At 43.3% G+C, this 1,076,208-nt stretch overlaps 9 protein-coding genes and 2 pseudogenes across 16 annotated transcripts; 8 read left to right on the top strand and 3 right to left on the bottom strand.

Moving 5' to 3' along the window:
* Positions 1–102,317: 102,317 nt before the first annotated feature.
* LOC133752068 (collagen alpha-6(VI) chain-like) lies at positions 102,318–213,913 on the top strand. Its single transcript, XM_062182342.1, has 36 exons — positions 102,318–102,378; positions 105,685–106,281; positions 107,511–108,131; positions 109,203–109,763; positions 110,797–111,354; positions 113,509–114,084; positions 118,952–119,521; positions 126,939–127,282; positions 127,365–127,443; positions 129,733–129,887; positions 132,938–133,030; positions 134,208–134,261; positions 135,698–135,769; positions 135,855–135,881; positions 136,233–136,277; positions 136,369–136,422; positions 137,472–137,534; positions 142,492–142,557; positions 144,222–144,275; positions 150,560–150,595; positions 153,395–153,457; positions 155,023–155,085; positions 163,125–163,187; positions 166,095–166,157; positions 166,884–166,934; positions 169,358–169,393; positions 170,022–170,084; positions 175,162–175,224; positions 176,218–176,253; positions 176,368–176,404; positions 179,268–179,279; positions 190,105–190,607; positions 196,401–196,497; positions 199,662–200,333; positions 203,381–203,474; positions 213,694–213,913. Exons 1-36 carry the CDS (start codon positions 102,318–102,320, stop codon positions 213,911–213,913), a joined length of 6,822 nt encoding a protein of 2,273 aa, XP_062038326.1.
* A 1,633-nt stretch (positions 213,914–215,546) lies between these two features.
* PIK3R4 (phosphoinositide-3-kinase regulatory subunit 4) lies at positions 215,547–285,359 on the bottom strand. The gene is made up of 20 exons (XM_062214835.1): positions 284,921–285,359; positions 283,119–283,892; positions 272,174–272,307; positions 267,086–267,668; positions 264,108–264,242; positions 260,781–261,002; positions 256,126–256,299; positions 249,731–249,876; positions 247,157–247,360; positions 240,187–240,388; positions 237,787–237,974; positions 236,912–237,122; positions 233,425–233,590; positions 229,928–230,092; positions 226,569–226,780; positions 223,363–223,494; positions 218,317–218,417; positions 217,023–217,111; positions 216,688–216,796; positions 215,547–216,086 (listed from the first exon to the last, which is right to left on the bottom strand). The coding sequence occupies exons 2-20, from the start codon at positions 283,849–283,851 to the stop codon at positions 215,916–215,918; spliced, it is 4,077 nt and encodes a 1,358-aa protein (XP_062070819.1). The 5' UTR covers positions 283,852–283,892; positions 284,921–285,359; the 3' UTR covers positions 215,547–215,915.
* Positions 285,360–353,689: 68,330 nt separating this feature from the next.
* LOC133777280 (cyclin-dependent kinase 2-interacting protein-like) lies at positions 353,690–354,096 on the top strand (annotated as a pseudogene).
* A 38,662-nt stretch (positions 354,097–392,758) lies between these two features.
* ATP2C1 (ATPase secretory pathway Ca2+ transporting 1) lies at positions 392,759–522,963 on the top strand. Of its 3 annotated transcripts, XM_062214798.1 has the most exons (29): positions 416,118–416,288; positions 416,528–416,710; positions 449,097–449,207; positions 450,527–450,643; positions 452,913–453,002; positions 455,016–455,051; positions 459,373–459,434; positions 460,948–461,056; positions 463,599–463,754; positions 465,153–465,221; positions 466,227–466,302; positions 469,213–469,279; positions 473,561–473,685; positions 474,464–474,561; positions 476,681–476,776; positions 476,866–476,955; positions 479,189–479,293; positions 483,816–483,972; positions 487,444–487,614; positions 489,154–489,251; positions 495,911–495,961; positions 498,535–498,701; positions 500,064–500,132; positions 503,028–503,144; positions 503,916–504,063; positions 504,550–504,645; positions 507,400–507,541; positions 508,750–508,874; positions 522,438–522,963. In XM_062214798.1, the coding sequence occupies exons 2-29, from the start codon at positions 416,705–416,707 to the stop codon at positions 522,531–522,533; spliced, it is 2,850 nt and encodes a 949-aa protein (XP_062070782.1). In that variant the 5' UTR covers positions 416,118–416,288; positions 416,528–416,704; the 3' UTR covers positions 522,534–522,963. The 3 variants fall into 3 exon arrangements, with proteins under 3 accessions (XP_062070775.1, XP_062070790.1, XP_062070782.1); XM_062214791.1 differs by lacking the exons at positions 416,118–416,288; positions 416,528–416,710 and adding an exon at positions 392,759–392,866; XM_062214806.1 differs by lacking the exon at positions 416,528–416,710 and having other exon boundaries at positions 416,117–416,288.
* Positions 522,964–526,221: 3,258 nt separating this feature from the next.
* On the bottom strand, positions 526,222–533,661 carry ASTE1 (asteroid homolog 1). 2 transcript variants are annotated; one of them, XM_062214816.1, is made up of 5 exons: positions 533,591–533,661; positions 532,515–532,644; positions 531,043–532,368; positions 526,450–526,524; positions 526,248–526,329 (listed from the first exon to the last, which is right to left on the bottom strand). In XM_062214816.1, the coding sequence occupies exons 3-4, from the start codon at positions 532,345–532,347 to the stop codon at positions 526,477–526,479; spliced, it is 1,353 nt and encodes a 450-aa protein (XP_062070800.1). In that variant the 5' UTR covers positions 532,348–532,368; positions 532,515–532,644; positions 533,591–533,661; the 3' UTR covers positions 526,248–526,329; positions 526,450–526,476. The 2 variants fall into 2 exon arrangements, with proteins under 2 accessions (XP_062070807.1, XP_062070800.1); XM_062214823.1 differs by lacking the exon at positions 526,450–526,524 and having other exon boundaries at positions 526,222–526,329.
* Positions 533,662–533,782: 121 nt separating this feature from the next.
* NEK11 (NIMA related kinase 11) lies at positions 533,783–860,235 on the top strand. Its single transcript, XM_062214781.1, has 17 exons — positions 533,783–533,838; positions 536,270–536,508; positions 596,281–596,446; positions 615,332–615,450; positions 626,871–626,935; positions 628,240–628,366; positions 661,714–661,863; positions 661,957–662,035; positions 666,126–666,209; positions 666,943–666,980; positions 672,987–673,076; positions 676,684–676,777; positions 681,743–681,857; positions 719,770–719,915; positions 742,439–742,499; positions 775,704–775,800; positions 859,964–860,235. The coding sequence occupies exons 2-17, from the start codon at positions 536,291–536,293 to the stop codon at positions 860,169–860,171; spliced, it is 1,857 nt and encodes a 618-aa protein (XP_062070765.1). The 5' UTR covers positions 533,783–533,838; positions 536,270–536,290; the 3' UTR covers positions 860,172–860,235.
* On the top strand, positions 667,119–669,724 carry LOC133777271 (ubiquitin carboxyl-terminal hydrolase MINDY-3-like; annotated as a pseudogene).
* Positions 860,236–878,870: 18,635 nt separating the features above from the next.
* Positions 878,871–885,006, top strand: LOC133749734 (U8 snoRNA-decapping enzyme-like). 3 transcript variants are annotated; one of them, XM_062179069.1, is made up of 4 exons: positions 878,871–879,008; positions 879,092–879,361; positions 879,837–879,978; positions 884,987–885,006. In XM_062179069.1, exons 1-4 carry the CDS (start codon positions 878,871–878,873, stop codon positions 885,004–885,006), a joined length of 570 nt encoding a protein of 189 aa, XP_062035053.1. The 3 variants fall into 3 exon arrangements, with proteins under 3 accessions (XP_062035053.1, XP_062035045.1, XP_062035038.1); XM_062179061.1 differs by lacking the exon at positions 884,987–885,006 and adding an exon at positions 881,062–881,339 and having other exon boundaries at positions 879,837–880,046; XM_062179054.1 differs by lacking the exon at positions 884,987–885,006 and having other exon boundaries at positions 879,837–880,936.
* Positions 885,007–899,788: 14,782 nt separating this feature from the next.
* On the top strand, positions 899,789–902,662 carry LOC133776065 (U8 snoRNA-decapping enzyme-like). 3 transcript variants are annotated; one of them, XM_062214761.1, is made up of 4 exons: positions 899,789–899,970; positions 900,054–900,323; positions 900,968–901,179; positions 901,640–902,662. In XM_062214761.1, exons 1-3 carry the CDS (start codon positions 899,833–899,835, stop codon positions 901,145–901,147), a joined length of 588 nt encoding a protein of 195 aa, XP_062070745.1. In that variant the 5' UTR covers positions 899,789–899,832; the 3' UTR covers positions 901,148–901,179; positions 901,640–902,662. The 3 variants fall into 3 exon arrangements, with proteins under 3 accessions (XP_062070745.1, XP_062070753.1, XP_062070736.1); XM_062214769.1 differs by having other exon boundaries at positions 901,489–902,662; XM_062214752.1 differs by having other exon boundaries at positions 900,968–902,662.
* Positions 902,663–932,098: 29,436 nt separating this feature from the next.
* On the top strand, positions 932,099–932,906 carry LOC133749728 (large ribosomal subunit protein eL29-like). Its single transcript, XM_062179039.1, has one exon. It carries the CDS (start codon positions 932,135–932,137, stop codon positions 932,822–932,824), a length of 690 nt encoding a protein of 229 aa, XP_062035023.1. The 5' UTR covers positions 932,099–932,134; the 3' UTR covers positions 932,825–932,906.
* Positions 932,907–999,382: 66,476 nt separating this feature from the next.
* On the bottom strand, positions 999,383–1,050,053 carry MRPL3 (mitochondrial ribosomal protein L3). The gene is made up of 10 exons (XM_062214741.1): positions 1,049,793–1,050,053; positions 1,048,661–1,048,845; positions 1,047,620–1,047,711; positions 1,044,338–1,044,436; positions 1,026,695–1,026,794; positions 1,024,591–1,024,651; positions 1,009,960–1,010,068; positions 1,004,428–1,004,505; positions 1,002,363–1,002,440; positions 999,383–1,000,182 (listed from the first exon to the last, which is right to left on the bottom strand). The coding sequence occupies exons 1-10, from the start codon at positions 1,049,882–1,049,884 to the stop codon at positions 1,000,030–1,000,032; spliced, it is 1,047 nt and encodes a 348-aa protein (XP_062070725.1). The 5' UTR covers positions 1,049,885–1,050,053; the 3' UTR covers positions 999,383–1,000,029.
* Positions 1,050,054–1,076,208: the final 26,155 nt, after the last annotated feature.

The following is a 1,076,208-nucleotide window of genomic DNA, read 5'->3' as shown; positions in this document are numbered from 1 at the left end:
TCTACCCTAAACCCCATTAGAATATCAGGGCAAGACTAAATACATTTGGCCGGCGCCGTGGCTTAACAGGCTAATCCTCCGCCTTGTGGCGCCGGCACACCAGGTTCTAGTCCTGGTTGGGGTGCTGGATTCTATCCTGGTTGCCCCTCTTCCAGGCGAGCTCTCTGCTATGGCCCGGGAAGGCAGTGGAGGATGGCCCAAGTGCTTGGGCCCTGCACCCACATGGGAGACCAGGAGAAGCACCTGGCTCCTGGCTTTGGATCAGCGAGATGTGCTGGCCGCAGCGGCCATTGGAGGGTGAACCAACGGAAAAAGGAAGACCTTTCTCTCTGTCTCTCTCTCTCACTATCCACTCTGCCTGTCAAAAAAAAAAAAAAAAAAAAGACTAAATACATCTGCAAGATACGCATAGAATGTAAAATAAGGCAATAGTGTGAATTTGTTTTAAAAGTCATTCAATTCACTTAAGGCACCAGGTAATCTCCATTTCATAAAATAATGACTGTGTTAATGAGATGGTCATACAGGCAGCTTTGTGCTTCTTCCTCATAATTTTCTTTCATGTTCCTGTTGTTCCATCGGTAATTTAAAGTAATTTGATCAGTAAATTCTGGGTTGTCAGGATTTGGGTAAGTAGCTATTTATTGCTCTGTGGGAAGTTTTAAGGTAAGCTCTACTCATTTAATAATTTTCCCCCTAAGAACCGTGTGTGTGTGTGTGTGTGTGTAGTATAAGCATAAGAGTACATCAGATCCCCAGATAAGAAAGTGACAGAGGTAATCAGGAATGTGAAGGCGCGGGGATTCACAGTGTGCAGATGGGAGCAGAATTTGTTACTTTGAAAAGCAATTCACCAACATTGAATTTGACTGATGATGCACATACCCTAGTGATAGAGGCAGGCAGATAGGATGAAATGGATTAGGTTTGTAAGCTGAAGACTACGCTCCCTGTGTGAACTTATGCCCCTACCTGACCTCACCTGGATGCCCACTTGCCAATCAGACTACGTAACCACTCCCCTTTGGGAGTAAATAAAAGGCCTGGAGCACGGTGGGCCCCCTCCTAGTTGTCCCCTGCCATCGGGCATGTGGCCTTTTGGCTGGCCTCTCTTTGCTTTCCTGCTGTTCTCATAATCAAACACCTTGGTCCACGTGGCTCCTGGCCTGCTCTCTGCCTGGTATGGACCCAGCTTAGCTTCTAGACTCCTTTTTCCCATAAATAAAGCCCTCACTCTTCTGTGCATTTCTCTCACTGAATAAAATGCTTAAAACTCACCATGTAGCCTGGTTTATTTTGAGCCAATATTCAGAATTTTTATCTGAATAGATGGCAAGAACCCACAAAATTATTCATATTAGAATTATCAATAAAGCTGGACCATATCACTAGAACCAGGCAACCCCACTGCCAGACCTAAATAGCTGTGTGAGAGCAGCTGTCACATGTGTGCACAAAGAACCAAACACAGACAGGCTCAGGGCAGCATTGTCTGTTTCGGTGAAGAGTTGAGTCCGACATGAAGGGCCTAACGGAGTGCACTTATACAACAGCACTGAAATTGGTGAACCGGGGCTGCTTCTAGAAACATGGGCAAACCTCAGGGATGAAACCGAATGGGAGAAAGTTGCAGAAGGATACATTTATACAACATTGTGACATCATTTATACAACAGTCTACAACCTGGGGATCAATAGTATGGATGGTGTGTGACTCCTGACAGCTGTATAAGAGCATATAGGCATACACAAGGATGCCAAGCTCTGAATTCAAGACAGTGGTTCTTGTTCACTGGGGAGAGGTATGCAAGGGGACAGTTATCATTCAATGTTTGCATTCTTTTTAAAACAAATTTTGAGAAGCAGACACACACACAGAGAGAGAGAGAGAGGGAAAGGAGAGCTCCAATCTACTGATTTACTCTCTAAATGCCTGCAATAACCAGGGCTGGGTCAGGATGAAGGCAGAAGCCAGGAACTCAATCCAGGTCTCCCATGTGGGTGGCAGGGACCCAACGACTTGAGCCATCACCTGCTACTTCCTAGGGTCTGCGTTAGCAGGAAGCTGAGTCGGGAGCTGGGGCTGAGACTTAACCCAGGTACTCTGATATGGGGTGCAGGTGCCCCAGTAGGAGTCTTAATGAAGACCAAACACCTGCCCCCCTGTCTTGCTTGATTTCTTAAGCTTGGGGATGAAAATGCACGTTGTTTATTTAATCATGTATATATTTTGGATGCCTGACATGTCCTAATTTTAGAAATACTACTTCAAATCATAAAAAGTAAATGCTAGACTTAGGTAAATCTTTAGGCTACATCCAGAACCATGTTTGGAATTGCGAGATTTAAAGAATAGACAAGTCTTCACCCTTAGGGAGTTTGTAGCGAGTGAAGATCAGAGTTAGGTGACTTCTAGGATAATGGAACTCATCCTCCTGGCTGGTGTGTCACACAACACTGATCAATGCATAAAATTAGTGTCAGTTACCACTGGTGGACATTGCTTTTTGGTTTGAGTGATCGTGTGAAGTTGTGTACACTTCGCTGCGGCTCAGAGACCAGAGGGGTGATACAGACATTGTGTCACGATGAGCCTAGGAGGGGGCTTGTGGACAGGAGTGTTACATATGCCGGCACTCATGGCAAATACACAACACTTGAATGCATGCAGAGGCTCCAGAAAGTCCAAAACCAACAGAGGAGGTTCTCCTCGGGATGATAACAACACAGTGCCAAGGGCAGCGAGCGATTTCTTTGGAAATCAGAGAAAGGAAATTCACGTGGGATTTCAACAGTGGGAGAAGATTTCAAGGAATCACCAGGGGACTTTAGGAAGCTCAGCTTCTGATGGGAACTTTGCTCGCATTTCCAGCCTATTGTTTTCCCACTGCAAGGCACTTCTTCCTTGAGGCTGACTGTCACCTGCTTAGGGACACCTCCCAAACTGGGCAAGGGAACTCCACCCCACTGTGTGTTCTAGCCCCTGGATCTGTCTCCAAGAAAGGTTTGATGACTGCATGAAAAAGCTCACTGTGAGGGATAAAGGCTGTTGGGTTTGACAGCAAGGAGGGGAATTGACAAGGGCCATGACAAGAAAACCAAGCTTGGCAGAGTTGAGTGTCTGCGTGCACTGAGGCAAGCCGGGAGCAGGTCAAGGGTGAGCAGGGCTTGGGTGGAGGCTAGTACGGCCTGGAAATCTGGGGCCTGGCGAGTGTGGTGAGCTGGTGAAGAGAAAGGCTGTAAAAACCGTGAACTTAAAACATCCTGAAGCATTGCACAACATCCAAGCTATCTGAGCTACAAATGAAATGACACACCCCCAAAAGGGAGCCCCAGCACATGCAGCCAGGCCCATCTTTCCAGAGGTCCTGTGCAGAAGTGACCCAGCGCCTTCTCTACAGTCTCCCCGGACAGGAGACCAGGCGCTGGAGAACAGCTGCTCAGAATTACAGATGACTAAGAATCCTGTGATAGCTCTGGAAAACTTCATCCGACCGTTTAAAGCTGATTCCGAAGTCTTTTCTGAGTGTGGACAGTGAGGGTGAGCATCTGGCTAGTCCCAGTGTGAAGGCTGTGCAGCCCCTTAGCTGTCTCCCCAAGTCAGAACCTCTTTCCGTGTCTGTAGAGTAACCTGTCTCAATCCAGAGCCCCTCACCAATTTGGAGAAGGTCAGAGATCCCGCCCCAGAACTCTGGAATTTTCTTTTGTCTAAATTCTTCCTCCAATCTTCCATTGTCCACGGTAACTGCCCTAGCACCTCTTGCCTTATAGAACACTAGGAACTTTGGACAGGTCCATTAACAGGAAGGAATGAATAAATAAACCCTCTCCTGCTGAGCTTGGGTAATATCCTGTCTGCCACACTGTCTTCTCTCCTGCTCTACTTCCTGAACAGAAAGTGGATTCAGTGTTGAGCAAAAGCCCTAATAGCTCTCAATTGTCCTCCCTCACAGACGAGGACTGGCTCACAAAAGGACTGTTGGCTTTCTTTCAAAAGAATGAACAAGACTCTGTGATGATGGCTATTATGGGAATAGACAAGCAAATAGCACAAGTCATCTTTTTATTCCCTCAGTTACTAGCAATTCTGTAGAACAAAAAATTGCCCTTGAGTGATATACATTGACCTACAAGTGCGTGAGTTTCACAGCTTTGAATGGCCACAATCCTGGCTACCCCGTTGAAGCTGGTGGTGCAGAAGCCAACAGCATCAGTATCACCAGGAGCTTGTGAGAGATGCATACTCCCAAGGCTCCATTCCCAGTTGCCTGGATCAGAATCTATATTTTATCAAGATCTCTGGGTGATTCAGGTGTGCGTCTAAGTTTGAGAAGCGCTGGCCTAGAATTCATTTGTTTGAAGCTCCGTGAATGTGTCAATGCATTTTGCAGGTTTTCAGCTCAGCATGGCACGGAATGTTGGGCAATCTCCGTGTCACATGTGTTGTGCCAGAGGCAAGGAATATAAAGGTAGCAGGGGCTTTAAGCTCATGGCCCAGCTGGGAAGACTGACCCAGGCAGGGACTCCTTCCATTTCACACGGTGGCGCCTGCGTGAGGGCTTGTAGAGAGCACTGTGGGAGTAAGCAGAAGGTCTTCTTAGCACAGAATGGGGCAATTTCTTTAAAAAATCCTTTGACCTTGCTGAAAATGGTTCTGCTCAGCAAGGCAGAAACAGGGTAGATAACCAAGCAAGAAGCAAGGGTCGCTCTTGACTGTACGTCCTTAAAGATTTTGTTGGACCCCTAGCGGCATGTGTTCATGGGGAAGAGGGAGTGAGTACATGGCTTCTGCATTGCCAGCCCTGAGTCAAGGAGTGATGGATAGGAGGCTGCAGAGGCCAGTCATGCTAGGTTAAGAGCGCCTTGCCCACCATGCAGAAGGAACATGGTCAGACTGATAGCCATGGCGGGCACCGGCTGCTGGAGGCAGAGGGAAGCGGAGGAGTAAGGACCAGTTGCAGGGTGCACAGCCATCCAGGTGAGGTGGGCAGTACTACTTGGCGTGGAGGTGAGTGCACATTTGAGGGAGATGTTTGCCAGGTAGAACTACTAGGATGTCATTATCAAATGGTTCCCATAGATGACAAGGGCGAGGAGACTGGGTAGATCAGTGGTCCTCACACTTGAGTGAACATCAGAATCCCTGCTGTAAGATGCAGGTGACTGGGCCCACCCCAGAGTTTCTGACTCAATAGGTCTGGGTAGGGCGTGAGAATCTGCATGTCTAACAAGGTCCCAGGGGCTACTGGTGCTGCTGGTCCCCTGCTCAAACATTTTCTTAAAAAAGATTTCATTCAGGGGGCTGGCGCTATGGCACAGTGGGTTAAAGCCCTGGCCTCAAGTGCCGGCATCCCATATGGATGCCAGTTCTAGTACCAGCTGCTCCTCTTCAATCCAGCTCTCTGCTGTGACCCAGGAAAGCATTAGAAGATGGCCCAAGTGCTTGGGCCCCTGCATTCATGTGGGAGACCTGGAAAAAGTTCCTGGTTCCTGGTGTAGGATCAGTGCAGTTCCAGCTGTTGTGGCCATCTGGGGAGCGAACCAGTGAATGGAAGACCTCACTCTGTCTCTACTTCTCTCCGTAACTCTCTTTCAAATAAATAAAATAAATCTTAAAAAAGATTTTATTCATTTATTTGAGAGGTAGAGTTACAGAGAGGCAGAGAGGAAGGTCTTCCATCTGCTGGTTCACCCCCCAAATGTGAGCAATGGCCAGAGCTGGACCGATCTGTAGCCAGAGGCTCTTCTGGGTTTCCCACGTGGGTGCAGGGGCCCAAGCACTTGGATCATCTTCCACTGCTTTCTTAGGCCAGAGCAGAGGGCAGAATTTGGAAGAGAAACAGCTGGGATACAAACTGCTGCCCATATGGGATGCCAGTGCCGCAGGTAGAGGCTTAGCCTACTATACCACAGCGCCGGCCCCTCACTCCTCACACTTTGAGAACCTCACTGCTCCCATCTTTCAAGTTATTCCTGGAATCATCCGAGAAGATTTTAATCATGCTAGCTCTAATAAGAGCAACTCTTCATTGTCATTCTTAGCAAAATGACAATATTGGGCTCGTCTTCCCTAAAATTCCTTCAGTTTATGTACATTGTGACTAAGAATTTGCTGCTTCCTTTGGTGTTTGCTGCTACTTCCTGAAACCCTTCCACCAGCGCTTCATCTTAAGAATTGGTCTTTGGACCGGCATTGTGGCTTAAGGGGTTAAACTGACACCTGGCAGCCCACATGGGCACTTGTTCAAGCCCTGGCTGCTCCACTTCCAATCCAGCTCCCTGCTAATGTGCTTGAGAAAGAAGCAGAAGATGGCCCAAGTGCTTGGGCCCCTGTACCCAGGAAGAAGACCTGGAAGAAGCTCCTGTGTTTGGGCTGGTCCAGTCCTGGCCATTGCAGACCTTTGGGGAGTGAACCAGTGGATGGAAGATCTCTCTCTCTCTGTAACTCTGCCTTTCAAATAAACAAAATGAATTTTTAAAAAATTGATCTTTGCTTACGATCAGCCTCTCTCTTCCCCTGGTGCCTCTATCTCTAACTCCCACCCCTGGGGGATGTCTGGCAAGCCCATGGGTGCTCCCTGCATAGCAGTAGCTGTGACAGAGCTATGTCTAGAGTGACACTCGCAGGAGCTCCTGGCATCACATCTTTGTGTGGTGTCGCTGGTATTGACCAAGCTCTGCGGTGCCTGATGGGAGTCCTGATGTTTCACCAGCAAGCTCTCTGTCTAGTGATAAATGGACCACACTTCACAGCTTCTGTGCTGGTCATCTGTTCCATTATCTGAGGCCCTGTGGGTTTAAAGAGGTGTGCAAGATGCAACTGGGACTCCTGGGAAGAGTCTGACTCATTCTACCACATACTGGTTCTGAAACAGGATAGGCAGGCAGCTGGTTTAGGATTTGCTGAGCTGGAGGGACCTGTAAGCCCCTGCCCCACATGTAATGCTATCCTCCTACTTGTCAATCAACACAACTCCTTTCCTGGAATGTATTGGCTTCATCCAGGACCTAGGGCAGGGGTGGGGTGAGACACCTTGGAAATGTGGCTATTAAGCGCTGTGTGAAATTCTCTGGAGGTACCATAAAGCTCCCAGGCAGCTTTCTGCCTGCAGAGGCACCCCACTCCGACCACATAAGAGGCTAGCAACCTGGGGGCAGCTCAATACGCTGGAGACCATGACTGCAGGAGGTGCTGGGGTGCCCTCTCTACTTCTCCTCCCAACCCCATTTTCTCTTTGGCCCACGCCTGCCCATGACAGGTATTTCTCTGTGTGGGGCAATCCATGCTCAGGTGTGCGTGCATGTGTGTGTGTGTACTTTCTCACCTCTTGAATAAAATTAACTTTACATGTGCCAGCACTAACAATTCCTGTCTTGTGCATGGCAAGAGCCTGGAATAACAATTCGTCTGCAACTCCCCCACTTCGGTTCCATGATCTTGTACTCTCAGGTTAACTCATTAGAAACTCCATCTTTCTCAGCTGTGAACTTGGTTTTGTGAGAGGCAGTTTATCCAGGGCCTGGCTCACAGCAGCATCTTGACACAAGGTGGAAACCATCCCTAAGGAATCTATTTGGGAAGCTGGATTACCCTTCCAGGCAGGCCAAAGAACAAGACTTCCAGGCAGGCCAAACAACAAGACTTCCAGGCAGGCCAAAGAACAAGACTGCGTAGAACTTTGGAGAGGGCTGATCATAGCTTTTCGACCCTTTGTAGTAGATTTGCTGTCACTGTGGAAGTTCCATCCCTGTTTTGTTTTGTTTTTTTTAATTTTCTTAAAAATTTTTTGACAGGCAGAGTGGACAGTGAGAGAGAGAGACAGAGAGAAAGGTCTTCCTTTTTGCCGTTGGTTCACCCTCCAATGGCCGCCACGGCCAGCGGGCTGCGGCCAGCGCACCGCGCTGATCCAAAGCCAGGAGCCAGGTGCTTCTCCTGGTCTCCCATGGGGTGCAGGGCCCAAGCACTTGGGCCATCCTCCACTGCACTCCCGGGCCACAGCAGAGAGCTGGCCTGGAAGAGGGGCAACCGGGACAGAATCCGGCACTCCAACCGGGACGAGAACCCGGTGTGCCGGCGCCGCAGGCAGAGGATTAGCCTAGTGAGCCGCAGCGCCGGCCCATCCCTGTTTTAAGAAGCGGATTTCAGCAGCAGCTGTCACTGTGGCATTTTCCCTAGGGTTCTCCTGTCCATGGGTTGGGCTACGACCGCTGGGGACTGCATAGCAGCAGGCTGGCCACAGGGCGGTGCGGGACCCATGGCGCTTCTTTCTGCAAGTGTCTTCTAAGACTATCCAGCCCATCCCGCATCCCACAAACACGGGAATGATGTCTACGAGGCTGCTGCCAGTGTTAGCCACCTGCCTGGGTCGAAGGCTCTTTTCGGCCACCTGAAAACAACCCTTGATGTCCGCAGGTAAGACTCTTGTTTTATCTCTCATTCTTGGAGCCAAGATAACTTTCAAGTAAGTGAAGTTCTAACCTGCAACACTGTTTACCCTGGTGTCAACAGGGTTTGGGGAAGACTAGCATTGGCTCAAACACACTTGGTCTCCACGGGAAAGTGGCGGAAGCTGACTTACCAGCAACATTGGCTGTTCTCCAGACAAGTGCTTCTCAAAGTGGGGTTCAGGGACTACCTCCGCCAGCATTCCAGTTCAAGTCTCAGGCACCCCCAGATCCCAATTGGAATCTCTGGATGAGAACACTCAAAGTTGCATTGTAACACATTCTTCACGTGCTTATTACGCATATTACATCACAGTTCTCTGTTTTCATTTGTATTGCTATAAAAATATTAACTGCTCAGGGCCAGCGCTGTGGTGCAGTGGGTTAATGCCCTGGCCTGAAGCGCCAGCATCCCATATGGGTGCTGGTTTGAGACGTGGCCACTCCACTTCCAATCCAGCTCTCTGCCATGGCCTGGGAAAGCTGTAGAAGATGGCCCAAGTGCTTGAGCCCCTACACCCATGTGGGAGACCTGGAGGAAGCTCCTGGCTCCTAGCTTCAGATCGGCTCAGCTCCGACCGTTGCGGCCACTTGGGAAGTGAACCATTGGATGGAAGACTTCTCTCTCTCTCTGCCTCTCTTCTCTCTGTGTAACTCTTTCAAATAAATAAATAAATCTTTAAAAAAAAAGATTTATTTAAAAATATATTAACTGCTCAAATTAAAGAAAAAAAGGAGAGGTCAAAGCGATGGTATCAGGAGATGGGGTGCTAGGGAGGTGTCTGGGTCCACACTGAGGAGTGGGGATGGTGCCCTCATCAAAGAGGGCTGAGGCAGCCTCTCTCCATCACCACAAAGGCCCAGCCAGAAGACAGCATCTGGGAGACAGCAGGCTCAGGCTTGGACACCCCAGGTGTCAGAACTGAGAAATAAAACCCTCTTGCTCATTCTAGTTTATGGTGTTCTGTTACCAACACCTGAATGGACTAAGACGCTCTATTACCCTTTCTAATATTCTTCTAAAGTTAACTCCCTGTTTTTAAAGAATGTGCTAACACTACAGCTTCATGTCATATCAATTTTAGAATGTGTTTGCTGACTTCCTATTATGGTTGGTTAATATGCAGCCACTTACTAACGTAATTATCCATCGTCACCTTCTTGATAAAGTCACAATTTCATTAAATCAAGAATTAGGATTGCTATTTTATGATTATGCAAATGTTGCTTAGTATTGAGCCTGAAGGGACTGTGAATATGTTCTCTTTTTTATTCAATTTCGGTTTCATCTTGGAGTGACAGTTCCAAATCAAACAACTGTCAATTTTATTTTCCAAATACTCAAACAAATCAAATACTAAGGCTTTTCTTTCTCTTGCCCTTGGCGTCTTCACTCCAGGAACCCTCCGTCCTGCTCTAAATGGTTTCAGTTCTGCTTCCCTTGTTAGAGTCTCTATTGTCTGGACCCAGGCTTTCCTCTTTATTTATCATATCCCTCAGGGACATCCTTAGGAACCAGAGCATTCAACAAGTACATTTTCAATCCTTATCTCCCCCAAAATACCCTTCTTCTGCCCTCTTACTTGATTGATGGTTTGCACTGGGTTGAATCAAATCCCCTCCAACATTTGTACCCATCAGGAACCTCAGATTGTGAGCCTGCTTGGAAATAGGGTCTGCACAGGTGTAATTAGTTAACAGAAGGTCCCCCTGGATTAGGGTGGGTCCTAAATCCCATGACTGGTGTCCTTAGCAGAGGGTCATGTGAAGACAGAGGCAGAGCTGGGAGTGATGTGTCTTCCAGCCCAGAAACACTAAGGATCACTGGTAACTACCAGGGGCCACGAGGGAAACACAGAACAGATTCTCACTTAGTACCTCAAAGGGGAATCAGTCCTGTGGATGCCTTGATTTTTCACTTCTGTCCTGCACAGCCACTGTGAGAGAATAAGTTAATGTTGTTTGAAGCACTTTGTTACGGCTCCCATGGGAGAATAACCTGTGGCTTATCTGGGTATAGAATTCTAGGTGGCACTGCAGCTGTCTCCTCACTGGCGCAGCAGTGCTCCATGGCACCATGGCACCCAGTGTTGGTTTTGAAGGACCCAAAGCTGGTGGGGTCCTGGATAGCACCCTGGGGACCCAGAAATTCAGACTCCGGACACCGGTGATGCAAGCACAAGAGGCGGTTTATTTACGTTTTGCGAGGTGCCTGACGAGGGTTACAGGCAGTTTTTAAAGGCAAAAACCACAAGATTATCTTAAGCAAGTGAATACAAAGGGGAAGGGGGTTCACTTATCTTAGTATACAGCAGTTTCACTTATCTTAGTACACAGCACAAGGGGGGTTTCCAAATTGGTATTTCCTGTTATCTGCTAAGTTGCAGTTTCCCAGAAACTGACCTTTCTTGAAACTTCCTGACTGACCTTTCTTGAAACTTCCTTGTTTTTCAGCAGGTTAGGCTCTGGTAAATTTTCACAAGTACAAGTCCTTCGGTTTGAGAACCATAACTCTGTTTCACTTCCCATTTCTTTATGTGTAAACTACCACCATCACCATAATAAACAATGATATTATGTTATTATCATTACTTTATTTCTGGAGTTCTGAGATGCACTGCCTACATTTACTAGAGGAAACAAAAATTCACTAACATGGGGTTTAGTGGGTGTGGCTCCTTTTTTAGGGATTAAGATGGTCACACAGAGCCTTTCAATCTAGTGAGTCCCTCAGTGCTGGGAAGTTTTCCTGGGGTTTTTCTGCCATAATTTCCTCTCCTCTTCTCGTGGAAAGTTGACTCTCCCTGGTTGAGTGCCCCAAACTTATTATCCTCTATCTCCTGTACTCTGCTTCTCTTCTTGTTCTATTTCCTTTTGGAATATCCTTGGCTCTGTCGTATACTCTGTTTTCTCCATGTTGTGTATTCTGCTGGGCTGGGTCTTCCTTCTATTGAAAACCTTCCTCAGCTGTCCATGATCCTCAGCTGTCCAGGTTGAAGAGGGTGCAGCAAGTAGCTGATGGAAACCCTGTGAAGGAGAAGCTTGTCAACCCGCTCTGAGGTGAGAAAGAGTCTTAGACCCCAACCACTTTGCGTGAAAGATCGATCAGTTCCTCACTCTTCAGCTCACATTTCTCCCGTCTTTTGCTGCACCTGCTGGTTCATAGAACCAGGGTTCTGAAGGAATAAGCAGTTTATTTTAAGTACTGTGTCTCTGATATCCATAGTTTGTAGCTTTCTCCATTCTGAGACAGTCACCATTCTCTCCGAGAGACTTATGTTTTTGAAGAATTTGTGCTCATTTTCGTTTGTCCTCATTCATGCATACTCATTCTGTTTTAGTCATTTAAAGGGATGTCAAGAGGAAGAGATAGATGTGGTGGCTTTTTGTCATGTTGAACCAGAAGTTTCCTTCACTTTCTAATGTTCAATTATTTAATGAGACACTTAGAGTAAAACCAAACCCTGCCATAGGATTTGGAAGATGGGAGTAGTAGCTCCTAGTTCTTTTTTTTAAAGATTTATTTATTTATTTATTTATTTGGAAGTCAGAGTTACACAGAAAGAGAAGGAGAGGCAGAGAGAGGTCTTCCAGCCATTGGTTCACTCCCCAATTGGCTGCAACGGCCAGAGCTGTGCCAGTCTGAAGCCAGGGGCCAGGATCTTCCTCTGGGTCTTCCCACATGGATGTAGGGGCCCAAGGACTTGGGCCATCTTCTACTGCTTTCCCAGGCCATAGCAGAGAGCTGGATTGGAAGTGGAGCAGCTGGGACTTGAACCAGCACTCATATGGAATGCCAGCACTGCAGGCAGCGGCTTTACCTGCTATGCCACAGCACTGGCCCAATCCCAGTTCTTCCATTTGCCACACATGTATTATTTCTAAAACCTGTCTTTCTGGTCTTTCTTCTAAGTTTATTTTTAGTTTTAAACTAGGGAACAAGATTGTACATATTTATGGTGTACAACATGTTTTGCTATATTTATACATCATGGAATGGCTAAATAAAGCTAACCTATGCATTGCCTCCCAGAATTTTTTTTTGTGAGGAGAACACTTAAAAATCTCCACTCAGTGATCTTTCAAGGGCTCAGTGCATTATTATTCACTGTAGTCATCATGATGGGCCACATAGCTCTTGAATTCATTCCTCCTAACTGAAATTCTGTATCTTTATAAAGTTTTTATTTATTTTTTTACTTATTTGAAATCAGAGTAATAGGTGGGAAGAGGGAAAAAGAAACAAGAATAAAGAGAGAAAATTCCATCCCCTGGTTCCCTCCCCCACCCCCATGCCTGGCCTGCAGCAGCAGAAGCTGGGATAGGTCAAAGTCAGGAGCATTTGAGTTACAGGAACCGAAGTACTTGAGCCTGCAGGAAGCTGGATCAGAGGCAGAGAAGGATGCAAACCCAGGCACTCTAATGTGGGATGCGGGCATCCTAAGCACCAGCATCCTAACCTCTGTTCCAGCCTCTGGTGACCATTATTTTACCCTCTGCTTCTGTGAGTTCAGTTTTTTTTAGGTTTCACATATGAGTGAGATCGTATGGGATTTGTCCTTCTGTGTCTGACTTAACATAATGTCCTTTAGGTTTATCCACGTTGTCTCAAATGATGGGATTTCCTTCTGTTTGAAGGGTCAGTGGTATTCCATTTTGTACGCATGCTTCCTTTTCTTTATCCACATCCACTGATTAAGATCCAGGCTGATTGCAAATCTTGATTGTTGTGAGCAGTGCTGCAATAGACATGGGCGTACCAAAATCTCTTCGGTATGCTGGTTCCATTCTTTTGGACGTATACCCAGAAATGGGGTTGCTGGATTATATGACAGTTCTAACTATCTGAGGAATTTCTATACTGTTTTCCGTAACAGCTGTCCTTAGAAAGATCCAAAGACTCACCTGTGCGTCATCAATGCTAACTCAGTAGCTCACATTTCCCACTTTGGGGATTAATTAGAGTTCACTGGCTCATGGCAGGAAAAAAAATCACTACTAGCAAATCACTACCAGCTCAGGCCTCATCCTGTCACTCAGCATTTTGCCCCGTAGTACGGAATGAAAGACTGATGCTGAAATGTGGTCATTTTTTCCTTAAGATTTATTTATTTGAAAAGAAGAGCTACAGAGAGGCAGAGGAGAGAGAGAGAGAGAGAGAGAGAGAGAGAGAGAGAGAGAGAGAGAGAATCTTCTATCCCCTGGTTCACTCCCCAACTGGCGGCAGTTGTTGAAGCTGAGCTGATCCGAAGCCAGGATCCAGGAGCTTCTTCCAGGTCTCCAATGCAGAGGCAGAGGCCAAGGGCCAAGCACTGGGGCCATCTTCTACTGCTTCCCCAGGCCATAGCAGAGAGCTAGATCAGAAGTGGAGCAGCCGGGACTCCCATATGAGATGCCGGCACTGCAGGTGGTGGCTTTACCTGCTGCACCACAGTGCTGGCCCCGTGGTCTTTTTTTTTTTTTAAGATTATTTATTTATTTGAAAGGCAGAGTGACAGAGAGATAGATGGATCAGATGCTGGTTCATTCTCCCAAATGCCTTTAGCAGCTGGGCTGAACCAGGCTGACGCCAGGAGCCAGTAACTCCATCATGGTCTCCCGTGTGAGTAGCAAGGGTAGGGAGTGATCATTTAACAAATTTAACAGATTAATTCAAGTTCACAAATCTTCTGATAGAGAAGCATCTCCAAAGATAACTCACAAACTGTAACATTGCAAAGGAAAGGAAAATGCAACAATGAGAACCAAGGGCTTTCTCTTCCTCCAGGCAAAGTGTGGCTCCCCCACAAGGACAGGGCTGGTTGGAAATGAGTCTTATCTTTGCAAAATCTAACTGCAAAGTCCCTCAGGAATAAAGAAACATTAATTCGGAGCCAGAATTCAGGAAGGGAGTAGCAAATTATTCATGGCTCAAGAAAAGAGTTCTAAAATGTGTTGAATAATTGTGTTGGAAATATTAACAAATGTTCTCAAATCCCACATGAAGATTCAGACTGACCCATTTCCTCAAATTTTTGGTACTGCTCGATGAAATGTTATCACTCAAATAGTCTCAAGATTCTTATTCCTGAAAAGTCGAACGTTTGTGAAAGGCACGTTTGGAAATATTTCCCACATAGGATCTCCAGTGACCGGGGACTACATGATTCCTTTATTCGCTTTATGTGCATAAACGGCATAATCTGCCTGCTTAATTATTTTCAAAGATTTATAATATGAGGCTTTTAATTTTTTATTTTGTTATATAAGTGTACATTATATGACTATTTGTTACCGGTGAATGGCAGGGTTCTTGTCTTTGCGCAAGAAAGAATTCAGGCATGAGACAGAGTAGTGGAAAGTAAAGTAACAACGTTTATTAGGGAAAAGGACATCCGTAAGAACAGACGGGCGCCTCTCCAGACAGGACCTGAGAGACAGGACCTCTCCAGACAGCACCGAGCTCAATTGCTCGGACTGCGGGGGAAGAGTGAGGTTACATGGTTGAGTGGAGAGATTACACCTGGGCGGGCAGGCAGGCGTCTCAGCATAGAGGCAGAGGGCTGAGCGTGCAGTCTGGCTGAGGCGGGGGTGGGGGGGTGGGGGGGGGTTAAGGAGATGGGTCTTTGTCTTCACACATCTCCTCCTGAAACAAAGGATTTTATGGAGAAACTCCTATCTGAGTTTTCCCCTGAAGGTATCAGACAGGAGGAAGCCTAGCTGGCGCCATCCTAAGTTTAGAGGAAGGGTGAGCAAGAACCCCTGGAGAATCAGGATCCGGAGCAGGGTGTTTGAAATGCGGATACTGGGCTGCACCTGGGAGATTGTGGAAGATTGTCAGGCAGAAGGGGCGGGGACCCCCACCTGGCAGGTTATCAGGTAGGAGGGGGCAGGGCAGGATGCGAATACCGGGCTGCCTCTGAAACATTATCGGGATGACTTTGAGATGCAGATGCATATGCTGGACATAGATATCTTCTGTTTAGGCCTTTATGTCACACACACATAAGCTTATATCTGACTTCCTACCTAACATATTTACTTAGGATAGGTTCCTAGAAATGGTATTACTAGGAATAAGTTAACTATTATTAAGTGTATTGGAGTTCTCTACAGAAACAGAAGCACTGGGATGGGATAGGCACACACACATGCATCAAGATACAGAGAGAGGGGCTGGCATTGTGGCACAGTGGGTTAATCTGCATCCTGAAATGATGGCATCTCTTATGAGCGCCAGTTCGAGTCCCAGCTGCCCCACTTCCAATCTAGCTCCCTGTTAATGTACCTGGGAAGGCAGTGGAAGATGGCCCAAGTGCTTGCGGCCTTGCCAACCACATGGGAGACTTGGATGGAATTCCTGGCTCCTGGCTTCAGCCTGGCCATTGTGGCCATTTGAGGAGTGAACCCGTGGATGGAGGATCTGTTTCTCTTTCTGTGTCTCCCTCCCTCTTTGTAACTCTGCCTTTCATATAAAGAAATAAATCTTAAAAAAAAAAAAAAAAGAAAGAAAGAAATATGCAGAGAGAGAGAGAGAGAGATGTTGCTTTTAAGGAACGTAAACATTTGGCTCATGTGATGAAGTCCAGTCTATGAGGCATGGAAGAACTGAGTTGCAGGTCAAGCCCGTGGCAGTCTGTTGGCAGAGTTCCTCCTTCTTTGGGGAAGGTCAGTCTTTCCTATTAAGGCTTTCAACAGATTGGATAATGCCCACTCACATCATGGAGAATCATCTGCATAACCTCAAAATCTACTGATTAAAATGTTAATTGCATCTAGAGGATCTTTGCAGAGACATTTAGAATAGTGTTTGAGCAAACAGCTGGTTGCCATGGCCTAGCAAGTTTCACACCAAGCAGCCATCACACCAAGTTTTAGGTTGCTGATCCACATGGCCAAATATTTATAGTAGTTTAAATTTTTATATGCCATGTATGAGCAAAGTATCATATTGTACCCTAGCAAGTAATCCATTTTATCTTTCTTTGATCTTTGCCAATTCTACATGCAAAATTTCCATTTCCATGATTTTAATTTAACTACTTTTGTAACTATGAAGTTGAACACTAATATAATTATTGGGCATTTATACTTCTTATTTTGTTATCTATTCATTATTATTTGCCTATATTTTTTATTCAACAATCAATTCTATAAACCACAAGGGGAAATGTATTACTTTTAGTTCCACAAAGTTTAAGAAAATTTGTGTAGAGATTTAAAATAACGATAGACCTAGGAGACTGAACCAGTATGACATTTAGTGCTGATACATTAAAATATGTTAACTTCGCTGCCCGATCAAGTCTTTGAGAGGAAGAGAGCTTCCTTGCTACCACAGTGTGGCGTGTCTTGAGTGTGCTCCCCCAGGGCTCCTGTGCGGGAAGCGCGGTCCTCCAGTGGTCATGCTGAGAAGTGCTGGAACCTTTAAGAGGTGGGGTCCCTTGGAAGAGGCTAATGTAGTTACAAGAGCCTGAGTAGTTCTTGCAAGTGTGGCTTGTTCCAAAGCAAAACTACCCAACACTTAGCCCCTTCTGCAAGGGGCTTTCCTTCCTGCTCTTCCTCACGTGTGACACAGCCAAGGAGGCTTTCATCAGAGGCTGAGCGTATGCGGCCTCCTAATCTTGAGCCTGTAGCCTCCAAAACTGGGAACTAAATAGACTTCTTTTCTTGGTTCCAGGTATTTTGTGGCAGCAACAGAAACTAGACTGTTAGACTCGCAGAGAAGGTTGTTAAGCCAAGACTCTGGGCCTAGTATCAGGGATGCTCCAAAGAGATTCCTAACTTAAGAATGCTTGAAAACACTCATGCCAAAATGTACAGCTACTCTTACAATGTCCCTTCCTCCCACACAGACTTCCTCTGCAAAAACCAGTAAGCACACAGGCCATTATTTCCTGAAATATCACACTACTCTTCTACACACCATCGTTCCAGTAACAATAGCCAGGCACGCAGACTTCCACACTCCCTGAATCTTCACAGTATCCTTATAAGTGGATACTGTTATAATCCCCATTTCAGAAATGAGAAAGACGAAGCCCAGAAAGACTAATGATTTATCCATGACAGAGGCGAGACAAACTCCTGGTGTTCACGGATGTATTATTTCCATCGAGATGGCTGGCTGTGTGTTTGTTTACTCCTCAACTAATTCTCGGGATTTAAGATGGCTTTCACACATAAATATCCAAGAAATATGTCTATGGGTGACCTTTAACATCATTCCAATAAGCCAACATGAGCACCAAGAAGGAAAACAGAAAGGGGGCAGGGATACTTGGTAGAAGCTCAAATTAGAGAGTGACAACTGTATACTCTAAACTTTGAGAAAAAAAAATTTTAAAGAAAAAGTTGAATTTGGGCAAGTTTCCAAGAAGAACTATCATTGAATTGATCTTCTCCAGAAAATTCATGTTGTGTCCCAAACAATCTCAGCGGAGCAAGCTTGGATGTGAGGGAGAGATGAGACTCCACCAGTGACCACCTTCCTCTCCAGAATCACTGCCTGCCAGATAGTCACAGGGGGCAGACCTCAGCGGGAAAGCTGCCACCCCCAAGCCAGCTTTTGAATGGTAGCTCTGATTTCCCACATTCTAAGTACAGGGGGAACTCACTCCAGTTCAGGATAATGAATACATTAAAAAGATGAAACTTTTCTAAAAATTTCAATAATAAAGGATCAATAGAAAAATGAACATCAAACTTGATGATAAAATGCTAGAATTAAAGAATTCAACAAGTGCCTATTGAGCACCAACCATGTCACCCCTCACGAAGAGCTTAGGCATACCCATTCTCAAACTTCATGAGGCTTAGGGGTGAATGGAGGAGGCAGTCAGTAGCCAGAGTCACACAAATAAGCCTGAAATTAGCATGTGGGGGAGACAACAAGGAGACCCGGTCTAGTACAGATCGTGAGAGCTGCTCGTCCTGGAGGGATGCACTTGAGACCCGAGGAAGAAGCAGGAGTTCCTAGGGGAAGGTAGGAGATAGATAGGAGAAAAGAGATGGGCATGAGAAGATGGGAAAGAGGTACATTCCCAGATATGTTATTAAACTCCATTCATAAATACCAACAAATATGAGAAAACGAAATGCAATGAAAGGGAGAGACAAAACTGATATTCTCATATGATATGGTTGTCTACCTAGAAAACCCAAAGTCCTAATTCTAACTGCAAGGCATGCTCAGTAGAATGGTTGGATGTATATTTCCTATATCTATATATAATATAGATATAGATATGTAAAAATATATAACCTTGTTTGTAGCAATAATGAAGGAACAGTATTTATAGTATGAATAAAATGTAAAAAGTACCTGGACATAAGCATAGCAAGAAATGCAGAGAAAGGGTAAAATTCCACTGAGCAATAGGGATGAAAATAGAAAGTGGAAAGATTCCATAGTCATAAAAGACAGACTATGTAAAAAATGTTCAAAGTATCCCACAATTTAACAAGCTAGGGGAAGGTGAGCATGTAAAATTGTTATAAATTCCATCTGGAAGAATTTGAAAATTAGTTTTAGGTAACTTTATTTTATATTAAAATGATGAAACCACAACTTCTTTTAAAAAGATTAATTTTTATTTATTTGAAAGGCAGAGTTACAGAGAGAGAGAGAGACAGTTTCACTCCCTAAATGGCCACAACAGCCTGGAGCTAGGCCAGGCCAAAGCCAGGAGCCAGGAGCTTCATCTAGGTCTCCCTTGTAGGTACAAGGGCCCAAGCACTTGGACCATCTTCTGCTGCTCTCCCAAGCACATTAGCAGCGAGTTAAGTCAGATGTGGAATAGCCAGGCCTTGAACCAGTGCCCATGTGGGATGCCACTGTCCTAGGCAGCAACTTTAACTACTCTGCCACAATGCCATCCCAGAAACCATAACATTCAAAAAAATTTTAACTGACACATAAAATTGTGCATATTTGTAGGGTATCATGTGATGTTTCTGAAACCATGTTTCAAACGGGTATAAAAAGACAGGTAAAGCAATACAACAACAAATTTCCCAAAACAGGCCCCAATAAACATAGAATCTTCATGTACTCATCTTTTTAATAGCTTGGCTGAATTCTGATGTTGAATGTTTGGTAGCGTCCTGATACTAACTCCTGACCACTGGTTATGTACAAGGTGATGAGTGCCTTCTGGCGTACCTGAAACTGGCTTGGTTTATGCCTCTTGTTTTGAAATAACTGTAATAGGGACTACTTTCCCTCTCAACTGTATGCTACACTATATGGAAACTCATGTTACATATATATATATATATATATATATATATATATATATATATTGACAGGCAGAGTGGATAGTGAGAGAGAGAGACAGAGAGAAAGGTCTTCCTTTTTGCCGTTGGTTCACCCTCCAACGGCCGCTGCAGCCGGCACATCTCGCTGATCCGAAGCCAGGAGCCAGGTGCTTCTCCTGGTCTCCCATGCGGGTGCAGGGCCCAAACACTTGGGCCATCCTCCACTGCCTTCCCGGGCCATAGCAGAGAGCTGGCCTGGAAGAGGGGCAACCGGGATAGAATCCGGCACCCCAACCGGGACTAGAACCCGGTGTGCTGGCGCTGCAAGGCGGAGGTTTAGCCTGTTAAGCCATGGCGCCGGCCCATATATTGTTTCTATTGCTTTTCTGATATAAATGACACTTCAATAAATATCCTTGTAGGTAAGTCTTTACATACAATTTTTTTAAAACTTTTATTTAATGAATATAAATTTCCAAAGTACAGCTTATGGATTACAATGGCTTCCCCCCCATAACTTCCCTCCCACCGCAACCCTCCCCTTTCCCGCTCCCTCTCCCCTTCCATTCACATCAAGATTCATTTTCAATTCTCTTTATATACAAAAGATCAGTTTAGTATATATTAAGCAAAGATTTCAACAGTTTGCACTCACATAGCAACACAAAGTGAAAAATACTGTTGGAGTACTAGTTATAGCATTAAATCACAATTTACATACAATTTTAAAAGACTGACTCAAAAGTTTTGATATATGCTTCCTTGCCTTCCAGAATGAATATTTCAATTTTTCACTCTCTCCAGCAATTATGTGAAGAGTCATTTTTCAAAAGGCTTGGCAAAAACTATTCATTTTAAGAATCTCTCCAGTTTAATAAGAACAACTGCCTGGAAGATAGCCCAAGTCCTTGGGCCTTGCACCCTCACGGGAGACCGGGAAGAAGCACCTGCCTCCTGGCTTTGGATTGGCGCAGTGCGCCAGCCATAGTGGCCATTTTGGGGGTGAACCAGTGGAAGGAAGACCTTTCTTTCTGTCTCTCTCTCTTACTGTCTATAACTCTACCTGTCAAATAAATTTTAAAAATAAATAAGAAGAACTGCCTCTCCCTGCTGTTACAGAGACATATGTTGATTTTATCGCTGATGTGGATGAACATTTGTATAGCATAGTAGCCTTTCACTGCAAGCAACAGAAAAGGGTCTGGGCAGGCTAAGTCAAGAGGAATGAAGGCAAAGACATCAGAGGCTCACAGAATTCAAGGAAGGCTTGAGAACCAGGTGTGGGGATGGGCAGGGCAGAAGCCCTTCTGGAGGTGAGGAAGTAAGAGCCCCTTGCAGAGGGGAGAGCAGCCCTGGGCAGCGTCTGCTCAGAACACCATCAAGAGCGGGTTCAAGTCTTGGCTCTGCTTCTGATACAGCCTCTTGCTAGTGTGCATCCCAGGAGGGATTAGTGATGGGTCAAATACTTGGGTCCCTACTACCCATGTTGAGAGACTGGCATCGAGTTCAAGCCTGGCCCAGCCCTAGCTGTTGTGAGTGTTTGGAAAGTGAACCAGGGTATGGAAGATCTCTTTCTATCTCTTTCCACCTTTCAAATAAAAATGAAATTATGAAAGCGGTTTGGTGAGTAAAATAAATGATTGATTGCTGTTATTTCAAGCCTCTGAGTTTTGGTGTGATTTTGCACACCAACAGACAACAGACACAGCGTAACATGTTGGAAACATCTTTCTCGTTCACAGTCCAGTACTGGTGTTAGGATGAGCAAAGACGCTGCCCAGGGTAATTGAGAGGCTTCAAGGAGCTGTGCACCCTTGTCTCCATCTTCTGCTGCTGTTCTCCCCTCATGCCTGCATCTTCACTATGGGGAAAGGGTAAATTTCACTTCTTCAGCTCTTTAGTCTGGAAATAATTCATCACCTGCAGTTGGATTTCTGTTGTCCAAAGCTGGTCATGTATCTTCATAGACACGCAAAGGAGTCTGGGATTCTTGGTTCCTGGCTTCTCATTAGAACTTCACACCATAGAAGTAGGCACACAGGTCATTGGCAGAGCAACCAACTGCCAGACACATTCATTGATCAGAGAAACTGGATCTTATGCCTCCTTGGGCAACAAAGAAATAAGAAAATGAGTTGTTTCTATTAGAAGAATCTCATTGTTTACCCCATATATAATCTCTTCCAGTACCATACAAGGATTTCTCAACCAAAAATACGTGACAACATAGAAGCCAAGTGACTCACTGTTTTGAAAATACACAATTAAATCCATATCTTTCTGGAGTGTGAACTTGCTTATGGGAAACTAGATAATTTTCCAGGAAGTGATCAACCATGAATAAACTTAGAGGGAGATTTCCCAGGAAAAAAAAGCAAATTTGGGTTGTATCGTAAAATATGCAGGAACAGAGATGGACGGAGGGAAGACTGCTCTGGACATCAGCTCTGCCATCAGCCACTGGGTGACCTGGCTCATCCTCCCTATGTCTCCATTACTTCACAGGAGAAGGAAGGAGCTGGATGAGCTAATCTTGATGTTTTCTTAAGTTCATCACCTCTGACTCTAAGCTTGAGTCCTGAGCAAATGGAAATGAGACACTTGTATACTTCTCATTGCTGCGTAATATTCTTCCCCATTCTTCCCATCCTCGATGATGCTAGAGTGGGAACGGTAAATTTTTCCCACCTCTGAATGATGTTCCCTTACCAAGGACAGCAGCAGAAACTGCCCTGGAACTTAGTGACGATCATGAAGATGGGACAAGTGTCTGGTGTAGTAGCTAAGACACTTCTTGGGGTGCCTACATCCCATATCAGTGTGCCTGGGCTGAAGCCCCAGCTCTGCTTCTTGTTAATGCACACCCTGGGAGGCAGCAGTGATGGCTCAAGTACGTGGGCCCTTACCACTCATGTGGGAGACCTGGATTGAATTCCTGGCTTGTGGCTTTGGCCTGGCTCAGCTGTTGTGGACACTTGGGGAATGAAGCAGTGGCTAGGAAATCATTCCATGTCTTTTTGTCTTTATCTTTGCTGCTTAATTAAAATAAAGATAAATAAATAAAGTGTAAAAACATTACAGGAAATAATGAGGAGACATGTCTTGGAATTCTTTCCCAGCAATAGAGGATTACTCCCAGCTTACAATTCATGTGGGTTCACTATTTCAAGAGGGATAATAAAAAAAGAAATTTATATCATTTCCTCCCCTGCCTCCTGAATTTTAACTTGATGGGCCAGCCACAACAGTGAGTAGTGAATAGTGTGTGCAAGAGGGGCATTATGCAAGCAAATTCTGCATCTATCTCAACATTCAATGAAGAGTGGGTGCTCTGAGGCTCCGCTCGCAGCCAAGTGCTGACCAGTTAAACCCCAAGCTGAAGTCATAGGAAAGCAAGCTTTGCACTCTGGATGCATTGACTAATGATTTTATGGCTTTAGGAAAATTTTGATTTCACACACGTGCACAGCTATTTTCCCCCATCTCTCCTGGGTCTATGCCAGGGAAGAACTCCGTCACCACAAACTGCAGTCATGGGAAAGTGGAGTGTGTGGAGTATGTGTGTGTATGTGCATGTACCTGTGCCTGTCTGCTCCTCCACCAGGCATCCCAGAGGATGGTGACTAGTGACAATGCATTTGAGCGTCTCAAAGCTCTGGGGGAAACTAAGGAGGAAACAATACTACTCGCAAGAGCCGGCATTGTGGTGCAGTGGGTCAAGCTGCTGCCTGTGGTACTGGCAGCCCATATGCTGGAGCCCAAGCACTTGGGCCATCTTCTATTGTTTTCCCAGGCCATAACAGAGAACTGGATCAGAAGAGGAGCAACCAGGACTAGAATGGGCCCATATGGGATGCCGGCACTGCAGGCAGAGGATCAACCTATTGCGCCACAGTGCTGGCCCCTAATTATTCTTTAAAAGGGTATTTCTGAAATAAATCAAAAATTAGATGTTCACACACATTTATTCAATAATCTTTCTTACAGAAAAATAACCAGTTGGAATAATATCAATCACTGTTCCTCCTATAATAAAGTTCATTGAATCTTTCTTTTTTATTATTATTATTATTATTATTTTTACAGGCAGAGTGGATAGTGAGAGAGAGAGAGAGAGAAAGGTCTTCCTTTTTGCCGTTGGTTCACCCTCCAACGGCCGCTGTGGCTGGCGCATCTTGCTGATCCGAAGCCAGGAGCCAGGTGCTTCTCCTGGTCTCCCATGGGGTGCAGGGCCCAAGCACTTGGGCCATCCTCCACTGCCTTCCCGGGCCACAGCAGAGAGCTGGCCTGGAAGAGGGGCAACCGGGATAGAATCCGGCGCCCCAACTGGGACTAGAACCCGGTGTGCTGGCGCTGCAAGGCGGAGGATTAGCCTGTTAAGCCATGGCGCCGGCCATATTATTATTATTAAATGTGAACTTACAAAGTGCAATTTTTGTATTGTTGTGGCTTCCCCCCCCCAACCTCCCTCCCTCCCGTGGCCCTCCCCTCTCCCACTCCCTCTCCCATCCTGCCCTTCATCGAGTTTCATTTTCAATTACCTTCATATACTGAAGATCAAATTAGTATATACTAAGCAAGGATTTCAACAGGCTGCACTCACACAACCGCACAAGGTATAGGGTACTATTCGACTAGTAGTGTTGTTTTTAAGTTTCATAGTAAAACACATTAAGTACAGAGATCCTACGTGGGGAGCATGTACCCAGTGACTCCCATTGTTGATTTAACAATTGGCACTCTTATTCATGATGTCAGCAATCACCCGAGACTCTTGCTATGAGCTGTCTAGGCTATGGAAGCCCCTTGAGTTCACCAACTCTGAACTTGTTTAGTGAAGGACGTGTCACAGTGGAGGTTCCTTCCACCCTTCGGAGAAAGGCCCCTCTCTCCTTGATGGCCTGTTCCTTCTGCTGGGGTCTTGTTCACCAGGATCTTTCATTTAGGTTGTTTTTGCCACCGTGTCATGGCTTTCCATGCCTGTGAGACTCCCATGGGCCTTTTAGCCAGATCCGAAGCCCCAAGGGTTGTGAATCTTTCAATTCATTAATTATTCTTCTTGGTCTTATTGTAGTCTATTAAAGTATCAAAAGCTGCTAAAAACATGGAATTGCTATTTATATTTTACACTCAAGGACTCAAAGTTTGCACCACAAGATTCTAGCTAGTTGTTCAATTGATGAATCTCATGCTTCTGAAAATCCTGATTTACTTATTTTTTTAACGATAAAGATTTGGACTTCTCCAGATGCCAAAAATGGGGCCGTAATTCAGACAGTTCTTGCTGTATAAGAAGCAAACACACACACACACACACACCAGAAAAATGGGAAATGCACTACACGATAGATCAATCCACTTCTTTGTAAAAATACATATAATTAAGGCTCGCAGATTATGAGCTTAAGCCTTTTTCAAAGCTTTTATGTAATTTCCAAGCTAGAGAGAGTTGCCCTTTGAAGTTAGGCACTCAGTCAACATGTTGAATTGTTTTAGATGTGTCCAAGAGAAACAATTCTTGTCAGATACAGGAAAATCACGTTGGAACAAGCTTTTGGCGTGAGCTTTCTCAGTACTTCTCAATTGAGCTCATCAACCACAGTGTTAACTAGCGATCCCTGACAAGGCCCCATGTTGCACAAAGCACTCAGCCCGGCCTCTTTGAACAAGGCAGGGAGACTTTGTCCACGTGATGTTCCATGAAAACAGAGCAGAGCAGGAGGGCCAGAAGGGCCCGAGTGGGAGACTTGGGGAGACTCCAGGGCGGGCAAGGACTTGCAGAAGAGCGTGTGCGCTTGCCTGAGCGCAGCCCCAAGAGGGTGGTCCACCCTGCTTCTTCTGGTTACTGTGCGCTCAGTTGTGTCTTGGTTTTCTTCCCCTGACTGTCCCAATGCCTAAGAGCCCGCACGCTGACCGGGCACACAGATGTTGGCTGTGCCCCTCCTCGCTGGCTCCTCTCTCTCTGCTGAAATCTACCTGCAGGTCCTGAGTGCTGCTGTGCCTGCTCCTGGCATGAGTCAGAGTGCCAGAGAGTTCACTGTGGTGACAGCACCTCAAAGCCAATGACAAACAGGGATTTGGAGGTTAGATAGCTGAGGGCACCGCCCAGCTGGCCGCCTTCCCTTCCTGCATGAGCAGTGCTTTCCAGGATCCATTCTTTCATGTCTTGGGTTTGCTTTGGGGCAAGACTTGGAGGGAGATGAGGGTAGTCTCTGCCTCCAGCACAGAGAAGACAGCAGAATGTCCTTTAGTTGATTGCAGAGACAAAGACCTGGAGCTATCGCTGCAAAGATCTCTGGAAACCCAGCTCAGCCCCACACCTTGCATGCCAGGGGACTGTTGGTATAATGGACCCACTTACTGCTTCAGTTTCTGAACTCCAGTGCTGCCTTCAACAACTACCAGCCTAGCAACTCAGCTGGGGCAGCCTCCTTGTCTTTTTTAACCTGCTTTCTCATCTAGAAAAGATACCTGCCGCAGGAGGTTAACTAAGTGTTGCTGGAACTTCTCTGTGATTATCCTGAGTGTTCAGATTGTATTGGCCTTTGTAGGTTGTGACACAGAAATAAATGGATGGGGCTGGTGCTGTGGCATACGCTGCCTGCAGTGCCACCATCCTATGTGGGCATCAGTGCGAGTCCCGACTGCTCCACTTCTGATCCAGCCCTCTGCTATGGCCTGGGAGAGCAGTAGAAGATGGCCCAAGTCCTTGGGTCCCTGCACCAATATAGGAGACCCTGAAGAAGCTCCTGACTCCTGGCCTCGGATTGGCGTAGCTCCAGCCATTGAGGCCATCTCGGGGGTGAATCAGCGGATGGAAGACCTCTCTTTCTCTCTGCCTCTCCTCTCTCTGTGTAACTCTGACTTTCAAATAAATAAATACATCTTTTTTTTTTTTTTGACAGGCAGTGTGGACAGTGAGAGAGAGAGACAGAGAGAAAGGTCTTCCTTTGCTGTTGGTTCACCCTCCAATGGCCGCTGCGGCTGGCACGCTGCGGCCGGCGCACCGCGCTGATCCGATGGCAGGAGCCAGGTGCTTATCCTGGTCTCCCATGGGGTGCAGGGCCCAAGCACTTGGACCATCCTCCACTGCACTCCCTGGCCACAGCAGAGAGCTGGCCTGGAATAGGGGCAACAGGGACAGAATCCGGTGCCCCAACCGGGACTAGAACCCGGTGTGGCCAAATACATCTTTTTAAAAAAGAAAGAAAGAAAGGAATGAAGGGAACCCTGGTGAGACTCCTCTTGGGCCAAAGAGCTGAGGGATGAGAGCAGCATCAGTTAGGGAGTGCTGCCACAAACAAGATCTGTCTGGGAGTCAGTGGTCAGATTCACAAGGTCCAGCTGCCCCTCCCTTGCCATCCTTGTCAGATTCTGGTTTGACTGGATTATAGGAACGAGTGCGTTTTCTTATGCAGATGAGGGAAAGTTTACTCCATCGTGGGTTTTCTTTGTCTTCTGTTCCTTTAGACAGAGAGTACTCACCATTCAGTCTCAAGAGGAGACTTGAGAAAATTTCTGCCAAATCCCAATTACTCCCTAATGGTCTATAAGAGTGAATGAATCTCTTCTATAATTGAGCAGGAGGAATAAATCACACAATGAGAGAACTTGGCTCAGTCTTTCTGCCTTCTTAGCACTTGCTTAAATGAATAGGAAGAAAAAGGTCTTCTTCATTCTTCATGGCATGATTTTGTTTTTCACGGCTTGAAAAAAGGATCTCCCTCTTTGAATGACTCAACTCATGCCCTACATAAGTGATCAAGTCAATACACTTGATGAGATCTGGTAAGTGAAATTGGAAAACTACGTCCATAATTTCAGGGTTGCATCATCGCAAGGTTAATGAAAACCAGTACTCTTTGAGTCTTTATGGTCTTAGAGCACACAAAAATAAGGGTAGTAAAATCTATACTGTTCCCAATGGGTGGAGTAACTGGGAGAGTTCCAGTGATCCGGCATTTCCTAGCTGACGTCCCTGTCCTTCTCACCCAGGACAAGAACATGAGGCCATCTTGGCTGAAGAGGAAGGTGGGTGTGGTGACAGACGACAGCCAGGCAGCAGCTGGTGATAGGTCCAAGTCCACCCAGTTGGAATTCTGCTGCCCTGTCTTAGAATCCCTGGAGCACAGGATGGGATTAGCCTGGAATGCTCCCCACTCCCTGGATGTTTGCTAGAAGACAATTTACTGTGTCCGTATTCCTAGATTTTCTTTTGAATGATCAAATAGTTGGCAAACCTCTAAAGGGGAAGACTCAGGCCTCCTATAACACAGATGTATTCTACTTGCTCCTATTCCCACTTCTGGCCTGTTTTAGGAGCACAGAAGTCCTCTTGCACTTGGGAGAAGAGCTATGCCGTCTTCAATAAGATGAACATCTCCTCGATACCGTGCCTCAGTGAAGTTACACTTCTCACTTTGTCCCTTCTCAGCCACGTTTCTCTTTGCATCTCCCTCCCCTCTATGGCTCCCTGAGCTCTGGCATCCACCTACCCATTGCTCTAGCAGCAATCCCAGGGCTCTCAGCAGCACCCAGTCCAAGAGATGCTTCCCAAGCCTTTTCTTCTGGAACTCTCTGTGACCTTGGGCACCATCCATGAATGTCTCCCCACAAGGTCATCCTCCTGTGGTTTCTGGGACAGACCTTTTCTCTGGTGTCCTCCCGCCTTGCTGGCCTTCACAACTAGTCACCATGTCCTAAGGAATCTTAACATCTGAACTTCTTTGAGAGAATCTGGATCCACCTGTCATCAGCCTGCCCACTGCTCTGAACACTCATTTTCACTGCTCACCCCTTCGATGTCAGATATTTCCCAGGATCTGCTCTCAAGCCCTGTGCCGTTACAGTCTGTTGTCCTCTGTTAAGGAAGTGATCCGTGTCCCCCTCTGCTCCCTGTGACTGCCCCCCATCCCATCTCCTGTCTGACTCTGTGTCCCCCTCTGCTCCCTGTGACCGCCCCCTTCCCATCTCCTCTCTGACTCTGTGTCCCCCTCTGCTCCCTGTGACCGCCCCCTTCCCATCTCCTCTCTGACTCTGTGTCCCCCCTTGCCCTTCCTCCCTTTGCTCACCCTGTTTCAGCCACACTGGGCCCTTCCCTCATACTCACAGCTCTGCTCCTGCCACAGGCCCCTTTGCCTTGGTTGTTCCTACTGGCCAAATCTCTCTTCCTTCTAATATCTCTCAAGCTAGACTTATCATCTCCTTTTTTTTTCATTTATTAAACTTTTATTTAATGAATATAAATTTCCAAAGTATAGCTTATGGGTTACAATGGCTTCCCCCCTCCCATAACTTCCCTCCCGCCCGCAACCCTCCCCTTCCCTGCTCCCTCTCCCCTTCCATCTCCTTTTAACTTGCCCAAAGTCACCTTCTCATGGCATTAACATATTACTTTCTCTACCATCCAGTATGGTGCTCCTAACCCCTTTCCCCCAAATACCACAAGAGCAGGAGCTGCATTTGCCATTTTTCCTGATATATCCCTACGTTCTTGAACAGTACTTCCCACATAGGAGGTGCCCAGTGAACATCTCAATGAATGATAGATGAGTGAACTCTCTCCACATCACCCCATACACTTCTGTGGCTTCTATGATGAGCACAAATCCAGGTCTTCAGGCCTCACACATAAGCCTGAGATCCGGACGTAATCACCTTGCCCCTGAGCATCGTTGCTTCAATAACTCTGGGTGTCTCAAACTCAAGAGTTGTTTTCTTCTACCTCCCTCGGCAAACCTTCTCCTCCATCTATGTTCACTATCTTAGTAAATGCTATTGCCCATGCAGAGCTGTAAGTCAAAAATCTTAGGGTTACCATAGACTCCTCTCAATCACCCCCCTACTCGCACTCACCCAATCCTTCACCCACTTCCAGTAAACTTTTCTGGACTGATCACATAGCATGTGCTCTGCTGTCCTTTATTCTAGCTACCACCAACTGCAATGCTTATATGCATGCTTCTCCTTCTGTCACTGCCCCATCTCCCCAGCCTCTGACACAACTCTAGGTCCAATGTTTGTTCCAAGCATCATTGTCTTCCCATGGTTCCTCCCCTAGTGCCTAGACCTTTATCACAATAATTAGTTTACTTCTCCATCACCAACACCAGGTCCTGAGGTCCTAAGGATGAAACCTAGGGTTGCTGCCTTCTGGTGTCTAACAGAAATATGCACAGATTTCCAAAAATCTTTTGTACCAAAATAAATTTATCTTTTAATTCTACTTCCTGCAAACTTTTGGAAGCATCCTTTTACAGACTCTACCACACAGTAGACGTTTACACATATATGATAAACAAATGAATCCTAATAACTCAAATGAAATGTCTGTCTTAAGTATATTATTTTAATCTGTGATGTACAACTATGGAAATTGCCATTACAAAAATGATGTTATTCTTCACAGCACTGTCCCATGATGAGTAGTCAATATATGGACAGTCCTTGACTGATGATGATGATTCAACTTAAGTTTTTGATTTTACAATGGCGTCAAGGTGATGTTCACTCAGGAGAAATCATACTTCAGAGTTTGAATTTTGATCATTTCCTGGGCCTGCCGTACACTGTACTCTTCTTGTGAGGGTGGGCAGTGGCAGCAAATGCAGCTCCTAGTCAGCCTCACAAACACAAGAGGAAACAACCTATACTCCACAGTGCACTGGGTTGTCGGCAGGCATTGGGTACAGGTATTTAATAAATTATACGAGATATTTAATACTTTTTTATAAAACAGGCTTTGTGTTCGATTATTCTGTCCAACTGTAGGGTTAATGTATGTATTATGAGCATGTTTAAGGTAGGATACACTAGTCTGTGGTGTTCAGTAGGCTATGATATTTTTAATTTATACTAGATTTATCAGGATGCAACACCACCGTAAGTCAAGAACATCTCTTTTTTATTGAAGGAAGGAAGAAGCAGCCCTAACAATGACAAGAAGATATTAAAGCAGCATGAGCTCAAGTAACGTGGGTCATTCCTAAGGCATTGGAACTTGTGGTTAATGGTGTGAGTGTGGCAGGATGGCAGGAAATTCAAGCAAGAAGGAAGAATGAGGAGAGAGAAGGGGCCTTGAGTTTGCTATCCAGGCATTTGGGAGCCCTTTTTAGCACTAGACAGCAGGGTGATTAATCAGAAGTGTGGTTTGGAACAATCCCTCTGTCAGAAGAATGGAGGATGGACTTTCAGGAGTTAGGTGGGCTTGGATGAGTGAAGGAGAAGACTGGACTTTGGAAGACCAAATAGAAGGCAACTTCTATAGCTAGAAGGTCTAACATGTGAAGATCTAGCTGAGTTGAGTCCTGGAGACCTTTTGACCACCAAAATGTATCTTCCCATGCCAGTGGGACCCAACTTTTTTTTTTTAATAGAAAGCTTTTATTTAATAAATATAAATTTCATAGGTACAACTTCTTGATTATAGTGGTTCTTCCCCCCATACCTGCCCTTCCACCCTGCTCCCATCTCACCTCTTACTCCCTCTCCCATCCCATTCTTCATTAAGATTCATTTTTAGTTAACTTTATATACAGAAGACCAACTCTATACTAAGTAAAGATTTCCACAATTTGCACCCACACAGACACACAAAGTAGAAAGTACTGTTTGAAAACAAGTTTTACAGTTAATTCACATAGTCCAACTCATTAAGGGCAGGGGTCCTACATGGGGAGCAAGTGCACAGTGACTCCTGTTGTTGATTTAACAATTGACACTCTTATTTATGAGGGACCCAACTTTCTACATAAGAGTTGAACCATGAGTAGAAAAGTTCTCCAGAGCCCACAATGACAGGCTAGACCAGCTCATGGATGGCTTGGGCTACATACAGCTGCCTTTGTCTACTGGGAAAATTAGTGAACACTTTGACGAGGTTGTCAGGAGCTTCCAACCCCATCTGAACACCATTTGGCATCCTCTTAAGTTACAGATGTTCCTGGAAAAGCTCTTGAAATGCAGGAAAAGAACACTGGATGCTTTCCCATCATTTGTTTGGTCCCTAAACCAGGGGTTGGCACGATGAGAACTCGTTCACTTTAAGCAAATACCTGCATTCACAGCATCCCATCTTTTTGCTATAGGCTGGATGAAAGGAAGCCTAATTCTTTGGATGCTGGGTCCAAGTTTGAGCCAACTGTGAAATCAGTTCAGGCATCAGATGGTGCAGGGCATTAGACAGAGTATTTTGAGATGTCTCAAAACAATACGTCAAAGAGAGCCAGTTATTAATGCAGGGCTGCAACGCATTGCCGTTGGACTGACATGATCACAGGCTCCTGACTCAGGGAATCTGTCAGACTGGAACTCCTGTGGAGCTATGATGGGATGAGTGTTGTTCACATGTGTAGTAGACATGTAAAAGTAGCTTTGGGTGGACTGGCAATCAGCTAGGAACCATGCCTCCCAGGAAGTACATCTGCCTCCTTTAATAACTGCCTCATATCATGAAGTGTATTTTTTAAAACAATATTATATGAAAACTCACATTGCTTAATTTTTCACCATTTTAGGTAAAAACAATAATAATTAAAGACTGTCAGATGTTTCCTCTTTTCATTGTTGCCATTATTCCAACAGTCTTCCAGCCTCCCAAGGGGTCTAAAGGGGAATCACCATCTTTCAGCCACGCATCGTGGTGCTGCTCTGCCCATCTGGGACCCAGAACATGAAGCCTCATGGTCCAGGACACTCAAGGAGGAACATCAGAAGCATCTTTTTACATTTTACTATTTACGCTACCGTGAGAAAGAAAGTGAGAAGAGTCCGGGCAAAGCTGCAGTTGGTGATGGTGTGGCTGAGACTCGAGCCGATGCCCTAGATGCCACAGCAACCTCCCATTCATGGTGACAGCTCAGTATCACATTTGTGTTTGTCAGGAGGAAATGCCACACTAGCTACAGAATAGCAGGTGAGCATGCACTTTAAAGCTAGACTGACCAATGTCATTCTAGTTCTACAATGGACCAAGTTATCTCTCTTTGTCTTTTTCTTCATTATGCATGACAATGAATAGCAAATCTAACATGACAATAAGTAGCAAATCTAAATCTAATAATAGCAAACTAATAAATAGCCAAACACCTGAAGAAGGGTAGCTCTCTCTTTCCTCCTGCTGTTCCATCTGCCTGGGACCCTTTCCTCCTGCTTTTACACCCAGCTCAGTCTTTTTTTTTTTTTTTAAATGGAGTTGCAGAGAGGCAGAGGCAGAGAGAAAGAGCACGCGTTTTCCATTGCTGTTTCTCTACCCAAATGGCCACAACTGACCAGAACTGAGCCTTGAGCCATCTGCTGCTGCTTTCCCCAGGCACATTAGCAGGGAGTTGGACAGGAAGTGGAGCAGCCGGGAGGCGAACCTGCATCTATATAGGATGCCAGCGCCACAAGCCAGGGATTTTTAACCCACTGCGCCACTGCACCAACCCCACAGGTTTGTCATTAGATCTGAATGTGGACTTAATTTCCTCAGGAAGCTTCTTTTGGCTTTCGGAAGCCCCCTTTGCTGTGTTCCTGGGGCTCACTTGTCCCATGCAGCAATTGCTTTTCTGTGTCTGCCGGCTGTCGCCTCAGCTGAAATCCCAACCTGGTTGCTTTTCTATCCCAAGCAACTAGGCGTAGTGTGTAGCAAGCAGGTGCTCAAATCTTTGCGAGCAAATAAACGGGCTGATGAATGAATACACCTCTAGCCAGAAGAGGAAAAGGTCGGTAAATGAGAGTCCAAAGGGATTCCCCTGGGAACCCACGGATTCTCAACAGGGGCCCCTTAGGGCGCTCGGCCACCATCATGGGGGTCTGTATCCAAGCGAAAGGGAGAAATTTCCAGCATCAGAGACTCGCAGGCTTCCTTGCTAAACCCTGCCTTCTGCAAAAGGATCCAAACCTAGAGCAAAGCCCGCAGGCGACCACAACCCCAAAGGCAAGAGCAGAGCTGTCTTCGCGGGCCTGTCTCTGCGCACCTTGCCTGTCTGCGGGGTGCCAGAAGGCGCGCACCAGAAACGCCCCACTTCTCTCGCCCTCAACTTCCTCTGATGGGCGCTGAGGGTGGGCATTCTACGCAGGGGAGAAGCCGCCAGGAGAGACACAGCCCCCCGAGAAACCCCACTCCCACTCCCGCTCCGTCACCTCCCGAGAGACGCGTGCTGGGCGCGGGCCGCCGGGGCGGGGAAGGGTCGGGCCGGGGCGGGGAGAGGTCTTTAAATACCGCGAGGAGCGGCTGGGAGCTGCGCTCGCTAGCCCGCGGGACCCCGGGAGGCCAGAGCCGCCCGTGCCGCCACGCGTCCGGTCCGCGGTCCCCGCGGTCTGGCGCTGCGCTCCCAGCGGTGCGGTGCGCTCTGCCCGCGCGGCGCGCCCGGAGGACCCCAGCTCGGCGCGCAGGAGGCGCGGGGCTGGAGGCGGCGTGGACGTTTCCCCGAGGTGAGTTCACCCACGTCCGCTGGGTGACGAGAGGTCAGTGGTTTGGGATGGCGGGCACTGGACAGAATGGAAGCACCGCGCGAGGTGCAAGATAGAAAAACGCGTTTCAGAAGCTCAGCGCCGGTTCCCTTGGTTGCTCTCCTCCTCCAGGCAGCCGGCCTTTCTCACCCCCGCCCCACTTCAGTTTTCCACGTCCTGCTGGAGAATCTCTGCGCACCCCGTAGTCACTCTCCTCCGGGCTGCGGGTCCTGGCCGCACATCGGGGCGCGGGCCGCTGCTGGGGGCTTCCCCGGGCACTGGCCTCACGTCCAGCGGCCCGCGGGGGCCCCTCCGGAACGAATGAATGGGGTTAGCCAGTGCGCGTCGGGGAAAGTCATTCCGGAGCCCTGCGTACCCCGCCTGTACTTTGCCTCCTGCTCCTCACACACATTTATTAAAGGTGGTTGGGGGTGTACTGCCCCCTATGCTCACTGCCCAGTAGCATTTACTCTGCCAGGAGGGAACCCTTAGCTACGGACCCACCTGTGGGTGATCTTGCTGCGGGGAGGAGGCAGGCTGGAAGAGGGAGACGCCAGGGCTGGGAAGTGGTTGTCTTTTCTTCTGTGTGCTTTTGTGATGAAACTTTCTCATTCCTCTGTTTGGTAGTGCACTCTGGAGGTGTTGGTATAGGACCTTTGTCTGTGTGTGGTGGGGAAGGGGCGGATATTTATCAGGAGTATCTGGGAAGGCGAAAATCACAAGACTTGAGTTAGGCAGGATATTAGAAGCCTTCTAAGATTCCCTGCAGTTACAGGATTCAACAGCCACATTGCCATTTGTTCTAAGATATCTATTTGGTGTGTAGTATGTGTAACATAAACTTTTCAGGTGCGCCATTTTGATGTTACATTATCTAACGGCTCCATACACTGGTTTGCATACATAAAAACCTTTAAACTTCTAAACAAAGTGCTCGCAAATACCCAACCCTAAGGTTTCATCCTCGTAATAGATGGCAGTTCCCTCCCACTTTCCTCATTGAATCCCTGAACACTGGACCTGCAGAGGAGAAGTTGAGGGTTGAGGATGGGGGCAGAAAATTCCCGTCCGCTGGAAAACACAGGTGCACTGGGATTTGTGCCGTGTGAACGTAAATGGTAGGATGCCCACAAAAGAGTTTGTGTTAAATGTTCATTTGAAAATGATCTCCCACTGCTTTAGTAATAAAGATCTCTTAAGGTTGCTAAATCTCGTGAAACAATTCCCAAAAAATGCGTTGATAGTTATCCAATGCCTGCATCGGTGTCAAGTTTTCCTATTCCCTTCAAATAGCTTGAGTTTAAGAAAGTTTGAATATTTTCAACATTAATGCAGAAAAGATTTCTGTATTTATTTTCACAGACAGTACCAAGACCAGCTAATGAAGTCATCGAATGAAGGTCAGGTTACAAGAATTATAAATTCATCTCTGTGCTACAACAGGAGTCTGCAAAACTCCATGCAAAATGTGTTTTAGGAAGAGACTAGGCATGGGTTTTCATTTCTTTTTGCACACCCAAACACCCCTTATGTTTTAATTCCATTTTTTCCACCAACTTTGATGTACCCTGGTATAGTTCCACTAACATAACAATCTTAAAACTGACAAAAAAAGAACTATTCTCTCCGTAAATAGCCCTTGCCCCGGGAATGTCTCAAAAATGTGGGTTTCTTAGCTCCATGTCTTGCAAATAAGTAAAAATAGTACAAACTAGTGGATACTTAGGGACTTTAAAAAGTGCTTGGGAAATGGAGTTAAAAGATAAGCTTATTTTGGTGCAAAAATGTTTTGAAATTCATACAGGTTTTTTTGTAATATGCATTTTCCATAAACTTTTTGAAAACTTCTTGCACACATGGATCTCAACGTTTTTGCAGCAAAATTATTTTTAAATTCCATTTCTCATGAATTTTTTCGAAGTTCACTTGTGTATTTGCAATCAAAGAACCTATATCACTACTGTCCTAAGAAGTAACTATGAAGTTTCGATTTTCTATGTTTCTGTTTCTACTTCTGTAAGTATCTTGAATATAAAACTTTTCCAGGATGAACAAATGTTGGCCGAAACACTGTTTCTCCCTTCTTGTTATTTTAAAATTTTGGATTAATGTGTAATATTTGCACATTTTTATGGGGTACAATGCAACTTTTTTCAGCACAGCCTACCAGCTCTTTCCCAGTTCTTTTAAAAGAGTATGGCAATGATCCTGTGCCAGAGTCTTCCCTCCGTTCTGCAAAGATGGAAACCGTGGCATTCACCCTGTGTGCCTCAGCACTCATTACCCATCCTCCCCCACCACCTCCCAAGCCCTCTAGCTTCCAGTAATCACTATTTTAAACTTGGATATAATATATATTATTTTTAACTTCCACATATGACAGAGAACATGTGGTATTTGTCTTTCTGTGTCTGGCTTCTTTCACTTAACATAATGATCTCCAGATCCATCCATTTCGCTGAAAGTGTCAGGAGTTCATTCTTTTTTACGGCTGTATAACATGCCATAGTGGATATATACCACATTTTAAAAATTTATATGTTTGGGCTGTGTTGAAGTATAGCAGATAAAATTTACATGTTCTTTTTAAATTTCTTTTTCTTTTAACTTTAATTAATTTCAAACAGATCAACATGGTTTGTAGATATAATTCTAAAAACATATGATATTTCCCTCTTCCTCCCTTTTCTTCTCCCTTTTTAAAAATTTTTTGAGATAACATATTTTAAATTTTCATTACAATAGGCCAGCACTGCAGCTCACTTGGCTAATCCTCTGCCTGTGGCGCTGGCACCGCGGGTTCTAGTCCCGGTCAGGGTGCCAGATTCTGTTCCGGTTGTTCCTCTTCCAGTCCAGCTCTCTTCTGTAGCCCGCAAAGGCAGTGGAGGATGGCCCAAGTGCTTGGGCCCTGCACCCGCATGGGAGACCAGGAGAAGCACCTGGCTCCTGGCTTCGGATCGGCGCAGTGTGCCGGCTGCAGCACACCAGCCATGGTGGTTTTTGAGTGGTGAACCAATCTCAAAAGGAAGACCTTTCTCTCTGTCTCTCTCTCTCTCTCACTGTCTACTCTGCCTGTCAAAAAAATTTTTTTTTCATTACAATAAAAAGGCTTAATACTTAACTGAATAAGAAGTAAAAGAGCAAGAAGATCCTAGTTTACTGGGAATAAAGACAAGACTTATAAACAATTGAATGGAAAAATTACCATTTCACCCATATATAGTAAATTTTATAGTAATCACAGATCATTAAATCTATAGTAGTATAACATTCTTAATGATTTGTTTGGTAAAGGTATAAAACAAAGTTTCACAAAATTATATTTGCAGCAATACTGATGCACACAGCTATTTCTTCTTCTTCTTCTTCTTCTTTTTTTTTTTAATTTTAGCTCTCGCATATAAGAAAGAACATGCAGTATTTGTCTTCCTGGGTCTGGTTTATTTCTCAACATGATGTCTTCCAGTTGCAACCATTTTGCTGCAAATGGTAGAATTTCATTTTTTTTACAGCCAAATAAAGTTCCATTGTGTATATATACCACATTTTCTTTATCCACTCATCTGATGATGGGCACGTTCATTGATTCCAAATTTGGGCTATTGTGGACAGTGCTGCGATGGACATGGTGGTGCACGTATCTCTCTCTCTTTTTTAGAAAGCTTTTATTTAATAAATACAAATTTCATAGGTACAATTCTTGTAATATGGCAGTTCTTCCCACCATACCCACCCTCCCACCCCCAAACGTTCCCACCTCCTACTCCCTCTCCCATCCCATTCTTCATTAAGATTCATTTTTAATTATCTTTATATACATAAGATTAACTCTGTACTAGGTAAAGATTTCAACAGTTTGGTGCAGGTCTACTTCTAGTTTTTAAAAAGATCTCCACACTGTTTTCCACAGTGGTTTCAATAATTTACATTCCCACCAGCAGTGTATAAGTGTCCCCCTTTGTCCACATCCTTGCCAGCATTTCTTGCTCTCTGCATTTTGGATTTTAACCATTCTGACAGGGGTGAGGAGATATCTCATTGTGGTTTTGATTTGCATTTCCCTGATGGCTAGTGATCCTGACCATTTTTCATGTATCTCTTGGCCATTTGGATCTCCTCTTTTGATAAATGCCTGTTCAAGTCCTTTATCCATTTCTTAACTGGATTGGTGTTTTTTGTTGTTGAGTTTTTTAAGTTCCTGATAGTCAGGATATTAACCCTTTGTTGGTAGGTAGTTTGCAAATATTTTTTCCCATTCTGTTAGATGTCTCTTCAATGTATTGATTATTCCTTTGCTGTGCAAAAGCTTCTGAGTTTGATATAGTCCCATTTGTTTAGTTTTCCTTTTGTTTCCTGTGCTTTGGGGGTGTTATCCAAGAAGTCATCCTCTACACCAGTGTCTTAGAGTATTTCTCCTATGTTTTCTTCCAGGAACTTCATTGTTTTTGATCTTAAATTTAGATCTTCAGTTGGTTTTTGTATTTAGTGAGAGATATGGATCTAATTTTATTTCTCTCTCTCTCTCTCTCTCTCTCTCTCTATATATATATATATATATATATAAAGGGGGGGGAGAGAGAGAGAGATATCCAGTTCTACCAGGACCATCTGTAGCAAAGATTATCTGTACTCCATTGAACGGTCTGAGCACTTTTATCAAAAATCAATTGGTTGTATGTATGTGGATTAATTTCTGGGCTTTCTATTCTGATCCATTGATCTATGTATCAGTTGTTATGCCATTTCCATGCCAATTTAATTACTATAGTTTGTAGTATGTTTTTTTAAAAAAAACATTTATTTATTTGAAATTCAGAGTTACACAGAGAGAGGAGAGACAGAGAGAGAGAGAAAGGTCTTCCATCTGGTGGTTCACTCCCCAGTTGGCCACAACAGCTGGAGCTACACCAATCTGAAGCCAGCAACCAGGAGCCAGGAGCTTCCTCTGCGTCTTCCCACATGGGTGCAAGGACCCAAGGACTTGAACCATCTTCTACTGCTTTCCCAGGCCATAGCAGAGAGCTGGATCTGAAGTAGAGCAGCCAGGACATGAACTGGCACCCATATGAGATGCTGGCACTGCAGGCAGCAGCTTTACCTACTATGCCACAGCTCTGGCCCCTGTAGTATGCTTTGATGTTAGGTATCGTAATGCCTCCAGCTTGATTTTTCTTGTGATTCCATGTGAATTTTGAGGTTGCTTTTTTCTAATTCTGTAAAGAATGTCATTGGTATTTTGAAAGAGATTATACTGAATCTATAGATTGCTTTAGGTAGAATAGACATTTTAATGCTATTAATTATTCCAATCCATAAGCAAGGACAATATTTTCATATTTTTGTGTCCTTGATGGTTTCTTTCATCAAAGTTTGATGATTTTTATTGTAGAGATCTTTCACATTTTTGGCTACATTTATCCCTAAATATTTGATTTTTTTCCTCCCCAGAAAGCTTTTATTTAATGTATACAAACTTAATACATTTCATAAATACAAGTTTAGGAACATAGTGATTCTTCCCACTCTACCTGCTCTCTCACCCACATTCCCACCTTTTTTCCTCCTCCCTCATGTATTTCAATTTTTATTTTTTACTAATATCTCTTTTCAATTAACTAAATACACATAAGATTAACCCTAACAAGGTAAAAAGTTCAACACAAATAGTATGAAAAAAAACCTGTTCCTCAACAGTCAAGACAAGGGTTGTTCAAAGTCATTGCATCTCAATGTGTCAACTTCATTTCTATAGATTACCTATTAGGTATTCTATAATTTACTACAGATCAGAGAGAACTAACGATATTTGTCCTTTTTGGACTGGCTTATTTCACTAAGTATGATGGTTTTCAGTTTCATTCATTTTGTTGCAAACAAAATAATTTTTTTATTGCTGTATAGTATTTCATGTTAAACATATCCAATAATTGCTTTATCCAGTATTCAGTTGATGGACATCTGGGTTAATTCCATAAATAAGCTACTGTGCTTCTATTGCTGCAATAACTCTTTCATATGCTTATTTCACTTCCCTTCATTAAATTCCCAGGAGGGGGATGGCTGGGTCATATAGTAGGTCTATATTCAGATTTCTGAGGTATCTTCTTACTGTCTTCCACAGTGGCTGTATCAGTTTACCCGACAGTGTATTAGGCTACCCTTTTCTCCACATCCTCACCAGTATTTGTTTGATTTCTGTATGAAAGCCATTCTAACGGAGTGAGGTGAAAACTCATTATGGTTTTGATTTGCATTTCTCTGATGGCTGGTGACCCTAGCATTTTTTCATGTGTCTGTTGGCCATTTGGATTTCCTTTTTTGAAAAAATACCTGTTTAAGTCCTTTACCCGTTTCTTAAATGGATTGTTTCTTTTATTGTTGTTGAAATCTTTATAGATTCTGGACAATAATAATTTATCAGCTGCATAGTTTGCAAATAATTTCTCCCATTCTGTCAGTTACCTCTTCACTTTGCTGAGTGTTTCTTTTGTAGTACAGAAGATGCTTAATTTGATGTAATCCAATTTGTCAATTCTGCTTTAATTGCCTGTGCCTCTGGGGTCTTTTCCAAGAAGTCTTTGCCTATGCCATTGTCTTACAGGGTTTCCACAGTTTTCTCTAATAATTCGATGGTATTGGGTAATAGATTTAGATCTTTGATCCATTTTGAGTGGATTTTTGTGTAAAGTGCAAGGTAGAGGTCCTGCTTCATACTCTGCATGCACAGATCCAGTTTTCCCTGCACCATTTGTTGAAGAGACTGTCCTTGCTCCAGGGATTGATTTTAGCTCTTTTGTTAAAGATAAGTTGGTTGAAGATGCATGTGTTGATTTCTGGAGTTTGTATTCTGTTCCATTGGTCTATCCATATGTTGTTTTTTTTTTTTCTTTTCTTTTTTCTTTTTTTTTTTTTTTTTTTTTGACAAGTAGAGTGGACAGTGAGAGAGAGAGAGAGACAGAGAGAAAAGTCTTCCTTTGCTGTTGGTTCACCCTCCAATGGCCACCGCAGCCGGTGCGCTGCAGCCTGCGCACCGCACTGATCCGATGGCAGGAGCCAGGTGCTTCTCCTGGTCTCCCATCGGGTGCAGGGCCCAAGCACTTGGGCCATCCTCCACTGCACTCCCTGGCCACAGCAGGGAGCTGGCCAGGAAGAGGGGCAACCGGGACAGAATCCGGTGCCCCGACCGGGACTGAACCCGGGACTAGCCGGCGCCGCAAGGCGGAGGATTAGCCTGTTGAGCCACGGCACCGGCTATCCACCTGTTTTGTGTCATTACCAGACTATCTTGATTATAATTACCCTGTCATATGTCTTAAAATCTGATATTATGATGCCTTTGGCTTTGTTTTTGTTGCATAAGATTGCATTAGGTATTTAGTTTCTCCTGTGTCTCAATATGAATTTCAGCGTCAGTTTTTCTATATCTGAGAATGTCCTTGGTATTTGATTGGTATTGCATTGAATGTGTAAATTGCTTTCAGTAGTACACATATTTTGATGATATTGATTCTTCCAATCCATGAACATGACAGATTTTTCCCTTTTTTTGTGTGCATGTGTGTGTCTTCTTCTATTTCTTTTTTGATTGTTTTGTATTTTCTATGAGAATTTTGTAATTCTCATCATAGAAATATTTGATGTCCTTGGTTAAATTTATTCCGAGGCATTTAATTTTTTATAGCCATTGTGAACCGGATTGATCTTAGAATTTGTTTCTCAGCCATGGCATTGTATGTGTATACAAGGCTATTGATTTTTGTGTGTTGATGTTATATTCTGTCACTTTACCAAACACTTCTACGAGTTCCATAGCTTGACTTACTCCTTCCCAATTTGTATCCCTTTGATTTCTTTTTCTTGCCTAATGTCTCTGATGAAACTTCCAGGACTATATTGAATGGCAATGGTGAGAGTGGGCATCTTTATCTGGTTCTGGATCTTAGTGGGAATGCTTCCAATTTTTCCCCGTTTAATAGGATGCTGGCAGTGGGTTTGTCATAAATTGCCTTGATGTATTGAGGAATGTTCCTTCTATACCCAATTTGCTTAAATTTTTCATCATGAAAGGGTGTTGTATTTTATCAAAAGCTTTTCTCTGCATCTATTGAGATAATCATGGTTTTTGTTCTTCAGTTTCTTAATGTGATGTATTACATTGATGGATTTGTGACTGTTGTACCATACCTGCATACCAGGAATAAATCCCACTTGATCTGGGTGGATGATCTTTCTGATATGTTGTTGGATTTGATTGGCTAGTATTTTGTTGAGGATTTTTGCATCTACGTTCACCAGGGAAATTGGTCTGTAGTTCTCTTTCTCTGTTGTATCTTTCAGGTTTACAAATTAAGGTGATGCTGGCTTCATAGAAGGAGTTTGAGAGGATTCTCTGCCTCAGTTGTTTTGAATAGCTTGAGAGGAATTGGAGTTAGTTCTTCTTCAAATATCTGGTAGAATTCAGCAGTGAAGCCATCTTGTCCTGGGATTTTCTTTGCCAGGAGGGTCTTTATTACTGATTCAATTTCCATCTTGGTAATTGCTTTGTTTAGATTTTCTATGTCTTCATGGCTCAGTTAGGCAGGTTGTATGTAAGAAAAGAATCTATCCTTTTCTTCTAGGTTTCCTGATTTGTTGTCAAACAACTGTTTGTAGTAATTTCTAATGATTCTTTTTATTTCTGTGATATCTGTTGTTATATTTTCTTTTTCATCTCTAATTATATTGATTTGGTCTTCTCCCTCTTTTTTGGTTAACTGGGCCCATTGGCTGTTGTGTGACAATTTTATTTTTTCAAAAAAACAGCTTTTCACTTCACTGATCTTTTGTCTTTTTTGTTTCAATTTTCTTTATTCTTCTCTAATTTTAATTTGTTACTAGTTTTAGATTTAGATTTGGTTTGATATTGTTTTTCTAGGTCCTTGAAATGCATTGATAGCTCATTTATTTGGAACTTCTCTAATTTCTTGAGGTAGGCACCAATTGCTATAAACTTTCCTCTTTTTTAGAAAGCTTTTATTTAATAAATACAAATTTCATAGGTACAGCTTTAGGAATATTGCAGTTCTTCCCCCCATACCTGCCCTCCTACCCCCACTCCCATCCCACCTCTTACTACCTCTCTCATCTTGTTCTTTATTAAGATTCATTTTTAATTATCTTTATATACAGAAGACCAACTGTATACTAAGTAAAGATTTCAACAGTTTGCATCTACACAGACACACAAGGTATAAAGTACTGTTTGAAGACAAGTTTTATCATTAATTCTCATAGTTCAACTCATTAAAGACAGAGGTCCTACATGAGGAGTAAGTGCACAGTGACTCCTGTTGTTGATTTAACAATTAACACTCTTATTTATGACATCAGAGATCACCTGAGGCTCTTGTTATGAGCTTTCAAGGCTATGGAAACCTTTTGAATTCACAGACTCCGTCCTTATTTAGATAGGACCATAAGCAAAGTGGAAGTTCTCTCTTCCCTTCATAGAAAATTACCTCCTTCTTTGATGGTCCCTTCTTCCCACTGAGATCTCATTCAGAGATCCTTCATGCAGGTTATATTTTTTTGCCATAGTTTCTTGGCTTTCAATGCCTGAAATACTCTAATGGGCTTTTTAGCCAAACCTAAATGCCTTAAGGGCTGGTTCTGAGGTCAGAGTTCTTTTTTAGGGCTTTTGTCATACTGTGAGTCTGCTGTGTGGCATGGTTCCTATGTTGGATCATACTTTCCTTTTTAATTCTTTTTTATCTATTGTTATTAGCAGATACTTGGTCTTATTTACATGATCCATTTGACACTTATTCCTATCTATATGATCAGTTACACACTTAAAATGATTATTTTAACTAGTAAGATGGTATTAATACCACCCAGCTTTTTTTTTTTAACTTTTATTTAATGAATATAAATTTCCAAAGTACAGCTTATGGATTACAATAGCCCCCCCCCCCATATCTTCCCTCCCACCCGCAACCCTCCCCTTTCCCGATCCCTCTCCCCTTCCATTCACATCAAGATTCATTTTCAATTCTCTTTATATACAGAAGATCAATTTAGTATATATTAAGTAAAGATTTCAACAGTTTGCACCCACACAGAAACACAAAGTGAAACATTCTGTTGGAGTACTAGTTATAGCATTAAATCACAATGTATAGCACATTAAGGACAGAGATCCCACATGAGGAGCAAGTGCACAGTGACTCCTGTTGTTGACCCAACAAATTGACACTCTAGTTTATGGCACCAGTAACCACCCTAGGCTTCCGTCATGTATTGCCAAGGCTATGGAAGCCTTCCGAGTTTGCCAGCTCTGATCATATTTAGACAAGGTAATAGTCAAAATGGAAGTTCTCTCCTCCCTTCAGAGAAAGGCACCTCCCTCTTTTTTTTTTTTTTTTTTTAAGGGAGAGGGTTTTTTGGGGAACACCCAACAGAGCGGAAAGCTGATTCCAGCCAAGACTGGGAGAAAAGTCACTCATCTTTTGTAGGTAGAGGGGTTTGTCTAAAGAGAAATTTTGAACAATTATACAGCATTAAGTGGGGAAGAGGACCATCAGTACACACAGGTTGGGAGTAGAGCCATTGGAATACTACCCAGCTTAATGGTATTTGAAGTCCCATGGCAATATACTTTCCTCTTAACACTGCTTTTGCTGTATGCCTTAAGATATGTTGTATTGTTGTCTTCATTCGTTTCCAGAAATTTTTTGATTTCTCTTTTAATTTCTTCTATGAGCCACTATTCATTCAGGAGCTTGTTGTTCAGTCTCCATGTGTTTGCATATGCTCTAGAGATTCTTGAGTTGTTGATTTCCAGTTTTACTTCATTTCATTGTGATCAGAGAAGATGTATGATTTCGAATTTTTTTCACTTTCTGAGACTTTCTTTATGGCCTAGCATCTAGTCTATCCTAGAGAAAGTCTCATGTACTGGTGAGAACAATTTATATTCTACAATGATAGGATGAAAAGTTTGTAAATATACATTAGGTCCATTTGGTCTATAGTGTCAATTAACTCTGTTGTTTCCTTGCTGATCTTCTGTCTGTTTGATCTGTCTGTTGCTGAAACTGGGGTATTGAAGCCAACCATTACTATTGTTTTGGAGTCTATGTCTCCCTTTAGATCCGTTAACATTTCTTTTTAATAGCCAGTTCCCTGTAATTGGGTGCATGTAAGTTTATTATAATCACATTCCTGTTGAATTGACCCCTTACTCATTACATAGTACCCTTCATTTCTCTCTTTTTTCTTTTTGACAGGCAGAGTTAGACAGTGAGAGAGAGAGAGAGACAGAGAGAAAGGTCTTCCTTTTGCCATTGGTTCACCCCCCAAGTTACTGCTATGGCTGGCGCTCTGCAGCTGGCGCACCGCACCAATCCAAAGCCAGGAGCCAAGTGCTTCCTCCTGGTCTCCCATGCGGGTGCAGGGCCCAAGGACCTGGGCCATCCTCTACTATAGTTCCTGGGCCACAGCAGAGAACTGGACTGGAAGAGAATCCGGTGCCCCAACCAGGACTAGAACCCGGGGTGCCAGCGCTGCAGACGGAGGATTAGCCTAGTGAGCTGTGGCACCAACCCCTTCATTTCTCTTTTAACAGTTTTTGTTTTGAAGTCTATTTTATCTGATATTAGGATAGCTACACCAGTTCTTTTTTTGTTTCTGTTAGCATGGAATATATTTTTCCATCCTTTCACTTTCAGTCTGCATGTATCTTTGTTGGTGAGATAATGTTTCTCATAGGGAACAAATAGATGGATCTTGTTTCTTTTTAATCCATTCAGTCAGTCTGTGTCTTTTAACTGGAGAGTAGAGGCCATTTACATTCAAGGTAACTATTGATAAGTAAAGACTTGGCCCTACCATTTTCCCTTAGATATTCCTATTGTTCACTTTGGATTTCATTTGTATTTTTACTAGGAGATTTTCTACCTTCACTTTCCTTCATAGTGATGACTGTGTTTCTGCATTTCTGTGTGTAGCACATCCTTAAGCATGTTTTGTAAGGCTGCATGAGTGGTGACAAATTCTTTCAATTTCTGTTTGCCATGGAAGGCCTTTATTTCACTTTCATTCATAAATGAGAGTTTTGCAGGGTACAGTGTTCAGGGTTGGTGTTTTTTTTCTCTTAATACTTGGAATATATCTCACCATTCTCTTCTAGCCTGTAGAGTTTCTGATGAGCAGTCAACCGCAAGTCTAATTGGAGATACTCTGGAAGTATTCTGGCATTTTTATCATTCACATTTTACAATCTTTATGTTTTTCTGCTGACAGTTTGACTACAATATGTCAATGTGAAGATCTTTTCTGGTCATGTCTATTAGGAGTTCTATGCCTCTAACTTTCTTTCTCCCAATTGGGGAAGCTTTCTGTAATTATTTCACTAAAAAGACCTTCTAATCCATTCTCTGTTTTCAAACTTTCAAGAACTCCTAAGATTTGTATGTTGAGTCATTTGATAGTATCCCATAGATCTCCAACACTGTTTTTTAGTTTTCTAATTTATTCCTTTTTTTTTTGGTCTGGCTGTAAAATTTCCAGATTTGTCTTCTAACTTGATATTCTTCCTTCTGCCTCAGCAAGTCTGTTGTTAGGCTTTCCATTGCATTTCTTATTTGATCTGTTGAATTTTTCACTTCCAATATTGCATTTTGATTCCTCTTTAAGATCTCAATTTAATGGGAAAAATTTCCATTCATCTTACTTATGGATTTCTTTAATTCATAGATTTGCTTCTGATTACTTCTGAGTAATTCTATGATCAATATTTTGAATTCCATTTCTGACATTTCATCAGTCTCTTCATCTTCACGTTTGTAGTATTGAAGTGTTGTTGTGTTCCTTTTTGGGGGGTCATGTTGTCTTCTTTTTTCTTGTTTATTGAATTTCTGTGTTTATTTTTAGGCATTTGTGGAGTTACTTGTTAGGTTGTTTTTCCCTCTCTGATGAGTTTTATCTTTGGACTAGGCCTCTGTGGCTTAGTGGAACATCTTCTCTTTCAGCAAATATCCAGAATCATAGGTTGGGTGTAGCCAGGAGCTCTGTTCAGTGCTCCAGGGTGAGGGCATTGTTCAAGGTGACACCCAAGATGGATATGATAAGTCTCTCTCTCTCTCTCTCTCTCTCTCTCTCTCCCTCTCTCTCTTTTTTAATCAAAGGGGATAGTTTGATCAGCTCTGTTGGCATAGTCTCACACTCATCTCTTCTCCTGTAAGGAGACCAGTGCCAGGGTGTTTTCCCCAGTGGGTACAATATTCATCTGTGCTACCACAAGAACCATACAAAGGACCTGCACAGTTCTCAGTGTGAGCTTGGATCCTTCAGCAATGACCCTCACCAGTCAATCAAGGAGCCCCGAGCATGTGGAGCCTCCCATAGTGACTGCCCAGAGTTCTAGCACACTCCGCACCCTCCCCTATAGCCACAGCATTTTTACAGTCCCAGCACATAAGGCTCTTGCCATCATGTATACCCACCCTCATGTCAATTCTCCCAGCCAAACTCAGGTGTCTCCTTTCAGCTGGAATTTTCCTGAAATTGTGTTGAATCTTATCAAATGCTTTTTCTGTATATAAAAAGGCATAATTATATGTTTTTTGTTCTTCATTCTATTGATGTGATTTATGACATGTATTGATTTGTAATGTTAAACCATCCTTACATTTTTGGGATAAATTCCAATTGATCATGGAATATGACTTTTTTGACATGATTTTGGATTTGATTTGCTAGTATTGAGAATCTTTCCATCAATGCTTGTTAAGGATATAGGTCTGTAGTTTTCATGTCATGTCTTTGGTTTTGGTAGCAAAGAAATGCTGGTCTCATAAAAAGAGTTGGGCAGAATTCTATCCTGTTCATTATTTCAGAATAGTTTGCATGTTTTGTAGAATTCAGTAGTAAAGCCATCAGGTCCTGGACTTTTCCTTGATGGAATATTTTTGATTACTGCATCAATCTCATTACTTTTATGGGTCCGTTTAGGTTGTCTGTATCTTCTTGATTGGATCTTGGTAGGTTATATGAATCCAAGAATTTATCCATTTCTTTGGGGTTCTCCACATATTAGCATGTAGTTCTTCATAGTAGTTTCTTATGATCCTTTTTATTTCAGTGATGTTGGTTGTTATGTCTCCTTTATCATCTCTAATTTTCTTGAGATTTTTCTCTTTTTTTCCTGGTCTGGCTAGAGTTTTATCTATTTTGCTTATCTTCTCAAAAAACCAACATTTTGTTTTGTTGATCATTTGTATCTTTTAGTGTCATTTATTTCTATTGTGACCCTTATAATTTCTCACTTCCTGCTGATTTGGGGTTTGATTTATTATTGTTTTCCTAAGTCTTTAAGATGCGAGCACTTAATGTTATCAACTTCCTTCTTAATACTGCTTTTGCTGTATCCCATAGGTTTTGATGTTGTGTTTCCATTTTCACTTGTTTCAAGAAGGTTTTTTATTTCCTTTTTAATTTATTCAATGACCCATTGGCTCTTCAGAGCTTGTCATTTAATTTCCAATATTTATGAGTGTTCTATTCTTCTTCTTGTTGATTTCTAGTTTTATTCTTTTAATGGTATGAGAAGATACTTTGTATTATTTTGATCTTTAAATTTGCTGACACTTGATTTGTGGCCTAATATGTGATCTATCCTAGAAAATGTTCCATATGCTGGTGAGAAGAATGTGTATTCTATAGCTGTTGGGTGAAATATCCTGTGAATGTCAGTTAGGTCCATTTTCTCAATAGTATGCTTCAACTCCGATGTATCTTTATTGATTTTCTGTCCAGATGATCTATCTTTTGATGAGAGTGGGGTGTTGAAATCACCCACTATTACCGTGTTGGAGTCCATCTCTCCCTTTAAGTCTAATAGTATTTTCTATATATATCTGGGTGGTCTTGTGTTGAGTGCATATATATTTACGATTGTTATGTCTTCTTGCTGACTTGAACCTTTTATCAAAATATATTGTCCTTCTGTATCTCTTTACAGTTTTTTATTGAAAGTCTGTTTAATCTGATATCAGGATAGCTATTCCTGCTTCCTTTTGGTTTTCACTTGCCTGCATATCTTTTTTCAGCCCTTCCACTTTTAGTCTGTGTATATCTTTGTTTGTGAAGTGAGTTTATTATAGGCAGAGTAGAGTGAGGTCATGGTTTTTTTCCAGTCAGCCAACCTAAGTCTTTTGGTTGGTGAATTTAATCCATTTATATTCAAGGTTAGTATTGACAGATAAGAACTAAGACCTGTCATTTTTCCCCCAGAGAAACCTTTTATTTAAGGAACACAAACTTCATGCATTTCACAAGTACAACTCTAGGAATACAGTGATTCTTCCCACCATACCTGCCCTCCCACTCACTCTCCCACCCCTCCTCCTCTTCCCTATCCCATCTCCAGTCCCATTCTCCACTAAGATCCATTTTTGATTAACTTTATACACAGAAGACCAACTCTATACTAATTAAAGAGTTCAACAATTTGCATGAAAACAAAAAAGCAGAACAACAAAACTGTTCCTCAACAGTCAAGACAAGGGCTTTTCAAAGTCATTGTATCCCAAAGTCAGTTTCACCCCTTCCCTTTTTTTAGAAACTTGATTAATTTTAAAGAAGCATCCAAGAATGATACATCTTTTGCAAGCACTTAGACATAATACAACTCTTTGAGGACAGAAGTCTTGCATGGGAAGTTAGTGCACAGTGACTCTTGTTGTTAATTTAACAATTAACACCCTTATGTATGATGTCAGTGATCGCTCAAGGCTCTTGACATGAGCCGCCTAGGCTATGGAAGCCTTTTGAATCCACAAACTCCATCAGTGTTTAGACAAGGCCATAAGCAAAGTGGAAGTTCTATCCTCCCTTCAGAGAAAAGTACCTCCTTCTTTGATTACCACTTCTTTCCACTGGGGTCTCACCCACCAAGGTCCTTCATATAGGACATTTTTTTTGCCACAGTCTCTTGGCTTTCCATGCCTGAAATGCTTTTAATGTCAGAATGCCTTAAGGGCTGATTCTGAGAAGAAGTCAATTTGTTGATTGGATAGCGATTCTACCTGTTGTTAGTGACTAGTGGTATCATGTGTTTTCATGTTTACTTCTAATGCAGGACACCCTTCAGAATTTCTTTGTAAGGCTGGCTGGTGGCGTGAATTCTCTCAGTTTTTGCTTATCTGGAAAATACTTTATTTATCCTTCATCTTTAAAGGGTAGCTTTGCTGGATATAATATTCTTAGCTGGAAATTTTTGTAAGACCTTGAGTATATCATCACACTCTTCTGGCCTGTAGAGGTGTCCACTGAGAAGTCTAATGTTAACCTAGTTGATCTTCCTTTATATATAACTTGACACTTTTCTCTTACTATCTTTAGGATTCTCTACTTACTATGCCTTGGAGAAGACCTTTTTTGGGTTGAGTCTGCTTCGGATTCTTTGAGCATCTTGTATCTGGATATCCATGTCTCATTCAAGACCTGGAAATTTTTCAACTGTAAAATTTACATGTTCTGGGCCTGGCATTGTGGTAGACTGAGTAAGGCTGCCACCTGCAACACCGGCATTCCATATGGGTGCCAGTACGAGTCCTGGCTGCTCCAATTACAATCCAACTCCCTGCTAATGTACCTGGGAAAAGCAGTGGAGGATGGCCCAGGTATCTGAGCCCCTGAATCTACATGGGAGATCTGAAAGAATGTCCTGTCTAATGACTTCAGTCTGGCCTAGCCCTGGCCATTGCAACCATTTGGCAAGTGAACCAGTGGATGGAAGATCTGTTTCTCTCTCTCTCTCTTTCTCATTTTCTCTGTAACTCTGCTTTTCAAATACATACATTTTTTAAAATTGTATGTGTCCTTTATCCTTTCACTCATCAATGGGCGCCTAGATTGCTTCCCTGTCTTGGCCATTGTGGATGGTGCTGCAATGAATTTGGGAGTGTCCCTTTCATTGTCTTCAGCTATATACCCAGAAAAGGAATAGCTGGGTCATATGGTAGCTTATTGTTGGATATTGGAGGGACTTCCATACTCTTCTCCATTATGGTTATACTCATTTGTATTCCCATCAACAGTCTATAATGATTTCCTTTTATCCACATCTTTGCCAGAATTTGAATTTTGGGTCTTTTTGGATTAAAAACCATTCTAACTGCAGTGAGATGATGCCCTCATTGTGAATTTGATTTGCATTTCCCTGATTGCCTATGATGTTGACCATCTTTCTATTTTTTTGTCCAATTATATTTCTTCCGCATAATATCTATTCAGATTTTTCCCATTTTTAACTGGATTGGTTGTTATTTTGTTGTTGAATTCTCTAAGTTCATGATATAGTCCATATTTTAGCCCTTTGTCAAATGAATAGATTGCAAATATTTTCTCCTATTTTTTCAGTTGTCTTTGCACTCTATTGATATTTTCCTTTGCTCTGCAAAATCATCTTAGCTTGATATAATCCCACTTGTCTGTGTTTAGGGATCTTAGCCAAAAAGGTCATTGCCTATGCCAATGTGTTGAAGTGTTTTCTTCTAATATTTCCATAGTTTCAGGTTTTAGATTTAGGTCTTTGATCTTTTTTGAGGTGATTTTTGTATAGGGTGGGGGTGGGGGTGAGGAGAAGGAGGATCTGGATTCAATCTTTTGGATCTCCAGTTTTCCCAGCATCATTTATTGAAGAGACTTTCTCTTCATCAGGGTATGCTTTGCCTCCTTTGTCAAAGACAAGTTAGATGTAGGAGAATGGATTTATTTCTGGATTTTCTAGTCTGTTAAATTGGGCTCTGTGTCTGTTTTTGAGCCAGTACCATGCTGTTTTTGTTCAATATCTCTGTAGTGTCTTGAAATCTGGTATAATCCAGTTTTATTCTTTTTTTAAAAAAGATTTATTTATTTATTTATTTATTTGAAAGGAAGAGTTACAGAGAGGCAAAGGCAGAGAGAGAGAGAGAGGTCTTCCATTCACTGGTTCACTCCCCAGATGGCTGCAACAGCTGGAGTTGCACCAATCCGAAGCCAGGAGCTAGGAGCCAGGAGCTTCTTCCAGGTTTCCCATGTAGGTGCAGGGGCCCAAGGACTTGGGCCATCTTCTACTGCCTTCCCTGGCTATAGAAGAGAGCTGGATCAGAAGTGGAGCAGCCAGAACTTGAACCAGGGCCCATATGGGATTCCAGCATTGCAGACAGTGGCTTTACCTGTTACCCCACTGCACTGGTACCCTAGTTTTGTTCTTATTATTCAAGATTGCTCTGTTAGGGGTCTTTTGTATTTCCATATGAATTTTAGTATTTTTTTCTAGTTCTGTGAAGAATACCATTGGTATTTTGGTGATGATTACATTAAACTTGTAAGTCGATCTGGGAATGTAGGCATTTTAACAATATTAATTGTTCCAATCCATGAACATGGGAGTTATTTCCATTTTTTTGTGCATGCTGTTCTTTAAAGTGGGACGAAGTTGAGCTTTGTTCTCAAATAGGTCTGGATTCAAGTTACAGACAAGCTCAGACAAACCATTTAACTTCTCAAACCTGCTTTTCTTACCTATCACATGGAGCAGGGATACCTAACCGCTTTGTGGGGATGTGTGGGAAAAAGCAGGAAGATTCCTGTAAAATCCAAGTACAGTGCACCGTTAATGGATGATGGTGGGAACTCTCGAGAACCAGGCAAATGGAGCTGTCCACAATAATTCAATGTGACCTCACTGAAATGCCTTGTTTCCATGGGTATAATACATGAGGAACAGGAATGGATGATTGGCCAAACACTGTACTCTCCCTTTTTCCTTGGAAGTGTTTCAGTGTGTGGAGATTGTTTACGAAGGGCCTGTCACTCAGATGTGCTGCTGTCCTGGAATGGTTGGCTCGGGGAGGGGGTCGGAGGGGGTGGGGAAGACAGCTATTCTGAGTATATTAGTTATTTCCTTATAATTTAGGCTTTTCCATTTGGGGAAATTTGCCCCAGAGAATTCAGATTGTTCCTACAGGTAGGAGGCTCTAAAAAGTACACTCAGGGTTTAAATTTCTTTGGATAATGGTTTTGTGATGTTAGAAATATCTATCTACTTTCAGCAAAAGGGTATTATATTTACATTCTCAGAATTTTATTTTATTTTATTTTTTTTAAGGGAAAGGGTTTATTGGGGAACACCCTACAGACCGGAGTGAAGGGGCGGCGAAGGTAAAAGAGAAGGCGACTGTAAGAGAGAGACAGAGAGGAGGGAGAAGAGAGACGAGAGGAGGAGAGAAGCCAAGAGAGGCCAAGAGAGCAGGGAGCAGAGCCAAGAGAGCATGCGTTCAGGAACAGGCCTTTTTAAAACTTTGCCTGAGGGCGGGCAGGGAATCCCATTAGGATGGGGGTGGAGCCTGGCTCAGGTAGCTGGGCTGTGCGGCCACCTGGCTAAAGCTGCACCAGTTTCCTAACATTCCCTCCTTTTGTTTTTTATAAAGCAGGATTTGTATGGGGTTACATTAGTCCCAAAAGTCCAGGAGGAGTAGAGGGATGATGATCTGTCTTTAGAGCTACTTCCTGCTGACATGGGGTGATGAGTTACTCTTTGCTGGCATGGGGCCAATGTCTCAGGCCGCTGTCTCCTGGGTGGGGAGCCGAGTATATTCCTGTAGCAGCATTTGGTTGACCGCCTGGTTGTTGAAGGCCTTCGTTTGTTCCATTATAACTTGCTGTAAACACTTAGACACTGTAGTATAAAAGACAGGGTTGAGAATAGTAACCATTTCATAGAGGAGAGGAAATGGGGGGTCTCTGGACCCTTGTGGGGACAGTTTGATGGATTTGGCTTAAAGCTGGTTCCAGCCAAGACTGGGAGAAAAGCCACTCAACTTTTGCAGGTAGAGGGGTTTGTCTGTAGAGAAATTCTGAACAATAATACAACATTAAGTGGGAAGAGGACCATAAGTACACACAGATTGGGAGTAGAGCCATTTGTGGTAGAGTAGAGGTTATGGTTACAAAGGAATGAGGCCCAAGTGGGCTAGATACAGAGGACAGAGTTGTTAGAGAACCTAAGAAAGATGCTATCTAAGCTACAACTAAGTTTTCTGATTGAGAGGCAAATAGAACCTGACAGAAGGGGCTTGATAATAGTCAGGTGGGCTTTGAGGCCTTGTAAATTATGAGGCCCAGACTCATCTATCTCTTCATATAGTCTACATCCTAAGGGAGGTGTGAACTTCCTGGGGGAAGGCACCCTGTTGACTTCCATTACCTAACTGGCCTGGGAGGAGAGCTGGCCAGGTAAAGGCAGGTGGCATCTCTAACAGGAAATTTACAGCTCTGCCTGCAGTGTTGCTGACCCTACTTGGCCATTTCCTCAGTTGCAGTGGTCATTTTGGAAGCTGGGCTGAGTGAAGGGCTTTTCAGCTTAGAGCCAATAAGATCTGTGGCTCTGACCTGGGCATCCTTCAACTCCAGGGCAGGTCCATTTCCAGTGATCCAACTCTTGGCTGACAGAGCTGCCAGGGCTCTTCATAGCTGACTTCTGCTGAAGCCCAGGCTTACCATATTGAAAGCCACTGCAGTGGACTGGCCTGTTGGGTCTCCTTGAGGGCAGATCACTGTACAGATCAGCCATTAATAGGCCTGCCACCCATTGCTTCTGATGCCGAGCTTTCTTTTCCTCCTGGTTTGTGTTAAAGCAGACCAGAGGATGCAAGTCAAGGGAGTGCCCAAGTCCCATCTCTAATCCTCGGTGGCCTAAACTACAAGTCTATAGTCACAGGCATGTTCTGTAGTAGTTTATCTAAGGTAGACAATGCCCATGAGAAAAACTATATTCTCACTTAAAAACTTTCTTTCCCTTTGGTCTGAAAGGGAGGTTTTTTCTACTTACTGTATACTTCGCTGATGGCAAAGTAAATCTAGGTATGAGATTATTATTTAAGCTCTTATTTTGGCTATGCTATTACAGAAAAATGTTAGCCATCTTTTTTATAAGATCTAAAATCAAATTTTGCATCTTGGAGAGTCCTTCATAATAGAATTAATTTCCTACCTTGAAGAGACTAGAGAGAGAACAAGTTGGGCTTAGAATAGAGAAATAAGGGAGCAAGTCCCAGATCGCTTACTGACAATAGCAATATCACATGAAAACTTAGAAAGCAGTTTTACTCATTAGATAACAACTTAAGAAAACATTTACCAGAAGGTCCAATGCCTTCCATAAATATTAAAAATACATATTTGGAAACATCTCTTAAATATCTGACATGATGTAGCTTGTTTAACCAGCAAATTTAAGCACAAATATATAAAATGTTTTTGGTTTCTTTCTACCAACAAGTTTAAAACATGATACAGAGATTTAGGTCACATGAATTAAAATATAGCTTTGATTAATTTTAGCTGTTTAAATTAATGGACAATCTTTTATCTATAAACCAATTAAAAATAAAACTCTTAATAAATTTTTCCATGTAGACATACAATATGTATACACATAACATAATAGACCAATATAGCAGTTTTAATAGCTTTTTTAAAGAGAATCTAACTCCTGTTTGTAAATTACCAATTGATTTGAATTACTTTTTGTTTTAGTAACCTCAGCTAGCCATACTTTTTTACAGTTGGTACCTTTAATATGTTATTGGCTTCATCTGTTTAGAGTCATCCCAAAGTACTGAATACAATACATGTGGCTGGAAAAATTCCATCAGAACCTATAGGAGGACAGCTAAACACAGAACCAACAACGCTTTAGTTTTATGAGCAGCAAATCTGATAAATAAAACTGTGGATGACAAGACTTTAAGTTGCCACATTTAAAATTATAAACTTATTAACCAACAAGAGGCACTTGCTTACTTCACAGTATTTTTGAAAGCACCTGTAGGATTTTACAAAGCATTTAACCCTTTAGGCCTCTGGGGCTTTCTCATTAAGACATCATGTCTAGAAACACAAGATTATTAGATTTTGTAATTTTTAGACATTTGTATTAATGCCATTTTATATTATAGAAACTTAAAATTTAGCACCACTTCACATCTTGACAGTACTTCTAACATAATCCAAATAGCCTGATTAGTTGGTGTCTCTACAAGATGGGAGACATGGGTCGTTCGATTTTTTCAGTTGGGCCTGAACTGGAAAAACTGAAGTCCAAAATTTACTGGAAATTTTAGAGTCCAAATTCTTTGAAACTTTGATTTTTTGAACGCCTGTCAAGAATGTCAAGAAGGCTCAAAATTTAAAATATCTGGTTGAAATAAGATTCCTTAAAATTATGACATAATATAGACCAAATTTGATCACTGTTACAAGGTGATTATTTAAATATTTGAAAATAAGCTCATATTTAAATAACTCATACCTCTTAATAAAAATTTAGCTATTTTTAAACAATTAGAATTTAACAGAGACATCAAGAGAACATAATAGATTACTTTAACACATTGCTTTAACAGAGAATCAGATTTTAATTTTACAGTAAAGAGGAATAGATTAGTATACTTGTGAAGTTTTCCATTTGCCAATGTCCTTGATTTACATTTTGAAATAATCTGCTTAAAATTTCCAGAATAAGATTAAGGTAACACATCAAATTTTAGTGCGAGTTACTTTAAACAGTGTTGAACTATTTTTATACAGTTTATAAACTACCCCAAATAGTTTTTATAGAATATAGCATGTTGAGTATACAAAAGTTTTACCCAATTTAAATTAGCAGTTACACCTAAATGACTTAGGATGCTGATATATTTTTATCTGAATTTAATTAAAATTAAAATTGCATTTATCTAAGACAAGTACTAATTACCCATTGCTGTTTCATTGAGTACTGATTACCTGGAAACCTGTTAAAATAAATTGCAAAATAAGTTCAGCATTTTCTAAGGCAATAGTTTCAAAGGTAGTGGTATTCCTAAATTTAAAGAAAAATTAGTTACAGTGAGCCAGATCCATGCAGGAAACCTGATTCTCCTGTCTGGCTAGCTCATGATAAAACAAGAGCCATCAGAAGGGTGGGATACCTAATTTGTTTCTCAATAAGCAGGGAGCCCAAAAGAATGGGACTACCATTCCCTTGCTATTCTTATGGTAGGGGGACTAAAGACCAGTTGCAGACCTTGGAGATAGCCATTCCCAAACCGATAAGACAGAGATAGTAGATGTTGGGCTAGGGCTGGTTCCAAATTTCTAGGTGGGAGGGGGAGATGCTGTGAGAGTGGGGGTAGCAGCTAGGGAGGAAGTACACATGGGCAGAGAATAGATGAGCAAGGGGCTTGAGATAAGATGGAAGAGATTGCAGTGGAGGTGGGAGTAGAGGTTGACCCCACCCCTGGAATTGGATGGGAGGGGGGGTGAGGACGCAGCCAGGGCCCAAGTTGCTGTGTGGGAGATAATGGCGCTGGAACTTCAGCCACTGAGGCCTCAGGAGGTGGCGGTAGTGGCGGTAACAGGATCGGGGTAGAAGAAAGGATTTTTTGCTCAGGCTTCTGCCCCCTAGTGCGAATCTTGGAGACCAGAAGGACTTGAGCGGGACAACAAGAAGTACACAGGGAAGGTTTAGTTCGAAGATAGGAAAAGGCTTGAACGTATGGAATCTCCTTTCATTTTCCCGAATGCTCACGGGAGTGATAAAGATGTACTTCCGATCCGATCCCTCAGGGCCAAATGCACCACCATGGAGGGGCCACTTTTTGAGGGCTGGGGCCAATTTGAGAGGGACCATATTACTTAAAAGGCAACCAACCAAGAGGAGATATATTCTCAGAATTTTAAAACAACGTCCCCTAAAGCAATCCAAAATTGTTTTAGGGAATGGAAAGTTTAAAAAAAAAGCATAAAGGTTTTTTACAAAATAGTAATTAGAAGCCAAACTTTTCAAATGAAAAAAATAAAAATCAGAGCCATTGTCTTGCTCCTTCTCTTGGTTCCTCACCCTTTTCCCAAAACTGGTCTTGGAGTGACCCCAAAGGACTGGCACAGGAATTTGGAAGAGATTACCATGAATAAAGTGGATATCATTTAGCTAACATTCATCATATGTAGAAGAAAATCTCTCACATCTTTCATGCTTCCTGTGGTTCCCAGCATTTAGTAGGTTCCCACTAACTATTTGATATGTGCACGACTACTAAAATTGGAAAATCTGCCTGAAGTCTACTTATAAAGCTGGGGTAGCTGCATTTAGAAAGTCTTGCATTTAGAAAGTCTGTAACTTGCAAAAATCCACCATGCGTCGTCTCAGGACAAGACCAAGGAGGCAGCATCACCTTTGTATCTCTGCTTCTGAGCTCCAGGTTAGATAAAGCAAGAAACAGCTGTTCTGTCATTTCTGACCAAATCTTGCCTTTATGAGTTATTTTGATTGACTGAGGTAATCCTAAAAGCTAACACTTTTTATAGTTGCAAATAACAAGCCTGAGGAAATTCATGATTTAATTTTGGCACAATGAGAGCATTTTCCCCCAAATGTTCAAATGGTAGAAGGGTGGGGAAAAAAAACACAGAACAAACTATCTTTGTTTTGTGAATGTAAATCCCAACCTCCTCCTTAAGCCGTGGAGGCATAAACACACGTACATCTAAGCATATTAAAAACCATTTACAATTAAGGATTTGGGCATTGATTTGACTGTAAAATGTTTTTGTGATGCTCGGAGTATTATACCCTAGACTTTTTGCCAGAGTTAGTTGGCTTGATAAACCATAAGCTAATCACTTATTGACCCCTATAAAAAAACAACATGATTAATATTTAGGAAGAAAATCTGACTAAAAGTCTCCCTTATATGAGTCCAAATCCAATAGAACTTTGAAGAGCAGACACAAGTTATATTCGGCTGTCAGTGTTTGGTGGGGGAATAAAATCCCTATGTGTCAAATGGTCCACGTACCACCTTTTGGTACCCTGATCTCCCCATGAGCCTGCAAGTGTAGTCAACCCAGTGATCCTGTTTTTGTCCCTAATTAGGCTGGGACAGTTAGGGTCCATGACACCAAGGAGATGGTGATGTGTTTTGTAGGAGAGTCCTGCCACATGCAGGCTTTTCTCTTCCCCACAGGCTGCGGAAGATGGAGAACCCTGCCCGGGTGCTCTGTATACCCAGTCCTTGCAAGCTAGGTCCTTCTGCCTTCAGCTCTGTACCTCGCCTGAAGGCTTTCAGTGGCCTTGGGAGCATGTCTGATATGCATGTGATATTACGTGTACATTTTCCTGAGGTGCCTTATGGAGCCGAGTCCCCACTGCCCACAGAGCCAACCCACCTGCTGACACTGGTGACTTTCTCTGTCCTGCCATCCCACCTCTCCCCCAGGGCTTCCAGGAACCACCTTCCAAATAAACCACCTGCATGAATTCTCACTCAGCGACCACTTTGGTCTGCTGGCCAGCAGAACTTTGTCTCTAGCCCTTGCCATTTCACTTGCGTCTCGAGGGGTTAGATGCTAAACGTCCATCAGCTTGTGGGAAACTGCGTTATGGGACATGGAGAGAGCTATCAGGGAGGACACAGTGAGGGCTGAGTATGACCCCATAATTAGAGAAGTGGCTCAAAGAACACGTTCTGCTGATAATGGAAAGGTGAGATGCAGCTGGTCCCTCGGGCCCTGTAGCCCCACAGGATCAGTCACGCTTTACCTAGCAGTGACTCGCAACCTTGGGCCGCCCTCTCCCGAGCACTCCACACCTAAACACCTAACTGCCCGCGGGACACTCGAGCACCCTGCACGGCAAACTTGGCAGGCTCTGATGGTGCTCATTATCTTCCCCACATACCTCACCTTCTTCCTGGGAGTGGCACAGCCCAGTGGCCCCGTCGGAAGGAGCCTTGAAGCCCTGTCTTTCCCCCTAGCCCTTATCCACAGTCCCATCGAATCAACCTGCAAGTGGTTCCGGTGTAATTCCCTAGTGCTCTAGAGACTTCTCCCTGTCAGCAGTGCTCCTGGTTCCCAAAACAGTCACTGCTTTCACTCAGACAACGCCTGCCTCCCAGTCCTCCTCACCACTCTTGTCCTGCTCCCCTTCCAGCATTTTCCACACATCAGCCTGAGTGAGCATCTAAAACGCTCTGTGCATACCTTCCCCTGTTTAGAAGGCTCCGACGGTTTGTATAAAATCCCAAATCCTTACCTTGGTTGGAAATTCCTCCACCATACACCTTTATCTGCCTCTCCTGCCTCCTACCTTCCTATTGCTTTACCACCACTGTCAATCATGCGCTTCCTTAAGGACGCCTTGTTCTCCCTACCTTCTGCTATTTGCCTGGAGAACTTCCTGTACGTAGAACAATGCTCTCTAGACTGTAACCCTGGCTGATGGCTTCTTTTTCCTTTAGAGCTTAGCTCCTATGCCCATTCCTTGGGAAAGCAGGACTGGATCCTTTCTACTGATTAAGACCCACAGCACCCTGGCTTCCGTAGCACAGTCTGTGCCTCTAGATGGTGACTGGGTACTCTGGGTTCACTATGCTACCTTCTGTGCATGGCGCCAAGTCTGCACTCCATGTGGGAACAAATGAGCTGAAATTGGCTCCCTTACCAGCCGACGTCCACGGCAAGTCCCACAGCCATTCTGACCTTTAGTTTTCTCATCTGAAGTGGGGCTAATAGCCAAGCACAGGGTGACGTAGATGAAATTATGGATGTGGGGGGAGCCCCTGGTGCATTGTTGGTACTCAGTAAACGAGTTACTTTGGATCCCACAAGTTAGGACCCTGCCTGGCTTGGCCTTGTGGGGTTCTCAGACAGTAGAGGTCCTATTCCAGAGGGTGTCACTGAAAGGGGCGCTGGGCTGTGGCAGCTTTGCTTGGAAACCAGAGGGAAAACTGCCAGTTGGCTGAAAGCATCCTGCTTTCCTGACCTCCTTTCAAACTTCCCTGTGGTGTGTTTTGGGAAATACAAGCGCTATAACAACCTGTAACGGCCTGTGATTACCTCGTACAGTTTCTTCCAGGCTTTTCCCCAGCTTCAGCATCTGCGCCCCCGGGCTTGATGCCACAAGTCCAGTTTCTGAACTGAGGAGCCTTGAGAGTGGCGCCTTAATCAATTACTCCCCACTGCGACTCCTCCTTGGTTTCTCCCCTTCTCTGTGACTCCTGTCTTCATCCTGAAACAGCCCCGTTAAGTACCTAGTTGTTGGGCCTCCAGGACACAGTCAAAAGCCTCACAACCCAAATGCGTGATCCCAGGTGGTTTTACAGGGTGGAGGCAGGCACTCCACATGTCTGCAGGCTCACACTGGTCAATGACGAAGGCAAAGAACCCTTCAGATTTTAGGCTTGGGGAGTGGAGTCAAGTACATAATTGAGGTGAACACTGGGCCGATAGCCCCTCAGGGAGCTGCCTACAAACTGCAAAGACTTTGAGGTGTTACTGGCTGAGTTGCTGCTTGGCTGTGCTTACCCAACAGTCTGTAGCTCAAGTGTCCAAGCTCACCGGGTGTCCCAGACACACCATGTTTCTATCACACGTGGTCAGTTGTAATTGACAGTCACCACACGGAGAATAGGTAAATTGATAGTTGATAGTGTTGTCTATGTGGGAGGCCAATCTCATTTTCTTGGATAGACTTAAATATTCCAAGTGCACATCTCTTTTCCTGGTGGGGAGTCAACAGGTACAGACGGTCTGGAATCACAGCCATTGTCTCCCTGTCCAGTGCACTATCCATAAATATTTATTCTCAACTGCACAATACTTTAATAAAGACCTTTTTGCTCCATTTATTTACTGTATTTTCTGTGCTGCATCAGGTTTTGTTTAAACAAAATTATTTATTTGAAAGTCAGAATTATAGAGAGAGAGGGAGAAACAGAGAGAGACACACAGAGAGAGAGAGAGAGAGAGAGAGAGAGAGAGCGCGCGCACTGGTTCATTCCTCAAATGGCTGCAACAGCCAGTGTTGAGCCAGGCTGAAGCCAGGAGCAAAGAGCTTCAGGCTTGGGACAACCTCTGCTGCTTTCCTAAGCCCATTAGCAGGGAGTGGGTCAGAAGTGGAGCATGCAGGACTCAAACCAGTGACCAAGTAGGATGCTGGTGCTGCAGGCCTCAGCTTAACCTGCTGCACCACAGCTCTACCCCATCAGATCTTTTTATTTCTTCATAGACAAAAGCTGCAGTCAGGTACAGATGATCCATTATCATCTCAGTGAGCAGCAGTGAAAGCTAACGAGCTGAGTGGTGCATTGGACAGGGGCAGAGTGGATGAGGTTGATGAGATTCCAGACCGTCTGTACCTGTTGAACTCCCCACCAGGAAAGGAGATGTGCACTATGGAAGCAGAACTATAGCCATGACAATAGCTTTAGTCAGGAAGGAAGAATGTGCTAGAACCAGCCCAGGTAGAAGGAGCTCAAATACTCCAATCCAGGGGTAAGGAGTTACATTTCAGTAAACTCAGCACTCATAAACACTTTATATACGCTATCACATTTACTTCTTACAGCCACCTAGCGAGGAAGGTACTGTTATTACCCTACTTCAACAAGTGAGTGTCCAGGTTACATAGGGTTCCAGGTTACCCCAGGTGCTCAGGGTCATAGTTGGCCAATAGGTGAGATTTGAATACAAGACATGGTGAAATCCAGGCCTTGGTGCTGCTACCTGTCTGTTCTGTTGGATGGTTCTAAAGCCTAGAAGCTTCCAATGCAGACCGTCGGTTTAGATCCATGCATGGTCAGAGCAATAGTTCAGAAGTCGTATTTCTCCTGGTAAAAGGAAATTTTGACTCCATGTTTTTAAGGAGAGAAAAGAAAAGGAGACTACTTCCCTACGTGATGATGTTTGAGAAGCCAAAAAACTCAGTAGCGTGAGTCTATCATTGAAATTAACTTTGGTTAATATTTGCAAAAGTCCATTCTCGTTTCACTGTTTGATTTTTCATGGAATCTTAGAATTCCAGAGCAGAAATGTTTCTTTTCACACATGCCTACCCTCTCCCCAGAGGTGAGATGCTCGGTAAATATTATGAGTGAAACAATAAGTGAATGGATAAATACATAAACTACAACCACCTTATTTTGCAGATGGGGGAAGAGAGTCTGAGAGTTTAAGGTACTGGTCTACAGCCTTTCATCTCAGACTAGAGTCCACATCTCTGCCCTCGGTGGCAGGGAGTGGGGGAGGGAGGATTGCCAAATTGTATTTCAATACTCCTAACAGATAAATCATCTGGTTAGCCAGCCACTCAGCCAGCATTATCCTAACCACCTTTGAGCCTCAGTGGAAGCACCATGGGTCTGTAACATTTTTTTCTCTCCTTCTTTGAGCTTGGTTTCCTATCCAGGAAAGATCATTGATCACTTACGCCCAGGACTCAAAGGAGTCTGCCTAAGCCATCTGATTTGTGTCTGTTGTGAAGATCCTACAGATCTTTGGCCAACAGCAGCTGGTGTGCTTAATGTTCATATAAGCAGTTAGCCTTTCAAAAATGCTCAACCCCCACCACCCTCCACGTACTCACGGGGACATTTTGAATACAACCAGTGGAGACAAGCTCTCATGAAGAGGGAGAGAATAGGAGCAGAGGCCCTCTGCTCTCCTGGAGGGAGCACCTGCCTGAGATGTAATATCCTCAAGCAACAGCCACATCCTTGGCCCCCTGCCTTGCTAATCACATTCCTGATCCGTATGGACATTTCATTTAATGAACAGCTGGCAACGTTGGATGCTTGCCCTACAGAGGCTTACCAAAGTGCTTCAGTGTTTGTGTGGCTGAATACTAATAACTGACCCTGGAATACAAAAAGAGGAAATGGAATCTAACCCAGCTGCTCACCATCCGGGGCCTTCTGGGCTGCTCCCTGCTCTGTGCAGTAACTGTTACTCCCAGCGTTTCCGCTCCTCTTTCTGTTGGCCCCTACGTGGAGGCAGCTTCCTCCTTTCGTGCTTTCCAGGGTTCAGAGCTACTTGTTTTGTGCCCTGAGATTCACCTTCCACCCTCATGGGGCTTCCAGTCAAGAGGAGACATTGAAGAGACGAACACTCACATGACTGTTTATCGCAGATTTGCGATGTGCTGTGAAGAAAAATACGGTGCAATGAAAAATAGTAGGGGACCAGGGCCGGCGCTGTGGTGTAGCAGGTAAAGCTGCTGCCTGCAGTACTGGCATCCCATATGAGCGCCGGTTTGAGTCCTGGTTGCTCCACTTCCGATCCAGCTCTCTGCTATGGCCTGGGAAAGCAGTGGAAGATGTTCCAAGTCCTGGGCCCCTGCACCCACGTGGGAGACCAGGAGGAAGCTCCTGGCTCCTGGTGCAACTCCAGCCATTGCAGCCATCTGGGAAGTGAACCAGCGGTTGGAAGACCTCTCTCTCTCTGCCTCTCCTTCTTTCTCTGGGCAACTCCTTCAAACAAATAAATAAATCTTAAAGAAAAAAGAACAAGAAAAATAGTAGGGGACCTGATTTCAGAAGGACAGGAGGCAAGGACGCCCCTGAGGAAACAGCATTGCCAGGAAGACCTGGGGGATGAGCATGAAGCAGGAGTCGGGATGGAGAGGCCAGGGATGAAGAGGCCAAATGTGGCTGGCACAACTGGCAACAGTCAGGTGGGCAAAGGGCAGGGCCTTTCAAAAGTCCACATGCATACCGACCGCCTGGGGACTGTGTTCAGCTGCAGCTGGGAGCCAGGAGGGCTGAGAGTCTGTGCTGCTCACAGGCTCCACGCGCTCTGTAGATGCTGACCTGAGGGCCACACTGAGCAGCAATGGGGCAAGGCACGGGCTGGCAAAGAGCCCGATTATAAGCACTTGAGACTTTGCAGGTCTCTGCTGCAAGACTCAACTGTGCATTGAATGTAAGTGCAACCATAGGTAGTACATAAATAAATGCACGTGGCTTGTGCCAATAAAACTTTATTTACCCACACAGATCATCAGGTTTGGCTCACAGGCCATGGATTACTGGCTTCTGTAGGATCAGGTGATGTTGGTTCTCAACCTCAGCTGCACATTAGAACCATGTGGGTTTCAAAAAAATACTCACCAGGCCCTACTGCAGATCAATAAAATCAGGATCTGGAGGTGGAGCTGAGGCACCTGCAGACTTAGAAAGCTTCCCCAGGTGATTCTCGAGTGCAACCTGGATTGGGCACCACGGCGAGCCTTAACCTCACTTGATAATACCATATTCTCTCTCTTTTTTTAAAAAAATTATTTATTTATTTGAAAGGCAGAGTTACAGAGAGGCAGAGGCAAAGACAGAAGTCTTCCATCTGCTGATTCACTCCCCAGATGACCGCAATGGCTGGAGCTGGGCTGATCGAAAGCCAGGAGCTTCTTCTGGGTCTCCCATGTGGGTGGAGGGGCCCAAGGACTTGGGCCATCTTCTACTGCTTTCCCAGGCCATAGCAGAGAGCTGGATGGGAAGTGGAGCAGCTGGGTCTCAAACCAGCGTCCATATGGGATGCCAGCGCTGCAGGTGGTGGCTTTACCTACTATGCCACAATGTCAGCCCTTCATCCCATTTTCTTTTTTCAAAGATTTATTTTTATTTATTCGAAAGATAGAGTTACAGATATATATATATATATGCATATATATGTATATATAGATATATATTTTTTGAGCAAAGCAACTATTTTTTTTTAAAAATGTTTTATTTATTAATTTTAAAGTCAGAGTTACACAGAGAGAGAAGGAGAGGCAGGAAGAAAGAAAGAGGTTTTCCATCTGCTGGTTCACTCCCCAATTGGCTGCAATGGCTGGAATTGCACCAATCCGAAGCCAGGAGCTTCTTCTGGGTCCGTGGGCCACCTTCTACTGCTTTCCCAGGCCACAGCAGAGAGCTGGATGGGAAGTGGAGTGGCTGGGACTGGAACCGGCACCCATATGGGATGCTGGCACTGCAGGCAGCGGCTTTACCTGCTATGCCACAACACTGACCCTGCAACTTTGTTTTATAATGTGGGTGGGCTTTATCCAATAAATTAAAAGCCTCATGAAGAAAGGTTGAGATCCCCAGGGGACTAGGAATGTCTGCCTCCAGACTCGAGATGGCAACATTGGCTCCTAATAGAATTTCCAGCCCCCATAACCATTTGAGCCAATTCTTTTTTTTTTTTTTTTTTTGACAGAGTGGACAGTGAGAGAGAGAGAGACAGAGAGAAAGGTCTTCCTTTTGCCGTTGGTTCACCCTCCAATGGCCGCGCTGAGCTGATGGCAGGAGCCAGGTGCTTCTCCTGGTATCCCATGGGGTGCAGGGCCCAAGGACTTGGGCCATCCTCCACTGCACTCCCTGGCCACAGCAGAGAGCTGGCCTGGAAGAGGGGCAACCGGGACAGAATCCAGCGCCCCGACCAGGACTAGAACCAGGTGTGCTGGCGCCGCAAGGCGGAGGATTAGCCTATTGAGCCGCGGCACTGAGAGCCAATTCTTTAAAATCAGTCTCCTTCTCCCTTTAACTTCCCTTCCTGCCCATGTGTCCTCCACTCACTTGTATCCCATTGGTTCTGATTTCCTGGAAAATCCATAGAACATGGCAAATATCTGAGTATCAGGGTCTCTTGACCATAGGGTTTCTCAAATGTTGACATTTGGGCTGGCTAATTCTTGGTTAAGGAGAGCCGTCCTATGTATTGGAGGATGGTTAGCTGTGTCTTTGGCTTCTACCCACTAAACGCCAGTAGCAAGCTTTGCCTCTGGAATAGTTTGGGTGTTTTCATGGCTGAAAGCAGTTACTTCATTAATTCAGTTTGTGAGTTCTAGCCCTATATGTACTTTCCACCAAACGACTTTATTTTCTCACCAGTGAATAGTGCAATAAAGTCTTGGGCTCTGATGCAGAAATTTAAGATTTTAAATATCTTTAGTGTTAATTCCATTTTGTGGCAACTTGGACAAGTTTGCTTCTCCAAGCCTCTCTTTCTCATTGTAAAATGGGCATAATAAACCTACTTCACAGAGTTGCCATGAATACTGAATGGTAGCTGACAATGGGAAGAGTTTGATACTCTTGTTCTAGCCATCTCCCAGGCTGGTAAGCCAAATCTCTATTATTGTACAGAAGGGACTGCTCTTTGATAGACTCTGACATACAGAAACCTTCTCCACCTGTCAATCTGACATGGTGAGTTCTGCCCTTGTCTCCTCTGTGCGTAACCAAATTCTGTTCGTCCTTCAAAGTCAACCTCGTCTCAGCTCCGTGAGTCCTGTGTTTGCACCACCGCCAGCTCCTATCTTTTCATCCGTCAGTCCATCCGTCCATCCATCTTGTTTGGTTAATTTACTTGTCTGTTCAAGTCCACAGCGGGTCAGCTCTGTTCCCAGCACTGGAGTCGGTCTACGAAGAGACAAGTCCCTGCCTTTAGGATGTTCCCTTTTTTATGAACAGAGGAGTAAACAAGGAAACACACATTGTCAGTGCAGATTCTCTACCGGAAACAAACCATCCAAAGAGAAAAGATGCTGGAAAAGGGACAGGGTGGGGCAGAGAGGAGAGAGCAGAGACTGCTTTCAGCCAAAGGACTTGCTGCATTTAAACATCCATGGACAGTAAGGAAGTGGACAATGCAAAGTCTGTGGGTTGAACAAGCTTGTCCATCCAAGGGAAGGCAAGAGCAGGGGGGCTGGGGTGTCGGAGAAGGGTGGGAAGAAGGTGTTGGAGGGGCCGGCGCCGCCGTGGCTTAACAGGCTAATCCTCTGCCTTGCGGTGCCGGCACACCGGGTTCTAGTCCCAGTTGGGGCACCGGATTCTATCCCGGTTGCCCCTCTTCCAGGCCAGCTCTCTGCTATGGCCCGGGAAGGCAGTGGAGGATGGCCCAAGTCCTTGGGGCCTGCACCCACATGGGAGACCAGGAGAAGCGCCTGGCTCCTGGCTTCGGAACAGCACGATGTGCCGGCCGCGGTGGCCATTGGAGGGTGAACCAGCGGCAAAAAGGAAGACCTTTCTCTCTGTCTCTCTCACTATCCACTCTGTCAAAAAAAAAAAAAAAAAAAAAAAAGGTGTCGGAGGGTTAATAGGGCCCAGACCTCAGAGGGCCTTGGTGGACACCATGAGGGGTTTTTGAATAGGTGTGTGGTGTTCTCTCTTTTAAAGCTTAAAGTGCTCTAGCAGGATCTGCAGAGGGGTGAGAGTGAGTGCAGAGTCCACTTTGGAGACCTTTGCTATACTCCAGGTGAGAAACTGGTTTGAGTAAGAAGAAGGCACCAATTAAAAAAAAAAGTGTTGAGAAATGGCTAAATCTTAGATTTAAAAAAAACTAACAATATTTTGTCTTGAATGTGAAAGAGATGAGTCAGTGTGACTTCTAGGTTTCCAGCCTGGGCCACTTGGTGAGCAGTGGACAGTGATACTTACTATGCATAATTTAATAGTCATTCTTTATTTTGAGTGTGTTACAGTTGCGCAATTAGATTGCAGGTCTGCTAGTTCCCTTAACCTGGGCAAGCACAGCTGGGGTCTTGACTGATTAGTTGATTCCACCTGTATGCATAGCTTGTGACTTTAGGAAGCTACTTAACCCTCCACTTAAACCTCACCTGTAAAATGTGTCTGTGATTATTAACACTCATTGGGTTGAGAGAATTAAGTGTGTTTCTTAGAACAACGTCTGGCCCATACTAAGTGCTCCCTCTTAGCTCCTATTGTTCATTCCAGGAACGCCCCTGCACCCTTCCCGCAACAGTCATTCCAACCAGGGATCCCGAGTTACTCTTTTTGTTGTTGGCTCATGCCGAGGTCAGAATAGTTTTCAAAGATACCTAATCCTTGAGCTGATAGAGAAAACCCATGCCAGCTTCAGAATCCTTTTCTATACCTCTTGCTTTCTCAAGCCTGGATCTTAGGAGTCCAATACTCATCAGATGTGTATAGAATGACTATGTTCGGCTTAACTGCTGGTATAGTGAAGAGTCCCAGTTAGACCTAATTCTTACTTCCTGCCATGCTTAGCTATGAGTGCTTTTGATTTAGCTGCAATGAAAAAATATTTAATCACTTACCCAATGTATTTTATTATACCTCTGGTCCTCCCGGGTCTTGCTGGACAGACTTCAGACTAGCTGATGTCATTGTTGGCTTTGGTGAATTGTGTAAGTGTGGCTGCCCCTTTGTATCTTTGGCCAAATACAGAAAAACAGCAACTTGGAGATAGAGAGTCTCTATTCAGATTTAATGGGATCAGCTGTCAAGAGCAGAAATTCACAGCAGTTGGTATCCATTCATTGAAGGAAAAGGCAGTGTAAAGAAATAATTTATGTTTGTAATTATTTTCTACTGGAAATTATCTGGTACATTCTAGCACATGAGATTAAAGTCTTTCATCTGAAGAAAACTGGACATCATGTAAAGCTTTGCCTCAAGGAAAGCAATTTTGATACAATGGAAAAACACTGAGCTCAGATCTCCAGGGCTGGCTGTGACCTGGGGATGCTCAACCATGCCAAGCCTCAGATGTTTCCTTTGTGAAAAGGGAATAGTAATTCCCTACCTACTTCACGGGGATGCTCTCTGGATTCATGGAGATAATGGACGTGAATGGATCTGGAATGGTGCAAATGCTTCACCTAAACAAGCCTCCGCAAATGTTAAAAAGTAGAAGGCTGTAGGAGAAAGACTTCAGGAGAGAGGGAAAACATTCTGTCTAGGGTGGTGCTTAGCTAGGGTCTTTTCTAGATTGCTTTGTTCACAAGCTGCCCATTGTAAAGATGGCAAGACCAACAATAAAAAGACCAGTTAATGTTTATTTAATACCTGCAGCAAAGCAGAGACCATGCAGACTTTTACACGTGGCAGTTCATTTAAACCTCCACAATTCCTGGGTGTGGGTGTGACCACCAGCACCATTTCACATTGGAGGGATGCACTCAAAGTGATGAAATCCTTTGCCTGGTCACGCAGTTTGTGGGTCAGAGAATCGGGATTTTGCTCAAGGAGTCTGATGCCAGAACTCGGAGTTTAGCCACTAGGTTACTCAGCCTTCCACTGGGTCCCAGTGCGGCTGCAGTCCGACCTCAGCGTTGGGTGTTGCTGAAGCATTACAGAGGAGGGATTCTGTGCATGCTTTCATGGATGTTGAAGACTACTTCAGCTTGGGTGACAATTGTTGCTATGGGAAATGGACCCAAAAAAGTATCCTGGTTCCCACAGACTAGTAAGTTATTGCTGATTGAACAGCAGTGGGTATATACGCACACTCATGGGTACCTCTCTCCACACAGTCAGATCTCAGGCTGGGAGGAGCCCCACTCCATCCAGTCAGCAAGAGCTAGAGTTGCAAGAGCACCCTGCTGGGGGTGGGTATATTCTGCTTAATCCACTGGCTACAGTGCCATCAACCCCTGCTGCAGGTGCTGGGAGATGTTCCCAGCTGGTAGCCAGGGCTCAGTGGCAACTTTGCAATGTAGAAGGGGTGGCATGGTTGCTGGTCAAGTGTCTGCTGCATCAATCACGATTACTGCTATGTTGTTTTTCAATGTTGAAATTTTATTGCTTTGAGTTCCTGTAATGGGATCTTACAGGCTACCATAAGGGGCTAGGAATTCAGGGAAAATTTTTTTGGTTGAAGCAGTGTTCCTTGCTTTCCTGTTTCCTGCCCCCAGTAATAATGTACAAAACTTAGCACAGATGAATCTCAGGAACACAGATCCCTCCAGATCTGTTCCAAATCAACATTCCATGGCCATTTGGCTTAATTGCCTGATCTTTGTCTTTGTGACAGGAAAATAAAACATCTTTAGTTTTTTTTATTATCTATGTATATTTATAAGATGTCAGGTATGTGGAATTGGATTGATCTTAACCCTCAGTTTGTTACACATGCTTAGCCATAGGTCTCTGCACATTCTATTTATTATTTGTTAATAATAAATCACAAACTTGCCCATATGAAAACTGAAATGTTAACAATAACGTGTCCACAATGAATTCTCTTCCAATCTTATACCTGTGCCTCACAAATCCTATGAAACTACTATCCCCTGGATATCATGTTTATTATCCCTTTACTGCTTAAAAATGACTGTTAGAACTGTTTTAGCATCACTGCAAAATGGAGCTGCAGACACAGATGTCTCACAGAGCCCCTGCTTCCACACATACACACTATCTCCCATTATCGGTATCCTTCACCAGAGTGAAGCGTTTGTAGCAATGAGTGAACCTACCTATGTGGACACCTCACTGTCACTCGAAGTCCACAGTTTACATTAGAGTTCACTCTTGCTGTCATGTGTTCTATGGGTTCGGCCAAATTTATATTGGCATGTATTTTACACAAACATACTTCAGAAAGTTTGAGGAGGGGGCGGGTATTTGGCACAGCAGTAAAGGGATACAGGTGTCCCAAGTGGAGCCTTATTAGAATACCTGGGTTCAAGTCCCGGCTTGCTCTCGATTCCAGCTTCCTGCTAATGTACACTCTGGAAGGCAGCAGATGATGACTCGAGTCCTTTTGTCCCTGTCACTCTATAAGGAGACGCAGGTTGAGTTTCTGGCTACTGGCTTTTGTGGGCACTTGAGATCTCTCTCTCTACTTTTCAAATAAATACATGTTTTACAAGTTTATGGAAAATACAATTAAAAGATTGGTTTATTTTTGGTCAAAAGATTTTTAAATTATGCATAGTTTTTATATGCATTTTCCATGTACCCTTATAATATCAGAGTTGTTCTACTACCCTAAAAATCCTCTGTGCTCTGTGTGTTCACCCCTCCCTCCCCATCAACCACTGATTATTTTTCCTTCTCCATAATTTTGCCTTCGCCAGAATGTCTCATAGTTGGGATCATATGGTTTGGAGCATTTTCAGATTTGCTTTATTTCACTTAGCAATAAATATTTAAGTTTCCTCCATGTGTTTTCATGGCTTCTAGTTGTGTGGTTTTAGTTGTTGTTTTAGTGCTGAATAATGTTCTATTATAAAGCTGCATCAATGTTTGCTTACTTTCACCTGCTGGATATCTTCATGGCCTCTAAGTTTTGACAGTTCTGAGTAAAGCTACAAGAGCCTTGCATGTGCGGGTTGTCGTGTAAACTTAAGTATTCAACTCATTTGTGTAAATCCCAAAAAGCAATATGCTCATTCTAATGGTTTACTTTAATAATAAACTGACACCCTGTCTTACAGAGTGACCACACCAGTTTGCATTCCCATGAGCAATGAATGAGTTTCTGTTGCTGTACATCTTTGTCAGCGTGTGATGTGATGTTTTCAGTAGTATTGGATTTTGGCCATTGTTTTTGTCAATTAGTCATCTATAATTTCTTTCAATGAAATAGAACCAATAACAGTGTAGCATCTAAATATTTCCTGTTTGGTCACAAGATAATAATTAAGTTCATTTAGACTTTAAGCCATTTCCTCTCAACAGCTTATGCACAGGAATGATTTTATGCAGATTGTAATGCAAATAATTATGCATTACATTTTTCATACTCTGTTAGTTACCTTAGATCAGGGAAGACATATGATATTCGTCTTTTTGGGACTGACTTTCACTAAGCATAATGGTTCCCAGTTGCATCCATTTTGTTGCAAAAGACAAGATTTCATTCTTTTATATGTCTGAGTAATATTCCATAGTGTATATACCCCATATTTTCTTTATCCAGTCATTACTTGATGGGTATCTGGGTTGATACCATATCTTAGCTATTGTGAATTGAGCTGCAATAAACATTGGGGTATAAATAACTCTTTCATATGCTGATTAAATTCATTTGAGTCAATTCCCAGGAGTGGAATGGCTGGGTAAGATGGTAGATCTATTTTCAGCTTTCTGAGGAATATCCACACTCTCTTCCTCATGGTTGTACTAGTTTGCATTCCCACCAACAGTAGATTAAGGTACCTTTTCCGCACATCCTCGCCAGCATTTATTTATTTTTTTTAATTTCTGTATGAGAGCCATTCTAACTGGAGTGAGGTGAAACCTCACTGTGATTTTGATTTGCATTTCTCTGATGGCTAGTGATCCTGAGCATTTTTTCATGTGTCTGTTGACTATTTGATTTTCCTCTTTTGAAAAATGTGTGTTCCAGCAGACTCATAGAATGGCAGATATCCTAAACAGCACTCTGGCCTCAGAATCAGCCCTTAAGGCATTCGGGTCTGGCTGAAGAGCCCATCAAAGTATTTTAGGCATGAAAAGTCAAGACACTCTGGCCAAAAAAAAAAAAAAAAAAAAAGAGGACCTAAATGAAAGATCTCTGCGAGTGAAATCCCAGTAGAAAGAAGGGGCCATCAAAGAAGGAGGTACCTTTCTCTGAAGGGAGGAGTGAACTTCCACTTTGACTATGACCTTGTCTAAATAAGACCAGAGTTGGCAAACTCAAAAGGCTTCCACAGCCTTGGCAACTCATGACAAGAGCCTAGGGAGATTACTGACACCATAAACAAGAGTGTCAATTTGTTAAGTCAACAACAGTAGTCACTGTGCACTTACTCCTCATGTAGGATCTCTGTGCTTAATGTGTTGTTCAGTGTGAATTAATGCTATACCTAGTACTCAAATAGTATTTTACACTTTATGTTCTGTGTGGGTGCACACTGTTAAAATCTTTGCTTAATATATGCTAAATTGATTTTCTGTATATAAAGATAATTGAAAATGAATCTTGATGTGAATGGAATGGGAGAGGGAGTGGGAGTTGGGAGGGTTGCAGGTGGGAGAGAAGTTATGGAGGGGGGAAGCCATTGTAATCCATAAGCTGTACTTTTTAAATTTATATTTGCTAAATACAAGTTTAAAAAATAATAATAAAAAAAGAAAAATGTGTGTTCAAGTCCTTTGTCCATTTCTTAACTGGATTGCTTATTTTGTTGTTGTTGAGCTTCTTGAGTTCTTTATAGATTCTGGATATTAATCCTTTATCAGTTGCATAGTTTGCAAATATTTTCTTGCATTTGTCAGTTGCCTGTTAACTTTGTTAAGAGTTTCCTTTGCAGTGCAGAAGCTTCCAGCCAGATGTAATCCCATTTGTCAATTTTGGCTTTGATTGCCTGTGCTTCTGGGGTATTTTCCAAGAACTCCTTGCCTATACCAATGTCTTACAGTGTTTCCCCAAAACTCTCCCCTAGTAATTTGATTGTATTGGGTCATAGATTTAGATCCATTCTGAGTTGATTTTTGTATAAGGTGTAAGGTAGGGGTCTTGTTTTATACTTCTGCATGAAGAGATCCAGTTTTCCCAAGCACCCTGTCCTTTTTATAGGGATTGATTTTAGCTCCTTTGTCAAAGATTAGTTGGTTGTAGTTGCATAGATTGATTTCTTGGGTTCTATTCTGTTCAATTTATCCACATGTCTATTTTTGTGCCAGTACCAGGCTGTCATGATTACAACTACCCTGTAGTATGTCTCGAAATCTGGTATTGTGATGCCTCTGACTTTGTTTTTGTTGTTTAGATATTTGGGGTCTCTTTGCACTTTAAGTCCATGACCCATTGTGAGTTATTTTTCTGTGAAGGATATGTGTCTATGTTCATTTTCTTATGTGTGAGTATCCCATTGTTCCAGCAGCATTTGCTGAAAATACAGTATTTTCTCCATTGAATTACCTTTGCTCCTTTGTCAAAGATCAGTTGACTATTGATGTGAGTCTCTTTCTGGGCTCTCTATTGCACTGGTCTGTCATCTGTTCTGCACCAATACTGCACTGTCTTGATTACTGTAGTTTCATAGAAAATCTCAGAGTCAGATAGAGTCAGTTTTATCATTCAATTTTGTTCTTTCTTAATATTACATTGGCTATTCTGAATCTTTTGCCTCAGTGTTTGGAATTTAGAATCAATTTGTTATATCCACAAAATCACTGGCCTGGATTTTGCTTTAGATTGCATTTATTCTGTAGAATAAGTTGAGAACAATGATTGATGATAATTGCTTGATGATATTGAGTCCTCCTACCATGAACATGGAATCTCTCTTCATTTATTTAGTTCTTCCTTGATTTCTTTCATCAGAATTTCTTAGTTTTCTGCACATAGATTTTGTGTATATTTTGTTGTATTTAAAAGTGAGAAAACAATTATGTATTAATGCTGAGTATTTCATTTTGGGGCATTATAATGTAAATGAGATAGTAATTTTTTATTATTTGAAATTGCAATTGTCTCTTGCTGGCATAGGAAAGAAATTTGCTTCTGTATGATTAACCTTATATTCTGCAACTAGAATTGTTTTCAGTTCCAGGGCTTTGTTGTTTAGTTTTTGTTTTGATTTGCTATAATTGTTTTTGGTTCCAGTTTGTCTCTGTGATTCCTTCAGATTTCTACATAAATAATCATGATATCTGTGGCAAAAGACAGCTTTATTTCTTCTTTCTCAATCTCTGTATACTTTATTTCCTTTTCTTATTAACTAGAACTTCTTGTATGATGTTGAAGAACAGCAGTACAAGGGGACATCCTTGTCCTGTTCCTAATCTTTTGTGGACATTCTTTATCAAGTTGAGGAAGTTCCCTCTGTTCTTAGTTAGTTGACAGTTTTTTGTCATGAATAAGTGTTGAATTTCATCAAATGCTTTTCTGACTCTATTGCTATGCTTACGACAGTTTTTAGCCTGCTTGATGTGATGAATTATGCTAATTGATTTTCAAATGTTAAGCCAGTCTTATGTAATCATAATAAATCTCGGTTGTGGTCTATAATTCTTTTCATACAATGTTAGATTTGATTTGTTGATTCTTTGTTGGGAACTTTTGCATCTATATTTGTGAGATGATTTGTCTATAGTTTTCTTTTATGATGCCTTTGTCAGGTTTTGATATTTGTGTAATGCTGGCCTCATAGAATGAGTGAAGATGTATTCCCTCTGTTTCTGTTTTTGGTGATACTGTAAATAATTGGGGTAATTTCTATCTTAATGATTGATAGACCCACTACTGAGTACTTATGGGTCTGATTCCTTTTGGGAAGCTATTTATTATTGGTTTAATTTCTTGAATGGGTTATAGTGCTGTTAAGAATATCTATTTCTACTTGTGTGAGTTTTGGGAGAATATTTCTTTCAAGAAATTGGTCCAGTTCAGCTAGGTTTTCAAATTTGTGGCTAAACAGTTGTTCATAATATTCCTTGATTAGCCTTTTTAATGCCTGCAGGACTGTTAATTATATACCCAGTTTTATTTCTTATATTAGCAATTGATGTCTCTTCACTTTTTTCTTAGGCTGGATGGAAACATCAATTTTATTGACCTCTTCAACGAAGAGCTTTTGGTTTTGTTGATTTATTTTCCTGTTGATTTCTCTTAGTCCTATTGACTTCACCTCTAATATTCTTTTTTTTTTTTAAAGATTTATTTATTTACTTGAAAGGCTGTTACAGAGAGTCAGAAGCAGAGAGAGAGAGAGAGAGAGAGAGAGAGAGAGAGAGAGAGAGAAAGTCAGTCTTCCATCTGCTGGTTCAATTCCCAAATGGCCACAATGGCCAGAGTTGGGCCTATCCAAAGCCAGGAGACTGGAGCCTCCTCTGGGTCTCCCACACAGGTGCAGGGGCCCAAGAACTTGGGCCATCATCTACTGCCCTCCCAGGACATAGCAGAGAGCTGGATTAGAAGTGGAGCAGTCAAGGGGTTGGCACTGTGGCACAGCAGGTTAAAGCCCCAGCCTGTAGCACCAGCATCAGCATCCCATATGGGCTGCTCCACCTCTGATCCAGCTCTCTGCTATGGCCTGGGAAAGCAGTAGAAGATGGCCCAACTCCTTGGGCCCTTACTCCTGCGTGGGAGACCGGGAAGAAGCTCCTGGCTTCAGATCTGGCCATTGTGGTCATTTGGAAAGTGAACCAGCAGAATGGAAGATCTCTCTCTCTCGCTCTCTCGCTTTCTCGCTCTGGCTCTACTTCTGTCTGTAACTCTGTCTTTCAAATAAATAAAATGATTCTTTAAAAAACAAAAAAGTGGGTCAGTCAGGACTCAAACTGGCACCCATATGGGATGCTGGCACTGCAGGAAGTGGCTTTACCCGCTACGCTGCAGCACTGGCCCCTGCTTTATTGTTTCTGAACATAGAAGCTTATATGATTGATTTTATATTTTCTTTTCTAATGCATTCAGTGTTACAATTGTCCTTTTAGTACTGCATTTACAACATCTAGCAAATTTCAATAAGTTGTGTTTTCATTTTTATTTTATTCAAAATATTTTAAAATTTCTATTGAGATATCATTTGCAGGGATTGTGTTATTTGGATGTATTGTTTAATTTCCATGTGTTTGGGGACTTTTCTTTCAACATTTTTGTTGATTTCTAATTTATTTTGAGAGGCAGAGGGAGGGAAGAAGAGAGGAAAAGAGGGAGGGAGGGAGAGAGAGAGAAAACAAGCTCCCATTTGCTGGCTGTCTTTCCAAATAGCCACAAACAACCCCCCCCTCCCCACTAAGATTAGGTTCCTCCTGCCACCAGGACTAGCACTGGGAGCCAGGAACTCAATCCAGGTTTCCAACTCGAGCGACAAGAACCTAATTACTTAGAACATCACTGCCATCTCCCAGTAATTGGATTCAGGAGCCAGAGCCAGGGATCAACTCCTGCACTCTGATGGGGGATGTGAAGATTTAAACTGCTAGACTATACACCCACCCCTGATTTCTAGTTTAATTTCTTGTCATCTGAGAGCAGGCTTTGTATGATTTCTTTTTTTTTTTCTTTTTCATTTTTTATTTTTGACAGGCAGAGTGGACAGTGAGAGACAGACAGAAAGGTCTTCCTTTGCCGTTGGTTCACCCTCCAATGGCCGCCGCGGCTGGCGCGCTGCGGCCGGCGCACCACGCTGATCCGATGGCAGGAGCCAGGTGCCTATCCTGGTCTCCCATGGGGTGCAGGGCCCAAGCACTTGGGCCATCCTCCACTGCACTCCCTAGCCACAGCAGAGAACTGGCCTGGAAGAGGGGCAACCGGGACAGAATCCAGCGCCCCGACCAGGACTAGAACCTGGTGTGCCAGCGCCGCTAGGCGGAGGATTAGCCTATTGAGCTGCGGCCGCCGGCCTGTATGATTTCTTTTAAATTTGTTACATATAGCCTGGAATGTGGTCTGTCTGTGAGCTTGTGAACTGTACCATGCTGTTGGCTAAAGTAGTGTATTGTACATTTTGCCCAGTTGTGATGGGGGAGCGGAGTCCAGCTTTATCCTTAGAGATTTCTGGTCTGCTGTCTCCAACCATTTCTGATTGAAGAGTGTTGAAATCTCCAACTACAATAATAGACTAATCTACTTCTCTTCACGTTCTACCAGTTTTTGCATCATGTATTTTGACTATTTCTAGGCGCATTTAAGAAATACTATGTTTTATTTGAAAATTGACCCCTTCCTCTTTATGTAATGCCTCTCTTTATCTCTGATAACTTTCCTTGCTCTGAAGTTTCTTCTGTCTGAAATTAATATCGCCACTCCAGCTTTTCTTTGATTAGTGTTAGCATGGTACATTTTCTTCATTGATTTAATCTATATGTGTGTTTATATTTGAAATGGGTTTCCTGTAGAGAACATACAGTTAGATTTTGTTTTTTGATCCACTCTGAAAATCTGTCTTTGGTGCATTTAAATCATTGACATTCAAAGTAACTGTTTATATAGCTGCATTAATATCTACCATATTTCTTACTCATTTACTTGTGATGTCCTTGTTTTTTAAGCTTTTGCCTTTTTTTCTGACTTTAGTAGTTCTGAGCATCTTATGATTTCTCTCCTTATCATAACATTTTTTATATTGTACATTTTTCATTATTTTTAATGGCTACCCTAAAGTTTGCAATACAATTTACAAGTAGTCTAAATACACTTTTAAATAACATTATTGTGCTTCATAGCAGTCAAAATACGTTTTAGTAATAAAATCCTAATTCCTGTCTCCTACCTATTGTAACATTGCTGTCATTTATTTTACAAACATTCAGATATAAATATACATAAGTAAATGGATATGCATAAACATAATCAGGTATTTTGTTGCTATTATTTTGAACCAACTATTATCTACTAGGTCAATAAAGAATGTAAAATATAAAAAATTTTATTTTCAGTTATTCCTTTGTTGATACTCTTTGTTTCTTTACATAGATTTGTTTGTTTTGTTTTGTTGAGTATGCTGAGCTCTTTATAGATTCTGGATGTTAATATTTTTATCAGTTGCATAATTTGCACATATTTTCTCCCATTTTTGTTGGTTGCCTCTTCACTTTGCTGAGTGTTTCTTTTGCAGTATAGAAGCTTCTCAATTTGATGTAATCCCATTTATCAATGTTGGTTTTGATTGACTGTGCACCTGGGTCTTTTTCCAAGAAGTCTTTACCTATGCCAATGTCTTCCAGGGTTTCCCAGATGTTCTCTAGTAATTTGATGGTATCAAGTCGTAAATTTAGGCCTTTGATGTATTTTGAGTGGATATTTGTGTAAGGTGTAAGGTAGGGGTCTTGCTCATATTTCTGCATGCAAAGATCCAGTTTTTGTGGCACCATTTGTTGCAGAGACAGTCCTTGCTCCAGGGATTGCTTTTAGCTCCTTTGTCAAAGATGCATAGGTTGATTTCTGGAGTTTCCATTCTGTTCCATTGATCTACAAGTTTGTTTTTGTGCCAATACCAGGTTGTTTTGATTATAACTGCCCTGTAGTATATTTTGAAAACTGATGTTGTGATGTCTCCAGCTTTGTTGTTGTTGTTCTTTAGCTATTTGGGGTCTCTTGTGTTTCCCTATTAATTTCAGCATTGTTTTTTCAAGATATGAGAATGTCCTTGGTGTTATGATTTGTATCATATTGAATCTGTAAATTGCTTTTGGTTGTGTGGACATTTGGATGATATTGATTCTTCAATGCATGCTGCTTTTGCTGTATCCCATAAGTTTTGATGTGTTGTATTGCCTTCATTCATTTCTAGAAATTTTTTGGTTTCTCTTTTGATTTCTTCTATGATTCACTATTGATTCAGGAGCATGTTGTTCAGTCTCCATGTTTTCATATGTTCTAGAGATTCTTGAGTTGTTGATTTCCAGCTTTATTCCATTATGGTCAGAGAAGATGCATGGTGTGATTTCAATTTTTTTTAATTTGCTGATACTTGCTTTATGGCCTAACATCTAGTCTATCCTAGAGAAAGTTTGATGCATTGGTGAGAAGACCAATGTGTGTATTCTGTAACTGTAGGATGAAAAGATTTGTAGATACACATTATGTTCTTTTGGTGTATAATGTCAATTAACTGTTGCTTCCTTACTGATTTTCTGTCTGGTTGATCTTTCCATTGCTGAAAGGTTTTGAAGCCCCTTATTACTATTGTATTGGAGTCTGTGTCTCTCTTTAGATCCATTACCATTTCTTTTAAATAGCCGGGTGCCCTGTAATATAAGTTTTTTTTTTTTTTTCAGTTTTCTTCCAATTCTTCCTCTCTGCTTGGATTCTTTTTTTTTTTCAGTGAAATTTTTTTAAACTTTTATTTAGTAAATATAAATTTCCAAAATACAGTGCATATAAGTTTATTAGAGTCACACCTTCCTGTTGAACTGATCCCTTGATCATTACATAGTGCCCTTCTTTGTCTCTTAAGAGTTGTTATTTTAAAGTCTATTTTGGCTGATTTTAGGATGGCTACATCAGCTCTTTTTTGGTTTCTGTTAGCATGGAATATCTTTTTCCATCCTTCCACTTTCTGTATGTATCTTTGTTGGTGGTATGTGTTTCTCATAGGCAGCAAATAGATGGGTCTTATTTTTTGATTCATTCAGTCATTCTGCATCTTGAGTTGAGGCCATTTACACTCACAGTAACTATTGATAAGTAAAGACGTGGCCCTGCCATTTTTCCATAGATGTCCCTATTTTTTACTTTGGATTTCCTTTGTACTTTTACTGGGAGATTTTCTGTCTTTGCTTTTATTCATAGTGATGACCATTTTTCTGTGTTTCTGTTTGTAGTACACCCGTAAGTGTCTTTTATAAGGCTGGAAGAGTGATGAAAATTTCTTTCAATTTCTGTTTGTTATGGAAGGTCCTTATTTAACCTTCATTCATAAATGAGAGCTTTGCAGGGTACAGTATTCTGTGTTTGCAGTTTGTTTCTCTTAAGGCTTTAAATATATCTTGCTGTGCTCTCCTATCCTGTAGAAGTCAGCTGTGAGTCTAATTGTAGATCCTCTGAAAGTAATCTGGCATTTCTCTCATTCACATCTTAGAATCTTTATGTTTTCCTGCTGACAGTTTAACTACATATGTCATGGTGAAGATCTTCTGGTCATGTCTGTTAGGAGTTCTATGTGCCTCCTATACTTGGATGTCCCTTTCTTTCTCCAAATTGGGGAAGTTTTCTGTAATTATTTCACTTAAAAGGCCTTCTAATACATTCTCTTTCTATGCCTTCAAGAATTCCTAAAACCGATATGTTTGATAATTTGAGACTATCCCATAAGTTCGCAACACTGTTTTTTTATGTTTCTAATTTCTTCTTATTATTTGATCTGACTATAAAATTTCTAGATATTGTCTTCTACTTTGGATATTCTTTCTTCTGCCTCACCAAGTCTGTTAAGGTTTTCTATTGCATTTTTCATTTGATCTATTGAATGCATAATTTCTAATATTTTGATTTCTCTTTAAAAATCTCAATTTCATGGGAAAAATATTCATCATGTTATGTATGCATTTTTTTAATTCATGGATTTGTTTCTGATTACTTCTGAGTAATCCTATGATTAAACTTTTGAATTCTGTTTCCAGCATTTCATCAATCTCTTCATCTTCACATTCTAGTATTGAAGTGTTGTTGTGTTTCTTTGGGAGTATCATGTTGTCTTCCTTATTTTTGTTTCTTGAATATCTGCATTTATTTTTAGGTATTTGTTGAGATACTTGTTGGTTTTTTTTTTTCCCTGATGGCTTTTATTTCTTGTAGGTTACCAAGTTTGTTAGCATACAATTGTTCAAAATTATTTTAATGATGTTTTGTATTTCTATGCTATCACTTATAATTTTCATCTGATATTTGAGTCTCCTCACCTTTTTTCCCAGTTAGTCTAGCTAAAGGTGTTCTTTAAAAAAAAAAAAAAACCCAGCTCTCCCTTTCATTGATTTTTCTAGTTGCTGATCAATCTCAATTTCATGTATTTCTGTTATTTATTTATTTGAAAGACTGACAGACAGACAGACAGAGATCTACCACTCATTGGCTCATTCTCTAAATGGTTGCAGCAGCCAGGATTCTGCCAGGCTGAAGCCTGGAGCCAAGAACTGCATCCTGGTTTCCCACATGGGTAGCAGGGCCTTAGTACTCAGGCCATCTTGTGCTACTTTTCTAGGCACATTAGTTGGGAGCTGGATAGGAATTAGAACAGTCAGAACTTGGCTGGCGCCGTGGCTCAACAGGCTAATCCTCCGCCTTGCAGCGCCAGCACACCGGGTTCTAGTCCCGGTCAGGGCGCTGGATTCTGTCCCGGTTGCCCCTCTTCCAGGCCAGCTCTCTGCGGTGACCCGGGAGTTCAGTGGAGGATGAGAAGCATCTTGCTCCTGGCTTCGGATCTGTGCAGCGTGCCAGCCACGGTAGCCATTGGAGGGTGAACCAACGGCAAAGGAAGACCTTTCTCTCTGTCTCTCTCTCTCACTGTCCACTCTGCCTGTCAAAAAAAAAAAAAAGAATAGTCAGAACTCAAACTGGCACTCCAGTATAGAATGCCACCATCACAAGCAGTAGCTTTACCTCTTGTGCCACAATGCCATTTCATTATTTCTGTTTTGCGTATTGAGATTTGGTTTCTTGTTTTTCTAGTTCCTTGACGCATAGTGAGAAGATGTTTGAGGTATTTCTGCTCTTGTGAAGCAGGCATTGGTTGCTATGAACTTCCCTTTGTACTGCTTTTGCTGTATTCCCTTGGTTTGGGTATGTTGTGCTTCCATTTTCATTTATTTCATGAAACTTTTACATTTCCTTCTTAATTTTTTCCCTTATTCTTTGGTTTTTCAGGAATAGGTTGTTCAATATCCACGTATTTATATATCTTCCAAAGTTTTTCTTGTTATTGATTTTTATTTTGATATCTTGTAGTGAGAAAAGTAGCTCAACATGATTTTTTTTTTTTTTGAGAACTTGTTGAGGATTATTTTGTGACCTACCACATAATCTGTCTGGGGGAGTGTTTCATGCGCTGTTGACAAGAATGTATATTCTATAACTGTTGACTGGAATGTAGAATGCAGGTTAACTCTGCTGTTTCTTTGCTGTTTTATGTCTAGATGATATGTTCATTGCTGAGAGTGAAGTTTTAATATCCCCAACTATTACTATAGTTGAGTCTATGTCTTCTTTTAGATATACTCAATTACTTTATACATTTTGTTTCTCCAATATTGGGTGCATAGTATTTATAATTTTTATTTACCTTCTGAATTGAATCATTTATCTTTAAATAATGATCTTCCTCATCCCTGTTTACTGATTTTTCATTTAAAATCCTTTTTATCTGATAGAAATATACCTACCTCTGCTTCCCTTTGGGTTCCGTTTGTAGGGGATAACTTCCATTCTCCATTTTTAGTCCATATTCTTAGAGGTGAAGTGAGTTTCTTGTAGGCAGCACATAGTTGAGTAATTTTCAGTTTAGTCCATTCACTCTGTGTCTTTCAATGGGAAAAGTTAGTCCATTTAAATTTAAAATAATTATTTACAGGTAAGGTCTTATGTCATTTTGACACTTGTGTTCGAGTTTTTCTTTCTCTCCTATAATTCATTGTGGCTAAGTGATTTTCTCTAGTCGTGTGTTTTGATTTCTTGCTTATTTGGGGTAAGTCTTTTATAGATTTTTGCTTTGTGATTACCACAAGACTTGCAAAAATAACTTGAGGCCAGCATTGTGGCATAGTGGGTAAAGCTGCCACCTGCAACACCAACATCCCATATGGGTACTGGTTTGAGTCCCAGCTGCTCCACTTCCAATCCAGTTCTCTGCTAACGTACCAGAGAAGGCAGCAGAGGACAGCCAAGGTCCTTGGGCCCCTGAACCATGTGGGAGATACAAATAAAGCTTCTGGCTTCAGCCTGGCCCAGCCCCAGCCATCGCAGCCATTTGGGGAGTAAACCAGTGGAAGGAAGATCTGTTTTTCTCAGTGTCTCCTCTCTCTCTCTCTCTGTCTCTCTCTCTCTCTCTCATCTCTCATTCTGCCTTTCAATAAATAAAATCTTAAAGTCTTTTGATTTTAATAAATTCTTGAAATGATAGCAACTTAACATGGATTATAAAAATAGGAAAAGAAAAAAGATATGTTAATAAAGAACTCTATGAGAAACTTCCACTTTGACTATGACCCTGTTGGAATATGATCGAAGTCAGCAAACTCAAAAGGCTTCCATAGCCTTGGCAACTCATGACTAGAGCCTAGGGAGATTACTGATGCCATAAACAAGAGTGTCAAATTGTTAAGTCAACAACAGGAGTCACTGTGTACTTACTTCTCATGTGGGATCTGTCCTTAATGTATTGTTCAATGTGAAGTAATGCTATAACTAGTACTGAAACAGTATTTTACACTTTGTGTTTCTGTGTGGGTGCAAACTGATGAAATCCTTACTTAATATATACTAAATCGATCTCCTGTATATAAAGATAATTGAAAATGAATCTTGATGTGAATGGAATGGGAGAGGGAGCAGGAGATGGGGGTATGCGAGTGGGAGGGAAATTATCGGGGGTGGGGGAAGCCATTGTAACCCATAAACTGTACTTTGGAAATTTATATTTACTAAATAAAAATAAATAAATAAATAAATAAATAATTTTTTAAAAATAAAATAAAGAACTCTACAACTGCGTTCCATTCCTTTCCACATTTTGAATTTTTGATGTTCCATTGTACACCTTTCTATACTTACCATCTCTTAATATATTAGTGTTGTTATTGTGCTTAACTGTTTTTGGTCTTCATATTGGATATGCAAATCTTTTATGGACTATGTTTACCATGTACAGCATTGTGAATTTGTGCAGTTAGTCTTGCCAGTGGGTTTTCTACTTTCTAACATTTTCTTCTTATGTGATATCATCTCTTCCTTTCTATTTGAAGAACTCCCTTTATCATTTCTTATATGAGAAGTCTAGAGGTGATAAAATTCTCAGCTTTTGTTTATTTGGGAATGTCTTTTTTAAAATTACTTATTTTAAGGGAAGAGTGACACACACATGGAGATGGAGACGTCTTCCATCTGCTGGTTCAATCCCCAAATGCCCAAAATAGCCCGGACTGCGTCAGGCCATAGCCAGGAGTCAGAAACTCCGCCAGAGTCTCCCACATGAGTGGTAGGAACACAAGTACCTGGGCCATCATCTGTTGCCTCCAAGGTACGTGAACAGGAGACTGGATTAGAAGCAGAGGCAGGGCTCTCTCCCAGTCTCTGATATAGGATGCAGGCATCCCAAGTGAGAACTTAAACTGCCGTGAAACAATGCCTGCCACTATCTAGGAATGTCTTTGATTCTCCTTCTTAACTCAAGGATAGCTTTCCTGGATATGGTATTGGCTGGAATTTTTTTTTTCCTTCCTTACTGTGAAAGTCTCATCCTGAGGTCAGCAGTGTAAGTGTAGTGGGTTAAGACACTGCCTGTGATGCCAGTATCTCATAGGGGCACTGGTTCAAGTCCTGGCTGCTCCACTTACAATCCAGCTCCCTGCTAATGTTCCTGGGAAAGCAGCGGAGGATGACCCTAGTGCTTGGGCCCTTATGCCCATGTGGGAGACCCAGATGCAGCTCCTGACTTTAGTTTGGCCCTGCCCTGATCATTGCAGCTATTTGGGGAGAGAACCAGTGGGTGGAAGATCTCTCTCTCCCTCTCTCTCTCCCACCCTCTCTCTTGCTCTCCTTCTCCCACCCTCTCCCCCTCTCCTCTTCACTCTCTCTCCCTCTCTCTCCTTTTCTCTCTGTAACTTTGACTTTAAAACAAAATAAATAGATCTTTAAAAAAATTTTTATCCTGTTCCCTCCTGACCTGTAAGGTTTCTATTGCAAAATCTGCAGTCAAGCAAATTGGAACCACTTTATGGGTTATTTCTTTGCCCTTGCAGCTTTGAGAATCTTCTCTATCTTTAGCCTAGGGAGCTTGATTATGATGTATCTTGGGGTAGACTTGGTCGAACTGAAAATTATGAGTGCACTCTGACCTTTCTGTACCTGGAGAGTTGTATCTTTCTTTAAGTTCAGAAATTTTTTGTTATTATCTCTTTGAATATACTTTGGAATTCTCAAGTCCCTCTTGAATTGGAGATATTTACTCTTTATACTGTTCCATCCTTCCTATATGCTTTCTTTATTCCTCTTGACTCATTTATTCTTTGTATGTGTTTTCAAATATCTTGCCTTCATACTCATTAATTCTTCCATTTTATGTATTCTGCTGTTAATGCCTTCTATCACATCTAAATATCTTTGTTTTTATTTTTTATTTTTTTGATATGCTGGGAGACATAGATGTCAGTAAGAACTTCCTTCTGCTGATTCATTCCCCAAATGACCACAACAGCTGGGACTGGGCCAGACTGAAGTCAGGAACTCAGTCTAGATCATCACCATGTGGATGGCAGGGACCTGAGCATTTGAAACATCACCTACTGCCTCCCAAAGTGTGCATTAGCAGGACCCTGGAAATAAACAGTGAAGGAACTCAAACTCAGGCAATCTAATATGAGAGGTAGGCTTCTCAAGTGGCATCTTAACTCTGTGCCAAATGCCCACCTCATCACGATTTTATTTACTTTTTTAATATTTATTTGAAAGGCAGAATGGCAGAGGAAGAAAGAGAGAGAGAGATCTTCAATCTGCTGGTTCATTGCCCAGATGGCTGCAATGTCCAGGTCTGGGCCAGGCCAAAGGCAGGAGCCAGGAACTCCATTCTGGTCTCCCATGAGGATGGCAGGGGCCCAAGTACTTGGGCCATCTTCCACTGACTTCCTTCATGCATTAGCATGAAGCTGGATCAGAAGTGGAACAGCAGAGACTTCAAAAGGTCTCCAGTATGGGATGTCAGCCTTGCAAGTGACAACTTAACCTGCTGCTCTATAACACTAACCCCATCATGCTTTTAATTCTGCTCAGTATGTTTTTCAATTCAAGGATTTGGTTTGATTTTAATTACTTTTATCTCTGTCTAATGTGGTGGAATGAGAAGGCCATGCCAAGATGGCTGCTGGCAACAGAAACTGCCTGGCAACAGGCTGTGATTGGATGGTTTCAGAAACCACATGACAGTGGAGTCTGCCTGGTAACAGGCTGTGATTGGATGGCTTCAGAAACTGCCTGGCAACAGGGTGTGATTGGTTAGGGCATAGACCGTCCCTTGACTGGATTGGCTGCCTTGGTATATAAGCTCCTGTAGCAACTGAAATAAACAAGACTGTAGGCTGCTTGCCTCAGGCCTGCTTTCACCCAACTCCCGGGGTCTGTGTGGTGACTCCGTGCCTCTTGCCCCCACCACGCTCCTCCTCCCAGGAATCCACAGCAACAGTCTCTGTTAAAGAACCAGATCATTTCTCTGTGTTCTATTGAAAATTGTTGAGTCTTCTCAAAACAGTTCCCTTGAATTCTTCATTCCCAAATTTACAAATGTTGGTTACTATCCAGTTGGTCGTATCAGCATATTTGCTTTGTTAGGAAAGCTTTTGGTTTCCTGAAGGTTCTTGGTGATTGTTAGTGTATTATATCATATGTGCATTGAAGGATTATGTGTTTTTGCCTAGTTGTCTTTATCTGGATTTTTGTAGGTAGCTCTCTGATTTTTTGGGTGATTGTCCTTCCAGAAATTCTAAGTAGTTGACTTCTTTTCTCTGAAACTGTGGACACTGCTATAATTTCAACACTTGATGCTGCTCTAAGTTGAGATTTGCCTTAAGTCTGCTGTTGGTGTCTTGTCACTTTCAGTCCTAGAAATTTCCCCAAGACCACATTTGTCCCAAAATTCAGTTGGTCTGCTGTTGAAAATGAACTTGGGAAGTGCCTAAAAAGAAGTAGTCTGTCCCTGCAAGCCTCTTTGTGGGGTTGGGGTAGTCTTAGACACCTAGTCCTTTGGAAACCAATGTCACAATGCTAGGATACATCTGGAGCTCACAGCCAACTGATACAAAGCACCGGGGAGTGGGGGGAGATCAAAGCCCATGCTGCTATGGGCTATCTTCTGCTGAGTCAGAGTCACAATTTGAGACCATACGTGAGACTAAGTCCAGTTAAGTGGGACCATGGGACTCCACTTGACACTGGGGCAAATTGAGAGGCTCAGGCCACTAGGATCTGGCCAGTCTCGGGTTTTACCATCCCTGCATTGAGTCCCAAGTCACAGTCTTGTGGCTTTTTTTTTTTTTTTTTTTTTTTTGCTGTCTGCCCAAGGTTAGGGAGCAGTGATAAAGGCCATTCACTGGCTGCCCAGGCTAACAATAAACTAGGTCACACTTGGATCTCTTAGTCACCAGGCCCTCTGAAGTCTTTGAGGTATGCACCAGGCCTGTGCAAGGCTGGCAGTAATATAAGTCAAAACATCAGGGCATGTCCACCAATGTTGGCTTATGGACAGTGTCCTTTGGGCTTTATAAGATGCCTGGTCTTACCTTGGTGGGCCTGGCTCTGAGCTTCAAGGCAGAGTCATAAGAAGGCTCTTTACCATTCTATTCCCCAGTGGCTTGGGTCTTGCTCTCTGCTAGAGGTTGGGGAGGGTGTGGTGGAGGTGGTCCACCACCTGACTAAGGAAGATCCAAAGGTACTGACTTGGGAGCATTGGCATGGGGCCCTGTCCAGCACCAGTTTTTGGTGTGGTCAATCTGGTACTGAGTTTCAATTCTAAGGACCAAACTTAATTCCTTTTCCCTCTCCCAAGCAAGAAGTGAGCTGAGAAAGGGGTCATACATGCAATTATTTCCTTCCTGCCTTCTTCAATATGTCTTCTATTACTATATTAAAACAAAACACTGTGATCTCTGCTGGCTTCTTTAACTCTTGTGGAGGTGAACTGATGTGTGAATGTTGATCACATTGATGTTTCTGTGACATGATCACCAGTATCTCACTCAGCTACCATCTTCCTCTACCTCCTCTATTTATTTTTCAGTTTTTATTCCTAGAAATTCTAGGAACATTTTAACACTTTTATATCAATCCTTTGTCAGTATTATAAACATTTTTTCCAATATATAGCCTGGTTTCTATTTTCTTTAATGTAACTGAATTCATTTCAAATTTATATATATATATATATATATATGTTATATATATATATAAATGTATTGATTTTTTAAAAGATTTATTTAATTTATTTGAAAGACAGAGATACAGAAAGAGGTAGACCCAGAGAGTGAAAGAGAAAAGAGAAGTGTTCTATCCAATGGTTCACTCCCTAGATGGCTGCAACAGTTTCAGAGTTCATCTGAAGCCAGGAGTTTTTTTTCGGGGTCTTCCAGCCAGGTGCAGGGGCCCAAGCCCTTGGGCCATCTTCCACTGCTTTTCCAGGCTGTAGCAGAGAGCTGGATCAGAAAGAGGAGTAGCCGGGACTAGAACTGGCGCCCATATGGGATGCCGGCACTGCAGGCAGAGGCTCAACCTAGTGTGCCACACCGCCAGTCTCGTATCGATTTTTAAAGCACTTTCTGTGTACCCCTTTTAAGATCAAAAATATACCCACCCATGCTTTGACTTGATGTTTTAAAGTCCTGAATTTAGGCTGGCGCCTTGGCTTAATAGGCTAATCCTCCACCTTGCGGCACCGGCACACCGGGTTCTAGTCCTGGTCGGGGCACCAGATTCTCTCCCGGTTGCCCTTCTTCCAGGCCAGCTCTCTGCTATGGCCCGGGAAGGCAGTGGAGGATGGCCCAAGTCCTTGAGTCCTGCACCCGCAAGGGAGACCAGAAGAAGCACCTGGCTCCTGGCTTCTGATCAGTGCTATGCACCAGCCGCAGCACGCCAGCCGCGGCGGCCATTGGAGGGTAAGCCAATGGCAAAAGGAAGACCTTTCTCTCTGTCTCTCTCTCACTGTCCAGTCTGCCTGTCAAAAAAAAAAATAGTTTAAAGTCCTGAATTTAACATTTAGGAACTCAAGCCATCTTGTTGACTTTTGTTTATAGATCCAATTTCACCTGTCTATATGTAAATAACCATTTTCCCCCAACTTCCCTACCATAATGTCAGTACATAGATCTGTGCTCTCTATGCCATTCCTTTAGTCTTTTCACATTGCAGTACAGTTTTATAGATTCTACTATTGATTTTTTTACATATTTTGATGTTTATTGGTATTTGATGTGTTAACAATATTTTAACTTGAGTCTTCTAAAAAGATGGTTGAGTTTTCTTGGTGTTATATGAAGGCACTCTGAATACTCTAATGATTTGTCTATAGTTGTAAATAGTCACATCACTTGCAAACATTTGTTCTTGTTCTGTTTTCAATTCATTAGAACCTAGGAGTAAGTAGGCTACCTGAGTTGAATTGATGAGGTGTTTTTCATTTGTTCTATGAGATTTTTGTTTTGAAGATTTATTTATTTGTTTGAAAGTTAGAGAGACAGACAGACTGGGCTGGGCCAGGCCAAAGCCAGGAGCCAGGAGCTTCATCTGGGTCTTCCATGTAGCTGGCAGGGGCCCAAGTGCTTGGGCCATCTTCCACTTCTTTTTTCTATTTATTTTATTTATTTTATTTGAGAGGTAGAGTTACCGATGAGAGAGGGAAAGACAGAAAGAAAGGTCTTCCATCTGCTGATTTACTCCCCAGATGGCTGCAACAGCCAGAGCTGGGCCTATCCAAAGCCAGGAGCCAGGAGCTTCTTCTAAGTCTCCCACATGGGTGCAGGGGCCCAAGCATTTGGGCCATCTTCCACTGCTTTCTCAGACCATTAGCAGAGAGCTGGATCAGAAGAGGAGCAGCTGAGACTCGAACCAGCACTCATGTGATGCTGGAGCCACAGGCAGAGGCTTAGCCCACTATGCCACAGTTGCCTGCCCCAGGCCATCTTCTACTTCTTTCCCAAGCATATCACCTAGGAGTTGGACTGGAAGTGGGGCAGCCAGGACTAGAACCAGCACTCATAGGATGCAGTTGTCGCAGGCACCGGCCCACCCCACTGAGACATAGTGCCAGCCCCTCTGAATTTTATTTGTTTTTTTAAACTTTTAATTAGTTTTTAATTTGGAAGGCAGAGCAACAGAAGGAGTGAGGAAGATGCCTTCCATCTGCTGGTACATTCCTCAAGTGCCCACAACAGCCAGAGATGGGTCAGGCCAAATCCAGGAGCCAGGAACTCCATCAGGGCTGCCCAGGTGGGTGACAGGAACTCAAGTACTTGATCCATCATCTGTTGCCTCCCATGATGTGCATCAGCAGGAAGCTGGATCAGAAGAAGAGCAAGACTCCAGCCCCAGCCCTGTGATACAGGAAGCGGGCAACCCAAGTGTTACCCAACCCTCTGCATCACAGCACCCACCCCTGTTTTGTAACTTGAAAGCATCCTTACATTCCTGAGATAAAGTCAACTTAAGAATGTGTGTTATCTTTTTAATATACTGTAGACATTTTGCCTAGTATTTTATGTTTTTATTGAGTATAATGGGCCTTTAATTTTTCCCCTGTCTTGTGATTTATGCATCAAGATTACACTGGTCATAAAAATAAATTGACTAACATTCCTCTTTTGCTCTTCTCTTACAAAAGTTTCAGGAAGTCTGTTTCTTGAAAGCTTTGTGGAGCTTGCCAATAAAAGCAGTAGGGCCTTTCTAGAACTTGCCTTAGAAACCATTTATGTTTTCTTCCAGTAAGTTTCTTTCTCTTCTTTTGTAGATGTTTTTAAGTACTTCTTCAATTTCTTCAAAATGTTTGCCTTATCAATAATCATATCTCCTTTTTTCATTCGCACAATTGTCTATTTGTGTCTTCTCTACACATACACACACACATAGCTTTTTTATTGATCGCTGTATTCTGAGATTTTTTTTCAAAACTTAATTTTCTTTACCTTTTTAGTTTGCTGATTTATTTAATTTTTAGCATTTTAGCATCTCTATTTTTCTTGGATTTATTCTAAGTTGGGTGCTTAATTTCTAGTGCATTTGCACTGTTGAAATTCTGGTCCCCTGAAGTTTATGTAATTGTTCCCAAAGGATCCCAGCACAGTTTGTGGCCCAGAAAGCACCGATGGGTGAGATGCTCCTTGTGCTGTTGCTAGCCCCGCCCACAAAGGACCTGTCCCAGGTAGTTGTCAAAGGGGCAGTTTCCTTCAAGGAAGTGTTTGAAAATGTGCTGCCTCAATATGTTCTTGACCTAATCTTCCTGTTTTTCTTTTAGTTGTATTTGTTAGATCAGTGAACTGTTTCAGTATGAAGTTGCTCAGGCTTAGAGAGAATGTAACCTCCATGCTTCACACTAGGAACCAAGGGAAGTAAGGTGCTGCTGAAGTCACTGTACAGCTTAGGGGCAAAGTGGAGTCCAGGGCATGAGACTCCCTAGTCTTTACTCTTTCCACACAGCCAACCACTTCCTCAACACAGAAGATGTCATTTTACGGGCGCAAGGTCACCTGCATGACCTTACTCAAATATGATCCACATTGAGAGCTTTTTGTGATCCCAGAAAGTGCATTGGGAGACAGTGTGGCATTGACAATAAAATAAAACTTTGCACTCTTATCATCATTTATGCTTGTTGTATACCAAGGATTTACCCTGCAGCATTTTAACATGCAAATGTCTTTGATTATTTTCCTTTCCGCCTTTTGACTTTTGAAGAGAATGGCTTGAGGAAGGGAAACAGTAGAGACATCAGGGGTTCAGTGAGAAACAGCCATCTTTGACACTGTGACAAAGGTCTAGAGTTGTTTCTTACTGTGATGCAATTGATGATGTTCCTGTGGAAAGATAAAATCAGTACTGTATCCTGCATGCCTCATTTTAATTTTTGCTAAAGTCTGTTTTATATCTCTTCTGGACTCTGGGTAATCTTTTTGTGAAGACAATGGCTTGGACTAGCAGGAGTTGGCTTGCCTGGAGCAGAAGCTCCCTAAAGCATGGGTTCACAATGGTTTCAGGAGGGGTTGCCCAAGTTCTCAGCACTCCAGGTTAGTAGTGTAAAGCTCTATCTTGACAACCAAGGCTTGAGTGGCTATGCTGCTTTCGCAGCTATATCCGAAATCATATATATCTACTTCTCAACTAGGTTTTGCTTAGACCTACTTTAAAAAAAAAAAAGGCTTTATAGCATATCACTTTGAAAGAGATGTATTAGCCTCAGCTTGTTTGGTTCAGAATGAATGAAATGCAATAAAATTCAAATTAAAAAAAACATGTACCTTGTAGAGTGTTTCTGTCATGATAAGCAATCAATCTCACTGTTAAGATAGGATGTACCATGAATTTAAATTCCACGTTGCTTACTTTAAATATCTCCTTCATTCTTCCCTCATGAGAGAGTACCTCAAAATGTTTGTGAACAGTAGAATCCAAAGTTTATTTTTGTGCAAAAAAAATAAATCTATGCATCCAAGAGGTCTTCAAAAATTTCATGAAACTGCGTATTATGAAAGAACTATGCAGGAAGTTTCTGAAGACCCTTTGGATGCCTGGGTTTAAAATATTTTTATATCAAAATTTGTGCACAAACGTTTGGAAGTATGCTCATGTGTCTTCAATGATCAAGTATTTTTTGTGTGTGGATTTAAGTATGAAAATCCTTGTCATGTCTCATAGTGAAACAACATACAGATTAGAGGCAGTTCTTCCATGTTTTGATATAGTAAAAATGAGCCATTCTCCCTGCTTCCCAAGCATAAACTTGGAAGTTTGGTCCCGTTGGCTTTGGACTCAGGCTTCAGCACTGGGGAGCCCACAGCACACTAGGTCTGGGGTTCTGTTGAGAGACTTCAAGAGGACAAGTGTTTGATTCAGCAGTTAAGACACTGCTTGGGATCCTCATGTCCCTTTCAGGGTGCTTGGTTTGAGACCAGACTTCCTGCTAATGGGAAGCAGCAGGTGATGGCTCAAGTACCTGTGTCCCTGCCACCTCTGTGAGATAACCCCAAACTGGTCCTGGGCTCCTTGATTTGGCCTGCCTTAGCCCCAGCTCTTACAGGTATTTGGGGAGTAAATCAGCAGATGGAACATTGCTCTGTATTTTAAGTAATGTGAAAATAAATAATTGTTGTACTCTATAGAATACTATACAGCAGTAAAAAACAATGAAATCCAGTCATTTGCAACAAAATGGAGGAATCTGGAACACATCATGCTGAGTGAAATAAGCCAGTCCCAGAGGGACAAATATCAGATGTTCTCCCTGATCGGTGACAACTAACCGAGCATCTATAAGGAAACCTGTTGAAGTGAAAAACAATGACTTGATCGGCCCTTGACCTGACTGTTGATGTACAACTTAATACTTTATCCCTTTTAGTATTTTTTTGTTCTACTTAATACTATTGGTTGAACTCTGTAATTAACACACAATTATTCTTAAGTGTTGAAATTTAACTGAAAAGTGATCTCTGTTAAATATAAGAGTGAGAATAAGAGAGGGAGGAGATGTACAATTTGGGACATGCTCAAGCTGACTTGCCCCAAATGGTAGAGTTAGAAACGTGCCAGGGGATTCCAATTCAATCCCATCAAGGTGGCATGTACCAATGCCATCTCACTAGTCCAAGTGATCAATTTATGTTCACAATTGATCATAATGATAGGATTAAGAGTCAAAGGGATCACATAAACAAGACTAGTGTCTGCTAATACTAACTGATAGAATAAAAAAGGGAGAGGATGATCCAACATGGGAAGCGAGATACACAGCAGATTCATAGAATGGCAGATGTCCTAAACAGCACTCTGGCCTCAGAATCAGCCCTTAAGGCATTCGGATCTGGCTGAAGAGCCCATCAAAGTATTTTAGGCATGAAAAGTCAAGACACTCTAGAAAAAAAAAAATGACCCAAATGAAGGATCTCTGTGAGTGAGATCCCAGTAGAAAGAATGGGCCATCAAAGAAAAAGGTACCTTTCTCTGAAAGGAGGAGTGAACTTCCACTTTGACTATGACCTTGTCTAAATAAGATCAAAGTCAGCAAACTCAAAAGGCTTCCATAGCCTTGGCAACTCATGACAAGAGCCTAGGGAGATTACTGACACCATAAACAAGAGTGTCAATTTGTTAAGTCAACAACAGTAGTCACTGTGCACTTACTCCTCATGTAGGATCTCTGTCCTTAATGTGTTGTTCAATGTGAATTAATGATATACCTAGTACTCAATATTTTACACTTTATGTTCTGTGTGGGTGCACACTGTTGAAATCTTTACTTAATATATACTAAATTGATTTCTGTATATAAAGATAATTGAAAATGAATCTTGATGTGAATGGAATGGGAGAGGGAGCAGGAGTTGGCAGGGTTGCAGGCAGGAGGGAAGTTATGGCGGGGGGAAAGCCATTGTAATCCATAAGCTGTACTGTGGAAATTTATATTTACTAAATAAAAGTTTAAAAAAGAAAATAAATAATTGTTAAAAATGCAAAAAAAATTATTCCACCAAATGCTACCCCAGGGAGCTTAGTGTTTTCTGTACCAGTGGTATTGAGTGTCTACATGGGTACATTTCCAGATGCTGCTTGTTGCTGTTGAACTGCTGTGGGCTCACCTAACCCTCATTCCTCTCTCCAGGTATCTAACCTTCACTCAACAGCTTCCTTCCTTACCATCTTGATTGCTGGGATCTTTGATGTTGCTCCCATGCACCCTTCCCAACACATTTTCTGTTTTTTCTCTGCTAACTCCCAAATATGCACTAACATATAAAGCTCATAAATAAATGGGAAAGAAGAAAGTAGTGTAAAGCTGTATTTTGATGAGCAAAAATAAAAGAGACGGAAACATAGCAATGTCTCCTGGTACTTGGGCGAAAAACAAGACATACAATGAAGAAATCAGGGGATACTTTGTGTTTAAACACTGCCTTTGGGGTGCAGGGTGACAGATGTGTCCATTTTTTCAGATCTGTTTCTTTCTCTCTTGTTACTAGGGTTGTTTTCAAAACTGAACAGGAGAATGAATGTGGTTCTTAACATTGGGCACAGCACACAATAAAGGCTCAAATGGTATAATTTATTATTTATGGTTATACACATTAACAAAATACTTATACAGATTTATGAATTGGTTCTCTTTGGGTAATCCACTTGGGGTCTTAGTTTTTCTAGAATCAAAGGGCTGTACCACACTTCTTTAAAGTCCCTTCCAGCTCACCGATTTCCACTTGACTAGTACTGATACATTGGTTTTCAACCTTTTTTTATGTTTAAATATATTTATTACATATTAAGTATATTTAATATTTGATTAGTAGAAATATACACTTAAAAGATATTAAAAATCAACTCTTAACATTCAGTTTCTAAACCCAAAGATAGAAAATACATGAGATTATCTTGACAAAACACAAAATTTCTTTCCCTCATGTAATTAGTTACCAAAATATAAAGAAAATCCTTTTGTACTGTGCTTCTTCTAATGGGATGTTCCCCCAGATAACTTAGAAGTTAAACCTACTGGAAAGATGCCCAATCTTAGACATTGAATAGTATGTGTGGAGGCTTAAGCATTCAACCTTATAAAAGAATGAGAACACTTAGAAACAAGTACACCCGAGGCCAGTGCTGTGGCACTGCAGGTAAAGCCACCGCCTGCAGTGCTGACATCCCATAGGGGGTCAGTTTAAGTCCTGACTGCTCTACTTCTGATCCAGCTCTCTGCTATGACCTGAAAAAGCAGTAGATGGCCCAAGTACTTGGCCTCTCTGCACTAGTGTTGGAGACCCAAAAGATGTTCCTGGCTCCTGGCTTCAGATTGGCGTAACTCCAGCCATTGCAGGCTTTTGGGGAGTGAACCAGCACTCTCTCTGCCTCTCTGTAACTCTGCCTTTCAAATAAATATATAAATCTTTAACAAAAAAGACAATAACATATCTTAGAAACAAAAGCATAAAAATCCATAAAACAGTTTAAATACATCTAGAAAAGTCAAGTATAGGGGCCAGTGTTGTGGCATGTTGTGTAAAGCCAGCCCCTGTGACACAGGCATCCCATCCTACATGGGCACTTGTTCCAGTCCTGACTTTTCTATTTCAGATCCAGATCCCTGCTAATGTGCCAAGGAAAATAATGAAAAATGGCCAGGTCCTTGGGCCCCTGCCACCCAGGTGTGAGACCCAGAAGCAGCTCCTGGCTCCCGGCCATTGTGGCTCAGGTCCAGCCATTGTGGCCATCTGGGGAATGAACCAGTAGACCAAAGATCTGTCTCTTCTCTTCCTCTGTGAACTCTGGCTTACAAATGAACTCTAGCTTACAAATGAAAAAAATCTTTAAAAAATATTAGGTACTCTTAGTATCCTAGTCTTCTAAGATAAAAATTTCTCTTTCAGATTAATTAATTTCAAAGGTAGAGTTACAGAGAGAAAACAGAGAGAGAGAGAGAGAAAGATCCTCCATCTGCTAGTTCATTAGCCAAATGGCCACTACAACCAGAACTGGGCCAGGCAGAAGCCACTGCCAGGAGACTCATCCAGGTCTCCCACATGGGTGCAGGGTCCCAAGGACTTGGGTCATCCTCTCCTGTTTGCCAGGTGGATTAGCTAGGAGATGAATCAGAAGTGGGCCACGAGGAATCAAACCAGTGCCCATATGGGTTGCTGCCATCACAGGCAGCATCTTAACCTGCTGTGCCACAATGTCAGCTGTAAGGACAAGCATTTTTAATGACAGGCCATAACTAAACAATAAAGGAGGAGAAAATAGCTTATAAGAGATGGCTAGTTGTTGGGAAGGAGTCAATCAAATGAAAATTTTAAAAAATTGTAGTTAAGGAGTTAGAGGGGCCAGGCACTGTAGCGTAGTAGGCTAATCCTAGAAAAGCCATTGGTGGCTCACTTGGTTAACCCTCCACCTGCAGTGCTGGCAACCCGTATGGGTGCTGGGTATAGTCCCAGTTGCTCCTCTTCCAGTCCAGCTGTCTTCTGTGGCCCAGGAAGGCAGTGGAGGATGGCCCAAGTGCATGGACCCCTGCACCCACATGGGAGACCTGGAGACAGGGAGGAAGCACCTGGCTCCACACAGCACCAGCCATAGCAGCCATTTGGGGGTGAAGCAATGGAAGGAAGACCTTTCTGTCTCTCTCACTGTCTAACTCTATCTATCAAATAAATAAAAAAATAAAAAACAAGAAGATGCAGTTGATTAGATGGTTGAAAATGTTATTTAGAGGGGCATTGTAGGCTAATCCTAGGAAAGCAGTGCAAGATGTGCTTGAGCATGGGGGATCCGCAAGAAGCTCCTGGCTCCTGTTTTGAATTGGCTCAGCTCCAGCCATTGTGGGTATTTGAAGAGTGAACTAGTAGATGGAAGACATTTCACTCTCTCTCTCCCTCTCTTTATCTCTCTCAAGATTTTTAAAAGTTATTAGACTGGGGCAAGCACTGTGGCATAGAAGGTCAAGCCTCCACCTCAGTGCCAGCATCTCATGTGGGTACCAGCTCAGTTGAATCCCAGCTGCTCAACTTCCAATCCAGCTCTTTACTAATGCACCTGGGCAAAGCAGAGAAATGTGGTACTTGAGCCCCTGAACCTGTATGGGAGACCCAGAAGAAGCTCCTGGCTCCTGCCTACTGGCTCCTGCCTGACCCAACCCCCAGTCATTTGGGTAGTGTCATTGGATGGAAGATCTCTTTCTTTCCCTCCTTCTCTCCTTGTATCTCTGCCTTTCACATAAATAAATGTGTTGTAGAAAGTTATTCGACTTTAAAATCAAATATGAAAAACCTGTTGCAAAAAATTATAATTAATATTTATATTTTTGTAAAAAAAATTACTAACTTAATGTAGGTTATAAATCCTAGTTTTATTTATTTGAAAGAATTCCAAAAAAAATAAAGACAATGAGAAAGTGATCATCTGGATCACTTCCCAACTGATTGCAGCTAGAGCTGGGACAGATTGAAGAAGCCGGAAGCCAGGGAAATCCATGTGGTTCTCCCACATGTGTGGCAGGGGTCGCAGCACTTGGGCCATCTTCCACTATCCCAGGCACATTCACAGGGTGCTAGATTAGAAGTGCAGCAGTCTGGACTCAAAGAAGCACTCTTATGGGATACAGGTATGATAGACTGCACTTAAACTATGATGCTGGCTGAACCTTGAACATTTTTAATGTCAGGGCTGGAATTGTGATGTTGTGGGTAAGGCCACCACCTGTGATGCTGGCATCCATAGGGTCACATGTCACAGCTGCTCTACTTCAGATCAAGCTCCCTGCTAATGGCCTGGGAAGAGCAGAGGAAAATGGCACAAGTGTTTAGGCCCCTGCCACTGATGTAGGAGGCCTGAATGGAGCTCCAGGCTCCTGCCTTCAGTCTGGCCCAGTGCTTGTTTGCTGCAGAGATCTGGGACTGAACCAGTAGGTTGACGATGTCTGTCCCACTCTCTAACTCAGCCTTTCAAATACATAAATAAAACTTTAAACAATTCTAAATTTTGGTAAGTTCATTTAGAATTCTTTTTATTGGGGCCAGCACTGTGGCATAGTAGGTTAAGCCTCCACCTGCAGTGCTGGCATTTCATAAGAGCACTGGTTCAAAATGCCCTAGAAAAGCAGTGGAGGATGGCACAAATCCTTTGGCCACTGCACCCATGTGGGAGACTTGGATGAGGGTCCTGGCTCTTGGCTTCAGATCAGCAAGATCCAGCCATTGTAGCCCTCTGGGGAGGGAACCTGTGGATGGAGGACCTCTCTCTCTCTTTCTCTCTCTCTCTCTGGGGAGGGAACCTGTGGATGGAGGACTTCTCTCTCTCTCTCTCTGGGGAGGGAACCTGTGGATGGAGGACCTCTCTCTCTCTTTCTCTCTCTCTCTGTCTCTCTCTCTCTCTCTCTCTGTTATTCTGCTTTGCAAATACTTAAATAAATCTTAAAAAAATATTTCTTATCCTTGATAACTTGATTTTTTTTTACTTTGAACTTTTATTTGGCAAAGCAACACTGCATAAACTGTGCAGTAACAAATGACAGTTTACACAGAATGTTAAATTCATATACATTATCAGCAGCAAATTAGAAATAAACAAAAAACCACTAAGCTACAAATCCCCTATCACTTTTAGAGAGAAAGAACAAACTCTGTCAGTTGTGTCCAACTTGAACAGCAGTGTCTACAGGACATCACCTGCCATCTTAAGCTTCAATATTTACAGATGCCTAGTTGGAAGGTAACAAAGCAGTTGACTGTATCTACAACACGCTATTCTGTGACACCACCTCAAAAGCTTTAAAAAGAAAGCTCATCTCTACTTTCTTAGTAGCATCTAACAGATATCCAAATACCAAGAATCTTAACTTGTGCATGGTGGTGTTATCTGATACACAGAAGAAATTTGGTATATTAACATCGGAACAAAATTAAGTGTCCATGAAAAGGAAAGCCACTCCTCAAAATCAGTCATAAACTAAAATTTTCCATTTTGCAGAGGCCCTATTTTCCTATTTTAAAGTAAACTGTGGGCATGTGAGAGAAGTAACACACACATTCCTATTCTGCAGCCTCCCTCTGTCAGTCAGGCTCTCTGCCTCTTTGAGGAATAAGAAACCCCTACCAAACCACACATTTTCGTGCTGAAAATAACAGTGTGATGAAGTCCAAATGAGCTGTGATGCTCTTGGTTTCCAAAAAGCTTTAAGGCCTGAGATGAACAATCCACTGAAATATCATGGGCTGCTCAAGCTGATGCTCTTAGAGTTCATCCCCTGTCTCCTCGATGCCAATGTTTGCTCCATCTCACATGTATCCATGAATCCAGCAAGGTATGCAACATCAGTTTGCACCTGGTTGCTGATTCTGATCAAGCACTGCATACATTTCTTTACCTCCTCTCCAGTCACTGTATACTTGAGTCGGTTATCACTGGCAGCAAAGCAGAGGCTGAGAGTTAGGTAAATCTGGGTTCATACTGAGCACCAGGAACCAGCCATGTGGAGGAGCAGCTAGGCCAGGAAGCCTAGAGCACATGGTCTGAAGGCCACGCGTCCTGGAGGTGCAGGGCTACAGCAAGCCCCCTCCTGGCAAGAGGCCAGGGGAAAGAGAAGGCCGGCTTTCAACCTTAAAACTGTACATTGTCTAGACTTCTTGAGAGAGACTAGAACAGAGTCCCAAACTTACAAAATGGCAGAGAGGCAATGGAATAAGTGAAAAGATAGGTATGGAATTTTTCTTGACAAAATTCCATTTCTGAAGGGGTGAAATACTAAGTACAAGCAGCCTGTCTGGTATGGAGGGAGAGAGCCAGTTATAGAACTGAAAATACATGTTTAGATAGTTGTTAATTAACTAATCAAGCAGCAAAAAGACACTGGTTGACTAACAGAGCAAAATGGTTCAATTCATTTTTTGTTTACTGGATGAAGGAATGATTGAGCCCAACCTACTTCAAATTAACATATTTATTTGCAATGGCATCTTTAAACTATTATTTTCAAGATCTTTCATATCCTATTTCATTCTATGAAATGAACATTTCATGATGGCTAAAAATGTTTTTGAACAAGCTGCAGTGGGGAAACTCTTGCTTGTACAGCTCTGCATAGTCAGAGGCAAAACAGAGCCAACTGAGCTTCTCTCTGTAAGAATATTGCATGGAATATGGAAATCACTGCTTTTTATTTTCTCAAATTTATGGATAAAATGAGGTGGTTGCCTTTCTAATTACAAAAGACGAGGAAAATATGAGGAAATTATAAGGGAAATGTAAAATGATATAAAATGTAAAACAGTAGGGAAATAGAAGAGAAAAATGGGGAATTTTGATGACTTCTAGAAATACTGATTATTTAAATAACTTAGTGTTCACAATGATGAGGTCTCAGATGAGTGTCCCAGTGGTGAACTCTGTATTTTCTTGGCAATGAATGGCTCGAGGATGACACCAGGCTACTGGGACATGACCCATAGAAACACATAATATCGTTGGAGCAGAATCCATCTGGCTACCTCCACTGTGCAAAAATCTCTTCTTTCCACAAGGTCTGAGGCCAAGCAAAAGCTCATGTGACTGTAAATGTGGATGATACATTTTTCTCTAAGTACCTTCACAGATTAGAAGTCAATGAACTTGAGAAATTCCTTGTTCTCTTCTGTGTCCCATATTCGTGTTCTCTTGTGTGTATGAGTCTTGATTCTAAATAATACCCACAACGATCTTAGCTTAGTTGTTTGTATTTTCATCTTTTCAGATTTCCAGCTGCAGATCGTTCAGATCATAATATGAAAATGCTGCTGATTGTCTTCCTTGTCATCGTGTGTTGCCGTGTGTCTGTGAACCAAAGTCCTGGTAAGGAAAAGCCAGAAGAATTATTCCCTGTAATTTTTACTACAGAAAACAGCTAATAAGCGAATGTTACCTACTTAGAAGTCAGGAGTTGTGTTCTGCTTTGTTTTGGTTTTCATGGCAGTGGGAAGGGAGGTGGTGGGATAGTTTCTTCCTGATGTCAACCATGTGTTGCTTTGAAGATCATTTGCTTCCGATCCCTGGCCCTTGTCAGCCACAGGGAGATTTGGGAGGCGTCAGTTCCTCCTGTTTCAAGCCCTAGGGTCTTCTGGGAGGTTGCATGCAGATCCTGTCATTGATATCAGCTGAGGCCTGGAAGATTTAGCATGTGTTTCTCTAATTCATTTGTGCTGAAAGGTAGCCGTGGCTACGTGTCCAGATTTTGCTCCAGTTGGAACTGCACATCTGCTTGTTGTAAAGATGAGCTTATCTTCTGGAGAGGAAGCATGTATGCTCTTGACTGGATGTCAAGAGACTGGCTTACCCTTCCCCGCTCCACCACCACACCGCTCACAGCCAGGGCCACTGACATTGGCTTTCCCTGCTTCCTTGAGGACTCTGACCGTGGCAGCAAGTGTGTGAAAATATCAACTCGGCTTTGCTCTGCATGCATCCTCCCTCGATGTCTGGCAGGGCCTTAAGCTTTTTTAAGAAGTGATGATGCTTTTCCCCAGGTCATCTCCTGGTTCAGCCATAACGGCAGACCTCATCAAAGCCTGCATCCAGCTCATGCGCGAGGCACCTACTTCCTCCCCCTGTGCAGGATGCCATGGTTCATTCATACATGGGAGGGCCACTGTTGGTCAGGAGTCCAGCTGCCTGGGCAGGGCTCACCTGGCAGTCCTCAGAGAGCGCCCAGTCTTCTTGTGAACAGTGTGGACTTCCCTTACATGTCTCTTCCCCTGACGTGCTGCTGGTTGTCTGATCGCAAGAGGAATCTTCGATCGGCTGGGCTAAGGTTATGTCAAAGACAAGAAAGAATTATTTCTGAGTATAAGAATAGAATAACACCCATAGGTGCCAGGCTGCTTTCTTTACAATGGTAGCACAGGAAAGATTGAAGTATTTCAATGTCTAATGTTATTTAATGGTCTAGTAACCATCTCAGCAATCTCGGAGTCTGAGTGAAGAGCGTCCTTGGATACAATCTGCTTATTGTAAAGGAAAGGAGGCTGAAGATCGAGTGTACTGAATGGCTGGACAGTGCTCAAAATTCACAGATCAATGAGGGCTCTCATGACGTGCTCAATGACACTGTATGTTCTGTTCCTTTTAGAAACTTTTATTTAATTGAAAGGCACAGGGACAGATGTCTCCTACTCACTGCTTCTATCCCCCAATGCCCACAATATCCAAGGATGGACCAGGCCAAGTCAGGAACTGAATCTGGGTCTTCCGTGTGGATGGAAGAGGCGCAGTTACTTGAGCCAGCATGGCTGGCTTCCAGGGTGCACATTAGCAGCAGCTGAAATCAGGAGTGGATCCAGACTCAACTGCAGGCATTCTGACGGGGGATGCTGAGTCCTGATGTCCAGAGCAGCAGCTTAACCACGGCACCGCATGCCTGCCCCTGCACTGAACTCCTAAACCTCTCCCCACCACACACACATTTCCCTCCCTTTGCTAGATAAGATAAGTCTTACCCAAAGGTAGGGAGTGCTCAAGTCCCAATTAACAAGCCATCAGTAAACAATGTTTATCACTTTAGCCCAGGGATTCTCTGTCATGCAAGATTATATCTAGATAGCTGGTAGTAAATGAAGCTTTAAAAGGTAGTGTATTTCTAACACTACTAGAACAGTACCCTATACCTTGTGCGGTTGTGTGAGGGCAGCCTGTTGAAATCCTTGCTTAGTATATACTAAGTTGATCTTCAGTATATGAAGGTAATTGAAAATGAAACTCGATGAAGGGCGGGATGGGAGAGGGAGTGGGAGAGGGGAGGGCCACGGGAGGGAGGGAGGTTGGGGGGGGAAGCCACAACAATACAAAAGTTGCATTTTGTAAATTCACATTTATTAAATTAAAAAAAAACTATAAAAAAGGTAGTGTATTTCTAAATAAAAATCATACTTACAGGGGAAACTAAAGCTGTTATCCCTTTTGTAACCAAAGATAGGGTGCCATCACATTTGCATATGTAAGAATACATTTACCTTTTTTAATACTCACATGATTCATCACAAATATTGTAAATTTTAAAATAGATTGAAACAATCTCACATTTTTGTGATTTTTAGATTTTAAAAATTCAAAATTATTATAAGTTAATCAGATCATCTATTACATTGTTTAAATGACAATTTTAATGAAAGGCTCTCTTTCAGATTTCACTATTAAAACTGAGCAGAGGCTGGCGCCATGGCTTAACAGGTTAATCCTCCACCTTGCGGCGTCAGCACACGGGTTCTAGTCCCGGTTGGGGCACCGGATTCTATCCCGGTTGCCCCTCTTCCAGGCCAGCTCTCTGCTATGGCCCGGGAAGGCAGTGGAGGATGGCCCAAGTCCTTGGGGCCTGCACCCACATGGGAGACCAGGAGAAGCACCTGGCTCCTGGCTTCAGATCAGCACGGTGCGCCGGCCGCAGTGGCCATTGGAGGGTGAACCAACGGCAAAAAGGAAGACCTTTCTCTCTGTCTCTCTCTCTCTCACTATCCACTCTGCTGGTAAAAAAAAAAAAAAAAAAAAAAAAAAAAAAAAAAAAAAAAAAAAACCAAGCAGAAGGAGTTTGATTTGCAATAAAATTTTTATTCCGTTGATACAAATTGAAATCAAATTCTGAGAGGGAAGAAAAAGAGTACAAGGAGAAATTAACCACTAAGGGTATAAAAACCTGTGACTTGGTTCAAGTTCAGACTGCTAGGCTTCACAGCCAGCTAGCTCCCTGCTAGTGCACCTTAAAGTAGCAGATGATGTCCCAAGTACTTGGGCACTTGCTGCCTACGTGAGAGGACCCTCTATCTGGGACTCCATCTGTTCCAGGCACCTAGCTTCGGCCTGGATCAGCTGCAGCTGTTGCAGCCATTTGGGGAGTAAACCAGCAGTCACAATATACCTCTCTCTCTCCTTCCCTCTCTTTCTGTCTCTTTCTCCTTCTCTCTGTTACCCTGACTTTCAAATAAATCTTTTTTAAAAGACTTATACAAAACAATCAGCCCAAGAAATGTGTTTTTTGAGAAAATATGAAACTTCAGGCTATTATTTCATGTTTATTGTCAAGATGCTATAAAAGAAAAAAAAAAAGAAGAAGGAAAGAAAAATTTCCCTTTTAAAGTTCTTGCTTTGGTCCCTACGTTTGTGGTTCTGCAGGCCCTCAGTATGGCGACGTGGTGTTCCTGGTGGACAGCTCGGATCACCTGGGAGTTAAGAACTTCCCTTTCGTGAAAGCCTTCCTGAACAAGATGATCACCAGCCTCCCCATCGAGGCCAGCAAGTTCCGCGTGGCGCTGGCGCAGTACAGCGACCAGCTCCACAGCGAGTTCGAGCTGAGCACCTTCAAGGTCAAGGGCCCCATGCTGAACCACCTCAAGAAGAACGTGGAGTTCCTGGGCGGCGCCCTGCGCGTGGGCAGCGCCCTGCGGGAGGCGCACAGGGCCTACTTCTCCGCAGCCCCCGACGGCAGAGACAAGAAGCAGTTCCCCCCGGTCCTGGTGGTCCTGGCTTCGGCCGAGTCCGAGGACGACGTGGGGGCGGCTGCGGAGGCCCTGCGGCGAGACGGGGTGCGAATCATCTCCGTGGGGGTGCAGAAGGCTGCTGAGGAGGGCGTCAGGGCCATGGCCACGTCTCAGTTCCATTTCAGCCTCCGAACGGCCCGGGACCTCAGCACGTTCTCGCACAACGTGACGCAGGCCATCAGGGACGCGGTGCAGTACAGGGACACAGCCATGGATGACATCCTTGTAGAAGGTGGGTACAGGAAGCGTGCATAGGCATGCGAACAAAATCAACGTGGAGAGGAGAATTCAAACTCCCTGAACCCCCCTTGCCCGCTGATGGGTTGCATTTTCCATTGCTAAATATCCCCATGGTTGGGAATTCCCAGGCTCGTAGCTGTTGAAAGACTGATTAAAGCCTTGGCTTTCCATCTCTCAGCCGTGTTGCCTTTCACTTCTGGACTTCTTCAAACCCTGGGAAACCTGCTCCTGGTTCCCTAGCCTTTACCTCTGAGTCCTCTCCCTGGGTTTTAGTTGCTTTGTGATGGTTCATTTCAAAGGTAAAGGTGCTTCTAAACTCCTTGAGTCAGAAGGCACATGCGTAGGCATAGAATTCTAGAGCCAGAAATAATTTATAGTGGGAAAAATACTTTACAGTGTCCAGATGCCCTGTTCTGCAGAGAAGAGCGTGCAGGTGACCTTCGAGGTCATGCGAGCTGGCCCAGGCCAGGCTCAGTCTACAGCCAGAGCTAGGTCAGGCCCTTGGTTTCCAGCCCGTACAGTTTCTGCCCTTCCCTGCTGTTCTGTGCTGAATTCGTTTCCCTGTGTTCTGCTCCACGGCCCACTTGCTTTCCCAGTCTCTCTATTAACAAGAATGCCCAAGAGTTTATGAATAGCATTCAGGAGAAAGGCAGGGAGAAGCCAGCAAGAAAACACTTAGCTCAAAGTGTACATCTCCAGATAAATAATATTGGAAACTCATGCTGTTCCTGGCTAAATCAATTTGAGATGACACATGGAATTTCCTATTGATAACAGAGAATGCTGCTATTATGGTAATCTATGAAAATATAATTCCTTACCCCAAATAAAACAGTCAAAGGTACAATTATTGTTCTTTTAGCTTCCCTTAGGAAAATTTGGACTATAGCTACTAATAGGAATGGTGTTGACGTCTCTGTGATTTTAACATGATAGTAATGGCTACTGTGCAGTGCGTGAATCTTAGGGACCAGGCTCCAGGCCAAGTAGATTATGTCATCTAATCCCTGTAACTACTCTGAGATAAATAGCATTATCATCTCCCTTTTAAGAAGGAGGACATTGAGGCTGGAGTTGAGCTAGGATCCAGTGTCCGAGCCCCGGTGCTCTGTTCTCAGCTTCATGGTGATTTCCTGTGGCTCCTTCTGTGAGTGCACACCTGGGCACATCCACCTCCACGCATCTCCAGCTAACGCTCTGCTGCTCCCTCCTTGCGTGCAGTTTGCCAAGGCCCTTCCATGGCTGACGTCGTATTCCTGTTGGATGTGGCAGTCAATGGCAGCCTGGAGGACTTTGACCATCTGAAAGGATTCCTGCAGGAAAGCGTGTCTGCCCTTGACGTAAAGGAAAGCTGCATGCGGGTCGGCCTGGTGGCCTACAGCAATGAGACGGAGGTGATCGGCTCCCTGAGCGAGGGCGTCAATCGGTCCGCAGTTCTCCATCGCATACAGAGCCTCTCCCCCGGAGCTGGAGAAGCCTACACGGGAGCTGCCCTGCGGAAGATCAGGAAGGAGGTGTTCGGAGCCCGCGGTGGCAGCCGGAAGAATCAGGGCGTGCCCCAAATTGTGGTGCTGGTGACTCACAGGGCTTCAGAGGACAATGTGACCAGGGCGGCCGTTAACCTCCGGCGCCAGGGAGTGACGGTGTTCACCCTGGGCGTGGAGGGGGCCAATGCCACCCAGTTGGAAAAGATAGCGTCTCACCCTGCCGAGCAGTACGTCTCCAAGCTGCCAACCTTCGCTGACCTGGCCGCCCACAATCAGACATTTGTGAAGAAGCTGCGGAACCAAATAACCCACACGGTCTCCGTGCTGGCAGAACGGACCGAAACCCTCAAGTCCGGTAAGGTCTTGTGGAAAGGAGGCTTGCCCATGCCCTTTCTGTTTCTCCTTTTCTTTTCCTATTGTTTGAACATTAAATATAAAAAAAGGCTTAGCTGGGTACCAAGTGGGCAAGAGGACAAGTTCCCATATGTATCTATCTATATCTGTCTGTCTGTCTGTCTATCTATCTATCTATCTATCTATCTATTTTAGCTTGGTAAAATGAAGTCCAGTTTGGTGAGAACAACAGCAGGTGAGCTGCTGGCACAGGAGGAGGGATCTCCTCTCTCTTCCCCTTTGGTGTGGCTTTCACTGGACTCATGACTGAAATACAACCCAGAATCCCATCTGCTGCTGTTTTTTTCTTTCTCTCCTTTGCTTCTCATGTCACCCTCTTCTTTCTTTCCCTAAATTTCTTCCCTTTCTCTTCTCCCTTCACCCCCAAATGGCCAAGTTAGACAATAAACAGGAGCTGTGATTTGGCTGGTGGACAAAATAGCTAACAGGTTCCAGGAGAGAGGCAGGGGGCAGTATCTTTTATATGTCTCATGCATGCACACGTACGCTGTGGGAATATTTTATGCCTATGTATACACAGATATATAGGTGTGTATGTCCTTCGAAAAAGATTTAGAGCATATTTATTGTAAAAGTGTCACTGTCTTTCACATACAATGTCACTGACCATGTCCCTAGGTAATTAGTTCATTGGCTAGGGAAGGTAGGGTAAAGAGCCGATAATTTGCATCGTGTAGCACACAACTGGACTTTTGCCAAGCAGTTACTAGAAGAAGTTCCTGGAGGAAGTGACTTCTACAAAGCAGCTCAAGTTTTTCCTACTGTGTCTAGACTGACTGTGATGCAGGGCAGAGAGTTAGAGTGATTGTCTTCAGGTATCAGAAACAGCTCCTCTGATGCAGCCAGTGCTCAGCTCCTGTGGGTTGACCTCCCAAACACATCTTTAAAGCCTGGAAGCTGTTTCTCATGTTTCTGTCTGAAGAGGCTCAGCTTGGCTCTTCTTCCCATCTGTTTCCATTTCTTCTTCACTCTTTGCCCAAATAACACATTGAACCTGTCTGTCGCCTTTCAGGCTGTGTGGACACCGAGGAAGCAGACATCTATCTGCTCATCGATGGCTCGGGGAGCACCCAGGCCACGGACTTCCAGGAAATGAAGACCTTCCTGTCGGAGGTGGCGAGCATGTTCCACATCGGCCCCCACAAGGTGCGGGTTGGGGCCGTGCAGTATGCCAACAGCTGGGACTTGGAATTTGAGATTGGTAAATACTCCAACAAGCATGATTTGGGAAGGGCCATTGAGAACATCAGGCAGCTGGGTGGGGACACAAACACAGGTGCAGCCCTGAACTTCACGCTGAGGCTGTTGCAAAAAGCGAAGCAGCAGCGAGGGAACAAAGTGCCGTGTCACCTTGTCGTCCTGACGAACGGCATGTCCAAGGATAGCATCCTGGAGCCTGCAAAAAGACTGAGAGAAGAAAACATCCGGGTCTACGCCATCGGGGTCAAGGAGGCGAACCAAACACAGCTGCGAGACATTGCAGGAGACGAAAAGAGAGTGTACTACGTGCACAACTTCGACGCTTTAAAAGACATAAGAAACCAAGTTGTTCAAGAAATCTGTGCTGAAGAAGGTAAGAGATACGGTGCCTTTGACTTTGAACTTCACCTCACAGATGACCTTCTAGACAATCTTTGACATTATTGATTTGGAGAAACAACATAAATTTCTAAGTGGAGATTTGATGATTTCTCTAGCTGTGCTCTGTTCTCCAGAGCAAAATGGAGGACCCCCCCCATTAAAGTATTCTAATTAAAACCCCAAGCAAAATAAGTGTACTTGGAGAATTAATTAAGCTCCTGCCACAAATCCCTGTTAGGACAGATCTGTGATTAGATACTGCAGGTATAATAGGATCAAATGATTTCAAGTTTTAAGAATTACTTCAGGTTTATTTAAATTCCTTATTTATTTATTTTTGACAGGCAGAGTTGACAGTGAGAGAGAGAGACAGAGAGAAAGGTCTTCCTTTTGCCATTGGTTCACCCTCCAATGGCCGCCGCGCTGATCCGAAGGCAGGAGCCAGGTGCTTCTCCTGGTCTCCCATGGGGTGCAGGGCCCAAGCACTTGGGCCATCCTCCACTGCACTCCCGGGCCATAGCAGAGAGCTGGCCTGGAAGAGGGGCAACCAGGACAGAATCCAGCGCCCCAACCGGGACTAGAACCTGGTGTGCCAGCACCGCTAGGCGGAGGATTAGCCTGTTGAGCCACGGCGCCGGCCCTTTATTTATTTTTATTTATTTTATTTATTATAAGAATTCTTTCAGAGTTACTTCAGTGCTTTTCAGTTGGGTTGATTCCATCTGCTTAGGCTATTTGGCAATATCAAGAGGCATTTGTGTCTGTTACAATGGAATACTACTGGCATCCAATGGGCAGGGGTCAAGGTTACAGCTAAACATCTTAGGGTAGCCTATGACACACAGACTACCCTCCACAATGAAGATGATTTGGTCCAAAATGTAAGCCATGCTAAGACTGAGAAACCCTTAGTTATATATTTAAGCAAGTTAGTAACCTATTGACAATCCTTAGCAAGCACACTCTTCAGTAGAGAATTAATTGTGTTCTGGATTTTCCTGTCCACTCTCTTTGCCCCCACGCAGCCTGCAAAGACTTGAAAGCTGACATCATGTTTCTGGTGGACAGTTCTGGAAGTATAGGACTCGAAAACTTTGGCAAAATGAAAACATTCATGAAGAACTTGGTGAGCAAATCTCAGATTGGGGCACATCATGTGCAAATTGGTGTAGTCCAGTTCAGCCACATCAATAAGGAGGAGTTTCAGCTGGACACATTCATGTCACAGAGTGACATTTCAAATGCGATAGACAGGATGGCTCACATTGGCGAAACCACCCTGATGGGCGGAGCCCTGACCTTCGTGTCTCAGTACTTCAGCCCTGCCAAGGGGGCCCGGCCCAACGTCAGGAAGTTTCTCATCCTCATCACGGATGGCGAGGCTCAGGACGTAGTGAAGGAACCCGCAGTGGCACTTCGGCAAGAAGGCGTGATTATCTACTCCGTGGGAGTGTTCGGCTCCAATGTCACCCAGCTAGAGGAGATCAGCGGGAGGCCAGAGATGGTTTTTTATGTTGAGAATTTCGACATTCTGCAGCGCATCGAAGATGAACTTGTGTTTGGAATCTGCAGCCCCCGTGAAGGTAGGCATGAATGTCTTCATCTGTATCCCTGTCCAACACCAGCCATTATTCCTTGAAATAAGCAGGGCTCCATCTGAACATTGTATAAACTTTTTGTTTGATTGAAACATTTATCCTAGTGGCTCTGTCTCATTAACAGAGTAGGGAACTACTTTGGTCCATCTAGACTCATTCTCATTGTAGACAAGCAAACGTGGGATGAAGAACTGTCCTTGTGAGAAAGTAGCACCCCACCAGGTCTTTGGCCAGGTTGCCTAGAGGCAGAAACTGGATATCTGGGTCCTCTCGGAGTGATTTGTTAATAAGGTGTTTTCAGTATGGGAAGAAGGACATTAGAATTGGTCATGGGGTCAGACTTAAGCAAGAAATTCATCTTTGCTGGAGCCCAGGTTCAGCCCGGTTGCCAAGGGAGCTTGAGAGCCTGAATCACACCATATGATCTTACATTGAAGCAGGTCTAAGCATGTGTGTTCCATGTCATTGGGCCATGTGTGGGCTGCTGAGGCAGTGGGCATGGGAACCTCATCTCCCAGGGAAATGGCTTTTGGGAGGTTTGGTATTTTTTGGTTTTGTTTTGTTTTGTTTTTGCAATTTCTAAAGACCAATGATTGAATCAAATGAGATAATGTCAAAAATGCTTTGATATTCATTAAATCTTAACAAGATGGACTATAGTAAGGGAACCTGAGTGATGGATGCTTCAAAGGAAGTAAAAGGCACATTCCCAGTTCTCTTCCTACAAAATTGCAAAGTGCTAGAAATGACAAACCAACAAAATCTCAGCAAAGCTAGATGACTGATTTACCTGGGGGCTTCATGACAGAGGCATTCTGCAGTGTCTCTATAAAAGAGATGGACATTATTGGAGGTTTACGGGAGAAACACTGCTTGGTTTCTATTCAATAACTGTTTTGTTCAACTCCCACAAGCAGGATTAGTGACAATGGTTGGTATTTTGTAGACATAGGAATATGATCCCTTATAGTTCTGCCCAGAACATATAAGAACTCTTTGAAGGGTTCCAACACTGAGCAACCACCCATCCGGGCCCCGGCCCCAATGCTTGGGTAATGGAAGCAGGCTGTGTAGACAGCCAAACGCCAGAGAGATACAGTTCCCTCTTTGCAAGAGCCAGCCTTTCTTGGGAAATTGGTTTATGGCTCTGTGTACTTGGCCTCCATTCAGTGGGGGTGAGTGCATAGGCTTGAGGGTTTTCAGGAGCCCTACCCAGAGCTAGTCAACCCTGGCACAGGGAAGAAATGGAGCAAGCCTTAGGGCAGGTGAGGAGTTGACTTCCTCACAGTTCCATTTAGCACTGGCCTCCTATCTGTGTAAGGCCTATGAGGTAGATGGGCTTTATAACTGCTGAATAGCTAATCATCTCAAATTCCACTTCTCCAGAATGCACGAGTTAGAGTTTGGAACACTGTACTTTCAGATGGAACATGCTACAGATGGGTTAAGAATTAATTAGGTCTTTCCTGCTCTTCTCTTCCATGACACCAACCTCAGGTTTAAAGGTTAATAGGAGCATTGTGTTAGAGGACAACTCAGGCCAAGTGATAAATGGGCTTTTGTCTATAATGAGATGCAATCATGAAAATAGACTTCTTAAAAGTCAAAAACGGAAAAGTAACCTTGAAAAGTCAGCTGTCATGCATCCATGAGCTAATATAATGGTGCCAAATTCATTTCCATTTGGTCATTTCCCCAAGGTTTATCTTGAGAATAAAATCTCAAGCCTCACCATGGCTTTAGAAAAAAAAAACAATTGTATAAATGAAAGCACATGTTGGAGAAATCACTTGTACAGGAAAGTTTTGCAGAACTGTGATTTTTCTTTTTAGTCCAAAGATTTCTCAAATTTCATTCCTGAGGGGCCTGCAACTGTCAGTTGCCCTCTTCCATCCCCTGTAGTAGGCTTCGCTTCACACCTGCCTTTCCTAAAAGCTCACCTGAGTATTACTATGTACTGGCCTCACAGATGTGCGTGTTCTGTATCTGGCGTCCAGGGAATTGACATTGTGAGGGATAATGTGGTCCCCTTGACAGAAGACATTAGGAATTTAGCATGGCTGGCAGGGGACAGAGGCAGGGGGAGGACATGCTTCCAAAGTCACTCTCCCATGGTTTTCTTCCCTCTTGGTCTTTCAGAGTGCAAGCGGATTGAAGTGTTGGATGTTGTATTTGTAATTGATAGCTCTGGCAGCATTGACTATGATGAATACAACATCATGAAGGATTTTATGATTGGCTTGGTGAAGAAAGCCGACGTCGGCAAGGCTCAGGTCCGATTCGGGGCTCTGAAGTACGCTGATGACCCAGAGGTGCTGTTTTATCTGGGTGACCTTGGCACAAAGGTGGAGGTGATTTCCATGCTGCAGAACGACCAGCCCTTGGGGGGCAACACTTACACTGCCGAGGCATTAGCCTTCTCAGACCACATGTTTACAGAAGCCCGGGGCAGCCGCCTGCACAAGGGGGTCCCCCAGGTCCTCATTGTGATCACTGATGGGGAATCCCACGATGCTGAAAAACTCAATGGCACTGCAAAGGCCTTGCGAGACAAAGGCATCCTCGTCTTGGCTGTGGGCATTGCTGGCGCCAATCCCGTGGAGCTGTTGGCCATGGCAGGATCAAGCGACAAGTACTTCTTCGTGGAGACCTTTGGAGGCCTGCAGGGGATATTTTCAGATGTGTCAGCCAGTGTCTGTAACTCTTCGAAAGTAGGTAAGGCTGGTGGGCTTGGTTTCCCTTGTTGAATAGCATAGGACAAATGAGAAAGAAATGAGAGCAATAGCACCAGGAACACGTTCTCCGCAGCAGAGGAGGAGCCCTAAGTGTTTCAGGGACTTCTTCAGAGTTGGAAAAGCCACAAATGTCCCCTGCAGACCTCCCCTCACCTCGCCGAGAGAAATGCCTCTGGCAACATTCCTGCTCGCTCCTTCCCGCACTCCTCCACTGGCCGGCGAGTCGCTGCTCCTAAACAGGCTTTATTTATTAGGACACACATTCCTCACATGTTTTTCCACTCCCTAGTTTGCTGCTCTTCACACCAAGCATCAAATTCTATCTGTTCCTAAGAACAAGCTATCCTTCCTCAAAGTCTTCCCTGCAGGTGCGAGGTCCCGAGTTTCTTTGACACTTCCTGTTGTGTCAGGGTGGGTGTTAGCCTAGCAGTTAAGATGCCCACGTCCCATCCCATATGAGGGCATGTGGGTTTGATACCCACCTCTGACTCCTGGCCCCAGCTTCCTGTGAATGCAGGAAGGTTTCCTGGAAGGCAGCTGTGATGGCTCAAGTAGGTGGCTGCCCACCCATATAGGAAACCTGGGTTGAGTTCCTGGCTCCTGGCTTCAGTGCCAGCCTGGGCATTTGGAGAGTGAACCAGCAGATGGAATCTCTATCTCTCTCTCCCTCCCCCTCCATCTTTCTCTGTCCCTCTCCCAACCCTCCCTGTTCATCTCCTTCTGTCTCTTGTCTCTGCTTAAACAATAAAATAAAAAGATATTTATTCAAATGGCTGCAGCAGCCAGAGCTAAACCGATCTGAAGCCAGGAGCCAGGTGCTTCTTACTGGTATCCCATGTGGGTGCAGGGGCCCAAGCACTTGTGCTGTCTTCTACTGTTTTCTCAGGCCACAGCAGAGAGCTGGATTAGAAGAACAGCAGCTAGGACTAGAACCGGCACCCGTATGGGATGTCGGCGCCGCAGGCAGAGGATTAACCTACTGCGCCACAGTGCCAGTCCCACTGAATAAGTTATTTAAAAAATTAACTGATGGTTATTTAAATCTCATAATCCAGAAATCACAGACTCATTGCAAGCTACATGGTGAAAAAAGTTTAAAAATGAAAGCCTTAGGGTGGGTGTTATGTTTCAGTGAGTTAAACTTCCACTTGGGATCTCTTCATTCTATGATGGAGTACATGGAATCTTGTCACCACTCCAGTCTAGCTTCTTGTTAATGCTGAAGAATGAGAAGCAACATATGATGGTCCAAGTCCTTAGATTCTATTCTGTCCAGCAATGTGAGAGAACCTGGCTCCTGAGTCAGCATGGCCCAGTTTCATTTGGGAAGAAAACCAACAGAAGGAAGATTGTCTGTCTTTCTTTTTGTGCATTTCCCCTCTTTTGTTCACTCTTTCAAGTGAATGAATGAGTGAATAAATATTTTTTTTTTGGAATGAAGAGACATAAAAGTGATCAAATGCTTGCTGTTTTCTTTAAGTGAACAAAATGGAGTGGACAGAAAGCAGATGTGATTTGTCAATATAATTCCATTTAGCCAGCTCTAGGAGTTGTCATTTCTATGAGGATTTTTTCTTCAAGATGGCATGGGGATAGGAGCCAGGTCACGACATCCCATTCCCAGTCATCTTCCAAGTTAGATCCCTTTGCTCCCCATGCAGCATCAGAGGTGACTGTAGCCATTGTCTGAGTTCTTTGCAGCATTAGGATTGAGGAACAGAGCCTTACCATTGACTCAATACGATATGTGCTCATCTCTCTTCTTGCCTTGGTTAAGACCAAATGTAAGAATTGCCCCTTTGAATCGATTTGTATTCTCACCAGAGAAAGGTGTTTTGGTATTACCTTTCTATGTAGTAGAGGAAGAATCTCTGGACCCTGTTACCAGTTGTTGGCAGCTAGTTTAAGAATTGGTACCCTTGGTAGTATAGGGTACAGACACTCTGGTATATTTTAATGCCATTGTCTAGTTCTTCAGGACTCAAGCATAGTTACTACTACACATGAGTAACCTGGTATCCACTCTTCCAAATATCTGTATCTCATTTTGATAGGTTTTCATTTTGTCTTCTCTATTATTAAGCTATATCAAGGATCAGTTTTTCCTAAAATTTTCTTTTGATGATTTTCCTAGAAATTATATACATTTATAACTGATAAACTCACTTTCGATTAGCGGTTCACTGTTTATTGGGCACTCAAATCATATTTCTATAAAATTTTTTAAAGATTTATTTATTTTACTTGAAAGTCAGGGTTACACAGAGAGAGAAGAAGAGGCAGAGAAAGAGAGTGAGATCATCCGCTGGTTCACTCCACAATGGCCAGATCTGGGCCAATCTGAAACCAGGATCCATGAGCTTCTTCCGGGTCTCCCATGCGGGTACAGGAGCCTAAGGGCTTGGGCCATCTTCCACTGCTTTCCCAGGTCATAGCAAAGAGCTGGATAGGAAATGGAGCAGTGGGACATGAACCGGTGCCCTTATGGGATGCCAGCACTGCAGGTGGCGGCTTTACCCACTATGCCACAGTGCCTGCCCCTTCTGTAATTTTTTTTTTAATTTCTATTTGAAAGAGTTACAGAGATAGAGAGATATCTTCTATCTGTTGGTTCACTCCCCAAATGGCTACAAAAGTTGAGGATGCAATAGGCTGAAGTCAGGAGATTCATCTGGGTCTCCATGGGAGTGACAAGGGCCCAATCAGGCCACTTTTGTTGCTTTTCTGCTGCTTTCCCAAGTGCATTTGCAGGGAGCTGAATTGGAAGTGGAGTAGCCTAACTCACATGGGTTGCTGGCATGTGGCAGCTTAACCCACTGTGCCACAATTCCAGCCGTTCTCTTTATCAATTTAAATTCCTCAAAAAAGTCATTAATATTGGCATCTACATCATTTTCTTTTCATTGTTATCATTCAATTTAATGAAGTCTTGTTTGTATTTCAATTATTCCTCTCAAATTGATCTTCCCAAGGTCATTAGATTACCATATTGGTTAAATGCAGTTTATGCTTTAGATTTCTCATTTACTGAGTGCATGGACCAGTGCATGGAGGACCTCTGTCTGTCTCCCTGCCTGTCTCTGCCTCTGCCTCCCTGTGAGTCTGCCTTTCAAATAAATGAGTGGATCCTTAAAAATAAAGCAAAATGCAATAAAAAAATTAACAACTGCTGTTGGTAGTATGCACATTTTGGTGATATCAATTCTTTCAATTCATTAGTGGGGAATATTTTTCCTTTTGTGCATTTTCTTCTATTTAATATTTTGTAATTTCCATTGTAGAGTTCTTTCACTTTCTTGATTAAATTTATTCCAAGACAATAAAAGTTTTTTAGCTATTGTGAAAAAAAAAAGATATTTATTCACTAAAACTTAAATAAAATATAGAGTCCAGTATTGAACACTCTGGTCCAGTCTCAGACATTTCCAGGACAGAGTACAGTGGGATTTCTGTTGTGTTTCTGACTGCTGGAGATCGCTTCACTCCCTTATGTCTGTGTATGTTCATTGATTTCATTGATCATTCACTCATTCAGTTGCCCTCTTCCTCTTTTGATTCACAGGAAGATTGTGATCCACTAAAATTCTTCAGTCCCCCCACCCCCAATGTATTTTACTTAAAATACCAAGCATTCTAATTAGATGAATTGCTGTTAGTCCACAAGTCTAACATCTTGGTGCAGAACTCTTTAAAAACGCTTTAACTTTTTCTGCTGTTTCATATGCTTTGCCTACATAGACTGCAGCTAACTTTTTCTTGAACAAGACTGACAGACTCTTCCTGGGTCTTATTGAACACTGGCACACATTCTGACTTCTTTATGGCTAATGCCTAAAATTCGATCTCCCTTCTCAAGTCCTCTGCAGAAGTTGACATTACATTCTTACCCTTTCTTTGCATGAAAGTTGCCCTTGATTTCCTGTACTGGGCTTTGAAACAAAGGGATTTAATGAGTTAACTAGTTCCTGAAGGATCCATGTGTATTTACCATATTTCTTCTTATCTCTCCCTTGCTTATCTGGCCTGCAGGATTCTCAGACATCTTTCATCCTCTGTGAGTCTAGAATGAGAATGAATTAAGTTAGGGCAGTGGTAGGATCACCAGGGAATTCAAGGAAATAATGTTTATCAGAAAGCTAAGGACACACACACAAGTATGTGCCAAGCATAACTCACTCATTGGCAACGGTCTCTCCTATTCCTTTTGTTTTGTATTTAAGCAAGTATCTCTGAGTATTGTGCATTATTTGTTCAAAAATATTCCTCTGAAGTCAATATTTTTGCCTGTATATTCGAGAAAGGGAGCTGATAAAGAGGAAAGTCAACCAAATATAGACAAGAACACATGCTTTGAAATCCTCCCCCTCGATTTGCCCTCATAAATTAAAAAAATATATTTATTGGGTCAACTGACCAAGGAAGCCAAGTCACAAGTCCAAACCATCTGTCTGTCTGAATTCTGAAATGGTTGTGTGCTATTTTGTTTTTTCTTGCTGTGCTGCTACTGTTACTGGGTTTTCTGGAAGGGTAAGACTAGAGTGCAGGTGAGGCCATGTTTTTTCTACAGCAACATCCCTTGTTCTCTGCATCTAGGAAAAGAAAATGGCATAAGACAAAATGGAAAAGCCAAGAGAAGCATAAAAAGATGCATGAGTGGTTCATGCCTGATGCTGTCTTTACTTATAATCTGGTTATTCGTTTATTTCCTCTCCAATGAATGTGACCACAGGGTAGCGTAAAATATGAAACCACTTTCAAAAATCTTTCAATACAGTTGCAAACTCTTGGTGGGCTAAAGAAGATAATGATCTGATTTTTGTTGTTGTTCCCTTTCCTTTTCTTTACAGATTGTGAAATTGAAAAAGTGGATCTTGTCTTCCTCATGGACGGTTCCAACAGCATTGACCCAAGTGACTTCAAGAAGATGAAGGAGTTTGTAGCATCTGTTGTTCAAGACTTTGATGTCAGCCTCAACAGAGTGCGGATTGGAGCAGCCCAGTTTAGCCACACCTATCAGCCAGAGTTTCTCCTGGGAACTTTCACAGGTGAAAAGGAAGTGTCACTTCACATTGAAAACATCCAGCAGATCTTTGGGTACACACACATTGGCGCTGCCCTCCGCCACGTGGGACGTTACTTCCAGCCGGACATGGGCAGCAGGATCAACACAGGAACCCCCCAGGTGTTGCTGGTCCTCACAGATGGCCAGTCTCAGGATGAGGTAGCCCAGGCTGCCGAGGAGCTGCGCCAGAAAGGTGTGGACATCTACTCGGTGGGCATCGGCAATGTGGACCATCAGCAGCTGATCCAGATCACGGGGACCGCGGATAAGAAACTCACAGTTGATAACTTTGATGAGCTGAAAAAGATCAAAAAAAGGATTGTGCGCAACATCTGCACCTCGGGGAGTGAGAGCAGTAAGTGATGTTTTCCCCAGCTCTGCTTCCATCCCCTGGGGCTGCTGCGAGAATTTAGGTTTGTGCCTCTGGGTTTGAAATGGAACTTTTCCCAGTTACCAAGTATCTTCAGTGACCTGTACATTAAGCAACAGGGTGTTTGAGGTCCTGGATCTCCTTTTCCCCACTCTATCCTGGGGGAGCATGCCCTCTTTGGGAATGGGAATGCCTTGACTTCAGAAGGTGTGAGGAAAAGGCTGCTGTACACAAGCCAGCGGGTTCGGGGTGGGAGAACTTGTCTCAGATGTACATTGTGTGATGGAGTTTGGTTGCCTGGCAACAGGGCCTCCAGGGCTGCCAAGCACAGTGTACAGGTAGGGAGGGAACATCCCTAGAGCGTTATTAACTTCACCGCAGAAGTCAGTAAATATTTTCTTAAACTTAGCACATTTTTATGTTTTTCCAACAGAGGGGAAGAAAGTGTCTTGAAAACAGGCAGCTTTCTCTGCTATAAAGTCCCCCTGTGGGTTGGCTATGATTCTGTGCGATGACCCACGGCAAAGAGCAGCCCCGGGTTTCTACCATGAAAGGAAAGCCTCAAGGTGGCCATTAAGAGGCACTCTGGAGACCCAAAGAGGAAATCGCCTCTTCCCTTCATGTGTGTGTGTGTGTGTGTGCACGTGTATCGCTGGAGCGCTTTACAGCACAGGAGCAGTTTTCTCCAAAAATATTCTAAACTCCAGTCTCAGCCTTTGGATGAGATAGGATGTGTAGGTTAAAGGTCGAGACTCCTGTGGTCCATCAGGGGCTGCTGATTCATTAGTCCTGTTCCACGGTCTCCTCGTATCTGATCACCGCTGGCAAACCTGCCATGTCCACTTCCTCTTGCATGTGAAATACTTCCAATCGTTAGAAAAATCTTCTTGGAACCACCTAGTTTCTACTTCAGTGCATGAAAAGAAAAACAATCATGGAAAGTGAAAAACAAGAGTGCAAATTCCAAGCAGTGAGTGAGTTATCTTTAAAGGAAATGGTCATGAACCACACACACACACACACACACAAAGAGAGAGAGAGAGAGACAGAGAGAGAGAGAGAGAGAGAGAGAGAGAGAGAGAGAGAGGAAAATACTATATATTGAGGTAAACTTGAAGTTATTACTCCAGCAAGCAAAAATGTGAGGGCTTTGTAGCCAAGCTGTGAGCTGCAGGCTGACGAGGCTGGAATGAGCCCTGATAAAGCTTCAAAGGCATGTGCAAATGCAGTAGGGGACGCCAGTTTTTCTGAAACTATAAATCCCCAAATCAAAGAAAGCAGACAATAGCTTAGAGTGGCTCAAAGCAAACTGGACTTGGAGCCTGAACATTTGCTCTGCTTCTTAGTAAAATAATGCATGACTTTGGAAAGTCACTTCCTTTTCTGAGTCTTTTTTTTTTTTTCTGGTTCCTAACGTGAAATCCTTTTAAAGAGTTTCTCTAGTTTGCTGTAATTCAGTGTATGTGAATGGAAGGTCAGATGTGTGGAGACGTAAGGGAAATGACTGGGGTCCCTATGTGCTGAGAACCTATGAAAGATCAAGCATGGTGCTCTAAGCACTTGCAATGCATTATCTCATTCCATTCTGCCAACACCGAAGTGGCTTGTGTTCTTATTTTCATTCATAAATATGGAACCTGGTGCTCAAAGGAAAATTCCTGGCCTGATCCATCTTTGAGAGGAAATAACAGACCAAGCGTATTTTGCAACCTAGGTTTGTCTGACCTCAAACTCCATCTCCCCTCCCCTCTATTTCTTGGTGAAATTAAGCTATTTTGTAGTCATGGTCAAGGCTATCTGTTGCTGACATAATAAAGAACTAGTGTCTACATGGTATGTTTTACCAGTAAGTACCCGGAGCTTGTGGACACATGATGGGTTTGTATCTTTGAAATTCAACCCCCGGCCAGCTGCTGCTCCCTGGGGATACCACTTGCTCCTAAGCTGTCACTTCCAACAGCAAAATCTAGTAGGAGAACTAGTCACCTGCATGACATATCCTCACTGGCCCCCCAGGAAGTGGTAAGATGACATCGTTCAACACAAGAACTCCAGATCAGCCTGGATCTAAATCCCCACTGCGAGATTTACAGTAGTAACTGTGGGACCTTGGCCAAGCTTCTCTAAGTCATGGGTTTCTCTTTTATGAAAGGAACATTAGAAGAATTTCTGGGGCCAGTGCAGTGGCATAATGGGTTAAGTTGCCTCCTGCAATGCTGGCATCCCATATGGGCCCAACTGCTCCACTTCTGATCCAGCCCCCTGCTGTTGTGCCTGGAAAAGCAGTGCTTGGGCCCCTGACACCCACGTGGGAGACCCAAATGAATCTCCTGGCTTTGGCCTGGCCCAGCCCTGAGCGTTGCAGTTATTTGGGGACTGAAATGGTGGATGGAAGATCTCTCTCCCTCTTCCTCTCACTCTCCAACTCTCCCTCTAATTCTCCCTCTAACTCTGCCTTTCAAATAAATATCTTTTTAAAAAAAAAGTTTCTATTTGTTTCCTAAGGACAGGTAAGATGGTGAATGGCAAATTCAGTGCGCATGAGTTACTATGGTAGTGTGATATAGAAGGCACCTAGATGTGATCATAGAAATGCAGACATGTGGTGCTGGGGTTGTGGCACAGCAGGTTAAGCTGTCACCTGCAATACCAGTACCCCATATTGGAACCAATTCAATTCCAAGTTGCTCCACTTCCGATCCAACAACCTGCTAGTGCCCCAGATGATGGCCCAAGTCCTTGGGCCCTTGCCACCTATGTGGGAGTCTGAGATGAAGTTCTAGGCTCCTGGCTTTGGCCTGGCCCAGCCCTGGCTGTTGAGACCATTTAGGGAGTGAATCAGCAGAATGATCTTTTTCTCTCTGTCTCTGTTTCAGTCTGTCCTTCAAAATAAAATAAATCCTTTTTAAAAATTAGAAAAGCAGATACATGGAGCAATGGTTAGTTTGCATAAGGACAATTTACCAAAAGTTCCTTGATTTAGGCAATAGTTTAGAGCTGTATTCAAATTTTATGCCTCAGTATACACCAAATTCTTCTAAGTAACTGATCTCCAACGTGTGTTTTTCTACTTTCATCCACGCTTATTTTCCTGACTTTAGTTTGAACCTGGGCACTCTACCCATTACAGAAGACTTCGGTGACTCCAGGATGAGGACGCCCTACCTTCTTGGCATGAAGTCATGACGAGGTAGCAAGAGAATCGGTCTCTCTCATCTCTTACATTATAATCATAAATAGAGGGATCAAAACATGGATGAAACAAAAGGCCAATCTGATTATATGAAGTAAGAGACAACCTCGGATCTGAATCAAGAAATGAGAGAAATAGAAGGGGAAAAAATAGTCATTTCCAAGTTTTCCCAACAAGGAGCTCTTTATGTTCCTGTCTTAACTGGGTTCTCTAGAAAACAGAGCTTGGAGCCAAGTGTCTGTACGATATGTCTTTGAGGAGTGCAGTCCCAGGGATGTGAGCCAGGGAAGGAAACACAGGTGGTCTCTGAGTGGAGTAGCTACAGCTTCTTGAGAAGGCACCCCTGGGCCACTGGTTATGCAGAACATCACCAGAGAGGCCCCGTGGGGCCACGGCAGAAACCAGTCCAGAAGGGGGAATAGAGGAGACGATCCGTCTGCCAGTTCCTTCCCACCTGCTGCCTCTCATTAGTCAGAGTTGACCCCACAGAGTGTTAACTCGCCCACAGCTGTGTTATCCAGCTTTGAGGAACTGCTGGTGAAACCAGAAACAGGACCCATGGGCTGCAAATGGCGAGGGGGCCACAGCCTGCAAGAGTTCATGGGGGCTGCGTGTGGGCACCTCCGCCCCTGCGGCCCTGCCGCGGTGAGCGTGGTGGAGCTGTGTCAGAGCCTGGCCCTCTGCCTTACTGTGTCAGGAGACTAATGATGGCAGCCGGGCTCGCCAGTGGACACATGTCCAAGTCTTGAGGGGGTGTGCCTGTGTGCCTACTGGGTGCCTTACGATACTTAACTATATTTTCCAGAACATTCTTTCTCTTCTGTATCTATGGTGCCCCTTCCTTCAAAGGCCCAGACGAATTCCTCTCCTATCCATCTAATAATTGCTCATAGTTCCCCTTCACTTCTAAAATATTTTCTCAAGAATCGTCTCTTCATCTTGTGACTACACTGTAGCCTCTTGACAGTATTTCTTAATACTAGGAATCTGCTACAATCAACTCCAGTTAAGGACCTGCCTTATGAGTCAAATAATTAGGTTCAGCTTTGGGGCCTGGCAAGGAACCATGGGACTGCAGCTGTCTAGTCCAATCTACCCTTTTCTGGTTTTTTTTTTTTTTTTTTATTTAGAGATATATAATCCCATTGTTTTTATAGGCAAGAAAAGTAATGCCTGGAGAGGCTAAAAATGTGCCAAAAGTTGTTTAGCAGTGCCAGGGTCATGACCAGCCCGTGACTGAGACTGAACTTCCTGTCTTTCACTCCAAGCCTTGCCCCCTCCCCGCTCCTACACTGCTGTGTGCAGGGCTCGGCAAAGGCCCAGAATGCTGCTTTGATTTCTCCTTTTTGTCGCCTCCTGTGGCCTGTCCTGTGGGTCACCTCCTTAATTTCCCTTGCTTTTATAGCCTTCTCTCTACTCCCACTCCTGTTGTCCCAGTTTAATCTTCATCATTTCTCTTTGGAAATCCAATTTTGCTCTGCTCCCTAGCTCATCCAAGACGGTTCCTGGCTCCAGTTCTTTGGAATCATCACTGGCAGATTCTCTCTGAATCACAACCTCTGTCCTGGAGCACTCCAGTTCCAAAACTGTGAAGGGCTCCTGGTGTCAGGGAACATGTCTCAGAGTTGTCAAAGTCATTAGCTGAGAGCCCGCTTGCCCAGCCTGGCCTTGGTCTCCCTGATTGTATGTAGACAACATGGCAGCTAGCTTTGGATCTGTTTGACATGTTCCATTGCTTGGATCACAGTATTACGGAATCATTGGTTAGTTTGATTTAGTCACAAAGGAACTTATTTAGATAGAGACTGTACTTTTATCAATCTAGACATTAATCTAAAATGCTCGAGTTTTGTAGGGAACAAGGGAGCAGTTTCCCAGGGTCAACATCACTGTGGCATTGCTGCTGTTTTTCTTTTTTATGAGAGTTGATTTTCCTTGAAGGCACACACCTTGGTTACTGACTGGCGTTCTACCCAGAGGTTCAAACACTGTGGATCTAAGAGCAAAACTTTCCATCTCAAAACAGATATGACAGGATACAGATTGGCCAGGAACTCAGGAAAGACATCCTCAGATGCTTCTTTCTGACTAGATTCTGTCTCTTTACTTGCTGAAAATGTCTGAAGAGGAGACTTCCCAATTAAGTAAAAAAAAGTAGAAGACCGACTTTTCACATTTGGGAGAGTAACAAATTTAGTTGGAATCTCATGGTGAAAATTGATTATCTAATAAGGCTTTTATTTTTCTTTGCCCAGCTCTTTCCTCATTAAAAATGAAGTTATCAGCCCTTGTTTTAAGAATTAAAATAGAGGCCGGCACCGCGACTCACTAGGCTAATCCTCTGCCTGCACCACCGGCACACGGGGTTCTAATCACGGTTGGGGTGCCGGATTCTGTCCCGGTTGCCCCTCTTCCAGGCCAGCTCTCTGCTGTGGCCCGGGAGTGCAGTGGAGGATGGCCCAAGTGCTTGGGCCCTGCACCCCATGGGAGACCAGGGGAGGCACCTGGCTCCTGCCTTCGGATCAGCGCAATACTCCGGCTGGAGCTCCCTGGCCACGGTGGCCATTGGAGGGTGAACCAACGGCAAAAGGAAGACCTTTCTCTCTGTCTCTCTCTCTGTCTACTCTGCCTGTCAAAAAAATTTTAAAAATTTATAAAAACAAACAAAAAAGAATTAAAATAGATACTTTGGTTTTAAGACTGCAAATGCCCATTTGACCAGTCAATGCTGGGAAGTAAAGTAGATAGGCATTGGCCTACGCAACAAATATCTGAAAAACTGCAGATGTAAACAAAGAAAATTAAAAACCATTCCTTATTTGTCATGTGATTGTATCCTTCTTTAATTATCTGCCTGTGAGAAACTCAACTCAAATTATCAAGACACTTCCAGTTCCTCCAGTGCTTAAGGTGGAAATAATAAGGACACCAGGACAAGAACAGAGCCCTTGAAGCCCTCAAGCACCTCTAAGTATTTCTAGAACTCCAAAATGGTGGCTTGGCTTCCCCACTGGCTGAGCTCCTGAAGTCACCACCATCTTTGACACGGTTGAATGTGGGTAATTTGATTCACAGTTTTGTTCACTTGTAAGACTTAAATTGGGGCTGGCGCTGCAGCTCAATGGGCTAATCCTCCGCCTGCGGCGCCGGCACACCGGGTTCTAGTCCCAGTTGGGGGCGCCAGATTCTGTCCCGGTTGCCCCTCTTCCGGGCCAGCTCTCTGCTGTGGCCCGGGGGTGCAGTGGAGCAGGGCCCAAGGAGTGCAGTGGAGGATGGCCCAAGTGCTTGGGCCCTGCACCCGCATGGGAGACCAGGAAGGAAGCACCTGGCTCCTGGCTTCGGATCAGCGCGGTGTGCCGGCGGCAGCGGCCATTGAGGGGTAAAACAATGGAAAAGGAAGACCTTTCTCTCTGTCTCTCTCTCTCTCACTGTCCACTCTGCCTGTCAAAAAAAAAAAAAAAAGACTTAAATTGGCAGTATTTTAGAGGCTCTTTTGGATTTTTAATTTTTGTTTTTCCGAAGTAGATGTTAGAAAACAGAAGAATCAGAGCCCTCCTTTTCGAAAGACAAATCATCAAAACCAATCTTTAGATGAGTTCTTTGTGTTTTTTTTAAAGATTTATTTATTTATTTGAAAGACAGATTTACACAGAGAAGAGAGGCAGAGAGAGAGAGAGGGAGAGAGAGAGAGAGAGAGAGAGAGAGAGAGAGAGACCTTCCATCCGATGGTTCACTCCCCAGTTGGCTGCAATGGCCGGAGCTGCGCCGATCCGAAGCCAGGACCCAGGAGCTTCTTCTGGGTCTCCCACACAGATGCAGGGGCCCAAGGACTTGGGCCATCTTCTCCTGCTTTCCAAGGCCATAGCAGAGAGCGGGATTGGAAGCAGAGCAACCAGGACTCACACCAGCACCCATATGGGATGCCAGCACTGCAATCAGTGGCTTTACCCACTACACCACAGCGCCGGCCCCTCTACATGACTTTTTTCAAAAGCTATGATAAAATCTTTCAGAACTTTGTTATAAGAAACATCCAGATCTTATACCAGTTGAAAGTAGTAATGGACTTACACCTTTACGAGTTATAATCGAGTGACCCCAAGCCTTACTCGTGTCCTTTCTAGTTTTCCAAGTTCATAACTGTAATTGGAGAATTTCAAGTCCGAGCCAAATAAAGGTGTTTGTTGATTCTCTTCCTTTGAATCCTAGATTGTTTTGTGGATGTTGTGGTGGGATTTGATATCTCAACTCATCAGAACGGGCAGACTATGTTTGAAGGCCAGCCTTGGATGGAAGCCTACCTTCAAGACATCTTACGTGCCATCAGCTCCCTCAATGGAGTAAGCTGTGAAGTGGGCACAGAGACTCGGGTGAGTGTGGCTTTTCAAGTGACAAATGCCCTGGGGAGATACTCTCCCAAGTTTGAGATCTACAGCGAAAACATACTGAACAGCTTGAAGGGCGTAACAGTCAAAGGACCTTCGCTTCTCGACACAAACCTCCTGACTTCTCTGTGGGATACGTTTCAGAACAAATCGGCTGCCCGAGGAAAGGTAACGCATTTGTTTTTTATTCACTGCTGTGTGGTTACTATGAACTTTTTACTCATTCACCTATTTTTGAATACTTCCCTAGGTGGTCCTATTATTTTCAGATGGATTGGATGATGACATTGAGAAACTTGAACAAAAATCTGATGAACTCAGGAAAGAAGGTATGGAGCATGGGGCGGAGTTGGAAAGGGCTACTTGCTAACTTTGTCATCTCTGAACCCAGCCCTGCCTGGAAGTTTCCAGGCACCCAAATAACCTTGAATTTGACGCTCTATAGTCTGTATGCAGTTGGCAGAGCAAACGAGCTCTCGACATTTTGACACCTCCTTTTCTTCCCCAGGCCTTTTGAGCAGGAAATAGCACTGAGTACAAAGTACTGCCCTGCATCTCACAGTCCTGAATTTCTTCTTCCTAATGTTTCCGGGACAATGTTTTATTCTCCCTCACCACACATTATCTAATATTGCTGCTGCTTTAGTATTGGCTGAAATGAAAAGTGTGTATTTTTTTTTTACCAAGTAATAAGAGAGGCTGTTTTCTTGTACGACTGTTAAGGTTTTCCAGACTTGCAAGCATTGCTGGGTGAACTTGCTCATGTTTGGGGCCTTCTAATCAGTTCCTTCCTTTCAGACCACAAATGAGCCAAGCCTGGTATTCAGGAATTTTTAAAGCTCTGGCACCAGGCTATTGGTTTTGAGAACCAATGGCTGATGTGACTTATTATCAGTTCTTAGGAAAACGTGGGTCAATGGAAGCAAAATGCACCTACGTGTTCCGGTCCGACCAAGAGTAGAAATACCTCCTGTTGGGGGCGCTGCTGTTGCCCCACCCAGATCCACTGTGTACTGCAGGTTCACCCAGCCTCAGCCAACTGCCCATATCTTGCCTCCTCTTGGAAGAATTGCCCTGCCAATGGGAGCCCTGCACCCAGGAGCTCACTCCTCATCCTTGGGCAGCAGACCGAGTACAAAGAGTGGAACCTTTGCCTCCAAATGACACCAGTGCTCTGGTAGAGTTTATGTTCCAGAGCTCCCTAGGTTCAGGTGAAAACTGGATTCCAACTGAAACACCTTCTTGCTCATGTTCGTCCCCGACCCTGCCCTGCTGCTCGCCCCAGCTTTCTTCACAGAGACTTCCGCAACAAATGGTGCACACCCAAGTCCCCTACCATGGGCTCTGCCTCTAAAGAAGCTGGCCCAAGACATCTGCTCTCAGGGTTGGCTGACATACCCTGGACTGTGGTCTGTTCTGTTGGGTTCTTTCTCAACCAAAAACAGACTGCAGTGCGCTCTGAATTTACAACTGGAGGATGAAGGGTTTTACTTTGCCCTGTATTTACCAAAGCTGCCTTCTTTTTTATCCTATGGAGTCTTGGCCTTTGTTCATGAACTTTAATAGAAATTTTAATTAAGACTAAGAACAAAAACCCTGCAGTGCTTATTTTGGGTGGGTAATTTTAATTTTAATTTTAGTGGTTTTTTAATGGGTCAAAGATTTACCTCTTGCAGACACCATCAGAGATTTTTTTTTTCCAGACAGTGCTTCAGAATACCCAGAATTCCAGACCATCCTTTCTTCCCACTAAAAAACCAACAAGTTTCAACATCAGGAACTAGCTTTTTTGTCATTGTTGTTGTTGTTTTTAAATAGTATTGTCAGAAATTCAAAATCTTTGAATGGGGGAGATGAATAATAACCACAATGTTCATTGAAAAGTGTGGAGCATCTTTCGAGAGATCAAGTATCTCTTGCACTGGTTTTTCCTATTTAGGTGTAAATGATTTCAGTTGCTGCTGGCCCAAGGTTTTCTTTGAAATATTCTTATCCTTAAACTCTCAAGGCCTCTGAGCCACAGCTTTGGATGGTTGTCAGCCGTTGGTTTCTAGTTGTCTGACCATAGATCTGTTAGTGACTTTCAATAATTCCAGTTCCCACGTGATTCCTGATCCCTTATCATGTTACTAAGAGCCATGCTTCTAATACATTAACATGCACACAATCTAGGCATTTTGGTAAGATACACATTCCAATTTAGTAGAAGTAGCATAGCCCAAGAGCCGTATTTCCAGTGAGCTCGCAGGTGATGTCAGGGCTGTTGCTCTAAGAATCCCCATAGGGCACCAAAACTGTAGAATTCTTTTTTGATATTCAGACTCTTTTGTAGTTTTGAATGCTTTTTAAACTCACCTTCTCATTTTGAACCATCAGGGAACTAGAAGTTCTCTTACAATTTCCATGTCTCCAATTCAATTAGTCTTAAACATGTATGATTTCTTTTTGGCTCTTATTGTTAAGGTCTTGCCCGTTGTCAGTTTTACATGTGGTTAGAGGAAGTGGACAATAACGAATTCTCTATGTGCAAAGGTTTGCTGAGAATAACAATTTTAAAGACATGCAAAAGGATTAATCAAATCCACCTCGTTCAGAGACTTGCAAACTGTGTTGAACAGGCCTGAATGCCCTCATAACCGTGGCTTTGGATGGAGCTGTCCATTCAAGTGACCTGGCTGATCTTCTCTACATGGAGTTTGGGAAGGGATTTGAGTACAGAACACAGCTCACTATTGGCATGAGGGATCTTGGGAGCCAGCTGTCCAAGCACCTGGTAAGTTATGCAGAGATGGAGAGTGAGTTTAAATTTCGGCTTAATGTTGATGCTTATGAATCTAAACTAATTCTGTTCATTTGTGAGTGAAGAAAGGTTTTTCTGACTTAATAAACAGCCTAAATAGAAGGGTATTTAAAAGAAATATAGTACAGATGTTATTTTGTGTCTAATTTATGTTTGCTCCCCCCCCAAAAAAAGGAGTAGGCAAAAAGAAAGGAAGACATATTTATTATTTTTTAAAATTGTGTTTATTTATTTGAGTGGTAGATTTACAGACAGTGAGAGGGAGAGACAGAGAGGTCTTCCATCCGCTGGTTCACTCCCCAGATGGCCGCAACAGCCAGAACTGCACCTATCCAAAGCCAAGAACCAGGAGCGTCTTCCCGGTCTCCTACGCAGGTGCAGGGGCCCAAGGCCTTGGGCCATCTTCTACTGCTTTCCCAGGCCATAGCAGAAAGCTGGATGGGAAGTGGAGTGGCCAGGACTAGAACCGGTGCCCACATGAAATGGTGGCACTGCAGGCAGAGAATTAACCTTATGCGCCATAGTTCTGGCTCCTGGAAGACATATTTAAATAGTATCTACATTCCTGCCCAAAGCACAGTCAATGAACCTGAGTGCCAGAGAGACTCTGAGATGGGAGTGCATCGCGGCTTGGCATCCTGAGGATGGGTCTCGGGTCCGAGATGTCCATTTTTCTGCAACAGAGGCTGTAACTGAGAGCACATTCCATATGGGGTTCCACTAGAGAAAGCGCAGAAACTAGCGGCAGTGCACCTCCAAGATTGTACATTAAGAGCCACTGAAAGATTTTTAAGGGTAGTCTTGGCTCTGCAGACTTTTGCCTTAGGTTCTATTTTTAAGAATCTAAAACCTGTATATGATACACCTTAATCATGTTTCTTTCAGAAACATACAGTCATTTGAGGAGAACCAGGGTATGAAAGATCTCTCTAAAAGATCTCTGTATGTCTATCTGCCTTTCAAGTAAAGTAAACATTAATACAAGAAACTAAAAAAAAAAAATCTAATATGATGAAAAATGATTCTAATCATTCAGCAATTTCTCCCTTTGTTACTTAGCACACAAAGTTTGTTTTGTGACACAAAGTTTTCCATTTGCCAAAAATTTCAGAAAAGCAATAAAACTTGAAATGTGTAAAACCAACTAACAACAACAAAATGGCTCCTAGGGTTTCATGTTAGAAACTTTATTTAGATAACCAAAATCTTACAGCATATTACAAATTATTATTATTACTATTGTTTTGCTTATATAGCATTTCATTTCTGTGATCTCTCAAAACTGACAAACTTTTGTTATGAAGAACAACTTCATTCTATCAACTACCAATGCAGATTTCAAACAGTTGTAGATAGGGAAAAAAAATACATTTTGTAAAATAAACACTGCCTTCCCGTGTAGGAAAAGACTTCCAACAAAACGTCCCTATTCTTTCAGTAATTATTTTCACATATTCAGAAGCAGGAACAAAGCTGGCTTTAAACATCTGTGAGTACTTAGGTGCAAATCTATAAGGTGGAAAATAGCAGAAGTTGGCACTTCATTCAAAAGTTCTCAAACAGTGTTAAAACCTTACAGATCACACATTACCAGTCTTTTATTAAAGCAAAAGTGTCAGAGTTTGGTGACACTTCACTGGAGAGAGATCTTTCATTCACTGGTTCTCCTCAAATGCACACAACAGCTAAGGCTGGACCAGGCTGAAGCCAGGAGCCCAGAACTTAATCCGGGTCTCCTATGTGGGTGGCAGGGACCCCAGTCCTTGAATCATCATCATGATATCCCAGGATGCTCATTAACAGGAAGCTAGATCTGAAGTGGAAGAGCCAGAATGTGAACGAAGCACTCTGATATGGGATACAGGGATCCTAAGCAGCTTCTCAACCAAGTGTCAAATACTCACCCTTGTACTAGAAATTTAATGAGAAACTATGTAATACTAAGATTGATTATACCCTACTATTATGAAACAGCATTTACTGCAAACAGAATTTTCCTAAAAATAAATCTGGTGGGTTAATTGTACAAATGTGAAGCAATATGCCAGCTATTTAGGGGATAACTAAGTCTGGAATACTTATTTTAAAGTATACAGTATGGTTTGTTGGCTGAAGAATATTTCCCCCCCACGTCCCTACCTCTACAGCAATTGCTTCCAAAATGCTGGGTATTTAGTTGGTATTTTTGAAATACTATCCAAAAATGTTCTGGAAATGCTCACCGTTGGACTTAGTCCCAAGTGCTGTTACACTGGGTATCGTGTAACTCTTCTAACATACTAAGATTTCACAAAACATGGAAAGAAGAAGAGAGCACCTGTTTTGTTGAACAAAGCATTTGGGGTAGAATTATACAGGGTAATCAGTTATACCACGGTCAGTGCTGGGGTGGGGTGGGAAGAAGCCACCATAACCGTAAATCCGTATACAGTGAGTTGGCCCTGGCTACACGGATGCTATTTTGATAACACAAACGCATTTTCAAGTTGATTTGGAAGTCTTCAAATGCTGGAAAATGCAGTTCACAAAGGAAAGATGGAAGCCAAGTTTCACACATTCTCTGTGAGCCGTGACTCCGATGGGCAACAGGCTTTTTGTTTTTTGTTGTTTGTTTGTTTTTTTTAACAGGCAGAGTTAGACAGTGAGAGAGAGAAAGGTCTTCCTTCCATTGGTTCACCCCTCAAATGGCCGCTATGGCCCGCGATCCAAAGCCAGGAGCCAGGTGCTTCCTCCTGGTCTCCCATGGGGTGCAGGGCCCAAGCACTTGGGCCATCCTCCACTGCCCTCCCGGGCCACAGCAGAGAGCTGGACTGGAAGAGGAGCAACCAGGACAGAATCCGGTGCCTGACTGGGACTAGAACCCGGGGTGCTGGCGCCGCCGACAGAGGATTAGCCTAGTGAGCCACGGCGCCAGCCGGCAACAGGTTTCTAAATCTGTGCTAGAGCCTGGTCATCCTGCAGGGCTTGTGTGTGTGATCTGGGAAGCAACACCAAAGGTAATGAGTTTCCCCTTCTCTGCCAAGGTCAACGTTGCTGAAAGGACTTGCTGCTGTCAGTTCTGCAAGTGCATTGGAAGAGACGGTGCCATGGGAGAGCCTGGACAAGCCGGGAAAAGGGTGATTGTAGTCCAGAGTCACGGTTCCCTTTCTTTAGACTGTAGTCTGTCTCTCAGCCATGGGTTTAGGTAGAAATAAGGAGTGACTTTAACTTCTGGTACAACCTCTACAGGAAACGTTTATTACATACCTCTTCTATGTCAACTGAGATATCATCAGTTTCCCTTGGTATTTTTAATTGCAGTCTTTTTTAAAAGCTTTTTGTGGAAGTTTCAGGAGAAAGAATTTCCAATATCCTCAATAACATATTGTCCTAGCCATGATGATGATGCAGGAAAACTAGCTTGGTCTCATCTTGAGTCGTGAAAACCTCCTCGACCCCAACCACTGACTTCAGGTTCCGTTTTTAATGGTGGCAGAAACATTAAAATCAAGTAGAAGATTTGTGTGTGTGTGTAGTCTGCTGAAAATCAGATCACTGCACTGTAGCAAAAGATGTTATGAGGTTTCAGCTTGAACCAGATCAAAATGTTGTCACAAATATACACACAAAACAGGACAATTGTTTGTTAAAGTGACCAAAGACATGGATGTACATGTTTCCTAACCAAAAAAAGCTCATGTATCCTTATGCAAAAATATTTTAGATTTCAGGAAATGTTTATGTATAAATATGCTATAGATGTGTTAAATCATGTTTTCAATGCTGCTTGTGTACATGTGTATTTAATTTGTAAATAATTTATAGATGTCACTGTAACTCCCCAAATTTTTAGATTTATTATTTCCTGAATGTTTCAACTTCATATAAACAGAGTGGTTGGATTTTTTTTTAAACAGAACTCAGAAAAAAGTGAAAGTAAATGTGTGTGGTCCATCTTTTGACATGTAGCATAAATCCTTAAAAAAAAATTTATTTTAATGAAAAGAGGATAATGCTAGTCTGTCCAGGACAAACATATCTCTGTTTGCTTGAATATTGTCTTTAAATAAACCCTAGTGCTAAATATATAAAACCCAGAAGAGTTACAGACAATATTATGACACACACACACACATGCACACACACACTATCTGGATACTCGTCTCGAGATTTTGTTTGTGTGTGTGCAGCCTAGGCTGAGGAGGGAGCTCTGACTACTGCACATGAAACGAAGCTGTGAGGTTGGGGGATTTCGCTTAATCTCCTCTGCCTCTGGTCTACGGTGTACTGATATTTTCCTTTTCCTCTTTTCAGGGCCTCGCAGGTTTCAAAGGCAGTGAAGGCTACCTGGGAGAAGAGGGTATTGCAGTAAGTCTAGGAGTTTTTTGCTTGTTTGATTGCTTGTTTTGCAACTGCATTTATGCCTAGGAACATAGCTATCACGCGAAATCTCTCGGGTCAGTTCAGAGGGAAACAAGAAAGTCTAAAGATTCCTATGTACAATCTCAGGGCTTCCTGATCCTCACCGAGTGTTGTTTCTGGGAGTCATTAGAAGCTCATCAGTCTGTTGTTTCCCATTTGGCTGGTCACTAACATTGCACAATGAACTCAATGCAAAAATTATCTGCTTTACCAGCAAGTCAAGTCACTGCCGTTTCTCCCTTCCTGGTCCAGTTTGCTAAAGCAAACTGATTTGCCACGTTGTTTGTCAGGGACCTCACTCTGTCTTACATCCCTCTGGCCTTTCCTGTGGACTTCTGGCTCTCCATCCAGACACTGATTTCACAGTATACATGGAGTAGCTTTCCATTTACCACATTATTTATCATAGACATCACTCATTAATGCACTCATGCATTCTTTTATTCACTTAACAAATATGTATTAAGTATCTTCTAGGTCAGATAGAGAGGTAGGCCATAGAGAAAGAAAAATACATCAAAAGGAAAAAATGATTCCCACCTTAGGAAGCTTCCAACGTAGGGCTAAGGCAAATCAGACAGCTGTGACTCCAGATGTTTATACACAAGAGCTGTGGTAGAGGCTTAAGGAGGTACAAAAGAATGAGGCATTCCAGGTCCCTAACAGCCCCAGGCACAGCACTGGTAAGAGTTGGGGTTTGAGAAGGGAAGGCTGCAAACAAGGGGTCATACTGGAACAGATGGTTGAAGGACAAGGAGAAATTTCTCCAAGCAATATGTGTGGAAAAGAAAATTCTATGTGTACCGGTTAGGGAATTGCACGTTGGCAAAATGGCACAGTCAACATGATTGGAACCTAAGATACTGCAGGAAGAGATGGTGTTCATGAATAGTAGGCAAGACCCAGGTTCCTGGGAATCTTGAATACCATGCAGCGGAGTTGGATCGGTCTTCTAGTTGGTGGGCCGCCACTGAAGGGGGTTAGCCGGAAGCGTGAACACAATGGCGGTATTGAGAATGCATGCCCAAGCACCATTGTAGATGACGAGAAAGCAGGGTTGTAGGAATAGCCTGACAGTAACAGGGGCAAAACAAAGAGCTCCTAATCTTGACTTGGGACAGGACAAATGGATATATTAAGGAGGTGAAGAGGATGTAACCTAGTGACCACTGGAGGAGAAACTCCACTACGTAACGTGCAGGTGAGATCCATAGCCAAGGCCTGTCAACAGAGTGGCTCTCACTTTCTTCTAAGTATTTAGAAACAGGAACTGTGGATTATACACTGTGACAGTTAAACTTGTTTTTTTAAAATACTTTCTTCAAGTTTTCAAGACATATCCCAGATGGTGATAGCTCATCTACTTGTCATCTCTCTTACAGGGAGAAAGAGGCGCCCCTGGGCCAGTGGGGGAGCAAGGGACTAAAGGATGTCATGGCGCCAAAGGCCCCAAGGTAGGGCTTGCCCTGCACCTTGCGACACCTCCCCAGCGTTAGCTCTGTCTCCTATACTAACTGCTGCTGTCCTTTCCATTTTCAGGGAAACAGAGGACTGAACGGACAAGAGGTATGCGACCAGGCACATCCGTTTATCGGCCCATCTCTTCTCAAGACATATTTTCACTTGTGAGACTATTAACCTTGGGAACTCATGTGCAGAGGATGCAGCTGAGGTTTCTGTTGCTCTTCCTTTCTCAGTGCCCACCATCTCACTTGGTTTGCTCCTGTCTTTTGTTTCAGGGAATGCGTGTTATTTGTCGACCGGTTCTTTTACTGAAAATAGTCTTTACTCTTAGCCCAGCCCAACCTAACAAGGAGGTTGTATGTGCAACTCAGAGTTAGACTGCTTTTGTTTGGTGTTTAACTTCCTTGCACATAGATGCAATGCACTCTCTCTTAATCACATCTGTCTTTTCAGGGAGAAGATGGGGAAAGTGGAATTGACGGATTAAATGGAGAACAGGTAGAGCCTCTGCTTTCTACCATAGAGACCTTGTGAGTTATTTCCCATTAAGAAAATGTGAAGTTGAGTTTTTTCGTTCTGTGTTTTTTAGGGTGACAATGGTCTTCCTGGAAGAAAAGGAGAAAAGGGTGATGAGGGAATCCAGGTAAGGATGGAAGGAAGGGACAACGTAAAAACCAGGCTCTGAAGTACAAGGATGATTAACTGAGTAGGACAGCGACCTCAGATGCACCAGCTAGCTACTGCCACAAAAGTGTTTGTGACAATTACAAAACCTGAATCAAATAAAACATGTGTTTCTTGCTGTCTGAAGGGTTTGGCTGACCCATACGGGGCATGAATCGTCTAGGCTCATGTGTATGTAGATCAGCCAGGGACTTGACTCTGGTGTTCTTGTTTTCCTGGGACCAGAAGCTAACCTAGCCATGGTGACCAAGACCTTGTCATGGCTATGGACGAAGCTCAAGAGGGCAAAGAGAAACATACAAGACCGCCGACGGCCTCTGGAGGCCTAGGCTTGGAGCTGTGGCAGCGACACTTCCATCTCTTCCTGTTGGCTAAATCAAGTCATGTGACACAACCACTTGAAGGGAATCCCCTTGCTATTGGAAGTCACTGCAGATGCACATGGCAGGGGCACAGATACAGGGAGGAGTCGAGAACTGGGGCCATTAATGAGCAGGGGCTATTGAGACAGTACCATGCCAGCAAAAGAAGTGGGGTGTTAACCAGGGCCTGGGGCGCAAGGCAGCACGTCGAGAATCTGTGCATCATTCCCATTGGAACAAATACCCACTGCAACTTCAGTTACCTGCTTTGTCTTCAAAGCATGAGTGGTTGAGTCAGAAGCTCAGTTTCTAGCTGATGCAGCCACTCTGAGAAGATCCCATTACTTTCTGATTCTCCGTTGCCTCATTAGAGAAAGATAATGAGCAGTAACTGGTTGTCAGAACACTTGTAACAACTGATTCAGGTGGCAGCTCTGTCTGGAACATGGAGTCTGTCATTGGGGCAAATAATTAAGTACATGACTCAATTATCTATGTGATGCCTGTAACTATTTTTGTAGCTGTTCTTTCCAGTTAAATAAACTTGATAGAAAAATACTTAATTATTCAAATCAGGGAGAAAATAAATTCTTTGTTTTTATTTTATTAAAACTTCTCATCTTCTTCTGATTTGTGTCAACTTTAGGGAATCCCTGGAAGGAGAGGGACTTCTGGTGACCACGGAGCCAAGGGCCTGCGGGGCGATCCTGTGAGTGCTGGGCTGCCTGGGCTGTGAACCAGAGCAAGGGCCCGGTTCTCATCAGCACTTCTGCTGAGGGGGGCTGCTGCTTTCCGTGTGAGGCACTATGAGAGAAAGCCTGAGCTTAAATACCACAGTTGTAAACTTTACAGAATTTTTTAAAAGCAGGCAGCTGCGTTAGATTTTCTTTGAACACGGATGAAGAAGGTCAGTGAATAGCATAGCTCTTGCACACCATCTGCAAATGCATTTTTTGAAAAAATAAACATTCAGAATTACTCTTGAGCTTGGGTGCCATGAAGGAATTCCAGTCTACTCCATTGTCTTCCAAGTATCTCAAAAAGGGGACAAGAATGGAAGAAACATAGCCTTCTCTTTTTTTATGTGCTTAAAAGGAAACACAGGGCATGAGAGAGAGAGACAGACAGACAGAGACAGAGAGAGAGAGAGAGTGAGAGACAGAGAAATATCTTCTGGTTCACTTCTCTAATGCCCAGAACAACTGGACTGGAACTGGCCAAAGCCAGGAGACCAGAACTCCATGTGGGTCTCCCACATGGGTCACAGGGGCCCAGTTACTGAGCCATAATCCACTGCCTCTGCCTCCCAAGCACCTTAGGAAGAAGCTGGTTCCAGAAGCAGAGCAGCTTCAATTGGAACCAGCAGTCCAGTATGGGAAATGGGCATTCTGAGTGGCAGCTTACCCTGCTACACTGTACTATCCAACCCATAGTCTCTTTTCTTTCTTTTTTTTAAAGATTTATTTATTTATTTGAAAGGCAGAGTTACAACAAGGCAGAGACAGAGAGAGAGGTCTTCCATCTGCTGGTTCACTCCCTAGATGGCCACAACAGCTGGAACTCTGCTGATCCTAAACCAGGAGCCAGGAGCTTCTTCCAGGTCTCCCACATGGGTGCAGGGGCCCAAGCACTTGGGCCATCTTCCACTGCTTTCCCAGGCCATAGCAGAGAGCTAGATCAGAAATGGAGCAGCTACACTTGAACTGACACCCGTATGGGAAGCCGGCACTGCAGGCAGTGGCTTTACCTGCTATGCCACAGTGCCAGCCCCTTCTCCTTTCTTTAAGAGGCATTTGCTATTAAGAATATTAGCCTCATCTCCCTGGATCTGAGCAATCAGGTATGGTTATCTTCAACAAAACTTGTGACACAAAGCTCCTCCTCTCTCAGTTGAGTAGGCTTGACCCACAACAGAAACAACACAGTATAGTAAGTATAGGAAGAAGGCCACCTCCAGGGGAACATCAGTTCTGTAGGATCTGCATCTCCATGCCCACACGTAAACCCCCCAACCTTTAATGAATTGGAACTTGTGTTTGTTTCTCAATGTTTGTTGAACTCTAACATACACCAGAAAAGTGAACAACTATGCATTCACAACTTGATGAGTGTGGATATACCTGTGTCACGACCGCTTGAGCAAAAATAACAGGACCTTGGGGCCAGCACGGTGGTGTAGCAGGTAAAGCCACCGCCTGCAGTGCTGGCATCCCACATAGGCGTCAGTTCAAGTCCCAGCTGCTCCACTTCTGATCTAGCTCTCTGCTTCAGCCTGGGAAAGCAGTGGAAGATGGACCAAGTCCTTGGGCCCCTGCACCCATATGGGAGAGCCAGAGGAGGCTTCTGGCTCTTGGCTTCAGATCTGCTTAGCTCTGGCCATTGCGGCCACTTGGGAAGTGAACCAGCAGATGGAAGACCTCTCTCTCTCTCTCTCTCTCTCTCTCTTTCTCTCTGCCTCTCTCTCTCTCTTTCTTACTCTATAACTTTTCCTTTCAAATAAATCAGCCTTCCCAAGGTTATCACTCTTACGGCACCATATATTATAAACCAATAATAGGTGAACTATAGTAGAATCACATAGTGTGTATTCTTCTGCTTCAGAATTGTCTTACTGAACACTTGTGAGATTTCATCCATGTGTATAACAGCAGTTGGCTCAACTTCACTGCTGTGCAGTAGTCCATTGTGTGAATCCACTATGCTTCAGTCTTCCATTATAGTAACAAATGCTTGAGTTGTTTCCATTTCATGCTACTATAACTAATGCCATCATTTTTTTGATGTACTCTTGTACACATTTCTGTTGAGCCTATACTTTAGGAATAGAATTTCTGGAGCTCAATGTGTATGCCCATACTTGACTTGAGTCTTTACAGTCGAAGAGTTGTAGCAACAATTGTTTGTACTGATTTACCTTTCTCCCAGCAATGTATGAGAGCAGGGTACTATAGATCCATCAGAGTGGCCAAAGGTTACAAGAACAAGTGCTAACAAGAATATTTCCCAGAAACCTTATTAAGGTATACACACTTCACGCATTTCATAAATACAAATTTAGGAAAAAGATTCTTCCCACCCTACCTGCCCTCCCACCCACATTTACACCCTTCCTCCTCCTCCCTCTCCTATTCCCATTCTAATTTTTTTACTAAGATATATTTTCAATTAACTTTATACACATAACATTAACTCGATACTAAGTAAAGAGTTCAATGAATAGTATATTAAAAAAAAAAAAAACTCCTCAACAGTCGAAACAAGGACTGTTCAATGTCATCACATCTCAAAGTGTCAATTTTACTTCTATAGATTCTTTCAGGACTTTTTCTTTAATATATCCTCTGTCTATATACAGTGGGTTGATCAGAGAAAGAATTTGGTGCAATGTACTCATTAATGTAAGGTATGCACTGAAGATAAATTTATTTAAAAAGCAGAGGCATTGGCACTTGAAGATAACATTGCTTGCTAAGGGACGTCTTCTGATAAGGATCTGGTGAACTGAGAGCTTTCAAACAGCTTCAGTGTCTAATTTAGATCCAGGGAACTATCCAAAAATAAGACTAATTAAGAAACACCAGTTCAAGTGCAAAGACATGTCAGTTATCTCTGTATAATGGCCAAAAATTCACTTGACAAGTTGATGCACAGTTTCCATTGACTTTCATCAGAATCTCTCCTTAATTGTCTATCAACTGTATAATTATATACCATTTTCAAAGAAGTTGAAGAATGTGAAAGAATTTTTATTTTAAAAGAAATGTTCTGGAGCCAGTATTGTGATGTAGCAGGTTAAGCCACCACTTGCAGCACTGGCATCCCATGTGGTTGCTGGTTCGAGTCCCAAATGCTGCACTTCCAATTCAGTTCCCTGCTAATGGCCCCAGTGCTTAGGCTCCTATACCCGTGTGGGAAGCCCAGAAGAAGCTCCTGGCTTCTGCCTTTAGCCTGGCCCAGCCCTGGCTGTTGCAGCCATTTGCGATGGAAAATCAATCTCTCTCTCTCTCTCTCTGTCTCTCTCATATCTCCCTCCCTCTCTCTCTCCCTGTCAAATAAATAAAATAGATCTTCAAAAAGAAATGTTCTATGACTTAAAAATGGCTGAAAATTCAACCTATGAGAATTTCTCTTTCTTTTCCTCTTTCACCATCTAACTTTATGTTTTTAGTTATTAAAAACAATTTTAATTTATTTTCACTTCATTTGAAAGACAGAAATAGAGATATAGGGACTGACAGAGATCTGACTACCACCAAATACCTGCAACAGTGAGGGCTGGGTCAGGCCAAAGCCACGAGCCCAGAACGCAGTCCTGATCTCCCATGTAGGTGGCAGGGACTCAAGTACTGGTGCTGTTACCGGATGCCTCCCCCAGTGTTAGCAGGAAGCTGGGTTGGAAGAGGAGGCAGTACTCCAGCCCAGGCACTCCAATATGGATAACGAGCAGTCTTAGCCACTAAGCAAATTGCATAAAATTCTGGGCTTACATTCCCTTTTCCCCACTTGTCCCTTTTCACCAAAATACAGTTTTCTAATGTTATAATTTTAGTATATGCTACTTGGTTTTTAGAGACAGATACTTAAATATAAGGAAGAAAAAATAAAGAAAATTCTTAATTTTTATGTATATTTTAGTAATATCAGTTATATCAAATAAATTCCAAGTCCATCTCTTTCAGCCCTTTATAATCTCTATGATTGGGGAAAAAACTGCTTATTCAAAGAGTTTATTATGTATCTGGATCAATGATGTATCTCTGTTGGTGATTGCAAATTGCTTATTGATTGATGGAGGCAATCTGGGCTGCTGAGAGTTGACAGCCCAGCAGCTGGCGCTCCATGGAATTGGATAATTATTGTCCCTTCTCAGTGTAGGGAAGCATTGACTGAATCAACCAGCTCAGGCAACTGTCTCAGCATACAGGGCTGTATGCATTGTCCCTACTACTCAAAAAAGAAAGCTTTTGGTTTGGGCCACTAAGGATAATGTGCCAGCTGTGTGCCCATTTTGACTGAGTTTCTGTTGGAACATTTCCTTGACTACTAGAGAAAACTCATGATTCCAGAATTTCCTGAAATCTTACAAAAAAAAAAAAAAAAAGAGGGTGAGTTTGTGGGACATCAAAGCAAAGTAAGAGTGGGTACCAGGGGCAGTCCTCAGCATCTCTCAGCGTTTGCCCATTCCTACGGTGGGGCAGTGCCAACCATTTGCCTTCTCCCAAGGGCAGGGGACAGTGAGATCACCAACCCTGAAGTGTGAACAAAGTTAATATAAAAGTGGCAATAGCAATAAGAGGTCCCTCCAGACCTAGGACGAACACTGCCGTCCATCTGAGCCGCATCACCCTGGCTTCCTTTGGCTCCTCCAGACCTAGGACGAACACTGCCGTCCATCTGAGCCGCATCACCCTGGCTTCCTTTGGCTCTGCCTTCCACGCTGCGTGCCTGCTTTCTCCCAGCATGCTCACCTGAGATCTCTGTGATCCCTCTGCTAACACCAAGCACAGGAAGAAAAGAAAACTTCTAAATCGTGTGACATTTGGATCTGTTTTCAAGTGTCTTGTGAACTTTTTGAGGGACAATTAAATGTATTACGCGTCAGTTATATTTTTAAGGAGAAATGTTCAAAACCTATTAACTTTCTTCTTTCATTTTCTGCTTCTCAGGGAAATCCTGGAACTGACAACAGCGTAGAAGGACCCAAGGGCTTGAAAGGAGAACGTGGAAGACAAGTAATTAAGTGGGCATTTGCCAGGAAGCTTGTAAAATGACGTTGTGGGTGCTGTAAGCTCAAGTTCTTGGTGGTTGAGTATAAGACGTCTGATACATAACTTACAATCAACGTGGATAGAATTGGTATAGAAAACTATTGTTAGGAGCACAGTGATCTTTTACTCCTCCTTGTCTACGAGATTGGAAAAACATTCTCTTCTTCTGTCTCTAAATTTACGATGACTGACTTTTCCACACACTTGAGGTCTTCCTTCCTGAAGAGAAACATCAGAACCCTAACTTAAAAAAGAGGGCAGCTGGGCCAGTGCTGTGGCGTAGTGGGCTAAGCTTACGCCTATGGCCCGACATCCAGTACAGGCACCAGTTCGTGTCCTGGCTGCCCTTGTTCTGATGCAGCTCTCTGCTGTGGCCTGGGAATGTAGTGGAAAATTCCTGAAGTGCTTGGGCTCCTGTACCCACATTGGAGACCTGGAAGAAACTCCTGGCTTCAAATCGGTCCAGCTCCAGCCATTGTGGCCATTTGGGGAGTGAACCAGCGGATGGAAGACCTTTCTCTCTGTCTCTTCCTCTCTCTGAAATTCTACCTCTCAAATAAATGGATAAAATTTTAAAAAATAAATAAGATAGAGCAGCTGATGACAGAACCATGGTATCAAGAGCTCCTGGCCTTTCTAGTATAGCCAGAGGACACATACGCTAACAAGATATCATATGATCAGTAGGATATGACAAAAACAAGAACTGGTAGATTTCAATGACTCACAACCTCAAGGCAAGTCTCCTGAGACCAATCCTATGAAACCCCACAAGATGCAGTCTGTTTTTCAGGATTTTACAACATGGTTATCTAGAACCTATATGGTCTGTTTTTCAGGATTTTAAAACATGGTTATCTAGAACCTATATGGTTCTATCTGGATCTTCCTGTTGAGAAACTTCCCTTGATGGTCCCTCCTGGGGCAGAAGTCTGATGGGGTGGAAAGAGTTTTCTCTGAGGACAGACTGACCTCGTGGTCTGTCCCGCCCCAGATTTGTAGCCTGGGATCGCTTCCTAAAAATCTCACTTTTCTCACCTGAGGAACTGGGTGAATAGCCTACTTCTGGAAGTTGATGGCTATGGTGGGAATTAAGGGCCACATCAGAACCGTCTGCAGTTACTGGGCACTGTTAGTAAGTGCTAATGTCGGTCTCCTAGGAGATTCATGTTATTTTCAGTACTTTTGTGCCCTGGGAAGACTTGTTAGATTTATGAGGTTTCAATCACACTAGGGTATTCATCTACACAGGTTAGCCAAACAGAATAGGAAATCCAAAGGTAGAAATCCAAACATGTAGTAGCAACCATACCTGACAGGTGGGAATCTTCCATTAAATCCACTGTGGTGACAGTGGGGATAGTTTGATTTAAATGCTCTGTGGCTGGTGCCCCAAACGCAAGTTTCACAGCGGTGATGGTGAGGGAAAGACAAGTTAGCAGGTTGTCTGGTCTTTCTTCTTGGCTCCCGTGGACATGAGACTTATGACCCGTGGACGTTCACGCCACGTTCCAAGGGAAGGTAGCCAACATTCGTGTGGACCTGGTCCCTGAACCACAAGCTGATGCTAAGGAGCACTTGCCAGTGCTGTGTGGTCACCGCCATCCGTCTGTCTGTTCCTTTGTCAGGGCAGGAGAGGCTGGCCGGGCGCCCCTGGGACTCCAGGCTCCAGGAGAAAGACGGTAAGAGCCCTTTAGACCAGGGTCCCCTCTGCTCTGGTAGTTTATGCCGTGATGAAAATGGCTGGCTGACAGGCATCGGTGGGATGGCTGCACAGGGGTCAACTGCCTCAGGAAAACCCACTTAGCACTTATCCCAGAGTAAAACAGGCCAGGGACTCAGGAAGACCCCTGCCGTGGAGGTAGGAAAGTTGTGGGAGAAATTACCCACCAAGGGAGACAGCTGGGCAAAGAGACCACAGATGGCCAGGCAGGGGAAGGAGTGTGGGTCTGGGTTCCTGGCTAGGCTGTCTGAGATCACCAGCGATGTCGTATGAAGTCTGCACTCAGCTCCTATGCCAGGTTCCATGGCTTTTAAGAAAAGTCAGGGCAAAAAAGAAAGAAAAGACATTCCTGGTTTGGGCATATTCTTTTTTTTTTTTTGGTTGATTTTTTATTTTGTTATGTGATTTACTTTGTTATTTTTGAAATGAGCATTTTAAAATGTTCTATGCTTGGCTGCTTAGAAAAGCACAGAGATTATAAATAAACTCTTTATCCAATAAACAAAGATGCCTCTAATGAAATCTGCTTAAATGCCTGCCTCAGGGTCCTAAATTAGGCCCGTCTTATGTCATTTTACAACATTTTCTTTCCATTATGTATTTAGTTGTCCAGGCTTCTTCGACTTCCTCCACCTCTCCCCAAAAATATGAAATGTCTTAAAATTGCTGGAAAAGTGATTTACTAATGCTGGGTTAACACAAATAAAGAAATGCATTTGCTATTCATTTCACTTTCTCAAAGGGTGTAGCCAGCTTACATACCCCTGGAAAGTATTTATGATTTAAAAAAATATTATCCAGGAAATCTTGGCATATGAGGATGTGCTTTTAGTATTTTATAGCCTCTAACGGCTAATGCAATATCACCACATATCATTATTTATACCACACAAGTCCTCAGCAATGCAACCCCAAGTGTGAGTTACAGATTGAGCCAAGTCATTCAGGAGGAGAAGCAGGAGTTCCGGCTGAGAATAGCAAAGTAGAAGAGTTTTTTTTTTTTTTTTACACTTCTTGGTGCAATTCACCAAAAACAACAGACATTAAAATAGAGAAACAAATGATAACCACAAGTGATGACAACTACTAGCCAACTGTGTTTAAGTCTGGACCTTGATGAGGAAGGACTTAGAGCGGTGACACACACCAGCTCAGACCTCAGTCCCCAGACCTTGGGTCAGGATCAGATTTCTCTGCAGCTACTGCCCTTGTCCTGAAGGAGCTGTGAACACAGTTCGGCAGAGGGGCAGGAAGAATGGGAAGCTGAAAAGTGTTCCCTTGTATTGTCTGCAACCAGCTACCAAGGCCACGCTGCCTACAGAAGCAATGAGGTGGGAGGAACAAACTGTGAGCCACTCACTGCGAATTCCATGGCTCTCTTCAGTGCCAACAGGTTAGCCAGGTGTGGCCCTAGGGTAAAAGGCAATTCGTTTACTAAGAAAATGAGACAACGCATGAATGAGAAAGCTGATGGCCCAGCTCCAGCTGTTGAGTCCATCCAAGTATACCAGTGGATGGAAGATTTCTCCCTCTGTCTCTGTAACTCTGACTTTTGAATTTAAAAAATACATCTTTTTTAAAAAAAACAGATATATTGATGATCTTTATTAATGAGATGATTAGTACTCAGGATCTAAGCCTAGAAGCTGCAATACATGGTGAAGGAAACCTTACAAGCAAGGGGCAGATAAACCCTCATTAGAAGAGGAGTTGTTCAAGAGTAAAGTAGAATCCTGGCAAGTAGTTTTTCAAACTTTCAAAAATTCAGACATTATTGCTGTTTTAAAAAGTTCAGAGGATGCATCTTACGTGATAAAGTGATCATATTAAGTGTGTAACTGACCATATAGATAGGATTAAGTATCAAAGGGATCACATAAATAAGACCAAGTGTCTAGCTATAACAATAGGTAGAATTAAAAAGGAGAGAAAGTTCCAACATGGGAAGCAGGCCACACAGCAGACTCATAGAATGACAAACACCCCAAACAACACTCTGACCTCAGAATCAGCCCTCAAGGCATTCGGATCTGGCTGAAAAGCCCATAAGAGCATTTCAGGCATGGAAAGCCATGACAAAGTGGTAAAATATGTTCTGCATGAAGGATCTCTGTGAATGAGACCCCAGTGGAAAGAAGGGGCCATCAAAGAAAGATGTGGTTTTCTCTGAAGGGAGGAGAGAACTTCCACTTTGCATATGGCCCTATCTAAATACTGACGGAGTTTATGGACTCAAAAGGCTTCCATAGACTTGGCAGCTTATGTCAAGAGTCTCAGGTGGTCACCACGTAAAAATAAGAGCGTTAATTGTTAAATCAACAACAGGAGTCACTGTGCACTTACTCCCCATGTGTTGGACCTCTGTCCTTAATGACTTGTACTATGAGAATTAATGGTAAAACTTGTCTTCAAACAGTACTTTATACTTTGTGTGTATATGTGTGTTTGCAAGCTGTTGAAATCTTTACTTATTATAGAGTTGGTCTTCTGGATATAAAGTCAATTAAAAATGAACCTTAATGAAGAATGAGATGGGAGAGGGAGTAAGAGATGGGATGGGAGTGGAGGTGGGAGGGCGGGAATGGGAGGAAGAACCACTATATTCCTAAAAGCTGTACATATGAAATTTGTACTCATTAAATAAAAACCTTCTTAAAAAAGTTCAGAGGATGAACAAGACAATAGAAAATGAAGACAGGAAGCTGGAAATGCTTGGGGTGAGATAGGAGAGAAAAATGGTTGTAAGATTAATAGAAATGTTGCTCGCTGACAATCCTAATCCTCTGTCTTATGTTTCTTCTATTAAATTCAAGGAAAATTAAATGTAGCATTTTAATTTTAAAAAGCAGGAATAGTATTCCTTTTAGTCACGTTTCTACTGTTCAGAATTCTGTTTGTAAAAATGCATTAAAGGATGCATGCTCAGGAATCGTGATTACCCAGGGTCAGTGATGGTGAATTCTAGATGGAGGATCTTAGGTGAGTTCTATTATGTCTCTTCTCTGCATTCAAATAGTTAAAAATCGGAATATATAGTTTTTGTAGTAACAGCAAAGTCATTCTTGTAGGAAGAGGAAAAATCTGCACTCTTAACTGCGGAACTTCAAGTGTATTTAGACCGGGAGTACTGAGGACTCAGGGTAATAAGATATCTATCTACTGAACTGAAAGTGATCGGAGGATGTGTCATGTGAGGAAATAAACCACATGGGCCAAGTCTGAGCTTGATTCATTCACCAACTATTTATTAAACGCCTACGATAGATCAGCAATGCCACTGACTACAAGAGCAAGGAAAGCAATAAGAGATGACCTCCCTCAAAGAGCTCAGAAACATAGAGCACAATTTCTCAACTTCAATACTGTTAATACTTGGGTTGCACAGTTCTCTATTGTGGGAGCTGTTTTGCATCGTAGGATGTTAATTTTGTCCCTGGCCACTACCCACTAAGTGACACTTGTGACAGTGACAGATGTCTCCAGATATTGCTAAATGTTCTCTGGGGAAAGGCAGCAAAGGGAGTGTGGAAAACAGCTGTTGTAGAGGGAGACAGACTGGTTCTCAGGGCTGTGCTGGGAGACTGCAGGAGGCAGTAGGGTGAGGGGCAAAGAGAAAGGGTTAGGGTCAGCAAGCAGCAGTGCTGGGGGCAGATGGGGAAGACTTCCGGATTGGCTGTTTGTGAACCAGACTTTGCTGAGAACTAGAAGAGAAGCACTGCCAAGGACAGTGAGAAGCCACAACAGCCTCCACCAAAGCCTGCTTTCATTCCCATTCATTCCAGGGGCTGCTATTCTGCTTTGCCCTTCTTGTCTCTCTTGGCACTGCCTTAAAGGCACCCCAAAGTGCTCTAGGACAGTGGTGCATCGTTGCAAATGAGTTTGCCATGATGACCCAGTATCAATGTGAGGTTTTATCATTCAGGACAGCCTACTTTTCCCCTGGGGACTCTGTGTCCCAAACCAGTTCTCACCTGTTCAGGAAACTGAGCCCTGGTAAACACCCAGAAAGCCAGGCTGTTAGGGGACCATGGGGCTGGGTACCCTGTTCTGGGTCCTCTCGGTCATGGTTCCTTTTGGGGAGATTGTCTTTCCTTCCTATCTGTGTTTCTTTTAAAGACAAGGCAGACTGTCTCCCTGTGTTGCCAGACAGTGGCAAATGCTGGGGCAAACCGTAATCTTAATTAGGCAGCGTAATCTTAATTAGAGGGATCTAATCTCTCTCACATAAAGTATTTGAAAATATTAGACGACATCATCTGCCCAGTTTCCTCCTTTTCTTTCCGTCTCTCACGTCCACCCAGGGTGTCTCTCCCGCGACCTTCATCTGGGGCTTAAATCCCAAGCAGCCACTCCCAGAGGTGTTAGACGATGACTCCTGCAGATGCTTCCGTTACGTGTGTGGGTGCTGGATTCCAGTCTCACCCCTGCAGGAGACTTAGAAACCCCTGGCCCGTAACAGGAGTCCAGTTTTGCTCACCTCCACCCAGCCCCACACCTCCAAGGGAGCGCGAACTCTCCAAGTGTGTGCTGTGATAATTCATTTTAATCAAGCCGTAAGGACACAAGGGGATGCGTGTTTAGTGATGTTTAAGACACAGCGCCCGTGACCCAGGGAGACTTGTGAGTAGGAAGGTCTACACCACGTCCCTCACAGCATAGCAGACTGGACGTGCTCTGTTTTGCCTCCCTGCACCATTCCTTTCAGTTTCTTGTACTCAGCAAATGCATCCACGTAAGCCCAGGTCTGACCATGTACACTTCCTGCTCCAGGGCCGCCGTGGCTTCTATTCAATGTAGCAGGAGCCTTCAACCCAACGCTGTTAGCCTCGTAATTCTGCTACTTCCTACTCTTCTCACACTTATGACCCAAATGGCCCATTGCCATTACCAGATACGCTTGTTTTCCTGACTCACCTGGACTACGCCCTCTGCTGGAAAGACTACTTACCAGCCTCAACCTAAGCCCATCACAAAAATCCCTTCTTCCGGGAAGACTCTCCCAATTTGACCAATTGGATGTGATTGCTTTCTGTGAAATCCACATCCTTATCATTTCCATTCTTAGGACACTTGCCATACTCTGCCTTGTATATGTTTGTGGTGCTTATCTCCTCCCCTGAAACACGTCGACTGAGAGTCGCCCAACATCAAAAAGACTGTGTGTGTGTGTGTGTGTGTGTGGTTTCTGTCTGTCATCCTTATGCTCCCATGGTTCCCGGCCAGTGTGCTTTGTGCATGGGAGATATTTTTCTGAATGAAACTGAAGTAAATTGACTCAGAACAGACAAACTCTGTGTTAAAGGAGTGGAAACAACTACTTTTCCTCTCTGATAGAAAGGATTTAGACTTCCATGAGAAGATGAGTAGTCAGTATTTTAAAGAAATATGCCGCTCACCACCACCTACCGGCACACAGTCTTTTATTTGATACCAACCAATTTTGACTGAAATACAATTAGCAGAATTTAAAGTCTGCAATACTGGCCTTTTAGAACATCTCAAATTTCTGTCAAGACGTGGTTTATCTGATGTTCACTACATTTTGCAAATCCTGAATGTCCGACTTTGTATAACCTTACTGAGTGTTCCTAAGTCAAACAACAAAATGTCACTGTCTCTTGATATCCTGATCTACGAAATAGTGATCTAGAATATACCCAGAACCCTACCCTTACATATGGGGTAGGAAGAAAAATCCACTTGATTGTTACAGTATCATTATTTTGATTAGATATTTTATTAACTGAATTGAGTAAAATTTGAACGCCAGCATTTTTCAAAATAACAGTTTGACCATCATTAATTTCTGGCCTGAATCTATTATAAAACTCATGGAGTCAATTTTTTTTTCTGTTTTTCCTCTGGCCTCCTGCCTCTTGGCACTCTGTTCCCAGTTCCTGGCTTACTTGGTAGTGCTTGGGGAAAATAAAAAGAAATAAAAATCCAATCAGTCAATTTTGCAGCTTGTGAATAGCTCTAGTAAAAGTTGAGTGGAGGACAAATTATTGACCACAATCTGTTTTCCTAAGTGTCTTTAGACTTCTATTGTTTATGATTTCAATTGCTATGGTCCTAGGATACAAATTCAGAGTTAGCAATGTTTTGCTTTCATGGTACAGTGGATAGTTGAATGTTTCAAGCACTTTGTGGGAACTTTTATTTATGTCAGTGCTTTGCTAGCTTAAATATAAAAAGTATTTTTTTCTGAATTAAAGATATATCCACCCTTTCTTCCTATTTTAGGCAACTCGTGGCAGAAGGGGTCAGACAGGTCCACAGGTAAGATGATATTTTTTCTTAACTCTAAGTGATAAATATTTCTCATCCAGTCAAGAACTGGAATAATAATGGCTCTATAAAATCTCTTCCAAGGCTAAAATTCTTTCTGATGATAGAATAAAATTTCAGAAAGCATTCAGGCTACAATTTCAAAAAATCAGATCTTAAAATACATATTTGGGAAATTTCAATTTCAAAAACATAAAAATTCATAACCAGACACAGAATTTGGCCTAATTATTGTTAAATTTAATTTTGTTTGCATTTCCGGAACAAACTCTAATAACTCAGTAGGTGACTTTTATTTTAGATTTTTGTTCAATTAGCTATGAAACTTGCAATTTGCATAAGATCTCTTATAGACTATAAATATAATAAAACCCTAATAAAAATTGGATATTCTGGATATTTTGTTTAAAAACTATATCCTATTCCCTGTGCATGTGTTGGTGATACATTGTGCATGCTCAATGAACATTCAGTGTTTATGGAAGAGCAGTTAGTTGTGAGTTCAAATTCTACAGAACACACATCCCCAAATTAAAATACAATGAGGATAGAGCCAGCGCCGTGGCTCGGTTGATCCTCTGCCTGCAGCGCCAGCATCCCATATGGGCACCGGGTTCTAGTCCCGGTTGCTTCTCTTCCAGTCCAGCTCTCTGCTATGGCCCGGGAGGGCAGTGGAGGATGGCCCAAGTGCTTGGGCCCTGCACCCGCGTGGGAGACCAGGAGGAAGTACCTGGCTCCTGGCTTCGGATCGGCACAGTGCCGGCCTTAGTGGCCATTTGGGTGGTGAACCAGTGGAAGGAAGACCTTTCTCTCTGTCTCTCTTTCTCACTGTCTAATTCTAGCTGTCAAATAAGTAAAAATAATAATAATAATAATACAATGAGGATAAATATGAAAATACTTCAAAAAGATCATTATATATGGAATTAAAATATTTTTATTTTGGTGAAAAAAAAATTGAAGTTCACACATAATGTTTTTTTTTTTCATGGTATGCACTTTCTGTGAATTTTTAAAAGGCCTCTCTTGCATGAATTTCAAAATTTTTGCATCAAAATAAACTTATCGTTTAATTCTATTTTCTACAAACAAATTTCTAAAATTTATTTGTATTTATTTGAAAGAGAAATCTTCCATCTACTGATTCACTCCCTCAAGTGCTCACAACCCTGGGCCTGGTTGAAGGCACGCCTTCAGAACTCAGTCTCCCCTTTTGGGTGACAGGGACCCAACTATTTGAGCTACCACCTACTGCCTCCCAGCATGCAAAATAGCAGGAAGATGGAGTTGAAAGCAGAGCCAGAATTGTGGCCCAGGAACTCCTTTTGGGCATGTGGGTGTCTTAAGCAGCATCTTAACTCCTGCACCAAATACCTGCTCCAGTTTTCTGCAATTTTTTGAAGCGTTCGTGCAATATATCCACTCTTGGTCACATCATGATGAAACTGCAGAATGTTAAAGTATTTTTTCTAATTTAAAGATCAGAAAAAGATTGTTTTATTCATGAAACGAATGACAAATTACATTGCATCAGAGTTCTATTCAACAGTAATGCATATCAGAAAATAACAGAGTGGCCGGCGCCGTGGCTTAACAGGCTAATCCTCCGCCTTGCGGCACCGGCACACTGGGTTCTAGTCCTGGTTGGGGCGCTGGATTCTATCCCGGTTGCCCCTCTTCCAGGCCAGCTCTCTGCTATGGCCCGGGAAGGCAGTGGAGGATGGCCCAAGTCCTTGGGCCCTGCACCCGCATGGGAGACCAGGAGAAGCACCTGGCTCCTGCCTTCGGATCAGCACGATGCGTCGCCCGCAGTGGCCATTGGAGGGTGAACCAACAGCAAAAAGGAAGACCTTTCTCTCTGTCTCTCTCTCTCTCTCACTATCCACTCTGCCTGTCAAAAAAAAAAAAAAAAAAAAAAAGAAAAAGAAAACAACAGAGCAATATCTTAGCCATGCAGAGGAGAAATACTAGAATATCCTGATTGCCCAAATTAAATCTTCATAAGGCTTCCTTACTTATCCTGTGTTGCTTCTCGGAAAGTATCCAAGAACAATGCAAAGAGAATGTTTAACTTTTTTTTTTTTAAGATTAATCTACTTATCTGAAACATTGAGTTAAGAAAGAGAGGGAGAGACAGCGAACTCTTCCATTTACTAGATCATTCCCCAAATGGCTATGATGGCCAGGCCAAAGCCAGGAGTCTCCCATGTGGGCAGCAGGGGCCCAAGCACCTGGGCTGTCCTCTGCAGCCTGCTCCCTACCCCATGGTACACAAGCAGGGAGCTAGATCAGAAGTGGAGCAGGCAGGAATCGAACTGGTACCCATAAGGGATGTTAGCTAGCTATGCAGGCAGTCGCTCATCCTGCTATGCCACAATGCCAGCTCCCAAGACAGTGCCTAACTTTTGACCTTTGGATATTCCATCTGTTTGAAAGTAAATATAATGTTTAAGAGATAATGTTATGGAGATGTTTAAAGAGAATGTAAAGTAAGTTGTGAGGTCTCTTAGGCCACATACCCAAATTAGATACAGTATAGTACAAATTTTATTGAAAATGAAGGAGTTTGCATATGTATGAGACTGGCAGGAAATACAGTAACATACCAGTGTGGCCTTCTCTACTTAATGAAATTATAGGTTTTGTTTTCTTTGTATTTGCCTTTATTTTGCACATCACATTTTTGTTCAAAGATCTTGTGTTCCCATTGTGATTGAAAAATACATGTTTATAACCTTGCATGCAAAAGGAATAATTCTCAGGGGACAGTGTGGGTTTTTCTCTCCACAGGGAATAACAGGCATCCCAGGCCCAGCTGGACTCGAAGGCTCACAGGGACTCAGGGGCCAACAGGTACGAATCACGGTCAATCAGGGTAAGAAAATGTGAAGTCTTAGAAACCTTCAAAGTCCTTTGTGGAATTACAGATTCCAGGGTAATAAAGCAAGGAAGCTGCACGGTCTTGTCTTGTGCCACACTTGTTCTCCTTTATCTAAGTATTATCCCAGTCCAGAGGTGAAAAGAGGGAGAACCTTCTGGGTAGCATCTCTATACACGGGGCTCTGGGTAGTTACGGTATTCCAGGGAGGCTCTAAGCCAAGAAAATGTTGAGCCTCAAACCTGCAAATTGTGGTCAGTGTAGCAAGTAATAGCCTGCAGTATAGAAAACTTGGCTCCGTTCTAGGAAAGAATTGTTCCAAACAGAGCTGCAGTCTTCCACGGGGTGATCCATAGCATGGCGCTCGGCCTGTCCCTTCTAGCCCACTTCTCCGGGGAGCTGCTTGGAGCATTTTTTCCTTTCCAAAGAACAAGCCATGGCTGGCTGTGTCCACTGGTCACAGGAGGGAGAGGAAGCAAGTGCCAGAGATGGCAAAGCACAGCCTAAACTAACAGTGAGAAGGGAAGGGAAGTCCCAGCAAATGCTGAGAGGAAAGAAAGAAGGTCCAAACACACAAAAATGATTTTTTTCCTCTCCAGACTTAGTTTTGAAAGCCCTCAAAATGACTGTTTGGATTATGCAGAACAATGGCCCCATTACTTCGCGAAGCCTTGATCCACAAATGAAAGTAGCTAAGCTATGTTGGCAGCAGCGCACGAGAGTCAGACACAACACCGTTAGGCATCAGAAGGGAGGTTGTGCCCGCATCCGGGGAGGATTTCAGGGCAGCACACGTCTCTCCCTTGGTCCGCTCCCTCTTCCCAGCTTGGCTGTTTTCTGTCTGTTGCTTGCCAGCTCAGGAAGACTCACTTTTCTTGCTCTCAAGTGAGAAATATTTGCCACTTGGTTTTTGAAGAAACTTTATCTCATGCTTAACAAGTCACCCTAGCATCGCTTCTTCTGTTTTGTAGACTCTTATTTTTTTTTCCTATGACATAATTTTAAAGGAAAAGCCCAAACTCAACACAGCAGAGGGGTTCTCTGTATAACCCAGGGAAGCCACAGCTAATAAGCAACTGGGCATCCCAGAGCTGGAGCAATCTAGATCTTATCTTACCACGTGCCCTATCTTGTTCATGACCAGGTGTAGTATACTTGTTGAATAGAAAGCCTATATAAGTACTCCAGCTTCAGATTTTCATAATTAAGGATTTCTCTCTTTTTAACATAAGAAACATAGGGATTTGGATCATGAAGATGTTTAGGATAATGAGAAAACAATTCTGAAGAACTCAACTGTGCAGTCTTTCCTCCAAGCCCTAGTCACTCAGACCATGAATGCCCAACCACCAGCATTTGCTATTAGACCATGGAGTCCCCCACAAGATAAGGGAGACCTCAAAAGATCAAGACAGAATCAAAGACATCGTTGGAACTCTTTCTCCAATTTCTGTCTATGTGACTGACTTAGCGTTTCTGCCTTTAATATCCAAGTGTTTTCTTTTAGGAAGAAAATAATGCTTTAATTCTATGTGTTTAGGGCCGAAGAGGAGAGGCTGGTGTAAAAGGAGAAAAAGGAGATCTGGGAAGTAAAGGCCCCCAGGTAGGTAATGAAAACGTGTCTGTGGCTTTGACCTTGGTTCACGGCACCTGCCTTTGTGGTTACTCCCTGCAGCGGGAGTTCTTGCCTGCTGTAAATGAGCAAAGTGTGTTAGGTTTGGCTTCAGTGCTCAATGTGGTGCCCCCACCAAACCCTGGTCCCTCTTGCAGAGCAGGCTGTCCTGCCGGACACGTGGGGCGAGGATCCTTTCAGGCTCTCGTCTCGGCTGCTCAGCCTCAACTAAGAATTTCTCCTCTGTGTGACTCAGGTCAGGTCATTCCCTGAGTCCATCCTCTGGGGAACTCACACGGCCCTACCAAAACTGTCTTCTGGAGCACTCCTCAACCCGGCTGCGCGTGAGAATCTTCTGGAAGACCAAGAAACCGTCTGCTACCTGGGCTCTGGCCCAGAACACCTGAATCAGAATCCCCAGAAATGAGGCCAGGGTGTCAGTAATTTTGAATTCTCCCCCAGTGATTTTTAACATATATTTTGGGCTACCAATTTCTGTCCAACGTCAGCACCTTCCCAACTTCAAAGCATGGAAGAATCTCCTAGAGAACTTAATAAAACAGATTCTGATCCAGGAGATCTGGGCCTGGGACTCTGTACTTCCAAGCAGCACTCAAGGGACTGCCAATACTGGTGGTCTCTGGACCGGACTTTGAGTGCCCAAGCCTTACCTGACCTGGTCTTTGCCTTCCTGATATTACAGGATACAAGGGCACTTCCAAAGTTCATGGGAAATGGAGTTAAAGGTAAATTAATTATGGTGCAAAAGACTTGAAATCCATGTATGTGAGAGATTTGTCAAAAGGTTCGTTGGAAAATACATATTATGTAAAGACCGTACACAGCACTCAACATTGTTTTTGCTCCAAAATAAATGCATCCTTTTCACTCCATTTCCCATGACTTTTTAAAAATATTCCCCTCTATTTACTTGTTTGGCTGTTTGCCCATTTCCCCCTCTGGAATATAAACTCCTTGAGAGCTAGGCTTTCGTATTGTTTTACTGTACCCCAGAACAGCAGCACCTAGTACAAGCAGAGCTCAGCACACATTTGTATAACAAATTAAATGAATGAGACAGAGCTGAGAACTGCATTTGCCACTAATTAGCATAAAAGGAATCCATGACTTTGTCTCCATTGGTTAAACTGGGAAGAGGCCCAACCCTGAAGTAGTTAACACTTATCAGCATAGTTCAAAGCATATCAACTACTACTCATGAAGAATTTTCATTCCCAATTTTGATGAAGATCCACCTTAAAAAAGCATGAAAATGGTGGAACTAAATTAATGCAAACTATTTTGCATTCATACTCTGGAATCATTGAAAGCTTGATGGCATCGTAAATGGAGAATTGGGGGTGGGGGGCAGGAAACAACAGAAGCAAATGCCAAGGACAACATACACCAGGTGATTAGCTCATCTGTTTATGTGAAATACTGAGATACCACTGGGTTGAAAGCTGAAGGTCTTGGTATTTCTCTCCCTCTGGATTCCAAAGCTGTATCCAAGTAGCTGTTACTCAAATTTAAGTTTTCCGTTTGCCCTGGAGCATAGCTCTGTGAGTCCCCTTTAATCTCACTTTGGCAAGGATGGGCACAGTCATAAATCATTCAGTGTCTTGGTGTTGCCAGCATTAGTCAAAAGCCACCACTTTCCTGTACTCTGTCTCTTCCATTTATCTGGCTGCAAGCACGCTTTCTTTCTCTGCTTGCTTTTCATGAAATACCCTTGTCGACACACTGAAAAGACCATTTCAAAGACGTGCTGAATATTTTGTGCTCAATCCATGATCAGTGAGCTCTCAACATTGTTTACAAAGGAAAACCAGAGAGGTAAACACAATTGGATATACAGGTCAGTGTTATTCTTTAGTGGCTCTATAAATCCACTGCCATAGGCTTCATATCACTTCATTGCACAGAAGGACCAGCCACTCTAGAAGAATAACACGAGTGCTTGCTATTTGTGGGCTGCAAAGTTTTGCTTTAGTTGCAGCTTTTAGAAAAAAGGGGATGTGGTTTGATTTCTGTTCACAGTGTTCTGAAGGCTCACTAACTCACACAGTGTCGGGGTACTCTGGATAAATCAGATGTGCTGCTACAGTCAGATCTATGGCTGTGCTACCAAGAAATACAAGTCTTCGCACAGTGAAAAAGAAGAGCGAGCTTTGAAGGGAAGAACATATCCTTTTGTTCTTTCTTTTGCTCCCTTCTTGTTTGGTTTACCTCAAGGTCCTACCCAGTGTAACCAATGTCTAGAAAAAGAATGGAAAATCAGACACAAAATACTAACTCCTATTGGAGCTGTGAGTGTTCCGTATGTTTCTCGGTGAAACAGTCGCTAATGGCACTCATGATATTGTTAAAGGAGAGGGCTGGTGTTGGTTCTCGCCCCACGTTGGGAATACTAGTGAGCAAAGCAGAAGCTTCACTGAGAGCAGGGAGCCTCCTGATGCAGCAGTCAGCAGGCGAAACTCCGGGGCAAGAGTTGCCAGCACAGTTGGAACGTGCAGGTTCTTTTATCACATAAAATGGCGCCAAAAATGGTGTGTGACTCTTTGGCTAGTTTGAGATTAAAACTGTGTCCAATCGATGAGGAAGAAAGGATCAGGGAAATACACACTTTTAATAGGTCTGTGCAGACAGGGGTGAATAGCACTCAGGGAGACAGGGAGAGAAATTACTGCCAGTCAGCAGCTAAGGGATAACAGCCAGTCAGGGAGCCAGGATAGAATTTGTTGTCCAATCAGCAAGCAGTGGGTCTTCTGGAGTTGGGGGGGGGGGGGGGAGGCGGTGGCATCATTGGGTTATCTCTAGCAAACACCTGGTTTTGCTAGGAATGAAACTAAGTGCTGTTAAAGGAGGGAGCAGACATTTTCTTTGACTTTTGGAGGTTCCTTGCTCCCTTGGTCCATTTTTAACAGGGACTTTACCTAACTGCCTGTTAACCCATCTGACTCTCGCAGTACTAAGGGAGGTTGGAGATGTTCAGTGCAAATTTTGAGTACGCGTCAAATGTCTGCTGTCTTCCTTATAAAGGATGCTAAGCAGTCAAGAGCAGGAGCTGGAGTGAAACTGCCGGGTGTGATTGCTGACTTTGAACCTTACTAGCTGTGTGATTTGGGGCAACTTATTTAACCTTTCTGCACCTCAGTGTTCTCCATGTAAAATCAGAAGAGCAGTAGGAGCAACCTCATTGGATTTTTGTGAAAATGAAATGATTTAATATGTATTGGTGCTTAGCACATCGCCAGCAATAGGAAACGCTGGATAAATCCTTGTTTTTACTACTACATTGTGTAAACATTGCCTAATTTAGTGGGATAGTTTATGCCCAAAGTATGAAGATCGTCATTCCGAGGAAGGCCTGATGGTAATATAACAATATACAATTGTCGAGTTTCATCGTTCTGTGTAATCAAAGTTGGATGATCCATCAACTGTTCCTTTTACTCCTCTGACAGACATTTCCTCTGTGCCTTCTGTGTGTCAAGATCTATCCTAGGATCAAAGGCTTGCTCAGATTCAGATCCTAGCCTCTAGTACATCCAGTCTCATAGTAGAGACTCACATAGTAGAGAAGTGTACCCAAGGTATAGTTATGGCAGAAAATGGTGAATTAGGTGAGAAAATGAATGGATTAGGTTTTGCAGAATGAGATATTTTCCAGATAACCAAGGGAGAGGCAGGTGTTCAGGAAAAGGGAGCTTGGTACACAGGTAGTAGAGCTGAGTTTGGTGAACTATGTCTCGTTCAACATGGTTAGAGTACAGGATGCATGGACAAGCATTAGAAGTCAAGGGTAAAGTTTATCTCAAGATTGGCCTTTTCTCAGGTATCTTGTGGTTTCTTCTTGCATTAGCCAATTACTAGCTGGGATATTTGGTTTTTATTTTCTCAGATTTAGCTCGTATCTCTTATAGAAGCTGAGTATTTAATCTCCACATTGCTTCCCAGCTTCATATTTGCTGGTTGGGAGTTTTTGCAAAGGTTTATCCTCATGCAAATAAAATTAAGTGGCAAGGATTACATGTGAGAAAATCCTGTACCTCTTGCCCCTGCCCTGTTTCATCCAATGTCAAGGAGTCCTTGACTATGTCCTCAACAGTTTATCCAAAATTCTATTGTAATGTCTTCTAATCAGAGGCTCTCTAAGGACAAGTTTTGTTTTGTTTTAAAGATTTATTTTATTTATTTGAAAGGCAGAGCTACAGAGAGAGGGCAAGACAGAGAGAGAGAGCTCTTCCCTCTGCTGGTTCACTCCCCAAATGGCTGCAATGGCCAGGACTGGACCAAGCCAAAGCTAGGAGATGGGAGCTGCATCCAGGTCTCCCACATGGGTGCACAGACCAAAATACTTGAGCCATCTTCTGATTTCCCAGACACATTAGTAGGGAGCTGGGTAGGAAGTAGAGCAGCCAGGGCTCAAACGGGTGCTCATTTAGAATGCCAGCATCGCAACGGTGGCCTAACCTGCACAACACTGGACCCAAGGACAAATGTTTTAAACATTTTAGCTCTAAACACCTCCATTCTCTCTTCACTTGGCACAACTTCCAAGGGATACATAACTCTGAACCCAAGTCCCCATATTGGGGGTTTCATCTGTCCCCCACCTCCTGCATTAAATTTGGAGATCCACATTTTTAGAACTCTGATCTGGACTGGCACATGGATGGTAACAGTTGGGAAATCCTGTCCCAAATACAGGCCTCTGAGCAGCAGACAGAGTGGCTGGGACCAAGTTAGAGAGATTTAGGTTCAATTTTGTTTCATCCTCTTATTAACAGAATGATTTGGGGGCAAGTGCCTGGAGAACCAGTTTCTGAATGAACAGTTGGGTTAGTAATGTATATCTAACTGTAGGGTTGTGAGGATTGAAGACTCTGTCACACAGCAAGGTATCTTGCACAGAACAAACCTTCAATAGAAGTCTGGCTGCTGTTTGAACAAAGCCAATGAGAATTTGACCTCAAGCTAAAGCCCTTCCCCTATAACTGTTAGGCTTCGCTTTACACTGCAGTTATTCTTGATCTCAAGTCAAGAAAACCCCCTGATATCTTGGAGGAGACAGGGGTGGTTTTGTCCCTACCCAGTGATCAGCATCTGAGTAGGTGACAATTCATTGATGCCCATTCAAGCAGTCATAAGCCCAAGTGTGGTATTACATGGGATGCTTCACAGGAAGAATTGTGTTTTCTGATCTTCTGACAGCAAGACCTTGTAGCATCCATCCGCCCACCCATCTATGTACGCCATCAAGACATCTTTTCTTTTGGGGAACCTTAAACATTGTGTTCTCATATGTGCTTATGTGTACTTGGGGTGATTATACATGAAATAATATCCCAGGAATCTGCAGCTGATGAAGTCCACTGTACCTGAAGGAAGAATGGAATGTAAGCTCCTAGGGAAAAGCTTTCGATTTATATCTTGTTATCAGGGACAATTAGAACTTCTCTACTTCCTCTATGTGAGTACATGAACATTTCGTATGGAAAACTAACAAACTGAAGACACTGCTTTATCTCTCTTGGGGATCACTCATGGGTAGGTGTCTGAATATATGGTTGGATGGATGAGTCTTAGACGTGACAATCCAGAGCTTTAAGTTCCAGAGGATGTGCCCCTTCCTTCAGAAAGTGTACAGTGTAGTCCCTGGTGTCTCTAAAGAAAATGAGAAATGAATTACAATCACATACACAGCGCAGGAATGGGTGGGACCTAACACAGCTAGGTGTTCCAGTTTTCTTCCTGAAACAGTGAAACTGCCTGTAATATTTTTGGAAGAGGATCATTGTGCCCCTCATTAGAGGGCAAAATGGACCAGCTAAAGGAATATTTTGTATGAGTATGGAAACGTTAAGACAAGAAACGTGGTGACTCAGAAGGTTTGATGTTCATGAACATAGAGCGACTGAAGTCGTGTCAGGAGATGAGGCAACAGAGGCGTGCCGTAATGAAATGCTCAAGGATCTCCATGGCAAGTGCACCTCAGACCTTATTCTGAAAGCTTGTTTTCCAGATTTTAGACAAGCAAGTGGGATGTACCATCAGCGTGACATTTTAAACCACTCTGATGAAAGGGTGGGGAATGGATGGATTAGAGAAAGGCTGAGCTGATGTCAGCAAAGCCAAGAAGTTAGGAGAATGCAAAAAAGACTTGAAAGTGAGTGAATGCGATGGTATGAAAGAGATATGGAGGCAGAAGGGAGCTAGATTCTGTGGGACTCACAGCTGAGTGGCTTCAGTGGTAGGCTAGAAGGGGCCGGGATCTTCTGACTTGGTTTCCAGAGGAATAATTCGTGATTCCTTCAAGAAAAGAACATAAGGCTAAAAGTGTGATTTAAGGTAAATATGGTTACTTCTGATAATTCCTGTGAGATAGCCAGTAGGCATTTTGGTATATGATCTGGTGTTGGTGAGCGGTTTGGGCTGGAGATGTATTTATTTATACTCCTCACACAGAAGTGTCTTGGGAATTCTTGAGGGTGCCACTCAGGAAGTGGGGATGCATGTAGAACAGAGTCCTAGGGAAATGGAGATTGAAGAGGCAAAAAGAAGGTAGCAGAGGGTGGGGAAGGGGCAGGTTCTTTGGGGCTAAAGAGAGACGCCTAGAGAGAGCCAGGAAGACCATGGTAACTTGACATGCCAGAGTTAATGGAAAGGTAAGAAAATGTGTTCAAACGTAGATAAGATCAGAGCAGCCAGATGTCCACTGGACTGCACATGAAGGCCATGGGAGTTAGCTCTGTGCAGAGGTAGAAGTGAAAGTTCAAAAAGAATGGGATGAGAGATACCTATAGAGGGTGAAGAAGCTGAGTCTGTCAACATGGAGAAGGGGGGAGCAGATGGGGGACTATGGACAGATTATCATTATCTTTCTTAGTAACCAATTCACTGTGTAACAATCCTACCCATCGGAAATTTGTTATGTCCAATTTATTGTGCTTTTAATGTTTAAAAGATGAGAAGGTTGTCAAATCTCTTTGTTCTGAATGAAATAAATTTTCTAAGTACCATGCTTATTACAGAGACTGCTTTATTTATTTTTAAATTATAGCAAACATGACCAAAAAACTTATAAAAGTGATTTCAGTTCACTGGTGTTGGAATTACTTACAAGGACCTGTGAACAGTTTTGCCAGAACAGATTCCTCTTGCTGTGTGTTTGACTTTCCCAAAGGAAAAATCTGATCCTGAGTGTTAGCGACAGAAGGCAACAATTGTGTTGTCTCTGAATTAGGATTTTAAAATGCTCAGCCCTAGAGCTGTTGCACTAAAACATGCTGTCCAGAATGCTGGAAGGACATACTTCCATTCAACCTAATAGATTTTCCATAGAGACACATGTTATGTTCATGCTTCGTTCTTAAGTTCTTTAATCAGATCGTAAAGCTCTCCTTACATAGGTCTTGTATCTTTCTGGTGAAATTTATTCTAAGCATCTTATAGTGTTTTCTTCTCTTGGAAAATGGGCATTTATCTCCATTTACTTTTCTAACGTAACACTGGAAGAGAAAACTCTTTCAGAATATTTATCTTCTTTTAAATATTTTTGTATTACTGCTGATTGTTTTCAGTGAAGTCTCTTGAACTTTCCAATGTACAAATCATATTATTTGCAAGTAAAGATAAATTTACCTTAAAACTTTCAAGCAAAGCAAGAGACCAGTAAGAATTAAGTTCAAGACAAATGTCATTCAGAATGCCTCTCTAAATGTTAGGCATTTTAGCAACATCTGCTGTAAAAGAAAAGCAGTGAGAACTTGAAATCTCTTTGGAAGAGGAGACTCATAAGGACATGCGATCATCTAAGCGACATCTGGCATGAATTACTTTATTAATTTTCTTTTATTTACTGGTCTTTATTTGACAGCTGTGATACATTTTTCCAGAGTGCGAATCAAGGCAGCCATAGCTCTTGGCCCATCTGTGCTTCATTTTCCTCTTAGAAGAAACACACAGGGCTTCAGGGAAAGTTACTTTATGTTTTTGCTATATTTATAATCCTTGTTTCGTTTCAGGGGCCTCCAGGACCTGGAGGAGAAGCAGGGAACCAAGGCCGTTTGGGCAGCCAAGGAAATAAAGTAGGTCGCATTCTTTAAACCCACCAGAGTAGATGTTTTCAACTCCAGAGAACTGTGCCTGGTTCCATTGGCCAGAACCCTTTCAACACAAAAGGCGAACGAACACATTTCATTGCCCCTGAGCTCTGGCTGGATTCTTAGAGAGCCAGCAACCTCTAAGGACATGGGTGTGGACCACAGTGAGGTCAGGGATTCCAGCTGAGCATAATCTCCTGAGGGGCTACACCCAATCAGAACCGTAGGATCTCAGGGAATGAGGGCTTTTCTGGGACAGGCTTTCCTTTCTTTCACCCACAGTCCCTCCCTCCTTCTCTTCTGTTCTCTTTCTCCCTTCCTCTCTTTCCACCATTCATACAAACGTTTGCCGCGCACATCTGAAGACCAAGCACTGCACTGAGCATTCAGCTAGGCAGAAAAGCCAGCTACAAGAGAGCTGAGGGCTTTGCTGAATTCAACAGGACGGTGCCTGGAGTGTGATGAGTGCTTAGGAAGCAGTCGTTGACTGCATGAACCCCTACGTGTATTCATGTTAAGTGCGACATGAAATCAACCCCACAAACTTCAGAATACTTTTAAAACAATAATCTGGGATATAGAATAAGCAGGGATAAGGAGCTGAAATGGATATTTAAACTGTTTTTTTTAGAGGTGTTCCTGGGTCAGGAGAAGCAGCTTCGCAGAGGATACGGACTAGGAGTGAGCCTCAGGTTTGTGCCCAGGCAGATCATCATGTCAGGTCTTCCGAGCATTCATGGAAAATGCATACTATGAAAAAAAACTGTATGGATTTCAACTTTTTGCACCAATATAAACTTATATTTTAATTTCGTTTGTCCATGGACTTTTTGAAGTTTCTTTGTATTAGTGAAGGTGATTTTTAAGGAAATAGGCAAGAATTTGGGAGGTAAATACCCCAAAGCAAACCCAAATCCAAACTCCAGGATGGACGAGACCTTCTAGGCTCCAAATACATGCCTACTTTACTCCATGAAGTTCAGGTTCCCAAGGAGGCCAGCAATCCGGCAGTTAATCCTGGGCTCAGTGCCTGGCTCCACCAGTAACCAAGTATTTGTCCCTGGACAAGCCATATGGCTTTATTTCTCTGCCTTAAAAACAGATGCTCTCAAATTTCAGTGTATGAGTCCCCTAAGAAGCTTATTTAAAAGTATTTATTTTGGGCCTGTAATCGAATGGGGCCCAGGATTTCCTTTTTCACAAGAACCCCCAGGTGGTTGTGGGACAGGTGACCCCCAGAGCATACTTTAAGGAGGTCTACTCTGGGGGCAAACGGTTAACCTAGCAACTAGGAAGCTGGCTATGGGAGTGCCTGGAGAGAGAGAGTGAACACTTCCATCTACTGATTAACTCCCCAAATGCCAGCGACTGCTGGGACTGGGCTGAAGCCAGAGTCAGGAGCTACAAGCAGTCGCTGGCATTTGGGGAGTTAATCAGTAGATGGAAGTGTTCACTCTCTCTCTCTCTCTCTCTCTCTGAAATAAATAAATACAAGGGTTAAAAAAGAATGACTATCATGAAAGCAACTTATCAGGACAGATGAACTCCTGTTCTCCTTTCATGGAACTCCATTCCGTTTCACCCTTAGACTAAGCTCAGTGCTGGTGGACATTTGTCTGTTTGTCCTTCTGATACTTGTGTTACCTTTCTATTCCTAAAAATATTTCCTAAAAAATATTCCTGAAACACCACTCTCTACATCTTGGTATAGGCTGCACACACGTCCCCATTTTTCTTCCAAAGAGAACAGGGGAGAGGAGTGGAGAATACTTGACAGTAGAGAAACTTAACAAATGTTACATCAACCAGAGGTCAAGGGTAGCATCCATAGTGAGAAGCCATGTTAGTAGAACGTACCCTAGATATGATGTGATGAGAAAGGCAGTTTACCCTGTGGTCTCCTTCCTGGAACATAGACTAATCCTGAGAAACACATCAGACAAACTGCCCCAGTTGGGGGACAGTCTACAGAATGCCTGACCAATGCTCCCTAAAACTATGTAGGTGATCAAAACTAAGAAACCTCTGATGAACTTTTCCAATCTAGACGAGGTCATGAGACAAGACATGTGGTATCCTAGATGCGATCCTGGAACAGAAAAGCAATATTATGTAAAAACTAGGAAAATCCTAATAAAGTATGGTCTTTAGTGAACACAGTGAATCAATATTGATTCATTTGTGGGATAAATGTGCCCTATGAACATATGGGCAACTAACATAAAATAATATTGAAAATATGGAAAGCAGTTGGGAAGTATATAAGAACTACCTGGATTTTGCTCACAACATTTCTGTAAATCTGAAACTATTGCAGTGTTAAAATGTTTATTGGAAAAGGAGTTAACTTTCCTTTGTAAACCATGTAAATGCTTCTATGAAACTGGACCTTGTCAACGTAGTACTGAGATTGATTTATAGCCCACAGTAGATGCTCTACTAGGCGGAAGTCAGATGCGACTGCCAGGGAAGCTGTGCTCCCTCGGTTATCTGGATTCACATTCAAATCCTTAAAACTAGGTTTAATCAATCTGCCATCTTTGCAGCAGCCAGATGATTTTCATGGCTCATCAGGGAAAATGATTATATTTTTTATTATTTTTTTTTTCTTAGCAGTACAGCTTCCTCTTTGACTCATGGTAAAAGATTTTCATGACACTGGGTTGCTGAGATGGCAACTTGCACCAAACAATAAATCAGACTTGCTGAGGCTCCAGCTGTTGATGGAGGAGACCTTGCAGGCCAACAGCAGTGTTTCCAGAGTTGTCAGTTATGTGACACGCAGCACTGTCTTCCATTGTCGTTGTGTGTGATACATATGGAGGCAGCTGGAGGTTGCCCTGGTGCCATCACTTTGGATTTAAGGACCTATTTCCTTGTTCTGTTTAACAGGGAGAACCTGGAGATGTGGGAGAGAAAGGAGCTGTTGGCTTTCCTGGTCCTCGGGGCTTGCCGGTTTGTGTTTTATCACTACTTCTGATCTGGCCCTGGGAGTCTTAGAGTTCGATAGATGCCTGGCACGGTCTTGAAGAGTTCAAAGCTACCATTCAATCAAGCTTCATGGTTTTCTAGAATTTGGAAGAGGGGTTGTCTTCATCTTGGACTAAGTGGCAGTTTTCCCAAGGCAGCGATCCTCCAGGTACCAGACGTGTGCTGGGATGCTCTTGAAGACATAGGGCAACAGGGACAGATTGTCTTTAGCATCCCCAGGAGCCCTCTGCAACATTTTCTCCCACCAGAACCACCTCAGCAGAAATCCACCCCAGGCTCCCCCGGCTGCTCGGAGCTCACAGTGCCCAGGCATTTAGGAGTACTTGCTTCTGTCTAGCAAACTAAAAATGAGTTAGAGTTAAGATATGAAAATGCAAATGTTACCCAGAAGAGGGCAATAGGGCAAGCTCCTGTTTTTAGGAGATTACTGTATGTCTCATATCTTCTCAATTAAGCCCCATAACACTATGAGTAGACATTATTTCCACTTTATGGAAGAGAAGACTAAAGGAGAGAGTGCATTGCCTGTCTCTGTTAGATGGTTGCCTTTGGTGCTACTGCCACCAGGGGCTGCTTAAAGAGAAGAGCCTGTTTCCTAGCTTCTCCTAATCAGACCAGAAAAGCTGGCTATCTTGTCCTCTCTTTCGCCTGGAGTCTGGGATGTTTTGTAATGAACTGTTTTGTTTATAGGGTGACGATGGCAGTCCGGGTTACGGTCGTGTGGGAAGTAAAGGAGCAAAGGTAAGCCTTCTGCTAAAAGCCAGATATTTATTTTCTTGTTGCTTGTTTTGTTTGCTATTTTAAGAGGGAAAAGGCACAAACTATAGCTGTCTTGGACCATTCGAAATATATATTTTTTAAAGATTTATTTATTTATTTGAAAGGAAGAGTTACAGAGGGGAGGGAGGGAGAGAGAGAGAGAGAGAGAGAGAGAGAGAGAGATCTTCCATCTGCTGGTTCACTCCCCAATTGGCCACAATGGCCGGAGCTGTGCTGATCTGAAGCCAGGAGCCAGGAGCTTCTTCCAGGTCTCCCAAGTGGGTGCAGGGGCCCAAGGACTTGAGCCATCTTCTCCTGCTATCCCAGGCCACAGCAGAGAGCTGGATCAGAAGTGGAGCAGCCGGGACTTGAACTGGTGCCTATACTGGATGCCGGCACTGCAGGCAGCAGCTTTACCCATTACACAACAACGCTGGCCCTCAAAATATATTTTGTTCATTTATTTACTGATGTCCCATGAGGAATGTGGTGGAGGAGAAAAAAGTGTGATGGTTTAAGCTGCAAGCTACAATTTAAACTTGCAAATAGATTTTCTGGTTCTTGCAATGAAGTGTGGCTCAGGCCCAGCTCTGTGCTCACATCTGCTCAGGGGAGCATTCCAGAATCTATCTCCATCTTACTCTGTTGGCTTTGGCTTGTAGTGAGAGGATTTTCAGGATTTCTTAAAATTGCCTTGGATTAGGTGGTAACTTAAAACTGTACATCAGAACGACAATTTTATATTTTCACTAAATATCTAAGCGGTTGGAAGTAAGATAAGTTCACCAAAACCAGTGATTTCTGTGTACCAACAGTAACTACGAAGAAACCATAATGAAAAGGGCTAAGTCATAATCACATAGTCCTCAAAAACACCATCTAATTTACAGATAGCCTTTCTGAGCATGTTCGAGCCTCTGTCAGAGAACTGCGGAGATACAGAAGATAGCTTCAGTAAGCAGAGAGGCTACCGAGTTCTCAGAACACCTGAAATATTATAAATATTCCACATGGAATCCCAATGGGAATGGTGAAAGAGATTTTCTGCAAGAATAAAAAAATCAATAAAATCTGAAACTTTTTGACAAATAAAACTAATGAATGGGGAATTTCCAGTGAAGTATTCATGAGAAGAGAAAATAATTAAAAACAACCTTAGAGGACAGTGTTGTGGTGCATCAGGTTAAGCAGCCACTGGCAACACCAGTGTCCCATAGGGGAGGGCTGGTTGAGTTCCAGCTGCTCATGTCCTGGCTGCTCCACTTCTGATCCAGCTCCCTGCTAATACACCTAGGAAGGCAATGGAAGATGACCCAAGTGCTTGGGCCCCTGCCACTTGGATGGAGACCCAGATGGAGCTCCTGGCTTCAGCCTGGCACAGTCCTGGCTGTTGTGGGCACTTGGGGAGTGAACTAGTGAATGGAAGATATCTCTCTGTCTCTCCCTCTCTCTCGACCACTGTGCCTTTCAAATAAATAATTATAGTTTAAAAACAAACACAATATCTCTCACAAAAGTGTATCTTAGATAGCCAATGGCAATTGAATACTGAGCATCCTATAAAATTAATGTACATGAAATATAATTATGTAAAAGTTATGTGGCAATCTCAAGTAAAAAAACTGAGAAAATACTCAAGAAAAGCATCTATCCCAAATGTGACACAAGGAAATAGGGCAAAATATGTATATAAATAATTCTGGATAGTGAAACTAGGGTAATTTTTCTTTTTTTATGTTTGACAATTTATTACTTATAATAATCAGAAAATATAAACTTTATTTTAAATAAAATATGTATTTTTCGTCAAATAGGGATTAGTATACCTCTCCAATGGTAGTTTTTGGCTAAAGTATGGTAAACAGAGGACCCAAAAAGGAATACTCAAGTTTAGACTCCGTGGAAGCCTCTCAGACTTCACTTTGAAATCCATTCTAAGGTGACTCTCAGATGTACAAGCAAGTGATGAGCTAGCCTACTGTGTACACACAGTAGGCTTATGTTCCTCTATAGTGTACTGTTGCCCAGTTAGTGTCTTGCTTTGCATGATATTTTGATGAAAGCAATAAATAGTTTAATTTAGAAGTTGGAGTTCCCATCTTTTCCACATGGTTACTGTTTACAGTCCTTGACTCTTTTTCTGTTGAACTATGATTCTTTTTACTTTTTATTGGTTGAATTTTTTAGTTAGGGGAGTATCAAGCCTTTGACTATAAAGTAAATTTAAAATATATTAACTCATAAAATGGTACAGAAAAGAAGGAGTTTGTTTCCAACAGTGCTGTTGTTCCAGCTCCCTTGGTTCAGAGACACAAAAGTGAAACAAGGCAGCAGGTGGATTAGAGTCGATATGAACCTACTTGAGCAATGTGAGCTTGTATTAATCTCACTGTTGTCGATTACAGGGGCAAGAAGGCTTCCCCGGAGAAAGCGGACCTAAGGTATCTATGCTTCCCAGTCACTGGAGATCAGAAACACTCCTCAGGTTACAAAATTATCAGAGGCCACTAGAAGAGAAGTTAGTGATAAACAAATTCCACCTCTGGGAGCATAAGGAAGGGAGAAAGAAATTGGCCTTCTTTTCTTTTAATTTTTAAGAACTTTTTTTTAGGAGTGACAGACTTTTAAAAATATTTCTAGGTTTTTTTTTATTCATAGGTAAAGAAAGATAATTCATTGTTTTCCTTCTGAAATGCAAAGCAAACAAAAGTTATCTGATTTCTCCTAGCTGGAGTCCTCCAATATATTTATAAATCTTCCAAGAGGAAGTCAGCAGTGATACCCTCTACCTTAGGGCTTCCCGTTTTTCTAGAAACATCGACAGAACTCAGTGAAAGCTTCAGAAGATAAAGCAAAGGGCACACTTTGGGTCTGCAGGGAGGCTGTGGTCTGTCCGGAAAGACGGAAGTGAAACAAGGGTGCACTGTGCATTGTAGAGAGCCATACAAATGAACAGAGAAGAAGTGTCTATGACAAATGGATTCATGTTGGAATCCGTTTAAGAACATGAATCTCAGAGGGGTGTATTTGATTTTTAATAACTGCTTTTATTTTAATGAACTTACTCAGGGAGAGACTGGGGACCCTGGTAGTCCAGGAGAGCCGGGGCCCAAAGGAGCCCGGGGCAACACGGTAAGTGTTTTACATTCCTGTTGCACTTGTGATCATGTCAACCATCACTTGTTTCCTAAGAAGTGTCAAATGTGTGTACTGTTCTCTTAAGACAAACTTGGGTAAGGGCAATGGCTATCCTGCTCGAGGCTCAGTAATACCGATGAGAAGGCGATGAATTATTTGCTTTTAGAGAACAAGTTCACCTGTTCTGGAAGCCAAGGTCCCAATCTTACCACTAGAAACAAAGTTTAAAAAAAATCATTGTGATGCATAACAGATTTTGCACTTCTAAAATATCATGAGTTTAATCCTGTCTCCCTGACAGGCCCTCAGTATTAAGGTTTCATTAAACTACATTTAATAAGGTATGTGACGAAAAGTCCTCTCCTTATTTAGCTGGAGTTGATAGCTCTTGAGCTTTGTGAGAAAGTCTCCAGCTACTAAGTACTTGTATCTGATTATGCCTTTGCTATTCTGCGGGGAGCTGACATCTGTGTGATGCTTTGGATCACAGGGAATAAGCACAAGGCTGTGGTTCATCTCATCAGCTTGTCTTGGGTAGAGAGATGAGAATGGATCTCTTGCATTTGCTGAGTTTTTTTTAATACATCTTAGACTGTGTAAATGATATGACTCACTTTTCTTCAGAATAGCACCCATCAGGTGAATTGATCTTAATACAATGTTAATTAGCAAGAATAAAGATGTCTAATGAAAACTGACACTTGGAAGGTTTCCCAGGTTTGGCTTCATAGTTAATTTTACTTTGATCGAGTTTTGCTTTGTTTCGTTTTTACTGCAAGCTGACAGTAGAACTTTATGTATAGAGATTATCTATGTAGATTTTAGGGGTACCAAAGTGGAGAGCCTTCTCTTCTCTCCCTCCCCTTCTTCCCAAGAGAACTGCTCCCCAGCTGTAGCTAGTTTCCTCAAGCATGTTTTTGAATGGCTGTTCTTTAATATTATACTCTCAAAACAATCCAAGTAGAAAAACCATTGGAAAAGACTTCCAAATTAATCCAGATGTCATCTGCATTGAAATACCTCTGGATCATTTCCCTTCTTAATGAAGTGGTTTAACCTTAGATGTTGTTGGAAGCATGCTAACAAGTTCATCTATTTGTTCAGGTTCCTCCCCCAAGTGCACATCAATTTTAAAAAAATGCTAATAAACTAATGAGAAACATAAACCTTTTCTCTTGCCATTGGAAATGTCTGAATTCTTTTTTGTTCTCCATAGAGGATAGCTTATCATGGTTCGCAGCTTGTTTACTTCACTCACCCAGCTGCTTTTTCAACTTCTCATGAGTATTTCTGGATTTGGAGTTCACATTTAGACATTGACAAATTCTGGGTTTCACCCTGAATGAGCTGAAGTGTTTGCTGCATGATTTTGCTAAAACTTTGCCTTCAATTCTGAGTGCTGCTTCAGCTCCCTTGTAAGGATTATATTCCTCATTTAAGTCCTCTAAATCTTCACCTTGATTTTCATCCCGTATGGCAGTGCTGCTCTGTGCCCCAGCTGCTTCACTTCCTGTACAGCTCCCAACTAACACTCCTGGGCAGGCAGCAGAAGACCAGGACAGAGCTCCTGCCTGGCCCAGCCCTGGTTGGCACAGCCATTCCGGGAGTGAACCAGTTCATGGAAGATCTCTTTCCTCTCTCTCTCTTCTCCTGTCCTCTCCCTTCCCCTCCCCTCACCTCTCCTCCCCTCCTCCTCCTCCTCCTCTCCTCCCCTCCTCCTTCTTCTCCTCCTCTTCTCTCCACTCCACTCCTCTCCTCTCCTCTCTTCTCCTCTTCTCCTCTCCTCTCCTTTCTTCTTCTCTCTTCTCTCCCACTATACACCCATGTGGAAGACCCAGATGTAGCTCCTGGCTCCTAGCTTTGGCCTGGGCTAGCCTGACTATTGTGGGCATTTGGGGAGTGAGCCAGGGCATGGGACATCCATCAGTCAGTCGATCAATCAATCTGTCTCTACCTTTCAAGTAGATGAAAATAAACATTTGTTTAGATGTTGATGATTTGCCTTTAGTAATTTGCCATCTGTCTAGATCCCCTCTGAAGACATTAAGATACATCACCGATTCTGTCAAATCTGACCCTGACCCTGACCCCTCTGACCTGGTTTCCCACTGTACCTGGCACCCAGCTTCCACACTGCGATCACCCCCACCTCCACCTTTGTGTGCCCTTTGTGTGCGGTCTCTGCTTCTCATTCCCAACCCCAGACCCCTGTGGGATTTCTCCCTTGTTTCATGGAAAACTCATTCAGTAACTTGCTTAGAAGGAATTAAAGTCCTTTTTTCTTTTTAACAGCTACCACCTGAAAATGGCTTTATTCTACTTTCTTTTTTTTAAGGATTTATTTACTTATTTGAAAGTCAGAGTTACACACAGAGAGGAGAAGAGGCAGAGAGAGAGAGAGAGAGAGAGAGAGGTCTTCCATCCGCTGGTTCACTCCCCAATTGGCCACAATGGCCGGAGCTGTGCTGATCTGAAGCCAGGAGCCAGGAGCTTCTTCCAGGTCTCCCAAGTGGGTGCAGGGGCCCAAGGACTTGAGCCATCTTCTCCTGCTTTCCCAGGCCACAGCAGAGAGCGGGATCAAAAGTGGAGCAGCCGGGACTCAAACCAGTGCCCATATGGGATGAGGGCATTGCAGGCAGCAGCTTTACCCACTATGCCTCAGCGCCAACCCCACTTTATTCTACTTTCAAATGTAGTGGCTACTATATGTACAGCTCTGGACTGGAATGGACTGGGAATTTTGTCATGGCTCCATCATTTCTAGTGGCTTTTGTTGCTTTGGGAAGTCCGAAGTCATTCTGATTCCTGGTCTTTTGTATGTGACTCAAGTTCTCTCCATGGGATCTTACTGAATCATGTCTCTGTCCATAGTCTTTTAATATTTTACGGTTTTTAAGACTTTTTATTCCATTTCCCTGGGCATTAGGCAGGCCTCCTGAGCCTGGAGGTGTGTGTCCTTCCATTCAGATAAGTGTTCAGTAATCACATTGGTGATTTCTCCCTCTGTTTTCTGTATTCCCTGCATTTGAAACACCTATTTGGTTATTCATGTAATCCTTTAACTTTCTTGTATCTCCTATTTTCTGGTTCCTTAGTTACTTTCTACTTTCTGGAAGAGTTGGACTTTATCTTATGATGTTTATCTCAGACCTTAATTTGTAAGAGCTTGTTTCGACTCTCTGAATGTTCCTTATTTACAGGATACTATTCTTGTTTCATGGGTGAAACAGCTTTTGCTATCTGGGCTATAAGCTAGTATTTTGTTGTTGTTGTCTTTGCCCATCATAGTCTGTCCTGCCATTTTCTTTCCCATTTTGATGTGTTTCTCATATGGCTCAGGAATGCACCATCTCCTATTTAAGAACTGAGGTCAAAAGCATGACTGGGTATCCTGAGGACAGGAGTGGGGTTTCAACTCTAAGTTTCTCTTATGGAGAGTGATCTGGCTGAACTCTTTATTGGCAAACTGTAGCATCAGTGCCTTTGGGTCTTCTTTGTCTAGTCAGCTTCCCCTGGAAAAAAAAATCTTATCTACATCCTTCCTGGAGAGTAAGGGCTGGTTGCCAGCCCTCAAGGCACCCAATCCAGCACAGCACCCCTGGCCCCAGCTCTGCCCAGAGTCCCATCTCAGTTTCGCCTCTGTTTGTTGGGACATTTGCCCAGCTGTTGAGAATACAGAGGTCTGGAAACTCCTACAATGATTTTCAAGGAAACCTCCTAATGTAGCCTATTCTTTTTACCTTTACTTCTGGAGGGACGTGGTGTTGCCAAATCCACAGGCTGCTGGGAATGTGTGATATAAAACACATTTGCTCTTGGATTTGCTGACTGCTGGCACCAAGTTCAGCTTTCTCAGGCCTGCTAAGTCATTTAACACAAGCGCCTTTACTTTCCAGCCTCCAAAATCTTACAACAATTGTGTCCTTCTCTTTCTTCCCATCGTTGGTTCTTGCCTTTTTGAAAAAAAAAAAAATCTATCATTTTAGTAAGATACAGAAAAGGAACAAAAAAGTAAATGCGTGTATTCAATCTGCCATTTTTTTCCTTGGAGGTTACCTATATCTTCCAAATAACATATTGTCAGTAAGTTAATTTTGCTTCTTGCATTCCACCTAGCATATTGTCAATGTCATTGGTATACTCAGAGGACATCAGAAATAATTTCCTATTCCATAGGCAATGCTATAACAAATTAAGTCGACATCAGACAACTTCGTTTTGTGTTCCTTTAAAGGTTGTAAATCCAGTGGCATTTTGAATGAAGAAGAGAATGTAATCTCAATTTCTAAACTAAATTCTAGCTTTCTCTGTGATCAGCTGTATTCTTGAATGCATATGGGAAATTTGTGGCACACAGTGAGCAGATAACAAGAGCTCTGTATATGACTGCAGCTGTTCACGTGTCATTACAGACATGCCCTGCCAAAAATTGTTTCTATTGTCATTTTAAGGGTTTTAGTATTTTATTTCCTAGATTTCTTGTTATTTTGTTAGTCACCTGCAATCTCATTTAGAGAAAAGTTTCTCCCTTGACTCAATAATTCTAGACCTAGTCATCTTCCTTAATAATCAGAATTGAGTGTGTAACTTTATACTAGCATTGCCCATTGCAGCACTAACAAACCTAAATGCCAATGATAAGGGATTGATTAGATTATTCATGGACCACCACTGTAATGGAATACTATGTAGCCATGGAAAATGATTTTGCAAAAGAACATGTGGTAACATGAAAATATAGCCAGAGATAGATCTTTAGTTTAAGAGGCAACAGGAAAAAGCATGATAAAGAATAATTTTTTCAAAAATGAATATAAATCTTCATACATAAAACAATAAGAAAAGGCATCAAAGTGTTACAGAGGATTTTTGGGGGGAAGAAGAGGTTGCTGGAAATTTTTTCCTTTTGGTGTTTTTTGGGACTCTTTCAATTTTCCAGAATTAAAGTGAACCTTTCACTTTTGAATTTTCATCTTTGAAATTTAAATGTTTTCATCTGAATTTAAAAGATAAACATACTCATATGTATGCACATATATATAATTTTTAAATAAATGCATTCTTCTTCGAGGTATCTGCTGGGCTTCCAGGCGAGCCAGGATCCCCGGGGGAGCCGGGACCTCCAGGACGCAAGGTGGGTGGGAAAGCTACAAACCCTTTTCCACTTACAAAGCCAGTGCGTGGGACCTTCATAGTTCAAATGTGCCTGCTTCCACCTCTGCTGCCTTGCCACTATTTTTACTGTTTCACCTGTGCAGAGAGAAAAGTTGTTGATTATATAAGAAATGGAAAGGATTATACTAAAAGGAGATTTCTCAGTCATCAGCGGATTTTAGTTATCTGTCCAATCACTTCCCTCTTCCTGCATTCAGCATGTTACTAGTGAATGAATGCAAGTGAGAGGAAATTAACAAATAATGGCTGTGATCAGTGTCGCATTCACACAGAACTTATTTGCTTCCGGAGTTTGGGTCGATCTCCATTGCATTTTCCCACGTGTCTCTCTTTGAGAGTAGCCAGACTCCTAAGAATGGGTTGAGCACATGAAATGAAAACCAGTTCTGCTTCGTTCTATCTGTCCCCACCCAGGCAGACACATATATTCCCTGTTGGAAGAGTGAGGATAAGTCTTCCAGCTGCTCAATTTGAGTCTATCCCTTTGTTGTCATGGTGATGGGAGTAGAAGAAGGCTCAGCTCCGGCTGCTGCCCCAGCCCAAGCAAAGCATGGGGGCTGAAGAAGCCACAGGGGGGGCAGCTGCACACAGGTGGTTCAGCCTGAGCTAGCTCTGAGCCGTGAGCCTACTCCTAAGCTCTGTAGGACCAGTGTCACGTGGCCAGTTCCATCCCTAGATTCTAGACGATCTTTGTTGCCTAGAGCTACAGCCAGAGGAAAGTAGCTTGTGAGAGCTTGTGGGTCCCAAGCTTGTTGCTGATGGTTTACTTTGATCCCCTCAGTGTGTTACTGCGAAGTAGACAATGAATGGTCTTGCCTATATTCTTTGAGAACAAAATCCTTTAAAAATTATAGCTTTGCTAGGGCAGGCTTGCTGCACATCTGGCAACTGATATGTGTGTGTGTGTGTGTGTAGCTGCAAAATCACATTATGTTTTCTTCTGTTTTTCTAGGGTGTGAAAGGGGCCAGAGGCTTGGCGCCATTTTCCGTATGTACCTCCTGACTCCAGCAGAGATGTCCTGAACCCTCCGTTACGTGTGTTTGTTTAAACACAGGACCTAGCAGCCTGGCAGTTAATTCTTGCCTTCTTTTTGAACTGCAGATGTGTGAGCTCATCCAGTATGTGCGGGACCACAGTCGTAAGTACCCTGCTGGACAACAATCCCCCGAGCTGTCAGCATCCAGAAAAAAAGCCAGCAGCTCTGCACTCAGGATTGGGAAGACGTAGCAGCCAATTTCTTAAAATGAGCGCTGTCACTGCATGTATTTTGAGCCAGCATAGACTGGTGACTATTAGCTCCCTCTCAGGCTGCCAGTGTGTCTGTGGGAACCTAACCCAAGCACTGAGCAATACAGTAGAGCTGGTGCTTTTAATCTGCAGAACACTGAGATCTCCCAATGAGTAAATAAACATCAGAGAGTCACATTCAACTTTTTCAAAATCATTATGAATGCCTGATTGTAACTGACACACTTTGAACTCACCTAGTGTGAAGGAGGCTATGGTAACAGGGTGTCCTGGTGGGCGGGAGTCCTGCCTTTGGTTTACTGTTTAGTACTCCTTTCCTTTCCAGGAAAGATCTGTTTGCTTTTGGGTGGACTGATTGATTTGCTCCTAAAAAGTCAGCAATATTCACTGTGCCAACACTCTCTCTCTCTCTCTCTCTCTCTCTCTTTCTCAAAATTTTAAAACCAAAATGTTTTTTGATTTGGCAGATGTTCTTTTTGAATGTTTAAGACCCTTTCAACAGGCTTTTCTGTTAAAGCATCCATTAGTGCCATCAAAAGCATTCCCTGTAGGAGATTAAGACTATTTCAAATAAATGATTTATTTTTTTAAAAAATATTTATTTAAAATAAAGTCAGTTACACAGAGAGAGAAGAAGTAGAAAGAGACAGAGAGAAGTCTTCCGTCTGTTGGTTCACTCCCAGTTGGCCGCAACAGCCAGAGCTGCACCAATCTGAAGCCAGGAGCCAGGAGCTTCTTCTGGGTCTCCCACGTGGGTGCAGGGGCCCAAGGACTTGGGCCATCTTCTACTGCTATCCCAGGCCACAGCAGAGAGCTGGATCGGAAGTGGAGCAGCTGGGTCTCGAACCTACGCCCATAGGGGATGCCAGCACTTCAGACCAGGGTGTTAACCTGCTGAGCCACAGCGCCAACCCCATCAAATAAGATTTCTTTAGAGGGGAAAAAAAAAATACTATTTCACGTCCATCTACTATTTCATGTGCGTAAGTTCCCAAGTAAACAATAGGCCTGAAAGGGAGCATTGACAGTTCTGTGAAGGCATTTTGGAGGAGAAAATAGACAAACTTGAGCCCAATTCTGTAGATAGCATTAGTCTCAAAGGGAGATTCCTGTTTTCTAATTTCTATTTATTCAAAAGGCAGAGAGAGTGAGCGAGCCCACTTCCATCTGCTGGTTCACTCCCCAAAAGCCTGCAACAGCCAGGGCTGGGACAGGCCGAAGTCTGGAGTTGAACTCCATCCAGGTCTCCCATCTGGGTGGCAGGACCCAACCGTTTTATTCATTGCCTGCTGCCTCCCAGTATGCATGCCCATTAGTAGGAATCTGGATTGGGGAGCAGAGAAGGGACCGCATCCCAAGGACTCCAATATGAGATGCTGATGTCCCAGGAAACAGCTTAACTGTTGTGCCAATGCCTATCCTAATACAGACTTTAAAAACCTTTGAATGCCAAGTCGACTGGAATTCTGCCATTTGGTAGCAGGTGGAACCTCTTAATGTATACGTGAAGATCGGGTGTTGCAGGGTTGATTGGGGGCAGCAGGTCTTCTGAGATAGGAACCCTATATACTGTAATGACTGAAAGGCAGGTCCAAGTGGGATGGGGCCCAATCTTTTAAAAAAGAGAAGGGTTCAATACAAACTTACAAATCCAAAGTAGGAAAGCCTCACAACCAAGAACATCTGCATATTTTAGGAAAGCATGTGAACAACACAGCTGGTTCCTTGCAGGCAGGGCTGTGTGAGGGCCTGAGCAGGTGCGAGCCCCCGAGCCGCGTGATCCAACAGGATTCTCTGTTGGGTGTTAACCACTGCACTGTCCCCAGAGGGCTGCAAGCTCTTGAAATGTGGCTGGTGCCTCTGAAAGAAACTGCATTCTTCATTTCATTTTAATGAAAATGGCTACAAGTGGCTCGTGGCTGCCATGTTGGACAGTGCAGGTCTAGTGCAAAAGTTCCTTTGCTTGAGAGTAAATGCACTGCTGATATTGATATGATATGTAAACATGCACTACACAGGTTGAACGTCCCTAATCCAAGTACGTGAAACCTGAAGGCTCCCAATTATAAAGCTTCATCACCGACGTGACATCACAAGTGGAAAATTCCATACCCGACATCACGTGACAGGTCAAAGTCACAGCATAAGTAAACTGAAAAGATTGTATAAAGTTACCTTTAGGCTATGTGTATAAGATGAAACAAAAATAAATTTTAGACTTGGGTCTCCTCCACAAGATATTTCCATATGCATATGCAAATATTAACAAAATCTGAAAAAAATTCAAAATCCAATGCCAGTCATTGCAGATAAGGGATATTCAATTTGGATAAACATATTCTATAGCTAGCCATAGATACTTTTATGTGTGTGAATATAAAATTGATAGCTATAGATGTGTGCATGGAGAAAACTGAGAGGAAAGGGAGGTTAGGATGTTTTTACCTGGCCACAACCAGTGCCTTCCCCCACATCAATGTTCCCACCCAGGCAGAAGTTCTTTGTTCTGAGAGTCTGCTGCAGTTGCTAATTCATGATTATCTGTTTTTCCACTTCTTCTCCCATCCCCTGCCCTGAAGAAAGAATAAGGCTAAGCTCTGTCTGCACTTTCTCTAAACTCTGTTGCCTTGATTTCTGAGTCGTCTTCCAAAAGCAGGCAGGGCAGAACCTCCCTGCCACGATTTTCCTGCACAGTGCGGAGCTCTGTTCTCCTCCCAAATAATAACCCGGTCTCTTTTGTTCTTCTTCCCCAGCTGGCGGACACGGTGAGTAATCTTTGTTTACAGCATGTTTTACTCAAGCTCCAAAGTGTCACACATCTGGAAAGATGACTTCGAGCAGCGTGTTTCCTGCCAACTGATATAAAATTGCTGTGGGCTTCCTTTGCTGTCTCATACTGGTAGCAGAGACCTGTCTTCAATAACTCACTCAGCATTAGCTAAACTTCACAGCTATTTCTCAACCAACTGGTCTTCTTTTCTATTAATAATCTTTTTTTTTTTTAAGATTTATTTATTTGTAAGTCAGAGTTACACAGAGAGAGAGAGAGAGAGGTCTTCCATCCAATGGTTCACTCCCCAGTTGGCCACGACGGCCGGAGCTGGGCCTATCCGAAGCCAGGAGCCAGGAGCTTCTTCCGGGTCTCCAACGTGGGTGAGGGGCCCAAGGACTTGGGCCATCTTCTACTGCTTTCCCAGGCCAAAGCAGAGAGCTGGATTGGAAGAGGAGCAGCCAGGACTAGAACTGGCGCCGATATGGGATGCCGGCACTTCAGGCTAGGGCGTTAACCCACTGCACTACAGCTCCGGCCCTTCTATTAATAATCTTTTAATGACTAACATCACCATTCACCTTACTGTTAGATTCTCCGTTCATAGTTCTCCCTTCGTGAGATGTTTTAGCATCTCTCTAGGCCAGTGGTTAGGGATGGCGACGCAGAGGACAGAATACAAGTGAAGGCTTTTCAGAGAGCAAGCAACCAGAACGTGCAGCTTGGACAGCGCAGATGTCCAGAGTTCGTGCCTGATGCTAATTACCAAGCTGACTTAATGTCTTTGAGTGCTAGTTTTTTAGTGTTTTTCAGATGCTTTTTACATGATGTGGGAGCCTGTCATCACTCTCTTTACATTTATACCCTTATAACTTTGGTGTAAACGCACACCCCACCCCCTCTGCTTGTCTGTTTATTCTTTTGACAAACACAGATGGCAAGCTTACTGTGAGGCAGCCTCGGGGACACAGGGTTGCGTAAGGAACAAGATTCCTATGCTCAGAAGCCCACTCTCAAGGGAAAGCTGGATAATAAAAGAACGAGCGAACTGGTGGACTCAGAGTTCTTCAGTTGCTGTGCAAGAGAAAAAGCACAGGATGCTCTGTCTCAGCAAAGTGTTAAAAGGGGGCAGAGGTGCTTTTGGGTGGAGGACTTTTTTTTTTTCTTTAACATTTTAAAAATTTATTTGAAAGGCAGAGTGACAGAGGGAAAGAGGAAGAGAGATCTTCCAACTGCTGGTTCACACCCCAAATGGCTGCAATGGCCAGGACTGAGCCAGGCCAAAGCCAGGAGCCTGGAACTCCATCCTGGTCTCCCATGTAGATGGCTGGGGTCCAAGCACTTGGGCCATCTTTCTGCTGCTTTCCTAGTCTCATTAGCAGAGAGCCGGATTGGAAGTGGAGCAGCCAAGACTCAACCCCATGCTCTGATATGGATGCCAGTGTCACAAGCACCAGTTTAACCTGCTGAACCTCAATGCCTGCCCCAGGTTCTTTTTTTTTTTTTTTAAGGCAGTGAAACTGAAGTCTGGCTGAAGAATAAAAAAGAGCCAGCTTTGAAAGAGCCGAGCAGAGAGCCTAGATAGTGCAAAGGCAACAGAACTGAGCATTTCCTAGGAACCGAGGGAGCCCAGCATGACTGAGGCATGGATGGTGGGATGGGGGAGGGATGGCATATATTAAAAAAAATTGGGGAAGGAGGCAGGGGCCGGATCAAGCTGGGTTTTGCAAGGTCCAATGAGGAGGCTGCATTTATGTAGTTACGGACAGAGAGAGGGAGAGACAGAAGTCTTCCATCCACTGGTTCACTCCCCAAATGGCCGCAATGGCAGGAACTGGGCTGATCCGAAGGAAGAGCCAAGAGCTTCTTCTGTGTCTCCCACGCAGGTGCAGGGGCCCAAGCACTTAGGCCATCTTCCAGTGCTTTCCCAGGCCATTAGCAGAGAGAGCTGGGTCGGAAGAGGAACAGCCAGGACACAAACTGGTGCCCATATTGGATGCTGGCACCACAGGCAGGGGCTTAGCCTACTACGCCACAGCGCCGGCTCCAGAGAGCGACTTTTTAAGACTTGCTTGTGCTACTCTGGAGAGAGTAGGTTGTAGGAGGGTGAGTATAAAGACCAGAGGCAGGAGGGCGCTTGGTATTCCAGACAGAAATGAGTGACGTGGAGGAGGTTTGCACTGATCTGCGTGTCCCCCGTCTTTTCCATCACCTGCTTTGCGTGTGGCCACCAAATCATGTTAGGTCTCCAAATGGGGACCCATCCCTGGTGGAGGCCTCCCAAGTACCCCTGCAATCCAGCCGAGTATTCTTTAGGATCCTTGGCATTCCAATGTGCATGCTGGGTTGCAGAGGTTGTATTTTGCAAGCTGACTCCATCCTTAGATTTTTTTTTACCCTGAAATCTTGAATTAGCTTATATCTTTTTTTTTATTAAACTTTTATTTAATGAATATAAATTTCCAAAGTACAGCTCATGGGTTACAATGGCTTCCCCCTCCCAAAACTTCCCTCCCACCCACAACCCTCCCCTTTCCCGCTCCCTCTCCCCTTCCAATCACATCATGATTCATGTTCAATTCTCTTTATATACAAAAGATCAGTTTAGTATAAATTAGGTAACGATTTCAACAGTTTGCCCCCATATAGCAACACAAAGTGAAAAAAAATACTGTTGGAGTACTAGTTATAGCATTAAATAAGAGTGTACAGCACATTAAAGGCAGAGATCCTACATAATATTTTTTTAAAAATTAATTAATTTTCTATGCCATTTCCAATTTAACACCAGGTGTTTTTTTTTTCATTTCCAATTATCTTTATATACAGAAGATCGATTCAGTATATAATTAGTAAAGATCTCATCAGTTTGTACCCACGCAGAAACACTAAGTGTAAAAATACTGTTTCAGTACTAGTTATAGCATCACTGCACATTAGACAACACATTAAGGACATATCCCACATGGGATGTAAGTACACAGTGACTCCTGTTGCTGACTTAACAATTTGACACTCCTGTTCATGGTGTCAGTAATCTCCCTAGGCTCTAGTCATGAGTTGCCAGGGCTATGGAAGCCTTTAGGGTTCGCTGACTTTGATCTTATTCCGATAGGGTCACAGTCAAAGTGGAAGTTCTCTCCTCCCTTCAGAGAAAGGTACCTCCTTCTTTGATGGCCCCGTTCTTTCCACTGGGATCTCACTCACAGAGATCTTTCATTTAGGTCTTCTTCTTTTTTTCTTTTCCATGGTATCTTGGCTTTCCATGCCTACAATACTCTCATGGGCTCTTCAGCCAGATCCGAATGCCTTAAGAGCTGACTCTGAGGCCAGAGTGCTGTTTAGGACATCTGCCATTCTATGAGTCTGCTGTGTATCCCACTTCCCATGCTGGATCTTTCTCTCCCTTTTTGATTCTATCAGTTAGTATTAGCAGACACTTGTCTTGTTTGTGTGATCCCTTTGTTTCTTAGACCTATCCAAGCCATCGAATGTGAACTGAAATTGATCACTTGGACTAGTGAGATGGCATTGGTACATGCCACCTTGATGGGATTGTATTGGAATCCCCTGGCACATTTCTAACTCCATCATTTGGGGCAAGACTGATTGTGCATGTCCCAAACTGTGCATCTCCTCCCTCTCTTTTTCCACTCTGAAATTTAACAAGGATCACTTTTCAGTTAAAATTTAAACACCTAAGAATAATTGTGTGTTAATTACAGAGTTCAACCACTAGTACTAGAACAACAACAACAACAACAAATACTAAAAAGGATAAAGTATTACATTGTACATCTAGAGTCAGGACAAAAGCTGATCAGGTCATTGTTTCTTATAGTGTCCATTTCACTTCAACAGGTTTCCCCTTTGGTGCTCAATTGTCACTGATCAGGGAAAACAAATGATATTTGTCTCTTTGGGACTGGCTTAATTCACTCAGCATGATGCTTTCCAGATCCCTCCATCTTGTTGCAAATGACTGGGTTTCATTGTTCCTTACTGCTGTATAGTATTCTATGGAGTACATGTCCCATAATTTCTTTATCCAGTTTACTGTTGATGGGCATTTGGGTTGGTTCCAGGTCTTAGCTATTGTGAATTGGGCTGCAATAAACATTAATGTGCAGATGGCTTTTTTATTAACCAAATTAATTTCCTTTGGGTAAATTCCAAGGAGTGGGATGGCTGTGTTGTATGGTAGGGTTATGTTCAGGTTTCTGAGGAATCTCCAGAATGACTTCCATAGTGGCCTAACCAGTTTGCATTCCCACCAACAGTGGGTTAGTGTCCCTTTTTCCCCACATCCTCTCCAGCATCTATTGTTGGTAGATTTCTGGATGTGAGCCATTCTCACTGGGGTGAGGTGAAACCTCATTGTGGTTTTGATTTGCATTTCTCTGATTGCTAGTGATCTTGAACATTTTTTCATGTGTCTGTTGGCCATTTGGATTTCCTCTTTTGAAAAATGTCTATTGAGGTCCTTGGCCCATCTCTTCAGTGGGTTGTTTGTTCTGTTGTTGTGGATTTTCTTGATTTCTTTGTAGATTCTGGTTATCAACCCTTTATCTGTAGTATAGTTTGCAAATACTTTTTCCCATTCTGTCGGTTGCCTCTTCACTTTCCTGACTGTTTCTTTTGAAGTACAGAAACTTCTCAATTTGATGCAATCCCAAATGTTAATTTTGGTTTTGACTGCCTGTGCTCCTGGGGTCTTTTCCAAGAAGTCTTTGCCTGTACCTATATCTTGCAGAGTTTCTCCAATGCTCTCTAATAATTTGATGGTTTCGGGTCGTAGATTTAAGTCTTTAATCCACATTGAGTGAATTTTTGTGTAAGGTGAAAGGTATGGGTCTTGCTTCAAGCTTCTGCACATGGAAATCCAATTTTCCCAGCACCATTTATTGAATAGGCTGTCCTTATTCCAGGGATTAGTTTTGGATCTTTGATCAAATATAAGTTGGCTGTAGATGTTTGGATTGATTTCTGGTGTTTCTATTCTGTTCCATTGGTCTATCCATCTGTTTCTGTACCAGTACCATGCTGTTTTGATAACAAGTGCCCTGTAGTATGCCCTGAAATCTGGGATTGTGATGCCTCCGGCTTTGTTTTTGTTGTACAAGATTGCTTTGGCTATTCGAGGTCTTCTGTGTCTCCATATGAATTTCAGCATCATTTTTTCCAGATCTGAGAAGAATGTCTTCGGTATCTTGATTGGTATTGCATTGAATGTATAAATTGCTTTTGGGAGAATAGACATTTTGATGATATTGATTCTTCCAATCCATGAGCATGGAAGATTTCTCCATTTTTTGGTATCCTCTTCTATTTCTTTCTTTAAGGTTTTGTAGTTTTCATCGTAGAGATCTTTAACATCCTTGGTTAAGTTTATTCCAAGGTATTTGATTGTTTTTGTAGCTATTGTGAATGGGATTGATCTTAAGAAGTTCTTCCTCAGCCGTGGCATTGCCTGTGTATACAAAGGCTGTTGATTTTTGTGGATTGATTTTATATCCTGCTACTTTGCCAAACTCTTCGATGAGTTCCAGTAGTCTCTTAGTCGAGTTCTTTGGGTCCCCTAAATAAAGAATCATATCATCTGCAAAGAGGGATAGTTTGAGTTCGTCCTTCCCAATTTGTATCCCTTTAATTTCTTTTTCTTGCCTAATAGCTCTGGCTAAAACTTCCAGAACTATATTGAATAGCAGTGGTGAGAGTGGGAATCCCTGTCTTGTACCAGATCTCAGCAGAAATGCTTCCAACTTTTCCCCATTCAATAGGATGTTGGCCATGGGTTTTTCATATATTGCTTTGATTGTATTGAGGAATGTTCCTTCCATACCCAGCTTGCTTAGAGTTTTCATCATGAAAGGGTGTTGTATTTTATCAAATGCTTTCTCTGCGTCTATTGAAAGAATCATATGGTTTTTCTTCTGCAGTCTGTTAATGTAGTGTATTACGTTGATTGTTTTGCGAACATTGAACCATCCCTGCATACCAGGGATAAATCCCACTTGGTCTGGGTGGATGATCTTTCTGATGTGTTGTTGCATTCTATTGGCCAGAATTTTATTGAGGATTTTTGCATCTATGTTCATCAGGGATATTGGTCTGTAATTCTCTTTCAATGCTGCATCTTTTTCTGGCTTAGGAATTAAGGTGATGCTGGCTTCATAGAAAGAATTTGGGAGGATTCCCTCTTTTTCGATTGTTCTGAATAGTTTGAGAAGAATTGGAGTTAGTTCTTCTCTAAATGTCTGGTAGAACTCAGCAGTGAATCCAACTGGTCCTGGGCTTTTCTTTGTTGGGAGGGCCTTTATTACTGTTTCAATTTCTGTGTCAGTTATGGGTCTGTTTAGGTTTTCTATGTCTTCCTGGCTCAATTTAGGTAGGTTGTATGTGTCCAAGAATCTGTCCATTTCTGATAGATTTCCCTGTTTGCCGGCATACAAGTCCTTGTAGTAATTTCTGATGATTCTTTTTATTTCTGTGGTGTCTGTTGTTATGTTTCCTTTTTCGTCTCTGATCCTATTGATTTGGGTCTTTTCTCTTCTTTTTTAGTTAGTTGGGCCAATGGGGTGTCAATTTTGTTTATTTTTTCAAAAAACCAGCTCCTCGTTTGGCTGATTTTTTGTAATGTTTTTTTTTTTGGATTCAATCCTGTTGATTTCTTCTTTGATTTTAATTATTTCTCTTCTCCTACTGGGTTTGGGTTTGGTTTGCTGCAGATTTTCTAGATCCTTGAGATGACTTGAAAGCTCATCTATTTGGTGCCTTTCCAATTTCTTGATGTAGGCACCTATTGATATAAATTTTCCTCTTAACACTGCTTTTGTTGTATCCCATAGGTTTTGGTAAGTTGTGCTGTTATCCTCATTTACTTCCAGAAAATTTTTGATTTCTCTTTTAATTTCTTCTATGACCCATTGTTCATTCAAGAGCATGTTGTTCAATCTCCATGTGTTTGCACGTGCTCTGGGGATTCCCAAGTTGCTAATTTCCAATTTCATTCCTTTGTGGTCTGAGAAGTTGCATGGTATGATTCTAATTCTCTTGAATTTGCTGAGACTTGCTTTATGGCCTAGTATGTGGTCAATCCTAGAGAAGGTTCCATGTACTGCTGAGAAGAATGTAAAGTCCTTAGATGTAGGATGAAATGTTCTGTAGATATCTGTTAGATCCATTTGGGCTATAGTGTCATTTAAATCTGCTGTCTCCTTGTTGATCTTCTGTCCTGTTGATCTGTCTATCTCTGAGAGTGGAGTATTGAAGTCCCCCAGTACTATTGTATTGGGGTCTAAGTCTCCCTTTAAGTCCCTTAACAAGTCTTTTAAATAAGCTGGTGCCCTGTGATTAGGTGCATATACATTGATAATCGTTATATCTTCCTGTTGAATGGATCCCTTAATCATTAAATAGTGCCCCTCTTTGTCTCTCCTGACAGTTTTTGTGGTAAAGTTTATGTTGTCCAATATTAAGATGGCTACGCCCGCTCTTTTATCATTTCTGTTGGCATGGTATATCTTTTTCCAGCCTTTCACTTTCAGTCTGTATGCATCGTTGTTGGAAAGATGAGTTTCTTGTAAGCAGCAAAAAGATGGGTTTTGTTCCTTAACCCAATCCGCCAATCGGTGTCTTTTAACTGGACAGTTCAAGCCATTAACATTCAATGTGACTATTGAGAAGGAGTAACTTTGCCCTGCCATTTGCCAAAGATATTTTCTAATATATGGTTTGAGATTCCTGTGATCTTTTGCTGTGAGGTTTCCTTCCTTTACTTTCTTTCATATTGGTGACCATGTTTCTGTGTTTCTGTATGTAACACATCTTTAAGCATCTTTTGCAGGGCTAGACGAGTGGCGATGAATTCTTTCAATTTCTGTTTGCTGTGAAAGGTCTTTATTTCACCTTCATTCACAAATGAGAGCTTTGCAAGATATAATATTCTGGGCTGGCAGTTTTTCTCTCTTAGTACCTGGGCTATATCTCGCCATTCTCTCCTAGCTTGTAGGGTTTCTGATGAGAAGTCAGCTGTGAGTCTAATTGGAGATCCTCTGAGAGTAATCTGGCGTTTCTCTCTTGCACATTTTAGGATCTTTTCTTTGTGTTTCACTGTGGTGAGTTTGATTACAACGTGTCATGGTGAGGATCTCTTTTGATCATGTTTATTAGGGGTTCTATGAGCTTCCTGTACTAGGATGTTTCTGTCCTTCTCCAAACCTGGGAAATTTTCTGCTAGTATCTCACTAAAAAGGCCTTCTAATCCTTTCTCCCTTTCCATGCCTTCAGGAACTCCTAGAACCCGAATGTTGGGTTTTTTAATAGTATCCTGTAGATTCCTGACAGTATTTTTTAGATTTCTGATTTCTTCTTCTTTTCTTTGATTTGACTGTTTCCTTTCCTGTTCTCTGTCTTCTAATTCCGATATTCTCTCTTCTGCTTCACCCATTCTGTTTTGAAGGCTCTCTAATGTGTTTGCCATTTGATCTATTGAGTTCTTCATTTCATTGTGGTTTTTTGTCACTATCTCAGTTTCTTGTTGTACTAGTTGTTTCATTTCATTTTGATTCCTCCTTAATATTTCATTTTCACGTGAGAGATTTTCTATCTTGTCCATTAAGGATTTCTGTAGTTCAAGAATTTGTTTTTGAGAACTTCTTAATGTTCTTATCAATTTTTTGAGATCTGCTTCTTGCATTTCCTCTATCTCTTCATCTTCATTATCTTGCATTGGCGTGTCTTTTTCATTTGGGGGCGTCATAGTGTCTTCCTTGCTCTTGTTACCTCGGCTTCTATGTTTGTTGTTTGGCATGTTGGAGATAATTTATGGTGTTTTTGGGTTTTTTTGTTTGTTTGTTTGTTTTTTTGCTGTGGTGTTTTTTTTCTTGTTATACTATGCCTCTAAGTGAGCTGTCTGCTTTGTTGGAGCCTTAGGGGCTGTGATGGGTGTGGCCAGAGAGCTATGCTTGATTCTTCAGGTTTAAGGCTATGCAAAGAGTGTCCCAGATTGCTCACTCCCTTGCTCCTTGCTGGCTCGCTCTCTCTTTTTTTTTGTTTTTTTTTTTGACTCAGTTGGGAGTGGAGTTGAGGGTAGTTGAAATCTGGCCTCTGTGAGTATTCGTTTGATCTACCCCTGGGACCACACACAGAGTTTATGCAGCCCTCAATGTGTTCTCCAGTTTCGCTAAAGTTACTGAGTTTGGCTGCGCTTTACATATGTAAAATCGCGGTGCTCTTTTTTTTGCTTGGTGAGTGAAGGGAGAGGCCTCTGTTCCCCCCCCCCCAATGTCTCGGGTTTCTGAGGTCTTTGTCTTACCCTCCTCCGTTCCTGCACTGGCGAGATTCTGTGGCTCTGGCTCGTCTCCCACCGCTCGGCTCGTCTCGGTTGGTTTTCCACGCGGTAGGCTCCCTGTAAGTCCTCTGTGTCACACCCACTAGATCCGGAAGCGTTTCCTCTGCAGTTTTTTTCTTGAGTCTTTTCCTGAGGCTACAGTAATTCCACTTTTATGAAACTTTATTTTCCCAAACTAAGGCGCATGTCCTCACTATCCGCCATCTTGGCTCCGCCCCCCTCGAATTAGCTATATCTTTAGCCAGTGTTGTCTTTTGTTCCTTTATCTCTAAATTGCACCTGAAGATCTTTGTTGTTCTCTCTATATGCAAATAACACAGAAAAAAGCCAGCAGAACTTTCATATTTGGTTGTAATTGTACTCGTTTTTTAAATTAGAAAACTGACATGATCTCAATTTTAAAACATGTACACCTACATGTGTATGTATATGTATGTATGTGTGTGTGCGCTCAACACACTAACTAGACTAACAGGCTGTTAAGTTATACTCCGTCTCCACTGAGATGAACAGTGGGAGTAGGTTTGGACATTTCTTCTCAATGGCCAGGTGATAACTCCTTTGGCCTGTGAAGGTCATAGGGTCCAGGACAGGAGTGAATAGCGGTCTAGCACTAAGGCCTGTGGCTGAGGGACTGTGGCCTTGGTCAGGCTCGGGGAGCCCCAGCAAGTCTGAGGTGCTGAGCCCCTTTCGTGGGCCTCATGCTGTGTTCTTGATCCCTGAATCTGACTCACTGGCATCTGAATGAGAGGAGGAATGCATCCCTGCGTTTCATCCTACATCCCAGCATCAGGCATCTCACACATAGACTGGTTTTGTTCTTCCTCAGCCTGTTAAAAAAGTTCTCGGCTCTCTCACAATCTTTCAACAGGTGTTAGGTATCTACTGTATGCAGGAACTAATAACCCAGAAGCTTAACGGAGACACAGTTCCTATCTCTATCCGTCATAAATTAGCAGGAAAAAGAAACATTAAATAATCAAATACAGATGGCTCACTGCGGTACGTGCAGGGCACCGGGCAAAGAATAAGGATACAAAAATCTGCCTCTAACACATTAGCAAGCACAATTCAGAGTTCCTCTATGTAGTAAGGCATATTTATTAGGTACATTTACGTTTTTAAATGTCGAACAAAAGTGTGTCGGTTAAAGCTTGCCTCTCTCTCCCTGTCACACTGAGAATCTCACAGTAATAATGGCTAACACTCCTACATGCCAGGCACTGTCGTTCTAGATACAAAAAAAATGAGTCAAGATTTATGTATTCTGTATTTTACACATTCTAACATTGAGATGATGAGTGTTAACTCTGGACAATGACTATTGAAAATGAGACGCATAACCTGCATTTCATGTTTGTGAAATAAACATTTTATAAAATATTTATATATAAAATATTTTATATATTGTAGATGTTTCATCTGAGTGCGCACGCCCCGTGCTAAGCGTCTCCGTCCTGTCTTCCAGGGAGCCCCGAGTGCCCCGTGCACCCCACGGACTTGGTGTTCGCGCTCGACCAGTCGCGGGGCGTCACGGCGCAGGCGTTCTCGCGCATGAAGGCGATGGCGGCGGCCGCGCTGCGCGGCGTGCGCGTGCGCACAGGCGGGTGTGCCGTGGGCGCGCGCGTGGCCGTGCTCACATACGGGGGCGCGGGCACGCGGCACGTGGTGCGCTTCTCGGACGCCCTGGACGAGAGCCGGCTGCTCGGCGCCATCGACGCCATCCCGTACGAGGCTTCGGCGTCCGTAGGCGACCTGGGCCGCGCCGTGCGGTTCATCTCCAGGAACGTGTTCAAGCGCACGCTGCCGGGCGCCCACGCGAGGAGGATCGCCGCCTTCTTCAGCGCGGGCGCGGCCGACGCTGCGGATCTTCAGGAGCTCACGGCGGCCACCATGGAGCTGGGAGCGCTGGACATCGTGCCCGTGGTGATCGCCTTTGGCGCGGTCCCCACGGTGCGGCGGGCGTTCGCTGTAAGGGGCCGCCACGGCCGGGCCGGGTCTCTGAGTCGGCCGCTGCCCGAAGCCTCCACGGGAGGTTGCAGAGCTGAGCTTGCCGGCGCTCAGGACCTAGCTCGTTCGTTTGCAAGCTGTTAGCATTCGGGTGGACAGAACAGAAATAGCATGGATTGCCGGGTAGCAGCCCTCCATATATGCTCTCCTGTTTCTTTCTTCGGAGTAGGGTGTACAGGGTTTGTTCCCGTGGTGTGAGTGAGGACTTGTCTGGATCCGCATAGCTGAGAAGTGTGTGTGTGGCAGGGCCTATTCCGGGTGCTAGTCCGTGCTTCCCCAGTACCCTCTGAGTGCCCATGGGGACGAAGATGCTAAGGACAGAGGGCCTGGCATGTGCCTGCCTCGCTGGTTGGGGTCCCGGCTGCTCCACTTCTGATCCAGCTCCCTGCTGATGGCCTGGGCTAGCAGTGGAGGATGGCTTGAGTCCTTGGGCCCCTGCACCCGCATGGGAGACCCAAAAGATGCTCCTAGCTTCGCCATCAGCTGAGCTCCAGCTGTTGTGACCTTTTGGGGAGTGAACCAGGCGATGGAGGATCTCTCTCTGTGTCTCCCGCTCTCTGCAACTCTGCGTCTCAAGTAAATAAATAAACCTGAAACAACAACAAAAAAAAAAAAAAAAAAAAAAAGAAAAGAAAAGAAAAAACTTGTATGGCTGTCACTTGGAGACCCAGCGTACAGTCATGGCTATACAGTAAAAACCAATGAGTTGACTTTATGACATAACCAATAATGTAAAGGCTGAAAATGTATAAAGGGGAAGCCATGCCACTTAAAGTTTCTTAGAGTGGAGATAAAGATCTCGATGTATAGTATTTCTAAATAAACCATCCTTGATGAAGACAGCCATGTGTAATTTGAACACGCTCTGGGGATAGCACTCGGTGGCAGACTTCCGTCCCAGAAAGCCTGCAGGAACCAGCCATGCGCCCTTGCTGTCAGCTGGTACTCTGTTCATCTGGAGACCAGGATGAAGGGCCCCAGGAGCAGCAGTAGGATGTAAGAAAATGCAGTCTAGAGGGGCCAACCCCCTGGAAATCACTTCATTAAGAGAAAGGTCAGATGCAACTGAATCATTGTCTCCAAGTGTGTGGAAAAGTATTCCTGAAAAAAAAAAAATTATCCAACCGAAATCCAAGTTCGCACAAGCTCCTATTAGGGAAGCTAGAGGCAGTAGCAGTAGGAAACTTTAGGTTTAAGAACTGTTTTAATTAAGGGCTGAATTATTTGAAAGGAGAGATCTTCCATCCACTGGTTCACTCCTCAAATGCTCCCAACAGCCAGATCTGAGCCAGACTGAAGTGAGGAGCCAGGAGCTCATTCTGGGTCTCCCACGTGGGTGGCAGGGGCTCAGGTACCTGTGCCATCATCTGCCTTCCCACGCATATTATCAGGAGCACTATGTGATGCTGTTGGCCTAAGCGGTGGCACAACCTGCTGGACTACAATGCCCACCCCCTTAAGTAGGAACTGTTCTGAAGGCAATTTCGATTTACTGTTGACATGGGTTATAAGGACTAATGCAATTGGCCAAGATGTCACCTACTTTCTGATGACCTTCTGGGGGGGGCAGTCAGTCACCTTACAAAAGTGACTTCCCTCTTTGAGAGACTGGAGGCTAGGACTAGTGACTTTTGAACCACTTACAGAGCCTTCCCATATCTTTAATTTTCTGTGGAAGTGTTGAGATAAGAACAGAGTTGAACTTGTTTCTCATCTGTCAAAAATGAAAAGCAGTACTTATTTCCTAGAGTGGTATAAGGATGAAATGCTATTTCCCTGAATTAGGACCTAGTACATATTAAGCACTCGAGAATAGCTTTCGCTCTGATTATTATCCTCACCACTCGGGTCTTGATGATGAACTAGAATCTGTTTAATAGTAGTGAAGAGTACCTTGTAAAGGATCTAAAGCTGCTACCAGCTTCATTGGAGTAACTGTCAGTCATGCACATGAAAAGGCTGAAGGGTCAGGTTCTGAAAGGAAAAGGCAGGTGAATGAGAAAAGACTGGGGGCAGTCTGCAAATGAGGCTGCTACAAGACAAGCAGCTCCAGAAACTCTAAGTGACGTCACACAGAGGCCTCATATTCCCTCACCCTTTGGCTTTAGTCACAAAGCAAGAGCCAAATAATTGATGGCACTTGTGATATAAACTCAACCCGACAACAATTCCGCCCACTCAAAGGTACATGCGCAACAACTTAGAAAAAAATTTTTTTTTTACTTTTGTTTTTTTGTTTTGTTTTGTTTTGTTTTTTGACAGGCAGAGTGGACAGTGAGAGAGAGAGATAGAGAGAAAGGTCTTCCTTTTGCCGTTGGTTCACCCTCCAATGGCCGCCAAGGTAGGCGCACCACGCTGATCCGATGGCAGGAGCCAGGTGCTTCTCCTGGTCTCCCATGGGGTGCAGGGCCCAAGGACTTGGGCCATCCTCCACTGCACTCCCTGGCCACAGCAGAGAGCTGGCCTGGAAGAGGGGCAACCGGGACAGAATCCGGTGCCCCGACCGGGACTAGAACCCGGTGTGCCGGCGCCGCAAGGCGGAGGATTAGCCTATTGAGCCGCGGCGCCGGCCTTTTTTTACTTTTGAAGTGTTAGGAGGAGAGACAGAGCAAGATAGAGAGAGATCTTCCATCTGCTGGTTCACTCCCCAAATTGCTGCAACAGCTGGGATTGGGCCAGGCCAAAGCCAGGAGCCCCGAGCTGCTTCTGGGTCTGCCATGGGGGCGCAGGGCCCTAAGGATTTGGGCCATCTTTTGCTGCCTTCCCAGGCACATTAGCAAGGAGCTGGGTCAGAAGTGGAGCAGCCGGGTCTCCAACCAGCACCCATATGGGATGCCACATCGCAGGCATAGGCTTAATCTACTATGCACTGCTGGGGCAGAAGAAGAGAGAGAAATGAAGGACGAAATCGGAATTGTGCCCAAGGTTCATTCATCCAAAAAGAGTTTATTCAACATCTGACCTATACCAGGTGCTGTCTTAGGCGCCGATGATACAAAAGTAAACTAGAAAATCAAAGGACTGCCCTGATGTTAGAGGGCGGGACTGAGCAGGGTGTCTGGAAGGGCTCCAGATAGAACCCGGTGCCTGGGGATATTACAGAAGACAAATTGCAGTGCTGCCGCTCTGTGTGCCGCCTTTTTGTTCTGTCCATTCTCTCCCATTGTGCTTTAGTTACACAGTCCAATCCTTCCTAAGGAAGGAACTCAAATGTCTAACGTCACAAGGCATTTTGATTTGGGGGCCATATTTTTAAACCTTCGTCTGTTTCATACTTCTGAGAATCTGTGCAGAATTTCATCAAAGAATCCATCTGCACAGTCCGAGAGCAATGCGGACTTCTGAGGACAGTGTACCACGAGGAGAAGGCAGCATCGCACGCAGCACTGCGTCCCCCAGTTGGAGCCCCCATATTTTGTCAGCTCCCCGTCCCTTCTCGCTGCCATACCATCTCAGGGTCTTCCCCCCATCTTATACCACACAATGCTCACTCTCACGACTTTCTGCCCTCTGTCTTTCCCTGGCACCGTTTGTTTCTTTCTCTACTGTGTCTAGAAATTTCATGTAAAGTTTCAGTTATCACCGACTGCCTCAAAATCTCGTCGCCTAGTCCAGACAGCGAATGAAGGCACACACAGTGGTCTCCCAGAGAGGGAGGCTGGGGAGCACAGTAGAACTAAAACAGGCAGGGCTCAGCATTGTGGCCCAGTAGGTTAAGCTGCTGCCTGTGGTGCCCGTTCAAGTCCTGGCTACGTGCTGCTTACCCAGCTTCTTGTGAGTGCACCTGGGAAGGCAGCAAAAGATGGCCTGCGTGCCTGGGCCTGTCACCCATGTGGGAGACCGGGGCGGAGTTCCTGGCTCCTGACTTTGGCCTGCCCACAGCTGGCTGTTGCAGGTGGTGAATGGTTCTGTCTCAGTCTCTGCCTCTATGTTGCCCTGTCTTTCAAATAAATAAATCTTAAACAAGAATAAAAAATGGGGAGAAACCAAGACAAGCCTCAGGAAAAGCTGCCAACTTCTCCTTCCCCACTCCTGTTTCCCGTTTTAGTCCACAAGAGAGAACTCTGGCCAGCCTGTAGCTCTGTTAGCTCTTTCTCTGAGTGTGGATAGACTCAGCCCTCAGGACCCCTGTTCCACATTCCTGAGAGATTGGGTGTGATGGGCTCAGATGGCCATCCCTGATCAGCCAGCTCTGCTGGGAGATGGAGTTACCCCAAAGTCCTATTTCTACTGGTGAAAGAGGAACTTCCCAGAGAACAAGGGGAGCTGTAGGCTTAGGAGGATCCACAAGGGAAAACATCAATTGCCCCTGACCCATCTAGCATTAGAGACTCCTACCTACAGTTTCCCTTCAAGTAGCAGTTATTCCTGGGTCAGCTAACTAACACGTTGTTCTTGCTTATTCAGAGGCTCATCTTGTTTTCTCTGTGCTGCAGCCTCAGACTGCCAAGATGGGTCAGTGACCTGGGGCCGCATGGGAAAGGGGAGTTGTTCAGAAAGGAGAGCTGCCTGGAAACTGGCCTGAGTATCTGGTTTTTTTTTTTTTTTAATTTATTTGACAGGTAGAGTTATAGACAGTGAGAGAAAGAGACAGAGAGAAAGGCCTTCCTTCCATTGGTTCACTCCCCAAATGGCCGCTACAGCCAGCACTGCACCTATCCGAAGCCAGGAGCCAGGCGCCTCCTGCTGGTTTCCCATGGGGTGCAGGGCCCAATCACTTGGGCCATCCTCCACTGCCCTCCCAGGCCGCAGCAGAGAGCTGGACCACAAGAGGAGCAACCGGGACTAGAACCCGGGGCCCATATGGGATGCCGGCACTGCAGGCAGAGGATTAACCTAGTGAGCCACGGCGCCAGTCCCCTGAGTATCTAGTTCAATGCCTGATTCCTATGGAAGCCCGAAGAGCTCTGAAGAACAGCCTGCGGTTTCATGTGGTTCCCTGGGGCTTGGCAGTGGGGGTTTCTACCTTCAGTCCCTTCCATGTCTAGTGTCTTTTGAGCACCTTTAACCTTCACTTTCTCCAGCTGTAAAATTGGAATGGTGAACTTAAGACTTAACTCACTAGAGATAACAGCTATGAAAATGCCCTGTGGTCCTTAAAGACCCACATGGCACCCACTCTGCTTTACAATTATGAATTCACTTGCGGCTCGTGGTAGCCCTGTTGCGTAGTAGTCAGTTGTCCCACTTTACAGATGAAGAAGCAGAAGCAACTGTAACTCATCGTACAGGTAAAGGAAGAGTTGGAGTTTAAACCCAGGTGGGCTCTTAGCCATGCTGACAAGCTGGGCCTCCCTCCCCATGGCTTCTCAGAAGGAGCAGGACTGCCTTCTTCAGCTCTTGGCTCTTTGAACAGCACTGGGAGGCTCTTTTTTATATATATAATATGCATTTTAAATGACTTTTTAAATTTATTTTTATTTATATGAAAGGCAGATTTACAGAGAGGCAGAGACAAAGAGAGACAGAGGTCTTCCCTCCATTGGTTCACTCCCCAAATGGCCTCAATGGTCGGAGCTGGGCCCATCTGAAGCCAGGAGCCTGGGGCTGCTTCTGGGCCTCCCACATGGGTACAGGGGCCCAAGCACTTGGGCTGTCTTCCACTGCTTTCCCAGGCACATTAGCAGGGAGCTGGATGAGAAGTGGAGCAGCCAGGACTTGAACTGGCGTCCACATGGGGTGCTGGCACTGCAGGGCTGGAAAGCTCTTGCAACACTACCCGCTAAGTTGTGCTTTCTCCTCTGCCTCTTGCAGATTGATGACACTGGCACATTCCAAGTCGTAGTGGTTCCCCTCGGGACTGACTACACCCCAGCATTAGAGAGACTCCAGCGATGCACTTTCTGCTACGGTAAGTTCCACAGAGAGGTCATTTGGACAGGCTTGTTAAGTGCGTTGAGTTACCGTTGGCAGGAGCAGCTGGAACTTGGCAGCAGGGATACACGTGGCTGCGGAGGACCTCGTCACACTGCCTCGTCCGCAGCCGGAGCCTCTCAGCTGAGCCCGCAGGGTCTCCACCTCTGTATCCCAGCAGCAGGAGTGCGTCCCAGGCCTCTACTCAGTGCAGCACCCAGGAAGCAGTAATGATTTTTTAAGAAACACTTAATCCTGTCTCACTGCCAAGTTTTTCATGCATATGTATAATGCATATAATGTATAATATATTCTAAATCTCAGATGTCCACAGCCCCCAAAGACATGCTCTAAGGCAACTCAGAACCCTCCTCCCTGCTTGGGAGTAGAAGTGGAAGATAGCAGAAATTCCCGCAGTTCCCCGCAAAGAGAGCCTTCATGGACTCTCAAATGTCAAAGCATCCGAAAGACTTGCAATACTGATTTGTCTGTTAGGTTTTCTACTGTCTATAGGTCTAGCAAGAAAACTGGTCTCTGATCTTCTATATGAATGTTATAATAACCACAAAGACCCTGGAAGCCACGAAAATGTCAGAGCTAATGGTTATCAAGCATTTACTGCAGGCCACGCACTGTTCTGATTGCTATACATACTGTTGACAATAGCGATGATGATCCCCTGACATAAATTGTATCGTTCAGTCTTTATCCTCACCCTGAAATACTTGAATCCTAATTAGCTCCACTTTTCAGCTGAGGAAAACGAACCCCAGAGAGACGCAATAGTCTGCTCAGGGCCTCACAGCGAGATCAGACCCAACAAGGCTGCCTCTGACCCACCTGCGGGTTGTGAGGAGTGCAGGTCTCATTCTTTCCCCTGCCCCCCAACATGCGCCATTTGAGTCTGAATAAACTGCTTGATTCCTCTCCTGCATGCATGCCGGCAAGCCACTAGTGTTTGCCATATAAGTAGCCTCCCAGAGAGGTGGTGATGCTGAGGGAGCCATAGAATTTCCAGGATTTTCAGAACCCTTTCTTTCTGTCTTCCCCTCTCTTTCTCTTGATTGCACAGGGCTGGTTTTAAGCATTGGCAATCCCACTCAAAGCAGTTAAGTGCTAACCGTGCTGTGGGGAGATACATCCCACCCTATGTATTCTCAGTTGTGCCTTCAAACACGTTGGTTACAGCAGTGGGCTGGTATGTTGCAGTCAGAAGCTGCACATATGTGACTAGGGACAGATTTTTGGCTGCATTTCTTGGCTTTAAACTTTGTTTTTCCTCTTAGGCATATAATGGAAGATATTTTGGCATTCGTGTCCTGCAATTAAAAAAACCACAAAACTGAGCAAATGGGCAGCCTGCTGTCCCCGATTTTAGAAGCTGTCTTGTACACAGGTGACTGTTTTTGTCATCTGACTATTATGCAGGGTCATGAAATTGTACTAAATTTCTGTCAGGGAACCATAAGCTTGCCCAGAGCCACATGTTCATTGGGTCCATGAGCAAGACTTTACTATCTCCCCTAGGATCTTCATCCTGGCAGCCCATGCCTATGCCTAAGTACCAGCCATCCACACTCATGTTCTTCCATTTCCCTGCTTCCTCTTTAATTTCTAAAGAGGTCATGCTCATCCTCAACCATCAACTGATACTGAAAACTCATTTACAGAGTGTGGCCTGGAAGGGATCTCTGGGTGAGCCTGGTCCAGTCATCCAACTGTGCTGAGAAACTGACGCCCAGTGGTTACTTAACTGGGGCACACGGCAGATCTCTTACCAGGACTAGAACCCAGACATCCCAGCTCTCAGACCAAGGGGCTTTCTTACCACCATACCATAAAATTTCATCTCTAACATGCACTGACTTCATAGGCAGAAACTTCTAGAAATTATGTGTTCTTTGGCAATATTATTTACTGCCCTAGCCTGTGTCTGCTGTAAAATTAAAATATTAAGTGACTTTTAAGAGCCTTCCATTTCAGTTTTTTAAAATCCCCTTGAATATTCATTGTTGTCACATTTAATGAAACCCATTCTATCTTTTTAAGAAGATTCATTTATTTGAAAGAGTTACAGAGAAAGGCACAGAGAGATCTTCCATCTGCTGGATCACTCCCCAAATGGCTTCAATGGCCACTGCTGGGCCAGGCTAAAGCCAGGATCTTCATCCTTGTCTCCCATGTGTGTGCAGGGACCCAAGTACTTGGGCCATGTTCAGCTGCTTCTCCAGGAGCATTAGCAGGGAACTGGATTGGAAGTGGAGCAGCCTGGAGTTGAACAAGCTCCCATATGGGATGCTGGCATTTTGGATGGAGGTTCAACTTGCTATGCCACTTGTTAGCCTCCATTCTTTAAAAAAAAAAAAAAAACATTTATTTTATTTGAAAGGCAGAGTGTCAGTGAGACACAGAAAAAGAGATCTTCCATCTAATGCTTCATTTCCTAAATGACCACAGTGACTGGGAACTGAGGCAGGCTGAAGCCAGGAGCCTGAGAACTTCCATCTGGGTCTCCCATGTGGGTGGCAGGGGTCCAAGTATTTGGACCATCTGTGGCTGCTTCCCCAGGCACATTAGCAGGAAGCTGGATCAGAAGTGGAGCAGCCAGGGCTCAAACCAGCACTCCAATATGGGATGGTAGAATTGCAAGTGGCAGCTTAACCCACTATGTCATAGCACTGACCCCACTGTCTATGCATTCTTTTATAAATTAGATATGTATACTAATAAAAGTTACCTAATATCTTATGAAAGTCCAGTAATATGCAATATTTATATTCATTCATGTAACCAACATGTATTGAAGTTTTAACCAATAAGCACTCTCGAGATATGAAAATGAACAGTAGCTTGTTATTAAAAGGCACAAAGTTAACTCTTTTTTTTTTTTCAAATAAATAAATAAATCTTTAAAAAAAAAAAAAAGAAACAGTCCGTGAAGAGCCTGATGGCCTTGGTGAGCACAGTCTCAGACACACGCCAGGCGTAAACGTGGTACCTTTTGAAGATGTACTAGGAGATCTTCCTGTTGATATTGAAGTCATTCAGTAACTGGGTTAGCATCCAGGATTATGCGTTTGCAAATGTTGAAATATCCGAGATGCAGCCTTTCCATTTCTGTCCACCTCTGCTGAGTGACCCTGAGTGATTCTTGGTTTGCAGACACTTGCCAGCCAGATGCCGCTTGTGAGCAGGCCAGACCACCCCCTGTGCAGTCGTACATCGATGCCGCTTTCCTCCTGGACGGCTCCCGGAACATGGGGAGTGCTGAATTCGAAGATATAAGAGCCTTCCTGGGAGCACTCATAGATAACTTTGAAATCACCCCGGAGCCTGAGACCTCTGTCACCGGAGACCGGGTGGCGCTGTTGACCCACAGCCCCCCCGACTTCCTACCCAACACTCAGAAGAGTCCCGTTAGAGCCGAGTTCAACCTCACCACCTACAGCAGTAAGCGCCTCATGAAGAGGCACGTGCAAGAGTCCGTGCAACAGCTCAACGGAGAGGCTTTCGTTGGCCATGCCTTACAGTGGACTCTGGACAACGTCTTTCTAAGGACACCCCACGTGAGAAGAAACAAAGTCATATTTGTGATCTCTGCTGGAGAAACCAGTCACTTGGACGGGGAAGCCTTAAGGAAAGAATCCTTGCGGGCCAAATGTCAGGGCTATGCCCTATTTGTGTTTTCCCTTGGCCCTGCTTGGAACGGTGAGGAACTGGAAGAACTAGCCAGCCACCCTTTGGATCACCACTTGGTCCAGCTTGGCCGAATTCACAAACCTGACCACAAATATGCTGTGAAGTTTGTGAAGTCCTTTATAAACTCAGTCAGGCGTAAGTCATAAAATCTCTTCTTTTCTGCACAATAAGAATTTACTTGGTATTCTCTCCTTCCCCCTCACCCCCCCCCCAAAAAAAAAGGCTGATGAGTTGGCATAGATTCCTGGAAACCTCTTGCCTATCTTCATGGGCACTGCAGGATTAGAAAGGAACAATATGCAGTAATGGATGGTGGAAGGCAGGAAACCTCTGATCCTTAAACGTTTAATTTTCTGGCTCATCTTTTGTATGTCTCTTGTTCCTATGGAGAAGCAGTCATAACAAGCAGCTGTTCCCACATCTGTGTGCACGGAGTAGCATAGTCGAGCTCTGTGAAGTCACAGCCTGGACCTCGGCTGTGGAGTGGAGCCCCTGCCGTGTGACATTAGCACACTGCCCTTTGAAGGAAAGTTTCAGCAGTTAACATGCCAAAAGCGAGAGCCAACGAAAAATTAAACAGTTCTCGACTTTGCTTTTACAAGTTCTCAAGGCTGAGTTTGAAGTCTTAGGAGATACCATTTTAGGCCGGCGCCATTGGCTCAATAGGCTAATCCTCCACCTTGTGCACTCTGCTGTGGCCAGGGAGTGCAGTGGAGGATGGCCCAAGTGCTTGGGCCCTGCACCCCATGGGAGACCAGGATAAGCACCTGGCTCCTGCCTTCGGATCAGCATGGTGTGCCGGCCGCGGCGGCCATTGGAGGGTGAACAAACGGCACAAGGAAGACCTTTCTCTCTCTCTCTCTCACTGTCCACTCTGCCTGTCAAAAAAATAAAAAAAGAAAAAAAAGGAGATACCATTTTACCTGTCAGCATGAAAGACACAGCCTTGCAAGACTTTCTTACCCTGGCCAGTGACTTTTTATGATGCCAGTAGTTAGTGTAACTGATGCCATAAAAGGGAAACATGGGCTGTGTTTCTTGGAGTGAGCTGGCCTTGAAAATTATACAATTCGTGTTGAATGCAACAAGATGGCTAAAAAGGAACCATGTCCTATTATGACTCAGTAAAGCAGCTGGTAGAATTGTCAGACATCTTCATGGCAAATGACCTCTTAGTTTGCAGAGAGTAAAAGCGAACACATAGGCTAACAAGAGCACCCAGCGTTGCTCAAGTCAAGTGCTGGTTGTATGTCAGACTTGTCACTGATCTGAAATGGTGAGACCTGTTAAGGCTACAAAGACACTTAGGACTCAGTGCAGAGAGAGATCAGAGGAGTCTGGGAGATAGGGCCAGCAGCACAGCACCTGGGAGTGTGTTAGAAATGCAGAGTCCCAGGCCTTACCCCAGACATTCTGGACCAGAATCCCCAGGTGATTCATTGTACATTGGGGGTGGGGTGGGGGGTACTTCAAAGAGTTCATGGGAAATGGAATTAGAAAATGAATTTATTTTGAGTGCAAAAAACTTTGAAATCCATGCATGGAGGGGATTTTCAAAAAGATTATGGGGAAATGCTTATCATGAAAAAACTATTCAAGGATTTCAAGAAATTTTGCATCAGAATAAACTTACCTTTTAACTCCATGGCCCACAAACTTTTGGAAGTAGCTTATAGTTTGACAAACACTAGTGGGGAGTAGTAAGCCCCTAAAATAAATTTTGGATGTACTCTGGAATAGGAACAAGGCAGAAAGGCTAGAGGGAAAACAATGAGAAAAAATGGGGCTAAGGGTCTTTCTGAAGGAAGTAATCACAGGAATCACAGGGCATTTATAGAGAGAAAATGACACCTTGGAAGCTTCCAGAAAACTCGTACGGACACACTCCTTATGAGGCAGGACGTTGGAAGGAAGTCTTCAGATGGAATTTCCTTCCCCAAATTCTTGCTTGTGTTTCATGGTAATTTTTGAAGTAACGTAATTAGATAAATGGCATGGCCCCCACCCCTGCCACCGACCCAGAGAAAAGGGAAGAGATGTCCTTGGGGTGCACGAGAGAAATATGCTTTTGGAAAATTCTGACCATGACAATTATGCTCCACTTTCCCAAAACTTAGAGACCTAGACACTTTCCATCTTTAACATGGCTGTCACAGTACAAGAAGCAGTTCCATAACAGGCCCACAGATTCACACGCCCTTCCCCCGCACCGTGTGACAGGAACGTGGATTTAGGAGGCACCTGCTCCAAGCCACTTGCTGTTTCAGGTGCTAGATATGGGTGACAGAAACAGACTTGGTCGCAGCCTTCTCAGGACTTCTGGTTTCGCTCCCTTATATTCCTCTGTGACTCTTCTTAAAATAGAGAAGCTTCATAGTCCACATCAGAGTCAGCACGTTTTCTGAGGAAGCCCAACTGCTGGCAGCCTGATTCTTTGAGCTAAGACAAAAATCAGGTGCACCACGGGTAGCATCACAGTGTGCGGCCATTTGGTGTAGAACACACAGCCGTACCTACCACACAGCTCTGTAGGTGTGGCTGTCTCGTCGCCCAGGAACGACTTGCTGTTTATGATGACCCTAGTGTAATTTGTTAATTACACTTAAATCTGTTCAAGCTAATGCTTTAAGGAGCTATGTAATACACTTTTTTAAAATTTTCCATCAAAAAATGGCTTTTAAATTTCAAGTGGCATAAGACTAGCCATGCTTTAGTATTATGAAAATTAGTGCACTTCCAAATGAAATGAGCCGCTAATGAATTAAACCCAAGATTGCTGGTGTTACCGTCAGCGATACAAAGACCATAAAGAGAATGTCTTTTGTCCTTTGCATTTTAATATTCCAGAGAAGGAAATAAAATTATTCTGATGAGTTCATATCAATTAAAGGCCAGACCATTAGAAATGGTTCATGACATCTCCTCTAATGGTTGACCAGCTTTAGCTGCTAAGCATATATTACTGAAGTCAGCTGAATTCACCTCTCCATTCAGAAGAGTTGTACTTTCTATACTTAGTTTTAGAGATTCCCTTGAGTCGTCTGCTTTCTTTCATAGGACCACCGTAGCTGGTACCTTTTGTTGGTGGACACTGGAAGAGTGAAATGACCTTGGGGTAGAGAGCCGACTGCAGTCATGTTAACAGCCATGAATGGAGACTCACCAAGCTTTTGTCTTCCTAGGTGCAATCAACAGATACCCGCCAATAAACCTCAAAGCCAAGTGCAACAGACCAAGCTCTACAGAACCAAAGCAGCCCCTGCAACAGTTTCAAAGGTATTCTCTGCTTGGTGTTGCCGGAGTATGCATACGACCCCCTCTTCTCTTTTTCTTTTTAACTGTTCCTCTTCCATCCTCTTTGGACAAACATCTGTTGCTACATATTAAGATTCAACTTGAGGGAATAAGATGATTTTTTTAAAATAACCAAATTGACCTGAAAAATAACCAAATACAGGGTTTTTATGTTTTAATGGAAAAATCTAATAGCTGAAATCATACAGTCAATAGGACACGTCAGTGGCAGTGAGAGTACTAGTGACCAGATCTTCTAAATATTATTCGTTACTAAAAGGAAGCAGGGTTTCTTGCAGAAATACCTGATTCCAGGCTCAGCAGGAACGGTGTGGTGCTAATTTAGAACAATCTATAGAAATCAAGGAAATACTCAGAAATGAAAAGTGTCACATCAGAAAGCAAAGGACTTATCTTAAAGGATTCCCAGTGGCCTAACAAGATAATCTGGACATCACAAAGAGTAATCATGGGATGAATTATAACACATTGGATTTTTAAAGTCCACAAGTCTGTAAAGATTCCCAAAAAGGGGGAGGAGAAGCTGTTCTTTAGAAGAATGTTAGCAAGTGCAGAGGGGTAGAATGAGAAAACCACTAAGTTGTGATCCATAATGTGATGACAATGTTAATAACAAATGTAGTCACTGATCAGTAAGGGAAATAAGACCAGTGTTGTGTTATGCTGTTGTATGGGCGAAGGTGGCTGTTGAAACAGTCACTGAGTCACTACATAATAACCAGTAACTGAAAAAAGGAAACTGTGCCTGGGTGTTACACGGTGAGCTTTGAGAAGACCTACTGAAACCAAGATCTGATGTTATGTGCCTCCAAGGTGAGACAGAAGACATGCAACATCACCTATGTGGGGTCCTTGTCTCAGTGGGTAAACCTTCAGACAACTCCTCAATTTGGAATGTTCTTCTGAACACCTTGCCTGCACTCTTCATACATTTCATGTCATGAAGAGTAGAGGAATATGGCGTACTGTTCTAACACTGGAAGATTAAAGAGATCAAACAGCCAAATGTAATTGCTTTATCCTTGATTGGATCATAGATCAGAAAAGAAAAAGAGCTGATATAAGTAACATTAGGAGAACAATTGGGAAGTTTGAGTATGAACATGTGTTGGGTGATACTGATTTCATGTGGATTTCCTTGTGTGTGGTTACAGTGTGATGATGTGTAAGAAACGCCTTTGTTTTTGAGTCAAGTATGCTGAGGTATGTAAGAGACGCAGATGATGGCTTCAGCCCACTTTCATGTGGTTTTCCTAAAGGAAAGCAGAATGTGTATGCACATACATGTGGGTATGTGTGTGTCCAGACACATGTATACATCACAGACATCTACATCTACACACAGGGAGAGAGTAACCAAGAATAGGAGAGATGGCAGCCAGGAATCCAGATGAAAGGTATTTATGGTCCTGTTCTTTATAATTTTCTTTGACTATTTCAACTTTCAAAATCAGTAACTGTGAAACTCAGCAGAGGATTAAACAGTGGTAGACACATCTGAAGAAAAACATGAACTAGGGAAAAAAACTGAAGAAGTTATCCAGAATGCAAAGGAGATATAGAGGAGATTTACAATTAGAACAGAATGGAAAAAAATCTAATCTACATCCAGCTAGAAGTACGAAATAGCAGACAAGATTCAAAGACAAAAGATGATTTTCCAGAAGACATGAAATAATTAGTTCACAAAGGAAATTCAAGATACAGTAGGCAGGATAGAAAGACAGAGCATCAGTGAGACAGTGGCAAAGGGAACGCCCCAGAAGACAGAAAAGCTGCCATCCAGACCCGCGCAGGGAAACTTTGATGTGGCTGGCGGCTGAGCTGCCAGTAGCCGCGCTGGAGGCTGCAGGACTACTGCGTGTTTTTCAAAGAGTAGAAGAAAATTTTAGTCAACTAGAAAAACTTTCAAATATAATGGTAAGGAAAAACATTAAAAATTTTTTTCCACAAAAAAGGTCTTTGCTAAGATAACTTCTAAAGTATGTGTGACCACAGAGACAAGGAGGGAAATGTAAGAAGTAGTAAATCATTCAGTTTGTCTGTTAAGGGCAATCTAAACAAATATATTTTAAAATAATAGTGATATCTAATTTGCAGGGTTACAAAAAAAGCTATACTTGTTAACAAAGCTATGAAAATGAAACATTTGTCATTTGGTGGCTTCAACAAAAGAAGGCTAAATATCAACATATATTTTTATTTAAATGAGAAAAGACATTAAACAATAAAATAATCTGATTATTTTTTAAAATGAAGGAAAGAAAAGTAGCACTAAAAACAGACAATAATATAAATAAGTCAGACAAGTAAGTGGAGTGAAAAGGTTCTAAGAATCTGCATTATGTAGGCTGCAGATTAGGCTATTGGCAAAACTAGAGAGTTTTTTTTTTAAGATTTTATTTATTTGAGAGGTAGAGTCACAGACAGTGAGAGGGAGAGACAGAGAGAGAGGTCTTCTTTCTGTTGGTTCACTCCCCAGATGCCTGCAATGGCCGGAGCTGTGCCGATCTGAAGCCAGGAGCCAGGTGCTTCTTCCCAGTCTCCCATGTGGGTGCAGGGGCCCAAGCACTTGGGCCATCTTCTACTGCTTTCCCAGGCCATAGCAGAGAGCTGGATGGGAAGAGGAGCAGCTGGAACTAAAACTGGCGCCCATATGGGATGCTGGCGCCACAGGCAGAAGATTAACCTACTGTGCCACAGCACCGACCCCAAAACTTGAGACTCTTGACGGCAGACATGATAAAGGAAAACAGAAAGGAACTACCAAAATGTAATGAGGAAAATGACACAAAAACGATAAAACATATTTTCAAAATAATCAAGAAAAAAACAATTTTTAATAAATCTTTGTTTATTCACTTGAAGGAGTTACAGAGAGGGAGAGACACAGAGAGACCTTCTATCTGCTGGTTCACTCCCCAGATGGCTGCAACAGACAGGGCTAGGCCAGGCCAAAGCCAGGAGCTTCTTCCAGGTTTCCCACAAGGGTAGCAGGGGCCTAAAGCCATCTGCTGCTGCTTTCCTCAGACCATTAGCAGGGAGCTGGATCAGAAGTGGAGCAGCTGGGACACAAACCAGTGCCTATGTGAGATGCTGGCATTACAGGTGGCAGCTCTATGCACTACATCATCACGCCAGCCCCCAAAACCAATTTTTTAAAGAGGCAAGAAAGCACAAGTATCGGGCGCAAAGCAGGATGGCAAGCCCAAGTCTGCTTTAAATACACCATACAATCAACATATGTAGATTGATGATGCCAGTTACAATCAGAGACATCGGTTCAGGAAACGAGTTCAAATCCATCTTCAGCTGGTTTCAAGAGACATATTTAAAGCATAAGGAAATGGAGAGACTTAAAGTAAAATTATGGGAAAAAAATAGCCCAGGCACATATTTTTAAAAGGCTGAGATAGCTATATTAATATTACATAAAATGTACTTTTAAAACAAAGCCATTTTGTGGGGCTAAAGAGGATGAGTACACGATGACAAAGTGTTACATCTGTGTAGAAGACGCGGCGATTCTAAATTTATAAGAGTCATAACAACCTTAAAATAGACCTTGTAGAAACTGAAAAACTACATGGAGGAGCTGCCACTGAGCCGGTGCTGGAATTAGAGGCTTCTGCACACCAGTTTGAATACCAATAGTTCAGGCAGACAAAAATGAGTAAAGACATAAAAGATTTCAGCATAAGTAAGTAACAAACTTGATTTAACAGACACATTTAGAGCTCTGCATGGGAAACTTAGGTATGCTTTCGGAGAACATTAACAACTGTGACACTGAGCTGGAGGAGCTTACGGGTGTTCGTTGCACTATTTTTAACTTACAAAGCAAGTGTCCACAAAAATCTTTAAGAATTGTTGTCATATGGTCCACACTGCCTGACCGTGTGTAAATTAGGTTAGGAGTTAGTGCCATTTAAAAATTCATACATTTTTTAAACTAAAATCACACTTCTAAATGATAACTGTGATACTTAGAATTGTGTAATAAAATGCTTTATGTCAAAACTTGCGGGATACAATAGAAGTCATGATTTAGAAAGTTAGAGCTAGTTTAGAATTAGTCTTAATTCTGTTACATCTTAAGTTGTTACAGAAAAAATAAGACTATACTCCAAAGAAGGAAAAGAACATAGGAATAGAATAATTAATAGTTTTTAACTCAAGATACACAGGAGATTATCAACAAAGGCAGAAGGTCGTTGTTCTAAAAGTTAATATTATATATACGGGGGCCGGCGCCACAGCTCACTAGGCTAATCCTCCACCTGCGGCGCCAGCACCCTGGGTTCTAGTCCCGGTTGGGGCGCCAGATTCTGTCCCAGTTGCTCCTCTTCCAGTCCAGCTCTCTGCTATGGCCCGGGAAGGCAGTGGAGGATGGCCCAAGTGCTTGGGCCCTGTACCCGCATGGGAGACCAGGAGGAAGCACCTGGCTCCTGGCTTCAGATCGGCGCAGCATGCCGGCTGCAGCTCACCAACCTTAGTGGCCATTGAGGGGGGGGGAAACAACGGGAAAGGAAGACCTTTCTCTCTGTCTCTTTCTCACTGTCTAACTCTGCCTGTCAAACTAATAATAATAATAATAATAATAATAATAATAATAATAATATGGGACCTGGCATTGTGGCACAGAGGTAAAGCCGCCACCTGCAATGCCAGCATCCCATATGGGTGCCGGTTTGAGATTTGGCTGCTTCACTTCTGATCCAGCTCCCTAATGGCCTGACTGCTTGGGCCCCTGATCCACATGGGAGACCTGAAAGAAGCTCCTGGCTTCAGCCTGGTTGAACTCTGGCCGCTACAGCCATCTGGGGAGTGAACCAGCAGATGGAAGATTCTCTCTCTCTCTTTCAAATAAAGAAGTCTTTATTAAAAATACATATATATGTATATCTTTTGATATACAAGGATACTTGGAAAAACAAAAAGTTTATAATTACAAAAATTTAATCCATGCAGTTTTTTCACAATATACATTTTCCATGAACTTTTATGAAAGATGTAACATATGAATATTATATTTTTAAAAATTAGAAGTGAGATCAAGTAGTGTTGGGAGCAGTTATTTATGTCTGTGGCATAAACCACCTGTACTAGAACGCATACACACACCCAAACACTGACCACAAGAAAGGAAGTGCCAGCGCCGGGGGCTCACTCTTAGACACCTCTGAAAGTGCAGCTGCGGCCGGCGCCGTGGCTTAACAGGCTAATCCTCCACACCGGGTTCTAGTCCCGGTCGGGGCACTGGATTCTGTCCCGGTTGCCCCCTTCCAGGCCAGCTCTCTGCTATGGCCTGGGAAGGCAGTGGAGGATGGCCCAAGTCCTTGGGCCCTGCACCCACATGGGAGACCAGGAGAAGCACCTGGCTCCTGGCTTCAGATCAGCGAGATGCGCCAGCCACAGCGGCCATTGGAGGGTGAACCAACGGCAAAAAGGAAGATCTTTCTCTCTGTCTCTCTCTCTCATTGTCCACTCTGTCAAAAAAAAAAAAAAGTGCAGCTGCTTTCTGTGTAGGGTGCACGTTGATTCTAACACGGTAACCCGGGCTGTGGAGACACTCTAGCCCTGGCCCTGCTAGGCAGCCTCTGCCTGAGTGTGCAAGCCTGGGGAGCTGTCCAGCAGCGAGGACTTCTGAAGTCAAGTCTCAAACAGGCCAGCGGGTTCAGTTAGAAAAGAGAAGGGCGCCCCCTGCTGCGAGTGCCGGTCAGTTTGGAAGCGGCTGGTACGCGCTAGGCGTGCTGTGATCTTGCTGAGGTGGCACCGCGGACTTGGAGGACACATGGAAGCCGGTGTTGGGGCAGTGCTCTCTCAGAGGCAGGTGGGGGAGGTGCTGCAAGCTGGCCGGCTTCATGAGTGTGGGGCCCACGCCCTTGCACAGGGCCCTGCACTTGGGGTTTAGTGCTGTGCGGTCACTATTCGTGTTGTTTTTGAATTTGTTTTCTAAGTGAGGTCCACGGGGACAACACAGCACACATTGAGGTGTGGGGTTTGGAGCCTTGTTCAGTTCTCACCCGACCTCCCAGAGCCTCTGCAGGACTTCTGGTTTTCTGAGCTCAGCCCCCCGCCGCCACACGCCTTGCATGGCCTGGGCAGAGACATGGGAAGTCTGCGTCAGGGGTGCTCCCAGTCTTGGCACAGGAAGGCAGTGGCCGTCCACCCCAGCTGGCAGCACCACAGCACATTTGCCTTTTTCCTTCTGGTTTTTTGGGTTTTTTTTGTCTGTTTTTAAGATTTATTTATTTGAAAGGCAGTTAGAGAGAGGCAGAGGCAGAGAGAGGTCTTCCATCTGCTGGTTCACTTCGCGAATGTCTGCAAACAGCTGGAGCTGGGCTGATGGGAAGCCAGGAGCTTCTTCCAGGTCTCCCATGCAGGTGCAGGGGCCCAAGCACTTGGTCATCCTCTACTGCTCTCCCAGGCCACAGCAGGGCTAGATCAGAAGTGGAGCTGCCAGGTCTGGAACCAGCACCCTCATGGAATGTGTGCACCACAGGCAGCAGCTTTACCCGCTACACTGCAGTGCTGGCCTCTGCCTTTTGGCTACTTCTTGTTTTTTTTTTTTTTTAATTTAGTGAATATAAATTTCCAAAGTACAGCTCATGGATTACAAAGGCTTCCCCCCCCCACAACTTCCCCCCCACCCGCAACCCTCCCCCCTCCCACTCGCTCTCCCCTTCCATTCCCATCAAGATTCATTTTCAATTCTCTTTATATATAGAAAATCAGTTTAGTATATATATATAGATTTCAACAGTTTGTCCTCCCATAGCAACACAAAGTGAAAAAATACTGTTGGAGTACTAGTTATAGCATTAAATAACAGTGTACATCACATTAATGACCGAGATTCTGCAAGATATTTTTTTAAAAAAAGATTATTTTTCTATGTAATTTCCAATTTAAAACCAAGGGTTTCATTTTCAATTATCTTTATATACAGAAGATCGCTTCAGTATATACTAAGCAAAGATTTCATCAGTTTGCACCCACACATAACCACAAAGTGTAAAAATACTGTTTCAGTACTAGCTATATCATTACTTCACCTTTGACAACCTATTAAGGACAGATCCCACATGGGACACAAGTACACAGTGACTACTTCTACATAGGCACTCACTAGCAAACGGGTCATACTCCTGTTGGGAGGCTAGCCAGGGAAAGAAGGAACCTGGCATGACTTCTGGGCGTTCGGAGGCTGGTGTGAGGAGGAACCTGAAAGCTGGCTTGCACACCAAGTCCTAGGGCAAGACCCCCACTGAGAGCCGGCTCTGTCCTGTGAGAATCTCCAGGCTGGGAGACGGGACATTAAATGGCACATTCAAAGCCGCGGTATGTAAAGAGACCAAGAAAAAAGAGAAAAGGCTTTTCTTCTTTTTGACCTAGGAGTTCCAATTTTCCTTCTGGAGTCCACACGCCCTGACTGCAAGGGCAGATACAGGAGCCAGCCTCCACAATTAGACCATGGCACATGCTGTTTCCAGGACAATACGAGTGGGAGGAGGGGTCCACAGGGCTCCAGCCCAAGAGTTTCTCCTCCCTTCTCTGAACTGCCCTCGGCATATGGAGGCTCAGCAGCTCCTCCATATCTCAAACGATGAAGTGTCGGGAAACGGCTGGGGCACCAAGGAACCAAGCCGTGAAATCCATACCAGTGGCCATGACCTCCCTGATGGCACAACAGACTGGGCCTCCCAGAGACTCTTGGAATGAGAGGTGACAAGCCACACAGCTGCTTCTGTCCCTGCCTGGAGGGAGGCAGAACTGAAGACTGGCGACCGGGTGGTGGGCAGGGCTGAGAATGCCCACTAGGCAAGCTGTCGGGCCACAGAGATGACTTTCCAAGCCCTCAGAACCACCCTTACAGGAATTCCATCATTGTGCTGTGGCTCTGAGGAATACCTGCAGAAGCTGGTTCTTACCAGATAGAAAAGAAAGGAACTGAATCAAAGTGCAAGCAACCGAGGCAAACAGATGGCCAGAGGGCGAGGCTGGGCAGCCTCTTGGTATAAGCACTTAGAGCCACACAGAATCAAAGACACAAAGCCATGTGCGTGCGGCCTCATCCAGTCAGGGAGACGTTTGTTCCAGGCTCTGGAGCAGTGACAAGCCAGAGCCAGCACAACGCAATTGTAAAAAGGGACACAACCGCCAATGCCAGAGCAATGCATCTGCTGTAATTCTGCTTCTGGACACAGACAATTTGTATTAAGATAAAAGAATCCGCGAAACAGAAGCAGTCTCACCTGCATTTTCTACTCCAGCACTTCGGGCCAGGCTCCAATGCCTGCATGGATGGAGGAATCTGATCAGAGAGGGCAGACCTAGACTTAGTATCACCCACCCCATCTTATCTAGAATTTGCCGCAACTTTCTTTCCAAAAGCTTTCCTGGAGCTGGGCACAATTTGCAAACTGAATTGCCGATTCCATCTTTATCTCTGCCATGACCACCTATCCTTGGAGACTAGGAAAAGGAGAAACAAACTGCATGACTCAAAACAGGAAAATCAAATGGTTCTTATCAGATGCTCTTCAAACGCAAACCCCAGTATATCAAGTAGTAGAAAATGGAAATTCAAAGATAAAAAAATGATTTGAGAGGGGAAAAGATCAGCCAAGCAATGAAACAGTTTTCAGTGCAACAGTTTTTTTCCTTAACTTAGAAGGAGGAGTATGGCAAAGATAACTTGCCAAAAAAGGAGAGGAAAGGATCCAATGGGGCAAAGGGATGGGGCGAAAAATCAGGTATAGGTTGAGAGAGGCAAGCCATAAAACCAGAGTGCCTCAGACCCAGGAGGGTGCCTTCTCAACGCAGAAGAGTCTGTGTTCGAGCCACACTGACTGTTATGGGGAACTGAGTCCCTAGTATTCAATCTGGAAATGAGAATACAGGGGAGGGCAAAAACAGGGAGAGGCGTGAGGAAACTGTGTGTGTACTGAAATTTAGCCAGGGCTCCCATTCTTTGCAACTGCAGTTTGCTGATGAGCTTAGTACATCGCTGCTAGCACTAAGCAAAGTGAAGTCAGACTTGTTTTGAGTTTCAGGAGCCCAGACTACACATGTAGGGCACATGCTCTGAAGCTTTGGGGTCTATGTAACCAGACTTGGTTTCCTCAACATTTGGTTGTTTCCTTTTCCAATGCACGACAGATGAAAGAGAAAGAGTACGAAGTGGTAGAGAGGTTGCATGTGTGTGTGTTGGAGAAATGAGTAACTTAATTTAACTTAAACTTATTTTATAGCTTTCAATGTAGTTGTTTTCTAAATATTGCTGGTCCTGTGAGGTCAGATTTTATAGCTGGTGAAAGCAAAACAAGAAAATGAAGAAATGGAGATTTTGGTGTACTGCCACTGTTCTCGTCTGAACATTAAAAAGGCAGAGTTAGAGAGGGAAAGATGGAAGGATATCGTCCATCAGTTGGTTCACTCCCCCAAATGGCAGCAACGGCCGGGGCTGGACCAGGGCAGGCCAGACCAGAGCCAAGAGCTTCTTCCAGGTCTCCCACATGAGTAGCACGGGCCCAAACACTCGGGCCATTCTCTTCTGCTTTCCCAGACCATTAGCAGGGAGTTGGATTGTAAGTGGAGCAGTCAGAACTTGAACTGGCACCCACTGGAGATGTTTGCATTGCAAGCAGTGGCTTCACTCACTGCACCACAACACCAGGCCCATGGGTGGCATACATGTAACTTACTAAGTATCTATCATGTGCTGAGAATTCTAGGTTCCTGAGATAACTGTGGTGAATAGACAAGTTCTCATGAAACTTATTTTCTAAGTGGGTAGAAGAGTAGAAAATAAGGATGTTTACAGTAAAAAGTAAAAATTCATTACACTTAAAAGTGTAATGGATTAAAAACATACTATACTGAATGACACTGGAAGTGGAATTGGGAGCCTCTAAATAGACGTGGGTGTGACGAGGGCGTCTGAACCAGGACAGTCAGATGAGGACCTGAGTAGAGAAGCAGCAGCTTTGCTGTGGAGATCAGGCCTATTTACACACTGACACCGTGTCTCATGCGTCAGCTTCTGCTACACGGGCAGTGGAAATCCCCAACAATGATAGGTGCAGCAGTTAATTCAGGAATACAGGTGACTGTGCAACCTGCGGTAAAGTTAAACGGCATTTAACTTCTAAATGTTCTTTTCTTTGTTGTGTAGCTTTGTTCCTGGACTACATAAACTTGTCCTCAAAGAAGACACATTATCGAAGGCAAGATTCTTCCAAAATAAAAAATATTTTTCAAGAGTTACAAGAGGTGGCAGAGATGCTGCTATTCAAAATTTTACCAGAAATATATCCTTTAACTTTCAAACTGGAAGAAGGGGGATAAAAGGTGCCCCCGGACAACATGATAAAGGAAGTGCACGAACAACTTAATCTTCGGAAGCATCAGTCAGACTCTGGACTTCAACAACTGACCGTGCTGCCGAACTACCGGGTTCAATCTGGATATCCGCCTGTGTCTGGAGGTCCATTCTGGAAGGCTGATCAAGCTACAGGGGGTACAGGCAACTTGATCCCCTGTACTCACTGGGACTAAGATACATCGCACCCATTTATTTGATCACTCCCAACAATTCTAGCACTCTTAAGCCTGCCTCAAGAACTGTTTTCCATTAGAAGATGGGAGAATGCAAAAAGTGTTCTGAAAAGTCTAATGAATATAAGTTTTGAAGGTAAATTTTACAGAGTCTATGCATGTATGGCTATGGGCCAATTTTAATTCTTGTGACTGTAGGTCTACGAACATTTTCTGAAAACCAAGCCTTCTTTCTTAATTTAGTACTGTTTAACATTCACTTGTTTAACCGAAGTTATTTTCATGTGTGGGCTATGCTGGCGTCCACATTAGACCCACACTGTCCTGTGTGTGAAATCTGCCCTTTCCTGACTCCTCTACCTAGACACACAGCTGAGTGTGACTAGTTCTGACGGGTTTGTGCTGGGAGGTTCCCTCCAGTACTCTGCTTGGAATGGTGAGAAGCAGAGGGTAATTTTCTCCAGCATTAAATCCTCCAAACTCATATGTAGATGCTGGGTTTGGAAAATATAAGAAAAGCATGAATGTTTAATATGCAAACCCATATCAGGTTGCAAAGATGCACAAGAGAGCAGAGTAAGTGAAAGCAAGAAAGTTCTGTCCCCTCATCCCCATCCAGGTTTTACTCTTACAATGAAGACGACAATTTTCAACAACTTAATAGCAAAGCGGCATTTTTTTATTTCCAACCCCGTATTTGGACCTCACATCAGCCTAAGAGTGAGCTGCAGAACTGGCAGCACTGACCTGCTGGGGAAGGGAGGGAAGCCCTGCATGGGTGCGTGGGGAAGACGGTTACTAACACCCAAGACCAGCTCAGATCTGCATGCAGACTTTACCTCTGCTCCTGAAGCCTGAGAAGAACATGCACGTACAGTGTTTTCTGAACCACTGCTGCCAACCTTACACAGGCGGCTCCGAGAGAGCTCCCAGGGTGCTCGAGCAGCAGGAAGCCCAAGGAAGTACATGGTCTGTTCATACTCAGGAGTAACACATCAAGTTTCTTCAGCTAACTGGTGCTATGGGCTTCAGGAAAAATGTATGCTTCAAGTACAGGACATCAATAAGCAATAACTTAAGAGGTATTTTAATAAAAGGGATTTTTCTGGTTAACTTTGGATTAAGCACAAACACATTTCTGTTTATGGCTGCAAATAGTTTTAAAACAGAATTTGTTTTAAGTTGAATGTAAAGCTGAATGACTGGCACTTCCTGACAGTGTTGTTGTTTACCTGTTTTGCACCACAGCTGAGATGTAATTAGAGAAATGTAGAGAATCAATTTTAGAGTAGTCCTCGACAAGTGGTATGTTCCCTACACTCAGGTTATCCATGGCCTTGTTCTGTCACTGATTCTTTGTGACATGGAGACCATTTCTTTACCTCAGAACAAAGGCTGCTGGAGAGTTCATTCCTCTGCTAAATCTGTTAAAAATGGGACCCAAAACAAAAAACTCTTGGGATGCCTTAATATGGTTTACCACATTTTTAATAACAAAAACATGTTTACATTATAACAGCTTTACAACCATCTTCTTCAATACAAAATAAACCGAGACCATATCCGTCTTCACATTTCTCACCTCCATTGCATACGTATACAATAAAACGTCCACACTGTTGTCTGGCTGATTGTTACAGAGAAGTGCACAAGTAGATAAGCCAAATACCACTTCCTTACCTACCTACGGTGCAATCTGTTTTGTCATAGAACAGGGATGTAGAACCACGATTTTGAATTAAACGAATCTGTTCTCCCTTCTCTTCTCTAGAAGTACCTTTTCTCTTGAGTTACAGTCTATTTATAATTTAATTACAGTTTACACCAATCAGCAGGTTCTTATTTCCACACCTTCACAATCCCATCTCTGGAGGCGGTTACGATGAAGCCCTGTGTGGTCTGGAACGTGGCAACATCCGTGATGATGTCGTGGTGTCCCACAGGCAGAGACTCTGGCCCTCTTCGAGGGGCGTCATCACTCGGCCCTGCCTTCTGCTTATTCTGGATTTCCTGTTTGATGGTTAATTCAGACACATTAAAAGTCTGTACTACATTCTACCTTTCGTCAGTATTCTTGCTTCTAGGGTATGTTGTGTTTAAGTCAGCACCTCTGGTGAAATAGTTGTGCTGTCAAAAATACATTGAGCAAAAAGGAGTATCCAAAACGACATTCTGGTCTTCTAGTTACTGGGTTCCATGGATAGAAAGTATAGAAAATTTATACAGAGGCCAACATTCTGGTGTATCAACCTTTGGCAACATCAAAAATAAAAGGAAAAAAATGGAGAAGTCTAGTATTTCCAATGTTCATTGGAATTTGCCATGAAGGAAGTGTTCTGTCAGGAACATTATCTCATTTGGAATTTTTTCCTAAGAACAAAACTTTGGAGTCCCAAGAGTCAGGTTTGAATCCATTGTATGCTATGTTGCATAATGAAGCAACCTGTCCAAGATCATACAGCTAACTTTTTTATTTGTAAAAGTCAAATAATGAAAATACTTATCAAGTTAGAGAAAATGCAATAAAAAAATATTCTATAAATTCAAAATACTGCCATTCCTAGCCAAAATTATTTTTATGGCTCCAAAACTGAAAACCAGACTACTGTACCTGAACAACTTCTGTCCCTTCAATTATCTTCCTGTAGTAGGACACAGATGGGGAACTAGTGCCTCCTGCCACAACATAGGACCTTTCTGGGTAAGCCAAGTCCCAAAACCTAGAGAAGAGGAAATAAATGGAGACAACTGCCACAAGATAATGGACAGAACCAATAATTGTTGGCTTATGTTCGTGAATGCATTATTTTCAAGAGCTAATGGAATGCCATTAGTTACAAATACAGTGCCACCGATACGTGTTAACACCTCGTGTAAGCCATAGCACCCACCCCCACGTTATCATCTCCCTCCTGACTATTAAAGGTACTCCGTGAGACACCATACCTTATTTTCATGTCTGAGCCAGCTGTTAGCAGGATAGGATTTCCATCTGCAGGACTACAGTAGATTCCATGGACACTGTGAGGAGAAGGCTTAACAAAATGTGGAGTCAAACAGAAAACATCAACATATTCAAAATGATGGTTTCATTTCTAAAGAAATTAACTGCTGGGGCCCACATTGGGGCTCCGAAGGTTAAGCCACCACCTAGGACACTGGCATCCCATTTGGGTGGTTTCAGTCCCAGCTTTCCATTTCCAGTCCAGCTCTCTGCTATTTGCCTGGGAAAGCAGCAGTAAGTGGCCCAAGTACTTGGGCCCCTACAACCAAGTGGGAGAGCCAGATGGAGTTCTAAGCTCTTGGCTTCAGCCTGGCCCAGCCCTGGCCTTTGCAGCCGTTTGGGGAATGAATTGGCAGATGGAACATCTCCCTCTGTCTGTGTGGCTCTTCGTTTCATATAAACAGATGTTTAAAATAATAGTGTCAGTAACTTTATAGGTACCTGGTTACCTAAGAAATGAGAAGCCAGTTATGTATGTCATATCCACTTCTTTGAGACTTTAAAATATATTTGCTTTGCATCATTCTGAATATAGTAGCATACATAACCTGTTCAGGTTATCTGAAAATTCATATTTAGGATGACTTTGGGCAAGACCCCCAACTAAAGGGAAAACAAAATCTCTTTTGTCCCAGTAAAGTGCCCTTGGCATTAAGAACAAAAGTCCAGATGCTCCTAGATTTACGACAGGGTTGCATCCTGCTGAACCCTAAGTTAAAAATGCACTTCACACACCTCGCCTAAAGCACCCACTGTTTCCTCTCACGATCATGTGACTTACTGAGAGCTGCTGCCCAGCATCACCAGAGTAATGAAAAGATCAAAACTGGATGAATGGCTCCCTCATATACATCACAAGACAGAGAAATCCTAAGTTGAACTGCTTGAACTGCTCTAAGTTGGGATCATCTGTATACGTCAGAGGGTCATGTTCCATTTTTTAATGATCTAAACTTATTTTGGGCTTTTCCAAGTTAACTGAGATCTGACTGGGGTTCCAAAGAGAACTCACAAGGCTTTTAGAACTAACCAAAACACTTAATGAAGCAGACACTAGCAAGTTTAAGGAACTGGAAAACAACCAAGCAACAATCAGTGACCACAGAATAACTTCATAGTAAAAACCCAAACTGTAACATAACCCAGAAGTCTAACAAATACCATGTTTGATAAAATGCCAAAATATTTAGAATTTCTGAAAATAATTTCTTCCTCTACAGTAAAAATGAAGCAAACCTGTAACTCTGAGAGTGGCGGTGCACTGCTGGCCCAGAGAGTAAATCTTCTGTCACCAGTCTCCATGTCCCACATGGACACTTCGTTGTTACCCTGAACAGCTAGGGGAGACAAAGGCCAGAACCATTAATTTGGCAATCAGAGCTCTCACACCTTGGTAGGTCATGCAAGTCAGCCTACACCCACTCCGATTCTCCCCATCCTGCAAGAAATGCCAACTAGTGCTTGAAACAACATCATGACAGTCGCCAGACCCAAACAGTGCAAAGAAGAGTTGAATATCCCAACAGTAAATATTCACTTCTCTAACAAGTGAAGAGAACCGTGGGGTGGAAAGATGAGACAGAGAACGAGCTTGCCCTGAGCCGCAGCCTTCTCCCTTCTACAACTGAGAAGTAGAGAAGAAATAGATAAAGTATGAGAAAATTAGAGCAAAAAGGAAGGAGGGAAAGGATCCCGTGCAGTGGGTGAGGGTCAAGGGCACTCTGTGGAAACGATGTTGTGGGTGGAACTGAAAAGGCAAGTGAAGGTGAGCAGACAGGGCACGCAGAAAGAACGCAATGGGCCTGCCCTGCCTGAGGCACACCTGACTGGAGGAGAGGCAGACGAGGGTCCTGCTCCTTAGCTGTTGTTCAACAGGGGAGTGGCTTCTTTCAACATATAAAATACCAGGCTGCTTTCAATTTTTAATATTTACTGAGCAGTAACATTTATTGGGGGCTATCATTGTCCTTGGCACTGAAGGACAGATGACAAAGTAGAAGAATCCCCTGCTTCATGGAACTGCCCACTATAAAGTGAAGACAACAAACAAATGCAAGGCTCTGAAGCAGGAGCGTGCTTGACTAAAGGAACAAGTCGTGGCTGAGACTGAGTGAGAAAGGCCACAGTGCTGGCTACTCTCCATTGGCCACCCTGCAGCTGCTCCGGGTGAGCCACATCAACAGGTCCCTAGCCTCCGCTAGCTGGGTTCCGCATGGTGGAGGCTGAGTAACAGCCCCCAAAGAAATCCATAGCCTACTCCCTGGAACCTGTGAATGTTACCTTGCATGGCAAAACGTGTGTGTGTAAATAAATTAAGGACTCTGAGATGAGAGATTATTCTGGATTATTTAGGCAGGCCTAAATGCAACCACAAGCATCCTTATGAAAGAGGCAGATCTGACAGCAAAGGCAGGAGGTAGTAACAACGATGTAAGATGCTCCACTCTGCCTCTGAGGATGAAGAAGGCACCAGGAGCCAGGGTACACAGCTCAAGGAGCAGGAGAATGTAAGGAAACAGACTCTCCCAGAGCTTCCAGAGGGCGTGCGGTCCCATTGCCAGCTTGATACTGGAACATAAAACCCATCTCAGACTTCCGGACGTCAGAATCGTTAGGGTATAAATCTGCATAGTTTTTTTTTTTCTTTTAAATGTCTCTGATTTTTTTTTAAAACTTTTATTTAATAAATATAAATTTCACAACTTTGGATTATAGCAGTTTTTCCCCCCATAACCATGCTCCAAAACGCAAACCATCCGATCTCCTACTCCCTCTCCCATCCCATTCTTCATTAAGATTCATTTTTAATTATCTTAATATACAGAAGATCAACTTAGTATATACTAAGTAAAGATTTCAACAGACTGCACCCACACGGACACACAAAGTATCGTTTGAAGACTACTTTTACTGTTAATTCGCACAGTACAACACATTAAGGACAGAGATCCTACATGGGGGGTAAGTGCACAGTGACTCCCGTTGTTGATTTAACAATTGACACTCTTATTTATTTTTTTTTTTGATTTTTTTTTATTTAGTGAGTATAAATTTCCAAAGTACAGCTTATTGATCACAAAGGCTCTCCCCCCCCACAACTTCCCCCCCACCCGCAACCCTCCCCTTTCCTGCTCCCTCTCCCTTTCCATTCCCATCAAGATTCATTTTCAATTCTCTTTATATATAGAAAATCAGTTTAGTATATATATAGATTTCAACAGTTTGCCCTCCCATAGCAACACAAAGTGAAAAAATACTGTTGGAGTACTAGTTATAGCATTAAATAACAGACACTCTTATTCATGATGTCAGTAATCACCCAAGGCTTTTGTCATGAGCTGCCAAGGCTATGGAAGCCTCTTGAGTTTACAAACTCCGACCTTATTTAGACAAGGCCATAATCAAAGTGCAAGTTCTCTACTCTCTTCAGAGAAAGGTACCTCCTTCTTTGATGGCCCATTCTTTCCGCTGGGATCTCACTCACAGAGATCTTTCATTTAGGTCATTTTTTTTTTTTTTTTTTTTGCCACAGTGTCTTGGCTTTCCATGCCTGAGAAACTCTCATGGGCTTTTTAGCTGGATCCGAATGCCTGAAGGGCTAAATCTGAGGCCAGAGTGCTGTTTAGGGCATCTGCCATTCTATGAGTCTCCTGTATATCCTACTTCCCATGTTGGATCGCTTGCTCCTTTTTAATTCTATCAGTTATTATTAGTAGACACAAGTCTTGTTTATGTGATCCCTTTGACACTTAATCCTATCTTTATGATCAATTATGAACTTAACCTGATCACTTTAACTAGTAAGATGGCACTGGTACATGCCAACTTAATGGGATTTGGAATCCCATGCATGTTTCTAACTCTACCATTAGCTATAGTTTTAAGCCACCAAATTTAAGTTGTTACAGCAGTCATGGGAAGCTAATACACTCCTAGCAAGGAGCCCTGAAGATGAAACAGAGTGAAGAAAGCCAAGTCAGCATGCTCAGGCTGAGCTCCTCTGCCTTCTCTAGCCAATTTTGTTCCAAATCCCAGAAGCCACCCTCCTCCTGCCTTCTACAACTACTCTACTCTGACCAGTCCTATCAGTCCTATATTACTGCACTACCTTTTGTGGTACCCTTACATCTTTGTACATAGTTCCTCTGAAAATAAATGCTCTTTAAGTTATCCTACCTTTTCCTGTTGTAATCTTGGCTGACAAGGAAGATCAGAGATGGCAAGGGAGTAGACCCATAAAGCCCTCTGGACCACAGTGAGGAGTGTGGCTGTTGCCTGGAACAAGAAGCCACTGGCGGGTGCTCAGCAGAAGAGAAACAGCAGCAGGGACTTAAGAGAACACTGCATTAACAGGGGCAAGGGATCACAGTGGTTTGAAGTAAGACACCGACAGAATTAGTTTAAAAATAGTCGAATTCTGAATATATTTTAAGATAAGCATGCGACTAGATGAGATCACACAGAGAGCCAGTATAAACAGAAAGGAAGACCACAGAGTGAATCCTGACATGGGCCACATTTTAAAAGTTGAGATGGTGAAAAACTAACAGATCAAGAAGTCTAAGAGCCAAGAGAAAGGTCCTTAAAACCAGGTTTACTATTTCAAAGAGATGGAAATGATGAACTGACCAAATGATAAGTCAAGTAAGAAGGGGTCAGGGCCAACGTCCTGGTGTAGTGGGTAAAGTTGCTGCCTGTGACACTGGCATCCTATATGGGCTCTGGTTTTTGTCCCAGCGGCTCAACTTTCCAATCCAGCTCCTGCTAATGCACCTGGGAAGGCAGCAGAAGATGGACCAAATGCTTGAGCCCCTGTACCCATGTAGGAGATCCAGAGGAAGCTACTTGCTTCGACCTGAACTAGCTCTGGCTGTTGTGGCCATTTAGGGAATCACCAGCTGATGGTGGAGCTCTCTCTGTCTCTCCATCTAACTCTGCTGTCAAATCTATCTATCTATCTTTAAAAAAGAAGGGCTCAATAATGGCCATTGATCAACTCATGACTAGAGCCTAGGGAGATTACTGATGCCATAAACAAGAGTGTCAAACAACAGGAGTCACTGTGTACTTACATCTCATGTGGGATCTGTCCTTAATGTGTTGTCTAATGTGAAGTGATGCTATAACTAGTACTAAAAACAGTATTTTTACACTTTGTGTTTCTGTATGGGTGCACACTGATGAAATCTTTACTTAGTATATACTGAATTGATCTTCTGTATATAAAGATAATTGAAAATGAAAAAAATAAAACCTGGTGTTAAATTGGAAATGGCATAGAAAATTAATTAATTTTTAAAAAATATCATGTAGGATCTCTGTCTTTAATGTGCTGTACACTGTTATTTAATGCTATAACTAGTACTCCAACAGTATTTTTTCACTTTGTATAGCTATGTGGGGGAAAACTGTTGAAATCTTTACTTAATATATACTAAACTGATCTTCTGTATATAAAGAGAATTGAAAATGAATCTTGATGTGAATGGAAAGGGAGAGGGAGCAGGAAAGGGGAGGGTTGCAGGTGGGAGGGAAGTTATGGGGGGGGAAGCCATTGTAATCCATAAGCTGTACTTTGGAAATTTATATTCATTAAATAAAAGTTACAAAATAATAATAATGGCCACTGACTGCAGCAATGTGGTGACTGTGACAGCAGCAGTGCATGACACGGACCATTTGTGTGAGAAGGGACTGTGAAGAGCTTATAGGGAACAGGACCAACAAGGAAACACAGGATTAAAAGAGCTATTATTTACCAATATTAACCGTATGCCAAACCATGCTGTTCACATTTTATCTCAAATTCTTACAACTCTACATGCTAAAGGTTTAAAATCACCTTTTTCAGAAGGAAAAAGTCAGTTTCAAGTCCTTACTCAGGTATCTCACCCAAGAATCCATACAAGAAAATTTGGGGTCTCAATAAGGGAAGGGAAATCATCAAGAAACACAATGTTTCACAATGGAAATCACAAGAAACACAAGATCAACAGGAGATGGTAACTGGGAAGGATGTATCAAGGTCTCTAACCTAGATTACCAGGAAGATGGTGGCAGCTTTACCAAATCCAGAACAAAAGCTGGTGGTGGTACCTTTAAGATCATACTTGGTCATAACGATGACAGTGAGATGTCAGTGGTGGGGACTTCCATCATCAGAACAGAAGCATTTAGTTCACGTGTCAAATAAAAACTCTAAGACCAACAGTCTTGGCCACAGGATATTATGTTCTTTCCAACAAAATCCCCCAACACAAGAAAGCCAGCCATCCATTTTACCTGCAATCACCCAGGACTGATACAGGGGGTGCATTGAGAGGCGCCTGATCCGAGCCCTGGAAGGATGACAGTGACTGGAAATGGGCAACTGGAACCTCATGTCCCAACAAGCCATGGTTCCACTGCTTGTACCTTAAAGAGAAAAAACACAAAACGGTTATCGTGCACATCCACTGCATTTATACCAACGGCAAACAGCATTAGCTTTCTCAGACTGCATTTTAAACTACCTTAGTCTCTTAGAAAAACAGTTTGTTCTCATGAAGCTATCTCCCCAATTTCAAACAAAATCTCTAGTTGTTAAGTAAGAGACATAAAGTGCTTACCAATGCTATTACAATGGTATCTAGTGAATATAAGTTGAAAATGAATAATCCATTAATTACAGATGCTCTTATTAATTGCCAAAGGCACACACAAACACAGAGCTGTAAAGCAGATAGAAACTGGATTTGGTAGTCAAAATGTTCAGCCTGCTATAAGTAACGAGAGGTTTTACTGGCACTCAGTGATCATTTACCAACCTCAAAGTCATAGCAGCTTTGTAGCTATCATCAGATTTCAGCCATTTCCACTTGTCCTTTTCTCTAGAGCATTATGGAGTCAGGTACGGATGACCAGTCACAGCAGAGTGCCTACGCATCTTCCTGTGACAACTTAAACCCTACAGAGATGCCCCTCTGTCCTAAGAATAATGCCTGCTCTAACACTGAAGTGCTGACTGTGACACAGGCAGAGCGTACATTCTTGGACTGGTATCCAATCCCAGTGGAGAGACTGGGGGCGAGGAGCAAAAGGGGCCACTGAGCCTCTCTGCTTGTCACTCTTCCCACTCCTGGACCATATCTCAAACAGCCACAGACATCTCCAGTGCAGTATGCTAACTTGCCAAGTGTGTGCCACCTAGTCTCCTAGGTCTGGGGTTACATTTTCTGTCCCTGTGCCGTGTATTCACACAGAAGACAAAAAAACTGCATTCTGCATAAATCATATAAAATAATAAAGGGGTTTCCCAATGTCACAAATACAAGCAAGATCTGGCCGGCACCGCGGCTCAATAGACTAATCCTCTGCCTGCGGCGCTAGCACACCGGGTTCTAGTCCCGGTCAGGGTGCCGGATTCTATCCCGGTTGCCCCTCTTCCAGTCCAGCTCTCTGCTGTGGCCTGGAAGTGCAGTGGAGGATGGCCCAAGTGCTTGGGCCCTGCACCCGCATGGGAGACCAGGGGAGGCACCTGGCTCCTGCCTTCGGATAGGTGCAGCGCGCCGGCCGCAGCGGCCATTGAAGGGTGAACCAACTGGTAAAAGAAGACCTTCCTCTCTGTCTCTCTCTCTCTCACTGTCCACTCTGCCTGTCAAAAAAAAAAAAAAAAAATACAAGCAAGATCTAAAGAACTAACTTTGAGCACAGACCATACCTCCTCTGAAAAAGCATGACACGTGGAAAAGAGCTAAGATGTGGTAGCTTCTCAAGGGACAAGTTCAAAGCACCATGGGGTGAAAGAGGTGAAACTCGAAACAGGGAAGAGGAGGAAGATGGATGGCGAAAGGCACGATGCTGACCCCAAGGCTACACAGTTACAGACAGGAGGCATGAGCTTTAGTGAACTGCATAGAACAAGGACTACAGTAATGATGCACTGTGCGTTTCCAAACTGCTAGGAAGAGTAGATGAAAATGTTTTTACCACAAAGAAGTCTATGGAGTGATTTCCTAATTAAGTTGCTTTAAATCAGTCTATAATGTAATATGTAACAATACATCACATTGTACTCCATAAATATATACAGTTATGTAGGTACTTCAAAAAGTTTGTAGAAAAGAATGAAAAGATAAGTATTTTCTGGTGCAAGAAAAATTGAAATCTAGGCAGTTTTTTCATAATATGCATTTTCCATGAACTTTCCCAAGACCCTTGTATTTATCATTACAGTTTTAAAAATAAAACTCAGTTTAAAAAAAAAAAGTCAACATCCTGAGTATACCTGAGGTAAAGTGAAATATATACCCTAAAAAGACTTATTTGCAGGGCCAGTGCTGTGGTGTAGTGGGCTTAAGCCTTTGCCTGCAGCGCCAGCATCCCCTATGGATGCTGGTTGGTGTCCTAGCTGCTCCTCTTCTGATCCAGCTCTCTGCTGTGGCCTGGGAAAGCAGTAGAAGATGGCCCAAGTACTTGGGCCCCTGCACCCTCATGGGGGACCAGAGGAAGCTCCTGGCTCCTGGCTTCTGATTGGCCCAGCTCTGGCCATTGTAGCCATTTGGGAAGTGAACCAGCAGATGGAAGGCCTTTCTCTCTGTCTGTAACTTACCTCTCAAATAAATAAATCTTTTAATAAAACAAAAAAACCTATTTGCAAATATTTATAGCAGGTGTACTAAGGAAAGCCAAACACTGGAGAATGGATGCATGCACACAATGTTGTCTATACAATGGAATATTACTCAACAATAAATAAATGCAAGGGCAGCTGCACCCCATAACTGGAGTACTGACAAAGAGGGAATTGATGAGCATATTGAAAAGAGTATTTAATGCAAGGAACACTGAGGACAATTTTTGAAGTAACAGAAATATTCTTATCCTGACTATGAGGGGTCACACGAGTGTATACATTTTTTAATCATCAAATTAAATACTTAAACACCACCAACAACAACAACCAAAAGAAAGAAGCAAGCAAAATTGCAAGGCCTATCTTCAGCCTGTGGGTTTGAAACAGATAAGAAGGGGATGAAGTAAACCACTGCTTAGCTCTTCTCCCACCCAGGCACTGTGATAGATGCTTTCACTTCATGACATCCTCAGAGCAGAACCTGGATAGGACCAGCCCCATCTGAAGATGAGAATACTGAGACTCGGAGGAGTTAGGGAGCTTGCCTGAGGCTACTGGAATTTAAAACTGTGTCTGCCCAAACCGAAATGCTATTTTCCTTAAGTCAAGTCTGCTGCTTGGAGACCTGTGGAGACCAGTTCACTTAAGAACTAGAAGAAAGAAGAAACTGATCTATGCCTTAAGACACTCTCAGATCTGATTTCACTCCTCCAGATCTGTTTTTTAATGAAAAAAGTTAAAACTGAAAATGATTATACCATAGTAATTAGGAAAAATAAAAGGAGAAGGGGAAAATCACCATTGAAGAAAAGGAAACAAACAGCTTTCATGAGATGGCACCTGCATCCAGCCAGTGACTGGAACGCCAGCTTACCAATGCAGAGCCAGCACTGGTGGATATCCACAGCAAAAGAAGTGATGAGGCCTGACTTTAAGTCATGCTTTAACGTCCAGGCGTTGCTTGAAGACCTGAGGTCCCAGCCAACCAGAGAGCCATTCACGGTGGCGTAGGCGAGAACGGACTGTGCCCCTGAGTTGAAGTGATGCATGTCCACAACACAGCCGTCCTCCTTCTGATCCAGAATTCTAGAGAAACACTTTCAGTCACTGAAAGCAGAGCACTAGCCTCCATTTAAAATGAGTTTATACACTAACCATACTCAAGAAATAAAAAACTATGTGACTCCATCAGGACAATGATAGTTAAGGCATCTTTTTTTAAATTTTTGAGACTTAAATTATAGACAGGCCTCCCCTTGTGTTCACCTTACATAGCCACGTAACTTAATTTATTGAAACTGAGATGTTAACCTTGGCACAATCCTAGTAATTACAGTACAGAGAAAATTCTGATTTTTTTTTTTTTAACCAGTATCCTTTTACTGTACCAGGATCCAATCCAGGACACTGCCTGGTACTGAGCTCCTTATTCTCCACCATAATCTCGTCTGTGACAGCTCCAACTTTCTTACCTTAGTATTTTTGAAGACTACTGGTTATTCTGGATAATGTCCCCCAATTTGAGTCTGTCTAATGCTTCCTCATAATACTTCAGATGATGCCTCACTGGGAAGGGGTAGCACAGAAGTGATGTAACCTCAGCACATAGGAGGAGCACCAGACACTAGTCTGTGTTACTGGTAGATCACCTCAGTCATCTGGTTAAGGTGCTGTCCGCTAGGATTCTCCGCTGTAACTCATTCTTCTCTTTATATCAATGTATTCTTGCACATACGCACATACCTACTCCAGCATCATGAATTCCTCGGAACGTCTCCAACTCCTGTCCAACACCAGAGTTCATTCTAGCCTTTGCCCCGCTCCTAATTTGCACACCTTCTTCCAAAAGTGGAAAACCCGGTTCCCAATAACAATATATTCTTAACAATATATTTACTAACGTGTTCAACCCAAGTATAAAAATAAATTAGTTCTGGCATTGTTAAACCACTCTCTTGTCAAAAACAAACCACTGGAATGTGACGTTTGAGTTTTCACTTCTTTTTGTCATTAGCCTTGTAGTACCCAATTAAAGCATGGTTTTCCACAGTTCTTAAGTTGGTTCCTTTGTTCTCTGTGGCCTTCAATGTAATTACAGAATTTTCATTTGACAAGATTCACTTGTCACAAACTACATTCGAATTTCCCGCCTACATTCTGGTTGATTTTTTTTTAAATTTTATATACAGTAAAATCCATTGTTTTGTGGAATACACTAAAGGGTGTATGACAAACATACAGCCATGTATCTTCCACCACAGAACCACACAAAACTGTTCCACATCCCAGAATGCATTGTGTGCTGCCAGCCCACCTGTCATCAGTTTCTGCCCTTTATCCCTAACTGATGGCAACTCATCTGCTTTCCTCCGATTTTTTTCCTCAGCTCTTACCATTTTCAACATAACAATTACACATATTTAGGGGGTCCTCCCTATAATTTTATGTCTACCAGAATGGCCTAATCAGAAACATAGCCTTATGAATCTAATCCTTTCAATAGCAATGCATACTTTAGGTTCCCTAATGTTGTTGCATGAGTCAGCAACTCATTCCTTTCTATGCCACTGTGTGGATGTAGCTGTTTTTGGTTTGTTTTTATTTTTCCCCAAGCTGAAATATTTTTTAAAACTAAAAAGAACAGGATAAAACATACTGGCTAGCCTCCCTGATTAGTATATATCATGCTTTCACAGACTCTTGTAGTTTCATCGCTTAGATCAGGATCAGCAAACATTATTTGAAAGGAGAGAGCCAGTAAATATTTTAGGTTTTGTGAGTCTCATATATTCTTGTTGCACAGCCTTTATTTTTCTTATAACTATTTTGAAATGTAAACATTTTTCTTATTTTATGAACCATACAGCATGGCATAGCTTGTGACTTCTATCTTAGCTAACAATTACATTACAAACATTCTGACTCTATTTCCCTTCAGTGGGATAATAAAAAATCCAAACACCAAATAAGAGCCACACCAATAGCTGATACAACCCAATGAAATAGATGACTTACGACTGGGTTTCTCTGGAACACAGTATTGTCAGGCAAATGAAATCTAAGCATCCTGGCATGGTCTCCCAATCTCGGTAATGTCTGCTTAAACACAGTAACACTGACAGCACCAAGTCCTGCTACTGAGAGGAAACTGCAAAGAATGCACACCTCTGGGTATGACCATGGCAGGCTCTGCCAGTAGTTCATCTGCATGGGGCTAAATAGGTGTATCCCTACACAGCCACCCTCTGCGAAGATACATTTCAGAGAAGACTGGCAGGTAAAGATGCTGTTCAAATCTACTGAGGAAAATGGGTTGAAAATTCCATGTATTTTAAAATGGAAACACAAAACAAAAACAAATCCTTAGTGACCCAGGAAACATCCCTTTCTGCCTTAAGCTACCCAATGGCCAGGAGTGATGGTCCATTAAACTCAAAGTCTCCTCAGTGCTTTCTTCCTGTGAGGTCACTTCCTCTGCCTGGCATGGCCTTCCCAACCTCTGCTTCCATGGCTAACTCACATACACTCCCCCCTGCCATCTTCTCTATCCAATGTGGCACACTACCACTCTGCGCTGAAAACTGTTCACCTGTATATTTCTGACACTGGACTGCAGATTCTTATGGAACAAAACTTATTCTAGTTGTCTTTGGAATCCGCAGGGTGTAACATGTCATCAAAAACCTGTTCTGCTTTGTCTTTAAACATCTTACCTTGTATGTGTTTAATCTGTAGTTTTCTTCATTTCTTATAATGGTTGCTTAAACTACTGCGAATTTGGTTTTAAAATGATCAGCACATCAGCTCTACTCTACATTCCCATCAACACTGCCAATTTTAATCCCAAGTGACAGAATGCTAACGTTTTAAGTGTCCTTAAATGAAGAACATCAGTGATTAAGTCGTACTTTTAATAGGGGAGATAGAATATGTAACTAATAATTAGGTTATTCAGATTCCACACTGGGACAAACCACATGTTCAAAGCTGCTCTTCAGACCTTTAGACAAATTTGCTGAAAACAAGATATATAGATACTGTCTTATGAAACTAATCACATGTGATACTTTTACATTGGAAGCACAGTTTTACTTACTTTCTGGGTTTCCAAAACCAAAAACGCACAACATTAGAGGCCCTCAGTTGATCCAAACTACAGTGCAGGGATCCAGGAGAGCCAACTTCCCTTAGTGCACAAAGCACAAACTATAAAGAAAGACGAGATACAGATACCTGCTTTGTAGAGGATGGATCTTAGGAGACTTGGGGAGCTTAGAAACCTCAATTCCAAGAAGCTGGACAGCACCATTATCCGACGCCACAGCTAAGTAGTGGGAGCCCTGGCAGAATGTGAGTGTCTTCACTCGACCTCCACTTCGGCTGTATGTGAGAATAGACCTGGACAAAAGACAGAGCCTCGAGGTTATCACTACTGCAGTATTACACAGCCACACAACTACAGCAAACAGAATGACTACTTAAGGTCTATTTTATCTTCCCAAACTCATAACAAAAGCAAGATCTCCCCTCAAAAGCACCTGTGCATACTCTTTTCTCCTGATACTTTCATATGGCCATCTTCACCCACTTCTCTCCTTCTGTAGAAAGGCAGGCTGTCCCTCCTCTTTTTGATCAGAACTCCCACACTTGTGGTCCTGATCCAATTTTCCTTCAACTCTTAGAGTCCTTAAGCCCTCACCCTTGTACCCTTCAGTTAATCTATGATCCCTAACACAGCCTGGTACAGCAGGAAAAGATCTGAGTTCCACTATCAACTAACTATACAATCTTGGTCAAGCCTCCTACTCTGATTGATGTCTCAGTTTATTCAATCTATGAAACTTTTTTTTTTTTTTTGACAGGCAGAGTGGACAGTGAGAGTGAGAGAGAGAGAGAGAGAAAGGTCTTCCTTTTTTCGTTGGTTAACCCACTAATGGCCGCTGCAGCCGGCGCACCGCGCTGATCCGAAGCCAGGAGCCAGGTGCTTCTCCTGGTCTCCCATGCGGGTGCAGGGCCCAAGCACTTGGGCCATCCTCCACTGCACTCCAGGGCCACAGCAGAGAGCTGGACTGGAAGAGGAGCAACCGGGACAGAATCCAGCACCCCGACCGGGACTAGAATCCGGTGTGCCTGCGCCGCAGGCGGGAGATTAGCCTATTGAGCTGCGGTGTTGGCCCAATCAATGAAACTTTTTATACAATATATCAATACCTTTCACATCAAAAAATTATTTTCACATTATAGTTGTACCATCACTTATTAATAAAATTTGATCCCTATTGCTGAACCTTTAGTTTGAGGGAGCCAATCTGAACAGCCCTAAAACTAAACCTCCAAGTTTATTCTTGCTTATTTCCTTAGGATTTCTACATCATAAAGACTTCTGACATAGGGGCCAGGCCAGCACTATTGATATAAGCAGGCAGATAGGATTAAATGGATTAGATTTGTGAGCTGGAGGCCACACCTGTGCCCTGCCCCATTTCCTGATCTCACCTGTATGCTCATGTGCCAACCAGATTATGTAACCACTCCCCTTTGGAAGTGCATTAAAGGCGTGAAGCACCCAATCTTAGAAGGTTGGTGAAGAGTAAACTTTTTAATTACTTCAGCCTATCAAAGATACTTTATTTGATGAGTTTGTGGCTAATTATGGTCAATAAACTGAGAATGTTCCAGAAATTCTCCACATCTTTTTACATAGATAAGATTCAACTTTAAGGGCCAGCACTGTGGCACTGGGTGCTGGCTGCTCTACTTCTGATCCAGCTTCCTGCTAATGTGCCTGGGAAAGCAGCAGATGGCCCAAGTGTTTGTGCTCCTGCACCCACCTGGAAGACCCAGAAGAAGCTTTGGGCTCCTGGCTTTGACCTGACACAGTCCCAGCCATTGTAGCCATTTGGGGAGTGAACCAGCAGATGGATGTTCTCTGTCTCTCCCTCTGTCTATGTAACTCTGCCTTTCAAATAAATAAAAAATAAAACAAGATTCAATTTTGATTTCTAGTAGCTTTCTTTTCCAATCAAACCAGGAAAAGAACAATGGTGGAGGGGCCGGTGCTGTGGCGCAGTGGGTTAACGCCCTGGCCTGAAGCGCTGGCATCCTATATGGGCACCAGTTTGAGACCTGGCTGTTCCACTTCTAATCCAGCTCTCTGCTATAGCCTGGGAAAGCAGAAGATGGCCCAAGTACTTGGGCCCCTGCACCCGCGTGGGAGACCCAGAAGAAGCTCCTGGCTCCTGGCTTCAGATTGGCACAGTTCCAGCCATTGTGGCCAACTGGGGAGTGAACCAGCGGATAGAAGACCCCCCCACCCCTCTCTCTCTGCCTCTCCTCTCTCTGTGTAACTCTTTCAAATAAATAAATAAATCTTAAAAAAAAAAAAAAGTAGATACCATAAAATTCTTATAAAAAAAAAAAAAAAGAACCTGGCAGAGAGGCACAATTTTAGCATGGCAGTTAAGCCGCTGCCTGGGACACCATATGCCACATCAGTGGGCCTGTGTTCAACTTCTGGCTCTACTCCCAATTCCAGCTTCTTGCTAATGTGCACCCTGGGGGGCAACAGGTAAGGTTTAAGCAACTGGGACCCTATCATTCACAGAGTTCCAGGCTCTTCATTTTGGCCTGGCCCAGCTCCAACTGTTTCAACATTTGGAGAGTAAACTAGTGGATTGGTTCTCTCTGTTCTCTCTCTCTCTGCCTTTCAAAAAAAATTTTTTTTAAATAAGAACTGAAAGAGACAGAGGGGGTACTGGGGCAGGGAGCCCAGACAGACAATAATCCAACAAGGACACAACTGTATACTTGTACAAATCTATAATACCTAAAATAATCACATTAAAATTACACCATGCACATTTAAATTCTTAGAGATTTCAAGTCATAAATTATCTATTAGTCCACATCAGTGAAATGATGAAACAGTACTTGTTTTCCTTAGACAGTTGGCCTTCAGTGTTTTTTATTTTTCCCTTGCTCATATTCCATCTAAGCCATTCGGCAAAGCTTATTGCTCTACAATCAAAGCGTACTCAGAATCTCATCATTTCTTGCTACCTCCTCTGCTACCACCCTGGCTTAAGCTACCATGTCTCTGCTACCGTTTCGGGCTTGCTCCCTCTCAGTCTACCTTCCACACAACAGACAGAACAATTCTGTCGACATCTACCTAGGTCATGTCTCTCTTCTGCTTGGGGTCCCCCGGGGCCCCTATCTCACTCAGACTCCAAGTCAAGATCCTTTACCATTACTTCAAGGCCTTCTCTAACCTCGCTCCCCTTCCTGCCTCCTGCCTCCTCCACTCCAGCCACACATCCCTGTCTGCTGTTTCTCAAACGTACCAAGGGCTTCTGAATTTCCTGTTTCCTCCATCCCGAATGCTCTTCCACAAGACACCCACATGGCTTTCTGTTAGAACTGTCTTCGAATGTCATCTTCTCTGAGGCGTTTACTTTAAATCGTACCCTATCCTACTCTCACTGCATTCCTGTTCCTCTCTCCTGCTGTATGTTTCCCCACATTATTTTGCCATCTAACACAGTGTACGTTTTACTATTCATACCTTTGGTTCTCACTTTTCACAGAAGGTAAGCTCCAAAGAAGAGGCTTTTGTCCATTTATTATTGCTGTATCCCTGGCACCTAAAACAGTGCCCATCAAAGAGTAAACACCCAATTAACTATGTGCTGATTCAAATGAATGACCTAGCCCATTCCTGAACACATTACCTTGTAGTGGTGGTCTTCCCCTCCATCTTCTGACTATTCCAGATTTTCACTGTGCCATCATTTGAACATGTTGCAAAGAGTGAGTGTTCATCAGAGACTCTAATTCGATTCACAGCAGATTTGTGTTCATGAAGATGTGCAACCAGTAGCCCTTTAGGACGCCACCCTAAGGAAAAGCAAAGGAGCTTATCTTGAACTGTAATCTACAAATACAATCTCTTCCATAACCCCAGCTACATCACCCAGAAATACCTTGAGAACAATCATACCAACTAAACAATTAAAAAGGTACCAATAGCTAGCCAATACACAGTGGTCATACTGGACCATGACATATATTTACTGAGTAAAACTTCAAGACAGCAATTAAGTATTGTTCAAATAATGTTAGAAAGACTACCTGGAGTCCTTCTCCAGTATCTGAGAAGGCATAGCAGTCACTTGCTATCCCTGAAAATCTTGACCGTTGACACTTCACAGAAAGAGGTAATGATTGCCTTAGCCTAGAGAAACTGGTATGAGGGAGGCCACCTGAGCATGAAAAGTCTCAAAGACACAGCTGTACCATACCAAAAATGTGTCACCTGGAGTGACTTATTTAAACTGTGAGCTTTCATTTCCTCAAATGCAAATGAGAAGCATACAACTTAATCCAAACTATACAAACATCAGGTATAAAAGAGGTTAATGTTATTCCCTTGCCTACAATAAAAAAAAAATATTGCTTGATTCCCTCTCTATCTACAATTATCTAATTTATCATGTTAATATAAATTGTATTATAAATTACAGCCTGCAGGTGTTATGGTACAGTGGGTTAAGGTATTGCTTGCAATCCTGTATCCCATACTGGAATACCTATTCTGCTTCTGATTCAGCTCCCTGCTAATGTGCCTGGGAAGATAGCAGAAAATGGTCTGAGTGCTTGGGCCCCTACCACAGACATGGGAGACACAGATAGAGTTCCTCGTCCCAGCTTAAGATTGGCCCCAACCTAGCTGTTACAGTCATTTGGGCAGTAAACTAAAGGATAGAAGATCTCCCTCCCTCCCTTTTTCCCTTCCTCCCTCCCCCTCACTCCCCCCCCCTCCTCTGTCGCTCTTGGTTTTCAAATAAATAAATCTAAATAAACAAGTAACAGCTGCAGAACATTCGTGGACTTTCTAGTACTTTATGACATCTATAACCTTCTATGTTATATACATTCTTTTGTGTATGATTAATTTTCTCTAATGAATTCCCCAAGGCCAGAAACCATGTCTTACCCTCCTAAATCATTTATAGTACCTAGCATAGGTCTTGCATATAACGATTTCCTATGTCTAATGAATAACCTTTGATTTTAAGTATAACATTTTGAAGTATTTAATAATACTCTATTTTAAAATAAAACAGAAAGTTATGCTGAAGATCATATTGTACTGAGGATCAGCATTGTGCCTAACTATGTGATGTCATTTTAGAAAATACTTCTTTTAACAACAACAACAAAGTAAAACCAAGACCACTGCCAAGTCTGGCTTACTCGAAGATAAAAAACAAAATGTCTCCCTTTCAGTCTCTAGCACACATTGTGTGAACAATAGCTGGATGTGATTTTAGAGGAGGATATGCTGGATTTCAAAGTGATCAACAATACTTTGTCATGAAGTCTAGATAACCTAGAAGAGAGGGTTAAACATTTTCCTCTAGAATCAATTTCACACAACTCAACTGTGAAAATAAAAAAAAAAAATCAAGAGCCCAACAGTCCCTGTACATTTCTTGAATCACAAAATTTGATACGTTTACTATGATCACTGAATAAAATGTATAACTTCACTTCAGTATAAAATGTCACTTACAAAGGCAGAGTCTATCATAAAATAAAGTGCAGAGTTTGTCAACTTTTTTTCTGTTTTTTAAAGCAGGGCTGGCAAATAATATTGACATATTACAGACATCTTACACATTCCAGGATATTTATTTTCATGAGAACACTTCTGTGACTAGAAATCCCGCCCATCACTTAACATCTTTAAATCAATTACCTCCACTAGCACTTTCCCACGGCCACATCAAAGGCCCATGGGAATTCATGTGCTTTTCAAGTTTTATATTTTTAAAAGCACATTATACATTTCTTCTTAGAAGCTTTCAAATTAGTTTTATTACCAAACTCTAAATATAGAAACTTAATTACACATCTTTTTAAAAACTATAAACCTGGTATCAAAGACTAGCTCTGCCACGACCCTCGGCAAATCTGTTAACAGGGAAACAAAATTTTCAGCTGAAGTATCTCTAAATTTCTCTACAATCTTCTCAGAACAAAGGATTGTTTCTCCAATTTTTGTTTACTATCATTATTTGAAAGAGTTACAGAGGAGAGGCAGAGAGAGAGAGAGAGATCGATCTTCCTCCCCGCAATGGCTGCAGCAGTCAGGGCTGGGCCAGGGCCAGAAGGAAGCCAGGAGCCAGGAGCTTCATCTGGGTCTCCCACATGGGTTCAGGGATCCAAGGATTTAGGCCATCTTCCACTCTTTCCCAGGTGCATTAGCAAGGAGCTGGATTGGAAGTGGAACAGCCTGGAAGCAAACCAGCACCCATATGGGATGCCGGTGCTGCAGGCAGTGGCTTCACCTGCTCCGTCACAGCACCAGCCCCTCTTCAAGATTGTACACTGGGGGCCGGCACCAGGGCATAGCAGGTAAAAACTGCCATCTGCAGTGCTGACATCCCATATGGGCACCAGTTCAAGTCCTGGCTGCTCCACTTCTGATCCAGCTCTCTGCTACAGCCTGGGAAAGCAGCAGAGGATGGCCCAAGTCTTCAGGCCCCTGCACACACACTGGAGACCTGGAAGAAGCTCCTGGCTCCTGGCTTCAGATAAGTCCAGCTCTGGCTGTTACAGTCATTTGGGGAGTGAATCAGTGGATGGAAGACCTCTTCCTCTTTCTCTCTCTCTCTCTGCCTCTCTGTGCCTCTGCCTTTCAAACAATAAATCTTTAAAAATAAACAAAATTTTACATTGATACTTTCTAAAGTGGTGGGGTTATAGATGACTTTGTTTTCTTTTTAAAAGCAGCCATTATTTTCTTTTTCTTTTGTTTTTGTTTGTTTTATTTTAGCAGCCATTCTTTTCTAAACTTTCTCTTAAAGAATATTAAAAGATGTATGTCAAACTCTCTAGATATCTAAAGGAGTTTATCCCAAGGAGCTAGCATTCAATGAAGAAATGGAATAACAATAGGGAGATATAACCTAGCACACAAATGAAGAAAAAGCAGCACAGACAAGCTGAATTATTCAGTGACTCAACTAAGCAGGACACTGCCAATTGTCCCTAGAGCTAAAATGATTCAAACTCCACAACTAACAAGATTTCTCACTTTTTCCTTCTTCCCCTGGGCCCCCTAGGTGACAGTTTTACTCTCACTTCTTTTGTCTTGGAGGTAAGTGCATGTTTCCTCCATTAGATCCCACTGTCCCTCAGCGGAGCTCTTACCAGGTGGGGGGGGTTTGCTCTCCCACTCGGCATTTTCCATCATCTGCTTCGCTATCCTCTCAGCATTGCACTGCTCCCGCTTCTGCTGTATGAGCTGCTGAAGCTCAGTTTTACATGTTGTGATCCGAATCTGATAGGTAGATGGCAAAATTGTACTACTTAAAACCTGAATTACCGGTTTTTTATTCTGGACATTTGTCACTTCTGCAATCTGTAACACAAATAGAATTATAGGTATTTATGTTATAAGAAATGTATATATGAAGATTAAAAAGATAAAAATCCATATGTTCTATCCAGCTTTTTGTCCTTATTAATATACCAAATTTAAAATCCACTTAACAAAATGACACTTTTCCAGTGAAAATTTAGTTAGAAGGAAGTTTAATCACAAACACTGCATTTCCAAATCTCTATATTTTATAAAATATGGTTGACTAGGAAAGACTTGCCTTAAGTTAGCAACTTATTTCAAATACATCAAAATCATCATGACGTTATCACAAACACAGCAAACTTGAGACGTTTTCCCAGAAGTATTTTTGCTGTTTTACAGACACAACTATGTTATCTTAGAGGAGGAACAAAAAAGATTTAAAAGGTTCACTGCAGCCTAACTGTAATCGCAGTTCATAATCATGTTTTCAACCCACAATTTTATATTTTTATTGGCAAGTACTCCAGAGTGAAATTACTGGTAACCAGATTTCTCCCAGCTATAAAATTTAAGATAAATCTGTCTTAAAAAGAAATATGTCCTCCGCAAAGGGAAGTCATCATGTCGATTTCTCTAGCACAGTACACAGTCTTAACCAACCAAAGCAGCAGAATGGGCTTCACAGACACGAGAAGGACTGCTGCCTGGGTGGTAGTACCTGCGGGGAAGTAGACAAAGGGACACAAAGGCCAGCAGAGGACTCGGAACGTGGAGGCTTCCCAGCCTGAATCACCTCCTGGTCACTGGCTCTAGGTAGGGCCTGTGAGACTGTCGGTGGTTCCAGTGACCCAAACATGCTTTTCCATTCTTCATTTACATTTGAGTCTTGTTTTACATGTTTTCTAGCTATGAAAAAATATTCAAAATGGTCAGTCTCAAGGTAGATTTGTAAATCAGTATGCACATATGCTTCTACTGCTTGATGGGATGGAGGTAGCAATGGACTTCACATCCTATTTGTTCCTGAGGATCTCTAACCCATTCATATCTATGTATCAACTCACTAATTCTCACTTCATTTCTAGGACAAAACAGATGTGCTTTCAATGGTGTTACTCATTAGACTTGACTCCTAGTTTCCCAAGGCTAGCTCAATTTCAAGTAACTGAAGAACCAACAATAAAAATAACTTTTCAAATGTCATTGACCACACTGCTAAATATTATCTATTTCCAGGGCAGATATGCAGGCAATACAAAGATACATCCATACGTACATAGATACACAGGAAAAAACAACTGCTACACAGCTACCTCTTGACTACAGATAAGAAACCCTAACTTTGATTACAAAATGTGTTTAAGTAACACCAAGTCCTAGCGTTACCAAAGTAAAACATGAACTGCTACCATAATTCCAATAGACTGATGGACAGTTCTCCAATTTTGTAAACCTCATAATCTGATGACATACTGTCACATTATTTCACAAAAACAATATACAGTGTCTTATAACTTACTTTTCCCCATAACTAAATAACCTCATTTAAACTAATGAACACTTAGAGCACCGTTTTTTTTTTAGAACACTCATACATTTATACATATTTTTTCAACTGCCTATCAGTGTTTGCTTATGATAAATTTCCAGGACTGAACAGTTAAACCAAACAGTAAAGACAATTTTAAATTACAGTGTCAAATATAATGTCAAATATAATGTCAAACTGCCTTCTATAAAGAATATGATCAATTTATAATCTCACCAACAGTGCATGAAAATGTCTATTACTCCACATCCTTGCTTAGTCTATGCTAATCTCCCACCCAAGTACTAACCAGGCCCGACCCTGCTTAGCTTCCGAGATCAGACGAGATTGGGCACATTCAGGGTGGTATTGCCGTAGACCTATTCTAATCTCATAGGAAGCAAATGGCATCTCATTGTTTTTTAGATTTATTTATTTGAAAGTCAGAGTTACAGAGAAAAAGGAAGAGACAGAGAGAGAGAGAGAGATTTTCCATCAGTTTCCACTCCCCAAATGGCCGCAATGGCCAGGGCTGGGCCAGGTATTGTGATGTAGTGAGTAAAGCCACCATCTGTGACACCAGCATCCCATATGCGCACCAGTTCCAATCCTGGCTGCTCCACTATCGATCCAGCTCCTACTAACGGCCTGGGAAAAGAAACAGAAGGTGACCCAAGAACCTGGGCTGCTCCACTGCCAATCCAGCTCCTGCTAATGGCCTGGGAAAAACAGCAGAAGATGGCCCAAGTACCAGGCCCTAGACCCATGTGGGAGACCCGAAGAAGCTCCTGACTCCTGGCCTCCATTTAGCCCAATCCTAGCCATTGTGGATTGGATGTGAATGGATGAAGATCTCTGTCTCTTCCTCCCTCCCTCTAAATCTTTCAAATAAATAAATAAATCCTAATAAAAAATAATAAAGTTATAGTCTTTATATCAAATATGGCCATTAAAAGTTTATTTAAAATATAATTAATAGCATCCCTCAAAATCTGATGCTAGCATGTACTTAGCAATGAATATATCCACAAAAAGGATATACAAGAGATCTTTTTACAAACTTCATACAATCAATGGCAAAGGCACGAGAGCTAACAGATCCAAGTCTTGAGACTTCAAATGGCTACTGCTTCAAGTCTCCACTCTTTTGCATTTCACTGTTACACTAAGACCAGTCTCTTAACTCACAGGGAATTACCTAGTAATAACAAATTAGAAGTATTTATCTCACTTATATAGACTACTGGCTTTGGGCTGGAAGTTACAGGATTGAAAAACAAGCAATTCATCTTCAGTCATGTATCTCCAAAGACAACATGGTTTTCACTATAAGAACAGAGCTCTGAAATTTGCTTTGACACATGAAGAGCTGGGATTTTGTCAGCTTATCGATATAGTCTCTTAACAGTCAGTTCACTTTACCACTTTTCTTCTCTAAAATCTCCCTACTGAGTAATGGAGTCATTATATTAAGAACATTCTATATCTGAAAAATGGGATTTTTAATTTTATTATTAGTAATCAGCTAAAAACCAGTCATAAGAAATGCTAGTAATTACAAGCCGAATACACAAAAACAAATGTACTAACCTCGCTTGTCATCTGGTTCTTGTTTGGTTTTAACAAGATCAACTTGTCTCCCAGTTATTCCTAAGGCTGCCAAGTCAATTACACCTTTCTGACTACTATCGTGAAGATGGCTCTGGTCCACTAGATTGGCCTTGGCCTTGTTAGATTTCATCATGAAGTCCTTCAGTGCCAGAAGTTTGTCTTCCTCTTCTTCTGTCATTCCCTAAAACCAAAATAATCCACATGTTTTAAGTTACTTTCATAAGACAGACCAGAGTGATCGACTGAAGAGTCACCCCATCCAATATAAAATTCAGAGTCAGAATGGGAATATGATGCAAGCAACACAAAGAAAAAACAAGTACCTACACAGAACAACATGTCACTACCCAAATCTACCAGAACATTCTACTGGGGGCACGTTCTACCTTGTATCTTGATTTTTATCTTTCTTCCTAAATGGCAGCATTCAAATATAAATCATCTTTTAAATGTGCAAAGAACTTAATAACTGAAATTTAGTAGTCTTTAATATATAATGAATAAATGTTTAGTATCTAAACAAAACATCTGAATATACAATACTAAGCAAGTGGGAGTATACAAATATCAACCTTGCTCCCAGTTGTGTTCAGAATATTAGAGACTGTATGTACGGGCATTCTGTGATCTTTAAAATGTTCTACACAACTCGGAAGCTGACATGAACACTGGCTGAACTGCAAAGTAAGCAACATACCAAGTAGCATATCCTGACTCCAGGAAAATGGCTAGTGTTAGACTGCCTAGGTTCAAATTCCAGCCCTATGTGTGACCTTGGGCAAGTTATCCAATTTTTCTATACCTCTATGTATTTATCTAGAAAATGAAGGTAATTACTAACACTCACCTTTAAGTGAAATTCTAATGTGTCAATGCAATCTAAGACACTAACACTTGAAACGGACAGACAATAAACACTAAATAATTCATCTAAATAATTCACAATGTAACTTAAATATTCTGGTAAATGTGGCAGTTCTGCATTTTCTTCTTTCCAACCATCCACAGAACCCTCTAGTACATCTTTATTATGCAAATGAATAAAAACATTCATTTAATAAAATGGCAATGCCTCTGAGGCCTCAGTGTAGAATCTCATTAGAGTTTAAAGGACTATCCACAATTCACAGGCACAGTATAACACAATACAACTCTTAGAAACCAGAAAGCTAAAAAATATTACATAAAATCGCACCAAAGCATGATAATCACAGAGGGATTCTTGACTAAATTTTCCCCAGTATTAACAAAGATTCTTGGTTTATCTTCACCTTTCTTACTAAATTTACTTAGAGTATTTTACAGCCATAGTAATAGTTCTTCTCTTTTTGTTAGTCTAAGTTCTAGTCCACAAAAGAGAGGGGTACAGTAAGGCTCACAGAGAGATAGACAGTACTGGTACATGCTGGAACCATGAAACCTTAAGGCTAGTGAAAAGAAGCCAGATACAAACAGCCACAGCTTGTACAATTGCACTTACACAAAATGTCCAGAATAAGCAAATCCATAGAAACAGAAAGTGGATTAGTGGCTATCAGACACTAGGGAAACAGGAAGAAAAAAGTTTCTTTTTAGAGTGATGAAAATGTTCTGGAATTTAATGGTAATGATGGCTGTACAGCTTTATTAATGTACTCACAACCAATGAACTATACACTCTGGAAGAGTGAATTTGGGGATGGGCACGTGGCCTACTGGTTTAAGACATCTGTTAGGAGGATAGCAACCCCCCATCAGAGTGCCTGAACCCAACTTCTGCCTCTGGCTCCTGATTCCAGCTTTCTGTCTGTCACCCACAGGTGAGACCCGGAGTGAGCTGCAGCTCACAGCTTTGGGCCTCAGCCATTGTAGCATCCGGGAATGAACCCCAAATGGGAGTGTGCTGGCTCACTCTCGCTCCCTGTCTGGCCTGTCTCTTCCTGCTGTCTCTCTCTTTTTGCCTCTCAAATTTTTTTTAAAGAATGTATTTTATGGTATGCGAATTATACTCAATAAAAAAAATTAGGAATACATCACCAAAAAAAAAAAAAAAACACAAAAAAACCACAGATAAGAGCACTGTAAGAAAGAAAATGTACAGGAAATCAGCACATGTTCTTCATGAACTTAAATATAAAAATACTAAAGAGCTCCAGCAAACCTAATTCAATATAGAAATGTCATATAATTATTTGTTACATATTTTATACTAATTATGTATTAAATAATTACATTTGTAGATAAACAGGACAAGACTGCATTTATTCCAAATATCCAGGAGAAAAAGGTGGAAAAATGAGAATCAGTCAATGTATTTCACCACATAAACAGAAGAGAAAAACTATACAATGATCTCACATAAAGAAAAGGCACCTTTTAAGATTTAACATTATTTCCTAAAAACCTTCTTCATGTCCCAAAAAGAGGAATTTCTTCAATCTGATAAGACTATACAAAGCAACTAACAGCAAACATCACACTAAATAGTAACATGTTGAGTGTTTTACCTCTGAGATGAAAAACAAATACGCTCACTACCACCATTCCTTTAACACTATTGCAAAAATCCTTTCTTTTTTTTTTTTTTTTTTTTTTTGACAGGCAGAGTGGACAGTGAGAGAGAGACAGAGAGAAAGGTCTTCCTTTGCCGTTGGTTCACCCTCCAATGGCCGCCGCGGTAGCGCGCTGCGGCCGGCGCACCGCGCTGATCCGATGGCAGGAGCCAGGTGCTTCTCCTGGTCTCCCATGGGGTGCAGGGCCCAAGGACTTGGGCCATCCTCCACTGCACTCCCGGGCCACAGCAGAGAGCTGGCCTGGAAGAGGGGCAACCGGGACAGGATCGGTGCCCCGACCGGGACTAGAACCCGGTGTGCCGGCGCCGCAAGGCGGAGGATTAGCCTACTGAGCCGCGGCGCCGGCCGCAAAAATCCTTTCTACTAACATTTGGCCAAGGGAGAAAAGGTATTCAGATTAGGAAAAAAGATAAAACTGTTACAACTTACATGATATAACTGGCAATATTCAAAAGAAATATACAAATTACTAGAACTAATAAATTTTGTGAGGTTTCTGGATAAAAAGTATTTAAAGAATTTTTTTAAAAATTTTATTTATTTTATTTTATTTATTTACTTGAGAGTTACAGAGAGAGACAAAAGAAAGGTCTTCCATCCACTGGTTCACTTCCCAAACAGCCCCAACAGTCAGAGATGGGCGATCTGAAGTCAGGAGCCAGGAGCTTCTTCCAGGTCTCCCATGCAGGTGCAGGTACCCAAACCAGTGCCTATATATGGCATTCCTGCACTGCAGGTGGACGTCTAGCCCAAAGCGCCACAGCACTGGGCCTGATTTAAAGAATTTCTTACACCAGCTACAAACAGAAAATAATTTTTAATATACAAATTCCTACAGCACTGTGAAAAATCAAACACCTAGGACCAGCCCTGTGGGTGCAGTCGGTCAAGCTCCAATGCCAGAATCCCATGAGCACTGGTTCAAATCTTAGTTGCTCCACCTTCGATCCACCTATTAATGCACCTGGGAAACCTGTGGAAGATGGACCAAATATTTGGGCCCCTGCCACCCATGAGGGAGACCAAGATAAAGCTCTTGGCTCCTGGCTTTGGCCTGATCCAGCCCTGGCCATCATGGCCACCTGGAGAATGAACCAGTGGATGAAAGATCTTTCTCATTCCCTGTAACTCTTCCTTTCAAATAAATGAATAACTCTTCAAAAAAAAACCAAACACCCAAATTATTTATAATAAAAGATGTATGGAATTCCATAAAGCAAACCATAAAATATTACTGAGGTAAATTAAAGAAAAATCAATAAAATGTAAACATATACCATGTTTATAACTGTAAGAATCAATATTGTAGACATCAATCCTCTCTTACAGGTTCAAAACAATCTCAATCAACACAGCAACACATTTTTTGGTATAAAGTGACAAGCAGATTTGAAAAAACAATCCTATGGGAATGTAAAGGTGTAAAGGAGAGGTAAGAAAAAACTTGAAAAAGAAAAACATAAGCTATATTTATTCTACCAGAGAGCAAGACGAAGAAATTGCACCACTTGTATCAAATCAATCTGTTTCTGATCATGATGGAGAAACAGGGACCAGATTTAACTTTCCCCCTTTAAACAACTTTAAGGGGAAGGCAGTGAGCTAGCAGTTAAATTGTCTGTATCACATATTGGAGTGCCTGGGTTTGAGTCCCAGCTCTGCTCCCAATTCCAGCTTCCTGCCAAAAAGCACCACGGGAGGCAGCAGGTGATGCCTCAGGTGGCTGGGTCCCTGCTGCTCTCCTGGAAAACCAAGATTGAGTTTTTGGCTCCTGGCTCTCGCCACGATCAGTCCCAGTTGTTACAGGCATTTGGGGAGTGAAGCAGCTTGCTTTTTTTCTGTCTCTCTCAGTCTCCCTGTCTTTCAAATAAATAAAATTGTAAAAAACAAGTAAATAAGCAAGTTTAAAACTGGTCAAAAAAACATGAAATACTTTCCAGGGATGAAAAAACAGGTGGCACATGGCTAGGATTCCTAAGATGAAGATGAGTCCTACGACTGTCCCAGCCTACAGTTCCTAGGTCCTGCATAAAGAGAAGGAACATAAGCAGAGTACAACAGGCTGAATCCACGGCACAACTCAGAGTTCAAGAAAACCAAAGGCTGAACGTGCAGGGCAGAGAAACGAAGGATATGCAGAGAGGTGAGAACTTTAGAGAGTTACAGGGGACGGGTCTCAGGTCATTGACTGAACATTAAACTCACTGTATATCAAAAAACTGAAGTTGGTGTTTTTCCGCTACTGCTTCTTCTGAAGTTCACAAATGTTCTGGCCTGCTCTCCCTTCTACAAGCAGCACCTGTCCCTAGAACAGTGTACCATCTCCAAACCCGTAACAGTTTCCAAAATTTACTGTACGTCTCCTCATCAGAAATAACACAAAACAAAGGACAATTTGTTCCTGCTTTCCAAGCAGACAAATGAAAGGATAAATAAAGACAAAGGAATAAACCAAGCACCAAAACTGCACAGCAACATGAGTTTGTGTTTTGGTGGTTTTTATCATGGCACAGTGAGTGCAGCAGTGGTAAAAGCACTTGGGAGAACAACAGCAGGAAGCAGACAGCAAAAGAGCTATGGGAACCACTCCTCCCATTCCCTCCTTTTACCATGGAAATAGCAATAGCTGCACCTTGACAAGAGGAAAAGAAAGAACTTAGGGCTAGGTTAGCTCCATAACTTAAAATAAAAAGCAATCCTCAGGATACAGGCTTTTAATTTGATTTATGGATTGGCTGGGCAAACAAAAAAGTGTGTATGTATGTGTGCGTGTGTGTGTGTGTATATATATATATATGTATATTTGTGATATACACATATCACAAATTCAAGCCTGAAGAGACATTTAGACTGGTATGAATTTTGTGGCCATTAAGATCCTTCTTGTAATGATTACTGACTCAAGAGAAACAACAGAAAAATGTGATTCACAATCCAATTTCCCATAAGTTGCCTTCTAAAACATAAAATACATCTAATGCATAAGACAAGGTTAAAGAAAACCCAAAAGAAAAAGCTCTTTGGAAATTCAAGTCACATCAAAGAAGTCCTGGAGAATATAGGAAACAGAACCATTGTCCTTGAAGACAGATTAGAAGCAGCCTCAGCCTCCAGGCAAACTTGGATCTAAAAAACCCAAAATGGTTATTGACCAGTTTCCCACGGGAGCCTATTCCAGTGTTCAATCACCCAAACCAAGTCTGGGCATCACACAGCCCTGGGTACTCAGTGACAAGCACAATACATGAAAAGACTGACATCGCAAAACTGATAAAATTCTCTCTCTCCCATTGAATGCATCTTCTCATCTTTTCTTTTTAGGCAAGGGATGCCTGAAAAGCATTCTCTTTACAAAACATTGTGCAGAATTAAATACAGTCATTGAACTTGTCCCTCAGTCTTTGCTCATGGAGCACATATTCTGCAATCGTATTATGTATTTTTAGCCATTTTTATTCCTATCTGGATTTCTCTACATGTCCCTTTTAAAGCAGCAGGCTGAATCTCAGTTTAGTATTTCTAGAGAGGTCTTACGAAGGTAAAGTGCAATAGGAATATTCATACTTCTAACAAGGCTTATTAATTGATCCAAATTCACAGCCTTTTAAGATACAGCAGTAAAATGCTTGTTTATTCCATCTAAGATGCATTATAAATGCAAGCTATTTCAGCTCCTCACATGCAGTGAGAATTCTCAACGTGGACTGAAATGAACAAGGGTTCTCCTATGCTGCATCTATATTTTTGCAACATTTCTGCTACATAAATTTCATTATATTTTTAATGAAATATATAATCGAATCATTATTTAAATCTAAGGCTATTTGTACACTGTTACACTCATTTATTTAGCCAGTAATCACAAAAGAAAGTTAATACATTTTATCTAACTCTTACTTAGCTCAACACAAGTCCTTATCATATTCTAATATGCATTTGCTTTGGGATTTAAGCAAAGATATGATGTTTGCCCAATTTTTTGTTATGCTAAAACCTACTCAATTAAAAATATTTTTAAGGCATTTTGTCTACTGGGTTAAGATGCTGCTTGGGAAGACCACATCCTATATTAGGGTGTCTGGGTTCAAGCCCTTGCTCTACTCCTAATTCTAGCTTCCTACTAATGCACACCATGGGAGACAGCAGGTAACAGCTCAAATACTTGGGTTCCTACCACCCTTGTGGGAGGCCTGGATTGAGTTCTTGGTACCTGCTTAGGCTTGGCCTAACTCTGGCTGTTGCTGGTCAACTAGGAAGTGAACCAGCAGATGAGAGATCTCTATATCTCTGTCTCTTTGCCTTTCAAACAAACAAAGCAAATAAAAATTCAAAAAAATGTAATAACTATTTTTATGAAATCTGCATTTAAATATAAGATTTCAGAAAAGTGGTATGACCTGTGATAGCAGTTTCTTTAGAAGCTGTGCGATGGCAGGATCCTCTGGTGGAGGGCAGTCAGGAAGAGAGCCACTTCGTTTCTTCTGACGCATGTGAAGATGTCTGAACAAGCTAGCAATATCTTTAGACCTCAACGCGTAATCAAATATAGAACGGCTTACTGGCTCTTTTAAGACACTGAGCAGAACAAGTTTTCTTTCAATCTATATTAGAAAAATAAAAAGTATCAGCCAAAAATACATTCTAGTACAGTTATTTGCAAGTTAACTATAACCATCCTGTGAAAACATAAACACTTTCTAAGGAAATGAGATATATCATCTAAAATTTTTCAGAAGAAAAAATTTTAAATGAGGTATTTTTTATTTTTCATTGTTAGCACTAGAATACACATCTGTTTCCAGCATAATGAAGACTAATAATAAAAACATATGCCAGAAAATTTTAGAAAATGAAAAAGAGCCTTTTCTAGATCCCAATATGTCAGAAGATTCTCTAGATCTAACAAACATCTTTGGTTACAGGCCTAGCAGCCAGTAGGTATTGAACCAGAAAGGATATTCATATCACAGGTCTCCCCTTCAGCCGTGACATCTTCCCAAATAGAGTCAACTGCATCTAAAAACAGTACTCGCCACGGAGTTGGTAAAATCTTTCCTTAACTGGCCGGCGCCATGGCTCACTAGGCTAATCCTCCACCTGCCTGCGGCATCAGCACCCTGGGTGGCACGCTGGGTTCTAGTCCCGGTTGGGGCACCAGATTCTGTCCCAGTTGCTCCTCTTCCAGTCCAGCTCTCTGCTGTGGCCCAGGAAGGCAGTGAAGGATGGCCCAAGTGCTTGGGACATGCACCCGCATGGGAGACCAGGAGGAAGCACCTGGCTCCTGGCTTCAGATTGGTGCAGCATGCCGCCCGTAGCGGCCATTTGGGGGGTTAAACAACGGAAAAAAAAGGAAGACCTTTCTCTCTGTCTCTCTCCCTCTAACTCTGTAAAAAAAAAAAAAATCTTTCCTTAATTGTTCCCCAAGATACTTTGTCAATACATACACAATAAAAAAGAGCACATTACTATAAGAGTAACATATTTTTAACAACCTGGTGAATTACAAAGTACAAATGATCATAAAAAGTTATCTTTTGTCTAATCCAAACTGCAGAAAGGTAAAATCTGCAAAGCAAATGGATAATTATCCTCTCAACTCCTGATTCTGGCCTTTAAAAGTATAGAACAATGATAAAAACAAAAGTTTAATTAACTTCTAAATAGAATTATTAGTCAAAAACTGGGCATTTCTACACCTGATTTCTAAAGAAGCATAAATAAACTTAAAAAAATAAAGGTATACTCTCTGGTAGTATTACCCATCTTTCACGCATATATAAGTAACTTCTCAGGCTAAAAATATGTGAATTATATAAACTCTACAAAAGAAAAGAATGACAATTCCCAGAAGTGGATTAATCTATGAGGAAAGTAAGAAATGAAGACACAATCAAAACTTCCTAATTTTCAGAGTATATCTAAGATCCTTTTCTCCAACCGAAGAGAAGGTACACTGAGTAATAAAAGTAGGAGAAGCCAAGAGAAGCATGGAAATTCCAAATGGGAAATAAAATATTAGTAAAATTGGGACATTTCAGGATGTTTTAACAGCCAGAATCACTTTTCAACATTCCATTTATATACTTTATATTGGTATTTGTGTATCCAGCAAGATAAAGGATACAAATACTGACAAGTTGAGTAAATAAAATTTGCCTTGAATGAATCAAAGACCCGAAGTTTATCCAGTGCTATTACTGCTTGAGGTAGTTAGTAGTTAGTAGTCAAAAAACCACAAACATCTTTTATAAATGTAGACCCTGGTAGAAATCAATTTTACTTTACAATAAAAGCAGGCTTCCATCAATATATGTTTATACTAGATTATTTCACTTTAACATCTGATGCTTTACAGTATTACACAAAATAAAGCATAAACTACTACCACATGCTATATTGTGTATAATGAAGTATAACATAATATTTTCTCAGCTTCAAGAGTGCTTGGTTCATTCTCATTAACTAGTTAGAAAGGAGTATAAAACTGCTAGGAGTCAATTTAAATCTTTAAAAGTTAAAAAAAAAAAAAAACCTGGTGTTAAATTGGAAATGGCATAGAAAATTAATTAATTTTTAAAAAAATATTATGTAGGATCTCTGCCTTTAATGTGCTGTACACTCTTATTTAATGCTATAACTAGTACTCCAACAGTATTTTTTTTTTTCACTTTCTGTTGCTATATGGGGGCAAACTGTTGAAATCGTTACCTAATTTATACTAAACTGATCTTTTGTATATAAAGAGAATTGAAAATGAATCATGATGTGATTGGAAGGGGAGAGGGAGCGGGAAAGGGGAGGGTTGTGGGTGGGAGGGAAGTTTTGGGAGGGGGAAGCCATTGTAACCCATTAGAATTAAAATTAATAAAAAAAAAAAGAAAAAAAAGTTTTTAAAAACATAAAACTCTAAAATTTTTTTAAAAGAGGCACACTTGGGAAGGAGGACTGACTCTAAGTTAGAACATGTATACCTGTATTATTGGTTGGGTAATGTATGGACCAAGATAAGGCATCAGTTTACAGTAGACATCAGCTGTGCTTATTTGATGGGCTACCACTGTGATAAATCCCACGGCACCATAGCGTATCCATAGATTGGGATGACACAGGAAGGGGGCTAAAGAAGAAGGAAAAAGGTACGGATCAAACCAGGTTCATAAGTACTTCCAAACTATCAGGATAAATAAACCTTCACTTTATAACCTAAGGATCACATTGCAAAGTTAGTAGCAAGTAACTTCACATACTCAATTACCTTCAAGCATCTCAAGCAACTGAACAGTGTTATAAAACTTTGTTCACATAAATACTAATAATATCACAACAGAAAAAACTGTTATCTCCTAAATACTTAATCATTTACTTTTTTTTTAGCCAGCGCTAAAGATGGGTGGGCACTTACTCATTTACAACACTCATTTAAAGCCTATTAGAGATCTTGCAAACTCCCCAAAACATAAACTATTGTTATCCCTCTTACATGCCCACAAAAATTCAAGGATATACCCTCTGTCCTTCAGGACATAGCAATGAGATTAAGTGAACGATCTGCATGATAGTCTTTTAAATCCAATGGTTTGTTCAAATCTAATTCTGTATATAATTCATAATTTAATTGACAAGTCATTATGGACAGGAACTGAAATAGCAGAAAACATGTCTACTCTTCAAAGGTTTAAAATGTAAAATTAAACCATAACAATATTTTTTATCCTTTTTTTTTTACCAAGTTTTTGTATTAAACCTAAAGTCAATGTCAACTAATCAAAATCAAACTAACCTGAATTAGAATAAAACTCAAGCTTCTAAAAGAAAACAAAAATTACATATTAGCCATAAATGCAAAGACATCTACACTCAAACGATATTGATTTTGAAAGAAAACCATGCTAATAAAAATACTTCACTTTGTCAATAAATCTTATCTAAAGAAAGGAAAGCAGAAAACCATTCAAAATATCTCTCTCCAAAATTACCACATTTCCAATTCCTGTAGTTACTCTGGAGAAGTTTTGTATTATTTCATACATAACCTGCAGTCTCTGATCCTCCCAACAAGAGCAGGCTGATATTTCCCTTGGGAGTAGAGGAAAAACAAGGAACAGAAATACACTGAGAACCTCCCAGAAGTGGCTCCCATAATCAGTCACATCACTTAGCTTTGCCAAAGTATGTTAGCAAACATAACACAAAGTTGAAATGTGCTACACAGACAGCCTTGCCCTCTGCTTCTACCATCCTCACAACAGGAACTTAACTTGGGCAGGGTCCCAGAACGAGACAAATGGGTTACAGTCACCAAAGATGATCTAGAGATGTACAGCCTAAAATAGAGCCACCCAGAAAATCCACACATGCAAGAGAAATTAACTGAAGAATGAGACTGTGCACTTGACTGTTGTACAACAGGACTGTATTAGTAACTAGATGACTGCTGCAGACCACATCAAATACTCAAAACCCAGGAAGTCAGAATCAACATAATTTCCAATAAAATAGAGTACTCAATATTCTCTCTAAACTAAATATTGCAATTATTTGGGTCAAGCATGGGGAAAAGTGAGTATCTGTAATATTTAAGTGAGAAGAGTTCAGTTTTTGAAGAAACTGCCAAAGAAATCACAATAATAACCATCAAAAATACAACCGTAGCTCGCTTTCAGAATCACGCAACAGACTGATGTTAGCAAGACGGTGGAACAGGACATTTCAGCACTTGTACTCTACAAAAAATATCAATTTTAATAGCTACCCATGCATGAAAATACTTTCACAAGAAATAAGGAAGTCAGATGAGAGATTACATCACTTAGGTATAGCACAAACAAAAAAATATACTGAAGAGGTTAGAAGGAACATTTTCACAGTACCTTGTCAACTCTTTCCCCAAACTAGGAAGCGCAATGCAGAACATCTTCCAGGTAGGAGGAGGAAGGTGAAGCAAGCACCTAACTCGTCACAGACCATGGCATAGGTCTATCCCAGTGGAACGCAGGTTCTAGGCCCATCCACAGACACAGGCTCCTCATCAAGTTATGGAAAACCCAGACACAGTTGGACCCAGGGTCCAGAATCACCACGGTAGACCCCTGTATCTGGCTGGCCATGCCAGCCCAGGCTGTAGGACTGTTCCTGATGATTCAGCTTCCAGGTAAGTCCCTAAAGACCAGGAATCCAGGCTCATTCCCATAGACAAAGGCTCTAGGGCTACTCCAGTGGATCCTAGCATTAGGCCAGCCCCTATGGACTCAGGAACTAAGCCCAATCTAGTAATAAGCAGGTATCCACAGACTTGGCGCAAGGCCTGCCCAAGCACCAAGTCAGCACTGTGCAAGCTTCAGGCCAGTTCCTCAGATATAAGCTCTGGGTTTGCCCCACAGGCTTAGCTCTAGCATCACCCCACAGACCAAGTGAAGAGAACCACACTAATAGGTTCTGATGGTCCCAGTACAAGGGATCCAGGCCCATCCTGTAAGTCACCATTGCAGGCCCACTCCGATGGACCAGGCTCCACGCTCAACACTGTGGATGATGACACCAGGGCAGTCCACCCAAGAACTCCAGCAGGAAGCCCATACACAGACCCCACCAGAGGCCTGTTTCCTAAAATCTCTGCATGTGAATGAAGAAGGCTTTTCCCTGTTGAAACCAGTCTATAAAGACTGGGAGCGGTGCCTACTTCAAGAGTATAGACACCAATGCAAGGCCACATAGATAACAAATTAATCAGGGAAACATAACATCACCAAAGGAACAAAGCAACAGTAACAAATCTTAAGGAACTAGAGATCCACAAACTGTCTGACAAAGAATTTTAAATAATCATATTAAAGAATCTCAGTGAGCTACAACCGAACACTAAGAAACAACTAAATGAAATCAGGAAAACAATGCATGAAAGAAGAGATAGGAAACTATAAAAAGAGTACCAAACCAATTCTAGAACGGAAAATCACAACTGAAAGGAAAAATTCTACAGACTTTTCACAGCAAAGTGTATGAGTATCAGGCAAAATAAAGAATCAGGGAACTCAAAAATGGGTCATTTGGGGCAGGTGTTTGGCGTAGCAGTTAAGAAGCTACTTGGGATGCCTACATTCCAGAGGGCCTGGGTTCAAGTCCCAGCTCCAATCTCAATTCCAGCTTCCTTGTAACAATATACACCCTAGCAGCAGGTGATAGCTTAAATAGCTGAATCTCTGCCATCTACATGGGAGACCCCATTGACTTCTTGGCTCCTGGCTTCAGCTGGCCAGTCCCAGCTGATGTGAGCATTTGGAAAGTGAACCAGCATATAGGAGATCTCTGTCTGCCTCATTTGCTCCCTCCATCCATAGCTTTCAAATCGTTTTTTAATTAAAATTTAAATAAAAACAGAGGTCATTTGAAATTATTCAGTGGAACAAAAAGAAAAAATAATGAAAAATGGAAAAAGCATAAAGGACCCTTGCAATACCATTAAATGAGCCAATAATTTATATATATATATATATATATATATATGAAGGTGAAACATACATATATAAAAGGTGAACATCCATATCTATGAAGCCCACAGAATGTCAAATAGATTAAGTAATCTTCACCAAGACACATTACACTCAAATTCCCAAAAGTCAAAACAAAGAGAACTGTGAAGGTATCAAGGGATAAAAGAACTCATTCGCATACAAGGAAATCACATAAGACTATCAGTGGTTTTCTCAGGCCAGAGTAGGATGAAATGGTCAATGTGCTGAAGGAAAAAAAAAAAAACTTCAACCTATAGTAATACAATACTTCAACCTAGAACTACACCTTGTAAAATAATAAAGACTGCAGAAGTTCATCTGCCACAGGATAACCATAGGGAAGGGGAAAAAAAACAAAAACTTGTACTACATACAAAGAATGAAACCAAAACGCAACACTACAAAAAAAATCATCAATTCGCAAAGGAAGCCAGCAAGAGGGGAAAATGGGGATGCCACGTTGTAGTGTAGCAGGTAAAGCTGCTGCCTGCAATGCCAGGATCCCACATGGGTACTGGTTCATGTCCTGGTTGTTCCACTTCCAGTTCATCTCTGCTAGTGACCTAGGAAAAGTGGAGGATGGCCCAATTGCTTGGGCCCCTGCTACCCACATGGGACACCTGGGAGAAACTCTTGGCTCCCAGCTTTGGACTGACCCAGTCCTAGCTATTGTGGCTATCTAGGGAGTAAACCAGTAGATGGAAGATATCTCTCTCTCTCCCTCTCCCTCTCTAACTTTTCAAATAAATTAAAATCTTAAAAAAAAAAAAAAAAAAAGGAGGGAAGATGGAATAAAGGAATTACAAAACAGAAAAAAACTGACAAATGTCAGTAGTCAGGGCCAGCGTTGTGGCGTAGCGGGTAAAGCCACTGCCTGCAGTGCCAGCATCCTATATGGGCGCCAGTTTGTGTCCTGGCTGCTCTGCTTCCAATCCAGCTCTCCGCTCTGGAAGGGGAATGCAGCAGAAGACAGCCCAAGTCCGTGGGCCCCTGCACCTGCAAGGGAGACCGGGAAGAAGCTCCTGGTTCCTGGCTTCAGATCAACACAGCTCCAACCGCTACGGCCATTTGGGGAGTGAACTAGCAGGTGGAAGACCGCTCTCTCTCCCTCTCTCTCTCTTTCTATGCCTCTCTGTAACTGTGCTTTTCAAATAAATAAATATAGCTTTAAAAAAAATGACAGTGATGTATGTGTACCAATCAATAATTACTTTAAATCTAAATGGGTTAAATTCTCCAATCAAAAGACAGAGTGGGTGAATGAATTAAAAAAACAATATCCAAGATGAGCTTTTACCCCAGCATTCCATATCAGAGTACCTGGGTTTGATAAACACACCCACACCAACTCCAGCTTCCTGCCAATACAAGTAATTGTGTTCCTATCATGCTATTTGAGTTCCTGGCTTCAGCCTAGCCCAGCCCCAGCCATGGAGGACATTTGGAGGGTGAATCAGCAGATGAGAGTTCCCTTTCTCGCTTCATTTTCTTCTGCTTCTCAAAACAATATATCCCCAAGTTATTAGTTAAAATGACAAAAACAGTGATAAAGAATCTCCCAATGTTCAGCATTATATAGCTCAGACAAAAATTAAGAACTACTGTAATGTAATTTTTAAAAAAATATTATGATTGTATTGCCAATATACAACATTTCTACTATATTCATGATCAGTCTTAAAATAATCAAAAAATCCAATTATTTATAAATTAACAGAACAATCCTAGGTATTACGGTACAAAATAAAAAACCTACATATGCATTATCATAAATTAGTAAAAAGCTACATTCATGCCTTAAAATTTTACAGAATTTTTACCTCTACTGGCTACCATCTAGTTTCTCAAAATAAACAGCAAGTCTCTTTCATCTTTTTTCTCTAAGGATTACCTCTAAGAAAATGTCAAGTTGAACCAACTTTGACTTTCTATTGATTTTCCTTGGCAAATCATGTAGCAATAATTTAGTATCTAAAAAGGCAATTTTCTAGGATTTTGTTCTCAGTACAGAGCCAGCTGGCAATCTCACACTGCTTCCTCAGATATTCTTAATTTTGTAATTTTCAAAGTTTATTCTATTTGCAATGTTATTGCTCTTATTCTGAATTTTAACTTTAAGATAAATAGGTGAGTAATATATTTGTGAAGGAATTAATTGGTTCATAAAATATTAATATTAGTAACTGAAATACTATGAATTCTTAACTGGCAACCAATGTAATGACAGTTATAAACAACCTTCACATTCAATTTTCAACATGCCTAATGGTCAGGTGTAAAAAAAAAATTGGAAATTTAAAATCCTGATTCTTTTTTTTTTCCGCACAAGGGTCACAAAGACTTAACAACAGCTGAAAACATGGCAATATTTCACAACCTGGGCAGGATAACCAACTGAGTCTCCCTCTCTACAAACACATATGCAATCCACAGAGGTTGAGTGTCCCTTATCCAAAATGCTTCAGATTAGTTATGCTTGGGATTTCAGAATTTTTTGTATGTGGAATATTCACATATCCATAATGAGATCTCATAGGGATGGGACCCCAGTATAAATACAACCTGTTTCAGATACACCTTATACATACAGCCTAAGAGAATTTTAGGCAGTATCTTTAATAATTTTGTGCATGAATCAAAATTTCATGATGTGGAATTTCCCTCTTTTGTCAGGTTAGAGCTCAGAAAGATACGGATTTTTGGAGCATTTTAGATTTTGGATTTTCAAAGTAGCTATGTTCAACCTGCAGTAGGAACAATAAAGTTGAAACTTCCCTCTGTATTATCTAGAAACTGTATAAAGTTCTTTCCATACCCTGACTTTATAATTCAGATATTCAGAAACAGAAACTTACCAATATCACTGGCAAATTCATAGACATGGGGTTTCTGTAACAGCCCTAACTGGCACATACAAGTAAGGGCATTAAGAGCCTTCACAATAACAAATTCCTCAGCGTCACTAAGACCTTGTTGCAGCAGGGGCTTGAGAATTGAGGAGCTCTGCCAGCCAACATAGGCAGCAACACCTGAAAATGAGAAGCATGATTACTCGATACCTGAAAGCAAATATATCATTAAGGCAAAAAACAAATCAAAAGTCAAATATATCAAACAACTCAGGAAAAAACATGGCACTTCCTACCCAGCACAGTAAGTGGAAAAGACTCACATCAAAGCGAATCGCCAAGAAATTCTGAGACATCAAGAAAAAGCAAAGATTTTAAAACTTACAAAAAAGAAAACACAGGTCTCCTAAAAAAAAGAATCACACTGGCATCAGATGATCTGTAGAAACAATAGAGGCTGGCAGACAACAGAGCAGGACCTTCACAGTTAGGAAAGAAATTCTATACTCCAAACGTCAATTGAATAGGAAAACAAAATAAATCATCTCAAGACATGCAAGAACTACAGGTTTATCTCCCACAGAACACTCCACGACAGTTTCTTGAGGATGAACTCCAACAAAATAAAGAGGAAGATACGGAATACACAAAATAGTAGCTCTAACCTAGGAAGCCAAGGGGAAAGAAAAAAAAAAAAAATAGAAAAGACCTAGAAATCCAGTCAGCCCAAATTGGAACTAAAAAAAAAAAAAAAAAAATGTGGTGAAGGCGGCTCATTACTTTATCTCTAGAAGGAAACCAATCTGAAACTCCAGGATAAACAGTTACAGTCTAGGGGACAGGGTTGTAGCATAGCAAGTTAAGCTACCACCTGTGCTGCCGGCATCCCATATGGGCACTGGCTCGTCTCTTTGCTGCTCTACAACCAAACCAGCTCCTTGCTAATAGCCTGAAAAAACAGCAAAGATGGCCCAAGTGGTTAGGACACTGCCACCCACGTGGGAGACCCGGAAGAGGCTCCTAGTTCCTGGCTTTGGATCGGCCCAGCTCCAGTCATTGCAGCCATCTGGAGAGTGAATCATTGGATAGAAGACCTCTCTCTCTCTTTCTCTGCCTCTCCTCTCTCTCTGTGTAACTCTTTCAAATAAATAAATAAATCTTTAAAGAAAGAAAACTATGACTCAAAATTCCAGTGGCCTACATTAAGGAACTTTACAAACTGAAGTGTATAGTACACTAAAATCAGCTAAAAAAAATTTAGAAATGAAGAGGGACATCTGGCAATTTACCCTAGCAGATACTAAAATTGAGTATAACATAAATATAATACAGCTATGAATATGAGTACAAGAAAAAAGAAATCAATGGAATAGAATAGACACCCAGATAATAGACTGTGAGAAAGGCATGTAACAAATGATAAAGATAGCTTCACAGAATCAATAGGAAAGACACAAATTGTTAAAATAATGTTGGGAAAACTTGCTATATTTCTGAAAAGAAAAAAATTTATATTTCAGCTTCACCATAGCCCCCAATAAATACTGAAGTGTGCAAAATAAAGCATTTAAAAAAAAAAGCATGACAGGGTGCCGGCGCTGTGGCGTAGTAGGTAAGCCTCCACCTGTGGCACCGGCATGCCATGTGGATACTAGTTTGTGTCCCGGCTGCTCCTCTTCCAATCCAGCTCTCTGCTATGTCCTGGGAAGGCAGTGGGAGATGGCCCAAATGCTTGGGACCCTGGCACCCACATGGGAAACCTGGAAGAAGCCCCTGGCTCCTGGCTTTGGATTGGCCCAGCTCTGGCAATCGTGGCCATTTGGGGAGTGAACGAACAGATAGAAGACCTTACTGTCTCTCCCTCTGTCTGTCAGTTATATAACTCTACCTCTCGAGTAAATAAATAAATCTTCAAAAAAAAAAGAATGACAAGCATACAACACATTATCCTCTTCTTTATAAAGGAAATCAACTTTAAGCATGAAAAGTTTTAAAAAAAAGCACAAAAGATCAAACTGACTACATAAAATTGTTTTTAAAAACACTTAAAATCAATCTAAGGAACTGAAAAATTTGCCTTCAAGATAGTTTGTTTTGCAACATAGAATGACTACAGTGTTAGTGTACTGTATATTCCTCCATAGTAAAGAAGAAAAAAAAGCTAGAAGATTTTAAAAGTTTTTAGCATAGGGGCCAGCATTGCAGTTAAGCAGTGGCCTATGACACCAGCACCTCACATGGTTACTGGTTCAAGTCACAGCTGCTCTGCTTTCCAACCCAGCTCCCTGCTGATGAGCCTGGGAAAGCAACGGAAGATGGCCCAAGTCTTTGGGCCCCTGCACCCATGTGGGAGACCAGATGGAATTCTGGGCTCCTGGCTTTGGCCTGGACCAGCCCCAGCTGCTGTAGCCGTTTGGAGTATAAACTAGCAGATAGAAGACTGAAAGATCAACAGATTCTCTCTCTCTCTCTCTCTCTCTCTCTCTCTTTCCCTCCCTCCCTCCCTCCCTCCCTCCCTCTCTCTCTCTCCAACTCAGCTTTTCAAATATATAAATATATCTTTAAAAAAAAGTTTTCAGCATAAAGAAAAATCAAATATTCCAAAAAAGAGAGAGATTTACCCTAACTGAACATTATACAATGTATATAGGTATTGGAACATCACATAGTACCCCATAAATTTGTATGTAAAAAAGTTTGTTATGATAAAAAAGTAATGTCCTTAATGTGTAAGAGACTAAAAAAAAAAAAAAGGCATTACTGTGTCAGAAAAAAAGGACTAAAATAATGAATATAAAATTCGCAGAAAAAGAAATATGAACAAGAAAGTTTTTCAAATTGATAGGTAAGCAAAGAAACAAACACCAAAACAAATAAAGCATCCCTACCAATAAGCAAAGATTAAGTTGAGCTCATTCCTTGCCGAGAAAGTATGCAGTACTTAATACTGATAATGGAGTGAAAAATGACACAATCTTTTGAAAAGATTATAAAATAAATCAAGAGTTTTAAAATATGGTCTTAAGTTATTAATTAAAATTTTATATTTCTGTCCAGAGAAAATAATAAGAAACAAATACTTAAATACCTATTTGACACATTAAACAAATATATAGGATTATCTACATAATAAATGATTTTTAAAGCATTTAAATATTCATAGAGGCTAACCAGTTTTATAATAAACCAACAAAACAATGAAAATCTCTTTAAACAGAAAAATAACCAATATAAAGATAGGCTTAAAACACACAAGCTGACCAACAGATGGAGGAAGTGCTACAAACCACCGTTTTCCAAAAAAAAAAATAATAATAAGATTATTTGGAAAAAGAATGGAGTGAGAAAGGAGTGAGAAGTGATATATGCTCTATTCAGGAACTGAGTTAGGTGGCAACCTAGATATGCTTGAGATACATCAATAAACTGATGAAAAAACAAAAAAAAAAAGATGCCTGAAAAATGATTTAATAATAAAGCAAGAAATATAGGCAATTTCAAAGCTTTTCAAAATTGAGAGTATCTGTTTCTCTAAAACACTGTATATAGCATTTGTGGAAATACCAATCCTGTATCATGAGGGTTTTTTTTTTTAATTTTTTAGAAAAAATTCCAACAGCCAACCTTACAGCTTACTTTCCCAGATTACCTGGGGGAAAAATCCTAAAGCTTTGTATTTTCTGCTACCTCTTTAGAAAGGCCAGAAATCAATCAAGATTTCCAACATGTATAACAGTCTATAAATTTTTTTATATGAAAGAAATAAACTGTTAACAATCATGTAGAGAATGACACAAGAGGCTGAGTGGGTAAGCAGTGATATGAACTTACCATGTAACCTTAAAATTGACAAAACTGAAAACATCAGTAACTCAGGAGGAAAGGAATTATGTTATCATTCAAAAGAGAAAAATGTTAACTTTTGTATCAAATGAGTTAACCCTAAGTCCAACTTATTTCTAATTAAATCTAAATGTATTAGATAAAATACAAGGTTTTCGTTAAATGCATTAGATAAAATACAATGTCTTCTGTAGACAAATCTGAAAACTAGAAGTATGTGAAATCAAAGAGCAGCCAAAAAAGCTGCTTAATCTTTCACAAATTTTAATTTATATAAAGCTAAACCTTTTGATCTCCAAATAGACTGATTCTTTAATATAAACATATTATAACTGTCACTTTGATTCTAAAAGTGATGGAAATTTAGCAAATGTGAAAACCATAAAGAAAATAATCACTTACTACCCTAGCTCAAGATAGCCACTACCCACATTTTACTACATTTCAGCCTTTTTTATAAACACACTTTATTTTCCTTTATAGTACCGAGATCATATTTAAAAAATATTTACAATCTTCTTTAGTAACTAACAATATTTCATGGTATTTTTCCAGGTCATTATTCTTTTACAGTTTTTAAAGACCGAATGGTATTCCCTCATATGGATGTATAACAGGTTAACTAACCAACCCATGGATCACCTAAAATACTTACAAAATCCTAAAGCAACATGAAGACAAACAGAAATATTAGGATCTCATTCCATTATTAATGAAATTCAGTAATCTTATCACTAGTCCTTCAGATTTAATAGAAGCACAAATATTTGACAGGATAATTTAAAATCTTTAAGACAAATTTAAAAACAAAAACATACCAACTATACTATCAAAAAAAGCTCCACGCAGATGCCAATCATTCTTATCATTTAGGAAAGTGATCATGTGAGACAATAAAACATCATTGGCTTTCTGACGTCCAAAGAATACACACAGCCGTGTTATTCCATTTTCCATTAAGGTTTGTTTCACAATATTTTCAGGGTCACTTAACAAAGTAACAACTTTCTGCTGGACCATTTCATGTAAGGCTTGGAGCTCTAAAAAGAAAAACAGCAAAGACAGGATCAATGTTTGCTTATGTACATACAGAACCAGCCTTCCTCCTCACTCCTGGGGAAGACAATGACCACAGAAGCCACAGCAAAGCTAGGCTCCTCCACTCCTCTGCTGAAGGACGGAAAGCCAAGAGTACCTCGCGGGCAGATGCCACAAGCACGCTCACCAGCTCACTAGCTCCACACACGAGCTCAGGGAGAAACTTATGGGGAAGCACTAGAAAGAGCATCCTTTAATAAGAGCACACTGATGGAGGGCTTGAAAACGCTGTGGTTCAGGGTACAGTATGATGGTACTCAACAAGACTTTCTAAAGGGCTGTTTACCACACTTTATAAAGCTAGAAAATACACTGCCCAGCACTCGTAAAGGTTTTACATGATCTGGCTTGTCACTACATTTCTCTTCGACCTTCTCTCTTCTCCCTCCTCTTACCATTTATTTACTGAGTTGTGTAATATCACTTCTGTCTTCCTCACTACCATATCCCCGTGGTCACAGCAGGTCCTTAACTGCCTAATGCAGAGCAGATGTCTAACAATCACCTGATGACTAAGTGAGGCAGAGGCCACTGCTGCTCCATTCAGCTACTGCCAAGGGAAAAGGTGACCAATCTGACAGGCAAAATTATATGCTCACACTGAGAGAAATTCAAGAATAGCTCCCAAAACTATGAATATCTAAATCCATTATTTACACAGTTACAGAATGTAGGACAGTATTGTTTTTTCCAAGGAACGCCATGAAAACATCTAGTATTTCCTTTGTAGTGCATTCTCCTGTAAGTTCACAACTATTTCATTGTATTCAGAAAGTTCATGAAAATGGAAACGAAAATATATAATTATTTGGGTGCAAAAAATTGTTTTAACCAAGCATACGCATGTATGTATGCTATCTAAAGATGGTGGAGCCTTCATTTGGCACCATAATTCAGATGCTGCTTGGGATGGCCACAATCAATATTAGTGTCTGGATTCAGGCCCCAGTTCTGCTTCCAGTTCCAGCTCCCTGCTAATGTACATCCTAGCAGGCAGCAGGTCTTAACCTAAGCATTTGGGTCCCTGCCACCCACATGGAGACCTAGAATGAGTTTCAGCCTCCTGGCTTGGCTTGGCCTGGCCTCAGCCCCAACTGTTATGGCATTTGGGGAGCCAACAAACAAGAGAAGAGCTTCTCTTTCTGTTCTTTCAAATAATTTTAAAATTTAAAATTAAAAAAAAAAAATACTAAAATGGTACCACTCTAATGAATAACAGAGCCCATTCTAGTTTCCTGTAGCATGAAATTTAAATTTCCCTCTTAGAGCAGATTAAATTCAATATTTTACTTGTAAATCTCTGAAAAACATTAGCTTAAAACCTATTAAGAGGGGCAATGCTGTGGCATAGCAAGTTAAGCCTCTGCCTGTGGCACTGGCATCTCATATGTGTGCCAGTTCAAGTTCCAGCTGGTCCACTTCCGATCCAGCTCCCTTCTGATGGCCTGGGAAAGCAGTGGAAGATGGCCCAAGTGCTTGGGCCCCTGCACCCACATGGGAGATCCAGAAGAAGCTCCTGGCTCCTGGCTTCAGACTGGCCACGGCTTCAGACTGTTGCAGCCATTTGGGGAGTGAACCAGCAGAACCAGCAGAGAGGAAGACCTCTCTGTCTCTCCCTACCTTTATCTATAACTCTGCCTCTCAAATGAATAAATATAAGTTTTAGAAAAAAAGCCTATTAAGATCTGTATGAATATAGAGAAATCTAAGACAGAGACTCAGACATCACTGAGTTTACCATCACATCTGTTCCTTTATGGAAAAGGGTAAGGATTTTCATATGTAAATCACAATCAGTATGAAATAAAGTGTTTCATTGAGGATACTCAGAACCTACTTACATAAACAAAAAAAAAAGATTTAGATTATTTTATTTTTTAAGATTTATTCATTTGAAAAGGAGAGAGAAAGAAAAAAAAAAAGAGAGAGAGATCTACTGCCCACTTTGAGCCAGGCTGAAGCCAGGAACTCCATTCAGATCTCCCACGTAAGTGGCAGTGCCCCAAGAACTTGGGCCATCTTCCACTGCCTTCCCAGGCACATTAGCAGAAAGCTAGACTGAAGTAGGGCAGCCAGGACTCTAACTGGCATTCCAATATGCAACACCAGCATTACAAGCAACTGCTTAACCTGCTGCACCACTACCCTGGCCCCATGGTTTAGATTCTTTAGCAATGGTGTCTCCTGTTTTGTTTTTTAATATCTTGAGAATTATATCATTCAGCTAGCTTTATTACTCACAAAAATCAGTTCTAACTGAGAAACAATTGAGTTTGAGTTTGGATTCTGGTGACAAACTGATCATTTTCTGGTTGGATAATACAATATGAAGATAGACAGGGAACCTTCCTGTCCATGGGTCTGGTATTCCTTCACCTCAGATGAAAACTATTTTTTTTAAAGGTCCCATCCACCTTCATATGATATTGACATTAATGCTGGCATTTGGAACAGTTCATCAAAAACAAACAACAAACCAAACTCATTGGCAGATGCTTGGAAAGAAAACCATAAATATTAAAACCACATATACAACTATTTAAATAACACGGTAAAATAAAAAATTAGGTCCAAGGCAATTTTCAACTGCTTAACATATATACCAAATTTTAATATGAAAAAATTGGATACCACATCTGAAATGCATTCAACACAGTCTTTATTTCCTCTCAGTACTTACTGTTATTCTATGCAAATTATGAATTCTATTTGTGCTTTTAAAAATCATGAGAATTACCGAGTAAAAGACATTATTCAAAACCAACAGACATAACTAATTGAATGCAAGAAAATTGTTATAATTCGTGTTTGAAAGGACCACTACTACTTAGTAATCAAATCTCAACCATTTGTTTTTTGGAAGTCTTTAGAGACAAACATCCCTCAATCCAGGAATCTTTTCAGAAGTTAATCATGAACAAGGTCAATACCAGAAGATGAGTGCCAATCTCAGAAATCATCACCATCACATGGGAACTACAAATGACAGCCTTTGCAAGGTAGCATTAGCAATTCATTTTAACAGGAAATCTGGAAGAGTATACAACCTGTGTCATAATTTCCATTCGGATGTGTAACTTCATCTATTTCTTCACTATTGGGGTCATTTTCCATATTGAGGTTTTTTAACTGTACTAATTCCAGGAATCTCAGAGCTGTTTCTGCCAGTAGAGCTATGTTTTCTATTAAGATAAAAAAGGAAGACAATTTCTCATTATAATCTTAGATATTTGTGATACTTATAACTTTTCCAACTTGTCTTCATAAGTAATTATAAAATTTAAAATCATAAACTTTCAATTCAGTACTTAACCTAATCAGATATGTGATGACTAATTGTATAGCCTACAGCTAACTCCAAACAATAATGTAGCATTTAAAAAAAAAAAAAAAGCATTTAAAAAAACAACAAAATATAGCACCCAATGCTACTGAGGTTAGCAAAGCTTAATCCTTCTACAGAGACCTACCATTTAAACAGTACCCTGACAAGTGAAATATACCATTACAGTCACATAGAAAAATTTTCATTAAAATAATACATCAAGCTGGGCTTTGGAATCAGGCAGAAATAAGTGCAGACCTCAACCCTGCCACTTCCTGGCTGGCTGTTTACATTATCTGAGTCTGTTTCTTCAGCATAAATGAGGAGTCACAGACACCTCAGAGTCATTACCAAGCAAAATCAACAGTGCCGGCGGCTTTACAGTGATATTCTTAACAGGCCAAGGCGTGAGACTGCTTCTACTGTCTACAGTTTCTCCTTTCTCCTGGTAATAATCTGCTAAAACTGTCTGACACCCCTCACCACTGCAAAATATCTGCTTCTAATTTCTGTCGTCACATTTACTGTTGGCTACATTTGCTCTTCACTCATACTTTCTCCAACTCTCTTTTCCTGCATCTGTGCATCCTGATCCATGCTTAACAAATAACCACAATCCATCAAAGGCTGAATAGCACCAAACATAACATTTAACAACCTTAAAACTTAAAACAAGGCTCACAACATCTCTCAGATAAAAAATATCATAAAGAAAAAAAAGCCAAAGCTGATTTTAAACTTGTATAATCATTGACTTGGGTGGTTTAATTATACTTAACCAATACAAGTTCAAAGAGCTTTCTGGCTCCATTTAAAAAGGCTGCTTTATCATGCATGAGGCCATGAAGAAAGGGGACACTGCAAGGTGCTGGCACTGATTCTAGGTTTTATCAGGAGCCCTTGCTAGAAAGACACAGAAGATATCGAAAAACTCAGTTTCAAAATCAAGGTCAGGGCCAGCAACTCTAAGAACTGAGCATTAGACCAGATAAATTTGGGTCATATTATCTAGTCTCTCCTCCCCCCCAATTTTCTCACTTGTAAAACAATAATATAACACCTACTGCTTAAGCTTGTTGCAAGGGTCACCAGGACTTGTAACTAACCCACGCAACAGCCTTGAACAGTGGATGCCATGACACATAGCAGGCTTTTATGGAAACAGAAACTATTAGTTTTATATTATGGCTATTAGTAATCAAATGTCAACATGTTAATATGGTACCTATGCACAGAACTTCACCTATTTAACACAGTGCAGAACAGATTAAGCTACACTGAGCCAAAAGTAGGATCTTAAAACTGATACGGCTTGACTTTAAAACCTATAAACTTTTATTTCACTTGATTCTACTTTGTTCTATGACTTATACTGCCAAGTGAATTTTTAGTATGCTTGTAATACAAGATAAATTTTGATGCATCTTAAAGAAATCCTACATTTCTAAGCCTGAAGTTTATAACTATACAATTATAGAAATAAGACACCATAAATAGGCAGAAAGATAAATATAAGTAAAAATATCATGGGAGGAGAGGAATGCAATCATTTTGCAGATATACTTAGAAATAAGACTGAAGTACAAAGGCTACTTTTCACATATTCCATTAAAATACTGGCAGGCAAAAAAAAATTTTTTTTTTTGACAGGCAGAGTGGACAGTGAGAGAGACAGACAGAAAGGTCTTCCTTTTCCATTGGTTCACCCCCCGATGGCCGCTGTGGCCGGTATGCTGCGGCCGGCACACCGCGCTGATCCGAAGCCAGGAGCCAGGTGCTCCTCCTGGTCTCCCATGCAGGTGCAGGGCCCAAGGACCTGGGCCATCCTCCACTGCACTCCCAGGCCACAGCACAGAGCTGGACAGAAAGAGGAGCAACCGGGACTAGAACCGGTGTGCCGGCGCAGCAAGCAGAAGATTAGCCTATTGAGCCGCGGCGCCGGCCATGGCAGGCAAATTGTAAAATGAAAGAACTGAACAACTTTCTTTCAAAAAAGAATACCATCACCACACACATATTATATACTATTTACAAAGACTTCAAAACAGCATTATTATATTGCAGAAATACATTATTTTCCATAAAGAAATTTTTAATCAAAATTCATCTGCAAAGTTAAAAACATCAATTGCATCATGAAGTTTTATGAGAAAGACAAACAGAACAGGTAGATGTGTATAACTTGTCCTCTGCTTAGCCACACATGCTAAGCACTATAGTAACTAGAAAGGTTCTTTCAGCACCAAATTGCTCAGCAAAAATGCATTTTTTCAACTGCAACAGACTGTTACATATTAAAACTGACCAACAAGCATATTTGTTCAGAGAAGCTTTAAAAGAGCCTAAAGACACTAGAGCATAAGGATGTACCTGTAAACACTGGTCTGAAACCAAGTTACAGTCCCTGTGAAACCACAAGATTCTGTATTATATACTCACTCAATCACTCTGATCATTTCAAAAAATTGAGAAACACATAAAAGGTGAACCCCAGGAACAGATTAGCAATATATATTAAAATGTACACAAGTAGTTCAAAAAGCAAAGTTCATATTTGGAATTCCCAAAGAAATCAGAACAAGCAGTACCATAGTCACTAACTTGAAAAAATTTCAGTATTACCTGAATCAGCCATAATAATGTATTTCCCCCCCTCCCAAAAACCATCTGAGTAACCGTTACTTGGAAATAAATCCTTACCGGCATAGGCTAGTCTAACAATAGTAGCGTCATCCTGGGCTAAGTGGGCTATGCCTGGCAGAATGTATTCCGGATAGATATTGACATCATTGCGGGGAACCTCTTTGACAAGAGCAAGGACTTTGGTCAAAGTTCTCAAGGCTTCAGCCCTCACCCTAGGAACAGAGTCATTACTGAAATGCAGAAGATAAGGTGTAATACGATCCAAAAGGATTTCCACACTTAATCTTGGGGCCAAATGGAGAATAAGTTCCAAGGCAGCAAGTTTGGAATCACAGTATTTGAGGGTCTGCAGGCAAGACGTTATGACTGACACCAAGATAACCAGCCCACTTTCCCTAGGCTCTCCTTCCGTTTTTTCCGGGAGATCATGGCCACAGAGATTGTGAATAATGTTGCCCAAATCCTTCCGTATAACCAGAATACGCTCATCTGCAGAGAGAAATGTTTCCTTGGCAAATTGGGCCATGTAGGGCTGAAGAAAAGTGTAAAATATTTCAGGAAAAGCATTGCCACGTTGCTGCTTTAAGTAATCCTCTGCTTCTAATCGTTTATCTGGCTCACGATGAATCATCTGAGTTACCTATACCAAAGGGAGACAGGGAACAAAAATAGACTTGAGACCACAAGTTAAAACCAAATGAAAGCCACAAATGCAATTTACGTGGAATTTAAAAAATTTTTAGATAATTCTGACTATTCTCCATCATCATCTGCCACACTACTTTCAAAAACCTGATTTCTATTGGATATGACTGTACCATAGTCCTAGAAAGCTATGGGAAATAATATATATAGTGTGGAGCCAGTGCTATGGCATAGCAGGTAAAGAGACTGCCTGCAGTGCTGGCATCCCAGATGGGCGCCGGTTTGAGTCCCAGCTGCTCCACTCCCAATCCAGCTCTCTGATATGGCCTAGGAAAGCAGTAGACGATGGCCCAAATCCTTGGGCCCCTGCACCCATGTGGGAGATTAGAAGAAGCTTCTGGTTCCTGGCTTTGGATCAGCACAGCTCCAGCCATTGCAGCCATCTGGGGAATGAACAGCGGATGGAAGACCTCTCTCTTTCTCTCTCCGCCTCTGCTTTTGTGTAACTCTGTCTTTCAAATAAATAAATAAATCTTTAAAATATATATAGAGAGAGATAGTGCGCATTACAGATGGCCTCGACACAGAAAGAGAAGTTTATATCCTGTTCAGTATTCCTCATCCTTTAAGATAAGGAAATTTTGTAACCCATAACTAAAAGATTCCTAAACATTTCTTAACAGGACACACTACTGAGAATCTGAGGAAAGCAACAGATCTTCTCTACAGAAAAATGTATGCACACAATTTCTACATACAAAATTACAATTCTGGAAGGGATCACTGAAATCCATTTATGTATCCCAGGTTAACAGTTCTGGTTTAGGGGCCAGCGCTGAGGCATAGCCTAGAGGGTAAAGCCACCGCCTGCAGTGCCGGCATCCCAAAAGAGCACCAGTTCAAGTCCCGGCTGCTCTACTTCCGATCCAGCTCTCTGCTATGGCCTGGGAAAGCAGTAGAAGATGACCCATGTCCTTGGGCCCCTGCACTCATAAAGGAGACCAGGAAGAGGCTCCTGGCTCCTGGTTATGGATTGACACAGCTCCAGCTGTTGTGGCCAACTGGGGAGTGAACCAGCGGATGGAAAACCTCTCTCTCTCTCTTTCTCTGCGTCTCCTTCTGTGTGTAACTGACTTTCAAATCAATAAATAAATCTTTAAAAAATAAAAAAAAAGAGTTCTGGTTTAAAACCTTATTGCTGGAGCTGGTGTTGTGGTATAATGAGTTAAGCCACTGCCCACAACACCAACATCCCTGATAGGGGCCTGTTGGAGTCCCAGCTGCTTCACTTCCGGTCCAGCTCCCTGTTAATGCTCCTGGGGAAGCAGTGGAAGATGGCCCAAGTGCTTGGGACCCTGCACCCATGTGGAAAACCTGGAAGAAGCTCCTGGCTTCTGGCTTCAGCCAGGCCTAGCCCTGGTGGTTACAGCCATCTGGGGAGTGAACCAGCAGATGGAAGATTTTTCTTTCTCCGTTTCTCCTTCTCTCTAACTCTTTAAAAATAAATAATTAAGTTTCTAAAAAAATAAATAAAACCTTATTGCTGGGGCCAGCATTGTGGCATAGCAGGTTATGCCACCAGCCTGCAATGCCAGCATCCCATATAGGCACTGATTCAATTCCCAGCTGCTGCACTTCTGATCCAGCTCTCTGCTAATGGCCTGGGAAAACAGTGGAAGATGGCCCAAATGTTTGGGTCCCTGCCACCCATGTGGGAGACCTGAATGAAGCTCCTGGTTCCTGGCTTCACCCGGCTCAGTCCCGGTCATTGAGCCATCTGAGGAGTGAACCAGAGGATGGAAGCTCTCTCTCTATAACTCTGACTTTCAAGTAAATAAAAAGTCTAAAAACAAATTTTATCACTAGAGCTGGCACTGTGGCACAGCAGGTTAAGTCATCACTGGCATCCCATATTGGACACTGGCTGAAGTCCTAGCTACTTCACTTCTCATCCAGGTTTCTACTTATGTGCCTGGGAAAGCAACAGAAAATGGTCCAAGTACTTGGGCTCCTCCTACCACACTCACGTGGGAGACCTGGTGTTCTGAGCTCCTGGCTTTGGCCTGACTCAGCCCCACTCTGCCACTGTAGCCACTGGGGAATAAACCAGCAGGTAGAAGATCTCTCTGTCTCTCCTTCTCTCTGCCATCCAGTCTTTCAAATAAACAAAAAAATAAAATCTTTAAATATATATATATAAAACCTTATTGCCCCAAGTTCAAAGGAATACCTGGTTTAGCTGTAGTTCTGGGACACATTCAATCAAAAAGGGAATGTATGGCTTAAACTTTCCAAGTAAGATAAAAGAGATATTAAATCTTGTGAACACTCAAAATGATATACCTAATTTGACTTTATCTATACTTTTTCTAGTATCATAGAGGATACTGTGATTTGAAACTCAGAGTTACACAGAGAGAAGAGAGGCAGAGAGAGAGAGAGAGAGGCAGAGAGAGAGAGAGAGAGAGAGGTCTCCCATCCACTGGTTCATTGGGAGTGCCCCAATTGGCCGCAATGGCCAGAGCTGCACCGATCTGAAGCCAAGAGCCAGGAGCTTCTTCTAGGTCTCCCATGTGGGTGCAGTGGTCCAAGGACTTGGGCCATCTTCTACTGCTTTCCCAGGCCATAGCAGAGAGCTAGACTGGAAGTGGAGCAGCCGGGTCTTCAACCAGTCCCCATATGGGATGCCAGCGCTTCAGGCCAGGACATTAACCCGCTGCGCTACAGCGCCGGCCCCAGGGATAGAAATTTCTAATATACATAATTTAATATTTCCTGGATAATCATAGTATATCAGTTTTTATTTAAATATATAAAATAATATCAAAATATATTTAGTTCTTTGAGCTTTCTATTTAATCTTAAGTAACATGGAGGAATCAAATGAACTAAAAAGGAAAGTGACTGAACAGAATTACTTTTACTATGGATCAAGCATTAAGCAGTAAACAAGCATACTCCTTTCACAGTTAAAAAAATATATTGGTCCGGGGCCGGTGCTGTGGCATAGTGGGTAAAGCTGTCGCCTGCAGTGCCAGCATCCCATATGGGCACCAGTTCCAGTCCCAGCTGCTCCACTTTTGATCCAGCTCTCTGCTGTAGCCTGGGAAAGCAGTAGAAGATGGCCCAAGTCCTTGGGCCCCTGAACCCACGTGGGAAACCCGAAGAAATTCCTGGCTCCTGACTTGGATCGGCAAAGCTCTGACCCTTGCAGCCAATTGGGGAGTGAACCAGTGGATGGAAGACCTCTCTCTCTCTCCCTCTCTCTCTCTCTGCCTCTCCTCTCTCTCTGTAACTCTTTCAAATAAAAATAATTAAATCTTAAAACTATATATATATATATATGCACAAACACACAAAATATAGACCCACTTCATTATTCAGCCAAAGTAACATAGCAAGTTTTATACCCAAAGACAGAACAGCAAGGTACACCAACTTCTTAACTAGTGTGTTCACTAAATATAAGCTAAAATGCCTTTCTCTGAAATGTTATTTTTTCACATTACCATTTTAAGAGAAATCAAAATATTTCCCTACCTTATTAAAGATTTTCTAAGCACACCATCATCTTCCCTGTGAGTCAGTCTTCATCATAAACATTAGTTAACATATGACTGACTTTCAAAAGATGCCCTCATACAGTAATGCAGACAGGCAGCTTGGGCCCCTCCCACAAAATGCCTCAAATTTGTTTCGTGATATGAATTTGTAACTCTATAGATCTCCCTCCAGAATTTCCCCAGAGTTCAGGGAGAAATGTAAAGCTACTTGCTTCTCTATGAAGTGGCCCTGTATGGCTGTATTATATTCCGTTCCTTCCTTTGAGATGCCCATTTCCTTCATTTTTTCTAGGAAGGCTCTATCCAGACAACTTCTCAAAACCCTAGCAACCTCCACATTTCCTTCCAAATTTGTCCAAAGCAGAGCTGAAGATTATAATAAGAAGACACACAATGGACTTCAAGTCAAATGAGCTCTGTGCCTAAGAAGGGGGAAAATAAATTTCTCCCACAAAAGTAACAATTCATTGTGCATATTAGTAACTATTGCTTTACTGCTTTATTCCAAATTTCCAACATTCCAGAGAGTTGCCTGATGCACAAATGCAAACAAAATCCTTTAAAAACTACATAGCAAGGGCCAGCGCCATGGCGCAGCAGGTAAAGCCGCCGCCTGCAGCACCAGCATCCTAAACGAGCACTGGTTCGAGTCTGGGCTGCTCCACTTCTAATCCAGCTCCCCACTGATGCACCTGGGAAAGCAGCGGAAGAAGGCCCAAGTCCTTGGGCCCCTGCCCCATGAAGGAGGCCCAGAAAAAGCTCTTGGCTCCTGGCTTCAGCCTGGTCCAGCCCTGGCCACTGCTGCCATTTAGGGAGTGAACCTGCAGGTAGATCTCTTTTTCTCTCTCTGCCTCTCCTACTCTGTAACTCTGATTTTCAAATAAATAATATTTTTTTAAAAAAAAACTTTGCAGCAAATATTTGCTAATATAGTTACCAATTCTCTGATACTGCAATCTTCAATTTTATTTAACACTTGTTCTGGGAAAAAATGTCCATTTCTATAAGCCAACAGTTGAGAGAGATCAAACAATGGTACACCTTCAGTAAAAAGTTCAGCAATCACACAACCTGGAAAACAGCAAATATAGGTCCATTAGAAATCAGATGCAAGATATTATGTAATATAGATCAAGAATTCAGAAAACTCATAAAATTCAAAATGTAAAACCAAAAGCAAACTGAATTAGAAATTTCAATGCAACATACAACTAACGTCAAGCACATAGGGACAATGTTTACTGCCCAATCATCAGTTTCTAAACTATAATGTCAAAAGGGGTCACTTTTCCTGCCTCTTAAAAAAGCTTACAATAAAATTACTTCTCAATTTTATCATTTAAAAGGAATGTGTATATAATATACATACACATTTATATACAAAGATTAAAAAAACCCATAAGAAAGTTTTCTCCTAAGAACAGATTTCTATAAGAGCTTTAAAATATTCATGGGAAATTTACATTATCTTTTAATTCCATTTCTCTATGAACTTTTTTGAAGCCTCCCCTCCATATTTACCATTAAGTAGTTATTAGATGCCTCCTACACAGCTGGTACCAGTAGTACATAAAACAGATAAAATCCCTATCCTCTTGAGGTTTTCATTCCAGTAAAAGACAGAAAGAAAACCAGTGAACAAACATAAAATGTGATATGCTAAGAAGTGTGGCTGTAAAATTAGAGAGGGAAACAGAGAGAACTCAATTATATGCCCTTATATAATCTTCAAAACAGAAATTTTAAGAGTGGCTACAAACAGTTTTATTGAATCATGATACAACATCCATTTAACAAGTCTTACAGAGTTCTTCAATAACTTTATCTCACAACTTTGGGTTTTCTGGTTCCTCTGCCTTGAAGTATCACCTCAACTTCTCCAGTACACATGGAGCACTACAGATTAGACCTATACCACGCTATAAAACAAGACTCAGCAAGCTTAAGAGGGCTAAATTATACTAACTATGCCTTTCAAACAGTGAAATGAAATAAGAAATCAAAACAGGAGAAATTCTGAAAAATTCACAGATTCGTTCCTACATAACTAGTGGACCAAAAGAAAATTAGAAAACACTTTGAGACGAGTGGAAATGAAAATACAACAAACAAAAACTACAGGATGTAAGGAAAGCAGAGTAAATGAATAGCTATAAACATCTATATATATATATATATATTTTTTTTTTTTACAGGCAGAGTTAGACAGTGAGAGAGAGAGAGAGAGAGAGAGAGAGAAAGATCTAACTTCTGTTGGTTCATCCCCCAAATGGCAGCTACGGGCAGCACGCTGCGCCAATTTGAAGCCAGGAGCCAGGTGCTTCCTCTTGGTCGCCCATGCGGGTGCAGAGCCCAAGCACTTGGGCCATCCTCCACTGCCTTCCCGGGCCACAGCAGAGAGCTGGACTGGAAGAGGAGAAACCGGGATAGAATCTGGAACCCCAACTGACACTAGAACCCGGTGTGCCGGCGCCGCAGGCGGAGGATTAGCCAAATGAGCCATGGCGCCGGCCAAACATCTATATTTTCAAAAAGCACTCAGACAGGTGCTTGGCACAGGGGTTGAGGTCACTTGGAACACCCACATCCCATACTGGAGTATGTGGGTTCATGTCCCAGTTCTGCTTCCAACTTCTTGTTAATGCACACTTCACAAGGCTCAGGTACTTGGGTTCTTGCCAACCACATGGGAGACCTGGACTGAGTTTCCAGCTCCTGGCACCTGTCTGAGCCACCCCCAGCTGCTGTGGGCATTTGGGCAGTGAACCAACAGAGGAAAGATCTGTCTCTTTCTTTCTGCCTTTCAAACAAGTTTTTAAAAAATAATATTAACAAAAGTCTTTTAAAAAATAAGAGAAAGGAGCTCAAAATAGTAACTTAACGATATATAAAAAAAGAAAAGCAAACTAAAACCAAAGCAAGCAGAAGGAAAGAAATAATAAAGATTAGAGCAAAAATTAATGAAATAGAAAATAAGAACACCAGAGATAAAATCCACAAAAATCAAGTTAATGCTTGGAAAAGACCACCAAAATTAACAAACCTTGTCTGTGAAGTCAAGCTACTAAAATTAGGTATGAAAGGGGGATATTATTGGGACCAGCGCTGTGGCTCAGCAGGTTAACACCCTGGCCTGAAGCGTCGGCATCCCATATGGGTGCCAGTTCGAGCCCCGGCTGCTCCGCTTCTGATCCAGCCCCCTGCTATGGCCTGGGAAAGCAGTAGAAGATAGCCCAAGTCCTTGGGCCCCTGCACCCATGTGGGAGACCCAGAGGAGGTTCCTGGCTCCTGGCTTTGGATCGGTGCAGCTCCAGCTGTTGCAGCTATTTGGGGAGTGAACCAGCCGATGGAAGGCCTCTCTCTCTCTCTCTCCCTCTCTCTCTCTGCCTCTCCTTCTCTATCTGTGTGTAACTCTGACTTTCAAATAAATAAATCTTAAAAAAAAAAAAGGGGGGGGGGATATTATTATCAACCTTTCAGAAATAAAATAATCTTAAGGAAATACTTTGAATATTATATAGCAAACTTGACAAGCCAAATGAAACGGATTCCAAGAATACACATTACCAAAATGATTCAAAAACAAATAGAAAATCTAAATAGATCTAGTGATCAAGAGCTTGAATAACTAAACTTTCCACACAAAGAAAGCACAAGCTCAGATGGCTTAACAGGCGAACGACTGAACACTCATCCTTAACAAACCCTCCCCCCAAAAAAGAGGGAAGCCTTTCCAATTCACTCTCTGAATCCAATATTACCCTGATTATCAAATCAGACAAAGACAGGACAAGAAAGCTACAGACCAATATTTCTGATGAATACACATAGAAAAATCCTCAAAAAATAGCAAGCTAGATTCAAGACTATATATCATAACCAAGTGAGATTTATTCCAGGAATGCAGAAAAGTTCTATAAATGAAAAAGCAGGCCAGCACCGTGGCTCAATAGGCTAATCCTCCGCCTTGCAGCGCTGGCACACCAGGTTCTAGTCCCGGTTGGGGCACCGGATTCTGTCCCGGTTGCCCCTCTTCCAGGCCAGCTCTCTGCTATGGCCCGGGAAGGCAGTGGAGGATGGCCCAAGTCCTTGGGCCCTGCACCTGCATGGGAGACCAGGAGAAGCACCTGACTCCTGGATTCGGATCAGCACGATGTGCTGGCCGCAGCGGCCATTGGAGGGTGAACCAACGGCAAAAAGGAAGACCTTTCTCTGTCTCTCTCTCTCTCACTATCCACTCTGCCTGTAAAAAAAAAAAAAAAAAGAAAAAAGAAAAAGCATTTAGTGAGTATACCATATTAATTGTTAACTAATAATGGTGAAAAACAAGATTATCTATGCAGAAAATATTTGCAAAATCCACCTTACATGATAAAATCACTCAACATCTAAAGGACACCTATGAAAATCCCACAGTTAACATCATACTTAACAGTGTAAGACTGAAGGCTTTTAACGTAACATAAGGAAAAAGACAAAGATGTTAGCTATCACCACTTTTATTCCATGTTGTACTGAAGGTTCTAGCCATCGAGAAAGTGAAAAGGAAAATACACAAACAGAAGAAAATATTTGCAAATCATGTCTCCAATAAGACACTTGTATCTAGAACATACTAAAATTTTTCTTGGCGGCCAGCGCTGTGGCACAGCAGGTTCAGCCACTGTCTATAGGGCCAGCATGCCATATGGGCACCAACTGGAGTCCTGGCTGGTCCACTTCTGATCTAGGCCCTTGCTAATGGCCTAGGAAAGCAATAGAGGGTGGACCAATCCTTGGGGCCCTGCACCCACACAGGAGACCTGGAAGAAGCTCCTGGCTCCTAGCTTCGGCCTGGCCTAGCCCTGGTTGTTGCAGCCATTTCAGGAGTAAACTAGCAGATGGAAGATCTGTCTCTCCTCTCTCACTTTGTAACTCTGACTTTCAAATAAATAAATAAATCTTAAAAAACAAACAAAAAACGTTTTCTTAAGAGGTGGGTGTTGCGGTGCAGCAGGTTAAACCACTACCACCTAGGTTACCTGCACCCCCTATCAAAGGGCTGGTTCAAGTCCTGGCTCCTCCATTTTCAACCCAACTTTCTACTAATGTGCTTGGCAGGCAACAGATGATGCCCAAGTATCTGGGTTCCTGCCATCCAGAAACTGGGAGATAGTTCCAGGCTCCTGGATTTGGCTTGGCCCATTACCAGCTGTTGTGAGAATTTGTGGAATGAACCAGCAGACGGAAACTCTCTCTCAGGCTCTCCATCTCTCAACATTATTCTGCCTTTCAAATAAATAAATCTTTTAAAAAAAAAAAAAAACAACTTACATCCCAATAGAAATAATGAAAAAAAATAATTTTAAACACAAAAGATTTGAATACACCTTTCTCCAAAGAAAATATATGAACTGACAACAAGCATATGAAAAAATGCTCGGGGATGGCACTGTGGTGTAGGGGGTTGAGCCTTCATCTGCAGAGCAGGCATCCCATGAGGGTGCCAGTTCAATTCCCAGCTGCTTCTTGCTAATGCACCAGGGAAAGCAGCAGAAAATGGCCCAAGTGTTTGGGCTCCTACACCCATGTGGTAAACCAGGAAGAAACTCCTAGGCTCCCAGATTCTGTGTGGCCCAGCTCCAGCAGTTGCAGCCATTTGGGGAGTGAACCAGCAGATGGAACACCTGTGTGTGTGTGTGTGTGTGTTTTTCTCCCTCTCTCGGTAACTCTGCCTTTCAAATAAAATAAATAAATCTTTTTTTTTTTTTTAATTTTTGATAGGCAGAGTGGACAGTGAGAGAGAGATCTTCCTTTTGCCGTTGGTTCACCCTCCAATGGCCACCGCGGCCGGTGCGCTGATCCGATGGCAGGAGCCAGGTGCTTCTCATGGTCTCCCATGGGGTGCAGGGCCCAAGCACTTGGGCCATCCTCCACTGCACTCCCTGGCCACAGCAGAGAGCTGGCCTGGAAGAAGGGCAACCGGGACAGAATCCGGTGCCCCGACCGGGACTAGAACCCAGTGTGCCGGCGCCGCAAGGCGGAGGATTAGCCTGTTGAGCCACGGCGCCGGCCAATAAATCTTTTTAAAAAATGCTCAACATCATTAGTCAGTAGGCAAATACAAACAGAAACTACAATGAAATACTACTTCATACCTCTAGAATTGCTACAACCAAAAATATAACAACAAGTATCACTGAGGATGTGAAGAACCTGGAGACCTCATACGCTGCTGGTGGGAATGAATGTAAAATGGCACAGCCACTTTTGAAAACAGTTTGGCAATTTCTCAAAATGCTCAAGATGGTTTACTATATAACCCCACAATCCCACTCCTAGGTATATTCTAAGACACTGAAAACCTAGGTCCACACAAAAACCTACACATGAATGTAACTGCAGCATTACCTAATTTATCCAAAATGTGGAAATCACAATCTCCATCAACTGATGATGAATGGACAGATAAAATGTGGTATATCCATATAATGGAGTATTATTCTGCCATAAAAGAATGAAGCATTAATACATGCTACAACATACTAAGTGAAAGCAGCCAGTCACAAAAGGCAACACATGATTTGATTGCATTTACACACCAAACAGTTACCAAATGGGTATCAAGAGATAAACTGTGCTGATCAGCAAACGTACTTAAAAAGTTCTTCCCATAGTTTTCTTATTGGTGGCAAGGGATCAAAAAAAAAAAAAAAAAAAGGTAACTTACAAAACGGAGAAACTCTGGTTGACTAGGTGGTCAAATTATCTCTAACAGAGATCACCTGTCTCCAGATGTGGTTTTTTAAAACCATGTCACTTACACAGTATTCTTACTGAAAATAATAACCTCAATCTAATCATGAGGAAACATAAAAACTCAAAATGAGGACTATTCTATTAAAAAACAAAGGGGTTGGGGACCCGCGCTGTGGCGCAGGTTAATCCTCCACCTGTGGTGCCAGCATCCCATATGGGCGCCAGTTCCAGTCCCGGCTGCCCCTCTTCCAATACAGCTCTCTGTTATGGCCTGGGAAAGCAGTAGAAGATGGCCCAAGTGCTTGGGCCCCTGCACCCGCATGGGAGACCGGGAAGAAGCACCTGGCCCCTGGCTTAGGGTCGGCGCAGCTCCTGCTGTTGCAGCCATCTGGGGAGTGAACCAACGGAAGACAGACCTCTCTCACTGTCTCTCCCTCTCACTGTCTGTAACTCTACCTCTCAAATAAATAAAATCTTTAAAAAAAAAAAAAAAAGAAGGGGGGGTGAGGTGACACAGAGTGCATGTAAAAAAGCTGGTGAACATTAAGTTAATACTCTAGCAACAATGCACCAATGCCAATTCCTGACTTTGATGTGGTTACAATATTTTTTTAAAAATCAACATTGAGGGGTAGGCGCTGAGGCACAGCAGGTAAACCCACTGCCTGCAGTACCAGTATCCCATATGGCTGGCAGTTTGAGTCCTGGCTGCTCCACTTCTGATCCAGCTCCCCACTAATGTGCCTGATAAAGCAGAGGAAGATGGCCCAAGTCCTTGGGCCCCTGCACCACGTGGGGAACCTGGAAGAAGCTCCAGGCTTCTGGCTTCAGATCAGCCCAGCTCCAACCATTGCTTACATTTGGGGAGTGAACCAGCAGACGGAAGACCAGTCTCTCTCTCTCTCTCTGCCTCTCAAATAAATAAATAAATCTTTAAAAAAAAAAAATCAACATTGAGGAAACCTGTGAAGCATTCTTCACTGTTTTTGCAACTTTATTAGTCTACAAAATAAAAACAGTAGGAGCCAGTGCTGTGGCAAGCGGGTAAAGTCACCCACTGCTGGCATCCCATATGGGTGCTGGTTTGAGTCCAAGCTGTCCACTTTCAATTGAATTCCCTGCTAATGCGCCTGGGCAAACAGTGGAGGATGACCCAAGAGGTTGGGCCCCTGAACCCACGTGGCAGACCTGGATAAAGCTCCTGATTCTTGGCTTTGTCTTGGCCATTAAGGCCATTTGGGGAGTGAACCAACAGATGGAAGATCTCTGTCTCTACCTCTCTACGATAACTCTGACTTTCAAATAAATAAATAAATCTTTAAAAAAAGTATAAAAGTAAATTTAAAAAAATCTAAGAGAAAGCATTCTTCAAAAAAGTGTCAATGTAATAAAAGAAAATAAAAAGTTGTGGAAATGTTCCATAATCAAGAGGTTGAAGAGATAAGACAACTAAACATAACACCTGACCCTAGATGAGGTCCTGTCCTGGAACAGGGAAAGTGCTACAAGGCACATTACTGGGTCAAACACAAAATTGGGGTAAAAAGTATAAATTACTACATTTTTGTCAATGTTAATCTTACTACAGTTGATAACTACATTCTGTTATATGACAGACTATCCCTATTCTTGGAAAATACACACTGAAAATTTCAACGTACATAACTCATTCCCTTGGCAACAGTTACTACTGATTTCCCAAATCTGCATCTCCGTTACAAATTTCTATGCACCAAACTCTTATAACCAACTGCCTACTGTACATCTTCTCCTGGCTATTCCCAAGACACCTCCAACTTAACATTTCTAAAACAGACCTCACCGTCTTCCCATTTCTACGTGGTTCTTCTTCCTGGGTCTCCTGTCTCAGTGACCAGTATCATCATCCAGTTTCCCAAGCGCTGGAGGAAGAACTGCTCATGATTTCATCTTCAATCACAAACTCCTACCACCTATTAATTATCTTTTTTTAAAAAAAGATTTATTTATTTATTTGAAAGTCAGAGTTACACAGAGAGAGAAGAAGAGGCAGAAGAAAGAAGTCTTCCATCTGCTGGTTCATTCTCAAAAGGCTGAAATGTCCGGAGCTGGGCCAATATGAAGCCAGGAGCCTGGAGTTCTGGTCTCCCACGTGGCTGCAGGAGCTCAAGCCCTTGGGCCATCTTCCACTGCTTCCCCAGGCCATAGCAGAGAGCTGGATCAGAAGAGGAGCAGCTGGGACTCGAACCAGCACCCATATGGGATGCCGGCACTGCAGGTGGCAGCTTTACTGGCTATGCAACAGCACCGACCCCTCTAATTATTATTATTATTATTTTTTTTTTTTGACAGGCAGAGTGGACAGTGAGAGAGAGAGAGAGACAGAGAGAAAGGTCTTCCTTTTTCCGTTGGTTCACCCTCCAATGGCCGCTGCGGCCGGCGCATCTCGCTGATCTGAAGCCAGGAGCCAGGTGCTTCTGGTCTCCCATGCAGGTGCAGAGCCCAAGCACTTGGGCCATCCTCCACTGCCTTCCCAGGCCATAGCAGAGAGCTGGCCTGGAAGAGGAGCAACCGGGACAGAATCCGGCACCCTGACCGGGACTAGAACCCAGTGTGCCGGCGCCGCAGGCGGAGGATTAGCTTATTGAGCCGAGGCGCCGGCCCCTACTAATTATCTTTTAAGCACTAGGTCTCTTCATTCCCAACTCTGCCACAACCTTAAGCCAGTTACAATCATGCATTACCTAGATTGTGGCAATTTTCTCCTAACTATTTCCCTGCCTCCACTGTAACTCCCCTGCAATCCATTTGCCATGCTACAGCCAATGTGTTGTCTAAAACACACATGAGATAGATTAGCCTAGGCATGTCAGACCCTTTCTGATTTGGGCTTTGCTTCATTCACAGCCTATGTTCCAGATATACTAAAGTACATGAAGTACCCCTACACCTGAGTGCATCATGCTCTAGCCTTCGTACAAGCAACACCTGAAACCCTACTCCTGTAAAAGCAGGACCCAGCCTCTTGTCTAGCCTGCTTAGCCCAACGTGTCCTTTATCAAAGGAATTCACTGACTTCAAGGAGTGATACAGCTGGCTCTACAAGGTTCTAATCACCACACCCAACCAGTCATTTGCTTCTCCAACAGGTAAGAACTTTGATGGCCAGGACTGTCCTGGGGTAATTTGTGTAGGGGAATTCCAGATCCAGGTAGAATGTAGCTGCCACCTTCACGTAACCTCCAGACTGACTGGAGCCCACCTGGGCAATCGTAAATTCCCTAAAGAGCATGGCATCACTGACCAATCAAAGGAAGGTCATAAGCACCGCTGACAACCAGGAATCTGGACATGAACTGATCATGCACCTCTCACCCCCAATTTCATTCTATAAGAACCTTCACCCCTAACTCCTCAGGGAGCCCAATCTATAAGAACCTTCACTCCAGGGCCAGCACTGTGGCGTAGCAGGTTAACGCCCTGCCCTGAAGCACCAGCATCCCATATAGGTGCCGGTTCGAGACTGGATGCTCCACTTCCGATCCAGCTCTCTACTATGGCCTGGGAAAGCAGTAGAAGATGGCCCAAGTCTTTGGGCCCCTGCAGCCATGTGGGAGACCTGGAAGAAGCTCCTGGCTCCTGGCTTTGGATTGGTGCAGCTCTGGCCACTGTGGCCAATCAGAGAGTGAACCAGCGGATGGGAGACTTCTCTCTCTTTCTCTACCTCGCCTTCTCTCTATGTGTAACTCTGACTTTCAAATAAATAAATAAATCTTAAAAAAAGAAAAAAAGAGAACCTTCACCCCTAACTCCTCAAGGAGCCTGGGAATTAAGCAATAACTACCCAGCTCCTTGCTCTGTGCTTTGCACTAAATATCTACTTTCTTCTACCACCCTGACGTCAGTGATTAGTCTTCTGTGTGTTGGGCACGTGGATCAACTTTGGGGCTTCTGCAGCAATGCCTCCAACTAGTTTGGGGTGTTGTTTGGCAACACATCCTCTGCCTGAAACAAACTAGCTTACCAAAACTAACTCCCAATTATCTCTCAGTTTTCATCTTAAATGTCACCCTCTTAATAAAGAGGTCCTTCTGTCCCTGCCTTTCTGCCCAACACCTCATGGTGACCATACCAGCATCCTACGCTTATCACCACCATAATAAACAACAAAGCAACAAAATGTCCTTTTTCAATATCCAACTCCGGGGCCAGCGCTGTGGCGCAGCAGGTTAACGCCCTGGCATGAAGCACCGGCATCCCATATGGGCACCAGTTCAAGACCCAGCTGTTCCACTTCTGATCCAACCTGGAAAAGCAGAAGAAGACAGCCCAAGTCCCTGGGCCCCTGCACCTGCGTGGGAGACCCGGAAGAAGTTCCTGGCTCCTGGCTTCGGATCGGCACAGCTCCAGCTGTGCCGGCCAGTTGGGGAGTGAACCACTGGATGGAAGACCGACCGATCTCTCTCTCTCTCTGCTTCTCTACTCTCTGTGTAACGCTGACTTTCAAATAGATAAATCTTTAAAAATAAATAAATAAATATCCATCTCCACATCAAGAAGCAGGAACTTGGAAAAGAGGGACATATACTATCCATCACCAGCACTGAAACAGTGCCTAACACTACGACAGAAGCATTCAAGTGTTTTTAAAGGTAAATGAATAAACCAATCTTTGCATTTTCTAGGCACTTACACAGGTCCAATGAAAGAATGTTTTATCTATCTGAAATAGTGCATGAGGACATACTGACAAATTCAGTATCTATGACTAAAAATAAGCTTCATGTCAAGACTTGACTATAAAAATACATACACAGGGACAGGCATTTGGCCCAGCAGCTATAGACATTGCTTAGGATGCCCCATCCCACATCAGAGTGCCCCGGTTCAAGTCCCGGTTCCACTTTCTGATTCCAGTTTCTGGCTGATGTGCACCGTGGGAGACAGGTGATGGCTCAAGTAGTTGGGCCCCTGCCCTCCAAGTGAGTTCCAAGCTCCTAGTTTCAGTCTACCCAGCCCAGCCCAGCCCAGCTCAGCTATTGCAGGCATTTGGGGAGTTAACCAGCAGATGCTTTGTGCATGTGGGCCCCACCTTTCAATTAAGTTTTTAAAATTTAAGAAATATATACACATGCTGGCTTAGCAGATCTAACCAACTCACATACCTGCTGAAAAGATGTCCATTGCTCTTTTCAACTCTCCTCTTGTTCTCTGATTGCTATTTAAGTCCACAAGTGGAGTTGAAGGATCTCTCATATATTCTAACTCTGTGGCAAACATCCCACCATCAACAAAACGTTCAGGAGCAATATAGCAAGTTCTTCTCCGTGAAGTGTCAAAGAAATAGTTGAAATCTGCTGGATTGTCCTCTGGAAGATAAGTGGGTTTAAAACTGGCGAAATCAGTTAGAAGAACCCAATTCCAGCTGGTGACCATCACATTTTCAGTCTTGATGTCCCCGTGACGGACCCCGGATTTATGTGCCTGGTCCACAGCCGTCAGGATCTGGAAAGCGATCCAGCGCTTCTCAATGTTATTTAAGAACGGCCGCGTGCTGATGCGATCGTAGAGGTTGTCTCGGACATACTGCCTGAAGAGCATAGCTGCTTTCTCAGAAGCTTTTTCTGCCGCCTTCTGGAAAGGCAGACAGTTCTGTGCAGAGTGGAGCCGGATTTTCAGCTCCTCCAGCTCTTGTTTATAGCTCGTTAGAGGCAACGTGGGATCCTGAATCGCAAAGACCTTCACGACCACCAGGCCTTCTCGATGCTTTGCTCGAGCAACTTTAAAAAACCGAGTACTTCCCAGGCTCTTATCATATTCAAAGTCATGGATGTCCGAGAAGTAACTCTCCACAGACAGGATCTGGGAAGGAGCAATGCCAGCAAGTTGATTTCCCATAATGGCAGGCACGTCTGGTTCAGTAAGTTGAGATACAACACCTATCAAAATATATGAAGAAAAAAAAAAGACTAAGAAGCAATGAAACATTTTTTGGTCTCTTACAAACAGATACACCTTATTTCTCTTCTACTGGGACCTAACTTTCTGCACAGCCTGAATATCCCACACCCATTTATTTTTAGAAGACCAAAATGGAGGGATCAGCTTTGTAGCATAGCGGGTTAAGCCTCCGCTTGCGATGTCAGCTTTCCAAATCGCAGCACTAGTTTCAGTTCCAGCTGCTCCACTTCTGATCGAGCTCCCTGCTAATGTGCCTGGGGAAGCAGCAGCAGATGGCCTAAGCACTTGGACCCCTGTACCCATGTGGGAGACCCGGATGGGGCTCCAGGTTCTTGGCTCTTGGCTTCAGCCACTTGGGGAGTGAACCAGCAGATGGGAACCCACTCGCTCTCTCTCGCTGTCACCTGCCTTGCAAATAAACTAAATAAACCTTAGAGCAAAAAAGAAGGCCAAGATGGGTGGTGTGCCTTCCTGTTGCCCTTTCGGCAGCTGAACTACATCTAAACAGGTCCCTTCAACACTAAGACAATATTTTAGAATATTTATTGACACTTAAAATGCTTGTATAAATACATTTAAAAACCAAAATAAATTGATACAGCAAAATAAACTGATTTTTAATTCCATGTCTCCACAAATTTTCTCAATTATCCTCGTATTAATGAGCCTTAACTATACACGTTCAGTGCGTTACTTGGAGCTATGAGGGTTACAAAAGTACTGCATGGCACAAAGTTTAAAAACTTGTAGTTGTTTTCTTGGTGATAAAAATCGGATACATTAAAAATTTAAAACTCTGGTGTGCCCTCCCAACCAGCTAAAGGAAGAGTTGAACCTCTCTCTAGGGTATAAGGACGGGGAGAAACCCTTCCGGAGATCTTAAGCAAGCCCAAACACACACTTGACAAACGCAGCCCAAGGTTCTCCTAACTCAGGCTTTGCGGGAAATAAAAGCCACACACACACACACACACACACACGGCCTGGCGCACAGAGAAATATTTACCCTAGGCCTCTGGAAAGTGGCAGAAATCGCTCAGTAGCTCACGAGGTCATGGCAGGTCACTTCGGGCCTGGGAGGGCAAAGGCGGCAGCAGCCCGGAAAGTTGTCTTCCTTCAAAGACAGAGAGTGGGGGACGGGAGCAGAAAAGTCCCAACCCCCAGGAGCCCCGAAGTTCGCGGGGTACAGAGAAAGCTCCCGGGGACGCCCTGAGACTCCCCCGCCAGCTCCCGGCCCTGCCCCGGGGGCCCGGCGTTCCTGGGCTCCGTCTCCCTCTCCCGGAGTAGCCGAGCAGACCCAAGCTGCCGCCTCCAGGGTCTGCCCGCCGGGCGGGGAGGTGGCGCCCGGGAGAGGGGACCGCCAGGCGCACGAAAACACCACTTCTACAACCGCTGCAGCTCCAGCAAACGCCGAACTCCCGGGAAAGCTGCCGGTCTGACCTCACTTCCTGTCGCGGAGCGGAAGTGACGCAAAACGAGGCCGGCGGCAGAGCGAGGGTGGGAAGCTGGTTGCTAGGAAACGAGGAAAGGGCGGGGCGGCCTCAAACCCGGAGAGTAGAGGAGGAAGAGGAGACGCTCTGACCTCGTTGGGTCACCCGCCCGGCGGGTCACCCTTTGTCCCCGAACTCTGAGGCTTCTGACACGCGTCAGAGTCTACTAGAATACCCCCCGGATCCCAGTGCGAGTTCTTTAGAGGCACGCACAGGCCTCCCAAGCTGGGTATTTTAAGAGCATTGAGATATAATTTACATGCCGCAATGTTCAGCTGGTTAAAATGTGCGCCTCAGTGGTTTAAATATATTTATAGTTATGCAGCCATCCCTATAATATAATTTTTGAGCTTTTTCATTACACGGTGATGAAACCCGAGACCTTTATTGCTGCCTCTCCATGCTCCCAGCTCCCACCCCCTCCCCAGCCTCAGGCAACCAGGCATCTTCTGGACATCCTATTTATGTGGTGTGGGGCGTGTGGCTTCGTGACCCACTCCTATCACCATGCATAATCTTTCTTTCTAATGTTTAGTTATTCTCGGCTACTTGAAAGGAAGCCTGACAGAAATAGAGATCTTCCACTCCCTGGTTCACTCCCCGAATGCCAACCACAGCCATGACTGGGTCAGCAGAAAGCCTCCAGGAGGCTTGGGGGAGTCCAAGCACTTAAGCTGTCAACTGCTTTCCTTCCCCTCCCCCTCCAGGGCGCATTAGCAAGGAGCTGGATCAGAAGCAGACTACCCAGGATTCAAACCAGCACTCCACTGTGCGTTGATGGCATCCCAAGCAGTGACTTAGGCTGCTCCACAACACCCACCCCAGCACAATGGTTTTGAGGGTTATCACTATTGTGGCTTGTGCTACTACTTCATTTCCTTTCCCTGTCAAATATTGCATTTCATGAATACATTGCATTTTATTTATCCGTTTGTCAGTTGATGGGCATTTGGGTTCTTTCCACTTTTTGGTTATTATGAATCATACTGCTATGGACATTTGGGCATAAGTCTTTGGGTGGTCATTTGTTTTCATTACTCTTGGGCAAGTTACTCATGGTAACTTTACATTTAACGTTTTGAGGAACTGCCAGACTGTTTTCCAAAGAGCCTGCACTATTTTACATTCCCACCAACAATGTATGGGGGTTCCAGTTTTCACACATCCTTACTGAAGCTTGTTATTATCTATCTTTTTCATTACAACCATCATAGTGTGTGTGAAATGATGTCTCATTGAGGTTTTGATATGTATTTTCCAATGTATTAGCTTTTCTTTAAAAAAAAAAAGATTTATTTATTTATTTGAAAGACAGAGTTACAGAGAGAAGTAGAGAGAGAGAGAGAGGTCTTCCATCCGCTAGTTCACTCCCCAGATGGCCGCAATGGCCGGAGCTGTGCCAATCCGAAGCCAGGAGCCAGGAGCCAGGAGCTTCTTCCTGGTCTCCCATGTGGGCACAGGGGCCCAAAGACTTGGGCCATCTTCTACTACTTTCCCAGGCCATAGCAGAGAGCTGGATGGGAAGAGGAGCAGCCAGAACTCAAACCAGCGCCTATATGAGATGCCAGCACTGCAGGCCAGGGCTTTAACCCACTGAGCCACAGCGCCAGCCCCTAGTTTTTCATTATTTTAATGAAAATACTTGGCTGGAGCCAGGTAGAGGAAAAGAAAGGTATATTTTGATTTACAGTTTGGAGGTTCGCAGTTCAACATCAGGTGGAGCATATGGAAAGAAGCCCTCATGCAGTGAGCCGGAAGCAGGGAGAGGCACTGGAAGTATGGTCTTCCTCCATGTCCATGTCTCTCTTTATAAAGCCATTGAAAAAAAAATTTTTTTTTGACAGGAAGAGTAGGCAGTGAGAGAAAGAGACAGAGAGAGAAAGGTCTTCCTTTTCCGTTGGTTCACCCCCCCAATGGCCGCTGCAGCCGGTGCACCGTGCTGATCTGAAGCCAGGAGCCAGGTGCTTCTCCTGGTCTCCCATGCAGGTGCAGGGCCCAAGCACTTGGGCCATCCTCCACTGCACTCCCGGGCCATAGCAGAGAGCTGGACAAGAAGAGGAGCAATCAGGACAGAATCCGGCACCCTGACCGGGACTAGAACCCAGTCCTGGTGTGCCACTGCCACAGGCGGAGGATTAGCCTATTGAGCCGCGGTGCTGGCCAGCCATTATTTGATCATGGGCTCCATCAACCCTAGTATTCTAAACCAGTCACTTCCCAAAGGCCCCACCTTCAAACATCATAATTGGTTCACGTTTCCACCTAATTTATCAACTATTAGCATTAATCCATTAATTGATAACACAAGACTTTAGGTTTTGGGAAGCCAACGCCTATTCACCTAATGACTAATGATATTCAGCACCTTTTCCTTGTGTTGGTCATCCTTATATCTTCTTTGGAGAAATGTCTATTTAATCTCTTTATCATTTTCAATCAGTTCTTTTTATTATTGAGGAGTAAGAGTTCTTTACACATCTGAACACAAGTTCCTCAGCAGAGATATGATTTGCAGTTATTTCCTCTCTGTTGTCTTTTCGCTTTCATGTCCTTTGAAGCCCAAAATGTTTTCATCCTAAACTGGATTTTTTTTTTTTTTTGCATCTTCTCTGCACATCCTCTCTTCCTTCCTTCAGGCAGCTGCCCACTGGATCCCTCAAGCTACCAAAGTGGAAGCCATTAAATCGTCCTTGACATCTTCCTACTTTCTTCCTCCATCACCCACCAACTTCCTTCCATCCATTGATCACCTGTTCCTGCTAAGTCTACCTGCAAAGTATGCTTGAACATATCCACTGCCATTTCTTCAGGGCTTGGGCCAAGCAACTACCATCATCATCACCACCATCATCATATTGTTTAGATTTTGAAACCTACAAAACAGACATTTCCCAACCACAATATTAATTTCTACACTTCTTCAATGAGCTCTGGGTCATTTATTGTTTCATTTTATGTTCTTAAGTTTCTGAATTATAGATCCAACTTCATTTTTTTCTAGAGATGCTCAGTTATCCAAAAATGTTAACAAGTAATTCTTTTTCCCCACTTATTTGAAATGACATATTTATCATATATAAATGGCATATATATGTATATGTATATGTGTGTGTATGTGTATATATATATATATATATATATATATTTGGGTCATCTGCCAAACTTTCTCTTCTGTCCATTGAATTGTCACTTAATTCATCTGCCAGTAATGTTTTTAAAATTACACAATATTAGGATAATCTTTTATGTACTACAATCGTAGTTATCAAATGCCTATACTTTTAGGATATCCTCACTTTTAGGCTAAAGATAAAAATCCTCATGTTGACCTGTAGACCCTGTGTGATTTAACCCCTGCCTACCTCCACCAACATAGCTGGCCTCACTCAGTGTCTCAATCCCCGTCATGGGCCTTCTCTTTGTTCCTAATTTCTCCCCACCACTAGGCCTTCATATGTACTCTTCTCTCTGCTTGCAGCACTAACTCTCCTACTCTTTAGCCAAACCTTCTCATCCCTCAAGTTTCAGCTTAAGTGCCAGTATCTCAGGAAGGTCTTCCCGACCCTTCCCTATCGTATATTTGCTTAGACCCTGTACTTTTTCTTCATAGCATGTATTGTAATTGAAATCATTTAATTGGTGTGGGGGTAATGGTTTGTTCGACATGTTTTCCCATGGGACTGTAAACTCCTTAAGAGCAGCAGCTGTGCGATTCTTGTTCACCAGGGTGTCTTCAACACCTAGAACAGTACCTGACACATGGTAGACACTTCACAGATTTTCATTGTACCAGTAACTGTGGCCTTTGTCAGATTTGACCCATAAGGAATCAAGTCATGAGATCCAAGGACTGGGAATGTCTGAAGCATTTATAAAAATTGCTACACTTAATTAATTATCAGATAACATTTTAAGATTATGTCTGTAGGGTCAGTTGTGGTGGAATGAGAAGGCCATGCCAAGCTGGCCACTGGCAAGCGAGCATCAATTACTCAGGAATGGCTTTGGAAACCGCCTGGCGACAGGCTGTGATTGGATGGCTTTGGAAACCGCCTGGGAACAGGCTGTGATTGGATGGCTTTGGAAACTGCCTGGCGACAGGCTGTGGTTGGATGGCTTTGGAAACCGCCTGGCAAACTGTGATTGGTTGGGGCATAGACCCAACCCCCCTTGACAGGATTGGCTGGTCTTGGCTATATAAGCTGTTGTACCACCTGAAATAAACGAGTCTGTGGGCTGCTCGCTTCAAGCCTGCTTTCACCCGACTCCCGGAGTCTGTGTGGTGACTCCGCGCCTCTTGCCCCCAACTCGCTGCTCCTCTCAGAAACGAACCCACTGCAACATCGTTGAGAAATCAACTGCAACAGTCAGTGTTGTGGTACAACAATTTAAGCTGCCACTTGCAACACTGGGATCCTGTGTGAGTGTTGGTTTAAGTCCCAGCTGCTCTATTTCCAATCCAACTCCCTGCTCATGTGCCTGGAAAAGCAGCTGATGATGGCCCAAGTGCTTGGTCCCCTGCCACCCAGGTAGGAGACCAGGATGGGGTTCCAGGCTCCTGACCTCCACCTGATCCAGTCGCAGCCATTGTGACCATATGGGGAGTGGACCAATGGATGGAAGATCTCTCTCTCTCTCTCTCTCTCTCTCTCTCTCTCTCTTTCTCTGATAACTCTGCCTTTCAAATAAATATATAAACCTTTTATAGGGGCCAGTATTGTGACATAGTGGGTAAAATTGCCACAAATGATGCTGGCATCCCCTATGGGTGCCAGTTTGTACCTGGCTGCTCTACTTCTGATCTAACTCCCTGCTTAATGGCCTGGGAAAAGCAGCAGAAAATGGCCCAAAATACTTGGGCCACTACCATCCTCATGGGAGACCCTGATAAAGCTCCTGGCTCCTGGTTTTGGCCTGGCCCAGCTTCAGTGTTGTGGTCATTTGGGGAGTGAAGCAGCAGATGGAAGGTCTCTCCCTCTGTGTGTGTGTGTGTGTGTTTCTCCCTCTCTGTAACTCCTTCAGATAAATAAATCTTAAAAAAAAAAAGCTTCCATAAGAAAAGATTGTTTGTACTCAGACTCTGCATACCGAGTATATAAACACTTTAGACCTATCTCCAATAGAGAAATCATGCCATAGAAATATGGCAAATCTGTGTCAATTCAGATTTTCCTGCATTTTTCCCATTTGTATTTTCCCCACTACTACATTAATATTAATGAAATAACTCATGGAATACTTTTGACGCCTCTTATTCTCTTTGATATTCTCTCTCTCTCTCTCTCTCTCTCTCTCCTCCTACCTTCTTTTTTTTCTGTAGCAATCAGGCCTGTCCTTGGGTGGCTTTTCTCATCTAGCCCTTTGAAAGAAAATAACATTTAAAAAATTGCTTGCTACTAATTAAGTAAAAATAAGAGATCCAGGAAACACCCATCCACCTGCTGGCCAACAGCCTCATAGATGCATTGTGGCAGTGATGGCTAATTGTCCCTTTCCACAGAAAACAGATTTTTCTGGAAAGTAGTTCTTTTGTGAGTACTACACTGTCCAGCCCTATCCCAGCCCTTGCATCTCAGTGGGACCATTTGACCAGCTCTCACTGTGAAGTTCAAGTGGAAATTGCACGTTTCACTTCCAATCACAGCAGTTGAGGCGAAGGATCTCCAGTCTGAGGCCCTGGTAATGCCAGAGCCACAGAGGACTAGAGCCTGTGTCCCTGAATCTCAGCCTGTGGGAAGATAACCCCGTTAAACAGGCGTCCCCGCTGAGAAGTTATACAGAAGCTAAGGCCAGCTCCTGTCATAGTGATCCCATTAAGTCCTTGAGTCTGTTCACTGCAGTGGGTAAGCCTGACCTTAGGCAACATGTTCTTCCCTGATGTCTGCTCATTCGCTCCCTCTTTGGGTTATTTTCCTGGCCAGTGCACTTGCCCTCCTGTGAGGTGCCCACATGGACTCTCTGCTCTCCTTGCATTCAAGAAAAGGCAGTGAAGAGAATTCCTGATGTAAAAACACCTTTCAGTTAACAGTACATATTGGCTCTTATTTTAAAGATTTATTTATTTATTTATTTAAAAGGTATGGTGACAGAGTGGGAAAGAGAGAGAGAGTTCTATCCACTGGTTCACTCCCCAAATGGCCACAACAGCCAGGGCTAGACCAGGCAGAAGCCATGAGACTGCAGCTCCACCTGGGTGTCCTGCATAGGCTGCGGGGGCCCAACTACCTAGGCCACCTTCCAGTGCTCTCCCAAGCACATTACCATGGAGCTGGATCAGAAAGGCAGAACAGCTAGGACTCAAAGGGTGCTCTGGGTGCTCTAATATTGGATGCTGGTGTTGGAAGCAGCGGCTTCCCGTGCTGCGCCACAATACCAGCCCCATATGGTCTCTTAGAGAATGATATCTATTATTACTGTATTATCATTGTGCCCAAGGAACACGCAAATTACTTTCTGCATTAAAAAGGGGGTAGAGAGGGGCCGGCACTGTGGCACAGCAGGTTAACACCCTGGCCTGAAGCACTGGCATCCCATGTGGGTGCCAGTGAGTGTTTGTTCAAGATCAATTATCTTATTTTTTGTAGTAATTTCATATCCTGCAGGCTTATCCAACGATCAATCCCAGACAATTTCCCTCTGCTTACCTCTATGATAGAGGCTATGAAAACTGAGTACTTATTTTTCTGGATTCCATTACACTGAAGTGTGGTCATACTATACACTGCTGCCTAGTAAGATAATAGAAGTGTACTGGCACGACCAATTTTCTGCTTGAGACAGAGAGAGTTTCTCTCTACTGGTTCACTCCCCAAGTGCCTGGAACAGTTGGAGAGCAAAAGTCAGGAACCAGGAATGCAATCCAGGTCTCCCGTGCCCTTGGACTTACCAGGACCGCCTCCTCGGGTGCAAATTAGCAGGAAGCTGAAATAGGGAGAATTGGGACTCAAACCCAGGCGCTCTGATATGGAATGTGGGTGTCCCAAGCAGGGGCTTAGCCACTAGGCCACATGCCCGCCCTCCTCCAGCCTTGGTACAGATGCAACACCCAGAGTTTCAGGAGCCACAATGTTATTACAATTCCAGAGGAATGAGAAGTCAGAGTAGCAGCAATGCTGACCCTGATAATAGCCAAGCCACCGAACCAATGTCAACAACTTTGATCCCAGACTTTAACTATATGAGAACAGAAAACATTTGTTTAAGCCACGGTGGGTTGCATTTTCTGTTGTTTGTAAACCAAGATTTCCTTTAACAGATACAGCACTGTACAAAGTTAATGATATTATCTTCTTGTAGAACCTTAAAGCCACTTAACTCCAGGGGCATTTCTGCACAGTTTGCGATTACACTGGAGATGGCTTTCGGTATTACAGTCTGACCTTTGCAGGCCTCTTTGTTTGTAGCAGTGGGTATGCCCATGTGGCCTGAAAAATAAAATGAACTCCACTGCCTTTCCTCCGTGTGTTTCTGGCAGCAGCTGAGTGTGGTTTGCTTGCAGGAATGAAAATGCCCCTGAAATGTTAATCGATTCAGCCGGACAGGACTTGCCACACTGGAAGTCAGAATCATGATGGTTTTTGAGGGTGATGAGGATGGCCTACCGGGAAGAATCTGGGCGTGATGGGTGTGGTTGTTTTTGATTGTTCTGCTTTGCTTTTAATGAACCTCAGAAAGACTGAGAGTCCCTCCCTCCTTTTGAAATGATTGTGTACTAGGGGGAAGAATGAGCTAACATCAGTATTATAGACTGACCCGAATCCTCATCAGTTATTATTCGGCTCTCTTTATTTTTAAAATTACATATTTATAGCAGTGGGTGGTGCTAGAGGGTTAAGACACCCCTTGGGACGCCCACGTCCCATATCAGAGTGCCCGGATTTCAGTCCACACCCTGCTATGATTCTCATTCCCCACTACTGCACACCCTGGAAGGCAGGCTGAGGACATGGGTGCCAGCTGCCCTCATGGAAGACTCAAATTGAGTCCTGGGCTCCTGGCTTCAGCCTGGGCCACCCCTGGACATTTAGGAGGTAAATGAGTAGATGGAAGATTCACTGTCTCTCTGCCTCTCAAATAAATACATTTTTAAATTTAACTATCCTATAACTGTATATAATTAAATATATAGCTAGAATTTGATTTAACCTACATTTTAGCTATCTGTTACTACATAAGAAATTATGCTAAAACTTAAAAGTTGAAAGTAATAAAAGAAATTATCATTTCTCCTATTTTCTGTGGATCTGGAAATCAGAGAGGGTCAGCTTGTCTCTGCCATGCGGTGCCTTGGTCCTGAGCAGAAGGGTTGAAATCTTCTGAAGGATCTTAGTCCAGTGTTGGGAGGCTGATGCTGGCTATAGTGGGACCCGATCAGAACACTGGCTACAGGATCTCTATGGGATCTGGGCTTCCTAACACCATAGTAGGTGGGTTCCAAGGACAAGCATCCAGGAAAAGACAGAGAGAGAGGAGCTGTTGCCCTTCATACTGTAGCTTAGATGACACGCTGTCATATCTACCAGCTTCTGCAGAGCTAGACCATTAGAGAGGTACATCCAGGTACAAAGGAAGGGAACACAGTCTCCTCTGCCCACAAACAACTTTCAGCTGAGGCATGACAAGGTCACATTATAAAAAGAGCAAATGGGGGCTGGATATTGTGGCACTTGCATCCCACATCAGAGGGTCATTTTGAGCCCCTGCACCACTGCTTCCAATCCAGCTTCCTGCTAATGTATCCTCAGAGGCAACAAATGAGAGCTCAAGTGCTTGGGCCCCTGCCATTCATGTGAGAGACCCACATGGAGCTCCTAGCTCCTGGCTTCCAGCTGGCCCAGCCCTGGCTGTTTCACCTGCCAGGAGAGAGCCAGTGGCTGCAAGATAGCATTCTCTCTCTCTCTCTCCCTCTCTCTCTCTCTCTCTCTGTTTTTCAAGTAGATGAAGAAAAAATAAACACTGAAAAAAAACAGAAGAGCTGGTGGGATGGGACATACACAAGGGGTTCTCAAAAATTTTATGGAACTATGTGTGAATATCAATTTTTTGCACCAAAATAAAACATCTTCTAGGGGTCACCGCTGTGGCCTAGCGGGTAAGGCTGCCGCCTGCAGTGCCAACACCCCTAATGGGTGCCTGTTCAAGTCCCGACTGCTCCACTTCCAATCCAGCTCGCTGCTGTGGCCTTGGAAAGCAGTAGAAGTTAGCTCAAGTCCTTGGGTCCCTGGCTCCTGGCTTCGAATGGGCGCAGCTCCGGCCATGTGGCCATCTGGGGAGTGACACAGCAGATGGAAGATCTCTCTCTCTCTCTCTCTGCCTCTCCTACTCTCTCTGTGTAACTCTGACTTTCAAGTAAATAAGTAAATCTTTAAAAAAAATCTTCCAATTCATTTTTTCATGAATTTTTTATGTATTCTTATTCAAGGATTCCCAAGAAATTATATGAATTTTGATTTATTGACAATGTCCAAAGATTTTTTTAAAGATTTGTTTTATTTATTTGAGAGAGAAAGAGAGAGAGAGAGAGGTCTTCCATCCTCTGGTTCACTCCCCAAATGGCCGCAACAGCCAGGGATGGGCCAGGCTGGGGCCAGGCTGAAGCCAGGAGCCAGGAGCCAGGATCTTATTCCTTGTCTCCCTCATGGGAGCTCAAGGACTTGGGCTGTCCTTAGCTGCCCTCCCAGGCACTCTACCAAGGAGCTGGATTGGAAGCAGGGCAGTTGGATCTCAAACAGGCGCTTACATAGGATGCTGGCACTGTAGGCAGTTGCTTAACCCACTGCACCACAACGCCAGCTCCTAAGGATATTTTTAATTGTCACAGTTGTGGCCGGCGCCATGGCTTAACAGGCTAATCCTCTGCCTTGCAGCGCTGGCACACCAGGTTCTAGTCCCGGTTGGGGCGCCAGATTCTATCCCGGTTGCCCCTCTTCCAGGCCAGCTCTCTGCTATGGCCCGGGAGTGCAGTGGAGGATGGCCCAAGTGCTTGGGCCCTGCACCCGCATGGGAGACCAGAAGAAGTGCCTGGTTCCTGGCTTTGGATCAGCACGGTGCGCCGGCCGCAGTGGCCATTGGAGGGTGAACCAGTGGCAAAAAGGAAGACCTTTCTCTCTGTCTCTCTCTCTCACTATCCACTCTGCCTGTCAAAAAAAAAAAAAAATTGTCACAGTTGGGTTGGGGCACAGTGTTTGTACTGGCATCTCATCATTAGAGGCCAGGGACACTGTCAGTTATCCTACTGTGTATATAAAATAGCATTCAAAAAAAAATAGCATTCAATAAAAATAAAAATGAAAAAACAAACAAACAAAAAAAGGCATTCACCCACACACACTCCTATACACATGAACAAACAAAGAATCATCCTCCGTAGAGATAGAGAAATTCAACCTTATGTTGTTAAAACTCTAGAAATGTTTAGAAGAATTAGAAAGCAGGGGGAGAAATCATAGAAAACATCAAAATCCTAAAAGTCTTCCAGCTGAAAAAATTTTGATATTTGGTGTTGGTGTACTACCAGATCTATAAATAGATCATTAGGCACATTTTGATTCTATATCTGAATATCAATTTAACTCTCAGTGAATGAAAGTCTATTAAATATATATTCCATTATTTTTACCTGTCTTTTGTTTCTACACTAAGCAACCATTATCATGGATTTTATCCTTTGTGTGGGTAAATTATTTGTGTATGTAAATTATCTGTGTGCTAGTTGGAAGAGTATGTCTTAAAAATTGCTATTAGGATCTTTTTAAAAAAAGATTTATTTATGTATTTGAAAGACAGAGTAACAGGAGGGAAAGATATATACGTGTGTGTGTGTGTGTGTGTGTGAGAGAGAGAGAGAGAGAGAGAGAGAGAGAGCGAGAGAGATCTTCCATTCACTGGTTCACTCTCTGGATTCCTGCAATGGGACACACTGAGCCAAGCTGAAGTCTAGAGCCAACAACTCCAGCGTGGGTGGCAGGGACCCAAGTACTTAAGCCATCAAATGCTGCTAGCAGGGGTCTGGATCGTAAGCAGGCTGTACATTAGCAGGAAGCTGGATCAAAAGCAGAAATAGGACAAGAACCCAGGCAGGCAGGCAGCAGGCAGGGACTCAAGTACTTGAGCCATCATCTGCTGATAGCAGGGTGCTGGATCACAAGTGGAGTAGCCAGGACTCAAACCAGTGCTCAGATAGGAGGTGCAGGCATGGCAAGCAGTGAGCCTGCTGTGCCACAATGCCCACTCAGTCTCTTGGGTTTGGACCTTCTTCTCCCGTATTCGGAAATCTAAGCTGAGAGGAAATACACTAGGTTAATTCATGTAGTGCAGGAAGAAAAGTCATTTCGCCAGCAACCCTTGGATAACTCGATCTTTTGTTAAATATTACACATACCTTGTAACCCTACCTTGGCTCCTTCTTTTTCAAACTGGTCATTCACTAAGCATAAAAAGATACCTAATAAAGATGAAAGCAGCCGCCGCCCCCTCCCCCATGCCGCAGCACGCCCTACTGACTGCACACAAAGCAATTACAACCCACCAGTCAGACTTCTCCATGTGATAGCATCAGCAATTTTGCTCAGGGCTTCTTTCTTGATGAACAATAGCAGAAATAATGGCTTAATTCACTAGGAAAAAAAAAAAAAAAAAAAAACCTATCCCTGTTGCTTTCTCCAAAACATCCAATATTAACCCAAGTCCTTCCTAATAAAACGAAGTCTGGCCAATTAAGCATTTTAATAATGGCGATTTTCAACAATATGAAAGTGAAAGAGATTCATTAGAAAAATATTAAAGACTGAGGCTTAATATGAGTTCATAAGAAAATAATTTCGGGTCTCTTTTAATTTCCTGCATTTTAAATGTATTTTCAGGTTCCTTCTGGCTCCCGGGAGAGTTTATCTTCAGCGCTGGTCCTAACACCGTTTGACATGTTTTCAAGCCTTTCGATGTGATTTGAGCGGACATGCATGAGCAAGCCTATTAACTTCAGAGCACAGAGTTGCCATGTTGATTTCAGCACCAAGAACAATGAACTCTTATCTCATTTCGTGGAGTGCATTCTGAACTTTTCTGAGGTCTTTCCAATCCTTTCTTCCCAACAGAAATATCTCCGTATGTCCAGGAGATAGGAAAAAGGCATTTTCACAGTTTATCTTATTTAACATAAAATAGTAACCATAAATATGGTTGTGCAAATGAAAACACTTTTTTCATTCCAGATACAGGGAGAGCAAGAAGTGAGGCTGCCGCCTGCAGTGCCGGCATCCCATATGGGCGCCGGTTCGAGTCCCGGCTGCTCCATTTCCGATCTAGCATTCTGCTATGGCCTGGGAAAGCAGTACAAGATGGCCCAGTCGTTGCAGCCATCTGGGGAGTGAACCAGCGGATGAAAGATCTCTCTCTGCCTCTCCTTATCTCTCAGTTAACTTTCAAATAAGTAAATAAATCTTAAAAAAAAAAAAAAAAAAAGTTTCTTATGAGTAGTCTCCACTAGGGGGCAGTGCACCCCAGCGGAGGTTCAAATCTGACTTCACAGGGTGTGGGCTTGCTCAAGATTGTGTAGCAAATGTGGAAAATGTTTGCGATATAATGTTAAGTGAAAAAGAAATTGGAACTCTGATATTCTATAGCAATGATATATGTTTGTGGGTAAGTGTATAATAGGTAGGAGCTTAAACTTGGTCGCGCTCAGACCTGGGTTCATTGCTTTGCCATTGGCTGTTCAGGTGTCCCTAAGATCCCTTGAGCCTCTGCTTCAGAAGATGGGGACCATTACAGACACCGAGCAGGGCTGTTGGGTATTAATACGAATCCTGTATGTGAAGCGTCCACCATAGTACCATGGATATAGTATCAGTCAACAACAAATAGGATGATGATGAAAATGACAATGAAAAATACTAAAAAGCAACAGAAAATGTAAAATATTTTTAACTATTATTCAGTAAATATAAATTTCAAAAGTACAACTTTTGGATTATAGCGGCTTTTGTAAAATAATTTTAATTATTGGGCTGAGTTGTTTATAGGTTAATTGCATGGTTTTATCTTATTGAAATTTATGTTGGATTGTTTGTGAGGGAGTATTTTAATTCACCCTAAATGAGATTGCTGTCTTTGATAAGACTTTGTTTTTTCTAATATCTTAACTTTGGCACTTTAAACTCCAGAAAGAAAAATGTTCATGTAGCTACAAAACATTAGTTTGTTATTTTAACATGTAAAATATCATTATCACATTTTTGCTATTTATTTTCATTTACTAACTGAACAATCTCAGCATCACAAGGGAAAAATAGAATATAGATATGATTTTTTAAAGATCTATTTTATTTGAAAGGCAGAGTTACAGAGACAGAGGGAGAGACAGAGAGAGAGATCTTCTATCCACTGATTCATTCCCCAAATGGCCTCAATTCACTGGACCAGTCTGAAGGCAGGAACCAGGAGCTTCCTCTAATCCTCCTACTTCGGTACAGGGGGCCCAAAAGCACTTGGACCATTTTCTGCTGCTTTCCCAGGCACATTAGCAGGGAGCTGGATCGAAAGTACAGCAGCAGGGATGCAAACTGGCACCCATATGGGATGCTAGCGTGGCAGGCAGCAGCTTAACCTGCCATGCCACAGTGCTGGCCCCTGGTTTTTGTTCTGATGCTTCTTTAAAATTATTTACTTATTTATTTGAGATGCAGATATATATATATATAGAGAGAGAATATATATATATATATATGTATATATATATATATATATATGGGACCCAAGTCTCTTTAGCCATCACCTATCACCTCCTTCCAGGATCTGTGTTAGCAGAAAGTTGGAATCAGGAGCCCAAGGCAGGACTTGAACTCAGGTACTCTGATACAGAATGCAGGCATCCCAACAGTGTCTTAATCACTAGGAAAAACACCTGCCCCATTCTTTAATGCCTTTAAATAGTATTCCTCAGAAGCTATTTAACCTCTGGGTGGTATAGCACCCTCAATGTGAAAAAAATGTATGTGATGAAAAATAGAAATATTTAATAGATTGTCACACATGACAATTACCATTTCCAAAATGATTGTTTAGATATGAGTTCTGGGAATCATTCAGGAGTTCTTTTATAAAACAACCGTATGTTACAGAGGCAACAGAACAGAGTAACTTAAGGCTAAAATAGTCCATCACTGACAATGAAAGGTCATTCAGAAATGAAGATTTAATGCCTCAGAAATTATAGTGTGAGTCAAAATGGAAACATTTAACGTGTAAAACTTTGATTTATGTATGTTCACCTTGCTCTTAGCTTTTTAAAAGTGGCTGACTCACCCAACCATCATGTAAAAACATTCAACTAAAAGCCCCAGGAGACAGCTGCCATTTTAGATATTTGCCTGGCTCACCAGTGCTTTCGCTACATCACAACCACAGCCAGTGTTGCCATGACCAGCGTAACCACCATCCCCTGCATCTCCACCACCGCCCTACTACCTTCCCCCAATGGACTCACTAACCTGATACCATCTACTCAGTAAACAGATAGGAAACCGGCTAGAGATTCCCTATAGCTTGCCAAATTTGAACCTCAGGTATAAACGATGAGACGTTCTCATGAAACTAAAGATGGCAGGGACCAACCTCCACATCTGAACCAGGATCGATTCTGGGAACAGCAGGAAATACCGTCAGACCAAGAAGCCAAGGAGCTGTCTTCCCACCTGCTAGCCTGTCACAGATGTGCTCTGACAGACCCCATGGCAAGTTTTCACTACTAGGGGGAACTGCAGAACACCAGGGCTTCTCTCTCTTTCCCTCTTTAAGATTTACTTATTTAATTTTATTTTTTAAAGGTATATCTACTTATTTGAAATGTAGAGTTACAGAGATGCCGAAGCAGAGAGAAGAGAGCGAGAGCGAAAGCGAAAGAGAGCAAGAGAGAGAGAGCGAGGTTTTCCATCCGCTGGTTCACTCCTGAAATGGTCGCAATGGCTGGAGCTGTGCCGATCCAAAGGCAGGAGCCAGGAGCTTCTTCTGAGTCTCCCATGTAGATGCAGGGGCCCAAGGACTTGGGCCATGTTCCACTGCTTTCCCAGGCCATAGCAGAGAGCTGGATTGGAAGTAGAGCAGCCAGGACTTGAACCATTGCCCATAGGGGATGCTGGCACTGCAGGTGGCAGCTTTGCCCACTATGCCACAGCACCAGCTCCTATTTGTTTATTTTAAAAGCAGAGCAACAGGAGAGACAGAAAAAGAACTTCTATCCACTGGTTCACTCCCAATTGGCCACAACAGCCAGGACTGTCCAGGCTGAAGTCCGGAGCCAGGAGCTCCAACCTGGTCTTCCAAATAGGTGGCAGGAGCCCAAGTATTTGAGCCATCATTTGAGGTTTCCCAGGCAATTAGGAACAAGCTGGATCAGAAGCAGAGCAGCCAGGACTCCACTATGGGATGCCAGCATCCCAAGAGGAGGTTTAACCTGCTGCACCACAGCGCTGGCCCCAGGCCTCCAAGAAGAATGGGAAATTCACTGTGTGAGGGTACTTCTAAAAGTTCGTAGAAAACGCCTATTGTGGGGGGAAAAAGCTATGCAAAAATATCAACTTCTGTTTAAATTTGTTTTTCCTTGAAACTTGTGAGGGGCCGGTGCTGTGGTTCGAGATCTGGCTGCTCCACTTCCGATCCAGCTCTCTGCTGTGGCCTGGGAAAGCAGTAGAATAGATCGCCCAAGTTTCTGGCCCCTTCACCTTTGTGGGAGACCGGGAAGAAGCTCCTGGCTCCTGGCTTCAGATCGACACAGCTCCAGCCATTGCGGCCAACTGGGGAGTGAACCAGCAGATGGAAGACCTCTCTCTCTCTCTCTCTCTCTCTGCCTCTCCTCTCTCTCTCGACTTTCAAATAAATAAATAAATCTTTAAAAAAAAACACTTGTGAAATAATGTCACACAAAAAATATGACAGGGGCATCAACAGAACTGAATCACCCTCAGATCCCTGCCTTTCTGGTGGCCCTGACATCCACAAAGCTGACCTCTGACATACCTACAACCTTGACCAATTCAGCAAGAACAACAGCTTGCTAAATTACAGGATTCTGCTTAACAACTCCAACCCCAAAGTCATTGCGTATCACTGGTTGTTAACTCTGGCTCATGATCAGAGCCATCTAAAAAAGGTTCATTATTTGTTCTTTTTTTTAATTAATTAATTTTTTTTTTGACAGGCAGAGTGGACAGTGAGAGAGGTACAGACAGAGAGAAAGGTCTTCCTTTTACTGTTGGTTCACCCTCCAATGGCCGCTGTGGCTGGCGCACTGTAGCCAGTGTACCACACTGATCCAAAGCCAGGAGCCAGGTGCTTCCCTGGTCTCTCATGTGGGTGCAGGGCCCAAGGACCTGGGCCATCCTCCCCTGCACTCCTGGGCCACAGCAGAGAGCTGGACAGGAAGAGGAGCGACCAGGACAGAATCCGGCGCCCCAACCAGGACTAGAACCCAGTGTGCCGGCGCCGCAGGCAGAGGATTAGCCTATTGAGCCACGGCGCCGGCTCATTATTTGTTCTTATAGTTCAAGTTCCAGAGGTTTTTTTTTTTTTTTAACTGTGTTTTTATTATTTAAAAATATATATATATATATATATGACAGGCAGAGTGGACAGTGAGAGAGAGACAGAGAGAAAGGGCTTCCTTTTGCTGTTGGTTCACCCCCCAATGGCCACTGGGGCTGGCGCACTGCGGCCGGCGCACCACACTGATCCGAAGCCAGGAGCCAGGTGCTTATCCTGGTCTCCCATGGAGTGCAGGGCCCAAGCACTTGGGCCATTCTCCACTGCACTCCTGGGCCACAGCAGAGAGCTGGCCTGGAAGAGGGGCAACCGGGATAGAATCCGGCGCCCTGACCAGGACTAGAACCCAGTGTGCCGGCGCTGCAGGCAGAGGATTAGCCTATTGAGCCATGGTGCCAGCCAATATACATATACATACACACACACACACACACACATATATATATATTTGAAAGGTAGTTAGGAGAGAAAGAGAACTTCCATCCACTGATTCACACCCCACATGGCTGCAGTGAATAGGGCTGGGTCTGGCCAAAGCCAGGTGCCAGGAACTCCATCCGGGTCTCCCACATTGGGTGATAGGGGCCCAAGTTCTTGGACCATTTTCTTCTGCTTTCCCAGGTGCATTAGCAAGGATCTGGATTGGAAGTGAAGCAGCTGGGACTGGAACTGTGCTCATGTGGGATGCTGACGTCACAGGCAGGAGGCTTAACCCATGGTGTCACTACACCAGCCCGTGGCTTATTTTTAAAAGCTCCGAGGGGGACTTTTGAAGAGTCTGTATGCATGAGAATCACAGGATGTAGATGATCATCTTGTCATCAACTCAGGCATCACAAAACTCTCCTATGTGAATCTTTGATTGATGGCAACAGGACAGGCAATGGTTCCTGGAGAGCCTGAGGTAGAGTCCCTGGCTCTTCTCTGCCCAGAACTGAATCTGAAACAGACAGTCACAGAGGGCTCCGGGACACCATGGGCACAAGAACTCTGTGCCCATCCAGCCCCAGTTTCAGCTGACCAAGGTGATGCGGGGGCATCTGCTTGAGGTCTGCAGCTATACAGGGAGCCCAGGGACCGACGGCAGCAGAGGCTACTGATCTTGTAGGATGACCTAGCTGTTTCACGGTCTGAGAGACCATCGTGCAGGAATTACCAAGAATGACTCCACTTAAAACCCTTGCATCAGCATCAGACTTTGAAGGTTAGCAATAGGCCAAGGTGTGACCGGTGCTGTACTATAGCAGGCTAAGCCTTTACCTGTGGCCCTGGAATCCTGTATGGGCCCTGGTTTGAGTCCTGGCTGCTCCACTTCCAATCCAGCTCTCTGCTATGGCCTAGGAAAGCAGTGGAATATGGCACAAGTGCTTGGGCCCCTGCACCCACGTGAGAGACCTAGAAGAAGCTCCTGGCTTCAGGTTGGCCCAGCTCCAGCCTTTGTGGCCAATTGAGGAGTGAACCAGTGGATGGAAGACCTTTCTCTCTGTCTCTCCCTCCCTGTCTCTCTCTCTCTCTCTGTAACTGCCTCTCAACTAAATAAATAAAATAATTTTTAAAAAAAGGAAAGAAATAGACCGAAGTAATGTAAGGGTCTGATACATCCTTTTCCACCGCTACCTCTATATAGGGTTGTCATAGCAACAGACTTCATCCAGACTTCCTCACAGACAAGGACAGATCCTGCTTGTCAATATCCCCAAGAAAAATGAGTGCGGACTCCTCCACCACTGTCCTCTCTCATGGCCGGGACCAACCACAGCCTCTCTGATCACGAAGGCAATCAGCCCTCCCGGTGGAAGACCATGTTGGTGTTTTTATTTTGTAGGGAGCTACTCAAAGATCTCCAAAACATTGTATCTGCCTTTCTACCTCCCACCTTCTGTAGAACTTCACACAAAAACGAGCACAAAACGTCAGGTCAGAGTCCCCCTGCGTCTGTCGTTGTTGGAACGGTACTTCAGCAGTCAAAAACTGGTTTCCATGGTATTTGGATACAATTCAAAGCAACCGATCACCCAAAATCTAAGCTTTCACAATGATTAAGAGCCAGCCTGTAACAAGGCAGCAAAGTACCCACAGTTCAAGAACCACGTGCCAAAGGGCATGCCAATAGGCATTGGGAGATTCAACTTGATAGCTTCCATGTGACCCCCCGCCCCCGCCAACATTCACACCCATGCCAAGGTGGGGACCTCTGCTGGGACCACTTCTACGTGACAGACATCCTTCTCTTGGCTAGTGCTGTAACACCTACTTCCGCAAGCTTCCAGCAAAATCTCACGACCCTCTGCTCCATCCCTCAGTGCCAAGCCCCAGTGAACCAAGACCGCAATGTACAGTGGGCACCTGAGGACATCGACACACACTCTAGTGCGCAGTTCTCTAACAAGGGGACAGTTGTGGAATTCTGCCTTTCACCTTGGAAATGGAATATACTAGAACAGTAAAGCTAAATTGAACAAAGGGAGTCAAGAGAGACAGGTCCCACACCTATTCCTTTAGATGGGTCTGACTCACCTGAACACTGCCTTACACAGAGCGGAGGGAAGCAGATAACTGGCACCAGCAGGTCTCAGGATTTGCCCACACTGTCCTCTCCCACACTGCTCATGCCACTGACCTAGAAGCTCCTCTTTGTTTTGGCTCACCATTCAACCATACTGAGGACCGCTCACATGCACAGAATTTGCCTTCAGCTGTCAGGTCATAGGATGGGTTGGCCTCCCTGCTCCCTCCTAAGCTTCCCCACTAAGGATCCCCAAGCTAAGAACATGCAGCTTTAAGACCACCCTTAGCGTGTGAGCAAGGTTCTTCCTTCCCTGTTCAGTGTCTTAGATTGAGAGTAGCTCTGTGTTATGCCTAACTGTGGATTCCAGGAAAGACCCAAACCACAAAGCAAATTTCCTCCTATCCAGGAAGGCTAAGCTCTTTGATGACAGCAATTAATATCCATCTGTGTTTTCAGCTAATGTGGATCCAGAGTGGAGGTAAGGGCTTGGCAGGCTGACAGACGATATCTCTGTCGAGAGGCAAAAGTAATTGACTAAGGAGATGTGAAGAGAGAGTCAGGTGTTCTCTGAATGAATGATAAGAAAGCTCTCCAGAGGTTCTATTAGCAGAATTATTTTAAAGTGGCTGGTTTCAGGGGAAGGGGTTCTGACTTTTCAGAGGATGACCTTTGAATTTAGCCTCAAGTGCTGGAGCCCAACTTAACCTTATGGGAAACTTTGAAAGACTTCTAGCCTCATGCCCGGGTTTAATTCTCTCTCCCCAGTTGTGAACACTGGCAAAGCTGCAGAAGTGCTGCTGCTTTGCCAGCATGCTCGCCATTCCTGTGGAGACTGATAAATGATTCTCCATCGGGCCAGAATCCTCATCACACTTTACAGCCATCGATCCACAGGAAGCAGCTCAGTTGTACAAGCAGGAAGGCGAGGCCTACAGTGTGGGTAACCTGCCAAGCGGACCACTGCCCCGGCAGGCACTTGGTGATCAATATCAGCACTGGCCATGCTTTCAGCACGAAAATCTAGCCCATGAGTCCAGTAGCTGTTTGGGGTCGCCCTTGAAATCTTAACGCAGTTTCGTCAACTTCTCCTGGAATCCCTCATTAAGCTCTTGAGCAACATGAGAGTGTAATTTTATACCTGCCCTTGTAAACACAATCTCCACAGAAAACATTTCACGTAATGTAGATAAGTCATATATTTTACTGCTTGAATATAGCGCAGCGGAAATGGGTCTCTTTTTAAGCAGGATTTTAAAAATTTTAGGACACACTAGCAAAAACTGTACTAAACATGAAAGTACCCCTATGAACTGCAATCAAGAGGAAAAATAGCCAGAAACCCATTCAAATGAGCTGGCAAATCAGGCGGCATCTGTTCAGCTTGGCAGGGTTTCTTGAGATCACTTCACACTACCCCAAGGCCAACAACCAGCACGGGCAAAGAGGCACCCTGACTGCACGAGCCTCAGTCTCCAACAGCCTAGACCTGGATAGCAAATTTGCTCTGTTTCTCCAGGTTGGGCCTCCAACTCTACTGATTATTTCCAAATAGGCCTTGGCCCTGACTTGAACTTAACAATGACTGCACATTCCTATCTTGAATTTGGATTCTCTGTATTTATTTATTTATTCATTGATTTTATTAAAGACAGAGCCTGTGCATGTAAAAGAGGGAGGGAGGGAGGGAGGGAGAGAGAGAGATTTTTTTAATCTACTAGTTCACTCCCCAAATGGCTGCAACAGCCAGGAGCCAGAAACTCCATCTGGGTCTCCCACATGGGTGCAGGGACCCAAGGACCTGCACCACCCTCTGCTGCCGTCCCAGGCCCATTGGCAGGGGGCTGGATAGGAGGCAGAGCAGCTGGGACTAGCGCCAGCACCCCAATATAGAATGTGGGCATCGCAAGCAGTGGCTTACCCCACTGCGCCACTACGCTGGCCCCTGGATTTTCCCATCAGCTACCTTGCAACTCTTTCCTGGCAAGGAGTCCATAGACTGCCTGATCCGAGCACCTCCGACTACACTCCCAGGCCTCTCCTTTTCCACGCAGCCAGTAACCATGGAACTCCTCTGTTTGGTCTGACAACAAACACCTGTTAGAATTTGAAAGCTGCTGGAAACAGTCACCTTTCCTCATTGCTTCCTTGTGAAGATTTCCCAGTATGTTCACGTACCATCAGCAATGCCCTCCTCGGTGCTCCCGCTGTTATCAAATTTGTTGAATTAATTTATTATTTCCTATACTCCACTCCTGGATGATAGATACTAAGTGTCATTTAACTTTTTACTTCCCTCTTGCCTTATACAGGGCGTTCATGGCAATGATAGATCATCAATGAGAGCTTGGTGAATGGACGGATAGGTATGGGGATGATTTGGTAGTATCTATCAAAACTGAAGAAGCACCAAGTCAGGATGGAAACTGGACTCGCTAAATCAAGCCTGGCCTATTGGCATGTATCCATCTCCTGGAAATATTTCCATCTCCAGCTCCAAACCAATCAAGAGCAAGGGACATCTGATCCCTAGCTGCGAAAGATCCCCTACTGCCTACTATGGCCTTCCCTGACCTGTACTCCAATCCAGTGTAGCCCGATGTGACCGATATGTGACCGTCACTCCTGGGGTGGTGGTGGTGAGCAACACTGCCATCTGGAGTGTGTCACATGCAGACAAACCCAACAGCGCCTGCTCAGAAAGCTGAGCCGGGTGCACACTGAATTGTCCTGTGCAAGTGGGATGAGCCAGAACTCCCAGTTGGGTGCAGATGGAAGTGCCATGAGCCAATGGGGAAGCACCATGCCTCCCTAGCCCGCCAAGAGCCCCCTGTTCAGCCCTCACTGGAGAGCCAGTCATGCTGCTTCCTTGTGCTTGAGCATAAGCCCCAACAAACCTTGTCTGGGTCGCACATCAGCCTCTTGTCAATTTCTATTTGTCAGTGAACCAAAGAACCTTGTGTCCTTAACAGTACAATGTTCAGTGCCTCAGGAATGCTGCTTCTACATTTATCCCCAGAGGAACTGTCCGACATGCACATTTAAGGATGTTACTTGAAGCATTACATTGGAATGGGAAAGCTTAGAAACATAAACATTCATTCTCAAGAGAATGCACAAATAAATTAGCGTATATTTAAATGACAGAATACTATGCAGCCATAAAAATTAATAAACTTGATGGATCAACGTAAATTCCCAAAACCAAAATGTTTCATTAGAAAAGCAAGTTGGTGGGTGTGATGTCATGTGGTATGACAACCTTTATGTACATTTTGGAAATACAACAATTCCAAAAATTTTTCATAGATAGCATAAGCATACAAGCATGCCTCAGGGCAATATCTCTCTTTTTTTTTTTAAAGAATTATTTCAGCCAGCGCCATGGCTCACTTGGCTAATCCTCCACCTGCAGCACCGGCACCCCAAGTTCTAGTCCCAGTCGGGGCGCCGGATTCTGTCCCAGTTGCTCCTCTTCCAGTCCAGCTCTCTGCTGTGGCCCGGGGTTGGGGGCAGTGCTTGGGCCCTGCACCCGCATGGGAGACCAGGGGGAGGCACCTGGCTCCTGGCTTCGGATCAGCACAGCTGTAGAGGCCATTTGGGGGGTGAACCAACGGAAGGAAGACCTTTCTCTCTGTCTCTCTCTCTCACTATCTAACTCTGCCTGTCAAAAAAAAACAAAACAACAACAAAAAAAGAATTATTTCATTTATTTGAAAGACAGAGTTACAGAGAGAGGTAGAGATCCATTCCACTGGTTCACTCCCCAAATGACTGCAATGGCCAGTGCTGAGCTGATCCGAAGCCAGGAGCCAGGAGCTTCTTCCAGGTCTCCCATGAGGGTGCAGTGACCCAAGGACTTGGGCCATCTTCTACTGCTTTCCTAGGCCATAGCAGAGAGCTGGATCGGAAGAGGAGCAGCCAGGCCTCGAACCTGCAGCCCATATGGGATGCTGGCACTGTAGGCTGGGGCTTTAACCCACTGCGCCACAGCACTGGTTCCAGGATATATCTCAACATCAGAACAATGGTCACCCTGCTGTGACAGAGGAACCAGGAATGATATAAAATTTATTAAGAGCTCTGTTTCAACTGGCTTATAGATAAAAGATTGCTCATAAATTTAAACTGCTAAATTAACCAAAGTTACATTTTTTGGTTCATATGACCTAAATAAATCTCTGTACCCAATGTTTTAAATTTGCTGGTAGAAAGAAACTGAAAAATATTTAAGTCATTGACATGCTTGTGTTTGGGTTTTGCTGGTCAAACAAGTTACACTGTATTAGAGATTTAAGAGATGTTTCCAAATACATGTATTCTTGTCTTAAAATTTATAGAAGGCATTGGACCTTCTGGTAAGTGCTTTCATAAGTTATTACTTGACAGCTAAAATTGCTTGCTAAGTTTTGTTTTGATATTAAGTTGTTGACAGTAAGCAATCTGGGGAGGCTGACATGTTCCCTCATTTCTCTGTTCTCTTCAAGATGAGAAACTGGTTCTATTTTGAAGGACTCTCCATTCAGATGTACGATTTGATCTTTAGACCTTATAAAAGGGATGGCTAACATTTTTCTGTAATAGCATAGCCAAAATGAGAGCTTAAATCATGATTTCACAGCCAGGTTTACTCTGCCATGGGCACAGTAAACAGGCAAAACCTCCCTTTTCAAATCAAAGGAACAATTTCTTTCTTTTTAAAATTGGTCTAAAATAAATATGGCAACATAATAAAGTTTATGAATGCTAGGTAGTCACTATATGGGTGTTTGTAGTACTGCTCTTCTTGTTTTGATCTCAGTTAAAAGCCTTCCTATCCTAAGCAGTTTCAAAGGAGTTAAACACAGAGCCCAGTAAGGGAAGATACAATTAAGGGCAAAGAGGCTTGAGGACCTAAATAGACCGGTACTGCTTCTATTGCTCAGAGGCCATGAGTCACTGCTAAAGCCAGGCTTTGCATGGTGGACAGCAGACAGCGCCTCCTCTGTAAAGCTGGCCATGGTTGTCTACCAGCAAGATCGATCGTTTGAACCTGTCAGATGCCCTTTATTTTCTTTTACAGTCGGGTAGAGCTTCTGTGATACACATTCCATTGCTGCTTCTCTTTGGCAAATCCACCCACACAGGTATAACGATAACCATGAAATATAATTCAACTTCTAGAAAAGAAGGTATATACACATTACAAAACAGAATTCCTTAAGTGAGCCAAGACAAAGTTTTTGTGGGCTTTTCTGATATCCAGATTCTCATTTAAAGGTTTTAAAGATGTATCTTTTGGGCTAGTGCTGTGGTGTAGTAGGTTAAGCCTCCAACCTATGGTGACAGCATCCCATGTAGGCACCAGTTTGTGTCCTGGCTGCTCCTCTTCCAATCCAGCTCTCTGTGAAGGTCTGGGAAAGCAATGGAAGATGGCCCAAGTGCTTGGGCCCCTGTACCCACATGGGAGATATTAGTAAAATGGCATAGTCTTATCTGTGGTGCCCTCTATGCCCCAGACACCATCCTAGGCTCTAGCCCCTGCTGCCATTGCTAGAAGCCAGGTGACCAGATGGCCCAACCACCAGTGTCAGCTCCACCCCCACCCTAATGGGATTTGCTGCTCCTACTTCCCTGCCTGCCTTCCCCACCTCCCCTTGCCTCAAAGGTTTAAAAGGACCTGTTCCTGAACACGTGCTTACTCTCTTAGGCTCTCTTACTCTCTTGCCCTCTTCCCCCAGCCCATCAGGCTTCCCCCACCCAATAATAAACCTTCCCCTTAACTCCTGTGTTTGGTATGTTTTGTGGTGGCCTCACAGGAGACCTGGAAGAAGCTCCTGTCTCCTTGTTTAGGATCATCCCATCTCTGGCCATTGTAGCCATTTAGGGAGTGAATCAGTGAATGGAAGAACTTTCTCTCTGTCTCTCCCTCTCTCTGTCTGGTTTGTAACTCTGCCTCTCAAATAAATAAAATAATCATATATATATGTATATATATATATATGTGTGTGTGTATATATATATATATATATATATATATATATATATTGGTGGGGTAGGTGTTTGATGCAGGACTTAGGACACTGCTTGGGCTGCCTACATCCCATATCAGAGTGCCTGGGCTCGAGTCCCAGTTCTGCTCCCAATTCTAGCTTCCTGTTAATGTGCACCTGGCAAAGGGGATGGTAGCATGCAGTACACAATGGCTCAAGTACTTGGGTCCTTGCCACATGAGAGAGCTGGATTGAGTTCTGGGCATTTGGAAAGTGAACCAGCAGATGGAAGATTCTCTCCCTCTTTCTCTCCTCTGTGGGTGTAACTCTGCCTTTCAAATAAATAAATCTTAAAAAAAAAAAAAAAAAAAAAAGCCCAAGCAAGTGTGGGTGTTGTGACATAACAGATTGAGATGCCACTTAGGCTGCCCACATCCCATAGCAGAGTGTGAGTTCAAGTGCTGGCTGCTCGACTTCCAATCTAGCTCCTTGCTAATGCACCTGGGAAGCAGAGGATGACGGCTCAACTTGAGTTCCTGCTACCCATAGGGAGACCTAGATGGAGTTCCTGACTCCTGGCTTCAGCATGGCCCAGCCCAGGCTGCTGCAGCCATTCAGAGAATGAACCAGTGGGTGAAAGATCTCTCTGTCTTTGTCTCTTTTTCTGTCACTCTGCCTCTCAAATAAATATATAAATATATATATATATATATATATATATATATTTGTTGAAAAAACAAGCAAAACTCAATGCAGGCTTTAGTGATACATATTTGGATTGTGAAACTGTACCAAAAAAGCAAGGAGGCAAATGTTGTGAAGACAGAGCTTCCCCATGGAGGGCATGCGTGAAATGGGGACAGGGCATGTGTGGGGTGGGTGGGCAGTCTGGAGAGTCTTTGTCTTATGATGTGACTGGTTTCAAGGAGGTATGCCTTGAAATGGATCATTGATTAAGGACAGAGAGGCTATTGAACATAAATATTGAAATGCAATAAGCTGACAAATGGAAAAAACAATGTTTCTTAAAATTTGTCTCAAGTGAAACCTCAATCGATCTGTAAATTGCATGATTTCTGTTAGAAGCTTTGAAAGCACAACAATATATTGCAAAAACAATGTGAAAAAGTGGGGATATATTATATATATATTATATTCCATTTGCTTTTAATTTTCTGGCCATAAACACCATGAATACATGCTATATCAGGAGAATTCTAAAACCTTTCTTCTATCATTTAATTAGAGACAAACCATAGAAAGATAGACAAACCTGTTGATATCGTAAAATGCAAAAATGCAAGAATGCCAAACATCAGGTCATGAAAATAATTTGAGCTCTTTTTGATGACACAGAAAAAAATTAAATTCCATTCCATATTTTAGTATATTCTTGGCCCCAAAGCCAAACACAGTATGACACATCTTAAATTATTAGCTGGGAAATCACACTTATTACAGAGTTTAAAGTAAATTAAACAGCAAGTATTCATTGTTAATTGGAAAATAGGCAAGATTACTCTTCAAATATTACTGATATTAAGGATTATTTAAAATAAACTTGATAATACAATAATTATGTATTTCTGCCTCATTCAAATATTATGTGCATAAAAATGACAAAATGATAAAAAAATAAATCCAAAGGGATTTGCAAGATTACACATGTCTGTGAAAGTGGTTCCAAAGTTCTTTTCTGAAAGGCAGGGGTGTAAGTTTAGAAGAGCAAGACAAAGAGGAGACGCACCACAGACTCCAGCCAGAACAGGTTTATTCAGGGGGTAAACCTGAGAGGGGCTCATACCCGGCAGGTGCATGGCAGAGAGCCCCGCAAACACACGAGAGAGAGAGAGAGAGAGAGAGAGAGAGAGAGAGAGAGAGAGAGAGGGAGAAAGCACATTCTTGTACAGGTGTGGGGCATATGTAGAAAGATAATTGGAAGGGTTTGGGCTAAGGCTGAGCTCTTGAGATGGTAGTGAGGCTTGGGGAGGTTTGGGCCAAGGCTGGACTCTTAAGGTAGATGGGAGGGCTTGGGCTAATGGTCAGGGCAGGGCCGAGCTGGTTGAGGAAGAATGCAGAGGGTTGGGGTCTGCTCTCAGTCACATAAGCAAGGGACTAAAATAGACCCATGGCCTTGCTCCATCAAGGGGGAGAAGGGCTCTGGCAAATGCTGCTCTATAGGACAATAACCATTAACTTAGCCTGTGCATATGATCTTTCACCATCAGACCAACAGCTTCTCTTCCAGCTTCTTCCTACTGCATGTGAGCATATGAGAATTCACCCAGCCTCGCTAGTATTCAGGTAAGTGCAAATCCAGACCATGTGAGTGGAGTAATAAAGTTACAAAATCTGGCAATACAAGTGGCGGTGAGGATGTGGAACATCTGAAACTCCCATTTGCACCTGGTAGGAATGTGAAATAGTACAACCACTTTGAAAAATAGGCCATAGGTGCTCTGGGAAAGTTAAACACCTATTTACCATACAATTACATACACACATGTCTGCACACATATACACAAATGTATGCACACAGGGTGCTTCAAAAAGTTTGTGGAAAAATGCAATTAAAAGTTAAGTTTAGGGGAGGATGTTTGGCATAGGTATTTTGTTATAGCAACACAAAGCTGATCAATACATATTGTATACTAAAAATTAGCTGAGGATTAAATTTTGGGTGCTTTTATCACATAGACTCACACAGGTAACTAAATAAGCTGATGGCGTTATTAGTTTGCTTGACTATAGAAATCATTTCACCATGTATATATCAAAACATAGTGTACATCTTAAATATATACTGTGTATATATACATTAATTACCTGTTTTAAAGAAAATATATGTCAACACAAAAACTGTACACAGATGTTCATACTAGCTTTAATATACTAGCAAAACATGGGAGCCTCCTAAATCTCCAACAATAAGCGAAAGGATCAAGTAATTGTAATATATCTGTGCAATAGGATGCAACTCAGCAATCAAAAGGAACAAAGGATACACCTACAACAACACAGATAAATCTCAAGAAATTCTGCTGGGCTAATAAGCTGGGCGTATATGGCGTATACACTTTGCATGAGTCCATTCACAAGAAAGTCTAGAATGGGAAAAAAACGAATCTCTCATGACAGCAAGGAGAACTGGAGTTGCCAGGGGCAGAAGTGTTGGGATGGTGGGGAAAGGAGCTGCAAAGGGGCTGGGGTGTTTGGGGGACAGTGGGAATACCCTATACCTTGATTGTGGCTCTGGTTATAGGGTGTATAGCTTAAAGCCCATTCAACTCACATTTATAGTAAGGGTGCATTTTATTATATGTGAATTTATTTCAATAAAGTTGATGTTTGTTAAAGCTCTAGAAGAAAGTAGGATGGGGAAAAAATTGAGCAGGCTGCCATCCCCTGGGAAGGCTTACTGGAACCAGGGTTTTGAAGAGACGAGAAGCCAGCCCAAGGAGAGGCAACAGAAGGAGGAAAGCACCGAAGTAGAGAATTCACACAGGGAATTAAAAAAATTTTTTACAATGTTTTGAAGTTGATTTTCTCAATAAAGTAATGTTGCTGAGTGTCTGGGCTTTCACTGTTCTCTCAATACTGTTTAGCAGCAATAAAGCAATGTGAAATGTACCAACCATTAAATAGTGTAGCTTTGAAACAATGTTTCTCAAGCTTTTGTCTAATGCTTTCAGGAGGTTGCATGGTTGTGTCCAGTCCCTGACCTACACCATTCAATTATCCTTATGGACTAACTCATGCAAGTCTAGCCTGTGTGGCGGTGTGCTGTAAACCAGGCTTCGTTCCTTCTCTGAAACAGTCCTCTGCCTTTCCTTCCGGCTCACGATCAAGACCTGGGCTGCCTCCTCTCCCCCTGCCCGAGACAGACACGTAACGAGACAAACAACCATACAAAAAGACATTTGGCTATTCTGTCAGAGGGCCTCACCAGCTCCTGCTCAGCTGAGGTTGTTTTTAATACACAATGAAGCCAGATTTCAGAACCAGGGCCATACCAACAGAAAAATCAGCAGCTGGGGTGGGGTGATTTCTGGACATTTGTAAGACCAGGCTGTCTTTTAAAATGTGTCTCTCTTGCTGACTGGTGGCTAAAAATCTACCACAAAGTGCCATTCCTGCAGCTTGAGGCTTTTAAAAATAGATGATCCAGGGCTGGTGTTGTGGCATAGCGGGTTAAGCCACCGCCTGCGGCTGGCATCCCACATGGGCACTGGTTCATGTCCTGATTCCTCTACTTCTGATCCAGCTTCGTCCACTTCTTCCAGCAGCGGAAGATGGGCCAAGTAGCTGGGTTACTTCTTGTAACCACTCACATGGGAGACCCAGATGGAGTTCCAGGCTCCTGGCCTTGGCCTTGTCTGGCCTCGTCCTAGTCTAACCCTGGCTGTTGTGGCCACTTGGGGAGAGACTCAGAGTGGAAGATCTCTTTCTCTCTGTTCCTCCCTCTTTCTCTGTAACTCTTGCCTTTCAATAAATAAATAAATCCTTAAAAGAAACTGCCTTGTGTGTGTGTGTGTGTGTGTGTGTGGATTCAGAAAAAGTTTAAAAACTTTGAATGGTAATGAAACCGATCTGCTTATATTTCTCATATTAGTAAGGGTGTGGGCTCTTGCCACAAATTCAGAGAAGAATTCTAATACTGGCTCAAATAGACCAGGCAGCATGGTAAGATTTTTAAGCTTTTTATTTAGTGAGGGAAATGCATAGAAGAGTGAGGGCTCTCTCTAATGGAGAAAGGGAAGTCCGGAGATTAGGTTGGGACCATAACAAGCAGAGAGCAGGCCAGGAGCCACGTGCAGCAAGTGTTTGGTTATGAGTAGCTACAAACAGCTTATCACAGCTAGCATAGCGAAGGCAGAGAGAGAGGGTAAAGGCCACGCACCCCGAAGGTTCAGGGCAACAAGGGGATCAAGAGCAGCAAGAGGAGGGCCGGCGCCGTGGCTCAGTAGGCTAATCCTCCACCTTGCGGCGCTGGCACACCGGGTTCTAGTCCCGGTCGGGGCACAAATCCTGTCCCGGTTGCCCCTCTTCCAGGCCAGCTCTCTGCTGTGCAGGGAGTGCAGTGGAGGATGGCCCAAGTGCTTGGGCCCTGCACCCCATGGGAGACCAGGAGAAGCACCTGGCTCCTGCCATCGGAACAGCGCGGTGCGCCGGCTGCAGCGCGCCTACCGCGGCGGCCATTGGAGGGTGAACCAACGGCAAAAAAGGAAGACCTTTCTCTCTGTCTCCCTCTACTGTCCACTCTGCCTGTCAAAAAAAAAAAAAAAAGAGCAGCAAGAGGAAAATGATCCAGGCCCACCATGCTCCAGGCCTTTTATCCACTTTCAAAGGGGAGTGGTTGTGTAGCCTGATTGGCAGGTGGGCACACAGGTGGGGTCAGATGGGGGGTGAGGTCACACAGGGGGCATGGTGAAGGCGTGGCTTTCCTGCTCACAAATCTAATCAAATCCATCCTGTCTGCCTGCCTACATCAGGATTATCTCTAATTTACCCAACCACATTCTCACTGCTTTTCACTGTCTTTGAGTTTTTTCATAACTGTTAGTTGTAGGAGACTGATAACACAAGTGACTCTTGTCCAGGTGGACAAATTAACTGTGTCCAGAGAAACGCAACTGATTATTACATGGACAGATAGATAGACAAATAGATCCATTTAATGGATCAATCTGTTTTGTATCTGTTTGGAAATTCGTTTCAGAGTTCTTTAGACTGTAGTATAATTCTCTGCTCTTTGTCTTTTTGAACATCTTACTGCTTCCCTTATTAATGAGCTAAACAGAATATTTGACACATACACATTTTATAGTTGATTTTACTTTTCCTTTTTTTTTTAAAATTATCTTTTAAACATACATAAGTTTGGATCCCACGATGAGAGACCAGAGCAAATCATTAAACCATTGTAATTCATGATACATTACCGTTTCTTGTCAAATTCCTTTCTTATTTGTTTTAATATTTCCCCTTCATTGCCATACCACATTTCTATTTTCTTCCCACTCCCACCATGGACAATTGCATTAATGTGCATAACATGTGTCTTTTTACTTGAGTGTGTTTTTGCAGGATGGTGCTATTCTGTGCATAAAATCTACTAATCCCAGGGATGGTAGATACTAACCCTAGGTAGTGAGCTCAATAATTGAGTTTTAAGTAGCTACGTGATCCCCTCCCAGAGGTGGAACACTCTGTACAAGTCCCTCATGCTAAAATACTTGTCCTACTGTTGTAGACAGGCATACAGGATAAAATTGATCAGGTTTGTGAGTTGGAAGACCACGCCTTCGCCACACCCCTTGTGTGACCTCACGCCCCTACCTGCCCACACCTGCATGCCCACTGGCCAATCAGACTAATTAACCACTCCCCTTTGGAAGTGGATCAAAGGGAACACTGTGGGCCCAGCCTTTTTGGACCTTTTTGGCCTTTTGCCTCTTTTGCCATTGCAGGCCCTTGCTGCCCTGCGCCTTTGGGCACGTGACTTTCGGGTGCGTGGCCTTCGGGCGCGTGTGGCCTTTGGGCCACCCACCTCATGCTTCCTGGCCTTCATGCTCCCCCATGTGGCTGGCTCCTGGTGCTCGATATGAATCCAGATTTCCTTCTCTTCTAGCTAGGGCCCTCACTCTCCTATGCATTTCTATCACTAAATAAAAGCTTAAAACTGATCGTGCTGCCTTGTTCACTTATGCCAGTATTCAGAATTCTTCTCTGAATATTAGGCAAGAACCCACACGGGCTTATTACTATTGTGAATGTATTAATAAACACATGGTCATATAATTGGCACCCCATGTTCCAATAATATTTGGCACCCCAGATGGGACTTCTAAGGGGTAATACCACCTTCCCCTTCTTCCTCCCCCTCTCCCCACCCCACTTCCTCCCTTTTGTGGAGATCCTTGGTGCCTTACCAGAACCTTCTCAACTCCTTGCAATGCAAATGGCAAAACAGATCAGCTGCACAGGGCAGCTATGACACAGATCACAAGGAAATTCCTGGAGACTTCAAAGAGCCCCCTACTCTTCCACCCCTCAAAGGCAAATTTCCTCCTAAGCCAGATAAAAACCTGAGTCCCAAATGCACCCAGTGCGCAGTCTCTTCGCAAGAACAAACTGTTGCCAACCTCTTTGCTTCCAGTAAAGCAACCTGTCTCTGATGAAGTCGGTCTCTCCGTCTCCTTTTTCTGTCTCTCCTTTCTAGGGGTACGAAAGGCCAGAACCCTGAGCTATTCCAGACCTAACACATGCCCCTTTCCAGGTAATACTCTATCAGCTGCCCCACCCCAGCACAGGTGAGCAATCCTCTGGCTCCTATCCCTGTAGACTGCTTTTTTTTTTTTTTTTTTTTTTTTTAGATTTAAAAGCAAGATTTATTAGAGCCAAAGACCTCCAGTGAAAATGGCATGGTGGGAGGCTCCAAGGGAGGAAAAAACCCATAGAGGCTGGTGGTAATAGGGTTTTTAAGCACAATTTTGGAGAAGAAAACAACTTACCAGCTTGACACTCAATTACAAGGCAGGGGCAAAACCCATCAAAAGACCTGATTTGCAGTCCTTTATCCTATCTGGCTTGCTCATGATAAAACCAAAAATCCATCCAGAAGGGAGAGATAGGTAACTTAAGCTCAAGAGGATGGAATCACCACTCCCTCACTATTCTCTAGGTAAAATTGGGAGATTCCTAAGGAAATGCACCCCACTTTCCATTGACTGCCTGTTAACCCATCTTACTCCTCACATCCCCCCCCCCCCCCCCCCGCCATGTAGTCTGCTCTTGAACATGTTCTCTTCCACATCTGGCTTCTTTCACTCACCATCTTGCCTGTAATATTCATCCATGCCATTGTTTGTTCATTCTTTGTTGCTGAATAGTGTTTAGATTTTATGAATATGTTATAATGCATACTGAACCCAAAGCATCTACATTCATACAACTCTCTATCCACATTAATATGATGTTACTGTTCCACTGGCATCATCAGTATAATTGTAGTACTTTATAAAATTCTTGTCCAGAAAAAAAAAATAAACCACAAATCACTTTATTATTCATCCTAGAACTTTCTGAAAAGAAAGACTTCAGTAGAAAGCATCAAACTGATGGAGGCAGGCAGGTAGGATAAAATTAATTAGATTTGTGATCTGGAAGACCACGCCTTCACCACGCCCCTTTGAAATCTCCTGCCCCTACCTGACCACACCTGTGTGCCCACCTGCCAATCAGAGCAATTGATCACTCCCCTTTGGAAGTGGATAAAAGGCTTGGAGCCTGGTGAGCCTGGCCCTTATTCTCCCTTGCTACCCTGGATCCACTTGTTGCCCCGTATGGACCCCAACTTGATTTCCGGACTTCTCTTTCCCCCTTAAATCCCTCACTCTCCTATGCATTTCTCTCACTAAATAAAAAGCTTAAAAAAACTTACCATGCTGCCTGGTCTATTTGAGCCAATATTCAGAATTCTTCTCTGAATACGTGGCAAGAACCCACACAGCTTATTAATTTCAGAAATATTAATAAGCAGCTCTGTTTCAAAATGTAAGTTATGCCCCAAGTAAAGGCTTCTGCTTGCCTTGCTGTGTCTGTCAGTCCTAAGCTATTACATCATATCCATAAGCAGCCCTAACCAAGGCCCAGCCTTTTAAACTGGAAGACCTGCCCTCAAGCAGACTTCAAAATCCCCCAAATCCCATTATACCTCCCACCTTTCCCGCTCTGAAATTCTGCAGAATCCGTCGACATAGTTCTCCACTCCACTTCATCTCCTCAGTTAAGGTCTTAGTGATTGGTCATGGAGGTAGCATTACACAAAGGGCACTTGACCTGTTTCTCCTGTTTTTGATTTTATGAACAAAATCATTACGAACATTCTTGTTCTTTTTGATGGACATACTCACTTTCTCTTGGATTGGGAGCCAGACGTGGGCTTGTGCTCTGGTGTGCTAATTTCTCTAAATGGTGCCATGTTCTATATCTCACTGCAAAATTTGGAGATTTCACATAAAACCGAACTTTCCGGCTTCTCTTGCAAACACTGAAATCCCTAGCCATCGATCCTGGGCCAGCCTCGCCTCGTTTTCACACTCAACTGAGCAGAAATCCTTCACTCTGCTCTCTCTGCTCTGCCTTGCCAACCCATTTTCCTCATTTAAGTCTCACGTCTGCTGCAGTGGGGATTTGAGTTGGTAGCTTCCCTCTAACCTCAGTCTTAGGAAGGGTAACTCTTTACGCTCTCATCAATGCTTCCTATTCCAGACAACCAAGAGTTAACTTAAATGCAGTTTAATGAGGCCACTGAGCGGGGAGGCAGTAAGCGCAGGAGGAAAGACAGCACGAGACATCTTCATCTGCTCTGCAATTTGATCCGGAATGAGTGTACTGCAGAGACTGGCAGTGGAGAGATGAGAGGGACAAATTCCAAAAAAGAAAAAAAAAAAAAAAAAAAGAACCAAATCAGTCTCCTCTAGGCACTGTCATCATCGGTGACGTTATGAAATATTTCTTACATTTCGGATGCTGCAGATGCAAAGGAGAGTTAAAGGCAGAAGTGAAAGAATTTAATCCGGCCCAGAGTCTTGTATGCTATAAAGAAGAAATCAGTCATTCAAGACTAACACAGCTTTGAAAATTATTTCAGTATGAGGACAGAGCAGGACAGAAATCAAAGGCACTTCTACACCATCTGTGAGGGCCATTCACAGGGCGAGGGACAAGAGTGTCAGCTCATTGAAAAAGAAATTTTTCCTTTCTCAGAATGGATTTTCCTTTCCAGCCCGTAAAGCCTTGTGTATGTGTGTGTGTGCATGTGTGTGTGAGAGAGAGAGATCGAGAGCGAGCGAGCATGTCTGTGCTTGGGATAGTAGGGCTGTTGACAAAAGGGGCTGTCTGTATCTCCTTTCCACCCAGGGGAACCTCCTTCCTTAGAAACATATGCGAAGTCTGCTGCACCCTTCCATAAATGAAATTTATTCCTATCGTTTTGCCCTGCTATGATAGTCTTAGAGCAGTTGAGTGTTTAACGGGGTTAACAGTGAGATGGGGTTGAAGCATCGCAACCCCATACTCGCTCAGCTGGTCCCACGTACAGAATCTTAGGGACAACAGTGGACGGAGGAGGGGCTGGTGGGGCGCTGGGAACAGAAAGGAAGATCCAGCATGCTGAGGGACAGCTCTGGGAGCCCAGAATCCTCTCCTTGTCCCTGGAGCTGAGAGGACGCCGAAGGGGGAAGGGGGGCGGACTATCCGCCTGGGTTGCACTTGTATTATTTAACGAGTCACATAAATTCACATTCATCAGCATTTGTCAAGGAACTTGATGGGAATTAAATGACTCCATCAGACGTCACCCATGAAGACAGATACCTGAGAGCAGTCTTCGCCAGGCTGGTGCTTAGTTATCTAGAGTGACCTTGGGGTTTGCAGGCTGTGCTTGATTTTCACACCTTCAGAATGTGGGATTCTCAGTCGCTCAGGCCAGGACCTGCTGCTTTCATCCCCAACTCCAGAACAGGGTGGGCCCATCGGGCTGCAGAAAAGCTGGAGCTGGAAGTTCTGCCTCTCCACCTCCAGGCCGTATGTCTCTTCCTCTGGTACCCTGTGATGCCTTCCCAGGTAGCCACTGTTCACGCCCCATCTCCAGCTGCAGCCTGCGGGGTCAATCTGGACTCTCATATTTCAGCCCACCGATTTGCCTTTGTGTGTATGTGTGTGTGTGTGTTAAAGATTTATTTATTGATTTGAAAGTCAGAGTTACACGGAGAGAGAAGGAGAGGCAAAGAGAGAGGTTTTCCATCCGCTGGTTCACTCCCCAATTGGCAGCAATGGCCAGAGCTGCACCTATCTGAAGCCAGGAGCCAGGAGCTTCCTCCAGGTCTCCCACGTGGGTGAAGGGCCCAAGGGCTTGCATCATCTTCCACTGCTGTCCCAGGCCACAGCAGAGAGCTGGATCAGAAGTGAAGTAGCTGGAACTTGAACTGGCGCCCATATGGGATGCCGGCACTGCAGGCGGCGGCTTTACCCACCACGCCACAGCACTGGCCCCGCGATTTGCCTTTAAGCTCATCACTGGTCTCCTCTGCCCTGGGTTCAGGATTTACAAATGTCTAGCAGTCAGCCTGACCTGCCTGGGCCTCCTCTTAAGGATTGTTTCAGATGGCAAACAGGTCGACTTTCTTGCTTCCCCTGGGGCCATTAGAAACTATTAAAATGAAATATCTTCTGATATTTCCTCCAGCCTAAAGCCAAAGGCTCAGCCCTTTATAAAATGTTGTTGTTTACAAACCTTGTGGACTGCTTTCTTCGTGTCAAGCACAGTGAGGAATGCTAGGCTGGGCATGAGCTCATTGAATTAGTGTTACCATGTTTCTGGTGAAGTATCCTAAACAAGCTGATGCTTGGAACCATTCTGAAGGCTACAGTTACATTTGGAAAATGTGAATCATAAGCCAATTGCCTTAGCTACCTCAGTCGTCAGCTCCAATGGGCTACAATCAGGTGCAATCTTTACCGATGAATTGGTGGAAAGCATTAAGGGTATAAAACACATTGAGGAAATATTAGGAAGGCCTCATGGAGAGAATTATTTTAATACCCTCCATTTTCTGTGTAATAACCTGTAGCTGCTGCCCCTCAAATATCATCAGTTTTGAGCAGGGCGAGATGTTTCTTGAGGTCATAACCACACTTAAACATTTACACTGTGCTCTATGATCTCCTAAATTCATCCGACCCAGCCTCCCTGTGGAGTCCGCCTGGTAGGAACCCCTGTGTGGAAGTGCTTAACAAAGCTGAGTGCTAAGGCTGAGCAACCCCACCGGGGGTCGGGGGTCACAAGGGCTGCATCGCTGCTCCCGCCCCCAGCCTTGGTTCAGCTGCAGCTTCTTGGAACTTCCGCTGGTGATCTGTGAAGTTAAGGGAGAGGTGCAAATGGTCTGTGTCTTATCAGGTCTGACCTTCCCATACCCGCTAATCTTCTGTCAAAAGAGTTCTGGAGTCACCAACCTGGAATGCCTACAGGGTCAGGTCCAACAAAGCAGAGGCTTAATGGGATGGAGCAGACAGGGGCGGCGGAGAGAAGACTCCAACACCAGCTCCCACAATCCATTGCACGTCCGTTCTCTGTTCTGCCTGAGGAAGTGGCAGCGTTTTCATCCTGTAGGAGATGCCAAGTTAGCACAACCACAGCCCCTCCATATTGGAAGCCTGGAGCTGCAGCTGGCCAAGGGGCAGTATACGGAATAGGGACTGTTGCAAACCAGACAGTGCCTCCTGCAGCTGTATGTCCCCTTGAAGCTGCTTCACCCGGGAGCCTCAGGTCACTCCTGCCAGCTGCCGCCCACCCCCCAGTTCTGCGTGTCCTGCTGGTTACAGTCCACCCTGGGAAGTTGAGAGTTCTTAGGCCCTGGAGTCTATCACTGGTAAGGACGCAGACATGCGTGGAGGTGATGCTGGTTGTCTTCCTGGCCTTCCAGACCCAGAGAGCTGGGGGTGCAAGAGGCTGCCTCCCTGCGCTCCAGGCTGGATCAACTCCGTGGTATCTGCTGTCTCAGAGCCCGGCGTGGGAGGGCACCAGCTGCATCTGAGCTCTCCCCTTCTCCACTCCTTATTCATCTCACTTGGGAGCTCTTTCTTAACAGATCACTTGCTCCTAAGTCTTTGGCTCAGAATCTGCTTCTGGGAGAACCTGACCTCCAGCACTCCCTAAATGCATTCGTGTGCAGCTTTTTAAAAAGGTTACTGCTGTGTCCAATGCAGTGTATCTGAGAGCCAGCTTTAGCCAGAAACCACCAGTCTACAATCTCTGGCTTAATCTAAGCTTTTTTATTCCCTGTAGTCCAGTGAAGGAAGCAGGGAACTTCACACGGGTGCTAAAGAACTTGACAAAAACATTGAGAGCCTCTAGAGATCTATACATTTAATGCCTTTGGCTATTACAAGCCCTTAGGTTCCCTAATGCATTGGGTTCTTTCTTTTCCCTGTTATTAACACCTGCTGCTGTAGAGGTTGGCGAACAGGATCAGAGCAAGGTAATTCTTGGGCTGGTTTCTGATGCAGAGTTGAAATCATTCTTCCAGGCTTAAAGACTCTGAAGTGTACATTGCACTATTCCTGCGGGACATTTGCTTAGTGTAATGTAGTCTTCAAAGTGCTTTCCAGTGCACGATCCTGTGCCATCTTTGCAGGGTGGCACCATCAGCCTTGTCCAACAGTTGAGGAAGCCAAGGATCTGCAAGGTGAAAAATCCAATAAATACAACTCCAAAGCATGGATTATTTTCTAGTAAAGATCTGATGAGACTTATTGTCTTAGGATGTTGGGGATTACAAACCAGGTGGTTAGTGATAGGAGCAGAGTGTATAGGCATTGAAATAATCGAGCATGAGAGGGAAAAACAAAACAAGGAGGACAGGATGCTTGAAACCAAAGAAGGTGATATTACAAAGAGTTCAGAAGGAAGACCTTTCTCTCTCTCTCTCTCTCACTGTCTAACTCTGCCTGTCAAAAAATAAATAAATAAATAAATAAATAAAGCAAAGAGTTCGGAAAATAAGCAATCCAGAGAGAATAAAAAAATGTGGCTCGTGATGGAATGGTAAAGCAAGGAAAGTTTGGTGGAACTGGATACAGAGCCCATCAAGAAGAGGAATAGAGAAATGGCAGAAAAGAAGGATCGCAACTGGAGCTGGCTGGGTCAACCTCGAGACTGAGAAAAGCCATAAAGAATGCAGACATTTGGCAGGTAGGGTGTCAAGAAAAGACAATGCCAACACTGGCCTGAGGGAGGCCCGGGGAGCTGCCCTGCCAGCCCCCAGCCTGGAAGGCTGGACCCAGCCAGGCAGGGAGGGAGCTGGCTGTGGGCAGGGAGCAGAAGCAGGCAGCAGGGTCTGTAAGCTGCAAAGAAGGCAGAGCGCATCAGGTCCTGGGGAACATGTACTCCAAAAGATGAGCTCCCTTGAGCAGGGGCTGTGGCTTGGGAGAGTGAGAGAGGTGAGGTTGAAATACAGACCCAGTCCTGGAAGCTGAGGGCCAAGACAGAGCAGACCAGCTCTGAGCTGCAGGCTGACGGATTGCTGAGCCAGCCACAGCGATATTCCATTTGGTGGCTCAATTTTATCTCTGACTCTGGGGTCAGCTGTGGGATGGGAGAACGGTTGTGTGAAATATAGACTCTTAGAGTTAGTCTGCCTGGGTTCAAATCCTGGTTTTGCAACCCGCTGGCTGTATGACCTTGGAAAAAATGACCTAATTGTTCTGTGCATTAACTTCCCCATCTGTAAAATGGGTAAGAATAGTACCTTCTTCACAGAGTTGTTAGCAAAGACAGGAAGAGTGGATCCCATGGGGTTCACAGGTGTTGCAGATACACTGCCTGTTATTTAGAGCACAGGTTGCGATTGTTATGAGGAAAGGGGACTGTGTGGCCTGGGCAAGTTCGTACAAGTGGAGAGCAAGGGAAATATTTAATAAAACAAAATAATATTTCCACCTGTGGAAACTGTGATGAGAAGTCACTGTCAGAATTCGACGGTTCTGTTTTCTTCGGTGACCTTGAATCCCCACCGTGTTGGGAACACATCCCCATCTTTGCAAGTCTTCAAAGGACAGGAACTTGGCAATCAACCTGCACGTTTTCAGCTCTTATTTTTCTGTGTTCTGCACAACTACAAAGAACTTCAATTTGATTCAGACCATGAGTCCTGCAAACCAGGACAGTTTCTGTAACCTGTCCTGAATCCAACAACCTCCTTCCTGGAAGTAGATGTTGCCTTCTAATTATGGCACAGGAGGGAATTGTGCCATAAAGTGTGTGTGTCTTTTCCAATGGCAAAATTATAAAGCCAGTTTTGGTAAGACCAAAGTAGATTCAGGGGGATGAAGAGTTTGCTAAATTATGATTATCATTACTACATACATGCTTAATAATGAAAGCTTTTGCTCACAAACATTTATTTGGGAGAAGAAAAAGCAAGCCCATGGGTTTAGCTTTGTAAGAAGATTGGTTGGAAGACACAGAATAATAACAGGGAGGCTCAAACACGTATGAAGGGCAAGATGTTGAAGAATCATGCACAGGAGCAGGATTTGACATTCACCCAGCTGATTTTTGAAGCCCATGGCACGTGATGAACTGTGCTAATCACATTTACACCGCACATAATTCTTCCCACCACAGACATATTTCAAATGCTAATATCGCAAGCTCTTTGAAGGAGAATTAGTTAACGGGTCAGCTTTTCTATTATAATGTAATATTGCAATAGCAAGCCATGCATAAAGTTGAATTAAAATATTAATTTTCCAGGAGTTCTGGGAGTTGCAAGTTTTATTTCCATAGATATTTAGCACCGCCTAAAAATGAGCTATGACTGCTGTGATGGTTTTAGTAGAATTCCCCTAAACCCTATTATTTTTTTTTTCTCAGACAGTCCAGGTTTTGGCTAATGCCGGAGTCGCAGAGAGCTAATGAAAGGTAGCAAACTCATTTGCCGAATCCATTTTCCTAGTCTGAAAGATAATGACAGTGATAGCCCAGCGTGGGAAAAGGGTTTGAAGATAACCTGAAAACCAATCTGTACACCTGCTGAGAATCATCAATACAATATGATTTGAAGATGAGCCAGGCGACCAAGAGCTCCTCAAACAGCATTTCTGGAGTGGCTGCTGCCCAAGGGCATGCTGTTAGGTGTGGTAGGAGATACGAACTAGAACTCCCAACTGCTACTCCCAGGCATGTTTGTAGCCATGTCGGGGAGAAGACACACACGCTTTCTGGAAATGAGGCAGGACTTCAGGTTGGATGGCCTCTGTGTGCCCTTCAGGGTGCCCTCTGTTGCAATAAGCGATGAACTAGAACTGTCGAAGGGACATGGGCTCATGTGTCTGGGCAGTTCAAAAGACTGGGTGCGCTAGAGCTAGCTCCCTATGCAGTGTCAGCAAGACCCAGATTTCTTCTGGTTTCTCTATTCTCTCTCCCATAGGCTGGCCTCCCTCATAATCCTGAAATGGTTGCCGTCGTTCTAGGCTTCCCCTGATCATCACACCAACCATTTGGAAGAAAGAGAATCAATTCCCCAGTGGTTCAAAGATGAGTCCTGAAACTCACTCTGCTTCTTCCAGCCCCATGCCACCTTGGTGATGGATATGTTCGTGAATGTAAGGTAACTGGCATCCTGCCCTGGAGCTAGGGGAAGAGGAGGCTTCCCTCCATGAAACTGTGAGGCTGCATGGAGGAGGGAAGGAGAAGCAAAGGAGAATTGGGTGCTGCGAAAAAGGGGTTGGGGAGGGGCCGGCACTGTGGCGCAGCAGGTTAACACCCTGCTGAAGCGCCAGCATTCCATATGGGGGCTGGTTCGAGACCCGGCTGCTCCACTTCTGACCCAGCTCTCTGCTATGGCCTGGGAAAGCAGTGGAGGATGGCCCAAGAGCTTGGGCCCCTGCACTCTCTCTGTGGGAGACCCAGAGAAAGCTCCTGGCTCCTGACTTCAGATTGGCACAGCTCCGGCTGTTGTGGCAAATTGGGGAGTGAACCATTGGATGGAAGACCTCTCTCTTTCTCTCTCTCTCTTTCCCCCTGCCTCTCCTCTCTCTGTGTAACTCTGACTTTCAAATAAATAAAAGAAGGGGTTGGGGAAATAGACATTGTGTAGGAAAGCACCATGTCCACCTGGGACATTCTGAAATCTCTCCTAGAATTGGTGCTAAGGTTTAACAGTTAGAATGGCAATCATTTTGTTAAGCCTACTGTTTTGTGGCAACTGAAGCTAATTTAGTTTTCTTCCATCCAGAATGCAACTGGGAAGGCATGGACTCCTTTTATGCCCTCATAGCACCTGTTCACATATGTAAAGAGGGCTATTGGCCAGTGCTCTGGCATAGCGGGTAAAGCCGCCGCCTGCAGTGCCGGCATCCCATATGGGCGCTGGTTCGAGTCCTGGCTGCTCCACTTCTGATCCAGCTCTCTGCCATGGCCTGGGAAAGCAGTGGAAGATGGCCCAAGTGCTTGGGCCCCTGCACCTCTGTGGGAGACCCAGAAGAGGCTCCTGGCTCCTGGCTCCTGGCTTCGGATCAGCGCAGCTCTGGCCACTGCAGCCAATTGGGGAGTGAACCAGAGGAAGGAAGACCTCTCTCTCTCTCTCTGTAACTTTGACTTTCAAATAAATAAATAAATAGATATTTTTTAAAAAAAAAAGAGGACTGTCAGAAGTTGCCTTTGATTGTCACACACCCATTTAAAATAAATTGACTTCCTTTTGTTTCTTAAAACTTGCCGGAGACTGACCTAGTTTTCTACTTCAAGCTGGAGCATTGCCCTGACCAAAGCCATGAGATAGGTGATAATACCCACATTTTATTTTATTACTTTTTAAATAAAGATCTTTTTATTTACCTCAAAGAGTTACAAAGAGAGAGGGAGAGACACACAGAGAGAGGTCTTCCATCCATTGGTTCACACCCTAAATGACCACACAAGCCGGAGCTGGGCCAATCCAAAACCTGGAGACAGGAGCCTCTTCCTGGTCTCCCACATGGTTGCAGGGGCCCATATATTTGGACCATCTTGTGCTGCTTTCCCAGGTGCATTAGCAGGGAACTGGAACGGAAAAAGAGCAGCTGGGACACGAACCGACACCCATACAGGGTGACAGCACCACACGTGGTAGCTTTACCCGTGACGCCACAGTGCTGGCCTCAGCACCCACATTTTAAACATTTGAAGATGAAAAGCACTAAGTAACTTGCCTTGCATGACATAACAGAGCTGCCACTTGGAGTTAAGGCTTCTATGTCGGAGTGCCCCTGCCACCAACCCCAGCTTCCTGCTAAGGCGTACCATGGGAGGCAGGAGGTGACGGCTCAAGAAGCCGCGTCCCAGTCACCCACATGGGAAACCCAGATGCAGTTCCAGGCTCCTGGATTTCACCTGGCCCAGTCCAACTGTCGGGGACATTTAGGGAATGAACTAGAGGCTGGCAGGTCTTTCTCTCTGTGTCTCTATTTCTCTGCTTTTAAAATATGAATAAATATTATTATTATTTTTAAAAGAAGCCATGGGGCCAGCACTGTGGTGCACTGTGGGTTAAGCCACTGCCTGCGGTGCTGACATCCCATATGGGTGCTGGTTCAAGTCCCAACTGTTCCACTTCTGATCCAGCTCCCTGCTTATGCACCTGGGAAAGCAGTGGAGGATGGTCCAAGTACCTGGGCCCCTGCACCACGGTGGGAAACCCAGAGGAAGCTCGTGGCTCCTGGATTAGGCCTAGCCCAGCCCCAAGCTCTTGTGGCCATTTGGGGAGTGAACCAGTGGATGGAAGACCTCTCTCTCTTTCTCTTTGCCTCTGCCTCTCTGTATCTCTGCCTTTCAAATAAATAAATATTCAAAAAAAAAAAAAAAACAAAAATAGGATTTTCCAATCCCCAGGCCCATTCTCTTTATTTTTTTAAGATTTATTTATTTATTTGAAAGTCAGAGTTACACACAGAGAGAAGGAGAGGCAGAGAGAGAGAGAGAGAGAGTATTCCATCCATTGGTTCACTCCCCTGTTGGCCCAATGGCTGGAGCTGGGCCAATTCGAAGTCAGGAGCCAGGAGCTTCTTCCAGGTCTCCCACGTGGGTACAGGGACCCAAGGATTTGGGCCATCTTCTACTGCTTTCCCAGGCCATAGCAGAGAGCTGGATTGGAAGTGGAGCAGCCAAGACTTGAAGCGGCGCCCATATGGCATGCCGGCACTGCAGGCTGCAGCTTTACCCGCTATGCCACGGCGTCGGCCCCCCATTTTCTTTAAAGTAAGCCAAGCTGCCTCTAAAATACTACTATTCCAGCTTGAGCAGCATTGAGTGTAATTAATGAATAAAAATTATTCCTGCTCACTATGTAAATAGAAGGAAAGAATAAGTGTCAGCACCTTGCAAGGCTGTCACTTAAAAATTATTCCAAGGTTAGTGTATGAAAGCAAACTGTCCTTCGGCATTCACACTGTGTCCCGCAAATCACTCCTCCGCTCCAGCCAGGTCTGTGAAGTGGTATGGGCTGAATGCATTATCATATAGAGATGATTAATGATTTGCGTATGCTAATAACATTTTTATAGCTCTACTTCAAGTCTTTATGGTTAAATCATTTTAGACAAGGTTACTTAGGCTTCAAAATATAGAAAAATGAACACCTTTGGCTTCCAGAGTGAGTAGAAAGCCACTGACTAAAGCAGTTATTGGAAGAGGTTAAAAGGAAAAAATGCAAACAATTACGTAATGTGGAGTTTAAGTGAGAGATAAAAGGCCTCAATTAAAGCCATGCCAAAAAAAGTAATTAGGCTGCACCTCATTGTCAGAATGAACTGGAACAGGAAAAATGAAAAATCTGGTCCGGAAAAGACAGGGAACCGTCGCAGAGCTGTCACCTGCATTAGCACAAAATCATCCCCTTGGGGACATCCCCCTCTCTGTGAGGAGTGCTGGCTCCCACACCTCCAGGTGTCTGACAGTGCAACCCTAGCCGCCTCCTAACAAGAAGGCTCCAGGCTTCCCAGTGCGCTTCAGGCCCCCTTCTTCCTACCAACAGCAGCTCTGTGCGTCTGTGGGGGGAAGGCATTGTCTGGGCAATGTGACCCTCAGAATGCTGGGACTCAGTACATTGTAGGAGGAAAAGAGGCTTGATCAGGGGACACGAGCGGAAATGCAGTCAATTCAATCCAAATATCGCTGTTTTTCTGTTCACTTTCATCTATTTCTCTAATCCGCTATATATTTATTTATTAAATATTGTATATAAAAGTAGACTTGGCTGGCGCTGTGGCTTAACAGGCTAATCCTCTGCCTCGCGGCGCCAGCACACCGGGTTCTAGTCCCGGTCGGGGTGCTGGATTCTGTCCTGGTTGCTCCTCTTCCAGTCCAGCTCTCTGCTATGGCCCGGGAAGGCAGTGGAGGGTGGCCCAAGTGCTTGGGCCCTGCACCCACATGGGAGACCAGGAGAAGCACCTGGCTCCTGGCTTCGGATCAGCGAGATGCGCCAGCCGCAGCGGCCATTGGAGGGTGAACCAACGGCAAAAAGGAAGACCTTTCTCTCTGTCTCTCTCTCTCACTGTCCACTTTGCCTTCAAAAAAAAAAAAAAGTAGACTTTTTATCACTTGTAATATATATCATATATTTGCATATAATTATATTCTTATATGCTATAATAATTCTGATAATCACATAGAAATCATAAAAAATCCTTTTGTGAAGACACACACATATGTATATATTTCCACTAACCTAACAAATCCACTGTTTTTCTTTTTTCATATTCCTTTCTAATTTATATCTATATTTATATGTCATTTAAATTTTGTTCAAATCTTAATATAAATATGGCATTTTTTCATTCTATTCATTTGGCATTGGGTGATAAAATTTTACATAGTACTATGTGAGCATAATAATATTTAAAATAATTTCACAATATTCAATTATTATATTTATCTATAAATTATTCTCCATTGTTGTACCTGCAATTTTCAATTTTACTTAATTACAAATGCAGATGCCATACATTTCATCTTGCCTAAAACTTTCTCTGTATTTTGGTATTTCCTTAGAACAAATGCCAACATATTTCACTATAATTTTTTTCAAAAGTTTTTTTTTTATGTATTTGATAGGCAGAGTGACAGAGAGGGAGACACAGAGGGAAAGAGATCATCTATCCCTTAGTTCACTCCCCAAGCAGTCACAATAGCTGGGACTGGGCCAAGCCAAAGCCAGGGTCCAGGAACTCCATCCAGGTCTCCCACATGGATAGCAGGGGTCCAAGTACTTGGGCCATCATCCAAACCTACTGTGGCACAATGATGGCCCCACTGTAATTTTCAAAGTATGCCTAAATCCATTTGGTCTATACTGCTTTACTTACATCTGCTGTTTGTTTTTCTTCTGTCCAAATGTTCTTTAAAGGTTTATTTATTTGAAAGGTGGAGAGGGAGAGATAGAGAGATCTTCCATCTGCTGGTTCACTCTGCAAATGGCTGCAACAGCCAGGTCTGGGCTAGACCAATACCAGGAGCCAGGAACTCCATGCTGCTCTCTCACATGGATGGCAGGGGCCAGATTACCTGAGCCATCCGCATCACCTTCCCAGGTACTTTAGTAGGAAGGTGGATGGGAAGTGGAGCAGCCAAGACTTGAACTGGCATTCTGATACAGGATGCGGGAGTCACAAACAGCGGCTAAACCCACTGCCATGGTGCTAGCCTATTGAAAATGGAGTATTGAAGTAGCCAACTATTATCTTGTTATTGTCAATTAACTTCCCTCACATGCAGGAACTCTGCTTTTACTTCTTTATTTTTTAAAGATTTATTTACTTATTTGAAAGTTAGAGTTACACACAGAGAAAGAAGGAGAGGCAGAGAGAGAGAGAGAGAGAGAGAGGTCTTCCATCCGCTGGTTCACTCCCCAGATGGCCGCAACGGCCAGAGCTGTGCCCAGCCAAAGCCTGGAGCCAGGAGCTTCTTCCAGGTCTCCCATGCGGGTGCAGGAGCCCAAGTACTTGGGCCATCTTCTACTGCTTTCCCAGGCCATAGATTGGAAGTGGAACAGCCTGGACTCGAACCAGTGCCCATATGGGATGCCAGTACCGCAGGCAGCAGCTTTACCTGCTAGGCCACAGCACCGGCCCCTGCTTTTACTTCTTCTTTCTGCACATTATGTGCAATTGATGTCATGATTTGCAGTTATTTATATATATATTAATTCAATATAATTATAGTTGTTTTAGATACTTTTGTCTTTTAACCTTGTAGTTTGATTACAACTGATTTACCCACTACTGTTATACTAATATTATTTTTTGTTTATATATTTATCTTTGCCAATAAGTTTTTTCTTTTTTTTTTTTTTAAAAAAGATGTATTTTATTCACTTGAAACACAGAGTTGGCTGGCGCTGTGGTTTAACAGGCTAATCCTCTGCCTTGCGGTGCTGGCACACTGGATTCTAGTCCCGGTTGGGGCGCCGGATTCTATCCGGGTTGCCTCTCTTCCAGGCCAGCTCTCTGCTATGGCCCAGGAAGGCAGTGGAGGATGGCCCAAGTCCTAGGGCCCTGAACCCGCATGGGAGACCAGGAGAAGCACCTGGCTCCTGGCTTTGGATCTGCGAGATGCGCCGGCCGCAGCGGCCATTGAAGGGTGAACCAACAGCAAATAGGAAGACCTTTCTCTCTGTCTCTCTCTCTCTCTCACTATCCACTCTGCCTGAAAAAAGAAAGAAAGAAAGAAAGAAAGAAAGAAAGAAAGAAAGAAAGAAAGAAAGAAAGAAAGAAAGAAAGAAAGAAAGAAAGAAAGAAAGAGTGAGTTATGGAGAGAAAGGGAGAGCCAATGAGAGAGATCCTTCATTTGCTGATTCACTCCCCAAATAGCCACAACAGCCAAGGCTGGGCCAGGCTAAAGCCAGGAGCCAGGGTCTCCCATGTGGATGGCAGGGGTATTCTAAGGTCCTGGAGCATCCTCTGCTGCTTTCGCAGTCACATTAGCAGGAAGCTGGGTGGGAAGTGGAGCAGCTGGGACTCGAACCAGCACCCATAGGGGATGCTGGTGTTGCAGGCAGTGGCTGTCAACCCCTTGACAATCAGTTTCATACTTTTATGTGTTCTCATATTTTTTGTTTAGAAATTAATTTCTATGCTAATTTTGAAAGGCAGAGTTACAGAGAGGCAGCGGTAGAGAGAGAGAAGTCTTCCATCTGCTGGTTCACTCTCCAAATGGCTGAAATGGCCGGAGCTGAGCTGATCCAAAGCGGGAGCCAGGAGCTTCTTCCAGGTCTCCCACACAGGTGCAGGGGCCCGAGCAGTTGGGCCATCTTCTACTGCTTTCCCAGGCCATAGCAGAGTTGGATCAGATGAAGAGCAACCAGGATTTGAACGGGCATCAATATGGGATGCTAGTGCCACAAGCAGAGGCTTAGCCCACTGTGCCACAGTGCCAGCCTCTCTATGCTAGTCTTGAATCCTAAATTTTTGTTAATCCAGTTTCAGTTTAATCACTTTTACAAAAGCACGTACATTTAATCATGTTTTCCAAATGACCCTGTTTTAGCAGTTTTTACAACATATTTAGTTCTGATTTAGATCTTATCATTCATTTTTTTTTTAAGATTTATTTTATTTATTTGAAATACAGAGTTACATAGAGAGGTGGAGACAGAGAGAGAGGTCTTCCATCTGCTGGTTCACTCCCCAGATGGCCAAAACGACCGGAGCTGCGCTGATCCGAGAAGCCAGGAGCCAGGAGTCAGAAGCCAGTAGCTTCTGCTGGGTCTCCCATGTGGGTGCAGTGGCCCAAGGACTTGGGCCATCTTCTACTGCTTTTCCAGGCCATAGCAGAGAGCTGGATCGGAAGAGGAGCAGCCAGGACTAGAACTGGCGCCCATATGGGATGCTGGCACTTCAGGCCAGGGCATCAACCCTCTGCGCCAGAGTGCTGGCCCCAGGTCTTATCGTTCTTATCCATATCCTAATAAATAATAAAGGGCAATCAAACCTAAGCACACAAATTTTGGAATACTTTTTGTAAAAATGCCCCTGGAAAAATTTAACATCTTATGTATCCATTTGTCCCTGTTCAGCTGAGCAGAGACCCCTACAACACACCTGTGGATTCACTTCTCTGGGCTGAGTGAAAACACAGTGAATGGATAGACATCGCTGTCCCAGTGCCTCTTGTCACATCAACAACCATTAAATCACACAGTAGGCATTTTTCAAAGTAATAGTTATCCCCTTCACACATGAGTTTAAAAATAAAGTTACTGCACCTTTAACCCATGACTCCTTGCTCCTGTGGATGAAAATAACTTAAGACATCTAAGAGAGGCCTGTTCATCCCGCTGGTTTACTCACTCAATTGTTCCTTAATCCAAGCAGCATGTACTGAGGGCTGGATGTTGTGCTTCTCATGTTTTTTTTTTGTTTTTGTTTTTGTTTTTTTAAGATTTATTTTATTTTATTTTATTTTTAATTTTTAATTTATTTATTTTTTGATAGGCAGAGTGGATAGTGAGAGAGAGAGAGACAGAGAGAAAGGTCTTCCTTTTTGCTGTTGGTTCACCCTCCAATGGCCGCTGCGGCTGGCGCATCTCGCTGATCCGAAGCCAGGAGCCAGGTGCTTCTCCCGGTCTCCCATGTGGGTGCAGGGCCCAAGCACTTGGGCCATCCTCCACTGCCTTCCCGGGCCATAGCAGAGAGCTGGCCTGGAAGAGGGGCAACCGGGACAGAATCCGGTGCCCTAACCAGGACTAGAACCTGGTGTGCCAGTGCCGCAAGGCGGAGGATTAGCCTGTTAAGCCACGGCGCCGGCCAGATTTATTTTATTTTTACTCGAAAGTCAGAGTTACACAGAGAGGAGAGAAAAAAAGAGAGAGAGAGAGGTCTTCCATCCGTTGGTTCACTCCCCAATTGGCCGCAATGGCTGGAGCTGCACTGATCCGAAGCCAGGAGCCAGGAGCTTCTTCTGGATCTCCCACATGGGTGCAGGGGCTCAAGGACTTGGGCCATCTTCTACTGTTTTCCCAGGCCAAAGCAGAGAGCTGGATCGGAAGTGAAGCAGCCGGGATTTGAACCAGTCCCCAGATGGGATGCTGGCACTACAGGTGGCGGCTTTACCCACTGTGCTACAGTGCTGGCCCCTCTCGTGTTGTTTTTAATGGTCTTTCATTTCAGCTTGAAGAATTCCCTTTAGCACTTTTTGTAAGGCAGTAGATGTGATTAACTCCCTTACTTTAATCTGTCTAAAAAGTCTTCATCATTTTACTTCAGAAGGATATGTTGGCTGGGTATAATATTCTGGGTTGGCAGGTTTTTTTGTTTTCTTTCTTTCTTTCTGCTTTCTTTCTTTCTTCTTTCCTTCTCTCTTTCTTCCTTTCTTTTTTTAATTTTAGAGGCAGAGGGAATGCAGTTACCCTAAGTGGTAGCTTAACAACCACACCAAGTGCCCACTGCCTATATGGACTTTTTTTTTTTTTTTTTAGATTTTTTTTTTTTTGACAGGCAGAGTTAGACAGTGAGAGAGAGACAGAGAGGAGAAAGGTCTTCCTTCCATTGTTCACCCCCAAAATGGTACTTCCTCCTGGTCTCCCATGCGGGTGCAGGGCCCAAGCACTTGGGCTATCCTCCACTGCTTTCCCGGGCCACAGCAGAGAGCTGGACTGGAAGAGGAGCAACTGGGACAGACTCCAGTGCCCCGACCAGCACTAGAACCTGGGGTGCTGGTGCCGCAGGTGGAGGATTAGCCTAGTGACTCGCAGCGCCGGCCTATATGGACTTTCTTGAAAGCATTTCCCCTCCCTCCCAACAAGAAAAATCATTGAATAGTCACTCTATTCATCCTTTTCAAAATGGCACCTGGGGATAAGAAGATGGAGTACCAAACTCTTTTTAAAGTCTTGAGGGGGTGGATACTAAAAAAGATCTTAAAAATTATTATTTTAAGTGTACATACTTAAGGGGTATGGTATGATAATTCAAAACATGCACACAATGCATAATGATCCAATCAGGTTAGTTGGCACTTCTATATCCTGAAGCATTTAAAAATTTTATTAACACTTAATAATTATATATGCTTATGGGTAAAATGATATTTTTGTGAATAAAATGTTCCCATCCAAAAAGAGGATGAACTCTTAAAATCTTTTAGCGGGGAGGTGGAAAAAGCCAATGAACTGTTTTCATAGCACCAGCTGGTTCCCTGGAGCTGAAAGGAATAGCACACCCCAGGAGTGTGAGTACTTTACTCCCGGACAGAACTGTAGTCATCCTGCTTCCCTAAGGCATCAGGCTACCTGCTAAACAATACTGATGATAATTAGCATGACAAATAACAGCAAGTAAAAAGGACTTGAGTTCTCACTCCTGTGGCTCTTTTTAAATTGTATTTAATTTGTCTTTGTGATTTTAGTACTATGAGACTTAAAAAAAAAATCTGTTTCATGTTTAGACTCACTTCATGTGTTATGAGAGTGTGACATTTTATTATAGATCTATGATGCTAAAAATACTAATGCTAGATTCTATTTTAAGAATTTCCCTTACTTAATGCTTTAAAATGTTTTAAAGCATTTGATTTTTCACAACTGAGGGAGAACTTAGGTAACTTGCTCAAAGACATACTACCATGCTCTCATAGACATTTTATTTTTATGTGTTTTTTTTAATCTGAGAGGGAGAGGGGGAGGGGAGGAGGAGAAAAAGAGGGAGAGTGAGAAGGAGAGAGAGAGGGAGAAGGAGAGGGAAGAAAAGGGAGAGGAAGAGAGAGAGAACTGCCATCCATTGTTTCACTCCCCAAAAAGCCCATATCAGCTGAGGACCAGGCCAAAGCCAAGAGCCAGGAACTCAACCCATATAGGAGGCCGAAACCGTTACTTGAGCCGTCACCTGCTGTCTCTCAGGGTCTACATTAGCAGGAAGTTGGAGCCAGGAGCCAGAAATGAAACCCAGGCACCTCAAATGTGGGACACAAGTCTCTTAAACACTAGGTTAAACACCTAGCCCATTTATAGACATTACGATAGATGGGGGAATTTGTTATTGAATATCATGTATTTTTTTCCTGAATGACTTCTTTGCACACACATATCCTATCTCCCTTCCCTCCCTTTTGCTCTCTCCTGTCCTCCCTCCCTGCCTCCCTCTCTCCTTTCCTTCCTCATTCTATAGCTTTCCTCTCTGCCTTCACTGTTCTATCACTATCTGGCCTCTGCTGCTCCAAACTGCGCTTGGTGAGGTCACTCATGACCTCCTAAGTCCAAAGAGCAAGCTTTCAATTCTCCTAAAAATCTCTACAGCAGTTGGTCTCTTAGCTATTCTCTTCTCTGAAGAGCACTAGGGCATTCCCTCTCGTCTGGTTTTCTCCCCACGTTCTCCGTGGTCCTGTTCAATCGCCTTTGCTGTTCTCCTTCTCTTCTACCATCACCTTAAAGGTAGGCATCTCACAGAGTTTCTTTTATTCATGTATTTTTATCAGTTCATTCGTGTGTGTGCGTGTGTGTGTGTGTAGCACTGATCCATCTAGGGTAGATATCACCCCTTTTCTACCAACACTCACTTCCTAAGTGAGTTCATCTGGCCTCATGACTTTAAGTAAACACCTACACTGCTGACTTTCTCTGTTTTCTGGATCAAGTTAAAAACTCATCAACTCAGGGGCCTGGTGTTGTGATGTAGCAGGTTAAGCTTCCACCTGCAAAGCAGGCATCCCATATGGGCACTGGTTTGTGTCCCTGCAGCTTCCAATCCAGCTCCTTGCTAATGTGCCTGGGAAAGCAGTAGAAGATTGCTTGGTCCCCTGCACCCACAAGGGAGACCCAGATGAAGCTTCTGGCTCTTGGTTTCAGCCTGGCCCAGCCCTGGATATTGTGGCCACTTGGGGAGTGAACCAGCAGATGGAAGCTATCCTTCTCTCTCTCTGTCCCTCCCTCTCTCCCTGTAACTCTTTCAAATAAAATAAATAAATCTGTAAAAATAAATAACTTGTCAACTCAGCTTTTTTCTGGACTTCTCCGTCTGGATTTATCTACTAGGGATCCCCAAGTGAATATGTCTAAACATACCACCTGACAGCACCTCCCCCACTACCGTAACACACACAACACCAAATCCCCCTCTGCTTCCTCTCCCCCATCTAGTTTACCAAATTGGATTAACTTTATCTCATGTATTTCCAAGACTTTGTTCCCTGTGTCTGTCACCACTCTCCTGGTCCAAACCATTGTCACTTCCCGCTGGGACGACCTCCTACCTGGCTTCCTTTACTGCTACTCTGGCCACCCCGTTCCATTTCAACTCTCCAACCTCATCTCTGCTGTTTTCTCACTCACACTCTGTGCTTCTATCACCCCATCCTATTTTTATTCAATTTTTAAGATGTCCCAACACTTTTCTTGCCTCAGAACTTTCAGACCTGTCTTCCACAGGGGTGAGACTGCCTTGTTCTGTTCTCCACTCACCTTTACCTGTGCACAAGCATGTCACCTGCACACAAAGACCCCTGAGCAGTGCCTGAGAGAGAGTAAGCGCCATGTATTTGTTAGCTGTTAGCATAATTATTCTGTTCAGGATTTTTTTCACAGCAACCTATAGTTCTCCTCACAAGTGGCATGGTTCACCTTACCCATCCACCACCGTGGGTGTTCATGTTGTTTCCATCCTCTGCTGCTGTAATGATCTTTGCACGTGTTTCATTTCAAAGATGTCTTGCGCTATTTTCCTGGAAATAGTCTCTGAGCTGGAGTGTGGTGTGAAAAGAATTTATTGGGGGCTATTTTTCAGAGACAAGAGGGTCATGGAGTGAGAAAGGCAGGATTGAGAAGAGGGAGAAGCAGCCTACAGTATGGCTACAACGGAGGCCTCCACCGACCTGTGGCAGGGAAGACAGGTTAGAGTGTCTCAACCTGAGACAAGGGACTGGGCCTTTGTGTGCCTGCATCAGGCAGTCACGGGCCATCGACTATGTCCTGGCAGAGCGGGAAGCGTTGGGAAGGCAGATTCCTCAGTGGGGGAAATGCCCAGTGAGGAGCACAGCTATGTCAGCAGCCCAGAGCCCTGCAACCACTGTGAGCATGATTGCCTCGGCCCTGAAAGAGGAACTTGGGTCCTGCACCACAGTGCTCCGTACAGCAGTGACTCCCAACTTTGGTGGTGGTGGGGGGTATCAGAATCACTTATTCAGCTTGCTAAAATATGGATTTCAGGGCCCTACCTCTAGAATTTCGGATATTTCTGATTCAGTGGGTCTAAATGTAGCCATGTGACGTGTTCTGTAGATGAGCTACTCAAATGCAAATATGGTATTTTTGAGATAGCTTCAACCACATAGAGGAGGGGTTATGATAGGTTGCAATAATTCCAAATCCCTTCCATTTTTGTATGTATATCCCTTTAACGGCACCTAGGATAACTGTTTTCTGATGAGAGGCCACGTGGAGAAAGATACCCAAGTGACAGCCAGCAGGTGCACAGGACTCTGTAGATCATCCAGCCCAGCCAGGCTGCCAGGTGGCTACAGCTGCAGAAGTGACCCAGGTGAGCCAGGTTCAGCAAGTCCAGACCGAACTGATGATCCTAAAAAAGCACCATGAGCCAAAAGGGCATTGTTTTAATCCATTATGTGTGGAGAAATCTCACTAGACAGCAACAGCTAACTGACAAAAGGGGCAAAAGTCTAGGAGGTTGGAGGAACAACAAGGTGAGAGGAACATGATAGCTCCTGGAGCAGAGGTGCCTGGACGTGCTGGGCTATCACGTGCAGGAGAGGTACAATTCTTTCTAGTTTGAATCACACATTATTTCACTTCACTTTCCTGCCATCTTTGAAGTAAATAGGGAGAGGTTTTCTTTGCCTTATAAATAATGAAATTAAAACTTCTAATGGTGTAGCCAAAGAAGTACCCAGGAAGCTTAAGGGTGTCTTTGAAAGGATTTATGGAACTTTTAACAGGATGACTTTAGCATTATGTTTGAATTGCTTTCTCAATACAGGAAAAAAATAATAGCAACTTATATACAATTTACTATTTTTAATGTGATTTTATTTATTTGAAAGGCACAGTGAGAGAGAGAGAGAAATCTTTCATCAACTGGCTCACTCCTCAAATAGCTGCAACAACCAGGGCTGGGTCAGGCCAAAGCCAGGAGCCTGGATCTTCATCTGGAACTGCATCCCACATAGATGGCAGGAACTTACACACTGGGGCCATCTTCTACTGCTTTTCCAAGTGCATTAGCAGGAAGCTGGATTGGAAGGAGAGCAGCTGGGACTTGAACCATTGTCCATAGGGGATGTGGTGATTCAGCCTCCTGTGCCAAAACATGAGTCCTTACAAGTTACTATTTGGAAGACACTGTTCTAAGCACTCCATGTTCATGTGTTCAATCAACAAACATTTCTTGAACTCCTCCTCTGTGCTGGGCATCATTCTAGATACTCAGGATATATTAGTTAAGAAAAAAAAAAGATAACTGGCCTTGTAGAGCTTATTTGTAGTAAAAGGGCACACTAAAAAAAAAACAAAGCAAAGGGCCATAATAAATTGGTATGTGAGATGATTATAACTATGATGAAAAAAGCGAGTAGAGTAGGGTGGGAGGCACAGATGGTTGGGAGCAGGCTATACCTTAAACAGAGTGGCCAAAGTTGGTCTTATGTGGAATTAAATATTTCAGCTAAGACAAGAAGAGGGTGAGGCACCTATTTGTGATAGAAACACTCAAGCAACCAGAAATAGGAAAGAACTTCCTCACCCCAATAAATATCATCTACGAGGGGCTGGCGATGCCACATAGTGGGTAAAGCTGCCACTTGTAACACCGGCATCCCATGAGGGTGCTGGTTCATGTCCTGGCTGCTCCACTTCCAATCCAGCTCCCTGCTAATGGCCTGAGAAAAGCAGTGGAAGGTGATCCAAGTGTTTGGACCTCTGCCACAGACACGGGAGACCTGGAAGAAGCTCCTGGATCCTGGCTTCGGCCTGACCCAGCCCTGGCCATTGTGGTCATCTGGGGAGTGAACCAGGGGATGGAAGAATTCTCTGTGTGTGTCTCTCCTCTCTCTGTAACTCTGACTTTCAAACAAATAAGTAAAACCTTTAAAAATGTCATCAACTGAAAAACCCCAACTAACATCATAGCTAGTGATAAAAGAATGTTTTCCTGTAAAGCTCAGGAACAAGCCAAACATACCTGTTCTCACTGCATCTATTCAACATTGAGCTGAAGGTGTGAGGCAGTGCAATTAGCAAGAAAAAGAAATAAAAGAAAACCATACTGGAAAGGAAGAAAAAACCTTTTTTTGTAGGTAGCATAATTTTATGTATAGAAAATTCTAAGGAATCCACCTAAAACTATTAGAACTTGTAAATGAGCTCAGTAAGATTTCAGGATACAAGATTAATACATAAAAATCAATTGCATTTCTATATGCTAGCAACAAATAGTTCGAAGATGAAATAAGGAAATCAATTTGTTTGATAATAACGTGAAAAAGAATAAAATCCTTAGGAATATGAGGGTACCTCAAAAAGTTCGTGGAAATTGAAATTAAACGATAAGTTTAAGCAGTAGTTCCTGGGCAGTGAGTGAGCAGCAAGGTTCACAGTCTGGGGAGACCTCAGGTTATTAGGTTTCAGTAAATTATTTGAGAACCAATGGAGGTTTCAAGCTGAACATGGTGATGGTGATGATGATAGCCTGAGGGTCATCCTTTGAGTGTCTTCATGCAAATAGCTGTGAAGAAGTTTCCAGATTCTGAGGCCCTGGAGCCTGCACACATACACTTACAAAGCCCAGGAACAAGGCCTGCATCCTCCTTGGAACAGCTGGACCTTGCTCTAGGGTCATGGGCAGTGAACGTCAGCTGGAGGAGAGACAGTGTTTAGGTCTTGGCTAAAACTACTTTTCTCTTGGGACCTGGCCACCTGCCTCCATGTCAGGAGTCACACATACTCTTTCCTTGAGGAACCTGAAGATGATAGAGAAATCAATGACTGAGGGAGCACCCCTGGACCACAAATGCTGATTGAAGCAGTTCCATTCCTACAAGTGCTTCACTCTCTGGAGCTCTGAGTGGACCTCAAACATTGCCCTGAAGACCAGCACCCGGTGCTTTGGAATGCTGTCCAGATTGAAATTCTGAAGATGCAGAGGTGGGAGAAAATGGTCTGGCTGTGATGTATGTTTTAAAGCCAAGAACTTTGGGGCTGGCGCTGTGGCACAGCGGGTTAATGCCCTGGCCTGAAGTGCCAGCATTCCATATGGGCGCCAGTTCAAGACCTGGCTGCTCCACTTCCAATCCAGCTCTCTGCTGTGGCCTGGGAAAGCAGTAGAAGATGGCCCAAGTCCTTGGGCCCTTGCACATGTGTGGGAGACCTGGAAGAAGTTCCTGGCTCCTGGCTTCAGATTGGCACAGCTCCGGCTGTTGCAGCCAATTGGGGAGTGAACCAGTGGATAGAAGACCCCCCCCCTTTCTCTCTCTGCCTTTCCTCTCTCTGTGTAACTCTGACTTTCATATAAAAATAAATAAATCTTAAAAAAAGGAGCCAAGCACGCATCACAGAGAGCTACAGAAATTGGTGGATACATTGCCATTCATTAGACATAAGGACACCCTGATGCCCATTTGCCTGGATAACTGGATATATGTGTGGGCTCTGACTCTCTTGCCCCTCCCTGAGTCTGTCACTTGGATCAATAAGAAGTAGCTAGGGGAGATTGGTCATGCATAGTATGATGAAAATAAAAAAACAACTTTGTTAAGTTAAAAAAAGAAAACACTTTGCATGGATTTCAAAGGTTTTTTTTTTTTTTTTGCACCAAAATACACATATCTTTTCTTTTTTAAAGATTCATTTATTTATTTGAAAGAGTTACAGAGAGAAAGGAAGAACTTCCATCTGTTGTTCACTCACCAGATGGCTGAAACTACCCAGGGTGGGCAAGGCCAAAGCCTGTAGCCAGGAGCTTCTTCTAGGTCTCCCACGTAGGTACAGGGGCTTTTTCCAAGTCATTACTAGGGAGCTGCATCAGAAATGGAGCAGTGGAGACATGAACCAGAGGCTATATAGGATGCCAGAGCTACTTCCGGCTTTGCATCTGCCCAGTTACAGCTGTTGCAGCCATTTGAGGAATGAATAAGTGGATGGAAGATTTCTCTTTCTGTCTCTTCCTCTCTCTCTGTATGTGTGATTCCGCCTTTCAAATAAATAAATAAATCTCTAAAAACAAATAAAAATAATTAAAACTTTATGCACTTTAAAGCACATCATCAAGAAAGTGAAAAGAGTGCATACATGGGAGGAAGATATTTACAAATCATATATCCAATAACCATATATCCAAAAAGAGACCTATTTCCAAAATACGTAAGAAACTCTTACAACTTGATGAAGAGGAAAAATCACAGAAACAAAAATTAGCAAGGGATTTGAATAGGCATGTCTCCAAAGGATGTGTACAAATGGCCAACAAACACATACAAAGATGTTCAACATCGTCACTTGTTAGGGAATTGCAAATCAAAACCACATGAGATACCACTTCACACCCACTAGGATGGCTAGAAGTGACAAGAAAGACATTAAGGGTTGGAGAGGATATAGAGAAATTGGGACCCTCATACATTGCTGGTAAGAATGTGAAATGGAACACCACAGTGAAAACCAATTTGATAGTTCCTCAAACGGTTAAGCAGAGTTCCGATACAACCCTGCAGCTCCACTCCTTGTATGCACCCAAGACAATTGAAAACACGTTCATGCAAAGAACTATATACGAGAATCACAGAGGCTTTACTCTCAACAGACAAAAAGTGGAAACTCCAATGTCCATCAGCTGATCAATGGATGAGCAAAATGTAGTGGGGAGCATACAATGGAATACCATTCTGCCATAAGCAGGAATGAATTACTGATACACGCTACAGCATGAATGAACCTCGAAATAATGTAAACTGCTAGGAGACATGGGAGCCTGAAAAAGAATAACTAAAACAAATTTCTTTTTAAAAATTTTTTGGATATTATATTCAAGTCTTCTGAAATGGTTAGCAATTACTTTAGATGAGATAATCACAAACCCTTGAGCTGTAAGGCATAAAAATATGTATGCACAAGGACTATTTCCAAAGCGCAATGTTTCTTTTTGAGTTGATGAAAATGTTCTCTGCTGGTTAGTTGGATAATCCTGTAAGTGAGCTAAAAACCATGGAAGTGTGTATTTACAACAAGTGAATTCTATGGTATATAAATTTTATCTCAATAAAGCTGTTCAAAAGCACATGGAGGGGTTGATAGAGAGAACCACTTGGATAGCTGAAGGAAAAGCATTGTGGGCCAGGGGAGGAGCTGGAGCAGAGGCCTTCCAGCCTGGTGTTTGGAAGAGCAGCCAGTGCATCAGCGTGGCTGTGACGAGGTGGAGGAAGGAAAGGCCCCTAGAACATGAGGTTGGAGAGTGACGAGAGGCCTGAGCATGTAGGGTCTTGTAGACCATTGTGACAAACAGGAACTTTTGCAGGGGCAGGGTGGGAGGGTGGGCAGAAGAATCACATGCCATACTTACATTATGAAAGGATAAGTCTGACTGTTTACGGCTCTACCGTGGCAAGACGAACGTAGAGACCTGGAGATTAGTTAGGGGGCTGCAATCCTTAGACATGGCAGATTGGACCCCCCCCCCTGTAGGTAGTAACAGAACTGGGAAGTACACTAGTTGGATTCTGGAGATATTAACTCATTTGATCCCCCATTAATCCTATGAAGTAGCTAGTAACGGCAGGCCCATTTTACAGAGGGTGAAATTGAAGCACACGTCATTTCATCACTTCCAGTATCTCGCCCAAAACAGGTGGCAAAGCTGGGCAGTAAACCTAGGCCACCTGAGCCCAGGGTCTCAGCCCACTCTGCCTCTTCGTAAGCTCCTTCATCTCCCCTGTGCCTGCCCATCCTGCTGTGCACACGTGAAGACCACAATGGCAAGCTGGGGTTCTCTTCCTGGGGCTCATCTTGAAAATTGAACCAGCCTCAGTGCTGAGCAGGACAGAAAAAAGAAAAAATGAGGCCCAATGAGAATGGAAGAAAAAAAAAGAGCAAGGAGAAAGGAAGACAAAAATAAATATTATGAGGAGACTCTCACGAGTACCCCAGAGTGGAATTATCCCATCAGCCTTATGGATTGAAATTTGGGGTTCTACTAAAAACCTATCTAATGAGGTGGAATTCATTTTTTTTTAAGTGTTGGACTTGAGCTATGTTGTTGTTACTCTCATTGCTCTGATGGCAGCCTTAACTGAAACCCTGTCAGCCGATTTGGGTCCCAGGCTGGCCCATATCCAAATCGAAGGCAACTGGCTTTTCTTTTGCTTCCTCCAAATGGCTTCTTCTATCAAGAATAGATCAGAGGGGCTGGCGCTGTGGCATAGTGGGTAAAACCGCTGCCTGTAGTGCCAGCATCCCATATGGGCACCGGTTCAAGACCCGGCTGCTCCACTTCCGATTCAGCTCCCTGCTGTGGCCTGGGAAAGCAGTGGAGGATGGTCCAAGTTCTTGGGCTCTTGCACCCATGCGGGAAACCCGGAAGAAGCTCCTGGCTCCTGGCTTCGGATCAGTGCAGCTCCGGCAATTGCGACCATTTGGAGAATGAACCAGCGGATGGAAGACCTCTCTCTCTGTCTCTACCTCTCTCTGTAACTCTGCCTTTCAAATAAATGAATAAATAAATCTTTAAAAAAATAGATCAGAGAATTTCTGCAGGCTGTGTCCAGGGCTCCCTCACTTCCCTCCTGCCTCCCCGCATGCTTTGTGAACCCCACCCACGTCCCCTCACCTGTAAAAGGATGTTCTATCTTCTCCACTTCTGCTCTGCCCTTAGGAGAGGCGCCCATGTCAGGCATTCCGTGCATCCTCCCCTCTCCTCCCTTCTGCAATGACAACCCAGACTTCTCACCACGTCAGTCACTCCGATTCTTTCATTGCTTCATTTTTTTTTTTTTGACAGGCAGAGTTAGTGAGAGAGAGAGACAGAGAGAAAGGACTTCCTTCTGTTGGTTCACCCTCCAATGGCCGCTACAGCCAGCGCACTGCACCGATCCAAAGCCAGGAGCCAGGCGCTTCTCCTGGTCTCCCATACGGGTGCAGGGCCCAAGCACTTGGGCCATCCTCCACTGCCTTCCCGGGCCACAGCAGAGAGCTGGACTGGAAGAGGAGCAACCGGGACAGAACCAGCATCCCAACCGGGACTAGAACCCAGAGTGCCAGCGCCACAGGTGGAGGATTAGCCTAGTGAGCCGTGGCGCCAGCCCATTGCTTCAATTTTAACTACTGTTATAGCTGAAGGTACCCCAAGGGACAAAACAATTGCCAATCTCATTTTTTTTAAAGATTTATTTATTTGAAAGAGTTACAGAGAGAGAGGTCTTCCATCCACTGGTTCACTCTCCAGATGGCTACAACGGCTGGAGTTGTGCCGATCCGAAGGCAGGAGCTTCTTCCGGGTCTCCCACGCGGGTGGAACTTGGACCATCTTCTACTGCTTTTTCAGGCCATAGCAGAGAGCTGGATCGGAAGAGGAGAAGCCAGGATTAGAACCGGTGCACATATGGGATGCTGGAGCTTCAGGCCAGGGTGTTAACCCGCTGCACCACAGCGCCATCCCCAAGTTTCATCTTTTCATCCCTGGTCTATAACTCTTCCCCAGTACCGGGCCAGGCAGAGAGTACTGTCACCTCCTCCCCCTCATTTTGACATCACCCTGAGTCCGGATTTCTCCACATCTGCATCTTTCTTTTGACCCCTCCTCTCCTAGCTGACCCTCCCCGCCCCTCTCCCCAGGTACCAAGCCCTTCCCTGACCCTAGAGAGCTCAGAAAACAGAGGACTCCATGGGGTTCGGGACCCACTTTACAAAATGACAGTGGCATTTTCCCCACTGTGGGTCTGTGGCATAGAGAAGTGCAAAAGTCAGTGCAGCCGCAGCTTCCTCTGAGTAGACTCTAATCACCTTTCTTAAGGAACACAAGTTTCTGGTTTCATAAAATACTCAACATGAATTTGTCATTCATTACCTTGGTTTAACCAGCTTAAGTATTTTCCCCAATTTAAAAGCAATCCAGTAAACAACATACCTGGGTTGGGATTTTTTTTTTTTTTTTTAGATTTTATTTATTTATTTGAGAGGTAGAGTTACAGACAGTCAGAGGGAGCGACAGAGAGAGAGGTCTTCCATCTGTTGGTTCACTCCCCAAATGGCTGCAACGGCTGGAGCTGCATGGATCTGAAGCCAGGGGCCAGGAGCCAGGAGCCAGGAGCTTCCTCCCAGTCTCCCACGTAGGTGCAAGGGCCCAAGGACTTGCGCCACCTTCTACTGTTTTCCCAGGCCATAGCAGAGAGCTGGATTGGAAGAGGAGCAGCCGAGACTAGAACCCATGCCCATATGGGATGCCACGCCGCAGGTGGAGGATTAACATACTGTGCCATGGCACTGGCCCCTGGCTTGGCCTTTTGGCCTAGCAGTTAAGGCCCTGGTTGGGAGCTCTGCATCGCACATCAGAGTGCCTGGGTTTGATGGCCGGCCAGCTCCTGATTCCAGCTTCCTGCTAATGTGCACCATGGGAGGCAGTGGTGATGGCTTAAGTGCTCAGGTTCCTGCTACCCTCATGGGGGACCTGTATTGACCTCTGGGCTACCAGCTTCAGCCTTGGCCCAGTCCTGAACATTTCAGGTATTTGGGACCTAAGCCACTGGGAGGGAATGCTTTTGCTCGCTCGCTCTCTCTCTCTCTCTCTCTCATCTCTCTGTCCCACTATTCTCCCAAATTAAAAAAAAAAAAAGTTACAGCAACATGCATTTGTAAATTGTATGTGTTTTTGAGAGGTTGAGTGGCAAAAAGCAAATATCTTGTCTTTTCTTAGACACAATGGTGCTTTACAGACTTGAGCTCCGCGTTCACTACTGCTGTCCGCTTCTACAGTGCTTTAATAAATTCTATTCAGCCAAATTCCTCTCTTTCCCAGTGCCCTTTTTTCTCACTGTGACATTATCCTGCTATGACTGATGGGAACACTGTACAGTGTGCTAGCATATTAAAAAATTGTATTTGGGCTGCCTCACTTACTTGTGATAAAGAAACTTTAGTATACCTACTAAAACAATCTCAATGCTCTATCAAGACCAGCTTGGGTTACTATTGTCTTTTTGAGCTTTTTTTTTTTTTTTTTATGAGTTTGAATAAACTTAGACTCTATCTCAGACACAAGAGTAGAACGGTGCTTTATGTTTCTGCGGAGTTGTTTTTCATCACAAACTAATAAACAGTAGACAAAGCTCTCTGTGGAGTCTGCTCACCAAATCAGATCTCCACTGTGTCACTTGATGGGAAATTAAAATGGAGAAGGGCCGAGAAAGCAGGCACCAGCCCAGACACACAGCAACATCTATAGTAAGGCTGTTGTGAAGGGCTGGTGACAGGGTCTGTCTCCCCAGAAATAAAACGCTCATAGGCACTGTGACCGAAGGGGTCTACTGCACTGACAATTTTTTTCATGAAGGCCACAGCTCTGATCTACCTTCCCTGCATTTCATAGGGGAAGAAATTTGAATTCTAACCAGACGCGAATCTTCCTGCACTGATTTAAATTGAAAAATAGCATTAGGCCCTTTTCTTCTCCAGACATTGGTTAAGTCTTGCCTGCATATTGAAGTTGTCCTCAGGAGAAACAGAATTCAGCCCCATGTAATAGAGTGTGGAGTTCCACAGCATATCCGCCCAAGGGCTCTGTGGTGTCGTCATAAACCACCTGAAGTCTCCCAAAAACCTGGGTGTTTGCAGGCTTGCAAATTATATTACAAGGCAATTAGACCTGTTTTAAACCATGTGCAAATGGGCTTGTGTTGAAAACCTGAAAAGTATTGATCATACACGACTGCGACCATGACCATCACAGGTGTGCCGAATCCTTACAGCTTGGGACCCATGTGACAAGACAATTCCAAGTGGCGGCAGGGGTAGATGGGGGGAACAAGGAACCTGGAGCTGCAGAGAAGCAGCATGGCATGGGGCTGATCCCCGATCTGCCACTTAGCAACCATGGGATTGTAGTGGGCATACCCTAAGGTGACCTCCTATGTGCCACACCCTTGTATCTTCCTCTCCCTTCCAGTGCAAGAGAAACTTGTGAGGACCAATGCCAACCTCCACAGGGGGCCTTGAGGTTGCTTACGTCCTTGGCTATCTAACACCTGGGGTAAGGATTGTTGTGCCTTCCAGTGGGGAGTAACTATTGATAGAAACAGGTGAGACCTAAGGCCAAGGGAATGAGGTAGGACCTTGGGAACTCTGTCATAAATCATGTGGAATCTCACAACAGGTCAGAGATCAGTATAAATGACATTGCAAGCCGCAACAGGCCTATTTTAGGGAGATTCATGACCCACTCTCTTTGCTGTGCTAGTGTGGCAAGAGCAGGTGCACTCTCCATCTTACTATTGAAGGTGTAAAGGCTTGGGAGATGAGTCACTCAAAATGTTCAGAAACTCTTGAAAGTCCAATGTTGTGGATAAGGGGCCTGAAGCTTCAGCTTCCTTCTCTTCTTTGTCAGGTGTCTGTAGTGATGCTATCTTGAGTAGTTTGTCAACACGTTTCATTGAAAAAAAAAATCAGCAAGTCATACTGGTAATTACAGATGGAACCTTCCCAACTTGAGGGGTATGAATGCCCATCCCAACCACTTTCCCTGCTCCGAGTAACCTGACGTCACTGTTTCATTACCACCAGCTTCTTCAGGCAGCCCCTGGTTATCTGCTGCCTCCACAGAGCCTTAGAAAATGAGTCTTCCTCCTGTTTTTACTCTTCCTCATGGACGCGAAGGAAAGGAAGGCATCGTAGATAACAGCCCAGCCTCTGGAGACAGACTGATGTGAGGTAAAGCCAGCTCTGCCACTTACAATTCTTAGCTTCTGCACAATTATACATCACCTCTCTGAACCTGGAATCAGGCTAATAAAAATGCATTAGTAATGGGGCTGGCGCTGTGGCGTAGCGGGTTAAGCAGCCACCTGCAGTGCTGGCATCCCATAGGGGTGCCGATTCTAGTCCTGGCTGCTCCACTTCCGATCCAGCTCTCTGCTATGGCCTGGGAAAGCAGTAGAAGATGGCCCAAGTCCTTGGGCTCCTGCACCCAGGTGGAGACCTGGAACAAGCTCCTGGCTCCTGGCTTTAGATCGGTGCAGCTCTGGCCGTTGCGGCCAATTGGAGAGTGAACAGCAGATGGAAGACCTCTCTCTCTCTCTCTCTCTCTCTCTGTAACTCTGATTTCCAAATAAATAAATAAATCTTTTTAAAAAAATACATTAGTAAAGCATTCATCACAGAGTCTGAACATAGGGAGTCCTCATTAATGAAAGCTATTATCATTATTAGTACTTAATGTTTATTGTTATTTATTGACGGGGAGAGAGAGAGAGAGGAATTGATCTTCCACCTGTTGGGTTCACTCCCCAAATGGCTACAACAGCCAGGGCTTGGCCAGACCAAAGTCAGGAGCCAGGAACTCCATGTGGGTCTCCCATGAGGGTGACAGGGACCCAAGTACTTGAGCCATGCTCTGCTACTTCACAGCATAAGCATTTGCAGGAAGCTTCACTGGGAGTGGAGCAGCTGAGACTTGAACTGGCACTGGGTTAAGAAGATCCCACGATGCAGCTTCACCTGCTGTACCATGATTCCCCATCCTATTATTATCAATTATATGGTTATCGTTTTGTATAAGATTTAGTACAGACGAAATTAGACCTATTCAGTGACACTAAATTGTTGAAAACTATGCTCTAGCCCAGGGAACCGCAAAGTGTTTTGAAAAGGGCCAGATTTGGGCCATTGCTGTGGCTTGGTGGGTTAAGCTTCCTCTTGTGACACAGGCATCCCAAATTGGAGCCACAGTTCAAGTCCTGGCTCCTTTGCTTCAGATCCAGTTCCCAGCTAATGCACCTTGGAAGGCAGCGGATAATGAACCAAGTGCTTGGGCCCCTGCCTCCCACATAGGAGACCCAGATGGGGTTCCAGGCTCCTGGTCGAGCCCCAGCCATTGTAGCCAGTGGATGGAAGGTTCTCTCTCTCTCTCTGCCACTCTGCCTTTCAAGCAAATAATAAATCTTTAAGAGAAAAGAACAGAACAGAAAAGGGCCAGATAGTAAATGTTTAGGTTTGCAGATGATATGGTTTGTGGTGCAAGGATTCAAGTCTGCTGCTGTAGCTTGAAAGCATCTATGGACAATACTTACACATACACAAATAGGTGTGGCTGTGTTCCAACTAAATGTTGTTGTCAAAAAGAACCAATGGGGTGGGGGGACGCTGTGGTGCAGTGGGTTAAAGCCCTGGCCTGAAGTGCCAGCATCCCACATGGGCACCGGTTCTAGTCCAGACTGCTCCTTTTCCAATCCAGCTCTCTGCTATGGCCTGGGATAGCAGTGAAAGATGGCCCAAGTCCTTGGGCCCCTGCACCTGCGTGGGAGATCGGGAAGAAGCTCCGGGCTCCTGGCTTCAGATTGGCACAGCTCCGGCCGTTGTGGCCAACTGGGGAGTGAACCAGTGGATGGAAGACCTCTCTCTCTGTCTCTACCTCTCTGTGTAACTCTGTCTTTCAAATAAATAAAATAAATCTTAAAAAAAAAAAAAGAATCAACTGTGGGCCAGCATTTTGGTGCAGTGGGTTAAGCCACTGCTTGTGATGCCAGCACCCCATATCAGAGTGCCAGTACAAGACCCTGTGAGTTGGCTTACAATCCGACTTCCTGCTAATGTGCCCAGGATGGCAGCAGAAGGTGGCCTGAGTGCTTGGGACCCTGCTACCCATGTGGAAGACTTGGGTGGAGTTCTGGCCCTTGACTTCTTCCTGGCTCAGCCCCAGCTATTGTGGGCATTTGAGGGATGAACAAGCAGATGGAAGATTCTCTCTCTCTCTCTCTCTCTCTTTGTCTCTTTCTCTCTCTTTCCCTTTCTTTCTTTCTCTGTCACTCTGCCTTTCAAGTAAATTTAAAAAAATTTTAAATGGGGGTGGAATTGATTGGTTGGATTTGACCCATGGGCCATCATTTGCCAATGTTTCCTCTAGCCATTAGTCTGAGTACAGCAAGTTATTCTAAATAGAACAGAGTACACACAATGGCTGTTTGAGCCTCACTTTTGTCACATCTTGACTAGGACTGGGACATTATTATTCTGGGAATATTACCTAAGTCTGTAACATTCTGAGAATGTTACTTAATGCCTCTACGTTTCCAGTTCTTCCTTTGTGAAATGCAGGCAACAATACCTCCTGGACAGGGTTATTGAGGATAAACAAGCTCAAGTAGAACAAAGAGACACATCTGTAAATGAACTAACAGCAGTGTGTATATTTCAGGTTTTTTCCTTACATGCATTCACTTAGGTAATATCCACCAAGACTGTGAATTTGCTGAAGGCTGAACACCCATTATCTATTGTCTTTATTTCTCTCAGCCTCCTCTCTAGATCCTAGGAAAATCCTGTGCACAGAGCAGGGCATTGCCTGGTTCCAATTGTTGTCATTCTTAAAAGATCAATTGTCCTTAGTTGCAGACAACAGAAACCAACTCTTGTGTAGTGAAACAGGAGAATAATTCGTTGGAAGGACGTGCGGAAATGGCCGAATCAGGGAGCCAGGTCCCTCCTGCACCACTGCTGTGAGGCTGCTGCCACTGGCGGCTCTGCCTGGAGTCCAAAGCCACTCTCAGGAACAATGCCCCACAGGTGCCACATCTTTGCTTTACTGCCCAAAGATGAGGTTTCCCAGGGGGATCTGAACGACTAGAGTCAGATTAATTGCTCAGATCCTGGCTACAAGGAGGCAAGGAGAGAATTTATGCAGCTCTTTTGGCCTCTGGATTGAGACCATCTTACCATGTCAGTAGAACCCCTCAAAGTAGGAAAGGTTTGAGGAGCTGGGTGGCTAGAAGAATGGCCAGTGCCTACGAACTGGTCATCTGCTAACCTGCATCACTGATGTACGGAGAGCTTTTGGATCACAGTGCAGTCTGCGACTTTCAAGTTGGTTTCTTGTTAAGTAGTTGATGGGATAAACTAAGCTTCCAAGCTCTCTCCCTCGGTCCCGTGCAGCAGGCGCTCTGCTGCCTGTTCCATTCCTTCACTATGTGCATGCCAGCCTGCCCTCCACCTGCCTCTCCAACTTTGTCAGAGGCCTGCCCTTAGTCTGCAGGAACCCATATTGTCTCTGTGCAACAGAAGCCCAAAGCACCTGGGTGACTTATAACCCACCAGTGGCAACCCTTAACCACACTGATTGCATATGAATGTCTAAATCCACAGCTCTCTTTCCCTTGGCTGGGATCATAATGAAGCATGTATGTTAGACCTTTTTCAAAACCCTCTCCACAGAATTAAATTTCAGTTGCATCACCATGGAAACTGACTAAACAGTGTACACCTTGCAGACTGACCTTCCTTCCTCATATTATCACACACACATACACTGCTCTGTCCATATCATCTAGTATCCCAAATAAGCTATGTGTACTCAATCTTTGTCTTAGGTTTGCTTCTGGAAGCACTGTTTGAATGTGGGCATACTATACTCTAGACATACCAGGAACATTGAGGCTACTAGTATCACGAATATCTGTAATATGGCTTCAGAGCTCCTTCCTGGGATAGCTGCGAACCATGTGGAAGGAACAAAGGCTAGAATTAGAGAACAGCTTCTGGTGAAATGAAGAAAAGATGAATCTGGAATGCAGTCAGGAGCTTGAGACACTCTGTGAGGAAGTGCAGGCCACCTTGGATGGATGACCAAATCCAGGTGAAAATGGAAAAGCTGTCTTCATCTACCAAGGGAATTGATGAGCTAGAAAATTCCCATTATGGGGAGCAGAGTCAACGGCCCCCTCCGTGCCACACATGGCCCACAGCCCATTTCTGTGAGGTTTCCCGCAGGCTGTCTGACACATACAGCAGGAGCAGCTCCGGAAGCGCACCGTGGCTGAAGAGCTGGGCTGGCACACACTGCAGAATGCGACCTCACCCTGAGCTACCTGTCGATGAGGCTGCACCAGCCTCACATGCAGAGTGACAGCAGGCTGCGTCTGCAAAGCATGCTGCTCAAAACACGACACTGAACGCTGTGACGTGCCCACATGGTTGTGGGTGAGCTCCGCCTCCAGGCCCCAGGCTGCTGGCTTCTTCCATGTCTGCTCAGGTGGCCACGCTTCGGTGCAGGGCCACTGCCGCACCCCAGCAACAGCGCCTTGGCTCTGGTGCAGCCACCAACCAGCTTCCTGCGGGTCCTCCACACTGGATCATCCCACCCGCTTTGCACAGCCTCTCCATGCCTGCCTGCCACTCCTGCAGCTGCCCCTCATGCCACTTAGTGTCACATGCCCTCTTGTGAATCTGCCACGCATTCAAGTGCCTCTGAGTTCCTGAACACAATGATCGAGTGACCTGGCTTTTGTAAATTAGACGTCCTTGACATATTACATTTGTGTAGAAAATCCTTGGTTTCTTTTTTTTATATATTTTTTTATTTGACAGGTAGAGTTATAGACGGTGAGAGAGAGAGACAGAGAGAAAGGTCTTCCTTCCATTGGCTCATCCCACAAATGGCCGCTATGGCTGGTGCGCTGTGCCGATCCAAAGCCAGGAGCCAGGTGCTTCCTCCTGGTCTCCCATGTGGGTGCAGGGCCCAAGGATCTGGGCCATCCTCCACTGCCCTCCCAGGCCACAGCAGAGAGCTGGACTGGAAGAGGAGCAGCTGAGACCAGAACCTGGCGCCCATATGGGATGCCAGCGCTGCAGGTGGAGGATTAACCAAGTGAGCCACGGTGCCGGCCCCATATCCTTGGTTTCATAGTTTTATTGTATGCCTATCTGTATTGCTTAAACTTTTATGACAATATATTAGTTTTGTGATATGACTAATGTTTAAAATCCCATTGAGTTGGGGGCTGGCATTGTGGCACAGTGGGTTAAGCCACCGGCATCCCAGATGGGCACCAGTTTGAATCCCATCTGCTCCACTTCTGATTCAGCTCCCTGCTAATGTGCCTGGGAAAGAAGCAGCAGATGGCCAAAGTACTTGGGCCCCTGTCACCCATGTGGGAGACCCGGATGGCGTTCCAGGCTCCTGGCTTCACCCTGACCCAGCCCTGGCTTTTGCTGCCATTTAGGGAGGGAACCAGCAAATGGAAGACCTTTCCCTGCACCCCCACCCCTGCCACTCCCCCTGTCAAATAAATAGGTAAATAAATATTTTAAAAATAATTTAAAAATCTGTACACAGAAGAACAATTGCAAATGCTAAACCAGGCAGATACAAGACCAAGAATGTATACTATTTTCTTTCTCTGTTATAAAATAATTATCAGGATTAGAAGGCTCTGAGTTTATATGAAATCTGCTCCATGATAAAAACATAGATGTTAGCAACAAAGAGAGGGAGAGGGAGAGAGAGACGGAGCGGGGAAGAGAGAGAAGAAAGCAAAAGAAAACAGAAAATCATTATTTGGGAGAATCAAAAGTGCGTAAAGGAGATGGGCCTTGAACTTCTGGGAGACGATAAGAAAAACTGCTTTGAGGCAACAGGGTAAGAGGAGGTCCTTTCTTCCATGCTCTCTGGAAAAAGGAGATAGGAGAAGCAAATGAGCAGGGCTGTAAATCACTGAGTAATCAAAGCAAAAGGCATTCTGCAGCGCCCTGGAGAAAGTTATCAGAAGGAGAAAGTCCAGTCGACTCTCTGTGACTGAAAAAGCACAAAGCTGTTGAGTCCTGAAACCCAGGTCTCGCTGCGATATTTCTAATGGCATTAAGTAGCTGCGGTGGCAGCTGCTCTCATCCGGGAATTGGGAGGAGGGAGTCTTGTTGAGTGCTTTTGTACAAGGAAAAAGATAACTTGAACATATTTTTTTCTCTTCACTGCATCCTCAAAAATTGAATTGTGATGATAAAGATCAGGCAATTGTGCTGAAGCACTGGACTCTATGAAATAATAGCCCAAGTGCTAAACTCTAATCTTGTTCCCCTTTGTTGGAAAAGGGAGCTATTTGCTTCTTATGCTATGCACAGAGAGCATGACGGGGTTTAGTCATTGTAAGCCCTGTGATCAAAGTTCTCTCTGATGGAGGAAGCCAGGTAGGCAATCGTTCTAATATGGAGGAGGAAAGGGATTCATTTGCAGCCACGGGATAGACAATCCTTGGGCTGAAGGAGGGTTAAGAGTAGCGATAGGGAAGGGGTAGGCACCGACTGGTGAGATGAAATGCAACAAAGCAATAGATGGATGTCAGCTCTCATCCAAAAAGGATTTAGGAAAGAGAAAAGTCTTGGGGTCAAGTTTGGGTGAGCGACTCTAAAAGCTGTTGATGTCTCCATCCTGCAGAAATAAATTTGGCCTGCAGAGACAGTCTGCATAATTAGGAACGTCTGTCTGAAGCCTACTGATTTTTGGACTTAGAGCTGAATAGTGTCATTGTCATCAGCTACAAAGAAGGTTCTGAACTAGATGGGCTACAGGGAGTTCCCACAGTGGCACCAAGAGCTAGCACGTGTGAGGCTGAAAGCAAGTCAGTTTCTCCCTGGGATAACACCACTGCTAATATGACATTTGCTGACTGTCCGGGCTGAGTCTTTGGGAGCCCCATCTCCTCATGTAGCAAAGCGCAGATAGCCCATCCTAGGTCACCGAAACACCAAGAATTTTCTGTTGTTAGGAGTGTGGTCCAGGCAGCCCAGGTCTTTGGGCTCATCTACGGTGCCAAGCAGAGAATATTTTTCTAAAACATTACCTATTAGCAGCAATCTTGAAGCACAGTTGATTCCCTTAATAGACTGGTGCCTTCTGTATCTGAAATGCTGGCCATGGTTTCTCCCAAGGCTTAGTTGGAAGTGGTTTCACAGAATCATTCTGGACAAGATATGATAGGCATGCAAATGCGGTGAGAACCACACCAGGTCATTCATAACTGTGGACCCTGGCAGATGATAGGCGTGAAATGCATGAGCGCCTGAGCATTTCTGTTCTTAATCTTTAAAATCTGAGTATTGAACTTTCGAGAGTAAATATCAAGGTGTCTGCTTTTATGAACTTAATGCAGAGTTCATGAGAATGTCATACTAATCAGAGAGTGCAAAGAATTGTCTGAATTTTTATAATTCTGAAAAATATTCTACTTACTCAAATATTTTAAAGTTTGAGGCATTGTCAAAATGTTCAAAATAGCAATGAAACCTAAGAGATCAACCCGAGCACAGGCCACAGAGGAGGGACAACAAGGATGAAGAAGTCCTGAAGAAAAGAAGACTGTGGAAGCAGTAAGGAGCAAACACAAGTCCCCTGAGAATGTCCTGTGCTTGCCAGAATGTCCTTGTCCCTGCCCAAGTTCATGTGCTTTGCTTTCTGCCGAGGCTAGAACATTAGCAGCTTTTAGGATTACTCACCTCAATTTGATGCTAGGTCTTTTGTTCTTTTTTAAAGCCATTTTTAGTGAAAGCCTTAGTCCATTTGTAGATAATTAAACAAATGGAATACATTTGAATAGTCAACAAGCAGTAAAGAATGGAAATGCAATTAATGTGAGAAAACGGCCCAAACTGGGAAGGTTCTAATGAACTTGGTCTCTTTTCCTATAGCACTGTTCTTCAGTCCAATTGATACAAATGCCCCTTTCACATTCAGAATTTGACAAGGGTCCATTGCTTCAGCACCCCCACCCCCCCCCACCCCCCCACCCCCCCACCCCCCCCACCCCCCCCCCCCCCGCGCGCCGGCCTTTGACCATTAACAAATTACAAGGGTAAATAAATACTTTGTATGTGGCATATTTAAAATTTTTTCTATGTATTTTGATTTTTTAAAAAAGTTAGATATTCATTTGAAAGGCAGAGAGACAGAAAAAGAGAGGAGAGAGAAAAAGAAAGAGGGAGAGAGAGGAAGTTTCCATAAGCTAGTTCATTCTCTAAATGCCCACAATGGCCAGGGCTGGACTGGAGCCAAAACCAGGAGCTGAGGCACAATCCAGGTCTTCCACATGGGAGGGAGAAATCCAGTGACTTGAGCTATCACTGCTGACCTCCAGGGTGTGCAGTATCAGAAAACTGGACTCATGAGCAGAGCCAGAACCTGAACCCTGGCACTCTGATGTGGGATGTGGGCATCTTCACCACTAGGCTAAACACTTGCTTCTTGTAGCGATGTTTCAACATCTGGAGAAAAGAAATCTTTCTCACTGAGGAGCCCCTTTCCTTGCAGGGCTTGCCAATTCTTAGAAGCCTCTAAGGACTCAGCCCCAGATAGCCTTCCCGTATGCAAATAGACCAACCCAGCAGGAGAAGTCCTCCACCTGGCTTGCATACTCAGGAGCCAAGACCCCTCTGCAGTCATCACCCCAGGGCCTGGTCCCAGGCAACTAAGGCTCAACCCTACGGCCTAGAGCCTGCCACAATTATTCAGTACTGAAGTGTTCACCCTAACCGACCTTGCCTTCCCTGAGGAAACCCCACAAAGGCTCTGGCCCAATGCCTTCCCCCTCATTTCCTGTCTTCTGCCTCTGATCACTCTGGCATCTTTCCCATTGACCTGTGTGAGGCACTGTGCTTCCTGCCTCCGAGACCTTTGCATGTAATGAACTTTATGTTGCGGAGGTCTCCTGTGTCTCCTCTTGTGCTGGTATCTGACTCACCATCACATGAAGGAATACAAAACACTTTGCTAGAATCTACCAGGATATTCTGAAACTATATGGTGCTCACTCAAGACAGTCAACCACTGCTCTCAGGAAGTGTTGTTATCTGAGAATAGTTTGTTAAACTTGGAATTATGCCTATGAGTCTGTAGTTAGATATGTGGGTGTGTTCGCTTTCTGTTGCTGCTTAACCAATTAGCACTAACATAGCAACTTAATACAACCTCTACTTATTATCTCACAGTTTCTGTGGGTCAAGAGTCCAGGCACAGCTCAGTGAGGTCCTCTGCTCAGGCTCAAGCACATCTACAATCAAGGCGTTAGCTGAGCTGTGTATTCACCCAGAGGCTCAACCGAGGTGGAGTCCACTTCTCTCAGGTGTTGGCAGAATTCATTTTCCTGGGGTTGGAGGACTGAGTGTCCTAGCTCTTGCTGGTTGGTGGTTGGAAAACACCCTCAAACCCAGGAGGCTGCCTGCAGTTACTTGGTGCACAAGCCTTCCCCGCATGGCCACTTACTTCATCAGATCAGCAAGGAGAATCGTGCAAGCCCAACAATCTTATGTAACATACAAGTACAGCTGACCCTGAGTATCCAAGGGGGATTGGTCCCAAGACCCTCTGCAGATACTGAAATCTGCAGACATTCAAGTCCCTAAAATGGCATAGGATTTGTAAAAAACCTATGCACTTCTTCCATATACCTTATATTATTACAGATGACTTATGATACCTAGTATAATGTAAATCCTAGGTAAATACCTGTTCTTTTTTTAATTTTTATTTATTTATTTTATTTTGTTTTATTTTATTTTATTTTGACAGGCAGAGTTAGACAGTGAGTTAGAGAGACAGAGAGAAAGGTCTTCCTTCCATTGGCTCATGGTTCACCCCCCCAAGTGGTCGCTATGGCCTCCATGCTGCGCTGATTCGAAGCCAGGAGCCAGGTGCTTCCTCCTGGTCTCCCATGCGGATGCAGGGCCCAAAGACCTGGGCCATCCTCCATTGCCTTCCTGGGCCACAGTAGAGAGCTGGACTGGAAGAGGAGCAACTGGGACAGAATCCGGCACCCCAACCAGGTCTAGATAACCTGGGGTGCTGGCACCACAGGCGGAGGATTAGCCTAGTGAGCCACGGCGCCAGCCAATACCTGTTCTATTGTATTGCTTAGACAATAATGACAAAAAAAAAATCTGGGGGCCCCACAATGGTGTGCAGTGGGTTAAGCTGCCACTTGTGACACTGGCATCCTATACAGGAGTGCTGGTTCAAGTTCTGGTTGCTCTGCTTCTGATACAACTCCCTGCTAATGCACCTGGGAAAGATAGCCTAAGTGCTTGAGTTCCCGTCATCCATATGGGAGTCCAGAATGGAGTTCCTGGCTCCTGATTTCAGCCTTGCCTCAACATGGCTATTGTGGCCATTTGGGGAGTGAACTAGCAAATGGTAGAGATCTTTCTCTGTCTGTCTATCTGCCTCTCTCTCTATTGCTCTGCACTTCAAATAAATAAATCTTGGCCGGCGCCGCGGCTCACTAGGTTAATCCTCCGCCTTGCGGCGCCGGCACACCGGGTTCTAGTCCCAGTCGGGGCACCGATCCTGTCCCGGTTGCCCCTCTTCCAGGCCAGCTCTCTGCTGTGGCCAGGGAGTGCAGTGGAGGATGGCCCAAGTGCTTGGGCCCTGCACCCACATGGGAGACCAGGAGAAGCACCTGGCTCCTGGCTTCGGATCAGTGCGGTGCGCCGGCCGCAGTGGCCATTGGAGGGTGAACAAACGGCAAAGGAAGACCTTTCTCTCTGTCTCTCTCTTTCTCTCTCACTATCCACTCTGCCTGTCAAAAAAAAAAAAAAAAAGTACTATTTTTTTAAATAGATTTGACGTGCTCTTGCCTACATCAGATACAGAGGGCCAGCTGAGATGTGACCCTGACAGTGACATCTCATTGCTGCTATCATATTCTATTGATTGGAAGCAAATCAAGGATCTCATTTTCACTTAAAGAAAGAAGATCGCACACAGGAGGCAGAAATCACAGAGGACTACCATCGAGTCTGTTTGCCACAGTTTATATCCAGGTACTGGCTGGAGATCTGCTGCAAGGAGGCACGTTCCTCTCAGGAGTTCAAGAAGAGCAGCTGATGCCCATGGACCCCCACAGAACGGCTCCTCTTGTCCAGGGCTCCTAACTGTCTCAGCGCTTGTATCCCCACAATTTGACCTGGGAAGTCTGCAGCTCCTTGGGCACCAGACATGCAAATACAGTGGGAGGAGCCACCACGCCATTCTCCGAAGGTGACTCAGCAAACACTACATCACCTTGGAGGGAGACTAGACTGACTAGAGGGGCTTCTCACTGCTCTGCCTTTGAAAAGTGCACCTGTCCTACACTCTTTTTTTAAAATAAAAACTAAACTCCATTTTTTTTCTGAGCAGGAATCAAAACCTATCAAAAAAATTCACCGAGGGAATCCGCCCACGGGCTTGTGAATGAGAGATTTACTAGGGCAACAATTTCACCGTAGACCCTACCTATTTTTCTCTGAAAAACATTTGTTTCTGGTCTTTTTGTGGCAATTTTCCAGACCAACTTTGGTTCCAACTTTGTTTTCTGCTTGAAAACACTCTTCAGGGCCAAGCAATTCAACAGTCTGGCCTGGGGGTGAGATGGCAACCCCAGTGATCCTGAGATTGCTAACAGACACTGCTGGAGACTCCTCACCCAAAGCCCACACTGGTGCTTTAGTCTCAGGTCCACCCGTCACCACTGGCGTCACCACCTGGGGAGGAGGCAGACAGACAGCTGAAGATGTAAAGCACAGGAATGGTGAGTGTGCTGCCACTTTACCCATAAAACATCATTTTATTTCAATGCTGCCATGGAATTCTTTTACCTTAAATATTAAAGATAATTTAGTCTTATGCACTCAAACCTTTGTTTCATGACTTATTGTGAAAAAACTCATCTGATTTTAAAGTTCTAGTTTTTTTTCTTTTTTAAAGAAACATTTATTTTTATTTGGAAAGCAGAGAGAGATAGACATAGACAAGGATCTCCTGTAAGCTGGTCCAGTCCCCAAATGCCTACAACAGCTGGGGTTAAGCCAGAACTAAGCCAGGAGCCAGAAGCTCAATCTTCCATTTGGGTGTCAGGAACCTGAATATTTGAACCATCACCTATTGCCTCCTTGGGTGCACATTAGCAGGAAGCTGGAATTGGGAGCTGAGCCAGGTCTAGAGCCTAGGCACTCCAATAGAGAATGTAAGCATCCCAAATGAGGTTTGAGCTGTTCTGCCAAAAACTCACCCCTAAAATTCTAGATTTTTGAAAAAAAAAATGTGTTTTGTTTATTGGAAAGACAGAAAAACAGAGAGAGAGAGAGAGAGAGAGAGAGATTGATTCTAATCACTGGTTCACTCTCCAAATGCCTTCAACAGCCAGGGCTGGGGCAGGCTGAAGCTAGGATCCCAACAGGACCTCCCATTTGAGTGGCAAGGACCCAACTATTTGAGCCATCACCTGCTGCCTCCCAGGGCGCACCTTAGTAGGAAGCCAGATCGGAAGCAGGCACTGTGATACGGTGTCTTAACCACTGAGTCAAATGCCTGCTCCTAAAATTCTAGTTTTTGACAATCCTTCCTGCTCTTCCGTTCTGGCTTGAGCCCTGCGAATGGCTTCCACAAAGAAGGGTGGTAAAAGGAAGGGCTGATCTTCCATCACCAGAGTGGGGTGAGGAAATGCCATGGAGGGAGGGGCTTTAAGAGGCTGCTCCCTGGGCTCCCAAAGAGATCTGGGAGTTCGCCAAGGAGAGGGGGACTCCTGATGTGCACACTGACACCAGGCTCAACAAGGCTGCCTGAGCCAGAGGAATAAGGAGTGCCCCATGCTGCATCCAGGTGTGCTTGCCAGAGAATGTAATGAGGATGGGGATTCCCCAAAATGAGCCCTGTACTTTGGTTGCCCATGCACCTGTCACCACTTGGAAAAATTTACAGACAATGTGAATGAGAACCAAACACTGCTTAGGAAATAGTTAGAAAGCTGAAGAAGCATTCTAGACTTTTTTGAAAGTGTGTTCTCTGTAAATACCAGCTTTCCTCACTGTTTTTGAAATGTGCTTATCATTTATAATAGAGACAGTGTGAGGTTCTGGGAGGTGCTGCAGAGAGAAGCGCACATAGACAGCAGCATACAACCCAGAAAGTGTTTGTTAGCATCTGAATAGTAAACATGCAGAGAAAGGGAATATATCAGAAGTAGGACAATTAGATGTCACTGTACACGTCCTGTGCTTATGTGACACCTTTGTGATAGTCGGCACAATGGACACAACCCCCTTCTAAAAAAAGGAACAAAAACCCCTAAAACTCCTCCCATTTATATTATAACACAATAAGTCACTTACCCCATCCTATAGCACTAAATGGATATCTCTCTTTCTCTCTCTCCCTCCCTCCCTCTCTCATTGCTTTATTTGAGAGGAAAAGAGACACACACACAGAGAGAGAGAGAGAGAGAGAGAGATCCCAACTGCTGGTTCTCTCTCTAGTTACCCGCAACAGCTGGGACTGGGCCAGGCAGAAACTGGGAGCCAGGAACTCAACTCATGTCTCCCGCATGGGTGGCAGACTCAGCTACTGGAGGTATCACTGCCTTTCAGTGTAAACATTTGAAGGAGGTTGAAGTCAAGGAGGCAGAGCTGAGAATTGAACCCAGGTATTATGTGGGTTGCAGGCATCTTAATCACCAGGCTAAACTCCCATTGTTTTTTTTTTTAAATCTAGTTCTAATCCTCTACATTAATTCAGGCTGTATTTATGCCCTTTACCAGCATTTACGTCTTGGCTCTGCTTTATACACACACTATGCAAATCATGCCACGGGTTTAACCTCAGTAAACTTCCGTGACCTCATCTATAATGGCATCCACTTCATTGTGCTATATTAAATTGACACACAAGCACAATCCTACACAGTGCTTGACCTGCCACAGACCCCTAGTATTCCCTTCTCTCTGCCTGTGATTACCCACAGAGAGCTCATTCCCCGCACAGCTTTAGCAATCTCTGCATCTGGATGATGCCCAGACTGAAATGTACAACACTGGCATCTCACCCAGCCTCCACTCCTGCACCTTCGACTCCAGGGTGAGAATTTCTCTTCAACAGTTAAGCTTCTGCTCAACATCAGAGTGTCTGAAATCTTCTCATTGGAAAAAAAAAAGTCTGAAAACATAGAATTTCGGTACGGTCCAGCAATTCCAAAATTCCAATCCCAGCTGTGGTGCAGAGGGTTAAAGCCCTGGCCTGCAGTGCTGGCATCTCAAATGGGTGCTGGTTTGAGTTCCAGCTGCTCCACTTCCAATCCAGCTCCCTTTTAATGCGCCTGGGAAAGCAGTGGCGGATGGCTCAAGTCCTTGGACCTTGTACCCTTGTTGGAGACCTGGAAGAAGCTCCTGGATCCTGGCTTTGGATCAGCTCAGTTCTGGCCATTGTGGCCATTTGGGGAGTGAACCAGCAGATGGACAACCTCTCTCTTTGTCTCTACCTCTCTCTCTGTAACTCTGTCTTCCAAATGAATAGAATAAATCTTAAAAAAGAAAATGTATATACTTGGAGCAGATGGTTGGTGCAATGGTTAAGATGCCCCCACTTAGGACCTATAAGAAGTAAACATTTGGTTCATTTTCAAAGTAAGGTATTTGGATGTGAGTAGATAACTAGCTAGCATAATAGCTAGGTTACATGAACCTGACAACTCTTAAGCAAACAGACGGCCAAAACAGCTGAAGCAAATGTCGGGAAGATTGCAACCCCATAGTGACTCAGCCAGTGAAGAATTGGTGGAGGGACCCGCATGCTAGGAGATAAATAGCTTGCTGTAAACCACCCCAGGTGTGCTGGCCCACCAGTCACTCGGTCTTGCAAAATCATTAATAAAGTCTCACTTTTGTTGCACTTCCTGAGTCTGAATCCATCCTTTGAATGGACAGATGAGGCTGTCTCTCACAGGACCCCCCTCATCCCTATCAGAATACCTGGGTTCTAGGCTGGCGCCGCGGCTCACTAGGCTAATCCTCCACCTTGCGGCGCCGGCACACCGGGTTCTAGTCCCGGTCGGGGCACCGATCCTGTCCCGGTTGCCCCTCTTCCAGGCCAGCTCTCTGCTGTGGCCCGGGAGTGCAGTGGAGGATGGCCCAAGTGCTTGGGCCCTGCACCAGCATGGGATACCAGGAGAAGCACCTGGCTCCTGGCTTCGGATCAGCGCAGTGCGCCGGCCGCAGCGCGCTACTGCGGCGGCCATTGGAGGGTGAACCAACGGCAAAAAGGAAGACCTTTCTGTCTCTCTCTCACTGTCCACTCTGCCTGTCAAAAATTAAAAAAAAAAAAAAAAAAAAAGAATACCTGGGTTCTAGTCCCAGCTCTGCTTCCGATTCCACCTTCCTGTTAATGCACACTTTGGGAGGCAGTAAGTGGTGGTTCAACTGCTTGGGTCCCTGCTGCTCACCTGGAAGACATGGATTGAGTTTCAGGCTCCTGGTTTCAGTCTGACCAATCCTGGCTATTGCCAGAGTTTTGGATGTGAACCAGTGGATGGAAAATCTCTTTGTCTCTCTCTCTGGTTCTCTCTGTTTCCCTGCCTTTCAAATGAAAGTAAACACACAATTTTTTAAAAAAACAAAACATAATGGGGCAGGCATTGTGGGATAGTAGGTTAAGCTGCCACCTATGATGCTGGAATTCCATATGTATGCCAATTGAGTCCCAGCTGCTCCACTTCCAGTCCAGCTCCCTACTAATGCTCCTGGGAAAGCAGTGGAGGATGGTTCCAGTGCTTGAGCCCATACACTCATGTGGGAGACCCAGATGAAGCTCCAGGTTCCTGGCTCCAACCTGGCCCAGCCCCAGCTGTTGAGGCCATTTGAAGAGTGAACCAACTGATGGAAGATCTCTCTCTCTGTCTCTCCTTCTCTCTGTGTCATCTGTCTTTCAAATAAATCAGTAAATCTTAAAAAAAAAAAAAAAAAAAAGATCCACCCTATGAAATACATGCGACTTTGCGACTTTTATGTTAATAAATTTTTTTTTAAAAAAGTGAAGGAAATGGTTAAAAAAAAAAAACATGATCCACACATAAATTTGTTCATGGAGTGCAACATTAGGGCACATTTGATTAAGCCATTGCCTATGATACTGACTTTCCATATCTGAACACCATTCTGAGTTCTGGCTGCTCAACTTCCAATTCAGCTTCCTGCTAATGTTCCTAGGAAAGCAGCAGAAGATGGCCTAAGGTCTTGGGACCCTGCCACTGACATGGGAGACCCTGATGGAGTTCCTTGTTCCTGGCTTCAGCCTGGCCCAGCCATAGCCATTGCAGCTGTTTGGGAAGTAAACCGACAGATGGAAGATCTCTTCTTCTATCTCTTTTTCTCTCTCTTTCCCTCATTCTGCCTTCCAAATAAATAAAAAAAAGTATTTAAAAAAATTGTGCATGAATATTTATTAGCAGCATTATAATAATAGTAAAAAAATGGAAACAAACCAAATTCATCTGTCACCTGATGAATGGATATATAAAATGTGGTATGTCTGTACAGAACAATATATAGCCACATGAAGGAATAGACTTCTATACATGATATCATATGGATGAACCTTGAAAACATGCTAAGGCAAAGAAGCCATACATAAAATCCAAGCAATATGATTCCATTCATACAAAGTATCCAGGATAAGCTAATTCACAGAAACAACAAGTAGATTTCATGATTGTCAGGGGGAAGAGGGATGGAGGAATTGGGGTTCAGAAGTGAAGGAGTTCTTTTTGGGGTGCTGGGAATATTCTGGAATTAGATAAGGTTGATAGTTGTACAACATGGTTAATACACTAAAAATCAGTGAACTATATACTTAGAAAGGTAATGCTGGTGAATTTTATGTTGTGTGGATTTTTATCTCAATGGTTAAAAAGGAAAAAAGAGGCAATCTGTATAGCCAAGGGAGTGACACTGGTCTGTGAAACAGAAAGGGAATGAGCCAGAGATGCAGAAAACAAGGCACTCATTGCCAGCACCACAACACAGTGCTAAGGAGACGGTGCCATGTTCTGTGCCAAAATGCATTCAGAACACAACTCCTGAGGCTCAAACAAGTGGGGAACCATGCAGCTGTGTTGAAAAACATTCAACAACCCAATTAAGAAATGGGCAAAGGACTTGAACAGGCATTTTTCAAAAGAGGAAATCCAAAGGGCCAATAGAGACATGAAAAATACTCAGGATCACTAGCCATCAGGGAAATGCAAATCAAAACAACAATGAGATTTCACCTCAGCCCCATTAGAATGGCTCTCATATAGACATCATCAAACAACAAATGCTGAGGAGGATGTGGGGGAAGAGGTACCCTAATCCGCTGTTGGTGGGTAAAGTCACTTTGTAAGACAGTATGGAAGGCCGGTGCCGAGGCTCAACAGGCTAATCCTCCACCTTGCGGCGCCGGCACACTGGGTTCTAGTCCTGGTTGGGGCGCTGGATTCTGTCCCAGTTGCCCCTCTTCCAGGCCAGCTCTCTGCTATGGCCCAGGAAGGCAGTGGAGGATGGCCCGAGTGCTTGGGCCCTGCACCAGCATGGGATACCAGGAGAAGCACCTGGCTCCTGGCTTCAGATCAGTGTGGTGTGCTGGCCGCAGTGGCCATTGGGGGGTGAACCAACGGCAAAAAGGAAGACCTTTCTCTCTGTCTCTCTCTCTCACTGTCCACTCTGCCTGTCAAAAAAAAAAAAAAGACAGTATGGAGATACCTCAGAAATCTGAATATAGACCTGACATATGACCCAACCATCCCACTCCTGGGAATTTAAACAAGGGAAATGAAATCAGCATACGAAAGAGTTACTTATACCCCTATGAATATTGCAGCTCAAGATATGAAATCAAGATATGGGATAGCTAAGATATGGAATCAACCCAAATGCCCATCAACTGAAGACTATATAAAAAAATTATGAGCTATGTACACCATGGAATACTACACAGAGGTTAAAAAACAAACAAAAGGCCGGCGCCGCGGCTCAATAGGCTAATCCTCCACCTAGCGGCGCCGGCACACCAGGTTCTAGTCCTGGTCAGGGCACCGGATTCTGTTCCAGTTGCCCCTCTTCCAGGCCAGCTCTCTGCTGTGGCCCGGGAGTGCAGTGGAGGATGGCCCAAGTGCTTGGGCCCTGCACCCCATGGGAGACCAGGAGAAGCTCCTGGCTCCCACGGCGGCCATTGGAAGGTGAACCAATGGCAAAAGGAAGACCTTTCTCTCTGTCTCTCTCTCTCTCACTGTCCACTCTGCATGTAAAAAAAAAAAAAAATTTGGTCGTTGCAACAAAATGGATGAAGCTGGAAAACATCATACTTAGTGAAACAAGCCAGTCCCAAAAGGACAAATACCATATGTTCTCCCTGACCTGTGGTAACTAATAGAGCACCTAAAAGGTAAGCTATGTGAAAGTTAACATTCTGAGATGCAATGGCTTTGTACAGCCCTTGTCTCAACTGCTGAGGAACAGTTTTTTTTCCCCATACTATTTATTGAACCCTTTACTTAACATAGAATTAATCATATGTGTATAAAGTTAATTGAAAATAGATCTTAGTAAAAAATAAAAATGGGAATAGGAGAGGGAGAAGGAAGAAGGGTGGGAGTGTGGGTGGGAGGGCGGGTACGGTGGGAAGAATCACCATGTTCCTAAAGTTGTAATTATGAAATGTATGAAGTTTGTATTCCTTAAATAAAAGAGTTCTGGGGAAAAGAAAAAAAAAAAAACACGTTCAAATCTAGGTCTCAGGACCAAAAAAGGAAGTGGAGACTGGAGGGTGAAAAAGGCAAAGGAGGGCTTGAAGAAGAAAAGCGGTTCCTCGGGGAACACATTTGTTATATTTTTGCTGCCAGTTTGAACTGAGGGTACAATACATCATTTGCCCTGCACACACCTAACATCTCCAGTGTGTTTTCTGTTTATGTCATTCTCTTCCTTCTTGCTACTTCCTCTTTAATCACAAGTTTGGTTATCAAGGCAGATAGGAGTTCTGGGGCCTTACCACATTTCACAAGTAAAGCAAAAGCCAGTCCCGACAAGGACCCAGGCTGGTCTGTCTTTGAGGGTCGCCTGTGGGATGACCTGATGAAGCTATGAGAGTATTTCAGGGAGTTTTCAAGACACGCTGTACCTGCTTCTGTCAAAAAATTTTACAGATCTTTGGTTTTGGAAAAGTTCCCGTGAAAAGGGCCTAGGAGAAAAACATTCCCTTAGACTGTGGAACAGATTTAATAGCTACTAACTGAAGGAGCCCGTGTGCTCTCACAGATGGCTGATGGAAAATGAATCATGCACATCAGCTTGTGAAAACAGAAAGAACAGGGAGCACAGAACTTCATGGCTTAGCCAGGCCCTGTTCAGGGTCTCAGGAGCACCAGAGTCACATAGTCTGGGGTTCGTTTGTTCTTCCAACCCCAATTTTTGATGACAAAGTGTTTCCAAAAGGGCAGGCATATCCTTCTGGTCCTGTTGTACAACACGTGCTCTGAGAATTATTGAGAAAAAAGTGATGCATCCTATCTCGTTGTATTAATTTGGAAGGGCGGCTATGACAAAGTGCCACACAGTACATGGCTGAAACAGAGATGTATGGGGACAGGGAGGGGAGGGGGAGGAAGGAAGGAAGGAAGGTGAGAGAGAAAAGGGAGGGAGGAAGAGATTTACTTATTTAATAGACTTTGTTTTTATTTATTTGAAAAGCAGAGTGACAGAGAGAGGGAGAGATGGAGAGATCTTCCATTTGCTGTTTCACTTGGGCCATCTTCTGCTGCTTTCCCAGGTGCAATAGCAGGGGCTCCACTGGAAGCAGAGCAGTCAGGACACAAACCGGTGCTGCCATATAAGATGCCGATGCTGCAGGTGGCAGTTTAACCCGCTGTGTTACAGCGTTGGCCCCAGAAGGGATGTATTGCACCAGCAAGGCGGGTTGCTTCTGAGGCTGGGAGGGAGGAATCTGTTCTACAACTTTCTGCTTGACTTGCGGGCACCATTTTCTCCCTGTTGTCCCACTACCTCATCATCCGTCTACTTGTTTTGGGGTCCAAATGTTCCCCCTATAGGGGGCCTATCCACCCTAACTCATTTTAACTTGTTGATCTCTGTAAAGATCTTGTTTCCACATAAGGTCACATTCTGAAGTATAGAAGTTGGAACTCCAGTGTAAGTTTTAGAGGGTTGTAATTCCACCCCACAGCACTGGTCTCTGCAACTTAATGAAGACCTGAGGGAGGTGCCCATTCTGTGAATATCTGGGAAACTCCATCGGGGTGGACCTGGAGGAGTTTGCTTCTGGGCCCACCTCGAGGCGCTGGAACGAGGGGCTGCCAGGGGTTGTGAAGAAGTGTGTGCAGAGAACTGGAGCTGAAAAGACGCGGGGAGTTACCAGGAGTCCTGGGGACAAAGCTGGACTCTGACAACTTGGATTTACACAGAGAAAAATGAGAGTCCATGTGCCCAGTGTACATCACGGACACTGTGCAAGAATGCTGAAGTTAAAAGAAAGGCAGAGAAGGCTCCTTTGTTGCCACAGAAACTGGCTCTGGCTGATGTTAACAGAAAACCTGAATTCAGGAAGATGATATTGGGAATACAAGGACATTTCTGGAGATGAATTACACTTGTGGTGGTGGTTTTGCAGATTTATTTATATGAATCAAATTGTATACTTGAATGTAGAGTGTATGTATGTCAGTTATACCTCATTAAGACTGTTTCAAGAAAAACATTCTGGAAACTTATGTTACTGATGCTGAGTGAAGTGGGAGTCACTTTGGGAAACTCTGGCAGTGCATACAAGAGCTAAGCAAACACCATGATCTGTAGCCTACCATTTCCACTCCTAAGTAAACACCCGATACAACTATGCACACAAATCTTTGCCAAAACAAGGCACAACTGCTTTCATGGCAGTGCTATTTGTGTGCGCAAAACTTGGAACTGCTTCAGCTTCATCCATGTAATTGTGGGCATAAAGGGCGGACTCTGCTACACAGACTCCTTCCAACCCCAGGATCTTCAGCACAGCCTGGAGACAGTCTCTCTGAATGCCTAATGCTAGTTTATGCTAACAGTGTGATTGATGACAAAGGCCTATTTCTGTATGCTGGAGACTCTGGGCCACAGTGCTGCAGTTTGACCTTTGGAGACCTGGTGACTGACCCCCAGTGAACATCCGGGTGCCAAGGCCCAGGTGAGCTCCCCTGGCTGGCAACACGTGCGTGTATTGTCAATGTCATTGCTGGCAGAGTTAAGCTCCATCTGTGTAGGGGACACTTGTGCTTGGCTTCCCTTGAACTCAACCCTCCATATTCATCTGCTCCTTGACTGCTGTCAACCATATCTTTTCACTAAAATAAACTGTAACCATGAGTATAACAACTTTTGCGGAATGCTATGAGTCTTTTCAGCAAATCATTGAACTTGAGGGCTCCCCCCAATACAAGTGGATAAATATAAAACAGTTTGTTTATAAATGTGATGCTTCACTATACTAGTAAGAACACATGAGCTACAATTACACAAAACAATGTGGGTGAAAATCACAAACATAATATTGTGTTAAACACACACAGAAAACATGTAGTATGATTCAATTTTTATGCAGTAAAACAAACAAACAAAAAGATAGGCACAACTGATCTGTGATGCTCAGAGACAGGACTGTGGTGCTCCTCGGGTGGCAGATGGCAGTGACTAGAAGAGAGTAGGAAGCGTCTAAGATGTTGGAAATATTCTGTTTCTTGATATAAGCACATCTGTTCAGTTTGTGAAAAATATCACTTCATAAAAAACCTTTACATGGCTATGTTTTTCTGTGTATGTTATGTTTCAAAAATAGGAAATGTTAAAAATATTGGGGACAGGCATTTGTTATAGCAGTTTAAATGTCACTTGAGATGCCATCAATCCATACTCGTGTACCTAGGTTTCAGTCCTGGCTCCACTTCCAATTCCAGCTTCCTGCTAATGCACACCTTGGGAGGCAGGAGAGGATGGCTCAAGTACTTGAGTCCCTGCCACACGTGTGTGAGCCCAGACTCAGTCCTGGGATTCTGGCTTCAGCCTGGTGTAGTCTCAGCTGTTGCAGGCATGGGGAGTAAACCAGCAGATGGAACTTCTTTCTCTCTCTCTCTCTCTTCCTTTTAAATAATGAAAATAAATAATAACTATTTTAAAAGATTGGATAGCATACCCGCTAGAAAAACTGGACAACCAAGATAGTAGTTTATGTGGCTAGAGAAGAGTCCAAAATCTTACCACAAAACAGATCTAATGAAAATCCCACTACTGTACTTCTGGGTACCAAAGGCAATCTGTTTTGCCTTCACTACTGTGTTCACTAGGAATGCTACCTAGGAGGTCTTTTGCAGTTATGGTTCAAATGCTTCTGGCTCTTGATTGTTTTATAGCTGGAGATGGATACATGTCAGGTTGCAAGTGGCTTGATTTAGTGAGTCCTGATTCTATCCTGTCTTAGCAGAAAATTCAGCTCTCGTTGAACATAGCTAAGTCACCACCTAATAAATCATAAAAGAAAGATTCCAGAATGAAACATAAATATTAATAATAATATGAAAATTTCCAGCTTCCACTAAGTTAAAATTTACATTGTCTGTCATATAAACAATAATTATTAGGCATACAAAGTAGGAAAACATGATCCATAATGAGAATATTGGTCAACTGAAAGAAACTTGGAACTGACACAGACGTTAGAATTAGAAGATGAGGACGTTGCCGGATTCTATCCCAGTTGCCCCTCTTCCAGGCCAGCTCTCTGCTATGGCCCGGGAAGGCAGTGGAGGATGGCCCAAGTCCTTGGGCCCTGCACCCACATGGGAGACCAGGAGAAGCACCTGGCTCCTGGCTTCGGATCAGCAAGATGCGCCGGCCACAGTGGCCATTGGAGGGTGAACCAATGGCAAAAAGGAAGACCTTTCTCTCTGTCTCTCTCTCACTATCCACTCTGCTTGTCAAAAAAAAAAAAAAAAAATGAGGACGTTATACTACCTACTGTAACTGTAGCCTGCATGTTCAAGTAGAGGCAAGTAGACCCAAGAGAACTTCTAGAGATAAAAAGTAAAATAACTGAAGTGAAAATACACTGGATGGAATTAATGGCACATTAGACCTGGAAAAAGAATAGATTTGAGAACTGAAGTCATAGTAACAAATGGTATACAAAGTGAATCATGGAGCAGGGGGAAGAATGCAAAATTCATTAAACTAAAGGACAATTTCAATGGGCATAATATTATTGGCAATTTCAAAAGGAAGAAAAAATAATTGCAGAAAATTTTGCATACTTAAGGACAAGTATAAACTCAGAGATCCAAGCTCAATTAGTAACAAACACAATAAACATGGAGTAAAATATACCAAGACACATAATCAAATTGCCTAGAACCAGTGATGAAGGAAAAATCTATAAGTGATTCACAGTGATAAAGTCTTTCAGAGTCACTGGACAGATAAGGGACTTTGTTCTGGAAACTTTAAGTTGTATTATCTTTAGGTCCTTTTAGAATGTTTCATATACTGAAAGATAAAAATATAAGGAAAGAATTGAGAAGCAGAGACAAGTTAGGAGGCTTAAAATTAATTAATTGATTAAGCTATTTATTCATTCGAGGGATTGAGTGATAGACAGAACTCCCATCCACTGGTACTCGCAAAATGTCCACAACGGCAGTAGCTGAGGCAAGCTGAAGCTGGGAGCTGAGGATTCAATTCAGGGATCCCATGTGGGTGTCAGGGAACCAACTACCTGAGCCATCGCCTGCTGTATTCCAGGTCTACACTGGTGGGAAGCTGGAATCACAAGCCAGAGACAGGAGTCAAACTCAGGCACATGAATATGGAAGTACAGGCATCCTATCTGGCATCTTAATTGCTAGGTCAAACACCTGCTCCCATGGGGATTTTAAAGTACTTCAGTGAGTTTCATGGACCTGAACTAGGGTTATGAAATAGCAATGGGATGTAGAAGACACTTAAGACTTAAAATTGACAGCATTTGGGGGCCAGCATTGTGGCACAGCAGGTTAAACCACCGCCTGCCATGTTGGCATCCTATATGGGTGCTGGTTTGCTTCTCAGCTGCTCCACTTCTCATCCAGCTCTCTGCTAATGTGCATGGGAAAACACTAGAAGATGGCCCAAGTGCTTGGGCCCCTGCCACCCACATGGGAGACTGGCATGAAGCTAGCCCCAACTATTGCAGTCACTGGGGAGGAAACCAGCAGATGGAAGAGCTTTCTCTCTCTCTCTAACTCTGCCTTTCAAATAAATAAATACAACTTTTAAAAAATTGACAGCATTTGGAAACTGTATGTGAAGGTAAAAACTAGTACTTGCTGAGAACTGGTACATAATATCAAAATTTATTGATCTAAGGGAGAGGATAATGAATTAATTTTGTGTACGCTGAGTCTGAGGTAACTATAGGTCCTCCACTTAAACTTTGGAAAGATGACTGGCATACTGATTTGAAAGTCATTAACAAACACAGAGGATTACCAAGTCTTCAGACTTATGACAAGCTTACTACATTTAATATATCCAGATAAGATGACCTGAATTTCAATTGCAAAGTGAGCAAATAGGGTAAGACCCAGGTCTCTGAGGACACTTGAATGGGCATGTGGCCATTTGGGGAGTGAACCAGTGGATGGAAGGTCTCTCGCTCTCTCTCTCTGCCTTTTAAATAAATAAATAAATATCTAGAACAAAAAAAATGCCCTTGAATGAATAAATAACTTAATCAATTAATTAATTTTAAGCCTCCTAACTTGTCTCTGCTTCTCAATTCTTTCCTTATATTCTTATCTTTCAGTATATGAAACATTCTAAAAGGACACTTGCCAGCTGGCACTCTTTTTGTTGTTGTTGTTCTAGATATTTATTTATTTATTTAAAAGGCACACAGAGAGAGAGAGACCTTCTATCCACTGGTTCACTCCCCAAATGGCCACATGCCCAGAATTGACCAGTTCAAAGCCAGGAGCTTCAAGCAGGTGTCCTACATGTGTGTGACCCCAAGCACTTGGGCCATCTTACCCTGCTTTCCCAGGTGCATCAGCAGGGAGCTGGATCAGAAGTGGAGCAGCTGGGACTCGAAATGTTGCCCATATGGGATGCTGGCATTGCAGGCAGTAGCTTTACCTGCTACACCACAGTGCTGGCCCTGTCAGGTGGTACTCTTACCTCTGACTCAGAGAAGTATCTTGCGGGCTGGGCCCCAGACTCCTGGCTGACCATGTCAGTACATCTTAGAGGAACAGTTAGGCTGACTGGGGAACGGTGGTCAAACCGTGGCTGGATTCCACCTTTGCTGCAGAAATAAGCTGCTGATGCTGGCACAGTGGTTAAGACACCATTTCAGACACTCACATCCTATATCGGAGTGCCTGGTTCAAGTCCCCGCTCAGTTGCTTCAGAGCCAGCTTCCTTTAATGCATACTCCGTGAGGGAGCTGATGGTGACTCAATTGAACTCTGGGCTCTTGTCTTTGCCCTAGTCCGGCCCTGGCTGCTGCCGGCATTTAAGAAATGACCAAGCAGATGGAAGATACCCTTCTCTCTTCCCTTCTCACTGCTGTTTGAACAACAGAAGGAAATCCAAGTAGCCAGTCCTTTTGTATGCCTCCAAACTTGTAATTGTTTTCCATAGGCAGGCTCTAGTGGAGCAGCTGGCAAAGCAGGAAAGTGCTTTGTGGAATCCCAGAGCTAGCGACGAGTTTGGAGCTGGGAGACACTAACTCAGTAACTGGCACACTCTGCTGGTGGTGGTGGTGAGGGAGGATACCTTATGCTCTCTTCTCACAGCTCTGATCAGGAATTGTGGTTCTGCGCATTTGAGGAAAAAGAGGGAGAGAGGAGTTGGGACAACAATGAAAAGTTGGCATCCTGTAAACTTCTTTAAAAATGTGGCTGTGGAGTTAGAAATGTGCCAGGGGATTCCAATACAATCCCATCAAGGTGGCATGTACCAATGCCATCTCACTAGTCCAAGTGATCAATTTCAGTTCACAGTTGATCACACTGATAGGTCTAAGAGTCAAAGGGATCACACAAACAAGACTAGTGTCTGCAAATACTAACTGATAGAATAAAAAAGGGAGAGAACGATCCAACACGGGAAGCGGGATACACAGCAGACTCATAAAATGGCAGATGTCCTAAACAGCACTCTGGCCTCAGAATCAGTCCTTAAGGCATTTGGGTCTGGCTGAAGAGCCTATGAGAGTATTTTAGGTATGGAAAGCCAAGACACTCTGGCAAAAGAAAAAAAAAAAGAAGACCTAAATGAAAGATCTCTGCGAGTGAGATCCCAGTGGAAAGAACGGGGCCATCAAAGAAGGAGGTACCTTTCTCTGAAGGGAGGCGAGAACTTCCACTTTGACTATGACCCTGTCAGAATAAGATCAAAGTCGGCAAACTCAGAAGGCTTCCATAGCCTTGGCAACTCATGACTAGAGCCTAGGGAGATTACTGATGCCATAAACAAGAGTGTCAAATTGTTAAGTCAACAACAGGAGTCACTGTGTACTTAATCCTCATGTGGGATTGAAGGACTTCTGAAAATTTACCTGCTAAAAAACTAGGAAGTGAACAACCCTGACAATGGTCACGCCATTTTAACTACCCCAGCACTATCTTAGGGAACTCTAGTAAAACATTTCCTGGAAATTGGGCCGAAACCATAAGTCAAGGGCAGGCAGCTGCGGTTTGAGATAACGGCGCCAGATAAAGGCATGGGAAGCACCCAACCGCCCCTTATCTGTGGGTCCTGGCAGATGGCAAAAGTATGCAAGGTATTTTCTGCATGCCCCCACCCCATTGTCTTATTGAAACCCTGTAACCACGCTTTTTTTCTGCTTCTGTATCCCCCCGCCCTGCTTGCTTAAGAAACTGCCCGCACCACCCCCTTCCCTAGCCCCTTACCCAGTAACCATTAACATATCCAATGGAATTGTAACACACTAAATATGCTAATGTTGTGGTTTTAAGCTTTAAATACCCTGTAAAGCTGATGTTCGGGGCTGCTCTCTCTGCACTACACTAGAGGGTGCTGCTGAGACGGCCCATTTGCAAATGAAATAAACTTTCCTCTTGCCTTTGCATCGATTGGAGTGGAGTCTGTGTTTCTGGGGTCCGGTCAATTTGTGGGACGCCTGCTTAAGGGGTCTTACAGGATCTATCCTTAATGTGCTATCCAATGTGAAGTAATGCTATAACTAGTACTTAAACAGTATTTTTACACTTTGTGTTTCTGTGTGGGTGCAAACTGATGAAATCTTTACTTAATATGTACTAAATCGATCTTCTGTATATAAAGATAATTGAAAATGAATCTTGATGTGAATGGAATGGGAGAGGGAGCGGGAGATGGGAGGGGTGCGAGTGGGAGGGAAGTTATGGTGGGGGGAGCCATTATAATCCATAAACTGTACTTTGGAAGTTTGTATTTACTAAATAAAAGTTAAAAAAAAAAAAGAGGCCAGTGCCTTGGCTTAACAGGCTAATCCTCCGCCTTGCGGCGCTGGCACACCGGGTTCTAGTCCCGGTTGGGGCACTGGATTCTATCCCAGTTGCCCCTCTTCCAGGCCAGCTCTCTGCTATGGCCCGGGAAGGCAGTGGAGGATGGCCCAAGTCCTTGGGCCCTGCACCCGCATGGGAGACCAGGAGAAGCACCTGGCTCCTGGCTTCAGATCAGCGCGATATGCCAGCTGCAGTGGCCATTGGAGGGTGAACCAATGGCAAAAAGGAAGACCTTTCTCTCTGTCTCTCTCTCACTATCCACTCTGCCTGTCAAAAAAAAAAAAAAAAAAAAGACAGAAAAAAATGTGGCTGTGATTTGAATCTGGTTTGCATCCTCTGGAACTTAGGTTGAAATGTGATTGCCATTGTGGTGGTGTTGAGAGGTGAGTAAGTTTTTAAGAGGAGTGCATCTCTTGCTGGATTTGTTGCTTGTCACAAAGTAAGCCCACCCCTCGTGTCTGCACACACCTGCTTGTCCTACTTCCCCTTAATGAGTCGAGGCAGCACAAGGCCCTCACCAGAAGCTGAGCAAACGCCATATCATGTTCTAGGACTTCCCAGCACCAGAACCATGAGGCAAAATAAATCATTTTCCTATATAAATTACCCAGTTTCAAGTATTTTGTTATAGCAACAGAAAACAGCCTAGGACACATTTGTTCTTTAGCTCTTACGTGTTTAAAATTAGCAAAGTGAAATTCTTCATTCTTCAGATGTTCCAACCAGTCTGCTGAATATTAAATTTCAAATGCTGGTCTCTGCATTACATCTGCCTCTGTCAATAGCTCTGGCTTTGTTAGCTGCCAAGTAGAAGCACCTGTTACAAGGCTGCCTCTCTTTGCAAAACAAAGGAAGTAAGCTCCTTTTAAGGATACAAATGTGAGAAACAATGCAGATGGAAGCTGAGAGTGAGGCACCCGCCATTCCAGGGGGAAAAGTCAGTCTTTACATCATAAGCAATAATGGGTAAAAAGCCATCAAAGACCACTGAAGAAAAATTCTTAGGAAGGAGAAAACTCTTAACGTGCTCTTGGAAAGCAGACTCATTTGTGAGTCCATAGCTGCATGAACGAAGGGCACTCAAGCCGTGCCGCCTGTTTGGAGCCGCTTTTCCAGCCCTGCGTTTCAGAGGCACTGGCGGCACTGCTGTTGGTCTTTCTGCCTCTTCAGCTTTAGATTCCTTTTGAACTTGACAAACCCAGAGCTGAAAACATCGCTTTCATCATGGAACGCCTCAGAATCATAGTATGTCAGGTCTAGACAGCACCTTGGAGCAAGGGAAAGCACAGCTAAAAGGACTTCTGTAGCAATAAAGATTTTATGACTATAAAAAAGGGCCCTTGGGGAGATGGAGTTGTGTGTGTCTGAAAACTAACATTAAGGAAGGAAAGAGACTGTTTGGAATCATTCAGGAAAAAACTTAAAAAGAAAACCCAATATTAAATAAAGCAACTGTGAATTAGAATGAGGGTTACATTTTAATGCTGAAGATGAAGTAATGGAGACTTTATTCATTTTGATGAAACATGCTATACCATTAAATAATACAGGGATCTTCCATCCAGGGGACTCAGGGACATTATAAATAAATTCTGAGTAGGTGATATTATCATTCAGAATTTTATAGAAATGTGAGTTCCTCATATACAGAGAAGACAGAAATTTGCATATAAGCAGGAGTGGTTCTAACCATGCTTGCTAAGCCCAACAGTGGTGGCTATCACCACCACCACCAGGAACCTACCCTCAAGGTTTCCATGCTCAAACCACCGTTAGCACAGAGCGTGCTGTGTTACGTGCATTGTTAGAGAGCACGCAGATCAGAGAACAGGCGCACAAACTCTGCAGTGATCAGGGAGAACTCGCACTTACCAACTGCCTATATGCTAGTTAATCTCTTTCACAAAGTTATCTTATTTTAATCTTTAAATGAAGACTTTTTATGGCCTTGATCTGACGTGTGGAAAAAGTAAGCAGCGGCAGTGGAGTCTGGTTTGAGGTTATGTTAAGGAGCAGGAAAACACGGGAAGGAAAAGGTGACCGTTACTACTTGTAAGCAAAGACTTTATGTGTCACAGGGATGAGGAGAACCCTGATCATACATCTGTTACTTTAGCCACAGTTTAATCCAGACCTAAAATAGCTCACTAGTCACAGGGGCTTTTAAATAGGAAGGATGACATCATGGTTGGTGAGCTTTTTGGCTCATTCGATAAGCACATATATTGGGTACCTACAGCACCGGGCATTCTGCTTGAGGATGGGTGGGGATTCAGAACAGCTGTGGAGGCAACACTGTGTAACCGCTGAAAATGTGCACTTCGGAGTCAAACAGAACGGGTGGAATCTTAAGTAGGTCACATATTAGCTCTGTGCTTTCACAGGTCACTTGACTTTTCTCAGCCTTATTCCTGCTTCACAGGATGCTTATGAACTAATGCAAGCAAAACTTGCACCACTGGGCTTGATACGTAGTAAGATACCAACAAATGGCTGTTAATAATATCAAATGTGAATATGTAATAATAAATGAACTTAAGCATTTGATCCATAGGAGCTTGCAAGCTAGTCTGAAGACAAAAGTTGACAGATTGCTCTATAAAGTAAGCAACGATACAGGCTCCAGTTACAGACAATGAGAGATATTTGTTTCTATCAGGAGAGAGGAGAGTTTGGGGAGAGCCTTAGAAAGGATGCAATGGGGCCGGTGCTATGGCACAGTGGGTTAAAGCTGCCGCCTGCCGCACCGGCATCCCATATGGCGCCAGTTTGAGTTCCAGCTGCTCCACTTCTGATCCAGCTCCTTGCTGAGGGCCTGGGAAAACAGAAGATGGCCCAAATCCTTGGACCCCTGCACCCATGTGAGAGACCTGGAAGAAGCTCCAGGTTCCTGGCTTCAGATCAGCCCAGCTCCAGCCATTGTGGCCATTTGAAAGTAAACCAGTAGATTGGAGGTCTCTCTCTCTCTCTTTCTTTCTCTCTGTGTCTACCTCTCTCTGTAACTCTGTCTTTCAAATAAATAAGAATGAATCTTTTAAAAAAAAAAAAAAAAGGAAAGAAAGGATGCAACACCTGAACTATTAAGCAAAGTTCATTTCTAAGTAGTATATTGTCCTCCAAGTACTCTATAGGTTTGTACCTGTGAGGATAACACAGCAAGGAACAAATAGAGCATCTGAAAACAGATCCAGGTTATTATGGGCTGAATTGGGTCCTCTTCTCCCCACATTAATACGTTGAAGTGTATGGGACAGGCATTTGGCTTGGCAGTTAAGACTATGCTTAGGATGCTTGCACTCCACAGAGTGCCGGCACTCACATCCTGGCTCCCCTGCCCATTCAACTTCTCACTAAAGTGGACTCTGTGATGGCTTAAGTACTGGGGTCTCTGCCACCAGGTGGGAGAACAGGGTTGAGTTCCTGGCGCCTGGCTTCAGCCCCATCTCATGGCTGTTGAGGATATTTGAAGAGTGAAGAGCAAATAGGCGCTTTCTGTATATCAGTCTCTCTCTCTTTGAGTTCTGGGCCCTGGGCCTCCTAACCACCAGGATAAGTGCCCATTCCCTAAACGTTTCATTTTGTAACATCACCCCGTGAGTTTTCTGTGTTCAGTGAACCAGTTGTACACAGAAAGGACTCAACTGGTGAGAAAAAATTCCAGACAGTGTGTGGAGACTGTAAGGGAGCATTCTTTATTTACTTATTTAAAGATTCATTTACTTGTTTGGAAGGCAGAGTTACAGAGAGGCAGAGGCAGAGAGAGAGAGAGAGAGAGAGAGAGAGGTCTTCCACCTGCTGGTTCACTCCACTAGATGGCCACAATGGCCAGAACTGTGCTGATCTGAAGCCAGGCGACAGGAGCCTCTTCCAGGTCTCCCACGCAGGTGCAGAGGCCCAATGACTTGGGCCATCTTCTCCTGATTTCCCAGGCCTCAGCAGAGAGCTGGATTGGAAGTGGAGCTGCTGGGACTCGAACCGGTGCCCATATGGGATGCCAGCACTGCAGGCGGTGGCTTTACCCTCTATGCCATAGCACAAACCCCAGGCGGCATTCTTTAGGCTGAAGCCTAAAGAATGAAAAAGGAGGCTGCCACATATGGGTAGTAGGATTGAGACCTCACCCCCAAATACAAACCCAAGGAACTAAGAGAACAGGAGAGAAGATCAACTCCAATCTCTGTGAGGAAATTTCTACTCCCTCCTCAGTGGAGTAGGGAGGGGTCTGGTCCAAACTCTTCTTAAAGGTCCTCAATCAACCATCCTATCTCCATACACACTTCCAGTGCTATTCGGTCTGCCAATTCTTGAACCTCTGGGGAATTCTACATTACAAATGGACTTCTCCGTTTTCCTTGCTGCTGCCTCTCGCTTCAGCTCATCTGTTGAGAAGATTCCACTCATCCTTCTGTTTTTGGCCTCTAAATTCCATTACTGTGTGTGCTAGGTGTCAGGGGGTGAGGGGCGGGGCAGAAGGAGGGTGGCTCAGGCGCACATGATTCCCAACCTCACGGAGCTTACATTCCAGTGCAGGAGGCCAAGGGGGGAAATAATGAACAAATTAGAAAAAGAGCTAACTGTGATGAATGCTACAGGAAAAAGTCATGTAACACGATATTAAAATTGAAATTTCAACGGAGGCTGGAAGATATTTTTGATTTGTTTTAAATCCCCAAAGAGGTGCTAGACTCTCGCTAATCAAAGTGGTGTGTTTGTGTAACATCAGCATCACCCTGGAATTTGTTAGAAATGCGGACTCTTGGGCTCTTCCCCGATTTATCTGGTGATTCATATGCACATGAAAGATGGAAAAGCACTGTACTAGAGCCACAGGAACGTTTCTAAGGCTTTAACTGGGAACATGTTCTATAACTCTGTTGAATCTTTTACCCAGAATTGTGTAAGGAAGATTTTTTTTTTTTTTTTTTTGACAGGCAGAGTGGATAGTGAGAGAGAGAGACAGAGAGAAAGGTCTTCCTTTTTGCTGTTGGTTCACCCTCCAATGGCCGCTGCGGACGGCGCATCTCACTGATCCGAAGCCAGGAGGCAGGTGCCTCTCCTCAAACTTGGGCCATCCTCCACTGCCTTCCGGGGCCATAGCAGAGAGCTGGCCTGGAAGAGGGGCATTCAAAGGAAGTCCTACATGGACAAAGATGTGATCAGCAAACTTTGGATTCCTGGGGCAGGCTTTTGATGCAGCAGTTAAAATGTTGCTTGGGACTCTTGCTTTCCAAATTAGAGTACCTGGGTTCTGGATTCTTGTTAATACACACATTGGGAGGCAATAGGTGATGATTCAAATTCAGTCTGGCCCATCTCTGGCCGCTGTAGGTATTTGAAGAGTGATGCAGCAAATGGGATATCTTTCTGTCTTTCAAATAAATAAACTAAAATAAAATATTTAAAAATAAAAAGAAATGTGGGTTGTTACAATTAATATATCCAGTATGGTTTCAGAGACCAATAAGATCTCAGAAAATTCTACGTAGTTTTCACTAAAGTCCTTCATGATAAAGCTGTGCTTAATTCAATCATTTACTGAAAATCTATTGAGCATGGCAGGTAAGTGGCACAGTGCTTAAAATTCCCACATCCGGCTGGCGCCGTGGCTTAACAGGCTAATCCTCTGCCTTGCGGCGCCGGCACACCAGGTTCTAGTCCCGGTTAGGGCGCTGGATTCTGTCCCGGTTGCCCCTCTTCCAGGCCAGCTCTCTGCTATGGCCCAGGAAGGCAGTGGAGGATGGCCCAAGTCCTTGGGCCCTGCACCAGCATGGGAGACCAGGAGAAGCACCTGGCTCTTGGCTTTGGATCAGCACGATGAGCCAGCCGCAGCGGCCATTGGAGGGTGAACCAACGGCAAAAAGGAAGACCTTTCTCTCTGTCTCTCTCTCTCACTATCCACTCTGCCTGTCCAAAAAAACTCCCACATCCATATCAGAGTGCCTGGTTTGAGTCTCAGCTCCTCTCTCTCTCTCTCTCTTTTTTTATTTGACAGAGTTAGACAGTGAGAGAGAGAGACTGAGAGAAAGGTCTTCCTTATGTTGGTTCACCCCCCAAATGGCCACTACGATCCGAGCTATGCCGATCCGAAGCCAGAAGCCAGGTGCTTCCTCCTGGTCTCCCATGCAGGTGCAGGGCCCAAGCACTTGGGCCATCATCCACTGCTCTCCCGTGCCACAGCAGAGAGCTGGACTGGAAGATGAGCAACCGGGACTAGAACCCAGCGCCCATATGGGATGTCGGTGCCGCAGGAGGAGGATTAACCAAGTGAGCCGCAGCACCGGCCCCATCAGCTCCACTCTCAACTTCAGCTTCCTACTAATGCATACCCTGGGAGGCAGCAGGTGATGGCTCAAATACTTGGGTTTCTGCCACCCACATGGGAGACTTGGATTGCGTTCTGAGCTTCTGCCTTTAGCCTGAATTATCGCTGTTGTAGACATCTGGGGAGTGAACCAGTGGATAGAAGATATCTCTGTCTCTCTGCCTTTCAATCAAATGAAAATAAGTAACTTTCCAAAGACGTATTGAGCACCTGGTAGACACTGATGTAACAGTAGGTGAGACTCAGTCATTTCCCTGAAGCCAGATGAGTGAAGAAGTCCCCAGCCAAGGGGCTACAGGCAAGGAAACAATTCTTGTCCGACTGATGAGTGGTAGGATAAAGTTACAAGGTGGGTACAATGGGAACATATAGGAGCCCTGTACTTATGCCCAATCACTGTGTTACAAACTTTCTGGTGACCTTGTTAAAATGCAAATCCTGATTCAGTAGATCTAGGGTGGTGGTCTAAGACCTTGCCTTTATAGGACGCCCCCAGGTCCAGGTGATGCTAATACACCCACTCCATGGGCTACAGGAGAAGCACAGCTCTGGGGAACAGTGAACCTGTCTTTTTTTGCAGAAGCTAACTCCCCCCCTCTCTGGCATAAAGCAATAAAAAGACAACCCCATAGACTGTTAACTTTGATAGCCAAGATTTTAGCAATGCAGACGTATTTACATTCTGGTAATTATCACTCACATTAGCACGCTTGTATGGAGGCTGTGTTGCACCAATTATTAATGGTTCTTGGTGATCCAACTGAGCTAAGACATAGCTCATTTCCCTGTGTAAGGTAACTGTCTATCAAGAAATTATTTATTTTTTTAATTTAAGAAGAGAGAAAGAGAGCTCCCATCTGCTGATTTACTTCCCAAGTGCTTGCAATGCTAAGGCTGGGCTGGGCCTAGAGCTGGGAGCTGGGACACAAATCAGGTCTCCCACATGGTGGGTGGTGACCCAACTACTTGAGCCACCACCACTGCCTTCTAGGACAAGCAGGAAGCTGGAGTCAGGAGTCAAAGCCAGAAAACAAACCTAGGTACTTCAGTGGGGATGTAGACAACTTAACCAGTAGGCCAAATGTCCACCTTGGTGATTGCCTTTTGCAATTTTTTTTTTTTTTGACAGAGTGGACAGTGAGAGAGAGAGACAGAGAGAAAGGTTCACCCTCCAATGGCCACCATGGGTGTGGCCGGTGCATCGCGCTGATCCGATGGCAGGAGCCAGGTGCTTCTCCTGGTCTTCCATGGGGTGCAGGGCCCAAGCACTTAGGCCATCCTCCACTGCATACCCTGGCCATAGCAGAGAGCTGGCCTGGAAGAGGGGCAACCGGGACAGAATCCAGCACCCCAACCGGGACTAGAACCCGGTGTGCCGGCGTCGCAAGGCGGAGGATTAGCCTATGGAGCCGCGGTGCCGGCCTGCCTTTTCCATTTTAAAAATGTATGGATAATAGCAGTTTTTCCCACTATAATCTCCCTCCAACCCACAAACCATCCCATCTCCTACTCCTTCTCCTATCCCATTCTTCATCAAGATTCATTTTCAATTATCTTTATTTAGAAGATCAACTTACTATATACTAAATAAAGATTTCAACATATTGCACCCACACAGACACACAAAGTATAAAGTACTGCCTAAAGACTAGTTTTACAATTAATTCACATAGTACAACACCTTAAGGACAGAGATCCTACTTGGGGAGTAAGTGCACAGTGACTCCTGTTGTTGATTTAACAATTGACACTCTTATTTGTGATACCAGTAATCACCCAAGGCTCTTGTCACGAGCTGCCAAGGCTGTGGAAGCCTCTTGAGTTCACAAACTCCGACCGTATTTAGACAAGGCCATAATCAAAGTGCAAGTTCTCTACTCTCTTCAGAGAAAGGTACCTCCTTCTTTGATGGCCCCTTCTTTCCACTGGGATCTCACTCACAGAGATCTTTCATTTAGGTCATTTTTTTGCCACAATATCTTGGCTTTCCATGCCTGTGAAAGTCTCATGGGCTTTTTAGCCAGATACGAATGCCTTAAGGGCTGATACTGATTTATTAAATAAAAGTTTTAAAAAAAATTTATACTTAGTCGACAATTCAAAACCCAAAGTTGTACTTTAAAAAACACTTTTCAAAAAATCTGTTTCTCTCTGCCTTTCAAATAAATAAAAATAAAAATTTAAACAAAAAAAGCATGGATAATAGCGAGGAGGGAACAGGCGTTGGTGCAGTGGTTACGACGTATTATCCAGTAGCAGAATGCCTGGGTTCAAGTCTTGGCTCAGCTCCCAGTTCCAGCTTCCTGCTGATGTGCACCCTGGCAGGCAGCAGGTGACAGCTGGACTGCTTGGCTTCCCTGCCTCTCATATGAGAAACCTGGATTGAATTGTTGGCTCCTGGTTTTGGCCTGGCCCAGCCATAACTGTGGTGGGCATTTGGGGAGTGAATCAGCAGATGGAAGATCTGTCTCTGTCTTTCTCTGTGACTTTCAAATAAAACGAACATTTTAAAAAATTATAAAAAATAGTGGGAAGACGCCTTTATAATCTTTGCTGTCACAAGCAATGTCTCCGCCCCAAATGCACGCATACTACCTTTCTTTCAGACAAGATTAGCTGCTACCTCTTGCAGACTCCTCTGTCTCCACTCCAGACTCTGGTTCTCATAGGAGGGCCTGGTTACCCAGATAAACACCCCAGGCCTGGGCTTTTCTGCCAGAACCTGGGACTAGGCCGGTGCCCTGGCTTAACAGGCTAATCCTCCACCTTGCGGCGCCGGCACACCGGGTTCTAGTCCCGGTTGGGGTGCCGGATTCTATTCTGGTGGCCCCTCTTCCATGCCAGCTCTCTGCTATGGCCCAGGAAGGCAGTGGAGGATGGCCCAAGTGCTTGGGCCCTGCACCCGCATGGGAGACCAGGAGAAGCGCCTGGCTCCTGGCTTCGGATCAGCACAATGCAGCGGCCATTGGAGGGTGAACCAACGGCAAAGGAAGACCTTTCTCCCTGTCTCTCTCTCACTATCCACTCTGCCTATCAAAATAAAAAAATTTGTTTTTTAAATTTAAAAAAAAAAAAAAAGAACCTGGGACAAATATTGAGGATTGCTAAAGTGCCATGCTCTCTGGCCACTTAATTCTACCCACTAATGTCATCAGAGAAATGGGCAAGGAAAGCAAGAAACATCCCCTGCCAAAGTAGGCTTGGCCCAATCACTCATCTGCTTCCAGTTATAGCCTTATTTTCAAACCAGCAGACACGGGAGGGGAATTGACTAGTCCCATCCACCCCATCCTCCCAAACAGGCAAAGCTATTTGGCTTAAAGAAAAATGCATTTGCCTTATAACTGAGACCATATTATTAGTTCGTGTACGTAATTATAGGGAGCATGCTCACCAATTTGAAAATTGCCCTAGAGTTGAGCCGTTCTTAACAGGAAAGGCCTCTCTCTTCTTCTTCCGGGTTGGGGGCTTCTCAGAGACAGCCAAGCATGATGGCTGAGGGGAGGCTGGAGGGGAGGCAGGTGCTGCGAAGAAGGCAACAGAACTCCAAAGACCCCGGCCGAAATCCCTCAGAAACTGTGAGCGGGCTGGGTGGGGAGGTGGGAATGTTGCTATTCAAGCACTGGTTTGCAGTTTAATCAGGAAGCCAGATGCAAGCAGAGGGAGTTGGGAGAAGACACATGGAAACCAGTCCCCTTAGAGAAGAGATGAGCATACGTGCCTGGGGACGGGCTGGGGAGGAGATTCTTGATGGTGAGAGAGCTCCTGTTCCAGGACTGGGATCCTCCCTTCCCCAGCTGGGAAGGAGATAGTGGCAAAAGAGGGAGAGAGGCCGGGTGTGGGTAGAGCTGGCTGTGGTTTCTGGCACTGGCTAATCTCCCTGAGCTGAGAACACGGATAATGCCTCTGCAACTTGATAAGAGGGGGGGGAGAGCAACAATGATATCAGGCTGAGATCCACCTAGAAGACAGGGCTGGGGGTGGGGTGGGAGAGAGGCCTGGAGGAAGCCTGGTAACGGGCTGGCCTTGCGGTGCAGCGCGTTAAGCCATTGCTTGCCCCGCCCCCCCCCCGCCCCCCAGTATAGGAACGCCCGTTCAAGTTCCTGCTTTGCTTCCCATCGGATCGAGCTCCCTGCTAATGCAGCTAGGAAAGGAGCAGAAGTTGGCACAGGTGCTTGGGCCCCTCCCACTCACTCGCATGGGCTCCTGGTTTCTGCCTTTCAAATAAGTTTTTTTTTTTTTTTTTTAAGAAGCTTGCTAACCTCAGAGCCTCCCTCATGGAAAAAGACTGTAAGAAAACATATGGGCATTAGCAGGGGGAAGCTACCACCTTCAGGGAAGAGCCTTTGGAAGTGGGTTTGCTTGAACCTTTCAGAGTGCTCCAGCCAACAGGGCCTCTCAACTCCAACTTGCACCTGAGAAATCCCTCTACAGCTGCGACTTTGCCCCTAAACCGCAGATTCTCAAAGCCAGGTTCCCAGCCCGCTGGGGAAATTGTTACAAATGCAGAACCTTCACCTCCTCCCCCTACTGCCTTAGAGACTCTTAGGATGGGGCCCAGGGATCTGTCCAAGTGACTCTGGTGCTCCGGTTTGGCTAACCTATGAAGAGAAACTTTTTTTGTCTTATGTGGAGGAAAATTGTCTCTTGGGTTTTGTCAAATTTGAGAAATCAGTGCTTGAAGCTGAAAAGGAAAAGGCATCAACGTTGTATGCCTTACAGAGCAATTAGAAGCATCAACGTTGCTGAATCGCTGTTGAGATGGGCAGATACAGAGATTCCAAGTGTGGAATTTGGGAAAGTGAAAATGCACCATTGCAGATGTAGGATAATTGCCCCCTGTGAGGTGGGGACATCAAGAAACTGTTGTCCTAAGGAGTAGCAGAAGTACTTTAATCAGCCAGGAAGGTGGACGCTGGTGCTGCATAAGCTTGCCCCGTGAGCAACGCTAAATGCCTCCCACGGACACACTATCCTGGTTTCATTTAACATTGTCCTTGAAGGAGCGAGAGGCTGGGCCAATACCTACAGACGTAGGGGGATGAGAGCTATTTCTCGTGAAATTCATAATAAAAAATGGTGCCTGTTTTCGGAGCCAGCAGCCTCTCCATCATGACAGCTGCGGGCCCTTCAGCGTATCCAGGCCAGATTAATTCCCAGGGAGTAGAGTCATTTTCCTGATGCAACTCTCAGCCCTGATTGCAAGGAGGAGGCGATGAGTGGGTTTTTTTGTTTTCAACCTGATGCAATTTGGAAACCCAAAGGTATCCTGGACACACATTTTCTCAGTTTTCCTTGCCTGTTTCTCAACCTGAATTTAACGCTCGGGGCCCATTTCCTTTCCTTCCATTGATGAGACGCCTACTGTGTGCAGTGCCCCATACTAGATGACTTCACAAACCCACCTTTTCTTTTTTCTCTCTCTCTTCTCTCCCTGTTTTATTTGAAAGGCAGAGAAACAGAGAAAGACAAAGAAACAGATCTTTCACGCACTGGCTCAGTCCCCAAATGCCCACAATAGCCAGAGCTGGGTCAAGCTGCAGCCAGGAGCCCAGAATTCAATCTGGGTTTCTTACAAGGTTGGCAGGGATGTATGCGCTTGAATCACCACCTGCTGCCTCGCAGGATGTATATTAGCAGGAATCGGGACTGGCAGCAGAGCTGGGACTTGAACCCAGGCACTCTGACACAGGTCACAGGTGTCCCGAATGGCTTCTTAATGGTGCTAAACATCAGCCCCACAAACCCACATTTTTTGTTCCATCTTCTCAAACCTTTAAAAAGCAGTAAACTGTGAAATATTTCTCTCCTCACCTTCTTGCCACTATTTTTCCTGGCATTGGTTTTGCCTCTTTCTGTTGCCTTTCAAGTGAGGAAATTGGATTCCCCATATTTTACACCGTTTGTGAAAGAGCAGGCAATTCTGGGAAACCAAGAAGAACGCGTGAACATCCTTTCCCAGTGGGATTGCAATTGTGATCTGTGACTTTCCCAGGCTCATGGCTTCTGTTGGTTATTTTTCTGTTGTGTAGAGGACACAGAGTGGCAGTGAGTTATGCAAAGTAACAGGTAATTGCTCTCACCCGGCCCTGTGCTACTTTGCTGACTCAGCTACTTCAGTCCCTCTCGATCCTTACCCACGTATGCTGTAGTCCCCAGGAATCCGGTCAGCTGCCTTTCACTGGGGCAGCTGGGGCAGTGCCTTGGGCAACACAAGCAGGCTATGAGCACCTCCTGAAAAGCAGGCTGTGTAAAGCCCCACATTCATGTGTTTGTTAGACAGAGAAGTGGACTATTGCAATTTTTACTGTACTAAAGCTGAGACTGCAGTAGTTTTCAACATTGGGAAACAGAATACTATAGCTACATTTATAGCATCCCCAGAATAATTTTTAAAAAAGATTTATGTATGCCAATGGCTGGAGCTGGACCAGTCTGAAGCCAGGAGCCAGGAGCTTCTTCCGGGTCTCCCACATGGGTGCAGGGGCCCAAGCACTTGGACCATCGTTTGGCACTTTCCCAGGCACATCAGCAGGGAGCTGGATCAGAAGTGGAGCAGCCGGGATGTGAACCAGTGCCAACATGGGATGTTGGTGTTGCAGGTGGTGGCTTTACTGGCTATGTCACAGCACTGCCCTCCCCCCAGCCCCGAATCATTTTAAAAAGGAATCTTTAAGAGCTAAGAATGGGTATTCACTTTCTTTATAGGGAATTCAGGACAGGAAGACAAGAAAGCATATGATTTTTTTTTTAATAAAGACATACCTGGTCTCTAATCTAATAATCTTAGTCTGTAACATCCTAGCAGTCTAAGCTTGTATTTGCCTTCAGCAATGCAACTCCATGGCTTTTCTTCATCAGGTGAATGGGTAGAGGGGTTGTCAGGAATTCACTTCTGTGTGTGTTAAGGGGCTTCGTGGTGTACTGATTAGGAGTGGACACTCTGAGGGCAGACCTGTCTGGCGGGAATCTCTCCTCTGCCTTTGTAGCCATGTGACTTTGGCAAATTGCTTCTCTGAGCCTTGAGTGTTGTAGAACTACATAAGGTCAGACTTGTGAGAATTTAGCACAGCGCCTAGTCCAAAAGCCCAATCAATGTTAGATGTGATTTATGTTTGCTGTCAATAGACTACCTAAGGGGATTTTAGTTGCATTTGTTTTACTCCCCTTTTTAAGCTCACTCTAACAGAACAAAAGTTTTGTTCTGTGGGGTTTTCCCTCCTCCTCCCCATCTCCTTTGATCATTCCCTTAACCCAGGAAAAGGTGATCACCTATTTTGTGGACACCTGCTTTGTGTTTGGTCCACTGAGCAAAGGCTCTGGTCGCCAGCTGTGCCGTGCGTGTTTGCGGGCTGCTGGCTTCTGCCTATGATAAAGAGGCATCTTTAGAAAAAAACAAAAAGAGCAGTGTGCAGATCTCAAGGGTGGATATGAATGACTCTTTCGACTACCCCCCTTACCAGGGAGGGCCTCAAGGTGGCCCAGGGGGTGGGATTCCAAGTGCTTGTTTTCCTGAGCTCTGGACTGGAGGGGAGCATGCAACACTGTGCCCTTAGCATTCAGGTGGTTCACAAGCACCAGGCTTCTCCCCGGCCTCATTAGAGCCAGCTGTCGCTGGCACACACAGGAGCCTGCGCAGAGCCCCGGGCAGCACGGGACCCTGCACCTGGAGAGGGGACAGGAGGGCGGCACCTCCTCCCAGGAGCCAGCCCCTGCAGCAATAGTCAAACACTTCCTGGAATTGCCAGGCTGGCCCTGGTGGGTCTGGAGGATCACCTTGCCAGTGGGCTCCATGCCAGCCTGACAGATGGCCCCCGGCGGCTTGCAGCCCAGCCTACTTTAGGACGTCAAGTGTGTTCCCGGGGAGCGGGTGTCACCTCTAGGAGCGGCAGGCAGACTGTGCAGGGGGCGGCATAGGCTGCAACGTGGTTTCCCCAGCTCTACGTGGCCCCCTCGTCCGAATCTGCAGAGGCAAAGGCCAGCTCTCTCCTTCCACCCTGAAGCAAAGCTCTGGGCCACAGGAGGTTTAGTCTCTGCGCGTCTAGTCTGTAACATGACAGCCCCTCCCAGAAGTGAGCAAGTGTTCCTATCAAATGAACCAGCTACTGCGATGTTCAAAGGGATAATAAAATAGCCAAGCCTATCTGGGGACCTAGTTTTAGAAGCCCTCTGACCTCTATTGAGGTTTAAGTAAATGAACTTTCAGATTTTATAATTCCATGTCCTCTAAGGCCACAAACTTCTTTTCAGTTTTTTTTTTTCCTTTTTAATTTTATTCTTCTTTTTTAAAAGCAGGGATCTTTTGCAGAGTAGTTAGAAAGTAAAGATACAACATTTCTCTTGCTTACATTCAGAATAAAGCCTGGGGAAATTTGATGCTTCTGAGTTCAGCCTGTGGATTGGAGATAAGAATTCAAGGAAAGAAGTCTTTTAACTTAGCACAGTATCTATTTGCAGCTATTGTAATGTAAGCTATCTGGTCACCAGGCATATTGCATAATGTATCACAATGGAAACCAATCAGCTTCAGTACTGATGTCGAATTCCTTACTAACAAAGAAAGGCGAGGTAATTTGTTACATTTTTTAGAACTTCCCCTAAAACAATGCTTCTTGTGGCTGAATGAATCAACACTCTCTAGGGCCAGCTGAGTGTTGTCCTGTGTGCTTGGGAGGATAAGAAATCTAAAGGGAAACTGGAAAAACCGCATGTCATGCCCTCTGTAAGAACTAGAAAAACTGTCAGAAGAATTAAAATTAAACCTCACGAGAGTCTGTGGGTATGGAAAGTCACCAGCCAGCTAATATTAACACAGCTCGCAACGGAACGCTGGTGCTAGAAATAGGACAGTGGCAGCAGTACCGGTAGGTGATTTGCATTCGGAGGCCCGGCCCCTGAATTCCTCCTGGCTCCTTTGCCCTTTGGGCACGGCGTTTCTGGACGCTTCCAGGCAGCACTCATAGTTGGCTGCCTACTTTCACCAGGAACTCTACCCAAGAGAGGAAGCCGCAAGGAGAGGAGCATTTGCCGTGTTTGCAGGGAAGTCTCCAGCTACAAACAAATCTTTAAGCATCTGAGAAATCTCCAAGTTTCTGGGTTTCCTATGGTTGCTAGCCAAGAGGGGCAGGCAAGGACCCTTCTGCTTTCCTCGCTATGGATCATTTGCTACCTCCATCTAAATTCTCGTATTTCAAGAAACACCCTCTCCACGCAATTAGGAGGTATTTCTCCATGCTGAGAAGCCAGAGAGCTGAAGACCAGGTACCTTTGTTTCTGTCGTCTTTAATGTCAGCAGCCGCTCCTTTTGGGTGTTGCCTTTGCCTTCCTTTAGCGATTTGGTTTTTGCTCACCTGCTCGTGCGTGAGTGCAGTCAGCTGTTTCCTCTGCAGACCCAGCAGTGAGAAGGGCAGGCAGGCAGGCAGGCAGGCAGGCTTGCAACAGGGATTAATTTGTATCTGGAGCATTTGGATTCTGAGATTCTGCAAGGAAACCGTGTGCTTTTCTTTCTTCTGAATAGCTGGACTAAACTACTCTATCAGAGTTAAATGTTGGATTCCTTGGTAATTTTCCAATGTCTCAAATATAACTTTTGAAGCTATTAATATCTCAACAAAGAAAATAGCAGGCCCTAGCAGTGTACTGGTCTTTTTGAGTCTATTTATGGTTATGTTATTATCACTAGGATTTACAAAATAGAACAGAAACATTTTGTAGACTGTCATACGCTTGGGCAGATCAGTAATGGGCTGTAGGATCTTTCAGAAGTAGTTGGTCATTTTTCCAATGTGTAGGGTAAGAGAATAACATAGTTTTCATTCTTTTTAGACAATTAAAGTTATGATTTCTTGTAGGAGACAAGCATGTGGATTTAGAAACATTCGAGTAACTGTTAAAATGATTACTAGTTCTTTAAAAATCATGCCTTCATTTTAGTGTCTAACGTTTATATCATCCGATCTTTACAAATTATGAAAAAGGCATTTCTGAAAGTTGCTTTTGGGGATTGTACCTAACTGTTAGGATAAAAAGCAATATCTGATCTATTTAAATCCAGTGGTTCGTGTAGGAGGGAGCATGGCACTTAAAGGACAAATGCATAGCTCACAGAATACTAAAACAGTCATCAGTCGTTTGTATATTGTGTTTGTTGCAAGAAGTGCGAGACTGTGTAGGAGATATTACCAGTGTTCTGGTTTTTTCTTTCTCTCCTGTGTGCTATGAGGTGACCCACTTAATCAAACACTTCCAGGAAATGAAAGCAAAGATCAGCAGCCAGAAAATCCTCTAATGATGGGTTTCCCAAAAACTCCAGGCATAATTTGCAAAATGAAAATCATTATGACTGTTTGAGAGACCACTGCTTTTATGCCCCCACTTGAATGATTTCAGGAGAGCTGGAAATCCAAGCAGACTGGGGGAGCTAGGTTGCTCCAGTTTGGCTCTTCCTTAGTTGAGATGTCACGACGGCAGAGAAATCTCCTGTTTCCAGGTCTCAGCATGCCCTGGCTGTGAAGTGGTCAGCCAGAGAGTGACGTGACAGTGCTCTGAGTTTTCTGTTTGCCATGCACACAGCTTCACAGTCCTCTTCAAGTCTCATTCATTTAGGGACAGAGTGTTTTTTATTTTCCTTTTCTCAGTATTATGAGTTCAGAGACACGGCTCTATTGCTTGTACAGGTCTGTGGGGGGTTCTAAAGTGGTACAAAATAAGATCAGAAGTATATTGTAATTGAACTTGGAAACCTCTGACTTGGACTGGGTAGCTGGTCCCCCTCCCCAGTTAACAACCATCTGGGTTGACCTGGGAATAGGCATCACATGGAGTGCTTAACTTCCCATGTAAATTAATGGAGAGAGAAAGAAAAACAGCATATTTGATTCCTTTGTAAAGCCAATTACTGCCCTGCAGACCTACTGTCTCACATAATTAGGGAAATTAGGTCAGCATCAATCACGGCTAACCTTGGAGAGCTTGTTGGAAAGTTTTAGAGGAGGCTAATAGTGTTTGCGATGTTAGGGCCTGCACATTTGTTGTGTCTAATCCTAATATTCCTATAAAACACACCCTCATTATGAAATGGAGGATTGAAGTTTAGAGACTTCAGGAGAGCTTGCCCAAGGCCACCCAGCTTGAAAGTGCTAAAGAACTGAGCTCCCATCTCATGCTTTGAAAGTTTTATCCATTTTATCGTGCTTGGGCCTCCAAGCAATGTAGTGATAACAATGCTTGAAGCTCTAACTTTTCTCCTAGAATTTCCAAACCTTCAGATAGTCATATATCTCTGTTGTAATTCTCTTTGTAAGTGTTTGCCATCTAAATAATTAACTCCTCAATATTTTTCTATACTTTGTATTTATTTCATCATCCTTATTAAACTTATTTATTCGGAAATTTCCATGTCACTACTTGAAGTGGAAAACCCTTGCCATTTGCCTTCAATAGAAGAATAAATTTAATAAAGGCAAAATAGTATTAAATTCTAGCTATATATTGTTAGCTGTGAAACCTCTGGGACCGAAAGCTGCTCATTTGCTCAGAAGGCAAATTTACTTTCAAGAGAAGTGTTTAGGACATGGTAGTGGCCAGCTGAGAAGCTCTACTGGGTGAGGATGGGAGAGAATTACCAGGTAGACAGCGTTCACAATCCCAAGTGATTTGTTGCCAGTGCACAAAGCATCTGCACGCCACTTCTAATCTCTTGCCCCCAGCAGTGTTCTGCTCCACATCCTGGAGGAAGATGGTCCTAGGCCTGCCATCTGCTTCTCTACTTCTGGGCACTCCTCCCTAGAGTTCCTTCCTTTACCTCTGACTTGTCCACCTGGAGCTCTCCTACGCCTCAAGACTCAGGTTGTACGGGCTCCATGAAAACGCTTTCTCCAGTTCTCCTGGAAACAGTGAAGCAAGCCCCGTGTGCAGTCCTACTTCTCCCAGGTTTCTCCATCAATCAACACAAAAGCTCAACACTGGAAACCAGAGGTGATCACATCATCTCCTTTCTTCTTATTTACCTCTCCTTCACCATAGTTTAGTCAGATGGGGATAACTCTACTTTTAATGTAATTATTGAATTCTTCATCTGTATCCTGCACACCTCGCTACACCATTCCCTGTGGCTTGGACTGCTGCAGTAGCCTTCCAGTCTTCATCTCTGCATGCGCCCTTGCCACCCTACACTCCACGTTCCTTCTAGCAGAGTTTTCTTCTTTAAATGAAAATCTTATCTCACCCCAATGCAGGAAACATGATTACTTTTGTCTGTTATTTCAGTCTCAGTGCCAATCGAAAATCTAGCCAGCGCTGCGGCTCACTAGGCTAATCCTCCGCCTGCAGTGCCAGCACAACGGGTTCTAGTCCCGGTCAGGGCTCCAGATTCTGTCCCGGTTGCCCCTCTTCCAGTCCAGCTCTCTGCTGTGGCCCGGGAAGGCAGTGGAGGATGGCCCAAGTTCTTGGGCCCTGCACCCACATGGGAGACCAGGAGGAAGCACCTGGCTCTTGGCTTTGGATTCGTGCAGCGTGCCGGCCGTAGCGGCCATTTGAGGGGTGAACCAACGGAAGGAAGACCTTTCTCTCTGTCTCTCTCACTGTCTTAACTCTACCTGTCAAAAAAAATAAAAAAATCTAGCACATAAGTGATATATTTATGTAATTGAATGAAGGGGACTTTATAATTACTAAAGAAGCTGTGTGGCCAGCAGATTTCAAAGGACTAAGACACTCTTTTGCAAGAGAGGACAAGAGATAGTGAAAATTGGGGGTTAATCTCCTAAGTAAGCCGAAGCTGGTAAAATGTATGGGGAATTAGGTGGAGGCTATTACTTTCGGGTGTGGAGCTGGTGTCAGAGTTTAAGAGATTTGCCCAAGGTAACACAGCTGATCTGTGTCAGTGCTGGGATTAGAATTCAGCTTGTGGACTCACAGCTCGGAGCTCTTCCCACGATGTACTGAGGGTCTCTGAGCAGAGGTGTAGCAAAGGGCCATCTGCCCAGCAAGCGAGGGGAAGGGGCCGGCCGTACAGACAAGAGCCACGTTCTCTGGGCTTTGTCCCTCAACACCTGCTTCCCTGCAGCAGCTCAGCAATCAGACTCCTTCTGCATGTCCCTGCCGCAGGACCGCGGGTGAGTGGTCAGAAAATGCAGACCGGCCAAATGTACAGGTGAGGGTTTGGGCTGATGCGTGCCAAGAGTATCCTGGCTCTTTTGAACAGAAAGACTTCTTTCTGAGTAGGAAGTGCCATGGAGGGGCTGACCTGAAGAGTCTTGTCTATTTAACAGCAAAGCTGCTTAAAGTGAGGGGAGTGATCTTTGAAACCAGAGGGCATGTACTGTAGCTACGTTTTAATTATGGATTAGAATCAGATTTTGTTTTGGAGGCTTTTCTAAGGTTTCTCTTCAACGGCTTAGGAAAATATTTCTGGTTTGAACAGGATCACTGCATTCTTACTTCCTGCTTTGTTTCTTAATGAATGCTGATCTTAAAGTTGGACTGTTAAATAAATATGTGAGTTTAATTTGAACTTTAGAAACTTGGTTCTTCATTTTGGCTCTTATCTCTGCTCTGAATAGCACTATAAAAATGAGAGAGCCTCCCTTCCAAAAGAGGAAAATCATGTTGAGATTTGGAAAACCAGTACAGGTTCAGGGTTGCTGATGTAGGCTCTGACTTTTCATGGTAAAGCGATAGACATTTCCCCACAGCTCGGTTTAAGAAATATTCACAGTTTTTCACTCCCTTCAGTGAGTTGGCTGTATCTTGAGGGTAGATGAGAGTCATCCATTTTTTTGAAGATTTTTATTTATTTATTTGAAGGCATATTTATAGAGAGGCAGAGGCAGTGAGAGAGAGAGAGAGAGAGAGAGAGGTCGGTCTTCCATCTGCAGGTTCACTCACCAGATGGCTGCAATTGCTGGAGCTGAGCTGATCTGAAGCCAGGAGATTCTTCCAGGTCTCCCACATAGGTGCAGGGGCCCAAGGACTTGGGCCATCTTCCATTGCTTTCCCAGGCTATAGCAGAGAGATGGATTGGAAGTGGAGCAACCAGGTCTCAAACAGGCACCCTATGGGATGCCGGCACTGTAGGTTGCTGCTTTACTCAGTATGCCACAGTGCCAGCTCCAGAGTCATCCATTTTTAAAAAGTCATGAAATGAGGCTGGCACTGTGGCATAGTGGGTAAAGCTGCCGCCAGCAGTGCTGGCATCCCATATGGGAGCCAGTTCAAGACCCAGCTGTTCTTCCAATCCAGCTCTCTACTATGACATGGGAAAGCAGTAGAGGATGGCCCAAGTCCTTGGGTCCCTGCACCCACATGGGAGACATGGAAGAAACTCCTGGCTCCTGGCTTTGGACCAGCACAGCTTGGGCCATTACAGCCAGTTTGGGAGTGAACCAGTAGATGGAAGACCTCTCTCTCTCTCTGCTCTCCTTCTCTCTCTGTAATTTTGACTTTCAAATAAATAAATAAATAAATCTTTTAAAAAAAGTCATGAAATTCTACTGATAGTTCAAATGATATCTGAGGGGAAACCAAAAGTATTTGTACTGTGTCCTAGTGCTGGATGGAGTAGGAGGAAAAGATTATCCATGCCAAACTTAAGATACAGGGCAGAGACTACACACCACTCCGGTGGAGGCATTTGTGTAATTATATAGCGGTAACATTGACAGTTAAATTGCTATGATAATATAAAGCTGTACCTTGATATTTCTGGTGATTACATATGACATTAAAGTTGAACTATTTTATCCTGGCAATTGCAACAGACTCCTCTGTCTGAGGTGAGAACATTTAAAAAGCTGCATTTTTACCAAAAAACATAGTGATTTTACCAGAGATATTTCCTTTAACCTTTAAGATGCTTGGGGTAGGGGTGGAGGGAGTGGCTGGCACTGATAGCTTGCAAGATTAATGGTTTTTTGGTCATTAGTCACGCCCATCTTCTCTAAGAAACTGGCACTACTAACACCCATCCTGTTCTCTCCAGGCAGAGAGGCCTAGGCGTCTCCCTGGGAACTCCCGCTCTCTCACTCAGTATCTACTCTGTCGCCAAGTGTTTCAGTCAGTGTCTCTCCCCCTTTTGTACCAACCTGACCCGGGAGACCTTCGTGACTGCCTGTCTGAAGCACTGTAGCAGCCCCCTCATTGCTCTCCTTGTGTTCACTCTGCAGCAAGAGGAATCATGAACGACAGACCTGAGCACACCACGCCCCAGCCCCATACTGCTAAGTGTGAATTGGCTTCCGTTTGTTTTGTGTGGGCTGACTGGGGTTGCCCTGCCCCTGTGTGTTGAACTTGCCCCCTGTGTCCCCTGCACTCTCACTACCTCCTCTTTCCTTCCTGCTTCCTACCAGGGCCTTTGTTCCAATTGTCCTCCTTTACCCTCCCTTTAGTAATAGATGCCCTTCCTTCAGATCTGAATTCTTTTTTTAAAAAATTTATTTATTTATTTGAAAGGCACAGTTACAGAGAGGCAGAGAGAAAGGGGGAGGGGAGAGAGAGAGAGAGAGGACTTCCATCCACTGGTTTGCTCCCCAGACGGCCACAATGGCTGGAGCTGCGCCCATCAAAGCCAGGAGCCAAGAGCTTCTTCTGGGTCTCCCACATGGGTGCAGGGGCCCAAGGACTTGGGTCATATTCTACTGCTTTCCCAGGCCATAGCAGAGAGCTGGATCGGAAGTGGAGCAGCCGGGATTCGAACTGGCGCCCATATGGGATGCTGGCACTGGAGGCAGTGGCTTTATGTTCTATGCCACAGCACCGATCCCAGGTCTTAATTCTGTGTCAACCCTTTTAGGGCAAATTTTCCTGGCTTTCCCACCTTGGTCCCATCTTAGATACTTTGAAGGCACTGTATGTCTCTGCTTTGCTAAACTTATCCTAGAAGCTGTTTTGCATCTGATTCCCAGTACGTCTGGGTGACTAGCACAGTGCCTGTCAGATGGAAGGTTGTGGAGTGGGTGAATGGAGGAGAAAGGGGTGGAATTCATTCCGCCCCAAGATGGAAATGCTTGAAAGAATCCAGAATGGTGGGCTCTGCAAGGAAGAGACTTCACATGTGGTTGTTTTTCTGTTTCCTAAGGATCATACGATTAATTTGTAAGGAAAGGTAAAGATGCATCGGGGAGATTCCAGAGGAAATAACCATGACTAATGAGTAGAATTGCAGGGAGCGCTGTGACATTTATTAGCAGAAAAATGGACTGTCTGAAAATGAGAGGTGAAGGAATAGATTGTGATCTGCAGAGTGCGGTGGTATGTGACTCCCCTCCCCAACACTCCCTCCCCCACCCCCCCAGCCCGGCCCCAGCCTTGAGGGAGGTTGTAGCAAGCGGTGGTTTCTGCGGCACTGAATGGCTTCTCAGGCCCCTCCAGTACTGAGGTCCTAATCCCAGTGGGCAAGAGAGATGGACTGGCGGAGAGGTTACTAAAAACAGAGGGGTCATCGTTTAGAATCCGCCTGTTTTCTTGGATGGCTGCTGAAGAGTCCACAGTCTGGGCATATCACTCTGGAGCCTGAGAATCAAACGTCTTCGGAGGTGCAGGGAGCATGTAACCCTGGCAGCGAAAGGAAATACAGCCTCATCCAGCGGAGGCCTCAGGTGGAACGCTTGTCTGCCGGAGCCCGGCTTCTCCAAGCCTCATCGACCGTGGAACTGCTTCCATCCATGGTTGTATGGGCTTTATGGCCCCCTGCAGGGTAAGGATACCTAACTAAGTGTAGTTTACACAGTCACTGATGGATACGGATGCGGCACTCAGACATTGCAGGTTATCTTGTGGCATTGTGGTTGTTTTTGTTTTTTCATACCATGCTTCTTGCACTTGCAAATTTTTTTCCCCCCTGCAGTTAATGCTGCAAGTTTGCTGTTTAGTGTGGTCCCTTTGTAAAATGTTCAATCCTTGTCATGCATATCATCACAGCAGGGAAGTGTCAGGCATGCCTGGACTCTTGGCTCACTTCTGAGCAATTTCTAATGTCCTCCTCCGCTCTCCAATTGCTCTAGTGTACGGTGCTCAGGTGCCTTTGTGAAATAAGCACTCATTCAAGTGCTAAACCCTTTTTTGTGTGAAACACCTTGTTCTGTTCATGCAGGCTCCTAAATTTGCTATCCATCCCACTTTTTTTTTTTTTAAGATTTATTCATTTATTTGAAAGGCACAGTTACAGAGAGGCAGAGGCAGAGGCAGAGGCAGAGAGAGAGAGAGAGAGAGAGAGGTCTTCCATCTACTGGTTCACTCCCCAGATGACCACAATGGCTTGAGCTGTGCTGATCTGAAGCCAGAAGACAGGAACTTCTTCCAGGTCTCCCACATGTGTACAGGGGCCCAAGGACTTGAGCCATCTTCTGCTGCTTTCCCAGGCCATAGCTGGATCAGAAGTGGAATAGCTGGGACTTGAACCAGCACCCATATGGGATGCTGGCATTTCAGGTGATGGCTTTACCCACTACATCACAGTGCCAACCCCGCCATGCATCCCACTTTTTAGACAGTTCATCGACAGCACTTTATTTGCTAATTTTTGTTCAGAATGCAAGATGACATATTTTCACACCTTGTACAGACAGTTCCATGTCTTGACAGAAAAAGAAATGAACTTCTCACATATGTTGTACTGTTCATAATTCGCTATAAAGAGGACAGCAAAACATTGAAATTATTTCTTTCATGCTCATCTTTTTTTTAAAGATTTATTTATTTATTTGAAATTCAGAATTACACAGAGAGAAGGAGAGGCAGAGAAAGGGGGGGATCTTCCATCTGCTGGTCCACTCCCCAGTTGGCCGCAACAGTTGGAGCTGTGCTAATCCAAAGGAAGGAGCCAGGAGCTTCTTCCAGGTCTCCCACATGGGTGTAAGGGCCCAAGGACTTGGACCATCTTCTACTACTTTCTCAGGCCACAGCAGAGAGCTGGATGGGAAGTAGAGCAGCTGGGACTCGAACCGGCACCCATAGGGGATGCTGGCACTGCAGGTGGTGACTTTAACCCGCTATGCCACAGTGCTGGCCCTATCCCCATTTTATAGATGAGAAAACTGCGGTTTGAAGAGTTTAAATAAGTTGGCACATAGCTCATCAGCAGTGACTGAGCTTTTAGCGCTAGGTTTCTCTGTTTCACTCCAAAGCCTGATTCAGTCCCTCACACAGAGGCGCCCACAGGTAAGAATGCTTTCTCTTCTTCTCACTGCTTCCTTTCTTTTCTTCTTTCCTTGACATCAGATCTTCTTTCATTTATCAAGGGCAAAGAGGTTAAAAATAAAACTGTAAGAACTATTGTGTTGGGAAAACACCTTAAATTTTTTTTTTCTGGGGCTGACACTGTGGCATGGCCGGTAAAGCCTCCGCCTGAAGCGCTGGCATCCCATATGGGTGCTGGTTCAAGTCCCAGCTGCTCCAGTTCTGATCCTGCTCTCTGCTGTGGCCTGGGAAAGCAATAGAAGATGGCCCAAGTCCTTGGGCCCCTGCACCCACGTGGGAGACCCGGAAGAAGCTCCTGGCTCCTGGCTCCTGGCTCCTGGCTTCGGCTTAGCTCAGCTCTGGGGAGTGAACCAGCAGATAGAAGACTTTCTCTGCCCCTCCTTCTCTCTAACTCTGACTTTCAAGTAAATAAATAAATCTTTAAAAACATTTTTTTTCTTTTTGGAATAAGGAATATAGGTTGAGATGAAAGCTTTTCAGAGACTTAAAATTCTTATTCAATTTGGGGGGAGGGAGAAAGAATATGAAATCTGCATGAGGGTTCTGTAGGGAGGCAGGATCAACAGGAGATAGATGCGCGTGCGCGCACACACACACACACACACAAAGAAAGAGAGCTTTATTATGGAAATTGGCTCAGTCCCTGAGCTGCCCTCTGCAAGCCCAGGTCTGATTCACTGCAAATGCGATGCCTGGAGCCTGAGAGCAGGAGGAGTCGGCTGCCCGGCTCAGAGCCAGGACGTTTGCCCTCCCTCTGCCTTTTGCTCTCTTCGGTCCTCAGTATATTGGATGGTGCCTGCCCACATTGGAGAGGGTGGCTCAGTGATTCAGAGGCTGATCGCTTCCCCAAACAACCTCGCAGACACAGTGAGAAATAAGGTTTGACCAGCTCTCTGGCCAACCCTTGGTCCACTCTGAGTGACACATGAAATTAACCCTCACCAAAGGGCAAAGATTAGTTACAAGGTGAACATTTATTTAGAATGGAACAAGAAATCACCATAAATCACAAATTTGGCTGATGAATACCACAAACATCACAAAATCATACAAATGAGGGTTTTTACCCATCAACTGATAAACCCTACAATGTTTTGTTCCTACATTTTGGGAGCCACAGGCTTTTTAATCTTCTCCTCACGTGACTATTTTTCCCCAAAAGATCTATTTTTTATTAATTTGAAAGGCAGGGTTAGAGAGAGAGAGAGAGAGAGAGAGAGAGAGATTGAGATTGATTCTCTATCCACTTATTCATTCTCCAGATGGCTGCAATAGGTGGGGCTGTGCCAGCTCAAAGCCAGGAGCCTGGAACTTCTTCTGGGTCTCCCACATGGGTGCAGGGGCCCAAGCACCTGGGCAGTCCTCTGCTGCTTTCCCAGGTGCATTAGGAGGGAGCTGGATTGGAAGTGGAGCCACTGGGATTGAAGCCAAGGCCCACATGGGACATCGGCGGCATTGCAGCCTGCGGCCTAATCTTCTCCACCACAACATTGCCAACAGCATTTTTCTAATATTCTCCAAAGAGATAATAGAAAGACGATTCAGGTGCCCCTCTGCACCCTTAGCACACATTTGCTTTTTGCTAGAGTCTTGGAAGTTTCCACGGATAAGCAGATGGCTCCATTTGTTCATTGCTGTCCACATACGACATACTATGTACCATGGTCTATGTGTATATCCAGATTTCAAGCTCAACAACTTAGTTCAGGAAGTAGGAATATTCCTGGATGTCATTTCTCTACCAGGACACTTAGTGAGAAGCATACACAGACATGGCTACAAACTTTATAAATGCACAAAATCCAGATGAAATGTAAACATATCCACACTTGAACTTCCTGTTGTCTGTGAGCAGGCCTGCCCCCGTGCAGGAATGTTGCTATGATTATGAAAACACTGAACTCATCTTCTGAGAAAGAGAACATTTTTCATTATCATCATTATTTTTTACAGTGCTGCAAGGAGAAAGGGGCAGGGCACACAAAAGCTTAAATCAATCTCCCCTTTCAGAAAGGGGTTGGGGAGTTTATGGAATTAGGATAAATGGGATGTAACTGGGCAAAGCAAAGTGATGGAACGTGAGAGGTACAGAGAAGAGGGGTGAGAAGAATCCTTTGAGCCTTTGCCTAGACAAATCATGCCTTTACATACATTGCATATTCAGAGATGGCCATTGAAACCTCTTCCGAGGTGTGTCACTCAACCTGATCATGAACCCTGGGGAAACTCTTGTCCGTCTCAGCTGATCTGCACAGGTTCCAGGTATGAGGTTGGCTGCGGCAAGTTCTTTCTGGTTTTATTGGGAACCCTAAAAGGACAGCTCGGCAGATTTTTAGCAAGGACCATTATTATGAGATATTAGTTACTATGCTACAGGTGAGCAAATCACTCTTATGGGCTGGTAGTATGTTAGGCAGCTAAGGGAAGCTGCTTCTTAGGCAAGAAGCTTTGTTGTCCACAGTTTCACATTCAACACAATCCAGAATATTTTTCTGGCCACTTCCGTGCTACCTGGTAGGAAGACTCTGAAAGAGAGAAAGTCAGCAGAAAGAGTACAGTGGATTTTTTTTTTGGCAAATTTTACCAAAACGTATGACCATGAGAATTATCAATAGAGTTTCTCTCAGGGCCCTAGAGGAGGCCTCGGCGAGTGAGGGAGCCTGAAGCCTAAGCTTTGCTGGCTTCCAAGAAAACCCAGCCCTGGAGGATGGGTACAATGAAACAATGGTGTTGCGGCATTACACACAAGAGCCCATGCCATGGGGTACTTCATGAAGACGAGGTGAGGGCCAGGTGTTTAAAGCGGTAGTTAAGGCCGCCGCCGCGGCTCAATAGGCTAATCCTCTGCCTTGCGGCGCCAGCACACCGGGTTCTAGTCCCTGTCGGGGTGCCGGTTCTGTCCCAGTTGCCCCTCTTCCAGGCCAGCTCTCTGCTATGGCCCGGGAGTGCAGTGGAGGATGGCCCAAGTGCTTGGGCCCTGCACCCACATGGGAGACCAGGAGAAGCACCTGGCTCCTGCCTTCGGATCAGCGCGGTGCGCTGGAGGGCGAACCAACAGCAAAGGAAGACCTTTCTCTCTGTCGCTCTCTCTCTCACTATCCACTCTGCCTGTCAAAAAATAAACAAATAAATAAATTGTGGGGAACCGCAGGCTGGCCACCTGTGGGAACCTCCTCTACATGGTTTGCAGCAATCGGTCGACCATAAGGCCTACGAAAACAACCAGGTGAAACAGTTGAAACAGAATGAACTCTGCATAAACTAGGAGGAACCAGGTGAAACAGATGAAGTTGAGGCAGGATGGACTCTGCATAAACAACTAGGAAGAACCAGGTGAAACAGATGAACTTTCGACCTGAGGCTATACGCGTCCTTTCATCTGATTGGACGATATCAGCATAAAGGGACATTGGGATCTGGGAGGGCTGGCGCGGCCGCTGCAGCCCCTCCTCTTCTTTTCTCCTCTCCCCACTTTCCTTTTGCCCCCACAAGTGAAAGTTCCTTGAGAACCGATGAACAGTGACCGTGTCGTGACTGCGTTGGACCCTTGCTGGCGAGGGTCCGACAATAAATAAATAAAGCGGTAGTTAAGACACTGCTTGGGATGCCTGACTCCCATGCCTGAGTGGCAGGGTTTTAGTCCCGGTTCCTCTCCTGCTTCAAGCTTCCTGGTACTGTGCACCCTGGGAGGGAGCAGGTGATGGCCCAAGTACTTGCATCCCTGCCACCCACTTGGGAGACCTGGGTTTCTGGCTCCTGGCTTTGGCCTGACCCAGCTCCAAATGTTGTAATTTGTGGAGTGAACCAATGCGTGGAAGCCCTCTCTCTCTCTCTTTCTGCCTTTCAGAGATATAAATTTTACAATAAAAAATATGACACATGAGATCCTATTCTGAGCAGTTTCAGCTCCCAACATCCTTGTGTAAAGTAGAGGATGTTCTTGCAGTGCATTTTGTTCTTGCAATGTGTTTCATAAACAACATGATAGAGAAGGAGATGTTCTTGTACTGCTACGATGCAAAGGGCCCCGTCCCTCTACTCCCATTTATATTGGAAGAGGAGTTAATATTTGCAAATGCAAGTAGATCTCAATATTCCTATAATCGTATAATTAATATTAAACATGGAATTTACCATCCTTCCATGTGGGTTAGCACAAAGAAGGAAACAGCATGGTATTGCTGTTAAGGATTGCAGAATTCATTAAGATGTAATTAAGTTTTTGCTAATTCATCTATTATTTGCATCTCTAACATAGTTATTGTAGCTTGTCTGATACTCTGGAAAAAGATCACCTGTATATTGGTGCTTTTTGCGGGGAGGCCATTAAGTTTCCTCATTGATAATGAATTCAAATGCCTAGTTTTTTCATGCATTTCCAACCGTTAGCAGAAATTCTTGATTATTCCATCTTTGGGTAACTATTCTTAAATGTAACCAGTATGTAAAATTGTGTCTTGAACCATTACCAATGTTACAATATTTACCACTGAACCAGACCATGACTTATAAAGACATTTCAAAATAAGTAAAGCAAATTGTGGTTTAGCTTTATATGAGTACATTATGCAATCAAATTGTTAAAGGTGGTGGAATAATGTAAATTCAAAGCTCTTTCACTAATGTTGAAAAATTACCCTTTGCCCCGTCTTGAACATAAAATTTGCATATAGTGGGCTTCAAAAGTTTTTTAAAAATATTTATTCATTTTTCCAATAGGCAGAGCCACAGGCACAGAGAGGGAGAAGAGGCAGAGAGAGAGGTCTTCTGTCCTCTGGTTCACTCCCCAAATGGCGGCAATGGTCAGAGCTGAGCCGATCTGAAGCCAGGAGCCAGGAGCCTCCTCCAGGTCTCCCACACCAGTGCAGGGGCCCAAGTACTTGGGCTGTCCTCCACAACCTTCCCAGGCCACAGCAGAGAGCTGGACCGGAAGAGGAGCAGCTGGGACAGGAACCAGCACCCACACGGGATGTTGGTGCTGCAGGCAGAGGATCAGCCCATTGCACCACAGTTCTGGCCCCTGAAAGTTTTTTTTTTTTTTTTTTTAATAGCCTCTGAAATCCTTTTTGTTTAAAGATGAAACTGAGGAATACACTGTTTTAAGAGAATGGGGCATTTTCCATTTATTTTGTGAAGCTTTTCCCCATGCTTTTGCATCTAACTGGTACTAACTGCTGCAAAAGCCTGGGACCCTGGTCAAAGAGGCATTGTTCCAAAGGTCCTGACCTGGAATAAGAGCACAGAGACGGACTTCATAGCTGAGATTACAAGCGTAGCTCCGTTATTGCTGAATTGCTCCTAATTTATTATGTTCTTACTCTCTCAAACTGAGGCTACGCTAATATGATACCCAGGAGGGTATCATATTAATATGATAACCCTAGGAGGGGAGGAGTATGATTTCTTTTTAATGCTCTTTCCTTTCAAATCTTCAAGTAACTGGTTTACACCACTGGGTGTCTACTCATAGAAGGTGAAAGTACTGTATGATTTCAGACTAATGGAAACTTAAAATACTGGCACACGCTCTGTTCTTTAAAGGACTATTAGCATGGTCAAAATGCTTTTAGCTGAAAGTTTTATGCTTCTTGTAAGGTCATACTCACCCTTCAGCATGCATTGGAATCACCTGAGTGCTGGGCTAGCCTACTGTTCGTGGCTGCAACCCACTTCCAGGGTTGCTGACCCAGCAGGGTTGGCAGGGGGCAGAGAACATGTATTTCTAACCTTAGCTGGTAGCAACCGCACTTTGGGAACCAGTGAGGCAGAGCATTCAACAATGCATATTTCTGAAATTCAAGCTGAAGAGGATCTCCATACTTTCTCATGAAAAGCCATGTATGCCATTTGGAAGGTGGGACATCACTGTTCAAGCCAGGAGGTTAGGAATGTTGACGTACATCACTCACAGGTTCTTAATTGACTATTTTCAACCATAGCGGCCCCATGCCTAGCATTACATAATGCTTAATAATGCAAAGGAATCATTGAGCAATGTCTTTGACCTAAGAATATAATCTAAAACATGTTCTTATCTATTTACTTCCTTCTTTTGTTGCGATTACTGGTGTGGCAAATAAGAATTTTAGCTGTTGATTTAAAATATGAGGTATGAGTCCACTGTAAAGCCATTATGAGACCTTAATATCTATTTTAAAAAAACCTTCCAATTCCCCATTAGCCCTATTCTGGTTAATTTTACTGGGAAGATGAAATACTGTTTGGTGATTTTTAGACCCTAGGACACATGTTTAATATGTGTTCTGTTGATTTTTCAATAGAGCAGGGTGATGAACATGTTTCAATTAGCCATCGAATAATCTCTCTGAAATGCCTATGATTATTTATTCATGAGATCACACTTTCATTTTATTTTCCAACTCTGAGAAGATAAACCCAAGGGCTTATACAATAGTTTTTGCTTAGAGCATTATTTTTCCAATAATGACATCAGAGGTTAAATAAGAACAAGTGAATAGAAGTATACAATGAAGCCAGCGCCGTGGCTTAACAGGCTAATCCTCCACCTTGCGGCGCCGACACACCGGGTTCTAGTCCCGGTCGGGGCGCCAGATTCTATCCTGGTTGCCCCTCTTCCAGGCCAGCTCTCCGCTGTGGCTAGGGAGTGCAGTGGAGGATGGCCCAAGTGCTTGGGCCGTGCACCCGCATGGGAGACCAGGAGAAGCACCTGGCTCTTGGCTTCAGATCAGCGCGATGCGCCGGCCGCAGCGGCCATTGGAGGGTGAACTAACGGCAAAAAGGAAGACCTTTCTCTCTGTCTCGCTCTCTCTATCCACTCTGCTTGTCAAAAAAAAAAAAAAAGTATACAATGACCAAAAATGACCAAGAAAGACAGTGACCTTATTAATTAATACAGTCTTTAATGGGTTTCATCAAATGAACTGTGGGACAGATATCCTGGACAGAGGAATTGAAGACTATCAAGTTTGCATGGGACCACATTAAATTTAAAGAATTTAACAAAGCAAAATGATAAACTACAAAAGATAATTCAATGAACAGGGATGCTTCTTATAAATTAGCTAACGGGGCATTGTGGAGGTGTTAAGGAAATTGAAGGCAAGATGGATATTTGATTCATGACTTTGACATTGAATAGTGAGGAATTCTTGTGTGGAGAGTTCAACCTGTGTGAGTAAGCTATAAAAAGCAATTGATGAGACCTTGGCTGTTTACTTCACAGGGTTGTGAGGATTCCATTTAATTATGTACATGGAAGTGCCACGTCAATTGAAAAGCCTTAAACAAATGTGTAGTGTAGTGATTGTTCAGGGAAAATTGATTCTCATTAAAGTAATTTAGAGAGACAGAGCAAGCTGTCCTCTGCTGGTTGACTCTCCACATGCTTGGGAGCTAGGGAAGAGAATCAGGATCCAGAGCAGGGAACTGAACCCAAGTACTCTGATGTGGGATGCAAGCACCCTAACCTGCATCTTAACTGCTACATCAAACACCTGCTGCCCTATTTTAACTTTTATAGGAATAGTCGAACCATTAATCAACTAACATTTTAACCTATTTAAACTTTTTTTCTCACTTAAATCTATCAGAATATTTCTGATTGCAAAAAACAGAAACCATAATTTGTTTACTATCTTACATTAAAGGAAGTCCAGTGATAGGGAAATACTGAGGTTGGTTGATTTGTGAGTTTAATTATATATTAAAGGTATTGGCTTTTCCCCATCACTGACTTTGTCAACATTGGTAGTGACTTTTTCTTGGGGAAGGGTGTAAGGAGAGGTAAAAAATGGCTGCAACATTTCCAAGCATTCAAAATCTTCAAGAATTCTTGTTAAGTCACAGACTTCTGGCTCCAGAATTTCTGATTCAATAGGTCCTAGTGAGGAATGAGAATTTGTATTTCTTGTAAGTTCCCAGGTGCTGCTGCTGCTAGTGGGGCTATGGTTGGATAACTACTGAGACAAATCATCCTGGAAGGGGAGGAATGTCTACAGATCACTTATAATGTTCATTGTAAAATATCCTTTACTGGGGGCACTGCATTGTGGCATAGGGGGTTAAATTACCACTTCCAATGCCAGCATCCCCTATCTGAGTGCTGGTTCAGGTCCTTGCTACTCTGCTTTCAGTCCAGCTCCCTGCAAATGCACCTGGGAAAGCACAGAGGACAACCCCTGCCACCCATGTGAGAGACCCAGATGGAGCTCCTCACTCCTGGCTTTGGTCTGATCCAGACCTGGCAGGTTAGAAATCAATCAATTCTCTCTCTCTCTCTCTCTGCCTTTCAAATTTCAAATTTGCTGATGAAAGATCTTTCTCAATCTCTGTCATTCCTTCTCTATCTGTTGCTCTACCTTTCAAATAAATAAATAATAAAATCCACATTTAAAAAAAAAGATTTTTTTTTATCATTTGGACTATAATGGAGCTCACTTTATACTCTTCAAAGGGCCTGATGCCTTTTCTCATTTGTAAGCTTCCTATTCAAGATTCTGGGCTGGAACACTGCTCCTTTAGAATACCAATATTCCTGGTAGTTGACGTAGCAGTTTCTTAGAAAACAGTTTTGCAGTCATTTGAATTGAGGGCTGATTGAACCTGTTTGAGCCACAAATCTGCATATCAGCTTATTTGTTCTGGGCCTGCAGAAAGCTCCCCATATCTTCATTTTCAAAATTTCCCCAAATATAGAATATTTGGCAATATTAAATTAATTTTTAAAAGATTTTTTAAAATTTATTTGAAAGACAGAATTACAGAGAGAGGTGGAGGGGTTCTTTCATCCTCTGGTTCAGTCCCCAGCTGAGCTGATCCGAAGCCAGGAGTCAAGAGCTTTTTCTGAGTCTCCCATGTGGGTCAGCGGCCCAAGGACCCAGCCATTTTCTACTGCTTTCCCAGGCCATAGCGGAGAGCTGGATCAGAAGTGGACCTCCCGGGGCTTGAACTGGCGCCCAATCTGGGATGCCAGTGCTGCAGGCCAAGGTGTGCCACAGGACTGGCCCCTAAATTATTTTTCATATCTTCTGATATGGGCTCCACAAATACTATCTTTTATAATGAGAGAGTAAAACTAAATTTGTCTGAAGGCATACTGTAAATGTCTCTAATTTTCCACCTGGTCTTTATTCGTAATGAATTTTTTAACCTAAAGTTTTAACAATTTTCTTGTGTTCTAAAAACTATTTCCTGCCAATTTGTAATTTTCCTACTATACCATCTTTCTTGCAAAACCTATTGCCAAATTGTAATTTACCCTTCTCTGCTATCTATCTCAAAAGTCATCTCTAATACAGCTTCCATATTTTGTGCTGTGCACTCTGTGGGAGTTAGGGGTTTGTTTGCATGATTGGTCATGGCTGATCTTTGGGATCCACATGTTGCCTTGGGCTATTTCTGTGCTGTGTATCTCCCTCTCTAATTTATTATCCTAATGGCATTTTTGTGCCTTTTTTTCTCATTTAGTCTCACAATAGGAAGCACAGTGAAGAGAGATGATTTCTGCAGGGGGGCAATGGAGTACATGGGACAAGTTCAGGCAAAGATGCAAGCTTTGCAAAAATATTTGACTTCTGGAAAAATACTGAGGCAGAAAAGTCCAGTGTGAAATGTGCCATTTTGGCGCTATGTAGAAAGGTCAACTTTCCCAAAGCTCTCTCGGACCCCAGTGTGCGGGAGGATAAATGGAGACTGAACCGTTTCTGATGTGAAATTGAGAAAGCATGTAAATAAAGGCAGGAGACCTAGGCTGTTATTGCCAACACAGTAGGGGACCCGCAGACAGGATGGGAAACTTGTCCCACAGTTAAAAGTGGTAGAGAATGCTGGCTGGTGGCAGTTTAACTTGCTTGTGTATTGTAAGGCCTGTAGCTTACAGGTAACCTGCTAGCTGTCTTGTCCAGGAATTAAGAGTAAATTCCTCCATCTGCAAAGTAATGACTGAAGACTGTGCCGGAAAATTACAGTGTTTTGTATGGTGTTGATAGGCAAGCCGCCAAAATCCAGAAAAGCACAGTCTGAGCTGAAATCTCCGTGCATGCAGGCAACCATCTCAACACTGCCATCTTTTAATCTCAGATTGTTATCTGTGCTCAAAATCTGGATGTGCAATTGCATCAGCTCTGGGCAGTGCTCAATACTGAACGTTTCTTAGGACTCATTTCATTAGGACTCATTCCCACTCAGATCAAAATCGTCTCTGTTAACCCTTTTGTGGTTTTAGAAATGTTCATTTGTATCCTTTAAAAAGTCCCTTAATTCCTCTTTGCTTTACTGGAAAGCAAAAGCTCACGTTTTGGTAGGATTGCAGGAAGCAAGCCGTAAAGTCAAAGGTGGGATGATTTTGTTCATTCAACAACAATTATTTATTTGTGATGACCATTTCCCAGATTGCTCGTTAGTTCAATAGGTCTTTATTACATATTTACTATAGTCAAATGGTTTGGGACCAGAGGTGAAATATGCAAATATGGAAACTATACAGAATGGTATCTTTCACTTTTTCAATTGATTTGAGAGAAAGGTAGAGGAAGAGAGTTCCCCAACCTCCTGTTCACTCCTCAGATGCCCATCCACAGGGCAGGGGCTGGGCCAGGCTGGAGCCAGTGGTTGAGCATTGAATCCAGGTAGCAGGAACCCAATCACTGAGCCAACACACTGCTTCCCATGGGGCACATTAGCAGGAGGCTGGAGTGAGGGGCAGAGCGGGGTAGAGAACAAGCTACTCTAAACGGGATGCAAGAATCTTAATGTGCATCTTAAACTGCTGGGCTAACTGCCTGCCCACAGAAATGATACCATTAAATGGACACATCTGAATCTCAAAACACATCTTGGGGTTTACGGAACTTGGAATATGGTACATTTGTTTTCCATGGAAATACTGAAGCCCAGAGTTGACGCTTTGACATGAGACTCACACGCATTTTGCTCTTTCTCCTTCCCTTTTTTTTATCCTCAGTTGCACCCCTATATATTCTCATCTCCATTCAAGAAGTGGCAGTATTTCCAGAATCTCAAATAGCACCACAGGCTCTGGACCTGTTGAAAGGGGGCGCTGAGTCACACTGAAACTTCTTTAAAAATGAAAATTAAGAGTGTGCATTAAATTTTCTACTGCAGTTTTTGTTGCTCAGTTCATGAAATCACTTCATGTTTAGAATGCTAGCAAGTATGGAAGAGGCTAGAACACTTTGTGGGTTATAAATATTTGTAGAGTACTTGGAGATTTGCATGCTATTAAAATCAACCAAACACCAGTAGCTCATATGTGAGCCCTTCGATTTTTATTCTTGCTTCCAACTTTTATTTTTCCACATGTTTAAAAATGGAACCAAGCAGATTTATAGCAATTCTAGCAGGTGCTTGTTAGACACTGATGACACTCTTTGCAATAAGAATGTACTTAACCCCAACTTGACACTTAGCATGTCTTTTATCCTATTGGGGAAATATATATAAAGTGCTGTATCTTTAAATATTCAACTTTGGAAAAAAAATTTCTTTTCTAGGAATTCCTTAACTATTAGCCTCTAGTACATTATAAAATGTGAAAAACAGTTTAAAAGAAGACATTAATTAGAGAACATATTTTAAAATAATCTTTTCACAGTTTTAGTTTATAAATCCTAAATAACCATATATTCCTTTATCATCCAGGTTTACAAAAATGCCAGCTCTCAAATTGGATATTAAAAATAAGATGGCTTACATGGTTTGTTGAATAAAGCACAGCACAAATAAAACTGGAATCTCATCGGAAATAGTTCCCCTAAGCAGAGAAATCCCACCTTTCCCCCATTGCTCATGTAACCATTTATTTTTTTTTTTGCATCAGGTGAATTTAATTTTGCAGGTCAACTATTCAGAATAGAGTGAGAGTAAAAAAATTTTTATGGCATAGAATTATAAGGGAGAAAGAGGAAACCTAGACACAATACATGTCATTGCTATCAAGTCTCTCGCTTATTTCTCTGTAAGACACTTACACTTCTATAGGGCATATAATTGATAGCCTATTTTTACTTTGTCAGATTCCTTCCTCTCAAGAGGAAAGAAGGTTAGTGTGTTGTGTATATACGAAATTTGCATTTACAGTATGCATATATTTGATGTAGACAGCTACATAACAGTTTCATGGCAGGTTAGCCTGATCTTAGGAGGATATGCTGGGAGAAATAATAGGGTTTCTAGAGTCTGTGCCACAGGCATTCCCCACTGCCCTGGCTTCAGCAGTGTTAAATGCTATTTTCATAAAATCATATATGTACACATAACAAATAGAATCTTTCACATACATAGGATGTCCAAGTTGGTGTTAGGGATGTTAGCTCCTTTGCTGGGGGAGGTGCCCAGGTACAGACCAGGTACAGTCACTCTGTAGAGATAGTAGAGATATGTTGACAAGGTTCAAGGATCAGCAAAGTCTTTGGCTCAGCTGTCACTTCAGGCTCTTTGCTGCCACCATGCCTAGGAATGTGTGATCTGACAAGGGATTAAGAATGAGGTACAGAACAATTCTGGGGGAAGCTGGCCTTATCCAGTTCCTGTTTTGGTTTAGCCATATGAACTGAACTATAGCTTTCACAATTTGGACAATCACAGAGTAACATTTCTGTGTAAGTGACTTTATGTATAAACCACGGAGGTAGAAATCTTCCGGGGAGTTAATTATGGACTCTGTTAATGCCAGGGTACTGCAGTGCACAATAGATAATTCTGAAAAGTTGCTGCAGATGAAATATTTCAGCTAATTAAAGCAATTCAATAACACACTTGATACAGTGAAGGTACTCTCTATTTTGTAACTCCATATATCAATAACATTTATCAGGCACTTCTCTACCTTCTATATTGCATAATTTCCTTAGACTTTCTTGCTATTTTAATATGATGGAGTGTCAAGGGTCGATAAGTACTGTAACTAGTAACCACTACAAATTGATTACAACACTGGGCAAGAAATAGCACATCTGTTGTACAAAGGCTCTTAAGGCAACCACATAAGCATCTATAACCACGCACGCCAAAGTGGATTCTAGATACTAACTCTTACAATAGAAACCTACTTGAGGGTTCGCCTTTGAAATTTAAAAGCGACCTCGCTGAACAAAGGTTGAATATTTCTTTGAAAAGGGGTAAAACTAGAAAGTTATTTGGAATTTTTGATCCTAGACTATTTCAATTCAGTTAGGACCCAACAGGAAAACCACCAACCTGGTCCATTTATGTTCCGTGGAAGGAGTGGTTAGAGAGCACACCGGGGTATGTTACAGGACCAGAGATAACGGGCGGATTTGCAAGGAATGTTCAGTGTTCATGGAGAAAAACACCTCTAGGATATAGTCTTTTGATCCGCCTAGGAGTCTAGTGAGGATGCGCACGCACTCAGCAGGTGTAGCTCTGCCCTCTAGTGGGTGTGGGACTTCGGCTCAGTGTCCGCTGTGTCTGGTCCACCAAAGCAGATTAAAACGAGCTGTTCGTCAGAAGTCACGCATGAGGGGGTCGGAGTGAGGTGCTGAGCCCGTGAGTGGTCCACATAGCAAACACAGCTAGTGGCCAGAGGTGACGCCCGTCCTGCGGCTTTGACCGCTGGACGATCGGTTTTCAGTCTCTGGTTGCACACCTTCGAAACGAAGGGAAGGGGTCTGGACGTCCTCCCCAGAGCGCTCGGAGGCTTTCATTACAAACCGGCGCGGGGCACACTCCTCACAGGGACGGAATCTGCGGGAGTGGCCCCGCGACCACCGGCTCGCGCAGGAGGGCGAGCGGCCAGGGAAGCGCTGTGCGCGCGGGGCACGCGAGGCACCGCTCGGAGCCCGCTGCCCGCTCCCTCCTCTCCGCGCTCGTCCGCCCCTAGATTGTGACGGCCGCCTCGACGCGGAGGCCTTTTCCTGCGGACTTTGTTGAGGGGATAGGGACCATGACTGCGCCCGTCCGCTCGGGCTGGCCCTGTGGCCGCCTCGTGAGAATGCGTGGCCCGCGCCATGGGCGGGCGGGTCTCCGTCCCTCGCGCCTAGCGGGTGTGTAAAAACAAGCAGGCACTGTCCCGGGGTCCAGAGCTGAGCTGCCCTAGGGCAGACAGGGGCCGGTCGAGGACCCTACCACCAAACAGCCATGGGTTCAACGGCGCCCCTCCGAGGCCGCTGCGAGGCCTCACTTCACTTCCGCCTTCCGGCCGGGAAGAGCAAGTGCGCCTGCGCGCGTCCCTCACGGCGGAAGTGGCTGCGACCGAGTTTTGGGCCGCGGCGGTCCGGAGTGCGGGTTGCGCCGGGCGGCCGGCGGCGGGGAGGGGCGGAGCGCGGGAGGCGGAGGCAGGAGCGCAGCAGCGCGTCCGCGCGAGTCGCCGGGCTGACCGAGACGGGCCCCTCGGCTCCTGTCCTTCCCCTCCCCGCCCGCCGCCCTCTCGCCGCTTCGCTAGGCTCGCGCAGGCTCCGGCTTTGTGCCGCCGCCCGGCGAGCGGCTCCTCTTCGCCCGAGGTCGCGGGGCATCCCCGCGAGCCCCGCGGGTGAGTCGTCGCGCTCCGGAGGAGGGGCTTTGGGAGGGCACCTGTGTCCCCTCCTGCCCCCATTTCCAGAAAGTTCCAGGCCCCGGGGGCAGGGGGCGTATCTCCGGGCGCCGCCCGCCGGCGCGAGCGGGGCGCTGCGGGCCGCCGGGGTGGGCGCGGGTGCGGGCCCCCGCGGCGGGGCTAGGCGGGGTCTCCCCAGCGGCTCCCGTCAGCGCCGCTTCTCCTGGTTTCTCTTGCAGATGCTGCTGCTGGGGGTGGTGGGAGCAGCCGAGGGACGCGTGGCCGGGAGCGGGGGTGACAGCCTGGGATCCCGGGGGCTTCTCTCCCTTGTGCTCCTCTGCTCCGCACTCCCAGTGTGGCCGTGGCTGACACTAAAGACTTTGTAGCCACCAACCCGAGTGCAGTTTCGATGGAAAATGAAGGTAAAGGCCCCTGGCGGACGGGTTGCTACGCGGAGTTGAGGGTGTGGTGGTTTGCTTTTAAGTTGCCTTTTTCCCCCCTATTTTTTATCTTCGGGATTTAATTTTTTTTCCTTTGCGGATGGAGTGTCCAAAGGTTTGCTTTTAGAGGGTACCTAGCTTTTATTTTCGTAACGTGGGGGGCGGGTGTTTTGGAGATTAAGATTCTGTGGGTGACTGTGCTTGATTCTGTTTTCCTGAGACATTCCTGCTTTCTTTAGCTAAGGGAACAGAAGGGAAGTTTTCATTTTAGATAATATCTATGCATGCTGAAAAAGCCATCTGAAAGGACTCTCCGGAGGGGAAGTGGAGATGGAGGGAAGGGGGCTGACTGCTTCTCTGTATATTTGCATATCAAGTCTGGATGTGTGTGCCTGGATTCACTTATAAAAATGAAAATCATTTTTCTTTATCTCTGGAAACAAAAACTCATTGTTTTTCAGTTCATGAAAAGCAACTCTGTGTAAGGAAATCATATGAGGTGATATTCTTTCTTAAAGTTCCACCCTATTTCAAAACATCATTTAGGAGGTTGACAGTGGAACCTGTTTGGCCACGGTACACTGTGGACGCATTAGATTATCGTTTGCATGTCACTTGATTCCTTTGGCCGCATTAAAATATTTAGTGCTTTTCATACACAATGCCAGTTATTTTTTAATGATTTTTTTTCCCCATCTGAAGCAACCACATTTCTGTTTTTTTAATATTGACTTCAGACTTGCTTGAGATCATCTTTTTTTTTTTTTTTCTTTTTAACAGAGCTGTAAGATACTAACATAGCAAATTACAGTTTTTCTTGCACCTTTAAGGTTTTTAAAATCTGAATCTAGTATAGGGAGCTGCAGTTGAGCTTGCTGGTTGCTTCTAATTTGTTTTTCCATTGTTGAGAATGTAGGCTTGATTGTCTAAGTAGGACTAGTAATTTTAAAGTAGATGTTTCTTATAGATGCTGTAATCTGTTTTGCTGTCTGAGACTTCTGGGATATGCAGGAAATATGATGAGAGGCATGATTACATTGCCCAATTTCACTCTGGATGGATAATTTGTGGAAGACATTTTCTGAAATACTAAAGTGTGTAACTGCAGAGGGGTTACACTGTGTAATTGGGTCTTGAGAAACAGCATTTGAAAGCAGAAATATTTTTATCTGGTAGTAAGAAAAATGACTTTTCTGAGCCTTTTCCCCCTTTGTCATTCTGTTGATAGATTTAAGATGAGTAAATCCATTCAGCATTTGAGACAGATTGTTAAATGCATCCCTATACACCTTTTTTTGGTTAGTAACATCTTAAATCACATCTTCAACTTAGTGTACATTTGTGAGCCTTTGTTTTCAGAATGTTACCAGATTGGAGTTCCTTAAAGTAGGTGGATTTGTAGCTGTTGCTTTTGTTTCTTGATGTCTCAGGAAGAGCATGAGTTATAATGCTGACTGCTATAATCTGCTGAGGAGGGAGGGGGTGGTTGTGAGATAGGTGATTCGTGCGTGCTGTCTCTGTTTTACTGCCAAATAAGAATGATGTAGCTTTAAAATAAAAGTTTACCAATTCTTTAAAAATTGTCTTCTGTCCCATTATTCTTGACCATCAAGAGACCATTTTAGTCAGTTTCTCACCATCGCAACATTTTTTCCCTCATATTTAAACACTTGAAAGAACTTGTATAGAGCCTAGAAATTTTCAAAGTGGCCATCTTAAAATACATAGATTGATGTCACTTGCCTTTTTATAGTTGTGTCCTTCTTTGACATAGTGTAATATTAATAGGTATGAAACAAAAATGGATCAAAGTCTTGCCATTGACCACTTAAAGCTGTGTGCCTGGAGGCAAATTGCCTGGCATTTTTGAGCCTCCGATTCCTCATGTATAAATTGGAATTGATCATGTTTAACTCACTGAGAGGATTAAATGAGAAACCCTGTGTGAATTCTCTTGGGAAGGAGGAAGGCTAGAGTTTAAGAGCATAGTTGTAGAGCCAGGCAACGTGATTGGAATGCTGGATGCTCATTTAACATTATTGGCCTTATGCAGATTATTAAAGCTTTCTGTACGTTAGCTTCTTTATAAAACAAGAATAACAATAGAAGCTACCTTATAAAGTTGTTGCAAGTATTTAGAACAGTATCTGGCAAATAGTAAGTGCTCAATAGGTACCTAGCATAAATAGTCTAACCCAGGTTTTGATGCATATTAATTTGCCACATGGCACTCATGACAGTTGAGTGTCAGAGGGGGAATAGTAGTGGCCAAAATTCTTTGTATTGTTATTTGTGAAAATATGGATGGAATGAAGTAGGGGCGATTTCTATGATGTTAGTGCTTAAAGCCCATAGAAAGAGGGCTCTATCAAGAAACCAAGGGACAGTGAGGAAAGAGACAGGCTTGGGTGTGAATTCTGCCAGGCAGTTTTTTCCTGTTCTGAAAATCTGACAAGTTACTATGCTTGTGAGCTTTCTCAGCTTTTTAATTTTCTCATCTGTGAATGGGATAGCACCTTCTTGAAGAGTTGATGGAGTAAGTGAAACCGGGGTACTCAAAGTGGCCAGAACAATGGCTGACAAGCAGTTAGCTTGCTTGAGTGATTTGACTGATGTTGCTAACCCTCAGAAAAAGAGAACCCTCAAGTAGGCTCGCAGAAAAATCGTATCTCCAGTGGGCCCTGCAGAATTGACACAGGCTCCCTCGAGCAGGAGCACGAAGGTCCTTAGGTGGTAACCATGTCTACTCGATTCATCCATGTGATTCCCTTCAGCAATGGGGTATTTTCTTTGGCACTTTAGTGTCAGTTCTTCTGAACCTTTCTCCCAAAGCTTATTTAAACTTTCATAGTAAAACTTGACCGGTTTTTAAGCATAGGCCCCGAGGTGCTTCATGAATATTTGGTGATCAAGCACTAGAAAACATTTGAAGTGCTGATTTTCTGGAATTTCAGGAACTGATCTTAGTCTTTTTTTTTTTTTTTTTTTTAATTTAAATTTGCTTGAGAGAGAGCTCTCCCAGATCCTCCTCAAATACCCACAGCAGCCAAGGGTGGGCCAAACTGAAGCCAGGAACCAGGAACTCAATCTGGGTCTCCCAGATGGGTGGTAGGGGTACAAGTGTCTGAGTCTTCCCCTGCTTGCTGCCTCCCAGGATGCGTTAGCAGGGGCTAGAATGGAGAACAGAGTCTGGGCTGGAAACCAGGTTCTCATGTATGGGATGCAGGCATCTTGAAGCACTGTACTAAACCTCCCCTTTGTCTTCTGCCTCCCAGCACTTTTTACGTGTTTATCAGGAGTCTAAACAGATAGTACTTAGGAATGTGAGGTGCCTGTGGAAATGGTTCTTATATTTGAGAGGTCCCTCTTGTGTTTTTAAAGAGATGACTTAATAGAAAAGATTTTTGAAGATTTATTTATTTGAAAGGCCAAGTTACCTATCATCTATAAGGGGAGGGATGGGGAGACAGAGCGATCGAGCGTTCATGTGAGTGCTTCCATCCACTGGTTCACTCCCCACATGGTTGGGGTTGCCTCAAACCAGAAGCCGGGAGCTTCAGCCCCATCTTGCACTTGGATTGAAGGGGTCCAGCTACTTGGACCATCTTTTACTGCCTGCAGACTCAAACCAGGATGCCAGCATTGCAGGCTTAATCCACTGTACCACAACACTGGCCCCATTAGGCCAGAATTTTGCAGATAGTTTTTCCTCCCCTGTAATAGATTTATTCTTCAGAATAAATTTGGCCTTTCCCATGGAAAAGCAAATGTAAATTTAATGTGCATGAAATTATTTAATCCTGTCTTAAAAAATTACTTTGGCTATTGGATAGAGATACAGTAATGTTTAGGATTTCAGAACTTGGATAATTTAAGGTTATAGGAAGAGTTAATAAGTCTAGAAAAGAATCCCCAAATCTCTTTAGATGGCGTTTGAAAATGATAGTATTTGTATTTTTAGTGTACTTTCTAAAATAGTTTCTTATTGAATTTCAAATTGCTAATCATCTAGCAGTGTCTCAAGAAAAGATTCTGTTAGGATAGTTGGAGGAACTATAAAGAAAAAGGAAAAAAAAAAAAAAAAAAACCCTGATTGTATTCACTTAACTGAGACTGTATCATTTAAGTGGGAAACCAGGCTGTAAAAATATTTGATATTCATCAGTGTGGCAAAGGTAGTTTATTTTGTTTACAGTTTTGTCAATAAAATAATCAGTATGCTTAAAAAAATTGGAAACAAGAGATTGTATATTTGTCAGCATTTTATAAACTGGTACTTAAGCCAGAGGATGGGTGCTGCAGAGAATATTTGGAAGCAGTAGCCTTCTGACAGTTGAGTCCTACATACTTGATTTGTGTTAATGTTTCTATCATTTATTTAATGTCAGCAGAATTCAACTCTGTTAACTGAAGCATTATGAAACAATAGTTTCCTGGGAAGTATGCTCCTAGGAGCCTGAGAGTGAAGTTTTTGGGTGGGTCGGGGAATCTTCATGAACGGTGATCAGCTTTACAAGGTTCAGTTTAGTTTTAAAGGTGGAAACACCATGGGGTAATGGTAAACTTAGCACGGATGAGTTTTAAATTACAGTGTTGTTACATATGACATCTTAAAGATCAGTTCAACAGATACTCGCACATTTGCTGTGTTAAAAGAAATTATTTATTTATTTATTTAGGAAGATTTATTTGAAAGAGAGAAAGAGACATAGATCTTCCATCCACTGGTTCACTCCCCAAATGGCTGTAACTGCCAGGGCTAGACCTAGCCAAAGCCAGTAGCCAGGAGCTTCCTCCTGGTCTCCCATGTGGGTGCAGGGGTCCAAGCATTCAGGCCTTCCCATGCATATTAGCAGGGAGCTGGATTGGAAGTAGAGCAACTGGGACCTGAACCTGTACCTGTAAGAGATGATGGAATCACAGGCAGGCGGTGGCTTTACCTACCACACCACAATGCTGGCTCCCTGAGTTCTGTGTTTTTTTTTTTTTAAATTTATTTTGAAAGCGCGTGTGCAGGGCAGAGAGAGGTATTCACTGGTTCATTTCTTAAAAAGCCACAGTGGTTGGGTCTGGGCTGATTCACACCAGACACCACACGTTGGTCTCCCGCATCAGGGCAGGGGTCCAAGCAGTTGGACCATCCTCTGCTGCCTTCCCAAGTGAATTAGCAGGAAGGTGAATTGGAAATGGAGTACCTGGGACTTTGATTTGGGACTTGGGCATTCCAAGTGGTGTGTTACCTGCTACACCACATGCTAGTCCCTGAACTCTAATATTACTGTCATTTTATACAGAAAAGAATTCCTCAAAACAAAGTGACTAAATTGATGTATTTTCTCTTCAATTATAGGACCAGTATGTATTTCCATTTTAAAATATATTGTCTGATTTCAAGCTTTAAGGTGTTATTGCCAAAGGTATAATTCTTAGAATCACTCAAATTGTGTTGAATTAGATTACCTTGGTGAAACTTGTAATATACTAAGAAAAAATCTGAAATGTTTAGAGGCTATCATAGGTTGTGGACAGAGGGACAATATCCACAGAAGTTAGAAGCTTTGCCTTAATAAGTTTGTAAACTGGTTGTCTCATTCCATTCCATTCTTTTTTTTTTTTTCCTATAGGCATTAGAGATTATGTGAATTGGAATTATTTAATATCTGTTAATTTTTAGTACTTAAATAAGGTCATATGGGTTGACATTTGGTCATTTCATAAATATGCTAACCTAAACTTGTGTCCCCCTAGAGAACACTTGTGTCGCCCTAGGCCCACCTAGTGGTCTCCTAGATACCACAATCAGATTAAATTTCCACCCGGTACCATTGGCTTATGACCTTGGGATTTAACCCTCTGCATACCTGTAGGAGCCATGTCCTGTTAAAACCCTAGCATATACCCTTAATTTACAAGATGGAGTTAGAGAGGTTGATTTCTTCTGTTAGAAGAAAATTGAGGGAGATAGGTTTGTCTATATTAGAATGATGGGAGTGGAGAGTAGAGATGGGTAAGAAAGATGTTTTATTCCTGTGACTAGCTAACAGGGTATGAAGGTGAAGGTGAGTCAGAGATGACTGAATGGAGGTGACACTGTAGAGAAGTGAGCTGTTTTGGTACTGTCCTAGGTGGGTATATTTGAAGGTCAGCCAGTCATGGTGTGAGTCTCATAAGGCTGAGTATGGAGAGGTTTTAAATCAGTTGGGTTGGAAGTCCAGAGTTCAAGTGAACTCTTGTGACCAGAGACCCCATAGGCTGTTCCTTACTCAGCTTGAACAGAGTTAGACATCTGCCTATTGTTGACTGAATGAAAATACTGGCTTTCTCACTCTAGTTCAGTAGTTCTTACCTGGGAGTGACTGACAACATCTAGAGACATTTTTGGTTGACATCTGGGGGTAATGCTACTGACATTCATTGGGTAGAGACAGGAGATGGTGGGAAGCATTCTACAGTATACAAGCTAGCCCCTGTTCCCCAAAGAATTGTCTGGTCCCAACTGTCAGTGGTGGTGGGATTGAGAAACTGTTCTGACCAAACGCAGGGAAGTTAACTATTCTAAGCCTTGATTTCCATTTTGTTTTAATTAGAAAAGTATTTGAGAAGCAGAAAGAGTCCCCATCATCTGGTTCACCAAACAAATGCCTGCAAAGGCTGGAGCTGGGCTGTATCAAAGCAGTCAGCTGGGAAACTCAGTCTAGGTGTCCCACATGGATGGCAGGAACCAAACTACTTGAGCTGCCTCTCAAAAATTTATTCAGGAAACTGGAATCAAGAGATAGAGCTGGGTCTTGAGCCCACGTGCTCAAATATGGGGCACAGCCATCTTAACCATTAGGCTAAATGCTCTGTCTCACTTTTATTATTTTTAAAGATTTACAGAGAGCAAGAGAGACAAAACCTTCCATCTGTTGGTTCACTCCCCAGATGGCTGCAGTAGCCAGGGCTGGGCCAGGTCGAAACCAAGAGCTTCATCTGATCTTGCACATGGGTGGCCTAGACCCAAAAACTTGGGCCATTATCCTCTTCTACTTTCCCAGGCACATTAGCAGGGAGCTGGATTGAAAATGGAGCAGTGTGGACAGGAACTGGAGCCCACATGGGATGCCAACATTACAGGTGACAGCTTTACCTGCTATTCCGCAACACAGGCCCCTCTGGCTTTCTTATAAAGGGCTGATCTTGGCACTGTCTCAGTTTTGTAGGATTAAATAGAGCAACATGTGTACAAATGCCCAGTGTGAAAGAGCCAATTGGCAGGGCCGGCCCTGTGGCACAGTGGGTTAATGCCCTGGCATCCCACATGGGCACCGGTTTGAGACCTGACTGCTCCACTTCCCATCTAGCTCTCTGCTATGGCCTGGGCAGGCAGTAGAAAATGGCCCAAGTCCTTGGGCCCCTGCACCCACGTGGGAGACCTGGAGGAAGCTCCTGGTTTCGGATCAACACAGCTCGGGCCGTTGCTGCCAACTGGGGAGTGAATCAGAGGCTGAAAGACACCTCTCTCTCTGTCTCTGTCTCTGTCTCTCCTCTCTCTGTGTAACTCTGACTTTCAAAATAAATAAATATATCTTAGAAAAAAAAGAGCCAATGGGCAAATGCTAATTTATCTTACCTTCGTTGATTAGATATGGGGATATTGTTTTTTGGTCACTGTCCTTTTCACTTCTAATCTCAAGACTTCATGTATTTTTCTGAGAAATGAAGGGCTACCCAGGAAACTTACGGTAGCTTTTTATTAATGCTTTTCTCATGTTTTTATCCAATTTTGATTTTGATTCTACTTTAGTCAATGACATTAGACCCTTAATTTTGCTGTGTAGCCTGTAAATAAGTTTTAAATATTTTCTGTTGCTTTCAGAACTGTTTGTAACTAATTTTATTGATCTTCAGAGTTAAGATTGAAGTGTTTGAATTATTTCTTTTGGAAAATGCCAGACCTTCCGTGTCTGTAATGCCCTTTTCCTTTTTATCCATTTATAAAATTGTAAGCATACTCCCTGAAGTAAGACTTCTTCCTTGCATTTATTTATTAGGGTCTTTGTTAAGTGGCTTTTTTTTTTTTTTTTTTTTGGCTTATCAAGCAAAATGTCAGTGTTATCACCAGTTCTTTCACTGGTACTGGGAAAGTGCCATTTCTAGTACCCTCCCCTTCAAGATGCATTCCAGTCAGTGGCAAAGTGTGTAATGTCTCTCTATACCTATATAGTTGTGTGGTGGTCTCATTTTAGGGAGCCACTGGAAATCCTTAGGTGTTGTCTCTTTTCTTTTAGGAAAAAAGCCAGTTCAGTCTTTCCATATCTTTATTTCTCCATCTGTTTTGTTGTTTAGTAAACTCTTATTAATGTTTGCTAATTGCAGATATAATTTAGAGGTAGCATTCTTCCTGTTTTTCATATTAAACTAAGATTATTTAAATATACTATTAGTTAAATAGTTTAAAAAATTAGCTTTTGAGAAAAACCATTTAAAGTGGGAAATAATGTATAAATAGTGGAATAAGTAGCAAAGAAATTCTCATTCGCGGGGCCAGTGCTGTGGTGTAGTAGGCTAAACCTCTGCCTACAGCGCCGGCATCCTATATGAGTACCAGTTCGTGTCCTGGCTGCTCCTCTTCCAATCCAGCTCTCTGCCTGTGGCCTGGGAAAGCAGTAGAAGATAGCCCAAGTCCTTGGGCCCCTGCACCCATATGGGAGACCTGGAGGAAGCTCCTGGCTCCTGGCTTTGGATCCACCCAGCTCTTTGCAGCTATTTGTACCGTGAACCAGCAGATGGAAGACCTTTCTCTCTGTTTTTCCCTCTCTTTCTCTCTAGTTCTACCTCTCAAATAAATAAAATCTTAAAAAAAAGAAGAAATTCCTATTCACCTTAAACCTTTAAGCCTATAGGATTCAATGACACTAAATTTTATCCAAGTATAAACTGCTTTTAAAGGTTTATGTTGCTTCATTGTCTTTGTAGACAAAATATATTTAGAGTGTGAAGGATGATACAGCAGTTGTCTTTGCCTTCATAAAGGCTTGGCTTGCCATTGCCTGTAAAATTAATCTTACCCATTAACTGCTTTATGAAATGAATGTAATTGGTCATGTGGATGTACTAGAAGGCATGAGAGTTTCTACTACTTGTTAGTACAGTTGAATAACTGGGGTGGTAGCAGAGATTTCATGGAAAGTGTTATGTCTAATGGAGTAGGGCCATTTTTTTTGTTCCCAAAGTTTATTTATTTGAAAGGCAGAATGACAGAGAGGGAGAGAGAGAGATCTTGCATCCTCTGGTTCATTCCACAAATGGTTGCAACAGGGAGGTTGGGCCAGGCTGAAGCCAGGAGCCTGGAACTCCATCTGATCTTCTATATGGATGCAGGGCCCACGCACTTGGTCCATGTTCTCTTGCTTTCCCAGGCTTATTAGCAGGGAGCTGGATTGGAAGAGGAGCAACTGGGGCTCAATGGGCTCCCATATGGGATGTAGGCGTTGCAGGTGGTGGTGGCTTAACCTGTAGCATGTTGTCCTCAAGGATTTTTTTTTTTTTTTTTTAAGGATTTATTTGTTTGAAAAGCAGAGTTACAGAGAGAAGGAGGCAGGGAGGGAGGGAGAGAGAGATATCTTCCATCCACTGGTTCACTCCCCAGATAACCACAGCGGCCAGGACTGAGCCAAGCCAAGCTGAATTCAGGAGCCAGGAGCTTCATCCGGCTCTCCTATTTGGGAACCGGGGCCCAAACCCTTGGGTCATCTTCCGTTGCTTTTCCCAGGCCATAGCAGGGAGCTGGACTGGAAGTGGAGCAGCTGAGAATTGAAGTGGCACCCATATGGTATGCTGTTGTTGTAGGCAGCGGCTTTACCTGCTAAGCTACAATGCCATCTCCAAGGAACAGTGGCTCACTCCTCAAATTCTGCAATAGTCAGGCCTGGCCCAGGCTGAGACAAGGAGCTGAAATTCCAGGTCTCCTACTTTGGTGGCAGGGACCCAACTGCTTGAGCCATCATTTGCTACTTCACAGGTTGTACATTAGCAGGAAGATGGAATCAGGAATGGAGCTGTGGCTCAAACCAAGGCACTCTGATATGGCATGTGGGTGTCCCAAGTGGCATTTTGAAGGCTAGGTCAAATGCCATCCCCATGGCAATTTTTCTGTCTGTTGGTTTTTGCTGGCAGCAGTTAGAACTGTGGAGTGAGTTTAGTGATGGTTTTTTATTATCCTCATTTCTACTGCACTTAAAAATTGGAATTTTGCTGTTAAGGAAGTATTCTCCTTTTTCCTTCATTTACTAATTATCCAAGCGGTTGCATGGATTCATGGATGTTTATTTTACTTCACAGGTTAAACCTAATATTATCTTACTGCTTAAATTCTGCTAGTTTTGGTTGTTGAAAGCACTTTTGTATTTGCTGCTCTGTCCTTTTTAGAGTGCTTTCACATTTTGTGAGTACCAGTTTACTTTTTTGGTACTACAAGATATTCCTAATGCATCTTGTTATTTTTCCTGCTTATACCAGCCATGAAATTAGCCATTTTCCCAAAGGAGCTGGGTTCATTTTGTTGGAGAACAGTAACTAGAAACCAAGATCTTGGTGTCAAGTATGCTTGATGCTTTTTGGATGTCATTGCTTCGTGGTCTTCTCAGTACATAGAGCTAGCAGTGTACGTATAGTAACATGCATGCACACACACTTTTATTTCCTTCCCTCTTATAAGTAATTAAGACTGTGAATGCATACTGGTTCTGCCACTTCCTGTCTTCCACCACAAGATTCATTCTAGTCTTTTTCTCTCTTCAAGCTTTGACCCTTTTCTTGTTATTACTTTTCCTTTTACAAAGGTGGAAAAATTGGTTCTTATCCCTAGTATATTGACTGACGTGTTCAGTTGTGGTACATGCATCCTGAAGTACTTTCAGAATTGCTAACTCATTCCCCTGTGAGCAACCATTTTTAAACTGGAGTACGATGTTTGTCTTTAGCTACATATTAATAGATATATTCTATTTTTCAAGTAACTTGGCTTACTTTTTTTTTTGTTCCCTATGTACTTCTGTATGGTTATACTAGTCATTTGTAATACAGTTATCTTTGTTTGTTACTGCTTGTATTGTTTTAGATTCATCCAACATCTTGTTTGATTTTAATTATTTCTTAATGTTTTGTAGTAATGTTGACTATATTCCTTTTATTTATCTGTAATGAAGATCTGTTCTTAAAAGGACTGAATTTGCTTCAAGTTATATATACTTATTATTGTTTGTGTGTTAGCAGTTAATTTGAAGGGAGCTGGGCTTTGGCAGTCCACCTCTTGGGTGTGCTTTTTTGGTTTCTTAGTTACAGCTTTCATTTCTGCATCTACACTTGGGAATTTAAATCAGCTTTGGTCCTGTAACTGTCAGTGCTTAAAATCTGTCCACCAACTAAATCTTCTTTGTTCTGGAGGTAGTTTTTGAGTTACCAATAAGGCAAGCATTAATTTCCTTATTGCTGTGATAGATCATAATTAAGTTATTAAGTCCTTGACTTTTTTGGAAAGGGGGGCTTATAATTCATATGCCATGAAATTTCAACATTTTAAAGGTACAATTTAGTGGCCTTTAGCATATTCACAAAGCCATATAGTGAGCTAATTTCAGAACATGTTAATCATCTCTAAAACTCCTTGCACATTAGCTGTCACTTCTGTTCTTCCACCTCCTTAGCCTCTGGCATCTACTGATTTGCTTTTTGTGTCCATGATTTTGGACGTTACATATAAATGGAATTATATAATATGTAACTTTTTGTGTCTGGCTTCTTTCACTTTAGCATAACGTTTTCAAGGTACATCTATGTTGTAGCATGTATTAAGACTTAAGTCTTCTTATAGTTGAATAATTCCATTGTAAGGGTATACCACATTTTGTGTATATTCATCGGTTGATGGACATTTATATTGTTTCTGCTTTTGGACAGTTATAAATGATAGTGCTCTGAACACTCATGTACATGTTTTGTGAACATCTGTTTACTCTTCGGTAGTTTGCTCAGGAGTGGAAATGCTGGTCATACAGTACTTCTCTGTTTAGTGTGTGGAGGGATTGCCACAGTGGCTGAATCACTTTCATTTCCATGTGCTGTATAATGATTCCAATAAATTTCCCCACATCATCTCCCAAACTTTATTTTCCAAATTGCTGTTCTAGAGGTTTCTTATAATGTGAAGTTGGTTTCACATTGTAGTTTCAATTTTCATTTCCCTAATGACTAATATCAAGCATCTTTTAAGGTACTCATTAGCCATTTGTGTATCTTTAGAGAAATGTCTATTCGAATAGACCATTTTGATACTTTTTTTAAAAAAATTGTAGGAAGTCTTTATATCTGTATATATATTCTGGATACAAGATAGGAATGCATTCTATAACTGTACTTGTACTAGCAAACAAAAACTTATATAAGAGTGTTTGTTACACCAATAAGACCCTTATGACAGATAGTGATTTGCAAGTACTTGTTCCATTCTATGATTTGTCTGTATCTTTTGTATCACAAGCTTTCAAAATTGCGGTAAGCGCGTCTGTATTTTTGTTGTGTTGCTTGTCTTTAGGTGTTATGTTTAGGAAACCATTGCCTGATTTGAGGTGACAAAGATTACTTCTAAGAATTTTATAGTTTAGTTTATAGTTTAGTTCTCTCTCTGGATACGTTGAGTTAATTTTTGTAAATGGTGTGAGGTAAAGGTCTAGCCTTCATTCTTTTGCATGGAATATCTATACCTATCATTGGTTAAGAAGATTATTTTTTTCCCCATGGAGTTGTCATGTTAGAAATCAATTGATCATGAGTTACAGATTTATTTCTACACTCTTAGCTGTATAAGTTTATGCTGTAGCCAGCACCACACTATTTGGTTATCATAGCTTTTTTATTTGAAAGAGTTACACAGAGAAAGAAGGAGAGGCAGAGAGAAAGAGAGATAGGTCTTCTGTCCACTGGTTCACTCCCCAGTGGACCGCAATGGCTGGAGCTGCGCCTATCTGAAGCCAGGAGCTTCCTCCAGGTCTTTCCATGAGGGTGCAGGGGCCCAAGGACTTGGGCCATCTTCTACTGCTTTCCCATACCATAGCAGAGAGCTGGATTGGAAGCGGAGCAGCCAGGACTTGAACTGGCACCCTTATGGGACGTTGGCACTGCAGGTGGTGGCTTTACCTGCCTTTATCCCTGCCATAGCTTTTGTAGTAAGTTTTAAAACTCTGTGGCAAATGAGAACCCACATTTTCTTTTTCTTTATTTCTTTTTTAAAATGTTTTTAAATTTCTAGATGCTTTGTCCTGGATCTATTGCATTTCCATATGAATTTTAGAATCAATTTGTCCATTTTGTTAAAAAAGACGCTTGGGATTTTCTTAGGTATTGCATGGAGTTTGTCTTTTAATTTGAGGATATATTTTTATGTAGGTACAAACATAAGATCTTTATGAGTATTTGAATATCACCTTTTTCAAAGGGAACCATACAAAATGGATTTACAAGCTTATGTTAGTCTTATCTTAGACCTCCCTTATGCCCTCCTCCTAAAAGAGTGGAGGAAGAAATGGATTTTTCAATACATGTTATAGGTATAGCTAGCTATATTTTTTGAAAAATGTAAAACTGGAATTACCAAAGCTTTTTTTTTTTTTTTTAACAGGTTTATGTTATTTATTTGAAAGGCAGAGAGAGAGAGAGAGAGATAGGTAGGTAGATATATATCTTCTGTCTGCTGATTCAGTCCCCAGATGGCTACAGCAGCCAGGCTAGAGCCAGGAGCTTTATCCAGGCCTCCCACATGGGCACAGAGGCCCAAGTATTTGGGCCATCCTCTGCTGCTTTCCCAGGCACATTAGCAGGGAGATAGATGGAAGAAGTGGAGTAGCCGGGACTTGGGTGCCCATATGGGATGCTGGTACTGCAGGCGGCAGCTTTACCCGCTGTGTCACTGTGTCAGCCCCACGCTGACGGCTTTTTAAAAAACTAAGCATGAAGTGAAAATTCAAAACAGTAGTGGTAAAGATTGAAAGAAAAATCAGTAGGCAGATTGCAAAAACAAAGAGGCAAACACTTGAAACAAATAATAAAGGACTGTTCTGCTACAGAAGGCTTTTTTAAATCTCAGAGTATACGAAATAGCTAATAGCTTGTAGGGAAAAAAGGCAAAAGAACATGAACAGGCAGTTCTCGGAAAAAGACTGCAGGTGGCCAAAAGATATATGATAAGGTGTTCAACTTCATTAATGAAGAAATGCTAATTCAAAGAAAATAAGAATTTTCTACTCATCACATTGGCGAAGATGAGAAAGTAGGGTGATACCTAATCTTGGCTACATTGCAGCTCATGACTGTTGGAAATTTCATTTGACACAGTTCCTTTAGTGTTCAATTCAATGGTAGCTATCAGAATAAAAACCATACTCAGTGATTTCACTTCCATAAATGTGTCCTGTATTTGTACTTGCACAAAGAGGTTGGTACAAGGTTGTTAACTGCAGCAACACTGGTAGTAGCAAGTGGTGGAGACCAGCCTACATTTCATCAGAGTTGGTTAACATTGATAAAGTGCTGTGTGAACCTCTGAAAGGAATGCGGCATATCAGAATGTGTGGTGACATAGGAAGAGTCCAAGATGTGTTGGGTGAATAAAGCAGATGTTATTTTGTGGTTCTGTTTGCAATTAAAACCAAAACCAAAAATACTTAGATACATATCTGCATAGAAAATGGCTGGCAATGTACAGAGAAACTGTTAACAGAGGTTTCTCCTGGAATGAAAGACTGGGAATTTCATTAAACCCTTTTTTATTACTTTATTAAAAAACAAGTTCTCATTTTTCAAAAAAATCATTAAAAATGACTTAGTATAATTAAAGCACTATTCTTTAGGACTGAGAGATTTGTTTTTTTACTGTCTCTTGATTATTTTGTGTATAATCCCCGTTGGTCTTCAGAGGTAAATGGATTTCTTGGTGATTTGTGTTGCTCTACTGAAAATGGATTAGAATTAGCTCTTGGGTACATACATTTAATGGCATTTAGATCTTTTGTTTTATTCCTAAGCATTGTAAATATGAGAAAAGTGTGATTTATCTTTTTTTTTTAAAAAGATTTATTTATTTATTTGAAAGAGTAACACAGAGAGACAAGAGAGAGAGAGATCTGTCTGCTAGTTCGCTCCCCAAATAGCCACAACAACCAGAGCAGGGCTGATCTGAAGCCTGGAGCTTCCTCCAGGTCTCCCATGTGGGTGCAGGGGCTCAAGCATTTGTGCCATCTTCCAGGCACATTAGCAGGGATCTGGATCAGAACTGGAGCAGCTGGGACTCGAACTGGCACCCAAACAGGATTTTGCTATGCCACAGCACTGGCCCTGTGATCTATTTATTTTTTTTTAAAAGATTTATTCATTTATTTGAAAGTCAGAATTACACAGAGAGAAGGAGAGGCAGAGAGAGAGGTCTTCTATCTGCTGGTTCACTCCCTAATTGGCTGCAACAGTGAGAACTGCGCCGATCTGGAGCCAGGAGCCAGGAGCCAGGATCTTCTTCTGGGTCTCCCACATGGGTGCAGAGGCCCAAGGACTTGGGCCATCTTCTGCTTTCCCAGGCCATAGCAGAGAGCTGGATCAGAAGTGGAGCAGCGGCCGGCGCCGTGGCTTAACAGGCTAATCCTCTGCCTTGCGGCACCGGCACACCGGGTTCTAGTCTCGGTTGGGGCGCCGGATTCTATCCCGGTGGCCCCTCTTCCAGGCCAGCTCTCTGCTATGGCCCGGGAAGGCAGTGGAGGATGTCCCAAGTGCTTGGGCCCTGCACCCCATGGGAAACCAGGAGAAGCACCTGGCTTCTGGCTTCGGATCAGCACGATGCGCTGGCCGCATTGGCCATTGGAGGGTGAACCAACGGCAAAAAGGAAGACCTTTCTCTCTCACTATCCACTCTGCCTGTCAAAAAAAAAAAAAAAAAAGAGTTGTGATTGTACTGGCTTTTAATTCATCAAATGAGCAGTATTTAAGTGTTGGGCTACACTGGAGCCAGAGTATGCCATGGTTCCCTGGGCCCAATCTCTGGAATTTAAGGTTCAGTGTAGAAGGTAGCCATTACACAATATCTCCCTTGGTAGAGGTTACTAATTCATTGTTAGAAACCCGAGTGCCACAGGCAATAAGGAGGCAGTGAGACCCCCTTACACTTTGCCAGACCATTCCTAGGCTCTTTAGTGCTACAGAGGATCAGTTTTCCACCCTATATAAAAATGGCGTCAGTATGAGGGGACTTCAAAAAGTTAAAGAAAAATCCAGTTAAAAGCTAATACACATTTCTCACAAACTTTGAATTACCCTTACATTCTCTCCTAGAAAAGCTTTGGTGATTGGAAACATCTGTTGATGCTGGTCCTGTCCACAAGGAGAAGATGTAGTTTACCAATTCTTAAAATGTTTGAAGGTGCCTGTCATATCCTCTTTATTTAGAGATCTTTACTGATGTTCAGTAAACGGGTCAGGCCCTACCCTTCCTGATTCTTTAGGCCAAATACTCCTAACTCCTTGCACCAATCTCCTTGGGACTTAATTTTCAGAAATGTCTCCATAGCATGCCATGCTTAGAGCATGCTCTAATGATGCCTAAGCTGAATATAGACTCCTCAAGGTGTGCTTGTGTTGTGGGCTCATTACTCTTTTGGACTTGAATCTGACCTAAGGCAGTTTAGGATGAACCTTTTTAGCAGTAAGGTTTTACTGAGAGTAGTTTTCTGAGGTCAGGTTATCCATGTATTTATGTGAATTATTCTAGAGCCTTAGCATCTGGTCCTCTAATTGGTTTTTGATTGTGGGTTTCCAGTTTTCTTTCTACTAAGTATATATGAGTGCTTTTGTAATTGCCAGGGTGGTGGTTTATTGATTGATGCTACCTAGTTGGTTCGGCCTGATAAGCCCATTTGAATTTTGTTTCAATTATGAGGAAAGGTGGCTTCTCCTTTCTACCTTTGAGTTGAGGGCATCTTGTATCAGTGTGTTATTAAGGTGTTTATCCATGTTGCTGATAAAATATTAAATAGGATAAAGCCTAGTACTATACCTAGTGGTCTTGAGTTGCTAATACTGCTGGCTCAGATTTTCCCAGGTTGGCTCTGTTTTCATTGTACTCAAGTGACAGAATTTATAAAACATCTTTTGTAACAGAAGACTATATGATCTTAGTAGTGTTAGTCACATACTGGGATAAAGTGCTCAGTGTTTTCAAAAATTTCAAAAATCATCTCCCATATCCAAGATCTTGTTGGTGTGTGTATTGGGGCAAGAGAGAATGTGAGGTGGTAAAAAGCTTCTTTGTGGTAAATTTGCTTTTGTTATAAAGAAGCTTTCTTCTTAGATCTGGTGCCCCTGTACTAAGATTAGTCCTCTGAACTTGGTTTACTTGGAAGTTTTTGGATTACTTCATTAATTTAAATAATTTAAATATAGTGTGATAGTTAGGGAAGGGCTTTTAAGAGTTTTTTGCTATACCATTAATAGTTTTGTTAGTTCTTTTATCTTGGGAAAATTAAATTCTTTAATATTTAAAAAATTTAATTAACTTGAGAGACAAACAGAGGGCTCCCATATGCTCGTTCATTCCCCAAATACTGGGGAAGGCAGAAGCCAGCAGCCCCATCCAACTCTTCTGCGTGGGTGGCAGGAACCCAACTACCTGAGCAATCTGTTTCCTAGGTTGCAAATTAACAGGAAACTGGAGTCAGGAGCTAGCGCCAGGAGTAGATCCCCAGGTACTCCTACGTGGAACAGAAGCGTGCTGAGCGATGTCTTAACTGCTAGATCAAACGCCTGCCCTGTAACTTCTTTAATCTTTAATTTCCTCATCCATAAAATAGAAAAAGTGATAATGCCTCTTCCAAAGTATTTTCTGAGGGTTACATGAAGTGATAAAGTAAAGCATTCAATACTGGTGGTCAGCAGCTGAAAAACATCAGTCTGCTTTCCCTCACCCCCTCCTCTTCCTGCCACTGTGTTAACATTTATAAACTATTAGTATTTATAAACTGCTAGCATGCTAAATTGGTATTTTTAGACTTTTTAACTCAAAGCTTCAAAATGATGTCTTCAAAATAGTTAAAACACTATATTTCTATAGATTGATTAAGGATAGTGCATGTATTTAAATGAAAGCATCTTATGAAATTTTCATAGCTAGGCGTTTTTTTAGAGTTAAGGCTAGAACCATATAGTTTTAACAACTAAATTTCATTCACATTACTGAGTTGTACAGAATTACTTTTGACCATTTTGTTTATCATTTTGGGTTTTTAAAAATTATACTTAAATAAGAGGATTGGAAGTTGAAGCAAGGAATTAACAACATGGATGATGTAAATTACTGATGAAGTGATATAAACTGTTTGTTTTGGAAGTAGTTGTGTAGGAATGAATGACTTGCTCCACTATTGTGATCGTCCTTTTCTTTGACCTTCTACTTCTCTTACCCAGGGTATACTTTGAATGTGGATTTCAGTAGAAGTCCAGTTATTCATCAGTGTGAAAACCATCCAAATGTTCTGCTGTTGTTAGAATACAGAACAAATGGAGCATTAAGTGAAGGCAGTTGAATCACTGAATCTTCTTTGGTGCATTGTTATTTGAGTACCAAAAGGCCCCTCTTCCCTGAGTAGATCAGGAAACAAAAGGTTTAAGTATGAACTAATTGGAATTAATTCATTCTCAATTCTAGCAAAATAGTTTTTATTTACTGACATAATATTTAGTTACAGTAGTTGAGGAAAAAAATTTGGTTGATTAGTTTAGATTTTCACTTATCCTTTTGATGAACAGTTATTGGAGTCCAATTCTCTGGCAGGTATGGCAGGGTCAGTGTTGGTTTGAATGACCTGCAGTTCTTGTTGCCATTGAGTTTATGCTGTGTGGAGGGAAAAAGAATTTTGGAGGGGCTGTTAGAGCTAAATTGGGTATTTAGCTGTAGGGGTGAGTTGTTGGTTGAGGGTTGCTGAAAGACTTCATTAAAAGGTCATAGAAGGAGTGAGGCCCAAACGCTTGGTAGGGTATGAGTTGTACAGGTCAGAAAACCTGATCCTTCTTAGCTATGAAAATGTACTGCAGGTGTTTCAGACAGAGGAACTGGGTGGTAGACCTTCTCCATGGAGACTACAGTAGTGTGGTTTTGAGATTGTATATGGAACCAACCACCTGAGCATTCTGAATCAGTGCAAATTCAGTTGTCAGTAAATAAATGAATTATGTATCTTGATAATGACAGGGGATTAGCCGCCTTTTTATGTAATAGAATTATTAGGACATAAAAAGCAGACTTAATGACAAAGGATGATATTACAATTCAGAGATCTTAATGGGCTTATTTTCAATTCTAGATTTGGGCAACATTTCATAAGTTTGTTTGTTTTTTTTTTTTTTTTAAAAGCAAGATTTATTTAAGTCAAAGACCTCCAGTCAAAGTGGCCTGGACTGGGGCTCCACGAGATGCAAAACCCAAAGGGGCTGATGGTGCTGGGGTTTTTAAGGTTCTAATGAGTGGGCAAAAGAGGTTTTTATAGACAGAAAGGCAGAACAAAGCAGAAACAAAGAGCAAAAAGCAGATTGGTTATTTTGAATTCATTTTCCTGATTTGTGTCCTTGAAGCAGGAATGGTCATTAGTTGGCAGAAACAAAATATTGAAATGTGGATTTTACAAAGAAGAAACTTAACTACTAAGTAAATGGCATTTTTTTAAAACATCAAATTATTTGAGCTTCCTTGGTTTCTTTTGCTTCTTTTATGTCAGACTTTGGTTTTAGTGGGAAACCAGTTGGATTCAGCAGACAACAGTTGGGATTGAATTCCGTAGTCTATTTTTGAATCTTACTTAAAGGGGCACTCCGCTAAAAATTTAAAATGCTTTTCTTTTACTTGGATATTTTAAAAGATTACTAAAACCTGGGATTAGATGAAAATATTTCTTCATTTACTAAAATACTTTTAAAAACATTTTCTTTTTTTGTGTTAAGACATGTAACGTGAAATCTACCCTCCAAATTTTTTAAAAAAGATGTATTTATTGATTTGAAAGTCAGAGTTACACACAGAGAGAAGGAGAGGCAGAGAGAGTGGTCTTCCAGATTTTTAAGTGTACATTATTGTTGGCTATGGGGACAGTGTGTGGCGCTTCATTTTGAATCAAACTCGATACCGCCAGCCCCGGTAACCATCATTCAGGTTCTTGATTTTTCAGATTTGACTACTTTAGAGATCACTTGTGAGTGAAATCATGTTGAATTTTTTTTTGTGTGTAGCTGGCTTACTTAGCATAGTGTTCTCATCACTTACATTTTGACATTTTGCAGAATTTCCTTTTTTAAGGCTGAGTAGGATTCCATTGTATGTGTTGACCACATTTATCTGTTGATGAACAACCATTTTTTTTTTATCTGTTGATGGACAGGTGGGTTGTTTTTACACATGGGTTGTAAGTGCTGGTTCCTGAAGATATTAGTGTTATTTTTTGAGCATAAAAACCCAAAAGTGGGTTAGCTGGAGTATATGATAGTTGTGTTTAAAATTTTTTTGAGAAACCACCATACTTTTTCCCATAGTAGCTGTACTATTTTTCATTCTCATTCACAGTGTACAGGAATTCCAGTTTCTTCACCTCCTTGCCAGCAGTTGTTGTTATGTATCTGTTTTAATAATAGCAGATCTTACAGGTCTGAGGTAATACCTCACTGTGGCTTTGGTTTCCTTTTCCCTGATTAATGGTGCTGAGGATCTTTCCATCTGCTTGCTGTTTGTGTATCTTTAGAAGAATGTCTATTCAAGTCCATAGTTCATTTTTTAAAAAAGATTTATTTATTTATTTGAAAGAGTTACACAGAGGGAGAAGGAGAGGCAGAGAGAGTGAGTGAGTGAGTGTTGGTTCACTCCCCAGTTGACTGCAATGGCCGGAGCTGTGCCAATCTGAAGCCAGGAGCCAGGAGCTTCTTCCGGGTCTCCCACGTGGGCACAGGGGCCCAAGGACTTGGGCCATCTTCCACTGCTTTCCCAGGTTATAGCAGAGAGCTGGATCAGAAGTGGAGCAGCCAGGTGTTGAACTGGCGCCCATATGGGATACTGGCACTGCAGGCGGTGGCCTTATCTGCTACGCCACAGTGCCAACCCCAGTCCCCCTAATTTCCTTTTCACATAGTTTGTTAATGTGTAGAAACATTACTGACTGTTATATTGATTTTGTATCCTACCGCTTCACTGGACTTATTTTTTGGTTCTGACACTTTTTACATAGTTTTTTTTTTTTTTTTTTAAAGTTTTTATTTAATGAATGCACATTTCACAGGTACAACTTTAGGAATATTTAAATAGAATCTTAATTCTGGCTAGGAATTTGAGTACTATGTTGGATAGAAGTAATCATTGGGTACCCTCCTTACCTTGTTCCTAATCTTACAGGGAAATATTTCATTTTTTTTTTTTTTTACCATTGAGAGTAATATTAACTGTGGCCTGTCATATATGGCCTCTATTAATTTGAGCTGCTTTTGTTCTATTCCTTTGTTGAGAGTTTGTGTTATGAAAAGGGGTTGAATTTTGTCATGCTTTTTCTGTATCAGTTGAGATTTTTGTTTTTAAAGATTTATTTATTTATTTGAAAGGTAGAGTTAGAGAAGGAGGGAAGAAACAGAAAGAGAGAGAGAGATCCATCATCCATCTGCTGGTTCACCATTCAAATGGCCAAAACGACTGAAGCTGGGCCGATCCAAAATCAGAAGCCAGAAACAACTTCTGGGACCAAGAACTTGAGCCACCTTTTGCTGCTTTCCCAGGCACATTAGCTGGGATTCAACCAGTGCTAATATAGGATGCCAGTGTTGTAGGTGGCAGATTAACCTGTTGTGGTGCCATGTTGGCCTCAGTTTGCTAGTATTTTGGTGAGGAGTTTTGCATCTGTACTCAACAGAGATTTTGACTTGTAGTTTTCTTGTATTGTCTTTGCCTTTGGTATTAGGGTAATGCTGGCCTCATAAAATAAATTTGGAAGTATTTCCTTCTCTCTAATTTTTGGCTAGAATTTAAGAACATCATCTGGTCCTGTGCTTTCTTATATTGGGAGATGTTTTGATAACTGAATCAATCTCCATATTAGTTATAGATCTGCCTAGACTTTCTGTTTCTTCATGATTTAGTCTTTTTTTTTATATCCAGTGAAGCTATTATTTTATTTTTATTTTTTTAAAAACTTTATTTAATGAACATAAATTTCCAAAGTACAGCTTATGGATTACAATAGCTCCCTCCCCCCCCATAACTTCCCTCTCACCCACAACACTCCCCTCTCCCACCCCCTCTCCTCTTCCATTCACATCAAGATTAATTTTCAATTCTCTTTATATACAGAAGATCAATTTAGCATATATTAAGTAAAGATTTCAACAGTTTGCACCCACACAGAAACACAAAGTGTAAAACACTATTTGAGTACTAGTTATAGCATTAATTAAACACTTAAGAATAATTGTGTATTAATTACAGAGTTCAACCAATAGTTTTAAGTAGAACATAAAAAATACTAAAAGGGTAAAGTATTAAGTTCTTTTTTTCTGTTTTTTATATAGTTATTATTATTTTTTATTTAATAAATGCGAAATGATTTAGTCTTGGTAGAATATGTACTCAATTTTTCCAGATGATCCAACTTATTGGCATGTAATTGTTGATAGTCTGTTAATGATCCTTTTCATTTCTGTGTCATCAGGTGTACTGTCTTTTTCATTTAAGATCTTATTTTTTTTGAGTCCCTTGTTTTTTCTTTGTAAGGGTTTCTAATTTTGTTTATATTTTTCCAAAAACCTACTCAGTTTTGTTGTTGTTGCCTTTTTTTTTTTTTTCCCTATTTCACTTATTTTTGCTCTTTCTTTCCTTGTAAATTTGGGCTTAATTTATTTCCTTCCTTCCTTCCTTCCTTCCTTCCTTTCTTTCTTTCTTCCTTTCTTCCTTCCTTTCTTTCTCTTTCTGTCTTTCTTTCTGTCTTTTTCAGATTTATTTGCTTATTTAAAAGGCAGAGTTACAGAGAAGGAGAGAGAGGGAGTTGTCTTCCATCCGCTGGGTCACTCCCCAGATGGCCGGAGCGGCCAGAGCTCTGTCTGTATGAATTTGCCTGCTGTAGCTTCTCATAAAGTTGAGTTTGATGTTTGTCCTTTTGTGTCTTGCTCATTTCACTTAGCATGATGTTTTGATTGTTTATCCATTGTGTGCATGTATCAAAATGCCATTCCTTCTTATGACTGAAATATTCCATTGTATGTAAGTATACCACTTTAAAAAAAAAATTCATCTATAGATGGACACTTGGTTTCCACTTTTGGCTGTTGTGAAAAATGCTGCAGTATTTGGGTAGAAGTGTCTGAGTCCCTGTTTTTCAGTTATGTTCTCAGGTATCTATTGGGGATTGGTTCATATCTCCCCAAATACCAGAATCCACAGATGCTCAAGTCCTTTTTAGAAAATAAGGTTGTATTTGTGTATGACCTATGCATATCCTCCCATATACTTTAAATCATCCCTTGATTACTTATAATACCTAATATGACAGAAATGCCCTGTGTGTGTGTGTGTGTGTGTGTGTATAGTTGTATACTGTATTGCTTAGGGAATAGTGACAAGAAGAAAAAGTCCCTACATGCATTTTATGTTTTCAAATATTTTTGATCCTCAGCTGGTTGAACCCACAGATACCAAACCTGTGGTTACAGAGGACTGTCTATATTGGATAAGTACCTAGAAATAGAATTGATGATCATATAATTATTCTATATTTAACTTTAGTGGGGACTGCCAAACTTTTCCATAGCGGCTATGCCATTTTATATTCACCAATAGTGTATAAAAGTTCTAAGTCCTTCCCATCCTTACTAATACTTTAGGTTTATTTGTTTGATAATGGCTATCCTAGCATATATGGGGTGATAGCTCATTGTGCTTTTGATATTTATTTATTTATTTATTTATTTGAAAGAGAGAGAGATGTTGATCTCCCATCCAGTGGTTCACTCCTTAGATGCCTGCAACAGTTGTGACTGGCAGATTAGACTGAAGCTGGGAGCTGGGAACTGTCTGAATCTCCCAAGGGGGTGGCAGGGACCCAGCTGCCTTGCAGGGCGTGATTAGCAGGAAACTAGAGGAGTGGAGCCAGAACTCAAACCCAGGTGTTCTGAAATGGGATGTCAGCCTTTCAGGTGGCGTTTTAATTGCTAGGCCAAATGCTTCCCTGCATTGTGGTTTTGACTTGCGGTTCCCTAATTAATGATGTTGATCATCTTTTCATGTGCTTATTGGTCACTCATGTATCATCTTTGGAGAAATGCCTGTACAAGTCTTTGGACCAGTTTACTTATTTATTTATTACTTGTTTTTATGTATTTGAGAGAGTCAGAGCACAAGTGAGTACACTGGAGCAGAGCTGGGAGTGCAGCCGAGGTCTTCCAAATGAGTGGCAGGAACCGAGTTACCTGCTTCCTCCCAGGCTGTGCGTTGGATTGAAGCGAGAGTAAGGAGCTGGAGCTAGGGACTGAACCCAGAACCTGAACTTTTTTTTTTTTTTTTTTGACAGGCAGAGTGGATAGTGAGAGAGAGAGACAGAGAGAAAGGTCTTCCTTTTTGCTGTTGGCTCACCCTCCAATGGCTGCTGCGGCCGGCGCACCGTGCTGATCTGAAGCCAGGAGCCAGGTGCTTCTCCTGGTCTCCCATGCGGGTACAGGGCCCAAGCACTTGGGCCATCCTCCACTGCCTTCCTGGGCCATAGCAGAGAGCTGGCCTGGCCTGGAAGAGGGGCAACCGGGATAGAATCCAGCACCCCAACCGGGACTAGAACCCGGTGTGCCGGCGCCGCAAGGCGGAGGATTAGCCTTTTAAGCCACGTTGCCGGCCTGATTAAGCCCTTTTTAGATAAATGATTTGCAAATGATTTCTCCCATCTTAGTTATCTTTTCATATTCTTAATGTCCTTAGATGCACAGAAGTTTTAAAATGATGGAGACCAATTTATCTTTCTTTTGTTCCTCTTTGGTGTTATATCTAATAAGATATTGTCAAAATCAAGGTTAAGATTTTTATGGTTTTAATTCTTATGTCTAGTTACATTTTGAGTTAATATTTGTATACGGTGTGAAAGACACATCACTGAATTTTCTTGTAGTAGCTAAGATACACTGCTTGCTTCTCCCTAACGATTCTTTACTGCTGTGTTTGACAGTGTGTTTGGTATTTGAGGTTTCCTTTGTGTAGTATTTTATACTTAATTAGTGAGTACCATATAGTTAACAGAATTAGGCATTATATAGTTTTTTTCTTAAAATAAATTTTTAAGAATAATTCGAAATATAGGGATAGTTTACAAAACAGTTCCTAAGTTTTGGTAGGTAAAAATGAAATTCTTTTTGATGGCCAAAGTAAAATACCAGTACAACTGAGAGAAAATATCTCCTGCAAATACCAAAGCAAGGGCTTAGATTCCTTATACATAAAGCACTCTTAAAAATTGAGAGAATAAACTATAATAGCCCGAGAGAATGATGATTAAAATATAAAGGATATATATTAAAATATATATTATATATTAAAATATATAAAGGATATTTTCTTAAGAAACGCATAAAAGTGCATAAAAATGGCCCTAGATATAAGAAAATATTTTAAATTCACTCAGAATTAGAGAAATGAAAATTAAAATATATTAAGATACTGTATTTCAGTTATTGTATTGGCCAACATTCATGTAAGAAGCCATCCTTTTGGTAGGACCATAGGGAAAGAGACATATTTTTGGCGAGAAAGAAGTGATAGAACCCTCGTTGAGGAGAATTTGGCCAAGTGCATTTGCCTTTGACTTCTCAGTTCTGGGAATTTTCTCTGATGGCACAACTATGGCATTGTGAGAATATGTATGCTTGACTCATGGATCATTTTTTTGCAGACTTGTATGTAGCAGAATGATTGTATAAACTGTCATGTGCATATTGTAGAGTACTATACAGCTGTAAAAATAATGATGAGTGCTGAAGTGATGGAGTGATTGCTAGAACATATTAAGTTAAAAAGAAAGTTTCTGTAGGTTATTTTACCTGAAACCAAAGGAGAAGATATAAGAAAATGCACACCTCCTCATTTGTGAAAAGGCAACAGGAAAAATGAGGAAGGGGCAGGCACTTGGCTTAGCAGTTAGGACATTGCTTGGGGCACCCATATGCCGTAATTGGAGTGCCTGGGTTCAAGTCCTGGGCAGTGCTTCCAGTTCTAACTTCCTGTGAATGTGCACCCTGGAAGGCAGCAGGTCATGGCTCAAATACTTGGGTTCCTGCTACCCATTGTGGGAGACTTGGATTGTTCCTGGGCCCGGCCCAGCCCTGGCTCGTGTAGGCATTCAGGGAATGAACTTGCAGGTGAGAGCTCTCTGTCCGATCTTAAATAAATAAAAATTTTGAAAAAGTAAAGTAGAAGCCTCAGTTTGGTACACAGCGGTTGAAAGGATGGAGGAGCATGACACTTCTCTGGTTTTTACCTGTTTTGAATAGTTTGACTATTAGAACTAAGTTAATACTTCATGTACTCACAGTAAGGGTGGAGGAAAGGAAGGGAAAAATTCTGAGTGGTAGGCTGTTGATAAAAAGTTTTAAATACAGATCTAAGGCTAAAAGCAAAAAGAAGGGTATGTAAATACTGTTCTCCAGTTAATAGATCTTTAAAAATATTTATTTATTTATTTAAAAAGCAGAGTAGCAGATAGAAGAGGTGGGTGGTTGGAAAGGAGGGGAAAGAGAGAGAGTGAGGAAGAGAGAGAAAATGAGAATTTTTGATCTGCTGGTTCACTCCCCAAATGGCCAGAATGGGTGGGTGTGGGCCAGGCTAGAACCAGGAACCCAGAACATGCAGATCTTCCATATAGGTAGCAAGGGCTCAAGTACTTAGGCCATCTTATGCTGTTCTCATTAGCAGGAAACTGGATCAGAAGTGGAGCAACTGGAACTTAAACTGATGTTCCAATATGGGATGTTGGCATTGCAAGTGGCAGCTTAACCCACTACACCACAATGCTGGCTGAGTTAGAATTTTTGACAGTGGTGTGTATGGTTAGAATTTGCAAGTACTCTGTGTAATCTAGAATAGAGTAAGGAAGGTAGGTAATGTTCATAATGAAAGTCAGGTATTTAACTGTTTGATAAGGGAGTTACAAATAAGGAAAGGGAAAGGTCTGTAATGAATCCCCAGGATAGATTGGCATTGACCAGTTCAACATGAGCGCATGGGTTTTTAAAAAACAATTTTTCTAGAACTAATTTATATTTTCATTGTATTTGAAAGGCAGAGAGAGAGACAGAGACAGAAACAGAGGCAGACAGATTGAAAGAGATCTTTGGTCTGTTGGACTCCCCAGTGTTGGTAACAGCCAGGGCTGGGCCAGGCTGAATCCAGGAGCTGAGAGCTGAGTCTGGTCTTCATGTGAGTGGCAGGAACTCTTGTACTTGAGCTGTACCATCTGTCGCTTCTCAGGGTGTGTGCTTTAGCAGGAAGCTGGATAGGAGGTGTAGTATCAAGGGCTGGAACCAGCAGGCGCTCTGATAATGGGATGTGGGTGTCCTGAGCCACTGGTGTGCCACCTGCCTCCCCCAGCTCATTTTTTTATACACTTGTACAGGTAGATATCAATTATAGATGGGTGTGTATGTATAAATAGTCCTTAATCCCATTTGTTGTGAAGGCCTGTAACATTTCTGAATGCTGTTTGTTATTAAAAGGAACTGAGACTCCCTGAAAAATGGTTAATTTCAGTGCTGGGGCGAGGAAAATGTAAAAATAAGCTTGGAACATCTTGTACCAGGAAGTAAGGCAGTGCTTAAAATTGATAAACATGTCAGAGGGACAGGAGTCAGCCTATATAAGGCTCCCCATGGCCACAACTGGGACAATTTGAGCAATGAAATGATGGTAATGGATTATAAAGCATAGAATTAAATAGGAAATCCACGATGTAAAAATTGACACAGATGAATGGGGAAGAAAATAAACATCCTTTTTTTCAGTAGGATTCTACTTAATAAATGTAGACAGAATAAACCACCATAGTAATTAATAATCTCTTAGGGCAAAAGTTATCCAGTAAATATAACTTCTTTTCACATAGCTTCAGAATATCTCCCTACAAGACATTTGTTACTTACAGAGTGAAACATAGTGACTTGAAGTGGGAAAATATGATGGATAATACTTTAGACAAGTTATCAAAATTAATGTCACTATTAATGAAATAAACAGTGTTGTATTAGTCTGCTTGGGCTGCCATAACACATAACCTAATACAGACTGGGAGGCTTGACATAAAATTTATTTTCTCTTGGGTGTGAAGACTGGGAGTTCAAAATCAAAAGTGTTAGCAAGGTGTCTGGTGAGGCTCCTCTGGACTGGAACACCACCTTCTCCTTATGCCTTCCCGTGCCTTTCCTTTGTGTGCAGGTACGCTTCTGTGTCCTCCCTGTCTCTGGTATGGGGACCCACCTCAGTGACCTTACTTAATTACTTCTTTAAAGGCTTGTATCTCCAAGTATAGTCACAGTGTTAGTTAGGGCTTTGACATATGTCATTTTTTGGGGGGGTATGGTGGGAAGGAACAGCTTAGTCCATAACAAATGTCATATATCTTTTGATAAAGATATATTGAGAAGGATACATTACTTCTGTGAGGATATTTTCAAAATGCATCACTTGATCTTAAACCCAAATTATAGTTTGTAAAATTGGGATATTATACAAAATAACCTGCTTGTTTTCTTCAAACAAGTGTGAAGGTTACAAAAGACTGAAGACTTGTTTCAGGTTTAAGGAGGTGTAAGAGATGAAATAATGAAATACTATGGAGATCCTGGATTGAATTTTTTTTTTACAAAATACTTAATTTTTGAATAAACAAAGTGACGGGGGTGGGGGAGAGAGAGAGAGAATATCTTGTATCTGCTGGTTCATGACCCAAACACTTGAAACAGCCAGGGCTGGGGCAGTCAAAGCCAGGAGGCTGAATTCCTTCAGAGACTCATGTAGGTGACCAGAACCCAAGTACTCAGGCTGTTTTCATCTGTTGCTTCCCAGATACATGCGCAGGAAGCTGGATGCAAAGTGGAGGAGCTGGAACCTGAACTGGCTCTCTGATATGGGATACAGATGTCTCAAGTGACAGCCTAACTATTGTGCCTCACCACCCGCCCTCTGAATTGATTTTTTTAAAAAAAGAGTTTGTTTAAATCAGGATTCAGATAAAGTTCACTCATTAGAATTGGTTGACAGATCCCTTAAATACCTCTTAATCTAAAGATGTCCCTCTTTCCTGTGTGGTTTCTTTGTTAGCAAGGTTAGATGGATTGTCCTCTAGAATTTCCCATAGTCTGGATTGTCTTGAATGCCTTCTTTTGAAGTAGTTTAAGTGTCCTTCTCTATTTCCTTTACATTGATGGATGGGTCTAGTGCATTGGCTGAACATTATCACTTCGGGAGATTAAAAAATGAAAAACCAATATGATATCCACCCTTTCTTGGGACTCACTATTCCCGTGGATTCTGATTTGTTGGTCTGGATTTCCAACCATAGGAATTTTTTTTAAGTGTCTGCAGATGATTTTTGATTAACAGCCAGTATTGAGAACCATTGTTCCACACTAGTTACCACTGGTCTGGAGGCTTAATCTGATTCAGCTTTAACTTTGTTTGGAAATATCCACTAGCAGCTGTATTCTTTTTTCTTTTTCTTTTTCTTTTTTTTCTTTCTTTTTTTTTTTTTTTTTTGACAGGCAGAGTAGACAGTGAGAGAGAGAGACAGAGAGAAAGGTCTTCCTTTTCCGTTGGTTCACCCCACAATGGCCGCTGCGGCTGGCGCACCGCGCTGATCTGAAGCCAGGAGCCAGGTGCTTCTCCTGGTCTCCCATGTGGGTGCAGGGCCCAAGCCCTTAGGCCATCCTCCACTGCACTCCCGGGCCACAGCAGAGAGCTGGCCTGGAAGAGGAGCAACCAGGACAGAATCCGGCGCTCCGACCGGGACTAGAACCCGGGGTGCCAGGGCCGCAGGCGGAGGATTAGCTTGTTGAGCCGCGACGCCGGCCGCAGCTGTATTCTTAATAAGCAGTCCACCCCTAGCTGATTGTGGAATCCACCAAAGTTTGAAAGTGACCATAGTCTGGCCCATTAGATGATAAGATCAAATTTTTGTGTGGGTGATTTTGGCAGATACAGTTGATGGCATATCTAGCAACTTGCATATTACAGGATGCACCCGTGGACACGTCAGAATACTCTGCTATCTTTGTGATCCTAGACAGGTAATATGAGTTGGGACTCTACTTTGTGGGGTGGAGTTAAACCCACTCCATGGATAATGCAGTATTTCACAGGAATACGTCTTCAGTGCCTTTACCTTGCCATGCCAACATTTCTTCATTGGTTGGGCTGAACTGATGCTAAGCTGTTGGGGCCTGCCCACTCTGAGATGCCTGCCAATTTAGCAGCTCCTAGCTAGCACCCTGATTCTTAAAGAACTTCATCAGAAGCAAATTGACTTTTCCTGCAAATGTAGTTGTTACATTTACCAGTAAAGTACAGTGCCTGGCAACTGGAACCTTTTATCTCACGCCTGCAAAGGTGAAATGTGTAGACTTGCTGGTTCCTTGTGGAGATAGAGGACTTAAGTCAGAAATGATCACAGACATTCTTTTCTAGTGAGCTCTCTGATCTTTTTGTTCTTTCAGTGAAAGGTCACTGAAAAGGCACAGGTACGTCTCAGGTAGCACTGAGACATTTGGAATCTTCTCGACAACTTTGAGACCAGAATTCACAATCTCTGGAGTTAGGGTATGAGCCTTTTCTGCAAGATAGGTGCCAAAAATGCAGATTCTCTCTGGCTTATGTTTTATGCATGTCAGCTTCTCTTTCAGTCATGACAGCCACTTGTAGGTGGAGTATCATTCTTTTTTGGTTTAATTAGCAGTTGCTTCTTAAGTTGACTAGGTCTGCTTGAGTTCTGTAAATTACTGTGAATCTGCAATTCTCCATTTGAATCTGCTGTGTCACGTTTTTTGTTTTTGCTTTTTTCTTCTGCCCACCTATGCCTTCTTCACATTTGTTTAATGGAATTGAGTAGGTTGACCTCTAGAATTCCCAGGGTAACCTTGCCTTCCCGTGACAACTGTGAGTTAACTGTGTAGAAGTTCTTGATTCTTTGAAATTAAATGGCTAGCAGTGTGCTTTAAATATTTATACATTCAGCAGTGCCCTTTTAATGTGTAAGACTAGAAAACATGTATTTGGTTCTAGTAACTTGCTTGCACTGAGAGTGCATTGCCCCCTCAGCTATTTACTGTTTTTTAAACTCAAAAGAATTTTTAGGCATACAGGCATAAGTCACATTTTAATAGTAATAGACTCTTAAATTACTCTTCTTTGATCTTATTTGTTGTCTTATAGAAGTGTTGCTTAAAAAGTTAAGAAAATAGCTTACCCTAAAATGATGACTATGTGGGGCTGAAAATGTTGCATGCGAGAGCTTAGACTTTGATCTTGGCAGTAAGATGTGCGGCAGCTGAGGTGCTTTCGATTCAGTGGTGGGAAGCATTTGTCTCCCCTTCTCCCACTTAAGTTTTTTTTTTATCTACAAGGAATCTCTGTTTAGGACCCAACACAAGTCTGGATTGGGGGTTATTTCTAGAATTGGAGCCAACACTTTTTTGTAGATATTTGCTTATGTAATTGCATTAAGTACAGATTATAGTTACTACCATCTCTGTGACTTACTCTGCTTGTTTGCAGCTCCTTTGCCAGCCTGTACATCCTCTGCTTGTCTGGTCTCTTTTGCTTCTCACTTTTTTCGTGCTTTAGGAATGGCTCTGTAAGTTTGACTTACTGTCATGGTGCTTAGGAACAGTGTCCAAGTGCTCTTTCTGGATAGATAAGAAATGAATTGACCAGCGGGAGTAGTAAAGCCTTAGCTGTTCCTTGTTCCTCCTGTTAGACGTAATGAGTTTAGAGGATTATGATTATGCAATCATCAGGATCTGTTAGACAGGACATCTGTTTTATGTTAGTAGAGAAATAGCATATTTTTTATTTAATGGGAAGATTTTGTGTTTTAGCTGGCATTAGTGGCTTAATTTTTGAGATGCAGTTTCTGTAAAAATAGCATGTGGTTGGTATAAGATTGTCTTACTAGTATAGTACTAGATGCTCATTACTCTGAAAACATTTTTCTAACTGGAAGATACATTGTTGTGAATGTTTGTATTATTCTAGAGTGCATTACAGTTGTTTGGTATCTTCAAATATTTCTCCTCTGGTTTTATTTCCTAGGTTGCACGTTTTCAAAAAATACCTAATGGTGAAAATGAGACAATGATTCCTGTATTGACATCCAAAAAAGCAAGTGAATTACCAGTCAGTGAAGTTGCAAGCATTCTCCAAGTGAGTGGTTGGTGGGGATGTAGGGGATGTAGTGTAACATTAGTCACTTGGACTCTGTAAATCAATGCTATCTGACAACAGTTTTCTTCAGTGATAGAAATATTCTGTTTTAAGCTGTTAAACAGAGTAGCCACAGGACAACATGCCTGCTGAGCTTAAAATGTGGCTAGTGTGATGGAGGAACTGAATTTAAGTTCATTTTAGTTCATTTAAGTAGCTGCATGTGGATAGAGGTTACCTGATTGGACAGTGCAGTTCTAGATCATCCATATTGCCAGGAACTGTTAGTGCTGTGTAAGGATCAGTTGGATGACAGAAATAATCAATTTAATTATTAATATAAGCAGTGTTAGTTTTAAAAACTATCATCTGTTGAAACATGAAGGAAAAGAACATTTTTCTTCTGTCAGGTATTTTAGTGATAAGCATTAAAAACATTGTTATCGTTTTTGGATTTTTTTCAGTAATGGTGGTTAAAACCACTTATTATTTTTTAAATCTGTTTATATAGTTTATAGGTTTTGAAAGGATCCCTTATTGAACTTTGTTACAAAAGGTTTTTTTTTTGGGGGGGGGCCAAGGAAGCTATTTTTTATTTCATTTTTAATGATAGCTACAATAATAAATAATGAGGGACAGTAACTGAAGGATGTAGGTAGTGTTTACAGAATGTAAAATGTCCTGTAAACAAGTTCATCTTCACTTCATTACTTTGGGTAATTTATAAGCACCAGTTTTCAGCCTTAATATAATCTAAGATGAGCAGTAATGTTGATCTCGGGGTTTTAATGGGCTCAGAGAACAAGGCGGGACACTTTTGCCAATTGAATATTTTTTTGGAGAAACTACTTTCAGAAAACATTGATGAAACTGAGAAAACTAATTAAAATGTACCAGTATTTTGCTTTCTGTTAGTATTGTGGCTGGTTTGTATTATTTATTTTTGCCCATAGGAAAACATAAGTTTTTTATTATATTTTACTTTGTTGATTATATTTAAAAATTGTATTGAAGTATAATTTACATAAAATACAGTGCACTGAAGTGTACAGTTTGCATTTTGACAAATGCAACCACTACTACAGTTAAGGCATAGGACATTTTTATCATTTACAAAAGCTCCCCTGTGTCTCTTTCCAGTTAATGCTGTTCAGTGTATCATCACTGGCCCCAGGCTACCACTCTTAATCTGTTACTGCAGACTAGTTCTGACTATTACAGAGCTACCTATAAATGTGATCACAGAGAATCTTCTTTATGTTTGTCTTCTTTTGTTCTGTGCAAACATTCTCAATAACTTTTATGTGAAAATCTAATAGGCTGATCTTCAGAATGGTTTAAACAAATGTGAAGTTAGTCATAGGCGAGCCTTTCACGGCTGGAATGAATTTGATATCAGTGAAGATGAGCCACTATGGAAGAAGTACATTTCGCAGGTAAGATATTTTATTTCCTTCACTGCTGTGTAATTTACATAGATTTTTTTGTAGTTGCTAACTGCTGTGAGGATATTTATGGAAAAAGGAAATACTTTTTTTAAAAAAATTGTTTCTGCTAAAAGGTTTCCATTTTGTGTTTGGTTGGAGTTCCTATAGTTTTTTGTGTGGAAATCTTAAAGGTGATCATTTTTATGTTGATACCAATAAACTGTTGACAGTTTCCTCTGCAGATATCGAACTTGCACTCTTTAAATTACAGAAATGCTAACTCTTTTTAAGTAATCATGACCGACTTAGTAAGAGTAAATTTTGGGCCGGCGCCGTGGCTTAACAGGCTAATCCTCCGTCTTGCGGCGCTGGCACACTGGGTTCTAGTCCCAGTTGGGGCGCCGGATTCTGTCCCGGTTGCCCCTCTTCCAGGCCAGCTCTCTGCTATGGCCCGGGAAGGCAGTGGAGGATGGCCCAAGTGCTTGTGCCCTGCACCCCATGGGAGACCAGGAGAAGCACCTGACTCCTGACTTCGGATCAGCGAGATGCGCTGGCCGCAGCGGCCATTGGAGGGTGAACCAGTGGCAAAAAGGAAAACCTCTCTCTGTCTCTCTCTCTCACTATCCACTCTGCCTGTCAAAAAAAAAAAAAAAAAGTAAATTTTGTATAAATTATACTTCATCTGTTACATCATTGTGCTAATCTTTTAGGAAAGACTACTGTGGGACTTTTTTTCTTACATTGATAACAATTATGTTAGTATAAGAATCAGCAGGCTCTGTGGCCAATTTCCAACTATTGGGGTTGGTTTGCTCAACAAGGAAGTTATTTTAGTAAAGAAAAGAAAATTGCTGTGTCTTCTAACCTGCAGGTTCAATGAAAAGAAATTTTTGTTTTGTTTTGTTTTGTTTGAAGTTTGAGAGACAGACTTCCTACCTGCTCTTTCACTCCCCAAATGCCTGGAAACCCAGGACTCAGTTCAGGTCATCTGTGTGGGTGGCGGGGACACATCCTCTTGAGTGGTGTGCAATAGCAATAAGCTAGAATTAGAAGTGAAGTAGGCTGGAACCCAGGCACTCTGATCATGGGATGTGGGCATCCCATGTGGTATTTTCTCCACTATACCAAATACCCACCCCTGTAATATTTTTTAATATGCAAACTTGTGTCCTCACATTTACAATATTTCTACTGAAAACTTCAGCAACCGTTGACATAGTTTATAAGGGATTTATAAACTACAGTGATTTGACATATCACTAGGCGGAGTGATTTCATGTTTTGCTCTCTTTATCCTATTATCAAAGCTAAAGCATTGCTTCTTGGGATTTCTGTAAGAATTAAACAGCGCCTGTAATATATCTAAGCATAAACAACAATTAATAGTAAATATCAATTGTTAATTATAAAGCCCTGAGTAACTCTCCACTCCTTTATAGAGAATACTGAATTTGTTGCTCTGCAAACATCTGTCTGGTGCTTGCCATATAGTAAGTGATGTGCCTAATACAGTGGCACAGCATTTTTTAAGGGGAAATAAAGACCAGGGGTCTAATCTCAGTGATGTTAGCAGCTAATAGGTGAATAGGATCCTGTGATTTATACAGTACCTTAAAATAATTCTTTTTTTTTTCTTTTAAGATTTATTGTTTTGAAAGACAGAGTGACAGAGAGGGAGATAAAAACAGAGAGTACTCTGTAAATAACCCAACTGCCAGGGTGGGGTCAGGTGGAGCCAGGAACCTGGAACTCTGGATCTTTCTCCCACAGGAGTAGCAGGGCCTGGGCCTTGGCTGTTGATTCGTTAGCAGGGAGGGGATTGGAAGCGGAGCAGCTAGGACTCCATCTGGCACTCAGATCCCTGATGTTGGTGCCACAACACCAGCCCCTAATACACATTCTTAGTTAATCTTCGCCACAATTTCCTTGGCAGTAACGTGCCATTTTATCAGATGAAAGAAGCTAGGACTCAAAAAGTTTAAAGTGGTACACAGGGTGGCCAGAGCTGGGTTCAAGTACAGGTATTGTAACTCGGTCACATTAGTGTTTTGTTGGCGATGCACCGTTATCACATATTGTGGAGCTGTTACAAAGCATTTGAATATAGTTTAGTAGAGAGATTTTATTCATAATTTGAGGGGATGTATGAAGTAAACCAAATGTAGACTTGTCATTTTTTAATAATGTTCATATGGCTTTTTAAAAAAGCTTTTGCTGATAGAAGAGAGTGGTCATTTGTACATAACAGTGTTGAATTGCTGTTTGTTTTTACTTTCAGTTTAAAAATCCCCTTATTATGCTGCTTCTGGCTTCTGCAGTCATCAGTGTTTTAATGCATCAGTTTGATGATGCCGTCAGTATCACTGTGGTAAGAAAAACTAGTTTAATCTGTTGATAAATTGTATAAATTGGGATTTGTTTTTATTTTGGAAAAGAAATTGAGAAATGCCTTCAGAGTTTTTTTGTTAATATCAAATTCTACTTTTCAGCTGTAATAATCTCAAATAGTGATTGAGGGTCTGTGATTGGCAGCCGTGAACATTATTTGGCAATCTGATGATTTCACAGATATGAAATATCTTAAAATAATTTTTTAAATTTAGATTCTAAATTTATTTTACTTCCAATTGACAATGTTTTGGTGAACATAGACTGAAGCCTGACATATGTGAACTTAAGAATATTCTGTGATAGTACACTCTATATTTATTGTTTATGGTTTTTATTCTTTCCAGCTTGGTGATTCTAGCTTTAATTGAATTTTTTTTCTTGCTTCCTGTTTCGTTTATAGTAAAAAATTTGTAGCTAATACAAACATTCATTAAAGCAAGGGTATACTGCTTAAGAACACAGTGGATATTGATGTGGGGCTGAGTATCTTAAACTGTTGCCTGTAGACTCCAAGGGGTCTCTGAGATGCATTCAGTGGTGTGTCAGATCACAACTGTTGGAATAATACTGGGGTACTGTTCTTTTTATTGTAGACTTTCACATCACTGACACAAAAGCAGTGGTGGGTCAGAACTGTTAGCAGCCTTACCACAAATCAAAGGAAGGCACCAAACTGTAGTAGTCATTATTGTCTTCTTTCATAGTTTCTCTTAAGAATGTTCTGGGAAAAGCAGCAAAAATAAGTATTGTTACATCTTGACCCTTGAGTGCATACATACCTTCTAAATCTGTGTAACAAGATGGGAATTATTTGTAAAGCACTTATGTAAATTGAAGTTAGAGTTGTTTTCTCAAGGAAAGGTGGTTGTGAGGTGTTACTTGAAAGAATGTTACTTGAAAGAATGACTGGTAGACTATGATTATCAACATTTTGTTAGCTAGAACTTTTTTTTTTTTTTTTTGAAAGTTAAACTAGCCTATCAGATCAAAGAAAACAACTGAGTTTGTTGCTAATGATAACATTCAGGCTTTAAAGCAGTAATTAGAGTTCTGAAAATTTTTATGTACTATCTATTATGAGCTCTGGATAGCTTCCCAGTAGTTAAGGTTTTATTCTGTTGAGATCAGTAGTGAGTTCAGTAAGTGTGGTTTTTTTCTTTTTAAACTGTTAAAAATGTGTCAACATGTGGATGATTTGAATAACCAAAAGAACCAATATTTTCCAAATGACCAATGCATGATGTTACTAAATCTATAGTGTTTTGTAAAAGCCAGTCACAATGAAAGGTAGATAAATGGATTTTAATGTGATAGATTATGAAAAGCTAATTGATACAGTCTTAAATTCTAAGTAACTAAAACTTATCTAGTATTAGTGTGATAGCTAAGAGACCCACAATCACCTGAAAAAGTCATTAAAATAGTCCTCCATTTTCCACCTGTTTTCTCTGTGAGGCTTTATTATCTTCATAAACTTCACCCTGAACAACACATTATAGTAGGTTGAATACCAGCTTTCTATTACGTCAGACATGAAAAATAGGAAAATTAAAATCACCATCACTTTTCTCACAATTTCTTTCTTGGAAACATTTTTTCAGAAAAAAGTTAATTTATGTCAGCATGTAATGGTCTTTTGTGGAAAGTTTGAGATGAATAAGTAGAAATCAGAACTCGTTGTGAAAGTGCCTAGCATGGTAAATACTAGTAGATATAGTCCACATAAATGAAAGCTGGGCCCCTGCTTGTGGGAGAACGAGGGAGTACTGAGATGAGAAAGCCTGGGAAGCTGTCCAGGAGATGGCAGGTTCTGTCCAAGCCCAGTGTCTTACCCTGCATGCCTCACGGGGAAAGTTGTGGGTTCTTAGGCTTTTCTCAGTGTTTGAAACTGTTAACTTAGGATTCCAGACCATCAGAAAAGTAAAAAATGGTTAACAGTTGTTTTTCAAGTTAATGCCTGCTTAAAAGCTGATTTCCTTGTTTTATTTAGGCAATACTTATTGTCGTTACAGTTGCCTTTGTTCAGGTAAGTAGTCTATTTTGCCAATATAAAAGTATATATGAGTTAATTACTTGAAAAAATTAATGTGGCTTATGGTAAAATCTGTGGTTACTGGGAAGTGGTCATGCCCATCAGAACAATTTATTATTTGTTTTGAAATAATTTCAGATGTAGACAACTATAAGGAAGTTTGTGGGATTAAGAGACTGCTTTGATTAGCTAGTGAGATGCAGAAAATTTAGGTTTTTATTTGAAAGTATGTAGAGGAATTGCAACAGATGGAAACAAAAAGCACAGTGATAGGAGCAAAACCCACCAATCAAGACATTCTTCCATTTAGGAAAAGTATCTGGGCCAGGATTTGTAGTTTTGTAACACAATTATGTCTTAATGCTTATTAGATTTAAGTCTAGATGAAACAAAAAGAGTGTAGAATTGAAAAGGTCAGTTTATGAAATATCATTTGAAGCTGGTTCCATACATTTCTGTGACTGAGTCCCTTTGCTGAATGGTGAGCTTGTTTATGAAATTTATTTACTAACCTTGTTTCATTTGAAAAAAAATTTTTTTGATGTTAGAATTCTCTAATCACTGCTGAGTACCTCCCTTTCTTAAAAAAAATTCCTCATTCCTCCATAGAAGGACTGTTCTGATTTGGAGCAAACTTCCTTGTCAGCATAGCCACTGAAAGAGTAGATTCAAAAGTGAGAAGAAACCTCTTTAATGTAGACATAATGTCAGGATTTCTGTTAACAAGTGTAGTTGTAAGTAAAAATGTGAGTGATGTCTGAACTGTCTGTAGATTGTAGGACAATGCTTGGGAACATCAGCTGATCTCATTAATAAGAATCACACTAGGGAAGGATGTTTTGAATTTTAACACTAAATTTTGAGTGATTGTGGTTATTCTCATGTCTACAATTTATTTCCTGTGTATTTCTTGTCACTATCCCATTCTCTTTATGGTAATCTCTAATATAGTAACTTACTAATTTTTATAGTAACTCAATATGCAAAGCCTGTTGGAACCAGATTATTTGTAGCAAGTTTGTTTACTCCATTAGTTGACCTTTAGGGTTCCTGTCTTGGGGAAGTTTTGTTAGAACATTCAAATGTTGCTCTTGGGCAGGTGGAGCTTTTAGTAAAGCATAGGTCATTGCAGGCTGGGCATTGTTCTAGGCAGCCAAGTTCATTCCTTGAAGTGGGTGATCTGATTCACCTAGTACCTGAATCCCTCTTGCATTTTTTTTTTTTAAAGATTTATGTATTTATTTATTTGAAAGGCATAGTCAGAAAGAGAAGGGAAGAGACAGAGATCTTCTATCTGTTGGCTCACGCCCTAAATGGCCACAACAGCCAGGGCTGGGCCAGATTGAAGCCTGGAGCCAGGAGCTTCTTCTAGGGTTCCCATGTGGGTGATAGGGACCAAGCACTGGCTGGTACCACAGGCAGCGGCTTAACCTGCCATGCTACAATGCCAGCCTCCCCCCTTTTGCATGTTGAATAATGTGTCTGATGTATGGGGAACCATCTTTAGAAGGATTCCATAAAATATTACTTCTATGTATGGAAGACCTTAATAACTTGTTCTCTTTGGTAGAGAGCCCCTACCCCCAAACAGACCTCATAAAGTTGTGATTTTAACCTGTCAGTGTAGACTTTTACAGAGTTGCTGTGTTATACATCTTAAAAGTAATGACTGAGACTGACTGCTAAATATCTTCATAATACAGTGACTTAATGTAGAAAGATCAAAACATTATGAAAAGCTCGATTTAAAGTTGCTAGGCCTGGTTTCTTTTTTTAATTTTTATTTTTTTGACAGGCAGAATTAGAGATAGGTCTTCCTTTTCCGTTGGTTCACCCCCAAATGGCTGCCGCAGCCAGCGTACTGCACTGATCAGAAACCAGGAGCTTTCTCCTGGTCTCCATGTGGGTGCAGGGCACAAGCACTTGGGCCATCCTCCACTGCCTTCCCAGGCTACCGAGAGCTGGACTGGAAGAGGAGCCACTGGGACAAAATCCAGTGCACCAACCGGGACTAGAACCCGGGGTGCCAGTGCCACAGGCGGAGGATTAGCCTAGTGAGCCGCAGCGCTGGCCGGTCTGGTTTCTTACACACACATGATTCCTTTTCCCAAAGGTGAAATCACCACAATATTCTATTAACAGCAATTAAGAACTCTCTCTAAAAAGATAATATTTTCTATCAGATGAATCTGCCATAATGCTGGTAAAAATTCCTATGAACAATGAACCCAAAATTCTCTATGCTTTATCATTATGTAGCATTTGCGTTTTTACCTGTACTTCAGGAGGAGTGTTTTTGTATTCCTTTTATATTTATACCTGCCTTTCTTCCTTCATCTCTCTCTTTTTTTTTAATATTTATTTTATTTATTTAAAAGAGTTACAGAGAGAGAGGTCTTCTATCTGCTGGTTCACTCCCCAAATGGCCAAGTGGCTGGTATTGGACCAGGCTGAAGCTAAGAGCCAGGAACTGTTGGTTCTCACGGTTCTTGCACATGGGTGCAGGGCCCCAAGCACTGAGGCCATCCTCTGCTGCTTCCTCCGGTGCATTAGCAGGGAGCTTGGTCAGAAGTGGAGTTGTTGAGATTTGAACTGGCGTCCATGTGGGTTGGAGATGGAGGCTTAACCTGCTTTGCCACAGTGCCCTTTCATTTTTAAGCCCCATTCCCCACACCATTGTACTCCTTCCCAGTCATAAAAATACGTGCTTGTTTATATAGTCATGTAATGATTCCACTTTACAGTTATTTCTCCAGTAGTCATTAGAGACGGCCATCAGGTTTTTAGTGTATTAAATGATTGTTCTGCTATAAAGCTGTATAGTTTTGTGAGCAGAGGCTAAGAAAACAGAAGAGGTGTAGGTTAAGATTGGGCAGCATCTGTGTACTGGGATCTAGGATTGGTGAGGATTTTCTAGCCCTTTTTAGGAAATTTTGGATAAAATTCCTTAATATATTTGTGTTTAGGGAGGAGTCTTATAATTTTTAGTTTTGTATTCTTTATACTTGTTTCCCTTGCTTGATTAAAAGCTGGTTTAGTTTTAAGTTATTCTCAGACAGCTTTATGTTATTTAATTGAAGACAATGCAGGTAGTGAATGGGAATGAAATTATGACTTAATACTGGCATGGAAGTCATTTTAAAACATTCTCCACCACCTTTTACCCCCACTGTTTGCCCCTCCCTCTTCTAATGATAGGCCAGAAGGCTGTTGTGCTTAGTGCAGACATAAAACTAAACTAGCAGTGTTGTAACATGAAGCAGCACTGCTGATAGAAGCATGGACCGAACAGTGTAGTGAGGTGATGGAGTCTCTGACGCTCAGCTTCTGGTTATATGGCTGGAAGAAGGCTGACACTTCATAATTAGGGCTTCTGAAAACTTTCCCTTTCAGATAGTTCAGGTTGATGGGAGGAATATCTGTCAGAATAGACCCACAGCGCACTTATGTTCTTTCTCAGCAAACTTACTCTGCAAACCTTTGCAGTGACTGTGGGCTTAACTCTTCAAAGCAAATCTTGAGTATACTTAATTATCTTTGACTTTGGTCATCAAACACCAGATGTAAAATTATCTTAATTAGGAGGCATTGATCTTAACTTTTAATGACTCAAAATTACATACTTTTTGGGCATGCTAATCAATTTCCATGTTCTAAATAACTTAACATTAGTTTTGCTCATTGAATATAATTAAAGTGTGAAATTGGGAATATTTAATTATCATAATTGTTTAATCACTATAGCATTTTAAAATAAAGCACAAGTTTTTATGGTTAAAAATATAAGCACAAGAAAAGGAAAAGGTAAGAATTGGAGAAATCTTAAAAAAGTGATTGAGGTTAATATTTAAGTTCAAGAGGAATCTGTAGGGAAATACATCTTTAAATTTCTTTATCTGTGTTTTTGTTAAATTCTTTTTTTTAAAAACTTAAATAATGAATATAAATTTCCAAAGTACAGCTTATGGATTACAATGGCTTCCCCCCACCCCCATAACTTCCCTCCCACCCGCAACCCTCCCCTTTCCCGCTCCCTCTCCCCTTCCATTCACATTAAGATTCATTTTCAATTCTCTTTATATACAGAAGATCAGTTTAGTATATAGTAAGTAAAAATTTCAATAGTTTGCACCCACATAGCAACACAAAGTGAAAAATACTGTTGGAGTACTAGTTATAGCATTAAATCACAATGTACAGAGATCCTACATGATATTTTTAAAAAATTGATTAATTTTCTATGCAACTTCCAATTTAAAACCAAGCTTTTTTTTTCATTTTCAATTATCTTTAACATTAACTTTTTTTTAAATAGGAATATCGTTCAGAAAAATCTCTTGAAGAATTGAGTAAACTTGTACCACCAGAATGCCATTGGTATGATCCTTTTTTCTGATAAGGGTTTCTGTTGTTTGAAAATAGAAGTTGGGAGTGGGTGTTAGCCTAGTGGTTAAGATATCGGCATACCACATTGGAGTACCTGGGGCTGATTCCTGTCTCTGGCTCTTGACTCCAGCTTCCTGATAGTGCTTACTCTGGAAGGCACTGGTGACAGCTCAAGTTATTAGATTCCTGCCACCTATGTGGGAGGCCTGGATTATATTTTAAGCTTAGGACCCAACTCTCTCTGTTGCTGCAGGCATTTAGGGAGTAAACCAATGATTTCTCTCTCTCTCTCTCTCTCGCTCGCTCTCTCCCTCTTTCCCTGTCCCTCTCCCTCTCATTCTCCCTCTCCCTCTCTCTCCTTCTTTCTCTTTCTCTCTCAGCCCCTCAAATACATTAAAGAACAGCAACAAAAAAATCAGTTTAATGCGGATAGTACTCTATACTTCGTCACCCAGCTCTGTCTAAACATGTGGATGAGGGGCTGGCATTGTGACGTAGTGGGTAAAATTGCCGCCCGTGATGCTGGCATCCCATGTGGGCACTGGTTTGTGTCTTGGCTGCTCCACTTTTATCCAGCTCCCTGCTATTGGCCTGGGAAAAGCATTGGAAGATGGACCAAAAACTTGGACCTCTGCAACCCACGTGGGAAACCCGGATGAAGGTCCTCACTCCTGTCTTCAGCCTGGCTCAGCCCTGGCTGTTGGTGACCATTTGGGAAGTGAACCAGCAGATGGAAGACCTCTCTGTGTCTCTCCCTCTCCCTCTGTAACTCTTTCAAATAAAAAATAAATCTTTAAAAAATGTCGTTGAAGCTGTTAATCTGAAATATTTCTGCTCTGATCAATGTAACAAAAATTATAATATTAAAACTTTAAATTCTTCCCCCTCCCCCCAAGATTTACTTAATTATTTGAAAGGCAGAGTTACAGAGTGAAGGGAAGAGACAGAGGTCTTCCATACTTTGGTTCACTCCTCAGATGGCTGCAAGAGCTGGAGCTGGGGTAGGCCAAAGTGAGGAACTCCATCCTGGTCTCCTACATGGGTAGCAGGGATTCAAGCACTCGGGCCATCTTCCACGGCTTTCCCAGATGTATTAACAGGGAGCTGAATGGGAAGTGCAGCAGCCAGGACTGGAACCTGGGGGAGCAGCTAGGCTGTCATGTGGGATGCTGTCACTGCAGGCAGTGGCTTAACCTGTCGCACAGCACTACCAGCCCTCAAACTGTAGCTCTAATGTTGATGTTCTTGACCCATGGATTTATTCAGCAGGTATTTTTGTGTGTAGTTATGCTGAGCACTGTTCTAGGTTCGGTGATGCATAATCCAATACCCAGATGATTCAGAAAATTGCTTTAGTTTTCACAATCTGCATTTGAAAAACTAGTTAGATTTTCCAATGATTTTCTGTTATCTAAGTGTCTTAATAAGACCATATAATCCTTTTCTTGGATAAGTAATGTGGCTTTCTTTTTTCAGCCATGGTTGTTTCTGTTTCATGTTACAGTGTGCGTGAAGGAAAACTGGAACATACACTTGCCCGAGACTTGGTTCCAGGTGATACAGTTTGCCTTTCTGTTGGGGACAGAGTTCCTGCTGACTTACGCTTGTTTGAGGTTAGTTTGGGGATCTGTTTGAGAGAATTGAAAATACTTGGATATTAAGCAGAAGTTTTAAGGATTAACCCAGTTGATTTGACACATTTGATATTCAAATTTAAAAAGTGACAGATGGAAACCTGTTTTTTGTTCTTCCTTAACAATATATCTGTCTCTCCTATAAAGTCTTTTATTCAACAGATCTTTATGGAAACTTGTGTGTTAGGCACTGTTGGCGACACAGTGAATGTGTGATAGAATTCTTGTAATTAGTGAGCCTGTTATATGTGTACACAAATCACTTATAAAGTGAGATAGAATTCAGTACTTGAGTAGGAGAAGTTCAGAAAATAATAGGGGACGGAAATCAGAGAAGGGAAAGATTCCTTTTGAGTGAGGTCTGAGAATGGCTCAGACAACATAGCTTTGGTGGTTGATAATTGACAAGTAGTGTTGGACAGAGATAGGTAGGGAAGACAGTGAAACAAGTGTTCCAAAGTGTGAGCGTTCCCGCATGGTTGCTTCTTTGCTTAGAATGTTGTTCATCCCAGTAAACCCATTGGAAGTTGCAAATGTCTTTAAGTCAGAAATGCATTGAATACACTTAACCTACTATATAGCTTAGCAGCACAGTACACTATAAGGTATCAGTTGTTTACCCTCTTGAACGTGTGCTGCAGTGCTGCTGCCAAGCATCGTAAGAGAATATCAGACCACATATGCTGATTAAACATGTGGAGATGGGGAGGAAAAAGCAGCTGAGAACCAGTTTTTATAATTATTTTACCTGAGATTATTTAGGATGTGTATGCTCATAAAGAGGTGAATCGTTTAAAAAGATGTAAGTTATTATGCTTTTCCAAAAGAAAAAGATTTAGTTTAGAGTACTTTGTACATAGTGTGAGCTGTGAGTTGAGAAGTTTAAGTAGCAGTGAAGCTGCTGAGTAATTTATTCTATTCATTTCCTTATCCTGTTCCTTTCCAGGATCTAGCTGAGTGCCTTGCACATAGTTAAGACAGTAAATATTTTTTTGGTGGATGAATGAGTCTGCCACAAGAGAAACATTATGAATAGTTCCTAGTTTCTCAGAGTGTCCTAAAGACTTGCATAAGAGCTTCTGAAATGCTGTGGAATAAAACTAGTGGGGAAACAGTTGATTTTCACACTTGAGTGTGCACATAGTCTGTTAGGTTTACTTTCTTCACCCCTGGTTTGAAGTAGGATGGAGGTGGTGGTCATACTGGTTCTGCTGGTCTTACAGAACTTTGAAAACCCTGCTATTGTCCCTGTATTGCTGAGGTGATTCATACTCTAGTGTATTGAAGGTTTTGAAAAGATCTGCAGTGGGGGGAACTGTTTAATTCTTAATTCATTATTTCAGAAACTTGATTGGCTCTAGTATTCTCCTTTGTGTTATCAATTTATCCTCTGTCCATGTGTTACATTACACACATTGTTTACATCTTTGGAAGACATTTTTGTACGGGCCGTGCTTTCAGAAACAAAAGCCATGTTTGATGTTTTTCTTGAATGCTTGGATAGGTGAATACTTGTATCAGGAATGAAACTCTCAGAATTGAACCCTGTTTCAGAGTTGGAAGATATTCATAATCCACATGGAAACATATTTGGTTCTTGTTAACTTTAATTTGTAATGAATGTACGGATATATAGCAAGAAATGAAAATTGAGCTGAAAATGACATACTGATTTCTTTCTCAGTACCCTTTTTCACTCTTTATTCATGTATTTCTTTCATGATTGGTTTTAATTGGCCAAACATATTTCGAGAATTTTAGGGACATGGCAGAACTAGGAAATAATGTTTTGTCTTAATGTTAGGTTTTAGGAATTTAGGGTTCAAAGAAGGAGTGGAGGCGGCTAGTTAAAGTAGAGAAGACTTTATTTTAGGGAGGACAGAGTAGGGGGTGGGTAAAGAGAGAGTGGGGTTGAGACTGCCCGGACAGAGGGCAGGAGATTTGAAAGTAGACTTCATTCTGTTTGAGCAGCAGGCAGAGTCCCTTCCTAAGCTGCTTGTCGGGGGAGGTGCAGAGTGCCACATGGACCCTGAAAAGGTGGGGAAGAATACAGGGCATGGGTTTGTGCTGAGAAAGAGAAAGAATGCATGTGCTAGGGAGTCCTGTGTCTTCTCTCTCTCCTGCACCTCTCCCAACTCCCCCACCCCGTGGAGATTGGATCTGTTTTCAGGCAAGAAATGAAAATGGCTCTGAGGCTTATGTGACAAGGTGTTCTGTCTCTCTAAGTTGAGTTTTCTCCAAAGATTGAGTCTCAGCTAGTGTCTCCCATTATCCTGGTTGTGTTTTGAATTGTAGGTTAATCAAGTCTCCTGTGCAGCATTCTGTTCTGCATGTCTCAGATTTTGTTGGTGTAACTTCATTTTAAAATACGATTGTACTATGGTCTTCTTTCAGAGTAGTGGACATAATACAAGTTGTGGCAATCAATAGAAAGAAAATTTGAAGAAGTGATGGTTATGAATTCTTGAAATGTCCGATGTAGCACTAGCCTCAATTTATAGGATGCTTTATGTTCCCCAAGGCTGTGGATCTTTCCATTGATGAGTCCAGCTTGACAGGAGAGACAACACCTTGTTCGAAGGTCACAGCTCCTCAGCCAGCAGCAACTAATGGGGATCTTGCATCAAGAAGTAACATTGCCTTCATGGGAACTCTGGTCAGATGTGGCAAAGCAAAGGTAATGTTGCCAAACTGGTTGGAGGCATTGCTACTGTAGAACTCACAAACTGGGTCTGCTTGCCTGACACGCAGAAAGCCAATCACTGACATCAGGTGGTGGAAGCAAGTCGGTATTTATTGCAGTTTAGAACAAGGAGCCGGGAAGCTATTGCTTAATTCCTGGGCTCCCCAAGGAGTTAGGGGTGAAGGTTCTTTATAGATTGGGCTCCCTGAGGAGTTAGGGGTGAAGGTTCTTACAGAATGAAATTGGGGCTGAGAGGTCCAAGTTCCAAGGTCCAAGTTACTGGTTGGTCAGCGGTGCTTATGACCTTCCTTTGATTGGTCAGTGATGCCATGCTCTTTAGGGAATTTATGATGGGCCAGGTGGGCTCCAGTCAGTCTGGGGGTTACGTGAAGGTGGCAGCTACAGTCTACCTGGATCTGGAATTCCCCTGCAGAAATTACCCCTGGCCATCAAGGTTCTTACCTGTTGGAGAAGCAAATGACTGGTTGGGTCTGGTGATTAGAACCTTGTAGAGCCAGCTGTATCACTCCTTCAAGTCAGTGAATTCCTTTGATAAAGGACAGGCAAGGACACCTTGGGCTAAGCGGGCTAGACAAGAGGCTGGGTCCTGCTTTTACATTACAGGGGTTTGTGTTAGTAATAGTCTTCCTTCTTTTGAAAAAAGCGTTCCTTTGTTTTAAACTATTGTCTTAATTCTTCTTTGTTAGTTTTTAAAAAAAATATAAATTTCAACAATATATGATGTAAATTTTATGTCATAAATATATCAGATTTTAACAATGTATGATAAAAGGCAAAATTGAATCTAACTTTTGATAGCTATTTTATAAGACTGAGGGAGATCTTGCACCCTGAAATGTAAATTTATAAAATATATCCATAGTTCTGCCATTTACTGGATAGAGAATAGTTCTCAGTAGCTTGCTCCTTTTTTTAAGATACGTTCATTACCACTTAAATAAAATTTTAATTTAGTTGATATTGTACTGGCTATAGTGTTCTGACTAGGCATTCACCTATTGACTGATTTGAAATTCCTTATTTCTTGGATTCTCATATTTTGCCAGTATAAATGGTTCTATTCAATAGCTGAAAAGGGGGGAGAAACTAAATTAAAAATTTTATTGAGATGGATCCAAATTTCAGAAATAAAAGCAGAAAATAGGCCTCAGAATTTAGTCAGTGATATGTTTAATGAAGAGTTTCCAAAGTTTGCATCATAAGTGGTAAATATTAATGATAGTAACAAATTTGCTAAGGGAGTCTCCAATACATATGTCATATCTATTCCTTGTAGATAAGACTTTGAAGAAAGAGAAGGAAAGTTTGTTTTTTCTTGGGTTGAAAGAGATGTTTACATCTGAATGAGCATACATTTATTTTCCCCCTTAGGGTATTGTCATTGGAACAGGAGAAAATTCTGAATTTGGGGAAGTTTTTAAAATGATGCAAGCAGAAGAGGTGAGTATTTATATGTTAATTAGATGCATATTTGTGTAACATGTGAAATTCATTGTAAGTAGAAAACAGAATATTGTGCTTTTTTTGCGTATACTTGAAAGCAGCATTTTATTCAGAATATCATTCCATTGTCTTTGCTGGGATGCATCATTGAAAATCTATAATTGGAAGGGCCTGAATTTACCTGGTCAGGATTTTGATCTTTTTTCATGATTTATAAGAGAAAAATGTTTATAGCCAATTACTTACAGATCTTATTCTTTTTAGAAATTAGCTTTATCATATTAATTATAAGAATTATTAATTTGTGTATTTGTACCTGAGAATATGTATTCTTGTACCTCAGAATATACATTCAACCTTACCTAATGCCAAGGATGGTGAAAACAAAGATAGCCAAGTAAAATAACCTGGAAGGTATTTACATAAAAATAAGTTACATTTTGCAGATGTCATATTTTCCTCAAATCATCTGTAATTCTTAGGTAACCTTTCAAGATTCCAGTGTGTGATACAATGTGGAAATCTATTCTGAGAAGCTTGGTAGTGAGAGGTGGCTAAAGAAGAGAGGGTTAACAGTTCAGGAAGTGCCTGGGATACAAAGACATGGGTTACTAGCACTTTGTAATTAAAAAGAAGAATTAGAAAGGTGAGGGAGCAGCTGGTGATAATGAGGTTTTAGAAGCTGATAGGAAGAAGAAGAGATTTTTCCTCAAAGGGAGAAGCATAAGGAAAATAGATTTTACAAATGAACATTTTTGATTCAATAAATATTTTTTATTTTTGAAGTTTAGAGGTTTTTCATTCCTTACCGTCTGACTTGGGAATTGTTTAAAGTCTGAGCCTCAGTTTGACCAGGGAAGGTGGTAGGTAGTATTTATTTACCTTACTGGAGAGTTGTGTGGTTGCCTTTCGAATGAGTATGTAAAGTATAGCAGAGCCTCTTGCACCTGGGAGAGCTTGTTAACTATAACTGATGGTGGCATTCTTCTCCAATTTGTCAAGGCACCAAAAACTCCTTTGCAGAAGAGCATGGACCTCTTAGGAAAACAACTTTCCTTTTATTCCTTTGGTATAATAGGTAAGAGAAGAGTGAGTATGTGTATGTTTTTCTTGGACTTGTTTATTTTTTGGAGTGGGAAAGATAAAAGTTGTTATAGTCCTATTTATTTGCTGTATTTTTAAACTTCTTTTATTATAAAATCAATCCTCCAGTCATTGTCCTTTTTCACAAAGAAAAAGTAGAACTGTATTTCTTAAAATCAGCATTTCTGTAAACATTTTAATGTTTGTCCTATAATCTCCAACAAAAATGTAATGATATTATATTATGGATTACTTTTCTCTTTTTGTTTAAAACATGCTGTCATGAACATGTTGTCATTAAATAGATGCTCTCCTGAAATAAATTTAGATGTTATATAATATTCCATTCTGTGAAAAAAAAATACATAAAATCAGCCATCTGTTAGACATTTATTTAGGTTTTTTGGGTTGTTAACTTATAAGTAATTGTTCATTGCTGATTAGCCACTCGTCCTTTCTTTAGAATAAATTTGGGTAAATTACTGAGTCAAAGGGTAGCCATGAAATTTTAAAATTTTTGGCCAACTTTGTTGTCATTAAGGTGAGAAAAACCTTATTTCACATTTCATTAGTCAAGAAACAGTACTCTGTCATATGTATGTTGGTTCTTTTTATTTCATTTTATGACCTGCTATTTCTTCTGTTGTAATGGCTTTTTATGTAACCAGGTTATCAGACTTTTTATTGCTTAAATTAAAAATATTTATTTTAATTACCTTTAAGGGATGGATAATTAACTTGGTAGGAGGGAGATCTATGTAATTGAAATATCCCATTTTCCTGAGATTCTGTGAGCACTCTCCTGCTGATACTTTCTGCAATTATGGTTTCTGCAGTGGTTCTGTCCATAAAGACTCTCCCACTCCCAAGTTTATAAGAACATTTATAAAAGCATTGCTCCAGTGTAATTTTAATTTTGATGCCTGACTGTATTATTTTGTTTAAAATTTTTGTTTTGTACATGCATTAAGGTAGAACTAGGATGTTTGTACTCAAAAGTTAATTATCCCAGTACCATTGATTTCTATAATCCATTCTTTCTTTTCACTTGAGTTGAAGTGACATCTTTATCATATATTAAATACAAATACTAATTTTGGAGTCTTTTCTCCTTTAATTCTCTTGCCATTTAAATTATTCTTTCTAGCTCAATGTTTTAAAGTCAGTAATACAGTTTAAAGCAATATTTCCGTTGCATATTTTTAGTGAAATAATTCCTTATGTATTATTTCTTTAGCTACCTTTGATTTTATTCATCTGTATATGTGATGATCTAACTTTATCATGAAGTAGAAGGTTGGAAGATAGTTGACTTTATCTGGTGTGTATGTTCTCATAGCTCCTTTCTTTTGATTATTGCTATTGAAATTTTTCAGTGAATTTCATGTTAAAGGAAATTCTAGCCAACTCTTAGTAGTTTATAGAATGCTATACTATTAAAACTGTCTCATTGAAACCAAATCAAATTTAATGATAAATATGCTCCAACTTAAGATTTATCTGGTTTTATATTAGTATAATGATTTTTATTGTTAGGGTAATATGAAATAGAACAAATTGAGGGGTCAAGATCTAGATATGTGGTAAGCAAAGCTTTTTTTTGTTTGTTTGTTTTTGGTAAAGGGTCAGGTAGCAAGTATTTTAGGCTCTTATGGTCCATAGTGTGTTAGAGATACTTCAATAATTTTCATATTAACATGACAGCAACCATGACCAGTATGTAAACAAATGGTCATGGCTATATTCCAACATGCTTTATTTATAGAAGCAGGCTGGAGTTCTACAGCTTATTAGTTGGCTGACCCTTGTTATAAAAATTTATTAGTATAATTTTTAGTGTCTTAGAGGATCACTACCTGAAGTATTATTTTGTAGTTATACAAAGATGGAAAAAACTTGGTTTTAATGTCCCAGACTAAAGCAGAATAAGTACAATCTTGATGTTCTATTTCTATCAGACCTCTAATGATTCAATATTTTCTTTTTCCTAATACACTCCTTGCCCCCTGTTCTTAATAAATATAAAAAATTAAAGCAGGGAATATGGTTTATGTTAATTGCTTTTTGAATTATTTGAATGCTACGGAAGTGATAATTTTTAAATGCTAATACAACTTTAGGTGTCTTAAGTAAGGCACATCACTCTGAGCCAAGTTCTTACTGTTCCTACTTGTAGAGTACAGACTTAATGTGTGGTAGCTGGATGTTAAGTTTTGAAAAGTTCTAGTGTTTTTCTTTTCCAAGTTGGTAGTAAATATAAGACATGTCTTATGCTGCTCCTTTTCCCCATTGTATGAAATCGCTGGTGATGTTTTCTTTTTTCTTTTTTGACAGAGTGGATAGTGAGAGAGAGACAGAGAGAAAGGTCTTCCTTTTTGCCGTTGGTTCACCCTCCAATGGCTGCTGCGGGCGGCGCATTGCGCTGATCCGAAGCCAGGAGCCAGGAGCTTCTCCTGGTCTCCCATACGGTACCGGGCCCATGGACTTGGGCCAACCTCCAGTGCCTTCCCGGGCCATAGCAGAGAGCTGGCCTGGAAGAGGGGCAACCGGGATAGAATCCAGCGCCCCAACCGGGACTAGAACCCGGTGTGCCGGCACCACAAGGCGGAGGATTAGCCTGTTAAGCCATGGCGCCGGCCAGGTGATGTTTTCTTGAACTGTCAGTTACTGCTGTAAGGGATGGGTGAGAGGAAATGGCAGTAAAAGGTAAACTGTGCACTTGCATAGCATGAACTTTAAGCAGTGTTAACTTTCCTCTGCAAGATGGAGTTTTTAAAACCTTGTAGTTGTGAACTAATCACTTTCCCTTTTGTATCAAGGGACCCTTTGGATGCCTTCAGCTTATTTTGTCCCTTCTAGGTGATTCTATAGACGAGAGAAAAATAGGTATTTGATTCTGTTCCAGGTATAATCATGTTGGTTGGCTGGTTACTAGGAAAAGATATCCTGGAAATGTTTACGATTAGTGTAAGGTAAGTTCGAATACTTTACATTGTATATAGAGAAAAGTTCATGGAAAATTAAATTGAAAGATTATTTTGTTGGAAAAATTTTGATATTCATGCATAGTTTTTCATAACAGACATTTTGCCTGAACTGTTTAAGGGCTCATTACATGCTTAGGTCTCAAAATTTTTTGCACCAAAATAAACTTAAATTTTAAAGAGAAATAATCTTTTTAAATTTGAGACACAGAGACAGAGAACTCCCCTCTGCTGGTTAATTCCCCTCTCCTTCACGCCACAGATGCATGCGGTGGCTGGGGCTGAGCCAGAGCTGGGAGCCAGGAGCTCAATCTGGGTCTCCCCTGTGGGTCGCAGGGACCCAGCTGGTTGAGCCTTCACTGCTGCCTTCTTGAGTGTGCATTAGCAGAAAGTTGAGATTGGGAATGGAGTTGGGACTTGAGCCGAGGCACTCCAGTGTAAGATGCAGGTATCCCAAGTGGCATCTCATGTCAAACATCTGTCCCTAAACTTACCTTTTAATTCTGTTTTCCATGAACTCCTTGGAATAGCCTCCTGTCATATCTTTGCTTAAATAGTTTAAAAGTCTCTCAATGAAAACTTACATACATGGCAGTGGAGAAAACCCACAGTTAGTGTCTGGGATTATTAACTCATTCTCACACTTTTGTATGTAGAGAAGAATTGTTCAACAGAAAATTAGCAGCATGAGGAAAAGGTTACAAAAAATGAATAACCAACCTTGGAGGAGAAAAAAAAAATGGAAGAAAAAGCAAATAATTTCCAAAATAAGCAGAAAGCTTGGGTTGTAGAAAAGGATCAGAGAACAAAGAAAGATTTTGGAAATTAGCATTATGATTGCCAAATTAAATTGTAAGACTGTAATGTAAGATTGAAGAAGGTTTCTCAAAAACTGGAGTAAAATATCTGAAACAGAATGAGATAAAAGTGCAAAAAATGGAATTATTTCAAGAAATGGCTTCTAATTAATAGGAATTTCAGAAAGAGGTAAGGTGAAATTATATAAGAAATGATGTATGAATTTTTTCAAGCTAAAACAAAAAATGAGTATAGATTGCAAGAGTCATTAAATGCCAGTTAGGATGGAGAAAACTGTAACTAAGTAAGTCTTTGTGACTGTAAAGAAAACAAGTCAGATCACCCCCAAAGGAAGGATGGCTGAGCTGGCCTGGGACTTCTCATTAAAGCTACAATTCTGACTGCTGGGATCCTTCTTGGTTCTGCTAAACATTTTAACTGATATGAATGTGATAAGGCACATTTTACCCTTCAGCTGGCATGACAACTTCCCTCTCCCCTCCTCTGAGAGTCCATGCAGCATTTACCTCAGTACTAGGAGCTGAGGCCAACATGTGAGTGGCCAGCTCTTCTGGTTAAGTTAACCTAATGTTCCCTAGTAGATAACATCTCTTGATGCCTGCAACGGCTATGACTAGCTCTAAGAGTCACTGTATTCAGAAAACTCAAAGCTATGCTTTTTATAGGATAATTACAGTTTTCCAAGCCAGAGACAGTTTATCAGTCAGGGGGTCCCCTTATCATAAGCAGTATTGCCTGGCAACATTTGTGGCATACTATTCTTATCAGGTTACTAGAGGAGTAGAACTAGATAGTTAATCAAATGCAGAGGGGAAAAAGTATTTTATTAAGTCTTCATCCACAGTAACATCAAATCATGCTAGACAGTGGGACTTTTGAGAGCAAATTATGGGAGAAAATGATATAGCCTCTAAATTATGCCTATCCAAAGTATCAGTTCAATTAATTACAGAGAAGCAACTACTTAGAACATTTTGTTAAAAAACTTACTCTGGTATGAATTCCAGCAACACAGAGTTCAAAGAAATTAAGATGATGTGTGAATACAACAAAGGACAGAACCTGTCTAGGTGTCTAAGGGAAAGAAATCATGGGTGACATCGCAGTAATAGGTCTAGGAAGTAGTAGCTCAACTATTAGAACAAAAATCAAGGTATTTCAAAAGGAAAAATTAGGTATATTACAAGGAATAGGTAAAATGAATCAGAAGTAAAAACATGTGTGATATAATTAATATAATTTTTCTCCTAAAGAAGCAAAAGTGCAATTTGAAACTCTTGCTTTTAATCTGTATTAAAAAATCATAGGTTAAATATGAAATAAATTAAGAATGAGATATTAGTCATTGACATATTCTCTGTTAGACCCAATTTTTGTTTTTGAGCAGTTTTAGGATTTTCCTTTTTTTTTTTTTGGAGCAGTTCTGTTTATAAGTGTTGCCATATCATGAATTTTATTCTTTCTTCAAGGATTTCCAAAGAATAATAAGACAATTATAGGCCGGCGCCATGGTGCAGTAGGTTAATCCTCCGCCTGTGGCGCCTGCATCCCATATGGGCGCCGGTTCTAGTCCTAGCTGCTTCTCTTCCAGTCCAGCTCTCTGCTGTGGCCTGGGAAAGCAGTAGAAGATGGCCCAAGTGCTTGGGCTTCTGCACCCGCATGAGAGACCAGGAAGAAGCTCCTGGCTCCTGGCTTCAGCTCCGGCTGTTGTGGCCGTTTGGGGAGTGAACCAGCGGATGGAAGACCTTTCTCTCTGTCTTTCCCTCTTACTGTCTGTAACTCTACCCCTCAAGTAAATTAAAAAAAAAAAAAAAAAAACAAACTTAAAAAAAGGAGACATTTTAAAATTTTTAGGAGAAAAACACTTTATTTTCTAATTATCACATCTCCATTAGATTATCTTATTAATCTAGATATATTATGGGATCTTTTAGTTTTGAAACATTTAGCTGTTTCATCACTCTAGGAATTATTATTGTTTTTTAAAAGATTTATTTATTTGAAAGGCAGAGTTATATAGAGAGAAGGAGAAACAGAAAAGACAGAGATCTTTCATCCACTGATTTCACTCCACAAATGGCCACAATGGCTGGAGCAGGTCTGATTCAAAGCCAGGAACCAGGAGCTTCCTCTTGGTCTCCCATGTGGATGCAGGTGCCCGAGCACTTGAGCCATTCTCCACTGCTTTCCCAGATGAATTAGCAGGGAGCTGGATCAGAAGTGGAGCAGCCAGGACTCAAACTGGCGCCTATATGGAATGCTGGTACTTTAGGGGGCGGTTTTACCCCCTATACATCAGCGCCGATAGGGTTACAGAAAGAGAGATTGCTCATACATCTGCTGGGTCACTCCCCAAGCGGCTGCAACGGCCAGGGCTGGGGCAGGCTGAAGCCAGGAGCCAGGAGCTTTTTCCAGGTCTCCCAAGTGGGTATAGGGGCTGAAGCACATGGGCCATCCTCCTCTGTTATCTCTGGCACATTAGCAGGGAGCTGAATCAGAAGTGGAGCAGCTGGTTCCATTTGAATGAGGAGCATTCTATTAAAGTAACCTAAGGGAGAGGAGGTTCATCCATGTTGTAGTATGTATTAGTATGTCATTCCTTTTTTTTTTTTTTTTTTTAAGATTTACTTATTTATTTGAAAGTAAGAGTTACACAAAGATAGAAGGAGAGGCAGAAAGAGAGAGAGAGGTCCTCCTTCCACTGGTTCACTCCCCAACTGGCGGCAAGGGCCAGAGCTACGCTGATCCGAAGCCAGGAGCCTCGAGCCTCCTCCTGGTCTCCCATGTGGGTGCAGGGGTACCAGGACTCAGACCATTTTCCTCTGCTTTCCCAGGCCATAGCAGAGAGCCAGATAGGAATTGGAGCAGCCCAGTCTCGAACCAGTGCCTATATGGGATAGCAGCACTGCAGGCGGCGGCTTTACCCGCTACGCCACGGTGCTGGCTCCCCGTCATTCCTTTTTATAGCTAATACTCTTCTAGTTTATGGATATCACAGTGTCACATTCATCAGTTGATGGGTATTTGTTCTGTTTCCGACCTTGCTTCCATCTTTTGATTTCTGTAAATAGTGCTACAATGAACATTTCATGTGTAAATTTTTGTCTCAATGTCTGTTCTTTTTCATATTTTATAGAAGAGGAAACTAGCCTTTAGGGCTGGATTAATAAGTACCCAATGTTACACAACTAAAAGGTGGTGAAACCAGGAGTAAAAAATAAGGCAGTTTGCTATCAGGATCTATATTCTTTAACTATTGTGCTTAGCTTGGCAGCTAGTATGTGTGCAGTAAATGATTATCAGTGTTCCTTTATTTTTTGAGAAGACCACTGTTGGCAGTTTGCGGGATCAGTTTTGCATTTTATTTGGCTTTACATAATGTCCGATTCAGATCATTGCCGTGGTTACTCCTTAGTGTAAATTTTAATATTGTGTGTACATTGGTTATAGTTTGGCTGTAGCAGCAATTCCTGAAGGTCTTCCCATTGTGGTCACAGTGACACTGGCCCTTGGTGTTATGAGAATGGTGAAGAAAAGGGCCATTGTGAAAAAATTGCCCATCGTTGAAACTCTGGGTAAGTCTGTGTTAAGCTCATGCTTATGCAATGATGATTTAGTAGTTCATGTCAACATGAATCATATTTGAGTTTACAGTTTTTCTTTTAGAGGCCAGCATAATGGTATTTGGCCTGTGGCAAAGTTTGGGTATGGTTTAAACAACCAAAAAATTAAAAATTCAGATCTCTAGGGGCAAGATTTTATGAGAAATCTTTTGGCCTTGTGGAATGTTCTGTTGCTTAAATCAGGTAAAAAAAATTCATATAATAGATTAAATTTTGGAGTAAAATTAATAGAATTCTTTTCTTTTGACATTGTAATGAAGTACAATTTGGGGATTATTACTTTCCCCCAATGCCATATTTGAATTGAATTTGCTCCTAAGACAGTGAGTATATAGTAGTTATATTGCTGTAATGTAACTTTATGTGCAATAACTATGAAACTCCTTTTTTTAAAATTTAGGATATTCAAAAATAATACAATTTTCATTTGTATTTTAATATTGAGAAAATGAAATATCTTGAAAAATCCTTAAAGAAATTACAGGAATTTGAATATAATAGAGTATCCTCCAAACTTTATAAAAATTTATTACATAAAATTAATTTTTATGTTTAATTTCAGAAGCTTAACCTTATGATGAATCAAGCATAAAGAGAGAAGTTAATCTAAAATTACCACTAAGTTAGATCTCTACAAAACTGGGGGAATTAGGACAGGGTTTCCAGAGTCTTGGATTTGCTTCCTGAGTGAACCCTGCTTGTTTGGTGACATATAGTGATTTCTTCTTAGGCTGCTGTAATGTGATTTGTTCAGACAAAACGGGCACACTGACGAAGAATGAGATGACTGTTACACACATATTCACTTCAGAGGGTCTCCATGCTGAGGTACAGTATAGCTTGTTTTGTTTTATAGCAGTGACGTGCCTTGTAGAGAACCCTAGTAGCCTTCTTAACAGTTTCAGTGTCTCACCTTTGAAAGGGCCATAAGTGAGCAGCAGCAATTTTCCCTTCCCGCGTGCTTGTTTAATCTAGAAACTCCTAGATACCTTCTCCCTCCATCACCCGATCTTGCCAGCTTTTCTCTCCTCAGTAACTTTCAGTTGAGTAGCCGGCTGCTTCAATCCATTGTGCAGTCATTTCTCACCTGGCCTTCTGAGAAGCCTCTTGGTATTTCTATAGCAACTCCTAATGCCATCACCATATAGATTAAGGGTTCTTTCTGGAGGCAGCTTTTGAGTGTGTCACTCCCTAAATTATGATGCTTCAGTGGCTTTATATTGCAGCTGTGATCCTGACCAGTGGTCTCTCAGGGCCCTACTTTCTGTCTTTTATTTTATTTCCCTCTTCGGCCTTGTATGTTGTTTTTTGATTTCTGTGCGCTGAATAAACTTGCTTTGTAGTTCTTCCAGTGGGACAAAGTTCTTCCCGCTGCTGCTCTCACTGTTTACGATAGCCTAATGCTTCTTCATCCTTTGCTTCTGAATTCCAGCCCTACTTCAGAAAATCTTTGGGATCGCCCACAATTGGCCCTGTGTTATGTTGTCTTAGCGTTTTATCCCTCTCCTCTTAGTCCTTAACCCAGTGAACTTTTCTGTTCCTCTTTTCTGTTAGATGCTAAGTTGTGAGAGAGCTGGGACCATATTGCCTAGCTTAGGGCCTGCCTCCGTCATAGTAAATACTTGAATGAGTAAATGAATGAATGAATGATTTTAGAAGTTCCGTATGGACAGTCTTTTTTTTTTTTTTTTTTTTAAATTTATTTTATTTATTTGAGAGAGAAAGAGAGGTCTTCCATCTACTGGTTCACTCCCCAAATGGCCGCAATGGCCAGAGCATAGCTGATCCAAAACCAGGAGCTGGGCGCTTCTTCTGGGTCTCTCATGTTGGGCCATCCTCTGCTGCTTTCCCAGGTGCATTAGCAGGAGCCTGGATTGGAAGTGTGGCAGCCGGGACTCCAGCCGGTGCCCATATGGGATGCTGGTGCTGCAGGCTGGGTCTTTAACCCACTGTGCCACAGCACTGGCCTCTGTTTGGACAGTCTTATAAATGCATATCACTGTGCGATGGTTTGTTGTGATGTTGATTAGAGCCAAGACCCCATCTCTGCTACTCACTGTAGGATTTTTGACTGGGATGCTATTAATATTATTTATGATAGGCACAGTATTTTAAAATGAATTTACAGCTAATATACTCAGTGGAATTTGCATTAGACAATTGACAGAAATCCTACTTGGGTTTAATTAAGTCCATTCTTCTAGATTTTAACATGAGACTTAATGTTTAAGGTGCTGGACTTGGTCAGGGATGCCCAGAGTTGTGTTGGTGAATATCCCCTTTCTGGCGAATGGGTTCCATGTGCTTACATGGTCCAGATATGGAAGATAAGATACTGGTTTCTCTTTTGTTTTGAGGCTATCATTTTAAATGTCAAGCATTAAACATTTGTTAATTATTTTCTTCCTAAACTGTGTTCTTTTTGTTGTGAAACTTACTTTTGTTTGGCTTGGTTTGTTCTTGCCAAATGAAAGAAGTGCCTGCTTGTTTCTACCTCTGGTTTTTAAAATCTGCATGCAATATGCTGTGTTAAAGTAGTTTGCAGTGCTAGGGTAAATCTCTCAGTGTCTCTGAGCCTTCATATTTGCAAAATGAATTCTGCTTTTATCTAGACCACAGGTTTATGTTGAATGTTAGATGTAATGAATTTGATTTATTTGCAAATTATAGTGTGCTTTTTAAGTGTAATGTTCTATAAACTTAAGCTCACTTACACAGATTTTTTTAGTTTACTTAACCTTTTTGTCATATGAAAGTGGAAACTAGAATCGTTTTAGGTTAATCATTGTGGTGCAGATTAGAATCTAGATGGTTCTAATCTTAAAATTCCTCTAAGTGTTTGCTTTAACAGTGTCATGGTGTACAGTGAAATGAACAAAGCCCATTGTAGTTTTGGCTCTCCTGTGTCTTGTTACTGTACTATTGACCCCATGTTAATATTCCGTAGGTTACTGGCGTTGGCTATAATCAGTTCGGAGAAGTGATTGTTGACGGTGATGTTGTTCATGGTTTCTATAACCCAGCTGTTAGCCGAATTGTTGAGGTAAACATTTCATTCTCCAAAAAGATGTTTTTCTTCATAATGACTAAAGGCATAGTAGTGGATTCATGGTGTATATGATTTTCTCTCAGGCGGGCTGTGTGTGCAATGATGCTGTCATTAGAAACAACACCCTAATGGGGAAGCCGACAGAAGGAGCCTTGATCGCTCTTGCAATGAAGGTACGTGTCTCTACCCAACCTATCCTCTTTGACCATGAGATGTCACCCTCGAACAAAATGTGAGACCATCATTTTCAGTATTACTGGATTTAGGTATTGAATAATGAAGACTTAGTGTTTTGTTGTTTTCCTGCCCAGTGGGAACTAGGCATAGAGTTTATTTTACTATAACTTTATTTCTTACGAAGCTTACAGACTAATGTGATGGATTTCTTCTTAGGAGGAAATGTTCCATAATATTGACATCTATGTGTGAAACACTTTATAAATGTGTATGGTAGCTGATAAATACTAACTTGTAAATGAATAAATGGCAACATTCTTTGATATTTCCAGATAATAAAGATTTTAATGAAGTCATGAGAAATTAGCTTTTATTTTTCTGGTCTTTCCTTTCCCTTTCTCATCAACTTCTCAAAAGTGAATGTAGATTTAAAATTTGTATTTGGGGGCAGGTGTTAAGCCACCACTTGGGATGTTTACATCCCATGTTGAGTGCCAATTTGAGTCCCAGCTCCTCTGCTACTTATCCAGCTTCCTGCTGATGTACTTAGGAAAGCAGTGAATGATGACCAAGTGTTGAGATTCCTGCCACCCTCTTGGGAGACCCAGATGGAGTTCCTGGCTCCTAGCTTCAGCCTGGCCCATCGCTGGCTGTTGCAGCTGTTTGGGGAGCGAAACAGCAGATAGAAGATCAGTCTCTCTTTCTCTCACTCTCCCTTTGAAATAACTAAATCTTTAAAAAAAAATTTGTAATGAGGAGACAGACTACTGTCCCAGCAACCTTTTCATCTGTCTTAGTTAATTTTATCTCCTAAATTCTACATTTGATTAATTGAGAAACCTGATAGTTTTTGGATATATGTATTTCCTAAGAGAAAGCTATATTTTTATCATCTGGTCTCTGTTAGTAAAAATAGCATAATATAGCTTTTGTTTATTTGTTTTAATATTTTATTTATTTATTTGAAAGTCAGAGAGATCTCCCATCTGTTGGTTAATTTCCCAAATGACCACAACAGCTACTGGTCCAGGCTGAAGCCAGACCCACTTCGTCTGGGTCTCCCATTTGGGTGACAGAGGCGCAAGCACTGGGTCATCTTCTGTTGTCTTCCCAGGCACATTATCAGGAAGCTTCATCAGAAGTGGAGTAGCCGGGTTTCAAACCAAGCACTCTGATGAGGGATGTTGACTTTAGCAGTGGATTAATACACTGTGTCATAGGGCCGGCTCTGTGCGTAGTATAGCTTTTAAAGATACTGAAAAAATGGGCCAGATGTTTGGCCCAGCTGTGAAGATGCCTGTATCCCTTATCAGAGTGCCTGAGTTTGAATTCCAGCTGTACTTCTGATGCAGCTAAGTGTGTACCCTGGGGGGCAGTAGATGATGGCTCAAGTGGTTGGGTCACTACCACTCATGTGAGAGACCTGGACTGAGTTATTGGTTCTTTGCTTTGGCCTAGCCCTAGCCATTATGGGCATTTGGGGAGTGTCAGAGTACCTGGGTTCAAATCCCTGCTCCATTCCTGATTTCAGCTTCCTGCTGAAGACAAATTTCGTTTGCTAAGAAGTGAGGGGTTGAATGGAGGTGGGCATTTGGCAGCAGTGGTTGTCACACCACTGAGGATGTCCACATTCCATATTGGAATGCCTGTTTCAAGTCCCAGCTCCACTTCTGATCCAGCTTCCTGTTAGTGTGTGCTCTCGGAAGGCAGTGGATGATGGCTCAAGGACTTGGGTCCTTGCCACCTACTAAGGAGACTCAGATGGAGTCTCTGTTTCCTGGCTTCGCCCTGGCCCAGCCCTGGCTTTTGTATGCATTTTGGGAATGGATCAGCAGATTAAAGATCTCTCTCTGTCTTTCTCTCTTTCAAATAAAATGAAAGTAAATAAAAAATATAAGGCTATAATCTTCAAATAATCCACAACAAATATTTTTTGGGGAAAAAGTGTATGTTCCATATTGATTGATGCCATTTTTGTATTCTGCTTCCTTTTCGATTAATATAGCCTAGTTTGGTCTACATACAGTCCAAGTAACATGCCTTAGGCTACCTTGTTGAAGATGTACTCTGCTTTTCAGGAAAATGCAGTATTGCTGTTCTTTCATCATTATTTGGAAAACAATCCAGGGATTTCTAACCAAGTTAGCTACAAGTTGTGATCATTATTCTTTGTTACTTGGGAAAAGTAGTCATGTGTTGGTGAGGATTAACTTTTTTTGTTCCATATAGATGGGGCTTGATGGACTTCAACAGGACTATATCAGAAAAGCTGAATACCCATTCAGCTCTGAGCAGAAATGGATGGCTGTTAAATGTGTGCACCGAACCCAGCAGGTATCCCTGTATTTTTTAAAAATATATTCTGCTTGTCTTAAATAACTTTATTTACTGTCTACCTTTAGAGAATCATTCTACATAAAAGACCTGTGACTTTAAAGTCTGTAATTATAGAGCATGTTCATCTCCCGGTATTCTCATACTCTTTCTGATACTCCTTCCCTGTGGAGTCCATGTATAGGGAGACTTAGTTTTACTGTGTGGGCAAATAACTGATTTGTAGCCTAGTCTTCAGTCTCCTGGAGCTTACCTTGTTGTTTACTTTTGATGATAGTTCTTCATGGGTCTCTGCTGACTCTGTTTTTAATCTGTACTCTTTCACTGAAGAAATGTCTTGACTCTACAAAAATAAAACCACATATTTTGTAGAAAAGTTGTTCTGAAATGTGTATAAATCATGTTAATTGATCCAGTTTACAAACTGACAAAATGATGTCTACTGATAACTCAAGCTACCATCTTGTTCCTGAGTGCTTTAGAAATTTTTACAGTTTGTGCAATAAGAATTCTGAATTTCTACATTATATAATTATATCATTTATAGTTATTACTAGCTTGATGTTTAAATTTACTTTGTCCTTAAAAAATAAATTGGTTATTTTTATATTTCCTTTGATTGGAATGAAGTTAGTTATATGCTCACCTGTGAGCATTTTGGAACCAATTATATCTCTGTATAGGAATGAATTAAAAAAATTCCTTCCCTCACCCGTGATAATAGGTAATATGTTGGTCTTGAAAGAAAACCACACTGAGTTAACACTGAGCTTGTAAGTGGAAGGCTTCTGGGAACTCTGTTCTTGAGAGGTGAAAGAAGGATGTCTGTGCAGTTTTTAGGGGAATTTTTTCCAAACTCCTGGTGTGAGAGACAGTTGAAAGCAGAACTATAAAAATGAAATGACTGCTACTTTAAACCTTGTAATATAATGCTTTTAAAAATTGCATTAAATGGTTTTTAGCTGCTGTCCCTTAACTGTACTGGGTACTTCAAAAATTTGTGGAGAATGGAATTAAAAGGTAAGTTTGTTTTGTTGCAAAACCTTTTTAAATCCATGCAGTTTTCTCATAATACACATTTTCTGTAAACTTTTTCAAGATCCTTTGTATGCATGGATTTCAAAAACTTTTTGCACTAAAAACTTAGCTTTTTTTTTTTTTTTTTTTAAAGATTATTTATTTATTTGAAAGAGTTACAGAGAGGCAGAGGCAGAGAGAGAGAGAGAGAGGTCTTCATTCGCTGGTTTACTCCCCAGATAGCCGCAATGTTTAGAGCTGCACTGATCTGAAGCCAGGAGCCAGGAGCTTCTTCTGGGTTTCCCACACGGGTGCAGGGACCCAAGGACTTGGGCCATCTTCTACGGCTGTCCCAGGCCATAGTAGAGCTGGATCAGAAGAGGAGCAGCCAGGTCTTGAACCGGTGCCCATATGGGATGCCAGCACTACAGGTGGTGGCTTTACCTGCTATGCCACAGTGCCAGCCCCAAAACTTAGCTCTTAATTCTATTTTTTCATGAAGTTTTTGAGGCTCCTAGCATGGTAAGAATATGTACTTGATTTTTTTTTCTCATGGGTCTTTTTCACTTCTATTTCACTGTCTGTTTCACTGTCGCTCTGTACTTAAAGGTACTTACTCTATTTCACTGTCGCTCTGTACTCAAATGTAATATGGGTCATGCAGTGTTCAACAATTTGACTTCTTAGCAGTTGTGAATCTAACCTCATCCCAGTGTTTCAGTTGTGAAAGCAGGGGATGGATTGTGACAGCATATAAATTTGGAAATACTTTTGTCTTCTGTTTTCCAAACTGGAGGGTTTCTCTTACAACACAAAGCCAACCTACCAAACAGATAGACAAAACCCAAACCCACAATGACTCAGGATCTAGAAGAAGTCAGTCTGACACAGATAAGCAAACTTAACAATTTAAAAATAATTCCAGTGGCTCAAATAGTTTATTTTTATAGGACTTTCATTTGAACCTGATAGTATACATTTATCTGTACCTATCCTTGGAACCTGTCAAAATCACAAGCAAGGAATAAAAGGTACAAACTAATAAAGAGAAAATATGAGAAGGCTTGAGAAGCCAGGTGAAGGCAGGGAGTAGCGTATAAGCTCAAAACAGGAGAGAAGGTTGAAATTCTGAGTAAGGAACCAGTAGAACTCCCCTAAATCCTTTGTTGCTACTTTGAACCGTTATCCCTCTTTCACCCCTATAGAGTATTGAAAATCTGATTTTGGGGACAAAAATGGAGAGAGTTGGATTAAAGACTGAGATGTAAAACAGAGTGATTGTTCTGGATAAACCTCTGTTGTCTCTTAGAGTGCATACAGGCAGTTAGCTTCCTATCCCCATTCCCTAAATCTGAGGTTTGAAGAGTTTCAGAAAAACTGGTGCTAGGAAGGTTTCTCAGGTTAGGGGCATCCCTAAACTGAACTCTATGTTCCTTTGGAAGAGCTTCCTTGCTGTTAACCTACATTGAGGTCTACCAGTTGATTAGCTCTGCCAATGCCTATGTAGCTTTTAGTTCTTTAATTGCTTCATTCCTGAATATAAGTGGGCAAGCAGAGATTGCTAGATACTTGGAAAAGACTTTAGTATGAAAGATACTAAACAGATACAAACCAGCAGAGAATGGGGTTTCAGGGAAACCATAATAATACTGGATGCCAAAATAAAATTTCCAAAAGCCATAAAAAATGACAGCAAAAAATATTTTCAATAGAATATTTGTCAAATAAGTCAAGGAATCGTTCAGGAAATATAACGGACAAACAGATGAACAGTATAAGAAATGAAGTAAAAAAAAATAGAAAAATAAATACTGGTTCAGTATTCACCTGATAGAATAGAATAGAAAACAGGAAATAGCAAGATTGTACCAAATAATACCAGCAAACTTGCCATATGGAAAGACTTCCACTTACAGAATATAATGGACCACCAGCTGATCAGTACAGTGAGTATGTTAAAGGGCAGTGAGGTGGGAAAGAAACAGCAAAGCCCATCATAAAAGAGTTTGTGGACACTTGGAGAAAAAGAATTCTTCAGGCAGGTGCCGCAGCTCAATAGGCACACCCGGTTACAGTCCCAGTAGGGGTGCTCGATTCTGTCCCAGCTGTTCCTCTTTCAGTCCAGCTCTCTGCTGTGGCCTGGGAGTGCAGTGGAGCATGGCCCAAGTCCTTGGGCCCTGCACCCCCATGGGAGACCAGGGGAAGCACCTGGCTCCTGGCTTCGGATCAGCGTGGTGCACCAACTGCAGTGCGCCGGCCACGGCAGCCATTGGGGGGTGAACCAACAGAAAAAGGAAGACTTTTCTCTCTGTCTCTTCTTTCTCTGTCTACCTTGCCTGTCCAAAAAAAAAAAAAAAAAAAAAAAAAAAGTCTTCAGAGATCTATGAAGTAATAGTGAAAAAAAGATGTAGGGATTAAAGTAGCTTCCTTATACCTTTCAACTGTTAACACTGGATAGAAGCTGGGATTTAATAGAACCAGCTAAACTTAACAAATATGAGGATAGAATTAAAATGTGTATCTGACACCATATATTCTTTTTTAGAAAGATACTATGGGGGGGGGGGGTGCTGGTGCTGTAGTGCAGCTAGTTAAAGCTCCAGCCTGCAGCACCAACATTCCATATGTAGTCCAGCTCTTTGCTAAGGCTTGGGAAAGCATTAGAAGATGGCCCAAGTCCTTGAGCCCCTGCACCCGCATGGGAAACCCAGAAGAGGCTCCTGGCTCCTGGCTCCGCATCACCTCAGCTCTGGCTCTTGCAGTCTTTTGGAGAGTGAATCAGCAGAATGAAGACCTCTCTCTCTCTCTCTGCCTCGCCTTCTCTTTCTGCCTCGCCTTCTCTCTCTGCCTCGCCTTCTCTCTCTGTGTAATTCTTTCTTTCAAATAAATAATTCTTTAAAAAAAAAAAAAAAAGCAAGAAAGATACTATAGGATAATAAACCAGGCAAAAGAAAGACTTACAGTCTGGTGAGGACAGAGGTTAGAGGTGAAGGGAAATTCCTGGATGCAGCAGACCTGGAAATCATTCAGCTCAAGTTAGAAAAGGAAAAGAGAGCTAGACCGAAGGAGGGAGGTAACAGTGAGGGGGTGAGAACAAAGTGTGAGAGGCATTCCTTCTGCTTGTTCTGTTATGGAAGAACTCTCATACGAGAAGGGTTGGATATTGTATTGAAGACTTCAGGAAGAACGACTGGTAGGTACAAAGAAAACTAAGCAAATAAGAGGCAGTTGTTAACTTTTAAAAGACAGAAAACTTGAACAGGAAAAGAAGTCTCATTTGATCTGTCTGGTAGGGCAGGCAATGGGAACAGCATCCTGTTATGCCTCTTTGCTCATAGTTGCTTGGGAGGGCACCGAGACATCTGCAGTCTCCCTGTCAGTGTGACACCCACAGGAATAGCAGGTTATACACTGGCCTAGGGATTATGAAAAGACATGCCACTTGTTTTTGGCAGATATGTACAAGCTGAAATTAAACTTGCATATGGTATATTTTTCTTTCTAGGACAGACCAGAGATTTGTTTTATGAAGGGTGCTTATGAACAGGTGATTAAGTACTGTACCACATACCACAGCAAAGGGCAGTCCTTGATGCTGACGCAGCAGCAGAGAGACCTGTACCAACAAGAGAAGGCAAGAATGGGCTCAGCAGGACTCAGAGGTAAGGCCTCTTCAACCCAGTCTCCAGGGTGGAAGGGTGCAACCTTCTTACAATTGCAGGTGAATTCTTGCTTCACTTCTGAGCCTCCAGCTCTGTTCTAGGCTTTGTGGAACCCTTGCCATTTCTGAGCTGCTATATTTTAGTTGAGCAGTTGTCCCCTCAAAAATAGAAAGTCAAGAATGTAGCAAAATAGACATTGTCTGGTTCTGAGAGACCTGTAGTGGTCTCTGTGGAGGTGATAGAAATTTTATTTTAAACAAGCTTGTCTTGTTGGGAGGGACATGGCTCAAGGTAAAATGATATTACTCTTTATTTTGTCACTTTATCTTAGTTGTTAATAAAAAAAAAATACTTCCCTGAACTTAAAGCTTAAGCTTATTACTTGTCCTTTAAAATAAGATGATTGTTAATTTGATCCTTATCTACTGTCTACCTTCAGTTGCTGTTCTCAGGGAAGTAAAGAAGTGCCCAGAAACTGCTTTTGTGTGTGCTGCTGGTGGAGCAGGATGGGGAGAGGGGAAGGTCTGCTGGGCACCACATGTCAGGCTGCCTCTTCTAGGGCTGTTGGGTACAGGGTGAGGGGCAGGGAGTGGGGCTGTACCTGGTTCTTTACCATCTGGACAGTTACCCAGCTTGTGCAAAGCTTGTGTAGACTTACAGCCTGGAAATTGGAAGAGTTGCTTCCTCAATTTCATGATTTTAATGCAGTGGAAGACAAATGCTGCAATTCTTGGGTGAGAGGAAAATGGGTTATCTGAAAAACGTTCTTATTTATGGTTCTCTTAAGGGCATTCTTTGAGCTTAAAACATTTGTCCAGATTCATAGGCCTTCTCTTTCTGTAATAAGCTGAGTTGGCAAGATGTTCTTGAGGTCAGAGCCCTGTGCCCCGCTTGCTACCATACTCTAAGTCTGTCCCTAGGGCCCTTTGTATCAGCCTGAGCCAGGGTCACTCCTCCTGCCCTCCCTAGAGCTTGGTGCCTCTCATCTTTTCTGTAGGGGGCTTTATTGTGCTTATCCCAACAGCTCACATTATATCTCCAAGGAAATGGAGGTGGAGCCTTCTGGTGGATTCTGTTTCAAAATAGATCTATTTTTTTTGCATGAAAAAAATTTTTAACAAAATCTCTTTTCCTTCTTCCTGTCTCCTCCATAGTATGAGAGAGTTTGGTGGCAGGTTCCAGGATTTCTGGGGTTTGTTTCCACAGACCTGAATCCTGACTATGCCTAGATCTCCACCTCAGCCCTCAAGCCTGTGGCCTCTTGCCTCCAAGGAAGAGTCTGTCTCCTAGCATCAGTACTGAGTAGGAGGAATCTCTTTGGTGAAGCTGGGCCAGTCTTAAAGAGTGGTGGGCGCTGTGAGACCACGGAGTGCTTATAATCTTAAATATGAATTTATCAAGCAAATGTGTAATGTTACTTACACACTCTGGGGAAGGAGGCACAGGAGTGCCCTGTGTGCTGTACTCCCACTGCCATCTGAACTGTGGACCAGCTGAACTATATTTTTTTTCCTCTGACACCATCTTTATTCATTTTTTTCAATAGAAAACTCTTATTTAATATATATAAATTTCAAAAGTATAACTTTTGGATTATAGCAGTTTTTCCCCCCATAACCACCCTCCCACCCACAAATCATCCCATCTCCTACTCCCTCTCCCATCCCATTTTTCATTAAGATTCATTTTTAATTATCTTTATATACAGAAGATCAACTATATACTGAGTAAAGATTTTAACAGTTTGCACCCACACAGAAACACAAAGTATAGAGTATGTTTTAGTAATTCATAGTACAACACATTAAGGACAGAGATCCTACATGGGGAGCAGGTGCACAGTGACTCCTGTTGTTGATTTAACAATTGACACTCTTATTTATGACATCATTAATCACCCGCGGCTCTTGTCATGAGCTGCCAAGGCTCTGGAAGCCTCTTTGAGTTCACAAACCAGCTGAACTATTTGGTGGTCCAAGCTAAAGGAAGTTCACATTCTCTGGCTCAGAGTAACACTTTGACCTCCTTGTGTCCCTTTCTACTCCTCACCCCCATCAAGGGAAAGAGTGACATTGTAAAGATGTGGCCCAGAATTACAGTTGTTAGAACAAGGGGGAGCTTCTTCTGGGTCTCCCACATGGGTGCAGGGGCCGAAGGACTTGGATCACCTTCTACTGCTTTCTCAGGCCATAGCAGAGAGCTGGGTTGGAAGCAGAGCAGCTGGGTCTTGAACCGGCACCCATGTGGGATGCTGATACTGCAGGTAGCTGCTTTACTTGCTACGCCATAGCGCTACCCTCCACGCCCCTTTGTAAAGATTTATTTATTTATTTGAAAGAGTTACAGAGAGGCAGAGAGAGTCTGTTGCTGTCTTTAGCCCCGCACCAGGGACTGCTACGTGGCTCATTCTTTGTAGGGTGAAAGTTTTTGGGGCCTACAGCTACATAAATAGTTAGGTATATGAACCCTACCTTGGAAAAAGAATGAGTTAATTACCTTTAACTTTGGTCTTCCAACTACATCTAATCCTCCATGCCTTCTGTTTGAGCAAGAATAGATACTTTGATCTCTCTCTCAGGGATTTTTCAGTCTCCCTATGAGGTGTTTATGTTTAGATTGTGTGCTTTCGTGTTTCTTGTTTTATTACGTTGTTGTTCCGTCTAATAATATTTCACATACAGGCACATCTTTTTGGTTTGTAACGATAGTCACTAGAGGTTCAAAAATTCTGAGAGCAAGAAGCTAAATTATATTTGGGAAATTGATAGTACTTTGTGCTATACATTAAATGCCCAACGATGATAGGAAACTAACTATAGATAATGATTTGGTGACCTTTTGTGTGCTGTCAGAGAACCCAAGTAACAAGTAAATACCTGTTACTGTTAAGGAAAGAGTGAAAGAATCCAAATTTTCTTTGCATTAATGGTCTGACAGCTACTTTACAGATTAACTTTACCTTCCAGGGTTTGTCATGTAGAAACTTGTTTAAGGCTGTATGTAATTAATTAATGCAGCCTTCTCCTCAGGCTAATGAATTTTTCTGGAGACCATTGAAACGGAAAGATGAAGATACATTAGAAGCCACCTTCAAAGGTGTCTGTTTAAAATTTATTTTGAAGCTTGACAAACCCATAGTTTCTCTAAATAATTAATCGTATTTTCTAAAGAGGCAGTAGTTTGTGTTGAAAGTAGCTGCATGTGGTTGCTCTGCAAAAACATTCTTCATTCTCCCTCACTTGCCCTCTTTGCCTAACAGTTCTTTAGTTTTATTCCTTTTAATTTTTAATGGCTTAAAGCAACCCTGTATTTAGAACCATTAAACTGTAATGTCTTGGCATGTAATAATTTTTAAATATTTGTATAATAACTCCAAGTGATATTATAGTCTTAAGTAATTTATTATCAACTAAATTTTAATGTTTTTGTGACTTATATTTTCTTTTGTGGATTTTATTATTGTCTCCTAAGTTCTTGCTTTGGCTTCTGGTCCTGAACTGGGACAGCTGACATTTCTTGGCTTGGTGGGCATCATTGATCCTCCCAGAACTGGTGTGAAAGAAGCTGTTACAACACTCATTGCCTCAGGAGTGTCGATCAAAATGATTACTGGAGACTCACAGGAGACTGCGGTTGCAATTGGTATCCCTAGGCTGCTTCCTTTGTTTTTGATGGCTTCTCTTTAAATACTGTAATGCACAGTTTTGAACCATTAGATGTGAAGTGTGTTTACATAACACTGAGATCACGTAATTAAATCAACTCACCTTTTGGCTCATAAGTCTCTAAAATTTTGGGCACAAATTGATTATGGTTTGAAAAGTAATGTTTTATTGAAAATAATAGGTAAATTATTATAAAGTCTCTTAATGTATTTACAGAATGATTTTTTTAGCTTAATAATGGTGCTGGCAGATAAAAGCACTAGATCAAGCATGTGAAAGGAAACATGAAATTTAGTTTTTCTTGTTTAAATGTGTATTTTCTTCTACTTGAAAGGCAGAAGAGAGGGAGAGAGATCTTCCATCAGCTGGTTTATTCCCCAAATGCCTGCTATAGCCAGGGCTGGCCCAGACCAAAGCTAGGAGCCTGGAACTCAATCTGGGTCTCTCACCTGGGTGACAGGGACCCAAGTAATTTAGCCATCTCGTGCTGCCTCCCAGGATATATTAGCAAGAGGCTGGATTAGAAATGGAGTAGATGGGATTTGAACCTGCACTCTAATATGGTATGTGAGTGTCCTGAGTGGCAGCTTAACCTGCTGTACCACATCTGCCTCTTAGTGTTTCCTTTCAATTTAAGAGTAATTTTGAAAGCAGATAATTTGTAAAAAAACAATGCTTGCTGTATGTATGTGTTTCTCATTTGTATAGCTATATTGTTTGAATGCTATTTAAGAAGTATATGACACAGAAAAACAGTTTGTCTTCCAGAGCTTATAAACTAGTTCACACCATAAATTTAACTGTTTTCTAAATTCCATTAGTTCTGGTTTTCTTAATGTGGGGAGCACCTAGGTGAAGAGTTTTATAACCTAAGAAAAGGTCACTGGAAACATAATTAATTTTGGGAAAAGATTTTTTTAATGAATTTATTTATTTGAGAGGGAGAGAGAAAGAACAGCAGGAAGTAAGGGGAGAGAAAGAGAAGTATCTTCTATCCAGTGGTTGACTCCCCAAATACCTGTGATAACCAGGACTGGGCTGTGCTGAAACCAGAAACCCAGAATCCAATCTAGGTGGAAGAATAACTTTTAAACGTTTAATTTATATGTAACTGCATGATTACCACAGATCTGCCACCATTTTGAGGTGGTTGGCTACTCTTGTTGAAATGCATGCTTTGGATATTTTTCTTAAAATACATTCTGATCTTCATTAAAATTCTGATGAACAGAACCTGATCGGTCTAGTTTTAGTTCTTAGATTTGCTGGATTAAATAGTGAAAACTGTGTTCTTCAGTTTAAGCAAAAGTAAAGCAGTTCAACAAAAAAACCCCAGACTTACTATTAATTCAGATAGATTTATTTTACCAATAGTTTGTTTTATGGTCTCTTGCTTTAAAGACATTTTATACTTAAAGAGAGAACATAACAAATTTTATTAAGTGAGTGTTATGTTGACAAGCCCATCAAGCAAAACATTTCAGTTAGATGGTGTTTTCTCTTTTTTTCACTGTAGCAAGTCGTCTGGGATTATATTCTAAAACTTCCCAGTCGGTCTCAGGAGAAGAAATAGATGCAATGGATGTCCAGCAGCTTTCACAAATAGTGCCGAAGGTAGGCCTCCATGGAAACCTTTCCTCCTGCCAGACCTTGCTCTTACTGTGATCTTCTTTAGTACAGTCCTGATGAAACTGCTCACTTGTGAGTGACTGGCATGTGACCAAATTGGTTGGCCCAGTCCTGACATGCAACCTAATCATTAAAATAGGTATTACCATTTTGTGACGTTGTGTATGAGTATCAGTGCCAAATTTAACTTTAGTTTCTTCTGAGGAAGGTACTATGTAAATAGAAGGTGCTTGGTTTTATAAATAAGAGGATGGCGAGAGACACCATTACTTTATACTTCTTACCCTTTCCTTCTAATTAAGTTTAACATGAGTATATGCTGAATTAAAAAAAAAAAATCAAAGTATCATTTACATACAGTAAAACTTACCCTTTTTAGTTTATCATTCCAACTGTTGACACATGGATGCTATTTTCTAACCCTCAAGATGTAGAACATGTCCATTATTCTCCAAATACTCTTAGGCCTGTCTCTGTCTCTCTTCCTATACCTTGGCAGCCAGTGATCTGCTTCCTGATTGCTGCTGCCGTTGTTTTAAAGATTTCTTTATTTGTTTGAAAGTCAGAGAGATCTATCAGGAACAGCAAGGACTTGAACCATTGCCCATATGTGATGCTGTTGTCACGGGTGGCAGCTTTACTTGCTGTGTCACAGTGCTGGCCTGGATCTGCTTTCTGTCCTTACAATTTTGTTTTCTCATAATGCTCTCTCAAAATTGAATCATACAGTGTGAACCTGGTGACTATTTCTTTCACTTAGCATAATATAAAATGAGATTTAAATATGTTGGTAGTATGTATTGGTGGGTTGTTCCTTTTATACTGCTGAGTGTATTCTACAGGAGGTATACCTTGTTTGCCAATTTGAGGGCATCTGGGCTGGTTGCTATTCTTGCTGGTTGTGAGTAAAGCAGTGTACACATTTGTTTACAAGTGTTTACATGAAAATAAATGTTTATTTCTCATGGGTACATACCTGTGAGTAATTGTTGCATCATATGGTTACTATGTATTTGTAAGAAATGCCAGGATGTTTTATGAGATGGTTTTACTATTTGGTGTTTGTGAGGACGCAGAGCAAACTTCCAGTGAGTGGGGTTGTTGTTTCTCTCACCCTTTCCTAGTAGGTGTACAGTTTCTATCTAGTGGTTTTAGTTTGCATTTCTCTTACAACTCATGATGTTGACTGTTTAACACTGGTTTTCAAAGAGCAGAAAGTTAATTTTGATGAAGTTGTGTATCAGTTTGTTCTTTTTGGATCATGCTTTTGATGTCTTAATGTAGGAACTCTTTGCCTAATTTCTTTGCATATGGCTGTTAAACTGTTCCAGCACCAGTTGTTGAAAATACTGGTTTTGATTGCAGTGCCTTTGACCTTTGACCTTTGTGCTTTCTCAACACATTATTTATAGGGGAAAAATTATGTCTGCTCTGTCATAATACAGTGGTTTCTTTAAAGTTTTCTGATGTGAAATTAGCCTACTTTATTATCAGGCTACTTTCTGGGGGCCTTAAAAAGCCTGGTTTGGGCACACACAAGTGTCCTAGGAGAGATCCCTTAAGAGGTAGGGCTCCTTCTTTTTTTTTTTTTGGACAGGCAGAGTGGACAGAGAGACAGAGAGAAAGATCTTCCTTTGCTGTTGGTTCACCCCGCAATGGCCACTGCAGCCGGCTCACCACGCTGATCCGAAGCCAGGAGCCAGGTGCTTCTCCTGGTCTCCCATGGGGTGCAGGGCCCAAGCACTTGGGCCATCTTCCACTGCATTCCCTGGCCACAGCAGAGAGCTGGCCTGGAAGAGGGGCAACCGGGACAGAACCTGGCGCGCCCCGACCAGGACTAGAACCCGGTGTGCCGGCGTCACAAGGCGGAGGATTAGCCTACTGAGCTGCGGCGCCGGCCAGGGCTCCTTCTTAATTCAAATTGTTGACAGTTCAGTTTTCTTGGTCTCATTACTATTTGACCTATGCATATATTTGTACCCAGGGACATCAGAAAGTTTGAGAGAAATGGAATTAAAAGATAAGTTAATTTTTGTTCCAGATAGTTCATACTTTATACACACAGTTGTATTTCCTCCTCATAGTCACTTTATAAAAAGATAGTCAACTCCATTTAAAAAATTGTTTGAGTGGCGGAGAGAAAGAGGAAGAGAGTGCTCTTATCCCTCCAATGGCTGGGACTAGGCCAAGCTGAACTCACAAGCCAGCAATCCAATCTAGGTCTCCCACATGGACAGTAGGAACTCAGTGACTTGAGCTGTCACCTCTGTCTCCCAGGGTCTGCATTACCAGGAAGCTGGCATCCAAACACTCGTGTTCTAACCCTAGACCGAATGCCTACCCCATCCGCTTTTAAATTCTTTTTATATTTATTTATTTTAATGATTTATTTCATTTATTTGAAAGGCAGATATATATATATATATATACACACATATATACATATATACATACATATATATATATATATAGAGAGAGAGAGAGAGAGAGAGAAATTGATCTTCCATTTGTTGGTTCACTTCCCAAATGGCTACAATGGCCAGGGCTGGGCGAGACCGAAGCCAGGAGCCAGGAGTTTCCTCCAGGTCTCCCACATGGGTGCAAGGGCCCAGGCACCTGGGAAACCCTCCTCTGCTTTTCCCAGGTGCATTAGTAGGGAGCTGGATCAGAAGTGGAGCAGCTGGGATTCGCACTGGTGTCCATATGAAGGAGGCTTTGCAGGCAGTGGCTTTACCTGCTATACCACAGCACCGGCCCTGACTTTCTTTTTATTTTAGTGCAGTACTAGATTTACAGTACAGCTGAGTGGATAATACAGAGTTCTGTCTATCCAGTCTAGCTCCACCTTCTACTCTTAAATTTCCCCTCATGTAAATGCTTACATTAGTATAGTGTACATTCATTATAATTAATGAATCAGTACTGACACATTCTTGTTATAGTTCCTGGCTTCTTTTTGTGGTGTGGATTTTTAGGAGTTTTGACAAATGCATAATGACATAACATCCATTATTACAGTTTCATACAGAATAGTTTCATTGCCCTGGAAATCCTGTGTTCCACATATTCATCCCTCTCTACCTGCCCCCAAATCTGTGTTTCCTCTTTCAGAATGTTGTGCAGTTGAAATAAAACCATATGTAACACTATGCATTTAAGGCTCCACCATGTCTCTTCCTACCGTGGTGGCTCATTTCTTGAGAACACTGAATGATATTCCATTGTATGAGTGTGCCACAGTTTGTTTATATATTCAGCTTTTGAAGGATATCTTTGTTGCTTCTAGGTTTGGCAGTTATAAGTAAAGCTGTTATAGACATGCGGATACAGCTTTTTCTGTAGACGTAAGTTTTCCATGCTCATTTCAGTAAATTCCAAAGAGCACAATTGTACAGTCAGATTATATGGTAGGAAGTTTAGGTTGGGGCTGGCACTGTGGTGTAGTGGGTAAAGCCTCCATCTGCGATGCTAGCATCCCACATGGACATTGGTGTGAGTCCCGGCTGCTCCACTTCCAATCCAGCTCCCTGCTAACGCACCTAGGAAAGCAGTAGAAGATAACCCAAGTGCTTGGACCCTAGGACCCACATTGGGGACGTGGATGAGCTGCTGGTTCCTGGCTTTGGTCTGGCCCAGCCCTGATTGTTTCAGCCATTTTGAGAGTGAACCAGCAGATGGAAGATCTCTCTCTGTTTCTGTAACTATGCCTTTCAAATAAATAAATTTAAAAAATTTAAAAGAAGTTTAGGTTGGTAAGAAGTTTAGGCAACTCATATATATGAGGAAATTGAACCTACAAATTTCTCTCCTTTGTTCCTTTTCCTTTGATCAGTTTTATCTTTTTCTCCTCCCCACAGTATCCCCTATATTCTCTTATTTTCTGACATAGTTCTTTTTTTATCTTTAGTCATTGTTCCTTTTCTTTTGTCCCTAGGGAGAAAACAGACATAAATGTCAAGAATATTAATAAAAAATTCAATTATCTCCAAGTTTAAGCTCTATGAGATAGTAATATAGTTTTATTTTTACTGTCCCTGTGAGAGAAAAGGAGGAATTAAAAGGTAGCTTTCAGGGGCCGGTGCCGTGGCTCACTTGGCTGATCCTCTGCCTGCAGCCCTGGCAACCAATATGGGCACTGGGTTCTAGTCCCCGCTGCTCCTCTTCCAGGCCAGCTCACTGCTGTGGCCTGGAAAGGCAGTAGAAGATGGCCCAAGTGCTTGGTCCCCTGCACCCGCATGGGAGACCAGGAGGAAGCACCTGACTCCTGGCTTTGGATTGGCATAGCTCCGGCCGTAGTGGCCATTTGGAGGGGGGTCGATGAACCAACAGAAAGAAGACCTTTCTCTCTTTCTCTCTCTTTCACTGTCTAACTCTGTCAAAAAAAAAAAAAAAAAAAAAAAGTAGCTTTCAAAAGATATACTTGCGGCCAGCGCCGCGGCTCACTAGGCTAATCCTCCGCCTTGCGGCGCCGGCACACAGGGTTCTAGTCCCGGTCGGGGCACCGATCCTGTCCCGGTTGCCCCTCTTCCAGGCCAGCTCTCTGCTGTGGCCAGGGAGTGCAGTGGAGGATGGCCCAAGTCTTGGGCCCTGCACCCCATGGGAGACCAGGATAAAACACCTGACTCCTGCCATCGGATCAGCGCGGTGCGCAGGCTGCAGCGCGCTAGCCGCGGCGGCCATTGGAGGGTGAACCAATGGCAAAAGGAAGATCTTTCTCTCTGTCTCTCTCTCACTGTCCACTCTGCCTGTCAAAAAAAAAAAAAAAAAAAAAAAAAAGATATACTTGCTGTTAACAAAGGATAGGAAAGAGCAAGACTGGAAAAATAACAGGGATTCACTATTTACTTCAGCTCATGATTGAGTTTGATACAGGACATCCGATAAGGAGTGTGAAGTAGGGAGGTGGATTAGTTCCATTGGTCTGCATTTCACAGTACACATCCAGCTGCAGAGTTTGTGTGCAAGTAAAATCTGTAAGGCTGTATGGACTCACCCAAAGAGTATGGGGTTCTTAGACTCCTTCTGGAGAGAAGTCTGAGAGCTGAGCCCTTGGGTGCTCTGCATGTGGACTTCAATCAGTCAAGAGAAACCTACACAAGAATAGCAAGAGCAGGAGGAAGAAGACCAGGATAGGCGGTCATGGAAGACAAGGGAGGGGTTCTCTGCTGAACTGGGTGCTACTGAGAGGTTATGCCACATTAGAAACCAGTCACATGTGATGTGTGGGCTTTGATATTCCTGCTGGGTAGTAGTTTCAGAGTGGTGGTCTTAGGAAGGAATGGGACTCAGCCGGGACAAGCAACTCCCTATGGAGTTTTCGCCAGAAATTCTCCTCTTTAAAATTCTGCATCGTTATTGTCAATACACAAACATGTTGTTATTCTTTACACTTAAGAAAAAAGGGGGAAAGAAGATAGGATGGCGGCTGAAATGGGAAGGGAAAGGAAGTTTTCCCTTCTTTTTAAAAAATGGAGTAACAGCAAAATTATGTACCCATGATAAAGATGCAACAGCAAAGAAAGAAATTTGACTGCAGAGGGGAGAGTTTCTAGAGCAATGATCTTAAATAGGGAGGAAGGTAGAGTACTTGACTTATCCTTAGAACATGTTCAGGTCATCTGTAGGAAAGTCAGAAGATGACAGATGCCTAGAGACAGACGGGAGGGGTGGCGATTGTGGAAGTTATCATAAAATTTCTGTTTTCTCTGAAGCATGAAACCAAGTTGCTAGCTGAGACAGCAGCTGGAAGGAGCACAGAGAGGAGCTATGAGGGAGGAAACTACCATGCGTGAATCTTCCTTAGAAGAGTAGCAGAGTGTGTCGCATGGGTGTTGAGGTCACCATGACTTGTAAGCCTGTTGGAGAGTGACTGTGAGATGAAAGTTAAAGTCTTGTGACATAGATGTCTACATTGGGTGACAGGAGAACAGAGGATATGTTCCCCATCTCTAGGGTCTCCTGGTGCTGCTATTTGAGAGGTCTGAAGGGATGGCAGTATTTTTTTTTTTTAAACCTAGGCTAGAGCAGGCTGAAAAATAAAAATACAAGACGTTGTATTGGTGGCTGATTTGGGGGCACAGTGAAAGGATTTTGGGAGACCAGGAAGTCAAAACCAAGGATTGAATTTATAGTTTTAGAAAGATTAACTCATATACACAGTTTGGGATGAACAGTGGAGGGGCGACTAATGAATTATCCTTAAATAAAAGAATGAGCAGACTCTTAACTGATGTACAACAGTGACAGGCACAGAGAAGCGTTTGTTCCTCTCTGCGCTCAGGACAGAAGAAAGGGAAATGGGTATTTGGGTTGTACACCAGGGTCATGATCAAACAGATGCCAGAGAATTTTTCTTTTTCCCATCACTGGACCATCTTAAGAATAAGCCATCTTCTCTTAAGCTTTTAAACATTTGGGTATAAATTGAATGACTTATTTATTTAGATTGTATGTTTCCCATGGTGTTTGGTAAACTTTGAAATGATGATGTCAGATAAGTACCTTAAGAAATGTATGACATATTGCTTAATCTCTTTGGCAAATTAAATACAACTAAAATTGATAAGTAGAAGCCATTGTTATGCATGGTTTAGTCTAATACTTCTTCACATTGAAGATTTTTAGTGTATCCTATATTTTAACAGGTTGCAGTGTTTTACAGAGCTAGTCCAAGGCACAAGATGAAAATTATTAAGGTGAGTCTAAAAATCTCCTTGTTTCATTTCTATATATAAAATGCTGCTATTTTATCTTTTGTATTTGCATAATAGGGAATGTTCTCAAGAGTGAAAGTCAGAAGTTTGGGGAAGCAAAAATAGGTGTTTGTTTTTTGAACTGTAATCAAATCATCAGACTGTGAATATCAGTAATTAAAAACTGACTAAATGTACAGCTAGAAAAAACGTTACAAGGGCATGGACACTGCTTCAAAGACTAATTATTTACATTAATTAGGCAAACACAGCCATGCAGCACTTAGTGATGGATAAGTTTTCATGCATGATTAGGCAATTTCTTTGTTGTTTGAACATCATAGAGTGTACTTAACACAAATTTAGCTGGTATAGGTCAGTCACATGGTGACTTGGTTTATTGTTGCAGTTAAGACATGCAGTGATCCTAAGATGTATGAAGCTGTTGCTGGAACGTGGCATAGTGTTTTAGGGTAGAAAACATAGTCATTTGTTGTCATTATCAGGTATTGTGTACTGAATGTAACTTCTATATGGGTGGCAGTGCAGTAGGTCTGTTTTAACAGTCACCACAGCCATATGAGTACTATATTGTGCTGTGATATGACAGTGCCTATTGTGTCAACATGCACTAGAAATTTTTCAGCTGCATTTTAATCTTACGAGACCATGCTTACGTATATGGTGCATTGTTGATTATACCTCATTGTATGGCACACTGATAAAGTGTCCAGTAGTTAATGGACTTAAGTTATTTATGATATTAGCTGGCCATTGTATAGTTCCAAGTTTCTCAACCTTGGTGCTGTTGACATTTTAGATGGATAATTTTTTGTTTGGTGAAAAGCTATCCTGTGTATTGTAGAATGTGTAACACTGTCCTAAGCCTCTACCCACTGGATGTGACTGGGATCCCTGAACTCATAATGATCGAAAATAACTGTGAATATTGTTAGATGTCCTCTGGGAGTTAGAATTGCCCCCCGTGGAGAATTATTGTATAGTTGATTTTAGATCAACTTTAATATTTATTATTTTAATTTAATTTTAAAAACTAAAGAGAGAACTCTCCTCTGCTGGTTCATTTCTCAGATGCCTTCGATAGTTGGCCTTAGGCCAGGTCAAAGCTAGGTGCTGGGAACTCAGTCTGGATCTCCCAAATGTGTGGCAAAAACCCAACTACTTGAGCCATTCCCTGATGCCTCCCATTGTGTGCATTAGCAGGAAGCTGGAATCAAGAACAGAGCTAGTACTTGAACTTAGACATTCTAATATGACTTGTGGGTGTCCGGAGTCGGGTCTTAACTGCTGTGCCAAATTCCCATCCCTGACTATAGGTCAACTTCAGACATATTGTTCTCACAGAAGGGAATAATAACAGCGTCTTTTTCTAAGCTTTATCACATTAAGAGCTGTCTATATTGAAGTGAATTGAAAAATGGTAGTTTATATTAATTTTTTTTAAGATTTATTTATTTATTTGAAAGTCAGAGATACAGAGAGAGAGAGGAGGAGGAGAGCAGAGAAAGAGAGGTCTTCCATCCATTGGTTCACTCCCCAATTGGCTGCAACAGCTGGAGCTGTGCCAGTCAAAAGCCAGGAGCCAGGAGCTTCTTCCAGGTCTCCCATGTGGGTGCAAGAGCCCAAGGACTTGGGCCATCCTCTACTACCTTCCCATAGCAGAGAGCTGGATCGGAAGTGGAGCAGCTGGGACTCGAACTGGTGCTCATATGGGATGCTGGCACTGCAGGGGGTGGCTTTACCCACTCACTATACCACAGCACCAGCCTCAGTCTATATTATTATTTTTTAAATTTTCCTCCCAAAGATTCATTTATTTACTTGAAAGGTAGAGTTAGGGAGACAGAGATTGATCAATGAATCATCTGTCTGCTGGTTCACTCTCCATGTGGCCACAACAGCTGGGGCTGGGCTAGTCTGAAGCAGGAGCCAGGAGCTTCCTCTGGGTCTGCCACATGGTTAGCAGGAGGCCAAATACTTGGGCCATCCTTTTCCAGGCACACCAGCATGGAGTGGATTGGAAGTGGAGCAGCTGGGATGTGAACCTGTACCCATATGGGATGCTGGCATCACAGGTGATGCTTAAATGTACTGTACCACAGTGCCAGCCTTTACTTTATTTCCAATATTTCTTTTTTTAAAAATATTTATTTATTTATTCAAAAGTCAGAGTTACTGAGAGAAATGGAGAGACACAGAAAGGGCTCTTTCATCTACTGGTTCACTCCCTACATGGTCACAATAGCCAGGGCTGAGCCAGGCTGAAGCCAGCAGCCAGAAGCTTCATCCAGGTCTCCCATGTGGGTGGCAGGGGCCCAAGCACTTGGGCCATTAACAGGAAGTTGGATCGTAAGTGGAGCAGCTGGGACATGAACTGATGCCCATTTGTGAAGCTGGCATCTGCATTACCCCTTTGCCACAATATCAGCCTCTATTTCTAATCTTAATCTTAATTATGTGGAAAAAAAATGGAGAATGTTTATATATCTCTTTATCTGTATGAAAGCAGCATTTTTATCAGAATTCTTCCTTCCACCCTCTTTGTCCCACCATAGTCTCTACAGAAGAATGGCTCAGTTGTAGCCATGACGGGAGATGGAGTAAATGATGCAGTTGCTCTGAAGGCTGCAGATATTGGAGTTGCAATGGGCCAGACTGGCACAGATGTTTGCAAAGAGGCAGCAGACATGATCCTTGTGGATGATGACTTCCAAACCATAATGTAAGTTTTATTTCAGTGAATACATTTCAGAGAATCTTCTCCTGTTTTTTTCTACAACCCATCTACAGACAGTTCAACTGAAAAAGAATTAGCAGTATTTAAGCATTGGGTAAACTAAAGCATGTTTCTTGATTAATTTTATTATATGGCCTAGTATGTAGTTCTGGAGAAAGTGGTTTGTATAGGTGGAACAGACATAAATGACAAAGCGATTCATTAAAGAAATATTTACTGAATGCCAGCTAAATGTCCCATTTCTTTAGGCACTCTTACGGTAACACAGCAGTGAACCTTCCTGGGGGCCTTTATTCTAGTAAAATTCAAAAGATCAGAAATATGCATCAAGTTCACATCCATACCGATTTCTTCTACTAGTGATTGTTCCTATTGCCCTCATTACATGATGTAATTTATTAAAACTGAGTAACTTTGGTTTATTCACAGTTTTCTTTTGGGTTTCTTCCAGTTGATTTAAAACCCCAATCTGGTACCAGCTAGTGTCAGTTTCACAATGGTTAGGTACCAGCTAGTGTCAGTTTCACAATGGTTAGGTGAGAGTGGTGTCAATCTTGGTTTTTTTTTTTGTTTTTTTTTGTTTTTTTTTGGTAATCACCTATTGGTCGACTCAAGTCTCTTAGCCATTTCAGTGATAAAATTACATATTTCAGGGTGCTTTGTTGTCCTGCATTATAGGGAACTCAGGACTCAGCATTTGCCAAGCTCTTGCCAAGGATATGAGTTTTTTCTTTCCATTCTTAGAATTATATAAAATCTTGGAGGAAAGAGAAAGTGTTTAAAACATGTATTTTCCTAGTTTCAGCCAAATGAAGGAGAGAATTCATATGCATCTTGGGTATACCATATTCTATAATAACAAATTCACTAGTGCGTAGGAGCAACAGATGCCTTGAATTCTCTAATTGTTACTTTCATTGCCATTTAATTCCTGACATATATTAAGTTAACCCTTTACCTGGCAAGTTGCACTGTTAAGAACAATGAGCTCTAGTGGGTGATGATCTTCTAGCTGACGTTGTCGGCATTAGTGTTGCTGCTTCTCACGTGCAGAGACTTTGGACTTTCATGTTGAACTATCTTTTTGAGAATAGTTTTAATAGTGTATCATGAAATTAGTTCTGTTTGGGCTTAGAAGGATTGATTTTTTTTAATTCCTTAATGAAATAAGTGTTTCCATAGGTTTTTGCTAATATTTATTATGTGAAGGAAATTATAGATTCTTTTTAATGATATATGTGTTATATTAGATATTTATTTTCAGAATTAGCTCTACAATGCTTTAGTATGGGCATTTTTATTTTTATGTGATGTTTTCTCTCTTCATCTTTATTTTTTAAATTTTAGGTCTGCAATTGAAGAAGGTAAAGGGATTTATAATAACATTAAAAACTTCGTTAGATTTCAACTGAGCACGTAAGTTTGCAAGAAGTTTGTCACCACAAATTATCTAAAGTTACATGAAAAGTAGAACTTAAGTAGAATGTCTAGAAGCTTTGCCTTGTGGTTTTTTTGTTTTTGTTTTTTTTTTTTTTTTTGACAGGCAGAGTGGACAGTGTGAGAGAGAGAGAGAGAAAGGTCTTCCTTTGCCGTTGGTTCACCCTCCAATGCGCTAGCCGCAGCGCGCTGATCCGAAGCCAGGAGCCAGTTGCTTCTCCTGGTCTTCCATGCAGGTGCAGGGCCCAAGCACTTGGGCCATCCTCCACTGCACTCCCAGGCCATAGCAGAGAGCTGGCCTGGAAGAGGGGCAACCGGGACAGAATCCAGTGCCCCGACTGGGACTAGAACCCGGGGTGCTGGCACCACAGGGGGAGGATTAGCCTATTGAGCCGTGGCGCCAGCCAACTTTGCCTTGTGTTTGTGAGGGTGGTTCATGTACCACTTTCTGGAAAATAATGTGAATTGTACTCTGAAATTAAAATGACATGGGAGGGTGATTGTTTGGCCTAGCAGTTAAGATACCTGTGTCCTGAATTGGGGTGCCTGATTTCACTGCCCAACTCAAGCATCACATTAATGAAGACCCTGGGAGACGGTGGTATTGACTCAAGTAGTAAGGTCCCTGCCACCCACATGGGATTACCTGGATTGAATTCCTGATTTCCTACTTCTGACCAGCTTGGAACAGCCCTGCCTGTTGCAGGCATTTGAGGAATGAATCAGCAGATGGGAGCTCTCTCTGTCAGTTTCTGTCCCTCTGCCTCTCAAATAAATTTAAAACATAAAAATGGCATGATACATAGGTTCTGAATGTGATAATTAGATTGTCTGTATTATCATCAGAATATACATATATCAGAATATACAGCCCTCTGTTCTGCAGTAACAGATTGAACCAGCCATGGATTGAAAATATTCTGGAAAAATTGCATCTGCACTGAGTATGTACAGACTTAGTTTTTCTTTTTTAAAGATTGATTTATTTATATAACAGACAGAGGTACAGAGAGAGAGAGATTGATCTTCCATCTGCTGTTTCATTCCCCAAATGGCCACATGGCCAGAACTGGGTCAGTCTGAAGCCAGGATCCAGGAGCTTCTACCAGGTTTCCCACATGGGTGCAGGGACCCAAGCACTCAGGCTATCCTCCACTGCTTCCCCAGGCTGGATTGGAAGAGGAGCAGCCAGGACATGAACCAGTGTCCATATGGGATGCTGGTACTGCAGGTGGAGGCTTAACCTACTACGCCACTGGTCCCCTAGATTTTTTTCCATGTCATTTTTCCCAAAACAATACCATATAACAACTATTTAAATTGTACTAGGTATTTAAAGTAATCTAGAGATGGTTTAAAGTATACAGGAAGATATCTACACATCCTGTGCCATTTTATGAGGAACTTAAGCATACTTGAATTTTTGGCATTTTGGGGTAGGAAAGATTTTAGAACCAAACACCTGCAGATGCTGAGGGACAAGTGCATAAACCTCTGTGAGGCATCTGGTGTAGTGGTTAAGACCCAGTCTGGGATGCCTGCTTCTTGGGTTGAAGTGCTTGAATTTGAGTACTGGCGCCTCCTAGTTCCAGCTTCCTGCCAGTACACACCCCAGGAGGCAGCCGGTGATGGCTCAAGTTGTTGAGTCCAATGTCACATATGTGCAAGACCCAGACTGAATTTCTGACACCTTTTCAACCTGGCCCAGCCCTGGCTGTTGCAGGCATCTGGGGAGTGGACCACTGGGTGGCAAAGACCACTCTTTTCTGCCTTTTTTTTTTTTTGTTTTTTTGCTTGCTTCTTTGTTTTTTTGATAGGCAGAGTGGATAGAGAGAGAGACAGAGGGAAAGGTCTTCCTTTTTGCCGTTGGTTCACCCTTCATTGGCCGTTGTGGCCGGCGTATCGCGCTGATCCGAAGCCAGGAGCCAGGTGCTTCTCCTGGTCTCCCATGCGGGTGCAGGGCCCAAGGACTTGGGCCACCCTCCACTGCCTTCCCGGGCCATAGCAGAGAGCTGGCCTGGAAGAGGGGCAACTGGGATAGAATCCAGCACCCCGACCGGGACTAGAACCTGGTGTGCTGGCGCTGCAAGGCGGAGGATTAGCCTGTTAAGCCACGGTGCCGGCCTGTTCTGCCTTTCAAATCAATAAAAATAAAATTTCCTTAAAGGACACTACACAAAGAAAAGCCTTTGGGATGTATTTAACACCTCCTGAACTAGTTGAGAAAGGGATGAGTCATATTTCAGTGTTTCTTCCTGATACCATTTTTAAAAGTAGAAGAGGTTTTCTGTAGTCAAATACTGTTGAAACTATTTAACTATTATATGGATTTAAATAATCTTCCTCAATTTGCAATTGTCTGAACATCTTGAAAATTGTTTGTTAAAATTCTCTTAGCTTTAAGATGTACAGATGAGTGTAACAAATTATTTGAAACATAGATTACAGTTACAGACAGACAGAGGGAGGGACAAAGATAAAGGTCTTCTGTCCACTGGTTCACTCCCCAAATGGCTGCAATGGCCAGAGCTGGACTGATCCGAAGCCAGGAGCCAGGAGCTTCTTCTGGGTCTCCCACATGGGTGCAGGGGCCCAAGTGCTTGGGTCATCTTCCACTGCTTTCTCAGGCCATAGCAGAGAGCTGGATTGGAAGAGCAGCAGCCAGGACATGAACTGGCACCCGTATGGGATGCTGGCTGGCACCTTAGGCAAAGGTTTAGCCTACCATGCCTCAGCACTGGACCCAAAACATAAATAGCCTTTAAAAGCACAGTGGTAATGAGAGATTTTTAAATGCTGGAAAGGTGATAACATAGAATCAAAGTAAGTTTACTATGCTGACAGATTTTTTAAATGACTTTTTTTTTTCAACAGGAGTATAGCAGCATTAACTTTAATCTCATTGGCTACATTAATGAACTTTCCTAATCCTCTCAATGCAATGCAGATTTTATGGATCAATATTATTATGGATGGACCCCCAGCTCAGAGGTATGAACCTTTTCTTGCTTGAAATGGAACAATACAAGGCATGTAAGTTTTAAAACTTCATTTGTAGGTAGCATTACGAAGCTTAGCAGCAACGTGTGTGTTACAGATAGTATGCTGTGTGCAGGTACCACTTACTGTCTTTGAGTGTTCACTCGGGCAGTGTGGGTCTGAGCCTTTACATGATGGTAGATGCCAACCCTTAGGTTGAGAACAGCTCAGGAACAGATGCAGGATCTGTTCTCAGGGAGAAAATGTTTTATTTCCAAGGTTTGAAAAATTTATATCATACTAAGTATTCCAAGAGAATTCTCTGTGTTCAGTGTTACTACATGGGTTCTATTGTCAGTTTTAGAGACTTGGGGAAAGTGTTGAAGGACCTGAGCTTTTTTCTTTTATAGTAATGGGATAGTTTAGTGATAGATAACCATTGACCATTGTAATAGGGTATCCTCATCAAAACTCTTGCATGGAAAATATTTTTCAGTGATGTATATTTCATGCCATATTGGAAATAAATAAACTTATATATATATATAGATGAAATTGGATAATATTTTGGAAGTTACTTGTCAATTCTGTGTCAGACTGTGCCAAATGAATAAAAGAGTGATTATTTTTGAATAATTATAGTCAAAGTCTTCTTTATGATTCAAGATTTAATTTTATAAGAAAGCATATAGTTTCTTGGATAGTGACATTAGTGAAGTTGTGAAAATAGCAGGTCCAAACCTTATTGCTGTAAAGTAATTCACTTTTTTGTTTGCTTTTAAGCCTTGGAGTAGAACCGGTGGATAAAGATATCATTCGTAAACCTCCTCGCAACTGGAAGGACAGCATTTTAACTAAAAACTTGATACTTAAGATACTTGTTTCATCAATCATCATTGTTTGTGGGACTTTGTTTGTCTTCTGGCGTGAGGTATATTCACCAGATAAGCTGCTATATTAATGTGCACTCTGCATGTCATGAGTTTTAATTATTTTAGTATGTCTACTGAAAAGTCAGGGGCGCTCTTGAGTGAAAAATGTGATAGGATTTCTTGAAAGTTTTGTTTCAGTCTTTATGAGTAATGCAGTTCTTTATTCATGATTTACAATAACTTAAATCTGCAGAAAAGTATCAATAAAATACATGAAAATTTGAGGGGAAGTTAGAAAAATCTGTCTGTAGCTACTTTTATTAAGTAATAGCAGTATTTAAATACTCAACATGTAGTTCATGTGGAGAACTTTTTACTTTTCATTATGTGGACTACAGCTGTTCACGAGGTGACTTATAGAAACTTTAGGTTGCCTGTGTGTTTCATACCTTAGACTAAAGTTATTTCATTCTAATGGAGAGAAAATATTGATATTTTAGAAGCATGCATGTTGCATTGTTCATTTCATTGTCTCCTCTTGACAGCTTCGAGACAATGTGATAACACCTCGAGACACAACAATGACCTTCACATGCTTTGTGTTTTTCGACATGTTCAATGCACTAAGCTCCAGATCCCAGGTATACTTTGGGGAACCTTAGTTGATTGAATTGAGTAGAATGCTGTCTAATAGTTAGTAGGCAGGGTTATAGGTTTTTAGCTTTGCTTGGTTTTGCAGCCACAGATTACGGTCCCAGTCACAGCCTTAAAATACATGCTATGGGTCACCAGTGAGGGTAGGACGTTTGGGGAGTAAAACCTTATCACAGGTACAGTTCTCAGATCTTCCAAGTCTTTTCAGTCTCTAATCAGCTGTTGTTACACTATAGTCAGGTTAACATCTGAGCACAGGATGAACCTCGTGAGTTCTGATATGGTGGGTATTTCATTTTTGAAGGAAGTATTGTTAGAAGTATAAGAACAGTTTTGTGCCTAATACTGTCTCACCTTCTGTCAGCATGTCAACACTCAGGATATTTTAACTTGCTTTTCTTCCCATATCATCCCTTAAGGTTTTACTGCCTCTTGATGGTTTGGGGTTTTTAAAAAAATTTTATTTATTTATTTTATGTTTATTTAAAAGTCAAAGAGATAGTTAACATGTGCTAGAGAGGTCTTCCATCCACTGGGGAATGAACGTTCATTTCAATTAAAAATTTTTATGTATTTTCTTTTCTTTTCTTTTTTTTTTTTTTCGACAGGCAGAGTTAGAGACAGAGAGAAAGATCTTTCTTTCCGTTGGTTCGCCCCCCAAATGGCTGCTACAGCCACGCGCTGTGCTGATCCAAAGCCAGGAGCCAGTGCTTCCTTTTGGTCTCCCATGTAGGTGCAGGGCCCAAGCACTTGGGCCATCCTCCACTGCCTTCCTGGGCCACAGCAGAGAGCTGGCCTGGAAGAGGAGCAGCCAGGACAGAATCCAGTGCCCCAACTGGGACTAGAACCCCGGGGTGCCGGCGGTGCAGGTGGAGGATTAGCCAAGTGAGCTGCGGCGAGGGCCTGTATTTTCATTTTACTTGAAATGCAGAGAGAGGGACACAGATATCTTCTATCTACTGGTTTACTCTCCAAATGTTCCAGAAATCAGGACTGGGCCAGACCACAGGAACCTCATGTGGGTGGCAGGGACTCGAGTTCTTGGGCCGTTATCTGGTGTCCCCCTGTGATTGGTGTGCATTATCAGGAAGATAGAAGCAGAGACTCAAACCAAGAACCGCAGTGTGTGAGAAGTGGGTGTCCCAAGTGGTGTCTTAACTGCTGCACCAACATCCCGCCTCTCATTTCAATATTAAAGCACTTCATGGATCTTTAACTAAATCTGTTCTCATTTGCTGTGTTAGAATTTTCCAAGTGCAGTGAATTATTAGTAATCTAGACCAAGTTTTGAAGAAGCAATAGTATTTGCATTTTTGGCTTATGAATGTTGGATTTACTTAACTAGGTTCATTCTTAAAGATAGGATTTTAGGAATGGGTATTGTAGTGTAGCAGGTTAAGCTGCCACCTGAGATGTCAGCATCCCATGTGAGCACTGGATCAAGTTCCAGATGGCTCCACTTCTGATTGAGCTCCCTGCTGGTGTGCCTTTGAAGGCAGCGGAAGATGGCTCAAGTCCTTGGGCCTTTGCACCCATGTGTGAGACCCAGATGAAGCTTCTGGCTCCTGGCTTTTACTTGGTCTTGTCCTAGTCATTGTGGCCAATTTGGGAGTGAACCGGTGGATGGAGAATTGATCTTTCTTTCTCTCTCTTTCAAATAAACAAATACATAATTTTTTTAAAAAAAGAGATTGGATTTTAGACTTTCTACCTAAATGAATGTATAGAAATGATTTACCGGGGCTGGTGTAGTGGGTAAAGGTGCTGCCTATGATGCCTTCATCCCATATTGGTGCTGGTTTGTATCCTGGATGCTCCACTTCTTTTTTTTTTTTTAAGATCCATTTATCTATTTGAAAGTTAGAGCTACAGAGGGAGAGAGGGGAGACAGATCTTTCATCTGCTGGTCCACTCCCCAAATGGCCACAACAGCTGGGACTAGGCCAGGCTGGAGCCAGGAGCCAAGACCTTCTTCCTGGTCTCCCACGCAGGTGCAGGGGCTGAAGGACCCGAGCATCTGCTGCCTCCTGTGTCCCATTAGCAGGGAGCTGGAAGAGAAGCGGAGCAGTCTTGACACGAGCCGGCTCGCACACAGGATGCCGGTACTGCAAATGGTGGCTCAACCTGCCACACCACAGTGCCACCTCTGTGCTCCACTTCTGATTCTGCTCCCCACTAATGGCTCGGGAACAAGCAGCAGAAGATGGCCCAAGTGCTTGGACCCATACCATCTATGTGGGAGGCCCAGATGAAGCTCCTAACCATTGTAGCCATCTGGGGAGTGAACCAGCAGATGGAAGGACCCCCCCCCCCCCCGACTGGGACATTTTAAATAAATAAATAAATCTTAGAAAAATGAAAGAACTCAGACCAAACGACAAGCAAAGAGATACTGAGTTAAAGCAAAACATCTTAATTTTTTTTTTTTTAAACCAAATACACATAGAAGTTTCTTAGTGTGTTTGGGTGCTAAAGTAGGTATCCTTTCTTTTTATGGTCTCAAAGTATCACTCTTTAAAATAAAACATTTCTTGATAAATAGAAGCTGCTTTAAAATTTTCCTTGAAAAATTTCCTCTGAATTGTTCCCAAATTATAGTTAAAATGAGATTTCATGGTATTGGCATTACAGAATTAAGTGATCAGTGATATGTCGTATTAAAACTGGAAGTGAATATGATAAGAAAGAAGTTATTTCTAAGACTGAGTGATAACTAAACTAACTTTCTGCTTTGCCGACAGACCAAGTCTGTGTTTGAGATTGGGCTGTGCAGTAATAAAATGTTTTGCTATGCCGTCCTCGGATCCATCATGGGGCAGTTACTGGTTATTTACTTTCCTCCACTTCAGAAGGTTTTTCAAACTGAGAGCCTAAGTATACTGGGTAAAGAAAATGTTATCTTTATAATTTATGTATTTCTACATGAACATTTATATTTTCTAATTTGTTCTAAAAGGTTGTATTTTGAAATAATGAAGTAAGAAAAATAACTGACTTCTGATTTGCTTTATGTTTTCATCTGGAAATGCTCAGATTTACCCTCCTAACTCTAGTGTTTTAATTTGCTTTTTGTTTTTTATAGACTATCAACTGTCATAAAATCATATTTGGTGATTCTGAAATACAACATTTGTTGTTGAGGGATTGTAGCATGTAACTCTAATGAACTTTCCATTTTGTATGAAGAGAAAACTCAAGCTCATTGAAAACCTAGCTGCTTCTTTAAAGTTAAAATTTTAATAGAGTAAAATTATATTATTATTTCTTATTTGTACATTCTCATTTCATGAAATAAGTCTGACCCTAAAACCATAAATTTGGTAAAGGCTGTGGAAATCATACATTTTTTCATACACCATGCATTAAATTTATGATACAGTACAATTAAAACCTGATTTTCCTATCTGAGCATGTGGAACAATGTATTTGATTGGAATGTTGTCCTTAATTTTTGAGTTTTTAAGTTAATTTTGGTATTTGTAAAAGTGAGTTATACAGCCTCAGTAGTTTTTGCTGTAAGTTAATCTTAAGTTTAATGTTACTACATTATTTAATTCCATATTCCCATTGCTTCCTCTTTTTAGAAAATAGAACTTCAAGGAGACAGCTTTAGTTTTTCAGCAGCAAATAAGAGTTAACACAGTGGATACTATTGTAAAGAGGGTCTTCCAGGCTTTGAAATGGAATACATTGATGCAAAATTTTAAAAATTGAAATAGGCATTTTCAGTTAAATTGGTTACTACCTCTTGATTATAGATTTTTTTAAGAAAGGGCTGTGATCACTAGCTAGAACGCTCCTCTTGGAGTTCCTGTTCAAGGTTAGCATTTGAGTACTGGGTGAGGGAAAGCAGGCAGATGACTTGGGTTCTGGTTCTGGCTGCTGCCTCTCTGACTTAGTAGCGTTGGGTAAGTCACTTAATACATTTGATCTTGCCTTCATTTTACCCCAGGGTGATTGTGTCTGTCTCAGGGAATGGTTGTGAAACAGTGTATTTGAGGACTGGTAAAATGCTAGAAAAACATAAGCTATTAAGATTTACAACTGTTACTTTCAAAGAATTATAAAGCCTAGCTTGTTTTCTTTTGCAGATCTGTTGTTTCTTTTGGGTCTCACCTCGTCAGTGTGCATAGTGGCAGAGATTATAAAGAAGGTTGAACGGAGCAGGGAAAAGATCCAGAAGAATGTTAGCTCGACGTCATCGTCTTTTCTTGAAGTATGATGCATATTGCATTCTTTATTTGCAAACTAGGAATTGCAGTCTGAGGATCATTTAGAAGGGCAAATTCAAGAGGATAATGAAGATTTGAGAACTTTTTAACTTTTCATTGACTAAAAATGAACTTTAATGTTAAAGACTTGATTTGAGACTTGAACCTGCTGGCAGTCCCAAATGAAATTATGCAACTTTGATAACATATTCCTTGATTTAAATTGGCTTTTGCAATTGAGTGGAACTTTATAAAGCATATGGGCAATTATTTAATTAAAAAAAAAAAAAAAACAAAACGGTAAAACCTGAACCACCTTCTGCACTTAAAGAGGTCTAACAGTATAAATACACTATCTATCTTAGATAGATATAAATATTTTTTTTTATTTTTAAATATTGTACTATTTATGGTGGTGGGGCTTTCTTACTAATACACAAATAAATTCAGTCATTTCAAAGGCATTCTATTTGTTCTAGAAGTTGTGCCATGTTTCAACTACTGTATTTCCTTTTTCCTGTAATGTAAGCAGCTCCAGTATGTTGTGCTACCATTTTTGTATCGCACATTTTTTGCACAGGAAGTGACCACTGTCAGATCACTGTTCTTTTCTTTCTTTTTGTGATTGAAAAGCCAATACTGCAGTTTGAAGTAAATGTTTGCTTTTCTTAGTAAATGGTTGCTTTTTTTTTCAGACAAGAGTCTTTGATCTAGGGGAATTAATGCAGGGATGTGAACTGGTCTTCCAGTTAGGGTAACAGTGTCTATAAATAATAGTTAGTCATAGAGTTAGAAACATTTGAAATTGGGCTGAAATTATATTAATACATCATGTGTCCTTTTTGAGTTAAATATTAAATACATACTTGCCATATATCATTTCAGTATTCAGCTGAATAGCTGAATTTTCTCTTGCATGTTTTCAAATGTATGTGTTTTCTTCAAAAGTATAAGCTACTTAAAGAATACAAACACCCCCAACTCAAACACATGGTTAATGAATCAGGGTATACGTGGAACATTTTGTGCTAGCCTTGTTCTTCATGCATCACAGCTTCTTTGGTCTAGATTGTAGCACAGGCTGGATTCTGCCCCATCTCCTTGATGTATTATTTGTTTTCTGCCTTCTTCCTTCTGTCTTATTGGATATGCTAGATAAATAGATGGATTTGTTAGGTGTGATATCATCATCATTTTTCATAAATAAAGTTAGGGAATTTTGGCTTCCATAAACTGAAAAATAAAACACTGTTAAGCATTTATCCAATAATAAACTGCAAGTGTTAGCACTGAAGTATCTTCATTGATAGAGAAAATATCTATTACTTTACTCCTTGTTATTGTAACATTTCAGTGTAAGAAGCTGAGATGTCAAGGCTGAGTATCAGAAGAACATTGTTCTGTCTCATTAGATGGAACGTGGAAAACCTTGTTTAATGTACTCTATTTTTAGTGACTTAGTATCTCATCCCTAAATTTTGAAATGATTTTTCTTGTGTTACAAAGACTGAAAATACGTATTAAGTGCACGTCAATATTCTGCTTTGCATTTTAGGTGCAGAGTATGACTCCTATGAAATAAATACACCTATCTTTTTTTAACCTATAAAAAATGATTTCTTTTCCTAAGTATTAACATCTGATTTGGGACTGTTAGCATTTAAATTGCTCATGTGGATTTTTTAAAGATTTATTTTATTTATTTGAAAGAGTTACAGAGAGAGGTAGAGAGAGAGAGAGGTCTTCCATCCAATGGTTCACCCCCCTATTGGCCGCAACGGCCGGAGCTGTGCCGATCCGAAGCCAGGAGTTAGGAGCTTCTTCCGGGTCTCCCATGTGGGTGCAGGGGCCTAAGGACTTGGACCATCTTCTACTGCTTTCCCAGGCCATAGCAAAGAGCTAGATCTGAAGAGGAATAGCCAGGACTAGAACTGGCATTCGTATGGGCTGCCAGTGCTTCAGGCCAGGGCTTTAACCTGCTGTGCCATATAGCACTGGCCTCTCATGTGGATTTTTTTTTTTTTTTTTTTTTTTGACAGGTAGAGTTAGAGAGACAGAGAGAAAGGTCTTCCTTCCGTTGGTTCACTCCCCAAATGGCCGCTACGGCTGGCACTGCGCCGATCTGAAGCCGGGAGCTGGGAGCCAGGTGCTTCTTCCTGGTCTCCCATGTGGGTGCAGGGGCCCAAGCACTTGGGCCATCCTCCACTACCTTCCCAGGCCCCAGCAGAGAGCTAGATTGGAAGAGGAGCAGCCGGGACTAGAACCCTGTGCCCATATGGGATGCCGGTGCCACAGGCAGGGGATTAACCAGGTTAGCCACAGCACCAGCCCCTCTCATGTGGATTTTTAAGATACAGAAACTTCATGATTTAAAAAATAAGTTAAAAGTGGTATACAGACCCAAATTTCAATTTTCTGTAGAATATTGGCCCAAATTTGGCTGACTTAAATATGTTAGTTTCTAAATTTTTGATTTGTATCCTGTATTCTGGTCTTGAGACTTGGTAGAGTCCTTAGCAGTACTAACATGTTTGGCTTTTTCCCTTTTAGACTGCCTATGAAACTATTTGACTCGATAGTGACTAAACATTAGGGAAGAAAAAGAAAACAACTTGAAATGATTCATAGACAATTCTCAAATGATGAAAGCTGGCCACACAGAAACAAGCTGAGCATGTTCTTGCTGATTTTTGCCATTGCAAACCCAAAGATGAAATAAAAGTGAACCTAAACAACCAAGAATTCCCCAACCCCCAAGGATATGGGATTTCTTTCATATTACGAAGCACCCTTGCCAGTATGACATGTCTTTTTGCCTTCCTTCCCCATGCATGGTACATCTGCATTCATAGTCTTTCTCAGTTTACTTCACATTCCATCCTTTCCATGTAGTACTGTGAGTATTGGCTCTCCCTCCAGTGAACTGGTGGCAGCAATAAATGCATGTAGGAATTGTACCCTGCTCTCTGCCGCAGTCACGTGGCAGTTCATTGCATCTTCCACATGACACACCCTGATAAGTTGGTTGGAAGAATTGATTGTCTTCTCAATAAATACTTATTTAGCACCTAGAGTGTGCCAGGAATAGAAAGATGATGACACCCCTGTGTTTCATGAGCTCATCAGCAAGGATGGTAGGAGATAGAAATATCAACAAGCTGTTACAAAAAGTTAATAGTGATCTTTGCACTGTTATCCTACAAATATACCTGTATTAAAATGAAGGACAGCACACATTTCACTGAAAGTCTCCCTTAATATTGGCATCTGAAATCTTTAGAGTCCTTTCCTAGATTGAGCTCCTGCAGTCTTGAGTTCTTGGATGTACCTGTAGGGATCAATGTGACATAACATCCATTCTGGTGGTAAGTGTTGTCCAAATGCTGCAGTAGCTGATGGAGAGAAAGAACTTGGTGGGAAGAGCTTGTCAGAGACATTTCCTAGAACTAGTGGCATCTGAATCAAGCCTTAAGTTGGAAACCTGCAGCCAGGAAGCAGCAAGACATTGCAACCAAACAGCATAGATGTCGTTGGGGCTGGGAGAAACGTGAAACTCAAGGAGTTTAGTGCCTTTGTGATGGGAAGTTTAATGTGAAGGCTCAGATAGATAGGTGGGAACTTAGTAGTGAAGGCAGAGACATTCGACTTGACTTGTAGCATGCTTGAGGATTTTAAGAATATGATGGAAGTTTGGATGTTGTCTGACAAAAGCACAGGGGATCAGTTGTAAAGGCGAAGAAGACCTGTTAGAAAATTGTGACAGCTTAAGGGATAATGACTGCCACAGCAGTCATTATAGAGAAGAAGGAATGAAGTTCTGTCTTCTAAGAGAAAGCGTTGACATGGTTGCACAGGAGGAAAGGAAAATGTGGGGATCCCCGGTTCTGGCCTTTGGCTTAAATAGTAGAGCTGTTGGGAAAATAATAAGGACCAGCAGGCTGCAGTGGGATGTTGCTAGGTTTGAATTGGGAAGTTTGTGGTATCCTTGAGATTTTCCAGAGCATGTGCTAGATGGTGCTTCTGAAGCACAGATTCAAGTTGTGGCTAATAAGGTAGTAGAAAAACAGTTTTGCTTCACAAGCATCATTTTGTTTTGTTTTTTTACTAAAAGCAGTAGATTAAATTAAACTCAGCTTTGACAGATTACAATCTTAAAGTTATTTTGGCAAAATCTCAAAATTCAGCAGGAAAATACAGGATCATTGTAGTTTTGTTGTGGAGCTTCAGAATAAATCTGTCACTAAGGTAACTGGGAAACACTGATCTGACTTAGTGGTTGTGCATCTTTTTGGCACTCAGAGGTGGACAGTGCTTCAGGGCAGGGCACTATACATGCCTGACTTCACTGCTCCTGTCCCATTTTACTCAATTCTGGACAGACGGACAAATACCCTGGCAAACACTGAACACTTCTTTGTTGATTCTGTTTTTCTGTGCAGCCTGGCAGAACTCCCTTTCATACCTAACCCAAAGTTACTGTTTCTTTTTTTAAAAAAATTATTTATTCACATTTATTTTTTTTCTTTGAAAGGCAGAATTAGAGATCGTCCATTTGCAGGTTCAGTCCCCAAATGGCCACAACAACTGGTTGAAGCTAAGAGCTTGGAATTCCATCCAGGTCTCCCACATGGGCGGCAGGAGCTCAGGGACTTGGGTCCTCTGCTGCTGCTTTCCCAGCTGCATTAGCAGAGAGCTGGATGGGAAGTGGAGCAGCCAGGATTCAAAGCAGCCCTAATGTGGGATGCTGGTGTCACAGGCAATGGCTTAACCCACTATGGCACAATGCTAGCCCTTAATTTTTTATATTTTATTATTTTTTAAAGATTTATTTATTTAAAAGGTAGAGTTATATATAGAAGAGAGACATACAGATCTTCCTCCCTCTAGTTCACTTGCCACATGGCCACAATGGCCAGGGTTAGGCCAGGCCAAAATCAGGAGTTTCATCCGGGTCTTGTGTGTACAGGGCCTCAGGTACTCGGGCCAAGTTCTGCTGCTTTCTCAGGCCGATTAGCAGGGAGCTGGATTGAAAGTGGAACAACTGGGACTTGAACTGGTGCTCATGTGAGATGCCAGCACTGCAGGCAGTGGCTTAACCCACTGAGCCGCATTGTCCATTTCTGTTATTCATGTTCTATTTAGGGACTCTTTGAATAGAAACTAAAAATATCAGTGTTGTGAACAGCAAGTGTCACAAGTTATGCAAATGGGTTGGCATTGTGGTGCAGCGAGTTAATTGCAAGTTAGGACACCCACATCCCATATCAGAGGACTCGTTTGTGTCTTGGCACTTTTGCTTCCAATCTAGCTCCCTGCTAATGCATCTTGGGAGGCAGCAGACAATGGCTCAGCTGGTCACCCACATGGAAGACCTGAATGGAGTTTGAGGCTCCTGGCTCAGCTCTGTTGTATGCTTACAGGGAGTATATCAGCTGCTGAAAAATCCTTGTCTCTTTGTGTTGCTCTACCTTTGAAATAGATAAAAATAAACACTTTTTTTTTTTTTACCAAAATAAATTGTACAAATTGTTGTGCATACCTTCCAGGGGTCCATTTTTGGGCTCTGTATTTCTAGCTTTTGAACTCAAGATGTTTTTTAATTTTTTTAAATACTAATCTATATAGCTACATTAAAAGCAATTTTCTGTTAAAGTCTTCTCTGTGATAAGTATAGTGAAGTGGCAGTTTGGCCACTTAAAAAGAGTGTGCCTGGACTCTCTGCTCTTTTTCCTCAAGTCTGCATGTTACAAGTTCAGTAAACAGGTTGGTATACGAATCTTATCCTTGGAGCAATCTACAGAGCTCAGCCTTGTAGGTGAATATGTAGAAATTTGTGTGATAGGAATGACATGATGAACTTCACACTTAAGCATTATGAGAGAAATTTTAGTAAGTTATAAATTATCATTTTCATTCATATTCCTTTCTCATATTCATCTGTATGACTGTATGACAGGATTGTATTTTAAAATTTTTTTAAAAGATTATTTGAGAGAGTTAAAGAGTGAAGGGGAGAGAGAGAGAGAGAATGAATGAATCTGTCCACTGGTTCCCTCCCTAGATGGCTGCAGTGGAGAACCAGGCACTTCAGTGGTTCTCCCACTTGGGCAACAGCAGTTCAAGTAGATGGCCATCTCCTGCTGTGTTCCCAGGCACATTAGCAGAGAGCTGGATCGGAAGTGGTGAGCTGGGACTTCAACTGGAGCCCTTGTGGGATGCTGGTGTCACTGGGGCCAGCTCTCCTACTGTGCCACAGTGCTGGCCCTTGCATTAGGTTTTCTTTTCTTTTCTTTTCTTTTTTTTTTTTTTTTTAAGATTTTTTATTTATTTGAAAGGCAGGGTTACAGAGCAGCAGAGGCAGAGCAGGGGGGTGGGGGGAGGTGTCTTCCATCCACTGGTTCACTCCAAATGGCAGCAATAGCTGGGACTGGGCCGATCAGGAGCCAGGAGCTTTTTCCAGGTCTCCCACACCAATGCAGGGGCCCAAGCACTTGGGCCATCTTCTGCTTTCCCAGGCCATAGCAGAAACTGGATTGGAAGTGGAGCAGCCGGGACTCGAACTGGTGCCCACATGGGATGCCAGCACTGCGGGCAGCGGCTTTACCTGCTATGTCACCGTGCTAGCCCCTGCGTTAGGATTTAGAAGTATCTATAGGAGCTGATTTGGATGACTCATGAATTAGGTAGAGGTGTTACAAGTTAGGAAAATAGTTTGTTTTAATCCCCCTTCACCTGTACATGTGGAGCTGTTAGTTTTGGTTGCTGAGATGGGCATGCAGAGCAGATCTGCCTGCTGCCTGGTCTTGTAAATAAAGCTTTATTTAAACACAGCTGTGTGCATTCATTTACACATTGTTTACATTACACATTGCTGCTTTCGTGCTACAACAAAAGTGAGTCATTGGAATACAGACCACATGTCCCATAAAGCATAAATTTTTCAGAAAGAATTTGGCAACTTGTTTAAATATTCAAAAGGGGCAAAACCGGTCTGTGCATTGCATTGAGGGGCTGGAAAGAAAGTCCCATCACTTCACCTTCCAGTCTCCCAACAACATGTTCTCTCTGGGCTAGAGATTTCTGTGACACCTGAAACAACACACAAGCCTTCCACTGCAGAAAGTGTGTGGCTGTCATCAGTCCCATCTTTTCACCAGGGCTTGTTCTCTGCTGTCCTGTTGTTCGCTCTGCGCCCCCATGAGTAGTTTGTGTGTGTGTGTGTCTGTCTGTCTCATTTCTCCCATCCACGCCCCATCCCCGGCTGTCTCTGTGTCTTTCTCTACATCCAAGCTTTTATGCATGAAGCAGTCTGCTCTTTTCTGTTCCTTTGTGTCTTTTTGGATGGTTCCCTCTCACTGGTTGTACAAGCACAGGCTTAATTTAAGTAGAGGAAAATAAAAATGAGAGCAGTGCCTAGATAGAAACATGGTAGTTTTTCCAGATGTAGGTAACAACACCTCAGTTAATTCTCCACCAAGTAGTTTTCCTAATCTTGTACGCTATTCTAGCTCACATGAGGGCATGACTGGTAGTCAAATGATTCAGTCCTATAAATGATCAGAAATTCAGTATTGAAATGTGTTAAGATTATAATTATTGAGTAGTTTTTCAAAAAACATTCTTTGGTGTTCCTTGAACCTGACACAGTATTGTGCACAGAAACCTCCAGGTATCTCCAAAGTAGTAGTAGGAAAATAGTTTTTAAAAAATATAATGCATATATGTGTACGTGTATAAAGATATATACACATACATACATGGCTTAGCTATATATAAAGTAGTGGGAATTGAAGAGATTGCGTGTGCATCACAACATGTGAATTTGCAATCTAGTTTTTCTCCTTAAAAAATTAGTGCAGTGACAATGGCTGGAAACTTTCCATTTACTGTCACATTCATCTAGTTCTCCCATTTTAACAGATCTGGGTATGGCCACTTGCAGTCGTGTATGAATTTTCAAACTCACTTCCTCAACATGAGGTTCCTGTCTTAAAATTTTTAGAACTGGACAGACTTGAATTTTAGCATTATTCAGACTTCTGGAAAGAAATTCAAAACCAGTTTATCCTGTATTGCTGGGAAGGCTGCTGCTGAAAGTGAGGCGGCATGTTTAATACATTGGTCCAGGAGAAATAGTATTTCATTTTAAATTGGTACAAGATGCAAAATCAGTTTCAGCTGTCATGACTGAAATGCATCAGTGAAAGACATGAGAAGAGAACCAAGTACCCCAATCCAAGTCACAGGAAGTAATAGGTCACCACAGCTGAAGTTCAGTATTGGTAAGAGCTTGTTCCTTTCTGGAAGTGAAATTCCTTTTCCTGGTCTCAGTAGCAACATCCGGGTTCTTGGGGTGCCGGTTAGCCAAGCTGCATGTGGCAGAGCACTGCCTTCAGTGACACCTTACAGCCTCACCAAGGGGAACACTGGCTGTGGCTTCTTCAGGGATATGCAGTGGGGCCAAGATACAACCCTTAGCAGTTGCAGGAAGAGGAAATTTCTAGGAAGGGGGATGTCTGCTCTTAATTGTTCTCTGTCTTTAAACATACCCAGAGCTCTTTCAAACTGAGTTTACAAAACACAGCAGAAGATTCCTGAGGGTAGGTTGGTATTCACAAAGGGATAATTCCTTTTCGGTCTTTTCCTTAGTTTCTGAGTTTGGGCTTGCCTGATACTCTCTGGGAAGTTCCCTACTCTTTCCAGGGTGGTTTCATTGACAGCTCTGCTGAAGTTGCTGTAATCTTTCGTCCTTGCCCTTGTTTTCTTGTTAGCCATATTCGGAAGTGTTGATTGCCTTTGCCTCTGCCACATTCTACCTACGCTCTAGCAGCACTGGGGTCTTGATTTTTCTGCTGCTTGACACACTCCTTCCCAGATCCCTGGCTTTGCTCTGGCTTTGCATGTGTGGATATAACAGTGGCTAGCACTGGTTAATGCTTTACTGCCAGGCTCTGTGAAGTTCACAGGTACATAGAGGTACAAGTTGTTTCCTCTTTGGGCCATCAAATGATGGTCTACTATCACTTTGCAGGCAGGACAACTGAGGCGCAGCCATGGCTTAACTTATACACAAAAGGAGGAAAAGATAATTCGAAGGCCTTTCTAGTTACTTGTTTATAAATAGTATGTTCTGTAATTCTAATTCACTGAAATTTTAATATTCAGTAAAGTCACTTGAATTCTTTCTCTGTGACCAATTGACATGAAAGGCCTTGTAGAGATAATATTTACAGGCTGTAAATTAAACTGTGAGGATCCAGGTGCCTCAAAGGAAAACTTGCACAAAATAGATTTCAAGTATGATTTTTTCACCACGAAATACAGAACATGACTGATGACATTATAGTGAACGTTCTTCTCTTTCTACAAGTTTATTCTTAAAATGGGTTCATTGTCATAGCTGGCGCCGAGGCTTAACAGGCTAATCCTCCGCATTGCGGCGCCAGCACACTGGGTTCTAGTCCCGGTCGGGGCGCCAGATTCTATCCTGGTGGCCCCTCTTCCAGGCCAGCTCTCTGCTATGGCCCGGGAAGGCAGTGGAGGATGGCCCAAGTGCTTGGGCCCTGCACCTGCATGGGAGACCAGGAGAAGCACCTGGCTCCTGGCTTCGGATCAGTGAGATGCGCCGGCCGCAGCGGCCATTGGAGGGTGAACCAACAGCAAAAAGGAAGACCTTTCTCTCTCACTATCCACTCTGCCTGTCAAAAAACAAAACAAAACGGGTTCATTGTCATTGTCCAGATGACAATGTTACTTGAACTGATAATTAAGACATTTCTATGGCCTCAGGTGAGATTTCATTTGCTGAACTGAATCAGAGCAACACTGACCTAATGACAAGAAAGACAGGAAACATTTTAAAAATGGGATGTGGGATGTATAACATTCTGCTTCTAAAGATACTCCCATTGCTTCCCCCAATCTGAATTTTATTCCCATCTCTTGAAGCCAGGTCTGAGAATTCTGATTTAACCCCTCCTCCTGGCGACTGCTCATTCCTTATGTTCAGTCTGCATTTTCCATTTTGCACTCAACAGACTGCAAAATAACTTAGTTTATAGCATGTTGGCTCCTAAAGCAGCTTAAAGAATGGCTTTTGGATGTCGGGTGCCATATCGTTAGGTGGATCTCCCTTAGATATCCAGTGAAGTGCCTGTGACAGCTCATCTATTATATACAGGAGGAGTTAGACGGGGGTGGGAGGTGGGGGAGGTGTAAACATCCCCAAGTAAGAGAGGATGTTAGACTAACTCCTTTACGGCAAAGTGGGATACTGTGATGTGCATGCTTCTGATGACAATGGCTACAGAAAGGAACCTGATTCCCTACTGATGCTGAAGGGAGGACCCTTTTAATGAAAAGATGGTTGAGATATTTCAGTCAACTTGTAGTTAAACTCTGTAGCCCATACATTCCCCAGTTTGCCATCCAAGCCAGTTATTTATTAGTGTGGGAATGGGTGGCTTCTATGTAAAGTTGGTGGTTTTAAAAAAAAAGCGTTGATGAGAAGCCAGGAAACAGAACACTCATATTGGTGTCATTTCCACATTAGCCCCTATCTCCAAGAAACAAAGTGATAAGATCTACAATTTCTGGGTAGAACAAATGTCTTCTCAAAAGTAGATGCCATGGCTTTTTTTCTTTCTCTAAGATTTACTTATTTATCTGAAAGAGTTACAGAGAGAAAAGGGGAGACATCTTCCATCTGCTGGTTCACTCTCCACGCTAAAGCCAGGACTTCTTCCAGGACTCCCATGTGGGTGGCAGAGGCCCAAGTAGTTGGGACATCTGCTGCTGCTTTTCCCAGGCCAATTGCAGGATGCTGGGTCAGGAGCAGAGCAGCTGGGACATAAACCAGTGTCCATATGGGATGCTGGTGTTGGCCTCCATATGGGAGGCTTTACCCACTGCACCACAACACTGGCCCCCAACTGTGCTTTTTTGATCCTTTGGTGAGTGTCCAAATTTTTGGAGACATAATAACCTAAGAAACTGTGCACACCTAAAATAATAAAAATTTTCTTATTTCAAGAACTGTTAAGTGACAGTTGGTAGGAGCAAATGACCTTGTGTTTTTGCCTCTGTAAATGACTAGGGAGGTATGTGTTTGACAGTGGCCGATGCTGGGCTTACTCCTCTAAGAGTCTGGAAGAGCTCTTCCACTTTCCAGGAAAGTGGAGCAATTGTTTATTGGATGTTAGGGGTGGGACATAGGCCTGCTAAAGCTGGCAGCTTAAAACCTTTAGGGTTATTACTGATGAGTATATCAGTGGAAGAACAGAGAAAAAAGACTAACACAATCTGCAGATTTAAGGAAAATGAAGGTTGGCATATACTTTCAGATCTTGCCCAAATTTATTCATTCCACTTGTTTCTTAATAATCATATTCTTTATTTGGAACTGGCCAGCACCTTCACAACTCTGTTGGTACTTGTAATTTTAGCACACTCTAGTGTTTTCCAAAGCAGTGCCTTTCAAACTCTTGATTGTTGTCTACAGTAAGACGTACATTTTGCAATACATGTATACCTGACATGTTCATTCAAAAAATGCTGGTTATGACTCACTAACTACTTTGCATATCCCACTAAGGAGTCATGACTTCTGGTGTAAAAGAACTGGAGTCTGCTGTTGCTGCCTCTCAGAATGTTAATTTGACGGAGCCGTTACCATCTGTTTCTACTTCACTTAAAACCTGGAGCACAGCCGAAGTGCTCTCCAACCCTGTGTGGTCTCACTGACTTCTGACCTCAGGAGACAGTTTTTGTGGCATCCTAGCTCTTTCATGGCACAGACTGTTTATGAACCCAAGTCCAAAGAGGAAATGGTCCTTAAGATGTTTTGAAATGAAAACTAGGTTTTGGGAAATAACTGAGGTTGGAATTCTACTTTTTGAAAACACAGCTGGCTGAGTTTCTGCAGTAGGTTACAGCCGATGACTTCACTTTTAGAAGTGGAACGCGACGTGTACAAACATGCTTCCACATGTGCTTAACATTTTTTAAAATCAGGTTGTGTTTATTAAAAGCATAATACAAATTACCTGGGAATTCAAATATTATCTGTTGGAGTATTTACCTCCAACAGGTTAATTGTAAAAAGTTATTGGTTCCAAGGGTGGGAAGAGGAAAATTTTGAGTCAGAAGTGTGTATCGCGTTTGATGCAGCCCGTGTTTACTCAAGCTCAGCGGCCTCAATATGTTCCTCTAGGTTTTCAGCCACTAACAGCCCAAACCGATTGCTGCCGTCATTCCAGCCCGTGGTATCTGAGGTGGTTTCTGCTCTGTTCTTTGCCCAGCTGGTTCCCTGTTTCTTCTTCTTCTTTTTTTTTGAATTTGATTTACCCTTAGGGAGGAATAACTCAGCAGGAGCATAATACTTTGTGGCATTGAACAGTTGTTCGTATAGTTGCTTAGCCTCAGGACACGAGCTCAGGAGACTGTCTACAGAGGCTGAAGCCCGCAGTTGGTGGCATAGTCCGTGCACCAGGCTTCCGCAGTACAGTCTGTTCAATGGGACAAGAAAAGGTGTCGTGAACCCTCAGTTCAGGGCAGCAGGACAAGTGTCATTAACACGTCCCCAGCAAACATATCTAAACAGCAGAAGCTCTTACTGCTCCTATAAAGTTATCACAGTTATTTGAGAATAATCTGTTCCTCGCAGAAAGGAACTGAGTTGTTTTAAAGAGGATTACTTCTCGGCTGGTGACATTTAAACACTTTTAAACAACGAATTAGATGATTCTTACTGCTTTTGCAACTAGCTTCAAGTTGAGAAAGACTCTTTAACAGTAAAGAAAGGAATTTAAGATGACCTTGGTAAAACAGGCAGTTAAAATATCAGGAAATTTAACAGTATCATTTAAAAGATCATTCACTTGGACTAAAACCAACTGCAAAAGCAGAACATGGATTAACTGGAATCCCCAGTATTAATCTCTGTGACTCTAGGCAGAGTGGGTTCACTGGTGACTTAGCAGTCACCGTGTAATCAGGGAAGTCATCACTTCAAAAGCCTCGTTATTTTGACATGCAAGAATATTTCCTCCCGCTGAAGTCATTACTGAGAGAACTGTTTGGTCTTATTTCTCCTGTGTTAAAGGAATTTGTGGCAGCTACAGAAGATGCAGTAAAGAATGACCCCAGTTATTAAAGGAATTAACAGTCTGGTAGAATGTGTTTGGGTTAGCTCAGTTACGATGCCCAGAGATACACAAGGGCATTTCAAAAATGCTGTGGAAAAATTGAATTAAAAAATAAGTTTATTTTGATTAAAAGAAGAAAGCAAATGAGGGATCTTCCGAATGTTTGTGAAAGTGTGTATTATGAAAATAACTTCAAAAAATTATTTTGAAAAGTAAATCAAATCATGGAGACATTCTTCAGGAATATAGAAATAATTTACTATTTTTCCTGTTTCCAGCTCTTCAGCTATACCAGTATCTAAGATCAGTTATACTAAGATTAATTTTTTTTAAAAGTAACTTCATTGCTTTAAATATAAGTAAAAGTATTTGCTTGTGTGTGCATCCATCTGAACTAGTTTCCCATGGTGCTTACCGAGTTAGGTCTGGCTCTGGGAGAGGAGTGGACAACAGCTGATTGAGATACATCCCCATCTGGAGACAGCACTGCCACTGACAGAAGATGTGAGCCGTGTCTAAGTCCAGCCTCGAGCCTGGCCGCGCCTGCTCCTTCAGTCTTTGGAACTCTCCGTACAACTTCTTAGCACCAGCTTCCTGAAGCTCTTCCTTACCTAGATAAAGAAACAACCCAAAGGCACTATTTCCAAAAATACTGTATCAGCTTGTACTTTTCTCCACACATAAAATTACAAACCCCACAAAGAAGAAAATTAATTTTAAAACAACCACTAAAATGTTTTTCTCTTTTGGCTTCATAAATGCCTTGCTGTACACACTGAAATATTTATACTGAAATGCCTTTTTTATGATAATCGTTTATTCAACCCCAAGTCATTTTATCTTCTCCTTGAAATAAGATCTCTTCCCCTGATCCATTAACCTTGAACATGTCTGCATGTGAGTTCTTCAACCTCTACTCTGTCTATGAAAAATACAAATGACTATTAAATGCCATTCTCTCTTCTTTTTCACTAAACTTCCTTTCAGGGAAACTCCTGTGCTGCGGTGCACTTGTTCTGAAGAAACAGCTTGTGTGTTGAAAGCACATTTTAACTTCTGTTTCACGGGAGGAAAACCAAGGCATGACTCCAAGTTTGAGGAATAATCTGCTTTTTTACACGACAGAGGATAAGGGGCCAGGAACAGCCATGCTAGTTGTGTCCCCATGTGTTTGGCTGTGAGTTTCCCTAGGTTTGTCTGAGCAGGGTGCACAAAATAGCAATCTGGACCAACTTCAAAAAGGGGGGGGGGCACCTTTTTCAGCGAGCAGGAAGGCACTGAGCTCGCCTGGGCATGGGTGCCACATTTCCTAAAAGAGAGATGGCGTGCCCCTGCCGTTGGCCTCAGAAGCTTCCTGGGCTTTTGCTCTGAAAGTTTTCTTAGACTGTATTTGTTAGAGGAAACACCCTAAGCCTGTGTTCTTAAAGCAGTAGCTCGTCTTCATCACTTAGAGCTGGCTGTTATTACGACAGACCCTCTGACAGATACTGGGGTCTGACAGATATTTGGGGGTGTTTTGGAGCCCGTGCTGTGTCACTTTTAGAAAAATGAAGTGTGGAGGAGCACTATCTGGAAAGCCTTGTGCAGCTACGGAAATGTTCTCTGTCCCTCCTGACCAGCACAGCAGCCGGACTTGAACAGTAAACAGCCACATGTGGTTAGTAGCTACCGTATTACATAGTACTTCCAGAGTGTGACAACCTATACCTTTAGGTAGTGTTACATTCAAAAAGTTCATGGGAAATATGTATTATGCATAGATTTAGAAAAATATTCACCAAAATAAACTTTTAGTTCCATTTTCCATGAACTTTTGAAGTCCTCTGGTTTTAGCATTCATAATCATTTATTTTTTAAAGATTTATCTGTCATTAGAGAACTGAAGTGTCCCCAGGCTTCAACATTTATTTCACCTGAGGTTTAAATGCTTCAGTGTGTTTCTCTAGGAGAAAAGTTACTATGTCTATTCCCACTATTTGTATACTAAATGAGAATTACAGCAGAGAGGAAAAAGAGAGTTAAAAAAAAATGGTTGGCTGTAGCTATTCAGAAGACTCTCTCCTAGGCAGTTTTAAATGCGTTTCTTGTGATGCTGCTGCTGTGTTACTGACGGGTAGGGACATGGGCTGCCCGAGGGTAACGGACAGCACACTGGCACACATGAGAAGGTAAAGCGTTGGGTGCCGCAGCAGGCGAGATTTGGCAGTGCAGCACACATGGAGCAGCCGAGCCTGCAGCGCTGAGCCTAGCGCATGGAAGAGTTCAGAGTATTCACCAATGCTGATGTAAATGATGGGAATACATAATCAAAAAAAATTTTTTTTGTCAGTGTAAACTCTTGCATATGCGGTTTCCAAGTAAAAAGCAAAAACACTCCTGGAACTTCCTGTCACCTACCAGGGCTGTTGATGATGGCGTGCAAGGGCCCCATTAGCATCCCCAGCAATAAGGCTTGTAGATGATGCAGCTTTGCCTTGGCCTCCGACTGCTGCAACCAGTAGCAGCTGACAGCAATGGGCAACTTGAGGGAAGCAGGGATTGGCTCCAGGATGGCCTGTTTCACCTTCAGGGTTTCTAACAGAAGCATCTGCCTTCTGACCAAGGAGAGCTGAAAAGACCAAACATTTTGCCAGTTGTGTTAGGGAATGTCTTTTACACAGCATGAAAGGGCCTAATGCAAATGAAATGGCTTCAGTTGCTAAACTTACCTTCTTGTGGGGAAGGAATGACAGCACTTAGAACAGGAATAAGGTCCTTAAAGGAAAAGGTGGCTGAGTGGGTACACTGTCTTTTCCTGCTACACAGCCTTTACTCATGTCACTACATCCTTGGGTGCTCCCATCCTGTCGGAAACTGGTTGAGGGCGCCCAGGAACCTGCATGTTAAGTAGCAGCCCAAGCACAGCGCTTTGAGAAACAAAGATCTGTACTCAACCCTACCCTTGCCTGCCGGTATTTAGGCATCACGTTCACATGATGCCATTACTGATAATCCCCAGAAGATGAGCTTTGGGTTTGATTTTCAAAAATTACTTCCCCCCTCCTCTGTTAAATGTATTGTTTCTGTGTTCATTTGAGGTTCACTGACCTTCCTTAAAACAGCTATTTTGAAATCTTCATCCAACCATTTGAAAATTTCAATTCCTAGATGGCTGGTTTCAGGTACCTCATTTTGTTTGTTAGGGGAGGTTGTTTTCTGGAAACTCTTGGTGCTAGCTGGTCTATGGTGTTGCCTAAGCACTGAAGGATTAGTTAAGAGTAATCTGGCTTCATTTGTGGCTGTCCTTCCAGAAATTCTAAGTAATCTACTTTCTCTGAGCCTGACTTCAGCATGAGGTCGAGATTTGCTGTTACTGTTCTCATTGTTTCAGTCCTAAAGTATACCCCATGCTCAAATTTGTCCCAAATTTGCAATTAGTATGTTATGAAAAGGGGGAGTCTGTTTATGTAAGCTGCTTTCTGGGCTGATGTAGGCCCAGATGCCTAGTTCCGTGGCCACAGTTACTACAAGGTACATCACACCCATAGCCTACAAGCCACCAAGACCAGTGCAGCAGCATGGTGGGACCAATGACAGAGGCAGTCTCCTACAGAAGTACTAGTTGGGTTGATCCGAGTCTCCCTGTCATCAGGCCCTGTGCCTGTGCAATCTAGAGGTGCATGCCAGGCCACTTGCGGGTGGTGGCAATACATGCCAAAATGAGTCTATCCCACGTGAGTGCAGTTCTTGGCCTGATGAGGGGGATTCTGGCAGTTCCATCTGTGAGGACTGGTGCTGGGGGCCTTTGGGATTTATCAGGTGCTAGGTCTCATGGCAGTGGGCTCCACTGCAAAGTCCTCGGCTCCCTTTCCTGCCCTACTCCGCAGCAAGTGGCTTCTTGCTGCACTGTTGAAAGTTGGGAGAGGTCCCCTGCCTGCTTGGTTACGGAGGGTCTAAATAGTCTGCAGATACGCGTCTGGGGGCCGGGGCTGTGGGACCCTGTGTCACTGAGTTCTATCCCTGTGGGTCTGTCACAACTATTTCAGTCTAAACACTGGACTTAATTCCTTCTCCTTCTTTAGGTGGGAGGCAAGGCATCTCTCACCACACTGCCCTACTTGGAGCTCAGGGAGGGATGACACAAGCAAATCTTTCCTTCCTGCTTTCTTCAATGCAACTTTTGTTATCATTATACTGAATCCAGGCATTGTGGTCGCTCACCTGGCTTCCACAGCTCTTGTGAAGGTGATTTGGTGCGTTTATAGCTGTTCAGACTGGTGCCTCTGTGGGAGATGGTCCCTCAAGCGTCTTACTCAGTCGCCATCTTCCTCCACCTCTAGTACAATGATTTATAAATATTGGTTTCAGTAATTTAATATGATAACATTTTTGGAATTAGAAATATGCAAAATGGGGCAGGCATTTGGCATAGCAATTAAGATGCTGCTTGGCATACCTGCATCCCCTTATCAGAGTGCCTGGCTCAAGTCCCAGCTCCTCTTCCAATGCCAGCTTTCAGGAAGTGTACACCCTAGAGGGAGCAGGTGATAGCTAGAGTCGTTGGATCCCTGCCACCCACATGGGAGACCAGATTGAGTTCTGGGCTCCCACCTTTGGCCTGTTCCAGCCCCAGCTGTAGTAGGCATTTGGGGAGTGAACCAGCAGACAGATCTCTCTGTGTCTCTTGACTCTCTGCCTTTCAAATAAGTAAGAAATAATAATAAAAAAATTTAAATTGCCATTTATAAGAAATATGCAAAGTGCTTTACAGTATAATCAGTAACTCCTACTAGAAGTAGCATTAACTACTTAAAGAGTAATCTCCTTAATTGTTTTAAAAAATTTACCATGATAAAGAGATAGATTTTTTTTTTCTGGCACATAATGCTTAAATTACTGAATTCTAGAGCCAAGCCATAGCATCTGGGGGCAGAGTGTGGGCTTTGGCTTTAAAGATGGTCTGCCCCTCCCTACCACTATGGCCCTGGGCATGTTTCTATCGTTTTCCTATAGCCTGTGTGATCATCCATGAAATAGATAATGAGTTGCACAATATGTTTCATCAAATACACCAAGCTACTCTGCTCATAGCCTTTGAAGATGGTCAATTTAATCCCATGTGACAACTCCTTTTCTGTTCCCAGTGGGAGAAAAAGCATAGGCCTACAGCAGAAGCTGCCACAGAGAGGCAAGGCACCAGAGTCCCACGTCTCCTTAAGGTTAAACCTGAGTGGTTTTCTGTCCATCGCAACTAACATAGCCCAAAATGAAACTCTATCCTATGTGGTTACCATGGAATTCAATGGAGGATGTATAAAGTTTCTTTCACAACAGCACACGACAGATACATATTATAACTACATGATGTTAAAAACAACAATATCAACAAGCCTACTTTTGGAAGGTTTCTAGCCTCGTACCTGCATTTGCGTTTAGAATCACGTTTGCACCAGTGTTGTTCAGAATCATCATGCGCTAAGTAAAAGCACTGAGGTAAATACAGAATTGATGAATTCGTGCCAAGCAGAAGCAAAATGATAGCACAGAGAGGAACTAAAATTTCACTGTTTTGAATAGTGAGACACCTGAGTCATCTCTGCTCCGCAGGGAATAGAATCAGCCTTCTGTACTCATTCAGCGGATTTCCACAAGGGGAAAGCATTCCAATTCCGGTTTCACACCACAGACACACATAAAAAATCAATTCTTAGTAGACTAGGTCTACATGTGAAAGGCACAAGTCAATCGATTCTTACAGCTACAGCAGACTAGGTCTACATGTGAAAGGCTAAAGTCAATCGCTTCTTAGAGCTACAGTAGACTAGGTCTACATGTGAAAGGCTAAAGTCAGTTTCAAGGTCTTGACATAGGCAGAAATTCTGTAAGTAGGTTACAAAAGCGGTAACCATCAATAATTTAAATGACTAAATTCATACCAACAACCTCTGCTCAACAAAATAGAGAGTAAAACAGAACTGGGGAGACAGTTCACAGTAAGTTATCTGACAAAGGACCTGTGTATAGAAATAAACAAACACACAAAGACCAGAAAAATGGGCAAAGGATTTTGAACAGAAACTTCACATAACAGAATATCCAAATGGCCAACACATGAAAGGATGTTCAAATAACTAATCAAAAGAACTGCAAATTACATACTGCAATGGCTAAAGTAATACTACTACGCAAGAATAGCTAATACTTTGTAAAGGCCAGCAAATAGCAAATACTGGCAAGGGTGTCAAGGAAGAGGTACTCCTCTGTGCCACTGGTGGAATACTACTTGGTTCACCTAGCTTTGTAACTGTAAGTTCACTTACAGTTACATTTGTAGTTATACAAGAAGACATCAAAAAGTCTGTGGAAAAATGGGATTAGAGAGTTTATTTTGGTGCAAAAAGTTTGAGATCTATGCATAGTTTTTTCATAGTGTTCACATATACAATAGGCTCACTAAATGATGTACATGAGGATGCTCGCAGCACTATTTGCAGTACCCCAAACCAGAAACTAACCTAAATGCCTGATTACCTATAAAATGGAAAAGTTGATTCCCACAATGTAACATTACAGCAATGAGAAATGAATGAACTACAGCAACTCAACAGAGCTATGTATGAACTACAAATGTGGTAAATTAAAAAAGCCAGATGAAAGAACACATTTTATGAAGTCTAAATTGGGTCAAGTCTGTCATTAGGAGGTCAGGAATAGTGACTGGATATAAGAGGGGTGACTGGCGCTCTAGGGAACATGTCTGGGTGGTGACAGTGAGCCTTCCTCAGTGTGCTCTGCATGGAGGTACTGTGGGAAGATGCATCCACCTGTATAATTATCTGTGCCTTCTGCTCCGTGTGTCTATTCAGGGAGGGATAACTGCAGAGGGGGCAAGAGGCGGCTTTCAAGATTGATGGATACATCTATTTTAATTGTAGGATGGGCTCACGGATGTACACATAAGTTCGAATGCCTTAATGTGCATACTTTGTGTGCACTTGGTTGTACATTATTTCTCATCAAAGTCATAAAAAGTTGGAAAAAAACCCCACAGTACCACTTAAGAGTGGAAATGTTATTTCAGCAAAATATTCTTTAGAGTGTTGCTGAATTTTTTTTGGCGTGGATAAGCTTTTAACAAATCCCCTGAGAATCTGACTTATATTCAACCTTCTAGATCTGTAAACCCGAAAATGTGATAAGGGTAGACTGTCAGCTGTGTGACTAAGCATGATAAACAGGACTCCTTTTAAAAAACTGGACCTAGGCTTGAACTTCACCTGATGGAGACACCATGTCTTGGGGCTTCCCTGAGGCACATCCCTTGCAGGGGCCATGACAGCTCTAGCTATATAATTGTTATATGAGATTATATCCCATGTAGAAGGCTTTTAAGCAGTTAGACATGTTTCTTTCTTTGAGGTATAAGCCAGATGTCAAAAATTCACCCTTTTAAAGTGTACAGTTCATAGTTCATTGGTTTGGTGTATTTAAATAGGCTTGTACAAACATCACTAATTCTAGACCCTTTTCATCACCCTAAAAGAAACCCTGTTTGGGGCCAGGGCTGTGGCATAGAGGTTAAGCCTCTGCCTGCAGTGCCAGCATCCTCTATGGGCACTGGTTCAAGTCCTAGTCGCTCCACTTCTGATCCACCTCCCTGCTAATGCACCTAGGAAAGCAGTGGAAGAAGGCTCAAGTACTGGGGCCCCTGCAACCACATGGGAGACCCAGATGAAGCTCCTGCCTCCTGGCTTTGGCCTGGCCCAGCTGTGGCTATTGCAGCCATTTGGGGAGTGAACCAGTGGATAGAAGACTTCTCTGTCATTCTTGACTTTCAAATAAATAAAAATAAATCTTAAAAAAAAAAAAAGAGAGAGAGAAACCCTGTTCCCATTAGCAGTCACTCCTCAGTGCTAAGGAGGCTTTACCCCCACTTGTGTGAATCTTGTTCCCTCGTGCCTGCAGTGGCAATAATGGGGAGGCAACGCAGGCTAGCTCCTGGCCAGCTGTCCAGGCAAGAAACTGACAGTAAGAGCATCTTGGGCAAGATAATTCTTTGTGCACTGTAAGAAATTTAGCAGCACCCTTGGTTAGATACCAGTAGCAAGCACCATCTGTTTTACCCCCTCAGTTGTGACAATCAGAAATGTCTCCAGGCAAAATCCCAACTGTGGAGAACCACTGGTGTAGACTGACAGAGATTACTGGAAAACCTCTCACAGAAGAGAAAAGCCTGACTCGAGTCTGCTGGCAAGTTGTGACTGCTGTGCTATATCCTTGAGTAATCTGGGCACTCAGAGTAGCTTGTGAGGCTGTGACTCGGAATATTTAGCTAGATCTAAGAAGAGCCCCCAGTAGGAAATGCTACATGTAATTTTTAGATATAACTGTATTATCAATATAAGCTTTTTCATACTTGTAATTTTTAATGTATCTATGTAATACTATAAAAAACGAAGACAACGTTGGGATCCATGAGAATCTGTCTCCTTGAAAAGGGGATTTGTCTGAGTGTCACTCAGATTTAAACAACACCCAAGTTAGGCTAAAGGAATCTCGTTTTCAGTATCGAGCTAAGCAAGTCACCACAATGCCACAAACCTACAGCCTAAAGTCCTCATCGATGAAAACAAAGAAATTAGCATCAGTGCTAACGTGAACGGCAAACTGATGTCAGCTCCGGGGTTAGTTACGCCATTATTCAGTGCCCACAGGCACACTGCTTTTGCAGTTGAGAATTTAGCCAATTTTAGTAACCCTTCTATTGATAGCTAATCTCAACGTAGCGACAATACCTGCAAGGGTGACAGCTGCTGCAGTACGGTGAAAACGGCAGACTCGGAGCTACAAGAGCTCGGTTTCAGTCCCAGGACGGACATTTTATTGCTAAAGATTAGTTCCTGGAGTTCCAGTTTTCTCAGCTATGAAATGAGGGCAAGATAGATCCCCCCACACACCCTCAGTTTGTTATATTAAGAGAGAATACATGTGAAAGAACCTCATAACCTGTATAGGGCTTTACCAACATTTCTTTAGTATAAACACATACCTCAGTGAACGTGCTTAGGTCAGAACGGTCCCTGAGCAGTTCTACGGCATCAACGACTGATGTTGTGATATTTCTGTGAATCCTTTCCACCTCCCGGAAGGCTACAGGCTGAGGAGGCAACGCCTGCCAGGCTGCATCTCGCTGATGTGGTGCAGCACTTAGAAGAAGTCCATAGATGATTTGCCGGATGGGCTGCGACACCCTGTGGGCATTTGGTCGCTGCATGTTTTCTACCTGAGTGTGAAGGATAGTCCTTCGTAGCACCAAAGCATCACTGATGAAAGGGGGTAGTTGGCCTTTGGCTAACGCCACTAGTATCCATTCTGGTAAGCCCAAGTTCAAGGCGTCTGGACAGACGTAAGTGCCGTACTGGAAGAAGTCCTGCAGCTTCGCCTGGGACTGCTGGTACTCTTTCATGGAACAGCAGAGAAGTTCCTTAACACTTTCTCGATCCTTTTTTGGGAGATAGTTGAGGACATTATCTAGTGCTTCACAAGGGTCTGCAAAATGAGACAACCAATTCAGTAGGCCCAGGACTCGATGGTGTCTCCTCCCCTTAGAACTGGTGGTTCCAACGGGAAGACGTACTTTACTTAAGAATTTCTCCATGATGGGCAGATTAATGTGGTCATTTCCACATAGTACCGCAAAGAGAGGTAGCAGGGTTCTATTCATGTTGCTGAAGTGATGGCAGAACGCATCAAGGGAAAAGCATTTGGCAGGAATATAGCAGTTTTTTGTGCCCTTGAAAGTGTTAATGTTTCTCCACTGAAAGCTGTTCAGTGGGCAAAACCCAGTCTTTAGGTCAAAGATGCAGAAGTCACTATCTGATGATAACACAGGGCAATCCCAGTGGTTGGCAAGTGTCATAATGTCCCGATCTGCTTCTGAAAAGCACTGGACAAAACATACCTGTAGCCTGACCAGAACCTGGATGAACACTTCCCGGATGAGTAACGGACATACATAACCACCCCCACCAACAGAAAGGGAATGGGCTGTCTGAATCTTCTCTCTGGCTCTGTCCTTTAAAGTTGTAAGCTTTTTATCTGAAATGTCACATCCTCCATCTAAAACAACATACGGACATATGTTACAGGCAAACAGTGATTCAAAGAACTTTTGTACAACATCTGAAAAAGCATCATAGTCGCCTCCATAGCGCAGCTCCAAATTTGAATTGAAACAAAGTCGATGGAAAAGAGCATAGCCATCAATAACGATTTTCGTGTCCCGCAACTTCAAATCAGTGAAGAAGTCATTGCTATGATCTTCCACAAAACTCATTAGTCCTCGGATACCCATGATGACAATCTGCAGAGTTGCCTGTTTAAAACAACAGAACACATTCTCAACTGACGCAGGTCCTGGGGCACTCAGTCATGGCTTGTAGCACCAGTAAATTCACAGCTGATGTTACGGGGTACTCTTTACCTAGAACACATAGGCTGTCAGCATCTCTGAACTCTTACCTATATCCTCGGGCAACACTAGCTGAAAGCGTTTTTCGTTGTCGTTTGCTTTCTCCATGAGTTACAAGGCACAAACTCAGTGGTTTCATAGGTTTTGATCTTTGGATAGGGACGGAGGCTGCTCCTGGATCTACAGGAAAATTAGTTAATCTCCATTACTGACATAGCAGTAGGATAGTCTGGGGACTTCTGGTACTGAGATAACACCATCTTATAATACAGAGTATTTGTTTTATAAGGGCAAAATAAAAAGTTCTAAGCCATTAAAATGATACTGAAATCAATCTCACGATAAACCTGAAGACTGCCAACAGGCATCCAGGTTTTGTTTTTTCACTGACAGACTGGGAACTTTTCATGGTTTTCGGTAAGGAACCCAACTCCCCAGTCTCATTCCAAACAAGCTCCTTTTACCTTCTTATCTCTCATATCCAGCCCGGTTACCCTTACTCAACTCACAGGATTAAGCATTTCCGGCCTTTCCTTTTAGCGAAAGGATGCTGCAGTAGAATTCGGCACGCCTCTGTTACTAATCCTGTCAATAGTGGGCTTTTTTGTTGTTGCAAACTTTGAGTTGTAGAGGTACTGTGAAAAAATGTGTTTACCTTGGTTACTTAAGTGGACTCACCTCGCCCCAGCGCCAGCCTTGTCGGTATCTCAGCCCCTTATCCTGCAGGGAACAAGTAAGGACCCTCGCAAGGCTGTCTTACAAAGCTGCTGTGGGCACGGAGTGTGTTCCCTCCCATCCTAAGCCAGGGACAGAGCCTTGTGCTGAGCAGCTCAACATAATGCGAGACGAGGCGTTAAGGGGTATGCAACATTCGACCTAAGTCCCCAAACACAGGCCTTCCCACACCACGCACCCTGAACCTCACAACCCGCTGCCCCAGCTGCGAGCGGGGCCCACCTGCCCCTCTTCCCGGAGCGGCAGGAGGCCCGCCAGGCCCCAAAGCCCGACAGCCGGGACCGGAAGTCTCCCAGTGACGTCACGGGGAACCCGGTTCCGGGAAGCCGGTGGCAGCCACAGCGCCCGGGGAAGGTACTCTAGGCCTGAAGGCGCGAGGTCTGGGACTTACGTTCCCAAATGGCTGCTGTCTGCTTAAGGAAGGTTGGCGGGCGGTTTACCCTCTCTCTCGTCACGGCTCGGGTAGGCGGACACTTCCGTCCTACCCCGACTTCCCAGCACACCCCGCGCCGTCTCCCTGGCGACGGGGCAAACAGACACGGCCGCTGGGGGCCCGGCGCGTTCGCTAGGCTGAGGCGTTCCGGGCTGCGGCAGGACTGGGGTGCCCGGCGCCCCGCTCTCCCCTCGCGATCGGGAAAGGTAACGCGAACTGCGTTCCTCCGTGTGCGCGGGGCTCCCCCGACTCCTTGCTCCTCTGGACTCCGTCACTGCCCGGGTCGCTCCCGTCTCCACAGAACGTATCCGCCCGGGAGACGTTCGCCCGCCTGGCGGAAACAGAAAGTTTTAAAAAGTCGACGAGGCGAGAAAATCATTCGTTTATCTGGAAGTTGGAGTTTAGCTGAACCTGCCGTCGGGCCGACTGCCGCTCCGGGGGAGCGTGCGCGGATTCGGCCTGGGGCGGACGCCCGCCTTGCCGGTGTCTCCCCGCGCCAGGGGCTCTCGGCCACCCCGGGGCAGCCCGCACGGAGCGGGTACGCCTGCCTCTCCCTGCTCAAAGTTCCCACCCCGCGTTCGAGCCGTGTGCCCCAGCAAGCTTTGTGGGGCCCCTGGCGTATGCCGGCTGTTGGCCGCGGGGCCCTCTGTCTTCACAACCTCGGGGGTTAGGGTATCACCTTGGGGGTCGCGGGGCCTGGATTGCAGCTCGCGGGCTGAGCTGAGAGGGGCCTGCACGGGCGCGGTCCGGTGGCCGCGGCTGCGGGACCCCAGTCCGGAGCGCTGCGCAGGCCCTGCGGGGTTGGAGCCGCTGGAGTGGACTTCCGTGCTTCTGGGCGGCCCTGCCTCTGCCCTTCGCTGCACGGGGACCCCAGCTCCATGCGTGTTCCTGAACAACTTAGGTTGGCCAGGGAAGAAGCGAACAAGAGATACCATTCAGAGGCCTGCTTTTCCACAGTAGAGTTCACCAACTTTTCTTGGTTGTCAGTTTTTTCATGGGCATCTGGTGACTCTTAACCGATTAATATTTCAAGAAGGAGAATTTTAAAAATAATCTATTTATTTGAGAGGTAGACCTCCAGGCTGAGAGAAGGAGAGAGAGAGAAAGTTCTTCCATCCGCTGGTTCACGCCCCAAATGGCCTAAAGGCTGGAGCTGAAGCCAGGAGCTTCTTTCAGGTCTCCCACTCGGGTGCAGGGACCCAAGGACTTGGGCCATCTTCTACTGCTTTCCCAGACCATAACAGAGAGCTGGATCGGAAGTGGAGCAGCAGGGACTCGAACCGGCGCCCATATGGGATTCTGAGGCTGTAGGCGGAGGCTTAGCCTAGTACTCCACAGCGCAGGTCCCAGGAAGGAGCATTTTATCAACGGGCAATTACCTGTTCATGCTTCATTTTGAGACTAGTTGTGGTTAACTGAAACTGCGCATGTGAAGCTCATGGGCCATCCTTATAAAGGACAGGTTTGGGCGAGCACCGTGGCTCACTTGGCTAATCCTCCACCTGCAGCGCCGGCACCCCAGGTTCTAGTCCCAGCCGGGGCTCTGGATTCTGTCCCGGTTGCTCCTCTTCCAGGCCAGCTCTCTGCTGTGGCCCGGGAGTGCAGTGGAGGATGGCCCAAGTCCTTGGGCCCTGCACCCCATGGGAGACCAAGAGAAGCACCTGGCTCCCGGCTTTGGATCAGCGTGGTGAGCCGGCCGCAGCGGCCGTTTGGAGGGTGAACCAACGGCAAAAAGGAAGACCTGTCTCTCTCTCTCTTACTGTCCACTCTGTCTGTCAAAACAACAACAACAAAAAAACCTTAACCCAAGGCATAGATAGTCTTTAGTTTAAAAATTTAAAAATAATGTTTTTCATGTAGATTTAAAACAGAAACACTATTCCTAAGTACTAACAGAACATTTAATATTTTGATGCAATAAAAGTGATTTTTATGGCACACCTACTCATATGAAACACTCTGCCTTTTGTAACCCTAACATTTACAGCTCCTTGAGGAGTTATAAGTTTACCTGTTACACATTTATATTCAGCTAATACTAAAATACAGCCTCAGGTTTGAATCATGTTTGTGACTCTTTCTGCTTCTGATTCAGGGAGATTTATACATGGTGTATATAACAGAAATTTAAGAAACTGGATCAGAATTTGTGTAAGATGGGAACAAGTTCCTTCTGCATATCTATCCTATTAAATGCAAAAACTGATTTAAAGTCGACAGGAAAATCTAAAGGAAACCAGCATCAAACTAACATCTGGCAGGAAGAGAGCATTTCAAAAAGTAGATGCAAATACATAGATTTAAGGAAATAATATGTTCTTGTATTTGGATTTTCTTCAAGTAGTTGGGGAGTGTAAAGGCAAAAAAGTATGTAGTGTATTGTAAAACAGATATACATGCCAGAAGTTTGTAGAAAATTTGCTGTAATTCAGTTTGCCAAATTTGGATGGACCAGGAAGGCTCTCTTCCTAGGAAAGATTGCCTTCTACTGGAATTGCACTATCTCCACCTTTTCACATTTTCCTTTCAAGTCCTTAAAGTTAACCAACAAGGGTATCACTGTCACACACTCACATTTTTGTTAGGATTAGGTCATGATCCTCTAGACCTGATCTCTGGACTTTTCATCTTTTTAAGGCAGTGTCCAATGCTGCTTGGATGAATCTTTCTGTAAGTGAACGAAGCAGTTTCGTCTTGTTTGGGGCAATGCAGAAATTCCGAGAGACTGCCAAATGCGTGAGCGCCTCGGTGGCTGTTTCCACTTCCCCAGCGGCCTTGATTGCAAGAAGATATGCGCTTCAACAGAAGCTTGGCAGTGGGAGTTTTGGAACTGTTTATCTGGTTGCAGACAAGAAAGCCACCCAAGGAGAGGAACTGTAAGTACAAATGCTGCACACCAATGTCGAGTTGGCCGCCCTGTATGTGTCGCTGCTACTTAACATGGAGACCTCTCTCTCCCTGCCTCTCCTCTCTGTGTAACTCTGACTTGCAGATAAATAAATAAATCTTAAAAAAAAAAAAAAAGAACATGGAATTATGTCCACTGTGCTTTTGTGTTAAAGCAAGAATTTAGTGAACACAGAAACTCTCCTTGACTGATCTCTTTAGATAAAAGTTTTTAAAGGCATTTCAGTTGGTGAATAAAATATCCAGATGACCAATTACCAGAGTTAATATGGTATTTGTTTTCTTTGGCTTTTCTGTGGAGATTAAAAAAAAAAAAAAAAACCAGTAGTCAGAAAACCCTCAAATTAGATATTTAAACCAAACAGCGGCTGCTATTTAAAGTTAGCTCATATCGATGAGCCTTTTGTCACCTACTTTCCATCAACTTTGATCAGATTCTACAAACTTTTATAGTAGAGAAAAACTCTTGATACCATTAGACAGTATGTCTCTTACAGATTAATTTTTAGGTTCAAGTTCTTTGTATTTGGGGCTAGCGTCCTGGCCAATGGGTTAAGTTGGTGCTCATGATGCCAGCATTCCCGTTTCACAGTGCCAGTTTGAGTCCCGGCAACTCTGCCTCTGATCTGTCTCCCTGCTAATGTGCCTGAGAAGGGGGCGGAAGATGGGCCCCTGCCACCCACATGGTAGATCCAGTTGAGTTCCTGGCTTCTGGCTTCAGCCTGGTCCAGCTCTGGTTATTGAGGCCACCTGGGGAGTAAATCAGTGGGTAGAACATTTCTCTGTCTGTTGGTCTCTCCCTCTATGTCACTCTGCCTTTCAAATAAATACATACATATTGAAAAAAGGCTTTTTAAAAATCTGTTGCATGAGAAAGTTAGTTGGAATCTTGTACAACAGAATCACAGGTGGACAACAGGAAAAAGGAAGAATGATTCAAGAAGGCCAAATTTCCATCCCATAATCTGTTCTCTTATTCAGAATTTTTTATGCTACTCTTAAGTTCTCCCATCTTTTGACCATTGAGAAAATTTAAGTGTGGAGTTAAAACTAGTGTGATGAAACACTTTCTACTTTGTGGTCATAGGAACCATAAAGGTAAATATTACTGATGCTGCTTTATTTTATTTATTTATTTATTTATTTATTTTTGGACAGGCAGAGTAGATAGTGAGAGAGAGACAGAGAGAAAGGTCTTCCTTTTTGCCATTGGTTCACCCTCCAATGGCTGCTGCGGCCGGCGCATCGTGCTGATCCGAAGCCAGGAGCCAGGTGCTTCTCCTGGTCTCCCATGCGGGTGCAGGGCCCAAGGACTTGGGCCATCCTCCACTGCCTTCCCGGGCCATAGCAGAGAGCTGGCCTGGAAGAGGAGCAACCGGGATAGAATCCGGCGCCCCCCCCCCCCCCTTTTTTTTTTGGACAGGCAGAGTGGATAGTGAGAGAGAGAGAGAGACAGAGTATTTTTAAAACCCATCTTTTTTAAAAATATATTTATTTGAAAGGCAAAGTTACACAGAAGGGGGGAGAGAGAGAGAGAGAGAGGTTTTCTATCTACTGTTTCACTCCCCAAGTGGCCACAACAGCTGGAGCTGGGCTGATCTAATCTGAAGCCAGGAGCCAGGGGCTTCCTCCAGGTCTCCCACGTGAGTGCAGGGCCCAAGTCCTTGGGCCATCTTCTACTGCTTTCCCAGTCCATAGCAGAGAGCTGGTTTGGAAGTGGAGCAGCCAGGACTTGAACTGGTGCCCATATGGGATGCTAGCACTGCAGGTGGTGGCTTTTACCTGCTGTGCTACAGCGCTGGCCCCTAAAACCCATCTTTTAAATGGCCTCTAGGTCAAGAATTTTTATAAGTTGCAGTGATCTAGAATTCATAGGTTATTAGAGAACCTTTATGGCAGCTTTAAAAATAAGGCCTAATCTCATCTAGGGCTTGTTACTACTACCCTGCAGAACCGACATCCCAATTTTGATGTCTTCAAATAGTGGGGAATGTGAAGAATTCAGAGAAAGGCTAAAAGCTTGATTAAAAGGCTGCAAAATAAGATATATGAAGCCTGAACTTGAAAGCTTCAGACTTGAGATGGTTGAGTGGAGAGAGAGAGAGAGAGAGAGAGAGGGAGGGAGGGAGTTTGTGAAGGATGAGGGTGTGGGGAGGAGAAAGGGAGGGAGGGGAAGGGGGTATGTTTGTGTTTGTGGAGTGGGAGGGAGAAGGAGCAGGGGGAATAATTAAGGGAAAGGGAGAAGCAAAGAGAAAGGGATGAAAGAGAGGGAGAGAAAGAAGGGACTGGGGTTGGTTAGTGGTTAGTGACCGTTCTTGTACGTGAACTAATCTTAAAACACACAATGAGCTGAAGATAGCAGACAAAGCCTAGTTCTGTTGAATGGTCCAGTGTTGAGGATAATGGACAAATCATCTAGCACCAGAGAGTCTAGTCTAGGATCTCTGGGAAAGGAATCATTCATCAGAACCTCCAGAATGTATTACATGTTGGCCACATTCAGCCTTCAGCTGTATTTCATTTGGCTTGTATACTATTTCCTTTGTAATTCAACTTAAATGCTAGTGGGTTTTTTTTGTTTTTTTGTTTTGGTTTTTTTTGGGCAACTCTCAGAAAAATCAAGAAAAAAATCTCTGAAAAAAAAAAATGAGAAGAGCTGGTGATATTTGCTAACATTTGTGCCTACCTAGCCATAATGAGCTGGAGCTGTGTTGCAGCTGCTGTCTTTAAACAAATACTGAATTCTCCAATTACCCACATTCCTGCATCCCTTCTCTTGCATCCAGCAACATCACACCTTTTCATTATCTGTAGACCTCTGTGGACATTTGCTCTGGAATTTCTTCAAATCAAGAAAAGTGTGATATGAGTGCCCACAAAATCTTAGATTGCTAGAAGGAAGGCAGTGCTACGTCATCCTTAAGTCCACAGCCTCGGAGGGAAGCGAGCTGAGGGATAAAGCAAGCAGTGGCTTAACCTGCTGTGCCACAGGGCTGATGTCCTGTTTTTTTTTTTTTTTTTAAGAGGTTTTAAAAGTTACTTATTTTTGTCTGAAAGAGTGACAAATGGAAGGAGGGAGGGAGACAGATATCTTCCATCTTCTGTCTGCTGGTTCACTCCCCCAAAGCCACAGCTAAGGCTAGTACAGGTGGAATCAGGAGCAGCCAGGAATTCCATCCAGGTCTCTCACACAGGTGTCAGGGACCTAGGTACTTGGTCTGTCATCTGCTGCCTTCCAGGTGTGCACTAGTAGAAAGCTGGATTGGAAGTGGAGGTGGGACTTAAAACCAGACACTCCAGTATGGGATACAGGTGCCACGCCATTTGCAACGACCCACCCCGCTATGCAGTGATGCCTGCCCTAAGCCAGGTCTCTTCTTACCTCTGAGGTTTAGGTTATGCACGTTCCTAATTTGAGCTTCTGTTTTCTTATATGTAAAACGAGTATAGTGCCTTATAGGATTGTAATAATGATTAATTATTTATGTGTTCCAGATAAAACATTGTATTATACATAATCAGCAATAAATAATACTCCCGTTCACCTTAACTATATGCACCCCAAGTTAAAGGAATAATTAAAGGAAGCATAATAAAACTTAGCAGCTAATCACCCCCAATTGACTGTGAATGGATCCCTCTGCTAAACGGTTTTCTTTGCATTCTACTTTTAAGACAGAAAAGTCTCCCATAGAAAGTTATCTGTTGCTAGGAATGGGATGTTAAAAACTTCCGGGTCTTGGGAGACCTAGTTGGAACTTTTGGATCTTGGGAGACCTGAATGAAGCTCCTGGCTCCTGGCTCCTGGCTTTGGCCTGGCCCAGTGCTGGCTGTTGTAGCCATCCAGAGAGTGAACTAGTGGATGGAAGACCTCTATCTCTGTGTGTCTTTCCTTCTCTCTCTGTTAACTCTTTCAAAATGATTAAATAAGTCTTAACAACAACAAAAAACCTTCTGGATATTTCTTGAGATTGTGACAATTCTGCTGTCATCTTTTCTCTTATATCTCTATGGCTGTCTGAAAGAAATTGAGATTTAGAATGTGAACTTCTTTGTTGTATGGGAAATCAACCCATTTAATGCATGGATAGTGACGGAAAACTGAACTTACTCTTTTAAAGATTCCTCTTTCCCCAGAGTGCTGACAGTTGAATCTTCAGTTTGTGAGTGAAGCATATTAGTAATGCCACCCATTTCTAAGCACTTTGGTTAGGTAAGTTTTTTTTTTTTTTTTTTTTTTTTTCCTTTTTTTGACAGCCAGAGTTATAGAGAGAGAGAGAGACAGAGAGAAAGGTCTTCCTTCCTTTGGTTCACCCCCCAAGTGGCAGCTACAGCCAGCGCACTGCACCGATCCAAAGCCAGGAGCACTTCCCCCTGGTCTCCCAAGCGGGTACAGGGTCCAAGCACTTGGGCCATCCTCCACTGCACTCCCGGGCCACAGCAGAGAGCTGGACTGGAAGAGGAGTAACCGTGACAGAATCCGGCGCCCTGACCGGGACTAGAACCCGGTGTGCCAGCGCTACAGGCAGAGGATTAGCCTAGTGAGCCACGGCGCCGGCCTAGGTAAGGTTTTAAATTCTGCTTTACATACTAGACTACAGACACAGAGAATTGATTAATGTTAGAAGTAGGTAGGAGATAGGTCCAGCACGGTGGCATAGCAGGTGATGCCGCTCGTTTGAGTCCCGGCTGCTACACTTCTGATGCAGTGCCTGGGAAAGCAGTGGAAGATGACTCAAATGCTTGGGTCCCTGAACTCTTGTGGGAGACCTGGAAGAAACTCCTGACTTCAGCTTGTCCCAGTCCCAGCTGTTGTGGACATCTGGGGAGTGAACCAGTGGATGGAAGACCTCTCTCTATCTGTCTCTCCTTCTCTCTGACTCTGCCTTTCAAATAAATAAAATAAATCTTTATATATAAAACAGAAGTAGGTAGAAGATGAATACTTTCTGAATTGATTTCTGTTACATTAGGAATGCACTCCCTTTACTAGGTCAGTGTTGATCTGACTCCCTTACTGTTTTGCAGACACACCCGTAAACTTCTACCCTACTGAGGTGTGTCATACCTTTACATACAACACTGTCCCTCTATATATCAATGTGATATGTATGACTGTGTGGTCTGTAGGACACTTTTTACTAACTCCCATGAAATACAGATTTATATGAGATACATTTCTGTTTATACAACACACACTTGACAAAACCCAACAGTTGTACACACATGCATTACAATTCATGATTATACCACTTGGGGGCACCACTCTACCATTGACATTTTGCATATACTGTGATTACAATTACAATAGAACATTTCTTTAAAATTTTATGGACTTGCTGGATTAGCTATGGGATAAAAATAAAAGCTTCAGCCACACACCTGATTAATGCATATTTGGAGTTTTCTTTTTGGTATAAATATTTGGCATTCCTTTTTTCAATCATCACAGTAGAATAAAGTTAAAACGAGTAGTAAATGAAATATTTTTTCCTTTTATTATATGCATCATGAAATTCAGAAAACAATATTTTCTTTCATAATTGCAGGTTCTCTGATATAATGGATATAAATTTTTAAGTCATATTACTAAAAAGATTAGTCTAGTTCTAGTTCATAATTTCTATAATTTTGTTAAGCTTTGAAAGTATTTCTTTCTTCTTTCCTTTTTTTCCTTTTCTATTTTTTTCTTTTTTCTTTTCTATTTCTTTTCATTAGCCAGGAAGTTACTTTGGCTGTTAGCATGGAGCTTGTAATTTAAAAGAGGTTCTAAGGAAGTAGGCTTGCTCTAAAATATATGATTAAACTTGTAATTAAACCTGGCTAAAGCTGTAATGTATTTCAACATTCATGTTAAATTTCATCACACTTAATATACAATGGTTTTATGTGGAGTTGATTTTCTGTTGCAGTCTTTTTCAGTGTGTCAATTATTAAGTATTTGATACAATTTAAATATTAAACCTTTGTTTTGGATTCAGTACCATGATGAGAGAGAGAGAGAATTAACATACATCAGATCATGAGCAAACAGTACAAGACAATGCTTAATATTTGTCTAGCAGATTGCTCTTAGAGGTGTTGGAGTGGCCACTCCAGCTCCCTTTCTTTCTTGCTAATTATGATCATTTAGTTTCTGTATGTTCCCCCACTCCTTTCCATGTGTATATCCAAACATTTCTTCCCTTAACTGTGATCCTATGCCTATGCCTTTGCCTAAATAAAATGATTGATGTGGAAATGCCTTATCTTTCCAGAGGACATTTTTTCTCCAGTGTCACAGGTCTACAACATGAGATGAAGATCAAGAATTAAACAGCAAGCATCTCCAAGTCCTTACAGAAAAAGAGGGCTGGTGTTGTGGCATAGCAGTACAGCGGGTAAGGGCTCTTCCTGCAGCGCCAACATCCCATATGGGCACCAGTTCATGGCCCGGCTGCTCCACTTCCCATCCAGCTCCCTGATAATGGCCTGGAAAAAACAGCAAAAGATGGCCCACCTGTTTGGGCCCCTGCCATCCATGTGGGAGACCTGGATGAAGCTCCTAGCTCCAGGTTTCAGCCTGGTCCAGCACTGGCAATTGTTTGGGGAGTGAACCAATGGATGGAAGATCTCTCTGTCTCTGTCTCCTCCCCCACTCTAACTCTGACTTTCAGCATTAAAAAAAAAAAAAAACAACTTTATTTTTATTTTTATTTTTTTAAGAAATGTCCTCAAGCCTATGCATTGAGACCCAGGCCTTCCTTCTTGGAAAGTTCTTAGGTTTGTGTTAGAACAATTTTTAAAAGCCATAACATGCCAATTTACTACCCAGCCATGGAAATAAAATGTGGAGAAGGGACCAAGAATTGCTGCTAGAACTGGCAACAATAATAATAGAGGGAAATGGCCTTATACCTTAAGGGCAAGGGAGGTGGGAAGTCATAAAAATGAGTTTAAAATATCAAAAAGCCCAAGTTTGGAGGACAGGGTCCATTGATAGCCAGCTGAGTTGCTTTCCATACTCAGACTCTCGACGGAGGGCATCTCAGACTTAAAATCAGCTTCTGAAGTGCTGTGTTTAGATAGAAGCACCAAGTTACACGGGGTCAGAAGGCCAGGCTATTGGAAGGACAGAACCATGTTGAGTCACCATGCGGAGACCCAGGCCTCTACTTCACATCTTAGTATGTCCAGAGTGGTCAGTGTTGAGGGGTTTACACTAAATGCATGTAGACAAGGTAGATCTCTAAACCATGAAGCTGACTTTTCATTTGGGGTCTAGAATGTACAGCATCTCATTTCATGCACCCCGTCACCACTTTGTGGTAGGTATTCTGGGGAAGCTGAATGTCTGATCAGAAATGAAAATACAACCAAAACAAAACAGGTGTAATAATTGGGCAATTATTCACCTGAGCTAGATGGCTTCTCTTCCTGTGATCATTCCAGGCGACTGTTTTTCTGGTAATTCTCAGACCAAATGTCTGCGTCTGCCGAATGGTTCTGAATGCACACTCTTACAGTTGTCCTTAGGATGTCTCCACTTCTGACCTAGAAAGCAATGTGTGCACGCTTTACAGTAAGTGCAAGGCTATATAAAGAAGGAAGAAAATAACCTATAATCCTACCTCTGCTCTTTTCTGGATGCATCAAAAAATATTTGTTAAATTGTTAAAGCAACATACGGCAGTAGTTTGCCTCAGAGACAGGGGGCGAGGGGAGAAAAAGACTTGTTTTTCACTTTTTATTTGAACCCTTCTTATTTTGTTTAGAATTTTGTACACATGCAAGATTGGAAAATCCCTAAAGTAAACAACAAAGAACCCTCTCCTATTCATTGACCCAATACTGATCATCATTTACTGATCGTTTGTTTCTCAAGGAGCTTGAGTCTGGTGCAGTGGTTCTTGCTGTTGGCTAAACATATTTGCACAATACAGATGCTCCAGTCATACCCTAATAGAGCCATACCCTAATAGAGTTTAGCCTGGGGTGTGGGCCAGGACTCTGGATTTTCGAGAGCTTCCAGTTGATTTGAATGTGCAGCTAGGCTTGAGAATATCTAGTCCCGTGGGAGGTAACACAAAGCCCCAATTACGGCATCATAAAAATAAATGACTACAAGCTGCAATAGCTACTGTTGAGAAAGAAAAGTCTTGGTTGCTGTGAGGTACAGTTGAATCCTCCAAGCTGGCGTGACAAACAGGTGAGCCAAGGCGTCCGTGAGAAGCATTGTTTGAGCTGGCATGGGGAGAGTTGTCCTGTCCCGCGGGATGTCAACTAGGGCCAAGTACCTAGAATGGGGAATGAAAGGGACAGGAGACACAAAGATGATAGCAAGACAACATGGCTGTTCAAGCTGTGTCTTTATTTTTTAACCACTCACTTATATATCGTGAAGGCAGGATGTTGGGCGGGGGAAGGAGGGTAGTTTACCTTGTAGCCGCAATGTCTGTGCCAGCAGAGGGAGGTCACAAGGTTATCTTGCAGCTGCAATGCTTGTGCAGGTGGGGGAATGGTCAGAAACTCTTAGGACACAGGGTGGCGTTATCAGTACTTTCCGGCCTGGGCTGCTTAGCTCTACTTCAGTAGTTTACCGCTAAGAGGCCACATGTTGCTCGGTCCCAACAGAGAGTGAGAAGCAGCTGGTGCTTTTCATACTTTGTTGGGCATCAGGATTGCCTGGAGGTCTTGTTAGAGCACAGGTTGCTGGGCTCCTCCCCTAGATTTCTGACTCAGTCTGGTGGGAGGGGCCTGAGGATTTGCACCTCTTAACAGTTGTTGCTACCTGCAGCGAACTATACCTTAAGGATCATGGAAGCCAGACAAAAGTGGCGTTCAGTGGGAAAGGTTCGCTGTTCATAGGAAGGTCTTCAAAAATTTGTAAAGATGTCTACTATGAAAAAACTATGCATGGATTTCAAGTTTTTTTTTAAACCAAAATAAACTTTTAATTTCATTTTCCACAAACTTTTTGAAGTACTCATGTATCATTTTGTATTATTTTAAGGCATTAAAATGTGTTTTCCCATTTTTAAAAATTACTTATTTATTTGAAAGACAGAGCAACAGAGAGGGAAGAAGAAACAGAGAGAGTGAGATATTCCATCTGCTGGTTCACTCCACAGATGGCCACAAACAGCTAAGTCTGTGCCAGGCTGGAGCCAGGAACTCCCTCCTGGTCTCCCATGTGGGTAGCAGGGGCCCAAGCACTTGGGCCATCTTCTGCTGCCTTCCCAGGTGCATTAGCAGGGAGCTGGATCAGAAGCGGAGCAGCCAGGACTTGAACTGGCACTCGGATGTAGGATGCCAGTGTTATCACCTGCAGGTTACCTTCCTGTGCCACAGTGCAGGCCCCTCCCATGTTATGAAATACTTTAAAAAGCATCATTTTCAAGGCTCACATAGTAATCCACTGTATGGGTTTAATATCATTTAGCTCCTTCTTGTTGGATACCCTGGTGCTCATGCTCTGTTTGAAGCAGAAGTAGAGGACTATTACGTGTGCCTTTTAGCATCCTCAGAGATGAGATGTACTGATCACTGCAGTGTGTCCTTTCTGGCACAGCGTAACTCTTGAGAACTAAAGAACCGAAATCGTCACTAAAAAGTGGCAGGCATTCTTTGTCATTCAATTGGAGCATTTTGGGGTCAGTTATGAATTATGGCCACATTTGCTGGGAGGCTCAGTTGTAATTAGAAAAAGGACTTCATCCATTTTCAAGTTTATTTCTGACACATGGAGAAATGGAAAAATTGGTTTTCATACTGTACAAACTGAACCCAAAAACCTCCCTCTCTGCGTATAGTGAATACTGTTTATGAAAAAGAACATTATTTTTTCTTAGAGAATTAATAAATTGATCATAGTGGCTTAATGGTGTCAAAAATTAAAAAATGAATAATAGTTCTTACCAGAATGCATGGATTTTATATAGAAGTAAACTTCCAATAACTCAGATTGTGGCAATAATTTCTGCCATTTAAGAGCTGGTAGCCTTCAGCAGAGTTAGTATTTTTCCGTTGCACCTACTAGTACCTATTTATGTATTTTCCCTTCATCATTTTAATGTATCCTTACTTTCAGTTTTGAGTCCTTCTAAACAAAACATCAGTAGATTTAATGAATCCAACTTTGAGCTTGGTATTTTCTTATTAAAGCTGTTATTTCTGTCCCATGACTGGGAGTGCTCTCCAGTGGGTGTCTATGGAGGGAGACTTGAGTTACTGAGTGGCTGAGTTAATTTAATAGCATTCAGTGGTTTGTGCAGTGGTGAGTTATAAAAGCAATTTGGAGGAAACTAATGATTTCTCTCCATTTTGCCCTGCCAGACCTCAAAACAGTTTTCTGCACTTTTTCATTTTAATGATCATTTCTAAAAACCAGAAAACTTGAGTCTTATCTTTTAAGAGAAATTGTAATTTGAAAGTATATTAAAATCTTCTTTAAAACGGTTCAAGTTCTGAGAGGCTTTGCTCCCCTAGGTAAATCTGGAGAGAATAAATTTGAACTTTGCTTTGGGCTTTGCCAGTTACTCTGCCTTCCGGAAGGTCAAGCGTCTGACCTTGTGGCCATCTGACACCATTTAAGGTTTAGGATATGGAAGAGATAACAAGGAAGGAAATGCAAGGCACAAGGTCACTTTGGCTGGCTCAGTCTTGGGTGAGTTACATTACTTTCCTGAGGCTGCTTTGCTGAGGCTATGAGCATAAAAAAGAAGCCATGTGCTTTTTTTCTGGTTTTTAATTTTTACAGTTGAGAGATGACTAATAAATACATAAACTATTTTCAGATGAGTAGGAAGCAGGGAAACCCTTAGTTTCTTTTTGGTTTGGGCAGGGGACCAAAAAAAGCCTGTTTAGAAGACTGAATCACAAAGATGCATTTAGGAAGAAGACAGCCATGCTTAAAATCACGTTTTTTGTTTGTTTGTTTGTTTATTTGACAGGTAGAGTTAGACAGTGAGAGACAGAGAGAAAGGTCTTCCTTCAGTTGGTTCACCCCCCAAATGGCTGCTAGGGCTGGAGCTACGCCGATCCGAAGCCAGGAGCCAGGTGCTTCCTTCTGCTCTCCCACGTGGGTGCAGACGCCCAAGCACTTGGGCCTTCCTCCACTGCCTTCTTGGGCCACAGAGAGCTGGGCTGGAAGAGAAGCCGAGACTAGAACCCGGCGCCCATATGGGATGCCAGAGCCGCAGGCGGAGGATCAGCCAAGCGAGCCACGGCGCCGGCCTCAATCACGTTTATTTGTTGTTGTTGTTGTTGTTTTTTTTTAATTATCTTTTCTTTCATTTCATTGAGAGAAAACAAAAAGGATTTATTTAAAATACAACGTATGTAGTAATGATGACAGTACAAAAGTTTATTTAAATTACTGTAGTATATGAGAAGTCTTCAAAAATTCATGGACCATGTGTATTATGAAAAAATGCACGATATTCAAAATATTTTGCACCAAAATAAACTTTTTTTGTTCTGCTTTTCATGAACTTTTGGAAGTACACTTGTATTTGTTGTGTTTTTCAGACTGGTTGTTTGTATTCCTTACTTATCCCACTCTGTTCTTCCAGTGTATCCTTTTGGTGGATTTGTGAGTAAGGAGGCTAATGGTTTTTGCTATCGCTAAATAATGCTTCCAGGAAATGAGGACTATTATTTGTTATTTTAGTGTAAGAGACAGGGAGAAGATCTAAACTGTTTTAATAAATAATAATAAATAGATCTACTTGGTTATATTTGTTCCTCTTTATATTGTTACTTTGACTATCCCAGCTTTTAAAAGTGCAGGATTTTTGTGTTAATCTTATGAATTTGTGATTTTTGTCTCATTTATTCAATAAATAAAATATTTTCAGCTAAATGAGAAACTGACAAAACTAAAACTTTATGGGTCTAGTCTAATTCAAGCTGTTTCCCCCCAAACACAAAATGGACTTTTTTTCGGTGAGATGTTACAGCAAAGATTGAGCTGATTTTTAATAGGGTACAGGGGACACCTCACTGACCAAATCCAGAATGTTCAGGGTATGACTGACTTTAGTTTCCTGACCCCAAAGCAAGCAGGACATCTTCAAGTATAATCTGGCTCTAGCCCTTCTTGGTCTTGACTCTCTGAGCAGGCTTCCTGGGAGAAATTTTCTTCCAGCAGCTTTTGGTGTGTCTGATACCAGCTTACTTATTAATATTTCCCATATTAATAAGCCCTGTGGGTTCTTGCCATGAATTCAGAGAATTCTGAATACTGGCTCAAATAGACCAGAAGACGGGGTAAGTTTGAAGCCTCTTTATTCAGTGACAGAAATGCATAGGAGAGTGAGGGCTCTATCTAAAGGAGCCGAGAGTAGGCCAAAAGCCACATGCACAAGCGTTTGGTTATCATGGGCAGCTAAGCCAGACTGCCCGAAGGCCCCGTGTGTCAAAGGCCCTGTGACCTGAAGGCACGGGGCAACAGGGGCAACAAAGGCCCATAATTCAGGCCTTTTATTCACTTTCAGAGGGGCGTGCTCACGTAACCTGATTGGCAGGTGGGCATTCCAGGTGGGGTCAGGTCCGGGGGTGAGATCACACAGGGGCTTGGTGAAGGCATGTCTTGCAGATCACACACCTGATCAGTTGTGTCCTATCTGCCTGCCTACATCATGTCCAGCAGCCCCACTCCCTGTCTGACACGCAGCAGGCCATCACTTCCCCAGTCCCACAGGATCAGCCGAGAGAGGCGTGTTCTTTACTGAGTCCTTTGATTTAAACCAATCTGACTCCCCTTCTTGACAGAAGCATTGACCTGAAGATTAGGTTTGGACAACTGTGGCTAGCACCAGCTTTATAGCTTTTTTGAACTGAAATTTTTAGATGTGATATCTACATTTAAGTAATTTAGAGTGAGATGCATGCTCATATGATTTAAACTTCAAAGAAATCAGAAGGGGGAAGAGTCTCAGATTAAAACCAGCTTCTGGCTCAATTTGTTGCTTTTGAACTGATTTGCCTGGGGGAAAAACTTTAGTTGCCATGGCATCCATGTCTAAATAGTGAATTTAGAGCAAGGTACCTGACTTGAAAGTCAACAAGGAAGAAAAACAACAGTCCCCGTGTGACTGTATGACTAATAGTTTCTTGGTCAGTTATTCCTACTCTTAGTTTTTTGGAAAGAGTGATTTGTAAAATTTGTGTTTATATGGGAAATAAACACTGTTGACAGTAAAGAGTACTACAAAGAACTTGTGTGCTCCACTAATTGTGCATTGTATAAATAGTTTCATGTAGTATTAAAAAGAAGCAGTGATATTGTGTGGTCTTCACTGCTTTAAAGTGCCATGGAATTGAATTTGTGTTCACTAGTTTAATAAGAACACAATTACTTTTTATTTCTCAAATGTGTTCCTTGGCCCTATTATATGATTCTTGTAAGTGTGAATGAATAATTATGAGTCTTTGACATGCTAAAGAACATACTTACTGCTGCCGCAGTGCTGTATTGAGGTGTTTATATGAACCCCTCCCCCTCCCACCGCAGGCATGAGGAGGCTTTTGGGGTATGCTCCTTATCATGATTGTCATGATCATGTTATGAGTGTACATGTATCCAGATTTATTAAAGTATACACTTAAAAGATGTGCAATGCATTAGTTTTCATTTACACTTAAATAATTGAGTTCAGAAAATGCAAGCCCTGGACCATGATAAGATTGTTAAATTGGTTGAATTATAGTAGCTAATGATAATCATTAAGAAATTTGATAGTTTAAGCTAAGTGTTGCTTTTTAATCTCTGAGTTCAAACCACTAAGCCTTATTGATTTTAGTCTAGAGAAAAATTCTCCACCTTATTTTGCCTGACTCATTGGGCAAGTGAAGAGAGCACATCAAAACATAGTTGATGATCTGGTCATATATTTTAGGCTTCCAAATTTGTAAGAGTAGAAATTTGGAATATTGAAATCTCTGGTTAGAATGTGTTTGGAAGTCAGCTTTCTCGGCCTTCTCAAATGCAGCAGTCACTTAGCATTTTAGTTAAAATGTGGTTGATATTTCCACTTCTCTACTGTTTTGAATTTGGAGGAGCTCCTTAAAACCTGAATGCTTAGCCATACCTGCCTTCCCAGGTTCCCTCTGTCCCTTCACTCTGTCTTCTTTCTCATGGGCCTCCTACAAATGCATGCACTGTTCATTTTGGAACAAGATCAGCTAATCCACATTTTACAATACTGATTTTGCTATTTGGTGGTCACTTGATTTTAGATTCATGTTTCTATTTCAAAGATAATTAAGTGCAACGATTACTGAGCTCTAATGGGTAGTACTTATTGTTTTTAGAGTTGTTTTGGAAATGAACATGTTAGGAAGAATCAGTGACAGATGGGATTTGCAAGGCAGTTTAACATAGGAGGCAAAAGTATTTGGATGTTTGATATGGATTGGACTTGACATATCAGATGTTGTATTTTAAGCAAACTTTTAACTTTTTAAATAGAGTTGAATATTTTTTTAAAAAGATTTATTTATTTATTTGAAGGGCAGAATTACAGATATATATATATATATATATACATATATATATATATATATATATCTTCCATCCACTAGTTCACTCCCCAAATGGCTGCAATAGCCAGAGCAGGGCAGCTCTGAAGCTAGGAGCCAGGAGCTTCTTCTGGATCTCCCATGTGAATGCAGGGACCCAAACACTCGGACCATCCTCCATTGCTTTCCCAGGAATTTAGGGAGCTGGATCAAAATTAAAGAGCCAGGCCACCAACCGGAACCCATATGGGATGGTGGCATCTCAGGCAGTGGCTTTTACCTACTATGCCACAATGGCCCCAGAGTTGAGTACTGACCTTATAAAAGTTAAGTATACATTGAAAACCTTTTTGAACGCTCCAAATAGTGGAGAACTTTCTCCCAGGTACAGCCACTTTTGGCATAAATTTGGTAGTCCTACAAAAATCATAAGAACTTTGTGCCTGTCCATGTATTCACACATGTGCACATATATACACATGTGTCTGTGTGTATGTGTGTGTGTTTCCAATTCAACACTAGTTTGGGTAGCTCAGCTGCTAAATGTGCTGGTCTGATGGATGAAGAGATCAGGACTCAGTCTTCCAATAACACACTTGGATAGCACTAGAGGTGCCCTGTGGGGACTTACTACTTTCTAAAAATTCAAAAGGCATTAGTTTGGGCCCTCATTGAAAAGCATACCCCAAGAAGCACTAACTACCTGTGCCCCTGCAGCATGGGTTACTGTGGGGTGTCCCCTCAGCAGCTGCCTCTGGCTCCTAGTATGCCATTAACCAGACTCCAGGATTCCTTGGAAACTGTGTGCCTACCTGAATAATTTATTACCCAGAGATCAATTATTCATAAGTCATTATTACAACTGAAATAAAACCTAGAGGTGGAATCATTCTGCCACTTAGGAATATCCAGCCGGTCATCAGGAGATTGCAGTGGCGTTTTAAGTCTTTGCAGTCCCTGCTGCCTGTTTGCTTCTCTGAAGGGATTCCAGGGAGAGCAGCCTCCTGAGACGGAATCAGAACCGATGAAAGCCGTGACAAACGGCTCCCTGCAGCCGTGCTGCGTGGGCTCCTCTATTCATGCTGTTTGTCTTTTTAATTCTGGCCTCATTTACACCAAGAAATTAAACTTCGGTTTGAGAGAATGTATGGCACGGCTGGATTATTGAACCGTTCTTAGGAGGTACACAGGGACATAAAGCTTGCCTTTTAAAATACTTCCTCTGGGATACAATGTGGTGCCTTTAGGACGTTATTGACACTAATATTGCATTTGCTTGTCCCTTCAGAGTTCTAGCCGAGGTTAGCCATATTTATTGATTGGGCCATACCTTTCATATAAAGAAATGCCATATGTTTGTCATAGATGCAGGATCTTCAAAAAGTTCATGGAAAACACTTATTATTAAAAAAACTAGGCATGGATTTTGAACTTTCTTTACACCAAAATAAACAGCACTTAAACCTGTTTTTCCACAAACTTCTGGATGTACCCTCATATATTATAAAAATCATATTTGTAAAGGTACTATGAAAGTGTAACCCAAAAAAGGCTGCATTTTTTTTTTAATTCAGGTATAAAATTATCTGGGGTAAGCCAGACTGGTTAGTTCTTTTTTTTAATAATCATTAAGCTTTTTAAATGTGTTGGGGAATTTTACATTCCACTTACCTTGGGAGATAAAGATTTGTCTCTATGGTTTCTTACCTGCCATCCAGTTGGTTTTCTGTGGCATTGAAGAGGGGACATAACTTTGTGATGTTTCATGTTTCATATTCTGGGTTGCTATTTGTTGTGTTGTGTTGCTTCTAATAAGTAATTAGTCCTAATTTTAAACATAAGATTCTTGAAACACTGGGGTTAATTAACATTGCTATGTAAAAATACCCATGCTTTTAGATAAAAATGCAATGTCTAAAAAACCTGATGCCTTTAGGTAAAAATCCCAAACACTTGTACAGGTGTGTTTTAGTAGAGATTCTATGTTTTTGTACTGATGTTGGTGCTCCAAATGAGACAGAAGCTCAATGTTTAAGTAGTTTTTAAAAGGCCTGAACCTGTACCTTTCACAGGGGACGACATTTGATGTCTCAGATAACCTACAACTCAAGAATTTAAATATGGATTTATTTTTGCCATTGGGAAAGTAAATCTTTAATTAAAATTTTAAGACACATGTGAATATCACGTGGGAAAGAGTAAATAATCTGCATGATTTTGGAATTTTTAACATAATTGTTAATCGGTTACATATTCACATGCCTCAAAAATATAAAAAGGTACACTGCTAAAAGTGTCCTCTAATCCTTGTCCCTCTTTTTCTGAGTTCTCATCGTCTTCCCCAAAACGTGACTGCTGTTAAACATTGCCTGTGTCTCCTACCAGAGCTGCTTTGAACAGAAGCAACTTCAGAAAGTAGACTCTTATTTTTCCCTCTTCTGATTAAAGACTAGCGTATTATATGCTTCTGTCTGTTACTTTTTCACTTGCCAAAATATCTTGGAAATCTCTCTGTATTAGAATATAGAGAACTTTCCCATTCCCTTTTTTTTTTTTTTTTGAAGAGTTCTATGAAATGTCCCATGGTATGGTTGTAGTTTAATTTATTTAACATTTTCTTGTTGGCCATGTTATCTCGGTTGTTTTTTACTCTCTTGTTATTAAGAATGCTGCTTCAGTGAGTAATTCAGAACATCTGTCGTTCACAAGCATGTTGCTAATTCTTGCGTGACTTTTTAAGATAGAACGTGAGGCTACAGAGTCACGTCCTGCTTTGAGCAGTCCCATTCTATGAGTGTGAGCGTTCCCCTCTTTGGCACTGGAGGAGGGATCTTGCAGGGGAGTTTGAGGAGTACCGCTGGAAACTTGTCATTGAGGCAAGGTGTGGGATGACGTTTCACTCTCTGAAATAACTTTGCATGCAGTGACAGAGACAGTGTTACTTTATCATCCTGTGCTTCTTGGGTCTAATACATGAACATGCATAAAGCTGTTGGCAAATTATTTCTAAGCAGAAATCTTGTAAAACTGCTTTGTTTTCTTCAGGCATCTGGTACAGTGAAACATTAGAGCTATGAAATTTTGGAACAGGTGCAGTACCCTCTAATTGTAAGCCCAAGAGCACTGAATTCTGGTGCTTTGGAAAATGTTAATAGATCTACGTTAGGTGATTAAACAAGTTTGGAAAACATCAGGTTACACAAAGTCAAACTAACTTTCTTGTTTGTTTTGTTTTTACTGGGAGACTGCAGTCTTTGAGTCTGCCGGAGCAAACTGGGACTCTCAGTGCTGGCTGCAGTGTGCAATGTTTCCCAAACTTGTCTGACTACTGATTGCCCATTTCCCTCCTTGTCTGCTCTGCCTGGCATTGGTGTGTCAAGGAACCCAAAGTGAGAAATACTACCCATATCGGACAGTGTGTTGAAATTAGCTGTCACAAGCATATGTGATATCCCAGTTTACAAAAGATTCAGCAAGAAGGGAAGTTACTATTTTACAATGGGCTGTCCTGAACAGCAGATGGTGGTAATGTAACATGCAGAAATGCCTGGTAAGACATGGCAGTATTTACAGTGGCAGCATTGATTCAGGGCCCAAATGTCTTCACTTAATTACAGTTTACCAATGCTTTAATTTCACTGGCTAAATGAGTAAAAGGCTAAACATAGGTCATTAACACACTTTTAATTTCTTCCTAGGGAAAGCACAAGTCAGCTGAAAATAAATTTGGAGAAATCTTCTCTTCACCGGTCATTTTACCTGGCATGAAATAGATCCGGGTATTCTTGACATCTTGTAGTAGGTGGATGTTCTTAGTGTATGTGTACACAGAGATGTACATGTGCATTCTCTCAAAAGAAAACATCATAGTTTTCACGAAATTTAACCCTCCGATTTGTGAAAACGACAAAGAACAGTTTCAGTCAATCAGAAGCATCTCATTGGTACTGTTGAAGAGACTTTGGGACCTCAGAGATGAAGCAGCCACAGCCATTGTCCTCCAAGGACTGATATTTGGGTTGGAAATAGGATGTCAATGCCAGTAGTTCTATTAGAAGGGCCAGTGAGGTGAGGGATCAGGGTCTGTTAGAAGCTAAGAGGAGTCTGAACCGCTGCCACTGTTTTGAAGAGTATTAAATTGATGTAAAACTCTGCAACACAAGACAACAAAAGTGGGATGTATTGTGAATACATTTAACAACAACATCAACAAAAAGCACACAGAAAGGCCATATAATGTGCTTATCCTACAAAGAGAGTAAGCTTAGGATAATTATACATTTAATTCCTAGTGTATTGCAATTGGGTTGGCCCAGAAATGGGACACACACTTAACATTGTGTGCTGAACGTCTTTCCAAGCTGTCCAGAGTCAGCGTTTGAAATCCATCGTAAACTTGCAGCCCTGAGCAAAGGGCCCCTTTGGCCTCCTTGTGAGAGGTGCAGATGTAGATGATAAACCTGGAGGAGCTGCCTGCAGGGAGGGGAAGTTCTTCCAGTGAAGGACCTCTGCACCCACCTCATGCACGTGGGATTGCTCAAGATGGCCCAGGGACAGATTTTACAATTTGTATTGATGGCTGTCCCTCAATATGTGAAACCAGTTTGAAATTACCCTTCATAGGTAAAGTTGGATGCCTTTCCACCCAGGCTGAGCTTCCTCTGCCCCTCTTTCCAGATGCAGCAGAAGGCTTAGCCTCAGTCAGGGCTAACATCTTAATAAGCCAGCCAGACCATGCACCCCGGGGGCAGGAGGGCGCTGATGCCCTGCTGTTCCCTAGGTGGCAAGAGAGACACTCTTGATCTGAAAGCATACCTCTCTAGGTCCTGCAGTAAAAAAATAAAGAGATGCAGAGTAGAATCATTCAGTCATCAGAAGTTCGGAAGGGACATTTACCATGAGTAAGATGTGGATGTGGTCATTCGGTGTTTGGTCAGTGTAGACTGTGCCGTGGCAGGCACTGCTGTGGGCAGTGAACACAGAAGAGTCCCTGTTCTCAGGCAGGGAACATTTGGTGGGGCTGTAGAAGGAAGTGAACGATAGATACAACTGTATGATGTACTAAAATATGATGAAGTGCTGTCTATCAGGTACCGGGAAAGAAGAGGAGAGTGCCGAGTGTGTGTCTAGCTGAATAAATGCAAGCTGGTGCTTCGCCATGTGCTTGCTATTAAATGGCAGAGAATGTTTACTTGGACAACAATACCCAAACCGGAAGATCATTGTAAGGGATTTTGGAGCAAAATCTAGTGCTAAAACTCTCATTTTTTTTTTTTTTTCCAGCAGCAGAAGGCTATAATACGTTTTCCTGAATGGTTTGATTTTGGAGTATCAGTGCAAAGAGTCCAAGAATATTGTGTGTTATTCACTTCCCTTTCCTGGAGAGTTGCAGCCATTTGATAGGGGAATAAGGCGTGATGGGGGGGGTGAAGAGAAATGGCACTTGGTTTCCTGTGGATGGATGACTTTAAATTCATGTCACTGCCTTGAGGACAGGGGAGGCTTCTGTGAAATCTGCTCACTGTGTGCCTCTCTGCTCTGAAGAGACCTCACGCTGGGAAGAATGGGTGCTGTGGCACAAGGGCACGGCTGCCCCCATCCCTGCCTTCGCAGACAGGGCGTCTCTGGGTCTGCTAGGAGTTAGGTGTTTTCAGGGGGACAGTCAGTTTTCCAGTCCTTGGGTTCATGAAGTGCCCAAAGACATTTTGTCTCTTCAGCAGTGGCTGGCACACTCAGCGTGCTTTTTCTTCAGCAGGGCCAGTGATGTGGAGCCCTCAAAAAAAAAAAAAAAAAAAATCCTGAAAGCTCCCAGACACTCTCGTTTATGGTTTCCCTTGGGGGAAGCACATGGGTCTGATGTGTGGTCACTGTTGTTTTTTACTGTATTGCCCTGGTATCTGGGTGCCTCCTTCCAGAAGATGGGTGTGTGTTTTAGTGAGGGAAGACATACAAAGGTTGAAACCCCCTGGGAACCAAGTCCCTTATGGTTAGAAATCCTGCCAGCTTGCTGTCCATGGCAGCAGTAGGGAATAGAGGTACAGCGTGCCCAGATGGAGAGTGGTGTCAGTCGGGGCCTGTGGCTTCTGCCTTGGGGAGAGGTGAAAGATAGGGCGTGAGAGCAGCCATAGGCATTCCTCTCGTGTCCCTGGCCCTCAGTTTCAGGGACAGCAACACCAGCCAATTAAGGCTGCTGGGACCCTGCTGAATCTCTCATTGAGGCTGAGGATTGAAAGTTCTTGGTATAAACTCTGGATGTTGCCTATTTATATAAATAAAACCCATTGCCTCATCTCCATCTCTTGATGTCCTAAGGCTTCTGTCACAATTCCCTTAGAGAGACTCAGTGTAGACAAAGGAGGAAATCACCCCTAATTTTAGATTCTAAGAGAGTCCTAAGAATGCAGATTGCTAGAAGTTGATCATCTTCTTTGAAATCAGGGGATACATGAAGTACAATTCTGTAAGGCCAATAATATGTTTATCCCAGGAGCTTTGTATTTTTACATTGTTTTCTGTTAAAAATAGTGTATAACTTTTTCTTTTGGAAAAAATAAAAGCATTTCAATAGCATTAGTTCACTTGGTTTTATATTAGTCCTATGTGGAAGCTTAAAAAATGGATTTTAAAAAATTTCAGATAAACTCTAAGGTACTACCGATCTCTGATTCAGAAGAGTCCATAATTAACAACAAAAATCTATTTTAAGGGCAAGCATTATATTGTTTGGTTTCCATAAAAATATATTTTAGTTTTTCACAACCATTATGGATTTTGTTTTGAGGTATATTTTTTTCTAGAGTGGGAGGTCGTGTGTAAGAGAAAAGTTTGTGTGATGATATCATAGGTGTGCATGTATCTAATCTAAACTCATCAAATTGTATACAATTTAAGTGCGCAGTTTTTTGTATATCAATTGTACCTCAATAGCATTGGTAAAAAGAGGAATTTTATATACATTAATTCTACCAGTGTTCTGGAAGACAGTGTAAAACTATTATGACCAAGTCATATTTTCCTGACTTAAGTTAGAACTTTAGAAATGTAACCCATAAGAAAGAAAACCTGATTTTAAATATGTAATAAAAGCCCCATTAGAGAGTCTTGTCATTTATTAAAGCTCTGTCAATTTGCAGTTACGTGCACCTAATTCCTCTACATAGTTCTTTCAAGAGCTGAACCAAGTTAACATCCACTGATGCAGTGTGAGGCGTGTGCATCGATAACCCTGTGTCAAAGTGTGCATACGGTTGTTGAGAACTTTTCTGCTGACTCTGTAGAAGGTTAATTTTTTAAGTGGCTCCACTAGTGACAGTATTTCTCTAAGCACCTGATTGTGTCAACAAAAACATATTAGTTCCTTGAGACGTTCCTATGGCCTTCTTGACTTCCTCCTCTGCACCATGGTCTTGCACCCCCTTCTATGTTAAGAGCATTTATAGCATTGACAGACACACAGGAGAATAACAGATCTGAGCTGTGCCTTACTTTATGGAATCTATAAAAAACAAAATTGATCCAGTGACCAAGAATGAGTTTAATTAGCTTAGCAAGAGTAAATTATAAATAGCATAAATAGCTTTAAAAAAAAAAAAAAACCTTTCAACTGTGCCTTTGTGGCTCAGTGGAGTGTCCGGTTTTCTTTTCTTTTTTTAAAAATTAAAAAAATTTTTTTTATTTGACAGATAGAGTGAGACAGTGCGAGAGAGAGACAGAGAGAAAGGTCTTCCTTCCATTGGTTCACTCCCCAAATGGCCGCTAAGGCTGGCACTGTGCCAATCCGAAGCCAGGAGCCAAGCGCCTCCTCCTGGTCTCCCATGCGGGTGCAGGGGCCCAAGCACTTGGGCCATCCTCCACTGCCCTCCCGGGCCACAGCAGAGAGCTGGACTGGAAGAGGAGCAACCGGGACTAGAACCCGGCACCCATATGGGATGCTGGCGCCCCAGGTGGAAGATTAACCAAGTGAGCCACGGCTCTTGCCCAGGTCTGCTTTTTCAATGAATTCCCAGCAGTGTGTGCTGGGTGTGGACAGGGAGCTCCAGTCAGTTCTCCAGGGTGGGGAAGTGTCCAGGGTGACACCCAAGTTGGGTGTGGTAGGTCTCTTATCAGCAGGATGGAGGGTATGACCACATCTGTTGGTGTAATCACACCCTCACCACCTCTCTTCCAAGGTGATCACTGCCCAGGGTTAGCCCAGTGTGGGTGCACTAGTCACCCCACTGCTGCGTATGAGCACGGATCCCACCACAGTGACCCAGCCCAGGCAATCAGGCACCACACACAGAGTGGTTGTCCAGAGGACCAGCTACACTTTGCACCCTGTGGTGCAGTCACAGAGTTCCCATGGTCTCAGCACACAAGGCTCCCACAGTCATGGGGTGCAGATGACCCACTTCACCCTGCTAACCTGTGCTGTCCAGAGAGAGGAAGAAATGTTTCCAGAGCCAGCTTCCTCTGGGTACCCTGCCTTGGCAGAGTTTGAGCCTTGGAGCCTGTGGTATGTTGAGAGGCTGGGTCACCTCACAGCTTACATGAGTGCCCAGGCCCCTGTCAATCCTCCCAGCTAGACTCCAAGTCAGTGGACAACCCGGATTTTTTTCCTCTGGTAAAATCCCTGGATCACATGTGTGCCCGAGAGCCACCACAGCCTCTACTCATATCACTGGGGCACCTTCTCTCTGCTGGTTTCCAGGCACCCAGCCACTACTGATGTCAGAATGGTGTCTTCTCAGCCGGCGCCGTGGCTCAACAGGCTAATCCTCCGCCTTGCGGCGCCGGCACACCAGGTTCTAGTCCCGGTCGGGGCACCGATCCTGTCCCGGTTGCCCCTCTTCCAGGCCAGCTCTCTGCTGTGGCCAGGGAGTGCAGTGGAGGATGGCCCAAGTGTTTGGGCTCTGCACCCCATGGGAGACCAGGAGAAGCACCTGGCTCCTGCCATCGGAACAGCGCGGTGCGCCGGCCGCAGCGCGCTACCACGGCGGCCATTGGAGGGTGAACCAACGGCAAAAGGAAGACCTTTCTCTCTGTCTCTCTCTCACTGTCCACTCTGCCTGTCAAAAAAAAAGAAAAAAAAAAAAAAGAATGGTGTCTTTTCCCCACCCATAGCTGGGTGTGTGCCTCTGAGCTGCAGCAGCTGCTAATGGTGTCAAGATGGCATCTTGTCCCCTCCACTTGCTGGGTGCTTCCAGCTGGTTGCTATGCATTATTGTGGTGGGATGGGGAGAGAGAAATGTACCTCCCCTTTTTTTGGCTGAGTTACACGGGTACCCTGTCCCCCTTAGGGCTCCAGTCCATACTCAAAGACAGTGTGCTGTCCCTCCAGCTGTATCACCAGCGGCACGGGCTGCGGCAGTTGCTCTCGCCTTGCCCTCCACAGCTGGTGCTTCCTGCTCCTCCTGGCTGTGTTGTGTTTGCAGTCGTTGCTGTGCGTCCACACCTTCTGTGCTGTTCCCGGCGTCCCTCTTCCCTTCTGTAGAATTTCCACTGCTGATTTCTCTCCAGCTCCCCCCTGGGAAGGCACTACCTCCACTTTTTTTTGCTACTGTTTCCCTCTAGCCTAAAGCAGTGCGCCCTTTCACTATTTTGCCATCTTGCCTCCTAAAGGGAATTCTTAACACAGAACAGTAAGAGTCTCATGACTGGAGATGTCTCCATATGCTGTCCCAGTGCCTCCTGCACAGGGTTTCTCAGAGGAATACATGTTTTCCAGATGGTCCTCTTGTCAATGAGAGCAGTGGGCAGCAGGGAGGGGGGCTGTCCTGGGAGACCACGCTGGCCCAGTGTATTGGTGCCCTTGGTGGTACTGCGGTGCCCTCCACCCCATTGTTTCTCTTTCTGGCAAAGCCGAGCCTCGAACCAGGAAGTCCCCCAGCAGGACACCTCCTGCCGCCGCTAACTATAATGTCACTGTCTTTCTAAATATCTTACAGCTTTAAAATCTTCTTGTCAGACAAAATTTAAACGAAGCCGTATGTTCAAGGCACTCAGTCAACTGGGTTCGATTGTCCTACTCATTATTCCCTAACCTGATCTGTCCATGTCTTCCTCTTGCTCCTACCTCTGTGTCCTTTTACTTGTCTCTGTCCCCCTCACAGTCCCCTTCCTTTCCATCAAACACTGAGAAAAGGACATGAGGCCCACCCCCTGAGAACTGTCCTTGTATTTAAGACTCAGAATTCTAGGCATTGAGGAGACAGCCCCAGGGTGAACACTAACCTGAGTTATCTCAGCCTTAGAGTGGGAGTCTCAGGTTAGGCGACTGACGAGCTGCACTTATTTCTAAGGTTCTTTCATTCTGTTGGGAGATTATCTCCACTGACTGGGCCCACCCTACTCTAATGATCTCTTTACATCCACTTTTTTTGCCTACCTGTATGTAGTTGGTTATAGCGAATGCCCAAGCTTCCTACCGGAACGTGAGTGGGAAGGGTAGAGCCTGGGACTGCAGAAGGGAGGAGAGCATGTGGTGGCCCCCCCACTCCCTGACAGCCTGAGCTGTGGAGAGACCAGCACTTGTCTAACCCAGCCTTGCTGCTAAATCTCTAAAACACTATTTTTTTTTTTTAAATTACCACTCAAAAATAGATTAGCTTCACCCTTCTCCTTGTTTCTGTGTTCTGCGGATGACGTGATCTTAAGATGGCCCTCAGCATCTCAGTGGTTCTGTGAATTCGCTTCAGTGAGAACATTCTTCCTGAAGGGAAGTTCCATGACCTGATCACAACTGTTCTGATGGAACCAAGCGTGCTGATACTATAACCTTTCACGAGGTCTTTTAGCGGCTACATCGTGCCGTCTCATACTGAATTTGGGGGGATGATTTCCCTTTCTCACACGCTATCCTTGGAGTTTTTATAGACAAGCTGTTTTGCTCTCCAGCCAGGAGTCAATCATCTTAGATTCGAGGATTTGATTTTCCTGATTTTAACTATAGCACTTTAGGTGTAGCCCTGAAAGCTTCACTCTTGGTGATTTTTAGCTCACATTTCGGCTGCTTCAATCATTCTGAAAAATTATCTTTGCCTTATGCCTATCGATTTCTACTGCCTGGCTTTGTATCTTCTGCAATCTTGGTAAATACATCATTTTAGATCTTTATCCAAATCATTAGTAAAATGTCAGTGAAGATATTGTTAGGGATAGATCCTGTTGGCATTACAGAAGGTACCAGCTAAAATATGGCCTGATACCCAAGACTCCAGCCCTTCTGGTCCGCTTGTCAACCAGTCATGAATTTACATGAAGATTGCATCTCTCCCATATTGAAAAGATACCATGGGACTCTTCTCTTTATCATCTGTTAGCAGATTTCATCAGATGGGCTCAAATCACGATATACTGTGACTAATTGCCTCTCTCTGATCTACCAATCAAATAACTCTCTCACAAAAAGAAATTAGATGAATTTGGCTTATTCTTCATAAACTCATGTGAGTCCCTGCTGGCCAGTGCTTCATGTTTTAAATGCTCACAGACCATCTGTTTAATCATCAGTTATTCAATTTTCCCAGAGATTTGTATCAAGATTATTGCTGCACAATTTTTAAAAGATAATTATTTTGAAAATTGGAACTGTGCTTTCAGGGGATAGTGTCTTTTATCTTTTTTTTAAAAATTCCTGATTATTCAGATTTTCAACCACATGTCAAATATATATTTTCAAACTGCAGCTCACTGGGCTCTGACTTCATAAAAGTCAGAAGACAGAATCCCCTAGTGATGAGATGTCTTGGATTCAGAAGTAGGCTCTCAGTTTCATTATTACTATGTGTGGTTTGTGCTCAGTCAGCTTTGTGAGTCTTTTCCTCTCTGTTTCTCAGTTTCTTCATTTCAAAAACAGGGGTTGACAGTCTCTTAAGGACAGTGCACGATGCCTAATGGCTACAGCACTTACCGTTGCCAGATGGTAATGTGATCATCAGGATCACCATTTTGGTCGATAGATGTTTTCTTACGATTATCTCATGCTGGCCTTTCTTCCCTGTTCATGTGTTTCATTAGATTAAAGTGCAGGATGCTTTTTTTAGAACTTCTTTTATTAATTTTTAAAAATTCAAGTTTTTTATTGATATAAAGAGACCAATTCTAAGGGGATAACCATCTTTTCTTCCCTCTCTTAATTCCCTCTCCTCCTTTTCTTCCTTTTTATTTAATTGTTACAATACCATATTTTCAATTTACTTTATAATCATAGGCTGATGCACCACTAACTATAATGTTCAACAAGTGAAAAGTAGAAAGACCACTGTTCCACAGGAATATAAACAAGGACTATAAACAATAGAGTCATAAGATAGCAGTTTCATTTTACCATTGTATTCTTAGAATTGTATCTGTGAACTACATTGAATTTGTTAAAAGCTAAAAAGCTAAAAATAAATAGCTTACTTTAAAAAACTGAATCTTGAGGCCATAGCAAACCTATAGAAATCAAAACTGAGTAATGAGATTTTTTTAGGGGGGTGATTATTGTGATGCAAAGTTTTAAAAAATTCTTGCATTTTTTCATATAGGTAAATTTAATTTTTTTTTTACTTTTTAAAAAAATTTTATTTAAGATATAAAAGTTTCATGTATTTCATGTATATAGTTTTAGGAACATAGTGATACTTCCCACCATACCCTCCCTCCTGCCCGCTCTCCCACCCTTCCTCCTCCTTCCTCTCTTATTCCCTCTCTTGATTTTTACAATTATCTATTTTCAGTTTACTTTATACTCATAAAATTAACCCTACATAAGTAAAGAGTGCAGCAAGTAGTATGAAGAAAAAAACACTGTTGCTCAACAGTAGAGACAAGGGCTGTAAATAATTATTGAATCTCAAAATGTCAATTTCACTCATTTTTTTTTGGGTACTCTATTAGTTATTACAGATCAGGGAAAACATGGTGTTTGTCTTTTTGGGGTCAACATTTCACTAAGTATAATGGTTTCTAATTGTATCCATTTTGTTGCATTAAACAGGATTTCATACTTTTTTGTGGCTGAGTAGTATTCCATAGTGTATATATTTACCATAATTTCTTTATCCAGTCATCAGTTGATGGATGTCTGGGTTGATTTCATGTCTTAGCTATTGAGCTGCAATAGACATGGGGTACAGATAACTCTTTCATATGCTGATTTAATTTCCCTTGGGTAAATTCCCAGGAGTGAGATGGTATATCTATTTTCAACTTTCTGAGGTATCTCCCTACTATCTTCCACAATGGCTGTACTAGTTTGCATTTCCACCAACAGTGGATTAGAGTACCTTTTTCCCCACATCCTAGCCAGCATTTGTTGTTTGTTGGTTTCTGTATGAAAGACATTTTAACTGGGGTGAGGTGAAACCTCATTGTGATTTTAGATTTGCATTTCCCTGATGGCTAGTGATCCTGAGCATTTTTTATGTGTCTGCTTGCCATCTTGGTATAATCCCATTTGTCTATTTTGTCTTTGATTGCTTGTGCTTCTGGGGTCTTTCACAAGAAGTCTTTGCCTATGCCAATGTCTTTCAGAGTTTCCCCATTTTTCTCCTCTAGTAATTTGATGGTATCAGGTCATATATTCAGATCTCTGATCCATTTTGAGTTGATTTTTGTATAACTTATAACAGATAGGGGTCTTGCTTCATACTTCTGCATACGGGGATCCAATTTTCCAAATACCATTTGTTAAAGAGAGCCCTTTCTCCAGTGATTAATTTTAGCTCTAATTATTTGCCTCTACCCTACCAGTGGATTTGTAATCCCCTTGAAGGCAAGGGCTGCATCTATGACAAATAGAATATCTCACACATGTGAGGTGCCCGCCACACATGTACTGAGTTTAGAAACTGGAATTAAAGGCCAGCACCGTGGCCATGACTCACTAGGCTAATCCTCCACCTGCGGCGCCGGTACTCTGGGTTCTAGTCCCGTTTGGGGCACTGGTTCTGTCCCTGTTGCTCCTCTTCCAGTCCAGCTCTCTGCTGTGGCCCAGGAGGGCAGTGGAGGATGGCCCAGGTCTTTGGGCCCTGCACCCGCATGGTAGATCAGGAGGAAGCACCTGGCTCCTGGCTTCAGATCAGCGCAGTGTGCCAGCCGTAGCGGCCATTTGGGGGGTAAACCAACGGAAGGAACTCTCTGTCTCTCTCTCTCACTGTCTAACTCTGCATGTCAAAAAAAAAAAAACAAACAAAAAAACAAAAACAAAACAAAAAAACAAACAAACAACTGGAATTAAGAGTTGGGAAGCCATTAAATGTCATAGTGGATTATTTCCATATATAAGTTGGGATTCAGTTTCTGAATGAATTCTATTGAAACCATTGTTAATTCCCTTAGTGAACAACTCCACTGCTATTTGACTCAAATTAAAACTGGCTGTTCTCACTAAGAGTTCAAAAATTAAAATATCCTTCTGTACTAGGCAAGAAATTGCATCTATGATGTTGTTATCAGTGACAGAAATAGTACTATTGGTATTAATGCCAATACAACCACAGCAACGATTTTTAACCAGCATAATTTGTGCTCTTCTTTTCCCTATGTCTTATTTCCACCAATTCTTGCAGGTCTTAATTTTCTGTGTTATATGTTCTACACATTATCTGCGGCATGGGACTAAGTATAAATACGTTAAAGCAATACATCCTGTAACAAGCAATGTTTGAGGGGTCAGCCTGCAGCCGTACGTTATCACTGTTGGAAGCAGAACAAGAAGAAACTAGTGAAAACCACGGTCTGAAGCCTTTGGGCAGATTTTCCCAATGTTGTTTTAAAACTGGCAGTTCTGGGAGGTCATTTCAGCGTTGACTACAGAGTATTCTCAGGAGGACATGTGGTCCAGTCTTGCAGCCTGTCTGTGTTCCAGTACCTCATTGGTTGGACTGACAGGGGTTTCCAGTACTTTGTGGTTGAATGAGATCTCTTGGTTCTCAGGGATGGGAGAGGACAAGTGCAGGCTCATTTGGCCTCCTTTCAAATCCATTTTCTGCCTCCAGCCTGTGGGGACCTCTGGGATTGTTTGACACTCTTAGCCCTGCTAGTCTTCTTCCCCTACTTACTGGACACTGTACTACTCAAAATGCCCCTGGATAGTCAGCCTCAGCTGAACCTGGGACTTTATTGGAAATAGAGAATCTCAACCAACACTTGCTACGAGTAAGTTTAGGAGACTTCATTTCATTAAAGTCTAGGTTATATTTTCATTTTCTTTTTGAGCACCAAACTGCTTCTTGCTTAGATCATAATTTAATTTAATTTTATCTTTTGTCAGATTTACCTAGTCAAGGAAATGGAGCTAATTGGTTTTTGATGCTTTTAAAAACTTAATTTGTTGCTGTATCCTGATTTCACGGTAGACTTTGCATCACATCTGATTATCTCACTGAAATCCACAATTCTAGTGTTTTCTTAAAATGTTCAAAATAAAAACCTGACATGAATTATGCATTAGAATATTGCATTTTGAATATTAACCCAACATAAATCGTAAATTTAGAGCATGTAACAATCGTAACAAAAGCTAACCCGATTATCTATGGCAAATTATTTTTTCATATCCTTGCTGACATTGTCATGCTCCTTTATTTCCTTGCTGACATAAACAGGATCTTTGTTTGCTCTAAGCTCCGTACCTTTCAAAGGATGAAAGAGAGAATGGGAATTTGCTGCCCAGAGTCTTGGGTTATTAATATTTATTCATTTTTAAGGCATATACTACTTTACTGTTTAACAATTTTAAATCAAATGACTTTTGCACAGTTGCAATTCTCAAAACGAGACTTCATACACATAAAATTATACCTGCAGTGTTGTGATATCTAAGACAACATCAAAAATGTGGATTTCACACCCTGGCTAGGAACTAAGTGCTAAGAAACATCTCTATCTTTAGAGAAATGTCTTCCAAAACCTCCAAATCTGAGACTCTGTAATTGGCAATACTCTTGACTGTTGGTAAGATTTTTCATTACTCTCAAATGATAATTAGTAAAGAACAGACATAGGCTCATTAGTGCTTCATCAGAAGCAAGAACATTATTCCGTGACTGTGGTGAGTTTTTTGGTGGTGATTTTCCTTTTGTTAATGCTAAGCAGGAGAAGAAAATAGGTAGCAGGAATTTAAATGGAAAATTTGGGGGATGGTGCTGTGGTGTTACTAGGACTCCACCTGTGGCGCTGGTATCTCATGTGGGTGCTGGTCCATGTCCCGGCTGTTCCTCTTTTGATTGAGCCCTCTTCTTATGGCCTGGGAAAGCAGTGGAAAATAGCCCAACTGCACTCACATGGAAGACCTGGAAGAAGCTAGCTCCTGGCTCCTGGCTTCAGATTGGCTCAGCTCTGGCCTTTGTGGCTTCCAATGGATGGAAGACCTTTCTCGCTGTCTCTACCTCTCTCTCTCTTTAACTCTGCCTCTCAAATAAATAAATAAATAAAATCTTTAAAAAACTGAAAAACTTGGTTATTAGACACTGAAGATCTCTATGCTAAAACATGAAAGAAGAAAATTGAAGCAAAGCCATGTTCAGTTAGTAGTGTTAGTGTTTCCTCTTTCAAAAGGTAAATATTGACTTTGCCGTAACTTGCATGATGACCTGGAATAAATGAATTAACTTTCTAGGACGTTTTATAGTTTGAGGTGCTTTGATTCTGAGGCTCTTTTCTAGATTTAGAACCTACAAATACATAAAATCAATCCCAAAATTGGAAAAGAAGTTGAATAAGCAGACAGGATTAGGAAAACTGGATATCATTTTACCCCTTTTGGTCTAGGTCATTGCTGTTATCATTTCTCTGATATAGTGTGAAACATCTGAGCCAAGCCATTGCTCAGGTGAAAACATCTTTGTTATTTTTCCTTGCTTATGCTGATGTTACAGTGAGCTCCCATGGGTAAGTCAGCTTCCAGATGAGAACTATTCCAGCATATGTATTAGGAAGCACATTTTTGTTAATTTCCATTTCCTGGTTGATGCCCAGGTATTATGTTTTTGCAAGGGCAAGAAAATCAAGCATAGAGGTTGTGATTTTGGCACTACCTTTGTAAAAGTGCTTGACATGCCCTTGATTTTGACCTTTCAGTAGTCAGCAGATGTTTGTTGTTCCAAAAATTGTGGTAGACCCTGGAAATCCAGAAGGAGCAAAATATAATAGCTCTAAAGGCCGAGTGTGGTGACAAACAAATAAATATGGAAATATATAACCTAAGAATTGCTGTGGTGGAGTGAGCTGAATTTTGAAGAGTGAGGAAAATGAAAGCTTAGTTCTATTCAAGCATATCACCTTTACCTGGTGCTAGAAATTCCACGTGAATGAAATAAGACCCTAGCCTGTAGGAAACTGTCTAGTAAGGAAACTCATTGTGTTAACCAAATATGTAAATGGATGTCAGGATGCCATTTGTAGGGGAGAGGCCCTTGACTTAGAAGATCCACAAAGGCTTTTGGATGAAAGTTTTTCACAGTGCATCAGTAGGAATAAATGTTTCCCATAGCTATTGGAGCTTTTATTTACTTTCTTCTAAAAGTCACAATGACCAGACCTGTGCCTCTAGCACCTAAAGACTTCCTTGTTAATTTCTTAAGATTGAGGCTTCAGGCTTTGTAAAACAAAACAATCCCTTGTATTAGTAATATTTCTCTCCTCTCAGTTGCCAGATAATTATAGAAAAAGGGGCATATTTATTGCCATTTATTAAGATATGATTTTTTGGCAGGAGAGAGTGAAGACCAAATACTTCTAGAAATTCTTTTCTGTGTGTCTTTTTCACTTTAGTATGTTATTTCATTTTTATTTATTTGAGAGGCAGAAGGAGAGAGTGAGAGAGAAAGAGAGAAAGAGAGCTTCCACCGCTGGTTCAATTCCTAATTGTGTGCAATAGCTGGAGCTAGGCCAGAGCTGAAGCTGGGAACTCAGTCCATGTCTCCCTTGTGGGTGGCAGGAATCCAATCATCTACGCCTCCCAGGGCCTATATTAGCAGGAAGCTGGAGTTAGGAGCTGGAGCAGCTGGAGCTGATATGGGACACAGGCAACCTAACTGGCATCTTAGCTGCAAGACTAAATGCCCACCCACATTTCAGAATTTTAAATTTAAATATTTTTCTTAATTTTTTATTAAAAATATGGTTAACATATAATACACATTTTATGGGGTGTAGTGTAATATCTCAACATATATATATATATATACATGTATATATATATGTATATGTACACACACACACACTATAAACCAATCAGACAACTAGCCTTTCCATTTCCTAAATTTCTCTGAGTGTGGAACCTACCAGTTCCTCACTTCTAGGTCTTTATACAGTGCATAAAGCGTTACCGTGAACTGTAGCTGCCCCTATGGTGCTGTGGAGCACTACTTTTAGTTCACTGTGCTTTGGTACCTGATCCAGCATCTCTCTACGTTCTCCTCCCCACCCTTCCAAGACTCTCAAAGTCTAGGAATCACTATTTAAGTTCAGTCTGACTTCTTTAACTTCTACCTGTGAAGAGAACACATGGTATTTATCTTTGTCTCTGGCTTAATTCACATAGTGATCTCCAATTCCATCTACTGAGTTACAATGTCAGGGTTTCATTTTTTAAATGGCTGAGTGTAGTTCAGAGTGTATATATACCCACCATCCATTCATTCACTGATGAATATCTAGGCTGATTTCATATCTTGGCTATTGTGGATAGTGCTGCAATGAACGTGGGAGTCTAGGTATCTCCTTCATAGGCTGATTTCATTTCCTTTGGCTATATACCCGGAAGTGGGATAACTGGGTCATATGGTAGATCTTTTGAAGTTTTTGAGGAATCTCAAAATTGTTCTTCATAATTTCTGTACTAATTTTAATTCTCATCAGCAGAGTATTAGGGTTCCCTTTTTTCCACATTCTCACCAATGTTTTATTTTTTGTCTTCTTGATAACAGTCATTCTAACTGGAGTGAGAAGACACCTCTTTTTGGTTTGGATTTGTATTTCTCTCATGGCTAGTGGTATTGAGCATTTTTTTTCCTGTATTGTTTGACCATTTGTATTTCTTCTGAGAAATGTCTATTGAAATCCTTTGCCCATTTCTTAAGTGGATTTTGTTCTTGTCGAGATTCTTAGTTCTGTATATACTACGTATTTTAATAGTTTCTCCTATTCTGTTAGTTGTCTCTTCACTCTTGATTTTTGCATTGCCATGCAGAAGTTTCCTAGTTTGATATAATCTCATTTGTCTATTTTTGCATTTTTTGTATGTGACTCTGAGTTTTATCCAGAAAGTCATTGCCTATACCAGTGTCTTGAAGTATTTCCCTTATGTTTTCTTCTAGTGGTTACATAGTTTCAAGTATTACATTTTGATCTTGATCCCTTTTGAGTTATTTTTTTCTATATGGTGAGACAAAGAGGGAGATGCTTCTTTTAGTCATTTGTGTGTGGATATACAGTTTTTTTCCAGCACTGTTTATTGATGATACTGTCTTTTCTCCAATGTGTGTTTTGGGACTCTTTATCAAAGATCATTTGGCTATAGATGCATAGTTACAGAGTTGTGGAGTTTCTGTTCTGTTCAGTTTGTCTATGTGTCTATGTTTACGCTAGTACCATACTGACTTTGTTACAGCAGCTCTGTATTTTTTTAAAAGATTTATTTATTTATTTGAAAGTCAGAATTACACACAGAGGCAGAGAAAAAGAGACAGAGAGAGAGAGAGAGAGAGAGAGAGAGAGAGAGAGAGAAAGAAATGTCTTCCATCCGCTGGTTCACTCCCCAATTGGCTGCAACAGCTGGGGCTGTGCCAGAAGCCAGGAGCTTCTTCCAGGTCTCCCACATGGGTGCAGGGGCCCAAGAACTTGGGCCATCTTCTACTGCTTTCCCAGACCATAGCAGAGAGCTGGATCGGAAGTGGAGCAGCCAAGACTTAACTCGGTGCCCATATGGGATGCCGGCACTGAATGTGGCAGCTTTACCTGCTATGTCACAGCACCGACCCCATTCTGTATGTTTTATAATCAAGTATTGTGATGCCAACAGCTTTGTCCTTTTGGTTCAACATTATTTTGGCTATTTGGGGTCTTTTCTGCCTCCAAATGAATTTCAGGATTATGCTATCAAATGCTGTGAAGAATGCCGCTGGAATTTTGATGTGAATTGCATTAAATCTTTAAGTTGCTTTGGGTGGCATGGACTTTTTTTTGTTTGTTTTTTTTAAGATTTATGTATTTATTTGAAAGGCAGAGTTACAGAGGCAGAGTGAGAGAGAGAGGTCTTCCATCTGCTGGTTCACTCTCCAGATGACTGCAATGGCCAGAGCTGCGCCAATCTGAAGCCAGGAGCCAGGAGCTTCTTTGAGGTCTCCCATGCTGGTGCAAGGGCCCAAGGACTTGGGCCATCTTCTACTGCTTCCCCAGGCCATAGCAGAGAGCTGGAATGGAAATGGATGTGGAGCAGCCAGGACTCAAACCAGAGCCCATATGAGATACAACACTACAGGCAACAACTTTACCTACTATGCCACAGCACTGACCACAGCGTGGACATTTTAATAACAATAGTCATTCCTATCCATGAATATGGTAGACTTTCCATTCTTTTGTTTGTTTCATCTTCAGTTTCTTTCATCAATATTCTATTATTTTCACTATAGATTTTTTTTTTTGACAGGCAGAGTTAGACAGTGAAAGAGAGAGACAGAGAGAAAAGTCTTCCTTCCGTTGGTTCACCCCACAAATGGCTGCTACGGCCGGCATGCTGCACTGATCCGAAGCCAGGAGCCAGGTGCTTCCTCCTGGTCTCCCATGCAGGTGCAAGGCCCAAGGACCTGGGCCATCCTCCTCTGCCTTCACGAGCCACAGCAGAGAGCTGGACTGGAAGAGGAGCAATCGGGACAGAATCTGGCACCCCAGTCAGGACTAGAACCTGGGGTACTGGCGCCACAGGCAGAGGATTAACCTAGTGAGCTGCGGCTCTGGCTTTCACTATAGATTTTTTATAGCCTTGCTTACATTTATTTTAAAGTATTTTGTTATTTTTTATATCTATTGTGAATGGGATTATTCTTATAATTTCTTTGTTAGCAAGTTCCTACCTCAACTCCCAGCCTTCTTCCTCTTCCCTCTCCTATTCCTTTCTTATTTTTTAACTAAGATCTACTTTCAATTAACTTTATACTTAGAAGATTATACTAAGTAAAGAGTTCAACAAGTAGTATGAAAAAAAAAAAAACTACTCCTCAACAGTTTTTTGATTTCTCTTATGACACACTTTTTATTTAAGAGCATGTTGTTCAGTCTCCACGTTTTCATATGTTCTAGAGATTCCTGAGTTGTTGATTTCCAGCTTCATTCCATTGTGGTCAGAGAAGAATCATGGTATCATTTCAATTTTTTTTTTTAATTTGCTGAGACTTGCTTTATGGACTAGCATGTGGTCTAACATAGAGAATGTTCCATGTACTGGTGAGAAGAATGTACATTATGAAACTGAAGGATGAAAAGTTCTGTAGATATCTGTTAGGTCCATTTGGTATATAGAGTTGATTAACTGTTGTTTTCTTGCTGATTTTCTATCTGGTTGATTTGTCCATTGCTGAAAGTAGGGTACTGATGTTCCCCATTACTATTGTATGGGAGTCTATGTCTACTTTTAGAACATTTAACATTTCTTTTAAATAGGTGCCCTGTAAATAGGTGTGTATACATTTATTATAGTTACATTCTCCTGTTGAATTGATACCTTAATCATAGCCTTTGTCTCTCTTAACTGTGTGTTAAAGTCTATTTTGTCTGATATTAGGATGCTTACATCAGCTGTTTTTTTGATTTCTGTTAGCATGGAATATCTTTTTGTATCCTTTCACTTTCAGTCTATGTGTATCTTTGTTGGTGAGATGTATTTCTCATAGGCAGCAAATCGATTTTTTTTTTTTTTTGGTCATTCAGCCAGTCTGTATCTTTTAACTGAAGAATTGAGACCATTTACATTCACAATGACAATTGCTAAGTAATGACTTTGCCCTGCCATTTTCCCTTAAATGTACTGATTGTTTACTTTGGATTTCCTATGTACTTTTACTGGGAGATTTTCTTCCTTCACCTTCTTTCATAGTGATGACTATGTTTTTGTGTTTCTGTGTGGAGCACATCCTTAAGCATCTTTGTAAGGCTGGATGAGTGGTGACAAATTCTTCCAATTCCTGTTTGTTATGGAAGGTCTTTATTTCACCTTCATTCATAAATGAGAGCTTTGTAGGGTTGACAGTTTTTTTTTCTCTTAAGACTTGTAATTTATCTCACCATTCTCTCATAGCCTGTAGAATTTCTGAGAGGTACTTGGATGTCCCTTTTTTTCCCCTCAAAATTAGGGAAGTTTTCTGTAATTATTTCACTTACAAGGTCTTCTAATCCATTCTCTCTTTCTGTGCCTTCAGGAACTCCTAAGACCTGTATATTGGGTCATTTGATAGTATCCCATAGATCTCCAACACTGTTTTTTAATTTTCTAATTTCTTCCTTTTTTTCTGGTCTGACTGTAAAATTTCCAGATTCGTCTTCTAACTTGGATATTCTTTCTCCTGCTGCACTGATTCTGTTGTTAAGGCTTTCCACCACATTTTTACTTTGTTCTATTGAATTCTTCATTTCCAATATTTCACTTTGATTTCTCTTTAAAATCTCAATTTCATGAGAAAAATTTTCATTAATGTCATGTACAGATTTCTTTAGTTTGTGGATTCTGATTATGTCTAAGTAATCCTATGATCAGTTTTTTGAATTCCATTTCTGGCATTTCTTCAATCTCTTCATTTTCACATTCTAGTATTGGAGTGTTGTTGTGTTCCTTTCGGGACATCATGTTGTCTTCCTTATTGTTGTTTCTTGAATTACTGCATTTATTGTTTGGCATTTGTTGAGATACTGGTTGGTTTATTTTTTTTCCCTGTGATGACTTTTATCTTTGGACTATGCCTCTGTGGATTAGTAGAGTGACTGCTCTTTCGGTGACTACCTAGAGACATGTGCTGGGTGTGGCCTGGGATCTCTGTTCAATGTTCCAGGCTGAGGTGAGTGTCCAAGGTGACTCCCAAATTGGTGAATCTCCTTTTTTTTTTTTTAAATCAGAGGGAAGGTTTGATCGGCTCTGTTGATATAGTCTCATGCTCAAGGAGACCAAGGAGAACAATACCTGGGTGCTAACCCCAGTGGGTACAGTATTCATCTGTACTGCCACAAGAACCATACAAAGGATCTGCACAGTCCTCAGTGTGAGCATAGATCCCGTAGCAATGACTGTCACCAGGGAACCAGGGAGTCCCAAGCATGTGGAGCCTCCCACAGTGACTGCCCACAGACCCAGCCCCACCCTGTGCCCTCACATGCAGCCACAGTGTTTTCACAGTTCCAATACACAAGGCTCCCACCATCACAAGCACCCAGCCCCCTGTCAATTCTCCCATCCAGACTCAGGCATCTCTTCATGGCTGGTTGCTGGGCATGTGGACATAAGCTGGTGCAGCTCTTACATATGTCCAGAATGGTGCCTGTTTACTCTTGGCTAGCTATGAGACACCAGTACCAAGTGGTCAAGATGAGAGAAACGTGCCTACTTTTTTTTCTCCTCTAGATTGGCAAGTACACTGTCCCCCACAGGACTCCAGGCCAGACTCACTCCACACTCTTCATGCAGCTTTATTGCCAGTGGCTTGGGCTGCTGTAGTCTGGTCTCACCTCACTATCCAAAGCTGGTGCTGTGGCTCTTGGCTGCTGGGGTTCTGAGTTGTGTGTGTCTACACCCTCCACGTAGGTCCACAGTGTCCCTCTAATTTGAGTGGAGTTTCCTCTGCAGTTTTCTCCCTAGCTTTTCCCTGAGATTGCACTCTTTCCTTTTTTTTTTTTTTCAACTATCTTCCCCTAGACTAGAGCAGTAAGCTCCCTCCTTATTCTACCATCTTGGTGCCTCTCCCAAAGTCTTTATGTTGTTTGCAATTCTTACCACTTCTTTACTGAAGTGTTCCCTCAGTTGTAATATTTTATACATAATCCCCCCCCCCCTTTTTTTTGGACAGGCAGAGTGGACAGTGAGAGAGAGCCAGAGAGAAAGATCTTCCTTTTCTGTCAAGGTGGTGTCCCCTGGCCAGGGCACTGTGGCAGGAGCAGTGGTGGCAGCAGCAGCAACTGTGGCATGCTTTCTTTCTCTCTCTGTACTGGTTTTTGGAATCTCTTGTGCTCTTTGCTTTTCTAAAGCTTTCTAGCATAAAATCTTTTGGAAATGAGTTTCTTCCCTTGTTCTGAAATGTGTTTTTTGTTTGTCTAGGTGCCAATGGGCTGCCCATGGGAAGTTTGGAGGGCAGCGGGGCACTCATCTAATAGATAGGGAGTGAGAGCTCTTCCATGATTTCCAAAAATTTAATCAATTGATTTTTGCAGTATGAATGCTTCATATATATTTATTTTAATGTAATTCTTTTTTTAAAAGTTTTTTTATTTGTTTGAAAGGCAGAGTTACAGAGAGGCAGAGGCAGAGAGAGGGAGAGAGAGGGAGAGGGAGATGGAGAGAGAGAGAGAGTGGTCTTCCATCCACTGGTTCACTACCCAGATGGCCGCAACAGCTGGAGCTGTGCCGATCCAAAGCCAGGAGCCAGGAATTCCTTCCGGGTCTCCCATGCGGGTGCAGGGGCCCAAGGACTTGGGCCATCTTCTACTGCTTTCCCAGGCCATAGCAGAGAGCTGGATCAGAAGTGGAGCAGCTGGACTCGAACTGGCACCCATATGGGATTGTCAGCACCACAGGTGGTGGCTTTGCCCACTTTACCATAGCACCGGCCCCTATTTTACTCTTTTTCTAGTAGGTTTTATACTTTTACATAATTTTGTGGTGTTGTTTGCCTTTTTTAGCTTCTATATATGGTGCCTTTTAATATCTTATTTATTTGGAAGGCAGAGAGATGGAGCCCAGAGATCTTCCATCCGCTGGTTCACACCCTTGAATGTCTGGAACTGTTGGGGCTGGGCCAGACTAAAGTCAGGAGCTTGGAACTTAGTCTGGACCTTCCAAATTGTTGGCAAGAACCCAAGTACTTGGGCTATCACCTGCTACCTCCCAGAGTATACATTAGCAGGAAGTTCCAATTGGAACTCAAATCCATGCATTTTTATATGAGATGCTAATATTCCAAGCAATGTCTTAACAACTACTCCAAATTCTTGTCTCTTTGTCTTTTGTAGGGCCAATCTGATAATGATGAATTCCTTGTTTTTTTTTGCTTGTCTTGGGACACAAAACTCTTGGGGATTTTCTTCATTGGCTAAAGTTTTCCTGATTGGCAGTTCTTTTCTTTCAGAATATATTATTCCATTTCCTTGGGGTTTATAATGTTTCTGATGAAATATTTACTTTTAACCTAATGGGAATTCCCTTAAAAATAACCTGACATTATATTTTTCACATTTTAAAACTCTCTCTTTGTGTTGTGCTTTTGAAAGTTTGAAGACAATGTGTTTGGTTAGGATCTTTTCTGGTCATTTCTATTTGGGGTCTTATGAGACTCCTGTAATTGGAATACATAGCCTTCTCCAGATTAAGATATTTTCAGCTATTATTTTATTGAATAGATTTCCTGTACCTTTACCCATCTCCTCTCCCTCAGGAATTCCCATTAGGTAAATACTTGTGCATTTAATGTGTCCCAAAGATCATGGAGGCCATTTTCCTTTTTTTCTGTCTGAGAAAGACGTTTGAAAAGGCCTGTCTTCTGGTTCAGATATTTTTTCATTTGTTTGATCGGATCAGTTGCTGAGGCTTTCAACAGTTTTTAACTTAATCATTTCAGAGAGAGAGAGAAAAAGAGAGAGAGAGAGAGAGAGAGATCTTCCATCTACTGGTTCATTCCTCAAATGGCTGCAACAGTTGACTGGGCCAGGCTGAAGCCAGGAGCCAGGAACTCCATCTGGGTCTCCCCCATGGATGACAGTGGCCCAGGTTCTTGGGCCATCTTCTGTTGATTTCCCTGGAATATTAACAGAGATCTAAATCAGTGACAGAGCAGCTTGCACTCAAACCTGCACTGAGATGTGGAATGCTGGTGTCACAAACGTTGGCTCCACCTGCAGTGCCACCATGCCAACACTTCTTTGCTTTGACTTATGGGGTTCTTCATCTCTGAGGCTTCTATTTGGTTCTTTTTCAAAATCGCTTTCTTCGCAGAAATTTTCATACATGTCATCCACCAAATTCCTAATTTTGCTTAACTGCCTATCTGTATTCCCTTATATCTCTTTGAAATTTTTTATAATCATTCTTTTGAGTTCTTCGTCAGGCATTTTCTGATCTCCCTTTCTGTGGAATCTGATATTAAAGTGTTATTGGGTTCCTTTTGGGGGCATCTGTTGCCTTACGTTTTCATACTTCTTGTATACTCATGTTCATTTTTACACATCTATTGTGTCTATCCCTTTTGGATGATGGTCTTCATGGACCGAATCCTTTTTTCCTGAAGATGTGTCTTAGAGTGTTGCTTTGGTAGGCTGCTTTGCCTTTGTTTCCAATTGGATGCTGAAGTGTAGCATCCCTGGGTCTTGTTCCACTGTTAAAAAATGATGTCAAAAGTAGGGCTTGGGGTGCTCCTCTCAGTCACAGCAGGGGTGTGTGGAGGCCAGGATCATGGCGGTACCAAGCTCAGTCTGGAGCATATGTGCTTTGTTACCTATGCCCACCAAGCTAAGGGTGCATTTTAGCTAGGTGGATCCAGAGTCCAGAGAATTCAGCAAAACCAAACTGGTTTGGAGAAGGAGGCCCCACAGCCTGTGTGAGTGTGTACAACTAAGTATGACCACAAAAGTTGGGGCAACCTTAGGCAGCAGTGGGGTGGAACCTGGGACAATTTGCTAGAACTGGAGCAGGCTAGGGAAGGGAGCTAGCAACCTAGGTGACTGTGCATGATGAACTGTGCCCACCAAAGATGAGACCAGTTGGAGCCCCAGAGGGGCTGAAGACTGGGTGCTCACCAAAACGGGTGCCTGTTGGCAGATGGAGCTGTGAAACCTGTTGAGCTATGTATGTCCACAATGCCCACCAAAACTGGGGCAGGCCCGAACTGTGCTGAAACTGGAGTCTGGATTGTTCACCAAAACCAGGTCCTGCTGGAGCAGGAACTATGCAGTCCAGGTTGGTGTGTGTAACCGAATATGCCCACCAAAGCTGATGGGCTCAAGCTACCAGAGATGGAACCAGGGACTCTCACCAAAGCCAGAGCTTATGGGAGAACAAAACTATACAACCCATGTGTGTGCTGTGTGTGTATAACCAAACACACTCACCAAAGCCTGGTATGCTTGACCTGCACAGGGGCAAGCATCAGGGATGCACACTGAAGCCAAAGCAGGCTGAGCCACACAGCCTGGGCAGTAGATATGACCAAATATGCCCACCAAAGTCAGGGAGCCTTGAGTTGCACCAGGGCTAGAATCAGGGACCCTCACCAAAGCCTTGACCGCTGGGGAAGGGAGCCACAAAGCCCGGATGGGTGTGTCTAATCAAACACAAATCCACCAAAGTCGGAAGGTTCAGGCTTTAGTGGGGCTGGTGTCTAGTTTGCTCATAAAAATTGACACCTGGTGGAGAAGGGAATCATGTGGCCTAGGCAGATCTGGGTGTTCAACCACACCATCCAGCGCTCTGGAAGTTCTCCACTGTTATTGTATTGGAGCTCATTTTTTCCCTTTAGATCTAATGTTTGTTTTATAAAATTGAATACACCAGCATTAGGTACATATACATTTATATTTGTCATATCTTCTTCCTTTTTAAAGAAGATTTGTATTTATGTAGTTGAAAGGCAGAGTTATAGAGAAGCAGAGAAAGAGAGAGGTTTTCCATCTGCTTGTTCACTCCCCGTACAGGCGCGATGGCCGGAGCTGGGCTGATCCATAGCCAGGAGCCAGGAGCTTCTTCTGGGTCTCTCACATGGGTGCAGGGGGCCAAGCATTTGAGCTGTCCTCCACTGCTTCCCCAGTTGCATCAGCAGAGAGCTGGATAGGAAGTGGAGCAGTTGGTACTTGAACCAGCGCCCACATGTAATGCCTGCGCTGCAGGCAGCAGCTTTACCCACTATGACACAACACTGGTCCCGTCATATCTTCTTGTTGAATTGATATCTTGATCATTATATAGTGACCATTGTTTTGTATTCAAAGTCTAATTTGTCTGATATCACTATTTCTGCTTGCTTTTGGTTTCTGTTTGCATGGAGTATCTTTTTCCATCCTTTCAAGAAGTGAACTTCATGTAGACAAATATTTTTGGATCTTTTTAAAAAATATTTATTTACTTGAAAGGCACTGATAAGGAAAAAGATGGGGTGGGGAGGGAAGAAGAAAGTGAGGGAGATCTTTATTTGCTGGTTCACTTCCCAAATGTCTAGCTGTGGCCAGATGAGGTTGAAGCCCAGAGCCAGGAACTCTGTCCAGGTCTCCCATAAGGGTGGCAGGGCCCAAGCACTGGGACCATCATCTGCTGCTCCCAGGTGCATTAGCAGGAAGCTGGAACAAAATCAGAGTAGCAGAGTAGCCAAGTGCTCTGATAGGGAATATGGCATACAAAGTTGCAGCTTAATCTACTGTGCTGCAACTCTCACCAGATCTTGTTGTCTTTTTGTCTATTATTTTTAAAATGCTATTTATTTATTTATTTTTGAAGATTTATTTATTATTTGAAAGGCAGAGGTAGAGAGAGAGAGAAGTCTTCCATCTGCTGGTTCATTCTCCAAATGGCTGCAATGGCCAGAGCTGTGCCAATCTGAAGTCGGGAATATGGAGCTTCTTCTGGGTCTCCCACGTGAATGCAGGGGCTCAAGCACTTGGGCCATCTTTTACTGTTTTCTCAGGCTGCAGCAGGGCGCTGGATTGGAAGTGGAGCAGCCAGGACTCCATCCTGCCAGAGCGCAGGTGGCAACTTTACTCCCTATGCCACAGTGCTGGCTCTTCTTTTTGTCTGTTCAACTAGTCTATGTCTTGTGATTGGGGAATGTAGCTTTTTCCACTAAATGTAATTATTGCTAAGTAATTAGCTTTGTCATTAACATTTTTTCTCCTTTTTTGAATATCCTTTGTTCTATTACTGATGGGTTTTATACTCTCATGTGTTTTCATGATGATTATTAACTTTGTTTTGCTTCTCTGTGTAAGAATTGTTTAAGCATCTTTTATAAGACCCATCTGGTGATAAAGAATTTCCTCTATTTTTGCTCATCTTGGAACGTCTTCCTTTTCCTTTCATTTATGAAAGATAGCATTGCAGGATAAAGTTTTCTTAAGGTTGGTATTTTTTTCACTTTTCAGAATTAGGGATGTATCATTCCATTCCTTTCTGTAAAGTTTCTGAAGAAATATATGCTGTTAATCTAATGTGATTCCCTTAAAAGTGACCAGGTGCTTTTGTCTTGCAGATTTTATAATTACCTCTTTGTGTTTGGCAATTCTGTGCCATGGTCAGGATCTTTTCTGATGTCTATTTGTGGCTCTATGGGCTTCCTTTACTTGGATGCCTATATCCTTCTCCTGACTGGGGACCTTTCAGCTATTATGTCATTAAGTAGGTTTGCTAATCCTCCACTCCTTTCACCAATGGTAGTACACACCATTTGGATGTTTTTTCATTTAATGATGTACCAAAGATCTCAAGAGGTTGTCTTCATTTTTGTATTTTTTTTTACTGATTTTTTTTGCCTGACTCATATATTTGAAGGCTTGTTTTCAAGTTCAGATATTGTTTATTCTGCTTGGTCTGGTTTGTGGCTGAGGATTTCAGCTGTGTTTTTTATTCAAGTTAGTGATATCTTCATTTCCAAGGATTCTGTTTGGTTCTTTTTCAAAGTATTTTATCTCTTTGCTGAACTTATCATTCATATCCTGCATTATTTTCCTATTTCATTCAAATATCTTTTTAGGCCAGCACTGCAGCTCACTAGGCTAATCTTCTGCCTGCGGCCCTGGCACCCCAGGTTCTAGTCCCAGTCGGGGCGCCAGATTCTGTCCTGGTGTCTCCTCTTCCAGTCCAGCTCTCTGCTGTGGCCCAGGAAGGCAATGGAGGATGGCCCAAGTGCTTGGGCCCTGCACTTACATGGGAGACCAGGAGGAAGCACCTGGCTCCTGGCTTTGGATTCGCACAGCGCACTGCCGTAGCGGCTGCTTTGAGGGTGAACCAACGGAAGGAAGACCTTTCTCTCTGTCTCTCTCTCTTTCACTTCTAACTCTGCCTGTCAAAAAAAAAAAAAAAAAAAAAAAAGAAAAGAAAAGAAACAAATATCTTTTTATATTCTCTTCTGTGAGCACCCTATGGTCATTCTTTTGATTTCTTCATCAGGCATTTTGTTGATCTGATTTTGCTTGGAGTCTGTAACTAAAGCATTGTTGTGTCCCTTTGGGGACTTCTTATTGCCTTGTTTTTTCACACTTCCTGTGTCTTTATATGCATATTTGCACATCTGGTAGATTAGTTGTTTCTATCACTTTTTTAAAAAAGATTTTGTTTATTTATTTGACAGCTAGAGTTACAGACAATGAGAGGGAGAGACAGAGAGAAAGGTCTTCCATCTGTTGGTTCACTCCCCAAATTGCCGCAATGGCCAGAGCTGGGCGGATCTGCAGCCAGGAGCCAGGTGCCTCTTCCCAGTCTCCCATGCGGGTGCAGGGGCCCAAGCACCCGGGCCATCCTCCACTGCTTTCCCAGGCCACAGCAGAGAGCTAGATTGGAAGAGGAGCAGCCGGGACTAGAACCAGTGCCCATGTGGGATGCTGGCGCTGTAGGCAGAGGATTAACCTACTGCGCCACGGCACTGGCCCCTCTATCACTTTTAATATGTGAATATCATGGTAAAAGACTTTTTCTGAATATGTGTCTTCAGGTATCTGTTTGGTAGATTACTTTGACTTTATTTCTAGTTGGATGCTGTAGAATAGTCTCCCTATATCTTCTTCCATAGCATTGATGGCATCAGTGGTAGGAGCATGGGGTCTTCTACTTAGTCCCAGCAAGGGTGTGTGGGTCTTGGTAGCAGCCTATAGGATAGGATTCAGGGTCATGGGTGTGTTGGCCTAGAGTCCAACGTAGCTGTGGTTCTGAGAGTCCTGAAGGGGTTACTTGGGCATCTACATTGTTGTAGTCATAGTAGCACTGGCTCAAAATATGGCGTTGGCACAAAAGTCTCTGCAGCACCAGTCCCATGTTTCCAAGCAATGTCTTGGCACTCATCTTCCTTTTCTTCTCCCAAATAGACAATTATTCTTTCCATGTCATGCTGCCTGGGGTTGAGGGAGGCATGGAATGAGCAGTCCTATGTCTGCTTACGTTCTGCAATACTTTTATCAGATCTAGAGCCCATGTCCTATCAAGACCAGCACAACACAGGTAAGAGTCAAGGTTTACTATGCTATGGGTTGCCTGCTGCTGAGATTGACTTGCAAACCAAGATGACTGCTACCAATCACAGGTGATGCTGTTTGGGATGTAAGTCCCATTGACTGGGGACATTGATCTCCACTTGGGACTAGGGCAGGTCCTGGGGCCCCATCTACAGGCAGTGACCTGGGAACAGGGACCTTTAATATCTGCCTTTTGATAGTTTTACCATATCCAAGATGACATTCTGGTGCTTTCTTTGATGCCCTATTTCTCAGTGACTTAAATCTGGCTTGTTGCTGTTTGTCTGTAGTTGGCGGAAGAGTTGTGAAGGCAATCCCTTACCTTCCCAGGTTGACACTAACTTACCTTGTTCTCACAGTTGCTAGTCCCTGTGCAGTATCAGGGTATTGGCCAGCCTTGTACAGTGCTAATAGTGATACAGTCTAAAATGAGTCTGCCCCATTAGACCATAGTTCTCCATTTGATCTTGGGGCAAATCTACAGGATTCATCTGAGTACTGGCATGGGGATACAGGCCTTTCAGCATTACCTGGTGCTCAATGACACTGTGGCAGTTCTGGCTGTAGCTTCAAGGCAAATTCCTCTGTTCACTTTCTCATCCTACTGCATAGAGGCTGAAGTCTTGCTCCACAGTCTGCTGGAGGTTGGGGGAGGGACAATGGATATGATTCTTGGTGGCCTACATAGGGAGGGTCCAAAGACTCAGACTGCAGGCATTGGCCTAGTGGGACCCTCTCTAGCTCTAGGTTTCACTGTGTTAGACCAGGTACTGGGTTTCAAGTCTAAGGTCTGAACATTATTCCCTCTATTTCTCTCAGGTAGAAGGCATCTCTCAAGGCAGTGCTACTGGGAGGTAGGGTAGGGTGACGTGGGGACAACTCTTTCCTTTCTGCTTTCTTCAGTGAGTCTCTTCTTATTATACCATAACCAGATACTGTGGTCTCTCACCTGGCTTCCTTGATGCCTGTGAAGGTGACATGATGTGTGAATAGCTCTTCAAATTGGCGTCTCTGTGGAGAGTTGATTGCTGGAATGTCTCACTCAGCTGCCATCTTGCTGTACTGTTCCTATTTATTTTTGATTGGTGAATTATTCATGCTCCTAGCTTCACTCTGTTCCTCCTTGCCACTCACTTTAGATTAGCTTCTGTTTGCTATGATAGCTTCTATATCATAATCTAAGAAAAGGAAGGGAACAATGGTGGAATTTCAATAATTTCAAATCCCTAATATTTTTAAATAACTATAAAGTTTTGATATATGAGAATTGTTTTCATTTTACAAGAAGTTTATTTAAGTAGTGAGACACTTGACTTGAAGAAAAACTATCTAAGACTCATTTTTTTAAGAGTAACTTACCCCTACTTAAAGACACGTTTGACCTACATATAACAGCTCTGTACAAAAAAGTTAGAAAATTGTCTTTGGATTTAGAATGATAAATGAAAAACATTAAAACTTTCCAAACAAGGTATGCAAAGATTTTTATGTTGTTATTTTTGTTAAAATAGTGAGAGCAAAATAACTTACTAGAACATCAAAATAAGAGCTGAAGAAACATGCCATCAATGGAGAAAGGATATTATTTTCACAGAACCAGTATTTTTCTCCATTCCGTCTCCATTTGATGTCAATCAAAACATACCATTGGGAATTTAGTTTAAAAAAGAAAAGAAAAGAAAAATATGCAATATGCTTGTGCACATCCACCAGTTACTTTATGTACAATAAAGGAGTAGAGAAGGGGGAAATGAAAGAAAAGATAAAGCTATACCATAGCAGTCAGGACGTGGTGGAACCAAATTGCAGTTTTCCAGTTGCAAATGTATTATTCTGGGTCTGTAGGCACAGAGCTCTGGAGTAAAGCAGCAGGTTCCTTTAGTAGACACCTCCTGTGTGCAGCTGGAGTACAAGTGTGCCTTCATTCCCCAGGTCCAGCTGTGCAGGTGTCTGATTTATTGATTGGCTCCTTGTCAAATCGGAATCTGATCTACCCTACTGACAAACTTTGTCATTCATAACAGACTTTCCTTAGCTTACTTAGTGGTGGATGCCTCTTAACCTTAAGAGAACCACAGAACCACTCTGCCCCGCCACCTTCAAATCAATGATTGTTTTTCTCAGTCTTGACTCCTTCCTTGGGCTTTTCATTGTCCCTGATGAACGCCACTGTCTCCTCAGCTGCCATGTCATAAAAGAGGTGCCAGGTCTGCACCCAACCAGCACACAACCGGCACCAGGAACAACCGATATATGAGAATTAGAAATTAATGACTATAATTACGTTTTCAGATTTAAGAAATACCATGTTGACAGTTTAAAGATTTACTAGCAAAGAACTTCTTGTCATTTATTCAAATGTTTTCCTCACTATAGATCCATTTTTATATAGTTCATTGTAGGTCACCATGCCATGAGTTTTTAAAAAAGATTGATTTATTTGAAAGGTAGAGTTAAACAGAGAAACAGATAGAGAGATCTCGCATCTGCTGGTTCACTCCCCAAGTGGCCACAATGGCCAGGACTGGCTTTGGCCTTATCTAGACCCGGCTGTTTTAGCTGTTTGGGAGAGTAAACCAGTGGATGGAAGATGGAAGATGTCTCTCTCTCTCTCTCTCTCTCTCACTAAATTTCAAATAAGCAAATAAGTCTTTTTTTTTTTTTTTTTTTGGACAGGCAGAGTGGACAGTAGAGGGAGACAGAGAGAAAGGTCTTCCTTTTGCCGTTGTTTCACCCTCCAATGGCCGACGCGGTAGGCGCGCTGCGGCCGGCGCACCGCGCTGTTCCGATGGCAGGAGCCAGGAGCTTCTCCTGGTCTCCCATGGGGTGCAGGGCCCAAGAACTTGGGCCATCCTCCACTGCACTCCCTGGCCACAGCAGAGAGCTGGCCTGGAAGAGGGGCAACCGGGATAGGATTGGTGCCCCGACCGGGACTAGAACCCGGTGTGCCGGCGCCGCAAGGTGGAGGATTAGCCTACTGAGCCACGGCGCCAGCTCAGCAAATAAGTCTTTTAAAAGCACAAATTCAGAATACCTGGAAATAATTTTTGTATAACCCTATATGTGTTTATGAAATTAAATTTATTTTACAAATCTTCCCCCAGAGATACCAAAAGTTCTAAATTGATTGGCAAATTCTTCTGAACATGTAAAGAAGGAATAATAGCATCGTAGTATGTTCTTTCTAGAAAATAGAGAAGGATAAAATGCTTTCCAACTCATTTTAAGAGACCAACATAACTCTGATATCACAACTTATTGAATACAAGTTAAACCTATGTGATTATAATCTTAATACAGGTGAAATAAACCTTAATTAAATATGTAACAAATCCAATCCAGAAAAAGGTAAAAATAAAATATGAGTTACTAGATTTTTCTTTTCTTTCTCCTTTGTATATCTTCTGCAGTGTTGAGATTTATATTCTGTGAGTCTTCATGATGCATGCTTTTGTGTACTTTCACTTCCAACACAAGATTCCTGTAAGCATTTCTTGTAAGCTTGTCTAGAGGTGATCAATCCCTTGTTTTTGCTTGCCATGGAAAGTCTTTATTTCTCCTGCATTTCTGGAGGATAGCATTGCTGGGTATAATATTCCTAGCTGGTAAGTATTACTTTCAGGACTTTGAATATGCCTATCTTGTTCTCTCCTTTCCTGTAAGATTTCTATCAAGAAGTCTGCCATTAATGTAAGGGGATTCCCTAGTTAGTGACTTGATACTTTTCTCTTACTGCTTTAGGATTCTGCATTTGTTTTATATTTTTGAGTTTGTCCTGTAACATGACTTATAATCCAGTAGTGGTCCTTTGAGCTTCCTGGACTTGGATGCCATCAGGGAAGCAGGAAGGTAAGCAGGAACACCTGGGTCCATTTCTTCTCTCAGCATTTGGAAAAATTTCAAAATTATTTAATAGATTTTTTTCTGCTCTTGTAGAAAAACACACATACTGTGAATGTTTGCTTGTTTAATGGTATCTCAAAGATTTTGAAGGCTTTTTTTCATTCTTTTAATTTTTTCTTTTTATCTGACACAAAATGGAAATTGACAGGTTTCCTGATAAAAAATTCAAAACAAATGTTGAAAAATCTGTCTTTAGCAAGACACATAGAAAACAATGTAAAAGTGTAATGAATGTGGGGAAACTCTTTTTTGAATGTCACACCTCAGCAATTACTAAGAAATTCACATGAGGGAGTAACATTGTATATCAGAATCATACTGTTTTCTTAGAACCTAACTTCTCTTTGACATGTACATTGCACCTGGTCTCCCACTGTTGAATGGAAAAATGTAAAATGAGTTCTGATTTCACATTTTAATTTTGATAACAAATAAACATTCATTCTTTAACAAAAAAAAAAAAAAAGAAAGAAAAATCTGTCTCTAAGGTCAGAAATGGTTCTGTCTGCTCAGATCTGTTGTTGAGCTCTCAATTGTACTTTTTATTCATTTGTTGGGTTCTTTGGCCCCAGGTTGCTGATTAGTTCTTTTCTATGATCTTTTTTTTTGCTGATTTTTTCATACCATGAATTGTCTTCCTAATTTTAATGAATTGTTTATATTCTCTTGTATATCATTAAGTTTCTTTAAAATTATTGTTTTGAATTCTTTATCAGGCAACCTGTCAATTTCCATTTATGTGTTTTATTTCCAGAGTGTTATTGTGTTCCTTTGAAGACATCATGTTATCTTGTTTGTCTATGCTTTTTATGTCTTGTGTTTTGTTTGTGTGCATCTGATGGGATAGTTGCTTTTTACCAGTTACAGGTAGCTTTCATACGAAAAGACTTTCTGCTGGTGGTGTTGCCCTAGGGTGTTTGAGTAAGCTGTGCTGGCTTTGATTCCCATTGGACAGTATCCTGCAGTGTCCATGTGGCTTCTTCAACTGGAGTCAACACTCGTGATGTCTGAGGATATCTTAGTATCCTAGGCTGTAAGAGTTGTGGGGCTGCTCTACCATTTGGGATATTGCTCTTGAAGATATAATGGGTTTCATTAAGTTAACATGTACCAATGCCATATTACTAGTTAAAGTGATCAATTTAAGTTCATAATTGATCATAAAGATAGGATTAAGTGCCAAAGGGATCACATAAATAAGACTAGTGTCTGCTAATAATAATTGATAGAATTAAAAAGGAGAGAATGACCCAATGTGGTAATCAGGATACACAGCAGACTCACAGAATGGCAAATGCCCTAAACAGCACTCTGGCCTTAGAATCAGCCCTTAAGGCATTCAGATCTGGCTAAAAAGCCCATGAGAGTTTCTCAGGCATGGAAAGCTAAGACACTGTGGCAAAAAATGACCTAAATGAAAGATCTCTGTGAGTGAGATCCCAGTGGAAAGAACATGTCATCAAAAAAGGAAGTACTTTTCTCTGAAGGGAGGAGAGAACTTCCACTTTGATTATGGCCTTCCCTAAATAAGGTCAGAGCTGGTGAACTCAAGAGGCTTCCATAGCCCTGGCAGCTCATGACAAGAGCCTTGGATGATTACTGATGTCATAAATAAGAGTGTCAATTGTTAAATCAACAACAGGAGTCACTGTGCACTTACTCCCCATGTAGGATCTCTGTCCTTAATGTGTTGTACTATGCAAGTTAATGGCAAAACTAGTATTCAAACAGTACTTTATACTGTGTGTATCTGTATGGGTGCAATCTGTTGAAATCTTTACTTAGTGTATACTATGTTGATCTTCTCTATACAAAGATAATTAAAAATGAATCTTGATGAAGAACGAGGTGGGAGAAGGGGTAGGAGATGGGATGGTTTGCAGGTGGGAGGGTGGTTATGGGGGGAAAAACTGCTATAATCCAAAAGTTGTACTTTTGAAATTTATATTTATTAAATAAAAGTTTTCTAAAAAATTACTGATTAAAAAAAGAAGATATAATGGGTTTGCTGGCAGCTCTGGGCGTGCTGTGCCCCAGCTACAGATGTGGGGCATCTGTCAGTTTCTGTGGGTTGTGAGCCCAGATAGGAGTTGCACCACTTGTCCCAGAGTAGAAAGTGGGTGGCATTCAGCATCTGAGGGCCACATGAGGCTGGGCCACACCAGTGTGTCCAGACACAGCACCTGCCAGTGTCCAAGGGCTGCATGGGTAACTGCACAGGGCCTCTTGGGGATGACCTGCTCAGGGAGGTCTGCTGAGATCCTTCTGGGTTCCAGGGTGGGAGAGAAAGGGCAAACATTCCCTTCTTAGGGCTTCAGTTGTCTGAGTTTCTGAGGACAATTGCTTCTTGGGTCCTTAGGAGAGTGATCAATTGCTTGCCTCGATAGAACCAGGCCATTAAGTGAGGCCTGCTCATCTGCTTCTTGGAGCTGGGGGTGGGTGGACAGAGCCATTCATTTGCTTCCCTGGGCTTCTGTGCACCAAGCTGCTCAGGACTAGTTGTCTGAATGCTTTCTAGGTCTGTGGGTGCCTGGGCAGGGCCATGTGGATACTTCCAGGCAGAAGGAAGGTAGGTAAGGCCACCTGGTTGTTTCTTCGGAGTGCAGGTGAATGGATAGAGACAACTAGTTGCTTCTGGGGTAGCAGAAGGGTAGGTAGACCAACAAACTGTGTTTGTTTGGAGAGTCTCTGTAGGCTGAGACACTCAGGGGTATACTGCCCAGGTTTGCCTGAAGCTGGGGATGGGAATGTGGGGCCTCCTGGTTAGTTCATAGTGCTTGGTTGATAGAGCTACTTGGGCTTCCTGGCTGCTTCATAGGACCCTGAGTGGGTAGCATCTCATGATGGCAGCATGCAGTGAGAGCCTGGGTGGTAGAGGGCACAACATGGGCTGGGATTTGTCTCTGGGGCAATGCAGCAGTGTGGTAGCTTAGAAGCATCCCAGATGGCAGAGAGGGCCACAGGGTTCTCCAGTGATAAATGTCTCAGCATCTGTGGTGTGCGTGGGGACTGCAGGGCCACCTGCTCACCTGTCCTCACAGAGCAGGTCTTGTGTCAGGGTGGGTCTTGAGAAACAGAATGGTAAGTGCTGTGTGCTCAGTTTCTTCTCATGCTTTTGCTCAGCAATGTCTAGTCCTGTGCTCACTTTCCTGCCCAACTGCCTCCTGGGGGATTCTTCTGTGCTATGCTGCCTGATGTTGGGGAAAATTCCCTTGGCTACCTGGTTAAAACGGTTCCAGATGCTCCATCCATGGACACTGGCCTGGGATCAGGGGCCATGGGCTCTGACTGTCACTGGCTGCACTGTGGCAGGCCTGGTACTTAGAAATTTGCTTAATTCCCTCTCCCTTGCCGGAGCAGAAGACATCCCTCTTCATGCAGCACTGCTTGTAGCTGGTGGAGAAGGGCGGGGGATAGTGATATGGGCAACTCTTTCCTTCCTGCCTTCTTGAATATGTCTTTTTAAAATTATTATACTAAAACCAGGCACTCCAGTTTCTCACCTGGCTTCCTCAGTTCTTGTGAAATTAGATTGGCACATGGATTGGTGTCTCTCATTAAGTGCATTCTAAGTAAATCGATGTGGCTCCTGTTCTCAAGGGGCTCACCCTTGTTCTAACCTTTATGTACAGCACAGTTAAACCTAACTTCATCCTTTGGGATTTTGCATCCTTAAGTATGTACACATGATCAGAATATTTATTAACTCTCCACCTCTGCCTCTAATATTTTGTTTTAACATCTTTTCCTTCTTATGGCCATCACAATGGCTTAGGTGGTAAGAAACACTTCTCTCTCCAGCAAGAAGTCTGGAGAGAGGACAGTTCCAGGGCTGATGAACTCAGCAGCTGAGCAGCCTATCAGGAGTTGGGGCCTTCCCTCTGGCTTCTTTACTATTCACAGGGCAGCTTCCTTCATGGCCCTGGCTGGCGGCAGTACAAGGAGTCACAAGCAGATGATAATATTTAGAGGCAGGTTAGAGAAGAATTTCCTCCCAGGGCTTCTTTCTTTATCAATGAGGGCCACCTTTCCTCCAAGCCCCCAAGAGATTTCCTCTCATCTTGCAGGCCAGAATTACATCATGTGCCTAAACCAGTCACTCCAAGGGGACTAGGATTGCATGACTGGCTTGGATCAATTGCGCTTTACCCCAGAGACTGGGGAGAGAGCCTTCCGTTCCAGAGCTCGTGATGGTGGGGGTCTAGGGGGCTGGTGGTGTGGTGTTGGCAGCTGTATCTCTTAAAATCATTGTCACAATATTCAATGGCTTTGCCCATCTGTATAATAGGACAAAGAGAATGGCTTAGCTCTTGGTCTTGAGGTATGGTGGGAAAAGCCAGGAGAGAGCAGGAGACACAATTGTGGTGGTTCTTTTCTTTTCTTTTCTTTTCTTTTCTTTTCTTTTCTTTTCTTTTCTTTTCTTTTCTTTTCTTTTCTTTTCTTTTCTTTTTTCTTTTCTTTTCTTTTCTTTTTGAGGGAAAATCAGATGAGCTCTTCTATAGCCCTAGATGTAAAGAGAACTTTTAGGGTTCCAAGAGAGCTGTCCTTCATGAAGGGAATTCACCCACGTTTTAGTTGAAAGGAGAGAGAAAGGGCAACTTGTGCTCAGCGAACTCTTTCACGAGACACACCTGTGCTTCAGGGAGGAAATGTGCCTTCTAGGGAGTACACAAATGCACAGACTTTTCCATCATGGCCAGAACACGTGCAGGCTCAGCAGCTTCCCAGTTAATGAACACTTGGATATTTTTGGCTTTGCGGTAGGCTTTTTGGTGAAGTCCTAAAGGAAGGGCTTGGTGTGGTAGAGGACTTGGATACTTGATATTTTCTCTATATGTCCTCTGAGGAGCCCTCTGCAGAAGGGCTGGACACGGTTCTCCTAAAGCCAGCTCTCTTCTTGCCGTGCCCCTGGAGTTTAGCAAAAACCTCCATGAGCACTCACCATTTCTAGCCATGTGCACAAGTCATTTATCCTTTTCTTATTTGTACAGATAGAAAAAAACCATGAATTCACATGACTATTAGTAATTTTTTATTCAGACAATATTTTTCTTTAAGGTAATTGGGGGAAAATAATCCTTGGTTAATCTCTCAAAAGTATCACCTGCCCCCTGTATCCACAAAGTGAGCCAATTTCAAGGGAATGAAATTAACCATGCTTTTCTGAAATTTCCAAAGTCAATCTCAGAAGTCGGTCAGATCACTACTGCTTCTAGGAAGAAAACAGCTCGCCTCTTGGGAAAGAGAACAGTAAATTTGCAAAATGAGTAAGTCTCCAGGGATGCCTGTTTTTGCTACTGTCATAAAATTTTTTTCAGAACAGTTGGGACTCTGATAAAATAAATATCTGTCATGTTATTTAGGACGAGATGACAAGCTGAGAGTCACTGAGCAGGTGACACGCTGCCCTTGACTTGGCACGTTTCCATGGTGTCTGTGGCTGATAGGGATCTCATATTAAGCGAGATGTAGACTGAGTTTCCTCTGTCAGTTCAGCGACACAATTTCAGGCAAGGAAGGTAGAATGCCTCTTTGTCAGCCAGGGGTGATTATAGTGGCTATCACCTGTCTTAGTAGCCCTCCCTCTGCGAAATGTGGGCAAATGAGATTTCATGCTTTATCATCAGGCTGCCAGATGGGGTTGCAAGTAACTATGTAAAAATCTCATGCTCTGTGGCACAACAGTTGATGTTTGCAAGGAAAAATCAGTGTCTTAAAGCTTTTGATAGAGGATGTGCAATTTTGTGTATGACTTTACGTTGTCGTGCTTAGTCGTGGGACTCCGACACCTGCATGTTGACAGAGGCACGGTAAATTACTGGCAAAGCCCTAAGCAGAAGCCCTTGAGCTTTGCCTGCTGCTTCATAATCTTCAGAAATTACAGAAAAACATGCATTGACTTGTTTGTCACTTCAGGCTGCTTGGGGTATACTAACAGTCTGAGATGCCACTCCTCGTAACATTAGATCGCTTTACCGAATTCTTGGTAGAACAGTCGTTCTGTAGAATATGTTACCAAGCAAGTGTTTCTCTAGAATCCACTTTATTACCAGAGAGGACCTATTAGGGCGTTCAACACCCAAAAAAATGTTAAATTGTCTGTTAGGAGACAGGAACCAGATGTTCCCCCTTTCTAAATTGCAGTGGTATTTAAAGACACCTTTAAACACCTGTAGGCAGCACAGAGCGCGTGCCTGTGAAGCTGCTACCAAAGAGCTGCCCTTTATTCTGCTGTTGACTTGCTCTTTGCAGGAGCAGCCAGTGCCTGCTGTGGGTTGTCTTTTGGGGATGGGATGACTTCAGAATGGAAAGATCTGGAGAAAATTTAAAATAAATAAGCTGTTAAAAGACTCAAATTTTAGGAAATCTGACAACTCTGTAACCCAACTTTTATTTAACAAGAGGAAAAAAGTTAAGATATTACCAGCCAAACCTAGAGCTGGATAAGGAAAATGTCTAAGTTCTCTTCCTTAGGCTCTCAACTCCCAACTTAGAATATTGATGATTTTTTTTAACCCTAAGCAGTCACTAAGAGATGGGGTGGGGAAACCTACACAGTTGTGTACTGATTGTAACATCAATACTTCTAGGCCTTCAACCTCAAAGAAGAAATGAGCTTGACCTATGATATTGCCTGAGGAAATTGCTATTCTTCCACCATAAAGCCACTAGAGAGAAAGGCTTGTTTAAATTAATGAAAAGTTTGCAGCATAGTCACATTAAAGAATGGTACAGGCCCTCCTATCCAGTTGATCGGGGCTTGGTACTCTGTTGTCATTAAATGATGCATCAACTTTAAACATCTAATTCTAGACTTTATCCATTTTTCAATGTAAAACCAACATCTAGTGTCCTCCGGTAGAGGCCCTTCATCTTGTTTCATAAACTATTATGCCTATAATATATTGATCATGTTTTCATGATATATCTTCTATAACATGGAATGAGAATTTAGTCATCTGGATTCAGACTACTGGAGTTTTACATCTTAAAAATTTTTATTTTTGTTTATTTGGGAGACATAAACAGAGAGTGACAGAGATCTATCGGCTGGTTTCCTCCCTATATGCCTGCAAGGGCTGGAGCTGGGCCAGGCTGAAGCTGGGAGCTGGGAATTCAATCCATGTCTCCCTTGGGGGTGGCAGGAATCCCAGCAACCCCCAGCCCCTACTGTATCTGCATTGCCAGGAAACTGGACTCAGGAGCCAGAGCTGGAGCCAGGACTCAAGCCCAGGTTTTCTAGGACCTGGGTTGCAGATCTTAATGGAATAAAGTCTTAACCACTTTGCTAAATGACCATTCCTGCTTTTTACTTTTTAAAACTGTATTTTCAAAAAAATGATGATTTTTTTCCTTTTCTTTCTTCTTTTTCCCTTCCTTCCTTGCAATGTGTTATTGTCAAGGTTTTAGTGAATATCTGACAGTTTTCCTGGCAAAAACAATTCTCACACTCACACATTATCGATTTAAGTCCTATTTAAGGCACACGTTTTGTAGTACTCAGCACAACTGCATGAGCAGGCATGGAATAAACACCTCAACTGGAAGGGCAGAAGGTCATAGGGTGTTAGGGAGCCTAGGAGCCTCTGTTTGCATTCCTGATGGCAAGGGCACCCAACAGCCCAGCGCACAGAGGGCTGATGGCTCGTCCTTTAATTCAGAGTTTCTACTATAAATACACTTTTCATTAATATGCATAGCTAGTAACTCTTATACTTTTTTTTTTTTGCAAAATGTTTTCTAGTACAGGTCCTGCAGAACTTGCCTTAATGAACAGCTAAAGCTCACTTATAATCAGCAGAATCTGTCTGCATGCATAATTGGTCTTCTAAAGTGTTTTCCCCAGCAATCTAGTTTACACTGGGGTACTATAATTGGTTTGTTCATCAGACTATGTTTTTCTTAGATGGAAAGAGAGGATGATGTTTTGGTCCAGTCGTCATTGAGTTATCACAATTTTTAAATTAATGGAGATTTAATGAGCTCTTCTTCCAGTTATATATGCTAGAGGTCCTAAATAGCCCTATCAGTGAAAATGCTTAAAAGTTATTTTTCCTCCTAAATATCAGTAGCAATAAACTATGATATGCCAAGATAGTTTAAAAAGAAAATGAATAGATATTGCTTCTGTTGAGATTAAATTGGCCGGCGCCATGGCTCAACAGGCTAATCCTCCGCCTTGTGGTGCCAGCACACCGGGTTCTAGTCCCGGTTGGGGCGCCGGATTCTATCCCGGTTGCCCCTCTTCCAGGCCAGCTCTCTGCTGTGGCCCGGGAAGGCAGTGGAGGATGGCCCAACCCAAGTCCTTGGGCCCTGCACCCACATGGGAGACCAGGAGAAGCACCTGGCTCCTGACTTCGGATCAGCGCAATGCGCCAGCTGCAGCGGCGATTGGAGGGTGAACCAACGGCAAAAAAGAAGACCTTTCTCTCTGTCTCTCTCTCTCACTATCCACTCTGCCTGTCAAAAAAAAAAAAAAAAAAGAGATTAAATTAGCAGGCTTGGAAAATGTTAGAGCTGAGGCAGTGAGAGCTCTGTGTGTGTATGTGTGTGTGTGTGTGTGTTTAAGTGTATTTATACACACAGAGGAAGAGGGAAAGGGAAGATAGAGAGAGAATAAGACAGACACAGAGTGACAATTTTGTATACATGTATTTAGAGAGATTTTATATGTATATATAATATTAGAAATGGACAGAGAGAGAGAAATGGAAAAGCAGAGGCTGACAGAAGCAGAGAAAAAACAGGTGAGGAGAGAAATAGAACAAAGAACGACAGAAGCAGACACCCTGAGAGACCCAGCGTCTGTTTGTGCTGCTACAGTAGAATGCTCAGGAGACAATGATGTAGTAAAGAACAAAGATTTATTTATTGCAGTTCTGGAGGGTGGGAAGTCCGAGATTGAGGGGCCTGCATTTGGCAAGGCGTTTGTGCTGCACCATCACGGGCTCGGTAATAAGAGAGCAAACTCGCAACATGTGTCCACTCAGGATATTGGAACCCTCATGATGTGCACACCTCCCCTCATATTTTACTGCCCAGCACTGCTGCGCTGGGGATTAAGTTTCTACCACAGGCTTTAATTTTTTTTTAATTTTTAATTAGTTTTTAACATATTCGATGCGATTTACAGATCAAATTCTAAGAACATATTGATATTCCTCTCCTTCCTCCCTTCCACCACCCTTCTTCCTTCTCCCTTTCTTTGTGTCTTTTTTTTTTTTAGCTTTTGAGATAACATTTTAAGTTTACATTACCGTAAAAAAAGATAAATACTTCACAGAATAGTTTAATAAATAGAAAGCAAAAAGACCCTAGTTTAGTGGGAATGTAGGCAATGCTATAAACAAAAATTGAATCACCCATATATACTAATTTTAAAGTAGTCACAGATAGTATACTATATTTTACAGTAGTCACAGATCATTAAAACTATAACATTCTTAACTATTGGTTTGACAAATGTATAAAACAGTTTTACAAAACTGGATTTGCAGCAATACTGATATACACAAGCATTTTTTGTCTCTTTTTTGTTTTGTTTTTAAATTTTAGCTCCTTAATATAAGGGAGAAGATGTGGTATTTGTCTTTCTGTGTCTGGCTTATTTCACTAAATATTATGTGCTCCAGTTGCATCCATCCATTTTGTTGTAAACGGTAGAATTTCATGATTTTTTATAGGTGAATAATATTCCATTGTGAAAATATACCTTATTTTCGTTATCTATTCGTCTGATGATGGACACCTTGGTTGAGTCTAAATGTCAGTGTCCAGGACAGGGAAGCAGGCCCAGAGCCCCTCAGGTAATACCTGGTAATACCAGGCCTATGTGTGGGTCACAGCCTGGGTACTGAGTAGGTAGGTGATCTTGCATCACGTGTTTGTGTGTATTAAATGTAATTTTCAGCTCTAAATGTGCTTTTAAATTTTTATTTATTTATTTATTTATTTTTTGGCTACAGAAAAGTATTAAAGGAAATCTCTGTTGGCGAAGTAAATCCAAATGAGACTGTGCAGGCCAGTCTGGAAGCTCAGCTTCTCTCCAAGCTGGAGCACCCAGCCATTGTCAAGTTCTATGCAAGCTTTGTGGAACAAGGGAACTTCTGCATTATCACGGAGTACTGTGAGGTGAGACTCTCCTTCTGTCTTGTAAATCTTTGTGAAAATCTGTTCTGTGGTAAAACAAACAAAAACAAACAAACTAAACCTCATGTAAAGAGACATCTTGAAGTTCATTTATCAAATCAGAAACTGAACTGGTATCTCATGTCTTAAACTAATAATGATCATATCAAGATAATTGGCAAAACTCATTTCTAATGAGCTATTTTTCCTGTTGGGACACTCAGTCAAAATGAATATATTCTGAGGAAGAATTGCGACAGAAGAATGTGTCAACATTTTTTGGGTGGAATGCCAAAACCTCCTCCAATAGTCCAGTGCTTATCTGAATGTTTAAATGCCCCAACGGAGGCCTGGACAGGCCAGAGGTGCATCTCTTATTATGTTTTGGATTTTTGTTCTATGGGTTATTTATCCATGTGGAAATTTGGGAATGGAAATATGGCTCATTTTGCCCGCCAAAATCCTTCCTATTTATCGAAGTGAGAGCTGTGTATTTTATTGAGTCCCAAGGGAGCAGGAAGCAGCTGTCCTGTGGGTCTGTGTGTTCTCTCCCAAGTGGTTAGGTAGAAGGGAGCTCAAAGATGACATTTTTCAGAAAAACACTTCCCAGAACATTCTGGTAGCTTGTGTTAGCAAAATTCACCTTGGGAGAATTTGATACTATTCACACTCGATGATAAATTTAGTCAGCTCATCACCGTATGTTTCTGGGGCCTCAAAGAAATAAGACTGGAAAGGAAAAGATACTCTTCAGGGTAGAAGGCGTGCTTTTTGGGGTTGGGAACTCTGGACAAGCAGGTGCAGCATGAGGTGCCATGTGTCTGAGAGGCAGAAATAAGTAGAAGGAGAGGAAGAGACGTTAGGAAGGAGGAGGGATGGCGACTAAAACCAGTCTTGCTTCTTCACACATGAGCTGGTGCATCACCCAGAATGAAACCAAGGGCTCGGCTAAAATCCCTGAGTCCGAAACGTCCGACATCTCAGCTGCTCCCCTGTGCGTCAGCCGCAGCTCAGCTCTGCTGGCTGTCCACATTCAGAGCTCATCTCTCCTCTGCTTGGAGCAAAGTGGGAAAACATGCCAACAAAAAACCAACAGCCACAACGAGAAAACAAGGCTCTGGAATGCTTACTTCTCCCTCCAGTGGATTGTTAAGGAGATCAATAAGGTGATGTGTGCAGAGCAGCAGTCAAACAGCTACTCTGAAAATGCATCCCTAGTCCATGCGAAACTACGGTGACTGCACTGCGGCCCACCCGCTGTAGCCCAGTCATTTTCTTCTTTCAGAACATCGCAGTCAAGGCACTGTCTTGGTTTCAAAACAGCTGACTCCTACTGCTTATGTCTGTTACTGCTACTGCTTTGGCATGTTGAATTCTTTCAAGACTCTTTCTTTCTTGGTCTTAAAATATTTCAAACTGTAGCCAGCACTTCCCAAGAGAACTTTCTGTGTTGATGGAAATGGTCCGTACTTGTGCTAATACAGAAGTCACTAGTCACACACAGCTGTTTACCACTTTGAGGTTGAAGATCTGAATGTTAAATTCCCTTCCTCCCTTCTTCCCTTTCTCACCTCCCCGGAGGGGGGGGGGGATACTTGCCATCACCACTACCTTCTAGGCTGTATATTAGCAGAAGCTGGGAATCAAACTCAGGCCCTTAGATGTGAGACACAGGCTTCTTAACCAGCATCTTAACCACTAAGCTGAATTCTCACTGCATATTTTATTTTATTTATTTTTAAAATATTTACTTGAAAGAGTTACACAGAAAGAGAAGAGAGGCAGAGAGAGAGGAAAAGAGAGAGAGAGAGAGAGGTTTTCCATCCACTGGTTCACTCCTCAATTGGCTGCAATGGTCGGAGCTGTGCTGAAGTGAAGCCAGGAGCCAGGAGCTTCTTCCAGGTCTCCCATGAGGGAGTAGGGACCCAAGCATTTCAGCCATCCTCCACTGCTTTCCTAGCTGCATCAGCAAGGATCTGGCTGGGAAGTGGAACAGCCAGGACTCGAACCGGCGCCCATATGGGATTCTGGCATTGCAGGCAGCACCTTTACCTGCTATGCCACAGCGCCAGCCCTCATATTTTATTTTAATTAATTTAACCTTAAATATCCACATGCATCTAGTGGCTACCATATTGGACAGATTAGATGGTATGCTATAACTTTATTTTCCAGCATTAATTTTTAAAATTTTAATGTAATTGAAAACTACCAGAAAAGTTACAGGAGTAATACCATGAACTGTCATATATCTTCCATCCAAATTATTCAGTTGTTACCATTTTTCCATGACCTTTGCTTTATGATTCTATTTGTTGATTTATCTAGTCTTTTTCCCTGAACCATTTGAGATTAAGTTGCAGACAGGCTGTCTCTTTGTCCTAAATACCAGGACTGTGTTTACTTTCTACAGCTAAAAACATTCTCTTACATAACCACAGTGCAATGATCAAAATTGGAATATTCACATGGATGCGATGTGAGTCTGTAATGCAGACACCCTGAACATGTGGTCTGAGACCAGTTGCACCAGCATCACTTGGGAACTTGTTAGAGATGCAGATTCTGGGGATGAGGGCCTGGGCTGGTGTTTTCAAAAGTTCTTCCAGTGAATGTGAAACAAGCTGAGAGATAAGAACCATTCATCTAATTCACAATCGGCATTCAAATTCAGCCCATTTTTTGCCCCAATTATGTTCTTAGAAATGATATTTCTGTAAATCCCAATCTGAGATCATCTACTTGACTTAATTTTTAAATAAGCGATAGGTGGCTTCCATTGGCCTTGCTCCTGTAAGGGGCAGGGTTGTCTTGGGGGGAGTACCTTGGGAGTGTTGCCATGGTGATGGCTGTGGGCAGGGCTTCCTGAGCCTTGCCCTGCTGAGCTGTCAGGCTGCCCCTTGCCTAGCTCCACAGGGAGCACGGATGCAGGTGGCTGGGATCCTGATAACAGAACTATTTCTCATCTGCAGACCCACATTTACTCCTGACTTGTCAGGCCTGACAGTTTCCTCTTCTTGTTAAGGTAAAATAATACCATGAGAAACGGCAGGTGGCTGCACTGGACTGTCACCACTGAAATGGCCAATGTTTTTATTTCTGAGTGCCTTCGCCTGTAATTTATTTTGGGGCCTTTCTAGAGTGAAATGCATCAAGGCATTTATGAGGCTCCTACATCTACTACCCACCCCTCTGAATACATCACCTCAGATTGTGAGTGTTAAAAAGCCAACCACAAGCTCTCACACCATTTTGTGAAGAAGATCTGACCAAGTCTTTGAGGAGAAGTAATTAGAGTGTCATAGTGGCAGAACATCTCAAATACTGGTGTCTTCTGTTCCCCACATAGGGAGAGAGCAGAACAGGTGCCGTCACCTGTCCATCCTCCAGTTTCAAACTCTCTGTCTTTGCCTGGGTCATTTCCCTTCAGAATGCCCTTGCTCCTAGTCCCACACCTCCAAATCCTACCCAGCCTCTCTGGGCCCAGCATAAATGCCACCTCCTCCCCTGTAATCAGAGCCTCCCGTAATCTGGCTGGAAATTGCTTCCTACTCGGTCCCCTAATTCTCATAGCATTTTTATCTCACCTGGCACTCAATGCAACATACATCCTAGAAGCCATTCAGATTCTCAGCGTGTGGCCTCTGCTTTTCCTTGGTGAAGTTGGTACTTGTGACATTTCCTTGTTGATAAAATTTTTACCATTTGTTTCCAAATGCGTCCCACCTCATTTCTGTCAAATACTGATGGTAAAAGACAGAATATTGGTTCCTTCCACCTGTCATATATGCTGAAAGTATTTTTTCCTACCTGTTTTTTTGCTGCTGGTACTCCTAACAGCATACCATGCTAGAGACCTAAGAGATACTGCCTAGAGGTCTTCCATGAGTAAGAAACCTGGTTGCTACATTACAGACATGAAAGAGATCAGGTGAGATCACACACCTGATGGTATGTGATGGTGATGGAAAGAACTTATGATATCAGGGTAAAAATCAAGAAATGATGAACTTGTCTATTTCTTGCTCAGTGACTTTAACACACCAAAACAAAATTTATATCAATATAATAATAGTTCTCCACCTTAGAATCACCTGGAGAGATCTCAAAAGACCCCCATTATTGTTGTATTGGAGTCTATGTCTCCCTTTAGATCCATTAACATTTTTTAGAATAGCCAGGTGCCCTAGCATTGGGTGCATGTGCATTTGCTATAGTCACATCTTCCTGTTGAATTGATCCCTTCTATGTCTCTTTCATCAGTTTTCATGTTGAAGTCTATTTTGTCTGATATTAGGATGGACACTTCTGCTCTTTTTTGCTTCCCATTAACATGGAATATATTTTTCCATCCTTCTACTTTGTGTGTATCTTTGTTGGTGAAGTGTGTCTCTTGTAGACAGCAAATAGATGGGTCTTGTTTTTAATCCATTCATCCAGTCTATATCTTTTAATTTGAGAATTTGGGCCATTTACATTCAAGGTTATTATTATTATTATTATTTGCCAGGCAGAGTTAGACAGTGAGAGAGAGAGAGAGAGAGAGAGAGAGAGAAGTCTTCCTTTGCCGTTGGTTCACCCCGCAAATGGCCGCTATTGCTGGAGCTACGCCGATTCGAAGCCAGGAGCCAGGTGCTTCCTCCCAGTCTCCCATGTGGGTGCAGGGCCCAAGGACCTGGGCCATCCTCCACTGCACTCCTTGAGCCATAGCAGAGAGCTGGACTGGAAAAGGAGCAACTGGGAAAGAATCCAGCGCCCCAACCAGGACTAGAACCTGGTGTGCTGGCGCCGCAGGTGGAGGATTAGCCAAGTGAGCCACGGTGCCGGCCAATTCAAGGTTATTATTGATAAGTAATGACTTAAGCCTGTCATTTTTCCATAAATATGTCTGTTCTTTGGATTTCCTTTGTACCCTCCTCTCTGTAGATTTTTCACTTCACATTCCTTCATGATGCTGTCTTTCTCTGTTTCTGTGTGTGCTACATCATTAAGTATCATTTGTAAGGCTGAACAAGTGTTGATAAATTCTTTCAATTTCTGTTTGTTTTGGAAAGTTTTTATTTCGCTTTCATGTGTAAATGAGAATTTCACTGGGTACAATATTCTGGGTTGACAGGTTCTTTTGTTTTAGGAATTTGACTGTGTCTCTCCATTCTCTCCAGGCTTGTAGGGTTTCTGATGAGAAATCTGTCAATTTGCTTGGAGATCCTTTGATGGTAATTTGGTGTTTCTCTCAGGTGCAGTTTAGAATCTTTCTGTTTTACTTTTGAGAGTTTGACTTCTTATCTTTCTCCAAATTAGGGAAGTTTTCTGCTATTTTTTCACTGAATAAGACTTCTAATCCATTGTGTCTTTCCATACCTTCAGCAACTCCTATGATATGGATGTTTGGTTGTTTGTATATCACAAATCTCAGACTACTTTTGGTTTTCCTAATTTCTTCTTCTCCTCCTTCTTACTCTTACTTCTCTTCCTTTTCTCCTACTTCTTCTTTTCCTTCTACTTCTCCTCCCCTCTTCCTCCTTCTTTCTTCTTCTTCTCTCCTCCTCCTTCTTCTTCCTGAGATATTTCCAAAGATAATTTATCTTCTAGCTCAAATATTCTTTCTTCGGCCTCACTGAGTCTGTTCTTAAGGCCTTCCACTCTATGTCTTATTTGACATATGAATTCTTCATTTCTAATATTTCAGTTTGATTTCTCTTCAATATGTCTATCTACTAGCACAATCTTTTTTTATCCATGTCATATATGGATTACTTTAACTCATGTATTGGCTCCTCTGTGTTTTGAGTACTCTTATGATCAATCTCTTTTATGATTTAAAAATTTATTAATATAAAGAGATTTCATAGATAAAATTCTAAGATTTTTTTAAAACATTTTTTCTTTTTAAAAATTTTTATTAATATAAAGAGAACAAATTTCATGCATTCCATAGGTACAGTTCCAAGAAGACAACCACACTTCCCTCACTCTCCCCTCCCAGCACCCTACCTCTCTCTTTCCTTGCTTTATTATTAGGTTTTGCAATGACATAATTTTAATCTACTGTATATTCATAGGCTTACTTTGCCACTATCCATAGCATTCAACATGGAAAAAGTAGGAAGACCACACAATCATTTTTTTGAATTCCTTTTCAGGCATTTCATCAATCTGTTTTCACATTCTAATACCGAGTTGAAGTGTTATTGTGTTCCTTTTTGATATTCCTATTGTCTTCCTTGCTTATACTTCTTGTGTTTCTTCACTTATTTTAAGGCATCTGAGAATACTTGTTGGTTTTTTCCTCTGAGGACTTTTATCATTGAGATATGCCTCTTTAGCTTAGTGGAGTTTCTGCTCCTTCATCAAGTATCTAGAGGCATGTGCTGGGTGAGGCCAGGGAATTCAGGACACCGCTTGAGGTTGGGACAAGAGTCCAGAATGCCAAGTTGGGTGTGCTAGATCTCCTCTATTGTTGGTGGGAATGAAGGGGTTCGGGGTAGGAGGGTATGATCTTGTTGACTCACAGCCTCAGCCCCTCTCTGCCCAGGTGAACCAACCACCTAGGGTGAGCATGCAATCCCTGTGCAACCTACCTGCTCAGGCACATTAACTGCACGGGATCCTTGTGTTCCCTCAATGTGACTGTTGAGCTCTCTGTGATGACCCAGCTTAGTACTCAGGTAACTCTGAAGCTCTGAAGCCAGACCCACGATTGCCCAAAGACCCCATGCACTAGCACACAGTCACAGGATTCCCACAGTTACAGGGCACTGGGGTCCCACGGTTCTAGGGATCAGGGGACCTGTTCCCAGCCCTGCAAGCCTCCCCGTCCACAGAGAGAGCTGCAGCATTCCTGGAGCCAGTTGCCTGCTACAGAGGTTGTTCTGTGCTCTACCGTGGAGAGTTGAGTCCAGGTGCATTGATAGAGTGAGGAAGGGGAGCACTTCATGGGCCTAAGTGGGCACCCTACCCCATGCCACCCTTCCAGACCATACTCAAAGTCAGTGGAAACCATGATTTAGCCTTCCAATAAAATCCCCTAGGCCTGCAAGGGCTGCAGGAGCCTCTCTTCACCTTGTTAAGATGGCGCTTCCTCCTGCTGTTTGCTGGGTGCTTTAGTTGGGGCAGGGGAGGAAAGCAGTGTGCTCTCCCTCCTTGGGGTTAGATGGGGCACTCAAAGTCAGTCAGGGCTATGAGGTTTCTCTCAGGCAGTGTCACCTGCTGCACATTCCTCTCCCCTTACTCCAAGGAGATGGTGTCCCCTCCAGGCACGTGCCGTGGGAGTCTCTGGTGGTGACCCACTCACTGCTGTATGATTGCGCGATCCCCACTGCTCCACAGCATCTCTCTTCTTTCTGCAGAATTTCCACTACAGACTTCTCTGTGATCCCCCCCAGGAACGCAGTTCTTCTCTTTTTCTTCTGTTATCTTCCTGTGGTCAAAATCAGCATGTCCTTCCCCTATTCAGCCATCTTGTATCTCTGTACTTCTAAAAACAAAAAAATATGCTGACTAAACCAACATGAGCTCTCTGTTCCCTTGGCAGTTCTAGTTCTCACTGTACATGAATAAATGGGGTTTCTGGACTGCATAGTGGTTCCTTATGAACTTGAGTTTCATCAAGGCAATAGTAATCACGACTCGCTATTATTGAGCCCTGACTTTGTGTCAGGACATAGTGTGGGCTAACAGAGATAATATGATGTTTCTGTAATGAACTTGTCTAACAGAGTAAATAAGTCATTCATATAGATGGCTAAAACACAACGAAGCATGGGGAATTGCCATGGGAAGGCTGTGGCTAAAGTACTATGGGAATTAGGAGGAAGAAATGACTTCGTACTGCAGGCACAATGGAAGGGCTGGCATTAAATTGGAACTTTGAAGTGAGTTGGGCAAGAACGTTTCAGTTAAAGGGAGCAATGTGATGAACACTCAGTGGTAGGAAAGCAAGGGATGTGATTTAAGAACCTAATATTTTAACTGTAATTGTAATATGTTTGTAGGTAAACTCATTCCATAATGTTAACTAGCTTGGTAACCTTAGTACACTTACCCATTCAAAAACTAGGAAATCAGTGTTTTACCAGCTTCCTCCCTAATGTTTTTGTCTGTTCTAGGGAACAATCCAGGACCCTATATTGCATGGTTGTTGTATTTCCTGACCGCTTCCTTTTCCTGCCTTTTTAAAAACGGCTTTCGCACTTTTGCTAGCTAAGGGCAAGTTATTTTGTAGACTGTCTCTCAGTTGAGGTTGATCACATTTTTTCTTTCATGATTAGACAGAGATTATGCATTTTGGGCATGACCTATGCAAGAGTGATGTGGTGTCCTTCTCTGCACCATCTCAAGGGGATGGAGGATTGTATCTTATTACTAATGATGTAAGCTTTGGTCATCTCGTAAACATTTAGTCTTTGCATCTACCTATTGTAAAGTTACCATTTTCCCTTAGTAAGTGAGAGGTATCTTGAGGGTGCTTTGAGAGTATGATTCTGTCCTGTTTCTTTGCTGATTTTTAGCATCTTTTAGTGAAAATTGCCTGCTGTGACTTTGGCTCCTGGTGTTTGTCGAGTTGTGGTTATCTATTTCCTTCATCCTTTCTACATCTACTTAGTTGGAACACTCCTGTAATAGAGCCGTTCTTCCTCCACTTATGTATTTAGGACATCACTTATTTATATTAGTATGCACTCAAGGACATTTGTTTTATTTTGTGGGTTTAACGCTATATTATTGTGATTTTTCTTTTTTTTGCAAAAATTGGCTGTTGGGGCTTTCTCAGGTTGATTCTTGTGTCTTTTTAACATGGCCCCTTTCTTTTTTCAAGAAGTTTATGTATTGATTCTGTCTTACTGATGAAGAGACAGGACCACAAACAAGTGTTGTGCTTTTCTGAAACTTACATGACGGGATAATGTCATCGAGGGCAAGACCAGGACAGGGGGTATTGGGAACGCTGCTGCTTTTCTTGGCTTATTCTGACTTACGTTCTGCATCTTTAGCTGTATCTATTTCTATATTATATACACATATTCACTGAAATTCTCACTTTGTGCACACATAGATACTTCAAAGTACCGATGTTATTAGTATTTTATTTTCTCTCCATAGAAGACTTGATAGGATTTGAAATAATGGAAAGTGTATGAGCTTTGGCATCATATCTTCAGTTCAAATGTTGGTCCATTTCTTTGAGCAGCTTATTCAATGTCTCTGACTTTTAATTTTTATCTTAAGGTAGTATTTTTGTTAGGTTTTTATAGGGATTCACAATAATGAATTTTGAAAAAATGACTAATCCAGTTTTGCTTCTAGTGGACTCTTAATAATGGAAATTTTTATTACGATTGTGGTTCATTTTTATTCTCCCTCTCCCTGCAGTTATTTTATAGAAAACAAGCTAATTTTTATCTCTTGGGTTTTTGGCTTATAGCCTTTAGTATGAGGATTCATGCCAAAAGGAGAAAACTTGCCAATTCTTAAGCACAAATGGCTCTGATAGGAGCTTTGAGGCAAGTACATTCCAAGAACTTGTTTGTACTGAAAAAAAAAAAAGAAAATTTTCTCATGAGTTTCTTATTTGTGCACAAGTGTCTAAACTAAGTAAGCGAGTTGAATTTTACAATCTGGAGATACTAATGGTTGTTAGTAGGCTACTGCAAGAGGCCACACATGGGGATGTCTACATTGTTAGAATTGCTGCTGATTATGGAGGTAAGCATCATGGTTTCCCTGGGCAGTTCCATCTTGGGGTAGATAGGCATCCTTGCATTTTTCCTGTGCCAATTCTTTTGGTCCAGAGTTTGTTCAATTTGGGAAGACTGTGAATAATGTTAATGTGTCATATTTTTATATACATAAACATGCATTCCTGATTTTTTGGCATTCTTGACATTTTAATTATTAAAGAATTAAGCAGCAGAATACTTTATTTCTAGGCAAAAGCAGAATTCAAGCATAAATATTTTCTACATTGGTCTGAAAAATTCACATTACACTTTAGAAACCTAATGGATACATTCAAAATTTCAAAACACTATTTAATAAGGTCAGGTCTATCGAAAAACTAAGAATCTGATTTAAAGGTAGGGTGTCAAAAACTGACCAATATTTGAGCAACACAGTAACACTGCTTTAAAGTCACTTTCAGGGATCTACAATTTATTACTTTCAGTGTTAGAGCTAGATTTTGTTTTTCAAAGATGGACTCAATTTCACTTATGTACCAGTCAACAAATACAGAACTGAACGATTGGCCATAAGCACTTCACAAGCAGATCCAGGGGGCATTCCTGATTTTAATGAAGATCAAAATTAAAGCTATTTGGCTTGTCCAATTTTACCTTCTTTGTTTAAACCATGAATTATTCGATCTTTAAATAAAAGGTTAAAAAGGTACGACCATTTATTCTTAGAATTATTGTCATAATTGAAAAGCAAAACTAGTTTTACTTAAAAGAGAGGCACTAATGCATGAATATAAAGCAATTCATAAACCCAGCAGAATTTATGACATTTGGGATATGGCTTTAAGTGGCATATGAATTTACATAAATGTTCAAAAATAGAATAAATCACTACAAATAGTTTAAAAATACAATTCAGTGCTTTATTGATAGAAGCATTGTTTCTTTATTATTATTGTTATTTGTTTGACAGGTAGAGTTAGACGGTGAGAGAGAGAGACAGAGAGAAAGGTCTTCCCTCTAATGGTTCACCCCCCAAATGGCCACTATGGCTGGAGCTACGCTGATCCGAAGCCAGGAGCCAGGTGGTTCCTCTTTGTCTCCCATGTGGGTGCAGGGGCCCAAGCACCTGGGTCATCCTCCACTGCCTTCCCAGGCCACAGCAGAGAGCTGGACTGGAAGAGGAGCAACTGGGACTAGAACCTGGGCACCCATATGGGATGCCAGAGCCTCAGGTGGAAAATTAACCAAGTGAGCCACAGCGCTGGCCCCTCATAATACTTCTTAAGATAAAATAATAAGTCCCGCTATTTTATTCTTATTCAGATACATTTATCTCAGCAGAAAGAACACTAACTTTAAGAGAATTAAAAAAAAAAGTAGTAACTGAAGCCAGGGCTAGTGAAGTGTATTATTAAACACAAATGTCATGATACTGCATGGCATTCTTTAGGCCATAGCAGAGAGCTGGATCGGAAGTGGAGCAGCTGGGTCTTGAACTGGCGCCCATAAGGGGATGCTGGCGCTTCAGACCAGGGCATTAACTCGCTGTGCCACAGCACTGGCCCCCATCATTTGCTTTTAAGAGTGTAATATGGTTGACTTTTCACCCATTTTCCATTCAGTTCATTATAGTGAACTTCCAAAATTCTAGGGAAATGTCTTCAAGTTCTACAATATAATGACACAGATCTCATCTCCTGCCCCTTCCACCTCCACTTATGGTATTCTTTTTTTTTTTAACTTTTATTTAATAAATATAAATTTCCAAAGTACAACTTTTGGATTATAGCGGCTTTTCCCCCCATAACCTCCCTCCTACCTGTAACCATCCCATCTCCCACTCCCTCTCCTATCCCATTCTTCATCAAGATTCATTTTCAATTATCTTTATATACAGAAGATCAACATAGTATATACTAAGTAAAGATTTCAACAGATTGCACCCACACAGACACACAAGTATAAAGTACTGTTTGAATACTAGTTTTGCCATTAACTTGCATAGTACAGCACATTAAGGACAGAGATCCTACATGGGGAGTAAGTGCACAGTGACTCCTGTTGTTGATTTAACAATTGACACTCTTATATATGACATCAGTAATCACCCGAGGCTCTTGTCATGAGCTGCCAGGGCTATGGAAGCCTCTTGAGTTCACCAGCTCTGACCTTATTTAGGGAAGGCCATAATCAAAGTGGAAGTCCTCTCCTCCCTTCAGAGAAAAGTACCTCCTTCTTTGATGGCCCGTTCTTCAGCTGGAATCTCACTCACAGAGATCTTTCATTTAGGTCATTTTTTGCCACAGTGTCTTGGCTTTCCATGCCTGAGAAACTCTCATGGGCTTTTTAGCTGGATCCGAATGCCTTAAGGGTTGATTCTGAGGCCAGAGTGCTGTTTAGGACATCTGCCATTCTGTGAGTCTGCTGTGTATCCCGCTTCCCATGTTGGATCGTTTTCTCCTTTTGTAATTCTGTTATTAATAGCAGACACTAATCTTGTTTATGTGATCCCTTTGGCTCTTAATCCTATCACTATGATCAATTGTGAACTGAAACTGATCACTTTAACTAGTGAGATGGCATTGATACATGCCACCTTGATGGGATTGAACTGGAATCCCCTGGCACATTTCTAACTCTACCATTTGGGGCAAGTCCGATTGAGCATGTGCCAAACTGTACATCTCCTCCCTCTCTTTTTCCACTCTTAAATTTAACAGGGATCACTTTTCAGTTAAATTTAAACACCTAAGAATAATTGTTTATTAATTAAAGAACTCAACCAATAGTATTAAGTAGAACAAAAAAAATACTAAAAGGGATAAAGTATTAAGTTGTTCTTTGACAGGACAAGGGCTGATCAAGTCACTGGTGCTCATAGTGTCCATCTCACTTCAACAGGTTTTCTTTTTGGTGCTTGGTTAGTTGTCACTGATCAGAGAGAATATGTGATATTTGTCTCTTTGGGACTGGCTTATTTCACTCAGCATGATGTTTCCCAGATTCTTCCATTTTGTTGCAAATGACCGGATTTCATTTTTTTTTTTTTACTGCTGTATAGTATTCTATAGAGTACATATCCCATAATTTCTTTATCCAGTCTACTGTTGATTTAGGTTGATTCCAGGTCTTAGCTATTGTGAATTGAGCTGCGATAAACATTACGGTTCAGACAGCTCTTTTATTTGCCAATTTAATTTCCTTTGGGTAAATTCCAAGGAGTGGGATGGCTGGGTTGTATGGTAGGGTTATATTCAGGTTTCTGAGGAATCTCCAGACTGACTTCCATAGTGGCTTTACCAGTTTGCATTCCCACCAATAGTGGGTTAGTGTCCTTTTTTCCCCATATCCTTGCCAGCATCTGTTGTTGGTAGATTTCTGTATGTGAGCCATTCTAACCGGGGTGAGGTGAAACCTCATTGTGGTTTTGATTTGCATTTCCCTGATTGCTAGTGATCCTGAACATTTTTTCATGTGTCTGTTGGCCATTTGGATTTCCTCTTTTGAAAAATGTCTATTTAGGCCTGTGCCGCGGCTCACTAGGCTAATCCTCTGCCTGTGGCGCTGGCACACCAGGTTCTAGTCCCGGTTGGGGCGCCGGATTCTGTCCCAGTTGCCCCTCTTCCAGGCCAGCTCTCTGCTGTGGCCCGGGAAGGCAGTGGAGGATGGCCCAAGTCCTTGGGCCCTGCACCCACATGGGAGACTGGGAGGAGGCACCTGGCTCCTGGCTTCGGATTGGCGCAGCACGCTGGCCACAACACGCCGGCTGTGGCAGCCACTTGGGGGGTGAACCAACAGAAAAATGAGGACCTTTCTCTCTGTCTCTCTCTCACTCTCTAACTGCCTGTCAAAAAAAAAAAAAGTCTATTTATGTCCTTGGCCCATCTCTTTCCATTTATTGTATTCTAAGTAATGATCCAAGCTGTCAAAAAACATGTGATTGTAATGTAAACCTTAGTTAGCCCTGTCTTTCTGAAGTATATCTCTTGCCTTTGGGATTTTTCAAATTATTAAACAAAATGCATCCATTGATGAACTATTAAATGTATGTTTCATTTATGTTTTTGTCTAGTATCATTTCTCAAAGTGTGATCACGGACTAGCCCTCTCCAGCATCACTTAGAATACTGGTTAAAAATACAAATTCCTTGGCCCTATCTAGATTTAGTGCGTCAGTGTCCTTGTTGATGGTATTGAGAATATGAATTTTAAACTAGCAACTTAGATGATTCTGGTGCACACTTAAGTTTGAGGGCCCCAGGAAGCTGCTTACTTAAAGGAGAGATGATACAGCATGAGGGAAAATGGCCCTTTAAGATGTCAGCCCAGTGAGTTAATTAGAACTGCCTTTTCATCTTGAAATGAAGAAGTAGGACAGAATGACTTTTCAAACTCCTTTCAAGCCCTAAAGGTTTGATGGGATTCTGTCTTTTGTACAGGGTTTTAACATTTTGGTTTTGTTGTAGTCAGGCTTCTGAGAATGCTGTATTTTGGTGTTTAAACTGGTTATAAGTAGTTCTATGGACAACTTTTAAAAGCTGATTAATTTTAAGCTGATTCACTTTAAAATCCATTTTACTTTAAGATTTAAAGCTTTTTAATGATAACCAGAGATGGCGTCTAGACTGCTATATTTGAATTGCTCTTCCTTTCTTCAGGGTCTTGGTGTTTCAAAGCCAAGCTGATGTTGGTTAATGGAGATGGGGGCACAGCAGAGACACCATTAATCTATCAAATGGAACAGTCTGGGCTACATATTTTTGAAACATCAGAAGTTAATATCAAGGCTTTTACTGTAACTTTTGAGGGTTGGTATTAGTGAAGGAAGCATTTTCTGTGAGCAATATAGACTCAGGGCAACATTAATATTGGTTCAAATTAAAGTCAATATGCTTTTCATTAAAGTTGCCTTAGCAATAAAAGTCACCATTAACTGTTTCTCAAAGGCAAAATTAAGAAAACTAAATGCACTTTCAGATATTGTAATAGGAACTTCTTAAATCGAGGAGTGACATTTCATCAATGACATTTTTTACTTGGAAGATAGCTTAGTAATAAATGCTTTATGCTTTTCATATTACTGAGTTAACAATCAGACTGCTTCCCCCCCAAATTATATTTCTGTCTTTGTTATATCAAAACATAATTTGTTGTGTCTAATCTGTGAGTGATTTCTCCACCTTAATTAAATCCTTTAAAATAACCCACAGATGAACTATTAAAGGACACAGTAGATGCCAATCAAATCGTTTTTCTTGACGATAAACCTACAAAATGAAAGTCATAAGGGGACTAACTTGAGGAGCACGAGAACCCACTCTGTTTAATTTAATCTTTTGGTGTTCCATCTTCCTATTAACAGACATGTCCCCTGTTTATTTATTTTATTTTATTTTTTAAAAGAAAATCAGGATTTATTCAAGCTGGAAATCTCCTGCCAAAGCAGCAAGGGGTGGGGAGTCCCAAGGGAGGAAGACCCAAAAGGCTTTTAATATACACATCCCCTGTTTATTTATTTATTTTAAAGATATTTATTTATTTATTTGAAAGGCACAGTTGGAGAGAGAGATGGAGACACAGAGCAAGAGAGAGATCATCCACCCACTGGTTCACCCCACAAATGGCCGGAATGGCTAGGGCTGGGCCAGGGCTCATAAGGGATGCTGGCGTTGTGGCAACATCTTAAGCTGCTGTGCCACATGCCAGTCCCCTCACATCCCTTTTAATACTAAGAATGGTTATATGTCTTCTGCTTCTCATTCTCCCCTGAGGACAAAGGGGAGTTTGTGGACCTCCTTTTGACCTTCACTTTGAGGCCTACTATTCTTTTTGTTTTCCTCAGTAGTCCAAACACACAACTATTTAATTATAGGAAATTGTGCACTTCATAGCAATGCAGGAAACAGACACATGACTTCTACTCACTGCTTGAGGAAAGAGTGGCAGGAGCTGATTGTCAGAGCAACAACCAAGCTCTCCCAGAGGATGTGCTGTCACTGCGGCGAGAGAACGCACAGAAGCCCTCGGTGTGCTCGCTCACAACGACAGCGACACAGAAGCGGACATAAAATGTGTGGAACGCTGTATCTCTTCAACTGGCCTGCTTCTGGAAAGACGGCCTGGGGCTCAGATTCCTGAGAGCAGTGTTATTTTAACAGACAGACACGTCTCCAAATTTCAGCTTTGTAGCAATTGGGGCAGACCGTTGGAAATGCCAAGGCCATGTTCCGGAGACACTGGCGCTTCCTACAGTCTGCACGTTGAGGTGACAGGAGAGGCCAGCAGGCTGCTTCATTGGTAGTTCTTTCTCTCTCGCCTCTCCCTCTCCCTCCCTCCCCCTACTTCCTCTCTCCTTTTTCCTTCTTTCCTTTCACTCCCCGTCTGAAACTATTCAGGAAGGAGTTGGAAACATACTGATGATTATCTTTATAGCCAGTGGAGATGTTTTCCGTATTTAGGAATCTAAATGAGATATGGAAAGAAGAAATTGTTTTTTTTTTTCTTTTCTTTGTATGAGAGAAGACTTTACTAGATTCCTCTAGTAAAAACCACCAGAACTGGAAAACAACATATATTTTCAGCTTACCTTTTGACTGAAGGGCTTTTGGGTTGACTTCACAAAACCTTATAATGATCTATTTTCAAAAATGTTGAGGCCGGTGCTGTGGCATAACAGGTAAAGCTGCTGCCTGCAGTGCCGGCATCCCATATGGGCGCTGGTTTGAGTCCTGGCTGCTCCAGTTCCGATCCAGCTCTCTGCCATGGCCTGGGAGGACAGTGGAAGATGGCTCAGGTCCTTGGGCCCCTGCACCCGCATGGGAGACCTGGAAGAAACTCCTGGCTCCTGGCTTCGGATTGGCACAGCTCTGACTGTTGCGGCCAATTGGGGAGTGAACCAGCGGATGGAAGACCTCTCTCTCTCTCTCTCTCTGCCTCTCCTTCTCTCTCTGTATAACTCCAACTTTCAAATAAATAAATCTTTAAAAAATGTTTTGTGCAACTGTAGAACAATTATGGCAGTACACTTGCACAATCTGACAGATCTCTGATAAACTCTGTGATTAAAAAGAGAAGAGACATAAAGGCAGGTTCAGAGGATGTGAAGAAAGTGATGGTCTTTTTGATAAGCACCCATGTATTCAATTCACTGTGCTTTTGAATTCCACTAAGCTTTGATCTCCTTAGTCCAGAAAATCCAGCAGGAAGCTGAGGTTCAGTGAATACTTTTGACTTGGTATGGCTCTGAGTGTAGGAAGAGGAAAATGCCAAGCAAATATTTGCATATTGCACTGAACGCAATAAAATATACATTAGAAATGAGTTAGTCAGTTGACCTCATGGTGTTTGATTAGAAATAATTTCTGTGGATTATCTCATTGCCTACAAATGCTTTTTCTTTGCTCCTAGAACAGCTCTGTTACCAGAATTCTGTGCGTAGCTTCATGGTTTTTCTCTTATTCCCCTCAGGACATGGCAAGTCCCTTCCACCCTCATGGGGTCTGTGTTTTTCCTACAAACACAGTTGTCATTTAACCCATTCTTATCCATAGGGAACATTGTCCAGATTGTTTCTATAAAATCCTTCAGCATTTTAAAGTAAAAGGGATCTGGTATAAGAGTTCTGTAGGAGAATTTAGCATTTTGTGACACACAGACACAGTAGTTGGAAAGGTTCTTATATCAGATATTGCCAGATATTTTAGATGTTTATCATTTGTGATCATGGTTCATTTTTTGGTCTTAATAATAAATAGTGTTATTTTACTGCTACAAGTGACAGGACAAAGACTGATTAAAATGTTTAAATGATAAATGATCATACAGATCGCTGTATTCCCGAGAGTTTTGCTGTCATTAAATAGAGACAAGGAGAATTCTGATATCCCAAGCACATCAGCCTGGGTAGGCCAAACGCAAAAGATTCTAAATACCAGAGAGTGCCCAACACACTGAGTAAACAACAGGTTAGTTTCACCAAACATTATCACTTTGTATTAAATTAATATCACTGATTTGAATTTTATTGGTTTACACTTCTAACTTATGTACATCTTAGGGCTCTATAATTGTATAAACTCTAAATGTAGGGGAAATTGGGCCTGGTATTTTGGCGCATCAGGTTAAGCTGCTGCTTACAGTGCTGGCATTCCATATCGAAGTGTTGGTTTAAGCCCTGGCTCCTGCTTCTGATACAGCTCCCTGCTAATGTGCCTAGGAAAGCAGAGGATGAAGGCTCAAGTACTTGGGCACCTGCCACCCACATAGGAGCCCTGGATGGAGTTCCTGGCTTCTGGCTCAGGCCTGGCCCCACCCTGGCTTTTGGGGCTTTTTGGGGAGTGAATCAGCGGATAGAAGCTCTCTTTTTCTGTGTCTCTTCCTCTCTCTCTCTTTGTCACTCTGCCTTTCCAATAAATAAATAAATAAATTTTTTTTTAAGTAAGGAAAATTAATCCTTGTATTATGTGGATACATATTTAGGTAATATAATGAAAATATTTTAGATTAGAGTTGTGTGATAATATTCTCCTGTTTAAGAGTTTTGTCCTTTTGAGTGATGTCAAAGATAAACACAGCTGAATATTATTTAAAGCAGTGAAACAGATTTCATTCATTAACAACTGCTAGTAGGGAAAAGAGCTAAGCTCTGCTCTGATTTATGCAGAGGTGATGGGGCATCTGGGGAGACTGAAGGAATAGGCAGGAGCAGCAGCAGCCTGAGTCTGGACAGTGAGAAATTATAGATTGGGAGGTGGCAGGTGTGCATGTGAAATTCACCTGGTTTTGCTAACTGGTGCTTATCAAAGTAAGGCTCCTCACCTCCTGAAAAGACTGGGAGACAGGGTCCCTGTGTTCAGGTGTGGGCTGGGGTGAACAGTAACTTCTTAGGGTAGCTTTGAGATTTCTCTGGCAGGCACTTCAATTAGGGTCCTCCTAGGGCTGTAGGGCTATAGCATTGAGCTGTTAGAAGCTCTGCTGGTGTTTCCTTCAAGTCATTAGAGGTCAACATTGATGCCTAAGTAGGAAGAGCGCTCAGAGGAACCTGGCTGGAGTTTAGTTGAGGAGAGAATCCTAGTCAGTGACAGCTACAGAGTGGCAGTGTGCCTGTTCTTAGGATGAATAGTGGCTGCTGTGAGTTAACTGTTGTTAAGACACTTGGATTTTAGTCTTAACTGAAAAACTCGTGAAAGATTATGCTGTTTTATTTCAGGGAGGAGATCTGGACTACAAAATTCAAGAATATAAAGAAGCTGGAAATATCTTTCCAGAAAATCAAATAATGGAATGGTTTATCCAGCTGTTGCTGGGAGTTGACTACATGCACGAGAGGTATGATCATCACTCCTGGTACAGGATATAATTCAACAGTCATGTCTGAATTGGAAAAGTGAAAGTTCTGTTTTCTGGTAGAATTGAAAGAAAACAAGGCCGAAAGATCAATGGCTGTGTTAAATACATCTATAATGTATTTTTTTTCCTTAGGGAGACTGTTGAATGCTTATATCCAGAGAGTTGACTTGCATAGCTTTTTTTGTTGTTGTTGCTCTACAAATCAATTTAACCTTCGAAGACAGAAACTTGTGTTAAATACATTCCTTTGTTCTCGGATACTTTCTTGCATGCCAAAAATTTATTGTATTTTTAAAAAGATTTTATTTTATTTTTTAAAGATTCATTTATTTATTTGAAAGTCAGAGTTAGAGAGAGAAGGAGAGGCAGAGAGAGAGAGAGAGAGAGAAAGAGAGAGGTCTTCCATTCGCCGGTTCACTCCCCAGTTGGCCACAATGGCCGGAACTGAGCCGATCTGAAGCCAGGAGCCAGGAGCTTCCTGTAGGTCTTTCCACATGGGTTCAGGGGCCCAAGGACCTGGGCCATCTTCCACTGCTTTGCCAGGCCATAGCAGAGAGCTGGATTGGAACTGGAGCAGCCGGGACTCCAATCAGTACCCATATGGGATGGTGGCACTGCAGAGGCCTAACCTGCTATGCTACAGCACCAGCCCCAATTTGTTGTATCTTATGGCAGGCTTAAGTTGTAAATATCTTAGTATGCCACAAGTGAATTGTGTAGTCATCTTGGAATGTGTCAGCACACATTTGATGGGGTTCACATCTCAAGTTGAGGCAAAAGATATTATGTGGCCACAGAGAGAGAGAGAGAGAGAGAGAGAAGTAATCAGATAAAAAGTAAACTTTGAAGTGAAATATCTGATAAAGGCCAAATTCTGTTTTAAGAATTTCAGTTGTCTTTGATTTTTTTTAAAAAGATTTATTTATTTTGAAAGGCAGTCTTACAGAAAGAGAGAGGGAAAGAGAAAGAAACAGAGATCTTTCATTTGCTGATTCACTCCCCAGATGGCTGCTACATCCTGCACTGGGCCAGGCCAAAGCCAGGGGCCAGGAGCTTCATCTGGGTCTCCCATGTGGGTGGTAGGGGCCCACACAATTGGGCCATCTTCCACTGCTTTTCCCAGGTGCATTAGCAGGGAACTGGATAGAAAATGGAGCAGCCAGGACACTAACCAGCTCCTCTATGGGATGCTGGTGTTGCAGTCAATGGCTTTACCCACAAACGATGCCACAGTGCTGGCGCCTTTCTGATTTTCATACTCTGCCTTAACAGTGTATTGTAAAACTTTTTGTGGTTTTTCTATAGGTCAAAAGTGAGAATTTTAGATGTTGAATGTTTTATAGACTCTTAAGATGCTCTGCACACATCTGAAAACATGAACAGAACATACCTAGACAAGTAGAGGCTGTGAGGCCTCTCTGGTGGCTTTCTTCTTCGAGTGGGCACCACAGGTGGTGACTTTGTTTCCTAGCAGAAGGACTAATTCACAGCACACCCAAGGCTGCTTATCCACCAGTGTCATATTCCTATGTGTGTCATCTGTGCCTTCTGGGGGCATAGAAAGGAGTCAGGATGCTCTGGAATTCAGCTTGTACCCTCTGAAGCACATGCTCAGTGGTGCAGAGAGCTGCTGATTCATCCACAGCGCCTAAGAATCCCTTGAATGATGTCATATTGAGACAATGATAAAAGAAGAGCAGTCCTGTGATAAATGATCAGAAGCTGCTGACTGTTAAGATTTCCACGCATTTACAGTCCTATCGGTTATTGGTTGGATTTTCTTGTAGCGCTTTTTTGGCATGTTGTTGGCTTACGCATAAAGAAAATAACTCAAAAACAACACAAAGATGCCAACTATGGTCTTCTATGTGTAAAACAGAAAACCAAAATTGGGTTGATTTAAAAACCCAATTTTTTTTAAATAAGTGAGACTACCTAGTGATAATTAAATAAGTTTAAAATAACTTTTCAAAGAGAGGATTTAACTTTTTCTAGTCACTTACCATTCAAAGAAAGTCACTAAATAGGGCTAAACATTTGGATATTTGTGGGCCTGTGGATCTGAAACACCATCCTTTGTGATTCAGGAAATAAGTTATGATAAACTTATTCATTATATTATTATAAAAGTTATTTTAAGGTTTCTGTATAGACAAAAAAATGTCAATTTTATATTACAACTCATTAAGTAGAGAAATTAAAAATAAATCCTGGGGGGGGGGGGCTGCAATTGGTGCAGTAGTTAAGAAGCCACTCGAGATACCTGTATCCCATATCCAAGTGCCTGGGTTTGAGTCCAGCTCTGCTCCTGATTCCAGCTTCCTGCTAACGCACTGGGAGGCAACAGGTGTTAGCTCAAGTAGTTGGTTTCTGTGACTCACATGAGTCACAGACAGGCTTAAAGAACTTCTGACAGTAACAAGTGTTGCCAAGGATTTAGAGCAACTAGAATTCTCTTACATTTTTAATGGATGTACATTGGTATAAACACTAGAGAAATGTCTGATCATAGTTCCCATCACAAATACCCTGTGACCCAGTAATTTGTTCTTGAGAATAGAAGCAAGTGCTGGTGTCCAACAAAAGATGTAAAAAAAGGTCTGTAGAAGCCTTCTTTGTGACAGCCTGAAAGTCTGAAAAATGTCCATCTGCAGTGGAATGGTCAAATAAATTGTGGTATGCAGACACAGTAGAATCCTGTCTAATTAAAACAACAATGCACAGCTGGTTCGTGTGATCTGGATGAAATTCAGAGATGGAGAGTAGGGTAAAAGAACCCAGATGCAGAAGACTACATACTTTATGATTCCATTTTTGTGAAGTTCAAAAGCAGGTAAAACTTACCTACAGTGAGTCAGAATAGAAGTCACTGTTGGGGGGCCGGCGCTGTGGTGTAGCTGGTAAAGCCCCAGCCTGCAGCACCAGCATCCCATATGGGCGCCGGTTCTAGTTCCAGATGCTCTTCTTCTGATCCAGCTCTCTGCTATGGCGTGGGAAAGCAGTAGAAGATGGCCCTAGAGCTAGGGCCCCTGCACCTGCGTGTTTACTGTCCCTGGCTCTTGGCTTTGGATCAGCTCAGCTCTGGCTGTTATGGTCATTTGGGGAGTGAACCAAAATTCATCAGGTTTAAGATGTATGCACTTTTTTTAAAAAAATTTTTTTATTTATTTGACAGGTAGAGAGAGAGAGAGAGAGAGAGAGAGAGGTCTTCCTTCTGTTGTTTCACTCCCCAAATGGCTGCTACGGCCGGCACTGTGCCGATCCGAAGCCAGGAGCCAGGTGCTTCCTCCTGGTCTCCCATGCGGGTGCAGGGGCCCAAGCACTTGGGCCATCCTCCACTGCCCTCCCGGGCCACAGCAGAGAGCTGGACTGAAAGAGGAGCAACCGAGACTAGAGCCTGGGCGCCCATATGGGATGCCAGCGCCACAGACGGAGGATTAACCTAGTGCGCCACGGCGCCGTCCCCAGATGTATGCACTTTAATGTAAGCTATGCTCTAATTTAAAACAAATGAGAAGAGCTTCACATAAAGTATAGTTTAAGCTCTGTGGAATATCAGAGGAGGGAGAATGTTTCCACGTAGGGGAATTAATGAAGGCTTCTGGGAAGAAGTGGCAATTGACTCAGGGTATGTTTTGAATATGGTTAAAGATGGGTCAGATCTTTTCAGGTGTAGGGAAGAGAATGAGCAAAGGCACAGACATGGCTGTTTTAAGTGAATGATTCAGTTGGGAAGGCTCTTGGGGTACATGAATGAAGTCGTGGCAAAGGTAGGTTAAGATCAAGAGGAATAATTTTATGAAATAGACACTGGGTACCACAGGCACCTTCTGAGTAGTGCTATAATATGACCAGGGCATGCTTCAGGAAGATTAGGTAATAAGTTATAGAGAGGAGAGACAAGAACTTGGGTTACTGTGTTATCCATCAAAACTTTTAATAATATTCCCACTTGAAGTTGTAACCCTGAACCAAGGTGGCAGCAGTGGACGGGACGAAAATGAACTTGATAAGTTACAATGATTGGACTTGAAATTAGGTCATTATGTGAGATGTGATAAAAGGTCACAGAGGAACCTGAGGTTCTGTGCCTGGGTGGGTAAGAAACTGGAAAGACACATTTTTAAAGAATGGTGCTAAGTTTGATTGTGAAACTTCTGGGTAGAGTATGGAGAGAATGAGAGGCAGACTGGGGGGTGGGAAAAGGGTGCGTGGAGATGTTAAAGCGGGTGGAGAGAAGTAGGGGAGACAGAAAGATTGGAAGTGAACCTGCAGCCCTTGGGGGTCTTCATTTGGGTTCCTCTAGCAAAGAATGACTGAGGCATGTGTAGTTTGTGCAGGCAGTGATCTGAGGAGGCAGAAGCCAGCCAGTAAGCCGCACAGGACTGTGTCGCTGAGCTGGTGGCTGCTGTGGGGGGTGGGGGCAGAGAAGGGGAGGCTGCAGACAGGATTCTTCTGTGTGCATTTTAGGTTTTCTGCATTCTTTAAGGGATTTTTCAAAAAATTATTTTCTACATACTACTCTTGTTTCCCAGCACTATTATAATTTTCCTCTTGAAACATTTTTTGTGTTTTCTGGCATTTTGAGGGAGGCAAAGGGAGCAAGTATCCCCATTTGACCCAATCTCCAGAAGTCAGAATACAGCAGCGCTGTCATTCTTGGTCGTAGTCTACTTTTCACACCTGTTAGTTTTCAGTATTTAATTCAGGGCAGGTCTAAGGTGTGTTTCCTTCTGACAATTAGCTTACTTATCCCAATTGTCTGTTTTTAAAGCATTTTAAATCCGAAAGAGCGATTCTTTAGCATACAACATTGCTATGCTTTGTTTCCTCTGAATTGGAATTCAGCCTTCATTGTGAGGTATGGGGGGGGGGGGTGGAAACTTAATCCAGCTCTGGGTGTTTTGAGGCAGGACCTTTGGGAGGTAATCTGGATTATATGAGGTCATGGCTGTGGAGCTTCCATGGTTGAATATTGGTGGCTTTTTATGAGAAGAGAGGCAATGACCTGTGGACACACAAGTCCCGTCTTTGATTCCCTATACCATCTTGCAGCTCTGTCAGTGAGAAGACCGTCACACAAATGCATGCCCAAATCAGTCTCTTTTCCTTATAACATAACTAGTTTGCAGTATTGTGTTATTAGCAAAAGAGGACAGACTAATACCATAGCACTTATAGAGGATGGTGTTAGAAAGCTAAGAATATTCACAGTTCAGCAGAAGCTACGTGGAGAAAGTAACACTCACACTCACACCTGCTACAGGACGTCACCCTACATGCACAGAAGCCTGATACTGGTGGCTTAGGGCCACATCACTTCTTGTTCATGTGGGTGTTGACAGTTACAGGGCATTTGCAAGTCTGTTCTACACCTCTCATTCTGCTGCCCAAACTGAAGAAGCAGCTCGTATCTGGGACATAATTTTTGTCATGGAAGAGGGAAAAGCAAGAGTTAGTGGATACACTCAAGGCTCTTTCAGCTTCTTCTCAGACCTGGCATTGTCCTGTCTGCTCGCATGCATTGATCAGAGCAAGGCCCATGACAAAGCCCAGTGTCAGGAGCCTGGGGATGCTTGTTCCTTCCAAAGAGAACATTCACTGCAAGGCACAAGAGGTGTAAATACCTGGGAACAAGAATATAGCTGGCCACGTTGTTTCCCTCGGCTTTGAACTTGAATCTTTTCAAACTGTAGCAAAAAAGAATAGGTTTATTTACTTTTCCAGTGTTTTCCTTGTATAATATAGTATATATTAAAGTGTGTTTTGATAATTACACAGATTACTCACATGTTAGTTAAGAAGAGGGTTGTTTTGGAAAGAAGAATGGGAAGAGTTTAGGTCTGTTGAAAATGCTGTGCATGGGACTGGCACTGTGACGAAGTGGGTAATGCCACTGCTTGCAGTGCCAGCATCCCATACAGGCGCCAGTTCAAGTCCTGGCTGCTCCACTTACCATCCAGCTCTCTGCTATGGCCTGGAAAAGCAGTAGAAGTTGGCCCAAGGCCTTGGGCTGCTGCACCCACGTGGGAGATCCAGAAGAAACTTCCTGACTCCTGGCCTTGGATCAGTGCAGCTCCGACTATTGCAGCCAAAATAAAAAAGAAAGAAAAAGAAAACGCTGTGCAAAGTACTGCATGGGATGGTTGACTAACTTTGTCAATTTGGGTGGGCAGTAGAGTACCCCATTAAACATTTGTTTCTGGGGCCAGCACTGTAGTGCAGGGGGTTAACACCATGTCCTGAAGCACCGACATCCCATATGGGCACCAGTTCGAGACCTGGTTGCTCCACTTCCCATCCAGCTCTCTGCTATGGCCTGGGAAAGTAAAAGATGGCCCAAGTCCTTGGGCCCCTGCACCCACATGGGAGACCCAGAAGAAGCTCCTGGCTCCTGACTTCGGATCAGCGCAGCACCTCTCTCTCTCTCTCTCTCTCTCTCTGCCTCTCCTCTTTCTGTGTAACTCTGACTTTCAAATAAATAAATAAATCTTTTTTTCCGGGTGAATCTGGAAGAGTGCTCCTGGATGAGATGGGAATATGCATCTGTGAGTCTGGGGACTTAGTTCAGTGCACTCCCTAATGTGGCTGAGCATGGTCCAGTCCACTGATGGCCCGGATAGAACAAGGGATGAAGGAAGGAGGAAGCTGCCGCCTTTATTTCCCCATCTCACTTCTTGAGCCTTGGACTGGGATTTACACCACTGGCTCCCCTGGTTCCCAGGCCTTCAGAGTCAGACTGAATGACAGCACTTGCTTGCCTGGGACTACAGTTTGTCAAAGGCAGATCTTGGGGCTTCTTGGCCTCCGTCGGCACACAAGCCAGTTCTTTGTAGAAAATCATGTATTGGTTCTGTTTCTCCGAAGAGCCTTGACTAATACAGCATGGCAGCTGAGGAGATAAAGATGACCCTGGGCGAATGAAGAAGACTGAAGTTACAGAAGAAATGAAGATTTTGCTTATCATTTGGCATTCTTCCGTACTTATTTAAAGTTGGTTTATTTATACATTTGGAACAATCTAAGTCTGTAGCATATGGCATAAACACATAAATAATAATGGTAAGAACTGAGAACATCCACAGTTCCTTAGGACTGTCTTGATATTGTTACACTAAAATTCATCTCTGTTGAAGGGAGGGCATTCGTTAGTCCTCATTTCCTCAGAGGAAACATCAGAGCAGGCCTTTCTGCAGAAATCCACTGCAGTGGTGACCTGGGGGCCTTGCTGATCTTGATGCGTTCACAGTGGAGGAGAGAACAGGGCTGGGGAACTTTCTTCATCACCTGGCAACACACAGATTTCTCAGCCAGTTTGGTAAGGTGCAGTGAAGTGGCTGAAATATTGCCTTAAGAATGGCACTAAGAATTTGGTTTTTAATTTAGTGAGGCTCCCAGCAAAAGGGACCTATGTGAGAACACAAATACGTTTGTAGGACTGGGGAGGGAAGTGTCCTACCCAGATTAGAAGATGAAAAAGCAAAGTTGTGCTATCTGTTGGTACCGGAGACTGACTGACTTACTTCTTGCTTACTATAACCACAATGACAATAACTTTCACTTTGAGGAATAGAGGAGGTGGAACAGGATTGTGGCTGAGTAAGACATTCTAGCAGTCAACTCCTCACAAACACACCAATTTGAATATCCACTCACATACCAAGTCACCTTCACAAGTACTGTGGAAGCCAGATGAGACCACAGTACCTGGTTGTAGTATAACAATAACAAGAAAATATTCATAGAAGAAAGCCGAATGTGAAGGACTGCCCATGTCAACTCTCCCACAGCCCCAAGAAGTACAGTGTGGAGAGAACTGCCTTGTCTCCCACTTGGGAGAGGGAGAAGGAATTAAGTTCAGAACTTAGACTTGAAATACCAGGTTTGGATTTTTATCAACCAGGGCTGGGCAAGGCCCTATGGCATGTATCTACCACTTGTCTTTGGATCCATCTTAACCAAGTGGCCAAGGGACCCAACTCCACCATCTGTCCCTCAACCTTTGTCAGACGTCACAGAAAGCCAGTATCCACTGGGGAGGAGAGTAGGAAAGGGAATTTAGTACCTTGCCTTGGAGCCCAGAGACCGTCCCACCACTGTGAGACCCAGCACCTAGTAAAGCCCAGTGACTTCTGCTCACAGGTCTGTGCCTACAGATGGAGCTTCTAGAGTTGCCCTGACCTCAGGTAGAGATCAGTACCCAGGCTGAATGGACTTGTATTGCCTCTCATAAGGGTGTGGTTTGTACTTCTGTGATTCTAGAGGCCTAGGGACTGTGAGACTGTGAAGCCCAGGTGGGACTCAGCTTAGTACCAGCTTGGGAGTCCAAGGGGCTGCTTTTATCACCCCTTCCGCAACCTTGGAGAAACAGCAAGGAACCACAGGACTATGTCTTGGGAGCTTGGTTCTAGATCATAATGGCCCCTGTCCTCAATTGATGTCTGCAGAAGGAGCTTCTGGTCCTGAGTGTGAAGTAGAGTCCTGTGACCCAGGTCATCAGACTTCTATGACATCCAGCATCACCTGTCGCTGATTGCATCAGCCTCTGGTTGTGAGTCCACTCTAGCAGTAGACAGCCCACAGGGGTGTGGGCTTTGGTCCTAACCCCAGTGCAGCACTGGTCTTTACAAAGCCTGGTCTTTACAGCCTACAGGCTGTGGATTCCAGGTGTAGCATCATAGGGTTGGTGCACACAGGACAAGCAAGGCGTCCGAGTCTACCTCAGTTCCAAGTAAAGGTTTGTGGTGGTAAGTTACCCCCCCTTTAGACATTTCTTCGGTTCACTCTGAACACATCAACTATGGATTTGGTGCAAATTTGAGCTTGAGGTGTCCTCTAAGACTTCAATAGCAACAACACACCAATAGCAGACCTGTGGAAAACCTCAGCTCAGGGAGCCATCTAGGGCTGAAGTAACAGACACATCTACAGGTCCAGAGAAAAGCAGACTGGTTATAATTTGTGGAAGAGGAGCCATACATGAAGCTGGATTATGAAGACAGGAAAAAATAACTAATCCTTCAGTGTGCAGACACTGTCATATGCCAGCAAGCATCATGAATTTTCAGGGCCCGTGACTTCACTTAACAAACAAAATAAGGTGCTAGCAACCAACTAACTAGGAATTAACATTTTCAAGTGCTAAGATAAATAACTCAAAATATCTGTTTCAAGGAAATTTAATGAACTTCAAAAGAGTGTAGAAGTGTTAATATTCTGATGGAGAAAGGGAAATAATTTTTAAAAAATCAAACAAATTTTTCAACTGAAAAGTACATTAAGAAATATTTGGAAAATGCTGCAGAAAGAGGCAATAGTAGCAAAACATGCAATTGAAGACTCAGTGAATTTCGAGAGAGGGTATTTGAAAATACACAGTTGGAAGAGGAAAAGGGAAAAATAATCAAGGATAATGAATAAAGCTTAAAGGAACTTTGGGACATAATGAGAAGATCAAATATCTGTGTTATTGGGGTTCAAGAGGGATGTGAAAACGCCAAAGGCATGGAAAACATCTTTGAAAATATTTTAAACCTAGAGAAAGTTACGACTTTCTAGGGACAACTCAGCCAAGTCTACCCCAAGCAATATTATAATAAAGCTCGCCAAGGTTAAAAGAGAGAATTCTCAAAGCTATGAGACTAAAGAAATAATACACAAAACCATCCCGGCATCCCAGTTTATCTGACTTCCGATTTCTTAGCAGAAACCTTATAAGCCAGGAGAGAGTGATGAGACATTCACAGTACTGTTTTTTTTTTTTTATTAATTAGCCTTATGATAACCACAGAGTGAAATCTGTAACAACTTGCCAAATATATTAAGCAAAGAGCCAAACATTATTAGAGAAAATCTCTAAAACCACACACAAAAAATTACAAGGTAGGGAAAAATTAAGGATGTAAAACAAAACTGGAAATCAAGAATCAAAAATGGCAGTAGTAAGACTTTATCAATAATTATCTTAGGAGTGGATAAGATACAAGTTGGGACACCTGCATCCCGTATCAGAGTGCCCGAGTTTGAATCAGCTCGGTTCCAGGTTCCAGGTTCCAGCCTCCTGTAAAAATGCACCTCAGAGACAGCCCAATTTCTTGAGTTCCTGCCACCCATGTGGGAATCCTGGATTAGAATTCCCAGCTCCCAGCTCAGGCCTGGACCAGCCCTGGCCACTGCAGGCATTTGAAGTATGAGCCAGTGGATGGGAACTTTCTCTCTCTCTCGAGCTATTTCTTAGAACTACAAAACATTTTTTTAAAATTACATTAAGTTAAAACGGACTAAATTCTCCAAGGAAAAGAAAGGGGGTGATCCGGGGGGGGGGGGAGGGGGAGGGGGAGGGGGAGGGGGAGAGGGAGGGAGATTTTCCATCCGCTGATTCACTCCCCAAATGGCCACAACAGCGGAGCTGGGCTGATCTGAAGCCAGGAGCCTGGAGCTTCTTCTAGGTCCCCCATGCAGATGCAGGGCCCAAGGTCTTGGGCTGTCTTCTACTTTCCCAGGCCATCAGCAGGGAGCTGGATCAGAAGTGGAGCAGCTGGGACTTGAACCAGTGCTAGAAGCGGCTTTACCTGCTATGCCATAGGGCCGGCCGGTGTTCTTTCAATTCTGTAAAGAATGTCATTGATATTTTGGTAGGGATTGCATTGAATCTGTGGATTGTCTTAGGTAGTAGAGACTTTTTAATGATACTAAGTCTTCCAGTAAGCAAGGCATATTTCCATTTTTTGTATCCTTGATGATTTGTTTTGTTAATGTTCTATGATTTTCATTGTAGAGATATTTCATTTTAATTAAATTTATTCCTAATATTTGATTTTTTTGTAGCTATTGTGAATGGAATTTCTTTTTCGATTCATCTTTCAGTGAGTTTGTTATTTGGGGTACACAAAAAGCTAATTTTGTGTGTGTTTATTTTTGTAACCTGCAACTTGGTTTGTCAGTTCTAATAGCTTTTTGTGGGAGTGTTTAGTTTTTACCTTGTACAACATCATGCCATCGGCAAACTTAGATATTTTGACTTCCTCCTTTCCAATTTTGATGCCCTTTATTTCTTTCTGCTCTCTAATTGCTCTTGCTAATGCTTCCAAAGCTGTATATGTGTATATGTATATGTATATGTATATGTATATGTATATGTATATGTTGAATAAGAGTAAATGGTTCCATATCTGAGAGGAAATGCTGTCAGCTTTCCTCATCCAGTATGATATTGGGTGTTGGCTTCTCATATTGAGGTATGTTCCTTCTATACCTAATGTGTTGAAGGGTATTTTTTTTCTCATGAAGGGATATTGAATCTTATCAAATGCTTTCTCCACGTCTGTTGAGGTTGTCCTATGTTTTTGTGCTTTGTCCTGTTGCCATGATTTAGCATATCCCTTTTTTCCTTTTTGTAGGAGGATACTTCATCGAGACTTGAAGTCAAAGAATATATTTCTGAAAAACAATCGACTTAAAATTGGTAACATTTTTTAAAAATATATATTCCAAAGACATAGAAGAATATATTCTTTTCTAAAAGATTTATTTATTTATTTACTTGAAAGAGTTACAAAGAGAAGGAGAGGCAGAGAGAGACAGAGACAGAGAGAGAGAAAGAGAGATCTTCCATCCACTGGTTCACTCCCCAGATGGCTACAACAGCTGGAGCTGCACCCATCTGAAGCCAGGAGGCAGGAGCTTTCTCCAGGTCTCCCATGTGGGTGCAGGGGCCCAAGGACTTGGGCCATTTTCTACTGCTTTCCCAGGCCATAGCAGAGAGCTGGATCAGAAGTAGAGCAGCTGGGATTCAAACTTGTGCCCATATGGGATGACGGCACTGCAGGCGGTGGCTTTACTCTCTATGCCACAGCGCTGGCCCCAAGAATATATTCTTGATGTTGTCATATCAAATTGAAGAATTGGGTACATGGAAGTGTTAGAGTAATCATTGGTTTATTTAAATTTCTCAAGCCTTGTTCAGACCTGCATGGGGCCAACAAAACCCGGTGATTTTGTTTCTGATTATCTGATATAAACTGAAGTATAAAATAGTTACTACATATATGGTAGATTTAATGAATATATTTTGGGTTCCAGCTTCATGTCACACACTTTGCAAGTGGTTAGATTTGCTTTATTGGCTTGGTGAAATAAGTTTCCCACTTACTGTATCACATATAGTAAGATTATAATAATTAAAATGTTGATATAATGGCTTTTAACCATTAGTTCTGAAATTGGAACAATTACTGAATTATCTAATCATCATATAGTTTATAGGATGTCCTTAGAGAGGGAAAGAATAATAGCATGCAACTAAAGGTGATGGATTCCAATTTTTTATAGTCATATCTTTGAATCATTTCAGGTCTTTTTCTTTAAAAAAATGTGTTTTCTTTTAAATTAGGAACAAACTCTCCCCCTGCCCCATATAAAATTGCATATCATCGTATTGAGCCATTCCAGAATCATTCTGTTTGCTGTTATTCAGACTTGAAATTGCTTTTTATATCAAATTGACTACTTTTCCATATTCCAGAAATAAAGAATTTTAGCTTACGTAATTCACTTTCCTGGCTCAAAGTCTCCTTTCTCCTGGGAAGCCTATGGTTTTAAAGCTGTTTACTGGCATTGTGTAATTTAACATTTTACATTTCTTCCTCTTTAAAGTAGTATGAAATAGAGCATAACCAAATGGTCAAATTAGACATTCATGCCCTTGTTGATTTCCAGTGCTGATTTCTGTTGTTTTAAAGTACTCACATAATTAATTATTATTTCAAGGGGATTTTGGAGTTTCTCGGCTTCTCATGGGCTCTTGTGACCTGGCCACCACTCTCACTGGAACTCCCCATTACATGAGTCCTGAGGCTCTGAAACACCAAGGCTATGACACCAAGTCGGACATCTGGTGAGTGGGCGGGGCCTGGAGCAGGTGACTCCTTCATCTGCTGCCTGGACATCTTGGTGTGTTCTGGTTTTCAGCCAGTTGACTTAATACATCCACTCAGTTTATCCGTTTGACACATGAGTCATTCTATGGCTGGAGTAAGAAAAGGTCTTTTGGATTTGGAAATTGATGTAGTTCACCAAATTGATTTCAGAAATTCTCTTTTTTCATAAATTAATTGGTTGGTTTGGATTTTTAGTTCCTGAACCACAGGGGAAAGTTCCTAACGTCCGCATAGTATTAATTTGATACATTTCTGCTGTCCTTAATATAATTATAAAGCCATTTATAATGCTGAATGCTGTGCGGTGTTTTATATTAAGGTTAATTTCCTTCTCTCTGGGGAATGTACACCTTTCCTACAGTTTTCTTATTACTTTTAAGAATTTTACTAAAGCTATTAGCTTTAAAGATAAATTGTATTCAAACTTTTCTGGGTTTTGAGTGATGGATGCATCTGAGATTTCTTAGTTTCTCTGAGTTCTTGTGACAAAGTTGTGTCTCCTTCCTTGTTACGGAACCAGTTTAAATCTCACTGCAGAGGCTATGTGGAAAATTGTGTTCAATATGTCCTACTGTCAGCAATGGATACTATTTGGGGAATATTCACTTCCTTTGAAGAGGAATCTTACATAATTTTCAGCTTGTCAAAGGTTGAAAGGACAATCTATCTGAGAGCTTGTTAATTAAGTAAAGAATTATTTTATGCAAATCAGAGCAAGGCATTCTGAGCTTTCAAAGATGAGCAATGCGAGAGCTGTGCACACTTCATTCTTCTAAAGAAGACAAAGAGGAAATTGCCTGTCGTCTGGGTTAGAGAAAGATGGACCACCACAGGGCCTGTGACTTGGGACTTTTCCAAAGGGTCGTTACTTCTGTTCTTGTCCTGTTAAAATTGTCACTGGTAAGATTGGGCCCCACTGCCGCAGTTCCTCCGAGACCCCGTGACTGCTCACGTCCACGTCCCTCGCTCGGGCTTCCCTTGTTAGCTTACCCCAGCCCTGGAGGTTGTCCCCAGTCAGCCTTCCCCCTCATTACATCTCCCTGCCTCCAAAGAAAAGAAAAAGGAAACCCAACCCAAGCCAAGCCCAGACCACAGAGGAACGAATTCCTTTACAGTTTCACTTGAGTGAGCCTCTGTTATCTGCCCAAGACTGCAATGTCGCCTTTAGGGTATAAAAGCAAAAATGATAGGATTCCTGCCCCTCGGGAGCAGTCTTGCTCCCTTTGACTTCTCTTTCTCTGGTTTGAGGGCATCTGTCCTCCATCCTCAAAAGTTGAGCTTCAGATCAAGATTTAAAAGAAACGTTCTCTTCACATTTAATTTTTGAAATGATTTTTATGGACATCTAAAACAGATTCAAGTATACGAGTCTAATTTCTTCATGATTTAACATGGTATGTTGTCTTAAAAAAGATGCTGCATCATGTTATTTGGTTAAGAGTAAGTTAAAGTGCTGTGGCATAGTGGGTAAAGCTGCTGCCTGCAGTGCCGGCATCCCACATGGGCACCAGTTCAAGTTCTGGCTGCTCCACTTCTGATCCAGCTCTCTGCTATGGCCTGGGAAAGCAGTGGAAGATGGCTCAAGTGCTTGGGCCCTGGCACCTGTGTGGGAAGACCCAGAGGAAACTCCTGGCTCCTGGCTTTGGATCAGCACAGCTCCAGCCATTGCAGCCATATGGAGAGTGAACCAGTGGATGGAGGACCTCTCTCTCTCTGCCTCTTCTTCTCTCTGTGTGTAACAACTATGACTTTCAAATAAATAAACAAATATTAAAAACAAGAGTAAGCTAATTGGGCCCAAGGTTGTGGTACAGTGGGTTAAGCCACTGCATGTAATGCTGGCATCTCATGTGTGCACTGATTCGGGTCCCATCTGCTCTGCTTCCCATCCAGCTCCCCTGAAGCACCTGGGAAAGTAGCAGAGAGTGGCCTTGCTACTGACATGGGCGATCCAGATGGAGGCTTTGGCCTGGCCTAACCCTGACACTTGTGGCCATTTGGGGAGTGAACTAGGGGATGGAAGATTTCTCTCTCTCTCTCTCTCCCTCCCTGCCTCCCTCCCTTTCTCTCTCTAACCCTATCTTTCAAATTAAATAAACAAAAATCTTCAAAAAAGAGTAAGTTAATTTCTGAAGTCCAGCATTTAAGTCTTTGGCGTTACAAGGAGCAGTGAGCCTGGCTTCTTTTGACAAGCCATCTACACCTGCCTGCTGATCAGGTGGATGTCTTTTTTAAAACTGAGGCAACAGAAGCCACAAAGAGAGTAAAGCACAGAGTCTTTGTCTCCGTTTTGTCAGTGCTATTTTTTTTTTAATAAATCTTCCTGGTATTTAATAATGAATTAAAGGAATATCAGATAGTATTGATCTAATATTTTAGGTTACAAGAACATCTGACTCGAGAAAAACTTAAAACACTTAAAACAACCCAATCCTCTCATACATGAAGATGCAGGAGGATTTTAATGTATTTTCTGAGCATTAGATCAGTGCTTTTTGCAATGATTATTAACTACTCAACAACTACAGGCTGAGAATTCATCAGCGTCCTTACCTCAAATAATCACCTTATTATGAATTTAGCAATTACCTTGGTTATATCTCAGTCAAAACGTGCTTATCTGGTAATGAAATTTCTATTGCCAAACCTGAAGTGGAAAGAATAATAGACCTATTAATTATAGTGGCAGATACATACACGTGATGAGTCATCTTTGGGAGACAGTCTGGAAAATTAAATCTGTCTCTGAATTGTAGTGTGTAGCATCTGTTTATTGTGGAATATTTTCTTAGGACTGGAAACACTTATGAATAATTGATGGGCATTTTGCTTTAGTGCTAATAGTTGTACATATTATATTCATAGTCCTTAAAGTATAGCTGGCCTAATACCAGTTATATTTTCATCCATTAATATTTCCCACATATAACCTTATCCTCCTTCTGCAACCTGCTAAACCCTTCTGGACTCAATTATTTATAACATTCAGGTACAGAAAGTACCTATCGTAAAAGTGGGTTACGTTCCTGAAGTTCATTCACAGTTATTTGGGAAGTTAGGATAATTAGGTTCATCGAGAACAGTGCCCTGGAACACTGCTGATTTGTATAAGCAATTACTGACTACTGTTTCTCCCACAGGAGAAATATAAATATGAATTGAATTCCTAGGCCAGGTCTTTACATTTATTTATTTAAACTAGGAATAGTTAGAAAATATTACTTTGGTAGAAGAAAGAAATAAAGGACAATAGTATGGGAATAATAATGCTATAATTAAGCAAAAAGGAAACAGAATATTTCCTACTGGTATTATTTATCTTGTGAAAAATCAACCAGATGGCTCTTTGACTTCAGTGGATGGAATTGCGGTGGAAATCGTGGGGGATCAGAGATACTGTGAGGCTCGCAGCGTCTTGCTCAGAGATTCAGGATGGAGTTTGTGCAGGGGACCCTTGTTCATGCCCAATACTGGAGTCAGGCTTCGCTGATCTTGGGAAGAAGTGTCAGACAAGGCGGAACTGCAGGCCAGGAGAGGAAACCAGCACCTGCCTGGCCTGCCAGCACCAAGGTGTCCTCGGAGGACATTTCAAGGGTGGATGGGGACAAAGAACAGTAGGAAGAACAGGCTATTCTCTCGTGGAGGGCTCTGGAGAAGGAGAAATACAGGCCATTCTGGCAGCAGTTTCTATGGCTGAAATGGGGTCTCTTGGAGCGGACAGCCAACAACCTCTCTAGCTGCCTGTTGATGAAGGGAGCTGTGAGCGAGAGAGCCCATTCTCTCACGTGTCCATAGCCTGGGCAGTTCTTAGATGGGTTCAGAATCAAGATCTTAGACAGGGAGTGCATACCCAGGAGAAAGACACATCTGTGTAACTGCTTTCCACACAACAGAATCTGAGGGAGGAAAACATTAGAGTCAGGTGCAGTGGATTAGAGCATTTATTTATTTGTTTATAATGGCCAGCATCAAATGATTGATACAAGCTCTGTTGATAATACCAGCTGCCTGATGAATTTTCGAAGAGTCCATAATATTGCTAATAAATCCTTATTAAGTTGATATTAATGGCGATGAAAATAAATACAACCGCAGCAACAAAATAAGGACTAGCTACCGTTTTGTGGAATACTCACTCTGTGATTGACAGTTAATGTGATAAACATTTTATATACACTTATGTTATAAAAACTGATATTATATTATATACTAATTTATAAATTTTTTCCACTTAGCAAAATAGAACCTTGCTCTGCATTGACAAATATAATCGACATACCATTTAAATGTTCACATAGCATTATATACTTGGGCAAATAATTATTCAAGCAAACTTTTAGTGTTTTCTTTGAAATCTTTATCTTACTTTGACTTACCACATTTTTGCCCTGAGGTATCTGAGGTAAAAGGATTTGCATTTATCCTTCTTGAAGTTAGTAGAGCTTCTTGCATGTGCAAGCAAAGATGTTTCATCAAGTTTTGGGAGTTCTCAATTATTTCGTTGAATAATGTTTCCCCCTTTCTCTCTGTCCCCTCCTCTGGAACGCCATTGTATGTATATTGGCATGCTTGATGGTGCCCCATGTTTCCCCATGACTCTGTTCATTATTCACGTATTTTTGAGTCCATGGCTTCTCTGTTCTGTCGATTGATATCTGTTGATCCCTTACAGTGAATTTTTAATTTCCATTATTGTATTTGCATCTCCAAAATTTTTATTTGGTGCTTTTAAAGTGTAATTGCTTTCTTTGTTGACATTATCCATTTGATGTGATGTTTTAATTATACCTTTTTAAATATGTTTTTTGTTAGTAATTTGAATATATCTATAATGGCAGCTTTGAAATCTTTGCCTGTTAAATCCAGTATCTAAAATCTACCAGCCATCCCAGGTGGTATCTGTTGCCTTTTTCGCTGAGTGGGGGTCATATTTTCCTGCTTCTTTGCATGTCTCACACTGTTGAAAACTAGAATTTTAGATACTATTGCAGAGCAACTTGGGACACTTATTCTCTCCCCACTCACCACCTCATTGCCCTTCCCTTAGGCTTGTATGTTTACTCACTTAGTGACTTGTTGGGCTGTTTTAGTAAATCAGTTTCTCCTGAAGTATAAATTCTTTGATGTTGCTCCTCAGAGAATGCAGCCCTGGGTATCCACACACTTATCCTGGGATGACGAGGAGTCTCTGTTTTCCTATTTACTGTGTTCATCTTTCCTGCCTTGTTGAAGTCACATACAGCTGTAGACACCACACTTCTCTGTAAGCTACTTCTTCCATATAAGTCTTGGAATCCCTAGTTGAGACCAATCTGTCCATCAGAAGTCACATTGGGATTGAGCCTTCCCAATGCCAGGAGGAGGCATTTTATAGCAAGGAGCATCTCAGGCAAGGAAAGAATTCAGGGATTCTGGGCAGGGCCCAGATTTATTTTCTTTTTTCTTTTCTTTATTTCTTTCTTTTTTTTTTTTGACAGGCAGAGTTAGACAGTGAGAGAGAGAGAGAGACAGAGAGAGAAAGGTCTTCCTTTTTTCCAGTGATTCACCCCCCCAAATGGCTGCTATGGCCAGCGCGCTGCGCCGATCTGAAGCCAGGAGCCAGGTGCTTCCTCCTGGTCTCCCATGGGGTTGCAGGCCCAAGGACTTGGGCCATCCTCCACTGCCTTCCCGGGCCACAGCAGAGAGCTGGCCTGGAAGAGGAGCAACCGGGACAGAATCTGATGCCCCGACCAGGACTAGAACCCGGTGTGCCAGCGCCGCAGGTGGAGGATTAGCCTAGTGAGCCGTGGCGCCGGCCAGGGCCAAGATTTCTTATCAGAGGCTTCTGTGGAAGATAGCATAAGGTAAAATGCTCCCATCATCCTTAGAGGCTTGTGGTAGCTTGTGTTTTTTTCAAAGATGAACATCACTATGTATCATTTCTCATCTACTCTTTGTAATGGGATGTAGACCCTACTTTAATTGAGATGGAGTTTGTGTTCCCTCACCTCTTAATTGAGTCAGCCTGTGACAATGACAGTCCTATATAATGTGACTTCTGCATCTAGGCAATAAAATGTCACTGAGCTTTTACCTGGTTCTCTTGAGCTTCCTGATCTTGGAATCCAGCTAATCTCTGACCAACAGATTTATGACAATAATCACTAATTATTATTGTTTTATGACACAAAGTTTTGGGATGGTTAGTCAAATAGTAGTGATGGCTGGAAGAGGGCTTTATCAGGAGAGCACACAGGAGTTGAAGAACAGCCTCTGGTCTGGTTTCCATTATGGCAAGCTGGCATTGCTCACTGCCTTTCTTTCAATGGTCCATCAGATGGCTTAAGAGAAGTGGTTTGTACTAGGAAATCAGTCCATTCTTCTACTCGTTGGTCTATTTGATGGATGGAACCCTTTGGGTCAGCACCTGTACGTCAGAACTCTCCCTTCCCCATTCCTGACTTTGCTTTCTCTACCTCACCTTGTTTCAGCCCCAGGCCTGGACTATCATTTGACTCCAGCACCATGCCTCCAGTGTTCCATTATAATCCAGTGGTGTATTGTAGCCAGCTCATAAAAGTTTACAAGACTCAGTTCTCCATGTCTCATCTCAACTCAGTTTTCAGTGACACCACATTGATTAACTTGAAATCATCCATGGTATTTATACCATAGAAGTCACTGAATTCAACAAATTAAGGCTTCCCCTCCTAGTCCAGGGAGCTAGATTACCAGCTTATCCAATACCCTCACCCTTATTTCCTCTTGCTCTTGGTGTGGTGTTTGCAGAAAGAGACATCAAGACATGTAAGTTCTGGTCTCTGTCCTCAAAGAGTTGACAGGTATATAAAAAAGTGCTGTATGCTGGTACAGCACAGGAATGAGGCTCTGGTATGTCAAGGAGGGAGGGATTGTGAGCTACTGTCTTAGTGAGTTCTGCCTGCTAGGCTGGTGAAGGATGCAGAACAGTTGATCAAAATGCACGGGTCTGAACAGAAGGACCCGTGCCGGTGACTACAGGTTAGGGGCTACCTATTGTGTAGGAAAGAAAGTGGCCGACCAGAAGAACCACGCGGCCTGGGTTTTCACACTCACACAAGGCCTCGAATTTGTGTTAGAAATGATCTCCAAATGAAGTGGCATATATTAAATGCATTCATTTATTTAGTGTAAAACTTCAAATATACTACACATTTATTCTGGTATTTCTTTGTTTAAAAGTATTCTGGGCATTTAAAAACAGCCCGGAAATGATGTAAGTGATGTACGCCTCCTCTGGCTCTCGGAAGACCCCAGAGCATGATGTGTAAGGACCTGGGAGCGTCTCAGAGGCCAGTGTCTTCTGACTGGTTAAAGCACTAAGTGTGTGTGTGGCAAGAAAGGATGAAGTGACATTTTGGCTGTAGGGGAACTGTGTACACCATGCAGAGGGCCTTGGACTTCACCTTTTGGGAGAGTGAAGACCTTCTGAAGGTTGTTAAGCAAAGGGGTGGTTTAGTAATCAACTTTGCTGCAGTAACAAAGAACTGGAAAAAAAATCCCAGCATTTATTTCTCTCCATATACATGAGGTGTGCTGGTTAACTAACTCTGTTTCAAGTAGTAGTCCTATTCTGTTCCAGAGTTTTCCCAATTCCAGGACAACGGTTGTGCCCTGAGCTAAAATGGATCAATCTAGTGCTAGAGAGAAAGAGCGTTCCATTGACTGGAGCAAGTCATACACCAGCCCCAGTATCAGCAATGAAGGAGGTTCACTCACTCTGTGGGGAAGGGGAAGGGAATATTTATCAAGAGTGTTCAGTCCACTAGGGAGCCTTTTTCTAAAAAAAAATTTTTTTAAAAATTTTTTTGACAGGCAGAGTGGACAGTGAGAGAGACAGACAGAAAGATCTTCCTTTGCTGTTGGTTCACCCTCCAGTGGCCGCCGTGGCCAGCGCGCTGCGGCCGGCACACTGCACTGATCCGAAGGCAGGAGCCAGGTGCTTCTCCTGGTCTCCCATGCAGGTGCAGGGCCCAAGCACTTGGGCCATCCTCCACTGCCTTCCCGGACCACAGCAGAGAGCTGGCCTGGAAGAGGGGCAACCGGGACAGAATCTGGCGCCCCAACCGGGACTAGAACCCAGTGTGCTGGCACCGCAAGGTGGAGGATTAGCCTATTGAGCCACAGCGCCGGCCTAGGGAGCCTTTTATGATACAAGACTGGCTATATGAAAACAGACCAGAGGGGGAAGCTTGGTGGAGACTAAAGCAGGGAGATAGGCAAGTCCATCATTAATCTGGCATATCCTGTTATTTCTGGTGTTCTGTCCATCCTGAAAGAGTCTCTGGAGAGTACCCAAAGTGACTAACACAGGTGGAACATAGCCATTCACTCAGAGGCGAAGCCAGGGGTACAGGGAAGGCTCTTCTTCTATGCAGAGTGGCTGAGTGAATAGCAGCTGCCATTGCAAGGATGCTTGACTCTGGTTTGTGCTCCACATCCACTTAGCTACCACAGCTCTCAATGCCACCCATGCTCCTTTCTTGAACTGTATGCTTTGCATAGAATCTACGCCCAAGAACACAGAAAAACTTTCTCTTCTCCCTTTCCTCCTCTGTCTGTTCTCTGTCTCTCCCTGGTGTTGGTCTTGTTCTTCCATTGGCCAAATCTTACGGTATGGAAGGCATGGAACCACCACAAGGAAGGGAGATTAGATAATATTACTTCAAGCATTGTAAATCTCAACCTTGGAAGAAAGCAATTAGAAAAAGCAGCTATGAACCGATAGAACTAAAAAGGGAGAGAATGATCCAACATGGGAAGCGGGATACACAGAAGACTCATAGAATGGCAGATGTCCTAAACAGCACTCTGGCCGCAGAATCAGCCCTTAAGGCATTTGGATCCGGCTGAAAAGCCCATGAGAGTATTTCAGGCATGGAAAGCCAAGACACTCTCTAAAAAAAATGACCTAAATGAATGATCTCCATGAGTGAGATCCCAGTGGAAATAACACATCATCAAAGAAGGAGGTACCTTTCTCTGAAGGAAGCGGAGAACTTCCACTTTGACTATGACCTTGTCTAAATATGATAAGAGTCAGTGAAATCAAAAGGCTTCCATAGCTTTGGCAACTCATGACTAGAGCCTAGGGAGATTACTGATGCCATAAACAAGAGTGTCAAATTGTTAAGTCAACAACAGACGTCACTGTGCACTTACTCCTCATGTAGGATCTCTATCCTTAATGTGCTGTACATTGTGATTTAATGCAATAACTAGTACTCAAACAGTATTTTTCATTTTGTGTTTCTATGTGGGTGAAAACTGATGAAATTTTTACTTAATATATACTAAACTGATCTTCTGTATATAAAGAGAATTGAAAATGAATCTTGATGTGAATGGAAGGGGAGAGGGAGTGGGAAAGGGGAGCATTTCAGGTGGGAGGGAAGTTATGGGAGGGGGAAGCCATTGTAATCCATAAGCTGTACTTTGGAAATTTATATGCATTAAATAAAAGTTTTTTTTTTTAAAGAAAAAACAGCTATGAACAGGAGAAACTAAACATGGGTGTTTTTTTTTCTACAATTTTATGGACTTCCCCTCCCCAAATCATGATATATTAGAATATGATAGAAGGAATGAGTTCAGTTTTCCTTTTATATATTTCTTTCAAAATTCAGTTCCCCAGTCACACTAGCTGCATTTTGAATGCTCAGTAGCCACCTGTGGGCTAGTGGTCATTGTTGGTAGAAACAGAGAACATTTCTGCCATTGCAGAAAATTTTACTGGACAACCCTGAGCCTTTCTGCTCTGGCTGGCTTAGGCCTTATCATGGGGTTTCTTGTATTCACCTTGCTTTTGGATGGGGCAGAAGCCTTATTTGTTGTAGCTGTGAGTCTTATGTTGGCCAGCTTTGCTTTCTAGTGAGTACCTGTTGTTATTATTATTATTTTTTCTGCGGTTCTGTTCACAGGTCTTTGAATCACTCTGCAGCTTCCTGTGCTGCTTCTCATGCAGGTGCTGGTACGGTGCAGCTCTATGTGGCTTAGCTTCACCCAAGGGCCCACCTTATCACCGCCTCTGGTGTTACATGGGGGTTCAAGGAAGCCCCCAAAACCGTACTGCAAATGCAGCTGCCCACCTTTTCAAATGCCCAGGATCGGATTGGCATTCTAACAGCATCACTGGGTGATTAATATGGTTCTGGGATGTGGTAGGCCCTTAATAAACAGTTGCTATATAACAATCTTTCTCAAGCAGCCCAATGTCTTTCACTGTACTTATTTATTTCATTATATTTAGACTGAGCAATCCTAGCTAAGTGAAGATTTTATGTAGAATAACACACACTGAAGTAAAGCCCACTACTCTTGTATTACATTTGTTGGTTTCTCCATATGTTCAGCTGCCTAAATTATGCACACTCTTTCCTAGATGAATAAATGAAGACCCTTCTCAGTTACCTCACATCAAAGTGTTATCTAAAAAATCAATTAAAACTTGCCAGCCAATCAAGGGCGTGCATTGCTGTGGGGCAGTCTTCGGTCTGCAGGGTCTGGGCAAATTTCAAAGGGTAAATTTAGTTACCTTGAGACAAGACAACATCCCGGGTATATTTACAATTCATTATCAATCTGTGCTTGAGAAATCCTCTAGGCAGTTCTGGTTGATTTGGACAGATGGCAAGTTTATGGAATTCAGGTGTAATTTGCTTCATGTGCACCTGATCCCAGGCTGTCCCTTCACTACTTCTGTTGACTCTCTCAGGGGCTTTTCTGCTCACCTCTTCACAGTTGGCTGTATTTTGAAAAAAAAAGAAAGGAAAGAAAGAAGGAGGGAAGGAAGAAAGGAATGCAAATTACTAGACTTAGTAAAATGTACCTTTTAATTTTTATTTTTTTGTGCTTTTCTTCCTCTTCCTGCTCCCTTCCACCTTTGTATTATCCAATGTAAGACTAGGATGATAACTAAAATTCTTCCAAAATGATGGAAGTGAAGAGTTTGGGATGATATATTGATTCCCAAGTAGAATCATAGAAATTGGGGAAAATAAAAAGCACAGATATATAAAAACGTAATTACCAGAATAAATGGATTTCAAAACTGGTAATAGAGTGATAACAAATCTCCCATCCTAAGTGTCACAGTAGTTTCCTCACGATTGAGCTGGTAGCAACCATTCAAGGCAGACGCACTGGGATCATTGCGGATCATTTTCCACAAGTTGCTGGCTGGTAAATTGTGTTTTCTTCATATTCTCAAACACAAGCAAATATCAACAGATCAAAGTGAAAGAGGTAGATGAAAAACAGCATGCTTGTAGTGTAACACAGAAAATTACCCCCCCCCCAAATTAGTGTAGTCTTAGATCAAAATAGATTGACTGGATCGGACTTTAGATCTAATTGTTCCATACTCTATTTAGCCAGATAATTGCACATATTTTTACAACCTTAATAAATTCATCAAATGTGGCTCAGATAGAATTATGTCTCCATAAGTCTGGGGTTTGACTTTATAATCAATTTTCTATTAATAGACCATGAACCAACCTTTTCTTTCTTCTGAAGCGATGGAAAGATGGAAGAGAAACTTAGCTGCCTTTCTTTCCTTTTCCGGAACTGCCTCATTGTGATATGCGTTGTGTTGGTCGTTATTCTGATGTTCCGTCTGGCATGTTTTTCTAAGGTCCCTGTGATCTTTCACAGTGAATTGTGGTTCGTAATAAGCGGGGGAAATCAGCCCCTGCCTAGCTCTACCAGGTCAGTCATGATTTCCAACGTGAGAGCTCTTGGGGTCTGAAACGCTCTGACTGGTGTTGCCCTGAGAAGCAGCGTGGTGTTCCATCTGTGACTGTAGAGCCACACAGCCTGGGCTGCAGTCTTAGCTCCAAGATCTGCTCGTTTTTGGAACCTTAAACAGTTTGCCTAAAATTGTGGTTTCTGTGACTGAAAAATGAGAGTGATAATAATAGTTCCTACCCATTAGGATTGTTGTGAGGATCGTTCTGTGAGTTAAACACATAAGGAATAAGCATGTAGTGATGTTGACTGACTTTTTTTTCATGAAAAATATAAACACTGAGCATCTTTTCGTGATTTGTGTATTTGTGTCCAGTTAGTGTCTGTTCAGTCTTTTGTCTTTTTTTTTTTCCTATTGGAGTCTCATGTTTTTCTTAGTGACTTGCATGAGATTGAATTAATTAATTAATTAATTAATTATTTTACATAATCTGGACAACAGTATTCGATACCAGTCTTTGAATCATAAATATCCTCTCCCATTCTCTTCTATTGTAACTATTTTCACTCTCCAAATGGTGTATTTTTTATTAAACTTTTATTTAATGAATATAAATTTCCAAAGTACAGCTTATGGGTTACAATGGCTTCCCCCATCCCATAACTTCCCTCCCACCCGCATCCCTCCCCTTTCCCGCTCCCTCTCCCCTTCCATTCACATCAAGATTCATTTTCAACTCTCTTTATATACAGAAGATTAGTTTAGTATATATTAGGTAAAGATTTCAACAGTTTGCCCCATATAGCAACACAAAGTGAAAAAAATACTGTTGGAGTACTAGTTATAGCATTAAATCACAGTGTACAGCACATTAAAGACAGAGATCCTACATAATATTTTTTTAAAAAATTAATTAATTTTCTATGCCATTTCCAATTTAACACCAGATTTTTTTTTCATTTCCAATTATCTTTATATACAGAGGATCGATTCAGTATATAATTAGTAAAGATCTCATCAGTTTGTACTCACACAGAAACACAAAGTGTAAAAATACTGTTTCAGTACTAGTTATAGCATCACTGCACATTAGACAACACATTAAGGACAGATCCCACATGGGGTGTAAGTACACAGTGACTCCTGTTGCTGACTTAACAATTTGACACTCCTATTCATGGCGTCAGTAATCTCCCTAGGCTCTCGTCATGAGTTGCCAGGGCTATGGAAGCCTTTAGAGTTCGCCGACTTTGATCTTATTCCGATAGGGTCATAGTCAAAGTGGAAGTTCTCTCCTCCCTTCAGAGAAAGGTACCTCCATCTTTGATGGCCCCATTATTTCCACTGGGATCTCACTCGCAGAGATCTTTCATTTAGGTCTTCTTCTTTTTTTTTTTTCTTTTCCATGGTATCTTGGCTTTCCATGCCTACAATACTCTCATGGGCTCTTCAGCCAGATGCGAATGCCTTAAGGGCTGATTCTGAGGCCAGAGTGTTGTTTAGGACATCTGCCATTCTATGAGTCTGCTGTGTATCCCACTTCCCATGTTGGATCCTTCTCTCCCTTTTTTTTTTTTTTTTGACAGGCAGAGTGGACAGCGAGAGAGAGAGACAGAGAGAAAGGTCTTCCTTTTGCCGTTGGTTCACCCTCCAATGGCCACCGCGGTAGCGCGCTGCGGCCGGCGCACCGCGCCGCTGTTCCGATGGCAGGAGCCAGGTGCTTATCCTGGTCTCCCATGGGGTGCAGAGCCCAAACACTTGGGCCATCCTCCACTGCACTCCCTGGCCACAGCAGAGAGCTGCCAGTTAGTATTAGCAGACACTAGTCTCGTTTGTGTGATCCCTTTGACTCTTAGACCTATCAGAGCCATTGAATGTGAACTGAAATTGATCACCTGGACTAGTGAGATGGCATTGGTACATGCCACCTTGATGGGATTGTATTGGAATCCCCTGGCACATTTCTAACTGCACCATTTGGGGCAAGTCCGATTGAGCATGTCCCAAATTGTACATCTCCTGCCTCTCTTTTTCCATTCTTATATTTAACAGGGATCACTTTTCAGTTAAAATTTAAACACCTAAGAATAATTGTGTGTTAATTACAGAGTTCAACCACTAGTACTAGAACAACAACAACAACAAATACTGAAAAGGATAAAGTGTTACATTGTACATCTAGAGTCAGGACTAGAGCTGATCAGGTCATTGTTTCTTACAGTGTCCATTTCACTTCAAGGGGTTTCCCCTTTGGTGCTCAGTTGTCACGGATCAGGGAAAACAAATGATATTTGTCTCTTTGGGACTGGCTTAATTCACTCAGCATGATGTTTTCCAGATTCCTCCATCTTGTTGCAAATGACCGGGTTTCATTGTTTCTGACTGCTGTATAGTGTTCTATGGAGTACATGTCCCATAATTTCTTTATCCAGTCTTCTGTTGATGGGCATTTGGGTTGGTTCCAGGAGTTAGCTATTGTGAATTGAGCTGCAATAAACATTAATGTGCAGATGGCTTTTTTATTTGCCAAATTAATTTCCTTTGGGTAAATTCCAAGGAGTGGGATGGCTGGGTTGTATGGTAGGGTTATGTTCAGGTTTCTGAGGAATCTCCAGATTGACTTTCATAGTGGCTTAACCAGTTTGCATTCCCACCAACAGTGGGTTAGTGTCCCTTTTTCCCCACATCCTCTCCAGCATCTGTTGTTGGTAGATTTCTGAATGTGAGCCATTCTCACCGGGGTGAGGTGGAACCTCATTGTGGTTTTGATTTGCATTTCTCTGATTGCTAGTGATCTTGAACATTTTTTCATGTGTCTGTTGGCCATTTGGATTTCCTCTTTTGAAAAATGTCTATTGAGGTCCTTGGCCCATCTCTTCAGTGGGTTGTTTGTTCTGTTGTTGTGGATTTTCTTGATTTCTTTGTAGATTCTGGTTATCAACCCTTTATCTGTAGTATAGTTTGCAAATATTTTTTCCCATTCTGTCGGTTGCCTCTTCACTTTCCTGACTGTTTCTTTTGAAGTACAGAAACTTCTCAATTTGATGCAATCCCAAATGTTAATTTTGGTTTTGACTGCCTGTGCTCCTGGGGTCTTTTCCAAGAAGTCTTTGCCTGTACCTATATCTTGCAGGGTTTCTCCAATGCTCTCTAATAATTTGATGGTTTCGGGCCATAGATTTAAGTCTTTAATCCATGTTGAGTGAATTTTTGTGTAAGGTGAAAGGTAGGGGTCTTGCTTCATACTTCTGCACGTGGAAATCCAATTTTCCCAGCACCATTTATTGAATAGACTGTCCTTATTCCAGGGATTAGTTTTGGATCTTTGATCAAATATAAGTTGGCTGTAGATGTTTGGATTGATTTCTGGTGTTTCTATTCTGTTCCATTGGTCTATCCATCTGTTTCTGTACCAGTACCATGCTGTTTTGATAACAACTGCCCTGTAGTATGTCCTGAAATCAGGTATTGTGATGCCTCCGGCTTTGTTTTTGTTGTACAAGATTGCTTTGGCTATTCGAGGTCTTCTGTGTCTCCATATGAATTTCAGCATCATTTTTTCCAGATATGAGAAGAATGTCTTTGGTATCTTGATTGGTATTGCATTGAATGTATAAATTGCTTTTGGGAGAATAGACATTTTGATGATATTGATTCTTCCAATCCATGAGCATGGAAGATTTCTCCATTTTTTTGAGAATTTCTTTCTCTAAGGTTTTGTAGTTTTCATCGTAGAGATCTTTAACGTCCTTGGTTAAGTTTATTCCAAGGTATTTGATTGTTTTTGTAGCTATTGTGAATGGGATTGATCTTAGGAGTTCTTCCTCAGCTGTGGCATTACCTGTGTATACAAAGGCTGTTGATTTTTGTGCATTGATTTTATATCCTGCTACTTTGCCAAACTCTTCGATGAGTTCCAGTAGTCTCTTAGTAGACTTCTTTGGGTCCCCTAAATAAAGAATCATATCATCTGCAAAGAGTGATAGTTTGAGTTCTTCCTTCCCAATTTGTATCCCTTTAATTTCTTTTTCTTGCCTAATAGCTCTGGCCAAAACTTCCAGAACTATATTGAATAGCAGTGGTGAGAGTGGGCATCCCTGTCTGGTACCAGATCTCAGCGGAAATGCTTCCAACTTTTCCCCATTCAACAGGATGTTGGCCGTGGGTTTTTCATATATTGCTTTGATTGTATTGAGGAATGTTCCTTCCATACCCAGTTTGCGTAGAGTTTTCATCATGAAAGGGTGTTGTATTTTATCAAATGCTTTCTCGGCATCTATTGAGAGAATCATATGGTTTTTCTTCTGCAGTCTGTTAATGTAGTGTATTTTGTTGATTGTTTTGCGAACGTTGAACCATCCCTGCCTACCAGGGATAAATCCCACTTGGTCTGGGTGGATGATCTTTCTGATGTGTTGTTGCATTCTATTGGCCAGAATTTTATTGAGTATTTTTGCATCTATGTTCATCAGGGGTATTGGTCTGTAATTCTCTTTCAATGCTGCATCTTTTTCCGGCTTAGGAATTAAGGTGATGCTGGCTTCATAGAAAGAATTTGGGAGGATTCCCTCTTTTTCGATTGTTTTGAATAGTTTGAGAAGAATTGGAGTTAGTTCCTCTCTAAATGTCTGGTAGAACTCAGCAGTGAATCCATCTGGCCCTGGGTTTTTCTTTGTTGGGAGGGCCTTTATTACTGTTTCAATTTCTCTCTCTGTTATGGGTCTGTTTAGATTTTCTATGTCTTCCTGGCTCAATTTAGGTAGGTTGTATGTGTCCAAGAATCTGTCCATTTCTGATAGATTTCCCTGTTTGCTGGCATACAAGTCCTTGTAGTAATTTCTGATGATTCTTTTTATTTCTGTGGTGTCTGTTGTTACGTTTCCATTTTCATCTCTGATCCTATTGATTTGGGTCTTTTCTTTTTTTTAGTTAGTTGGGCCAATGGGGTGTCAATTTTGTTTATTTTTTCAAAAAACCAACTCCTCGTTTGGCTGATTTTTTGTAATGTTTTTTTTTTTTTTTATTCAATCCTGTTGATTTCTTCTTTGATTTTAATTATTTCTCTTCTCCTACTGGGTTTGGGTTTGGTTTGCTGCAGATTTTCTAGATCCTTGAGATGACTTGAAAGCTCATCTGTTTGGTGCCTTTCCAATTTCTTGATGTAGGCACCTATTGATATAAACTTTCCTCTTAACACTGCTTTTGTTGTATCCCATAGGTTTTGGTATGTTGTGCTTTTATCCTCATTTACTTCCATAAAACTTTTGATTTCTCTTTTAATTTCTTCTATGACCCATTGTTCATTCAGGAGCATGTTGTTCAATCTCCATGTGTTTGCACGTGCTCTAGGGATTCCCGAGTTGCTAATTTCCAATATCATTCCTTTGTGGTCTGAGAAGCTGCATGGTATGATTCTAATTCTTTTGAATTTGCTGAGACTTGCTTTATGGCCTAGTATGTGGTCAATCCTAGAGAAGTTTCCATGTACTGCTGAGAAGAATGTAAAGTCTTTAGATGTAGGATGAAATGTTCCGTAGATATCTGTTAGATCCATTTGGGCTATAGTGTCATTTAAATCTACTGTCTCCTTGTTGATCTTCTGTCCTGTTGATCTGTCTATCTCTGAGAGTGGAGTATTGAAGTCCCCCAGAACTATTGTATTGGGGTCTAAGTCTCCCTTTAAGTCCCTTAACAAGTCTTTTAAATAAACTGGTGCCTTGTAATTAGGCGCATATACATTGACAATCATTATATCTTCCTGTTGAATGGATCCCTTAATCATTAAATAGTGCCCCTCTTTGTCTCTCCTGACAGTTTTTGTAGTAAAATTTATGTTGTCCGATATTAAGATGGCTACGCCCCCTCTTTTTTCATTTCTGTTGGCATGGTATATCTTTTTCCAGCCTTTCACTTTCAGTCTGTATGCATCATTGTTGGAAAGATGAGTTTCTTGTAAGCAGCAAAAAGATGGGTTTTGTTCCTTAACCCAATCAGCCAATTGGTGTCTTTTAACTGGACAGTTCAGGCCATTAACATTCAATGTGACTATTGAGAAGGAGTAACTTTGTCCTGTCATTTGCCAAAGATATTTTCTAATATATGGTTTGAGATTCCTGTGATCTTTTGCTGTGAGGTTTCCTTCCTTTACCTTCTTTCATATTGGTGACCGTGTTTCTTTTGCAGGGCTGGACGAATGGCAACAAATTCTTTCAATTTCTGTTTGCTGTGAAAGGTCTTTATTTCACCTTCATTCACAAATGAGAGCTTTGCAGGATATAATATTCTGGGCTGGCAGTTTTTCTCTCTTAGTACCTGGGCTATATCTCGCCATTCTCTCCTAGCTTGTAGGGTTTCTGATGAGAAGTCAGCTGTGAGTCTAATTGGAGATCCTCTGAGAGTAATCTGGCGTTTTTCTCTTGCACATTTTAGGATCTTTTCTTTATGTTTCACTGTGGTGAGTTTGATTATGACGTGTCGTGGTGAGGATCTCTTTTGGTCATGTTTATTAGGGGTTCTATGAGCTTCCTGTACTAGGATGTCTCTGTCCTTCTCCAAACCTGGGAAATTTTCTGCTAGTATCTTACTAAAAAGGCCTTCTAATCCTTTCTCCCTCTCCATGCCTTCAGGAACTCCTAGAACCCGAATGTTGGGTTTTTTAATAATATCTTGCAGATTCCTGACAGTATTTTTTAGATTTCTGATTTCTTCTTCTTTTCTTTGATTTTCCTGTTTCCTTTGCTGTTCTCTGTCTTCTAATTCCAATATTCTCTCTTCTGCTTCACCCATTCTGTTTTGAAGGCTCTCTAATGTGTTTGTCATTTGATCTATTGAGTTCTTCATTTCATTATGGTTTCTTGTCACTATCACAGTTTCATGTTCTGCTAGTTGTTTCATTTCATTTTGATTCCTCCTTAATATTTCATTTTCATGAGAGAGATTTTCTATCTTGTCCATTAAGGATTTCTGTAGTTCAAGAATTTGTTTTTGAGAACTTCTTAATGTTCTCATCAATTTTTTGAGATCCACTTCTTGCATTTCCTCTATCTCTTCATCTTCATAATCTTGCATTGGGGTGTCTTGTTCATTTGGGGGCATCATAGCGTCTTCCTTGCTCTTGTTACCTCGGTTTCTACGTTTGTTGTTTGGCATGTTGGAGATAATTTATGGTGTGTGTGTGTGTGTGTGGTTTTTTTTGCTGTGGTGTTTTTTTCTCGTTATACTATGCCTCTAAGTGGGCTATCTGCTTCGATGGATCCTTAGAGGCTGTGATGGGTGTGGCCAGAGAGCTCTGCTTGATTCTTCAGGTTTAAGGCTGTGCAAAAAGTGACTCACCCAGATTGTTCTCTCCCTTGCTCCTTGCTGGATCTCTCTCTCTCTCTCTTTTTTTTGACTCAGTTGGGAAGTAATTCCGCACAGCTGAGTAGAATTGAGGGTAGTTGAAATCTGGCCTCTGTGAGTATTCGTTTGATCTATCCCTGGGACCACACAAAGAGTTTATGGAGCCTTCACTGTGTTCTCAAGTTTCCCCATAGACCCAAAGTTACTGAGTTTGTGTACTCATTGCCGCTTTACATATGTAAAATGGCTCCTGCTCTTTGTTTTGCTCGGTTTTTTTAGGCGAGTGGAGAGAGAGGCCTCTGCCTTTCCCCACCAATGTCTCGGGTTTCTGAGGTTTTTGTCTTACCTCCAGTTCCTGCGCTGGCGAGACTCTGCGGCTGGGCTCCCGCGGTTGGGCTTCCATGCAGTGGGCTCCCTCTAGGTCCTCTGTGTCACATCCACTAGATCCGGAAGCATTTCCTCTGCAGTTTTTTTTTTTTTTTGAGTCTTTTCCTGAGGCTACTGTAATTCCACTTTTATGAAACTTTATTTTCCCAAACTATCGGCGCACGTCCTCACTATCTGCCATCTTGGCTCCACCCCTCCAAATGGTGTCTTTTCATGAATAAAAGTTCATAATTTTAATGAGGCTCATTACATAAGTTCATAACTTTATCGTTAGTGAATTTGGTTTGTTATTTAAGAGATCTGTCTACTTGAACATCAGAAAGTCTTGTTTTCTTTTTAAAGCTTTATGATTTTATCTTTCACATGTTAATAATTGGTATTTTATATGGGTGTAATATGAGCTAGGCATCCAGATACACTGTTTTCACATGGATATTCAACTATTTTTTGAAACAGCCTATTTTCTTACAACACAGGGCAGTTTATCTTTGCATTAATCAAGAGGTTCCATTTGCATAGATCTGTTTATGAGCCTTCTATTTTGTTTCCGTGGCCATTTTTTTTTTTTTTTGGCCAATCTCACACCATCATATGTAATATAACTGTAGAGTAAATCTTGATAATTAGTGCTATAAATTTTCTAAATTTGTTCTTCTTCAGTTGGATATTCTTGTCGCTTTCCATGTTCAAATAAATTTAGAATCAGTTTGCCAACTTCTACAAAAATTTTTTTACTAGGATTTTGATTGGTATTGAGTTTGGTATTGGTTTGATTGGTATTGGGATTGGTATTGAGTTTAACCCTTGTTGACAAAATTGACAGCCTTCTAATCCTTACAAGTGAATTTATCCTTCTCCCACTCTCACTGTTTTCTTTTAATGTCTGTATTAATTTCTCTCAGCTTTGTGTTGCGGCTTATATTGTAGCATCTGGCACATTTTCTATTAGATTCATTCCTAGATGTTTGACATTTTGTAATATTCATGTAAATGATATTTTAAATTTCATTCTTGAAGGTGTTTGTTGAAGGCTTGTAAACAAGAGATGCCTTTGCATCCACCCTCTTTGCTAAATTTTCTTAATTCTAATAGCTTATAACATCTTTTGAATTTTTAACATACAGAATCATGTTGATGGGTTCATGACAATATCTTGTTTTCTAATCTTCATAGTCTTGTGCTTAATAAGGCATCATTGAGCTGGGGAGCACCTTTATTACAATGTGGAATAGAAGTGATGGTAGGCATCCTTATTTCCTTCCTGAACTCCGAAGGAAAAAACCATGAACTTTTGTTTTGTAAGCAATACACACTTTTTATGCAGTCTGATAATCTTAGTGTTTTCACTTGGAGTATTCCAAATTTATATTTAATATATTTGTATTTTATTTACCCTGTTACTATTTTTTTGCTTTTTTATTTTTTATTTAATGAATGCATTTTTTCATAGATACAACTTTAAGAATACACTGGTTCTATTTGTTTTCTATATAAATGTATTCAATTGTCCTATTTGTTTTATATTCCTTTTCTCCCTTTCTTGCTTTAAGTTTTTGTAATTTGATTTTTTCACCTTTGATACTCGTTTTCTTTTTTTTTTTTTTTTTTTTTTTTTTTAATTAAACTTTTATTTAATGAATATAAATTTCCAAAGTATAGCTTATGGGTTACAATGGCTTCCCCCCTCCCATAACTTCCCTCCCGCCCGCTACCCTCCCCTTTCCCGCTCCCTTTCCCCTTCCATTCATGTAAAGATTCATTTTCAATTCTCTTTGTATACAGAAGATCAGTTTAGTATATATTAGGTAAAGATTTCAACTTTTTGCCCATATAGCAACATCAAGTGAAAAAACTACCATTGGATTACTAATTATAGCATTAAATAGCGATGTACAGCACATTAAAGACAGAGATCCTACATAATTTTTTTTTTTCAAATTAATTAATTTTCTATGCCATTTCCATTTTAACACCAGGTTGTTTTTTTTTTTTTCATTTCCAATTCTCTTTATATACAGAAGATCACTTCAGTATATAATTAGCAAAGACCTCATCAGTCTGCGCCCACACAGAAACGCAAAGTATAAAAATACCGTTTCAGTACCAGTCATAGCATCACTTGGCTTTAGACGACACATTAGGGACAGATCCCACATGGGGTGTAAGTACACAGTGACTCCTGTTGCTGATTTAACAATTTGACACTCCTGTTCATGGCGTCAGTAATCTCCCTAGGCTCTAGTCATGAGTTGCCAGGGCTATGGAAGCCTTTAGAGTTCGCTGACTTTGATCTTATTCCGATAGGGTCATAGTCAAAGTGGAGGTTCTCTCCTCCCTTCGGAGAAGGGTACCTCCTTCTTTGATGGCCCCGTTCTTTCCACTGGGATCTCACTCACAGAGATCATTCATTTAGGTCTTTTTTTTTTTTTCCATGATATCTTGGCTTTCCATGCCTGCTATACTCTCATGGGCTCTTCAGCCAGATCTGAATGCCTTGAGGGCTGATTCTGAGGCCAGAGTGTTGTTTAGGACATCTGCCATCCTATGAGTCTGCTGTGTATCCCACTTCCCATGTTGGATCTTTCTCTCCCTTTTTGATTCTATCAGTTAGTATTAGCAGATACTTGTCTTGTTTGTGTGATCTCTTTGAGTCTTAGACCTATCAGAGCTATCAATTGTGAGCTGAAATTGGTCACTTGGACTAGTGCGATGGCATTGGTACATGCCATCTTGATGGAATTGTGTTGGAATCCCCTGGCACGTTTCTAACTCCACCATTTGCGGCCAGTCCGATTGAGCATGTTCCAAATTGTTCATCTCCTCCCTCTCTTTTTCCACTCTTAGATTTAACAGGGATCACTTTTCAGTTAAAATTTAAACACCTAAGAATAATTGTGTGTTAATTACTGAGTTCAACCAATAGTACTAGAACAACAACAATAACAACAAATACTAAAATGGATAAAGTATTACATTGTACATCTAAAGTCAGGACAGGAGCTGATCAGTTCATTGTTGCTTATAGTGTCCATTTCACTTAACAGGTTTCCCCTTTGGCACTCAGTTGTCACCGATCAGGGAAAACAAATGATATTTTTCTCTTTGGGTCTGGCTTAATTCACTCAGCATGATGTTTTCCAGATTGCTCCATCTTGTTGCAAATGACTGGGTTTCGTTGTTTCTTACTGCTGTATAGTATTCTATGGAGTACATGTCCCATAATTTCTTTATCCAGTCTACTGTTGATGGGCATTTGGGTTGGTTCCAGGTCTTAGCTATTGTGAATTGAGCTGCAATAAACATTAATGTGCAGATGGCTTTTTTATTAGCCAAATTAATTTCCTTTGGGTAAATTCCAAGGAGTGGGATGGCTGGGTTGTATGGTAGGGTTATGTTCAGGTTTCTGAGGAATCTCCAGACAGACTTCCATAGTGGCTTAACCAGTTTGCATTCCCACCAACAGTGGGTTAGTGTCCCTTTTTCCCCACATCCTCTCCAGCATCTGTTGTTGGTAGATTTCTGAATGTGAGCCATTCTCACCGGGGTGAGTTGGAACCTCATTGTGGTTTTGATTTGCATTTCTCTGATTGCTAGTGATCTTGAACATTTTTTCATGTGTCTGTTGGCCATTTGTATTTCCTCTTTCGAAAAATGTCTATTGAGGTCCTTGGCCCATCTCTTTAGTGGGTTGTTTGTTTTGTTGTTGTGGATTTTCTTGATTTCTTTGTAGATTCTGGTTATCAATCCTTTATCTGTAGTATAGTTTGCGAATATTTTTTCCCATTCTGTTGGTTGCCTCTTCACTTTCCTGACTGTTTCTTTTGAAGTACAGAAACTTCTCAATTTGATGCAATCCCAAATGTTAATTTTGGTTTTGACTGCCTGTGCTGTTGGAGTATTTTCCAGGAAGTCTTTGCCTGTGCCTATATCTTGCAGGGTTTCTCCAATGCTCTCTAATAATTTGATGGTTTCGGGTCGTAGATTTAAGTCTTTAATCCATGTTGAGTGGATTTTTGTGTAAGGTGATAGGTATGGGTCTTGCTTCAAGCTTCTGCACGTGGAAATCCAATTTTCCCAGCACCATTTATTGAATAGACTGTCCTTATTCCAGGGATTAGATTTGGATCTTTGATCAAATATAAGTTGGCTGTAGATGTTTGGATTGATTTCTGGTGTTTCTATTCTGTTCCATTGGTCTATCCATCTGTTTCTGTACCAGTACCATGCTGTTTTGATAACAACTGCCCTGTAGTATGTCCTGAAATCAGGTATTGTGATGCCTCCGGCTTTGTTTTTGTTGTACAAGATTGCTTTGGCTATTCGAGGTCTTCTGTGTCTCCATATGAATTTCAGCATCATTTTTTCCAGATCTGAGAAGAATGTCTTTGGTATCTTGATTGGTATTGCATTGAATGTATAAATTGCTTTTGGGAGAATAGACATTTTGATGATATTGATTCTTCCAATCCATGAGCATGGAAGATTTCTCCATTTTTTTGAGAATTTCTTTCTCTAAGGTTTTGTAGTTTTCATCGTAGAGATCTTTAACGTCCTTGGTTAAGTTTATTCCAAGGTATTTGATTGTTTTTGTAGCTATTGTGAATGGGATTGATCTTAGGAGTTCTTCCTCAGCTGTGGCATTACCTGTGTATACAAAGGCTGTTGATTTTTGTGCATTGATTTTATATCCTGCTACTTTGCCAAACTCTTCGATGAGTTCCAGTAGTCTCTTAGTAGACTTCTTTGGGTCCCCTAAATAAAGAATCATATCATCTGCAAAGAGTGATAGTTTGAGTTCTTCCTTCCCAATTTGTATCCCTTTAATTTCTTTTTCTTGCCTAATAGCTCTGGCCAAAACTTCCAGAACTATATTGAATAGCAGTGGTGAGAGTGGGCATCCCTGTCTGGTACCAGATCTCAGCGGAAATGCTTCCAACTTTTCCCCATTCAACAGGATGTTGGCCGTGGGTTTTTCATATATTGCTTTGATTGTATTGAGGAATGTTCCTTCCATACCCAGTTTGCGTAGAGTTTTCATCATGAAAGGGTGTTGTATTTTATCAAATGCTTTCTCGGCATCTATTGAGAGAATCATATGGTTTTTCTTCTGCAGTCTGTTAATGTAGTGTATTTTGTTGATTGTTTTGCGAACGTTGAACCATCCCTGCCTACCAGGGATAAATCCCACTTGGTCTGGGTGGATGATCTTTCTGATGTGTTGTTGCATTCTATTGGCCAGAATTTTATTGAGTATTTTTGCATCTATGTTCATCAGGGGTATTGGTCTGTAATTCTCTTTCAATGCTGCATCTTTTTCCGGCTTAGGAATTAAGGTGATGCTGGCTTCATAGAAAGAATTTGGGAGGATTCCCTCTTTTTCGATTGTTTTGAATAGTTTGAGAAGAATTGGAGTTAGTTCCTCTCTAAATGTCTGGTAGAACTCAGCAGTGAATCCATCTGGCCCTGGGTTTTTCTTTGTTGGGAGGGCCTTTATTACTGTTTCAATTTCTCTCTCTGTTATGGGTCTGTTTAGATTTTCTATGTCTTCCTGGCTCAATTTAGGTAGGTTGTATGTGTCCAAGAATCTGTCCATTTCTGATAGATTTCCCTGTTTGCTGGCATACAAGTCCTTGTAGTAATTTCTGATGATTCTTTTTATTTCTGTGGTGTCTGTTGTTACGTTTCCATTTTCATCTCTGATCCTATTGATTTGGGTCTTTTCTTTTTTTTAGTTAGTTGGGCCAATGGGGTGTCAATTTTGTTTATTTTTTCAAAAAACCAACTCCTCGTTTGGCTGATTTTTTGTAATGTTTTTTTTTTTTTATTCAATCCTGTTGATTTCTTCTTTGATTTTAATTATTTCTCTTCTCCTACTGGGTTTGGGTTTGGTTTGCTGCAGATTTTCTAGATCCTTGAGATGACTTGAAAGCTCATCTGTTTGGTGCCTTTCCAATTTCTTGATGTAGGCACCTATTGATATAAACTTTCCTCTTAACACTGCTTTTGTTGTATCCCATAGGTTTTGGTATGTTGTGCTTTTATCCTCATTTACTTCCATAAAACTTTTGATTTCTCTTTTAATTTCTTCTATGACCCATTGTTCATTCAGGAGCATGTTGTTCAATCTCCATGTGTTTGCACGTGCTCTAGGGATTCCCGAGTTGCTAATTTCCAATATCATTCCTTTGTGGTCTGAGAAGCTGCATGGTATGATTCTAATTCTTTTGAATTTGCTGAGACTTGCTTTATGGCCTAGTATGTGGTCAATCCTAGAGAAGTTTCCATGTACTGCTGAGAAGAATGTAAAGTCTTTAGATGTAGGATGAAATGTTCCGTAGATATCTGTTAGATCCATTTGGGCTATAGTGTCATTTAAATCTACTGTCTCCTTGTTGATCTTCTGTCCTGTTGATCTGTCTATCTCTGAGAGTGGAGTATTGAAGTCCCCCAGAACTATTGTATTGGGGTCTAAGTCTCCCTTTAAGTCCCTTAACAAGTCTTTTAAATAAACTGGTGCCTTGTAATTAGGCGCATATACATTGACAATCATTATATCTTCCTGTTGAATGGATCCCTTAATCATTAAATAGTGCCCCTCTTTGTCTCTCCTGACAGTTTTTGTAGTAAAATTTATGTTGTCCGATATTAAGATGGCTACGCCCCCTCTTTTTTCATTTCTGTTGGCATGGTATATCTTTTTCCAGCCTTTCACTTTCAGTCTGTATGCATCATTGTTGGAAAGATGAGTTTCTTGTAAGCAGCAAAAAGATGGGTTTTGTTCCTTAACCCAATCAGCCAATTGGTGTCTTTTAACTGGACAGTTCAGGCCATTAACATTCAATGTGACTATTGAGAAGGAGTAACTTTGTCCTGTCATTTGCCAAAGATATTTTCTAATATATGGTTTGAGATTCCTGTGATCTTTTGCTGTGAGGTTTCCTTCCTTTACCTTCTTTCATATTGGTGACCGTGTTTCTTTTGCAGGGCTGGACGAATGGCAACAAATTCTTTCAATTTCTGTTTGCTGTGAAAGGTCTTTATTTCACCTTCATTCACAAATGAGAGCTTTGCAGGATATAATATTCTGGGCTGGCAGTTTTTCTCTCTTAGTACCTGGGCTATATCTCGCCATTCTCTCCTAGCTTGTAGGGTTTCTGATGAGAAGTCAGCTGTGAGTCTAATTGGAGATCCTCTGAGAGTAATCTGGCGTTTTTCTCTTGCACATTTTAGGATCTTTTCTTTATGTTTCACTGTGGTGAGTTTGATTATGACGTGTCGTGGTGAGGATCTCTTTTGGTCATGTTTATTAGGGGTTCTATGAGCTTCCTGTACTAGGATGTCTCTGTCCTTCTCCAAACCTGGGAAATTTTCTGCTAGTATCTTACTAAAAAGGCCTTCTAATCCTTTCTCCCTCTCCATGCCTTCAGGAACTCCTAGAACCCGAATGTTGGGTTTTTTAATAATATCTTGCAGATTCCTGACAGTATTTTTTAGATTTCTGATTTCTTCTTCTTTTCTTTGATTTTCCTGTTTCCTTTGCTGTTCTCTGTCTTCTAATTCCAATATTCTCTCTTCTGCTTCACCCATTCTGTTTTGAAGGCTCTCTAATGTGTTTGTCATTTGATCTATTGAGTTCTTCATTTCATTATGGTTTCTTGTCACTATCACAGTTTCATGTTCTGCTAGTTGTTTCATTTCATTTTGATTCCTCCTTAATATTTCATTTTCATGAGAGAGATTTTCTATCTTGTCCATTAAGGATTTCTGTAGTTCAAGAATTTGTTTTTGAGAACTTCTTAATGTTCTCATCAATTTTTTGAGATCCACTTCTTGCATTTCCTCTATCTCTTCATCTTCATAATCTTGCATTGGGGTGTCTTGTTCATTTGGGGGCATCATAGCGTCTTCCTTGCTCTTGTTACCTCGGTTTCTACGTTTGTTGTTTGGCATGTTGGAGATAATTTATGGTGTGTGTGTGTGTGTGTGGTTTTTTTTGCTGTGGTGTTTTTTTCTCGTTATACTATGCCTCTAAGTGGGCTATCTGCTTCGATGGATCCTTAGAGGCTGTGATGGGTGTGGCCAGAGAGCTCTGCTTGATTCTTCAGGTTTAAGGCTGTGCAAAAAGTGACTCACCCAGATTGTTCTCTCCCTTGCTCCTTGCTGGATCTCTCTCTCTCTCTCTTTTTTTTGACTCAGTTGGGAAGTAATTCCGCACAGCTGAGTAGAATTGAGGGTAGTTGAAATCTGGCCTCTGTGAGTATTCGTTTGATCTATCCCTGGGACCACACAAAGAGTTTATGGAGCCTTCACTGTGTTCTCAAGTTTCCCCATAGACCCAAAGTTACTGAGTTTGTGTACTCATTGCCGCTTTACATATGTAAAATGGCTCCTGCTCTTTGTTTTGCTCGGTTTTTTTAGGCGAGTGGAGAGAGAGGCCTCTGCCTTTCCCCACCAATGTCTCGGGTTTCTGAGGTTTTTGTCTTACCTCCAGTTCCTGCGCTGGCGAGACTCTGCGGCTGGGCTCCCGCGGTTGGGCTTCCACGCAGTGGGCTCCCTCTAGGTCCTCTGTGTCACATCCACTAGATCCGGAAGCATTTCCTCTGCAGTTTTTTTTTTTTTTGAGTCTTTTCCTGAGGCTACTGTAATTCCACTTTTATGAAACTTTATTTTCCCAAACTATCGGCGCACGTCCTCACTATCTGCCATCTTGGCTCCACCCCTCCAAATGGTGTCTTTTCATGAATAAAAGTTCATAATTTTAATGAGGCTCATTACATAAGTTCATAACTTTATCGTTAGTGAATTTGGTTTGTTATTTAAGAGATCTGTCTACTTGAACATCAGAAAGTCTTGTTTTCTTTTTAAAGCTTTATGATTTTATCTTTCACATGTTAATAATTGGTATTTTATATGGGTGTAATATGAGCTAGGCATCCAGATACACTGTTTTCACATGGATATTCAACTATTTTTTGAAACAGCCTATTTTCTTACAACACAGGGCAGTTTATCTTTGCATTAATCAAGAGGTTCCATTTGCATAGATCTGTTTATGAGCCTTCTATTTTGTTTCCGTGGCCATTTTTTTTTTTTTTTGGCCAATCTCACACCATCATATGTAATATAACTGTAGAGTAAATCTTGATAATTAGTGCTATAAATTTTCTAAATTTGTTCTTCTTCAGTTGGATATTCTTGTCGCTTTCCATGTTCAAATAAATTTAGAATCAGTTTGCCAACTTCTACAAAAATTTTTTTACTAGGATTTTGATTGGTATTGAGTTTGGTATTGGTTTGATTGGTATTGGGATTGGTATTGAGTTTAACCCTTGTTGACAAAATTGACAGCCTTCTAATCCTTACAAGTGAATTTATCCTTCTCCCACTCTCACTGTTTTCTTTTAATGTCTGTATTAATTTCTCTCAGCTTTGTGTTGCGGCTTATATTGTAGCATCTGGCACATTTTCTATTAGATTCATTCCTAGATGTTTGACATTTTGTAATATTCATGTAAATGATATTTTAAATTTCATTCTTGAAGGTGTTTGTTGAAGGCTTGTAAACAAGAGATGCCTTTGCATCCACCCTCTTTGCTAAATTTTCTTAATTCTAATAGCTTATAACATCTTTTGAATTTTTAACATACAGAATCATGTTGATGGGTTCATGACAATATCTTGTTTTCTAATCTTCATAGTCTTGTGCTTAATAAGGCATCATTGAGCTGGGGAGCACCTTTATTACAATGTGGAATAGAAGTGATGGTAGGCATCCTTATTTCCTTCCTGAACTCCGAAGGAAAAAACCATGAACTTTTGTTTTGTAAGCAATACACACTTTTTATGCAGTCTGATAATCTTAGTGTTTTCACTTGGAGTATTCCAAATTTATATTTAATATATTTGTATTTTATTTACCCTGTTACTATTTTTTTGCTTTTTTATTTTTTATTTAATGAATGCATTTTTTCATAGATACAACTTTAAGAATACACTGGTTCTATTTGTTTTCTATATAAATGTATTCAATTGTCCTATTTGTTTTATATTCCTTTTCTCCCTTTCTTGCTTTAAGTTTTTGTAATTTGATTTTTTCACCTTTGATACTCGTTTTCTAAATATTTATTTATCTATTTATTTATTTGAAGGACAGAGTTACTGAGATATTGAGATGAGGGGAGGGAAGGAGGGGAGGGGAGAGAAGGGAAGGGGAGAGAGGAAAGCAGAGAGAGGGGAGAGAGAGAGAGAGAGAGAGAGAGAAATCTTCCATCTGCTGGTTCACTCCGCAAATTGCTGTAATAGCTCTGGCTGAGACAGGCTGAAGCCAGGATCCTGGAACTCCATCCAAGTCTCCCACGTGGGAGCAGAGGCCCAAATGCTTAGGACATCTTCCACTGCTTTCTCAGGCGCATTAGCAGGGAGGTGGATCAGCAGTGGAGTGGATTAGAAGTCAGGGCTTGAAAGGATTCTCTTATAGGGTGTGAGCACTGCAGGCGGCAGCTTAACCCCCTGTACCCCGGATTTTTTATATGCTTGTCAATTAATTATACATTACTTTATTGTTCTTTTGGTGATATCCCTAGCAAATATAGCATTCATCCTTGACTTACTACAGTCTAGTGAAATTAATATTTTTATCACTTTCTGGGAATGCTAGTACCTTAGCATATTTTAACTCTATCCTCTTCTGTCTTTCACATTATTTTTGTCATGAATTTTTATTCCACATAAGTTAAACACCATGAGATATTGCTCTATTATTTTATAAAGTTAAGGTTATTTTTATATATTTACAAAATTACTCTTTTTGATGATCTTTAGTTCTTCTTGCTCTCCTTGTTTCTGTCTGGGATCACTTTTCTTCTGTTAGGGTAACTCCATTGTACAGACATGCCTATTTATTAAATTTTCTGTAACTATCTGTATCTGTTCATAGATCACTTTTTTTTTTTTGGCCAGGGAGAGTTAGACAGTGAGAGAGAGAACAGAGAGAAAGTTATAGACAGTGAGAGAGAGACAGAGAGAAAGGTCTTCCTTCCGTTGGTTCACTCCCCTAATGGCCGCTACAACCAGCGCTGCGCCAATCTGAAGCCAGGAGCCGGGTACTTCCTCCCGGTCTCCCATGCGGATGCAGGCACCCAAGCACTTGGGCCATCCTCCACTGCCCTCTCGGGACACAGCAGAGAGCTGGACTGGAAGAGGAGCAACCAGGACTAGTACCCGGTGCACCAACCGGGACTAGAACCTGGGGTGCTGGCGCTGCAGGCGGAGGATTAGCCAAGTGAGCCACGGCGCTGGCCCATAGATCATTTTGTTCTCATATATTTTGTCAATTGTGTATCAACGAAATTAAAAACAGATGCTCTCATGCCATAAGAGGTAAAAGAAGAAGAAAAGCAACTCATTCTGAGGATTTTTTAAAAATGCTTTTCTACTGGTAATGACTTCTGCTTTTGCTTATGTATAAATACCTATTTCTATTGAAGGAAAATTTTTTCTTAGTATAGAATACAGGTTTATGCTACCCTGCCAGGTACTATTCAGAAGTCTTACAGATGGGTGTAAAATGTATTGAGCTTCAAATAATTTTTCTTTTTTCTTTTTTTACTTTTATTTAATGCATATAAATTTCCAAAGTACAGCTTATGGATTACAATGGCTTCCCCCCTCCCATAACTTCCCTCCCACCCACAACCCTCCCCTTTCCCGCTCCCTCTCCCCTTCCATTCACATCAAGATTCATTTTCAATTCTCTTTATGTACAGAAGATCAGTTTAGTATATATTAAGTAAAGATTTCAACAGTTTGCCCTCACATAGCAACACAAAGTGAAAAAATACTGTTGGAGTACTAGTTATAGCATTAAATCACAGTGTACAGCACATTAAAGACAGAGATCCTACATGATATTATTTTAAAAATTGATTACTTTTGTATGCAATTTCCAATTTAACACCAGTTTTTTTTTTCATTTTTCATTTGTCCATGTCACTTAACATCTCTGAGCCAATTCCCTTATCTATAAAATAACAAAATATGATATTGATTCTATTACACTGGGAACTTATGAGCTTCTGTTGAGATACATGTGCTTTATAAAATATAAATACCAATTAGTTGTAAATTTTTAGTGCTATTACTGTGTACTAGAACAGAAGGAGTCTCACTGGATATATTCAGAATTCTCTACAAATGCACTTTTTCATGAGTACCCACAAAATACTTAAATGATAGTGTTTGCCATGTGTCTATCTGTACCCTTCCTTGTATTAAGAATATTGTTGGGCCGGTGCTGTGGTATAGTGGGCAAAGCTGCTGCCTGCAGTGCTGGCACCCCATATGGATGCCAGTTCAAGTCTCTGTTGCTCCACTTCCAATTCAGCTCTCTGCTATGGCCTGGAAAAGCAGTAGAGAATGACCCAAGTTCTTGGGCACCTGCACCTGCATGGGGGACCCAGAAGAAGCTCCAGGCTCCTGGCTTCAGATCATCCTAGCTCTGGCCATTGCAGCCATTTGGGGAGTGAACCAGTGGATGGAAGTTCTGTCTCTCTCTCTGCCTCTTCCTTTCTGTAACTCTCTGCCTTTCAAATAAATAAACAAATCTTTAGAAAAAAAGAATATTGTTGGGGCCGGTGCTGTGGTGTAGCAGGTAAAGCCGCCGCCTGTAGAGCCTGCATCCTATATGGGCGCTGATTTGAGTCCCAGCTCCACTTCCGATCCAGCTCTCTGCTATGGCCTGGGAAAGCAGTAAAAGATGGCCCAAGTCCTTGGGCTCCTGCACCCGTGTGGGAGACCCAGAGGAAGCTCCTGGCTCCTGGCTTCGGATCGGCGCAGCTCTGACTGTTGCAGCCAATTAGGGAGTGAACCAGTGGATGGAAGATCTCTCTCTCTCTCTCTCTGCCTCTCCTTCTCTCTCTGTGTAACTCTGACTTTCAAATAAATAAATAAAATCTTTTTTTTTTTAAGGAGTACTGTTAAAAGCTACCTAAGATAAACTTACACAAAGTGAATCACAATTTTTTTTTTCCTAATCTTTCAAGGAGCTAACATGAAAAGGGAAACCTGGCCAGTTACATAATTCATAACACCAAATGCTCATGAGATAAAAATAACCCATTATTCATAAAAATTGCAGTTATTTCTTAATATTGAGTTCAGACAGGAGTTTTCCTGTAGTTTTAGTTATGATATAAAGTTATTGAAAATATTTTTCTGCTGGTTTTTTCAGTTACTGATTTATATGGTTAATTCAAGCCAATGTTGGATTGATCTAGATTTTTAATATTCTGCTCCATATTCCTCAAGGGAGCATTGCACATTTTAATGTGAGCTGCAAGTAACTGCTCTCCCAACCTACTTACAAATGGATTCTATTCAGAAAACCAATAAAGAATGCCAGTTTCCTTTTCAAAATGCTTGGATACACATTAGAGGGAAGGTTAGGATCGTAAATTAAAATTTTATTTTGCATATACAACATTAACAAAGCTACCCTAGGAAGACCACATTTGGCTGCATTTCGTTTTTCCTTCAGAGAGGCTGATTTTACAATTCCTGACTACATTGACCAAATGTTTACAATCCATTCTGTGTGCAGGCATGTTGCTAACTCCTGGTCTGCTCATCCTCCTTTTACGAAAAGTGGTCATTCAGACTTCCTTTATGCTTTACTTTTTCTTTTCTGTTGTTTTGAAAACCATTTATTTAAATGGAAAAGAATAGTATGGAACTGCAGTTCTTAAACAAACGACTGAAATGTGTATTAGTGTCTCACAGCCAATCCCCTGATACATCTCTCTGAGATTTAGCATGATGGACACCTTTAAAATAGAACAGTGGCTCCTTATTTAAATTCTTTGGCTCTGTCTTCAGGTCGCTGGCATGCATTTTATATGAGATGTGCTGCATGAGTCACGCATTCACTGGCTCCAATTTCTTGTCCGTTGTCTTAAAAATCGTCGAGGGTGACACACCTTCCCTCCCCGAGAGACATCCAAGAGAACTAAATGCCATTATGGAAAGGTATGGACATAAGGATGTTGTCATAGAGACAACTTTCAAGTGTACTTATTTTGCAGTTCATTTGAATAAAAATCATCTGTTTAAACATTGCAGCATGTTGAACAAGAATCCATCTCTGAGACCATCTGCTATAGAAATTTTGAAAATCCCCTATATTGATGAGCAACTACAGGTATTTAAAACGAAAGGGGTTCTGGGAAAAGAGGTGTTAGCATTTGTATACAGGAGCTGTGGCTTGAAGATGTGTTCTGGAATGAGATACATTGAGAGTCAATCAAGGAAAGAGAAACAAGATCACAGAGAAAGCAGATAGAAATATTGGGACAATCTCCTTGTAAAACAGAGTGTGAATTCCAGTTTTCTTGTGCCACTGGGGAGAAGAAGTCAGGCTTCTGATTTGCTGCCTAAATTCAACATACACCCTCAGTGCCCTTGTTGACAGATCTTAACCTCAACACCTTGCCACTAGGTCCCTGCCAAGACAAGAGAGCACTAACCGGACACCAAAGTCTGTGGTTTTCGTGGGTTGTTGATTTTTCTGCCCCCTTATTGTACATATTCATAACACTTTGTAGTGATTGGGTGATTATATGTTTTGTTTTCCTCTAGATTACAAAATTTTGAGGGGCCGGCTCCATGGTTCACTTGGTTAATCCTCTGCCTGCGGTGCGGGCGTCTCATATGGGCGCCAGGTGCTAGTCCCGGTTGCTCCTCTTCCAGTCCAGCTCTCTGCTGTGGCCCGGGAGTGCCATGGAAGATGGCCCAAGTGCTTGGGCCCCTGCACCGCATGGGAGACCAGCAAGAAGCACCTGGCTCCTGGCTTTGGATTGGTGCAGCACCGGCCGTGATGGCCATTTGGGGGGTGAACCAATGGAAGGAAGACCTTTCTCTCTGTCTCTCTCTCTCACTGTCTAACTCTGTCAAATACATAAAAAAAAAAAAAAATTTAAAAAAACCCACAAAATTTTGATATAGAGGATCCGACTCAGGTGGTTAAAAAAATGTGAATGGTTCCCTCTGGAGGATATTTTTGCTTTTTCTTTTTAGCTTCATAGGTTTTCACAGCACAAATCCTTCAGGCAAGCTTGCTGTGTTTTTCTGAACTGCAAGATCCCTCTTCAAAACTGCGAGATTTTTCAAGAGTGGGCCAGTTCTAACAGGAGAGATCCTGGGGTGGGTGGTGAGGACATGCATTCCTTTGTCCTGTGCCAGGCATTGTACTGAGCCTGGGGACCCTGGTGAGAGGAACAGGCATGGCTCCTGTTCTTTTGACATTTGACTGCTAGTGCAGGACCCAATAACCAAGGAAAAGTAGCAAATAAGGAAGTAGCTATAAACAATCACAAACACTAGGAAGTAAGCAGAATCCTGTGAAAAAGAAGGCAGGAGATTGTCCTGACTGTTGATGTACAATTTAATACTTTATGCCTTTTAATATTTTTTATTTTGTTCTAGTACTATTGGTTGAACTCTATAATTAACACACAATTATTCTTAGGTGTTTAAATTTAACTGAAAAGTGATCGCTGTGAAATATAAGAGTGGGAATAACAGAGAGAGGAGATGTACAATTTGGGACATGCTCAATCGGACTTGCCCCAAATGATGGAGTTAGAAATGTGCCAGGGGATTCCAATACAATCCCATCAAGGTGGCATGTACCAATGCCATCTCACTAGTCCAAGTGATCAATTTCAGTTCACAATTGATGGCTCTGATAGGTCTAAGAGTCAAAGGGATCACACAAACAAGACTAGTGTCTGCTAATACTAACTGATAGAATCAAAAAGGGAGAGAACAATCCAACATGGGAAGCAGGATACACAGCAGACTCATAGAATGGCAGATGTCCTAAACAGCACTCTGGCCTCAGAATCAGCCCTTAAGGCATTCGGATCTGGCTGAAGAGCCCATGAGAGTATTTTAGGCATGGAAAGCCAAGACACTCTGGCAAAAAAACACAAAAAACAAAAACATCTAAATGAAAGATCTCTGTGAGTGAGATCCCAGTGGAAAGAATGGGGCCATCAAAGAAGGAGGTACCTTTTTCTGAAGGGAGGAGAGAACTTCCACTTTAACTATGACCCTGTCTGAATAAGATCAAAGTCGGTGAACTTAAAAGGCTTCCATAGCCTTGGCAACTCATGACTAGAGCCTAGGGAGATTACTGACGCCATAAACAAGAGTGTCAAATTGTTAAATCAACAACAGGAGTCACCGTGTACTTATGTCTCATGTGGGATCTGTCCTTAATGTGTTGTCCAATGTGAAGTGAAGCTATAACTAGTACTAAAACATATGTTTACACTTTGTGTGTCTGTGTGGGTGCAAACTGATGAAATCTTTACTTAGCATATACTGAATCGATCTTCTGTATATAAAGATAATTGAAAATGAATCTTGATGTGAATGGAAGGGGAGAGGGAGCGGGAGATGGGAGGGGTTCAAGTGGGAGGGAATTTATGAGGAGGGAAAGCCGTTGTAATCCATAAACTGCACTTTGGAAATTTATATTTACTAAATAAAAGTTAAAAAAAAAAAGAAGGCAGGAGAAAAGGACTTTGGTGGTCAAAGGAGTCGGTGACATTTCAACACCAGTGAGCTCCGAGATGCAGTGGGCCACTCAGAGAGCTTAACAAAATGTCCAGATCACAGGGAGGAGCTGGTGCACAGGCCCTACCTCGGGGTCTCTAAGAAACACTTAGAGACGGATGTAGAAGGGAGAGCTCTGCAAGTGTGCGCCTCTGGGAAAGCTCATGCCAACGTGGGGAACGCAGAACCATCCTAAGTGCCCTGGTCCTTGCAGCTCTCTCTTGGTGCAGAGGAAGTGGGCTCTGGGGGCCTGCAGGAGGTCCTCTGAAAGGGGCATTGGGGCTGGGTACTGGCGGGCAGACAGGAAAAGTTGAAAGGGACCCAAGGAGATCTGCTGGGCTGAGGCACTTGAGGCTACTAAGAGGTACTTGCCCTGGGCAAAATTTAAGGGAGACCAGAAACTCTACTCAAGATGAGTCATATTTTACACAATTTTTAAAAAAAGATTATTTATTTGAGAGGTAGAGTTACAGATAGTGAGAGGGAAAGACAGAAAGATCTTCCTTCCGTTGGTTCACTCCACAGATGGCCGCAACAGCCAGAGCTGAGCCGATCTGAAATCAGGAGCCAGGTACCTCCTCCAGGTCTCCCATGCAGGTGCAGGGGCTCAAGCACCTGGGCCATTCTCCACTGCCCTCCCAGGCCATAGCAGAAAGCTGGACTGGAGGAGGAACATCCAGGACTAGAACCGGTGCCCACATCAGATGCCGGTGCCGCAGGTGGAGGATTAATCTACTGTGCTATGGTGCCAGCCCCTTACACAATATTTTAAAAATATAAATTAATATTAAAACTCCCTGGCAACAAAATATAAAAAATGTAAAGGCAGGATGGAACAGGGCTAGGATTAGAGTGAGGCAGGGGAGATGGAATTGGGTGAGTTCAGGATTGGATCCTGTCTTTCTTTAAACTTTTGTTATTCATGGCTTCATGACTTTTTGGCATTCATTTTGATCTTATTGCATTACAATACTTTTTAAAGATTTATTTATCATGTATCTGAAAGGCAGAGTGACAAGGAGCGAATGAGAGAGAGAGATCTTCCATCTGCTGGTTCATTCCTCAAATGCCCGCAACATCCAGAGTTGAGCCAGACTGAAATCAGGAGCCAGGAACTCCCATCGGGGTCTCCTACAGAGGTGGCAGGGGCCCAACCACAGGCTTCCCAGGAGCGTTAGCAGGAAGTTGGATAGGAAGCCAAACATCCAGGGCTCAAAAAAGCACCCTGATATGGGATGTTGGCATCACCCAACACTGGGTGGGCCCAGCATTACATTATGTATCCTGGTTACTGAGGTATTTTTTGGTGCACCCTTAGAATTTGTAGCTGAAGTGGTGCCTCACTTGTTCCAGCCTGGTCCTGGCCAGAGCAGTGTGGACATTACCTATGCAGTTGGGAGGTGGGAAACAGCTCATGTATTCTCAGGGCTAACAGAGAGCCTGCCCCTGGCAGGGAACTGGCAGATGAAGTCGGAGCAGTGGGCAGGAGCCTGACCCCACTGGTGTGATGTAATGTAAGCCCCTTCCGAGGGAGGAGTGGTTACCATGTGCCCTGTTTGCATGCTCCCTGCCATAGCAATTGCACCCCAGATCTGAAAAGGCTCTGGGTAGCTTTATACCCTGACCATGCGGAAGAGGATGTTTGTCAGTGTTGCTGTTCTTTTTTTCAGCACCTAATGTGTAGATATTCAGAAATGGTTCCAGTAGATAAGAATCTGGACTGTCAGAAGGAGACTGCTCGTATAATTAATGCTGTGTAAGTAATTGCTTTGTTTTTCAAGAGCTCATCGAGCGTAAATGTTAAATGCGTTTGTCTTTAAAAATCTATTAGTGCTAAGCTGACTGCATGGAGTATCCCAGCATTCACTCAGGTCTTGCCAAGAAATTAAGAAGCTTCAGTAACAAGGCATTCCAAAACCCTCTGCCCCAGGTGGTAGTAAATTGAAATCATGAAAGTTTAAACCCCTGCACAGCTCACGCATCTGCAGGCTAGCTCTGCAGTTGCCTTGTAAGTATATAAAAAAAATTAATATTGCAAACATTTAGTGATATCTATGCTAATGAGCCTTCTGAAATATGCATAAACGGCTTTTCCACGTTGCTTGTTTAACGTGAACTATTAGAGCATCTACTGAAAAGAGAACATTGTGGAGCCCCGGGACGACTGCAAATCATCCACTTTCTGGAAATAGACACTCTCTTCCACGAGCACTAGAGAAAGTGTGTCTCCCAGAAAAGTGTCGTTATTTCCTGACCTAACTTCTCTCCTCTGTCACCAACATCTTTCTTGCTGTAGCGTGCAAGGCTACGGAATGCCCTGGAATACCAGGTCACTTTCAAGCAGCCACGCCCGACCTGCAGGCTGTCAAGTGCACACCTCCAGGGCACGCTGCTTTTACAGATGCAGGGATGCAGGCTGTATGGTTGCTGAGGGAACTCCATCTAATCTGATAAGGACCCAAAGCCAATGGCAGCCCCTCCCCGGAGGTGTGTAAGAGAGTGCACGAGCTGCCCCGGCTCCTCAGGCTGATCTTCCAGGTCAGACAGCACCGAGATCTCCCCGAACACCCCAGTCCTGTGGTTTCTCACCTGCACCATGTTGGATTTCCATATCCACATTTGAACTACAGAAACCCATCCATCAGATACTCTGTCTTCTTTCAATGTTCCCAGCTCCCCACCCCCAACCTGCCCCCACTGAAACAGCAGGGTGAGAGGTTCCCAGGCAGGAGTTTTGAACGTGAAGACCAGCCCACCTGCACCCTGTGATTTCCAAACTTACTAAACAGCCCATGGAGCCTGTGTGGGGCACCAAGATCAGCCCTGGTCTCTCTGACACTGTTTTCTGTCGCTGGACACAAGGGTTTGTGTTTACTGAATCAGAGGGATCTGCATAGAACAGTTTGAAGGTGGCCCCTGTGCAATTACTGCACCTGTTCTGGAATTTCTCTTGAAGAAGCTCCAATTTTTTCTTCCGAAGAGTCTTCTGGAGGAAGTGTCCAATTTAAAATTTATTTATTTTATTTGAAAGGCAGAGTTACAGAGAGACAGAGGTGCAGAGAGAGAGAGAGAAAGAGAGAGAGAGAGCTTCCATCTGCTGGTTCACTCTCCAGATGGCCCCAACGGAGTTATGCCGATCCAAAGCCAGGAGCTTCTTCCAGGTCTCCCATGCGGGTGCAGGGGCCCTAGGGCTTGGGCCATCTTCTACTGCTTTCCCAGGCCATAGCAGAGAGCTGGATCAGAAGTGGAGCAGCGGGGACTTGAACCAGTGCCCATATGGGATACTGGCACTGCAGGTGGCGGCTTTACCAGCTATGCCACGGCGCCAGCTCCGATTGTCCAGTTTAAAAGGATTTTTCCTTTATTTACACAATTGAATGTAGCCTCACAATAACTTCTGGAAGCAGAAGAGCAGAATGAACTCATTTGTCATACCAAATGCAGTATGTCAGAAGCTGACAATTCTGGATCATACTTCTTGCTTTCATGGTTAAGAGGAAAGACAACCTAAGAAACTGCTGGTATTTCTTCAGAGTCCTGCAGAGTCTGGTTGCTAAGTGGAACATTCTTCTGCCTTGACTGTTGAAGAACTTGGCTTTGAGCAATTTCATGCATTAATTCAAAAAAAGATATTTCAGAATTTTTAAAAAATATTTATTTATTTGAAAGAGAGAGAGAGAAGGAGGGAAGGAGGAAAGAAAGGACAGAAGGAGAGAGAAAGAGAGAATCTTTAATCTGCTGGTTCACTCCCCAAATGACCACAACTGCCAGGGCTGGGCCAGGCCAAAGCCAGAAGCCAGGAACTTCTTCCATATCTCCCACATGGGTGCAAGGGCCCAGGCACTTGGGCCATCCCCTGCTGCTTTCCCAGACACATTAGCAGGGAACTGGATTGGAAGCAGGGCAGCCAGGACATGGACCAGTGCCCATATGGAATGCAGGCACTGCAGGCAGAGGCTTAACCTTCTACTCCACAGTGCTGGCACAGTTTTTCAGAATTAAAAGATGCTATTTGGACCAGTATTCAAAGTGGGGAAACAATTTTGGAGTATTGATTTTTCCATATTCTGTGTTACTGACAGAGGATGATGTTGAAAACATAAAACGTGAAATTGAAGATACAAGTGAACCTTTAGTAGCTCCTGTATATGGGCATGGCAGTCAAAGTTGAATCTCCTCCTGATGGACATGCTGTTTCTAGTGAATGGGATGGTGACAGAATGCTCAGGAATAAAACTTCTTGGTGTACATAACAAGCAGCTATGAGATTCTTAACTTTAATAAGAAGCTTTAAGATACTGTAAGGTTGATTCTTACTTGAAATCTCCAAAATTCCCTATTTAGACTGTTGGCAGTGAAATGCATCTCATGGTATTTTTTTTTTTTTTTTGGTCAAGACCATGGCTTTAATTGCCCCGAGCCTCCTTCTAAACAAGTTAGGATATTTTTCCAATCCTATCATCCAGAAGATAGTGGATTAATATCTGATTCACTTCTAGCAGACATCATGAAGTGTCAGATCATGTTTCAGATCCTAATGTATACACCTCATTAAGAATAAACTAGAACAGGCCTGTGCTGCGGCTCAATAGGCTAATCCTCTGCCTGCGGTGCTGGCACACCTGGTTCTAGTCCCGGTCGGGGCGCCGGGTTCTGTCCCGGTTGCCCCTCTTCCAGGCCAACTCTCTGCTGTGGCCTGGGAGTGCAGTGGAGGATGGCCCAAGTCCTTGGGCCCTGCACCTGCATGGGAGATCAGGAGAAGCACCTGGCTCCTGCCTTTGGATCAGCGTGGTGTGCCGGCCGCGGTTGCCATTGGAGGGTGAACCAACAGCAAAGGAAGACCTTTCTCTCTGTCTCTCTCTCTCACTGTCCACTCTGCCTGTCAAAAAAAAAAAAAAAAAAAAAAAAAAAAAAAAAAAAAGAATAAACTAGATCCAGAAGGATTAGGACTCATACTATTGGGTCCATTTCTTCGAGAATTTTTTTCCTTATCAGGACTAAAGTGACCCAGAACCTTTTACTGTCTTCCACTACAATGGATTGAGGCAATCAAATTGATCCAGAATCCTTTACTCTCTACCACTACAATAGATTCAAACAAATTACAGTGAAAGGTGATGTATGTAGAAGAGACTGCGGTTGTTGTAGGTTCAAGATCCCCTGCTACGGATGACAGTTCTATTAAGTGCTGTCTCCAAACCACATATGGCCATACATCAAATTATTCTGGACCATAAATTCTTCTCCTTCACTGTGCTCATTTGGCTAAGTGTTTATAAGGAAAATCATAATAATACATCGAAAGGATTCAAGACTGGCAATTGACTAAATTAAACACTGGTATCATTGATTAACTGTAAATAGCAATACCACATTTTCAGTGTTTAAGATGTTTACATTATTTGTTTTTAGCTCTATGTTAAATGTTATCCTGTTTTTGCCCTTTGTGTGTGTGAAATTTATGAGCAAAATTAAGCTTTAATCAGAGTTTCTCAGTTTTGCGGTGGATAATTGTGCGTTTACTTATTAAATTACAAGCACAATAATGCTATAGAATTTGTGTGTTAAGTATAAAAGTTGCTACTTATAAACTTACACTTTAGGTTTAATTCATTCAGGCATATTTTATTGTTTGAATGTTCTGGCTTTGTTATACGGCAGCTGCCACACTGAAATACAGAAGAGTTCATTCTTTACTGAACACTGTTTCCATTAGAGATATTGATAAATAAATAATTAGCCCAGGTCCTTTGACAGTTGGCTTAAGCCTGGCATGTTTACAGAAAGTAGAAACTAAATAAACATTACCATTTACTCACTAAAGTACAGGTGATGTATTTTTTTTTAAGATGATAGAAAAGAGAATCTGTTGAATAGTCTTAACACTGTTAACTTTCACTGTATTGCCAAATAGATTTTTCCATATTTGTCCAAGCAGCCCTGTAAGCCAGCTTATATTTATAAATGTGATAAACACATGAGAACATCTGTTATTACATTAGTATATTGCATTATTCATTATGATCTAGTTGATTGTCTAAATAAACACTTCTTTTTTATTAGAAAAAAAAAGCCACATCTCTGGGGGTAAGGTTTTAGGCATGCTCTTAATGACCTGACTTTCTTGGGTTCAAGAAAATTCCTTCAAGAAAAGCTGGGATTTCAAACTTTGTTTTATTAACTAGAGATGTAAGAGCAGTAGATATTTTATTTTTAAAAGGCTTGACTAATTTTAGCTCTCATTTTACATCACAGTTGCAAAACAATTTGCCTGACACTGTTTGCAGTTAATGTTGTACTAGAATCCAATTGTTTGGACGCTATTTCACATTATAAAATATTGATTTCAATTAGCCCTTGTTATTTTCAGGGCTTACGGTACAGCTACACTTTAAGAATATCTATTTGTTCTTATAAAATAAAGGATGTATATTGCTGAAAATTACATGTTCCCAGGGGGCTCTTGTCTGGATGGTATTCCAGAGGAATGAAAACCACCCATGGTTTTCAGTTGTACAATTTTACAATTACCATTTTTCTGATAGCATTTTTTTTTTTGACAGGCAGAGTGGATAGTGAGAGAGAGAGACAGAGAGAAAGGTCTTCTTTTTTGCCGTTGGTTCACCCTCCAATGGCCGCTGCGGCCAGTGCATTGTGCTTCTCCTGGTCTCCCATGTGGGTGCAGGGCCCAAGGACTTGGGCCATCCTCCACTGCACTCCCAGGCCACAGCAGAGAGTTGGCCTGGAAGAGGGGCAACCGGAATAGAATCTGGCGCCCCAACCGGGACTAGAACCCGGTGTGCCGGCACCGCAAGGCGGAGGATTAGCCTGTTGAGCCACGGCGCCGGCCCCTGATGGCATTTCTTACATGAATCTAGTGCAAATGGCATTGTGAACTGTTGGGCTGTGACCAAGTCCGGAACAGAAGGTAATGTCATTGAGAATGTGGTTGCAGCCTTTCAATACAAGAGTGATGCAAGCACATTTCTTTCCTTGAAGAGTTTCTTAAGTAATATCACTGAATGGTATTTTGATGAGTAACGACCAGATGCTTGGCTCTGTTGTAAGCAGGTTTTAGATTTTCTTTTTTTTTTTTTTAATTTATTTGAAAGGTAGAGTTAAAGAGAGAGAGAGAGAGAAAGAGACAGAAAGGTCTTCCAGCTACTGGTTCACTCCCCAAATGGCCACAACGGCTGGAGCAAAGCTGTTCGGAAGCCAGGAGCCAAGATCTTCTTCTTGGTCTCCCATTGGGGTGCAGGGACCCAAGCACTTGGGCCACCTCGTACTGCTTTCCCAGGCCATAATCAGAGAGCTGGATCAGAAGAGGAGTAGCCGGGACACGAACCAGTGCCCATATAGGATGTTGGCACCACAGGTGGAGGCTTAGCCTACTATGAGCATAGCACTGGCCCCTGTTATAAGCACTATACATAAATTAACTCATTTAAATGTAGATCAATTCTGTGAAAGTTACTATTTTTAGAGTAGCCATAAAAGTAGCCATAAAAGATTAAGTGACTTGTACAAAGGAACATAGGGTATAAACTGGGAGCTGAGATCTGCATCCAGACAGTGTTAATCTGTGCAGTTAACCCACTGCCCTACACTGCCATAAAAATGTCAAGTGTATGGGGCCAGCATTGTGCAGCAGGTAAGCCACTGCTTGCAATGGTGACATCCAATATCAGAGCACAGGTTCTAGTCCTGCCTGCTCCATTTTCAATCCAGCTCTCTGCTTTCCCTGCATGGAAAAGCAGCAGACGATGTCCCAAGAACTCGGTCCCCTACCACCCTTGTGCAAGACTCAGATGGAGTTCCAGGCTCCTGGTTTCCTCATGGAGCAGCCCTGGTCTTCCTGGCCATTTGGTGAGTTATAACCAGTGTATAAAAGAAGATCTCTCTCTGCCTGTCTCTCCCTCTCCCTCTTTCAAATTAATCTAATGAATCTTAAAAAAAAGGTCAACTGTATGTATTCAGCCTAGAATATAAGACATCTTTAATACAATGTAACTATCACAGTAGGACAATTTTGGAATACTTTATATGTGCCAGACATGCGTACTTGGTCTCATGTAACACTCAGGGCCGCATATTCTTGACAGAGGAAAAAAGCGAGGTTCAGCCGCGGAGCTCATGAGCAGTGGAGTTGGGACGACTCTTTCAAGGAACTGTGTCCTTGTTGACTGCCAACCCTCCTCTTCTCTGAGGGCCAGGATCCTAAGTTGTCTCATGTTATGCAATTCAGTCGTAGGCAATAAAATGAGCAGAAATTTGGGAAGCACATAATTTGCTTTTAAACAAAGATCTAATTTGAAAAATATAGCCAATTAACTGCAGTCCTGGCTGGCTCATTACCTCCCCAGAGTTTATTAGTCTTTCTTGGCCTGGCCGGTCTCGGGGCGTTTTTGTTCTGTCAGTAGCGCGATGATTCTTCTGTAAAATGTTTGCTGAGCATGTTTGGGATGAGTTGCCTGTGGGGAATCTTTATTATTTATAGGCAAAACAAAACAAAACAAAACCCCTACCTGCAGCTTCGCAGGGCTGCCTGAAATGACTCCAGGAGGAAGGAGGCGGCTCAGGAGGTGCCAGGCCACTGCTGGGGACGCCGCCGAGAAGCCTAAGTGAGCTGCCTTCCTTCCCCTGGGTGCCTGGGTCCGGGGCTAGTGCCCAGGGTCCTAAAGGAACTTACTGGAAAAAGAGAAAAAAACAAAATGCATACGGTTATACACGTGCAAACTTCAAAAAAAAAATGTGGAAAAAATGGTATTAAAAGATGTTTATTTTGGTGCAAGAAAACTTTTAAGTCCATGCATCACTTATTCATGAGACACATTTTCCATGAACTTTTTGAAGACCCCTCGTATTTGTTTATTCAATTACTCATTCACTCCAAAGATGATTATTGAGCCATAAATGAGATGCCAGGTACTATTAGCATCAGGCCTGCAGTCTTGTGTGAAGGGGAAGGTTGAGTATGAAGGAGGTTATTAGTGATGAAAATAGGGCCAGTCTCCAAATGAGGCCTCATTGTTGCCGACATCTTCTGCACCTACCCCAGCAAGAGTCTGGAAAGAGGGCTCTGCTGTTGTTCCCTGGGTGCTGGTGGTGCCTCAGCCTCCAGGAGACCCGGCTGATTCACGTGGGGGAGAGGTTATAGGCGTTGAGAAGGAAGCAAATTAATTGGAAACAGCTCTGTTCTGTCGAGTGCTGCCTTTAGAAAAGCTTGTGCTCAGGACAGTGGTGCTGGTGGGAGATGGCACGAGCGTAATAGAGAACTTATGTGAAGACGTGAAATTCCAAGTGTTAGCCAGGATGGGGAGACAGGGGAACCTGTGCACCACATTGCTGGGAATGTACATTAGTACAGCTGTTAAGGAAAATGGTATGGAGGTTCCTCAAAAGAAGAAAAATAGAACTACCACATGACTTGACCTGTCTGTTGTAGAAGAGATATCTTTAGCCCCATATTTATGACACCACTATTTACAATAGCCAAGATGTAGAATCCACCTGAGTGTCCATCAACAGATGAATGGATAAAGAAAATGTGGTCTGTATGCCCAGTGGGGTACTGTTTAGCCTTAGGAAGAAGGAAATGTCACTTGCAGAGACATAGATGGCAATGACATAGATGACTAGAGGACAATCCGCTGAATGAAATAAGCCGGGCACAGAAAGACAAATACTGCGTGATCTCACTGACCTGTGGAATCAAGAGTGGAACTCATAGAAGTGGAGAGTAGAATGATTACAAGGAGGTCTGTGGGGAGATGTTGGCAGAAGCGTATAAAGTTTCAGTCAGTCAGGAGGAGTGAGTGCTGGAGATCTTTTATGCAGTGTGGTGACTGTGGTTATTAATACTGTATTTTATATTTGGAAAATTGCTGGGATTGGTAGATAAATATCTTCATCACAAAAATGGTAAGCATATAAAGTGATGGTTAGGTTAAAAGCGCCACATTTTGATGCATCACAAATTTAAATAATTTTTATTTGTCAATTAAACCTAATAAACCTAATAAAGTGGAGGAATATATATATATATATATATATATATATATAGTGGAATTTCAAAGAGCCCTAGACTCTCAGTTCCTGAAAGACTGAATTTTTCAATTAGTCCATTTTTTCAATTTCTTAGTTTCTTTCTTTTGTTTGTTAGTAAACTTTTTTGGTACCTTAGAAGCCCCATCAAGAGCTAGAGAGAAAAAAATCTATTCACTTTGTGACTTTGTTGATCTGTCTGGGAAGTGATTTAGAAATGTCCTGGTCCCAACCTGAATATCATGATGAATCCAGTGAGAATCCATGAGACTGTTCCCTGTTAACATAGGCTGGCTCTGATAAATGTGAGTTCTGCTGATTGGCTTCTTGTTCCTATGATATAAATACTCCCGCCATGGCCAATTTCAACACCTATGTGATATCACTGAATGTGCAGTTGGGAAGATATGTATATATCTGCTTTTGGAAGCCAGTACAAGTTGTTTTCTGTAAACCTCTAAAGCATGGAGTGTGGGTTTTATTGAGAAAATATATTCACAAAAGTAACTTGAGCTATTGCTTCCACTCAACTGTTCCAAATCTATTTCTCACACTTCAGAAATAGCATTATCTTCAGGGTGTTATGATTCATGTCATTGGTAAAGGGTAAAAGGAAAATTAATCTTTGGCAGGAATAGATTAAAAAGGCAAATTTAGTGATTCAAAGGCACATTACAAATTGTTGTTCAGTTTGAAACTGTTTATACACAAAAGTAATAAATATTCCATGTGATACACTAATAATTTTTTAATTAAAGGCAATTAAAAAGTTTTGTCATACTTTTATAATTAATTTTATTGAAATGTTTGTGATAATTGTTTGTGGGATTTAAGAGGGATCATGTGTCTTAGCTAGAAAATGACTTTGTCAGGAGGGTTATAGTATACCTATTTATGTGTGAGATAATTTGACCAAAAGAACATTCAATGAATTTTTAAAAATATCTTATTGTATGAACATCTTCCTTTTCTAACAAAAATTTTAAATAGAAATTAACACAGAAGGGATCATAAAGATTAAAACCTTATCTCCAGTTTAGCAGCTGGTCTATTAAACTGAACTTCCCTGTAGTAGAGAGAACAGACAAGGTGTCTGTAGGAAAATTCCCCTCCACGATGCCTCCCATAACTTCCATGAGTTCTTTGATATGCAGCTCTGTCTTCCCGGTTTTTGGATTTCTTCACCCTGAGGCACTTTTTGAGTTCATGTGTTAGGCCCTGTGCTAGGCATCAGGACCTAGAGCCCCTGGGGCCACACACAGAACCCAGGGGATGAGCACTGTCTTCTCCTTCTGCTGCCTTTTGGAGTTTGTAAGAATGAGAAAGGTGTGCTTTAAAAGATATTGATGGGCCATCATTGCAGCACAGCAGGTCAAGCAGCAGCCTTCAATTACAGGCATCCCATATGGGCCCCATTCCCACTTCCATCCCCACCCCAGTTTCTTCACTTCTGATCCAGCTCCCTGCTAAAGTGCCTGGGAAAGCAGCAAGAAATGGCCCAAGTGCTTGGGCCCCTGCACCCACATGGGAGACCTGGATGAAGCTCCTGGCTCCTGGCTTCTGCCTGGCCCACCACTGGCCATTGTAGCCATTTGGAGAGTGAAGCAATAGATGGAAGATCTCTCTCCTCCCCACCTCTGTCTCTCCCTTCCTCTCTCTGACTCTGCCTTTCAAATAAACAAATTAATCTTAAAAAAAAAAAAGAGAGAGAGAGAGAAAGAGGCCTTAACCTGCTGTGCCACAGCGCCAGCATCGCATATGGGCTCCAGTTCTAGTCCGGCTGCTCCTCTTCTGATCCAGCTCTCTGCTATGGCCTGGGAAAGCAGTGGAGGATGGCCCAAGTCCTTGGTCCCCTGCACCTGCGTGGGAGACCTCGCAGAAGCTCCTGGCTCCTGCCTTCGGATCAGCGCAGCTCCAGCTGTTGCGGCCATCTGGGAATGAACCAGTAAATAGAAGACCTCTCTCTCTGCCTCTACCTCTCCCTATAACTGTCTTTCAAATAAATAAATCTTTAAAAAAGAGAGAATCAGCTGGGTGCTGCATAGCAGTCTCCTTGATTAAGGTGAGCCTGGCTTGCTTACATCCCACCCTGCCTGTTGAGACAGGGATCATGTGTACCTGTATAATATAGATACGATTTTAACAATTTGCAGTTGATTTTCTATGTTCACTTTAAATATGCAGAAAGACTGTGGGAGAAAAGTATGAAGAAAACACCAAACTAAGGCAAGAACTGAGATCTCGGAACTTTCAGCAGCTGAGCGGTGATGTGCCCCAGGTAAGAACCTTCTTATTTTAAATGTTACATAAAGTCTTTTCTTGCTTCAGAGTCATGGGACTGGCTAGGTAAGCACAAGAACAGGTAGAAGACAAAGCCATTCAGATCAACATGGCCCACTTCCAGGGAAGATTCTAGAATATAGGTCACCTGTTGGTGAAAACACCAATTCAAAACAGCTGTATCTACAGATGGATCAATTAACTCATCCAGCAAATACTGAGTGCCTACTATGCATTAAATAGCTGAATTGGCATTGAGTGTGTAGCTAATGGGTTAAAATGATTACTTGGCAGAACCAAGTAATTGGTATGCATACCAATTTTTAAAATTCACTTGTGTTATTGCTGCTTTACTTCCTTAGGTCTTTTCTGTCTTGTTTCTTTGTTTTTTGTTTGTTTGTTTATTTATTTATTTGCTTATATTTTCTGTCTCCCATCCATATCTTTGTGTTTTTTATTAAAACCATTCAAACTCTGCAGAGCTACCATGCGTTATCAAATAATGTATAATGTTGCAGATTCACAAAAAATGGATCCCAAATCCATGTCTTCCATATATATTCCCAATTTTTCAGCAGCAAATATCATTTTCTCTAGTGGTTGAATATATCTGCATGGGTCCTGGAGGAGGCTCCGATGGATCTCAAGGTGGTCATCGTGAGGTCATATATGGGCAATGGCTATCAACTCCAGCCTCACAGTTGGTAAAGCAACTTGGGATGGAGTCATTTTCATGGAGAACTTTTCCTATCAGTTTCTGAGTGTTCAGTCATTACAGATCCATGCACCTGAGGTTCTTTCCTTTTCTACGAAGGAACAAGCCCCTGAGGCTCTTGGGGTAATTTCCCAACCCTGGGTGTGCTAATTCTGCTGCTGCTTAGTGATCAGAGGGCTACACCTAAGGTGTGCAGGAGACCTCCACAGAGCTCACTCAGCCTGCAACGGCCTAGGAACACTGTTTTCTGCCCTTCTGCAAGCAAGAGTTGACAGTGATCTGGTCTTCTTAGTTATTTAGGGGCTCTGGACACTATAGAGTCCTGAAAATACAAAGTTGGGCCAGACAGGGTCCCCTGTGTTTGTTGGATGGTTTAGCAAACAGAGTGGGGATGCTAGGGATATGTGCTCAACCCTACCCCATTTTTCCACCCACTTAGCACCCTCACCAAATGAAATCAAGCTCTGGGTCTGTTGCAAGCCCCAGAGACCCTAGAGATGGGATCTTTCTTGCTTGTTGAACTGATGGGTCAGGGGCATCCTGACAGCAGCAGGGTGGGATCTCTCCTTAAAGATGCCACCACTGGTGGAGACAGCCCAGCCCTCTGCAAACCGGGTGCCCATCTTCAGCCTCCACACGTAGCCTGGCCTTCTGTGATGACCCATAGCAGGGTCTCCTCCCTGGTTTTCTCTGTCCTCATATGGCTGAGAAGGGCACACCCCACAGATCTTGATGGAGACTTACATGTTTGAAAGGATGCTGTGTTCAGTAGTATGTGTAAGTCACCTGTTCATTCAGTGGCAGAAACTGGGATGCTTTTTTTTTTTCCTGGAAAGCTCAGGGACCCCCTCCAATGGGGAATAGGGAAGTACAGACATGATAATATTTTGTCTCATGAAAGTTAAATGGCACTCTTTATTCTTGAAGTTAACATGTGGGAAATAAAAATGTTGTTCCAAGTATGATGTCAAATATGAGTGCCTTATCATTCACTTAACTGTTGTGCTTTTCCTCTGTGACTCTTCAAGATCATCATTTTGTGTTGTCTTTTTAAAATTTCTGTTATGATTCTTACTAGCATTGTAACTACACTGTGAGGTCTTGTCCCTGAACTATAGATCAGAGTCCTTTAGGGGCCCTGAAATAACTGAAGATGAGCCTGAGGCCATATGGCAGGCAGAATCTCAAGAGACTTTGTTATTTGTATCTCATAGAACACAGGAACCAGACAAAGAGAGTTCACAAAGATCCTATGAATCCCCAGACCATCACTGTCCCAGTTCTATCGCCTTTCCATTAGTGAGAAGCAAAGGGAGCAGGAGGGGTGCCCAATGCTGACCTTGGCCAGAGGCCTTGGTGGCTCTTTGATCCTAGAAGACCCAGTACTGCCGAAATCTTTGGCCCTGAGCTTTCCAGAGCTTGACTCCTAAGTTTGTGTATTAACGGGGGAGGAAAACATTCCAGCAGCTATATGGCTCTTGTATCTGCTCTGTGTGACGACAGTTGCTCTCCCAGCTGGATTGGGCCTACAGATGGGGTTGCTCAGTAGTCAGGGCTCCCTGCCTTCTGTTGTGTTATTGCTTCAGCCGTCCCCCTTGGGCCCTTTGTTAGCCTCCCACCTTCTCTGTTTCAAATGTCACCTCCTCTTCGGGCTCTGGGGTCCACAATCAACTGACTCTTCTCCAAGACCTTCTCCCTTACAGAGATGCACTTGAGTCCCCTGGGTCTTGTTCAGATGCAGATTCTGATTCAGAAGGTCTGGGCTGAGGCCTGGGCTGGTGCATTTCTAACAATCTCCCTGCTGATTCTGGTGCTGCTGGCCCAGGACTGCACTCTCACTAATAACGAACAGAAGAAAGTGGGGACTCCTGAAGGCAGCAGCTCACCTCCAGAGGAAGGAAGGAAGACCCGCCACAGCCATCAGTGAACAGACCAGCTCTTCCTCTCTTTAGGGAAATGGACATTTTGTGGGCATAGAAGAGGAGGAGTGACCTGAGGGAAGACTTTGTTGTTCACCCCAGGGGGAGAGTGAAGAGGCAGCCAGGCAGGCAAGAGTGCAGTTAATCCCACTCACAGGCTCGGGAGTGAGGCGGCTGCATGATCTCCAGAGAACAAAGGAAGAAGCAGAGGGGAAGCCTCACACTGTGCAGGGGCCTGAAGCGTTTTGCACATCCTAGGGAGAGACATCATTGTGCTGAAAAAGATGAACCAAAATATAAGAAAGCAATTGGATTAGTAAGACGCAAGAGGCTGAGGGGACGTGGGATGAAGGAGGAGAAGAAGGAGGAAGAGGAAAATGCTCTCGGAGTTGACTGCCTCCCGGCCCCGTGCCCATGCATGTATTTATGATCAGATTTCTTCCTAGTCTAATTGGGGCTCTCTTCTCTATTTCTTCTTCCTTCTCTCCAGCTAACTGAAGCAAGCCACTTCCGAGTTCAAAAGCAGTTGTAGGAAAGAATCGAAGATAGAAGAGTGGATGGGCTTTCCATGACACTTCTTAAGATGTGTTATAAAAATTCTTTGAAGGCATTTAGGAGAATGGCTTGCCTTGGTTTCCAGACCTTCACTGACAGACCTTATATTGTGGCAAGCATTTTCTGCTTGGCTGAACTTGGCCTTTGGAATCTTGCTGCTCAGTCAAATGTGGAATCCTGTTAGGCACCATTTCTTTAAAGGCTGGTAGCTAAAAACAACTGGCTTCCACAATACCCAGGACAAAACCTGTCTTTTATCTCATGGCATACATGACTGTGGTGGTGCTAGAATTGTGCAAGGCAGACTGGGTCTCCATACATGGAGTGGTCATGGGATGAAAGATTGGATCATGTCCTCTAAGAGAAGCAGTTACAACTCCATCCAACTCTTCAAAGAGAACCTCAAAATCGAAGCCAACGGAGAGTCCATGTATTCATTTTCTAACAATTTCTGAAGCACGACATAGCCACATTTCATGCCATCTCTGTTCTTTGCTCTCCAAGTACTCTGGGTGCTGTCAGTGGTCCTTTGGAATTTGGCGTCAATTGCACCTCCTGAAATAATTGTTACACAGTACAGAAAGCAGATTTCTTTCTTTCTTTTTTTTTTCTTTTTGACAGAGTGGACAGTGAGAGAGAGAGACAGAGAGAAAGGTCTTCCTTCCGTTGGTTCACCCCCAATGGCCGCTGCGGCCAGTGCGCTGTGGCTGGTGCACCGCGCTGATCCGAAGCCAGGAGCCAGGTGCTTCTCCTGGTCTCCCATGCGGGTGCAGGGCCCAAGCACTTGGGCCATCCTCCACTGCACTCCCAGGCCACAGCAGAGAGCTGGCCTGGAAGAGGAGCAACCGGGACAGAATCCAGTGCCCAGGACTAGAACCTGGGGTGCCGGTGCCTCAGGCAGAGGATTAGCCTATTGAGCCGTGGCGCCGGCCAGAAAGCAGATTTCTTAAGAACGTTTTATGACAATATTCTCGCAGATGCCACACTGCCATGAGGCATGGCTTCATTTTATTTATTCATTTAGAATTAGTTTGAACTTTCCTTTTAATTTCCTTTTTAATAAGACACTCTTGGAGCAATTCCTCATGAAAGCCATTCATCAAGGAAAATGGGTCCATTCAGCATCAGTTCTAGATTGCAAACACAAATATGCAAACAAAACTGGGGGAAAAAGTGCAAATGATTTGCTGAAATACCTATTGATATATGTGGAAAGCTTAACTTGTATTTTTTTAATGTGAATTCTTTCATCATTTGGCCTCATAGATATTTTTCTTTAGGAAACTGGAATTCATAGAATCACAGAACTTTTAAAGAAAGCTAGGAGTTTGGCTTGAAGTCATTCAAGCCAAAACCTTTAATTTTGAGATGAAGAAACTGGGCAGGGCTGGCTGAAGCCAGGTGAGTTGGATGGGATCCCCTGGGTGCAAAACTGAAGGAGACCCAGGCTCTCAGCTGCTGGGGGGCCTGCACTTGCAGGAGACTGAAAGTGAGGGCCTTCCGTTTTCGCTCTGGGCATCCAGCTGGACTCGCAGAATGATGGTGCTGCCTGAGGCCAGTGCAGGCTAAATGCGTGGCCCAGCGTCACCTGCCTCATTGACTCAGGGCTGTTTCTCTTACCCCAAGTCAGCCTCCTTAACTTGGAAAATGTCATCAGTTCGAGGAGGCAGGCTTTTGCTTCCAAATACTCTTCTCAACAAGAATATTGTTTCGTTTGTGGTGGTGCTACCTCCCTCTGTCAGCCTCTCATGAATTGTTAATTATCTTCCACAAGGACTTCAATCAACCGACTTCAGAGGGCCTGCCTGTGTCTCAGCATCTTCCTTTCCCGGGCCATGCTGAACGTGAGTCAGGCATAGAGGACACCAGAGCTGACCTTGGGCATCACGGTATGTGTTTGCATTAGTTTCTAGGAGGCTGCTCTCGGCTGATAATTGGGTTGCTGTGGCTGGCTCTGCAGTGAGCCTGGCTGGCCTCTCAGAAAAGCCCTGGTGTACAAGGAGACTTCAGAAAATTCTTGGGAAACAGAATAAAAAACATTTATTTTGGTGCAAAACATTTTTGAAATCTACGCATATGAGGAGTGTTCAAAAAGCTCATGAAAATGTGTATTATCCATTATCTGCCATCAATTTGCTAGGGCTGGGCTGTGCCCAGCAGGCAAGGCAGAGAAGCCAAGTGTCCATCTGTGCCCATTATCTCCTTTGTAGTAGTGGGGAGGAGTTGGTCACTCCCACCTGGTGAGGACCGAGTGATATCATCATTAACCTGACTTAGGACAAGTAGGACAGTGAGCGCTCTAGCACACTGTTCCCCTCTTCTGTAGATGGCTCCTGTGGTGCTCATAAGTTTAAATTGAAGAAATAAAGCCAGGTTTTGGAAAATCAACTGTTCTTATATGCAGTCACCACTAGAAAATGAACATACTCGGAGCAATCACTAAATGGAGGTGATACATCACAGCCCAGTGACGAAAAGCATGAAGTTTGGCAATGAAAAAGCTGTTGCTCTTGGGGAAGCCCCTGCTAACTCATTCTCCCCAGTTCTCAGTTTCCTGATCTATGAAACAAGAATAATAACATCCCCTTTTGCCACCTGTGATATTGGCATCCCATGTGGGTGCTGCTTAGTGTCCAGGCCTCTCCCCTTCTGATCCAGCCCTCTGCTATGGCCTGGGAAAAGCAGCAGAAGATGGCCCAAGTACTGGGCTCCTGCATCCACATGGGAGACCTGGAAGAAGCTCCTGGCTTCTGGCTTTGGCCTGGCCCAGACCTGGCCATTGTGGCCATCTGGGGAGTGAAGCAGTGGATGGAAGAGCTCTCTCTCTATCTCTCGTAACTCACTCAAATAAATAAATAAATAAATATCTTCAAAAATAATACCTCCTTTCATCAGGGCTGCTGTGAAGAGCCATTGAGAGTAGGCATGTGTACTGCTCTTAGCTCATTGCCCAGCACACAGAACTAGGTGAAGGCAGAGAAGTCATTATGGCCCTTCAGAGGAGGTGGTCTCAGTTTCCCCAGTGCCTAGAACAAAGTGTCAATAACATTGCAGCTACTCAATAAATGAATGAATGAGTGGATGAATTAACTAATGGACGATACACTTGTCTGGACCTTTAAGAAGCAGAAGCCAAGATAGAACTATAATTGCAAGCTTGTTTTTCAGGAAAATGCCTGCATGAGAGGAAGTAGGAGATGGAAAATACCGGAGGAACCATCAGAGCATTATTGAAACCTTATTCCAAGTGGGGAGAGGGAAGGTTCAGTGGAAATGGACCACTTACTATGCAGCCAAAAGTAGCAAAGGCAGCATTAGCATCAGAGGCCTGATGCGAGCTTCCAAGACAATGCAGGGGTGGGTTTCAGGGCCTAGCAGCTGAGGTCCTTGGCCAGTTGCATTCGTTGTATTTGAGGTCAATGACGTGTGTCCTTGTGCCTGCACAATGATATGACAGTTTTCTTTTGTAGTAGTTCAGTGCTTATCTCAAATTGAGAATTAAGGTAGCAAAGCTTGTATTGTCTGATCATCTCAGCCCAGATTTGCACTTGAAACTTTCCTGAGAGAGCTGTTAGTGCTGCCTCCTTCATTAGCTTAGCATTAGGGAGATTTTAAAATGGTGCTATGGAAGCCATCTTGTAACAGTCATTCACAAATATGTGCTACCAGGTGATTTATATCTTATACCTTCTTTAGGCATTTCTTTAATATATTATTTGTTATTTTCTAAAAGTGAAATTTGGAAACATAGGCATAACACTTAGCCTTTCTTTTCAACAGCAGAAAACTGAGAAAGTTAGGCCATTGTCTAGCACCTGATAAGGGTGGCTTGTCCTCTGCTGGGGGCCATAGCCACTTCTCAGTATGAACAGGAAATTTCAGGGCAGGGTATTGAGTGAGTGGGTGGTCTCAGGTCAAGAAGACTGGACCCAGCCTCCTGGCTTCAGAGAGGAAAACTACATGTTACTGCATTTCATAGATAATCCAAAGTTGCACAAGGGTCCCATGACTCCCTCTTTCTAGTGTAGCACCCTTCCCATTTCCCTATAAATGTGTGAATTTGGAAATGATGGCTAGGAGCAAAAGACTCGTAACAAATAGACAGGTGAACTGAACTTTGAAAAAGTGATGGTTCTCTGTTGTGCATCTCTGTGCTAACTTGTATGAAGCACAGTAGCCAAGTAACTCCCAAGGTGGCCCTGGCCACAGTCCCATCTGCTTCAGACTGGTTTCTCTCTTACCTCTTGCTTGTCTTTCATCATGGAGGTTTCACTGTGTAAAAATTTGCCAGCCCAACTAGAAATGATCAAATCTACTCCCTTCACCATCTGGTTCATGTTACAAGGCAACACTACTCTCATTTCCATAATAAGCTCTAAGATTTAAAAAAAACACAGTAGACTTAGGTGGGCCAGATGTTTTATACAATATTAATTTCTCTTTTTTTTCCTTTTCTTTAAATGCACATCTTCTAAGAAGCATTTTTTTCTTATATGTTAAATTGAAAATGGAAAATTTGGGTTGGCTAATTCATTAGAATGGTGGGAAGTGCAAGATTAGTGATCATGTAACTTAATCATGCAATTTTGAAACAGGAGACTTTATTTTGTGGATGAACTCTAAAGTGGTTAGTTATTTTCCCAATGATCTTTTTGGTATAGGTTTGACTCCAAACTTTCAGCACCCAGAGGAAGTTTTTATTTGTTTTTTAATCTAGAATGTGTATGTGTAAAATAAAATTACATATTTTTAAAGCTGCTACACCAATGCTTAATCACTTTTTGATGTTAAACTAGGGAATTCCCCCTGGTATGTGAGTAGCTGTAGAGAAAGAAAACAGGATAAGGCATTATTTACATTTGCTATGCATTTAGCTGACTACAGCTGATTTAATCTAGCCAAAGTCAAGGGTGACCATTAGACTCAAATGAGGGAAAACAACTGGAATGTTAAAGAAATTACCCCAATTAGATCCTCATACATAATGCTGATGAGTTCTGCACATTAATTTTTCCTGGGTACTTCCTTGCACTATAGCCTTATTTTTGTGAACTCACAGCTGAGTATCAGAGTAGTGTTTCTTGCAAAGCTGTAATAGACCAAGAGGCATGGGCCTGGGACCACCCAGAGCGTGACTTCTTAACCTAACTGTTCACTGGAGGAGGCTAGTGGAGGAGGGCTACAGTGCCCGCTCACTGCCTGACCTACCGTCCCCTCTTAATTTCTTTTTCAGCTGCTTCTTGATCGAGTCCTGAGCCCTTGTTCAGTGCATAGAGAAAGCTCTGGTCTCCAAGGGTTGAGCTTGGCTTGCCCTTTCCAGCTGTGTGCTCCTCTATAACTCATGTCATCTCTTTCTTTTAAATATCCAAGTGGAAATAAGGTGATTTGAACTCTGCTAAATGTGATATATTTTATTGTTTTAATTTTATATATGTAGAATTTAATTATATACATATACATAAAATCTCTGCTGACTCAGCAAATCCACTTCTAGATAACTTATCGAGAGAAATGAAAGCATGTCTACAAGATCTGTTCACAAATGTTGTTAGCAGTTTTGTTCCTAAGTACTAACAAAAGAAACAAGTCAAGTGTTCATCAATAGGAGAATGGATAAGCACACTTGTATTTTGTCTATGCAATGTGTACTACTTGGCAATGCAAAGGAACGAGCTACCAATGCATGCAACAATATGGATGAATATGAAAAACATTCTATTCACGGTTTTGTGAAGGAGAACTCAGAGAAGGAAGCCTCACTTTAAAAAGCTCATACTGTGATTCCATTTCGTGGCACTCCATAGCCAGCAGTACTTATCTAGTGTGATGGTAAGGAGGCCAGTGATTGCCTGGCATGGTGGTGGTGATGGGGAATTGACTCCAAAAGGGAACAGGGGCACCTGGTGACAGAAAAGCCTGACATCTTGGTAGTGATGATGGTTGCCCACATGTGTCTGTCAGCACTCACTGAACTCTGTACTTTAAATGGCTGCATTTTATTGTCTATTGGTCATGCCTCAATAGAAGTGATAAAATAAAGGAATACTAAGATGTCCAGAAAAAAAAAAAGAAGAAGAAAGCATCATGATAGCACCACCTGTCTTTTTTTCAGCTAATGAGAGAGGCTGAGAGAGAGGTGGGTGAAGTCATGCAATGGGAAGCAACTGGGAAGATCCCTGGCAGTCACTCAGAACACAAAGTCCTTAGTCAGGGGTTGGTTATTTTTCCTAACATCAGCTGAGCAACATTGGCTTTCACAAATAGTACTAGCAGAGTGTTGGATCTTCTCTCAGGCTATTTAGAGAGAAGGGGCTGGGCTCATTTAGTTCCTCCCTTTTCAATCTTCAGAGTTGAAGGACTTGCATTTGACTGGCAGGTAGCCCTATCAGGAGGCCTACAAGGACCTAGTGCTTGCTAAAGCATCCTGAGAGTATCAGCAAAAAATGCCGAGACCCCAGGAGCAGCCCAAGACAGAAGCCAGTGTGTATGGCTGCCACAAAACACACCAAACACCGGAGTAAGGGAAAGGTTTATTGGGGAAAACCCAACAGACTGGAGGGAAGGGGCGAAGAAGGAGAAAGAGGGAGAAGGAGAGCGTAAGAGAGAGAGACAGAGACAGAGGTCAGGAGACGGAAAGAGAAAGAGACACGTGGTCAGGAACAGGTCCCTTTAAAACTTCACCAAAGGGCGGGCAGGGAAGTAGAAGCAGTGAATCCTATTAGGATGGGGGTGGGGCTGACACTGGTGGTTGGGCCATGTGGTCACCTGGCTTCCAGCAATGGTGGCAGGGGCTAGAGCCTAGGATGGTGTCAGGGTATAGATTGCACCATAGACAAGACTGCACCATTTTACTAACACAGTGAAAATGTTGATCTGCCTCTTTAGTCCTCAGAAAATAAACCAAATGCCAGAGTCACACCCACATTTCTAGATCTCCTGTACTTTCCAGAGCTTTAGGTATCTCCGAGACTTGGTTGAGAAACATAAATTGATGTGACTTTATTTCATATATATTCCACTGAGTTACATGAGCATTTCATGACAGTGTTCCTATGTGATTCTAATGTGCACTCCTGGAAATAGAGGCCCGTAGAGTCACTCACTAATTTTCTGAATTCTAAAGGATGGTTAGGATGAGTATGATATCGAGGGAACATCTGCTGATTCTCCACTCTGAGGCATATTTAATAATTCAGATGGTTCCTCCTGCAACAAGAGTCTCTAGTAGAAATTTAAATTATATCCAATTTGAAAAATTAAAGTGGATGCAGACTGACACCTGCCCAACCACCAACTCTGCTAAGTCCTAAGCAAGTATAATAGAAACAGGAGGACAGTTGGTCCTCAGAGCATCAGGTATTTTTGGAAAACTTCAGCAATCACGGACCTTTCACAATACGTTTCTCACCTGAGAAGGCTGTAAGTGGTTCTGGGGTCCACCCCATGCCTAAGTATACATCATAGAGCAGTTATTAAATTAAGGGCCAAGCCGGCAGCATAGAGAGCACCTATGAATGTCCTTGCCTATCCATAACATCATGGTTCAGCTTTGAAATGAATGAAGTAAGCAGGAAACTAAATAAGCAGCAACCATGGCTTTAAGGTAGTATATATATGGTAGAGTTAAATCATATATAAGGTGGGTTTCAGTGTTGTATGTAGGATGATGAGGTTTTCCTTTAGTTGATGAATTTCTTGTCCATACATGCAAGTTTGTTGTTGTTGTTGTTGTTTTAAGGTTTAACATTTATTTGAGGAAGTAAGAGAAATACTTACTTCCTCAATGGTGAGGGCTTTATAAAAGGGAAAAGGGGGTTCAGAAAAGTGAACAGGGAGGGCTGTACCAGGCAGAAAGCAGGTCAGGGGCCACCTGCTGGGAATCCACAGGCCAGAGCCACAGGGAGAAAAATGAGCGGGTAGGAGGAAGCGCAGGTAGCGTGTCATGTGGGCAAAACCGCGGAGAAGCAGCCACAGGCCGCGTGCCATCTTGGGCGCTGGAACATCCAAGTCTTGCAGCTGTGCTCAGGGCTCATGCACTCACTCCCTGGAGGACATGATTTTGATGCCCAGAGGAAGCTAAGCCGCCATGTGATTCAGGAGAGAGACTCGTTCGGGTCTGCTTTTGAGTCTTGACTTTCCCATTGTAGGCACAGTGATTTTGAGAAAGGCATTTTCTCTGATCTGCAGTTTTTATTTTTTATCAGTAAAATGGATTTAGTAATGCCAATCTCAGAATTTTACTGTGTTAAGTGAGATGGCATAGACTAGATGTGTTACTATAGCTGGCTCAATACATGATGGGAAGTATTGCTAAGCCAGGTGTGGAATGGTTAGATGATACTCAACATCTGTACTCCACCTGTTAGAATCCAACCCATCTTCCTTAAGACTTGGTTCAGATGCTTCCTCCTTGACCTGACCTTGGGCTGAAGTTGCCTACCAGAACTCCTCGATTGTTCTCAATGATTGTTTTTAGTGCGTTGTAGTACTGCGATTGTGCGTTCACTTGACTCATGCCATCACACAGGTTGTGAAGTTAACAAGATGTTTGAAAAATCGCTTTTTAAGGCAATCCAGTAAATGGTTATATTGAGAAGATTATAGATAACAGCCCTTACAGGAAATTTGAGGGCGGCAGCGCTTCTCTCTCGCCTACCTTCTGCCAGGCTCTGTGTTCCTCCCCACTCAGCCGTGAAATGTTAAGGTGTTGTTTGGGAAGCAGAGTGCAGCCCTTACTGCACAACTGAACATGCTGGGCCTTGATCTTGGAGCTCCTGGTCTCTACAACCCTAAGAAACACACTTCTGTCATTTGTAAATTGCCCAGCCTGTGATATTGTGTTACAGCAGCATAAATTGACTAAAAAAAAATGAAAACTTACATTAACAGTTCCTCATGCAGTTTAAGGTTTAAGGAGAGCTATATCTCAGACATTTTAGCAAGGTAGATTGGGTCACACAACTCAAGGCAGCCAGAGTCGTGACAAAGACACTCAGTCTGTTTGCAGGCGAAGACTTTGAACAATCATGTGTCACAAAGCTTCAGAGTGGGAGAAAAGCAGTACCTCTAAACACAAACATTACAAGAAGACATTTTCTGTTTAATTTATGTCCTTAATAGTCTAACATTCAAGTTTGATAATCTATTAGAAAACAGAGCATGTTTTTACATTCTCTGTTTCCATATAACTAGATATAAACTGTACTGCATCCAATCTCAAATACCCATTTTTGCACAAATTAACAACTCTGAAATGAAATTGAGGTACATCTGAAAATAGATGGCACCTCATAGTTTCTGATGATGTTTTTCTTAATAACCCATAATGTAATAGTATGACCTAAACTTCATGGTGTCTTTATTCAGTAACTATAAAATGGGATCTCTCAATTATATCGGTCAGGCAAGTCTGGACTTGCTGTTGTAACAAATTAGGCTGTTGACTTGGGTAACAAGGGTTTGTGTCTCATTCCCATGAAATCCTATGTGAGTCAGGAATCACTCCAGGGAAGCGCTTCCCTTTCCAATGTTGAAGGATCCAGGTTTTCCCCATTTCCTGCTCCACCATCTCACCACGGGCTTCCAATGTCCTCATAACAGCAGAAGGAGTAGGTTGGAGGCAGCACACATGCACAAAGTCCTCCACTTAGACATCATTTCCTTTTGATTTTAGTGACTAAAACTAGTCACATGGCTCAGCCTTCCAGCAAGGGGAGGGGAGACTCATCTACACGTGAGCACTGGTGATGCAGCGCTGCAATCTGTCTTAGCCACCTGATTCTGAAATTAAGGGTAGTTAACAAAACCCAAATGTACTCATTTGAATTGTGTGAGGCCAGTGTTTCAATTACACAAACAAATTTCTTTACTATTTTTCAAAAGAATACACTGACTTGAACCAAATTTGAACTAAAACAAACTTACCTCTTCATATAATAAACTAGATTTTACAAAGCTGATGAAACTATGTATTTCTCAATCTTTAGATTTTATGATTAAACCTGAAAAGTTGAACACAGTATATGTTAGGCATTTCTTAAATTGGTTCTTAAATCTTTTATTTCAGTCCTTAATATGGAAAATTCCACCTGGGGGCCATGTGAACCCTTGCCAAAACTGCTGGTGAACAGTTGGATTTCTAAGGGCAATATTCATAAGCTATAATCCCTCTTAACTCCTCATTAACTCCAGCTACCAGCTAGAGAAAGTTACTGGTAGGCAAAAGAGTAGGCTCTGAAGGTGTCCATCCTGACTCCTGGAACCCTGTAATAGACTACGTGGCCACAAGGAATGAGCTGAAGTTGCAGACGGAACTGTGGTTGCTACTCAGTGCACTTTAAGGGAGGGAGATTATCCTGATGATTTGGATGAGTTTAATCACAGGAGTCCTGACCGGTGGGGGAACTAGGCAGAGGGGGGAAAGCTGGAGAGATGGCAGCGTGAGGAGGACTTGGTGGGGAGGCAGGGCCATCAGGGCAAGCAGGCAGCATCTAGAAGCTGACAGAGACACGGAAATGGCTCCTCCCTAGGAGCCCCACAGAAGAAGATGTGCTTCCAACGACTGGAACTGAGCTCAGTGGAGTCTGTCTCAATCTGATTACAGAACTGTACACAATAACTTCGTGTTGTTGTTAAGTCAGTCATCTTGTCACAGCAACCACAGAAAGCCAGTAGAGCTCCACAGGACTCTATCTGCTTCCAGTCATGTAACCACCGTTTCAGACCGGTGTGCAAAATGTTTTTTTGGAAGTGATTGAAATATTTTGATTTGGGGTTTATATCAGATACGAGGTATTTGTGATAGGCATTTACATTTGTCTTCTGTGATCTTTGTCAAGGGAGTTTTCTGTTTTGCTTTGCAACAGTACTGGCCACACCAGTGCCAGACACTAATTATTGTCAGTGAAGGAGCCTCCTAGAAACACCTGTCAGACTCTTTCATTTTTGAAGTGAAATAGCACACCTCCAAAAAAAAAAAAAAAAAAAAAGAAGACAACTTTCAAGCAAGGCACAATAGGGAGCAGCATCTAACACCCTTCATCACTCACGACTAACAGCATTTCTCACTGACTTATCTTTTGCTTCTAAAAAATACTCCACAAATAGGAGCCTACAAAAAGAGCCAAACAATTGTCATATTTCATAGTAATGTGTCTAGGTGTGAGCAGTGTAATGAATTTGACTTATTTCAAAATAAGTTCATTTTCCCCATCTGACCACAGGGAAGTGTGTTTGTGAAGTTGCCAGCATTTGCGGCTCACAAGGCAGACTTGTCTCTGAACTCCCAAGATTGGTTCTTGATAGAGGCTCTTCCTGTCCAGTGCATTGGTGTCCACAATCAGGAACAGGGCTAGGCGAAGGTATAGCGTAAATACACACACCGTGCTTCACCCTTAACCCTCATTACCCACCATCCTTTCCTGCTAACCCCGTAACTCATCCTGATTTCTTTTTCTGGGCACCACTCCTTTAAATCATTGATAAGAGCTCTTACTAGTAAAGATTAGCTGGCAAAATAAATATTTGTAGGTTAATTTTAGATGCTTGAAATCTCCCATTGCGTTTTGCACCTGGGCATTTTGGATTGTGAAGATGAAAGTCACTTACCATTTCTCTATCTCACATTGATTTTTCTCTTTTGGATCTAGGAAAAGTGAACACATGCAACCCATTTCCCAGCTTAAGTCTACATGGCTTGTTTCTCTTACGTCAAATAGCATAGAATTAAATTAACCCCCTTCCCTCCCTCCACCTCCCCCACAGTCTCATTTTAAGATATAATAATTTGGCAGTTTGCATAAGTAGTTGCTTACGAACATATGGTGTCTAGCCACATACTTAGTTTCCTTTTGTTTGTGAAATTACGTATTTTGTGTGTTTATGACACTATGAGTGAGAAATCTGCATTTGGGAGGGCTAGAAGATGATTAAGAAAAAAAGAGTTTGGGTAAAATTTTTGAAAATGTTTCCTGTGGCCCTTTTAGCTCTGTGTCATTGAGGTGGAGAGTGGGCCAGTGCCCTGATCGCACTGAACAGCTCACTGGTTGTGCTCTCACCTGCCCCTGGGGACGCTGTCATCTACTGAATGTAGCTCCATTCTTTACCTTTTACTTTCTACCCTCAGTAAGTCATATGCCTACAAGCGTTGCTCTCTCAGCTCAGTCTACCCAGTAGTATCATAGTAAGACCATACGTTTTACATCACGTTGACAGTATTTGGTGACTCAAATTCTTAGGGTGGTACCTTTGGGAAGTACACAAAGTCTTGAGGATGGCACATCACAGCAACTGAGAACCATTAAGCTAGTCCGTTATTACTCAAAACATGGTTTGTGAGCCACCTGACCAGCATCCAGAGGACTTGTTAGACATGTGGAATCTCAGATCCTGCTCTGGACTTACTGGACCAAAAGATGCACTTTAAACAGAACCCCTGTGATTTACATGCACATGGAAATTTGAGAAGCACTGAGATAGACTCAAAGCCCAAAGAGGACATGGGCCATGTTTATCTTGTTCATCATTTCATTCCCAGCTGCTTACCCAGTGGCTAATGTGGAGCTGATGCTTGGTAAATATTTGTTGAATCAAAGATTAAATCTAGAGGGGAAATCCTGTAAAAAGCATTAACACTTTTTGGTCATAAACAGCATGCATTTCTTGCAGTGATTAACTCAGCTAGGAAAATAGTAGAATCACAAGTTGCTGGAAAAGACTAATCGGTGTGCATTGGTGTTCACTCACTATGGTTTTCTCTTAAGGGATCTTGTATTCTAATTTCATCAGATGGGTGCAGAAAGATGAAAAATAAAGGCATTCCTCAGACACAGGAATAGGAATCCTACATGCCTACCGTCAAAGGATGCTATCATGCTTTACAGGTAGCCCAGTATTTGGATGATCTCTTTTGTAAGCTGCCAACATTGCAAAAATGTGGTTAATTTTTCTGCAAAAAAAAAAAAAAAAGCTGTAAAAGAGTGATTAATTTAATAGCAGTGGCTAAACAACCACAAAATAATCCTCCAAGGATCCTTGGTACACAAGCAGAATTCAAGAAGTTTGTGGAAAAATGCAATCAAAGAATAAGTTTATTGTGATGCAAAAGAATTTTGAAATCCATGCATAGTTTTTCATGATATGCATTTTCCATAAACTTTTTGAAACTATTTGCTGCCCACGAATTAATGGGCATAAATGGGGTGTGTGTAGTATAGTCCATGTTCTAAGTGCACACTTCTCTCTCTGTGTCAGTTTAGTCTCCTCGTGGAATAGTTGACAGCATTTTCCTTCAGACAGAACTAAGAAAATACTGGTTTGTGGAGTATTTTATTTTTTAATGACAGACCTCATAGAGCCACCATGTGAAAATCCACTCCCCACCCTTTTTATTTGTGGTTGTGTTGGCTGGACCCTTTGAGAAGCAGACAACAGGACAAAGTTAAAAGCGCATTGAAAATAATCTCTATTGAAAGATGGTAGCAGAAGCATAGAGTGGGCCGAGCTCTTCCGGCTGTGATGCAGGTCTGACACCAGAGAACAGTGCAGGAAAGAAAGAGGACTGGGCTGGAAGAGTCTCAGATTGCGTGGAGCTCTGTCTGTCAGCCTCCAGCAGTGCAGTGGCAGCTTTGGCTCAAGATTTCTTGCGGAAGAATCACACACTGGGCAAAAATACTGTGCCTTGCACCCACCGACCCAGCCAAAATACTCAGCCAATCCGCAGTATGCAGCAAGTGGGGCTTGTTGGTGGCTTGCTGCATGCCATGCAGATAATTAACAAATCCTAGCAGAACGAAGAGGCACCCGTGCAAAGAGGCCGGAGCGGCTCTTTGGAGTCATTCTGTATGCTTGAAGTGAATAAAATAGTGTCTGGATAAAAAATGTGTAATTCAGCACTTTTTCCCGTAAACTTCCAATATGTTCGAATTAAAAATGACGAAAGTTTCTGGAATATCCATAGATTATTCACAAAAGCCCACTAAACGAAGTCATGGATGTACTTGAAAGAGACCTGGAGCCAGAATTTGTTTTTTTCTTCTCTTCTGTCACTTACCAGTTGTGTGGACATGGGGAAAAATTTACTATTTAATACATTTCCCAGTTTTCTCATCTGTACAATAGAAATAACTATCAATTTTAGGGGGTGTAGAGAAGAATAAAATAGATGGCATGAAAGTAGTTTAGCACAGTACATGAAACAGAAAGGGTACAGCAGGATTTTACTGAAAAGTACAGTCAACATCAAAGCAAGTTTCTCTATTTTCTCAAGTTCCACATGAGATCTTTAAAATGGTAATAATATTTCAGTTTTTAACCAGCCAGGAAAACTTCCAATTATAGTGCACAGTCCCCTTCACTGTATATGGGTTAAGTCTGATTTGGAATGCAGCATTTTTGTTTGCTACAGTTTTTGCATTTGTGAAAAAACCAAAATTAAGCATGTTTAATTCCACTTGTCAAATTATGGCCTTAATGATGTCCATTTGGGCCAGTTAGTTTAACACCAAGAAAATGTGTCTTCCTTGTCAGGATTTAAAGCTAACTCCTTAGAACCAGGTGTGGGAGTGATGTGGAGGGGCTGCAGCAAACTGCCAGTGGCCCTCCATGTCTGGTGGTGGCCTCCTGTTGGGGGATCAGGAGGAGGACCTAGGACAAAGTTCTTTCTTTAAAACTTGCTTCTTTGCCAGCCCTCCAGAATCCATAAACTGCAAGCTCAATTTTCCCTAAATGTAAATATATTTTGTGCTGAGTAGCACAATAAGAACAAAACTATACATTAGCTTTTCCACTGTTGTCTCATTTGGGATTTGGACCAAACTCCGAAGATGGAAATACAGAACCGGTAGGCATAACCACGACTCCTGCCATGGACATATTCAGGAAACGTACACAGTGAGTTTGATGGAACTCTCTGCTTTGGTTTGTAATAGAACCAGATGATTCGTTGGAAACACAGAGATGTGTTTTGCCTTCTGCCTCAGAGGCTCTGTGTATCAGTGACTTCCTGGTTTTAGATGGGTTGCTCCATATTGCTTGTATTTTCTCCTTTCTTTAGAATATAAAGAAATTGCAGCAGGCTGCTTTCCCATAGCACAGTTTTCAAAAATTTCAAAACATGATTTTATCTCCCTTAGGGCTGCCCATGTTATTAGAATATTCCAGATATAATTCAGTGTTTCCAGATATAACTCAATATGCATAGTTTCATTGCTGATTCTTATCATAACTCTATTGAGATAGGCAGATCAGCTTTGTATGAATAAAGAGCTTGCCTGGAAGTGATACGTAGTACCTTGGGTTTTTTTGTTTTGTTTTGTTTTTTGTTTTTGGCTACCATTTGTTGTAAGATATAAAGTGTCTTCAGAAATTTTCTGGCTTGTTACATAATTTTCTTAACATAAAAATCAGAGGTGGACATTTGGTGTAATGGCTAAGATGCTGCTTGGACGGATAGCATCCCATTTAAGAGTGCCTGAGTTCAGGTCCTGGCTTACTCTTAATTCTAGCTTCCTGCTCCTGTGTACCCTGGGAGGCAGAAGGCAAGTTGGTCCCTGCCAACCCCGTGGAAGACCAGGATTGAGCTCCTGGCTCCTGGTTTTGGCCTTTTCCCAGCCCTGGCTGTTGTGGGCATCTTAGGGAGAGTACTGGCAGGTGGAGGCTCTGTCTGTCGCTCTCTGTCTCTCTACCTTCTAAATAAACAAAATAAATAAAAAAATTCAGAGAAAAACAACTGTAGCAGATTCTAGACTATCCTAATAATAATATAGTTAAGTGGGAGAGCAGTGTGGGGCTCTTCCTTTCAGGAACTTCCAGTGCTGTTGTCCTTGTGCCTCCGGATCTTAATTGACCTTCCTGCTCCCGGGCAGTTGCCTTTCGTACTCTTCTGCAAAGCATTGCTCAACACTATTTTCATCCGCCGCCAGCCTGCAGCAAGCATCTCTCAAGAACCTGCTCTGCCGCGAAAAGGGATACAGTAGTGAGCGAGGCCTGTGTGGGGCCTACAGTGAAGTTTTTCTCCACCCAGAAGCCTTTCGTGACTCCCTGTAATGGGTTGCGTTGTGGGGCCCAAAAGATGCGTCCCTCTGCAATCTCAGAGTGGGACCTTGCTTGGAATAAAGGTCTTTGCAAATATAATTAAAGTAAGGATTGTCAGATGTGATCACCCTGGGTTACTGTGGTCCATGAATACTATGGCAAGTTCAGAGGAGAGGAGAGGAGAGGGGAGGAGAGGAGAGGAGAGGGGAGGGGAAGGGAGGGGAGAGGAGAGGAGGAAAGTCCCTTTCATATACAAATCAGCAAATGTTTACTGAGGCTCTATTAGGTTCAAAGTACTGATTGTGCCAGTCACTTGGGAAAATGTGTTTCATTGCCATTAGGGAACATAGACTCTAATTGAGGACTGCATATTCACCAGCAATTTTGTCTGAATATGTGTAGTTCTGAGGACACAGAGCACTTAAGATTTTGTTTCAAGTAGGAACTTTCCAGGAGCAAAGGTTAGAGCTTGGAAGGAGCCCAGATAGTGCCATGAGTGGGACGCACAGATTAAGTTCCCAGTTCCTGGCTGTCATAGGCATTTGGGGAGTGAACCAGCAGATGGGAGATCTCTCTCTCACTCTCTCACCCTTTCAAATAAAGTAATAAATAAAATTTAAAAACTTTGCAACAAAAATACCAAACAGCCCAATTTTAAAAATGGTAAAAGACTCAACTGAATTGATGTTTCTCTAAATAAGATATACAGATGACCAGTAAACATATACAAAGATTTTCCCTAGGAAAAAAAAATCACAATGAGATATTACTTGACACTCTTTGCTATCAAAAAATATGTCCATCACAAAATAATGTGTTGGCAAGGATGTGGTGAAATTAGAACCCTTGTGCACTGCTGGTGGGAATGTAAAATATAAAATGTAAAATGGTTCAGCCACTGTGGATAACAGTATGGTGATTCCTCAAAAGGTTGATGATGGAATTGCTATGTTATCCAGCAGCTCCACCTCTGGGTATAGACCTGAAAGCATTGAAATTAGGATCTGAGATATGTGAACATTCATGCTCATAGCAGCATTATTCTAATAGCCAAAAGTAGAAACTACTCAAATTTCCATCGATTTATGAATGGATAAACAAAATGTGGTGTGTACATACAATGCAGTATTATCCAGCCTTAAAGAGGAAGAAAATTCTGACTTATGCTACTGTGTAGATGAACCCTGAAGGCACTGTGCTCATTGAAATAAGCCAGAAGCACAATGACAAATATTGTGTGATTCTACTTTTATGAGCTTCCTAGAATGGTCAAAGTCACATACAAAAAGTAGTGATACATGCCTGAAGCCGAGGAAGGGAGCCATGAGGAATTACTGTTTTGTGGTACAGAGTTTCATTTTTGAGAGGATAAAAAGGTATTGGACATGGATGGTGGTGGGTATTGCAAATGATGTGAATGCAGTTAATGCCACTAAATGGAACCCTAAAAATGGTTAAAGTGATAGATTTTATGTTATGGACATTTAACTCAATAAAAAGTAGTTAAAGCTAGAAAATTTGGAGTCAGGATGAGTAGGATCTTGAGTACGTTAACTTAAAACATAGGATATTCTCTTACAAAAGGATTGGAAGCCATTGAGGTATTTTGAGCAGAAAACTAAAAGCTGTGGCCTCCATTTGTAGGCTAGATACCATGGAAAATGTTTTACACTGATTATCTCTAAATCTGTGCAATGTTTTGAGGAAGACATTATAGCCTCCACCTGGTTTATTTAAATAATTTTAAATTTTAAATCATGTTATTTACAGAAAAGATAAAGGAAGGTACAGTGTGTTTCTATATACACTTTATCCAGCTTCCTTTAATGTTAACATTTTAAAAAAATTATTTGAAAGGCAGAGAGAGAGAGAGAGAGAGAGAGAGAGGAGAAGAGAGATCATCCATTCACTGGTTCACTTCCCAAACGGCTGCAAGGGCCAGGGCTGGGCCAGGCCAAAGCCAGAAGCCAGAACTTCTTCTGGGTGTCCCACATGGGTGACAGGGGCCCAAGGAATTGGGCATCTTCCACTGTTTATCCAAGTGCATTAGGAGGCAGCTGGGTCTGAAGTGGAGCAGGCAGGACTCAAACCGGTACCCACACAGAATGCCAGTGCTGCTGGAGGCGGCTTAACCTTCTACACCATAGCACCTGCCCCTAATGTTAACATTTTAAATAACCCTTATATAGTCACTAAAAACCATAAGAATAGCAGTACAATACTACTATCTAAGCTACAAACTGTACTTGCATGTTATGCTTTCCCCTGTTAACAACCTTTCTCTGTTCAGGATTGCATGTTGTATTCAATTGCTGTGTCTCCTCAGTGTCTCCAAACCCGTGACATCCCCTCAGATTTTCTTTTTTCTTTTTCTGGTCTTTTATGACCTTGACACTTTTGGTAAGTACTGCTCATGGATTTTGTAGAATGTTTTCCAACATGGGTTTGCTTGATGTTTTCTCATAGTTTGACCATGGTTGCATGTTCTGGGAAGGACGACTGCAGAAATGACATTGGGTCCATCTCGATGCGTAGTAACAGGGGTGCGTAACGTTGTTAGCCTTTTTGCTGTGATGTTAATCTTAGTCACTTGAATAAGGTGTCGCCTTCCTTGCAGGTGGTGGCGTCCCCAATTACTGAATAAGCTCTGAGTTAGCCATATCTTTTTGGTCCCAGGACACCGTCATACCCTTAAAAATTCTTCAGGAGACCAAGTGTTTTTGTCTATATAGTTAGAGCTACAGATATATACTGTATCAGAAAGTAAAATCAAGAACTTTAAAAAATAACCATGTACCTATTTATTAACATGTTAACAGAAAAATTAGCTATGTTTTCCAAAATTAAAAAAACAATAAGAGTGGCATCTTAACGATTCTGACTGATTTCACGGGAGGCAGCTGGAGCCTTCTTATCAACATGTGCCAAAAACTCTCTGGAAACTTTGCCGTATACTAATGAGAGGGCAAGAGTAAGGCAAATAGCATCTTAGCATTGTTATGAAACAGCGGTTAGACTCCCTGGAAGCGTCTCAGGCACTCCCAGGGGTCCCTCTTGAGGGCTGCTAATCTGGGTATCATCTGAGACACCAGAAGAGCCAGCATTAAATATTTCAGGATATCATGAATAATTTCTCCATTTGTACTGCCCTGTTAAACAATCCTTAATAAACTGAAAAGAGGATAATGAAGCAGTAGGAGCCCATTTTATGAATAAGGTGCTCTAAGGTAAAAATCTCTATTTGAATTTCATGGATATGAAATCATTAATAAGCAGAATTAATGTTGCCAGTGTTATCATAATGATCATAAAAATCTGAAGTCATACTGAGATGGTGCACTTTTATGCTTTAATTGACATCATTTTAAGTGCTAAGTAGGTAAATGAAAGATTTTCAAATCGTTTAGGGGAGCCTCCTGCAGGAGTAATCTTAGGGTGAAGTATATTCATTATATATTTCTTCCAAAGGGTTCAGGAGTTTCTAAATCAATCACCCACATGCCTGGCTCCATCATTTGATGGCGCAGCAGTTTTTCATCATTGAGGAATCCCAAATAAGATGCAAATTGTCTGATAAATTATTTTGTATTACTCTTCAGCTTTCCAGAAAAATAGTCCTTGGAGAGTTGTGGCATCAGCAAATGCAGTCAGCACATTATGGCAGGTTGATTTTCAGCTTTTATCATCATGGCAATAAAACCTTCAGAGACTGGGAGGCCTGGTGACAGTGAAATGTGTTCTGTGCCTTGTGGCACAGAATCACAGGGAATCTCTTTAGGTGGATTGTTCTATATCAACCCTGATAAATTGCATGTATAGCTCTCTCCGTATCTGTTTCTCCAGTTTTATGAGTATTCCTAACTTAATGCAGTCCTACTTTGTTTAATTTTTCTCTTGGGACGATATGAAATTATTTTTAGTTGAATGGCATATGAGAAATTAGGTACATTTGATAATAGCACTTAAAGTCCCAATGGAATAGACACAATTCTAGTTGAGTGCACAGCAAAAGTACCAAATGGACCCAGATTTGTATTTCCATTGTCAAGATATATTAGATCCTGTAGAGTTTCCTAGGAGCTTTTCAATAGAATCATAGTCACTATCACAGTTTCATGTTCTACTAGTTGTTTCATTTCATTTTGATTCCTCCTTAATATTTCATTTTCATGACAGAGATTTTCTATCTTGTCCATTAAGGATTTCTGTAGTTCAAGAATTTGTTTTTGAGAACTTCTTAATGTTTTTTATCAATTTTTTGAGATCCGCTTCTTGCATTTCTTCTATCTCATCATCTTCATGATCTTGAATTGCGGTGTCTTTTTCATTTGGGGGCATCATAGTGTCTTCCTTGTTCTTGTTACCTCGGTTTTTGCGTTTGTTGTATGGCATGTTGGAGATATTTGGTTTCTTCACTGTGGTGTTTTTTCTTGTTATACTATGGCTCTATATTAAGTGGACTGTCTGCTTTCGGTGGAGCCTTAGAGGCTTGAGATAAGTGTGGACTGAGAGCTGTGTTTGGTTCCTCAGGGTTGAGGGTGTGTCAAAGATGACACTCCCAGGTTAGGCGTGGTAAATCTCTCTTTCTTTTTTTTTTTTTTTTTTTTTTTGATTCAAGAGGGAAGTAATTCCGCACAGCTGAACGTAATTGGAGGTAGTTAGCAGGCAAATGATATACCCACAGGAGCCAGAGATTGGAAGCTCTTTCCCAAGGACCACACAGGGAATCTCTGCTGCCCTCAGTGTGGGCTCCAATTCTCCTGCAGTCTCCCACTGGGTTGCCAAGTTAGATGCTAATCTCCTGTTATTTCACCCCTTCCCCTAGAGTCAGGTTTTTCTGCTAGGCTCAGGGCCGGTGCAGACCTGAGGTCGCCCTGCTTATGACGTATGTCAAAATGGCGCCTGCTCTTTGTCTTGCTTGCCTTTGAGAGGTGAGTGGAGAGAAACTCGTGTCCGTATCGGTCACTTTTTTTTTTTTCCTCTCTCTCTTCTAGTTAGCCTGGTGAACTTTTCCCCACGGAGTTTCAAGCCTCGTTCCCTCTAGCCTCCTCTTTCCGCTTGCCCGCTGGTGTCTCGGGCTATTGAGGTTCGGCTCACCTCGCGTTCCAGCGCTGGTGCGTTGAGTCTGCCGCTGGTGTCCTGAACTTGGGCTTCCACGCTCTCCACGCAGGTCCACTGTGAATCACTAGTTCTGGAAGAGTTTCCGCTGCTGTTTCTTCCCCTACTCTTCCTTGACCCTGCAGTATCTCCAGCAGCTCATGACAACAGCCTAGGGTGGTTACTGGCGCCATAAACTAGAGTGTCAATTTGTTGGGTCAACAACAAGAGCCACTGTGCACTTGCTCCTCATGTGGGATCTCTGTCCTTAATGTGCTGTACATTTTGATTTAATGCTATAACTAGTACTCAAACAGTATGTTTCACTTTGTGTTTCTATGTGGGTGCAAACTGTTGAAATCTTTATACTAAATTGATCTTCTGTATATAAAGAGCATTGAAAATGAATCTTGATGCAAATGGAAGGAGAGAGGGAGCGGGAGAGGGGAGGGTTGCGGGTGGGAGGGAAGTTATGGGAGGGGGAAGCCATTGTATTCCATAAGCTGTACACTGGAAATTTATATTCATTAAATAAAAGTTAAAAAAAAAAAAAAAACCTGTTCACCTCTCCAAAAAAAAAAAAAAAAATAGAATCATAGTAATTCAGATATTGAAGTCAGAGATGGCTAGCCTTTTCTTGCTTTAACCTAGGTAATTTTACTCTTCCTCATTTTTAAAACTAGTCCTTTTTACTTTATTGCGCGAAGCAACACAGTACTTTTGCATTTCTCTTGTTGGTTTTTTATAGGTTTACCTTTCCTAGTTAAATTTTTTTTTTTTTTTAAGATTCTGAACTTTTATTTTCTGGCATGAAAAGTACAAATAATTAAACAATTCCATGTAAAAGTCTGTTACCGCGGCCGGGCCTGTGACCCCGGTCATAGTCTAAACGCAACGCAAAGTGTTTCTTGGTGGTTTGGTGTTTTGTGTTTTTTTTTTGTCTTTTTATCATTTTTAATTTTTTTAAAAATTTTTTATTTTTACAGTTCTTTCTCACCTCCAACACGGACTCTGGTGATCTGAAACCTTTCGAATAAATAACAGGACGAAGGGAGGGTTGTAGGGGCTGAGCCCCCTCCCCACTGGCCCTGCCCCTGACCCCAAGGGGACTTGGAAGACCCCAGGGCCCTCCCACCCACCCTGGGAGCCCTGGCCTGGCCCCCTGGGGGGAGGGGCTGGCCTCCAGGGAAGGGGGGCCCGGCTGGGCTGAATTCTTTTTTGTTTTTTGTTTTTTTTTTAAAAAAGTCCCCTTCCAGTCTTGGGGTTGGCAGGGACCCAGGCCTGGGCGCAGGGTGTGTGGGGAGGAGACCCCCCACCCGGAGCCCGGCCCCCCCAGGGTGGGGAACAAACCCAGCCATTATTGCTCGGATGCCTCCAGCACACCGGAGGGCTGAGGGGAGCCCCAGCTACAGCAGGGGGTGGGGGGGGGCGCTGGAAGGAGGAGAGAAGGGTGGACTTACAACCATGAGAATAAATAGGTTCCTGTATCAAGAACAAGCTAGGGTTTCCACCAGCTAAGTAGGACTGAAAAAGATTCAAGACAACAGCAAAAAATAACCCCATGGAGACCCCCGGATGCCCTGGGCCTGGGAATCCGCTCAGAGCCCACGGCCGCCCCGGGAGCCACTGGGCTACCGGTACTGTTATTAATAAGAATTATTACTTTATGATTCCACTTCCCCTTTTATAAATAAATTAGGCATAACCACGTCTCAGCAAAACTGAAAAAAAGAAAAACAAAGAACATCATTCTTTTAACTTGCAAACCGGATGAAGGAACAGAAATGTACACAGATGCTTTCACAGGGCAACGGGGTGATAAATAGTTAACATAGCAATAAGTTAAAACTACAAGAAGCTAAATATAGCAAAAATACAAGAAAGTTAACTGGTGCCAGTTTATGTCTTTTTTTTTTCCTTTTTTTTAAAATCTCTTCTGTGTGTGGGCCTTTTTTTTAACATTTTTTTCAGCACTTTTTTTTTCCTCTTCCACTTGTGATGTTTTTTTGTTTGTTTGTTTGTTTTTGTCGCTTTTTTTTTTTCTTTTTTCCGTTCCTTGCCGCAGAAGCTCCGTTAGACACGTTGGATAACACGGGGAGGGCGGGGAGAGAGAGCTGAACATTCAGATGAGGTGGTGCCTAAATATTTTAATAATAATCATCACACCACTTTGTGAATTTTTTTAGTGTTTTAAGCTTAGTTTTACAATTGATTAAATGAGAGACACCAGGATATTTATGAAATACAATACCAAATATATTTTCTCCTTTTATTCTCTAAGAAATTTTCATCCCACCTGTCAAGTAATTGGATTCAGTTTCCCAAGTTTACTTATTGTTTTTTTTTTTGTTTAAAGTTTTATTTATTTATTTAAAAGGCAGAATTAAAGAGAGAGAGCAAGAGACAGGAGGGAGATAAAAAGAGGTTACTTCCCAAATGGCTACAACTGCCAGAGCTGCTCTAGGCTGAAGCCAGGAGCTTCTTCTGGGTCTCCTATGTGGGTACAGGGGTCCAAGCACCTGGGCCATCTTCTGCTGCTTTCTTAGGCACATTAACAGGCGCTGTATCAGAAATGGACCAACTGGGACTTGAACTGGTGCCCATGTGGGATGTGGGCATTGCAGGCTGTGGCTTTCCCTGCTATGTCAGTGCTGGCATCAGAATGTTTGTTATTTCTAGGATTAAAAAAAGCCGGGCAACAACCAGGAAATAATGTGGGATAAAGACATATGGGTGGTGTTCTAGGGCACTGGTTAATTCTGAATTTCTTGACCTTGATGGTAGTTTAAAAGTATTTCCTTGAATTGATTCATTATACTGAACATACATGGCTTGTTTAGGAGATAGCATTTTAGTAGAAACTCCATGAAATGAGAGATCAAACTATGCACTCATCTGGGTAAAACTTAGCAGGTTTTCTCTGATTACAGTGTTCATACTCTTTTAACCCAGCATTTTTTTTTTGTATGTATACTCCAGAGATATCTTTTAAAGTTTGCAAAATTGCATGTTCATTGCAATGTTACTTGGAGTGAAGAAATAATTTTGGTTTGAGAGCTTATTGCCAGTGGGAATTTTTCTCTCACTAAATGCTAGAAGACAGATGATGCAAATGTCCCTCCAGAGTTGTCTTCTTTCTCCACCCCTCCTCCTCCTCCCCTCCTCTTCCCCCCCCCTCTCCTCCCCCTCTTTCTCCTTCTCAAGCATCCTGTGTAACTGCTTCAGATCAATTTAATGTTAATTTCTCAAGAAGCCCTATAACATATCAGGAATGCAAATTCAGGTTTTAAACACAGTTCACATTTGGGGTTCTAACTTCTCATAGGTCTTTTTGCTATCCAAAGCCCTGAGTGGAAACTAAAGCTATCTTGCATCTCTCTGAGCCAACAACTAGAGATTGTTTAGTGGACTGATCACAGGGCTACAGCCTTTCAGGGGGTCCGAGCCTCACACAGGATTTTGTATTCTGTCCCTGCGTTGTTTTCAGGGAGGAGGTTGTTGGTGGGGTTTAGTGTTCTATTAAGACTTAACTTGGTAAGCTGAAATAAAAAACAAAGAGAATGATGCCTCAGTCTTTTGATTAGCCCACGGAGTCCAGAACAAGTACAATAGTATTGCTCCATTCTCAGGTGACAGGCCTCTGCTTCCTAATGTGGATGCTGGCCTGCACTGACCACAGAGTGCTGTAGAATGTTCAAGTTTCCTGTGGATGACTGTCATGGAAGTAGCCAGAGGTTGAGTGAGTGTTTGTGTAAGATATTGATCCAAAGTGACCAGTAGCTATTGATGGTCAAAATCGAGTGTCAACAGATATTTTAGGATTTGTGACATATCACTGCTGTCCTGACTACTAAACTCTACTGTTAAACTTTGGCATTATAGAGAATAAACAACCACAGCTACTATAGGCTGGGGCTGAGTTCCAACAACTGGTTTACAAAAGCAGGCAGCCCACACTCTGCCCGTTGCCTGTGTTCTGACATACTGCTGGATATACCAATAGCACTGGAAAATATAAATATGAAAGGTAGTGTGCTTGTAGATGTTTCCCTTCCCTTCATGGAAATTTTGGCTTCATTGAAACAAAAACTTTTAATACTGTTACCATGCAAATGTATAACACATAGATTTCTCTCTAGCTATTAAGTAGGGCAAACAGTTTCATAATGGAATAGCTTAAACTGATGTTTATGAAAAGAATGTGATGCAAATCAGTAGGCTCGCCCTGGGCGCTCTCACTGTTTGCAGCAGAAGACAGTAGAAATTCATAAACCTATGTGCTCTAAGGGAATTGGGACCAAAATATTAGCAGGGGGAGGTCACTGAACCATGTGACTTCAAGATTTCCTCTGTTGGTGTGCTGCTTCATTGGGAAAATTACCAGCTAAGAATTCAATAAACACCATGGCTGAGCAGTTCAACGCAATACATAGAGGGCCCAGGCCAGATCAGAAGGCTGGGTGAGCTGGCAGGAGATCAGAGAGACTGTCCTGGAGGAACTAACTTCTGTGGCCACACGCTGCAGCTGGGTGGGCTTGGTGCTAAGTGAACTGCAGACTCACCTGGGCTGGTAAAGGCACTGTCACAATTGTGTGGGACTAGATCAAATAAGTGAAAAGTGTTGATCCAAAAAGCTGAGAGTCAAGCGGTTGGAGATGTACATGAAGCTGAACATCCAGGAACTTTTAGATGGAGAACAGTTGGAGCCTGGGCTCCTCTTTCCTACTCTTAGTGGAACAGATGGGCAACAGGAGGGTGTCTGATTTGCGGAACCACAAACAGGTGGAGATGGAGAAAGCAGAGTAGGAGTCATCCTCTGGGATAGCGAGCTGCTGTCAGTGCTCTGCCTATGGCTGCTTTTGTCCCTTTCCCATTTCCTTGCTCAGTCTCCCACCTGTGTGTCTTTTTGGGGGCTGCTCTCAGGCAGCCAGAGCCCATTTTGCATATACTTAAAGAGTCAGAAATGTCTGGGAATATGCACTTCAAAGGCGGACTTTGAATGAATGACTGGCAGATGGATGAGCACCAACACTCAGGTGCCTCCCCATGAATGCTCTGCAGAGCTGCATGGAATTACACCGAAGTCATGCCTTGTGAGGCTGACAATACCTTTCTACTCTCTCTCTCTCTGTTTCTCTCTCTCTCTCTCTATCTCTCTTTCTCTCTCTCATATTTATTTGAGAGGCAGAGTTACAGAGAGATCTTCCATCCACTGGTTCACTCCCCAAATGGCTGCAATGGCCAGAGCTGGGCCAATCTGAAGCCAGGAGCCAGGAGCTTCTTCCAGGTCTCCCACGCAGATGCAGGGGACCAAGGACTTGGGCCATCCTCCACTGCTTTCCCAGGCCATTAGCAGAGAGCTGGATCAGAAGAGGAGCACCTGGGACACGAAACAGCGTCCATATGGGCTGCCAATGCCACAGCACCGGCCCCACAGATAACTCTCTTAAAAATATTCCTCTTAGAGTCTCTCTGGGGAACTCAACTGAAACAACTAGATTTTCAAAATGTTCAAAGTTAATTCCTGACTATTAAAAGAGATCTAATAGATTTTTTAAAATCAGTTTCCCGGCCGGCGCCGCAGCTCAATAGGCTAATCCTCCACCTTTTGCGCGGGCACACGGGGTTCTAGTCCTGGTCGGGGCGCCGGATTCTGTCCCTGTTGCCCCTCTTCCAGGCCAGCTCTCTGCTGTGGCCAGGGAGTGCAGTGGAGGATGGCCCAAGTGCTTGGGCCCTGCACCCCATGGGAGACCAGGAGAAGCACCTGGCTCCTGCCTTCAGATCAGCACGGTGCGCCAGCCGCAGCGCGCCAGCCATGGCGGCCATTGGAGGGTGAACCAATGGCAAAAGGAAGACCTTTCTCTCTGTCTCTCTCTCTCACTGTCCACTCTGCCTGTCAAAAAAAAGAAAAAAAATAAAATCAGTTTCCCTAAATTAGACTGTAAATGTCTTTACAATTCTAGTGATTTTCTTGATGGACTCACTGTCACAGGATAACCATTTGTGTTGTGCATCAGTGTAATCCATCAGGAAATGATTTCAGTGGTCCCTGTGCATTTCCTGCTGGCACTTTCCCAGTGGTTGTGGCCCAGCACAGGAAAGCTGGTACAGGTGCCACTGGCTGGCAGCCTGGTCACCTGGATATAGTCATGGTGGACATCAGTATCTTGACCCACACAGTCAGGCTCACCAGAGAGGTTTAAAGACCACAAAGTGGAGATGACAAGCCCTCTCTGAGAATGACTGTGAAGCAAATTCCACGAGTACTTACACGCAACGCGCTTGTGAGGGAGGCAGTAGATTCTGACAGTAGTTTCAGGTTGCCATGTGTTCAGAAACTGGCAATCACCTTTGCCCAAAAGCCAACACTCAAATGTGAAGATGTTCCTCTGTGCTGGCCTAGAATTCTGCTTAGCCTAGAATTCTGTTGTTTATGACATCTGCACCCTGAGTGGGAGGGCTGGCTTTATCCTTGCTATCAGAATCTAACTTGGAAATGAACGCTTTGGGTATATTCTCTGGTGGGTTGATTTTTTTTAATATTTATTTTATTTATTTGAAAGTTTTACAGAAAGAGTTTTACAGAGAGAGTTTATTTATTTGAAAGTTTTACAGAAAGAGTTTTACAGAGAGAGAAAGAGGTCTTCCATCTGCTGGTTCACTCCCCAGTTGGCTGAAATGGCTGGAATTGTGCTGATCTAAAGCCAGGATCAGGAGCTTCTTCCAAGTCTACCACATGGGTGCAGGTGCCCAAGAACTTGGATCATCTTCTATTGCTTTCCCAGGCCTTAGCGGAGAGCTGGATAGGAAGTGGAGCAGCCAGGACTTGAACCGGTGCCTATATGGGATGCCAGTACTGCAGACCAGGGCTTTAACCTGCTGCGTCACAGCACCAGCCCCAATGGGTTGATTTTATGAGTCAGGTTGGCCAGGCTATGTCCCCAGTTCTATGTCAAACATCAGTCTAGATGTTGCCATGAATGATGATATTCAGATATGATTAACATTTAAAGTAGCCGGCGCTGCAGCTCACTTGGCTAATCCTCTGCCTGTGGTGCTGGCATCCTGGGTTCTAGTCCCGGTTGGGGTTCCTGTTTTGTCCCGGTTGCTCATCTTCCAGTCCAGCTCTCTGCTGTGGCCCGGGAAGGCAGTGGAGGATGGCCCAACTGCTTAGGCCCTGCACCCGCTTGGGAGACCAGGAGGAAGCAACTGGCTCCTGGCTTCGGATGGGCGCAGCATGCCGGTTGTAGTGGCCATTTTGGGGGTGAACCAACGGAAGGAAGACCTTTCTCTCTGTCTCTCTCTCACTGTCTAACTCTGCCTGTCAAAAAAAAAAAAAAAACATTTAAAGTAGCAGATTTTGAGTTAAAGCAGAGTATTACTCTCTATAATGTGCATAGAATTCATTCAATCATTTGAAAACTTTACGAGAAAAGGACTGACTCTCCCCAAAGAAGGAATTCTTTCCCCAGACTTGCTCTGGATGCAAGACTGCTGCACTAACCGTCCCCTGAATCTCCAGCCTGCTGGCCTACCCTGACGGCCTACTCTGCAGATTTAGACTTTACAGCTCCTATAGTTGCATGACTGTAAAACAGCTCTTCAAAATCTCTCTCTCTCTCTCTCTGTAAATGGAATCTTCCTCAGATTTTATAAGCCATGAAAGATTTCCTTTTACATTTGGGTTTTCCTCTCTCGATAATGACAGATCATACTCAATAAGAAGTGCCCCGATCAAGAGAGGGCAAGCCATCCACAAAAGGGAGCAATATTGTGACAGAAACTGTTCCTGAGTAGGATCGGAAACTCTTGCTGTGCTGGATATGCAGAAATCTTTTTTTAAAGATTTATTTATTTATCTGAAAGTCAGAGCTACACAGAGAGAGGAGAGGCAGAGAGAGAGGTCTCTCATCCTCTGGTTCACTCCCCAGTTGGCTGCAACGGTCGGAGCTGTGCCAATCCAAAGCCAGGAGCCAGGAGCTTCCTCCAGGTCTCCCATGCGGGTGCAGGGGCCCAAGGACTTGGGCCATCTTCTGCTTTCCCAGGCCACAGCAGAGAGCTGGATCAGAAGTGGAGCAGCCAGGACTAGAACCGGCATCCATATGGAGTGCCGGTACTGCAGGTTGTGGCTTCACTGCTACGCCACAGTGCTGGCCCCTGCAGAAATTTTAAATGAATGCCTTACTCACACTCTCCATGCAGTAGGTTTCCTTTGCACTTTCTTTGTCATCATTGGCCTGTGTTGCTGTGTTAGATGTGCCTCTTTACTTTGGTGAACCGAGAACATCCTATGCTGGCAGGAATCTTCTAGCAGTTTCTAGACTGCCTCCAGCTGGCTAGTCAACAGAGGGGTGCTGCCAAGAGGATACAAGTGTTTTCCTAGAGATTGGAGGTGGAAAAGTGAAACTGTGACTGCAGGACTCATCGAAGATGAAATCCTGCTTGGTTTGCAAGGTGTTCTCTCTGCCAACAAACAAGATGCTAAATGCATTGAGATTTGAAAGAAAACGCACGTTATGTTAATGAGGAAGTACACCCAGAGAGAAGTGAGGGAGAAGCAGCAGAAGCTGCATTTGGTAGCAATGTAAATGCTTCAGCTTGGTGCATGTCTTAATTACAATCTCACTTTTGGACAAATACGAGGTGGCCAGAAGCAGAAAGCAGGGGTGGTCCATGTTTCAATTTAGGGTGTGATTCACTAGCCAGCAGCATCTTTACAACTCTCAAGCATATCAGAAATGCAGAATCCCTGGCCCCACTCGGACCTACCAATCAGAATCCAAATTTGATCAAGTCCCCCAGATGACTGATGGCTGAAATGACTGACACTGGTTGAAGTGCATTCTTTAATTGGCTGTAATGGACTGCATGTTTATGTCATCCCCCCAGTTCTTACATTGAAACACTAATCCCAGTAGGGCTGTGTCTGGGGAAGGAGTCCCCAAGGTGGAGCCTTTGTGATGGTGCTAGTGCCCTTGCCCATGGAGATGTGAGAGAGCTTGCTTCCTGCCTCCCTGTTCTCTGCGATGTGATGAGGATGCAGCAAGCAGGTGGCCTCCTGCAAGTCAGGAGGAGAGCCATCGCCACACACCATATCTTCCAGCCCCTTGATCTGGGGCTATCCAGCCTCTGGAACTGAGAGCAATAGATTTCTGTTGTTGAAGTCCCCCAGCCCATGGTATTCTGTGACAGCATCCTGAAATGACCAAGACACTTATCATAAAGTTGTAAGCCCTAGGAGCAGGTGAAACTATCTCGTTCAGACTGGATTTTATATTGGTGAGTCATTATCCCCATTTTACATGTGAGACATGTAAGGAACTGAAACCAGTGGCCTAAAGTCATAGAACTAGACACAACATCCAGCTATTCCACTCAGCTCTCGCTTGGTCTCTGTGCAGGCCCCCTATATCTCCCACTAAGAGAGCAGATTTCCTGGCAAAGATTTATTTCTTTGAATCTGGTGGAGAAAAGACAAACTTTATCCAGTCATTTTTGGTTTTTGTTCTTCAAACCAGGAAGAAAGTTCAGAGAAATATTATAGTTGTGCCTGAGGGAGAACCATCTTGACACACAGATAAAAGTCCAGAATCTCAAGCTTGAGGGAGTCCTGTTTCCAAAAGAATCGCTGAGTTTATTTCTGGTGTGTGTGTGTGTGTGCACATGTGACGAGTGACGAGCCTTTAGTATACTTGATCAAATATAGAGATATCACACTGAAGAAACTTACAGCGGAACCTGCTGTCCTATATTAAAAACAAAGTACTGTACTGTACTCAATTTATCCCTAGCAACAGAAAGGGTCATGAATATGCATTTTGGCTAAGAAAATTATTTCTTTTCATAGCCTTATGTGTGAGGCTGTAGGCTAAGCTAATCAACATAGTTAATTTTAGCCCTAGTTAAAAGAGTTCATTTTAGAAAAGGTCAGACTTCTAACGTATAGCTTTTTAAACAAATATTTATTGTATTTATTTCAAATACAGAGTTACAGAGAGAGAGGTAGAGACAGAGAGGTTTTCCATCTGCTGGGTCACTCCCCAGATGGCTGCAACGGCTGGAGCTGAGCCGATCTGAAGCCAGGAGCCAGGGGCTTCTTCTGGGTCTCCCACACAGGTATAGGGGCCCAAGGACTTTGGGCCATCTTCTACTGCCTTCCCAGGCCATAGCAGAGAGCTGGACTAAAGAGGAGCAGCTGGACTAGAACCAGTGCCCCTATGGGATGCCGGCATGTCAGGCCAGGGCTTTAACCCACTGTGCCACAGCACCAGCCCCTGACTGAGTCCCTGCTAAGTCCTGGGCTGGGAGGGCTGGACTTCCTCCTGGCTCAGTGGGGACTGGTGATGGTGATGGACATGGGAGGAATTGAGGGTTAGAGAGGTGAGGTGACTCGCAACCCAGGGTTTCCAAGAATCTAGTTGGATTGAACCTGGAGGCTATGGTCCTGCTGAGCTGTGCGTGTAGAATGAAGACCCTCTAAATAGCAGTGTCCAGGAGCACTGTGTGAAAGGTGGGAAACATTCTAGAATCTTATCCCAGGTGACTGCTGGTCACATGAAATATAGCTGGTATGATTGAGCTTGTCATTTTATTTTATTTAATTTTAACAGTTCCTACTTACGTAGCCAAATGTGCCAATGGCAATCATATTGGACAGGACAATTCCAGAATGTACACGACTTTGAAGGAAGGATGCTAGAAAGCAAGAGTGAGTTCAGATTACAAAAGCCCAAGTTTTGACCCAAAGGTACATAGGAGAACCATCTGGAAAACAGAAAAATAAAACTGCCTGAACCCAGCCTAGGGCCAACCCAGAGTTCCTATCGGTACATACTTTTGAATGAGAGCCACCGTATTCTCTGCTAGGAGCGACGTCCGGGAAGGTTGCTTCCATCCAGATGATGTAAGATCGTGCACTCCGTTTTATTGGCAGGGGTGTGGGACACGGTTCGTGCTTTAGGTAAGATTTGCACAGCCTGTTCGTGACCTCTTGGAGGCGGAAGATTGGACATGACTGCAGAGATAGGTGGGGTACTCGTCTCCCCTCAGAGCATCAGGATACTCATTTCACTGGGCTGTCCGTATTCTCCCCTGGACTGAACACGGGTTCAAAATGTCCCTTAGCACATGGGCTCCTGCAGGCCTCCAGCCTCGCTGAATGTATGTGATTGAAAAAATCACAGTGGCTTCCCCTGGGCCCAGAAGCAGTCTGTTTGTAATGAAATGGAGATGTGGCAGCCCTTTGGAATGGGGCATTGGCTCCCTGGGGCCTCCAGCAGGGCCATTGGTTATCCTCAAAGGGGATGACTCACAAGGGCAGGGACGATTGCTGGTCTTCAAGTGCACTGCCCCCTCTGTAACTTCTGAGCTCCAATGACACCCTGAGAACTGTGTTCTAGGCCCAGCGGATGACTCACAGAGCAGCCTCCATAAACCGTTTCATGTGGGGGCGGAAATGGCTTCAATTTAAAAAAAAAAAAATTGAAAAGGAAAAATAAAATCCAGTGCATGCTGAAGTTTAGAAATCGTCAAAATGCCTTTTCCAAAACAGCAAAGTTTCAAAGTGTGGAGTGTTTTCTTCTAATAATGCAGGGAGGTTATGTCGAGGGATGAGAGGCTTCTTAGCGCCTGGGAGGTTGGGAGCTTGGGCTCCAGGACTGGCTTGTGTCTAGCTGGAGAAGTAACCCCTGCCTGAGCAGTATGTTCCTCCAGCTCAGCTGCTGCTCCTTTATCTCCCAGTGCTCCTTTGACCCACCTAGAAGTCAGCTTGGCCCTCCCTGCCCCTGGGAGATTTGGGGAGCTGGTCTCCAGCTCCTTCATGACTGCTGAAGACTCGCAACCGCGGACTTCCCTCCGGAGGCCCGTGCTTGTGGCTTTCAGAGGCCCAGCTTTTCCACCTGCACCAAGTGCTGGGGGAGCGCAGTGTCTCACTGGGCCTGTGGCCTTTTCCCATCTCACTGGCGGCAGCCCCTGCCACTCTGTTTGCCTGTACCGTTCTGGCTCCTCTTGTCTCTGGCAGAAGGGGGTCACACCATCTTGCTCTGCATGTTTGCCAGGTGTTTTGCTAAAACTTGTTTCTTAAGAGGAGCTCTCATGCCAACTAGTATGAAAACTAACAACACCTTTAAAAGTTTTAAAATGGTTTCATGTCTTACAGAGTTGAGATTGAGAGCTTTATTTTAAATTTGTAATAAAAGTTTACAACTTGATTATAGAAGTAAAGCCATAAACTGAAAATACCAGTGAATAAAGGTCTTAAATAATTTTTTAAGATTTTATTTATTTATTTTAAAGAGCTACACAGAGAGAGGAGAGGCAGAGAGAGAGAGCAAGAGAGGTCTTCCATCCACTGGTTCGCTCCCCAATTGGCCACAATGGCCGGAGCTGCGCCTATCCGAAGCCAAGAGCTTCCTTCGGGTCATCCACGTGGGTGTAGGGTCCCAAGGGCTTGAGCCATCTCCCACTACTATCCCAGGCCATAGCAGAGAGCTGGATCAAAAGAGGAGCATCTGGGACATGAACCAGCACCCATATGGGATGCTGGCGTTTCAGGCAGCAGCCTTACCCGCTACGCCACAGCGCCTGTCCCTGTCTTTTTCTTCTAATTTATCCTTGCCTGACATCAGATGGGACTCCTTGGGGGATACTGAGGCAGCTTGGGTAGACAGTGTGTACCTCCTCAAGGCATTATTATTATTTTGAGAATGTTGTAGCATATTAGCCACACATTTCCTCTATGTATGAGGAAATACTGTTTTTACCTAAAATGTTTTTATATAAAGTGAATTTAGGCAATCTTTGCCATACTCACAAATGTCATTTTGGGGAAAATGAAAAATTCTCTGATATATGCCTTGTCCATGTAATAACAACAATTACCATTCTGAGTATTGTCATTCTCAATTTGTAATGGTCTTTGGAGAGGCCATACTGACATATGATAAGTTGATTTGTTCTTATTATGGCTTTAAAAGCCTTTGTGTTGTGTATTTCCTGCCTTGGTATGGTAGAGTCATTGCCTCTTTTAGGAAATTAGGAAAGGAGGAGAAATATGAAAGACATCATGGTCAGCTCTCTGACGCTAAGGACCCCCTACCTTCACCTGCCCCACCACAGTGGGAATAAACACCGTCCTGTCTTCTCAAAGAGATTCTTTCCCCTGGATGGTGGGTATGATAAGAATCAGTTTAAAAAGTATCTTTGGGAGGCTGGTGTTGTGATGAAGCCACTTAAGACACTGCCTTCAATGCCAGCATCCCATATGGGCACCAGTTCTATTCCCAGCTGCTCCAGTTCCTATCCATCTCCCTGCTAATGCACCTTGGACAGTAGTGGAAGAGGGATCAAGTCCTTGGGCCTGTGCCACCTGTGTGGAAGACCCAGTTGGAGTTCCAAGCTCCTGGCTTCATCCTGGCCCAACTCTGGCCATTGAGAACATTTGGGGAGTAAACCAGTGGATGGCAGGTCTCTCCCTCTCTCCCTCTCCCTCTTCGTCTCTCTCTGTTTCTTGCCATAATTCTGCCTTTCAAATCAATAAAAATAAATCTTTTTTTAAAAAAGTATATTTGGAGTATTATTGTGCTTCCTCGGAGAAGAGGCAAAAAGGTGCACATTCATTTGCTGGGTTTCCCAAATCACAGTCATTCAGCCACCCAGCTCAGCAAATACTAAATCTGACACCATTAGTAACCATTCCGAGATGCAGGGAATCTGTGAGTGCCACAGAGTGCAGGGCACGTGGAGAGAGCCGTGGTCCAACAGTGTGTGCCATCAACTCTGGGTTTTCTTGGCCAAGTCCTCAAACTCTGTAGCCCTGGGCATGAGGCTAACAATCTCAGTATAAACACATTTTCTGGTGTTCACAAGCATCACTACAGCTGAGATAAAAGTTCAAGGTATGTGAGAAAGAGGATTGTAGGAAGGCTCTTAGGGGGGAAAAAAAATCTGTATTGTCTTCCTCTACTCCTCCCCATCCCGCTCACCCTGGAAAACACCAGGAAATTACTGTCAAGTGACGCTGAGAAGTAGTTTGAAAGTGCTCATCTTTTAGAAATTTATGCATTTATTCATCCAACAAGAACTTTTTAGTGTCTGCTTTGAACCGTGCACTGGGTTAATTAATTTGCATTCTGATCTTGTGTCCAACATCCACATAGCTCTGTGACCTTTGGTTGGCCATTAACCTGTCGGAGCCTCATTTTGCTGACCTGGAAGATGGACATAAAGATATCATCCTGGTCTAATCTGAAGAATTGTTACAATAATCAAATTGAATAACAGATGTGAATGTGCTTTTTTTTTTAGTTTTTTTTTTAAACTTTTATTTAATAAATATAAATTTCCAAAGTACAGCTTAAGGATTACAATGGCTTTTTCCCCCCATAACTTCCCTCCCACCTGCAACTCTCCCTTCTCCTGCTCCCTCTCCCATTCCATTCTCATCAAGATTCATTTTCAATTATCTTTATATACAGAAGATCAATTTAGCATATATTAAGTAAAGATTGCAACAGTTTGCACCCACACAGAAATACAAAGTGTAAAATACTGTTTGAGTACTAGTTATAGCAATAGTGAATGTGCTTTTAAAACTGTACAAATATAAAGACAAAATCTTTGGGCTACTCACTCTCAGAGTTGTTCTTCCCCATCAACGACTTGGGAATAGTCCTATTATTTATAAATCCATAGAAACTGTAAGCAGCACAAGTTTAACTCTTCCAATAGAAGTAAAGTTTACTTCCTTTGTCCATGAGTTGTATGTAGCATATAAACATGGGAACACATAGCCATAGTAGACAATCTTATATATTTTATAATTGTTCTTCTATGAAGGATTTTGAAAAAGCTCATGCAGAGATTTCAAAATTTTTTCCACTAAAATGAGCTTATCTTTTAATTCTATTTGGTATGAATGTTTTGAAGTGTCCCATCTATTGCATGTGATCATACTTTTATTTGAGCTTGTCACGCCATAGTGCAGTGGTCCCCAGAGTACGACTCTGGCCAATAGCATCAACATCATCTGGGAGCTTGTGAGAAATGCAGATGCCTAGGTACCGGCTAAGAGCTGCTGTATCAGCAACCTTGGTGCGGGGCCCAGTGAGCTGCACTTTAACAAGCCCTGCAAGGGACCCTGATCCTCATTTGAGGAAGGAGTTTATTTGGGTCTTAATTTTAGGCTCTGATAAAGAGCACTGCTTTCCTGGAACAAGACAATGGCCTCTCTTTTTTCTCCAACATGGAGTTGGACCATTGGTGTCCAAGCCTGGGCAGCTGTCACTGGACCCCTCCCTAAATGCACTGTGTCACCGCTGTCCTGTATGGACGGGAGCTGGAAGGCCACTCTGCCACACCTGCCACGGGGCTGACTCCAGGCGGTGAGGAAGTCACAGCTATTTATCACAGACCGTTTTCCCCTCGCTGACAGGAGAAATGAGCCTTAGCCTAACAAGTCTTCACATTGGGCCCACAAACAGAACACATGTGGCCTGACAAACTCGGTGTGAACGAACTTAGGTTTCTTTTCACTTTTCCTTGGAACATGAGCCCTTTTCTGATCTGTGCCATGTCAAGGATGCTGCTCTGGAGATGCTGGACATGAATTCTTCCCACACGCAGCCCCTGCCCCTGGGCCTGTCATTCTGTGCCAGACTTCACAGGAGGGAATCTTGCATGAGAGAGGGAAGGGGCCGAGACTCTGCTCCACGAGCCATGATATGGCAGCGCTAGACTTGGTGTTTCGGAAAGAGAAATGCTTGCCTGTCACAGAGCTAGACCCTGACTCCCTGCCTGCTTCTGAAAATAGAGCTTCATTGGAGCACAGACACACTCATTTATGTTTCTCATTTGTTTCCACACTACAAAGGCAGAGTCGGGCAGTTGTGAGAGAGGCCACATAACCTGCAACACCTAAAATGTGTACCATGAAGCCCTTTACGCAACAGTTCTGTCAACCTGCACTGGAGAGGTTCCCTCTGAGCTGCCTGAAGGGACTCCAGATGAACATGGAGGAGAAGCGTGCAAAACGCTCAGGGGCCCTGTGCAGGCGAGCAGCATGGAAACCAGTTGGAGACGTGACACCTTACTGCTGGTTTCCATTGGATTCTGGACCGCTTTTGAGAAATGAGCCCCTTTAAAACAAAGAAATGTGGCACACAGTTGTAATCATCTAATATTTGTGTCTGTCCCTGATGTCGGAAATTACAGGCAAAGCTACAAAGTGTTTTCCTTCCAACAGTAATGAATACTCACTGGGCTCTTACCATGTGCACAGCACTCTGTATGCATCATGCTATCGCATGTTCACAATAGTTTTGTGACATGGGAACTGTGTAAAATCCCCATTTTACAGATGAGAAAACTGCAGTGTAGAAAGTTTATGTAATGTGGACTGAGCCAGGCCAAAGCCAGGAGCCAAGAACTCCATCCACATCTCCCAAGTGGGTGGCAGGGTTCCGAGTCCTTGGGCCATCTTCTGGGGGATTTCCAGGCATATTAGCAAGGAGCTGAATCAGAAGCAGAGCTGTTGGTACTTGAACCGGAGCTGTGATGTAGGATGCTGGTGTCACAGACAGTGGCTTAACCCACTGGACCACAATGCCAACCCCTAAACCAGTATTTTTCAAACTGTGGGTTGAGTGGTCAGTTTATTGAGCTGCATCCAGGATTAGGTAAAAAAAAAAAAAAAAAAAAAAAAAAAAACCTAATTGAGACCAGAGTGTGTCACATGCGGTTTGAATGGTAAGTCTTGATGCATGAAACCTGTTTCAACTATAAAAACATTTGTGTGCATATAGACATAAAAGCACATGTGTGTGTGCCCTGGGCACCAGTGTAGGTGATATTTGTAATTGTGTCACAGTCAAGTCTGAAAGCTGGATTGGAGAGGAATTAAGATCAGAGAAAAAAGGAAGCAAGAGGGAGAAAATACAAATGAGTGATTGAATGAATAACTGTCAAAGAGACAGACTTGGAGGAGAAGAAGTAATGAGAGGAGAAAAAAAACAGACAACTCTGGAAGACACAAGAGATTCAGGGAGAGGGGAAGGGGAAGGAAGAAGAGGAGGAAGCCATATGGAAATCATATGATTCTGCCTCCCAGTGCACTCAGCAAGCATACGTCGCTGCCTGCTGGCAAAACTGGAGACCTGTCAGTGGGTTTAGTTTTCATGCTATGATACTCTTTACCATTCCAAGTGTGAATAGAGATTTTTATGAAACATAGCTCCTACACACAAATCATCTATCTGATGCTCAACTATAAATTGGTGGTCTGAAGGGAAACAGTCTGCATTGAAATGCATGCAGGAAAGTATAACATCCCTGCTGTGCCCCTTCCGAAGGAGCTGGCAAAGGCAGTTCTGAGTTTATGTAAATTTTGTCTTTTTGAACTGACTGATTTTGATTCCTTTGCACAGCCTCTTGTATTTTAGTTGAAACCATAGGCAGGAAACAGATTTTAAATAGTCCTACTTCCAGAGAATTCTGCATCCACTAAATATTTTACTTTCAAAGGATTCTGGAGCCGGTTAATGAAGAGCTTATTTTTATGGCTGTGGAAGTTCAGTGAACATTTGTATGAAGCTTCCCTGTCTACAGATGGTGTCAAAAGAATTGTGTGACTGAATTGTCATAGCTAGATTTATGTTGATCCTACTGGAGAAAATGGAACTCCATCAGTTGAATTCTCTCGCCCAGATTCTCTTTGGTGAGGTGGTAGACCTAGATTCAAGCCTTGATTCTGACCCAAAATTCTGCATTTTCCCTCCAGACAGAAAATAGCAACAGTGGGTTGAAAAACGGTGCTTGCATGTTACAATTTAGAGGAATAATTTTGTCTGTGAGTTGGAGTGTGGTGCAAAGTCTGAAATGCCCACTGTTTCACCATGGTAGAATTTCTTTATGTAATTTCTTCCTCTCTCTACCCAGTGATGAGCCTCTGTTTCTAGGCCCCCATTAACAAATTAGAGTTTATATTGCTGTGCTTTATTGTGAGCTGGCCTTGGCCTTGAAGATTGTTCTAAGCACCAACCTTGTTTTAATTACTAATAACATTGCACCAAGGAACTCATGTTCCTGGCACCGACTGAAGTGAGATTCTTTCCAAATACTAAGTGTTGGCTATGTAGGACACACCAGAGTGAATTCCACTTCAGAAACCCTTCATTGCCTGTTAGAAAAGAATTGTGACATTTCCCCAGGCTTACCAAAATGTCACTGCTGAACTTCCTATCCATCTTTTCTGGGCCAACTACTGACATCTTTAAAAAGAAACTTCCAGGAAAAATATTGACATAATTTCACCCCCACTGCCTCTGCTAAAAACTTGTGTGTTGTGTCACAGGACCCTTCAACCAGAGCACATTTTCCTGCCTTTGCTCCCAACCCTCTTCTTTTTGTATTAAGAATGCATGCCTCCAAATGCAGACTCTAAAGAAACCATTTCTTCTTGTCTCCTGGTTTTATTCTTTTACCTTCAGAGGGTGGTTGCCAATGGAAGGCCCCATCCTTTCCTCTTCTGGGTTCATTTTGCTAATCCCTTCAGGAAGCCAAGATTGAGCTCTGTGTTCCAGGCTTGTGCAAACAGAACATGCATCTGCAGGAAAACAGGAGCATCCTAGCCTCATTAACGTTTTAATGACCATGACACCTGCTTGTTCTTTATTTCAGTTATCCCAGAAGACCCGTTTGTGGCTGAAGAGTATTATGCTGATGTGTTTGATTCCTGTTCTGAAGAGAGTGAGGAGCAGGAAGAAGAAATCTTGTTCTCAGGACCAGAGGGGGAGGCCAAGGATGGTTACAGAACAAACCAACAGGTATATGCCACTCCCCCCCAGAAGCCAGGGAACCATCTGAGGAAATGATCAGATGCGCCGAGAGAGAGAGAGAGAGAGAGAGAGAGAGAGAGAGAGAGAGAGAGTCTTATAACCTGAATGGTGACGGAGGGGCTAGAGTTGTTATGATGGCCCCGGGTGATGAGTTTTGATTGGCTCAGGGGTAGGTAGAGCCCCATGGAATCCTGAGACTCTGATCTGCATTGCATTGATGAATGAACAACGCAGGTGTCTTTGTAGGTCTAACATTTATGTTTCTCCTTCATGTTGGGCATTACAGACAAAAACACAGAATATTTGCCTTACTAATTCTAATAGTAACTAGTGTTTATTGGGTATATACCACATGCACAGTGCTTTGCATCCATTGTACCCTCTTTAGAAGGGAGAATAGGATTTTGAAATATATTTTCTTGGTAATCAGAATTTTGAGTCATATTTATAAATTTAATGCAAATGCAAATTTGTAAATACTGAACTTAGTGCTGGGAATGTGACCCAGAGATCCCTAGTGTAAGGGATGATCTTTCTAGCTACTTTCATATCCTGAGAGCTCAGATCTCTTTAATAACAGCAAGACTAGAGGCCCACATTGTGTCACAGCAGGTTAAACTGTACACCACCTTGTACATCAGTTGCACAGCCACCTTGTACACCAGTGAACCATACCAAAGCACCTGTTCAAGCCCCAGCTGCTCTGCTTTCAATCTAGCTCCCTACTAATGCACCTGGGAAAGCCGCAGAAGATGGCCCAAGTACTTGGGCCCCTGCCATCCATGTGGGAGACCCAATGGAGTTACAGGCTTCAGGCTTCAGCCTAGCCAAGACCTTGCTGTTGCAGCCATTTGGAAAGTGAACCACCGTATAGAAGATCTCTTTCTCTTTCCATCAACTGCCTTTCATATAAACAAATTAAGACTTTAAAAATATAATAGTTTTGTTAAGCCCTATGTAGGCCATAGACCAAGAAATAGCTCCGACATGTGCTTTCTTTGTTGGTTGTCTGTAGGAAAGGGGACAAGCAAGAGATATGAGCAGAAAGCAGATGAGTTTAGGAAACCTATGTGCAGGTGCCTGATTTTCTTCTTAATATATACACCTGGCAACTCTTACAGTACTTCCATGAGGACAGAGCTTTTATTAACCTGGAAACCATTCAGCTATTTAAAAAAGTCAAGTATGGAGAACCTCAGTCAATGGAAACTTAATTAGAAGAGATGATTTTTGGAGTGTAGAGAAGGCTGTACATAATCCACTTTAATGAAGACTAACCAGCACATCATAGTATTCAGTACAGCCAATAAGAAATGTCCTCCAGTTCTACATAAGAGGAGAGACAGGGGGAAGGGAATTTGCAGGGTATGTGCACGTGGTCAGGCAGGTAAAGGGATGAAGGGAAGAGAAAAAGAAAGGTCTCCAGAATTTGAGACAGTTTCTTTGAAAGAGAAAAAGTACATGTTGATAATGTAGAGAAGGAAAGGGGATCAGATTCAGAATGCCAAAATAAAAACTTTCTTCATCCCATGTTCCCATTCCCACTGATGGAATATGAGAAACAGCAGAGCCTCCTGCCATGAATTGAAGACATGCTTTTCATTTGCTTCTGTAGCCCTGTAATACATGTCAGAAACCAGCCTTCTGTGCCTATGCTTGCAAAGCAGATGAGATGAAAAATGTATATTTGATTTTTGCTCAAAGCACCAAGTGGGAAAATTTTAGCTACTAATGTTATAATTTAAAATTTTTCACAAGTTTTATTTCATTTACTTGAAATGCAGAGTTACAGGGATGTGGGAGGCAGGGAGAGATCTTCCCTATACTGGTTCACACCCCAAATGGCCAAAATGGCCAGGGCTGGGCCAGGTTGAAGGCAGAAGCCAGGGGCCCAAGTACTTGGCCCATGTTCCACTGCTTTCACAGGTGCTTTAGCAGGAAGCTGGATCTGAAGTGGAGCAGCCAGGACTCAAACTGGTGCCCATATGGGATACCGGCATTATGGTGGCAGCTTTACCCATTATGCCAAAACACTAGCCCCTAAACGGTTTTTAAATAAAATAGAACAAATCTGGGAAACCACATGAATACGCTATATGACAAATACCACCAAGTCAAGAATAGAACTCCCCAGCCCCAGAAGCCCCACCTTTGACATAACGATTAGAGCATAGGGCTGGAAGTCAGACTGCCTTTATCAGATCCTGCCTTTGTCCTTTGCAGGTTGTATGACCTGGTGCAAATTACTAAGCTCCACTGTGCCTCAGTTTTCTAATCTGTAAAAATTAGGTTTTTTTTCTATTTTCTTGTATCACCTTCTATTTCTTTCTTTAAAGTTTTGTAATTCTCATTGTAGAGATCTTTAATATCTTTGGTTAAATTTATTCCAAGGTGTTTGAATTTTTTTTGTAGCTATTGTGAATGGAATTGGTCTTAGAAGTTCTTTCTCAGCCATGGAATTGTTTGTGTATACAAAGGCTGTTGATTTTTGTGTATTGATTTTATATCCTGCTACTTTACCAACCTCTTCTATGAGTTCCAATAGTCTCTTGGTGTAGTCTTTTGTATTCCCTATATATAGAATCATATCATCCACAAATAGGGATAGTTTGCCTTCCTCTTTCCCCATTTGTATCCTTTGGATTTCTTTTTCTTGCCTAATGGCTCTGGCTAAAACTTCCAGGACTATACTGAATAGCAATGGTGAGGTAGGCATCCTTGTGTGGTTCTGGATCTCAGTGCAAATGCTTCCAAATTTCCCCCATTCAAGAAGATGCTGGCCTGGGTTTGTCATAAATTGCCATGATTGTGTTGAAGAATGTTCTTTCTAAACACAATTTGCTTAGAGTTTTCATCATGAAAGGGTGTTGTATTTTATCAAATGCTTTCTATGTGTCTATTGAGATAATCATATGGTTTTTGTCCTTCAGTTTGTTAATGTGATGTATCACATTTATTGATTTGTGACTGTTGAACCATCCTGCATACCAGGGAAAAATTCCACTCGGTCCATGTGAATGATCTTTCTGATGTGTTGTTGAATTCAATTGGCCAGAATTTTGTTGAGGATTTTTGCGTCTATATTTATCTGGGAAATTCGTCTGTAGTTCTCTCTGTGTCACGTCTTTAATGAGTTTAGGAATTAAGGTGATGCTGGCTTCATAGAAAGAATTTGGGAAGATTCTCTCCCTTTCAATTGTTTTGAAAAGCTTGAGAAAAATTAGAGTTAGTTCTTTAAATGTCTGATAGAAATCAGCAGTGAGTCCATCTGGTACTGCACTCTTCTTTGTTGGGAGGGCCTTTATTACTGATTCAATTTCCATCTTGGTAATGGGTCTGTTTAGGTTTTCTGTGTCTTTACGGCTCAATTTAGGTAGGTTGTAAGTGTTCAGGAATCTATCCATTTCTTCCATGTTTATGGATTAGAAGAATAAATATCATCAAAATGTCCATTCTTCCAAAAGGAGTTTACAGATTCAACGTGATACCAATCAAAATACCAAAGACATTATTATCAGACCTAGAAAAAAAGATGCTTAAATTCATATGGAAACAAAGGAGACTTCGAATAACTAAAGCAATATTATACAACAAAAACAAGGATGGAGGCATCACAATACCAGATTTCAAGACATACTACAAGGCAGTTATAATCAAAACAGCCTGGTACAAAAACAGACTTATAGACCAATGGAGCAGAATAGAAATGCCAGAAATCAACCCAAGCATCTACAACCAACTTATATTTGACCAAGGAGCTAAAACCAATCCTGGAGCAAGGACAGTCTCTTCAACAAATGGTGTTGGGAAAACTGGGTCTCCACATGCAGTATGAAGCAAGACCCCCTACCTTACACCTTACACAAAAATACATTCAAAATGGATTAAAGACCTAAATCTATGACCTGATACCATCAAATTATTGGAGAATATTGGGGAAACCCTGCAAGACATTAGCACAGGCAAAGAGTTCTTGGAAAAGACCCCAGAGGCACAGGCAATCAAAGCCAATATTAACAAATGGGATTACATCTAATTCAGAAGCTTCTGTACTACAAAAGAAACACCCAGGAAAGTGAAGAGGCAACAAACAGAATGGGAGAAATTATTTGCAAACTATGAAACTGCTAAAGGATTAGTAACCAGAATATATAAAGAGATCAAGAAGCTCCACAAAAATAATACAAACAACCCAGTTAAGAGAGGGGCAAAGGACTTCAACAGACACTTCTCAACAAATGGCCAACAGACACATGAAAAAATGCTCAGGATCACTAGCCATCAGGGAAATGCAAATCAAAACCACAATGAGGTTTCACCTCACCCTGGTTAGAATAGCTTTCATACAGAAATCAGCAAACAGCAAATGCTGGTGAGGGTGCGGGGAAAAAGGTACCCTAATCCACGGTTGGTGGGAATGTAAACTGGTGAAACCACTATGGAAGACAGTTTGGAGATACCTCAGAAATCTGAATGTAGACCTCCAGCCATCCCACTCCTGGGAATTTACCGAAGGGCAATGAAATCAGCACATACAAGAGTTATCTGCACCCCCATGTTTATTGCAGCTCAATTCACAATAGCTAAGACATAGAATCAAATGGACAAATATCTTATGTTCTCCTTGATCTGTGATAACTATTAAAGCACCTAAAAGGAAATCTGTAGAAGTGAAATTGACACTTTGAGAAGCAATGACTTGAACAGCCCTTGTCTTGACAGTTGAGGAAGTTTTTTTTTTTCTTCTTTATACTATTTGTTGACTTGTTACTTAACATATAGTTAATCATATGTGTATAAAGTCAATTGAAAATAGATCTCAGTAAAAAATAAAATTTGGAATAAAAAATGCTTTCAAAAAAAATTAGAGAATAATGGTTCTTACCTCACAGAGTGGTTGTGAGGATTAAATGAAGCTTCAAAACAAAGTACTTAGAATAATGCCTAGCACTTAATAAAGTACTTAATAATCAGACATTAGCTGTTATTATTATAAGTTACTCAGACATCTTATGGTCTTTTTCAATACTGCCAGAACTCTTTAATGTCAAAGTGAGATTTATAAGTGGGGTATAAAAAATGATCCCTTCTTCACATCCCTTAGGGCAGAGAGTAAATATAGAGACAGTAATTTTACTGTGTGGACTGTGTGTCTGTCACATGGGATGTGACAGATTGACTGATTTTAAATAATTTGGGAAACGATGATAGGTCTCTATGGACAGGCTTCTATTTCGTCTCCGAAAACTCTGCTGGGCAGTTATCCCCATTCCTGGTTTCCAGATGACAGAGCTGTTTCTAAGTTAGGACGCATTTGCCCACGGTCACACAGCTAGGGAAAGAATCATGCTTCAGGCCCAGGTCCGTCACACTCCCTGCCAGTGTTCTTCGACTACAGCACACCCATCGGCCCCAATGAGCTTGGTGTAGTAGAAACAGGAGTGGAAATTTCAGTGGGGCAATTTGTATTAGAGACAGGTAATTACAACCCTACTTGTTTTTTTCTGTTGGCAATTCAGTATACTTTCTCCTTCCCCAAAGGCAGTGAGTGTGGGCTTGTGATGGGTGTCATCTTTTCCCTTTTGGGCTCTTTTATTATCAGTACAGAAAGTACACTACTGAGACCCCCCATCACCGTCAGCTTTGTGAACTGGGTGAGGCCTGCAGCCGTCTCCAAGATTTACCTCTTCTCCCCTCTCCCTACTCTTGCCCTTGACCTTGGAATGTGTCAGGGTCTTCTGAGGTGGCCACCATACCAATGGCCTCTATGTAAGCGATCAAATCAACGTTGTTGCAAAGGAAGCAGCCGAGAGCCGCCCTGTGATCGATTGCCTAGTCCTCTGGGCCGACCACGGCCATCTCTACAGAAGCAGCGCCTCCACAGCCTGGTTTTATTAAGCACCTGATTGCCGTTGCCTGCCAGATGTTTCTCTGCTGTGATGAGCAGAGCATCCGTAACCCCTGTATCACAAGCCATCATCCTATTGTTGATGGCTCCTCTGTGAAGTCTGTGGTCGCTGAACTGGAACCAACAGCTTAGACGTCGGCAGAACGGACTTCCTAGCTGTCATCCTAGCAGGGCCTTGCACAGCATGTGTGGGGCTGTCACGGGAAACACGTGCTCTGCTGGGCATGTCTCAGGGCTGCAGGCTGATGTATGTTTCCTTGGACTCTCTGTCTTTCCCTGGCTGCCTTGGCCGTCATTTCCAAGACCGATGAGTGACTGAGATACACCAGGAAAAGACACACGGGGAGACGTTAATGACTTCTCACAGACTCCCTTGGGCAAGCCTCTGCTTAATGGATGTGCTTGTTTTAAGAAGTCTCTTTACAACGACTGTGTTAAGTTTTGCTAAGACGAAGGGCTGCCCAGGCCCATTTTACCAACGAATTCGGAAGTTCTCGATGCCTTCCCCCCAAGTCCTCCAGGTGTTTTGGAATTCCTTTTACACAGAGCATTAGGAGAAGTAGCAGTGGTCTTTTGATTGGAACATGCCACTGGGGCAGAGAACCAGATAGGGGGTGAGCAAGGCTCAAGGTACCTGTGAGGACTCTTGGATCAGGTTCTCTTGAGGGCAGGTGCCTCTGGGAATTTCTGCTGTTGGCTGAGTCATTGGTTCGACCAGATCATCATTATCACAGGAATAGTGACCATCCTGCTCAGCACTTCTCATACTCTGTCTGCTCGGATCCTCCAGGAAGTGGATGGCCCGACAGAAGCAGAAGTGAAAGGCAGATGTCTGTGAAGAAGTTGGGGAGAGCCTCAAACCACACTGACATGATTAAGGGGAGGAAGTGAAAAAGTCTCCGCCAGGCTGAGAGGGAGCCCCGGGGGAAAGACTGCCGGCTGCAGGAGGCCCGCACTGTGCAGCAGTGGCCTGGCTGCAGCGTGCCCACCACGCTGGCGTTGGCTGGGAGCTGCCTGGGAAGAGCCAGTGTGAACCCTGCAGTGGGCCCTGAAGGCGCTGTACCTGGGGGCTCTCTGCCAACTACACTCCTTGCAGCAGGCTCTCTCTTGAAGGGAGATGCAAGTGACACGTCTTGTGGATGCCACAAGTAGGTTATTTCATTCAATTCTCACAATAACCTTTTGGTGCACCTGTTCTCGATAAACTATCAAACTAGAATTTGACTGGCTGGAACTCAAATAAAAGGAGAGGGTGAGAAAAAGAGAGGGGACACGAGGTAGGGGTGGTAGGCAGTTCTGCCTGTCATTTCCATGGAAAAGTCGATGCCCCCGAGTGAGAACGAGGTGGGAGCTCTGAATCCCGAGCGCCCTGCTGCCCCCACTTCCTGTCTCTGATTGTGAGCCCCTTGCTGCACTGAGTCATTGCCCTGTGCTCAGTCTTCAAAGATACATGTTTTTCACACAATATAGTCTTTCAGTGCAAATCTGCTCTCCCATTTGGTGCTCAAAAAAGAAGCAGGAGTGGAGGATATTTTGTGTATAATTGATTATTACCGTCAGTGCTGCATGTAAAACCCAGGTCCCTTGAAAGAGGAGGCTGCTGTGCTATCCTGACTCTATACAAGAAGACGTTAAGGCTCAGAGAGGTGAAGTGACATCTCCAAGGCCACACAGCTAGTGAGTAGCAGAGCGAGACTCACTCTATTTTTTTTTTTTTTTTGACAGGCAGAGTGGATAGTGAGAGAGAGAGAGACGGAGAGAAAGGTCTTCCTTTTGCCGTTGGTTCACCCTCCAATGGCCAATGCGGCCAGCGCATCGTGCTGATCCGAAGCCAGGAGCCAGGTGCTTCTCATGGTCTCCCATGGGGTGCAGGGCCAAAGCACTTGGGCCATCCTCCACTGCCTTCCCGGGCCACAGCAGAGAGCTGGACTGGAAGAGGAGCAACCGGGACAGAATCCGGTGCCCCAACCGGGACTAGAACCCGGTGTGCCGGAGCCACAGGTGGAGGATTAGCCTAGAGAGCGTAGCACTAGCCAACCCACTCTATTTTTAGCTGTTCCCTTAAATGGTTTTTGCACAGCAATGGTAATTCCTTCTCCCCTGGTGAGAAACACACTGGGCACAAAGGCATAGCTGAGGGGCTGCTGCATCCTCTGGTAACCAGTCCTGTCTTACTAAACAGAACAACCGAGGAGTGTGCAAGGCAAAATGTATACCAGTTCTGGAAAAAGTGCTTAGTTACAAAATTGAAAGCCAGAGCCCACCTCTCTTATGTTTAAGAAATGAAGATTTATCTCTTCATACTGTGTGTTTTATTTTTTTAAATAGAAAGTGCCAGAATTCTTGAGTACCGATGGTGGGGCTGATTTACCTGCTGTTTTCCCTGGTCTGGTATGGTTGATTCAACTTCACACCTGGGAGGAGACACTTCTTGTCTTGAATTGACCTGAGAGGTCAAAAGTTCTAAGCAGCGGCCACCCAAGCTGTTGCAAGCTGCAGAATCGTTCCTTCTGGGCCAGACTGGGCCTGCACAAGGATCAGGGGGAGCTGCCAGTCTGGTGGACCAGCCTCCAGGATAGGAGTCTTCCGCAGACTCGTGTGTGGTGCAAAGGCAGGACTGTGATGTGACAAGTGTCACCTGGGCTCCCTTCTACTCCTCATCCCCGTCCTGGTTCTGCCCTTTCCTCATTTCGTATCCCAGATAAGCCTGAGCTCATTGCTGGGCAGCCTGGGGCCAGCCAGACCGTGCTGTATGCCATAGCACAGCGGGCTTTATGGATGGCCTTGGTCGCTGAATCTGTGTTAAATCTGCCATGTGTTTGGGATCATACCTGTACTTTTGCCCCAATATCAGGGCATGGAGGGGAAAGAGGGAGGCAATAGGGTGGGTGAAGACAAAATGAAACTGAGCAGAAACACAAAGAGTCTGTGTGTTCCTTGCAGTGTGAGGGTGGTGTGGCCACCTGCCTCAGGGCCTCCTTGTTGGTGGCCAGAGTTTCCCAAGGTGACAGCGACCTGCAGTGAGAGACACCTGTGCTCAGCTGCTGTCCCCGGGTCTCCAGGTGACAGTGGTGGAGGACTGACACTGACTTAAAAAGACATTTATTTGAATGTCAGAGTTACAGAGAGGGAGGGAGAGAGAGATATCTTCTGTCTATTCGCTCACTCCCCATATGACTGCAATGGCCAGGGATGGCCCATGTCGAAGCCAGGAACCTGGAGCTCTATTCAGATTGCCCACGCAGATGGCAGAGGCCCAAGCACTTGGGCCATCCTCTGCTGCTTTTCCGAAGCCATTAGTGGGGAGCTGGATCAGAAGTGGAGCAGTCGGGACAGGAACTGAAGCCCATACGGGGTGACAGCATTTTAGGTGGATCTGGTGTTGACTTTGACAGAGCCGGTAAGGCTTGCTGAAACAGTACCTTTAGGGCTTTTCTCTCCAACAGTCTTCTCCCCACCCACTTCCCAACAGCAATTCAAAACAGCCATCATCAGAGCCGAGGCGCCCTGGTGGTGTGCTGTGTGAAAATGTCTGCAAAAATATGAAAATCCACCTAGATGGAGCTTGCAAACAGAAAAACACAGAGGCCTGTCCTGCTATATTGTGATTCGATTACAAGGAGAAACTTAATTTAGTTTCTGAATATTTTATTCACTTGGGAAAGGGAATGAATACCAATCCCGGTGTCCAGCCTGGGGATGTTGGAGGTGCTTCTCTCCCTCCTGCAAAACCTGCTAATCACATCCGAGGAAACAGCAGTCTCAGTTAATGAAACGGAGCTGCCTCGCAGCTCATCAGGTGCTGTGCTCAGCCCTTTCTATTCCTAATCCCATTTCATGCACACAAGAATTTAAGGGGCTAACACCTTCCATCCTATTTACAAACGAGCAAACTCCAAAACAGGCAGAATAAGCAGCTTGACCTGGGATCACCCAGACCAAGACAGAGCTGTGGGTTCTAACCAGCAAACGCTCACTGTGTCACCTGTTGGCCATCTGGGGAAGGTTTGGCACTTTACTGTAGAAGTCAGTAAAGGAGAAGAAAAGGAAGATGTGTGGGACCTACAGGCCTGCTCCAAAACGTGTGAAAATGAGCCATGGCCTGATGATTTATAATCACATTTAAAATCCAGGGCCAAGTTTTCCACTCACTCTGTGGAGTTTAAATGGGAATAAAGCTAGAACTGGAGTTGGAAGCAGTAATCTGCAGTAAGGGAGTGAGCAGCCCGAGGGCTAGCCTTTTGGAATGTGAAAATTCTTTCTGTTCCCCTAAATCCCCCTGAAACTGCCGGACTTTCTACTCCAAACTATTGGACAATCATGTGTAAAAGATGCAGTCATTAATCAAAGGCAAGTACAGGAGGCTGTTCGAAGGTGCCCCCTTCTCATCGCTGGAACTCCAGCTACAGATTGCTGCAGAGGTAGTTCCCCCACCCCCCCCGGCTCACCGGCTTCTAGAGTGATCCATCACCGCACCCCCGCTCACTGTTTTGCAGCGGATGTCCTGTCGCTGCTCCATCAACCCCCCTTTCTCTGTTCTCTATAGCCTTCTGATTTCTAAACCACAATCCTAGATGCCCATCACTGGGTACCTGTGAATCTCTGAAACGCTAAAGCAATCCTGCAGGCACTAGCTGGCTGTGAGCCTGAGCCTTAATAAGCGACAGCTGCAGTTAGAAGGCGTTAATAAGGCAGCGTAAACAAGGCCTTAGCCGTGAGATGCGAACACACTGACAGTCATGTTTCAGTGGTTCCGACCACTGACGGGGCACTGGCGTCCTAGGAGCCCAGGGCCTTGTTTGCAGTCTGAGTTTGGCAGCTGTGGCATCACTCCACACACTGCAAGCACCAACGGTGAGACGGGGGTCATGACCTCATCTGCCTGACTTCAAGGCCATCCTCACAAAAGTGCCATCACTTCTGTCCTATGGCTTTTTGTTAAGTGGTATTCTCTGCCGTTCTGTGAATTTCGAATGTGTATAAGCAAGAGATATGAAAGGTACATCTGGGTGCGGAAAATAGCCAGGAGCACCTTGGCTTTTGAGTTCTGTAACTGAGTGGCCTTTGCCAGGGCTGTTGTAATACAGTTGGAAGGGGAGTATGCATTGTGACACAGCAGGGTAGGCTGCCGCTTGCAACATGGGCATCCCATATCAGAGCACTTGTTAGAGTGTTGGTTGCTCTGCTTCTGATCCAGCTCCCTGCTGATGTGCCTGGGAAAGCAGTAGGATGATGGCCCAACAGTTTGGGCCCTTTCCACCCACATGGGAGACCCGGATGAAGTTCCAGTCTCCTGGGTTTGGCCTGGCCTAGCTCCAACCATTGAGACCATTTGGGGAGTGAACAGCAAATGGATATTTCTCTCTCTCTCTCTCTTTCTCTCTTTCTCTCTCTCTCCACGTCTCTCAAAGTGAAGATCCAAGTCTGAACAGTGGCCTTCCAGCCCCAACACCATTCCCTCTCTGAGCCCTCCCTGATTACACAAGAATTGCCCTTGCTCCACTCTGGTCACAGCAGCACATTCCCACCTTTGAGAGCCTGGAGTGCCCTCCTCCCTGGATACATTTGTTTCAGAGACACATATGAATAATGTGTTACTATATGCCAGGCATGGATCTACATGCTTTACAAATGTTATTTGATTCCCTCAACAACCTATTCTAAGTTGGGAAGCAGAGGCACAAATAGGTTAAGTAACTTGCTTGAAACACGTGACTGTGAATGGTAGGGTTGGGTCTAAGCTCAAGCAGGTTCACTCCAAGTTCATGCTCTCACGGTGCTGTGCCTTCATTTGTCTGAGCCTCAACTTTGTGTCAGTAACCACCCTTCCCTGGTGACCTGATGAGGCCCAGTTCACTCCAGCCAGGCTAGCCATCAGGATCCACTCACCAGAGACTGGTTTAGGATGAGTATGTTTGGCTATACCCTCTTGGGGGCTCTGGGAATGCTCAAAAACTAACATAAAGGATCCTTTTGTGTAAGCCAGTTTGTGTAGGCTTTCAGTTACTTTTGCCTGAAACTGTCCCGGCTGAAATAGATGCTAAATAACATTACTTTGTTTTTCTAGTAGGAATGTTGTTATAGAAATATGATTACATAAGAGCTGGATTGTATTTTCAAAGCAGCACATTATCAAGTTTCAAATCAAAGTTTGGGTTTTCAAAGACCAAAATAATGCTTGAAAAAGACACAGGTGACGATATCTGAGACTTGCCTCTGAAGATGAAAGATGAGAAAGTAAGATGCTGGATAGCTCTGGTGGTGAAACAGCATTCGGTTTGGTGACCGTATTTTTACCACCGTGTTCTGTACTGAGCATTCCTATGAAAAGTTTTTTTGGTACTTTTATCCACTGTGGCTGCCAGAGGGTTTGATTCCAACACAACAGCGTTCAGAGGAAATCTTGCTGTTTCAGAAAATTGCTGTTTACACCACAGAATTGTCAGAGTTTGGATTTTTTATGTTTTCAAGTGTCACAATTCTCTATTTATATCAATAATGGATTGATCAGGAAAATCACAGGAGTGCTTGGCAATCACAGATTTTTTGTTCCTTAAACAAAGTTTTCTAGAACATTAAAAAACTGTTCACTCAAAACTAACATTTTCATTGAACTTTTGATTTTTAGTGTATGCAGGATTCATAAAATTAAAGTGATTGATCCAGAGGTCTTCAATTCTTTTGACTTTTTCTAATTCATGATGATAATGGTGTGTGTCTAACACCATACCTTATACACTCATGCCCCTCAAATATTATGTGAAGGAAAACAGGAGTAAAAGTGGGTCAGGGGGCCAGTGCCATGGTGCAGTAGGTTAATCTTCCGCCTGCAGTGCCGGCATCCCATATGGGCACTGGTTCTAGTCCCAGCTGTTCCATTTCCAATCCAGCTCTCTGCTATGGCTTGGGAAAGCAGAAGATGGCTCAAGGCCTTGGATCCCTGCACCCACATTGGAGACTGGGAAGAAGCTCCTGGCTTCAGATCGGTGGGGCTGCAGCCATTGAGGCCATTTGGGGAGTGAGCCAATAGAAGGGAGACCTTTCTCTCTGTTTTACTCTCTCACTGTCTGTAACTCTACCTCCCAAATAAAATAAATAAAATTTTTTAAAAAAGTAGGTCAGGAGGTTCAGCCAGCACTTGGGCCACCGGAATCCATATCAGCTGGTTTGAGTCCTGGCTCCTCTGCTTCCAATCCAGCTCCCTTCTAATGTGCCTGAGAAGCATTGGGTGGTTGCTAAAGTACTTGAGTTCCTGCCACCCATACGGGGAACCTGGTGGAGTTTCTGGCTCTTGGTTTCAGCCTGGCCAAACCTTGGCTATTGGCAGCCATTTGGGGAGTGAACTAGTAGGTGGAAGAACTCTCTGTGTGTCTCTGTCATTCTGCCGCTCAAGTAAATAAATCTTAGAAAACAAGAATAAAAGTGAGATTTTGCTGTTGTTTTAAATTTGTGTTATATGAAAGGTACACAATTTATTAATATCCATGATTTCAATGTAAATTATTTAAGTATAGTTATAACCTCCAACACACATGTATATGTCAACACACACATACCTCCACTGTTTTAAACTAAAGCTTAATGGGGATGACATTTGGCCAAGTGATTAAGATGCCCACATTCCATATCAGAGTTCCTGTGTTCAATACTCACTTCCAGCTGCTAATTCCAGCTTCCTGCTAATGCACCAGGTGATAGTTATGTAGCTGGGTCCCTGCCACCCAAGTGGGGGACCTGGATTGAGTTCCCAGCTTCTGTCTTCAACCTGGCCTAGCCATGGCTATTGCTGGTATTTGTAGAGTGAACCAGCAGATGGTCAGTCTATCATCTATCTAGCTATCTAGCTATCTTTCAAAGTCCAAGGACTGAATTTAATAAGGAAACCAGGGGAACCTAGAATGTATCAGCTAAGACAGGACACTTGTTTTACATATTCAACCCAATGAGTATTCCTCAAAGAATGTTCCTGGGACCTCCACAGAATGGGCTGGATTCCGTGGCCCATGAGGTTTGAGAAACACTCAGTTAAATAAAGTTTTAGATCTTTCTTTATGAGAAGGATTCTCAGAGTGTTCAATTTGTTAACAAGTATCACGAATCTTCAAGATAGAGTATGTAGCACTGCCAAGACGTATTTTCATATATTACTTTAAGACGTTATTTGGACACATTTCTTTGACATATGCTTTGGTAAATGCCTATATGCGTTAAGTAATGAATAGTAAGAAAGTTTCTGTAGATTGAGTTGTTGAGGAATAGTTTTCATCTGAGGCCAAGGTGAACAAATCTAACCCCCCATAAAAATGCTCCAGTTTCTCCAGGGTCACAGGATGTGTGAGAGAAATAACTGCAGGTCAGGGAACAGTGAACCGGCACCAGAAAGCACCTACCGTGAAGCAAGTAAAACCTGAGGGAGACTGATGAGTCCAGAGCTAACTCTGGGGTAAGAAATTGAGCCTGCTGCTCACGAGGTCCACCGGAGGCCCCCACCCCCCAACATTGTGCAGCCACAGGTCTAGAGATGGGTACCCTCATGGTGGTCACAGAAGGGATCTTAGCAAAGACTCTGGCCACAGCAGGGCCACTTGTTGGAAGGAGGTCCCAGGGCTGGTAGCAGCAGAAAGTGTCCCATAAAACAGGACAGGGGTTCCCCCAAAGACAACTGCAGTTTGTTGGGAGCCTGCTAGGTCATGTCTGTCTCTGGGGTCACCTCCGAGCAGACAGGAATTAGCCCTGTTAGCCAAAACAACAACAACAACAAACCATGCAGAGAGAAGCAGAGGATGCACAGTCAGGTGGCTTGGAACAAAACTGCAAATCAAAGCTTCTGAGTGAGTTCAATGTGGGGAGAATGAATTCACGGTGTTCACAGGGTTGAGGAGCTATGAGTTGTGAACAGAGAGAATACTTTTGATTGTTATTTGTGTATTGCCCTGGTGTGTGATTCCCTTTCCCCAACTTATTAAAAAAGGGTTTATTGATTGCTCCTTTTATGCCCCTCTCTGGGCTAATAATGACTCACCCAACATGGCCCCTGCGCTCCTGGAGCTCATTCTAACAGAATGTTGATTACATCTTTGCCTAAGTGCCTCACAGAAACAGACACAACACTGTGATGGGAATGGCCAAGATGGCGGTGAATGCTCAGAGATGCTCCCAACAGTTGCCACAAAGCTGGGATCTGCACGATGAGAAAGACAATCACGCAAATATGCAGGGCAAGAATGTTGGCAGGGGCCCCGCCGGTGGGAAGATCACAGTGCATATGAAGCACCGGAGAAAGATTAGTGTGGCTGCAGCATTGCAAGTGCGCCAGGAAGTGGGCTGAAGTGAGGCTGGGGGTCAGCACCCAGCAGGTGAGGGAGTGGGCAGATGTTAGATTGATTTCTGTGCACACCAACAAAGGCAAGACTGTTGGGAGGGAAGTAGATTAAAGTGGGGCTGTTGAATGGTTCAAGTAAGAGATGATGGCAGCTTGAGATAGGGCAGCTGTTAGAGTTTCATTTGTTCACTTTTAATACATGGTTCTTTTTTGTTTGATTAAAAAAAAAAAAAGAAAGAAAGAAAGAAAGAAAACCTTTTGTACTTCCTGGCTTCTCATCTGGCTTCTGCAGTCCCACCAGCAGCCTGCTGGGGGAGAATAGGTGGGGACGATGACTGGGGTCTCCTGCTGCCCGGCAGTGACTCCCTGCAGAACCAGTCTCAGGACACATCACCACCATCCCAGGCCTCCCTGCTCTCTTCCCCCTCTCCAAAATGATTGGCTCAGGCTGCACAGATCCTCCGTGTCCTTGTGCCCATTCGTGTAATTGGTATTTAATGAATGTTTTCTGAATGGAATACAACTGAGAAATGAAGTGACACCTCTTTCTCTTGTGAACTGAAGTTTTCACCATGACTAGCTCCAAGAAAATAACCTGGGCTAATTAATCTAACAGAACTGATAACTAAAGGAAGGTTCATGCAGTGATTTTTTTTTTTTTTTTGACAGGCAGAGTGGACAGTGAGAGAGAGACACAGAGAGAAAGGTCTTCCTTTTTGCCGTTGGTTCACCCTCCAATGGCCGCCGCAGCCAGCACATCGTGCTGATCCGAAGCCAGGAGCCAGGTGCTTCTCCTGGTCTCCCATGCGGGTGCAGGGCCTGCAGTGATTTTTAACAACCGTGCGAAGACCCTCTCCCACGTTGTCCCCTTTCAGGTCCACTCCAGGTTTTTCTAGAAATTAATGAATTAACTCATTCCTCTGATAGGAGATTCTATCCCTTATGGAACACAAATATCCCAATAGAGATGGCACATGAGCCTTATCAATCATTTTAGCTTTAATGAATCTATCACGTCTTCTCTGGAGACAAAGCACATTTTAATAGAGAAAAGGATGGGAAAAAAGTATGAAGGCGTTGTAGCTCATTGTGGAGCCCCACTGGGGCAAGGATGGAGAAAAGGGAAAAAGCAGAGAAAGGTAAGAGCTCCTAAGTGTTCACACTCATCAATCCAGTAATTCCACTCTGGGGCAGTTAAGCCTAAAGAAATAATAATAAACACAACATAGATTTATGTGCAAAGATAGTTATTACAAAGCTATTTACAACAAAACAACATGGAGACAGCTTAAATATCCAATGATAAGGGTATGGATAAATACCTATGATGTAGTTTCATGGTGCAGTGTTGCCGGCTATTAGGGTTATGTCTTTGAAGAAATTTTAGTAAGATGGGATAAAATACAATGTATACATTTATGTGTTTATGTGTATACTCATAGAATACACGTGTTTATTAGGCATATGTGATATAATTTCAAGTATCTTAAAAGATAAACGCATCTTTTGTGTATTTTCTAGTTTAAAAAATGACTGTGGGGATGGGTGTTTGGTCTAGCAGTTACGATGGCTGCTTAAGACGCCTGCATCTCACTTTGGAACGCCTCATTTCGATGCCTGCCTGTGGTTCTCATTCCAGCTTCCTGCTAACGTACATCCTGGGAGGCAGTAGCCCAAGTACTTGGGTCCCTGCCATCTACGTGGGTGTCTGGATTAAATTCTGGGCTCCTGGTTTCAGCCTGGCCCAGCCCTACCTGTTGTAGGCATATGAGAAGTGAACCGGTGAATAGGAAGCTCGCTCTCCCCCCCCCCCCCGCTCCCACCCCATCTTCCCTCCCTGTGTTTGTGTGTCTACCTTTCAAATAAAAAGAAATGTGAATTATTAGAAAAAATATAATTGTGAATCTCTATATACAAACATTATTGAAAAGGGGAGATTGTTTGAGATTCCATGGCTTTTTCTGGGCAGGCATTTATAATTGTTGTGTACCGGACCCTTCCTCTCTTAGAAGCAATTTCCGTTAACCAAATGACCACATCTGCTTCTCAAAGAAATACCTGGATGTTTGAACTTGACTTTATGGGGCAGTTTTTCTGAACTTAGTCCTACAAGACGTTCCTCGTGCCTCTGAGACATGTTCCTGTTATGGAAGGGTTGACAGTAACGGGGGAAGGAGACTTGGAAAAAAAAAACCCAGATGCATTTGCAAAGGAGCTATTTTTTTTCCCACAGCATTCAAAAGTCTTCCCGGCACTTGGCTGGGATGCCTGCAGGCTGACAGTGCTGTGATTTGGCATCTCCCGAGGTGCAGGTGCGCTCTCCGGCTGCTGAGTTCCAGCAAAGTTCACTTTAAAGTGTGAAATGGCGAGGGAGTGCAGTGAGGAAATGCCCTAGGTGCCAGGCGCAGCCTGATGCCAACTTCACCCAGGCCGGAAGTCCTCCTGAGCGGGGAATTCCGTGACTGGATGTGTGCTATCGTGCACACACGGGCAGCGCATCAGAAAGGCTTGGCCCCCGCTGCCACCTCTCTCTCTTTGTCTCACAGGGTGAGTATTTCTGTGGGGGTCACTCACGTTTGGTTATGCTCTGCCATAACTCTGCCTGTGCCTCCTGGGGAGGCCGGGTGTAGCAGAGCACTGATCTTCCGGTTAAGCGGCTGCTCAGAAGCTGGCGTTGGAAGCAGCTGATGAGGAACCCAGCCCTCTCTGATCTCGCCCCCAGGTTGCATTGTGCTGCCCATGTGTCTCGCCAAGGTATAGGTCTTCTTCATGCATGTATAGCCTGGTTCCTCCGCAATTGCATGAGCTCCTCTAGGTCAGAAGCCCTGCCTTCTGTTGCATGGTTATGTAGCACGGTAGCTAAGAAGATAAAGGCTCTGCCTGTTTTGCTTCTTACTGTGTAACCCTGTTCATATATGAAAACTTTGTGCCTCGGTGTTCTCAACTGTTAAATGGGGAGAAAAACGATACCATCTCATAGAGTGTAAATGAATCAATACGTGTAAGTTGATACCATAGTGACACATTTTACAACCTTGGTAAAAGGATTCTTCATTCATTCATCCATTCATTAGGTAGTATTAGGACTATTTCCGCCCTCACTACACTCCCATAATCTGTTCCCTAACCTTTACCTTAGGAAGGTTAGGAAGCTATAATCGTAATTGATGTGCCACTGATAGCCCAGTGCTTCCGAAAGCCTTGTCTCTGGATCTTGCTGTTTCTGTTGCATTGATCGAAACATTTGGTGGGACTCCTCATGCTTCATGGTAAACATAGCGATTGAATGACTTAATTTTCTGTCTCTGCCCCTCTGTAGTCACATACCTAACTGGATATCCTATCCAGTTTTCTTTTTTCCTTCCATTTCGTGAGTATTTCCAATGAGCCATGTACCATCCTGAAGACTTTTCTGATCTCATTGGCTTCCCATAAGAGCCCTATGTGGGTTACAGACCACTGTCTTCCTCTGTCTCCGTTTACAATAGAGGAAACCAGGACTCAGAGTGCTGAGCTGACTTGGCTGTGACCGTAAAGTTCAGTCTGACTAGGGGAAGGCTGTGGACTAGGAGGCAGATGGCACTCTTCTGTTCCACTTCCTTACAAGTCACAAAAGCTGGAAGAGATGGACACAGACGTGCATTCAGCATTTTATAGGCTGGAGGCTGTGCAGGGTGCTGAGGACGCGCAAATAGAGAACGCGTTTGGTCGGTGACCTCCTCTTCTTTCGAGTCTCAGTTATTGTTTCCTGTATAAGAAGGCACTCTGAAACTTAGTGGGTTTAAGCAATGAGGTATTGCTTCTCGTGATTCTGCGGTTCTCCTAGGCTAGCTGTGCAGTTCTGCTCCATTTGTCTAAAGTCACTTATTTGGTTGCATGCAGCTGCAAGCTTGGCTTAGGGGTCCAAGATGGCCTCCCTTAGCATGTGCTGCAGTTGGATGGGGGCTTCTATTGACCTCTCATGACCTCTCATACTCCAGGGTCTCTTCCCATTGGGATTTCTCCAATAAGATTGCCTAGATGTCTTTACATGGCCGTTGGCCTCCAAGAGAGGGAAGATGGGAGATCCGTGGCTTCTTAAACCCTAGTAATGGCACTCACAACAGCATCACTTCTTTTTTTTAAGATTTATTTATTTATTTTTTTATTAAACTTTTATTTAATGAATATAAATTTCCAAAGTATAGCTTATGGGTTACAATGGCTTCCCCCCTTCCATAACTTCCCTCCCGCCTGCAAACCTCCCCTTTCCCGCTCCCTTTCCCCTTCCACTCATGTAAAGATTCATTTTCAATTCTCTTTGTATACAGAAGATCAGTTTAGTGTATATTAGGTAAAGATTTCAACATTTTGCCCATATAGTAACATCAAGTGAAAAAACTACCATTGGATTACTAATTATAGCATTAAATAGCAATGTACAGCACATTAAAGACAGAGATCCTACATAATTTTTTTTCAAATTAATTAATTTTCTATGCCATTTCCATTTTAACACCAGGTTGTTTTTTTTTTTTTCATTTCCAATTCTCTTTCTATACAAAAGATCACTTCAGTATATAATTAGCAAAGACCTCATCAGTCTGCGCCCACACAGAAACGCAAAGTATAAAAATACTGTTTCAGTACCAGTCATAGCATCACTTGGCTTTAGACGACACATTAGGGACAGATCCCACATGGGGTGTAAGTACACAGTGACTCCTGTTGCTGACTTAACAATTTGACACTCCTGTTCATGGCGTCAGTAATCTCCCTAGGCTCTAGTCATGAGTTGCCAGGGCTATGGAAGCCTTTAGAGTTCGCTGACTTTGATCTTATTCCGATAGGGTCACAGTCAAAGTGGAAGTTCTCTCCCCCCTTCGGAGAAGGGTACCTCCTTCTTTGATGGCCCCGTTCTTTCCACTGGGATCTCACTCACAGAGATCATTCATTTAGGTCTTTTTTTTTTTTTCCATGATATCTTGGCTTTCCATGCCTGCTATACTCTCATGGGCTCTTCAGCCAGATCTGAATGCCTTGAGGGCTGATTCTGAGGCCAGAGTGTTGTTTAGGACATCTGCCATCCTATGAGTCTGCTGTGTATCCCACTTCCCATGTTGGATCTTTCTCTCCCTTTCTGATTCTATCAGTTAGTATTAGCAGATACTTGTCTTGTTTGTGTGATCTCTTTGACTCTTAGACCTATCAGAGCTATCAATTGTGAGCTGAAATTGATCACTTGGACTAGTGCGATGGAATTGGTACATGCCATCTTGATGGAATTGTGTTGGAAGATTTATTTATTTATTTTAAAGTCAGAGTTACACAGAGAGAGGACAGGCAGAGAGAGAGAGAGAGAGAGAGAGAGAGAGGTCTTCCATCCACTGGTTCACTCCCCAGTTGGCCACAACAACCGGAGCTGGGCTGATCCAAAGCCAGGAGCCAGGAACTTTCTCTGGGTCTCCCGTGCAGGTGCAGGGCTCCAAGGGCTTGGGCCATCCTGTACTGCCTTCCCAGGCCATAGCAGAGAGCTGGATCAGAAGTGGAGCAGCCAGGATTTCAAACCGGCGCCCATATGGGATGCCAGCACTGCAGGCAGCGGCTTTACCTGCTATGCCACAGCGCCAGCCCCAACATCACTTCTACATTCTGTTGGCCAAAGCAAATTACAGGCCAACTCGCAGTCAAGTCTGCCTCTTAATGAGAGGGATGGGAGGGAATTTTTGAAAATAATCTACCGCATGTACTTTCTACATGGCTCTTTAGACAGAAGCCGGAAGGCTCCGTAAGTGTCATCCAACTCAACCCCTGCTCTGGGCTGACTGAGTCCCTCTCAGATTCATGCTCTGAACTCTAGACACCAATGTTATGGCGTTAGGTGATGGAGCCCTAATGAGTGGGATCGATGCCTTTATAAAATAGGCCTCAGGGAAGCTGCCTGCCATTATGTGAGGACACAATAAAAAGGTGCTGCATGTGAACAGGCAAGCGGGCCCTCACCAGATTCTAAATCTGATAATGCCCTGGTCGGACTTGCCAGCTGCCAAACTGTGAGAAACAGACTTCTGCTGTTTATAAGCCACCCACTCTATGGTGTTCTGTCGCAGCAGCCTGAATGGGAACTGAGAGAGCATCCCAGTTTCACAGCTGTGAAAACCAAGATCTGAGAGACCAAGCTTGTTCAGGCCAGTGTGTTTTGTTTTTCCTCCAGCACAGGATGCCTTGTTACTGAACCCCTCTCTGACTCAGGCTGTCCCTGTAAGTCTGGAGAAAACAAGGTTGCAGAAGAAGGAGGGGGTCTGTTTTGACTTCTTCTATTTCTGTGCCTGGTACCTGGCCCCCGGCATTGAACAAGCATGCATTCCTCATCATTGCCTCTTCTGCACATTCCGTACATAAAATGATGCCGGTTTTTGCCTCAGGCGTAAAAAGTGGCCGCACAGATCCCATCAGGTTTTATGAAATGAAATCCAACACATTTATTTAACATTTTAGAATAGTCTGTTACCCCCAAATGCATTTCTCTAAAATCAACAGATAGCTGCTGCAGTATGAAAGGTGTTGCTTGCTTTGAAACGAAGCAGTAAGCTGTGGATCATTCGTTTCCCTCAGTATAACCACAAACCTGGAAATAATTAAGAAGTTCCTTTTGTCCAGATCATTAGGATCCTGTCTGGGATTACCTCCAGCCCTCTGGGTGGAGAACAGATACTGGTTTCGTATTGAAGACAATATTTGTTATCAGCTACTGTTCTGGGATCCTTCTCTCCCCTCCCACCCTCAAGAGAGAGATCTGGCTCTCACTGAGGATTAAGGTAAATGAAGAATGTAATTCTTAGCTTTATGGCTCCTCAAAGACCGTGAGTTTCTGAAGAACTAGTACAGGCATTCTTCTGCTGACTGAATGAATTATAGGTCGAATAAAACCTTGCTTCCCATCCTTGTAGCATTTACTATCTTTTTGCAGATTAAATGAATATTTAGATATTATAAAAAATTTGGAGAAGACATAAGCACACAAAGGAGGAAATACAGATCATTTACAGTTTTGCCTTTAGTCAAAACCCCTGTCTACATTTTAAGTGTATGTTTGTCCTATCAGACATGGTAATAAATCCAGAGATTAAGATGAGACATTTAGATACAGATGTTTTTCTTTAAAAAGTGGCATGACACTGTAAAATAATATGGCAGCCGAATTTCTTTGTGTTTTATTTAACTGCAACAAGACCATGTATCTAAGTCGTGAGACGTCTTTCTATCACACGGGGAAAGTAAATCTTTCTCTTGTTTTGACAGGACAGTGATATTGAAGCTTTGATCAGGTGTTTGGAAAACGTTCTGAGTTGCACTTCTCTAGGTAGGTAAATGTCTTCAGATTCCTGAATATAGCGACACCTATCGATTGCACTGGCATAGCCAGTAAGTAGAAAGCTTGGAAGGAAACTAACAGATATTTCAACCCAAATGTGTTTGACAGATGAGGAAAACGAGGCTAACATGTTGGGCATCTGGCCCAAGGACCAAGAAACTAAAAAAAAAAAAAAAAAAAAAAAAAGAATTGCTTATTATCATTATTATTGACTTTCCATCTCCAAAACAGAATAGTTGGCACTCGGTGGTCCCTTGTGATCCTCTGGTGGCCTGGCAGTGCATATGGGTGGTGTCACAGAGTCTGGCGGAGGAACCTGCTTGCCTCGCTTGCCCTGTGTAAGTGGGTTGCATTCAGTCAAGCTGAAAGCACCTTCCCTCTGAAGGTCACTCAGTTATTGGAAGAGACTTGATCTGAAAAAACAAAGCTGAAATTCCTTTAGCGTTTTCAGTCTCAATAAATGGGATTGCTGTGCTTCAAGGGTAAAACCCTATTTCTCAGTTTCTCATATATACTTTTTTTTAATCTGAAAATCCCAACTGTGATAGCTTCTAGTACTAGGCAATAAATTGTCACACATAGAATTCTTACAAGTTCTGGATACAAAGGGCTGAGGTAGTTTTTCTTTTAAATGCGCTTTTAAATGCGCAAAATGTGAGTTTTGATTCTCCGAAGTTTTAGTGGCATAGCCATTTCTTATCTCTTCAAAGGAAATGGCAGGCAGGAATAAAGCTGAACGGTTAAGTTTTCAGGTGGGCGAAATCGGCCATTGTTTTATTAGGAGCGTTATACACAGTTTAGTTTTTGTTCTCCGTCCACATGTCCATGTAAGAAGCCTCAGGCATAAAACAGCTCTTTGATTTCTTCTCCTGCCCATCGCCCAGCAATCTGCTTAACTGTATATCAGTAGCACCTGCTAAAGACATGGCATTCCGGATGCAGACTTGGAGACCCAGAAGTCTTTTCCTTTGACCAAGTCGCTTTCCCTGTCTAGGCCTGAGCAGTATGGGCTGCTTTCCTTGTTGCCTGGAGTCCAGTGCAGAAGCAGCCTGTAACACTTATTTCAGAATATTTTAAGAGAAATTTTATGAAGTCCCTGCTCCATCACCAGTTTCAAGCAAAATAGCTCTCAGCTTCTCTGTTTTCCAAGTCAGTTACCACTTAACCCATATGATTTGTATCTTCTAGAATTCACTACCAGCTTTCGTCTGCTTCCTGTTTCCCTGGAGGTTTATATCAGCTTTATTCCTTTTCTGTCACATTAGTGGGAGGCAATGATAAATGTGTATTTTTATTCCATGTTTCTAATGCTCATTTCTATAAAATCATTCAGTCTAGAAGAAAATTTAGATATCATCTATCCAATCCAGTGTTATTTGTTTCTGTTTTGCAGTCAAAGCTATCTTTTCTAAGATACAATCTTATGTAGAAATCCAATTTATAAAAAGATAAGACTGAAACTAAATGTGGGAGATGTGTGTGGGCAGGAAGGGAGAGTAGGGGGTGGGATTGGAGAGATGAGACAAGTGAGCCAAGACTCCCAGGAAGACCCAGGATGTGGAGCCCTGGTTATGACTGAAGGCGGGCTGCGGGTGGAGACGGAACAGGAGGATGGAGTGACAACATGAACAAGGAGCGAGAGACACCAAGTCCCTTTCTGTCCACTGGCTCAGTCAAGCAGAGACACTTAATTTGACTTAGGGGGGCAGTGAATCCAGGAGGCTCTGGATTTGGGGACAGCAGAGACACCAAAGAGAAGGGTGGTGTGACGTGATGGAAACAGAGGGAGGGAGCAAGCTTCTGCCTGTTGAATAGTGAGGTCCCCAGACAGCACCCCGACTCGGCTTCTGAAACACCGGCAGAGCAGCACAAACCTCTTCAGGTTCAGAAATCGTGGACCCCTTCTGAAGATACCTCTGTGACAGCATTACCAACCCTAGGGCCCTAAAAGACACTGGCACTCCCCCAACAAGCAGCAAGGCTCAGCCCTACCAGCCAACAGTCCCAGGTCCACCAGAAGAGCTTCCATTGGCTTTTAATACTTCACGCTTCAATATGAACATGTAGCCAGATGGCCCCTGATATCTGAGGAAATTTAACAAAAAAGAGGGAAATTAAAACAAAAACATACTAAAAATTCAGGAAACAGACTATGTCGGGAAGAAAATCTCAAAACACAGCTATTAAAATCTTACAGGCTATTAAAGAAGATATTACCTACAAGATACAAACAAAAAGGAATATAAGAGCCCAAGAAAGAGCTCTTGAAATGTCATTTTCATAGCAGAAATTAAAAATTTAGTAGAGGGTTTGGGAGGTAAAGTTAAGCAAATTTTCCAGAATAGAATTAATAAATGATAAGGAAGCAAAATGATCCACCTAGGTAGCTTAAAATCTAACTGAAAAAAATTCCAGGGAAAAAGAATATAAAATTCATAAATTTATCAAATAAATAAGACAAATATCTTGAGAGAATAATAGTTTACTTATAAAGTACCAAGAAAAATAGTGTCTTATTTTTCAGTAATAATGAAATTTAGAAGACAATAAAGCTTGAATCTAGACTTTTAAAAAAATTTATATATTTTTTCTTATTGGAATGACAGAACAAGAAGGTCGATGGAGGGGGGAGCCGGTAGGGAGGAGGCCGATTTTCCATCTGCTGGTTCACTCTCCAAATGCCCAAAACATCTAGGGCTGGGCCAGGCTGAACCAAGAAACTGGGCATTCACGCTGGGTCTCCCATGTGGCTGGCAGAGACCAAAGCACTAGAGCCATCACCCTCTACCTCCCAGAGTGTTCATCAGTGGGAAGCTGGAACAGAGGGAGAGGCGTGACTCGATCCTCACACTCCAATATGGGATGCAAGCATCCTAATGGTGGCTTACCATCTGTACCACAACACCCACTCCTGAATCTAGAATTTTTTATCTATCCAATCCACCAATCACAGGTGAGCAAGGAATAAAGACATTTTCAAACCTGCAGTCTCCAAATGTCTACCTTCTCGCCCCCATGGCTTTTCTTATGAGGTTCCTGGAGGAACTGACCCAAAAGATAGTAGTAAACCAAGGAAGAGGAAGGCATGGACTTCAGGTGACCGGGAGGCCAACACAGGAGGGAAGTTAAAGGGATTCCCAGAGTGACAGTTAAGGGACAGTCTCTTCACAACAGCTGGCAACAGTCCTGCACAATCTATTCAGAGGGCTCTGGGAGGAAAATGGTTCACTTGCAGGGAGGACGGACTGAATGGATAGCCCACCAGACTCGACCATAAGTTTTCAGTTCCTTTCGAGAGTTTAGGGAGAAGTCATATAGAAGCAATCAGGAAATTAATTCATGTTAAAAATTCAACGCAATTGTTAACTTTTGGGAAAAAGTTTTATGAAAGAAAGAAAATATGGGCCCGGCGCTGTGGCGCAGTGGGTTAACATCCTGGCCTGAAGTGCCAGCATCCAACATGGGTGCCGGTTCGAGACCTGGCTGCTCCATTTCCCATCCAGCTCTCCGCTATGGTCTGGGAAAGCAGTAAGAAGATGGCCCAAGTCTTTGGGCCCTTGCACCCACGTGAGAGACCCAGAAGAAGCTCCTGGCTCCTGGCTTCAGATTGGCACAGTTCTGGCCGTTGCGGCCAATTGGGGAGTGACCATCGGATGGAAGACCTCTCTCTCTCTCTCTCTCTCTCTCTCTCTCTCTGCTTCTCCTCTCTCTATGTAACTCTGACTTTCAAATAAAATAAATAAATATTTTAAAAAAAGAAAGAAAGAAAATATAATCTACATTCATTAGGGGCTTAACTGTATACAATACCCCAAAACAGACTTATCTTTTAATTCCATTTTCCATGAGCTTTTTGCAGTATTTTTATATATGTGATAGAGACAAATGTTAAATACCAAAGCAATGTTAAAGAGTTAGATATGGTTGAATTTGGGAAATGGAACTTGGCAGTGAGGCAAGGAGCTGCTTTTTTGTTCATTTTTGAATTGTAAGCTAAGTGAATTCTTACGTTAGAAATCAATATTTTTTTAAAAAAAGATGAGCATTGGAAAGTAAAGAGCCCAATTCTATGATAAGCTTCCTATCAAAGCTATATTAAGATTTTTGGACATTTTTATTGCTGACAAGATTGTAGTAAACCTAAATTTATGAATTAAAAAGCCTAACTTATAAAACCAAAAATTACATGTATCCTGAAGTTGAAATAGCTTTTTTCCAGACTTCTAATTGCATGATTCTGGGTTACAGAACCTTTCCAAGATGACTGTTTTAGAAACTGCTGTAGTGCTTGCTGTCTCAAATGGTGGAAGACAGAAATCTCGCCTTTGCTTCTTACTGCTCTGGTGACCTCTCACGGTGACCTCTTATGCTAGCAGGGTGGTTGAGTCCTACTGATTCTGCAGCTTAAGTAGAAGGGCTCCGTGGAGTACGGCTTCAGACATGGAGATGACGGTGGCACGTGCCTTTGAAATAGCTGGCTGGGAAGGAGGCTCACTGAAGGACCCTCTATTATGGATGAGAACTTTATGGGTTTCAGGATTCCATGGAATCTTACATGGGAACCATGAAGACCATCTCTTCACATAGTCTTACGGGGCCGAGGCTCTGAGATGGCTCAGGCAGCTGCTGTCTGCTTTATATTAATTATATTTTTTGGAAACTCGCCAGCTCTGATGATAGTTAAAGTTGGTTGTTTTGGTTGCTACTATGTGTCAGAATGTTAATGTAATATAAGAGGACAGTTTAAACTTACACAGTCAAAGTATAAGCATTTAACTTAAAAAATGAAACCTCTGTGAACTGAGTTAGGCATTACTCTTGTTCAGCATCTGTTGAAGCATTTTGGAAATATCCAGTGTCCTCAGACCTGCACTCTAGGTTAATCCTCTGCCTGCAGTGCCAGCATGCCATATGAGCTCCAGTTTGAGTCCCAGCTGCTTGTCTTCTGATCCAGCTCTCTGCTTATGGCCTAGGAAAGCAATGGAAGATGACCCAAGTGCTTGGGCCCCTGCTCCCATGCGGGAGACCTAGATGGAGCTCCTGGCTCCTGGCTTTGGACTGACCGAGCCCAGGCTGTTGTGACCATGTGGGGGGTGTACCAATGGATGGAAGACCTTTTCTCTCTGTTTCTCTCTCTCTCTCTGTAACTCTACCTCTCAAATAAATGAATAAATCTTTAAAAAAGAGAAATATCCAGTTTCCTGTTGAGCAGGTTAAGATGCTGCATATCATTCCCAGACATCTTGAACAAGAGCAGAAAGAAGAGAGATGCATATATCCTTTCTGGTGATTTAGACAAAGCAAGCTTTTAACTTTACAACCCTGAAAATATGTGTGCAATGGTTTGGCCCTCTCCTTGATCCCAGATTCAGTTTTCTTTCTATTTAAAGCAGGGACAGTGGTGTTTTCCCTTCCTCCATCACAGGTGAATGGACTGGATGAATGACTCCTCATTTGTGTAGTTTCAATAATCTTGAATTAGAAGGTATCCTTGGCCAGCGCCGAAGCTCACGAGGCTAATCCTCTACCTGCGGTGCCGGCACCCTGGGTTCTAGTCCCAGTTGGGGTGCCGGATTCTGACCCAGTTGCTCCTCTTCCAGTCCAGCTCTCTGCTGTGGCCCGGGAAGGCAGTGGAGGATGGCCCAGGTCCTTGGGCCCTGTACCCGCATGGGAGACCAGGAGGAAGCTCTTGGCTCCTGGCTTCGGATCGGCACAGCGCCGGCCGTAGTGGCCATTGGGAGGTAAACGAATGGAAGGAAGACCTTCTCTGTCTCTCTCTTTCTCACTAACTCTGCCTGTCCAAAAAAAAAAAAAAAAGGTATCCTTTTGTATTCCATATTCAGGGTGCATGGGTACCTTAAAATATTCTTAAAAGATGAAATCAAAGCTGGCGCCACGGCTCACTAGGCTAATCCTCCACCTTGCGGCGCCGGCACACTGGGTTCTAGTCCCGGACAGGGCACCGGATTCTGTCCCGGTTGCCCCTCTTCCAGGCCAGCTCTCTGCTGTGGCCTGGGAGTGCAGTGGAGGATGGCCTAAGTGCTTGGGCCCTGCACCCCATGAGAGATCAGGAGAAGCACCTGGCTCCTGCCATCAGATCAGTGCGGTGCGCCGGTCACAGCGTGCCAGCTGCGGCGGCCATTGGAGGGTGAACCAATGGCAAAAGGAAGACCTTTCTCTCTGTCTCTCTCTCCCACTGTCCACTCTGCCTGTCAAAAAAAAAAAAAAGAGGAAAAAAAATGAAATCAAGAGTTAGTTTATTTTTGTGCAAAAAAATTTTTGAAACCCATGCATGATTTTTTTCATACTGTGCATTTTCCTTGAACTTTTTGAAGACCCCTCTTATTAGTCTTGTCTATAGCATTAAGATATGATTGCAACTTCGCATCAACTGTTCTCACACTTGAGGATACATCAGAAAGACTCAGTGTGCTTAATGCTCAGGTCTGCTGTGTGGCCAAGAATTTGTGTTTCTAAAAGCTTGTGAGCTGCTGATGCCCTGGGTCCAAATTATGCTTTGAGAACCATGGCCCTAAAATCCTGAAGCCCTGAAATTGTTCTATGCACACCCACCCCATTTATAATTCAAGAAAAAACACTACAGAATGACATAAAAATTTATTTCTTAGAAATTATGAAAAACTTATCCGTAAGCTAAAAGTTTCCTTCCAGATTTTTCCTGTCTTCCTCTCTGTGATCCTTTCGGTGTGTGCTGCACTCTCTGGCACTGTGCACAGGACTGACTGAGCTTCCATAGAAGTGAATTTTTGCCTCCCCGTCAGCATCTGTAGCTTATATGCAGGGAGGTCTAGCAGTCCCAGGCATTGCAGGAGGGGTTGAATTTTGAGATGCTTTAGGAATGTGATCCTGGTGATGAGGTGGGGTTCAGGACAGACCAGTGCATAGCTTTGGAACAATACTAGGAAGTGCTCTCTGGGTGCTTTTTCATACCTACGGAATAAGTTATTGTCCCAGTGGAGGCATTAAATTTACAAAGCCCTAAATACCACCCCTCCCGCGCCCCAGGATATAAGAAGGGTGGCCAGTCCTGAGCAGGACACTGAGTAACTTAAGAAGACTTAGGAGAGGGAATATGGGAAGAAATGTAAAAGGCCACAGGAAAAGCAGAAGTCCTGTTCTTGATGGATGGCCAAGAATGTAGGCAGGGGCCATTTCACCGAGGTCAGATTATTTTAAACATAATATTTCCATGGCTGGAAACTGTCCTCTCTTTCTCTCCCCCTCATTCCCTTTCCTACAAATAAGGCAGATAGAGTCCCAGAGTCTTGAAGAAAACCAGGTCCCTGCCTTCATGAGTTTTCAGAGTGGTCAGGGAAGAAGATAATTAAGGGGCACCGTGATGGATATATTGTGAACAGAGTCAGTGTGTGCTCATCGCAGGGTGGGGGCACCCACTTTGGAGTGCACTCCAGTAAAGGCTTCACAGAGGAGTGGAAGGCTTGAAATCCCTGAGTCTGTGAGGGCTGAGCAAGGCCATGGTCACTGGAGAATTCTCAGCCTAACACATAGCATAGGTTGATGGATGGAACCTTTCTCTAGAAAGTGTCTCTAGAAATGTCAGGCAGTGTGAAAGCTCAGAGTTGTGAAACAACTGAGTATATGCACAAGACTATGGAGAAGTTGGTGGTGTTGCGTGTAAATGTAAAGTGTGAGGAAGGGATTGATGAACCTGTCTATATAAGGCCAAGGCCATGCTGAATCTCGTGTGCAACATTAGGAGTTTGAACCTTATTCTGTGGGTTTTTAAGCATGGTCACAAAAATTCACCTTTAATAAACAATAAGGAGGGCGCTATGGAAGGAATGACTTGAGATAGAAAACACATCAGCAGATTGGTTGTCACCGTAGTAACTGGTCAGGCCCATCACTTCTCAGTAAGAAAGACAGAAGATGACCTCCATACTCATTTCCATTGAACTTAAGAAGGAAAATTCTGTCTCTATATTTCTTAGTAACTGCATTACAAGCCAAGGTGACACACCAAGTTTGGCGTTATTAAATATGTGAGCAATTAGCTGTACTTTTAGAGAGAAGTCACCAGCAGGATTATACATGTCTGTGGTAAACTATATTAAGAGGCTTTGTGCATCTAAACTGGATGTTGTCACAGAAACAATTAGAATTTCACAGATGCTCCAGACGCTTCTGCCAATTAAGATTCCTTTAGTGTGTTGATGTTTGCGATCAGTTTGGCTTTCTCAGTTCTTTCACTGAGCTTCGGTACAAGCTGATCTCTACTAAATGTATGACTGATACAGAAAAGAGAAGACACCAGGTCATCTGACTCCCTTAGAAATTTCCTCTTCCTAAAGTCTTCAGACTCTTAACTGTTAAGTGCTGGGATGATTGACAGTCATTTAACCTTACACTACGTTGTTTCTCACCTTGACAGGAAAGAATATCTCATAATGATTAGGATGGCTTCCCCATAGTGTTGGTTATTGGTGCATTGAAAACACTGTCATCAGGAGGAGAGGAGGGATATTTTGGATTATAAACCATTTTGGTCATTTTGATGTGATATGGATGCATAATATCTGTTTGCTCTGGTCCCTTCTGTTTATGTCTTGTAGAAATTTAAATTTCTGCAAGTTTTTAAAACTCAGAACAATGCATCAGACTCAAAATTAGCAGTAACTTACAGAGAACCTGCTACCTGTTTGCTACTTTGCCAGACACCTTCATCTGACAGATGTGTGGCAATGGTGAGAGGGCAGGGAAAAGACTGTAATATAAATAAATTCCCACAACGATATTACTAATCATCCTCTTAGCAAGTAGCATTCTGTCTATTCCTGTTATCCAGAAAAACATCCAGTAATTGAGTTTTTGTAACTACAAGAGAAACTCTGCAATCATTAATTCATTTATTGCTCCTGTTACATCATGCTTTCATTGAAGTTAGGATACCTTGTAGAAGGAAGGATGTGCGTTGTGCTGGGGCTTCAGGGATGCATTAGACTTGGTTCCTGCCCGTGAGAGTTTATAATTTCAGAGGGGAACTGAGACAAAGGCCTCAATAGCTATGACAAGAGAAGAAGGATTCGGAAAAGGGGGAGGCTCCTTTAGTTGGGAGAATAGAAGTAACCAAGGAAACTTAGAGAAGAAGGTAGCGTCTGAGGTCACTCCTGACACAAGAATAGGTTTGCCCATAAGGAGATGAGGGGAAGAGCCTGCAGTGGAAGGGATGGGCGGCATGAAGAGGAGCCTGTGAGGAGAACTGGCAGGAGCAGGCAGCTCCTGCTCGGGGGTCGTAAGTGGTTCTATTGGGTGGTGTCTGTCTGAATCATCTTAGTTGCAAATATGACATGAATTACCTTAGTGGTCCATTCTTATCATGTTCCTGAGTAAATAATGCCTTCTTTTTCTCGTAAAAGATCTTGACTAGGGTCTTTAATGTCCAATCACCTTTGGCTTAGAGAGAAATACTACCACTTGCACTCGATTTGGTGTTCAACATACTAGGCCAAATTATTTGTCACGTATTTGTCTAAGCATTTAAACGTTACTTGCCGAATGATATATCATGCCTTTATATTTTGCTTACTCATAAGTTTAAGGCATATGTCATGCCCTTATAAAAATTTTTTCTAAAATTCAAATGATAGATGAAAGCAAGTATTCCTGAGCATTTGAGCAAAGTTAGGAGTTAAATATATTAAATTCACTTTAGAAATTCAAGCAGTTTAAAACAAATAATGCACACCAAAATGACATGAAGTTACAAGACATATGGTTACTTTTACATTTAAATTATTTTATCTATACACTTGTAATATCAATTAATTTTTATATTATTTTTCTAATTATGGAATAGCTTTCTTGGTTTACAATAATCTTACTTAACATCAAAGAAAAAGAAGACTATCTTAGATCACCTGTAGTTCCAGTCTGGAGACAAAAACCAATTGATTCTTGGTTAATATCTAAAACATAGGTGAGATTTCCAACTTCAGTCCTGACCTGCTCAAGGTTCCCTGCATAGATGGAACCTCTCCAGTTCACACCTTTTCTTGTCTCTCCCTTAATGCCTCTATATGCATCACATAGTTCTTTAGGCCTTATTAGTTGGGTCATCTAAAAGTCTCATTGTTCAGGAACTGAGGGTGCAAGTTTACACATCAGTCCTTGTTATGACTCATTCAACTATCCCGTTGTCTTGCATCACACAAAAGGACCTTTCTATTTGGTTGTTGTGGTATTGGTGTCATTGCTATTGATAAATTTCTAACTACTTTGGAAATATCTAGATTACTCACAGGTTATCCACATTTTCTACTTATTAAGATAGAAAAACTTTCATCTCTATATGTTGTAAGTATATACACACTTATTTGAAGAAGCAGAAAAACTATACAGGCTGACATTCTGGACTTACTAATGCAAAATGAAGCATCCTAATATAGTCACTCTTGTTTTGAATGGCATTTATGATTACATATTTGAATTCACATCTCTTTGACTTTTGTCATGAACTCTTAGCTTTTGTAAATTCAATCAACAGAGCTGGCAAACAATCTTTTTTTTTTTTTTAAGATAGTGAGTTTACACATCATTTCCAATTTGACTACTAAATCAATTTTAAAATATATTCTAAAATAAACTTATTTTAATTATCTTCACTACACTTTGCCTGCTTTGACTATTTAACTAGTTTCTTATACTCTATTTTTCCTTTGTAACTTTATATATTATGTTGACTAACATCATGTAGTCAACTTATGGGCAAAATGGACTCGATTCTATCAGTAGAACTTCAACCACTTAGTAGTCTTGAGTATAAATAGGCCAGCAGTGTGAATTGTTCAGCTTGAAATCAACTTGGTTTCCCCAATAAGTGCTTTCTTTGCTGTGTTTTTTTCCCCCAATAACTTCATGGCAAGCTAAAGGGTTGAATGGTGGCTTCTCCCAAGATGGCATGTCCAATCCCTGGAGCGGGTGATGCTGCCTCGCACGCTGAAGCTTTTGCAGATGTGAGTAAATAAGGATCTGAGATGAGGAGACCATCCTGGAGGGTCCACGTGGGCCCTAAAGCCGCCACCAGTGTCCTCATAGGAGAGAGGCAGGGGAGCTCACACAGACAAGAGAGTGATGTGCAGACGGAAGTAGAGATTGGAGAGATGCTGGCCGCCACCAGAACCTGGAGGTCGTAGAGAACAGATTTCCCCTGGAGCCCCTGGAGGGGGTGTGGCCCCGCTGGCACCTGGATTTGGTGCAGGGAAACCCGTCTCGGACCACTGGGCTCCAGAACTGTGAGAGACTCCATCCTGCTGTGGGGAGCCACCACATTGGTGGTGATTTGTTACAATGGTCACGGGAAACAGAGTCTCTCACGGTACACCCGCCCCACAATCTCAACCAACCCCGGTTAGTGAACCGGTCACTTTCTTTTCACATTTTTTTAAAAAGATTTATTTATTTACTTGAAAGTCAGAGTTACACACAGACACACACACACACAGAGAGAGAGAGAGAGAGAGAAAGAGAGAGAGAGAGAGAGAGAGAGATGACTCACTCTCCAATTGGCTGCAATGGCCAGCCAGGAGCCAGGAGCTTTCTCTGGGTCTCCCACATGGGCGCAGGGGCCCAAGACCTTGGGTCATCTTCTACTGCTTTCCCAGGCCATAGCAGAGAGCTGGATTGGAAGTGGAGCAGCCAGGTCTTGAACCGGCACCCATATGGGATGCTGGCACTGCAGGCCAGAGCATTAACCTGCTGCGCCACAGCGCCGGCCTCTTCTTTTCACATTTTTACTACTATCACCAATGCTGCAAAACTCATCCTGGAGCACTTGATTTCCAGGGAGTGTGGAACAGCTGTGAAACGCTAAACTCTACTCAAGTCTACCAGATTGCTTTCCAAATGGGTTATAGCCAGTCATGCTTCTGCCTGTGATGGGTAAGAATCAGTGCAAACACTCTCCCAAACATCAGCACATACAACCTCCATATGAGAATGTGCTATCACTTGAGTTTGCTATTCTGATGGGTGTAAGATATCTCCCTGTTGAATTTGCATTTATTTGATTACTGGAGGTGTTGAGCCAGTTTTCATGTACGTATCAGCCATTTGCAAAAGCTCTTTGGTGAATTTCCTGTTTCTCTCAGTTGCCCATGAAACATAATTGTATGACATTTTTAATATAAATTCGGAAGAGTTCATTTTTAAAAAGATATCTTCTCTTTTTCTATCATATGTGTTGCAATGTTTTACCTAACATGTTCACTTTTATTTATTGTTGGTTTATTTGTTTTGGTAAATAAAACTTAACTTCAGGCAAACATGGCTTAACGTCTACATAAGCTAAGTTTTCTTTTTAAAGAAATTTTTATATAGAGACTCCTAAACTTTCTTCTAGGATTTTATTTTCTTGATCTTACACTTGAGTTTTTATTACAATGGAATTTATTTTTTCTGTTTAATTTACCACCACTCCTGGATATTATTTATGACTTACTTTCCATTTGGATCTGTTGACCTGCCTTATCAATCCTCTAGCAATACCAAAGTCCCTGTTTCCACTGCCTCTATGCAATGTGTTTTCATGTCTGATAGGACGATTGTCCTGTTTTCTTGTCTTTTCAAATCACTCTTATATTCTCACAATAATTTTTCCAAATAAATTTTAAGATCATTGTATCCATTTCCAGTGGACATACCCTATTTTTTCCTATTACTAATGTTAAACTAAATTTGGCCTGAGACAACCTCTGTGCCTTGAGTCCACAAGTAAGTAGCTGCAGCCTACTTAGGAGCAAAGCAGCTGAAAGCCTAATTTAGGAGTATATCTTGTAACAAATGGCTGGTGTCTGCTGATCATAGCAGCTCAGATCCAATCACAGTTCACCACTGAGCAGACCGTGAACAAATAAGGCAAGCGCCCCGCTGTACCCAATCTAGCTGTTGCTGCACTTCACTTCCATTCTGTCTGTGAATGCTGTCTGCCTACGTTGTAGGGCGGAGTTCTCTGAGCCTCTTCTGGTTCTGAGAGCTGCCCGGTCCAGAAATCATTCTTTGCTCAAATAAATTCTGGCAAAGTTAAAGTGTTGAAAGCGTTTCTTCTAACATGAAGTTCTCAAAACTTGGTGTAACGTAGGCTGCTATGGAGACAGTGAAACAACCAAATTAATGATTTCAAAGCTGGTTTTAAGACAAACGCAGGAATATTTTTCCTATTTTTTTTAGTCTGACACTCCATAAAAGCTCAGTGCCTATATTGGCTATCTGTGGCTGATAGCAAGTTACCCCAAGATGTATTGGCTGAAAACAACAATAATCATGTATTAGCTCTTATGGTGTCTTGGGATCATGAATTCAGGAGAGGCTTGGCTGGGAGGTTCTGGCGCAGTTCTGAATTTGTAGTTTGAGGTCAGCTGGGGTCATGGGCATCGAAGGCTTGACTGGACCCAGATGAAGCATTTCCCAGGTGACTCACACAGCTGCCTCGGTTCTCCTCTGCCCGGGCTTCTCCACAGGGCTCCTTGAGTGTCCTCAAGGCCACTAATGTTGGACACTGGGCAAGTGTACTAAACTGACCACCACTGGTGCCCTATGGACATGGCTGTGGCTATGACTCCTTCCCCAACCCTGCCTTGGGTGAACTCATTTTCAACCTCTGGTATGAAATCTAGGGGGGATATGCCTGGTTCCAGAGGCTGATCATAGTCCACACCTAGCAACTCAGGAGAGTGCAGAGTTAGTCTCTGGCATTTGTAGTTTTTGTGGGAGGCAGTACCTGTCTCACAAAGTAGAAGCTTCTTTCAGTAAGGGAAAGATAAGCTTGCGGCCCAAAATGATGGACATCTACAATAGTGATGAACTTTCTTATGGTGAGAATAAAACTTAGAAAAAAAAAAAAACCCTAGATTTATGGAAGGAGACTTGGCCCTTGCAGCGTCTTGTGGAAACATCTCCTCTTGCTGCTTCCATGGAAACTAAGAGGCAAGGTAATTATTTCGCGGCGTATCTTCTGTGCTGCTGCCTGTAGAGGAACCAGGTGCTTCAGACAGCAATGGTCCAGATTACCTTTCACGAAAAGTGAGAATCCGCCCGGTGTTGTCACCTGCATAGAGGACCACAGCAGGTGGTGGTGGACAATGCAGAATCTCACTTATAGAACCAAAGGCTCTGGCCCTAGGTCTGCCTAGTGAGTGCTCAGCTGAGACAGCAGCATCTCCTAGCATTCAGCTCAGGACAGGAGGCAGGACAGATCCCCTGCCAGCCAGCTCAGCCCCCAGAAGCTGCTCAGGAATGCTCCCGGGGCATCTGACAGCACACAGCACAGAGGGACATCAGCCAGCCCGCCCAGCCCCCGTGGTGCCAGCAGGTCCTGGTAAGTGAACAGATCAACCCGGCCGTTTGAACTGTGCCAACTGTCTGTTCTGGAAGAGAGAACATTGAGCTGTTCTTTGTTAGACACCAGACCAATTGCTTCTGATTGGGGCCACTTCTGATTGGGTCAGTAAAGAAATTTGTATCCAGTTATTTAAAAATACTAGAAGTTGTTTGTATGAAAAGTTAGAACATGAGTAAGGCTGTGTTCACCCACGGCTCACTTAATTCTGAAGCACTCATTGAGCATTTCCCAGCACATCACCAGGGCAGGATACGCAAACGACTCTCAGATACAGCTCTCGTCTTCTAGGAGCTCCAAGTTAGTGGTAGTGTTGACATTTCTGACCCAGTGACTGGGACGCCAGGCCGGTCGTAGTGGGCCACAGATGAGTGGGGCAGATGGAAAGTGGCTGGCCAGTGGTTCTCAGCTTGTAGCAAGCGTGAGGTTGCTGAGCCCCACTCCGAGATTCGGATTCAGTCAGTCTGAGACGGAGCCCAAGAATCTGGTTTTCTACAAAGTCCCTGGCGATGCTGATGCACACTTTGAGAACCCTTGGGATAGGAAACCCGAGAAGGAAGTGCTCCCACTTCCACCCAAGGCTTCATTTATGGTTTTTTCTCAGCAACATCAAATTTATTCAGGAATCGGAAAACTGTGTTCTGATTAGGGTCATTAAGATATTCAGAAAAATTTATAATTTCATAATGACAGTATAACAATCACTTTTCTTTAAAAAGGCAAAAAATCACAAAATAAAAAGAGAAAACATGAAAAAAGTAGAAAAATTAATTTAGAAATCTTAAAATCATAGTCAAAATATCAAAAATACTCAAGAATTTTTTTAGAACATCAAATTAATCCATTTATTCCCTTGACCAACAGTTATTGAACAGATTCTCCTAGAAGGTAGAAACGTAAGGAATTCACAGAGAACACAATCGCTACTGTTATCACATTTCTTTCTTCTGATTGTTGTATTTACTATAGCTGTGTTTGAGAAATAAAACTGAACAAAAATAACCTAAAGGATAACCAAATACATTGAGGTCTGATATATAAGAGTTTGGAGGGAGAAACTAATCAATGAGTGCCCTTTCCATCTCAGATACTCTTCTAGGAGTGGAAAACTTCCTGGTCTCAAATCCTGTAGATGGAAACGACCTAGCTACACTCACCCATGTAGCAGTTGTGGGGATTAAATCACATATAGACAAACACCATCTCACAGTAGGAATTCAACAAATTATAGATATTTGCATTATCTTTTGGAATCCTAGTCATACATAATGTCTTTATTAAAAAAAAAAAAACTTAAGAATTTAACTTGTGTTAGGAAGTCATGAATTAGAAGGTGGAATTAAGAAACTGAACTAGAGCAAAACCGAAGAAAAAAATTAAGGACGTAGATTTTTTTGGGGAAAGGGAAGATTATTTTTGTTTATTTTTTCTTTCATTTTTAACTGACATATTAAAAATCATGTATATTCATGGGGTATGTAATGTATAGATGCATACACTGCGTAATGTCCAGACAGATAAACACATCTGTCTCCTCAAACATCTAACATTTCTTTGTGGTGAAAACATTCCAGAATCCTTTGTTCTAACGCTTTTAAGAAAAACATACTGGTGCAGCAGGGTAAAGCCCTGGTTTGCAGTGCCAGCTGGTTCTAGTCCCGGCTGCTCCACTTCCGATCCAGCTCTCTGCTATGGCCTGGGAAAGCAGTAGAAGATGGCCCAAGTCCTTGGGCCCCTGCACCCACATGGGAGACCAGGAAGAAGCTCCTGGCTCCTGGCTTCTGATCGGGGCAGCTCTGTCCATTGCAGCCATTTGGGGTGTGAACCAGTGGATGGAAGACCTCTCTCTCTCCTTGGCTCTACCTCTCTCTGTGTAACTCTTTTCAAATAAATAAAATAAATATTTTTAAAAAAGAAAAATATATGATATATTATCATTAGCTTTAGTTGCCCTTCTGTGCAGAACACCAGAACTTTTTAGCTGTCTGGAACTGTAATTTAATCAACTTTCTCTGTCCCTTTGTCCCTCCTAGTCTCCCCAGCCTTTGATAACCACCCTTCTACTCTTAATTTCTACAAGATACACTTTTGGTTATTATTATTTATTTGAGATATGGACAGAGAGAGCTCTCATTTGCTGATTCATTCTCCAAATGCCTCTGCAGGAGCTGAGAGAGGGCGTAGCCAGAAGCCAGGAACTCAATCCAGGTCTCCCACACGAGTGGAAGGAACCCAGTCACTTGGGATATTGCTTCTTCCTCCCAGGGTCTGCATTAGCAAGTACTGGAGTCAGGAACTGGAGTGGGATTTGAACCCCAATGCTCTGATGTGGGATGCAGGTATCATGAGGCTAAACACTCACTCCCAAGATCAACTTTTTTATATTCCACATATGATAGGCAAATTCATGTTGTATTTGTTTTTCTCTTGTTGGCCATTTCACTTAACAAAATGACCTCCAGTTCCATCCATGTTGTTGCGGGTTGTGTATTTATAACCCTTTTTCTTATCCTCAGTTAAAAGACAAAACTTTAAGAGAAAGCACTGGAATGGTGTTTGGCACGGTAGTTGAGATGCTAGTTGAGGTGCTCACATCCCAAACCAGAGTGCCCAGGTTCAAGTCCTGGCTCCACTTGTAATTCCAGATAATGTGAAATCATGGAGGTCCCTGCCATCCATTTTGGATCCTGGCTTTGGCCTGGCTCAGTCCCAACCACTGTTGGCATTTGGAGAGTGAACCAGCAGTTGGGAACTCTCTTTCTCTGTTTTATGCCTCTAAAATAAATAAATAATTTTTAAAACAAAGTGCTTATTCTTTTTTTAAAAAAAAGATTTATTTATTTATTTGAAAGTCAGAGTTACACAGAGAGAGAAGGAGAATCAGAGAGAGGTCTTCCATCCACTGGTTCACTCCCCAATTGGTCGAAACAGCCCGAGCTGCGCCGATCAGAAACCAGGAGCCCAGGAGCTTCCTCCAGGTCTCCCACGTGGGTACAGAGGCCCAAGGGGTTGGACTTGGGCCATCCTCTACTGCCTTCCCAGGCCATAGCAGAGAGCTGGATGGAAAGTGGAGCAGCCAGGTCTTGAACTGGTACCCATATGGGATGCTGGCACTGCTGGTGGTGGCTTAACCTGCTATGCCACAGCACCGGCCCCCAAAGTGCTTATTCTTAATAAATTTTAACAGATAGAACCAATTTTTTTTACAAATTATTATTATTATTATTATTGTGAGACAGTGAAGTAATACCTTAACAGTAGGGACTCCATTTTAGAGCACCTGAGACTCCATCTTGAGAAAGCACCCCACACCGTGAGATTCTGGTCTGAAACTATGATCTAAAACTCAGACAATACCAATACTCATACAATAACAGTACACTACATCCCACTGGCAGAGCACAGAAATTCCCAGGCATGATCACTCAAGCTTAAAAATGATAGGCTGCTCCTGGGTTAATGTTAGGATTCTAATTTGTCTATTGTCAAGATTGTAGGCTGGCGCTGCAGCTCACTTGGCTAATCCTCTGTCTGCGGCACCGGCACCCTGGGTTCTAGTCCCGGTTGGTGCCTCGGATTCTGTCCCAGTTGCTCCTCTTCCAGTCCAGCTCTCTGCTGTGGCCCGGGAGTGCAGTGGAGGATGGCCCAAGTGCTTGGGCCCTGCACCCGCATGGGAGACCAGGAGAAGCACCTGGCTCCTGGCTTCAGATTGGCGCAGTGCGCTGGCCGTAGTGGCCATTTGGGGAGTGAACCAATGGAAAAGGAAGACCTCTCTCTCTCTCTCTCTCTCTGTCTAACTCTGTCAAAAAAAAAAAAAAAAAAGATTGTAATTAATATTAGTGTCACATAGACCTTAGGTCAGCTTGACCCTAGTAACAGTGTAAGCCCCCTGATCCTAGTAACCATTCCTCCCTCTCCTCTTTGTGGTTTTCACCTTTATAAACCCTGTTGCTTTAAGCTGCAGGGCTGAGAGTTCTTTATGGCCAGAGTCTGCTCTCACCACTGCCAGCGTCCTTACGGATCGTCAAATTTGTCAGTGTGTGGTGCTCCTCTGCGCTTGCTCAGGCACCACGACAGAGAGGGAGGGAATACTCACATTCGCTGATTCGCTCGCCAAATGCCTGCAACGGCCAGGGCTGGGCTGGGGCCAGGCCATGCCAGAGCCAAGAAGCTGGGAAAGCATTCTAGGTCTCCCGCATGGGTGGCAGGAACCCAGTCACTGAGCCATCACCACTGTCTTCCAGCATTTGCAGGAATCTGGACTCAGGAACCAGAACCAGGTGTCAAGCCCAGGTTCTCCAAAGTGGGACGCAATGTCTTAACCACTAGGCCAAATGCCCACTCCTCAATTTTATAATAGAATTGTCTTACATTCAATTTTTTTTAAAAGATTGATTTATTTATTTGGAAGTCAGAGTTACACACAGAGAGAAGGAGAGTCAGAGAGAGAGAGAGAGAGAGAAGTCTTCCATCCAATGACTCACTCTCCAGTTGGCCACATTGGCTGGAGCTACGCCAATCTGAAGCCAGGAAACAGGAGCTTCTTCCAGGTCTTCCACGTTGGTGCAGGAGCCCAAGGACTTGGGCCATCTTTTACTGCTTTCCCAGGCCATAGCGGAGAACTGGACATGGAGTAGCCGGGACTCAAACTGGCGCCCATATGGGATACCAGCACTGCAGCCTTACCTGCTGCACCACAGTGCCGGCCTCATCTCGCATTCAGTTTTAACATTTGTGACCCCACTGATGATAGTGTTATTTACAATCTAGAAAAGGTTTTCCTTTTAACGTGTAGATAATGCTAAGCTGAAAGAATAAAATATGTTTGACCTATGTCTAGGCATTTATTTTAAAGAGAGTATTAGAGTTGTGTGTAAAAACAAACATAAAGGGGCTGGCACTGTGGCACAATGGGTTAATCTTCTGCCTATGGTGCTGGCATCCCATTTGGGTGCTAGTTCTATTCCTGGCTGCTCCTCTTCCTATCCAGCTCTCTGCTATGGCCTGGGAAAGCAGTAGAAGATGGCCTAAGTGCTTGGGTCCCTGCACCCATGTGGGAGACCCAGAAGAAGCACCTGGCTCCTGGCTCAGCTCTGGCTGTTGAGGTCATTTGGGGAGTGAACCAGTGGATGGAAGATCTTTCTGTCTCTCCCTGTCACTGTCTGGAACTCTACTTCTCTAATAAAATAAAATATTTAAAACAAACAAAAATACAAGGATACTCATGACAGTGTTGTTTATAATAGTGAAAAATTGCAATTACAATAAATGTTCAAATATCTTCTAGAACAAAAGTTCCTTACAGTTTGTTAAAAATGATGGTGTTGTTATATATTCATTTGGTAAGAAAGATGTTGTAAACTAATGCAGTGACATAACCATGGTTGATTGAAACACAGCACATAAACACACACAGATATGCCTGTACACAACCTCCTGGGAACACAAGTGTTAATCATGGTTTTCTCAGTGTAGTCACCCTCTGTGTGTGTGTGTGTGTGTGTTTTGCTTTGCAATGTACATGAATAACTTACAGGGTTTTCAACTAAAAGAGATCTCGGGAAGTACTAATCTATTTACCTTAAGTATTTTGTCAGTCTTGAAGCCAGCCCAGCCTGCTGTATGGAAAAGCAGGTTTTGTTTTTAAAGCTCACATTCTCCATGTCGGCAGACGAGAATAATGAAACTTCTAAAATATGGTTACTGGAGTAACAGGGAAAGCACAGATGAGAGCGTTAGGGTCAGGCATCTACAATTCCCTTTTTAACCTGGGCCTGCATCTCATGTGCCCAGTGAAACCCCAGACGCATCCTATCTTCTTTACACAGACAGGTGCTGTTCTTGGAGGCTTTTTCATAAGGAAACTAAAACTTTCAAGCCCCAAAACTCCAGTTGTTGCTGATTTTTTTTCCAATTCTACTAAACATAGTGTGAAAAACCTATGTAGTAAAAAATAGTTGATTTGGTTCCTGTTTTGCGTTATTTATCATCTCCCCTAAGTGTACCAAGGATCCACTTTCCCCCAGCTGTTTAATTTGGGTGTAAGCAACAGAATGCTATTTATTTATTGTGAAGCTGTCCTCTGTGAAACACTGGTGGGTGCCTTGGGGATGAGAGAGGCAACATAAGTTTACCTTGGGCCTCTGCACCAGTAACACACCTTTACATGTATTGCTGCTTTTACACTTTGCCAGGGCCCAGAGGGTGGGTGAGGGTGCTGAGTTCCAGTTTTGTAACTTATCAGATATCACAGAGTCAGGATTCAAACCCAACTCCTCTAAGTGAGCTCATAACATCAGCTGAACCTGAGGTCACTTCAAAAAATTTGTGAAAATGAAATTAAAAGATAATTTTGGTACAAAATATTTTTGAAGTCCATTTATAGTTCTTTTCATAATATGTATTTTCCATGAATTTTTAAGACTTAATATGCATGGATCTTAAGCAAATTTGCACCAAGATTAACTTATCTTTTTCAAAAAGTGTTTATTGGCAGAGAGAGAGAGAGAGAAAGGCAGATAGAGCTCTCCCATCTGCTGGTTTACTCCCCAGATGCCTGCAATGACCAAGGCTGTGCTGAGCCAAGGGAGGAGTCAGGAACTCAGTCTGGGTCTCCCACGTGGGTGCAGGAGTCCAATCACTTGAGACATAATTGCTGCCTCCAGGGTACGCACTAGCAGGAAAGCCACAGGCAGGAATCAGATTAGGGCATCCTAAGCACCAGAGCAAGGGTCAAGTCCATTTTCCACGAGCGTGTTGAAGCGCCCTCATATGTCTGCTGAAAGTGTTCGAGGTGATTCTACCTCCTTCCCTTCCCTTCTGTTTGCTTTTCTTCTCTAGTCTCCTAGTGGGGCGTTGACATGCTGCTGCTACCGGGTTTGTGATGACTTCCGTAGGTGGTGGTTTCTGCCCTCTGCCTACAGAAATTACTCAGTGAAGGGTTGGTGTTCTGGCACAAGGGGTTAAGCTACTTCTTACTATCTCATATGAGGGCCGGTTCAATTCCCCGCTGCTCGGCTTGCAACCCAGCTCCAGAGGGAATTCCTGGCTCCTGGCACCAGCCTGACCTAGCCCTGATCATTGTAGCCATTTGGGAAAGTGAACCAGCAGATGGAAGATCTCTGTTTCTCTCCCTGTCTCTGACATGTGTGCCTTTCAAATAAGTAAATAAATCCTAAAAAAATATTAATGAGAAAATAGTTGTGTTAAAAAAAAAAAGCCAGTCTCAAAAAGACAAATACCTTATGTTTTCCCTGATCTAGGGTCTACAGAGTACAAAAAATGTAATGTGTGTGAGTGGAATTGACATTTTGAGAATTGGTTACTGTTTACAATCTTTGTCTCTACTGTTGTGGAACAGTTTTTTTTTTTCCTTCTTACTTTTTGTTTAATTCTTTATGTAGTGGAGGGTTAATCTTGTGATATGAAATAATCTGAAAGTATGGGCCCTTATAAAAATTAGAAGAATAAGAAAAGAGGAAGGAGGGTGATGGGCAGGAGGGAGGATGGGGTGGGAAGTATCACTGTGCTCCTAAATCTGGTATATGAAATACATGAAATTTGTTCACTTTATATAAATAAAAAAATTGTTTCACAATAAAAAAATATAATTCCCCAACCTCCCCCTCCCCAAAAGAAAAAGAATTCTCTGAGAGAACTGGTGATGTGCAGGGGCCATAGGAATGGTCACATCACCACATCTCTTACTGCTCTTACCAAATACTCAGCTTGTTAAAGAGACCTTGTCAGCCTTCTCCAGGCCCCAGTCCTTCCCTTCCAATCCCAGTAGCCGTGCATTTTAGGCCGGGTTCTCCAGGAGGTGGCCTCGGACAAGAGTTGAGTGGGTGGGATATTTAGGCACACATTCCCTTGGGGGTGACTCCAGTGGGCAGACTGGGAAGGATGCAGGGTGAAGCCGAGGGAAGAGTTGAGCAGTGAGGTGTAGCCAAACAGGGAGCTCTGAGTTGCTGGAGGAGGCCAAGGCGGCCACACTGTTTGCCTGTACCGTGATCAGTCAGGGGATGGACGCTCCCCAGAAGGGCACCCCCAAGTCCGGGCAGTTCCTGAAGAGGCTCCAGCTGGAGGCCCGTGGACTACGGTGGGATCTGGGTGGTACATTCTCCATCTTTGGGCATTGGGGTAATGGTGTGAAGACGAAGACCAGCCCCTTTTGCAGATTCTTAGGCAGTGTCGTCAGCGTCCTGATGGCCACTGTCGTTGTAGAAGCCCAAGGAAAACCCTTCGCAAAGGCTGAGTTCGCCGAGCCTTTCAGCAGAGCGGCACAGACTTCTCAACACCCTGCTGCTACCCTGCTCTTCTCCTAAGGAGCCCAGGACGGCCGTTTGGAGAGGTGGAGAAATGAGACAGCAAGCGGGACAGTCTCCACGCAGAGCGGTCCTTGGGGGGGGCTTTCCTCTACAGAGCTCAAGGTCTTTCAAAGTCAGCACGTGGAAACCCTCATCTGGGCACGGCGCTTCTGTAGGGGAGCAGACCGAGCACTCATTCAGGGATAGGGGAGACCCAGTTCTAATCCTGACTCCGCCCCTTCCCCTTCTAGTTCTGTGACCCTGGCCTCCACCTCCCTAGCTGTAAAATGAAGGCATTTAGCTTCAGGAGTTCTGTGATTGCTTCCAACACAGAATCTAGAGGCTTCTCCATCACCTAGGCCAGGAGCCTGGCAAACTGGGGTGCAAGCCACATCCAGCCCAGTGCCTGTGTTTGTAAATACAGCTTTACTAAAACACAACCATGCTCGTGCATTTATTTTTTACACTGCAGCTGTTTTCTTGCTACAGCAGCAGCTCTGAGGAGTTGCATCAGAGGCTGTGCGGGCAAAGTCTGGAATATATATACTACCTGTTCCTTTGCAGGAAGTTGGCTGGCCCCTGGCAGAGGCGAAGCTTGCATCGTTTCCAATCCCAAGGAATAAGAGGAGAAATTGGAGCCACAAGGGCAGGCCTTTGCAATAGTGCGGGCACAGAGTGGTGTGGGTCAAGGAGCTGCTCTTTCCTGAGTATTCTTTAGCAGACTGAGAGCAAGAGGGGAATTAAAGGAGGTGAGATGAGAAGATTCTAGGCGACCAGTGCGCCAAGGGCAATGTCTGTGAGGATTCCTGAGTAAGCAATGTCCCAGGTGCTTACATGAGGTCTCGTTTTCCAAAATATGCACCTGCAGTCCTTGCATCAGCTCCTACTGCCCACACGGCAGGAAGTTCAGCAGGGAGGGCAGCCAGAGGTTTTTGCTGTACGATCAAGGTCATTTGTCCAGCAACTGAAATGAGTAAAGGGAACTTTTGGAAGACATGAGAGAAGACTCTCTCCAGGCGGGTGAGCGGTTGGAATCCTCAAGCTGTCTCTCCCGTGGGGAAAATAGCTCTGCCGGTGACGTGCAGAAGTGGGAGGAACCCTGCCAACATCACTGTCGTGAGCTGCACTCTGCAGTCTTAGGGAACACGGCTTCTGTTTGCTCAGTGCCTCTTCATAGCGCTTTGTTTTCATCGTGTTGTCAAAGCATCCCCATGGGGTAGTGTGAAGTGCTATAATCTTCATAATTCTGTACTTCACAGGTGGGGAAAGAGGTGTTAGGAGGATTTTGCCTGACATCGTCGAATGCCTGTGACCTTTACTGTTGGCCCCAGCCTCTTGCCTCTTAGCACTGGGTCTTAGCCCAGCTCCGTGCCTTATTCTAGCTCATGGAATGTTAGAACTGAGGGAGTCTCTCGGCCTAAGGAAACCCCTGGAACACATAATGAGGAAACGGACCCAGGGAGGTGACCAGAGGGCCACTGCCCCGGCACAAGCAGAACCAGAACAGCGTGAGGGCTGGTGCTTTTCCACAGACCTCCATGGCCGCTGGTTGTGTTCCCCGCACCTGGCGTAGTGTTCCCATAGTAAATACGCTCACGTGTGTGCGCATGTGCGTGTGTGCGTGTGCACCCAGCAGGACATCTGAGTGTTGTCTGTGTGGATACCTTGTCTCCCTCTGTGCACTGCGAGCTTTTCATGGGTTAAGAATCACAGCTACTATTTACACTGCCTTTGATTTTAATTACCATCTGTTGAGCATCTAAAACACATGCAAATATATGCCTTTTAAAATCAATACCAGCTCTTTCAAGTAATATCACCTCTTAGCAAACTTTCCTAAAAAAAAAAAAAAAAGTGTAGGTAACACTTTCCAACTCGTTCTATGAGACTAGCATTATTGCCCTGCTACCAAAACCAGACAGAAACTTCACAAGAAAAACCCCAAACTGTAGGTCAATATCTATTATGAATATATACACAAAAACCCATTTATAATTCATATTTGATGGTACATGAATGTTTTCCTGCTAAGATAAGGAACAAGACAAAAATGTCTTCTCTTGCCATTTCTATTTCACTTTGTATTGGAGGTTCCAGCTAGCGATACTAGGGAAGAAAAAGAACAATGGGAAGCCATACTGGAAGTAAGACGTAAGATTTTCTCTATCTGAAGACGACATAACTCGTACATAGAAAATCCTACAGATCCGCAAAAAGTATCACAGCCGATAAACAGGTTCAACAAGGCCGGATACGAGATCAATACACCAAAATCAATTGTTCTTCTGTACACTAGCAAAGAGCATTTAACAAAGAAAACCCAAGAGAATAAACACCAAGGTGTAAATTTAATAAAATATATGCCGTGCAGACCTGAACTTGACAGATACAAAGATAAACAGTGGGAGAAGATATTTGCAAGTCCTATATCTGACAGGGATTTAACACCCAGAATAAAACAAAATCCTGCAGTTCAACAGCAAAGAGGTCAACAACTCAGTTAAAAAACAGGCAGAGGACTTGAACAGATATTTCCTACAGAAGATAATACAAATGGCAAATAACCATGCAAACAGATACTCAACATGACTAATCCATTGGGAAATGAAAACCAAAACCACAGTGAAATGCCACTTCATACCCACTAGGATAGTTGTTAAAGCAATGCAGTCAAAGGGTGTTTGTGTAAGGAATGTGGGCATGGGTGTGGAGAATCCTTGTGCCTTGTTGGAGGCTGTGTGGAATACGACAGGCACTGTGCAGAGCAGTCTGCTGGTTCCTCAAGCAGCTAAGCAGAGAAGTACTGTAAGATCCAGTAATTCACTCTCAGATACTTACCCCAAAATAGGAAACAAGAACTCAAAAAGGTAGTTGTATACCATTGTTTACTATAGCATTATTCATAAGACCAAAAGGCAGAAACATCAGATGAGTGAATGAACCAAATACATTACAGCCGTTCCCCCTTATCCATGGGGCCTATGTTCCAAGACATAGTGCATGCCTGAAACCTTGGATAGCGCTTCTCCCTATACACACTCACCTATGATGAACTTTAATTTATAAATTAGGCACAGGGAGAGATTAACAGCAATCACCATAGGTCTTAGCAACCTCAGCATGCATTGTTTTTTTTCTTTCCTTGTTGAGTTGAGAACGTTACCTTTTTGGCTTCCCTTTGATCTCTCTGAATTGCTAGAATCATCACTGACGAGCTTGGGGCGGTTATTGAGTAAAATAAGGGTTACGTGAACACAAGTACAGTGAAACCACAGCATTCGGCCTGACAACTAAGGGATGGGTGCTGAATATTCTGGACAAAGTGGTGATTCATGTCCTGAGAGGGGTGGCACAAGATTTCGCCACACTGCTCAGAACACAGTTGCACTCAGTGCTCGTGAATGGTTTGTTTCTGGAATTTTCCATTTCATATTTTTGGGCCTTGATCGATTGCAGGTAACTGAAATGCCAGAAAGCAAAACTGTATGTAAGAGGGGACTGTTGCGAACAAGGCAATGTTGTTCACCCCTTAAAAGGAGGCTCTGATTCATGCTACCACATGGATGTGCCTTGGCAACATTTTGCTAATCAAGACAAGCCAAACATGAAAGCACAAAAATTGTATGATTCCACTTCTACAGGGTTCTTGGCCAAATTCATAGCTGGGAAGTAGCTGAGAGGTTACTGGGGCGGGGGCTGGGAGAATGGAGAGTTATTGTACAACAGTTATAGTTTCTGTCTGGTGTTTTTGGAGATAGTTGGTAATGAAGACTATACAGTATCATGAATGTAATTAATGGCAATGAATTATGAACTCGAAAATAGATTTAAAACTTTAAGAAAAAAAGTGAGCAGGACATAATCTCTGCCCTCCAGGACCTTACTGACTAGTTGGAAAAGGTAGGGCAGTGGAAGGAGAGATTGACATTTACAGCTGAGAGCATTAGAAGGCAAAATGTGGCAAGTGGTGCCTCAACTGGCAGCTCTGTGGTCAGCAGAGAGCGGGTGTTCACCGAGGCCCGTTAGCCGTTAGCAGGGTGGCCCACATCTGGCCCTGTGTAGTAAAGCAAGGCCTGGTTTCAAGCTCCAGCTCTATAGTGAGTCAGTCCTATGACCTTGCATGTGTTACTTAGTATCTCAGTACCTCTCTGAAAAGTGCTCTGACTTCACCGGAATCTTATATGGGACAATCCAGGTAAGCTGGTTAGCACAGGGCCTGGAACTGACTGAGAAAGGTTTAGCGACTACTGTTATTGGTGTTGTTTTTATTTTTGCTGTTGTCAATGATGGATTGGGATGAATTTGTATGGAAATGAAGTTTGAACAAGACAGTAGATCCAAGAACTGAAAGGCAAGGCCCACATCTGGGTCTGGCAAGTCAGAGGACATGGAGTAAGGCACAGAAGTGAGGGGCAGCACCCGGCTGGGGCCAGAGACTCCAGGAGCGGAGTCGGAGGAAGTCGGGTTCCAGGTGGAAGGACACATGGGAGAAGAGTGGGGTTGCTTTGAAAGGGAACTTCAGGGGACAACCACGCCCTGGCCTCTGCAGTTCCGTTTTCATACAGAAAAGATGACTTGGGGCCAGTGCTGTGGTGCAGCGGCTTAAGCTGCCACCTATAGCACTGGTGATCCCACAGGGGCACTGGTTCAAGACCCGGCTACTCCACTTCCGATCCAGTTCCCTGCTGACACCCCTGGGAAAACAGCAGAAGATGGCCCAACAGTTACTTGGGCCTCTGGACCACGTGGGAGATTTGGACTAAGCTCCTGGCTCCTGGCTTTGGTCTGGCCTCGTCCTGGCTATTGCAGCCATTTGAGGAGTCACCAAGTGAATGGAAGATCTCTCTCTCTCTCTCTGTATCTCCTCTCTCTGTAATTCTTTAAAATAATAAAATAAATTTGAAAAAAAAAGGAAAAATGTTGGTGAGAAATGGAATTGAGCGATAAATCGACTAACAAAAAGAGGAAAATGTGCTTGTTTTAGTGGAGGGGGTGATGGATAACATGCAAAACTTCCACCTTTCCTTTCCGTCACCACCTCCTTTTCAACACATCTGGACCCTACGCTCCCATGCCGATCCTCAGTCTGAGCACAGTGCTCTCCTCTGCTCAGGCAGTGCAGCAGTAGTCGCTATCCTGGGGTGGCCGTGGGGTCACAGCTCCCAGGTGGAGGAGGGAGGCAGGGCATGGCACTTCCCTGCTCTCTCCGGGCTGGAGGCTGCAGCCAGTGGGCCTGGCCCGGAGCTGCAGCCGGGGCAGAATTCCAGGGTTTATTCTACAGTCTACCTTGGCCACCCCTCGCTTGTGCACACGTGCACTTTGCTACACGATCGCCAGAGGTATCCGCAGGGTTTGATGCCTGCCTGGTGCACACTGAAAGGAGGATGGTGTTGTCTGAGCAATGCTTCACCCTTCTCTAGGAAAGCAATGGAGGCAGCTGGGAGACGGACAGCTTCGGTGGCTGGAAGGTCCTGGAGGGGAGAAGATAGTTACCAGAAATCCACAAAATCACAAACACACATTGTGTGTGTGTGTGTGACACATACATACTGTCTTCCAAGTGCATGAGAATTTCTTGAACTTACTAAGAAGAAATTAATTTATGGGGCCGGCACTATGGTATAGCAGATAAAGCCGCCACCTGCAGTGCCCGCATCCCATACAGGCGCTGGTTTGAGTCCTGGATGCTCCACTTCTGATCCAGCTCTCTGCTATGGCCTGGAAAGCAGTAGAAGATGGCCCAAGTCCTTGGGCCCCTGCACCCACGTGGGAGACCTGGAAGAAGCTCTAGGCTCCTGGCTTCAGATCGGTGCAGCTCCGGTCATTGCGGCCAATTGGGCAGTGAACCAGCAGATGGAAGACCTCTCCCTCTGTGTCTCTCCTTCTTGCTCTGTGTAACTCTGACTTTCAAATAAAATAAATTAAAAAAAAAGAAATTAATTTGTAAAAGTCAACATGGGGATTAAAGAGTCACCTATTATTAAGCAAAAGCTCTAAGAAAGCGGAGGCCTGGAGTCAAGGCTCATGGTCTGTGATGAGCGCAGTTACACAGGGCCCAGGTTCCAGAGGGAACCCCGTATTTGGGATTTAATGAAACTTTTTCATTGAACTTGTGTTTTGTGAGTGAAATCTCATAAGACGGTGGGACATATGCCAGGCACATAAAGCCTGACTCACGTGCTGTCTCACGTCCAGCCCCCTCCCACCTGGAGCCACCACCACTGCCCTCCCTCACTGGGGGCCTGGGCATGTCGAGGAGGGGTTGGAGTCAGCTGGGACCACAGGCTCCTGGGAACCTGCATTCCCTTCGGAAAGTCGCAGTAAATTCCCAATAAAAAAAAAAAAATCACTACCACGGCAGAGCCAGCAAGTACAGCTTAAGACAGGGAAGAGCTTTCCTCTTGCTTGTTTTTTTTTTTTTTTTTTTAAGATTTATCTTTATTTATTTGAAAGAGTTACAGAGAGAGGTAGAGAGAGATTGAGGTCTTCCACCCTCTGATTCACTCCCCAAATGGCCCCAACAGCCGGAGCTGAGCCGATCCAAAATCAGGAGCCAGGAGCTTCTTCCGGGTCTCCCACATACATGGGTGCAGGGCTCCAAGGACTTGGACCATCTTCCACTGCTTTCCCAGGCCACAGCAGAGAGCTGGATTGGAAGTGGAGCAGCTGGGACTAGAACTGGCACTCATATGGGATGCTGGCACTTCAGGCCAGGGCTTTAACCCACTACATGGCAGCGCCAGCCCCATCTTCTTGCTTTTTGAACAAGGGGCCCAGCACTGCCATGTAGTGGGACCAGCCCCAGTCTAAGAGCCTTGCTGCTAATCCAAGTGTGGTGCCAGGTCAGCATCGTGGGCGTCCCCTAGGGGCTTATTGGAAACCCTGAACCCAGGCCCTTCCCAGTGCTGCTAAAGCAGATCTGCACTTTCACAAGATCCCCTGGGTGTTGCCTAACACAGTCTGGGATTCAGTGGCCCGTTAGGTGGCATCTGCGATTCTAGCTGCCATGGTTTTCACGGTGACTGTTCAGTGCATCACGCTTCCCTCTGACCTCAGGCAGCTGCTGCTTTGGGCTGGGAAGGACAAAAGCAAGGTCTGATAAGAAAAGAAGAGTTGCTGTCAGCCCCGAGTTCTGCTAACTCTGCTGTTTGAAATTATGTTTCCTGGGGCTGGCGCTGTGGCATAGCGGGCAAAGCTGCTGCCTGCAGTGCAGACATCCCATTTGGGCACCGGTTCAAGTCCCGGCCACTCCACTTCCAATCCAGCTCTCTGCTGTGGCCTAGGAAAGCAGTGGAAGTTGGCCCAAGTCCTTGAGCCCCTGCACCCACACAGGAGACCCAGAAGAAGTTCCTGGTTCCTGGCTTTGGATTGGCCCAGCTCTGGCCATTGTGACCATTTAGGGAGTGAACCAGCAGATGGAAGACCTCTTTCTCTCCCTCTGCCTCTCTGTAACACTGTCTTTCAAATAAATAAATCAGAATCTTTTTAAAAAAAGAGAGAAATTATGTTTTTCCTGTTCTCTACTCATGAGCCCAAGGCTTAGCAGCGTCTTCCCCAGCCGTGCTGAAGGGAACGAGGCCAGCTTAAAATAAACTGCCGTTCTCCTGGAAATTGCTTTGACCTTTATCTGCATAAGCCCGCAGGACTCGGCAGCTCTCTGGAAGAGGAGGGAAGCAGCTCCTACCTTTCGTTCTCAGCAGAACTGATTTTTTAGCTCACATGGGGGTTGCGTGACATGGTGTGATTGCTGTCGTTTTAGTAACTTCTCGGGTTCTGGGGGAGATGTTTATAAAAAGCAACCAGTGTGACTAGGACATCAGCCTTGTGCCTTCCTCCTCCTCCTCTGCTCTCCAGCACACCCTCAGCCAGTGCTGGTGGGAAGATGGCAGTGAGGGCCAAGGCAGGTTTGGCCTCCCGGTGTGGAAGGGGTGATTTCTAGAAGTGAGAGAAAAGGGGTGATCAGTTCCTGGCACTGTGTCTTCAACACAGAGGCACAACTGGTGGTGTACTAGGAAGAACACATTGTCATTTAACGAACTGTAATAAGCCCTTTACACAAGTTAGACTTCTTGATCCAGTAATTCGTTATCTAGGGATACAGCCTGGAGAAAGCTCAGACAATTTTGGCAGAGGTGAGCAGGAGAATATTCATCTCAGTGAGAGCAAAAGTGTAAGAGCAAAGAGTGCAAAGTGGATGCATGCCCCAAGGGATGTGCAAGAGGGGAGTGTATGTGAGAAATATCAGAATGTGCATTTCAGTTCCCAAATTAAAGACTGTGAGAACTTGGAGCCAGTAAAGCTGCCACCTGCAGTGCCAGAATCCCCATGGGTGCCGGTTCGAGTCCCAGCTGCTCCTCTTCCAATCTAGCTTTCTTCTGTGGCCTAGGAAAGCAGTAGAAGATGACCCACATCTTGGGCCCCTGCACCCTTGTGGGAGACTGAGAAGAAGCTCCTGGCTCCTGGTTTCAGACTGGCCCAGCTCCAGCCATTGCAGCCATTTGGGGAGTGAACCAGCAGAGGTAAAACCTCTCTCTGTGTAACTCTGACTTTCAAAAAAATAAATAAATCTTTTTTTAAAAAAAAAATTTGGCAACAAAAAGCTTTGCTAATACGTATCATGGGGCATTGGCCCCTGCTTCCTTGATTGGCACCTGAATCTCACCAACACCTGTCACACGAGATCTTTTGAAAAAAGAGCAGGAATTCCGCAGTCTGGTCTCAGCTCAGGTCCTTTCTCTGACACTGCAACCACGTGGCTATCACTTAGGAGGAAATGTTAGAGTGTGCGGAGTTTCTCACTGTGAGATGCAGGCACCTTGTGGGAGAGATAAGGTCCAGAGAGGCCAAGGCAGCCAAGAGCTGAGCTGAAAACCAGCTCTGAGGGCCACCCTAGGCCTGAGCACGTGGGACCAGCTTCAGTGTCTTTTATTTTTTTAATTATGAACTTTGTTTTTATTTTTAAATTTTTGGATTAAGGTGAAATACCTGTACATTCTTTTTTTAAAAAGATGTTTTAAATTTATTTATTTGAAATAGTAAAAGAAAGAGAGGGAGAGACAGAAGGAAAAACAGATCTTCCTTTCACTGGTTCATTCCCCAAATGGCCACTGCAGCAGGGGGTTGAAGCTTGGAGCCCGGAGCTCCAACCAGGTCTCTCATCTGGGTGCCAGGGGCCATCTTCTGCTTCTTTCCCAGGCACATCAGCAGGGAGCTGGATAGGAAGCGGAGCAGCCAGACCTTGATCTGGCACCCATATGGGATGCTGGCATCACAAGCTGCAGCTTAACCTGCTGTGCCACAGTACAGTCCCAATCCCTGTACACTGTGTGTGCAGTATCTCAACAGATACACACAATGTAAACCAATCACACCAGGTCCTTAGCCCTGGCGTTTCCTTTATCATAGACTATAATTACTGCACTGTCATGCCGGAACCTTCCTCCCTCACCCAACTGCCTTGTGGTTTCTTGATGGGCAGGAGTGTGGTTTCTTCCCCTTCCATTCTGACATGTTTTGTCAGGGACTCCAGGGTGTCCCGGAAGAGAAGAAAATGCAGCTCTCGCAATATGCGGATTTCACAATTTCACAGCTTTCCTTTGCAACGCTTTACCTTCTGAACCTGACCTTGGCCTTTTGCTCACTTCTGCTGGAATTCAAACCTGCAGATGACCCACTGGTCATCTGTTTTCTGTTTTCCACTGCAGAAAAGCAAGTGCTCAAGAGTGAGGTTAAGATAAAGGGGGGCAGGAGGAATAAGCCTAATAGAAAAATTTCTCGGTCATTTAAAAAAACATACCCACAGCTGTTAAAAGGAACTGGCCAAAGGCCCCCCAAAAATCTTTTTCTTTTTTTTTATCAAAGATTTATTTATTTCATTTGAAAGGCAGAGTTACAGAAAGAGAGAGAGAGAGAAAGAGAGAGAGAATCTTCCTTCTACTGGTTCACTCTACAAATGGCTGTGACAGCCAGAGGTGGGCCCATCTGAAGCCAGGAGCCAGGAGTTTCTTTTGAGTCTCCCACATGGGTGCAGGGGTCCAAGCACTTGGACCATCCTCTGCTGCTTTCCCAGGCCATAGCAGAGAGCTGGATATGGAAGTGGAGCAGCTGGGACTGGAACCAGCACCCATATGGGATCACAGTACTGCAGGCAGCAGCTTTACCCGCTATACCACAATGCCGGCCCCTGTTTTTTCTTTTTCTTTCTTTTTTTTCTGTAGATACATCTCTCCTTGAATTGGCTAGTGTTACTTTGAAGTAATGGTGTTCTGTTTAAACAATTCTTTTTGAGAGTGGCTTAGTCCTAGAATTCCTTGTGCATATTAAACCTGTAAATAATCTTATCATTTGGAGTCAATCTCCTTAATGTGCATGTTGTAATTGAATTCCTTCCTAATTAATGCACCATTATTAGAAGCAAAGGTGGATTAGCTCCCGTTTTCTGATTGCCCTTGAATGTCGCTTGACGTTGCAGGAGCACTGATGAAGTCACTGAGGGTTGTGTGTTGTTTTCAGACACCAGGACCATCACCAGCGCGGCTGCAGACACATCCCCAGGAACAGGTGTTGTCAGCAGTGCCTTGGCTGGGACCAAGGTGAAGCGCCTGAGGGAGTAAGTGGCATGCTGTCAGAGCTGCAGGGGGCCGGGGCAGGGTGTGGTGTTAGGACACACTGGCCAGGCCCAGCGATGCTGCGGGGCCGGGGCAGGGTGTGGTGTTAGGACACACTGGCCAGGCCCAGTGATGCTGCGGGGGGCCGGGGCAGGGTACAGTGTTAGGACACACTGGCCAGGGCCCAGCGATGCTGCGGGGGCTGGGGCAGGGTGTGGTGTTAGGACACACTGGCCAGGCCCAGTGATGCTGCGGGGGGCCGGGGCAGGGTACGGTGTTAGGACACACTGGCCAGGGCCCAGCGATGCTGCGGGGGCCGGGGCAGGGTGTGGTGTTAGGACACACTGGCCAGGGCCCAGTGATGCTGCGGGGGCCGGGGCAGGGTGTGGTGTTAGGCAGGGTGTGGTGTTAGGACACACTGGCCAGGCCCAGTGATGCTGTGGGGGGCCGGGGCAGGGTGTGGTGTTAGGACACACTGGCCAGGCCCAGTGATGCTGCGGGGCGGGGGGGGGGGGGGTGGGCCGGGGCAGGGTGTGGTGTTAGGACACACTGGCCAGGGCCCAGTGATGCTGCGGGGGGCCGGGGCAGGGTGTGGTGTTAGGACACACTGGCCAGGCCCAGTGATGCTGTGGGGGGCCGGGGCAGGGTGTGGTGTTAGGACACACTGGCCAGGCCCAGTGATGCTGTGGGGGGCTGGGGCAGGGTGTGGTGTTAGGACACACTGGCCAGGCCCAGTGATGCTGCGGGGCGGGGGGTTGGGGGTGGGCCGGGGCAGGGTGTGGTGTTAGGACACACTGGCCAGGGCCCAGTGATGCTGCGGGGGGCCGGGGCAGGGTGTGGTGTTAGGACACACTGGCCAGGCCCAGTGATGCTGCGGGGGCCGCGGCAGGGTGCGGTGTTAGGACACACTGGCCAGGGCCCAGTGATGCTGCGGGGGGGTGGGGGGCCGGGGCAGGGTGTGGTGTTAGGACACACTGGCCAGGCCCAGTGATGCTGTGGGGGGCCGGGGCAGGGTGTGGTGTTAGGACACACTGGCCAGGCCCAGTGATGCTGCGGGGCGGGGCAGGGTGTGGTGTTAGGACACACTGGCCAGGCCCAGTGATGCTGTGGGGGGCCGGGGCAGGGTGTGGTGTTAGGACACACTGGCCAGGCCCAGTGATGCTGCTGTTTGTGCTGCTGTAACAGAGTGCACACACAGCAGGCATCCAGTTACTTCTCTCAGTTTCGGAGGCTGGGAAGCACAAGCCTGAGGTCCCGGCAGTGACTGCCTGGCATTGGCACTCTGGAGACGGTGTCTTGTTCGGGAGCTGGAAGGAGGGGCCAAGTAGGCCACGCCCTGTGCGAAGGGTCTTAATCCTATTCCTGAGGGAGGACTCCTCTTGACATAATCCCCTCCTAAAGGCCCCATCTCTTGCACTGAAGGTTAACTTTCAAGATTGAATGATGGGGGAACACAAACATTCACACCATAGCGTTTCACAAAATTCATTACCTTTTCACACACAAAATACATTCATCCCATCCCAATAGCCCTCAGAGTCTTAACTCATTCTGGCATGAACTCAAAAATCCGAAGTCCAGAGTCTCATCTAAGTATCAGCTACTCAGATACGGGTGACACTCAAAGGGATGATTCATCCTGAGGCAAATTCGCCTCCAGCTGAGTACCTGTGAAGTCAACCAAGTTACCTGCTTCCAAAATACAAAGTGGGAGACAGCCCTGGCCCTGGGGCAGCTCTCTGCCTGGCCGCAATGCTTTCTGAGACATTGTTTGAAATCTAAATGGGGCGGCTCTGTGGCGCAGGGGGTTGCCTACGGTGCTGGTTTGAGTCCCAGCTGCTCCACTTCTAATCCAGCTCCCTGCTAATGGCCTGGGAAAGCAGTAGAAGATGGCCCAAGTCCTTGGGCCCCTGCACCCATGTGGGAGACCCGGAAGAAGCTGCTGGCTATTGGCTTTGGACTGGCCCAGCTTCGGCAGTTGTGGCTCTTCGGGAGAGTAAATCAGTGAATGGAGGACCTCTCTCTGTGTCTCTCCTCCCTCTCTGTCTGTAACTCTGCCTCTCAAATAAATAAATGAATCTTTAAAAAAAGAAAATCTAGTGGTGGTGCCCATTTCTCATGGCTCTTGCTGTCCATGCACCTGCAAAGCTGACGTCACCAAGGCATTGGATAGACATTCTCATTTCAAAATGGAGAAATAGGAAGGACGGAAGGGGTAACAAGTACCAAGGAAGTCCAAGACCCAGTGAAGCAAACAACATTAAATCTTGATCTTCTGCCAGATTCTAGTCCCGGTTGCTTCTCTTCCAGTCCAGCTCTCTGCTATGGCCCAGGAGGGCAGTGGAGGATGGCCCAGGTGCTTGGGCCCTGTACCTGCGTGGGGAGACCAGGAAGAAGCACCTGGCTCCTGGCTTCAGATCGGCATAGTTCTGGCCGTGGCGGCCACTGGGGAGTGAGCCAACGGAAGGAAGACCTTTCTCTCTGTCTCTCCCTTTCACTCTATTACTATACCTGTCAAATAAAAAAAAAAATCTTGATCTTCTTTGATTCTGTGTCTTGGCCTCCAAAGTGTGGTCACACGCTTGGTATTCCTTACTGAATTCAGTTGTTTTTCCTTCCTTTTTTAATGATGTATTTTATTTATTTGAAAGGCAGAGTTAGAGAGAGAGAGAGAGAGAGAGAGAGAGAGAGAGAGAAAGAGAGGGAGAGATCTTCCATCCACTGGTTCCACTTCCCAAGTAGCCACACTGGCCAGGGCTGGGCCAGGCCAAAACCAGGAACCTGGAGCTTCATCCAGATCTCATACATGGGTACAAGGGCCCAAGCACTTGGGTCATCTTCCGCTGCTTCCCCTGGCATGTTAGAAGGGGGGTGGATTTGAAGTGGAGCATCTGGGACTCAAACTGGCCCCCATGTGGGATGCCAGCATTGCAGGCAGGGGCTTAACCTACTACTCCACAGCTCCGGGCCCTTGTTTTCTTAATTTTAACACAACCAGGCTGAGGATGTTCCAGATTTTTAATTTCTACTTCCCTTTTGATGATAAAATTTCTCTTATTGTCTAATTCATTTTCATCTCACATTTTACTATAAGCATCCTAACACCTTTTTTTTTTTTAAAGATTTATTTTATTTATTTGAAAGACAGATTTACAGAGAGAGGTAGAGATAAAGAGAGAGGTCTTCCATTGGCTGGTTCACTCCCCAGTTGGCCACAACAGCCAGAACTGCACCCATCCGAAGCCAGGAGCCCGGAGCTTCCTCCAGGTCTCCCACGTGGGTTCAGGGGCCCAAGGACTTGGGCCATCTTCTACTGCTTTCCCAGGAGTTGAGAGCTGGATTGGAAGAGGGGCAGCTGGGACTAGAACCAGCGCCCATATGGGATGCTGGCACTTCAGTCCAGGGCTTGAACCTGCTGCACCACAGCATCAGCAACACCTTTAAAAAAAAAAAAGATTTATTTTGTTTATTTGAAAAGCAGAGTGATAGAAGTTGGGGGAGAAATCTTCCATTAGTTCATTCCCCGAATGGCCATATCTGTCGGGGCTGAGTCAGGCCACAGTTAGGAGCCTGGATTTCCATCTGCATCTCCCATGTGGGTGGCAGGGGCCAAGCACTTGGACCATCTTCTGCTGCTTTCCCAGGCACAGTAGCAGTGAGCTGGATGAGAAGTGGAGCAGCTGGGACTTGAACTGGTGCTCTTGATATGGGATGCCAGCATCATAGGAGGTGGTTTAACCAGCTGTGCCACAATACCAACACCATCCTCAACACTCTGCTTTGATATTTTTTCTGCTAAATATCCTAGTTCCTCTCTGGCAACTTCTGCCATCCAAGAAGCACTAGAACACAGAATCGTTCCTCCAGGTTCTTTCCCCCTTTCTCTCCAGCTTCCAGGCACGGTCTCCTCATTTCCATCTGAGTATTTACCACCTGCATTGCTGCCAAAGTCAGTTCATGGCCACTCAGATATCTGGAGGAAGATCAATGCAGTCTCTACAGCTCTCTTCTTCTGAGGCCCTAGAATACCCGCAACCATCCAGCCTCTACCCACTCCCCAGTTCCAAAGCTGCGTCCATATTGTTAGTATTTGTTATAGAAAACCTCAATCCTCGTTGCCAATTTTCGCGTTAGTGCATTTGTGCCACTGTAACAAAATGTCAGACTAAGCAATGTACATACAGTATAACTGTTATCGGGATTGGCCCCCTAAAATACGACATTGAATGTGGCCCCCTTAAAGTTCCCATCTGGGGTGCCATATGAAATTGGAATTTGGAGTGCCACACAATTCCACTGTGTGTTTATTAATACATTCCCAATATTAATAAGCTCGTGTAGGTTCTTGCCTAATATTCAGAGAAGTATTCTGAATACCGGCATAAATGAACGAGGCAGCATGGTACATTTTAAAGCTTTTATTCAGTGAGAAAGATGCATAGGAGAGTGAGGGCTTCATCTGAAAGAGAGGGATAAATCTGGGTTCATGCGGAGTACCAGGAACCAGCCACATGGAGGAGCATCTAGGCCAGGAAGCATGGGGTGGGTGGCCCAAAGGCCACGCACCCTAGAGGCACAGGGCCGCAGCAAGGCAAGCCCCGTACTGGCAAAAGGCCAAAGGAAGGAAGGGGCGGGCACATTGTGATCCAGGCTTTTAATCCACTTTCAAAGGGGAGTGGTTAATTAGCATGATAGGCCAGTGGGTGCACAGGTGTGGCCAGGTAGGAGCCTGAGGTCACACAGGGGTGTGGTGAAGACGTGCTCTTCCAGCTCACAAACCTAATCAATTTTAACCTGTACGCCTGTCTAGATCATAACTGTCTTACTCAGATTTATGGATGCTGGGAAGTCCAGGATCAAGTGCCTAGCAGGTTTGGTGGAGCCCTTATGACCTAATCTCCTCCTACAAGACCCTACTTCATCACCATCTTGCCCTGAGGATTCCATTTCAACGTGCATTGTGGAGCACACACAATCATTCAGATGGTAGCAGATGCTAGCCCACCTGATCTTTACAGAAACACGACTGTACTTTCCTACATACAACTGTGACTAGAGCAAGCAAAAGCTCAATGGGAAAGGCCCATCAGATCAGATCTCCATCAGAGGTGCTTGCTGCAGACTTCTGGGCAAGGAAGAGGTGCCCAGCCTCCCAGTCCACCTGCTCCCATTCAGCCCTTGTCGAAGTAAACGTTTTAGTCTCTGTTGGCCATACAATTTCTGTCACAGTTACTCAACTCTGCAATTGTAGCACAAAAGCAGCCACAGGCAATATGTAGCTAAATGTGCTAGGCTGTACTTTAATAAAACATTATTTGGAGGGCTGAAATTTGAATCACATATAATTTTCGAGTACCACAAAATATTTTCCTTTTTTTGACTTATGGTCAACCACTTAAAAATGTAAAAACAATTCTTAGCTCACAAGATGTGCAAAAGCATGTGGTAGCCCAGACTGTGGTCTGTATAGTTTGCTGACCCTTAATACAGATGTTCCAACTCAGAAACTTCTCTCTAAAATCCACTTCCTAAATTAATGGGGATTGAATACCTAGGGGAGTTTGGCAAAAATTATTTTACAGTTGATTTGCATTTATATTGTTCTTACAAAAACAGCATATCATCATCTATCCAATAAAGAAAAAAAAATGCTAAACATTGTTTCCAAACCGAAAGCTGCTAAGATGTTTCAATGCTTATTGTTTTCAAGTCCTGCCTATACCAGTGTGGCTACACAGTTGCATAGTTACCATGGCAACAGGGATTACCAGGAATGGGAACTGAAGCAGTCTGGACTAATCTTTCCTTCTTCTACCTCCACTTCTTGCTAGACAGAGATAATGTAGAAAGCCTTGCTAATCTCCCAGTTGATGATCTTTAAAGAGAACAAAAGTGGCTTGCTTACTTTTCCCTTAAACATTAATAATGTGGTGTCAGATTTTTTTATCTAAGATTTCATTGCTTTTGCAAAGGACACAATATTCCACTTCTTAGCCTATTTTGGAATGCCTTAAATAATTAAAATGAACAAGTTTTGCCAAAAGAATTGACCAAGAAGTTTTCTAGGTATTTTGCTCCTGGTATGTCTTTGTTTTTCCTTATTGCTTGCCTCAGTTTGAGCATCTTCTGGCTCCCCTTTGTAGTGTCGATCCGTGCCGCTTGGGCTATCGACCCCTGGATGGTGTCGCCTCTCTAGCAGAAGAAGCTGCTGACTCTTACATCCCATGTCAGGAAGCTCTAGCCAATCCAGAAAGGACTCAAAGGAAATTGAGAAACTGCAAAGCTGTGTGTCTTTTGAGCATGTTGTGTTTTGTCTGTTTCTAAGACTTAGAACACAGCCAGGGTGAAGGAATCTTGCTGTCTTTCACTGCATGTTTGGCAAGGAGGTGACAACTGCCAGGATGCAAAAAAAGAGCAGTGAATGACATTTGTCCCCAGGGAGTTTGCAGTTTAGAGACAGCACCACACTTTAAAAAGTTAAACAGCAACACAATGGCTGTGTAACGCGAGATGATGGCTAAGGGAACTGGCCAACAGGGACCACGGGCCACACAGAACAGATGGTGAGAGCAATAGGATCAGCGAGGGGACATTAGGAGACCACTGGGAGCGGTGTGCAGTTGGCCTTGGCTTTCACGGAGGGGCAGGATGTGGAGAGGTAAAGGTAAGGGAGGAGAAGCTGGAAGCAGGGAGATTTGGAGTTCGAGCCTTGGCTGTGCTAGTAAACCCATGACTGTGATCTGCGGCGAATGACTCTCCAAAACTCAGTTTCCTCCTCTGTGAAATGGCCACGTTATTGCCGCAGCCGGCTCTTGGGCAGCAGACTCGGAGACGCGGGTTAATGTGCAGGAAGAGGCTCGTGAAGGAGCGGTCTTGAGAAAGGAAACCGAAGGAAGCAGACTGGCGGAAGGGGCAGTGAAGCTGAAGTTCGGTCTCCATGGCGGTCTCTGTTGGCCCTATGGGGAGCTCTGAAGCTAGGGGGCGCTGTATCACTGTCCCGAGTTGGGGCTAAAGGACCAGGCTTTGTGACCTCCAGTCCTTCAGATGTTGGATGTGGGCCACCGCGGAAGGGGCTGTGACTGAGCAAGACCATCTCCCATGCCCAGCAATGGTCAGAGGGGCTGACAGCTGAAGACTGCCCTCCGGGGGGGGGGGGCGGGTCTCCACAAGGGTCTGCCTGATGAGAAAGTGACACAAGACATGGCACTCTTGAAGAAAAAAAATCAAACAAATTTGGTTCTCACTGCCAAGCAGTTAAAATAGTGCTTAAAAAAGATTGATTTATTTGAGAGGTAGAATGAAAGAGAGAGAGAAACCCTCAAATGACCATGATAGCTAGGTCTGGATGGGCCAAAGCCAGCAGCCAAGAACTCCATCTGGGTCTCCCACATGGGTCGCAGGGTCCCACAGGGGTACTTGGGCCACCCTCTGCTGCCTTCCAGGAGCATCAGCAGGAAGCTGGATTGAAAGTGGAGCAGCTGGGACTCCCATATGGGACGTGGAGATCACAAGTGGCAGCTTAACCTGCTGCACCACAATGCCAGCCCCAATTAGCACTTCCTCCACCATGGCAATAGGGAGGGAAAAACAAGGAATGTGTCAGGGTGGGTGGGGGGTAGTGATTATAGCAGATTAATTGTGTTAATTAAAAACATTATTTTTAAAAGTGCCAAACCTATAGAAAATTTAAAAGAATAACTTAATGAATACCTTTATCCTTCACCAAGATTTACTAACTTAACATTTTGCCACATTTGTGCAAACCTCTCTTTTTCTATATTTATATAATATGTACACATTTATACTTGTAAATTATTATCAAGTCATTTAAGAATAGATTTCATGGGCTGGCACTGTGATGTAGTGAGCTGAGCCACCCTCTGTGATGCCGGCATCCCATGTGGGCACTGTTTTGAGTCCCAGCAGCTCCACTTCCAATCAAGCTCCCTGCTAATGCGCCTGGGAAAGCAGCAGAAGGTGGCCCAAGTGCTTGGGCCCCTGCACCCACATGGGGAGATCCAGATGGAGATCCTGGCCCAGCCTAGGCTGTTGTGGCCATTTGGGGAATGAACCAGTGGATGGGAGATCTTTGTATCTCTTTTCCTCCCTCTCTCTGTAACTCTGACTTACAAATAGATAAATAGATCTTTTTTAAAAAAAAATAATTTCATGCATTGTGTTTCTTCATCTCTAAATATTTAAATGTGCAGTCTCTAAAAATAAGAACATTGTCTTATATAACCACAGTACAGTGATTAAAATTAGGAAATTTTGCATTAGTATAGTATCTACTACTATGTGATACACTGGTACATATTCAGATTTCATCAGATGCCCCAACAATATCCATTATGGCAACTGCATTTCTCAACTAGGATACAAGTCAGGATCACACATTATGCTCAGTTATTTGTTGTATGTCTTGGGTCTTTTTCTAGAACAGTTCCTTGGTCATTCTTTGGTTTTTACAGCATGAACATTTTTGAAGATTACAGGACGGTTGTTTGTAAGATGTCCTGCCCTTTAGGTTTATCGGGGGCCTCCTCATTATTAGATGCAGGATATACACTTTTGGGGATGTCCTACATGACCAATATTGTGTGCCCTCCTGAATTTTAAACCTTTACTTTGGGGAAATTGCAGACCTATACAAAAGGATCCAGAATAGTAGAATGAACTCCTGGACTCATCAACAGACCAGCTCCACAGTCATCACCCTACATCAGTCTTGCTTTCCTGTACTCCTACATGTCCTGTTCATCATCTTTCATCCACTAACATTTCCGTAAATCTATGAATTTTAACCTACCCTTTGGAATTTTCCTGTGGATGTCCTTTAGACGTTGCAAACTCAAGATGTCCAAACTGAGCTGAGTTTCCCTGCCACACCTGCCCCTATACCACTTTCCCGCTCTTCAGCAAGGGCAAGATCCAGGCGAGGAGGAACCTTCCAGCTCAGTGCCTGTAACGGTCACTTGGTGTGCGGGTGGGTTAAGGTATCGAGCAAGTGAGTTGGTCATCTCTGACTGTGGGAAAGTGGAGCTCTGGGCGGAAGCTGGGAGCAGCACACCTGGGAATCACCCTGCCGTCCTTCAAGTTCACTCAGTGGCATGCCATCGTCAGCACATGGCTTCCTGCCGCAGCCACTCCCTAGACCTGTGGGGAGATGAGCCCCTCAGTGAAGCTCCCTGCTGGGGTACAAGCAGCTCTTCATGCCCAGTTGGTGTTGGGTGGTACCCCTCAGAGTCACTGGACTGTCTGCCAAAGGACAAGGGACCAGTGCTGGCTTCCATTCCTGAGCAATACCCATGCACAGTCAAAACAGGTTGCTCTTCATATATGGATGGATAGACAGATGGACAGATGGACAGACGGATGGATGGATGGATAGATGGATGGGTGGATGGGAGGGTAGGTGGGTGGAAGGATGTGTGAAGGGGTCTTTGTGGTTTTGTGAGCTTCCTCGAGCCTCTACCATCAAGGGCAGGGCATTTAGTTTTCTGTTGAGCACTATTTGTGGTTTTTGTTCATTTTTGTTTAATCACCTCATGCTGAATTCAGTTGCATACCTGGCATCAGGGTCCCATCAGGACCCAACAAGGAGGCCCTCTGGAATGATAGCTGGGCGGCTTTCAGCTCTGAGGGGCACAAGTGGCACAGAGTCGCCAAGAGACTGATCCTTTAACTCACACAGGTCTAGGCAAGGAACTTGTCACATAGGGTTTGCTCAGTTTGAATAGTGTTCTCGATATATGTGTATCTGTCTATGCATCTATTGAGAAGCATCTTGTATATATTTTTCAGTCACACATTATTTTCTAAGATTTATTTTACTTATTTGAAAGGTAAAGTTACAGAGAAAGAGAGGGAGAGAGATAGGGAGAGAGAGCTTCCATCTGCTGGTTCGCTCCCCAAAAGGCCTCAACAGACAGTGCTGGCCCAGGCTGAAGCCAGGAGCTAGGAGCCTCCTCTAGGTCTCCCACATGGGTGCAGGAGTCCAAGCACTTGGGCATCCTCTGCTGCTTTTCCAGGTGCATTAGTAGGGAGCTGGATCAGAAGTGGAGCAGCCGTATAGGATGCTGGTATTGCAGGCAGCGTGCTCTGCTACACTACAACACCAGCCCCAAATCACACAATTTTTAAACAAGTTTTGGATTCACAGCAAAACCGAGTGGAACATTCAGTGTATTTTTCATCTCAGACATTATAGTTTTCATCTTTGTAAGTTTGATTTGGGTTTTTTTATAAAAATCTTTTTCACAGCTTAAGATGTTTATTATTTCCTCTAGCTATCTCAACAAGTAGAATACAATTATACTGATTATTTTAGTATTCTTGACATTGTGAATTTAAACTCATTGGGAGCTAAATATTTTTATTTTCCAATAAGTAGCCTGAATCTTTGTTTTAGGATTCAGTTATTCAGAAACAGCTTGATTCTTTGGGGTCTTATATTTGAGCTTTTTTTTTTTTTTTAAATGGGACAAGGGAGAGATTCTTTTTAAAAATTTTTTTGAAGATTCATCTTCCTTTATTATTTTACTTTTCTTTAATTTTTAAAGTTTTTTTTATTAAGGTAAACAAATTTTATATATTTCACATACATAGATCTAGGAACATAGTGATACTTCCCACCCTGCCCTCCCTCCCACCCATGCTCCCATTCTTCTGCTCTTATTCTTACTCTTAATTTTTACAATGATCTACTTTCAGTTTACTTTATCCTCATAAGATTAACCATCCACTAAGTAAAGAGTTCAACAAATAGTAAGAAGAAAAAAAAAAACCACTGCTCTCAACAGTAGAGACAAGGGCTATAAGCAATCATCAAATCTCAAAATGTCAACTTCACTCCTATACATTACATTTTTGGTTACTCTATTAATTACCAGAGATCAAGGAAAATATATGATATTTATCTTTTTGGGACTGGCTTATTTCACTAAGTAAAATGGTTTCCAGTTACATCCATTTTGTTGCAAAAGATAGGTTTTCATTTTTTTTATGGCTGAGTAGTATTCCATTATATATATATCTAGGTCGATTCCATATCTTAGCTATTGTGAATTGAGTTCAATAAACATGGGGGTACAGATAGCTCTTTCATATGCTGATTTCATTTCCCTTGGGTAAATTCCCAGGAGTGGAATGGCTGAGTCATATGGTATATCTATTTTCAAATTTCTGAAGTATCTCCCTACTGTCTTCTACAATGGCTATACTAGTTTGCATTCCCGCCAGCAGTAGATTAAGGTACCTTTCCCCCCACATCCTGGCTAGCATTTGTTGTTTGTTGATTTCTGCATGAAAGCCATCCTAAGTGTGGTGAAATGAAACCTCATTGTTGTTTTGATCTGCATTTCTATGAGGGCCAGTGATCCAGAGCCTTTTTCATGTGTCTGTTAGCCATTTGAATTACAAAATTCTTTTGTATGCTTTACCCAATGGCCAGTGAATTGTCAGGTTCACAAGTTTGGAATGTATAAAGGTGTAAAGAAGCACTCCCCTGTACAGGGTGATCTCCAAGGAGAGTTCTCTCTAGCTCATTGGGGTGGTTCTTTGCTTCACCTCCACAATTTCTTCACATGCATGTGCTGCTCTGAACTTCCTGAGTCCCCCTATGTGTGGGTATATGCAGATTTATTGGTCTCACAATTTTTAAAAAGATTTAATTAATTTATTTGAAAGGCAGAGTTACAGAGAAAGAGAGGAGAGAGAGAGAGAGAGAGAGAGAGAGAGAGATATCTTCCATCTGCTGGTTCACTCCCTAAATGGTCCCAACGGCCAGGGCTGGACCAGGCTGAAGCCAAGAGCCAGGAGCTTCATCTGGGACTCCAATGTGGTTGCAGGGGCCCAAATACTTTGACCAACATCCCCTGCTTTCCCAAGTGCCTTCTCAGGGATCTGGATCAGCAATGGAGCTACTGGGATTCAAACCAATGCCCATATGGGATGCCAACCTTGCAGACAGTTTACCCTGCTATGCTACAACACCAGCCCTTGTTTCCCATTTTAAAAAAATTCTTGTTTTGTTACTTTTGTTTATTAGTTACATAATATAATTTCATGGTTTCAAAGTCAAATCTATAAAAAAGCATACTACAAGAATATGCCCTTCCATTTTTAGTCCCTTCTCCATCTTACAAAGATGTTGTGGTTCATTTTTTCATTATATTCAAACAGTTCTCATAAAATCGGTAGCATATTACACGCATTGTATCTCCTTCCTTATGCAATATATGCTGGTGATTCTTCTTAGACGTATGTAACAACATGCTGCATCCTATTTACAGCTTCTGAATTCTTTCAGTGGATGTACCATTGTTTGTTCAGCCTGTCCCTTGATTAAGGACACAGGGATAGTTACAATATTACGCTATTCTATACAGCGCTGGAATGAGTAGCCTTGTACTTTCATTCAATTTTTTTTGTTTGTTGCACTACTATTCATCTTTTAGATAGATTTTTATGAGTGAGATTGCCTGGTCAAAGAATAAGTAGTTATATAATTTTGGTAGATATTTCCAAATGCTGTCAGCAGTATATGAGTGCTGTTTTCCCCCCACACTATATTATCAAAGTTTAGAATTTCCTGTTTTCTTCTGATAAATCAGTGTAGCTATCTTATATACATTTTTCTCTTTTATATAAATGTAGGCTTTCACTATGTGGTCCATTTTATTTAATTTACTATACATTTTTTGAAATATATGAGGCTGTGTTTTCATTTCTCACAGCAAACACACTTGAGAAGAAAGTGCACAAAATGTTCTAAAATACAGATTTGGAGTGGAACAGAAGAAATCACGCTTTGCCTCAGGTTTCGGCTCAGATGTCCAACTTATTTTACCAAGAGGCTTTCTTTTTTTTCCAACTTTTATTTAATAAATATAAATATCCAAAGTACAACTTTTGAATTATAGCGGCTTTTTTCCCCATAACCTCCCTCCCACCCACAACCATCCCATCTCCCACTCCCTCTTCCATCCCATTCTTCATCAAGATTCATATTTAATTATCTTTACATACAGAAGATCAACTTAGTATATATAAAGATTTCAACAGATTGCACCCACACAGACACACAAAGTATAGAGTACTGTTTGAGTAGTAGTTTTACCGTTAATGCGCATAGTACAACACATTAAGGACAGAGGTCCTACGTGGGGAGCAGGTGTACAGTGACTCCTGTTGCTGATTTAACAATTGACACCAAGAGGCTTTCTTATTGACAGCCAAATGATGCTGCTTCCAAAGGTCAATAAAAGAGATATCTTTGTTTTTTTCCTGGTCGGAGATTTTTGTGTGAATGGTCTTAGTGAGGAGGAGGGATTCACGGTGCTCTAAGTCCCTGGCTCCCAGGAGGAAACACCTTTTCCAGGGCTGCTGATTTTGGTGCTGTTAATCTCAGACTATTAACATCTAAGGACCAAAACATCAGTGTGATCACCTGTACATCCGATTGCCCAAATGGGCCTCGCTTCTCCCATACAAAGGGCTTTCAAATGAAGTCTTTGTTGGGGAAATGAGAAGCAAGGTGATTCTCATGAGGCTGTCCAGCGCCCTGCTATGGTTAATGGCCTGCACCTGCCAGCTTCCTTGTGCACGCGTGGCTGGCAATGCTGATGCTCAAAGCTAGATTTGTGTGTGTGTATCTGTGTGTGTATTTTTGTGTGAGTCATAGACTCCTGTCCTTATTCAGGTGATACTATATGTCGCGTTGGATGCTGTGGCTACAGAGCCTGCCTTGAGCCCAATGAGGCCATGGAGCATTCCTGGCAATTTTATTGTTGAACTCTCATGTCAGCTGCTTGAAAGTGTCTTACCAAGGTCAGAGCACAGCGCTGGCAGGGTGCTGTGATGAGGCTGAAGTCAACTGTTCAGAAACTGCAGAAGGCACCAGGAAGTTCTGTAACACCAAGGTCAAGTGTAATGAATGGTTCAGACTAGGATAGCCGACTCCCAAGTTCTTGACAATTGTCTTTCACTTTCAATCACTGAAAGACCTTGACTGAGGGAAGTCAAACTGAAGATGAGAAGTCCATGACTCTTGTCTTCATTAATGACTGATATACAACAGCACTGCGAAAGGTTTGTGGGAAATGGAATGAAAAGATAGTTTTATTTTGATGGGAAAATGTTTTGAAGCCCATGCATAGATTTTTCGTGATATGCATATTCCTCCAACTCTCTGAACACCCCTTGTACTGCTCACGGCACAGTAGTCATCACTTGTGGAAATGACGGGGAAGCATGAAGCACTTCTGGAATGGCCTGCAGGAGGGAGTAACACGGCAAGGCAGTCCTTGAGCTGAGCTGAGGGCAGTTCTGCTTTATAATAGGATCCACTGAGGTTCTGAGATCAAAGCCGTAGCTGTCATGGCGTGGAGGGAAGCTTGCTGCCTATGCCTGCCTCTTCAGTACGAGGGCACACTAAGCCACACATGTTCTCTTGCATGCAGTTCTCACCGCATACCCGGAAAGTGTGCAGGACTTCCGCCCCCCCCTTACGTACGTGATAAGGTTGGATTATAGCAGGTTGAGAAATTTTTGCCGTCATACAGCTAGGCTACATTTAGAAGTCTGGTTAATACGAAAACCAGTGCTGATGGACATGCTGCCAAAAGCCTGGGTCCATCACCAACCCTGAAAGGGTCTCTTAATTACCACAGACGTTTACCCACCTGACCTGTGCTCGGGAACTTAAAGTGCATGCTGAATCACTTTCATGGTGGGGAATCTGTAAAATGCCCAAGGCCAAAGCTGGCGTCCGGGGCTGGTCTGTCTGCTATCAATGTCCATGTCCTTTCGCATGCTTTTCTGAGTGGGTAGGCTTTTGATGTCCGTATTTTGACAGCATCTCATTCTGTCAGCCTGGACTTTTCCTTTTTCAAAACGTGGAAGACAATATGTATCTTTGAACTTATTATTTCAGGATTTCCAAATGCTTTGTGAATAAAGCTCACTCTGTCTCACTGATTGAAATAACCTCTCAAAAGAGAAACAGCTGAAGTGATGGTTCTTTCCCGCTTTTCAAATCTCACTGAAGAGGTGTTAGTTATGCCTCCAGTATTCCCTTTCTTTAATAAAAGGTCAGTGTCAGACAGCATCTCTGAAGGAATTGCTAATTGAAACCAGCATTTCGATTTCAAAACGGCAAAAGCTTATGGCCAACAGATACATGAGAAAAAGCTCAGGATCACCAGCTATCAGGAAAATTCAAATAAAAACCACAGTGAGACTTCACTCACCCCAGATAGAATGCCTCTCATCTGAAAATGAAAAAATAATAAATGCTGGTGAGGATGTGGGGGAAAATGTACCTTAACACACTATTGGTGGGAATGTAAACTAGAACAACCATTATGGAAGACAGTATGGAGATTCCTCAGAAATCTGAAAATGGATCTAGCATATGACTTGGCCATCACACTCCTGGGGATTTACCCCAATGAAATGAAATCAACATATGAGAGACTTATTTGTATCCCTGTGTCTGTTGCAGCTCAATTAACAATAGCTAAGCTGTAGAATCAACCCAGATGTCCATCAGCTGATGACTAAAGAAAATTTGGTGTATCTACATTGTGAAATATTACTCAGCCATACAAAAGAATGAAGTCCTATCCTTTGCAACAAAATGGATGCAATTGCAAACCACTATGGTTAGTGAAGTAAGATAGTCCCTGAAGGACAAACATATGTTTTCCCTGATTTGTAGTAGGTAATATAGAATACAAAACAATGTGGAGGAATGAAACAGACATCTTATGATTTGATTTTTAGCTCTTGTTTATACTCCTGTGGGGCTGTGGTATTTCCAGTTTTTACTTGCTGAATATTATGGTTAGTGGTACATTAAGCCTGTAATTATTGGCATAGACTGAAATTATATTTTTGTTAATTTTTTTAAAAAAAAAACAGAAAGGAAGGAAGGAGGAGGATTGAGAGAAGGAAGGAACTATGGTTATTGCTTTAGAATTGTACTTGTGAAATCTATTCTCTTTATATTAATAAAAATTTTTGAGAAAGAAATTGTGCATACACACACACACACACACACGCAAAACTTAGGCAGAGAGGAAGGCTTGGTGACAGCGAATGAGTGCCCCTTGCCTCAAGAGCAGCCGTTCTACATGTGCATGCAAGGTCTGAGGCATCCTCTACACAACCCGTCCCTCTGACTCAGCTGTCTCAAGACCTGTGATCAATGACTTCTGCTTTTCTTGAGACGGTGAGGGATGCAGCATTACGCCATGGGCCACACCACAGAGTGTGCGACCTAGCTGGGGACATTGGGCACCTGACAGAGGGATCTGCAAGACTGGGATAAAGGGCCAAGTTCCACCCGAGAGGAGCTGGCATCACGAAAGTTCCCCGTCGGTGCCGCGGCTCAATAGGCTAATCCTCCGCCTGCGGCGCTGGCACCCTGGGTTCTAATCCCGGTTGGGGCACCGGATTCTGTCCCGGTTGCTCCTCTTCCAGTCCAGCTCTCCGCTGTGGCCCGGGAGTACAGTGGAGGATGGCCCAGGTGCTTGGGCCCTGCACCCCATGGGAGACCAGGAGAAGCACCTGGCTCATGGCTTCGGATCAGTGTGGTGCGCTGGCCGTAGTGGCCATTTGGGGAGTGAACCAACGGAAAAGGAAGACCTTTCTCTCTGTCTCTCTCTCTCACTGTCCACTTTGCCTGTCAAAAAAAAAAAAAAAAAAAGTTCCCAGGAGAGACTCCTCCCCTACAAAGGGTCAGACAGATCCCTGCACTGCTCAGATGATGCCTTCTCCATGAAACACTCCACTTGTATTTGCTTCCCTGCCCCAGGAGTGATTTAGCCTCTTTCTGGTTGGAACCCACATGCTGGCCAATTTGTCCTCCGAGTTTGGTCAAGTTTGGGTCAAACTGTATGTCCACGTCTGATGGTAGCTCAAAGCCCTTCCTGACATCCTGCAAATTCCTGGCTCTTGTGACGACCTCATACGCTGGGATTCAGGGCATTTTGCACCACATCGATCCAGAGTGAAAATCTAGCCTTGGGATCCATTTTCCCTGACCCGTCTGTACTTGAGTCTTCTGTGAGGGCCCTTGCCTCTTGAAGGCTTAGAGGCTGACAGTAAAGGTCTCGTGTCACAAGGACATAACAACTTCAAACTGATCATTAGGCATCCCTGTTCTGTAGAGAGTCCCTATAGCTATGCAGTGCAGGTAGGCTCACCAGCAAGTAACCTCTGAGATGATTTTCATGTGGAAAGTGTCCTGAGGAGGGCCAGCTCGCCGGATCCACATATGGAGGCCCAGGAAGGAAGCAGGACGGGGAAGAGGCACAAGTCGGGTGGTGGTACCATCTCATCAAGTTCTGGCCAGCAGCATGGAAGGCACTGAAGCTGGGCAGCCTTGCAGAGTGGTCCCAAGATGGTTTGCCACAGCTATGTCCGAGAACACTGGGTCAGCCAGCAACTGGCAACAGGAATGCAGGACGAGTGTGAGCCCTGGCAAGGCAGCCCTTGAGCTGAGCTGAGGGCAATTCTTCAGGAGGACTGATGGCTGAGGGCTGAGGGCTAAGGGCTGTCTGCCAGGAGCACCCGGAGCAGCTGGAGGGAGACGTCTGTGTTCTAAAGAGTGGTTTTCGGCCCGCGCCGCGGCTCAATAGGATAATCCTCCGCCTTGCGGCGCCGGCACACCGGGTTCTAGTCCCGGTCGGGGCACCGATCCTGTCCCGGTTGCCCCTCTTCCAGGCCAGCTCTCTGCTGTGGCCAGGGAGTGCAGTGGAGGATGGCCCAAGTCCTTGGGCCCTGCACCCCATGGGAGACCAGGATAAGCACCTGGCTCCTGCCATCGGATCAGTGCGGTGCGCCGGCCGCAGCGCGCTACCGCGGCGGCCATTGGAGGGTGAACCAACGGCAAAGGAAGACCTTTCTCTCTGTCTCTCTCTCACTGTCCACTCTGCCTGTCAAAAATTTAAAAAAAAAAAAAAAAAGAGTGGTTTTCATCCCAGCTCCAGTCTAGTTTTCTCCTGCAGGGTGCACCAGCCACTCTGAGGAAATGCATTTTCTCCTTGCAAAAGTCTCTCCTAGTATTCTTTTTTTTTTTTTTTAATTTTTTTTTGACAGGCAGAGTGGACAGTGAGAGAGACAGAGAGAAAGGTCTTCCTTTTGCCGTTGGTTCACCCTCCAATGGCCACCGCAGGAGGCGCGCTGCGGCCTGGGAACCGCGTTGATCCGAAGCCAGGAGCCAGGTGCTTCTCCTGGTCTCCCATGGGGTACAGGACCCAAGGACCTGGGCCATCCTCCACTGCACTCCTGGGCCACAGCAGAGAGCTGGCCTGGAAGAGGGGCAACCGGGACAGGATCCGGCACCCCAACCGGGACTAGAACCCGGTGTGCCGGCACTGCTAGGCGGAGGATTAGCCTATTGAGCCATGGCGCCGGCCTAGTATTCTTTTCTAAATAAAGTCTCTCTCTCTCTCTCTCTCTCTCTCTCTCTCTCTCTCTCTCTCTCTGTATACCATAATTCCATTTCCAGAGCTATGAGAGGCATCAGAGAGGTAAATTTCTCCAGTGAGAAGAACAGGGATTTTAGGATCTGAATAATCTGAGTTTACAACTTGGCTCCTCTTATTCTAGGGTCTTGGACAAGAACATTTTCTCCTTCATGCCTACATCTCCTCTGTGAAATGGAGGATTGATCAGTGCAAGAAGGAAATAGCACTCTCTTCTGTAGTAAGTGGGCACCCAGTATTGCTGAGTTACCCCCTTCTCACCTCTTTCCTGACCCTATCGCCGTTTTATAGCCCATGACTTTGTGAGTGGGAGTCTAATGGCCTGTGGAAGTGCTTGTTCCAGTATTTGTCTCATTGCAGAGACTTGAGATCCTACTTCCAAACAAGCCTTCCTATATAGCCCTCTAGCTGTGGGCAACTCTATAACAGAAGTCCAGGGCTGGAGAGGCTTGGGAGCAGGGGCAGGTTCAGGACTTCTAGGGCAATATTTATGTTCATAGCACTGAGGTTTTATCCGACTTCCCAGCACTTCTTTTTTACCCTCCCGTGTTCAGATTTTTTTTCCTAGAGTAAAAAGTAAAATATGTTGTGGTACAATGCATTAAGCCGCTGCTTACAATGCCAGCATCCCATATTGGAACACTGGCTTGAGTCCTGGCTGCTCTGCTTCTAAACCAGGTTCCAGCTAATGCACTTGAAAAAAGAGCAGAAGATGGCCCAAGTACTTGGATCCCTTACTCCCATGTGGGAGAGCTGGATGGAGCTCCAGGCTCCTGCCTTCGGTCTGGCGCAGCCTTAGCCATTGCAGCCATATGGGGAGTGAATCTGCAAAGGAAATGTTTCCTTCTCTCTGTCACTCTGCCTTCCAAATAAATTAAATACATCTTTAGAAAATCAAGTATGTATTATATGTTGTATGTATTTGATTTCCATGAAGACCATGCCTGAATTGTAGTGAAGTTGTACTTTTCCCAGCTGGGGGTCAAGAGCATAATACAATTATAGGAAATTAACACAGCGATTTCTACATTCTTTTGAAATATCTGTAATCTGTTCAGTGCTGAAAACCCTGAACACCACCAGACAGAGTGAGTTAAGCTGGCAATCTCATGTTTATTGCTGTATTCATTGAGCTTTGACTAACAGTTTCAATTTGGCAAATTAGAAAAAGAAAGCACCCAACATAAACTCCACTCCCCGCTACAGAATAAACTGTCCCATCTGGGCTCCCAGTCATGGGGCCTTGGGAAAGAGGCAGCTTCCCTCTGAGAGTAAGGGACGATGACGCTGGCAAGCGAACGAGCTGAACAGATACTATTTTGGATTCTTGATAAGGTGGGTAGAGTCGAAGAATCACAGCTGTCCTCCCTTGAGTCCCTCTGGGTGTGAGGGGCACATGCCTGCGAGTCATGCACGTGCAAGCTGAGTGTGCAAAGGAACAGCCAGAGCATGTTGGGTGGAGTCAGATACAGAATAATGAGGGGAGCCCTAGAATAACTGGATGCATGTGTGAGAGAGAAACAGTATTTCCAACTGCGTTTGCAGGAGAAGGTGTTTATGGAGGGCTAGCCTTACAGGTGCAGGCGTGCTCTTTGGTGTGGCCAAGGAGTGTTCAACAGAAGCAGAGGTCCCTGCTTCTGAGAAGGAGAGTCAGGACTATGTCATGGGAATGGCACTCAAATTTAGCCACTGGATCTTCTTCAAGGCTGATCCAGGGATCTTTGTGTTGAGCGTTTACCTGAGGTTTTTTTTTTTTTTTTTTTTTAAGTTTATTTATTTATTTGAAAGGCAGAGTGACAGAGACAGGGAGAGACAGATTTTTCATTTGTGGCTTCACTATCCAAATGCCCACCACAGCCAGGGCTGGGTCAAGCCAAAATCAAGAGCCAGGAGCCAGGAACCAGAAACTCCATTCTGATCTGACCCACATATTCTGGGCAATCATTTGCTGCCTCCTAGATGCAGTAGCAAGAAGCTAGATTGGAAATGGAGGCAAGACTCCATCCCAGGCACTCCAATATGGGATGTAGGCATCCCAAGAGGTGGCTTAACCCTCTGCTCCACAACGCCCACTCTTCCATCTGAGATTTTTAAGGACTACGTTATTATTCCTTGATTAATTATCTGAATCATCAGAGTCTCCCAGAAATGCTGTTCAGTCCCTGCCAAACCAGGAGGAGGTGGTGTACTCGACTACTTGTCACATGTCCTTCATACTCCAGACAAAGCCAGACCCCCCCCCCCCGCCCCCTGGTCTAAAGCCAGGACATTCTGGCTGCACTTCCTCTTGCCTCAGTCCTGGAGACACCTGGTAGACCAGTAACACTGTGCAAGGCTGAGTTCTCACTTCACCTTGGCATTTCCCACCTTATCTTAGGGGCACTCCTCCCTCCGGAGATGACACCCCTGGTTCCCAGGTCTCTGCCATGGAAATCATCATGCACATGTCCTGTCCAACCCGCATCAAACATCTCATGGCAAGAGACTATATTTATGAAGGTTACTGGAAAGCTATGGACACTGCCCATTTCTCCCTACCCTCTCCATCTCCCCACTAGATCCACCTGTCCGTGACTGTGATTGTTTTAGTGGAGGGGGCAGGGAGTCTCCTCTGCTTGCTCCCCCCCCCCATTTGTCCTGAGTGTGCTCTGGCCTCATGCCACAGATTTGCACGAAGGAAAGGACAAGAGACAGCCGTTATCAATTCATTGCCATCTTCTGTGTTGTGCTTTGTTAGGATTTCATTGGCTACCCCACAGTGTCAGAAAGCTCTGTTTTTGACCTCTGCAAAGCCTTCTCTCCTGAGTGGCGAGTTTGCGTGTTGTCCTGGGCTAGGCTTTGTGAGCATACTGATCCTGTTTTCTTGTGTTGTCTGGTCACTGGGACCCACAGAATCTAATTTGCCTCTCCACTCCAGTACTGAATGACATGCATTTCTGTGTGCTAATCTTCCTGACTTTATTTTCCTTTCTTCAGGTTTCAGTTAGTTTATTTTATTACAATCTGATAATTTTTTAAAAGACTTATTTATTTATTTGAAAGGAAGATTTACAGAGAGATTGGGGGAGACACACAGAGAAAGATCTTCCATATATTGGTTCACTCCCAAAATGGCCACATCAGCCAGGGATGGGCCAGGCCGAAGCCAGGAGTCTGGAACTCCATCTGGGTGTCAGATGTGGACAGCAGGGGCCCAAGCACTTGGGCCAACGTCTGCTGCTTTCCCAGGAGCATTAACAGAGATCTGGGCCAGAAGTGGAGCAGCCAGGATTGGAACTGGCATCCATGTGGGGTGCCAGTATCATAAGCAGCAGCTTAACCAGATGTGCCACAACACTGGCCCCATCTATTATTTTTTTTGAGATAACCTATCTTTAATTTACATTATAGTCAAAGGCTTCCTGGCTCCACGAAATAAAGAGCCGAACAAATAGAAATGAAAACATCACAGTCCAGCAGGGAAATAGGCAAAGGCTGTAATAGTTTGTGCTGTGTGCTCTCTCAGGCTCACACAAGTGCTTTTGGACGTGAGATGGCATCCACAAGCAAGGTAGGAAGTGAATAAATACCAGAGCTATAAGACGTGAGTTAGAAATGGCCACTGTGTCGTTTCTCTGGAGGACTCTCCTGGGCGTGGAGATGGCCACCTTCTCACAGCAGCCTCAGATGTCCCTGGTGTCTCTGTGCGTCCAAATATCTTCTCAGCACATCAGTCACATTGGGTTGGGGTCCCCCAACTGCTTTGTTTTAATTCAGCCACCTCTTTTAACACCCTGTCCCCCAATATAATCACATTCTGGGGTTTAGAACCCCGTATGAATTCAGCCCAGAACAGCAGGCGGTTTCATCCTCCCTGGGATAAAGACTCTCCCGTGGTCCTGAGGGGTTGGCACCCATCTCTAGAAGGTCCATGTGTGGAACGTGGCAGAGAGGTCTTCAGTTCCTTTTTGGCCTGGTGTCACCTAAGTCACTCTCATTGGGAATGTCTGTCCACTCCTGGGCCTGGATGTGGGTCCCCCCACCCCAGCCTGCAGCTTCTCAGCCTGGGTCTGGCAATATTGGTGCAGGGCCCACTGTGACGGGCACACCGATCCTTCTCAGCATAATTGGTTGTTGCTGAGTCTCGAGATGTGGCAAATTCAGTGCCACTGACCCCGCCATCATGATGCAGCACAGAGTATGCCTACATTTGCCCTACTAAGTGTCCTCTAAAGATGGGTGAGAGCCACATTTTTTTAACTGTTCAAATTCTTGATTCCAGCAGTTGCAGAGGGGGGCCTTTGATGGACACAGACAGCTGAGTGAGTTTTGCAGGGAGGCTTGGAGAAAGCCAGCCCTTTCCTGGGTGTCTCTCGCCAGACAAATGGCATCAGCCGTAGCAGTGTGCCTCCCGATGGCCGGAGCCAGCTGTGCTCCGCACTGTTAACTCAGCGATGGCCGTGGAGTCCTGCTCCAGTTCTTGGCCGCGAACGACCCTTGCTGCCCGCTATTGTGGACAGGAGGCTGACCTTCTGTGTGTTCTGGTCTTAACTCCTGTCAAAGCCTGGGTGCCACGGGCGTGCCCTCACCAGCATCAGTCAGAAGTGAGGAGGACAAGGGGAATTTCACCCACGGCGCAGGGGTCTCTGCTTTTGCATCCTCCCCCAAGAGGAAAGAAGGAAGCACTGTCTTTGGTGCATTTTGTCAGTGACAGTGTTCTGATCCCGGAAAATTACGATGTTTACCACGGGGAAAATCTGAGAAGTGGTGAGACTTGAGAGAAGCAAGGCAGGTGGGAGAATGAAGTTTGCACACGTGCAGGCTGTGCCCTGGTGAAGGACCTGTGTGTTGCTCAGGCCACTGTCTCCTGGACAGTTGTCCATCCACTTTCTGGGCCCAGGGATGTGCCCTGTTGCTGCCAGAATCGCTATGATTTGTTGCGGCACTTGTTACAGAAGCCTGAGGTAGCCTGCTTGTAACCGTGCACCCAAATTTCTACGAGTCCCCCAAATTCTGTAAGATCAGAGAACCCCCGACCGGTGCTGTGGCTCACTTGGTTACTCCTCTGCCTGCGGTGATGGCATCCCATATGGGAGCCGGATTCTGTCCTGGTTGCCCCTCTTCCAGTCCAGCTCTCTGCTGTGGCCCGGGAAGGCAGTGGAGGATGGCCCAAGTGCTTGGGCCCTGCACCCACATGGGAGACCAGGAGGAAGCACCTGGCTCCTGGCTTCAGATAGCTGCAGCGCTGGCCGTGGCGGCCATTTGGGGAGTGAACCAACGGAAGGAAGACCTTTCTCTGTCTCTCTCTCTCTCACTGTCTATAATTCTATCTGTCAAATTAAAAAAATCAAAGAACCCCCAAAATGTAATATATGTGAGCAAAATTGACATGTTGCGATCCGATTATTGTTACAGCCCTTGTCTCTACTGTTGAGGAACAGTGGGTTCTTCTTCTTCTTCTTCTTCTTCTTCTTCTTCTCCTTCTTCTTCTTCTTCTTCTTACTGTTTACTGAATTCTTTGCTTAGTGGAGGGTTAAGCTTATGATTATAAATAAACTTAAAAGAAAAAGAAGGAAGAGGGAGAGTTGGAATGTGGGCAGGAGGGAGTATAGGGTGGCAAGTGTCACTATGCTCCATGAAATTTGTTTACCTTATGTAAGTAAAAAATTACTAAAAAATCTTCTCCACTTCTTTCTTCTCTTCTTTTTTTTGAGGGAGATTTAACCTTTTTAGAGAAACTTTAAGTTTGCAGAGAATGAAGAATTGATTTCCTGAAAATGCCCTTTCTCTATCAATGCAGAACCTTCCCACTTTTTTGCACCCCCTCTGCCCCGCCCGGCAGGGTGGTACATGTATATGTGATGAAGCTATAGATGCATCAGCATCACCTGGCGTCCACAGCTCACATTCAGGTTCACTCTGCTTGTACACTTTATGGGTTCGGACAAATGTATCATGACATGTGTCCATCATTACAGCTTCTAGCAGCACACAGAGCAGTTTCACTGCCCTAAAAACAGTCTGTGCTCTGATTGTTCATCCCTTCCCCAATCTCCAGCCCCTGGGAGCTACTGATCTTTTGACTGTTTCCATGGTTTTGCCTTTTCAGGGATGTTATATGGTTGTGATGATGCAGTATGCATACTTCTTATGTTGACTTTTTTCACTTGATAATATACATTTAAAATTCCTCTCACGGGTAGATATCTCGTGTCTCTTTTTAAAAAGATCTATTTATTTATTTGAAAGAGCAACAGAGAGAGAGAGAGAGAGAGAGAGAGAGAGAGAGAGAGAGAAATCTATTCGCTGGTTCACTCCCCAAATAGCCATACAGGCCAGAGCTGGGCTAGGCTGAAGCCAGGAATGAGGAGCTTCATCCAGGTCTCCCACATGGGTGCAGGGGCCCAAGCACTTGGGCCATCTTGTGATGCTTTCCCAGGTAAAGCAGCAGGGAGCTGGATTGGAAGTGAAGCAGCCAGGACACAAACTGTGATACTGGCATTGCAGGAGGTGGCTTAATCCAATATGCCACAATGCTGACCACCCCTGCCCCGCATACATGTGGGCCCGCAGTGGAAGCTTTGGATTTTCACAAAGTCCAACTTACTGATTCTTTCTTTCATAGACTGTGTCTAAACAGCCATCACCATACTCACAGTCATCTAAGTTTTCTCCCATGTTACCTTCTAGGATTTTTATAGTTCTACATTTTACATTTAGACCTAGGATCCATTTTGAGATAATTTTTGTGAAAAGTGTAAGGTCTGTGTCTAGATTCAGTTATTTGCATTTGGATAGCCAGTGGTTGTAGCAGTGTTTGTTTAAAAGACTGTATTTGCTCCATCGTCTTGCCTTTACTCCTTTGTCAAAGATCAGTTGACTTTAGGGGCAGGCATGTGGGCTAGGGGTTAAGATACTGGTTCAGTTGGCCACGCTACAGATCCACTTGCATTCAGGTTCTGGCTGTGTTTGCAATTCTAGCTTCCTGCTAATGTGCACCTGATGGTTCAAGTGTTTGTGTCCCTGCCACCCACGTGGGGAATCTGAAGTGAGTTCCCAGCTCCTGGCTTTGGTCTGACCTAGTCTAGTCCAGGCCATTGCAGGCATCTGGGGAGTGAACCAGCAGATGGGATCTTTCTCTCTGTGTTTCTGTCTGTCTGTATCTCTCTCTCACTCTCTCTTTTTATGTGTGTGTCTGCCTCTCAAATATATATATATATATATATATTTGACAGGCAGAGTGGACAGTGAGAAAGAGAGAGAAAGACAGAGAGAAAGGTCTTCCTTTTACCGTTGGTTCACCCTCCAATGGCCACTGCTGCCAGCGCGCTGTGGCCGGCATACCATGCTGATCCGAAGCCAGGAGCCAAGTGCTTCTCCTGGTCTCCCATGTGGGTGCAGGGCCCAAGCACTTGGGCCATCCTCCACTGCACTCCTGGGCCACAGCAGAGAGCTGGACTGGAAGAGGGGCAACCAGGACAGAATCAGGTGCCCTGACTGGGACTAGAACCCGGTGTGCCGGCAGCGCAAGGCGGAGGATTAGCTTATTGAGCTGCGGCGCCGGCCTCAAATTATATATTTTTTAAAAATTAGTTGCTTGTATTCATGTGACTATTTATGGATTGTCTATTCTGTTCCATTGATCTCCTTATCTGTTCTTTTGCCAATATCACAATGATTTGATTGTACAGCTTTATAGTAAATCTTTTTTTTTTTTTTTTTGACAGGCAGAGTGGACAGTGAGAGAGAGAGACAGAGAGAAAGGTCTTACTTTTCCATTGGTTCACCCTCCAATGGCCGCTGCAGCCGGTGCACCATGCTGATCTGAAGCCAGGAGCCAGGTGCTTCTCCTGGTCTCCATGCGGGTGCAGGGCCCAAGCACTTGGGCCATCCTCCATTGCACTCCCGGGCCACAGCAGAGAGCTGGCCTGGAAGAGGGGCAACCAGGACAGAATCCGGCGCCCCGACCGGGACTAGTGCCGGCGCCACAGGCAGAGGATTAGCCTATTGAGCCGCGGCGCCGGCCCTATAGTAGATCTTAACATAAGACAGAGTTAGTCCTCCAACTTTGTTTTCTCCGTAAAATTGTTTTGATTATTGTGGGTTTTTTACCTTCCCGTATAAACCTCAGAATCTGTCAATATCCATAAATCAATTTGCTGTGATTTTGATTGGGATGGCTTTTGTATTTATCGATCAAGTGTGGAAGAACTAACATACAGACATATTGATTCTTCCTATGCATAAACATGGAACAACTCTTTATTTGTTTAATTCTTACTTACTTTTTCAGTTTTATAGTTTTCTTCATGTGTCTTCTACACACTTTGTTAGATTTAACCTAAGGATTTCATTTTTTAATGCTAATGTAAATGGTAATGCAATTTTAATTTCATATTACACTTGTTCATTGCTTATTACAGGAAAGCAATTTATTTTTGTATATTAACCTTGTCTTTCAACCTAGCTAAAATATTTTTTAAGAGTATTTCTTCAGTGCTTTTGATTTTCTACATATTCAATCATGTCATCTGTGAATAAAGACAGTCTTTTTTAAAAAAAAAAAAAACAGATCCCTGTTTTATGCACAAATTCTATCGGAAAACAAATTTTGAATTTTGAAGAGCAGAATGAGGAGTGATTTCCGGGGTTGATGTCTTTTGATGATAACCAGGGCTAAGACAAGCATTTACATCCTTACTTTGTCTTCAGCCTTTCTCTAGCACTTCCTCCCTCATCTTTCACTTGGCAGGGGTGAAAAATGAGACGCCTCCCCTCCCCTTCCTTCTGCTCTCTTCCCCTCTCCTCCCTTCTCCTCCTCTACTCCCCTCCTCTCCTCTTCATGCTCCCTCCTCTCCTCTCCCCTGCCCTCCCTTCCCCTCCCCTCTTTCCCTCTCTCCTCTACCCTCCTCTCCTCTTCTCCCCTCTTCTCTCCTTTCTTCTCTCCCTGTTCCCTCCTCCCCTCCCCTCCTCTCCTCATCTCCTCTCCCTTCTCTCTCCCTCATCTCCTCCCCTCCCTCCTCTCCCTTCCCTTCCCTTCTGTTCCCCTCTGCACCTCTCCCCTCCTATCCTCTCCTATCTCCTCCTCCCTTCCTCTTTTCTCCCTTCCTCTTCTCTCTCCTCTCATCCCTTCCCCTCTGCTCCCCTCCTCTCCTCTCCCCTCCCACCCTTCTCTCTCCTGTCTCCCTCCCCTCTCCTCCCCTCCCCTTCCCTCTCCTCCTCTCACTTCCTCTCCCCTCCCCTCCCCCCCTTCTCCCTTCTTTCTCCCTCCTCTCTTCCCTCTCTTTTCTTCTCTTCTCTCCTCTCACTCTTTTTCAAAAAAATTACTAAAAGTGTCAACAGGTGAACATCTTACACTTGTCTGTTTCAGTGGACAAATGCCAATTATTATTCACATTCCTAGTAGTGCACTCTTTCTTTTTTTTAAGATTTTATTTATTTATTTGAGAGGTAGATGGCTAATGATATTGTATTTGTATTTGTTGTTTTTTTTTAAAAATATATCTGTATCTGTTTCCATCTGTGTTTATTCTTTTGTGAAATGTCTTTTCAGATCCCTTGCTCAGTTCTTAACTGGATTATTCAGATTTTATTTTTTTAGTTCCTTACATACTGGGGACACTAGTCCTTTGTCAGATGTGTAGTTTGCAAACATTTCTCCCAGTATACCAGTTACCTCTTCACTCTGTTGCTAGTTTCTTTGGATGTACAAAAGTTTCTTAGTTTCATTATCATCTCATGTGTTTAGTATGGCTATAGCTGCCTGTGCTTTTAAGGTCTTATCTTTTTTTTAAAAAGATTTTTTAAAGATTTATTTATTTATTTGAAAGTCAGAGTTACACAGAGAGAGGAGAGCCAGAGAGAGAGAGAGAGAGGTCTTCCATCCGATGGTTCACTCCCCAATTGGCCACAACGGCCAGAACTGCGCCAATCTGAAGCCAGGAGCCAGGAGCTTCTTCCGGTCTCTCACGCTGGTGCAGGGGCCCAAGGACTTGGGCCATCTTCTACTGCTTTCCCAGGCCATAGCAGAGAGCTGGATCAGAAGTTGAGCAGCTGGGTCTCGAACTGGTGCCCACATGGGATGTCGGCGCTTCAGGCCAGGGCGTTAACCCCCTGTGCCACAGCATCGGCCCCCATTTTTAAAAGATTTTATTTATTTATTTGAGAGGTAGAGTTATAGACAGTGAGAGGGGAGACAGAGAGTGAGGTCTTCCTTCCGTTGGTTCACTCCCCAGATAGCCTCAATGGCTGGAGCAGCACAGATCTGAAGCCAGGAGCCAGGTACTTCTTCCTGGTCTTCCATGCGGGTGCAGTGGCCAAGGACTTGGGCCATCTTCTACAGCTTTCCCAGGCCATAACAGAGAGCTGGAATGGAAGAAGGGCAGCCAGGACTAGAACCTGCGCCCAAATGGGATGCTGGCGCTGCAGGTGGAGGATTAACCTACTACTGCGCCACGGAGCTGGCCCCTAGGTCTTATCTTTCTTAAACAAGCAATGCCTAGGAGGCCAATGCAGTGGTGGGGTGGGTTAAGCCACCGTCCACAGCACCAGCATCCCTTGTGGATGCCAGTTCAACTCCTGGCTGCTCCACTTCCAATCAAGCGCCCTGCTAATGGGCCTAGAATAGCAGAGGAAGATGGCTCAAATTCTTGGGACCCGGAAAGAGCTCCTGGCTCAGCTCCAGCCATTGCAGCCATTTGGAGTATGAACTAGTGAATGGAAAATCTCTCTCTCTCTCTCTTTCTGTCTCTTCTCTTTCTCTTTAATTCTTGTAAGTAAATAAATGAGTCAATTTTTTTAAAGAAAAACAATGTCCTGAAGTGTTTCCATTATGTTTTCCTCTAATAGTGTCATGGTTGCAGGTCTCACAATTAGATATTTATCGATTTTAAGTAGGTTTTGGTATAGGGTGAGTGGTGAGGGGCACAGACCTAATTTCAATCTTCTGCAAATGAATCACCAGTTTTCCTTGCACCATTTGTTGAAGACACTGCTTTTTCTCTATTGAATGCTTTTGGGATCTCTGTCGAAGATTGTCTTGCTACAGAAACATGGGTTAATTTCTGGAGTCTTGTTCAGTTCCACTGATAAATGTGTTTGTTTTTATGGCAATGCCTTGTTGTTTTGGTTACAGTAACTCTGTTGTATGGCTAAGTCAAGGAATGTGATGCCTCAAGATCTGTTCTTTTTCTTCAAGTTTGTGTGGGCCATTTGGGCTCTTTTGTGTTTCCATGTAATTTTTAGAATTGTTTTTTCTAGTTCAGTGAACACTGTCATTGATATTTTGTTGGAATTTGTGTTGAATCTGTAAATCACTTTGGATAGTATGAATGTTTTTATAATATGAATTCTTCCAATCCATGAACATAGGAGATCTTGCCATTTGTGTGTATGTCTGTGTATGTGTCTTCTTCTATTTCTTTAATTATTGTTTTATGATTTTAATTGTAGAGGTCTTTCACATCCTTGGTTAAGTTTAGTTCAGAGTACTTGTGTAGCTGTTATAAATGGGATTGCTCTTACAAATTCTGGGTTTCACTAAGTTCATTATTTGTATACAAAAAGGCTGCTGATTTTGTATGTGGGTGTTGATTTTGTATTCTGCAAACTTACTGGATTCATTTTTTGATTCTAATAGTCTCTTAATGGAATCTTTACATTTCTGTAAATATAGAATCATGCCAATGGCAAACAGGGATAATTTAACTTCTTCCTTTGTGCTTTTTATTTATGCTGTTACTCCTTTCTGTTGCCTACTTGCGTTGGTTTAAACTTCCAGAATTTTACTGAATTAGAGTGGTGAGAGTGGACATCTTTGATTCCAGATCTTAAAGTAAATGCTATCAACTTTCCCCCATTCAGCATGATGTTGGCTGTGGGTTTATTATATATAGTCTTTATTATGTTGACATATGTTCCTTCTAAACCTAACTTGCTAATTTTTTGTAAGAAATGGATGTTGGATTTTATCAAATGCCTTTTCTGCATCTATTGAAATAATCATATATGATTTATACCTTTCATTCTGTTGACATATTGTATTATACCAATGTGTTGAACCATTCTTGCATCCCTGGTATAAATCCCTCTTGATCATGGCAAATGATCATTTGGTGTGTTGTTGAATTCAATTTACTGTATTCTGTTGAAAATATTTACATCTATTGTCATCAGGGATATTAGGCTATAGTTTTCTTTTTTATTGTTGTGCCCTCTGGTTTTAGAATCAAGGTAATGCTGGTCTTATACAATGAGTTTGGAAGAGTTTTATTCCTTTCAATATTCTGGAAGACTTTGAGAAGAATTAGTGTGGTTCTTTTTCAAAAGTTTGGTAAAATTCAACTTTTCTTTCTTTTTTTTTTTTTTCTTGCCAGGCAGAGTTAAGACAGTGAGAGAGAGACAGAGAGAGAGTTATAGACAGTGAGAGAGAGACAGAGAGAAAGATCCTCCCTCCATTGGTTCACTCCCCCAATGGCCGTACAGATCCGAAGCCAGGAGCCGGGTACCTCCTCCTGGTCCCCCATGCAGGTGCAGGGACCCAAGCACCTGAGCCATCTTCCACTGCCCACCCGGGCCACAGCAGAAAGCCAGACTGGAAGAGGAGCAACCGGGACCAGTACCCGGCGCTCCAACCGGGAGTATAACCTGGGGTGCCAGCGCCCCAGTCAGAGGATTAGCCAAGTGAGCCATGGCGCTGGCCTCAACTTTTCTTTGTTAAGATACTTTTGATCATTGATCCAATGTCATTATTTTTATTGGCCTATTAAGATTTTTTGTCTTCATGGTTCAATTTTGGTGATGTTATTATGTGTCCTAAAACTTACCCATTTCTTCTAAATTTTCTAATTTGTTGGCATATAGTTATTCACAATGACCCATGATGCTCCCTTGTATTTCTGTGATATCAGTTGTAGTATCTCCTTTTGAGCTCTGATTTATTTGAATCTTCTCTCTTTGTTTCTTGGTTAATATAGCTAAAGACTTATCATCTTTTTTATATTTTTTAAATTCAACATTTTATTTCACTGATCTATTATATTTTTAGTCTCTATTCCATGTATTTTTGTTATGATATTTATCATTTATTTCCTTCTAACTTTTGAGTTTCATTTTCTAATTGCTGTTCTAGGTCTTTAGATGCATTGGTAGGTTGCTTATTTGAGATCTTTGTTCTTTTATGATTTAGGCACTTATTGCTTTAACATTCCCTCTTAGTACTGCACTTGCTGTATCTCATATGTTTTGTATATCATGTTCCTATTTGGGCTTGTTTTGAGGAAGTTTTAAATTTCCCTTTTGATTTCTTCAATAGCCTATTTTTCATTCAGAAGTATATCATACAATTTTCATGTATTTGTATATTTCCCATGTCTTTTGTTGTTGATTTCTAGCTATTGCATTGTGGTTAGAAGAGATACATTACATGATTTTGATTTTTTTAATTTGTCAAGACTTGTTATGTCTATCCTAGAGAATGTTACGCGAGCAGATGAAAAGAATGTGTACTTTGTTATTGGATGACATATTCTGTAAATGTCTGTTAAGCCCATTTGGTCTACTGGTCCGTGGTAACATTTAGCTTGATGTTTCTTGTTTTGTTTTGTTTTCCAGTCTGGACAATTTGAGCAGTGAGGTGTTGAAGTCTCCAACTATTATTGCATTGGAACTTATCTCTCTCTTTAGACCTAATATTACTTGTTTTATGAAATGTTGTATACTGGCATTAGGTGCATACAGATTTACAATGTTATATTTTCTTGTAGAATTGGTCCCTTGTTCATTATATAGTGATCTTCTATGCCTCTTTTTACAGCTTTTGTGTTGAAGTCTGTTGTCTGAGGTAAGTATAGCCGTTGCTGCTCACTTTTGGTTTTGTTTGTGTGGAATCTTTTTCCCATCCCTTGACTTTCAGTCTGTGTCTTTATTGCAGGAGTTTCTTGTAAGCAGCATATCATCAGGTCTTGGTTTTCTTATCCATTCAGTCCATCTTTATCCTTTAATTGCAGAGTTTACTTCATTTACACTCAAGGTCATTCTTGATAAGTTCTGTCATTTAAACAATTTTCTCCTTTTTTCAGTTTATTTTTTGTTTTTTACTTTGTTTTATACTTCCGCATATTTTCAAGATGATTGCTATTGTGTGTAGAACTCCCTTAAGCATCTTTTGTAAGGCTAGTCTAGTGATAATGAATTCTCTTAGCTTTTTGTTGTTATTGGAGAGTCTTTCTATTTCCTTCCTTTAAGAAGCTTAACTTTGCTGGGTAATGTATGCTTGGTTAGCAGTTCTCTTTTAAAAAAAATTTATTTATTTATGTATTTAAGTGGCAGAGAGTCTGAAACAAGAGAGAGAAAGCTCTCATTGGCTAATTAACTCTACAGATTCCTGCAATGGCTGGGGCTGAGGCAGGGCCAGAGTCAGGAACTGGAAACTCACCCCAGCACTGCTGCACAGGTGGCAGGAATCCAGTTCCTTGACTATCACTGCTGCCTACCAGGGTCTGCCTTGACAGGAAGCTGCAATTAATCAGGAGCTGAGATGGAAATTGCACCCAGGCTCTCCAGTGTGGGACCTGGGCATCTGAGCTGCTGGACTCAATGCCCACCCTAGCAGTAATTTTCTTTCATAAGTTGGCATATAATATTCCATTCACATCTGACCTGTGAACTTTCTGCTGAGAAATCTGCTGTTAGTATAATGGGGCCCCTGTAAGTGTGACTTGATGCTTTCTTGCAGATTTTAGGATTCTCTTTGTGTTTATGTTATGGCACAGTGGATAAAGCTGCCACCTGTGATGCCAGCATCCTATATGGGCTCCAGTTTGTGTTCCAGCTGCTCTAGCTCCGATCTAGCTCCCTGCTGGGAGAAGCAAAGGAAGATGGCCCAAGTGCTTGGGACTCTGCTACCCACCTGAGAGACCAGGCTTCAGCCTGGCCCAGCCCTGGCCATTGCAGCCATCTGAGCAGTGAATCAGCAGATGGAAGCTTGATTTCTCTCTCTCACCCTCTCCTGCTCTCTCTGTCTCTCTCTCTCTCTCTCTTTGACTTTCAAATAAATAAAACTTTTTTTTAGCAAATTTCATGAAAGAATAAGTGCACATATACTCAGTATAAACAAATATGTCCTCTACACATACAAATTTATAAAATTTAAAAATCATAGTATATGTAGTTTGAATACCCTAACAATATATCTCTATGTTTTATATTTTAAATATATCTATCTAATTTAAAGTTTTTTATTTACATAAAGTGAAAAAATTTCATATATACAGATTTAAGAGCACAGTGATACTGCCCACCCTCTCTCCTCCTTTCTTTCTTATTTTTTCTTTTAATTTTTACAATGACACACTTTCAGCTTATGTTATGATCACAAAGCTTAACCATCCACTAAATAAAGCTTTCAGCAAGTAGCAAGGAGAAAAACCACTGTTCCTCAGGACTACAGACAAGGCTGTAAGCAATAATCAAATCTCAAAATGTCAATTTCGCTCATGTTTATTACTTTTTTTTGTACTCTGTATATGTTTTCTCCAATTTGTGGCAACTAACAAATTTAAAACAAACAAACAAAAAATTTTTTTTGAAACCAAGCGATTTATTTGTGCTAAATGAATGGAACTCATGTACTCAGGATATACTTCTTTGTACACTGTACTTGCTCACACTGGGCGAACTCAGCCGTCATCAATGCTAAATGTGCTGCTTTCCTCTATACTTCTCTTTCGCCAAGCAGTACAGCATTTGGTGGTCAGGACGCCAGGATACTCCTACAAGGTCCGTTTCAAAGAGTATTGTCTAATAGTATTTTTCACCTTTAAAATATTTGTTCAAACTCTATCTTAGGGGAACAAAAATAAAGAATGGAAGGGAAGAAAAAAGCAGAGTTTCCCTATAGTGAGCTGTGGTCAGGATCTTTTCTGGTCAGATCTACTTGAGGTACTATTGGCCTCCCATACTTCGATGTCCAAATCTTTCTTCAGAGTGGGTTAGTTTTCAGCTTTTATGTCATTGGATATATTTTCTATGCCTGTACTACTCAGGCGTTCCAATCCTTTGCCCTCAGGGATCCCTACAATTTGATTATTTATCTGTTTAATGGTGCCCCAGAGGTCTTGGTGGCTGTGTTCATTCCTTCTTGTCTTTCTGTTTCTTTTCTGGGATGCTTTGGAAGACCTGTCTTCATGTTGGGACATCCTACCCGATCCAGGCTGTTGTTGAGGCTTTCAACCCTTCAACCCTTTTATTTGACTATTGGGTTCTTCATTTCTACTTCTCTGGTTCCTTTTTTTTTTTTTTTTTTTTTAGGTTAAAAGAAAAACAGTGGTTTTTCTCCTTGTTACTTGCTGAATGCTTTATTTAGTGGATGGTTAAGCTTTGTGATCATAACATAAGCTGAAAGTATGTCATTGTAAAAATTAAAAGAAAAAATAAGAAAGAAAGGAGGAGAGAGGGTGGGAAGTATCACTGTGCTATATTACCACTATTTCAGTAGTAATATAAGCAAAGGCTATAAACAATAATCAAATGGAAAGATGACCATTTCAAACCTATACAGTAAATTTTAGAATAATCAGAGATCATTAAAACCATAGTAGTACAACATTTTAACTGTTGGCTTGGCAAAGATATAAAACAAGTTTGACAGAAATATATTTGCAGCAATACTGATACACACAGGCATTTCTTTTAGGTATTTTTAAGTTATTTTTTTCTTTTTTTAATTTTAGCTCCCACATACGAGGGAGAACATGTGGTATTTGTCTTTCTGGGTCCAGCTTATCTCACTCAACATGATGTCCTCCAGTTGCATCCATTTTGCCACAAATGGTGGAATTCCAATCTTTTTTGTAGCTGAATAATATTCCTGTGTGTGTATGTGTGTGTATGTGTGTGTGTTTATCCATTCATTTGGTGAGGGACACCTTGGTTGAATCCAAATTTTGGCTATTATGAGCAGTGCTGCTATAAACATGGTGGTACAGGTGTCTCTTCAATACAACTTGTTCAAGTCTTTTGGGTATATAGCCAGTATTGGGGTTGCTGGATCATATGGCAAGCCTATTTCTAGTTTTTTTAAGAAATCTCTACACTGTTGTCTATAGTGGATGCACTAACTACTTTTCCAACCGTATGTGAGTGCTCCCCTTTATCCACATCCTTGCTGGCATTTGTAACTCTGATTCTGAGCAGGTGAGATGATATCTTATTGTGGTTTTGATGTGCATTTCCCTGATGGCCAGTGATGTTGAGCATTTTTTCAAGTATTTGTTGATAATTTGTATATCTTCTTTTTTAAAAGATTTATTATTTATTTGAAAGTCAGAGTTACACAGAGAGAAGGAAAGGCAGAGAGATAGAGAAAGGTCTTCCATCTGCTGGTTCACTCCCCAATTATCCGCAATGGCCAGAGCTGCACCAATCCGAAGCCAGAAGCCAAGAGCTTCTTCCAGATCTCCCACAGGGGTGCAGGGGCCCGAGGACCTGACCACCTTGGTAGATTATATGTATCCAGGAATTTATCCAGTTCTTCAAGGTTTTCCAGTTTATTATCCTATAGTTCTTCAAAATGGTTTCTTTTGATCCTTTGTATTTCAGTTATGTCATTGTAATGTCTCCTTTTTTCACCTCTAATTTCATCTATTTGAGTTTTTTTTTCTTTTCTTTTCTTTTTTTTTTTTTTTTTTTGCTAGCCTGGCTAAAAGTTTGTCTATCTTATTTATCTTTTCCAAAGGACAAAGCTTTTTGTTTTGTTGATATTTCATATTGTTTTCTTAGTTTCAATTTCATTGTTTTCCACTCTGCTCCTTATTTTTCTCACCTCCTGCTGATTTTATGTTTGGCTTGTTCTTGTTTTTCAAAGTCTTCAAATTGCAACAGTCGATCAGTTATTTGAGACATTTTTCTTTTTTAATGTAAGCACATAGTGCTATAAACTCCTGTCTTTATGCTTCTTTTGCAGTATCCCACAGGTTTCCATATTTTGTGTTTTCATTTCTGTTTGTCTCAAAAAAGTTTTTTATTTCCTTTTTAATTTCTTCATTGACCCATTGATCATTCGGTAACATGTTGTTTAATATGCATCTGTTTATGAGTGTTCTGTTCTTCTTGAAAATCTTTGTTTCTTTGCTGAATTTTGCATTACTATAATATGCTGCTTTCCTGATTTTTGTTCAACTGTCTGAATTCTCTTGTATATTCTTGAGTATAATGAATTATAGTCATTCTTTTTATTATTTTGTAATTATAAAAGGAATTATTTGGATGTGGGTATGCTAGGCTACTTTGGTTTAATTCCAGTTGTACGCTGTTATGTAGTCTCCCAATATTTTCTTCCATGGGAATCAGTGCACTGGAGGCAGGAATGCTCCTCTCAGTGCCAGCAGTGGTACATGTATCTTGGCAACTGCATGTGGGCTGTGATCGGGGATTACAGGGGCACTAGCCCTCAGTTTTCTATGGCTTGAGTTGTGGAAGCACCAGCCCAGAGTTCTTGGGTGGGGGCCACTCAGTACCTGTATTGCAAGGGATATGCCTAGAGTTATAATAGTGTAGTCGCAAAACCTAGCAGGGCTGTGTGGGTCCCCAGGATGCCAGCCCCAGGTTTCTGTGCAATGTCTTGGCACCTATCTACCTTTCCTTCACCCAAGTAGACAAGTACTCTCTGTGATATGCTGCCTGGTGCTGGAGGAGGAATGGAGTGAGCACCCTTTGCAACCAAAAGCACAGTGTTAGATCATATCCAGAATCCGTATTCTGCCATGACTAAGGAGTAGGACCAAGGCCCCTTTTGATACGGCCTGTTTGCTGCTAATTTGGACTTGTGGCCTATGGCCACTGCAGACAACCACAGGTGGTGCTGGCTAGGATATACGTACAATTGACTGGGGCCATGATCTCTACTTGGGACCAGGGAGGGAGCAGTCTATACAAAGTCTATACAAAGACACTGGCTGGGGGGAAGGGTCCATTAGTATCTTTTCAACGATGGTCTAGCAGATTCAAGATTCAGTCTGATCACTTTGGTGCCCAGTGCCCCAATGGCTAGAGTCTTGCTTCTTGCTGTTTGGCCACAGTTGGAGGAGGGGCAGTGAAGGCAGTCCATTGACCACTTAGTCTGACATTAAACTGGGTTGCATCCGAATCTCACAGCCACAGGACCCTGCACTGCCTTGAAGATGCATACAGAGTCCATGTGAAGCTGAAGTAAACATTTATCCATCCTGCCCAAGCACAGGTCTCTACCTGATGCTGGGCTGATCTGGAGGCTGTGTCTGTGAGCACAGACCCGGGCTTAGGAAGCTCTGGTATCTACCTTGTCCTCAGTCTAACTGTGGTGGGACTGGCACTGAGTCCGACTCTCCAGTGGCTGGAGTCTTGCTCCACTGCCTGTAGAGACTGGGAGCAGGATGGAGGAGGCAGTCCCTTGATTGCCAAGGCTGACACTAAGCTGGATTATACCCGTGTCTCGCAGTCACCAGGCTCCACAATCTCAGGAATACATTCCAGGCACACAAGGATGACAATGTCATTCATGTACCAGAATGAGACCATCCCACTGGGGCAGGTATCTCTGCCTGTTGCTGGGGAAAATCTGTGAGCACTGGCTTGAGGATGGAGGCTTTGGATTTTATCTGGTGCGAAATCTCACCACGGTACATCTGGTGCTGAGCTTCTAGGCCAAGTCCTGTTACCTTTCCTGCCCTCCTCCCCAGTGGCTAGAAATGCTCCAGTGTTGCTGAGATTGGGAGAGAGATAGTGGTTGTGTCCCTTGGCAGCCTGGCTAAGGGCGGGCTCAGCTGCAAGTATAGGCCTGAGGGCAGAGGCTATGGGGCCTGTGCAGCTCTAGGTTTTGCTGTAGCAGGCCTGGTACAGGGTTTCAAGTCTAAGGCTGGGACTTAATTCCCTCTCCATTCCCAGAGGTGTGCTTCTCTCTCCCAGCTGTGCTGTTGGGAGCTAGGGTAGGGATGATGCAGCCACTCATCCTTCCCTGCCTTCTTCAGTGCCTCTTTTCTGGCTTCCATAGCTCTTGGGGTGGTGTCTTCGTGCATGACTCGCTGTCAACTTGGTGTCTCTGGGGAGATCCCTGATGGATCTTACTCAGCCATTGTCTTGCTCTGCTGCCTCCTCAGTTTTACCAATCTTGGCAAAGAAAAGAACCAGCTTTTGGAATTCTTGATTTTCTCTATTGATTTCCTATTTTTTATTTTGTTTAAGGAATATGACTTCACGCATTTAATATATACAGATTTGGGAACATGCTACCTCCCTCCCACCCATGCGCCCGCCTTTCTTCCTCCTCCCTCTTCCTTCAATTCCACTGATTACTCTTCTGGTTCTATTATTTTTCCTTTCTCTGAGTTTAATTTTCTTTTTTTTTTCCAGTTTCCTAAGGCAAAAGCTAGATTATTGATTTTATATCTTTCTTCTTTTCTAATTTAAGCATTCTCCTAAACACTGCTTTCCCTGTATCACACAATTTTGATAAGTTGTATTTTCATCTTCCTTGAACTGAAGATACTTTTAAATGTTCTTGAGGTTTTTTTTTCTTGGCCTATGTGTTATTTAGAAGTATGTTATCTAATCTCACATAGGAGAATTGGGGGATTTTTCTGGTTACCTGTTGTTTATTTCCAATGTGATTCCTTTGTTTTCTGTGAGCAGCCATTGTATGATTTCTACTCTATGAGACGAATTAAGGAGTATTTTATGGCCTTGAATGTGGTCTTCATTGGTGACTGTTCTATGTGAGCTTGAGAAGATTTATATCCCACTGTTGTTGTATGAAATACATGCCCATAGTATGCGATTGATTGACAGTGTTCTTAAGTTCAGCTATGTCCTTATTCATTTTCTCTTGCTGGATCTGTTTCTGACAGAAGGGTGTTGAAGTCTCCAACTGTGACAGTGAATTGTCTCTGACTTTGAGGTTCTATCAGTTTCTAACCTCACATATTTGACGCTGTGTTGTTAAGCACATACTCATTAAGGCACATGCATGATAAGGATTGTTATGTCTTCTTAGAGAACTGAAGCTTCTACCATCGTGTAATGCCCTTATTTATCCCTGATAACTTTCCTTGGCCTGAAGTCTACTCTGTCTGAAATTAATATAGCCACTCCTGCTTTATTTTTTCTCATAAAATATTTCATTAGGTCTTTCTTAAAATTAGGCCATGAGCAAAAACTTTAACAAGACTCAAAAGAAAGCACTGTCCCTAAGAAAAGTTGTTAAATAAGACTACATTAAATTAAGAATGTTTTTCTGTCAAAAGATACTTTTAAGAGAAATAAGGCAAGCAGGGTGACCAACCATCCAGTTTTTTTCCTAGGACTTGGATTTTCTGGAACACAAGATTTTCAGCTAAAACTAGGAGTGTCCTGGGTAAATCAGGATGGTCACTCCAATGGCAAGCAACAAAGGGGTGACAATATTTGCAGCCTATCTGTTTAAAAGGGACATGACATCTGAGGCTACCTGCAGCCGTGCAGCTTAATTCTTAGAGCGGAAAACAGAGGATGGAAAATTGTTCTGAGAAATTTTTCCTGCTTTCTTTTGACTGGTGTTAGTACGATATGTTTTTTTCCATCCGTTTACTTTTAACTATAAAAGCCTATGTCTAAAGTGAGCTTCTTTTGACAATATGTAATTGGGTCTTTTTATCTATCATTTCAATTCCTGTCTTTTAATTGGTGCATTTAAACCATCGATTGACCATTGCTGGCTAAAGTGATTATTGATAGAATAATACTTATTGAATTTCTTACTTTTATTTGTTGTTTTTGTTCTTTGTTCCATTTTTGTATTCCACTCTTTTTTTTTTTTGCCTTTTGTGTTTTTTAAGAGAACAAATAATGGTTATTTCAAGGCTTAAAATGGTTAGAATTATATTATTATGAGAACATTGAAAGAAGAGTTAGAGATGAATGGAGCTAAATCCCACAGGATGCTGTATCTCTAGGCTATAATTTTGTCATGTGTAAATTTTTTACATCCACTATAATTTTGTTATTGTATAGTTTTTTGCATCAGAAATTTTTAAGGCTCTTTTTTCCCTAAAAACAATAAATCTATATAAAGTTAATGCATCTGCTACATTCTATTTAACTGATGCAAAATATTGGAAAAACCAATAACTGGTCATCAAAGGCAGGAGTGCCATGAGACCAAAGAGAGAGGCAGATAGACCAGGATTAGAGACAGACTCACAGACAGAAGTCTCTTCCAGGAGGCTGCAAGACAAGGATCCCCAGGCCATTGGTCAGGAGAAAAATGCATAAACAAAGTGACCATGGCTAAGCAAAATGCACCTGGACTTTCCCAAGACAAATGTTTCAGGAGTCAGAAAAGAAATATTCCAGGTGTCAGACAATCTTGACAACTCCGCCTCATAGGGTTTATAAAGATTATCAGGGTCATTACAGGTCAGCCTAGCTCTCTGTACTAATTACGGGGACACCATCTGTTTTTAACCAGTATGCTGTTGATGCTGTCTGTGGTTTTCAGAAGCATTTTGCATGATTCCATTTCTCTTCTCCTTTCTTAGTTTATCATTATACTTACTGTATTAAACTTATTTTAGTGTTTATCATTTTAGTATTTTTTAGCACTTAGTATCTAGTTGTCCTAGCAATTTCAATATATATTTATAACCTCACTTTAAAATAACACTATGCTACTTCACGGATATTGTAAGTACCTTATGACAACAAAACAATTACTCCTTCCCATTCCTTGTATAAGCATTGCCATTTCATTTATTTACTTATAAACACTCATAAGTGTATATTTACATAAGAGATACACATAAGCATATTTAATAAAAATATTGTTGCTGCTATTATTTTGAACAAACATCTGTTACTTGAGAATAAGCAACATGAAAGTTTTTATTTTATCTTCACTTATTATGACTTCAGTAATCTTTCCTTACGCAAATCTGAGTTTCTGAACTATGTTGTTTTACTTTTCCATAAGGAACTTTCTTGGCATCTCTTGCGAGGCAGGTCAGTTGGCAACACATTCCCTCAGTTTCTGCTAGTCTGAGAAAGCCTTCGTTTTTATTTCATCCTCTAGGGGTAATTTTGCAGGGTGTGAGTTCTGGTTTGCTGCTTTTCCTCTCAGCACTTCAAGTATCCCACCACATTCTCTTCCTGCTTACAGGGTTTCTGAGGAGAGACTGGGTAGAATCCACATCTTTGTTCCTGTAGGGGTTAGGTGTTTTATCCTCTCTGGCTTCTTTAAAAAAATGTTCTTCATCGTTGACTTTCTGTAGTTTGAAAATGATATGTCCAGTGTCATTTTTCTGACATTTTTCCTGCTTGTGTTTCCTGAATTCCTGGATGTGTGAGTTGATGTCTGGCATTCATTCATGGAAAGTTTCAGTGATTTTCTATCCAGTACCTCTCCTGCTCCTGTCTTCCCTTTTCTCATCGTGTGGATGGTGTGTTGTGCCTTCTGTGGTTGTCCCCAAGGCCTTGGCTATTCTGGCCTGCATCTTTCAGTCTTTTCTTCTGTTTGCTTTACTGTTTGGGAGCTTTCCATTGAGCCATCCTGAAGCTCAGAGATGCTCTCCTCAGGCCTTAGCACCTAGTGATAAGCTCATGAGGACAGTCTCCATCTCTGCTTCAGTGTTTCTGATCTCTACATATCTTTGTGGTTCTTTCTCAGGATTCCCATCTTTCTGCCTGCATCGCCCATCCATTCTTGCAGGCTGTCTTTACCCATTAGAGCCCTTAGCATGTGAATCCTAGTTGTTTTAAATCCCTGGTCTGATAATTCCCACACGTTTGCCATGTGTGGTTCTGGAACTTGTTCTATCACTTCCACTAATGTGTTTCTCCTCTCTAGTATGTTTTGTAATTTTTTCCTCTTCTTTTTTTAAAGATTTGTTTTATTTATTTGAAAGAGTTACAGAGAGAGGTAGAGATAGAGAGAGAGGTCTTCCATCTTCTGGTTCACTCCCCAGATGGCCACAATGGCCAGAGCTGCGCCAATCCGAAGCCAGAAGCCAGGAGCTTCTTCTGAAAAGAAGGGGCCCAAGGACCTGGGCCATCTTCCACTGCTTTCCCAGGCCATAGCAGAGCTGTATCGGAAGAGGAACAGCTGGGACAAGAACCAGCACCCATATGGGATGCGGCACTTCAGGCCAGGGCTTTAACCCGCTGCACCACAAAGCCGGTAATTTTTTTCTCCTTGATAGCCAGAAAAAACCAGATAAGAGCCTTTAGTAATGCCATGAGGTGTGAGGAGAGGAGAAGCACTCTGTGACTGGGCCTCAACCTTTTAGTGAGCCTGTGCCTCTGGGCTGTGAACATGGCAGGTGCGCCTCACGGGATGGCTAAGTGCGCCTGCTCCACTGAAAGGCTAGCACTTCCCTTCGCCCAGGCAGGCAGACTTTGGTGAGGCCACTGCAGGTCAGGCTCTGGGCAGCTCGTTGCTCTGGAGTTGGTCTTGCCTAGAGGAACAGAGTGTTCTGACATGTTGGAAAATGATTTCTTCTCCTTTCCTTCCTCCTGAAAGCACAAGGGGCTGTTTCTACGATGTTTACTATTGTAACATGCTCAAACTCCTGCAGGTGAATCTCACGAAACTGTGGGATCCCTTTATGAATGGGTCCCCCTGCAGTTCTTGACTCTCAAAGCTGTCTACACTGCCACTCATCCATTGCAGTTCATGTTTGCATGCCTGGCACTGGACCCATGTTGGTTTCTTCTTGCGACTCCAAAAATTCACCTGTCTATGCCTGCAGTCTTGGGGACAGCAATTTTCTCTGTGTCCTCACCTCTGTGATGGATCCTGGAAGAGCTGTTGACTTTGCAGTCTGTTAATTTGTTACTTGTGGGACTGAGTGGTGACATCCAAGTTCTTTACATGGGGAACCAGAAACTGCCAATCCACTTATCTTTATAGTCTGAAGTTCTTATTTTAGGATTAAGAACTGCCTCCAAGAAATATGAACCAAAGCCGGCATTGTGGCTCAGTTGTTAAGCCACTACTTGCAATACCTGCATCCCATATGAGCCTGGTTCAACTTCCAGTTGCTTGTGCTACCGCACCTGGGGAGGCAGTGGAAGATGGTTCAAGTACTTGGGCCCCTCTGCAACACCAGCATCCCATATGAGAAATGGCTTAAGTCCCAGCTGCTCCACTCCCTTATCCAGCTCCCTGCTAATGTGCCTGGGAAAGCAACTGAATATGGTCCAAGTGCTTGGGCCCCCGGTATCCACATGGAAAACCAGGGTGGAGTTCCAAGCTCTTGGTTTCAGGGTGGTCCAATCCTGGTCTTCATGTCCACTTGTGGGGAGTGAATCAGTGGATGAAAGATGTCTTTCTCTCTCTTGTCTCTTCATACTCCCCCCCCCCGCCCTCTCTCTGTAACTCTGCCTTTCAAATCAAAATAAATAAATAAATGAATATTCAAAGACATTCAAAAAAGCACTTGGGACCCTGCCACCCATGTTGGAGACCCAGGTGGAGCTCCTGGCTCCTGGCTTCGGCCTGGCCCAGCTTTGGCTGTTGCACCCATTTGGGGAGCGAATCAGCAGATGGAAGCATGCTCTCTCTCTCCCTCTCTCCCTCTTTATCTGTAACTCTGCTTTTCAAATAAATAAACAAAATCTTTAAAAATATGAACTAAGTCCTCAGTAGGCAAATGTTGGCTCTTGTTGCCTACAGTAGCATTACTGAACCTCTAGTTGCAGAGAAGAGTGCTTGCTGCTGAAGAAAGCCTGGGCTTTGCCTCTGAGAGACTGAAAGTCTACTTCATTTGAAAGTGTACTCATTCTCCAACTCTTTTTAAAAGTATCCAAAATCAAGTTACCAATTAACACATATAAATAGCACGTCTTGCGGATCAGAGCTCAACTCTAATACCTTAAGGCAGTCTGTTCAATCCATTTGTACATCAAACACAATAGACAAGAAGGCTAATAAAATAACACAGAGGAAGAGAAGATCTGAAAGAAAACACGAACCTCAGTGAGCTGACGAAGCTGCTGTGGCTGAGTGTAGTATAGTGTGGCTCAAGGTTGCAATGAGCAGGTCGGTGGTGGGGCTGGGGGACCTGGTAGAATTCTGAGCTTCCACTGTTAATAATGGGAACAGGTTACCAGTTCTTCAGGGAAGACAGAGCTTCCAACAGTGTTTTACACAGAGCATATGGCATGAGGTGACGTTTCCAATAATTCTGCAGGAAATGAAAATGTGAAAATTATAACAGTGACTTCTTTGGTGACCAAAAACTGTTCTGGGATGAACTAAACCATGTAGTCTTCCAGTGGCTTACTCCCATTCAGTCTTGGAGAATTTATAGTCTGTTGGTTTTAATTAGAATTAAATGTTTGTGTCTCACACTTTAAAATTAAAAACGTGACACTTGGAGCCGGCGTTGTGGTGCAGAGGGTTAATCTGCCGCCTGCAGTGCCAGCAGTTTTGTGTCTCTCTGCTGCACTTCTAACTCAGCTCCCTGCTAATGCACCTGAGACAGCAGCAGAAGATGGCCCAACTTCTTGGGCCCCAGCACCCCTGTGCGAGACCCTGAAGAAGCTCCTGGCTCCTGGCTTCAGCCCAGCCCTGCCTGTTGCAGCCATTTGGGGACTGAACCAGCAGGTGGAAGATCGTTCTTTCTGTCTCTCCCTTTCTCTCTGTAACTCTGCCTTTCAAAGAAAACATGGTCTCTTTAAAAAAAACAAACAACCTGACCCTTAAAAAAGGGATAAGACAAAACCTAAGGCAGATTTTGATTTAAATTCTGTGACAAATACATTACAGGGATGCTTTTGGCTGATTTAATGAGTATGTTTCTGTATCCTATGCATGAATTAATTAACTGATAGTGTTTAGACTTTCCGTATTTATGGTCAACTTCTAATCAAGCAGTCAGAGAATGACCATGTTAACTGATGTTCTAAGAAAGGCGAGATGCAGACCATACCCATCAGTAACTCAGTGTGGACCCTCATCAGTAGTCTTCATAAGGGGTTCTGCCGGGTTGGCTTGTACATTCATCATGGAGTAGAATCCTACCCATGACAGGAAAGTCTGAGTATAATAAAACATGGAAGGGGCCCAGCGCTGTGGCTCACTTGGTTAATCCTCCACTTGCGGCGCCAGCAGCCCATATAGGCGCCAGGTTCTAGTCCCAGTTGCTCCTTGTCCAGTCCAGCTCTCTGCTGTGGCCCGGGAGGGCAGTGGAGGATGGCCCAGGTGCTTGGGCCCCTGCACCCTCATGGGAGACCAGGAGAAAGCAGCTGGCTCCTGGCTTCGGATCGGTGCAGCACCAGCCATAGCGGCCATTTGAGGAGTGAACCAAAGGAAGAAAGACCTTTCTCTCTGTCTCTGTCTATGTCTGTAACTCTACCTGTTAAATAAATAAATAAATCTTTAAAAAAATAAAATAAAACATGGAGGGGTTTCTTAACTCAAAGCTTTCCAGAACGTTTCGAGATTATTTTGCCTGTTAGCAACTTTACAACTGGCATGAGAACAATTCATCAATGCAGGAATATGTAAAATAACTTATAAATATGTAAAAATAACTTGTAATGACTAAATGGGGGGGGGGGCAGAGGAAAAGAACGAGTGAGTGCAGTAAGTTTCCTCCTTTGGGAATTGGGGATCACCCTTACGTTATCTTTCTCCAGTCTGGAGTCCTCTCTTCCTGCATTTTGCTGGTGGTCTTCTGCATGACACACTCTTTTCTGGACTGGAGTCATCTGTTCTTTGTACCAAAGACCTTTTATGTTTTATAAGTGTTATTTATCTAATGCACCTGGTGAATTTCAAGGTACAATTTAAGGGGCCAGTGTTGTGGCATAGCAGGTAAAGACACTGCCTGCCACACTGGTATCCTATGTGAGTGCCAGTTCAAGTCCTGGCTGCTCCACTTCCCAATCAGTTCCCTGCTTGTGTGCCTGGGAAAGCAGCAGAAAATGGCTCATGTCCTTGGGTTCCTTCACCCACATTAGAGACCCGAAGGAAACTCCTGGCTCCTGGCTTTGGATCGGCCCAACTCCAGCCATTGCAGCCATTTGGGGAGTGAACCACTGGGTGGAAGATCTCTCTCTCTCTCTCTGTAACTCTGCCTTTCAAATAAATGAATAAATCTTAAGAAAAACAGTAAAAAGTAAAATCTTGAGAAGATAATAGATAAGAAGTCATAAATTACTGAGCACCATTTTGGAGACTCAAAGGTATAATAAACAAGAAAATCTCTATTTTTATGGCCTCGTATTTTATTCACTCATCTGCCAGCTATTCATTCAGTACCTAATCTTTGTACTGAGGAATCAGGAATAAACCAAACACCCTGCCCAAACCATCCCAGGATCTTTTTTCTAAGGACACAATACAATAAAGACATCGTGCAATCAGATCTGCTTTTGAAAACACATAGGTTTCGTCCTCACATTTCTGAACAGAAGAGGTTTCTCTGTAACAAGACTCCTAACTCAACTGACTCATCACAGGCCCCACCTGCCACACCACGGCGCCAGCCCCAAGGTTATATTTTTTAAAATCTCATGCATGTCAGTTTTTCTTTTTCTTTCTTCTCTTTTTTTTCCTTTTACTCGTACATGACAAATATCCTTACAAGTGATGTGGGAGGTGCTGGCATCCACACCTTTTGAGGATCAGCAGCAGTACAGAGTGTGTTTCTAGGCTGCCTTCAAATATCTGTAAAACGGTACAGTGGGGGCCGGTGCTGTGGCGCAGTGGGTTAAGGCACTGTCTGCAGCACCAGCATCCCATATGAGCACCGGTTCCAGTCTCAGCTGCTCCAATTACAATACAGCTCCCTGCTGATGTGCCAGGGCAGGGAGTGGAAGATGGCCCAAGTCCTTGGGCCCCTGCACCCATGGGAGGCCCAGAAGAAGCACCGGCCTCCTGGCTCCTGGCCTCGACTGGCCCATCCCTCATCATTGTGGCCATTTAGGGAGCGAACCAGAGGAGGGAAAATTCTCTCTCTCCCTCTCTCTCTCTTTCTCTGCATGTGTGTGTGTGTGTGTTAAGTGTGTGTGTCTCCTCTCTCTCTGTAACTCTGCCTCTCAAATAAATAAATCTTAAAAACAAAAAGCAAGTAAACAGTACAGTGCGAGTCTGTGCAGAAGAATGACAAATACAGAAACAGACAGGAGTTGTAGAACGTAATGTGACAGCCCAAGCAGTCTGAGTCATCCAAACTGTGCTCTAAAAAGCAGGTGCTTTGGGTCCTGACGCTGCTGCTGGAAAATCTGTAAATATGCACCTGGCTATTTGCTTCCAGCTGCACAGCATGTGTGCCACAGACCTGCCTAAGCCATGATTAGGGGAGAAGGGAAAACCCATTCGGGGGCTGGCGCTGTGGCGCAGCAGGTTAAAGCCCTGGCCTGAAGTGCCGGCATCCCATGTGGGCGCTGGTTCTAGTCCCAGCTGCTCCTCTTCTCATCCAGCTCCCTGCTGTGGCCTAGGAAAGCAGTAGAAGATGGCCCAAGTCTTTGGGCCCCTGCATCCACGTGGGAGACCTGGAAGAAGCTCCTGGGCCCTGGCTTTGGATCGGCGCAGCTCTGACCGTTGCGGCCATCTGGGGAGTGATCAAGTGGATGGAAGACCTCTCTCTCTGTCTCTACCTCTCTCTGTAACTCTGTCTTTCAAATAAATAAAATAAATCTTAAAAAAAAAAACAACCATTGGCCCTGTTAGACAGTCTTGCCCCTCCTGTAAACTTCACTGTGAATTGATGGGATTCTTGGACTCAGTCATCCTGTGTTTGTGTCCTGAATTGCATCTAGCTCAGGAAATTTGGGAGCCCAGGACTTTGAAATTATATTTATATATTTATTTATTTACTTACTTACTTGTTTGAAAGGCAAAAGAATCAGAGACAGAGATGCACAGAAATAAGACCCCCCCATCTACCAGTTCACTTCCCAAATGCCTACAGTATCTAGGGCTGGACTAGGCCAAAGTCAGGAGCCTAGAACTTGATCCAGGTCTCCCATGTGGGTGACAGGGACCCAGGGGCCAGTACCTGATGCCTCTCAGGGTTCCCAGTAGCTGGAAACTGGAATCAGAAGCGGAGCCAGGACTGGAAGCCAGGAGCTCTGACATGGGCGTGGTCATCCCCAGTGGTGCCTTTACTGCTGCACCGAACTGCCGTCTCAGGCTGGGGCTTTTCAGTGAGCTCTGTGACTTATCAGCTGTGGGCTGTGGGCTGTCACATAAGCTTTCTGTGCCTCCCTCGCCTGTTACATGAGATGGGAAAGATAGTGTCGCCTACTCTCATCTGCTGATTGTAAATGGTGAGTTAAATGCATAAAGCAAACCAAAGCACATCACTGTACGCCATGTGTTGTCTGAAGGTTGACTTGTGAAGAATGGCAGAAAGGTGGATGCCTACAAAAAGCAAAGTGTTAACAACAGGCAGAAGGCCGCCGGTGTTTGCCACTTGGAGGTGAGACTCTACATGAGCACTGGGAAGGCGATCATTGAAGAGTGTTGTTCTTTTTAAAAATGTTTTTTATTTCAGAGAGAGAGAGAGAGAGAGATCTTCCACCCACTGGTTCACTCCCCAAATGCCCGCATTAGCCAAGGTCTCAGCTGGGAGCCCAAAGCCAGGAACGCAATACAAGGCTCCCATTGTGGGTGGCAGGAATCAGCTATTTCAGTCATCACTGTTGCTTCCCAGAGATTGCACCAGCAGGAAGCTGGAGTCTGGAGCCAGAGCCAGGAGCCAGAGCCAGGTTTCAAAGCAAGGGATTCCAGTGTGGGAGGCAGGCATGCTAACTAGGGTCTTAATTTCTAGGTCAGTGCTTGCCCCAAGGCATGTATAGTTCTTGCAAATATGTGGTGCAGAGCAATCAGTAATGAACATTTAGCAAGCATTGTAAATTCCTGCCTGTTGTTTTATAGAGCCCTGGATAATTCAGTGGAAGTTCACAAAGATTAGAGGTACGAGAGTGCCTCAAATAATTCATGGAAAAATCAAAATAAAAGTTGTTTATCTTGGACAAAAATTTTGAAATCCATGCATAGTTTTTCCCACTATGCGTTTTCCATGAACTCTTTGAAGAACCCTCATATTTGAACTTTTTAAATTTTAATGAATTAGTTGTGTATTTTGGGAAGCTGTTAGGACCTGTTATAGTTACCAATAGGTACAGAAAAGCTCAGGAGGTAACCAGGCTGCAGTCACCCAAGAAAACATAAGTTTATCCTTAAGATTTTAATCACCCAAGAGACAGCATCTAAAGCCAAAGTAGGGAAATAGAGTTGCATGAGGATGTGTGATTGTTCTGAGATGTTGAGAACGTGTTCTTCCGGTCAGGGAGACCTAGGCTCCAACCTGCACTCTTTCATCATGAGACAACTCCATGATCTTGGTGCCATGTTGGGTGTGTTGCTTTACCTGTTTAAGATTTAATCTCATTATCTGTAAAAAGTGGATAAAATGCCCGTTCCCCAGGGTTGAAATAGGTAACACCTGCCAAGTGACTAACGTAGCCCTAGAGCATGGACAAACCTGGTGAACTGCAGTGAGTTTTCTTACCCTCTGCCCCAGTGGCCCCCTCTTCTCCTGTGTTAGTACTGCTGCCTGCCACACAGGCTGCTGGTTTTGTCCTCTACACTGGCCAACACAGGCTGGTAGGGAAGGCGTGATGCCCGTACTGTGGGAATTTAACAGTCTGATGCCTTAGAGACATTGTAACATCTGCCTAGCCTGCTGACCCGGGCAGGGAGGAGCCTAGGGCATACCCAGTGTAGCTGTGAACCCATGTTACAGAGAAGGAGATGTCCCTTAGACATCCACCTGCATGCAGAGTGGACCTAGAGCCCAAGTTCCCTGAGCACCAGCCCACGTGAGTTTGTATAGCTGGATCCCAGGCAGGACGTGGGCTCCAGGGATCTTTCCTCAGCCCAGTCTGCTCATAGCTAATGCTGGTATTTTTTGAACAAATGTTCTTCCAGAAGAGCCCCCTAACTGTGGCTTTTTCCTCTCTAACAAGCAGCAGCACAAACTCAGGCAGAGACCTCGTGATCCAGGCTGGGGCAAGGCCCAGAACCCCTAGACCCTCAGAAGCACTTGTTTCAGGAACATTCAACAGGGAGACTGAAAATGAGAAGCCAGGGAGGTGGGCAAGACACAGGGAGTTTTTAGAGTCCTTACTGTGTTACAGATAAAGCAACACATCGGGAATGTCTCATATTATTGTATCTCCATGCATACAATTTTGCTGCTTTAACTGGGCACAAACAGAAGAACCTTCGACATGTTCATGAGCAGGACTTCTGTGACATTTTAGTACAAAGTGGGGTAATAGTTTTGCCCCCTGGGCTAACATCTGAGCCAAGTAGCATTTCAACACCATGGCTTCCCTAAAGATAAATGAATTGGCAATTTTTTTCCCACTCATTGAAAAAGTTTTCAAGCAAAAGTATATTTACTTTTCAGTCCACTGTGTTGGGAAATATGCATCACCCACCAACCCAACACTGCTGGTGTTTGTTCTTGGAAAGATAGGATTCTCATCTTCTAATGACACTCAGGGTTCTGGTGGTGAATCTCTCTAGAAATCTGTCCCCTTCATTGTTTTCTTCTGATTCCTCCATGGAGGAAGTGTGTGTGGGTCTGTGTGTGTTAGGGACAGTAAGTTGTACAACCCTGAAACCACCATCTCACCCCACTGCACATCCTGCTGTCGTGGGTACTGCTAGAACAACCATGGAAGGAAATGGAGGCAGAAACTTGGGGAACAGTCATGGAAAACACCAGGTTCTCCTGCGCTGACTCTGACATCCCAAACAAGGACCAGGCTGTCTGACTCACCATTGATTTCACATTAAGTGACCCAACATGTGTCGTGGAATCTCCCATGAGAATGCTGTGTCTTGGAAACAACAGCCTCTCTCAACTCCTCTATCAGGCAGGTTCCTGTTAGAAGAAGCCACCGCAGTTATTTTGATGGAGAGAATTTCACACGGGGTTGCTAAACAGCTACTAGGGAACTCTAAAGACAAAAACGGGACACTGGGTGCAGCGATTCAATGGATGCACATAATCAGCAACCTGGGGATGTTTTGCAGTAGAGTCTTGAGGAAGCGATGCTGCCTTAGGGGCTCCCCCGTCCTGAATGGGACCAACGTCCTTGAAAAGGGCTGCAGGGAGCCAGTGAGCCTTTTCCTTCCACCTCTCCTGCCCTGGGAGACATAGCCTCCATCCCTTTTGCTCTTCTGCTCTTGTGGGTGAGGACACACAGAACACACCCACAGTAAGGAATGGCCCTCACCAGACCCTGAACATGTTGGCCACTTCATCTTGGACCTCTCAGCTTCCAGAACTGTGAGAAATAAATTTCTGTTCTTAATAAAATGCCCCATCTCAGGTATTTTGTGATAGCAGCACACACAGAGATACTGGAGTCTCGTGGAGTTAGCAGCTCCGGAAACAGGGCCACCTGCAGGTTAGGAGAACAGAAGAAGAGGCCTGGGGGTTCCTGTGGGGCAGGGATTCATATCTCAGGGTGGGAAGTTCTGCTTGGCTACTGCTGGTGTCCCTGGCCTGGAGGAGGGGCCCTGTGGTGGCACCCAGACATCAGAGGTCAGCGTGCCAGGGAGCTTGTGCCAGTGTCTCTGAAGGGAGCTGTGGGGGTGGGGAAACCACAAACCGGATGTAGTTGATGCTGCTATGGAGAAGAGTGCCTCCAGGAGGACATTAACCATGGGATGAGTGACTGTTCCTCCTCCAGCTTTCCAGTCTCCTAGCACTTGCTATTGGAGATGCCTAAGAAGCAGCAGCTGCAAAGTCAAAACCTGCATCAGCAGAGCCTGGGGCCCTGCATCCCCACACGGTGTCTGAGAGGCACCTGACCGAGGCAGCAACTCAACAGATGGCGCAACTCCCTGCCCACCCCACGCCAGAGGCATTCATGGGGCAGGCCATGTCTATGTGTTTCTTGCCTTACCATAAAACTCGATCAATTCCTACAGCATCCTTGGTGGAAAAGAGTCTTGTGTTGAGTTGTCCTGGGATGAGGCTTTCTAAGTTCCCATGCTCATATTATTTTAAAAAGGTTTATTTATTTGATAGGCAGAGTTAGAGAAGAAGAAGAAGAAAGCGAAAGAGAGGGAGAGAGAAAGAAAGAGAGAGAGAGAGAGAGGGAGGGAGACTCTTCCATCTGTTGGTACACGCACTAAATGGTCACAACGGCTGGGTCTGGGCCAGGCCAAAACCAGGAGCCAGGAGCTTCTTCCAGGTCTCCCATGTGGGTGAAGAGGCCCAGGTACTTGCACCATCTTCTGCTGCTTTCCCAGGTGCATTAGAAAGGAGCTGGAATTTAAAGAGAGCAGCTGGGATGTGACCATGAATGGGATGATGCCGGCTTCATAGGGAGTGGCTTAATCTGCTACGCCACAACGCCAGCCACCCATGGTCATGTTTTTTTAAAAAAAAAAATGTTATTATTTTACTTTCTTGTTATTCAAGATTAAATATTCCAGAGAAACACTTTTCAAATTATATGTAAGAAATGTGGGGCGGGCATTGTGGGACAGCAGATTGAGCCGCAGCTTGGGACGCCCATATTGGAGCACCTGGTTGAGTCCCGGCTGCTCCATGCTTTCATTCCAGCTCCCTACCAGTGTTCACCCTGGGAGGCAGCAAAGAATGACCCAAGTACTTGGGTTCCTGCTACCAACACGAGAGACCTAGATGGAGTTCTTGGCTCCTGGCTTTGGCCTGGCCTGGTCCTAGCTGTTGCATGTATTTGGGGAGTAAACCAGTGGATTGGTGCGCTCGCGCTCTCTCTCTCTCCTGCTTTCTCTCTCACTGTCACTCTGCTTTTCAAGTAAATAAATCTTTTTTTTTTTTTTTGACAGGCAGAGTGGACAGTGAGAGAGAGAGACAGAAAGAAAGGTCTTCCTTTAGACGTTGGTTCACCCTCCAATGGCCGCCGCGGGTGGCGCGCTGCGGACGGCGCACCGCGCTGATCCGATGGCAGGAGCCAGGGGCTTCTCCTGGTCTCCCATGGGGTGCAGGACCCAAGGACTTGGGCCATCCTCCACTGCACTCCCTGGCCACAGCAGAGAGCTGGCCTGGAAGAGGGGCAACCGGGACAGAATCCGGTGCCCGGACCGGGACTAGAACCCGGTGTGCCGGCGCCGCAAGGCGGAGGATTAGCCTAGTGAGCCACGGCGCCAGCCCAAGTAAATAAATCTTTTTAAAAATATGTGTGCATGTATATATATAATGCAACAAATCAGTTACTCATAATTTTCATAACAGATAGAAATTGCTGAGGAGCCTTTGTGTTTTATTTTTGAATTAACTTCTTTTATCACATGCATTTAAGTTTACAACACAATTTTATTTGTTTGAAAAGCAGAGAGACAGAGAGAGGGGAATCTTCAGTCCTCTGCCTCACTCCCCAGATGCCCACAAAAGCCAGGACTGGGGACCAGCCTGAAGCCAGGAGCCCAGAACTTCATCTGGGCTTCTCATCAAGGGTCGGGAATCCAAGTACCTGGAGCCATCGCCTGCTGCCCCCAAGGCTGTACATCAGCAGGAAACTGGACTTGAACCCAGGCACTCCAAAATGGCATTCATGAGCAGTGTCTTAATCTCTACACCAGAGGCCAACCCCATCAGGACGTTCTGATGTTCTTATCTTGACACACATACACATAACGAACTGATTACTACAGTTAAACCAATTAGCATACCCATCATCTCATAGGTACCTTTTTTCTTCCTCTCTCTTTTTTTGTAGTAAAAGTACCCCCAAATCTTCTTTCTTGGCAACTACTAGTACACCACATTATTCACAAAGCCCTCCTGTCGCACATCTTTAGACTTGCTCTTCTTATGCAACTGCAACTTTGCACACCTAAACACACATCTTCTCACCTCTCCACTCCCAAACACCACCTGCTCAACTCTATTTCTATGTATTCAGTTTTTTTTTTGTCCCACACAGAAGTGAGATCATGCAGAATTCTTCTTTGTGTGTCTGCTTTATTTCACCTAACAGAATTCTCCTAGGTTCTAGATTGTTACAAATGGCAAAAGACTAAATAATATTCCATTGTGTGTGCCTGTAGATATGTAAATATAGTCTTCAAAATGTTTGTGGAAAATACAAGTTGTGAAAAAATGTGTGGATTTTAAGCTTGTGATTGAAAGTATGTCATTATAAAAATTAAAGGAAAAATAAGAAGAGGGGGAGAAGGGAGTGCAGGACCGAGGGAGGGAGGATTGGGTGAGAAGTATCACTACGCTGTTAAAACTGTATATACGAAACATATGAAATTTGCTCCTTTTATATAAATTTTTAAAAGTTTAAAAATTTTTTGTGCTAAAATAGATTTTCTGTTGAATTTTATTTTCCTGTGATCTTTTTGAAGTACCCTCATGTATACCAAAATCCATTCACTTGTTGATAGACATTTCGTTGTTTCTGTCCATATCTTACCATGCTGCTATTCTTTCAGTCATCAATACAAAGCCATCAGGATGTTTATGGCTTTCTATGTGTGTATGTGTAGCAAAGACAGTTCTCAAAAGGTGTTTGTTTTCCTTTCATACAGCAGGTAGATAGTAGTTCCTTGGTTATTATAAACACATGGTTCAAAGAGCCTAATTTTCTGCAAAAGGAAAGAAACATGATGCCGCTCTGATTTTCTTCCCAAATGGAACTTTTTAATGCAAATGAAAGCATGAATCAAGCATAAAAACAACCTAATTGCCAATCACCATATTTTTAATGGTCCCTAATTACAGCAAGATTTAAAGTGAATTCAAGTGCATTACAAACTTTCCACGTGTGTCCTTCATTTGTATCTATCATGCAGAAAGCTAACGCTCTGTGCCCCCAGCCCTCAGCTTTAGAGGAACGCACCAATCAGTTCACACTGAGCCCCTTTCGCTGGGGCAAACACCCTTCCCATCCATGGCATAGGTGCAAAAGGACCATTTAGCAGCATCACCAGGCGATAAAGTTCTGAGCACCCGCACAATTCTGAGTGTTGTCGTTTTCATCACAGTTCCAAAAGAAGAACACGTCCCAGGCCTGAGCACATGCCTGTGTTTTGATTGTGTTTAGCATTGGGTTTTTTGTGTTGGTTCTTCTTGAACAATATCTTCATGACTCTTTATCCTTAGACAGGAACTGAGGGTGGCAAAGCCGACATGTACCAGCATCAAACACTGGCTGGGACCAGAGAGGTGAACAGTTTTGCTGTCAATTTCAACCTGTGAATTATTTTTTAAAGATTTACTTATTATTTAAGAGAGATAATCCATCTTTTCTATAGAAAACTTTTATTTCATACATATAAATTTCATTAAGTACAACTTTTGGATTGTAGTGGTTCTTCCACCCATACCCACCCTTCCACTCGCAAACCATCCCATCTCCTACTCCCTCTCCCATCCCACTCTTCATTAAGATTCATTTTTAATTACCTTTATATACAGAAGATCAGCTCTATACTAAGTAAAGCTTTCAACAGTTTGCACCCACACAGACACACAAAGTATAAAGTACTGTTTGAATACTAGTTTTACCATTAATTCTCATAGTTTAGCACATTAAGGACAGAGGTCCAACATGGGGAGCAAGTGCACAGTGACTCCCGTTGATGATTTAACAATTGACACTCTTATTTATGACATCAGAAATCTTCCATTCACTTGTTCACTTCCCAAATGGCCACAGCTGAGCCAGTCCCAAGAGCCAGGAGCCAGGAACTCCATCCAGTCCAAGCACTTGGGCCACCTTCTACTGCCTTCCTAGGCAATTAGCAGGGAGCTAGATTGGAAGTGGGGCAACCTGGACTAGAACCAGAGTTCACACGGGATACCAGCTTGGCAAGCAGTGGCTTAAGCCGCTGAGCCACAGTGCCAGCTTCCAGCCTGTGAACTCTCGAAGTTAGCATTCACCTTTCCCTTGGTGTGCAAGAATAGATGACAGAGAAACCCACAGAGCCTCCTGGTTGCCATGCACACGTGGATTTCAGCATTTCTTGGGCAGTAGCACCTCCAGACACATTTCAGTGGCTCTTGGGGTGGCCTCAGGGAAGCTTTAGCAGGGTTTAGTCGAGACGATTTAAAGCCTGCACTCAAACCACGCTACTGCTGGGTCTTCTGGTAGCGGTTCTCATTTTGATCTTCTCTCCCGCTGTAGAGAATAATTGGATCAGACCTCAGGCCCACCAGCTGCAGCTTATGGGCACCCCCAGAGCTGAAGCCAAGGCAAGCAGTTGCCACCTAAACCTAGGCAATATCAGCAGCGCTAGGTTTTATGCAAATCCAGGAAATTTTGAAGGACTCTGTGTGACAGAGGTTGTACTAAACTTTGGAGACAAAATGAATAAAGATCTGATCTGATTCCTAGATAAAGGCTTCTGCAGGAGAGAAAAAGCGAGCATTGGCTTGAACAGGACAGTGGTTTGGTCCCAGTGCTGGTGGGAGCCTGGGCTGGGGCTGCTTCGATCCTCTTGTAACATTTGCAGGAGGCATCCTGGGCTCTAAGTAGTGGCCCTGCCAGCCCTCATCACTGCCTGTAATTCTTGTCCCTCCAAGTGTGGCCTCTGCAGAACAGCATCAGTGTCACTAGGAAGCCTATCAGAAATGCAGTGTCCCAGGCCTCGCTCCAGACTGAGTCAGAATCTGCATTTTTTTTTTTTTTTGATAGGCAGAGTGGACAGTGAGAGAGAGAGACAGAGAGAAAGGTCTTCCTTTTCCGTTGGTTCACTCCCCAAATGGCCATTGGTTCACCCTCCAATGGCCGCCGCAGCCGGCGCACCGCGCTGATCCGAAGCCAGGAGCCAGGTGCTTCTCCTGGTCTCCATGCGGGTGCAGGGCCCAAGCACCTGGGCCATCCTCCACTGCACTCCCTGGCCACAGCAGAGAGCTGGCCTGGAAGAGGGGCAACCGGGACAGGATCCGGCACCCCGACTGGGGCTAGAACCTGGTGTGCTGGCGCTACAAGGCGGAGGATTAGCCTATTGAGCCACGGCGCCGGCCAGAATCTGCATGTTTAAGCAGGTGAACCCCAAGCCCATGTAACTGTGAGCCATTCTTGTCCTCAGTATGTCTGACCTGCCCCACCCTGCAGAGTCCACGTATCACGCGCAGCTTTCTGCTTCCCACGCTGTCCCATTTCTGGCTGTCCTCCAGTTTTATAAGTGCCACGTGGATACCTCACTGGCCTTCACCCTCATTTTCCTTCCATCTTTTCTCCTGTTTGATAAAATAAAGTGAAGGGAATTCAGGAAGAAGAAGGGCAGGAGGGAAGTAAGAAAACAAAAGGAGGGGCCAGCATCCCACATAGGCACTGGTTCGAGTCCCAGCTGCTCCACTTCTGATCCTGCAAATGAGCCTGGGAAAGAAACAGAAGATGGCACAAGTCCTTGGGCCCCTTCACTCACATGAGAGATTCAGATGAAATGCTGGTTTTCGGCTTTGGCCTGGCCCAGTCTTAGCCATTGTGGCTATTTGGGGAATGAACCAGCAGATAGAGGATGTGTGTGTGTGTGTGTGTCTCCCTCTTTTTCTGTAACTTTGTCTTTCAAATAAATAAAGCAACACATCTTAATTTGCAAAGAAGAAAAGTAAAAAGGAAGGAAGGAAGGTGAGAAGGAAGAAAAGGCGAGAGGAGAGGTGGGGAGGGGGGAGGGAGACCTCATCTAGAGTTGTAACCTGTGGTTGGCTTCCATGAGTTTTGCTCCAAACCCACCCAGACACACATATTTCCCCCATTTCCATTTTAAACTGAAAGCAGTTACTCCTATACAGTGTTGAAGAGGGTGTTGGTGCAACAATCTGAGGAGCAATTTGGCAATGTTTTAAATGTTGCAGATGAAAATTTCTCTTTAATTCATCAGTTTCAGAATTCATGCCATAGAAAAACTTAAATAAGCACCCAGGAATGTATGGCAAAGCTATCTATTTCAGGGATGTTTTAAGAACAAAAATGTAGAAAGGGCTTTCGTTATTATCAGTCAGAGCAGTTTGGAGAAGTCAGCGCGCGTCACTGCCAAGGAATATTATCCTGGCATTAAAAGGAAGGGGTCATCTGTGCTTGCTCACGCGGGGGCTCTCCAGATGGTGTTTTGTTAACTGACGGCAGAGCCCGGATGATCCCAACTGTCCTGTGTATGTTTGCAAAACAGCTAATTACTACCTTCGCATCCAGTGGGATGGTCTGCGGCCATCACAAACACTATTTTGGCAGACTTCTGAATAACTTGAGATATTCCTGTGATGCAAAGCTAAGTTTAAAAAAAGCAGGACATTAGTGCACGTATTTTAGTCCACTTTTCTTGAGCAAAAATATCGTTAGTTTCTCTATAATATACCATCCTACTCTTGGGTTTTTAGGTTTTTTTTTCCCCCAATTCATATGTAGTGTTGATAAAAACTTTTTAAACCTGATGTTATTTTTCAAATTCCAGACTCTCTCCTAAAATAAATGTCTTGTAATTACTGGTTTGTAAGATATGAACTTTAATTATAATTACAAGTTCATAGAATCTGACATTGATACTAGTTGCCAAATTGGTTTCCATAATCCACAAAGATTTGTAATGTAACCCTTTCTTTCTACTAATGTGATTGGTTTTTAAAAGTCATTATCTATTGAATACACTTTTAAATTTGAAATAAAACAGTTATTAATGCCTACTGTGCCCCAAACTCTGTGAAAGGCCCTAGGCCCTAGAGGTACCCTTACAAATAATACATGGTTCCCCAAAGTTGGCACTGTGCTAGGCCAGCATGAGAGAAACAAATGCTTTCAGGCATAATTGCACTGTGATACAACTTGGGGTATGGTAGAAGCATTCCCAGGCTACCAGGGGAAGCCATCACACTTATAGAATAGTGGTGGTGATTAGGCAAAGAGGACTAGATGCCAACACTTTACTTGGAATCTTCCTCTCCCACCTTCCAGCTACAGAGTACTGTTGACTTGGTCGTGATGGTGGGGGGTGGGGGTGGGAAATGCCTTCTTACTCCCATTACCTGACTATGAAAGGCCACAGAGAAGAAGCCTCTTCTAGTTTGTGGTGTCAAGACCTGGCACCATTTCCCTATTTCTTTCCCAACATCCAAAGCACAAGCCTCCTTCAAGGACATGTTTGAACTGGTGAACCAAATCGATGATCAAACCTGGCTCTGTAACACGCCATTTCTCCCCAGGTACTTAGAATAACAAGATGGTTCCTAGTCCCCAGTAACCTTTCCTTCCATTCCCAGGCACAAATCTCCACAGAAGAGAGAAAACATAGCCTCCAGAAAATACCACCTTCTACTCTCTTAATATTTCTTAAGTCAAGAGATTCTAAAGTGAAGCATTCTAATTAGGTTGAACTTTATGAAATTGCCAGCATTTGACTTTTTTAACCTGGAAAAATAGCAATCCCATTAGTTCAACATAAGACCTGTGATTCAGTTCTTCTTAAGACTACCCCAATGTTAGACCTAATCAAAACTTTATTTCACACCAAATGATTTCTGCAATACCTGGCCCCGGTACAAAGGAAGGTAAAAATTACTAGCACAGGTTTATGCTTGGGTGTTGCTCTTTGGTAAAGTTAGAATATTGTGTTTTTCCAATTGAAGGGAGAAATGTTTCCTGCTTATTCCAGCAAAGAGCACTTTAACCAGCGCAAAATTAGGAGTTGGGAGCCAACGTGGAGAAGCAGACCTAGCAAACCACCAGACAAAAGGAATTCACGACCTCCACTCCACCCAAGGCTGATGTCTTCCTCTTAACACTCAGAACTGCAGCCTGATACATACTGACCATGCATCATGAATGGCAGACTGTCCTTAGAGCACACCTGCCCACCAGAGATGGGGAAGAGCAGAGGGGAGAGAGAGAGGAGACAAGAGCTTCAGGATGATGTCTATGGGTGCCTGCCTATGTTACCTCTTCTATTCCTCTATCTTGTTCCAGCTCTCATGGTTAGAAAGGAAACTTGGCATTGAGCAGAGGATGCTGGGATGGGAAACACGGCCTTAGAGCTTGGAAAGCAGGCCTGATCCTCTAAGAGGATCAGAATTCTCTGTCAAAGTTAGAATACAGCTCTAGCTGCGTTCTGGAGTGCTGTACTCAAAGCGTAGTCTTCCCAATTCCATGTTTTGCACTCTCTGCCATGTGGATGGATCCCTCGGGGCCTGGCTTAAATGCAGATTTAGAGGGCCTGGAGGGTGGTCTGAAAGACTGCCTGTCTGGCCTGCTGCCATGCCATGCCGGCTGGTGGTGGTGAGGTTTTGGTAGAACTTCCTGTTTCCTAAATCACAGGCCTGACCCTACAGGTCACATACTGAGCACTGGGAGGTCCCCTCCCCCTGCAGCACCCTCGCTCTCCCCTCATTCGAATCTCTCCATCTGTAAAGTGGGCTTAGCAAACCCACGTCCTGAGTCCGCGGAGGGGCAGGATCCTCAACTTTTAGGTTAGAGGAAGCCCATTATCAGATCCACCTGCTCCTCCTTCCCCCACGGCACCCCATGCCCGAAGGCCCATGCCTGAGATGCTGCCCACTGAGCTTGCAGCTGTTAATCCTGTCCCGTCCCAGGAGACCTGGGAGAACTCTGACGAATAAAGGCCCGTCACAGGTATTTTTAACCAAGTAGAAATAGCTTTAGAAACCCATTTATCAAAACCACTCAGCAAACCCCACCTCAGTGAGGAATGGTCTCCTTTGGCTTCAGAAGGAATTAAAATCCCGGCATCTCGAGGTGAAAGCCTTTGCGTGGGCCCCTCCTGCCCTGCCCTGCCCTCCACACAGCAGATGCACTCATCCCCTTCTGGTTAAGAGCTGCTCTCGGCTTCGGTTATTGCTTTGCCGTTTCCTTCCAGTCCTTTAGCACATCTCGTGGGAGACTGAGGTATGGCTCCCCCAGTTCCTAAGGCCTGGACCTCATCAGCCCCCCAGGTCTGTCCCTCTGCCTCCCTCCCTCTGGTCCCCTCCTCCTCCTCCAGGAATGCATGTCCCATTCCTCTATTACACCCATCTTCAGCCAACCCAGGACAGGTATAATAAAGGCATTGAGAGAGCGTGGTGAACATCGTCAAATTTTGTTTACAGTGAAATATTTTAATTCGGATGTAAAAGGAGTCAGGGTTAAATGAGACTGTTGGACCTGAGTGAGTGAGCTCTCTGTTGTTGTCTGTCCGGGCTGCAGCACTGTATCAGGAGTTTGCTAGAGCCTCTCCAGCCATCACACACGGGAAACCACGGTGCTCCCGACAGTGCCAGTGGCAGCTACTGGTGACTGTGCTCCTGTGTCAGGCACACAGGGATTGTCTCAGGCTAACCTGGCTCACAGCCTTCCTGGTGACAGGAAGATCATGATGGGGAACTCGGTGACTGTTTTGCATCTGTTGAAGAAAATAATGCACCAAACTGAATTACACGGGCCAAGAAGGGAGAACTTGGCCGGCGCCGTAGCTCAACAGGTTAATCCTTCACCTTGCGGCGCCGGCACACCGGGTTCTAGTCCCGGTCGGGGCGCCGGATTCTATCCTGGTTGCCCCTCTTCCAGGCCAGCTCTCTGCTGTGGCCAGGGAGTGCAGTGGAGGATGGCCCAAGTGCTTGGGTCCTGCACCCGCATGGGAGACCAGGAGAAGCACCTGGCTCCTGCCATCGGATCAGCGCGGTGCGCCGGCTGCGGCGCCCATTGGAGGGTGAACCAAGGCAAAGGATAGACCTTTCTTTCTGTCTCTCTCTCTGTCCGCTCTGTCAAAAATTAAAAAAAAAAAAAAAAAAAAAAAGGAGAGCTTAAACACAGCCCTGGATGCGGCAGGGCAGCTGGGGGTTTATAGCCAATAGTGGAGGAGGGGAGGCAGTGACTGGAAACTAAGCAGGATTTGCATGGGAATAAAGGGTCAGGGGTTCTTGCAGAGCTGGACTCAGCAGGCCAAGGGTCAGGCCTTGTCAAGAACAGGGGTCAGAGGACCTGGTTAAAGGTTTCTGAAGAAGGAAGTCCTTGTCAATCTCGCCAAATGACAGGCAGCTTTTTCAAATGCACTTTTACCCAAGAAAACCCCAGAGCTTCCCAGTCGTGAGAACCCGTTCTTGCTCTGAGAAATTCTCCCAAATGTGCTTATGTTCTAATTTCTTTTCCTCTGTGATTTCATTTTCTTTTGCAAACTCAATTATTCTTGTCATGTTTGATTGGGAAATGTATTTTATGTTGTGACCTTTGCTTCCCTTTCAGTAAAGCTGGGGTGAAATCAACTTTTGAAAAATGAAAAATATGTTTTGAGTGGGTCAAGAGAAGCACAGTTGTCATGTGCCCGGGAAGGTTTTCACCGAGTGGGTCTCATTTCACCATGCATTGTTCAGTGAGGGAGAGCAAAGGGTTGGCAGTGGTTTATGGTTGGCATCAGTGTCACGGTGGTGGATCCGTCAAGGATCTGTGGCTCAACACTGGGTAGCCCATTTAATATGCCTTTTGGGTTTTTTATTTATTTGGAAGGCTGAGAGGAGGGTGGTCTTCCATTCACTGGTTCACTCCCCCAATACCCACAACAGTAATAGCTGGGCCAGGCTGAAGCCAGAAACCTGGAACTCCAGCCAAGTCTCCCACCTGGCTGGCAGGGGCCCAAGTGACACTGCTGCCTCCCAGGGTGCATATTTTCAGGAGCTGGAATTGGAGGCAAAGCCAGGGCTCCAACATGGGATGCAGGTGACACCAGGGGTGTCTTAGGCACTGTGCCAAACGTCTACCCCCACCCCCAACATCCTGACCATGGGTTTCCTCAGCTGTAAAATGGAGCTGTAGAATTAGGCCAGCTCCATGGTACCTCCCAGATTCTCTTTTAAATTCTGAACTTCTGATTTTTAAAATCACTCTATTCCATTGCTGGTAGTACTTCCTTATTATGAAATATCCAGTTGGAGGTTCTTGTAGAGGATCAAAGATGAGTGATGGTAAATCCATCTGAAAACAATGATTTAACGTAGAACGTGTATCCGAAAAGCTTTTTCTGAAAGTGTGTTCGTTTTCGCAGTTGAGGATCTAATGCGGCCAAGGAGATGCGTGCCAGAACGTTCACAGCAGTGCAGCTGGTAAAGGGTTTGCTGCTTGGGGCAGGGGGGTGGGAGGGTGGGGGGTTGTTGTCAGGACAGGACTAGACCCAGACTTTAGCAGGAGAATGAAAAAAGAAACATGATGAAATGGTGAACAGGGAAAATCAATGAGTTATAGGATGGAAGAGGATAAACTGGCAACGATTTTTAAAAGATTTATTTATTTGAGAGGCAGAGTTATAGAGACAGGGAGAGAGAGAGAGAAAGGTCTTCCATCTGCTGGTTCACTCCACAACAGCTGGAGCTGGGCCAGTCTGAAGCCAGGATCCAGGAGCTTCTTCTGGGTCTCCCATGTGGGTACAGGGACCCAAGGACTTGGGCCATCTTCCACTGCTTTTTCAGGCCAGAGAGCTGGATTGGAAGTGGAACACCGGGACACAAACTGGCACCCCTATAGGATGCCGGCATCTCAGGTGGAGGCTTAACCTTCTACACCACAGTGCCGGCTCCCATAAATTGGTAACAATTTTGAGCACAAAAGATAAAGTATTATACCATTTAATTAAAATATGAAAACACACACACAAAAGCCCTACTTATTTCTAAGGGATATGTACTTAGTAAAAAAAAAAAGTGTTGTTTAAACACTGCTTGGTGGCGGTGAGCACGGGTCTCAGGACAGCGGAACTGTGCAGGTGCAGAAGGGATAAGGTTTGGGAGGGGAGGACCTAGTGCTTCAGTGTATTTGCTGTGGGTAGATTTCTTCAGGTGCAATGAGATGGGTGCTTACTGTGTTATCCCCTACACCTTTGTGTATCTTTCCTGTAAGTATTGTTAAGAATTTTCTAGTACCCTGATGATAAAGTTGGGATTACCATAAAAGTCTGTACGCACATTTGTTTGTGGATTAGAAAGAGAGGCTCAGTGGGTCCTCATAATGTTGTAGGAGCAAAGCACACAGATTTAGAAGCCCTCCACCTGCCCCGCCATTACACTGCACCAAACAACAAAAGCAAGCAAACAGAATTTCCAGCATTCATCTTGCTGGGGGCAGAGTGGGACAGCACAGGTCAGACCTCAGCATCTTGAGCTGCAGCCTGGGTGTGTGATCCCCATGGTTATTTGTGTGTCATCTGTGCTGCTTCAAGAAGAGGGTGTGAAAGCAGGCAGGTAGTTAGGAGCCTGGGAGTGGACACCAGCTGGAAAGGGAGCAGATGAGCAGAGACCCAGCCTGGAGCCTTTGGGCGATATAGATAGGAGGAGGAGTCCCGCGAGAGACAGCAAGCCAGCTCTCAGATTTGGTGGAGGATTCCTCCTGATTTTATGCCCAGGGCACTGAGGCGTTTTAAGTGGTGCTTCTGCTCTGTTGCACTTGGCAGGGGCTCCTGGTTTTCATCCATTTCACACCGCTATCACAGAAGTGGGATCCCATCGACCCTACTGCACCCTGGTGGAGCCAAGGCTGCTTCCTCAGGCCGCTAAGGTCCCTGCGCCTACCTGACCCCCTCACCATCTGTTCTCATCCTTCTTCCCCTCTTCCTTCATTTTTTTCCACGCAGAGCTTACAGGATCTGAGCCTTCTCTCTTTCCTCCTCTGGGAATGCCCCTCTCTCAGGCCCTCACACACACCACCCAGCTTTTTCCCCTATATCCGTTCCATCCACCTCCCCTCCTCCAACACCATCCAGGGGCCCTGGTAAGAAGGTTGCTCCGGCCTGTAGAGGGCGCCACCGTGGGCATCCTTCAGCCACAGCCCTGCCCCTGCCTGTGAAGCAAGGCATCCTTGGGGACGGGGGACTGGTGCACCCAGAGCCTGTGTCTCCTCTGCTATGTTGCACCCTGGGTTTGGGTTTGAACACATCCCCTTCAGAACATATTGACACTTAATCCCTGTTGTGGGGGTACAAGGTGGAGGCTCTTTCTTTCTTTCTTTCTTTTTCTTTTTTTTTTTTTTTGACAGGCAGAGTTAGTGAGAGAGAGAGTGAGAGAGAGAAAGAGAGAGAGAAAGAGAGAGAGAAAGGTCTTCCTTTTTCCATTGGTTCACCCCCCCAAATGGCTGCTATGGCCAGCACGCTGCAGCCGGTGCACTGCGCCGATCCAAAAGCCAGGAGCCAGGTGCTTCCTCCTGGTTTCCCATGTGGGTGCAGGACTCAAGAACTTGGGCCATCCTCCACTGCCTTCCTGGGCCATAGCAGAGAGCTGGCCTGGAAGAGGGGCAACCGGGACTAGAACCCGGGGTGCCGTTGCCCCAGGAGGAAGATTAGCCAAGTGAGCCGTGGCACCGTCCTTGGTGGAGGCTCTTATCATTGATGGGTTAATGTGCATTTTCCCTTAGAAATGCATCAAGGCCGTGTCACACAGCGACCGGGCGCCATCTTGCAAGCAGAGAGCAGCCTTTACCACGTGCCACACACGCCCAGGCCTTGAGCTTGGACCTCCCAGCCCTGCAAGCTGTGAGAGAAATTTCTGATACTTTTACAGATTACTGAGTGCGTAGTGTTTTGTGACAGCAGCACAACTGGATCAATGCCCCCTGCTTCCCTGGGGACTCTGCAATTCTCGGCCCGGGTGGCCCCATGGTAGCCATTTGCAGATGGGCGGGCTGGCTGGTGAACATGGGGGTGTAGGTGTCATGGGTGTGTGCCAGAACCAATGGAGCCAGGAGGGGAGGGAGACGCCTACGGAGAGCTAGGGACAGGAGGAGGGCCAGGCTCACCCAGCTCGGCCCCATTCACAGGTGGAGTTTTGAGGAGCCTGAGAATCCTGAATGCAAATCTGGCCTTCCAGCTCCTGAGAAGGTTGAGGAGCTCAAGTTCAGAGTGCAGAGCAGAGCTTATTTATGTTTGTCATAAGTAAATCATACAGATTTGAATGACTTACAGGCCCACGGGCCTCCGTTTGTACTCTGGCCACATCCTGCGGCTGCTGGAGGCAGGCTTGGCTTCCCCTGTGTTGGGGGCAGAGGAAAGAACAGGAGCTGATGCAAAGTCCAGGCCCAGAGGGGAAAACAGAGCAGTGTCAACTCCCAGAACTCTCTTCCCCTCTCTTCTCAGCAGTCCTGTGTGTTCGCTGCCAGCGCTGGCGCGCTCTCTCTGTGTCTCTCTCTCCCACCCTTCCCCCACCGTCTCCTTATTTTGGTAGTATGGGAAAGAATCTGCAGTTACCTGTTCGCTTGCTCATTATCAATGTGATCAAGCCAGAGACTGTGACTGCATCCCTACCACTGGGCACATACTAAGTGCTCATTAAAATATCGCCGAACAAAAGAATAATTTTTTTTGCTGAACAAATGATCGGTGAGGTTTTATGCTAGGACTATGTGGGGTGCAAAGAGGACAAAGAAAGATGCCCTGTCCCCAACTAGCTCCAAGCTGGGGGAGGGGAGCCTAGTGCTGAAAGCAAGCAAACGTTTGGCTTTTAGTTTTACACCCGTCCAGTCGCTCATGAATCTGGAAATAAAAAATATGTGTGTAGACGTCACTGGTGGAGGAGAAGCAGTCTGCAAGGTCAGTGACGTTCCGCGTCAGGGAGAGACACTTCCCTGTTGGTTTTCCGAAACCTGATGACGCACGACTGCTGGAAATGCTCCCTTCTCTCTCTCCCGAAACAGAAGTCGCTTGTTTTCCGAGGCAGGCTTTCTCTGCTGTTAAGTTAAAATGTTGTTGAGCACAGCAGGTGAAAAGTCTCCTCGCCAGCTGCTCCGGCCTCTCTGGGCTCACAACCCAGGCAGCGGCTCTGCTGACCACACAGGGTACTGGCCGCTGCCTCCACGCACCCCCGCGCTGCGCAGTCTCCACTTAGCACACGTGGGGCGGATTTCCATTGCTCTCTCCTTGTCCCGGGTGTACTAGGGGAGAAGGACGCGCAGACAGGCAGCCACTTCCGCAGGGAGTTTGTTTTTCAAGACCTTAAGGCCTGGTTTTTTCCACTCAGAAAAATGTAAGCGGTCATTTCCACCCATAGGTGGTGGCACAGGTGCAGAAAGCCGAGCCCTTTGAGTTAGGCCTGAAAACGCCATCAGAAACACGGGAAAAACACGTTTCTTGGAACTTAAGTCTGAAAACACCTGAAAAATCATTAAAGTGAAGTTAGAGTTAACAAAATCAGGCTATGGTCTCACCGTGTGCACATTGCTAGAACAAACATTAAGGATGTGTGCATCTTCAAAGTAAAGTTATATGACAGCAGCACAGCCCTCCCTGTTTGGCTTTCAGGCCTCCCACTGGTTCATCGAAGAGTACTTATGTAAATACAAGGTGTGCCAGGCACATGGCCGCAGGATCAGGAAACAAGACAAGTGGGAAGATTCCCTGCCCCATGGGTCTCTATTCTAGTGCATGATTGACAAGTCATAAAGCATTAGGGGCGAGCAGTCCACGCCGGAAAGCACAGGTACTAAGAAAAATCACAAAGGCAGGGAAGGTGGACAGGAAGTGCAGAAGGGGGTGGAATGTGCCGTGTCAGGAGGCTGGTCAGAGTGTGGCCCCTGAGAAGAAGATGCGGAGGAGGAGTTGAAGGAATGAAGGGGAGAGATGTGTATATGGAGAAGGAGTATTCTAATCAGAGAGAACAAGGCACATGCAAAGGCCCTGAGGTTGGATGTGCCTGATGTGTTCAGGAAGAGCAGGGGTCCAGTGCAGTTGGAATGAACGGAGTAAGGGGAGGGACTGAAGATCATTCTGGATTTCGTGGAGCCCTGGAAGGACTTTGACATCAATCAGAGTGAGATGGAGAACCCTATAGTTTTGAGCAGAGGAGTGAAGGGACATGGCTCCTTCCAGCCATAAGATGAGGGTAGAAGCAGGATACCAACAGGCCATCAAAGCAGTCAGGTGAGAAATCATAGTAGTTTGGCCCAAATAGTAGTGAAAATGATAAAAAGTGTTAGAATCCTGGATACAGTTTCTTTTTTTTTTAATCAATTTATTTGAAAGTCAGAGTTACACAGAGAGAGGAGAGGCAGAGAGAGAGAGAGAGAGAGAGAGAGAGGTCTTCTATCCGATGGTACACTCCCTAATTGGCCGCAACGGCCGGAGCTGCACTGATCTGAAGCCAGGAGCCAGGAGCTTCTTCCAGGTCTCCCACGCGGGTGCAGGGGCCCAAGCACCTGGGCCATCTTCTATTGCTTTCCCAGGCCATAGCAGAGAGCTGGATTGAAAATGGAGGAGCCAGATCTCAAACCAGCACCCATATGGATGCCGGCATTTCAGGCCAGGGCATTAACCCACTGAGCCACAGTGCTGGCCCCTGGTTACAGTTTCAAAATAGAGTTGATAGGGTTTCTAACTGATCTGATTATTAGAAAAACTGCACTACTGGGGTATGAGTCAAGGAGAGAAATCAAGGATGCTGCAAAGATTTGGGGCCTGAGCAACTGGAGGGCAGGAGCTGACACAAGCAGAGATGAGGAAGCCTGCAGCATGAGGAGATTCCAGAGGGAAGATCTGGGTTTGATTTGGGCAATGGTACCCATGAGATGCCTACTGGACAGAGACAGCAAGAAGGTGTGGCAATTTCGGGAGAGAGGAGACATGTGTGTCATCATTGGAGATCCATCAGCTCATGAGAGGCACTTACAGCCATGAGCCTGGATGGAACTGTGGATGGAGACGAAAGAGGTCCAGGACTGAGCACGGGCCACGCCAACAAGAAGCAGCTGGGAGATAGGGAGGAACAAACATGGTAAACTCTTAGAAAGGATCATTTTTGGAAAAACGTCCCTTGATTTTTCTCAGTCTTCTCACAATCTAAAATTACATCTTGCTGTTTGAAGCATTTGTCACTGTGGTTGAGTTTGTTCTTCAATGGTGAACTGCCCTAGTGCTCAGATCCTTCCTTACCCACACAGCGCAAGGTTCCAGCACGGATTTCATCTCTAAATGAAATCCTGTGTCTTTTGCAAGTTTTCTATGAAGTCAGGTTGCATTGTGTTTGCATCTCTTTGGAGAACCCACAAGCACCAAAACTCTTAGAGTGGAGAGAGAGAGAGAGAGAGGGGCACAATTCAGGGTGCACTGAAATAATAATAATACAATGGTACAATACAACCATTATATTAGTAAATATTTTCATATTCTGGTGCCCTAAAAAGCTTTATAAGTTTGGGAACTTGATAAATGTTAGATGATAAGGCCCTTCGGAATATGCATTAAATTATTAGTAATATCTCCAAATTGTGGGGAGTGGGGTGTCATCAATTTGAGGATGAGTGTAGAGATTGTTCCAGAAGTTAGTGGCTTTGTTTTATAAAGGAACACAGTGCCTGTCCTGGAGAGGTAAGTGACAGGGCCACACAGGTGGCTACGAGCAAAGCCTGAGTGCCAGCTATGCTTCACTCCCAGGAGGTGCCGCTCAGCGGTGAGGTTCCTGAGTATCCGTGCCTCAGCTTTCTCAGCTCTGAAATAGCAGTTATATCACTTATATGATTGTGCAAACGATCAATTTAAAAATTGATACAAAGAATAGGCATAAGAATGAATTCCCGGATACACACACTCTACCAAGATTAAATCAAGAAGCTCTAGAAAATCAAAGCAGACCAGTAACAAGAAGCAAGATTAAAGCATTACTTAAGTCTCCCACCAAAGAAGAGTCCGGGACCTGATGGCTTTTTAACTGAGTTCCACAAAAACACTTAAAGGATAGCTAACTCCAGTACTTCCTGAACTATTCCAAAATATTGAAAAGCATGAACTTTAAAAAAAATACCAAATGCTATTAAGGAGATAAAGGTATACTGGTGGGAATGCAAAATGGAACTGCCACTTTGGAAAATAGCTGTGTAGTGCTTAAGTAAGGTAAATATGCCCTTACCATACATCCAAGAAATTCTACTTCTAGATATTTATCCAAGTGAAACAAAAATGTATGTCCACAGAAACCCGTATATATAGAGAAACGCATATTGCAATTTTATTCATAATCTTCAAAAACAGGAGATAACTCAAATGGGAATGAATAAACAAATTGGGAACCATTCATATAAGGGAAACTACTTAGTAATACAAGGAGAAAACTGTGATGCACACAGCTTAGACAGCCTCAGAGGCACTATGCCAAGTGAAAGAATCCAATCTTCAAAAAACCACTCTCATCAGACTGTCAGAAAAGGCAAAACTAAAGGGACAGAAACCAGATCAATGATTATCCAGTAGTGAAGAAAGGAGTTGGTTACAATAGGGTTTCCGGGAATTTGGAGAGAGTGACAGGGCTGTTCTCTCTGGCTATTGGAGTCTTCAAAAAAGTTTGTGCAAAATGCATATTATGGAACAAAACATATATGGATTTCAAGATGTTTTGCACCAGTCGTATTCACTTATTACAACCTGTCTGAATGGAATCTAGTTTGAGGCACTAAGGATAAAACATTAGTCAGAAAAGAGCCCTTGTTAAGCATAGCATGAATTCTGCTACAGCATCACCTTGACGGCATTGCTTGGGTGGGAGAACGGTGAAATCACTGATGCTTTACAAAAAGTTGCTGGGAATTGTGCCCCGAACAAATCAGCGGTTTACAAATAGATAGCTCATTTAAGGAGCGGCAAGACAATGCTGGATGCAGCCCATGGCTGCACACCATTCATATCAGTTTGTGAAAAGAAAAAAAGAGAGAATTCTTGTTCATGCCCTGATTGAAGAGGACCAACACTTAGCAGCAGGAACAATAGCCAATGCCATACATACACCATAGACATCTCAACTGGATCATCTTACAAAGTTCTGACCGGAGATGTAAGCAGAGCAAACTCTTTGCTTAACGGGTGCCAAAACTGTTGTGCCCACATCAGCTGCAGAGGAAAGCAGAGTTTCCAATGGAAATTTTAAACAGGTGGTATCAAGATCCTGAAGCATTTCCTGGAGTAACTGTAACAGGCGATGAACCATGGCTTTACCAGCCTGATCCAATCAATGGCTGCCAGGAGGTAGAAGTGATCCAGACAAAGCACCAGCAGCCTCCTCAAGAGCAAAGGTGATGGCAACAGTTTCTTGGGGGATGCAAAAGGCATTTTGTTTGTTGATATTCTGTAAAACCAAAAATAGTAGATCTGCTTATTAGGAGAGTACGTTGAAGAAGTCAGACAAAGCTTCAGTAAAATACCCCTAGGAATGCTTTTCCACCTGCTCCTTCCTCTCATCAAATGAGGGCAATTTTGCCAGAATTTCCATGGGAAATCATCAGGCATCCACCCACAGTCTTGATTTGGCTCTTTCTGACTTCCTTTCATTTCCTAGTCTTGAAAAATCTTTAAAGAGCACCTATTTTTCTCCAGTTAATAAAATAAATACTGCATTGCCGTGATTAAATTCCAAAGACTCTGAGTTCTTTAGCAGTGGATGAAATGACTGGTTTGCCTCTGATTCCCAAAAATGCCTTGAACTCGATGTGGAGAAATGCGGAGAAGGTCTATATTTTTTCTTTTATCAAGTCCATCTTCCCACAGATTTTCCCAGTCTTCCTATGACTGTATGGGTTTGTCAAGACTCGGAGCTGTGCACTCAGAAAGATAAATCTCACTCTATGTAACATTTCCTCAATTAAATAGTACATAGAGGAGTGGGTGAGTGGCGTGGTGATTAAGATGCCACTTGCATCCCATATTGGAGTGTTGGGTTGAGTCCCAGCTCCTCTGCTTTTGATCCAGCTTCCTGAAATGTGCACCCAGGAGACAGCAGATGTTGGCTCAAGTACCTGGGCCCCCCTGACTATGTAGGAGACCTGGATGGAGTTCCAGGATCCTGGCTTCTCTCTCTCTCTCTCTCTCTCTCTCTCTCTCTCTCTCTGTTGTCCTTTTAAGTAAAGGAAAAATAAACATTTAAAAAGGCTTTTCCTCTTCAAGTGTTACAAAGAGTGTGAAATTCAAGGTTCATGAAGTGGTTTTCAGCTGGCATTGGAATCATTTATTTAATTATTCTTTAAACAAATGTGCATTCATTGTCAGCAAAGAATGTCGTCCTGAATACTCACAATAGAATCTGAGCATCTGGAGCTGCAGGCAGCCTCCGAGATCATTTTCTCTAAGTTGCAGGTAAAGTAGCTGAAGCTCTGAACCCAGTGGGCAGGATCCCAGCTGCCACTTTGAAACCTCTTTCCCCTGTGCTCCTCTGTGCAGCCCCTGCGACACTGCCAGCAGCCTTGAGAAGCAAGCCCTTCAGCCCCAGGCATGTCCCCTTCGGTGCTGGAGCCCACAGAGTGTGATGATAGGCCTTCCTGGGAGATATGTGGGACAGGACATTCTTTTCTGAGCTCCTGGAATCTTGCTGGGCCTTGTTCTTCACAGTGCAGCAGTCACAGAGTTGTGAGGAAGAATCACTAGGGAGATCCTTCTCCTGTTACTCCCAGCTCACAGTTTTGGAGCCAAGAGGACAAAACTTCTTGCATGGGTGGAAGAGAGCCACCAATAACATCCCAGACCCTGCTCCTGAAGTCCTCTTTCAGCTACACATGCGATGTCTTCGTGGAAATGTGTGGCTTGAAAAACTATGCATAGATTTCTAAATTTTCCTGCACCAAAGCAAACTTAGCTTTTAATTTCACTTCCCTTCAACTTTTGGAAGTCCCTGCATGTAATAGAATGGATAGCCAGAAGATGAGAGTTACTGAATCCCATACACATGAACAACACAAATTAGGGGCATTCTACTAAATAAGTAGCTTATAAAAGAGTTATAAGAGTCCCCTTGACTCTTTTAATAAGAGGAGACAAAGCAACAGGAATAGTAAATGCAATAGTAAATGCATGATTTCTCTGGGACCTTTCAATAGGATGTGGTGTTGTTGGACAAGGGGAAAGTTGAATGTTTCCATGTGCAAAATAAGAGTATTAGGTGGCGGCAATGTGTAGGTGCTCATATCCTGGTTTTGATGGCTGTTCTGTGGTTAGGTAGGAAAAGCACATGAAGTATGGGTGGGGGGTAACTTATTGCTAGGTAGGCAATTGGTTCTCAAAAGACTTAGGGACAAAGGAGTTCTTGGTTCTAGTCCTACAACTTCAAGATGAGGTAGATTCAAAATTAAAAAAAAAAAAAAAAAACTATTTAGGGACAGGTGTTGTGGTGCAGTGGGTGAAGCCACCACTTGGTGGAGCCACACATATCTGAGTGACAGGTTGAGTACTAGCTCCTATGCTTCCTGCTACTGCACCCAGGGAAGTCAGGAGATGGTGGTCCAAGTATTTGGGCTTCTGCTACCTATGTGGGAGACATGGTTGGGGTTCCTGGCTCCTGGCTTTGGCCTGGCTCAGCCCTTTGGGGAGTAAACCAGTGGGTAGAACATTCTCTCTTTCTCTCTCTCTCTCTCCTCTCTCTCTCCTGTCACCATGTCATTCAAATAATTAAATCTTTAAAAATATACATTTAAAATATGAAGACAGGGGCCAGTATTGTGGTATAATGGGTATAACTGCTGCCTACGATCCCAAATGGGCACCAGATTGAGTCCCAGCTGCTCCACCTTCAGTCCAGCTCCCTGCTAATGTGCCTGGGAGAAGCAGCAGGAGATGACCCAAGTGCTTGGGCCCTTGCCACCTGTGTGGGAGACCCAGATGGAGTTCCTGGCTCCTGGCTTTGGTCTGGCTCAGCCCTGGCTCTTGCCGGCCATTTCAGGAATGAACCAGCAGATGGAAGATCTCTCTCTCTCTGTGTGTCTCTCCCTCTTTCTCACTGTAATTCTGAGTTTTGAATCAATCAATCAATTTCTTTAAAAAAGCCATGAAAACATTTTTGTATGATATCCTTATAAAACTAGTGAAATAGAAATGACACTCCTCTGTAGAGTCCCCAAGAAATAGAGGAGACAGTAATTGATGAAGCGAATCAGTAGATGTAATAGAATATGTTGTTTACAAATGAAGAGCAAGCACAGGAAGAAATGGGAAAGGAATTTGGAGAGGTTGAGGAAACGGACAGGAGGAATGGCAGAGCCGCGTGGAGTTCACTGGACCGTTTCCTCTGGGGAGTCATCCAGACACATATTCAGGATTGGCCTCGTGCTTTGGAACCTCGGGGGACCTTCCTCCAAGCCTCCTGTGTCTAGGGACTATTATCCAGCCCTCAAAATGGTCCTACAGTACTGAAACCTGGCTTTAATTTCACCATCACCAACTGCCTTTTCAACTTTGAGCAAGGATCCTGACCTGTAAATGAGCATTTAGACCAAAACAATAATTAGGAATCCCTGAAAAAGTTAAGACTTTGATTCTTAAAGAAGATGACCGAAATAAGAAATGAGCCACGAGAAGAAATAGAAGGTGAAAAATGAAAACATGAGTTCGTTGTATTTGAGATAGTATAGGTAACTAAAGAAATAGTTTCCTCTACCCACTTTTTTTAATAAAAATATTATATGTTTTATTTATTTGAAAGTAAGAATTAGAGAGAGAGAGAGAGAGAGAGAGAGAGAGAGGTCTTCTATCCCTGGTTCACTCCTCAATTGGCTGCAATGGCCGGAGCCAGGAACCAGGAGTTTCCGAGTCTTCCCATGCAGGTGCTGGGGCCCAAGGACTTGGGCCATCTTCTACTGCCTTCCCGGGCCATAGCAGAGAGCTGGATTGGAAGTGGACTACCCGGGACTTGAATTGCAGGTGGCAGCTTTACCTACTACACTACAGTGCCGGCCCCACCCCCATCCCCACCCACTTTATGTGAGCAGCACAGAGGATTATTTTGTACGTCGTATTTTGTGAGTCCTAAAATGTTCTAATGCATCATTGCAGAAATATTACAGCAGGTTTTCCAAGCGTCAGAATAAATTTACATTGCAATATTACAATGCTGGAGTACCTATCAATTTTATGTAAATCTTTTTAAAAAAGTGGTTTGTTTGTAGCATATTAATTACTTTTCTGAACCATAATTCATTGAGAAAGTGTTTTAAAGCTTTCTCACATGTGGAAATGTTTAATCTGTATTTCATATGTGTTTAATCTGCATAGCTAATAAATTTACTGTGGCCAGACAACTAAACTTTATATGAAACCAATTACTTGGCATGTGTTGAGAGTTGATTTGTCTAGTGTACGGTCAGTTTTTATAAATGTTCCATGAAATCCTGAGAACGTGTGTTCCCTGTGGTCAGGAAGGAGAGGGCTTTGTTTTGTGTGTGTCCATGCGGTTCAGCTTATGAAGTCTGCTATTCAGATCTGTGCTATTAGTGTGGTAGCTTTTCTGTCACTATAACAAAATACCTGAGGCAATTATCTTTATAAAGAAAAGAGGTTTGGGGCCGGCGCAGTGGCTCACTTGGCTAATCCTCTGCCTGCGGTGCCAGAATCCCATATGGGTGCCGGGTTGTAGTCCTGATTGCTCCTCTTCCAATCCAGCTCTCTGCTGTGGCCTGGGAAGGCAGTGGAGGATGGCCCCAGTGCTTGGGTCCCTGCACCCACATGGGAGACCAGGAAGAAGCACCTGGCTCCTGGCTTCAGATCGGCATAGCTCCGGCCGTAGTGGCCATTTGGGGGGTGAACCAACGGAAGGAAGACCTTTCTCTCTGTCTCTCCCTCTCACTGTCTGTAACTCTACCTATTAAATAAATAAATAAAAAATCTTTAAAAAATAAAAAGAGGTTTATGGAAGCTCCCTGTTCTGGAAGGTCACAGTCCACGACTGGGCAGCCCCAGTGGTTCGGCCCCTGGTGATGACATTCTTGCGGGCAGAATCTCAGAGTTACACAGAGCATCACATGGCAAGAAATAGTGAACACAGGTGTCTGTCTACATCTGTGGCATCTTACTAAGGTACCAGGATTCAATTATGAGACTCCACACTGATGACCCAATCCAATCCAACCCAATCGTCTCCCTCCAATCATTGTAACTGCATTAAGTTTCCACCCCCTTTGTGCCCCTGATACAAGACCTCACAACAGAGGACCAAATTTCCAAACCATAGTGATTAGCAATATTTTGAATGTGCCATCTTTGAGTAGCTGAGCAAGTTATGTTGAAATCCCACATCATGGAGTTGTCTCTGACAGCCCCTCTCTGTAATGCTTCATAAATTTTCATTCTATTTTCTTAGAGGTAGTTTAGAATTTCTGTTTAGAGGTAGTTTTGGGGGAGAAAAAAACTTGACAATCAGCTTGACAGTCAGTTACAAGGCAAGGACAAAACCCATCAAAAGAACTGATCTGTAATCTTATGTGCCAAGGGGTGGGATAGGTAACTTGTTAAATTTTTTTTTTTAATTTCACCCTTTTAATTCTCTGATGGTTTGGGTATGTCTCTTGGAAACGGAACTTGGATGGATCTTGTTTTTTAGTCAGTAAGTCTAATCCAGGTATATTTACTGTGGTTATGAATAATGGAGAGGATTTTGGTGTCAAACAAATCACCCTTTTAGGAACCGTCAACTTCTACAGGATTCTAATCAAGCTACTGCCCTCTAGATTCTGCCCCCAGTAGATGTGCAAAAAGAAAGCACCATTGGAAGAAAAGGGCCTGAAGTCACCAGTCCCTTCTGGGTATCAAATTCGTCCTTAATGAAGATCTCCGATGTTTGTTAGCACCAAATGGTCCTTGAAATGGCAGCGTTAAAGGGAAAATGTGCCCCACCATTCTATTCCTGCAGTGACTCATGCATATTTGATGTGCAGAGATCTCTTACATTTCATAAAGTCAATTTCAGGGACTAAACTGTGCCTGAAGAATAATCTGTGCAGTCTCATCATGCTTTTTGCTAAATGAGGTTTCTCATGACTATTTCAATGAAATTATGTGTTTTTACTACTTGCCTCCTTGTGTCTTTTTTCTTTTTCAAATTCACCCACAGGAGAGAAAAGCATATTTAAAATGACATTTTAACTAAGGATAGAACTACAAAATTGTGTAAGGCTTCCAGTTAACAAGAAATAGAATTGCTATGCAATTCACTCCTGGAAAAGTAATGATAATATTCATGACAGTAAAACCAATAGCCATCAAGTGCCTGGTAGGTGGCAGGTACTCTGCTAAGGATGTGTGTGTGTGTGTGTGTATCTAAAATTCCCACTTAAGTATGAAAAATCCAAGGGGCACAAAGGTTAAATGCCTTGGTCTTTTTCCCACTGCTATGACAAAATACCTTAGACTGGGTGATTATTTCTCACAGTTCTGGATCCTGGGAGGTCCAACATCAAGGCCCCAGCAGATTCAGTGTCTAATGAGCACCTGTTCCTCACAGATGGCACCTTCTGTGTGTCTTCCTGTGATGGAAGGGGCAGACATGTCCCTTCAATCTCTGTTATAACGACCGTAATCCCACTCATGAAGGCAGTGCCCCAAAGGCCTTGCCTCCTAGTACTGTCACATTGAGAACTGGCTTCAACATATGAATCTTGGAGGAACACCAACATTCTAACCATAGCATTAAAAATTGGCCCAAGATCACACAGCCAGGGAAGTGCAGAGCTAAGATTCAACTCCCATTCCTCTTACTCCAATGTCCATAACACAGTGATGGGAAAGAAGCAGCCCCAAAGTGAAACTGATGGGATTCACACCTCCACTCTATCGCTTCAAACTAGGGCATTGGCAGAGTTATCTACCCTCTGTGTATCTCAGTGTCCTATTTACAAAATGGGAATAACAGTATCTACCCAGAGAGTAGGAGATCTGAGCAGACAGCTCACAATAAAACCGAGCAGAGAGAGAAACATGAGTTGTTACGCCTTCAGGGGACACTGCCTGGGCTTCCCCATCACTACTAGGTGCTGTTACTAGTTAGGTACTAAAGTTTCACGTGGTTCTCATCACCATGTGTCACCAGGTTCTCACACCTGCCAAACTGATCCCCTGAATTCCTCGTTCTCCCACCGAGTTTGCCTGTGGCTGATAGGGCACCATGTCTGATGCCTCCTCCACACACAATATTCTCTGACTTCCCTAGCTGCAAACTTCCATAGCACTTTATGTTTCTCTCATGACACTGAATGACTGTGTGATCATCCTTCATTCTATAAATAGTTCCTGTGCCCCTACTGCATGCCCAGCCCTGCTGTACACACTGAGTCCCTTGTATGCTAATTATGGGGATGGGGAAAGACCCACAATAATAAACACACACAAAAACATAAAAGAAAAATTACCAGAGTGTAAGAGCTGTGCAAAGGGTTAAGGCAGTGTGATCCAATGGGATAACTAAGTCATTATTTAGACAGGGTAGTGAGAAATAGTTTCTCTGCAAATGAGAGGTTTAAGCTAAGATTTGAATGGCAATAAGGAATAGGGACATGAAGATCAATGAAAAAGAATTCCAAGGAATATAATACAGCTGATATAAAAGATAGAAATAAACTTGCATTATATTTGAGGAACATAAAGGAGGCCGATGTGCTTGGAGCACAGTGGCTCAGATACAGCACAGAGGAGACAGAGGAGGTTGGCAAAGAAGGAAGACTTTTCATGGATGGCCTGATAAATCAGAGTGAATAAGGAATCATATTCTGACTTGATTGGAGTCTGTTGGAGTGTTTTAAGAAGGAAAGCAATGGGCTCTGATTTGTGGGGTTTTTTTTAAAGATTTATTATTTATTTGAAAGTCAGAGTTACACAGAGAGAAGAGAGGCAGAGAGAGAGAGAAAAGAAGAGGAAGAGGAAGAAGAAGAGGAAGAGGAAGAGGAAGAGGAAGAAGAAGAAGAAGAAGAAGAAGAAGAAGAAGAAGAAGAAGAAGAAGAAGAAGAAGAAGAAGAAGAAGAAGAAGAAGTCCTTCATCCGATAGTTCACTCTCCAGATGGCTGCCAGGAGCCAGGAACTTCTTCTGGGTCTCCCACGTGGGTGCAGGGGCCCAAAGACTTGGGCCATCTTCTATTACTTTCCCAGGCCATAGCAGAGAGCTGGATTGGAAGTGCAGCAGCCAGGTCTCTGATTTCTGTTTTAAAAAGCTCACCTGGTCATAGCATGTTGAAAATGCATTTATGAGTGTTAAATGCAACCAGAGGCTATCACAGAGGCCCAGGGGCTTGAACTATATGATGCTAGTAGTGGAGGACTGGGATGGAGGTAGCACTTACAACACGCTTGTTAAAGTATAGTCAGGATTGGTGCTGGCCCACACATCATTTGTCACCCGTCCACACAAACAGGACAGAAATTCAGAGTGAGCTTCTGAAACTATTACAGAAAACTAACATTGCTAAAGCATCCAAACATGTGCTAAGTGGATGTGTCTCCTTGAGTTGAACATAAAGAGCATGATGCTGTCAAATTCCTTTGGGGAACTACATGTGGTGGGGACTGAGTGAGGGACAGACTACACATCAGCTATGGGCCATGGGTCTATGCTTCAGTCTATGAAGGACTGAAATATCAAAAGGAAAAAAAAAGGTCTTTATCACAATAGTTAAGGAATCCTATGAAACCTGCTGATGCTGACAGGATTAATATGAGAAATATCTACAGGAAAATATCATGTTGTAACCTTAATTGTATATATAATTTTTTAAAGAATTTAAAGAAGACCTACATAAATGGAGAGATATAAATAAAACAAACTTGGCTTGCAAAATTGGGAAGATACAGTGCCATTTAAGCTGAAAACCACCACAAAACCAACATACATTTTTAAAAGAAGGGAAATAGTATTTAGTAGTGCTTTTCCAGCTATATCAAAGCTGCACAAGCAACCTCTTAGACTTCCAGCTGGAGCTATCAAGTGGGCAGTTGGTCCACAAGTCTGGAGCTCTGAGTGAAGGACAGGCTGCAGAGGCACGATGTCCTCAGCATAGGCAGGGTGTGGAAGACCTGGTGCTGGGTGAAAGTGAAGACAGAGAAAAGAAAGGGGGCCCAGGACTGATCCTGGGCATATTCATAAATGTGGAGGTCAGAGCCAGGAACAAGAGGATCCTGCAGAGGAGGCTGTGGAGAAGCAGCTAGAATAAGATCCTGGGAAGGAGGTATCACCAATGGCAACAGAAGGAAGGATTTGAAGGAGGGAGCACTCAGCTGGGTTGGATGCTGCTGAGACATCACATAAAATGTACACAAAACACCAACCAATGAATGGATAAACCAAGTGTGCTATTCCATACAATGGACTAGTGTTCAGCCATAAGAAGGAATGAAGTACTGATGCATGCTACAGTGAAGATGAACTAAGTGCTAAGTGAAAAAAGCCAGACACAAACAGAATGCACATTATATGGTTCCATTTATATAAAATATCCAGAATAGGTAAATCCATAGAGATGGAATGCAGATGGATGGTTTTCAGGAGCTAAGCAGGGGGAATGGAGAGTAACTGCTTAATGGATAGGAGGTTTTCCCTTGGGTGATAATAGTTAAGAACCATATAAAGGTGATGGTTGTGCCATATTGAAATGTACTAAATGAAACAATTGTTTTAAATGGTTAATTTTATGTTACATGAATTTTATCCCAATTAAGGAAATATGTATACACACACAAAGTCGTGACCAGGGGAAGTGCATATATGGAGGTCATTGACACCCTTGCAAGAGTAGTTGCAGGGAAGAAGCAAGAACCAAGGCACAAGAGCAGTGGATTGAGAAAGAGCAGGTGATGGAAAAGTAGGACAGCAACTATGCCACAACTCTTTCAAGAAGTTCTACGAGGATAGACATCAAAGGGATGGGTTGAGACAGGGATGAGTAAGGAGTGTGCAGGGCAGAGACAGCCTTCCTGCCTGGGATGGGATCTGTAAGCTTTGTGTCTCTGGAACCGAATGATGCAGTAGAGGTAGAGATAATGAGGGAAAGAAACAAGATAGCTGCAAGGGTGACGGCCACTGAGATGGTGACAGAGCCAGGATCGGGAGCACTCAGGGAGAGCCTGGGGTTTAATGGGAGCAGGGGTGATCCTTCCATTAGGGACAGCATGGAAACCATGTGTGTGGTCGCTGACCCAGGTAGGCTGGCAGTTTGGGCATGGGAAAGACGAGAGAATATTTATGTAGTTGTTTCTATTGTCTCAGTAAGACAGTTAGATAAAGTCCTCAGCCGAGATGAGGGTGAGGGGTAAGGCAGGAGGCATGAAATGGCCATTTTGGATGGCAAATAAACATACTGGGAAAGTGTAGTAGGAATACTGGGCTGTGCCCCAAGGAGCATTTTGAACTGCGATTATCAGCTAGATGAGATTTCTTAGCATAATTGGATGCTGTTCTCCAGAAATGCTCTACTATTCATATACAGATGTGGGGTAGGTATCTACCTAGGCTTGGCCGTTTGAACTTTGCCATACAAAGGGAGAGGGGAGCAGAAAATCACAACTGTTTGCAACGTAATGGCTATGATCATGGACTATGCGGTTTCACTGGGAGAAGGTGGACTAAGGACATTATGACAACATAAAGGGGGTGAGTGATATTATTGTGGTGTTAGGGTCACTGAAGGTGGCCACGAAGTGCAACGACAGCTGTGATGGTTTGGCGGAAGGGCACAAAGAGGGTGTTAGAGTTGTATAAGCATTGAACTCAGTCTCAGGGATCAGGTAGCCATTGGTGCTGTTGCGGTCAAGGGTATGATCATGGTGATGGGCAGCTGAGATAGGGTAGAGGAAATGACCATTGCATATAAGGCGGTCCAAAACCAGAGAGCCCAACAGCACCAGAGTCCAGGAGGTCAACAGGAGGAGGAAGCGGAAGGAAGAGAGCAGGATGCTTGTTGAAGACTTTGAAAAATGAGGGATCACCAGGGAGTGTTAAATGCTAGCAAAAGGAAGACTTGGATTTCTGGGGGTGGCTGAGATGATAAGGGATGCCAGGCATGCTGGGATCTGTACTGATAAGATTCTGACAAAAGGTTGGAAACCCAGTGAAAGCTGGCTGACGGGGCCTTCAGGCTGCTGGTCTCTCCTGCACTTGGAATTGTAAGATCTGCGTTTGAGTCCAAACTCTACCACCTAGATTTCCAAGCTTGTGAGAGTCTGCAAAAACCTACTTAGGGAGATGAATGGAGAGCGGTGTTTTGAGAAGTACCTGGTTCACAAGAATCTTTTAAGATAATGAGTATGTAAGCATTCCACAAGCTTTACAATGCTGTAGAAATGGTAAAATTAAAAATCTTTGTCTTGGGGCTGGCATTGTGGCCCAGCAGATAAAGCTGTCACCTGCAAAGCCAGCATCCCATATGGGCTCTAGCTGATGCACTGGCTGCTCCACTTCAGATCCAACTCCCTGCTAATGGCCTGGGGGAAATCAGAGGAAGATGACCCAAGTATTTGGGCCCCTACCACCCATATGGGAGACCCAGATGAAGCTTCTGGCTTTGGCCTGGTCCAGCTTGAGCCATTGCAGTCATCTAGGGAGTGAACCAGAAGATGGAAGATTTCTCTCTGCTTCTCCCTCTCTCTCTGTAACTCTTTCAAATAGATAAACAAAATTTTTATGGATTGATAGATCTTCTGTTCTTTTTTTAAAAAAGATTTATTTATTTGAAAGTCAGGGTTAGAGAGAGAGAGAGAGAGAGAGAGAGAGCAAGCTTCCATTTGCTGGCGCTGGACCAGGCCAAAGCCAGGAGCCAGGGGCTTCAACTGGGTCTCCCACTTGTGGGTAGTAAGGGCCAGAGTACTTAGGCTATCTTCTGAAAGAGGGAGAGAGACATCTTCCACCTGCTGATCCAGTCCTCAAATGACTGCAACAACTGGGTCAGACCAAAATCAGGAGCCTAGAACTCCATCTGGGTCTCCCATGTGGGTGCAGGGACCCAAGCACTTGGGCCATAGTCTGCAGCTTTCCCATGTACATTAGCAGCAGGGAGCTGGACAGGAAATAAAGCAGCTGGAATTTGAACCAGCACCCAAGTGGGATGCTGGCACTTCAAGGGGTGGCTTAACCCACTGAGCAAACCCGCTGGCCCCCTCCTCATTATTATTTTGCTATTGGCTGTTTGTGGATTTTGTATCCCACCATCCTCTCCCCTTATCTCCCCAGTCCAGCTGCTCCAACTGATATTTTTCCAACATGCTTTACACTTAGAGCCCAGGTTCCGTTGCCCCTCTCTTCATGAGGGTCTGTGCTCCAGTGACACTGCCTCAGAAGGATGTCTTTGCCCCTCCCCCTATGTTTTTTCCACTGCACTTAGCACTACCTGATATCATATGTGAATACATTCATAGACATACATGTACACACGTGTTGGTGTATACACACAGATGAAGGCAGGAATCGACCTAACTTGTTTACTTGCTATGTTCACAGTTCCTACAGGAATACTTGGAACACAATAGACATTCAAGCTTTATTTGTTGAAGATTGTGAATATGTAGGATGAGACACTGTACTTTACTTTTCCCCTCTAAATCCCAAAGAAATGATATTATTTGTGTAATCAGTGACTTAAAACATATTTTCCTGGGGCCAGTATTGTGGCGTAGCAACTAAAGTTGCCACCTGTGATGCCGACATCCCTTAGGGGTGCCAGTTTGAGACCTGGCTGCTCCACTTCCAATCCAGCTCCTTCCCTAATGTACCTGGGAAAGCAGTAGAAGATGGACCAAGTGCTTGGGCCCCTGTACCCACATGGAAGACCCATAAGCTCCTGGCTCCTGGCTTTGGCCTGGCCCAGCTCCAGCTGTTGCAGCCATCTAGGGAGTGAACCAGCAGATGGAAGACCTCTCATGTCTCTCCCTCTCTCTGTATAACTCTGACTTTCAAGTAAACAAATAAATGTTTTAAAAAATGTGTTTATTTACAGGTGATCTCTTTGTACAACTCTTTATGATCTTTCTTAACTTTTCTGGCAGATCGGCTGTACAGAAGCTGGGAGCAAAAGTCTTTGAGGAAGTCTATACTTACCTCAAGAGAGCAAGGCATCAGAACACCAGCGAAGCAGAGATCCAGGAACATCTAGAAAAAGTGGTACCTCGGGCCAGCGACTGCTTTGAGGTTGACCAGCTCCTGTACTTTGAGGAGCAATTACTAATTGCCACGAGGAGAGAATCTGCATTCTAGAGCCATCTCTAAGGAGCTTTCAAAAACAACCAGCAGTTGAAGTAGACAAATTTCTATGAAAATCCAGGAAACACTTCCACCAGACTTTACAGAAAATGGGTACAGCTTTACTTTTAATTCTCCATCCACATAATGACTCCTGTTGAGTAGTAAACAGGGCTGTTTCTACTCAGAGTCCTGGGTCATTTAGTCTACACTCTGAGATAAGTTTACAGATCAAATCTGGTTTCCTGAAAAGCACCTCCTCTACGTGTGCCCTCAGGGTTCCTGCAAGATTGAACCACTCTGGGACCATTTCCAGCTGGATGGAGGACAGAGCTTAGGGCATGCCCACTCTAGATCTCTGTGAACCAGGGCTGGCTTGCTTGTGAAGGCTGCTGGGCACTGGCCTCCACCCACAATGCTGAGCTGCCTGGGAGTCAGACACATCTGTCTATGCTGCCCCCCCCTTTTTTTTACCTACTTTTGCTTATCTTTGACTAATCAGCAAGGTAATAAATATGAGGACCTGTATTAAAAGTCTAAAAGAATGGGGGCTGGTGCTGTGGCATAGCAGCACTGTCTGCAGCACTGGCATCCCATATGCATGCTAGTTCAAGTCCTGGCTGCTCTATTTCCAATCTCTGCTATGGCCTGGGAAAGCAGTAGAAGATGGCCCAAGTCCTTGGGGCCTTGTACCCACATGGGAGACCCAGAAGAAACTCCTGGCTCCTGACTTCGGATCCGCCCAGCTCCAGCTGCTTGCGGCCATTTGGGGAGTGAACCAGTGGATGGAAGACCCTTCTCTTTCTCTGCTTCTCTGTGACTCTGCCTTTCAAATAAGTAAATAAATATTTAAATAAAATAAAAATCGTTGATGGGATTGAATTGGAATTCCCTGGCACATTTCTAACTTTATCATTAGGGGTAAGTCCGATTGAGCATGTACCAATGCCATCTCACTAGTCGAAGTGATCAGTTACAGTTCATAATTGATCATAATGATAGGATTAAGTGTCAAAGGAATCACATAAACCAGACTAGTGTCTGCTAATATTAACTGATAGAATTAAAAAGGAGAGAACGATCCAACATGGGAAGCGGGATACACAGCAGACTCATAGAATGGCAGATGTCCTAAATAGCACTCTGGCCTCAGAATCAACCCTTAAGGCATTCAGATCTGGCTAAAAAGCCCATGAAGGTATTTCAGGCATGGAAAGCCAAGACACTGTGGCAAAAAAAAAAAAAATGACCTAAGTGAAAGTTCTCTGTGAGTGAGATCCCAGTGGAAAAATGGGCCAGCAAAGAAGGAGGTACCTTTCTCTGAAGGGAGGAGAGAATTTCCACTTTAACTATGGCCTTGTCTAAATACGATCGAAGTTGGCAAACTCAAGAGGCTTCCATAGCCTTGGCAACTCATGACAAGAGCCTCGGGTGATTACTGATATCACAAATAAGAGTGTCAACTGTTAAATCAACAACAGGAGTCACTGTGCACTTACTCCCCTTGTAGGATCTCTGTCCTAAATGTGTTGTACTATGTGAATTAATGGTATAACTAGTACTCAAACAGTACTTTATACTTTGTGTTTCTTTGTGGGTGCAAACTGTTGAAATCTTTACTTAGCGTATACTAAATAGATCTTCTGTATATAAAGATAATTGAAAATGAATCTTGATGAAGAATGGGATGGGGGAGGGAGTGGGAGATTGGATGGTTGCGGGTGGGAAGGAGGTTATGGGGGGAAAAAGCCACTATAATCCAAAAGTTGTACTTTGGAAATTTATATTTTAAATAAAAGTTAGAAAATAAATAAGTAAATAAAATAAAATTCCAAAAGGTGATTCCTGCCTGTGATTTATCCCCCAGACTCATCCACAGAGCATTGAAAACTTATTCATTAATAAAAATATTTTCCATGGTTACAAAATAAATAACCCATTTAATCTTTCCCCTTATGTGAAATTATCTTGTGGAATGTGATGCATCCATCTAATGATGTGTATGTAGAGCAGCCAATATTTGGTTTATTATGTGCCAGTGCTGTGCTTAGTACCTGAAGGGCCTTACTTCATTGAATCTTTTCACCAGCTCTAGAGAGAGACAGAGGCATTGACAAGTACGGAGAGATTATCCCTCAGCTGTAGATGTTGAGGTTAGGTAACTTGCTTAGAGACATGATTGCAAGAAGCAAAAGCAAGCTGTGATTTCAACCCAAGTCTGATTCCAGTGCCCATACTCTTAATCACCATGTGTGTAGGTTTTGAACCAAGGGGCTCTATCAGACTTGCCTTAGGAGTTTTTGAAACATCTATATGTTTAAACATCCTGTTAAAGAAAAAAAAAATATTCTGACATTATTTTTTAAATCGTAGGGAAGATTTACTCTATTCAGGATTTTTTTTTTGTTATAGCAGCAAGTATTTTTAATTAATTTATTTATTTTTTGACAGGCAGAGTTAGTGAGAGACAGAGACAGAGAGAAAGGTCTTCCTTCCATTCGTTCACCCCCCAAGTGGCTGCTACGGCCAGCGCCTGCGCCGATCCAAAGCTAGGAGCCAGGTGCTTCCTCCTGGTTTCCCATGTGGGTGCAGGGCCCAAGGACTTGGGCCATCCCCCACTGCCTTCCTGGGCCACAGCAGAGAGCTGGACTGGAAGAAGATTAACCGGGACAGAATGCGGTGCCCCAACCGGGACTAGAACCCGGTGTGCTGGAGCCGCAGGTGAAGGATTAGCCTAGTGAGCAGAGGTGCCAGCCTTAGGATTATTTTGATAGCTGTCAAAAGCATTGTAATAGGGGAAAGACATAGGCTCAATTCAAAATAGAGCAAAGACAGCTGGGGACATAGAGCCAGGGAGCAGGACAGGGAAGTTCATGAATGGAATAGTACAAAGAGGAGACCTCAGGGTAGGGGGACTCTTGCTAAATAGCTGACTTAACAGAGCAGTCAGATTTTGAGGATGGGGCCTGAGCAATTTGATCAGACACTGAGGGTGATCAGATATCAAGAGTGTGGTATTCTCACTAAAATGACTGCAGGATTCTTGCTAAAACTGGATTCAGTATGCCAAAGATGAGGCCCAAGGAGGGGGCCTAACTGAAAAGAGCGTTCAGAGGAGCTGGGGTAATGTCTGGTCTGGCAGAGTCTTTGTCAATATTGAGCCTCCGTCCATTCCTTTTCCTGGAAAGTTGATGGACCAAAGCACATCTTTTGTTACCTGGTGAATTGGACATACAGAAGCACTGCCATTCACTCTTCCACCTCCTGCTACTGACCTGGGAAACCTCGTGCTGTGACCCCTGCAGGATATCTTTTCTTTCTTTCTTTCTTTTTGAAGATTTATTTATTTATTTGAAAGACAGAGTTATATGTAGAGAGGGACACACACAGAGAGAGAGAGAACGAGAGAGAGAGAAAGAGAGAGAGAGAGGGGTCTTCCATCCACTAGTTCACTCCCCAGATGTCCTCAACTGCCAGGGTTGGGCCAGGCCAAAGCCAGGGGCTTTATCTGGAGCTTCATTGGGCACATGGGTGCCCAAGGACTTGGGCCATCTTCTACTGCTTTCCCAGGCACATTAACAGGTAGCTGGATTGGAAGTGAAGCAGCTGGGACTTGAACTAGCATCCACATGGAATGCCAATGTCGCAAGCAGCCATTTAACCCACTATACCACAATGCCAGCCCCAGTGTCCTTTCACCTGGAAGGCTTATTAGAACATGGATTGCTGGAATCCATCCGCAACCTTTCTGATGCACCATATCTGGAGATGGAGCTTGAAAATCTGCATTTCCAGCAAGTTCTCATGGTGCCAATGCCGCTGCTGTGAAGGCGACATACAGAGCCACTGTCCAAGACCTGTCTTTCTGTTCCTTTTATTTGGAGCAGTAGATTTGTGTGCTCTTAGTTGAGGCTTACTTCATCTCACTTCTATTTGACAATGTGTGAGGACTGTGAAGAAGAAAGGGCCCAAAGACTTCAGATGTCTCCCAGTGAATTCCCTAAAAAAGGTAGTGCATGGGGTGGGAGTTGGGGGAGGCAGTGAGCTCTTTTTTTATTATTTAAGATTTTACTCATTTATTTGAGAGGTAGTTACAGGCAGAGAGAGGGAAAGACAGAGAGGTCTTCCATCTGCTGGTTCACTCCTCAAATGGCCTCAACGGCCGGAGTTGGGCCCATCCAAAGCAAGGAGCCAGGAGCTTCTTCTGGGTTCCCTGTGTGGATGCAGGGGCCCAAACACTTGGGCCATCTTCCACTGCTTTCCAAGGCCATCAGCAGAGAGCTGGATTGGAAGAGGAGCAGCTGGGACACAAAGCAGTGCCTATATGGAATTGCAGTGCCACAGGCGGGGGCTAAACCTAGTAAACCACAGCTCTGGCCCCAGTGAGCTCATTTTAAGGACAAGGAGACACAACCATTGTGTTCTAAGTCTCTATCTTGTGACTTCACTCCTACATCTATGAAGCAACTGTTGGGGTTTAGAAAATTATACTCCCAAGTATGGCACTTCGGCAAGCTGAGTACTTCAAACTAAAGAAGATTGTAAGGCCTTAGAACCAAGGTCTCTCTGACCTCCTCCTGTCCTCCTGTTTATTATCCCCTCTTTATCCTCTGACAGGGGGAGGACTTTCTTGTAAGTTCCCCTATCTGTCTAAAGATAGAGTCATCCTAAAGGAACTCCATGGTCTTGAATACCCTCTCCAGGAATCTCACCAATGAGGAGGGGGCATTAACATAGGAGAGGAGACACCAGTCCAGACAGACTGTCACAGACTAGCACCTGTTCTTCTGATGGCTCCTCTGAGAGTTTTAGTGCCTGAAGAACTTTGCCCAACATGACAAACTTTGATCACCATACATTTCTTCTCTTCACCCTCCTGTAACTTTTCACCACCTACCCCCAGACTCTCCAAGCTCCTGTTCCTTTCTGTAGCTTAACATGCTATATAAACTCCAGTTAACTGGCCCTTTTCCAATTCTCATATTTTTGGGGGGGAATCCCTATGCATATGCAAATACATTAATTAATATTCTTTCTCTTGTTTATCTGTCTACCATCAGTTGCTTTCATAGACTCAATTATCAAACAAAGGTTTTTTCTCACTCCACAACCAAAGGACCACAGGATACCCAGATGACCTCAACTCCTGCAGGGTTCAAGAACTGTGGACATCACTCTCTATGTTCTCGTAACTCCCTTACCACAGGAAGGCTTATGGGACAGCTCAGATCTTTACTCTTTCTCCTCCAAAGCTAGTGAGGTCCATTCTCATCCTCTCTCCCTGCATGCAGAGGAAAAGTCCCAGGTAGAAGACTGGGAAATGGGATCATGTCAGTGCTCTCACAGCCCCTGTGTCTGGTCAGGAAAAGCAAGCCTCAAATACTGGTTCTCAGATGTAAGAGGTGAAATTTTTCAGAATTCTGAGCTTGAGCATATTTCCTAAGTCAAATGCCAAACCCAAGGCTGTTACCATGGCTGAATATTGAAAATCAAGTTTGCCCTAGGAAATCCCTTAGGCTGGTCAACTTTTCTTCACCATTACAAAACTCTGGAGAGAAGCTACTTATGAAGAAGGTTCATTTTTTGGCTCATGGTTTTGGAGGTTCACAGTCCAAGATTGGGTGGCTCCATTATTTTGGCCATATAATGAGGCCAGAGCACACATGGAGGATGGATTACATGGTGATCCAGGGGACAGAAAGACAGGCTGAAACCAACTCATGCTTTATAACAAACCCTTTCACAAGCACTACCTTCTGCAGGCGAGCCCCGAGTGACCAAAGCCCTCCTACTAGACCCATCTCCTGGACAATACAACTGGATTAAGCTTTCACTCTCTTAGTACCATCAACTTAGGACTTGGGGTTTAAGCATCTGTCTGAGTTCAGGAGCTGTATCCTGTCAAAATCAGCACTGACAATGTATGGGGCCTATGACCGCCCCACTGGGTGTGGGCATGGACATTTCCATCACACCAACAAGGAAAAGACCTCACGCCAGGAAGAGCGTCCCAGAGCCCCATGCCCTTTTGGACCAACACTATTACAAAAGGGACTGGAAGACAGGACCACAGGAACACTCACTGTATCATTAGAATATAAAAATGCTTGTGTGAGTTCCTGGGTCTAAAGGGGAAATAGCTAGATTTTTCCACTATTTTCCACAGGCAGATTAATGTACCCAAGAAACAATGCTCTACAGTTTAGGTGTTACTAAGAAGACCGGTGCAGACTGACAACATCTTACCCTGTGGGACTGTGTGCTGTACACATCAGACTTTCAGAGTTAAAAATAAATATTACGTTGGACCCATAGCTCCATGCCTCTTGAGAGAAGCTCACACAAACGTATCTTATTCCCTGGGGTGAATGTGGGGAACAAGATTTAGCATGACTTCAAAAAATATTCTTTATTATTACTGTTGGGAAAATACATCCTCCTTCAGCTATAGTCTGTCTCAATTTGGGGCCATTTCAATGTAATATTAATAACTTTATATCATCAATAAATTATTTATTAGCATATTGGTGAATTTATTAATTAATAACTAATAAACTGCAAATAGTGAAAAAAACTGGCTGAGGAGTTAAAAAAAAAATTGGACAGAGTCACAAGTGTAAGGGAACAACAGGACCTTGCCAGCCTGCTGCTTTGTGAAAAATATCTATATTTCACAAATGCCAATTGACCTTTCTGCTCTCTATTTATGCAGAGGAAATGCCACCAGCTATTTCGGGTGATGCGGAGATAAAGCACACAAAGAGGAGTGATGGAAGTGAATTATTCAATGTCTTTGGGGCTGAGGCAGCAGCAAAAGCTCTAGGTCTATTATAAAAGCGTCCGGCTGTCACAGTGGGCTCGGGATAAAGGAGGCAGACAGATTAAGCAGCCGCTCAAGCTGGGAAACACCCGATTCCTCCTTCAAGATGATGCGAGAACTAACTGTGGAGCCTGAGAAGGGAGTGGAGCGAGGCCACGGGTGACGGGTGTGTGGAGGTGGAGGGAGAAGAGCAGGTGTGGACACAGAGTAAAGGATATTTTAGAATGCTTCTGCCTCAACCTGCTGTAAGACATTGAACTTGATACTAGATGACTTGGATTCTAGACTCCTGCTGTATCTGTCAGCTTTTCATTATTTAATTTAAAATATCCTAGAGGAGCTTCTTGGGAAGACAACGGCTTATTTTTGTTCAACAGTTCGGAGGTTCATAGTTCAAGGTCAGGCAGCCCCATCAGTCTGGCTTGCTAGAGGCTCACAAAGGCGGAGCAAGCCTGGGGGAATGGCCACATGGGGAGCCAGGAAGCAGGGAGAAAAGTTAGGCAGAACTGGGCTTTAATGACCAACCCTCTCAAGATGCTCATCTTCTGAGGGCACGCCCCCAGTGACCTGATGACCTTCCACCAGTCCTGCTTCAAGTCTCCACACCTAATCCACCAAACATCAACACAAGACCTCAGAGTTAAACACCTGTGTGGATTTAGGGAGCGAAGTCCTGTTCAATCCATACTACCTGCCTATGTCTGCAGAACTAGTAAAATACTCTGATTAAGAGCAGGTGTTCTGGTTCGACAGGTTAAGCTGCCACTAGGGATGAGCACATCCCGTATCAGATGGAATCAAGTTCTGCTTCTGCTTCCGATCCAGCTTCCTGCTAATGTGCCTAGGAAGCAGCAGATGATGGCCCAAATATGTTGGTTCCTGCCACTCTCATGGGAGACCTGGACAGAGTTCCAGGCTCCTGGTTTCAGCCCAGCCCACCTGGCTCTTATGGACATTTGAGGAGTGAACCAGTGAATGGAAAATTCTCTCTCTCTTTCATATCGCTCTGCCTTTCAAATAAATTAAAAATAATGTAAGCTGAATCTCATGACATTGCCAATGTGCTGAAATGCTTTAAATGCTACAAATTCTCTCCATTCTGGAGAGAAATCACTCACTTTGTTGCCAGGCTACCTGGCCTTCCATTGGAGATTGTTTAGTTTTCTAAGATCCTGCTATCTTCATAAAAATGCACCTGGAGCAAAAAACACAGTGAGCCATTCTCATCTAGCACTTGACTAGAAAATTAGCTGAGAGTCGGCTAAGGGATGAGAGAGCCAAGAAGAAAGCAGTTCTGAAAAAGCAAACAAGTGAGACCAGCTTTGCCTCTACAGAAAGCCTCTGCTCTTTGACATTTCATGAACCTGCTTGTGTAACTCCACCAGAATGCTTACATGCTCAGTTCTTCCTTGACTTTGTAAGAAGTTCCAAAATTTGGTTCAAAAAATGTATCTCATGGAGCCGGCGCCATGGCAGTTCCAGCATCCCATATGGGCGCCGGTTCAAGTCCTGGCTGCTCCACTTCCGATCCAGCTCCCTGTTAATGTGCTGGGAATGCAGCAGATGGCCCAAGTGCTCGGGCCCCAGCACCCACAAGGGAGACCCAGATGAAGCGCCAGTTTCCTGATTTGGCCTGGCCCTGACTGTTGCAGCCATTTGAAGAGTGAACCAGCAGACGAAAGCTCTCTCTCTCCTCCTCTCTCTGTAACTCTGCCTTCCGAATAAATAAATGAAATCGTTTAAAAAATGTCCATGATAAGGGCCAGTGCTGTGGAGCAGTAGGCTAAGCCTCTGTCTGTGGTGTCAACATCCCATATGAGCGCTGATTCAATACTCCACTGCTCCTCTTCCAATCCAGCTCTCTGCTTATGTCCTGGGAAAGCAGTGGAGGATGGCCCAATTCCTTGGGCCTCCTGCCACTCAGGTGGGAGACCCAGAAGAAGCTTTGGCTCCTGGCTAGGGCCTGGCCCAGCCCCGGCCCTTTGGCCATTTCGGGAGTGAAACAGCTGATGGAAGACCTTTTTCTCTGTCTCTCCCTCTGTCTGTAACTCTATCTCTCAAATAAATAAAGAATAAAAAAATAAGTAGATCACAAAATAACATATTCATAAATATTTATGAGGAATAACACAGTAATTACATTTATACTGTGCAATGGTTTGAATGTCCCCACCAAAAGTCAGCTTGAAATTTATTCCCCACTGTGAGGTATTAAGAGGTGGGACCAGGTGCAACCTTTCCAGAGGGGATTAAGCCACACATGGCTGAATGGATTACTGGGCTAAGGGGTGTATCAAGATGCAGTCTGTCATGAAAGCCAGTCTGGTTCTGTCCTGGAAATGCCATGCAATGTCCTGCACCACCTCAACACTCTGTTGAGTCCTCCCCCAGCACGATGTCCCAGCCAGATGCAGCCTCTGGTCCTTGGACCTCCCGGCATCCAGAACCCTAAGCTGAACAGACCTTTATTCTTTACAATTAACGTAATCTATGGTATTTAGTTATAGCAACAGAAAATGGAATAAGACACGCAGAATAAAACTCAAGTCCAGCAGGAATGCTTGCAAAGTGGATTTGTAGATTTCATTTGGGAGGGAAAACAGCTAAAACATGTTTGTCCTTCCAATGTGTCGTGGCGTCTCCCTGTTTGATAGAATTTCCCATCTCAGTTCATCCTTCCCTATACCCCAGCCACCACAGGAGGTAGCAGAGCCACTCCAGGTGATCTGCAAATGTTTATTGCTGTACACGATTCAGGTTGGTGGTTGTGATGCCGTATTATGGCAATAAGCTAACCAATGCATCTTCCTCATCCCGACAGCACTCTCTCCACCCTCCTCTAACACTTATCAGATTCTCATGCTTCATTCTTTTTTGCATTGCTATTTACAAATCTAAGGGATGTTTATTTTCAAGAAAATGACTCTGTGGCTTCTTTTTTATTTTAAATATTTATTTTATTTATTTGAAAGAGTTATAGAGGTAGAGCCGGAGAGAGAGAGTGGTCTTCCATTCTGCTGGTTCACTCCCCAAATGACTGCAACAGCCAGAGCTGAGCTGATCTGAAGCCGAGAGCCAGGAGCTTCCCCAGGATCTTCCACATGGGTGCATGGGCCCAAGGACTTGGGCCATCTCCTACTTCTTTACCAGGCTATAGCAGAGAGCTTGATCAGAAAAGGAGCAGCTGAGACTCAAACTGGCACCCATCTGGGATGTTGGCACTGCAGGCTGGGGCTTTAACCTGCTCCGCCAAAGAGCCGGCCCCCTCTGTGGCTTCTTAAAAGAACATGTGTGCCCTTTTTCAAAATGGCCTGGGTAAGCCATGACCTCTAACTTTCCTGGTTTCCTGAATGTATCAAGCCAATGCTGAGTGGGAACATGGAGACCTGGCACATCTCTTCTGTGCATGTAATATAAACCTTTCAGTATTTCACTTCATCATATGTGGAGTTCCCATCCAGTAACTTTAGGCACACAATTTTGAATGATAAGAATTCACCAGAGCCAGTACTGTGGCATAGAAGGTTAAGCCGGCACCAGTTCGAGTCATGGTTGCTCCACTTCTGATCCAGTTCCCTGCTAACATGCCAGGGAGAGCAACAGAAGATGGCCCAAGGGCTTGGGTCCCTGTACCCATGTGGAAGAAACTCGTGGCTCCTGGCTTTAGCCTAACCCAGCCCTGGCCATTGCAGCCATTTGGGGAATAAACCAGCAGATGGAAGATCTCTCTCTCTCTCCTCGCCCCCCCTTCCTGCTTCTAGCTCTCCTTCTCTGTAACTCTGCCTTTCAAAGAAATTAATAAATCTTAAAACCAAAAAGAATTCACCAGGCAAATGAAGGAAAAGATCTTACAGGAATAAAGAACACAAGAATGAAAGACATAGTCTTGTGGGTCTGGGGAATTTCAAGTCTTTTGGTGCCAGGAGTAGATAAAACAAGAGAGATTACATCAGGTTTAGAGAGGAAGGGTTGTTAGCCAGCCCCCGAGATGGCCCTCAATAATTCTCATCCCTGGTAGGAGAACCCCAACCTTGGCTCAAGAGTGGCCACTGCAGAGGTAATGTGTTGTGACTTGTGAGAACAGGTCACAAAAGGACACAATTCCATCTTGTTTTCTCTTGGTCTTTTGCTAACAGCCAATACCAACTTGCTGGCCAATCAGTGTGCATCTAAGCCCCATACAAGAGCTTTGAATGCAGACACTAGATACTATCAGGCCCCAGTCTCCTAGCCACTCTCCCTGAGCTTAACTCACTGAATCAGGGGAGTGGTACAGGAGGCCCTACAAGATTCCAATCACTGGGCTCATGAGAGCCTTTGCTTCTCCAACAGATACCATGTTGGTGGCCAGTATGGTCTTAATGGGTTTTGCTTAAGGGAATCTCAGGTCTGGACCCAAGCTGACTGAAGCCCACTTGGCCATCAGACCAACCAGGTGACATTGTGCAAACAGCTCATGCAAAGTATTTTGTTAATGCTTCAGGGCTGGGCTGCTGACTTCCCGCTCACTGATGTCCTAAAGTGCACACTGCCCTGGTCTTCATCTTACAGCCTGGTCAGACGAGGTCTAATCTTGCCACCTGTGGACCTCAAGGTGAAACAGAAAAAGGATGTATGTGACTCGGCACCTGATTCCAGAGCCTTGCAGCACTTTCCCCATCTCACACTAGCTCTCCCTTCTTTGTAGCCTCTCTAAAACCCCAAAATGTGGGAGCTCATACATACAGTACAAAAACAAAGTATAATATATATGAGTGCAATTGGCATTGAGATTTGATTATTATTTATAGTCTTTGTCTAAACTCCTGCAGAATGGTGGTCTTTCTACTTTCTACTTGTTGAATTTTTTTATTTAGTGGAAGATTAAACCTGTGACTATAAATTGAACGTATATTATCACAAAAATTAAAAGGAAAAAAATGCATCAAATATGTTCTCCTTATATAAATAAAAAAAGAAAAAAGATTAATAAATCAAACACATACACACAAACCCAAAGCACCTTCAATTGGCAGGGCACTGATTCATGAGACCCAGAGATCGGCGACACCTTCACCTGCAGACAGATAAAACTTCTTCCTTTGCCCCCAAATGTTGTCCTTATTATTTTGATGTGGCATCAGGGACAAGGACTGAGTTTTCAGTAACAGGTGAGCTATGGAAAACAAATTCTCCAGCCTGCGGCTTCCTTTGACGCAGTCCTGGCTGACTAAAATCTCATGAGAAACTTTGAGTCAGACTCACCCAGCTAACCCATTCCTTATTCCTGAGTTACAGACCCTGTGAAACAATGCTAACTATTGTTCAGTAATTGAGCCCTACCACAAAAGCTGAGTTACAGAGCCCCCTGCTGTGTCCTGTAGTCACGGGCGTCCCGAAGAGGGAGTGCTGGGTATGATTTTTGCAGTGTCCTGGCACTGTGTACAGGGCAGGTTTAGAGAGGGAGGTGTGGTCCAGGTGAGAAAAGATGAAGGCCTTACATGCATCTGAGGACAGGATGGAGGCGGGGGAGGTTAAGGAGCTGTTCGTGAGAAATCCTGGGCTCTCACATGGCTGCCTGGGCAGGAGATGGGTGATTTCACAGAGCTGGGATGCAGCATGTTGGCTTTGGGGTGCTTGTAGGGTAATAAGGTGAAGAGCCCAGGCATGCATCTGGAGGTGTCTGAGGAATTCTGCCCTTAAAATAAAGGTACCCACCTAATGGATCTAGATACACACACACACACAGCAGTGGATATTATTGTACTATAGCAGAAAAAAAAAAAAAAAAAAACCGTAGGCCTGGATTCCGATTATCTCATTCCCTTTAAGGCTGATGGATGTGATTTCAGGTATGTGAATGCTAAAAAAAGAAAAGAAAATCATAATAAACATAGTGGAGCCATATCGCACAGTAGATGGGAACTAACCAAAATCTTTTTTTTTTTAAGATTTATTTATTTAATCAAAAGTCAGAGTTACACAGAGAGAGGCGAGGCAGAGAGAGAGAGGTCTTTCATTCGATGGTTCAATCCCCAATTGGCCGCAATGGCCAGAACTGCGCCGATCCGAAGCCTGGAGCCAAGAGCCAGGAGCCAGGAGCCAGGAGCCAGGAGTCAGGAGCCAGGAGCCAGGAGCTTCTTCCAGGTCTCCTATGCGGGTGCAGGGGCCCAAGGACTTGGGCCATCTTCTACTGCTTTCCCAGGCCATAGCAGAGAGCTGGATCAGAAGTAGACCAGCAGGGTCTCAAACTGGTGCCCATATGGAGTGCTGGAGCTTCAGGCCAGGGCGTTAACTCACTGTGCCACAGCGCCAGCCCCCAAAATCTTGAATTTATCTTACACAACACCAGTAATTTCTTGAGACTCCCACATAAAACTGGTCAAAACCAGTCAGAACCATGAAACAGCAAATGGCCGATCTGCCACTGGTCCCTGGGTGAACATGCAACTTTTTGGGCCCAAACCCCCTGCCACTTGGGGTGCCATGGCCACCATTTTTTAACGGTATGATGTACAAAGAGGCTTCCACTGAGCTGCCCCTGCTCAGAACAGAAACACTCCTTTCTTCCTTGACCAGTTTACTGTCCGTACTCATCTCCACCCCTTACTCCCTTCCCAGTAAATGTCTTTGGCATAAGCAGTACAAGAGGTCGGATTGGAGCACTGTCCTGCCTCCTTCCTTGGCGGCCTCCTAACAATGTCTCCTCTAGAGACAGTGGCTTCCTTGTGTCCATGGACAAACACAGACTCATGGAGATCCTGTCACCACTGCACCCAGTCCTTTCAGGAAGTCCTGCTGTGTAAGCTCCCAGCTGAGGATACCATCTGACACTCTTCAAAACCAGTGGTTCTCATCCTGTACCTTGCATTCAAAGCACAGGAGAAATCTTGGGAGATAAGATCACCTGACAGATGGTAGGTGTCAGCTGTAGCCTTCTTCCTGCCTCTGACCTGAGCCTGGACCACAGCTCTCTCTTCCTGCCACACTTAAGGGATCCTGCCTGTGAAAGGGTTCTGGGAAATGCAAAGTTTTATTCAAATGTAAATTGCAACCTTTAGCTTCAGGAACAGCAAAACATCTTTTTTGTTTTTAATGTTTTACTATAGAAAACACCTAACCATATTAAAGAAAAGGGAATAATATAATATTGTCATATTATATATGTGATATATAATAATAAACTTTTAATTCTCCTTCAAAAATTATCAACTCATGCCCAATTTTATTTTATTTATATGTTCAGTCTCTATTCCTTGAGTTATTTTTATCATGTCATTCATAAATATTTCAGTGTGTATATCTAAACAATAAAGAATCCTTGAAAAAGTAACCACAATACTATTACCACACCTCAAATAACTACCAATGGTTTCTATATATCAAGTATCTGATCAGTATTCTCATAATCCCACTAGGTGAATTTTTCTTTTAAGTTTGTTCAAATTAGAATGCAACTAAAGGCCGATTCCTTGGATTTTGATGAATTTACAGGGTCTCTTTTGATGTATGGATTCTGCCTCCAGGTCTCTTTTTCTCCTTGTAATCAATTTATTGAAAACACCAGATAACTTGTCTTGTAAACTCTCCTTCAGTCCAAGTTTTGCTGATTGCATCCTCCTGATTTGTTAGAACTTTATTTTCTAGATATTTCACATTTATGGAAATACTGTGACACCTATAGAGCTCCTGTCCACATCACCCAGTTGTTCCTATTGATTGGCATCCTGCATTACTCTGGTACATTTCTTACAATAATGAGCCAGTCGGGATATATTAGTATTAAGCCACATCCTGACTTTACTCAGAATCCCTTAGCTGTTACCTGATGCCCCATTTCTGCTCCGGGAGACCCCACTGCTGTGAATTCCTTGGGCTCTTTGGAATTGTTTCTCAGAGTTCGTTGTACTTCATGACTAATGTACGTGTAGTATCTGTGTCCCTGTTGCCCCAGCCACCAACTTTCTATGCTGAAATCTTAATCCCTGGTGTGTTGGTATTTGGAGGTAGGGTTTTGGGAGGTGATTGGGCTATGAAGACAGGGCCCTCAAAAGAGAGCTCTCTGCTCCTTCTGACAAGGGGGGGCTGTAGAAACAAGATGGCCTCCTGGGAACCAGGAGGTGGTCCTCACAAGTATCAGAACCTGTCAACACTTTGGCCCTGGATACCTCAGCCTCCAGGACTGTGAGAAATAAATGCCTGCTTCTTTTAAGCTGTCAGTCTATGGAGTTGTGCTGCAGCAACCCTAAGGGACTGAGACCATTCCTTAAAAAATGTTGATGCTTCCTGGTCAGGTATTTTGTAGAATGTTCCTCTGTGGGAATTGGTTTGATGTTTTTCTTGACCTTAGATTGGAGTTGTATCTTCTGGGGAGGAAGACCTCAGGCAAAAGTTCTTTTCTTCATACTCATGTCAAGGCTCACTCTACCAACGTGACCTCTCAATGGGGACACCATGATCACCTGGCCAAGGCAAGTTTGCAAGTTCCTCTGCAGAGTTAGCAGGCTACTCTTCCTCCTTCCTATTCCACACTGTACTCCTTGGCAGTCACCGTTCACATCCCACACTGAAGGGATGGGGAGTTAGGGCTCATGTCCTTGTGGGCAGAGTTGCTGTGCAGTTATCCTCAATTCTTCTGCATGGGAGACTTTTGTCTTCTCTCATATTTATATACTTAGATATTATTAGAGAATATCTGTGTGTATCTGTAGATATTTATTATATACTTCGGGCTACAATCCAAAATTATTTTGTTGCTCAAATTCTATCAGCTTTGGCCATTTGCAACTCTTTCAGTAATCTCTTATGACCCTGTCCCTCTCACATACTCCCACCAATATGTTTTTTTCTTCTCTCATTCTCTTTGTTTGGTGCACTTCAGAATTACCAGGTTCATATAAATTTCCAGACTCATTTGTGGAATCAGCCATTTCTCTAATGAGCTTTGTTTCCTTTTATTGCAAAATGGTGTTAAAACTAAACCAAGATCTGGACAGTAGATATGTTTGTTGATAGTGGTATCATAGCTTCTAGGTCCTCTCAGCTGATAGAGCAAAGAAATACAAGGGTGTATACTAAGCCATATATATATATGGCTATATGTTTATACAGACATATATATATATATATATACTTCTATATGTAATCATCTGCGATGTGTCCAACTCCAATGCATACCACACGGATTACTCTAGTCTCTCCCTGTTGTTTTTCAAAGGTGTTCCTTTGTATTCCTTATAAGTTGGTAGTTAAATTGAGATTCAAGTTCCATTTGCTGGCAAAAACGTTTCATAAGAGGTAATGTGTTCTTCTATCATGAGGTACAAAAATAATTGCTTGTATTTTTGTGACATTATAACAATTTTTGGAGATCCTTATCTAGGATACAGTAATCATTTAAGGCTTTAGAAAAGTTTAATTTGGATTGATTTATTCTTTCTTTTTCCGGATTACTTATAAGAGAAATACTCCCCACTTGACTACTAGTCAGCCCTGAAGTAAAGGCCATATGAAAAGGATAAGATAAATGCTTAATTCTTTTCCTCATTTTTAAATAGTAACTTGGTTTCTGGCATGCTCCACAACAACCACTGAATCACTTTTGTCCCTGAAGACCATTGTGAACTTAGAGCTGCTCTTGTATCACATGGCTCAGCCTCTTGACTTCTAGGCTGCCTTTCTCAGCAGGTGGGCTGAAGGTTAGGGATTGGGGAAGTAGGGCAGAAGGAGAGAGTAATTTGAAAAGAAGGCAAGCTCGGGGTCAGAGTAGGAGGCCAGTCTTGAGGGCTGTCTTACACACGCATCCTGAAAGAGCTCTGGGCTCAGTTGTTAATGCCTGGGTGGCTGGCGCCTTGGTTTTATAGATTTTCATGTTGCCTTAAAAATAGCTGAATCCATCTTTAAAACCTCCTCACACAACCATGAAGGAAAAACAGAAGAGTTACTGCTCTGGAAGAGGCATATTTGGGGCCAGTGCTGTGGTGTAGCAGGTAAAGCCGCCACCACCTGCAGTGCCAGCATCCCATATGGGTGCCGGTTACAGTCCCAGCTGCTCCACTTCCGATTCAGCTCTCTGCTATGGCCTAGGAAAGCAGTACAAGATGGCCCAAGTCCTTGGGCCCCTACACCTGCATGGGAGACTCAGAAGAAGCACCTGGCTCCTGGCTTCTGATCGGCACAGCTCTGGCTGTTGCAGCCAACTGGGGAGTAAACCAGCGGATGGAAGACCTCTCTGCCTCTCCTCCTCTCTCTGTGTAACTCTGAATAAATAAATAAATATTAAAAAAAAAAAAGAAAAGAAAAGGCGTGTTTGACCCTAAATCCTTAAAGCTCACCAACTTAGGAGAGAATACGTGCTAAATTTAGAATGCTAGGGGAAGAGGGGAAGGCACTGGTTCTCAACCCTGGCTGTGTACTGGTCTCTGGGGACAGGTTTGGAAAATCACCTAGGCCCTGCAGTTGTTATTATTCGGTCAGTTGACCTAGGCAGAGCTCTGGATTAGGTAGCCATTACAAAGTTTTACAAGAGTACCTCAGATAGTTTTGGGGAAAATGTAGCTCATACGTAGGCTTATTTCTTGCAAGAAATTTTGAAAATCAAAGTCTTTTCACAATGCACGTTTCCATGAACGTTTTGCAAAGTGATGCTAATGATTTACCAAGGCTATTTTCAAGTCCCCAGGAACCCCAGCAGGCTAATGACAGCTCTATCACTGACACAGCCTCATCACCTTGATCAAACGCCTGTTCACAGGTGCCATCCCTGACCTGCCACTCAGAAGACTAAGCTAGAAAACATGACAACAGGAAAGCCTCAACCCTGGCAGAGTGTGGCTGAGCTCCAACCCTGGGGACCCCACCCTCCACTGCAAGAATGGATCCACTTACCTCCAGCATGGCACCGTTCTGGGCGCTTGACGTCTCTCAACACCCGTAGTAGGTTGGTGGCGTCCCAATTTAACACACCAGCAGCCTGGGACTGGATCTGACTGTTCGGTGACTTGGGAAGGTCACGGCCTGTGTCCGGCTGGGTTCTGGGCTCGTTCCTCATTCCCGGGCCCTGTCAAGGGGCTGCCTCTGCTTTCCACTGTGCGATAAACACCGACCCTTGGTGTGGGAGAAATCTTCAGCGTGGGGCAGCCCGGATCTGGAGCCGCGGATCCCAAATCCCGGACCCTCAGTGGCACCTCGCCCTGTGGCAGGTTGGGCGTCTTCCACACTCCGCTCACTGAGGGGGCCGCTTCTCCCTCTGACCCCTCCTCACTCTCCATCCAGAGCTGCTTCCTGCCCCTCCCGTCCTGTGACTGCTCCGGGTGTCACTTCCTGGGGCCCAGACCAGTCCCCCACACCGCGCCTAAGCCCGCGCCCCAACTCCTGACCACATTTAGCTTGCCTACGCTCCCCCCATCCCAAAAATGACCGTGACTTCCACTAAGGCCAGAAACTGACTTCACCCTAGCCCAACTCCTCCACCTCCAGCTTCTGCCAGTTATGGAGTTGTGTCAACGAAACCGAGTTTGAACGCCATCCCTGTTTCTTCAGCTGACAGAACCTCACAACCCTACCACTCTCCTGAGTTCCAGGGAATTCTGTGACCTAGACTGTTAGGTCATCACCCAGTTACCAGTCCAGTTCAAGCTTTCAGCCCTGTCACACCTCTAGCCAGGCCCCTGCCAGAGAAAGGACCCAGAGGAAGTGTTCTCCCCTCCGCTAAGCCAGGCTGTAAACTCCGAACTGATTGGCTGGAGCCCACGTCCGTCACCAGCACCTCCTTGGAGTGACTTAAATTCCACCCCAAGACTGGGCAAGGATTGGTCCTGGCGGCACCGCTAGAGCTTTGATTGGTCCTCACTGAGACCCTCCCACCTGCCCACGTGGCCTCCCTGAGCCCAGCGTGGCTCGGGAGGGACCTGGCCATGGCCCTGCCCGGCAAGGTGGAGCTGGCCGAGGCCCTGGCGCTGGGGCCCGGCTGGCGGCATGCGTGCCACGCCATGCTCTACGCGCCAAACCCGGCCTTGCTCTTCGGCCGCATCCCGCTGCGCTACGCCGTGCTGGTGAGGAGGGTCCGCCGGGCCGCCCCGCCCCGGCCCGCGGTCTCCCTGGGCGCCGCAGCCAACCTGCCTCCCCCATCCCGCAGATGCAGATGCGCTTCGACGGGCGCCTGGGCTTCCCGGGCGGCTTCGTGGACGCGCGGGACGGCTGCCTGGAGGACGGGCTGAACCGGGAGCTGCGCGAGGAGCTGGGCGAGGCGGCGTCGGCCTTCCGCGTGGAGCGCGCCGACTACCGCAGCTCGCACGCCGCGGCCGGGCAGCGCGTCGTGGCGCACTTCTACGCCAAGCAGCTGGAGCTGGAGCAGCTGGCGGCCGTGGAGGCCGGCGCCCCGCAGGCCAAGGACCACGGGCTGGAGGTGGGGCGGCTGGGGCCCTTCTGTCCCTGCCCGAGGGGCGCTTCCCTCCAGGAGGGAAGCCACAGAGGGCATGGGAGGGAGACGTGTGGGGAGGCTTAGACTTGGTGGCGCTGGGTAGCACCCGCCTGTGGAGGCTGGAGCCCACCAGGCCCCGCTGAGGGATGGGCGGTGGAGCTGCTGCTGCTGAAATGTCGAGAGGAGTGAGACCGCTGCTCCAGAAAGATCTCACGGAGGTGGGGAACCTTTTTTTCTGCCAAGGACTATATGGATGTTTATAACATCATTTGCGGGCAAAAAATGAATTTTAAAATTAGCTTGCTGTAGATTTATTGAAGTCCCGCCTATGGTTGCCTTGGCTGAGCAAGACCAAATGATTTCGTGGCCTGTGGGCCGGATGTTCCCCACCTCTACAGGGATTGAGTTAAGGGGTTGAGCTACTGGGGATCCCAGTGTCTGCTGTCTGCCTTCTTCCCAGGTGCTGGGCCTGGTGCGGGTGCCCCTGTACACCCTGCGTGATGGTGTGGGAGGCCTGCCCGCCTTCCTGAAGAATTCCTTTATTGGCACTGCCCGGGAGCAGCTACAGGAAGCCCTCCAGGACTTGGGACTGCTGGAATCTGGCTCTGGCTCTGACTCAGGGCCATAGACCTCAGTAGACACCACCCTCCCTGGAAGCCTGGAACCCGAGGTGAAGACGTGGGTTCTGGGAGTGCAGGGCGGGGACAGGGGACGGTTTTCCCCTCTGTGCCTGAGAGATGAGAAGTGAGACCAGATTAAAAGAAGGAGATGTGTGTGCAGTACCCTGTGAGCATCCAACTCATGACATCAGAGGCAAAGACACAGTGCAGCCCTGTGCCCTGCCCGATGCCCAGAGCCTGCCAGCACCCTGTGCATGTGCACACAGATGACCTGGTACCCACAGGCATGCACGTGCCCACACAGCCTGCCATCTTCACCCCATTGCGCCCAGGATAACTTTGAATCAGAAAGTGGCACCAGGGGCTGGTGGTCACTATACCTTGCTCTTTGTTGGGGTGGGAAGAGCTATGAAGGAAATGAATGTCTCTTCCCAAACTCCCACCTGGCTGCTCCCCTGGGTGTAGCCCGCCCATGTTTCTTGGGGAGGACAGAGGCAGACGACTGTGTGTTCTCTGAAAGTGGTCCCAGTCTTACCTGAGTGTCGGCCAAAGCAGAGGGCCATGAGAGAGAGAGAGCTGTTCCCTTCCCTTTTCTTCCCCAGAATCAGCAGAAGGGGTCAAGAAGTGGGTGGGTCTCCTTAGACTGACCTGAACTTAAGGCCTCTGGAGTCCTGGTTCCTCTCCTCCAGGGCTGTCATCTTTGGGGCCCCTTAGGCCCTGGAGGATCAGAAGGGAACCTGACCCAGTTCCTGTCTAGCCCTGCCCTGCCCCAAGAACCTCCCAGGAGAGGAGGACAAATTGTTGGGTTTGGAGGCACTCAGTCTTATAACAGACATGTATTGTACTCCTCCTAAATGCCAGTTGCTCTGAAAGGTATCTCAGAAACCTGTAGGCCTTGCCATTTAAGACTCTAGAGCAGGATCAGCAATGTTGTGTTTGAAGGGCCCTTCTTAAAAATTCTTTCTAATTGACAAACACAGATTTTGTGTATTTGCTGTTTTGTAACATTGTGCCTTAAAATACGTGTGCATTCTGGAATGACCAAGTAACTTCATCATTTTAAAGCATTTCTTGGGTCTGGTGCTGTGACGAAGTAGGTTAAGCATCTGCCTGCAGTGCTGGCATCCCATATGGGCACTGGTTCGAGTCTTGGCTGCTCAGCTTCTGATCCAGCTCCCTTTTGATGGCCTGGAAAAGCAGTAGAAGATTGCCCAAGTGCTTGGGCCCCTGCACCTGGAAGAAACTCCTGGCTCCTGGCTTCAAATCAGCTCAGCTCCAGCCATTGTGTCCATTTGGGGAGTGAAACAGCAAGATGGAAGACCTCTCTCTCTTTGTGTCTCCCTCTCTCTATAACTGTGCCTCTTAAGTAAATAAATAAATCTTTTTTTAAAAAGTGGGGGTTTTGGCTCAATTTTTAATTGAATCATTTTTTATCTTGCTGTAGAATTAAATTTCTTACATATTTGGGATATTAACCTGTAATCAGATGTATAAGGCAGAAATATTTTCTGCCATTCCATCAGTTGTCTCTAGTATGTTGATTGTTTTTGTTCTGAATATACTTTTGTTCATAGTTTGAGATAAGGGCCCAATTTCATTCTTCTGTGTATGGATATGTAGTTATCTCACACCATTTATTGAAGAGATTCTTCTTTTCCCATTCTGAGTTGTTGGCATCTTTGTTGAACGTCAGTTGGCTGTGCATGTGTGTTTACTTCTGGACACTCCGTTGTGTTCCGTTGGTCTGAGTGTGCGTTTTTATGCCAGTATCATGCTGTTTTGAACACCAGATGTTTGGTATATGTTAAAGGCAGGAAATATGCCTCCAGCTTTTTATTTTTTCTCAAGATTGCTATTAAGGGTCTTTTGTGGTTCTGTATGAGTGTTAGGATTGTTTTTCTATTTCTGTGAACGATGTGTTTGGTATTTTGATTGGAACCGCCTTGAATCTGCATTGGTTTGGACATATGGACATTTTAGCAATGCTAATTCTTCCAATCTGTGAACAAAAGATGCCTTCAAATTTATTTGTGTCTTTTTTGGTTACTTTCATTATAGTTTTTAGTATATAGGTCTTTCACTTCCTTGATTAAAATTATTCCTAAATATTTGTTTTATAGCTATTGTAACTGAAATTTGTCTTGATTTCTTTTTGGTATAGTTATTAATACATAGAAATGCAACTGATGTTTCTATTTGCAACTTTATCAAATTCATTTATTAGTTCCAGTGGTTTTATGGTGGACTCTTTAGGGTTTCCTACATATAAGATCATGTCACCTGTACACAGGGACAGTTTAACTTCTTCCTGTCTTATTTGGATGCCCTGTGTTTCTTTCTCTTGCTCAGTTGCTTTGTGTAGGACACTGAGTATAGAATAGAAGTGGTGATGAGTACTTGTCAAGATACTGATCTTGTTCCTGATTTTAGAGGAAAACAACCTTTCACTGTTGAATATTGTGTTATATTTTGGTCATATAGAGTCTTCATTGTATTGAAGTACATTTTTCTAGCTAATTTGTTGAGTGTTTTTCTCTCTCTTTCTCTTTTTAACAAGATTGATTTACTTAATTGAATGTCAGAATTACAGGGAGAGGGGAGAGAGAGAGAGGGTGCTTCTATACACTGGTTCACTCCCCAGATGGCTACAACAGCCAGTGGTGGACCAGACCAAAGCCAGGATTCATCCAGGTCTCCCAGGTGAATGTCAGGGGTCCACTGCTTTTCCCAGGCCATTACCAGGGTGCTAGATCAGAAGTGGAGCAGCCAGGATTCAAACTGACACCTGTATGGGATGCTGGCATTGCAGGTGGTGGCTGAAACTGCTACACTGCCACACTGCCAGCCCCTGTTGAGTGTTTCTATCATGAAAACTTGTTGGAATTTGTCAAATGATTTCAGTATCTGTTGATATGATCAAATAGGTTCTGTCCTACCTTTTGTTAATACTGTATGTCACATTTATTCATTTGCACAAGTTGAAATATCCTTGCATCATAGAGGAAAATTTACTTGATCATGGTGAATAATCTTTTATTGTAAAATTCAGTTTGCTAATATAATGTTGAAAAGTTTTGGATCTATGTTATCACTGGCCTGCAATTTTCTTATAGTGTCCTTGTCTGGATTTGGTGTCAGAGTAATGCAACCTCATAAAATAAGTTTGGAAGTATTTTCTCCAGTTTTTTGGAAGAGTTTGAGAATAATTGGTATTCTACTTTACATGTGTGGTAGATTTCAGCAGTGAAGCCTGGCTTTTATTTGATGGAAAATTTTTGTTATTAAGTCAGCCTCCTTACACATTATTGGTCTGTTCAGATTTTCTTTTTCTTTATGATTCAGTCTTGGTAAATTGTATGAGCCTAGGAACTTATCCATTATAGGTTATCTAATTTGTTTGTTAATACTTATTCATAGTAACCTCTTAGGAGCCTTTCTTATTTCTATGGTATCAATTTCAATGTCTCCTCTGTAAAGGAGAGACAGGTCCCCTCTGCCCCTTGGTTCTTGTGTGGTTCTTTGGCTGGATCTATTCAGGTCCATTGCAGTCCCAGTTACCATCCTCTAGGGTTAAAGGCTGTTTTCCACTTTGGTATGAGGAGGGCACCCTTCCCAAAAGAACCTTCATGGCTTGCTGCATTAAAGGCCAAATGGCCTCCTCTGAAGTTACAATACCTCCAGCAATTTCAGCTTGAAATAATCAATATACTAATTTGGCATATTTTGAGATGACATAACCTTAACTCTTTTACTTCTTTTGCTATTGATTTTGTTTCTTTTTTCAAAAAAACTCTGTGTTTTTGATATTATTATTTTTTCTAGTCTTATTGATTTCTACTATCTTTATTCCTGTTTTATCTTTCCTTCTAATTTCGAGCTTAGTACTTGTTTTCTAGTTTTAAATTTTAATGGTAAAAATGCAAGACTAAGTCTTTACTTATCAATATAAACCTTGAACTAATTCCCCAATTAAAAGATACAGAGTGCCTGAGTGGATAAAGGAACAAAACCAACAATATGCTGCCTACAAGAAACTGACCAGTAAAGACACAGAGACTGAAAGTGAAGGGATAGATGAAGATATTCCTTGTGATAGAAATCAAAAGCAAACACAGTAACTATAGTTATAACAAAGTAAATGATAAGACAAAAGCTGCAAAAAGAGAAAGAAGGTCATTATATAATGCTTTTTTTAAAAAATTACTTATTTATTTGAGAGAGAGTGTTACAGACCCTGAGAGAGAGTGAGAAAGGTCTTCCATCTGCTGGTTCATTCCACAAATGACCGCCATGGCTGGAGCTGCCCCAATCCAAAGCCAGGAGCCGGGAGCCTCCTCCGGGTCTCCCATGTGGGTGCAGGGGCCCAACCATCTGGGCCATCTTCCACTGCTTTCCCAGGCCATAGAAGAGAGCTGGATTGGAAGAGGAGCAGCCGGGACTCAAACTGGCACCCATATGGGTTTCTGGCACTGTAGGCAGAGGATTAACCTACTGAGCCACAGCACAGCCCCAACATTATATAATGATGAAAAGATCAATTCAAGAAGAAGATATGACCATTGTAAATATATGGACCCAGTGCCAGAGCATGCAGTTTTATAAAACAAATGCTATTTGATCTAAAGGAAAAGAAAAGTTCCAATATAATAATACTGGGGGACTTCAACACCCCATTTTCGTCAATGGACACATCATCCAGAAAAAAATTCAACAAAAAGATTAAACTGCACTGTAGACTAAACGGACCTACTAGGCACTACAGAACATTTCATCCCACAGCTATAGAATACACGTTCCTTTCATTAGCACCTGAGACAATCTCTAGGATAGATCATAGGTGAGAATACAAAACAAGTCTCAACACATTAAAAACCATCAAAATTGTGTCCTGTATCTTTTTCTTATCAAAGTGAAATAAAATTAGAAATTAACATCAAATGAAACTGGAAATTTTACAAAACCTGGAGACTGAACAACATTCTCCTGAAAGAACAATGGGTCACTGACTAAATCAAAGGGCAAGTTTAAAAACTCCTTGAAACAATGAAAATAGAAACACAACATACCAAAATATAGAGGACACAGCAAAAGCCATACTAAGAGGAAAGTTGTAGTAATAAAAACCTACATCATAAAAATGGAAAGATACCAAATAAATAATCTAACAATGCATCCCAAGGACCTAGAAAAGCAAAAGCAAAACAAAGCCAAAATTAGTAGAAGAAATTAAAAATTATAGAGGAAATACAATGCAAATTTGAAAACTATAATATGAGGCCAACATTATGGCTCAGTGGGTTAAGCCACGGGCTGTGTTGCCAGCATCCCATCTCAGCACCAGTTCTAGTCCTGGCCACTCTGCTTCCAATCCAGCTTCCTGCTAATGTGTCTGGGAAAGCAGTGGAAGATGGTCCAAGTACGTAGATCCCTGCCACCCATACTGGAGACCTGAGTGGAGTTCCAGACTCCTGGTTGACTTTAATCTTTCTCAGCCTCAGCTGTTGTGGTCATCTGGGCAGTGAAACAGGATGGAAGATCTCTTTCTTGCTCACTCTCCCTTTCTCTCTGTCACTTTGCCTTTCAAATAAATAAATATTTTAGAAAATACATATACAAAAGATTAATAAAGAGTTGATTCTTTCAAAAGATTAGCAAAGTTGATAATCCACTAGCTGAAATGAAAAAAATGACTTAATAATACCAAAGATAAAAAAGGAGATGTTACAACTGATACCACAGAACTACAAAGGATCATGTGGAACTGTTATTAGCAGTTTTATGGTAACAAATTGGAAAACCTAGAAGAAACAGATAAATTTCTGGGAACATACTACTTACCAAAACTAAATCATCAGGACATAGGCAACCTGAACAGACCAATAATGAGTGATGAGATTGAGTCAGTAATAGTCTCCCAACAAAGAAGAGGCCATGGCCAGATGGCTTCACTGCTTATGTCCACCAAACTTTTAAGGAAGATCTAATACCAATTATTCTCAAACTAGTCCAGAAAGATTTAAATGGAAGGAACTCTTCTAATTTCTTCCTACAATGCCAGCATGATCTTGAGTCCAGGGCCATAAAAGGGCGTAAGGAAAAAAAAAAAAAACAGAGACCAATATCCCTTATGGATATACATGCAAAAAATTCTCAAAAAAGTACTAGAAAATCTAATCCAACTCATACATAAAGGCTCATTCATCCTGCTCAGGTGAGATTTATTCCAGTGAAACCGTGATGATTCAACATGTGCAAATCAATAAATGTAACAGATCACATCAACCAGGTGAAGGATTAAATTACATGATCATCTCAATATAGGCAGAGAAAAAACATTTAATAAATTATAACATCCGGTCATGAAAACTAAATATAGAAACATGCCTCGATAAAATACAAATGATATAACACAAACACACAGCCACATCATATTGAGTGGGGAAAAGTCAAAAGCATTTCTACTATGAAGTTAGTAGAAAACAGAGGAAACATTTAAGTATTTTGTCATGGGCAACACGTTTTTGAATAAGACCCCAAAAACATAAGCAATAAAAGTGAAAATAGACAAATTTTATCAAAGAAAATTTTGCACAGGAAAGGAAACAGTTAACAGTGACCACTGATAGAATGGAAGAAAATATTTGCAAGATATGGTTGATAAATGATTAATATTAAGAATATATGAGGAGGGGCCGGTGCTGTGGCTCACTTGGTTAATCCTCTGCCTACAGAGCCGGCATCCCATATGGGCACTGGGTTCTAGTCCCAGCTGCTCCTCTTCCAGTCCAGCTCTCTACTGTGGCCCAGGAGGGCAGTGTAGAGTGGCCCAAGTGCTTGGGCCCCTGCACCCACATGGGATACCAGGAATAAGCACCTGGCTCCTGGCTTGGGATCGGTGCAGCGATCCCACAGCTGGGGGGACAGATGTGGATATGTGGAAGCAAAGTTTGGTGGTAGTATTGGCAGGGACTCCTAATGAGGCAGAACATTGAATAGACAAGGGTGACTCTGAGGTTTGCATCTTAAGACACTCAAGCTGTGGATCGATGGAAAACCCTGGTGCATGGGAGAACAAAGTTTGTTTTGTTTTTCTTAAGGTTTATTTATTGATTCATTTGAAAGGCAGATTGACAGAGAGAAGTCTCCTTCTATCCCCTGGTTTACTACCCAAATGGCTACAATGTCCAAGGCAAGACCACACCAAAGTCAGGAGCGAAGAACTCCTCCAGTTCTCCCACATGAGTTATGGGGGTCCAAAGACTTTTAAATGGTGGTTTAACACACTGTACCACAATGCCAACCCTGGACAATAAACTTTGAACAGGATCAAATGACCACTTGGGGCATGTGCATAAATACGGTATAAGATTTTCCCGGACTGGATGGAGTCATTAATGGAGAGAAAGGAGAAAGTAAGGACTTGGCCCCCGGGAAGGCATGGCTCAAGGTTGGGTGAAAGCTATGGGCCTGTTAAAGAGGCCAGGAGGAGGGGGGAAGGTGCTTTGAGAAGGGGTTCTGACAGCGTCTGTGAAAGTTGAAGTAAATAAGGGGGTTTAGGAGCACAAGAATTTTGATGATCTGTTTCCCCCTCCTTGGTGTTGATCAACCTGGATGAAGACACTGCAAAGTATTAGCAAGGGAGAGAGATGCCCAAGGCTGTTACACTGACGTGCTCAGGGAAAACAGAAATGATGGACTTCGCGTCTAAGTTTCAGACTGGCTGAGATGGGAAATGAAACCAGTGGGGTCTCTCAAAGAGTTACTCCAACACAGTGAGTTACAGGAGAGTTCTGGACGCGGGGAGGCAGAGCAATCTCAGGAAGCTGAGGTCCAGGCCATGACCTGGGCCAGCCTGAGGCAGGGGAGAGCTGCAAGGGGATGAACTCTGGGGGTGGCAAGGACAGAGGGGAGGGGCAGCGTCCATGTGGGGGATGAAGAGACGGCCAGGTGTTGGAGAGGATGGAGTGGGCCAGGAGCCAGCACGCTTGGTGAGCAAGAGGAGGGACTGCTACCCAGTGACAGCTGGGGGAGGCAGTCCTGTCAGGCCAGAGCATTGCAGGAGAGGGGCTGTGAAGAAGCAGGAGTGGGCTGCGGTCTGGACCTGCAACATCATGGCTACGGCGGCTGCTCTGGCTCTTGGAAGTCCGGGTTAGAAAGTTGTAAGCACTTTTCACATGTTCCAGGTGATGAAAGTGAACAATGATTTTAACTATGAATTTTATGAGAACTGGTCTTATGTAAAACATACATCAACAGAACATACATTATCTAGTAGAAGCAGTTTTTTAGTTCTTCATCATCTATTTCACACAATCCTATTTCACTTAATAATGAAACCCATGAGAAAAAGAATTACCAGTTGATGACTGTTCAGAACACTGTTGAAGTGGCTCAGTTCATTAATAACAATCCAGAATTTTTGCAACTTGCAGAACTGTTCTGGAAGGAACTCTCCCACCTTCCCTCTCTGTATGAATACAGTGCTTACCTAGGAATAAACGACCTGTATGGGATGCATTATCTACAGTTGGGGTCCTTAGGAGGAGAATACAGAGTTCTATTTGATTCAGATTCAGAAAAAGCGAACAAAGCTCAAGATCAACTAGACTGCCAGAGGGCTTAGTTCCTGTGTCTCATTTCCTCCTCATGGACCCTGCCCTTCTGTCAGACGCTATCCAGACTAAATTCTCAGGACGGAAGCTGGAGGGCAGGGACACAGGAGTGCCGCCTGCAGCCCAGCCTCCACGACTTCATCTGTGCCTCCTGTCATGTAGCACAGGACACTGGTCATCTCTGCATGGACAGTGGAGACCCTGAGGCCAAGCACGATCCCAGAAACTCACCCACGGCTCTACCCCTAACAGACCCCTCGTCTCAGGTCCGGTCCCGGGCAGCTCTGGCTCCAGGACACATAATCAGATGCTTTCTGGTCCCCCCAGTTACCAAGTGGGGCCCCTGGGCAATCCTCCCTCTTAATGTGCTTGGGCGTCCCTGCCGTCAATCTCTCAGTGCCTCCTGGGAAGTTCACTTCTCCACTTATTTATATGAAGTTTCCTAAAATACCTGAGTCCCTGGGGATGGTTGAGGGGCGATGTCCCCACCTTCCCTGAGTTACCCACAAACATCCCCTCCTGCACAGCAGCTGGGTCTCAGCTCGCCACCCGGAAGGCTGCTGGCCTTGGTGGGTCTCAGGTCATCTCACTGAAATGCTCCTTGGTGGGAGGAGAGAGGGGGTGCAAGCCCAGACTCTGCCATTCTCCTCTCTCGCCCACTCCCATCCTGCTGAGCGATGGGAGAACCCAGCCATGGCTGCACATGGAGGCTTCCCTGGCCTTGATAAATCCCCACACTGGGGACAGACAGAAGATGGGGCCCCTGTCACTCTGTGACCTCCACTCTCTGCTGTGAGGCCGGCCAGCCATGGTGCCTGCTTCCCTTATCTGAAATGTCGGTGTTGATTCCTGTGGTGAAGGTTAATTGTCTAGTGCTTGGGGTAAGCTTGGGAGAGATGCACTCTGCACTACTTCAGCCTCAAATGCCACGCTTGCTTCCTGCTTCTTAGCACGTTCTGTGTCTTGGAAGGCGAGTGTCCCCGGCCACCTCCCCCCAGACACGTGAGTTTGTCTGCCTTTCTCAGCACAGCCTGCAAGGTGAATCCACTCTGAATTTGCACTTTTCCCCCAGATTGCCGGCTGTTCCTGTGGAGTAAAATCAACGGTGGCTCAATCTGTCCTCGGCCAAAATCTTCCTCAGTTACAAGGTTGTTGCAAACCTGCTGCTTCTCCAAGGAAACACTTGAGGAAATACTGACACCTCCTTCCTCTGCCTGGGCCTTTGGGAAAGCAAAGTGAATCAGAGCAGGGAAATGGAAGAACAATGGGGAGTTTCAGTTTATTGCACAGAAAACATTTTTAAAAACATTCTACGCCAAGCAGCAAAAATCATGGGTTAGAAACTGAATTCTTGTTGAAGTTGGGGAAAGCCATCAGATATGAAATTAACAAAGAGATGCTGGCCTTTGGCCCACCTTTGAGGGGGAGAAGAGCAGGTGGTGGAGTTCTACCTAAAACACACTCAGTCCTGAGAGAGAGGGGTCCAGGCAGGGAGAGGGCAAAGGGGAACTCTCCCATGGACTCAGAACCACAGAACGTGAGCTTATTAAACACAGAAACCACGTGGCCTTCCCTTGTCCCCCTACCTGCTTTCTGACATAAACAAATGTGGCGGTTCCCACGCCCTGCAGTGGCAGAGGCCAGATATGAAACCACCGTGCAGAATCTTCTCTCTGGAAAAGCAACATCGCTAGCGAGGGGCAGACAGAGGGCTGGAAACACAGCAGGAAGCTGCTTCCCAAAGGCTCCAGACTGGAGGGAGTCTGAGTGTCTGAGCATCTCCCCAGAGCACTGGGTCACCCTGGTGCACACACACAAACCCCAGGGTCCAACCCCACCAGGGCTGCTGCTCCCCACAGGCACTGCCAGCTGCTGCAATGGCACAGGCCACTCTGCTTCCACTCCAGAAAGGGTTCTCCATCACTACAGAATCCCCTGGAAAAGGAGGCCCCAAGCAGGACTGCTGTCACCCACAGTCTAGTGCCCCCACCCTCATCAAGACTCAGAGGAGCACAACTGATGGGTTCATGACATCCTGGTGTCCAGCACCAACGCCCGGGTGTGGATGTAGGCCAAGGCCACGTAAACAGGGGTGGAACAGGTGAGTGATGGATCTCATGCCTGTTGGGGAGCAGAGGAGCTGAAGACCTGCCTCCAATTAACCTAAGCACACAGGAAGTAACGTTAGGTCTGTGCCACATATTACCAGTAAAGGAAGTGAACCTGCATGTAAATTACAAAGAACACTCTCTAGGGTTATTCCAAGACTGATGCAGTAGTTGTTCAGGGACTTGAAGCAAAACATGCACTCTGGAATGAGAACAAAGATGAGTCATGCAGAAACAGCTGGCAGTACTAGTGAAGGCATTACAGATACGGGGGCATCACCCAGAACTCCAGGAAGAAGTGCAAATATGGAAGGTGACCCGAGACTATGACAGAAATAGAGATCAAAGAACCATTCATTGTTCGAATGGAAATATTAGCAGGATACTTGTTGGAGGGAAAATAATTCAGAGAATTTCCCTAAACTGAAAGATAATTAATTACATCTGCAAATTGACTGGAGTCACTGTTTTTGGGGAAAAAAAGACAACACCAAGGAACAGCATCACAGTGTTTTTCGAGTCACGGTATTTGTAAGATAAGAGAATGAAAAACTCACAACAGCAAAGACTTCATGTTTCTCCAAGTGGACATCAAATGCTAAAGCATGGATATTACCCACACAGTTCTCTGGAAGATAGTGCAGGTGCCTTAGCAATGTACCAGGTGAACCACCAGGTGAGCTGCTCAGTGGAGAGATGCTCTAAGACAGTTGTGAGCTGCTTGTGTGCAGAGCCTCCTAATTCATCCAAATCTAGTGTTAACTCATTGTGTTACGGAGGGCTGTCAAACAATACAGTTATTACCAATTGAATAAAAGTGTGATATAAAACTAAATCATAAGGAATGTGATTAATGTAATTTGATTTAATATTTGATTAGAATCTTAGATCATCTTGGTAAAAGATATCAGAGATAAGCTAGAAGCAGCCCCCCAAGTGCACCAATTTTGGGGGGAAATAATTATGTATTGTTCGGCATTTTATCTTAAGATTCTTAGCTTGGAGTAATACAAGAAATTTTAATAAGGCAATGTGATTCTGATTGAATAAAAAGGATGGGCAAAAAATACCAGGCAAGGGGCCAGGGTTGTGGCATGGAGGATAAAGCTGCCACCAGGATGCAGGCATCCAATATGAGCACCAGTTCTTCTCAGCTGCTCCACTTCCAATCCCGTTTCCTGCTAATGGCTGGGGGAAAGCAGCAGAGATGGCCCAGGTGTTTGGGGTCCTGCCACCCATGTGGGAAACCTGGACGAAGCCCCCGGCTCCTGGCTTCAGCTTGGTCCAGTATAGCATTGTAGCCATCTGGGGAGTGAATCAGCAGATGAAAGATCTTTCTCTATCTCTCCCTCTTTCTGTGTAACTCTTTCAAATAAATAAAATAAATCTTTTTAAAAAAAAAAAAATCCAATGTCAAAAGCATTGTCATTGATCAAGAGATTATCCACAATGATCATGCAATTACCATGACTTTCACATCACATCATCCTGATTGACAGCAACATCGACTGGAAATGCAGGTCGACACTGGCCCAGCAGCATTGTGTGAGCACAGCATGCTTCCTTCTGTCTTGGACAGAGAAAATGTCACCATATCCATTTGGCTATCTGGGACCCAAAATAATAAAAATGACAATGATCATGACAGCAATTAACATTTTGCAGTGTTCCCTGTGTGGCAGGCAGTATTCTAAGCTCTTTTTATGTATTAATAGATTTAGGCCTTAGAGGATCATTCATAGGTAGAGATACTATCATATCCATGTGCCATATAATAGAAACCCATGCCCAATGGTCAATAATATGATTGACACATTTTGCCTAAAAGATAAGTGTTCTCTTCAGGCAGAGAATCTATATTTAAGGTTCAGGATACATTTACCAAATTAATCCTCTTGAGCCTTTTAAAACCTCAGTAAATCCTCTCCACTCTTCTACTGCCCTCTCTGAAATCATAGAGTATGTATCATGTCCTGTGACTACCATGTGAATAAAGTGACACCATAGAAATGTTACAAAGAGAGACACTCTAAAATGCTGTATTTATGCTTTTTCATGTTGTATCTAATCTATGGTTATAATGTGGATAGTTAAAAAATCAAAAGTAAATTCTAAAGCAAGCATTTGGCCAAGTGGTTAATATGTGGTTTGGGTTGGCCATATCCCATTTTGGAGAGCCTGGATTCAGTTCCTGGCTCCACTTCCAATCCTAGTTCCTGCTAACATACACGCTGGGAGACAGCAGGTGTTGGCTCAAGCACATGGGTCTCTGCCTCTCATGTTAGTGACCTGGACTGAATTCCTGGCTCCTGGCTCAGCATGGCCCAGTCCCATCTTTATGGCCATTTTGGGGGAGTGGACCAATAGATATGTGTCTCTCTGCCTTTCAAACAATATATAATTTTTTAAAGTAAGTTTTTTTTTCCTGTGAATTTACAGAAATAAGTCTAAAGGAGAAAAGGATTCAGGAATGGGCATGGAAGCATGCCAGGAGGAACCCTGGGGTAATTTGTGAAGTGGAAGGAAGATGTGTTTCCAGACTCAAATTTAAAAAAAAAAAAATGCAAGTAGAGCCTGATCGGCCATGTGGGTCCTGTGCTCACCTCAGTCCCTCCCTGAGCTCACTGGAACACTGCAGTGACTGCCAGGTTCACATACCCTGCCCTACAGCGACCAGGGGGTGAGGAGCTGTGATGGAAATTCTCACCAGGTGGAAGGGAACAGATCTGCAAGGGCGGAGGCAAGATGCTGTATAGTAGAAACACCTGATGGTCACCAAGCAAAGAAAAGGCCACACACTCCAGACTCCCCTGTGTTCCAATAGGAGCCTTGGTCATGTGGTTCCATAATTCCTCCTTGGTGTAGAAACAACATGTCTATAGTTTTTCACCATAAGCATTGCTCCAGGTAGCTAGGCAGTCTTCACAAGGATAATGTTCCCTGGAGGCACATCACCTGCCCTTTTTTTTTTTTTTTTTTTTGACAGGCAGAGTGGATAGTGAGAGAGAGACAGAGAGAAAGGTCTTCCTTTTTTGCCGTTGGTTCACCCTCCAATGGCCGCCACGGCCGGCGCATCTCGCTGATCCGAAGCCAGGAGCCAGGTGCTTATCCTGGTCTCCCATGGGGTACAGGGCCCATGGACTTGGGCCATCCTCCACTGCACTCCCAGGCCATAGCAGAGAGCTGGCCTGGAAGAGGGGCAACCGGGATAGAATCCGGCGCCCCAACCGGGACTAGAACCCGCTGTGCCGGCGCCGCAAGGCGGAGGATTAGCCTGTTAAGCCACGGCACTGGCCATTACCTGCCTTTAAATCACCCCATTAGCTTCTTACTCTTCCCCTGCCAGAGCTGAGAATGCCATTTTGATCTCAGGCTTACTGGCAATGCCCTCTTTCCCCATGTCACTGTCTTTCCATCCCTCACCCCTCCATGCCACACACATCTTGTCTTCTTAATTCTGACACTGTGTGGGTTTTTTTTTTTTTTCCAAATAAAAGATTTATTTATTTATTTTAGAAGGTGAAAACACAGAGAGAGGGAGAGACACAGAAATATCTTTCATCTGCTGGTGTATTTCCCAAATGGCCACAGTGGCCAGGACTGGGCCAGGCAGAAGCCAGGAGCTTGGAACTTCATCTGGGTCTCCTACATGGATACAGAGGCCCAAGCACTTAGGCCATCTTCTGCTGCTTTCCCAGGCACATCAGCAGGGACCTGGATTAGAAATGGAGCAGCCAGGACTTGAACAAGTGCTGTTACAGGATACTGGTATTACAGGAAGGGGCTTAACCCACTGCACCACAATACCAGCCTCCTGACCCTGTCTTCCTTATTTTTAATGTCATATTCTAAGGAAAGTATCCTCTGACCTTGACATTCAGACCAGGATAATTTCATCAATGCAGCTTTCTTTAAATCACTTACCATGGTTTTAATCATGTGGCTCTTTGATTCATGTTTATTGTCTTAATATACTAATGAGCATCCTTGGTTACAATCAATGGAAATGAATTCTAGTACATTTATCAGAAATATCTATTTTGTTGGGAAGATTACAGTTTTTAAAGTAAAGCTAGAGGAACAGAGTGGCAAGGCATAGTCAGCATCTTGCCAAAGACAGTCTCGTTAGGATACTGTGCCTTCCCCACTAAACACTACTGGCATCCACCACCTGGTACTTATCACTGTGCTCCTGAACCATATTTGATCATGTACCTCATGTCACTTCCCTCAGATCAGTGTCCTGGGCGGCAGCATCTGATTGACTGTGTTTTTGTCATGAGTCAGCTCTTTGGCTCCCAGGGCTAGAGAGGGAGTATCTGCCTGCTCTTGGCTTCCATAGAAGAGGGGCTTTGCTGATTTGTATTGATTGTGCCCCAAACTGGGAACTATTGAAATGCTCCTAAGTAGGTGGATTGCCCTCTACAGGAAGTCTTTGGGACAAACCCCAACTGACTCTGCCTGGTAGCTCTCTGGTGGGGACAGCACTTCCTCTCCCCACCTCCATCCTATATTGGTCTAAACCAGTGGTTCTCCACCTGGACTCTGTATTCAAAGCACTGGGAGAAATCAATAAGGATTAAATACGATGGCATAAAATCACCTAACAGATGGAGAATGGCAGCTGCAGTCTTCTTCCAGCTTCAGACTTGAGCCTAGATTCTTACTTCTCTTCCTCTCCTGCACCCAAAGGTGTCCTGCCTGTGAAAGGATTTTGTGAAATGCAAAGCTTTATTCAAATGTAAATTGCAACCTTTAATTTCAGGAACAGCAAAAGATCTTTCCATCTTTAAAGTTTTACTATGGAAAACATCAAACAACATAAAAATGGTAATATAACATAATAAGCTATTAATGGACCCATCTCTTAGCTTCAAAAATATATCAATTCATGGCCAATGTTATTTTATTTATACACTCAGCCTCTATCTACCCCCTCACTGGGTTATTTTTATCATGTCATTCATAAATATTTCAGTGTGTTATCTCTAAAAGATAAAGACCCTTAAAAACAAAGCCACAAAACTGTTATCACACCTCAAACTACCCATGACTTCTTTGTATCAAACATCCTGTCAGTATTCTCATGACCCCACTGTGTTTTTGCTATAGAACCCCCAAAACTTTCCAATGTGTAGAAAACCAACCACTGACATTGGAATGGTAAAAGGAAGGAGGTACTTATTGCAACAAGCAGAGAAAGGTGCCAGGCGGCAATGGCCTAATTCCCAGGACCCCCACAAGGTTAGGGGTGAATGTTCTTACAAGTTGGGGCTAAGAGGTGCATATTCACCCTGTGTCTAAGTTCCTGGTTTGTCGGAGGAGCTTGTGGCCCTTCTGATTGGCTAGCAGTATGGTATCCTTTAGGCAATTTTGATGATGGAAAAGTTGGCATCAATCCAAGGGCTATGTGCAGGTGGCAGTTACTGTTTTCTTGAAGTCTGGGTTTCCAGGAAAAGAAATCCCTCAAAATAGGGCTGAACATCAAGATGTTTTCTGCTAAAGAAACAAATGACCTACAGCATCTGGTGATGACAATCTTGTAGGGCCAACGGCACCACTCTCTCAATCCAGGGAGTTAATTCTAGTAACTCCTATCATACATGTGGGGTGAGAACACTGAGTTAAGGGCGACAGGCTGGGAGACTGGTGCCTGATGGTACCTGGCACTTGCATTCAGGGCTTTCTATAGGGGACTCTGTTTCATTTTCTATGTTTATTTAAATTAGAATCCAACTAAGGCCCAATCCTTTCCATTGATGAGTTTCCTGAATCTATTGATGTATGATTTTACTTCCAGGTCTCTTTTTTCCTTGTAATTAACTTATTGAAAACACCAGGTAATCTGTCCTGTAAACTCTCCTTCAGGCCAGGTTTTGCCAATTGCATTCTCCTGATCTGTCAGAAAATAAACCTTATTTTTTAGATGTCTTATGTTTCAGAAACATTGTGGATAGTACAGGGTCCCTATACTTTTCACCCAGCTGCCCATTATTAACCCATGAATTACTATGGTATATTTCTTACAATAATAAGCCAAATATATTGTTGGTATCAAGCCAAATCATGACTTAATTCAGAATCCCTTAGCTATTACCAAATGCCCTATTTTTGCTCCAGGAGACCCCATTGCATTCAGTCATGTCAAGTTCCCTTGGGGTCTTCTGAGTTGTGAGTTTATCAGTCACTGTGCTTCATGACTGCTGTAGACTGAGTATTTGTACTCCCTACTGCCCCAGCTCCCAAATTCCTATGTTGAAATCCTAATCTCCAGTGTGTTGGTATTTGGAGGTTACTAGTTCATGGAGACAGGGCCCTCAAAAGAGACCCCAGAGAGCTCTCTGCTTCTTCTGACAAGTGGGGCTGTAGAAACAAGATGGCCTCCTGGGAACCAGGAGGTGGTTCTTACGAGGATCAGAACCTGTCAACACTTTGGCCCTGGATACCTCAGCCTCCAGGACTGTGAGAAATAAATGCCTGCTTCTTTTAAGCTGTCAGTCTATGGAGTTGTGCTGCAGCAGCCCTAAGGGACTGAAATCATTCCATTCAAAATGTTAATGCTTCCTGGTCAGTATTTTGTAGAATGTTCCTCTGTGAGAATTGGCTTGATGTTTTTCTTGACCTTGGATTGGAGTTGTATCTTCTGGGGAGGAAGACCTCAGGCAAACGTTCCCTCTTCTGGCCGGCGTCGCAGCTCACTTCGCCTGTGACACCGGCACCCCGGGTTCTAGTCCCGGTTGCTCCTCTTCCAGTCCAGCTCTCTGCTGTGGCCCGGGAAGGCAGTGGAGGATGGCCCAAGTGCTTGGGCCCTGCACCTGCATGGGAGACCAGGAAGAAGTACCTGGCTCCTGGCTTCGGATCGGTGCAGCGCGCCGGCTATGGTGGCCATTTGGGGCGTGAACCAACGGAAGGAAGACCTTTCTCTCGGTCTCTCTCTTACCGTCTAACTCTGCCTGTCAAAAAAAAACCAAAATTCCCTCTTCTTTACATGACATCCAGGGTGCATTCTACCAATGTGACCTCTCAATGTGGACACCTGGATTGCCTGGCCAAGGCAGTGTTTGATCAGTTTCTGCAGTTAGAGTCACTCCTCCTCCCTCGCATTTCCTCAATGTTCACATCCTTCTGCATGGGAAATTGTTGTCTTCTCCTTTATTTATATACTTAGACATTATTAGAGAATATCAGTATGGATCTGTATTTATTTTACACTTTGAATTAGAATCAAATTATTTTGTTGCTCAAATTGTATCAATCTTAACCACTGGGAACTCTCTCAGCTGTCTCTTGTCCCTGTGTCTTCCACAAACTCCATCAATATGGCTTTTCTTCTCTCTCTCTCGGAATCACAAGGTCACCCAGGCTCACTATGTACTCATGTTGTATAGCTCCTGCCGAAATGCTTACATCAGCCTTTTCTCCAGGGAACCTTGGTACCATTTTGTAAAAAATTGTCTTAGAAATCAAAGCAAGATTGGAACACTAGATGTACTGTTGACACTGGAGTATCGGTTTCTAGGTCCTCTCAGCTGACAAAGCAAATAAATACAAGGGTGTATACTAAGCCATATATATATATATATATATATATATATATATATGTTTCTATAGGCAACCATCTGTGATGTCTTATTTTAAAATGGTGTCCTTTCGTATTCCTGATAAATGGCTAAATTGAAATTCAGGTTCAAACTGTTTCCAATGATATTTCATAGGAAGTGGTATGTTTTTCCATCATGAGGTACACGTTAACTGCTTGTGCTTTCATGGTAACTACTGATGATCCTTCCCTAGGATACACTAAACCCTTAAAGTTTAAATTTTGATTAGTTCCTTCTTTCTTATATTAGAGAAATATTTCCCCATTCAGCTATCAGGTAGTCCTGAGGTAGAATCCATAGAAAAAGGATAAGGTAAATGCTTCATTCTTTTCCTAATTATTTTTAAAAGGATGAATTGGTTCCATAGCTTCTTCCAAGACTGACCAGAGCTTAAGTTTTTGAGGGCCGTTGTGTCACATGGCTCAGCCTCTGTCTCCAGCCTTGGTTCCTGGGCAATCATCCTCAGAATGGTAGAGGAGGGTTTGGGTGGGCTGGTGGTGTGGAGGGTTAGGGTGCAGAGGTGCAGAGGCAGACAGCAGTTTGAAAGGAATGATGTGCTCGGTGGGGCGGAGTGGTGTGGCTTCCAAATACATTCATCCTGAAGCAGCTCTAGTCTCAGTCAATAGATCCTGTTTGGATGATGTCTTGGTTTTGTAGATTTTCATGTCATCTAAGAAATAGCTGAACCCACACTTGAAAGTCTACTCTAGTAACCAGAGGAAAAAGACAGAAAAACCCAGGCTCTGGACATATTTGACCCTAAATCCTTAAATGTAACCCACTTAAGAGAGAAATCTAGACACCTTTGGAATGCTAGGGAGGAAGGGAGGATATTGGATCTCATGGGTTTTTTCTTTTATTTCAAAGGCAAAGAGAGAGGGAGGAAGAGAGAGAGAGCTCTAATCCATGGGTGCACTCCCCAGATAGCTCCTATAGCCAAGGCTGGGCTGAGGTGGACGCCAGGAGCCAGGAAGTCAATCCCACCTCCGCGTCCCAACGCCCACTGAGCCTGAGCTGGTAACCCATCGCGCCTCTGCGCCGCCAGGGCCCTAGGACAGGCTAAGGTCTTGGAGACAGCCCTGCCTCCCGCTGCTTCCTGTACCAACCATACCAAGCCTAGACCTCAGGGTCGCTCACTCAGCTCCCCGATCTAAGTCCCGCTCAGGCTACACAACCCTCCAAGCCTCCCAGGCCACTCCGCGGGCGCAGGCAATGACGTCACCACCCGCTCTCCGCTCCAGCTCCTGCTTCCGCCACGCCCACGCCTCCAGCCACTCTCAAGACAGAGGCCGAACGCGGCGGCTTTCCGCATCCAAGCTTCAGCCGGGCGGCAAATCCCGTCCTGATTGGCTGCGCCTAGGCTCGTCGGCGGAGCCCCGCCTCAGCAACTTAGGTCCCGCCCCCACCCTTGCAGTGATTGGCCCTGGCGGCCTCGCCCGGGCTCAGATTGGTCCAAGGTATGACCCATCGCTTTGCCTAGGAGGCCTCCCCGAACGTGGAGCGGAAAGCCTGGCCATGGCCGGGGCCCGCAGGTTGGAGCTGGCCGAGGCCCTGGCGCTGGGGCCCGGCTGGCGGCATGCGTGCCACGCCATGCTCTACGCGCCCGACCCGGGCAAGCTCTTCGGCCGCATCCCGCTGCGCTACGCCGTGCTGGTGAGGAGGGTCCGCCGGGCCGCCCCGCCCCGGCCCGCGGTCTCCCTGGGCGCCGCAGCCAACCCGCCTCCCCCATCCCGCAGATGCAGATGCGCTTCGACGGGCGCCTGGGCTTCCCGGGCGGCTTCGTGGACGCGCGGGACGGCTGCCTGGAGGACGGGCTGAACCGGGAGCTGCGCGAGGAGCTGGGCGAGGCGGCGTCGGCCTTCCGCGTGGAGCGCGCCGACTACCGCAGCTCGCACGCCGCGGCCGGGCAGCGCGTCGTGGCGCACTTCTACGCCAAGCAGCTGGAGCTGGAGCAGCTGGCGGCCGTGGAGGCCGGCGCCCCGCAGGCCAAGGACCACGGGCTGGAGGTGGGGCGGCTGAGGCCCCGCCCCAACCCCTCACCCACGCTCCCTTGGCCCCCTAGGTTCTCCAAAAGCCCATCTGAACCCTGGTCTTGGCCACGCCCCCATCCGCCTCCCCAGCGTCTGGGTAGCTCTCCTCCTGGTCAGTTCTCATCTGGGTGACACTGCCCACCTGCCCTCCCTGCCAAGGCCTCTCCTCGCCCCTCCCTATCAGTGATATTGATGAGGGCCAGGCATGGTGTGGGGGGTAGGCCTTGTTAAAGCACTGATTACTGTAACCTGTCCCCAGTCGCTGCTGGTTAGGGGCCAGGAGGAAGCCCCGAGAATTTGCATTTATGACAGGTTCTCCGCTGATGCTGATGCAGGTGGTCTAGACTCCAGGGTTTGAGAGCCGCAGTGAGGCTGAGCCAGCTTCCTGGAGTTGGGGCACTATGGGTCTGGGAGAGATGTGGGAAGGAGTAGAATTTATGGAACGGAGTACCATGTCTGGTGGTTGGCCTGTGGCGGGTGGAGCCTCACTGAGGTCGGAGCACTGGGGCTGGTTCTGCTGAGATTTTAAGATTGCTGTAGCAAGATCTCATAGAGAGAGGGTTTGGTTAAGGGGTTGAGCTACTGGGGATCCCAGTGTCTGCTGTCTGCCTTCTTCCCAGGTGCTGGGCCTGGTGCGGGTGCCCCTGTACACCCTGCGTGATGGTGTGGGAGGCCTGCCCGCCTTCCTGAAGAATTCCTTTATTGGCACTGCCCGGGAGCAGCTACAGGAAGCCCTCCAGGACTTGGGACTGCTGGAATCTGGCTCTGGCCGTAAGATTTCAGCCCATAGACCTCAGTAGACACCACCCTCCCTGGAAGCCTGGAACTCGAGGTGAAGACGTGGGTTCTGGGAGTGCAGGGCGGGGACAGGGGACGGTTTTCCCCTCTGTGCCTGAGAGATGAGAAGTGAGACCAGATTAAAAGAAGGAGATGTGTGTGCAGTACCCTGTGAGCATCCAACTCATGACATCAGAGGCAAAGACACAGTGCAGCCCTGCGCCCTGCCCGATGCCCAGAGCCTGCCTGCACCCTGTGCATGTGCACACAGATGAACTGGTACCCACAGGCATGCACGTGCCCACACAGCCTGCCATCTTCACCCCATTGCACCCAGGATAACTTTTTTTTTTTTTTTTGACAGGCAGAGTTAGACGGTGAGAGATAGAGACAGAGAGAAAGGTCTTTCTTCCATTGGTTCACCTCCCAAATGGCTGCTACGGCTGGTGTGCTGCGGCCAGCGCTGCGCCGATCTGAAGCCAGGAATCAGGTGCTTCTCCTGGTCTCCCATGCAGGTGCAGGGCCCAACCACTTGGGCCATCCTCCACTGCACTCCTGGGCCACAGCAGAGAGCTGGACTGGAAGAGGAGCAACCAGGACAGAACCGGCGCCCCAACTGGGACTAGAACCCGGAGTGCCAGTGCTGCAGGCGGAGGATTAGCCTAGTCAGTCGTGGCACCAGCCCCAAGATAACTTTTAATCAGGAAGTGGCACCATTGGGCTGGCGGTCACTATACCTTGCTCTTTGCTGGGATGGGAGGAGCTATGAAGGAGATGAGTGTTTCTTCCCAAACTACCACCGGGCTGCTCCCCTGGGTGTAGCCCGCCCATGTTTCTTGGGGAGGACAGAGGCAGAGGACTGTGTGTTCTCTGAAAGTGGTCCCAGTCTTACCTGAGTGTCGGCCAAAGCAGAGGGCCATGAGAGAGAGAGTTGTTCCCTTCCTTTTCTTCCCCAGAATCAGCAGAAGGGGTCAAGAAGTGGGTGGGTCTCCTTTGACTGACCTTGAACCTAAGACCTCTGGAGTCCTGGTTCCTCTCCTCCAGGGCTGTCATCTTTGGGGCCCCTTAGGCCCTGGAGGATCAGAAGGGGACCTGACCCAGCTCCTGTCTAGCCCTGCCCTTCCCCAAAGAACCTCCCAGGATAGGAAGACGTATCACTGGACCTGTAGGCACTCAGTTCTTGGAACAGACAGGTGTTACGCACCTACTAAATGCCGGGTGCTCTGAAATGCATGGAGAACCATAGCTTGCTGTCCACATCTCCGCAGCAGGTGTTGGCATTCTTAAAGGACTATACAGAAAATGTTTTAGGCTTTATTGGCCACATGAATTTTGGTACCTGCTAACACTATTGTGTCAAATGTACATGGATACTGCATAAACATAGCATGGCTGTGTTCCAGTAATACTTTATTGTAAAAATGAGGTAGGCAGCCTCTTGGTCATATTTTGCTGACTGCTTGTCAAAGAAGATAATAATTTAATTGATTGCTATTACTTGTTGTTGTGAAGAAGGAAATAAACAAGGAAATGATATAGTCCTGCCTTAATATTATTTATTGTATTTTTAATTGAAAAAATTTAATTGACACATAATAGTTATGAATATATATGGGTATAATATATAACGATGAAATCAGGGCAATTAGTATATCTATCACCTGAAACATTTTTCTTTCCTTTGTGTTGCAAACATTCAAAAATTCTTCTACCTATTTTTTTAAAAGATTTATTTATTCATTTGAAAGTCAGAGTTAACACAGAGAGAGCAGAGGCAGAGAGAGAGAAAGAGGTCTTCCATCCGATGGTTCACTTCCCAATTGGTCTCAATGGCCAGAGCTGTGCCAATCCAACGCCAGGAGCCAGGAACTTCTTCTGGGTCTTCTACACGGGTGCAGGGGTCCAAGGACTTGGCCCATCTTCTGCTTTCCCAGGCCATAGCAGAGAGCTGGATAGGAAGTGGAGCAGCCGGGTTTCGAACCTGCACCCATATGGGATGCCAGTGCTTCCTGGGTTAAGGCCAGGGAATTAACCTGCTGTGCCACAGTGCTGGCCCCTCTTCTGCCTATTTTTAAATATACAATATATTGATGTTAACTATAGTAACTATAGTCACACTACTATGCAGTAGAATGCTGGAAATTAATCCTCCCATCTAACCATATTTTTACTTGTGCTAACCAACCTTTCCCTGTCTCTTCCTTCTTCACCCAGTGAGCGGGGAACAGATGCAACCCAAGTGCTGAACTCCTGTGCCCCTACACACAGCTGGGTACCTAGTATTTTTTATTTTAAGATTTATTTATTCACTTGAAAGAGTTATATCTTTAAGCCACTGGTTTGCTCCCTCAATGGCTGCAGTGGCTGGGGCTGGGCCAGCCAGGCCGAAGCCAGGAGCTTCATCTGAGTGTCCCATCTGAGTGACAGCGGCCAGACACTTTGAACATCTTCTGTTGCTTTTCCAGGGCATATTAGGAGGGAGCTGGATTGCAAGTGGAGCAGCTGGGACATTAACTAGCACTCCTGTTGGATGCCAGTGTTGCAAGTAGTGGCTTTAGCCGCTCTGCCACCCCCGGTGGCCCATGGGTATCTAGTTTTCTACTATAAACTGCAGCTCACAGCTCAGCTTTGTCCATTCTGCTGTGTTTAATCAGCTTTTCACTGACAGCCTCACTCATCTCAGCAAGAGGAGATGCAAAGTCCCTCTTGGCCCCACCCTTGCCTGTGTTCGTGACCATTCTATTTTCTATTTCTATGAGATCAAGTTTTAGCTTCAGCATACCACTTTGTTAATGGTGCTTTGGGTTTGAGTGTTCTGGATGGGCCCTCCTAGAGAGCATTCAAACTGAAGTATGAGGGGGACATTGACAGGTAGGAGAGTGATGGGTAGGAAGAGTTTTCCAAGGAAAAATCTTGGCAAACCAAAACTCAGTTCTCACAGCAGCCATCACTTGATTAGATTTCAAGATTTTGTAGATGTGAAGTCTACTGGGTGATTCTGTTCCATGTGATACAGATGCCTGAAAAGTATGCCAAGTGGTATTGAGCAGGGGTATAGGGCCTGTCTGGAGAATTGAAGACAGCCTGAGCCACACATTGGGAAACTTGGCTGGAAGACAAGCCTCAGCATAGACTGGGGTTGCCGGATGTGGCCTCACCGACATGGGAGTCGGCATTGATGAATTCCTACATGGTAATGCAGAGGCTCCCAGAAGTGTTCTTGGAGACCACGGTAGAACCCGTGAGGTATGTGATCCGGCCTCAGAGACTGCACACTCTTGCCATAGTCTCTTGATGAAGTAAGTGGGTTAAGGAAAGCCGAGATAGAAGGAAAGAGAAATGGAAGAAGAAAAATGGAACTCCATCTCTTGATAGACCCAGAGTCGGGTGGGGCGGAGGACCAGCAGGTTAGGACAATCTGATAAATGTTTCCTGGACCTTTCCAGGTGCATTCTCAATTTGAAGTTAGAGTCCAGCACTTATTTTCAGGCAGAATATGCCAATTATGTTGTTAACCTCTGTGCCTAGGTTTCCTTTATTTGGCATATGAAGATAATAGTATCCCTACCCCTGAATGATACTGTAAGGCCTAAATATGTTAACACATAAAAAGAGCTTAGAATACTGCCTGCCACACAGGGAGTGCTGCAGAATGTTAATTACTCTCATGGTCATTGGATTTTTATTGTTTAGCTCCTAGCTAAACATACATGTACAGTGACATTTTCTCTGTCCAGGACAGAAGGGCACTGTGCTCACGTAATGCTACTGCTCCAGTGTCTACCTGCAGTGCCAGTTGATGTTGCTGTAATCAGTGTGATGTGAAATTTGTAAAAACTACATGATCATTGGGGATGATCTCTGGATCAGTGTAAGAATTCTAATGCTTTTGACATTGAATTTTGATGTTAGTATGCAGATCCCCATCCTTTGACTGGAATTGCCTGATATTCTTTGCCCATCCTTTCTCATTCAACCAGAATCTCACTGCTTTACTAAAATTTCATGTTTTTTCCTAATTTAGGAGTCTTAAGATCAAAACCCAAACAATACACAATACTTTCCCCAGCAAAAGTAGTGTATTTGTATGTTTCTGCCTCACCCCTGCTGTCTTTTAGTAGAATGATCTAGGGTGTTGAGCTAGCATAGTAATCAAGTTATTTATGATTTCATTTTTACATCACTCATACTTTTAATTATGAACTGTATTATTTAACAGCCATCATTAGCACAGTCACTTAGCACTAAATGTGGATATATTAGAAAGCTGTGCACACAACTAGCTCACAAATGTTTTACACCATCTTCCCACTGAGCAGTTCTTCCCTGGAATCCACCTGTTACATCACTGTCTTCCAGACAACTGCATGGGTAATAGCCATGCATTCGCACTTGAGTCAGTGTGGATAACCATCAACTTTTTGCCACTGTGTGTGAGCTCGTTCTCCCATCTTACAAATGTCCTGGACTGGAAAACCACTGTGATGCTGTTCTTTGGTGTTATCTTTCGTCTCCCTGAGCAGTGAGTTCTGTCAACTGCACATCTTATCTTTGTTCTCATTCTGGAGCCCATACTTTGCTTCAAGTCCCTGAACAACTACTGCATCAGTCTTGGAATAACCCTAGAGAGTGTTCTTTGTAATTTACATGCAGGTTCACTTCCTTTACTGGTTAGTAATATGTGGCACAGACCTAACGTTACTTCCTGTGTGCTTAGGTTAATTGGAGGCAGGTCTTCAGCTCCTCTGCTCCCCAACAGGCATGAGATCCATCACTCGCCTGTTCCACCCCTGTTTACGTGGCCTTGGCCTACATCCACACCTGGGCGTTGGTGCTGGACACCAGGATGTCATGAACCCATCAGTTGTGCTCCTCTGAGTCTTGATGAGGGTGGGGGCACTAGACTGTGGGTGACAGCAGTCCCGCTTGGGGCCTCCTTTTCCAGGGGATTCTGTAGTGATGGAGAACCCTTTCTGGAGTGGAAGCAGAGTGGCCTGTGCCATTGCAGCAGCTGGTAGTGCCTGTGGGGAGCAGCAGCCCTGGTGAGGTTGGACCCTGGGGTTTGTGTGTGTGCACCAGGGTGACCCAGCGCTCTGGGGAGATGCTCAGACACTCAGACTCCCTCCAGTCTGGAGCCTTTGGGAAGCAGCTTCCTGCTGTGTTTCCAGCCCTCTGTCTGCCCCTCGCTAGCGATGTTGCTTTTCCAGAGAGAAGATTCTGCACGGTGGTTTTATCTCTGTATATCTGGCCTTTGCCAGATGGTGCCTGCCACTGCAGGGCGTGGGAACCACATGTTTGTCCACGTCAGGAGAAAAGTGGGACCAAGGGAAGCCACATGGTTTCTGTCCTAAATGTGGTCAGGTTCTGTGGCTGTGAAGCTCATAGAGGAGATTCCCTTGTCCCTCTGCCCTGCCTGGACCCTTCTTCCTCAGCATGGGCTGTGTCTTCTAAAGAAACCCCTGCCTCCTGTTCTCCCTTCAGAGGTGGCCCAAGTTCATCTGTTTGTTTTTTTGTTTAATTTTTTATTACACATTTTAAAATTTGTTAAAGATGTATTTATTTGAAAGGCACAGATGAGAGAGAGAGAGAGAGAGAGGTAGATCTTCCATCCACTGGTTCATTTCCCAGATGGTCACAATGGCCATGCACAGCCAGGTTGCAGCCAGGAGCTTCTTCCAGGTCTCCCACGTGGGTGCAGGGGCCCACTCTTTTGGAATATCTTCCACTGTTTTTCCCTGGCCATTAGCAGTGAGCCGGATCAGAAGTGGAGTAGCCACAAGACAAACCAGCATTCATATGGGAATCCAGTGTCACAAGTAGCGACTTTACCCATTACCCCACAGTGTCGGCCCCTAAACGTTTTTTGACACATTAAAATTACACTCATTTATGGGTTTACATATTTATGGGTTGCCATGTGATGTTTCGATACATGCAAAATTATGTAATGTTTAACTGGGGGAGACATATCCATCTCTTTAAAAATGTAACCCTTCTTTTTGGTGAAAACATTGAAAAGACTACCTTTCTTTCTAATAAGAGAAATACACGATACTTTTATCTATGGTCACCTTTTTGTGCATCAGAGCCCTAGAACTTCTTGCTGCTATCTTGCTATGACTTAGTATCCACTGATCAACTTTTTCCTTCCTTCCCTCCCAACCTCTGCCGACCATCATCATGCTTTTTTCATTTTTTAAAAGTTTTTTAACTTTTATTTAATAAATATAAATTTCCAAAGTACAGCTTTTGGATTACAGTGGCTTTTTCCCCCCATAACTTCCCTCCCACCCACAATCCTCCCATCTCCCGCTCCCTCTCCCATCCCATTCACATCAAGATTCATTTTCAATTCTCTTTATATACAGAAGATCAATTTAGTATATATTAAATAAAGATTTCAACAGTTTGCACCCACACAGAAACACAAAGTGTAAAGTACTGTTTGAGTACTAGTTATAGCATTAATTCACATAGTACAACACATTAAGGATAGAGATCCTACATGAGGAGTAAGTGCACAGTGACTCCTGTTGTTGACTTAACAATTGACACTCTTTGTTTATGGTGTCAGTAATCACTCTAGGCTCTTGTCTTGAGCTGCCAAGGCTATGGAAGCCTTTTGAGTTTGCCAACTCCGATCTTATTTAGACAAGGTCATAGTCAAAGTGGAAGTTGTTGTCTCCTCCCTTCAGAGAAAGGTACCTCCTTTGATGGCCCCCTTTTCCACTGGGATCTCACAGAGATCTTTCACAGAGATCTTTCATTTAGTTGTGGTTTTGTTTGTTTGTTTGTTTGTTTTTTGCCAGAGTGTCTTGACTTTCCATGCCTAAAATACTCTCATGGGCTCTTCAGCCAGATCCAAATGCCTTAAGGGCTGATTCTGAGGCCAGAGTGCTATTTAGGACATCTGCCATTCTATGAGTCTGCTGTGTATCCTGCTTCCCGTGTTGGATTGTTCTCTCCTTTTTAATTCTTACAGTTAGTATTAGCAACACTAATCTTGTTTTTGTGATCCCTTTGACTCTTAATCCTTTCATTATGATCACTTGTGAACTGAAACTGATCACTTTGACTAGTGAGATGGCATTGGTACATGCCATCTTGATGGGATTGAATTGGAATCCCCTGGCACATTTCTAACTCTACCATTTGGGGCAAGTCCAATTGAGCATGTCCCAAACTGTACATCTCCTCCCTCTCTTATTCCCACTCTTATATTTAACAGGGATCACTTTTCAGTTACATTTAAACACCCAAGAACAATTGGGTGTTAATTGAAGAGTTAAACCAATAGTATTAAGTAGAACAACAACAACAACAAAAACTAAAAGGGATAAAGTATTAAGTTGTTCATCGACAGTCAGGACAAGGGCTGATCAAGTCACTGTTTCTCATAGTGTCCATTTCACTTCAACAGGTTTCCTTTTTGGTGCTCGGTTAATTGTCACCAATCAGGGAGAACATGATATTTGTTCCTTTGGGAATGGCTTATTTCACTCAGCATCATGCTTTTAAAAAAAAAAAAAAGATTTACTTATTTGAAATTCAGAGTTATAGAGGGAGAAAGAGAGTCAGAGAGAGAGAGAGAGAGAGAGAGAGAGAGAGAGAGAAGTCTTCCATCTGCTGGTTCACTCCCCAATTGACCACAATGGCTGGAGCTGCGCTGATCCGAAGGCAGGAGCCAGGAGCTTCTTCCAGGTCTCCCATGTGGGTGCAGGGGCCCAAGGACTTGGGCCATCTTGTACTGCCCTCCCAGGCCATAGCAGAGAGCTGGGTCAGAAGTGGAGCAGCCGGGACCTGAACCGGCACCCATAAGGGATGCCGGCACTGCAGATGGTGGCTTTACCAGCTACCCCACAGTGCCGGCCCCACCATTATGCTTTGAACTTCCATGAGATCACCTTTGTTTGGAGACTTCACGTGGGTGAGATCATGTGATACGTCTTTCTGTGCTTCGCACATTTCGTTGCACACAATGATCTTCAGTTCCATCAGAGTTGTGAATGACAGCACTCCGTGATCTGTGAACGACGGGCATATTCCATTGTGTGGCTGGGTCACACTTTCCTTAGCCACTCCTAGGGTGGATTGACACTGAGGCCATTTCCCTTTGTTGGCTGTTGTGAGCCATGCTGCAGCAAGCATGGAGAGCAAGTGTCTGCGGCAGGCTGGCTTCATTCGGCTTGGTCTTGCTCCCTGTAATGGGATTGCTGGATCGGAGGGTAGTTACATTTTTAGTTTTTGAGGAAGCTCCGTTTGGTTTTCTGCAACAGCTACATTAGTTTCCATTCCTACCAACAGTGTAGGATTTCCCTTTTCTCCGAGTCTTCTCTGGCACTTGTCATCTTTTATCTCTCTGACAGCGGTCATTCCAGCTGGGGTGAAATGGCATCTCATGTCGGTTCATTTTGTGTTACTGATGATGAGTGACGCTGAGCATTTGTTCATGTCCATGTTGGCTCTCTGTATGTCAGTTTAGATCTCAGCATCTTCTAGTTTAGCTCGAATTCTGACTTTCTCTAGTTTCACCCAAGATTAGGCTTTGAATCCCCTCTTTTCCCTTTGTCTGTTGGGGGTAGAGGCTTGGGAAGAAAACGTTTCTGTGCAACAAACTGATTTCCATTCCTGACCTTGTCGGCTTTGCTCTCCAAGGGAAGGAGGCATCATCTTCCCACAGACGTCTCAGTGGGGATGAAGCAGATTTGCCAGAATTTCTTAAGGTTTATTTACGTATGCAAAAGTTAACAAAGAGAGAAGGAGAGACAGAGGGAGATCTTTTCTCCACTGCTCCACTCCCCAGATGGCTGCAATGGCCAGGGCTAGACCAGGTGGAAGCCAGGATCCAGGAGATTCTTCCAGGTCTCCTACGTGGGTATGTGGGGCCTAAGCACTTCGGCCATCCTCTGCTGCTTTTCCCAGGCCATTAACAGGGAGCTGGGCTGGAAGTGCAGCAGCTGGGACAGAACCAGCACCCATACGGGATGCCGGCAGCAGCTTTCCCTGCTAAGCCACAATACCAGCCCACAGAAACTTTTTAACTGGAAAGGTCTTTAATTTAGGATTAGGAGGGGCCCGCAGCAATAGCCGGCAATCTGGGGGAAAAGTGCAAATTCAGAGTGGATTCCCCTTGCAGGCTGTGCTGAGAAAGGCAGACAAACTCACGTGTCTGGGGGGAGGTGGCCGGGGACACTCGCCTTCCAAGACACAGAACGTGCTAAGAAGCAGGAAGCAAGCATGGCATTTGAGGCTGAAGTAGTGCAGAGTGCATCTCTCCCAAGCTTACCCCAAGCACTAGACAATTAACCTTCACCACAGGAATCAACACCAACATTTCAGATAAGGGAAGCAGGCCCCGTGGCTGGCCTGGCCTCACAGCAGTGAGTGGAGGTCACAGAGTGACAGGGGCCCCATCTTCTGTCTGTCCCCGGTGTGGGGATTTATCAAGGCCAGGGAAGCCTCCATGTGCAGCCATGGCTGGGTTCTCCCATCGCTCAGCAGGATGGGAGTGGGCGAGAGAGGAGAATGGCAGAGTCTGGGCTTGCACCCCCTCTCTCCTCCCACCAAGGAGCATTTCAGTGAGATGACCTGAGACCCACCAAGGCCAGCAGCCTTCCGGGTGGCGAGCTGAGACCCAGCTGCTGTGCAGGAGGGGATGTTTGTGGGTAACTCAGGGAAGGTGGGGACATCGCCCCTCAACCATCCCCAGGGACTCAGGTATTTTAGGAAACTTCATATAAATAAGTGGAGAAGTGAACTTCCCAGGAGGCACTGAGAGATGGATGGCAGGGACGCCCAAGCACATTAAGAGGGAGGATTGCCCAGGGGCCCCACTTGGTAACTGGGGGGACCAGAGGGCATCTGATTATGTGTCCTGGAGCCAGAGCTGCCCGGGACCGGACCTGAGACGAGGGGTCTGTTAGGGGTAGAGCCGTGGGTGTTTCTGGGATCGTGCTTGGCCTCAGGGTCTCCACTGTCCATGCAGAGATGACCAGTGTCCTGTGCTACATGACAGGAGGCACAGATGAAGTCGTGGAGGCTGGGCTGCAGGCGGCACTCCTGTGTCCCTGCCCTCCAGCTTCTGTCCTGAGAATTTAGTCTGGATAGCGTCTGACAGAAGGGCAGGGTCCATGAGGAGGAAATGAGACACAGGAACTAAGCCCTCTGGCAGTCTAGTTGATCTCGGCAGCTGCTCTCAATCGTCCAGCCTGGACTTCAAAGACCAAGAGCAGCCGTGGTGGCCATGATGTTGCAGGTCCAGACCACAGCCCACTCCTGCAATGCTCTGGCCTGACAGGACTGCCTCCCCCCAGCTGTCACTGGGTAGCAGTCCCTCCTCTTGCTCACCAAGCGTGCTGGCTCCTGGCCCACTCCATCCTCTCCAACACCTGGCCGTCTCTTCATCCCCCACATGGACGCTGCCCCTCCCCTCTGTCCTTGCCACCCCCAGAGTTCATCCCCTTGCAGCTCTCCCCTGCCTCAGGCTGGCCCAGGTCATGGCCTGGACCTCAACTTTTCCTGAGATTGCTCTGCCTCCCCGCGTCCAGAACTCTCCTCTGCCTCAAATGCACCCTCTGCTCTCCCCTCACCATGTTGCATTTTTTTTCTGCATGGAGACAACTAATTGTCTAACCCCCCAGAATCACCTCTTGTTTCATTCTCAGCAAGATTGAACCTAAGACCCCACAATCTAACGTGACAGTATCTCCCAAGGATTTCGCCTTAAATGCCTTGCCTCTCTCTCCCTTCCTAGTCCTTCCTGGAAAACCTCAGCTCTACATTGTCTTCAATGGAAAGCAGGTGCAAGGCAAGGAAGCCCCAGTCCACGGGAACCCAGGCACACAGCTGGGCACCCAGATTTTACTGTGACCCGAGCAGCTCACGGCTCAGCCTTGCCCATGCTGCTGTGTTTAATAGATTTGCTTTTCACCGATCAGGTCTCACTCATGTCACCAAGGGGAGATTCAAATCTGGTCCCACCATTAGCTGATCCATCCTTAGCCTCCTGGCTTTGCCCACTCTTCAGAGCCCTGTGGAGCTGCAAAATGGTCTCCTGTCCTGCGAGAGGCCCCACCCCTCTCCCCCTTTTCCCTGGACTGTGCCCCTCACCACTTCCCCTCCCATCCCATCTCTCATATGTTGGCATAGACATCATGTACTTAGTCTCTCACTTGAAATGCTGCCCAGGCTCCAAAGTCCTCTCTGACACCCCATGACCTTTGCGGTCGACTTCTTACACTGTCCACGTCGACACTGCCCATTCTCTCAGCCAAACCACACTGCCTCTCACCTGACCCTTCCCGGAATTACTCCCATCAAGGTCATTGAAACCCTGTGCTCCTAAACCCACGGGCGAATCTGCCCTTGCTTCACCACAGGTCTCATGGGCGCTGGTGCAGCGTTCACTTCACACAGCAGCTTCCTCTCTCCCCCTGCTCTTCTTTTAAAATGTTTGAATAAAGATTTCATTTATTTATTTGAGAGGTAGACTTACAGAGAGGGAGAGGGACAGGCAGAGAAAGGTCTTTCATCTGATGGTTCACTTCCCAAATGGCAGCAACGGCCGGAGCTGAGCCGATCCAAAGCCAGGAGCCAGGAGCTTCCTCCGGGTCTCCCATGCAGGTGCAGGGGCCCAAGCAGAGAGCTGGATTGGAAGAGCAGCAGCCAGGACAGGAACCTGTGCTCATGTGGGATGCCAGCACCACAGGTGGGACTTTAACCTACTACCCCCCAGCGCCCCCATCCCCCATCTTCTTTAGGAGGCTCAGCGCCCCTAAAACTTCAGCCTTGCTTCCCACAGGACCCAGTCCCTACCTTCCTCTCCTGTGTCTCTCCATGGGTGGCCCCATCCAGTCTGGGGAAAATTTATACCATCTTTTAAAACCTCAATAAGTCCTCATCAATCTTTTGTCACCCTCTCTGAAATTAGAGTGTGCACCATGGCCCTGTGACACCATGTGAAAAAAATGTAGACAAAGTGACAGAGATGGGCTAAAATGCTTAATTTTTTGTGCTTTCTTATACTGTTTGAATCTTTATGATATGTATACATTCTAGGGTTATAAAATGGCTAGTTGAAAAAATAGAATGGAGATTTTTTTTCTTGTGAGTTTATACAAAACAGTCTACATTAATTTAATAAAACAAGCAAAGAATTCAGGCGTAGGCATGGGACCTAGCCCAGTAGGAAATCCATGTAGGTCCTGATTGGTTGAGTCTGGACACGTGCTCACCCCAGCCCCTCCCTGTGCTCACTGGCCCACTGCCATATGACCCCGAGTCTGGGTCCTCTGCCCTCAGCGTGGCCAGGAGATCTGGGAGCTGTGGTTGCCACTCTCACCTTTTATGAATTTGTATTTGTAAAATTTACAAAATGATGAGTTCTCCATCCTAAGCGGTGCAGACTAACTCATTCCCTTACAACACTGCATGGACATTTCTGCTGCTATAGGTGATGTTGGAATGGCCACAGGCATTCTTGGCTCTGGTTGCAAGGGTGTTCCAGAGGAGAACTGAACAATGCAGCTGCAGTGGAAGGTATTGTGTGGTTTATTTTTAAGTGATGGCCATGTGTTCCCGTGCAATAAGAGCTTCTGTGGTATTCTACCTATAACTGTGCGGATGCACATAAAGGTGTTAGGAGAGAAATCTGCCCTACCACGTGCAGCCTGGAAGGATGAGGAAGTGGAGCAGAAATGAGGTTCCGCATGAACATGGCTGGGGCTGGCATTAATCCCATGATTCAGCCTCTGCCTGTGACAACAGTGTCCCATGCGAGTGCTGGTCTTGTCCTGGCTGCCCTGCTTGCAATTCAGCTCCCTGCTAGTATGCCTGAGAAAGCAGCAGATGACCCAAGGTCCCTGCACCTACGTGGGAGACCCAGATGGAGTTCCTGGTCTTGGCTTCAGCCTGGCCCAGCCCAAGCTGTTGCAGCCATTTGGGGAGTAAACCAGCAGATGAAAGATCTCTATCCCCTCTCCGTCCCCATCTCTCTCCTCTCTCTCTCTGTAACTGTGCCTTTCAAGTAAATAAATATATCTTTTAAAAAAATTAACATTGCCATAAGGTAGCCCATGGAAAATTTTTCCACATCTTACAGGTCATACATGGAAAAGTCTACAAATTCAAAAGAGTTTGTCCTACATTCTAATAAAGTCCTAAAAGTTTTCTGACATTACCAGTAATGAGCATGCTTCCCACCACTCCACCCCAGTAACAAGGAGGGCCAGGCCTCCTTGTGTGGGCAGAACAGGTTCTGTGGGACTGAAATGTCAGAGGACTTCAGGAATAGTCTTCCAGAAAAAAAGAAGCCCAAATTAGGTAGGAAACAGAATATTAATTAAGAATGTAAATTCACAACAAATGACAACTTCAGAAAAGTTTAAAAAATTGCCACAGACACAATGGAATTCAGAAAAATAACATTGAGGTACAGTGAATGACCTGATACTGTGTGGGAGTTTTAGGAATACCAAAGTCAGTGTATCTTGTCTATGCTTTCTGTATCATCACAGAAGTGATCTATGATAAAAACCAAGGTCTAAGTATGTCTAAAAGATCTCTTTCAAGGTGTAGGAAATTTTGCAAAATTCTAAACGATAAAAAAATCACATTATGGCTTGAGAATTCTTAAAAATCAAAAGACTGAGACATCCCCAAAACTTTGAGCTAGAGGACAAGACTGACCACAACACATCTGTTAGGTATATATTTATATATAAATGTTTATTTTTAAAGACTTATTTATGAGGAAGCACAGCAACAGAGGGAGAAGAGAGAGAAAGAGAGAGAGAGAGAGAGAGAGAGAGAGAGACCTTCTTTTCTCTGGTTCACTCCCTGAGAAGGGTACAACAGGCAGGTCTGGTCCAGGCTGAAGCCAGGAGTCAGGAACTACATCTGGGTCTCCCACATGGATGTCAGGGGCCCAAGTACTTGGCCATCGTCTGCTGGCTTCCCAGGTGCATTAGCAGGAAGCTGGGTTGGAAGGGGAGCAGCCAGGACTCACATATGGGATGCCATGCTTGGCAAGTGTTGGCCCACTCAGTATATGTCCTGGAGTGGGTGAATTGCAGGAGAGGGTCAGCCTCACTTTTCACTTGGGAGGCACCAGCCATGCCTGCTCTCCATCATCTAATAGTGTGCCTGTGGACTAAAAGATACAAGAGCTGCATAAAGCCAGCCAATTATGTTACATTGTCCTCTCTGCCTTTCTTGTGTTTGTCAGCAGCCTAATCAAAAGGCTTTTCCAATTGATTTTTAGAAAGCCTTTGAATGTATGTTTTTGGCCTGGTTTTATTCGATAATGTGTTTAATTAGTGCTAAATGTGAATTCGACCCTGTTCTTAAGCACCAGCAAGCAATTATGTCCTAGACAGGATTAAACCACTAGTGAGACTGCCATATTATTGGGCCGGCATAGTGGCACAGTAGGTTAGGCTGCCTGTTAATGATGCCAGCGTTTCATATGAGTGCCTGTTTGAGTCTCGGCTGCTCCACTTCCAATCCAGCTTTCTGCTAATGTGCCTGGAAAAGCAGTGGAAGATGACCCCAGTGCTTGGGCCCCTGCACCCACAGGGGAGACCAGGACAGCCCCAGTGCTCGGGCCCCTGTTACCCACAGGGGAGACCAGGACAGAGCTCCTGGCTCCTGGCTTTGGCTTGGTCCAGCCCCAACTGTTGAGGTCATTTTGGCTGTGAACCAGCAGATGCAAGATCTCTCTCTCTCTAACTCTGTCTTTCAAATAAATAAATTCTTTCTAGAAATCACCATGTTGCACATATCTTCATGAAATTTGAATGTTAAATACATTTTACATTTACCTGAAAATAACTTTTCAAATTTGTTGCTTAAAGGAGGAGCTAAGGCTGCATTTGGATTTTCAGTTCAGAGAAATGTTTCCAGTGGAACAATTTAGCCACTGGCACCACTCCCTGGGACTTTGGCACCTGGTGCTTTCAGATCTGCTCCCACGTTGGCTGCATCACCTCATTCCCCAGGCTAGGATCTGTCATCTGTCAAGGTTTCTCCAACTTGTTGGACAGAGGAGCCGAACATTTGAAACTAGATGCATGGTTCTATAGGTATCAGGTGCACTGCTTTCAGGCACTCCTGAGAAAATTTCAATCCTTTTTCAGTAACATCTTTTTTTTTTTTTTTTTTTTTTTTGACAGGCAGAGTGGACAGTGAGAGAGAGACAGAGAGAAAGGTCTTCCTTTTGCCGTTGGTTCACCCTCCAATGGCCGCCGCGGCCTACGCACTGCGGCAGGCGCACTGCGCTGATCCGATGTCAGGAGCCAGGTACTTCTCCTGGTCTCCCATGGGGTGCAGGGCCCAAGCACTTGGGCCATCCTCCACTGCACTCCTGGGCCACAGCAGAGAGCTGGCCTGGAAGAGGGGCAACCAGGACAGAATCCGGCGCCCCGACCGGGACCAGAACCCGGTGTGCCGGTGCCACAAGGCAGAGGATTAGACTGTTGAGCTGCGGCGCCGGCCTCAGTAACATCTTAATCGCATCAAATGCAGCTCACGTGCTGCCCATTCCTGAAAAGTCTCACTTGTCCTGAGTTCCTCTAATGCCCACTTGTACTTCAAAACTCATCTCTCCATGAGGGCGGCTTTGGTCCCACGTCCAGGCTGCCATGGCAACCAGAGCATGTCTCTGCAATAGGACATAGCCCACTCCCAGGAGGCTGAGCCTAAATTGCTTTGGGCCCTACTAGAACATGGCTTTATGTCTCCAGCATCTGGTATGTTGCTTATTAAGTAGACTCAATAAGCACTCAATCAAGTTGAATGTATATTTATAGAGAAGTCTTAACTCTTAGGGAGCTTTAACAAACCTCCACATAGAAGTTAATTTTGAATGTGAGTTCTCTACCCCAGAGTTTTCCATGATGTGGCACCTAGCACTGTACTAGGACTCAAGACTCTGACTAGCCCAGTGGCTGTGTGACCTCGGGGAACTTCCCCAACACTGCTGAGTCCTCCTCTCCCCACCTTCTGTTAGCATCTCAAGGGTGCCTTGTGAGAGCTACACAGAGAGAGAAGGAGAGGCAGAGAGAGAGAGAGTGAAAGAGAGAGAGAGAGAGAGAGAGAGAGGGAGACAGAGAGGTCGTCAATTTGCTGGTTCAATCTCCAAATGACCGCAATGGCCAGAGCTGAGCCAATCCAAAGCCAGGAGCCAGGAGCTTCTTCCAGGTTCGCCACGCAGGTGCGGGGGCATAAGGACTTGAGCCATCTTTTACTGCTTTCCCAGGCCATAGCAGAGAGCTGGATCAGAAGTGGAGCAGCTGGGACTCAAACCGGCGTCCATATGGGATGCCAGCACTGTAGGCAGCAGCTTCACCCGCTATGCCACAGCACCGGCCCCGGGTGCCTTGTATGTTACAATATTTAGAAATCCATGTATCCAAGTCTTTAAAAAGTTTATGAAGGATGTGTGTTATGAAGAAAACTACAGAAGATTTCAAAATTTTTGTATAAATATAAACTTATCTTTTAAAATTAAATTTATTTATTTGAGAGCCAGAAAGAAAAAGAGAGAGAGAGAGAGAGAGAGAGAGAGAAAATGCTCCAAACTGCTAGTTCAATCCCTTACTCCCCAAGGGTCCAAAGTGGTTGGAGCTGAGCCCAGGCTGAAAGTGGGACTCTAGAACTCAGTCCAGGTCTACCATGAGACTGGCAAGGATCTACCTATTCGAACTGTCATCTGCTGCCTCCCAGGGGGGACATTAATAGGAAGCTTGAGTCAGCAGCAGATCCAGGACCTAAAACTAGGCAATCCTGTGTAGGATGCAGGCTTGCCAAGCAGCGTCTTAACTGATACACCAAACATCCACTCCTAATTTACCTTTTTTTAAAAAAAGATTCTATTTATTTATTTGAGAGGCAGGGTTACAGATAGAGAGAGGGAGACACGGAGAGAGAGGTCTTACATCTGCTGGTTCACTCCCCAAATGGCTTCAATGGCTGGAGCAGAGCTGATCCGAAGCCAGGAGCCAGGAGCCTCCTCCAGGTGTTCCACACGGGTGCAGGGGCCCAAGCACTTGGGCCATCTTCCATTGCCTTCCCAGGCCACAACAGAGAGCTGGATTGGAAGAGGAGCAGCCGGGACAGAACTGGTGCCCATATGGGATGCAGGCAGAGGCCCAGCCCACTACACCAGAGTTCTGGCCCCAAAATTTACCTTTTAATTCCATTTTTCCATGAACATTTTGAAGCGCCCTCACATTTGTTTGAATAAATGAATCCATAAAACAAATGAAGAAATTGGGCAAATTATCTCAAATGTCTCTTTTTGGCTTCTGAATAATCCACCCCATCCAGTTAGAACACTTATTAATTCGTGATCCATGCACACAGTTTGACAGAGCCAATCTGCAAGGCCGCTTGCAGTTATTACTGCTGTGTTTGCTGACCGTCATGTAGTGGGTCCAGCACAGATGAGTTCCCCCGAGGTACAAGTTGAGACTCGGAACTCAAGACCAGTCTGATTGACCATCACTTGGTGAGCTCTTCATGGTCCCTGCTCAGGTCCTCCTCCACCTGTTGGCTGATACCTGAGATTCCACCATTCACCTTTTTGTGCAAAGCCCTTATGTCCTTTTAAAACTACAGAATATTCATGATGTTCTTTTCAATTGTGCCCATTTGCATGGTAAGAATCTTCGTGTACTGGCTACGTGGTACTGTTAAAGATAATATTGGTGTGTGGTGCATATCATATTGCTTCAGCTTCATAACATCATTTTAAGGGGATTATGTTAGTGAGTCCTGGTTGAGGTCTGCCAGCACGACAGTGGAAGGCAATTTTTCATCCACTGGTCATGGCGGGCAGGCGAGGGCTGCGAGTTCATATATCACTTACATGACAGAAGTCTATGCCTAACAGTCTCAGCAGGCCGCACTTCCCTTGGAGCCATGAATATGGAATATGTAAATATTCAGGTAGTATCACTCATCTATATCAATGCCCAAAGGAAGGACTTGAGTCCACTTTGTAAGTGGGGTGAAAGCATGCAATTTCAAGGATGAAAACTGGGACGAAAGGCATTGCCATAATGAAAAAAAAAAAAAAAAAAAAAGAAGTTCAGAAAGAGGCTTAGGTCACCCTGGATTCCGTTAAATAGCAATTAATTAATTAACACTCCATAAGCGAACAATTACTGCAATCATGTTGTATAGCAAACACACCAACTCAGCATTGTGTAACATAAGCATTCATTTAACTCGTGTGTCTGCACCCTGCAGCCAGCCTGGAGTTAGCTGTTCTGGGCTAGGCACTGCTGGGACTGACAGCTCAGTGTGTTTCTCAGTCGCCCCCCTGGGGCCAGTGGACAGCAGAGGAGTATGGTGCAATGACACAAGTGGTTTTCCAGCCTCTGGTCACATTACACCTGCCAACATTCCATTAGGTGAGGCCAATCACAGGGCTAAACCCTAAGTCACAGGGTAGGGAAAGCTACTCTGCCTCTGGGTAAGAATATCGCAAAGTCACATGGTAATGGGTATGAATGCATACAGACAAGGGGAAAGAAATAAGACCTTTATGCAATTCATCTTGTACACCAACACAGAAGTTATTTATATTCCTTACACTCTGACCAGTAAGCCGGGCCCATGGAAAGAATGATGGATCTTTCAGATCTTATTCAATATGTCTGAAAACCTCCCAGCTCAGTCTGTGTTCTGCAGCCTCATCCTTCCCAGGAAGGCGTCCAGGGAGCCGGTCATTACCAGCTGCTGGATTTCTCAAGTTGTTCCTGCCTTCTGATTTATTTTGCAAGCTATATTAATATTTGTGCAGCATGGTGGTTCTGATTAAATTTTGCCTTCAAACTTTTAGAAAAGATTTATTTATTTGAAAGGCAGAGCAACAGAAGGGTGTGTGTGGTGGAGGGAGAGAGAGAGAGAGCATGCATCCAGTCACTAGTTCACTCCTTAAATGGCTGCAACAGCCAGATCTGCACCAGGCCCAAACTGGAATTCCAGACCCCCCCCGATATCCCATGGAGGTGACAGGGACCCAAGTACTTGGGCCGTCTTCCACTGCCTTCCCAGGAGCATTAGCATGGAGCTGGATCAGAAGCCAAGCAGCAGGGACTTGAACTAGCATCAGATATGGGATGCTCGCGTCACAGGTAGCAGTTTAACCCCTGAATTTCTTAGTAGGAGAAAGAAAGCTGCCTCACAGCTTTATTTCAGAACATTTATAAGTAAATACTGTATACTAATTACACAAAACCAGACAAGATAAAGAGGATTAATTGAGTAGGTAAACTGATAAACCTCATCCAAAACCTGCTTAAACAAAATCACCTCTCTTTCCTTGATATCAAACAAGAGAGAGAAATTGGCCTTTTGAGGCTGGCCCAGAAGAGACTGTTGGCCCCCACTCCTGATTCCTACTGAGCCCTTCCATAGGCTAATGGGTGGTAAGCGCCGTGCCTGTCTGATGGCCTTGCTGGTGCTGGACCGTGAGGTAGGTGTCAGGTCGCATTCTGATCCGCTTGGCTTGCTGAGCTTTCCCTGCCTGAGCACCACGCATGGAAACCACCAAAACAACCGGGATTTCATAGCTCAAATGCAATACTCATGTACTGCAAACTCAGGACTTGATTTCTACATCAGAAGCGAGGGAAAATCACTCTGCTGTAGGGGGCCCACCTTCCTTTATTATGCATGCCACCAGAGGGAATTGTGGGCTGCAGCACTGCCATGCAATGCAGGGAGTCAAATGTAATTTTGTAAATTCAAATACATTTCTAGTTGCTGATGGGTGTCTATTATTTATGAAGTTTTTGGTTGTAAGTAGCAGAAGATCCAATTTAAACTTTTTAAGCTCATATTCCTGGAAACCTCCAAAGGCTGTGGGCTTCAGGGTTAGCTGAGCCAAAGGCCTGATGATCCAGTTTTTTCCTCTATCTACACTTTAATCTGTATATAGAGAGTTTAGTCTCAAGACTGATTTCCTTGATTTGTAACCAGGGGAGAATCCTTAGTTTGCATTATGGAGCCATCCCTGAGCCAATGTGCAGGGGAAGGCTGTGAATTTATTTATTTAGACGTTGATGACTCAATCGACCACCATGCCAACAGCAATAAGGGAGAGGGAGGGCACTGTGACATAGTAGGCTAAGCCTTTGGTGCTAACATCCCTTACGGGCACCAGTTCATGTCCCATCTGTTCATCTTCCAACCCAGCTCTCTGTTGATGGCCTGGGAAAGCTGTGAAAGATGACCCAAGTGCCAGGGACCCTGCACCCATGTGGGAGACTTAGAAGAAGCTCCTGGCTCCTGGCTTCAGATCAGCCCAGCTCCAACCATCACAGCAATTTGGGAAGTGAACCAGTGAATGGAAGTCCTCTCTCTCTTTGTCTCTCCTTCTCTCCATCTATAACTCTGCCTCTCAAATAAATAAATGAATTAAAAAAAAAAAGATTGGGACTGGCACTGTGGAGTTGTAGGTTGATCCTTGAAATGCAGCGCCAGCATCCCATATGGGCACCAGTTCTAGTCTCGGCTGCTCCACTTCTGATCCAGCTCTCTGCTATGACCTGGGATGGCATTGGAAGATGGCCCAAGTCCTGCACCCGCATGGGAGACCAGGAAGAAGCTCCTGGCTTCAGAGCTGCCCAGCTCTAGCCATTGGGCCATTTGGGGAGTGAATCAGTGGAAGGAAGACCTTTCTATTTTTCTCTCCCTCTCACTGTCTGTAATTCTGCCTCTCGAATAAATCAATAGAATCTTAAAAAAAAAAAAGGTTACTTCTTAAAAAGAAGTGGGAATCAATTCTATGCCAATGTTATGGCTGTTATTCCATAGAGGAGGGAAAGAGAGCCACAGTATCCAAATTGGCAACAGTGGCTCCGTAGAGCAGAACATTGTCTCTGAACTAACTGTATGTGATTATTTGTCCTGTAAAAGGGACACAAACAGAACTTGTGTGGAGGTACTTCAAAGAGTTCATCAAAAGTGAAATCAAAAGATGTTAGCACTCTGGCCTCAGAATCAGCCCTTAAGGCATTTGGATCTGGCTAAAAAGCTCATGAGAGTTTCTCAGACATGGAAAGCCAAGACACTGTGGCAAAAAAACTACCTAAATGAAAGAGCTCTGTGAGTGAGATCCCAGTGGAAAGAACAGGCCATCAAAGAAGGAGGTACCTTTCTCTGAAGGAAGGAGAGAACTTCCATTTTGACTATGGCTTTGTCTAAATAAGGTTGGAGTTGGCGAATTCAAGAGACTTCCATAGCCTTGGCAGGTCATGACAAGAGCCTCAGGTGATTACTGATATCACAAATAAGAGTGTCAACTGTTAAATCAACAACAGGAGTCACTATGCACTTACTCTCCATGTAGGACCTCTGTGCTTAATGTGTTATCCTATGAGAATTAATGGTAAAACTAAGCTTCAAACAGTGCTTTATATTTTGTATGTCTGTGTGGGTGCAAACTGTTGAAATCTACTTAATATATACCAAATTGATCTTCTGTATATAAAGATAATTGAAAGTGAATTTTAATGAATGAGATGGGAAAGGGAGTAGGAGACGGGATGGTTTGTGGGTGGGAGGGTGGTTCTGGGGGGAAGAACTGCTATAATTCAAAAGTTGTACTTTTGAAATTTATATTTATTAAATAAAAGTTTTCTAGTTTTTAAAAAGATAAATTGTTTTGGGTGCAAAAATTGTGAAATCCATGCAAATGAAGGGAGTCTTCAAAAACTTCATGGAAAATGCATATTATGGAAAAGGTATTCATGAGTATCTAACTTTTTTGCACCAAAACCATTAAAAAAAGACAAAAAAGTGTAATTTCATCTATTTGAAAGGCAGAGAGAGAAAGGGAGAGAGAGGGAGAGAAAGAGCTTCCATCCACTGGCTCACTCCCCAAATGTCCAAAACATCCAGGGCTGGGCCAACCCAAAGCCAGGGGGCTGAAACTCCATCCTAGTCTCCCAAATGGGTGGCAGAGACCCAAGCACTTGCACCATCATCTGCTGCCTCCTAGGATGCGTTAGCAGGAAATTGAATCAGAAGCACAGTAGTGAGACTTGAATGTACGCTCTGATATGGGATGTGGGTGTCCCAAGTGGTAGTTTAACCCACTATGCCATAACACCTGCCCCCAGAACTTATCTTTTTTTAAAACTTTCTTTTCTTTTCTTTTTTAAATTTTATGTATTTACTTGAGAGACAGAGTTACAGAGAGTAAGAGGTAGAGACAAAGAGAAAGGTTTTCCATCCGCTGGTTTGCTCCCCAAATGGCCGCAAATGGCTGAAGCTCAGCCAATCCGAAGCCAGGAGCCAGGAGTTTCGTTTCAGCCAGGGTCTTCCATGCAGGTACAGGGGCCCAAGGACTTGGGCTATCTTTCACTGCTTTCCCAGGCCATGGCAGAGAGCTGGATTGGAAGAGACAGCTGGGACTAGAACTAGCACCCATATGGGATGCCGGTGCCACAGGCACACGATTAACCTACTGTGCCACAGCACTGGCCCCAGAACTTATCTTTTAAAAAATATTTCTTTATTGGATAGGTAGGGGGACAAAGAGAGACAGACAGACAGCGATCTCTCACCTTCTCAAATGCCTACAATGGCCAGTACTGGGCCAGTCCAAAGCCAGGACCTGGAAATTTCATTGAAGTCTTGCACATGGGTGGCAGGAACCCAACCACTTGAGCTATCAGCACTGCCACCCAGGGTTTGCATTAGCAGAAAGCTGTAATTAGAGCTGGTGCCTAGCATTGAACCCAGGAATTCCAAAGTGGGACCTGCACATTAACAACCACTATGCTAAATGCCCAGTCCCCAAACTTATCTTTAATTCCATTTTCCATGAAATTTTTGAAGTACCTTATGTTTTCTGCCTTCAGTGGCATTGAAAACTATGGTTCCCATTGGTACCCTTCTTACTTCCCACATTAATAAGAAGCTGAAGCCATAAATGGTCTTTGTTGCTTGTATACAATGACAACTAAATAACATAGATAATGCTGTATCTACTGCTTTTGCTGTTGAGAACACCTGGGCAGAGACAAGAGTCCAGTGGCCTCTCCTCCACCTGACATAACCATTCTGCTCTAAGTCAAAAAACCGAATACTCAAACCTCAGCAACACTATCTCAAATGGTCCATTTAAAAGAAAATCACTTACAAATTAGGCTCTTCTCCAAAGGGTGTTGCAAAGCATTTATTTGCTTAAGTGACTATAAAATGAGCAACATGGTTAGGACTCAAATTAATGTGCCGGTGCAGCTTTGTGAATTCATTTCATAGCTCCACTTGGCAAGAACATTTTTACATCAATTTGTGTCATTCTTAAAACCAATAGGTTAGCAAGGCTTTTAGAACTGATAAAGTACCGTACTTCTCCCTCCTGTGGCTCTGGAAGCATGCTATAAACACTAGAATCTCTTGAGATTGTGTGTACTCCTACGGATGTACTGCATGTGCTCACAGAGAATTGAATGTAATTTACTATGTACAAAGGACTTAACCTAAACAATTTATTTGATCTGCAAAGTCACCACAAGTGAAGAAAGAGAGAGAGAGAGAGAGAGAGAGAGATGCACACAGGCAGAGTTCTCATCCACTGGTTCACTTTCTAAATGCCAGCAATGACCAGGACTGGGCCAGGTAGAAACCAGGAGATAGGAAGTCAATCCAAGTTGCCCACATAAGAGGCAAGGACCCAAACACTTGAGCCACCAGCTGCCTTCCAGGGTGCACATTAGCAGAAAGTTGGGATCAAGGGTAGAGCTGGGACTCAAAAGCAGAGACTCTGATATGCGATGTAGGTGTCCAGCCAGCATCTTGACTGCTGGACCAAACGTATGCCCCCTAAATATCCTTTTGTTTTTGATCATGCAGTACAGGGCTTCTCCCCAGAGTATGATTTTTTCTGAAATACAACTCATATCCCAAGTTTATAGGGACTTGGGCAGAGAGAGAAAGAACGAAGACATTTTTCTTTTCTTATTTATTTATTTTTTTGACAGACAGAGTTAGAGACAGAGAGAGAGAGAGAGAGAGAGAGAGAGAGAGAGAGAGAGAGAGAGAAAGGTCTTCCTGCTGTTGGTTCACCCCCCAAATGGCCACTACAGCCGGCATGCTGAGCTGATCCGAAGCCAGGAGCCAGGTACTTCCTCCTGGTCTCCCATGCGGGTACAGGGCCCAAGGACTTGGGCCATCCTCTACTGCCTTCCCGGGCCACAGCAGAGAGCTTGACTGGAAGAGGGGCAACCGGGACAGAATCCAGCACCCCAACCAGGACTAGAACCCAGGGTGCTGGCGCCGCAGGCGGAGGATCAGCCTAGTGAGCCGTGGCACCAGCCACGAAGACATTTTTCTAAAACACCCTGCTGTCACTCTGTTTTGGCTTTGGGAAAGTGGCCAATCCCAGCACTGACTACTTGCCCAGTTGCCAATGGGGATACTGGCTCTGTGGTGTCCATTGAGTCAAGAGATGGGTGTTGCAGGTCCAGTTTCCAGGACAGCAGGTTCTGAGTCTGAGCTCTGTGGGCAAGAAGTTTATAGAGAAGTGTTCGCAGACACACATCTGACAGAGACTCCTGTAGCTGGGATGGCCTTCAGGGTCACCCGCAGCTAGGGTAAGCAGGAAAGTCCTTCATACCCCCACATCAACCTCTTGTGACGTGAGGCTATCCCTGGAATCAGCATGTGCCTTTGAGGGAGCTGATGCCCAACTACGGCCACTCTCAGCCATGGTCTGAGTGTTGGCCATGAGCACAGCGAGAGGCTCGGGGAGGAAGTGCTTCCATCCTGGAGCTGTGGGCCTGGGCAACATTGCACAGCCTCCACTGAAGGGGTTGGTTCATGTGCACCCTGGGGGTGATGCCTTCTCCCTCCTTCCCTAGCTAGAACATTTCGCTGGGCTCCTTACTCTAGGTGAGTGTTTTGAAGAAATCGTGAGGTGCTGTTTTGAAGAAATTGCGAGGGTCCTAAACCTGAAACTCAAACTCTAACACCTTTAGACTCACCAAAGAGGCACTAAAAAAAAAAAAAAAAACTAGACAGAAAAATGACAAGGGAAAAGTTCTAACTTTGGGCTGCCATTATCAGTTCAGCTCTTTAACCCTAAACTGACTCCCTCATCCTGGTAACATCAGAAACACTTGTTCGATGTGGGCTTCTATTATTATTTAGTTCCATTTGCTCTTGAGAGCTATGGCATTATTTTGTGTAGTCAGAGTTAACACTTATTGAGCAAACAAGGCATTGAACCTAAAATTACATAGATTATCTCATTTACTCTTCAAAGGCAGATGGACTAGATGTCACTATTATCTCCATTTAACAGGGTGACAGGACTATGACAAGCCAATACCTGAACACAAGTCTACCTGGCATTGTCTGAGCTCTTACCACTGAAGCGTCCTGCCTTCCACTTTTTACAGCACTGTCCTGGGGCTCCTTTAGGTTGAGTGTTAACACATGTTCTTGGATCCCCTATGACCCATTGATTTATTGATGGAACAAGCATGCCATATTCTGGACAGTGCTCAATGCGCTGGAGCAACAGCCTAAGAGAGACACTTATTGCTCTCAAAAATTCTCACATAATGGTGAGAGGCTTCAGGGAACTAACTGACACTTATAAGACAGAGAGACAAGTGCTAATACATGGACGTCTCTGAGTCCTGCCTCAGCCATGGGGTGAGGGAGCAGTCAGTGAAAGCTCCATAAAGAGGATGGCTAAGCAAATGACCACGTCAATGATCCAGGCATGCCTGTAGGTGTGTGTAGGCCTGCAGCATGGGAATGTGTTCCAAGAAGCAAAAGGACGAAAATGCGTGGGGATGGACCCAGGAACTGGAAGAAGCTCGGGCTGTCTCTATTTGAGAGATTGAGTATGGTAAGGATTGAGCGTGAGCAAGACCCAGATCAGCCAGTCTCCCAAGACCCATTATGATGAGACTGGATTTTACCCTAAGAGAATTGGGAAACCCACACTGATGGGTGATAAGTAAGTCACGTTATCACATTTGCTTTAATTTTGCCAGTAACTTTTTGATTCATCTTCTTTTTATCAGTTTATTGAGATATAATTTACATGCAAACCCCTGCACATTCCTAAAACACAGCTTAGTAAGTTTTCACATGTGTGTATAGCTTTTTAAAAAAAATTATTTGTTTTTTAAAAAAATTTATTTTATTTATTTGTAAGGTAGAGTTACAGAGAGAGAGGAAGAGACAGAGACAGAGAGGTCTTCCATCCACTGGTTCACTTCCAAGATGGCCTCAACGGCCAGGGCTAGGCCAGCCTGAAGTGTGTGTACCCCTGAAATTATAATCATTATCCAGAAAGTGAACATGTTCATAACCCCTCAAGGTGTCTCCTGTCTCTGTGTAATCCCTCTTCTTCCCCTCCCCACAACATTCCCATCCCCAGGCAAACATTGATCTGTTTTCTGCCATTGGAGATTAGCGTGTATTTTCTAGAGCTTCATATAAATGCAATGATAATTTTTATGTACCTAAAGTGTGTACACATGTGTACTATTTTACAAAGATCAGGGACTGCCACAGAGAGGGCAAATGAGAAGAGGAAAAGCCTGGCTGCTTCAGAGTTAGTGAGTTATTAGACAAAGTAAGCCACTTCCTTGAAGATAGGCAACGCTTTTATTGTGCTCTGTTTGCACACACCACCACAAAATGAAAGAGCTGAAGACAAGCTTAGTGGTATCAGACCCATCCCTGTGAACTGGGTCCTTTCTTTTCAAGAAGTAGAAGCCCGCCGGCGCCACGGCTCACTAGGCTAATCCTCCGCCTTGCGGCGCCGGCACACCAGGTTCTAGTCTTGGTCGAGGCACCGGATTCTATCCCGGTTGCCCCTCTTCCAGGCCAGCTCTCTGCTGTGGCCAGGGAGTGCAGTGGAGGATGGTCCAAGTGCTTGGGCCCTGCACCCCATGGGAGACCAGGAGAAGCACCTGGCTCCTGCCATCGGATCAGCGCAGTGCGCCGGCCGCAGCGTGCCAGCCGCGGTGGCCATTGGAGGGTAAACCAACGGCAAAGGAAGACCTTTCTCTCTGTCTCTCTTCTCTCTCACTGTCCACTCTGCCTGTCAAAAAAAAAAAAAAAAAGAAGTAGAAGCCCAACTCAAGCTGTTTTGAGCTTGCATGCATGCATGGGTGTCTCCACACACACACACACACACACACGTGTGCAGTTTTATTGGCTCTTGAAAGGATTAGGAGTGGATAGCATCAGGAATCCATGCTCAAGGGACAGGAGTAGAACTTGTTTATTCCTATTCTCTTGATCACTCAGTTCTGTTCTCCATATTGACTGCACATTCAATATTCTTTTATTCATCCAGCATACTATTTATAGAGTCTCCACTATACAATAATGCCTGTTTAGGGCTCTGGAAATCACAACTAACTAAAAGACAAAAATAATTGTTTCATGTCTCTTTTATCACAAAGAACAAGGCAATAAATAATCAAAATACAAAGTGATAAAAGCTTTAGAGGAAAATAAAGTAGGCAAGGATAGAGAGTAATATTCCTTTATAGGACAAAATATTTTTGTTGGAATTAACTTTTTGATCATAATTGTTAGTATTTCTTGCTATTTAAATGCATCTCTTATAGACAACACATTGTTTGATTTAAAAGAATCTACTCTGAGAGTCTTAAGGTTGATAAGTTGATCCATTTACATTTATTATAATTATTCCTTGTATTGCATCCTATATTTTCCCCCATTTATTCTATTTTCTCCTCACCACTCCTTTTTCTTGCTTGCTTTTCATGCATTTTAATTTTTATTTTGGGTTGTTATTCTTATTGTTGTGTTCATATTCATCACCCTTATGAGTATGAATTCATATATACATGCATATGCACACACATGTTCTTCACATTCTGATAGGGTTAAATCCTGATAAATCTGTCATAAATTGAAAATACTATAAGTCAAAGAATGTTTTTAAGGGAAAATGTTTATTGGGGGAAACCATAAATATCAGAGAGAAGGGTCAAAGAAGGAAAAGAGGGAGAAGGAGAGCGTAAGAGAACAAGAGAGAGACAGAGAGAGCCATGTGTTTAGGAATAGGTCCTCTTAAACCTTTGCCGAAGGGTGTGCAGGGAAGTAGGAGTAGTGAATCCAATTAGGGTGGGGGTGGTGCTGACACTGGTGATTATACCATGTGGCCACCTGGCTTCCAGCCATGGTGGAGGGGAATAGAGCCTAGGATGGTGTCCATGGTGTAGATCATGCCATAGATAAGACTGAGCCATTTTACTAACATTCCCCCTTTTTGTTTTTTTTATAAAGCAGGAGTTTTATAAGATTACATTAGCCCCAAAAGTTCAGGAGGGATAGAGGGACAATGATTTGTCTTTAGAGCTACTTCCTGCTGGCATGGGGTGACAAGGTACTCTCTGTTGGCATGGGGCAATGTCTCAAGTCACTGTCTCCTGGGTGGAGAGCTGAGTGTATCCTTGTAGCAGTATTTGGTTGACTGCCTGGTTGATGAAGGCCTTGGTTCATTCCATTATCAGCTCCTGTAAACACTTAAACAGACACAGTAGTATAAAAGACAGGATTAGAATAGCAACCAATGGTCCTAGTAGTGGCATTAGCCAAGTAATGAGAGGATTTCATAGAGGAGAGGAAATGGAGGGTTGTCTCTGGACCCTTGTGAAGACTGTTTGATGGACGTGGTTTAAAGCTGATCCCAACCAAGACTGGGAGAAAGGCCACTCATATTTTGTGGGTAGAGGGGTTTGTCTGTAGAGAAATTCTGAACAATCATACAACATTAAGTGGGGGAAAGTACCACCAATACACAGAGGTTGGGAGTGGAGCCATTGATGTAGGAGTAGAGGCAATGATTACAAAGGAATGAACCCCCAAGTCGGCTAGACAGGGTCTAGAACAAAGGACAAAGTCATTACCAGAGAACCTAAGAAAGGTGCTGTCTAAGCCATGAATAAGTTTTCCAATTGAGAGGCAAATAGAAACTGACAGAAGAGGCCTGATAAGAATCTGTGGACTTTAAGGCCTTGCCAGTTATGAGTCCCAGACCTGTCTATCTCTTCACATTGGGTACATCCTAAGGGAGGTGTGAATTTCCTTAGGGAAGTTACCCTGTTGGCTTCCATTACCTAGCTGGCCTGGGAGGAGAGCTGGCCAGGTGCATATCTAACAGTTCTTCCTGCAATGTTGCTGACCCTACTTGGCCACCCCCTCAGCAGCTGTGGTTACTTTGGAAGCTAGGCTGAGTGAAGGGCTTTTCAGCTTAGAGCCAGCAAGATCTGTGGTTCTGACCTGGGCATCCTTCAACTCCAGGGCAGTTCCAAAGAAATGTTTTTAATATGCATAACTTACTGAACATCATAGCCTAACAATACAGTATATCGTAGAATATGAGTTATATTCTCCTGTAATCACATGGCTGATTAGAAACTGCTACAGCCAACATCTCAGTTAGGGGGTGCTCCAAGATGGCAGAATACGGTTGGAGCTCACTGATAGTCCAGGAAAAGATAGTTTAATAAAAGTGGAGATAGTGTAGTCACAGGAAAGAGTTAGGAAAAAACTGCAGAGGAAACTCTTCTGGAATTAGAGGGACACAGTGGATGTATGTGGAGGACACAGGCACCCACGGCTCGGGAGCCTAGCTGCCGAGAGTCTTCTCATCTGCACCAGTGCTGGAAAGAGAGATGAGGAGAAACTGCAGTAGCCTGAGACACTGGTGGAAAAGCGGCAGGAAGAGCCTAGAGGGAACGAGGCTTGAAGCCCCGTGGGGGAAAGTACACCAGCCTAACTAGAGGAGAGAAAAAAATAAAAGGGATGGCACGGACAGGATTCTCTCTCTCCACTCACCTTTCAAAGGCATGCGAGACAATAGGGCAGGTGCCATTTTGGACATACATAACAGCTGCGCCAGTCTGGGGCTGTGCCCACCCTCAGACAAGCAGAAAAATCTGACTCTGGTTGGGAGTAATAACAGGAGACTAAGACCTAATGAATGTGTGGAGCTTATGAACTGGGACAGTGAAAAAAAAAAGTGAGGGTGTGTGGGAGAACTCAAGGTATGGCTGAGATAAGAGTAGTCGTGGTGGGAGACGCCACAAACTCGGGTGGCTTTGGCTACCTGGTGAGAGACATTGCAGGGGAATCTGAGCTTATACTGAGGACTGCACAGATCCTTTGTGTGGTCCTTGGGACAGAGCAGATGAATATTATAGCCACTGGGGCTAGTGCTCAGGCGCTGATTGCCATCGAGGAGAAGAGCTCTGCTGAGCTGAATTATTTCCCTACTGAATAAAAAAAGAGAGAGAGAAAGAGAGAGAGAGAGAGAGAGAGAGAGAGAGAGAGAGAGAGAGAAGATTTACCATGCCAATTCTGGTGTGTCACCTTCGGCACACCCTTAACCCTGAAGAATTGAACAAAGCTCTCTGGCCACACTCACCACAAACCTCTAAAAATTCACCACAAGCAGACAGTCTACTTAATCTAGAGTGATAGTATAATGAGAAAAGCCACTACAGTGAAAAAAAAAAGAAGAAACCAAAAAATATCTCCACAGTGCCAAACAACAAATGCAAAAACTGAGGAAACAAGAACAAGGAAGACATCATGACGCTCCCAAATGAACATGGCACTCCAATACAAGATTATGAAGATGATGAGATAGAAGAAATGCAAGATATGGAATTCAAAAAATTAATAATAAGAACATTTAGAAGTTATCAAAAACAAATGCATGAACTACAGATATCCATACAGGACAGGACAGAAAATCTCTCTCGTGAAAATGAAATCTTAAGGGGGAATCAAATGTAATGAGGAATTTAGTAGAACATGAAATTGAGATATTGAAAAGAAATCAAAATGAAATGAAGAATGCAATAGAACAAATAAAACACATTTGAGAGCCTTAAAAACAGAATCAGTAGGAGGGAGCCAAGATGGTGGAATAGTGAGGGCACGCACCGGTCCCAGGCGCTTCGGCAGCCGCGGGTTACCGTGCAGACATGGCCAAGTCCAAGAACCACACCACGCACAACCAGTCCCGAAAATGGCACAGAAATGGCATCAAGAAACCGCAATCACAAAGATATGAGTCTCTGAGAGGGGTGGACCCCAAGTTCCTGAGGAACATGCGTTTTGCCAAGAAGCACAACAAGAAGGGCCTGAAGAAGATGCAGGCCAACAACGCCAAGGCTATGGCTGCACGTGCTGAAGCTATCAAGGCCCTGGTCAAGTCTAAGGAAGTAAAGCCCACGATCCCGAAGGGTGTCAGCCGGAAGCTTGATCGACTTGCCTACATTGCCCACCCCAAGCTTGGAAGGCGTGCCCGTGCCCGCATTGCTAGGGGTCTCAGGCTGTCCCAGCCACAGACCAAGGCAAAGGCCAAGACTGAGCCCCAAATCAAGGGCAAGGTCAAGGCTCAAATCAAGGCCCAAGCTCAAGCTCAAATCAAGAGCAAGGGCAAGGGCAAGGCCCAGGCTGAAGCCAAGCCCAAGGCCCAGGCCCAAGCCAAGCCCAAGGCCCAGGCCCAAACCAAGCCCAGGGCTCAGGCCCAAGCCAAACCCAAGGCCCAGGCCCAAACCAAGCCCAAGGCTCAGGCCCAAACCAAGCCCAAGGCCCAGGCCACACCTGCAGCCCCAGTTCCAGCTCAGGCTCCTCCCAAAGGTGCCCAGCCCCCTGCAAAGGCTCCCTAGTAACAGCCTGTGCCTGCCAATGCAAGGGCAGAAGGACTGGTGTGACCCCTGGGCTGCTGTCTGCGTGGGGCTGGTGTCCTCCTGTCCTGTTTCCCTGAGACAGGGAAACAAAAAAAATAGTGAGGGCACGCATTGATAGTCCGGGAAAAGACAGTTTAATAAAAGTGGAGATACCAAATCTAGAAAAAATTATGCTGAAATTCATATGGAGATGCAGGAGACCTTGAATAGCTAAAGCAATTTTGTGCAACAAAAACAAAGCCAGAGGCATCACAATACCAGATTTCAGGACATACTACAGGGCAGTTGTAATCAAAACAGTATGGTACTGGTACAGAAATAGATGGATATACCAATGGAACAGAATAGAAACACCAGAAATCAACCCAAACATCTACAGCCAACTTATATTTGATCAAGGATCTAAAACCAATTCCTGGAGCAAGGACAGTCTATTCAATACATGGTGCTCGGAAAACTGGATTACCACATGCAGAAGCATGAAGCAAGACCCCTACCTTACACCTTACACAAAAATCCACTCAACATGGATTAAAGACCTAAATCTATGACCCGACACCATCAAATTATTAGAGAACATTGGAGAAACCCTGCAAGATATTGGCACTGGCAAAGACTTCCTGGAAAAGCCCCTGGAGGTGCAGGCAGTCAAAGCCAAAATTAACTATTGGGATTACATCAAATTGAGAAGTTTCTGTACTGCAAAAGAAACAGTCAGGAAAGTGAAGAAACAACCGAAAGAATGGGAAAAAATATTTGCAAACTATGCTACAGATAAAGGATTAATAACCAGAATCTACAAAGAGATCAAGAAACTCCACAACAACAAAACAAACAACCCACTTAAGAGATGGGCCAAGGACCTCAATAGACATTTTTCAAGAGGAAATCCAAATGGCCAACAGACACATGAAAAAATGTTCAAGATCACTAGCCATCAGGGAAATGCAAATCAAAACCACAATGAGGTTTCACCTCACCCCAGTTAGAATGGCTCACATTCAGAAATCTACCGACAACAGATGCTGGCAAGGATGTGGGGAAAAGGGACACTAACCCATCGTTGGTGGGAATGCAAACTGGTAAAGCCACTATGGAAGTCAGTTTGGAGATTCCTCAGAAACCTGAATATAACCCTACCATTCAACCCAGCCATCCCACTCATTGGAATTTACCCAAAGGAAATTAAATTGGCAAATAAAAAAACTGTCTGCACCTCAATGTTTATTGCAGCTCAATTCACAATAGCTAAGACCTGGAATCAACCTAAATGCCCATCAACAGAAGACTGGATAAAGAAATTATGGGATATGTACTCTATAGAATACTATACAACAGTCAAAAACAATGAAATCCGGTCATTCGCAACAAAATGGAGGAATCTGGAAAACATCATGCTGAGTGAAATAAGCCAGTCCCAAAGGGACAAATATCATATGTTCTCCCTGATTAGTGACAACTAACTGAGCACCTAAAAAGAAACCTGTTGAAGTGAAATGGACACTATGAGAAATGGTGACTTGATCATCCCTTGTCCTGACTGTTGAGGAACAACTTACTATTTTATTCCTTTTAGTATTTTTTGTTCCACTTAATACTATTGGTTGAACTCTTTAATTAACACACAATTAGTCTTAATCATTCAAATTTAACTGAAAAGTGATCCCTGTTAAATATACAATTGGGAATAAGAGAGGGAGGAGATGACAGTTAGGCACATGCTCACTCGGACTTACCCCTAAAGGTAGAGCTAGAAACATGCCAGGGGATTCCAGTTCAATCCCATAAAGGTGTCATGTACCAATGCCATCTTACTTGTTAAGGTGATCAGTTTAAGTTCATAATTGATCAAAAAGATAGGGTTATGTGTCAAAGGGATTACATAAAGAAGACCAGTGTCTGGGGGCCGGCGCCATGGCTCACTTGGTTAATCCTCAACCTGCGGCACCAGCATTTCATATGGTTCTAGTCCCAGTTGCTCCTCTTCCACAGCTCTCTGCTGTGGCCCAGGAGGGCAGTTGAGAATGGCTCAAGTGCTTGGGCCCCTACACCCACATGGGAGACCAGGAAGAGGCACCTGGCTCCTGGCTTTGTGTTGTTGCAGTGCCAGCCATGGTGGCCATTTGGGGAATGAACCAATGGAAGGAAGACCTTTCTCTCTGTCTTTCTCTCACTGTCTATAACTCTACTTGTCAAATAAATTTTAAAAAAATATTTTTAAAAGACCAGTGTCTGCAAATAATAATTGATAGAATTAAAAAGGAGAGAATGATCCTACATGGGAAGCATGATACACAGCAGACTCATAGAATGGCAAATGCCTTAAACAGCACTCTGGTCTCAGAATCAGCCCTTAAGGCATTCAGATCTGGCTAAAAAGCCCATGATAATTTCACAGGCATAGAAAGCCAAGACACTTTGACCAAAAAAAAAAATGACCTAAATGAAAGATCTCTGTGAGTGAGATCCCAGCAGAAAGAACGGGCCATCAAAGAAGGAGGTACCTTTCTCTGAAGGGAGGAGAAAATTTCCACTTTGAATATGGCCTTGTCTAAATATGACCAGAGTTGGTGAACTCAAGAGGCTTCCATAGCCTTGGCAGATTGTGACAAGAGCCTCGGGTGATTACTGACATCATAAATTAGAGTGTCAATTGTGAAATCAACAACAAGAGTCACTGGGCACCTTCTCCCCATGTAGGACCTCTATGCTTAATGTGTTGTACTATGCGAATTAATGGTAAAACAGTACTCTATATTTTGTGTGTCTGTATGGGTGCAGTCTGTTGAAACCTACTTAGTATATACTAAGTTGATCTTTTGTATATAAAGATACTTGAAAATGAATTGTGATGAAGAATGGGATGGGGGAGAGTGTGGCAGATGGGATGGTTGTAGGTGAGAGGGAGATTATGGGGGAAAAAGCTGCTACAATTCAAAAGTTATACTTTGGAAATTTATATTTATTAAATGAAAGTTAAAAAAAAGGAACTGTTACAGTCTATCATTTTAAGAGATTAACGTGCACATAACATTTGCCTGGGAAAAATCAAATTTCAAAATTCAAAGTAGAATTTCTTTGAAGAATTGTAACCAGAAATGAAGCATGGCTTTCCCAGTACAATCCTGCAGACAAAGCACAACCAGAGCAATGGCACCCAAGAAGCAGAAGTGATTCAGTTAAAACGAAAACTACCAGTCAAAAACAAAGATTGGGCCAACACTTTTTTGGGGTGCTCAAGGCATTTTGCTTCTTGATTTCTGGGGGACTAAAGAACAATATCTGCTTGTTAGGAGAGTGTTTTGAGAAAGTCAGACAAAGTTTTAGCACAATAACTCCCAGAAAGCTTGACCAGAGAGTCCTTCTCCACCAATGCAATGCTTCTTCTTATCAACCAAGGGCAATTTATTGAGAATTTCACTGGGAAATTATTAGGTGTCCACTTACCATCCTGATTTGACTGCTTCTGACTTTTTTTGTTTTCTAAACTTAAAAAAATCTTTGAAGGACACTCATTTGTTTTAATAATGTAAAAAAGACTGCATTGTCATAGTTAAATTCCCAAGACCCCTCAGGTCTTTCAGGATAAACTAAATGAATGGAAGCATCACTTACAAAAATGTCCTCAACTCACCAGAGTTTATGTTGAGAAATTAAGTTTATATTTTTACATTTATCTTTTAATTAAAAATTCAGTGGACTTTTTGAAGTCCTCTTTTGTATGTGTATATAAAGTATTTGTTCTGTAGATATATACGTACATCTACAGGTCTATCAATTATTTATCTATCATCTTTCTCATAAAAAGACAAGTACTTCGAGGTGACTTTATTTTTATTTTCCTCTTTCTCCACTATCCTACCTTGCTGATAGTTTTAAAATTTAGTTATGTGGGAGCTGGCTCTGTGGTGTAGCAGGTAAAGCAACAGCCTCCAGTACCAACATCCCATATGGGCACCAGTTCCAGTCCTGGCTGCTCTACTTCTGCTTGGGCCCCTGAACCTGTGTGGGAGACCCGGAGGAAGCTCCTGGCTCATGGCTTCTGAATTGACTCAGCTTCGGTCGTTGTGGCCATTTGGGGAGTGAACCAGCGGATGCAAGACTTCACTCTCTTTCTCTCTGCCTCTGCCATGCTGTAACCCTGCCTTTCAAATAACTAAATAAATTTTTTTAAAAATTTAGTTGTATGGCTTTCCTTTAGTTCTTTATATGATTTATTCATTTATCTGAGAAGCAGAGTTATAGAGAGGGAAAGACAGAGAGAGGTCCTCCATCCGCTGGTTCACTCCTCAGATGGCCACAATAGATGGAGCTAAGCCCATCCAAAGCCAGGAGCCATGCACCTCCTCTGGGTACTCCACATTGGTACAGGAGTCCAGGCACTTGGGCCATCTTCCACTGCTTTCCCAGGCCATTAGCAGAAAGCTGTATCAGAAGTGGAGCACCTGGGACCTGAACTGGTACCCATATGGGATGCTGCCCCCACAGGTAGAGGCTTAACCTACTCTGCTACAGTATTGTCCCTTGTCCTTTAATTTTTAAAAATTTTCATTGGTATTGGCTTTTTTAGACAATAAAATTTAATAGGATGCCTGTCATGCTACAATTTAATCATCTTCTTGGCTTCATTTTCTTTATTTCAATGATTTTTCTTTGGGTACCAAATCATCTGAGTTCCTGTATGCCTGAAAATATTTTTATTATATGCTCACACTCAAAAGATAATTTATAATTTAATTAGGCATAAAACTCTAGATTCAATTTTTTCTGTAATAATTATCACTTTTTAAAATCCACTATTGCTATTGAGAAGTATGATTTCAAGATGATTCCTGTTCTGTTGTAAGTTTCCAATTGCTGAGAGCTCTTGTACTTTCTTGCTGTGATGTTCTGAAAATCACCTTAATGTACTTAGAATTTATCCTTATATCTATTGTTTGGATTCTATGATGATATTTCAAAGTTTCATGGAAAATGGAATTGAAAGGTAAGTTCATTTTAGTGAAAAAAAAAAGGAAATTAATGCATAATCCTAATCTTAATCCTAATTTTCCATGAATTTTTTGAAGAACCCTTGTATGCGACCTTCCAATATGATGTTGTTCATTTTTCACTAATGGTAGGACATTTTTTTTAAAACTTTTATTTAATAAATATAAATTTCCAAAGTACAGCTTTTGGATTACAGTGGCTCCCCCCCCATAACTTCCCTCCCACCCACAATCCTTGCATCTCCCGCTCCCTCTTGCATACCATTCACATTAAGATTCATTTTCAATTATCTTTATATAAAGAAGATCAATATTAAGTAAAGATTTCAATAGTTTGCACCCACACAGAAACACAAAGTGTAAAGTACTGTTTGAGTACTAGTTATAACATTAATTCGCATAGTACAACACATTAAGGACAGAGATCCTACATGAGGAGTAAGTGCACAGTGACTCCTGTTGTTGATTTAACAATTGACACTTTTATTTATGGAGACAGTAATTACCCTAGGCTCTTGTCATGAGTTGCCAAGGCTATGGAAGCCTTTTGATTCCAATTCAATCTCATCAAGGTGTCATGTACCAATGCCATCTCACTAGTCAAAGTGATCAGTTACAGTTCATAATTGATCATAATGATAGGACTAAGAGTCAAAGGGATCACATAAACAAGAATAGTGTCTGCTAATACTAACTGATAGAATTAAAAAGGAGAGAACGATCCAGCATGGGAAGCAGGATACACAGCAGACTCATAGAATGGCAGATGTCCTAAATAGCACTCTGGCCTCAGAATCAGCCCTTAAGGCATTCGGATCTGGCTCAAGAGCCCATGAGAGTATTATAGGCATGGAAAGCCAAGACACTCTGGCAAAAAAAAAAAAAAATGACCTAAATGAAAGATCTCTGCGAGTGAGATCCCAGCTGAAAGAACAGGCCATCAAAGAAGGCAGTACCTTTCTCTGAAGGGAGGAGAGAACTTCCACTTTGACTATGACCTTGTCTAAATAAGATCAGAGTTGGCATACATTTTGTGTTTTTTTATGATTTATTTATTTATTTGAAAGGCAGAGCTACAGAGAGGCAGAGACAGAGAGAGAGAGAGAGAGAGAGAGAGAGAGAGAGAGAGAGAGAGGTCTTCTATCCACTGGGAGCTGTGCCAATACAAGCCAGGAGCCAGGAGCTTCCTCCAGCTCTCCCATGTGGATGCAGGGTCCCAAGGACTTGAGCCATCTTCTACTGCTCTCCCAGGCCATAGCAGAGAGCTGGATCAGAAGAGGAGCAGCTGGAATTTGAACTGGTGCCCATATGGGGTGCCTGCACTGCTGGCAGTGGCTTTGCCAGCTTTGCCACAGAGCTGGCCCCAGGGCATCTATTGTTATTATCACTTGAAAGGCCTTTCCCTCTGGATGTTGCTAACTTGGTTTCTATTCTCCACACCCCATTTGCATTTTCTTTATATTTTCTGTCTTTACTCTTTTCTTCCTGCTACCTTCTGGGAAAATTTCTCAATCCAATGTTCCTACTTCACAAGTCCATTTTTTAATTAAGTCATCCTGTTGGTCACATAATTTACTTTTTATAATTATCACATTTTCAATCCCTAATATTTTCATTTGTTTCTTATGCCTTTCTTTTCTTGCTTCATACTGCTGGTACCTTATCTCTTTAAGTTGTGTGTTTATCATGTTGATTTTAAGCCCCCCTCCTTTTTGTAAAGGTTTTTATTAGGCACAGGGGCCAAGGAGCAAAGTTCTTGACAGCTACCTTCCTCCATGGGTCAGGACATTGTTCTGCTCCTCTCACTTCCTCTTTAGTGAACTTGTCCTTGGAGACCTGGAGTGGCTCCTTGGTGATACTGGTCCAGGGCAAAGTGACACATCCTTGATTGTGTCTTGCACAAGCTTGTGAAGCACCCAGCTGCTGTGCCTTCCCTGCCCACAGTCTTGGTCTTCCTGGGACCTGTTGGGACCTGTGACCATGGGCAGAGCAAAGCCACAGCTAATTTCATAAAGGTTATTTTAAACTCTTGCTCCATTAACTTTGTGACCACAGAACCAGCTCAAACTTGTTCAACTCTGTAGTAGGCACAGGATAGTGAGCGATTTTCCTCTGCTGGTAACCGAATGATGAATTCTTGTGCAGGTGCAGCATAACATATTATATGGAAACACTTTGCCCTGTTGGCAACAGAATGTTGCAAGATTTTGTTTGGTTTGCAGATACAGTGCGACAATCAAGGACACATGCTGCAGTTTGTTACAATCCAAGCCCATACATAGAACAAAGTCCGCAAGTTCACATAGTCAGCTTAGGCTTAGCCTGAACTTTCCCACTCTCCAAGCCAAGCCATAAATTCACCCTTGCCCCTTGACCAGGAAGGCAGATTTGAGTCTTGCCTCCTGTCTCCTTTGCTGTTCCACTGGCCTTTCTTTTCTCAAAGGGCACTGTCCCACATTGATCTCTGTGCAACAGGGAGCAAACCTACCTCATTTGGTAACAATGTCCAATGGACATTTCTTGTCCCAATTGCCATCTTTAGGTTTATCTTGCCCTGGGGAATCACATTCTGTTGTCAGCTACCCTTTCTGGTGCCATGTTTTGAGGAAGAGCTGCCCTCCAGGCAGGTTTATGGACAGAGGTAGGGACAAGCCCAGAGCTGGTTGCTCAGCTACCAGTTGATCAATAGGAAACAATTTTGGTGTCACTCTGCCGGGAAACAGTCTCTTAGATTAACGCTTGATGCCGAGAGTTTGAGGGAGAAGAGGTGCCCAGCAGATGTTACCTTGATAGGTATTCAATAACCCTCACCCAGCAGGGCTCTTGCAGGGCTCTCCCTCATACACCCCGATGTCACTGCAGGCTGAAGCTGCTGTTTTGGTGAGAGCAGGGCAAACAAGGATGCAAAGCCAGGCAGTGCAGAGGAGCGGCAGACTTTAGAAGCCCTCCTTGGTCCCTCCATTCTTGCTTTCTGCCCCAGGCTGTAGTCGCTCACCTCCTGCACCTGCTCTGCACAGCCTCTGTCTCTCCAGGAGGTTCTCACAGCGTGAGGGGGTGTTGACCATTTTCCCAGATCCATGCTGTCACCCACTTCTGTAGCTTCTCTAGGGTAGGTTTTGGGGGAGGGAGCAGCAGCTGGTGTCAGCACAGTACTGAAACTGGAAGCAGGCTGAATCCACTGCGTTCAAACACACTGCTCACTGGACAGAAGCTCGGTGTCCCCCTGAGTCTACTCCCTCCTTGAGGAGAGTAGTAAACAGGGCAGCCCAAGGACACATGGTAAAGGCCAGTACAGATAAAGGGTAAGAAAAATTATTAAATGTTACCCCTCTATTTTCTCCTCAAATTAAACCTAAGTTGAATCTCCTTTTAGGCAGTGACTCAGAACTTCTGAAAAGGGTCTAGTAATAGCTCTTGATGACTCAGATGTATATTTTCCTCTGAAGTGGCTTGGCTTTGAGGAATGTTGGTGTGAAACTTTGGCTTCTAGGAAGTACGGGTGAAGGTCTGAATACTTACTGCTTTGTGAAGTTGTTATGATAATAGTCATTAATAACTATATTTCTTTGTGCTCTGCCAAAGCAGTTGGGCATTGCAAAGACGCTCTAGAATAAAGCAATAAACAGATGAGATGCTAAAGACTTTAATTAAGCTGCCTAAAATAAAGCAGTGTTTCATTCCTTTTTTAACCACAGTGTCTACAAACCTTAAAAAAAATATGGTGTTTGAACTAATTGCTTGGGTAGGTCCCAAGGATTATAATTTGCAGAAATATATTATTAGGTAGAAATAAAACTCCACTTCTTTTTTTAAAAGATTTATTTATTTGAGAGGTAGTGTTACAGACAGTGAGGGGAGAGACAGAGAGAAAGGTCTTCCATCCACTGGTTTACTCCCCAAGTGACTGCAAAGGCCAGAGCTGTGCCAATCTGAAGCCAGGAACCAGGAGCTTCCTCAGGGTCTCCCACGCAGGTTCAGGGGCCCAAGGGCTTGGGCCATCTTCTACTGCTTTCCCAGGCCATACAAAGCATAGAGCTGGATGGGAAGAGGAGCAGCTGGGACTAGAACCAGTGCCCATATGGGATACTGGCGCCACAGGTGGAGGATTAACCTACTGCACCACAGCGCTGACCCCAAAACTCCAATTCTAAAATGCATTTTGATATCAATGGTTTAATTTGAAGTCAACACCTTTCTTAGTTCTCTCTAAATGATAGAATTAAGAGGGTTCTCAGGCTAATGGCTTGAGTCCTGCCTCTCACCAACTATGTAAGCTAGGGCAAATCTCTTATCTCTCTGGGCCTCCATTCTTTGTCTGTTAAAAGCATTCACTGAAATAAATCTCTTAGACTATTTCCTGTTCAATAATTCTTTAGCGTCTATAAGTACACAAGAGCTTCCTTACCCTGAATAGAATAATTTTTATGAAGTTATCACATTACTATACCATAATTTTTAAATTCATTTATTTTAAAAAATTATAAATTTATAAATAAAAATTTAAATTTTAAAATTGTTTTGAATTAAATTAAGTTTTAAATTTTAGAATCAAATTTAAATGAAATTTAAATAATAAATTTGTCATAAAAATTTTTAAACACACAGAAAAATTGAAACAACTATTCAGTGAATATCCTGGATTCTACCATCAATGTTTTTCTTTACTTGATCTATTATATTTCTCTCCATTTCTTAATCCAACCATCAATCTATCACTATTTTTTAATTCATTTCAAAGCAAGTTACAGACAACAGTACATGTCACCCATTAACACTTCAGCATGTGTATTCATATAGTTTTAATGATTGATTATGGGGTTTTTGCTTAAGAAAAAGTCTATGTACTGTGAAGTTCATAGATCTTAAGGGAAAATGTCCATACTTGTATAGCCCAGACCCCTGTCAAAATACCAGTACTCACACATTGAGATGGTTTTTGGAGCTGTCCAGGTTCACATAAATGCAATAAAGCAGTATGTCTTTTTGGTGGCTGGCTTCCAATTGGTGTGCTTTGACATTCACCACGTGAGAACATGGAATCAGATCTTTCCTCTTCATTAACAAATTCCAATATTATTTGTTATTATGTATATATGTTTATTATTAAGTTCCATTGTATGATTGTGCCCCAGTTTTTCTTTTACCACCTATGCTTGATGGACACTGGCCTATTCCATTATTCTTTTCATTTTCCTGAACTCTAACTTTCTGACCCATAGCATGCTTCAGCAGATTCTTTCCAGGAAAATGGTGTGAAGGGTGCTTGACTATATTAAACCCAGTTTTCCCATTGGCTTGGGCCAGAGCTTCCTGGGGAGTGCGTCACATACTGTGATGCATGAAAAGAGACAGATGGGGACAGACTTTTTGCCCAGTGGTTAAGTCACTAGCACATCAAAGTGCCCGGGCTTGATTTGGTTCTGGCTCCTGACTCCAGGTTTCTGCTAATGCACACTCAAGGAAGCAGTGGTGATGGCTCAAGAAATGGGGTTGCTGCCACACACATTAAATTCCCACCTCCTGGCTTTGGCCCCAACCCAGCCCTGGCCATTGTGGGCATTGGGAGAAATGAACCAATGGATGGGATTGCGCTCTCTCTCCCTCTGCCCTCAAATCAATCAATCAATTTTGTGAAAGGCAACAGTGGATGCTCTTGGTTCTTGGAGTGGCTGAGCTAGGGCAGGTGTAGAAAGCTGGCATTCTCCAGTCACCACAGGACCCAATGTGGCCTCATGTACTGTACCAATAGCATTTGTGTGAGTTCCATGATGTGAAAAACTGTGGTAATTCCTACCGTAAGCCTGTAAAATAAGAGTTCCATTCTCACAGAAACAGAAATGGAGACATTATTGAGTCACACTTGGGATTTCAGCAATACACTGAAGCCACATGTGGGTACACACTGTATGTTTAAAGAAAACCTTGCAGATGAAATAGGGATAATCCTCAAAAAGACTAAAGGAACCCTACCAACTTTCATGAGAGATGCAGGAGAGAGAGCTAGCCATAACTTTCTCTCATTTATGAATGTGCCTAAAACAAAACAAAACAAGACAAAACAAAACAAGACAAAACGCCACCAAGTTCCAAAGGACTTTCACGGAACCAGAATCTAGTTCTATCCCTTCCTCGTTGCATTGCATCCCTCCCTCCCTCTTTTAAAACCAGCACAGTCCACTGGAAAGAGCACAAGAGGACTGTAGACTGAGTGTCACTGTGGAACCTTTCGATGCAATAGGATGGCATTGGTGAGTTCCTTTAAGGAAAGGGCTAGGGGCTGACAATGTGGCGTAGCAGGTAAAGCCGCCGCCTGTAGTGCTAGCATCCCATATGGGCGCCAGTTTGAGTCCCAGCTGCTCCACTTCTGATACAGCTCTCTGATTTGCCTGGGAAAGAAAATGGCCCAAGTCCTTGGGGCCCTGCACCTGTGTGGGAGACTCAGAGGAGGCTTCTGGCTCCCAGCTTCAGATCGGCTCAGCTCCAGCTGTTGCAGCCAGTTGGGGAGTTAGCCAGCAGATGGAAGACCTCCTCTCTCTCTGCCTCTCCTTTCTCTGTGTAACTCTGACTTTCATATAAATAAATTCTTTGAAGAAAAAAAAAGAAAGGGCTACAAATTCCTATAAAAATGCCTGCCTTGTCCATTTCCAATTAGAGCTGTTGAGGTGGTCAGACAAAATGACAATCTTTCAGCATAGCTATGAGATTTTCTCAATCCTTTGTTTCAAATCACTCCAACCTCAGGGGGAATCAGACAGTGGGGTCGTTTTGTGGCTTGCATGAGCCAGAGATTTCATACGACTTACTAAGTTTATTCCAGATATTAAAACCAGGATCCAGACAGCCATGGTTATCTCCGGATGGTGTTTAATGAGTTCAGAATCTAGGCCTTGAACATTTCACATTAGCTTCCCTCACTACCCTGCCTTTCCCTGGATCGAAAAGCACTGGTAGTATATTTTTGTCACTTGTTTGTGGCTGCACAGTCCACGAAGTCCTTTTTATTTTGGAGAGGGGAGTTCCCAACGTATAGGCACCTCTGCGACAGACGCTGAGTGCTCAAGAGAGGGCTGGCTCCCAGGGCGCCAGCATGGCATGCAGGCTCTGCCCCGACACACCCAGGCAGGACTTCTGTTTGGGAATACAAGGCCAACAATTGCTCTCAGACAACACACATGGCCATGGGTAGCTTGCCCACCAGAACCAGTCATGAGGCATCATTTGTCCTCAAAACTGGTCAACAGTTTTGTGGACTCACCTGTGCCTGCTCAGTGAGGTCTTCAGGTCAGTCTTCTATTGCTTCCAACTACGACCCTTGACAAGTATGCCTGGCAACATTTACGTCTGCAAATCTTATCAGACACTTGCCACAGCTGAGGGCTTGTTCTATGTACTCTACAAATACAAGACCACTTGGTCCTCATGGTCAGCCCATTGTATAGGAACCACGACCTGCTTATTACACTGGTGAGCCAACTGAGGTACAGTGAGCAAAGTAATTTACTCAAAATGGTGACCATGAAATATCAAGGTTAAGGTTTGGATCTAAGCCTGTGCCTTTTATCGCTGCACATCCTGCTTCTCCCTCATCCCTCCTCCCCTTTACATAATTAACAGCAGTAGAGATATTCAAACACTATAGAAGGTATGGATAAACTGCATCTCTACTGCTTATAGGAAACCATGGTCTAGGGGCCAGTGTTGTGGCGCATCGGGTTAAAGCCCTGGCCTGAAGTGCTGGCATCCCATATAGACACCAGTTCTAGTCCTGGCTGCTCCTCTTCCGATCCAGCTCTCTGCTGTGGCCTGGAAAAGCAGTAGAAGATAGCCCAAGTCATTGGGCCCCTGCACCCACATGGGAGACCCAGAGGAAGCTCCTGGTTCCTGGTTTCGGATCGGCACAGTGCCAGCCGTTGCGGCCATCTGGGGAGTGAACCAGCGGATGGAAGACCTCTCTCCCTGTCTCTACCTCTCTCTGTAACTCTTTCAAATAAATAAAAATAAATCTTAAAAAAGAGAAAACCATGGTCTATAGCTGTGTTGGCTTAAGTTCAATTAAAGTCAGTAAAATGGAAGACTCACCTGCTCGGTCACAGAAACCATATTGTATGCGTGCTTCAAGGGCAGTGCAGAACTGAATGATTCTCTCATCATAGAAGGGTCTGGTGGACAGAGCTGATCATCTGCTGGTCTTTTTTCCTAGCGCTCCTGATTTTATATAAATGGAATGTTATTTTAACGTGGTTTTTACTGTGGGACTCGTTATTTTATTTACAGCTGGTTTCTTCTTACTTTGGCTTTTCCCCTTGCCTCTCCCTGATGAATCAGATGTGCACGGCTCCTTCTAACATGGTCTTTCTCCAGGCTCTCCCAGCTGTATGCAGTCCCATATCCCTAGGTCTAGAGCCTCACTGTTGTAGACAAACCCTTTCAAGTCTTCTTGATTTTTTTTCCATTTAGCAAAACGTTGTAGAAATCTTTCTCACTCAACCAATATGAATCTAATTTGTTGGTGGCTGTGTGGCATGCATGGTTAAAATAGGTGCTGAGAGTTTCAATGTTTTCATTATCCGTGTGCTGCTTTCTCCATTTCTTTTACAACAACGCCCAATAAATAAAGTCCTTCTGAACTAGTACTTTCATTTCTGCAGATTTGCTTCCCATGGGTAAGGTCAGACTGAAAGAAATGTTTATGTTTATATTTAATAGCTCTTGCCAAATTCTGGCTCAAAGGCTAGAATAATCCTCAGGTCCTCTAGCAATGTTTGATTATTTTCTGTCCTCTCTCCCCCACCCCGGAGACCCCAAGTCCTGACCAGCATTGGCTGTTGTCACACTTCTGGATGTTTCCCAGAATTAGTTTTGCATCCCAGGGTAGTACGGTGAAAGCAGTTACCCAAGATATAAGCAAGAAAAAGTTGGAGGATAGAAAAACAATAATAAAACCCACTAAAATTCCACTCGCTTTTCCTTATCACCACACACTGGCCGTTCCAAACAACGTTACTGATAATACCGCCTCTCAGCAATTGCTGTGCTGTCTGTTGAGGTTTAATAATGTGTGAATCTTCAAATTCAAGTTATGCAATTGGCCTCAAAGTTACATGGACTCAGCTCCACATGTTTGTTTCAAGAGTAAACTCGAGGCCGGCGCCTCGGCTCACTAGGCTAATCCTCTGCCTGCGGCACCCGCACACCGGGTTCTAGTCCCGGTCGGGGCACCGGGTTCTGTCCCGGTTGCCCCCTTCCAGTCTAGCTCTCTGCTGTGGCCCAGGAGTGCAGTGGAGGATGGCCCAAGTGCTTGGGCCCTGCACCCACATGGGAGACCAGGAGAAGCACCTGGCTCCTGGCTTCGGATCAATATGGTGCGCCGGCCACATCGTGCCGCCTGAGCGGCCATTGTGGGGGTGAACCAATGAAAAAAGAAGACCTTTCTCTCTGTCTCTCTCTCTCACTGTCGACTCTGCCTGTCAAAGAAGAAAGAAGGAAGGAAGGAAGGAAGGAAAGAAAGAAAGAAAGAAAGAAAGAAAGAAAGAAAGAAAGAAAGAAAGAAAGAAAGAAAGAAAGAAAAGAATAAACTCGGGTTGGTGAATAATTCTCACTCCTTTCAAGTGTGTTTTTGGTCTCGAGCTGTTATGGTACCAGACATTGCTGTGCTTACACAGGAAATTCAGAGTGAACTATGGAAGCTGGACGCACTAATTTTTTTCTGAGATTAAAAAGACAGGAAAATATTTTCAAACAGTTAGAATTGGCCTGGAAGCATGCGTTCAGAAGCACCACGATTTAAAATTGTTCCTTGCAGGTCGATACACAGTGAACACTGCAACAACCACCAAAAATAAAGGTAATAGACAATTTCATAGAAAATAGAATCAGCCGGCGCCATGGCTCAACAGGCTAATCCTCCGCTTAGCGGCGCCGGCACACCGGGTTCTAGTCCCGGTCGGGGCGCCGGATTCTGTCCCGGTTGCCCCTCTTCCAGACCAGCTCTCTGCTGTGGCCCGGGAGTGCAGTGGAGGATGGCCCAAGTGCTTGGGTCCTGCACCTGCATGGGAGACCAGGAGAAGCACCTGGATCCTGCCTTTGGATCAGCGCGGTGCGCTGGCCGCAGCAGCCATTGGAGGGTGAACCAACGGCAAAGGAAGACCTTTCTCTCTGTCTCTCTCTGTCTCACTATCCACTCTGCCTGTCAAAAATAAAAAAAAATAAATAAATAAAAATAAAATAGAATCAAAGTCTGAAGACGAGTGTCAGGAGAAATAGTAAAACACGTGGGCCTTACCATGACCTGAAGAAATCAAAAGAACACTGTTTTTGTATTTGGACATTAGCCAGTTTTTTTCACTACTTAAAAATACCAGACAGGAGCAGCTTCATAAGGAACAGGTTTGCTTTAGCTTGCAGTTTAGAAGTTCCCAGTTCAAGATCAGGTGGCCCCGTCAGCCTGGTGGATGCTATCAATGGTCCGCGTGTTTGGGGGAGAGTCACATGGTGAGCCCCAAAGCGGAAGGAAACACAGGGAGCATGCTCTGGAACTTTCTTTCCAGGGCAAGCCCCAGTGACCTGAACACCTCCCACCAGGCCCACCTACCAGAGACCATAATTGGGTCGATCAATACCCTTACTCCATCAACCATTAGTATTAATCCATTGACTGTTAATGTAAGACTTTGGAGTTTATATGTTTACATGAATCTGGGAAGCCAGGTCCTGGTTAACCCATAACCATAACCATTTTACCAAGAATGAGGCCCTTACCCTACAGCAATGGATCAGACCCTGCCAGTTTCATTGTCCACTCATTTTCTCTAAGTTTTGTAGAAGAGGAAAACCTTCAGAGTTTTACCAAATGTAATGGAAACTTATGATGAATTATCTGGAGAAAATATTTTAGTGAAATATTTAAGCCACAGAGACATTTGAAAACCACTGAGGTCCTGAAGAAACAATAGTGTGAACAATGGTGCAATTTCTGGCATTTATTGTGACATGGGATTTTTATAAATTGCTATCAAACTTACCTTCAAGTAAGACTTTTCCTAATAATTTTTTTAAAGATTTATTTTATTGGGCCAGTAACATGGCTCACTTGGTTAACCCTCTGCCTGCGGTGCCTGCATCCTCTATGGGCGCTGGGTTCTAGTCCCAGTTGCTCCTCTTCCAGTCCAGCTCTCTGCAGTGGCTCAGGAAGGCAGTAGGATGGCCCAGGTGATTGGGCCCCTGCACCCCACATGGGAGACCAGGAGGAGGCATCTGGCTCCTGGCTTCAGATCGGCGCAGTGCCAGCTGTGGTAACCATTTGGGGAGTGAACCAATGGAAGGAAGACCTTTCTCTCTGTCTCTCTCTCTCTCTCACTGTCTATAACTCTACCTGTCAAATAAAAAAAAAAGATTTATTTTATTTATTTGAAAGACAGAGTTACAGAGAGAGGTAGAGACAGGGAGAGAGGTCTTCCATCTGCTGGTTCACTCCCCAGATGGCTGCAACTGCCAGAGCTGTGCCTATCCGAAACCACGAGCCAGGAGCCAAGAGCTTCTTCTGGGTCTCCCACATGAGTGCAGGGGCCCAAGGACTTGGGCCATCTTCTACTGCAATCCCAGGCCATAGCAGAGACTTCAGGCCAGGGCTTTAACCTGGTGTGCCACGGCGTCGGCCCTCCTAATGATCTATCTGTTGCTTCATATAAAAGAAACTTTCAGAGTTGAAGCTAATCATGCCTTTTTAAAAACTGAGTAAAGGGAGGTAGACAAATACAGCTATTCTGTTGATTTAAAATTAATGTACATATTCTGACAAAGTCATTGGCATTTGCAAAGATGATGGCTCAAAAATAAGAACTGCAAGGTTATTTTGTTACTGGGATAGCACAGATATTTTTCCTTTTTTTCAAAAATTACATTAATATGAGCTAAAAACATTAATCATTATTTTTATTTTGTTATAGTGCCTGTTTAAAATTTATTTCGTTATAATTATACATGTAATATAATAATAGAAATATTTGCTGTCTACATTTTCCTGATCATTATTATTGTTAATTTCAATATTATTGTTAATTTCAATATTTCACAATTATTACTAAAAACCCTTTCACAGTAAATAAAAGGGTGTTATAAAATCATGAAAAGCTCACAAACATATTTGCAAACAGCTACAATTGGCCTTGAACAATGTCCCCTGAAGTAACCAAGCTGTACATTTTCTCCTTGAGTTTTGGTGCACAGAAATTGTGGAAACACTGGGCACACCCTGGCATGTAGGAGGCCATATCAAAAAGTTGGTGAGAAATGGGATTAAAAGATGGGTTTGTTTTGGCTCAAAGATTTTTTTTTAAATCCATGCATAGTTTTTTCATAATATGCATTGCCATGAACTCTTGAAGATTACCTTTGTATTAGCCCTAGAACTACAACAGTTATCCAAGAAAGAGAAGGGCAAGTGACTAAAAAACCATAGCTGATTTGGGGATCCACATACAGGTTCACTACATGAGCTGTGAACACTTAGACATGTGTGGCTTAATCTTTGAAACAAGCCCATTTCTTTCCATTTGCTTTCCCTCAGTACCAAGAAGCTGAAACTCTTTTCATGTTCACTGGACATGGACTCCCTTCCAGAATCATTTTCTTTTTCCTGAGATGATGATCCTTAACTTGCTTGAGTCAGGGACCTCTTAGAAAATATGAAGCCTCTGGGGCCAGTGCTGTGGCTCAGCAGGTTGAGCCACCACCTGCAATGCCAGCGTCCCGTATAACAGGCCCAGTTTGAGTCCCAGCTGCTCCATTTCTGCTCCAGCTCCCTGCTAAAGCGCCTGGGAAAGCAGTAGAAGATGGCCCAAGTCCTTGGGCCCCTGCACTCACATGGGAGTCCTGGATGAAGCTCCTGGCTCCTGGTTTCAGTCTGGCCCAACGGCTATTTGGGGAGTGAATCAGCAGATGGAAGATCTCTCTCTGTGTCTCTCCTCTCTCTCTCTCTCTCTCTCTCTCTCTCTCTCTCTCTCTCTCACTCTCACTCTGTAACTCTGCCTTTCGAATAAATGATTTTTTTAAAAAAAGAAAATAAGAAGCCTTTGGTTACTTTTGGGAGAAAAATGCAAAAGTTTCATTTGTGCAGACCTTTGAACCCTGGCTGAGGCCTCAGAAAGTACCTTTTCTTCATTTGACAGACAAGGGAACGCAGGACCATGATCTCAATCCAAAGGGAAGCAGGCGCCATGCTCTCAGGGCCTCCACTTTCCCAGCTGCAGAACAGGATCGCTCATACTTAACCTCATCACCTTCATCTGAGGATTAAGTGAGCTGATGCCCAAGCGCACCAGGCTACAAGTCCCCAGATTACTGCAAGGTTGCACCTAGGGATCCCATTTTTCTTTTCTGTTCCCCCACAGACCATCGGTTTTTTTTTTGTTTTGTTTTGTTTTGTTTTGTTTTGTTTTGTTTTGTTTTTGACAGGCAGAGTGGACAGTGAGAGAGAGACAGAGAGAAAGGTCTTCCTTTGCAGTTGGTTCACCCTCCAATGGCCACTGCGGCCGGCACACCGCGCTGATCTGAAGGCAGGAGCCAGGTGCTTCTCCTGGTCTCCCATGGGGTGCAGGACCCAAGCACTTGGGCCATCCTCCACTGCCTTCCTGGGCCATAGCAGAGAGCTGGTCTGGAAGAGGGGCAACCTGGATAGAATCCGGCGCCCCGACCAGGACCTGAACCCGGTGTGCCAGCGCCTCTAGGCGGAGGATTTGCCTATTGAGCCACGACGCCGGCCCAGACCATCTTTTTTAAAATTTGAATTGATGGCCAATGTTTTTAAATGAAGAGCTCTCACACTTTCAAAAATAAAAAAATCCATATATCTGATTTCTCTTAGAAAACAGCAAAGTCCAGCGATACTGTGCCCATCTTTTCTGTGCTAGCAAGGGGTTGGCTGGAGACATCAGAGTCTTCAGGGCCCACCTTGACCCACAGGTGCTCCCTGTCCTGCTCCCTTCCCCCTGTTGCCTGGAACGGTGCTGGCTGAGGTGTAGCCTTCACTCTTACTAACCTATCAGGCTGGGCAGGCCATGGGGCTGGGGCTCCGTGCACCTGCTCTTTCTCCTGAGTCAGGTCTATGGCACGGAGGTGCTGAGTCAGAGCGCAGTTCTCCAGGAGGTCTGCATGCTCACGGGACTCAGGGGAGGGCCCACTCTAATCCTGCAGTTTGCTGACCACAAAAGCTCCCAGTAATTGTTTGAGAACTCTTTTTGCAATCTAGGCAAAGCACTAATGATGAATTGCAGTTGCTTTTGCCTCCAAGCTGTTTTACAATCCCATCAATTTCTCTCCATCTCCACTGTTACAACCCTTGTTTCAAGCCACTGTCACCTTCCCAGATTTGCACGAAATGAACAAATAGCCTTAACATACTGTTTGCCTTGATTTCCTTCAAATATTGTTTGATTTTTTTAAAAAAACAAACCCTCAAATTGTATAGGAAATGAATTCACACTTGCTGATTATACTCTCTTTTGGCTGTTGTTCAGTTGAAGAATTCAAGGGGTGTGCAGACAAACCCCTGTGTGGAAGGTGGTGATGGGAAGACATTCAGGCTAAGCTCCAGGGAGAATTGTCCACTGCAAGCCACAACAGGCATTGCAATCATTGGCTTCTCAGTTGGTGGAGAGAGTTTTACAGGCATCAAGGAGAGGCAGGAGAGGAGCTTGGACAGGAATTTTCCCAACTTTGGAGCTAATACTCTTCCCAACACTAGTCTCACTGGGCACCCAGGCTGAAGGCTGAATCATGAACTTGTACTTTTGAAAACTGGCCATTGGAAAATCATCCTGGGTTTAACTGCCATGAAGAGAAAAGAACTGTGCAAACCTGGGCTGTGTTGGGAGCATGACAGACACACACGTGGTTAGCAGGCTGACAGAGTCCCTTGCCTTCTGTTCCTGTACAGGTGCACACTCCTCCCCATGTGTTGATGTTTTTTCTATTGTAATCAGGTGCCATCTGGCCTTGATAAAACCCCAGAGGTATCCCTGTTTGAGGCAAATTTCTTCAATGCTGAAGACTTGTTTAGTGTCACTGGGTGCCCAGTAGCCCTTTGCAGAATAGAGGTGTCCCTGTACCTCTTCAAATGGAAGTTGTCGACTTAAGTGACAAATGGAGAGAGAGTCCACAAAGGTTAATCAGTCCATTTGGGAACAGCAGAGCACTGCAATGGGCATAGGACACTGTAAGCACCTTCAGAAAGACAGAGGCAAAAGCAAGTTTTCAAAGGCAAAATGAAGAGGGTTACATAAGCTGTTCTGAATCAATTGTCTTTCGCTATTGGGATCAGTCAGGAGGGTGGCGCCTGGCCCCAGGCAGTTGCTAGGCAGATGTCTTTGTAGAAGTATTTTCTGTGTAAGGTTGTGTTTCTGGCAGGGTCTTTTGTGACAGTTCTTGTTATCAGGCGTATGGGTATGAAATCCCCTTATGACATCACGACTTGAATTGTTCATTTCCTTTTTGTTAGGATTTGATGCAAGTGACTGATTGTCATTCTGGCAACTTTCACAGGTTTAAGGACTCCCTGTGGGTGACAGCATACACTGAGATGCTTGCTGGGAAAGCAGATAACCTAGGTCTCATGCCAGGCCCTCTAAGTCAGAATGTCTCAGGGAGGTATCTGGGCACCTGCACTTTAAGCCAATCTGATTCTGCACCCTCCATAGTTAAAATTCTCTGATGGCTTTCCACATCTTTAAGGGGAAAAATCAAACAAAGCAAACAAAGCAAAAACATGCCCATGGCCCTACGAGGCCCTGCATCATCTGGACCCTGACTGTCTCCCCCGAGGCTGCCCGTCTGCCTCTCAGTTCATAAGGAAAACAGCCTCTTGTCTGTCCCTCACAGAAAGCTCGCTCCTTCCACAGGACCTTTGTACATGCTCATCCCCTGCCTTGGATGGATTTCTCCTCCCACTTCACCAGGTTAACAACGAATCACCATTCAGACCTCAGCTCCAGAGTCCCCTACTGGGTCATAGCCCTTAATTCTTCTCATAGCTTTTGTCTCCTATTTTTTGACAATTTATTTTTTATTTAAGAGTTATTTATTTAAAAGGCGGAGCAATAGAGAGAGTGAGATAGAGACAGAGAGATTTTTGAGAAACAGAGAGAGAGAGAGAGAGAGATCCTCCATCTGCCGGCCCACTCCCCAAACAGCCACAAGGCCGAGGCCAGGCCAGGCCAAAGCCAGGAGGCAGGAGCTCCAAGAGGATCCCCCATGTGAGTGCAGGGGCCCAAGCACCCAGGCCACCCCCACCTCCATTCCATGTGCACTAGCAGACAGCTGACTTGGAAGTGGAGTTGATTCAGAAGCAAAGCAGCCAGGATCTGAACAGGCACCTACATGGGACGCCAGCAACACAGGTAGAGGCTCACTCCTCCATGTCACAGAGCCTTCCAAGGATAAATAATTCACAATGCCTTAGCCTCCTAGCACAGCAGATGCTTTTAAAACATTTTAAACTGTGGCTGGTGTAGGGGATAAAGCTGCTGCCTGCCATGTAAGCATCACATATGGGTGCTGGTTCATGTGCTGGCTGCTCCACTTCCAATCCAGTTCCCTACTAATCGCCTGAGAAAAACAACAGAAGATGCCACACACATAGAAGACCTTGATGAAGTTCCTGGCTCCTGGCTTCAGCCTAGCCCAGCGCTGGCAATTGCTGTGATCTGGGGAGGAACCAACAGATATAAGATCTCTCTCTCTTGCTCTAACTCTAACTTCCAAAATAAATAAATAAATCTTTAAATTAAAAAAAAAATTGTGGTAAGAACACTTTATGTGAGTACTCTCAACAGAATTTTGTATGTACAACACAATATTACTAACTCAGACGATCCACTTTTGAGTGGTGGGCCAGTGTCTGTGTTTTTTCCTACTAAATCTACAAAGTTGAACATAAGGCTGCCTGAGACATAATAGGTGCTCAATACATATTTATTGAATGAACAAACTGATGTTTTCCCAATGCAATCTCACCCAGTCTCAAGACCTTAAGCCCCCTTCATAAGTAAATGTCATCAAAATACTAATCCTCCACAATTTATACAAAGAAATCCCAGTAAGCACACATCTTAGGGAGGGCAATGCCTTAGTGAGATTTGATCACAGATGACTGAAATTCTAATTCAATCAGAAATGATGGTCTAGAGCTAAGGTTTCCCCCACTGTGGAACTCATCTAACCTTTCCTTCCCTTGTGAATATAAGATTCCACCTGGAATGTTCACTACCTATACAATACAACATGACATCAACTGCAGGACATTGAAGATGTCCTGACCCAGCTCCCCATGTTGATGGGTAAGGAAACGAGCCTCGGAGCGGTAGGGGATCGTCCTGAGTTCATTGATGGCAGAGCAGAGGACTGAGTGTAGGATTTGAGACTCCTGGTCTAGTGTGCTCTTCGAGGCACTAATGCTTATTTAATTTATATAACAACCCTCATGAAATACTCATGAGCTAACACTAAGTGCCGCAAAATACAAACATGCTCAATTCTCTGATGACCTTAGAAGGTAAGTGTTATTTTTATTTTCACTGTAGCATAAAAACGAGACAACTGTTGTACAGAGTGTTTAAGTTCCGGTCCAGTGTCAGTACCTGCTTCAGATTTGGGCAAGAGAGGCCCTGAATTTTGGAGCAATACATTCTGGTCTCCTTTTGCTCTGCCTTCTCCTTTGGCATAAAAATCAGTGGGACCAAGGTATCTGCCTATCTCGAGGCTCTGTCCTACCTTCTAGACCATGGAGCCCAGAATGCCCTACATTGAGAATGTTACCAGGTCCCGTGCAGGCCTTCTCCCCAGTACTGGCCTCCTGGAGCTGGACCTCTCCATAAACATGTGCATACATAGGCCAGTGGGGCGGCCAAAGAGCAGCTCTTTCTGTTTGCGAGGTTTCAGGACAGCGTGAATGTGCGGCTGAGAGTCCTTATGTAGTCTGGGATAGAGCTGGGGGCAGAGTAGAAAGAAAAGGCAAGTAAGTGCAGGTCTTCTCACCTCCATGTAATATGACATTCTAGAAGAGCATTAGAACTCTATGAGGAGTCTTCCTAAGGTTTGTGGAAAATTAGCATTATGATAAAACTATGCATGGATTTCAAAATTTCTTTGCACCAAAATAAATCCAAACTAACTTGTAATAAAATGTCTGAATAGGGTCTAGTTTGAGGCACTAAGAAGGCTATAACATCCATTTGAAAAGAGCACCTATCAGAGCAACATGAATTCTGTGAAAATTGAAGCAAGAAAAACATCAACTTGCTAGTGAAGTTTGGATGGAAGAAGCCTGAAATCACTGATGCTTTTTGAAAGCTTTGTGGGGACCTTGCCCCGAAACAAATCCGCAGTTTGCAGATGGATGGCTCATTTTAAGAAAGCATGAGGCAGTCTTCAAGATGAATACTGCAGTGACAGATCATCCACATCAATTTGCAGGAAAAAAAAATTAATCTTGTCCATGCCCTAATTGAAGAGGACTGCTGATTAACAGCAGAAACAAGAGCCAACGCCATATAAATCGTAGCCTGCATGATTATGACTGAAAAGTTAAAATGGAGCAATTTTTTTTTTTTTTTTGCTTAGTGGGTGCCAAAAACGACTGCACGCAGAAGAACAGTGCTTTAAATGGAAACTTTAAAAAGTGAGATCAAGGGGCCAGCGTGGTAGCATGCTGGGTTAAGCCTCCGCCTATGACACTGGTATCCCATATGCATGCAGATTCGAGTCCTAGCTGCTCCTCTTCCTATCTAGCTCCCTGCTAATGCACCTGAGAAAGCAGTGGAAGATGGCTCAGGCGCTTGGATCCTGCACCTATGTGAAGAAACTCCTGGCTCCTGGCTTTGGTGTGGCCCAGCACTGGTTGTTGTAGCCAATTAGGGAGTGAACCAACAGATGGAAGATGTCTCTCTCTCTCTCTCTCTCTCTCTCTCTCTCTCTCTCTCTGTGTGTGTGTATGTCCTTCTCTCTGTGTAACTGATTTTCAAATAAATAAATAAATATTTTTTTAAAAAAAATTCAGATTTGAAGCATTTCTTGGAAGAAATGTGACAGGAGCTGGAACAAAGCATTACTTGCATGAATCTGAAGACAAAGCATAAGCAAAGCCACGGCGGCTGAGAGGTGGAAGGGGGCCAGTGGAAGCACACGCAGAACAAGTGAAGAACAATGGGCAAGCAACAGTCCGGGGGGGGGGGGGGGGCTCGAGACGCTTGCTTGCTGACTTTCTGGGGAGTCAAAGAAAGATACTGGCTGCCTACAGGAGGGTGCCTTGGGGAAATCAGTCCAAGTTTCAGCACAGAGGACAAGCCTCCTCCCCTCTGACAATGCTCCTGCCCATTCCTCTCATCAAACAGGGGCCATTTTGTGAGAATTTCAATGGGGAGTCACTAGGCATCAACCTTACGGTTTTTATTGGACTCTTTCTGACTCCTTTGTCTTTCCTAATCTTAAAATATCTTTAAAAGGTACCCAAATTGTAAAAAAGACAACACTGACCTGTTTAAATTCCCAGAACCCTCAGGTCTTTAGGGATGGCCTGAATGACAGGTATCATTTCTTACAAAACTTGTCTTTGATGGAACTTGCATTAACAAAGTTGATGCTTTCCATTTTTATATCTTTTTTTTTTTGACAAGCAGAGTTAGACAATGAGAGAGAGAGACAGAGAGAAAGGTCTTCCTTCCGTTGGTTCACCCCCCCCCCAAATGGCCGCTACGGCTGGTGTGCTGCAGCCGTACCGATCCGAAGCCAGGAGCCAGGTGCTTCCTCCTGGTCTCCCATGTGGGTGCAGGGCCCAAGCACTTCAGCCAACCTCCACTGCCTTCCCGTGCCACAGCAGAGAGCTGGACTGGAAGAGGAGCAACCAGGACATAATCCAGTGTCCCAGCTGGGACTGGAACCAGGGTGCCGGCGCAGCAGGCGGATTACCAAGTGAGCCGCGGCGCCAGCCCCATTTTTATATCTTAATTCTATTTTCATGTGACCTTTCTGAAGCCCCCTGGGAAGTCTGAATACGACACTCCATGTCATTATGAAGGTACACTTGGCAAGGCAGTAGGATCAAAAATTCCACAGGACGATGTGCTATCCAGATGTGTAACGTCTAACTCTTTTGATGTACGTTATGTGAGTCTACATTTTTATTCTAGTTCGGAGCCCTGTGAATGTCGGTGGTGAGCAGTGCTGCCTGGCTAGATGTTTAACACACCACTCTGGGGAGAGGTGGGGTTTGGCCTGATTTGTAATTGGCTTCCATGGTATGAGTACCCACTCCCTGGCTGATTCCAACCCACCAGCAGACTATCATCAAGTGAAGGGCTGGGAAAAGACGTGCACACTCAGCTCTCAGGAGCCAGACAAGCCTGCACCAGCACATTGGTCAAGACAGGTCTGACTCATGTTACAGAGCCAGCAAGTGGCAGAGGTGGAATTTGAACCAACGTGGTCGGGGTTCAGAACCTGGACTCCTGATGGCTGTGCCACTTCCCAGCCCTCTCTTCCCCAGGCCCTCTCTTCAGATGCTGTGAAGTACAGACAGTTATGCCACTGGTGTGTGCTTTGACTCCTGGGCCCTGGAAGGCCACATGCCAGCATTAGCTGATGTCTGGATAGTGCAGACAGAGAAGACGTTCTGCCTGAAGCAAGGTAGCCATGTCGCTCATCAAACTCAGAGTATCTTGCCTGTGCTGTGTCTCGCAAAACACCTAGGTTTATTCTTACTTTCTGGTCCCTGCTTCTTTCCTTCCCCTGTTGTGGCTTGGTCACTTTTATTCACTTATCCCTGTGGCTTCTCTTCAAAGATGATTGTAGTGTGATCATTTTCCATGTCTTTCTGATGTAAATCCCAAAATTCAGAGGCCCAGGATGAGACAAGTTGACAGTTTCAATTTCGGACTGAGCAAGGAGACATGTATGGGCTCTGGGGGATGTGTTGTGTTTTCAGCAGCTCTCTGAAGACTGGGAAGGCTTCGAAGCCCTAAAGATCCTATTTCAATTGTCTACTTTTCCTGAATCAGCAGTTCTCAAAGCAGGATGTTGGGGCCAGAAACTATCAGCATCCCCTGGACATTTATTAGAGACATAAATTCACCCCAGATCAACTGAATTGGACTCTCTGGAGTTGAAACCAGCAATCTGTTTTAGAATCACCTTCCAGGTTATTATGATGGGGCTAAAGTTTGAGACCCACTCTTCTCAAGTATAACTGCACATATGAGCCACCTCTAGAAACACCAGAGCTCTGGGCAAATAGGGAGATACAGGTGGCAAGGAAGGAAATGAATGGTAGTGGGTTGCAGCTTGGCGCATGAATTCACAGGTGGTAGTATTTTTCAAAATACAATGATCCAAGCTGAGCTGGGAGCCAGCCCTGGCCAACCTGCATCACAGCACATTGGTGGCTAAATTTTGTCACCGAGTGAAATTTTTCATGATCCTTTGGGTGCTCAAGGCTGTGCTCCATTCTGGTCTCTGTTCCAGTGCCTCCTGCTGAGGGATCTGAGCCTCCCTCCACTCCTTTCTCATTTGCTAATAGAGGGTCTTGTAACAAGGACGATGATTCCAATTTCCAGCATTTGGCCTTTCCCCTCCCTTGGCTTCCCAGAACAATAACCTGCTTGCTTAACAGAGCCCAGAGGGAACATTTTAAATGCATGGAGAAGCAAAGCCATAAAGGCAGGCGAGAGTCCCATCAATCTTATCTTGCTTGTAATTGAGATGTTATACAATCTTAATAAAAAATTATAGGCATCTAGTTTCCTTTATGGGGAAAAATTTCTGAGTCCAGACTCCTGAGCCCCTTTAATGTGCTTCAGAGCCATGATGTTAAATCAGGGACCGGAACAGAACCTTGCAGTGTTGGAGCGATCAGGGAAATGTTCATCTCCGTGCACTCACAGAGGCCGTGGGAGAGTGGAGCTAGTCTTTCCTCTCAGTCTAGGGGAAACACAATGAGATACTGAGCTTGCAGAGTCTTCAGTGTAGCAGTGGGCTACAGGTGCCCTCCCCACACCCATGGATATGTTGATGGCTGCTTAATGGAAATACCCTTGACCTGCTTGAGAGTTTTTGTCTGGCCAAAGGAGTACACTTGGTCTATGTGCAGCAAGTAATGTCCACAGGAGTAATGCTCAATCAGTGAGAGACCAGGAACTGGTAGCTAAATAACCTGAACCTCTAAGAATTGTTCTGGGGAGGGTCTCGCCCTGCTCTCCCGACGAGGGAGCTGGCTTGATAATACACTATTCTTGCCTTTTCTCCAGCTCCTTGTCCTACTCTCTTGCTGCTGTGTTCTCAGTTCACCTCTCAAAGTACTTATTGTGGAATCTCTCTTATGGTCCACTTCTGGAAGAAGACAAAGTAAGGTCAGGGTGACAAGAATGTTTCAGGTGGATCATCCAATAAAGGGAAGGGATAGTTTCCATTCTTTCCTAAAAACAAAAAGCAAGCTATTAAAGTTTTTAGAAGTCTTTATTTAGTCATTAGAAAAGGAGAGAGATGGAAATAAAGCTCGCATCTGCTGGTTCACTCCCCAAATGCCAGCAATGCCTAGGGCCTGGGAATTCAATCCAAGTCTCTGTTGTCAATGGCAGGAACTCAGTCATTTGAGCCACCCCTGCTGCTTCCTAGGGTCTGCATTGGCAGAGAACTGGAGTCAAGAGCTGCAGCTCAGAATTGAATCTAGGAATTCTGATGTGGGACATAGTCATCTTTAAATTTTTTTTAAGATTTATTTATTTGAAAGGCAGAGTTACAGAGAGAGAATCTTCCATCCACTGGTTCACTCCTCAAATGGCTACAGTGGCTGAAGTGAGGCCAGTCTGAAGCCAGGAGCCAGGAGCTTCTTCCAGGTGGCAGGGGTGAGCCAGCACCCATACAGGATGCCAGTGCTGCAGACGGCAGCTCTACCCCCCATGCCACAGTCCTGGCCCCCAGAAATAGTTATCTTAACTGATATCTTAGCCTCTAGCCCAAATACCCCAGCAAATAAAAAGTTTTGAGCAAGGCAGTTGCTATAGTTTGGATTTAAATTTGGGTGTCTCCCAAAGGCCCGTGTGTTAAAATCTTGGTTCCCAAAGTCTTATGTTAATGGTTTGTAGGTTAACCTTAATGATTAATGGATTAAGAGTGATGATTTAACCCAATGGTGGTGTCTGAAGGTGGGGCATTTTGAATGTGAATAGATTGGATTAGGTTGCTGGAGCAGAGCCCCCAGGATTGAGTAGAGAGCACAAGAGCCTAGTGGAAGAGCAGGCTCTTTGTCTCTGCTTCGTGGCCTGGCTTGTGGTCCTCATCTGCAGGAGTCCTACATCCACCATCCCCATCAGAATCCCATGAATGGGGCTACCTGATCTTGAACTGTGAACCTTCAAAACAGTGAGCTGAAAAAATCTTCTTCCTTCCTAGTAGCTTCTCTCAGGTATTTCTTATAGTGATGAAAAGTTGAGTAATATAGCAGTGACGTAGTTAAGGCTGGTGACTGGGAAGCTTAATTAACAGGGAGGGGAAGATTGGGCTAGGGAGGCACATGGTAAAACTGTTGGGATATTTTTAGTGCAGGTGTTAAAGAACACTCTCCAAAATGCTCCACACATGAACTTCATACCAATATAAGACAAACATGCCAAAAACTTTATTCCCACTCAAACAAGAATTTGAACACCAAATATTTGTATAGGCAAATAATTTTTTTAATGCTGAAATTAAGGGCTGGCATTGTAGCATAACAGACAAAAGCTATTGCCTGCAACGCTGGCATCCATATGGGCACTGGTTTGTGTCCTGGCTGCTTCACTTCTGATCCAGCTCCCTGCTGATGCACCTGGGAAAGCAGTGGAGGATGGCCTCTGCTACTCATGCGGGAGACGCAGATAATGCTCCTGGCTCCTGGCTTTGACCTGGCCCTGTGCTCTTGGGAGTGAACCAGCAGGTAGAAGACCTGTGTGTGTGTGTGTGTGTATGTGTGGTCTCCCTTTCTCTGTAACTCTGACTTTAAAAATAAATAAATAAATAAATAAATCTTTTTTTTAAATGTTGAAATGAGTTTGTTTAGATATGAAATTGGTTAATATCTGATAATAAAGTATAAATTTGAGATTCTCTTTTTTATCAATGGAAATCAATTGCCTCGCTACTAGAAAAAAATTGCATTTGTCAAGTACAATTTGCATTGCTTTCAGCGAGTAATAATTTGTGTTGAGATAAGTTCTTTATAAGTGAACCTCTGCCCCTAGAAAGTTATAAAATAGTCTAATCAATAGAAAATCAGTCCAAGATGGACTCTATCATTGCACTAAGAACAACCAAGAATCTCACTTTCTCAATTTCAAGTTTAGAATTTTTCTTGACAACCTCCCCTTTGTGATCATAAATGAAGCGACTGTTCTCATCAGGTTTGGTCTGATTATTTAAGAAGTACAGCAAGAGTGTTCAATAACCACGTAGGCTTCAGTTTGCTGTGCAATCCAGAGACATATAGTATTCCCACACTGAGTAGGAATTACAAATTGAACTTGGAAAAGTCTTTATTATTTTCTATCCTATTCTGAAGCTTGGAAATCTGGTCCATGAAACACTGTGCAAGAGATTTTACCAGGGAAAACCTGTAAATTTGGTGACTTTCTATCTTCCTGAGGTCTACCCAGTATGCAAATGTTCCTGCTCTGCCAAGAAATGCCATCCTTACTGCCTGTGAGCCTGGGACCCCGTTAGTGAGATAGCAAGTGGTTTTCCTGGGAGAGTTTTGTGGGTGTTGCCTCACAAAGAAAGTCAAACCCTGTAGAGAGGTTGTTGTAGGTGACTGGGCCTGGGAATGGCTTCTAGATACACTGATATTATAACTCAGATTATTTAGGACTGCTTGATGCACAAGAAAACTTTACACGTCAAAATCTCCCAGTGCAACTGTGGAAGAAACTAATTTCTTAATTTGGCAATTCTAAAAGCTTCAATAACTTCATTCATAATGAATATTAAAGATAAAAGAAACTCCAAAGCTGTCAATAATAATAACAACTTCAGTCAACCAAGACCGAGAATAAATGGTATTTCTATTTTCTCTATAAAAAAGATATTACAAAATTACCACCAGTAAAAAAAAATAGGTAAAAGTGTTCACAAGCAAAAATATAGGTAACCAAGTGTGATAGAGGTGTGGTGAACAGTTGTTTACTGTCTTTTTTTTTAAAGATGTATTTATTTATTTGAAAGTCAGAGTTACACAGAGAAGAGAGGCTGAGAGAGAGGTCTTCCATCTGCTGGGTCACTCCCCAATTGGCCACAATGGCCGGAGTTGCGCTGATCCGAAGCCAAGCCTCTTCCGATCACCCAAGTGGGTGTAAGGGCCCAAGGACTTGGGCCATCTTGTACTGCCCTCCCAGGCGACAGCAGAGAGCTGGATCAGAAGTAGAGCAGCCGGGACTAGAACCGGAGGCCATTTGAGATGCCAGGGCTTCAGGCCAGGTGTTAACCCGCTCTGCCAGTGAACAGTTATTTAATACAGCTAGTTATCTCATAGCTATTGTTATTTTCCTGGATTTGTGACATTTGTGGTGATTGTCAGAACATCTATATTTTTCATTTGCTTAGATCTATGTCATCATTCTAAGTAAATGCTGATACCTGTGCCTTATTTTGTAAAAGTTTCCTTAAAGAGAATTCTCTGGAAGTTTTGGGCTGCTACACCTGCCCAGGGTACCACACTCTATGGCCCTGAGGATGCCCCTTCCAAAGGTGATGCCACCAACTGCAAGGTGGGTCCCAGAGGCAGAAGTGTGCTCCTCTTCCTTGCTCCTGGGATGGTCCCCTCTCGCAGGTTTTCTGGGATCTCTGTGTCCCTTCTGCTCCTCTCAGATGGAACTCCTTATTGAGTTCGAGTTTCACAAAAAAGGGAAAATGTTCTTTCAACCTAAAGCGTCTTCTACAAAAATCTCTGAGGCAAGGAAATACTGGGTACTGGGCTAGAGCTGCAGGTGAGAAGGCGGCTGCACCACAGACCACTCAGTGAGTAGCGCTGAGGCAGGAGCTGCCGTGGGCACTCTAACCGCTCTCAGAACTGTTCTGTCTCGTTTGAGCTATAAGTATACGGCGCTTCTGTAAAACTGACATGATAATTTAATCATGCATTGAGTGGAGTGGAAAGAAGATCCCTGTAGCGTGACCCTCCCCTGACCCAGCAGGTGCCCAGATGAGACATTCTGGTCTTTGCCAGTAGAATCCTAGCGAGTTCTGGGGCTGCTCCTCCAACACAGCCATATGCTTCTAGATGGGAGTATAATAAATCAGCAATGAAAAGGAAGTGTCGAAATTGGAGATCTGAGAGCTGTCCATTGGAAGACACACTGCAAAGGCCCAAGGCCATTTTCTAGCAATTTCACAACCACTGCTGAAGGCAATGTAACATTGGCAATCTGCCCTGTGTTAGAAAAAAAAAGTGTGCAATGTGCCATCAAAGGAATTGTGCTTCGAATTCTCTGCAAATGTACATTTATTTCCCTTTTATCCCAGCTGCATCTGAGCCCACCGTGCTGCGAAACAGCATAATTAACCACGGGATGTCAGAGAGAGGTGATAATTTTCAGTTTATTCTCAGCTCATTTTCAGGCAAAATTTTAGCTTGAAAATACTTTTCTTTCTCCCTTTGGCAGCAGCTTTCAGAAGTGGATTCTGCTGGAAGCCTTCTATTTTCATCACTTTGATTGCTTTACTTATGTTGCAAATCACTGATTTGGTGTTTGGGAAATTGCCATGTTTGGGACAGCAAAGCTTTTGGTTAATGGATTGATGAGTTTTCAACTTGCTTGTAAAATGTTTTTTAAAGAGAAGACTCTTAATTTCAACTCATCATTCATTATGTTTAGGACAGTTCTAAAACAGGAATCTCATCATTTCAACTCCAGTGTTTATTTTTTTAAAAAAGTTTTATTTATTTATTTATTTGAAAAGCAGAGTTACAGAGAGAAAGAGAGAGAGAGAGCTCTTCCATCTTCTGGTTCATTCCCTAAATGGTCACAATGGCCAGCATTGGGCAAGGCCAAAGCCAGGAGCCAAATCTTCCTTGTGGATGGCACAGTCTCAAGCACTTAGACCATTTTCCACTGTACTTCCAGGCGCATTGGCAGGGAACTGGATTGGAAGTGAAGCATCTGAGACTCAAACCAGTCATATGAGATGTAGGCATTGCAGGTGGCAGCTTAACCCTGTTATACCACAATGCTGGCCCAACACTAAAGAGCATATTTATCAAACCTTCACTTAAAAGCATCTTGCTACTTGCCTTAATAACCAATTTGGATAAATTGGTCTTTTCTTTAAACTAAACTCTGAGCACCTTCTTCCTGAATATCTGATCTTGTTGAATGGACCCTCGGGGGCCCAGACACTTCCTGACTGGCTGTAGACATTGGAAAGAAAATCCATTCTGAGCTGCTTGTGGCTCTGCCAGATTGGTTATTCTTCTAGTTCTTGACTTCTCTTGGCTTCCATTTGTCATCAATGAATTAAGTAGCTTGGGTGAGATGATTACAAGCTTTTTTGTTTGTTGTTTTGCTTAAAGAAACGGGGTTCTTCTGTAATTAATACACAATTATTCTTAAGTGTTGAAACTTAACTGAAAAGTGATCCCTGTTAAAAATAAGAGTGGGAATAAGAGAGGGAAGAGATGCACAGTTTGGGACATGCTCAATTGGACTTGCCCCAAATGGTAGAGTTAGAGACGTGCCAGGGGATTCCAATTCAATCCCATCAAGGTGGCATGTACCAATGCCATCTCACTAGTCAAAGTGATCAATTTATGTTCACAATTGATCATAATGATAGGACTAAGAGTCAAAGGGATCACATAAACAAGAATAGTGTCTGCAAATGCTAACTGATAGAATAAAAAAGGGGGAGAACGATCCAACATGGGAAGCAGGATACACAGCAGACTCATAGAATGGCAGATGTCCTAAACAGCACTCTGGCCTCAGAATCAGCCCTTAAGGCATTCGGATTTGGCTGAAAAGCCCATGAGAGTATTTTAGGCATGGAAAGCCAAGACACTGTGGCAAAAAAAAAAAAAAAAAAAAAAAAAAAAAAAAAAAAAAAAAACCCAAAACCTAAATGAAAGATCTCTGCTAGTGAGATCCCAGTGGAAAGAACAGGTCATCAAAAAAGAAGGTACCTTTCTCTGAAGGGAGGAGAGAACTTCCACTTTGACTATGACCTTGTCTAAATAAGATCAGAGTTGGTGAACTCAAGAGGCTTCCATAGCCTTGGCAACTCATGACAAGAGTCTAGGGTGCTTACTGATGCCATAAACAAGAGTGTCAATTTGTTAAGTCAACAACAGGAGTCACTGTGCACTTATTTCTCATGTAGGATCTCTGTCCTTAATGTGCCGTACATTGTGATTTAATGCTATAACTAGTACTCAAACAGTGTTTTTCACTTTGTGTTTCTGTGTGGGTGCAAACTGTTGAAATCTTTACTTAATATATGCTAAATTGATCTTCTGTATATAAAGATAATTGAAAATGAATGTTGATGTGAATGGAAGGGGAGAGGGAGTGGGAGAGGGGAGGGTTGCGGTGGGAGGGAAGTTATGGGGGGGAAAAAGCCACTGTAATCCATAAGCTGTACTTTGGAAATTTATATTCATTAAATAAAAGTTAAAAAACAAACAACAACAAAAAAACTAAATAATATCAAAAATCATCTATGTCAATTGAAAAGTTTTAATTAATAAAGGCAAGTCCTTTAAGCAAATTTTCAAAAAAAAAAAAAAAAGAAAGAAAGAAAGAAACAGAGTTCTTCAACTGAAACTTTACTTGGAATTCAGATATATTGCAGGTTGTGTTAGTTTCCCATTGTTGTATAACAAATCACCCCAAAACTTAGTGGCTTAAGACAATAATAATAATTTATTGTCTCTCACAGGTTTCATGAATTTGGGAGTGGTTTGGCTGGTGGATTTGGCATAGTGTTTATTGTGAAGCTGAAGGGTTTAAGAATCTGCCTAAAATGTACAGTTTGCCATAAGGACTATTTTGAGCTGAAGTCAATTAAGAAGAAGCAGAGAGGCTGGTGCTGTGGTGTAGCAGGTAAAGTGACCACCTGCAGGGCTGGCATCCCATGCGGGTGCTGGTTCGAGTCCCAGTTGCTCCACTTTCGGTCCAGCTCTCTGCTATGGCCTGGGAAAGCAGTAGAAGATGGTCTAAGTGCTTGGGCCCCTGCATCCACTTGGGAGACCTGGAAGAAGCTCCTGGCTCCTGGCTTCAGATGGGCACAGCTCTGGCTGTTGTGGTCATTTGGGGAGTGAACCAGCATATGGAAGATGGTTCTCTCTCTCTCTCTCTCTCTCTCTCTCTCTCTGGCTCTGCCCTTCAAATAAATAAATCTTAAAAAAAAAAAGAAAGAAGAAGAAGCAGGTAAGAAAACTCCCTGTCCTCCCTACATTTGCTGAAAGCAGCACCTACATTTACAGAAGTGTTCTTTCCTTCCACCCTCCCCCTGACTTGGCCGGGAAGGACAAAGGCTGAGCATCAAGGTGACTCTGACCCTTACCATCTTGGAAACAGCACCAGAGGGATTTACATAACAAGTTTCACTGAGGAATCCTCAAAAGCTTCATGGGACAGGTGCAGCATGAATGAATCTATGCAAGTTTTCAACGTTTTTGCACCACAACAGGATCTCTTAATTCCATTCTCCATGAACATTTATTTGAAAAAATATTTCTTTTATTTACTTGAAAGGCAGATTGAGAGAGAGAGAGAGAGAAAGAGAGAGAGAGACCGTCCATTTGCTAGTTCATTCCTTAAAGGGTCACAATGATCAGGGCTGAGCCAGGCTGAAACCAGGAGCCAGAAACTCCATGTGGGTCACCTGCCACATGGGTGCAGGGGTCCAAGCACTTGGGCCATCTTTTGCTGCCTTCCCCGGCACAGTAGTAGGGAGCTGGATTGCAAGCCGGGCTGCCAGGACTCCAGCTGGCGCTCCAATATGGGATGCTAGGGTTGCAGGCAGTGGCTTAGCCCGCAGCATGACAACAGTGCGCCCTTGACACAAGAAATTCTGGAACTGCCCTGGTATGAAGTAGCCTTCGTCCATCTTAAATTTCCCCCGTATTTGCCTTCCTGCGATTTGCCGTACTCAGAGTTCAGAGTTCCTTCCCCCGTCTCGCCAAGTCTAAAATCACGGGATGGGTGCACGCGGAGCCGTCTGCCGCACGGTGGAGTGTAGTTACCCACTCAGTCCCTGGGCGTCTCCCGCATCTCTGTGAATACGCACATTCAGAAACTTCCGATTTCCCCTTCTAGTCTGAATTTTGCTACAGGGGTCCCCACTAACAGCTCAGAGCCTCCCCACTGCGTGGAAGGCAGGTATCAGCCGCTCTCCACTAAGCTGAAGGCTCGCCGGCAGCAGGGCCAGCAGCCTTCTGCGTCTACGGCGGAGAACTCGCAGGGGCAAGGCGATGCTGGCTGTTGCCTGCGCACCTCCGTCTTCCGTCAGGAGCCCTTTCTCCAGGGTTATCTGAGGCCCTGACCGCTGCTGGTTTCCTCCCACACTGGTCTTCTGCGCTCCGTGCTGGGGTTGGGCTTTCTCTCCCGCCGCCGGCGGCCCCTCGGGGAAGTGCTCATCAGTGGTCTGGGGACAATAGGTTTTGTGGCTCCTCCCCCACGTGGCGCAGGCTTTTACTTTGTGTCCAAGGAAGGCAGGCAGGCTTAGTGCCCACGGGAACTCCCCCGTTGTTCTGGGCAATGAATCCCGCTCACAGCGGTTCCCATCCCGGTCTCTCCTGATAGTGCATCCGCAGCAGAAATCAACAGGGCTCCCGACACTTGAGGCTGAGACCAGCTCCGCGCTCCTGTCTGCACAGAGCTGGAAGGGTGCATCGTAGGTGTCATTGCAGGTGCACTCTGAGGGTGCATTGCAGGTGTCACCTTGTTCTGGGCTGGGATTTGGGCCTAAATTAACACTGTTTATGAAGCTCTTTTATGTGGCTCTCTGCATGAAGCAAAGCAGACAACACGGTTCTTGTCAAAGGATGGCGATATCATAATATTATGTCACAGACATGTGCCAGGCACTTTAGCTTGTTTTAACTCATTTCAATCCACATAATAACTCCCTAAGGAGAGAGAATTATCTGTCTCCCAAAGACAGGAAGACTTGGAGTAGGCTATTGCCTGTCAGTTAAGACACTAACATCAGACATCAGAGTGCCTGGATTGGAGTCCTGGCTCTGGTTCCCGATTCCAGTGTCCTGCTAATGTGGACCCTGGGAGGCGGCCGTGATGGCTCAAGTGACAGATTCCTGCAGCACGTGGTACATTGCTGACTCATGTTCCTGGGTCCTGGCTTCACCTGCCAGCCTGGCCAAAGGCCACTACAGACATTTGGGAAGTAAATTAGCAGATGGCGTCTCACTCTCTCTTTCTCAAATTAAAAAGATAATTAAAAGACATATTGGGGCCAGCTGTGTGGCTTTAGCTGCCACCTGCATCGCCTGCACCCCATGGCAGAGAAGAGGCTTCTCTGCTTCCCATCCAGCTCCATGTCAGCTAATGCCCCTGGCAAGGCAGCAGAAGATGACCAACGTGCTTGGGCCCCTGGTACCCACGTGGGAGACCTGGAAGGAGCTCCTGGTTCCAGGCTTCTGCCTGGCCCAGCCACAGCCATTGTGGCACCCTCCCCTTAGCACCCTCCATCCCCGACATTCTGCCTTTCAAATAAATAAATGTCTTAAAAAAAAAAAAAAGAAAGAAAAAGAGATATGTCCTTGACTTAAGGTCACATTGTGGGAAGCATGAGTTTTGTCTGTGTCCTTGCTCCCTATGCTGTGTCCCCGGATGTCCTCTCTCTTTCTTTCCACGCAGACCGTTGGAGCCAGGAAAGACCCCTGAGGTTAGTGTATGTTTCAGAATGGGTCTTCCTGAAGCAGAGGCTGAGATGGGGTTTGGATCAGTATCTGCAGATGAGGGAGGGAGGAAGAAGGGTGGGCCAAAGAAGCAGGTCTGGCAGGTCTTTGTACTCTGGAGCATGCATGCATCATCAATTTTAGGATTTATTTTATTTATTTGAAAGGCAGAGTTACAGAGAGAGAGAGAGAGAGAGAGAGAGAGAGAGAAAAGATATAGATACAGAGATCTTCCATCTGTTGGTTCACTCCCCAAATGGCTGCAATGGCCAGAACTGGCCAAACTAAAGCAAGGAACCAGGAGCTTTATCTGGGTCTCCCACGTGGGTTCAGGGGCCCACGCACTTGGGCTATCTTCAGCTGCTTTCCCAGGTGCATTAGCAGGGAGTTTGATCGGAAGTGGAGCAGACAGGACTGAACTGACGCCCATATGGGATGCCAACCTTGCAGGCGGTGAGCGTAACCTGGCACACCACAGCCCTGGCCCCTCAACAAATGTTTTATAGGGCAACACTAACACATGCTACAGAGGCTGGCGCTCAGGGTCAAGAGCACGGTACCAGGCAGGAGCTGTTCTCAGTTCAGCGTCAGAGACCACTCTGCTCCCCAGACAAATGAGAGGTTGGACTTGCATCTCACATGCAACACCTGGAGGTTAACAGTACAGGGCTGTCTACTGTGGTCCACAGCATCGTCAGGGTGCTGTCCTCTGTTCAGCTCCCCCTAAGATGCCGTCCTAGACCAAGCTTGAGTCAGGTTACTCGGAGCCCCTTTTCTAGCCCCTGGCTGACTTTGGCCTGCCTCCCCCAGTCTTAGCAGGAATCCTGTAAGGTCCGTTTGGACAGAAGCCTGTGATCTGTGGGGAGGTCTTCATCCCCACCCTGGATGCCTCATTCCTGGGCTTGACTTTGTTTGATGTCAGCTCTTGGTAATTTTCCATCCACGGACTCACCCTGCTCCTGGGCTGTGAATCCCCACCCGCCTTGTAGTGTTTGGAGCTGAACCTTACCTCTCTCCCGGATTGCAGAAGTGTTGAATGGGCTTCCTTTCTGTTTCAACAAGTGTTGCAATGACTTTTGTCTGCTGCAGTCCCTGGTCTCCACCTTCCAAGTCCCCTGAGTTCTGTTGAGGCTGCAGCTTCTCCATGCGTGTTTCAGAAAGGACCCAGAGTGTTGCCCTCCCCTGCCCACCATGAACCAGACCCCTCCAAACGGGCCCTCAAGACCCTACCAATGACATCTGCTTACACTTTATGTCGCTGCTGGTTGTCATCTTTTGGGTTCTGTGCTTTCTGCTTCAAATCAAGTTGGGGTCCTGTTCTTGAGGAAGACAATGTTTGTGGGGAGGCTGCCAGTGGTATTTGACACCATGAACAGCAATTAGAATCCACTCTGGCACCCTCATTGACCTGCGCCCACCTAGGACCGGGCACTTTGTTTCACATCATACATGACAAAATCTTCTGACTGTACACCTTTAAGTGTAAGATCATCGCTTTACTTTTTTCAAATGTTTTCAACCACATTTTTCACAATGGTTTATATGAAGGGTCTTGTCATTCCTTTGTTAACTTGAAGTGGTGGTTTTCATTATTAAAAGATGGCCTAATGACATTTCTTTGTAAACCATTAAACAATTATCCTTTCTTTTATTTGCCTAATATTTTAAAAGATACCATTGTTGTGAGTCTAAAAACTGTGGGTTCTGGAATCTTTCTGGGTGCAACTCCAGCCCCATCCCAACGGCTTTGTGACCTGAGATACATGACTTAATCTCAGAACCTCAATTCTCTCATCTGTACAATGGAAAAATAATAAATTCTTCTTTATTAGGTTGTTCTAAGGATTAAGGCAGGCGATCCATGTAAAACATCAGCTGGCACAAAATCAGTGTTCAAGAGGGAAGCAAAGAAAGTAGAGAAAGAGCACTTTATATTTCATTCTCTGTATTGGAATCTCCACTTTCAAAAAGCATTTACAATCAAATTTCTTTTTTGTTAAGATTTATTTATTTGAAAGAGTTATAGAGCGAGAGAGGGAGAGACAGAGAGAACTCTTCTATCTGTTGGTTCACTCTCAGATGGTTGCAAGAGCCTGGGGTTGGGCTAGGCTGAAGCCGGGATCCAGGAGTTTCATCCAGGTCTCCCATGTGGATGCAGGGGCCCAAGCACTTGGGTCATCTTCTGCTACTTTCCCCAGGCCATCGGCAGGGAGATGGATCGGAAGTGGAGCAGCCAGGACATGCCGGTAGTATTGGCAAGAAATCACATATGTGTGTTTGTTGTGACACAAACCAAATAACAATTTTCTTCTTTGATTCTGCTTTTGTTGCAGATAGTGCCTGTTTGGAGCATGAATTTCTTTTGTACTTGGAAACTTCGAACAAAGAACAAAGCATAGAGCTGTCATTTCTTTTCCACTTGTTGAGTCTTGCTGGTGGCTGTGTAGACTTGGGACAGTGGCCTTATACACAAATGTCTGTGCTTGACTGTGAGCTTTCTAGTTGGCTGTGAGTAAATAATTCCTCTGTGAAAGCACGCCCAGGTCAGAATGATGCTAAAGTGTGCTCTGTCATTTATTAGGTAATAACAGCAAGTAATTGGAAATTTGCCGAGCAAATTATTTAATAATCATTCTTATAGCTATTTCATGGTACTATTAAAAGTTATATTTAGGGGCTGGCGCTGTAGTGTATCTGCAGTGCCAGGATCCCATATGGGCACCAGTTCAAGTCCCAGCTGCTCCAGTTCCAATCCAGCACTCTGCTATGTCCTGAGATGGGATCCAGGTTCTTGGGCCCCTGCACCCTTGTGGGAGACTCAGAAGAGGCTCCTGGTTCCTGGCTTCAGATATGCACAGCTCCAGACATTGTGGCCATTTGGGGAGTGAATCAGTGGGTGAAAGACTCCTCTCTTTCTTCCCCCGCCTCTCTGTAACTCTGCCTTTCAAATAAATATATTTTTTAAAAAGTTATATTTAATTTCTTGAAATAAAACCAAACTAGGTACTTGACACACATGGTCCTGTTGAGCCCTTACCACAACTGGAAGGAGATGAAGATCCGGGGCCATAGAGAGGTTAAGTTACTTGCCCAAGATCTCACGGATGGAAAGTAGCAGAGTGCAGATTTGAAGTCAGGTTAACCTGAGGATAAAATCCGTGCCTAAGTTTGAAATCGGGAAAGACCCCCTAAAATTTACACTGAAATTGTGGCCCCTTAAAGTTCCCCAGAAGTGCTATCTGGGGTGCCACATGTACTACCAGAATTTGGGTGCCATACGATTTCACCATGGGCTTATTACTAAATCCCCGATATTAATAAGCCCAAGAGGGTTCTTGCCTAATATTTAGAGAAGAATTCTAAATACTGGCACAGATAAACAAGGCAGCATGGTATGTTTTAAGCTCTTATTTAGTGAGAAAGATGCATAGGAGAGTGAGAGCTTTATTTAGGGGAGAGAGGTGAATAGGGGTTCATACCAAGCACCAGGAACCAGCCACATGGATGAGCATCTAGGCCAGGAAGCCTAGAGCACATGGCCTAGAGGCACAGGGCTACAGCAAGCCCCTTCCTAGCAAGAGGCCAGGGAAAAAGAGCCGGCCAGGCCACACCCTGGCCCGCTTTTAACCCACTTCAAAAGGGGAGTGGTTAATTTACCTGATTGGCTGGTGGGCACCCTGGTGTGGCCAGGTAGGGGAATGAGGCCACACAGGGGCATGGCAAAGGCATCAGGAAGGGGCATGAGGCCACACAGGGGCATGGCGAAGGTGTGGTCTTCCAGTTCACAAATCTGATCAGTTTTAACCTGTATGCCTGCCTGCTTCAAGTTCAGTATTGCTTACTATATCTGACTTCATTTAGGTCTTGTCCTGCCCTCTCCATCCTCACTCCACCTTGTGGCTACTCCCCCAGTCCCATTAGTAAGGTCTTTAAACACACACACACACACACACATACACACATCAGTAAATAGAAAGGATACATTTGTGGCTGAAAACAGGAAAAAAAAAAGCAGAATTCTCGCTTCCATTTCTCACTCTCTCCTTTCTCCCTCCCCCCACCCTACACACACACCACACACATACACACACATTGACAGTTGCTATTGGAGAGTTTTTTTCTTTTCTGCTTTTGAATATTTAGAAAATTGTGCGGGGGTGGGGGGGGCTCCGATCGAAAAGGAAACAAAGTTGCTAAGGCTTCGCTCCACAAGGCCGCTAAGCCTTTGCTCGAGTTTGCCGCGCTTCCGCATCCAGTGACTCAGCGTTTCCAACAATTCAAGATGGCCCCCAAGGGAGGTACCTAGCCTGACAGGAGACTTCCATATCATGGACAGTATATGTCCTCGGCTGTGATAGGCCCTTCAGGGCGTGCCCGGCTCGAGTCCTGCCTTACCTTTCAGCTGGTTGGCTCGGTTCCCTTGTGCCCTGGATGGCCCCCTTTCTGTGTCTATAAAAGCTCTTCCCCTCCCAATGAAGTCGAGAACCCGGCTGCACCCTGGGCGTTGACTGATCTCCCAGCTCTGGGGACACTCATCATCCCACTTGGCCCCAGAGCTCCCCAGGCTGGCCTTGAGGAGCTCTATCAGACCTGTGGCCCCATAGCGAGCAGCAAAATTGTATATCCAGACAGAGGAAATAGTTTTTAAAAAGAAATACTGTTGGGCAGGTGTTGTGCAGTAGTGGGTTGAGCTGCCACCTGCAAGGCCAGCATCTGATATAGGTACCGGTTCGTGCCCCAGCTGCTCCACTTCCAATCCAGATCCCTACTAATGTGTCTGGGAAGACAGCCATGGATGGCCCAGTTGCCTGAGCCCCTGTCACCCATGAGGGAGACCCGAAGGGAGCTCTGGCTTTGGCCTGGCCCAGCCCTGGCTGTTGTGAACATTTGGGGAGTGAACCAGCGGATGCTTTCTCTGTCTCTCCCTCTCTGTAACTGTGCCATTAAAATAAATACATAAATCTTTCTTTTAAAGAAAGAAATACTGTCTATCCTTGTTATTTGCCATAGTTATTTCTAGAAAGCTACCTTGAACATTGAATCAGTGAACATGAAACCAGTGTTCCTGGGGAAAAGGCAGGTGCCCTCAGCACCCTCAGGGAATTGGGTACATTTCTGGTCGATCTCCAAACTGACAGACGCCCAAGTCACTTTATATAAAATGGTGCAGTGTTTGCAAAGAACCTACAGAACTTATAGTACCTTATACAACACAAGTGCTATGGAAATATGCTTGCGATGCTGTATTTTAGGCATCATAACAAGAAGAAAAAAATCTGTACGTGTTTAGTCCAGATGCTGTTTTTTAAAGAGTATTTATAATCCATGGTCTGCCAACTCCACAGATGTGCAACCCATGGATACTGAGGGCCGACTGTACAGGGTGACAGTTCTTGCATCTCATCAACATTTTTGTCAATCAACCAATACATAGCTTTATTTTATGTGTGTTTCTGTTAAGAAAACTTATTTAGGGATAGACAGTTTGCCCAATAGTTAAGGCACCATTTGGGATACCTGCATCCCACATCAGAGTGCCTGGGTCTGAATCTCAGCTCCGTTCTTTTTTTTTTTTTTTTTTTTTGACAGGCAGAGTGGACAGTGAGAGAGAGAGAGAGACAGAGAGAAAGGTCTTCCTTTTCCATTGGTTCACCCCCCAATGGCTGCTGCAGTCGGCCAACTGTGCTGATCTGAAGCCAGGAGCCAGGTGCTTCTCCTGGTCTCCCATGCTGGTGCAGGGCCCAAACACTTGGGCCATCCTCCACCACACTCCTGGGCCACAGCAGAGAGCTGGACTGGAAGAGGAGCAACCGGGACAGAATCCGGCTCCCCAATCGGACTAGAACCCAGTGTGCCGGCAACGCAGGCGGAGGATTAGCCTATTGAGCTGTGGCGCTGCCCTAGCTCCGTTCTTGATTCTGATGTGGTGTGAGTGGGCAAGTTCAGTCTAAGTGAACTGGCATCTTTGCTGTGCTCCATACAGTGTTTTCTCTTTACCTGTCAGTCAAAATGCCCACCTCTCCAGGAAGCCCCTCTGTCTTGTCTTGGTCCAAGAAGGGGGATGCTGTCATGAGTATATGGATATTAAACTCCACATGGAGGTGCCACAGAACCCCAGATGACTTCACACATCATAAGGCATCATCCCCTACTTCGTAAGAGAAGCTGAGAACCGGGAAGATGTCTCTTTTTGCCACAAACCACACTTGGAGGTATCATTTGCTTTTCTTTTTCCTTTTTTATTTTTATTTATTTATTTTTTTAATTTTTGACAGGCAGAGTGGACAGTGAGAGAGAAGAGAGACAGAGAGAAAGGTCTTCCTTTTTGCCATTGGTTCACCCTCCAATGGCCGCCGCGGTAGGCGCGCTGCAGCCGGCGCACCGTGCTGTTCTGATGGCAAGAGCCAGGTGCTTCTCCTGGTCTCCCATGGGGTGCAGGGCCCAAGCACTTGGGCCATCCTCCACTGCACTCCCTGGCCACAGCAGAGAGCTGGCCTGGAAGAGGGGCAACCGGGACAGGATCGGTGCCCTGACCGGGACTAGAACCCGGTGTGCCGGTGCCGCAAGGCGGAGGATTAGCCTACTGAGCCACGGCGCCGGCCTCTTTTTCCTTTTTTAAAAAGATTTATTTATTTATTTGAAAGCGTTAAACAGAAAGAGAAGGAGAGGCAGAGAGAGAGAGGTCTTCTTCTATCTGCTGGTTCATTCCCCAGAAGGCCACAATGTCAGGAGCTATACCAATCTGAAGCCAGGAGCCAGGAGCTTCTTCTGGGTCTCCTAAGTGGGTTCAGGGGCCCAAGGACTTGGGCCATCTTCTACTGCTTTCCCAGGCCATAGCAGAGAGCTGGATTTGAAATGGAGCAGCTGAGGACTCAAACCAGCACCCATATGGGATGCCGGTACTGCAGGTGGCAGCTTTACCTGCTACACCACAATGCCAGCCCTGGAGGTATCATTTTCTTTTTCTTTCTTTCATGGGCAACCCTCTGTTCCACTTATAATGGTGTTTCTGCTTGTGGGGCAGCCTACACACACGTGAATACACGTTTATTCTCTCACTTTTATTTTTTTAAATTTACTTGTTTGTTTGAAAGGCAGAGTTACAGAAAGAGAGAGAGAGAGAGAGAGAGAGAGAGAGAGAGAGAGAGAGACTCTATCTACTAGTTCACTCCCCAGATGGCCTCAATGACTGGAGCTGGGCCAGTTACAATCCTTGAGCTTCTTCTTGGTCTCCCATGTGGGTGCAGGGGTACAAGCACTTGGGTCATCTTCTGCTGCTTATCCAGGTGCATTAGCAGGGAGCTGGATCAGAAGTGGAGCAGCTGGGACTGGAACCAGTGCCCATATGGGGTGCCAACACTGCAGGTGGTCGCTTAACCAGCCATGCCACAACATTAGCCACCTCTCACTTTTAAATAAATTCTGTTTCCTCATGTGTAATATATATGGATGCCTCCACTTAGAATTCTTACATCTGAATGAGGCAAGAACCTGGATTGGAAATTAAGATGTTCAGGCCCACCTGAACTCTAATGTGCACCCCAGGAAACAATGGGTATGGGCTCAAGCACTTGGGTCCCTACCACCCAGGTGGGAGGCCCAGTTTGAGTTCTTGGCTCCTGGTTTTGACCTGACCTAAACCAGGTTAGTGTGAGCATTTGGGATGTAACCCAGCAGATGAGGACCTTTCTGTGGGCCTGCCTCTCTCTCTCTCAAATTTTTAAAAAATACAAAAAAGAAGCCTTATTTAATACATTGTTGATTAATTAACATTGAAGTTACAGCCAATAGCACTACAACTTCTGTCCAAAAGGAGCTCCTCTAATGCGTATGTTCTCTGTGAGGCTGGCTGGCCATGGCCCACTGCGCTCAGCAACACTGGGCTGCACTTCAGCCCTGTGTTTAGGGGTCAGGTGAGACAGTGACATCACCGTCAGAAATGCCAAAATGTCAACGCTGTGATGCCAGGTGGATGTGCCGGGTGGGCTGCAGCGAGGAAGCAGAGTGTCTTGTTTGATCTCAGGGATGTGCTTGGGAATGTGTTCCCTGGGGGACTCAAATTTTTGCCTGCCCAGAGGTGAATGACCTTGATTCAAAAATGAGTAATGAATTTAGGCATACAGTGAAATTCAATGAGCAGCTGAATTTGCAAATAGCAGAACCTGTGAGTAATGGGGATCAAATGACCCTAATCCAAACCCTAACCCTAACCCTAATATTAACCCTAATCCAAACCCTAACCCTAATATTAACCCTAACCCTAGCCCTAAACCTAACCTTAACCCTGACCCTGACCCTGACCCTGACCCTAACCCTAACCCTAAATCTAATCCTAACCCTAACTCTAACCCTAACCACTTCTGCCACTTTGATCCAACAGCACCAGTGAGCATCATTTATCCATCCTGAGCTGAGTTTGTTCCTGGACGCTGTACCGGTGTTCGGTCCCTTCTTCCTCATTTTCTCCCTCAAATGTCTCTGCCTTGACTGCAGGTCAACAAGTTGCTGGGGAGGGCTAGACTGGAGATCTACCCTTCCAGATGGAGAAGGGGTACTGTGGGGGAGAGACTGCTGGGAAACTGGCTTTTATTTTTGTTTTCCAAAAGAAACTACCTATTAGTCAGATTTCCTGTAGGTTAAAGAATTATCTAAGCATAAGAAAAACAGCTGAGATACTGCGTTAAGAAAAAGGGATACACAGAACTCATCCATCCAACCAACCAATGCATTCCATACATATTCATCCGTGGAGCCAGGCATCTTCAGGTACAATGCCCCTTGTGGAGCACCCAGCATACAAGGACACCATAATGAAACACTGGTGAATTCAGAGGGTGACGAGGGTTGTGATGAAAATAGTGTCAGTGGCAGGCTTACTTGGACTCCTTTTCACGGAGCAAGTAATGAATTACAATTCAGAAAGATAAAAATAGGGTTAGCCAAGCAAACGTTTGTTATTGTAGGTCCCCGGGAGGAATGGGCTGGTAGAGAGAGCACATGGCCTTCTTTTTCCACTCGTCTGGGAATTTATCCCTAAAATACTAGGGCTGTTTTTTGGTGATGATGCTCATGACTGATATTTTTGATTGACATCTGGAAACTGCATACTTTGTGCTCTTGGCTGTGTGGCTTCCCATCATGCATTGGGAATGCCCATGGTGTGTGTGTGTGTGTGGGGGGGACTGCAATGATAGTTGCAATCATCATTTAATGAAGAAGAGTCACTCCATTATCAGACTGGGTCTCACTGCTCAAGTGCCATAAACAGGATTTTTCTGGTTTGGCTGCGGTCTCTGTCAGAACACTTTAACCACAAGTTAAACCGCAAAGTGGGCAGTCTTGGGTGGGTCGCTGGTCCCTCCCTGGATGAAGATTTTGTGGCACCTCCCCACTTGGTCAATTCCTAATTATCTAGCTGACAGTAGAAATCGAGTAAAGTGACAGATGGCCGAGGGGGATATTTTAGACTGAGTGGTCAGGCGCGAGCTCCCCCAAGGCACTTAGAACTGCAGTCCTCTCCGAGTGTATTTTTTTAAACCCAGAAACGTGGTGTGAGGGGAAGAAACACGCAGAAACGATGGCGGTGGGTGGGTGGGTGCAATAGTGCAAGACATGCAAGCCTTTCTTCTCCTTTTCTCTGCTTTACGAGTTTTCTGTAGTACGCTTACGCATTTTTCTTAAGAACAATCACATTATTAAAAAGATGGAGGACTGGGCTTTAATAGGACCGAGCTCCCTCCCTGCACAGCATGGTGGCCACGAGCACTCTGGGGAAGGGTACAGGTCTCTGAGGGTGGAGTTGGTCAAAAGTTTGGGGTCCTGGGCACCTGTGCGACAGCACTGGAGTCGGGTGAACTCAGTGATCCTGTCAGAAAAGGGCTTCCAGCCACTGTTAAACAAGCAGCCCTGGGCACTGTCGACTCACCCGGCTCCCTCCTTGTCAGCCCTGGGCTGGGCCGTTGTGTTTGCCGAAGTGAACACTGTGACATTTCCAGAGAGGTCACTCACCCTGAGGGCATCCCCTGAAAACTTTTCTACTCCAATGTGGTCTCCCCAACCCCATCCCCTGCCTTATCCCTCCCTGCAGGAAACACTGTATTGCAGCTGAGAGCTTCTGGGTAGTCTGACTTCGTGGACCTTCTGCACCCTGTAGGCTCTGGGACAGTGGGAAAATACCTAAGTGAACTTCCACTCTGTTTCCCGGGCAACAACTCCTGAACTCCAAAGGAATGGTGTCTTTTTGTATGTATGGTGGCTGTCCCCTGGGAAGCTTCACTCTCTGGGGAGGCAAGAGGTATTGCAAGTGGAGTTGGTCACCAGTGGCAATATTTTGGGGGCTGGCACTGTGGCATAGTGGGTTAAGCCTTGACTGTGGTGCCGGCATCCCATATGGGCACAGTTTAGTGTACTGGCTGCTCTTCTTCTGATCCAGCTCACTGCTAATGCACCTGGGAAGGCACTGGAAGATAGCCCAAGTGCTTGGGCCCCTGCACCCACATGGGAGACCAAGAAGAAGCTCCTGGCTCCTGACTCCAGACCAGCTCAGCTCTGGCCGTTGCGGCCGATTGGGGAGTGAACCAGTAGATGAAAAATCTCTCTATGTGTAACTCTGCCTCTCAAATAAATATTTTATGTGTGTATGTGTGTGTGTGCATGTTTTGAAAGAGAAAGAGAGATGTTCCATCCACCAGTTTATTCCCCAAATGGCTGCAAAGCCTAGGATGGGCCAGGATGAACCCAGGATCCTAGAGCTCATTCTGGGTCTCCCACATAGGTAGCAGGGACTCAAATACTTAAGCCATCACCTGCTGCCTCCCAGGGTGTGCATTAAGAGCAAGTTGGGTCAGAAGTGGAGCCAAGATTGGAACCAGGCACTCCAATATGGCATGTGGGTGTCCCAAGGAAAGACTTAGAGAGTGCCAAATGTCTGCCTATCCGTAGCAAATTAATTGAACCCTGAGAGGGGTTTGTGGGAACTCTGGTTTGTAGCAGGTTGGTCAGCAGCACAGGTGGAATAACCAGGACTCAGGACTGGCTTCGAAAATGGGAGGCGAGCAGTCCTAGGGACTGAGCCCCCAACCTGTGCCATCTGACACTGTCCGGGGTAGATGCAGTCAGATCAGAGTTGACTAGGGGTCGCCCAGCTGGGACACGCTGCAGAACTGACTGCTGGCTTGCTGGGAGGACTCGTCCCCACATGCTCTTGGGCCACAGAGTTCTGCGTTGATTGTGGTGTGAGAGCAGAGGAGGAAGCAAGGTTGATTGGTTCAGCTCCTCCTTCAGTGCTGGAGAGCTCCATCATCAAGGACAGGGCAGAGGCTGGGCTCCGCCTTGCCGCTCATTGTTTTCCTCTGTGTCCCACCACTGCTGTACACCCCAGGCAAACTGCTCCGGCCACCAGCTAATGCTCTGAGCAGCTCAAAAGTCTTTGTTGTGACTCATTTCTATTTCAAGACCCCCAAAAAACAAAGGGTGTTCTCCAAAATTGTTTTTCAGGGTTTTGGTTACATTATGGTCAGAAGCAATCTGCAGCCACCCTGGACTGGCCCAGGCCCTACTGCAAAGCAACACCTGCACAGCTGGGTCACAGAGTATCCAAAGATGACCCTTGACTTCATTCTAGTACTATGACCTCTGCCCTAGGAGAAGCTTTAAACTTATTACCATAACGTAAAACCTACACTGATGCGTGTTTCTGAACCACACCTGTGTGGACATGTACCCACCCCTCCGTGAGATGACAAGAACTTCCCTTCTTACATATTAATTTCCCCCTAAAATAAAATGTGCCCACTTCCCCTGCTTGAGAAGTCATGGCTTTGGACAGTATTCAGTGTGGTCTCCTTCTTTTCCACAAATAATTTTATGTGACAGCTCCTTCCTGTGAATTTCTTAGCATTGCCAGGTAGAAAGCCCACAGTCTTGGGTGGATAATGCTCCCTCAGCCTTGGGCCCGTGGAGCTGGCTGAGACTCTTCGGCCTGCTATGGCTGGGGGAAGCCACAGCCGGGGGAAAGCAAATTGGGACCCTGCCTGGATTAATTTTTAGGACCATTGCAACAAAATACCATAAGAGATTTTTTTCTTTTTCTGTTTTTTTCTTTTTTGCCAGGCAGAGTGGATGGTGAGAAAGAGAGACAGAGAGAAAGGTCTTCCTTTTTGCCATTGGTTTAGCCTCCAATGGCCGCTGCGGCCGGCGCATCTCACTGATCCGAAGCCAGGAGCCAGGCGCTTCTCCTGGTCTCCCATGCAGGTGCAGGGCCCAAGGGCTTGGGCCATCCTCCACTGCCTTCCCGGGCCATAGCAGAGAGCTGGCCTGGAAGAGGGGCAACCGGGACAGGATCGGTGCCCCGACCGGGACTAGAACCCGGTGTGCCGGCGCCGCAAGGCGGAGGATTAGCCTGTTGAGCCACGGCGCCGGCCCACAAGAGACTTTTATTCTCCCACAATTCCTGGGCTTAAAGTCTGAACCAGGGTGTTGCCAGAGCTGTCCTTTTATAGTAGTGCAGGAGAGAACCATGCCTATCTCTTCCTACCTCTGAAGCCACAGCAGCCCTTGGCTTGTGGCTGCTTCATTCCAGGTTCTGCCTCCGTGGTCCCTTATGTGAACCTTGGATAAGCCAGTTTTCACGATGGAACCTGAGTGGTTAATGAGACCTAAAATTCAAACTGGAACTAAGGAGCTGTATGTTGACAAGGGGATATGCACGTATTCTGTTGCTCCATGTTCATGGAAAAAATCACCTGGGTGGGGCCAGCATCATGGCACAGCGGATTAAGCTGCCACCTACAACACTGGCAGCCCATGTGAGTACCAGTTCAGGTCCCAGCTGCTTCACTTCCAATCCAGCTCCCTTGTAATGCACCTGGGAAATCAACACAAGATGGCCCAAGTACTTGTGTCCCTGCCACCCACGTGGGAGACCTGGATGGAGTTGTAGGCTCCTGGCTTTGGCCTGACCCAGCCTAGGCCTGGCCATTGTAGCCATGTGGAGAGTGAAACAGCAGATGGAAGGTCTCTGTCTCTCCCTCTTTCTCTGTTATTCTTTCAGATAAATAAATACATCTTTTAAAAAAAAATCACTTGTGGCATGTGCCCAGACATGTTCCTGTTTCAACTGCTGAGATAAACAGTCTCTGAAAAGTTGCATTTCACCAGGCTGATCTGACCAATGATTTGTGCTCTGTGGACAATTTTGAATATCAACCAATCGGGACTGAACATTTCCCATAAGCTTCCATCCCTCATTTGCATAGCAGACCACATTTGGAACGTGGGCATGAACACTTTCTTTAAAAGACAGACCCTATTTTTCCTCTGGAACTAGCTTTTCTTTATATCAAAGATTGTTTGTAAATAAGTCACTTCCTGGAACACAGACTCATTTTTATTCTAAATTCTTTTCTATGAATTTCTGTTGACATTTAATTTTAAAAAATTATTACTATTTTATTCCTTTCAGAGAGAGAGAGAATATGGACAAATATGGACAGGGATATCTCATCTACTGGTTCACTCTCCAAATGACAGCAACAGCCAAGGTTGGGTCTGGCCAAATCCAGGAGCCTAGAACTCAGTCTGATTTGCTGTGTGGGTGGCAGGGACCCAGGCACTTCACCTATCACTTGCTGCCTCCCAGGGATGCATTAGGAGGAAGCTGAAATTGGGAGTAGAGCTTGGACTCAAACCCAGGTGCTCTGATATGGGATGCAGGTATCCCAAGCAATGTCTTAACCACTATGTCAAATGCCTGTCCTTTGTTAGTACTTACTAACAGTGAAGATGAAGCTAGCTAAAAGGCAGGGGATTGGGACCTTGACTAAAACTCTCTTGGGAGAGACATGAATGGTCTGAACAGAACGAGAGGAGAGGAGTCATAAGTTTTGAGAGAGAGGAGCAGAGACAGGGAGGAGGATGAGGCAATGGGCTGGGGTCAGGAAGGGAAGAGTTCCTGCCTCTCTGGCTGACTGGGGTACCGAGGGTGTAATACTCAGATTCTACCACTGTGACTTGGATTTTCTACACCTGCCTGCAAATATTGGAAAAGGGCTTATGAATGGGGTGACTTGGATTTGAGGAGTAAAAGATGAGGGATCATGTCACAAAAAGGAATTTGTTCTTTTCAGTTCCAGAGACATTCCAATGCCACCTTGTTCCTTTGGAAGCCAGTGTGTCCTGCCATGACCCCATTCTTGACTTCTCTTCAATGGTTTTCTCCCTCGGATCTCTCAGTTCCACCTCAAACTCTTCCCCCCTTCCCTGGGCATTGACACTGCTCAACATCAACTCAAGGAAAACGACCTGTGTGATCTGTGCCCCCATCTCGCTGTATGTGGGAGCAGTCTGCCATGGCCCACACTCAGAAACTTAATGGGACTTAAGTGATTCCCTCCTGCAATGCTTGGCTACTGAGGGAAGGCCAGGAGGAGGTGAAAAGCTGGGCTGTGGATTCAATAGGACCAAGGCATATGGACTAGAAGAAGAGGAAACTGTGGTCAGAGAAGGGGTGGAAAGTTAGGAATCTGAAAGTCTATTCAACAGTTATACCTTGAACGGTCACTACATGCCAAGTGAATTCTATGATTGAATGCCTTAATACATATTATCTAGAAAGAGAGTTGAATATCAAGGCTTAAACTGGAAAAGGCAAAGCAGCCGCACTCAAAGGGACACCAAAAAGTCCATGGAAAATGGAAATAAACATAAAAATTTTAAACTTTCTCAATAAAAGTTCCATCAAGTTAAAGATAGTTTTATAAGCGATAACACCAGACATAATTTCATCCTTGGGAGTAGGCATTTGGCTTAGTAGCTAAGATGTTGGTGAAGATGCCTACATCCCACACTGGAGCAGCTTTGTGAAATTCCAGCTTTCTACCAGTTCAGACCCTAGGAGACAGCAGGTTATGGTCAGAGTAATTGGATCCTTGCCACCCACATGGGAAACCTGGATTGATTACAGCCCAGGCCCAGACCTGGTTATTGTGGGTTTGGGAGGTGTGAACCAGTAGATGGCAAATCTCTCTCTCTCTCTCAAATAAATAAATGAGGGGAGATCTCTACAAAGTAGAAATTAAAATATAATATATATTTTATTCCCAAAGAACTGAGGTTTCTGGGAATTTAACCATGTCAGTGGTGTCTTTTTTTACATTATTAACTGAAGAAAAATGGGTGCCCACTAAAGATATTTTAAGATTAAAAAATAAAAAAGTTAGAATGAGCAAAGCCAGGTCTCTAAGATGGATGCCCAATGATTTCCCATCAAACTCTCATAAAATTGCCCTGTTTGATGAGATGAGCGGGAGCATTGATTCGTGTGAAGAACTGCTCTCTGGTGTAGTTTTCCTGGGAGTTTTCTCTGCTAAAATCTTGAGTGAGTTTCTTGAAACACTCTCCTAATAAGCAGGGGTTATCATTCTTTGGCCCTCCAGAAAGCTAACATGCAAAATGCCTGGAACATTCCATAAGCCCATGATCATGGCCTTTGCTATTGATCGATTGGCTTGTGTTTTGGCTGGACCACTTCCACCTTGCGGTAGCCATTGTTTTGTCTGTGTTTTATCTTCAGGATCACACAGGCAAAGCCAGGTTTCATCTCTTGCAACAATTCTTGGAATAACTGCTTCAGGGTCTTGAGCCCACTTATTTAAAATTTGCATTAAAATCTCTCCTTCAGTCTGCAGCTGATCTGGGTATAAGACATTTGGCATCCATTGAGCAAAAATTTGCCCCATTCTGCCTGTCAGAGTTGTGCAAACTGACCCAACCAAGATGTCACTGGTGTTGCCTGTTGTTTCTGCTGTCTTTGGTGGTCCTCTTCAACCAGGCACGGACAAGACTATATTGTCCTTGCAAATTCATATGGATGTTTTACCACTGGGGGGTTCTCTTCAACAGTGCTTCATGCTTTCTTAAAATGAGTTATCCCTTATTTAACAGTTGTTTGAGGCATTGTCCCCATAAACTTTTTGTAAAACATGATTTCACCCTTCCTTTAAAAAGGAAAAAGATTTATTTATTTATTTGAAAGAGTTACACAGAGAGAGGAGAGGCAGAGAGAGAAAGAGATGTTTCATCTGCTGGTTCACTCCCCAATTGGCTGCAACTGCCAGAGCTGCGCTGATCTGAAGCCAGGAACCAGGAGCTTCTTCTGGGTCACCCAGGTGCAGGGGCCCAAGGACTTGGGCCATCTTCACTGCTTTCCCAGGGCATAGCAGAGAGCTGGATCGGAAACGGAGCAGCCGGGACTCAAACCGGTGCCGATACGGGTTGCCTGCACTGCAGGCGGTGGCTCTACCTGCTATGCTACAGCGCCGCACCTGATTTCTGCCTTCTTTCACCCTGGCTTCACTCTCAGTTTGATGTTTGTTCTTGCTTCAATTTTAGCAGAATTCATGTTGCTCTGATAGAGGCTCTTTTCAGTCTGATGTCTTACTCTTCTTAGTGCCTCAAGCTAGATCCTGTTCAGAAATGTTAACAGATCAGTGCGAGTTTATTTTGGAACCAAGAAAATTTTAAATTCACAGGTAGTATTTTTCATAATATGCATTCCCGTGAACCTTTTGAAGACTCCTTGTATTGGCCAGGAGAGGGAGATACTTAGTCATGCTTGTGAGTTGTACAATATTCTCGTTTCATCTGTGTTCAATCAGACATGATCATGGGGTGGCCTGTGTCTGCCACTTCCATCAGTCATGGAGTGGCCTCCTCTGGAGCTGCTGCCCTGGAAGGGTGCTGTGTGCCAGGAGCACCGCAGGGCCCAGACGGTAACCGCCGGCCAGCTGCCAGGAGGCCAGGGCTCTGCTTCCCTTTCCATCCCATGCCACGGACCAAGATTCCAGCTGGTTCTGTGAGTTTGACTCTCAGGAGAAACAAAAAAGGTAGGGTTAGCCAGTTCCCCAAGCTCCCAGCGGCAGACGTATAATGTGCCTCTGGAAGTGTAATTAAAATTTCATGTCAAAGCCATCTGAATGCAAGAGCAATGAAAACATTCACGTGTCACTGATTCCAGGCAGTCTAGAGTCACAGTCTCAGAATCTGACCTACTTTAAAACTGGAATAATCTTTGGGGGGATTATCTTGTGGATGTTAAATTATTTACTTTTAAATTCCATTACAGTGGCTGTGGTTTTTATGTAACAACACACTTTCTATTTTCATGACCTTGAATATATTGCTTTTCTTCCCCACCTACATTACTGCTATTTCAGCAAACAAATGCATCTGGAGAAAAACACGTGTTGTTACCCAAACCATGTTATTCAGGAGAAAAATCAAATAATAAAACGGTGATTTCCAAGGAAGATATCAGGGTCGCAACCCTCATCAAGGTCACAAAGCTGGGGCAGATGCACAAAATTGGACAGCCTGACACGTCCCTCCCAGGCCCAGGAAAGCAAGCTCCGGGTGGTGTACTGCTCCATCCACAGCACCTGGCATCATGCTTGCTGCGTTATAGGTGCCCAGTAAGGCAGAAATCAGGAGCCAGGGCTCCCATGTGGATGGCAGGAGCCTAAGCACTGGGCTATCTTCTGCAGCTTTCCCAGGCACGTCAGCAGGGAGCTGGATGGGAAGCAAGCAGCTGGGACTCGAACCAGCACTCTGACCTGGGATGTCGGTGATGCAGGCAGTGACTTAACCCTCTGCACAACAACACTGGCCCCTGTTGGGAGCTTTTATAATATATACATGTTTGGGTCCTGTCTCTAGAGAACGTGATGTGCAGCATCCTGTGTGACTTTCAGTGAGTTAACCAACTTCTCCATGCCTATTTTCTCGTCATTGTAGTCAATGTCCTCTAGCTCAAGACCACTAGGGACACACTGTAAACAAAGTTATTTTTACTGGTTTGCACACCACGAGGACCCATGAGATATTTCAGAAAGAACTCATTAGGAAGACATTGCTAAAGGGTTTGAACTTGAGAGAGAATTCAAGAAGTGTGGTCTTGCTCTAGATTGGATGCCAGTCGGTAGTGTGAGCAGTTCCATTACATCTTATGTTGACCTAGGAGATTGAAAGGATAACAGCTGTAACTGATAAAGAAGCTGTCACTCATGTGAGCAATGGGAGGAGTATGCTTGGTTACTTTGATGGTTTCAGCTGTGTTCCTGTTTCATTTGTGCTCACACACAATTTCAGAGTGGTCTTATTTTTTGTTAAAGATTGATTTATTTATTTGAATGGCAGAGTTACAGACAGAGGCAGAGGGAGAGAGAAGTCTTCCATCCACTGGTTTCCTCCCCAGATGGCTGCAATGGTCAGAGCTGGGCCCATCTGAAGCCTGGAGCCAGGAGCTTCTTCCAGGTCTCCCACATGGGTGCAGGGATCCAAGGACTTGGGCCATCTTCTCTTGCTTTCCCAGGCCATAGCAGAGAGCTGGATCGGAAGTGGAGCAGCCGGGACTCGAACTGCACCTGTATGGGATGCTGGCACTGCAGGTGGTGTCTTCACCCACCACAGCACCGGCCCCAGTGGTCTTATTTTTGCCTTGTTTCAGAGTAGCTTATCTTTTGTTAGTGTGTATGAAATTGTCTATGTCCAACATGTAATAAATATAAACAGTTAGTAAAACATCTTACTTTTTTCACTAAGCTTTAGAATTCTCTGCTCTGTATTTTATGTTTACCTCACATCTCAATCCAGACCAGGCACATTTTGAGTGGTTGGGAGTCATTTGTGGCTAGTAGCTACCACATTAGAAAGAGTAACTGCAAATACTCGCTTTTCAAGACTAAATTAGTTGATAGTTGAAATAACTTTCCCTGCCCTAGTTCAGTAAATCTTAGTTACTATTATTGTTACTGTTACAAAAAATGTAGAAATGATAGGAGCCTCTTCAGCGGGTGGTACTAAAATGTCTTCCAGAAGAGTCACATATTAACACAAGTCTAGGAGAGTACTAACAAAGAAGTTCTGGGCTGCGAGGAAACAATGACTGCATGAGACTAAACTTGCTAATTATGTTACTTAATTTTTCTCTGTCATAGATTTTTCTATCAATTTAATATACCTGAGAAAAATGTTAAAATTCCCTACTATATTCATTAATTCATAATTTCCCCCTTACAATTCTATTAGCAGATACTTTACAATTTCAAAATTAAATTGTTAAGTGAATAACATTTCATGATACTATATGCTCTCGGTGTTTTTTCTTGTATTATTATTTCGTGTCCCTCTGTCTACTGTGTCCCATGGTGGTTTTTGCCGTGGATTCTGTTTTGTCTGATACTGATAGTCCTATGCTAACTTTTTGTTGTTAGTATTTTCTTGGTATATTTTTGTTCCCTTTTAAAAGATGTAAACCTTTCTCTGTGGTTATATTTTAAGAGATCTCTCCTAAATTACATACAGCTGGGACTTCTATAATTTATAGAATTACATTATATAGATGTAATGCTTCATAGGCAAATTCAGCTCATTTATATTCATTATATTACTTTCTCCACACTATCTTCTGCTTTGTTAAGTCTCTTTTGTTAAAACAGGCTTTTAAAAGGATTTTTAAAAAATGTATTCGCTTCTATTTTATTCAAAAGGCAGAGAGACAGTCAGAGCACTCCTTCAGCCTCCATCAGCTTTCCAGGAACTTTTGGGAGCCTGCGGAGTCTACTTAGACGCTGGCTTGTGTTACTGTGCGGCAGGGTGTACGGGCATAACCAGAGCCCCCGGGGTGTGGTCCAGGTCACTCGGCTGCCGGATGAGCTGTGAGCCCTCGGAGGCAAGGCCACACACTGTGGGGTCCTGTGCAGCAGCTGCAGAGCTAATTCTGAGGTCTGGGCGGGGGGTGCTTCCAGGCCACGACGGAGTCCCCCGCCTTTCATTTCTTCTCCCCTCACCTTTCCAAACACAGGCATTTAGGAAATACTGCCTTGAGCGTTTTCCTAATTCCTGGATGTAAGTTTTCAAAAAATGAGACTTTAATGGACATTTACTATGTCCAGCTCATTCTGGAGAAGTGAAGGGAATACATTTAGTCAGGTTAAAGTGGGACAAGCTTCCCAACTCCAGTTTCATGTAACCCATGCACAAAACCTCCCAGCTGACCTCTGTTCCTCCCTCCCTCCCACCCTTCTTTCTCGCCAAAGGTGATATGACTTCCCATAAAAGATACACCCATGGAGACTTTACCCATGCATGCCTAAATGTAAGTGCCTTGTTACAAGGGTCAGATCTGGAAATCAGGCCACGAAGAGCAGGTTCACTTGAACATGCATTTCTACCCTACTCTGGGGGAGGCAAGGCAGATATGCAAGGACCAAGGTCTTGCTTTACCTGACTGAAGGAACCCAGTCCTGGGGGCAGGAGGAATCCTGGGACTGATCTTCCCCACGGGGCTATGTTGTGCAGCCCTGTGTGGGGAGCGCAGAGCGTGTCCTCCATGGCAGGGCTTGTAACCACTCCTGCGTCTCGTCCACACAGAGGGTTCACTGGAGTGCTACTGGAGTGAGCTGGGGGCCCAGGAGCCAGGTAGAAGCAACTATGCTCCTATGTTGCTAGGTATTGAATGCTGGCTGTGATGCTGGCATGGCCAGCAAGTGTCCCTCCCAAATTCCTATTTTGACCACACAGAGGGTTCACTGGAGACACACACAGCTCCGGCTGACAAGGGTAAATTCTGCTCCCATGCTGCCAGCCTGAGCACCCCCTCCACCAGGCAGGCTGCGTGAACCGCACTTCTGCAGGCTCTGAAGACGACAGAGGGGCTTGGATTCCGCCAGTCCCGGGGAGGTGCCGTGCACGTGCTTTTGCCTTCCTTCCTGCTTCCCGCCCAGTGGCCTGGTAACTACACTGGCATTCGCTCAAATTCCACGTGGGCAATTGGGATTCTTGTTTGGTTCACTAGGGAGGTTAAGTGCAGTGTTGGGACTGGAGGGAGGTGAGTGGATAAGGGAGTGCCAGGCATTGTCCCCCCTCGGGAAGGAAGTGACTGCTTGAGGAGGAAGCCCACACACATCTCACATCAGGGGTTGGGGTACTGAACGTTTTTGTCTCAAATAAACACTAACTTGGTACAATCCCGCTGAGGGGCAATTTAGTACGACGCATCCTTTAGTCTACTCATTTCACTTCCTTCCTTGAACTGACTTAAGAAAACACTACCCACAGAGAATTACTAGGATCTGTAGACCTTCACCATAGCACTGTTTCATCTGCAAAAGAAAAACAAACCCCTCCCCCAAACCCACCTTGACCGTGACAAGCGTATCACCAGCCGCAGCAGACTGAAACAGCCCAGCCCAGTACAGTCCTCTACATGTACATAGCCACACAGAGGCCTGGCGGGTCTAAAAGGGCTGGGCTTGAAGGTGAGAAACCTCCCCTTGGACCGGGGGAGCCTGGCTCTGAAGGCTGAGCCTGAGTTTTCGGGGCTGACTTCTCATCTTCTCCTTCCCTCTGCTGGCCTCTTCAGATCAAACTGAGAATTTGGCCCACCATGATTTTTTCATCTTTTTATTTTTTATTTCACAAATGTGAATTTACAAAGTGCAACTTTTGTATTGTTGTGGCTTCCCCTCCCCCACCTCCCTCCCTCCCGTGGCCCTCCCCTCTCCCTCTCCCATCCCGCCCTTTATCTGAGTTTCATTTTCAATTACCTTCATATACTGAAGATCAACTTAGTATATACTAAGCAAGGATTTCAACAGGCTGCATTCACACAACCGCACAAGGTATAGGGTATTGTTCGACTAGTAGTGTTTTTAAGTTTCATAGTAAAACACATTTTTTCATCATTTTTACTTACTCATCCAGTGGGTTATCTCAACTTCTCTTCTTGTTGTCACTTCGGTAAAAACAGGTAAACCACCTCTAGTTCAATGTGGAATCAATGAACCAAGAGCCCAGAAGGTAACGAAAAGGACCCACGGCTCAGCCAGACAATTGCACAGACAGCGGCAAATACAAAGTGATAGAATCTGTAGCACCAAGGTCTTGATGAAAGTTCACTTTTCTGCTTGATGGTGAAAGAGCACAGATTCCTAAGCTGGCCAGATCAACCTAATCAAATAAATAGGGGAAATGACTAATCCACTTGGCCCCCAAGTGTCTCTTCACGGGCAGGCAGGACCAGGAAGAGTACCTGAGGGTATTAAAACAAGGGCTCAGCAGTTCTGGCTGGTGCGCCCGCTTTGCTATTCTGGAGCCCCAGATTTGTTTTCTTGGAGAAAGCCTCACATATTGCCTTGCCGCCTGAAGCTACTTGCAGGTCTAATCAATATCTATTAGTCAATCTTAAAAGGGCCTTGCTCAGGTTCAACTTGGGAGTTGGTGAAGAGGGCAATGACTGTCCTGGATCCATGACCTGGAGTGAAACAGTAGAAGTTCCCTTCCTGATTTTCTACTGCGCATGGACGGCACTCACCCCCTCAAACACACACTCAGCCTTCTTCACCTGAAAACACAGCTTCAACCACCACAGCCAGACGCCCTCAGTCCAGAGGTAAATGTCCCCCCTTCAAAACAACTCCTCCTCTTACATCTGCTAAGTCCAGCTCTGGCAAGCCAATCTTTCTCTCCCCGTCTTAGGCAACAGGGAAAGAGGGGAGAAGTGGGGAAGTTAAGGGACACAAGCCCGCCTTATTCTTTGGGTATGAGATAAACTGCTCCTTGCCCGCCCTGGGGCCAACATGTGCCCAAGTCACATCCACAGAGGATGCAGGGGAAGGGGCCTCCTGTCTGCTACCGCTGAAGGGAGAGCTTACTCAGCAACATCCAGGACGGTTAGGAAGCTTGGGGGACTGGAAGACGACCAGGAACGCAGAGGTGGACTTCAGTTCCTATTCCAGAATTCTCCCCTCTCACTTGGCAGCTGACCTGGAAATCTGCTGCCTCTGAGCCTCAATGTGCTCATCTCTGGAGACAACAAGGTGGCAGGTGGCTGAGGATTAAATGAGAGCATGAAACGTGACACGGTGACACGCAGTACCGACTCTCACTTTCAAGTCACAGAGAGGGGGCCCTGATGTGAGGAGGATGCAGGATTAGGGAGCTGGTTCTCAGGAGCCTGCTGGTGCATCTTCACATGATGCCCAGGATTCCCCTCTCTCACTTCTCTGAAGGTGTACAGCAGCATTCAGCCATGAAAATAGTCTCGATCTACCTCAATTTGAAGGACGAGAAACTAAGATTACAATGGATAAACTTTTTTTCAATTTCTCCTCTAAGTAATTTTTCCTAAATCTTTGATGTTTGTGCGAGGTCCAGGAAAAGTAAAATAAAAGAGTAAATATTGACAAAAACACAAATTTCTTTTTTTTTTTTTTGTCTCATAAATCCTTTTACTGACTTTAAAGTTAGATGTTCTTCCAGTAATTCTTGAGGGATTGTTCTCCTTAGTGGAGTCTGGCTGGACACCCCTGCACCATTTACTGAACACCTGAGGACTCACGTGATGTGTGGTTGGTACCAGAGCAGCGGATTCAGCCCCACATCCCCACCCCCATTTTTTCCTAATTCCAGCACCTTCCGGACCTGGGGAGACTGTGACTTCCTCCTCCAATCTTGTTTATGAAATTCTGTCTATCTCATTCTAGTCTCTCTTTATCGTCAAGGGGAGCACTCAGAAGCCGTGGCCCCATTTTTCTAAGAACACTCTAGAGCTCTGCTGTTCCCACAACTGGATTTCAGCTTTGGCCCAATTCTGGTACCAAATGTAAATGATGCTGTCAATAGTTCTTCCAGAGTCACATTGCAGGCTGCTGATGCCATCCCTTGTGTGTGTGTGTGTGTTCGCACACACATGCTCGTGCTCACTTCACCCTGCATCACATCATACCGGGATGACCGTGGTCCCTCACTAAGTGATTTGCCTTCACCAAGCCACTGTGCACATTTTCAAAAGCATCCTTTCTTCAATCATTTCCCTGCTTTGAAAACTTTCAATGGTTTCCCTTTAGCCATGGGATAAACTTCAGACTCCTTACCCTCATCTTTCCATGTTCCTCAAATTCAGATTACATCTACCTGTAAATCTTCACATTTTACCAGCTCCCATCACTACCATTGAGACAGACTGCTCAGACTCCTACATGCTTACCCCTGTAGAGGACCTCGACTTTTCCTTTCCCTCCACCTGAATACAGTCCGGAACCCAAGGCCGGAGGCTGGGAGCCACCCTGAGCAAGAGATCATGTTCTCTCTCATCATTCTTCAGCTCGCTCTTAGCGCTCCTCACATTCTGCCATGGCAGATTTCTTCCCATGAACGTGGGCCTTATCTCCCTAAGCAGATCTTAATTTACCTGATAACCAACATTGACTTCCTCAACTTGTATCCAGTGCTCAAAAAATTCACCTAGCGATAGATCATTCCTTTTATGACGGAAGCATTCAGGATCTGCCCTCCCTCAGCATGAAGCCCGTCCCGCAAAGCCGCAAGAGCCTCCTGGCCAGGCTTTCTCCAGGCTGCTGTTTAGGCAAAGCTGAGGCAGTCCAATTCTGCCTTTGCTGCACACTGTACCTGGGGCTGAACAGACATCTGGCATTGACTGGCTAAGAGCTCAGGGGCAGAGAGCAGAGTGCACTCAATCCTGATTTAGGATAAAATGCATTTATCCTTAATATACTAATATTTAGTGTAAAACTCAATAAAAACTGCTAATTATTGAACTCCCATCATACATACGCTTCCAAAACAATGCACTGAGTACTTTGCATGTTATCTCATTTCAGTTTCATAACATTCCAATGAAATAAGCATCATCTGATCTGCTGAGCTGGGAATCAAGAACTTACTAGCAGGACCGGTGCTGAGGCACAGCAAGTTAATGCCCTGGCCTGAAGCACTGTTCCACTTCCAATCCAGCTCTCTGCTATGGCTTGGGAAAGCAGTAGAAGATGGCCCAAGTCCTTAGGCCCCTGCACCCAAGCAGGAGACCCAGAAGAAGCTCCTGGTTCCTGGCTCCTGGCTTTGGATCAGCTCAGCTCTGGCCGTTGCTGCCAACTGGGGAGTGAAACATTGGCTGGAAGATCCCCCCGCCCCCTTTCTCTGTGTAACTCTTTCAAATAAATAAATCTTTAAAAAAATAGAAAAGGATCAAATTCAATGCACAGATTAAGCTCATTGAAAGTCATGGGCTATTAAAGAAAAAAAGAACTTATTAGCAAGGTCTTGACCAAGGACACCTGTGCTATTGCATGGTCCCTGCAGTGCCCTGCTTGAGTGATCTGGTGAAAGGAAGGCAAATCAACCTGCCTCCTCCTCCTCCTGTCCTTCATGTAGATGTGAGGGACCATGATGATGTGTTGGAGAAGGCATGGAATAGAAAGGAAGGAAACTGGGGATCTGCTCTATTGCTCAGTTATGGGATCTTCCTATAAGATTCGAGTCCAAGGCAGGTGCAGCCCAGGGTACTGCCCGCTTCCTATAACTGAGTATTGACAATGCAGCCAGTAAAAATAGTTATGCATCTACTGGGCAATCTCAACCTCATACTTTCTTTTTTTGTTTTCATCCAAGGACCTCAGAGGCCATAGGTACAGGCATATATTTTCATGAGTCTGGGAAAAAGGAGCCTGCTAGCTACATAATAAAGTATACAGAAATGTAGCCATTCTAAAAAATAAATAAAAAAGCAATGTAGCCAAAACAGGGCACTGCTCTCCCAAGCCTCATGCACAGGGTGATGTAATTCCACAGGGTAATTCCATGCAGATCTTCCCCTTGCCACACATGTCAGAGTGGCTGATCACGAGCCACATCATCTCCAATGCCACCGATTCTTTAATCCTCTGTGTGGCTTTGACTTGACATAGTTCCTTCTGTTCTCCCTGCAAGCAGCTGCCTTCTTTGAAAACCAAGGACACCAAATGATCCAAAGGACATTCAAGTCAGTGTCGCTGGATTGCAATAGACCCGAAAACTTCAGACAAGCTAAGACTGACAGCTTGTTTCACTTGGGATTTTATCACTGATTCAAGATACTGAAGTACAGCTAACACATTTCAAAGTGAGCTAAAATAACTGAATACATAATTGTTCATGAAGCTAAATCACAATTCAGTTTTCCTCAAAGAAAACCATGATTCCCATGTGGGTGTGTAGAGGAAGGCAGGAAAGTCTGGTGCCACTTATTCAGTGAGATCCTCAAAAAGTCCTAGACTACTCACTCCATGTGTTTCCTCAGCCACAACACAAGGTTGATGCCATTATCAGTTTTAGAAAATGTGGACTATTTCCTCAAGAGTGTACTGTCACATGGACATAAAAACAAATATAAAATACTATATACACACAAAGCCTTACTATTGCCTTTTTATAAAATTTCCTACAATTTGCATTGCTTTAGGGAGACTTTCAATTAACTGGTCTGGGATGCACAAATAACTTGCCTGTCTGTACAGTATGGTGTTTTAGATCAATGGGGGATTTCTTGTTTTTGTTACTAGATTAGCTTCCACATGAGCAAGAAATGCACCAAGTCTTTCTGACTTGTCAGTGGTTCTAACTGGTGGTGCCCTGGTATGTCCAGGTCTCTCTCAACCCAAGAATCAAAGACTAATGGACTACTGTCTGCAAAGCACCCTGCCAGGTTCTAGTATGTAGTCAAGGTGGAGAACCACTGTGCTAGGGAAAGGTAAGACTCACCTTTGTGAACCAGTGTGGGGACTACCTAGACCTGACATGTCCCCTTCCTACGTCCTCTGGTTTGGGTGGGCCTCGTAATGATGCTTATCTCAATGGTTCCTGGAATAGAGAACCCCAAGTCTCTCTCCTTCTGGGAAGTAGTGTCTAAAACAGGCTTTGAGTCATTATATCACAACCACCTTCTCCTGGCAGAGGAGACCCTCATTGGCTACTGGCTAGAGGAATGAACACAGGGAGAAGATGCTGCTGGTTCAAATTTCACAGAAAAGTTTAGATCTTTTGTTTAAAGAATTATTTGAAAGTCAGAGTTTACAGAGATTTTTCATCCACTGGCCCATTTCCAAGATGGCCACAATGGCAGGGGCTGGGCCAGGACAAAGCCAGGAGCCTAGAACCTCACCAGAGTTGCCCACGTGGGTGGCAAGGACCAAAGCACTTGGACCATCTTGCACTACTTTTCCAGGCACATAAGCAGGGAGCTAGATTGGAAATGGAGCAGCTGGCACTTAAACTGGTGCTCACGTGGGATGCTGGTGTCAAAACTCTCTGCACTACAACACTGTTCCTGAGAGTTTTTCTATCACATGCTTTTTTTCCTTATTTGCTTCTTTATCAGTTTTTTCTTTGCCCACTTCCTTAGATTCATGATTTTCCTAAATATCCACTTCCTGTGTGGATATTGTCACCTCTGTCATTGACGGTGATACTATAACAGCATGGTGGTGTTATTAATCTGTCAAATTCTGTTTGAGGGGGAGAAAAGCACAAGTACTTTACAGGTAATCAATGCTCTACACTCAGGATAAGGTGGACAGTCAGAGCTTCTTCATCATTTAAACACATCACTATTTTAGATAAGGAGATTTATGTTGAATTCCTAAAAAAGAAAAAAAGCCATTTATTACTGTTTCTGTGATACAGGCCTCGTAATGCAATCATCTATGCATATTTTGTCAGGACCCTTGCAAGGAGTGTTAGTTCTTTCCCAGATAAAGCAAATTCAACCCAGTGTCAGAACTTGATGGATGCCTTTTTTTTCTTTAAAACAACAAATTTCCAAATGCCCTAAAACTTACTCAGTGCTCATATGGAAGCCTGATTTTGGAGTCTCAAGACCACAACAGTCACTTTGACTTTCTCCATCAAATGCCAACAATGAACAATTAAGCACCTCCTATGTCAAGATGACTCTGGCCAGTGGAGTTAAAAATCACTTACTTGCTTTCATTGTGCTCTGGACTGCATTCATAGATTAATTTGGCCTAACTTGAACAGACCACCTCATCAACCTGAAAAGACTGAAAAACAAATGCATGACGTGGACTGCTCTAAGTTCTCCTCAAACATTTTTTCTTCATTGTAGCATAATTTCCTTGTTGTTAAATACTGCCTTTCTTCTAAAATAAGAGACTTTTGAGAATAGGTAAGGAGCACTTAATACACACATTTGTTTTCTTCCTAAACACTTGACATGGCAAATGATGAATTAATGATTATTCAAATGAGTTACATTTATTCAGACCATGATAGATGGGGGTAGGTAGATAAAAAAAGATACACACAATATACTCAAATTGAGAAATGATTTCAATAAGAAAGTCCCAACATTTATGGGAAATCCCAACCCTTTTTAACCCAAAAGAATATTGATTTAACACAATAGAGTTGAAATCCAGTTAAGAATTTAAAGTATCATAGATGAACACAAAATCAGGGACGAGCAATGATGAAATTGCGGCTGGCAACCCTGTGTTCTCAGGACTCTGGCTACCAACTAGAAGGGACAATAGCACTTTGAGTTAACTCAGTTCAAGGAATCCCAGGCGACTGCTGAGGAGGAACACTGAATGATGGTCATGGTCTGGTAGGGTTATGTTTTGAGACCACTGTCACTTATGAGGCTAAAAATGCCTTGGAATAGATGTCATAACACAACTAGAAACTGGAGAAAGGTCTGTTGTTACAGTAAAGTCAGCTTTATACCAAATTCCTGACGGGTATAGAAACTTTATCTGCCATTAGTCAACTACAGTCTCATGTGAACAATTTCTTCCTATACAGAAACAAGTTGCCATGAAGGGATGTACTTAGAAAATTCCTGAAGCGTCTGTCCCAGGCGGCCTCACAGCATGGTGACCTACTTCTGTCTGCCTATCCTAAAATGCTCTCTGGGTTGAGCAGCTCACCAAAACAGATAGCAGCAGCATGCCCTACCTCATCACTAAAGCACTCCACTATAAACCTATTTATAAAAACATGCTAAGCAATGAAAGTCCATTCTTCCTGCCACATTTCTTACAAAAGTGGCACAAAACTCAGGAATAACAGGCAGGAAAGGACATTTTTAGAGTAATGCACATTCTACAAGGGAAAGGAAATCAGCCACAAAAAAGTAAAACAGTTGCTGGCAGAAGGAGGACACCACGCTGCTAGCTAGGAGACAATTCTGCAAGACTCAGTGTCCCAGGAAGCCAGCACTGTATGTCTACTCCGACAAAGAAGACTAACAGATGTTTGCAGGTTTTCACAGTACAGTGCATTCAGCCCAGAGGTCTAGCAACAGACTGAGAGCCAGCAGTCTGTGCAATGGCTTAGGAGTTTTGCTGAAAAGAGAGGCACACTCTTTAACAGGGGTTTTATCATCAAAAACCACTGTCAAACATGTTGTAACAAATGTTTAAATTGAATGAAGTTTAGTTGTAACAAGGTTCCCTAAGTTCAGACAAAATCTTAAACAGTCAATGACGTTCAAGTGCAAATCAGGACCTGAGAGCTGAGAGCTAAGAACTGAATTGCCTCCCCTTGTGTCCAGTGGTGGGACCCAGACTCCCTGTCTGAAGTCCTCATTTAACTATAACATGCACGTTTCTGTAATTCAAATAAAACTCTCATTTATTCTCTCCCTTTAATCAGTTCTAAAATTATGAAGTGAATTTTAAGAAATGTTTCCCTTAACCCAGAAAGGCTGCAGGAATGTTACCATGTCGTTTTCGATTGTTCCATAGAGAGCACCTCTCAAAGAATAAGTCTTTTATCCCCAAAGGTTTATTTATTTGAAAGGCAGAGTTAGAGAGAAGGAGAGACAGAAAGAGATCTTCTATCTGCTGGGGAACTCTCCAAATGGCTGCAACAGCCAGAGCTGGGCCAATCCGAAGCCAGAAACCAGGAGCTTCTTCTGAGTCTCTCATGTGGGTGCAGGTGCTCAAACACTTGGGCCATCTTCTGCTGCTTTCCCAGGTGCATTAGCAGGGAGCCAGATTGGAAGTTGAGCATCGGTATTCGAACTGGCGCCCATATGGAATGCCGGCACCGCAGGTAGCGGCTTTACCCACTATGCAACAGCACAAGCCCCAAATCTTTAGTAAAAGTTAAATTTATAAACATCTTGAGACAGACAATATGGGAAATGTGCAGTACCAAAGAATGAAGTCCATAAACTACAAATATGGTTGTTAATATGCAAATTGCCAATTTTTGCAAACCCAACTACATAGTTGTTTAATGTTATAATTTTTCTATCAGATTTAATTAGGAGATACATGACTTATGCTCTTGACAAAGATGACAAGTTGGCACCGCTGTGACTGAGAAAGAAGAGTGCAATTCCTGGTTATGTTATTGTTCTGGCTCTTCAAAGCTCACTGAATATAAAAGTTCTGGCATGTCCAATGGCATCAGGCAAATGTAATAGAAGGTGCGCTGGGCTGACACACATCTTCGTCATATAAGTCTTCAGGTAGTTCCTCTTCATCTCCATCAGGAAAATATGTAGGGAATGGTAGATTTTTGCAGAAATCCTTATATGCAGGCAGCTTAGAATCTTTGATCTAGAAAGGGAAGGAGGCAAAATTCTTATTAGTATAGCACAACCATATGTAGTCTATTTCACCTCACCTACCACTCTTAATCAAAAAATATCTGCTCCTATATTTTCAAATGTGAATAACACAACTGCTACATACAAAGAATAAAAAGGACCCAGTCAATGCATTTTTTTAAAATCCAATAAATGTGATTACTCCAATGATAGAAACAAAACCTCAAGTTAATCAGCTATTTTATAAGAATAAAATTGTCAATCATTATTTTATATTTTATCATAACTTACAAATCTCTAGAATTATCTCAGAGGACAAATCATAGTCTAAAACTGCTAACCAAATATCAGTCATATCCAGAGTAACTTCTCAAATAAAAAGGTCTAATGTAAATTATATACCTAAGACCTAATAACTTTTATTATCTACTCAAACTGGCCATTTTTATTTTATTTTCTGTTTTTAATAACAAAATTTTTAACTTAAGGATTAAAAAATATTTAGCGTTTTTGTTAAGTCTTAATTTTAAGAGCAAATATCAAAAAATATGACCTATTGTTACAGAAATTAGCTTATTTTCAGTAAAACAGCATTCTTATTAAGAAGATAGAATACAATTTAAATACCATAAGAAGCAATAAGCCTCTAAGTATTTACAGTAGCTATGTTAACTCTTTTTATGTTCTAAAATAATTCTAATTATAAACAAGGGAATTTTAGTATAGATATTGTTATAATCTAAAATGTCATTATTTTATTTCTGGTAAACATTATTGGGTTCTTTGAAGCTTCTAACTCAATTTTACAGCATTCATTCAGAGAGAAATAAAAAAATACATGTAATTACATACAGAGTAAAATAAGACATAATCACTTTGGCAATAAGAAATGAATAATTTGGTTGAAATAAATACACAGCTGTTAGGAACAGCTAAGTACAGAAAAACAGATCTATTTTAGTCTCTGGTTAAAACTGTTCCAAGAAATTATCAGTAAGTTGCACAGAAGAAAATTAACTTGTTTAGATATGTCGGTTTCCTCCAATTCATTAATCTTGGATTGAATGTTAACTAGAAAAAAAGTCATATTCTTATCGATTTAAACGTTCTCAGTATTTAGGAGTGACAATAAAACCAATCAAATAAATTATTAAACCCATAATAATAAAGCTTTCTGTGCTAATTTGATAAATATTTAATTAAACAGCCAACTGTTTTTTTTACACTTTTATAGATCTATTATATTTGAGGAATTTCAGACAAAAAGAGTCCTGTTTACATATGCTAAGTGCAAATGTTACCACTGCACATTGATGGATTTGAAACATATCTGATGACATCATCTATCTTTTTTGTCTTGGTGGCTCTAAAGCTGAGGGCTGAAAGTCTTGTTTTATTATCTGCCTTCCTTCACCAAGGCCCCCATAACTATGCACATCTCCCACCTTTTTTTTTTTTTTTTGTCTACTTCAAGAGAACCAAAAAAACAAAAACAAAAGCAAAACCAGGAAAATTTGAAAATAATGCATAAATTAGGATCAATGGATAAGCACAAACAAACAGTATTTCACATCACATTATCTCATGCTGCAAACAGTTCTCTGGATTCTCCTAATACTTCTTACTAGTGTGCTAGTTAGAATATTTATTCTATATTTTATTTCATGGAAATAATTCTCTGAAAGTATAAGACTTTTTCTTTAAATCCATCTGTACAATGTGTTTTTAATTTTCTTGTTTCATTTTTCTAAAATGAAAATATTTATTTTTAAGGAAGATACTCAAGGTATAATCAGAGCAGTACTAGCAACAATGAAGAAAAAGCTCTCCTTTTAGCCACCTTTCTTGTGCATTCTCTAATTTTACCCTACATATTTCTGGTTCCTTTGTAAAAGTAACTCTTTAAAAAGTTGAAGTGTTCTTTTTTGGAAGAATAGAGATACATCGACACTTTGGCAACAGTTATCTCAATACAATTTTTAACTTCCTAAAGATCCTCCTGCTTCCTGGCCTTACTATTTTCACAGGTTCCTGGTTTTATGGACACAAGATAGAGATCGTTTTGGCATTTTTTTCCCCATGAATGAGAACATGTGAAAAGATGCTTATTTTAAAGCCACTAAGTCTAAAAGGAGAATTTACAGCACACGCCCACATGTGAAAATTAAACAGAAAGGCAGTTACACATACCTTTACTAAACAATTTTTATGTCCAGGTACAGAGCCATTTACATAGATTATATTGTGCTTTGTGTTTATTCTCCACACCTAAAGCATGAAAGGAAATAAAACTTTAAGAGTTAAAAATTAGATAATATGCTTGTATCAAAACAATCAATATGCTAAGAGCTGAGGATCTAAGTAGCCTATACATAATCACAGTAGCACTTATGTTGAAGAAGAATTGAAACCCTTCAAATCCCATGAATGACTTACTATGTAAAACCATTAACAGCTATGTCTTGTGGGACATAACTGTGGGAAAGAATACTCTCATGAACAGAAATGTGACAATACGGTACAGAACTACCTATGTATTCCAATGGACTCTGTTGGCACCACTAATAACAACTGGAAATTCAATTTTATTTTATTTTTAGTTAATACTAGTTTGTTGCAACTAGAAATTGGGAAAGCCACAAATTAACTAGGTCTAACCTCTAAAATAAAGATGCCCTCAAATGAACCTCATATGCAGAAAAATTGTCACAAATGACTCATTAAGAAATGGCACTAAGGAAATAAAATATTTGGAGGGGAAAACAAATTTGCTCACATCCAATAATGGCTTGGCATTAAATAGTACAGATACTGAAATCACACACAAACAGAAAGCTGTAGACAAAGAGATGGTCTCTGACACGTATAAAGGTATACGTTTATGTGACTGTTAAAAAACTGTAGGTGTCAACTTGGCTAGAATAAGGAGAACTTGAGAACTGGCGGAACAATACATCTGGGTGTGCCTGGGAAGTTTCTGGAGGAGGCTGGCACTGAGTTGGAATGAGTGGGGAAGATCAGCCCTCCTTCAGTGTGGGTGGGCTGTATCCCATTCACAAGGGGCCAGGACAGAACAAAACACAGCAGAGAAAAGGACCTCCTGTTCTCTGGAGCTAGGACATTTGTCTTCCGCCTTTGAACATCAGAAATCCAGGCTCTCCAGCCTTTGGATGCCAGGACTCACACCAGTTCCCTACCCCGATCCTACACAGTTCCCTGGCCTTCTGCTTTGGACCAGGAGCTTCCTGGTTCTGAGGCCTTCAGACTTGGGTTGAGCCATGCTACTGACATCTCACGGACTCCAGTCTGCAAATGGACTGCAAGGGGACTTCTCAGCCTTCATAACTGTGTGAGCCAATTCTCTTAATAAGCTTCCTCTCCTCCCTCCCTCCCATTGCTTCCATCTTTCTGCAGAATTCTAATACAATTTAATTATGTAAAAGTTAAACTTCTGCTGGTCAAAATGTATAAATAAAACTTATCTAAAATAGAGACAGGAAGAACATGCACCAAGATACAACCAGTGATTATCTTCAGTATTGTTCTTATGAGTGGCTGATTTTCCTTGTGCTATCTATACTTTGAAACACGGATGCATGCACACAAACACTACTTATTTCATAATATAATTATATGGTATCCTTCGAGTACAACTCATTTTCTCCTATGTATCACATACAATTCTCAAGTTTGTGGAGAATAAACTTATCCTCTTTCAAATACAAATAAAAATCAAGATTTTAAAAAATAAAAATGAATATATACTGCAATCCCCTTTTTCAGTGCTTTCTTCCTATACTTTGATTGTCTCCTCCTGTCCTTCTCCTTCCCCACAAACACATCCATCCACCCACATATCCACCATATAATGCAAGATAACTTCTCCCTTCTCTATTATATAAGAGTACATCAACAAACATATGTAGGGAGTTTTTGGTCATTGTTTTATAAAAAGAGTAGTATATCTAAATGCTCTGAATCTTATTAATTTTTTTTTTAATGCAACTTTATTGTGTAGAAACTTCCCAGGTCAAATAGTACACCACTAGTTTTTTCTTTTCAATGACTCTTGGATGTTAACTGAATATGTACTACTATGCTACTCCTATGACACAGCCACACATTGCATGCATCCTCTACCCCGTAATAACTGTAAACCCCTTTAAAACAGCCACCCACGAGTACACGTGAAATCCAGATTCTGGTGCTTTTGTATTTACACAATTTAACTGCACCTGAAAGCTCAGAAACTTACTTTCAGTCCGTATGCTGTCCTGTCGATGTTTCCCATCTGTCCCGGCATTTTGGTTCCGGGCCAGACTCTGGCAACATCCTAAATGAGAGAATAGTTAATACTTCTCAGTACTCCCAACTTCCAACAGCACCAATCAAACCACAGGGAAAAGTCAGAATGCGGATCATTAAAATGTTTTATTTTCCCCCTATTCTGTAGGCCTCTGTAGAGAACTATGGAGTTAAAGTACTAACTTCTATTAGATGTCCTTTCTAAATTAGGTTGACAAGGTAAATATAGACTACAACAGATTTAAGAGAAAAACTCAGTAACAAGAGGGTATCAACTGCCTCAATACAGGTTGAGAAGCAATAAAGGACATATACACACGTCACACCCCCAATTAAAGAGGAAACAGGCCTCCCGGCCAGTTTACAATGCATCTTCTGTATTAACTGACCTAACGGACTTCCTCTTCACCACTGCTGGGGGATGGTCCTACTCCTCCTTGCTGTTGATGATTAAAGGCATAGTCAGTTCTGTAACAATGAGTCTGTCTAACCCTGGTTGTTTCTGATAGATAAATCAAACTGCTTCACATAGTCTCTGATAATGGTAAATAATTCCACATCTAAACAAGCAAATCCTAAAATTGCAGTTTCTCAGGTCACAAAGGTTCTTGGAAGGTACACATTTCCATCAGCACTCTCACATGAATAGGTGAAATCTCAGTGGAAGTGGCTGATAATGGTATTACAGATGGTTATTAGGTAACCAACACAGCTTAAGACAATTCTGAATATTATAGAATAAGGACTTTCTTATTCATTCCACAATTCTGTTCTGTAATAAGCACTATGCTTAACATTACTAAAAAAGGACTCTGAATTCCTAGTCAAATTTAATTCTCACTAAATGCATACCCTAATTTCTAAGATTACAAAGGAATTTATTAGCTAATTCTTAATGAACTATTTGTACAAACACAGAACAGTATACTTCATGATAACTGGTATAAGAATGCCTAACTTTAAAAAAAAATTATTTATTTGAAAGCTAGAGTTACAGTGAGAAAGAGAGAGAGAGAGAGAGAGAGAGAGAGAGAGAGAGAATAGATCTTCTATCTGTTGGTTAACTTCCCAAATGGCCACAACGGCCAGGCCAGGGCCAGGTCAGAGCCAGAAGCCAGGAGATTCTTCCAGGTCTTCCAAGTGGGTGCAGGGGCCAAGACACTTGGGCCATCCTCTGCTACTTTTCTTTTTTCTTTTTTTTTTTTTTTTTAATTTTTTGACAGGCAGAGTGGACAGTGAGAGAGAGAGACAGAGACAGAGAGAGAGAGAAAGGTCTTCCTTTTGCCGTTGGTTCACCCCCCAATGGCCGCTGTAGCCAGCGCACCGTGCTGATCTGAAGCCAGGAGCCAGGTGCTTCTCCTGGTCTCGCATGCGGGTGCAGGGCCTAAGGACCTAGGCCATCCTCCACTGCACTCCCGGGCCATAGCAAAGAACTGGCCTGCAAAAGGGCCAACAGGGACAGAATCCGGCGCCCCAACCAGGACTAGAATTCAGTGTGCCGGCGCCGCAGGCAGAGGATTAGCCTATTGAGCCGCAGCGCCGGCCTTCTCTGCTACTTTTCCATGTTAGTAGTGAGCTGGATCAGAAGTGGAACAGCCGGGACATGAACTGGTGCCCATATGGGATGCTGACGTCCCAAGTGGCTGCTTAACCCACTACACCACAACACCAGCCCCAGAATGCCTAACTTTAAAACAGTTTATTGAGATTTAATTCACATACCTCAACCTCATATTTCATACCTTTAAAGTACATAACTCGGTGTTTTTAGTCTACTCAGAGTTAAGTCTATCAATTCCGTTACAGAACAATTTTATCAATCCTGAATCATACCCAGTTAGTGGCTGTTCCCTCCAATTATTAATCTACTTTTATCTCTATGGATTTGCCTAGGTTAGACATTTCATATGATGGAATCATAAAATACAGTTTACTGTGACTAGCTTCTTTTACTATGTTTTCAAAGCTCCTCCATTTTGCAGCATGTATTAATACTTCATTTCATTTAATTGTTAATTTTGCTCCATTACATGAATATATAGCATTTTTAAAAAAATTACTTACGGGGCTGCTATGGCATTGTGCCATAGCAGGTTATTGGGTTGCAGTGTAGCACTTGCAATGCAGGCATTTCTTATCAGAGTACCAATTTGAGTCCCAGCTGCTCCACTTCCTATCCAGCTTCCTGCTAATGTCCCTGGGGAAGCAGCAGATGATGGCCCAAATGCTTTGGTCCCTGACACCCACACAGGAAATCTAGATGAAGTTCCAGACTCCCGGCTTCAGCTTGCCACAGCTTTGGGAGTAAACCAGCAGATGGAAGATCCTTGTTTCTCTTTGTCTCTCCCTCTCTCTTAGTTAACTCTGCCTTCCAAATAAATGAAACAAATCTTTCAAATAAAATAACACCAAAATTAAAACACAATTATTTGCTTCAGAGACAGAGAAACGCTGCCACATTCACTGTTTACCCCACAAAAGCACCAATGACTGAAGGGCTAAAGCCAAAAGCTGTGAACTCAATCCAGGTCTCCATGTGGGTGGTAGGAAACCAAAGACTTGAGCCATCACTGCTGCCTCCCAGAGTGCAAGATACTGGAATAAGGAGCTGGAGCTGGGAACTCAACCCAGGTCCTCTGATGTGAGACACAGGTGTTCTCACCAGCATTTGTACCACTATGCCAAACACCTGTGCCTGACAGAGCACATTTTAATTATCTATACACAGACTGATGAACATCTGTTATTAGTTCTACTTTTTGGCCATTATATTCATATATTGTTATCTAGTCACATGCAAGTTTTTGTGTGCATATTTTCATTTCCTTTGGGTGTATATCTAAGAGTGAAATTATTGGGTCATGTGGTGACTTTATACATTTTCAGAACCTGCCAAACTAACTGTCAATGGTACAGCTGCACTGGTTTCCATTCCTGCCAGCAATGTATGAAGTTTTTAATTTTTCCATATCTAAGCAAATATTTGATACCACTTGTCTTCTTGATTATGGCCAGTCAACTGTGTAATTTTTTTTAAGCTTTATGTATTTTTATTTGAAAGGCAGAGAGAGGGAGAGAGGGAGAGAGGGAGAGGGAGAGAGTCAGAGAGAGAGAGAGAGATCTGTTGGTCCAAATCCCACATGCCAACAGCCGGGGCTGGGTCAGGCCAAAGCTAGGAGCCCAGAACTCCATCCAGTTCTCCAATGTGGGTGGCAAGAACTCAAGTACTACTGTCTTTCAAGGTATGCATTAGCAGAAGCTGGAGCAGAAGCAGAATGGGGACTAGAATCCAGGTATTCCTATATGGCATGTGGGCATTTTAAGCAGTGTTTAATTGCTGCACCTTATGCCAATCCTCACTGTGGTTTTGATTTGGATTTCCTAATGGCTAAAGATGCTGAGCATCTTTTTATATGCTTAATCAGCCATCTGTATATCTTCTTTGGAAAAAAGTTTATTCAAGTCCTTTGCCTATTTTTTAGAAATTGGGTTATCATTTTACTATTGGCTTATATTTTCTGCAAACAAGTCTTACCAGATAATGATTTTCAAATATTTTCTTCCATTCTATGAGCTGTCTTCATTTGATGGTATCATTTGAAGGACAAATGTTTTTAATTCTGATGAGTCTGATCTCTCTATATTTTTGTTGCTTATACTTGGTGTCATACCTAAGGATGTGCTTAAATCAAGGTCATGAAAATTTACCATTTTTTAAAGAAAGAGTTGTATAGTTTTCCCTCTTAAATTTATGTCTGATCTACACGTTTACAATTTATTTCTACATAACTTATAAAGACTATATTTAATTTCATATTTGTAAAGTTTCAAAAATAATATAAAGAACTCTTATATTCTTTACTCAAGTCCACCAATTGTTTACACTCTGACCCACATGCTTTACCATTTACTCTCTATATACATCTTCCTCTACATCATCTGATTAACAAGTGGCAGACATGATGTTTCTTTTTTTCTAAGTACTTCAAAGTTTATTTCCTAAACACAAAGATATTCTCTTATGCAGTCACAGCATAATCATAAAACTCAGAAAGTTTAACACACCCTTATCTAATCCACATTATATTCTGTCAACTGCCCAACAGTTTTTTTTTTTTTTTTTTTTTAAACAGGCAGAGTTAGAGAGAGACAGAGAGGAAGGTCTTCCTTTTCCATTGGTTCACCCCCCAAATGGCTGCTTCAGCCGGCGTTGTGCCGATCCGAAGCCAGGAGCATCCTCCTAGTCTCCCACGCTGGTGCAAGGCCCAAGCATTTGGGCCACCCTCCACTGCCTTCCTGGGCCACAGCAGAGACCTGGACTGGAGGAGGAGCAACCAGGATGCCCCAACTGGGACTGGAACCCGGGATGCCGGTGCCGCAGGCAGAGGATTACCCTAGTGAGCCACGGCGCTGGCTAACAGTGTTCTTTAGAGCAATTTCCCCCTCAAGTCTAGGATCCACTTCAGAATTACAAACTGCATTTTGTTATGTCTCTTTAGTCTCCTTAACTCTGGAACAACTCCTGAGCTTTCACTTCTTTTTCATGATCTTGAATATTTCTGAAGGGTACAAGCCAGTTTTTTTGTAGAATGCTGTTCATTTTGGGTCTTTTTCTGATGGACAGTATTCTATCAAGTAGATGTACCACAGTCTTTTAATCTAAACTCCCAACTATGGATATTTATGCCTATAATTACAAATAATGTTGCAATGATTTTGTTCAAATGCATTTTTGGGAGAATATCTTCCTGGTAAATTCTTAAAAGTAGGAGTGCCATGCCAAAGGGAAATACATGTGTAGTTTTTACTAGATGTTGCCACATTCTGCTATAAGGGTTACACTGTTTTGTATTCCCATCAGCAATGTATGAGTGACTATATTCCTACATTCTTGCCAACAGCATGACAAAAATTAAGCAGTTTATTAATACAATCTGCTAAGTGTGAACTTAGTACCTTGGAGTAGCTTCAATCTGTATTTCTCTTTCTATGAGAGATACAGAATATATTATCAATCTTTTAAAGAGATCAATCTTGCATTATACTGATGCTGTAAAGAATACTTGTTATGTTTTTTGATTATTTTCCATTTCTTCTCTATCATTTTCCTTTGAAACATGGTGGCATACTCAACTATGCTGTTAGAGCAAAAACAAATATGTGAAGGAACCAATTGGGACATATGAAAGGGTAACCTAACCTGTCATTAGTACAACTAAGTTCAAAGTAGAAGATGCAGAGAGAGGACAGAATGGCAAAGTTAGCAGGAAGGCACTGCGAATGCTGGGTGCATACATGTAGCACAGATATAATCACAAGATTCAATTCAAGTCTGGCCCTGGAGAATGACAGGTGACAAGTACTAAGACTCACTAGTAGTCAAACTGAAATTATGTGAGTTGACCTCAAGGAGAGAATGAGCATTGTATGTGTGTTCAGTTGAACACTTAGCATTAAAAAGAGCATCGGTAGCAATACTTACACCAGTTGAAATAGCTCCAGGTCTCCTGTGGGTTTTTGTTTGACCATGAGTAGCAGGTTGGCCTTTAAATCCCCATCTTTTCATGACGCCTTGAAAACCTTTACCAATACTGTTAAGAAAATAAACATTGGAATCTACATAATGAATAGGGCATAAAATATCCCTAATTTTTTCTTGATAGAACCTTAGAGTTTTATCAAAGCCTCTTATCTAAATAACTAGGAAAGGCTACATAAGCTCAAGTGCAAACCAATATTTCTTTATCTCTGCTTTGGTGCTTTTGGAACCACTTCTGTAAAATGTTAATTCAATACTGTAAGACAATGGTGAATCAAGTACAGGAAGTTCTATCATCATAATCTTGTGAAAATGACACAGTGAAAGTGCTAGAAGTTCCACAGTACTTGTAACAGATACCACAGGCAGCCACTTATAGAGCCCAAAGATCCCTGCCATCTGATACCTATGTTCTTGCTTAAACCCCTCTCCCCTTGAGACTGGGTGCGCCTGGTGACTTGCTTCTAACGAATAAAATATGACAAAACAGGATGAGATGCCACTTCTGAGATCTGATTCTGAGGGGGGGCTGCTTCCACCTCAGTGCTCTCCTGCTTGCTAGGCTCTGCAGGGGGGTGACCACCACAGTGGGGAAGGTTGTGACAAGTATGGCTCCAGTCAATTAAAAGGAGCCATGGCCTACCAACAGCCTTGTCAGTGAGCGTGCAGGGAGATTCCCTGGGCCCAGCCCTGAGATGACTGCAGCCTTGGCGGATGTCTTAACCGCATACTTGCGAGGTGCTGAAGTAGGCTCGTCTAGGCTTTCTGACTACAGAAATTGTGAAGTAATAATAATTACTAAAAATAATAATATTATTACTCCAACCTAGTATGTTTTAAGGTAATGCACTCGGCAGCAGCAGGTAAGCAATACGATGGAGCACTAAATAATAATGCTGTGTGTGTTAAGTACTGTTTTAGAAGATACCATATGGATCTTGGTCTTAGGCTTGAATGGGAAGCTAATGAAAAGCTAAACTCAGAGATAACAACGTCTTAACAACCTTAATTCTCAATCTTAAATGAAATCATTATATTTTCAAGTTCTGTTCCCCAGAAAAACTATGATGCAGACAGAAAGCAAACAATACTGAGAGCAAACAATTATTAAAGTATGTCACTGAATGTCAAATACATCAGTACAAATGACACAATGCAAAGTTTAGAAGGAATTTTAACATTGTACCAGACATTTAAAAATATATTGAAAAGGAAGAGAGAGAGCAGAGAGGGGAGAGGGGAGAGGGAAAGGGGAAGGGGGAAGAGAGTGGAGAGGAGAGGAGAGCAGAGGAGAAGAGAGGGAAAGGGAGGGGAGACAGAGAGGGAAGGATATCTTCCATCTGCTAGTTTACTCCTCAAATGCCCACAATAGCCATGGCTGGATCAGGCCAGAGACCTAAAAGCCCAGAAGTCTATCCAGGTCTCTGCCTGGATTGGATTTCTAATGACCTTAGAAAAGCAGTGGAAAGAACCAGATAAAGCTCCTGGCTTCTGGCTCCTGCCTGGCCCAGCCCAAAAGTCTATCCAGGTCTCTGATGTGGGTGGCAGGGACCCAAGTACTGAAGTCATCACCACCAGCTTTACCAGATGCATTATCAGGGAGCTGGATCAGAAACTGAGTAGCTGGGACTTGAACCAGCACTCTGCTATGGGGTGCCAGCATCTCAAGTGGGTGCTTAACCCACTGTTGACACAACTTCAGTCACCATATTTTAAACTTTTTATTTGAAAGTTAGAGTCAGACAAAGAAAGGCAGCCAAGCAGCCAGTCAGATCTTCCATCTAAAGGTTCATTCTCCAAATTCCCTCAATAGACAGGGCTGGGCTAGGCCAAAGCCAGGAGACAAGAACTCAACATGGGGGCCAGTATTGTGGCTTAGCAGGTTAAGTTTACTACTTGTAAACCCAACATTTCATACGGGCGCCAAGTTTGTGTCCTACCAGCTCTACTTCCAATCCAGCTGCCTGGACTGGATTTCTAATGATCTTAGAAAAGCAGTGGAAAGAACCAGATAAAGCTCCTGGCTCCTGCCTGGCCCAGCCCAGGCTATTGTGGCCATCTTGGGAGAGAACCAGCAGATGGAAGATCTCTCTCCGTAACTCTTTTAAATAAACAAACACATCTTTTAAAAAAAGAACTCAATCTGGGTCTCCCATACTGGTGGTAGAGAACCAAGTACTGTAGCCATCAGTTGCTTCTCAGGGTGTGCATTACGGGAAGCTGGATTGAAAGTGGAACCAGGAACTGAAGCCAGGCATTCTGACATAGGATATAGGTGTCCCAACTGCTATCTCAAACACTCAGATTTATTTTTATATTCTCTTCAGATGAAGATTGTTCTTTTACTTTTCACAAGATAATATGTCAATACAGTTTTAATGTAGTGCTCCCTAGTCCCAATAAAGTCAGCTATTATTAAGTGAACAGTGCAGTGCTTAAACTATGTACCAAGAGGACCAAAACCAAAAGATTACAAAAACCAGGCTTTGCCCACAAGGACTTTTTTTTATACATTTATACATTTAACAAAAAAGTATTTTTGCTATGGATTGAAAAGGTCTACATAACCAACATGCAATGGATTGAAAAAGTCTACGTAACTGGGCTGGCGCTGCTGCGTAGCAGTAAAGCCACCGCCTGCCTATATGGGTGCCAGTTCGAGTGCTGGCTGCTCCACTTCTGATCCAGCTCTCTGCTGTGGCCTGGGAAAGCAGAGGAAGATGGCCCAAGTCCTCGGGCCCCTGCACCCATCTGGGAGACCTGAAGAAGCTCATGGCTCCTGATTGGTGCAGCTTCAGCTGTTTCGGCCATATGGGGAATGAACCAGTGGATGAAGACTCTCTCTCTCTCAACCTCTGCCTCTCTAGTAAACAAATAAAATCTTTAAAAAAAAAAAAGATACCTGCAGTACCACTTCGGAGTGCCCTGATGCTAGTTTCCTGTTCATGCACTCCAGGGGAGGCAGCAGTGATGGCTCAAAATGATGGTCTCTGCGACCTATGTGGGAAACATGGATTGAGTTCCAGGTTCCCAGCATTTGCTCCGGCACCAGTCTAATCTACGCCACTGCAGGCATTTGGAGAATGAACCAGCTGATGGGTTCCTTCTCTCTCTTCCCTTCTCAGATAAATCAATTAATTTAAAAAAAACTGAATAGCCTGCAGTTGAAAAAAAAATTTTAATAAGCAGAGGGAGCACTAAAGTGACAAGCTTTTAAAAAGCCAAATCTAAACATTGGGTATTCTTGGAAGAAAGTTTATTAATCCTTTCTGAGTTCTCAAATGGAGTAATCTCTTACTTACAAAGAGTATCAGTGCAAGCAACAACGGAACGCATGCCAGGTAAATTACATTAGATAATTTGGTTTATTTCAAGAGTAAATGGTTGTAAGATGAAAGTGGTATCCTGAAAGTGCTAATTATCTGTCGGCTAATTACAGATTATTTTTTTCAATCTAGCTCTAGAATATATCATGTAGTTATACTCTGTACCACAGGAGCTTTTTCAATAAATAACCTTTAAACAAAAGGATAAAATACAAATGGCATGACAAATTACTGGCTTAATTCAGCTTGTAGAGATGAGAGTGCACCTGTTGATCCATGGGTGGTTCAGGTATCTACTATTATTTCACTCATTTGCCATCCAACTGGAGAACACAGCAAGAAATAAACTAATCTATACTTAGCACACATAGGCACATTTCAAATATAAGGTTTCTAAAAGTCACATAAAGTATAATATTCATTTTTACTAAGAATGAAATAAAACACAGAATACTTGCTTTATCTACCTCACACTTTTTCCCACTGTAGTAGTTTTTAATTACTTATGGAAGAAAAAAAAAGGAAAATTCAAATGAAAAAGAGCACTGTGTTAGAAATCCAAATTTTAGTAGACATATCTGAAAATTAAGAAAATATATATTTTGAGTATTTCTACCTGGCAAAACAAAACTCATCAAAAAATTCAGATGTACCACTTATTTTGGAAGACTTTATCATGCTTATTTCTCAGCCTACTTCTTCTTAGCACCTGTTACCTGCATCAGCATCAGGGATTGTGAACTGTTTCGCCCTAATGCCCAGCCTAGAGAAATTGACATAAAAGCTGTTAATGGCTAAAGATCTGTCATGGGAAGAAAGAGAGCTAGTATCCTTTCTTTTGTCCTATAGTTTCCAAATGCTATATAATGGGCATGACTTTTAGCTTGTTAGTTCATTTATTAGACGAGAGGAGAGACTCAAAGGTATCACTTTGCTTAATCTCACAGAAGGGAATGCATAATTTAATATTTCCTACTGTAGTCTATAAATGCAGTCCTTTGCCATATTGTGACACAGGATGTATCACAATACACAGGATGTCATATAAATCTATGATGTACTGACTTACTTGTGGCATGACTTTGGACATACCTGTATATGGAGACAAAACAAAATGCCTATGAGGTGAGCAGAGACTGTAGCCCAGCTCTTAAATCCACCCATCCTTTGTCTTCAGAGAACATTCTCTAAAATTCCCATCCTGAGTCTCTTCCTCACCAATGGCTTATCCTATCATTCTCTCTTCCACATTACTCTTCCTCCTGCTCTTTGGGAAGCAAATTGCTTCTCTTTTTCCCACCTCCAAACCACCTTCTGCAATCCATCTTCCTCACTGATTACACTGTGGAACTCACTGAGGTTAATCTCATAATTACAAAACCAAAAGTCCTTTTATTAAAGTATATTTTTTATTGGGGATGGCACTGTGGTGCAGTAAGTTAACTCACTGCTTAACATATTATTTGAGTCCTGCTATACAATTTCAACCCTAAACTAAACTCCCTGTTTCTACATGACTAGGAAGGCAGTGCAGGATGGCTTGAGAATGTGAGCCCCTGTCATCCACATGGGAGACCTGGATCGAGCTCTGGGCTCCTGGCTTTGGCCTGGGCTGGGCCAGTGCCAGCCATTGTGGCCATTTGGAGAATGATACAGCAGATTGAAGATGTGGTTCTCTCTCAGCCTTTCCTTTACAAATAATTAAGTCATAAAAAAAGTTTAGCTTCTCTATTGTAAAAATTTTGAACCATATTCAAGAGCAGAGAGACCAGTATAATGAACCTTTATATATTCACCACTCATTGTCAATAATTGACTCAAGGCCTATTTTATCCCATCTATTCTCTCTTGTAACAAAAAATGGATTATTTTGAAGCAAACTACACATAGCAAATCATTTCACTCACAATCCTTTTAAGGAACAAAACTACAATACCAGTATTACAACCTAAAAAAATTAATACCTTAATATCATCTTTCTAGCCAGTGTTCAGATTTCTAGGGCCTTTTTAAAAATGGAATCTCCCCAGGGCTGTCCTTCATCCCTCCTTCTTAAAACCCCACTTCACCACTGTCCTAAATTCCGCCAGAGTTTTTGCTTCCCTAATGCTCTTTGAAAAGTCTCTTTCTTCTTGAAGCTACATGAGATGGTCTCAGCATCCTGTCTCTGATTCTCTTCTCACTATGGTTTAAATAAGGGGTCGGTAAACTACTGCTTGGACTGGCCACTTGTTCTGGTAAATAAAATTTTGTTCTGGTAAATAGTTTTATTAGGATACAGCCATGCATATTCATTTACTTACTGCCTATGTTACTTCAGAATAAGATAAGAATAGCTGCACATAGACCTACTAAACTTAAGATATTTACTGCCTGGCTCTCTGAGAAAAACTGTTGATTGCTGAAGCTCTAACAAGCTCGAGTTCCATTCACTCAGCCCTCTAAACAGGAATCCTGCTGCCTCCCCAGGCCACAGATGTACCGACCACATCCAGCTAGAAGTGCCTCAGCCGTCTAGTATCTGAGAAACAGAAATCGAGTGGCTCCCCCTCTTCAAGCTAGCCTCCTTTTTGGCCACTAGAGTGAAATCCTCAAGATGAAAGTCTTACTACACACCTATCCTCTGCTTAAAAAAAACAAACAAGGAAACAAATAATAAATTAAACTATTAACTTAGATGGTTCCCCACTAACTTTTTAGCATAGGGTTTATAAGGTTTTTTTTTTTTTTTTTTTTTTTTTACAGAGTGGATAGTGAGAGAGAGAGAGAGAGAGACAAAGAGAAAGGTTTTCCTTTTTGCCGTTGGTTCACCCTCCAATGGCCGCTGCGGCCGGCGCACCGCGCTGATCTGAAGCCAGGAGCCAGGTGCTTCTCCTGGTCTCCCATGTGGGTGCAGGGCCCAAGCACATGGGCCATCCTCCACTGCACTCCCTGGCCACAGCAGAGAGCTGGCCTGGAAGAGGGGTAACCGGGACAGAATCCAGCACCCCGACCCCGGTGTGCCAGCACCGCAAGGCGGAGGATTAGCCTATTGAGCTGCGGCACCGGCCCATAAGGTCTTTTATAACTGGGTCCAACCTACCTTTCCAACCCTGCCCACCACAAATCCTAGTCATAGCAGATTACTTTATGGGTCCCTACCAATCTTTCATGCATTTGCTTTCCTATTCCCTTTGCCTCAAAGCCCTTCCTCCTGCATTGTCTTTGTACCACTGTCATGAAAAAAAGTACAGCAAGTGTTTATCACAAAATATTTTATTTATTAAAAAAATCAAATTCATATTGTAAATAGAGGTTTTTCCTATCAGAATCATTTCCAAATTAACTTTGTTTAGCTGATTTATGCTGTAAGTTTAGTGACTGTACACAAGCTCTCAGAGAAACAAACTGAGCACTGCAGAATGGAGAGTGGGCTCTCATTTCTTTAAGGATGCTCCAAGATCAGGCTATATTTTTATATTTAAAAAATAAAAGTAGAGATTAGGGTGGGAAATTGAAGAAACTACTGATTTAAATCAGCTTCTGTTACAGTTTAACATTATGGGAAATGGAAATGGAAGACTCAGCCCTGTCCTTAGCCAAAATCAAGATAAGCTCCTTCTTTACAAAACTGAACAACTAAGAGCAGATCAGAGCTAAGAAAAAAGCCCCTTTCCTTCCAAACTTGTGAGGAACATGTGACACCTCTGCACTCTGGTGACGGAACACAGTGCAGGACTTCCACAGGAGCATGCAGTATAAACTGATCAAATCAGGCAACCAGGATCCTCCACGTCTGGAACCTCCCAGTTCCTCTTGTTCAGATCTTGATAGAGTTAAAATGAGATTTTCTTTTCTTTTCTTTTAAGATTTATTTGTTTTATTTGAAAGGCAGAGTTACAGAGGGAGCGAGAGAAAGAAAGAGAGGGAGTGAGAGAGATTGAGATCTTCGATATGATGAAAGGCCAGGGCTGGGCCAGGCAGAATCCAGGAGTCAGGAGCTTCGTCTGGGACTCCCACACGGGTAGCAGGGGCCCAGGTACTTGGACTATCCTTTACTGCCTTTCCAGGCGCATTAAGCTGGATCAGAAATGGAGCAATCAGGACTTGAAATGGCACCCATACGTGATTGCCGGTATAGCAGGTAGCGGTTTAACCCACTGTACTACAATGCTGGTCCCAAGGTGGAATCTTCAACTGTGAAAAAGTACTACTGAATATTAAAGCGAAATGTCTAAAGCAACATCAAAAGACTTTCTTGTAGGACAACAACATAATAATGACTTTACTATGTTTTAGATTCAAACTGATCAAATGCACTTAGTTTTAAAATTAAAAAATTCAACAAACAAAAAGGGACAATTTTTGATGAAATTAATTACATGCATATAGAAGGCTTCTTAGCTAATTCGTCACCTCCCTGAGGATTAGCTTTTAAGTCATGATGAATTAACATGGCATACACATTTAATCTTTAATTATAGCTTTTCTTCATTTCAATAATCACCCAGATATTACCATTGACTTTCATCTCTACACACTTCAAAGGTAGAGCATCTCTATTCAAGACCTTTGTAAAGTTCGAGTCAGTTTCTCCCAACTCAGTGTTGCTGTCTAAAGCTACTTGATGAGCAATGAATTGAACTCCCAAGTCCACAAGGCAGTCAAGGTGGGATTTTCCAGCTGCTCTGCATTTGGTTTGCCTGTAACTAGAAGCTGGCAGGGAACGTCTGCATAGCTATTACTTTTTAGGATAAATTTTTGACAGTGTGACCTGAAATGCAGGTATCTGGTTTTTATCTAAGAATTATAAACCTCTCATCAATATCTGAAAGCATTTTATCAACAAGAGACTGCTCAGAATACCTCAGTGATAGCTTTTTGGACATCAATTTGTCTAATTCAGCAGTACAAAGAGCCAACTGTGGAATGACTCCTTCAATTTCCTGGCTGCCCTAAATCAATCCAGAACATCAAGTCTGCTATGCTGAGTGTAGTATGTTCTTCTGGAAAGAGAAAATACAAATAACCACTTCTGCAATATCATGAAAGGACAAGCGAGTCTTTTCTGAAGGTCATCAGCCACATACTGCTCTTCAACAGGTTACAAAACCATATTGGTATGTGCAGCGCTTCTATCATCATGAATTAGTATTACTACAGATAAGGGTGAGTTATGCCACCTGGAAACTGAGGGATTCTTTGTTAGAATGGAAAGAAACTTATAGAAACTACTTAGCTCCATTCTCTCAAGTTATAAATAATAAAATATAAATCCAGACAATTTTAAGCCACTCGTCAAGGACAGATCCATTATAAATGGAAGTATTTGGCCAACTCAAGTCATACTACCACTTGAAACAGATAACAGCAAAAATATCACAGCAAATGAGAGAGGAATGAAGCTATCACAAGGGCATTCTCATTATCTATAAATTCTAGGTGTAGCAGACAGTATGTGATCTTAAATTACTTGAGTATTTCAAAAAACTACTGTTTTGTTATATAAAAAATAATCTGTAGCCGGTGCCGCGGCTCACTAGGCTAATCCTCTGCCTGCGGCGCCAGCACCCCGAGTTCTAGTCCCAGTTGGGGTGCCAGATTCTGTCCTGGTGGCTCCTCTTCCAGTCCAGCTCTCTGCTGTGGCCCGGGAGGGCAGTGGGAGATGGCCCAAGTGCTTGGGCACCTGCACCCACATGGGAGACCAGAAGGAAGCACCTGGCTTTGGATCAGCGCAGCGCGCCGGCTGTAGCGGCCATTTGGGGGTGACCAACGGAAGGAAGACCTTTCTCTCTGTCTTTCTCTCTCACTGTCCAACTCTGCCTGTCAAAATCATCATCATCATCATCATCATCATCATCACCATCTGAAGGCAATAACTTGATGTATTAGAAAACACCAGAATTGAATTTTTAATACTTCATGTTTTCACTTAAAAAGATATTTCCTATTGACAAATACACAGATCTTCCTTTTAAGATTTAAACAAATTAAAAAGCACTACCAACAACAGCAATAGTAGCCACTGTTCTAAGCATTTATTAAGTGCCAGGAATTTAGCTGAGATTTTTCCATGTATTATCTCAATTCACCTTTATAGCATTACAATGCAATAGGCATCATAATTATTCTTATGGTAAAGCAGCAGCAACAAAGAAGTTAGAAAAGCTGCCTAGGTCAGAGCTACCCTAGATTGCCTTGTATCAGGCCCTGATATTGCTGACCTAATGTAAAAAATTGCTTTGTAGCATTAAACAGTGTCAGTTATAGGCACCATAAAAATTTTTCAAGCAGTAAAACAAAATGAAACACCTAAACACTACCCTGCAACTGCAGCCTTTATCTGAAACAGTCACTCTGACTGACTGATTTGATGGATTATTTTTTACAGAGATTATTTCCCTCTATAGTCCAATCACTCATTTTGTAAACTGTTTGTAATACACTTAAAAAACTTACTGCCCTGAATAGCTAGCACATAGTTACTTTATTAAAAATGAAATAAAACTGAAAAATGTGTGGAACTGGCACAACCTGTAGCCTGAAAGTGCAGCTATCCTGTTTCCCCTTTGGAGTTTATGACAAATGCCCACTGGTCTGAAGAAAAGCAAGACAGTGGAGAGAGTGCCGGATGAGGAAGAGCACCCCAGGGTGCTCTTCTTCTGAGAACCCATTTGACTTTTTACCACGTTTTTGAGCTAACAATACCTCTTTACACATTTTGATATTTTAATCCAAGAATCTAAACTGAAGATCAGCAAAGATGTGAAGGTATTCTATCAATCACCTAGTCACCCCCACACCACCCTCCTTTTTACTACATCAAATCCGTTAGGTAAGCCCAGTGTATCTTTTGGTGTGAGTTTTTCACTGCAGTTATTAAAAAGGAACATTTAAATACATTAAGGAAGTCAAGAAGGTACTATGGTTGGTCATCAGTTACTTTAAAAACAAACAAAAAAGAGTCTGCAATTTAATTTCCAAGGCAGACAGATTCTACTAGCACTGTATTTCTTAAAATAGTGCTTTTTCCTTTCAAAATCTTCATTTGGCTAGTTATTTCTAAACTATGCTTAATTTAGCAATTAAAACTGAAAATATAAGGTAAAGAAATTTAAAATACTCAAAATACAGTATTATTAATTAAAATATAATAATTACAACAGGAGTAAAATTAAATTAAATCAGAGATTAATTTGAGACTTTTCCCTTTTTCTAATATAAATGAGGCAATGAAGCTAAGCACTAAACAGACCATCTTTGGTTTTATGCCTACTGAAATGCGAGTAATAAACAGGCCCACTTTCATTGGTCACGTTATCTGAAACTGTACTAAAGCTGCTTCTTTTAAGACAGGTGCTTACGTGCTGTAATTTGACCAGGGTTAGGGAAGAAAGGCATCTGAATTCTGTGCTAGGTAATGAAGCAGGCAGAGGAAGCCATTTAATGAGTCTGGACCACCTGCCAGTGCAACGGTTCTCAAAACGCCTCCCTGGACCAACAGCAACCACACCACTGGGAACTTGTTAGAAACGTCAGAAGCTCTATGCACAGGGCCACCAATGTTGTGTTCAACATGCTTCCAGGCGACTCTGAAGCCTACTCAAGTGCGGGAGCCCTGCTCAGTCTGCAAATCCACGTCTTCTCATCCAGCCCAAATAGTGACACTGCATAAGTTTTTCTGTGCTGTGTTTGTACTTGTAACAGGATTAACAGTCAAGAAGATGGAGCCCAGGGGCCGGTGCTGTGGCGCAATAGGTTAATCCTCCACCTGCGGCATCGGCATCCCATATGAGCGCCGGTTCTAGTCCCAGCTGCTCCTCTTCTCTGCTATAGCCTGGGAAAGCAGTAGAAGATGGCCCAAGTCCTTGGGCCCCTGCACCCACGTGGGAGACCCAGGAGAAGCTCCTGGCTCCTGGCTTCAGATCAGCACAGCTCTGGCTGTTGTGGCCATTTGGGGAGTGAACCAGCGGATGGAAGACCTTTCTCTCTGTCTTTCCCTTTTACTGTCTGTAACTCTACCTCTCAAATAAATAAATAAAAAATCTAAAAAAAAAAAAAAAGAAGAAGAAGAAGATGGAGCCTAGACATTTCAAAATTTTAATAGAGGGGCTAGAGATGGAGGTCAACGTAAAAGACCTCTGGCCATGGGGAGTCACAGTGGTAGGGGAGTAAGAAGACTCAAGGATCTGCCTGAATGACGGGGTTTACCTAAACTGAGAGAGAAGAGGGTCTTCATATTGCATGTGAAGGACTTAAACTCTGAGCAGGGGGAACGGCCCCTAAATGAGGAGCATCAGGAAAATGACATAAAAGAAGATTTTAAAAAGGAAAGCAAGCAAATGCACGTACATGCACGTATGTACCTAGGCACAGGCACCAGACGAAGGGAAGTCAGTGGCCAAGAGAAGGGGTGGGGGCAACTAGGACTGTTTGTAGCCGAGGGTCCAATGCTAAAACAAGCCCCACATGAGAAGGAAACAGAGTCCCCTAAATTTCCAGGCACTTAAAAGCATCCTATGGCCGTAGTAACATGCCAGCTACAAGAACTAAAGTCATGAGAAGCAGGCAGCAAATGGTTATGTGATATACAACTCATTCTGATCCCAGGTAATACCACATGAAGGTATGCACACCAGAATACAGGGGACATCTGTGTGGGAAGTGCCCCTCCTCTACTGTGTCACAGTGGAAGTCACAGTAGTGTCCCTGACCCCGACACTGGGGCTCTTCTCACACAGAAGTCTGCCCTTCTTCTCCAGGGGTGACTCACAACTTTAATTCCAGCCCTTGTCAGCGAGTTAGTCCTGAGGCTGGCACATGACTTTACACAATCTTGTTTTCTAGGAATGCTAATTTAAAAACAAAACAAAACAAAACAAAACTTCTCCTCTCACCTTATATTCACAAGAAGGCTGAAATTTCAAAAATAACTTTTAAGAAGCCAAGTGAAAGCACTTCCAGAACACAGGCATTTGAGAAGCTAGGCTCTCATCCAAGTCAGCCACAAGTCTAGCCTCAAGGCATCTGCTAGTAGCAGAATGCTGGCTTTGCAGAGCTTCTCCCAGTACCCCTACATTCTGTAAGTATAGAATGGAATTCACACCATTTTAACTGGATGTAAAGGAACAGAACAACTGTGAGGTATTTTATATGTAACAATTAATTGAGAACTTAAAAAGCAAAATAATCTGACTTACAACAAACAAAAACCCTTGCCTAATCAACCAAAGCAAAGCTTTAAAGCTCTGATATTTTTGAGTGCTTCACAAAAGAACGCAGAATGAACAGGAATAACACAATAATTGGAATGCAGGAGAAAAAAAAGACATAGGTTCATATTTTCTATATAAAGAGGACCAGCCCTACTATCAATCGATTCCACGCCTCTATTTCTAAACAGCTAAACAAAGGGAAAGGTATCTAGCAGCCTAAATCTGAAACTATGTGGTAATGGAGTGAAATGAAGAATATTTCTGACTGACTGCATTAAGGAAGCTGATACTGGTACTTATTCAGTGTTCTCAGATAAAAGCTGCTCTGGCTCAGGTCAGCACCTGTGGACAGCAGTTTTCCCCAAAGGCTTTGTCCTAAGAATATCCTTATAGACTCTGTCACGTGACGGGGGGAGAAAACTGAAAAGAAGTTACCGTCCATGTTGAAAGAACAACAGGAATGGATAACAGCTGCTATCCGGAGTCTTATTTAGTGTAGGTCATGTTATAATTCCAATAACCTACACTGAACAGTTTCTACATAAACATATACAAGGGACTGCTTGTTTCACTCCACAGTGAGGTAAATATAACCAATTTTTAAAACATGGCATCTCCACTATCTAAACATGTTCTGGAGCTCATCCAGGCAGTACAGAACTATCCTAAACCACGTGGTACAAATTCTAAGATATGAAAACATTATAGTACCAAAATACCAAAGTTCAGGCTAAATATGACTTAAAGATAACATTTCTGCTAAGAGTGACAATTAGATATTGTTTTCTACTAAACTAAACTTTTGTTAAAGCCCTAAAATTTCATGCTATTATGGAATAAGTCTCATTTATACAGTATTGAGTAATGTTACGCTATTGAGAGACATAAGGCAGGATACTATTTTTTTTTTTTTAATTTTTTTTTGACAGGCAGAGTTAGACAGTGAGAGAGAGACAGAGAGAAAGGTCTTCCTTTTCTGTTGGTTCACCCCCCAGATGGCCGCTACGGCCGGTGCGCTGCGCAATCCAAAGCCAGGAGCACTTCCCCCTGGTCTCCCATGCAGGTGCAGGGCCCAAGGACTTGGGCCATCCCCCATTTTCTTCCCGGGCCACAGCAGAAAGCTGGACTGGAAGAGGAGCAACCGGGACAGAATCCAGCGCCCCAACCGGGACTAGAACCCAGGGTGCCAGCACCGCAGGCGGAGGATTAGCCTAGTGAGCCGAGGCAGGATACTATTTCTTCTTCCAGCTTCTGATAGGCTTTGAACACACAAAAAAGTTCTTTTTCACTTTGGTGGAAACTTGGCAACCACCACTGTCACAAATAATCCCAAATGTTTCTATGTTAACTGTTTCCTACAACTGAAAGATCAGCCCAAAACTAGATTATTGTATAATAATTTCAAAAGAATTCATCACAGCACTGCTCATGTGTACCTCACCAACAAACTCAATGTTGTCTTTGTTCTTCAAAACAGAAGTGGGCCCAATCCACAAAGAACCTATGTGATGCAGCCTTGTTTGTAGGCCATTTCACAAAGCATATACCTCAGTTTAAAAGCCAGAACCTTTGGCACAGTGGTTAACACACTGCTTGAGATGCCTGCATCCTTTATGGGTATGGGTTCTACTCTGCCAATTACCTGTTAATGCACTTTAGAAGGCAGAAAGTGAAGGCTCAAGTAACGCAGGCCCCTGCCAACTATACCAGACATTGACTGAGTTCTGGGCTCCTGGCTTTGGTCTAGCCCAGCCTAGGTTTTTGAAGGCATTTGTGGAGTAAACCAGCAGATGTATCTGTCTCTTTCAAATAAAATCAAAATAAATTTTAAAACCAGAAAATGCACACAGCACATTAAAAATTAATAAAGACCATGAATCCCCCTCCCCCAAAAAACCAAAAACTCAACAGATTTGGTATAATTTTAAAACCAGTACATTCAACAATTTTAAAGATTAGCATTATGAATGAGAACATTCATCCTTTACTCATTGATGTAAAGGCTTTATTTAATATATGAGGAAACAAAAGGGAAACCTGCTGTGAAGACCTACGTTCTGGCCGTGACATCCACGTACTGTCCTGGGCGGAAGTGAGCAGCATAAAGAGGAGTGCCTTTGTGAAAAGAAAACAAAGTCATGAAATTCATCAGACAGAGAGGATGTCAGACATACACTATGCCCAGGAAGCTTTCTAGTCACCAGATTTGAAACATAGGAGATTCTCTCTGCAGTTATAAACACTGGAAACACTCAACAATGAAATGATTCCACCTGTGTGGGCTGAAGAACAGTGTAGAGTGTAGCCCAGATACAGCATATGACGCTGGACTGGACCAAGCCTCCAGACCACCCCTGCAGATGGCCAGTGCCCCTGAAGAGACCAAAGCTGTGCTGTCAGAGGAGGGTTCCCAAGACATCACAGAGCTTTTGCTGGTGATTACACAAGTCAGTTGTTTCAGTGAATGACAATGTAACTGAAAAGATGTATTTCCTATTTTACATAAGAAAAACAGAAACAAGGGAATAACTAAAACTATGTTCAGGCTCAATCAGGAAACATAATTACTTGAACACAGGTACCTCATCTGCTAGGTAATGATAAGGTGTATATGACCTACATATGAAGCCCATTACATTTCAGATTTTTGGTGAACTGGCCATCCTACCAACAAAATATAGTTCTCTTAGTGTATGCCAAGATGCTGAGGAGAGCAAAGAGTCTACCACTATGACACACCTAATTCTATATAGAGATACTTAACAAAACTTGTATGTAAATACAATTTTAATTTAAACGTACTTGGGAATGGTACTTAAAATAATTTAAAATTTTTGATAATATTTTATTCATATATTTGGTATTAGCATATATGAAAACTGTTCATTGATAAGAACAATTAATTAACAAACATTTATAAGATAGTTACAAATAGGTACTGATAGAAATGTACAAGTATAAGCATGGTCCCCGACTTCAAGAAATTTATTATTTAATTGAAGAATCACATTAACATCATCAAATAAAAGATTTTTTTTTAAAAGCAGGAATCACTGTACTGTATGTAATTAAAAGTTGATTTTAGCTAATTTATTTAATATAGGCAATGGAGTGATAGGGTATTCTTCTTTAATGTAGGACCCAATTTGGATTCATATGTGTATAATGTTTGTATCTACATTGTCTGTATACATCAACACATCACATCATACCCATAATATATATAATTGATTTGTGAATCAAAAAATTAGTAATCTGAAAATACAGGAGAGTGATCACATTTCTCTGAGCCTGAATAACTTTAACTGCTGATCCCTGATCATTTTTGACCCACAAAAACAATAATTTGGGCTATAGCAAAAGTCAGTATGAACTTAACTGTATCTCTCTCCCAAACAAGAACAAAGGGTTTACAAAAGCTGGATGTGTTAATACCAAAGTGAATATTTAAAACTGCTTCAGAGCAAACTTTAAATTTAAAATGGAACATCCTCATTAGAAACCATTCTAATACACAGTGGCCCAAGTACCTCTACTAATTTTTATACTTATTACCTTAATTTCATTTACTTTACTTTCAAGTTTCAAAACTGAAATTCAAAACATCTGACTGTCTTTCTTGCTAGAACTCCTGTTTAAGAGATCAGAGAGCTTTTCTAAAGTTCCGAAACATCAAAATGCTGTTATTTTATTATCTGAACCAGATAATATAGCCAGGTAAAATGTTTAGAATTTTTAAGCAAGAATCTTTACATTGGGGTGCTATGGCCAGCCACTGTCCCATTTCAGGCAGTATTTTCTCAAGTTCCTGTAAGTGAGCATCCAGCTAGTCTTCCTTTACTGCCAACAGGCAATTTCAAATTCTAAAAGTCAGCGTTTTATTTGGAATGGCTTTTTCAAATGTGAAACTCTCTTTGCATTAAAAACAAAAGTGTTCCTCCCTCTATCATAGAAAACAAAGAGTTTCCTACAGTTTTTTTCACTTAAAAAAGACCAAGTCTTGTTTGTTCCTAGTGATTAAATCAGATGCAGTTTTATGTTTAAAAATAAGTGTTTGGGAGTTTGCATTTAGGACTCAGATTTTTTGAGAGGGCTGACATTAAACAAATCGCATATTTGGGTATTTTTACTTCCCTCCTATGCCCAACCCCAGATTACCTGGCTTAATTACAGCATTATCTGTTACATGAAAGATTTTAACTTTCTGTTTTGGTGGCAATCCAAGTTCTCGGTAAAACTCCAATACTGAGGTCGATTTCTAGGAGAAAAGCATATATAAGTAACACACTGAGCAGGAAGGGTTAGACTGAACGCACAGAGATCCACACCAAGTTATAAATATCCCAGAGAACAGATGGAAGCCCTCCCTAGTCCCCTCCTGAACAAAGAGCACCTGGTTTCCCTGATTTAAGGGAGCTGTGCCCTGCTCACATCTGAATTCTGACAGGAGACTGTCCAGGAATACTAACCCCAGGAAATCAACTCCGTCCATTCTGAAGCCACTGAAGAGAACACAATAGGTCTCACTGAATGTTATGACCACAGACTTCAAACTGAGTCCCAGATGTGGTCTGGTCAACTTCATTTTCCTGGTGAAACCTCTCAGGCTCTCCAAGGCAACCGCGTCTCATTCTCTCCTAAAACCCTCCAGCTCTGGACCTCTTCCCTGATTGTGCTGATCCAACAGAAAAATCAAGGGAACTTCTTCATGCTCTGATCAGCAAATCAAACTTCCTATGCTAGCACTCAATACTATTATCCTTCCTCCCACTCCTGGATGCACATGACACGCATGTGGTTAGCCTTTGGAAAATGCCAGGGCCAAAAGCCCTCCACTCAGACGCCAGAAATCACACTGATGGGAACTGTTAAAATTCACCCCAACCTTTCACCTACTTACTGCCTTTCTTCCTGAAATGGTCCCCACTCTCTTCTAAATCATCAATTTCTCCCTTTCCACTGGAACTTTCCTACCATATATGAACATGGCACAATAATTCATGCTATAAAACGAAACTCCTTGACCATATCTCAAACCAATATGTCTCTTCTTATAGCAGCACTCCTTGAAAAGACAGGCTGTAGATGGGATGGTTTGTGGGTGGGAGGGCGGTTATGGTGGGGGAAAAAACTGCTATAATCCCAAAGTTGTACTTTCAAAATTTATATTTATTAAATAAAAGTTTTCTAAAAAAGAAAAGACCGGCTGTGTCCACTTTCTTTCCTCCCATTCTCTGAACCCACCTCAATGAAAGTCCTTGCCAAGGTAACCAAAGATCTCCACACAGCCAAATACACCAGGCAATACTCAAGACTAACTGGCTTCGTTACTACTCACTGCGTTCCCACGTAGTGAATGACTCCACACTTGTAACTTTCATTCCAGATGCCACTCTGGACTATAAACTAAGGTGTCAAGCTGCAATCATTACACCCACTTCAAAGTCATACAGCCAACTCCAGCTTACTATGTCTGAAGCCAAACTTCCCTCCCAAACTCTTCTCCCTGCTCTTCCAAAGCCAACTGGCTACACCCTACCTCTATCTGAGCCAAGTTTCATGGTCACTCTTGACTCTTCACATCCCATGACCCATTCATCAGCAATTCAATCCACACACGCCATTTAAAATACAGCTCACACTGACCTCTTAACACCTCACCCAACCTCAACCACCAACTTCTGCCTTGATTATATCAACAGCATCCTAACTGTTCTCACAGGCTGGCATGCCATTTTAAAACTCAGGCTGTGTCAACCATGTTTTGAGGGCGAGGTTCCCCTCACACAGAATCAGGTCCCCAGTCCTTGCCATGGTTTACAAGGTTTGTACAATCTGATCTCTCACTCCCTTACCCTGCTTCAGATAAAATCCCCTCCCTCCTGTTCACATCAAACAGTGGTCTCAGGTCCCTTGCTCATACTGCTTCCTCTGGAGTGCTTTCCTGCCAGATTTCTGCATGACATGGCTGGTGTTACGGCCTGTGTTACCAGCATCCCCATCAAATTCCAGCTGCTCTGCTTCCATTCCAACTCCCTGCTAAAACCAGTGAATGGAAGATTTGTTTCTGTTTCTCCCTGTCACTCTTTCAAATAAATAAATTTAAAAAAAAAGAAAGAAAAAAGATTTTTGCATGACTGACCCCCTTACTTATTGAGGTTTTCATCAAAACCCCAACTGACCTCTCCTGATTACTCTAGATAAAACAGCATTACTTTTTACCACTTGCCATCTTTTCAGTCTATCTTTACTCTTCAAAGCATTTATCTCCCTTCATCTGACAATATACACATTTTTATTACTTCAGCTCTTAAGCTGTTAACTTCTGCGTCTCGCCTCTAATCCCACCAAAATGTGCATGACCTGAAGACAGGCTAGTCTGAGTTGCTGTTATATCCCCAGTTCCTGGAAGGTCCTGCTGTGTGTTCCTTTCCTCATCCCTGTCTCTTTTCTTTTCCCCCTGCTATTGTAAATATCAGCACAACCAACATCCTTGCAAATAAAAGTTTACTGACTTCTTATTTCCTAATAATAATAATAATAACAACAACAACAATGTCCTGAGTCTTTTAAACAGTTAATTCTCAAGACTCTTGATATAAATTGCCTTAGGACTTGCAAAAAAAAAAAAAAAAAGCTGTGTCATTTTATATTTCCTGATGTGTAGAGTGTCGCTTTTGTCAGAACACAAGCAACTTGTGTACATACCTTCCTGAGGTTCCCTCTCCCTCAACTTTCCTTCTAGCCATAAAGAAGTACCTGCAGGTAGGGCTGGCGCTATGGTGCAGCAGGTTAACGCCCTTGCCTGAAGCCCCAGCATCCCACATGGGTGCTGGTTCGAGACCCGGCTGCTCCACTTCCAATCCAGCTCTCTGCTATGGCCTGGGAAAGCAGTACAAGATGGCCCAAGTCCTTGGGTCTCTGCACCCATGTGGGAGACCTGGAAGAAGCTCCTGGCTCCGGATCAGCGCAGCTCCAGCCACTGCAGCCAACTGGGGAGTGAACCATCGGATGGAAGACATCTCTCTCTCTCTCTGTGTGTAACTCTGACTTTCAAATAAAAATAAATAAATCTTAAAAAAAAAAAAAAAAAAAGAAGCACCTGCAGGCCCCATGGGGCTGCGGTCTTCTATGGATGCATACCCATGTCAACTCTTATCACCCGTATGACCCTCTTGGCTTATACTTTCCTACCCACCTTGCACCTTGAAAGCTCATTAACAAATCTGCCAAATGCATGTCTTTAGTCCAAGTTCCAGTTATATTTCCTAACCAGCCTTGCCAGAGCACACTGCTCCTTCATTGCAATATCCACATCACCTTTCACGTACCTACTTAACATGCTGTCTACCTGCTGGTCTTAGAGCCAGCCACAGTGGCAGGAAGCAAAGGTGAAAAGAAACAGAAACAGGCACCTCCACAAGTGGCAGTGGTCTCTCCAAGTCACCCCACCTTCCCACTTGTCAGCTCAGTCAATTCTTAATATGCAACATCCCGTGGTTGTAACCTCTATCTTCAAGTTATCGGAAAATATAGGACTAAATATATAAACCACAACTTGTGGTAAGGGTAAACAAACCCGCAAGAAATTAAACTGTTATGAAACTAAACCAATTGTAATCTGTAATCAGAAAAGCACCAACAGCATCAACTGAAAAATCTGAACCAACTCAGGATAACACTGATATACCATCCATTCCCCAATTCCAATGGAGTTGTTGTCTACACAGTCACTTTACTTGCTAACTTCCATTTAAAATGTAAACGGTTAGTACTTTTTGTAATTTAACAAGTAGTCTTTAAATTACCTGGGTGGCATTGGTCTGCAGGCATAGAATGTTCATTTCCAGCTCAGTCCACTACCTACCTGGGCCCTCCAGCGGGTGAACAGCAAATGTTGCAAGCTCTGACACCCACTGGAGATGGTTCATACCTCAGGGTTCTCGCAGGATGCTAATCTTCCCTCCAAAGAGCATGAACATAAACTGTAGTCATTTGCTCTCTGGTTTTTACCTCTATCTGCTGAACTCAGATTACTTGCTCAGCACATTCTGCCCAAGGCACCTTCTTTTCATCACCACTCTCTCCTTCTACAGCAAGAGCAAATACAAAAGTTTTCACTGCAATGTGATGTATCAAACTCAGATTTATTAAATTTTAGAACAGACTTTAAATTTAAATTTACTTTTGACTTTCAGATCTTCCATTTGGTGATTTAGGAAGCATATTATTTTATTACTATCAGTTTTTAAGTATACCAGGAAGCTTCCAAGAAAAATTCTTTAGCTTTTTGGTAATATAAAATAGACAAGAACATCCTGACCTAAGTAACTCTAGACTAAAACAGAAAAAAAATAAGGTTATAATATACTACATACACTTAAATTACCTTCCAGTTTTACTAAGATTGAATATTTTAACTTTTTTCATTTAAAATCAACATTTTATAAAACTAATAAGGTCTCAATCATGATAAAAGCGAAATGCTCAAGTTAGGTTAAAGCCAGAAGCAGGATAACAAATTATTTTTTTCCTCTCTTTTTTAAACTTCCATATAAATGATCTGAAAAAGCAATTTACAAGACTGACAGCATTGTCACACTTGGATAATCCCATCGATGAGGCTGCATTCCCCCCCCCCCTTCAAAGTTCTCTGCAATTATCCTTCCCACAATGAAAACGCTTCCCTGCTCTTAAGATGAATTGATTTAATCAACTTTTAAGGCCACTTAACTTCCTTATTCTATAACACTGTGTACCAGTTTTTATTTATAATGAGGCACAAAAATAGCAAAGGCAAAGTTGTCTCATTTCTTGGAGACATAAATTCTTTACAGATATTAAAAACAACAATCCTAGCCCTTTTATAAGTAAGATTTAATCAATTTTGCTTTGGAGTGTTTAACTATTTGGTATCTTATATTCATAGATCTCACTTAAAAACAAAAACTCTAGGCGGAGCCAAGATGGTGGATAGTGAGGACGTGCGCCTTAGGTTGGGAAAATAAAGTTTCATAAAAGTGGAATTACTGTAGCCTCAGGAAAAGACTCAAGAAAAAAACTGCAGAGGAAACGCTTCCGGATCTTGTAGATGTGACACAGAGGACTTACAGGGAGCCCACCGCGTGGAAAACCAACCGAGACGAGCCGAGCGGCGGGAGACAAGCCAGAGCCACAGAATCTCGCCAGCGTGGGAACCGAAGAGGGTAAGATAAAGACCTCAGAAACCCAAGACACTAGGGGGGGGGGGGGGAAGGGGGGGGGGACAGAGGCCTCTCCCTTCACTCACCAAGCAAAACAAAGAGCAACGCGATTTTACATATGTAAAGTGCAGCCAAACTCAGTAACTTTAGCAAAACTGGAGAACACATTGAGGGCTGCATAAACTCTGTGTGTGGTCCCAGGGGTAGATCAAAGGAATACTCACAGAGGCCAGATTTCAACTACCCTCAACTCCACTCCCAACTGAGTCAAAAAAAAAAAAAAAAAAGAGAAAGCAAGCCAGCAAGGAGCAAGGGAGTGAGCAATCTGGGACACTCTTTACACAGCCTTAAACCTGAAGAGTTTACCTGAAGCATAGCTCTCTGGCCACACCCATCACAGCCCCTAAGGCTCCAACAAAGCAGACAGCTCACTTAGAGGAATAGTATAAACAGAAAAAAAACACCACAGCAAAAAAAAAAAAAAAACCACCATAAATTATCTCCAACATGCCAAACAACAAACACAGAAGCCGAGGTAACAAGAGCAAGCAAGACACTATGACGCCCCCAAGTGAACAAGGCACACCAATGCAAGATTATGAAGATGAAGAGATAGAGGGAATGCAAGAAGCAGATCTCAAAAAATTGATAAGAACATTAAGAAGTTCTCAAAAACAAATTCTTGAACTACAGAAATCCTTAATGGACAAGATAGAAAATCTCTCCCGTGAAAATGAAATGTTAAGGAGGAATCAAAATGAAATGAAACAACTAGTAGAACAGGAAACTGAGATAGTGACAAAAAACCACAATGAAATGAAGAATTCAATAGATCAAATGACAAACACATTCGAGAGCCTTCAAAACAGAATGGGTGAAGCAGAAGAGAGAATATCGGAATTAGAAGACAGAGAACAGGAAAGGAAACAGTCAAATCAAAGAAAAGAAGAAGAAATCAGAAATCTAAAAAATACTGTCAGGAATATACAGGATACTATTAAAAAACCCAACATTTGGGTTCTAGGAGTCCCTGAAGGCATGGAAAGGGAGAAAGGATGAGAAGGCCTTTTTAGTGAGATACTAGCAGAAAATTTCCCAGGTTTGGAGAAGGACAGAGACATCCTAGTACAGGAAGCTCATAGAACCCCTAATAAACATGATCAAGAGAGATCCTCACCACGACACGTTGTAATCAAACTCACCACAGTGAAACACAAAGAAAAGATCCTAAAATGTGCAAGAGAAAAACGCCAGATTACTCTCAGAGGATCTCCAATTAGACTTACAGCTGACTTCTCATCAGAAACCCTACAAGCCAGGAGAGAATGGTGAGATATAGCCAGGGTACTAAGAGAGAAAAACTGCCAGCCCAGAACACTATATCCTGCAAAGCTCTCATTTGTGAATGAAGGCGAAATAAAGACCTTTCACAGCAAACAGAAATTGAAAGAATTTGTCGCCACTTGTCCAGCCCTGCAAAAGATGCTTAAAGATGTATTACATACAGAAACACAGAAACACGGTCACCAATATGAAAGAAGGTAAAGGAAGGAAACCTCACAGCAAAAGATCACAGGAATCTCAAACCAGATATTAGAAAATATCTTTGGCAAATGGCAGGGCAAAGTTACTCCTTCTCAATAGTCACATTGAATGTTAATGGCTTGAACTGTCCAGTTAAAAGACACCGACTGGCTGATTGGGTTAAGGAACAAAACCCATCTTTTTGCTGCTTACAAGAAACTCATCTTTCCAACAATGATGCATACAGACTGAAAGTGAAAGGCTGGAAAAAGATATACCATGCCAACAGAAATGAAAAAAGAGCGGGCGTAGCCATCTTAATATCGGACAACATAAACTTTACCACAAAAACTGTCAGGAGAGACAAAGAGGGGCACTATTTAATGATTAAGGGATCCATTCGACAAGAAGATATAACGATTATCAATGTATATGCACCTAATCACAGGGCACCAGCTTATTTAAAAGACTTGTTAAGGGATTTAAAGGGAGACTTAGACCCCAATACAATAGTACTGGGGGACTTCAATACTCCACTCTCAGAGATAGACAGATCAACAGGACAGAAGATCAACAAGGAGACAGCAGATTTAAATGACCTATAGCCCAAATGGATCTAACAGATATCTACAGAACATTTCATCCTACATCTAAGGACTTTATATTCTTCTCAGCAGTACATGGAACCTTCTCTAGGATTGACCACATACTAGGCCATAAAGCAAGTCTCAGCAAATTCAAGAGAATTAGAATCATACCATGCAACTTCTCAGAACACAAAGGAATGAAATTGGAAATTAGCAACTCGGGAATCCCCAGAGCACGTTCAAACACATGGAGATTGAACAACATGCTCCTGAATGAACAATGGGTCATAGAAGAAATTAAAAGAGAAATCAAAAATTTTCTGGAAGTAAATGAGGATAACAGCACAACATACCAAAACCTATGGGATACAACAAAAGCAGTGTTAAGAGGAAAGTTTATATCAATAGGTGCCTACATCAAGACATTGGAGAGGCACCAAATAGATGAGCTTTCAAGTCATCTCAAGGATCTAGAAAATCTGCAGCAAACCAAACCCAAACCCAGTAGAAGAAGGGAAATAATTAAAATCAAAGAAGAAATCAACAGGATTGAATCCAAAAAAACATTACAAAAAATCAGCCAAACGAGGAGCTGGTTTTTTGAAAAAATAAACAAAATTGACACCCCATTGGCCCAACTAACTAAAAAAAGAAGAGAAAAGACCCAAATCAATAGGATCAGAGATGAAAAAGGAAACATAACAACAGACACCACAGAAATAAAAAGAATCATCAGAAATTACTACAAGGACTTGTATGCCAGCAAACAGGGAAATCTATCAGAAATGGACAGATTCTTGGACACATGCAACCTACCTAAAATGAGCCAGGAAGACATAGAAAACCTAAACAGACCCATAACTGACACAGAAATTGAAACAGTAATAAAGGCCCTCCCAACAAAGAAAAGCCCAGGACCAGATGGATTCACTGCTGAGTTCTACCAGACATTTAGAGAAGAACTAACTCGAATTCTTCTCAAACTATTCAGAACAATCGAAAAAGAGGGAATCCTCCCAAATTCTTTCTATGAAGCCAGCATCACCTTAATTCCTAAGCCGGAGAAAGATGCAGCATTGAAAGAGAATTACAGACCAATATCCCTGATGAACATAGACGCAAAAATCCTCAATAAAATTCTGGCCAATAGAATGCAACAACACATCAGAAAGATCATCCACCCAGACCAAATGGGATTTATCCCTGGTATGCAAGGATGGTTCAACGTCCGCAAAACAATCAACGTAATACACTACATTAACAGACTGCAGAAGAAAAACCATATGATTCTCTCAATAGATGCAGAGAAAGCATTTGATAAAATACAACACCCTTTCATGATGAAAACTCTAAGCAAACTGGGTATGGAAGGAACATTCCTCAATACAATCAAAGCAATATATGAAAAACCCACGGCCAACATCCTATTGAATGGGGAAAAGTTGGAAGCATTTCCGCTGAGATCTGGTACCAGAAAGGGATGCCCACTCTCACCACTGCTATTCAATATAGTTCTGGAAGTTTTAGCCAGAGCTATTAGGCAAGAAAAAGAAATTAAAGGGATACAAATCGGGAAGGAAGAACTCAAACTATCCCTCTTTGCAGATGATATGATTCTTTATTTAGGGGACCCAAAGAACTCTACTAAGAGACTGCTGGAACTCATCGAAGAGTTTGGCAAAGTAGCAGGATATAAAATCAATCCACAAAAATCAACAGCCTTTGTATACACAGGCAATGCCACGGCTGAGGAAGAACTTCTAAGATCAATCCCATTCACAATAGCTACAAAAACAATCAAATACCTTGGAATAAACTTAACCAAGGACGTTAAAGATCTCTACAATGAAAACTACAAAACCTTAAAGAAAGAAATAGAAGAGGATACCAAAAAATGGAGAAATCTTCCATGCTCATGGATTGGAAGAATCAATATCATCAAAATGTCTATTCTCCCAAAAGCAATTTATACATTCAATGCAATACCAATCAAGATACCGAAGACATTCTTCTCAGATCTGGAAAAAATAATGCTGAAATTCATATGGAGACACAGAAGACCTCGAATAGCCAAAGCAATCTTGTACAACAAAAACAAAGCCGGAGGCATCACAATACCAGATTTCAGGGCATACTACAGGGCAGTTGTCATCAAAACAGCATGGTACTGGTACAGAAACAGATGGATAGACCAATGGAACAGAATAGAAACACCAGAAATCAATCCAAACATCTACAGCCAACTTATATTTGATCAAAGATCCAAAACTAATCCCTGGAATAAGGACAGCCTATTCAATAAATGGTGCTGGGAAAACTGGATTTCCACATGCAGAAGCTTGAAGCAAGACCCATACGTTTCACCTTACACAAAAATTCACTCAACGTGGATTAAAGCCTTAAATCTACGACCCGAAACCATCAAATTATTAGAGAGCATTGGAGAAACCCTGCAAGATATAGGTACAGGCAAAGACTTCCTGGAAAAGACCCCAGGAGCACAGGCAGTCAAAACCAAAATTAACATTTGGGATTGCATCAAATTGAGAAGTTTCTGTACTTCAAAAGAAACAGTCAGGAAAGTGAAGAGGCAACCGACAGAATGGGAAAAAATATTTGCAAACTATACTACAGATAAAGGGTTGATAACCAGAATCTACAAAGAAATCAAGAAAATCCACAACAACAGAACAAACAACCCACTGAAGAGATGGGCCAAGGACCTCAATAGTCATTTTTCCAAAGAGGAAATCCAAATGGCCAACAGACACATGAAAAAATGTTCAAGATCACTAGCAATCAGAGAAATGCAAATCAAAACCACAATGAGGTTTCACCTCACCCCGGTGAGAATGGCTCACATACAGAAATCTACCAACAATAGATGCTGGAGAGGATGTGGGGAAAAAGGGACACTAACCCACTGTTGGTGGGAATGCAAACTGGTTAGGCCACTATGGAAGTCAGTCTGGAGATTCCTCAGAAACCTGAACATAACCCTACCATACAACCCAGCCATCCCACTCCTTGGAATTTACCCAAAGGAAATTAATTTGGCAAATAAAAAGCCATCTGCACATTAATGTTTATTGCAGCTCAATTCACAATAGCTAAGACCTGGAACCAACCCAAATGCCCATCAACAGTAGACTAGATAAAGAAATTATGGGACATGTACTCCATAGAATACTATACAGCAGTAAGGAACAATGAAACCCAGTCATTTGCAACAAGATGGAGGGATCTGGAAAGCATCATGCTGAGTGAATTAAGCCAGTCCCAAAGAGACAAATATCATTTGTTTTCCCTGAACGGTAACAACTGAGCACCAAAGGGGAAACCTGTTGAAGTGAAATGGACACCATAAGAAACAATGACCTGATCAGCTTTTGTCCTGACTCTAGATGTACAATGTAATACTTTATCCTTTTTAGTATTTGTTGTTGTAGTTGTTGTTCTAGTACTAGTGGTTGAACTCTGTAATTAACACACAATTATTCTTAGGTGTTTAAATTTTAACTGAAAAGTGATCCCTGTTAAATTTCAGAGTGGAAAAAGAGAGGGAGGAGATGCACAGTTTGGGACATGCACAATCAGTCTTGCCCCAAATGAAGGAGTTAGAAATGTGCCAGGGGATTCCAATACAATCCCATCAAGGTGGCATGTACCAATGCCATCTCACTAGTCCAAGTGATCAATTTCAGTTCACATTCGATGGCTTAGATAGGTCTAAGAAACAAAGGGATCACACAAACAAGACAAGTGTCTGCTAATACTAACTGATAGAATCAAAAAGGGAGAGAAAGATCCAGCATGGGAAGTGGGATACACAGCAGACTCATAGAATGGCAGATGTCCTAAACAACACTCTGGCCTCAGAATCAGCCCTTAAGGCATTCGGATCTGGATGAAGAGCCCATGAGAGTATTGTAGGCATGGAAAGCCAAGATACCATGGAAAAGAAAAAAAGAAGAAGACCTAAATGAATGATCTCTGTGAGTGAGATCCCATTGGAAAGAACGGGGCCATCAAAGAAGGAGGTACCTTTCTCTGAAGGGAGGAGAGAACTTCCACTTTGACTGTGACCCTATCGGAATAAGATCAAAGTCAGCGAACCCTAAAGGCTTCCATAGCCCTGGCAACTCATGACTAGAGCCTAGGGAGATTACTGACGCCATGAACAGGAGTGTCAAATTGTTAAGTCAGCAACAGGAGTCACTGTGTACTTACATCCCATGTGGGATCTGTCCTTAATGTGTTGTCTAATGTGCAGTGATGCTATAACTAGTACTGAAACAGTATTTTTACACTTTGTGTTTCTGTGTGGGTACAAACTGATGAGATCTTTACTAATTATATACTGAATCGATCTCCTGTATATAAAGATAATTGGAAATGGAAAACAAAAACAAAAACAAAAAAAAAACCTGGTGTTAAATTGGAAATGGCATAGAAAATTAATTAATTTTTAAAAAAATATTATGTAGGATCTCTGCCTTTATGTGCTGTACACTCTTATTTAATGCTATAACTAGTACTCCAACAGTATTTTGTTTTCTCACTTTGTGTTGCTATATGGGGGCAAACTGTTGAAATCGTTACCTAATTTATACTAAACTGATCTTTTGTATATAAAGAGAATTGAAAATGAATCATGATGTGATTGGAAGGGGAGAGGGAGCGGGAAAGGGGAGGGTTGTGGGTGGGAGGGAAGTTTTGGGAGGGGGAAGCCATTGTAACCCATGAGCTGTACTTTGGAAATTTATATTCATTAAATAAAAGTTTAATTAAAAAAAAATAAATAAAAATAAAAACTCTCTGTAATCAATCTATGTGTGGTTTCCTTGTGCTTGCATACTTTTAGTTTTTAAAATCTCTTTCCTTTCCAAACAAAAATGCTCTACTTATAAGGAATTATAAAACTGAACATTCACATCCCATTCCAAAGAAAGGTCATTTAGAGACAAAGGTTTGTCTTGAGATTTTTTTTTTTTTAATTTTTCTTGACAGGCAGAGCTAGACAGTAAGAGAGAGAGACAGAGAGAAAGGTTTTCCTTTCGTTGGTTCACCCCTCAAATGGCTGCTACAGCTGGAACTACGTCAATCTGAAGCCAGGAGCCAGGTGCTTCCTCCTGGTCTCCCATGCGGGTGCAAGGCCCAAGCACGTGGGCCATCCTCCACTGCCTTCCCGGGCCACAGCAGAGAGCTGGACTGGAAGAGGAGCAACCGGGACAGAATCCAGCACCCTAACTGGGACTAGAACCCGGAGTGCTGGTGCCACAGGTAGAGAATTAGCCTAGTGAGCCACGGCACTGGCGTTAGGATCTTAATAAATGTTCTCTAGATCTAGAAAAACGATTATCTTGAAAAATCATGTAAGAAGTGTCTTTGTAGTGCTTCCTATGCTACAGAAGTAAACAGAAGCTAAAGTTAAGATAGTCAAAAATCCTCTGCAACCTCTGAATACAGTGTCCAGATGACTGGGCCATACAGTACATTCACTGAAGAGAAGAAAGCTACCAGAATATGCTAAAGAGAAAAATATGTGGGCCATAGTCTTGAGGATGGACGTGTAGCACTACAATTGCTGTAATATTTTAACTATTGGAACATACTATCAGCACGTTCACAAAGTTCTATCTATAATACATCTATAATACATCTTCATCACTAAGTAATATAGAGTAACTTAAACTGAGGTCTCAAGCACTTCCTTTTAATTACTGTGTTTACCTGAAACGTAAAATATTCAGAGAACCAATGTGAGATTTTCAGAACTGGAAGAGAATTTAGAGACCAGCAAGTTCTGTTCTGTTTGTATGGATAAGAAAATGGATGTTCCAAAGGTGAGTGGAGGGAGCTCACAGCAGAGCTGAGGATCAGAACTCAGCTCTCTGACTCTGCAAACTGTCTCAGAGTTCTGAGGAAGCACTGTGCATAGAACCATTGGAGAAGAATGAATTATCCCAATAAAATGCTTGATTTACAAATATGAAAGCCATAAAGTCATGAATTATACAAACTGGTAATGACAATAAAAATGATACTAGTCACTATAAAAACAAAGTATAATCAATTAGAAAACAGAGATATTTGTCAAACTAAAGATTCACATGAAGGCTGGTACATATTGACACATTTTTAAAATTCAAGTATTTGATAATTTTTTAAAAGTTTCCATAAAGGTGTCATGCTTTTAATTACCATGGAATTACTTGAAATCTCATTTGTTAGTCAATAAACTGTCAAGAATTAGTAGCAAGATAGATACTACTAAAAGCTTGAATAGAAAACAAATGGACCATGCTACCATATTACACAGAAATAGCTTCTCTAATACTTATGCAACAGGCTAGGTTAACAGGGCTTCAATGATTTCAATTACCACTTAGTGACTGATCAATAGTTCTCAACTATTTACAGGACAACCAAACCTGGATGGATCTTCTCTGAACATCTCAAGCACATCTTTTAGTCTAGACTTCCTTTCCTTGTCCCTATCCAAGCTGATAGCCTCAGCACTGATCCAGTTGCCTATTTAGAAACCAGTCTAGGGGCTAGTGTGGCACAGTGGGCTAAGTCTCTGCCTGTGGTGCAGGCGCCAGTTTGTATCCTGGGTGCTCCTCTTCCAGTTGAGCTCTCTGCTATGGCCTGGGGAAGCAGTAGAAGATGGCCCAACTGCTTGGGCCCTGCACCCGCTTGGGAGACCCAGAAGAAGCTCCTGGTTTTGGATCAGCCCAGTTCTGGCCGTTGCAGCCATCTGGCGAGTGAACCAGCAGATGGAAGACCTTTCTCTGTCTCACCCTTTGTCCATAACTTGTTTTTTTTTTGAGATTTATACAGATTTATTAGAGTCAAAGACCTCCAGCCAAAGCGGCATGGACGGGGGCTTCCAAGAGAGGCAAAAACCCAAAGAATCTTGTAGCACCAGGGTTTTTTTTAACTACAATTTCAAAGGGAAAAAAAAAAATCAGATTGGCATTCAGTTACCAGGGAGGACAATACCGAAAGGACATGATTTACAATCCTTTATCCTATCTGGCTTGCTCATAATAAAACAAAAAACATCCAGAAGGGTGGGGTAGGAAACTTGTTTTCACAATAAACTGTGAGCCTGGGAAGATGAAATCACCACTCCCTTGTTATTCTCATGGTAAATTTGGAGAATGGCGAGATATATTCCAAGTCCTAAGAGAAAAAACCTGTCAGCCCAGAATATTATACCCTGCAAAGCTCTCATTTATGAAGGAAGGTGAAACAAAGACCTATAACAAACAGAAATCACCACCCATCCAGCACTACAAAAGATGCTTAAGGATGTGTTGCACACAGAATCACAGAAACATGGTCATCACTACAAAAGAAGGTAAAGGAAGAAAATCTCTCAGTAAAAGTTCAAAGGAAATTCAAAGTAAAAAAAAGGAATATTTTTTGAAAAATGGCAAAGTCGTTACTTATCAATAGTCACCTTGAATGTAAAATGGCCTCATCTCCCCAGTTAAAAGACACAGACTGGCTGAATGGATTAAAAAACAAAACCCATCTGTTTGCTGCCTACAAGATACACATGTCACCAACAAAGATACACACAGACTGAAAGTGAAAGGATGGAAAAAGATATTCCATACCAACAGAAACCAGAAAAGAGCTGGTGTAGCTATCCTAATATTAGATAAAACAGAGAAACTGTTAAAAGAGACAAAGAATGGCACTATGTAATGTTTAAGGGATCAATTCAACAGGAAGATTTAACTATAATAAAAATATATGCACTTAATTACAGAGCACCTGGCTATTTAAAAGAAATGTTAAGAGATTTAAAGGGAGACTTAATACAATAGTAACAGGGGATTTCAATATTCCACTTTCAGCAATGGACAGATCAACCAAACAGAATAGCAGCAAGGAAACAGCAGATTTAATCGACACTATAGACCAAATGGACCTAACAGATTAACAGATATCAACAGAACTTTTCACCCCACAGTTGTAGAATACAAATTCTTCTCAGCAGTGCATGGAACTTTCTCTAGGATTGACCACATACTACACCATAAAACAAGTCTCAGCAAATTCAAAAAAATTGAAATTCGTTGGTAGAAAGAAACTAAAAATATTTTTACATGTTGTGCTTGAGTTTGCTGGTCAAACAAGCTACACGGTGTTAGATACTTAAGAGATGTTTCCAAATCCATGTATTCTTAAAATTTATAGAAGGCATTGGACCTTCTGGTAAATGTTTTCATAAGTTGTTATTTAATGGTTGAAATTGCTTGCTAAGTTTTCATTTGATATTGCTGGTAAGTGATCTGGGGAGCCTGACTTTCCCCCTCATTTCTCTATTCTCTTCAAGATGAGAAACTGATTCTATATTGAAGGACTCTACAGGATGTACAATTTGATCTTTGTATCTTATAAAAGGGACAGCTAACATTTTCTATAATAATAGCATAGCCAAAATGAGAGCTTAAATTACAGTTTCAAACACTCTAGCCTGTGTTCTCTCACCACCACTACCACTACCACTACCACCACCACTACTGCACGCACGCATGCACACACACACACAGATAGTCCTTTATAGATCCTTGCCCCTTTCAATCCCAATGCAACTGTTTGGGTTCAAAAGGTTTTTTTTCAATTCACTCCTGCTGCTTAAAACAACCCCCTGAAAGTCCTCTTTCCACCAGATTCTTCAATTTTAGTTTACCAAGATAAAAGTTCTGTCAAGTTACTGTCCTGGTTAAAAAACTGAGAAAACTCTTTAAAGTCTACTGGATGAAGTCTAAGCACTTTTCCATTCTACATTGTCGGCCACCCCTTCACCATCCTCCCCCAGCCTGCACCACACAATGAGGTGTAGCCACATCTCAGTTCTCCATCACAGCATGTTAATAAAATGACACAGTCTTATATAGCACAATCTACATCCCAAACACCATCCTAGGCTCTAGCCCCTGCCACCATTGCTGGAAGCCAGGTGACCACATGGCCAAACCACTGGTGTCAGCTCTACCCCCACCCTAATGAGATTCAGTGCTCCTACTTCCCCGCCCACCCCCCAGCAAAGTTTTAAGAGGACTTGTTCCTGAACACATGGCTCTCTTTTCTCTCCGTCTCCTGATCTCTCTCACTCTCTCTTACACTCTCCTTCTCCCTGATTTCTCTCTTTGCCCCAATAAGCCCTTTCCCTTACTCTGGTGTTTGGTGTGTTTTGTGGTGGCCTTACACAGCACACATATACACATACACACATATGCTGCCGTGTATCTGTACAGGCCTTTCCCTCTGAGCCTGCTTGTACTACCTGATCTCCCTTCTGGTCTCCTCCCTGTGAAACCTCATGGGATGCAGGACTGGCCATCTCTGGTTCTGTTTGTTGGATTAATACAATATTGGGATGGCTAATTTATTAGTACATTTTCTCCATTAAACTATGGAGGATGGATATCAAGATAGTTAAAGAAGTAAGGCTCTGTGGTCTGTCACTCTGCCTCTTACCAGTGGATGGACCTGAGCAAGTTACTTAACACTTCAGCCTCAGAGGCTAAAAAGGTCACATAAGGAGTGTAAAAGGCTGAATGTTTAGGTACCCAACATGTAGTAAATGCTCAATAACAGTTAACTATGACAAGGAAATGGAGTAGTAAAAGACACACAAGAAGCACTTGCTAGTTTTGACAGCTGGGTAGTGGAAGTTGTATCCTTTTGTTCACATTAATTTCAAAAACAATTTACAACAAAAATTTTGTCTTAGAGATAAAAAATATGATCTAGTAAACCTAAAGACGTTTCATTATTCGTTATCATTACCATTTCTAGGAAGGCTTCCCTTGTTTTTTTTCATTCAAGAGGGGATATTAGTTGGTCAAACTTTTCAAATTTAAGCAACCAATTCAACATTCTTTCTCCCAAGGACTGAAAGATCCTTCTAAAACATACAAATTAATCCTCACATGCTTAGTGTCAAGAGTTGAAACAACTTTCCACAGCAGAAAGGAAAATAAAACATATACTCAATAACTAACCAGGCAAATCTGAATAAGCTCATTTAATCCTTGTGATAAACCTAATAGGTAAACAGCATTATTATCTCTATCTGACAGAACAAACACTATAGTCTCAACAGGTAAAGTCATGTGTTCCAGATGTGGGCTGACGGCTGGAACGCACTCAAGTCTCTCCCACTCCAGGGCAATAAGCTCTGTGGATGGCTTCCCTGTAGAGCTCACCTCACCTCCCAGACAACAAGCTCTGTGGACGGCTTCCCCGTAGAGCTCACCTCACCTCCCAGACAACAAGCTCTGTGGACGGCTTCCCCGTAGAGCTCACCTCACCTCCCAGACAAGCTCTGTGGACAGCTTCCCCGTAGAGCTCACCTCACAGACAGGTAAGTTTCTGGCTGAGCTCTATTCTCAAAAATACAAAAGCATTCAGAGCTGAAATTAATGAAATGTTCTATTCTAGGACTGAAAATACAGCCTTACCCGGAAACGTGATACAGTTTTTCCTCCTACAGTTAGAGCTGCCATTTTTCCGTTATGATTTTCCTTCGACGTGTATTTTAGGACATGACAGTCTTGTACCTAAAAAAATAAATACAAAAAAATGAGCACACATCCAGATACATTTTAACATTACACATGAATCACATAGAGGCCCTGGCATAATTAGGAATTCTCTGAAGTTACTTATATCATTAACCCTCTAATACCACTCACACACTTAAAATATACAAATAAACCTTTACCTTTAGAAAACTGCCCTACACAACATACAGGAAGGCACACAAAACAAATATAGAACACAACGAGCATTTATAAAGAAAATGCACATGTAACCACTATCTGGTCAGGAAGTAGAATCCCCAAAGCTCCCTGCATTTTACCCCAGACAAGCGACATCAGCACCCCAGGAACACGGGCAGATTCTCCGGCACCACCACAGACCTACTCAGTCAGCATCTCTGTGTTTAGGCTCTCCACGTGATTGGGAGGCTCAGCAACATTTCAGAAACATTGCCCTAGCAATAACTTGACACTTAGAGTAATCACTTACTTGTCTTTACAATTACTTCCTTCCAAAGTATTGCTCAACAATGTGCCTAGTGTTTTTTACTTTATTTACTTATTTAAAGATTTATTCGAGAGGCAGAGTTTGAGAGAGAGGGAGAAACAGAAAGGTCACTCCCCAAATGGCCGCAATGGCCGGACCTGGGCTGATCCAGAGCCAGGAACTTTTTCTGGGTCTCCCACATGGGTGCTAGGGCCCAAGCACTTGAGCCATCTTCCACTGCTTTCCCAGGCCATTAGCAGGAAGCTGGATTGGAAGTGGAGCAGCCAGGACATGAACCTGTACCCATATACGATGCTAACACTGCAGGCAGAAGCTTAACCTACTACAGCACAGCACTGGCCTGTTTTTTGCTTTAAACTTAATACAAATGGAACTCAGGTATATGCACCGTTCCACATCTTACTTCTTTCAATCAATATTATATATGTAAAGTTCATTTGCACTGCTGTGTGTAGATCTATTCTGTTCATACCCGTTGTTGTCCAGCAGCTCATTATATGAATGTATCAATCACTGAGCCATGCTGCCGCTGCTGGACATGTGTGTTATTTCCTGCTCTGGGGTATTCAGCATGATGCTGCTCTAAACAGTATGGTACAGGAATCCAGGTGTACACTTACTCAATTCTAGTAACAATTAACATTTGGCAAATTTGAGACTGCAAGATTCACCTACATCAACTTTATCATATACACTAAATTGTTTTCCAAAATCGTTGCACCAATTGACAATTCTATGACCTACCATTGAGAGCTCTTGAAGTTCCTCAGTTTTTGAAACTATTGTCCTAGACTTGATCATTTAGAACCAGTAAACCTTTATTAAGGCCTTATGGGTGCTCTGTACTTTATCAACACTCTAAGCATTTATGTGCATGTGATAATTTTAATCACTATCACCTGTCTAATCAACTAATTCAAGACTAGAGCTCCAAAGACTGAGTTATTCAAAGTGATCTTTCTATAATAATAATGAAAGCAGTGGGTAACATTTACTGAGCACTTGCCTTTTTTCTAAGATTTATTTATTTGTAAGACAGAATAATTGGGGGGCAGAGGAGAATAGGGAGAGAGGGAGAGAAAGAGAGATCTTCCATCTGCTGATTCACTTCCCAGATAGCCACAACAGGTCAGAGCTGGGTCAGGCCAAAGACAGGAACCTGGAATTCCATCTGGATGTCCCATGTGGGCAGCAGGGACCCAAGCACTTGGGTTATCTTCCACTGCCTTCCCAGGCACATTAGCAGAGAGCTGGATAGGAAGTGGAGCAGCTGGGACTCATACTGGTGCTCATATGGGATGCTGGTATCACAGATGGCGGCTTAACCCCACTGCAACACAACACTCCCCCCTTAACACTGTTTCACAGCACAACTTCATTTCATACAATCCTCACACTAACTTTCAAGTGGGACATAATTATTCTTTTATAAAAGAATACACCTTTTACAGATGAGGTGCACTACTTCAATAGGCATAGTTAGGGCCCACCACTGTAGCATAAGCTGCTGCCTGCAAGCTGGCATCCCAAATGGGCGCCAGTTTGAGTCCCGTCTCCTCCACTTTTGATCCAGCTCCCTGTTAATGTGCCTGGGAAAGTAGATGGCCCAACTGGGCCCTGGCACACCCAGATGCTCTTGGCTCCTAGCTCTGACTTGGCCCAGGCCTGGCTGTTGTCCGAGGACTGAATCAGCGGTTGGAAGAATTCTTTCTGTATTTCCCTCTTTCTAACTCTGCCTTTCAAACAAATAAACCTTAAAAAAAAAAAAACAAAAACAGGCTGTCGCCGCAGCTCAATAGGCTAATCCTCCGCCTGCGGCACAGGCACACCGGGTTCTAGTCCCGGTTGCCCCTCTCCCAGGCCAGCTCTCTGCTGTGGCCAGGGAGTGCAGTGGAGGATGGCCCAAGTGCTTGGGCCCTGCACCCCATGGGAGACCAGGAGAAGCACCTGGCTCCTGGCTTTGGATCAGCGCAGCATACTGGCCATAGCGGCCATTTGGGGGGGTGACCCAACGGAAGGAAGACCTTTCTCCTCTCTGTCTCTCTCACTGTCTAGCTCTGCCTGTCAAAAAAAAAATAATAATAATAATCCATAAATGGCAGGAACTCAATTGAGTCACCACCTGCTGTCTCAGGATGCACATTAGCAGGAAGCTGGAATCGGAAGCAGAGCCGATTCAATTCCAGTCACTCTGATATAGGAGATGGCATCCCAACTGTATAACTGCTAGGGCAAACGCCTAACCCCTGGGCCCACATTCTCAATCACAAGAATATACCTCATCTCAATGAACAAAATATAACCTCCTCTGGTTATCAGTATGTAATACTGATAGTAAAGAGATCAAAACTGTAATCTGAAGTTGAAAGAATTCCATTTATGAAGACAATATGGCATTGAGACTTTTTTCCAATCATGAATTAAACCAGCAGACCTGTGAGAAGCTGGGTTATATATTTCTTTCATTGCCCCAATTATCTCAATAATAGTAACAGAAAGCCACCGCTCATGTAAGAGTCAGAACATGCTGAAACTACCAGAAGAAAAAACTTTAAACATTTTTCATGTTCGACATAATCCTTTTCCTTACCATACAGTTACATGTTTCAAGATACAAATATTGTCCGTTATGATTTGCACACAAAATTTTGGCACACACTCAGAGCCATCTACATTTTCCATTTCTTTCTCACCTGAAGTAGTGTGACCACGTGCCTATGACCATCCTTTGTCCATAAAGGCATCATGCCCAGCTTCAGGGCAATAAGGCCAACTCTAGAAGAACCTGGCAATTAAAACAAACCAATGTTAACTAAAGCTTTTCAGTATCTACCAATATGAAACAGCAGTCTTTCCTAAGACTAGATTTCAGTTAAGGAGCAGGCATATAAGAAATCTGCTAATATATTCAGAGAAGGAAACAAAACTGTTCCTTATAGATCTAATGCCATCAACCACCCCTGGGATAATATATTGGTGCTCAGTAAGTATCTGTGAAATGACCAAATATAACAGAACTACACAAAATATGGTTATCTTCTGGTATCAGTGTAGGGCAAGATATATCCATCATTATGCTTTCCTAGTATCAATTTATACTAATATTATAATTAGAAAGTACCTATCACTCAAATTCTAAGAATAGCTGAGATAAGAGATGCCACAGGTGGTCATGTTGCTAACATAAGAGTATGTCAGTTTCCAACATGATATTTAGATTTGTTAAATAAACTGGCAACGTTGCTCCACTAAGAGCTTTTGGTCACTATCAGCATAATCTCCACTCAAAGGCCACACACTCAAGAGGAAAGGTTTTTTCCTTCCTGGTCTGGCCACACATGGATTTAATGTCTTAACAGACACAAAGAGCCAATTCTGGAATTCTGCTTAATAAACTCAGAATACTAGAGCATCCCAACTGACACATCCCCATAACATGTTATAATTACACCATACTCTCCCATCCTTTCTTCCTGGACTTATTTTAAAACTTTTTATATTTGCAGAACGATTCTCCTTTCACCTACAAAACACCATCTCAAGGTCTTTATTATCATCATTCACTAACAGGCTGGGAGGCTGGAAATAAACTTGCAAACCAACTCCTCCCCACTCCCCCTATACACTTAAGACATGAAAAACAAACTCAAGAGATGATAAATGTTCATGATTTTCTATGTGTCCAACCTCACAGTAATTAGGAGATGAGAATTCATCAAATACAAAATAACCACCTGGTTCCCAAGGATGTAGAGGCCAGGGTTCATCTTTCAGAGGATACAGTTTACTTGCTAACTGGGCTTTATCTGCGTCTGAGACCAATTGCTTGACGAACGGGACATTTTCTTCAGAAAGATGTTCATCCCACCAAGTACCACTCCTGCCATGGAGACTTCGGACAAAAAGCCAGATGTCTGTTCTGTAAAAACAATAAAGAAATAAGCCAGCCCACAAATCAAAGTTCCCCTGCTTTATGCAGGGAAGGGAGGGCCCATACACTGCAAAGCAGGCAAGGCCTTAGGAAAGCGGATTCTGCACCAATTTTTCCCCCCCTGACATTTCTTACAATAATAACAGGGCTCCCATTTTAACTATTACTGGTCACATGGAGGAAAAGTTCTTAGTCTTCTCCACTGGGGCAGTCAGATTCCTAACACCCGAATGTGCATCTGCACAGTTTACAAACAGAGGAGGCGACAGGAGGAGGATGTTCATCCTCCCAGCAGCGACAAGGCCTCGCCGAGAAGTGAAGGAACCTGGTGTGGCAAAGGTAAAAGGTCCGGAAGAGACAGAACTTCTGTCCAGCCACATCAAGAAAGACCTCAGCGGGAGGAGGGCGGAAAGCGGTGGGGTTGCTGCACTAGGGTAAGAGTAGAAACGCCTTCTGCAGTCTATTTTGCTTTTGCAGTAAGGTGGATCCAGTTTAGAGACACAGTTTCCAATCTAGGAGTCGAGTCGCCAGGGACACTTAAGCTTCACTTGTAAACCACGTGACAGCAGTTTGCTCACGTGACGCTACACCAGCTAAGGCGCCTAATACATCTAACGGAGCTTTTAGTGCACAGGAAGGTCTTCAAAACGTTCATAGAAAAATACCTCTTACGAAGAAATTATGCATGGGCTTAAAATTTTTCTACCCCAAAATAAACATATCTTTTAACCCCATTTCCCCACAAGCCTTGGAAGTGTCCTCGCGGTACCACGCTCGCTAACCGGCCCCTAACACGTTGCTTCCTGAAGTTAACGCTCCTTACTCTTTGCGCCCTACCTCTGGGCACCCACGGTAACGTGCCCGCGCCAGGGCTGCCCCTGATCAAAGCCGCAGCTGTGCAGACACCCCACAGCCCGTGTCCCGCTCGCACCCACCTGCTCCCGACGCGCGGGGCGGCAGCCAGGCCGCCTGCGCCGCAGCCCAGCACCCGCGCGCCGGCCCGCGCCAGCTGCCTCCAATCCCGCATGGAGCCGCCAGGGAGGGTTCGGCTCGCGATACCTCCAAGCGCCCCGCTGCTCGGCTTTCAAAACGGTTTCTCCACACCACTACCACGCGTCTACAGCAGCCTGCGAGAACCGCCAAACCGCTCGTCCTCCGCCGCCCTCCGCGACGGGAAGAATGACTTCGGCGGCACTTCCGGTCCGTGTAGAAAAGAGGTCCGGGCAGTTAGAGTTCTGCCTCCAAAAGGTTCCGGGTAATGGGTGAGGTGGGCGGAGACTGGCAAACCTCCCCACTGGTAAAGTGGAAGAGGATATAAGCAGTGTAAGCGTTGAAGACGAACTCGGGACAGGATTCTAGAAGAAGCTAAGAAAAGGGAAATCCCTTAAGTAGTGCTCACTCTGTGGCAGCTCATTGTGCAATGCAGTGCTTGATAATATTGTGTTGGTTACTCCTCAAAATAGTCCTGAAAGGAAATTGTCTTTTGTTGCAAATGAAGGAACACCCTTAGAATTAGGTGCTGGTGCCAAAAAGGCACATCTGGCAGATGGGAAGAATGGCGCTGAAACAAGGCATGTGTTCACAATAGAATATCGCCAAGGGGTGATGTGTGACTTCCAGGGCTGGGTCATGAAAGGCATTGCTGCTTCTTAGTCTCTTGGGTTGTTCTCCAAGGGAAGAGTGTGCTGAAGACATTCACCAGCTCTGTGGGGTGGCCCATATAAAGAGGAACCAACTTGCCAGCCCTGAGTAAGCTACCTAGGAAGTGGATCCACCAGCCTCAGTTAACCTTTCAGATGACTGCAACTCGTGAAATACTTGTGCATGAATCACCCAGCCTAGAAGCTTATGGATTCCAGACTGGGATCAATTGCAGAAAAAAAAAACCTGATTAATGTTGTTCTGTCCCTAAATTTTAGGGTGAGCTGTGGTGCAATAATAGATAGCCAATACTTGTGCACACAAACTCTAGTCCCAGTCCAGCCTAATCACTACATATGTGCCTTGGACATTCACTCCACTGCTTCAAAAGTCTGCTTCTTTACTTGTCAGACACGTGTTTCTAGATATTCAGAAATAACTTAAAACTTATCTGCTTCAACTCCATCCTTTTACTAGAGCTATGAATAACCTGGCTTAAGAGATCCAGGCAAGGTGGATCTGCATTATGGTGTAGCAGCTTAAGCCGCCATCCACAATGCCAGCATCCTGTATGGGTGATGGTTCAAGTCCCAGCTGCTCCACTTACAATCCAGCTTCCTGCTAATGCACCTGGGAAGATGGCCCAAGTGCTCCCACATGGGAGACCTGAATGAAGCTCCTGGCTCCTGAATCCTGGCTTTGGACTTGTCCAGCCCCAGTCTGGCAGGTTACAGTCATTTGGAGAATGAGCCAGCAGGTGGAAGATTTCTCTCTCTTCCTGTCTCTCTGTAACTCTGCCTTTCAAATAAATAAGTCTTTAAAAAAAGAAAAAAAGATCCAGGCAAGCATGAATTCCTAAGTACTACTACTACTACTTATCCCCAAATCTTTGCTTTGTTTACCCTTCTATTCCCCTCCACTGCTGCTGCAGATTACTTAAGAATGGACTTCTCTCTCTGTAACTCTGTCTTTCAAATAAATAAAATAAATATTTTTTTAAAAAAAAGAATGGACTTCATTAAAGAAATATGTCTTGAGGTATAATACATGGGAATAGAAAGACTTCTACTGCCAAAAGCTAGCCTTTGTTGTGCATATAGTTTACTAGAGTAATTGTGTGTGCTCAGTGTGGTGGAAGCCCATCAGCCAAAGACCACCAACAGGACACATGAAATTACACAGAGTTAAGTTTAACTGGCTTAGGGGATTCCAATACAATCCCATCAAGGTGGCATGTACCAATGCCATCTCACTAGTCCAAGTGATCATCTTCAGTTCACAACTAATCACACTGATAGGTCTAAGAGTCAAAGGGGTCACACAAACAAAACTAGTGTCTGCTAATACTAACTGATAGAATCAAAAAGGGAGAGAGCGGTCCAACATGGGAAGTGGGATACACAGCAGACCCATAGAATAGCAAATGTCCTAAATAGCACTCTGGCCTCAGAATCAGCCCTTAAGGCATTCGGATCTGGCTCAAGAGCCTATGAGAGTATTTTAGGCATGGAAAGCCAAGACACTCTGTCAAAAAAAAAAAAAAAAAACCTAAATGAAAGATCTCAGCGAGTGAGATCCCAGTGCAAAGAACGGGGCCACCAAAGAAGGAGGTACCTTTCTCTGAAGGGAGGAGAGAATTTCCACTTTGACTATGACCCTGTCGGAATAAGATCGAAGTCGGCGAACCCTAAAGGCTTCCATAGCCTTAGCAACTCATGACTAGAGCCTAGGGAGATTACTGGCGCCATAAACAAGAGTGTGAATTGTTAAATCAACAACAGGAGTCACTGTGTACTTTTGTCTCATGTGGGATCTGTCCTTAATGTGTTGTCCAATGTGAAGTAATGCTATAACTAGTACTGAAACAGTATTTTTACACTTTGTGTTTCTGTGTGGGTGCAAACTGATGAAATCCTTACTTAATATATACTATATTGATCTTCTGTATATAAAGATAATTGAAAATGAAAAAAAAAACTTGGTTTTAAATTGGAAATTGTATAGAAAATTAATCAATTTTTAAAAAATATCATGTAGGATCTCTGTCCTTAATGTGCTGTACATTGTGATTTAATGCTATAACTAGTACTCAAACAATATTTTTCACTTTGTGTTACTATGTGGGGGAAAACTGTTGAAATCTTTACTTAATATATACTAAACTGAATTGAAAATGAATCTTAATGTGAATGGAAAGGGAGAGGGAGCGGGAAAGGGGAGGGTTTCGGGTGGGAGGGAAGTTTGTTGGGGGGAAGCCATTGTAATCCATAAGCTGTACTTTGGAAATTTATATTCATTAAATAAAAGTTTTTTAAAAAAAAAGTTTAACTGGCTTGATGGTGTGTGGAAGAGCAGATACCAAAGGATGTCTCTTTACAGATGAGTTGGGAGGGGCTTATTTTATTTATTTATTTTTTTTGACAGGCAGAGTGGACAGTGAGAGAGAGAGAGAGACAGAGAGAAAGGTCTTCCTTTGCCGTTGGTTCACCCTCCAATGGCCGCCGCGGTCGGCGCGCTGCGGCCGGTGCACCGCGCTGTTCCGATGGCAGGAGCCAGGTGCTTCTCCTGGTCTCCCATGGGGTGCAGGGCCCAAGCACTTGGGCCATCCTCCACTGCCTTCCCAGGCCACAGCAGAGAGCTGGCCTGGAAGAGGGGCAACCGGGACAGAACCCGGCGCCCCGACCGGGACTAGAACCAGGTGTGCTGGTGCCTCAAGGCGGAGGATTAGCCTGTTGAGCCACAGCGCCGGCCTTAATTTCATTTTCAATGAAGCTTGTGGAATACCCTCATTTGTTAGTACTCTTGTCTTGGAATTCCTCTAAAGCTAGGGAGGAGAATTGGGCAGTAAACATGTCACATGCCATGGTATTGAAGAAACCACCATCTAACCTTGTCCCTAGTGCCAGATCTCTTCTGGACTAGAGTTCTGACCTTGAGTCAGGGAAGTCCATTGCAGATACCACTGTTGAACCAAATCACAGCAAAACATGATTTGTCTGCTGACATGAACCATACGTTTTCTAGTTGCCAGCTGGGACTGGGAAGTGACATCACACTCAATGTAGTCTCTGTAGTGTGCCGCTCATTCACAGGTACTAGGCCCAGTTCTCGAGGGCTCCAGTCTTGGATCCTCTAGGGTTCTTAGGGGCTGACATCAAGCTTCCGGTCATTTCTGGTGTCAACTCTCAGAAGCTACACTAGACCCTGGGGGCCCTGATAGCCACTTTGTCTCTCTTAGACTTCAATTACTCTTGGAACAATAGAGTGACTTCACAGTGCTTTTTTCTTTTTTGAGACCCTGCCTCAGATTTCCTCATGCAAACAGCACAGGACACCAGCCCCATATGGATGCTATTCCAGGGGTCACATCAGCTTTTTTTTCACATTGACAGAGAGAGGCTATTACTATGCAGCCTGCATGGAGTCCTGGGCATCTTTGAGGCCCTGGGCCTCTTTAGGAGCCTGAGTGCCTTTGGGAAACAGCCTGAACTGGGGCTGTAGCTGTAACCTACATCTGGGCCTGGGGCTTGGTTTGGACCTTGGCTGTGGTCTCTGGCTGGGATAGCCTAAGATCCTTGGCTATGTGGGCTTGATCATGCTTCCTAAGCTTAGGATGGGTCATGTAGAAAAGTTAACTGAGCCTGCAGCTGACTGCTTTTTGGATCTTGGGCTTAATTTCTTTGGGGTAGACATGGGCCTTGATAGCCTCAGCACATGCACTCACAGCCTTGGCATTCTTGGTATATGTCTTCGGGCCCTGCTTCTTGTGCTTTATGGTAAAACACAAGATCCCCAGGAAATTGTGTTCCACCTCCCTAAGAGATGGACCTTTGTGACTGGAGTTCTTGATGTCATTTCCATGCCATTTGGGAACCAGCCATGTATGGTATGGTTCTTGGACTTGGCCACACCTGTAACAAAACCCATGGCTCCTGAAGTGCCAGGGACCAGTCTCTTTATAGTGTTGTAGTCCTATAATTCTTACTCCACTAGTTCAGACCAATCTGCTCTTTAAATAAAATATCAGGAGTAGCTTCATTTCTGAATTACTAGAGCCATGTCCTACAAAAAGAAATCATCATAGAAGGAATAGTTTTCAAATCAAAGGTTCTTTGGAAACACTTTATGTGTTCCTGCCACCTGGCTCTAAGATTGGTTCCTATAATGTTTGTAATATTGTCCTGAATGGTGATTTTATTGCAGAGTAATAAATTTTTAATTGCTATGTAATTTACATTTTGGTATTCACTTATGCTCTTAGTTCATAACATGTTTTATATTTGAAAATAAAAAAATAATTTTTAAAATGAGCTTAGACTTTAATTAAATCAACCTTAGCCTTCTTCCATTTTCCCATAGTTGTAATAATGTAGAATATTTTAAGATTGGTAGAGATGTTATAAAGGTGAGGCAAACACCAAGTGGAGGTAATCATAAGATAAAATAAAATAAAAAAAAAAAAACCTTGAGATTCCCTTGCTGGCTGGATTAAGAAACAAAATGGCATATTGCAAGATCTACAGATATTTATTCAGTATTTCATTAAAGAGCTCTAGGAAGACCAAATCACAATAGAATGCTTTTAGAAATAAAATATTTATTTAGGAATTCCTAAGTAGCCCACAGACCTCAGAATTCTAAGGGATGCCCAGTGTGGAAATATATTTGGCTTTAAGAAAGCCTAAATAAAAATTTTTTAAAAAGCAATGTAGACATCAAGTGAGGTAGATTTCATTTCTCAGCAACCTGTCTCCCTCTGTTGTATTTAGCATGCCATTATATCAATGCACATTTCTTTCAAGGTCTTTGATTACTAAACAGAAATGTTATCAACAGACAATGGAACGTCACATGCCAGGGAACAAAATGCTGTCATCTCCTTTTTCCTAGTCTTCCTCCTGATGCCAATGTAGTTTTTGATTGCTGGAGTGTGGCTTTAGAATATGCTGGTCACCCAGGACCATTGTTGGGGTGTCCCCTTTGAGCCTAGCAAATGCAGAGACTAGAGACAGCTGTAGAGACTGAATTAATTTAGGATTTTGGTTCCACTTGGAGTCCCAGAAGAAGGCTGATATCTCATAGTGACATTGCTCTTTCTAAGTGGCAGATGTTATTCTAAGTTCCCTTTCTATATAAATCCACCCTTTCTCATTTGTTAAGTAGGTACTATTACTGTCATTTTCTAGATTCACATCTAGAACCGAGGAGCAGAGCATATAAGCAGCTCATCCAGGATCACAAACCTTCAATGTGTTCAGGAGAACCAGAAGTTGAGCCAGGGCAGGCTGATTCCAGCGTCTAAGTGCTTAGCCAGGAAACCAAAACTCAGGATCTCCCATGTGTTGGAAGGGACCCAAGCACTGAAGCCATCATGTGTTGTCTCATGGGGAGCGCATTAGCAGGAAGGTAGACTGGAAGCAGAGCTGGGACTCAAACTCAACTCCAATTAGAGGTGCAGATGACCCAGGTGATGACTTAACCACTGCCCGCCCCTCAACAAATGTTGGTTGAATAATCAAGTGAACTTAAGCCACACTACACTATACATAAGAGATAACAAAGTAATGATGCCAATATCTATTATTTATTGGGCACTTTATATGCCAGGTACTTGGTTAAGAAAAGACACCACCAGACTTGCTCCTGACAGCAATCATAGATGTGCTCCCCATCTCACACAGTGATTGCCTACAGTTCAGAGAGCAAATTCCTCTCCTAGCTAATATAGAGCTCAGCTAGAATTCAAAACCAGTCTGACTCGAAAACCTGCACTCACTCTGCTATGTTGATTTTACTGTAGTGCATCAAGACAGAAGACCTCAGTCCTTGAGGAATTCACAGTGTAGCAGCAAAGACAGAGGAAGTGGACAGACAAAATGATAAGTGCCAAAGCAGGGGTATACGTCTGGCAGGATCGTCATGGCAACTCAGCTCACCGCTGAGCAGAGACAGGATTCCCTTAGTAACCGAGGAGCCCGGGAGATAATGCTTAAAATAATCTTTTATGCCCAGGCAGAAATGCCTCTGCAATTTTATTAGCCAGGAAGCGTCATGGGACATGACTTTCACTCTCACTTTAATTCAAAATGGAACAAAATGGCTTTTTGAAATGGGAGTTTCCAAGCAAGGACTCAATGCCCCCGCCGTGCACACATCCCACTGGAGCCAATGAGCGTCACGCCTCAGTTTCTGAGAGGAGCGGCTGCTGGTCACTGTTACATAAATTGCCTTCAAATAGACCAGACGATCTCTGGCTGCAATCACCGGGCTTCATCTAATCTCTTTTCTATTTCCTATTGAAGTCCCAGCAGTCTCTCAGTAGGGAAAATAGTTATGCTCGGCAAGAGTTTAACACTGGGACATTTAGCCTGACAGTCCCTTGCATCTGATGCCCCCCTGCTCACGCTTCCCCTCCAATTTCCCCTTATCTGCAGGGCCTGCCTGAGGTCTGCCCCAGCAAGTCTCCCTCATAGTCAGTAGCCCTGCCTATTAAGCAGGGCAAGCACAGGGCTTGGTTTACCCATTTAACAGCTAAAATAATTTTTTTAAAGAAATGGGCAGATCTGGGTTTAGATCCTGTTTCTGCCACTATTTCCATGCACTTGGGTGCACTACTTAGCTTCTCAGAGTTTCCTCATCTTAAAATACAATTAAAAATAGTTTCTTGGGGTCCGCACTGTGGTATAGTGGGTAAAGTTGCAGCCTGTGGCGCCAGCATCCCATATAGGTGCTGGTTCGAGTCCTGGCTGCTCCACTTCTGATCCAGCTCTCTGCTATGGCCTGGGAAAGCATTGGAGAATGGCCCAAGTCGTTGGGCCCCTGCACCCACGTGGGAGACCCAGAAGAAGCTTCTGGCTCCTGGTTTCAGATGGGCCCAGCTCCAGCCATTGCAGCTCTTTGGGGAGTGAACCACAGATGGAGACGTCTCTCTCTCTCTCTCTCTCTCTCTCTCTCTGCCTCTGTAACTCTGTCTCTCAAAAAAATAAATCTTTAAAAATACAGCTTCTTCACAAGGCAATAGAATGTATTAAATGAAATGATACATAAAAAGTCCTTAATATAGTACTTGGCATACAGTGAAAGTTTTTAAAATGCTGACTACAGCTATTACCATTGATAAGATTTATAGTCACCTTCTGTTAGCTATTATAAAAATTATGAAAAAATGTAATCTATTATTTTCTAACATTGCACTGGAATTTTTGGCATGAATAATTTCATATTGATACAGCATCCCTAATGTGATGCTAGGTGATCCACTTGTTATTCTTTTGGCTTCTAGTGTCCTCCAAGGGAAAAACACCATATACAAAAGTATTGCTTTCACTATTTAATAGCATCCTCATCATTGCAATCATCAATGGCACTGTGGAGCCAGGACTGCTTTTAGGATAAGTTGGACAAGCTTGGCTACTCCTGCCTCTTCTTTCCATGTTTGCTTTCTTTCTTTTTAAAGATTTATTTATTTTGAAAGTTAGAGTTAAAGAGAGAGTGGAAGAGAAAGAGAGAAAGAGAGAGAGAGAATCTTTCACCCGTTGGTTCACCCCTAGATGGCTGCAAAGGCCAGTGCTGGGCCAGGCTGAAGCCAGGAGCCAGGAGCTTCATCTGGATCTCTCACCACATGGGTGATAGGGGCCCAAGCACATGGGGCACCTTCTGATACCTTTTCAAAGCCATTAGCAAGGATCTGGATCAGAAGTGGAGTAGCCGAGACTTGAACCAGTGCCCATATGGTATGCTGGCATTGCAGGTGGCCGCTTAACCTGCCATACCACAGCACTGGTCCCTCCATTTTTCTCTTGTTCCTTGGAATTCGGAATCCCGGGGTGAGGAATTCTGAAAAGAATCCCTAGAACCAGTCTGTATACTTTGTCTTGAAAGAAAACAGGATTTGCCAAGTGAGTCCATGATAATGGGAACAGTAATTTCTTTGAAAGAATCTGTGTTCTCTAGCAAAGCAATGCTGTTATACTGTAGCAGGAAGAATAATGATTAAAACACTTGCAACAAATTTATTTTTGAGAGATTTTTTATAATATCTGGTGTGATGCCAGAATAAATCAATTGATTTATTTGAATGGCAGAGCATTGGAGAGAGAGAGAGAGAGAGAGAGAGAGAGAGAGAGAGAGAGAATCTTTCATCACTGATCACTTCCCAAATGGTCGCAATGCCTGCGGCTGGGCCAGGCTGAAAACAGGAGCCAGGAACTCCATGCAGGTCTCCCACAGAGGTGGCAGGGACTCAAGTACGTGGGCCATCACTCACTGGCTTCCTAGGTGCTGTAGTAGAAAGTTGGATGAAAGTGGAGCAGTGGGACTGGAGCTAGCACTCTGATATAGGATGCCAGCTTCACAAGCAGTGGCTTAACTCACTGGGCTACAATGCTGGCCTCAGTGCTAAATATTGTGCAGATGTAATTTACTTCACATACTCCCCCTACATTCTGTGGGGAATGTGCTGCATGCAGTTCAACAGGTTGGGTAAATTGTCCAAGATCATGTATTTACTAAATATCACTAGTGAGGCCCCATACCTAGGATAACCTGGTTTAGAGGCCAAATCCCCTAGTTCTCACTCTATTTTCATGTTTCACATGATGCAGGCCAAAAGCAGAAGTTAGTTCTAAAATGTCCCCTTGTAGGCCAGCACTGTGGCTCAGCAGGATAAGCCGCCATTTACAGAGCCGGCATCCCATGGGGTGCTGGTTCGAATACCAGCTGCTCCAATTCTAATCCAGCTTGCTGCTAATGTGCCTGGGAAAATAACAGAAGATGGCCCAAGTGCTTGGGCCCCTGCACCAATGTGGGAGACCCAGAAGAGGATCCTGGCTCCTAGCTTCAGCCTGGTCCAGTCTCAGCCACTGTGGCCATTTGGGGAGTGAACCAGTGGATGGAAGTGGTTATGAAAAGGTAAATCCTTCTGCAAAAGGGAGCTTGGTTATAAGAGAAGAAAATAAAATTTATCAGATGTTGATCCTTAGGGAATTTTGCATTGTCACACAAACTTGGCACTTTCTGCTGTTGGTGAACAGGTGACATGTTTGTTTCATTCAACAAATATCCAAGCACCTTCTGTGTTTCACCTCCTATCTCCTGCCTGCGATGTGCATGCTGCCTGCTACCTGTGTGCTACGTCTTATGGGGAAATCAGAGGAACTGGTGTCCTCCAGGGCTTGGGGCAAGAACACTTAGAGTAAAATACAAATAGATGAATACTAGCATATTAATTTAGGTACTTCTCATACCCACAAGGGCTCAGGGGCCAGAAAGGACATCATGGGATGGGTTTGTGTCAAGGCCTGTGGGGATGGAGGAGCAATGGCTGTGTTGTATCACCTCCCTCCACTCTGGCAGGCCATAGTCCTCGCATGCTCAGGCCAGTCACGACTCTCTGCTTGTAAACAATAAAAGTCCAATTTCCTTTTTTTAAAAATTTTATTTGAAAGTCAGATTTACAGAGAGAGAGAGAGAGAGAGAGAGAGAGAGAGAGAGAGAGAGGTCTTCCATCCACTGGTTCACTCCCCAATTGGCTGCAAATAGCTGGTGCTGTGCCGATCAGAAGCCAGGAGCCAGGAGCTTCTTCCAGGTCTCCCACAGGGGTGCAGGGGCCCAAGGACTTGAGTCATCTTCTACTACTTTCCCAGGACATGGCAGAGAGCTGGATAGGACACAAACTGGCACCCATATGGGATGCCTGTACTGCAGGCAGCGGCTTTACCTGCTATGCCACCACCAGCCCCAAAAGTCCAATTTCATCTGGATTAAGGAAAAAGGAAAGTCCTGGGCTTCTGTGATTAAACATCCAGTGGTAGACCTCACAGTAGGTGGTTGGTCCAGGGCCTGCTGAGGGGCTCAGGATGCCAGCTCACTCTTTTTTTCTTCTCACCTCTCACTTTCTCCCACTTTGACCTCATTCACAGGAGGGGCAGGATGGCTTCCCATGCACACAGGCTCATGCCCTCACAGTATCCTCTCCTGAGATCCTAGCAAAAGTGATGGGTTTGGATTATTTGGCCTGGCTCAGGTCATAAGCAAATCCCTGAACCAGTCACTGTCTCAAGGGCCATCAAATGAAAAACGTGTTTGCATTTTTCATTTATTTTACCAATTTCTTTGGATAGGCTTTTCTAGGCTATTTGCCTATCAGGCTATAAATGATGATATTCACTCTCTGCCACACACTGAGCCAAGTACTTCAAAGACTTCATCTCCTTAAGTTCCGCCTGGGAACTCAGAGTTTTCTTCTCAGGGAAAGTAACTGCACCTATGTTTTCTAGGGAGCTGATTTCTGCTTAATGCAAAAATTCATACTCCTGACCATAATTTTTTTTTTGACAGGCAGAGTGGATAGTGAGAGAGAGAGAGAGAGAGACAGAGAGAAAGGGCTTCCTTTTTGCCGTTGGTTAACCCTCCAATGGCCGCTGCGGCCAGCGCATCTCGCTGATCCGAAGCCAGGAGCCAGGTGCTTCTCCTGGTCTCCCATGCGGGTGCAGGACCCAAGCACTTGGACCATCCTCCACTGCCTTCCCGGGCCACAGCAGAGAGCTGGCCTGGAAGAGGGGCCACCGGGATAGAATCTGGCGCCCCAACTGGGACTAGAACCCGGTGTGCTGGCGCTGCAAGGTGGAGGATTAGCCTGTTAAGCCACAGCGCCGGCCTCCTGACCATAATTTTATCCCTTTTTGAAATTTTATTTACTTATTTGAAAAACAGAGTAACAGATAGAAAGACTGTGATCTACTGTCTTTGGGTTCACTCTTTGAATGCCCACAGTAGCCAGGGCTGGGCCAGGCTGAGATCAGGAGCCAGAAAGGCCGACCGGGTCTTTGATGTGAGTGGCAGGGATCCAGGTATTCGAGTCATCACCTGTTGCCTCCCACAATGTACATTTTCAAGAAGCTGCATTGGAAATGGGGTTAGAACTCTGATGATGAGATGCTGGCATCCCCCAAAGAGGCTTAACCTAAGTGCACCACAACCCCCACCCCAAATCCACCTTCTTTTAGAGTTCAGACTCGTCCCTCCTTGCTAGGATGGATGGACGCCCTTCCTAGCATGAACTGACATCTGCAGAACGCAGCTCAGCTCCTCTCATTTCAATCCTGAGGATGTGAAACAAAGAGACATAGACACAACATGATGGTAATCTCTGAGCTCTATTTTTAATGATTTTTTTTAGTTACTTTCAACCGATTTGTTTCATATTAAATAAATGAATTAGTTTAGATTATGAAATTACTTCTCAGCCTAACCCAGTTCTTGGGAGTGTGTCTATTTTTAATATTACCCCTTCCAGCCCACTGGGGTTTGTCATTTGGCACTCTGGTTGCTTTCTGTGATGCAGGGATTGCAATCCCAGTGGATCCTGGCATTGCCAAGGATTTACCTAGGGGTTGCTAATGAATGCATTTTTATTTCACTTTGAAAAATCCTTCAATATGCAGTAGGAGAAAAAATATTTTTCTTTTTCTTTTAATATTAAATCTTTTAATAACCAGTAAAAGGAATTGTTTTCTTGGGATCCTTATCCTGGCATCAGGATGGGAACAATAACAGAGGAATGGAAACTGTGCCCTTCAAGTGAGCCTTGCCATGCTCTGTTCTGCTTCAATTTTAAAAAAGGGAAAGCTAGTGACTATACGTGCATATATGTACCTATATACAAAGGAAAGACGCTATGCACTAGCGGAAACCATTATTTTGAAAAAGATTTACTTATTTATTTGAAAGGTAGACTGACAGAGAAGGGGAAGAGAGAGAGAGAGAGAGAGAGAGAGAGAGAGAGAGAGAGAAATCTATCATCCTCTGGTTCACTCCCCAAATGGCTGCAGTAGCTAAGGCTGGGCCAGACTGAAGCCAGGGACCCAGAAATCCATCTGAGTCTCTCACGTGGGTGGCAGGGGCCCAAGTACTTGGGCCCAAGTACAGCTGCTTCCCAGGTGCATTAGCAAAGAGCGGGATTGGAAACAGAACAGTCAGGACTTGAACTGGTGCTCTAAGATGGTATGAGGGCATTCCAAGTGGGGGCTTATTGCCACAATGCTTGCTCCGCAATGTATTTAAAAAAAAATTTTTTTTATTTGTTTGAAAGTCAGAGTTACACACAGAGAGAAGGAGAGGGAGAGAGAAAGGGAGAAGGAGAAGGTGAGGGAGAGGGAGAGGGAGAGGGAGAGGGAGAGAGAGAGAGAGAGAGAGAGAGAGAGATCCTCCCTCCGCTGGTTCACTCCCCAGATGGCTGCAATGGTCAGAGCAGCCCCAATCTGAAGCCAGGAGCCAGGATCCAGGAGATTCCTCCAGATCTGCCACGTGGATGCAGGGACCCAAGGACTTGGGTCACCTTCCATTGCTTTCCCAGGCCAGAGCAGAGAGCTGGATGGGAAGTAGAGTGGCTGGGATTGGAACCAGCGCCCATATGGGATGCTGGCACTGCAGGCGGTGGCTTTACTCACTATGCCATAGTGCTGGTCCCTCCCCAATGTATTTTTTTTAAAACTTTTATTTAATGAATATAAATTTCCAATGTACAGCTTATGGATTACAATGGCTTCCCCCTCCCACAACTTCCCTCCCACCCGCAACCCTCCCCTCTCCCGCTCCCAATCCCCTTCCATTCACATCAAGATTCATTTTCAATTCTCTTATATACAGAAGATCAATTTAGTATACATTATGTAAAGATTTCAACAGTTTGCACCCACATAGAAACACAAAGTGAAACATACTGTTTGAGTACTAGTTATAGCATTAAATCACAATGTACAGCACATTAAGGACAGAGATCCCACATGAGGAGCAAGTGCACAGTGACTCCTGTTGTTGAACCAACAAATTGACACTCTAGTTTATGGCACCAGTAACCACCCTAGGCTCTTGTCATGAGTTGCCAAGGCTATGGAAGCCTTCCAAGTTCGCCAACTCTGATCATATTTAGACAAGGTCATAAAACAGGATGAAGATAGTAACCAATGATCCTAAGAGTGGCATTAACCAGGTCTGAACAATTATACAGCATTAAGTGGGGAAGAGGACCATCAGTACACACAGATTTGGAGTAGAGCCATTAGAGGTAAAGTAGAGGTTATGATTACGAAGGAATGAGGCCCAAGTGCACTAGACAGGGTCTAGAACAAAGGACAGAGTCATTATTAGAGGAGCTAAGAAAGGTGCTGTCTAAGCTACAATTAAGTTTTCTAATTGAGAGGCAAATAGAACCTGACAGAAGGGGCTTGATAATAATCTGGTGGGCCGGCGCCGCGGCTCACTAGGCTAATCCTCCGCCTTGCGGCGCCGGCACACCGGGTTCTAGTCCCGGTTGGGGCACCGATCCTGTCCTGGTTGCCCCTCTTCCAGGCCAGCTCTCTGCTGTGGCCAGGGAGTGCAGTGGAGGATGGCCCAAGTGCTTGGGCCCTGCACCCCATGGGAGACCAGGATAAGCACCTGGCTCCTGCCATCGGAACAGCGCGGTGCACCGGCCGCAGCGCGCTACCGCGGCGGCCATTGGAGGGTGAACCAACGGCAAAAGGAAGACCTTTCTCTCTGTCTCTCTCTCTCTCTCACTGTCCACTCTGCCTGTAAAAAATTTAAAAAAAAAAAATAATAATAATCTGGTGGGCTTTAGGCCTTGTAAGTTAAGAGACCAAGACCTATCTATCTCTTCACATGGGGTACATCCTAAGGGAGGTGTGAACCTCCTAGGGGAAGGCACTCTGTTGACTTTCATTACTTGGCTGGCCTGGGAGGAGAGATGGCCAGGTAAAGGCAGGTGGCATCTCTAACAAGAAATTTACAGTTCTGCCTGCAATGTTGCTGACCCTACTTGGCCGTCCCCTCAGCTGCAGTGGTCACTTTGGAAGTTGGGCTGAGTGAAGCGCTTTTCAGCTTAGAGCCAATAAGATCTGTGGCTCTGACCTGGGCATCCTTCGACTCCAGGGCAGGTCCATTTCCAGTGATCCAACTCTTGGCAGAGCTGCCAGGGCTCTTCACAAGCTGACTTCTGCTGAAGCCCAGGCTTACCACATTGAAAGCCACTGCAGTGGACTGGCCTGTTGGGTCTCCTTGAGGGCAGATCACTGTACAGATCAGCCATTAATAGGCCTGCCACCCATTGCTTCTGATGCCGAGCTTTCTTTTCCTCCTGGTTTGTGTTAAAGCAGACCAGAGAATGCAAGTCAAGGGGGTGCCCAAGTCCCATCTCTAATCTTCAGTGGCCTGAACTACAAGTCTCTAGTCACAGGCATGTTCTGTAGTAGTTTTTCTAAGGTAGACAATGCCCATGAGGAAAATTATATTCTCACTTAAAAACTTTCTTTCCCTTTGGTCTGAAAGGGAGGTTTTTTCTACTTACTGTTTACTTCGCTGATGGTGAAGTAAATCTAGCTATGAAATTATTATTTAGGCTCTTGTTTTGGCTATGCTATTACAGAAAAATGTTAGTCATCTCTTTTATAAGGTCTAAAGATTAAATTGTGCATCCTACAGATTCCTTCATAATAGAATTAGTTTCCTACCTTGAAGAGAATAGAGAAATGAAAGAACAAGTTGGGCTTAGAATAGAGAAATGAGGGAGCAAGTCCTAGATCGCTTGCTGACAATAGCAATATCACATGAATACTTAGCAAACTGTTTCAACCATTAGATAACAACTTAAGAAAACATTTACCAGAAGGTCCAATGCCTTCTCTAAATTTTAAGAATCATGTATTTGAAAACACCTCTTAAATATCTAACATGGTGTAGTTTGTTTAACCAGTAAACTTAAACACAACCATATAAAATGCTTTTAGTTTCTTTCTACCAACAAGTATAAAACATATGATGCAGAGATTCAGGTCACACGAATTAAAATGTATCTTTGATTTTAGCAGCTTAAATTTACGGACAATCTTATCTATAAGCCAATTAAAATAAAATTCTTAATAAAATTTTCCCATGTGGACATACAATATGTACACCCATATAACATAATAGACCAATATAGCAATTTTAATAATAGCTTTTAAAATCTTTAACTCTTTTTGTAGATTGCTAATTGATTTGAATTGCTTTTTGTTTTTAGTAACCTCAGTTAACCATACTTTCTCTCAGGTGGTACTGTTAATACATTATTGGCTTCATCTGTTTACAGAGCCATCCTAAAGTACTGAAAACAATAGAAGTGGCTGGAAAAAGTCCATAGGAACCTATAGGAGGACAGCTAAACACCGAACCAACAATGCTTAATTTTATGAGCAGCAAATCATATATGACTGTGGGTGACAAAAGACTTTAAGTTGCCATGTTTAAAATTATAAGCTCATCAACCAACAAGAGGCACTTGCTTACTTCACAGTATTTTTGAAAGTACCTGTAGGATTTTACAAGTATTTAACCCTTTAGGCCCCTGGGACTTTCTTATTAAGATAACTATCATGTCTAGTAACACAAGATCATAAGACTTTTTAATTCTCAAACATTTGTATTAATAGCATTTTCCATTATAGAAACTTAAAATTTAGTACCACATCATATCTTGACAGTACTTCTAATATAATCCAAATAGACTGATTAGTTGGTGTCTCTATAAGATGAGAGACATAGGTCCTTCGATTTTTTCAGTTGGGCCCAAACTGGAAAAACCAAAGTCCAAGATTTACTGGAAATTTTAGAGTCCAGATTGTTTGGAACTTTGATTTTTTGAATGCCAGTCAAGAATGCCAAGAAAGCTCAAAATCCAAAATATCTGGTTGAAGTAAGATTCCTTAAAATCATGACATAACATAGACCAAATCTGATCATTGTTACAAGGTGATTATTCAAATCTTTGCAAATAAGCACATATTTAAATAACCCATAGCTCTTAATAAAAAATTCAGCTGTTTTTGAACAATTAGAATTTAACAGACATCAAGAGAACATAACAGATTACTTTAACACATTGCTTTAACAGAGAATCAGATTTTAATTCTATGTCAAAGAGAAATTGAGCTTCCTGTGATCTTTTGCTGTGAGGTTTCCTTCCTTTACCTTCTTTCATATTGATGACCAGGTTTCTGTGTTTCTGTGTGTAACACATCTTTAAGCATCTTTTGCAGGGCAGGACAAGTGGCAACAAATTCTTTCAATTTCTGTTTGCTATGAAAAGTCTTAATTTCACCTTCATTCCCAAATGAGAGCTTTGCAGGATATAATATTCTGGGCTGGCAGTTTTTCTCTCTTACTACCTGGGCTATGTCTCGCCATTCCCTTCTAGCTTGTAGGGTTTCTGCTGAGAAGTCTGCTGTGAGTCTAATTGGAGATCCTCTGAGAGTAATCTGACGTTTCTCTCTTGCACATTTTAGAATCTTTTCTTTCTGTTTCACTGTGGTGAGTTTGATTGCAACATGTCGTGGTGAGGATCTCTTTTGGTCATGTTTATTAGGGGTTCTATAAGCTTCCTGTACTAAGATGCCTCTGTCCTTCTCCAAACCTGGGAAATTTTCTGCTAGTATCTCACTGAAAATGCCTTCTAATCCTTTCTTCCTCTCCATGCCTTCAGGAACTCCCAGAACCCGAATGTTGGGTTTTTTAATAGTATCCTGTAGATTCCCGACAATATTTTTTAGATTTCTGATTTCTTCTTCTTTTCTTTGGTTTGCCTGTTTCCTTTCCTGTTCTCTGTCTTCTAAGTCCGATATTCTCTCTTCTGCTTCACCCATTCTGTTTTTAAGGCTCTCTAATGCGTTTGTCATTTGATCTATTGAATTCTTCATTTCATTATGATTTCTCGTCACTATCACAGTTTCTTGTTCTACTAGTTGTTTCATTTCATTTTGATTCCTCCTTAATATTTCATTTTCACGAGAGAGATTTTCTATCTTGTCCATTAAGGATTTCTGTAGTTCAAGAATTTGTTTTTGAGAACTTCTTAATGTTCTTATCAATTTTTTGAGATCCACTTCTTGCATTTCTTCGATCTCATCATCTTCATAATCTTGAATTGGGGTGTCTTTTTCATTTGGGGGCGTCATAGTGTCTTCCTTGTTCTTGTTACCTCAGTTTTTGCGTTTGTTGTTTGGCATGTTGGAGATATTTGGTTTCTTCACTGTGGTGTTTTTTCTTGTTATACTATGGCTCTATATTAAGTGGACTGTCTGCTTTTGGTGGAGCCTTAGAGGTTTGAGATGAGTGTGGCCTGAGAGCTCTGTTTGGTTCCTCAGGGTTGAGGGTGTGTCAAAGGTGACACTCCCAGGTTATGCGTGGTAAATCTCTTTCTTTCATTCTTTTTTTTTTTTTTGATTCAAAAGGGAAGTAATTCCACACAGCTGAACGCACAGCTGAACGTAATTGGAGGTAGTTAGCAGGTGAATGATATACCCACAGGAGCCAGAGATTGGAAGCTCTTTCCCAAGGACCACACAGGGAATCTCTGCTGCCCTCAGTGTGGGCTCCAATTCTCCTGCAGTCTCCCAGTGGGTTGCCAAGTTAGATCATAATCTCCTGTTATTTCACCCCCCCCACCCAGAGTCAGGTTTTTCTGCTATGCTCAGGGCCGGTGCAGACCTGAGGTCACCCTGCTTATGAAGTATGTCCAAAATGAGGCCTGCTCTTTGTCTTGCTCGCCTTTGAGGGGTGAGCGGAGAGAGAGAAACTCGTGTCCATATCGGTCACTTTTTTTTTCCTCTCTCTCTTCTAGTTAGCCTGGTGAACTTTTCCCCACGGAGTTTCAAGCCTTGTTCCTTCTAGTCTCCTCTTTCCACTTTCCCGCTGGTGTCTCGGGCTATTGAGGTTCGGCTCACCTCTTGTTCCAGCGCTGGTGTGTTGATTCTGCTGCTGGTGTCCCGAACTTGGGCTCCCACGCTCTCCACGCAGGTCCACTGTGAATCACTAGTTCCAGAAGTGTTTCCTTTGCTGTTTCTTCCTCTACTCTTCCCTGAACCTGCACTATCTCCACTTTTATTAAAATGTCTCTTCCTGGACTATCAGTGTGCTCCCTTCCTATTCCTCCATCTTGCCGCTCTCCCCCAATGTATTTTTTTTTTTTTACAGGCAGAATGGACAGTGAGAGAGAGACAGAGAGAAAGGTCTTCCTTTTTGCCGTTGGTTCACCCTCCAATGGCCGCTGCACCTGGCGCACCGCGCTGATCCGATGGCAGGAGCCAGGTGCTTATCCTGGTCTTCCATGGGGTGCAGGGCCCAAGCACTTGGGCCATCCTCCACTGCACTCCCTGGCCACAGCAGAGAGCTGGCCTGGAAGAGGGGCAACCGGGACAGGATCGGTGCCCTGACCGGGACTAGAACCCGGTGTGCCAGCGCCGCAAGGCGGAGGATTAGCCTAGTGAGCCGCGGCGCCGGCCTCCACCCCAATGTATTTTTGAATTAAATGTTTTCCCTTATAGATTCCTGGGAAAAATTGGAGAAATTATCCAGAGCTCCAGACTGCATTTACTTTCTGGATAAAAACATTTTTTGGTCTCTTAACAAGGCGGCAGGTTTAGGATCCTGCTGTTTTCTCAGGAGTTACAAGCACAGGCAGGACTGTGAGGGCAGCCTGTGCTCCTCTGAGCACTCACACTGGTGATTCAAGTTAGAAAATGTGTGTTTAGCCAAATGGGAAGTGCATAAAAACCTCAGGATTCTTAGGTCAGCTTTAGCATTACATTATCTATCCTAAAGAGCCCAGAAGATCAGAGTCCCACACAAAATTTGAACTCCCAGCGTTCCTTTCTTTGTGATGATCCACTTCACTGCAAATGGCAGGAGACCCTTTTAACCCACACTGTGAAGAAGGCTCAGATGCTATTTCAGCCTGAAGAGAGGAGAATGCAGCTGTGGGGACAAATGTGCATTGTTGGTAAATATAAAATTTTGTAAATGTTCCATGGGCTGTTTCTTTTCCTTCCATAAGTTATTAGATTAATATACATTTTAAAACCCTTGACTTCTTGGAGCAAACACAGTATCCAATTTTCAAGTGTTTCTTTCTTTCTTTTTTTTTTTTTTTTGGTTTTGTTTTGAATCATACCTTCCTTTGTTCACTCCAAGTTTTCAAGAAATCTTTGTTAAACACTCCTGTCTACTCTTGTTTGTCTGTGGGGAAATGAAGCAAGGAAACTGTTTCCATGGTAGTGACAGAGCTGTCCTTTTATGTGTTGACAATTCGGTGACATTCACTACATTCCCAATGTTATGAACCACCACTTCTATTTAGTTCCAAAACATTTTCCTCACCTAATTGGGATTTTTATTGGAAAACTGGAAAAATTTGTGCTGGGGCATGGTGAAGCTAGGAGCCCAGAACTCAGTTCAAGTTTCCCATGTGGGTGGCAGGGACTAAACTACTTGAGCCATCACCTGCTGCCGCCCAGGATACACATTAGTAGGAAGCTGGATTCGAAGGAGTGGAGCTCGAACTCAAATCAGACTCTTGGATATAGGATGTAGATATCCCAAGTGGTCTTAACTGTGTCAAATGTCCACTCCAATGCACCAGGATTTGATTTGCACTCAATAGCTGTGTTTTTTAGAAATTTGAAGAGGGGCCTGAGCTGGTACAGTGGGTTAAGCTGCTGGTTGTATGCCCATATCCCATACTGAAGTGCCAGTTAAAGTCCATAGACACACACACACACACACACACCTTTAACATCTGGGCTATCTTCCACTGCTTTCTCATGTGCATTAGCAGGGAGCTGGATCAGAAGTGGAGCAGCTGGGTCTCAAAAGGGCACCCATATGGGATACTGGTGCCACAGGCGGTGGCTTTACCCAGGACGCCACACTGCAGATCCCTCCAGCTCTTGTGCTACTGAATCAGTTCCCTGTTAAGGCAACTACATTCTTGTCTTGGGCTTGGAGCTTGTTTCTCAGGAATCCCAACCTACAGACATTGCTCTGGGTACTTGTACCCTTTATCTCAGATTCTCACTGCAATTTGTCAAAGCAGGAATCATTCTTCCTGTTCCACAGATGGGAAACTTGAAGTTCAGCGATATCATCCCCCTCATAAATTGCAGAGATGAGACTTGGCTTCAGGTTGCTCTGGCTTGAAAACCCCAAGTATCTGCAAAATGTGATGCTAAGGAGGAGTCCACAGAGTTTGGAGATACATAGGAGATAGAATGTTTAGGACTGACTTGAATGTTGCATGTGCAGGGTGAGGTAGAGGATGGGGACAAAATTAGTTGTCAGGCTTGGCTTTTCTTTCCATAAATGTCCCTACATCTCCTCCTCCATAACTACTCTACTTTCAGTGTTTAAGGCCATCCTCATGAGAAAGTCCTCACATATTGAATGTTCTACGAGTTATGGTGTGTACAGTGCATCCAAAAGGGTGTCCAAGTTCTTGCATCACAGGGCATCTCTAGCCCTTGGGCTCCCCCAGAAGCAGAGCTGTGTATGTTTATTTTGACCTCCCTCACCCTAGCTCCCACTCCCCCCTACCCCCAAGCCCTCTCCCCAAGTCTAGTGCTGGTCTGTTACTCAGTAAGTGCTGGGCAGACTGAGATGGAGAGGGACTGGGTCACGTTTAGAGGAAGCCGTACCAGGCAGAGGCTTGGAATCAGCTGGTGTTTGTAACACCACTCCCTGAACTCATTTATGTTCTTCCTCTGCCTGTACAGGAAGCCCTTTTAGAGTTCTTGCCAACCCACGTTCACTTTTAGAATCATCCTACAACATTCTGCATTTCTTTTATGGTCGGCAGGATGGCTTCAAATATGTCCATGCCCTAATCCCTGGAACACATAAACTTGTTTTGTTCCATGACACAAAGGACTTTGAAGATGGCATTAAAGTTATAAATTTCAGCATAGTGACTCTTGATGATCTGAATTGTCCAATCTCATCATAAGAGCTCTTAAAAGCAGAGAACTTTCTTTGGTTAGAATCAGAGGAATCCAGCAAAAGACGTCAGAGAGACTCAAGGTTGAAGAGGGAGATAGGCCATCGGTGCTGCAGGGGCTACGTGGAGAGAGGGAGGAGGAAGGAGGGAGGCTTCCCAGAGTAGATACTGCCCTCCTCAGACAGGTGACAGCCAGCAAGAGACAGGGAGCTCAATTCTACAACAGCAACTGATGACCTGCAGGAGCTTGGAAGCAACTTCCCACAATGGAGTGCCTGGTTCGATACTCAGCTCTAAGTCCCAACTCCAGTTTTCTGCTAATGCTGGTCCTGGGAAGCAGTAGCGATGGCTCAGGTAACTGGGTTCCTGCCACCCATGTGGGAGACCTGGATTGACTTCCCCAATCCTGGCTCCAGCCACAGCCTAGTCTTTGCCTTTGCTGAACCAGCTGATGGGAGCATTTTCCCTGTCTCTGTCTCTCCCATTGTCTCTCTGCCACTGTCTCTCTCTGTCTCTCAAATAAATTATAGATTTTTTTTTGACAGGCAGAGTTAGAGAGAGAGAGAGAGAGAGAGAGACAGAGAGAAAGGTCTTCTTTTTCCGTTGGTTCACCCCCCAAATGGCCGCTATGGCCAGCGCACTGCGGCTGGCGTTCTGCGCCGATCCAAAGTCAGGAGCCACGTGCTTCCTCCTGGTCTCCCATGCGGGTGCAGGGCCCAAACACTTGGGCCATCCTCCACTGCCTTCCTGGGCCACAACAGAGAGCTGGACTGGAAGAAGAGCAACCGAGATAGAATCCAGTGCCCCAACCGGGACTAGAACCTGGGGTGCCGGCGCCACAGGCGGAGGATTAGCCAAGTGAGCCATGGCACTGGCCAAATAATAGATTTTTAAATATTTATTAATTTATTTGAAATGTAGATTACAGAGAGAGGGAGAGACAGAGAAAAAGATCTTCAACTATGGGTTCACTCCCCAAATGGCTACAACAGCTGGAGCTGAGCCAACCCTCAGCTAGGAGCCAGGGGCTAGGAGCCAGGAGCCAGGAGCCAGGAGCCAGGAGCCAGGAGCCTCCTCCTGGTCTCCCATGCAGGTGCAGGAGCCCAAACGCTTGGGTCATTGACTGCTTTCCCAGGCTACAAGCTGAGAGCTAGATTGGAAGAGAAGCAGCCGGGACATGAATCAGTGCCTATATGGGATGCCAGTATGCAGGCAGAGGCGCAGCCCACTAAGCCAGAGTGCTGGCCCCCAATAATTTTGTACAAAAGGAAGAAAAAAAGGAAGGCAGCCCTACTAACATCTGGATTTCAGCTGTATGTGACTTTTTGCCAAGAACTCAGGTGAATCTTCTTGTATTTCTGACTCATAGAAGCTGTGAAATATAAACACACGTTGGTTGTTTTAAGCCACAAAATTTGGTACTGTGTTTTATAGAGACAGCAAAGTAATACTCGTACATATTTTGTCCAGGGGTCTCACAAGGGCCAGGAACCTTTTCTTTACCAAGGACCATTTATATATTTATGACATCACTCATGGGCATTACAAAATTATCAACTTGAAAATTAGCTTTCTTGGAGGCCAGCATTGTGACATAAAGGGTAAAGCTGCCACCTGCAATGCTGGCCTCCCATATGGGTGCTGGCTCAAGTCCTGGATGCTCCACTTTTGAACCCACTCCCTGCTAATGGCCTGGGAAAGCAGTGGAAGATGGCCCAAGTGCTTGGGTCCTGGCACCCACATGGGAGGCCTAGATGAATCTCTTGGCTCCTGGCTTCAGACTGGCACAGCCTTGGCCATGGCAGCCATATGGGGGATGAACCAACATAAAGAAGATCTGTCTCTCTAGCTTTCCCTCTCTTTCTCTGTAACTCTGCCTTTCAAATAAAAGAAATGCATGTTTAAAAATAAAAAGAAAATTTGCTTATTGTAGATTTATTGAATTTCAACTCCTACCTGCAGTTGCCTTGCAGGGTCTTCTATAGCCGGGGGCTGGATGTTCCTCACTCCTCGAAGGGCAAGCACCTCTCACTGCGCTCTCTCAAGGTCCCTGAGTCCCTCTCGGGGAGTCTGTTCGGTACATACTATTCTCATAACACCTTTCCCACTGTACTGACATCTGTACGAGTGGTGTGAAGCTCACAGCAGGTACAGCTGCCGGAGCCGAGGCTCAGGCTGAGAAGGTGGCACCCCATCACCCCTCAGCTTCTCACCGCCTCACACTTGCAGGAAGAACACACAGTTTCTCTTAAGAGAGTTCTGGGTGAAGCAGGAAAAAAATCTTTGTTTTATTAGCTCTTGGCCCTTGAGCCCATGTCTTTTTCATATGCTGGTGACAAAATGCAAAGCACTCAAAAGTGCATTTGCTGCATTTCAACCTCAAATAGCTCCCCAAAGAAGGCATGTGTGTCACTGTAATTCACGCTGAATTATCTGCCCTTTCCCCCACCAAATCATTTCTACTCCAAAATTTTTTTTAAAAGGCTGACCATTATCTAGGGTTGTTGTGTCGTGGGTAATTGGGACATGCTTTCTTAAAAATGTGTGAAGTGAGCCTGATACATCAGGAAAAACAGCTGACAGTGTCTGTGGCCAATGATAACATTTGAACTTTCCAGCACAGGTTAGAATGTGGGAAAACGTGAAACTGCCACTAGAATCCCACAGATTCTCCGTGCTTAAAGATGTTTTGATGAGATCAGCAGTGATATTATACAGCAGGAGAATGTGTGCAATTTCTTGTATTGTAAAATGAACTGTGTAAGCGTTTGAGACATCTGAATAACTGAGTGTATCAGTATTTTCCAAATGACCAATGCATAATGTTATGAAATCATGCATGGGTGAAAGAATCATTGAAAATGCCAGGAGAGGGTTATTGACATGTTTTATATTCCGCACTGTAAGTAACTTAAAAACTATCACTTGTTGAATGTTGTAAAAAATTAAGCACAGTTATCTGAAGAGGCAAGGAAAAGCCTTCCCTTTTCAAGCATTTTTATTTATGTGAAAGAGAGAAGAGGGGGAGAGAGGGGAAGAGAGATGGGGGGGGAGAGGGAGAGAGGGAGAGAGGAAGGGAGGGAGGGAGGGAGGGAGAGAGAGAGAGAGAGTTAGAGAGATCTTGCACCAACTGGTTCATTCCTCAAAAGCCCGCAAGAATTGGGGCTGGCCAGGCTGAAGCCAGGAGCTGGGAATTCAGTCTGGGTTCTCCCAAGGGGCAGCAGAGTCAACTGCTTTAAACCTCACAGAGCGCTCACTAGCAGGAAGCTGGGTTCAGAAGCAGAGCCAAGACTGGAACCCAGGCAGTCTGACATGGGATGCAGACCGCCTGAGCAGTACTTCACTGTTGTGCCTCATGCTTTGCACTTTCCAACTACACATCAATGTGAGACCAGATTTTCAATATTCTACTTCAACCTAAACAATTTCATGATGGGTTGAATGCAGTTTTTTCTGAGTTTCCTGTTGTCTTTATTAAGAAAGACACTAAAGATTTGCAAAATTGTATAATTATGCTGCTCTTCTTTTGAAGATAAAGTTTTTAATAAAATATTGTATTTATGTTTACATGTAATGGGTCTATATTATTATCTAGATGAATTCATAAAAATATTGATAGACATAAACCACAGAAACACAGTCTCTTCAGCGTTTTCAGGAACTTCAGAGATGGGGTAGGTGTTTGGTGTAGCATTTAAGACACTGCTTGGGACGCTTGCATCCCATATGAGTGCCGGGGTTTGAGTCCTGGCTCTGCTCTCCATTGCACACCCTGGGAGGCAGCTGGGTCAAGTAGCTGGGTCCCTACCACCCACATGGGAGACCTGGATTGAGTTCCTGGCTTTCTAGCTTTGGCTTGGCTCCGGCTGTTGTGGGCATTTGGGGAGTGAAGCAGAGGATGGAAGATCTGTCTGTCTCTCATCCATCTATTTCTGTCTCTTTTTCAAAGAAATAAAAATAATAAATAGCGAATGAAAAATATTGTTTAGAAAAAAGAATTTCAGGGAGTATATTATTTACTGAGACCCAGGGGAGGGCAGACATGCAGGGTTATGCCCAGTAGCTTCAAATCTGCACCCCAATTAGCAGTGCAAACCCCAAAATACTTTCCCTTTCATTTTATGGTGTGGTTCTTGTGGTATCTGAAATAATTGTTGAGTGTTGAGTGAGTTTTCAATATTCATAGATTAGTTTGGAGTATTCAGTAGTCACAGGTTTTAGGTGGAGTATTGGATTCTTCAATTCCCTTGGATACTGGATGAACCACCTTCTCGGGTCCACCTTCCTGCCTGGCCCCAGAATTGTGCAGCTGCTGCCCTTTCTGGACCCACATCTTCCCTCTGTCCCATCACTGTGGGTTCCTATACCTGACCTGCTCCTGTTCTTAATGTGCCTTACTCATGCTAGGACAATCCGTGACTCATGTCTGATGGCTCCTTGGTGGCAGGAGGTTGGGAGGGCCTGGTTGTATCTTGAACATCTTCTTTCGCTCCCAGGGGATGCTGTGTGTCACCAGATGCCAAGAGCCCACATTGGGAAGCTGATGAGATCATCCAGTGAGACAGATATTTCTGGATCTGGGGCAAAGGTCCGTTTCAGTTCTCATTTGCCTCAAATTTCCTAATAATCTCTGGTTAATATGGCAAGCTATGGAATATGCCAGGGGGGAGGCTGAAATGAGGGTTATATAATGAGCCTGAGCATCAAATCCAAGGTGTGCCCTTTGGTAGCTATGTGACTTTGGCAAGTTGTTTACCATCTCTACATTTCAGCTTCCTCACCTGCAAAGTGAGGCTCACATACAGACTGTCTCACAGGGAGAGTGGGAGGACCAGATTAGATAGCTCATGGCAGCACATAGGACAGTGCCTGCCACGCCCCTTTTATGGCCTGGGGGTTTGTGTTCCTCAATA

The sequence above is a fragment of the Lepus europaeus genome, chromosome 2 (assembly GCF_033115175.1).
Source record: "Lepus europaeus isolate LE1 chromosome 2, mLepTim1.pri, whole genome shotgun sequence".
Taxonomy (NCBI): Eukaryota; Metazoa; Chordata; class Mammalia; order Lagomorpha; family Leporidae; genus Lepus; species Lepus europaeus.
The sequence above is the reverse complement of the archived record's forward strand: the minus strand, read 5'-3'. Positions and strand labels throughout refer to the sequence as shown.

Bases quoted from the DNA above. Each gene is read 5' to 3' on its own strand.
- LOC133752068 (XM_062182342.1), top strand. From the start codon at position 102,318: ATGCTGCTGATTGTCTTCCTTGTCATCGTGTGTTGCCGTGTGTCTGTG. The intron at 127,444-129,732 runs GTATGGAGCATG...TGTGTTGAACAG, and splicing joins TGATGAACTCAGGAAAGAAG to GCCTGAATGCCCTCATAACC. The intron at 175,225-176,217 runs GTGGGTGGGAAA...CTGTTTTTCTAG, and splicing joins CGGGACCTCCAGGACGCAAG to GGTGTGAAAGGGGCCAGAGG.
- NEK11 (XM_062214781.1), top strand. From the start codon at position 536,291: ATGAATCTTTCTGTAAGTGAACGAAGCAGTTTCGTCTTGTTTGGGGCA. The intron at 615,451-626,870 runs GTATGATCATCA...TCCTTTTTGTAG, and splicing joins GTTGACTACATGCACGAGAG to GAGGATACTTCATCGAGACT. The intron at 719,916-742,438 runs GTATATGCCACT...TTGTTTTGACAG, and splicing joins GTTACAGAACAAACCAACAG to GACAGTGATATTGAAGCTTT.
- LOC133749734 (XM_062179061.1), top strand. From the start codon at position 878,871: ATGGCCCTGCCCGGCAAGGTGGAGCTGGCCGAGGCCCTGGCGCTGGGG. The intron at 879,009-879,091 runs GTGAGGAGGGTC...CCCATCCCGCAG, and splicing joins CGCTGCGCTACGCCGTGCTG to ATGCAGATGCGCTTCGACGG. The intron at 879,362-879,836 runs GTGGGGCGGCTG...CCTTCTTCCCAG, and splicing joins CCAAGGACCACGGGCTGGAG to GTGCTGGGCCTGGTGCGGGT.
- MRPL3 (XM_062214741.1), bottom strand. From the start codon at position 1,049,884: ATGCGGGATTGGAGGCAGCTGGCGCGGGCCGGCGCGCGGGTGCTGGGC. The intron at 1,044,437-1,047,619 runs GTGAGAAAGAAA...TTATTTTTTTAG, and splicing joins ACGTGGTCACACTACTTCAG to GTACAAGACTGTCATGTCCT. The intron at 1,002,441-1,004,427 runs GTAAGTTTCTGA...TTCATGCTTTAG, and splicing joins GGACAGCATACGGACTGAAA to GTGTGGAGAATAAACACAAA.
- LOC133749728 (XM_062179039.1), top strand. From the start codon at position 932,135: ATGGCCAAGTCCAAGAACCACACCACGCACAACCAGTCCCGAAAATGG.
- ASTE1 (XM_062214816.1), bottom strand. From the start codon at position 532,347: ATGGGTATCCGAGGACTAATGAGTTTTGTGGAAGATCATAGCAATGAC. The intron at 526,525-531,042 runs GTATGTGTTTAT...TGCTCCCTCTAG, and splicing joins ACCTAAGCACGTTCACTGAG to GGTGTACACTTCCTGAAAGC.
- LOC133776065 (XM_062214761.1), top strand. From the start codon at position 899,833: ATGGCCGGGGCCCGCAGGTTGGAGCTGGCCGAGGCCCTGGCGCTGGGG. The intron at 899,971-900,053 runs GTGAGGAGGGTC...CCCATCCCGCAG, and splicing joins CGCTGCGCTACGCCGTGCTG to ATGCAGATGCGCTTCGACGG. The intron at 900,324-900,967 runs GTGGGGCGGCTG...CCTTCTTCCCAG, and splicing joins CCAAGGACCACGGGCTGGAG to GTGCTGGGCCTGGTGCGGGT.
- PIK3R4 (XM_062214835.1), bottom strand. From the start codon at position 283,851: ATGGGAAATCAACTTGCTGGCATTGCTCCTTCCCAGATCCTGTCTGTG. The intron at 272,308-283,118 runs GTATGTGAGTTG...GCTGTTTTCCAG, and splicing joins AATGGACATCTTTTCAGCAG to GTTGTGTGATTGCTGAACTT. The intron at 249,877-256,125 runs GTAAGTTTCTGT...CTTCTTCTTTAG, and splicing joins TGAATTTGCCAGTGATATTG to CCCCCTTCCTGTGTCATCCC.
- ATP2C1 (XM_062214791.1), top strand. From the start codon at position 392,759: ATGGATCATTTGCTACCTCCATCTAAATTCTCGTATTTCAAGAAACAC. The intron at 449,208-450,526 runs GTGAGTGGTTGG...AAAATCTAATAG, and splicing joins AAGTTGCAAGCATTCTCCAA to GCTGATCTTCAGAATGGTTT. The intron at 483,973-487,443 runs GTAAGGCCTCTT...TTGTCTCCTAAG, and splicing joins GGGCTCAGCAGGACTCAGAG to TTCTTGCTTTGGCTTCTGGT.